Source organism: Thermobia domestica, chromosome 16, assembly GCF_964235325.1.
Source record: "Thermobia domestica chromosome 16, izTheDome1.hap1.1, whole genome shotgun sequence".
Taxonomy (NCBI): Eukaryota; Metazoa; Arthropoda; class Insecta; order Zygentoma; family Lepismatidae; genus Thermobia; species Thermobia domestica.
This window is the reverse complement of record NC_137469.1, coordinates 124629942-125723729: the sequence shown is the minus strand read 5'-3', so window position 1 is coordinate 125723729 and position 1093788 is coordinate 124629942. Positions and strand designations below refer to the sequence as shown.

The 1093788-nt window shown below is 35.5% G+C and overlaps 2 protein-coding genes across 3 annotated transcripts; one reads left to right on the top strand and one right to left on the bottom strand.

Moving 5' to 3' along the window:
• Window positions 1-14080: 14080 nt before the first annotated feature.
• On the bottom strand, window positions 14081-490389 carry LOC145673395 (uncharacterized). Of its 2 annotated transcripts, none has more exons than XM_081743054.1 (24): window positions 490260-490389; window positions 467682-467775; window positions 456385-456465; window positions 427919-427999; window positions 426219-426323; window positions 411858-411965; window positions 381519-381772; window positions 352729-352851; window positions 308506-308622; window positions 251516-251702; window positions 220375-220568; window positions 184055-184193; window positions 169061-169138; window positions 138259-138369; window positions 128241-128381; window positions 119878-120015; window positions 109918-110042; window positions 104571-104766; window positions 90208-90275; window positions 78554-78770; window positions 71674-71792; window positions 67518-67701; window positions 60249-60551; window positions 14081-15814 (listed from the first exon to the last, which is right to left on the bottom strand). In XM_081743054.1, the coding sequence occupies exons 2-24, from the start codon at window positions 467740-467742 to the stop codon at window positions 15753-15755; spliced, it is 3192 nt and encodes a 1063-aa protein (XP_081599180.1). In that variant the 5' UTR covers window positions 467743-467775; window positions 490260-490389; the 3' UTR covers window positions 14081-15752. The 2 variants fall into 2 exon arrangements, with proteins under 2 accessions (XP_081599180.1, XP_081599181.1); XM_081743055.1 differs by lacking the exon at window positions 14081-15814 and adding an exon at window positions 52465-52793.
• Window positions 490390-507257: 16868 nt separating this feature from the next.
• Window positions 507258-983161, top strand: LOC145673393 (uncharacterized). The gene is made up of 28 exons (XM_081743051.1): window positions 507258-507414; window positions 522168-522261; window positions 528440-528520; window positions 530220-530321; window positions 534873-534983; window positions 564829-565085; window positions 580100-580222; window positions 620932-621048; window positions 673974-674160; window positions 700566-700759; window positions 707190-707328; window positions 815927-816007; window positions 820868-820978; window positions 824476-824616; window positions 899805-899942; window positions 901523-901647; window positions 905949-906144; window positions 914560-914627; window positions 938762-938978; window positions 941911-942029; window positions 948445-948628; window positions 956645-956947; window positions 961184-961422; window positions 962229-962301; window positions 963707-963918; window positions 965945-966138; window positions 972373-972508; window positions 982833-983161. The coding sequence occupies exons 2-28, from the start codon at window positions 522201-522203 to the stop codon at window positions 983001-983003; spliced, it is 4080 nt and encodes a 1359-aa protein (XP_081599177.1). The 5' UTR covers window positions 507258-507414; window positions 522168-522200; the 3' UTR covers window positions 983004-983161.
• The last annotated feature ends 110627 nt before the right edge of the window (window positions 983162-1093788 follow it).

The following is a 1093788-nucleotide window of genomic DNA, read 5'->3' as shown; positions in this document are numbered from 1 at the left end:
AGAATATCCATCCTTCTGCGACGAATAAAATATCGGGTAGAATGCACCTCTTAGTATCTACGGAGCGATTGATATCATGAGAAAGTCACAAGGGGATCATATTTAACCTTAGACATATCAAGGAAAAATCAATGGTGGTCAAATATTCATTTTATTTTACAGGTTACAATATTTTGTTAAATCTCAGAATCACGCAGAACTTTGTAAGCGGAAGCAAACAAACTTAACGTGAACACACTAAAGACGAATCGTTTACCAGCTATCAGTGGTCAAGGCGCTCAGCCAGTAATCTGAAGGTCCTTGAATCGGATTCGCAAAGAGCAAGTATTTTTTTTTACTTTAGAATTATAGTGGCGATTTCGAGAAACGGAAAATTTTTTCGAGAATCGGAAAACGAAAATTGCCGAGAAACGGAAACCGGATAATTTTCGTAAAACAAACTGAATTCATTTCATTTGTTAGTACTTCGAAACTATAGTATACTATGCATACGTATAGGAAGTCTTATGCATACGTATAGGAAGAACGGCTATGTTTATCTGTCTATCTATCCATACATTCGTCTGTCATCTGGCATCAGATAAGAGCGGTTAGAAATAGCGAGAAGCATAGTTTTGCAACACGAATAGATTTATCTAATCCATTTGACTTTTATTTGATCCAGAAGTTATAGAAGTCTATCGCTTTCTGCTACATTGTTTATCACCATAGAATACAAACGGTAATATATAGAAGGACTGTAGGGATGCGCACGAGACAAGATTTGTGTCTGTCTCGTCTCGAAAATGTGCTGTAAAAGTGATGTCTAGACTCGAAAAATGTATATTTTTCTATTAGAAGAGCCGTGTCTCGACTCGAATTTTGTCAGGAAAATCCTGTCTCGACTCGTTTCGTGCGCATCCCTAAAAGACGCAGTTTTTCAGAACCAATTCATTGTCCCAAGCATATATTCAATCTTCGCCCTTATTACACTTGCAGCTTAAGCTACGCATAAGTGTCGGAAGTCTTTAGAATGGCTTTCTCCGTCTGTCTGTCGACAAGTGTCACAGCAGAAAACAGTAACAGATATTGAGAAGTCTTTTTTTGCAGTGATTTAGAGCCCCTAAAATAGGTTCGATCTCACCCATTAACCTTGCATTCAAATCGTAAGTGGTTCAAATATCCTTTTTTGGTTTCAACTTTTATCGCTATAGAACGAGAAAATAATAGATACAGTGAGAGAAAAAATTATAGATGGCGTACTTAAAAAGATAAATTATCACTGTTCAACAAATTTTGATCGAAAGTATGTAAATTCTTTGAAATTGCGATTTTTACATTCATTTAAGCATAATATGAAAGGAAATGATAATAGAAGAATTTTCTTAGCTCAGGTGGTAAAAAAATGCCCTTGTACAACAGTATCCTGTATATATAGAAATGAATTAATATTTATAGAACATTAAAGCAAAATTCTTGTAAAAACCTACATTTCACTTTTTTTTATCTATTTCAATGTGATGTGATTTGCTGGGAGTTAAGAAGTATCCTAACCTATAGCTTTCTATACCCTTGTACTTCCTTTTTCAAAATTGCGCAAATACCAGTTTCACAGCGATACAGAAAATAAAGTAACCGTGGTCAAGTTAAACATTAACAATTCCGCAATAAAAATTAGTATTAGCATCAAAACATGAAAAATATGTACAAATACTTTTTTGTGCAAGAACTACACTGCAATGTAGACGAAAGTTTCAAGTGATCCCTTGTACAGGATTATGTTTATTTTATTTTGAGCGTCTTCGCTTGGCTTGCCTTTTGTAGGTTACATCTGGAGCATCACTTGCAATAGTCCAACAGTAGTCGGCAATATGTTAGAACTCCACTTTCCCTCACATCTCTTCTCCAACCCCGCCGTGGCCGGTCCTAAGCCCGTGCTGAGAAAGGAGGAGGGACCCCCGTGATTTGATCGCTCTCGAACTATTTGTCGGGAGCTGTTCCTACGCGGGGGAGATAGGGTGATACTGGTACCTAGGTCGCTGCCGGTAACTTAACTGCCATATGGCAGCGGGTGGCACGCGGTGTCAACAACCTACCGGGAGAGGTGAACTTTCGAGGAGCATCCTCTGAAATGGGCGAGTAACTCGTGCCATTGGATCTGGGAGAGTACGTGTGACAACATCACGTCCTCAGTGGGGTAGGTAGCTTCGGTTGCCGTACCTACTGGCGGGGGTGAGCCCTTGGGTATCCCCCGAAATGGGCAACTAAGCCGTGCCCTTGGGTCCGGGAGATAAGGCTGCGTGGTACCCCAACACGCTAAAAAAAGTGGGTAGTTGGTGTACCCTGGGTGGGCGGATCCAACGCCCAACCGGGAGGATGATGTAGGTACTGCCCTCAAAGAGAGTGTAATGCGTTCTCTTGGGTCCGGGATGGGATACCTAGTATCCTAACGCATACTCGTACCTCAGGAGCGCTGAGAAAGTGGGTCCCTCCTTCGTCCCAGTAGTGTGAGCTGGGTGCAGGAGCCACGACCCTACCAGGGGAGCCGCCGCTCCCAAATGGCCATTGTCTTTAAAGGTAGACAGTCTACATCAGCCATTGGGTCTGGTAATGTACGGTTCACCTCTCCCGTAAGAAGAGGGGTAGTTCCGTATTGTTTGGACGACCCTACCGAAGGAAGGGTGTGGGTGTCCCTTCTAATGGTGGCTTACACGTACCATTGGGATTCGGACAGGTAGCCTGGCTACAACGTGTACGTGGTACCTAAACATGTTAAAGATAGGTAGCCACGTATTGTTTGGGCGGGCCTACCAGGGGAGACACGGCTCCCAAATGACAATGTCTGCCTTGAGCAAACGGTCTACATCAGTCATTGGCTCTGGTAATGTGCGGTGTACCTCTACCGTAATTAGAGGAAGTCCCGTATTGTTCGGACGACCCTACCGGGGGGGAAGTTTTGGACTTCTGCCTGCAGGGGGACCAAACGGAGGTGGGGGAGGGGCCAATCCCAGGAATCTGGGTAATGGTTCTGATCTGCCAAAGGGAGGAAACTGTGCGATATTGGCCGGCACCAAAATCAAATGGTGACTCAACACGTACCATTGGGTCCGGGATGAGATACGGGAGTATCTCGATGTGTGCGTGGTACCTCTACACGACAAGGCGTCTGCCAGTTGAACGATAGAGGTAGGAAGAGCCGGGATTGAACAAGCCCCCTCGGGCATCGCCTGGGGCCCCAGAATTGGGTTGGACTCTGCCGGGCTGTGGTCATACTGTGGGATTCGGTAGCTCGTGGGAGCCAATCCCAGGAATCTGGGCAACGGTGAACACGGGCGGGAGGTGAGCTTGCCTTATAAAGCTCGGGCACCATGCCTGCAGAGCATGGCAGGACTGACTCGCTAGCAGTCTGCCTCAACCAGTAGGTTACTGGTAGGCACTCAGGACTTCGGTCTGGCCGCGCAGTGGGCGTATCCCACTCCCTCAGAGAATGGGGGTTACATCGCTTCGGCGAGTCAGAATTAGGGGACAAATTCTGACGGTGCACTGTGTGCACGAGGTTCAATAGCGTATATTGAGGAACTACGGGTGGGGTGCGATACATTTTAGCGGTACCCGTCCATTAAATAGACCGAACGGTCGCGGGCATGCTCCCCATGCATGCAATTAAGCGTGGCATAGTAGACCACTAGCTCCTAATATCTCTTCTCCATGGCTGCAATATCTTGATGGAAACGCTCACCATGTTCGTCACTTACTGCTCCACAATCTTCGGGAAAGAAGTCTAGATGTGAATGAAGAAAGTGGAGTTTCAGAAACATATTGCAACCAAGATTTTCGTAGCACAATAACAACTTTGCTACCAGTTGTTTGTAATTTGTTGCTCGGTGTCTTCCCAAGAACTGTGAACAAACACTCTTCAAGCTTTCCCACGCAGCTTTCTCCTCACCTTGGAGAATTTCGTCGAACTTGTTGTCTTTGAATAGTTGCCTAATCTCTGGCCCTATGAAAACACCCTTTTTCAACTTTGGCATCACTTAATCGAGGGAATGTCCTCTTAGGTACTTATAGGCCTCATCCTCTTGGTTCATGCTCTTAACAAAACTTTTCATAAGACCTAATTTAATATGTAGAGGGGGAAGCAAAATTCGGTTACGATCTATCAGTGGTTCATGCTGCACATTTTTCACTCAGGGCTGAAGAGTTTCTCTGGTACTCCAATCACTTTTGCGGTAATGAGATCCACGATCTCTACTGTCCCATTCACATATAAAGCAACAATACTTTGTATACCCTAACTGCATACCTAGCAACAGTGCTATTACTTTAAGGTCATCACAAATGAGCCACTGAAAATCGTAATATTTAATGGCTTGAAGTAAACGTTTCAAGTTTTCATAAGATTCCTTCATATGAACTGCGTAACCTACAGGAATTGAAGGAGGTTCATTTCCAATATGTAAAAGCACTGCCTTTAAACTCACCTTGGGCGAATCTATAAAGAGCCTCCACTCCGTAGGTTTGTAATTAATTTTAAGTGCCCTCATAAGACCATTTACATCTGTACATGCCACAAGTGTGTCTTCCATTGTAAAAAATGAAGTGAACATCTCCCTATTCCGATACACTGAAATATTTACTTTTTCCTGCAATAAATTCCATTGCTTTAAGCGTGACGCTAAAATTTAGGCTTTGCTTTTCGAGAGGTCCAAGTCTCTGATTAGATCACTTAGTTCCTCTTGAGTAAGTCTATGTGGTTCACATGGAGGTTCTTCCACAACAAAGGTAGGGTCCTTCGAAGTACTTGTTTCAGGAGCTTTAACTTCTTGATCATCATCAGAAAAAAGATCGTATTCTTTAGGTGGGTCAAGAACAGTTAGTCTTTCTCCATGTGGAACAGGGCGCATTGCAGAAGGAATGTTAGGATAGATCAAGGCCCGCTTCTTCTTCGTGGAAATTCCCTTCTTGACGGAAGGAACCATACAAAAATAACAGTCTCTGATGTGGTCGCTTGGCTCATTCCAAATAATGGGCACTGCCAAAGGCATTGAGCGCCCCTTCCCATTAATCCAATTTCTTAGTTTGCTGGCACAAGTGCTACACACAATGTGGGGTGCCCAAGATTTATCTTGGTCTCCAATTTTACAACCAAAGTAATATATTGATAGGCTTTTCTTATTAGTGGTGTTATAGTCTGCTTTTGTGAGGAAAATGTCACTTGCCCAGACACGTAGCAGAAGCTATCCGAACTGTTTACACAATTTCGCGGCATTTTTGTTTATTGAAATCCTCAAAATGTCACTTGAAATAGTTCCGACAACTATTTAAAAATATACATTCGAAATACCAGTATTTTTGCGTACTTGTAGTTGTATTTTTATGTCCTGCACTACATAAACGTCACACCGAAAACGCTGATAACTGCACTAAACCTGTCTTTTCTAACAATAGCAGAACACTACTGAGATAAGGAACACAATGAAACCAAGCGTTCATATAGTTTCTCCAGTGTTGCCGGATCAGTGTAACATTTTACCCCAAACGAAGCGAATATATTTATTTTTAAAGCGTTATTATTAGACATGCCTGTAAAACAAAAAGTAGAGCTAATATTCGAAAATAACTTTCAAATTCGTGATCAGCACCACAAAATCAATAAAAATTAGCTGATTTTGTTCAATTTACATTTTCGTTGTTGAACAGTGTTAGATGCGTAATTCCTGTAATTTTTGGACTTAAGGTACAGCAGACGTATAACTGAAGATGCATGTTTTATAATACTTACTGTATAAGTATTCCATCTATACGTACTTTCCGTATGAAACAATGTAAGCGGTCAGGATCTCACATACAAATGGACGTATATACCATGTAGCTAACGAAGGTAACAAGTATATGCATGTGATATACGAAGATGTCAGAATCCTGCAACGGCATGATGTAACATCTAAGGGCAGTACCTATGTAGCATACGGATAACGTATGCTCCGTCCAGATTTCTATGGTAAGCAAGAGGATACCGTATATTTGAACAATACACCGCTGTCCGGAGAACGAATTTTTCTCTGTCTAGCGAGAAGCGATTTATTGCAAACAATTTAGCGTTTTAAGACAACATATGACTATCCACAACATTCAATCAAAACCAGAAATTGTTTATATTGAATATTATTTCCGGTTTCAATACTGAATTACGATGTATTGAGATGTAGATTTTTGTAATCGATTCAGCTACCAAGAAATAGGTCTACCTTTTCCATTAATCCTCTATTCAGATCGGAAGTTGTTTAAAATAATTATTTTCGGTTTCAACATTGATATAGAAGAAAAATAGTAATAGATAGCCACAAGTGTTTTATTTTTCAATCGAATCGATGCAGCGTCTCAAGAGTATATAAGCTATATATCATCTCAACCCACAATATTATGGAAACTGAAAGTGGCTGAATTTACTAGTATATAAAGCAAAAACTTGAAGAAAGCGTGATGCGGTTTTTCACGATCGACTAAGCGTTCTAAGAGTAGGTTCTACCTTCTCCTTTGATCTCAATTCACACCAGAAGTGGTTAAAATTAACGATTACAAGTTTCAACATTTATCACCACAGAACAAAATTGGAAATAGATAGCGACAAGTGGTTCACCTACAATCGATTCAGGGTCTCAGAGGGAAATACCATTACGATCTGCAGCACTCCACAAGGGCAGAAATGGTTGAAGTTTATTACTATATTTGATTTTATAGGTAATACTAATCTCCATAGAGAAAATCGGTGAGAGATATCGAGATGCATTTTTTTAAATATCAATCCAGCATCCCATGAATAGATTCCGCCTTCTTCGTTAACACTTTATTTGAACCGAAAGTGTTCGCATTAACCACTTCCTGTTTTAACACTTGTCGCGATAAAAAAAAATGTAATAGATAGCGTCAAGCAATTTTCCGGAATCAATTCAGGGTTTTAAGAGAACATATCGTCATAACCAGCTTCTCTCTTTTATAACTGGAAATGCTTGAAATTTACTACTACTTTCTGTTCCAATACTTATATTCATAGAGCAAAAACTATAATATAGATCAAGAAGAAGTTTTCTCAAATCGAGTTAGCGTCCTAAGAATAGATTCCATCTCCTCCCTTAACCCTTTATCAAGTCGGAAGTGGTACAAAATAGCCATTCCTGCTTTCAATCTTTATCGCCACAGAACAAAAACGATAAGTGATAGCTAATAATGGGTTTTTGATACGGACTCAGCATCCGAGAAACAGATTCTATCTTTGATCGTATTAATCTATTCCAACCAGGAATTTTGAGTTGTGCTAGTTGTTGTACTGAAGTTTGAGTATTCAATTCGCATAGATTGCAAGTCTGCCGTAGTTTTACACTGTGAAACGAAACTCACTTGTTTCTCTACAAACACAGGAAGTAGAAAAAATATCACAACCAGGGGCGGATCGAGGGGGGCGATCGGGGAGATCGCCCCCCAGAAGAGGACACTTTCTTATTTTATATGTAAATAAAACCCATCCCAGAGTTTGGAGCTGTAAGTAGCAGTATTACAACACCCCCCAGAAGTCCGTCCTGGATCCGCCCCTGATCACAACTCCCGGTTTCAGTATTGATCACAATAGAGCAAGCGTGGTAGTAGTTAGCGAGAAGCATGAATTCAGTACCTTCGCAATAGACTATCTACAAGTTTTATCCTGTGGTGGAAATTTACTATCACTTCGAATTGCAAGCCATAGGGCAAAAATAATAAGAGACAACGAGATATGTTTATATAGCCTACATGAATCCAGGATTCGAAGATTGTCATCTCGATCGTAATCCCTCTATGTAAATCGGAAATAGTGAGAAACTACTATTTCCGGTTTCATAGTAAAGAAAAAAACGATAGCCAGAAGCAGTTTCTGATATCGATTCTTGCCACAATTATAGTTTCTATCTCTAAGTTTAATGCAACCGAAAGCGATAAATACTTACGGTACTATATCTCTGGTTACAATATCTTTTTTTCATAGAACGAGAGAGGTACTAGGAAGCGACAAACGTTTCTTTTAAATATACAATTTCATAATTCCAACAAAAAATTTCAAGCCCTGCCCACTGGTCTAGTGGCTAGCGCGTATTCCTTTGATTCACAAGGTCCCGAGTGGGAAAGCCCTGAACGTGTTATGGCGGTTCGGATTCCACTTTAAAATGTAGGTCCACGTCTTGTATAGTCCTGCTCGATACTCTAATTTATATCCCAAGGAACCGAGAACAAAGGTTTGTGCATCACAATGTTTCGTGCTGAGCTCGCACGCGTACGAGACTCTGTAAATTGTATGACCATATCAACTTTGGCCAATATCGGATGAGTTTAACGCGTTTTAATGAAATTTCTTGATTTTACAAAGTTCAAGTCCAAATATTCTGCGTAATATTTTTAGAAAAAAATACTGCTACCAGCTAGTCAGAGCATCAATGGGACTGTGTACTGTCAGCAGTTGAGCCATGTTCAAGAAAAAAACTTAAGACTCTGAAGCCAACACCTAGTAGAAGTAAATCTATATTTTCTTGATTCATAAAATCGATTGCATAAAAACCGCTTGTTGCTACCTGTTACAGTTTTCGTTCTTTGATAATACAAGTTGAAACCAGAGATGGTTAATTTGCACCATTTCCGATTTGAATAAAGGGTTGCGTAAGATACGGAGCCTACCGTTGGGACGTTTAATCGATTGCCAAAAAAACATATATTGATGTCATTTTATGATAATTGCTTAATGGAAATCAATGCTGAAACCTGAAGTACTAGAAAATTTGAACCACTCCCAGATTTGGTAAAATATAACGGATAGTCATAATATTTTGTCTTATGACACTACAATTGAAAAAAAAAATTCATTGCCTATCACCTGTTATCTGGCTAAAAATCTTGAAACTAAAAGTGTGTAAGAGTTATTAGAAGTTTTGGGATCTCTATTGGAATGCTGAGTTAATTGAAGTAAACGGCGTCTGGGTATAACTAGAACATAGCTGTCCGTAAGACTTTCAACGCTTATGCATAGCGCAGTTTGGAAGTCTAATAATGAAGATGTGAAATAAATAAATAAATACATTTTATTAATTTACAACACGCTGCGACTAGCTGTGATGTACGTGGCTTCTTTTTTTGATGAGATTCTTCTTGCAGTGACCTCTTAAACTAAATTTAACTACCGAGACTAAACATCTTTTATCTTCACAACGTTTGACTGTAATCACTATCTGAGTCTTTCTGATCTTTCAACCTCTGGCGTACCATGACTTCAAGGTCAGCTATGAAAGAGTGCACTCCATAGATAATTTCACTGCGCAGAAATCGGTACTTTCCCGTTAACTGACAAGGACAATAAATAGAACACACTACTATTGATAAACCAACAAGACGTATGATGTCATCATTTATCTTAACACGTGATACAGTCTCCAAAGACAAAGAAAGGAGCTATTCTTTCTCCTTTACCATTTTAAATAGAATGCACAATGATTTAATAAAAATATGTAGGCCTATACTGTTACACAGTGTTTGAGGTGAAAGAAAAGCAGAATCGGTATGTTTTATTATGATTTTGACTCGTCATACCGGCTATCTAAATGTTGAAATATAGTGAGGGTATGTTGCCTAAAAGATTTAATTTCTATTTACATAAAGAATGAAAAGCATTGGAGAGCTTCTCTTTAGTTACGGGGCATGGGCATGGAGAGACTTTCATTCCCCGGCAACAACTTTCTGAAAAAAAAAATGAAAAATATCCCGTTATGTTGTATTATAGAGAATTATACACGAAAATGCTTAAAAGTAGAGTTTTAATATTAACAATTTCCTGTGGGAAAACTTCCAGACTCCTACTCGACTGAGGGGCGTTCCAAACCCCCGCAACATCCGTCCCTCACAACCCCCTAAATCCGCTCAAAACTTGACATTTATATGCATTAAGGCAAGATGACATGCATACACATAAGGAAGAATCAATTCCATATGGCATATCAGAGTATAAACTAGATATACTTCTTTGAAGACACCTCATTTTAAAAACAAAAGGTAGGAAAACTATTACAAAAATGTTGGTGTTGTGAACTTAAAAATTATTTCTACATAAGAAATAAAATCTTTTTACATGTAAAGCTATTCGCAATTACAGTGTATAAAAATTGATTTATTAAAAGTATTTAGCATCCACTTTTCAGTGATGCTATGTCTTGATCACTTAAGAAACCAGAGGCGGTATGCCTTCATCACTGAAAAACCATTGGCTGTACAAGTATGACATACCAAAGCATACCGTATCACTTCGACGACTGCTGTTACAACTAGTAAAATGTATCAATTTGTTCATATGAGAGCTCTTCATTTAATTTCTTGGCTTATGCTGCAAAAAATTATAAAGGCTACTATTCCCCTATTCATGTTTGTCCCCTCCAAAAATAGCTTCTAGCTGCATCTATATACAGATTCCAGCGTTGTCGCAGTCACTGGAAGCAATGCTGAAACACCTGTTGTTGAAAGTCCCGGAGTTTCTTCATCGTGTTCTTCTGCATGACTTGGATGGAGTAAAATTGCTTTCTTTTTATCCCTAGAATTATCAAGCATGTATATGCTACATCTACTGCCAAAGTTGTCCGAGTTGTTTTTTTAAAATTGATTCTAATGAATTTAGTTGACCTAGTGAATATAAGTAAAAATTTTAAACTAAACTAATAACAGAAATCTTTGAAGTAGTACTTTTCATTTATTATGAATGATTACATACAGTATATATAACATTGTTTATGTTATTAAGGTTTATGGACTCTGCCGTCTGAATTTAGGTTTTGCCTTGGTGGTCTAGGTACGAATTTACATCTACTTTTAGAATATCATTTATCGGTTTAACATTAGAAGGGCTCAAACAAAAGGGCGAGGACAGAAAGGTCTGAGCCAAAATGGATCCATGACAAAAGAGTCCCAGTCATAAAGCCCTAGTCAAGAAAGTCCAGGGTCGAAAAGATCCTGGCTAAAAGGGCTATACGAAAAATGCGCCAGGGTCGAAACGACCTAGTGTCGAAAGAACCCGGTCAAAAAGGGCCCGGTTACAAAAGGGTCCAAGTCAAAAGTGGACAGTACTTGATTTGTGTAGAAAGAAGATACATGTTGTTCTGTATACAGGGTTAAGAAAAACTATTGCGACAGTCCAGTAGTAACGATATATGTGAAGGAGGAACACCAAATGTTGCAATTGGGTATTCATGTGAAAACTGCATTGAATGAGTCAATAGGAAATATCTAGGATTCTGCTATAAAGAATATTACATAATATTTCTTTTAAATGTAAAGGGGTGCGTTCCCTACATCAATTTAGGTTAGAACATTCCCACAATCGAGAATGTGAACACATTTTTGATCTATCGTCATTCGTTTACGAGATAGTGTATTGAACTTAAACTGCATTGAATGAGACGTGGACATCATCGCTGCCATCTTAGATTCCACCATATTGGATATGACAATGTTTTCTAATAAAAACTAGGTATGATTTGAACGTTAATTAAGGTTTGAATCTACCTACAAACGATAATTTAACTTTTTACCTATTGTCACTTTTTACCTATTGTCATTCTTTTACTAAGTAGTTCGACTATGTTTGACAGTTGTATGTAGTAGATAAAAGCATCGAGGGAGACCAGCAATAACGAGTTGGCTAGATGAAGAACAGCAAATGTTGCAAAAGTGCATGTACCAACTATCTAAAACACTTTCCTCCTAATTGTGACTACATTTGAGCAAGCTCATCAGAGCGCGCTGCTTTCTCGTGAAACTTATCATGAGCTAACTCATTTTGGAAAATGTGAGCATGAGTTTAGTTTATCTCAAAACATAGGTGAGTTTGAGCGTAAAGTACGATCAGTTTCATGCTCAACACTCAATATTGTTATATTCAAAAACTAATGCAATCATCCATTTGTATGTTTGCTGTTGTCCGATCTCTGAGAAGACACTTCAATTACTAATTTGTCATTAAACAAATTATGCAAGTTAGGGAGGTTAGAGCTAGAAGTAGCTCAAGGCGACTAGAAATCTAGAATTGTATCTATTTCAAGTTATATTTGTTTAGTTTTCGGAATTTATCATATTTTTAAAATATAAAAATCATCTCGGTATTTTAAAATATCAATTACCTTTTGAATTTCTCCAAGTAATATCACAATGTACGCACTAGAACAAGTTGTTTGATATTGTTTCTTTTGGTTTGTTCCCATTGCAAACTTGAAGCTTTTAGCGCCTTCTCTATTAAATTAGATTTTTATTTAGAAGAAATAAATTATGCATTTGTCGGATTTTAATTTTTTATTTTCGAGTGACGATAGAAGAGAAAAATGCATGCTGATTGAGATTTTAACTTATATAACGTAGCATCGCACCTAAATACCGAAAAATTGTTTTCCAGAAAACCCGTCTGTCCATTCGTGCATTTCGATGTATGTACATTTGCAATGTTTTATGACGTAACCGCACCAAATTTTAAACGTAAGCTTTTAATAAGATTTTCCGCAAGGGTTTTTTGAATTTTCATCCCACTGCTCAAAATAATGATAGTTTACTGAATGATGTAAATCAATCAATCAATCAATCTATCTATATCTATATCTATCTATCTATCTATCTATCTATATATATATATATATATATATATATATATATATATATATATATATATTAGGGTGGTCCTTAACCGACCCCCAAGCGACCTAAACATTTGAATGCATTTACAATGTATAGTATATGGCAAAAGTTTGTAATAAACTCTTGTAGCTTAAAAATGGCTGAGGGAAAGGAATCACATCTTGGATAGAGGTTGTAGAAGTAGATCCATACCTGATACTGAGTAGTGACCGAGATGAGTCATATGTTTACGTCCACCATCTTGGATTCGGGCACAAAATTTTAAATAGAAATGACCTCGTATGATATATCATTTTGAGGTAGCTTTTGACGACAAACAGACGTCTGCCTTTATTTTCCTCTTATCTCTGAACATGTAATAATTATCAACTATGGAAAATAAAAGCTCCGAAGTAATAAAACTTAATGTTCTGTTAGTTTATCTCTCTGTACGGGCTGCAGATTTATAAGACTGTTGAATAGTTTCCCTTATTTGAATTAAACCATAAAGTAAAGCAAGAAATGCACTTGCTCATCTACTTGAAAAGAAGATTTGAACTTTCAACGTGGGTTTAATATATTGAAAAAACATTGTGGTGGTGAATGATGTTGCAGAGAGAGGTGTGAAACTGATACAAGAATACGGGAACATTTTAACAAAGGACAAAAAAGAGAAACAATACATATTGCAGATAGTCAGTGAACACAGAAAAATGTATCCAGATGCTACAAAAATTGGCTTGATGATGCAGTAGAATTTGGCTAGTTATCCACAGCCTTCAGCTTTCTTTTATTATCATTTTAAACATTCATTATATTATTTATGTAATTTCATTTCATATAAATAATTTCAATATAGAGCGCTGGTGTGTATTTCGACGGGATGTAATTATATAACAACATATATAATTATTTCCTTGTTAAATGTATGTAATAGTTTATTAATATTCCAGTAACCTATAAAGGAAAAAAAACAATATTGAAAGATAATAAACTATTATTTCAAAGCTAAAAAGAATTCAATGACCAGAGATAAGTTGAAAATATAAGAAGATATGTTTTTATAATGAAATGTTACCCAAAAACGATGTCTGTAACGCCCCCTTCCACCTAGCCTCGTCTAATCGAATTCACATGGAGAGTTTACAACAAAAAAAATAATTAAACAAACTGTCAATATGAACTCAGATCACAAAGCCTGGCAGAGAGGGCTTGGGAGAGGAGAATCGAGCAGTTTCGCGTAATCAACTATGCTAGTATTAGCTGGAATTGCAGATCCAATATTTCTAGTTGGAAAAGGAACACACTAAACATAAACTTAAAGAACATGTACAACAGTGTTTCAAGTTTTAAGATAACAACTTTATTTCCAATATAAGGAGGTGTATATGAACTAAAACGTTTGAATAGCTTATATACACTCGTTTGAAATGTGCAATATACAACTATTCTATTAATAATTATCTGATGATTAAGTTGATTAAATCTCAAAAAAAATTCAATTAAAACTTTACTAGTTGATTCTTATCTTCTTTAAATTTAATTTCAATTATATTTCAAACAGTATCTCCAATCAATAATTACTAATTCTCTTCAAAACTTGACTTTAACAGTTAATAATCTCTCGACGACTTTTACGACCATTAACTACTCATTGATAAATTTCTTCAAACATGAATAATATTTCTGAACTAAAATCTTACAATATTTTTAGATCTTAATTAGTTAATTTATCAAATTAATAGCAGTCAAATTAATATCTGAATCAATATCTTAACTTTCAAGCTTATGACAACTTTCGAGAAAAAATTTATATATTTCTTTCGAGAAAATAATATCTAAATACGCTCTCCTTCTGACATATGGCTAACAGCTGAAAAAGAAATACTTAATTTAAACGAAATATCGGATCCGCAGGTGGTTTATATCTTGTTTCAACGATTAAGGTCAAAGTAGAAAGAATAATCGCCACAATTTCTGGGAGGAAAAATAACTACTGTTGGAAGGCAAAGGTTCGCGAAGTTTAAACCCTTTGGAAACAAACTATCAACGACCTCACAATCAACAGTTTTGACAAACACAATTACTATAAGTAAATATAATATTAACTCACCAGGTGTCGGAAAACTTAATGGTTTACCTATTTCCTTTTTTCCTCTCGTTTGGTATTTGGCCTCTTTGACTAACTGTTGACTATGCACGTACGCAATTCTTGCTCTGTGCCAGAAATTATACTATCACGTTGTTACAGGGAAGAAATTTCAGGACAAATCTTTAGGATTGCCAGAATAAAAAGGTAACCAAAATAGCAATCACTACGGACTCTACAAAGAAATGTCCTTCACTACAAAAATTCTCTCTCATTAATAAATTTCCTTCTTTTTTCAAAAAAAGAAATATTTCAGAGAGATTAATAAGTAATGAAACAGGACCAAAATGCACAATGAATTCACTCACCAAATAGAACTGAATAGAGCGAATTGAGGGTTCACTTTGCATGCACACTTTCCCTCTCTGACTCTGTAACAAGCACAAAAATAGGCTATTTCCTTGCCAACTTCTTTCACTAACACTGTGAACTTGTTCAACACATCGTGATATTTAACTTCGCTTAACTCGCAAAGAACAAATAGTAGCAAAAGATTTTCTGGCACGGAACTTAGACTTGCCCACGTATATTCACTCACAAACATGTCCTACTTAACACAAAGCAAAGCAAGAAAACGTAACCACCAAACAACTCCATCCTCTCTGAGCTAACGTAAGGAACAAGATAACGGGTCCCTGAGTCACCGAGCCAGGTAGAGTTGACGGGACAAGCCACGCCCACCGAACAAACACGCGCAAAACCTTTTTTTCCCTCAAGTTGTCATAGCATATAGTTTCTCAGTCAATTCCTCCTTACATTATTCCTATCAAACTTTTTATACATACTTTTTTTTTCCTATTTTTCTAAAATGAATACTTTTTACAAAAGAGAAAAAATCGTTTTTAAATACTGAAATTGAATTAATAATAGGAGTCTTAATAGACAATATATCGCTCAATGTACAATTTTCCTTCATGTAACCATCCATTCTTCTTCTTCCTAGATCCAGAAGGATGGTGCGTTACATCCGCCACGCCTTAGAATAAAAAAAATATACAAAACTATATTTTTTTTTCAGGAAATCTACAAAATAGAAAAACAAACTATTAGTCCAACAACATATTTACAAATATAATAAATTAAATACCTATACACAATTCTTTGAATGCAAATCATTAATTTAATAATTAAATCAACAAATTACTATTTACAATCTATTTACAAAGTTTAGAGATCTCTAGGTGCATTTAGTATTATCAAATTTTTCCTTATTCCATGGCCATGGTAAATAAATGCAAATAAATTAATAGATTAGCAATAGCAAAACTATATACAAATATACAAAATCAAATAACAATAATAAAAATATATGACTAATAGTTGTAAATATTCAATAATCCTTATCACAAATGAATTAATTTCATTTCTCTTCCATTTCTATTATTAATTCAAAACTCTAGGTTCTCTATATACTTTTATTTCCGAGACATGACTTCTACGGAAGGAATTTAAACTATTGTCTTCATCCGATACTAATACTGTACTTGGTGTCAGGAAACGACGGACTACAAATGGACCGAGCCATTTGTCACTAAGAGACTTTGCTATTTTATCTTTTAGAGACGACTTTACATGGGATCGAATAAGAACCTTATCTCCTAATCCAAAGGATACTTCCCTTCTCCTCTGAGCCATTAATTTCTTTCTTTTATTCCACGATTTCTCCATATTCTGCATGGCATTTAGCCAGAGCTCTTGGGTTGATTTACCCCCAATATCAGACTCTGAGATGTTCCATCGGTTCTCCAAAGGTGTGTTGGTCGGACGTCCATAAAATATCTCGATCGGAGACATCTTCAAGCCAGAATGCTCACTAATATTCAATGTGTATTGCAAATCGGGAATAAGATTAGACCACTGGTTTTGCTTATCTGCAAAATAAGCTCGAATTGACCCCTTCAATGTCTTAATAAAACGCTCAGAAATGTTTCCTTCAGGATGATATGGACTAAGCTTAATATGATTTATGCCAAGTCCAAACATAAACTTTCTGAAATGCTCAGATACAAAAACTGAAGCATTGTCAGTAGATATTGCTTCAGGAAATCCCAACCTACTAAACATATACATTAGCTTTTCAGTAATTGATGCTGAAGTTAAAGTTCTTAGCTTCTCCAACACCACAAACCTACTAGCGTTATCAACTCCAATAAGTATATACTTAAAGCCTTTAGAGGTTGGCAAAATTCCAATGATGTCAATCATCCAATGTGATCCTATTCTCTTATTGTATTCAGAGATTAGGTGTCCCATTTTCTTTTTATTTTCCTCCTTTGTCAACTGACATCGATGGCAACATCGAACAAACTCCGTTACTTCTTGCTTCATATTTTCCCAAGTGAATCTCTTATATAGCTTCTTCAAGGTCCGATAAATGCCAGAATGGCCGCCAACCAGTTTATCATTGTGATAATATTCGATTAGCACCTTTCTTAGATTCTTGGGAATAACAATCTTGTAAGGGTTATTTACCGAGTTCGTCTTTTTCATTAATATGCTCTTATTCAGGATATAGCCTGAAACTAACTCACCCTTTTCGATCTTCCGAATAATATCTCTTAATTCAGAGTCTTCTCTCTGCAGCTCATCGATCGGTTCTTTTATCAAAGGAAGTCTCCACATATGCGCTAACCTTAGATTCTCATTAAAGGCAGCTAATCCCATAGGCCCATCAATAATGCGGAATTCAAAGGGATCGTAAACCCTTGTCAATGTGTCTGCTACTAAATTCTCGGAAGACCTAACGTGCTTTATCTGAAAATCAAATTGACAAAGGGTTTCTACTAATGGTCCGTATTTCATAAGTCTCTTTGAATTGCTGAGAATCCAAGTCAAAGCCTTATTGTCCGTTAGTACGTCGAATTCCTTTACCAAGTAATGCCGGAACCGAGCAATCGTTTTTACCAAGCTAATGAACTCGATTTCATAAATGCTGCGGTGTTTGTCAGCTTCCGACAGTTTCTTACTGAAGAACGCAACGGGTTGGTACTCCCCCTTGCTGTTCTCCTGCTGCAAACACCCAGCGATACTCTTCCCTGAGCCATCCACGTTTACTATAAAACGTTTATTGAGGTCAAGAGTTTTTAACACAACATTCTCCACCAATAATTTCTTCAAGCTGTCAAGAATCTTTTGATGTTCCAGATTCCATTCAAATTTTCTATTGACAGACTTGAGTTCACTTAAAGGTCCCATGAGTTCTTGCATTTCGGGCGCGAACTTAGAATAATAACTAAACAACCCGAGAATTTTCATCAGACCTCTACGATTCCTTGGTGGAGGAATATTTTGGATTGCTGATACCCGTTTCGGATCAATCTCCATTTGGTCCCCTGATACTACATAACCTAGGTAATTAATCTTATTATAGAAAAACAAACACTTATCAGGTGAGACCGTTACATTATATTTTCTAAATATATCGAAAACCTTTCTAATTGTTTCCTTATGTTCCTTTATAGTATCTGAAAATATCAATACATCGTCGAAATACGTTTTTACACCCTCTTTTTCCAAGTCTCCTAACAATTTTTTCATTACACGAGTTAATAGGTTACTCCCAGTTTTAATTCCAACTGGCACTCGTGTATAACGATATAATCCCTTTGGAGTAACTATTGTAGTAATGTCTCTTGAGTTATCGTCTAGTTTAATCTGATTGTACGCACGCCGTAAGTCAATGCGTGAATACAGCATCTTCCCCGACAACCCTGTCAGACATTCCTCCAAGTTTGGAGCAGGAAAAGGATCATTAACTATTAATGAATTAGCCTTAACGTAATTTCCGACAATTCTAAATGTATTATTTTTGTTCTTAACAAGGAAGCAACTGCTAGCGTAGTTGGAATGGTCTACTTCCTCTAATATACCCTGTTCAACCAACTCTCGAATCTGTTTGTCAAAAATCTTTTCCTTTCCCTTTGGGATTGGAAATGGATTTTGTTTAAATGGTTTGTCTTCTAATAAATAAATATGACCGGTGAAATCTTTGATGCATCCAACTCGTTCAGTGATAACATCTGCATATTCTTTATTAATCGAATCTATGAATGAATTAACATCCTGATTGCGATACTTCCAGTTTTCATCATCTGATTTTTCCCCCTGTGTGTTCGATGGGTTTTTCACCTGTGGAGATCGTTTACATTTGGTTTCTCCCTGGTGAGAATCTTTATTGATATATTTTTTATTTCTATTGACAAGCTTATGGAAGTTTTCTGCCTGTTCAATATCCACATCTGATGCTTCAGATGAACTGCGATGATGTCCAGTCCGTACCTTCGAAGCAGAAGGAACTTCAATACAGGATTCATTAATCTTGGATTCCTGACTCTCGTCCCTATTCACCAGATATGCACTCCTCTTCTTCTTAATCCTCCTCTTTCTTGACTTCTTAGAAGAAATCTTCTTTTTCAAACAACCCGAAGATTGATCCATTTCTTCACTTCTACCATCAACTTCATTGCTCTCCTTCTCCATGGCTATCTGCTCTTCTTTTTCATCTTGCTGAGTTTGAACTAAATCTCTACCATTAACATCAGTCGAGATCATAGCCATGTCGACACATGTTGTTCTACCAGGTGTTTCCTCTGTATGAGTGGTTGGAAATCTTTCTAGTTCCAATTCTTCACCATTCACACTAGGAGATCTTGATGTATCACTAACTGTATTCGCTGGAGTTCCCTTGGCGTTGGAAGTCCTCAAAAGATCACACTCAATCCAATTCCTCATCTCAAGTAATTGTGATGAATTAGGAACTTCAATCGTAAGTAATCGATCTTCTAAGTTATTCAGTTCAAGTTCGCATTGAATTCCCCTATCACAATATCCCGAAGAATTGTAATCCGATCTAATAAAAATCGAAGAAACATTCGGTGAAGTCTGATTTATTACTTTCTTTCTCGCTGGTCTTCTTATAAATTGTCGCTGTTCTTGAGGATCTACAGATCTGAATCCACCTTTAAACACGTTCTTCTGAAATGTTAAACGGACTCTCTTTCTTCCTCCGTTCAAAACTAAACTATGATTCTCGTAGTCCAAAACAGCAGATGTAGATTTAAGGAAAGGCATTCCCAACAAACACTCACAAGGCAACTGTTCCACAACTCGAAAATTCACCACTTGAAAATATCCGGATAAGTTAACATTCAACGTAATCTCTTCTCCCGTGGAGAAATGTAAACCCGAAGGGGCATTCACCGTTTTTTCTTCCACAGTACGTATATGTTGTTCGGCACCACTGCGACGAACTAACGATCTAGTAACAAGATTAAAACTAGAACCTCCGTCTACACAGACACTTGTTAATATATTATTAATCTTGCCAATAACGAAAGTCGCTACTAATCCGTCAATCTCCGAAGGAATTTTCTGGTTTACTGTCTTTTCCATAACTTTTGAACGATCTCTATTGTTATCAACTTTCGAGAATTCTGAAGGTATCAAAACCTCGGAATTTTCATTCATTCGATTCGATTTTACATAATTATCTGAAAACTTCTTATATTTCTGATTATTATCACTGACTTTCAACTTATTATTAGAAAGAACCATTTGGTTTTTACATTTGAATCCCATTGCTCTATTATACTCAATTTGTTCTCGAGTACTCATTATAAATCTTTCGGCTATGTCTAATAGTTCTAAACGGCTATTAGGAAAATAATTTCCTAGCATCCTATTCCTTTGGTTTGGGTTCATTCCCATTAATATTATTCTAACTAATTCACATTCTTCCATGTTTAATCCTAATACATTCATTGATATAGTTACTGATTTCACAAATTCATTCATGAGTTCCGATAACTTCTGCTTTCTATAAACTCTGTCACTCACTAATGAATGAACAGTTGTAGGAGTAATAAATCTAGATAATAAGTTATTCTTAAACACATTCCAATCTAAATGATCATTCAATGCCGAAGTAACTATTCTTAAAACAATCCCATTACATTTCGGAATTAAAACTGATAGTATCATGTTAAATGAATAGCTGCTCTCCATTAGTATTTCTTCAATTTTGAACAATAGTTCGAAAATTTGCAAGCTATCACTACCATTCACGTTTTTAATATTCATAAATCTATTCTCCAAATAAGTTAAAGATCTAGAATGGGTATACTTCAACATTAATTTATATTCATAATTAGCTTCTGAATAATGATCATCTAAATTTACATGAGATTGTACTCCCCTATCAATATTTCTACCGTCTAGATTTCTCATACTTGGACCAAAGTTAGAATTGCCAGCATGCATATTATTTATTCTCACTCTAGGAGTAGAACTGAGAATATTCGAAACTCTATTATAATAATTACCTAAATCTAAGTATCTATTACGATATCTATTTTCATTGGAAGAATTTAAATCAGGATGAGAAGTCCCCATCTCTCTTCTTATAGGCGGTTCATTAAATGTAACTCTATGTTCTGGTCTAGAAATATTCAAGCTAGGAGGATTAGCTATCCTACTAAAACCATAAGTCTCCGCTGAACTATTAACTGAAAAATTCAAATTATTCCTATCTGGAGTAGGAAAAAACCTAACACCTGAATTAGTATGCATCGGCGGCGTTAAACTCATACTCAAAGAACCGAAATTAGAATTTAAACTCGGATGCCCAGTTGCATCAATAGTAACAAATTCTGAGTCTGGCATGTCAATGCTGATATAATCACGTTCGCTTTGAATGTTATCCATAGTACAAAAATAAACAAAGCAAAACAGCACAATATATAAACAATACTTATAAATAGTCATATACAGATACTAAACTACTACTACTACTAGGAACACAAACTAGAAATTGATACGAAAAACCTTGGAAGAGATCTGAAATTATTCATAAACAACAATAGTATTCGACCAAATAATGATCCTCAATTTCAAAGAACACAAAACGGAGTGGCGATATATTTTTATCAATATTTGGAAAAATACTACTCAAAATATCAGAATTTATATTCATAAACAATTTAGAATCCAATTTCATTCAAATTATATAGGTTAGATACAATTATCAACTCTAAATAGAATGATAATGTTGGAGGAAAATGAGAAATTTGAAATTTTAACTACACAAATTTGAAAGTCTTACTCAATAATCATCAAATGATTTATAAATATTCATAAATTTTACCAAAAATGCAAAAAAATTATTTTAGTGTAACTAAAATGTAGGAGGAAAAGACTATCTCTCTAATAGAACAAAATTCTAGCAAAATTCAATTCCAAATAAATATACTTAACTATCATTCCATTTATCAAAGTCCTAACAATATTACAAACTTTTTTTTGTAGAATGAGAATGTTCGAGGAAAGTCAACTAACAGCTTAAAAATGTAAAAATCTACTAACAAATTTAATTTAAAGCAATCAATACTCCAACACATTTACAATCTTATTCTTTAAATTCAATATTAAATTCAAGTGGAATGAGAACGTTGGAGGAATCTGAAAATTCAACTAAGTTTTTACAAGACTACTAATGGCAAAGATAAATTACCAAAATATATTTTAGGATATTCTGCTTCAATAATATTTCCTATTCTTTTCACTTTGTAACTCTTAGTGGAATGAAAATGTATAAGATATCCTAAAAATAACACAAACATAAACTTACTCTCTTAAAGATCTAGATATGAGATCTTAAAATGAATATCTTGTTCCTTACGGAAATTGTAACGCCCCCTTCCACCTAGCCTCGTCTAATCGAATTCACATGGAGAGTTTACAACAAAAAAAAAATAATTAAACAAACTGTCAATATGAACTCAGATCACAAAGCCTGGCAGAGAGGGCTTGGGAGAGGAGAATCGAGCAGTTTCGCGTAATCAACTATGCTAGTATTAGCTGGAATTGCAGATCCAATATTTCTAGTTGGAAAAGGAACACACTAAACATAAACTTAAAGAACATGTACAACAGTGTTTCAAGTTTTAAGATAACAACTTTATTTCCAATATAAGGAGGTGTATATGAACTAAAACGTTTGAATAGCTTATATACACTCGTTTGAAATGTGCAATATACAACTATTCTATTAATAATTATCTGATGATTAAGTTGATTAAATCTCAAAAAAAATTCAATTAAAACTTTACTAGTTGATTCTTATCTTCTTTAAATTTAATTTCAATTATATTTCAAACAGTATCTCCAATCAATAATTACTAATTCTCTTCAAAACTTGACTTTAACAGTTAATAATCTCTCGACGACTTTTACGACCATTAACTACTCATTGATAAATTTCTTCAAACATGAATAATATTTCTGAACTAAAATCTTACAATATTTTTAGATCTTAATTAGTTAATTTATCAAATTAATAGCAGTCAAATTAATATCTGAATCAATATCTTAACTTTCAAGCTTATGACAACTTTCGAGAAAAAATTTATATATTTCTTTCGAGAAAATAATATCTAAATACGCTCTCCTTCTGACATATGGCTAACAGCTGAAAAAGAAATACTTAATTTAAACGAAATATCGGATCCGCAGGTGGTTTATATCTTGTTTCAACGATTAAGGTCAAAGTAGAAAGAATAATCGCCACAATTTCTGGGAGGAAAAATAACTACTGTTGGAAGGCAAAGGTTCGCGAAGTTTAAACCCTTTGGAAACAAACTATCAACGACCTCACAATCAACAGTTTTGACAAACACAATTACTATAAGTAAATATAATATTAACTCACCAGGTGTCGGAAAACTTAATGGTTTACCTATTTCCTTTTTTCCTCTCGTTTGGTATTTGGCCTCTTTGACTAACTGTTGACTATGCACGTACGCAATTCTTGCTCTGTGCCAGAAATTATACTATCACGTTGTTACAGGGAAGAAATTTCAGGACAAATCTTAAGGATTGCCAGAATAAAAAGGTAACCAAAATAGCAATCACTACGGACTCTACAAAGAAATGTCCTTCACTACAAAAATTCTCTCTCATTAATAAATTTCCTTCTTTTTTCAAAAAAAGAAATATTTCAGAGAGATTAATAAGTAATGAAACAGGACCAAAATGCACAATGAATTCACTCACCAAATAGAACTGAATAGAGCGAATTGAGGGTTCACTTTGCATGCACACTTTCCCTCTCTGACTCTGTAACAAGCACAAAAATAGGCTATTTCCTTGCCAACTTCTTTCACTAACACTGTGAACTTGTTCAACACATCGTGATATTTAACTTCGCTTAACTCGCAAAGAACAAATAGTAGCAAAAGATTTTCTGGCACGGAACTTAGACTTGCCCACGTATATTCACTCACAAACATGTCCTACTTAACACAAAGCAAAGCAAGAAAACGTAACCACCAAACAACTCCATCCTCTCTGAGCTAACGTAAGGAACAAGATAACGGGTCCCTGAGTCACCGAGCCAGGTAGAGTTGACGGGACAAGCCACGCCCACCGAACAAACACGCGCAAAACCTTTTTTTCCCTCAAGTTGTCATAGCATATAGTTTCTCAGTCAATTCCTCCTTACATTATTCCTATCAAACTTTTTATACATACTTTTTTTTCCTATTTTTCTAAAATGAATACTTTTTACAAAAGAGAAAAAATCGTTTTTAAATACTGAAATTGAATTAATAATAGGAGTCTTAATAGACAATATATCGCTCAATGTACAATTTTCCTTCATGTAACCATCCATTCTTCTTCTTCCTAGATCCAGAAGGATGGTGCGTTACATGTCACAAAACATCATTTCCATTGGGTCCGAATACAAAATCGCGGACTTCAAAATGGCCGCCATCATGCTATTTCTCAAGGTCAGATGTGGATTACTTCCAATCCCTGTATCCAAAATTTGGTCCCTTTCCCTTCAGCCGCTTTAAAGTAAGAAGGGTTTATTCCAGACTTTTCCTATATATTAACATATTGGATATGCATTCAAACTTTAGGTCGCTTGGGGATTGGTTAAATATTCTTCGATTGAGCCCATTTTTTTTCATGGATAAATTGGGTCCAACATGGAACCAATTTAGGGGTTGGGAGCAAAGAAATTCGGAAAAAAATTCTCCATGTAATTAAGGACCACCCTAATTATATATATATATAAACGATTTTCTGAAAACGACTCTCACGATATTTTGTGTGTCATACATGAATATTTTACTATGAATCTATATTGTGGTATATAAACTTTTCTCGGAGAAATCAAAGGTAATGGTTCATTTTAGGGGTGAATTATTTCTTCACGACTTTCTCAAATAACAACTAAGATGATTTTGTTCATATTTCATAAATAATATTTAATGTAAATTATAATTAATAATCTGACAAGATGACAACTCATTTGTCGCAGAAAAGGATATAAGGGAAAGTATAATCTTGGAGCTAGTTTTTGCTCACGATTTTCTCAAAAATTGACTCAGGGAATTTTTTCATATTTCATAAATAAATATTTTAGTAAGAACATGCCATTATGATATAACTAGTTTCTCCTTCTAAACTCCACTAAGCATGGTTTATTTTGGGGGAAGGGTGAGTTTTTGCAAGATCATTTTCTCAAAAATGACAGATGATTTTTGTTCATATTTCATAAAGACTACAATATTAATAGAATTTAGCTAAACTGAAATTTCAAAAAAAAAAAAAGGACATATGTCAACTGATATATTTTTGAAGTGAACAAACTAATATGCATGAATGGAAAACTCATACGTAGTTTCCGCAAAATATAAGAAACGTAAAAACGTATACTCTACTAGAACCATTCAACTTAATGAAGAGAAACTGATACTAAATTACATTCTGATTAAGTTTTTATTATGATACTAGGACGGCAACAGCACAGTATGGTTAATGAGATATATAAAGGCAACCAAGAAAGTTCTGTCTCTTTTTGTGGAAGTCTGTGTTCAATCGACCCTTACATCGTGAGTTGAATGCGAATAGAGATAAGGCTTAGGTCAGTTGTTGTTGAGTATATCCAACATGCTACCTGGTTGTGGCAGATCAGTTACACCGTCAACTTGCATAACTGCAGAGTCAACATGAAACCTCCACAGAAAGTCATAAAGGCATGTATGCTCTACGAGCTCAAACTTGGGTAAAACGCCGCTGCAGCGGGCGGATGATATACCAGGCCTTTGATGAGGGTGTCGTGACTACGCGGACAGTGCAACGGTGGATTAACAAGTTTAAGGATGGTGACGAAACATTCGAATGCGCACCGCGTGCCGGAAGACCAACACATGTACAAAATGAAGATCTTCAGGCAGTAATTGAGGCGAACAGTGGCCAGGCATGTGAGGAACTAGAACTACAATTCAGTGTGAGTGGAGAAACCATTCTGCAGCATTTCTATGAACTCGGGAAGCACTACAAGTTGTATCAATGGGTCCCACATGATTAGTCTCCTGGCCAAAAGGCAACGCGAAAAGACATATGTGTTTCTTTGCTTTCTCGTCTGAGGAAGGACTCATTTCTGGACAGGATGTTGAATTTGGGTTGGAAGTGGGTCCTGCACGAAACTCCATCATCATTGGTTAGCATCTCATGAACCGGCCCAAACCTGCCGAAATCAGCACTCAACCAGAAGAAGGTTCACCTTTGTGTTTGGTGGACTGCTTGCGGCATCAATATAACTGTGTACCGTCAGCAGTTGAGCCATGTTCAGGAAAAACTAAGAACTCTGGAGCCAGCACTTCTGAATCGCAAAGGGATCCTCCTATTAGAGGACAAGCTAAGCCCCACGTGGCTAGGATGACCCGTGGCATCATTCTACGCCTTGGATGGGAAACACTATTGCATCCGCCATACTCCAAGGACATTGCACCGTCCGATTATCACCTGTTCTATTTCTTGTACAATCACCTTAAAGGACGTCAGTTCAAATCCGTAGTAGAGATGTAAAACGCACTTGATGCTTTCTTCGCTTCACGGCCCACCAAGTTCTACCGCAATTGAATCCATGACCTTCCAGAACGTTGGAAGAAGGTCACCAATGCTATCTTTGATCTTCCAGGTATGTCTTAGGTGACATATCGATGTTCGGAGATGGTGGGTGAAAAAGCGACAGAAGTTTGTTGGTTACTTTGATAGCTTAAAATTATCATAAAATATGAAATTTTAATTTATGTTGCTGTAAAATATTGTCCAGATGTAAGGAATACAGTCGATAGATGAGTGAACAAGATATGGTTAAGGGAAAATTTTAATGTGAAGTACCAAGAAAAGAGAAAAAACAATGTTTGTAGCACTAACAACTGTCATTCGTTTTCAATAAAAATTAAGAACTATTATTTTCCTTAAAGGAATTATTATGTAGGGCTATTTGTGTATTGTATATGTAACAAAATGCAGTGTTAACTAGGAGGGTGTTGTCATTTCCTGACGATGACACACATATTCTTTACCCACAAATTACTTGTAAATATTTCACTAAAAACCTGACAACATGGAATAAGTTCTTTTTCTTTTTGAAAAACCCATAAGGAATAATTTACTACTGAGAGTGAGTTTTTCCGGATGATTTCTGGAAACAAGTCAGGCGATTTTTTCATTTATGTTAAGTAAATATTTTATTAATACTCCTATAAAGATGCATAAATAGCTTCTCATGAAAATATTCACAAAGCTTAGTTAACTCTTAGTGATTTTTTAAAGACAATTTCAAATATGACTCGTGCAATTTTCTTGACAGATCACAAAAAAGTATTTTATTAGTAGTCCTAATAAAAAAGTATAAATAATATCTCGAAGAATTTAAGAAAGGGTGAATTATCTTTGGACAAAGCTTTCCGAAAACATCTTATAATTTTGATAGTGTTTCATAAATAAATGTTTCAGTAACAAGTGCAGCATAAGTTAATTAAGTTCAAGAACTTGGAGGAAGAAAGTTTAGTGTGGTAGCCCTTATTTCTTACTTTGTAAGATTTTTTAATGCATATTCTTACAGGTTGTTTTACAAGCCGATGATGGTAACTTATTAAAATGTTTTATTAACTCAACCCACTGGATAAGGTTCCTCATATTCTAACAATCAATTTGTGTAAATTAACACTCATTGTTTAATCATATAAGTACATTATGACTTTGTTTAAGCTGATAGGTTATATGTTTGCAGGTTTTAAGATCGATATGAATAACAATTTATTCTTGCGCGACACGAAAATAGCTAATACTGTGAAGTATTTGTGTAGTTACAGTGACATGACTGCGAAATAACTATGTGAACTTTTAACTTACTTCGCCAAATTCAATTATTTCATTAAATTGCGGCTATGTTCTACAGAATCATGAACTCTCTCTAAAATCCAAATGAATAAAAACTTTTATGAAGATTGTACATTCCCAGACAGTTTTTGTAATCACATATTTGTAATCGTTACTTTTGAAATTGTGAATAAACTCGATTAGTTTCCCTCTTGCCTTACCGCGTTCCTTTTTGGATACCTTGACATATCCAAGTTCATCGAATGTTAGAGTCATCACTTTGTAGCCAGACAAAACCACGGAGGACACATCAACTAGTGGTATTCGCCACGAAGTTTAGGAAGGTGCAGGATGATCGGAGGCAAGCATATCCCATACCATGTCCCGAGAATACCATTCTGCCAGTTCATCACCGCAGACACATTTTGAGTTTGAAATCTGAGTAGTGGCACGAAGGTGTAGGAGAAGAACATCGTGGAAATGTATTGCAGAGAGAATTCGACACCCCTAGCAGTCCAGCAGGAAGGAGTTCCAGTTGTTGGCTGATTCCAGTACATCCAGGTTCCTCCAGGGAACACCTTTCATCATTCAGATGACCAGGACGACACCAGGCATAACGGAATGTCACGCTAGTGCTCTTCCTTTATTTCTTAGTTATATCCTTTCTCTCTTTCACCTATTCCCACAACTAGTCATTCTCAAAATTAAAACATTTGAGTTTTATTTGAGCTCAAACATAATTTCACAGTAAAGTACCGTGTTGTGCATCAGTTTCATCCCAAATTTGTTTCGTTTACTTTAATGAATATTCTGAGCTACAACTGATGGCAAAGCACCGGCACATGGTGGTAGATGCTGTAAGATCCCAAATTTTCAAATATTTTTAATGTGCCTACCGGCACATGGTGGTAGATACTGTGAGGCTTATGCCGTAGTAACCATCCCAAATTTCTAAATATTTTTCAAAGATAACAGTTTCGATAAACGAGTCAGGTACATTAGAGATTTTTAAAAGATAAATCTCTTTGAGTTGAACATAATAACTATGCATTTTGAGTAACGAGTACAGTGTAATTTATACTCTTTTGCTGAAAGAAATTGAGTAGAATTACTTTTAGCCCACCCACCCACCCTCGCTACATTTGTGCATTTGCTCAGTTAGAGTAATTTTTGTTTTATTGTTTCTGAGTTGAATGATTAAGTGGGTGAGAAGAGAAAATTTTGCCAAGTTGTTATATTTTTTCTGTGAGTATATAAGAAGTGTCATTTATATTTTGGTATTGGATATATATATATATATAGTAGTGTAAGATATTTATTTATTTATTTATTAGTATGATTAGGAAGTGTAATTTTGAAAATAGCTATAATGGAGAATATTATAGCTATTTTATCCGCGTTAGATCGTTTAGTAGAACCCCCCAGATTTTCTGTCAAATTGAACTAGTCAGTTCAGTCATTTTTTAGTAATTTTGAGGATTTGTTTATCCTTCATAACCTACGTGATGTACAGAAACGTCATTTGTTGCCATATTGTTTAGGAAATGGGGCTCGTGCCTTTTTGTTAGCTTTACAATCGACCGCCGAATACGATGATCTTATGTATGTTCAGATTAAGAAGAAATTAATAGAGGCTTATCAGGATAATACAGTTTCGCAAGTTTTAGAACAAGAAATGAGAAATAGGGAACAGTTAGATTCTGAATCTGTATTAGATTACATTTTTCATAAGTGGAAATTAATACTCGAGTACGATCCGATGATGCAGCTGACCAAACAAATTAACTTGATAATCGATGGGTTATTGCCTTCGTTCTATTTTGTAGTCGTAAGAGAATGATATAAGACTGTTATTGAGTTAGCAAAGTCCTTAGGTTTAGAGGAAAGAGTTGATTTTCTTGTCAGCATGCGTAGTCAGCGATCGAAGTCCTTGGCAATAACAGACGAGTATAATATACATCCTGTTGGTAATAATGCTATACAGCAAAAAGAAAATACTTTAGATGTTAATACTCAGAAAGTAAATGAAACTGTAAGTCAGCCTGCAGAAAAAATACCTTGATCTCTCAGTTAAACAATATCAAAGTTCAACTTCAAGATCTCGTTCAACGGACTGCGCTAGCAAAAGTTTCTCACGCACACAAAGGAAAATCTGTGTGTATACAATCTTATGAGGGTTCGCATTTGAAGCGAAGAAATCCATCCGTTGCATCCTTCTCTTCTTCTCATATACAGCCTCTTGCTTCTGTTAATGCAGTCAATGTAAATGAAGAAAGTAGGAGGAAACGGAAAAATGCCGAGAAAATCTAAGAACCCAGTGTTTGTCCACCAAAAAAGCTCACATGGCGCAAGATGACACCAGTATGGCTTGAAAACGAGCAATATCTACAAAAAACGCGAACAACCAATTCAGAAAACGACATACTGTAGCTATATGCTACAGGAGCAGATCGACTCACACTGATTGCATAAACTACTGGGAACACATCCACTCCAGCAGCATTTTTACTGAAGCCAAGAAATTCATCTCCTTGTTTTTTACATTCTATAAAAAAATTCAAGTAGTGCCGGTACTTGTGCAAGACTCTTGCGCAAGAGTCTTGGTATTGCATCGGGATTCCTGGTCTTGGTCTTGCATGCAAGACTCTTGCAAAAACTGCAAGCCCAAGGCTCTTGCGCTCATCACTAGCCCAGGGTCATAACTAACGGCAAACCTTGCCGTGTGGAAGGGCCCACAGGCACCGGGGTCCATAAAGAGTAAAAGAAAGATGGGAAGAGGGGATCAAGAATTAGAAGAATAACTTTTTCTAGGGGGTCCAAATACACGTATTAATGCTTGCCTCCCAGAAAAGAAATCTAAGTTACGGCACTGCTATCTCTTCTCCTGGTGAGATACAGGTTAGATTTCTGGCGGAAGCTAATGTCGTTTGTATTCCTTGTTAGGCTGCAGATACGCATTTCATATAGCCTTGTTGCTGAAAGGCTGCTAAACAATAACCAACTACCTCTTCCGATATCTCGATTACTTCTTGGTAGGGAAGAATTTCCATGGTGTCCCGTGGCCTGTGCAACATGTGGTTAACGATTTTTTTCATCTCATGCTCCAGACTTCTTTCGTCAGGGAGTCTAATGGTTGTGTTGAACGATGTCTAAAGTGTGTTGCTTTAGCTTGAGTCTACTGACTAATCTGGTACTCTAGTTTTCATTTTATTCATATTTGAAGTGAAATGAAATTGAATTAAATACTTTAGTTTAACGTCATATGACTATGCCCTTTAGGCTAAGAGAGATTATGATTAAGGCAAGTGAATTATGATTATGGAAGAATTAGTAGAATGAGGTTGTGGGAGGAAACGGAGTCTCTAGAAAACCCATGGACACAATGTTGTCCATCATAAATTTACTTGGTTCGGGATCGAACCAGGGGCCACACACATCAAAGGTAAGCGCACTACCATTGAGCCACTGTGTACCCCTTTTTCCACCTTTGAAAGTGACACATTTCATTCGTACCAACTTAATAACTTATCTTCGATACCCTGGTAACATTGCACTTTTAATTTGACTGATTAGTTTGATTGAGTTCATTTACCACTTTTTTCTGCGACGCAATTCCTACACCTTGATATTGGATCAAAATGCATTAGCTCCCATCGGTAGTCCAAGGTTTCGGTAGTCCAACATCCAGAAGTTGAAGTTTGTTTCTGCAATGAGGCGGAAATGTGGACATTGTGATACCATTCTCCTTACACAGATCTAATACGTGAACTGATAAATGACTTTTGTCTTCATCCGTCAAGAGAAGAGCAGGATTTTCCTTCGAACACATTGCATGTTTAATGAAATGCTTAATAACTTCAACAAAACATTCGGAGTTCTTCCAGCCACGTTTCGCAGCAAGTTCTTTAGTGCCTGGTAGAGCACCAATAATTATAGATGGTTTAAACTCGACTCTCTAGAAAATCATAACAGGTAGTATGCTGTTCCCTGTGGCACATACAGTGCAACAAGTGTTCCCCACTCTCCACTAGTTGCCTTAGAAACTTGCTCCTCACCTTTCTTAGCCAACACTTTCAAACTCTTTTGTACAGTCGAAGTACTAGTTTCATCGAGATTAAACACACGCGAACCATTTTCGAAGCTTGCGTCACGGATCATGATCTCGTGAAGATTATTAAAAAAATAACTACTCTGCAGCAGCTTATTAAAACTTGCAGCTCTGCCTAATCTATATCCTTCCGGTGTCCTTAAGGATTGCTCAGAAAACTAACTACGAAACATTTTCATTGTGCTCTCTGATGCTAATTCTTCCTTTCTCCATGATTGTGGGACTTTCAAATGGTTTTCCAACGCCAGTTGAAATACTAAGAGTCTAAATTCTTTCAATGAAAATCCATAGAATAGTTTGATCACTTCATAGTGTACCAACATAGTTGTTTTTCTAGGTCCGGTAGGAAAATTTGATTACCTGGATTGGCTCTTTCTTGTATCCTGATTTCTCATGAAAGCTTCAACGTATCTGCTCAATCTTTCGAATTTTATAATTTTAATACTAGAGGCTTCTCCAAGAGATTTGCCGTCATTGATAAGAAGTAGCACCGCCTCTTTCATTGTTCCTGCTGTTGTTCTTCCTATTATCTTCGTAGTTTTCTTTCGTCGAGGTACTATTATCTGCAGCGACAAGAAACATAGATACGGTTATAATACTTTTTAAAAGAATAATAGTTCCTTCATAATCTATGACATAACATAGTATTGTAAGTTTTATTGTGGCTTGCGGGCAGGGCCACACATACACTACAAGGGGCACTATATCACATAATGCATTGAGGTCTGGGGAGAATGTTCCATATTTAAGCCTTTGATACGTAACTAGGTGTGGGCCAGCAATTCTTCTCCCAAAATTTTTCGTAATCCATAGGTTTGGTTACTTAAGCTAAAACAGAGCTAAATATTTTTGCCCTACATCTGCGAAACTAAACCCATAATATTCAGATCGTGAGCTCAAGATTCTGCCATTCTCTTTCCGCGATGTTTGTAGCTATTATTAAACTGGAATATGTGGTTTGTTCAATTATGTTATTCTTTCGTCCATGTAAATATTTTTTATTATTATTTTGGAATTTCTCCTCCATTTTGCCGACTCTAAAAAATTCCAATGGAGCTGCTTGCGCTAGATATCCTCATCTGATTACTGACAACATATATGCAGGGAATTCTAACGTAATTCAATCTTGTTCCAAAAACCATAAATATAATAGGAACATTGAGACGTCTCACTGTTCCTAAAATGCTTCAACCTCACTGTTCTTTTCTTGAACTCTGTATTGCAATATACGCACAAGATTTAGTGTGCATGGGTGTATATCATTGAAAAAAATTCTTATCTTTCAGTGGTGTATAAAGATTCTCCAATGAGCATAGTACGAGCCAATCACTTGAGGGAGCCCCTGAAAATGTCCTCCTCTCCATACTCGCGCCACGTTATGTCTGTGGATCAATTATCGCCGCCACTGCCCTACCTTCTATTAGATTTATGTGTATGGTAAGAAAACTGCATTATTTTAGTGTGTAGTTTTCCAGGCTACTTCTGTAATAAGCTTTCTCGGATTGAGCGCCCCCTTTCTACAGCTAACCCAACTAACGCTTAAGTTGTTTGAAAATTTCTTATAAAAATATCCCCTCATAACCAGAGATAGAGTGGATCAGTGGATCGTAGGTCAAGATTTGTAAGTGGGTCATGGGTCAACAGAACGTGACCCACTGCGATCCACCGTGACTCACTGACCAACTCTAACCTACTACAGCACACCGAACCACTCTGGTCAGTGCATTGTAGACAGCATCTTCTGAAATTTTTCAATTTGTTTACGTTTTACTTTCAAGGCCTTCATTTTTCTCCCCTTTTCATTTGTTTTTTACTTACCTGAGAAGATATACAAGTGATGAGACACTTTTGGATATTGATATTTATAATTGTAAGAATAGTAATAGGAATTACTATTTTGCTTTCCAGAAGCAGCCTGTGCGTTTTTAGAGGAGCTGACTACTGGAGAAAATATATTTTTGAATCACATGTAATATATGAATTATTATATAGAAAAATGAATGTTACTATGTGTGCATGATCATCATGGCCAAATGCCAAAGCCAAATGGAATGACTTTTGGTATGTAGGTACACCATAATCCCAACTGGGATGTTATCATATCGCTTTCATTATAATACATATCCTAAGAGAGTGGGAGTCCGATTTTTTCCGAAACATTGAGCATCTCAGGAGCCGTTCAACTTATGGAGCTGCAGTTCAGTATATTTCGCAGCCTTGTTTTATTGCAAGTGTGAACTCCTTAATCAGTGGACAGAAGGGTGTGGATCATGGGCCAAAGTTGATGATAATGAGTTTTGGTGGGTGGTGAGAGAGAGTGGGTCATGTTGCGTCGTGGGTTACGGTGGGTGGTAGGTCAGTAGGACAAGTTTTATTTAACCCACACCATCTCTGATCACAATATACGCGAATGATAAGGCAGTTAAAAATTGTTGCATGAATATTACAAGGTTTTACTTTTTTAATTAATAATATAAAGCTTATTAATATCTTAGTTTACCAAGTAACTATACTTTGTCCTAGAATTAGGAGTGGTTTAAGCAGTTGCTAAATGTCTAAAAATTCCTAGACTGAAGAATACTTAAGTTCCTTCATTTCATATGCAGACTCTTGTTGGTTGTCATCAATACTTTTGTGACTTATATTGTTTTTATACTGACTTGAGCGTTTGGCTTCTTGCTATGAGACTCCGTCTGTGGCAGGAATAGGAACTAATATGCTCAAATGAACGGCCAGTTACATGATCTTGTAATCCGGAGCGATTTCTTAGAGGAAATATAGTGCAATGGGGAATGGTCGTTATACAAAGCGTTGATCTTAGATGATGGACCGGATCCAATCCCAAGTCGTTGTTGTGAATTCATGGTAATATTGGGTTCTGTCCTTCATAATCCCGGTGTTGCATAACAATGCATACACAGAAATTCGAATGGAGTTAAATTAGCATTCCAGTTTCGTATCACACGTTTATGCCCTTTAGGCTAAAGCAGATGGGTGCTTAAGGGAAATGAATGAAGGTATGTATAACTGATGGAATTCCAATGTTGGGTAAACAGGACAGCTGGGAGATCTCGTCTCACCAAGGATCGAACCAGGGACTCCTTGCACTAGATATTAGCCCTCTACCACTGTACCAACATGGTTCCCTCTCCTCTGGACACATATTTTTTTATTTATAAAAAGGTAAAATACTCATTTCCCAGTTTCCATATACGTGGAATCCCTGATCCTAATTTCTAAGCTATCCCTTGACTTCGAAGTCACTAACTTCTACTTTCTCGTAGAATCAAATTACTGAAGAGCAAACTGACAACGTTAGCCATTCTGTATTTCTCTAATACTCCGCCTGACCCCACTCGGCAATAGTTATAAAATATTTCCTCTAGCAGAAGACTCATACACGAATGTTGTATTGATCTGGCTTCAATATGTAAATATTTTTAGTTTATTCTTTATGTTATGTCTAATATAGGATATTGTAAAGCATTGTTGATTGAGTTTCAATTCTTGTGGTCACTGTTATCGTTACTAAGAGCCTGAAAATTCAGTGCAGCGATATTGATCTTTGTAGCAGACGTACGTTGACAATTGTCTCTAAAAAGAAAGCGATGACTGATTGGAAGAAAACTTCTTTTCTTGCAAAATTCGAGCAATCATTTCCTTATATTGACGACGCACCCTTAACAATCAGCTGCGAGCGAAGATGTAGAGAATACCAAAGTTACGACAGCAACGGCATCTTAATATATACCTATCGCTTTGATGAAGAAGTTGTAAGACCGTAGTTCATATATACTGTAACTGGTTTCGCTGTTTTCTGGTTCTCGCTTGAAGAGATGAAGTTTAAGGGAATCCTTGCATACGTTAGTGTGAGAACGGATTTTCGTACATTTCATGAGCTACATAAAGATCCCTCAATGCCGAGAATAGATTCCGATCTGTCTTCCTCCTCATTGAGCGACACACAGAGTGACTCCTCTTGGTATTTAAAGATAAAAAAAATAATGAAGGAGAAGAACAGAAATTTGACATTTTTCAGTTTTCGAAGCTTGTGTTTGCAGGGATTCATACACACAATTCCCTTACTACCAATGGATCAGATGATCACATTAACGAACTATCGGAATATGATTTGAGCGATATCCCGGAATCTGAATTTGACGGAATAATCTTCAACTCCAGTACAGAGAGCTTAAGTTCACACCAGAATAGACAATGGTGGAAAAGACTGTTGTGTTGCTGTAGTGGTGGTTGTTGTTAAGGAAACGCTTGTTATACGATGAGAGCCGTCCAGAAGAACTAGAGACGCCTCCAATAGGGAAGAATCTTTGGCAATTGTTAACCACGCCGACAGCAGTAATAATAGAACCCCCTACATCAAAGATCAGATTGCACTGTTAATCATTTTGGAAAATGAAAAAAAGAAGAAAATTATGAATATAGCTGCCGTGCCTTGGCTCACATAATGGACTTTAGGAGAATGGAAAATGTATACAAAACTTTTCGTCTACTTGTACAACAATAATGCAGCTCAGTATGTTTAAGAATTTGACTGGGAAGTTAACTTGATGAGAATGGACTCAACAGTTCTCTTAGAAAATATTGAACCAACCGAATATCCGGTGCTTAGTATGAAATACTACTTTCTTTACTAATGAGGCTACCACAAGTGGACCATAATATGTGTTAAGTTTTAATTGTATAGCAGCTTTCTTGTATAATATTGTTGGGTAAAGAAGTGTTACAACTTCTATCATTGTTTGATGTATTTAAGGAAGACTTTGTAAATAAATATCCAGATGGTTCAGTTGAATTGTAAACACATGTGGATGCCCAGGTAATGAAGAAAGTTCTTTAGTTTTGGAAAAGAAAACGGCATTTCGAAGAAGAATCTGAAAGAGGGCCAAGTATAGAATGAGAACTGGTTGAAAATACGAGAATCGTAAAAGCGTTGAAAAGAATGAAGCTGGAAAAGCATGCTGAGAAACAGTTTAAAAGATTTATTGAAATACCATATATTTTCTTTCGTGTGTTTAGATAAATACTCAAACGAAAAACGAACACAACAAATTAATAACCGTTTCCCATAACTCCAACCATATAAGATGGAATAATCTGCGATAAATTTGTCATTTTTATTTTGGATTTTAAAAAGTATTAAAAAAAACATACGTCGCATTAACCTGACTTATTATTCATAATGCTTTTGAAATTATGAAATATTTTAACAATTAATTGTATAACAATGGTACCCAACCAAGGGTTCTCAATCTTTGTTTAGGGGCCGCGGTGGCTCAGTGGTATAGTTCACCTCTGGTGCATGGGATCCTTGGTTCGATCCCAGTTCACGCCAAGTGGAACTTGAGGTTCACAAACACCGTGTGCGTGGGTTTACTCGGGACTCTCCCGTTTCCTCCCACTTTTTCATTCCACCATTTCATTAATTTCTCATCATCACCGTCTGCTTTAGCCCAGACGGCATACCCGTGGAACGTAATATTCAAAGATTTCATTTCAATCTGTATTTACAATGTTAAAAATATGTCAATAAAATTTGATAATACTGTTTTGGGGGCCAAGGGCCCCCTCCGAAAAAAGTAAACTTTACCGTAGTAGCGCAGGAAGGGGTGGACCGAAGCAAATGAAATTGTGTGTAGGTATTACATATGTTAAATAAGGTCACACGTGTTTCCCAAGTGTCCGCATCCGATTTGCTTCAAATTTGGAACATCAACAATAAATAGGAAATAAATCGACACGTCTTTCTGTTTATGCGGAAAAACATTGTAAGGGTTAAAGGCGCCTCTCGAAATACTATAAAATACGCTATACTGTTTGTGCTTACTGTTGATGCACCAAATTTGAAGAAATCGGATGAGGACACATGTTGAACACGAAAGTCCTTATTTTACATATATAATATCTATACACAACTTCATTCGCTTCGGTCCACTCTTTCCACTACCCAACTGTTCGATTCTCCCAAATGTTTTATTATTATTATTTTCAGGTAAATTAGAATCACGTATTCCCTCATCTTACGTTTATAGTATCTGTACACAATTTCATTCACTTTGGTCCACTCTTACCTTTCGGGCGTCAATTATCAAACTTTTGAGTGGGTACTTTTGCGCATAAAACCGTTTCTCCGCAGAAAATTAAAAGAAAAAAAACACGTATTCGTTTATGTGTAGTATCTAATTGCTAAATTTTATCAAAATCGGAGTGTTACACTTGGGGAGTATACATGTTAGACATGTAGAGTTTAAACCAGGCTGCAGTGGCTCAGTGGTAGAGCGTTCACTTCTTGTGCATTCGATCAAAGTCAACTTGTGGTTGACAAACACCGTGTGCGTGGGATTTCTCTGGGTTCTCCCAGTTGTTTCATTTCACCCTTTCATTTATTTCACATCATCACCGTCTCTTTTAGCCTAGCTGACATATCCATTGGACGTAAAACTCATCGATTTCATATCATTGTAGAATTTAATGTCCCTTTCAGCAGCGAGGCTATATGAGACAGAACCTACTCATTAACGTAGAATCCGAACCACATGAGCTCCCGCCGGGAATGGAAGACCAACTGAATACGTAACAAGTATTGACTATTTTTTCATGAATACGTATTAAAATCTCTTCAATCTGATACTAAATTATTATTATTATTATTATTATTATTATTATTATTATTATTATTATTATTATTATTATTATTATTATTATTATTATTATTATTATTTTACCTATTACTTGAGATGCAAACTATGGTTGCAGTATTGTAGACGGAATATTGCCTAACTGATAATTCTTACGAGAATTGTTAGAATTGTTAGATGAACGTTACTAAAAAGCAATGGAACGAATTAATTTCTTAGTACGACAAATAGCTATCGCTTCTAAAGAGAGCAGAAACATAGCTAGTAAACATAAATTGCAACCAATGCTGAGCTAATACTCACAGAACAGTGTGTTAACATTTTAATTTTTTCTTATGCCTAAAGGCATTTACAAGGTCAGTGCAATATTGTCTGTTAACGTGTAAAAATTGCCTGAAGGAAAGTGGAGCAGAATAGTAAACAGTTGGGCAGTGCTCACTTTAAGTCAAACAACATATATCGAAATAAGCAGTGGATTCTGGCTATATTATATTTTGCAACCTAAGGGGAAATACGCTTAGAACGGATAAATTCTCCAACCCTTTTGAGAGTTGTCGAATTTTGCATTTTCAATATTTACAAATAAATTATTGTGTACCAATGTTTAGCATTTTCAAAAGTCATTTAACGAATAATGAAATCGGATAAGTTTCTTCTTTTGAAGTAGTATTACGTATCAATCAGTGGAGCCGGGACCAAGGAGCTCACAAGTAAGGGACCATATGGTTGTCGCGCAAATCAGATGCCATCTGATTGAGTATGAAAAGATATGAAGAACACAGAAATTTAAAGTGCTAAGGGCCATACGGAGCGGAGCGAGGAAACAGGAAACATTGAATGTCGGCAAAATTGAAGAAAATCAGGAATAACGGGAAAAGTTAATTTCTTGCAAACAGGGAAAGAAAGTCAACCAAAAGAAAGAAAATAAACATAACAAGGGCATTAAGGACAAAGAAAGATCATAATCAGGGTTGCCATCCGGACCGCAGTATTGCCAGCGCTGCATAACATTGATAAGGAAAGTATAGCACAGTATAGCAATTCATGCACAAGGAAAAATATTAGTAACACAAAAGACAATTGAAAAGACTCTGTACACGTGCGTAAAAAGGTTTAACGATAGTCATTTCCTATATGATTATGCCGGTGATTCAGATGGACGGTACATTGCTTCCACACATGTATGTTCTTGTTTCGAAACCCAATAGTAACTTTCCAGCGCGCATGGTCGCTGAATTCCCCAATGTGAAAGCATATGCAAGCAGATCAGCGAACATGACCAAATGGGATTTGCAAATCTTCCTGGAAGAAGTTTTGTGGCCCGATCTTCAGGGTAAGGATCGTGTTTTGCTTTTGGTTGACTCCTGGACTCCAAACAAGGATAACACTCTTTACAACATGACAGTTCCTGACGGTGTGCAGTTCTACAAAAAGCTCATTCCTCCGAAATGTACAGGCCTTATACAACCTGCTGATGTGTTCTTCTTTCGTCCATTCAAAAACATGGTGAAGTTCATCACAGATACGTTAGTGTTCTCCAGTATTAATGTGTGGCAACGTGAGAACTTTCTCCGCCTTCAGTCATTTGTTCATTACCAGTTTTCCTCTATGCGATTCCAAAAGATGATATGCTTTGCGATTTTCAAATGTGGCTTCTCCAATGAATATCCTGGACAGTTTCAAACACCTTCCGCATATTGCTTTGAAAAAGTACTCACGGAGAAATGCTGCAGAGTCGCGTGTGACCAGCTTGCTTTCATCCGCTGTGCTTACTGCGAGAAATGTTTGTGTGTTGACCACGCATTCATTCGTGATCTTCACGTCAACTGCAATTAAACTACAAATTGTGCGTACTGTTCTCTACTTTCCTCCATTTGTATTCACGCGAGTGTAATATTCACTCACGACTACGTTAAACCTTTTTACACACGTGTACAGAGTCTTTTCAATTGACTTTTGTGTTAATAATATTTTTCCTTGTGCATGAATTGCTATACTGTGCTATATCTTCCATATCAATGTTATGCAGCGCTGGCAATACTGCGGTCCGGATGGCAACCCTGATTATGACTTTCTTCGTCTTTGACGTTTTTGTTATGTTTATTTTCTTTCTTTTGGTTGACTTTCTTTCCCTGTTTGCAAGAAATTAACTTTTCCCGTTATTCCTGACTTTCTCCAATTTTGCCGACATTCAATGTTTCCTGTTTCCTCGTTCCGCTCCCTATGGCCCTTAGCACCTTAAATTTCTGTGTTCTCCATATCTTTTTAAGCTCAATCAGATGGCGTATGTCTGCATCTGATTTGCGCGACAACCATATGGTCACTTACTTGTCAGGCCCTGATAGACCTCCATAATTTTCATTGGAGGCTGGGCTCATCCCTGAATAATCGATCCATATTTAAATTGATTTGCAGGTAGGACTATGGTTAATAGTTTCAAAATTCAGCGCAAGGCTTTGTGTTTACTTAAAAAATATCGTACTACATATACCGCATAATCTATCCGTATATTATTTGATACGCATATATGTATATTCATTTCTAGTAAGTTAACTTGTTCATAATACCTCATTTGAGTTAATTATAAGATTATTTAAGTCCCCTGAGTGTTATCTACTCATCGGCGCCTCTGGTGTCCGTACATTTTTTCTGGTATTGTGCTGTTTACTGTGAGTACAAGTATCCAAAGACTCCCTTTTGCCATTTCGTCAGCCAGCGTTTCTCCTCACTCCTGCACAAAAACACACTTTTCGATTTATTCTTTTAACGGTTGGGGGCAACTTCATGCTGCTGTTGTTCATACTCTATCAGGCGTAATTAATATTGGAGCAGGGTTGCCTATCTCGCGGAGGTTATACATCAAGAATTTATGTGGCCCACTATACATTCCTAGACAGTTTCTGTAATCACATATTTGTAATTGTTACTTTCGAAATTGTCAATAAACTCATATTTTTCCTCTTGCCTCACCGCGTTCCTTTTCGGCTACCTTGACATATCCAAGTCCATCGAACGCTAGAGTCATAACTTTGTAGCCAGACAAAACCACGGAGGACATATCAACTAGGGGTATTCGCCACGAAGTTTAGGAAGGTGCAGGAAGGCAAGCAGATCCCACCATCGGAGGACGATCGACTTCATGTCCCGAGAATAACATTCTGGCAGTTCATCACCGCAGACACATGTTGAGTTTGACATCTGAGTAGAGGTATGAAGGGGTGAAGAAGAACATCGTAGAAATGTATCACAGAGAGAATTCGACACCCCTAGCAGTCCAGCAGGATTGAGTTCCAGTTGTTGGCTGATTCCAGTACATCCAGGTTCCTCCAGGGAAAACCTTTCATCATTCTGATGACCAGGACGACACCAGTCATAACGGAATGTCAGGCTAGTGCTCTTCATTTATTTCTTAGTTATATCCTTTCTGTCTTTCACCTATTCCCACAACTAGTCATTCTCAAAATTAAAACATTTGAGTTTTATTTGAGCTCAAACATAATTTTACAGTCAAGTACCATGTCGTGCATCAGTTTCATCCCCAATTTGTTGCGTTTATTTTAATGAATGTTCTGAGCTCCAACTGATGGCATACCATCGGCACAATACATTTAATATTTTATTTGCAGAAACCGAACATTTTCTCTACACTGAGGATTTTACCTCACGTTTTTCTTTACAAGCTTTCTTTACTTCATGATTTTTTTGTGCCTCGTACTCCAACGCAGACATTGAGTTTTCTATTTTAAGTTATATTGACTACAACTTCCATGAGCGCGTATAGACATGGTCCTACGTATAGAACTTAATCTTACATATAATAATTGATTTCATATTCTCCCATACTTTATTAATTTCTTACTTCTTTTGATATTTTTTTATTTTTAATCGTTGTGGGTAATAATTTTTTTTTTAATTTTCAAAATAATATTTTCAATATGAATGCTGTAAGCTTATTCTAAGATGTAAGTCATAAAACATGAAACTAGGAATAATAAATTAAAATAATGTGCTCTATAATTAAAGTTTGTTAAATATTTAGCTCAGAAACAAATGGTTGAGGGTACCATAAATGTTTTCGTGCAATTTTTGAAAATTCGCAACATCGTTCTCAGCCAAATATGCAATTAAAATTTTTACTATAGTTTTTCATATATATATATATATATATATATATATATATATATATATATATATATATATATATATATATATATGTCTTTTCCCGTATTCCATGGCCTACAAGAGGTATCATACATCAAACATGGCAAAAATTACAGAACTTGAATTTGTTTTTTTTTAAAAAAAAAAACAAAAAAGTATCAGTGTACTTTGGCTATAGCAACCATAGCACTATATGAAAATATCGTAAAAATCAACTTTCGTATTTCACCTTTTTGATTACAAACCTCAGGTCTAAATTTTGTTTAAAAAAATTTCGATATTAAACTTTGCGAGTGATTTTCACTTAATAGGGTTCAATTAGGGCTTTTCATGGTAAAAGACAAAATTAGAGAAGCAAAAGTACTGAAGAAAACTGTTTGTTGCAATGTGCTTTTCAGAACCCAGTCCTAAAATATACAAGTTTACGCTAACGTCTGCAAAGTAACTATTTGACATACAGTGCCTAATAAAAGTCAAAGCCACTCACAAACTGGCTGGGAATAAATTCTAAGAAATATGTTTTTATGTTGGCAATGTATAGTAGTACTATATAAAACATCTTAGAAACGATGAAACAAGCCTCGTTGATAGCAAGCAACTTCATATAGATGACCGCTTTTTAAAGTATTTATTATGGCATTTGAAACATTGTACAATGTAGACAGATTTAATGTTTTCGTACAGGTTAAGAAATATCCAGCATACAAAATATGGCTGCAAAATACTGTTTAGTTTAGGACAAACAAATCTCTTGATGCTTTAAATACATTTATTCTGTTAGCAGACTGGTATTTCGCTAAACGTGTTAGGCAAGGATATTTGTTTAACACACATGGAGGCTGAGTGAGCAAAGGCAAGCAAGTGCATAATATAAGGCGTCGAAATTACAAAGTTTTACAATACTTCAGACAAGTGTTTATTACAAATTTACTGCTTGTATATTGTACTGTATATTGAATTCCTTGGACATTATTCTTTCTTTGTAAAGCAATACATTTTACCCCAATAGTTCCAATGGTAATCTGGATCGTTCTCCAACTGTAAATATTTTTAGTTATTAAATCGTTAGAGCCTATTTTCCTTATGTTGTACATAGAGTTGAAAGTTAGCACAAAAATAATTGAGCATGAGTTGAGCGCGATCGTTTCAAAAAGTTTGATTTTGAGCATGAATTAACTCACTTCATATATATAGTTAGAAAATTTGAGCAGTGGGTGCTTGACCAGATCGTGACCGATTTACCCACCAAAAAATGTTATAATATTCCAGTTAATTTGCTTTATTTTTGGTTCCTCTATCATATCTTCATATAAAGGTATCCTCTATCATATAAAGGGTAAAGACTCATAAAATGCTTCGTGTGGAGTGTTGTACTGTATGGGGCGGAAAGGTGGACCTTACGTAAAGGTGACGAAAATCGACTGGAAGCCTTCGAAATGTGGGCGTGGAGAAGAATGGAAAGAATTAGTTGGATCGAGCGGAAAACGAATGAGAGAGTGTTAGAAATGGTGGGTGAGAAAAGAACACTTTTAGATATTATTAGGAAGAGGAAGAGAAACTGGTTGGGACATTGCCTAAGAAGAGATTGTATCATGAGGGACGTCCTAGAGGGTATGGTGGCGGGAAAGAGAGGGAGGGGGCGAAAGAGACTACAATTAATGGATGATATTAAAACAGAAAGATCATACGCGAAGACGAAAGGTTAGCGGAGGACCGTGGAGCATGGAAGCTTCTCAGCTGCGGCAAGTGACCTGCCAATAAAGGCAGAATACCTATGATGATGATGATGATGATGACTATCATATCTGCGATTTTATAGCACTGTATAGGACTGATGAAGGGTGCCTATACTATCCCACTTAAAACTTCAGAAGAATTCTTCCTTATATGGGTAATTCATTATATGACTCCTCTTTTCCTTGTTTCTTCCTCCCAGCCGACGGACTATATGCTTACCCTCATTCAACCTCAAACCTGAGGCTCTCTTCGGTCGCTGGTCGGAAATGAACTAAATACATGGTACTTTACTAGAGGAGGAGAAGCATAGGAGTAGGTAGCTCAGATAAATGGTAACCTTGAACTCCCAGTATTGAAGACTTTTGTTTGTATCCTCTATAATTTAATGAGCCCAATGAATGAAGCAGAATTTCAAAGAAAGGAATTTGATATAAAATGAATGTGCAGTCTAATTACATAAAAGTTAACTAAATCACCAATAAAAATCGTCAATGTTCAAATGAGACTGCATCAGTTTAGTGTTATATGAATCTATTCTATTGACTGCTCCTGTATGTGCGAAGATGCGAGCGAAATACCTGTATTTTTAAAAATGACTTTCAAAGAAGTAAATAAAATTGAAAAGTAGAAAAAAAGTAACCTGGACTCAACTATCAAGTGAGTTCTTATGGCTTGGTTTCAACCCAAAGTGCATCTAAGTATGGTACCGCTTGCTCAACACTTCACGTTAAAACATAGTGGCTTTGAGACCTAACAAATATTTTAGGTCAGCAGTATCCGAGAATTATAATGGTTGTGCTGCACTTAACCTAAGAAGTAGCTGTTGCTGCTTCTACAGCTGGATTTTGACTGAGAACTGGTCCATCGACAAGGTCAGAAGTGCTTCTTTTATACTGTCGGTAGCCCTCCATTTAACCTTTAAAATAAGAGTGGGAAAATTACGCCTATCTGTCGGACGCGGTTCGAACCCATATGCTAAACTATTAACTATGCCACCAAATCCACTTTTTCACTAAATTTCCATGTTTTTAATTTTTCTTTTTCTTTTATTTTTCATACTTTTCTTGCTCTGCCATCATGGATAGCACAAAACGATATTGGTTTCTAGTTACTATGTTTTCAGTTTGTTTCTCTGTAGTTTCAGAGAAAGCAACGGGCTGCAAGCAAGTTTAGCCAAGCAGTGTTTTAACAAATAGAAGGAATATTTTCTTCCATACTTCTCTTCTCGATCTCATTATCTCTCTCTTTCTCTGTTTGTGCCGAGAGTAGGATTTCCGATCACATAATCGACGTCCGGCTTTAAGAGGTATTGCGCGCCTTATAAGTAACAATATAGCCCTATATATATATATATAGCCCTATATATATAAATATATATATATATTTGGGAGACACACTGGGGTGTTTAATACCAAGAAATATTTTTGTTTACTTAGGTATTTTTTACTTGTTTATTTTAGCCAAGTAGAAATATTGGTTCTTTTGTAAATTGAGTTGGTATCGTTGCCTGCAACCACTGACCTTCGCCATTGTTCGTCGTACTTTGACGGAGTGAAGAGTTCCTGCAGGGAATATAAGTAGCACTCTTATCTGGATGGAATTTAGTTATAGATGACATGATTTTCGAAGAAAATGTACTAAGAACAAGTGAAGAGATACAAAAGCAGACTGAGAAAAATCAATTTAAGACAAAGTGACCACAACAATACAGAAGTACTTTTGGCATTTTTATTGTTTCTTACTTGAGTGGGGCACAGAGAGTCGCCCGCACAAATGTGGAAGAATCTTGGTGTCCTACTTTTGGATCCTTGATTTAACTAACAACCATGCCACTTAACAGATTGAAATTCATATTAACCTGCTTGAGATTTGATGTCAAAGATTCCAGGCAACAAAGACGAGCAACTGATAAATTTACTCGAATTCGCGATATTTCGGAACAATTTATAGAAAACTACCAATCTTTGTATACCGCCTCTGAGTGCGTTAAAATAAATGAGCAGCTGCTAAGATTCAGAGGACGATGTTCCTTCAGAGTCAATATGAGAAATAAACCCGATAAGTGTAGGCTAAAAGTAGTGATGATAAATGAGGCGGAAACATTTTATATGCTAAATGCAAAACCATATGTAGTTAAAGTTACACCTTCTAATGCAGAACCATTACCTTCTTACTATGTAAGAACTTTTAGCGAAACGATTAATGGAACCAACTGAAACATAATAGTAGTCAATAGGTTTAGCTCTGTGCTATTATTTCACCAAACGCTTCAAAAGCACCAAATAACGATGGTTTGAACCTTGGAGTCAAATAAACCATCAGAAACACCTCCATCATTTACTGCAATGTAACCACAATGTACTTCATACTTTGCATTTGATAATGACAAGATCCTCGTGTCATATTTTCAAAAATACAACAAAAACGTATTACTGCTGTCTTCTATGCATCTATACAAGGACGTTGAAGAAGCCACTAATAAACTACAAGTTACATTGTTTTACAACTCAAAGAAAGGAGGCACAGTTTCATTTGACCAATTATGTCATTCATACACCGTGTCGAGGAGTACTAACCGTTGGCCGCTACGATTGTGATATGGAATGAAGGACCAAAGTACCATAAACGCCATGATCCATTACAATTTGGGGATGCAAAATACAAAGATGCAAAGAAGGAAGTTATTAAAAGAGCTATCTTTGTCAATGATTAAGCCATTTTTCCAAACACTCAGGCGCAGTATGCGCTAAACGATTTGTGAAATACTGAAAGTGCAAACCATTCAACCAGTATCACCACCCGAAGCAGGACCGGCTCTCTAGAGGAGTTGTAGCTTCTTTTTCCGTTCACGAGATAGAAAAACAGAAAATAGACACATTGTCAGTGAAAGATATACATGTGATAAACATAGAGTAAAACTTTCCTATGAATTCCAAGACTAAAATTGCCGTGAATGAAAACGTAAGAAAATAGTTTGCCTAGATATCATCAAGTGCTGTATCAATTAACAACTTTCGTAATTTTTTTATGAATATAATATATGTTATACATGTTCAGTTCCTTATCACCAACCTAACTCATTTGAAAATAGTTTTATTTTGATATTCGAAATTACTTTGCAAAATTCGCACAAAAATGCCATAAGGACATTCCATGTGAAATAACCAATGAAATGGCAAAATTTGGCCTGACGATCTTAGATTTTTAAAATTGGTGTACAGCTTTATAACAGTGGGAGATGAACAAATCCCAAATATGCTCCTACTCCTAAAAGTGTCCCCATACAGGGTGTTCAAAAATGTAAAAAACGGCATTTTTCCAGTTAGAGTGATTATTAAAAATTGTCATAAAATGGATAATATGTGAACTAAAGACGTGGAAAAGCACCATTGGAAAGCTTAAAGATCGCTCTACAAGTTGTATTATATTGAAGAAACCTGTAAAATAAAAAATAACACTTCAAAAATTCAAATTCAAATTTGAATTTTGAATTTCATATAGAAATGTCCCTCTGAAGTTGTTCACGATTGTCCAGATTGTAGACTCATATATGTACTAAAACACCACAAAGTTGCATTTTGAGCACTCAATGGGATCGGATTCAAAATTCAACATAAACCAAGCATTGCACGATATTGACCATGTGAATATCTGGGTTCAGGTTGATAACTATTTGCCTGAGCTATTTACCTGCAGCATTATATTCAATTTCATTTGTTTCTTGATGTATTCATATGAATTTACACAATTATCCACCTTTCGAGTTATTTAAAGAGGTATTACATTTCCAAACAGTACTTGATACAGATTATTATTCATGTTAGTCAGTATGGATGTTTGTAAATTTATATTAGCTACATTGATATATGTTATTTTCATTCCTTTTTGTTCAGAATTGCTATTACAGATCTTACTATGAATGGGAGGGATATATTTCCCTCCCTTTCACAATATATGTATCAAATGTGTTATGAAACACAGTGTCACTGTTCACAATCACTTCACACACTTTCAGCACAAACAATTAGTCAATAAATTCTTTTTCCTATTTCAATTATCCACTTCCACATATCTGTGACAGCAATCCTGAAACAAAGGAATAAACATAACATATATCAATGTAGCTAATATAAATTTACAAACATCCATACTGACTAACATGAATAATAATCTGTATCAAGTACTGTTTGGAAATGTAATACCTCTTTAAATAACTCGAAAGGTGGATAATTGTGTAAATTCATATGAATACATCAAGAAACAAATGAAATTGAATATAATGCTGCAGGTAAATAGCTCAGGCAAATAGTTATCAACCTGAACCCAGATATTCACATGGTCAATATCGTGCAATGCTTGGTTTATATTGAATTTTGAATCGGATCCCACTGAGTGCCCGAAATGCAACTTTGTGGTGTTTTAGTACACATATGAGGCTATAATCTGGACAATTTTGAACAAATTCATAGGGATTTTTCTATGCGAAATTCAAAATTCAGATCTTAATTTGAATTTTTGAAGTGTTATTTTTATTTTACAAGTCTTTTAATATAGTACAACTTGTAGAGCAATCTTTAAGTTTTCCAATGGTTTTGTTCCATGTCTCTAGTGCACATATTAACCATTTTATGACAATTTATATCAATCACTGTAACTGAAAAATGCATATTTTTGACAGTTTTGAACACCCTGTATGGAGACACTTTCAGGAGGAGAGAGATAATATTTGGAATTTTTTCATCCTCCACTGTAATAAAGCTGTACACCAATTTCTACAAAAATCTGATATGGTCAAGACTGATTACTTGTTGATTTGACATGGAATGTCCCCATATCTTCTTACTTATAATGTATAATTATATAAATATTGCTTCAATGAAATAAAAATGTACACACTCAAGAGCAATCATCTAAAGATAAATAGTAACAACTCTATTAATAACGAAAGTAATTACAAATTATTCTACAGTCAATTAAGTGAAAGGGTTTGTAACACTCCAGAGTGACTACTATGTTGGCATTTATCAAGTGTGCCTCCTAATATATATATATATATATATATATATATATATATATATATATATATATATATATATATATATATATATATATATATATAATTTCTAAGAACTGAAGTACGTATTTTCAATACTTATAAAAATAGTAATTCAATAAACCATAAGATGAAAATAATATATTTTAAATTAAATATAGAGAAAACTAAATACGTAGAAGTTCGTCGGGATCATAATATTGCAAATTATGATGGTTGCATTAAAATATCAAATACTTTCGACAGAGTGGATACTGTCAAATATCTACTACTAATATTAACAGGCCAAAATCATACCCACGAAGAAATTGAATGTAGACTAAAGGCAAGGAATTGATGTTATTATCCAGTTCAAAATCTTTTGTCGTCGCTAATTCTGGCGAAGAATTTGAAGCTTAAAATGTATAAAACAATAATCATCTTTGTGGTCCTGTAATGATAAACGAACGAGGTCAAATGCTTATCGATTTCTGTAGGCAACATGATCTGGTGATGATGAACACGTAGTTTAAAAAAAGAGAAACCAAGCTGTACACTTGGAAAAGTCCAGGAGATAAAAGCTACAAAATCGATAACATTCTTGTGTAGCAACGTTTTAGGAATAGTGTACGAGACGTAAAGGCACTGTCAGGAGCGAACATTGATTCGGATCACAATCTACTGGTGGCGGAAGTGCAAACCTGGTTCAAGTCGATCAAGAGAAATGGGAGGAGAAATCGAAAATGGAACTTAGGGTGACTAAGAAATATCGACGATGATGTGAAAGAAGAAATTGAAGAAAAATTCTGTGCAATGGGCGATGTTGTTGTCAATATGGAAAATAGTTGGGGAAGAGTTAAACAGATTCTACTTGACACACTCCACAATAACATTGGGAGGATGGAAAGAGCACCGACAAAACCATGGATAACTGAAGCGATGCTTAAGAAGACATAGAAATGCAAAAGGGTGAAAAATTGGACATCAAATAATACAGTAGGTTGAATAATGACTTGAGAAGAGAGACGGACAAAGCCAAAGAAAAGTACATGGAACAGATATGTGAAGAAATAATGGAACTTCAACGGTGCGGTAGATATTATCTGATGCACCAGAGAACACTAGAATTAGGAGGGAAAGCTAACGAAAGTATACGAACGTTCGGCATCGAAGATCAACAAGGTAATGTAACCACTGACCATCAAAAAATCCTTAAAATTTGGAAGAAATACATAAGATTTGTATGATCAGAAGAACCGCCCCATAGATATTGCGACTGAAGCAGAGGAAGAAGTGGATGATGATGAAAGAGGACCCAGTATATGGAAAAGTGAAGTAGTACAAGCAATCAAAGACATGTGAAGGAGAAAGGCCATTGGAGAATACGACATACCAGTATATTTGCTCAAGAGATTATAAGACAACGCAATGAAAGTATTGACTTCACTTATTAACAAGATCTACCTGAGTGGAGAATGGCCAAAGGATTTTCTTGATGTTACAATGATTGCATTGCCCAAGAGAAAGCAAGCAAAGAAGTGCAGCTATCAGAGAACCATTAGCCTGATTTCCCACACTGGAAAGATCATTTCACTCATACTGAATAGGCTGCTGGAAAGTAAGATAAATGAGAGGTTAGAAGAAGATCAATCTGGATTCCGGAAACGAAAAGGCACCAGAGATGCTATTGGATTGTTGAGAATTATATCAGAAAGAATGCTTGATGTAAAGGAAGAGTTGTGTTTGTGCTTCGTCGACAGGGGAAAAGCTTTCGACCAAGTCAGTTGCACGAAACTTCTAAAAATATTTCAAGAATTCGGGGTCAAAAGGAGAAATCGATGACTCATTCAAAACCTGTACACTGGACAACGAGTGAAGCTGCGCTTGAATGAAGGAGAAACCAATAGCGTGGAGATTGGAAGAGAAGTCAGACAAGGATGTAGTTTGTCGCCCCAATTATTCAACATTTACAGTGAATGTTTAATGAAAGAAGCATTAATGGGAATTGGCGATTTCAAGATTGGAGGGCAGATCATTAACAAGATCAGGTATGCAGATGATAAGCTTATAATAGCTAAATCCAAAGGAGGACTACAGGAGATGATTGACAAAATAGTTGACACTGGAAAACTTTATGAAATTGAAATTAAAATCGAAATTAAAATCTTCATTTATGAAATCTGTGTGGTATAAATAAATTTTTATCCTGGTAGAACGCACAGCAAGAATACATATTAATAGTATTAAATAAATTCAAACACTTGTAAATATTAAACTCACATTTAGAAATATATTCTTTTAATTCCTATTGCACAATTTGCATTCATGCCTGCTCAAAAACATAAGGTTATTAGTAATATTTTGGTCAAGATTGAGATAAGTTCAAAAATGACAACTACACAGAATGAGAGAGAGAGAGAGAGAAATCTAATGAGAATAATGATATCTGCCACAGATACAGTTCTTTATGAACGGACTTTTGTCAAGAAACTTGTAAGTTCCACCACCTTCATGCTCGTTTTTCTCGAAAACAGAATTTACCCACTTATATAATTATGGTCTTAAATCATTCAAATATAGAAAACTTTTATTGTTGAAACCATTAAAAGCTGTACAGTAATACAATAACAATATCAATTTCTCATTTCTTTTTTGGTATTGGAAACGAAAATGCTAGTAATGCAACTAAGCATTGAATTTTTAGTCGTTGGAAGAAAATGACGCATTCCTATAAGCTGTAATGTTATCACAAACATACCTACAGTAATGCCTACTTTGGTTCATAATTTAACAATAAATGATATTCTTCTTGCTTCTTATTCTTTATTCAAACTAACTTTCAATTACAAAGACAAATAGTAAAACCCTCTTTCGGATCATTATTAGTTTAAATATATCACTTATATTTACTTGTTAAAAATATAAATCAATAAGCAACAGACTCTGCAAATGACGTGGGCAAGATTTCACTCCCAGCATAACCAACCGAAAAGTAACCATCATATTCCAAAATATCAGCCACTTCTACGGGACTCTACTAGAAGAAAAGAGAGTGTCATAGACTTCTCCAAAGTCACTTCAACTCTTCTCTCCGCTTCGAACAACACCCATCATGGGTTGTTCACATTCTGTCTGTAAGTTGAAATAAATTGACTTTTTATCTTACAATCCAGGAATCTAATCTAATGATAGCACAGCATAGATTCTAATTACTTGTATGGTAATATATATAACATGTTAGACCGACGGCTAGGTGGTGTCTAGGTTGCTCTTCTTTGTTAATTGGATTTTATGACTGATTATTATAGACAAAATACGGTTAAGTAGAATTAGCATGTTACCATCCTGTAAAAGTATTCATTCACTCCTAAAATCACGTAACCAATGTGGCGGTATCGCGAACAAGCCCATTTATGCCTAACTGGTTATATCGCATCACAAAATGAAGTTAAAAGCTGCATTCTGATATCAAATTAAAGATAATGAATGTCAAAAGTTATTTGAGTTAGTACAACTCTTATATAATGCCACCATCTTTATATATGGCGACATTTATCTGCAAAGTTTGGGTTTCTTCGTTGCGTAGCTGGTTATATCGCATCACAAAATGAAGTTAAAAGCTTCATTCTGAAGTCAAATTAAAGATAATGAATGCCAAAAGTTATTTGAGTTAGTACAACTGTTACATAATGCCGCCATCTTTATATATGGCGACATTTATCTGCAAAGTTTGGGTTTCTTCGTTGCCTAACTGGTTATACGGCATCACAAAATGAAGTTAAAAGCTTCATTCTGATGTCAAATTAAAGATAATGAATGCCAAAAGTTATTTGAGTTAGTACAACTCTTATATAATGCCGCCATCTTTATATATGGCGACATTTATCTGCAAAGTTTGTGTTTCTTCGTTTCTTTATGTTTGCTTCATGGCGGCTAACTTTGAAGCTACAAGAGATATGGTAACTCGCCTCGAAGTAAACTTTGTAGAGTGTAATCTCACCTTTATTATTTTTAGAAATATTATTTCTCTATCTTTGAAACTAAAGAAAGTAGCTCATTTTAAGCAGGAGAAAGTGCTGAATTTTGTGACCATTAATTATGATGAAATCTGCTTTGCATTTTTTAAAAACACGTTTTTATTACTTATTATAATTATAACAATTCGGAACCCATAGAATGTACGTTACCATGCTATGAAAATGTCCGTTTGAGAGCAGTCTTGAAGAGCAAGTAGGCCGCCGATACATTATGACTATCTATTACATAATAGCGATTTACAAATTTGTAATACGAACGGATCACTCAACGGATGAATCAGTGTCACAGTCTAGTCGTGGTAAAAAGGAACGTTCTTGGTTTACAAGTTAAACGCAAGTACATGCATTAGTACACTGAACTCCTTGTATGGCACAAACACATACATTCCTGTCTTCTATAGCTTTTAGTCTTTGTGTAAGAACAGCTAACAATTTCCAATATTTCTTTTGGAGCGATGTCTGCAGTTGTCCATTTTATGATAAGATCGTCATAGCTTCTTTCTCAACCGTGTCCAACTATGTCCCAAAATTTTCCTGAGTTTCTAAGGAGTGCTTACAGATATGTGCTTAGTAATTTGATAGCAGCAGATGGTGCCATAGTTGTTCATTTGTTGGTGGAAGCAAATGTGGCACAAGTTGACTCATGCAAATGAGGCTGTACCTTGTTGTACCCATGTCATTACTATTAGTTATACTGTACATTCTACTGGTATACTTAATGAAACATGGAAAGAGTTTCTGTAGTGAATTCAGCCCCAGGGTATTTCCAAGGCCTAGAAAAAGTTCAAGATATTGTTCGTGCTTCTGCAATAAAGGAAAGGTTTTATTTTTTATTTTTCCGACAAACGCAAATGCTTCTACTAAATCGCAACCAGTAAAAGCGTGATAAACCCAGAAGAGCGTGTTTAAATTCATGGTCTCATCAAGATGATGAAAATTAATAACTGCCTGCCTGTTCTTAATTCCTGTTTTCAAATATATTTTTACATCAAACGTTGGCGAAAATGCAAGCAATACTATTTCAGCACCATAGTAGCACTATTTCAACAATAGTATTTCAATATACAACAACACTTCTACACTCATTATATAAGGCTGATTTGTGTGAAAAATTAGTCGAGCGTGAGCTTCCTCTTGATAGCACTAGAGACTGGGAACCAGGTAAACAGACATTTCAGTAATCAGTATGCATTTTTACCATATGTAACAATTAGTTGCTTTCCAGGTATTTGTGACTGGTATTTCGTTGTTTTCCACTCTTGAGGAAGAAAGTGAATAAGTTCCATTTTATTTTGTAAATTGCTTTAAAAAGCGCATCCAATTTGATTGAGGTGTTGGTGTTTTCTGATCGTCTACCGCAAAGCTACAATTCAAGTGTGTTTTATGCACTTTAGTGGTGTTTAGTGCACTTCGAAAATGCTCTCAGTTTTATATGGATGTTTGTAAACATCGGCTACAAAGTCCACCCGTTTTACACCTTTCTGGAAGTAAAGTAAGGTCGCTGTTTCAGATACTAATTCTGCTAATGGGCTCCATGATTTTGGGATGGAAAGTAGATCATTAAGTATTGACATCCCATCAATTGTTACGGAGTCAGTTGTGCCAAGACTTTCACAATTAAATATGGAACATTTCTCTTCAATATGAATGACCAGAGCAGATTTCTTACACCTGATCATTTCACCATCACTTGTGGTGAAACATGGAGGAATAGAAGTTGGTTGAAATTTCATCACATATTTCATGTCGAGTTTCCTTTTTGACTAATAATAGCGAATCGAGCAAATAATTCACTATCACTCTTCACTTGCACAGACCATTCTTTCAGTTTTACGATCTTACGTACTGGGATAGCAGCTGATGGTATTCTTGTTGGAGAATAGAAGTTGATTTCATTTTGCTGCAGTTGCTTCTCGGTGAACTATAACCCAGGTTCTCTCCTACTATATCGGCTTCAAGAATCATATTTCAAGCGGCGCTATGAAGTTCTCTTCCAGAACTGAGGACAGTAACACATGATCAAGGTGTAAATGCGTTTACACCCCACTCATGACATGTTTGAACTAACTGATGTAGACCAGTTTAGTACCGCTTCATCCGGCTGTGACTGAAATCAGATCGAGTATTGTCTTCACTTCCATTTACTCAGATTCCTGCAAATTCTTGACAACGTTGGGCTACTCCAGTACGTACATGTTGAGAGAGAATTCATAATCTAGGGCATCTTAAGTTTTACTGAATTTTATGATGCACCCTTTAACTTTCATGCTTCTCTTCATTCTCTCCACGACACAATCAATTACGACACCACTGAAGGGTAAAGCACTGATGTAGGCAGAAAACCCACAGGGTCGAAGGTAGGTATTAGCTTGTGGATATACGAGCGGTAGAGACATCATTGTGATCCAGTAATAAGTCAAATGTCTGGCATAGTTATGGTGTTCATACGCAAATATAAAGGTATTATCTTTCTTATGCAAAACAATAAAATAAAATAGAAGTAAAAATCCCAGTCAGCCTCTCTGACTGCTATTATTAAACCAAAAGCAACTCACACATGTGAAGAAATTATTCTCACAGTTGAAACATTGATCCATGGGTACGGTTGGAACATGTTTCCCAAACAGTTTTCAGGTTCATAAAAGATTCATATGATAAAACTTCTTTCGCAGATTTTGACAAAGCAGACTTCCGAATTGTCTGAATTTCCTCACCTGTACATGATAAGGCATCTTGTGACATAGAGGTCTGTCAGTTTCTATTATCCAATTGAGAAACACTTGTAGTTTCGGGACCATCATACTTTCGTAGATGAGTTTCAAGGATCTCACGAGATTGATGTGCATTCACAGCTCTGTATGACACATACAAGCATCTATATTTTCTGGTTCCGGTTGAGTCCTCCGCTTCTTTTTTCGAGTATCTGATGAGTTATTTTATCCCAGAGGCCTGTAACATCCACAAAGGTCCATTTACAGAGTGGAAAATTCACCAAACTGTTTTAGCGGAAAAGTTAAATATATTCCCGGGACCAGTGCTCTTATTATAAAATTTTATTGTCAACCTTACGGCATTCTCCCACCTTTCCTCACAGAAATGTATAACGAATCCCGACTCATACCCCTAGTGGAACTCTTTGTTTACCGCTGGTATTATAGTCCTCGTATTTCAACATGTAGGTTCACACGATTTCGATAATTTTCGACCACCTAACTATCTTAATATTGACCAGAAAATTTAGTCGCTTTGCCTTGCCTCCTCTTTAAAGCCGTTTGTACATCCGTGATTAGTATAGTTTAAAACATACAAAACCTTAGTACTTAGCTCTAGATAGTATTTGGGAAGGTATTCGTTGGTGTTACAAAACAAGTTCTCCGTATTTTGGTAAATTAGCTTCTGTAAGATATTTAACAGCTTCTGTAAGGTGTTGTCGCATAATTACATGTTGGAGTGCTTGTAAACTATGGTTTCTGAGAAAATTTTTTTCTAATTTACTCAAATTTCTTTATACCAACGACATGTGAAATTAGAAGTTAATGGTGTCTGTAAGAAGAATATCAAGAATATCAATGTTCGTCAAGGTATTGCGCAAGATTTCCCTTATAGGAGTGTTCCATTATGTATAGCCGGGTAATATTTTACCTTTTATATATTTATATTATAATACTTTTTGTTTCTTACATAATTCTTTTCTATGTAAAAAATGCATTAACATCATACGAAAACAAACAGGGCAACTGTTGTTGAAAAATCACTGTCTACGATGGATCACGCGACTGTTTATTTATCAGAAAGTGGTTGCGGATTTGGTCCTAAAATATTCAACTTCAAATCTAGTTGCTGTTGTCTATAGAATGTGCCAAGATCTCTGTTTATCCTCCGAGACACTTCCCAGATCGACTTTATGTGTACCACTATGCTACATTAAGGTACAAGCTCTCTTCCATATACAACTTAGGGTTTGCATTGTTTTATACTTCAGGAATGGATTTATTGATATTATCTATTTGCTTATCTTACGAAGCCACCTTGAAAATTTTCCCGTCAAACAACTATATAAGAGACTATCCTCTAACACAGTTTCCGCTCTTTGTACCTCACTCAATCAGAAACTTTAACAAAATATGTATGAACATTCATGTTCCAATTCTGTCCCCTGCCATGCAATCTCTCAAGTACAGCAAATTCTACTTCGGAAACCTCTATAAATTGGGTATCCGAAGTACTTCTTTTTGTAGTACCTTTCATGCTCAAGACACTTTACAAAACCGACTAGATAGGTTGATCATGGAACTCAACAATCTGGTTTCACTATCAAAATTGATATCTCTCTCTCCGTAACAACTTATTCTACTATTCATTGTACATCACTAATGTTTTCTTATTATCAATTTTGATCCTGTACTAAAAAGAATCTACTTTTAAATACAATAAGGGTACAATAAAGTATTTCTAGAAGGTGGTAAAGTAGGGACACCTAATCGTAAGGTGTTCAGTTTGATTTCTGTTTCGGACATATTTGGTGTGTAACGATATTCCACAATGAGAGAATCATGATGTAAAATAATTACATTAAAATAAAGTTATACAATAACTTCCAGATATAAGTAATTTTTATTTTTAAAATGTAACATCTGTGATATAGTGGGTGTTGGCAGAACGCCGGTATATTATATGTGAATGTTAATACAAATGAATTAAAACGTGTAATTGCTATACAGAAGTGTGTGTTGTGTATTTATCTGCAGCTATATGTCAGAGAAACCAACGGCAGATTTCCAAATTATATGTTTTGGTAATAAAACCGGAAGTGGTACATCTATAACTTCCGGTTGCAATAGAGGGATAAGATCCGAAGTGAAACCTGTTCTTCAGACGCTGAGTCTACATGATCTCTTTCTGCATACTGCAATTTTTGATCCACCCCGAGGTTAATCGACTACAAATCAGGATGGCAGACAGACGTGTGCTGATTACGTGGTCGCCCATGGAAGTGCCTGTTGTTATCCGGTATGAACGGGCACGTAGTAGTAGTGTGTCCGTCATCCATGAGCACGTACAGACCGTGTAGGGTGAAGGGTGTAGGGTATGTCTTATAAAATAATTGGTTGCTCGTGTTGCACGTTCAGTGAAGGAGGTTGAAATAGACGTCCCTCCACGTCCATGAATTAAAACAACATTCCTGACTCAGAAGAAACCAGACTCAGGATCACAAAAAGAGGGCGAGAATGGGAATCAGTCTCGATGACTTGATGCGGTACGCGCGAGAGGGAAATGAGTGCCTGTTCAAAATCATCACAGGCGGTGAGAGAGTTTGCACCACTTTATCCCAGAAATCAAGGCCTTCAATGACGTGGAAGCATCTCAGTTCACCAATGAGGAAAAAATCAGTGTCGCCCTCTGCAAGAAAGGTTACGGCTACAGTGTTTTGGTATGCGAAATATGGGATTCTCCTTGATTTATTCCATGAAAGGACCATCAATGCGACATGCTACTATGACACCCTCACCAAACTTAGATCCGCCATCCGACGAAAGAGACCAGGGCTCTTGAGTGAAGGTGTTGTGCTCTTCGACGATAACGCAAAACAACAAACAGCAAGGCTCACACAAATCAGATTCGTCGCTTCAGATAGGAGAGATTGGAGCACGCTGCCTACAGCCCTAATTTTGCCCCATCGGACTTTTACCTGTCCGCTGTGTTGAAAGCTTCTCTCTCGAGACGTCAGTTCCAAAGCAATGCTGAGGTGAAGTAGGCTGTGCGACAATTCCTTGAATCGCAGCGGCGCCGACTTTTACGAGAGTGGTTACTTTAACTGATTGCATGCTGTAACAAATGTCTCAATGTAGAAAAATAGTGCAAGGTGAAAAAATGACGAAGCTTACTTTCGGAATTTCCCTAAAAGGAATGGAAGTGGTATACGATAGTAAATGATTGGTATTTATAGAGTGTTCAATAAAGTGAATATAATCTATCTTTGGAAGTAATCTGCGTGAGGAAAGAAACCATCTGTGTGTTTCAATTAGTTAACAAAGTACATATTGTACAATAAACTTAATAATTTCAGTTTATTGTTGCTCTTGAAATTCAAAGTAATTCTTAATGCAATTTTTGTTTTCTAATTAATATCGAAAGTAGTAATATTTAATCTAATTAATATTCTAGAATTGTTTGTGTTTAATAACTACTGCTATCGTACATATCAAACTACAGTCATGCACTTCAATACATTTATAAATAGTTCTAGTTCATTATCTATAGTTTTGCTTACACACAAGTACACAACTTTAAGGAGAATCTCAGAGTCTTATTTCTTGACGAAAACTCACTCTTCGTTAGTATACAAGATACCTTTGGAATCAAAATTAAGAAAGGAACAAACAGATGAACACCTTTGAACAATAATGTGAATATCAAAGATGACTGTTAAATTAATATTTAATACGATCAATGAAGGAGACGCTTTAAAATGCTCAATTTATTGACTAAACGAAGCATGTATTTAGTATTTCTATAATTTACTAAGCATACTAAGAAAGAATATACGCACTTGTTGCTTTAGTAACGGCACTAATTATAAAAGGAAAGTTAGCATTCCATCCTCCAGACGTCAGTACATACACTTTTACTTCATACTCAGTATGTGGAGTGAGATTTCTGAAAGTTACTGAAGTACTCTCAGTTTCACCCCTTTGTAATGGAATGTCGCTGCCGAGTTGAAATAATTCATATTTGTAACCATAAAGAAAACCATTGATATCTCTGCAATTTTCGGGAGGACTCCAGTAAACCGTTATATTGTTGTTTGTTCTCAAAATTGGATTATCGCTTGGAGAAGGCTGAACAAGCGGAACTGAAAAAGAAAAATAAGTACAATTACAATAACTGTTTTATTCTTGCCGAAACATATACTCAATTCTAATTCAGACTTAGATCACTGAGAAACAGATATAGAATAATGTAGAAGATCTATTTTATTAACTGTAATGTCCTTAATATATTAGAGCTACACATTCAGAGCCGTAGCTATGGCGGGCAAGCGGGGCATTAAAAAAAGAAGGCGCCGAACGAGCAAGAAGAGAGAGAACGTTGGAAATGAGTAAAAGACGGGTCGCCCTGAAACAAAAATATTTGTTTTTTATTATATAAATTGTCGGTTTGCAAAGAAATAGATTTGTTAAAAATTTTCTTGGTATCTATCCTCGCAGTCCAAACGTGTCAATAAAAGTAACAACAAATTTTTACTTATTACTTAAAGAAAATTATTATATATGATTTGTTAATGACGACATAATATATATGCTGCTAAGTAATGACTTATAGTGTACCCAGGAGTGTTTTCAGTCAGAAAGCTTCAAAGTCTGAAATACGTGTTCGGTCTTTTCGGTGATCATGAGTTTTGTTAGTTAATGATTCTTGTTCATACAATAGGATTAATCAAAATGTTATGAATGAAGGTATGTAAAATGAGAGGAGGGAAGAGACTCACACAAGCATCTGTTTGCAGGAATATTGAAAATGAAGGTAAACAAAGGGAATAATAACATTTTCGAACTTTAAGCAGTTGTAAATTAGGGGTTTAACGAGTTAGAAGTTAGTCCAATGAATTTGGTCTTTTTCGAGACCTGATCACTGCCAGACTTTTTTGTTATTCAATTACAAATGAAATGCCGCCAACTTGAAGGAATTTATTAGGATCATTTCTCCATCAATTACTTGCAGCGCCGGGATTTTGTTGTGCGTACGTATCTAATTGTGTGATATTTCTATCTATCTACATACATACAAAAGATATATACACATTATATATGTACGTCTGTTATTCCATATTTAATATGTTAATAATAAGTAAGCTTAAATTCAAAATTTTCATTTATTGTGCAATCAGATAATTACCATAATTTCAAATACATGTAGTAGCCAAATTATATTTTGGATTTTAAGTACAAACATTAAATATATACTTCACCTCCATCGATCAATATTGAGAAATCCGGAAAGAAGGCTCCTTCTCTACTAACGTTACATTTCACAAAATACTTTTACCATAAAACAATCAAAGTTAAAACCTATTTATCTGGTCACATACAGAATAAAATTACAAAAGTTTACAATTATTACTGGAAATTGATGCTGTCACCTATTTCGAACTCAAAAGCTTACAGTTTCTAACGTATTGAAATTTCATTTCTTACCAATAGTAAGAAACTTTGTAATTGAATCACTGATTGGAAAAAGGGAATAAGTGCATGAGACCTAAGTTTTCAAAAACGCTAAAAAACCTTCCCGAAGCGTTGTTTCTATTTGTTGCAAAAAATGTATAATTGATTGCTTGTAGCAAAAGAACTAACCAACACTAAGACAAGAAGAAGAATCTTGTATTGCAGCACTGCAATTGGTTAGATAAGCTTAAAAACGGAAAAAATATTCCCTTTTTCCAATGAATTAGAGTTGGACGCAATTGTAATTGTGTGTAGGGTATGTAATGTGCAGTTTATGATAGAAAGCTATGAAAATGTACATGCTGAATACAATGTTGTATGTTAATCTTGGATATATGTATCCGAACTATCACGAATGTTAGGCTTCTAACACTTTTATTGTCACCGTTCGCTTTTTTTTTTTTTGTACAACACATGTTATTCGTACAGCAAGAAAAGTAATACAATAGACAGCTGAACAAAATACGTAGCAAAATACGTTGTCACAATAGAGTGGCTTTACATAGGGTCCTATCCGTGTGCATCTTCGTCTTCTACAGTTTCTTGGTCAGTGGTTTTCCATGAACAAATCATCCTATAAAACTGTTTGTATTGGTAAGGTATGCATTTGATGATTTGTGAAGAATCGTTGATCTTTTTCTGATTGATAGAGACTTGCCAATCGTATGCCTTTGACGTTGGGAGTGGAACGTTTGTGACATTACTTTTGAGTGATCGAAAAATATCAGTTCTTAGTCCATTGATAAACTCGTGATCTTGCACATAACCTGGAGATTCTGCTTTGTAAACAGTGTCTTTATTTACTTGGAATTTCACTGTTTTGTCCACAATGCTACCTGAAGATTTCTTGTAAAACGATTGCCATCCATGTTTAAAATCTAAGATTTCTTCATTGACAACTTCGTAAACCTGAAATGGAGAATTAGTATTTCTTGCATTCGCAATCATGTGATTATACTGTGCTGGTAAATAAATACGATTGTGTCGTTTGAGTTCTAGTTTGATTACAGCAAAATTTCGGTCACATGGTAAAAACTGTGACCTCTGACAGGCAAATATTGCTGTATAGTGCTGAACCGTTATGACACGATCAGGCTGAAAAGCATTCATGCCATTGAACGATTGCAGTTTTGACCACCACTTGTATCACTGAAAACATGTAAATCTGTAACTGATTGGGGCAAAAAGTTCTCTATAGATTGTGCAATGCGAAAAGAAGGCGAAGTATCGTAACGACAGCACAGGGCTCTGGTGGTTGTCTACTTACACACAGTCTCACAGTTGTGGTGGTGTCCTGTAGTGACTGGAAAAAGGGAATAAGAAACGTAGTTATTCCCTTTTTCTAATCAGCGAGAGATTTTGTCTTCTACATTGGTCATATAGAATTGCCCAAACATTCCTATTTTCTAGTCAACGATGTAACTATCTTAAAGGAACACATTTGCTATCTCAGGTTAAAATCGGAAAAAATTGTACTTATTCCCTTTTTGCAATCAAAGGTTCAATTACAAGTAGTTTAAATTTCCATAACTGTTCTCCAAGTGGATTTGTCTACAAATATAGATAGTTTTGTAAAGTTTACCAAAAGTCCAAAATAAGCTCTCGAAAAAAGTCCTTACACATAATGACCGGTTTTGCTTCTTTCAATGGTGTTTCTACGCAGCTTGATAAAAATTTAGAGTAGCGTAACAACAAAAGCTCCTTCTCTTATTTGTATATACAGAAAAAGAAAAGCTTGGTAAGGTGAGTGTAGGAGTCGTCGAATTCTACTTCGCCCCGGGCGCCGAAATCTTTAGCTACGGCTCTGTACATATTTGTGCAAATTGTCCTTCTGTTACAAAGAAAAACAAGCATTATTATGTAAGCAGCCTGCAGTTTTATATTTCAGTGGTATACCAAAACTTATTTTTGAATAAATTTGTATTTGTTGTATAATTAGTTGAGTACCAACATAATAAGGTCAGATGAATATTAAAATAATGAAGAAAACATGTAATTTGAAAAGCAAAATCTTATGTGAAGTGGTGGCAGAAGATACGTTTGTAGCGTCTTGTAAGTGATATGTGACACGATAGTGTTTAATATGTCTGATGATATAAAAGCGAGACGTGTGTTGAAACAGGCAGGCGGTTGTGATGGAAACTAGGGGCCTCGGGGATTGAAACAGGCTAAATTGTGAGTCTCAAGGATACCCTAAATGGCTGCTCTCAAGGATACCCTTACCTATCACTTCCCTCTAGGCATAATATGTGTTACCGAAACTTTTATCCACTTAATATCATTAATACGCGGGTTAGAAGCGGGGTCAAGTGACTTACGCACAGAGCAAGTATAAACAATTAATATGCCTGTAACTTTTGCTCAAATGGATGTATCTTAAAACTAACTTCACCTTTGTCTTTCTGATTAAATTCTAGCCTGAAATTATATATCATATTACCTTATTCTTATTTCAAAAAACTTGACCTTAATTCAAAATGGCGGATTTCAAGATGGCTGCCGTCAAGGTCATTGTTTTTTCATTAACACTCCGTTTACAAAGGGTAGTAAGGGATTTGTGCAGTAATCTCTAATAACCACATCACAACTCTTAAGAATTATAGATAAATAGGAAACATACACCATGGCAAAAATTTCTGTCATAACAAATAATACATACATGTCCTCTATCAACGAAAAAAAGAAATCATTCAAATCGGAGCCGGACAATTGATGATGTTCCTTGTGAGTCTGTTTGTGGTTGCAGTGTAGAAGATTTGATGTCACTATGAAAGATTTGCCTTAAAATTGTCTGTATTTCCACAAATAGGGATTTCTCAGCAAAACTACAAAATAAACTTTTCAATTGTTGTGCACGAAGATGGTCGATTTGCTCCCAGAGCTCTCTCTCTCTCTCTCTCTCTCTCTCTCTCTCTCTCTCTCTCTCTCTATATATATATATATATATATATATATATATATATATATATATATATATATATATATATATATATATATATATATATATATATATACAGGGTGGGCCATTTTAATTAATCCACGGAAATATCTGAAAAATGATAAAACATAGAAGAAATGTTTGAAGTAAACTTTATATATTGCTAAGGGGGAAAACCATTTCCGCCAAAAGTACCCCTCCCCACCCCCCGGAAATGGGGGTAACGGGAGGTAACTTTGAAATATCAAATGGGAACATGGGTCGAGTAATACCTCATTCGAAAGGTCTTGGAAAACTAAGTAACGCTGTACCAAAATTTGTTTCATATGGAGCACCAGTTTCAAAATGGCCATGATATAGTTCGGAAACTCCAGTAGCCGTAGTATGAAAACCATGGGTGGTAAATGAATTTAACAAAATTGAAATACGTAAATATCATAGGGCTATCGAATGATGTGACCCCTGCGATCCCAGCAGCTTCTCTGAAGGGATCTTGTGAGCTAACTTCAAAATTTCAATGTCCGACCGGACAACGGTTCGGGCGTACGCTTGACCTACCCAATGCTGTTTGGAAGGCAGACTTCAGGGATATAGAATTAGTGCACTCAGTTAATGTGGATTGACACAGTCAAGGGCGCCCATAAGAGGGCAAGGGGAGCTCTCGCCACCCTAGAGGAAATTGTGCTTCGGAATATCGAAAACTCAATAGAATTTTTAGAATAGCTACAGCAAAATTTGAAACTATATTTTAAATGTCGCTTTTTCTTGCCTCCCTTGGAAATCACAACATGGGCGCCCTTGGCCACAGTTACGTTTTGATTAACTATTAGCACTCATGTCATATTGTGAGCTTGAGGGACGAAACGGTGTGTACGTATATCCCCGAAATGCTTTCCGAATAACCAGCACGCATTGCATAAAAGTTTCTGTGGCGACGGAGATTAGCAAATTCACACGTTTGTAAGTTCCAGCAACTGCATTATTCGACAACTTCTTTCGTATAACGTTCCTTCTGTTTTCGCATCAAATCATACTTAGCCATACAGATATGCGTTACCATTCAAATAAAATTTCACCATTTTTAGTCACTACAGCGTCATCCTTACAAACAAATGTTTCAACCATACCATACCTATTTGTAAGGTAGCCTTAATTTGCGAATTAAAGTAGAGTTCTCATTTGAACTTTCACTGTTACTTTCCACCCCACTCGCATACAGAGCACAGGAAAAGATTAATTTGCAGGACTTGGATATGTCTCTATACATTATGGCAATTTTACTCTAACATTTTTATCTCTGTTGTATCATTCTCGAGCCTTGGAACGCCTCCCTGGTTTTCCTATTTAATTTTCGTTATTTTCATTTATCTCTACCCGTATTCATACTATGGGCACTAGACGTTTTCTTAGACACATTCACCATGTCTTGGCGATCATTTTGAAAACGGTGTCCCATGTCGAAAATATTCTTACAGAAGCTGTTTGATATTCATTTGTCTATGTAACATGATGTTACTCGCTTCAAGTTGCTATTTGAAATTTTCAAGTTGGCCCCGGATACCTTTCAGTGGAGTCACCCCGACAACACCTCTCGATGTGCCTTACGTCAGTTACCTACTCCAGTTTTTCTTCTGTTGATTTATCTCCAATCGCTTTCATACTACGGATACTAAACCTTTTCTCTGACACTGCTACTATGTTTCGGCGGCCTTTTGAGAACACTGCCATTTAACCTCAATCGTTTTCTCCTACAAGATGTTTGATTTTGGAAGATTTATCGAACGAGGTACCACTCGACTCATGTTACTATTTGAAATCTTGAAGTTAGCCCCCAAAACCTCTTCAGGGAGGCCACTGGGATCACAGGGACCACACCATTCGATATGCCCTATGATATTTACGTATTTCAATATTGTTCCATACATTTACCACCCATGGTTTTCATACTACGGCTACTGGAGTTTCCGAACTATATCAAGGCGGCCATTTTGAAACTGGTGCTCCATATGAAACAAATTTTGGTACAGCGTTACTTAGTTTTCCAAGACCTTTCGAACGAGGTATTACTCGACCCATGTTCCCATTTGACATTTCAAAGTTACCCCCAATTACCCCCATTTCCGGGGGGTGGGGAGGGGTACTTTTGGCGGAAATGGTTTTCCCCCTTAGCAATATATAACGTTTACTTCAAACATTTCTTCTATGTTTTATCATTTTTCAGATATTTCCATGGATTAATTAAAATGGCCCACTTGTTTTTTCATTTTGCAAGCCTTGTTTTTAACAGACCTAAACCTGATTTATAGACTCACATCTTCTCGCTTATCAAAATAATACGTTTATTGTAAAAAAAAAAAAAATAGTGTGTAACAGTTTCACCAACTTTGGCTTCATCAGACACTATGAATACACTTCAATGTATATTGTATAAACAGGCGAAAAAGGGAATTAAGGATTTTTGTTTCTATTTTATATTTTGGTTTCTGATGAAAAGGGATTGGCTGTAGCAGCCTATGGTCGGCAATCAGGAATCAAGGAAGTTTTTTTGCTAGTTGGTAATAACTATTACCAGTATGCGATAATGGATTTTCTTTTTTTTTTTACTTTACGATACGAGAATAAAGAAAGTACGAGGCTACAACTACGTATTATCACTTACCTTCAGGTTCGACTAGTGCAAATATTTTTGAATATTTTCCCACGACACCCGTAAAGGCTGCCACTTTTATCTCATATTGTGCAAAAGGATGTAAACCAAACAAACTCACATAGTTTGTCGTGACAGTCACATTCTCTGCAGAAGAATCACAAGATTGGGTCTCACAACCCAGACGTCGAAGGCACTATTTTCGAAAAGAAAGAAAATGCCTGTAAGTGCAATTCAAACTGTTATATTGGAGTACAAAGCAAATGTTCAGAACTCCTTATATCAACTAAAAAGGAATTCCTAATTGCGCCTAATATTCTTTACGTACGCGTAAGAAATTAATGGTTCTAATTTATCAAAGTATTTGATATTTGAAAGATCAAATACAGTACTCAAAGCTGACTAACGTTGCAAAATCTGTAGTTTTATGATTCTCTACTGAGTACGAAAATCTTCGAGAGAATTATGATTAATACATTGTTTGTTAAAAGAAGTATGAACAAGAATATTTTCATTATGTATATTAAAATAATAGATGGACGCGGATGTTTGGTGAAAGTAATCTTAAGAAGAGGAGAAAATAGCTGCAATTTATTATTAAATAAAGAAGAAAAATAAGTAAAAATTATTCTTTAGGGATTGGAACAACTGCAATTTCTTTCTCATAATATTGATATAGACATAATTGTGAAAATAAAATGGTTTCTTTGTTGTAGATATTCATTTCAAATGCGGTTAAGTAAGAAGAATGTCTAATTAAAAAAGAAATATTATGCAGGGAACATTTAAAGACAATACCCCATGCCGTGCACGTCACGAAGACCAAGTGGCCTACTTGTCGGTAAATGTCGATATAACGACGCATCGAAGGATTGCCGCTACTGTGCCACTGCCGGCAGTGTTTCATGGAGTCGAAACATATAAATAGAGTCGAGGTGTTAAAGTTACCACCGCGGAACAGCGATGACTTCATTTTGGGTCGTGTTCCTTCGATTCGTCGCGGAAAATCGCGAAGATTCCAGCACAAATTATCGCCAGTCAGCTGTTATTATTATATACTATTTTATCTTGACGAATTATTTCTAAAGTAAGCTCCGGGGCTCAAAAGTAACCCCTCTTTAACATGAATTGAAAAATCTTTAGATGAGTGTGTGTAATTGTATAAATTTAGATGGCAACTCTCGACGATCATTAGAAAGTGTATATGGAAAACTATGAATTAAACTAAATAGCCGCGAGTTATTTCGTTATAAAATTCCATGGCAAACGCACTTTATCTGATTCCAAACGGTTATCGTCGAATATACACCTTTAAAGGAGCATTCTTCTTAACCAAATTTCAAAGACCTCAACGATTTATCCCTCTACAAGCGCAATTTCCTTCATCGCATCCATGGCGAAGATGGAAGAACACGCACCTAGTAATCATAACGTAAGCGGTTCTCGCCAAACCCGGGTAATAATTTTTACTTTTTCGTAGCGTTTTTAGACTCACTTTAATGTAAACAAATCACGCATATAGTCGATTTAACTCTTTTTCGGGGAGTAATTTTGTAGTTTATTGGCGTTTCGTCACGTCTATGCCGCTGGTGGTATAATTTTCAAAACGGAAGAGGCGACACCGCGGATCGTCGCTGGCGAAATGACGGCATGGGGTATGAGAGAAAATAAGAAAATGAACTACACGAATTAAAATTGTTAAATAAGAGATGTTCATGGTTCGATTCCAGCTGTCGCTATGTGAGATTTGGGGCGAACAAACCGTGAGCTTGTGTTTATTCGACGTTTTCCTTCAATTTTTATCATCCTATGTGAACATGTGTTTAAGCAGCGTATTAAATTTGGTGAAAATAAAATTGAACTGATGAACGATGGATGAATGCTACACCGTTGCAGTGAATCACTTGAATTTGAACACGCTATTTTCAAATGTCACTAGATTAAATCTTAAATATTATGGTACGTATGACTGGTTTGAAATCACAAACTATTTAGGCTGTAAAATAACTGATTTGAAGGCAAGGAGCGGCACACTACTTACATAATCCAGAGAAGAAGAGAAATCAAGAAAACTTTATATATATATATATATATATATATATATATATATATATATATATATATATATATATATATTGTGTGTTTTATTGTACTAACGTTGGGAGAATTTTAAATCGATGCATATATTGGTGAAAAAAAAGTACAGTGAGATTAATATTCTAAGAGAGTTTTTTAAAGAAAACTTGTAACTTTAATTGAATTTAGAAAATATCGATGCAACAATTGATAAATTCGAAAAACTAAAACGGAAACGTTCATTTTTTAAAATAAATATTTATTTGTTTTACTGTAAATGTCGTTTCTTTGTACAAAAGCGTCGGCAATTACTATTCTAAACGTATAATAAAGGATGCTTATTTGTATTCTCTATAATTAGTGAATTATGCATTTCGTATCACATGAAGTACCTATCAGTATTAAATAGCAACAATTTTCATGTTAATTATTGGTATCACAAATAGAACATTTTGTTATCTTATTCACCTTTATAATAAGCCTTTAGAGATGCCAGTGCATTTGTTTTTTCCTGAAAATAAATATTTGTGGCACTTTAATTTGTGCAACACTATTCATAATTTAAAAGCGTGTATTAATCTTCCAAAGATAAGATATTAAAGATGCTGTTGATTTAAAGATCCAAAGTTGTCATTGTACTCGTAATTCTAGCTATAAACGAAAATAATCTCTAAATTTTCTCTTAGCATATGTCTTCTGAAGAAAACAATATGACTTTAAAACTTTTTGAAATGCTTTAGATATCCAATATTCTTCTCTTGGACTTTATTAGAGTTTGTTATTCTTGCAAACATATACATGTGTAAACATATATCAATGGCTAATTAATTCAAATTTTGGTCTATATTCCTCTGTCTGACAGAAATTTTTCCTCATTGTATAAAATCCTGAGGCATTAGTAGCAATACGTTTTAGCCAGTTTTCTAAGTCAGGATCATGTGCCACAATAAACAATAACAGAACTTCGACAAAACGAAGGTGATTTAAGGATACATAAATCACAAAGAAGTCTGAACTCTACGTATTATTTTGGAACAAACTAACTGATAATACTGCATGATATCTTATTTCTGAATTCAATTATATAATGATAGAAAATGTATTTTAGTGTTAGTTAAGAAATATTTAATCGAAACTTGATTCTTCATATTTCTTCTCTGCACATTTTTTAAAATTTTCTTTTAGGTTCATGTCATTAGATGCAACTTGTCGTTGGTCAACAAATATAAGGTGTCAATTTTCGAAGCCGCCGATCGACAGCCTTTTTCTTAACTCAGATAGAGAATGTTATAAGGAGACACGGGAAGAGATGAGCAAATAGTTACTTCGTGTTGTCAGAAAGAAACGGGTAAATTGAAGATCTACTAAAGATCTATATAAGATTGATTTCAAATATAAAATCTTCTTGTCAATAACTCATTTCGTCCTGAGAAACAGGAATCTAGCAGAGCAACGTACAAGAATATATGATATTGTAACATTAAAAATATGCATGCACATGAAGATGAAAATTTCAGATTTGGAGATGGTTTGTCGATAGTTGGTTCGTTCTCAAGATGAAGTGTGTTACATGCATTCAGATTTACAGGTAGAGATATGTATGGAGAGATCTTAAAGTTGATAACAGAAAGGAAAATCGGAGATTCCGGCTTTGAATCTGACATCTGACTGCCCATAACAACAATCACATTACTTTTTGTATTATACTAAGTGATGATCGTATGGATATACCAAATGTAAAACTGATTACTTTTATTTTCTTTTGGAGAAAGTACTGCTAAAAGTAAGGGGTATTTATTGACATTTGATGGATATGTAATATATCTTATGTAGTTACTTTGATATCTCGTTACTGCGTACTATGAAGGACATTACATTATTAATATTGATCGTAGTTGTATACGCACACTTTAGTGTTACTCGTTGAATCAGTCACAGCGTCACACAGCAATTAAACGTACAGTAAGTATAGGAGTGCAAAGAATACTTTACCAAGTAGTATTTATAATGTATGAAAATAATTCAAATAGGCAACAACAATTTATATAATAACGAAAATTGCAAGCATACAAGTGATAATGTTAAAACATACCTGATACGTAACATGATAGTGAGTTATATCACCACCAATATGATATGGAGGATCCCAAATAACTTTAAGAGACTTTGAGGAGTGATTACTGACTCTTAAATTCGTCACCCCAGTAGTAACTGTAATAAATAGCCACATCTTGATAACACACGAACTTCTCTTTGTAATATTACGAAGTAAACAATATATAAATGTATAAATTCTTAAATACTTTAAATAGCTACACATTCGTGAATAGTGTTATTGCGATAAATTTGTTAAATCTATGTTTCACAAGAAGGAAATTCTTTAACTGTTGTTTAATCGTCAATCTACAATACCACCAATGCAATAATGTGTTTACTTTTTAAATAACTATTACCTTATGAATTACACAATTTTGTTTTTGAATGTAAATCTAAGATGGATTGCAATTGTATGTATAATTCCCTTTTAGATAAGGAGAGAACGGAAGTCACAAATCCTTATTCTGTACATGTTGAATAATATCCAATCAACTTGAAAATAAGCAATAACTAACTTTCTTCTGTTAGTTGTCGGAATGTTAGCTTCCGAACTCACAAACCCATTCAAGAAAAAAGGAATTGTTGTTCAACGTTTCTTCATGAATTTTCAACATTTAAATATGTGCGTACACATTCACTTAGTGTCTAAGAAATTATTTGAGAGAACAAAATGCAATCTAAGAAATCATGACTTTCATTTTATACTCCACAAAATTTACATAAGGAGAAAAATGAGGCCAGTGCAAGGTTTAGGGAACAATTTACTGAATTGTAAGCAATGTCTTGAAGTAGTTTGCAGGATTACAGGAATGTTGATGAAAGAGGCTACAGTACAGTAATAAAGCAGCAAACATTACTTTTAGAAGCACTATAAAATTTAGAATTTAAAGTGCACTTCAACGAAATTTATGCAACAGGGAAAATATAAGAGGTGTTCCTCTTATTCAGGATGTACTTGAACCTGAACCCCCAAAGTGAAGATGGTGTATATATTTTCTGAAAGCTTGGGTCAAGGTAAGATCAAAACCGGTTACCAAAATTGGGGAGGTCTCATGCATCCCGCTTGGAACAGCACTTTATTTTTATTAAAATCTTTAATCGTGTTCATAAAGTCCGTTGCAACCTCGAAAAGTCTGAAACAGTCAGACATATATGGAAACATAAAAACATGTCTTTCATCATTTCAAAAATACAACGTATCAAAGTAAAACAAATTGTCCCAAAGTCCCAGACGGGGTCCAACTCAAAGTATGTAAATGGAAAGTAGGGTCACAACTTGTATACGGTATGAAAGTTGGTGTTAAGTAAAAGAAGATAAATCAAGTCTCGACTCTACGATAAGCCTGTCTAAAATAGCGGTGGGTCAAAATATGAACACAATCTTCGTTGCAAAGTCTATGACCACACGTATGAATCTTAAACGGTGTGTTTTGTGTAAAAACAAAAACACAGATATGTCGTTATTTCAAAAGTATAATAATTCAAAGTTAAAAAAAAATGTTCCAGGTCCCTCGCAGGGTTCCAGACGGGGTCCAACTCAAAATGTTAAAATGGGAAAGAGGTTCAATTTGAGTATCGTATGAAAGCTGATGTTAAGTGAAAGAAGATGAAATAAGTCTCGACTCTTGATGATAAGCGTGTGCAAAATGGCAGTGAGTCAAAATGTCAACACAAGCGTCATTGGAAAGTCTGTGGCTAATCCTATTAATCTGAAACGGAGAGACAGGTGTTAAAACAAACAAACAAACAAAAAACTTGAATCCACCAAAGAAAAAAAGAAATGTCCCACGGTCACGCGCAGGAACCTAGAACATCTTCCGACACCTCGACACTAATGGCCGAAATCCAGTGGGATCACGAAAATCCACATAAGTCGTGTCAATAGCAGCTTGTACCAGAGCTCAGGAGCGTTCCAAAGAATTTGAAACCTTTGTCTGTAACATCAGACGAGAAACCAATGACGGGAATTACAACCACGACTACATTGTGGCTTCAACTACGAACTTGTGAATCGTCGATCGTTAATGGAACTTAGCGTGAAAGACATTCTAGTACAAGTGAGATCTGAATCCAAAACGATTCACTCATACACAATCTAGGAAGCTGTATCAGCTCCAGGGAAACTTGTCGGGCCGACAGTCATCGTATTCAGTAAACCGTCTGGCGGTTTCGCCCAAAATTCCAGTCGAAACTTCTTGCGATTTCTGGTGTCATTTTAAAAGCCAACAAATCTGGCATGATGCCCAAAGAATTATTTAAAGAATACTTGCCTCATAATGACGCTGATATTTCAACACCATTTCTGTTACTGAAATGTGCTGCTGCTATCATGCTGGACATTGACATATATGAGCATTTTCAGGACTTACACTAGCGAACCATCACTCCTGGATGCACTTCTTTTGGACAGGCATTCCACGGGGGATACATCCTTTACAGAAAGATGACGGTTAAGAAAGCACATAAGCACATCACAACTGAAGGACTTGGTGACACCCTTGACATGACAAAGAGTCCTGGAATGTTGAAATGGGAAAGAGAACATCTTCTTTCACTTAACGTCAGCTTTCATACGATATTAAACTTGAACCCCATTCCAATTTCAACATTTTGAGTTGGACCTCGTCTGGGACCCTACGAAGGACCTGTAACATTCTTTTTACTTTTAATAATTATAATTTTTGAAATTACGACATATCCGTGTTATTGTTTTTACACTTATCCCACCGTTTCAGGTTCATATGAGTGGCCATAGACTTTGCACCGAAGATTGTGTTCATATTTTGACTCACCGCTATTTTGGACAGCCTTATCGTAGAGTGTCGAGACTTGATTTATCTTCTTTTATTTAACACCAACTCTCATACGGTATGCAAGTTGACCCTCCTTTCCATTTAAAAAAAATGAGTTGGAACCGTCTGGGACCCTGCGGAGGGCCCCTGAACAATGTATTTTACTTTGATACTTGTACTTTTGAAATGATGAAAGATATGTTTTTCTGTTTTTATATCTGTCTCCCCGTTTCAGATTTTTCGGGGTTGCAACGGGCTTTATGGACACGATTAAAGATTTTAATAAAAATAAATTGCTGCCCCAAGCCATAAATTGCTGCATGGGACCTCCCCAATGTTGGTAACCGGTTCCGATCTTACCTTGACCCAAGCTTTCAGGAAATATATATATCACCCTCACTTTGTGGGTTCAGGTTCAAGTACATCTCTAGTTAGGGCTAAAGTACTAAATTTGAGTTATTTTCGTGGTAATTTAATATTTATGAGTCATATAGTGTCTCTTGAAGTACTTTTTGAGAGAATTTTCAGAATTTAAAAATTCAGCGTTAAGATTGTTCCAGGTCTGCATGAAACAATAAATATTAGAGAAGGTAAATAAACATGTAATGTACAATATTATTTTAAACATTGTTATTAATTTACGTGATGTGCGACTTTGTTTTTTTACGCAAAAGAAGAAATCAGTTAAATCTAAAGTCTCTATGTGGCAAACATTATTGAGTAAGCAAAAGAACAATACACATAAAGAAAAATAAATGCATAATATGCGTGAAAATTGACAACTTCATGCGCAAAGGACATAATGATATGTTTTTTATTGTATCAATACTTTTACGCAGGAATAAACGTATAAAGGTCTTTAATTTAGAACGATGAGCCAAGAATCATCTCTCAAATCCCGATGCAGATATCAAAGGTGTTACAAAGCCAGCTTTCGATTTAGGGACATTAGTGTTGCTTCTTCCTTGACTACCAAATCCTCATTCAGCTGCACTACTTGACGGCCGTAAGCACCATTGGCCAAGCGAAGAGTCCACAAGGCTGGCTCGATGCTGGGCTCTCTACCACAGAATTAGAGTGGTCTTCATCTTGAACTATAAGCACAATGACAGACTACGGTCACCTACAGAGTCAGACTATCGAAAGATCCGAAGAACAAATAGCCATTAGACGAAATACATCTCAATGGAGCTCTTGAGCTTATTGAGCTATATCATCTACGATTCTCTGGTATCATCTTACAGGGTATAATGAAAAAGTATCAGACCATGTTGATAGTGAAAAAAATCTGGAAATGGATAAAGAAACTGATTATTTTTGTTGTTGTTCTTTCTGGCAAAACGTGACTACGAAAGGAAAGTTTCTGCAAACATTATTGTATTTCATTCAAGTTACATAAGCAGGTAGAATGTAAATTCTACAAGTAAATGACATGGAGTATGCAACTGATGAGATGTTGAAACATCCTCCTTCACTGCGTGGGACGATCTACCGTCGTGTCGCTGATTCGATAGCAGATGCTAATCAGTTGTTTACACCAGTATATTTTACAAGATCTTTAGACTGTTGCTAAGTAATTTTAAATATAGATTTTCAAGTAGAATCTGAAATACTTCCTAATAAGTTCCTTTACCAGTTGTTGTTAGTCTTGTAGATTTGAGAGGGTTTTGTCAATTATATTTTGTCGTTTCCAGCTCTATAAGTATATGCATAGAGTATGGTGTTGCATGTATGTGAGGCATGGGTTCTGGGAGAAAAACGAAAATAAAGAACAGAAGCATTCAAAACGTAAACTGTAGAAGAACCTTGAAAACTTATACGGCTAGCTATGTTATCAAATGAAAGAGCACAGTAAATAGAATAATGAATATGGAAACTACTGACGGTTGAATAAGATGTTCAGTGAATATTGGACTGAATTGCACACATCATAAGATTGTAAAGATTCATGAACAATGCTTTTTGCCTCTCCCCTACTTTCGAATGATGGTCTACAAAAATAATTTCCATTAGAAAAGACTACGTTGGAGAAGTTGTGGCCTTCTTGCCTGGGGTAGGTTGGAGAAGATGAAACCTTTAATTTCGACATTTGCTTCAAGAGCTTTTGAAAATGTATTGATTGATACGATTGGTCCTCTCCCTACCCCCAATGGATATAGATTTACCCTAATTGCAGTTGATAATGCGTCACGTTTTGTCCTTCTTGAGAAATCAAGGCAAGTAAATCCACAATCGATTTATAATCAATTTTTGAAGTGTTGAGTGAACTTGGTTTGGTCGAATCAATTTCCACTGACAATCTTTGTATCTAATCACTTTAAGACATTTCATTTTGGCTTGGATATTTAGCGTATAAGAATAATCCCTTACCATGCTGAGATAAACATCTCTGAAGGATTCATCAAAATTTTAAAATATTCTCTTCGTGCTTATTGTCCAGATAAGCAAATCAGATGGTGCCAGTTTATTCCCAAATTGCTGTTTGCTTTCAATTCTTTGGGAATATTTTGTGTTAAAGTTAATCCCATAGCAGTTATTTTACGGTTGTCCTATCTACCACCGTCTAGAATCTTGATGGAAGATTCATATCCCCGAGATTATGAATTTTAACAATTCAGAAATTTGACTGCAACTCTCGTCAATACGGGAAAGTCTTAAATAAATACAAGTAAACTATTTGCCGAAATGACAGATCCAGTAGTGGTAAGTGTTGACGATCAGACTTTGATGAAATCCCATATTAAATCTAACTAAGATGCAGTTGATGCAGTTGACAGTTATCAACAAATATTTAGGGGTTCACCCTCTGTTCTTTAATTGGGAAATTCTCCAGTAACTTCTTTCTGCATAGCTCTAGTTTGTGCTCTGGGTAAAGCTATCCTATCCCTGATTGTGAAACCAAACGCTAGGTCACGGAGTTTTTATATATTTTAATCACTTTATTCAATAAAGTTAAGCTATTGTCCAAGCTCATACTTTTACACTGTTTCTTGATCATTGAAACACTATAGTTGAACCGTAACATGCTACAACAAAACTATTTAAAAATTACTTAGATTTGGCCGTATCTTTGACCCAGCGATAAAATAATTATACAATGTATTCTTCCTGAAAGCGGCTCAGTTGGTTGCGTAATTTTATGCCAATAAATTAAATACACACACTTTCTAACAACTCAGTACACTGACAGATGCGCCTTACTATTATCAAGCGACTTTTGTCTCCCTGTGTGGTTGATTGAAATCGCGTGTGGTCAAAAATACGCGGAACAACCTATGTATTTCAAGGAGATAGGATGTTTAGATATAATACGTTACATGGAGGAAATTATCCAGAGGATGTCTGTGGTTTTAATAGGCGATACAAATAACACAAAGTCTAAGAAAAATATAGGGAAATGACTGTATTAGTAAAAGAATAGTGGCAACCTACGAGTGGTTTCCAATAAGTTATATACCTAGGCAGAAAAGAATGTAGATAGGCTTACCTGGGCATTGTTTTTCGATGTAGTCTCCATAGAGGTTAATGTACCGTCAGCACTCTGTGGGCAGTGAAGAAATCTCAGAGAAAAAATAGTCTCTAAGGCCTGCATCTGGCACTGCTTCTGTGCAGGCGTGAGCATTCTGGGAACCCAACGATCACAGACCTCTGACATGCCCGAGCGGTCGTGCAGAAACGTCAGATAATCGTGCAGAAACGTCAGGATGCTGTAATCTCGGTGACCTTCATACGACGATCCTGGTGAACCATAACCTCAACTTTGCAGCACATTTCTTGTGGCACAAACACTCTGCTGGCGGAAATTGCGTTGATCCAGCTTACCTCAAATTGCGCAGCGGGATTACCTACAGCCGCCTTGGTGTGCGTGTCAGGTGTCATTATGCTCCGTTCTTTCTTTCCTGTCTAGGAAGGTAACTTATTGGACGCCCCTCGTGCATCAAATCTACTGAAAGATCTCTGACTTGAGAACAAGAAGCATCATCATGCATATGAAAATGTAATAAGAACTCATATTCTCTTGGAGATTCCACACGATATAGTAAAGATTATGACGTATGTGTAGAATAGCAAACAATAACATACCTCCTGATCCTGTAATGACTGACACTGCTTTCGAAAAATTTGAATTTCCTCCGGTTGTTTTTGCTTTGATTTTTATCTGGTATTGTGTATTTGGAATCAGCTTAGAAATTCTTGCAGTTGTTACAAGTTGTTCGCTGTGAAATATCCACTGCCAGTCTTTTAATATGTAAACTTCATAATTCATAACAGTACACGTTAGAGAATTAAGACCACGAAGCTATAAAAAATCAATAAGATATATATGTATTCGTATAACATTAACCATCCAGCTTGGTATTACCATGTAACATCATACTATAATTTGGATAATATTCTGTTATATTACATAATTTAAAAGTGTATTATGTTTTTTAATATTTTGATTTGGTATTATGGATGGTTCCAGACAAAATTTTGAAGATTATTTTAAGGTTTGTAATTTGTACTTACGTTTTTCGTACATTGCATTCTAGCTGTCAGAAAGGCAAGAGCAATACTACGGTTCACTTTTTAACCCTGGATCCCTGGTGTCATATTCTTGACGCAGGGGTTATAGTCCAAGGGTGCATAGGAACACCAATCTACATTTCAAATGGGTACGTTTTTGCATCCCAGGAGGTGAATATAGGACCGGAATATCTCTAGAAGTTTAGAGGATCATCACATTACCTTTTATGGGCTAAAAATGACGAACAACACAGAATTTGTAAGTTTTGGACCTAGCTTGGCTATGATTGTGTATATCCAGCCCTAAAATTAGAAAATTGACGCGGAAAGGTAGTATAGGAACATATAGGAACATATAAGTTTGTTCGGTTGATCTTATTCCATTTTATGAGTAAAATATTTTCAAAATTAGTTTTGGAATGTTTCATTTGTCCGAAGTTATGATCTTGAACAAAGTCAAGGTCATTTAGCAGTTTAACAGATTTGTATGGGACACTAGATTGCTGCTAAATTATAATGCTTAATTATATGATTAGTGTGAATATTATCGCAATGGAAGGTCCCTAGCGATTAACACAATGGCAGGTTCGATTTTTCGCGGTAACTTTTCAAAAATCTTGGTTCGATTTCCAATGACAGCATATGTAGATCCGATTTCTCTATAGGTTAATGTCATATATAACGGTTGTGTTAGAAGGGAACACAAATCTAAAAATTAATCATTCCTTTAAATCATCCAATTTTAGACAGGTTAAGTTGAATTGTTCATGATACGTCACACAGTTCCGCTCGATGCTACTCATATGTTTTTGCTTCGTGGATGTATTTTCTAAAGCTCAGCATTAAAATGGTATCTTTGTATGAATTTATTAGTCAGTAAAATGTGTAATGAAAGACATTTTCATAGTATATGTCAATAAGTAGTATACTTTTGAATAACATTATAATAACATTGTTTCAATTAAATTTGTCTATATACATCTGGATAAATATTTTTTTGCATTACTTTAGATGAATCACTTTCAATGGATAGACTTTGAATGTGGTAATAACTAATGAAGTATACTTTCTGGGAAATAAATCAATTTAATGAATTAATGTCATTCCAAAATTTGATGTATGAGTGGTATGAGATCTTTATTTATCATACCAAGATGAACCCAAATTATGAATATGTTTTAATGTTTTGTAACATCACGACAGCTATCAACCAATCAAATTCCCTGTCATATGTTTAGATTCGTGATTAATGAGGAAAATGATGTCATTATATTATTTTGCATTAATCATGTTTCAATATTGTAGAATATTTATAAGCTATGTTCTGATTGGTTCTGAAGTGAGAGCAGCTTAAATTCCATAGAAGTTAAAGCAGCTGATCTGACTGACTGTGTGTTTCTCCGTACTTTGTTCATTATTTTAATATACAACGTTGTGCATTTAAAAATTCAACTAAGAGATTCATTTTTGAAATTCAACGGAACGAATTTGAAGTCAAATTTCATTCTAAAATATTTTTATTGAAACGTAATATATGTGTCATTCTTCAGGAGAATATTAAATGGCATAGCTCAAATTTTGAAAACTTCGAAAGAGATATAATCCTTAGTCAAGTTTACAAAAAATTCATTTTTTATTGAAGAATAGCATAAGGATTACCCCTTTTTACTCGTTAAATTTAATTATCAGTTTAATCTTCATCAGTTGTGTGATTATTGTACAAAATTCATTTTGTGTTTACAATTTTTTTCTTCTTCGAAAAGTACACGTGAAAATTTCCCTCTGGTGCTGTATTATATATGTTTCATCTTAAGTACTGGTGTATTTCTTGCATACAGTTAACACTGAATTTATAACACGTCTGTTTTTCTTGAAAGTTAGGCATGAAGATTTCCATTTTTATTTAAGTATTGATTCAGTATCAGCTTTTTCTTCATCAAAGATGTTATTCGCACACTGAATTAATTTTCAGTTTATAAAACTTTCTTTTATGCGGAGATAAAAAATTGTTTATCTCTGAGGATTTATAGGATCTGAGGTTTATGAAAGAACACAGTGCAAAATGAAGCTGTTACAATCTATGAAATACAATTTGCACGAAATGTGGGAGCGTGAATTCTGTCAACTAACAAAATATAATTCAGTATTTGCGTTTAAATTCAAACACAGATCCTTACAGCAATAAAGCAATAGTTGATTCACTAGATAGTTGCTATGGAGGACGCGTCAACGCCACTAAATTATATAATGTAGCGGATGAAAGTGAAGAAGAAGTAATTCGATACCTGAACATTATTCCATTTTGTGTTTCTGTTAACAAGTGCAGACGATGTCCTTTAGGGAACCCATGAATCTATTTACAACGAGGTTCAGAAATGCATTCATTGATGATGTCAATGGTTTAAGCAAAGTTACCATATTGTTGCCAACAAATACCTTCCATCATGTGATTCCATTCCGTACCAATAACAAGCTCGAATTTCTCCTTTCTGCTACATGACCTAACAAACTAAATGAAGATTCTCCATGCAATTATTCCCAAAGCGAACCATGCCTGGAAAGAATGTGGGTGCAGTACGAAACTCAAGTAATACAAGTTGGATTTTAAGTCATTGAAATGTACGAAATTTGGGACTATGACATTACAATGTTTGATCTTGAAACGAAGACGGTCGATCACTTAATGAATATGAAGACACCTTTTCGACGTCAAGGTTTGAAGGTTGTTTATGGCCACGAGACTATGTCATGGAAAGAGAAAAGCAATGTTATATTAATAAGATACTACAAGATGAAGATATAAATTTAGATTCATCGAATATGGTGACCAATTCATCATTGCTTGGTCTTGTAAAGCTCTGCTAGAACTCAAAGTGCAGATGATTTGCCATGGGGGACAATTTAGCAAGCCCACACTCATTAATGATACTAAGGAACCGTATAAAAACCAACTGGTACAGATGCATAGATGAATCAAATTTCCATTGAATGATATATTAATAAACTTTTATTGGCGATATGAAAAGGATAGTTTACTTCGAAATTGGAATTTTAATGCCATCTTCGGAGCTTTTACTGTCTACGAGGCTCGATAAGAATTATTAAATATTTAGAAAAGCTTCAAGAAAGACTTTTATATTTTGACACTTTTTCTTGGCTCTGCGTCGCAGGAGGTTAATTAGTTTGCAAAAAAGGATTATATCAGAAAATTCGTATATGGAGAACTTAAACATAAACACTGCATATCCATGACGCTGACAACGCATACAACATTTATACGTAAAATACGAGGACTTTTACTAAATTAGAATGCAAGCCAAATAATCGATTTTAATAGGCTAGAACGAATGATTGTAAATTTATCCTATGAAATTGAGATACCACATAAAATTTTCAGGACTGGATACTATAATAATGTTACTATCCAGAGAAGAAGAAATACAGTTTAGTTATAGAAAATGCTGATTAATTGCAAACGCATGTGGAACTGTTCCTTATGAATATTAAAAAACGAAAACATAAAATAATGTGCAATAATCATATTTTATTTACTATTTCCCCCTACTTTACAACACGTTATTTCCCATAATCACATAGACGCAAAGTGAAGAAGAAGCAACCAGCAAACCATCTCAACTATGATCAGCGTGTAAGCTATGATTTCATCTCTTTCACATTGTGCACGAGATCGAGGTGGATTCAAAAACACCGATAGGAAGCGTAGAGCAACCATGAAAGGAATTTAGATACGAAAAAAATATCTTTAATAATTTTGTGTGTACCTTAACAGAAAACACTAAATTTTTATTGAATATCTACAATACATAATATTTACTTATTTTAGGATCCGAGTATAATTCATCTGAGCTTCATGTTTCTCACATTGGTGGGACATAATAATGAGTTTCAAGTTTCTGACGATGACGAAAATCAAAAGTATTCTGCTTCATTCCTGTACAGAAACAACGTTAGATCTCGACTACATGGAGAAAAAGGAAAATGCCGACAATAATTAAGATGTGTTTATTAAATATATCTAGAAAAAGTCAAATAAAGTTGTGTAAACATTAACTATTATCACATTGCTTTTCAAGAAAAGAAATACTTTCTTTCTCGACTCCCCTCTCACTCTCTGTATCCTTCTTCATACAATGATCATGATAATTATTCTATGATAATTTGTTATGTAGAAGTTATGTACCTACTGGTAACTATTGCTTTTCATTAATCATGTAATCTCTGATAATTTGTGTGTAAGTTTGCTCATGTACTTACTAGATATTCATTAATTTCTAATAAGCATATTTCACTTTTCAGGAAAGCAAACAAAAAATTACCACCTATATTTCCATTTTAATATTCTTCCGTAAATAATTAGTTTACTGTACTCCCGAAAGAGAAATCCCAGCCAACACACATCTACCACCCCACAAGTACGAAAAATAAGAATAATCTCAAGTGCTAGACATCAAAATTCAAGCACATCAGCATCAAGAAAACATTTTTTTAAAATATATATATGCATGAAAAACTATTGTACTTTTTTAATCCTTGAGATTCAAATTCAATTTATTTTATCTGAAAATATTTTAGAGGTACAAACGTTACACGTACTGAAATTTGAATTGAATTTATTTTTCTGGGCCGCAGTTTATCGGTAATAAAGAATATTCTGAAATATAAAATTTAATCTCGACTTAAGAATTTGAAGAAAGTAATTTTACGGTGTGAGACACATCAGATTAAGATTTTGTTCAAAAAAAGGTGTTTCATAAATTTAAAAGTTTTAGAGAAAATATTTTAATAGATAACTTTCAAGTGAACATTTTTTGCGTAAGAAGAAAGTTTAAAAGAAAATTATGTTTTTTTACTTTTAAAAGCCACTTTTCCGCCACGAAAAATTTAAATTTTCCTGGTCAGCTGAATAGATTCGTTCTTATAAAAATATCACATATCTTAATCCTGTGCTACCTTTCCATTACAATTCCCCAATTTTACTGGAGGGGATACGCATTCTTATCGAAGTTATATTTATCGTATGAAAAATTATTTCTATAGTCATCCCTATAACCATATAACGTGATAAATCTTCAATAAAGAGGATCCTTGAGGTCAAAACCCTTTAAAATGTATATTTTTTGGCAATTTTGTACCCGTGAAAGGGAGCCAAATAGGTTATCAAATTTGTGAAGGTACTTACCATGGTCCTATGTTATCCTACATAATTTTAGACTTTTTAAATATAAGGGTGGTCCTCTAAATCCAACCGAAACGTAAGAGACGTGCATTAACTTACTTCTGTTCTAAGAAAGTCAATGAACCCTTACACTCACTCGTAACGTAAAAAAATCTAATCAAAGAGGATATATTAATTGAAAAAAAATGAAATGAAATATTTGAGTTTTACATCCCACGTTATGCCGGTGAGGGTAAAAGAGACAGTGATGATGAGAAATGAGTGATATGGTGGAACGAAGAAAGTGGGAGGAAATGGGAGAACCCCGAGAAACCCACGAGCACGGTGTTTGTTCACCATAAAGTCTCACTGTGTGAGCTGGGATCGAACCAGCGACCCCAAGTACCGGAGGTAAACGCTCTACCAGTGAGCCACCGCGCCGTCAGGTATATTAATTCTAAAGCTTCCAAGTTTTAAGTTTTTTTGAATTTTATGCCCATTAAAAAGAACAAGATTAACAGCTTGACTGCGAAGGCATTATCTTGAACATTGCCCCTCGAGGCCACATTACTTTTCTTGCATTAACAGTTTCATTTGACCCAACAATTGCAAAAAAAAAAAGAAAGAAAGAAAGAAAGAAAGAAAAAGGAAAAGAAAAAAGTGCAGACTTTGGTGAGATATGCAAGTTGATGACGTAATTATGAGCGAGTACCACCTTTGCAGTGACGACGCTAGAGGGGGGGCAAGGGGGGCGAGCCCCCCCCTAGAAGCTACTTCTGTCCCCCTGACTGCCACCCAGACTGCCCCTCCAGACTCCTACAATCTTTAAACATTCTACATGTAGTATTTTATATTATTATCATAACCAATCTCATTGTCAAATTGTAGTCTACTTTCCATGCATTTACTATGTGACAGATTAGTCCTAAAGCTTTCTTCTTTGAGCGTCTGGGTATGCACGCATATTTCTGTTTTCTAATTTAGCGCCTTTTGAGGTAAATTTTAGTTATACTTCTTTCTTATGATTTTTAATTATTGTGCCTAGCGAACAATAGTAGATTTGATCGACTTGTTTTCTTCTCATTGGATCAACTTCGATTGGAAACAAAAGAAAGGTAAAACCAGTTACGTAACTTGTTTGTATTTATCCAGGTTTGAAGTTTTCAGTTTCATATTTTGCTTTATTTAAAGATTCTATACTTCTTTTTTCTGAAACATTATTCTCGGCTTTCAATATTCAGAGGATGTGCTTATAACAGCTTAGTTTGCAACTACCAGGGCTTAATTTTTTGAAGAGGATAAAAAGAGTTGTGTTTTCCCTTCCTGCAAATGATGATAATAAATTTATGGAATTAAATTGATTCCCAATAAAACGTACTGTCAGAGTGCTGATCTTTAGTTAGTAGTTGGTTTATACTAGTGCTCGCTTACTTATTTTGTTTCAAAGTACTGACGTGACGTCTACCATATTGACTAGGAACTGCTGAAAAATTCGTAGCCCAACCCAGAAGGAGTGCATGTGGAATGGTGAGGTTTTACTTCTACACTTCCCCCGAGAGTCAATATACGACCTTGTACAGTGTTCCAGTTTTTGCAGAAAAGTTAAAATATCTGAAGATTTCCTCGCACCACTGTTCGTAGCACTACCCCTATCAGATCTAAAATGGCGTCCTTTCAAGTGTTATTTAAGTTTGGGAAATAAGTCACGTAATAGTTAGACGAAGCTAAATCTGCGAAATACGAATAATGATCTAGACATTGAAATCCTAGATTATGCAATATCAGTTATGTTCGCAGGGGCATGATGGACAGGTGTATTCTCCTGAAGGAACAGAATTCCTTTCTTTTCATTTTCCGCGGTGTTGAACTTTGAATTTTTCTTTCAGTTTTGTAAGTAATGTAGAGATTCTGAATTAAATATCTAACCGTTGCGGAGGTAGTCTATGAGTACCACTCCATACTTATAGCAGAAGAATGTTGCAAACAGTTTCTCAACCTACTTCTGTGTCTTGAACGTCTTGGAGCGATGGAGAAATGAGTGCTACTATTTCATTGATTGATGTTTCGTTTCAGGATCATAGTGGTACAACCATATTTCGTCTATGGTTACTATTCGTGAGCGAAATTGATCAGCATTACGGTCAAATTGGAAAAAGACTTCTCTTGATGCCGTCATTTTATTCTCCTGACATATATTTTGGGAACCCATTATGCCAAGAACTTGCGCAAACAGAATCCATTCTGAATTATGCTACCGACGAGTTCCAAAGAAATGCCCAGAATCTGTGACACAAGTTTTGCTGAGAAGGTAAAAACTGAGAAAGTGGGGTGCAGCCAGACCTCAGACTATAATAAGTATATCGTGAGTTTACTATACACTTTAAAAACTATATAAATAATAGCTTATCTTTGTCACTCAAAAACTGGGATGGCCTACGCCTTCCGGCCCCGGGCTATATCCACCACTGGCTGAAATGCTGCAAGAATAATGTCACAAATTGCATCCATGATTTCGGGAAGAGTCATTGCTTTTAATCATCCTGGAAATCGCCACGTTTATACTAAGCCACTTACTCCTTTACCACTGTATATAATGCAGAAGAGTCTCGTGGTGTTTCACTGATTTCCTAATTAATTTACTTCGGTGACTTTCCTTGGTGGAACAAAAATGTTATAACAGTTAGGATCTGGATGTTCGTGAAATTATCTGTTTGGGCACACATAATCACTTCAGAGGTCTGAGAAACAAGAAGAATTTCATTGTTAATATGAAAATTTGTATTTGTACATACAGAGATATGTTTTTCTAAACTACGGTTTCATTTTTCTACTTAGTACCTACACTCCTGGATTCGACTACGATATTTTCAGCAGCTCCTCGTAAATTTCTCTCTCTCTCTCTCTCTCTCTCTCTCTCTATATATATATATATATATATATATATATATATATATATATATATATATATATATATATAACAGAGAGAGAGAGTTACGTAGCATATAGTACTAGACGAATGTGTTACTTATTGCATACGCGAAAGTAATTCAATTATGTTTAAGCTTCAAAAGTTTCATTGAAAAATGTTCCATGTGCAGAGTTACTTATTTGTTAGTTACAAATTTTACTTGAAATAAGTTTAATTTATAATCATATACGTACGTCTAATATGAAAACAGCAACGAAATACACAATGTAATGTAAAATAAGTCAAACGTAATAAATATGTCATTTCTGGTATGGCAAATAGCCGCCCCCCCGAAAATGTATCTGCCCCTCCTTTGCCCCCCTAAGAACTTAAAGCTGGCGTCGTCACTGCACCTTTGGCACTCATGGCAACGAAGACAAAAATTTGCTCTTTTCTCATGAGTACCAAATTTGGTACGCAAGCGTAATTGCGTCATCAACTTGCATATTCAGCCAAAGAATGAATACTCAGAGAAGAACAAGGGGTAATTTGTCCCTCTCATCTGCAAATAAAAATAATTTGGCTGGATATGCAACTTGATGTTGCAATTATGCCCGAGTATCAAATTTGGTACTCATGGGAAAAGAGCAAATTTTTATCTCGGTTGCCATGAATACCAAAGACGACACTTGGGCATAATTGCGTCATCAACTTGCATACCTTAACATATTCAGCAATTTTTGAAATTGTTTGGTCAAGCGAAACTGATCATGCAGAAATACACGTTATAAACCTCAATTCGAGTAGTAATATACGGACAGAAAACTCTCAGCTAAAGCTACCGTTTTAAAGAGTAATTTCTACTCTGTTGAAATGCATGATAAAACACATGTAATTGAGTGCCGATATAGGCCCACATGAGAAAAAAGGAAAACAAGTGGCGAGTACCAAATTTGGTACTCACGACAACTGTGGCAAGTAATGTGAGTACCATTATTGGTACTTATGGTAGTCAACCTGTTAACCTCTAAACCTCTAGAGGTACATTATTTTTCCATACATATCTCCTGGGTGGTCGGCATACACAATGCCAAATTTTAGATTGAAGTTGTCCTATGCACCCCTGGACCATGGCCCCTGGCCCAGAACCTGGGTCCTAAGCCAGGATTTCAGGGACGAAAAGTTAGCCCAAGTGATACTTCATATTTCATTCACCTTCATATTGTTAATATGGAAGTATTGTCGACACAATCTAAATAGTAAAGTATATTAATAATGGTATATTAATAACTATGTAACTATTAATAATCTTGTATATTAATAAGTAAACTATAAATATAAACGGTATATTAATGACTATTGTAACTAAAATCTTACAATATATTTGGATCCTTAAAGATTAGTTTCATTCGTTATTCTTCAGTACATTGTTTCATTTACAATACATCCGAGGCATATATCAGAGAAGGACGAAATGTTTATAAATTGTAAAACTACACTGCCGAGATCTTGCGTGACCAGTAGGATGCATTAACCTTCATTACATGAAGCACATATAGAACTGTCACTGTACAGTTATATACGTGTATCAAGGTGAATTACAGTTGATGCCGTAAAATGAAATCCAGTGAAATGCGAGGTTTAGTTACTGGTGCACTTTCTCTGAAGGAAAGAAAGAACAGAGAATTTATTGAAATAGTATATTATCAATGTGGCAGCAATATTGAGTGAGCATGGTGATGGTACGAGAAGTCGTTCTAGTGGATATGGCAAGAGAAGATGTATAGATCTTGTGTTCGGATGAAAGATCGTTAGTAATGTGTGTAGGACTGAATCATCATTTCATCGCTATTGTGTTAGTCATAGTGTTTACAGAAGTGTTCTCGTCAACAGCACGCTACAATGTGACAAACGTCCTAGTCAACAGAAATTCAGTTCTAGGTGATTCCTAAGAATGTTACAGGTTAATCATTGTCAAATGGTTAGTGCACGCGCGTTCGGCGCATTTTCTCTAGGCACGTGGGTTTTAGGCTTCTTATACATTTCATTTTGGCCGGTAGTACAACGATGAGTGATACTTGTTATTGCACATACTAACTGGTAACCAAAGCTAGATTTCCTATGTTTTTGGTGAGTCAAAGAAACAAACTGAGATTCTGGAAACCACAAGAAAAAAATAGGTATCCAAAACCAGTCAAAAAATGTGTTTAGAGGTTAATACTCATTTGGGAGGAAATAAACAAGCTAAGTCGTGTATGGAGACACAATAAACCAATTGAGAATCCTGCAAGAGCACTGCCAGAATGAATTTTAAAAAAATGGGGAGATGGAGTGGGAAGGATGACTGTGATTGTTTTATATGTAAAAGTAAATCTTTTATCCTCACCTTCTCTTTCTCGCAAAAATTCGCAAAATATCATCTATCTATGGGTTATGGTTCCCTAGATATCGCTCCTTAAATCTCCCGAATTTCGAACTTTTGGAGCCAATATCTGGGGAACTGTGGTCAGCTAGCCAGTGACCACCAGTTACTATTTGGTACCAAAATGTTCACCATTCTCTTAGGTATTGCACAACACTAATATGATCTCTCTTTGACTTACGGTTCCCGAGATATGGCTTCTTAAATCTTCGGAAATCGGCCATTTCTTACCAATATCTCGGGAACACTAAGAGTGACGCGAATGATTCCTCACTTTTTCAGATAATATTTAATATTCTATCGAATAGAGGGCTCAAAACTAAAAAAAAATGCAAATAAGAGACAGACAGACACTAACAGAAACGTAGAGAATTCAGTATCGAACGTTTTAAGATCGTAGGAAAGTGGGGCTATTACTTTGTTACAATTAATAAGAAATTTCTCCTCCTTTCTTACATGCGCTCCGTATATGTACTAGTACATAAAGAAAGTTAACATTTTTTAGTTTTTTCTTTTGAACCCACCAATTGTATAAAATGTGATTTAGTATTAAACGAATGTTTATAATGAGATAATTATACTATATGTTCTTTAATCTGAAGGAAGCTGTTCATTAATATCGTGTATGTATCCACACATCCAAAAACACTTTTCTCTTATATACTAAATGCTTTTGTAATAATACGTTAAAACCAGAAACACATTAAGAAACTCAATTTTACCTTCCACGATACTTGGAAGCTTCTTGCTGTAATGTTTGTGAAAGTGAAGTGAAAGTCAGGTTGTGGTGCTGAAAAATAAAATTAAGTAAAAATTTTATTATCAGGGTCACAGAAGTAAAGCTGAATCTGCTGTCAATAAAATATTAAAAATTAACTACTAAGTAGATACAGTAGATGCCACGTAATTGAGAGCTTCGGAGAGTCAAATACACCTACTATGTATTTTGATTTGTTACTTACCAATGAAAATATTGATAAGATATTTTACAAGGATGATCCTTAAAGCATTTTCCTCGAGTGAATGATATACTACAGTAAACGTAATAAAAACTAAAGTGTAAATATGTCGCTCTCTTGTACGTTTTCGCAGTGCGGTTCATCCAGATCAGATATACGTAATATACAATGTATATTGCATATACAAAAATGATATAATTATTAACTCTTCTTGTGTTGTCATGTTTTCAAAGTAAAAATAAGACTAATAACGTTATATACCTACTTATATATTTTTAAAATTTTAGTTTTATAGAAACATCAGTTAATTGTAAAAAATTGTAAGGAAATAAACGCATATATAATACAGTCTTTTCATTATATTTCTTATAACTATTTAAAAATCGAAACACAGGATTTTTCACTTGTAGTAACATAAGAATTTTATAAATAAGGTAAACTCTCAATATAAATAGTCGTCCTTAGATTGTCTTATTACTAGAATATGTAAGCAGGAATTCTCTCTTTCGCTTTTCAGAGATGTATCACAAATAGTTACTACGGTAGATGAACATTTTTGATTAACTGAAAATGTTTCCATTTCGTTAAGTTTTAATCTCATCTTTGTCTCGGGTAGGGTCCTCCGTTAAAAGCTAGTACCAACAGAAACATCCAGCTTGATCATAATCAAGAGCATCTAAGAAGTCTGAATACCAGCCTCTTCTTTTTCATGCGATACATAGGCATTAATCTATTACACATGAGTCGTCCATTTCCAAGAGGCATCTTGTCCAAAATAAAATTCGATTTTACGATAAGGGCAACATTGGATCAATTGTATTCATAGCATCCACATGATATACGCTTTATAGTTCCAAAAAAATCCGATAAGCGGTGCAAACAAACCAAAATGGCAAAGGAAAAATATTAAAACATTTACAGAAACAAACGGCTTCTTGTCCTTTAGACATGTGTAGTATGTAAATAAAAACAATTTCAAAGCGACTCTCGTGCACAAGTCACAGCTAGATTCAGATAGGTTAATTCAGATAAGTTAACACTTTCCATCTTGGGCTAATCTGATCTTTTTAATCCAGTATCCTGCGTCTTTTAGGCCATTTAAAAAATTATAACATATTGTTGAATAATAATAGATGCACAAAAACATTGTAAACAAGTTTTTGGATTTTAGATTTTATTCTGAATAAACATTTTGGTGATGTAAGAAGGGGTAGTTCACTACACTGCTCTTTGAAATATGTACGGTTTGAACAAAGAAAAATTAAAATAGAAACATAATACTCCCACTTCGTGTCAAGTGCGAGCAGTGACGATGGTGTGTAATAAGGAGCGGGAAATCTGCGGGAACTGAACACTGAGTTCCGTTATTGCGAAGTGACGATTCTGCATGATGCTTTCGAGAACAAGGTCCACAAGGTTGTTTGTTACGACGGTTGACCTCCCATTGCGCTCTTCATCACTCACATTTTAGTGTCCTGCAGCAAATTCTCTAAAACAGGAACGTACCAACTGTTTACTTGTGACGTTAGGGCCATAGACCTAGCACAACAGACGGTGCTAAGCCCTGTGCATCCAAAAACTTTATAACTGCTCGCACTTCACACGCCGCGAGAGCTGGAATAGGAAACCACTTCCATCTTCAAGCTCTGCCACGACGCTTCTGAGAGCATGTCGAAAGTTCCACTTGTTCATGCGCCAAGCTGCATTGGCGTAAGGGGGCTGAAAATTTGGGAGGTAAAAAGAAAACATATATATAAAATGGAAGAAAAAGTAATGAAACGTGTTCAAAATCAAGGAGAAACATTGTTTATTTTTGAAAATTTTCTTGCTCTTCGCGCCAACTACGGTGGCGCTTCGCGGCTGGTCTGTCGATTTCACTCATATTTATGGGGAGAGGACGCCGTCCTATACTCTCGCCCTGGGTGCTGATTTTCCACGGCACAGCGTTGTTTACCCTGTTTTAAAAATTTCGATATCAGGATCTATATCTGAAACATCAATTTCACCTTCTGAAGGAGATCTAAACTCTTCTAAAATATATGATATTTTTTTTTATATTCATGTTACTTGCTACAAACAAGACGACTTCTGTAAAACTAGTTTTCGAAACAAATTATTCCACTATATTATCGAACGTGCTGCAGTCAAACGCAGAAAGTTGATCAGAACAACCAACCTGCAAAAGTTCTTTACTCTTCGCTGGATGTCAGGTGAATAGTATTTCTTCAAGAACTGAGTCTCAGTAAGTATTTAATATGGTCGGCAAACGACCGGAACCCTTAATAAGTTACATAGAGGCTATTACTTGAAAAATGAGTTGGACTTGAGCTCCGGCATTTTGGAATAAACATACAAAACGAGTCTGACTCGGGCTTAGGATCGAAAGTGTTAAAACATATAGTTTTCTCATAGCACGGTAGGTTCTAAAGACAGTATGTTTATTCGTAACGGTTGTTAACCCTTCTATTTTTGTTCATGTATAAATAGAACATGTTTTCAACGATCAGTTTCATTGTCCCATCCACCCAAATAGGGGGTTGGGTCGTGTTTTGCACTGTAACATCCAACGAATTTTGTTCTTTTAACGTGGTGCCTGCTGAGATTGAAACTGCATCCAATTTGGTGTGTGTATGATCTAATTTTGTGCTGGATGAAGAATCACAGACCTCGCACGTACAAGGTTCCACTGAAAAATCGTTAATGAGTAAGAGGTCTGTTCTAGGAGCAGATCCAGGTAAGATTAGATGATATCAGACGATTGCTTCAACTACACTACGGAACTGATTGGCAGGATATTTCTATTACATTCTACATGGATATTAAATGTAATTATATCTTACAGTGTTAGAGAAGAATAAGAAATAAAAATGATGATAGCGGAGGAAAAATGGAAGATTTGGGATACACAGCATAAGTAGAACGAGATGATGGTTCACACACACAATCATCTATAGAAACTATTGTTTGCTACGCAAACATGGTTTGATCACGATCTGTTTTTAAAGTTTAGTTTCATAAAATTTTAAGAGGAGTTGTTGTTTGCTTTCAATAATATTATGACTGCTTTGAAACATTCTTCAAAGCAGGAAATAATATTATAACTGATTTGAAAAATGTTTCAAACAAGTCATTATTTATTCACAAATCGTTTTATTTCAGATATTACAACAATTTATTTATTTGATAGTTATCACATTTATCCTGTTTCGGTTATAATAAACAAATAATTACGTTATATTGTATATCAGTTTTGTCTCCGAAACGCCTTATTTCCATGACAAAATGGCTTCGTATAATTACAAGAGGGATTTTGTCTAAACAATTTGAAAAGACTTTTGTCCAAATTATTTATTAATATTTCCTTCAAACTATTGCATAGTTTTTGTTCAAATTTTTAGTAAACAGTTATTTGCTCCTGATCAATAATTCTGCAAAAATAGCACATATTAGTGAACATTTGAAGCTCCAGAATGTTCTTCTCGATTTCTGGAAAATCTTGTTATGTGGACAAGATGCCACTGGAAATGGACGACTCGTATGTAAGAAGAGCACAACAGTTCACATCTGAATAGAACTCAAACATTGATGCAATTAAATCTTAATATAGCAGATACAATATTCACTTTAAACTTGTTGACGAAGCAGAATTATTTTTAGAAAGACAGAAACAGAAGTTGGCGTGTAAGGTTATGTCATACTTGCAGTTGCATTAGGAGATTTTCACAGTTCAATAGCTTCTCGAACAATGACATATTTGACTTTAGGAGAATATTTATTCTATTTCAGTAAGGTTCTGAAGGCCTGAACTCTATACGTAATTACGTAATGTAGAAAATTACGAAAAGAACAAGCTCGGGTATATAGTGCTCCATTCACCTTCTTCGAATTAATTATTTATTTTTACGTTGTAAATATGGATAGGCCGGAAAAGTATGTATGGCATGATTTTAAACTTTCATGTTTACACCATAATCATATCAGTCTAGCAAGATGTTGGTTAATTGTTTCTTCAGTATTTACTTATAGAAGTGCATAATGTTGTGTGTGATTTTGGTAGTGAATTTTTTCATGGTAATCTTGTTTGATATGTTTAAGTACGAACGTACTTAAAAACCAATATACATACTTTGTAGTTCGGATATTTAGACATTATTTTTCTCATGATCATAAGAATTCTGGCATTACTGATAGATTTGCTAAACCGTATGTATGAAGCAAACAACTATAACTCATTTGCTGACAGTGTAGAGAAAGTATTAATTTTCACTGCTTTCTATAGACAAATTAAAATGTTACGATGACTGGAGTGTTACAGCATTTCTGCCTGACAAGAATTTATAATAAAATTTAAAATTCGATCTCATTATACTAGGTATGACCAATGCCATCCCTGTAAAATTTGAAGTTTGTGATCCTATCAGTGACGGACGGTGAACTTCACTTCAATCATCTCAGTAAATCTACTGTCATTGTTCAACGTATCTTTAGAACCAAAGTGGAAACAATCTCAAGATGAAAGATAAGGAAACATTTAAATCTGCTTACTTACAACAATGTGGTCTTAAACAAGATGGAAATTTTTTCTTGCGCATTGTTCTCGAGAAATATTTATCAATCAACCACCGTTCTTCATACGAAAAATTGCTATACACGTCGTTTCCAAAGAAACATTTCAGCTGATCCATTTCCTTCAGCCTAGATGGACTGTGTGACAGCACCAGGACTTTCTTGGGCAACTTTTAAATGCGAAAGAACATTTCTGAACTGTTATTCGTGGAACGACACAAAATATACAAATATCATTTCTACCACACATAAACAAGGACACATTCTAAGAATGGTCCATATTTCTACATGTAGCCTATTTGAAGTTACAAATCATTTTAAAATGCCGAACATCCTGAATTGATAGCTTCGTATATGTTGGATACATCTTAAGAAAGTATGCCTCCTATTGTCTGATTAGATATACAATTTTTAGTATGTAGTTGAAGCGAAACAACCTTCTTGACGATCATAAGTCTACACCACTACCAGACATACAGACACAGAACATTAGGGAATACGTCATACAAATATTGAGAATTTTCAACGATTACGAAATATCACAAACAAAAGTTTATCTTAAATTTATTCCTTGAACATTACCCAGTTTAGTATGACTGTAAATTTACATCAGTTTGTGGTGTATATATTTTCAGAATTTGACTGTTAGAATGCTAAGTGGACTATCTAGATAATTGAAATTTTCTAGGAGTGAAATTGTATGTTCAACATCTCATGGAGAATTCATATTTATGATATGTTGGCAAGCAAAACCATAATCAAGCAGTTTATGGTTTTACAATTTCCTTTTAACAATAGCTGTGGGTAATGTATGGAGACATATGTCTGCTAAGATTATTTGTTTCCAAATTGCGTCACTCATTAATCGACATTTTAGCACCACATTAATTAAGAGTTTGCGTACCATCCGGGTAGAAACTGGCGCCTATGCTGGAGAGAAAGCATTTGAAAAAATTGGTTTTCGCAATGAATTTTAATGAAATCAACCATGATTCTATGCTCCTTTCTGTCAAACATAATTTTGCAACCTTCTATCCATACTTTTATCAATGTCGCTCTCAACCTAATAATCTATTTATGAGACACAATATCTTGTTGAAAGCGCTTACAACAGGGTGATTCGCTAGGCCCAGCTTTGTTTGCCTTGACTCTCCAACCCATTGTAAGTGATATTAATACGGAGTTGAACATTTGGTATTTGGACAATGGAACCATAGCAGGAAATATGGATTTCGTGTTACGTACATTAAACAATGTTCGAATTAATGCATCAACCATTGGTTTATTTTTAAATTACTCCAAATGCAAAGTGAGTTTTCTGGGTGGAACAAATGATCAAATCAGCACCACCAGGAATTCAACTTCTAACATCACCTAATGTTGAATTGCTAGGAGCAAACATCTCGCCCGATGCACGGAGCAATATATTATCAAAAATGATCTCAAAATTAGATTTATTCTTTTCCAGACTTCTCAAAATTTCAGCCCACTGTGCATATTATATTATAGATTACGAGCATCATTTTCAATACCAATGTTATTGTACTTCCTCCGATGTTCTCCTTCTTGGCAAAAAGATGTATTGCTATAGAAGGTCGATGAAACCCTAAAAACCTGATTAGGATCAATTCTCAAGTGTTCCTTAGATGACAAATCATGGCCAGGCCCCTTGCTGGCCCACCGGGACATGTCCGGTGCGCCCTCGGAAACATCATATTATTAAAAAATGATACAAGTTTATTTTTTATAAATAATAAAGCTATTGGTAAGGAACCCGTGATAAGTACAGTGCGCTCTTTACATAAGGCGCCCTTGCGAAACCACATCAAAGATAAACGGTTTTATTTATTCTTCTGTATGACACAGTTCTGTAAAATGAATACCTACTACAGCGTATTATTGTTGGTAAAGAACCTGTGAAAGGTACAGTGCGCCCTTTACGTAAGGCGCCCTTGCAAAACCACATCAAATATTAACGGTTTTATTTATTCTTCTATATAGCACAGTTCTGTACAATGAATACGTACTACAGTGTATTACTGTTGGTAAAGAACCCGTGAAGGGTTCATTGCGCCCTTTTACGTAAGGCGCCCTTGCAAACCCACATCAAAGTAAAACGATTTTATTTATCCTTCTGTATAGCACAGTTCTGTACAATAAATACATACTGTTACTGTTGATAAAATACAAAAACGTGAAACGTACCGTGTGCTCTGCTCGTAGAGCGCCCTGCGAAACATCACATTATGGATAACTAGTTTTAGTTGTTCCGTATACCAGGTTTGTATAGTAAATTCATATAGTGGCTGTTGGTAAAGAACCTATGAAAGATAAAGTGTGCCCTTATAAAAGACGGACTGCGAAATATCACATTATAAATATTTAAAAAAAAAACTCTTCTGTATATCAGTTTTGTATTATATATGCATACAGTTGCTATTGGCAGAGAAAAAAAAGGTAATGAGTATGATCACTTTTCAAAAAATATGTATAAAGCTAGTAAAGCAATTAAAACATGTAGGTCTATTTGGTAAGATAATACAGGAGTTTTTCATGCTGCTACTCATTTATTGCCGAAAAACTTTCAGAAGCTAGGCGCAATCGATATAGCGCAGTTTAAACAAATCAAGTTTTTTTAAGCTCTTTATTTAAAAATTTCATTCTTCCTGTGTGTTTTAGATTAGTGTTCGAATATTCAGTGCCTATTGTATTTCTAAAATATAGCTATATTGATTTATTGGTATATATTTAGCTTCATTTTCTTTGGCAAAAATATTACATGAACTAGAAAATGTTTCTATAGTAAAGACATTTTCACAGTTTAGTTTTTTAGTACATAAAATGGGGCCCGTATATATACAGGGTGTAAATTAATATAACAAACGTCGGGAGGTGATTCCTGACTGCGAGATAAAACGAAAAGTATACACCAACCTGGGAGTAAAAATGCATCCTTTCGGCACATTGATCACCCAAAAATTTGTCGAAAAAGTATAAAAACAGCCATAACTCGAGAACAAAACATCGGATCGAAATCGAGTAAAAGAGAATATCCATAATTTTTAGTCATAGATTCCATTAGTGCACAATCGGATATAGTGCAGTGGCGGCGCAAGGATGACTCCCAAAGAAAATGTTATATTCCTTCGAATATTTTATGAAACGTTGAATGAGGGAAATGAACAACAATCAAGTATAAGATTTCAACAATCAGAAATAATAGTACAGTGAAACCTGTCAACTTGGCCAGCTCTTTAAGTTGGCCACCTGCTTATCTTGGCCTAGTTCGCCTTGAACCTGCATTTTCTCATAAGACCTTCATTACTTACTACTCTATAAGTTGGCCACTTGTCTATCTTGGAAATTGGCCACACTGAAGCAATGTTTATCCTATGATGATAATGATAAATTTACCTGCGTATCTCAGCCACGCAAAATACCATTTTGTTATTTTTCTTAACTCTTTCGTATTCCCATATGAGAAGAAGATGTTCTGTATTTGTGACTGAAGAAAAGAAGCAAAGATTTGTGCGATTTGCCCTTGGAGGTCAATGGCCAGAAGCCTACCCTGATAAACGGGTGGTGAAGGGAGATGTGACAGGAATTCAAGAAATGGTTGTACGTATTTGTTTACCCTGTCTGTTTTGGTAAAACCATTAACTCCTCTCATCAATGGGGAGCTTTAGTAATGCCGGAAAATTCTCAAGGTTAAACTAACCATCTCAATTGTCAACTATTGGCACTTGACGTCTTGTCAAAAGATAGCGAAGTTTTTGAGATATGAATTCCCTCAAGATTTTCTCAAAACATCATTTGCTCCGAGGGAAACACTTCTAGCTCATTAACAAGAGGTAGTTAACTACAATATTAGAATGTGCATATCTGCCAAAAAGAATAAAACAAATACGTCTAGAATGAACCACCATTCAGTAACAACTTAAAAGAAGTCATATAAATTGCATATGAATTTCTAAATTTATACCTTAGCTTTTCTCTGAATAACTCAGTGTGCTATAATATCAATTTCAATAAACTGCGTACATACGCTTCTATTTCATGGTTCTTTGTGTTATTGTGTTTTCAATCAGAATAATCCAATGTAACAGACTAGTTTTCAGGAAGAGAAAGGTATTCACATATATTAAACATACTATAGTAATATTTTCTAGTACTGTATATTTTTATGATTAATCTATATACATTATTTATAAGTAGCTGTCGTGCCACTGCTTATTAAAATTTTACAATCAAGTAATACTAGAAATCTTATTCTAAAAAATACACCAATCACAGTTGTTTTCTGTAAGTTGGCCACTTTTCGATGGAACCAACATAGACAGTTTTGACTGATCTTTCAAGTTACAAGAACACTTAGAGAGATACATATGTGTGAGTGATCTATTTTGTCTCAGTGCAGAATAAACTCTCGGAGGAAGAATTTAAATGAAACGAAGTTTTTAACGTATCACAATTAAATCTTCTAGGTTAATAATGACGGATGATAAATGAACGGCTTTCTGTCCAAGTTACGAGTGTGAAAATGGAAAAATAACTCTGATTCAGTTTAGGTTTAAAACGACTGTGCATAGGACAGTCAGGCGGCATGTAAAGAAACATATCATGCAGTATCCAAAAATGCAAAAATCATATGTGATGAACGAATGCACAAGGGATTCTCCATACGATACAGGGATTCCCAAACATTGCGTGAATATATATTGGGCAAAAGTAAGCTGCGATCAAGGGTTTCCTCCCCGTAATATGTAATTCCGTTGAATAGGGTACTTCTCTGCACAGAAGCAACAAAATGGACAAAATACGACATGTTGACACATTGCATAATGATACAAATAAATGCGCTGGGACAGTATACTTGATTTATCCGTGAGACGAATCTTCTTCCAGGGATACTTTCGAGGAGCTTTTCCTCCCTTGAAGTCGGCAAACCACCCCTTACCACTGAACTATGAAAAATTACATTGCTATTGTGAATATATCAAACTTGTGTCCTAGTGTAGCTCACTTACATTTTGATTTTGTCACTGCTTGGAGAAATTTCTTAGAAGAAAGCTCGTAGGAATTACGTTCAAAAAATGGGGGAAAATCTTTCTTCGATGTTCTGATGTACGTTGGAGCTGGATGGAATACCTACACGGAAGAAAGAGAATATGACACTTTTGCGTACATGTAGCAGCACGTACGTAGCGCATAGTACTTTCACTAAGACATCAGATGTGATCCCAGCATGATAGAGCACCTGCACATTTTGACAAGAATATGCAGACCTATCTAAATGAAATATTCCCAGATCGTTGGATTGGGAGAGAAGGACCTGGGTTATGATCACTCACGCCCCTTGATTTCTTTTTTTAGGGGAGGCATGAAAAACTTTTTAAGCCACAAAAGCCGAAGAACTTGTTAGTCTAGTTAATATAGTTGCGGCAGTCATCCCCGAAATTACAGGTGTGCTTGACCGCACACGGAAAAAAATCCTTCGCCGATGTCATCTTTGCAATGCGGTCAACGTCCACAGTATCAGACTGTGAACTGTTATTCCTCATAACTGTCTCGTGTACACATACTGCAATGCACAGATATTGCAAGGTACCTCTGTGTATTTCACAATTATCCTACTTTGGACGAAACAAAATAAATCAGTAGTTTGGAACTGCATTTCTTTGTATCATTGTGCAACTCGCGCAACAGATTGTGTTTTGTCGTCAAATTTTCATTGCTTCTCTGCGTATTACGAGGAAGAAATCTTTAAATGCAGCTTACTTTCGCCCATATTGTATTCACATAATTTTTTTGAGTCACTGTTGTCACGTGAAGAATCCTTTGTATTCCCGTTCATCATGCATGATATTTGCCAGCTGTCTGTCTTCTGCACAGTCGTTATAAACCTAATCTGGATCAAAGTTACTTTTTCCACTTTCACACACTCAACTTGGACAGAAAACTGTTCATTTTTCATCCGTTACTATTAGCCTAGAAAATATAACTGATATGTTAAATACTTCTTTCCATTTAAGTTCTTCTTCCCAGAGTTTATTCTTTGTTGAGACAAAATAGATTAATCAGACATGTATATCTCTCTTTCTTTCGAATTCTAAGTGTTCTAATTTCAACGATGTACTATTATTTTTGATTGTTGAAATATTGTACTTGATTATTATTCATTTTCCTTATTCAACGTTTGATAAAATACTCGAAGGAATACTCCACTATGTATGGGAGTCATCCTTGCACCGCCACCGTACTACATCCGATTGTACACGAATTCAATCTACGGCTAAAAATAATGGACATTCCCTTTTGCCCGACTTCGATCCGACATTTTATTCTTCAGAAGGTTGTTTTTGCACTTTTTCGAACCTTTTCGGGTGGTCATATCTCTGAGGTATTTCCGGACGCAGGTTAGTGTATACTTTTCGTTTTCGTTTTATGTTGATAACAGAAATCACCTCCCGGTGTTTACCACATTGAAAAATGAAATGAAATTAAATCTTTGAGTTTTACGTCCCACGATTATGCCGGTTAGGCTAAAGGAGGCGGTGATTATGATAAATGAATGAAATAGTAGGATGAAGAAAGTGGGAGGAAACGGGAGAATCCCGAGAAAACCCACGCACACGGTGTTTGTGCACCAGAGAGTTCACTTGGCGGGAACAGGGTTTGAACCCGGGATCCCATGCTCCAGAGGTGAACGCTCTAGCACTGAGCCACCGCGGCCCCTTTACATATATATAATACGTAAGCATCTTTGTATGGGCGCCCTTTTGGTAGACTTGTCTACTGCCTTCGTTAGCATCCCAGTACGGGCCTGATCAGGGCTACAAGCTTTCGGAAATGGAAATGGAGGTCTTCGGATTCGTCGCGCCACAGATATTGCTATTCCGTTTCTCGTCGTTTCAATTTATTTTCCCAGTTTCATTGAGATAAACGAGTTCCAGCCGCATTGAGAATAGTGAGCCTTAACCTGTGTGATACGAATGAACTCAATTATGATATGACCAACAAACTTCTGTTCACTAGGAAACTGGGCAGTTTTTATGGACCAAATAATCATAAAAAGGACAGTAGTGTGAGACAGACATTTTCTTTGCACAGTATACCTCTGCGTGAAGTGTCAGGATTTTGGCCTTGCCTTTCTTTTGAATTTAACACCCTCGTTAAGTGTTCAAATGTATTCAATGTCTTGATGTGGCTTGTGTCGCCCATCCCTTTGTTAACTCTTTGCGGCACGGTGTTTCTAAAGCGTTATCTAAAAGGTGGTATAATAAAGTACTACCGTGCTTCAAAGAGTCAAATGCTTTTGGGTATTATCATGCACTCTGGATGGCTTGATATCCTATATATTAGCCGTATATTGTTATTAGTTTCGATGCTGAAGATATAAGCATGTAGAGACTAATTGATTCTCCTCCGAAAGTTAACTGAGCATTGTGACTAATGTTCTCTAGAAGTAAGATGTTCGTGAATTTGCTTTCATCTGATGATGATTCCGGCTGCTTACAGTAAATAATTATACATGTATCAGTAAATCTTAATGTTTGAATTAGTTCTTTTTTCAATCGCATTGTTCAGAAAACAATACAAATTACAATTATTTTGTATTAAGCCATCGTTACTATGGGCTAGAAAAGATGACGATGATGCGTTCAAAGTATTGAAAAGACCACTCTCATTGTACGGCAACTTTTGCGACTGTTCTGTTAAGAGACATGGTCAATCATAAAATCTTGATTTCTAGACCTTCTTCCATTTTCTTCACGAAGCTAACTCTACAAAGATCTCAGAGTAATCTATAAAACATTTCAGGCTAATGCAATCAAAAACAAGCAGTTACTGACAAAACAGAGACAATTTCTCGTCCATCATTTCTCAAGATTATAATATAACTATTGTATCTTGGTTACTATTGTTAACATGCAGAGATTCTTAATATTGACATTTTCTCTTCATATTTGTTAAAATTATGAAACATTTACGTTCAATTTCCAAATGACTTGGTAATTATCACCTTACTAAAAACATTACATATTGTAATATGACTAAAGCATTTTGGCAAAGGGCAAATAATATTTTATTAATTTTGACATTAATATTTTGTAAACTTTCATATTTTAAATGCAAATAAAACTCCATTCCCAGTCTGGTGCTGTTAGGTCGTTCACACGTGTAAAGAAATTAAGGAAGCCTCGTAACAATTCAAAACTATGTCTAGATAAAACATTCTTTTAATAGGAAATATAACTTATGTTATGTAGCAATGTGTCAAGGCAATAACAAACACTTCCTACTTTAATATGTTTAGTTATTTACCTTAGTATCTTTTTTTCTATTATTTTTATTATGGATGTTATATTATATAAAACCTTTTTATCAGGAAACACACAATCTGTCCACTTACAATTTCCAGTACCCAAAGTTGCATTAAGTTATAAACGGACATAAATAATATAAAAATGTACATTAAATGACAAACCAAAGAACATAAAATAAATTAGACATGCAAAACATTAAAAGAAATATCCTCAACCTGTCATAGATAAAAAGTTTACCGAAATATACAAAATGATGTACAAAGAACCAATGCATTACATAATATACGAAATTCCAGGCAACACTGTGCTGTGCAAGGTGATATAATTGAACCTTCATATAACAGTACTTGATGGTAGATGTGGCTTCAAGTTAATCCTACTTCAAGTTATGAGGTAATTCTAAAAATGTAATTGTAAGCGGAAGAAATGACGCTACCAAAAACTAGGAAGAAAAGGTAGATGGACAAAAAGAGCAGTGAACTCGAGAGAGTTTTGAAGTGACCATCAGACAAGAAGGATCAACCTCTCAAAACCTTCACTCATCAAAATCTGGGTGAGTACATGCTGGTTACAATTTGATAACACACTTTTATTATTCGATTTTGTCACCAAATTCGTTTAATTCATAATATAACTTCAAAATTCAATATGACAGTTGTTATGGATTTTGACGTAAGGCCACAGCACAAGGTTTGGGTAATTATCTGATCTGATATCTCTACTTTTATTTCTACAATCAAAACTATCCATCTTAACAAGTTAATTGCTCTACCTAAAATTAAATGGTTAAGTTTGTTATGAGAAAGCTCTTTAAATTACCCCCATGCTAATATGGTTATTAATACATTGACTTATGTGTGGATAAAATTGTGTATGTCAACGCCCGGATTTCGGTCCAATAAGTGGGCATATGTTAATATTATAATAGCTGCCGTCGTACAAAATATGGTAAAAGTGACGAACTTTTCTTACTAAAATGCTATCAAATACGTGTAGAAGTGGATCTAAAGACACTCGGCTCGTTTACATCAATATGCTATTTTTTGTTATTTATAAAGAAGAAAATTTATTTCACACTTGTAAAGAATAAACTATTCATTTTTGTATTTTAAAGCAATAATGCTTGAGGCAATGAAGAGTTTGTTTTCATACATGTGAGTACAATTTAGTTATTTAATATAAAACTTTCTTTTCATTTGAACAAATTTAAATTTGAAATTATAAATCACTTACTTTCACATTCCGTAGATGCTTCTAACATTGGTACATTTTCACCTTGATACGAATTGCCATCGTAATCGATTAGAACAATTCTGATGTTATACCTCTTTCCTAAAAGAAGCCCTGTCACCTCTTTTATGCCAACACCATCTTCAAGATGTCGGGTTTCGTATGGTCTTGTCTTTAACCAGTCAACCTCACCTTGCACCTTAATGAGAAATACTCAAATAATCAACGTGTTTTCATAGTTTCCCTCAATAAATAGATATTAATACAAGTGAATATCTTAGAACAACAATATTGGTCTAGATGTATACCAGTACAGCGTTGAGAACTGTGATTTTTGTATACCAAGAATGACAACGATAATTTTCACTTAAAACGGATAAAGAATCACCATATTATAAAATATCCTAATTTATTTTTTCTAGTAAAATTTTTAACTGCACAGGTACATAAATAACACGAGCCCTCGTATAATGGTAATGAAGTGAACAGTGAAAGTATATGACATCCATGCTTGATCGTTTTCAAAACTGCTGTATTTGATTGTTTTACACTAATGTTCCTTACATCAATACTACATTTAAACTCTTCATATTTGCTTTTCTTGTATCTACATGGAAAGAAACAATGCACATTTGCAAATTGTATCGGAAGCTAACGCATAACTGTATCGAATGTAAAGTATTGTATATACTATAATAACTTTATTGCAAGTATCTCTTTCGGTGAAAAACTTCATTAAAATCCTCAAACGTAATAAGAAATGGGTTTCTTTAAAAACTCTTAGTTATGTATTCAATTTTTATTAATTATTTATATGCGTTTATATTGTGGAGCATGAATATTCCTGATTAACTATCTTTATTTATATTTACTTTTCGTGGACCAGCACAGTCTAATGACGAAATATAATGATAAAATATAAATTTTTGATTATGTATGCTGTCCATACAAATTTTTTAGAAGTGGTATATCTGAATGTCTCACTTGTGATAATACTATCCGTAGTAGGTAATGTATGCGGTACATCAGAAATGGCTATTTTACATTGCGTTCTCTTGAGCTCGTAGAAGGTAATTTAAATTGGAAGTGAGCTCAATCACTCTCGGATTTACTAACATTATTGAGTCTCATGCTTACGAAAGGTGAAAGAGGTCCTGAGAGTTCTGGGCTCATGAGAAAAATTGCCTATTATTGACGTAAAGTCATAGAAGTTGTTGATATCCGTAATTTAAAAACGAAATGTGGTTGCTATTGCTACTGTTGAGACTTTTATTGAATCGGAAAGTGCTCTTTTTTATTTATTAGAGATTGTACTGTTTGTGTCTAGACCTCAATCCTTTTTGACTTGATTAGTAATCTGGTGCTGGTCAGTGGCGATTTCTCTATGTTATAGATTTTACCACCAGTAGGCAAATAATTTAAGCATTATTTATTAGGGAAAGTCTTCAAAATACAATTTAGAAATCATTTGCGTGCTTTTGCTTTACCTTCAGTGCTTCAGTTCAAGACAAAAACCACAAGCATATTCTAGGAGAGAAGAATCTATTCAAGTTTATCGCTACAATATGGTGAGCAACCATCGTATACATTTCAAAGGAAGAGCGCGGAAGAGCATTGAGGAATCGCATCAGGTCACAAACAGCACGTAAATTGAACGCTAAGTTCTGACAAAACTTCCACGCACTTCATACTCAATACTGCAGATGAAGAAATCGTTTTGATGGTTGCCTTAAAAATATATGTTAAACTTTAAGCAGATAATGTAAAATCTATTGCTTCCGTTAACATAAATTATTTGTTTTTAGTACATTTTGTGATATTTATTAATTAAATTTGAGCAGTATATGTTTTCAAAAAGTATATAAAGCAAAAATATATACCGAATGCATATAAATTGCAATCTATTACGTATTTTGATACCTTTCCGAACAACTCCCACCAAAATTTGAATAGATGTGGTAGCACAAAACAAAGCAAATTATTAATTGATTTATTTACGTTCTGATAAGAAGGGAAGGTATATAAGAGGAGACCTACTCGAAAGCAGAGAAGTAAGATCTGACTGCTGTAGTTCGTTCGAACCGGGACCCAACGAATCAACAATAGACTCTGTCTACTATATTAATATGAAAACTAAATAGCTAAACAAACAGTAGAATATTTGATTGCAATATTCTTTGAATATGATTGTGAGGGTAGAGCCCTCTTACAATAGTATGTGCAAATTTCAATGCTGAATCCAAACTTTTGTAAATCAGGGTATATCTTCAAAATGTAACGTTAATTCTGATGATATTCAGGAGATGGCAGATTAAAGGGGTTAGAGTACACAAGGCCTAATTAGAAAGGAGGTTGCGAGTGAAACTCAATCAAAGAAATCATAAATTTACACTGTATAAAACTGCATTCTGTTTCAAGTTCTTTCTTGAATAAGATAACTCTTTCCGAAATGTATTTATAAAGGCAATTAAAAATTTCTGTCGCTTTTTCACCCGACACATTCGAACATAGTATGTCACTTAATGCGTACCAGCAAGATAGTCCACATCAGCCACCTTCTGACAACGTTCTGGAAGGCCATGTATTCCATCGCGTTAGAACTTAGTGGGCCGTGAAGTGAAGAAAGTATCAAGTGCATTTTGCACTTTACTAGGGATTTGAACTGGCGACCTCTAAGATGATGGTCCGACGAATGAAACAGGTGGCAATCGGATGGTGCAATGTCCGAAGTGTATGGCGGACGTAACATTGTTACCCATACAAGACGTAGAATGGTGACCCTAGTCATCCTAGCACTTACGGCTTAGCGTTGTTCTGTAACAGAAGGACCTCTTTGCGATTCAGAAGAGCCGGGTCCACCGTTTTGAGTTTTGCTTGAATATGGCTCAGCTGCTGAGAGTACACAGTGCATTGATACTCTAACCATCTGGTGGCAGATACGGATGAACGATGCTTCGAGCAGTCCAGCAAACACACAACAGGACCTTGTTCTGGTGCAGTGCTGGTTTCGGCTGTTTTGGAACCGGTTCATGGGATTCTAAACAATGATGACGGCATCGTGGAACTTCGTACAGGACTTACTTCTCATTACATGTTAACACCCTGTCCACAAAAGGCTCCTTCCTCGGAGAAGACAGCGAAGAAACACAGGTGTCTGCTCGCGTTGCCTTCTGGCTCGGAGTCAAATCATGTGGGACCCTTCGACCCATCTTGTAGTGCTTCCCAAGTTTATGAAGATGCTGCCGAATGTTTTCTTCACTCACACTGAATTTTAGGCGCAGTTCCTCACATATCTGGTCATTATTCGCCTCCATTGCACCCCGAAGATTTTCATTTTGTACCCAAAATGATTGTCGCATATCTATAACGGTCTTCTTGTAAGAATTTAATTTGATAATGATTTTGCAGGGCACTTTTAATACTGATACCATGTGTATAATCGGGAGATTTATATTTGTGGTAAATTTCATAGGAAAAGAATTATAAATACAAAATTTACAATGAGTTAAACAAAATGTTTCTAAATGGACAAAAAGTTTTATTTTCGTTTTATTGTTCTTATTTACTGCTCCTTTGACATGAAATTTGCCACAAACATATCTTTGCCTATTATACACATACTAACATTATAAAAAATACCAAGCGAATTCGTTATCAAATTATATTCGTACAACAAGATATTTATTGATATGCGACAATAATTTTGGACATGAGTATGCATGTGTTGGACTTCCGGCACGTGGTGCGTCTTCGAGTGTTTCGTCACCGTCTTTAAACTTGTTAAACCACCGCTGCACTGTCGACGTAGTCTCGACTCCCTCACCAAAGTCCTGGTGTATCTTCCACCCCCGCTATAACGGCGTTTGACCCCAGTTCAATTCGTACAGCATACAGGCTCTTATGACGCTCTGTTGAGGTCCCATGTTCACTCTGTCCGTAAGCAAGTCCACGGTGTAACAAACTGCCACAACCAGTTAGTATGTTGAATATACTCCCACCAACAACTGAGCTTCGCCTTATCTCCATTCGCAGTCAACTTACTGTGTGAGTGCCAATTGAACGCAGACCTTCACAAAATGCGACGAAACTTTCTTGGTTACATTTATACTTTAATCTTTATATTTTAATTCGGCAATGATAAGTTAGATAAGATGCTTAATTTATAGCTTATAGTACATACATAATTACAGTATTTTTACATCCATGATAAATCATCAATAAACATAAAACATCATATATATTGCTACAATAGCAATAAATTATGACCACAATATCTCAATGGTTGAACGTTCACCTTTGTTCCCAGCTCACGTAATGTAGACTTTGTACTGGATAATCACCTCGCTCGTGGGCCTCCTCGGAATTCTTCCATTTCTACTTCCTTTATTTCACCACTTCATTCATTCTCGTCATCACTGTTTCCTTTAGCTTACTCGAAATAATCGTAGAACGTGAAAATGAATGGTTCAATTCCATTGTAAAACTAAATTACTTGTCAATACTTCCGTTTTACTGTTCATTTTAAACTACATATATAACGTTACTACGTTCACTGCGGTAGTGTAACACTGAGTTTGGATCTCACTGCTATACGAGTCACCATGGGCCTCGTTGAAGGTATGTCTAACGGTGTGTTACGAGCCAGCATGGCAAAGACCTTACTTTGTGCTTATCTCAACAGATGAAGACACGGTATTTCAAATTCACCTTCAGCCATCTGTTAACATAATCTGAAGTTATATTACGCAAAAGCAGTCAGCTTCACCGGTGACTCATATAGCACGTGGATGCTACTAATGTTAAAAATCTGTACAAGGGGAAATAAACATAAATGCACAGATGTAATACAATGCATAAAAAACTGCACCGCACAGAAATGAATTATCGCATGAGTCACCTATGACTCGTAACGCGGCGAACGTGTACTTGTCTTTGGTTTCGATAAATGTAGAAATCAAATTGAAACGACATATTTTACAAGTTGAGTATTACGTGGAATGAAGAAACAATTGATTGGGTATCAAGGACAACTACCACAAATATATTGCAGGACAAGAATAAACAACCAAAAGCGCCATTACTTTCAATGCCGTTTTGAATCTGTTATTCTTGTGCCGCACTTTAATTGTTCTTGCAACGTTAAATAAAAATTCTGGCAATTACTAAAACGCTAATGAAAATATTTGAAAAGAGAACTTTCATTAAAGGAAAATCACAAGAGCCACTTACTTGAGTTAAAACCATGAATACAAATAGGTAAATGATATATTTCGAAATATAGGTTTATAAGGTAACTTGTTTACTAAATTCCTGAGAAACTAGAAATACATCTTATGAAAATTTAACTTACCTTAAATTGAATCTGATAAAATAGTGGATAACCTTCTCCTTTATAATTCCAAATTTCGAATCTAATAGTCAGTGATGTATGATTTTTTCGTATCAAAGTTGGAGGAGATGAAACAACAGGGTAAGCTGCAAAATATAAATAGAAAACTTTTCATACTTTTGTTCTAAAGTAATCAACTACTCTATAGCCAATGGATTCCGAGTGCTTAGTACCGTATTCACTGACTTTATTCTTCAGCCAACTGGATTTAGTTCCTATTTTGTGTCCTTATCTGTGCGAAATCTGTCTTAATACTCTCCTTCCGTCTACACCTAGTTCTTTCTTATGATACTTTCCTAATTGAATTTTAAGTTTTGGGATTCTGAAAGTGTTCCCATATTTTGTTCATTTTGTAAACATGACCTGTCCACATTATCCTCTTTGACTTAGTGTCCCTAACAATTTTACGAAAGTGGTAGTTTCTAGTTAGAATGTTTGCTCCTTCCCTGCCCATCCCTCATGATATCAACTATTCGTTAGAGGATGTCTTTTGAAGTACTTTCAGTCTACGTCCTTTCCGGAAATAAGCGACCAAGTTTTGCAACTATACAACACAACAGGCATATCATTCATTCTACATATTTCAAACTTAAAGGTTTTCAACAGAATTCGCTAAGATAAAACAATTTGGAATAACTAATAACACGAATTATCTCCTTTCAGTCGAAATTTAATTTATTCGTGGGTATGATTTTCATCTCTTAGTGATAATTCTAGGTATTCGAAGTTTTCATTTAGTCGAAAGTATTATTTGTTATTTAACATTATCCAAATTTACAGTGAAGCTCCATGTATTTCGCTTTCTATGCATTTACTTGATTCCCATAGTCCTGCAGGCATGCAATGAAACCCTTTCATATTTTTATTGTTCCCATATCATCTACTATCAGATTGACATAATCGGCATATAGCATGACCTAGTGTGAGTGTCATTCTGTTCTTCGCCCTGAATACTACATTGGTGTGAAAAACTTAAGGACCAGACAGAGGAAGTAACATAAAACATTGGGTAGTTAGTGAAAATCAATGAAAGTCCCGCAGCATATTAGCTACATTTTCTACACATACACACGAATCAAGGCATTACATGGCGTCATGACAAGGGTATAACAGGCCGAATACATTTACTCCGTAACATGAAGGAATTGGATGAAAGATACGAGACGTTGCGTGTCAGTCAGAGAACTTATGGGTTATTGTGTTGGTGTTACACACAACAACATGGAGCTGGGACAGCATGTGGATAGCCTCAAACAAAGAAGAATGATCTGCAAACTGGAAGAAGGACGAAGTGTGACCTAGGAGTTTGATATTGCTCACAGCTTCGTTTCACCTACGTGGGAAGCGTTCCAAGCCACAGGGAATATCGTAGAAGGGAGAGGTTTTGGTGGACCACAATCCACTACAACAGGAAATTATCTCTACATTGTGCAAGTGACAAGATAGAATCGACGTCAAAAAGCAAACGTAATTGAAAACATAATTAACAGGACCGTAAGGTACCTCATATCGCGCTGTGTGAAAATATTACATTAAGAGTATTGTTCGAAACCTCTTGGAACGTTTTAAAATGACTTTTCTCTTTGAAATATCTTGTACTCACAGATATTGATATATTTAAAACTTTTGTTTTGATTTCTGAATTCGATTTTTGAAAAAAAAAATGCATTTACTGTTCTTTTATTGATTTTAAAATTATTAATTGAAAACGTATACTCATTAATTTCTTTTCGTTTGAAAATATGAAAAAAAGGTATTGCTTTATAGAAACTTTTGGTCTGAAACCCACTTGTTTGCAAGGTTTGCATTTATTGCAAATTCATTTTGTTTGAAAAGTTTTGCATTCACTGATTGTTAGTTAAAACATCTATTATAAATTTTGTTTTGAAAATTTGTATACATCCACTGAGATTTTAGTTTGAAAATTAAAGACTCAAAATGCTTTACACTTACTGAAATATTTGTTGTTTGAATATCTTTGCATTTCATATTACTAGTTTGAAAATTTTTGTTCTAAGTTTCTTTTGAAATTTTTAATTTAAAAATTATCTTAGAAATTTTGAACATTGAAATACGATAATTGAAACTTTCTTTCAGTCATTGAAAACATTGTTTCAAAATTTAACTTTTAAATTTTTGTTTCATTTTTATTTGATTTTTTTTTTTTTTGGTTTCGAAACTTTTGCACTTACTGAAAGGAAATATATTAATGTATCCAAGGGAACCATTTCTAAGAAATCAGATCGCTTTAGTTTTTAAAAATCTAACAACGCGTGCATAAAACAGATATGTTTTCCCTCAAATAAATACTTATTGAACTAAAGTAAGTGCTTAATTAACACAACTTAACGTTCAGCTTCAAAATATGCTGAATATGTTCACAATCCTTTTAATTTTTTCTATAACACTTTGTTCTGTAGCCGAAAACAACTTATTGTCTTTCTCAGCGAATAAGGTCAAAATATTGCTGGGTATAAGCTCATGGTTGTCTCGTTTCATGAATGTAGTTAACCAATAGTATTTTATTTATTCTTATAATTAACAAATCAGATATGATCATGAGTATCATATTCATAATCGAATAAAAATAATAAAAACTATGACCTCATATGAAATAGTCCATGTAACGTCAGAACGCCTCTCGTCACTAATATCACTTTAATAATTGTTACAGTTAAACAATTAGATTTTAACAATAATAACGTTTTGACCAATCAAAATTTAGCAATAACAAATAAGGGAAAATGTGACATCATAGAAGAGGTTTATAACTCGACACACTGTCCAGAATTTTATGAATGATTTCAAATTAATGTACCCTATCAAGTTTATTCATATAATCATAACATCATACCTTACTGAGTGCATGTACGCTTCGAAATTTGAATGAGTGCAGAATAAGTGCATTTTCAAACAATAAATGTTTCAAACATTTTTAAGCTAAAAACCCCAATGAGTTCAAAATTGTCAAAAGGTACATTTTTAATCCTACATTTCGAAATTTTCAAACAAAAAGTGAAAATCTATTAGTCTGCAGCAAAAAAGTTTAAAAACTAAACTGTACTTTTGAGCAGAACGAATATTGTGAAACAAAATATTGAGATAAGAAAAGCATATCACGATTAATCGTTAAACTTTATACGGTTTTCATCTATTCGACAACACCTATGAACTTAGACTACAAATCGTGACTACAAATTCTAAAGTTTATTTTTGTATACCAATTAATTTTGTTGACTATCTATTAGATGTCAAGACTTAATTCATACGTTGAGAGTATCATGGGATCAATATACCTCTAAAATGAAAACGTCCTCTGTTAGGCATTGTTTAATTCAATATTTTATCCTTTTCGAGGTTAGATTAGATGGCTAACGTTTGTAACAAAATTTCGACAAATAGGAGAGTATTTGCCTTAGAAATACTGAAAAAAAATATATATAGAAAGACGTAGAGAAATTGTGTTTTAAAATCCCTATATATATTTGAAGACTTCTGTGTGCAGAATTCTAATTATTTTAGATAATTTTTAGTCCAACTTTACTTTTGATATTAGTGACACGAGCACATGCTACCCTCTGCTCACACAAAATAATTATTCCATCAGAAGTAACATTTGATTTCTTATCTTTTAATCTGGACCAAACTATAATATCTTGTGCTACCCTTAAATAAGCCAGTGGTAAGGATAAATTCGATCAATAACTGACCAGGTGGTGTGCGCAGTAAAACAGCGTTTCTAAAATCTCCGAACATGGACTTCAAAAATTCATTGTTTAGCAGTTATGTAATGTTCTTGGAAACTGTTTGTTGTTTTTGGAACATGCAAATTAACACTAGATGCCAACAAAGAATGATAAATGTACAGTTACCAGGAAGGATGGAAGCCAGATGTCTAATTGAAAACGCACACAAATTTAATTTTATCATTAGTTTTATACGGGAGCAGAGGAATGCTGTTTCGTAAACTTATTTTAAAGTGAAATCATACAAACGCAATATGAAATCTTTCGTAAGAAATATCCCAACGCTCCTTCACCTAATAAAGCAAGAAATTTCGATTTAGTAAAATGTTTTTCTCAAGAGGAAAGATTCCAGACAAGCCAAGGAGAGGACCACCATGAATTTTCACACAATACTTTCTTCTGGATGTTACTCTTGCAGAGCTTCCCTTAGAAAATCTCGGCTCATTTTTAACAAAATAAAGAAAATGTTTATCATCTTGTCATAGGGCTGTAAATGTCTAAAATACCAGGGATAAAAAGATGAGTATTTCGACAGCTGTATCCTTTTGATTTTAGAAACGAATTAATTATTGCTAATGGTCCAACGGATTAACGCACAACACTGAGATCAACAAACTGAACATTATTTTAGTGATGATGCCTAGGTTCATTGATATTGGTACGTAAATAGTCAGTATATCTGAATGTGGGCTACCGAAAATTTCCATGCGGTGCATAAAATCGTACTTCATTCTGAGAGAAAGTTGGAGAATGATGCGCAATTTCAAGGGAAAAAGTGTGGGTCTATTTTCTTTTTAACGTGATTGTTGATTCAGAAGTGTATGGTGGTATCTCACTCAATTTGTAACCTTGCTTTAGGACGAAGAACGTCAATTTTGGTTCCAGTAGAATGTAGCAGAGAGCAACATATCAAATTAGTCAATGTAGGTGCTGAGACATTTCTTCGGGTATCGATTTATTGAAAAGCTTGGGACCGTCGCGCTTGCCAAAATTAAGTCCTCCAGACTTCTGTTTGTGGGGTTATTTAAGTACAGAGTATACAAAAACAATCCAAGGACAATCCAGGACTTGGAGAATATAACCAGAGCAGTGAGCGAATCTCGGTCATAACACTGCACAAAGTTACCTCCGATATGTGTCGTCTTGTTAACTTGTCCCTAGCAGTCCATGGTAAACATTTCCAACATCTTTCAATGTTAAACTTCAATTATTATTGTTTGTCCTTTGTCCAACATCTCTAAATATTAAACTCTAATTATTATTGTTTGTCCTATGTACGAAGAAATTGTAGTCATATGTAAATATTTTCATGTTATAATAATTAAAGTGTGAAGAATTTATAATTTTTATAGTGTTTGTAAATTGAATTCAAGGAGTTTAGAAACTCACAGTACCTATTTTTTTACATTTAGTTTACCCATAAAATAGAAAAAGCAGAACCATATAAATTTACTGGAGCACTGGAGTTTCGAGTACTATAAAACATTTTCAAGTTTTTTTTCTTAATGATTATTAAATTTAAGTGGTAATTTTATGGAGCCCAAAATTTGCGACGGATCATACATTTACCTATATCATATGAAAGAGAATGAATTCTTGTACAAGTATCTAATCACATAAAATGATAAATCCTCATCACGTAGGATCATCATCATCATCATTGGTATTTTGCTCTTATTGTCAGGTCACTTACTACAACTGAGAATTTTCTATGCTCCAAAGTCTTCTGATAACCTTTTCGCTTTCTCGTACTATTTTTCTGTTTAGATATCGTCCATTAATTGTAGTCTTCTTTGCTCTCTCCTTGTCTTTTCTGCCACCGTACTCTCTAATAGCACGTATGGACCAAATACCTTCAACATTCATATACTTGACATTTTATTAAATTTAAACGGAAACGAGATAGGCCACCCAAACTTGCAGAGATACATACCTTGTTCTATTACCACCATATCATTTATTTTCTTACTTTTGGCAATTTCCAGAATTTCAGTTAATTATTCTGTATATCCTTCCCAAAATTTGGGGTCTGGCTAAGATAATCCTTCCAAAATCTAGAGGGAGATATTATATGGCCCAATATCACTGATTCCGGTCCAGGGACATTGGAAGAGAGCAACGGCCGCTCTTAATACTATCACACTTTAAATGTGAGCTAGAACAATCTAGTATGTTAACAAGATCATGAATACTAATCATCAAATTCTCATGCTTTAAAACTTCCAGCTGTCTCTAATAGTGTCACGAAAGAAGGAATTCTAAGGATGAATTTCACATCGTCCTGTCTGTGATGAGAAGCGCGTTTATAGAATGCTGATCGACATTCTTCGCAAATTAAGAGACGAATGAATACATCAAATTACTATAAGACAAAGCCTAGAATATCTATTTACCTTTTCTGTTGATTAATGGATTGTTAACTAGTGCAACGTAATTCCGATCATACAAATCATACGAGTTAAACCATAAGAGAAATATGCTAATTCAATTCAACAAGGCTTTCCTATATATACCACTGTGCTAGTACAAACACCCAAAGTGTTTTCAAAACATGCGTCGTATGTTCTCAAACTCCCGGTTACTCTAGCACTTTCTATTGAGCAAATTTAATACAAGATTTTATTTATTAAAGTTTTATCTGTAACGCAGGTAACACTTTTTGAATATCTGAATTACTACTTAAAAGAACTGACAACAATTTCCACATATCGTCCTTTTATTACAAGTCCGTTTCAATACAATAGTGAAGGAAGGTACGGTTTCTAATTTTAGTAGGTTGTAGGAAGTACTGAAATGGTCGTTACATACATCATATGCATTTTGTTCATATGCGTATTGGCCTTTGTGTATGATATTGTACATTTTCATTCAAATTGAAATTCAAACGTGAAATGCAACGCAAAGAGTGCTCGTATAACATTTGATCCAAATTAACCATACTTTCTACATATTAAACTTACATTTTAAGATATTGCATTTTGAGAAAGACATAAGTAAGATACATATTAAGTCCGAAGAAATTCCCCAAATTAAAATATTGATAACAGAACATCGGCCTGTAGGAACAAATTTTAAAAAGACATATGTGTAAGTGTGAAAGCTATAAGTATGAATTAGGTAAGTGAGGGCAAATTAGAATCCATAGATATCACTTGAGATATTGGCAACAGCTGAGATGTAAACTGAATAACTGTCCCGCTAAAAGAGGAGACTTTTGGTCAGGATTCCTGCTTCTTTCCCGTTCGTCTATCTGAGACATTTAAGATAATCGAACTAATAGCATTTAGTGATGATGAAATGGTCACTTTCAAGGAATTTTGTGCACTACCATACCTCAGAAGTTTGTCCAAATTTTATATCTTCAACATTGCAAACTGCCATACGTCTTTCTATAAATAAAGGATAATGTATCCTCTCTTCACTGTGATTAATCTATTGTTTCTGGCTCATAAAAACAAATGTAGCACTCATTTGCAATAACGAATCAAACCATAATAGTTTCCAAATCAGCTTGGAGCATTTGCAAATTCTTTCAAGACACGGTTATTGAAGGCTTAAATTTCAAAAGTCATAATACGTGAAGAAAAAAAAAATGAAATGAAATTTTTGAGTTTTACGTCCCACGGTTATGCCGGTTAGGCTAAAGGAGACGGTGATGATGAGTAATGAATGAAATGGTGGAATGAAGAAAGTGGGAGGAAACGGGAGAACCCCGAGAAAACCCACGCACACGGTGTTCGTCCACCACAAAGTTCACTTGGCGGGAGCAGGGTTTGAACCCGAGACCCCTAGCACCAGAGGTGAACGCTCTACCACTGAGCCTCCGCGGCCCCATAATACGTGAAGAAAACTGAGCAATGCCATTGAAAATCTAAGATCGTTTGTAATAATATGGTATGCTCGTACATGTTTCCTAACAACATCAAGTCGAGCCAAGTGATTTTCATTACTTTTCTTCCTGACAAATCATTATCTTCAACTTAAAGTAAGGATTTTAAGTCTACATTCAAAGCACTTTAAATGATACTGATTAATTGAACGAAGCAGTAACTTGAGCAAATAATATTTGAAATCTTGCGTTTACGTAGCTTCAGCTTTGAATGGATTCAATATATTTGTTATTTTACGTCAGTGTTCTATTTTATAAAGGTAACCAAGAAATTCTATCGCTTTTTCAACCACAACCTACGAATATCGATATGCCACCTAAGACCTACTTTGAAGAACAAAAATAGTCCTCATCAATATCGACAACGTTCTGCCAAAGTTCTGGAAGCCCATCGATACACAGCGGTAGAAATTAGTGGGTCGTGAAGTGAAGAAGGAATCAATTGCATTTTTCACCTCTACTTGGGATTTAAACTGGCATCCTCTAAGGTGATTCTCCAAGGAATGAAACAGGTGATAATCGGACGTTGCAATGTCTTGGGAGTATGGAGGATGCAATAGTGTTTCCCATCCAAGGCATAGAATGGTTTCCCGGGTCATCGTAGAAACGTGGGGCTTAGTGTTGTCTTGTAACAGGGGAACCCTTTGCGATTCATAAGTGCTGGCTCCAGAGTTTTGAGTTTTTCTTGAATATGGCTCAACTGCTGACAGTACACACTTGCATTGATGCTCTGATCATCTGGCACAAGTCCCCAATACACAATGATGCTCCGAGCAGTCTACCAAACACACAGAAGGCCTTCTTCTGGTGTAGTGCTGGTTTCGGCTGTTTTGCAACTGGTTCATTGAATGTAAACCAATGATGACGGCACCGAGGAACTTCATACAGGACTCACTTCTCATCACATATCAACACCCTGTACAGAAATGGCTCCTTCCTCACGCGAGAGAGCCAAGAAACACAGGTTGCCTTCTGGACCGGAGTCAAATCATGTGGGGCCCATCGATCTAACTTGTAGTGCTTCTCAAGTTGATGGAGGCGCTGTCGAATGGTTTCTCCACTCACATTAAATAGTAGTCCCATTTCCTTACATGTTTGGCCACTGGTCGCCTCAATTGCTGCTTGAAAATCTTCATTTTGTACATGTGTTTGTCTTCCGGCAAGTTGTGCGTCTTCGAATGTTTTGTGATTGTCCTTAAACATGTTAGCCCACCGCTGCACGTTCACGTAGTCAGACACCCTCACCAAAGGCTGGTATCTTGTGCACCGCTGTAGCGGCGTTTGACCCCAGTTTGAACTCGTACAACATACACGCCCTTATGACGCTCTATGGAGGTCCCACATACACTCTGTCCTTATGCAAGGTCACTGTGTAACTGAACTGCTATAACAGGTAGTATGTTGGATACATCCGCACCAACAACTGACCTTTGCCTTATCTCCATTTGCGTTCAACTCACGGTGTGAGAGCCAATGGAAGAGATACCTTCATAAAAAACGACATTACTTCCTTGGTTAGCTTTATGCAAGGTTAGTACAATAAATCACAATTGAGTAACACTTTGCTATTATTTTAATGGTGCGTGTTCGGCTTGAGCACCAATTGTATCTAAATCAATGACTTATAGCTTAGTACAGGATTAGAATTATAATAAAAGCTTACTTTAAATTGAAGTTGGACATTCTCACGTATCTGAAGCAATACTACTAATTATTTAACTACTGAACTATCACACTTATTTTGTTCTAAAACATTAGCATGACCGATCAAAACTCTATATAATGGGATAATCTGTTTTTGGTCGAATACGGCGAACTGTGGGAAATTTATAAGAATGTTAAATGCATTTTCCACTATGAAACATACCTGGTGAAGCATCATACTACATATGAAAGTATGTGTAATATTTCTCAGCACTGATTTCTATAAATTATAATTGAAGGTATCTTGAAGTAATTAAGTAGCGTATTACATAAGCACATGAGACCAAATTTTACTTGCACATCTGGTATTAAGCAGTAAAACTCTAAATCAAAACAGTAGCTGTTTTAGATCAAAACTGTGACCAAGTAACTTTTAAAATGTTAGGAAGTGATCTGCATTCAAGGCATAGTATTAATAACATTGTTTATAGTACACTTTAACTGATACGTATATAACGAAGAGTATGCATAATAAACAATGTGTAATATGTGTTTACCTAAACACTTCAATGATGTATTTATAAATGTTCACAGGTACATTAACATTAGAGAATTATTGAATGAGAAAAGTGGTCTACTTACTTTCATAACAAAATGGCGGATGATATCCATCTGTACAGCCATCAAAGCAAAATCCACTAAATCTATCACAAGTCGAATTGTTAGCGCAATTATGACATTTTTGCGAACAATCAGCTCCATATCTTCCTTCAGGGCATTCTAAAATAAAGGAAATAATAGGTAATAATAAACATTTGATTGAAACAAGGTGCGGAAATATATTACGAAAAGCAATAGTAAGATACAAAATACATAATGAAGCATTTATAACTTTTTACCAGTCTCATAGAAGGCATAATGGTGCAGTACTAAAATATCTATAGACTTAAATCATTACATTCTATTTACATGAAGTTAATTGATATGACTCAAGAATTTGGACAAACATGTTAATGTTAGAATAAACCATTCATATGTAAATCATTTTACGCATTTTTCCGTTTAAGAACAACCAATATATCAGACAGGAAATTAGATACTTTTAGGTTCATAAATAACTCGTGAAAATCCTTACAAAGATAGAAAGTTATACACAAATTTTGTGATGAAAAAGTACTTTAAAAGCGTATATACACCGGTGTTAAAAGCCAAACAATATATTATGTAGACGTAATAAAAGACTGAAAGAGCAGCAACGTATATATACGATTTTAATTATATTGAAATGTGTACAAAATTAGTTAAATTCTAAATATTAACCTGTACTATTTTATTCATAAATACTGGAGGTATTAATGTGATTCTTACATACCAAAGTATGCATTCAATAATCAAACAGACCACTTTATTGTCAGGCTAACTGGAATAACAAGTTTCAACCTGCAACATCTAAAGTACAATGGAGTTATTATCGGACGATTTGGTTCCAATGAATAGGAAATATGAAATTTAATTGGATAAAGATGACGTACAATAGAGTATCGATGAGTAAGCATACCTCTATTTTACGTCGTAGTCTTCACCCAATAACTTTAGAGGTTTCGCACACAGATGTATCAATCTAATACCAAACGTTGAAAATGTCGATAAAAGTTTATATTGTAACGTATTAAAAGATACGTACTCGAAATTGATCTCGAGAAATGTATCATGATTAGTGATATATGGCGTAAAATGACACACTGTGTACATTAAAATTCTGTAAACATTTATCTCAATATCTCAATGTAAAGTAAATGATTTAACCGGCTAACTCAGAAATTTCTTAGTGTAAAGTATACTTACACGCGTATTTGACATTGTAACTAATGTGTATTTTTAACCCTTAACAGGAAATATGTGTCTGTCAGACACGTATGGTTTTTCTTTGTATTAAATTGGCAACACTGATTCACTCAATATATCGGTTTTCTCAGTACCTTCCTATTATTTAACATTACAAATATGTTTTTTTTTAAAAAAGATATCGCTTTATACATGTCCGTGTCCCACAGACACATTTCCTGTAAGCGAAGAAAATAGCGTTTCCTGTTAAGGGTTAAAATAATAAACCATTCAATCTTGATTATATTTTAACTACTAAGAGAAATATTTCTGAATGTAAGAGAATTAAAATAGAAATATTCAAATCCTATTAGTAGTACATTCTAGTTAATGCTCATCTAAGGTATACTTCTGGTCACAAAAGCCAAGACTGCCTTCCGGAGACAAAGTTTTAAAAAATAGCACTGGATACCTACGAATTAACTCAGGACTCATACAATTTATCTACATTATGTTACAAATCGTGTTTGAAATTGTACAATAGTAAATCTCATATTTATACTTTTTATATTGCAGCCTATACGAGAGATCAGAAAATTAGCTACAATACAGAAAATTACTATAATTGTGAATCCCCAAATTTGATATTTGATTTATATTTTGAAACAAGGCGAAGAAGACAAAAACAAACGCTTTCTCTATCATGATTTATATCTCTATTTCAACAAAAATAACAGTTGTAATTATCTTCTAAACGTTGTCGTCTAACACGTTTCATGAAAGAAAATTGTAATAGAATGTACTTCCATCAAAATTAATGTTAACAATATCAAAATGTATAGTAGGTGCGTTGCTTTTAACATATAGTCATTGTTGTATTATTATAAAAATAACTGACAAGAATTTTAGGATTGATCAAAAAAATGGACAAAAACTGCGATCTTGGCCGAGAATGAGATTTTGGATCAGGGGCCACAAGATGTTTGAAGGGCCCCTAAATCGAATTTTCTTATTTTCTACGGACTAAGAACATCATACTGACAAGTAAACCTTACGTTTGGGTGAATCGAGTTGCTTACTGAGACACATATGAGAAAGTAGTACTAAATGTGGTCACTATTTCAGTGAAGTTGTAGGTGCGAAGCTCCAGGGGTTTATGAGATACAGCTACCAGAACATCACATGGAAGTATAGAATAGTCTTCATACAGTTGAAGGTAAAAGCTCTGTAAGACCTCTTGTAACGACGAAAGGTGAATAACAAATATATGGGTACATATTAGGACTAGAGGGAAGTCATATAGTAACGGTATACCTGACGGCGGCCATCTTGAAATCCGCCATTTTGAATTAAGGTTAAGTTTTTAAAATAGGAATAGGGTCATGTGATACATGATTTAAGGCGCAAATTTAATCAGAAGAACAATGGTGACGTTAATTTTTTATTTACGCACAATTGGCAAAAAGTTACAGGGAAATTTAATATTGTTGCAGCATATGTATTAGTCCTTTATCCCACCTTGTAAATTTTGTCTTAATGATAATAATTAAATAAAAAGCAGGTGAATAAATATTAGATCTATGGTAAGAGTTGCCTTGATGGCGGCCATGTTCAAATCCGCCATTTTGAATCGGACAAAAGTTTTAAACAAAACGCATAACAGTGACAACTTATTAATAGCAAAATTTTACCATAAATCCAAAGGTATAACCATTTTTTCTTTACCATTAACCAGCATTTGTTACGCCACCGTTGTATTTCTGAATAACTTCTAGCCCAAGTCATCTATTGAATTACTCTATTCCCATTTAATTTTGTGCTGGTTAATGATAAAGCAAAAATGGTTATACCGTTGTATTTATGGTAAACTTTGCTATTAATAAGTTGTCACTGTCATGCGTTTTGTTTAAAACTTTTGTCCGATTCAAAATGGCGGATTTGAACATGGCCGCCATCAAGGCAACTCTTATCATAGACCTAATATTTATCCACCTGCTTTTTATTTAATTATTATCATAAACACAAAATTTACAAGGTGGGGTAAAGGACTAATACATATGCTGCAACAATATTTAATTTCTCTGTAACTCTTTACCAATTGCGCGTAAATAAAAATTAACGTCACCATTGTTCTTCTGATTAAATTTGCGCCTTAAATCATGTATCACATGACCCTATTCCTATTTTAAAAACTTAACCTTAATTCAAAATGGCGGATTTCAAGATGGTCGCCGTCAGGTATACCATTACTATATGACTTCCCCCTAGTCCTAATATGTACCCATATATTTGTTATTCACCTTTCGTCGTTACAAGAGGTCTTACAGAGCTTTTACCTCCAACTGTATGAAGACTATTCTGTACTTCCATGTGATGTTCTGGTAGCTGTATCTCCTAAACCCCTGGAGCTTCGCACCTACAACTTCACTGAAATAGTGACCACATTTAGTACTACTTTCTCGTATGTGTCTCAGTCAGCAACTCGATTCACCCAAACGTAAGGTTTACTTGTGAGTTAAGTGATAGTTTGGGATTGGCTACACTATATGTAATTCTCCAGAGGCGTATAAGAAAGTTTTTGATTAAAATATATTGGATATTTTAATGCAAAAACTACAGAAGAACTTCAATGATTATATCCATCTGTGTTACGTGTAATTTTAATGGTTTCGCTGTCAAAACGAGTGTCTGCACGATACGATAAATAATATTGTTAGAATTGAAGTTTAGTATACCAAGATGTAGATTAAAATTTTAATTCCTGATATACGTTATATATATGCTGCCTCGGATACAACGGTTTTCTTAAGACGAAATATTATTTTATCAGCAAAACATATAACATTTATTTTATTTTTGTGACATTGTACTGTATTACTGTAAGGAATGTTTGCCATTTCAAACTCGAAGTAAATATATATTCGAATTAATCACTGTTGTGAAGATATCTTTAAAATAGTAAAATATATTTAATATTATTTTTTTATTTATTTGTTTCCTTGATTTTGAAATATGGAGCCAAGACTGATTTAAATTGCTATTTAAATACAGTAGTGTACTGCTCCCAAGTTCATATCGTTTCAGAAGAACTCTTTTTAAAAGTCAATCTTTATCCTAAGTTTTCATCTTACGCAAATAAACCTTACACATATTAAAACAATAGTATCTCGACTGAAAGGAAGAGTTAAATATGCAATACAATAGCCTAGAATTATGTGACTCAATTTTCTTGAAATTGATTGTTATTTATTAAATTTTTGCGAAAATTTATGGGGTAAATTTATAGTAATATTTTATCTGCTACAAAGATACGTTTGGGGCTGAGGTAATAAAAGATAAGATTATAAGATGTGAAGAACACTTACGCCAGCCTTAGGAAGCTAGGAGGTCCGGGTCTACCGATATTTACTGGGGTCTCCGTATTAGTATTAAAATCCTACTTGATCCATTGTTAGACGATATAATAGAAAGGAACCCTTTCTTTAAAGGTCTCCGAAAGTTATACGGAAATCAACGTCGCTGGTGAGGCATTTTCGTTAGTAAGCACAATCTGTACAGTATAAGCGTTTAGGCACAACGGATCGATCCTCACAGGTTCAACTGCACTGCAATATCTTTGCATTTAGAATTTAAGTTAGTTTGGGTGATAAATTAAGAACAAAACAATTACAGTCATTCAATATTTTCTCTATATTCAAAGAGATAACGAAACATGCAAAAAAAGACAAACCTAGGGCAATTCATAAATGGTGTAATCACTAAACTAATATCTCCGTAATTATAGATGCTTTCGAGTTTGGACTAGAATCCCTTTGTGACTTTAAAAAAAAAACAGTATATATAAAAAGATAACGCGTATCGGAATACGTAATATACAGTTCGAATGCAAAAGTATTTAAAACTGTGTCGCAAGCTTCCTTCTTCTCACATACTTCTATTCCACACCATAAAAAATGAAACATTGTTTAGAAACTTTAACAGATTTTGTGGAGAAATAAGAGAAAAAGTGATTTTACAAAATATTCTTCGCGTACACGAAAAGCGTTAATTGTTACCTCATCGCTCCAGTACGTCTTATTTGAAAACCAAAGTTAAGATATTTTGCAACACATCTGAGACATTGGGAAACACAGTATGATGACTATATTTTGGTCTGTGTAGTATGTTTAGAAATTCAGTGTCAAGATTCTAGAAATGTGGTTTATATCGAATGAAAGAAAATACTTTTTTTAAACACAGGTCTAGAACAGGTACATAATTTGAGGATCACAAGGGTGATTCGCTTCCCCTCTTGAATATGTAATACATATGGTTTTTTTTATTAAAATACAATAATTACTAATGTTCTAATAAAAAGAACCAGAAGTCTTATTTGGTAGCGTATTCTGCCTCCCTCTGGCAAAACCTGAAATGACGTTACTGGAGGAGAAAACGTCTTGTTTTAGAGTTATAAACTGCCGAAAATATGAAATATTAAGATTTAATAAAACATACTGCGGGACTTGATAGCTATGAGGCCGATTCCAAGATGTTTAAGGTATTAAAAGTTTGGGTTAGTTTAATTTAGTTTAGCTACAGCTTCATTTACAATGATATAAGTAATCGTAGCGGGGCTAATGGAATTACGCCCATAACTTTATTTTGGTCTAACGATAAGATCGTATAAGTATACAGATGGTGATATGCGTTATGCAGAGGTGTTCAAACTCTCGTGCTCGGTTGGGGGCCGCGGTGGCTCAGTGGTAGAGCGTTCACCTCTAGTGCTTGGGGTCTCGGGTTCGATCCCAGCCCCCACCACGTGAACTTTGTGGTGGACAAACATCGTGTGCGTGGGTTTTCTCGGGGTTCTCCCGTTTCCTCCCACTTTCTTCATTCCACCATTTCATTCATTACTCATCATCACCGTCTCCTTTAGCCTAACCGGCATAACCGTGGGACGTGAAACTCAAAGATTTCATTTTTTTTTTCTCGTGCTCGGTTGACTCGAACTCAAGCATTGAGTGCGCAATCACATTTGAATATAAAAACACCACTTCGACTCCACTTGTCTCAACAAAACTAGGCGGTTTAGCGGTAAAGTGAGCAACTGTTGTGCATGGGGCTCCTAATTCGATACCAGGTCATGCGGTTCTTAGTTCTCTTTTCAACATTTACATTTATATGTCATTGAAATTTATAAATTTTACATTTTTTAAAAATCTAGTCCTCTTTATAATAGCCGTGACTTCCATAACCATAAAAGTCCATCTGAAAAGATATTGAAAAAAATAATAAAAACTGAATATGTCTTGGAAATTTGCACTTGGAAATCAGATTGTTTCAGAACTTATTTACACTTTACTGAATAAGAAGTGTCATTAAGTATTAAAATAATGAGTATTGCAAGTCATTTGTCTATAATAAAATAATAAAAATACTGGACTTGTATTATTATGAAACTCACTGTTACATTGGTCTTAGATAGTGTAACTCTGATTTTGAAAAGGAATATACTAATGTTTAAACAATAATGTCTGGAAAATAAACAATAGTCACTGTGCATAAACCAGTCTCTATTTTCATAATAGTGTAATATAACAAACGAACACATGTAGTTTACTCATATCTTTCCTTCACTTAATCAGAATCCCATACTTCACTTCCTGATTCCTCAGCAGTGGGAGTCTGATCTTTATCATACTGGTCTAGAAGTTTCTGAAAGTAAGGTTGCTCTGCAGGTTAGATCAAGGACAAGTAGTTTTCAATATGACTGGCTTTAACAGTTTACAATGGAATTTCACTCTATATGCTCTCTTCAAGCTTAACACATCAACTGTTCCTTATCCGGTCATTACGAATGTTTGTTTAACAAAGCCTCTTGATGTCTTACTTGCAGGTATGGTTTTTGATCTGTATACAGTTATACAATTACTCCATGCAGCGACAGTGGAACGTTGTGTTGTTATGATTAACAATCTCGCTAAATTCTTGTCGGCTGTTTTCTTTTCAGAAGAACACAGGTTCATGGACATATGTGCTAAAGACACTCAACATGTCAGTAAAATGCAGAAGATAAGATAACCTGTGTTGTTTTGAATTGCCAATCTATAGGGTTAAGTTAGAAGATTACAACGATATTTATAACTCATATAGTGTCACAAAATGAACTTGTGCTGTAATGGAACGCCTGGCTTTAATTTCTATGATATTTTAATTTCCCATTTTGTATTCATAAAATGGGCAACCTGGGGAAACGGTTGAACTGTTTTTAATGATCTTTTATTCATAGTTAACACTTAGATAAAGCTGAGATTTTATCATTTCACTTCTATTGAAATTCATATGGTAAAGAAATCTTTAAGTTTTACGTCACACGTTTTGCCAGAAATGAAGGAATGGTAGAATGAAGAAAGTGGAAGAAAACGGAAGAATCCCGAGAAAACCCACGCACACGTTATTTGTCCATCACAAAGTTCACTTTGCGCGAGCTCGGAGTGTTGAAGTCTGTCTAAACTGAAAATCAATTATATCAATTCAAAGTTCTTTCTCTTTGGATCAAAATTACTGAATGTTTGAAGAGTATGCAATATAGTCAATGCATAAAAGCAAATTACATTTCTTATAGAGATTGGTGATAAATTCCTTCCTTTCTAGGGGTTACTTCATTTTCTTTCATAATAAAAGATAGAAGAGAAAGGAGGGAAGAAAAATATAATATATGAGCGGAAGAGTTTGTTACCTCTTCCTCTCCGAATTAAGTAGTTTAATAATTACATAAATAAATGAATAGACTTTGAATACTGGTAGATTTTCCTACACTATTTTATAGTATGTTCCTAAAACTCGAACCTTGGGAGCGCTTTAAGCATCCAGCACACTTGATGAGAACTAAGACAAACATTATATTATAGTAGTTGTGTAATAGTCAGAAACGACACTGAATTGATAATCTCTATCCATTTTATTGAATACTTAAATGTTTTAGTGTCTCTCAACCAGACATATCTTTTCTTAAAGGACATAAGCAATTTACTGTTATTGTTCATATGAATATATCCTTGCCAATACAAAGCATACAGGCTTTCATAATTATTGTTTCTAGTTCAGAGTTGCTCCAAAAAATGTAAGTAATATTTATAAAAATAGAAGTGATCTGTAAGTTTTTTATATATACTTTGTTAGTTGTACCCCAAGAATCTTACCTTGATTACACAATTTTCCTTGTATACCAGGACCACATTTACATCCTAACTCGGGCTTGCACAAAAGCATTCCTTTGCAGCCATATTCCATAACAGAACATAATCCTGCACAGTCTTCTCCGTATCGGTTCTCACCACAAGCTGAGAAAGAAAAGTGTTATTTATTAAAATAACTTACGATAAGATATACTAAAAAAGAGGATGTAGGATACTCAGGTACTAATTGAGATGACTGTATTGTAGCGACATGTGTTATTTGAATACAAATTTGTCATACTTACTATTCCAAAACTCAATGCAATATATGTTCTCTTCTTTTGAAGTATTAAATCACTCTCAGGGGAAGGTGATAGTATTCCTGGACTAATATTTGTATTCGTAAATACTACAGGGTGAATCAAAAGTCCTTGGACACCTGCATAAGTTTGAAAATCGACGGGAAAAGTAAAAAGTGATGATAGGAACAGAGGTTTGATGAGAGGCCGCAACTTTTGGAATGTATGTTATTCGTGGCCGCCATCTTGAAATCCGCCATTTTGGATTCAAGTCATTTTTTTAAATGGGAAGGGGGTGTATGATACATCAAATAACACTAGCTTGAGCTCAGGAATATAGTGGTGTAATTGTTTTTTCTATCTTGTACAGTTTAGAAGTTATAAATGTTTAAAGGTGGGAAATTACTTTGATACTGACCCAGATCTCTCTTTGTTCCAGGTGATCTAAAATGGGTCTGACACGTGAACAGAAGATCGAAATCATCCTTATATCAGGGGAATGCAGCTACCTAACAATAGCAGCTGACTACAACAGACGGCTATCAGACAGAGAACCGGTATCGCACAGCACGGTGGCTCACGTGACCATCAAATTCCGGGAGATGGGCTCTGTTCAAGATAAGGCACGTAGTGGGCGACCAAAGACTGTCACCAATGAGGAAACTGCAACGGCGGTTGTTGCGTCGTTTGTGAAAAGTCCTAAACGAAGTACCCGTCGTGTGTCCCTAGCATGTGCAATAAGCCAATCCTCCGTTGTCCGGATATTGCATGCCAATCAGTGGCATACTTACAAGCTGCCATGCAACATAAACTGAACGAGGAATACCCTGATCGCCGGTTGGAGTTCTGCATGTTGGCTACTGAACAACACAAACTGGATCCTGCGTTTGCCTAGGGCATACTGTTCAGCGACGAGGCGTATTTCACTTTGAACGGGGAGGATAATCGGCATAATCGTCAATACTGGTGTGACGCAAATCCGAACTGGGTTGACCCGAGTCGAGAACATAGTCCAGCGAAGGTGATGTTCTGGTGTGGCATATGGAACACCCGCATCATTGGGCCATTTTTCATTTACAACACCTTGACTGCACCACATTATCTGATGCTGGCCCAGGACCTTGTGTTCCCTGCTACACTGAACGCTGACGGCATATTCCCATCTTATTTTCAGCACGATGGAGCCCCTCCACACTATGGATGTTCGTGAATGGTTGGATGAACAACTGCCAGGGAAGTAGATTGGTCGCCGTGGTCCTGTAGAGTAACCGCCCAGATTCCCTGACTTAACGCCTGTTGATTTTTATCTATGGGGACATCTTAAGCAGATAGTGTATGCTGAGACAATCCGTGAGTTGGGAAACCTGGAGGAATGCATCCAATAAGCCTGTGACCAAATTTCAGGAGACATTCTCCTCCGTGTGCAGTCAGAGTGGTTGCGGCGACTACAGTTGTGCATTGCACGGGATGGACAACACGTAGAGCATGTGTTGTAGCATTCAGTATCAAGGTAATTTCCCACCTTTGAACATTAATAACTTCTAAACTGTACAAGATAGAAAAAAGTTACACCACTAAATTCCAGAGCTTAAGCTAGTGTTATTTGATGTGTCATAGACCCTCTTCCCATTTTAAAAAAATTGACTTGAATCCAAAATGGCGGATTTCAAGATTGCGGTCATGAATGACATACACTCCAAAAGTTACGGCCCCTCATCAAATCTCTGTTCCCATAATCACTTTTAACTTTTCCCGTCGATTTTCAAACTTATGCAGGTGTCCAAGGACTTTTAACTCAACCTACTATATTTTTCACTTCATAATGCTCGATAAATATAACATAATTAGCAATAGTGACAAAAGAAAACAGTCTTAGTTGTTTACTCATAATCGCAATGAGTTTAACATGCAATAAAACACCAATTAAATAGATAAACTAACAAATTCCAGAGTTCTGAGGAGTTACGCGAAAGTTTTGGTAGTATGTATGGAACGAGTGAAAGTGATTTAAAGTCTGTTTCAGGCAACCTGGTAGGAAACTCCTCTTCCTCCCACTACTTACACCACAGAAGGGGAAAGACAGTCATTGACCTTCACAGGGACGGAAGTTTTTCTAATAAACAGAATCGTGTAAACTCTAAATTCGCGTATTGGTAACAAATGAGTCAATGCAGGTAGATTAATGACGGGAAATGATATAACTACTTATACACTACTGCAAAACATTTTATTGTCTTAACAAATATCAAAAACATTAGAATGAATAAGAGCTCAATTCGTCCATTATTTTGTATGAACGTGGAAGTTGATCCCTAACACGAATACAAGAACAAAACTGCGAGATTTCGAAAATAAAATGTTGATAAAAATATTAAAGCGAAATAGGCAATCAGTCAGGTGAATTAAAACGCTATACAAGTCAGCGAGTATTATAGAAATAGTAAGGTTAATACGTATAAGATAAGTATGACATGGGAAATACGCACTAAGTCACAAAGTCCTATTCAAAAAGTCTAAGGAGGGCAGCGGTGTCTCAGTGGTAGAGCGTTCACATCTGGTACATGGGATTCCTGGTTCGGTCCCACCTACCGCCATGTCAACTTTGTGGTGGACAAACACGTTGTGCGTGGGTTTTCCGGGGTTCTTCCGTTTCCTCCCGCTTTCTTCATTTCACCATTTCATTCATTTCTCATCATCACTATCTTGTTTAGCCTAGCCAGCATAATTATGGGACGTAAAACTCAAAGATTTCATTTTTCAAGAAGCCTAGGAAAAAGAGACTATTAGGTGGGCAAAGAGAAGGCTTCCGGACAATGTAAAGCAGGATCTTTAAAGGATGATTGATAACAAACATGGTACATTGACTTTTTACAGGTTAAAATCTAATGGAAAAGTTTGCTTCTGCTGCAATGAGCTTTTGAGCTTTTTCAGCCAAAGAGTTCATTATTTTGTATAATTGAACGAACTCGTATTTCTCGTTAGTCTTTCTTTCTTATACACTAATGAACTCTTGTGTTATAACTTGTTATAACATTAGACTACACTGCAGGCCATAACCATCTCTTTCAAGTTAATTACTGCAAATGATTATTTCTATTAAAGGAGACCGACAATCTTTCTAATACAATAAAAAACTAATTTTTCCCATTTTCTGCAAGAGAGGCTCAGCAAACAAACATCATTATTGGAACACTATTATCAGTATATATATATATATATATAGTTATTTTCCTTCTTGCTCTTTTTAAACATCTGTTTACAAGAGAGAAAACGAGACGTGTTTTGTTTTTTACCAATCGGGTTATCCTGTTATCATCTGAACGCTTTTATACTTTACCCTAGATATACTCCATAGCTCTGTTTGCGGAGGCTGATATTGCAAGACGGAACACCAACACTCACGTTTTTCACACTTGTACTTAAGCATGGTGTGGGGGAAAACTTCTTCTTTTTCCTATCAGGCTATGTGGAACAGATTATAGAATATTCATGGCATAATGAATGAGGCCCATGCTATGATACAGATAAACGTTTCTAAGTACAATATTCTACATCCCCTGTGAACTATACGCTAAGCGGTTTTGTTGACTTGATTTTATTTTATTCTCCTTTTCAGTAGCGAGGCTATATGAGACGTGGTCGTAAAGCTTAATGTGTGATTCGAAAAACATGAGCTCCCACCAGGAATTGAACCCAGATCTCACATGGCATAGGCGTGAATGATACCTGCTTATCCATGAGAAACATTATTAAAGGGCTTTATGTTAAATGGAGGAATTCGTCTTATGAGAGCACTCTTACAAAATGAACTTTAAAAAAATATGCGCGAAGCTTTTGGAAAGATTATCTACGTTTCTTTACAATATTTACATACGAGGCGTGTTTTTAAAGTAAGGTCCGTTTGAACATAAGTACACAACGAAAGGTTATTTCAAAAAAGTAAATGTATTTTCAGAAAGTACATACTTTACTCTATTTTTCGACATAGTTGCCAAGTTTGTTCAAACACTTATCATACCTCTCAACCGATTTCAAAATACCCTCTTCATAAAAACTTGCCGCCTGCTCCGATAACCAAAAGTTCACTGCCGTTTTCACATCGTCGTCATCATTGTAACGGTTGCCACTGAGGTGTTGTTTGAGGTGGAGGAACAGATGGTAATCGCTCGGTGGAAGATCAGGACCTGTTATTGTGAAGCACCTGTTCTCAAGAACCCTCGCTTCAATTGAAGCCACCGAATCGTTTGCAATCGAAGAAGGGCGACCAGAGCGGTCCTCATCATGGGCGTTGTCACGGCCAGTTTGGAATTCTCGTACCCACTCACGCACTTTGCTTGCACTCATAACAGTATCACCGTACACTTCGCAAATCTGTCGATGAATTTTTGTAGCAGACAGGTTTCTTGCTACCACTGAGCGAACCTCACATGCGGCGGGCGACTTGATAGTCTTAAACATTGTGAAAGCTCAGAACACAACCGTACATCTTAGCTACGGAGCTGAAACTGAGCACAGTTGTTCCCGAGGCATGCCGGTACACGACGCATACGCTCGTTGCGGTATGCGCGCGAACTACTAATGTCTACAATAAAACGGACCTTACTTAAAAAACACGCCTCGTAGAATATATATTTAGAAATTTACTGCAGGTTTGTTTTCTACAGCTCAAATTAAAATTCACATTACAACTTTAAGTAACGAAGTCTTTAATTATATGTTATCTAACTGGATTATATACCTATCTCATTTTTCTAGTCGTAAGTTACTTTCTGCACTGTAATAGTACAGGGTGTCTCAAAAGTCACAAAACACGATGTTTAAGACAGTATAACTAAATGCCTAAATGGAATGAGAAGGAATGCTCTTTGTAACAGAAAGTCCTATATATTGAGAACATTTTCAGGCACAAACATGTTTCTTGCCATGCATGATTTAATAACAAACATTAAAAATGTTGCCAGAGACGGAAAAAAACATTTTTGCAAATCGATTATACTGAATCACAGATGCCATACCCGTAAATTTTTTCAATATTTCTCAGTACTACCGAACAATCTGGATGCCCGTATATTGAATTTGACAGAAAAAGTACGTTGATGAAGTCTTACAAATATTGCACACGTGTATTATTGAGCTAATCACAAAATCCGTGTTTTTACAATAATACGAACCACGCTTGCAACAGTGCTGCTGTCAAGTGTTACTCACAGATGGGTTTGACCTCTAGCTAGGACACTAATGCACTTTAATAAAAAAAGAAGAAAGTTGACTTTTAAAGGATAAATCTGATAACGTACATAGACCTTGCAACCCTGAAATTGACAAATGACTACAAATCACATGAAATGTTCAAAGTAAGTGTTCAATATGTGCACCATTTTCTTGGATACATAAGTTTATACGTTTTGTGATATTTTCTGATACCTTTCTGTTGGTTACTGCACAGATATTCCCAATTTTCTGTATAATGTTTATTTTCAGATCCTCCAAGGTCCTGGGTTTATTTTGGTTACTTCCCCTTTTAAGTAGCCCCACAGGAAATAGTCAGCAGACGTCACATCTGGAGAGCAACTGGATCATAAATCTTTGGAAATCAGACGATCGTCAAAACATTCGCGCAGCATACGAAGTGAATCGTTGGATGTGTGGCAAATTGCTCTCCATCTTGTTGCAGCCAAGCATCACGTTCATCTTCTTCCAGGAGATCAACGAATTACATTTGAGATCCCCGTACACAATAGTACTGTTGTCTCAAAGAATAACGGTCCGACAATACGACGCCTCGATATGGCGCACCTCACCCCGATTTTTGGGGAGTCCAAGAGTTGTTCATACAACTGGTGTGGGTTTTCTGTGGCCCACAATCTCGAATTATGGCTCTTTTCATAGCCGTCTAATTGCAACCACGTTTCGTTGGTTAAAAAAAAAAAAAAAAAAAAAAAAGATATTATGAACATCGACACCACTTCTTCTGATTAATGATTGGAACCAATGACAGTAACGCAACCGCGATGCAAAATCCACCTCTTTCAATTCATGCACAACATGAACTCTATATGTATAAAATTTCAATTTCCGTACAGCCCTGTGAGCAGTTGACTTGTGTAAATCACATTCTGAGGCGAGCTTTGTAACTGACTTCTTTTGTGGTGCTAACTCTTTGTTCAACACGTTGAATAACGTCAGCCACCAAAACAGAGGGGCGTCCTGAACGTAACCTGTCTGCTACTGATCCAGTTTCGCCAAACCTTTTGAACTAGGGAAAAAAATGGTTGACTTCTGTGGCAAAGGAGACTTTGGGAACTTTAATTAAATGCTTCTCTTACCCAGAATATTACACTGTTCGGAAGTATTGTCCCTCAATATACACTCCTTCCTGCGTAGAGAATTTTACTTTAAAAAACAAAGCACTTGAGCACAAGTGGACATCATCATCTATCGAACAACGAACAGCTAACTGGATAACAACTATTCTAGACACATAAATAAATGAAAATTTAATTATTACATTTCAGGGTTGCAAGGCGTATGTACTTTATCAGATTTTTCCTTAAAAAATCTACTTTCTCCTTTTTCATTAAAAGTGCCTTAGTGTCCTAGCTCGAGGTCAAACCCATCTGTCAGTGAAACTTGAGAGAAGCACTGTTGCCAGCGTGGTTCATATTGTTGTAAAAAACACGGATTTTGTGAATAGCTCATTAATAAACTTGTGCAGTGTTTGTAAGACTTTATCAACGTACTTTTTCTGTCAAATTCAATATATGGGCAACCAGATTGTTCGGTAGTATTGAGAAATGTTGAAAACATTTACGGGTATGGCATCTGTGATTCAGTATAGTCGATTTGCAAAAATGTTTTTTTTCCGTCTCTGGCAACATTTTTAATGTCTATTATTAAATCATGCATGACAAGAAACATGTTTGTGTCTGAAAATTTTCTTAATATACAGAGCTTTCTGTTGCAAAGAGCGTTCCTTCTCATTCCATTTAGTTTTTTTTTAGTTATACGGTCTTAAACATCGTGTTCGGTGACCTTTGGGACACCCTGTATAATAGCATGCAATAGATAAAAAAATGAAGAAACGTTTACTTTTTTTAAAAAAAAATAACTACTAATTACTTTTCTTCAAAAAAAAAAGAAAAGAAAGGCCTGTAGTTTATTTGTACGTAATACATTGAAACATTTTGATTTAAATTCTGGTGTTAACCTTTACTAATACTCAAAATTCGTCGTTTGCGTCATTTTGTATTTATACGACAAGAATCCTTTAGAGATAGTAGTAACAGGCAGTTTAATTCCTTAACAATCTTGTACGTGAAGAATTTATGACGAACCAAAATTAAACTTGTATTCATTTTTTCCGATGGATACTTATTGTTGGTTGTTTCCAAACAATGCCTCAATCTTCATTAAAGGCAAGAATTTTTAAGGCATTCAATGTAGACAGATTAAAAAAAGATAGAAGATATCACACAAACAATATAGAGTTAGTCAAAGGTTCATATACACAAGCCTTCCAACACGGAATAAAACTGCGTTCGATAATAATGCAAGAAGCTGCAGGCCCGTAGCCAGCTCAAAAATTTAGGGGGAGATCGGTAGAAGTTAGGGGGGGCCCGACCCAATCATATTATACTTAATCACCATATTATAGTTCATTTGCAAGCCTACCGCGAAATTTTAAGGGGGCCAGCCAAAGTTTAGGGGGCCCGGGCCCCCTTGCCCCCAGTGGATACGGGCCTGAGAAGCTGGCGAAATTATTGTTAGTATTTCGGTTATCAAAAACTTCGTTTCAAAATGTGTCGAATTGCGACAATGTTGGTATTCTTTTAAGTTTATTTCCTCGCTCTGATTTCATAATACGAGGCGTATCCGGAAAGTAAGTATCGTTTTGGAAAAAAATATAGTAAACATTTTTTTAAAAAAAAATATTTTATTGTCACAAGAAAGAGCATATCCTACACTACTTTTCCACATAGTTTCCACCGTTGTTGAGGCACTTGTCGTAGCGGTGGATCAACTTGTCTAGTCCTTCCTCATAGAACGATGCCGCCAGTGAGTTTGGCACTATATGCCACCAGTGATGAGAACCATTGCTGCACAGCGAGTTTTACTTCGTCGGGAAATCGCTTGAAAGCGTTGTCATAGTGAAACGTCTGTTCTCACCGATTTTTTTTTATCGATTTTCCTCACCAAGTCATCGTTGACAACAGAAGACCGACCACTCCTGGGCTCATCGTGAACATTAGTTCGACCCTCATTAAACATCCTTATAGATTTTCTAACCATTCCAGCAGTCATTGCGTTTTCACCATAAACATCTTTAATTTGACTATGAATTTTCCCCCGGTTCCACATTTATTGCGTTTAAAAATCGAATTACCGAACGAATCTCACAGTCTACGGGATCGTCAATTGTCTTAGATATCTTAAACTTGCACTGTAAACAGACAATACTACGCAGAGCAACCAAAATGGCGTCAGTTCAGAGCAGACGAACAAGAACGACTAGCGCGCATGCGCTGAACGCCGATCGCAGCGCAGCAGCGGTGGAAATGCGAAACGGTGCTTACTTTCCGGATACACCTCGCACTACACGTCACCATTACAGGAAAAAGGCTTATGTTTATATATTTTAAGAATTTTCACAAGATACAGGGTGTTTCCCAACAAGAGCGGCAACGTTTAGCAAATGGTTCCTGACAGCAAGACAAGAGAAAACATATAGGCCAACCTGCGTGCAGAAATGCTTCCTTTCGGAGCTATAGGTTGCCGAAAACATGGAAAAATAAACTTTAAAGGTCCATATCTTCTCAAATTTTGGGACCTACCGTTGTCAGTTCCAGACTTCACTTAAGAACTTGTATGTGGTCTATTAAAATATCCATGTTTCAGAATCCTGCGGTACTTCCGCAATAATTTTTATAGAGGTAGTTTGTAAGTACTTCAAATTATATGCCCGCAGCAAACTTCCTCTATAAAGATTGTTGTTTGAGTAGCTTAGGATTCCGAAACATGTATTTTTGGATAGTGCACATATTAGTTCGTAAGGTAAGTCTTGACTTGACTACGGTAGGTCCCATAGATTTAGAGCTACGGACCTATAAAATTCATTTTTTCTTGTTTTCGGCAGCCTATAACTCCGAAAGAAAGCATTTATGCATTCTGGTTGGTCTATAGTTTTTTTTTAAATGTTGGTATCATGAATCATCTCCCAAGCGTTCTCAGTGTTGTTCTGAAACACCCTATATACATCATGCCGTATTTTTTGTTGTCGTTTTAACTTGTTTCCATTTTTTGTTATACACAGCTCTGCTCCAACTATGATTCGCATATCGTTTGAAATACAAGAGCTTATTATAGATAATGACATTGACGAACACACTTGCTTCTCTTTTATCTTATTTATAAAAAAGGGTAACATTATGATGCAATTGATCGAATGCTAGAAGTTCAAGTAATATAATTTGAAGAAAAAAGCAAGCCATCTTCCATTTGTAGGTCTTTAAATAAAAGAAATTCTGAAAGAATCAGTTTCCTAAAGAAACTATTACTATCATGAAGACTTTGAAAGATTTTGAGAAAGACAGATTACATTTATTTGTTCATTGATAATCAATTGTTAATAAGAGAAGCATAAATAACTAGTGAATACATTATTACAAGATCCGTTTGAGTTTAAAGCTATATTAATCATATCAACAAGTTAACATTTTTTATATATTAATGATGAAATACATTACCTTTTTCACAACGTATGCCACTGAATCCTGCTGGACATACACAACCTCTTCTTTTAACACTATAAATTCCACCATTTAGACAATTAAGATTTACATAACTTGGTCCAAGACCTAAAATGAAATATGTAATGTAAAGGTTACATTATCGTAAGGATTATTCAACTATACTTAGCGATATATTTCATCTTGTTAAAATGATGTATGGAATTATATCACAGTAGTATTTTTATAAGTAAGAAAGGAACAGTTATCATATCCATAAGCCCATGGATGTTCTTGTTCAACACTCCTCTCTGAATACTAACCTGGTATTACCTGACCAGGATATTAGTGCGGTTTTTCGTGGAGGGCGCTAGTGTTGTGTTTACATCAGTTTCTTGGTAAGCGCGTAGGGACAGGGGAACGGAGAGCGTCACTCTGCAGTGTATCCAACGATTTTCAAAAGTTGCAGTTTACATGTTATAAGTAGCCTAATCTGTTTCGCTTAATAAAGAACTTCATAAATTATATAGTTGTTATTGAATGCAGTAATGGTTATTCCTGCAGTAATGCAGATATATTGTAGATAATGGCATATGCATGGAAATTAACAATTTAAGAACAAGATAGCACACAAGTGAATTTCTACCGTGTATTAAGCAGATTATATATATATAAAAAATGATGACTTTTATTTGATTTCATTATAAAACAGTAGAAACCTGTAAAACTCAGTAATAAGATGTTAATGACTAAAAGATTAGTTATGGGTTGGTAGCTTAGATTCTTGCGCAATATCTTGTAACTGTAAGTTTAAATCAAGTTAAAGGCTCGCGATGCTTGTATTTGTTTTAATGTAGGTCTACCGATTGACAACTAAATTATTTTCTTGAGTTGTAGCCAAGAAAGAATTCCGATACGTTTCCACTCGAGAACTGGTCTATTGGCTAGCGCATGTGTCTTTTCTGTACGTGGTTCTGTGAGAGCCCAACAATTAATTTTACAATCTTTCACTTTCATTAATCATCTGTCTCCTCTAGCATGAAGATAATAATCATGGGACGTTAAACTAAAGAAATTTCATTTTATTTTTTCGATGAATGTGAACCCTTTGGGGGAAAAGGAAGTGAAAAATAAATTTTTCTTAATTTTTTAAAGGGCTACGGGGTTGGATAGCTTGTCTTTCGGGATTGCCTTGTAAAACCTAATTACAATGCATCTTTCTTTTAGGATTATTATCGTAATCCAGCCTTTTCGTAAATGTGAAATAAAAGTATCGACAAAACATCAGCGTATGGGTAATGTAAGCATAAATATCATTGGTTCAATACACAATAAATTCACAACTTTTATTTATGAGTATAGAAATTCCCTTTGAACTCCCTCTGAATTGCTTTCAGACCCTAGGTCTCTTGTGACAAAGAATTAGTTCTACTATCTGTTTTCATACACAATATAATTTTGAAACTTGGGAGCCTAGTGTTGTCTTTGTGTCTGTAATACATAATGATTTGTCGATTGACTTCAGAAGACTGAGTTTAGCCGGTGAGCATAAGTTGCATATAGTTCAAACATATCAGATGTACGGTCTTGTATAACAAATCCTGTGTGCACATATGAAATTCAAAGACAAAGGCAATCAATCGTCTTTAAACAGCTGTGTTTTTATTTCAAGTGTATACTAAAATGTGATACGTATAGTTCCAAGAGGGGATCCTTAAAAAAGAAAAAAAAAGAAAAGAACTGAACTTATGTACCTAACATTGACACTCATCTTCTTCTTCATGATATGATGTAAGAAGCGGCCGCATGATTTCCGGCCAATTGTTTCATCGCCAGTATCTTTGAACAATGAGATGGCAGTGAAAGACAAACTTCGTTCTTCTAACTTAATATTTTGAAAAACTTACGCAAGTGGTTTTGTTACTTAAATACATATCTATTCAATCTAACCAATTTCAAAAGTACGATTAACTTTATAATAACATAATGAATGTAAGAGTTACCATGAAAATGTATTTTGTATTTCTTTTTTAATATGAAATTCATTTTTTTTCTGAATTTCACTGGAGCTATAAGAAATCAATTGTCAGGCTCCCCACTTTAAATTTTAATCGCTCCCCTACCGCCCCCAATGTAACATTGGGTTTATTTCTTTTAAAGTTTGAAAATATGGTAGAAATACTGGATTTTTAAATTACCAAACCATGCTAAATAATGACAGGTTAGATATCAGAGAAAGTTATCTTTATCTACCATCTTAATTAGGGGCGGATCCAAATCTCCTTCGAAGGCGGTTAGATTATCAGTTTCTCTGTCACCAGTCTTTTGCAGCACATCCGAAAATGATCTCAATGCAAATTTGTTACTGAAGGTACTGTCAATCGATCGATCACATGGTCCAAATTGGTAGCAATTTGGAAGACGCCTTATCTCAAAACTACACAATAAAACTTGCTTTAAATAATGAAAGCGCAGTTGCCAAAGTATAACTTTGATTCACAAAGATGAACTTCGAGGTTTTGTTAACAGATGAAGTAGGAAATCCTTACACTCTAATGCTACGAAGTTCTCAGTGTTCCTTTGTACAACACTGAGGTTAATTTATTCGCAAGTTATTGCCAAATTAATATGGAGGGTGTATGTACTTTTTTTGCAGTCCCTTAAAATGTTCTGAAAATAACTTACATAACTTTTGAAATTGTGTTTGTCTTAACGTGAACATATGCGTGAAGTGGTTTATTATGAACAGGGCAAAAACAACTGTGATAGATTAATTACAAGTAATCCGGTTAGAAACACTGTTGTTTGTATTTTAGTTCCAAAACCGGCCGCCCGCACTCGTTCGCTGGTCACGATATACCAACCCGATAAAATCATACAATGCTCGAGGTTTTACTGTCAAATAAATCGAAACTCGTACACAGAATATAAAATAAATTGTCCAATTCACGCCACCAGTAAAGTTTGTGTAAATTAGTGTACTCGCTCACCATAATTTAACTTATACTAGCATATTTTCTTTCAGTACAGAAATGTTTTGTATTTTATGTAAGGTTACTGGAGGCATGAACGTTGAGGCTAATGGTAAAGATTAATGCCCGAAGCATTAATCTCATTAAATATCTGTTAAAATAAAAATGAAGATAAACATAGCACGTATCAACATTTAAAAATAACGTTAACTAAATGAGATAATGGTACAAAGGAAAACAATCTGGAACATTATACAAAAGGGGCTTTGAGATTACTAGCTTCAGATGATACCTTGGCACCTGCAAATGAGGAAACCTATAAACTCCTGCAAGGAAAACATCCGTCACCATCTAGAGTTCAAATAATGCCGGATCCTCCAAGTGAATTAGACCCGTGTTTAAAAGTTAATGAGGATGATGTATTAAAGGCCATCCATAGTTTTCCCTGCGGTTCGGCTTCAGGGATAGACGGACTGTCGCCTCAACATTTAAAAGACCTAATGTCCAAATCAGCAGGTGATTCAGCGCTCATGTTACTAAATTCAATAACTAGAATGTCAAATCTAATTTTAAATGGAAAGGCAAATCCGGATATATGTAAATATTTCTACGGAGCAAATTTATGTGCCTTACGAAAGAAAGATGGTGGAATCAGGCCAATAGCAGTAGGTTGTGTTTTTAGAAGATTGGCTTCAAAGATTGCTGTTTCATTGGTCTACAATCATTGTACTAAATATTTACAACCTCGTCAATTGGGATTTGCCACAAAAAAGGGAAATGAGGCCATTATCCACGCTACCAGAACATTCATAAAAGCAAATAAAGATTCGAACAAGGTAGTCCTCAAAATAGATTACAAAAATGCTTTCAACTCAGTCGAAAGAGACTCCATGTTAAAGGAAGTGAAGCTAATTCTACCTCAACTATATCCATATTTATGGCAGAGCTATTCTAGCCCATCATTGTTATTTTATGGAAATAGAACTATTTCATCACAACTAGGATGCCAACAAGGTGACCCTGCTGGACCGATGATTTTTAGCTTAGCAATCCACCCGATAGTGCGCTTACTTTCTTCTGAAATAAATCTATTTTATTTAGACGATGGCACATTAGGGGGCTCACCAGATACGGTTATACAAGATCTAAAGTTCTTATTGACAGAATCTAAGAAGATAGGTCTGCAAGTTAATCCTTCTAAGTGCGAACTGTTCTTCACGTCGGGTAAATCAGATCCAATTATAGAAGCCCAGTTTCAGAATTTGTTGCCTGGAATTCGGACAACACAAGCTCACGAGCTATCCTTATTAGGAACACCACTACTTGAAGATAGCTATGAAAGTTATTTTGAAGACCATTTGAACAGTTTAAAAATGATGACACATAGATTAAAAGGACTGCCATCACATATAGCCTTCTTTCTCCTAAAAAATTGTCTAGGTGTTCCCAAATTAACTTACTTTTTGCGAACCACTCCGACATGGCTTCTCCCATCAAAAATTCTTCAGTTGGATAACTCCCTGAAAACATCTTTACAAACAATAATAAATCAAGTTTTAAATGAAAGTCAATGGGCTCAGGCAAGTTTACCAATACGTTTCGGTGGTTTAAATATTCGAAGAGCATCCGATTTGAGCCTTCCTGCGTTTCTGTCTTCTTGCTGTGGGGTGTTGTCACTAGTCTCCAACATTTTGAAAATTTCAGTTGACGAAGTGAAAATCCCTCATCTGTCAGAAGCATTGGAATTATGGAAAGGCATCTATAACAATACCATTCCGGAGGCCAAGGAATCACAAAGAAAATGGGATGAAATCCTACTAAACGAGATAGCTGGGAAGGAGGTAATTTTACAAAATAGTTTTGACGTTGCTCGCCTAAAAGCACTTCAGAAAAAAGAGTCTGGCGCCTGGTTACAAGCTACACCTTCCAAAAACATCGGAACTTTTTTAGACGATAATATTTTCAAAATATGTGTAGCATTACGCTTGGGACTAAATGTTTGCCACCCATTCACATGTGCGTGTCAAGATCGAGTGGACGAGAAAGGTTTACATGCTTTGAGCTGCATTAGAAGTGGTGGTAGAATTACACGACACACGGAATTAAACCAAATAATCAAACGAGCACTCGCCAGCATCGATGTTCCTAGCATCATTGAGCCACAAGGATTGTATCGAAATGATGGTAAAAGACCGGACGGAGTAACTTTAATCCCTTGGAAAATGGGCCAGAGTCTTGTATGGGATGTAACATGTGTTGATACTTTCGCTCCTTCATACATAACACTAACATGTGAGGAAGCAGGAAATGCAGCAGAAGCAGCGGTTAAACGTAAACATACAAAGTACTCCAGATTGAAAGAAGACCATCTTTTTGTTGCCTTTGCTACAGAAACGATGGGAGTTTTTAGCAAAGAAGCCAGTGAATTTTTGAATGAGTTAGGATCAACTTTAATTAAGAAGTCAGGCGACCCAAGAAGCAAACACTATTTAATACAACGAATAAGCCTAGCAATACAGAGAGGAAATGCAGTCAGCATTTTAAAATCTTTCCCATCAGAACAAGAGCTGGATGAAATTTTTTACTTAAAATAAGTAGTATAAACATGGTGATGGACAGCGATTTGCTTTCTAAGTTTATTTAGTAAATCCGTTCTATTTCCCTTTATATTTCTTCGCTGGGATGATATTCTTATTTCAATTTTTTTATCACTAATTCCGAAAAGATTTGCCTAAGATATTGAACTTAGACGGACTTCTTTCTTTTTTAAAAAATTATAGTGCTAAACTGTGGTCTCCAGTTCCTGTTCTGTGTTCTGGTAACATTGAATGTGTTTGTCGTTGTCGAAAATGGAGTGCTAGGTGTAGAAGTGTGTGATGAGATAGATTTTTTTTACGTTTAAAAATTAAAAAAAAAAAAAATTGAAATGATAGGCACAGATACAAATACAGGTATAAAATTATTTGCATACTGATATACAGAATCTCAATTCATAATCCAATACTATAAAATATGATTCTTTTATGCTTTGTAGTAAATAATCCAATAAAAATAATTAACATGCTAGAATAACAATATAAGGAAAAATTGATTAAATATAAAAAAGTTTATATGTACATTTTACTTAACCTAACAATAAAAAACTACATTCAAATTGATCTGGAACATTAAAAGAAATATTGTTGTAAAGCTGAGAGTATTAAGAAACAAAAGAAATGATATAAGAAGAAAAGTGCTTATTAGTGTATTAGCATGTAAAAAGCAAGAATATGGTCACTCAAAACAGTATTATTTTGCAAAATCTGACTAAAAAGACGAAGTATCGTAAACGTTCTGTGACGTTTAAGTATTTCCTACATTCTATGAGACATCTATATATTAATAGCGGTGTCTGTGAACGAAAAACTTCAGATCCAAATTGGAAGTGACTATGTTTGTGATTCTTAATCTCTTGAACTACCAGACGGATCTCGATGTAATTTTTGACGTAGATTCCTGGGAGTGCTTTTAGCTATTCACTTTGACAGTAGAACTTAGGGGAGGGAGAGGGGGAATTATAAAAAAATAAACTTAATAACTCTTGAAGCAAATGACCAATCTTGTTCAAATTTTCAACATAGATGACATTCGTACCTGGGATGGATTTTACCATTTCACTTTGACGGAACAACGTAGAGAATGGGGAGAAGGAGGAGAATACAAAAATCAATAAATATAAAAATAAAAGTGACCACGTTTCTGAGTTAATAACTCTTGAACCACCCGATCGATCCCAATCAAATTTTCAACATAGATGAAGTTCGAACCTGGAAAGTTTTTCATAATTATTTCATTTTGATTGTAGAATTTAGGACGGGATGGAGAGGAGGGTAAATATATGAAAATGAATAAAACTTAATAACTCTTCAACTACCCTACCGATCTCGATCAAACTTTCAACATATATAAGGTTCGGACCTGGGGTGTTTTAATCATTTTAGTTTGTTGGCACAATGTAGGGGAGGGGAATTGGGCATATATGTAAAGAAATAAAAATAAAAGTGACTGTCTTTGTGACTTCATCACGCTTATACCACCGAACCGATCTTAATCAATATCAATATAGATGAGGTTCGGACCTGGGGTGGTTTCTATCATATCCCTTTGACGGTAGAACTTACGGTTATTAGGGGGAAGGGGAGAGATATATAAAAGTAAATAAAACTTAATAACTCTTAAACCACCTGACCGATCTCGATCAAATTTTCAACATATATGACGTTCGAGTCTGGAAAGTTTTTTTTTTTTTTTTTAAAAAATAATTTCACTTTGACGGTAGAACCTAGAGTAGGCGGAGGGGAAGGGGAGATTAATATACAAAAATAAATAGAACCTAAGTCTTGAAGCTACTAATCGATCTCGATCAAATTTTCAACACACATGACATTAGGGCTTGGGATAATATTTATCATACCGTGCCTCGCTACATGGGGAGACAGGGGTATATAAAAATCACCGAAAATGACCAATATCAAAGAGCGTTTTAGTAATAGTAAAAACGGAACACGTTACTATTTTTCCTCAATTTAACCTAGCGAAATAGGGGTGCATCCTAGACTCAAGGACGTTTTAAATTCCAGTAATTAACATGAAATTCTGAATTAAATATATTAACGTGTTATTAAAACTACTTTGCTAGCCATAAATATTTTAATTATGTGTGTTCTGCGCTTACGCAGCACGTGTGGGATTACTTGTTCCAATTAAACTGTAATCAACCAATCAATTCATTTCTTGTTTGACCATAAAATAAAACATTATGGATTTGCATTATGTTTGCTAAATTAAAGAATTAGGAGATTAACAATACCTGCAAAATATTTCTTATACGCATATTGGAGAAATTAGGAAAGCATATTTAGAAGAAAATTGTGTGTTTACGAATGCTGAAAAACACTTATCACTAAAATGTCCGGTGGAGTCATTATGACTCCTTCTCAGTAATTTTTTTATTTCAATTTTCTTTCTATGCGAGTGACGATACAAAACTTTCAGAACTTTTAATAATTTTCATTTCCATATATGATTAAAAAATTCAAACACATAACTAAATATTTAGTTGCGATTTTGCTACATTTACCTTAAATACCCAATGGAGTCAGTTTGACTCCTTTCATAATTATCATAAGAGTATGTGTTGAAATAGACACTGTTGAATGAAAGTTGTCATAGGAGTGTCCCGGGCCGCAGTGCCTTAATAGCAGACCACTCATCTATGATTCATGATGTATCCGGTTCGATCCCAGAACATTAATGAAATAGGCTTTGTGACAGATAGACATCGTGAGCATTTGTTTTCTCAAGATTCATCCGTTTTCTCCTACTTATCACCATCTCCTTATCATCGTGCATAATCGTCGGACGTTTATCTAAAAAAAAATAAGCTTACGTGGCATTGCAAAACACATATCATATCTGTCAGTCCTGCTGTGAGTGTGCTATACTTGTTCATCAACTGTAGAACTTGATGAACATATACTGGAACATATTTGAAATTCCACAATGACTGAAGCCAACAGGCGAATGCATAACAGCATTTTCAGCTTTACTTTAAAAGAGATCGAAATATTCATTTGAATTATACATGCACGTAATGTATTCGGTAAATATGATACTCCATTACATAACTTGTGGACTGGTCGTTGGGATGTACCTTTGGGTAAAATAGCAATACCCTGAAATTAGTTATGTAAAATTCGTAGGTAGGCCTCTAGACTACCTGCTTGTGAATCGGTTTCCGTATGTGGGAAAAGATAAACCGTGAGACAGTGAAAGATCATTACACTCTATATTGATGAAGCTGATGAACCTGTAATTTCAAAGGGCCATGTGACTACTGACAATTTTGTTCCACTAATCCTGTAAAGGCACTTAGAAAAAAAATGTGCTAACCTTGTGAGAACAGTAAATAAGAAATAAGAGGTCAGAGATCAGACTTTTCTGGAAGTAATCAAACTCCACTGCAGTTTGTATTCCACTGCAGTTTAGAAACATGCTCAAATGTGTTTGTCTTACGCACAATACCTGCACATGTTGACATTTCATACAACGTACAGGGAACTCCAGACACATTGAAACATAACAGCGACACATTCGGCCTGGATATTATCAACCAGATGACAAGGAAATATTCAGTGCCAACAGGTCCTATAGTGTGTCGTGTTCATTCATTTCAGCACGAGGATCTAGCAGCCAAAGAGTTCGGTTGTCTATAATGAAATAACTGGAAAAATACTAGACGCCTGGAATTCATCAAGTTACTAACAACATAACTGATACAATTGAATATAGTGTCTCGAGTAGTTGTGCAACACAATGCAGATGAAAAGAAAAAAAAACAGGAGCTAGGGTGGCAAGGTGGGTTACCGCAAAATTTGAGACTACATTTGAAATGTCGCTTATACTTGCCCCTTGGAAACCACAACATGGGCGCCCTTGATCGCAGTGTAGGATTTTGCAATGTGTAAGAAGTCAGTGCGCTTGAAGCGTGCACTCAAACATTTAACCTGAGTGTGGGATGTGTAGTTTTGCACACGACAGGAGATTTTGAGCTATCATGTCTCGGAAAGGAGTGGTGAAGTTGAGTCCTTTTGTCACAAAACTTCCAACTCCTCTCGTCTCGTAAGCAACACTACTAATTTCTGATCAGAAAAAGATACAGAAATATTTTATAGATAATATTTTCAATGTATTTATACAGTTATGAATCTTGATTATACAATCTATTGTTCTTTGCCAAGTTTAATTAAATATTGTTTGGTCCAGTGAGTTACATTTTGTACCCGCATGTTAGGAAATTATTTAGTACGTGAGATCAGAGAGGCACTATTATTATTATTATTATTATTATTATTATTATTATTATTATTATTATTATTATTATTATTATTATTATTATTATTATTATAATTATTATTGTTGTTATTATTATTATTAGTAGTAGTATATGAAATGCTCTGCGTAATTTCATTAATTCATAACTCAATTGCATTTCAACGCTTAATAATAACAAGTAGAGTTGTTTCTGGGTTCACATTTGCTTATATTATTGTAAAAACAGTAATAATTTTGTAGACCGTATTTTTTTTATAAAGAATAAAATCAAAATTTAAAATTATAAAAGGCCCCGAACTTTATTGGTTTAGTGGTGGAGTGTTCACCTCTGGAGCATGGGGTTATTGGTTTGATCCCTTTGTGGTGGGCAAACACCGTGTGTGTGAGTTCTTCCTTCTTATCTTCTTTATTCATTTCATTCATTTCTCGGAGTCTAAACGACCCCTTTGGACATTTTATGTAAGTCATTTTCTCGGTCATCGAAGTGTTAATTATAGTTGTGAAAAGGTGACGAAACAAAATATTTAGCTAAGCATAGACCATAGCTAAACATAGATCATAAACACGTATTATCAATTATCATTCCCCATAACCTATATGCTTGCTTCAAAGTGACTTTTTGTTTCACATTCGAAGGGTATAACGTTATAACAAAATGCCAAAGGTGGTTCGAAGACATAACAGAGTTCCTTAATTTGGCATTTGGAGATTAGGCATGTCCCAGGACCCAGTCACAGCCAAGTAGCCGGTTCAGGAGAACCTCAGGGCCCAGTTGCAGCCAACAAGTGAATATATTGTAACAATTAAAGCTCAGACGCAACTAAGAGAGAAGTAGGAAATCACATCGCTAGACGCTGCCAAGAGATTGTGGTAAAGATCTCTCAGGGCCCAGACGCAGCCAACGGACAGGTTCAGAATAACTTCAGGACCCAGTTGCAGCCAAGAAGCGGATATATTGTATCTCCCAAGACCCAAACGCAGCTAAGAGAGTGCCTAAATTCTAAGGTCTAACGCAGCCAATAGAAAAGTATATGTTTCTCTCAGGATCCAGATTCAGACAAGAAAAAGGATAGGTAACTCTTAGGGTTCAGACACAACCAGCATAGTAGTAGGAAGTGATAAAGCTAGACGCTGCCAAGAGATTGTGGTAAGGAAGGATCTCTCAGGGCCCAGACCCAACCAAGAGAAGGTGAGTTAATTCTCAGGCCCAGTGCAGTCAAGAGAAGGTAAGGTGACTGGTCCCAAAACATAGTGATGGTCTCGAACTTCGAATTTTGAACTTCTTGGTATTTGTGGTGTTTAAGATTGCGATCGCTGCGGCATTTTAAACACTAGTTTTTTATGTGTCCTCGTAGATCATCGGGCTGCTGATTGCGTTCATCCTTTTTCGGATCACATGTTCTTTGAGGACATCCGTTGTCTTCTGGGTATTATTATTGTTGTTGAACACTTGGATACTCGTCATATGGATAGGATATTATAATATTGAGTTTCGATCACCTTTCTTCCTTTATATTGAGAATTTTATTAACACAGTTATAGTTTTCCGCGAAAAGAGATATTGAGTGATGTTTTTCACCGCTTATGCGCGGTTCCTCATACTTTTAATAGCAATTTACAGTTCTTTCAGTAATTTGAGGATGTTGAGTGGTATAATAGAAAGATAAGGTTGCCCTTATTTTATACTTACTTATTGTCTTTTTATATATGAAACTTGTTAATGTCAATCAGGATTGAAAAATTATTCCCGTATAAATTTCAAGATGATACAGTAGACCTATAGTAAAGGCCACTCCATAAGCAGTTAGAAAAGTATTTTTACATGAAAATATCCGTACCTTACACGAAACTTCCTTATCGTCATACATTATGTATATACATAACCACATGGTGCTACCTAAAAGACTAATTTAGTCTGAAGAGAAGGACGTATGAAGCATGATATTTGGATGAACAACATTAAAACAGTAAGTACGTAACTGAAAATCAATATCTTCTTTTTAAAAGTTCATGAATCTAAAAGTATTATTATTCTTTTAAAAGAGTGATTAATAATATTTATAGTGTAATTGTGAGAAACGGTGACAACTTTTGGTTTCTGATCCCTAATATTCACCACCTGTAAGTACAAATTTAGGGAACCTGCACATACTGACTAAGGTAAGAAGTTATATTTTTTGTAAATGTTTTAACACAGAAATGCATAGGCGTTTATTACTAATACCAATTACAAAACTCTTGGTGAAACTCAAATATCGTGACACAACTGGGAATTGCCATTTTACGTATCTCTGGAATTATTGCTCAATTAGTTGTATCAACTGATCCAAACCCTGCTATTGTACAGAAAACACCTCATTTTTACCCTTTATGGAGAAGACGCACGTTGCGAAATGTTTATTTAAGAAATGCTACATAATAACGCCAAAGTGAGGCTGTTCTCCAGCATGTTACTCTAGGAACTGAAAGTTTTCGTAAATACGGTAGTATTTCAACATCTGAACGTATGAGTAATTGGAAATGAATAGTTTTATGACACGACAATTCCAAATATCACACGTAAAACAGATACTAGGAACGTTAACTTCCCTGTCAGAAATTCATGTGGGTTGGTATCACTCTAATTAATAAAATTGTGCCTGTTTAGGCGACCGTTTATCTTGAAGAAGGCTTCATCTATCCATGAAGTTTGTTTCCAGAAGTCTCTATCAGCTTCGTTACGAACGAGAAACCATTAACTTAACCCAACACACTGGTTCAGATTTCATTCGTACAACGATTGCAGAAGTTTTCAGTTGTAGGGTTTTATCTTAAAATTCTTTAACATATTCCCTAAATAGGTACATGTCATTTTCAGATCAAATAAACGTCTTGCGGTTAACTTCTTCTGGCTAGATACACAAATCTCTGCAATAACTTTAATGTTCCATTCTAGTGATGGGCAATTTGGTTCCTTTCCCGGAATCAATTCCTTTGAGTTCGTTCCGAAGAATTATTCGTTCCTCCGGACCGAATCCTTTCGTTCCGCAAAGTTAAATGATTCCGTGTTTATTTCGATTTCATTCCCCCAAACAAGGATTCGTTCCTCTCTGGATCGAATCCTTTGGTTCCGATGAGTCAGAATAATTCTGAGTTCTCATATGGCTCTCAAATTCGATTCCTTCTTTCACTCAAAGTTGTCAAACCACTCTTATCGCCTGAGAAGTTGCTGCAGTGTGGTGGTGTGGGAACTTGGAATGAGTAGAAGCAAAAGGAGGGACTGCAGTGTTTTGAAACATGTTCAGAAGGTTCCATTTTTTCTTGATAAAACAGAGATAATATTGCACATAGGACAGGAAAGAGTTTTGCTAAGAGTGCACGTTGAAACTGTTAGAGTAACAGGTGATCTTATCTTTCTTCTCATTTTTTTTACATGACTGTTGAACGCAAAAAAGTAAATGTTCTGTAACTTTCATTCTTATTATTTATTTAAATACGTAATACCAGCAACAACAAACGAAGTCTCGGGCTTCCTTGTGTAGGAGTCAGTCGTTCTTTCAGAAAAAAATGTTCCAGCGGGGGCACTCCTGTTACTATTCTATTTATTATAGACGTATTATTTGGTCTCCTTCGGAGGGCCACTCTCAGTGTTCGTTGTGGCAGTGCCCCCAGGCCCGTATCCAGGGGGTCTAGGGGGCCGCCCCCTAAATGTTTGCTGCTCCCCTAAAATTTTCACGGTAGGCTTACAAATGAACTATAATATGGTTGGATCGGGACCACCTAACTTCAGGCGGGCCCCCCTACATTTTTAAGCTGCCTATCGGCCTGAGTGCCCCCCAAAAAACATGTCTGGAAGAAACACTAGTAGGAGTGTCATTTGGAGAGGGCAGGGGGCAATTGTCTATCCTGATTTTGAAAATTACATATTTTTTAATGAATTGTATAATAATAATAATAATAATAATAATAATAATAATAATAATAATAATAATAATAATAATAATAATAATAATAATAATAATAATAATAATAATAATATACTTCACGCGGAATTCTGGTTCTCGCGGGAGACGAGTTGTATTTCCAGTGGCAACTCGTGTGGTTCGGGGGGTGGTGTGGTGGCTTAGTGGTAAAGCGTTCACGTACGGTGCTTGGGGTCCCTGGTTCGAACCCAGCTCGCACCGTGTGGACTTTGTGGTGGACAAACCCTGTGCCTGTTTTTTCGGGGTTCTCCCGTTTCCTCCCACTTTCTTCATTCCACCATTTCATTCATTACTCATCATCACCATCTCCTTTAGCCTAACCGGCATAACAGTGGGATGTAAAACTCAAAGATTTCATTTATTTTTTTTATATATTATCTTGGTGTTGAAGCAAAACGTAATCAAACAACCAATTGCGAATTTTATATTAGTATAGGGTTATCTGCACATTACATCAGAGTATATTGAATAAGAGCTTGTGTGTTACAGCAAATAGTTTCATTATCCGTCTTGCAACAAAAATCTATAGACCTGGTACGCTGAACACCTGTGTAAAAGTAAAAACAAAAAGAAAGAAAGAAAAAATAGTGATAAGACTAGCAGCCGCTCTCCCCTCTCCTCTAGTTAAGGGAGCAGTTGCGGTGGTCATAATATTGTGGAAAAGTGACACGAGAGCGCGTAGGAAAGATTGGTTGTTTCCAGACATGCGCAGTACGTGCATTATTTGCTTCTCTGTTGTGCAGTGTCTATTCTTTACTACTGTTTTTGTCCCATCCATTTCAATCCATTCGTCTGTTGTTTGGTTCTACCATCTGGTTCCACCAACCGAATTCACTGATTCAATACGTTCAGAGATTCGTTCCTTTAATTCCTCTGAAGGATTCGTTCTTTCGGAACGAATCATTCCGGAACTACCCATCACGATTCCATTCCTATCGTATACTTCGTGGTCGTTTAAAACTGGAAAAAGGGGGGCCGTTGCCACAGCAACCACTGTTGCCATAACAACGAATCCTGTCACCGCTCGTCAATCTAAAACTGATTGAGGAAAAAGGAAGCTGCAACAAATGTGATGCACAGAATAAGTCGTGAGTGGGAACCCTTCACCCCTGGTGGGGATGTTCATGAAGCTATCAGCTTATGCCTAATTATATTGGAATATAATTTCCATTTCTTAATTTCTTAATTTCGAACATACTAGGTTCGATCGAAAAGAGAAAACCTTTTATCGGACTTCTAAAGAAAATAAAATCAAATAAATACATGACCGTGTTTATTACATCTAGGATTCCCAGTCACGACCCCCTTTTCAGTTTTATTAAAAAAGAAATTAGAAGAAGGAGAAGAAGATGAAGAAAAGAAAAAGAAGATAGAAGAGGAAAGATGTAAAGTAAGAAGGTGATAAAGGGGAAGCTGTTACTGAATATTTTGAAAAATATGGTAAAGAAAAGTGAATAATTATCGAATTCCAATAGCTATTGGGTTAATGTCTGGTATTAGGGTGATCAAAGGTAGACACATGTTAACCCATACATCCCCGATCTAGATCCATTTGACCCCAACTACCGAATTATCCCAATCTAGCTCGGAGATAGATGAGAAAGTTTAATTTTACCGTTTATTCAATATTTCCAGAAGTTTTAGACTAATATTCAATATTTGAAAAATGAACGACGCAGTTGATGGCATGTTAGAAACGACCACAGAAAGAAAAAAAAAAATCAGAGTATCACATATGTGTCGAAGATTTTGACTTTCACAGTTCTCTCATGATGATCATTCGTTCAGGCTACTTCAGTCCTTTTTACTTCCTTCATAGAGCCAACTTAAGTTAGTATTAACATTCAATGAGTTTAATTGATAACTACCATTAATTATAATAAATCACACATATATGTCAAAATAATGGATGCACTTAATACTAAACCTACATTTCACTCACACACCCATTCATACAGGACAATGTATACTTCGGGTTGTATTTGGTTGAATTAAACTAACCTAACTACAATGCTATAGACATTTATTACATTTCAATAGAAGAAGATTTAGTTTGACATAACAGAAAAAAAAAATTAATACATGAAAAGAATGTTTCATAAACATGCACAGAAATTCGCTACTTGCAACAAGATCAAATAACACATTTCCCTTTTATATATATATTAAAAGTTGAATTACATGAAAAGGAATTAAACCAAAGACGAAACAAGAAAAAAGAAGAAAAAAAAACTTCAAGGGTCAAGATATATTTAAAATTCAGTGCAACGAATACATATCGTTGCAGGCAGAAGAGAAAAAATAATTGGTTAATCATTCAAAAAAAAAAAAACACTTTAGTAATATTTTATTGAATCTTTGTCTCAATAGGAGACATATCGACAGTTTTATGAGTCTTTGTTTTTACGTCGATAATAGCTCCTTTTTTTTTTTAACTCTCTTTACGCACTGTGGTTTGTGTCCATGAGAGTATTCAATTGGTTTTGTTTTAACTATAGACAACTAATTGCTTCATATCACATATATGTTTATATTTTTCATTTTGTCACTCGACACACTTGATCTAAAATTTCAAAGTTTGTTAATATTAGAGAAAAAATTATCAAATCCAGTCACAGATATTGGGAACATATTTCCATATTCCGGTATTCATATTAACTTATTAAACAGATTTCAGTTCGTTGAATTTAAGATCACTAATTTTTTTCCTAATATAGATCTTATAGTCAAAAGATTCTAAATATTGAATAGTTTGGTTTCCGATCGTAGGGGAAGGATTTGTTTCATGGTTCACTAATGGAAAGATTCGTTGGAGGGGCGCACTGTTTCGTAGGTTGCTAATTTCACTCGCAAAGTAAATTTGGGTAAGGATTAGGGTTATTCTTATTTATCTTACGACCCGCTACTTGTTTTATTCACATGCAGTAGTTAACATTATATTCCACTTTAATAGTTACAAAAATTAATAACAACTCAACAAAAAGTAATTTATGACCATTTACGCGGGAATACTATATATCACAAATAGTTAGTTAATACCGGGTGTCTAAAATCTATGGCAACCTAACAAGACCAGGGTAAATATCGAGCCCATTACATACATACTCGTATATATATATATATGTATTCATATTAATCAATACAATAAATTTCACTTTAATATCTATCTTAATATTTCATCGACGTTTAAATTCTACATCACCGTTCATATTCGACAAGTATTCATATTTTATAAATATTTATATTTATTTGGCTCAAAGACAAAGCAAAAACCCTGACTATCAAAATTCACTTTTTTCCTTCATAAGGTTGCAACATTGTATTTCATATGAATAAACCCGATAATCAATAATCATTTTCAACTTACTAAAGATCCGCGTATAAAAAAAAAATAGCTGGTGTTATTTAATGAGTTGACATAATAGGTGGAAAATGCAACAAATAGAGCAGGCACGTAACTTTTAACACTATGTAAGTACATATATAGATGTATATACAGGAAAAAAATCAATGTTATTCGAAACTAGTGGGCCCAAACTATTAATACATACACACTATATGACCAATCAATAGAAATAAAAACCAGAAATCAGTAATCAATTGATATAAGTTGTATGATCGATGAATAACAAAGGTTTCTAGGAATCTAAAAGCATAGTGTACCTTCTCGTCAATTTCTCCCGTGGTGGATTGAATATCGCGAAAATGGTCCTGAGTTGTGCTGCAATACCTCCACGAATTGCATCCCTCGATGTCTCAGTTAGTACATACGATCGAAATAGGTGATATGGAATATTGTACATTTTCATGAGTTTCAGAAACCAGGGGGGGGGGAGGTTGAAATTTTTAAAAAAAAATCTCGAAGTAATGAAGACAGAGAGAGATAGAGAAGAAGGAAGACGAAGAAATAGTGGCGCCAAAGACTTAAGTGGGAAATAACTAACGCTACAAAGACAGAAATCGAATTTCGCTCTCAACAAAATCCATAGCCAAAATATTCTTAACATGCCAAAAGGGTGGTCTACTCAAATACGTAGACTCAAGGAACGCCCTGCTGCCAAGGATGCAAGTTCTGTGTCCATCAGATCCCAATCCCACAAGTATTTGGTTGTAAGATTGAAATCCGATCCCCGTATCCGGCCCAAACCAGCAGGTTCCCGGAAATCGTCCGGAAGGTTAGAGAAGGCGCTAATTTAGAATTTCAAGAAAAAAAAAATCATCCGACCTCTTGGAAACTAGAAGATTCCAGAATAGGGATGAAATTAGAGTAATAGCTAAGATATCCCTAACGAGAATTTGCCAAAATAAAAAAAAATTAAATAAACTGAATTTTGGATCGGTGATTTCTATTGCCAAATTTCACCGATAGCTACCCTACGCAGACACGCCACGGTCTGGGATGTCGTTAATTTCCCTCATCTAATTAAACTAAGAAAAGAAATGAAAATACTTAAAGGGACTAGGGGTCGACATCCGGGTACGCTATCCATGAATATTAATTTAGTAGCAGTTAATTTAATCGGATAGTCCGAACTGAGTTATATGAACACTGCACAATAAATAAATAAGGTAAGCAACAAAAAAAAAAAAAATCTCTGAGAGGCAATGAATGTTAAAGGTATAAATGACCGAAACCTGTACTTTTCGATGATCACAGGATATAGCAGTTGGTTTTCTTAATTATCATTTCTGTCAACCTTTAGAAGTAATTCCCACATGATGCTACTCTATCTATTGAAAGGCTTAAGATCTGGGGCTGTTGTTAGGAGGTACATAAATGCAAAGTAACACACAATTCCCAACTATAATTTACTATCCAAGTAGCAAACTCGGTTGGATGAATGCACTGGTGTGGAAGTCAAAACGCGAGAGATTTTTTTTTCTCTTTCTTTCTTCGTAAACATATTCATATTTTCACTATATAAAATTCACTAGGCCTATCCATTTAAATATAGGGGTCATCATTTCATTCATATTATATATCATATTATTAACATATCATTACATTCATTCATTATCTACTAATTTTCGCACGAAGTAATATTTTATAAACACCCTATTTCGTACATTTTACACGCAGGCCATACACATATTTACATTACGCAGTAATAAATATATATATATATAACTATCACAATCTATCACGCTCAAACCACCACACGATCACATTCATCGAACCACGTACTCTTTATTTCGAAGCACCCAAATTGTATTTACCTTGCAGGTTTAAAAAAAAAATCATACATGTATTTACGGAAAGTTAAATTGTCAACGATTAATCTATTTCTGATTTGTTGATAAAACTGAAGCAACAATGGAATTTTTTACAGCCACGGGAAAAGAGAACTTAATACTACATTTTCAAACAAACAGTAACAGCATATGGGCTTTACTTCTATTAAGAAAATAGGTGTTCTTTATTTCAGCGGATTATTCATTAACTACTGGACCTAGCAAGCTGAAATTTTCAGTACAGTAAGATCTCATGCTATTTTATACGAAGGTATACTCATCCGAACCGAAAACCATGTCCACGGGAAGTAATTTGAGAATAACTGTCCAAAATCAAACAATCTAAATCACTAAGTCATGCGATGTCGTACTGTCAACAAACAATTGACTACCGAAAACTGACGCTATAGCGCTGTAGTGGAGGCATAATTTACCGTGTACTGAAATGTATACTTGTACTCATTAATCAGAAATTTAATATTTACTCTGGTTTATTTATGTTAGCAAAATGGTACTAAATTAAAGCATATTTATACACTGTCCAAATCGAAAATTCACACACTCACACAAAACTACTAACTACATACACCACTGTTAGTACTATACATAAAGACAACTAACTAAACTAAACATGCACCATTTAGTTACATGCATGTTGACGAAAATAACCTAACACATTAAATTTAAAATACATTACTCCCTCGTCGATATATACAGTCGGCTCTATTTAATTTAAAGGGGGTCAAAAATGAGAAAAGTAACACTAGGTCTAATTGACCTGACCAATTGTTTACATAATGATTGCCAAAAATTGATGCCCTGGGGGCACCTTAACGAGGTTTATGGAGGGACCCTTCCCCTGAAAGGGGAAAAGGCCCTAAAACGAACAATAACTAACCCATTCCCCCGCTAGAACTGGTTCAATTTGGAAAAGGGGATAGGAGCCCTTTTAAGCTAACTTAAGCTGCCATTATGATTATTTACAGTACTATCAAACCTACTACATACATGCAATTACGAAATAAATAATGATAAATCACATTTACTGTATACACGACCAACATGCACTAATCAGGTCGTAATTTCCCTAATCCGTAACTGAGTTTTTTTTAAAAAGGTCAGACAATCACTCTCATAAACTGTCTATGCTTTGGCTTGGATGATGAGCAATATGGCGTCAGAAAAGCTGGTTCCTATTTCTGCTTTATTTTACAGTTCACTTCACGAAAAACGTAAGTTTGTCAGCTCCTAAATCATTATACGGCGTTTATCAATGAAATTAACTGGATATTACCTTGAGATAGTTAAAATTTCCATCCTTTTACCGCAGATATGTAGAAGAAGAAATCACGGGCTGCTCCTCGTAGTGTGTCTTCCATTATTCTGATAATATTGCGCCGAAAAAGCCAGAGGTAGGAGAATTCCTCCAATCAGAACGAAAAACTTTAGCCGCGGAAATTACAAAGCAAATAGAAATTTGGCAAATCCAGATATAACCGGATCTGAAAGCGACTATGGACTAGTGAGAGGGGGTGAGGGAAAGATTAGGTACCTGGCCAAAATCTACATTGGTCTGAAATTAAGGAAATTTATATCCAATAACGGAACTATGTTTCGGTATGACGTCAGAATGGTAAACCTTGTAACTATTCAAGTTATATATCCGGAAATGGGATTTACACTTAATCAAAATATAAATAAATATATTATACAGTGGGAATATGGTTACTAACGAAACCTTTGGGTTCATTATATTTAATTCGAAGTAGAGAGAGTAAATAAATTGTGTAACTAAACCGAAATTGAATTAAAAAAAAAATTACTAGGTACAGGGTGCGTAAAAAAAATGCCATTACTTTCAACTGTAATGGTATATTACAGTTTTCCCCGGCCCATTAACAAAATTTTGTTAGAATAACAAAATTTTGCTAATTGGGAATACTAACTAATGATGCTTGTTAAATTAACACACTCATTCATCCCATTCAAACGTTACCAGTCACTCTAGGACAGTGTATTATATCTACTTGGGGTATTGCGCGAATAATTCACTACGTTTATCTTCTGTACAATTGAAAATCTTTAAATTTCGAAAATTGTGAGTTCCGATACTTTTTTTTTTTCTTCAGTAGTGTTCATATAGCAATAGAACGGACAGAAGTTATAACTGAGAAATCGACAGAGACAATTCGTAAGGCTTCAGCCGTCGACTAGTATATCTGATGACATTAGGCCGCAGTTTCCCGTCTATCACTTCCATTTAATATTGTTCTAGGCTCACCGTTACCACGCACTTGCGAAGGGACTGAATTCTGGGGTCGATTTACATTATTGTTACTATTATTCTGACTATTACCGTTCTCCCTTCTTCCGTACGCCCTGTTAAAATTCCTCCTGGTGTTATCGCCCCTACCCGGGTTCGATTCCATGTTTGTACGGTCATAGGGACGATAACTCCGGCGATTGTTGAACATGGGCCGATTCCTAAATAGTCGCCGGCCATTATTGTTCTTTTCTGAGCCATACCCACTAGGATAACGAGATCCAGCTTGGGTATAACTCAGGAAATCTGTCTGGCAACTTGCCGTTACCTTCGTCTTCGTCGGTTTTAGAATCTTTGCCTGTCGGGCGAAGTATCGTTTTGGTGGACCACCAACTTCCTTACCGCACAAGGCAGCTAACCGTGAGGTGACTTCTCGCACCGTTTGGCACAAGTGGGACGCTATGGCCCGGGACTCATCAGGTGGAAGAGCGTTAACTATAATATCTACCAGTTCGGCCTGAGAGGGATGTTCAGCTATCTGATAATATAGTTCGATAATTTTCCAAGCATAGTCCAAGAGGGATCCATACTTGGAGCGATCATACCGGAGTGATTGTAAGTTTCTTTTTTGGAGTCGTTCGATGTGCTCATTACAATATTCTTCTTTGAAAAGAATCAAAAAATCACCGAACGTCCGGATTTGGTATTTAACCGAGGCAAACCATGCGCCCGAAGCGGCGATCAAACATTTTTCAACTATTTGTAGGCGTTCCCCATCAGTAAGTTTGTACATGTCTAGATATTGCTGCAATCTTCGCAGGAAAACTCGAGGTAACCCGTTAGTAATGTTCCCATCGAAAGTGGGAAAACGTTCAATATCCCGGAGGGAAACTTTAGAGCTCATACTATACGGGGCAGGAAAAGAATCCAGTGGAATCAACGCGTTATCCTGAGCAGTTGGGGTTGTCACCGGATTTGCCACCGACGGAGTGGTCACTGAACTGAACGCTCCCATATGACCAAGAGAGGTTTTGTAATTTGTGTTGACCATGTAAGGTTCAAACTTAGGACCCACCACGGTAGTAACCGACGGTCCGGCACATCTCCTTTCCCCTCCTGGCAGCACGCTGTACGATTGTACCATTCCAAAGGTAGAGTGAGCATTTACGCTAGTGACTGTTGTAGTCACAACACTCGACTGCATCGGTACATCGAAATTACTCAACCATGATTTCGAGGTTGGCTGATGCGGGGAGCAATACATTGCTGTGTCCCGTGCATCAGGCAACACTTGACTCTTACCCGGGAGGACATTACTTGTTTCTGGGAAAATTTTCCCTGGAGAATCGCCATCAGGAAAAGGATAGGAGATATCAGACTTGGCGATTTGCAATTTAGTAATATTCCCCTTAATACTGTCTACTTCGGTTTGAATTCGACTAATTCTTTGATCAACCGACTCTAGTTTAGTTTCTATTGATAGGTCGGATATTACAACATTCAATCTACTTATTTCAGTCTGCTGCTGTTCAACTTTTTGTTCGATGTCACCAAATCTTTTGTTCGTACTCTCAAACCTTACATCTATTTCGTTTAATTTTTTATTTGTTTCGTCTCTGAGCTGCTCGGTAGACTGTTGGGCCCGGTATCTAACCTGCTCTAGTTCAGTAGACGTTTGCTCTTTCAATTTGCTCATCGAAGAAGCAAAGTCTAAACAAACCTGGTCAAATTTATTGTTTAATACCTCGAATCGAGCGTCGGTCTCTCGTTTCGAGGTATCAAACTTCTCATTTATTTCACGTCTCATTTCTGCATTCTCACGCCTCATTTCTGTATTCTCACGTCTCAGATCTGCACCATTCTGTTCTATTTTAACTTCCATGTTAGAAAATTTTTCATTCATCATTTCCATCATCTGGCGAATTAATGCAGACGTGTCAGACCCTCCAGATGACATTCCTTCCTTCGGGTTTGCCGTCTGATCCCGAGAATCATTGTGATTTCTATTCTTTTCCTCATCATCGAGGTCAGATATCTCCGCTGGAGATATTTGGCCTCGGTCCCTTTCACACTCCTCACAATATTTCATTATTTCGCCGGTTTGAACTTTTTCTGCATTTTCAGCAGTATCGTCCAAATTGGAGCAAGCAAAGTGGATCCATTTTAGTCCACAACCGGTACATCTTATAAGTCTCCGCGGGGCGCGAGATCTTTTCTCTTTTTCGTCTAACGTGCATTGAGTGCACGTGACTTCACACTCGTCCTGTGACACAACAACCTTTTTTGTTGCCATAGCTTTGAGACACTTTACACTTTACAAAAGACAAGATATATATCAAAAATACACATATACTATAAAATACTTATTCGCTATCCAGACAAGTATTATTCATAAATTAAAGGACTCCCATTCTCTTTCCTTCCTTGAAACCCTTCTAGCGTTTAGTTCTATTTTAGAAAAATTTTGACACTCCTTCTCTTTTTCCCCCTTAGAAAAGGAAACAAAAATGACAAAGTAGCCAACGATTCTACTTGTTTCACTTGACTATAAAATTTCTCGTATTAATTTCAATGTTGTAATCAATTCAACATGCCTTCAACCTCACTCTTTGACATTCTTAAAAAAAATTCAGATCTATCGGTCGCCATTTAAACTGAGATCCGTTGCCATGGGAACAAACGTTGCCATGACAAACATTCTTGTCGCGGTTCACCAATTCAAACTAATTGGCATGATAACTGGTATTATTCAATAAGCATTTTCAGATCCGTTACCACAGTAAACATGGTTACCATGGCAACAGTCTTGTCACGTGTCGCCATTCTAAAACTGGAAAAAGGGGGGCCGTTGCCACAGCAACCACTGTTGCCATAACAACGAATCCTGTCACCGCTCGTCAATCTAAAACTGATTGAGGAAAAAGGAAGCTGCAACAAATGTGATGCACAGAATAAGTCGTGAGTGGGAACCCTTCACCCCTGGTGGGGATGTTCATGAAGCTATCAGCTTATGCCTAATTATATTGGAATATAATTTCCATTTCTTAATTTCTTAATTTCGAACATACTAGGTTCGATCGAAAAGAGAAAACCTTTTATCGGACTTCTAAAGAAAATAAAATCAAATAAATACATGACCGTGTTTATTACATCTAGGATTCCCAGTCACGACCCCCTTTTCAGTTTTATTAAAAAAGAAATTAGAAGAAGGAGAAGAAGATGAAGAAAAGAAAAAGAAGATAGAAGAGGAAAGATGTAAAGTAAGAAGGTGATAAAGGGGAAGCTGTTACTGAATATTTTGAAAAATATGGTAAAGAAAAGTGAATAATTATCGAATTCCAATAGCTATTGGGTTAATGTCTGGTATTAGGGTGATCAAAGGTAGACACATGTTAACCCATACATCCCCGATCTAGATCCATTTGACCCCAACTACCGAATTATCCCAATCTAGCTCGGAGATAGATGAGAAAGTTTAATTTTACCGTTTATTCAATATTTCCAGAAGTTTTAGACTAATATTCAATATTTGAAAAATGAACGACGCAGTTGATGGCATGTTAGAAACGACCACAGAAAGAAAAAAAAAATCAGAGTATCACATATGTGTCGAAGATTTTGACTTTCACAGTTCTCTCATGATGATCATTCGTTCAGGCTACTTCAGTCCTTTTTACTTCCTTCATAGAGCCAACTTAAGTTAGTATTAACATTCAATGAGTTTAATTGATAACTACCATTAATTATAATAAATCACACATATATGTCAAAATAATGGATGCACTTAATACTAAACCTACATTTCACTCACACACCCATTCATACAGGACAATGTATACTTCGGGTTGTATTTGGTTGAATTAAACTAACCTAACTACAATGCTATAGACATTTATTACATTTCAATAGAAGAAGATTTAGTTTGACATAACAGAAAAAAAAATTAATACATGAAAAGAATGTTTCATAAACATGCACAGAAATTCGCTACTTGCAACAAGATCAAATAACACATTTCCCTTTTATATATATATATTAAAAGTTGAATTACATGAAAAGGAATTAAACCAAAGACGAAACAAGAAAAAAGAAGAAAAAAAAAACTTCAAGGGTCAAGATATATTTAAAATTCAGTGCAACGAATACATATCGTTGCAGGCAGAAGAGAAAAAATAATTGGTTAATCATTCAAAAAAAAAAAACACTTTAGTAATATTTTATTGAATCTTTGTCTCAATAGGAGACATATCGACAGTTTTATGAGTCTTTGTTTTTACGTCGATAATAGCTCCTTTTTTTTTTTAACTCTCTTTACGCACTGTGGTTTGTGTCCATGAGAGTATTCAATTGGTTTTGTTTTAACTATAGACAACTAATTGCTTCATATCACATATATGTTTATATTTTTCATTTTGTCACTCGACACACTTGATCTAAAATTTCAAAGTTTGTTAATATTAGAGAAAAAATTATCAAATCCAGTCACAGATATTGGGAACATATTTCCATATTCCGGTATTCATATTAACTTATTAAACAGATTTCAGTTCGTTGAATTTAAGATCACTAATTTTTTTCCTAATATAGATCTTATAGTCAAAAGATTCTAAATATTGAATAGTTTGGTTTCCGATCGTAGGGGAAGGATTTGTTTCATGGTTCACTAATGGAAAGATTCGTTGGAGGGGCGCACTGTTTCGTAGGTTGCTAATTTCACTCGCAAAGTAAATTTGGGTAAGGATTAGGGTTATTCTTATTTATCTTACGACCCGCTACTTGTTTTATTCACATGCAGTAGTTAACATTATATTCCACTTTAATAGTTACAAAAATTAATAACAACTCAACAAAAAGTAATTTATGACCATTTACGCGGGAATACTATATATCACAAATAGTTAGTTAATACCGGGTGTCTAAAATCTATGGCAACCTAACAAGACCAGGGTAAATATCGAGCCCATTACATACATACTCGTATATATATATATATGTATTCATATTAATCAATACAATAAATTTCACTTTAATATCTATCTTAATATTTCATCGACGTTTAAATTCTACATCACCGTTCATATTCGACAAGTATTCATATTTTATAAATATTTATATTTATTTGGCTCAAAGACAAAGCAAAAACCCTGACTATCAAAATTCACTTTTTTCCTTCATAAGGTTGCAACATTGTATTTCATATGAATAAACCCGATAATCAATAATCATTTTCAACTTACTAAAGATCCGCGTATAAAAAAAAATAGCTGGTGTTATTTAATGAGTTGACATAATAGGTGGAAAATGCAACAAATAGAGCAGGCACGTAACTTTTAACACTATGTAAGTACATATATAGATGTATATACAGGAAAAAATCAATGTTATTCGAAACTAGTGGGCCCAAACTATTAATACATACACACTATATGACCAATCAATAGAAATAAAAACCAGAAATCAGTAATCAATTGATATAAGTTGTATGATCGATGAATAACAAAGGTTTCTAGGAATCTAAAAGCATAGTGTACCTTCTCGTCAATTTCTCCCGTGGTGGATTGAATATCGCGAAAATGGTCCTGAGTTGTGCTGCAATACCTCCACGAATTGCATCCCTCGATGTCTCAGTTAGTACATACGATCGAAATAGGTGATATGGAATATTGTACATTTTCATGAGTTTCAGAAACCAGGGGGGGGGAGGTTGAAATTTTAAAAAAAAAATCTCGAAGTAATGAAGACAGAGAGAGATAGAGAAGAAGGAAGACGAAGAAATAGTGGCGCCAAAGACTTAAGTGGGAAATAACTAACGCTACAAAGACAGAAATCGAATTTCGCTCTCAACAAAATCCATAGCCAAAATATTCTTAACATGCCAAAAGGGTGGTCTACTCAAATACGTAGACTCAAGGAACGCCCTGCTGCCAAGGATGCAAGTTCTGTGTCCATCAGATCCCAATCCCACAAGTATTTGGTTGTAAGATTGAAATCCGATCCCCGTATCCGGCCCAAACCAGCAGGTTCCCGGAAATCGTCCGGAAGGTTAGAGAAGGCGCTAATTTAGAATTTCAAGAAAAAAAAAAATCATCCGACCTCTTGGAAACTAGAAGATTCCAGAATAGGGATGAAATTAGAGTAATAGCTAAGATATCCCTAACGAGAATTTGCCAAAATAAAAAAAAATTAAATAAACTGAATTTTGGATCGGTGATTTCTATTGCCAAATTTCACCGATAGCTACCCTACGCAGACACGCCACGGTCTGGGATGTCGTTAATTTCCCTCATCTAATTAAACTAAGAAAAGAAATGAAAATACTTAAAGGGACTAGGGGTCGACATCCGGGTACGCTATCCATGAATATTAATTTAGTAGCAGTTAATTTAATCGGATAGTCCGAACTGAGTTATATGAACACTGCACAATAAATAAATAAGGTAAGCAACAAAAAAAAAAAATCTCTGAGAGGCAATGAATGTTAAAGGTATAAATGACCGAAACCTGTACTTTTCGATGATCACAGGATATAGCAGTTGGTTTTCTTAATTATCATTTCTGTCAACCTTTAGAAGTAATTCCCACATGATGCTACTCTATCTATTGAAAGGCTTAAGATCTGGGGCTGTTGTTAGGAGGTACATAAATGCAAAGTAACACACAATTCCCAACTATAATTTACTATCCAAGTAGCAAACTCGGTTGGATGAATGCACTGGTGTGGAAGTCAAAACGCGAGAGATTTTTTTTTTCTCTTTCTTTCTTCGTAAACATATTCATATTTTCACTATATAAAATTCACTAGGCCTATCCATTTAAATATAGGGGTCATCATTTCATTCATATTATATATCATATTATTAACATATCATTACATTCATTCATTATCTACTAATTTTCGCACGAAGTAATATTTTATAAACACCCTATTTCGTACATTTTACACGCAGGCCATACACATATTTACATTACGCAGTAATAAATATATATATATATATATAACTATCACAATCTATCACGCTCAAACCACCACACGATCACATTCATCGAACCACGTACTCTTTATTTCGAAGCACCCAAATTGTATTTACCTTGCAGGTTTAAAAAAAAAATCATACATGTATTTACGGAAAGTTAAATTGTCAACGATTAATCTATTTCTGATTTGTTGATAAAACTGAAGCAACAATGGAATTTTTTACAGCCACGGGAAAAGAGAACTTAATACTACATTTTCAAACAAACAGTAACAGCATATGGGCTTTACTTCTATTAAGAAAATAGGTGTTCTTTATTTCAGCGGATTATTCATTAACTACTGGACCTAGCAAGCTGAAATTTTCAGTACAGTAAGATCTCATGCTATTTTATACGAAGGTATACTCATCCGAACCGAAAACCATGTCCACGGGAAGTAATTTGAGAATAACTGTCCAAAATCAAACAATCTAAATCACTAAGTCATGCGATGTCGTACTGTCAACAAACAATTGACTACCGAAAACTGACGCTATAGCGCTGTAGTGGAGGCATAATTTACCGTGTACTGAAATGTATACTTGTACTCATTAATCAGAAATTTAATATTTACTCTGGTTTATTTATGTTAGCAAAATGGTACTAAATTAAAGCATATTTATACACTGTCCAAATCGAAAATTCACACACTCACACAAAACTACTAACTACATACACCACTGTTAGTACTATACATAAAGACAACTAACTAAACTAAACATGCACCATTTAGTTACATGCATGTTGACGAAAATAACCTAACACATTAAATTTAAAATACATTACTCCCTCGTCGATATATACAGTCGGCTCTATTTAATTTAAAGGGGGTCAAAAATGAGAAAAGTAACACTAGGTCTAATTGACCTGACCAATTGTTTACATAATGATTGCCAAAAATTGATGCCCTGGGGGCACCTTAACGAGGTTTATGGAGGGACCCTTCCCCTGAAAGGGGAAAAGGCCCTAAAACGAACAATAACTAACCCATTCCCCCGCTAGAACTGGTTCAATTTGGAAAAGGGGATAGGAGCCCTTTTAAGCTAACTTAAGCTGCCATTATGATTATTTACAGTACTATCAAACCTACTACATACATGCAATTACGAAATAAATAATGATAAATCACATTTACTGTATACACAACCAACATGCACTAATCAGGTCGTAATTTCCCTAATCCGTAACTGAGTTTTTTTTAAAAAGGTCAGACAATCACTCTCATAAACTGTCTATGCTTTGGCTTGGATGATGAGCAATATGGCGTCAGAAAAGCTGGTTCCTATTTCTGCTTTATTTTACAGTTCACTTCACGAAAAACGTAAGTTTGTCAGCTCCTAAATCATTATACGGCGTTTATCAATGAAATTAACTGGATATTACCTTGAGATAGTTAAAATTTCCATCCTTTTACCGCAGATATGTAGAAGAAGAAATCACGGGCTGCTCCTCGTAGTGTGTCTTCCATTATTCTGATAATATTGCGCCGAAAAAGCCAGAGGTAGGAGAATTCCTCCAATCAGAACGAAAAACTTTAGCCGCGGAAATTACAAAGCAAATAGAAATTTGGCAAATCCAGATATAACCGGATCTGAAAGCGACTATGGACTAGTGAGAGGGGGTGAGGGAAAGATTAGGTACCTGGCCAAAATCTACATTGGTCTGAAATTAAGGAAATTTATATCCAATAACGGAACTATGTTTCGGTATGACGTCAGAATGGTAAACCTTGTAACTATTCAAGTTATATATCCGGAAATGGGATTTACACTTAATCAAAATATAAATAAATATATTATACAGTGGGAATATGGTTACTAACGAAACCTTTGGGTTCATTATATTTAATTCGAAGTAGAGAGAGTAAATAAATTGTGTAACTAAACCGAAATTGAATTAAAAAAAAAATTACTAGGTACAGGGTGCGTAAAAAAAAATGCCATTACTTTCAACTGTAATGGTATATTACACGTTCGCTTCGCGGTAGATCATGCACAGGAACTGTACCCATGGTTTCATGTGGTAGTTAAACAACGGGAAACGTTTGCTAAAGGATGCTATCACCACATTTGTATTTTTGTTGCGTTACCACCAAGTTGATACTAAGAAAATGTGTTGTTCATTTGTTAATTTGCGATTCATCTCAACATTTATACTACTCGGCACAACTTCACGCAGTAAACAACTGTTAAACAAACCACGTACGAAAATTTAGACTACAAACACAATAGTGTGAGTTCTAGTAAAGAAAAGACACTACTTGATACCTCGCTTATTTTCCTCCTTTCCTTACTTGTTTCTAGGAAAACAACTTTGCATATATTATGCGTAATATTTATACGTTTACTAATTGGAACATATCTACTTATACCATACATATTAAGAATATTGCGCTTCTTGAATCCGTCAACTTTTAAGGTATCTGTCACCACCTTTGGTTTTATTATAATATTTTGTAATTAAGTACAAAACTAGAAATGAAAAATTTATTAGCAAAAAGTTACCAGATTTGCGAGAAGTATCGCATATGGTTGACGACAAAACCCTCTCTTGCGGCAAAACTGCAATGTCTTCATCTGGTTCTGAAAGAAAAATAATTTAATTTGCATTTATATTTACAAACTTATCTTCTTTTTTCAAGGTGCAACAATGATTTAGATAAACTTTGTAGTTATTGCATTAATCCATATGTTTTCCAGCATACACCAAAATAAATTCGCCTATGTTACAAATTTAAGATTGATGTAAGAACTAAGTCTTATTTGGTAGGAAGTCTCATAAGGAGGATATATATGGCACAAATAAGAAATAAGCGAAGTAGATATAATCGAAATAGAAACTAATTTAATATACCTTTCAAAATGATATTTACTGGGTTTCACCCACTTTAAGATCTCGCACTTTATATTTATTATCAGAGTGGTTAAATATTTTAAGTTGTGTATGTTATATTGTTATAATGTATGTTATATTGTATGTGTATGTTATATTGTATGTTATATTGTTATAAATCCATTGTTTCACTTTATTTCATCTTATGTTCACGTAGACATAGGAAATGACCCAATTAACACTTCTAACATTCTTTGCTTAACATCTTTATTTAAATAACGACGCATAATGAAAATACAGTTTGTTTTACAGAATCTGAAGCAAAAGTTGTTGATTTAACATATACCAACCCAAATCGTTTTAGCACATGTGTCTGTGAAATTAAATGTTCCGTTGTTGTTCTAAAACTAGTTCATGTCACGCGTACCATTTCTCATCTTCTTGCAAATAATTCCTTTAAGTAATTTACGGATAGTGATAACCTTCTTGATTGCTGCTGTTTATCAGTTACAGTTATGCATACCTTTAAGCATTAAATTGGAATAGAAATGATAGTTTGGTAAGTCTGGACAGAAAAATAATATCCATCCAAATAAAATAAATAAGATAATCGTTACAAATATTTTCCGCTTATAGATTATAATTATATTTTGCTTTTTCTTCTCCCTTCGTAACCCCGATTGAAAAACGTTCTAAATTATAAGTCGGAACATTACAAGCGTGTGTTATAGAACACAAGAGCGAAGATTATTCTTACACTATTCGTTAAAAACACATAGTGCTGACATTGTCCTCTTCACTTTACTGTCCTTTCATTTATTCAGCATGATTCATTAATTAAAGCACTGCAGAATATTATTCGCACTGTATTGATTGCTACAACATCTGATTTAATTGTAGTAATAAGTACTATAAGACTTCGTTTTGTTTAAAAAATCATGCGTTTTCTTTGCCTCTCTTAACATTTAACTGTTATAGTGGAGTCTCACGGACCCAGCCGTCATATGTTCCCCCTCTGAATTTAAAATTGCTCAATAGATGACACTGATCATAAAAGTACTGAATCTTATTCAATATGATTTCCTTGGGATCTGAGTCTGAGGCACCTCACCAGATTATAGAAGTTAATATTTTTATTGAATGCTGTAAACGGTAAACTAATTTTATGTATATGCTTTTACCTTTAGCTTTTGAAACTAGTACTGAAAACAATATAATAGATGCCACTGACCCCTAGAGGAGGCGTTAACATGTTCTGCTATCCTATTTTCAAATTGAATTGAAGTTGCATTTGTACTGTACAAGTTGGACTGTTTTTGCGAGTTTAAGATTTCTTATTAAGGTACTAATATAAAACAAAAAGGTAGTAATATAAAACAAAAATTCTCAGTCTTGAAAAAGAAAAGAAACAAGTAAATATAAAATAATGCAACTGAAGATCAATTGAAAGAGAGTGACCATTCAATCACTGCAGGTAGTAACGAATCTTGCCTTGAAAAATACATCACAATGACCATGTGGAAGAAGAAAGTAGCAGTTATATTCAATTCAGTTTTATATTTCATATCTCGAGATGAAAACAGCAAAAAAGGTAGAAGAAAATACATTTGTTGTCTTAATGAAAAAATCTTATCCAGCCCCATAGTGACACTAGTAACTTTTCAGATGAATTTAATTTAATTTTCAGCAAGTTTATACTAGGTTATTTAAAAAGAAGGAACAGATTTAATATATACATTTCTAATGAATGACAATAGAAACAGGTAAATACTATATACCGCTAGATAGAGAAAAATTCAGAAATTTCAAATTCCCATCTATTAGTTCCATTCAATGCACAAAATGAAGCTGTGGTTTTTGCACGAGACGCCCGAAGACAAATCGTTCTGTGTGCTACAGTATGCAAATAAATTCATTGTTGAGTCTCACGTGCTCATTATACTCACGTAATAATTCTTATAGAGGGAGTTTAGCTACGGGCAAATAATTTGAAGTACTCACCAACTACCCGGCTACGGTAGGTCCCATAGTTTTGGAGCTTGGTAGGTTCCATAGGCCTTTAAAGTTCATTTTTTCATGTTTTCCTATAACTCCGAAAGGAAGCATTTGTGCACTTAGATTGATCTAAACTTTTTGTCTTATCTAGGTGTTAAAAGTCACTTCCCAAACGTTGTCGGTGTCGTTTTGTAACACTCTCTCTCTCTATATATAGTGATTCAATAAGAACGTATCAGGCCTATATCGCTGCTAATACTGCACGTAGAGCCTTCAACCAAGAATTGCATTACCAAATCGTATGTATAGAATGCAATAAAAATAGTAGCGAGACCAGTGGCGTCTCGTGAATACCTCCAACGGGGAACAACTTCAAAATTTGAAATGGAAAGTGGTATAACTGTGGGAATAATTCGGAAGGACATTAAATGTAAGGCAACTTTTAGAGGACAAACTTTGTCATATCCTTTGCAACTTAGCCGCTAGAGGCGTTGTTGCAGACTTGTATCTGACTACGTGTAGCAGGCCTTTATCTCAGCTAATAATGCACATAGAGCCGTGAAACAAAAAATTGAACTACCAAATCGGATGTGTAGAATGCAATAAAAATATTATCGACACCAGTGGCGTATCGTGAATATTTCCAATGGGGGCATCTGCAAAATTTTACATGGAAACAGAGGTTGGTTGTGCCTCCATTGTAACAAGCATACAATGGGAGAAACTTCGAGAGGAAACACGTTGGAATATTTCCTCCTCGTTGGTAGCGACACGGTCGCATTACTAGGTGAAACTCAGATTGTGCGAGGGTGTCCTCAGTCACACCAGGCGAATGTCGGGAGGGTACGTGCAAAATATGCCCTGCAAACAACCGCCGACACCTTTGCGGGATTAACTCGGGGCCTAAGCCAAGGGTAGCCCAGACCCACAATGACGTGGACGCGCGATGTATCTTGTGTGCGTACGTACAATATGAAATATCCACCAAATCCGGGAGCATGTGTTGTGGGCTTGTTTGTCGTTGTTTCGAACAGCAACTCACTTATCGTTGCCAGTTATTGTGTGGTGGTACTCTTGTAGATCCAGTAGCTAACACGTGCATGACCTTGCTCAAGACGTAGTCTATGCGGCCTCGAACAGGCGATTGCTGCTATGTCAGACAGAGGGCAGAAGGAGCGATGCTGTAGCCAAAACAGGTAACACAAGCATGTAGAGTCCGAGAGTGATTTACATCTGCAATGAGTTAAAGTGGTCCGTGTACTGGACAAGGTGTCGTGCATTGAGCTGTACTATCCCTGTGACGGGACGAATACGAAACTTCCACAAGCAGTGAAACCTCTTTGATTGTGTTGATGTTAGAGTGATTGTAGTAGGAAGTGTCGGTAGTAAATAACATTCATGCGGTATACGAATTTGGAGTCGTTCCAAATGGTCATGATTTTAGGGGAATGCCGGGAAAATTATAGGGCTGTAGCTCCATTATACGCTGAACGCTATCCACAGCGACAAGCTATTTCCTCACAATCTGTTGCGGAAATTAGCAGCAGGATTGCGGCAGACAGGCAACATGCGTGGACGTTTTGGTGTCCGGAGAAGAGTTGTACAAAATAAAGACGTTGCCATTGATATATTTGTCGCTATTGCAGTAAATCCTCATGTATCTTCGCAGCAGATCGTACGAGACCGTGGTATCAGTCAAGGTAGTGTCCTGCGTATTCTGTGGATATCACATTTTCACCCGTGCCACCTCTCTCTACATCAAGAACTAAGTGATGCGGACTGTAATTTACGGCTTCTGTTCTGCAACTGGGTGGTCAATCGCGTAAGAGAACATCCGAAATTCAATCACTTCATTTTATGGATTGATGAAGCGACATTCTGCAGTGATGGCAATTTGAATCTCCACAATGCACATTACTGGGCAGCGGAGAACCCTCACTGGATGAGAGAAGTCAATCGGCAACGCCGATAGCGCATTAATGTGTGGGGTGGCATTGTAGGGACTCACCGCTCCATATACGTCAGACGCTGTGGTTTCAATTAGATGGCTGTCCAGCCCATAATGCTGCCATGTGTAGTTAAGAGCTAAATGTTCTATTTTCACAACGCTCGATCGGAAGAGGTTCTAATCTACAGTTTCCTCCGCGGTCGACCGACCTTAATGTATGGACTATTTTTTCTGGGATCGAATTAAGGATCTTGTGTATGTCAACCGACCAACTACAATTCGCAACATGCGAGACCGCATTACAACCGCATTCCGGATCATCAACGTGGCTGAGATGGAAGCTCTTGCTCACAATTACATACAGCGAATAAATCGCTGTATTGCTGTTCGGAGACATCACTTTGAACATTTGTGAAAGCCAGGGGGCGTCGACTACACTCCGCAGAAGGTAAGCTGATTCTTTAGCTCTTTACTCATCTTTCTCCAATGGCTTGATTGCCACGCCTCAGCTTTCTGTCCCCATGTTTTGTTCCATACTTTGGCAACAGCACATTTGGTTCGTCTTTCTTCGTTGCAACCAATAGTTTCTTCTTCCGTTTTATTATAGCCTCGTACTTTGTCCCTCATCATAGTTCTCCCCATCCACTGCGCTTCTGTCGCAGCCATACGGAAACCACTCTCTTCAAATATTGGATATGTCATTGGTTCCCTATTTAGAACTTCATTCAACAGCAGCAAATGTACCTCTGCTTACTGTTACAATATGCACCCTCCCCCGTCCTGGTCTATTGCTGACACCATTGTTGTTGCCACTTACACGGTGTGATTCTGTGTATGTACAATTGTACTTCCCGTTCGTTTCAGACCAGTATTTACTCTTCCCTTTCGTTCCGCATGCAGAAAGCCTCGCATCATCTGACTTTGACCTCGTTATGCGATCCTCGTGTTGCTGCCACAGAGGAAGACATATGCCAACGTGTTTCCTCTCGACGTTTCTCCCACTGTGCGCTTGTTTCAATGGAAGCACAACCAACCTCTGTTTTCATGTCAAATTTTGCACATGACCCCCGTCGGACATATTCACTATACGCCACTGGGGTCGCTACTATTTTTATTTCATTCTACACATCCGATTTGGTAGTTCAATTGTTTGTTTGACAGCTCTATGTGCATTATTAGCTTAGATAAAGGTCTGCTATGGCTAGTCAGATACAAGTCTGCAACAACGCCTCTAGCGGCTAAATGGGAAAGGATATGACAAAGTTTGTCCTCTAAAAGTTGCCTTACATTTAATGTTCTTTCGAACGATTCCAACAGTTATACCACTTTCCATTTCAAATTTCGAAGTTGCTCCCAGTTGGAGGTATTGACGAAACGCCACTGGTCTCGCTACTATTTTTATTGCATTCTATACATACGATTTGGCACTGCAATTTTTTGGTTGAAGGCTCTACGTGCAGTATTAGCAGTGATATAGGCCTTGTACGTTCTTATTGAATTACCCTGTAAATATATATATGAAGCTATCCTAGGATAGAAATTTTACTTTTTCTGTGTTCCTGTCAGCCTTCAGGTGGGTTTAAGCCTAGAAGTTTGGCTTTGCTGTAATTGGCCAATGACGTGCGGAGAAATTGGCAGGTCGATATATCGACCAGTGGGTCTTTATTCATATTTCCTTTATTTATGAAATAGGATAAATGGTAAGAAATAGGTATTAATATATCGTAATTGTTGGACAATTTTCATTTAACCCAATTACTTTTGTTTAAGAAAGAAAACTAGTTTATGTTTTACACACGTATTTTGATTTGCTGTTACAATCTTTACATTTTAACCTTTAGTTGTAACTTGCACAATAAAATGCAGTTGTCAATTTTCATGGAATTTTTGAAAGTAGTTATTTTTGTTTCCACAGAGGAAAACATTGCATGTTTTACACATGTTTTTTGATCTGCTGTTACAACCACTTCTCCTGCATCGTTTGTTAGAGCTTGCCATTTCAATATACTTTACCAAATGCATATCATGCTCTCCCTGGTCTCTGATAGTAGTGGTTCAGGTTTTTGTCGCTTTGAAGGAGGTGGAGTTTCGACTTCTTCCTCATCCTGTGTATCTGATGCGTCTGACCGTTTCTGCCTATGTAATAACAGACTTTCAGCAACACTTAATCTGAAGTCCACAAGCTTAAGAGTGGTTCTCTTGTCAAATCCTAATTCGATCATGTCCCGTCTGTATTCAAACCAGGAATTCACCAAGATCAAGTCCAGAAAGTGAAAGATGGTTCTTACTCTCCATGTTTTGCTCTATACGACATTGGGTACAACGAAATCATTCTATCATTCAAATTTACGCCACCCATGTAAGTGTTGTATTGGTGCACATAATCAGAACGGTCAATTTCTATGTAATCTTTTTCCTTCCGAGAATAACGCTTACATCTTCCCATAGGCTGAATTCCGCTGTTCGAACTTGCCATTAATACAGTTTTGATGTCATACCATTTCACAACACATACATTTTCGTCACTTCTCACACTTTGGTCGGACCTACCACGCCTTTTTTCATCAAATCACGGTCAGAAATGCTTTACACTATTAGGCAACCTAGATTTCATAATTGTTCCAGTTGCTACAAATCCTTTACGTTTCAGTTCGCCCAACAGTGGAATTGAGGCCAAATACCGATCAAAGTACAATTTGTGTCCGGAATCTAGAACATCGGTCAATTTCATCACAACAGCATCCCCTATCCCCAGTGTTGATGATGTATTGCCCACAGGTAAAAAGTTTTTGCCCTGGTGCACATCAAAATTGTGTATAATTCCATCTGCTCCTGCTAGGACGAAGTTTTTCAGTGCAGTAGGTTGGGGCTTCCCAGGAACAACCTGTTTCAACCCACAGCGACCAGTGAATGGTATCAGTTGTTCGGCAATGCAGAGGTCTTCCTTCTTCGGAATCTTTAAGCAGGCTTGTCGTACCCGTTCTAGGGGGGGGGGGCACTTTCCACAATCTGTCACCTTCCCTATCTTCATCTGATATGTCCATGTCATTAACAACTTTCAACCGAGATTGTATTGCAAAATATTGGTCCCTGGTCATATGTTTCGAAATCAATGCAATCGCGAGACCCTTCTTACAGTACATCCTGAGATGGAGAAACTGAAAACCAAAAAGAAAAATATATTAGCAACACAATTGATACCAAACTTGCAGAAAAAGAAAAAAATAAATTGACGAAACACCTGCAGATGACATGTGAGAATTAATAGAAAGTTTGAAGAACTTCAACTCTAAATAAACGGTAAATGTATGATTTATGTCTAAAACTAGAGACTGCAATACCATCTATTATCAATCAAGGAGATTAAATAAGCTCTAACATCACAAATATATCTTAATTGAACATGTGAAGGGAAACAAACTAGTGATAAACAATAAAGAAGATATTTACTGTAATTCTCATTTTAAGAAACAATACATAAAAATCTCTTCCAGACTTCTAAAACGTGGTAAGTGAAGGACATTCTAACTGAAAACACTAGAAATTGTATACGAGAGAAATTGGAAGGTGTCTCTTTAAATGAAAGAATATAAAATGACCAGTAACTTTTAAAAAATATGTTGCGAAGAGAAAATAAAAAAACTTGTTTGGGACAAAGATTTTATAGCTAAAGTGTTCAGGAGATGAATTGAAAGCATGACCAAAGGCATAGAAAAAGAATGTTGAGCGCCGATATTAAACTCTAAAAAGACAATAAAACCACAACGTCCTCTAGAAAAACTGTTTTGGGAGGAGCCCCACTTCATTAAAAATGCCCGAAAGTTTGGTAAAAAGACTTGAAATTTATACGCATAGGAATGACTAGCTTTTACATCACTTTCCTTTAATAAAATGGGGACTGTTTGGAGAAGCTTTAATCCGAAAGCCATTCCGTTGTAAATTCGCCACTGAACACAACTATTATTAAAAGAAACTTAACTTTACTCCCCTTCAAAGTTCCAGTGATGATTGAAATTCCAACAAATTTCCGAATTTCGTCTGTTGTGGTTCCCAGAGAATTTCCTGTTTCTTGAATGTGTGCGATTCGCTTGTAAGGACATTTCTTCAAAAAAAGCCATCATCCAAAAATTGATTAAAATATTGCTTAGGATTCCATGTTGATCTTTCAGGATTTGTGACTAAAGTTTTAGGAGCTGCGGGAACTGATGGGGAGAAGTCAACTTTTCGTTTCCATTGTACGTGAGGCGTCGAAGAAACTTTCTTTGAAAATATATTAGTACGAATATTGATAAACGACACACTATCAGAATCATTTTAATCGGATTTACTTATTTCTTCGGGAGTCCACAGTTCTTCATCACCACTGGCCACATCAATGTCTGATTCATCTAAACATTGAAATATTTCACCGTTGGTAAGGATCTTTCCTCGTGTGCAAGCAGGTCGAACAATCATTGAGGATGGAGTTGACGGGAGACCGTCTCCTGAAAGTAAATTTAAAAACGTGGCTAAACAAAAGCTTATGCATGAAGAAAGAAATTTGAACAACAACGAGGATACATTATACAAATAAACGTTTTTGGAGAAAATATATTTAATAGAAAATAGCCTAAAAATACGTCTCAAACTTTACAACAATAGAAGAACAATGCTATAGTAATGCAACTAGTGCCACATGAGGTGCAATACGTATTTTATCAACTAATGCCCACTGATCGATAAATCGACCTCTCATTTTAAAGGTTAATATCACCTCTACTGATTACCCAGATAGTTTGAAGAAGATATATGTTGTTGGATATTTATATTCTTAATTAATAGAAACATATTTTCCCTAGCTTAAAATATGCATATGTTATTGTAAAATGTTTTTACAAAAATGTGACTTACTTGCAAAACCTGACGTTCCCGCCATTCTACAGAGCAGGAAAACAATAAATGAAGATCAAGGTGCAAAATCTGGGCTGCACAGCAAAGCCACATTCATGTAGATGTCCAAAACCGCCACTTGTGTCGCTATGATTAAAGACGGCTGTTACACAAGTAAAACATTTTGGTCGCTATATCGGCCAGTTAGGACCCTCAGGTCTCAGGTGGATATATATATATATATATATATATATATATATATATATATATATATATATCATAGGAATTAAAAATATGTGTTAAAGAAAATCATAACAATATTTATAAATTCTACTAGATGGAAAATATTAAATCATGCAAAATGAACGAAGATAAATATAATATTTGAACAAGATATAAGAAAATATATTACTGTATAACCCGTGAAATCGCGTTCGAGATCAAAACACGTATACAATCTGTCCGATGAAATTTGCTTGAACTTCCATGTCCTTTTATACCTGCAGTCTAGTTCGATTCTCATCTATCTTGGACGAAGAGAATTGCTGTAGTTACTGTTAGCAATTCAGTGTCATCTTTATCTTTATAGTTGGGACCGGTCACTGCAGTTTCTAGAATTTTGTAGTGGTAAGTGTGCTTGTCTAGTTATTAATGACTTCAAACATTAAGATAAGAAACAGTACAAGATTGAAGGAAAGTTAACAATAATTGAACTGAAATGAAATGAAAGTAATCATGGAGCCGAATGAAAACTGAAGAGAGGTTCCGTGCGTTTGTGTCTTTGGTCGATGATAGGTTAAAAACTCTAGACGGGGAGGACAGTCAAGTGGGTTACTGCATGTATCAGTAATTCCTTCAAAAAAACAGTTCATTAAATTTTGAAATTTTATCTTGCCTGGATATAAAATTAAGTTTCAGTAAGTCGTGGAAAGATTATGATGCGAATGTAAAGAATATCCCTAACATCTGCTATATAAAATGTTTCTGTGGTAATACATTTTGTTTGTTTCATCTTACAAGGCAGGGTACCTCGGTGTAACACGCCGATTTTGATAAGATTGCACAGACATACAGATCACCAAAAAAGAAGCGACACGTATTTTTTTATATCGGCCAACAAGCGTATTGAAAGGGTCAAATAGGGACATAAAAATGGGGTCAAAATGAGATTTTATGCAATATAGCGAGAACGAGAAGAGATATCGGAAAAGGTTAAATGTACGAAATACTACCCATAGTTGACGCAAGCCATTGAGGTAGAACTTACCCATGTGAAGAAAGCAGAACATCCGGAAATGGACCAATCACGTTTACAACATTGTCATAATGTGCTACAGAAATGAGTGAAGAGGGTGGCAAGGAGCAGGAAGAAAGAAAACACGAAAATGGAAAATACGTGTTTTTGCTTTGAGTTCATACGTCACCCGTTTGCGAAAGGGACGCAGATTCATCTCAGTGCACGAAGATTCATCTCTACACGCAAGAAGGATGCAAACGCCGTTCGTATAGGCAGCCAGCAAGACAGTACTGCACAGCGGGTTGCATATAAGATCAAAACCTCAAGTTGAGTGGTAGAAACGACTAATAGATGAAGGAATACGAGGTCAGATGACGTAGCACATTATGACAGGTGCAGGTACTGTAAGGAAAGAAAGAGCAAGTTGACGTTGTACACAAAATCAGTTTTAACAGTGAGAGTATTGGACGCGGCGTATGCAATACGAGCTGGTTTGAGTATACAAAGTTGCCAAACGCGAGGTGTAGAGCCAGCAAAGTGTATGTGCATTTGTGTCTTTCACAGGTACTATTCTCAACAAGACAAGCAAGGCGACGTTTAACTGCTTGTGAGACCTAGTGGTGAACATTGGACAGTGTGGTACCTGGAGTGGTATTTGATTGTTGTGTAACTGGTGGTGTGTGCTTGTGCGTATTTGTGCGTGTGTAACAAAATTCAGGTGAGGTGTAAGTGGGCTTGTGACGTTTGTGGTCGCAAGATGGTCTATGTGAATCCCCTGAATGTGGTGGATATGCTAGTGGAGGCATATCAGGCAACACAACATGTCCGGACACCACGAACGGTAACGGAAATGGAGCTCAAGGACCATATTTTTAACATCCTAGAAAGTTTCAAGACGAATGGGCACATGTATGTTGAGATTGAAGAAGACCTATTATGCAGCAATAGATCAGACATCCCAAGTATGGCAAGTGAAGATGAGATGGATGAGTGGGATGGCCCAACGACCTCCAACGTACATACAACTGGAGTCAAGAGCAGAGATATTGTGGACATGGGATACAAGCGGAAGGCAGTATCGTTTTGGAAACGAGGGAAGAAGAGAAAGATGTCCTGGAAATCTGTACAGAAACACTTCAAGCGTGTCAAATGCAGAACAGATCTATATAGATGGGAGAAACATATCACAGAAGGTGGAACCAAACGTGAAAAGCTAAACGTGATAGACCGAACTGTGTATGAAAAATTTGCGACAGCAAAACAGCGGCATTTAATTGTCCATGACACAGACTTGCAACGTTGGGCGTTAGAAGCAAACCAAACTACAGCCGTTGCTAATTTCAAAGCTTCGAAGAAATGGTTATGGCGCTTTAAAACACGTCACGGTATCGTCTCACGCAAAGTTACAAAATTTGTAACACATAGCATTACAGCAAAGGCCACACAAGTGCACGAAAGCGCTAAAACCTTCGTCCAAAATGTACAATCACTCATTACTGCTCATGGCGAGGATAACGTATATAACACAGATCAGAGTGGCTTTGCTTTAGAATTTCACTCTGGACGCTCTCTGGCTTTGCGAGGCGAGAAGCATATTACAGCAACAATGCAATCTCTACCTGCCATCACACATAGCTACACAATACAGCCTGTTATATCTGCCAGTGGAAGATTGCTGTCGCCCATGCTCATAGTCTTGAAAGAACTTCATGGTACGTTTGGGCCACGGATTCAGCAAACAATGTTCCGCCCACAAAACTTATATATTTGTGCATCATCATCTGGGAAAGTGACAAAACAGATCGTTAAGACGTGGTTCCAATCAGTGTTCCTTCCACAAGTCAATGAGCAAACGGTACTGTTAGTCGACTCGTGGACGGGTTAGGATCGATCCGACTTGGCAACAATAATGCCACAGGACAAGCAGTGCAACATTATGACGATACCTACACACACAACTCGGTTAATACAACCTCTGGATGTGTATGGTTTCAGAATTTGGAAGAACTTCGTACGCAAAGTATCTGATTCGGTACGCCTTCAGCAACTCAACATCAATCTATACAGCAGAGACAATATACTGAAACTTCAATCCCTTGTGCATAATCAACTTTCATCTCCACGGTACATACATCTATTCCAATACGCATGGTTTTGTTCTGGATATCTTTCATCACGACCAGATTATTTTCCAAATCCAGTGGAGTTTTGTTTTCATCAGTTGACGTCATTGGTCTGCGAAGAAGCAGAGTGCCAGAACCCATCCATCATCAAGTGTTCGTGGTGCAAATACTGTTTTTGTTTGGACGATTTCTTCCTGAAATATCATTTTTGTGCTACTTATCAGGAGTGAGCGTCTTGTTTTCAGCATACACCTCTGCTGACTTTTATGTTGTACGTACATATGTACGCGTATTTTCATGATATAATGTAGATACTCATGCGTAGAACTGATATTGCTGTTGCTCTTTATCTTACATGTGGACCACCTGCTATTACATTCTACTGTGCAATGCATTTTGTGTGTGTGTGTGTGTGTGTGTATGTGTGTGTTACTAGCTACAAACATTCCCGTTTCCAAAATGTATCTCACCGTTGCTCCCATTGCACAATATATGCAACCCACTGTGCAGTATTGTCTCACTGGCTGCCTATACGAACGGCGTTTGCATCCTTCATGCTTGTAGAGATAAATCTTCGTGCAGTGAGATAAATTTGCGTCTCTTTCGCATATGGATAACGTATGCACCCAAAGCAAAAACACGTATTTTACATTTTCGTGTTTTCTTTCTTCCTGCTCCTTGCCACCCTCTTCACTCATTTCTGTAGCACATTATGAATATGTTGTACATGTTATTGGTCCATTTCCGGATGTTCTGCTTTCTTCACATGGGTAAGTTCTACCTCAATGGCTTGCGTCAACTATGGGTAGTATTTCGTACATTTAACCTTTCCCGATATCTCTTCTCGTTCTCGCTATATTGCATAAAATCTCATTTTGACCCCATTTTTATGTCCCCATTTGACCCTTTCAATACGCTTGTTGGCCGATATAAAAAAAATACGTGTCGCTTCTTTTTTGATGATCTGTATGTCTGTGCAATCTTATCAAAATCGGCGTGTTACACCGAGGTACCCTGCCTTGTTAGTTGTATTAACAGCAACTCCTATCTCCAGTCTCAACATTGATAATAGTAGATTTTGCAAAAATCCTAAGTTTGTTATTAATTCAAATATTGTATTTTAAAGAATGGAGAAGATTATGCTTTTAGTATTAACAACAAAATACAGGAGTCTGTCTTATTGATGCTTCTAATTGTATCAAAATGTTTTCCGTAATTGTAGAAAAATCAATTTTAAGTACTTTAAAAAGGATAGTTACGTCAAAGAAATTTTCTAGCTATCTTTAGTTATGTTTGTGCTGTCAAAACTTCTAAAGGCGCGAGAATGACAAACTGAATCCATGTGATTAACAAGGAAAATAGGTGAAATGATACGCGAGGATCTGCATATATTATATCGTTGGAAGGGCTACATCGAGTATATCTGACATCTGAAATATTTTTTCTTTAATGGGGCCTGTATGTGGCTTGGTGACCACTTGAATATTCGAACAAGGCACGTTCCGAAACACCAGAAAACAGGGACAAAATAGAAAGCTGTGGAGTAATTGTTTTGATACGTGTAATTTGTGTCCGCCATGTGGATATGCCAATTTGATTTGCAAATATTTGATGTCAGATTCGCATTACCTGCCTTTTACACCTATATATGCCACGCCTCAAAACAATTCCATCATAGCTTTCTATTTTGTCCACCTTTTCTGGTGTTTCGGAGCGTTCCTTTTTCGGATCTTCAAGTGGTCGCCACGCCACATACAGGCTCCATTCAAACAAAGTATTTCACATGTGATGTGTATTCAATGTGACTCTTCCAACGATGTATCACATGCATATCACTGAGTATCACTTCATCTACTTCCTTTAGTATGGGAGTTTTAGCTTTAGGTTTTTGGACTGTTCGTGGATTTAGGAAATTTGTCCATTTGTGCGGGGGTTATGACGTTTTATGTGGGAGTTTTGACATTTTTTTGAGTGTAGGGGTTTTGGCTGTGGGAGTTTTGACCAGCTTCCTTAAGTGATCCGTATTTTCTGCTCTTAATAAATAGCATACCAATAGAAACTTCTAAAATTTGAAATCGTTGTCTGGTAACATTGTCTGGATTGATGAGATTAAACTTTAACAGATTTGTGCAGTTGTCAGTGGCAATTTACCTCACAACTCAGCAAGTAATGGAAATTACTCGAATTTGTCGTATTACTCTGGAGGTATTGCACGATAAGTTCCTCAGACTTATTCTATCGAGAAATTTTAATACAAACTAGGTATTGAGTTCATGTGATCTCTATTCATGGATTATTTTCTGTGGACTGATCTCAAGTATCAGGTATATGAAAGCAAATAGAGAACAATTCTTGAACGTATTAACTGTCAGATCACATTTGGAAACAGAATTCTAAAGAACGAAAACACAAATTTCGACGTAACCTTTCACAAATTGATTTACCAAGTATTTTTTTTTGCATTTAATTATTTAAAACTGATATTTTTACTTACTATTTCCATTGTAACCTCGAATATTTTTTATAATGACCTCTGAGTTATTTTCTTTCGTAGCTTTAATCCCCAGCGTGAATTTCTGCTCTCGATATGATGAAACATCAGCTGCTATTCGGTGATACTGCCACTTGTGAACCTATAGTGTGATAAAATTAGAAAAACGTAATAGATTCATATTAATCTTTATTATATATTGCATCAAGTTGCACTTTCCATTTGTATTTAGAAACGTGTAAGTGCAATTATAAGTTAATGTAATTAATGACTGAAAACTAAAAACGAACACTTAATCTAAAACAAAAGTATTCTTAATTTGAGAATTAGAAGCATGAACATTATCCAAATAACTCTATTTTATAAAATGTGAGATCATGCAAATGTAAATATATATAACGGATTAGAGTAGATTAGAGTTTTGTGTCACTAACAGTACCCAGTCGACTTGCAATGTGGACCAACAGATTAACGTGGGATCTGAAATACAGAACCTCCCACTGGGAATAAAACGGGAGTCAAAGATGCGTACTTTAGTCTTATAGCTACGAAAAAAGCCTTAATAGTACAAGTAGGAAAAGAAGACATTGAGAAGAAAGGGAGTGTTTTGAACATCCACACAAGGAGTGTTGAAAATTAATTATTAAGAGGTTTGGGTATCCTACTATATAGAGTACAAGTTGACATTATTGAGGATACATGGAGAATACAATGGAGAATTAAAATACTAATTGAAAAGAAGACTGGTGATCAAGACTGAAACTCTAATTTAAATACAATGGTTTAAAAAGGCATAAAAAGGAATAACAACAGACAATATCATTCAATCGGTCATTGCAGAAAGGGCACATGTTACAAAACCATGTTTTCGAGAAAAATGCAAAATAAAAAAACGTTTAGTTTGTACGTGTGTCCTGTTATTGAAATGATAGGTCACATGTTTCGATAGTGAAGGTACGCTATTATTTTGTGTGAAACAATAGTTCTCGATCATTGTTCATTTTTCTAGTAGACGAGCTTGATGTTTTGAACACGTGCCCTTTCTGCACTGACTGAACTGAGAATAAAGCAACGAAATATTATTAATTAGTAACCTACGAATATTACATGATCTACGAAGATTGATTGTTTGATTGATTTTGAGTTTTATGTCCCATTCAGCAGCGAGGCTATATGATACGTGGACCTACTGATTAACGTGGAATACGAACCACATGAGCTCCCGCCGGGAATCGAACCCGGGTCTCCGGCGCCAATGATCTACGAAGAGTACGAACAATATATTGTTTTACGAGTTGCTTTGAAAAATAAATAAAGATTAACTTAACGTAACATAAGGCAATTTAGTTGAAGTTTAAAAGAAGGTACCCTAATAAATTTTTAACGTAGAAACGCCTTTAAAGATCACTCTAATTCAATGACCAACCTAAGTTATTGTAAGACCAACAACACTGTAGTTTATCATTAATTATAAAAGCGGAGGTTTTTGTTTTACATGGGTTCATTAATCATCATGTACTCAAACGCAGAAGAAATTTAGTCATTGGTCGTTTATGCCGCGCACTAGCATCCTCTGTCATACACCGTCAACGTCGTCGCTGAATGGAAGAAGGATTGATACCGAGTGATTGTGGCTGATCCAAAATTAATGTTTTAGGAGCGTAAATCAACGCTTAACAAGGTAAGATTTGTCTAAAAGTGTTCCGAGACTGGAGCCAGAGGGTTATAGAAAATTTAAATGATTCTGGAAACGGCACATTTGAAGAATTATCCATGATTAGCAGTTCGTATCAGTTTGATTGATGGTGCTTGGCCTTATTGTGTGTTGTCTCGAGATAAACATTGATTTATCTTCACCTCAGCTCTGCTGTGACGCAAGTTGGACAAGTTTGAGTAATAATAATAATAATCTCGACGAACCTTTTGTTCATATATAAATATTATCATTCATGTTCGGTGAAGTAGTATTTTCAGCAACTGAGTTATGGGAAGTGAAGTCATTGTTCATAGTATCTGTCATTGATACACAATTCACTGTAAAGCTTAATCGTCATCTATTACGTGGATAGTCAGTCTATTACGTCCAGAAGTCTATGAGGCAGGTGGGAAGTAGCCGTTGACGTAAAACAAGAAATGAAAACAAGGAGTGTTCTTTGAATCGGTATTTGGGAAAATGGTGTAGCCAGCCGCTGATTATCTCTCTGTTTCTCCTCCACGGGACATATTATAAAGTAAGTTACGTAAGCTAAGAAACGTTTGGATTAATTTGCAGACTGAGTGTTTCTCTATATTTTTCTTCCGTACTGGGTATGGTATTGCTTATTATGTTTAGGTCTGGACTGCTGAAAGTTAACATGTGCGATTAAAAAAGTCAAGATCTCTCCGACAACTGTTTCTCTTCACTTGTGCAGACCTCCGGGGTTCATTCTCACTTTAAGTTTCATTTCATATCACTTTATATTGTTAGGTTAAGGCATGGGCGGAGCTATGGGGGGCATAGGGGGTATTGCTCCCCAACGTTTGGAAAGAAAGAAAAATGCTACTTATAAGATCCTTCAATTCTGATTTGTATTAACCGTGTCCCTCAGGAGACAAAAGGTCTGATACCCAGCTACTAATTCCTAACTCCGCCTACGGGTTAAGGTAGTCTAAATATAAACATATATAGGTCGATGTGCATTTACATTGAAAAATATTCAACGGTAAATGTCAGTTTAAATTCCAACCACTAAAGTTCATAATATACTTATTGTACGTCATTAGTTAATTCATATATTTTGTGTTCACGACATAGAGAATATATATAAGAAGAAATAATAAATAATACATGCTAAATTTAGTACATAACGCTTTAGTTTTGTCTAATTTCCATATTTGTTGGATTGTTGAATGCGTTGTGAAGAATTTCTAGTAAATCAACGAACGAGAGACCCATTTCTTAGAAATTATACGACTGCGTCGAGATTGTTTCCCGAGTCTCTGTTCTCTTGCTGCAATGTGTCCGATAGTCATTCTTTCTATATATTCGAGTCATACAAATGCATGTATCTATCTATATTGTTAACTATAGGCTAGAGCAATATTACCTGACTTATCTTAAATCAAATTAGCATGAATGAAGTGTTTGTATATTCAGAACGAAAGTTTTGTTTTCAATAATACATCAAAAGTTTAACGATGTTGTGAGTGAATTTAAAGCAAAATTCATAATTCTGTTTAACTGGAGTAACTGAATAAGGTTCAAATAATAAATTTTATATAATTACCTCCAAATAAAAGTTTAATAATCAATTATAGATCTTTTTTAAGGCAATAATGGAATAGAAGTCATCATATATTCTATGAGATATAAAACATTTTATGTTCTTTGGCAGAAGATTGCAATAGAAAGAAAAAACAATTTGTATATTGAAGGTCAATAAAAGTGAATGTGGAATAGCAGTAAATGATTTTTTTTCAATTGTTTTCTTAAATAATTAAAAGTGCTTGTAAAAAAAAGGCTAAACATTAATTGATATTGAAAAAAAAATAGTGTAAGATTTTATTATATTGTACATACCGCGAACACGAATGTTGGTTCTGTGTTACTTCTCTTTCAGAAGAAGTTGTTCCTGCCCATTTACCTGATCCAGTTAAAGATAAGTAGTAAAAAAAGAGAAATTTCGTTAGGCAGATACGGTCATTCCCCAGGTAGGAATTACAGTTATCTTCAAAGATTACGTTTTTTTTTCGTTCGTAAATAACGAGAATGACCATGAATTTGAAGAAAAAGCCAGTTACAGAAATTGGTCCTCTGTTGCGCGGATTCTGATGAATGCGAGTTTGGATATACGTTTTCCAGATCGACAGAAAGAAATAACGTAGGGTGAGAATAGAGAGTTCTGAGGGTGGTATAGGTGGAGAATACGGTTGGAAAGGAGAGATCATATTTGAATATTTTTATTGACAGTACATTACTTGTGTGCATTTGATGTGTGATTGTTTTTAGTGTTATTCAAACATTATATCTCAGATTAGCGCAAGTTCCAGTGAGAGTTCTGTTAGAGATTTTGGGTGTTGTCACCGTGATAATGAAATAAAATTGAAGAAAGCCAGGCTACTAATGATAAAAGGCTTTGCGGTTCAGTGTGAATTTTTTAGACAATGGTTTCATTGTTTTTTGTTTAGGAATTCCTAGTAGTGAGGAAGAAAATGAACGGATGAGTGATCCGTCTGTAAAATTTTCTTGTGGTACTTGTAAAAATAATACCAACACTAGTAACTTAGAAAATAGTGAAACTACGATGTCTGTTGATGAAAATGTGTTACACGCAAATGTTTTAATGCTAGTGAAAATACAAATGAGATTGTAATAGGTAGTGATAGATCAGGAGATAGCCAAGTCAGTAATATTCAACTACTTGAATCGTTTTTCGCGCAGTTGAATCAGCAACTAATTCAAAAGTTTCATTCCGTCTCCTTTAGCCTAACCGGCATAACCGTGGGACGTAAAACTTAAAGATTTCATTTATTTCAAAAGTTTGATTACTTTGGGAAAAGGTTTGATGTTCGGGAAGAACATTTTGATGAAAATATTCGAAGGGTAACGCAGCAAACTCAAGATGTTAATGTCAATGTTGACAGGTCAAATACTGAAATAGAATCTTTACGAACAGATATGGAATATTTACAGTTAGAGTTAAGAGAATTGGCGGAAGAAAATAGAGAATTTCGTGGGGATAGTGAGTAAAATATTCAGGATAAAATTGAAAGCAAAGTTAACACTACTTTGGTAGAAACTGAAGGTCTCGTTAAATATTGAGAGACAACAGTTGAAGTAGTTAAATAAGAAATAAGGGGGTTAGAGTCGTCTGTTAAAGGCTTAGAATGTCAATTACAGATTGCAGGTACGCATAGTAAGCGTAATTACGATAAATGTAAGGAACCTGAATTAAGTTTGAATGAACTTAGTGTACAGGTGGAGACAGATCTTAGAGTCTGTGTGCGAAGTAAAACTTTCACAATGAGGAAAAATCGTAAATCAAAAACTTGGGGAATCTGCCTCAGTGAGTGAGTTGGAAGGAGAATCGGAAGGTAGGTCTCTGAATTTTTCGGTGAAATAAGTAGAAGTTAAGTCATTGGGTTCTAAGGAAATTCCTACATCCTCTAATTCTAAAGTTAGAAGGAGTCTACACAAGACCTTTCATAGGCAGTCCCAGTGTGACCATAGAAATGCGAGTAGTAGTAATATTGAGTCGAACTTCCGCGAGTTAGGTCCACAAATTGTTAGGCTGCAGACGTCTGTCCAGTCGGACAGCAACACAACATTTAAAAATTTTGGCGGAAATAGGAGTGTTCAACGTTCCGAAGAGGTTGACGCAACCAGTGGTATTATGTTAGATAAATCAAAATGTGTAATATCTGTAAAACGTGCTCCATCGCCTCTCGAAATAAGTACAGCGAGTGGTCCTCAATATAATATATGTTGAAAGGCCTTTTGGGATAAATTCTCGAAATATCAATACTGGTTTACGTCCTAGTGATTTAAAGGATTTTCCAAAATATAGTGGTTCAAGAAATCCGGGTTTAGCACGGATATTTATTAGGAAGCTTATGCATATTTTGAGCTTTTCAATTTCTCAGACAGTGAGAAGCTTGCTATAGCAGAAAGTAGTTTGCAACGATCTGCCGGTGCTTGGTATTTAAATATAAAATCAGATTTGTGTACTTTTACAGATTTTGTAAATGCGTTTATGCGTTAGTTTTCTTTGCCTGATCTAGAGCCTATACAGAAACAGCATGTGCAAACTATGAGGTATGATAAGTCGAAATTCTCGTCGTTACAGGATTTTTCCTGGTTTTTACCTGAAAAATATTATGACATTACGGAACATCCTAATTCGGAAGAATTGCAAAATATTATCGTAAATTATTTGCCAGCAAATGATGCTAAATTTCTAAAGGTTCCATCTATTAGAGATTTAGATGATTTATTTCAGCGTATTACCGCCTTATCTAGTTGTGAAAGCGGGTGTTTTGATCTCAATGAAAATCCACAGAAATGGCAGAAACGTGCTTTTGTAAGGCAGGTTAATGTGGAAAAAATTAAGAAGGTTAAGAAAGAAGAGGAAGTTGTTGATAGTTCTTGCCAAACGGATTAGCCGAATTATTTTCGAAATAATCAAAGGTTTAGAAATCATAATTTTAGTAATAATAATCAAAATAGAGGCCAAAATTTTAGTATTAGTAGAGGAAGAGGATGCAGAAATAGACCTTATGGCAATAGAGAACATTATGCTGGGAGAGTCTCTAATCATACTGATTATGATTCTAGAATTCCTTCTCCAACTCGTAGTAACCAGTAAATGCCTCACTTTTCTAGAGAGGTAAGGTGGAAAACTTAGACAGCAGTCGGAGACAATGGAAGGGGCTCCTGACTGCGACACCTCTGTTAAAATACACTTCACAAGGAACAGTGTTCGAGAGTTTTCTGAAGTTTTTTCTAATACTAGTAAAAGTTTCACTCTGATCGATCCGTCTGTTAGATTTAATGTAGCTTTTGTTGTCAAGGAAAATGAAGAAGAAGTAGAGAAGAATAAAATAAAATTTTCGTCTCCTCCCATCATTGGAGAGAAAATAGGAGAGGCTGAGCTTCATTGCGTCTTATATAGTGGAAGTGGAGCTAATGTGCTTAGCCTGAACGTTTGGAATTGTTAAAACAGGATTTTCCTTCTGCTAAGTTACGCCCTGCAGCTGGAATAGTGTAAGGTGCGTTTTGCCGGAAAGGAGAAGTTTAGCTAAAAGGATGTCAAGTTATAAACTTGAATCTCCAGAATCATATATCCGATGTTCTAGTATTTGTTGTAAAGGATCTTCAGTCTGAATTTTACTTGGTTGTCCATTTTTAGATCAATATCGAGCTACTATTATTCGTGGTCAGCAATGTAATGTAATATTACGATATAGTCAAGGGTGTAAATTTATCATTGAAACCAATAAATCCTCGGTAGTATGTACTTCAATTGTTGTTGCTTGTTCGGGCTATAATAAAAGTGTCTTGGTGAACTCCGGAAACCAAGCTATAGAGTGTCATAATGCGAGTTCTACTTTAGGCAGTCCAATAGAACCAGAATGTAATCTCAGAGAAGACATCAAAGGGTTGGTTCAGTCCAGAATTGTTTTAGACTCCGAAGCTAAAGAAAACTTACAACGTCTTCTTTTGTCTTATCGACATTTGTTTTGCCAATATCCTAGGTTGGGCCCTTTGTATAATGTTCGTCAGGGTCTCGAATCTGAATTTGAACAAGGGTTAGAAAAGTGGTTGAAGTTAGGTATCGTGGAAGAAAATTCCTCTCCTTGTCGTAATCCTGTACAGTGAGTGGGCTACAGAAATTCTTGAGGTACAATGTCCGTGAGTTAGGGAACCCAACAAACGTTTACTCCAAGATTAATTATGCCTGGTAGGGTAGCTAGAGCAGCAGCATGAAGTTGCCACACCTGTTAAAAACAAATCGTAAAGTGTGTTTTTGTGTAGGGGTGAGGAGAAACGCTGGTTGACGAAATGACAGAAGGGAGTCTTTGAACACTTGTACTCACAGTAAACAGCACAATACCAGAAAAATATACGGACACCAGATAATCCGATGAGTAGATAACAGTCAGGGGACTGAAATAATCTTATAATTAACTCAAATGAGGGATTATGAACAAGTTAACTTACTAGAAATGAATATACATATATGCGTATCAAATAATATACGGATAGATTATGCGGTATATGTAGTACGAGATTTTTTAAGTAAACACAAAGCCTTGCGCTGAGTTTTGAAACTCTTAACAATAGTCCTACCTCTAAATCAATTAAAATATGGATCGATCATTCGGGGAAGAGCTCAGCCTCCAATGAAAATTTTGGGGGTGCAACAGGGCCTGAGCTCCTTGGTTCTGGCGCCACTGATTGATACGTAATACTATTTCGAAAGAAGAATGTGTCCGATTTCATTATTCGTTAAATGACTTTTGAAAATGCTAAATTATGGTACGCAGTAATTTATTTGTAAATATGAAAGATTCAAAATTCGATAACTCTCAAACGAGTTGGAGAACTTATCCGTACGAAGCGTATTGCCCCTTAGGTTGCAAATATAACTTATGGTTCCTGATTTGTATAATATTTGTGAAAATTTACACATTAGGACACAAGGAGAAAAGGGGAGAATATAGTGTCAATCACCAACAATTAAAAAATGTATGAAATTAACGGATAATATCAAATATAGAACCATTAACTGAATTGACTCTGTAATTCGTTTTCTCCATTAATTCTTCTTCCTTTATTTTTAGGATTACTTTATCACTGAATTTCTCCCCTGGAGAGTATCTTCGTTTAGCAGCATCCAACTGGAGCTCAACCTTGTAAATGAAAACTTTTAAAAGTGTAAACGGAGCGGGTGGGAATCGAACCCGGGCCAGGAAATTGGCAAATCACAACGATAACCATTCACCTAAAGCGTCACTTACTCTAGCTGGCCTAAATAAATAGTCTTTTCTGTTAGCTCAAAACAGTAGCTTGTTTATAGCCAAGTTGATTGGCAAAACACACGAATATATAATTGAGGACACGCAGGGAATTATATCATTGAATTCACTAAATTATCGACATTACAAATTTTTAAAAACAAAATATAAAACTCCTTTATTTGGAATCAAATACGGCGCGTGTATTATCCCTTTAATTGGCAAAACGTGAACAAGTTGTGTTAAAATTTCAAATTTGGGTGATTTGCATATTTTAGTTACAAAATCCAAAATTTAGAGTGAAAATGAATTTATTGTTTACAATAAATGAAATATGATACATTGCCCACAAGCAATCATTTGAATTTGAGATTTCTTTTATTCTGTGTTATATCTCTCACACTTTCTGTATAATTTGTTTGATTGCTATGATCTTACGTTCTTCTACAAAGATATATTTGGAGGGTCTGATGCTGCTTCGTTTCCTAGGTATAGGGTGTTCACATGTCGAGTCCCTACATTGGCTCACTATGGCAAAGTTAATGGAAATGTTCAATATCACATGAATAATAGATACAATCAAGTGGAAATATACATGTGGAAATACATTTATACTAACATAGAGAATGAAACTAATCAACATTTTAGCCTATTGGGTTGACAATGTTGCCAACCTGGTACAAAGTGTTTTGTTTTCAAATAGCAGTAGACGTTAACATTTTAGCCTATGATTGCTGACATCAAAACGTTCCTAAATATGGGGCACTGTCTTCGAAGTTTATGTGTGGCATAAATGAAAGCTGCTTCAAAATCATCATCACCACCCAGCGCGGGTTCACGTGGTTCGGTTTTTTCGTTAATCAATACGTCCACGTCTCATATAGTCCAGCTTGCACGAAGTGAGATTTGTGGTGGAGAAACACAGTCTATGCGTGGGTTTTATCGGGGTTCCCCTGTTTCCTCCCACTTTCTTCGTTCCACAATTTGCTTTCATTCCTCATGATCACCGTGTCCTTTACCTAGCTGACATAATGATGGGACGTCTACTAAGAGATTTAATGTCATTTCATTGAAAAAATTAATATAATTCATAATCTGCATATTTATAAAGCAACTTGAACAATCATATAGATGCGTATTGCTTCAAATTGAATTAAATCGCAATTTGAGTAATCTGCAATATATTAGGTTTCTCATTTATTTACATTAATTGTTTGGTTATTTTATACTTTATAGCAAGAAAAATTAAATCAAACCTTTAGTTTTACGTCCTACGATTATGCTCGTTAATCTAAAGGAGACGGTGATGATGAGAAGTGAATGAAATGGCGGAATGAAGAAAGTGTGGGGAAACGGAAGAATCCCGAGAAACCCACGAGGACAGTGTTTGTTCACCACAAAGTCGATATTAGCTATTAGACACAATTATCTATACCTTTGGTGTGGGAGACCCTGGTTCGATTCCGGGGTCCGATGTACTGATTAACATGTGGTTCGGATTACATGTTAATCAGTACATCCCGTCTCATATAGCCTCGCTGCTAAAAAGACACAAAACTCAAAATCAACTCAAGAAAACAATTATCTATACATTGAATTTTATTAGGAAATCATTATTGTTATCGTAAGAGCAAGTTTATGAAAATTAAATGTATAATAATTGTTGTATATAAAATAGAGTTTGCGTAATGTTGAAACGCCCAATTAGGGTTGCAATAGTGAACAGTTCAAAGGGTCAATCCAATCATTCTATTTCACTTCAATTTTCATGTTCAAATGTTGTGCCCGAAATGCATTGATATACCAGACAAAAGCAAGCAAATAGTCGCTGCTCAGACGTTGAAGTCGTGGACTACTAACGAAGTCATGGACTCCGTGTACGAATCTCGCTCGGTCATAATTTTTCATAGGCGGATTCAATTGCTACCAAGCATATTTTTACTTTGCGGAACATTTAAATCTCTTCTATTTCTAGCAGTATCTTCTATTTCTCTCAGTATCTGTAGTTGGTTTCTCCAACAGCTCATAAAAAAGTATTTTATTTGCTAATAGCCAGAATCCACTCGTTATTTCGATATATGTTGTTTGACTTAAAGTTAGCACTGCACAACTATGTAGTATTCTGTTCTACTTCATGCAATTTTAACACGTTAACAGACAATATTGTACTGACCTTGTAAGTGCCTCTAGGCATAAAACAAAATCAAAATGTTAATATAGTGTTCTGTGAGTATTAGCTCAGCAGAGGTTTCGATTTATGTTTACTTGTTGTGTTTCTGCTCTCTTTACAAAGGACAGCTATTAGTCTGGAGGAAAAATCCTACTTTTGGACCAAACCAAAAATTTCAGTATGTCTAATGTTTTTCAGCGGTTTTGATCTAATTTGAGGGTGCTGAATCTGAATCTGCCGGGTGTACAAATGTACACCTTGAGCATTTTGAGTAATTCAAGATGGCGGCCAATATGGCGGCTGTAAAAGTGATAGGAATATTTTTGTATATTTTATCAAGATGGGTATCAAATTATATGTTTTTTGGGTTGCAGATTCCAATAATAATGTCAAAAATGTTATGAAATTGATAGAAATTGAGATATTCAATATGGCGCCCAATATGGCGGCTGCAAAAGAAGTTTATGTTGTCATTTCTGAAACCTATTTTTGAAAAAAATATTTACTGATATGAGTAATAATAGATCGTAAAATCTTAATTGTGTGCTCACAGATGGCAGGAGTTTCATAGAATTTAGGAAAAATATCTCAGAAACAAAATAAGAGATACTTTCAAGTGAAATACTAGAACGATTTATGAAAGGCGAACATGTTGTGCGTCACAAATCAGGTATCTGAAATGCTATATGGTCAGACATGTTCATTGAGAATACATTTATGCGTTATGGCCATGGACAAGGAGGAATAATCGGACTTCCACTAAATCCATCAGCAGTGAAGCGATGGGCTTTCAGCCTTCACACCTGCAGTCGTTTAGTAAATGACATTTATGTCATGAGAGATGCTGGACGAGATATGGAAACAACTAAGCATAAGGAAGAAGTACCATCTCGAGTAAAAGGAGATGCTGCAGACCGAATTAAGTTAAGGGAAAAGCTGTCTCAATGTATAGATCCTCTGAAGACCGATGGTCACCCAAAAACTATTCTGAATATTGTGACAGGGAAACTTTTGTTCCCAGAAAAGTGAATGTTGATAATGCTGTTGAGATATGTGAGAAAGCGTTGTGTTCTTACCAAAAAAAAAAAAAAGAAAAAAAAACTACCAACTGGTTTTCACGATCCAATCTCAACAACGGTTCGTAATGTTTCCTGCGATGACGTCAAAAGAACAGCTAGTAATAGTGTCATTGACACAGAACTCTTGTACACGCGTGCAACGTGTCTCACATCTACAAGAGATATTAATGCTAAAGGAGTGATTTCATATGCGCTTGCCGCTGTCCTCACATCTTTGTTTGATGAATACGGGACTTCCAGGTTCTGCGAAAGTAAGTCAAAACTGAAACAAATATTACAGGTAGAGAAGTCAATGAGATCGTACAAGCACGAAGATGCTATCATACTTGGTTGTGCTGTTTTGTGGGTGATCAACTGGTCATCTAACGGAACTGTTCTTGACTTCATAAAATTGAATCGGTCATATGTGCTTGAAAAATTAAACAAATGCAACGTGTATCTGATATTTGACTAATATAAGGAGTACAGCACCAAAGGAGGAATAAGAAGCATCAGAACAGGATCAACGTGTAGCAGATATCATAAATTGTCTTTCAACACGTCCTTGCCCTCCCAACAAATTATGCTGAATGTTGCAAAGAATAAGGTACAACTTACAGCTGATCTGCAAGTATCTAATGACTGAAGGGTTGCCATCAGATTCCACCAAAAGCCTATTCATCACTGGACCTGACGATGTTACAACAGAAATAACTGCTGATTGTATCAAGGAACGTCCAGATATCAAAAACACTCACAAAGAGGCTGATGTCATAATTATCACACAAGTAGTGATGGTAGCCAATCAGCTGGACAGAAATTGTACAATAAATGTAATTAGTGATGACACGGATGTTCTTCTCCTCCTGATCCACCACTACCACACACAAAAACTTACTTGTAACATTTTTATGGAGGCAACTCAAAGTCATAGAGGAGTTATTGACATTGGATTGTCTGTGTCGAAAGACCGTGGTATTGTTTCAAACTTACCAGCACTTCATTCTCTTTCTGGCTGTTATACAGTTCCTACTCTTTATGGCATTGGAAAGAAGAAGACAATGGAATTACTACAAAGTGGGAAGGAGCTTCAAGAGCTTGGAAATAAGACATCACTACTTGAAGATGTGATTCAGGAGGCAACTGAGTTTATAGCTTCTTGCTATGGTAGTAGGATAACTGGCCCTACAATGTCTGATGTCAGAAGAGATGTCTGGCTGAAGAAATTGTCAAAGAAGTCTGCCGTACATATCCTGAAATTGAAGAGCTTGCCACCTACTACGGAGGCATTCTCTGAAAATGTAAAAAGTTGGAAACAAGCAGATAAACCAGACCCACCAGAAATGGATCCGACACATTTTGGGTGGTATCGTGATGAGTTGAACAAAATATTGGAACCAGTTACTGTACCACCGGGAACTGTGATGGCACCGAAAGACATCTTGAAGATGGTGAGTTGCGTCTGTTCTTCTGAAAACATGTGTAAAGGACGTTGTGGCTGTGTGGCAAATTATAATAGCTGCACTGACTTCTGCAATTGTGAAGCCTCTAAACGATGCCAGAATATCTTCACACGTCAAAATACTAGGAATCTAGAAGACGAAAGCATGGATACTTCTTCTGACGAAGACTGACAAGTGACTGATCTGTGATATTTATTATTTTGTTGCGGAGTAACATAGAAACATCGGCATTTTGTATTGTAAATGTCGCATCATATTTCGCATTAATGTGGCCAGCAACATAATTCTTGATTACGAAAACGTCCAGGAAAAAAATATAGGAAAATCTTCAAACCTAAGCTTGTGTTTTTTGTTTTCCTCTGCACACAGGAAGGAATGGTTTTGCAAATAAATAAGAGAAGCCCAAAATGTAGAAAAAATGTTCTGGAGCGCAAACAAGGTGAGTTGTGGTGACGAAGAAAGCATCAACACCCAATCCAAAGTTTCAGAGTATCAGATATTGTTCTAAGTATGTACCTAGCTCGAGGATCGCGAATCTGAATATTCCATATTGAATATATTGATTTCCATCAATTTCATAAGGCTTTTGAAGTAACTGCAACCGAAAAACATGTCGATACCCATGTCGATACAATACTCCAAAAATATTCTTGTCAATTTTACGGCCACCATATTGGGCGCCATATTAAATACCTCGATTTGTATCAATTTCATAACATTTTCGACATTATTATTGGAATCTGGAACCCAAAAAACATATAATTTGATACCCATCTTGATAAAATATACAAAAATATTCCTATCACTTTTACAGCCGCCATCTTGGCCGCCATCTTGAATTACTCGAAACGCTCAAGGTGTACATTTGTACACCCGGCAGATTCAGATTCAGCACCCTCAAATTAGGTAAATGCCACCGAGAAACATTAGACATACTGAAATTTTTAGTTTTGATGGATTTCCTCCAGACTATATTTGTTTTGGCTCGTTTTGGCGCAGAGTAGATCCACGCCTGTAGAAACCTAACAATTCTCATAAGCATTATCAGTTAGGCAATATTCCTTCTACATTACTGCAACTATAATTTGCATCTCAAGTAATATGTAACATTGTAATAATAATAATAATAATAATAATAATAATAATAATAATAATAATAATAATAATAATTTAGTATCGGAGATTTTTATATGATACATGTATTCATGAAAATAGTCATTACTTGTTACGCATTTAGTTGATCTTCCATTCCCTTCTGGAGCTCATGTGGTTCGGATTCCATGTTAGGCAGTAGGTTCTGTCTCATATAGCCTCGCTGCTGAAAGGGACGTTTAAATCAACAACGAAATGAAATATTTGAGTTTTCCCTTCCACTTTTATGTCAGCTAGGCTAAAAGAGACAGTGATGATGAGAAATAAATGAAAGGGCGGAATGTAAAACTGGGAGAACGCCAAGAAAACTCTCGCACACGATGTTTGTGAACCACAAAATTCACTTTGCGGGGTCTATGATCTAACCCGGGACCCCAAGCACCAGAGGTAGACCTCTACCTCTGAGCCATCGCGGCCCCCTGCGAAAAAGGAGAGTAACGAGCTATGATTACATAAAAATAGTGTGGTAGAAGTTACGAGGTATGCTATTTTAGGAGCTAGAAGTGTTGCTAATTCAAAATAAAGTAACTGGATATGCGAAGTTTGACAATTCTCTTATTTCGAGATTTAGAAAACATGACATCATGATATTCAAGGCTTCAAAATACAGTTTTTTTTCTGACCCGATAGTACAAAAATCTCAAAATCGCCAAAAAGTGGAGTTACGAAGTTTGCGAATTAGAGTGACGAATCGTTCACATTTGTACACATAGCGATTTTGAACGTGCATTGACTGGAACTTTCTGTACACTAGAGCTTCACCGTGTTCTTGAAAACAGTTATGAAATCGTCGAAGCATATGAAGTTTGGGAATTCGAACTTATGAGTTTTGAAGATAGAAATTCACCTAGTATATTCAGGGACTATGTGAATACGTTCCTTCAAATGAAGCAGGAAGGCAAAGGTTATCCTGCATGGTGCAAAACTGAAGAAGACCATCAAAAATAAATTGACGATTATTATGCCATGAAGGCAAAAAATTAAATAAAGAAAATATATGGATGAACCCTGGACTTAGATAATGCGCGAAGTTGGACCTGAGTTCCCTATAAGGTAAATGGGGACAATGTACAAATATAACTCAGTGTGTGATTGTTGATAGCGTGACAGAACTTCATCTGTATCTAACAACGCCGGGATATGAGGTTCAGAGTGTTATTCCAGTGGGTGACGAACATTGTATATTAACATATAAAGACCTGTAAGCTGAGAATTTCTCTGGAATTTTCCAACGGTATCCTTACAGGGTGTAATACCTCATGCGCTAGGCTACATTTATATGACTTACTAGTAACTGTACGATTTGACGACGTTATTTACTGTGACACTGACGGTATCATGTTTACGTGAATAAAACGATAAGGAACCTCCGTTATAGCTTGGAAACTATTTGGGTGATCTGACTGATGAAATAGAAAAATGGGAGTTTGTAACATTGATTGTAGTGGAGTCGAAAAATTATAATATGGGGCTTAAAAATTCCTCTGGGGAATTTCGATATATAGAGAAATTAGGGGGAATACGCTAAACGATAGAACTTCTCAAAAATAAAATTGGAAGCCTCTATGAGTCGGTGAGTTGAGAAATTAATTCAACAAATATAGAAAATCCATATAGTATCGTGCGAAAACAGGGGATCAAGATCTGTAAAGAGACTAAAACCCACCAAGAGGTATATAAAAAACGAAAATAAATTGACGACATACATTACGACGGATCTATACCAAAGACACGAAATTTACCTCACGGATACGTTCAGTAATTTTAGCCTGACCTATAAGTGGTACTGTGTGGGTGTATTTTTTATTTCTTCGTTACTGTGCATTTTTTGTTTGATAGCTTCATGCAGAAGCTTGGTATTTAATGTGTAATTGTGAAATATTAAAATTCCTATGGTAGCTCTATAAAAGTACTCTGTGGGTACGAACCATTAAAATTAATTTGTTCTTAAGTTATTTTTATTTGTTTTTCGGTTTCAAAGAAAACTCTGTAGAACACTCCGTGAGTGTGAATCAATAATAATTAATATATTCTCTTAATTAATTAATTAATTAAATTTATTATTTATCTATTGACTCGTTTCTTGCAGAAACTCTGTGTTAATTAATTGTTGGATCGTATGCAAAGCATACTCGTTGTTAAATGTGTGAATGTGTGAATATATATGAAGTAAAGTATTTGTTGTATGCATTCATTTTAAAACAAAATGTTAAAATTTCAATATATCCCTATCATTTTAATTGCTGGTCTGTCACATGCAAGTAAAACATCTTTTGCAAATCATTTATTAAATGAACGTGATAAAATGTTTACTATGAAATATAATGAAATTATATGGTGTTATGGTGCAGTAATATCAAACTTGGAATTCCGGATATGACTAATTTTGAAATAGAAGAAAATTCATTTTAATGCTAGATGATTTAACGTTTTAAACAAATGGTGATGTTGCATGCACCATAAAAATTAACTGCAATATTTGCTGTAGAAAATTTATTTCCGAAAGGAAAACGTGCACGAGATATAAGTTTAAATGCCCATTATATTATATTATTTAAAAATTAACATGAAAAATTAGAAATACAATGTTTTGCTAGCCCCGTTGTGCCATGTTATAGTAAACAGGTTGTGAATGTGTTCAAAATGTAACATGTGAACCCCGCACTTTTTTTATTATTTGATTTAACGCAGGAAACAAATGATGCGTTACGTTTACATACTAATAAGTTTCCTCGTGGAAACACTGCGTGTATATGTAAATGTGAAAGACAGTAATTTAGCAGTGTACGTTTAGTTTAGTTCATGATCTTGAAGGTGAAACAACACATTGATACTCTCTGTGGTTTGCGCAAATGTAAAATTGCAAATGGAAACAAGTTATACAGCATCCATACGGTGATTTAACAGGTACTATCTCATAAATTGCTAAAAACAAAATAAAAGGAAATATTCCGCTTAATTTGCGTCAGAAGTAACGATTATGTAGACATAACACCATCTTGCGTGCTCTATTTACACAAGGCAGAGCATTTCAAAGGAGAAAGAAAACTTTATTACAAAACTCTGCTGCGTTTTTATCATTATTTGGTGCTGTAACAAGTAGTTTATTTGGAAGATAAATATTTCAGAATTTCGTAAAATGATTTTAGTTCCTAAAAATGCAATGCAGCAAATGAATGGAAATATAAAATATAAATACACATCAATCGTGTTTAGATGAAGAAATGAAGAGTGTCTTACAACGTAATGACGTTAGTATTGATGAAATTTGAAAATTGTTTCAGCAAGCGTTACATCACAAAAATTCGAGTATATTACCCATTATTTAAGATGTTCAGGAAAGAATATCTCTAAAAAAATAAAAATAATTCTATTTTACCCTTTGTATCGTAATTTTAAAATCAGTACCTAAAGCACATCGAAGGAATACATATCTATTATTAAAATAGTTGACAAGTTCCAATAACATTTATTGGGATCAAACAATACCAAGTTCTAATATTATAGATTTAATAAATGATGTACGTACACAGGAATTTTCAAGAAATCAAATAGGTATTCATGAAATTAAAGTTTTTTAGGTGATCTTAATGTAACGAGTAAAATTATTTCTACACCTATAGTAAATCAAATACTAACTTTTAAAAATCAAGAAGCCCTTAGATAGTACCAAATATATTTAAAAATTGGAAAGAATATAAAATGTGAAAATGGTAAAATTGTCAAAATTATATTATGATTATATGAATCCTGCTTCTTCATCATGTATCAAAATAAAACACAAAACAAAATTATCAAAAAAGAAAATTTAAATTTGGTTAGCACCTCAAGATGCATGTAGATTGCATGCAGTACTTGCACCAACACGTAAAGTGGTTGAACGTAAGAAATATTATGTTAGGGTAGCGAATGGACCACTACAAATGGATTTAGCACATATTCAAAATATTGCGAATTTTAATAAAAATTATAAATATATTTCATGTTGTATAGATGCTTGTTGTTTTTTATTGTACGCATGTTGTATTCCCTTAAAAACAAAAACAGATCCTGAAACCACGAACATTTTTCTAAAAATTAATCTACTGGTGTTTAATGTACAAACTGATTTAGATACACAATTATGTAATCGACAAATAAAACGTTTATTTCAATTATATGAAATTAATCATTATACTGTACATACTGAAATAAGATGTGCATTATCAGAACGATTTATGAGAACATTAAAAGAAAAATGTATCGTTATTTTACTGCAAAAAATACATATCGTTATATAGATGTCTTAGATCAAATTATAACAAGTTATAATAACACGTATCATATTAGTATTGAAACGTCACCAGCACATGCAAATGATTCTAATGTGGATCAACTTTGCAATCCGTTGTACGGTTATAGTAATATAAATAAAAGGAAGCTAACATGTAAGTTTCATCTGAGTAATTATGTACTTGTTAGTAAATATAAACATAAGTTAGAAAAAGGATATTTACCATAATGGTCACAAGAAATTTTAACGATTAATAAATATATTCCAACAAATCCGGTTACCTATAAATCAAAAGATTGGAATGGGAAAGAAATTAAAGAATCATTTTTTACAGAGGAATTACAAAAGTAAATCTTAATTCGTACAGAACTTTATTAATTGAAAATGTATTAAAACGAAAGAAAGGTACGGTGTATGTAAAATAGTTATGTTATCCGTCAAGTATGAATTCCTTTATTAAAATAAGTTCTATTGTCTTCAAAATGAGTTTAACAATAAAGCATGATTTCTGTGTCACACTACCTTCAAACGCTAGTAGTGAAATTTTTACTAATAATACAACTTCATCATTTACAGTAAAGCTTGCAAAACTTTTTCACTTAAGAGAAGGAGAACGGTATGTTTCATTAAAACAACTTAAGATACAATTTAGTTTTTATAATGTTCGTGAAAGCAAAAAATTGTAATTCAAACCATTATTTATGATGAGCTTGAAATTAATAATATTGATATAACAAGAGTATAATATTCTTCCGTTCGTCTTATTTTAGAAATATTACTGACCATGTACGTGTGTTAAAATACCATAAAAATAAAAATAAAATTATTATTAAACATTCTTTAAAATTAAAAGATCTGTGTATAATTGGTATGACAGTGGATTACAAAATTTATTTGGTTTTATAAATGAAAATACAACCGAGTTTGAAGATACTATTTTTGCAGAACCTTCTATCCAGGAACTTCCTGTAATAAGACATGTAAAATTTTCATGTAATTTAGAATATAATATACCAACCATTATTAATGTTTGTGTTGATATTGTGAAAAAAATGATATTGAACAGATATTTCGTAAAGTTGGAGCGTGTATTATTGAACATCGACATGCTAAATATTTTGTGTTTCACACGTCACACTATGCTAAAGTTGAAAAGGCACATCTTAACACAAGCAAAGTAAACTTAAAAGATGAACACGGTTTAAAATTGCCATCCGAATTTGAAACTTCAAACTTGACACTTCACTTTAATCGAAAATGATTTTTAAAAATATAGATAATAGTGTTTACATCACATTTGTTTCTAATGCTGGTACTAACGCATATCCTAAAAAGACCTCAACATATTTTATAAATCAACTAAAAAATCATATTCAATTATCAAAAACCGATTGGTTTGCAGGATAAAGTTAATTGTATGTTCCTTGGTTAATTGTATGTTCCTTGGAAAATGTTGTTTGGTTCAAACTTAAAAATGATGAACCGTAAAAAGTAAAAGTGTAAGTGGATGTTATCCCTCCATACATCATATCATTGTGGAATTAAATAAAGTATTAAAAGATATAAGATTTTCTGTATCAAATATTGTACAAGTAGAATGTAATAAATTCGTTGAGTCGATTACAAGGATTGTTTCCTGACAATGAACATTTGGTACTACATTCTCGTGGATTTAAACAACTATACGTTGAAATTGGATATCCATATCAAATTCTTATTTATACAGATATCATGTAATTTCAGTTTTGGGTGACACAAAAGAACCATTATTATCTATTACAAAAGTATCGAATATTAGATATGGTAATGTACGAATAATATCTTTTCAAGATATTCACTATTAACCACTTGAGAAATTTTCCTTCAATACTATTGAAATATTACTAAAGGAAAACGCAAGGCGCAATTTACCATTGTGTTGTGGGAAACGGAGTGTAACACTTCATTTTAAGCACTTTAATTAATAAAAAATAATCAACTTCAATAAAAAATTAAATTAAACGGAATTATGGATATGGTATATAATATTTTTCAGGACTTGTATATCAACGGGGACATGGTATAGGTATTTTCTTTCAAGGATTATTTCGCTTTGTATTACCGTTTCTTAAACAAGGTGCAAAATCATTAGGTCGTCAATCAGTAAAAACGGGAATATAAACTGCGAGCTATGCATTTGAAAATAAACCATTTCAAATCAGTTCGTGCACGTGTGAAACAAGCTGGTGAAATATTAAAGACAAAAGCTGTTAACTAAGTTGGACAGTTGTTAACTGGTAGTGGTAAGAGTCGGGCGCGCAAATGTAGATGCTTAAACAAATATTCGATTTGGTCCTCATACGAAACGTAACCGAAACAACAACAATAAAAGCAAATGGAAATTAAAAAGGAAAATATGTCGTGTTAAAGATATATTCTTATAATGGCATTACTGAAATCAAACAGTGTGGAATATTGCACTAATGATTTTGATTTATTTAGTACCCCAATGACAAACTGCCATTGAATCTTCAATCACTACTGAATATCGTCCAATTTCAACACTAACTTCTGATGGTTCTATTGATTTTTTTATTCCGGGTAACACTAGAGAATTTTTTCATATTGCATATCTTTATCTTTATGTGCGTAACTACGTTAGGTGCGTGTATTCACTGATGAAAATCAAAGAGATGATTACTTTGATAGCCTTGCATTACTAATTGCAAAAGTAATAAAAAGTTTTTAAAATAAAATCTGCAAAATATATCTTACAAATAGTTTCGCATATCAAGATGAAAATTTAATCTTGTGTGGATATTTTGTTTATACTTTCTTCATTGTAATGTACGCAAAAAAAGTTTTGAAGCATGTTTAAATATATTCAATAAATATGATCTTAAACAAAATGATAGTTGCATTTAACCATGTATCAAATATAATAAAAAGAAAAACAACAGGTAGATTAGATTAATAAAATTTTTATTTCCAATTTTAAATCTTGTTTTTTATTTACAAGAATATACAAAGAAAGCCAAAAGCAAAATAGTGTTACAGCTTTGGAAATGCATTAGTAAATGCTGGTGATCGTTCACGTTTTCACCAAAAGCATAATTGTTGTGCATTGCGAAATGTACATCCTATTTTTTCTAAGCGTTATGATTATTACTTGTAATAGGATGAAACAAACACAAAACATTAAATAGGTTCGCATGGAATGTATTTATTGATGGAGAATGTTTACTTTCCAAATCAATAACATTATCTAATGCAAAAATCTTTTTGGTCCACACTGATTTTTCTTCACCTTTACAACAAGAAGTTGCACCTTGTTTACAAAGTTGATATACAAGGTAACGTATTTGCGATAAAGTATCGCTGCATTCATTATTCCAAGTTAGTCCATGCAAGTTTAATGTTAGCCAATCAATTTGTTTTTGACAATCTAACGGAAGTAAATTGCATTCTACTGGTGATTTTATTAAACAATGCAAATTTACTGTATCATGACACTTAGTTAAACAAAATTCACGAGTGATAAATCTTTTATCTGAAAACTTGAAACCCTGTATCTCAATATATACCGGTTTACGCATGGTGAAATTTCACGTTTACGTTGAAAGGAAAAGGGAATGATTTGTCTAACAAATTCCTTGTTCGTTAACAATACATTCGTTTCTCGTATAAGGTTTATACTTGAGATTTCACTATGTTCTTTTTCAAACAATTCAAATAATTCAAGGAGAGTTTTCTCATTGGTTAAATACTGCACTGCATAAACACCAATGTTCTCAGGATTCAATAATATTGTATTAAAGAGTAAGTGTACATTTATTGTTTTTAGTACATAATTTGCACTAATATGATTTTCACTGAACGATACACAAAAAGTATTATCGCAAAACATTTTGCACATTAAGTTTTGTTAACATAGTTCAGGCATTTCAGTGTACGAATTAAATCTGTCTTTTTAACTAATATCAGTACAAGATCTTTCCTTGCATTTATATCAATTATTAGTTCACCATATGTAATATTAAAATAGTCTCATGTTAATGGACGAATAGCACAAATCCAAATTCAAACCCGCAACTTAGGAGAGGGGAGGAAGAGATATTTAAAAACAATAGAAAATGACCGATATTAGTGCTGAATCCACATCTTGTAGGGTCACTGAGATGAACGGTGACACTTCCGATGCAACGGCCTGCAACATGGGGGATATATATATATATATAGATATGTACATATAAGTGATCAAAAATGACCGATATTAGTGTTGAATCTATAGATCTTGCTGTCGTCGAGATGACTAGTGACACCTCTGATGCTGTTTAAGGCCATTTTTAACCCCGACATTTGAGGGATGAGGAGGGGTGACATGCATGAAAATGATCAATGAGCAATATCAGTGTGCACTTAAATTATTTATTTCAACCCAGCAAAACGGGTAATATATGCTAGTATGTAAATAGTGAACAGTGTTACTATATACAAAGATCTGATTGTGAATACGAAAATGTTCTGGGTGTCAGAAATTTTGAGTTGGTGTTTGAAAGACTAATAATTCTAGGATCTATAATAAAAGATTCTACTAACGACTATTACTGAAAAGCGATGCGGCCTTTCCAATGCAATTAAGTTATCTGATTCTGTAGTTTAAAAAATATGAAAAAAATCAACACGAATACGTATTCGAGATGGTATGAATAATTACAATTTACTCGTATATGGAGTAATTCAAATGAAAACAATGCATATACATCGTATACTTACGAACACATCAAACACGGAAGATACTTAGTTTGTTTATTAGAATTACAATGAGACACATAAAAACATTACAGATATATCACTAAACATCAATGGCGAGTAATAGAGTGTATTCTTCTTTCATATAATGCAGAATTACATCCTGCGTTATCTAATACAGAGTTATTTTATGTCGTTATTGAGTCACATTAAATACACTTAAAATAGCACACGGTAGCCATCACCTAGAGTACCAATTCAAGAGTGAATTCTCTGCTACAGAAGAAACAACTAATCTTCTACTTATATAAGAAGATATAATGTTCCGTATATATTAACATAGCCTTAAGTCAATTTTACATATATTTTCATCAATGAGACAGACATTTGAGTCACACCTCACCAAGAGTAAAACTGTACCCTCTCCTCTTTAATTGTCCCTTGCTTTGTTATTTTCTTATTTTAAAAAAAATCATAATATTGCATTACATCTACACTTCTCCTAAATTTTCCAGCTCGACTTCTTCTTGTGTACTTTTAAAATTTCATGTACTGTATCTCCATTTTACATTTAACCGTTTTGTGGAAATTTGACCGGAATTCTTTTCTACGCTTTTTCTTTATAAAAAAATCCATCTCAATGTACTACAACTTTCTTTTGAAGTTTATGATGTTCTCACATAACAGTTTTTCTTCTTTAAACCAAATGTTTGGCTTCCTATTGTACCGCATGCAACTAACTTTGTTATTTCTTTTCAGTGTTTTCGTACACTCACATATTGCTCTACTACTTCCTTATCTTTTTAAAGTTCCCAAATCCATTTTTTTAAATTCAGGAATAATCATCTGTATAGCTTCCTACACACCAATGTTACTGCTCTTGCAGTCCTTGCAACAGAGGATATTTACTCTAGTTTTTCTGCTATTTAGGGGGATGCGACTCAGTGGTAGAGCGTTTACTTTTGGTACTTGGAGGCCCTGGTTCGATTGTAAGTAAGATTGTGGTGGGCAAAATTATACCTATTCTCGGGCCACTCCCGTTTCATCCCACTCTTTCATTTCACTAATTCTTCCATCATTATTCACTTTCTTTAATTATCTTCTCTCTTACCCTAAGGGGCATAATCATCGGGCGTTAAATTCAAAGATTTTCATTTCATCTTTTTCTTGATAGTTTTCTTATTTCCATTGTCACAGAGCCGATAGAATGAAAGCTTTTTCTTTTTCTTTCTAGTATACTAGTGAAATTTTGAGATATTGCAAACACAAGTTAAGATTTATTTTTTCTGTCTTCTATTATACGACAATTTTCTATTAAAACAAAACTAAACTGATAAACTTTTTATGCCTGAGTAGCAGAAAACACCCTATTCCCTCTCTTTTCTTGTCCAGCTGATTGTTCATAGGAAAACTTTCTTTTGTTGACTGAGAAGAAGAGAACAAATCCATTATTCTCGTAGGGTACGAATTTTTTCTTGTGTATCTCCTAAGTTCACAGAAATATCATGGGTTGTCTAAATTGCCTTCAACTCTTTTCTCATCGGGTGGGAATCTTTCCTTACTCGGGCACACATTTCGGATTGCTACGACATTGGTTAAGGCAATATATACATATTGTATTTCAGGCATCGCAGTTGCACAACAGCTGAAAGGCTGACCAAAACAATGAGTCATTTCCTTCCTTTTATATACTTCTTTGGTTTGTGTCATTCTACGAAATCATTAATCACATAAACTGAAGTCACATGCACCGTGAACCCTTGCTCTTCGTTCTGTGGTGCATTCGTGTTAAATGTTCGAGGTACTATTCTGTATTTAAACTGTAATGCTTTGCATCCTGTACAATGATTGATATAAATTCAAAGATTGATAATCTAATATTCCTTGCCTACCCTTATCGTTAGACTTTATATACTTTCTTGCAACATATTTTTGATTGATCTAGGCTCTTGTTTTAATTCTTCAACCTGTACGACTATCCTAACATTTTATATTTTTCAGATTCCTGAGTTTTGTGTGGAATTTGTTAAGCTTGTCATTACTAATAACAAAATATTACTTCAACGCCTAAGATGGGGCCATGTTGATATCATTACTATTTATAGTGTTAAGGCCAGAAAACTGGTAAAAAAATAAATTATTGATATGATACAGGCAATGAACATTTATTAGAAAGGCAAAACATTTTCCACAATATAACACATATATCAATTAGCACAAAACTCAAGTGGAAAATATTACAAAAAAGAATAATAACATTTTATAAGAATAAGGATAGAAATGCATTGTAACTATCTTCAGTTTTGCTGCTCTCCTGTCTGGCAAACCAGACACAAAAATTCCTCTGGTATGACCTCTACATTAAACTTTTTTGCATTTGCTGCCCTTATGAGAATACTTGGTGTTATTTGTTGATCTAGGGCGTAAACCACACCTATCACGTTTCGATGGGAGTCTTTCGTCCTTATAGTAGATTTAATACTTTGCTATTCTTATGCCCCTTCCTGTAAGTTTTACAGCCTGAATTGTGAAATTGTCGTAGCTTCTTGGTTTATTTTAGTATGTGAAGAACGGTGTTCTAACAGAGGTTCAATCAATTATCTGCCAAGTTTCTCCAGAAAATACTTCAGTTTATTTTTCAGCAACTTCAAGTCTATATATCTGTTAATGTCTTTCCAAATGACAAAATCTTCATAAGCAGCAATATCACAAACTTGAGAAATAAAGACTATGGCCACCGTCTTGTCCCCTTACGGCAAGTACATTCCTCAATAAGCTTATCTAGAATGTCAACGGTGCTCATTACTCTATGGTAATCCAATATTATGGCTTGCTTGAAGTCGTAACCTTCGTCAACAATGCAGTGTTCATGTGCAAGCTTGAGGGGAGGATGACATTTTTTTTTGTACGTATGAGACCAAATGTCAAGTTTTTGGTGAACAAAATATCGGATAAATAAATCGCTCTCTGTTTCACATTGACTAGACACTTAGGACGATATTTGCGATTGTTTTGCATGGACCCCACCTGAGTCACATTCCATTCTACAAGTTTCTCTGCCAAAGTTATCATGAAGAAGTTATGTATAGTTACATGGCGACCAGAATAGTTCGAAAAAGTTGCAGTTGTTTCTGAACACGGTTTCCTTGATTCACTTTAGGTAGATTGCCAGTTCAGCTTAAATATATTGCAGGTTACAGCAGTAGAATATTATAGCATCACAAAGCATACAAACTTCTATGCAATATTTCACTAGATTGTTAGACATGTATACTTTTGATGGGCATTTGCTTCAGAATTTTACCAGTTCTTCATGAACTCTACCGAATAATGGCGCTTCATACATATTTTTAAACTTCATTGTGTGTTGATCCTTTGTCTGTACTCCATAGATCATGAATAGTTTCACGTAATTCACGGTATCGTCCAATCAGCATCAGTAACGCACGAACTTCCACTGTGTCGGTATCTGCCCATATGTGACGTGTATCATCTGGATGAGTTTAATTCCAAACTTCTCCTTTATGTCGACTTCTTTGGTTAGAGAATGTCACAATGATATTGATAATTTCATTATTGATGAATAGAGAAAACGCAACAATATTTGCTGTTGAACCGTTAGCATGCTGAAAATATTATGAGTACAAGACTGTGTAACACGTTGAATGTATTGTCACGACCTTCCTTGTACATGTTGATTCCGATTGCCTACTTCATTTGCTACTTCTATAATTTCAGCCTCAGCATCAGATTATGAAATATCAGATTCACCACCTAAATCCCTTGACTCAACATGATCTTCAATAATTATCAAAGCAAGTGCCTCCTCGATAGTCAAACCGTCAGGATTCATTTCGTAGAACGATCAAATGTAAACAACCGAATACATAGCATTAACTAACGAAACGAGGGACACACTTACACTCGGTTGCATGGAAATTCCGTAGTCTCAGCACTATCTTCTGAACTACATTTAGCAGGCTGCAAAAAGTTTCTTCTTTTCTCTCGGAACGCAAAGATGATTGAAAACTTTCATTTATTCTCGAATTACCTAAGACGGGAATCATATTCTTTATTTTTAAGGTACGTCGATTAGGTTTGTGCAGTTGCCTTAATCAGCCTTTCGGTTATTTCATCATAGTTTGTTTTATATAAAAATTATCTAACTACGTAAATTAGAGGTTTACGGCCTCTCTTTGGCAAAGGTTACAGTACACTTTGTGATATTACTACAGATACAACAGATTGTCTAAGTGGAATACTAATAGAAGAAGAAATTGAGGAAAACAATGAAAAATATGTAAAAAGTAATCTTGAGAAACAAAACAATAAATAATACAGTGCAACATACCATACCAATGGTGGAAATAAATAAATACTTATAATTAAAGAAAAATAATTAGGGATATCATTCAAAATCAGGTTTCATAATGATATGAAGTGCAATGACGTCATAACCACATTGGGAAAATTGCGTAGTAACGAGAAATCGTGATTACATCTTCTGTTTGGTGCGACTCGAGACTGATGAAAGAAATCATGATAGTCCAATGTAATTGATGAGTGAAGAACATGTGGTAAAATAGGAAAATATGAGAAAATGAAATGAAATCTTTGAGCTTTACGTCCCACGTTTGTGCCAGTTAGGCTAAAGGGGACGGTGATGATGAGTAATGAATAAAATGTTGGAATGAAGAAAGTCGGAGGAAACGGAAGAACTCCGAGGAAACCCGCGCATATGGTGTTCGTCTACCACGAAGTTCACTTGGCGGGGGCTGGAATCGAAGCCGGGACCCCAAGCACCAGCGGTAAACGCTCTACCACTGAGCCACCGCGGACCCGGGAAAATATGAGGTAGATTATATTTGATGAAATTAATGTCAAATATGACGGCGTCCAGACTTGTTGTGTGAGCATAGAGAGTAGTATGTTGAACGTGAAGTGCTGATAGCAAGACAAAGAATCGGGTCAGCTCGGGTCAGGTTATCGGGTCGGGTCACTCGAGTCTGGTTATCGGGTCGGGTCATCCGGGTCAGCTCGGGTCGGGTCAGTCGGGTCAGTTCACTTTGGTCAACTGAGTTTAGGTTGAGCTTAAACTCGGCTGGAGTCGAAAGCTGCTGTTTTTCACTAGCTGCCTAATTAAAAATAGCAATTTTCAATTGATTTTATAGAAACCATAAATCTATTTTGAACACTTGTAGCTAGTGTTTTTATGGTAAATGCTTATTTTTGTACTTGTGTGCACTTAAATTTTTAAATATGGAAGATTGATTTTACCAATCGACTGTAATATTAATATCTACGCCAATATGGAGTCTGGATTTAGAACAAAACTAGAAGTGGTTCAAGCAAGGCCAAAAGAAAAATTGGATATGGACGACCAAGCCCAAGCAGGGCTGCGGTGGCTCAGTGGTAGAGAATTCATCTCTGGTGCATGGTGTCCATGGTTCGATCCCAGCTTGTGCTAACTGGGCTTTGTGGTGGAGAAACGCCGTGTAGGGGGTTTTCTCGGGGTTCTGTTTCCTCCCACTTTCTTCATTCCACCGTTTCATTCATTTCTCATGGTCACCATATCCCATAGCCTCGGTGCAGAATCGAGGGACCTTATCTGAATATTTCATTTTATTTCACCAAGCCCAAGGACATCCATCGATACAAGAACAAAGACGAATTGCATAGAAATCTTGCTCTTAGCCTTGTTTTGGTGATCACCAAGTAGCGATGCGCGTATTTTCTTGCTTTCCGTATAGTATGAAAGACCATAATCAAAATCACATTTGGTGTTCATTTGTACCGATGAGGCGAGCATTCTTGGCTCTTGTATAGCATGAAAGTCCACCAAGACTACGAAATGCAGGACCAAGACTTGACTGCAAGACAAAGAATAAGACGCAGTAGTGATGACCAAGACCCAGGGAGCGAATTGTTTGAATTTAATTTGTTGGGCTGAAAGTGATGAAATAAAATTAGTACTTTATAATTAAATATTATACTGTATTTTTTAAATTTTAAATTACAAAATTCATATTATGTATCTTCTTACGTGTAACTATATATACTGTAAAATACGTTTTAATTATCGAGAAAGAAAAATCAAAGTGGCACGGGTCCCGGAATCATAAGAACCTATTTTGGAATGAAAGTTGAAGGGTTGGAAAAAATCACAGGTGTTCTTTTGTTTCCTCAACCCTTATCATTGTAGTTAAACGATTTCCTTTTGTCTCTGCCAACAGACTCTTGCTACTGCCTTCCGAGAAGACCCCCTGCCGTCCGAGCAGGTGAGAACACTGACCTTGAAGAAAAATTTCGTCACATAGAACTAAAGCAAGAAAATTCTCCCACGTCGAACATTGGTATCAGTTATAAAAAGAAATAACCAAACTTCAAAAGTGCCAAATATTCATTGAGATGCATATACAAATCCCCCGCTTTATCTAGCTAGTGGTTAACGTGTACAGTAGCGTCGGAAGTATTTTTCAGCTCGGGGGGGGGGCAAACTGCTGTCTAGAAAATAGACATTGGAATGTAACATAGGTAAGATAATACGAATATATGTTTGTAACGTAACAATAATTTGATTTGATTGGTTAATAATAATAATAATAATAATAATAATAATAATAATAATAATAATAATAATAATAATAATAATAATAATAATAATAATATAGTGAAGCTGTAATCAGTTTCGTGAGAGTGAAATTTCCATCTATTAGAGGCATCTCAGTTTACATCTTTAGATTAATTAATCCCGTGTCAGTTTTGTGCTGGATTTTGGTCTGGTGAAGAAATTTTCAACCACTGAAATCAGAATTAAAAACATATAAAATTGTAAAATTTGTACTGCTCACAATGACTGTTTGTAAGTACAAATTTTACTATTTTATATACTGGTACATATTTTTAACTGTATTGGACATGGTCACACGGACATTATTAAAGAATCTTAAAGCTACTTAAATCACTTGGAAATGAGGAAATTAAAATTATATTTTTACAAATCCAGTTCTGGTGTTGCAGTACACTGTAATATTAGAAATTGCTATTTAGAACTACAAACTTTGTAACACCTTGTAGTAGAAAGTAACTTGTACGTTATAAAACAGGCTACATGATTAAGTAAAAAAAATAAGGAAAACTATTTTTTTCTACCTACTTGACTTCGTACCAGAAATGGAAACACGGAATTTTCACTAAGGATTTCATAAAATTTATATAGAAAATTCAATTACACTAATTATCCAGAGTTATTTGTATTTTTTACTACACTTACTTCAGTATATCCAGTTTGTTATTACATTCACCTCTCTTCCTAATCTCATTATATTCACTTCACTTGACACTAATAAAGTACGACACAATTAATAAGAAATAATTCAAGTTTATAGTGAATTTTAAGTGCTATTTTGTAATTTAAATAATTGGTTATAATACGCATAATATTTTCACTTACGTAATTCTACATTTATTTATTTTCAAAATTGACCAATAGTATCTTTTCTTTCGCTTGTCTTTGATATGAATTCTCCTGCAATGGTGTTTAAATCTGGTCGCTAGACATATGCAACAACAGCAGATGAGCCAATCTTTCCTGCGTCATGGACGTCCTCAAATATGTCTTTAGACTACGCAAACAGTAACATCATTTCAGATTTGGCTTGGGGAGGGGGGGCAAGACCCCTTTATATATGTAAAATTTCGCGTTTTTCACTGACTTACTACTATTCTATTGATAAAATTTATATAAATCTCACTCAGGGGGGGCAAATGCCCCTCCCTGCCTCCCCTAAATGACGCCCCTGTTCGCAAATAGCTGAATGATCTTTCGCAAATACTCAAGAAGCTGGCATAGTGAGAACGAAAGTCCCTAGACGAATAACTTGGTCGAGAAGACTGCGACCAGTTGGGATTTCAGCACTAATAGTTTTTAATATTCTGATGGTCATCAGCGACTCAGTCGTCATCAAAGTGGGTGGAAGCAGCTTGAGCTGAGCTCATAATCTATCCAGGTTAAAATCCAACAAGTGAACTTCCAATTCCTGCTTCAAATATTCTCTTGAGAGAGGCCCATCAGCACATATAGCTCCTCCAGAAAGTATCTTCTAGAGTTTTATGAGTTGTTTGAGGCCTGGCTGATTGAAACGACACTGCACTTCATTCAACAAAGAGTCAATGATTTCGAAGTACATTTTTCGAAGATCTGATACAGGTTCTAGGGTAGCTGCTATAGAAGGATTATCAATCTCTTCCAACCTAATTGGTGTTCTCTTTGATCTTGATGAAGTGGGCAATTTTAAGTGTAGTATGTCTGCATTTTCCTTTGCTTCCTTATAGATGTTTTCAAATTCACTGTCCGTTCGTAGGTTTCTCAGAGTGTTACTGCTCTTTTAGCTCCAGAAGCAGAAGCTTCAGAATTTTGAAGCACTTTCGCCAGTTGTCCGTAAGGTACAAAAGCACGTATACTGACTATCAGAAAAATATCATTCCGAAATTGTTCATTCTTTTCAAATGTCCTTTTAGAATTACTTTTTGATCATCGTTTGGACCACTTGTATTACTCATTCTTTTCGAACGTGATTTGAATTCGTTTTTAGTAGATTGAAATCTGATTAGAGATTTTCGCCTAACACACTAGCGAGTAGGACAAGCAGGCAATAAATATTTAGGATTGCTTTTGTTAATAGTTTTTCAGGGTTCAAGAACAATGTCGGCGTGCGTATATTGTCTATCGTTTTGCAGAATCCAGGTTGATGTTTCAAACGTCTTTCACTATGGCCCGCACGTCACACAAAGGTTCGCATTTTCGTGCTACTTCTTGCGATGGAAGATCTAATGGATGATTACTGTAATGAATGTATACAGCTTTCAGATGTTGAGTCGAAGTTATCTTCTGCACACCACTCACTCGTCCTGACATGATAGCTGCACCATCATGACACTGTTTGCGTATATTTTCTGCATTCAGGTTAGGTTTCGCTAGAATATCTTGGATAGTGAATTCTGTTTCCGATTTTGTGCCATGTGGGCTGATCATTTCCATAAATATTTTGTTGGGTTTCATGAATCAGAGTCAATACAGCGCACACAGATACAACTGTTCTTTCTTTGAAATATCAGTCGTGGAGTCGGCTATGGTTGCATAAAATGGAGACTCTTTAACTTCCGCTACCAAGTCTCTCTATATTGCATGTCCCATAATCTTTAAAATTCTTTCAATCAGCACTAAGCCAGTTATCCTGTCGATTAATCCATTGGTTGAGAACAGGCACATCCATTTTTCTTTCATCCAGGAGTGACATCAAATTACCCGTACTATGCAAATGTCCACTGATTGCTTGACCACTGCGAGCTAAATATCTAACAGTACTAGTTATTATAAGCAGTGATTGTCTTTCTTATTCTTGTTTACAAACTTGGTCTGAAAGGAGAGCTGAAATAGAGGTTCTGTTTCTGCACTCATATCAGAACCCTTTCACTACCACTGGGATATATGTGTCCCACGATACATTCTCAGAGAAACCCTGTAATTTACCACATTTTATTGCTATGAATCGATTCCTCTGGTAAAGAGAAGCCCGCTAATGGTTCACAGAATTCTTATTAATATTATCTAATAGACAGTAATGGAAGTGAACGTGAACAATGAAAGTGATAATGGAACAGATGAAAGTGAGGAACAATGTACTAGTGATAAAGCAGTGGTTGCATGTACTGTAATTTGGAAAAGGATTCCGAAATGTAAAATATTTGTAATCATAAATACGACCCAATTGTTTTTCTGACAATATACATTTCATAATTGAAAATACAAGATGATTATTCATGTCAATACCACTGGGACATAAAGGTCCCACGTAAAAATATCAGAGGGATACATAATGTCCCACCCTTCCCACATCGAAAAACGAAACGGTGGAAACTGTTTTTTATATATATTTATACGTTTGAAAACAACTTAAAATAGCCATATATTAATGTTTTTCACTCCGAAAAAAAAATGGTAGTGAAAGGATTAAACGAACAGAACGACAATAGAGTTAGCATTTTTCATATGCTCTGAATTATTAATCCTACCTTATACATTTTTCCTCCTCACTATAAATCTTACTGCACTCTGCATGTTGTTTGTAAGAACATTAATTTAACTTTATGGAAAATGTATTTAGTTCCTAAATGTCCTGTTACTCATTTAAACTGTTATATTTTTCTAACTTGAAAATCTCGCTCGACGACTCGTTCCATATTGCAGACTTACGATTACTTAAACAAAAAATTTAAAAGAATTTACAGTGTTTCGAGAATGTACACCAATGGAAATAAAGAGAATTTTCAATTCTTTTTCCTAACTCTTTCTGTCTAACATGGGGGCAGAAAAAGCATCCGGTCTCTTGTTTCAAAGAGAAAGATGAATCTGGAATAGATAATTTTTTTCACATTACTATAAAAAGCAAAATTTAGTTCATATAATCAGTGTTGTGTGATGTTTTTACAGTCTGAAAGTGAGGGGGCAAAAAGGGTATCTTGCCCCCTCTGAATATTTCAGGAGGGGCAACTGCCCCTTTTCCCCTCGGCTCCGGCGCTCCTGAATGTGTAAGACTTTGGTATACGTGGTCCGGATTTAATTCCCAATGGGAGTGCATTTTGGCGTTCACCAAGTGTCGTGAAAATAGTGCTCTCAAACGGATCGGGTTGACCCGACCCGACCCGTGACCCGACCCGACCCGACTCGGATCGGGTCGGGTCAGCTCGGGTCGGGTTGTCGGGTCGGGTTGTCGGGTCAGATCAATCAGGTTGGATCACGGTTCGGGTCAGTCGGGTCGGGTCGGGCCAGTCAATTCGGGTCACGGGTCGGGTCGGGTCGGTCTTCAACCCGACCCGACCCAACCCGTTGAGAGCACTACACTAGACGATATGTTCTGTCTGCTTGGGAAAGAATTTGATATAGGCCTATTTAGCTTGGAGTTTAGAAAAAGACTACCTTGTTATAAAATATTTAATAGAAAATTCATGAATTATCAATATTTTCTCGGGATCATATGTTCAATTCATCACACATCTTAAGACAATATTGCTAAATTTATGTCTTCTGTCGCATGATGCACAAAGAATCAATATAATGCAAGAAAATAACCTAATTAAAGTCCTTCGATACCTGAAATCACACACACACACACACACACACACACACACACACACACATATATATATATATATATATATATATATATATATATATATATATATACCGGGTGATTCAATAAGAGGCCTATATCGCAGCTAATACTGCATGTAGAGCCTTCAAACAAAAAAATTGGATTACAAAATCGTATGTGTAGAATGCAATGAAAATAGTAGCGAGACCAGTGGCGTATCGTGAATATCTCCAACGGGGTTATCTGCAAAATTTCACATGGAAACAAAGGTTGGTTGTGCCTTCATTGAAACAAGCGCACATTGGAAGAAACGTCTAGAGGAAGAACATTGGCATATTTCATCCTCGTTGGCAGCAACACGGTCGCATCAGTAGGTGAAAGACAGATGGTGCGAGGGTGTTTCCTCTCGATGTTTCTCCCATTGTGCGCTTGTTTCAATGGAGGCACAACCACCCCTCATTCCATGCCAAATTTTTGCAGATGACCCCCGTTGGAGATATTCGCGACACGCCACTTGTGTCGCTACTACTTTTATTGCATTCTACACATACGATTTGGTACTTTAATTGTTTGTTTGACGGTTAAATGTGCATTATTAGCTGAGATAAAGGTCTGCTACGGGTAGTCAGATACAAGTCTGCAACAATGCCTCTAGTGACTAAATGAGAAAGGATATGACAAAGTTTGTCCTCTAAAAGTTACCTTACATTTAATATCCTTTCGAACGATTCCAACATTTATACCACTTACCATTGCAACTTTTCAAGTTGCCCCCCATTGGAGGTTTTCACGAGACGCCACTGGTCTTGCTACTATTTTTATTGCATTCTACACATACGATTTGGTAATGCAATTTTTTGTTTGAAGGCTGTACGTGCAGTATTAGCTGCGATATACGCCTGGTACGTTCTTATTGAATTACCCGGTATATATATATGAATTGAGGTATTGAAGTGCTTTAATATACACAGTTATCTGTCGTGTTATAGACGTCTTCAGTAACATATTATTTAGGAAAATATTTTGGAAAACTAAATAATAACATAAGTCAATATCTAATATGAACGAACAAATGTTCATATTAGATATTGACTTATGTTTCTAAAATGTTCTTATTGTCACTATTTAAATAAATGGCAAATGTTCTGGTTCGTTTCATCTTATCAGTTGTTAGAATATTTATTAACTCTTAATACGTGTTTTATGGATGATATAAATATTATTTAAATTTTCCAAGTTGTTTACTTGTGTAATTCTTCCTAAAATCGACTATTCTAGTTGAGCAGAAGATATTACTTCAATATGTTTTCATACGTTTGTTTTGCAGGATACATAATGCCTTGTATTACTTTTTTTTTAAACTTTTTTTTACGGAAAGATAAACAGCAAACTCTGAACAGTTAGTTATAAAAGCAAAACTTCTTCTAATTATTTCCCAGGAGATAATGTACCTAAAATGGGAGCCACATTCCCTCGCTGAACTGCTATGTTGTTACGTTGTATCAGAAAAGTAGTAGCCCGCTTGTCAGCAGTAAGGTGTGCATTACGTTGGCCTACTTCTTTGATGAAATTGGGCACTTCAAGGCCCCAAATGCCGCTCGATTCAATGGCTACGAGCACGAACGTGTATCTATCGAGCAGATCTTTATATTTTCTTCTTTTCTTGCATTCTCTGCGGGCTGCAATAGCTCCTTCTCGAGATGAAGAAAGAGTGGGATTAGATGACGCGAAAGTGTCGGAGGAGGTGAAATCCCAGAGAAGATATTCATTATATGTAGAGCGAAAACAACTGTATGTTTGTTAATACTAATTAATTACAATACTCACGCTAGAATTAGAAGCAGTTCCTTTGAAAATTTGAATTTGGGTTTGATTATTTAGTTCCAGGTAAACAGTTAACGAGTTGGAAGTGTTGGGTGTTATGTAGTAAGTAAATGTAACACAGAATTTGCTGCTGGTAATAGTCATGGGTACACTTCTTAATGTAGCTTCATTGTCATCTACACGAGCAAAATATTGATCTGAAAGTAAGAGAGGTGAAATGTAGATAATTATTAATATTTTACAGAAATAATTAATAACTGTAACAATTCATGTAGCAATTTAACTTGTCCATAATAATAATAATAATAATAATAATAATAATAATAATAATAATAATAATAATAATAATAATAATAATAATAATAATAATACATCGTTGCATCTGAGAAAGAGCTCTAAATCCAAGTTTATATCTTACACAACTTTTACAAAGAAAATCGGTTGAATTTTCTTATTGTTGGTAAGAATTTGTTTAGGGTTAGTGTCTGTAAATTCGTTGCTACACGGTGAAGATATGATACAATCTTAGAGGTTTAGTACAAAATTTAGGGTTGCTCTTTCTAAACTTTAAGCCGTAAGAACTGCGTTATTTGTATATATACAAGACGAAATCGTCACAGTATGATTTATCAATACACAGGTCAAGCACTTGAGCCACAAACTTAAAATTTTGACAGTGCATTGGATTTGTGAGCAGGCATCAGTGATGAATGGCTTTTAAAAATAAATATAGCGAAAGAGGAAAATGTGGTGGCAATTATTATAGTGAAGTGTTTGTATCTCCGAATCTTTCAAGCGTAGATTTTCAGCGTGTTTAGATATTTTACCTACAAATAAAGGAAAAGACTCGTAGGAGAAAGAACAAAGGTTCATTTGTTAAAATAAGATGACTTTGTCTCGAAATTTCTTAAGAAATAAAATTTGGCATGTAGCTTTTCATTTAGAATAAATAAAGACGTGTTTCGGCATCCTTTTTAAATATTTACCTCATAAGATCAAAAAGGGATGGATGATATGTGAAAGCGTAGTCGGAATAAATGCGGGATCTGGAAGCCAGTTCTCCAGTAAGCCGAAGACATGTCTATATATAAAGGAAATTATGCCAGACTGACTATATGACTGACGAACGCCCAGACCATACCATTTAAGCTAGGAGCTTGAAATTTTAACAATGTATAAGATTTGTATCCTAAGAGTTAACTAAGGAAGGATATTGTTCTGGAAATTTGAGCAGACAGAAAGGGAGAAAAGATTAATAATTATTATAATAAAATATTAATATTTTTGAATATCTGAATGGTGGAATACATGAAATTTGGTATATTAACTTCTCATTTAAAATGATTAGACAGGTTCATAGTTTTTTATGTATTCTCTGGGGGGAATAATATAGGAAGTAATAAAAAAATGTACTGTTACAATTGCTGTTGTAGAATTACCATATCTCAAAATCCTTTAATGTTAGGGTAATGACATTCGATATTTAGACTTTTTGATTTAAAATAATTCAAGATATGTGTCAGCGTTTTTTTTATATTTCCCCAAAAAGGAAAGAATAGAGACGGGTAGAAGAAAGAGTGGTTTTCGCAATTGCTAAATAAGATGACCTTATCTCTAAAACTCTTGTTCTTTTGTAGTTCTTGAAGTGTACGGACATGTCTGTTTATAGCATTGGACTACACGGCTAGTGATCGTGGAACATGAAATGTATATATAGAAAAAATAGATTTATGTCTATCAGGCTATGTTAATGGTTATATCATTATTTGGTGATGATGCATTACTTAAATCATACATAGTATATTTCATACAAAAATTCTTGTGCTTAAGTGGCATGTAAATAGGGTTGTCATTCATTCCGGAAAATCCGGGACCATCACGCAATCGAGATCTGGGTCCCGGCGTCCCGAAAATATTTCTCGGGATGCTTAAATATTCCGGATTTTGGCGAATAAGAAAGGAAGGAAATATTATACTTTGCTATTTTCACAGGATTAGGTATCTAATTATTCTTTTCAACTTCTAAGTATGGCAATTCAAAAGTTGAAAAACAAACGTGAATACATAAAGCATGCATTTAACTAAGTTCTCGATTTAACTACTTTGACATTGAACAATACATTCGTGGGATTTATTGAGTTGCTAGTTTGTTAACAATAACAAAAATAAAGTAAAAATTCAACGAAAGAAATTCTATGAAAATAGCATAGTCGCCAGAACATATTGGCAATGAATTAACCGTTCTGAGGAAAAAGATACAACACGAACAGACAAAAGTGAGAAACAAGACATCATACCTTAAATGAGCTAAAACAAACTCTGAAAGCCACGAAACATAACAGATTCTGAGAAATGAAAACAAAGAATCAGTTTTGCTTAAAAAGGAGTATATCATCTTCTTACGTTCGCTTAACTGGGATGGAAAAGTTCTACTAAAATGACTAAAAATGCTTACATAATACTTGAACAATTCTATCTAATGGAAGAAAGTAAATTAGTATATAACACTTCTTTTCACTTCAAGTATTTCTAAGATTATCGTAATTTAGTAGTGTCCTGAATTTTCATTTTTGAAATATGGCAACCCTATGTGTGAATGAACATTGAAACCAAAGTTAATTTGTAGATAAAGTGAATATCAGTGCTATGCGTTGACAACAAACATTAAAATAAAATATTTTTGTAAATATATCATCATTGTATATGCATGAGCACAGCCATTGCCCTTGGTTAATGGAAATAAGGTTAAAGATAAGAATTTTTCGGTTTAAATGGTAACTCAGCATATTTAAAAACTGTGACATTTTAGCCGGATAAACATGGATATTAAATGGTTTAGTTAAAAGTGAGTGATGTGAATGAAACAGAATGATTGTTCAGAAATACAAAGAAAATGAAATGGAAAAGTGTAATAAATCGTTGTTGAAATGGAAAGATTACATCTTCTTTTAAGAGACTGGAATAATTATACTGTAGAATAAAATTGATAATTAAAAAAATAAGGATAAATGTAAGAACTGTGTTGCAACGCTGACAAAGGTGATCGTATCTTTAGATGAACACGTTGTAAGGAATAATTATGTAGGTGAAAGTGTTCCTAATAATAGCTTAATTTTAATACACAACAAGAACAGGTTGTGAATGATGTGTTACGTGGAGATCAAAATGAAGGACAAGTTTATATTTATGATGAGGTAAACAGTGAGGTAATACGAGGGTCACGCTATATATTTTCAGATACAAGAAAACTACAATTTGTGTGATGGAAATGAGTTTATTTCTGTTCAAAGTAATCCCTACCTACAACAATGTACTTTTGTAACTGAAGCTTCCACAACTGAAATATTTGAAGCCAATCACCTTTGCGTATGCTCTCAAACAATGATGAATTCTCTCATCAATCTCCTCCACCATCCTGAAACTTCGACCACGTAAATGCTGTTTTACATTAAAGAACAACCAAAATCACACGTGGCCAAATCAGGCGAGTAGGGCGGATGTGGAATGGCTTTCACCTTTTTTCGCATAAAAGAAGCAACTGTTTGCTGTGGCGTGTGTGACTATGTGTGGCTTTGTGTGGCTTTTAAATTCACTATACCACCGAACCACAGTTGCCAGCGATGGACGTTCATCACCAAATGCGTGTTGCGCACCGTTCAAGACCTTGTTGTTCACTTAAACTGACTTTGAAATCATTGTAGATCAACGCGCGCACATGTTCTCTGGACAACTCCACGTTTCGCTGAGAACTCATCTGTACCACGTGCACTCTGTGACACGACTCGACTGACGTCAGGTATTTACTCATGAATGATGGTACTTTTTAAAAATGTAATGCTGACAGCTCTCACTCCTCTAGTATCGTGGAATCTCATAATATATAGTCTGACCAACGTAATGATGAATGATACAAATTTACTTCCTATTGGGGAATTATTACTCACTGCATATCAATGTCTGTAGTAAGAAAATTCTAGAGATAGATACAACTGAAGCGCTCAGAGGATGAAGGCCTTATGTTACATTTTTCAAAACGTTGAATTCTGGAGATTCATACACATTTTATATGTTAATCATGCTACGTGGTACATCATTCACTGAGTCCGGATCCCAGTGAAGAGCTTTGGGGACAATGAAGGGCGTATTTTAACATAGTTGTGAAAGTAAAGTTTCCCGAAATGTACAATACAGGATGTGTTTACAAAGTTTCAAGACTGGTCTGAGAATACAAAATGTATTAAACATTTTTGTACAGCGAACTAAAATTCTTCGAAATATGAGCCTTGGGCATCAACACACCGCTGCCAACGTTTTTTACATTGTTCATAGGCTCCCTGGAAATCTTCGCGCGCAAGGCTGTTAAGGGACCTCGTCGAAGCTCCCACTGGAATCGTGTCCAATCGCTTCCTTTTGAGGACTTTCTTAATTCTGGGGAACAAAGAAAGTCGCAGGGAGCGAGGTCTGGGCTGTACGGGACTTGCGGCAGTGTTGCCACGTTAAACTTAGCCAAAACTTCAGCGGTGGCGAGCGACGTGTGAGAGGGCGCTTTGTCGTGGTGAACAACCCAATCGTCTTTGATCTCGGGGCGGACCTGGTGGACTCGATCCTTCAAACGACGGAGCACTCCAGCGTAAAACTGACCTGTGATACTTTGTCAGGCAGGAACAAACTCCTTGTCGATCAGTCCTTTAGCAATCAGTTTTCGACGGAGGTCAATGACACACACTCACTCCACTAGCGATCTTTTCACTCCAACGTCCCGGAGGCAACTGACGGCGTGCGCTCCATTAGCTGACACCACCACTACCTCACCCTGTCGGTTGAATGGGAATGCGCACACACCCTTACTAAGGAAAACATCAGTCTTGAAATTTTCTAAACAAACCCTGTATTTTATATACTACCTTTAACCTCTAATCGGTTCAATTGTAGGTAGTATCAGTGATTAAACATGATCTGATGTTGTGGAGGAAATTAAAGAGATTTTAAAAGTTATATGTGTGAAAAAAGCAATGATCTGAAACGAGGAAAATAAAAATCATAAACAAATACAGATAAAACATTAAAAAATGCTCCTCAGCATAAGTATTCCAATTTACAGAACAAGTAAAGCATGGAACCTGGTAAAGTGGCAAAATTTGTGTTTGACAATATAAATATATTTGAACAGGAATATATTACATTAGAGGCAGAAATTCGCAAAGTGTAGCGCGATGTTTTGAGATTAAGAAGGAAGGAACAGGCTAATTATATTGAAGAAGAGTGAACCGATGAGAATAAAGAGAAAGAAAAGCAATCTATTACCATCCAAGAAATTGCGAAATAAATAAGGATTGTCTCATCTTGATTATAACCTAGACTATATAAAGTAGAAAAAAATATCGACAAGGAGGAGGTTATATATGTAGAAGTGTGAGCAAAATAAAGGGCGCATCTCTCTAATTTGATTTTTTTAAAATATCTCCGTTTTCTTTATATATTCGAAATTTTGGAACTTTTCCACAGAAGGAATGGTAAATGACAAACATGTTTTCAATATACGTGTTAAATATTATTTTAAAATAAAGAAATTAGAAGCAGAAAACATTAATTGGGTCAAAATTACAAAAATTACCAACTCTGTAGAAAAGGGTAATTTTCTAGTCTAAAAGGTGAATTCTGTAGTTCAACGTAGAACTGAGACCTCTACGTCACTGACAAGGAGAACAATGTGGATTCATATCTATAAAAAACTATTTAATCAAATGTTTCTAACATTTCTTGTATCCATGCAGATATAACATGCAGACTCCACATAAATAAAGAAAACACTGGAAATTATATATCAAAAGGGACGAAGTGAAAACAAAGATTTGTAAGAAATCAGTACCACAGTTGGTTAGTGCGCGAATGTAACGTTAAGTAACGAATATGAGTGAAGGCGGTTCGAGCCCCGTTCGGAGAACTACCTTTAGTATTGTAATTGTTTATTTATTTATTTTTTGTATGTGAGAAGAGGTTGAACTATTACGTAACTTTAAAACTCATCCTGTTATTAAAGTAAGAAAAAATGTCGTTCTTGCACCTGTACTATTCTTCATTTTTGTTTGCAAACGTTTCGTAATTACATTCTGTATGTTCATTGCTGTTTAAAAAAACGCTTTGCAGTAAATTCTATTTCTGATAACGGCGCATAAAGAATGGTTTCCAGTAATTTGCAGCATTTTAAATTCAATTTGCACATTACTTATCGTCTTGAAAATTATGATTGTCTCATCTCACGGCATCACTACCTATTTACATTAATTATAGAATCTTCTTCTCTATCGATTTGTAAACCGTCGTGATTAATCCGATTAGGTAGAAAAGCGTAATTAACTAAGAAAATTCATCATAATCAAAACGCCAAACACGTATTTCAGAGTTGGATCCTTTCTGATTTTGAAAATGGTCCTGCGTACATTATAAGTCATTGGTCAACATCTTGTATATCACATCGTCATTAACAGATCGTATATAAGAATTTTTCCTCAGTAATAAGTAAAAGCTTGTAGTGACTCTTATTGGAAAGTTTCTATTTTGAGGGGAAGTGACAAGATTTTTTTAACAAATCTTTTTCCTTGCAAACCAACAACAATATTGATTGGTGTGCCAATACTTTTTTCGGGGCGACGCGTCATTTGTTCATTTCCAAAGTTTTCCTTTCTTCTTGGTCGTTCTGTGCCCTCTTGCTATCAGCACCCAGGGCAACGGCCCCTCTGGCCCTTCCCAGCTATCTCTCTGAATTTGCTTCTAGGAAAACTTTAAATATCAGTAACCATTGAAAATATTTAGTTAATTGAACAAGTAGTGAATTCCTGACACATATGGCATGTCGAACACTTTGAATGTAGTTATTCAGTAGCAATTATAGACATGTTGCCACTAAGGTCAAAATAGAAGTATTTTTGTCTTCTACACTTCGAAAACTTTGAACTACATTCAAATTGTTCGAAATGCGATGTCAGGAATTCACTACGTGTTGACTTAATTAAATGTTATCGACGGTTAGTGATATTTAAGTTTTTCCTAAGACAACCCACCTAATTTAATAGTGTTGTCACGAGACGAGACGAGACATTTTTATAGTCTGTCTCGTCTTGTCTGTTGTAAACGCCGTCTCGTCTGGAAAATGATACGACTGTATCACCTTGAAGTATCACAACTAATTAAATGCTTTATACACCTTCATAAATATTTACAGAGGAAAATTAAATATTTAATACGGAAGGCTGTTTTGAAACAAGTAGATAAAGGGGTAAGTGGTATAATGCATTTAATTAAGTAGCGATTCCACGAGAGGAGACAATATCAGAATTTGAAGACGATAAATAATGTGAAAGGTGATTGTAAAATTCCCTATATTACTTCTTTTAAGAAATAGAAATTACTGGAAAGCATTCTTTATGCCCAAAGAATATACATAAAATAATTAGGGAACATTTCCAAATGAAAATGATGAATAGTAACACAGGTGGAAGAACCGCAATGTTTATTACCTTGACATCGTGCTGAGTTTTAAACAAATGCAGTAGTTCAATTTTTTCTAAGATACAGAAAACAAACAACTATGATAGAAAAAACTTTATGCCTACGGGGCTCGAGCCGCCTTCAACAACATTTATTGATTGGTCTTATGCCCTCTCGCTTACCTGATACGTCTATTCTATACTACAAGAATGATTTTCATTATGATCGTGGTTCAATTCATCCCTGTTGATAGATAACTTCTGTTATTTCCTTTATTTATACGGAATCTTCAGATATATGACATGTTAGAAATATTTTATAAAATATTTGGCATAATATATAATTTGATTTATTCATTTCCACAAACGTAACATTTAATCAGATATTTCTAATATTTGTCATATTCATGCAGATATAGGGAATACAGATATAACATGCAGATTTCACATAAATAAAGAAAACATTGGAAATTGTCTATTGAAAGGTCGAAGTGTCACACGGTTATGATAAAATTTATGTCTTGTAGTAGCAAAGGCGTGTAATGTGTAAGAAATCCGTAGCACAGTTGGTTAGCGTGCGACTGTAAAATTGAAAAGGGCAAAGAAAGAAGAAAAGAAAGAGGAAAGAAGAAAGCTCGTAATAAAAGAAGGGGGAAAGCCCTGTATCGTGCAAATGAGATGCATGGAGTAAGTCGTGAGTGGGAACCCTTCACCCCTGGTAAGGGGATATTCATGAAACTATCAGTTTATGTCTAATTATATAGGATTATATATAATCCATTTCTTACTTTCGAACATACAAGGTTCAATCAAAATGAGAAGACTTTTATATCGGACTTCCGAAGAAAAATAAAATAGAATAAAATAAATACATGACCGTGTTTATTATATATATAATTCCCAGTCACGACCCCCTTTTCAGTTTTATTATTAAAAAAATAGAAGAGGAAGTAAAGACAAGAAGAGGGAGATGGGATAGAAGAAGAAAAAAAGAGGAAGAATAAGAAGATGAAGGAAATTTAATTTAACTGTTTATTTAATATTTCCGAGAGCTCTTGACTAGTATCTAGTACTTGAAGTATAAATGATGAAGTGGACGGCATGCTAGAATTGACCACAGAGAAGAACAAAAAAAATCAAAGTAATACATATTTGTCGAAGATTTTTGACTTTCAAAGTTCTCCCATGATGATCATTCGTTCAGGCTACTTCTGTCCTTTTTGCTTTCTTTATAGAGGCAACTTAAATTGAGTTAGTATTGACTTTCAACGACTTTAATTGCCAACTACCATTAATTATAGTAAGTCACACATATATGTCAAAATAATTGGTGCACTTAATACTAAACCTACATTTCAATCACACTCACATTCATACAGGACAATGTATACTTCGGGTTACATTTAGTTGAATTAAACTAACCTAACTACATTTCTATAGACATTTATTACATTCCAAGAAAACTTAATCTAACATAACAGGGAAAAATTTGATACATGACTTTAAAAAAAATGTTTCATAGGCATGCACAGAAATCTGTTACTTTGAACAATATCGAATAACACATTTCTCTTTGTAGATACACTAAGAGTTGGATTACGTTAAAAAATCGACAAAACGAAAGAAGGAGAGAGAGAAAAAAAACAAAGGTTAACATTGAACATATTTAACATTCAGTACAAAACGAGAACATATCAATGCCAAAGAAGAAAAAATTGGTTACTCATTAAAAAAAAAACTTTGGTAGCATTTTTATTGAGTCTCTATCCCAAGATGGGAAATTTCGACAATTTTATGAGTCCTTTTCTCACGTCGATAATAACTCCTTTATCAACTCTCTTTATACACTATGATTGGCGTCCATGAGAGTATTTAGTCGTTTGTTTTAACTACCGACAAAAAATAGTTTCTTCATATTATATATACTTTTCATTTCGTCACTTCACGCACTTGGTATGAAAATTCAACATTTCTTAAGATTTAAAAATATCAAATGCAGTCCCAACATTGGGAACATATTTCCATTCTACTATACGATATTTCAATGGAGCTAGGTCTCTGGATCTATTCTAGGTCCTGTATTTACATTACGAGATTATGAACCACAATCAGTTCATCGAATTTTTCCTTGGTCTAGATCGTGTAGTCAAAAGATTCTAGTCACTGAACTGACGAACGACAAATAGTTAGGTTTCCGATCGTAGGGGAAGGATTTGGGGCGCACTGTTTCGTAGTTTACTGCTTTCACTATGGTTTCACAAAAAACTTTAGATACGGATTAGGGATTTTTATTTACGACCTGCTACTTGTTCTATTTACATGCAGCATTTAACATAGTATTAAACTGTAATAGTTACGAACATTAATAACAAATCCGTAAGGTGATATTTATTACAAATTACGCGGTAATACTCTACCAACACAAATAGTTGGTCAGTATCGGGTGTCAAAAATCTATGGCAACCTAAAACAAAAACGGTAAATACCGAGCCCTTTACACATATATGCGCTCATATATATATCCATATTACTCAATATAATAAAAGATTTATTCTAATATCAATCTTAGTATTTCGTCGACACTTAATTTTTTTACATAACCTTTTTCATATTCAACAAGTATTCACATTTTCTTGGCTCAAAACAAAACAAGAAACCCTGACTAATAAAAATTCTTTTCTTTTAATAAGGTTGCAACATTGAAATGTATATTTAAAACCGATAATCGAAAAAGATTCAATTTACTAAGATCCGCGTATAAAGAAATGGTTGATATTATTTAATAAGTCGACACAAAAAGTGGAAATACAGCAAATAGAACAGGCACGTAACTTTTCAAACTATGTAAGCATACATATATAAATGTATATACAGAGAAAGAAAAAAAATCAAGATTATTTGAAATTAGTGCGCCCAAACTACTAATACATACACACCATATAACCAGTCAATAGAAAGAAACCAGAAGTCAGTAATCAATGGGTATAGTTTGTACGATCGGTGAACAATAATCAAGTTTCTGGGAATATGAAATTGTAGTGTACCCTCTCGTCAGTCCCTCCCATGGTGGATTGAGTATCGTGAAAAATGGTCTTGAGTTGTGCTGAAATACCAGGAAATACCTCCACGAACTGTATCCCTCGATGTGTCAGTACATACGATCGAAATAAGTGATATAAACATTGTATGTTTTCATGAGTTTCAGAACCGAGGGAGGGAGGTTTTAAAAAAATCTTGAAGTAAGAAGGAAGAAAGAGACAAGATAGAGAAAGCGGCGCCAACGAAAGGAGAAAGATTAAGGTACTACTCACTACGCAGACGAGTGATAGAATTTAAGTATATTACAACTCACAGCCAAAAGAAGTTCGCATATGCCGAAAGAGGGTGGTTTACTTAAATACGTAAACTCAAAAGTTATCTCCAAAAACACAACGAGTCCGTGCCCGCAAGGGAATTTTCAGAAAGGCGATAGCTTTAAGGAAATTCCCCTCCTCGCTGTATCCGGTTGAGTCCTTGGAGACCCCGGCTATATCGGAAGAATTGGTGCAGAATCTTAATTTGGAATTTCAAAAAATCATCCGACCTCTCAGAAACTAAGAAAGTCCAGAACAGTAATGAAAGTAGAGTAATAGCTAAGATATCCCTAACTAGCAATTTGCCAAAATAAAAAAAATAATTAAACTGAATTTTGAATCGGTGATTTCAATGACCAAACATCACCGATGGCTACCCTGCGCAAACATGCCAAAGTCTGGGACGTCGTTAATTTCCATCATCTAATTAAACTAAGAAAAGAAACGAAAATAGTTAAGAGGACTAGGGGTCGACGTCCGGGTACGCAATGGGCCTAGAAATTAATTTAGTAGCGGTTGATTCAATTGGATAGCCCCATCCGATCCATCAGCTATATGATCACTGCACGGTGAATAATGTAAGCAACGTAGGAAAAAAATCTCGGAGAGTCAATGAATGTTAAAGGTACAACTGACCAAACCTATACTTTCCAAGAATCACAGGATTTAGCAGTTATTTTCTTTAATTATCATTTCTGTCAAGCTTCAAAAGTAATTCGTACATGATGCTACCCTATCTGATGAAAGGCTTAAGAACCGGAGCTGTTAATATGAGATACTTAAATGTGAAGTAACATATAATTGCCAACTACACATTACTATCCAATAGCAAACTCGGTTGGATAAATGCTTCGGTGTAGAAATCCAAACGCGAGAGATTTTCAGTAAAACATATTAATATTCTCAATATATAATATACACTAGGCCTATCCATTTAAATACAGGTGTCCTATCATCTCATTCATATTTTATATCATTACTTTTATTCATTATTTACTCATTTCCACGCGAAGTAATATTTTACAGACACCCTATTACATACATTTACACGCAGGCCATACACATATTACATTATGCACTAATAAATCTATAATTATCAAAATCCGTCACGCTTAAACTACTACACGATAACATTCATCGAACCACGGACTCTTTGTTCCGAAACACCAAATTATATTTACTTCGCAGTTAAAAAAGAATCATACGTGCATTCACTGAAAGTTAAATTGTCAACGATTATTTTATTTCTGATTTGCTGATAGAATTAATTAGCAACAATGAAATCTTTCTACAGCAACGGGAAAAGAGAATTTAATATTACATTTTGAAACAAACAGTATCATGTAGGCTTACTTCTATTAAGAAAATAGGCATTCTTGATTTCAGTGGATATTTCGGTTTCTAATTGACATAGCAAGCTGTAATTTTCAGAACAGTGAGATCTCATGCTATTTCATATGAATGTCTACTCATATGAACCTAAAACCATGTCCACGGGATGTAATTTAGAAATAAGGGGCCAAAATCAAACAACCTAAATCGCTAACCCATGCACTGACGGAATGTCAACAAACGACTGATTACCGAAAACGAACACGATGTCGCTGCAGTAGAGAAATAATTTATTGTGTACTAAAATATACCCTTACACTTATTAATCAGAAATCTAATATTTATTCTGGTTTAGTTTACTTCGAGTTAGGCTAATGGTTCTAAATTAACGCATGTTTAATACACTGTCCTCGCAGTAAAATCTCGCACTCACACATAACTACTAACTACATACAACACTATAAATACTACACATAGAAACTACTAACAAGCACCATTTATTATAGGCATATTAAAGGCAAGCACCTTCAAACACATTACTCCTTGTCGGTATATAAAGTTGGCTCTATTGAACTTTAGGTGGACAAAATAAGAAGGGTAACCCTAGGTCCAATTGACCTGGCCAATTATTTAAAACATATTTACTAGAATTTGATGCCCTGGGGGCACTTTAACAAAGTTTATTGAGGGACCTTTCCCCTGAGAGGGGAAAACGCCCTAATACAAACAATAACTAACCCATCTCCCACTAGAAATTGTTCAATTTGGAGAGAGAATAGGAGCCCCTTTAGTTAAATTAAGTTGTCATTCTGAGAGTTAATATAAAAAATGTGAGAAATACTATATACATGCAATTACTGAATAATAAAAAAAGTCACATCTACCAAATACCAACAAAATACACAGAACAGGTCGTATTGTCCCTAACCCCTAACTAAACTCGTTGATTTGAAAGAAAAAGAAAGTAAAATCACTATTTCACTCTGTCTATTCTAGCTTGCAGCAACTTGGCGTCATATCAACCGGAATCTGCTCTTTCGTTGAACTATTAACTGTTTATCTAATAAAAATGTAGAATTTTGGGCTCCTAAGCCGTCTTCGGTGTTTAACTATTAAATTAAGTAGATTTCACCTGGATTTTTCTTGGAATTTAGGTTCCTTTCGGCAAATATGTGATAGTAACTATTACGAGCTGTTCTTGTTAACTCGTCTGTGATGAGAATGAGAACATTGCGCCGAAAACGACAGGGATAGGAGGATTCCACCAATCAAGGTGGAGTCTTTAGCCGCGGAAATTACAAAGCAAATAGAAATTTGTGAAATCCAGATATAACAGGATCTGAAAGTGACTATTAAGTAGTGAAATTAAGTAGTGAAACATCGAGACGAGCCAATCATAATTTTTGAGGCGTGAGAGTAATTTCGTGAGACGAGATGAGTCGAGATTTTGAACTGTCTCGTCTAGTCTCGTGGCAAACACCAGTGATGCTACATGACGATATATTTCCCGTTTATCGTCTCGATAACAAGCGGAGACTTCGAGGCGAGACGGAGTTTGCAAGTGATAAATAGAGACAGCCTACAATCTGCTCTCGTTTCGTCTCGTGGCTACACTATTAAATTAGGGAAATTTTCCTTGAGAAGTCTTTATAAATCAGTAACCATTGAAAACATTTGATTAAATGAACAAATAGTGAAGTCATATTATGTTACATTTTGAACACTTTGAATTTAGTTATTCACTAACAATTACATAAATATCGTTTTAAGGTGGAAACGGGAGTATATTCAACGAACTTGAAAAGTTCGTTACTAAACTCTCTATGTCTCTCTGTGTGTCTCTGCTATTTGCAGAGTTTTCAAATTTGAGACGCCCGTTCAATAGAGCACCAAACATTAACAAAGAAGTGATGAAATTTTTCACGTCACTCTTACTATTCCCGAGATATTGCCGAAAAAACTCCAATTTCGGTAGATCTAAGGAGCCACATTTCCGGAACCGTAAGTTATGGAGAGATTCCATAGGTTTTGATCAATACCTAAGACGTTGCTGAATCTTCTGGTACAGTTCACGGCATAGAAATTGTTACACACATTCTAAGTCAAAATTAATAACAAACTCTTGTCTCGTTTTCTTATGCATCCAGAAATACATGTCTCAATCAATTAGTTGCTTCTAGTATGATCCAACTCCAACTCCTCACCTTCTCCACCGCTCCTTGTCTAAAGCAGTGTGTATGACGTAGTGCGCTCTTTCCATTGAAGCGGCAAAAAAGGAATCAAGTTTGCAATGTCTTTTTCATTTGTTTGTTTTGAAATATCTTTTAATACCCTATTTATTTTAAAAAGTCACACAATCTTCCATGCCTTCATTAATTTCTTTAGTTTCATTCTTTCCCTTCTTTAAAGTGGAGCGCGGTGGCTCAGTGGTAGAGCGTTCACCTCCAGTGCTTGGGCCTGGTTCGATCCCAGCTCACGCCGTGTGGACTTTCTGGTGGACAAACACCGTGCTCATGGGTTTTCTCGGGGTTCTCCCGTTTCCTCCCACTTTCTTCATTCCACCATTTCACTCATTTCTGATCATCATCGTGTTCTTTAGCCTAAAAGTCATAAACGTGGGACGTAAATCTTAAAGATTTCATTTCATTCTCTTTCCCTTCTTTAAAGACTGCATGCTAGTGAGATGCTCCCTAAGAAATCTATGGACATTACCAATAACGGCAGTAAGTTTTGTTCTTCCTAAAGTCTGTAATGCACGTACTGAGCTCGAGAATATCTACTGATAGAAGTGAGTGTTATTCAATGATTCATTTCATTTCTTTTCACAATTGCAAGCAAATGTTCCCAGAAAGTCATTTGGGCAGGACAGGAGGGTGTAATTTCCCATCCCTTGAGCTTCATAAATACGTATTATTTGATCAAATGTATAGTAATACACAAATAAAAAAAGTGAAAATCTTATGTCGGTGGAGAATCTCCCCCCCTCCCCGAATAAAATCTAAAATGACACTGCTTTCAGGAACAAACCTATAGAGTTACGATAGCAGATTGCTAGAGAGCTTACATTTGGTTTCAAGAGTCGAAGGTCTGATCCTAAGCCATATGAGTTCCTGGGCGACATTGAGAGAGAGAGAGAGAGAGAGAGAGAGATTGAAATATGGAGACAAGGAGCATTGATTTATATACACAGATTTAGAACTGGGTGAAAATGATCGGACAGCATTCGTATTATGACGAAAATTGTGATTTTGTGAAACAGAAGAAGGGAAGGCTTCAAACTACCAGGATCACATTAGGCAGTTGTCGAATTAAGGTGGAGAACACCTTTTAGAGCATCAGATGAACACGAATGGAGACAAAGATCTTGAGAACTGAGGAATTAAGAATTTAAAAAATCTGCAGCTTCCGAGGCGAGTTTCGAACCAAGGCACTTGTAGTTATCGAACCATGACTTTATCAATTCTCCTACGGAGAACACTATGTATTCACTCACATACGTTTCCTTTAGCTACGTTGAAAGCTAACTCAATGGGATATTCCAAAATTTGACTTGGTGGATGCTCCGTTCTAGTAGGATATAAACCTATTGTACCTTAGTTACAATGTGCGTAATGAAGATCTCCTTGTTCAGAACTCTTTTTAGGGTAGTAAAATTTCTTACTATTGTGTTAATTAGGTTGCATTTGATAGAATCATGTGACAAAGTAGTGCCAAACCCTGTGCGTCATTGTCTGTTAGGTGAATGGTTAATGTAAGTTACTCCTACGTGTACGGTTCGAGCTTCGAATCAAGACCATTCTTATTGATTATTTTCTTTGAGCTACGCTCATAAGGTCCATTCCACAAGTTCAATTGTGAAAAAAGTAGTCACAGCCAGTTTAATTGGAAATTATTTTCAAAAATGATATTTGTTATTACATGCGTTTCTTTAAAATGCGATGTTTCAAACTTGATATTAAATCTTACAACCTTAATATAACTCATTTCCCTTAGGCATATCATCATGAATGTTTGAATAAAGACAACAGTTAGGCGTTAATACAAAATTCAGTTCTTACTGTAATGTATGTATATATATTTAGAGAGTTTGACTCAGAAAAACACGTATACTCCCCAATGACTCTTGGAGGAATTTCAAACGAATTTACTATGCGTATAAATAAACATCGCAACAATTTATTGTGGGGGCTAAGACACTGAAACCATTCCAGGGAGGGAAAGGGAATAAAAGTAAAAAAGTAATAGAATACAAAAAATCTTGGTTTCAAATTCATAATTTTTCATTTTCGAAGAAAAAGTGGTTAGCAGATGGCACTCCTCACTTATTTGTAGCCTTGCATCAATGGAAAATTGTTTTAAAGTATATTTTACATTCAAATACGATTGTTTAAAAAAAGCTTGTCCTTCAACATTATGTTTTATAATTATTTTCTACTGTATTTCTTATTTATAATAACATATTTTCTATTTATATTGTATTCTATGTTATACGTTTATTATTTACATGTTACGTCCTACATTTGAAGAGGAGCTTATGACAATTCAAAGCAGCAGGGACATAAACAGAATGCAGGCCTTGGCAATCCAGAGCTCCTGCCCCACGAAATCAGTACTTCTCTGTAATTTATATCTAATTTTAGAGATGATGATAGACATTTTAGTAAAACATGCACTCAAAAAGCCTTGTCTACGCCCCAGCAAAGCAGTGGAAATTTTAGAGAGTGATCAGTTAGTAATGTTTCCCCAGAAGTTATATATCCGATAATTCCGAGTGTGTTATCAGTATTTGTGCATTATCACTTTTCACCCGCAGTGTATTGAAACGCACTAAAGAGGAACTGTTCTGAAGTCTTCACTGGTTCCCCCCATGACCTCAAGCCAACAGGGCCAACCTTGAACATATGCACATCTAAAATATCACCTTTTATGTCAGTGATCCCGAAAAACTATCCATTCGACACAAATATAGGATTTTCCATTCTTTTTGCCTGTCACTCTCCCATTGTCAATTCCATGCCAACCAAGGCTTAATTTGGACTTACGCAGCATCCACAGTGTCACTATTCATCTTTGCACATGAATTCGACACTAATGTCGTTCGTATTTCACTTCGTTTACATGTCATCTTCACCTCTTGGGATGAGTGTCTCGCCCCCGGAACTATGGAGAAATTTCAATCAGCGTAAGTATAATTATAAATTACCATTTAAAAAATAACTGTACAGGTGATCTTTTTCGGAGAGGAATTTGTTAAATACTTTTCCGATATCAATGTATTGCCTTTTTTCGCTTTCCATGCTGAAAATTGCCAAAGGGCTCAACTTCATCTGCAGAATTGTGCTGTGAATATAGTTTTAGTGGTTTAATTCACTGAATGCTCGCTTAGATGTTCTTGTCACAGGAAAAGTGAAATACACATATAAAAGAAAAATGAAATGAAAAATTTAAGTTTTACGTCCCACGAGTATACCGATTGCGCTAATGAAGACCAAGATTCTGAGAAATGGATGAAATGGTGGAACGAAGAAGTAGGAAGAAACGCAAGAATCCCGAGAAAACTCATGCAAATGATGTTTGTCCACAATAAAGTTCATTCGATGCAAGCGGGGATTGATCCAAGGAATCATGCACCATAGGTAAAGTTATAGTGGAATAGGCGTCTAAACAAATACGGAACACTACTATCAATAAGAGTTATATAAGATTAAATTTTTAGTTGTTTCATTCTAAGTTAAACTTTGAACCAATCTTGTTCTTCATTGCTGTTCGAAAACGTAAAGTTGTTGGTGCAAGAGTGCGATAAATCTTTTCTGTATAATTCACAGTCTATAGCTACTTCACAACTTCTGTTTGATCTAAGGCTAAAGTAATTGCATTTTAGACATTGAGGTAAAAGTGTGAAATTATACAAAAACCTCCAAAGTGGAATTACGAAACTTCAGTGGGCCCCATTTTGCTTTAGGCCTTCCTCTTCACACTCCCTTTAGTTACGTCGGGTGCATTATACAGTTTTGCCTTTAGGAATATTTTCTAAGGCAGTACGAGTTTTTTTTAATGCTGTGTGAAATGAGTTGTATTGGATAGAACTGTTTTTTTATGGACATGAAAGATCCTATACTCAAACTCAAATCATGTCTTTCAAAGCTCTAATTCAAAACGAAACGAATCGTCGTATACATGTTACGTTTTGAAGAGAAAAAGAGCAAAACATTGATTGCACAAACGTATAATGGTATCATTTGCATGCAAATTTATAACTTATAAAAGTTGTTGGCTTGATAGATGAGGGTTAGTAAACGGGATTCTTCTTCTGGTGGTCCTACCTTCGAATCTCGTCCACTCTTGTTGCTTTGTCTTTTAGCTACACTGAGTGTGTGTATTTCAGATCTTCAACCTTGAACCAAATCTAATACCAGTTAGTGAATTAAAATTATCTGATATTATCAATACGAGATGTTATTACACAGTTTTCATTAGCTTACAGTACTCATCTTTGATATCAACTCTTCCATCCTTCATTTAACTCATTCCTTGATAATGTTTTGTTACAAAATTTATGAATCATGACGGAAAAATCGCTTTAACAGTTAATGGTGACCGCCTTGAAAGCAAGTGAAAAATATGGGAATTAAATTTGTCATATCTATAGTTTTCTGTGGAGAAGAAACAAACTTGTAAACCAAAGTTTTAAGAATAACTTAAGTTATTAATGTAAACCTTGCCGAAGATTATTCTCTTATATTATCATGAAAGAACTATGAAAGACGTTCTGAAACGAAGAAATATAACACAACTTTGCAAGCGTAGGATAAGAAACCTAACGTAACAAGACTAAAGACGACTCATTTACGGCGTAGTGATCGTGGTTGAGTGGTCAAGGCGCTCAACTACCAATCTGGAGGTTCGTGGTTTGAATCCGCGTCGGGCATTTGTTTTTACTTTAGGATTTTTGATGACGATTGATCGACGATGACACACGTTTTATTATATTCAGATACTAGCAGCGTTCACCCCGCTTCGCTGCGGTCATCCCGGAACGCAATAAACTTTGTTACTTAGATAATTTTTACTTTTTCGCTTTCAAGTGATATGATAAAAACCATAGTAGATTGCAGTAAATGTTAACATTATATCGCCTGTCATTTATGTTAACCCGCCGAGTGACACGGTCATGCGGGTTGCATATAAATACGTTTATTTTTACCTATGATGAACTAACAAAGGATTTGTACGTTATGGACACTTGAATGGTCAATTATCTCAAGACACTGGTAATTAAAAATTAAAGTGATATGATAAAAACCATCTAGGGTCCAAATCCTAATAACCCCCCAAAAATGAAAGAAATTGGTTCAGCCGTATTAGCGTGATGAGGGAACAAAGGATTTGTGCGTTCTCTTTTATATATATAGATTGAATACTCAGATGTTTCAATACTTGAGCTATCAAATCTTCAGGAATAATAATAGTAATAATACTTATTATTATCATCTCGTAGAATATTAAAAGCTAGGAGCTAATTATCGCTCCGGTTATACCGTTACAAGCAGAAACGTGACATTTTGCAAGAATATTTCGATTTTGTTTAATGTTGCAAACGAGAAGAGAAATTTCTCATCTTGTTTCTTAAACAAACCAAATAACATGAAAATTAACATTTTATATTTGAGACGGGACAAGGGTAACTCAAATTATCATGTCGTTTTTGAGATGAGACGAAAAGTATCTATTTCTCGTCTTGTTACGATTCTCGAAATAGTGTATGTCCATACTTTAAGTAACAATTGCTTTGTAGACTAAATCTTATAGAGGTTTTGTTATTTTATATTTTACAGCTAATTGAATTATAGTCTGTGTAGGTATTTTTTAGCAAAAAGCTTTTATACTTACGTGTGCATATCCTATTTAGTTTATTATATGCCCTACTGTTGAGTGCTATTCAATTATTTGTATTACAGTTATTTTTCTTAAAACCTATAGTACAACACTTTCTACATTTAACGTTTGTGGAAAGCTTTTGTTTAAAACGTGGGTAGTTGCAGAGGTGTATCTTGAAAGTACGGAAACCCTTCCCCGAAATCCCCACGTTTAAGTAAGTTTTAGGGCTATTTTAAAACTTTTAATACCATTATTATTATTATTATTATTATTATTATTATTATTATTATTAACGTTATTATTATTATTATTATTATTATTATTATTATTATTATTATTATTATTATTATTATTATTATTATTATTATTATTATTATTATTATTATTGAATATTTGAGACCTAAATATTACGTCCTATTCCAATACAAATAAGCATACTGAAGTTAAGAAAAATCAAAAGAAATTTTGTGGACCCTCTATAAGGATGAATTGGCTTAGAAGAGATACTTTGGAAGAAAAAGAGGGGAGAAAGGAAGGTGTCAGCTTCCGGACAATATGAAATCGAAACTTCAAATGCCTTAACAGAAACTAAGTAGTATTTGTCTTCATCATGATACATAGTAACTCCCTTTCTTTGGGTAAAGACATTCGATCATGTTTGCGTTATATTGATATTTTAACAAAATATATATACAAAAAAAGAATAATTCGTATTTTCCAATTCTGGTTGAACGAATATAGGGAACGTGTTGAAAGTGACGAACTGAAATATTATTATTACTTTTAGTAAGAGTGGATGTACTTAGAAAAATCCACAATGTCAATTCAGACAAATTTATGAGTTATACTAGACCTTAAGGATGACCGTTTTGTATTCATTAATTCTTTGAGAAACACGCGAAATTTTCAGACAGTAGGAATCGAGAGTGTAGACTCTGACGCCATGTTGTTAATTTTCCCCTGTAAAGGAAGTAGTTTCAAATCTAACTTGTAACAACGAGAGAAATTGACCAGGTTTTATGTTATTATGCATCAGAAATATCAACTTTGTAAATTACAAAATTGTTCTGAATTTCGTCGGAGGGACTCGGACCGCGGACCCCTGACTCACGAAACGACTGCTCAAGCGAGTACCCTAAGACTGCTCTTTTAATTAAGTAAAGAAACACTCGTGTATATAACAAATTCCAAACGTTTACGATTCCAATATTTTATTAACATTGAAACACTGATTTCGGTCATGATAAAATATTACAGTCCAGAGAATTCAGGTTTAATTTTTTTGAAAAAGACCGGAAGTATCTCCGTCCCTTGTCTCTATTATATTCGATTATTCTCGTTTTACATTTATTTCCATTAACCTTCAACGAGAGGGAAACGAACATAGATTTATCGAGGACATATAATAATTTAAAGGCTCTCCCACAGGGAATCGAAAATGAGACCCCGCCTACTGAACTATCTGATGGGTGGGGATCCTGGTTCGTTACCAAGGCAAGTAAGCTTGAGACGGACAGCCTCGTTCTCGTGGGTTCTCTCGGGACACTCCCACTTTTCATTCCACCAATTCGACCATCATAATTCCCTTGCTTTAATCATAGTCTTCCTCACCCTAACAGGCATAATCGTGGGACATTAAACGTAAAGATTCCATTTTCAAGCTGTTAACCCAAATCAATCCCAATCGAAAAACAGTTGCATAATATTGCTCATGAACGTGTTCTCACTGAAATATGTACAAAATAAACGAGGAATCGCAATTACATTCAAAAGTGAAACAGCAGATTTATAATACCTTAACCTAAAAGAAAACACGATTACGATTCCCCGTTATTTTTTCTACATATTATTTTACAATAATACATCTACAATAGTCAATTTCTTTCGTTCTTACAAGTTAAAGTTGAAGGACTTCCATCACAGGGGGAAATAAATGACGTAACAGTCTACACTCACGATTCCTACTGCTGAAAACTTCGCGTGCTTCGCAAACAATTCATGAATACATACGGCTATCTTCAATGCCTAGTATGAGTCATACATTTGTGTGAAACGACATTGTGGAATTGCTTCTAAGTTCTTCCACTCCTACTAAAAATAATAATAATGTTTCTGTCCGTCATTTCAAACACCTTCCATATATTCGTTCAACCAAAATTGGTAAATAGGTACTATTCCTTTTTGTATATATATTTTGTTAAAATATCAATATAAAGCCAACATAATTCAATGTCTTTTACCCAAAGAAAAGGCGTTACTATATATCGTGATTAAGGCAAATCCTACTTAGTTTCTGTTAAGAAATCCGAAGGTTCGATTTTCTTATTGTCCAGTAGCTGACACCTTCTTTCCCCCCTTTTTCCTTCCAAAGTATCTCTTCTCAGCCAATTCATCCGTATAGAGGGTCCAACCAATTTCTTTTGATTTTTCTTATTGTCAGTATGTTTATTTGCAATGGTATAGGATGTAACATTGACTTATCAAATATAGAGTAAGAATAATAATAATAATAATAATAATAATAATAATAATAATAATAATAATAATAATAATAATGGCATTAAAAGTTTTAAGTAGTTCTAAAATTTGGAAAAAAACTTACTTAAACGTGGGGATTTCGGGGAAGGGTTTCCGTACCTTCAAGATACACCTCTGCAACCAACCACATTTTAAACAAAAGCTTTATACTAACGTTTCATGTACAAAGTGTTCTACTGCATGTTTGAAGAAAAATAACCGTAATAGAGATAATTGAATGGCTCTCGGCAGTAAGGCATATAATATACAATTTTTAGGATGTACAGAGATAAGTATAAAAGCTTTGCTAAAAAGTACCTACACAGACCATAATTCAATGAGCTATAAAATACAAAGTAACTAAAACCTTATAAAATTCACAATACAGAGCAATTGTTACTTAAAGAATGGACATACACTATTTCGACAATCGTAACAAGACGAGAAAAGATTATGATATTTTCGTCTCGTCTCGATTCTCATCTCCAAAACGACATGATAATTTGAGTTACCCTTGTCCCGTCTCGAATGTAAAATGTCAATTCTCATGTTATTTTGTTAGTTTTAGAAACAGGATGAGAAATTTCTCTTCTTGTAGCAACATTAAACAAAACCGAAATATTCTTGCAAAATGTCACGTTTCTGCTTGTAACGGTATGACCGGAGCGATAATTAGCTCCTAGCTTTTAATATTCTACGAAATAATAGTAATTATTATTGTTAATATTATTATCCTTGAAGATTTGATAGTTGAAATGTTGAAGCATCTGAGTATTCAATATCTGAATATAATAAAACGTCAGCTACTTTTAATTCACTAACTGGTATTAGATTTGGTTCAAGGTTGAAGATCTGAAATACACACACTCAGTGTAGCTAAAAGAAAAAAGCAACAAGAATGGACGAGATTCGAAGGTAGGACCACCAGAACAAAAATCCCGTTTACTATCCTTTCATCTATCAAGCCAACAACATTTATAAGTTATAAATTTGCCTGCAAATGATATCATTATACGTCTGTGGAATCAATGTTTTGCTCTTTTTCTCTTCAAAAACGTAACATATATACGACGATTCGTTTCGTTTTGAATTAGAGCTTTGAAAGACATGATTTGTGTTTGAGTATAGGATCTTTTGTTTCCTTTAAAATACAGTTCTAGCAAATACAACTCAATTCACACAGCAGTAAAAAAACTCGTACTGCCTTAGAAAATATAGCTAAAAGGGCGAAACTGTATCAGGCACCTGGCGTAGCTATCGACTGTGAAGTATACTGTAAGGATTTATCACGTCATTGCAGCAACAACTTTAAGTTTTCGAACAGTAATGAAGAACAACATTGATTGAAAGTTTAACTTACAATGAAATAAATAAAGATCTAATCTTATATAACTCTCATTGATAGTAGTATTCCGTATTTGTTTAAACGCATATTTTTTTATAACTTTACCTATGGTGCATTAGGGCCTAGATTCAATCACCGCTTGCGCCGAATGAACTATATTATTTGAACAATCACCGTGTGCATGTGTTTTTTCGGCATTCTCCCGTTTTCTCCTACTTCTTCGTTCCACCATTTCATTCATTTCTCAGAATCTAGGTCTTCATTAGCGTAATCGGTATAACGTGGGACGTAAAACTTAAATTTTTCATTTCATTTTTCTTTTATATGTGAGCTCCTCCGTGGCTAAGCGGTTAGCGTACGCGCCTTTGGCGTGGGAGACCCGGGTTCGATTTCCGGCGGGAGCTCATGTGGTTCGGATTCCACGTTAATCAGTAGGTCCACGTCTCATATAGCCTCGTTGCTGAACGGGACGTTAAACTCAAAATCAACTCAACTCATCAACTCTTTTATATGTGTATCTCACATTTGCTGTGACAAGAGCAACATCTAAGCGAGAATTAAGTGAATTAAACCACTAAAACTATATTCACAGCACAATTCTGCAGATGAAGTTGAGTCCTTTGGCAATTTTTAGCATGGAAAGCGAAAAAAGGCAATACATTGATATCGGAAAAGTATTTAACAAATTCCTCTCCGAAAAAGATCACCTGTACAGTTATTTTTTAAATGGTAATTTATAATTATACTTACGCTGATTGAAATTTCTCCATAGTTCCGGGGGCGAGACACTCATCCCAAGAGGTGAAGATGACATGTAAACGAAGTGAAATACGAACGACATTAGTGTCGAATTCATGTGCAAAGATGAATAGTGACACTGTGGATGCTGCGTAAGTCCAAATTAAGCCTTGGTTGGCATGGAATTGACAATGGGAGAGTGACAGGCAAAAAGAATGGAAAATCCTATATTTGTGTCGAATGGATAGTTTTTCGGGATCACTGACATAAAAGGTGATATTTTAGATGTGCATATGTTCAAGGTTGGCCCTGTTGGCTTGAGGTCATGGGGGGAACCAGTGAAGACTTCAGAACAGTTCCTCTTTAGTGTGTTTCAATACACTGCGGGTGGAAAGTGATAATGCACAAATACTGATAACACACTCGGAATTATCGGATATATAACTTCTGGGGAAACATTACTAACTGATCACTCTCTAAAATTTTCACTGCTTTGCTGGGGCGTAGACAATGCTTTTTAAGTGCATATTTTACTAAAATGTCTATCATCATCTCTAAAATTAGATATAAATTACAGAGAAGTACTGATTTCGTGGGGCAGGAGCTCTGGATTGCCAAGGCCTGCATTCTGTTTATGCCCCTGCTGCTCTGAATTGTCATAAGCTCCTCTTCAAATGTAGGACGTAACGTGTAAATAATAAACGTATAACATAGAATACAATATAAATAGAAAATATGTTATTATAAATAAGAAATACAGTAGAAAATAATTATAAAACATAATTCTGAAAGACAAGCTTTTTTAAAAAAACAATCATACTTGATTGTAAAATATACTTTAAAACAATTTTCCATTGATGCAACGCTACAAACAATTGAGGAGTGCCATCTGCCAGCCACTATTCATTACTTCGAACCAAAAAACTATGAATTTGACACTAATATTTTTCGTATTCTGTTACTTTTTTACTTTTATTTCCTTTCCCTCTTGGAATAGTTTCAGTGTCTTAGCCCCCACAATAAATTGTTTCGATGTTAATTTATACGCATAGTAAATTCGTTTGAAATTCCTCCAAGAGTCATTGGGGACTGTACGTGTTTTTCTGAGTCAAACTCTCTAAATAACTTATATAACATGCATTACAGTAAGAACTGAATTTTGTATTAACTCCTGCCAGTCGTCGTTGTGCAAACATTCATGTTGATATGCCGTAGAGAAATGGGTTTCATTAAGGTTGTAAGATTTAATATCAAATTTGAAACATCGCAAGTTAAAAAAACGCATGTAATAACAAATATCATATTTGAAAATAATTTTGAATTAAACTAGGTGTGACTACATTACTTCAAAATTGAACTTGTGGAATGCATAGTATAAGCGTAGCTCAAAGAAAATAATCAATAAGAATGGTCTTGATTCGAAGCTCGAACCGTACACATAGGAGTAACTTTCATTAACCATTCACCTAACAGACAATGACGCACAGGGTTTGGCACTACTTTATCAGATGATTCTATCAAATGCAACCTAATTAACACAATAGTAAGAAATTTTACTGCCCTAAAAAGTGTTCTGAACATGGAGAAGTTCATTATGCACATTGTAACTAAGACAAGAGGTTTTCCTATCAGAAAGGCGAATCCACCAAGTCAACTTTTGGAATATCCCGTTGAGTTAGGGTTCAACGTAGCTAAAGGAAACGTATGTGAATGAGTACATAGTGTTCTCCGTAGGAGAATGGATACAATCATGGTTCGATAACTACAAGTGTCGTGGTTCGAAACCCGTTTCGGAAGCTGCAGATTTTTTAAGTTCTCAATTCCTCAGATCTCAAGATTTTTCTCTCCATTCGTATTCATCTGATGCTCTAAAAAGTGTTCTCCACCTTAATTCGACAACTGCCTAATGTGATCCTCGCAGTTCGAAACTTTCCCTTCTTCTGTTTCTCAAAATCTCAATTTTCGTCATAATACAAATGCTGTCCGATCATTTTTCTCCAGTTCTAAATCTGTGTATATAAATCATTCCTCTCTGCCTCCATATTTCAATATCTTTCTCTCTCTGTCTCAATGTCGCCCAGGAACTCATATGGCTTGAGATCAAACCTTCGGCTTTTGAAACCAAATGTAAGCTCTCTAGCAATGTGCTATCGTAACTCTATAGGTTTGTTGCTAAAAGCAGTGTCATTTTTGATTTTATTCGGGGGAGACAGTTTACGCCGACAAAAATTCTTCACTTTTTTATTAGTATATTACGATATATTTGATCAAACAATGTGTATTTATAAAGCTCAAGGGAGGGGAAATTACACCCTCCTGTCCTGCCCAAATGACGCTCTGTTAACATTTTGCTTGCAATTAGTGAAAAGAAATGGAATGAGTAATTGAGTAACACTCATTTCTATCAGTAGATATTCTCGAGCTCTGTACATGCATTACAGACTTTAGGAAGCACAAAACTTGCTGCCGTTATTGGCAATGTCTATAGATTTCTTAGGGAGCATCTTACTAGCTTGCAATCTTAAAGGAAGGGAAAGAATGAAACTAAAGGTATTAATGAAGCTATGGAACATTGTGTGACTTTTAAAAAAAAATAGGCTCTTAAATGATATTTTCGAACAAACGAATGAAAAAGGCTGTTTTAGAGCTATAACATTGTAAACTTGATACCCTCAATGGAAAGAGTACACTACGTCATACACACTGCTTTAGACAAGAAGTGGTGGAGGAGGGTAGGAGTTGGAGTTGGATCATACTAGAAGCAACTAATCGATTGAGACATGTATTCCTGGATGCATAAAACACAGGGCAAGAGTTTGTTATTAATTTGGACTTAGAACAATTTCTATGCCGCAAACTTTACCAAATAGTAACCAGTGGCCCCTGTTGGCTAGAGATTGGCCAAAATCATTCCGATTTCCGAAAATATAAGAAGCTATATCTCGGGAACAGCAAATCATAGCATGGACCTAACCGTTAAACCTAGGCAGACAAAAACTGTTTCTGAGATTCTTGTATAGTTTATCCTAGCATTGTGATTGTATATTCTGCATGCATGATGGGAGTGGGGTTATCAGCTGGTGATTACTAGCTTTTATATGCCAGTATTCCATAGACTAATATCTCTTATATTTTTCTGATCATGACGTGACTCCAAAATTGAACGTCAGCAATGGTTGATCTCATTAATCAAAAATTGAACTACTGACTACTTGCAGTGAAAGTTCAATGTTTTGCAAAATTACACTAGTCAACAAGATTGTGGCACAGAAATGAAAATATCTGATTCTAATGGACCCTTTCACGTAGAATTCGAGTCTGCAATCAGTTTTCTCCATCACCCTCAGTTTCCCTGTAACAGAGGGATTTTCGGAAAATTTCCCCTCAATTTTTTTTTTTTTTTTACAATTTTGTACCTGTAGCTCAGGTACTCTTAGGTATATAAAAACACAAATTGTATTGTGTGTTAGCTTCATTTATACTTAGTAAGTCCTCAAAGTTTCATAAGAATTGCATTATTCTTTTTAGAGAAATAAACATATTTATATAAACATATGCTATGTGCACTGTTCATTTTACCATATTCATTAGTGCAAATAAAATCGCATACAACTTCCACGAAAATTACAAGATAAGCACGGTTTATACCTCATTGGACTTCCAATAAAACACATTTTATGAGTGAATTTCTAGAGGGATTTTGTGGAACTTCCCTCCAAAAAGTAGTTTATAAGATTTTTTGTCTCAACTTGCTATTTGCATATAGTGATACAGAAACAGGAACTGCACTAAAACATAGTTTCATGTCTACTTAATAAATAATGTTAATTTCATATGAATCGCATTATTCTGTCTAGAGATATAAACTATTGTGTCTATTTATAGGTAATAAAGAAAATACTACGCAAGACTATTACAAAACACAAAAACCTAACGTTGACGTATTATTGTCGGCACATAGATGGATACCGAAATACAAGCACAAATACACGCATGCTTTCTGTGGAAAATAAGTCACTTTTTAATATTTTGATGTGGCAACAATGCATAAAAATATTGATGATTTATATACCCTGATGACTGTTAGTAGTGCTGAGTGATGGTCCAAGCTGGACTTTTTTTTAGATGTGGCCGCGTTGTAAGTTGAAGTAACTGTAAGTGTAAGTTTGTGCATTGTGGAGTTCGAATAGAATATGTTGTGTGTTGATGCTCTGAGTTAGATTACGTTTGTGCTGCTTCATGATTGATGGAGTGTACATTCATGTGTGTATGTGTGTGTGATACCTTACAGGATACAAGATGACGAGAAAGTGTGTAAATCACCCGGACAATTTCTTTTATGTATGTGGGGAGCTGACATTTAAATCGAAACGTCGATGTTTTACTCCACTTGTGAGGAAGTGTTATCAGTTATATTTTGGTTGCTGTGTAGGAGACTAAGATAAAAGTTGGGCTCCTCACTACATTTTTTGTACTTGCGTGAAACGTCTGACTGGATGGGCAAATGGTGAACGAAACATGAACTTCGCACTAACCAAAAAATAATTCTTCAGGCTCCTACTTTTGTATGACACAGATAAAAGGAATAACCAGTAAATCTCAGCACACAGTATAGTACCCTAATTTGCCATCAGTAATTAAGCCAGTTCCACACAGTGCAGAATTACCTGTACTAGTACCTCCTGCTCACCTTACGGTAAATGAGGATTACGTACGTGGGGCAACTACTGAAGTTTCAAGTGAAGAAGATGATCCTACTTATGTGGGAACCACATCTACATTGGATCCCCATCTGATAACTCAGGGTGAACTAAATGACCTCGTACGGGATTTAAAACTCTCCAAGATACAGGCAGAACTTCTTGCTTCTAGAGTTAAAGGCTGGAACCTGCTCCATCGTGACATTAAAGTGTGTATTTTTCGAAACCGTCATACAAAGTTTCAAAACTACTATTCTCAAGAAAATGATTTAGTGTATTGTAATAATGTCTGTGCTGTGATGGATACACTCGGACATGCCATATAAGCACAGACTGGAGATTGTTTATTGACTCTTCCAAAACTAGTTTGAAGGCTGTCCTTTTGCACAATGGGAAAAATTTCCTTCAATGCCTTTGTCTTATGCAACTAATTCGAAGGAAACCTATGAAAACATCAAAATAGTGTTAGAAAGAATTCAGTATGAGAAATAGAAATGGACCGTTTACTGTGATTTAAAAGTTATTTCTTTGTTAATGGGTTTGCAGCTTGGTTATACGAAATATTGTTGTTTCCTCTGCGAATGGGACAGCAGGAACAGAGGAAACATTACATCTAGAAGGAATGGGCAAAGCGTGTATTAACTCCTGTACAGAAGAATGTTGTTTATTCCTCACTGGTGAGTCCTGATAATATAATTCTACCTCCTCTTCAGATAAAGTTGGGGCTCTTCAAAAACTTTGTCCACAAATAAGATGTTTGATTCGTGACCAAAAATTTGAGGATCTCTTAACACTGGTTAAGAAATCAGCTTGGTGTTCATTTAAATGTTTAACAGAGATTTTTTTAGAAAACCAGAAAGCCCCATATTACAATGAAATTGTGAGTAATTTCCTGCAATCATTCAAAGGAATGGGTTGCAAAATGTCCTTTAAAGTTCACTTTCTAGATTCCCACCTGGATTAATTTCCTGAAAACCTTGGTGCTGTTAGTGATGAGCATGTGGAACGTTTCTATCAGGACATTTCCTCCAGAGATTCCAGTGACAGTGGAGTTAACAGATGCTAGCTGTTTAGTGTTGGACACTGAAACGAGATGTTCCAGAAGCCAAACACAGAAGAAAGTCAACAACTATAACATTTTAGTTAAGGTAAGTAAGTGTTCATTTATTAAGAAGATTTCACTCACTTCTTTTGTATTATTTATTAAGTAGACATAAAATTATGTTTTAGTGCTGTTCCTATTTCTGTATCACTATATACAAATAGCAAGTTAAAACAAAAAAATCTTATAAACTACTTTTTGGAGGGAGTTTTGAGTGAAAAAAGATTTATTCTTTTCCACTTTATTAAACCAGTGTTGCCTAATCGATGCCTCTCTGAAACATTGTTCCATAATTCCTTGCTATTACAAATTTTTCCAAAGACGTTGATATGTCCTTGCCACGAATCCAAAAAGAATAATACATTAATCTCATTTGTTGTCGGACGACAATTTAAGCGACAAAATAACGAAGAAAAGCAATTGTGTGTCACTTAGTTGGTCATACACATTCTACTCAATTGGTCCATTCTGTGAGTTACAACTTGTAGACTATAATAATAATAAATTTCTAGTGATGACTGTAGCAAATGACACTTTAAAATAATTTTAGTGGTTACTGAGTTCATTTAGTCAAAGATACAAGGCATGCACTTACTATAGTTTACAGATTTATTGTAAATTATAGTATACGTACACAAAATAATTGTTCATATTCTAAGGCAAGATATAAGAAAAAACTCGTTATTCCTTACCATTCTCCGCTAGCACTAGGCCATCAGTGTTAATGAATGTATAGTATCTAAAATTTTCGTGAAGGTAATTCAAGGCACCTTCTCTACTAGTTAATTTTGTATATCCTTTGGACGAATTAATTATAACGCTGTTCCTTGACAGTTGTATCCTCAGGTTGTTAAATTCATCACTTCTCCACACCAGTTCCTGTGAAAAATGAATGTTAAATCTGTCACTCTCCATATATATATATATACAGTCAGAAATCCAGAAATTAACTGCGGTTAATAACAACCACCGCTTGTGAATGATTAATATTCAAAATTGAATTTCTATTCCTAGAATTCACCAGTTAGTACCGGTAATCTTAAAATTTCTGGTAGTGATTATCAATAAAAGATAGGTCATATATGTGTTTGTTGAAGGAACATATTAGGCCTATGTTAACGCCTAGTAAAAAACTCATTTCAGCAACAAAATAAAGGAAAGCACTAAGGTCACGCGTCTTAAGTCACAAAATGTGTATACATCCAGTAAGTAGGAGCCACGGCATGATTGGCTAGTGAACCATACTACGTTGGTTTGTTCCGGTAACAGCTTTGCAATACTAGCTCTGCGGGCACCGACCAGTGTCATGCTCGGACCATCTTCTCAGTAGCACCGTGGAAGCTAATCTTCGGTAAAACAATAGTGTCATTCCAGTTGAGTTAGGCATATACCATAAGATTGTCATTCTGGGTTGATCTGGAATCATTAAGGCGAAACATTCAGACTCATGTTGCTATATAAGCTGATATTGGTGAACAAGAATCGTCATCTGAAGATATGCAGTTCACTGAATGCAGGGACTAACCGGAAAAAATCTACATCGGGTTGCCACTTCAGATGAAATATTGAAAAATGAAATGAAATCTTTAAGTTTTATGTCCCACGTTTATGACGGTTAGATTAAAGGAGACGGTGATTATGAGAAATAAATGAAATGGTGGAATGAAGAAAGTGGGAGGAAACGGGAGAACACCTAGAAAACCCACGAGCGCGGTGTTTGTCCACCACAAAGTACACACGGCGCGAGCTGGGATCGATCAGAATCGTAAAGTTTCAGAACAATTTTTAGGATTGTGTTCAATGACTAGGACAGTTTCCTTAAGCATCTTCTTACTTACGTAAGATGTTGTTACTGAGATAGTAATTTGTGATGGAATCATCTATTATGTCTTTGTGAAGCGAGGCAAAAACATCAACACAGATCGTTGCAGTTTGAAACTAATTAAATGCTCCGCAAATATCCAGCGCTGATCAACAGAGATCGTATCCTTATGTTGGAGGAAAATGGTCGTCCGGATATTGCGGTTGATTCACTGATTTAGTGTGGGTACATGGAAACGTCGGCAACTTTAGCTTTGTCACTGTTAAAACACATCACTGCAGGTTCTCCATGAGTCGTAACCCTTCATTAATCATTATATTACCCCAACATATGCATCTGTCACTGATTACTACCACCTCTGGCATCTCGATAACATCTTTGGAAAGGAAATTTTAATTGGTGATCGAACGATACAATGTTGGGGAGTTCTTTACATTGCATAATCAAAACTTTGCAGCGGAATCCAGTCGATGTCTGAGCGACATATATGTGTATAGTAGCATACGTCGACTATTTTGATTGGGCATGTACATTTGGTTTAATTTTTTCGCCTTTGGAAATAATGCACATGAGATGGACATTTCATTCCCACTAGACTAATCAAACATTAGAATGTCATCTTCAGACTCTATCGTTATGACTGATTTTAGAAAATAAATTACTTTGATGTTGTACCTAAATTGAGATATAAACAAAGAAACAATCGTTTACTTGCATTGATAAATGACGTCAAGAATGTGTTATGAGGGTGATTCAAGTGAAAACATTATAAGTGCGATAAAATTCTATAAAAATCCCTTGATTTTTGAATTGACAAATATTGTAATTGTGGTTGCAAGAATAGCCACCATTTGGCAGTAACATAGAGAAATACTGGAAAGAAAAAGCGTCAGTGTAAATAAGTTTACGTAGCTTATGTTATGGACCATGTTAGAGCAGCGATATGTGACTTGTTTCTAACAGTGAAGACTTGAAACCAACCTGAGTTTGTGTGAGTTACAAGTGCAGTGTGTGGTGAAAGGATTCGTGTATGTCCTTGTATCAATTCTATAAGGGACATAGAATATTTGAAAGGGCGTAACTTACGTGAAGGGTGTACTACATGACAGGGTTCCCCAAAGATTAACAACCGAAAACATCGCCGCAGTGGAAGAGCTTCTGAAGAAAAATAGGCGTATAAGCTTTATGGGAATTGCCAAGATTTTAGCTAATAGTATTCATTCAACACATATTATTGTTTATGATGTTCTGTGATTCAATAAGTTAATAACATGTCCATGAACTGATGTACTAATACACCGTCATGTTGATGCCTTCAATGAAGTTTTGTGTACTTTTCAGGATGAAGATAATAGATTTATGGTTTAGAATTCTTACAACAGATGAAACTTGGATCAAAACGAGGAACAACTCAAGAAAGAAGACTGCGAACCATGGCACATAGCTTGTTATCCCCTACCGAAAGCAGAATTTAAAAAAAAAACATACTCACTATCTTCTGGGCTAAAAATGTGTAATTTTGGAATATTGCATGGAAAAGAAAACAAGAATTACCAGAATTTCATATGCATATCTGCCCCAATACCAACTTTACCTTGTACACAGGAGTTAATGACATTAGCTTTTGAATTCATCTATTTTGTTGTATTATGACAATGCCCGACATCACACTGCCCACCTGATGGTCTACAGAATCCTGGATATCAAATTTGGGTGTTTCGCACATCCCTTTGAGATTCTTTAGAATTCATACACAGTGACTTTTCATGTTTGAAATGAATCAAACAGGCGATGCGAAACTACTGTAGTACACGAGTGCCTATAATGTCAACAAATCACATTTTCTCACATCGTATTCATGCAGTTCATAAGAGCTGGGAATCTATATTTCGTGCGATTCGGCCTAAGTGAAAATATGAAGTATATTGAATTTTTCTGTACATCTAAATTTTCCATACAAACGCACTCACAAGTTTTTCTTTACATAACCCTTGCAATATATTCTCGAGTTCATTTACTATAGTAGCACAAATTTTACTTTTCCTCTAGCTTTGTATAAATGAGATTCGTTCATTTTTACATTTCTATCGTGAAAATGGATTCATGAAAGGATACGTGGTTGATTTACATTAATGACATTTCTAACTTATAGACTAATATATATATACACCTATATCTATCTATCTATCTATCTATCTATCTATCTATCTATCTATCTATCTATATGTGTGTGTATGTGTGGATGTGTGTCTATGAACGTAAACACAAGACTAATGGCAACTATCAGTATTTTTATGAAAATAGAAACGAAGCAAGCAATTCTCAAATATACAAATGGAATGTTAGTGTTACATTATTATAATTTATCCCTTGTATAAAGAGGTTTGCCTAATTACAATAGGCGTGCAGAGTATCATTTATGGAATGTAAGTTCTGATTAAAGGGGAGAATAAAACTTGAAAGCAAATATATTAATACTCATATCCATATTAACGAAAATTTTCAGAAAAAATAATATGTACAAGCATATACACTTTTATATTTATTGCAACATGAAAAGTAATACATAATTGCCAGTCTCTCCACACCATATGAACTATTAAACTTTTCTACCTATATAACACATATTTCTTTTATGGCTACTCAAAATAGTATTTTGGAGCTTTATGCAATAAGATATATCAAATAGGGTAATAAATATATCAAATAGGTTGTGATATTTACAATAACATCAAATATTTGGTTGGATTAAAATTAACTTGGTTTGAGATTTAAAAAATGTATTTTAAACTGCATGGAAAAGTTTATGTTCAACTTGTTACGTATCAATTCGTTACTTTTGTGGTAAACATCATGAGAGTAGAGATTTTATGCAAATTAATGCAAAATTAACCATGATTAAAGGTAACCTACCGCGCAAAGACCCTTTGCTAACATTAAGTGAATTGAAAAAGTCAGAATTATTTATAATGCCATTTAGATTTTTACACAGAAATTCATGTTGTGCTATTTCACTCATAATATATAATGGAGTAACTCCAAAAATAAGTAAAGATTTATAGAAATATACCTGTTAAGAGGATATATTTCATAAAGACAACAAAAAATATAATTATACCTGTTTGATCTTATCAATATTACTTTTACTATCTGGGAGCAATATTAACTTAGTTTATTCTAACTTCCAAGTAATAATAACGCTGAATAGACTAACTAGAGAATATTTATTTTCATTTCCATTGTATTTCTGAATAAAACTCCATGTAACTCACTGTTCAAAATCACTCCGACATCCTTTATGACTTCAAATATCTTAAACTATTTCTTCCAATCTGGTAAGTATAGCAGAATATATTAGTATCCGAACAAGATTGTAACAATCTCTTTATGTTTTCTAGGTACCCAGTGTGTGAAGGAATGTGTCAGTGACGTGGATTGCTATTAGATACTACAAGTTCTGATTGAAATACTCGCCGTTTCCAAGATCACATTTTTTTCAAGATGTTACCCAGTCAACAACAGAAGCCATTTTGTGCAAAAGCAACATCTGTTATCTTACTTCAACGGAACTTTCAGGATCGATCGACCTGACAAGAAGTCCATTGAAGGTTACCTTGTACAACTCACGGAGACAGGTTGCCTATATAAACATATAATCTCCGGCATTTTTTCACATTTAGTGGATACAGTGGACATAATTCGGCAATCCTTCAAACGCAACCCCACGAAGTCAATTCGGAAAGCGGGCCGTGAGTTAGCATTGCCCGTCCAATAGTATGGGATGTTCTTAAGAAAATGACCTAGACATTGGGATTCCTGGAAAATGATGATTTTACAGACAGGGTAGTTATCAGTGATGAGGTGACCTTCTATAGGAAGGGCAAAGCTAAGAGGCATAATGTTGGATCTGGGGTTCAGAACATCTCGCTGAATCATTGATCATGCCAGGGATTCTCCAAAGTTCAACATCTTTGCTGCCATATGCAGAACGAAGCATTATGGGCCATTTTTTTTCTTTGCAGGATTAACTGTAACTGGACATTTGTATCTTTACATGTTCTAGATGTATTTGACACCACATCTTGAACTGTACTCCTGAAATTTCATTTTCCGTAAGAGTGTAGCCCCACTTCACTGCCATAATGCCGTGAGAGTGTATCTGAATGAACATTTCTCAAAGTGTTGGATAGTGCACACTGATCCTAATAATGATGCCATTGTTGAGATGGCCCTCCACGTCTCCAGACTTAACACATGCTACTTCTTTTCATGTGGCTTGCTCTAAGACTCACGTCCTTGTCCCACTATTGCCTTGAGATCTGACGGAAATGCGATAGTATATCACAGTAGATTTTGCTGAAGATACAATAGACGTGTTGATTCGAGCATGGAAGGAAATAGACTATGGACCTAGATATTTCCTTGCCACGAAGGACGGAATATTGAATCATTCTAGGTGGGTAAACTTTGATATATTACATTGCGTTTGCCATATAAAGAATTTTAATACTACATGGGGCCCGAGATTAATTTCTTTAAAACAGGTCATTCTTTTTCGAACTATAGGATACAAAACCTGGTATTTTAGAGAAAGACATAGCACAACATTTATTTACTTGAAAGAAAAATAATTTTCCAAAGTCTATACGCTTGATATGAATTTAAGCCGTTATAGTCAGTAATTATTTTTATCGCTTTATGTAATATAATAATATAATGCTATCTGCAAACAATAAATACCTGCAATATTTGTTAAGATATGAAAAATTGTTAACGAATAATAAAAGAAATAAAGGCCCAGGATTTGAATCTTATGATATCTCTGATTTTATTTTCTGTGTGTGAGTATTTAAGATTGTTTGTTACAGAGTGTTGTCAATTACTCCAACACTAAGGGCCAATCCTACCATCCTCTGATATCTGTCTGATATAAATATCCTCCTGACATCTTTCCGATAAGTGTTCTACAATGTCCTGATAACAATCAGGTGGCTGATAAACCCTATCAGCTGGTTGGTACTTTGACAGAAAGTTCAATTGCCTGTTAACAGCTATCAGCTACTTGTTAGTTGTCGTGTAGTGAATCATGGACGAAATCGAAGAATTGTTGATGCTGTCAGAGGACGATGAGGAGATTGTTCAATATATAGCGAGGCCTAGAAGACCTTTTTAGTTCGAATATATGCCAATTTATAACGAAAAGTAGTACCCGTTGGCTACAAGTGCCCGCACATAAGCGCCATGTAATTTGTGTAGTTTTAGAAGATGAAGAAATATATTCTATATAAAAATATAGAGTTTAATTATTGAAATTGAATGATATGTAAAAACATATCTAAATTATTAATCTAATTTACATATTTTTAGAGGTGGAATATCAAATAAATGAATTAATTAAAAGCTCAGATTGTGTTATCACGTGTAGTATTATAAAATGGAGTGTAATATATAACGAAATTATATATTACAACCAATATATACCAACCAATCAAATGGTCCGTTAAAACCTTGCTTCGGGTTAACTATCTGACAGAGTATATATCAGGCACAGTATATTGTAGAACGAACCACGGGTTAAAGTAACTGACAACTTCCTGATATCTAATTCTGACTGATAGTAATCAGAAAGAATATCAGAATATTGTAGGACTGGCCCTAAGTATGTTATGCCCCACTACTGGTATTATTTGTTATTTGTGACAGTTTATTTAATCACAGAATTAGTTTGTAAGTTATTGTGTTTATGTAATGCATTTCATAATAGTTTATTAATTTACCAAAGTTAGAATTTTTTAGAATTTCCTAAGTTATTTAATTTGTTATGTTATTCTTTATCTGCACCAAACTTACACCTTGTTTAGAATATTAATTAATAAAAGATTTAATTGTCCGAAAAAGAAGAAGAAAGTTTTAAGATTTAAATCGATATAAAAGAAAGAAAGATTTGTACATGTTTTGAATATCGAATTGAACCAATGTGAATTATTTATAAAAGTGATAAATAGAACAAATTTTGAAGCAAATTTGATATAGAAGACCATCCAGAACTTAGTTTAAAGATCGTAATTTATAGATTGTCTGTATATCATATTTATCGTTATAAATTGATTATTAATTGTGATGATAGGCCTAACTGCGATCGATATATCGTATTAGAAAGTTCCTTTTAGGGGCTTATGCCCTTTTCTTTACCGTAGGCCACCCAAAATTTAAAATGTGGAAATAGTAATCAATATATACATGTAAAACTTCAATTCAAAATTTTAGTGTTCTTCGACTTCTATTTATGTACGCATACCACCTTTTATAATGAATAGAGCATCTGTATATTTTCTCCATGTAATGGTTGATTCTAAAATATGCACATGTCGGCCTGGTATTTATAATAAATATTGAATATGTTAAAATAGCTGCCTTCATCATGAAACATCTTATCCGCGTTACTATCAGCAGATTCTTTTATTTACTGGTGCTAAACATTTTGTTTTATTAGAATTAACATGTGAAGTTTGGGCAAGGTTATATTACTTAAAACATGATTAATATGAAGTATAAATGATATATATATATTGAATAAATATGAATAGTAATTGTTATATTAAATGAGCGAATAATTTTTATAAAATGAAGTTTTAACCTTGTCATAATATGTATAAATACGATAATGATGAAAGTACTAAGCACCTATTCATTCTGCTAAATGACAAGATACCTCTGAAACGCTATGTTAACCGATATTATAAAATTTACATGGAGACAAATAAGACTTCTTGCCGATATGTGTTGAATGAATAACTACTGTACGTGTAAATATAGTTTCTAGTAACTCGTACATGGAACACGTCAAATTTGGCTGGCATCCTTATCAATAAAGCTATTGTAACTGCATTTGGTTTTCTTTGAATATATATTTTAATGTAAGAAATTAACGATGGCATCATCCACAGAAATTAGTTAAGTCACGGTGTTCATTATCCCGCGCGATGTGATTGTTTCCTGGGTGTTGTTACACTTAGTATCTCCACACTTACCTAAATCTTCTGTGAAGACTTTTCCACGTCAGAACGCGTGGTTGCGACCCAGGCAATATTAAATACATATGTGTTTAACCATAGTGCAAAGCGAATTTCAAAAGTGGTTTCTTCCATACAGGATTGGAAGTTATGGTGAATTAAGCGCATGTCAAGTAATTACTTTATAAACAAAGTTATTGCAAGGAAGAGATATAGAAGATTTATAGAACAAAATATGAAGAGCTTTGAAAAAGTATAGGTAGACAGCAGGAACTAAGTTTGATATTTTTTTAAATAAATAAATTCTGAACAAGTTCAATTAAATTAGTAATAATGGATTTTCGTGGACTAAAATTGTAATGTTAAATGGATATGGCTTAACGTGACTATTCATTCTTCTATACAGTATAAGCTCAAATATACTTTACCAGGTTTGATAACAGAGAAAAGTTGATATCTTTTTATCCGTCAGGCTGATATATTTATGAATAGGACAAATTTTGGAAATCTTGCAACACTTGAAATATATGTATGATTTTAAAATTGTATTTTAAGTATGGCATAATAAACTTATCAACACGGAACAACGACATATAAAAAACGCTGATAACAAATCTGGTCTGCTACATTTAGAAGGTTTGAATTTTTTACTGCATTGTATTCTAACTAATTGATTGGAGTTAATGAAGCAGATAGAGAAGCTTTGCATCTAGATAATTAATTATAGTATTGTAGAAGGGAAAGGAACCTCTACAAAGGCATTAGATACGAGTTTAATCAACCTCAATACTTCATTCTTAATTGTCACACAAAAATTTAATCTATTTCATTTTCATTTCAATAAACGACCGAAGTGGCCTTTCTATCTTTATCTATCTTAGATTTTATGTGAGAGGTCTAAAAAAATGAAATGAAACCTTTTAGTTTAACGTTCGACGATTCTGAACTCAGTCAAGGGAGTCGATGATTAATGCAACTATGGATTAATTGGTGAAACATGAAAGTGGGAGAAAACAAGAGTACCCTGAGAAACCCCACGGAAATGATGTTGTCAACCACAAACTCACTGGCCGGAAATCAAACCAAGAACCCCACGCAGCAGGTGTAAGCGCTCTACCACTGAGCCACCGTGCCCCATGGAGAGATATAGAGTTAGTATGATGAATCAATCATAATTTTTAAGTTTCTTCGAAATTCAGCAAAGACTTTCTTTCAGACGGTCGACCAATAAAATAGAACAGAATTGTGTATCATAGGATGTTGTGGAATCGTTCTTTATTATAGTATTAAGGAATGTTTCCTTGTTTCTGTACATAATTATTTTTATATTATACATCTGATGGGAAAGTAAGAGAACAAGAGAAGGGTAAGATAACTTTTATTCACCACTTTCTTTGGTATGTTCTTATTAATGCTGTTAATGACAGTTTCATAAAATACGTTTCAAACACTTGCAGAATCATCACTTAACTTCAATTAATGCCTATTTTTATTTCTTAAACTGCTATAAACATTAGCAAAATAAATTTTACTATAATTAAGAAATGTTACTTGATTCAGTTTTACATCCGTCGATTTTGCGGTTAAGATAACTTGTAATAGTAAGGATGAATGATAGTCATCCCCTTCTAGCAAGTAGTACATGCTTTTAGTGATATTAATATTTAAACCTTCACTAACTAAAATTTAGTCTGACTTCCCTATATTTGAACTCTTAATATTGTTTACAGATTTCAAATCAGAAAAAAGTCAGCAAAAGCAATTGCAAGGGTATTGCCGTTTTGCAATAGGTTAGTATTAATGTTATTGAGTTAAGAAAGACCACCCACAATCAGTATCTAATAATGGCTGGTAAATACAATATCTTCCATTACTCGATAATATTCAAGATACTATTCCAATTTGGTCTCTAATGGGAAGTATACCATTGAATCAATAAGAACCTGTGTCTCCAATTGAATTTTATTACACAATCTTTAAATATTTTCAACACTAAGTACATACCTTCTCTTTTAGTTACTCTAGCAGTACGAAAAACATATTATCCGTCATCGATAAATTCTTTGCTAAAGAGAGTATAATATAAGTAAGTCCTTTTAATATAATAAAATCACAAGCATCTATACATATACTAAATAACAGATTGTACAATTAAGTGTTTATGATTCTGATTTTGAAAAGTAACATGAATATCAGTAATTTGTATTATGGAAACAATGTTATATTACAAAGCATATATATTGTTATGATTTAGTTTGTTTTGTGGGATTTTTACAGCCATGGGGCAATTCTATCAAAAATATTTAATTTTTATTTTGTTTATTTACCTTTTAGTATTGTGATCAATATTATATGACGGTACATGTAGAGAGTGAGACCTGTACGTGTGATTTTACCATAAAGTGTGAGCTTCTTATTTTAGTTTTCTCATGCTATCTCACTTAAGATGGGTTTTTGGGGGAATAATTCGACCTTATATGTGCTTTTCCCTTCTCTACTAGAAATTATAACATTTTACTTCTTTCTCGTCTCTTCCTCCCAGGTGACAGGTTGAGGTTCTTTAGCTGTAAAAACTTGCATTTAGCTTCAAGCAGAAATGCCTCTATTAGCTTGCTGGTTTGAAATCGACTAAGATATCTAGTACCTTGATGAAAGAGAAATCTCCTAGAGGGATTGGGGAGCACCAGACTGGGTTTTATACCAAAAATTCGTACTAGAACCTGCTCAGATATGAAACCTAGTTATATCTCAAGAGTCTAATCAAGAAAGAAGCATTCCGAAATAAAGTAAATCTATTATAATAAAATCAGAAAAAGTATTCAGAGCATATAACAAAAAGTGTTGGTTATTAATACAATCGTCCCTAACATAAAACAACTACCCTTCGATAGGTTTTAAGTATGATGCAGCTTCGCCAAATTTTACAAGTCCGAATCCATTATAGCGATGAGACTTAAAATAAATTTAAGTACCATCCGTACCTGACCTTTGACTGTGAGTGTTCCCTGCTCGGAGACAGAACGTGCTGCAGCTGACTCGTCTGGTAGATGTCTCATATTCAAGGCCAAGTTAGCTCCTTTTATAGCTTTTCACGTTCCACGACCTGGCCTTGAAATGAGCCCACGGAAGTGGAGGAAACTACAAGGCTCGTCCCTTGTTTTCTTTCGTTTCTTTCCTTGCTTGCCACTAAGCCTATTGCGTAAGTTACGATATTTTCCCCTTGATTATATGATTTTCATTCTTAGATCTGTGATTCGTAGAAGCCGTTGAAAAGCAGGAAATAGAATGTGACCATTCTTCTTTTTTAGTAAAAGCCTTTACCTAGGGGATATTACTTTTTGACTTTTTTCACATTTGTTTTTAGTACCCTCCTTCTCCTTTACTTTAGCAAGCGCAGGATCCCTACATTCAGAGTTAGAAGTATAACCTTCAAGGTTACAAGTTGTGTATCATAACAATGTCATCTAACGTTTTAAGGATTGAAACATTTTGATCACACCGGCCTTTTTAAATCTAATATTTACCGTTAGATCAACCCATTAATATGCGTAATGGTTTTTCAGTTTATTTTCTTCCTTATTCAGTAATACACATTCTATAGGAAGTTAAGAGCTCCTTCATGGCTAAGCGGTTAGCCTACGAGCCTTTGGCGTGTGAGACCCGGGTTCGATTCCCTGCTGGAATTCATGTGGTTTGGATTCCACGTTAATCAGTAGGTCCCGTCTCATATAACCTCTTTTCTAAAAGGGAAGTTAAACTCAAAATCAACTCAACTCGAAAGAAAGTTATAGACTGATCTATGTATATAGTTTCACTTACAGTGTAATCCAAATAGTGTTTATTCCTTTTCACTTCTTTCCTTTTTGAAACTTCTTCTCGTCTGAATTACTCATAAATGTTACTATAATGCCACTTGATTTCTAGTGCTGTAGTTTTTCTTTCCATGACACACGCCTATAATATCTTTGCTAATATTAATATATAATGCACGACATGTGCTTTAGATAAGTTAAAGGATGCTTTCTTTGAACTTTTGGAAACCAAAAATTTCTAGTGTATTACGCATTGAACAAGTACATTTACACCTATTTTTACATTAGAGACCTTTCTTTTAAGCACTTGTTTTTCTGCTTTAAACGTTCAATTTGCGTTAGACATTCCCTGATTTATGCGTTCTTTTTCATATATTTTATACCTCCATCTAATTTTGTGTGAATTAAGTCAAGAGATTTCCCCAATTCACGTTAAATTTCAGTCTGAAATTTGTGAAACTCTTTAGCTAAATTTAATAGGTCTATACTTGTTGGCAATTTTGGTTGAACATCTGAATGCAATTGCATTCTACTTTTACGAAAGTTAGCACATTTTTACAATGCTAAGATTCTCTATTTCATCTTAAATGTTCGAGATTAGATTCCAAAAGATAAGACAGTTTTAGTGACAGCATTTTGAGCAATCATAAGATAAAACAACACACAAGATGGAGGGCTGTATTCATAGCAGATATGGCACGTCTTCCACATACGGCACCGAAGGTTTATTGGGGTTTCTTAGATGGTGTTTTGTGGCCAAAGAAACGACACACAACTTCGATCAAGTGCAGTCTAATCTTTCCTGAGAACATATAAACATAACTGGAAATGTGGCTGGAGGATTGTTAAGCACCAGTAGAACAGAAATAGCTCGCTATCGTCGGTCTATCGCCTATAATGAACGCACATCTTTAACAGAGAATATCAGATCACTTTTTAATTTTTTTTCATGGGGATATTGATGATCAAGTTGCTAACAAAAAATTGAAAGACAAAGCTTCAAAATGAATTTTTATATCATGAAACTTTTTGATTAGTTTCAGAAATACCATGTTTTCATGAGAAACAGACTTATGCTTTAGTGTCGCTGGTGACAGGTGATGTGCCATAAGAAGATATATATAAGGATATTGCGAATGCATGCAACACAGAAAAGCAAATGTTTACTGATTGTTTAGAAAATCGATAGGTTATAGGAAAGACTTCTACGACAGTTTACCAAAGAAAAGATTAAAAACTTTCTCTAGTCTTTACTTTGATTATGCAAAGCTGACAGGTATATTTCACGGCGTATTGGAAGCGACATGAACATTGGTGAACTTCTGAAGGAGTTGTGTGCAGTTTCACTGTCACTGACAACAGATTATACACAAAGAACTGTGTTCGTTGAGTGAAGACGCACGTGCAAGCAGCTCCAGTGTGCACCGAAGCGTGAAATGGGTGTCTCGCTAAGTTTCTGGCGGGCCTCAATCGGTCTGTTCAATAATAGATACTGCGGAAAAGATCCTTCTTATGCAGAACGTACAGATCAATTCAAAACGACCAAAACTTACTATGTCTATGGTGTGGTGATTCTTCTAGTGCTTGTGATTGGTGGTGTCGAAAGAAATCCAGGTCCTGACTCCAGGTCTCAGAAAAACGATATTGCGGAGATTAAAGAAATTTTGCGTGGCTTGCATGATTCTCATAAATCGCTTGAGAAAGAAATACGTGAAGTGAAAGAATCTGTTTCTAAAGTGATTGAAAGGCTTGAAAGGTTCGAGAACAACATTGACAAATTATCGAGTGAAATAAATCAATTGCAGGCCTACTCAAGTCATTTGGAAGAAAGAATCGAAGATTTGGAAAATAGATCTCGAAGAGTGAACTTAGTGTTCTATGGCGTCGAGGAAACTGCAAGTGAATCGTGGGACGAAACAGAAAACAAAGTGCGGAATGTGATTAAAGATAGATTAAAAATCGATTTGGCGGATGATGATATTCAAAGAAGTCACCGTGTAGGAAGAAAAGTCAGTGGTCAAAGTCGTCCTATAGTGTGCAAGTTCTTGCGAGATAAAACGAAGGAAGCAATTCTTAAATCTAGGAATAAATTAAGGGGCACCAAAATTTATATTAGTGAGGATTTCTCTTTTAAAGTTAGACAAGAACGCAAAGCCCTTCAAACGTATGTTAACGAAGCTAGACAACGAGGGTGTTATGCTTATTTGCAATTCCGGTATGCGTGCATCGATGGGAAGAAGTTTTCACTACAGGAAATGACAAATAGCGATAAAAATCTTTCCAACGTGCCAAACAACCCTTCTGCCGCCGAAGAGCCTGGGGCAGGTCTGGACGAAGATGTCAGTGTACAGAGAAGTACTCCCCCCTTCACTACCCCAGGGAGTAGCCGTACCAAGCAGATCCCATTGAAGCGGAACTCGAATTTCAATCGCTGAGAAACAGGTTTCCAGGAACTGCAACTAGTAAGTACAACACAGTTTTCTGCTAATGAAAATAAAAATAGATTTCTCGTGTCAAACAATGTGAACTTGACAAGCGCCGTGAAAAGTTCAAGGTCAGACTCAACTATGAAAACTGATGTATTAAATTGTGATATGACAGTACCATATAACCAGCATCGCACTATTAAACTTTCAGTGTATTACCAGAATGTTTGTGGTCTCAGAGGTTTAAAAAGTCAAGAGTTCTTTACAAGTGTTGTATCGAATACATACGATATAGTAGTCATTAGTGAAAGTTCCCTAACTGCTAGTTACTCAGACTCTGAAATATTTGATGATCGATATTGTGCTTTCCGTCAGGACAGAAATTTTGAGCTGGTTAACAAGAGTAAAGGGGGTGGGGTAATAATAGCTGTTCTTAAAAAATATAATGTGTACTATGTAAGTTCCTGCGATACAAATCTAGAGTGTGTTCTTGTTAAATTAGTATTACATTCTTTAGATGTATTTGTCTGTGCCATTTATATTCCACCGGATTCAAATTTAAAAATTTACGAAGAGTTTTATCAATTTATCGAGAGTAATTGTCCACCAGGAAGCACAATTCTCTGCATCGGAGATTTTAATATTGCAGAAATTACAAATTCTTGTTTTGATCTTATGTCCTCAACAACCAAGTGTAAAGATGTGTATAACTTTATGTCCTTATACAATTTATCATCATTCAACGACATACAAAACACAAATGGCCGCACATTAGACCTAGTACTTTCTAATATCAAAGATGTAGTTGTTACTAAAGAGTATCCACTTGTTCGAGAGGATAGACATCACCCAGCAATCCTAGTGTCTTTAACTCTTAATCATATTACTAAATTAAAGCAAGTTCCTAAAGTAACTGGTTTCAACTTTAAAAGGGCTGATTTCACAAAATTATATATAGAATTGTCAAACTTATCTTGGGATTGCCTTTCTCAAAATGATGATGTTAATTGTACTGTTTCAAAATTCTACGAAATGATTTATAACGTATTCAGCCGATGCGTCCCTGCTAAAAAGCACGTCAATGCCAGTTATCCGTGCTGGTTTACCTATGATATAATCAAAAAAATCAAACGGAAATCTTACCATCGTAAAAAGTGGAAAGAGGGGCTAAATAATATTTCATACCATCGTGAACAGTTCCTGAAACTACGAAAAGAAATTAAATCAGAAATTTCGAGAGCGTACAAGGCATTTATTTCACATTCTGAATTTACTGTAGAAAAAGACCCACGGCAGTTCTGGTATTTTATTAAAAGTAAAACCAAGCATCTTTCGTCAGATTCTCTAACATATAATAGTAACGAATTAAAACATAACAAAGAGATTTCTGAGGCATTCGCGCATTATTTTCAGTCGGTATATAGTAGTGTACCAGCTAAATACGACACAGATTATCTAATAACAAATAATTCGGAACTTAGTATATTAGACACCTTTCATATAAAGGAAATAGAATTAGAAGAAATTGAGCAGGCTATTAAAGCGCTGAAACCCAAAACATCTTGTAGTATAGATGACATTCCACCGTATGTGGTGAAGGGCTGTTTAGATATATTCAAGCATCCACTCCACATTATCTTTAATATGTCCATTAAAACCAATATATTTCCGAATAAATGGAAAGAAGGTCTCATTTGCCCTATTCCTAAATCTGGAAACAGGAATGAGATAGAGAACTTCAGACCCGTAGCCATCCTATCTCCCTTTGCAAAAGTTCTTGAAACCATATTATACAACAGAATTTTAAACCATGTTAAGCCTGTCATATCTAAACATCAACACGGATTTTTAAGGAATAAATCCACAACAACCAATCTAGCAATAATAACGGATTACATAGCAAGAGAGTTAGACAAAGGCGGTCAAGTGGACGTCATTTATATGGATTTCAGTAAGGCTTTCGACAGAGTTGACCATGACGTGCTACTACAGAAATTGGTATCTTTCAATTTTTCTAAACGAGCAATAGAGTACTTCGCTTCCTACTTGTGCGATCGAGAGCAAGCTGTCTCTTACAAGGGATACATTACCATGAAATTTACCACATTATCAGGTGTTCCTCAAGGATCCCATTTAGGTCCGCTATTATTTCTTCTTGTAATTAATGATATCTCAACCTATGTTAAAAACTCTCACTTTCTGTTGTTTGCCGATGATCTCAAATTATATTCTAAAATAAGCACAATAGATGACTGCACACAACTCGAGCAGGATTTACAGGGTGTTGAGCAATGGTGTGCCAAAAACAAACTTTCATTGAATATCTCTAAATGCAAGTCTTTATCGTTCTCAAGGAAAGAAAATCCCATCAATCATCTGTATATAATTAATGGCATATCTCTGTGTAAACCAAATTCAGTTAAAGATTTAGGAGTAACTTTTTATTCAAAATTGACCTTCTCTCATCACATTGATGCAATCTCTAACGCTGCATTCAGAAACCTCGGTTTTATCTATAGAATGGGTAAAGAGTTTAGAAACGAGTCAACATTCATTAAACTTTATAATTTGTACGTAAGGTCCCGATTAGAATATGCGTGCGTTATTTGGACACCGAATGTAAATAAATACTTACAAGCGATAGAAAACATACAATTTAAATTTCTAAAAATGCTTACGTACAAGAAAACAGCTTTCTATCCCAAACAGATTCCCTACGTGGACTTAGTAAGGGGTTTGAATTTCCTAACGTTGACGAATCGACGAAAGATGTTTGATTTACTATTTTTATATAAAGTATTAAATAATAAAATTGACTGTCCAGACCTACTCACGAAAATATATCTGAGCGTTCCAACAGGCAGAACAAGACCAGGGAATACTGGTATATTTTTCTGTGAAAGGGCACGAACAAATATTCTCAATAAATCTCCGCTGTGGAGAATGTGTGACTCCTACAATGAATTAAGTCATAAAACTGATGTATTAGATATATTCAGTATGTCAGAATATGTATTTAGAAACAGGATTATTACCGAGTACCTGACACTCGAAGTGCATTGATTAATTGTACGGGTAAAAGTATATATGTATATGTATGTATTATACGACACTATAATTAGGCATTAAGCCTGTTGTGTTGCTTTCTAAAATAAATAAAAATAAATAATAAATCTGACCTGGCTACAATACTTTAGTATGGTATGAAGGCGATGTAATTGAGTGTATCTAACTAGAAGACATGGACAATAATTGATGGGATGGCCCTTGTAACTGCAATCGGAAAACCACCAAATGCAAGCCCCTTTGGCGATTACCTAGGTACGTTGCGGTATTTATTAATAAAGTAATAAACAATCTGTATGGCAACGTTAAGAGAGTTGATGCAGTATTTGACAAATATCGAAAGGACTGTATCAAATCTTGTACATGAGCAAAACGTCACATCGCATTTAATGTTTGATTTGTTATAAACAACAGGGAAGTACAGTTACCAGGCAATTGTGTAACAGCTTCATTGAAATGGATGAAAACAGTTAATCTTACACAGCTTCTTTCAGATGAACTTCAGAAGCAGGTCCACCTTCACAGTCAGGAAATTGTTATTGATGGAGGATTTGAGGATCCAGAAAAGGTTGTGTCGCTTGCTGGAAATGATGTACCTCACCTGCAGGCTGATCATGAAAACGCTGATACACGTATTCTGCTACACGCAGCCGATGTAACAATCAAAGGCTATTAGAGGCTTATTATATAATATAGGGATACATATATCTTACTGCTTCTGCTTGTGTTTACAAAATTGATGAAGTCATAACATTTGTTTGAAATCAGGGCACAAAGAGGAAATCGTGCAATATCAAGATTCAATCAGTCAAACGACTGGATAAGATTCCGAAACGTTTATTGGCGTTTCATTCTGTCACTGGATGTGATACTACCAGTCACTTTACCGGCATTGGGAAGAAGTTCGCATGGGAAGTATTCCAGCAAATTTCACACCTTCTCCAAAATTTCAGAGAACAAGCGTTGTTAAGTGCTTTTCCTCTTGTGTCACTAGAACAATTTGTGTGTAGTCTTTATGAACCGAACCTCACAAGCACATTTATTCATAAACTTCTTTGAGCTGTTTTCCAAACTGACAAGCAATATTGACCCATTACCTCCAACGAAGGATCCCTTGACTCTAAATGAAATGGCAGCTCACTATCAAACTAACGTACGGACTCATAATCTTGGTATAGGAATCGTCAAGATTATTAGTCTCACTAATACCAAGAGAAAACTGGGTATAAGGAAGAAAGCTTTGCTGATCGTTAGCTATTTAGTTTCTCAGAAAATTAAGATTTCCAATATACCTTCTTTCGTATTTAAAAAGAAACAATTAAAATCGAACACACAAAAATGTTTAGATGCAATATCACTTCACGATGTAGTATTATTGCAACAGTAGAGCTAATTTTCATTGTAATAGAAGTGAGCATTTATATTGAGACAGTCATTTTGAACTCATCCTGCAGAATGACAATACCATTTCACAAGCAATAAATTTTACAGAAATAAAGTTAGCTCGATAAAAACGTTCGACTTTTGTTGTGGTGAAACGCTACCCTGAAACGATATATCACACGACACCTTTCTCTTTTAAAATTTTAAAGCTGAGTACAAGATGGCGGACTTCAAAATTGTTGACATAGTAGTTTTATACTCCATCAACTTTGGCTGTACAACAGGTGCCTATACGCATGATATAGCCTCGTATCCTCAAGCCGTTTTAGAATTAAATAGTCGTATCCAAAACTTTGCATCGAAAACATGTGGTTTTCTGTGTTTAACATAGCATGTTAGCAAATGTGATTTTGAAATCCTTTTCTAGAATTGGCCTCCAGACTACACTTATTGTAAAGTAGAACGAAAAAATCTTAAACATTGTGATCATATGACTGGAGAGTTTGTAGTTGCATTATGTAATAAATTTAATTTAGAATATAAAGTACCTAATTTTGTACCGGATAATATAAATAACTTAACTGGATGTGGTTCCAACTTGTTTTTAAAAGAGTTATAATGTAATAAAGAAAAATGGATTTAATACCTAATAACGAACAACGATATCATTCAGTAAAAAAATGTAACAACTATCAAATTGAAATGTATACATTCATCTAGATTTATAGCACGTAGTTTAGACAAATTATCATCAAAACTAAGAAGAGAATAAATGATTCATACATTACACTTCTATCCTGATGAAGAACAATTCAAACTTTTAATAAGAAAATAAGTTTATATATATGATAATGTTAGTGATTCTGATAAATTTAGAAACAGAAAATCACCAACAAAATAAACATTCTTCAACAATCTTACTAACACACATATTAGTGATAAAGACTATAAGCATGTAAAGAAAGCATTTTAAATATTCAAGATTAAAAACCTAGGACAATGTCATGATTTATATCTAAAAACTGATGTACTGTTATTAGCAGATGCGTTTGAGAATTTTAGGAAAACATGTCTTAAGGCTTATGGTCTTGATCCAGCTTGGTACATGACAGCACCAGGTTCAACTTAGCATGCGATGTTAAAGATGAAAAATTAGAGTTATTAACAGATTATGATATGGTCTTGAGGATAGAGAAAGGTATAAGAGGTGCAAGGAAAGCCCAAAAATACGTAAAACATAACAATAAATATATTTAAGATTATAATGTGAATTAAGAATATTCTTATAAAGTACATAGACGAAAACAATCTCTATGGATGGACTATCAATCAAGGGATTGAAATGGTAAAGTGTTGAGGAAATAAAAGAAACAGATTTTACAGATATACTCGATAATTCCAATATTGGTTATATATTAGGAGCAGATTTTGAATATCCAAAAAATGCATGATTAACATAAAGACAATCTATTAGTTCCTCAAAATATTTTATGTTCACCTAGCTCAAAACAATCAACGAAACAAACAACTCTATATGATAAAAATATGCGATTCACTATCGAAACTTAAAACAATGTTAGGCATTTGGTGTAATATTAAAAGAAATACATCGAGTAATAGAGTTTAAACAATCAGATTGGTTAAAAAATTGCATAGATTTATCACACACATAAGAACAAAAGCAATAAATGATTTTGAGAAAGACTACTATAAGGTGATGAATTACTCAACCTTTGCAAAAATACTGGAACTATTAAAAAGAGATGTAAGGCTATAAAAGTAGAATGTGATATAGTGAGAGTAGAAAAACTAATTGCTCAGCCAAATTCTTAAAGTAGATTTATTTATACAGAGAATGTACAGTATGTGCAATAATAATGAAAAGAACATAATTAACTTTTAATAAATCGATATATGTTGGAACTAGTATATTAGACATCAAAATATTTTATGTATGATTTTCATTATAATGTGATGAAACCGAAATATACAAAATAGAAATATGTTCACAGATGCAGACAGCTAAATTTATCGTATTCAAACGATTGATGTATAGAAAGATATGAAACATTATACTGATTACTTCCATAAAAGTGAATATCCAGGAAACAAAAGATACCAAATCCACAAATTAATAAGAAAGTACTTGGTAAGATGTAAGATAAAATTTAGGGTACAATTACAGAAGAGACAATTGGTTTAAGATCGAAAATGTACTCAATTAAAGCACGTCAAATCAGTTGAAGAGACACACACTTTAAAGGTACATTCGATAAAGAAAAAATGTTGTAAAAAGCAAACGGTCTTAAGAAAAGTTTTGTGTGTAAAGAGTTTGTATTTAATGAAAATAAAGTCTGCTTGTTGAATAAAAGGAATATTATAAGAAGATGAACATAATCAAAAGTTATAAGCATGATATATATAGTACAAAAGTAAATACCTTAGGTTTAAGTTCTGTAGATATTAAAATATGTATTTTAAAAGATGGAATAAATACCCTGCCATGGGGTCATCAAAAGACAAGTAGAAATTTAAAATTGAAATACAGTATATTCGATTCATTCATATTGCAAAATGCCTAAAGAAAATATAATAGAGATAAATCATTTGCTACACAAAGTAAAAGAGAATGCAGCAGCTTTTCTGTCTTGAAACGTGTAGTAGATGTGAAAGTTACGAATCTATTTATAAGTGTAAAGGTAAAGAATAATTTAGAATAGTTGGAAATATAAAGTTTAGTTTTAGTTTGATATACAAGTATACTTTATCGTATAAGCTATAAGTTTTCATGAACTAAATCACCTTTTTTAAATATTTTTGTGCTATGGTAATCTGTATGATAATGTCTGTAGTATATATATATATATATATATATATATATATATATATATATATATATATATATATATATACAGTGTTTTATTTCTGCCGGTACGCAGCGGTACGGCGCACCGATACCACTTCATAAGGGAATATTTCCTCTTCAGTCTTAAAAAGGGTTTGATAAGAAACCTTGATAATAACATATAGTAAATATATAGTTTTATTGAAAATCAGAGTTGTTATTGTTTTGCTTTTCCTTCTTTTCTCTCTAGAGAAGGAGTTGCGAGTCTTTGTTCCTTTTTGAAGTCAATTAATTGTATTCAGAGACTATAAATATTTGGACCCTTCTGTCTCTCGCTCGCTGTCAAGTCCTTCCGTATTTCGTTTCGTCATTCCTTTTTCGCACGGTAATATAAACCATAAAGGCTATGGAACAAGCATTTTTTCCCCTGAAATGACTGACCTCCCACAACGAAATAATCCCAACAATGTTTTCTGTCGCTGAAGTTCGACTAAACTGAAAGTCAGAATAAGAATTATGTTGGGACTCCACCTCTGTACTTTCTCCGTGTGCTCAGTTCATATTTTAGTGTATCCAATTAATTGTTTTTCTTCACTATTAGGAAGAGGATTAAGTGAAAACATTCCCTAGATCTTTTCGTAAAGTTTATCCGTTAATTTAGTAGAGGTTTGTAGAACATTTGGGCGGCATGATTAGTGTTCTGAAGACCATTATGTGAACAATGTACTTTATGTATTGTTCTTGAAATTCAGTAACTGTAGATCTCTTGATGTCTTTTGAAAACAAACTTTCGCCCATTACGAAAAGAAAAAAAGCAAGAAACAAATCACAAAGAAATATTGAATATCATTACGTTTATTGTATATTAAAATTAAGATGTAAGAATCATTCATTTTTAAAGCATCTTTATATACAGGGTATTTGAAAAAGAACTCCCTAGATTTAAATATAAATTTCATTGGGAAATGAATGAAAACTTACATCAATAACTACATATCATGAAAGAGAATTCCTTCAAGTTTTGTTTAATGTTGGTAGACTTCAACGTGCGATCCATTTGTGGCCCTGCACACGTTGAGACGATATTTCACTTCTCGCCACGTATTCACCAACATTTCAGGTGTAACTGTCCCAACCGCCGAAACGATTCTTTCCCGTAAACGATTAGTCTCTCCTAATTGTAGACTACGTCTGGCCAATAACCTCCGAACACAAGAAACACGAATGTGTTCAACAACATCTTCAGAATTTCTCGGTCTACCTGGTGATTTTGCTTTTAAAACACTACCGGTTTCCTTGAAAGACTCTAGCTAATGACGGATAATTTTTGCTGTAGGTGGTTCACAACCATACTGACGTCTAAAATTACGTTGTTTTCACAATCCACATAACACACTGCGCTTTCTGTTGCCGACTACACATTGTTGCTGAGTTGCTTTGCACTGCACGCCTGCCTGGACTAAACTGAGGAAACAGAGGGAAAAAAACAGCACTTGTGCCGTCTCAAGGTCAAGAAGATCTGGGAACTACAGGGGAGCCAAACTTGGAGAGTTGATGAATCAAACACCACAAACTAGAATAGTGTATGACACTTTGTACAGATTCTAGGACACATTAAAACTAGGGAGTTCTTGTTTCAAACACACTGTATAATAGTGTACGTAAGAGTTTTTAGTTCCAAGACTGCAGTGATATGCTACGGGACATTATTATTCTTATCCTGAAAGGTATACAGCTTTAAAAATTTTAATCTGAGGTCCAACGTACAGGTACCTTTATTTTGAGAAATAAAACACTGTATATATATATATATATATATATAAAGCTTAAAGGGTGAAAAGAACGCTACAATTTAATATATCTACTATTGTCTCTTATTCATTGTAGACGGATGACCTGACTAATCGCTTCAATCCATCTTCCAGCAGAATACTGTTATTTGCAGAGGAATGCAAAATTTTCGGCGAAGTGAACAGTAAAGAAAGCTCTGAACTATTTCAAAACGACTTAGATGTTTCTTTTTCTCTTAAAGAAACACATGACTCCTAAAAGCAAATCCTGATAAGAGCAGGTCCATAACATTTTCCATACGGAAAAATATTGTGCAAATCTCATTCAAGAACGTTTCACCCCACAACAGCCAATAACTATAGGGATCTCGGAATTACTTTTCATATAGAACTAACTTTGAAAGAGCATTTAAATCTTCGAGTACCAAGACTGGGTCAATTTGACCCAGATGATCTTTCATAAAGAAATGCTATCATTTCAAAGAGCCGTAGTGAGCTAATATTTTAGGTATTCCTCCACTAACAACCATTTCTACTGTTGGAAACCATTTCAGTACAATTCATGCATAAAAACAAAATGCCCAAAATTATAGCAGAAAGTGTAGTTGGAGTAATTTGACCCAGCCTTGGTAGTCCGCGGCACGGAACACAAAAATAACATATTTATTATTATTATTATTATTATTATTATTTTCTGGCTGATTGAAACGGTAATTTTTTATTTCACCTGCAACAATCACTTCCCCGTTCTACCGAGCTTTTTGTGGGTGAAAGTAGTAGAAAGTTTTATTTTAGCAAACTTTTTTTTGCCATCCTTTCCTCCCTCTACATTTACCGTTGTACATTTCTTTCTCAGCAGTTGCTATATTGTTGTTGAGTTCCCTACAATATCTGGTTTTATTTATAGCAAGCCAGAAGCCACGTGTTTCTTCACCCCTCAAAGTTGTGCAATCTGCTACAAGTTTGCATGCAAAACACTGCACCAGCGAACCGCTCTGCAAGGACTGTCAGATGTAATCAAAACACCATGCGAGATACGAATTAATCCTAACAAAGACAGAGTATTTCTATGTATAAATTTCTAATGTAACAGAACTATAATTCAGGTATTGTTTGAAGGTGTCACGTGCCGTTACTGACAGTGTATACAGCGTATAAAATTTACTGTAATATAAAGAACGAACTGGTACATTGTCCTTTTCATTGTACGTTGGAAATTTTAACTCCCTAAATCCGGCTTGATATATTTTTTAACAAAAAACACGTCTGGGTCAACATGACCCAGGCTAACTACTTTACGTAACATTTTAAGCTTGGATCTCTAAGGGTTAAAGACTATCACTAAGCAATCGATGCGCATTCTAGAATCTCTGTACAGATTACCAGATATACTGAACATCTCTTTCATAGTAAAGTTACTCTAGGCAATAATTTCTCCTAAACAGAATATTGTTCTTCTATTTGGACAATGGTAGCTCCTACGATCCTATCCAGGCTCAACTCAGTTTCTAATTTCCTCCTTGCTATAGTACGTTTTATTGGACCTTGTACATTTGAGATGGAAAAACAAACTTTTACAAATACTAAACAATTCAACCACTTTACGCTAGCACTAAAGTCATTGACCTTAAACATCTGTATAAACTCACACATTGTTAACTCAAATCCGAAACTCTACTCTGAATTTTATTTCCGAATTCCATTCAGGCTAACACGTAACACACATCTTTTTCATATACTACAACCCAGACTTTCAACGGTTCAATGTTCTCTGCTCTACAGGCTTCCTGAATTATACAACGAAATGTCACATACACCCCTAGATTTACTTAATTCTGAAGCTGTACATAACTCTGTACTAGAGTAACGGCATGTTTTTTTAAGAAAACTGAAACTTCACGGTTTAGTGGGTCCTCATTACTATAAAGACTACAATGAAACATTTGAGCAATATTCAGATTGATCCCTGGTTTCAGGATGCTACATCTAAAATGTGCAAGAAAACAATTTTCTAACGAATGTTAATAAAAAATACATTTAAACTTTCCGGCTAACTTTCATATTTACATGAATGAATGTTGTTACGTTAGTCATAATCACCGATTTATGTCTGCTAAGCTCATATTAGTTTTAATATATTATTTTACCACATTCTGCTTTCATGTTTCTGCTATCAGTTCCAAATAGCAGTAATGTTATCATATTAGATTAGGTTTCTGAAGGTAAATATGGCCAATTTCCAAAAAAGTTCAGATAAATATTCCAGATTTTCCGAAGATAAGTAAAGTAAAATTGTATCCAAAATTTAGTGTTTCTATGGATTTTTAGGTAAACGTATTAGAAATGTAATATCTTTATAGATATTATGTAAGGTAGATATTCTAGTAGGTTGTTAGGTCAATAAGTTATGGTTTATATATATATATATATATATATATATATATATATATATATATATATATATATATATATATCCATTAGTGTTTAAAATAGAAATCATGTTATATATTTAAGCAATTGCTATTGCATTCAGTACATTGCGTAGCTAACGTTGTTTTAATTTCTTACTAGAGCTATTTTCTCTAATAATTTCTTTGCTGCATTTCTTTAAGTTGTTAGAAATATTATCTGTATGTTCTTCAGGTTATACAAGGCAAGACACGTAGTAGAAATCTACATGTTGACAGACTGAGACTGACAGTTTGTAATAATTCTCGTTCCATGCTTCGAAAACATAAATTACATAAGTTCCATTTATATCGATTCTCATTACAATTTATTTTGATTCTCATTATCGTAAGTTCTTTCTTTTCTGTATTTTAATTCTTTATTGACACACACATCTTTATATTTATATTATTTTACTGTTATATTAATTTTTAATTACTTTCTTTCTAAAGAGATTCATATTATCGACTAAATAGAAGAATTATCCTATTAGAGTGATGACGAAGACATCTAGGTGATTATTTTGCAGTATAGCTCTAATAAAATTGGCATTTGTTACATTTGAATATATCAAAACCGACGAAAGCTATGTAGGTATATGAATACTTAAACCAATACGACAGACACAAGTCTATCACGTAATAGATATGTTACCAATAGCTTATGAAATCTCAAGTTAAATTCATATTCAATAATAACCAAATATTGTGAACTCTTTTCCGAAAAGGTGTATATAATGATTTTAATCACATCATTAGATGGAAAAGCAACCTTCGACAAGATTAGCTCCCCAAGAAAAGTTTAGTTAGCTGATAGTCATGATTTTCTATTTTCCGCCTTCTGAATAATCAATAACTTGTTTCATACAAGAATTATCACCTTATCTGTTATAGCTGTTCTTGAGAAACATTTTATTCTATTATTTAGCTGACGTAAAACGTAATAGCTGAAGTTACTTCTAATTACTTTAACTACGTTTCCTTCTTGTTGATTTCCATGTTCCAAACTTTTAATTATATCTAACCCCAAATATCATTTACTAGAATAAAATTTATCTTTATTCTTTTCATTTCTGTTTGCTTCTTCGAATAATGCTCATCATGACGCTCGATACCTACATTTTCTGAACATAACAAAGTCATGAACCAAACAAAATTTATTTTGCAAATTGTACTTCATGAAATAAATTAAAGAAACCAGAAGTGCACAACAACATGAATAATATTTATAATGCATATTATTAATTGAGAATTCTGGTACATTAAAGTATTACTGGTAGCTAAGTTCCATAATAAGATTTATACTTTTACATAAGAGTCACTCAACATCTGCTACTTCTCAAATGTTTTTGCCTAATTTTGTTTCCTACTGGTGAAAGTCCACTTCTAAATTATTTCTATCAAATCTTACTTGAATCTTGAAATTTTAAGTATTTTGTAATTTTATCTTTAGTTATCTGCATTACATATAAGATTAACTGCGGTGAGAACTACAATGGTGCCTTCCATTTCAACTCAGGCAAAAAAATATAAAATTGTACCATCACCATCTCAGATATTGTTGAAACTTTTTTTATACAAACTAGACATGTTTTTAAGAGACCCATATTTTTATGTTTTGTCGAAAAAAAATTTCCCGCCAAGTAATGGGCCATCAAAGACGGGGAGTACAATTTATGAATTGTAGAAGACATGGAAAATGGTCAACTTCGGAGCCTCACCATTCGGCTATGGAGACAGGTAGAGATATAATTCTTGTTGTGGTATGTATACACGACTCCAAAAGTGCATTACCACCTGCAATTCTCCTTTTCCTGCAATAGCACGCAACCCAAAAAGCTCGGCGGTTGGGTTGGTTGCGAATACGAAAGGCGTTGGACAAAACCTCAATTTTGTCACAAATATATCAGTGTGGCAAACTGCAAATAAGGGAATAAAACAAATTGTTAAGAATGACAATTTTATTCTTGTGATGGAGTTGGATGACATCAAAAGTTACAAAATGACTTACTTAAGCAGTTCAAACAAGATGAATGGTAAGAAACAGATATCAGAACAAAGCATTTCTCTCTTTCCCCCCGCCCCACCCAAAAAAAAGAAACTCATAAAAAGAAAAAGTTACATAATATAAAAGTTTCATATAAATGCCTAACAGCACAAAAACAAATATCTACACGAAACGAAAAAGAGACAAACACAGAATAGGGGACACCAGTGGCGTAGCAGACTTGCGGCCTTCCCATGCAAGATAAAGAGACAAGACCCTAGTTGTAAACCCCATTGTTATAATAATAATAATAATAATAATAATAATAATAATAATAATAATAATAATAATAATAATAATAATAATAATGATTATTATTATTATTTGGTCTAGGAATTAATTCGTGCGGGTGGCCAAGAGATGGCGCAACGAACGGAGCGTCCCACAGTTCCGTGTATCCACACATGTGTTGCAAACCCCTGTCATCGCGTATCGTTCGTAGTATAGGGCAGTGGATTAAAGCGTCAACAACACCAGTTTGTAGTTAAGTGAACATGGCGCAATTTGTGCCTGATAAAGTGTTTTTGCGGGGTGTCCTGCTGCATTACTTTAACATGCAGAAAAGTGCGACTGAAAGTCATCGTATTTTGGTGAAAGTGTATGGTGACCATGCTTTAGCTGAACGAACGTGTCGGAAGTGGTTTGCACGGTTTAGAAGTGGTGATTTCGGCTTGGCAGACCAAGAGCGAGCTGGACAGCCAAAAAAATTTCAAGACGAAGAATTGACAGCATTGCTCGAGCAGGATTCGTGTCAAACGCAGGAACAACTTGCAGCAGCATTAGGCGTTGATCAAACAACAGTCTCCAAACGCTTGAAAGCCATGGGAATGATTCAAAAGATGTCACATTGGGTTCCACATGAATTGAAAGACAGAGACGTTGAAAGACGAAAAACCATTTGCGAATTGCTGCTTCAACGACAGAGCAGAAAGGGGTTTCTGCATCGAATTATTACGGGTGATGAGAAGTGGATCCATTACGAGAACCCTAAACGAAAAAAGGCCTGGGTGAAACCAGGTGAACCAGGTCCATCACAACAAAAACGAGATATTCACTGTGCAAAGGTTATGCTGTGCATATGGTGGGATATGAAAGGTGTGGTGTACTATGAGCTGCTGCAACCGGGTGAAACTATGAATGGAGAACGTTATCGACGACAATTAATGGGTTTGAAGCAAGCTCTGGCCAGAACACGACCAGAATGGGAGAACAGACATGATAAACTTATTGTTCAACATGATAACGCTCGCCCACATGTCGCAAAACCGGTCAAAACCTATTTAGAAAATGTCGGATGGGAAGTTTTACTCCACCCGCCGTATTCACCAGACGTTGCTCCTTCGGACTACTACTTGTTCGATTGCATGAACAACGATTTGATTGGACAGCGGTTTACTTCTTCAGAAGATATCGAAACATGGGTCTCTGACTGGATCGCTTCCAAGGATGAGGACTTCTTTCGCCACGGAATCCGTACATTGCCTGACAGATGGGCGAAAGTGGTGGCTAGCAATGGACAATATTTTTCTTAAGGTATTTATGTATTTTGTGTTTGTACTACAGCTTCAATGTGTGCGTACCAACCGCACGAATTAATTCCTAGACCAAATATTATTATTATTTCTATTATTATTATTATTATTATTATTATTATTATTATTATTATTATTATTATTATTATTATTAAAAAGTCGTTTCCTTTTCTAAGTCTCTGACTCTGCCTCAGAGCATAAATGCATATAGCGATCATGTGTGCACCTTTTGTCAATTAGCGGTCCCAAAGGCCAAAAGGGATGGAAATCTCCAAGGAAGAGAAACAAAAAACTTTCTTACGGTAAATTCTAGTTCAAAGTTCGAAGTACTTGCTTTTCCACGTGAGTTTTTGTTTCTTTCTTCGGGGAACAAAAAAGTTCTAGCGCCTAAGAAATTACATCATATAATATTGCAAATTTGCAAGTGGATGTATTTACATTGCAATGTTTGGTAATAAAGATATTATGATTAGAAAACAATCTTGCAAAAAGTAAGTTTAATTTCTTCATCCATCGCAAGTCTTAGGGGACCTTTATACCTCGCATCCCCACTCCCCGAATATCGATATCGAAAATTTAGAATGATTATATTCATGTCCATATATTTGCGATATCGAATGTTGATATATGATAATATAGATATCGATGATAGCGATATATCGACATATCACAGGCCCAGATTCCGAGAAGTGATGCTTGAAATATACTGGAATCAACAATCAAATTCTAAATAAGTTTTTCATTTCCGTATCCAATGTTGAGGGGGAAGGGTGGGAGTCTACTTAGCTACAGAGGCCATATCAATTGTGTTCTCAAACCAGCCATTACACCAGCTATTATCAAAGTGTTAAGTCAGCCATTGTCTGCGAGTTACCCCAGTTCCATTTGAAGTTTGAATTGAAAACCTGAATTACAAAACATCCCAAGTCCACTCTTTTTCTTCGTATTTTTCGTTTTCTGTTTTTTATGTTAGCATCTATGTTTCAGGGTTATTCACTTGCATAATACGTAAGTCCAAGTCAAAACTTTAAAAAAAAAAAATCAAAATAATTTCTGCTAAACAGAATAGCATTCCAAGTATAATATTCTTGTCTCTCTTCTAAAAACAAAAAAGTACTCCGGTGGACTTCGGATGTTCTGCAATTCAGATTTTCAATTTTATTTATGGTCTTTAACCATCTTTAACTCGCAGGCTCCTTGCTTTCATAAAAAGCATTTGTTGTGTAGATTAAAATCAAAAATGAATTAATCTATATTCTTGGGAACTTATTGTTGCACCAACACACATATATATAAGGTGTAACTAAAAGGTACGGCAAAATTTCAGAGGTGGATTCCTTATGGGTAGACAAGCAAAATCGTTCATATGACCATATGTCAGGAAATGTATCATTACAGAGTTACGGCCACTAAGCCGCCTAATGGTGGAAATAGTCATATTCTGGTCGCTCCTTAATGTGACTCAATTTAAACCTCAATAACTCAGACCCTAATTAACCTAGGAAGATATTTTTGACATCTGTGTATTTCTAAAGGACGATGCTTTCCGCCTATATATATAGGGTGAGTCAAAAGTCTTGGACACCTGCATAAGTATTAAAATCGACGGGAAAAGTAAAAAATGATGATGGGAAAAGAGGTTTGATGAGGGGCTGCAACTTTTGGAATCTGTCATTCATGGCCGCCATCTCGAAATCCGCCATTTTGGATTCAAGTCTTTTTTTAAATGGGAAAGTATGTCACATCAAATAACACTAGCTTGAGCTCAGAAATTTAGTGGTGTAATTTGTTTTTTACTATCTTGTACAGTTTAGGAGTTATTAATGTTCAAATGTGGGAAATTACCTTGATACTGACCCAGTTCTCTCTGTTCCAGGTGATCTAAAATAGATCTGACACGTGAACAGAAGATCGAAATCATCCTTATATCAGTGGAACGCAGCTACCGAACAATAGCAGCTGACTACAACTGACGGCACTCAGACAGAGAACCGGTATCGCACAGCATGATGGCTCACGTAATCACCAAATTCCGAGAGACGGGCTCTGTTCAAGATAGGGCACGTAATGGGCGACCAAAGACTGCCATCAATGACGAAACTGCAACGGCGGTTGTTGCGTCGTTTGTGAAAAGTCCTACACGAAGTACCCGTCGTGTGTCCCTAGCATGTCCAATAAGCCAATCCTCCGTTATCCGGATATTGCACACCAATCAATGGCATCCTTACAAGCTGCACATGCAACATAAACTGAACGAGGATGACCCTGATCGCCGGTTGGAGTTCTGCATGTGGGCTACTGAACAACACGAACTGGATCCTGCGTTTGTCAAGGGCATACTTCAGTGACGAGGCGTATGTCACTTTGAGCGGGGAGGTTAATCGACATAATTGTCGACACTGGTGTGACGCAAATCCGATCTGGGTTGATCCGAGTCGAGAACATAGTCCAGCGAAGGTGATGGTTTGGTGTGGCATATGGGACACCCGCATCATTGGGCCATTTTTCAGTTACAACACCTTAACTGCACCACAGTATCTGATGCTGTTGCAGGACTTTGTGTTCCCTGCCACACTGAACGCTGACGGCATTTTCCCATCTTATTTTCAGCACGATGGACCCCTCCACACTATTGACTTGGTGTCCGTCAATGGTTGGATGAACAACTGCCACGGAAGTGAATTGGTCGCCGTGGTCCCGTGGAGTGGCTGCCCAGATCCCCTGACTTAACGCCCCTTGATTTTTATCTATGGGGACATCTTAAGCAGATAGTGTATGCTGAGACAATCCGTGATTTGAGACACCTGGAGGAACGCATCCAACAAGCCTGTGACCAAACTTCAGGAGACATCTCCTCCGTGTGAGACTCCAGTCAGAGTGGTTGAAGGGACTACAGTTGTGCATTGCACGAAATGGACAACACGTAGAACATGTGTTGTAGCATTCAGTATCAAGGTAATTTCCCACCTTTGAACATTAATAACTTCTAAACTGTACTAGATAGGAAAAACAAATTACACCACTAAATTCCTGAGCTCAAGCTAGTGTTATTTGATGGGTCATAACCCCCTTCCCATTTAAAAAAATGACGTGAATCCAAAATGGCGGATTTCAAGATGACATACACTTCAAAAGTTGCGGCCCCTCATCAAACCTCTGTTCCCATCATTACTTTTTACTTTTCCCGTCGATTTTCACTTATACAGGTGTCCAAGGACTTTTGACTCACGCTGTATATTTTATGTATGTGTGGGAGTACCACGGTGGACATGGGAGGGTAATTACTTGTTTTTTGTTTGATTTTTGCATCAGCATTTTGGAGATGGCATTCCTTGGGGATACACTCATAAAATGCATATCAGCGGAAAGCTTAATTTTTGCAGAACACGTTGCTACTAAAATTACCTTCCTATCTTAATCAGAGTTTGATATATTGAGGTTTAAATTGAGACACATTAAGGAGCGACCAGAATGTGACTATTTCACACCAGTAGTCAGCTCAAAGGCCGTAATTCTGGAACGATGCATTTCCCGACATATGGTCATCGGAACGTTTTTACTTGTCTACCAATAAGGAATCCACCCATGAAGTTTTGTCGTACCTTTTAGTTACACCCTCTATATACAAGATCCGTTTTGTTGATTTACGAAATCACTCCTTTTTCCTCAAACAATTTACAAAAAGGGTCTTGAATGAGGTGGTCGCACTAGTAATGACATCCCGTAGCGTCGTTACGTAACACACACAGTATAAATAAAGCTTCAAAACCACAAATTGCAAGTTCTGCCGCAGATAATTCGGTAAGGTGTCTGCTTGTTGAGTGGGCAACCCAGATTCATATCACGGCTGGTACGGTTTGCGTTTTTTCCCTTTCAAAATACGTTTCTATATGTTTATATTTCTTCTTAATAATTACTTTCTTGCAATCTTAAATTAGTCAGGGTTAAGTAGTCAGAAGATTAAAATACATGTATGACTACTTTATCCGTGTGTGTGTACTCATATATGTATCTTTACATATTCGTTTCTTTCTTGGGGCCGCGGCGGCTCAGTGGTAGAGCGTTCAACTTTGGTGCTTGGGGTCCGGGTTCGATCCCAGTCCCCGACAAGTGAACTTTGTGGTGGACAAACACCGTGTGCGTGGGTTTTCTCGTGGTTCTCGCGCTTTGTTCATTTCCCCATTTCATTCATTACTCATCATCACCGTCTCCTTTAGCCTAACCGGCATAATCGTTCTCGTTTCCGAGACGAGACGAGACGTCTCTTGAAATGCCTCGTATCGTCTCATATCTCAAAAATGAAAAGACAGTTTTTGAAATTGTTTAAAAATTTATTAACTCGGAATAAATTATTGCCTTCGAAAGTATACCAGCGTTTATTATTTCAAATGAGGACTATCCTAAAAGAACAAGGAAGACCTAAAGTTATTTTTTAAATGCTTTCATTTCTATTTTCCAACCGATTCAAGTTTAAATATTTAGTGATACTGTTCCAGATTCAAGTAAAATGTTATACCATTCTTTGAGATCAGTGTTTCAGAATATTTCATTCCGAGGGCTGGTGGTTATATCTATGTATAAAAATCCTTTATAGAAATACAAGTTCTCTTAATGCCAGTTTCATCAGCAACTAACCATTGTTCATGAGTTTTCTCGTTCCGAACAAAGACAGAAACGTGTAGGCCTTTTCCTGTACTGAGTTTTAAAGGATGCTGGTTTGACAATAAAAATTAGTTTCGTTTTATTGTTTTATGATGTTATTCGAACCAAAGTCATTTTTGAAATCAGAAAGTCACATGGGCCTTCTTATATTTTGAAGTGGCGCCAGAGGTTTTGAAAAAAGGATTTCAGAATAAGTGGGGAAGGCTTGCCTTTCGACTGTACCGACGACATTGACAAATATTCCTGTCGTAATAATTCATTACTGGAAACCATTGGCGCCCGAAGAATTTTTAAGGTGGTCATCTCCTTGATTGCTATATTACGCCTGATATTTAATATACGTAGTTTGCTATATTACACATATATTTTCGTGAGCAAGGGCGGCTGGGCGCCTTCCCCCTCCCTTCGGGCGCCCGTGGTCGAAAGTAAGTAGTCGTTGTTTTAAGCAGTGTTTCTTCCAGACATGTTTTTGGGGTGCTGCCCCCTGGAACTCTAAGAGTACCCCCCACGGGGAGACCAAAATAATACATCTATAATAGAATAATACCAGCAGTACCCCCAGAATCCTAAATATACCATTTTTTCTGAAAGAAACACTGATTGGAAGATTGTAGTCGTGTTGTGTGTTGTGCTGATAACCAAACAAAAGTGGTTAAAAGCTGTAATGTTAACCACTTTGTATAACAGCTCCTTTTTGTGGGCCTCATCCGCTCTAGTGTTGCCACGAGACGAGACATTTCTCGTGTCTCGTCTCACGAGACTAGACAGCTTGAAGTCTTCTCTCGTCTCATCTCGTGGAAACACTACTTTCGACCATGTGGGTTACTGCCTCGATCTTGGAAATGTCCTCGAAGGGATTGTGCTATGAATAACAGATTTTATTCGAACTAATTGACTGACTCCGATGCAACATTGTTCCAATTTCGCCTATTCGCAATGTAATGGAATAGACAAACATACGTTTATATGGTTACATGAAGGCGGTCCCGTGTTCGATTCCTGGTGGGGGCACTCGGTCGAAAAATTTAAAAGTTTTACAGGCCAGTCACCTTGAATGAGATTTTCCTTGGTTTTCCACATTCACACCAGGAAGATGCCAGGGTGATACCTTAGGTTTCAGATCACTTCCTTTCTTCCCCAATCCTTTCTTCCTTCCCTTTCCCCGGAAAGTGTGTTCGCCTAGAGATGTCATCCCTCGAACGTGACGGGTTAAATGGTCTCAGATGCCGAAAGCCCAGAAATCTAAATCCTAAATCCTAAATTTACAAAGTTACTTCTGGGAAACATTGTTCTTTCAAAATATATTTCTATATATTGATATTTATTATTATTAAATGCTTTCTTGTATCTTTCCTACATTATTCTAGATTAGTTACCATCGGTTAGTTTAGTCACATTGTGTATAATTAAATACGGTTACGTATGTTTACCGTTTCTTTTCTTTTTTTCAAAATACAGATCACATGTATTGTTAATAATTTATTTGTTGCATTTTTTAGTAATTTATTTCATACACACAACAGATAAAACAACTCATACATTTTAATTACACAGCACATAGTTCTTTGACATGGAGGGAAATCTCCTTTGGCTATAGGAGCATATAGTATTACCAATGGGGATTTCCCTCATCCCCCTTGTAATTCGCACATCGTCACCAGATATAGAACATTGTTGAACATTTCTTGAACCACTTCATCACACTCCTAGCCTTGTGACATGGTGCATTATTTTGTCGAAAAATGCCACTACCGTTGGGAAACATGGTCGTCATCAAGGGGTGTACGTAGTCTGCAAGCAGTGTGCGATACGCGTCGGCCGTCATTGTGCCTTGCTCGAGCTATACTAGATACATGCTCACGTGTCAGTCCCCCAGAGCATTATTATTATTATTATTATTATTATTATTATTATTATTATTATTATTATTATTATTATTATTATTATATTTGAAGTACAATCATATATCACGACATTAATTATTAGTTTTAATTAACGGAATTGAGCTGAAAATTAAATCTGGATTTCGAAAGAATAACCATTAAGTTTATGCGTTCGGTACCTTTCTAAAGTAATAAATACTGGAATTGGTTTCAAGGCTGTTTCTGACTAAATACTTTCTTCAAAATAATATTAAAAATTATAGAAAGATTTTCGACACATTCGAGTCGAGTCGAGATTTTTACGAAAAGTCTCGACTCGACTCGTGTCTCGGCTCGAAAATTAGAGTCGAGAAATAAATTTGTCTTGACTCGTCTCGAATTTTACAAAGTGTGTCAACTCGAATTTCAGTCCAGATTCGAGACATGCCTCGACTCGTGCGCATCCCTAAATATTCATATTTTAAATGTGCAATACTACCTCGCGAAAAATTACCCCGAAGTTAATTTACCAAAGTCTACTTTCTTCTTGTTAGATTAGTGATCGTGGTTTAGGATAGATTATGTAAAGTCAGACATGGTTATGTATGTTTACAATTTCATTTCTTTCTTTCAAAATGCATTCCTATCTGTTCCCATTTATTATTAATAATTTATTTCTTGCATTTATTAATAACTATCAGAAAAACCCATTATTCGCATGGTGGCTGTATTTGGAAGTCAACGCCTCTATAGTATCACCGTTGATTTCAGCGAGTGCGAAAACTTTGGATTTGACATTAATATCGGCCATTTTGGATTATTTTTACATGTCAGTTATCATCTCCGGTACCCCGACCCTCAACTAAGTGGGGTTAATTTGGAAGTTAATGCAATCGGAGTTTCACCATTGATCTCAGCGACCGCCAAAACTTTGAATTCGACACTAATATCAGTTATCTTCTACTACTTTTACATGTCCCTGTAAACGTCTCCTGAGACTTCCTGGTTCGATTTAAAAAAACGCTTCGTCTTGATCCGGAACCTGGGCCAAGGTACCCCAGATCAAAATTTGGTAACTCTCGGTCCTCTTGTGTGGTCTCCAGGCAGCACACAGATACATACATATAGACAGACAGACACACAAACAAACTTTTTATTTTATTTATATTAGATTAGGTGTATTTCAAACAGTGCTTCTTCCAGAAGTGTTTTTAGGGGTACTGCCCGCCCGGAGCTCTGAGAGTGCCCCCCGGAAGAGACCAAAATAATACATCTATAATATAATAAAAACTAGAAAGTTATCGATAGTGCCCCCGGAATACGAAGTGTGCCCCGCCCCCGGAACATAGTTTCTGAAAGAAACACTGATTTCAAACACAACAGATAGAACCAACGGCGCCGACTTTCCAAAATGTATGTGGGTGCATATAAATGGCGGGACGAGTTATATGTTTTCAGTTGAGTCTCGATTTTTTTGATTGATTTCTTTTTAGTTAAAATCTTTTATGAACACTGTCATAAAGGGCTGTGCTGTGATAAAGTAAAATATACCGGTAATATAAGGATAAGTTGGGACTGCCCTAGCTCAGTCGGTAACACGGCTGACTTAAACGTAAAGAAACAGGTTGAAACCCGGGTTCAAGTTTAATTCCTGTAATGCATATTCCCAACATATATAATCGTGGTATTTAGTGTATATTTTCAACAACTTACATGATGCACAATGAGTGCAAGAGGCAGTGATATTATCAAACGTTACTAAAAGAAAATACTACATTCATACAAATTAAAATGAAAATATCAACATAAAAGAAAATAATTTTAACGGTATTGCAAAAAGAACTTGCAAGGATTTTGAAAATGAAATCTTTGAGTCTTGCGTCCCACGGTTATGCCGGTTAGGCTAAAGGAGACGGTGATGATGAGAGATGAATGAAATGGTGGAATGAAGAAAGTGGTAGGAAACGGGAGTGCCCCGAGAAAACCCACGAGCACGGTGTTTGTCCACCACAAGGTTCACTTGGCGGGGACTGTGATCGAACCCGGGACCCCAAGCACCAGAGGTGAATATTCTACCACTGAGCCACCGCGCCCCCTGCAAGGATTTTGTTGTGGACATAAAGTATAAAGTGACTAACTTAGTGTGTTCCTTGGTTGCCTTTGCAAAAACACATTTGAAACAATCAATTATGTTTTAGAGGTTAGAAATTTTAACTCCCATCTCTATGTTTTAATTGTTTATTTTTTAATAGTGTCAAGAGAGAAATATTTATTTTATTATGTTTATTATGTTTCGAAACTAAAAATCTTGCCTGCAGCGCCCTGACAAGATTATTTGTGTGAGTGCTTTAACCAGGGAACACCAAGGAGGCGGCGCACATAGACAGAACAACCCCTAGCATTTCTTACACAGTACAACGTTGTTTGGCATATAACGTTGCTCCTGTACTAGCGAGTTCCAGCTAGTTAAGCCTTTTATTAACAGCCGGAGGCAGCATTCTGTTATATTGTTGTAGTGAGCGGCGTGTTAAAATACTCCTAGTATCAGTTTTTTCATTGTTCGATTGACCTTGAAGGACCAACAAATGCCTTTCGAGGAATACAAGTTCCCTATAATTCATGAAGTTAATATAGAAATGACCTTCAAACCTATGCTGTGCATAAATGCTGGAAGTCTTATAAAACGGATTTATCCGTGTGTCCTTAGACCAGAGCCCTGCAAAGCCAGGTCCGAAGACGGCCCGGATGGATCTGTATTCTGTGTCCGTCTCGACCCGACCCGGCCCGAATCTCGAGCCGGGCAGAGAATGGGCCGGACTCTAAACTGGCCGGGCACAAAGGAGCCGGGCTCTAAACGGGCCGGGCGTAACCGGCCTGAGAACAACCAAGTTGATAAATCAAGTCAATCCTTCAATATGTAATGGAAAATGAGAAATATGTCGTCATAATATTGGACTGTCTATTTGTCCTTCTCAAATAGGAAAATCGTGTGAAAAGTTACCCAAGGTTTGTTTTCTATATCCCTATACTGTCTGTCTATTTGTTATTTGTGCTTGCTCTGTCCAGCCATGTTTATTATACAATAATACAGCTCATGGACGTAAAAGTCTTATACTACACTCATTAATGCATTACAAGTAACAGAGAAGATATGTAAAACTTCTACACCGTATGTGATACTAATACTACAACTACTACTGCTAATACTATTATTACTATTGCGATTACGAATGCTAGTGCTAATTCCACTATTGCCGCCACTGCTACTACTGTTACTATTACAACTACTGCTACTACTTATTACTATACTAATACGACAGCGATAACCACTACTGCTATTACTAGTAATAAGAAAACAAAACAATGCAAATGAAATCTTTGAGTTTTACGTCCCACAGTTATGCCGGCTAGGCTAAAGGAGACGGTGATGATGGTGGAATAAATGAAATGAAATGGTGGAATTGATAAAGTGGGAGGAAACGGGAGAACGTCGAGAACCCCCACACACGGTGTTTGTCCACCACAAATTTCATTTGGCGAGACCTGGGATCGAACCAGGGACCCCATCCACCAGTGGTGAACGCTCAATCACTGAGCCACCGTTCCAGGAACACCTAATCCGCCCTGGCGTCTTGGTGATTTATTTTATCATAAATTTTGTTATATTTGTAGTATCATACTATGATATAAAGAATACAGGAACATGTAACATCATTTGGTATTTGGCTTGCTAATTGAACATAACTACAAATTGCACTGATTTTATGAGCACGCCAGTTCACGGTTTTGGCCTCCGTGGTCTAAAGATAGCGTACCAAATTCTACTTAGTAGGTCAAGTACTTGACTTTGTCATACGTTCTTTAGGTAACTACGGCTCAGGCTGTATGGATGATGATGGGATGAATTGGTGGAACGAAAACAGTGGGAGGAAGCGGGACCACCCCGGAAACTCCCACGCACACGGTATTTGTCCACCACAAAGCTCACATAGTATCTGGGTGGTAGTTCTGTACGGATCCAATGAACTACGGAATAACGTAGCAGAAACTCCCTACTCTGTAAATATATACTACTAATATTCGTAAGTTTCAAGCTTGTAAAAGAACGTAGCTGTTTTGTCTTTCTATTAAGGTTTACCATATTTCTATCGTATCTTGTCTGAGCTGCAAAAAGAGAGGTAATACGTTTATCGATTTATGGTTAGGGATTGGTCCTTTAAAACATTTAATTAAATCGAGAGGTGATAGAAACATACTATCCCGCGAAAAACGTACATTTTCTTTTGTGACAGATGATAACACTACTTCAAGTTTCACTATTGAATTCATATTGTTTGGAAATCTTCGTTTCATACTGTGAAACGATACTCACTTCTTTTAGTTTGGTATTGGTACTGGTAACTCCTCTAATATATGCAACAAGTTGAAACTCTTAGTCATAGATTAAAAATGTAGCAATACACGTTGAAACCGAGCTTGGCTAACTTCAGCTACTTCTTTTTTGAATAGAAATTGGTGGAAAGTATTCTTGGGATGCTGAATTCTTGGAGGAACATTTCCTTACGACTCTGATATATTTAAAAAAGCCGTATCTTGATATGTCCTATTGTTTTGATTCCTGCAAACAACAATTGAAATAGGAAATGATAGTTAATTGGAACCACTTCCTGTTGATCGTAAAAAAAAAGACGTATCCTGATATCTCCTATTGTTTTGATCTATGGAAAAAAGAATTGAGATAGGAAGTAATAGTTAATTTGAACCACTTCCTGTTCCGGTAGGGTGTTGACAATAATTATGGTATGTTGCCTAGAGACGGTAAATCGTTTGGACAAAAATGTTCTACCTGTTACTGTTTTTGTTCTATGGCGAGGAACGTTCAAACATAATATGGCTAATTTTAATAAGTTCTGGTTTGATCAAAGCTGCCACGGAGATGGAGGAGGCTATGCTTGAGACGATGAATCGATTGCAAAAAGCCACTTTTTAATATCTTTTACCATTTTTGCTCTACGGAAATCAGTATTGGAACAGGAAGTACTAGTAAATTTGAATAATTTCCAGTTTTAGTAGAGTTATATGGATAGTAACGATATGTTTGTTGAGAGGCTGAATCGTTTGCTTAAAACTGTTTCTAGCTATCTGCTGCCGTTTTCATTCTATAGCGATAAACGTTGAAACCGTTATTGAAACCAGAAGTTATAATAAATTCTAACTACAGCCGAATTTAGTATTGTAGATGTTTGTCTTTAGACCCTACATCGTTTGCAGAAACCACTTCTCACTATCCGTTATCATTTTCTTTATATATCGACAAACGTTGAAATCGGAAATGGCTAATTTGAAGCAATTCCGGTTTGAGTAGAAGGTTAACGGAGGAAATAAAATATATTCTTTGAATACTGAATTAATTGCAAAAGACCACATCTTGAAGCATTTACTATTTCTATTAGGCGGAAATTGGAAATTGAAACCGGAAGTAATAGTAAATTTCAACCATTTATAATTTCGGTAGAATATTTTGTGTACCCATGATGTTGACTCTAGATGATAACTCGTTTTCAAAAATCAGTTCTCGCTATGTTACCGTTTTATGCTATGACGATGAAAGTTGAAACTGTTTTTGAAACCGGAAGTAATAATAAATTTAAACCATTTTCCATTTTAGTAGAGATTGTGAATGACCATGATATGTTGCCTATACACGCGCAATCGTTTACAAAAAAAAAAAAAAAAAAAACGTTTTCATGTATGTTACCGTTTTCATCTATGGGTTAAATGTTAGAACCGGAAATTGCTAATTTGAACCACTTCTGGGTTCAATATAAAGTTAACGGATGAGATGGAACCTATTCTATTCATTGGATGAAGAATCAATAGCAGAAAACCATTTCTCTGTACAGGAGCGGATCCAGGACCGACTTCTGGGGGGGGAGGCGGTGGGTTGTCATAATGCTACTTTTAAGGGTTCCAAACTCTGGGATGGATTTTATTTATATATAAAAATAAGAAAGTTTCCTCTTCTGGGGGGGGCGATCGCCCCCCTAGGATCCGCCCCTGTCTCTATATCACTTTCTGTCTTTGCTTTGGTATCTATCAACAGACACACGGATGAAACCACTCTATAAGATTTCCGACTTTATGCACAGCACAGTTTGGTAGTTTAAAACCTGTCTTTGGTTCCATAAATATTATTAACACTAACATATCAATGATACTCTTGTGTATGATTCAAAAAGTTAGCCGTGAAATTTAATCTAGATTGGAAGTAGTTGTGGAAAGGCCTCTTGCTATAACAGATTTGTGGGTGTTCAGATAAAACCAACATAATATTTCTATTTCACACCGGGTGAGTAATGCATAGGTCATTTCTACTGTATATCAACTTCACGGACCAAAGCGACTTGTGACTTGATGAGAAACCATTTGTTAGTTCTTCAAGGTCAATAACAACAAAGTAGCTAATACTAGCACTACACGTGACCCATTACTTCGATAGAAGAGGCAGATTCAATAGACGTGTTTACGTATAAAAGAGGCCCTCCGGCACTTAGGCTGGGTGGAAGCAACAACATTCTATGCGAAAGAACGCTGTTTGTTCTATTTGTTCGAGTTTGCTTGTGTCTGTCTGTGTGCGGCCTGGGGATCAGACGAGTTGACAAAAAGTTACTAAATTTTAATAACGGATACTTTTTGTCCAGGCCCCAGACCAGGACCAAGTGGTTTTTATTTTTAAAAAATCGAACCAGGGGTCTCATGGGAGGGGGACGTTTACCGAGACATGTAATAATATTAGAAAATTGCCGATATTTGTGTCGAATTCATAGTTTTCACGGTCGCTGAGATGAATGGTGATTCTTCAAGAGGCGTTGAATTCTAAATACATCTCCCATCGCTTGGGAGCCAGAGGCGTTCTTTTTAAATTTTGAACCAGGGGGTCTCAAGGGGCGTTTCCCGCGATATGTAAAAGTAGTAGAAAATTACCGATATATTTTCGTTTCGTTGTTCAGTTTGTTTACATAGATATTTTATCTGACCCATGCAAAAAGTGGTTATTTTCAGCTAGTTAATATTAAATGCAAGAAATAAATTATTAATAATATACAGGGTGGCCCAAAAGTACGTATACAGTACCGTACTGATCAGCTCATTGCATTTTATATAATTTCCTATTTTTATCCATCAGGTAGACTTAGTTTCTTTATTATTTGTTCTTAATATGTTTTTACTTACATCTTAAGCTCAGAAGAGCCGAAGCAAATAAACTCATACACTAGAATGTTATAGTTGATCAATACAGAGGTGTATGCCTACGTTTGGACTACGTGAACAGATAGGAGTGCATTTTGAAAGAAAGAAACGAAAATGTAAATATACATAACCGTATTTGACTTTACATAATCTATCCTAAACCGCGGTCACTAATCTAAGATAATGTAGGAAAAAATACAAGAAAATAATTAATAATAATAATAAATATGAACATATAAAAATACATTTTGAAAGAAAAAAGTTCCCCTGGCAGAACTTGTTTACTCCAGACGCCGAAACGTTAACCAGAGTTGGAGTGGGTGAGTGGGTCAGTGGGTCGGTGGGTCGAGTTTTCTGAGTGGAACGTGGGTCAACAGCATGTGACCCACCACCCACCGTGACCCACTGCGACCCATCACCCACCATGACCCACTCTGCTCACTGCATTGTAAACAGCATTTTCTGAACAGCATGTCTTTTTTCACCCTCGCCTCTAGCCATAGAAAGTAAAAACTAAAAAGAAGAAGAACATTGAAGAAGCAGTTGCAGTTAAATTTATATCATGGCAGTCACGGTGGTTCATATCAAGGACTGCCTAATATCAATATTAGGCAGTCAACTAATATCGATCGTTTTCGATTATTTTTTAGAAATCAATCCTATATATAGAAAATGCCCCCCCCCCCAACAAAAGGGAGTTTTAAAAAATGATATTGAGATTAGGGCCTAACTATGTATATGCCAAATGTAATTTCAGTTGACTTTGATGTTGATGATCACACATACATAGTTATATTAAATTTTTATATAATAATTCATACATTATAGATGATCCAAAATAAAACAAGTAGTTAGCTCCTCTAAAAACTATTAGGCTGTGTCTGAAAAGTCAAGAAGTAAGTCCTATTGCTATTATTACAATTGCAAATATGATCAATTTCCTAAAGTTCTGCAAGAGTGCTGAAGTTCTTTCTTCAATAGAAACAAGTGAAAAAGAAGAAAAAAGAAGGCCTTGAAAGTAAAACGTAGACAAATTCACCAGTGCTCAGAAGAAGCTGTCTACAATGCACTGAGCAGAATGGGTTGGTGAGTCACAGTAGTTCGGTGGGTCAGCGTGGGTCAGAACGGATTGTTTGGTCAAAGTGGGTCACGGTGGGTTGTGTGTCGCAGTGAGTCATATCCTGTTGACCCACAACCCACTTAAAAATCTTAATCCAATAAACCCACTGACACTCCATTATTTCAGTCATTTTTACCGAAATCCAGAACATCAACATTTTCGATTACTTTCCAAAATTGGCCCTGTAGTGGCGAAACGGTCAGTGAATAGTGGTTGTGGCTATTAAATCCTTTTCTCAGAATCACAATATCTACAACATATCACAGTTTCAGTCATTTTTACCGCAATCCAGAATATCACCATCTTTGGTTACTTTCAAGAGGCCTTGTTGTGGCCAAACGGTCAGTAATTATTGGTTGTACCCATTAGGACATTTTCTCAGAATCACAATATCTACAACATATCACAGTTTCAGTCATTTTTACCTAAATGCAGAACATCACCATTTTAGCTTACTTTCAAAAAGTCATCTCGTAGTGTCCAAACGGCCAGTGATTATTGGCTGTGCCCACTAAGACTTTCTCTCAGAATCACAATATCTACAACATATCACAGTTTCAGTCATTTTTACCGAAATCCAGGACATCAACATTTTTGGTTGCTTTCAAGATAGTGGCCTGTAATGGCCAAACGGAAACTGAGTAGTATGTGTGACCATTGAGACCTTTTCTCGGAATCACAAGATCTACAACATATCACAGTTTCAGTCATTTCTATCGAAATCCAGAACATCACTATGTTGCGTTATTTCAAGAAAAGGGCCCGGTAGTGGCCAAATGGTCAGTAATTATTGGTTGTGCCCATTAGGACATTTTCTCAGAATCACAATATCTACAACATATCACAGTTTCAGTCATTTTTAATGAAATCCAGAAAATCAATATTTTGGATTACTTTCCAAAAAGTGGCCCTGTAGTGGCCAAACGGTCAGTGATTAGTGGTTGTGTCCTTTTCTCAGAATCACAAGATCTACAACATATCACAGTTTCAGTCATTTTTACCGAAATCCAGAACATCACCATCTTCGGTTACTTTCAAGAAAGTGGCCTGGTTGTGGCCAAAGGTCAGTGATTAGTTTGTGTGCCCATGGAGACCTTTTCGTGGAATCACAAGATCTATAACATATCAAAGTTTCAGTCATTTTTACCTAAATCGAGAACATCACCATGTTCCTTTACTTTAAAAAAAGTGGCCCTGTAATGGCCAAACGCTCAGTATTTATTGGTTGTGCCCATTAGGACATTTTCTCAGAATCACAATATCTACAATATATCACAGTTTCAGTCATTTCTATCGAAATCTAGAACAACACCATGTTCCGTTACTTTCAAGAAAGTGGCCCGGTAATGGCCAAACGCTCAGTATTTATTGGTTGTTCCCATTAGGATATTTTCTCATAATCACAATATCTATACATTGTTCGGCGTAAGGTCTAAACTGCGATAAACAAAGCCACGTGAATGTAAATCTCGCTGATTTGCTGTTGTCCTACTGACGCTTGTACTCCTCCGCAAAATAGTTCATGTGATTGCATTATTACTTTTACTATGAAGCTTCATATAAAACTGCTATATTATTATAAATGACAAAAATATAATACGGATTATCTAATAATACTGCAATCGAGTGTGGCTAATGAAACAATAGAAATAAACACTAAGCATGCGCAGTAATTATGGCGCCAACTCAGCTGTGGACGGGTGTTCTGCTTTTAAAGACTGAAAGATGACTGGCATGAATCCCGGTTCCGCGAGTGTTGTGGTGAAACACAAACAAGGCAAACCTTTACTCACTAAGCAACAATTGTTTACGAGCGAAATTCAAATACTTTTTTTTTAATCTTTCGAGTTTCTTTTCTTTCTTTTCTGCCGCTGCTGTAAATATCTGGACAACACGAGACAGTATTGTCAAAATACACGTGCATAATTTGCTCCTCCCCGTGAGGAGTGGGAGTGATACATCACTAGCCAATCGTATTTGTGACAAGCGGAAGGATACAAATATTTTGTTTATCGGAGTTTAGAGCTTACGCTGAACAATGTATACAACATCTCACAGTTTTAGTCATTTTACCTAATTCCAGAACATCACCATTTTAGCTTACTTTCAAAAATGTGGTCTCGTAGTGTCCAAACGGCCAGTGATTATTGGCTGTACCCATTAAGACTTTTTCTCAGAATCACAATATCTACAACGTATCACAGTTTCAGTCATTTTTACCGAAATCCAGGCCATCAATATTTTCGGTTCTTTCAAGAAAGCGGCCTGCTTCTGGCCAATGGTCAGCGATTAGTGGTTGTGCCTATTAGGACCTTCCCTCAGAATCAGCAATCTACAACATACCACAGTTTCAGTCATTTTTACCGAAATCCAGGACATCAACATTTTTGGTTGCTTTCAAGATAGTGGCCTGTAATGGCCAAACGGAAACTGAGTAGTATGTGTGACCATTGAGACCTTTTCTCGGAATCATAAGATCTACAACATATCACAGTTTCAGTCATTTCTATCGAAATCCAGAACATCACTATGTTCCGTTATTTCAAGAAAGTGGCCCAGTAGTGGCCAAATGGTCAGTAATTATTGGTTGTGCCCATTAGGACATTTTCTCAGAATCACAATATCTACAACATATCACAGTTTCAGTCATTTTTAATGAAATCCAGAAAATCAATATTTTGGATTACTTTCCAAAAATTGGCCCTGTAATGGCCAAACGCTCAGTATTTATTGGTTGTGCCCATTAGGACATTTTCTCAGAATCACAATATCTACAATATATCACAGTTTCAGTCATTTCTATCGAAATCTAGAACATCACCATCTTCGGTTACTTTCAAGAAAGTGGCCTGGTTGTGGCCAAAGGTCAGTGATTAGTTTGTGTACCCATGGAGACCTTTTCGTGGAATCACAAGATCTATAACATATCAAAGTTTCAGTCATTTTTACCTAAATGCAGAACATCACCATGTTCCGTTACTTTAAAAAAAGTGGCCCTGTAATGGCCAAACGCTCAGTATTTTTTGGTTGTTCCCATTAGGACATTTTCTCATAATCACAATATCTACAACATCTCACAGTTTTAGTCATTTTACCTAATTCCAGAACATCACCATTTTAGCTTACTTTCAAAAATGTGGTCTCGTAGTGTCCAAACGGCCAGTGATTATTGGCTGTACCCATTAAGACTTTTTCTCAGAATCACAATATCTACAACGTATCACAGTTTCAGTCATTTTTACCAAAATCCAGGCCATCAATATTTTCGGTTCTTTCAAGAAATCGGTCAGGTCTGGCTAATGGTCAGCGATTAGTGGTTGTGCCTATTAGGACCTTCCCTCAGAATCAGCAATCTACAACATATCACAGTTTCAGTCATTTTTACCGAAATCCAGGACATCAACATTTTTGGTTGCTTTCAAGATAGTGGCCTGTAATGGCCAAACGGAAACTGAGTAGTATGTGTGACCATTGAGACCTTTTCTCGGAATCACAAGATCTACAACATATCACAGTTTCAGTCATTTCTATCGAAATCCAGAACATCACTATGTTCCGTTATTTCAAGAAAGTGGCCCGGTAGTGGCCAAATGGTCAGTAATTATTGGTTGTGCCCATTAGGACATTTTCTCAGAATCACAATATCTACAACATATCACAGTTTCAGTCATTTTTAATGAAATCCAGAAAATCAATATTTTGGATTACTTTCCAAAAAGTGGCCCTGTAGTGGCCAAACGGTCAGTGATTAATGGTTGTGTCCTTTTCTCAGAATCACAAGATCTACAACATATCACAGTTTCAGTCATTTTTACCGAAATCCAGAACATCACCATCTTCGGTTACTTTCAAGAAAGTGGCCTGGTTGTGGCCAAAGGTCAGTGATTAGTTTGTGTGCCCATGGAGACCTTTTCGTGGAATCACAAGATCTATAACATATCAAAGTTTCAGTCATTTTTACCTAAATCCAGAACATCACCATGTTCCGTTACTTTAAAAAAAAGTGGCCCTGTAATGGCCAAACGCTCAGTATTTATTGGTTGTGCCCATTAGGACATTTTCTCAGAATCACAATATCTACAATATATCACAGTTTCAGTCATTTCTATCGAAATCTAGAACAACACCATGTTCCGTTACTTTCAAGAAAGTGGCCCGGTAATGGCCAAACGCTCAGTATTTATTGGCTGTGCCCATTAGGACATTTTCTCAGAATCACAAGATCTACAACATATCACAGTTTCAGTAATTTTTACCGAAATCCAGAACATCACCATCTTCGGTTACTTTCAAGAAAGTGGCCTGGTTGTTGCCAAACGGTCAGTGATTACTGGGTGTGCCCATTGAGACCTTTTCTCGGAATCAGAAGATCTACAACATATCACAGTTTCAGTCATTTTTACCAAAATCCAGAACATCACCGTGGCCCTGTAGTGGCCAAACGGTTTGTAATTATTGGTTGTGCCCATTAGGACATTTTCTCAGAATCACCACATCTACAACATATCACAGTTTCGGTTATTTTTTACCGAAATCCAGAATATCACCATGTTCCGTTACTTTCAAAAATGTGCCCTCGTAGTGTCCAAACGGCCAGTGATTATTGGCTGTGCCCATTAAGACTTTTTCTCACAATCACAATGGTTACAACATATCGCAATTTCAGTCAATTTTACCGAAATACAGGCCATCAATATTTTCGGTTACTTTCAAGAAAGTGGCCTGGTTGTGGCCAAATGTCAGTGACTAATGGTTGTGCCTATTAAGACCTTTTCTTAGAATCACCACATCTACAACATATCACAGTTTCAGTCATTTTTACCGAAATCCAGAACATCACCATGTTCCGTTACTTTAAAAAAGTGGCCTAACGGTCAGTAATTATTGGTTTTGCCCATTAGGACATTTTCTCAGAATCACAATATCTACAACATATAACAAATTTTTAGTAATTTTTACCGAAATCAAGAACATCGCCATCTTCGGTTACTTTCAAAATAGTGGCCTCGTGGTGGCCAAACGATCAGTGATTAGTGGTTGTCCTCATTAAGACCTTTTCTCAGAATCACAATATCTACAAAATATCACAGTTTCAGTGATTTTACCGAAATCCAGAACATGGCCATCTTCGGTTACTTTCAAGAAAGTGGCCTCGTTGTGGCCAAACGATCATTGATTAGTGTTTGTGCCCATTAAGACCTTTTCCCAGAATTACCACATCTACAACATATCACAGTTTCAGTCATTTTACCGAAATCCAGAAATTTTCTACCTTCGGTTACTTTCAAAATAGTGGCCTCGTGGTGGCCAAACGATCAGTGATTAGTGGTTGTGCTCATTAAGAGCTTTTCTCAGAATCACAATATCTACAAAATATCACAGTTTCAGTGATTTTACCGAAATCCAGAACATAGCCATCTTCGGTTACTTTCAAGAAAGTGGCCTCGTTGTGGCCAAACGGTCATTGATTAGTGTTTGTGCCCATTAAGACCTTTTCTCAGAATCTCAATATCTACAACATATCACAGTTTTAGTCATTTTTACCGAAATCAAGAACATCGCCATCTTCGGTTACTTTCAAAACAGTGGCCTCGTAGTGGCCAAACGATCAGTGATTAGTGGTTGTGCTCATTAATACTTTTTCCCAGAATCACAATATCTACAACATGTCACCGTTTCAAGCAATTGCTATGAAATCCAAAATAACGTTAAGTTCTGCTGTTGCCAAAAATGTGGCTCTGTAGTTGCCATACGGTCAGTGATTGGTGGTTGTGCTTATTGAGACTTTTTCTCAGGATCACAACACCTACAACCCATCAAGTTTTACTGATTTTCATTGAAATCCAGAATATTACTATTTTTGGCTGTTTTCAAAAAAGTAGCCCTGTAGTGGCCAAATATCAGTGTTTGGTGGTTATGGCCATTAGAACCTTTTCGGAATCACAATATCTACAACATCACGGTTTTAGTATTTTTGTCCAAAATCTCGAATGTCGTTTTCTTCGGTTTTTTTTAAGAAAGTGGCCTCATGGTGGCCAAACGGCCAACGATTTTTGGTTGTGTCCATTGAGACTTCTACTCAGGAACATAATATCTACAACATAACACGGTTCCAAGCAATTCCACCGAAATCCAATGTCCATAAAGATTGTTCGGAGACCTTTCTCATTTAGAAGGATCATTGCCTCTGCAAAACTTCTCTGTGAAAAACTTCAAAACCCGTATTTTGTACTTTGAAGTCATCTTTGCATCGGCAGAGTATCGTTCTTTTAATTTGGTCCTTTTAAATCAAAGGTACCCTTTTTTTAAAAGGGACCCTTTGCCTCCTTTAACCTGTTCTCCGAAAGAAACAAAAAAAAAAACATGTTTGCATTTATTTTCGGTCTAGTATATATTTGCCAAGTTTGAAGAAAATCAGATGAATAGAAATCCTTGTGAAGCTATCTCCTTTATAGTTTCACTTTTTGGACTTGACAAGTCGTTTGTCCCGAAGTCCTCAATTTCTTTATTACCTCAAATTGCATTGTAAATAAATGCACTTGCAAATTTGCAATATTATATACTGTAATTTCTTAGCCGATACAATTTTCTGTCCCCGAGAAACAAGAAAGCACCCGTCAAAAGCAATTCCTCGAACTTTCCCCTAGAATTTATCAGAAGAAAGTTTTTTGTTCCTCTCTCTCAGAGATTTGCATCCCTTTTACCTTTAGGGCCACTCATTGACAAAAGGTACTCACATGACCGCTATATACAGACATGCTCTTAGGTAGGTCAGAGATTGGGAAAGTAGACGATTTTTAATAATAATAATAATAATAATAATAATAATAATAATAATAATAATTATTATTATTATTATTATTATTATTATAACAATTAGGTTTACAACTAGGGTTTCATCTCTTTATCTTGTATGAGAGGCCCGCTAGTCAGCTAAGCCATTGGTGTTCCTTATTCTGTGTTTCTCTCTCTTTCTGTGTCGTGTGGATGTTTGTTTTGGGGTGTTAGGCTTTTATATTAAACATTTACATTATATAATCTTTTTCTTTTTTACGAGATTTTCTTTTGGAAAAGGAAAGAAACTGCTTTCCTCTTATGTGTGTTTCTTACCATTCACCTTGTTTGAACTGCTTAGGTAAGATGATTTTGTAACTTTTATGTCATCCATTGCCATCACGATAATAAAATAGTAAGTCTTAACAATTTATTTTATTCTCTTATTTGCAGTTTGCCAAACTGATATATTTGTAACAAAATTGAGGTTTGGTCCAACGCCTTTCGAATGTGCAACCAACCCAAGCGCTGAGCTTTTTGGGTTGCCTGCTATTGCAGGAAAGGGAGAATTGCAGGTGGTAATGCACTTTTGGAGTCGTGTATACATAGGGATATAGATAAACTATATTTTATTATAGTTTGGTTTGCGCATGCGTATCTTTTTGTACATAAATTAACAAATGAACGTCAATTTATCTGAAAAGTCGAAGTTTGCGAATTTTTTCGACCACTTCCGGTTTGAATTTTAAAATTTTGTTTTCACGGTTGGTTAGACCTGGTTACCCGATTTCCGAAAAAAATTTTGTATCGCTTCTGTGTGCAACCGTTTTGTCACAAAAAATTCGAGAAATTGTAAAATTTTCAAAAATCGCCATTTTTGGGCGCCATTTTCTCGAAAACACCATCTTTTGAAATTCTGAAATTTTGTCAGATGGTTCAACTTTACATGAATAATAAACACACCAAATACCATTCTCGACCAATGCTTCATGAATTAACTGCAGCCTTTTAAAGTTGGCGAAGTTTCGTTAACTTTGATGTCACAGTTAGCAACACTGGGAACAATAAAAGTGCAATGATTTGATGATGTTTGTGGTTCACATTCATTCATTAAAGGTTTTCTTGACTGTTTTTTCATTATTTTGATCAAGAAGGCTCTCTGAAATAGTAAAATGAGCCTCCCCCTACTCCTCCGTTTCCTTAAACCGTAATAATTTCAGGTGGAAATTACGATTACGAAACGCACAAATTTCAAATTGACTTACCTAAAATGGTCTTCGGAAACAAAATTTCACTGACTTTTTTTATTTTTTTTTACTTTTTACATGCACCAATCATTTGCTTGATTGGTGTCTAATAGCATGTAACCGTGCAGGTGCTCCATAGGTGTTGGCTCACTCACAACTTGTCCAGGAGTGGATCTAGGGGGAAGAAACTTTTTTATTTTATATAAAAATAAAACCGATCTCAGAGTTTGGAGCTCGTAGCTCTAAGTAGCAGTATACCCCCCTCCCCTTCCAGTAGTCCGTCCTGGATTCGCCCGTGCGTAGCACATTGCCTATAGTCACAAATGCTGAACGTCCATGTGGAAGCATAAACAGCACTTCAACTTCACGTAATTCATGATTTATTCATAATATTTCTGCTACGCACCACTGGTTATCATACATATATGTATGTAACAAAAGTTCCTTTTTGCAGGTTTCTTAAATCTACACTTTGAATTGCAGAAGTTCGATTTTGGGGGAAGCATGAAGTTAGTTCATGGTGACCCGTTACTGCAATAAAAACTTTGCCATTTTCCGAAAGCCAAAGATGACTTCGTTGAATACCAGTTACCGATCGCATACTTTCCCTTTTTTTCTTCCGGAATCGTCGAATTCAATTCCAGGCAACAAAACGAGAGTAATACCCGGAGTTTGTACTTGAACTATACTCACGAATTCTTCTGCGGTTTTAGTGGGGGCGCAGTGGCTCAGTGGTAAAGCGTTCATCTCCGATGCTTGGGGTCCCTGGATCGATCCCAGATCGCGCCGTGTGGGCTTTGTGTGGACAAACATCGTGCTCGTGGGTTTTCTCGGATTTAGCCCGTTTCCTCCCACTTACTGCATTTCATTCATTTCTCGTAATCACAGTCTCCTTTAGATTAACCGGCATAATCGTGAGACGTAAAACTTAAAGATTTCATTTCATTTTTTTCTTCTGTGGTTTTAATACTGTGTATCTGTATTTGCCTAAGGTTATGCCGCGTTGCCACATTCTTTACACCTCTCCTCCCCCTCAATACCGTCGCAGAGACCATGCATGGCCGGTTTCACTGCAAAACCGCTGCTTTATTGGACCTGTCTGCATCTCGAACATCTTAAATCGATTTTTAAAGTGGGATGCAGCGCCATCAGAAATCACTGACACGGTTTGGGAAATTGTAGACACTTATTTTCTCGTATTCAAACCTTTCTCTATAAAGTATATTTTCGCTTTTCTTCGAATATTTTTAGAATCTTGTCTATGGCTATGAGTACATGAGCTGAATCGTGTGTTTTATCGTCGTTTATTACAACAAAACTGTCAGGTGTTTCATATTCCGGTGATAACTCTGAATTTCACTTTGCAGAATAACAGTCCAGTTTTCAGCGAAGTCCACATGAAGTAAAATAGAATTTGTATCTTGAAATTTTATACGGTGCTTTTCGGTAGCAATTAATTCTTGCTGTAGTCATGAATTATAATTCTTACAGTTAACCAAGCAATGTACGATACGAAAACAGAAAGTGTCAGTTTTTTTTTTAACGAGATTATTATTTTCCCCTATGGCATACGTAACACTTTCATTTTCATCAGGATCAATAATTAAAGACTCCACACTTATTCCTTCCACTCCAGGACATTCACCACATTCTTGAAGAAGGCAGTTGTCATTTTCTACGGATCATACTACTAAAGGAAATAGGTCCCTCATGACAGCTTCAATACAGGCAGCACCTTTGATTTGTAGCAACGCAGTAGCAGCTAACTTAAAATTTGCACAATACACACACACACACATACACACTTCCCTCGCAGGTTGCGGACTGACCCACTTTAGTCGAATACTGTAAAATTCCGAGTGACCCATTCTTATGTTGGGATTGTTCTGTTTAAAAAGTCAGTAAATTTCTTTGGAACGCGTAAGAAAACGTTTCGAATTTTTTAAACTTTTTGTCCTTTTTCGATCACTGTAATGACATCGCACTTAATTGAGACTTTATGTGGAGCATTCCAAATCATCATTGAGGTAATAGTTCAGGCTTTTTGTAGATCATCAGAATTTATTGGATGGCCATTTCAAGTAAACTTAAAATTTGTGTGTTTCGTAATCGTAATTTCCACCTCAGATTACTTCGGTTTAAGAAAACGAAGGAGTAGGGGGAGGCTCATTTTACTATTTCAGAGAGCCTTCTTGATCAAAATAATGAAAAAAAAAACAGTCAAGAAAACCTTTTATTCTTCATTTAATGAATGTGAACCACAAACATCATCAAATCATTGCACTTTTATTGTTCCCAGTGTTGCTAACTGTGACATCAAAGTTAACGAAACTTTGCTAACTTTAAAAGGCTGCAGTTAATTTATGAAGCATTGGTCGAGAGTGGTATTTGGTGTGTTTATTATTCATGTAAAGTTGAACCATCTGACAAAATTTCAGAATTTTAAAAGATGGTGTTTTCGAGAAAATGGTGCCCAAAAATGGCGATTTTTGAAAATTTTACAATTTCTCGATTTTTTGTGACAAAACGGTTGCACACAGAAGCGATACAAATTTTTTTCGGAAAGCAGGTAACCAGGTCTTACCAACCGTGAAAACAGAATTTTAAAATTCGAACCGGAAGTGGTCAAAAAAATTCGCAAACTTCGACTTTTCAGATAAATTGACGTTCATTTGTTAATTTATGTACAAAAAGATACGCATGCGCAAACCAAACTATAATAAAATATAGTTTATTTATATCCCTATGTACATACCACAACAAGAATTATATCTCTACCTGTCTCCATAGCCGAATGGTGAGGCTCCGAAGTTGACCATTTTCCATGTCTTCTACAATTCATAAATTGTACTCCCGTCTTTGATGGCCCATTACTTGGCGTGAAAATTTTTTTCGACAAAACAAAAAAATATGGGTCTCTTAAAAACATGTCTAGTTTGTATAAAAAAAGTTTCAACAATATCTGAGATGGTGATGGTACATGCTCTGCCTGAATTGAAATGGAAGGCACCCAATATGGAATGTGTCTTAATGTGTTTTAATGTGTTTCTTATGCTTAGAGAGTGGGAGCGAGTTTAAATCTCATATGAAGCCCATTTCCCATAATCCCACACACACATACACACACACACACACACACACACACACACACACACACACACACATATATATATATATATATATAGGGCTGCAAGAAAACAAATTTTAAATGTATTTCCTTATATAGGAAAATTCTCCTGCCGATTATCTCAAATAGAAGATTTACTAATCTGAGAAACTTCAGTTTCCCCTGTTCTGTAGTAACACAGCAAAAGACCGCTTAATAAGATCTCAGTAGTATAAGAACAGAAAGGATAGTCAAGAATAACAGCAAATGTATTGAAGTATTTTCTCTTTGTTTTTATTTTATTACAAACATTTAAGAAAAGAAAAGAAAGAAAAACGCGTGATTTTCGTTTTCTTTTACAGAAAAGTATCAGTCTAGCTTATACTCTTGTTAATTATTCAGACAAAATTAATTAGAAATATATTCAATATTTTCTAGTTTAGATATAGACTATCAACTAAAACGTTTAAGGTAATATTTGGCTTATATTTTTATTAAAATGTATGTAAAATATTGACTCACTAGACATGTTGAACTTTTGTACATATTATTGCACTAACTCATGATAGTGTTATCTGACAAGCATTAATATTTATTACATTTAGTTAGCTATATCGTGCAATGAACTTCAAGTAAATATGTAATGATTTTGGTAGAGTCAATGATGGAGCGAGATTTGATCCCCTTCACCAATTTATTATAAAATTTGTAAAAATACAAATGTCTTCGATTACAAAGACTACAATAGTGTCTGTCTTGTTAATATCCGGATGAGAGGAAAATGGGTGTTTGCACGGTGCCCCTTCTCTCAAGGCAGTCTCCAAGGCACCTGCCGGTTCTGGTGACTCTTGAAGGATAGCCCCCTCAGCTCAAGGCAGTTTCGTGAGGCTTGGTTGTAGTAAGGACCCCTAGTCCTGTGCGACCTCGGGTAAGGATAGGTGTACCCCTAGTCCCGTGCGACTTCAGGGCGGTGTAGGTGATTTGATCAGTTAGACAACTGATGCTGGGTCCCTCCGTGGTTCGCCTTTTATCTGTACTCTTCGGGTCCTTCCGTGAGGTCCGTATTCTTTCGGCGTTCCTCGGTGTCTTTCGTGTCGGCTTCTTGTCTGGTAGGTTGTTTACAATCAATAGTACGTGTTGTGTTGATATGTGGTTTTGTCGTGATGTGGGGATCCTTACAATATTAACAGAAACTGAATATCTTTTAATTGGCAGTAATCATACTGCTCTTGTAAATTTGTTAAAATAATTGCTGGTTATTTGTGACAAACTTTCATAGAATTTACATGCAAGGGATGAAGTTATTGGCGAAAAAATTCGTTAGACTTATAATTTGAATACAAATATTTTAATGAATATGGCACTGATATAATGGAACTATGGACAATACATTAACTACATATTACTACTAGAACTTGTTATACTTTAAATTTTTCTACATTTCTTTTCATTCTTAATCACTCGGGGATTTACATACCTTATTAAAGCAAACATCTTCATCCGATCTATCTCCACAGTCATCACTTGTGTCACAAACCCAAGAAGCTTGTATACATTTAACGCCATTTCTACAACGGAAACGTCTCGAAGAGCACTGTAATACAAACAACTAAAGTCAATAAACATACTTTGAAGTACAAAACAGTTTATGAAGCTGCCCATTCCTCAAACATATTAATGACTACTTTCTCCAAACATCTACAAGTACATAACACCTGTGAAACAATACCTTTATGTATTAATATTAATGCGAAAATATCTACACGCAAATGACTTTAGGAAGTCTGAAAGGTAAGTAACATAATATTCTGCGCAAGATTATGTTCTGCCTCTCCCCTGCAGATGTTGATCGTATTATTGTAGTAGAAACTAACAAGTTGATTGTAATTCTTGGAAAAGGAGTAACCTTGATTTATACGGCATATGACGTTATTATTCATTATCAATTCGATATAAGATAAAAAATGGAGATACAATAGGAACCACAGTTATACATATACGTGTATATAACGTATTGAGCCGTAATATGATTCGACCTATTGAGTTAGGCTTTGAAAAGTAGAAGTGGTTGTTCTCAGTTATTAAAAAGATAGTTAACATCTTGAAAGAATTGCATGTGCGGATAGTTAGATACATAAAATTATCATTAAGGGTCATGGAATTCTTTCTTTTATTCGTTTAATCTGAACAATATTGTGTTGACGTAGCACTTGCACAAGCGTCATATTAAAAGTATTCGAAATTCTGTTACCTGATAAATAAGAACTTTTGTTGTAAAGATTTACAACTTTCTACAACTTCCAATTTGAACCAAATTTTTAGAGGATCCTAAAATCTATCTATACGAGTCAAGAAAGGTTAAAATCTAGATGTAAATGTAATTGTAAACCAATGGAAAAACATTCGATCAAACAGGTGTATCTATGCAAAGAAATGATTATTCATTCACTGTAGATCACTATTTTCAACATTTATTATATTTCACCTCCTATTCTTTAACGTTGAGTGCTCTGTAAGACGACGTAATACAAACTATTCCTTGTTTAAAAATGCCTCCTAAAATATAAATAAATAAATAAGGTAATGATGAAGAACAACATTAAAGACGATGGAGTACATCCCGAGAATTGTTCCTTCGAGGGATTTCTGTAATATAAAGGCACATTTGTGAAGCAAAGATTACAACTTTCAATAAAGAATCTAAATAAAGAATGGAAATGGAGTAACATGTTTAATTTATCGCTTTAAATATAGTTTCTATATTGTATGTAATCATTTTTTCGCTTCTTTAATTAAATTCTCATTTCTTTGAATATATTCCTTTTAAATTTAAATCTATCCATTATTTCCCAACGAAAACAAATTATAAAATCCTATATGTCTCTATGCATACAAGTGGTGTCAATATATGTTTCCAGGTATGATTTGCGATTTGAGCTAATGTATTTTGATCCACGAATAAAGTGTATTTATCAAGTAGGTACAAATAAGAGGTGTTAAATGATCGAAACAAAGGTTTGTATTGAGCTTTTTAGGTTCATGCTTACTAATGTCAATTTTGCTCCAGCTACTTTCTTTGAATTGGATTCGCGGTCAGTGGCACTCATTAATGCTCTGACTCGATTCTTTTATAAGAGTTCAATTTCTGAACATATTACGTAAAATAGAAAAATGTTTTTATTTCCTACTACTTTATGTATACTTCTGTAAATGTTTACAGATGGAAATGAAAAGAAATAAAGAAATGTTAGAGAGAAGACGAAGAGAAGACCCAAGTTGCGTCTACCATGAATACGGCCATAAGTAATTCTCAGACTAAGAAAGTGAAGGTTATAATTAAAAGAAATCATTTCTCTCGATCGCTCTCGAGTTAACTTTAGTTTCACTTCACTTCTCACTTCTCTTGCTTTGGTGATTACATGGATTTGGGTTCATTTACCTCAATTAGACTCGTGCTCGTTCGTGCTTAGGCTTTCTGCTCTCAATTGCACTTGAGCGAACGTGAGCACAATTAGAGAATTAGGCCCAAGGGAGAGTGAGCGAGAGCTTAATTGATGTCAGTAAGCGAGAACCTAATTGAGAAAGCCAGCCGGGGGAAGAACGAAGTGAAACCGAGTGAGAGAAGTGAAGCCGAGAGCGAGTAAGCCAGCCCAATTAAGATATGTAAGCTAGAGCGTGAGCAAATTTATCCTAATGAAAAGGAATTAGATGGAGCGGAGTTTATCGCGAGTCCAATAGAGACTAGTGAGAACGAGCCCAATAAGATGAACTGTGCTTGAGCAGTAGCCCTTTCCGAAGGGGGTAATAGACTAAACGCATCAATGTTGATAACCTTAGTGTCAGCATCTTTAGAGGTGCAACTGACATTAGTTTCTTCTAGCTTCATCTACTGGTAGTGCGAGCCTCCAAAGCCTTGCGATTATACGCTTACATCATAAGCAAGGATACTACTCGAACGTTTTAAGGCAAATTCATCTCCCATTTGAGTACTGGGCCTTTAAGTTGCATATTTACGCTTGGGCACAGCATGGCAAAATCAAATCAATATCACGAACCTTAGACCAGAGTCGTATCCACGGTGTCCCCACCGGGTCCGTAACCCTATAATACTTAATAAATTTACATGCATTTGTACACTTCCCAATAGAACTATAGTTGCTTAACAGAGAAATGATTGATATTGCATGAAAATATGATCTTACACTTCATCTGTACGCTTTCTGTTATACAAAAATCTAGTTCTGTTTTTTCTGGAAGTGTAGGTGCAAATAGTTTACAATTGCTTACTGTCTTCTCGGGTGTAGAATGATACCCGTACAAAAACCATAGACGTAGTGGCTTGTAGTGTCGGTCCCCTTACCAAAAGCATAGATCACTTGATGCGTCCACCTATCTAGTCATTGTTGAATATCGCCAAGAAGTACTGCATATTTGCTCAACATTCACTTCCTGGACCAAGCAATATGTATTTTTAGGCCACTTACGGTGCATTCTGACACATTCTTCGGGAAGGATGAGCGATAATATGTTTGTCCCTGCATACCTCATTTTACGGAAGTGGTACACTATATATTACCGGTACCAAATGGATGTAGTCCATTTGCTGCAAGCAAATATTTCCATTTGGGAGATATCGATCGGAACTCCTGTTGGAGTGTAATAGTAGCCTGCCTCACAACCATGAAAGGTATCATGGTGAGGTAGCATGTAAACTTCCGTGCCAAGTGGGACTTATTAATGACCCATTTGAGATTATAGTTACCACATATGTTGGTACCCTAACTCTCCTGGTAAGGGCTGTCGTTATTACCGTCACCTATGTCTGTTGCCCTGTTATTTCGAGCGGTTCTCTTATTTCGGTCTAAGGGTCGGTCATGTCGGGGATTCACCATATGACAGAGCAAAGTGAGTGACTACCCGCAGTTTTAATAGTCACCAAGTAATGGTAAACTTTCTATACTGACCTTATAAGTACGACAAGTCCCTTATTGTCTACCTGACTCTGCCATATTTATAATGGAGCATAACTATTAAGCAATCCTTCTCACTTACGGTGCAAGCCAACTTCCGAGTCCTTAGTGGCAACCATCATAAGCAGAGGCTGCACATGAGCGTTATAAGGCCAGTTCACCTCAAACTGGAGAGCATAGCCCCAAATTACCAAATGGACTATGGCAAGATTACCCTATATCAACATTTGTTCTGGTGACCATCTAGGTATGACCGTCGTTCTAGACCTGCCTTATGGCTGATTCGGTGGTTTTCAAAAGGGATTATAGTTATTTGAGAGCTATGGATTATAGTTATTAGAGAGAAGGAATTTCTTGCTATGCCCTTTCGGTCTATAACAGCTCCTCTAGCGAATAGAAGCTTACCTTAATCTGCAGGGATGGCATCCAGGGGATGCAAGGGAAACTCAAGTTCCCCTTAAACAATCAATACTTAAGTTACTGAAAGCAGCGATAAAACTCCAAAGACTATCATATTATATAAGAGACGTTCGGGATATCTGTGCAACAGATAAAACGAAAAAAGTTTGTAATGCCCCTCTCTTGCGTACGCTCAATCACCTGTTGCCATTCTCGTATTACACAAACACGTGACGCTGCGCAGAGGGATGATAATTGGACTACAGATTACTGATAAGGTGCATGACGTAGGGAAGCCATCGAAGGAATGAAAAGTGAAGTTAGTCATATGAGATAGGAATGATGGAAAACAATATGTTATAAACAGAATTAAATATAACCATTTAATTCACACTTTCGTTTATTATTCATGGCTATTTTAGATATGTATTCAAAATGTTGACATTGGTCAGCCAACATCTGCAACTGCACAAACAATTAGGCAACGTAATTAATATATTAACATACATATTATCATGATATACATTCTGAGGCCAATTCATCATCTAGAGCTCTGCTTCCACAAGAGACCGATTCCCAAGCATATAATATTACTCAGAATTAACCCAAAACAAATTCTAGAATTTCATAAGTCAATAAATTATTTCCATATAATAGTATTTCATATATGATTTGTCGTATACTATTTCACTGAGATATCATTAGTCAGCAGTACAGAATCATATTACAAATATGGTTAAAAGCCTATTAAAGTACGCACCATTTGTCTGGACGTATAAATGCAGGATAGTTATAACGAGTTTTTTTTAACATATTAAGCCATCGTATCCTGACATGTTTATTATATATATAGTGGAAAAAAGAATATAGATCCAGTCGCAGAACTACCATGGATTTTGGATTATAGTGATTAGTACATCATGTCTACAATTACATTTCACATCCAGAAAACCAATCTTTATAATTCTAATATTTCACCAAATTATGATACTAAAGTTACATGTTGACTACTTAATTTACACTTGTAGATGTTACATATTGAAACTTTTTTATCTTAATCTAAAATCATTATATATATCATGTCGAAGAAAACGAAGAAAACCGGTTGTAAATTCCGAGCCGTTAGCGCCAGTACATTGTAGGGCGCGGATTCAGAACGTCCCGATTCTAACTAAAGAGTAAGCTACTGGTGGAGGATGTAGGAGTTAAGTAACAGCAACATATAATAATACAATTGCTACTTGTAAAACACACAAAATAACGACTCACAAAATATAACATTAAAAGAAACTGTAATGGAGACAAACGGGTAAATTACAAGTTGAGCAAGAAGAAACATCGTCTTAAAGTGCGGAATTCTCTGAGTGTAAGATATAAACGGAAAGATTTTCCTCATCCTACTGTTACTTCTTATGAGAAATTCATCTGCAACAAAAATTGTAAACAGTTAGGACAGATTTTAAAACGCGATCAATTTCAAGAGTGGTTTCCAAAACATCCAAGAAGGGAGGTTTTGTTGCTACTACTGCCAATATGTTACCATCTTGCCTTTCTCATTAGAGGTGAACTACCATTACTGATCGTTCCAATGTTGAATTCTGAGAAATCATTTCTGCGAGTTGGCCTCCCCTTCCTTGATATTCTTTCTCGCAATAAAACTGACGGAGCATTAGGATGGAGAGTATATAGGAAGCCGACATTCATATCAATGCAAGTAGCTTTCATCCCAAGTCTCGAAGTCTTGACTCAGACCGTGACCAGGACATTTTATAAGAGGAACTCAAACTGAAACCTAGGTTATGGCTACTTTTGTCGACATTACAAAAAATGTAATTAGTGAATAAAATTAAAGAAACATTAGAATCACGAAAGAGTAATCAGGAAATCTCAACAGTTACAGGAAAAGATCCCTAAGGTATGACTAAGAGGACACCCTGAACAAAATTTGACAGATGTCTCAATTATAAGTTACTACTTGTACTACCGATCGGCAGACTTTTGAGAGGCTTTGAAAGATCCACAACAAAGTAATAATATCATAATGATTGCCTCGGGCTTTTGTTTATGTTAATATCGCATTTTCCTGCTCCTTTCGTTTGGTCTGCATGTGTCGTCCACTTTCCTTTGCACCCTTAATTTCAGTCCATCATCTTGAAAAAATAAAGTTTAATCTTTTTAATCTTCAGGTGTAAAATGTTCTCTACTCCAGCACAGGCAAGAAAGAAACAAAGAGAAGGAAATATAATAATTAATATGGGCTTACTTGTGTGAAGTAACGATGAAGTAACAGTGATATGACTATGAAATGACTGTGAACTATTGATTTAATTTGTTATATTCTATTTTATTACTTTTACTATTATCTTCTATAGAATCATGATCTCTTTAATTCAAACGGAACAAAAAAAATATTCATGTTGTACATTGATAGCTTGAATAAGCTTGTATTTGTTAATTGTCGTTTCTGAATTTTTCAATAAACAATATTAGTTTCCTTCTTGATTTTCCGTAATTTCCTTCCGAATAGCCTGATACTTTCCCGTTCACTGAAAGCTAGACTCATCATTTTACAGTTAAAGAAAACCACGGAGGACACATCGACAGGGGGTATTTGACACAAGGTTTGCACAGATGCAGGATCGACGAGAGAAGCGGATCGCACCATTGTAGAACAACCAGCTCCATGTCTTGGGAATACCATTCTGTTGGGTCATCACCGCAGATACATTTGAGTTTATCAGACTAGTGGAATGAAGGTGTTGAAAAATATCGTAGAAGAGATGTCGACGTCCCTAGCAGATCAACAGGATAGAGATCCAGTTGTTGACTGATTTCAGCGTTTCCAGGTTCCTCCACAGGAAGTCGTTTATCATCCCAGATGACCAGGGCAGCGCCAGTCTCATTGGAATATCAGGTTAGTGCTTTTCCTTCATTTTATAACTTAATCCATTCTCTTTCTTCCACCTTTCCCACGACTAGTCATTTTCAAAACAGAAACATTTGAATTTTATTTAAATTAAACCATAATTTAACGTTTAGTACCGTGTTGTGCATCAGTTTCATCTCCAATCGTTTCATTCTTTTAATGAATATTTTAGAGACTATTCTGAGCTACTAACTGATCGCACATCCCGGCACATGATGGAGATCCTGTGACGCTTAAGCCCTTGTAACCATTCCCTAGAAACATAGCTCACAGTCGTTAGAATTATTGATTGTTGACTTGTTCTTTGTAGGAAAGTACAGCTCATAGTAGCGATAAATACGTCCGGCATGTTAGAGATTTGTAATGAAAATCCTATTGAGCTAAACACAAAAATGCATTTTGAGTAATTCTTGCTGACAACCAGTTTGAATTACTTTTATCCCAACGGATATCATTCGCTGCGTTTGTGCATTAGCTCAGTTACAGTAACTTTTGTTTCATTGTTTCTTAGTTGAATTATTAAGTCTGTGAGAAGAATTACGAGTGGCTTTGCCAAGTAGTTATATTTTGTTTCTCTTTCTAGTACCATATATAAATTGCCATTTATACCTTTCTGTTAGATATATATATATGTATAGTGGTGTAAGATATTTATTTATTAGTGTGATTAGAAATTATGATTTAGAATATTCGCTATAATGGGAAATTCTAGTGTCACCTCACCTACGTTAGATCGTTTAGTATAACACACAGATTTTCAAGGAAATTGAACGAATCAGTTCAGTTATTTTAATCCATTTGAGGATTTTTGTATCCTTCATAACCTTCGTGATGTACAGAAACGTCATTTGCTGCCATATTGTTTGGAAAATGAGGCTCGTGCCTTTTTGTTTGTCTTACAATCATCCGTAGAATATGACAATCTCACGTATATTCAAATTAAGAAGAAATTAATAGAGCAAGAAATGAGAAACACAGAGAAGTTAGATTATGAACCTGTTTCAGAATACATTTTTAATAAGTGGAAATTAATTCTAGCGTACTATCCGAAGATATCGCTATCAGAGCAAATGAATTTGATAATCGACGGGTTATTTTCTTAATTCTATTCTGTAGTGTGAAGAAAATCCTTTACGTCTGTCATTGAGTTACCAAAGATCTTAGGTTTAGAAGAAATAATTAATTTTCTTGTCAGCATGCATAGTCAGCGATCGAAGTCCTCGGAAATGACAAACGAACATGGTTTAAATCCTGTAAGAGACAATACTACTCAGCAAAAAGAAAATATTTTAGAGTGTAATAAACAGAACGTAAATGAAGTTGTAAGTCAGCAGTAGAAGGTAACGCCCCGTTTCACCTGTCTCCGCAAAATAAACCTCCTGAAGAAAAAAATTCAGAAAGTGGGAATTTTTACATAGATAATCTGAAAATAAACAAATATATATTAATATTAAAACTCCAGTATGACTAATTATGTAAATGATTGTTAAAAATTATAGATATTTTAACAAGAATGTAAGAAAATTAATATTATAAAATTCTAACAATCTCAAAATTTAACTTTGTAATTAATAAGTGGCTATCAATAATTAATATTAGCAGAAGAAACATCTGGACTAAAATGAGCTTTACCATTGAAAAACAATCACCTTATAACACAAAACTCTTGTTGGTAACATTAATTTTTAAATGATTTGGCTAAATATACATTCTGACAACCATTTATTTTAAAAACTATGCACTCTTGAAAATACAAAACTTTTTGTTGATGGATTAACACAACAGTACTAATTCTTTTACAATAAAATTATTTTTAGTCAACTCTAAAAAATATAATCCCCTGACGAAAAGTTTGAAATTTTGTACTGTGAAATAGCGTATTTTTACGGGTGGCGGTCTGATGAAATTTCATTAGTGATTGGTTTGGTAATTGAAATTTGTCGTACTTTTTTTGCGAGGCTATATGAGACGTGGTCCTACAGTTTAGGGTGGAATAGGAGCAATCGTGTCGTTCAATGTTTTTCTACCAGGAATCTAACCGGAAATCTCATGCACCGAAGGCTTGCGTGCTACCCACTAGACCAACTGGGAAAGCAAAAATGTGCTTAAGATAAAAATTGTTGTATATGTCGTATACATTAAAATATACTCTCATTGAAAAAACATCCAAACGACAATTTTTCTTCTTTACACAAGGAATACGCTGTGTAAAGAGGGGTTCTCCTCATCCACCAATTTGCTCCTACCGCGTACGAGACTTTTTGTGTGTTATGATAGTAAGCATTAGTTTTCCATATTCCTCTTCACTTATTTCAGGTAGTAGCCCAATAATGTCTAACAATAAACGAGTTCAGATTTGTGTCGCCTAGATTTGCTACTATATGTTCTAGCATTTTAGTAATTTTTGGTTCGATTGTGTTGTTATTTGCTGAGTAGTGTTTCGTTAGGAGTGCTCGGATTTGCCGCGTTGTATGTTTTTACGGTAGTGTGTTAAGCATTGGGTTTCAAGAAAATGTTGAATAAATGTACACAATAAATGTAAATTAGTTGAAAAAAATGTAAATTAGTTGAAAAAATATAAATTAGTTGAAAATGCTTATGAACTGTACTTTAGCTGTAGGGTTGGAGACTAGGTTAAGTCTTGGGCCCCGCACATGTGTTGCACTACGTGTTCCACGAAATTGAGAAATTGACTGCAAGGAAAACTTAGTTCCATTAAATTTGCTGTTAATATGATTTGGCGCGAACAAATAGATAATGTAAATGTCTTACTTCTGCTTAACAGATGTAAAAGAACTTTTCCTCTAAACATCAGATTCAGTAATCTAACTTAAAGTCAGCTATTCGACCAGTTCCCCACAGTGAAGATCTTCCAGTAGCTAAAGCACTAGAACATTACACAATTGATTCAGAAGATGTTTCCTCAGACGTTACAAGCAACGGGGAAAGTGTAGACTTTCACCCATCTGCATCCCAGTCAACGTCATCTTAATTGATCACACAAGAACAGCTTAATCATCTTATATGAGACTTAAATTTTCCTAAAGGAAAAGTGGAACAGTTGGGTTCCAGGCTTCAAGGTTCGAATCTCTTGGCTCGAGATATTAAATCTGTTTGTTTATAAAACGACAAAGTCATTTTGAGGACTAGTTTGTTGAAAACCGAAGCATTGTTTACTGCAAAGATGTAGATGGCTTATTTCAGTCTTTGGGACATGAACATAATCCCATCGAGTGTCACTTCTTGAAAGCTTGAAACTAAGTTTGAAGGCAGTGCTTCGCCATATTGGAAATGTTAATCCATTTGTTTTTGTAGCATACGCGGTTCATAGAAAGGACATATGAAGTTATGAATGAAATATTGAATTTCATTGAATATAAAAAATTCAAATGGCATGTGTGGGGGACCTGAAGGCTATTGGTATTCTCACAGGAATGCAACAAGAATACCCAAGTATTGTTTTTAATGTGAGTGGGACATCGTGACAAAGTAAACCACAATGTCCTTAAATATTGATCTCAAAGGCAAGATTTCATTCCTTTCACTAGGAATATATCTCATAAACGAATTGTGAACCCTTAAGATGTATTTTTGCCACCACCATATATCAAACTTGGGATGATGACGATTTTTGTTAAAGCGCTAAATAGAGAAGGTATTGCTTTCAAGCACCATAAGGAGAAATTTCCAAACTTAAGTGAGGCAAAAAATAAAGTTGTATTTGTTGGTCCACAGATTAAAACATTCACGTAGGATGAAGACTTTGAAACTTAACTCTGAAATTGAAAAACTAGATTTTGCAGAAAATGTCTACAAGCGTAAGCAACCAAAGGGAGTATTTTCAAGGGTAAGTCAACAAAATATAATGTTGGTATAATACGTCTTCCAGCTTACATAGTATGTATACGTAAATATGTATTATCTGTCAGGAAAGTAAATGTACACCTGTTTTTTGAGTCTGGCATTCCTTCCCTCCATCCATGGAGAGTATGAGAATTAAATCAATCAAATGTTTACTAAAGGACAAGAAGAAAAGTCTAATCTGAATAAGACATTGCAGAGGGGCACAAGCTGTGAATACGAATAGTGCATAGTGTGAATAAAGGACGACACAGAAAGAGAAAGCCAGAAACAGCTGCTAAACGGAGAAAATAGAGTATATATTGTCGAAGTGGGAACATAAAATACAAATACAACAAATATGCCAACCACTAAGCGTTTAACAAGCAACGATCTTGGTGTAGTGGTAAAGACGCTAGATTACAAATCCAAAGAACGGGGGTTTGAATCTGCTCCAGGTAGTATATGTTTTTTTAAATAATGCATACAGCACATGAAAGGTGGTAAAAGAGAGCGTAGTACCCGTTTAATATGTTAAGTGAAAACGAGTTAAACATTTCGGTGAAATTTATTAGAGAAGTGGGACAATGAAAATGAGGAAGCAAGTATATTTAATCAGGGGTTATATCAGAGGGTGGTGACCTGAAAAACTGGAGATTTTCCCGAATTTCGCCCATGTGAGTCTCTACGATAGGCAAATTTCTTCAGAAATGTGCCTATTGCAGAAAGAGAGAGCGAGAGAGAGAGAGAGAGAGAGAGAAAGAGTGTGTGTGTGAGAGAGAGACTGCGTGAGGGAGAGACATGCTTCCGGACCTGAGAGTGTGCTGCTTCCATTCAAATCAACGAGATGACAAATAGACGCTTACATAATAAGATTGCCGAATAGAAACAGCCATAAAACAGCAAAGTAATAATTGCAAACGTTATCACCTAAGGTTCCAAGATCCGAACAACATATCACTAATATCCCGAATGCCAAAATATTGTGATTTACAAAACTCCCCCTCTCCCCAAATGTGTCCTGTGAAAACAATCACAAGTTTTGGGATGAGGGACCATATTGAGACTACAATATTAAACTATATAAATAGACTTTTAGCAGATTCGTATACAGTTATTTTTTTCTACAACCAGTTTTATTGATATTCAAGAGCACTACATGTGTCAACGACAAAGCGAAGTTATTGCAACACTGCATTACACAGTGAGTCATGCATATCACACTTGTGAATTTTGGTATGCAGAAGCTAGCCACCGAGGCACGCTGAATAACGCCTGAAGGAAGCAGCCAGGATAGATAGCGATACAGTAAACGAAACAAGCAATGCATTACAGACATTTCAAGAGAAAAAAAAGAAAGATCCCTCTTTCCACACCTCATTCTGTAGTTTTAACTTCCATTTCCCCATCAAAGTTACATGCTTAGACTATTATACAGTTCCATTACACTTAATCCAGGGCCTTCAAACATCTTTGTTCTATGAAGGAAAACGTAGAACACTACACTTATAGATATACTATACATAGACAGTTAAGTAGTAATAGATGAATGCAATTAACCCCACATCATATCGATTGTCTAAATATACACTAGTTTCAAACTATTAGACACATAAACATTCACAACACCAATATAACCTATCATATGTTAATTCCACTTCAAAAGTGGTAGAATGAAAACCGTAGACTGACCGTGGAATGAAAATCATAGAAAATAGAATAGCTTTTTTTAAAAACTTACAATTATGAACACACGTTAGTGAAGGAAGCAATGACAGTCAATGAAAGGAAGATGATTCGAGGTCGGATTTCGAGAAATAACTTGGTAATGAGATGAAAACAAAATTTTATAAAAGGAATGCTTATGATGCGCTAGACACAACATGGTTGCCTGTTTCATCTCGTCATGTGAAAATGTCTCGTTTTAGAGAGGCGAGAATACGTCTGTGTTTCGTCTTGTGCAGTGGCGGAGGGCCTAGGCCCCCCACTTTCGGATTGACGAAAATAATTAAAGCTATTACTTATATAGTTTTGAAAATTTATAGAAAACTTATATAATTATCATAGTCTAAATCCAGGCAGTCCCCCAGTTTCTACCTTCTAGATCTGCCACTGGTTTCGTGGCTATCCCGGTGTCATCTCGTGTTTCCGAAACGAGACAAATTGTTATCTCGTCTCCTTTTTTTCTAATTTTATTTCGTAAACCTCATAATAATAGAAGTAAAATTGGAAGCCATGCGGCTTCTATATGTAACGAAGTTTACAAGTTAGAATTGATAATCGGACAAGAGAGGGCTATGGAATGCTTTCAAGACATTTAAAACGCAACAAGTGCAGACAAGGACCTGTCACGTCTCGTGTCGGAAAATGAGACGAGACAGACGTTTTGTCTCGTCTCGTCACCTCTCGGATTTCACAAAGCCTATATTGTCTCGCCCATAATGGATGAAAGCTCTCACTAGAGATGAAGAAGATCGTGGGCCGTGGGTCAACAGGACATGACCTACTGTAACCCACCATCCGCCGTGACCCACTATAACCTACATACCCACTACGACCCACCGACACACTCTGCTTAGTGCATTGTATATAGCATCCTCTGAAGAGTGGTCAATTTGTCTAAATTTTAGTTTTAGGATCTCCATTTTCTTCTTCTTCTTCTTTTGCATTTGTTTCTATTTACTTACATGAGATATCTAACAAGGATAAGGTAGACTTTGTTAAATGAACTTAGGGGCCATCTTTCGCGAGGTAGTTGTGCACATTTAAACTGGGAGAGCTCAATAGCCAGAAATACCTTCGAAAATGCGTCCTAAAATTTCCACTCGCCGTATATATGGTACGACGCCTAAAATTATAAAGTGTAGGTGTGGCAGTGTGGAGCGTTCACGACTCTTGTGTAAAGGGTCCAGCGGTCGATTCGCGCTCGAGTTAAGTTGTTTTTGCTTTTTACCAATAAAGTAAACATTTAAAACTACAAGTAAAATATTAATTCACTATATGTTCATATATTCTAAACAATAGGAATTTTAAAATCAGTTGTAAAACTTTTCAATATTTTATGTGAACTAGATACAAAATATAACCTATTTCATAAATATATTGATATCACTAGCTTTATTACGGTTACCACAGTCGTAGTGTCCGACGTTTCGTGTCTATATCTGTGAACAGTGTGCGAATTTGCAAGGGAGATGAGGGGGAAATCCGTTAGGGAATACTAGATGTATGCTATAGCCAAAGGGGATTTCCAAATAATACCCCTTGCAATTCGCACTCTGTCGACAGATATAGACACGAATCGTCAAGAATTTTTTTCATTTGACGACATTACGAAATAGGTTATATTTGTTAAAAATTCCTATTGTTTCATGCATTATTATATATTGCAGATATGTCCCGATGGTCCTGACAATTGTCTCCAATCCCGACTATTTTGTATGTTTTTGCCTAACACTAGGGGCGATTTTACAGATTTTAATATAATCTGTCCTCATACGGAATTTTTCTTCTATATTATTATTATTATTATTATTATTATTATTATTATTATTACTTAATATTGAGACCTAAATATTACGTTCTATTCTAATGCAAATAACCATACTGAAGATAAGAAAAATCAAAACTAAACAAATTCATTTTTTATAAGTATGAATTGCCTTATAAGAGATACTTTGGAAGGAAAAGAGGGGAAGAAAGAAGGTGTCAGCTACTGGACAATATGAAAATCGAACCTTCAAGTGCCTTATAAGAAACTAAGTAGGATTCGTCTTCATCACGGTACATAATAACGCCCTTTCTTTGGTAAAAGACATTGGATTATGTTTGCGTTATATTGATTTTTTAACAAAATATATATACAAAATAGTTCCTACTTACCAATTTTGGTTGAACGAATATATTGAACGTGCTGAAAATGACGAACGGATATATTATTATTACTTTTAGTAAGGGTTTAAGACTTAGAAACAATTTTACAATGTCCTTTCAGACAAATTTATGACTCATACTAGACCTTAACAATGACCGTTTTGTATTCATGAATTTTTTGCGAAACACGCGAAATTTTCGGATAGTATGAATTGAGAGTGTAGACTGTGACGTCATATTGTAAGTTTTCCCCCTCTGAAGGAAGTCGTTTTCGTCGGCGGGACTCAAACCACGGACCTCTCACTCACGAGACGACTGCTTAAACCACTACTCTAAGACTGCTCTTTTAAGTAAGTGCCAAAAAACACTCGTATAAATAACAAATTGGAAAGTTTTACGATTTCAATATTTTATTATCGATGAAACACTGATTTCGGTCATGATAAAATATTATAGTCCAGAGAATTCAAGTTTAAATTTAAAAAAAAGACCGAAAGTATCTCTGTAACTTATCTCTATTATATTCGGTTATTCTCGTTTTACATTTCTTTCCAGTAACATTGAACGACAGGGACACGAACACAGATGCATCTAGGACATTTAATATTTCAAATGGTCTCCCAACGGGAATCGAAACTGAGACCCCGCCTAGTGAACTATCTGATAGGTGGGGTGCCTGATTCGTTCCCAAGGCACGTAAGCTTGAGACGGACAAAATCGTGCTCATGCATTTTCTCGAGACACTCCCATTTTTTTTATTCCACCAATTTGTCCATCATAATTCCACGTTAAACACAATTACGATTCCCCGTTTTTTAATATTTTTTGTGGGAACATTTTCATGGGGAATAATATGCAACTGTTTTTTGATTTGGATTGGTTTCGGTTTACAGTTTGAAAATGTAATCTTTACGTTTTATGTCCGACGATTATGCCTGTTAGGTGGAGGAAAACTATGATCAAAACAAGTGAACTATGATGGACAAATTGGTTGAATGAGAAAGTGTGAGTGTCCCGAGAAATCCCGAGAAAGATGTTGTCGGTCTCAAGCTTACTTGCCTTGGGAACGAACCAGGCACCACACCCATCAGGTAGTTCAGTTGCGGGGTCTCAGTTTCGATCCCCGATGGGAGAGCCTTTGAAATATTAAATGTCCTCGATGTATTTCTCTTCGTGTCCCTGTCGTTCAAGGTTACTGAAAATAAATGTAAAAATAGAATAACCGAATATAATACAGGTAAGTTACGGAGATATTTTCGGTTGTTTTTTACATTTAAACTTGAATTCTCTGAACTATAATAATTTCTTATAGCAGATCAGTGTTTCATCGTTAATAAAATATTGGAATTGTAAACGTTTGTAATTTGTTATATACACGAGTGCTTCTTGACTCTTACTTAAGAGAGTAGTCTTAGAGTAGTGGCTTGAGCAGTCGTTTCGTGATTCAGGAGTTCGCGGTTCGAGTCCCTTCAACGAAATTCAGAAATATTTTATAATTTACATGGTTGATATTTCTAATGTATTATAACATGAAAAAGTCGATTTCTCTCGTTCCTACAAGTTATAGTTGAAGCGACTTCCTTCATAGGCGGAAAACTAACAACATGACGTCACAGTCTACACTCTCGATTCTTACTGTCTGAGAATTTCGCGTGTTCCGCAAATAATTCATGAATGCAAAACGGTCATCCTTAAGGTCTAGTATGAGTCATATATTTGTCTGGAAGTACATTGTGGAATTATTTCTAAATTCTTCCACTCTTACTAAAAATAATAATAATATTTCCGTTCGTTATTTTCAACGCGTTCCATAATTCGTTCAACCACAATTGGTAAATAGGAACTATTTTTTGAATATATATTTTGTTAAAATATCAATATAACGCAAACATAATCCAATGTCTTTTACACAAAGAAAGGGCTTTACTATGTATCGTGATGACGACAAATCCTACTTAGTTTCTGATAAGACATCCGAAGGTTCGATCTTCATATTTTCCAGTAGCTGACATCTTCTTTTCCAACTCTTTTCCTTCCAAAGTATCTGTTATATGGCAATTCATCCTTATAGAGAGTCCAACAAATTTCTTTTGATTTTTCTTAACTTCAGTATGCTTATTTGCATTGGAATAGCACGTAATACTTAGGTCTCAAATATACAATAATAATAATAATAATAATAACGGTATTAAGAGCTTGAAAGTTGCCCTAAAATTTGGAAAAACTTACTTAAACCTAGGGATTTCGGAGAAGGGTTGCCGTACTTTCAAGATACACCTCTGCAACTACCCACGTTTTTAACAAAAGCTTTCCACTAACGTTTCATCTAGAAAGTGTTCTACTGCATGTTTTAAACAAAATAACTGTAATATAAATAATTGAATATCAATCAACAGTAAAGAATATAATATACTAATTTTTACAATATGCAGAGGTAAGTATAAAAGCTTTGCTAAAAATATCTACACAGACTATAATTCAATGAGCTGTAAAATAAAAAGTAACAAAAAGTGTATAAGATTCAGTCTACAGAGCAATTGTTACTTAAAGAATGGACATGCACTATTTCGAGAATCGTAAAAAGACGAGATAAGTTTACGACACTTTTCGTCTCGTCTCGACTTTCATATCCAAAACGACATGATAATTTGAGTTAGACTTGTCCCGTCTCGAAAGTAAAATGCTAATTCTCATGTTATTTTATTTGTTTTAGCAGCAAGATGAGAAATTTTTCTTCTCGTGGGCAACATTAAACAAAACCGAAATATTCTTGGCAAATATCACGTTTCCGCTTGTAACGGTATGACCGGAGCGATAATTATTAGCTCCTAGCTTTTAATCTTTTACGAGATATTATTATTATTGTTCCTGAAGAGTTCATAGTTCTTCAGAAGATTTCATAGTAATAATAATTCTTATTACTATTGTTATCCTTGAAGATTTGATAGTTCAAGCATTGAAAATCCGAGTATTCAAATATCTGAATATGATAAGACGTGTGTCATCGTCGATCAATCGGAATCAAAACTCCTAAAGTAAAAAAAGTGGGCTATGCGGATTCGAACCTCTACGTTACTGACCCAGTGCCTTGGCCACTCAACCACGATCACTACTCCGTAAATAAATCGTCTTTAATCTTGTTACGTTAGGTTTCTTTGCCTCCGCTTGCAAAGTTGTATGTTATATTTCTTCGTTTCAGAAGGTATTTCTTATTTCTTTTATGGTGATATAAGTGCATAATCTCCGGCAAAGTTTGTAGTAATAACTTGAGTTGTTCTTAAGCCTTTGGTTCACAAGTTTGTTTCTTCTACACACGAAACTACAAATATGACAAATTTCATTCTCATACTCTCATGTATTACATAGAATGTAGTTTAACTCTTCTAGCAAAGAAGGAATATGTGCACTTTGCACTTGCTTGAGAGCAGTCACCAGTAACTGATAAAGCAATTTTTTCCGTCACGATTAATGAATTTTGTAACAAAACACGTCAAGAAATGAGTTGAATGAAGGATGAAGAGTTCATATCAAAGTTGAGTACTGTAAGCTAATGAAAAGCATGTAATAATGTCTCGTATTTGAAAATAATGTCAACTACTTTTAATTCACAAACTGGTATTATTTTCGGTTCAAGCTTGAAGATCTGGAATGCACAAACTCGGTGTAGCTAAAAGAAAAACGCAACAAAATGGACGAGATTCGAACGTAGGACCACCAGCAGAAAACCCGTTAACTAACGCCTCATCTATCAAGCCAACACGTTTTATAAGTTATAAATTTGCATGCAAGTGGTACCATTATACGTTTGTGCAATCAATGTTTTGCTCTTTTTCTCTTCAAAAGCATAACATGTATACGACGATTCGTTTCGTTTTCCATTAGAGCTTTGAAAGACATGATTTGTGTTTGAGTATAGGATCTTACTTAAAAAAAAAAAACGCAATACATTGATATCGAAAATGCAGTTAACTAATTCCTCTCCGAAAAAGATCACCTGTACACTTATTTCTCAAATGGTAATTTATATTTATCCATATGTTGGTTGAAATTTCTCCATAGTTATGGGGGCGAGACACTGAAACCACCCCTACCAAGAGATGAAGATGACATGTAAATACGTCAAATACGAAGGATATTAGTGTCGAATTCATGCGCAAAGATGAATAGTGGCACTGTGGTTGCTGCGTAAGTCCAAATTAAGCCTTGGTTGGCATGGAGTTGACAATGGGAGAGTGACAGGCATAAAGAATCGAAAATATCCTATATTTGTGTCGAATGGATAGTTTTCGGGATCTCTGACGTAAAATATGATATTTTAGATGTGAATATATCCAAGGTTGACCCTATTGGCAGACGCCATAGGGGGAACCAGTGAAGAATTCAGAACAGTTTCTTTTTAGTGCGTTTCAATACACTGCGGGTGAAAAGTGATAATGCACAGATACTGATATCACACTCGGAAAAATCGGAGATATAACTTCTGGGGAAACATTACTAACTTGTCACGTTCTAAAATTTTCACTGCTTTGCAGGGACGTAGACAAGGCTTTTTGAGTGCATGTTTTACTAAAATGTCTATCATCATCTCTAAAATTAGATATAATTTACAGAAAAGTAGTGATTTCTGGGGAAGAACTGGTTTGCCAAGACCTGCATTCTGTGCGTGTACCTGCTGCTCTGAATTGTCATAAGCTCCTCTTCAAATGTAAGACGTAAAATGTAATTAACAAACGTATAACATAGAATACAACATACATAGAAAATATGTTATTATAGATAAGAAATGCAGTAGAAAATAATTATTACACATAATGTTGAAGGAAAAGCTTTTTGTTTTAGAATCATACTTGAATGTAAAATATACTTTTAAAACAATTTTCCATATATGCAAGGCTACAAACAAGTGAGAAGTGCCATCTTGTAGCCAATATTGATCTCTTCGAACCAGGAAAATATGAATTTGACACCTATCTTTTTCGTATTCTATTACTTTTTTACTTGTAACCAATTTCCCTCCCTGGAATGGTTTCAGTGTCTTAGCCCCTACAGAGATTGTTAAGATGATAATTGGTCCCTCACATTCAATGTTCCGGGAAATCCCTTGAACAAGCCATGGTGGTGCATATGCTTGCTACAACAAGGTTAGGTTAGTGGCATGGCGTAGATGTAGTTTACTGGGACCACAGGACGCAAATTAGAGGTCAAGGTGGTTGATGAGGAAAAGCTGTAGGAGGTGATAGATAACAGTAGTATTTTTAAGCAATAGTATGGTGCTAGTAAGAAAAAATCCCTAACCAAGTAGTGCGTACAAGGAGCTAAGAAAGACAGGACGATACCGTGCCGTACAAGGACAAGAATAAGTGAGATGTTTTAAGGTGCCAAGTTCCTGTAGGCAATAACAGAGGGGAGTATCCCGGAGGCCCTGGCGGTACTTCTGTAAGGGAGTTTGGGCGGTATGTAGCCGTAGGCGACTATATAAAATATGGTGTGCATGTGTCGAGGATGAGAAATATGGCCATTTACGGGTAGTAGGAGATGGTTCAATCTGCCAGTAATATTTTCCTGGTCCTCCTCGTGTCTGGCGTTGAAAATTATACCACTCTCGGTGTCTTTGCTCTTCTAGTTGTGGTAGAAAGGTATTGGCCGGGAGTTTGAAGTTCAGAGGCTGTAGGAAAGCCCCGCGTTTACTGAGTTCATCAGCTGTTACATTGCCGGGTATGTTACAATGTGAATAAGAGTATAAAAAGGTTACCTGATATCCCCGTTCTTGTAGTTGATGTACTTGTTGAAAGATGTTATGAAAGATGCAATTGTCCTGTAGCTGGCGACCGCTGGTTTGGAGGCATCGAAGAACACTCTGACTATCACTACATATGCAGGTATTAATTAAGCGTAGACGAAGCACATGGAGGAGTGCAGTTCGAAGCGCCATTGCTTGTCCAAGGAAGATAGACGTGTAGCCAGGTAATGCTTGGGTTATGCGCATATTAATGTGAGGAATGTAGACTCCAATACCTACATATGGTCGTCCTGCTCGGTACTGCTTAGAGGTGTTTGTATATATGAAAACAGACTTTGGGTGGTGCTGAGTAATGTAGTCCTCCCATAAAGACGCTATCAGGAATGTAGGAACGGTGCGTTGCTCATGAGGCGTACAAAAAGGATATTCCACCTTGCAGGTAGTTAAGCAGAGCTGGTAGGGAGATTGATAATAAGGAAGTTTAGGTCCTCAATGAATGCAGTTACACCATTGTTGAAGTTTGACGTAGGCAAAGTCGGTCCAAGGAAGTTGGTGGCGATAAGGTAAGCGTTCCTGGCGATTACGGGAGTATAATAATTGCGTTTTGGGAATGATCGGCGAGGTTGTCATAGCCATACGATTCACGAGGAATACCTTAGCTATGTGGAAGGCATAGATTTGATATGGAATTATGCCTGCTTCTTCGAGAAGAGCCATGGTCGGTGCGGTCCGAGGCTGTCGGAATATAGTACGGAGTCCCCTGGCTTGCAGCTGGAGGCACGTAACGCTAAGTCTTCGGGGTAAGGGCGATAGGGCTGGACTACCGTAAAGAAGTTTTCCCTCCAGGCATTGACGATAGATGCATAGTTGGGCCCGTATATCCATGCCCCACTGTTTGGTACTCAACCCTGTAAGTAAATTGAGGACGGGTTGCACTTTGGTAGCCAGCGAAGCAAGCTGTAGATTCCAATGAAGTCGATGATCCAGAGTCATTCCAAGGTATGTGATGTGAGTCTCCGGAGAAAGCGTTACCTCTGGAAGATGCAAATGTTCGTAGACGTTACGACGTTTGCGAGAGAACACAATATACTTGCTTTTCGTTCAGTTAACTGTGAGTCCATGGTCTTTACACCAGGTGTTGAGGGTGAGAAGAGCGCGTTGAAGGGTACGAGTTCCATGTGTCACAGTCGGCGTGCGGACATACAACAAAAAATCATCCGCATACTGATTAATACGTAATTTGGCTCGTAACTCTCTGTGCAGGGTGACGGTGAAGAGGCTGAATAGTAAGGGACAAAGAGCCGAGCCCTGTGGAAGTCCTTGCGATACTGTCCGGGGTTGAGTATAACGGTGTCCAAGCTTCACCGACACCTGGCGGTGAATAAGCCAGTTGTGAAAAAACCGAAGATATCCAGGTGGAACGTCGAGTGCAGAGAGTTCTTGAATGAGGACATCCAATGGGACACTATCGTATGCACGCGTCAAATCAATATGTACTGCCAAAAGATATTCTCGTCGTTGGAAAGTGGACCAGATATCCGTGACAAGGCTGGTGAGAGCATCATGTGTACTACGTGCTTGACGGAAGCCATCTAGCGTCGGAGGAAAAATGTCGTAGTATTCAGCCCGCCACAGTAAGCGCTGAAGCAGGATTTTCTCGAATAATTTAGAAATACAGGGAAGTAAAGTGATGGGTCGATAACTAGCTGGGTCCCCAGAGGGCATATGAAGCTTCGGAACGATTATGACCAAGTGTTGTTTCCAAGTAAACGGAACGTGGGAGGTGCGAAGAACGTTGTTATATAATTGTAAAAGTTGATCCAATCCTGTAGCAGGAAGAGTTTGAAGGCGTTGATAGGTAATATTATCATATCCAGGAGTGGTCGATGGCGTAGTAGACTCGATGTAGTTCTGGAGATGTGATGGGACGCAAGATGGAATGGTCCTCAACAGGAGGAAAGAGACGTAACTTGTGGATGGCACGATCTGGTAGGGGAGTAACCGGCGTAACCATCGCATGAAAGGCGTCCAGCCAGTCCGGCGTTAGAGTCGAATGGAAGAGATTTGTCGAGTTCCCATGCATTTTAGTCTTGATATAGTACCATAACTGTCGAGGAGTAGTAGATAATGTAAGGCGTTGACAAAACTGCACCCAATGGTTCTTTTTCTTGGTTTGTTGGAGCCGACGAAAGAGGGCGTGTGCTTCCTTGTATTGGATATAAGAGTCTCTGGTTCGAAGACGAAGGTACTCTTGTTGCCAGCGTCGCCGATAATTGCATTGGCGTTGACATTCGACATCCCACCAGTGTGGATCACGATGAGGCGTACGGCGTGTACGAGCCGGAGACGACGAAGACGTCGGGATCGCAGACGCAGCTTGCGCTGCAGAGGTAATTGCAACCTGCAAACTCCTAGTGGTCTGTGGAAAAGGAGCTAGATTCTCGTCCCGTATGTGTTCTTGGATCTTTTGAGCGTACGTAGTTGTCTGAAATTGACGAGGTACATGAGGCATGGCATTCGGTAGCAGGTGTTCTATATCGAACGGTTGGTAAAGATCTTGTGCCAGGTGAACAGACAAGAGGATAGGAAAGTGATCACTGCCGTAGGTATAGCCATGGACCTGCCATGTATGAACCAGGTACAATTGCGGGCTGAGGAGTGTGACATCAGGAGCCCTGGGCCGTTCATGTAGTGAGGGCAAACGGGTATATGTACCGTCATTTGCTATTAAGTAAGAACTAAGGTTTAAGGCAGTAACCAGCTCCGTACCCGCGTCGTTAGTGATCTCATTCCACAGAAGGCTTCTGGTGTTGGGATCGCCACCAATGATAGTATTCCCTGGGTATTTCTGGAATAGTTGGATCCAGTATTGCGCCGGAAGAGGGTGGTCAGGTGGTGCACACATATTCAGGGAATTGATCGCACCAATGCGAACTCCCTGGATTTGGTTGAACAAAGAAGGTGGTCGGGGAAACCCCGTAAGGGACTTATATGACAATCCTCGTAGGATTCCCAAGGCTATACCGCCGTAATAATCCTGGCGATTCTCCTGTATATCGTTGTAACCAGGTAACGTAAGGTGGAATTTCTGGAAGGACCAAACTTCATGAAGCATAATGACTGAGGGCTGATACATAGAACAGAGACGCCGTAAAGCCGCAATTTTTCCTCGTGCCTGCCGAATGTTCCATTGTAATATTTTAATCAGTTGTTGTCGGGCCATCCAAGAATACGAGATATGGTGGTCAACGCTGGTTGTAAATTGGCATCAGTAAGAAGATTCGTAGTAACTAGTTGTTGGAAGAGGACATTGCGAATGGCTTTATAATGATTCGTAGTAATAAGTGTAGTAGGTGTAGAATCCAAAAGAGGAGAGCGCTCCGTACGTCTAAGTCCTTTACGTGGCACTGGTTGCTCTTGAGATGCTGCGCTTTGTCGCGGAGGAGAAGGCTGCGGAGAAGGAAAGACCCTTGCGTCTTTTAGAAGACGGTGCATCGGGAAGGATGCCCATTGAAGTGGCGCGTCCTGCAGCTATTGTAGAAGAGGTCGCTGAAGGAAATGATCGTCTGGGAGAAGTCGGTGGTTGTCTAGCAGCAGCAAATGAGTGAAAAGTTGGAGAGCGAGGTGGTGCACTAGAAGCAACATCCGAGGTAGAAGCCCCTTGTGCCATTTGGGCATAAGAGGCGTGCCTTGGGAGCATGCGGCGAGCTTCATTATAGGATATTTTTGATTTGACCATGAGTTCCTGTAGGCGTTGTTGGTGCTTCCGTTCTGGGCAAGTTGGGTCATCAGCAGAGTGTGCAGCACCGCAATATAGACACACCACCGCGTAGGTGCACTTGTCAGAGGTGTGGGATTGGCCACATTGGGCTGATTTACATGACCTGGCTAAATGTAAATCGAAGGCAATTACGACACAGCTTAGTCAGAGGAACATACGGGGTGACCTTGAATCGGTAGTAGTATAGAGTACATTCCAACGGCAAAATTTGGCTGTCAAACGTCAAAACGACCGTAGTGGTGGGAGTTCTGGTGGAAGATTGACCCAAGGGGACTGTAGTTGTTGGACCAGACGCCAATGTGAAGACTGCTGTAGCAGAAGAAGTAGGTGCAGGTTGTTGAGATCCCAGTTGACGTTCGATGCGTCTGGCATGAGTAATCTTTGCTCCACCACACTGGATGTCTGCCATGAGATCCGCCATAGTGATGTCCGTGGGGACACCCTTAATCACACCCATGGAGGTAACGGCATAACGGGGAACTTACGCTTTCCATCCTTGTGTCAGTAACTCAAAGTGCAATAAAGCATTGGCATTGGTGACGGTGTCACAAGTAGCTTTAATTAAATTTCGCCCAATGGTGTCGAAATGCTGTATTCCAGCCACATTTGCCTTAAATAATGCCCGTCCCAGAGCTATGGGATGAGTTTTGCCCACAGGCTTGGCGAGATCTTGGGATGTAATGTGTATAACGTAAGGAGCCATATGGTGTGGTTTGTAGGTGAGTTCAACTGGCTGGGGGTTAGGTGAATCGGTAATAACCGTAACTTCCATAGCGGGGCTAGGAGGTTGGTGCAGATCTGCTAAAGGTGTAAGCGGTATAGTCGTCGAAAGTGAAGTAGTGGAATAAAGAGTTACATCATTCCCGCCCGAAGCGGCGGCCATTGTTTACAGTTGCCTCTAAACGAGGCGTGTATATCACTACAGCACAAGGCACACACACTAAAACACAACACTTCACACATAAATTTGTCCAGAAACCACTTTATCACACGCACACCATGCACGGCAGGTCCTATAGACTTCCCAAATAAACTCAAGATGGTAATTTTACGTATAGTAAATTCTTTTGAAATACCTCCAAGAGTCAATGTGGCACTGTACGTTTTTTTTCTGAGTCAAACTTTCTAAATATATTTACATACATTATTGTAAGAACTGAACTTTGTATTAACGACCGACTGCCGTCGTTGTGCTAACATTCTTGATGATATGTGGTAGGGAAATGAGTTACATTCAGGTTGTAAGATTTAATATCAAAATTCAAACATCGCAAGTAAAAGAAAAGCACGTAATAACAAATATCATATTTGAAAAAAAAATCGAATTAAACTAGCTGTGACTACATTACTTCAAAATTGAACTTGTGGAATGCACAGTATGAGCGTAGCTCAAAGAAAATGGTCAATACGGATGATTCGAAGCTCGGACCATACACGTAGGTGTAACTTACATTAACCATTCTTTTAACAGACAATGATGCACAGGGTTTGGCACTACTTTATTAGATGGTTCTATCAAATGCAACCTATTTAACACAATAGTAACAAATTTTACTGCCCTAAAAAGTGTTCTGAACAAGGAGAAGTTCATTATACACATTATAACTAAGTTACAAGAGGTTTATATCCTATCAAAACGGCGCATTCACCAAGTCAACTTTTGGAATATACAATTAAGTTAGGTTTCAACAAAGCTAAAGGAAACGTATGTGAATGAGTACAGAGTTCCCCGTAGTAGAATGGATAAGATCATGTTTCGCGGTTCGAAACCCGTCTCGGAAGCTGAATTTTTTTTAATTCTTAATTCCTCAGTTCTCGAGATCTTTTTCTCCATTCGTAATCATCTGATGCTCTAAAAAGTGTCCTCCACCTTAACTCGACAACTGCCTAGTGTGATCCTCGCAGTTCCTTCTTCTGTTCCTTCCCTTCTTCTGTTTCACAAAATCACAATTTTCGTCATAATACGAATGCTGTCCGATCATTTTTCCCCAGTTCTAAATCTGTGTATAAATCATTTCTCTCTGTCTCCATATTTCATTCTCTCTCTCTCTCTCTCTATCTCTCTCTCTCTCTATCTCTCTCTCTCTCTCTCTCTCTCTCTCTGTGTGTGTGTGTGTGTCTCAATGTCGCCCAGGAACTCATATGGCTTCAGAACAAACCTTCGACTCTTTAAACCAAATGTAAGCTCTCTAGCAATGTGATATCATAACTCTATAGGTTTGTTGCTGAAAGCAGTGTCATTGTAGATTTTATTCGGGGGGGGGGGTGGAGTCTAAGCCGAAAAGTTTTTACTTTTTATTAGTGTATTAGTATACATTTGATCAAACAATATGTATTTATGGAGCTCAAGGGAGGGGAAATTACACGATCCTGTCCTGCCCAAATGACGCTCTTGAAACATTTGCTTGGAATTATTGAAAAGAAATTAAATGAATCATTGAATAACACTTATTTCTGTCAGTAGATATTCTGGAACTCTGTGAGTGCATTACAGACTTTAGGAAGCACAAACCCTACTGCTGTTATTGGGAATTTCGATAGATTTCTTAGGGAGCATCTTACTAGATTGAAGTCTTTAAAGAAGGGAAGGAATGAAACTAAAGATGTTAATGAAGCTATGGAAAGATTGTGTGACTTTTTTAAAATTTAGGCTCTTAAAAAATATTCCAAAACAAACGAATGAAAAAGACTGTTTTAGAGCTGTAACATTGTAAACTTGATTCTTTTTTTCCGTCTGAATGGAAAGAGTCTACTCCGTCACACACACTGCTTTACACATGGAGAGGTGGAGGAGTTGGAGTTGGATCGTACTAGAAGCAACTAATCGATTGGGACATGTGTTTTGGATGTATAAGAAAACGGGGCAAGAGTTTCTTGTTAATTTGGACTTGGAATTTGTGTAACAATTTCGAACTTTACCAGTTCGTTGGCTGGGTTACCATCCTTCCTGTAACCCTAGGATTACCAAGGTTGGGCAAATATTGCCCAACATTTTTATTTTATATTTTTTTATCTTGAATCTGATCTTTTCCATCTTTCTGCTATTTGTTCATTACATAATATTGTGGGCATTTAGACGGATGCACATTTTTATTTCATCACATATGACGTATTTATAAAATCAATTTGTGATGTTGGACATATTTTACCTAACTTGTAATCCATGTCACCTAAATTTCAAGCTAGTCTCAGAAATTTGTTTCCTATTCTATGTCCATTGTTGAAACTTTCCCGCCTTAGCGTAATTGTTGATAGTTCAAACGAACCGATTTATTGTCATTTGCGTTAGATGTGTTCCGTAAAGCTCGTGTTTGTATGTGTTTCAGAGGCTGCTCATTGGATGTCAAGAATTTTGGCTTAGCTTAAAACATTCAATAAAACAATAAACAATAATAATAAGTGTTTTATTTTTTTCGTAGTGTTACGTTGAAGCACACCTTACGTAAGTTGAGTACAGTAAGAGTTATAAGAACTATTTTGTGCAAATATTGATGTTATTTCTGAAAAAGAGATCACCAGATTGTTAAAAGCAGATTTGTTTTCAGATTTAGAAGATGTAAGTGAGAATGACCATGATACTCCAGAAGTAATCGATGATGATGACTAAGTTCGAGTGACGACGAAGCAGTTCAAACTGAATGTAACAACAGTGAATTAGTCGACACAGATGATAAATATACAACAAATTCTGGTAGAGTATATCTCTCTGCAAGTGAACAAGAGATATATGCGCTTATTTGGATTTTCATTCTGATGGTGATTAATCGTGATCAAAAGATTTCAATCCACGATTTATTGTCCAAATTATTTGGAAGACCAATATATTTTGGAGTAATGAGCAAGACAATGTTCCTTCAACTTTTATCAATTCTACGTTTTGACGATAAGCATACTAGACAAGAAAGGCGTGAAAAAGACAAATTTGCGCCACTTAGAGAAATGTTTAAAAAAATCAGAGAAATGTTTCGTAAATACTTCCATTGCAGTCTCCACACCACAATTGATGAGATCTTGTCTCTTTTTAGGGGCCGTTGTCCCTTTAAAGTTTTCATGAAAGAGAAACCTAGTAAATATCCTTATAAGAATGTTGACTGTCGCAATTGACAGGTATGTCATAAAAATGGAAGTATATGCCGGAAAAGATAGAAACCTGTTGAAGAAAGAAAACCACTACAAGTTGTCAAAAGATTAGTAGATCCCATAAAAAACACCGACTATAATGTGACAACTATATTTATTACACATGAGTGGAACTTGCTGATGTGCTATATACATATTTCAATCTCACCTTGGTAGGCACTATCAAAGCCAACGCGAGAGATGTCCCAAAGGAACTGAAAGCAACAGATTCGAGAGAATTATATTCACCGAAGTTCGCTTTTACCAACCCGGCTACCACAAAGCCACCAGTTACTGTTGTTTCTTATATAACCAAGGAAAAACGGAAGAAGAACCTCTTGATGGTGGCCACTGAACATTGAGATGCTTGATCTCCTAAAAAGAAGACCCACATCAACCTATATTACAACTCGACGAAAGAAGGAGTGGACTCCATATACCAAATGGCTCGTCACTACATGCTGATTGATATATGCACAATTAATTCATTCACTCTATACATTGAGAATGTTCCCACTTAGCAACAAGTGAAAATAACATACGTAAGATGTTTATACAAGAATTGGGAAAACAACTGGTGCAGCATTTTGTAGAAGAGCGTTCTCAGGATCTCCGAGGATTACAATTACCGATAGTGAATGCCATGGAACACATACTTGGTAGAGAACTTCAACGCCAGAATATCAACATTCAGGAGGAACCTGCTCTGAAGAGAAGATGTCACATATGTTAGAGTCGCGTATTAGACATAAAAACTTAACAAAATGTCATCAAAAGTAATATCAGATGTGCAAATTGTGGACTCAATTTGTGTAGAAAACATACTGATACAAAAAGTTGTGTGCACTGGAGTATCTTGTAAATGATGACGAATAAAGAATGTTTGTTCTCTAAATGAGTAAAACTGTAACTCATACTCCATAACACTTTTGAACAAACCAAATATGTTCGTTCTCTAAATGAGTAAACTTTTAACTCATCCTTGTTAACTCCTCGACTTAAAATAATGGCTAAATAATGTAAACAACCTCTAGAAGCTAATTGTAACTTCTAAGTTCAATAAATCATTTTCTGTTCACCTACAGGTAACTTATGTCAATTTTTATTTGTTGGGCAATTTTTGCCCAACTTGATAATCCACGGTACATAAAATATCTTGGTAATGCTATGGTTAATTCATGGATTCCTGTGTCACATTTAAAGAACATTTAGCCGCAATACAATATTACAAATTAATGTTATATTTCTGTATATAGCAATAAAAGTGAATGACAAGTACTTTAAATACTATACTCATCAAGCAGGAAGTGGGCATAACGTGTATAGGGGGGCACCATACCAAGAAGGATATGGTGTTGGTAGTTTTTAGGTGGTTTATTTCGTAGTGTATTGCCATTATTAAAACAATGTGCTAAAACAGTAGGTAAAGAATTATTACGTACATGAATTTTAATGTAGCTGGAAATATATTAGATTATAATAGATCAATTGACGAGGCTTCAAAGTCACGTTGGTATGAAGCAAAAATAATTTTAAAATAAAGCTCAAAATAAAATAAAACGGTTATTGGTAGTATCAGGCAAGAAGAAAAGTTCATTTTGCATAGACTGGTTGTAATAAGAAGAAAAAGAAGAGGGAGAGTAATATTTTTGATTAATTGATAAATATGGAGCAAAGTACTAGCTTTCATCTCACGTTACCCACTAACAGTTCTACGGAATATTTTCCACAAAATACTCTGTCATGTTACACTACCAAACTATATCAGAGCTACTCTCCTTTCTCTACCACTTGTGCTAGAGAAAGGTATGTGGGAGACAGCTGTTGTTGAAGTACATTACGCAAGTTCATTTCAGAATGTTTCGAAATATACTAATAATATTTATTAACGTATCATGAATACAGAAAGCTGGAACATATCTAAAATCTTACCAGGGCACTATTATGTTGACGATATTCTATCTCAAATTAATCATAAAAGTGATATATTAAATTTACAATTAAACGTTAAAGCATCGGTAAAAGGAACTGAGGTTAGTAGAGTAAGAAAAATCAAGAAAAGCACATAGAAGTACGTCTAACTCCCGAACTAGCCAGAATACAAGGTTTTGATTATATACAAGAAGATATTGCAGTTATGCATCATGATCGTTATCCACCTGATTTACAAAAATCGCTACCGATACTCATGTATATTTATAATGATATTGTAAAACTACAACTGGTAGGTGATACCATAACTCCGTTGTTACGTATTATACATACAAATATTAAAGAGTATGGTGCTAGTAATGTACATATTTTCGAAAGTCCAAATTATGTCACTGTTCAACGTAAACAATTTGATCAAATTACTATTGATTTCAGAGATAGTACAGGTAAAACACTTCCTTTCCAATATGGTGGCGTATGTGTAAAATTACTTTTTTGCAGACGTAATACGGTATTATAAAACTCATTAGTGAGAATATTAATAGTAAAAAAAATGCAGTGTGAGAGTATGAAATCAGAATTATTTTTATTTGTGGATTTACCCACTCAAACAAGTATTATAGGTAATAAAATAGTACCATATAAGCCTGTGGCTTTAATATATGACAATGCACCAATACAGTTTGTAGTCCCCGATCATGGTTATAACGATTTACGACATACAATTATATATTAAAGGTAAAATTACTAAAACAGCTGGTTCTAATTTAACTTCTGCCAATAAGAAAATTGGTTTTGTAAACGATTTTCTCAATGCAATGTTCAGTGAAGTGCAAATTTTTAGAATAATGAACTTATTTCCTACTCCTCACATACATGTCCATATTGATCATATATTGAAAAGCTAAATTATAATGCTAATGCTAAATCAACGCATATTCAAACATCAATGTGGCATAAAGATACTGCAGGTCATATGGACAGTGTGGCCGATAGTAATTTAGGATTTAAACAACGTTTTCTTCTCACTACATTCAGCCAGTCATTTGAATTGTTGGGTTATATTCATACTGATATTTTCAATCACGAGAAATTTCTACTGAATGCTGTACAACTACGTATTAAACTAATTGCAGCTAAACCTGCATTTTGTCTAATGGGTGAAACAGATGCTGAGGGAAAGGTTGTACTTACAGATGCATCATTGCTTATGAAAAAAATTGATGTATCACCCGCGGTTAAAATAGCTCCAAATAGAGTATTACAAAATCCTAAATTTAGAATGAAATATCCTATAACAAAAGTGCAGGTGAAGACAGAAACTTTGCCACAAGGAATTATGGATAGTACACTTCCCGATCTCTTTTCTGGCATACAGCCTGAACATATTATTATGGGATTTGTTACTAATACTGCTTTCAATGGTACTTATCAGACAAATCCGTTTAACTTTATGCATTTTAGTGTGTCATTTTTACACCTTATGTTGATGGAACGCCTGTACCATCCAAACCATTACAACCATCTTTTGATAATAAGCTATATATAGAAGCATATTCTACGTTATTTACAGGTTCGGGTATTTATTATTCTAATCAAGGTAATGATATTTCTCTGGACGAATATCCTAATGGTTATACTCTACTGATAATGATCTAACTCCCGATTCTAGTGCTAGTGCCGCATTTCGTACTAGTCCACAACGTCAGGGAAGTGTACGATTAGGGGTTCATTTTAAGGAAGTACTGCTATCTCCTGTAACAGCAATTATTTACGGCAAATTCTCCTCAGAACTAGAAATTTATTTCCAGAGAAAAATATATATTTATTAATTAAAAATGTTAAATACCCTTGAACTTTATGAGGCACTAAAACACAATTTACTTAAAAATCATTTTATAGGTATATATGCTGCAGATTCGCGACCTCTGTTTATCCACACATTTCTGGCAGCGATAACCATAAATATTCATTCCAGTAAAAGCCTGGTGAACATTGGGTTGCAATTTACATATCTAATATGTGTGTGGGAGAGTATTTTGATAGCTATGGTATACCACCCTACATACAACATCATATAAGATATTTAAAACGAAACTGTTAATATTATACATGGAATAATAGACATATTCAAGGTGACATCTCAATTTTGTGGACATTACTGTTTTCTATATCTAGCATGTCGTACATCTGGTTACTTACTACGCGATTTCGCAAACAAATTCTCACTCACCACTACTGATGCTAATGATATTACGCTTTATTCGTTTATGAGAATATGATGGTCACTTGAGCGAGATTAAATTCTCCGGAAACCGTGTGTGTGATGGTCACTGGAGTGAGATCAAGTTCTCCGTAAACCTGTGTGTGTCGGTCACTGGAGCGAGATTAAGCTGTCTGTAAACCGTGTGAATGTTTGTGAGTGTGTGTTAAGTAGTATTGTTATTCTTTAATCTCTGGTCTACTATAGGATAATCTATTTTTTTTTACTCCGCCATTGCCGGTCCCAAGCCCCGGATGCAAAAGGAGGAGAGTTGGGGGTAGCTACCTCCGTAAAAGAAAAAAATAGCTCTGCTATGTTCATAGTCTTATGTATTCTCTGCTATGTTCAGTAGGGATTGAAAAAAGTGCCATAAAAGAGAACGAATATCCCCCCATTATTCTCTGTTTGTTAAATAGGGGTGGAAAATATGCCATGTTCTTTTATCAGTTCTGTTACGTGTTTGTAGTTTTATGTAATTTCTGCTATGTTAAATAGGGTTGGAAAATTGGCTCATAGTCTTATGTAATTCTTGCTATGTTAAAATAGGGGTTGAAAAAAGTTCTCATAAAAGAGAACTAGTACACCCCTAAAAGGGTCGTAAAAGGGAACGAGTACACCCCTAAAAGGGTCATAAAAATAACGAGTTTTCGGGATGTTTGATTTTCCATCGTCGAATGGTAGGTAGGTCATGGCGTATCGTGCAACACTGCAAAATTGAGTCCTTGCTCTCAGGAGGCCCTGAAAAAGAAAACGATTTTTCAGCAACAGTGTGTCAGGTGCCGCTCACCTACTCATATTAGATGAGACACCAGTGCTAAAGGCTCAAAACACATCTCACTATGAGGAATCGTCATCTACATTTTTAAGTGCAGTTTTCTTTTCCGTTGTGAAAGAAATTCAACCGAACCGTTCTGAAAGGAATTCTACTATAAAAGAAATCGGACACAGCCTGTCAGATATTCGAAATCGCACAAATGCAAAAAGTGATTCACAGAGCTACCAATAGAGACGTAAAACAGTTTCTCATAGAGTTCTTAGGAGACGGAGTGACGCTCTCAACTCCCAAAGAAGCCAACAAGTCGACGCTGTTTCTCCTTTCACAAATTTCTGAAGAAGATATAGCTGACTGTGTTCGTTCCATATATGTTATCAGATACTGTGTCAAAGAACTGAGAGGCGTGCTCTTCAAGATTGACGTCAAGTAGTAAGATATGGTTTGTGATGTTGGTGACCTTCAAGGAGCGAGCATTGAGTAAGATACAAACGCCAATAACTGTTCATGTGTTTCTGTACACGTCGTGAATTGTAATACTACAGACATTTATACAAATGACATTGAGACAGCATAAGTATTTAGCTTACTTCTTCATCGGCAGCAGTACCGATAAAGTTCCTCTGCATAGTCAGTTCGATCCGCAGAAGTATACTGTTGCTTCCGTCGATAACTATGATCATGATGAAGTGACTCTGTCTGGGATGGGACGGAATCATGACTCAGTATCCATCATATTATATCAAGATAAACCAGAACACCACAATGGAAACCAAATTTGTCTGAAACAAATGTAAAGCATGGAAGTAAAAACCTGAAAACAGATTTGCCATGCCAGAAAGTGCAAGATTTTGTGAACCCTGCAAAAAGAAATTACCCAAAGGTTATACAGCATCAAACGAATTGAACAAAGTGAACGTTTTAGAGTTTGAGGAGATAAAGAAAGATGTGGAATTTTTAACCAGTAACTTGGATTTATCTAAATTACAAACACTGCGAGCTATCTGTTTACCAACTAGGAAAATGATGCCATCCTTGCCTTCGTTCAAATTTGTGATAGCAGAAGATTGTCTTAGCAAGAACACCGGTGGATACACCCATTTAATTGCACATCCTATAAGGGAGTATTTCACGACATAAACAGCAGTGAGGAATTTTGTGAACATTCTTAGCCAGTTAGAATAGAAACAACTTGTTGTTGAATGTGACGAAGAAGTATAACGTATTGCAAGATAAATTTAACTAATCAAAGCAGATGAGTTTATTATTTTAATCATTGGGTCTTTCAATATGACAAGGATAATTCTTGGCTGTCTTGGTAAATAGTTGAGAGGAAGTAGAACAAAACATTTTCATACAGAATTCGGAATTTGAAGTTTCTGTAACAGAGTCGGTATTGAATAGATCGAACTATGTGAGATCATTGAAAGATATGCTTATGTTAGCTGAAGCACGGACTACGATGCAGTTCACTAAGTTTCTCAAGAATATGGATGGGGAAAGTACACTGATGCAATAAAAGCACTGCAACAACTGAAGGAAGCTATATCGTCCAATGAGATTGTGAACAACAAATCCAGAATGACTCATTTCTATGCAATTGGCACCGCCTTGGATCATAACTTACAAAAATTTATTGCAGAAGACAGTGCTAAATCAGAAACATTTGCATATTGTGCCAATTTCTTACAACTCTTTACATTATTGATATAGGTAGGGGGTAGACCGGGCAGGTAATAATAGTCTCCACCTTGCTATAGTGCAGAAATTACTGCCTCTCTTCGCAGAGTTCGATTCCAGTATCTACTTCCTATGGAGCTCGTTGTATATAGAGGAGATTATCGGAAGCTGCTCCTGAAGTTTACAAGAAATTTATGGAAGAACAATTTGTCGTAAACAGGTCCACATGATCCTTCACAGCAGTTGGTGCACACATGTGCTTGAATGAAACCGTTCCGTGACCTCTGTAATGAGCTGCCACCTATTCATGCTCTCGCAGGCACAGACTGCACCAGTAAGGTTGGAAGTAAGGCTGCTGCTATTAAGTGTAGTCCCACGTTTTTCTTGTTAACATGCGGGTGCAATACATACAATCATGAAAAGCAATTTTCAATTGCAGAATCGTATTTAGTCCAGGTGTTGAAGAAAGGCAGTTCGTCCAAGATCATGGATGGATTACGACGTTGGATTTACCATCATGGAAAAGAGAAGGTATTGATGAACTGACACCAACTAGTAGGGCATTATGGGGACATTTGCTGAGATCTTTTTATTACATTGTGCTTCAAATTACTTACCTTGATCACCCAAAACCAATCCCGCAGAGTTCGATTCGAATACGACACTCTTCGCGACTGCATTGTACCTATACCAAGTAAATCATCCATACCTGGTGATTTGGTGGTGCTATGCAACTGTTGGAAGTGTGCTACAAGTTACTGTATCTGTAAGAAAGCTAGAATAACATGTTATGTATATTCACTGACGCAAATCCCGAGGGGACGAGAGGAAAATCCTGAGGGTGTCCAATCTTGGAACTGGGTGGACTGCCTCCTCCAATTATCCGTTCGAAATGTGTTTTCTTGGGAAAAAATGTGATTTTTTGTGTGTGATAACCACAAAGAAAAGTTAGATGAAATTGGTGTTTCCTGAGAATATGACTCAAATCTGGCCCCTCTCCTAACGTTGAAGACAACGATACTCCCCTGATAACCCACAGCATTGTTTTTCAATTTTATAAATATTTTGAACATTGTTTAAAAAAAGAAAACATTATGGGAGCAGTTTTATCGTCCTCGCCCGCTCCGAATGTTGAAGACAGATTTGCACCTCTGCTTGCAGCTGTGTTCAACCACAGCAGTGCAAGAACCTTTTTAAAAATCTCTTCTTTGTTAAACATATTTTTAATGATACTTCTCTACCATAAAAACCTTGTTTTTTTTTAAAAAAAAAAATCCTATGCTTAGAACTTTGGAAATTGAGGTGCTTCCTTTTCCGAAATATTTACCTTCATTTATTGTGTATATATTTACTGATGTTAATAATGATACTGTTGTTATTTTGAAAATACAATACATTTTATTTTTAGATGTTATCTTTTATTTTGTTTTATTTAGTCTTTTTATTTTTAAAAAAAACACATATATCGATGTCATAGTGACTACATTATGCTTAAATATGTCAAAACAATTACTTGAACGCTATATTCGCCGTCATTTTGAAATGAATTCCATTACAAAAGAACTGCCACAGTGCCAAGTGAACACCTTTGATTTTTACAAACAGGGGACCTACTGGAATCGTTTCACAATGAATGTTGCCGAACAGATCGAAATGTATATAGCTAGCTAACCAACTATATGCTTTTCTGTATAAAGAACTGAAAATTTTAATACCATAAAATATACGTATCCACTATTAAAGCACAATTGTCGAAAACGTCAAAACAGACAACGTGTAGGTTTTCAATACCGAATTCCGCACATGAAAATTTTGTGAATCATCACATTTGTTAGTTTCGTACGAAATTTGTAGTTTATAAAAATTTCGCCATTTTCCACACTTAAGAGGGGAATTTTCAGAGAAAATCAATCTTTCCGAATGGAATAATCAGTGGAGTGACACTGCTAAGAGTACATTATGGAAGGCACAAATAATTGCATTACAAAGAAACTCGCTTCACACACATACAAACACAAACACACACACAAACATACGCTACATATATATGTCGGAAAAGCACTGGAACTTTTTCTTTAAAGATAATCACTAGCTCCATCTATTGAAGCAACATATAGTCGGAAAGCTGCATATCTGCTCAACAAAACGAGAACACAACCTTGAGAAACGATTAATGGAGTGTCAAGTTATAACAAGAAAGGTAAATGTATCTGGTCTCACAACGTCACAAGAACACATGGAGCAAAGAGCAAATATTAAATTTTGTTTCAAGCTAAGCAAAACATTTACACAAACGATGAAATGATGAAACATGTCTATAGTGATAAGTACTTATCTCGTACACCTGAGTTGGAGTGGTATACGCTATGCCGGGACGGTTGTGAGTCCATGGAAGACGACCCAAAAGCAAACAGATCGAGAAAAAACTCGTGATAAGTTGGTGGAACAAGTACATGTAATGATCGCCCACGAGGCGAATACGACTGTCATATGGATCGAAGGAATTAAATACATCGGAAGACATGATTTAATTTTGACAAAGGATTTAAAGAAATGGAACGTCTATGCTCGATTTTTCCGGATACCTTAAATGACTACCAAAAATTGCTCGCTTTGAACATTGCAAGAACTTGATTTACACAGCCAGACGGAAAATAACATTCCTGAAATGGATTGTAACTGGTGATGAAACTTGGAACTTTAAGCATGACCCGCAAAAACGCCAAAGTGCTACGTAGAAATCCCCATTTCCGCGCAAGAGAAATAAAAATCCGTTTTCAAAAGTCTCCTGAGAAGACAATGCTGTTGTGCTTTCACGATTCCAAAGGTATTAGGGAATTCGTCCCATGACAACAAACTGTTAATGGTGAATATTATCTGGGTGTTAAGGAGCGTTTGCAGAAGCGAATCGGTCGCGTTACTTCCGAGTATCGATATCCAGGCAGTTGGTCTTTATTGCATATTGCATGACAATGCACTATGTCACACAATTCGTGACTTTCTGCCTACAAAAATAAATCTGTGTGGTTCCACATCCTCTGCGTTCGTCTGATTTATCGCCGCGTGACTATTTCCTATTCTCAAAATTAAAATTGGCCATGGAAAGAACATTTTATGAGAATGTTACACACGTCCAATCTGCTGTGGCGAGGGTCACTGAGGCGATGCCGGACATTAAAAACTCTATGGTTGCATTGGTTGAACGTGCCCAGCGGTGTATTGATGCGGAAGGATGATATGAATTCTGATTTGTATAGAAGAATGATTCGCCACAGTACTTCTTGGATTCTTCCAACACAATATTTAGTATTTTCTTTCAGTGTAAAGTGAGGTGAGGTTAATTGTAGGTGAGGCATGTAAGAAAGAAATAACTTTTAGTTTTCTTTGTTGCAGTGTTTGAAATACTTACGACTTTTGCAAAGAAGTAAGAAATTAAATTTCCTGGCACTACAATCCATGAAAGTCTATGCCCAGCCATATTGCTCATGTTAAAATGGGTGAGGAGTGGACAGGACATCGGTTTCTAGACTCCATTAATTCACCTTTGGGGATTGGAGTTTGGTACCTATTAATTAAGACAGCTCCGAATTTCCTCATGATGTTGGTTGAATTCAAAAAGTATTCAAACTGAGAATTTAATCAGGGATCTTTCACATCGAGGTAGAGCACACTAACAATTAGGCTAAACAGGAACTAAATATTATTAATAATAAAATTTGAATATTCACTTTCTTTCAAATGCTCTCTATGTGCACTCGCAAATGACAAATATTGATGCTCTGGAATTTGAGTGAACTGGGAGTCAGTCGAAAATTTAATATTCCAGAATGTGTCATGTAACATATCATTGGAAAAGATATTGAAACACTGTGTTTTGTTCAGAGCCCCGTTTACAAATTAGGAACCATTCTGTCAATTAGTGTATTTATTTATCTATTACAAATCTATATGTACGTCATATTCACTATTAATAACCTATCTAACCAATTGGTTTTCCACTTACTACTACCACCTTGGTTGCCGGGAGAGCACAGTCTGAAGTATCGTGGGTATGGTCGTTACGGCATTTGTTTCTAGTTTTGAATGTGGGTTATGCACTTTCTAGTTCGTTTGTCAACGTAGTTGCTTGACGATTACTAGCTGGTATTATTGAATCATAACTAACTATTATTGCTAGTGCCGTGCAGGTATGAGTAGTCTATCACTCCTCACGTTTGTTATGATAGTTTCAACTTGATATCTATTTTATTTTATGGAAGCTTAATACTACGACGACGACGATGTAGATGCGCAGGTCACAAATTCAAGTGTAGAGGTCCGAATCTTGCTTTAGTCCGTAATGTTATCTATTCTTTACGTTGCTTACCGTTAGACAAGAACATTAAATCTGTTGGAAAACATTCGTATTTCGTTAAAGTTCATCTCCACCGAAACACCTGTATTCTTGCATGTACCGCGCCGAAATTCAGTTCTTACCTTTTCATCACCTGTCGACGACAGAAAAAGAGATGTACCAATGGAAGGGCGGCAATCAATCATAGATTCATTACAGGGGAATCATCAGAAAATTAGGCAAGGGCAGCTAGATTTTACCTATCCTAAATTTCCATCGTTACTTTCACCCTTTTCATCCCCGTGAACAGTTTCACTGCCATGAGCATCATACGCGTATGTAGTGAACATCTTTCTTCTCTCTGGGGCCTTGAGCACCATAGATGATGCTATTCTTATATTCTTTATCGCCATGTGGCACAAGAGTGGTGCTCGTTTATAATTTTGGGATATGTTAGTAAAATTTAAAATAAAAATTCCTTTAATATAGTAGTTTTAGCGTTCAAATATATATATAAAAATACGGAAGTTATTGGCTTTTGAATATTGTCTCACTTTCTTGCTATTTATTTTATCCTCTGTATCATGGGCTTGTTTCAGGTCTCACAGAGCGGGCCTCGTCTCCAACGTCCTCGTGGACCTCTTTGAACCTCTTGTGCCACATGAATATCATTATAGGTGACATGGAATCTTCTTTATAGGCCTCTTGAATCATATGAAAAACCTATAAGAGTTTTCTTCAGTTTCGCACAGAACTTCAAGGCATAACGCTGCTCCAAATGCCGCTGCCGCTCAGGTTACGACTGGGGTAACACGCTCATGTGGACGATTAGCTGACATCCCCAACTGCAGCACCCTGTCAGTGGAATGGGTCTGTGCGCGCGCCTCTACTCAGGCAACACTCAGTCTTGAAACTTTGTGAACGCTCCTTGTATAAAAATACGAACTTCAGAATGTTCATTATTACAGAATTAATAAAGAAAGAGTATGTTGCTGTTTCCGTAACACAGCCTCAAAAAAGTCGATACAAGCCATTTAAAAAAAAAAAAAAAAAAAAAAACAGAAACGAAATAGGTGCTCGCACTGCTACAAGAAAATAGTAGCATCTTCAGGAAAATACTGCTCAGAGGAAGAGCAAGAATGTGTTTCCGAAGTGTTTTGCATGCAATGTGTTTTTGCATCCATCAAGTTTCTTTCACACTCATAGTAGCAAAGTGTGGCTTACCTTGGAAGAATATGTACTTTCATGGAAAACAATATTTTCTGTGAGTCCAGGGGAACATAAAAAAATACATGCTAGTACTTTTTTCTTTGTTTCCAGTGTCAAGAGATATAGTACAAGGGGAAGAACACCATTTGCAAATTTATAAGTGCCAACGTTTTTCAAAATAAATTTTTTGATATAATTTTTCTAACACTTCCTTACCAACTATATAAAAGCACTAACCATACCTTACCTAACTTAATCAGATTCTTGAGCATGATATATGGTATGTATCACAAATTACTAACCGAACCAGATACTTGAGCATCATATATGATACTCATTTTCACAAATTACTGGCAGAAGCCACGAGCATCATATATGATGCTAGATTCCAATTGGTACATTTTCGGCCAAAACAAAATATCGCAACAACAATGTGGCATAACTATCCATAATCGAATCAAAGGTAAGCAGAAATTGTATTGGCCTCGTGAGACCAGTATCCTCAAATCACCTTGGCAGTCAACCTACATCACAATCTGCTTCAAATATATATATGCGTTCTGTTTCATTTCTGAAGAAATTCAGGTCCGATTGCATTAACTTCTGCTCTATCAACTTTAGCTTACGAAATTCTGGGACGGCTCGTCAGTTCAGAATTCTACAACCTTTATGTTTGTTTTCGTTTTTCTGTGATTCTAGATCTGGCAAAAATGTAGCTGCACAGAAGTATCGGTTTCCAAGTATTATGACGGTTTCGTCTTGCCTCTCACATCGTCATGATCCTAGCTCGATACTACTGCAATATCTTAGTCCCTTCGGTTATTTTGTTAGCCAAATTATTTTCAGGAAGTTGGGACGTTTCGAAATATTTGTCACTTACACTATCTTCACACTTGAAACAACATCAAGTTGGATCATAAGGTTGTGTCTCCTCCTATTGACAACTCTGAGTATGTTGTCTCCGTCATGAACGAATTGCTCCCTTCCGGTTCTATTGTCCAGAGTATCGTTTGGAAAGAATATGTTCAACGAGTTCGGCAATTTGATCACTAGACAGACTTGCAGAAATATTCTATCACATAGCATACATTGCTACTTAAAATTCACGAGTGATCTCTCACGACTTCATGCTAGAGGGACCTCAAGGACGCACAAAGTGCTTCATTTGATTCATTCTCGGACACTTTCCTATCTCCGTTTTTCTTTCGTGTGATTATTTCTTCCTGAAACATCATTTGTTATATTGTGCCAATTTTGTAAACATATTCCAATTGAAAAACATTTTCCTAATATCAGTTTTTGTTTAATTATTTTATCTCAAGTTCTTTCTGATTTATAAGCAGTGAACAATTTACCTGAAACTTCATTTGTTAAATTTTGGCATTTTTGACAATGGTGATCCACGTTAAATAATACTCACAAAACTATTTTCTGTCACCAATGCAATGATAAATCAGAGAATAAAATTTGATAGTTGAAATTTTCACATAGCACCTTGGGAACCATCTTAGAGGTCCCTGAGGGTAAAGTTAAATTCTCCACTCAATGCAACCCCTGGCACTTTCCTATATGACTTTTTGATCGTTATTTAATATCCAGACATTTCTGATTCATAGGCGCTGGACAGTTACATCCACGCCCTGTATAAATGTCTTAACATATGGAATCACAAATGGCATATACTACATGAAAGCAGAATCAATTTTTGTATCACTGTACTGAATTAGGGAGAGTTTGAACTACGTTAGCTCCTGGCTTAAGCCACGGACTTACTTATCAACAACTTTATACGCTAATTATCTTATTTGGTGAACAAAGTTGCAATTCTATAGTATAATAGAGTCGATGCAACACTTGCAGCATGCAGGATTCACTCACCTTGGAGCCCTCTTTCTAGTGATTTTGTGGACACAGTTTCGCCACGGTCATCTGGTTTGTGTAATAGACTACAGTAGTTTTCGCGGTAGTCATCTCGAATGAATTCATTCTCCCAGCATTTTTCCACTATGCGTTTGTACGGAAAACCGTCATGAAAAATATTATGGCTTGGAATTAGATTTCCGGGCCTTAGGCAATTATTCCTGTTTTAGCCGATGAGGGATGACGTCAATCGGCGATCACACTACTCAGGGATTTTAGATGAAAGTGAGGGAAGGAAAGAAAAGGACGCTGTATGGGACTGTTATGTTAAATATCATCCTGGCACTTGCTTGCTGTGAATGAGGAAAACTTCACTTGGGATGTCTAGCGTGTAAAATCTGTTACATCTTTTCGACTGTGTCCCTACCTGGAATCGAACTCAGAACTGCTCGCACTAAATTTAAAGACCGTCATCGACTACGCTGGGCTGGGTCACTAGCATTAACGAGAACCATGATACACCCTTACTAGCACTGATTTAATGTCGGTGCCATAAACTTACACACCTCTAACAAAATACTATATACGGTGGCAAACGCGTTATTCTGTATATGGCGTTATTAATTTGGTCCCAGTAATTGAAGAATCTTCTCTATTCAAATTATTACAATCCTTAACTTTATATCTATCTTGATTTTAGAATCTAACCAATAAATTAATTTATAAAATTTCTGAAGTTTTGAACTAAAACCATGTATATGGTTAGCAGTTTATTTATCCTAGTGATCTGTTTTTTTTATAAGGCGTTCACTGCACGAGGAAAACAAGTACAGTTACCAAAATTGTGAGAAAAAGACACACATTTCTTTCGATACGTTTAAGTACACTAAAAAGTTAGCATTTTTTAATTATAACACTAAATTACAATATCTGTACAACAATATCTTAACTCTTTTTGCATGAATTATTTTTGGTCGTGTTGAAATTATCTTCGTCTTTCATGCTTTATAACTTACGTAGATAAATGTAAATAATATCCAATTATATGATATTTTGTGATTTTTCTTTTGGGGTATCAAGTAACAAGATAGATGTCATGGTTGTATTACACTAACGAAAACAGAGTTTACTGTCAATATCAGCAGAAACCATGTGATATGGAAGATTGTGAAATAGTTATTTTTTAATGTTAAGAGAACAAAGAAAGGTTTTGTGAAAAAAAATTACAAGTAACAAATGTGCACGTTTTGTGCTTTCTATATGCTTTTTGACGGTCTCTGACACTCTCTGTCCGACCTATGCCACTAGACGAAAACTGTGTGGTAGAAAGTTTAACTCCATTGGTGCCACATGGCCTCGGCGTGCGCTATTCGCTAATGTACACTTCTAAACATATCATTGTTATTGTTATTGTTTCACTATGATGCCAATTGGCATCAAAATGCATTTGAGGGTTAAGCCCTGAAAAAAGCTTCAGATAAAGATCTTACATGCGATATATGACCAACATGACAAAAAGTGACCATAGTCCAATGAATTGGGCAAATCTCGTACACGGTTTTCAACATGTACAGTAATGTCCAATATTATTGTCGCATGTCTATAAATATGCTGTTGTAGGAAAATAATTTGATAACGATTTCGCCCGGTATTTCTTATAATGTTAGTATGTGTATAATTGGTAAAGACATGTATGTGGCAAATTTCATGTCAAAAGAGCATCAAATAAGAACAATAAAACGAAAATAAAACTTCCTTGCCTATTTAGCAACATTTTTCTTTACTGATTTTAATTTTTGGAATTTATAATTCTTTTTCTATGAAATTTACAACAAATATACATTTCCCGATTATACACATAGTTCAGTATTAAAAGTACCCTGTAAACTCATTATTGCATTATATTATTACAAGAAGACAGTTATAGATATACAACAATCATTTTGGACATGAGCGTACCTTAGAATACTCCATCCAAAATTTAATATATTGTAACAACGTACCTCATTTTGGCACAGATTCTCATCGCTATTGTCCTCACAATCAGAAACTCCATTACAGAGATTGCCTTTAGGTACACACTTACCAGATGGACACTGGTAGTGATACGGGGGACAAGGTTGAAGCTGAAAAATACACAATATCAATGTAAGTAACATTTTTAGTGAATTTTTTCCTAAATAGTATATAATTTAATAGTAACATTTTTCTTAGTGAATGTTTACCTAAATAGTATATAAGGTAATAGTAACCTTTAAAATTAAAAAAAATGTGTTAAGGAGTTTGTGGAAAATTTTGAGTTAATATTGGAGTTGCTTTTACAAGAGAGAGATTATTTGCTACCCTTGATGTTTGGACAGTTATTGCTTATGGAGAGAGGTAATTCCAGTTTTAGAGAGAAATGCTCCTCTGTGGCATAGTTCCTTTTACGAATACTTCTAAATTCTGAACTACGAGTTGCACATCTCAGGAAACAGCAGATTTGAATGTTTGTTGATAATAATGTTTATAATATTGTCTAATAATACATCGAACACATATTAGTTGTGGTTTCAGAAATCAAACAACAAATTGTTGCTGATGCAAAAACGAAGATGCCAAGGTAGTAAAATACCCTTGCTCTTAATAATATGTGTTTCCAAGAGTTTAATATATTTCTTTTTCAAAAAAAGAAAAGTGATGTTCCCTTTTTTACACATCTTTCACAATACTTGTCTTCTCATAAATCTTACATTTATGTTCTGTGTAAAAAAAAGTCTTTCCATTTTAATTTCTTAAGTTACATTAGGCAATACCCGGAATACCTATTACTTCTCTATTCTTTGATGGACTAAAAAAATTACATATTTATAACATTCGAAACATTTTTGTAATATGTCACCATCAAATAAAACTTTCCTTCTTTACTAAATTTGAAAAGTGCAATTTAGAATTTTCTTTACATCCCTAACACAATAATTTGTTTCAGAATTTCATACATCTCAAAAAAGTAGATAAAAATATACAATTATTTTAATTTTGTGCTCAAAATACATCTCTAAACCACTGAAAATTCAATAATACTTAAGACTGGATACGTATGAGCGATAGTAACATTTTGAAAAAAAATGGGAATCAAAAAGCTTAGTAACCAGGTGATCTTCACACTTTATAATATATAGCATTAAATAAACTTTATTTCGATTCGTGGAAGCTAAGCTACAACATTAGCTATACAATTGTTCCTGTGCAAATCTATGGTCTTGAAATATTATAAAGCGCCATTTTTCAAATGCCAATTATATTCAGTCTCTCGCAAAATATGATACTAATTATAAAATTCAGCTTTTGTAAGAACATAAACGGAAGTAAGGTTCAGGAATACCTAAGGTAAATGCTCAAATGTAAACATCTAATGGGATAGCCAGTAAAATGTTTAATACCAAATTAAGTCGAAACAACGTAAAATTATTTGAAAATTTAACACATATACTGGTTATGGTATAGTATACTAGGTTGCATAAAATGAATCATTTTGCTTTCACTACCCCTCTTAAACGACAAATTTAATCGCTGCCCTGTGTCGATACATTGCTGATCGCACGGAATTTTGCACTAGGAATAGTATCACTTTACACGAAATGATGAATAACGAAAGAAAAACGGCAATTTTCTGGAAGAGATTGCTCCTACCTATTACCTAAGTATAGACACTCAGAAACAATGAAACGGTGCAAAAGACAGGCTTCAATCATCAGCAAAGGTGGTGTGAATCTCATCATTCGACCTTGTGTTTAATATATCCTTGCAGTACATATTCGGCCGCAAGTTGTGAATACACGGCTCCAGTTTATTTAAAATATCCAATACACTTCTCACCATTAGGCGAGTGTGACGTAAGAGAATTTCTCTACAGAAAGAAATTTGACCATACAACATATTATATATAAAAAGCACAGACTCCATCAATAACCACTAGAAGCTCGCGTTAGAAGTTCGTCATAAAGATATCGAACATCGCCTCACAGAGCGCCATATTTACGACAGGTTCGCAAGCACAAAACATACCTTGCACGGTACAGTCACCCACAACAATACTTCCCTTCTGATTGTTGTAATTCCATTACTTGGCAGCTTTTGAACGCCCGGACAGATGCAATCCAACAAACATCAAGCATTGCTATCGTTGTTTGCAATTGGTATATATGATCCAGCATTTTAATTCAAGTTATATTGTGAGGGAAATGATGCAAGAAATATTTAATCATTCTAATATGAATCGCTATGGTTTGGAGAGCGTTGCACAATAAACACCACATATTAATCACAATATTGTTCTGTGTGTAATGTATTATTTCATTATATACCATACTGTTTGAAGAAACATAAACACTACAAGAGGTTGAAAATGCTTGAAATTAAATGATAGTATCACTTCGAGAACAACTGGTGGAAAAAAGTTTTTAAATCATTGCCGCCATTTGCACCCTTCACCAATTCCACTCATTCCAACATATTTTTCCTCCCAACAAGAGAAGATCCTGCTTGTCAGTGTGAGTATGCACTGAAATTGAAGGGAAACACTTGAAGAAGTTTGAACCTGGCAGGTATTTGAAACCGTGTCTCCCGAAGAGAAGTTCAATTCACTAACCACTTAGCTACTAAATTTTATTATTCATGTGCATGACTTCATACAAATATACGATAGGCGGATTTACTCCGTATCTCGTACAATTCCGGGGCACCGACGGGCCAGAGTATCCTCTTGAGTGCACCGAATATACAGCGCGTTATTAGAACGATTAAGCACAAATATTCGTGTGCGTGTAGGGATGAGCTGATGAACAACTTCAAGTCATACCATATGTATCTACAACAGCAAATGAGAGGATTCGATATTACGCCATACATGAGTCCCGTGAACCTGAGGTTACCGCTGAACTATCCGTAGAAGATTCCCATCATAAATTAAAGATAAAATAAGCGATACAGATTTCGTGAAGTGTGGCTTGCAGGAGAGATAGCCAGTCCGGCGTATGTCTAAAATGTATTTAGGTACTAACGTAAGCCGTACAACAATCAGAAAATCAAATGGACTACCGATTGAAGAGACACTCGTAACTCGGAAAGAATCAACGGAGCCATTGAAGCCTAAAAGACTCTGAGTTATCATTTGCGGTGTAAAAATCGAGCACGTACAGGTCTGACATATCAGTCATGGTTATATGACTCGTAACCAGGGTGGAAAAAAATCATGATTTTTTTTCAAAAAAATCATTTTTGTTGATTTTTTTGATTTAAGTCGATTTTTTTTATTTAAATCAAATCTTTTTCTTCGTATAATACAAGTCGCGAACTGAAGAAAAAACACTAGGAATTAGTATTAAATGTTAATTATGTCATTTAAGTGAAAGTATTGGGTTTTAATTTTGAATTAATTCCTAATCGTTAACCTATTTAAATCCCAAACAATGTTTCTTAAGCATTAAGAAAAAAGTACAACAATATATATCAACATGACACTTTTCTTTTCACGAAAGTTACTGATATTTGGCAGGGGCATATTTTTAAACAATTGGAACTAGCTAGCGGTACGAAATACATATAAAGTACGTAAATTTCGCCTAAAATTAACTAACTCACTCTATGACCTATGGAACCCGGAGATTCAATGCCATGTTCACAATAGCTCTCCACTAACTTCTATCCTTAGTCAATTGGATCCAGTTTTTATTTTGTATTCCTATTTCTGCGAGATGCAACTTAATATTGTCCTCACATCTGCGCCTAGGCCTTCCTAATGGTCGTTTTCCGATTGGACTTCCAGTTAAAACTTTGAAAGCGTTCCTACTTTCTTCCATTCTCACTACATGTCCTGCCCACCTGAGCCTCCAAGATTTGATGACCCTAACAATATTTGGTGAATGGCATAAATTATGCAGTTCCTCATCATGAAGTTTTCGCCATTCCTCATTTCCGTTCCTTTTGGTTCCGAATATTCGTTTCAGGATTTTATTCTCAATTACTTTCAGTATGCGTTCTTCCCTCAGCGTAAGCGACCATGTTTCACAACCATACAGCACAACAGGCATAATTATCGTTTTATATATTTTAAAGCTTCAAATTCCTCGACACAATTCGCGACGATAAGAGATTTTGAACTGAATAATAACACGAATTCCCTGCAGGAATTCCAAAACAAAAAAATCGGATGATCCAGAAGAAGAAACACTTGTGATTGTTAGAAAATATGCTTTATGTGACGTGAAAAACAGTTCAAATGCGAGTTGTCCGTGCATTTAAGACATCTATACATAGCAGGCACGTTTTTATACTTTTCTGTTGGCTATTTTATTTCCTCTGACAATTTTTCCTGCACAGGCGCGGCAAATTTTCTGCGATCACATCGCAGATCGCGGCATGTTCTGCAATGGGGTCAAGTATCCACTTTATCAAAAGTATTATTCGATATTTTAACGCATCCAAAATATGTCGTATTACGATCCCGAGGAACTTCTATGTATTTAGTACATAAATTTCGCCCAAAATTTTAAAATCTATTTTTTTTTGTTTTGTTTCGGAGAGGGGATTGGACCCCTCTAAATACACCCCTAGTATCTGGAAACAAATAAATAGACGTGGACACAAAAGAATTTTCATCTTAAATGTGCATGTGATTTCACCGTTGGAATACAGGGTTTTCATAAAGTCTGGACGGATTTAATTTGCTTATAATTTTCATAAAAATGCTCATAATGAAATCAAATAAAGTGCAAACGGTAGCGGAAGGATTAAATTTTTAGTTGGCAACACTGTTAGATAAGCGGCAACTCTGAACACGTTGAGAGAGGGAGAGGGAGGGCAAGGGTCAGTGGACCGTTCTTTTTTTGAAGAGGAGACCGTGAATGGAGATTCGTACCTGGATATGTTGCAGAAATACCTCATTCCGGAACTGGAGGCACGTGGAATCCAGGACGACATCGTGTTCCAACAGGACGGGGCACCCCCTCACTATGCAATCAAGGTGAGACAGTTCCTTGACGAGAAATTCCCTAACCGATGGATTGGGCGTGGTGGCCCGACCGCTTGGCCGCCAAGATCACCCGACCTTACCCCCTGCGACTTCTGGCTTTGGGGTCATGTGAAAACGGAAGTTTATGCAAAGAAGCCAAGTGGTTTGGAGAAAATCACTTAAAGGACAAAATCAGGGCGTCTGTGGCTGGCATTTCGGATCAAACACGGCGGAACGCTGTGAGTGGATTCCAGCGCCGCCTACGCGAATGTGTGGACGTAAATGGCGCCCAGTTGAAGGTGTGGCGGTGAATGAACTGAGCTGGTGCAGATTACAGGTAAAAATTTAATCCTTCCGCTACCGTTTGCACTTTACTTGATTTCAATATGAGCATTTTTATGTAAATTATAAGCGAATTAAATCCGTCCATACTTTATGAAAACCCTGTAGATATTTTAAAACCCTATGTTACAAAGAGAAGAAAGCAGGGTTCACCCGTAACCCGTTCAAACGGGATTTTCCCTGGTCGTTCCCTACATGATACTCGTTTTCATACTGTGCTTACATACATTTGAGTCTAATTGTATTATAATTATTATCTTCCATAATCGAAATAACAGAAGAGAAACGGGATTTTATTTACTTTCACTTTAAATTAATTCATTTCGGAATTTTATTTAAATCAACGATTTTTATTAAAAAAATCAAGTGATTTAAATCTTGATTAAAATCGTGATTTAAATCAGACTGATTTAAATCAATCCACCCTGCTCGTAACCATCCTATGGAACGATGAAGATAAAGAGCTTCACCCGGGATGCAAAACGAATCCAAAGTAAATATTTCACACGAATAAGGATTCGAACCGTTTTGCTTATAATTCGGTTGGAGGGTAATCTCGAGTCCGGATACAAATTTTGATACTATTATACATAAATATTGATCAATTCAATATGGTGAAGCAAATGGCATGGGGTACTTTTGGAGCCCAGAATTGAGATCGGGCAAACGGAAACCATTAGGCTCTAATAGTTGAGTTTTCTACATTATAATGGAACAAAGAGCATAACGTTGCAGCACGGCGATCCACGTCCATGATCCACTAGAGTGATCGTGACATCATCGGTATATGCAAATAAATTCAGCAAATATATATATGCAGAGGATTGCATGGTAGACAACATTCGTACTAAGGAGTCGATTGCCAAATCAAAAGGAGTGGCCGACAAACTGCAGCAATGCCGTAATCAATGCTTTAGTGGAATAATGGGGGACATGTGACTGATAATCTGGATTCTGAAATTTGGTGCGGAATACAAACTAGTAATGACTTCCAGAAAAGCTAAAGGAAACCGCCAAGCTTCTAGAATCTGTAACAGGACACCATGATCAAAATTTTCAAACGCAACCTCCAAATCTACAGCTACGGTCCCTCCAGCACATGTCAGAATTGAAAATAAGCAAAAAATCTCGCCAAGAGCAAAGTGTGTACGTAATGTTATGTATCTCATAGAGTGCAGCATGAAATGGACTAATGTATTGACGGATAATGGTCTTATTTGTGCGGTAAGGACTTTCATTAACAACTTAAGGTCAACAAGCATGAGCCTATAGTCTGAACGATGCATACGGAATTGGATTTCAGAAGGAGAACAAATTTTACGTATTATGACAAAAAGCTTCGATAGATAAAAAGGCATTGCATAAGGAGTTAAAGTAGGGACAGTTGATACCAATACTGTTTTTTGAATTGTAGGTTTTAACCATCTTCTCCAGGAGCGCTACGACCCTGCGCCCACATAAGAACCAAAAAAATTTCAGGAGCTCCAATAGGTTTTAATAAGGTCTGAGGATTTTGGTCGGTGAGTTGGTGTAATAAAATGGAGAGAAACTCTTGTTTCAAAATCAAATCAACATGATAAATAGAGGTGGTCTCTTCCGGAAAGCGATGATAAAAGTTGTCCAACAAGTAAACTTGTGGAGATATAGGAGAGTAAATCACTTTTAGTCTGTGTTTGATACTGTTAACATGAGTGAGATTAGTAAGTCAAGAAGAATCAACCCGAAACTCAGAGTGCTCGCTACATAAATTCGTGTAAATGGTGATCATCCTCAACGTGATAGGACCACACCATGGAAAGATGCTTTGAATTTTAGGTTGACAATGTCAAATTTCACCAGGAATCCACAGTGAAATAATAATAATGCACAAAACATCAGTAGTAGAAACGAATATAGAACCATGCCAGTATCTTATCGCGGGAAATGGTTTCGTTATTAATCTTCCGGTAGGAACTGCGCACGAGGGTGGTTGCATAGAAGGCAATTTGAAAGTTACTTCAACTGTCATACGAAAACTTCAACTCCAGAGTGATGACATATATCACCATAGGGCAAAGAGGTTTGTGCAGTCGACTCTTAGTTGTTACAGTACAGTGAGTGATAACATGCAGTGAAATAGACACAAATAAAGTGTCTTTTAATTTCATTACACGCACAAGCTCCGACAACGTGAGGCATGGCGAGGAAGGCATAAGTACATTCCGAGGATCTACAATAGCATTAAAATCGCCTGCAATTATCCTATGAGTAACACTCAGATGAAGTAAGTAAGGAATTGTTGCACACAACTCCTCCCTCTCCCATTCACTGAGAAACTCTGAATGGATATAGAATGTTATGGAGCAAATGTCCTGAATGTAGGTCAAGCTAATCCTACATTATCTATGTTGCTAATGTTTACAGAACGGATCTCTGATGTGCAGTGTAGTACTTCATGGATCTCTACCATTATTTTCAGACTGCAAAACAGAACCATATGTGTAAATGAGTAATACAACTTAAAATAATGATGAACATGTATTTTGTATCATTCTTAATATGTATGAGTATATATTCGTAAAGCAAATTTCTGTTCTGTTATTCTAAAGTGTTTGCCAATTCTCAGGCTGAAACCGGATAGGGAACCCGGATCATACCTTACATGATAATGATCTTGACAAAATCAGGATATTCAGTACATGAGTACAGCTAACCTTGTTGTACCCACAGTCTATCAGAGTACGTTGTAAAATGCTTGATTTATGTATCTGATCACAAACTGCTAGTAAGAACCGCTATGCACTGCTTGTTCTTAATTACTCATTGTTATTGACAATCGATGTCTCTCCAAAACTATAGCTTCAACCACGGGTGACTGCGACGAAATAGACTGGAGTATTTATACAAAACAAAGATGCTTTCACTGCGACTCCCAAAATTCGGCCAAATCATTACACGTGTGTATGAGATTTCTCTGAAGAATGTTAGTTAACCAGCACCTGTTAAAGATAACCATTATGTCAAGAGTCTGAAGTCAGTATAACTTACATAACGCTGGCTGTTTTGTTAACACCAAAACATAAATTTACAAAATGCTTACATTAACAGAAAACCTATCAAACAATTAATATTATTAGTAATATTCACAGAATGTACTTTAAGAAAACTGAAATGCCAGCACCAAAACAAAAATAATCTTTGATAATTTTCCAGAACAGAAATATGACATACACAATATTTCTAATAATGAGATTAAACCGTCAAGACACGTTGACATTATCGACATTACTGTATTGTTTCATAAGCGCGTAAGCCTGATGGATGGCTTTCGATTCCTGGATTGGGAACTCCGCGCTCCTTGTGGGCAACGTGGAGGCATTGATGGAAAGGAGGAGGCTGGGGATAACTATATCGTGAAACGAATTATTTACTCCTGTTAGCCTGGTTAGAATAGCCCACCAGCCAGCTGAAGCCGACATAAGAGACTTCAGGGCTAAGGAAATTATGCATAAATAATAAAAATAAACCATACCTTGTGTAAAACAATGGTTACAAAAAAGGATGTGAAAAAAGAAAGAAATATATAAAGCGTGTAATATAAAAAATGTTCTTGGCGAAGGATTTCTGTAGCAAATAAAGCCGACTGGATTAGCCATATACCGACCAGGTGGAAACACGGCGCTAGTGTAGCTTGCCCGAAGCGTCCCCCAACTCCCTCATCCCAGTCTTCCTTGTGGTTTCCCCTCCTTTCCTCCCCCTCATCTGTTCTGCGTCAGACCTTCTCCTTCCACTTCCCACCACTGCTTCCTTGACCTTGAACAGGTCTATATAAGGAGTCGGAAACGGCCTTGATGAATTCCGCTCATCACTTCTTCATCGATTTCCAAAACGAACAGACGTGCTCGAAGTAGCCTCCGATACAAGTTGGGTATGTGTGGACTTAGCCTCTGCGCTGAGTTTTTCTGTAACATGTAGGTTTCGAACTTAGAATCGGCGGACGGCCTCGCCCTTCACATAGCCTGGGTCAGACAGACTACTATGTCCCTTTGGTCTAGTTTGAATCGCTTTGGCCTCTTTCTACTTGTTTTCTGTTTCTTCTCTCTTTTATGATTTTCACTCTTTTTCAAGATTTTGAACAACAAATTAGAGGAATAGTTGACGCGTGGACATATTATGAAACTTAGTCGTTTGGAACAGTCGAACAGTAACTGATAGACTTTAACGCTGTTAGACTAAGTAATCATGACACTTGTAAGACTAGTGTTTATCCTCTTACGTTTTATCTCTTGTACTCGTTCTGTAATCTTTCCTATTTTGTTGAGTTGAGTTGATTTTAGTTTAGCGTTTCTTTCAGCAGCGAGGCTATATGAGACGTGGACCTACTGATTAACGTGGAATCCGAACCACATGAGCTCCCGCCGGGAGTCGAACCCGGGTCTTCCACACCAAAGCTTTCCTATTTTGTAATAAACTCTACTATTCCGAAATTTCTCTCTTCGTTGACTTTTTCTACAGTAGAATAGATACTGGGTAAAATCCAGGTACAGAGAACAAATATCTGAGCTACGACTTCGATATTTTTTCTCTTTCAGCCTCACTATATACCAGCGAATCTATGAGGATAGGATTATCCGAGATCAAATACGGGATGTTAACTAATTACAGTTTCGTCTGGCTGGGCGAAAAGAGAAAGACGATCCTTAACTCCGTACAAGGCATGGTTCTTGATGAAAATTGTCTTAAGCGGAATAGTGTCTGCTCACGCTGTGCCGCGAACACCCACTGTGTGGTTTATATCACACATCTTAGTTACGGTGGAGGCTCCGAAATGCCTCGGTGGACCGCTAGACCACACTACCGCTAACCACAAGTACCCGTAACGGTCGATGGAATTTCGCCGGGCATGAGCTGTGACGTCTACCACTAACCACCCCATATACATGTAACAGTGGTGGAGTTTCGCCGGGCATGAACGGTGAGCTCTACCGTTAACCCCCTGAAACCGTAACAGTATTTTATACTAATGTTTTATCCTCTAACTACTATATTATTATAGTCTTTGAAAGTTAGTTGTGTGGGGGTTACTACAATTCTGAATATTTTGATGATATATAGACGTTAATTCGTTAAGACAGGAACTTAATGCGGGTTGGAACATGTAAGGGAGGGGTGTAATAATGGCAATACATTCAGATCAAAATGTTCAGTCTATTAATTCGTATGATGCAGGGTTTGATTATATTCTAATCAAACTTATAAAGAAATCTTTAGCTGTATATATTTCTGATTTGAATATATATGTATATATATTGCCACAATAACTTGTATCACTTCATTAAATAATTGACCAGTGGGAAGCTCTATACTCTGTATTGAGGATTTCAATCTCCTCGAAATTAAAAAAAACTATGTTTGATTTCACTCACTCCTCAACTAAGTAGAAAAGCCTCCTCAATTTAATGTCACTGTTTAAATTGATTATGCATTATAATATACAAATTACAAATTACCGTACATTAGGCCTAGTACCTTAACTAGGCGAAATTGAAGTAAACTGGGAATATTCACCACGGTCCCTATCGACGATCACTTGTCCTCCTTAGTCATCTCGCTTTTAGTTAAACGTTTTCCGAAACGAAAAGTAAACAATAGATAATCTCGTTTTAATTTCAGCAAAGCAGATTATTACAAACTGTATCTAGAACTTTCAAAAGTAAAATGTAATTGCCTTTCATACTTCAACGGCATAAATAATGCTGTAAAAACGTTTTATAATTTCATTGGTGACACATTTAAGCAATGCATTTCAACTAAAAAGAATCACAACCATAAAACCTTTTCCGTCCGCTTTAACTCAGAAATAATTCGAAAAATTACAGAGAAATCGTACAATCACATAAAGTGAAAGAATGCAATAAATAATAATTTATATTACCGCGAAAAATTCTGTGATTTGAGGGGGGAGGTGAAGTCCAAAATTGCAGCAGCATATAAAGTGTTTGTTCTTAACTCTGATAATTGCATAGCAGATAATCTAAGAAAAAACTTTTTGAATTTTATTAAAAATAAAACAAGTTATTTGACGAATAGTCCCCTTATGTATAATGGAGAAAGTCTACACTCAAACAGGGATATTGCGAAGATTTTGCAAGGTAATTTTAAGTCTGTTTACAATTATGTGCTGAACTTGTGAGTTATAACGCTGAAGCTTTTATGTCGTACGAATCTACAGATATGCCACTCGACACTGTCCAAATTACCGAAACAACAATGCCTGGAATAAAAAAAAATGTCAATAAAAAGTTGAAATCTCGGACAGCAGGTGGCCCAAATGGTGTCTCACCCAATATAAAGAAAGGGTGACTTCATAAAATATCCTATACATACTATTTTAGACGTATCTCTACAATACAATGTTTTTCCAGGTCGGTGGAAAGATAGTTTCATATGTCCTATCCCAAAATCTAGCAATACTAGAAATTTAGAAAGTTTCAGACTAACTTTCAGGCTATTCTATCTTCAATCGGAAAACTCTATAATATACAAGCGCTTGCTTGGTCGCGTTGGTACTAAAATATCTGTATGCCAACACGGATTTCTCAAGGTTAGATCCTCCACAACTAATTTGGCAATTACAAAAAAAAAAAAAAAAAAAAAAAGGCTTCGGAACTTGACAAAGGAGGGCAGTTAGATGTAAACTATAAGATTTTCAGAAGGCGTTTGATTTAGTTAACCATGACATCTTACCTGAAAAAACTAGCTCTTATGAATTCACATAGATTACTCTTTCCAGATGAGTTAAAATTACATACTCAAATTGAATCACTTCAAGACTGTAAAAATCCTTCAAGCAGATTTGGAGAATGTAAAACCTTGGTGCTACGTGAATAAATTCAGACTTAACATAACTAAATGCAAAAATATCACATTTACTATAAAAGAAGAATATACAAATTATGATTATATTTTTGATGGGATAAATCTTTGTAGCCCGCTAACTATTCAAGATCTTGGTGTCATCTTTGATCCAAAATTGATTTAGATTGCCAAGCATAGCCAACGCATATAAGGATCTTGACTTTGTTTATAGTGTAAGTAAAGGCTTTTGTAGCCACATGACAATTTTGAAATTATATTATTCGCCTATATAAGACTCCAACTAAAATACGCTTCCGTTATTTGGACTCTCCATAATTCAAAATATACCCAAATAATTGAAAGAGCAAGTGCAGTACAGTGCACGTTTTTGAAACTATTGATGTTATAGACAACAGGATGATACCTTACATACATACCATACTTAGAATTAGCAAGTAACTTCCATATACAGACATTGAAGCAACGTAGGTTTGTTCATGACTTAGTTGTTCTCTATAAAATAATGAATAATAAAATTGATTACATAAAACTAACTTAATATATTTCTGCAATTTCCAACGTCAAAAACGTGGTTGAACAATAGTAGTATCCTGTACTGTAAGAAATCACGTCCTGACATTCTATATATATTCCTTTTATGGAAAGTGATCTCCTACTACAGTAATATTGAAGAAAAGTGCGAAGTTATAAATGCATTCACTATGTCTGAAACAGTGTTTAAGAATAAAATTTGTAATCTGATAAGCTAAATTAGTTAGTGAAATAGTGAAAGTTTCTCTATTTTCCTCTCTGAAAAATAATGTCGTTTACCATATATGTAAACAAACACTGCAAATGGGCAGAATGTCTGTTGTGTTATTACAATAAATAAATAAATAAATAAATAAATAAACAATAACAACCAAAGAATATCCGCGACTGCCACAACTTTAATAGGAGTCAATCAATAATAAAACAAGAAAAAACTTAATTTTTCCGTGTCACAGATTGCTGTAAAATTATTGTTGAAATACACAAATTTACACTCGATCACTCTATACATGTGAGTCACAGATTCACGTATATTTACATTCCCTATAACGACGAAAAATATAGATAATAAGTTCAATTGTGAAGCTTTTTCACGCACTTTCGATCCATTTATAGCCGTAAGCATATGCATGTGTTACATGTAATATATTTCATTGTAATTTCTTCAATTATAGTTATAATTGTTTTATATAGTTTTATATAAGTTCTACAAGTTTAAGTTTCATAAGAAATAGAGAAAATGAAAAACAAAAGAATATATGATCACTACACCACATTGTTTTATGTTTTCTAGATCTACCAATGACATTTGCTTGCGCATGTATTAGTAGATGGAAAAATCGTATGTTTTCCTACTTCTATTTGAATATTTATTATCTTTTACAACATCTCCATGGCTCAATGGTTGAGACAGGATGAAAGTGCCAGCCTTCTGTATTGAGAATTTCCATCAAACTCCGATACCAGCTTCTGTAGTAGTGATGAAGACGACTATCCGCCCAACAGTGAGAGTTATCCCACTTCTGGGGAAGATTTTCTTTATTAACATGAAGATGACAGCAATCCTAATCTCTGAAGTGAGTGATTCCCAGATCGATCAAGGACACGAAGAAGTGCATACCCTATCGTCTTACGCAGCTGCCATGCCAGAAGGTGAGGTACAAAGATAAGGCCGCAGGGAAAAGTCTGTTATTCAAATACCTAGATCATTCGTTATTGCTGAGTACATCCGATTAAGGGGGGCGTAATTCTAATGTACAGAATAATTACGCATTATTCGTATGGATTCTGAGACAAAAAGTTATACCTGAGAGTTTGTTTCAGCTCCTCAACATGTGCATCATTAATGCCTGGATATTTTATAGTGAAGTATTAATGTTCCGTTACTTCAATTCAAAGTAGCTATTATTTCGCCACTCATATACTTTGGAACGAACAATGATAAGAAACGAGGGCGCCTATGAATTGAGGACGAAGCTCAACTAATGAAGGACAAGATCTTCAAAGCACCAAATCAACTCTAATACGATGGTATAAATCATTGTCCACCAAAAGTGAGGGTCAAGCAGGCTCAAAGATGCCATGACCAATTGTGCCGCAAGAAAGCCAGGTACATTTGCAAGAAATGTAGTGAACCTGTGTGTCCAGATTGCATGAAGAGCATTCACACGGAACAGTGAAGAAAAGCTATGCAAGACTATCGGTTATGTAGTAGTCTTGTTTTCCTTTTCAGCAAAGTCACTTTTCTTTACAAAAATATTGCGTTCTGTATCAACGTTAAGAAGCAAAGTTTTTCTTAAATGTAATACTCCTAGTAAATGTATTCTTTGCCAATGAAAATAACTTTACTGTATTATCATTTATTATTTATGAGGTCACATCATAAGTATGTCATCCTCTTCACCCCATGAAGGAAATATCAAACCATAATGGACTCATTTTGTTCGGGGACCATCGGATCTAAGACTTTCCGTCGAACAGAACACCACATCATCTCTTAAGAGGAACATTGAACATTATTTCAGTTTGTTCCAGTGATTAAAATACTCCTTAATTGCACGTTGGCAACAAGTGAGTCGAGATCCCTGGGCTCCACTAGGACTCTCAGAGAACAAAACTAATATTTTTCTGACTTATACGTTTTACTATTAGCCTGAGTACAAAATTCCGAATGTTTCTTTACACCTAGAACATAGTAGCTTGCAAGAAGAAGTTAAACCACTGACTAACTAGTTTGGCTTGTCTTGGGAACAAGGTAGTTAAAACAATATTTAAAATATCAGAGGGCACTCCTGGTTCGTAAAGTTAATTCAATAAGGTTATTTACGAGTAATCTGCTACTTTCTCCCGCTAAATTTTAGAAACAATCATTCTTAAAAAATATTCAATCACGTTTCAACAAATTTACCGAATTTTAAATATGGTATTATACCCAACGGATTAATTATTTTAAATTTTCTAACTATGAACTAAAAATATTAGTGATTCTTTAAATAAAAAATAAGAAGTAGACGTTCTATATACTAATATAATACTAGCTTCTCAGCTAGTTGATAATGGTGTACTAGTTAGAAATGAGAATTTTTGGTATGTCGCAAGTGTTAATCAAATAGCTTAATTCATATTTAAACCTTATTTAGTCGCGCACGGAATTTTGTTATGCATTTTCATATTTTTTAAATGTATTTTTTTTTTAATTTCAATCATAACCTTTGAATTTTTGTCTAGCTGGCTTTTAAATTTCCACTATCATAATCAATACAGATTTCAATTCTTTCTGAAACGAATAGTAAGTATTTTTTATTTTCTTTTGAGTGGCGTATTTTGCTGAGAAAAAATTCACGCGCGAGAGAATAAGTTACCTCTTTTGTCCTAAAATAAACTTCTTTGGTTTATTTGAGTTTCTTCTTATGCCGAAAACAATTAAGCAATTCGGTGATTGCAAGACGTTTCACAGAGAAGCACGGTCACCACCTTTACAAGAATATATTCTAGTCGAATTTCTCTTGTCAGAAATTGAACTCGTAACTGGTTTATGTGTTCATTGTAAGCTTTTAATATATGTATGCAAGGCGAAAACCTCTATCTTCTGAAAATGCAAGATCATGAAGTGCTGTGGAAGAGATTAGAAATATGCTGTTGGAATTTTCGAGTGTAAGCGACCAATTTTAAGTCCTCAATTTAGAATATAACAGTGAATAAGAGAATATTAAAGACAGGAACCATATTTCCGCCAGCGAAGACACATTAGGTGAAGGTGACATATTGGTAACAAGTAGATCATATACAACCACCCTCAAATACTACGGTACGGGCACCATACCTACCAGGGAAGGGCAATGTCTTAAAATGGTTCCACATGCTTCACTCCAAGTTATGAAAATTAGTGAGAATCTTTCTTCCCGATTGTCCAGAGTCAAAAAACATGCAAAAAAGTAATAATAATAATAATAATAATAATAATAATAATAATAATAATAATAATAATAATAATAATAATAATAAACCGGTACAATGTTAAAGTTTATTCTTTAGTACTATTATTCTGGAGATAATCATTGAATTTATAAATCACTAAATTGGAACATATAGGGACGTTTATAGTAGAGAAAGAGATTTAAAATACTAATATAGGAGACGCAAAGGCTTGGTGTGCCTCTTATAAATTGAAGAAGTACTGAAACCAATCCATCAAAATCTGAATGATCTCTACGCCATGGATGGTCTGGAATTGAACTGTTCGTAGCAGCAATATATTTTAGAAGGCTGAGATTGCAATTATAAGCTGTTCGTTCCTATGACAAAGTTTCAAGGACGAGAAAAGAAAGATTGACCACTTTGTGCTCCTTCGACATATGTTTCAGGAGTTTACCTCGCACTGCAGAAATTACTATTCCGTCGGGAAATATACGAGAAATTATGAAAAGCTCGAACTCTTCCGTATATGATGCAGTTTCCGAGATTACCTGCATTCTAAAGTAGCTAAATATGTCATATGCTCTCAACATAAAACGTGGGGCACCAACCCGATGGACCAATTTAAACGGACAATAGTCTTCACCATTAGGCTGGCAGAACCTATAATTCAAATTGACAGAAACGTCACTACTAACAACTGGTTCAGTTCCATACCACTGGCTGTCGAACCACAAAAACATCATGGATTGTTACTAGCAGCCAATCTGTTGAAGAATAAAGGAGAAACACCTTAATACTTATGGAGGCTATATATTCGATACCTAGGAGAACTAGTAGATGGCCGTTATCTGTCTTCTTTGCTTTCATGAATATTAGCAGTATAAACATCTACATAGTTTTACATTTCAACATTCAGAGTAACATGGAGAGGGAATATTTTCAGAAAACTTTACACAAAAAGTATTTTCTTGGACCACACAGTGGAAAGAGTGTATCTGCAATAGTTGCCGAGAGATTAACTTCAAGTACACGAAAGTATTTAAGAATACCAGACGAGACCATAATTTTGTCCGATGCAGGTTGAAATTCAGGACATTGTGCCTTCTGTATGAGGGAGAAAAGATGAGAAGACTAACAAAATTTCGTGTGCGCATAAATAAAGGAAGTGTCACGTCTGGAACAGAATGCTATCATCAAAGTGGCAAATTGTTCTAGTTATATGGCAGAAAATGTTTTCATTAGTTGACTAATTACGTGCGACGTATTATTATATTATTTTACATAATCAATGTTACAAAATCAATTTAGACATGAATTAAAACAAATATTTTAACCAAAAATTAAATATGATTGGAAAGCCAATAATTGTTACATCAGTTTTACTATTTAATCATTTTCCGGAACAAAGATCATCATGAAACCGATTATGTATTTTTTCATGTCGCTAATTATGTAAGGTTTCCATTATAATACTGCGTTTTTTGAAAGAATTGATATTATTAAATATAGAAAGGAAGAATCTAATCTGAAGTACAACAACGATAGAATTTAGGACCTTTGCTCTTTCTTATAATTACCTGAAATTATATTTACCTGAAATGTTGAAATATACTTCATGTTTAAATATATGTGGATAACATCAAAATTATGGAGAATTCCACACAATATATGATTGAAATAAATTATTTTAGGATATCACTGGATATTAATGTTCTCAATGGATGTTGTAGGAGAAATAAATCCCATGTTAATGTTATTTAGTGTTATGAAATGACTTATTTTTTTTAAAAAAAATACTGTGTTTAAATATACCGTAGAAAATCAGATCATACAAGACAGGAAATCGTAAGGGATGGAGGAGTATTGTTTGGTATAAATTAGAAATTTATACACCATATGACTACGAAATTTTAAAACTTTTTTAATAATAGTTCGAGCGACCATTTTAAAAACGAAGAAACTATATTATCGTTAATTAATGTCTGTCTACAATTTAAATTGAAAGTATGTATTTATAGTATGGGATCCTTCTTATCAGCATCGAAAACAAGAGACACAGGAAGTATAAAAGCTAGTTAAAATATATTACTTATGGTTAGTTAAAATATATTAAGTACTATATATGTAATATATTACTTATATTACATGATATTCAAACGTGTTAAGTTTCTTATGATATACTTCTCAAATGATTTAATTTATTATCACATTAAAAAAGAGGCTCATTGAGCGACTGTTAAAATAAAATAATACCGTGTCTCATACTGTGTGTCTAAAAAATTATTCATTACAATAAATGAGACATGTTCTTATTAAACACATTACTTTTTATTGTTTTGGATAAAGTTAAGATTTACACATGTATCTTATATATCCGATAATAGAATAAATGTAAACAAACATTCTCTACTGAATAAATTATATGATTCAGGTCCTGGAATAGGTTGTGTGGGATTTATATGTTTGAGTTTTAATTTGAGATCTTAGGCGAAAGAGTTTTCAGTTGCTAATTGATAAGTTGCAGAATGCTTTTGAAAGCAATAAGCAATATAATGACAATCTCATATTACGAATAATAATTATGCGTTTAGTGCTGCACATCCTTTAATAATTATGCATACTACTTTGAAATTCCCTAGGGTGTTACGTGTAATATTAATATGCGTATATGAATGTCTGTATTCCTGATTAGCATTTATACGAATTTCACTCGAACAGGATATGAACCTTATAAAAGAAAAGCACGATTATTTACTCATATTCCAGATATTGTGTTGTAGATCCATAAGTAGCATAACACGAAATCCCATAGTTTTAAAGACTACTCCAAATTAGAGACGAATCTACCCCCTGTCTACGTACTAATAACATAAGAGTACTGTAATTATGGAAACGTGAAAAAAACTGAAAGTGCTCCTGTGCAAGATCGTTAGGAAAAGCTCCAGGTCCTAAGATAGGACAAAAATGTAATCGAACTATAGAGACATCGAAATATTAATTCTACATCCATGTTGGGGGTCATTACCAAAACGTAAAAGTTCTAAGCTACGGTGTGGTATTTAGTTGAAGCGTATCACGTACAAACTATATGGTCTATTCGCACAACTGTCACGTATTTCGTTGTGATCTACATACATATTAAATATGGTACGTCCAGCGTGCAAGAGAATCAAGTCTAGACTTGGTCATTTTGCAGTTATTTTATCATTAACGTCTCTATCTAAAGTCACTTTTAGAGCGTAGTAGATTAATAGATTCATTAATCGTTGTAATGTAAAGAAAGTGTAACTTTGTGATGTACTCAAATATACTGTACAAACATGATGTATGTCTTTTTGACAAGTTTGATAATATAACTTGGCTCCATTGTGCCTTGAACTCTGCATGCAAAATTTTGTTTCTAACCATAATAATTTCAAAATGTACCAAATTTAAGTCAGTACACACCCATTCTACAAATATGATCATGAGGTTGAGAATGAGTTGCGAAGCATCATAGAAATATTCCCAAAAATATAAGAATCCCGGCAGGTTACATAGGAAGGTATAGCATAAAATCCCAAATCCATTGCCAATGTCTCCTGTAGATTAGATTGAGAATTTATCAAAGTAAAATATTCTTGATTAATTTTCCATAGCACTATGATCTCCAAGATACATATTCCCAATAGCGAACAGGCTATCTTACGCAGGGAGCCAAGATAGAATATCCCTAGTTTTGGGTCAGTACCGAATTTTAATTCGTGCTTGTCTTACACGTCTATGTACGCGTTCTACACGCCAATGTTACTTTTGTTCAAGGTCGTTTTATGTTCAAAGTTCGCAGTATTATTGGCATCTACCTTGAGTTTGTTGATTACCTATATGATATGTGGACCTATAGTTTAAGATTGAATCTGAACTACCATAACAATTTCAAATTTGCAGGAGTTCGCACATGGGATCGAATCCGAGAATATTGCAACAAAACCCCGCTCAAATAATCTATGTGTCTCCCAAAGAACATCTAGGTGTCGTGGCTATTGCTACGGTGTTGTAATTCTACACATAACATCAGGATTCATCAGAGACGGGAATATGGTTCAGCTCGTCTAGCCATCTGCTTGTTTGTACTGGCTTTCGAGCCATAACAGTCAATGATTTCAATGAGGATCTCAGCAACGAGAATCACAAAAATATAACCCAACGTGTCAGACAACCTCCAAATATTTGTGGGTACACTGGACTACACAATTATCCCAAAGTTTCGCAGCATAATGTCTTGAAGCTAAAATACATGGAACATAAAATGAAGAATTTTTAGTTAGAATTGGCTTTACAACTTGTATCAATTACGTCCCATTCGTTCATTTTTTTCTCTTTATGAATTAAAACGATTCGTTTAACATTTAATGATGTGTTTCCTTATAACTTGTAGTGAGAGCTTTTAGTTATTACTTCTCATACATTCTGCAACATAGTTGGTCCATATAATTAAGCTATTATATAATTTGATTAGTTTTTGTCGCTTGACCCTACAAGTGCTGTAGAATAAGTCGTCTAAAGTTGAATTGAATTGAAATGGTAGGGGTGGGTGCTCCGACGACAGAAGTCTTTTGGCAACCATCACTAGGTAAGAGGACACACAGTAGACGCGAAGAGACACAAACAAACACAGCTGAAAACCATACTATCCGTAGAAGAGAATATAAGGGACACACTAAAGCAGTCACTCAGGGCACCAGGCTAAGTGCAGAAAAAGAGAAGCACAAGTTAAAATAATAAATAAAGCAAGAAATGTTAAAAGCGGAGCACCCACAGAGTAAAACACTGCACTGTCACAGAAGCACATAGAAAAGTAAAATGGCTAATAAAACTTGCTGATGTCGCAGAAATCGAAACACCTTCAAGAGATATCAGGATCACCGTTGAGCAGAGTTGGGAGGTCAGCGAGATGGCCAAACTGAACACACACAGGCGAACGAGGCACGCAGTTCACAAGAAGATGACGAATAATCATGCGATGACCACAAAGGCGACAGTAAGGAGGAAGGGGTTCTCTGCAGAAGGTGTCCGTGTGTCAAATGACTATGACCAATCCGAAGACGAGCCAAAGTCCTCTCTTCCAATCATGAAGGGCAGAAGCTCGACGAGCAGACTCCAAGACGGAGATTCACAGCAAGGAGTTTGTTGTTGATCTCCTCATCCCATGATGACTGCCAGCGCTAAAGCAGCCATTTCCAGGGATGCAAACATGGCCTGGCACCCAATAAAACTGAAGATCATAGCCCTCAGCAAGGAGACCATGGCACTGAAGTAGTACTTTGCTCGACAAGTGGATGCGGAGACGTGACATCGTCAAGGCTTTGGATGACACTGCTGGAATCGGAGCAGATCACAATAGCGCGAAGCTAGCGGCGACGAACTTGCTGAAGAGCTTCCAAAATGACTTCCAATTCTGTGTTGTAAACGGTGCAGTAGGGATGAAGCTGAACTCGGGAACAGTGGATGTCTAGAACAAAAGCACAGCGAACATAGTCAGCCTGCTTGGAGCCATCGGTGAAGATGAGACGGTAGCCCGGATAGGAGGCCATGAGAGAGAGAAATTCCTGGCGATATTCCTGGTCACTGATAGTTGCGTTCTTGAACTGTGCCAAAGAGAAGTTGATCACCGGTTGAGGCAGTTGCCAGGGTGGAAGTGGCAGGAAACCCAAAACAACAGGTGGAGGTAGCTTGACAGCAAGATCTGCCAGATGTTCCAAGGCACGGATTCCAAAGACCTGGTGACTGTAGACTGTGCCTGATAACGTTAAAGACGAGGACCAGCTTCCAACGTAAAGCCAGAAGGATGATCAGGAATAGCCTTCAAATGAAGTAGATATCTTAGCTGCAGGACTTGGCGACGGTTCAACAGAGACGGCTCGTGAGCCTCGACATACAGGCTAAGGATTGGGCTCTTACGAAATTGCCCCAGTGGCAATTAGCAGACCTAGATGGTGGACTGTGTCCAGATGGCGTAGTACGTTGCGACGAGCGTTCCCCAAGCCACATAGCCGTAGTCAAGCTTCGATCGAATGGGACTTCTGCAAAGGCGACGCAGCACACCACGGTCAGCACAGACGCAACAACTTCATGCAAAGGAGACAGCTATACTTTAACGCACGAACAAGATGATTCCAAGTAAGACGACGATCAAACTGGAGGCCCAGGAAACGAATACACTTAACATTCTGGAGGCGATCGTGTCCCAAGGAAGGTTCTGGATCAAAAGCACAGTTGCGGAGGCAATAGAAGTGCACACAGTTTGTCTTGGTAGAGGAGTACTTGAAGCCAGAGCGAAGGGACCACTGATGCAAGTGGTTAGTTATAACTGGCGTGGAATTTTGCGAAGATCATGGGACAGACAATAGATCAGGAAGTCATTCACGTAGAGTAAACTACGAACGAAAAGTGTAAGTTCGTACAGCACACTGTTCACATATCCTTGCGGAAATCCATTCTCTTGTCGAAATGGCGCAGAAGAGGTTGATTCAATATTTACACGGAAGGAATGCTCGCCAAGAAAGTTCTGGAGAAAAGCAGCCAAATGGCCACAGAGGCCCCAAGTATGGAGTTGGCGCAGGATTCCATAGTGCCAAGTAGTGTCATAAGCCTTCTCCAAATCAAACAGGATGGCCAAAAGATGTTGACGGTGGTGGAAGGGGTCCTGGGTCGCAGTCTCCAAGTGAACAAGGTGATCTATCGTGGAGCTATAGAGCCGGAAGCCACACTAGATGCTGAAAAGAAAACCATTATGCTCAAGAAACTAAACGAGACTACTCTTGGTCATCGTCTCCAGAACTTTGCAAAGACAGTTGGTAAGGGCAATGGGCCGGTAGTGTGCAGAAGACGTAGCAAGGTTTCCCGGTTTTAGTATCGGAATAATGCAAGCCTTACTCCAAGCAGCAGGAAAAGTGTCCTCCAGCCAGAGCCGGTTGAAGAGATCTAGATGGCGGTGACCTTCAGACGGGGGATGCCGAAGCATGAAATAAGGTGTATGATCAGGACCTGGCTCAGGGTCCTTCGTGGAGTGTAGAACAGCAGATAACTCCGGAGCAGTAAACGGGGTATTGTAGCTCTCGTTGTTAGCGAAAGACAAAAGGCGTACGCTCATCACGATGCTTGATGGGCAGGAAGCCTGCTGGATGATGCGCAGAACTGGGAACGTCAATAAAATGTTGACCCAATTCAGACACTATAAGATCTTGGTCGGTAACCAGGATTCCATTAAGAACCAATGCAGGAATTCACTAGAAGGAGAATGGCGTTGTAGACGACGAACCTTAGACCATACTTCAGAGACTGAACTCTGGGCAGATATTGAAGACACATACGCGCGCCAGCTTCCTGTTTGGTAACATACTTAGCTCGGGCACGAAGACGGCGAAACTGCGCCAACATAGCATCACTAGGAGCACAACCAAAAACATTCAAGGCTCGTCGACGGGCACAGATAGCCTGGCCAATCTCTGCAGACCACCAAAAAACGATGCGCTTCCGAACGGGAATAGCTGCATCGGCTGTCAACAAGATACTCCGCTGAAAAGCCGCACACTGGTCCTCGACAGACTGTTGTAGGTCTTGGGTGAAGTCAAAGTTGGCACAGAACCGTGCCCAGTCAGCTAGGCGCAGATTGAGTCTAGACGAGTGTGCAGCTGGAGGGAGCTGAAACCCATTACGTACCAGTGGAATATGATCGTTGCCAGAGAGATCTGGATGTACACGCCACTGAAGTTGAGCTCCCAGGGATGGGCTGCAAAAGGACAAATCCATATATGAAAATGTCCCTGTAGCAATAGTAAAGTGCATTGGACTACCATTGTTCAATAAAATCAGGTTCGTCTGGGCAAGAAAAGCTGCAACCTTACGATCACGTTCCTCAGTCCGACTAGATCCGCATACGGTATGGTAAGAGTTGAAATCACCAACAAAGACAATAGAGGCTGGAAGCTGGTGAAAGACGTGTTCCAGATCGGCTCCAATGAAGGCGTCAGTGTGGGGGATGTACGTACAGCGGATGGTGATAGGCTGGTGCAGAAAGATACGTAAAACAACAATCTGAAGAGGACTCGTAATATGCAGCATAAAGGAATGGTAGCAGTCGGACACTCCAATAGCTACTCCGCCTGCCGCACGACCATCCGTGATCTTGTCTTGACGATATAGTGTGTATCCAGAGACTAAACAGGTGGCGGTAGGCGTGAAGTAAGTCTCTTGGAAACAGAAGAGCATAGATCCAACATTGACAAGAGCCGATAAAGTTCCTCATGGTGAGAGGAATATCCGTTGAGATTCCCTGGAGTAAAGCCATAATTTAAGCGGAATCTACAACAAACAGTTTTGATCCATGCTTCGCCTTACGACCAGTCACAAGTTGAAATGCATCTATGTCGTCATTCTTCACCTCTTCCATAGACGAGACACCGCTCGCAGAGGGACTGTGTGGTTTCTGCTTAATCTTCTTTGTGTCGGGAGGGCTCGAAGAGGGCTTGCGGGATGTCTTAGACTTGAGAGTGTGATCAGAGGATGCTGACTGAGAAGATGGGGTCAGCATCTTTTTTTCGCTCTTTCTTCAAAGGCTTGCTAGGTATGCCAGAAGTAAAGGACTTAAGAAACTGGTCGCGGAGAGAGCGAGCAGAAGTAGTTTTACTAGAGGACTGCGAGGCTGTAGTCTGGCAGGCGACCGAGGCGCAGAAACAGTAGAGGCAGCAGCAGTCGATGGAGTCGCATGAGTCGTTTAGATGACAGTTGCACTAACAGATGGACTAGCATTGCAGCAGCAGCTGCGACTGTTTGTCACTGATGATATGAACAAGTAAAGTGCCAATACGTAATTTCTTAATATGGTCATCCGGAAATGAACCCGTAGCAATGTGACAGAGTTGGCGATACGAACAAACGGCGAGAGCTTTACTAAAGAACCAGCTGTCGCTTCACTTTTACCTTGAATTATCAGATAACGAGCGATGATTTTATTCTCATCTACTTTGCTTTATTCAGGAGCTGCGGTCAAAGCAGGATGATACAAATTCATAATCAAATTAATCCCAAAATCTTCTCCACTTCCCCGTCTGAGTTCCATAGCTGTCAACGAGGCTGACAGGTCCTACGTGCATGACTCTTGTCAGCAAGCTAAGCTGTCACAACAATTCAAGCTTGACAAGGGGCCAGGGCAACTTGCACCGCCGACTAATGGGTACTCTTAAGAAGAACCACGTCCCACCGTGTTAGGGTAGAGATCCGCGTTCCATTGTAAAACCCTGTGTCGCAGACTCCCAGGGTTCCCTTTCAAGGCATCCCTGCATCCGGTCCCGCTGGGTCCGCACACGTTTTACTCCACCGTCTCATGATCCCAGGTCCGAGCATCATCCAAACAATTCAGAGCCATATCCGGGACATAGCAGTGGTACGAAATCCAAAAATCCAGCCTTCTTCATCCGAGGTTCACGTTGCTACTATCGATCGGTGAGTTTTACAGGCAGGGTGATCAGCCCTACCCAACCCCCAACCTGGAGGATCAGTGGCTGACTGCAGTTCCGAAGAACTGGTCGATGAGAGCGCCGCTTCCCGACGCCAAAGTCGTCTAGATGTGAAAAAAGTAATATCTACTGGTATTTCATTAGTATTCTCTAAAATTTCTATATCATTTTGTAGGTAAATATTTTTAAGTGAATTTCTTCACGTTTGTTGATAGTGTCATCAAATGTATTATTAGCTGGAAGTGAATATCATTAAGATCATTAAGTAGAGAATATTAAACAATTAGTTGATTACTACCAGGAACATAATTTAAAAAAAAACACATGTTTAATATGATTAGGGGGAACATATTTTCGAGTTTGTTATATTGACCATTATCACTTGTGTATTTTACACGATTTAAAACTAAATACACTATTCAGGTAATATTTTCAGAAAAAGCGTCATGGTGTTAATGCTGGAAAATATGTAATTGTTTTATTTCAAATAAATATTTGAAAACAGTGTATTGATGAAAAAATAATGTTTCAAAAAATTAAGGTTTTTTTATGGATATACATTTACATAATAAAGGAAATTAGCTAATTATGTTAATAAAAGGTAGCCAAGAAAATTCTGTCGCTTTTGTGGAGGACTGTGTTTAATTGGCCCTCACACCGTGAGTTTAATGCGAATGGACATAAGGCGATGGTCAGTGGTTACTTTGGGTATATCCAACATACTTCTTGGTTGTGGCAGTTGAGTTACATCGTGAATTTGCGTAAGGACAGAGTGAACATGGGACCTCCACAGATCGTCATAAAGACATGTATGCTCTAGGAACTGGGGTGAAACGCCGCTGCAGCGGGATGAAAAAAATGCCAAGACTTTGGTTAGGGAGTCGTGACTACACGGACGGAGCAGCTGAGGTTTAACGAGTTCAAGAACGGTGACGAAACACTCGAAGACGTACCATGAGCCGGAAGACCATGACATGTAGAAAATGAAGATCTTCAGGCAGCAAATGAGACGAACAATAGCCAGACATGTGAGGAACTGGGACTAGAATTCAATGTCATTGGATAAACCATTCGGCAGCACCTCCATCTAATTGGGAAGCACTACAAGTTAGGTCTTTGGGTCTCACATGATTTGACTCCGGCCCACAAGGCAACACGAGCAGACACCTGTGTTTTTTTTACTGTCTTGTGTGAGGAAGAAGCTATTTCTGCACAGGGTTCTTACATGTGATGAAAATTGGATTCTGTACGAAGCTCCACGGCGCCATCATCATTGGTTAGCATCCCATGAACCCATTCCAAAACAGCCGTAAATAACACTGAACCAGAAGAAGGTAATTCTTTGTGTTAGAGCGTCAATGCAACTGTGTACTGTCACCAGTTGGGCCGTGTTCAAGAAAAACTCAAAACTGGAGCCAGCAATTCTGAATCGGAAAGGGGTCCTCCTGTTACAGTACAACATTAAGCCCCATGAGGCTACGATGACCTGGAACATCATTCTACGCCGTGGATGGGAAACAATATTGCATCCACTTTATTCCCCGGATATTGTGTCGTTTGATAATGACCTTTTCAATTCCTTGGATAATCACCTTCGAGGACACCAGTTGAAATCAGTACTAAAGGCCAAAATGCACTTGATACCTTCTTCGCTTCACGGCCACGACGTTCTACCGTGATGAAATCCATGGGCTTCCAAAACGTTGGTACGAGGTCGTCAATGCTGATGAAGACGATTTTCGATCTTCGAGGTACGTCGTAGGTGACATATTAATTTTCGAATCTGGTGGGTGAGAAAGCGACAGAATTTTCCTGTCCGGGCGTTTGAAAGATACTTATCGTATTGACGAGATTGAATCGTTACTGAGGTTTATGTTAAATTATAAAGACTATTAAATTTACATTTTCCTGGAGAATGGTTCGGATTACCTCGTAAATGTTTAAAAAATGTGCTAGTAATTTTGTAAAATTAATTTTAGCTCTATTCGTTTTCTGAATATTTTATGATAAAAAATATATACAGCAGTGATTTCAGGTTCTATTAACATAATAAATGAAGGTTGATAAGTTATCTTATTCTCCTTATCTGATTCCATGGGTCTTAATCTGGTAATTATGACTATCTCCGTAAGTGATATTTTAAAAGTTACTAAAAAGTAGTCTATAGTGGCAGAGAATAAGTTATTGCAAAATATATACTAGTAATACCAAGATAGATTTTATAAATTAAAAATCAGGTTCAGTTTGATTTCTATTTATGGGTATCAAAGAAGTTGAGCTCTATCGTTGTTCTTATTGCTGTTTCAATTACTCTGATTTACTCACGTGACAATTCATGTAACCAAATCGCTTGTACTCGGAGCAATGAATTGCAACATTTAACCCGTTCACTATGAACTGAAATTTTCTTCTAAATACATGCAGGTTTAAACTAAAACCTATGCTCTTATGAAGTGGCAATGTCTTTTGAAGTACTCCATTCTCTGCTTATTGTCTTCAATAATAATACTAATAAACTTTGAAGTGTTAATGACTCTTTTCTAGATAGACTAATATTACTTGTTTCGTCCCATCTTAGTTGTTGATCTTCCTGTCACACATAAGTCATTTATAAGGGTACCAAAGCAATAATGTAGGCAAGAAAATGTTTGAAATATCAATGATTCAGCTGCTTATATCTGTTTATCTCTAAACTGTCGTGGATTGGTGTTAGCCGCCTCATGATAACTCTTTAATACAGTATACTAAAACTTGTAGTAGTTTGTTCGTGATAACGCTTTACTTATAAAGTATTTCAGTTATGTGTGTATACTGGTTCTTACGAAATCATGAAGGTGGAAGAGAAAGTAATAGTTAGGAGGAAGAAATACATATTCTATTCACTAATTTCTGTTCTTGCTACCAATGTCTACATATGATTACGCTGTCCTATTGTTGGTTGATAATAGTTTCAAATTGGAAAGTCTGCCACATAAATTAGTGAGTTACCACTATTTACCGTTTCTGTTATTAACAAACTCTAACTCCAGTAATGAGCGATCTCAATTAAAACAAAGAAATATAATTGATAAAAAATATCATTACATTCACGCATGTATCAAATTTAAAAGGCGAAATAAAACGAACCTGGAAATAATATTTTATTTAGCAAACTTACCTCGAAACGTTTTAAATAATCACAAGTCGTAGTATATACATCATTTATCCCAACCATCCTGCATAGATAAGAATAAGAATACTTTTGATGTAATTCGTTTAATTCAATACAGTGTGATTCAACATCATTTTGTGTTACAGCCAAACAAATCGTTACACTTTCCATATGAGATGTTGATTTCAACTTGGCAGAAATTTCTCCAGAAAATTTTCTCCAGATAGACGATGGATATCCAATTTCTTCTATTAGAGTGTCTGTGGTTATAAACAAACAAAAGTATAGTTTTAGTTTAAAACATATGAAAATGTTCTTCAATTTATGCTCATTATATTCTTAAAAGATAAGCATTTCAAAGTTTTAATAAAGCATAAATAACCACAAATTCAAATATTACTTAACATAGAATGTGGATTGCCAATCAGATTGAGTATTATGTATTTCAAGAAAAATTCTGTTGATTATGTGTAGAAACATACTCAAGTAGAGGAACGTTATACATTTATTTCAAATGTATACCACTGCTTTTCGGTTGCGCTTGAATGTGTTTTCGAATCTAACACTCGCAAGAAGTGTATCAGCAGGTCAAAAGGATGCTCAACTCTGATAAAATATTAGCTACTTACCTATGGATTAAAACAAAAATGAATGCTAATCTTTTAAAACTTGTATATAGGAGTTCATTTTCACGAAAGGAATTATTTGTGCATTTCATGTACAAATATGTCTACTAAGTTTTCACTTACCGATATGTCTTAATATATTACTTATAAACGAAGAAACTGTATAAATGCTATCAATTCAAAAACAATATTTAATAATAAAGTTTCCCTTCAGTCACGTAGCCAGGATTTCGTAATGGGGGGGGGGTCCGAGACATTAAATACTGTGGCTATCATACAAGACTTCGATTATTGTAAACTATTTTACTGGTAACATATATTGGTTCGTTTAGTCAGGATTTCGTAATGGGGGAGGGAGTGTGACATGAAATATTGTGGTTATCACACCAGGAGCTTGATCAATTTAAATTATTTTACTAGCAACATATATTGGTCTGTTAATGCAATAAAATTAGGACATGTTTCTAAGTGTTTTAGTAACAAAATATGAAGAAATCTCGAATAAAAGAATATTAAAAAAGTTTTAAAAAGATTTTGCAATATCTAAGTTCCTTCTTCTGTTCATCCAAATATAACAATTTTCCTTTCATTATGACCTCAACTATTAAAAAGTACGTATCCAATAATGTAAAATATTTTATAATATCTGCGTTCCTTTCTCTGTTGAATCAAATGTTAACAGGACTTGCTTTCCACATAACTTTTTGTTTCTATTTTTCCGTCGTCTACTTTCTGTTCCAAATGACAAGTTAAAGGAGCAGTAGAAAACCGTTTCTGAAATAACAAGTTTGATACTGCAGAGAAGCGATGATGAAAAATTATTTTCATTTTTTGCTTTAACGCTTCGTGTAACGTGGGTTCCTGTCACCACGGCATGGCGCGTCCTCAGGTTGCGGATCGAGGAGAAGGCCTCTAGATATAGAGGTTAGCTGCGAATATACTGAATAAGCAGTCGCGGACAGCCGACTAGGAGTGGTTCTCCAGCTTGGGGGTTTGGGTACGGCTAACAACCTCATCCTGTAAAAAAAAGCACTTCTTCAGAAATATTCACAAAAGCCTCGGACAAGGACTGATAACTTGGCACGACCTCAGCAAAAGAAAATGGACATGAGATTTGGAACATGGAATATTAGGAGTCTGTATAGGGCAGGCGCGTTAAAATCCGTAACGAGTGAGTTAGAGAAATACAGGATGGACGTAGTAGGAGTTCAGGAAGTTAGGTGGGAAGGAAATGGATCTGAGAATTCCGGAAATTTTACGTTCTTTTACGGGGAAGGAAGTAAAAATCACCAGTTAGGAACAGGGTTTTTCGTTCATAAACGTATATTACCAGCAATTAAACGGGTTGAATTTGTCACTGATAGAATTTATTTTATTACTCTTAAGGGACGGTGGTGTGATATTATGGTTTTAAATGTACATGCCCCAACTGAAGATAAGGATGACGATATAAAAGACAGTTTTTACGAAGAAGTGGAACGGATATTTGACCAGCTCCCGCGATACCATATGAAAATTCTATTAGGGGATTTCAATGCGAAGGTAGGACGAGAGGATATTTTCAAACCGATTATAGGGAACGAAAGTCTGCATAAGGAAAGTAATGACAACGGTGTTAGACTCGTGAACTTTGCAACTTCCAAAAACCTAATCGTGAAGAGTACAAAATTCCCACATCGCGACGTTCATAAATACACTTGGACATCACCAGACGGAAAAACACAATCAAATTGATCACGTTTTAGTAGATAGAAGAAGGCAATCTAGCATAATTGATGTCCGGTCGTTTAAAGGGGCTGATAGTACCTGGTGGCAGCGATAGTACGAGAGAGGTTATCGTTGAATAAAGGTAATATTCATTGTCCGAAAACAGAGAGATTCAATTTAAAGAAATTAGAAGAGAGCCAGATAAGAGAGGAATACCAGATTGAAGTTTCGAATAGATTCTCGGCTTTAGAAGATTCGAAGTGCACTAGTGTTGAGGATACCTGGATTGAAACTAGAGATAGCATTAAAATTTCAGCAAAAGATAAATTGGGACACGCGGAAATACGTAGGAACAAACCATGGTTCAACCAGGAATGCATAAAACTAGCACAGAAGAGAAAACAGGCAAAATTACGTTGGCTACAAAATCCGAATGAAATAACTACACAAAATTTCGCAGATATCAGGCGGGAAACTTCGAAAACTTTTAGAACAAAGAAACGCAATTTTCTGAAAGTTAAAATTAAGGAACTTGAAGATAATAGTAAAAATAAAAACATGCGGGACATGTATAAGGGAATCAACGAATTTAAGAAAGGCTATCTACCTCGTGCTTATATATTAAAGAAATCTGACGGTACAGTTCTCACTGACACGGATAGCATCTAAAAATAGATGGAAATATTTCTTTGACGATTTGCTTAACACGCAACCAAAAACTAGTGTGCGTGGAGAAAAGGAGATACACGCCGCAGAACCGTATATTCCAGAACCCAACCGAATAGAAGTAGAAACCGCTATAAAGAAATTAAAGAAACACAAATCTCCCGATGTAGATGAAATTCCGGCTGAGTTAATTTTAGGTGGTGGCGAAAAATTGTGGAACAAGATACACAAACTCATTCTCCTTATCTGGAACAAGGAAGAATTGCCACAAGAGTAGAAAGAGTCAATCATATTTCCAATTCACAAGAAAGGCGACAAAACTGACTGTAATAATTATCGAGGCATTTCTCTTCTGTCAACATCCTATAAAATCCTTTCAAATATTATTTTTGCAAGACTGACCCCATACGCAGATGAAATTATTGGAGATTATCAGTGCGGATTTAGACGAAATCGATCAACTATCGACCAAATATTTACCATTCGCCAAATACTCAAAAAGTAGGAATACAATACCCCAGTGCATCAACTATTTATTGATTTTAGAAAGGCGTATGACTCGGTTAGGAGAGAAACATTATACAACGTTCTTACAGAACTTGGAATACCGAGAAAGCTAATTAGATTAATTAAGATATGTTTAAATGAATCCCAAAGTAAAGTCCGGGTAGGAAAATTTTTGTCCACGAGTTTTCACGTCGAAAATGGTCTGAAACAAGGAGATGCGTTGTCGCCATTATTATTTAACTTCGTTCTGGAATACCTATAAGGAAAATCAAAGATAGCAACCAGGGCCTACAGTTGAACGGTATTACCAGGTTATGGCATATGCTGATGATGTAAATTTAATAGGGGATGGTAGGAGAACAATAGAAATAAATGCAGAGATCTTATTAAACGCTTGCAGGGACATGAGTTTAGAAGTTAACGCAGAGAAAACTAAATACATGGAAGTGCGTCGGGACCGTAATACGGCAAATTATGGATGCGTTAAAATATTAAATAATACTTTTGATAAAGTGGATAGTTTCAAATATCTAGGATCAATAGTAACAGAGGAAAATCATATTCACGAAGAAATTAAATGTCGACTAAAAGCAGGGAATTCGTGTTACTATTCGGTTCAAAATCTCTCGTCGTCGCGAATTCTGTCGAGGAATTTGAAGCTTAAAATATACAGAACGATAATTATGCCTGTTGTTCTGTATGGCTGCGAAGCATGGTCACTTACTCTGAGGGAAGAACATAGACGGAAAGTATTTGAGAACAAGATCCTGAGACGAATATTCGGACCCAAGAGGAACGAGAATGGGGAATGGCGGAAACTTCATAACGAGGAACTACATAATTTATATGGTTTACCCAACATTGTTAGGGTCGTCAAGTCTAGGAGGCTTAGGTGGGCGGGACATGTAGCTAGAATGGAAGAAAGTAGAAACGCTTTCAAAGTCTTGACTGGAAAACCAATCGGAAAACGACAATTAGGAAGACTTAGGCGCAGATGGGAGGACAATATTAAGATGGATCTCGCAGAAATTGGAATACTATGTAGAAACTGGATGCAGTTAGCTAATGTTAGAAGTCAGTGGAGAGCTTTTGTGAACGCGGCATTGAACCTCCGGGTTCCATAGGCCATAGAGTTAGTTGGTTAGAGTTATTTTTAACGCTGATTCTTCCTATTTCTTGCGTCTTTTTGTTTCATCCTTCCTTATTTTTTTAATCTCTTGTCTCGAAGGGGAAGGGGGTCGGGACCCCTTGGACCCACCCCTTGGCTACGTGCCTGTGTCCCTTGTTCAATTCCTGGTCGCTGATATCATATGATTTTTTTGTATTAAGATAGTTTCGTCACTCAATTCCGTAGTAACTTGAAGTAGAAAGCATAATACTTCAACAGTTACAACGTTATTCTTTTTAAAAAGAGTACTTACCACTGGCTTGATGGATGACTATATTTGTTATTTGTCAAAAACACTCTTCCTTAGTTTCATATGTCTTGTTCCGTTTTCAACATATGCTTGGTTTTCTGTATTAACTACCTCACTTAACTCAAACTTGACACTTCTTTTGATGATTGAGTCAATTTGGCATCACCTAATATAGCTTATGTCACTTGTACAACCATGTGTTCTATAAATTAAATAAGATCATAATATTATAACTAACCAAGTATGGCATATGAAACACAGATGTTGAATGCCGCGTTCGGGTAAGCCCTCCATTTACTTCTGCTCTTAGTCAACTAGATGCAGTTCCTACTTTGTAATCCTATATGTGCGAGATCAATCTTGATGGTGTCCTCTCATCTGCGTCTAGGTCTTCCTAGTGATTGCTTTCCGATCCGATTTCCAGTTAAAACCTGGAAAGCGTTTCTGCTTTCTTTCTTTCTGGCTACAAGACCTACCCTCCTGAGCGACTTAGATTTAATAACGCTAACAATGTACGTTAAAGGATATAAGTTAGGCTGTTGTTTGTTTCGAAGTTTTAGGTACGTTTCGCCAGCCCCCACCTTTGAATTTCGAACCAAAATTAATGTCAACCGTTTGTACTACGTTTGTTCCGGAATGTACCGCAAAAATTTTCCTTTGTACCACTTCCAGTGCACAGTTATAGAACTTTTAAAGTAGGGGCCGAGGAAACGGCAGTCCCCCAACTTGGAATTTCCAACAAAAAACCAATGCCAATCGTTTGTAGTACGTTTGTCCCGAAATGTACCGGAAAAATTTTCGTTTGTACCACTTCTGGTACACAGTTATATAACTTTAAACGTGGGGCTGGGGAAACGGCAACCCCCACCTTGGAATTTCAAACCAAAACGCATGTTAATGAATGTACTATGTTTGTACCGGAAAATACAGCAACAATCTTCGTTTGTACCACTTCCGATACCCAGTTATATAAATTTTAAAGTGAGTGGCTGGGGAAACGGCAGTTTCCCTTGGAATTTCTAAACAATACCTTTTCCAATCGTTTGTACCTACGCTTGTACCGGAATGTACCGCAAAAAGTTTCGTTTGTACTACTTCCAGTACAAAGATATAATAGGTTGAAACAGGGGGCTGCCGTTTTTCCAGCCCCCCCCTTGGAATTTCTAAACAAAGCCTACTCCAGTCGTGTCTACTATGTTTGTACCGGAATGTGCCCCAAAAATTTTCGTTTGTACCACTTCCGGTACAAGGATATCGGTTTTAAACTACGGGGCTAGGGAAACGGCGGGCGCTCACCTTGGAATTTCGAAACAAAACCTATGGCAATCGTTTGTACTACGTTTGAATGTACCGCAAAAAGTTTCTTTTCTACCAAGTCCGGTACAAAGTTATAATAGTTTTAAAGTGGTGGGTTGTGCAAAGGGCAACCTTTCCATATAGAAAGTGCCACCAAATATCATCGATCCTCTGTCGCGTGTGCCAGATGAAAATGTGGAAGCAATAAGAGAGTGTTTCTTCCGTAGTCTGAGGAAGTCAATTCGCGCAGCGAGCATGCAATTGCGTTGTCCACAAACGATTACGTTTGTGCGCGTATAAGGTGCAATTGTTGTAAGAAATTAAGTCCAACGATAAGCCACAGAGGGCAGCATTTGCAATTGAAATTCTGGATAGGATTGATTATGACCATAATTTCGTATTGAACGTTGTTTTCTCTGATGAGGCAAATTTTCACTTGTCTGGCTGTGTTAACAGACACAATGTTAGGATGTGGGGATGTAAGGATCCGCATGCGTACTTAGAACATTGTAGAGACAGTCCCAAATTGAATGTTTCATGAGCTTTAAAACATAATGCAGTTATAGGACCCTTCTTTTTCGTAGAGCAAACCATAACAAGAAATGTGTCCTTAGACATGCTTCAACATCGCTGTTCCCCAGTTACAACATTTGCAACCTCAAGTGACATTCCAATTGGATGGTACCCCGTCATATTGGAGCCTACAAGTGAACGAATACGTTGATACTGAATTTCCTGGCCGTTTGATAGACCGTGATGGGCCAATTTGGTGACCGCCACGCTCTACTGTTACCCCCTGGACATCTTCCTGTGGAGGTATGTGACAGACCTTGTATATTCTGGTGAAAAGGTGCGTAACAATGATGAACTGAAGAACCGTATTAGGAATGACATTGCTTCAGTAACACCTCAGATGTTACAGAATACATAGAGAGAGATTGAGTTCCGGCTAGATTGTGTAAGAGTTACAAATGGAGCTCGGGTGGAGTTAAACTGAATTAGAATGACATGTAAGTAAGACCAAAAAAACTTTTTGAGTTCCACTTTAAAATGCATTTTTCTTCTGTATCTCTGACCATAGTAAAACTATACACTTTTAAAAACCGTCAGTCCCATTCCGGACACTCTGTACAGTATAAATGAAACTAGTGGAAGTTAATTTAGCAAATGTACTTATTACGTAAAATCCGAACATTTTATAAGGTTAGTACAAAGATATAGTTCGGGATGGTTTCATTTATTTTAGTATAACATGAACTTAGCCGAAGAACCATTACAAAATTATGTTACGCAATTTCACTGGAAAGTAATTCTCTGTATCTTGATCTTTCCTTTTCAGGTATTATATTTGATTTTATTTACAAGCATTTATAATCTTATACAGGATTTTGATAATCGAATTTCCTTCTTTTTATCAAGGAAGTAGAGTTCGTGCAGCATTATCTTAAATAGTGCACTGTTTTATAGAATGATATTTTGTATTTCTGATCTACATTAAATTTTAATAGTGAACCATAGGTCAACTGTTATTTTTTAAAACTTAAACTGTGTAGACAAGCATCTGTCAGGAGAAACTCCTATCGTTGATAGATTCTGTTTTTTATCATCCAGATCATTGTACAATTCCCAGTGGCCATTTTGATGCAAATATAATGCTATGTAGTGGCCAATTGCATTTATTTTCTTTCGTGATCTTTCAGAGACAACCACTATTGCACGAAGCTTGAAGGTCCTTTCAAAATAACCCCCCTCGAGGTATTGCGGACGATGGAATATTCAGATCACTCTCAGCATCTGATGTATATGTATCTATTACCTCTATTAACAAGTGTTTGTTTGAGACGGAGAAGGTAGTCTTTTTTGTATTTCGACACATTCGTCCTGATTCAGTTGTTTTCAAACATACAGTGTTTGTTGTGGAGAAATAGTCTTCCAAAATGCTTTGCAGATTACCAGTTCGTAATTTGCCATTCCAACAGTTATTACTACCGGGTGAACAGCTCTGTTTGAAGGACAATGATTTTGTACCACAGGTGTAACTCTGGGTAACTGACGGATGGAGAGCAAGCATGCACGCTGCCATTTCTTTCACCGTTGACTTAGCAGACACTTGGCATACATTGTGAGGCAAGTGTGTTTAAGGGAATGCTTCCATCAGCAAATGCATTCTTTGACGATATGTGCTCAGAGTCACCCCATCTCGTACCATTCCAAGAATAAAGGAGGCAGTGGGACAGTCAGAAAACGATCGTAGTTCCGCGTAATATTGCTGACTCTCATATGCCGACGTTGCCAATATCTGCATCAGAGAATCAAAAGCACAAGTATTATTTCATATCATTTGTCTGCATTTCATCTTCAAAAATTTCAAATCTACTTTATTTATTTATTATTTATTTGCCATCAACACAACAGGCGTAAGCCCAATTATAGTGTTGGAGTATTACATAATACATTTACAATAGTTTTCGTAAACATAGAGTTCATATTACAGATGTCAATTTCTTTGTGTTTGATACATATTTTGTTATAAGTAGAACACATTCTCCAAATTGGTGATTTCAATAATACGTTGGTCCTCGCTTTTTTGCAATAAAACAGATCAGAGTTATTAGCACGAGTTTTAAGTGTCGGGACATGAAAATTTAATGTTGGTATGAGATCCGTACAATTAAATTCGTTTTGTACTATTTTATGGAGAAAAATCAAATCTGTCACATTTCGCCTTTGTTCAAGTGTAGGGATACAGAAGTTGTCTATTAATGTTAGATAATTTTCATAATATGGATAAATTCCAGTTGTCTTGTACGTCATGTACTTGATAAATTTAGATTGGACCTTTTCCAGTTGGTGTCTGTATTGCTGTTGTGATGGGTTCCAAATCACAGCAGCATATTCCAGTTTTGATCGGACATAGGCATAATACATTTTTGTTAGTGTAGTACTATTGTTAAATTCCTTTCCAGTTCTAATTATGAACCCTAACATCTTGAGAGATTCGTTAACTATATTCTCTATATGGTTAGTAAATGTCAGTTTCGTATCAAATATGACTCCAAGATCTTTGACTGAATTTAATCTATTTAGTAAGATCTGATTCATTGAGTAATCAAACTCTATTTGGCTTTTGTTTCTGGTAAACGGTAAAATGTTACATTTGTTTATGTTTACATTAAGTTTGTTAAGAAAACACCAATTAGCAATATTTTCCATGTCACGTTGTAAATCGAGACAGTCATGGATGGTCTTTATCCTACCGTATATTTTGAGATCATCAGCAAAAAGCAAATTGTTACTTAACAATATATGATCAGGGAGATCGTTAATGAATAAAAGGAACAATAACGGGCCTAGATTAGAGCCCTGGGGAATTCCAGAATATGCAATATATCCAGATGATTTATATTCCTTGTAGATAACAGTTTGTTTTCGATTATTTAAATATGATGAAAAGAACTTGATCAAGGGAGAAGAGAAATTATATTCGCCTAGCTTATGTAATAGTACCTTGTGATTGACTCTGTCAAATGCCTTTTCAAAATCTACATATATTACTTCAACCTGACATCCTACATCTAACGAATTTGCTATAAAGTCTGTGATAAGTGCAAGGTTTGTTGTTGTTGATTTGTATGGGAAAAACCCATGTTGATATGGTGAGATTACGGGTTGGATGTGGTCAATTATCGATCGGTATAAGATTTGTTCAAATATCTTTGCAAAAGTAGGTAAAATTGATATAGGCCGGTAGTTATTTATTTCGTGTTTATCATTGGTTTTTGGTATTGGGCTAACTATAGATGATTTCCATTTATCCGGAAAAACGCATGTTTTTAAAGCAAGATTGAATGAAATCCTTAGCGGATATGTAAACGCATCTATACAACCCTCTATGATATATGGAGGTATTCCATCAGGGCCAACAGCAGTTCTGGGCTTTAATTTTCTGATTGCCATTTCTACTTCACATTGAGTGATTTCCTCAATGGTAAGTGACTCTAGTTTGTTACTTACATAAGTTAATAAATTGTTCGTAGGAATGTCAGTGAAACCTGTATCTGGCACATATACTGACGAGAAATACTGTGCAAAAGCATTGGCTATTTCATCATTATGATAAAGTTCGCGTCCCTCATAATTTAATTTCCCCCCAAGAAGAGGCTTAGTCTTATTTTTTATAAAGTTCTATAATTCATTAGCATTGTTATTAATGTTATTTTCAAAATCTTGTATGAACGCTCTGTATGCCAGCTTAATTCCTTTCTTTATTTCCCTACGCAATTCATTGAATTTATTTAGATAATTTACTTCTTTATTACATTTGTATTTTTTTATGATACCTTGTTTTAGTTTTAATTTTTTTTTGATAATTTCATTTGTAAACCAGCACGGATAAGCTGTTCTTGAGTCGTTTTTAAGTGGCACGCACTTGTCAAATACACTATAAATAATATAATAGAGATTATCATCTAGGTCATTGGCGTTTTCATATTTCTTTAGGCAGTTCCAGTCAATAGATGAGAATTCAAGATACAACTCTAAGAAATTAGCTTTCCTAAAATTATATCCTGATATATTAGTTTTCCTTTTAATCTTCGCGGTCCCCTGCTGCATCACGTTTATTACTAAGGATGAATGGTGTACATCTTCTGGAATTAGTGGACAATATTCCCTACTGACTTCTATATTCGTTGTATTAGACAGAACCAGATCTAATGTACGATTATTTTCGTTCGTCACATTATTTAATGATTGCAAATAATAATAAGACATAAATTCATATAAATTCTTACATCTAGAAGAGCTTGTTTCAAAATTAAATTCCGTACGTTTATTTCACCAATCAGGAGAACAGGACAGCCTTGAGGAAAATTAATTTCAAGTCGAGTGAATAAATCATTATACAATTCAATATTAGATCCCGGTGAGAAATACACAACACAAATATATATAGTTTTCCCCTCACTGTTTATTTTGGCAATCAAGCAGTCATAATTATCATCACACCTGTCCAATAGAAACATGCAATGTTTACTTAGGGTTCCAATAAGAACACCCCCACCCCTTGTTTTACAGGTTTTGAGAGAGTTTCTGTCTTGTCTCAACACAGTATATCTGTTATCAAATAACTCAGCATCATAATGGGCTTCGTTAATCCATGTCTCAGTGATTGCAATTAGATCGTAATTGTTAGTTAATACACCACAAAAGAAATCACATGTTCGACCACATAAGCTACGAGCATTTTGATAAAATATTTTTAGAGAGTCTTTATTATTTGTAAGACCAATTGCTATTTTTGAACTACACAAACACATTTCTTTGAGATCAGATGTAGATAACTTACCACATGTTTCATTGCATTCCTTTGTTAGTTACACTCTGCTTCTGTGGGGGGTGGCAAGGTCGCCCGGGTGATCTTCCTTCCTCTTTTGTTATCGGACGATGGCATTTCTGCACAGGTGGATGCACTCACTGAAATCGGGGTTTGGTTGACCACTGGTAGTATTGCAAATTCTGTATTTACGTTCTTCGGAATTTCCTCCTGCTTTGATGGCGTCGCACTATTTTGTTGCAGTTCTTCAAGAGTAAATGCCTTATTATTTATAATTAACCTGTTATATTGAAGCTTTGCATGGTCACCTTTGGAAGCACCCACAAAGAAGCTTAGCATCCCACATGAAGACAGTTAGTTCTTTGCGAATTTGACGAACTGCGGCAGAGAAATCTTCGGTAATTGAGACAGGGGTTCCCTTAGCATGATATGCATTTTTTAATATTAGATTCTTCTTCTTGTAGAAAGAGAACTTTACAATGATGGGTCTGTTATGTCCGCGGCCTAGACGATGGGCTCTTTCTATTTCACTTGCGTTTAGATCCACTTTCAATTGCTCTGTGATGAACTTTATAACACGTTTCTCAGATTCTTCCCAAGTTTTCGCACCTTCGCACTCGCCAATGTTTCGAAATATTAGATTATTTCTTCTTGAATGATTTTCTAATTTGTCCAAGAGTTCACTGTTAGCAGCCAACTGAATTTTCAGTTCCTCGTTTTCCTTTTTGACAGCACTGAGTTCATTCACCACTACTTGTAGCTGATTATTTAGGACATTAGTCACACTGTATATTCCATTTATCTTTGAGTCCATTTCTTCTAGCTTTTTGTATAAGTCATCTAATGACTTAGGGCCTGGATTTAGTTCCACTCCACCAATTACAAGTAGCACTGCAATTATTAAACCAAGAAACGAGAGTTTAAGCACACATATCAGAATTTGCACGAGGTTTGAAACACTGGAACTTAGTTCTCACAACAAATAACCCTATCCGAGTTCTCCAAGTTGAGGTATCTACTCCCATCTTGTCACAGATGACTGACTCCTGGGACGATATTAACACACGTCCGAACGCTACGACTGCAAAGACTACATCTCTGCTACGACCGCAAATCTCTGCTACGGTTACCATTTTTGAAAAGGCCAATTGGTTGAGTTATGTTACGTTTCCTGAAATCTGTCTTCAAAATTTCTTTATGGAACTCCAAATAGAAAATGTCTTAGACGCTCCTTTCGTGGTAAGGCTAATCCTATCCAGTTTTCTACCTATGCATTATCATAATTATGCATATTTCGGTTTACAGCATATGTTTTGCAAATTCTCTTTTCTCCATAACCTTCTTCGGAAGAGTCAATCGGAAAGGAACATCCCGTAAGAATATGAACATTCAGGATATAACTTATACACCTGTGAGCTACACTATTGGTACATCACCTCGCTGACAAGCTATACACCATCTTTCCATCTGACCAATAGCTAATGTAGACCTGTCTTCATTAACACTGCGTTGGTCGCGCCCTCCACCTTTACATGAGTGGTCGCGCGTTCTACTATTGTAGAACATCAGTATTTTTCTATAGCGATACGATTTTTAGCGATATTCGGTCTTGGATATGTTAGTTATAGTTTTATACACGTTTTAAAATATTTTAAAATTATTTTATTTGATTAATAAAGAACATTGACAGAAATAAATATTCGGTATATCGTATTTAATATATAACAATGTTGAACTGAAAATCGAGGAAGTGTTTCGGTATAAGTGTTCATATAACAGCATAAATTGTACATTGTACAGATAGAATGATTTGTTGTACTCTTTTTGAATGACTGCCTACTCCAAGCAATCGTCACACACGCTTTTCTGCTGATCTGGGCACATCCATCTTTGTCATTTTCCAAAAGCTTTTACTTATTGACTTGTTTCGAGAATGGCCACAAAGGAAACATTTTCCAAACACAGAATCTCCGTCTTGTGGTAATGGAGCACCTACACTGAAGCCAAACAGAAGTCTTCCTCTGCGTCGAAGCTCGTTTGGCTTATTGCTGGTTTTATCAACCTAGATCAAAACTTAGATCATGGAGGAAATTCTTTCGTACGACATTCTCATTATTCTTATTTGCTCTAAATATATTAAGAGCATTAACACCAGCTACGTTTTTTCATCAATTCATCATCAATTAGGCATAAAAAAGATGCCTTGTGGGCCAAGCAGATGAGAAGCTGGTATTATATTCAAATTGCGAGTTCGTGAGTTTCTTGGCATTATGGGATCTACATACAAGCGAGAAGGTTCTACTTTCTTCTCTCAACCGATATAAAACGCACATGTATTGAGAGAAGGTGGTGCAACAAAATCCGTGATTTCAACACTGGCTTCTACTGGTATGTTTTCTTCTTGTTCTTCTTCCGGTATATTGCCTCCTACATCTTCGGTATCATTGCACTCAACTTTTTCTTCATCAAAATCTTCCTCGAGCTCCTACATGTCTTCAATCCCAAATGCACTTTCACAGTCACTTTCTGCCTCTTCTAACTAAAGAAGCACTTGTTCTCTGTCATGTACTGATATTTCATATATTACAAACACGTATTCCATAAAAATAACGTCAAAATGTAAAACGATATAAATAACTAATACGAAACAAACTTGTACGCCAATAGTCGCGCGATCTACAATAGTAGAACACTTATGAAATCATGGAATAAATTTCAGCAGGCGCAAGAACGCGCGCTGAAAATTGACTCGAATGTACAGAAGGTTTTCGGAGAAAGGTACATAACCTCTTAAGGTCCAACGTGTTGCCAATTGCTCAAGATTCTAAAAATAAAACACCTGTTCTACAATAGTAGAACGCGCGACCACTGCAGTGTTAATGCTCATCGGAATCTCTCTTTCTCCTTTCTTTCAGACAGAGTTTCTGCTGCATTTGACATAACTGAATCTTCATTTAACCCCTTTTCAGTTCGACCCTCTCCTGCGACAAGTTTCATAGTTCCTTCAATATGCAAATCCAGAAAAACATCATGGTACAACGGCAGCTTTTTATGAGCCAGAACTCGATTTTTCAAACCATTGAAACTGCTTTCAACGGATGCAGAACTACACGTTGATGATCCATATCCAAAGAGTGGTACCATTAACGCCAATGGTATACGTTTCACAAAATCTAAGATTCAGGGGACGATCTCAGATAAATACTATAGGTTATCATGATCTTCAAGCTTTCCTGGGCAAGATCCCTTGTCCGTAGGCCAATATCAGAATTGTCATCTTCACCAGTGATGCTGATATCAGAAGGTAACTCATTTGTCGAACTTTCGGTGTTGATATAAGATAAATCTGGTTTAGGAATACTTCCAGCAATTTTGCTTTTCAGTTTGTCTTTCGAAATTTCACAAGATGTTATTTGTCCTGTGTTCTTATTTGTACCTTCTGTTTCATATTTTGAAACGATGAACAAATCTTTAAAAATCTCCTTCACATTGTTAATTCCTTCTGACTGAGTAATTAATGCTAAACTTCTGATAATAAATTGGCGTGTTTATCGACCTTTATCTTTCAAAGCTTTCCAAGTTCTTACAATTTTAACAGTATGGGCTACATTAAATCGAACGAAGGAATAAGGCATGTCGACTTGTCTTTGTTTAAATATAATGCAGTAGCAAGCTCTGATTTAATCTTTCAGATCGTTGAATTGCAAAAATGCTTGGATAATAGCTCCAGCGAGAGCTAGCGAATGATCGCACACTATTTCTTTTGCAATAATGCCGGCTTCTTTTCTCCAAACTGAAATCCAATGAATGACCAATGTGTCGTGTCTTTCGAAGAGCATGTTGCTTACCGGAAATTGATGTGATGCCATATGTACCGTAGCTTCATACAAGAAAATATGAGCCGATTTATTTCCATAAGGTCTCTGAATGCGCCTAAGTACACCACCTGTAGCGTCGATTGTTGTTTTCGAAATTTCGTCAGATTTACAGTACGCGCGACATACATATACTTGAGAAGGAAGCCAATACAGGACGTAAAATGCGTTGTAACTAAGTCATTTGATTGATCCCTGTAACTGATTTTCATACATCACATGACTAATTTATTCATCTATGACTAATTTGTCACCGGATCGTCGGTAATAAAATTCTTTCTCAGCTCTTTAGACTTTAAAACTCGTAAGGCATTACCGGAAGGTAACTGACTTGGTGTTCAGTTCCGAAACGCATGAGTTTCCTTGCTTCCCGTTTTTAGTAAGGTGTGGTGGAGAGTCCTTGTTCGAGCAGAGGCTTCACAGCTTTAAGCTTCGGTGGTCCTACAAGTCTCTTTTGAGGAAGTTACAGAGTTAGTATAATTCCCTGCATATCGGCAACGCAGGAGAACTCTTGTGCGTTCTGTAGGCTCTTTCTCAATATAGCCTTCAAGTTCTGATTTTCATGATGAGCATTTTGCACACATTATAGAATACTTAGCGCCCTAGGATAAATTTTTGCCCGTTTAAAAGCTAAGCAACTAGGCAACGACGTATGTGTCCAGAAATGTTCATTCATTACAGATTCCAAAACACTAACTGGGAATATTTGGTATTCTCTCGATAACCGAGTTCGTTTATTTTTTCGAAACACATAATGTACACTTTGCGCTTTGATCTTTTCCCATTCCTCGGCGGAAAGAGTTACTACACACGTCTTGCATTGAACATCTTCAGTCTCTGAATACACTGATGTCGATGACTGTTGATCAATTAGCTCTTTGATTTCTTCACCATCACTTTTTCCATTCTTTGTTAAAATCCCCAACAGTTCGTGAACATTGTAGGGGTTCAACTTCACATTGGCATATAAATGCTTAGGAGAACACCGAAAGTTCAACTTTTCGCTAATATTTGTTCATATGTCTGAATATGGAGGCTGAATACCACCGTCATTTTTGAAACATATAATTTCATGAAGCAGAAATGTCCTTTCAATTAAGGCTTTCTAGGGATTTTTGTAGGCTAAAGGTTACTTACAAAGATATTTAAAGTAGCAATGAATCACACGTAATTAAGAAACGAAATTTTCAGCACACACATGCACACACAAACACAACACAACAGTTTAGAGCACACAGAACTCTCCGTTGACAAACCTTAACTAAAGTTTGAATTTTACAACCAATGGTGCTGACAACCATACAACGAATACACTTCAATTACTGAAAAGAGCTCCAAACCAATAGTAGTCTCCAATTTATGTATTGTACTTACTTTCTGCCTAAAAGTATCAATTTTTATGCAGGATTAAGTACCAAATTACATAGAAATACCTAACGTTATCTCTTATGGGCAGTTTTAGTATCGGACGTTAGTAACTTAAATAGTTTACAAAATAAGTATATGAACTTCAATACCCTCACTTTTAAGACCGTGGAAATAATACAAGAAAATGCAGCACTCTACAGTTTGCGACATCTTTCGAAGAAACGAACAACCCAGAAATTATTTATTTACAATCTCGGTTGCTAATTACCTTTGTGTTGAATAGGTGGCAACAAAAAGCGAATGGAGTTTAACAAGACTCGTTTTGTATTACCATGTTCAGGAGAACTAAAAAAATATATTCTAATAATACTGTGGGGTCCCACTAACCTGAAAACACGGATAAATAATTCGTATACAAAGCATAAGAAAATGAACTGAAAATATAGAACCATATAATATAATTTTAGTTACAATACAAGTAGTACAAACGAAAACTTCTGCCGTACATTTCGGTGCAAACTTAGTACAAACGATTGACATACGTTTTATTTCAAAATACCAAAATGGGGGCTGCCGTTTCCACACGCCCGTATCCAGCGGAGGTCTAGGGTGCTGGCCCCCATAAATTTTGGCTGCCCTCCTAAAATTTGCACGGTAGACTGGCAACTGAACTATAATTTGATGGTGAACTATAATATCGTTGAATCGGGCCCCCCTAACTTCAGCCGGGCCACCCTACATTTTTGGGCTCGATATATACCTGCGTTTCCACATCCCGAAACTTTAAAACTTTTATATTTGTGTGCCTCAAATGGTGCAAACGAAAATGTTTGCAGTATATTCCGGTTCAAACGTAATAAAACCATTTCATATGCATTTTATTTCAAAATTCAAAGCTGAGGGCTGTCGTTTCTACAACCCCCACTTTATAACCTTTATATGTTTCTATCGGAAGTGCTATAAACGAAACTTTTGTACACTCCGGTACAAATGTACATTCCGGTACAAACGTAGTACAAATGTTTGACATAGGTTTTGTTTCAAAATTCAAGGATGGGAGCTTTCCCCAATTTAGATCTCTTATATCTTTGAACTGCAAGTGATACAAACGAATAGTTTTGTGGTACATTCACGTATAAATGTAGTACAAACGATTGATAAACTTTTTTTCGATACTCCAGGTGGGGGCTCCCGTTTCTACAGCCGGCCACATTCAAACTTCCATATCTATGTACCGGAAGTGGTACAAACAAAACTTTTTTGTGGTACATTTCTGTACGAACGTAGAACAAACGAATAGCATACGTTTTATCTAGAATTTCCAAGGTCGGGGCTGTGGAAATGGCAGCCTCCAGTCTAAAAACGCATATATTTGTACCGAAAGTGGTACAAACGTAGACTTTTGCGGTACATTCCGGTTCGAACGTAGTACAAACTACTGGCATAGGTTTTGATTCGAAATTTCCACAGCCCAAGCCACTGTAAAACACTTAAATCTCTGCACCGGAAGTGGTATAAACGAAAGTTTTTGCGGTACATTCCGGCACAAATATAGTACAAACGATTGGGATAGGTTTTGTTTGGAAATTGCAAGGGGGGCTGGGGAAAAGGCAGCCTCCTGTTTATAGCTCTTATATCATTGTAGCGGAAGTAGCACAAACGAAACTTTTAGCGGTACATTCCGGTACAAACCTAGTACAAACGATTGGCATGGGTTTTGTTTCGAAATTCCAAGGTGGGGGTCTGCCGTTTCCCCAGTTCCCCACTTTAAAACTTATATAACTGTGTTCCTTAAGTGGTACAAACGAAAATTTTTGCGATACATTCCTGTACAAACGTAGTACAAACTATTGACATTGGGTTTGTTTGGAAATTCCAAATTGAGGGGGGGGGGAGGCTGGCTGGCGAAACGTACTTCGAAGTTTCTCATATTCCTCATTCCCGTCCTCTCGGCTCCGAATATTTGTGTCAAATTGTTATTCTCAAATACCTTCAGTCTGCTGTTTTTCCTCAGAGTAAGGGATCATCTTTCGCAAGCATGCAGATTAACAGGCGTTTAACATTATAGGGACATTCCATGTCAAATCAACAAGTCATCAGACTTGACCATCTCAGATTCTTGTTAAAATTGGTGTACAGCTTTATTACAGTGGGGGATAAAACCCAAATATTACCTTTCCCCTCCTGAAAGTGTCTCCATACAGGGTGTTCAAAAATGTCAAAACATTGAATTTTTTTCAGTTACAGTGATTATTAAAAATTGTCATAAAATGGTTAGTATGTACACTAGAGACGTAAAACAAATACCATTGGAAAGCTGAAAGATTTCTCTACAAGTAGTATCATATTAAAAATCTGTAAAATTAAAAAGTAAAAGTTCAAAAATTCAAATTAAGATTTGAATTTCGCATAGAAATGTACCTCTGAATTTGTTCAAAATTGTTTAGATTGTAGTATCGTATGTGTACTAAAACAACACAAAGTTGTATTTTGGGCAATCAATTAGTTCCGATTCAAAATTCAACATAAACTAAGCATTGCACGATATTGATCATGAGAATATCTGGGTTCAGATCGATAACCATTTGCCTCGAGTTATTTATCTGCATCATCAAAGGAATTTATAATTAATTTCATTTGTTTCTCGATGTATGAATTTGAATTTGCACAATTATCTACCTTTCGAGTTATTTAGAGAGGTATTACGTTTCCGAACACTACTCAATACAAGTCATTATTCTTGTCAGTCGGTAGGGATATTTCTAAATTTATATTGGCTACATTGATACATGTTGTTTTCATTCTTTTCTTTCAGGATTGCTGTCACAGATATGTGGAAGTGGATAATTGAAATAGGAAAAAGAATTTATTGACCAATTGTTTGTGCTGAAAGTAGGTGAAGTGATTGTGAGCAGTATCTCTATATTTCAAATTTGATACAAATATTGTGAAAGGGAGGAAAATATATCCCTCCCTTTCATAATATGTTCTGTAATAGCAATCCTGAAACAAAGAAATGTAAATAACATGTATCAATGTAGCCAACATAAGTTTACAAACATCCATAGTGACTAACAAGAATAATGACCTGTATTAAGTATTGTTTGGAAACGTAATACCTCTCTAAATAACTCAAAAGTAGATAATTGTGTAAATTCAAATGAATACATCAAGAAACAAATGAAATTGAATATAAATTCCTTTGATGCTGCATTTAAATAACTCCACGAAAATTGTTATCGATCTTAACCCATATATTCACATGGTCAATATCGTGCAATGATTGGTTATGTTTAATTTAGAATATGATCCCATTGAGTAACCAAAATGCAACTTTGTGGTGTTTTAATACGCATATAGGACTACAATCTGGACAATTTTGAATAAATTCGGAGTGACATTTCTATGCAAAATTATAATTTAAATTTGTGAACTGTTAATTTTTATTTTACAGGTTTCTGCAACATAGTACAACTTGTAGAGCAATCTTTAAGCTTTCTAATGGTGTTTGTTCCACGTCTCTAGTGCACATATTAACCATTTTATGACAATTTTAATAATCATTGTAATTGAACAATTGCCTTTTTCATTTGTAAACACCCTGTATGGAGACTCTGTCAGGTGGAGAGAGGTAATATTTGGGATATTTTTATCTTCCACTGCAATAAAGCTGTACACCAATTTTTACAAAAATCTAAGATCGTGAGGTCAGATTTTGCCATTTTATTGGTCGATTTCACATGAAATGTGCCATATATCTCGACGATAGAATTCAATACGACTTTTAACAGAATTCTTTACTTTTACTCACATTTAATTTCTTCGTGATATTTTATGGTCTGTTACTGTTCATTTTAGATATTTGAAAGTATCCAGTTCGTCGAAAATATTATTTGATATTTTGACGTATCCATGATTTGCAGTATTACGACCTCGCCGTATTTTAATGTACTTAGTTTTCTATACATTTACCTCTAAACCCATATCCCTAAGCGTTTAAATAGTATCTCTTTGTTTGTTTCTGTTGTTCTTCTATCATGTTCTATCACATTTACATCATCACTGACTTGTAAGTGCCATAACCTGGTGAATGCCATTCAGGTTTCAGTCTGGTTGATATATTTGATTTCTTCTTATACCGTTCTCCAGAACAAATTTTAATAATAACGGTGACAACATATCCCCGTATAGCAGGCCACTGTAGACGTGAAAACTCCTAGACAAGACATTTTCTATTCCGATTTTACATTGTGATGCATTTAAGCATCTTAGTTACTTGCTTTACTAAACATGTTACTTGCTTTTTGGATATTTCGAATTCTGCAAGAACGTTGTAAATGTTTCCCTTCTATCCGAATCATGGGCCTTTTACAACCAATAAATAATCGATGTTCCGGGTATTGAATGTACATTTCTTTTCGAGCCTTTGTCGTATATTAAATATGTGGTCGATACCTGATTAATTTGGCCAGAATTGAAATGATAATCTCCAATAATTTTATCTCCGTATGAGATGAATTTTGCTAAGAGAATGTTTGAGATTTCTTAGAATATTGACAGTTGAGAGATTCCTCGATAATTATTACAATCAGGTTACTCGTCTTTCTTATAAATTAGAAAAAATGATTTATTATTATCATTGCTCTGGCAATTCCCCCTTGTTACAAATTAATTGTGTTTGTTCCACAATTCTTCTTCTGAAGATAAAGCTCAACCGGAATTTCGTTTACGCTCAGATCTTAGCCTTTACTTTAATTTCGTTATTGCAATTTCTATTTCTGATCTGTTAGGACTGGAATATATGGTTTCGCTGTATGCATTTCACTTTCTCCACGAACATTAGTCTCTGGCTGCGTGATAAGAAATCGTCAAATGAATCATTCCATCTATTCAAGATGCTATCTGTATCAGCGCATGTTGTTCCATCGGCTTTCTTTAATAGAAACGAGAAGCTGAGTGCCTCTTTTAAATTCGTTGATGCCGTTATACCTGGCTTTGAAGATTTTTGTTTTTATTATTATTTTCAAGTTCATTAATTTTTGTTTTCAAAAGTTGATTTTCTTTGTTTTAAAAGTTTTGGAAGTTTCAGGCGTGAACAATATTTGTGTAATTATATTGTTCGGAGTTTATAGCCAATGCAGTTTTGCCTATTTTTCCTTTTATGCTAGTTCTGTCTTTTCTTTGTCGAAAAATGATTTGTTCCTTGGTATTTCCGTGTGCGTCAATTTTCTTTTCCTGTAATCTAACTTTCAATCTGATATTTCGGCTTTCCTTGGCACTTCTGTAATTTATTTAAATTAACCCTTATCCGGGCAAGACATTTTTGTAACGTAAACGGGCAACCGGGGCCGGTGAGGCCCAGTATATATTTTAAGTGCAGAATACACAAAATCAATGCCTATTGTCACTTACTGTTCAGACTAGTCTAGAATGCACCGGTATATATTTTTGTCAAGTAGCGAAACTTCGTGTCACGCTTTTGTAAGCCAAGCAGAATAGCAAATCCTGTCCAGACATTTTTGTAACGTAAACGGGCAACCGGGGCCTGTCAGGCTCAGTATATATTTTAAGTGCAGAACACTCAAAATTCAATGTCTGTTGCCGCATACTGTTCCGACTAAAGGTTACAATAGTCACGTGTTCAATATATAACTATGTGACAATTTGATCTAATATTTGACAGGAATTTCACTAAAGTTATACGGAGCCTCCTAGGCCCGGTTGCCCGGTTACGTCAGGAAAAGACTTTCAAATTAAAAAAAAAAACATTAGCTTTACCAACTCGATATGTTCATGATTTTAACTTCGACGAAAGATAGAAGAATTCAGTATTTTATGTCTTCGAAATATGTATGGTTATTGAGAACTTTTAGAAAAATGAAGCTACTGGGCCTAGGAGGCCCCGGTTGCCCGGATAAGGGTTAAACATCTTCGTTTTCAGGTCTCCAATATTTCGTTTATTCAACGTTAATCACTCTCATATTATCATTGTTACCAGGTAGAGATCAATGTAAGTCAGCTCCTGTGAACGGCCATACATCAATTATGCTAGACCATCAATTTTGCCTATTACACGTAATCAATTTTATTATGTGTTTTTCCATCTGATGAGGTCTAGTATATGTATGAATTTCGTAACGTGACAATTTTATACGCTTCATGATTAACGTTTGATTGTTGGAAACTTCATGACTAATGTCGTTGCCTTTAGTTTCATTATGCAGACATTTTCCCTATAACCAATTTGCAAATACCCTCCAGTCCTTTCTTCGTATTAAAATAACTAATAACATTTTTATATATTATTGCGAGAGTTGACAATACCCGCTCATGCTTTAGATAAGGTCTAGCTTCTTTTCTCTTCATCCCAACCACAATAAAAGAAAGTATATCATTAACAAATTCAACCTTTTAATGATTGCTGAACACAACTCCTATCATACTCGCACAACATAACCGAACGCAAATATTTGCCCTTTTTTGAAAATCAGAGAGGTCAAACTTTGTCACTACCACCGTCTTTGTGCACACTGGACAAATTCTTTCTACTGCTTTTCACGTAGTACAAAGTTTCTCCAATATACCATCACCAATAGCCTGGCTCTGCATTCAGCACCAAACCATTGTCAACCCAGATATGTCACGCGTTTCAAATCCAAATGTTCCCATTAAATTGACCAGGATCTATAATTTTTACTAACTGGTACTAATTTCGTTGGCCTTGATCCGGTTCACTTCTGAGTGGGGGCGGAATTATTTCAAGAAATACCTTTTGAGTTCGTGATATGAAAGATAATGCTTTAGTACAATTCTTGCTAATCCGGCGTTTTTATGCTATGTCCAAATCAAGTCATTTATTCCTAGCTTAACAGGAGTCTCTCACTTCGTAGTTGGATGATATGTGTCTTCAATGCGAATATAAAAATTTGAAGCAAATAATTTATATTTTCAATATTCAATGGTAGACAATTTATTATTTTAAAAATGATATTCAGTACAGTATGTAGTATTAGTAGTATCGAGAATGTGACTATAATTTGTTTTGAGTCTATTTTATGTTTTTTAAAATATTTTTATTTTTTATGAAATTATCAGATATGTTTGAATGCTTAAAAGGTAAATAATAATTCAATTTGAATATTTGTACTTTTATATTACTCAATAAGTGCAACTTTATATCTCTCTGCATTATTTCAGACGAAAAATTATGTTAATGTATACTTCCCTTTCTGTTTTCTGTTACACTGAGCAGTTTGTATATAATATTGATGATCTGAAAACGAAACCCCCGAAGTTGAAGATTTATTAAAAAAAGATTACGGAAAAGTTGCTATCGAGCTTAGAAGTTCAAAGATATAGAAACAGATAGCAACGACTTCCAAATTTAGCCAACGCAAAAACTTCTTAAAATAGGCAAGACAGTCTGTTTCTTCTTTGAAATGAAGGAAATCTGAAGTGGTAAATAACACCTAGAAGTAAAATCATTGGTGATGACATATTAGGAGAAGGTTTGTACTATGAAAAGCAGTGCAAAGAATTTGTCCAGAGTGCAGAAAGACAGTGGTAGTGAGAAAGTTTGACTTCTCTGAGTTTCAGAAGAGGGCATATTATTATCATTCGATTTTGTGGTGCAAGCATGATAAAAGTTGTAAGTCTGTTGACTGTGTCACGGACAACAGTGTTCCATAACATGGGTATATGGAGTCGGACAGCACAGCAAAGTGATTATATGGGACTATTACAATTTTACACGACGCTAGTAGTGAACGTGCAATATGGACTTAAATCATATATGACTTTATCGGGTGAATCATCGTCAATCTCGTTTCACACCGTCAATCCTGGTCAGTGTTTAAGTGTAATGGACGTCGAAAGAAGCTTATAATCTTTAGGATTCCTACTCAAATGTGAAGTATTGAGGCAGATCTGTGATTTCGTGATGAAATGTCCTACTCTTCAATCCGGTTCATATATTGTGCGCCCCTGTGCTCTAAATAATTTACCGCCCCTTCCTGAAAATGATCAATATTAGAGTTGAATTCATACTTTTTGAGTTCGCTCAGATGAATAGTAGCAGTTTTAAACTCAATTCAACTGCGTCATACTCAGCTCCCCATGAAAGGAGCGAGATTTTGAAAGAAATTGAAAATGATAGATATTACTGTTGAATTCATAGTTTTCGAGGTCACTTAGTTTATGGATATTAGTTTTCGTGATGTTCAAATTCATCCTCACTCCCTTGGAGCGGGGGTTGGGAGAGGATGAATTTTTAAATGTAACCAGAAAAGCTAGTTAATTAGTAACTACTGTAATTAGAGCGAATTAATACTTTAACATATTTTCTCGCGCATGTGCAGGAACTATGCGGGTTCTAGTTTTAAATATTACTTTGTTGTGAATCTTTAAAAATATCCGAAATTTTGCCTCCCCTTAAATTCTTCCACCCTCTGCTCGAGCACAGAATAGCACTTACCTAAATACAGGCCTGCCTTCAATGAGCCCTGTGATGGTGCGTACCGGTTTTATCATTACCTGTCGTCAATTTAGAGATCTATGTGCATACTATGTTCCAGTTGTTCCTTTTAGGTATTGACACAAATGTTCCAGAATAATAATGTACCCATTCACAACAGCTAAAGCTATTAGCGTGTAGCCTGTGAAGCATGGGGAATATATTCAACACTTCTTTTGGCTCGGCGAATAAAACTGGTCGGCAAAATGAAACTATTTTTCGCTCCCACGAACGAAAATAGGTGATTCCTATAGGTTTCGAGCTCGTGAGTTCGACTCTTTAACCCGTTTTTCTCCAGGACGTACCAGTTTTCAGGGAGAAGGGGGTGTTTCAATATCCACCCAAAGATGCTATTCTCCACCCATAATAATTTGCACGTTATAATTTAAATATCAATAGAAATTATGCAGATAAAATTGCATAAGAAGTTAAAGTTTAACACTTACGAGTCTCTTGATTTTCCTACTCCTCTTGTAATTACTACAGAGTGTCTCGCGTGTCACATTCCAACAGAAGGCTGCCAGCATATTCACACTCCATTTGCCACTGTAGCGCCTCTCCCTGGTAGCTATTTGCTGGTGAAACATTTCCCCGTGTTCGTCAGAGACCTCCCCCAAGCTGTACATTTCAGGGAAGAAGTCCAGGTGGCAATACAGGAAGAGTAACTTTAGGGGCATATTACATCCCATGTTTCGAAATGAAGTAATTAGCCTACCCACAATGTCTTTGTAATCAGGTGACTTATGATTCCCTAGAAAGTTACTGCACACTTCTCGAAAGGCCTCCCAAGGCTCACTTTCCACTTAATTAAGCTTAGAAGAAAATGTAGTATCCTTTAAAAAGCCTCTGATTTGAGGTCCCGCAAAAACACCTTCTTGCACCTTGGCCTTGCTGAGTCTTGGGAATAGTTTTCTGCGATGATTAAATGCTTTACCATCCCGGTTCAGGGCCTTGACGAAGACCTTCATGAGCCCTAATTTGATATGATGAGATGGTAAGAATATTTTCTCCGGGTCCACAAGGCGGTAATTAGCCACGTTCATCTCCCCTGGGATCAGTTGCTTCCTTGCAGCCATTTTGGGATGGTGTACTGATCTTTGGCTCGACTATCCCAATGACAGAAGAAGCAGCAGTGCTTTGTGTAACCTCCTTGTAAACCGGTGAGGATGGCAATAACCTTAAGGTCAGTGCATACAGACCACTGGAACTGTTCGTACTTTATTTTCTGCAATAGGTTTTGCATGTTCTCCTATGTTTCTTTCATATGTACAGCATGAGCAATAGGGATGGCTGGCTTTTCATTGCCAATGTGTATTAACACTGCCTTGAGACTTATCCCAAAGGAATCTACGAATAGCCTCCAATCTTCAGTGTTGTAGTTCAACTTCAGTTGTCCCATAAGCGATGAAATGTCACTGCAATACACCAAATCACCATACTTTGTAAAATTAGGAACTAGGGTAACCTCTCTTTTCCTATACATCGATATATTCACATCTTGGTTTAGAAGATTACATTGTTGAAGTCATGATGCAAGGAACAGAGCCTTAGACGGGAAGGTATGAGTCTCTGATCAGATCATTGAGCTCTTCCTGACTTATCACATGTAGTTCATTAGTGCCATGCACTGGAGCGTAATTGGGATCTGACTGTGTACTCGAAGATTGTGCAACATCCTCACAAGCAGCAGGTTCTTCATCAGATAAAACACTGCACAGGGTGTATGATTCCGGTGGTACGGGTACAGGCAGACAAACATCATGTTGTAATCGCCTGGAGGTCAAGTCGCTGTTCGGGAGGCCATTTATTTGTAACCACTCCGTGTAATCTGGTCGCTGTGCGTGGCTCGTGGTACTACCAATAGGTATCTTCCTGATACTTTAACTTACCTGGACAGGACGATGAAGGACCTCTCCAAGAAAAGGTTACAAACTGTTTCCAAATCGCTCGTCGGTCTCAATAATAAGAGCATTAGGCGCCGAGACGTTCGAGTGTCTCGTCTCGAAAACCTCACGGACGATCAGACGGTCATCCAGACCATAACGCACACAAACATCACTCATGCAAACAACGAAAACACACTGGATTAAATGACACTATACTTATTTATTAGAACACTATTTTAAAAAAAATAGCGAAGAGGAATGGACACAACACTGAACACTAGATAAATATAATAATTTTCGTCGCTGAAATCACACTTTGCCCTTTTCAGGCAATATAGCCCTTTATATATATATATATATGATTATGATTCAGATATCACTGTAAATGCTTCCCTCACACCATTGACACACTTGGGGAATTAGCACTAGGGAAAAGTTGTCTGGATCGTCCCACGATGAATCCAGTGGTTACGCTGAACCGTCCTAAAACGTAGAGGTGATTCTTCAGCAAATTAAACAAGAAATTCTCCAAAGTAGAATACTGCTGTTGGCGGGCGCGTATATAACATTTTAAACGCACAAGGTCTGCGGACCTGGGACTTCACTAGTTGGGGCTAGCCGTAAGAAATTGTCTTTCACCGGCTAAATAGCTTGTGCCCCTTCACAATAAGTCGTATCTGAAGCTCGACGCGATGCGCGTAGTTACGGCTTCCAGACCTGGAGTCAAACTTCCCGAGCATCCAAGCTCAAGCTACGGGTTGCAATAGTCAACAGAACAGTGTTGGCAGTTCATTTCAAAAATCACTCAGTTAACTCACCTGTATGCACATACAAACAGAATATAGAAAACAATTTATGTTAGTCAACTGCTCATAATGCACTAGACACGGCGATAACTTTGGCGTGAGAAAGTACAGATAACAAGTACGAAACAACGCAGTTGGTGCCACTTTGGTTGCTGAAACATCTGGTCAGCCCGTATTTCTCTAATCTATTATAATGTTTCCATAAGCGATTAAAGAAAGCACTTAATTCAGTTCCCAATAACTATAGAATATATACTGTGTATATAATGAGTCAGGGAGAAGCACTGAAATGGTTCGTCACTAACTGAAATGTTCTCAGCAAAAGCAATGTTCTAAATATATGGATGAGAAAACGATGAAAGACTTCTTTGTCCAATTGTGTGGGAAAGAAGCAATTCCCACCAAAGAAAGAACTTATGTGCGTTGCAGAATAAAGTACAAATTGAAAATAATAATCACTGTCTTTACGAAATATACAGAGTGTCCACAAAAAATACTTCTATAACCTGGTGGCGGTTATAATGTTTCACAGATCTCCTCGCGGAATCCAAGTTAGGATACTGTATTTTATGCTTCATGTTTTTTAGAAACCATTTATATTAGTCAGGCATAAGTAACAGTCTGAAACATGATCACGGGGCACGCGTCAAATCATAGGTACGGCGAACGGCATCGATTTATGTGTACCTTTCAACCATCCTGTGAGAGTAAGCGCACACGAGTTACAACTTTGTTTTGGAGCCCAGCGCGATCCTGGTCGCCGATTTTACACCCGAAGTACAGATGGTAGGCTGTCATCAGGGACGGTGGCAATGGCCTACTTTGTTCCTTCAAAATCACATCCCCACATATGTGGTAGAATGAATCTGTTGAATTGTTGCAAGTTCTCGGCATGTTCGTTTAACACAAACGTCAATATTTCACGCAGAAATATTTTTCACCTACGGTATACACAGACACAGCGTAAAACCACCTTCTAACACGAAGATCAACTCGAAACTGAAATAATTGTTTCACGCGACAACGTGGTGTATGTCTTGGCGCCTTTTTTCAACAATATGTCTGTCGTCTAGACAAAAGGCAGCCGACGAATGATCGCGGGTTGATTACGAAACCTTTCTCCGTCAATAACGCCTAGGTTTTAGTGTATGCAGTGTGGAACGACAATAAATCTTTGCAACCCGAGCTGGGGGACGTTTCCGGGTGGTCATGAGCTAGAGAAAAGAATGTTGCCGGGATATAGCCTACTAACAGTTCTTGGATTAAGATTTAGAAAAATCAGAATTATGCACTTCAAACACGGAAAACACATATTAAATACGAAAAATACGATTTTTCTGTAAATGATGGGAACAGCACGCATCCAAAAAGAAAAAAATACATTACGTGCTGGAACTTTCTCGATGCAATATTCGTAATCAGATTCTCAAAATCTATCCGGTACACCCTTTCAACCTCGTAAAAATTCATAATTATGCACTCCAAACACGGAAAACACACATTAAATACGAAAACTACGATTTTTGTTCAATTATATAAACAGCACCCCGCCAAAAAAACCTTACGTGCTGGAACTTTCTCAATGAGATATTCGTCATCAGCGTCTCGAAATCTATCCGGTACACCCTTCCACCCTCGTGGGATAATTTTCATGCCGACCAGTGTAATTAAACATCTGTAGTCCATTTTCGAAACAATTACCACGCAATTATAGATATTTTAATTAAAATGAAATTATCTGTATTTTAGACAATTGGTAGATGTCGTTCCGTATTTGTCGACAAGTAGTAAAGACACACTTCGTTATGGCGTACTCTCATTTGACATCGTTATTTAATCCTGAGCTTTAAAACTCATATTGTGAAAATTGTATCGTGTCATTTTACACAACGTTTGAGTAGGAAGAATACTTTTGTTTTAGCGAATAATGTTATCTTCTGTGTTAGTATTTTAACTTTTATTCATGGAAGTAAGATAGCAAAAGATTCAGTAAAGTCTTTCTTTTAAAATTTCCCTGCCATGTACTACTATTATTGCTATTTTTGAGTTATGTCCTTGTTATATATGTATTTTATACTTTGCTTCCCAAATTTAGCTTTCAGCCATTTTTCTTATTTATATTTTAATTTGTATAGTTATATTTTTTAAATTTCTTATTTTGCGGAACTTATGTTTGAAATAAACCTTCTCAGAAGTTGTATTTAGTAACTTTAATGTATTGAGTGTGATGACAATTGATCGTGACGGGGACATGCTGCTGACACCCTCATTAGAGCAGAATCAATAAACCACTTTATAATACTTAATGGTTAATATAATTTGTTCCCTGACAATACTACAAACCTGGTAAATGATCCATATTAAAACTATCAACTATTGACCACCCATCATCGTGTGTCCAGTTCTCGAACTGCTTGTAATTCTCGAAGTAATCAATTCCAATATTTGGCTCTGAAATATAAAAGTGTATGCAGAAAATTGAATTGAAACTTCAGTAGCTACTTGTTCCGTGCAGATTGTTTCTCTCTAATATCAACACATCTTCGATTCATAAAAATGTATATTTATCTCTTTTAATGCAGTTGTGAAAAATAGGAGATTTACTTGAATTAAAATATACTAAACTTTAGTCTAGAAGCTACGAATAAATGATGCTACAATTACAGACATATAACAACTGGAAATGAGACTTCAAAACGTGATGCCTTTCTGTGCATGTGCACGTTGAACTTGTTTAGAATAGGGCTATAATATTACCAAGAGTTAAAAAAAGCGGGCATTTTTAAGAAATGATTTTAATAGCATAATTCCAGATTTTTCTTGAGCTGTAGACTCTTTCAGTAAATCAGTATTGCGTTTGATTTCAGCATTAAAAAGTAATATTTACGAGGCCAATTTTTTCAACCTTCATTAAGCCGCCAAACGAGAACCAGGGAGATGCCTAAAACTGGGTAAGTTAAAACTGTTATTTGAGCACCACTCATTCACCGCATTGATAGAAAGACTAGCATTGAATCACAGTGGAACAGCGAGCATGAAAATATGCCTAGTGTGAATCGAAGTGACAGATAAAGGTGAACTAAAAGATGTGGTTCCATTTCTCTAAACGGGCCTTAAGTTCCTTGATATTGCAAAACCAGATACATCACAAATCTATGCTTTTCGCAAATTACGTGATTCATGCGTTCATCAAGGATGTCTTCTGCTATAGATTTCAACCCTTCGCTAGTTTCATCGTGTACGTCGGTAAGACCTTCTTTATATTCAATTAAGTACTAGTGTACGCAGTAGACATAAAGCTCTCCCCGTGATCCATAGCCACTCAATGATGAAGCATGGTTTCATTATCCTCTTCCGTCAGGAGAAAGCGAATTAAAACACATGCTGACTCTTGGATGGCATTTCGCTTGCATTCGATACATTTTCAAGATTGTTTCTCGACAATAATTTAATGGCAGAGTCATATTAGAGGTTAGGGGATGGGAGACGTATAATAAACAGCTATTTCTTATTCTCCTTTCGCTATCTCAAGTAGGTGTCCTCTACACTCTTTAGAGAGGCTAATAAAATGGCCCAGGTATATTTTATGTATTTGAAAAATTACTTATATTGATATAATTCTACTACTTTAAAATCAAAATTACTTGTCCTGCATGTAGATGAAATTGTAATATATGTAATGTCTACATGAGCATTTTATAGAACTGAACACAGTAGTATATTCATAAAAAAATTGCACTAGATGTAAATGGGATTTTGAGTAATGCATTGATCTTATATTACATGTGAAAATATTTGGAAACAAAAAGCAGAAATAGAAACTAACAGGATTAAAATGAATGTGCACAAGAAGCAATGCAGCTGAAGAAAAATTATCTTTTTGCTTCAGTTAGACAAGTAATTATTTATAACTACTTCTCTAACTGCAGCAGAAAGCTTATTTTTCTTCAGCTGCATTGCTTCTTGTGCACATTCATTTTAATCATTTTAGTTTCTATTTCTGCTGTTTTTTCCAAATATTTTTTTAACGAAAATTCAACGGGGCAGGAAAGAGGGGTCTCATAAAACGAGTGTTCTTCCGTAAAAACGAGTAAATTGGCAACTGCATTGATAAATCGCGTTTCATACCATGTTTCACGAATTTAGCTTTGAAGATACAGGATGAGTATATTTAAAATTTACATGTTCAATATCTGTGATCTGCTATTCCGCCTATAAGGTGTCATTTTGAGACCGGGTGACTTGTATTGGTAAAGCAGGTTTTATATATGTTGAATTGTATTCGAATATACTCTCTTAATACAAATATTTGAAATCGAAATTTGTTTCATGATTAGTGTTGTGCTATGTTTTAAATCTAAAAATTTTAATGTTATATCCGACAAAGAAATCACTGAATCTTGTTATTATGTTTTTCATACTATCACCTCTTTTCAAACAATTTATACGTATCTATTTACACCAGGAGTTAAATGATACCTCAATAGACGTGAAAACTTGTTTAATTACTACCAGTCAACTTTAGGTTTTGCATTTTTAGCAAAGCTGAGCAGTACATTTTCTTGTATCTTGTGAATCTTGTATAATCCCAAGAACTTTGTCTGCAGAAATTTCCTTTCGATGATACATTATATTGGAAACAAGCATATTCAATAAAACTCGCTCTGGTAATGTCAAGAGATTTTTGTCTTGCTGACACAACAGCGAGACTAAACCGGAGCACGTAATGGAAAAAGGAAATAAGTGATATGATAAGTAACACAAGCAAATCTTCAACAGTTGTTGTAGTACAAGCTACCTAACAACATAAAACTTGATAGAGGAAAATACAACAGAAGCTCAGTTTTTTCAATTAAAGCCCAGGTTTTAATTCGATACTTTCGAGCGTTTTGTATTACACATATCATAGTCTTACATGAATACACTAATTGAGCGATTGGTCTTTTACATCTTCATAATATTACTTTAGAAAACCTCGAAACCTCTAGCTTAAGAACTTAATTTTTTATAATTTGTTTTAAGACGCGAATTGTCAGAATGACACCTTATGGGCGTTCTAATGTTAAGTAGATACATGTTTAGAATTTCATTATTCCCGTAAAAGAAATAGTTAAAGATATTCTGTTTTTCCAAAATTAAAGGGATGAATCGTTATGAAAACAATGATTCTCTTATTATCTATAGCACGTAATGTGTGACTCAATAGTTCAATGATTAACCTGAAACTACGAAATCATTGTTCGGATTCAAGTTTATTACACGAAATTTCTGAATCACTTCCTTTGAGACTTCGCGGAAAATGATCAGAGTAAAAACTGGTAAGCGTTGACGATTAGATTTGCAATATCTAATGAATATGTTTTCTCGTCAGTTACATTTCAAGATGATGTTCTAGCATTTTCAAAATATCCCGCTTCTAAGTAGGAAGTGTCTATATTTTTACCTGATAAATGATATATAAATCAGTCTTGTCTAAGATATCATTACGGAATAACGGTTAGACCATTAGAACTGAATACTTGAACATAGCTAACACTTAACTGGAGACGTATCTTGTCATGTAGCTTTGATTAGAAACCGTATCCTAAGGAGGAAAATAGGATAAAATATATGTCAAAAATAGCGTAACTCAAAAGCACCTTATCTTAGGGAGATGTAACTTGTTATATAAAGTTATTATTCAGAATCAATGCCAGTACCAATGTTTTCAGAACTTCAGCTACTAAGGGCAGAAGGATAGTAATTTGTTATATAATTTTCTCAGTATTTGAAAATGAATTTGACGCACTCTATCGCATTCCCACAGGGAAAGCAAAATAATTATTTAAAATGAATTTATAAATATGCTTAGCATTTCGGTCGAGGTGAAATTTTGTTTGATTATTTATTGAAATTTCCATAATAAGGAAAAACGAAGATTCAAGGACGAGAGATTCAAGTTTAATATCTGAATTTATGCTGTACAGGATCATAGGGACAAATTACCATATATTTATCCCTTTCTGAGTACAACCATACTGTATTTACACATCGTGCTTGTAGCCATCGCTGGAAGCAGTCATCAAAATCCTGATATCATGTCTGCAAAAGTTCACTGGCAGTTCTATCCAATTGCTTTTCTTTTATAGTAAATTTTGAGTATAGTTAGCCTAGCTTACTTATTATGCTTACCGTGCACGGGGATTGTATGTAGCTTTTCAGTAATAACCAGACTAAGCAAGAGAAATATCTCCGATTTCTCTCTGAAATACACTCCTAGAATTTGAGCTAATTTCAATAACATGTAAGCTAAATTTAATTTGAGTGATATTTGTGGGTGTCAGTATTGGAGATAGTAAAGATATTGTGTTCATGTTAATCTCATTTATTAATAATATTTTTTTCTTACACCAAAATGTCTTAATGAGAAAGTTAGATTGACTATGTTGAGTTATCTGACCTATGTGATGCTGGCTCCTCGTAGTCCAGAAGGTCCAAATCCACACCTCTGCTTTCGGTCAATATAAAAATGTCCTTCAGGGTGTAGAATGTTTAACCACTAATGCACATAACGATAAAAATCCTTCTTAGATCCTGTAAGCATTATTTGTGTTCTTTAGTGTTAACTGCAAGTTATAAAATGCAATATGTATAGCTCCTAAGATCAGACTGTATCGACAGTCTATCTCTACGATGAAAGTTTTTCGACGTTTTACTTAGCGACTCCCTTAACGTCTCATTTCGCTTCTCTCTTTCTTCTTCTTCTTGATTTTGAAGGAACCATTTTATATGACCGAAAAACGTGAGATTGCAGATTCCAAAGAAGTTTCTGGACAATAAGGGTGTCAGCAGGCACATGGGTTCTCAATTGAGGAAAACATTCTACTGATCAAAAACCATTAAAATTCCAGGACACAAAATTTCAGATATTTTAAATGCTGCCAATCTAAGAAATTACTGGAAAGAATGAGTACAATGATTTTACAATAGTTCAAACATTTGCTGCGATACACTTTTGGAATTAAAACGCTGATTAAGTGAAAGTTATTTAACAGAGTCTTATTATGTAAGTTCTGTTCATGTAATGTGTTAGCTTGCAGTAGTTTGTTTTATAACAGTAACAGGTTTCATAATTAATGTGAATAAATTTTATGACATAATTTCTTTCTAAACCTTTTGCAAGATAATACAATTTAACAAACACAAAAGATGATATAAGTAAAATTAAATTGAATTAATTTTATAATATAATATATTGTAGCATTTCTACGTTTCAAACCCAAGTACCTTAACAGTATAGAAAACACTAAATGTCGCACGAAATTAGACGTTGCACGGTACACGTATTGGGTTTTTTTTTTTTTTTTACAAGAAGTTGGACACTATTGTTGACGTGTGACACGAACCATCATTATGTTGTTAACGTCAATATCTAGGTACCCACTTGTTAGGCTGTTCACGATGAATGGAATCGCGAAAACGGAGACCTTCTTATAGACAGTTTGGCGGTATCAAAAAAGGTAGTCAGTAACAGTTTTACTTAGTACCGTATTTACCTCAACTACTTGACTCTTAGGCCTCAAATTTGCTTCTATTAGGATAAACTTACCTAACTTTCGGTATTGTACACAAAAGCACATGCTTCGTCCTTAGTAATAATACTGCAAACGACTGTTGGATCCTTATTTTCACATTTTTTCTCTTTGTAATATAAAAGTTGTTCTGAATCACTGCATTAATTGACGAAATGAAATTCGCCAATACACGTGATTAGTATCTGTGTAAAATTTGGGGAAATGAGCCGATTGAATCGTTTAAATACTTCACAATTCAAGGGCAGCAGTCGGCGATCGGGTCTCGCACTTGCAATTACCAAGGCAATTTTCCAAACATTTCTGCTCAGGTAGGGTCGACCTGGGTACGAATCATCTTCGAATAAAAGCAGTTTAGAAACTAATTAATGGATTACTGATAAGTATTTGCAATACTTTGTGCATATCTCTTTGCCGCTTTTCCAAGTTCAAAACAACATTTAACACGGATTTATTGTTTCTTTTGATCAAATGTTGTTATTACAACTCGATAATGATTGAACAAAACGCAACTCGCAATCACATTCAACTTTTTTCTGCCTTTGGGTAGTGGGATAAGGATCTGATTTCATTCATTTGTACACGCAGCAGCTAAAGTAAATGGAGGCTGGAATTAGAAGAAGTAATAGCTCTTTCCATCACGAGAACTCTTTCACTTTACGGCTAATCGATAGATAAGCAAACTAATATTACGGACATGTACCAAAATATGAGATGCCGGAATATTCTTCTATTTGGAGCGAGAAGTAGTGTGTACAATAGAATTACTTAGAGAATCACGAGAGAAATAAGCACAAATTCATTCACGTTACGTTCCCAGAGACAAGCGTTCATGCAAAGAAAATCAAAATAACATTCTGGACAACATGCAGAAATCGTCAAAATGCAGTACAGCAAAACTTGTGTTGTTCAAACACACATACAGTGACAGAGAGGGAGAGAGAGATAGAAAACGTGAAACAAGACGGAGAAAGAGCTCCAAAAGAATAGAAAAGAGGAAGGAGTGAAAGAAAAGTAGTGGTAAACATGGGAATAAATGAAATTTTAGAACATAAGGTTACAGACTCAGCGTGTTTTCTCCTGCTCACTCTTAGCTTCATATACGGTATTTTTCTTCCTTCATCAATGTGTCTATAATTAATAGCAATTTGCGAACATCATTTACAGCACTTTAATTTATTTAAGAAAGGAAGTGGAATTCCAGTCGTTCAATCGAACCAAGAACCTTGAGAATGAGAGTCTAACACTATCTCCACTTAACTACACAAACCATAACAAATGTGCTTTTAAATCAGCCATTAAACTCAGTACTGTCCGCGAGTTACTCCCACTTCCATTTGAAATTTGAACTTTATTAATGAACCGTATCATGTATGGCTCAGGCCCTCTTGGTTCCATAAAACATTTGATCTGAATGAAGATCAAGCGTTAGTTCATTCACAATCTTGAGAACTTACTCTTGCATCAACATATATATAAAATTAATCGACGATTAAAAGTGATGTATTATAATTATAAGAGTTCTAACATGCTATAGTGAAACAAGCCACTTTTTAATTTGAACATACCACTGACAGACCCTCACTTTAGTGAGATAACGATTTACACCATGTTCACAGTTGAATCAATATTCTGGAATGAATTAGTAATATTTTATGTGGCGAGGAAATGGTTACATGGAAACTATTTCTTTCTACCCATCCAATTTTGTGGGAAATGTTATCTGTTCATATTACTCTATCTTCCGCAATGTGTATCTTGAATCATGTGAAAGACAAAACAATGAGATAAAAAGAGCTCGTTAACTACAGGTGTATGTTGAAATTACCACCTCATACTTCAAAGAGCTCACGAAGTTTGTTACATCTTTCGAGTGTGGCATGGACTAAGATATTGGAGAGGTTCCCTCAGTCCACTCCTCCTTTCTTCCATTTCTTACAAATAAAAGTTATTTTCTAACATTCGGACATGGCATATATGTTGTGAAAGTACACAAGCAGAATAGTGGAATTGTGCTATGCTAGCATTACATGCGAAATGGTGTAGAAGTTACGAGTGTTGAAAGGAAACGGTAGCACAGTAACCCATTCAGATATCTAGTAGCGCTGCTACGTAACACACTCGCAATGTAATTACAACTTCTAAATCACATGTTATAAGTTCGAACCATGGATAAGTGGTTAAGGCAGCAGCTTGATGAATGAAAGAATTGACCATGGTTATGAGTAAATTAGTTAAGGACTGGTATTTTTAGATTTCGTTTTTTTTTTCTTTCAAAGTGCATTCCTATTTGTTTGTGCGAACCCGACCTTACCGTACCTCCGCTTACTCATAGTCAATAAAATGCAAGAATAGATTTACTACTAATAAATACGAACAGGTATAAATGTACAGGGTGGTGCGTAAGTCTTAGTACAGTGTATTATTTAGAAAACAAACATGATTAAAGCATATCTGACTAGCGGAGGGCGGATTTGTCGCTCGAACAATACGACTTATTTTTGTTTACAATAATAAAAAAAAAGAATCCTGGACCGTTAGATATTACATATTGCTTACCTAAGGTTTTGAATGACCTTCGTATATATAAAACTACATTTCATATAATTATGTATCATATTTCTTTATATTAATATCATGTCCTTATTTATTCGAATTCTCACGGCGCAAATGGAAGGTACATGCAAGATACGGTATGAAAGTTATTTAGTTTTTAAGTCTTTTCCAGGCCATTAATACTAATCGTAAGTTAGAAGTTAACAAAATCTATATTATTTTTTCGGGCATAATTAAGATTTTGAAAAAGATATTATTATGGCATTCATACAATTGTTCTTTTGAAAAGAGACAGGATCAAATACATTATATATTGAGGCAACATTTAAATTACAAACGAAATGTCGACAATGTTTAGAACAAAACAAGATAATCAACATCATAATGAAAACTAACATAAATAAAGAAATCATTATATTAAGAATGAATTTAAAGATTAAATATAATTCATATTAACTTTGGATAAAACTTCAGAAGGAACCAATGTCCTAACTAATTTTATCTATTTACTTTTAGTATATTTTGAAGCACGCCATAACTTAATTTCATCAATATTACGTTAACCCAAAAGTTTACCGGTTTTCACATCCATTAGTTCGAAACCTTTAGGATTAATTTGTTTGATACATAAATATAGTTTTATACGCTGGGCTTTTACCATATGAAGAATTAGTATAGTTATCAGAACTTTGATAAGCATTATTCATATTCTAGACCTTTTGTTATATATTATGACATTCTTAATAGTAATATTTATTCATATTATCCTCATAGAATTCAAATGAAGTACAAATAACAAACGAATTCATAACGTTATTTACAGTGAGATAAAGCAAAAATCAATTGAATATATTCTTTGGGACGCCACAACATTAGCTTAAGTTACATGACCAACGAACTCATTCAAAATGCATTGAAAGTCATAAACTGGAATAGAGTATTGTGCATTATTTAATTCTACAGTTCTTTGTTTCCTATATTGAGAATTTTTGCCAATGAAATTTCTACTAAATCCAATTCCAAGGAAATTAGATCTAATGACTACATGCTTCTTAAGTGTTGTACGATTACTACTACTATTGCTGCTAGAATTAGGTTCGGTTACCTTACCGGTAAAATTAGGTGCTGTTCTCATTCGTTTCACTGGTGTTGGAATGTCGTGTAATCTAACAGGGCTATACTTGTTCTTTCCACAATAATCACGGTAGTTTGTCCTACCACGGTTTCTATTCCATCCAGTCTTCCTCTGCTCATCGGATGTGTCTCCGTTCCGCTTCTTAGAAGTAACTACATCGCTGTCAAGCAGATAAATTCTATCTGACTTCTTTCTCTTTCGGTCAATACAATCTTCTCATCGCCGATCGTTTTGACTTCCATTTCTGTACCTTGACCTCTTTCCTTGGAACTTAACTCTTTGCTTGCAATCATGTTCATCATCGCTGACTTCTAGAGTTAGACTCGCAACAATATCAGAAGAAAGTTCTTTGCTTTCATTTTCTTCAAGGATGTGCAAAACAGGATCAGAATCAAAGCACTGAAAGTCACTGTTTGTCTGTGAACTATCATATGAGTCATTGTTTGTTTGTGTACTACCACTTGATGGAATATTAAGACAAATTCTGGAGTCATGCTGATTCTCTTGGGAACAAACACCGTTCTCCGCATTTTCGTTGTTTTGATCCATTGCACTCTTTTCTGTATGTTCATCAATTACAGTTTCCACAACTTCAACAGAATTTTGTACTTCGGTGAACCTATGCAAAATCTGTTCCATTTTGTGATCAGTCAGTTCAATCCGTTGTGACAGATCTTGTGATAACTGTTGATTTGTTTGTTCAATGCGTTGTATTAACTGCTGATTTGTCTGCAAAATCCTGGTATCATATTTAACATCCGATTGCTCTATGCCTTGTATTAACTGCTGATTTGTATGCAAAATCCTGGTATCCCATTTTATATCCGATTGCTCTATCTGTTGCTTCATTTGTCCCATCTGCTAATTCAGCTGATTCATTTGCCCACTAAGGTGTCTGATAAGGTCAGTTAAGTCTGAGGATGTATTCGTTTCCATATTGCCGCTTACTTCAAGTGTATTTTCACTCCCATTAACACTCATTTTAATATTTTTGTAAATTTTTCTTCCACTCCTTAACAAGGTATATTCCGTGTTGATGGATTTAATAAGACTGCTAGGGCGTCTTAAAATCAAACTAAAGTTACTTAAGATATTGTTTACTTATCTTTTCACAAATCTCCAGAACTCATGAGGCGGAAAACACCAATTTGTAACGCAAGGTCCATGAAAAATAATGCAATCCTGGAGCGAAAAACTCCAATTTGTAACGTGCTTATTTTTGTATATTTTTATAGCGTTACAGCCGCAGTCCGAATATTTATAATATAGTCTACATTCTGTTACTAAAATTCACTTAAACGCACCATTTTGATATTACCTTTTATTATAATACGTAAAGAAGGAAACTTTTACACCCTTTAAATAACATGCAGTAGTTTCTACAAGATAGATCCTCTGTTATATTTCTCATTGCTATGACAACCAAATAACATGTATCATAAAATTACCTTGTCAACATAACAACAATCATAATACCAGAAAAGAAAATTAATTTTAGTTCTTTTTATATTTTTCTTCTTTTAGATAGCTTGTGCATATTTTAATAGCACATACTGCCAGTAAATACAAGTAAAGATGATAAAATACAAGTAATGACACACAATATCGTTATAGACTTGGGTAAAGGAGCTACCAATTGATGCATATGTGGTGAATGGCGGCCATTTTGGTGGCCGCTATCTTGAATCCAGGTCATTTTTTTTTCAAATAGGAAGGTAGACATGTGACACATCAATAAACACTGTTTTTGCACGGAAACACAGTCCCGCAAGCAGATATGCAATATCGCCCTAAAGTCCCACCCACAGGATGTGCTCCATATGTTACCCGTCCATTGCAACACACAACCGGAGTCTCTTAATCCAGTCCTCCTGAACCTGTAACAGCACAGCGGGGGTGGTACTATCACAGGCATCCTAAATGCGTCCCTATAGGTGCGCAACATCCAGAATCTTCTTCTCATACATCAGATGATTTAAGTGACCCCATAAAACAATCCAAGGAAGTGAGGCCTGGCGACCGGGCTGGCCACCCCACAGGGAATCGGCGATCGATCCAACGTTCAGGAAAATACATATCCATGGATTTTCTCACAGATATTGGGGCACCGTCTTGCTGAAAATATCGCGGCAAAGTAGCATCAGGGCGGAGAAGGAACGGGAACGCCAATTTCTGTAACATATCCAGATATCGGACACAATTTAGGGTACCAGGAATGAATAAGGGTCAAATGTTTGACGTGTTCCAGATGCCACAGCACAGCATGATATGAACAGGGGTAACCCTCTTGCAGAGATTGATTGCATGTGGGTTTGCATCCGACCAATATCGCATATTCTGGCGATTCACTTCCCCATCCAAATAAAAGTTTGCCTCGTCTGTGAAGAGAATGCTGGCTGGGAAACGCGGATTGCGGTCATATTGTGATAAAGCCCAGTGGCGAATTCCATGCGCCAGTCTGAACCATCCTCTGAAAGGCTGAGGACAAGCTGCAGCTTGAAGGGATGCCATTTGTTCGAATGGAGAATCTTCATCACGCCTGTTATCGCTGATAGTTGTCTTGTGCTGCGCTTCGGACTTTTTACACTCGCAGCAAACACCATTGTGGATGTCTCCTCATTTGTCACGGTTCGTGGGGGACCTAACCGTGGTCTGTCGGCAATTATACCAGTTGCACAAAATTTCCTAATGAGGTACCTAACAATGTTGTGGCTTTTTGCAGGTCTTTCGGGGAGGCGCGCGTTGAAGTCATGGGCAATCACACAATTGCTTTTTCCCCAGACATTAGGATGATCTCAATTCTTTCCTTCTTCGTTAGTGCCATCTCGATCAACCTGCAACGAAGTGAAAACCTGTCAAATTTGAAGCGTCACGTCTTACTTGAGGCGTTTGCCATGTCGCTCTCCCTACAAGGAAACGGAAAATCGTAAAATTTGGGACGCCATAACTTTGAAACGGGAGATAATATCGCATTTTTGCTTGTAGAACTGCATTCCCCTGCAAAAGACAGTGTTAATTGATGTGTCGCATCACTACTTTCTCATTTAAACAAAATGACCTGGATTCAAAATGACCACGCATGCATCAGTGGGTAGCTTCTTTACCCAAGTCTGCCCTCCGCTAGTCGGATTTGCTCTAATCATGTTTGCTTTCAAAATAATCTATTGCACTAAGACTTATGGACCCCTCTGTATTTTGAAGGAAAGAAACGAAAGTGTACAGATACATCACCCACCCCGACTTACAAAATTTATCCTAATCTATAGTGACTATTACGTGACTATAGATAATACACGAAGAATCCAAGAGAGCAATGAATAATAATAAACATGATCATATGAAAATATATCTTAAAAGGAAAAAATGATACTCGAAACCAGGATCTTTTATTCCAGACAGCGATCACTTAACCAGCAGGCCACGATGCAACGTTCCAAAAGCTAGTTTGTTTTGTTGGATTTACATTGCGAACAGGCGAAATTAGAACAACATGGCATCTGAGTCGGTCACTAAAGAAATCTTCATGTTATTCACAGTACAATCTCTTTAAGAACACCTCCTGCTTGGGGCAATAATCAACATTGGCGAAACGAAATTGTAAAGATACATGATCGCACCTAACCTCACCTAATCTCCACTAATCCATGGTCATTAATTTAATTTGCAGAAAAGCAATAATTAATAACATATATGAACACATACAAATGTATTTTGTAAAATAAAGTTACGGAAATCCTAAAATTCGATTTGTATTGCAGGTGTTTTGCGTAGCAATACTACGAGATGTCATTTGCATGTGATTACTGATGCGACTGGCACCTTCAAGGATTTATTTTGTAGATTTACAAAATCATTCTTTTCATCTTCGATTGATCCCATACAAATATCTTGCTGTAACAGTTAGTTCTCAGGTGGATTAATTCTTACTAATCTACTAATCATATTTTTTTATGGAACCATGAAAGACTGAACCATAGATGCCTAAAAACGTAAATAAAATTCAACCTTTAAAGTGAACTGGGAGTAACTGGCTGTCGGAAGCGACTTTAATGGTGATTTAGCAATACATGTGTTAGGATTTGTGTAGCAAGCGGAAACTGTTTGAGACTCTCATTCTGAAGATTCTTGTTTCGATTTCACGTCTCAATTTCCATTTATCTTTTAATGAATTAACCGCTGTAAATTATGTTTGAGATTACTACTTAAAGTCACTTATTCCGTAAAGGAAGGAAACCTGAAACAGAAAGAGGTGGCAGCGCTGAAAGACACTGACCATTTATTATTATCCGTTAAAATTCCACTTACTCCTGTCTACCACTCCTTTTCTCTTTCCTTCTTTTCTGTTCTTTTTTCATTGTTCTTTCTCTGTCTTCTTTCAAGCTTTCTCTTTCTCTCTCTCTCTCTCTCTCTCTCACACATACACACACACACACACACATTGTGCGTGTGTATTTGAACATCACAAGTTTTGCTTCACTACATTATCACGATACCTGCGTTCTGTCGATATTGATATATTCCTTTCTTTGCATCAACTCTAGTCTCTTAAAACGTACAGTGAATGGATTTCTGCCTTTCTATCTCGTGATTCTCTAAGTAATCCTCAAACTACTAATTCTTTATTGTTTCAAATGTTTCCGACATGTCTTGTTTTGGTCCGTGTTTGTATTGCCATGTTGGTTTTCTAACGATTAGCGTACAGTGGAATAATTCTCCTGGAGTCAAGTGCCATATTTCTTATAACTTCAACCTCTATGAATGTATTCGTTTTGTGTACCTGTTGTGAAGATTCTTTGCTATAATTGATATTTATGTATAGTGAAAAATACCGGTCCGGGAATTAATTGAGCAATGCTTGCATAATTTGAAATTTTGAAATATAATTTATAAATTTATTATTCCCGTGAGTAGAAGTTGCCATACAACTAGTAGTAAATAAATTAAATAAATAAATGTGGTATAAGTTCAGTCAGGATTTCTTTACATTCTTTCGAACAAAGACTTACTATTGCAATAATGTACTTTAATATACCTAACTACGTTCCTAATCCTTTACATCGGTTGTCATTTCATTTTTATGATTATATAATGGAAGTGTTGAGACTCTTTAAGTTACCCTATTTTAATGATGCTATGAGGGTAGCAAATATTTAGAAATTAATTTTAATTGTGTTACATGTCTTTGTGAAATTTTTAACTGGTTGATAAATCAGGAATGAGCCTTCTTTTAAGCATTGAGGTAATGATGATTACGATTATATAAGCTAAAGCAAAGATATTCATTTCATAACGAATAAAGCAAAACAAACAACCTTGCTTTTAAATCGAAATTGATAAAGATTCTAATTGAATCGCCAACTATTTTCATTAAGAATAATTTTCTATTTATTCAACGTAGTACATATACGCTAGAAACTTTGAGTAGAGTAAAAATGAACTCACCTATTAACTGGCCAGAGTTAATGATGAAATTTGAATCTAATGCATTAGTTCTTGCATGACATTCAACAGTTGACTCTGGATTTTCTTCTTCTACGTCAATCCTTCCTGCAAAACAAATGAAAACGAAAGTACATTCCCAGTGTCAATTCGAAAGATTCAGACATCATCCATGCTTGTAATAGAAAGCGAACAGCTCGACTTGGTATTCGTAGTTTAATGATATTGATATCAACAATTATTCAACCAGAGAACGGATTAGCTATTTTCTGAAAATATTGACTACCCTCTTTGTGATAGTTTATAGTGATAGAATCTTGTTTCTAACCTCATGTATGCAATTCCACACACAAGAAATATCCTTTTTCTGAGCTTTATATGCAAAAATTCATACCCAATTCGCGCAAAACTATATCACCGTTAAATACCTGTGGCGTACACCAAAAAACGTACAAACATTGAGTAGTTTTAATGTTTTGATAAACTGTTCACATACATCATTGACAATGGCTCAGATGCGGTGCCAAAGAAGACTTAAATGGTCAGTTATAGTGGGAAGGACAATATGATGTTACTGTCACCAAAATTTTGGAATGTTAATATATATATATATATATATATATATATATATATATATATATATATATATATAAACCAATAATGAGTTGTGGGAAATATGAATCTAAAACATTCTTTACTTAAGAAATATTTCACTTCAGATATAAGTCATATCACCTTTTAAATCGCCCAATTATCTTCAGAAATGATTAAAAAGTATCTATTTTCTAAACGTGTTGTTAGAAGACACTAACCCGTATTCATCCCTCATAAATTTTACACAACCTATGTATCCAGAAAAAAAATCATTGGCATACTTATTCTTTTATATCTTTAAGACAAGCAGCAACGACATGTGCGTGTGACTAAATGGTAGTAGCCTTCTAAATTATAAATATATCAATATATTATGTATATTATTACTTATTACAATTTCCCAAAATACGATTATGCAACATGTAATTCTTGCATAACAGAAATAATATACTGTATATTTCTTTTATATGCAAAAGCTACGGCATCTTATTCTGTAAGACATCTATTTAGCAAAAGAAGATTCAGATGGGATTCTTCATAGAAGACAGACATTTTTGTTCACCAATCGCATCAATGAGATTCCAAGGAGATTAATCTGATCTCACTAAAATGAGTGACAAGGATCACCTTCAGGATAAAGGCTACTGTAGTATAGACATAACTGTCCATGCCTAAACCACAGAAGTATAAAGTCCTACCTCTATCACAGATTTGTATTATTTGTGATCTGTCCCTGATGACAAGTTTGTTTCAATATTTTATCTACCTTATTATTTGAACTGATAACATATCTATTAATTCAGGTAAAACGTAATCCAATGTTACAGTAATAATTATTTCTAACGAAGGCGCATTCGTTTTTAGTAGTTATGGTACATACCTAGGATACAAACCAGAATAGTACTTTATACCGCATGTTAAACAGTTCGTAACTTCTAATATCACACAACTACGGCTCTTGACACCAAGCAATTAATTAAGCACTTAGATCAACACAACAAATTTCCTTATATTGCATATAAATTCGTTTGTTCAATATATAGCCACGAGGGAGCTCTAGTCTAAGGTATATATTGTGGAAATTATACAGTAAATAAGATTGAACTTACCATCAGTCGGGTCATAAGCTTCATCAGATAAAATCGAATCTATGTTTTTAAAGCGTTTTATAGTAGTAACATCATAGAAAGCTGAAAGAGAACAACACAAGAAAATGTCAGTCATATTGCGATAATTGATAAATGTTACCAAATTCATTTTCGAATTCTCGTGGAGAGTAAAGTTAAATTTCATTCACAATGCAAATAAAGAAAATTTGAGATAATAATTAAATTCAAAATTCAAACGGATCTATGAGGCATGGGAACAAAGTAACATCTCATCATTGGATGCCCTAATGTAGGGCGTTCTTTTAACCTACTCCTGTGCAAACACAAAAACTGACTAAAGCTCGTCTGTTTTACAAGTGATTACTATACTGTGGATGTGGTTATTTATATTAGTAAAAGTACACTGAAATTTGCATTCGACAGATCGATGCGTCATGCCAAACAAAACACAAGAGACAATCATATTTGGTTGTCTGAGAACTTCAGGGTCGTTATGAACCAAAGAGCCGCTTTCCACCTGCGCAATGACGACTTTGTTGTGTATGGAAAATTTTGAAAATGGTATTGCATTTAATGAAGGTTTCACTCGGTTACCTCAAATTGTTCCCTATGTTACTTTAAATGGGATTCTTAATACTTCGTACTGTCCGTATATCTAGTGGTAAACTAAATTTAGAAAAGGTTAAATTTTTTTATTTACCTCTTAAAATAACTATATTCTTCTTCATGATGTGTTGATTGAATATGGTGAAATCAAGTAAATTATTACAAAACGTACAGCGGTACTAATAAATATGCCATTTTGAAATGGGTTGTCCTTTTTATGAGATTCTGAGCAAAATTTCTTCCAAACTTAAAATGGTGTCTTATTCTCCATACATTGTTAAGTGCAATCAACGTAAAAATGTTTCCAATGTCTGGGAATATATATGTGTTCGCTGAATGTGCAGTACCATCCCGCGCTTCAATTCGACCACTTATTAGGCCGAGTGAGTTGAAAATGACATAATTTTCTCCTGGAGAATTATCAATATAAACGAAAATAGCAACACACGCTCTAGGGCATATTTCTAACAATGATCCTTATCCCACATCCATCAGCGATGACTGTAATCGAACCCTGCCCAAATTGCTGATCCTAATATTTTTCTTGCTCTCAAACCGTCAACACTTGAAGAACCCAGATTGATACTCTCTCAAATATCCTTGGTGTCTACTTCGATCCCAGACCAATAGTGATTACACCAGATATTGAAACAATGGCTTCCCAATCACACAATGAGAATATATACGCCATGTCATTATAAAATACAGAGACTCGACTTTCAACCATAGCTTACTTTGACATGAATGAAACCTCCCCTAAATATATTAATAACTAGCAGCGTTCACCCCGCTTCGCTGCGGTCACCCCGGAACGCAATAAACCTTGTTAATTAGATAATTTTTACTTTTTCGCTTTCAAGTGATATGATAAAAACCATAGTAGATTGCAGTAAATGTTAACATTATATCGCCTGTCATTTATGTTAACCCGCCGAGTGACACGGTCATGCGGGTTGCATATAAATACGTTTATTTTTACCTATGATGAACTAACAAAGGATTTGTACGTTATGGACACTTGAATGGTCAATTATCTCAAGACACTGGTAATTAAAAATTAAAGTGATATGATAAAAACCATCTAGGGTCCAAATCCTAATAACCCCCCAAAAATGAAAGAAATTGGTTCAGCCGTATTAGCGTGATGAGGGAACAAAGGATTTGTGTGTTCTCTTTTATATATATAGATCAGCCAAAGTTAACTTCTTTTTTCACATTGACGTTCTTTAAGGAAGAAGATGAAGGCGTTATCTAAGGGCAGTCGTACATCTACAGAAAGTAGAAATGAACTCAATACATTGGCTCTTACTTCTGTTTACAAACATGGAATGCACTTCTGTGAGGCTGTGTTTTCTTTCTATCTTGTATGTACGGTTATTGGTTTCTCAGTCATGTCGTTTTGAAGGGATTACATTCCAATAATGTCAATTATGATACTTTTCACCTCTGCTCAAATCCAATGTGAGCGTCCGCATTCAATCTTGCTCTGGTGACAGTTTCTCTCGTTTTATTTCGAACAAAAACACAAAAAAAAATTGTCCTTCTAATATTAATGGAACAAAATGTGGCCACTGTAAACCATCTTAAACTCCTTACTCAACAACATAATTTTGATTACATGATTGATTATTACCTCTGTTTAATGCAATATGAGATTTCACAGTTCAATCCTGCTAATGCCAATTCCTTCCGTATCGTTTGTTAAAAAAACTCAAGAAAATTTTGTTCTTTTATATTAATGCTACAAAATCTGCTAATTTTAAACAGAGTTTTAAACCATTTATTCAACAGGCATAATTTTGATTACATTTTATTACAATAAGTCAGTATTTTGAACTTTAGTTTTTTTCCATACATACACTGCGATAGTAAATCTGGGCAACAATGCGCGTGATACTGTGATTCAAATGTAAAGTGTCAAAAAATTATTCTCGAGCGAAAGGTACATCATCGGAGCGTGGTATAAGTCATTATATTGATGCTATCTGTATTCGTCGCGAATTCTGTCGAGGAATTTGAAGCTTAAAATATACAAAACAATAAGCATGCCTGTTGTTCTGTATGACTGCGAAACATGGTCACTTACTCTGAGGAAAGAACATAGACTGAAAGTATTTGAGAACAAGATCCTGAGACGAATATTCGGGCCCAAGAGGAACGGGAATGGGGAACGGTGGAAACTTCATAACGAGAAACTACATAATTTATATGGTTTACCCAACATTGTTAGGGTCGTCAAGTCTAGGAGGCTTAGGTGGGCGGGTCATGTAGCTAGAATGGAAGAAAGTAGAAACGCTTTACAAATCTTGACTGGAAGACCAATTGGAAAACGACCATTAGACCTAGGCGCAGATGGGAGGACTATATTAAGATGGATCTCGCAGAGATTGGAATGCAAAGTAGAAACTGGATGCAGTTAGCTAAGGATAGAAGTCAGTGGAGAGCTTTTGTGAACGCGGCATTGAACTTCCGGGTTCCATAGGCCATAGAGTTAGTTAGTTATGGTCCATTAGACAGAAACAAACGAGCTGAAAGAGAAATATTTATAATGAATAAATATTTTCCATATTACTGGTAGATTCCAGTTTCAATTTTGTTGGTGGTGACCAAACACGTAAGAGCATTAACGAGACACGTTCTCTGATTTCCGTCCTATTAAGGAATCTAACAAAATTGTGAAACATTTATCTCTTCGTGAAGTGTTATGGCTCCATTGGTAGTTCTCTACAGTTACATACAAAAATTCTGAAATGCAATCCAGCTCATTAGATTTTATTCTACAGAAAGGCAAATGCACAAGGTCACACAAATCAATTTGCTTGCTTCAGCGTTCACTCATCAGTTGCCCATTGTTGTACTTTAAAATTTCAGACTTTTATTAAAGCAGCACATTGTTCAAAGTATTGGAAATTACGCACTACACTTCATCAATGAGTGGACAGTCATTCTAGGCGTCGGACATATTTGACAAGTCAAAGGAAATATTTTTCCAACATAATTCAATAATGAAAATTTTTGTCACCCCGAAAACAGGCTGTTCAAGAGGCCCTGAAGTAAAACAGGATTCATATAATACACTAAAATACTAATTATCTACTATGTTTTAACTGATCTCTGGGAGCACCCTAGTAGCTGTACATTTAACATATCGTAAAAACCAGCATCCTCAGTGTACAGACACAATTACATAAGCATATTATGCCATAATATACAAGCGTAATGTAATTCATGACGATCAGCCGTGTCTTTAATATTATGATCATCAACAAGCAGCTATATTCTCAATATGTGAGCTCTCTTCATACCGAGGTTGGTAGTCTTCTTACTTATCCACATTCCAACTGATTACCAGTTATTTTAGTGACATATATAAAAGGATTAAAAAGGACCAGCGTACTATTAGTGATTATTTATTAACATATGATCCTTGAGTAGTTGAACATTTATTAGTAAACTTAGACAGAAAAAAGTTTTTTCCCGTGCTGAAGACAATCCAAGCTAGTAATGGCCCAGGCCCTGATGGAATCACTTATGAAATTTGCATGTAATATTGGCAGATTTTGAAGGGTATTTTATGTTAAACATAGGATGACCTGCTCCAGAAATGTACTGTACACGATAATCGAGGAATAATAATATTAATCCCAAAGAAAGAAAGAGGAGTTTTCCTCGTGACTATCAGGTTACTTGGTACAGATTTAAACATTTTCAGAACGTTCTTGATAATCCGCTTAAAGAGCTGAAAGAACTCTTATTAATATCAAGTTTCATTAAATCCAAAGCGTACCACTTTTGCAGTTCTTTGGCAAATTTCCTGATCTCTCAAAATTCTAGAAATTTTAAAACATAAAAAGTCCTTTTCTATTATAAGATGGTTTGAAATTCATTTCTTACTGTCATGCCTAATTCGTGGATATGGATTTGTACTCTCATTTATCCAGCTTGTACAGTAAATTGTATGCACATGCTAGAGCAACACTTGAAATATTTGGACATCTGACCTCCGCTATGAATATTAATTCTAGCACACAAAAAGAATCTTAAATCATCTAGGGTATTATATTTCTTTGCTGTTGACGTTTACAGCGAAAGTTGATACCACACCATGAACTTTAGTTACAGGACTTTCAATTACACAATATGCAAACTTTCGCTGGTGATGTGAATTTAATAGGTAAGATACCGACGCAATTTTATAGTAATCTTGAAGACTATTTACGGGATTACTAAGAAGTAACTCGAAATAGGATTAGTTACATGGAACAAAAGTTCTGGTTTATTATGTAATGCTTACCAACATTTTTTCCTCTAAAGAATACAGACATTAATGTCGACACCATTGAATTCTAGGGGATGTTTTTCCTCTTTGATTTACATCCCGTGACATCCCATGGAATCAAATCGTACTACACATGTGACTATTAACTGAACATAAATTTCGTAGATTGAACTTACTGCAGAATATTTAGTTTCTGAATGCATACATTTACTCCATACTACCGTATATAGCACATATATACACGTTACCAGAAATATATTCGACAAAAACGCATTTTAAGCAGGGTTTTATATAGTCAAAACTGTTTTTTTAGGATTAATAAAAATCTTCATATTTTCGATGTTCTGCGGCTATATTAATTTTAGCGAGTATTATAAAAGCTGACAGGCACTGTATATGAAACCAACTAACAACAGATAAACAACCCTCTGTATGTGAGTTTTCATTTTTGTTACAAAATGTATTTCCAAACAATCGGTCTTTGATTCGCTTTTAAAGTAGTTACAAGAATATATTCAAACTTTTATTCATTACTGGGTTTACAGTGGTGTTGAAGATAATCCGTATGGTTTGTCTTCCGGACAACTCTATTCTTTGCTAATGGAATTCGTTCATGTGGGTACTAGATCAAAAGTGTGCCAAAAATTCCCGCAGTGCAATTAGCAACGGTTATGGAAAACTGTAATTCGGAATATCACACAGCAGATGTAAAAGTGGATGATACTGCCTCATTTATGATTTTTGTCTTCAAATTAAGAACTATTTTCTATCCGTCGTGTTGTGCAAACAGAGTATTTTTTTATGTGAAAACATGATACTTTATTATATACATAGCACTATCGCACGTATGTTCTTAAGTTTAATTTGGAATTTATTTCGGATGCCAAACTTACTTGTCGATAATTAGCATCAACTTTTCCTCCGTATTATGATATGCTGACACACGCATATTATGATTGGTCACGCAGACCAAACTAAATGTGATTTATTGGTTGAACGTTCATTTTATATTCTATACCTTACAATCTTCTACAACATTGTTGCAATTGGATTTTATTGTGCAATGAGATACGTCCAGTTTCCAGTTTACGAGAGATTACGGTGAGCCTCCAGTCTGTGTGCGCTGCTATGAGAACCACAGTTTGCAAAGCTATTTCACCTCAAGTCCAGATAACAGAGATATCTCAAAGAAAGAAATAACAAACATTCCTCTGGAGTAGAAAATATAATCAATAATTTCACCTAAGATTTTTTCAGTCAGACACAAATTGAAAGTCTTTCTCTCCAAATTTTATTTTGTCTTATATAAGGTAGATGGTGTGAGAAAATAACTTTTAGTCATTATAAAAAACTCAAACTACGTCAATCTTCAATTAATATTATACTAAACATTCACCCTATATGTAAGAATCTGTGGTTCTTACTTCTTCTAGCATACCAGACTAAAAACTTAAATGAAAACTCATCAGAAATCCTCTGTAAAATATTTTTATTGCAAAAGAAAGATAATACTTAGAGGGGAGTATTTCTACAGGTATAAGACCTCTAATAAAATATTATTTTTCCTCTACTTGCCTTCCTGGAAACGAAAAGGAACTTCAAAATTTCTCTAGTCTAATCCCCCATATAATAGGTTATTAGTTACCTACTATTGGTGATTTGAATCTGCCTGTCTCATCATTAAGACAAAATAGATATAATTATCTCTATACTCCTCAAGGTTCATTCGATAAGCTTTCATTTCGAACTCAATGAAGTGAACCCATTTATAAATTGAAATTTGTCTTCATCACTCATCCAACACCTGTCCTATACCTACGAGATTTCAATCTACCTGCCTCTATCATTAAGAAAAATACATATAATTAACTCTAAATCTCGCAAGGTACACAATATAAGCGTTCATTTCGAACTCAATGAAGTGAACCCATTTACAAATTGAAATTTGTCTTCATTACTCGCCCAACCTGTCCTATACATATGTGAGAAATAGTCTGGAAACACACTTTATTCTAGTAGAGATTCTATTTAACAAAATGAATTAGGAAATAGGTTTATGAGGATAGAGGAATAGACTCCAATAAGAGGTCTATAAGTACAGATGTCTGAACTAAAAGGTATTAAGTCAGTTCTCTCGTTCCAACCCCTACCATTCTTGAACGGATCCAAAACTCACAGAAACTACTAGTCAGGCCTTATATAGTCAGACGTCAGAAGGACTCGATCCCAGAGCCCACTAATTCAAAAGCAGAAAGCTTAGCCAATGGACTAGAAAAAAGAGATAAGAAATTTCCTAAATGCAACTTACTATCACTAAACTTCCTAGTTAAAATCTTAAAGAGAATTTCGAACTGATTTTAGGTTTTATTGAAACAAAAATTTATATCAAATTAGATTGAGAAATAATTACACTTCCTTCTAAGATACCCAAGTGGACTCACTTGCACCTTCACTATACTACACTCGGATTTTTCAACCTACTACTAAAACATCCGAAAACAAAGTTATAATTTAGACTGTTCAGCGCAGCGAGCTTCCATTTCTAGAATGGCACCAGAGAAGGATGAAGCTGCCCCTTGCACTATTCGGAAAAAAATCGTCACTTGTAACCAAACACACAAGAGGTTCCCCGCCTACAAAAGCTCGACTTCTATATATATTATAGATTTAAAAAAGATTTCGAACCTCTTTTCTCGTAAACAACATCACTGATCCATATAGAAGGCATTGACAGAATTAAAAGGGAAAGAAAGCAACTCTTGTCCCGTTCTCCTACTTCATTACCCTAAACATGCTGGGAAGGGAACAATATGGATATTCTTTCTGCAGCATCTAAGCTGCAGAAAGAATATGTAAAATTAGTATACAAACTACGTAGGGTAAATACAAGGTACATTACATGACTAATAATAATAGTAGTAATATTAGTACTATATATTTATATTTATAAATAAGTGGTTTGAGTCTATCTATCTATCTATCTATCTACCTACCTATCTATCTATCTATATAGGTAGACAGATAGATATAGATAAATATAGATAGATAGATAGATAAATAAATAAATAAATAAATATAGATAGATAGATAGATAGATAGATAGATAGATAGATAGATAGATAGATAGATAGATAGATAGATAGATAGATAGATAGATAGATAGATAGATAGATAGATAGATATGAAAGCAGGAAGTGGTCTTCAGGGTTCCTTCCATATAATAACCTACAAACACCGAGATTATATTTGTTTAATGTGTATTTTCGAACAAAGAAGTTTACAAGCTTCTTATGCGTTTTGCTTGTGCAACACGAACGCAGTGCTTTCTTTTTCGTAATGGAATAATTTTATCGATTTTTATGCAGTAATTTGTTCTTGTCAGAATCACGAGAAAAAATGTTAAAAAGTAAGAGCATACATGTGGTCTTTTGGGTTCGATCACATGAACTGTTCATATCATGGAGTGATTTGTAGGTGCTGTTCATTTGTTATCAGAGAAGAGACTAGGTGCTAATTTAAGAAGTGTACAAGTGAATAAAGGAAAAGTTCACGATATTTTGCCAATATTTCTGAGCTTGCTTTTATGTCGATATTTTTAGTATTTAAATGAAGTTTAAAGTTTTTCATTCTTATGAACAGTTCGCTGCAACAGCTCCTACATACGTCGAACTTTCACCATGTGCACGTAGATACCAGCAGGGTCAGATTTGTCGCCGCCGCTAGTTTCGTCTAATTGGTGTGTGTTTACGACTTATCTTTCAAGATCCCGTTATCCTTACCCTAGATTTATTTCCAATAATTGGTGATGAGTTAAGTAGATCTCCGCTTATTGTGCGTACCATTTCTGGCAGCAATAGCCAGTAGAGTTCGAATTATTTACATTTAAATCCACAAATATATTCTGTGTCGTATCACTGGGTATTCCTGTGCAGGGTTGGAAACTGAGTATGACGTATAAAGTTAGTTTACCACTTGCTTCCACTAACAATCACCTTTCATCACAATTTAAATATGTCTCCTGAAGAAAACGACAAATTCTACATCCATCACCGAGAGGAACCGCATTCACATAAACAAACATCGTAAAATTTCAAATCATAATGAGACTATTAAGAAAATTATACTTTGACACCACTCCGAGGTGATCTATATTCAAAAATTAGTGCTTATTTCATTTGATTTCCTCGATTTCAGGCAGGTATTAATTATGGTCGCTCGAATGGGGTTACATCTTAGGTTAGGAAGAATCGAGACATTATGGTATCTCAAGGAAAGGCCATATGTTGTTACGTTAAGGATATATGATTCAGGTTCCTTGCACGGATATTCAGGTTTCTTGCACAGAAAAGAGAGTTCTATGCAACAAAAATTCCGTCCTTGCTTCCTCTCAGGATTATTCATAGCATAATTGCTGGAGATTTTATGCTATTCTAGGTTCTCAGGATCGTTTACTACCGTGCAGCCTTGTTACACGTTGTCGGAGATTGAGCTTGAAATAAAATTTATTATGCTATATCATTGTGGCTAATTCTTTGCATGTTTTCGCCAAATGTGGTTCTATTACAAAGGTCAGACTTGATGTACCTTTTGTCACAAATGGTCTTTGCTATGAGGTTGTACATGTTACCACTTTACCGTTGATATTTTCCTATCTCATGCCGGAACCAAAGTTGCTCTCAATTTCTTTTATTTATTGCCATCTACCAGGGCTTATTAATTTAATATTAATAACGAAATAATGTCCCGTGATGAGACACTTGCAGAGTTTTCGAGGCGTTTTCCGTATTGGTGTAGTATGCAGCTTCACTATCCCATTGTGGCCTCCTGCTGGAATCTTCATTGTAATCCTAAGCTTTGCAGCTTCTTCCAATGCCGTGGAGGTGTAGTGGTTAAGGATGATCACCAGTTACATTATTTTTGTATTGCAAATTCAGCGCAAAGTAGGCCGCTGGTGTTTAGCGTGCTAATCTTGCCACTATTAGTAGTATGAGATTCAGAATAAAACAGATCTACTCCCATGCTTCCGTTTGTGGATATTTAACGAACGATTTATATCATTGCTTTCCTGAATGGAAGACCTCTATTTATCACGTCGAGCTGCTTTTATGACAGTGACGCTGTACTATCATTCGCCACTTGAGCACTACGGACAATCTAGAGGCCACATATAATATAGGGAGTTTGCGAAAGAGCATCCTATTAACAATACACATGTCCCGCAATTTCTGTTGACTTTATCTGACTATCGCAAGGAACACAACTGTTTTGCATTGAAGCAGCAACATATATCGATGTAGAGATTTTAGCGGTACGTCGTAGAGCGAATGGCATAGCGTCCTTGGTAAAGATGTTTTAACCCTTCAGTTCCTTAAAAGGTGTCTCAACTCATTGTTTTCCTTACATCATTAGTTAATGCATTTTAGCTGGAAAAGCTTTTTGTCGTAATCCTCAGTCCGAAGTCCGAAGTGTACACATGTTTCAGGACAATCTACTCATTTCTATTGTGGGTTGAATTTATTTGGTTTACGAAAGTTCTTACGGTACGAGTACGATATATTGCCCATCACCATATTAGTTCTTTAATGCGAAGCATAACGTTAAGAAGACGCTCTAGTCTTTGTGCGATTCTTTTTATTTTCATTTCGGCACGTCCAGGAGGGCAAATTAGCAATAGATTTTAAGTGTGAAAGTTTACACCACGATTTCGGTTTCTTTGCTCAGACCTTGTAGACATGTCGGTTTCTTTCGGTCTTTCGAAGTATCATTACTAACTTATATTCCACGGGGAATTTCAAAGTAAGAATTAACGGTCACCAACTCCCAATATTTCTCTGAAGCGTTGTCTACACCAAGGATGCAGTTTCTCGAATATTATTTTTGTTCTAGCATTTGATCACTTATAACGAAATTTGGCTACATTGCATCCACCTTTCCCTTCTCATTTTCTGAGTCAAAACCTTTTTATAGATGCTGATATGTGAGGATGACAAGCCTTGATCGCGACAATATGCCTAGTGTTTTTCAGTGCTGCAGCTATATGATCTTTCGGTAACCACTATAATGTACGGAAAACTCTGCTCATAAAGTTTAATAGTTCCTTTTACGAGTTATTGTTCCTTGAGAGACGAGAGTTCCGCATGTAGCAGCTTTGAAAATTTTCGATATCATTTTCACGTCAATCCCTACTCGTTTTAAAGAGAACGGATCCAGGCAATGACACAATTTCGTCAATTGCATTCACAGCGTTCTCATCGACTTAGTTTACTTTACCGTATTCAATTTAATAATGTTTATCTAGTTACAAACCTGTAGATTCCTGCCCGTATTTATCCTTACCAGAATTGTAGGCTAAAAATATCGAATCCTTGTTTCTGTGAAAAATTTGGCGTGGTTTCTTTTTTTCAGTATCCAGCGCACTGCTCTTATTCTTCCTCGTTCGCGGTGACGGTTAGTGCCCATACACGTACTTCTAATATGTAAAATCTTTTTCATGTTCGAGTTTTTCACACCTGTTGAAAACTCTTTCTATTTGTATATAGTTTGTGGTCGAGTTATGAGCGCCCCTTGAACCCGACATGATTTAATAGTATGAATGTTGCGGAGTTTATACGTGTACTTTCATTATTTTCGACATAGTCAGAGGTGTTTCCCTCTTCAATAGGCTACACTTCACGAAACTTGTACCGCTTATTATTATTTTTGAGTTACAATTAAATTCTTCTACAGATCCCACGGCATTATCCTCCAATTACATGGTTGTAGGTATCTGATATTTTGTTCCACACTTGGCTACTTATATTAAGTTATGCATCAATTACTCATTACTCCCACACGTTTGTTTGACGGTAACCTTTCACTGATGCACTGTATACTTGGTGCATCAAATACGAGGGCTATCCAGAAAGTAGATTACGTTTTCGTCTGTGTCCGCTAGGGGCGGGGCTAGCGCGGCCATCTTGGGGTCAGAGCGTTGCGCAGCTCAGTCGGCATCTAGCCGTGCTAGTGAGAGGTTCGTGTTGTGCTCCGTTAAGATACTGTGACGGTTTGAAATGTCTGCGTTAATTGAAAATCCCGCGAGCTGCGAGGTGCGTGCAGTAATAAGGTTTCTGACAGCAAAAAACTGTAAACCGATAGAAATCTATCGGCAGCTGTGTGAAGTGTATGGGGACAACATTATCACTGAAGGTGGAGTGCGACAGTGGGTCATAAGATTTAAAAATGGCCGAACCAATGTTCACGACGAAGATCGAAGTGGGAGACCCAGCAAAGTGACTGCCGAACTTGTCGAAAAAGTCGATGTTAAAGTCCGTGAAAATCGAAAGTTCACAATAACGGAACTTTCTTTGAGTTTTCCACAAATTTCGCGAAGTTTGTTGCTATGCAGCGTTTTGATGACGACGAACAGCTGCAAGAAGAGGTAACGAAGTGGTTGAAGTCGCAGGCGGCCGAATTTTTCGACGAAGGAATTTCCAAGCTCGTACATCGCTACGATAAATGCCTTAATTTGAATGGTGACTATGTCGAAAAGTAGTATTTGTGTGTGGCTTTCATCTGTATATAATAACATTTGTTTCCTATACTTTGTTGATTTTTTATTCCAAAACGTAATCTACTTTCTGGATAGCCCTCGTAGGACATTTTAGCCCAACATTATACTATGTTTATCGGTATCACAGATGTTTGAAATTATCTTACGTCATCAAATTTGTAATTTCTAGTTTTATGTTCAAATCAACACTGTATCACAATATCTAATTTTTATTTTTACATTTCAGTTGATTATTATTGTTAATTATTTTGTTTACTTGTTTTTATACACAGAACCTATCATTTGTTTCAAGTCAATTTATTATTTATTTTTATTATTTTGTATATTACTTTTTTCTTTATTTATTGTTTATTTACTTTGTTTCAGTGTAAAATGGACATATATCTGTATCTGAACATTTATAAATAAATAAATATATAAATAAATTTTATTGCAACATTACATAGAAAATGTTGATACTCAGGGCAAAACATAAGTTTCGTCAATAAGATTCTTATATTTTGATTTAGTTTCATCTGAGAAAGGAGTAGTTGATAGTGCATACAATATATATACATAATTTCTATACTACTAAACTCCACATATTAAGATTTCTCAAAAGGTAACCGTAGGATAGTATCGTCCACCCAATGGACAAGAGAATTTAATATCAACTCAATCTGTTCAGTAATATGGCAATGATCTGGAGTGAAATTGTTTATGTAAGAAGATTTATTTGAGAACACCATAGACACGAATGCTGACCTTCGACGGCACTCTGTTACAAGCAACTACATACAAAATAACACTAAGAACATTGCCTGAAGGGACGCCTTCTAGAAGGAATCACTGCGGCCCCACGTAGCTTTAATATTCTCTCCTTTGTTGCGAGCACTTCCGTGTTCAATACCCGGTAGAGGAACTCAGTTGGAATCGTGTTAAAGCTTTTCCATCTCAGCCAATCCGACTGAGGTTATCCCCAGGTTTTTCTCATTCGCACCAGGAAGATATCGGGACTATATTTAATATGAACATCTAAAGTCGCTTCTTTCATTCTCCATTCCTTTCTGATTGTCGACAAACGTTATTCCTCATGTGACGGCCGTAGATGCCAAAAGTCCAGAAATATGATTCCAAATTCTTATCATGAACGAATCACTCTGAAATAATACGATTTGCACACATACTGATAAACATTCCACAATAAACCTTGCAATCAACTGAAATATGCAACAATGAAGACCACAAGGTAAAAAGATTTTATGATGAACACTCATGTCCAAAATGATTGTTGCATATCTATAACTGTCTTCTTGTAAGAATATATTTTGATAAAGATTTTGCAGGGTACTTTTAATATTGACACTATGTATATAATCGAGAAATGTATATTTGTAGTAAATTTCATAGAAAAGAATTATAAATACGAAAATTAGAATGAGTAAAACAAAATGTTGCTAAATGGACACGAAAGTCTTATTGTTCTTATTTACTGCTCTTTGACATGAAATTTGCCAAATACATGTTTTAGTCAATTATACATATATTAACATTATAAGAAATACCGGACGAATTCGTTATCAAATTATATTCCTACAAAAACATGTTTATAAACATACGACAGTAATTTTGGACATGAGTGTACATTGCCCAAAAATTTTGCCATGGTCCTTTTCCTTATCAAATAATGTAACATGGTCTTCAAGAAGGCATCTTGAATGTAGCTTCCGAGCAGAAATATATTAAGGGTAGTGTTCCTGAAAGAGCAAGAGAGAAATTCACAATGAACCTTGAACAACAGAGAACGTGACTCCAAGTACGAAACCAGGTCCTTCCTTGACACAACCTGAAACAGTTTAAAAATGCAACTGGTGAAAGCAATGCATAAGTTACGAGGCTCGTTGTTACAGTTGCGAATTTTTCCAGTTTGAAGATAGAAACGATTACATGTGATCGGACGCGGAATATTTCCTATGGCCAGATAAAGTTGAACATCTGGATTGTAGAAAATTGTAAATCGTGCGACACCTATATTAAATACAGTTAAATATACTATAATTTATTCATGTAAGCCAGAGTCGAACTCGAAAGGTATAATCGTACTCGAACTAATTATCAATATTCGTGATAGGAAATAGGTTTAAAAAATCTTAAATGAAAGTGAGAGATCACGTGTTTCAGCAGTTTTGTAAATTTCGTCAATAAGAAAACCAGGATATTTCAAAAATATTGAAATCTCTCTTCTGTGTTCAGAAATACTGTAAGTGGGGATTATTTTAAGTTACAGACATGAAGTTCGGTAAATAAACTCTTTTGAAAATAAGGGAAACAAGTATTTCTCCATTATCAAAATCTCTGCTCCTAGAATGAGAAGGGCACTATATGGAACAGTGCAACGGATTCACTGAGAGGTCAGGATACGTTAATATTTCTAGAAACTTGTCATTTGAACAGAAATCTACTTGTGCTGTGATAGCCAATAATAAGAGAAGAATTTTAAATACGTATATTAACGGATGTGAGGGTAGTACAAAGATTTTGCCCAGAATAGAGTATCATATAATCACTACGCTAGGAAAACGAAATTCGACATAGAAATTTCCAATAAAAGAACGTATGGCCCAGGGTTTTTAAATATCCCAGTTTTAAGAAGGATTTGGCATTTTCTATTATTTGCTTCCTCCGCATTCAGATTGAAATTGTCTGTTGCTTCTGTGATTGTGAAATTATTGAAATATTTAAATAGTATCGTGATCGTATCTTGGAAGAATGGCAGACATCTTTGAAATGAATTTTTCAAGACACTTGGCATGTACCAACATCACGGTTTCAACCGCCACTTTGAATAAAGACTGTATCATAAAGGAAAAATTAAATATAATCTTTTTAAGTTTTACGTCCCATGGTTGTGTCGCTTAGGGAAAAGGAGACGGTGATAATAAGACATGAATTAAATTGTGGAATGAAGAAAGTGGGACGAAACAGGAGAACCCCTGGAAAACCTACGCATGCGTTTTTTATCCAACACAATGTTCACTTGGTGCGAACTGAGATCGAAGCAAGGTTCCTATGCACTAGAGGTGAACGCTCTACCACTGAGTCACCGCGGACCCAATATCCTACAGGAATCTAGGGTTCAAATTTAATGAAAAAATGTAATATCGCGTGAGGCATTCAAGTTAAGAAGACGAATTATCTGTATATAAACTCCTAATAAAAATACATGATTACGTGATCCAGTATTTTCAAAAATTTCAGTTTTAAGGGTGACAGCCCATATTTTTCTTGACATTGGAATGAACGTTTCCCTTTGTTTTTGATGGCATCACGGAAAAGTCTTATCTGTTTGAATGAATCTTGGAGCATGGTTAGTTCCTGACTTAAGATTTTCATTTTGTTTCATTGTTTAACGGGAATATTCTAATAGCGCAGGGGAGTTGGAAATATAGGTGAAAAACAAACACTGCGTTTGTTTCCATAATTAGACTTTTATTGAAATGCGTATGTGAAGACAGTAGAAATATCTTCTATAAACGTGTTCTCTACATTGCATTGAACTGGCATTTCCGGTAGTATATTGTAAGGTTCCGCATATATACACGGAACCACGCATGCAATAACCACGTGTGAACTACATGTGTTAGTAATAAATAAAAACAAACAGACTACGGTTCCGAAGATGAGTCGATCACCATCGCCAACAGTCGGAAGGACGAGAATCAACGAAGGAAGCCGACAATACAGGACAAAAAGGACCTGCACGCCTCGACCAACATCAATCTTCCCGGATTGATCGAAGCACCTAAAACCGCTCTCACGTCCGCGACGCTTGGTCACCGAGTTCCTTTCCTCTTTCTCACGACGCACGGTCACCGAGAGAGATATACCTAATCTACACCCCTCTCACGACGCTCGGTCATCGAGTATACCTCACCTCAAAGCCCACGACGCTTGGTCACCGGGCTCCTTTCTAATCTTACCTAAATATTAGAAGAATACATATTATAATTTGTGTACATAGAAATTATTTTTTATAATAAAAAGGTGAAGGGAAAGTCCTTATCCCGAGTACTTTTTTATTGCTCTACCCAAGAAATTTTACTATGGTAATAAAAAAATGAAATCTTTTCGTTTGTCATCAAATGGCGGCCAAACGTTTGTATCAAGTTAGAAGAAGTTTTCAATATTGTTTTGACCTCGAACTGAGTTTCTGTTGTGTCATTTTGCATAAAATGTGTATAGTCAGGGCAGGGGCTAACGAGAGTTCAAAATTTCACACTGCTACAACGAATAATTCATTTTTATTACATTTAAAAATAATCTGTTTACCATTGTTACACGTTATAAAATGTTTTCCATTGATTCTACTGTAAACTGTCACAGTGAGCCTGAGCCACATAACACCGTGAGAACGCAAAGTTAGAAATAAAAACATGATATATATATATAAAGACCAACGGACGGTTCAGAACAAAAGAGAAGGAGGGAATCACACGGAATAGATTAGACGAGGGAAACGAGTGAGTATATTTCGCACTTTAATTAAGCATGCTTTTATCATTCTATTTCGATTTAAATACGTATTCAATGGGAAAAGGCATTTAATATACTTCCTCCAAATATACTGCCTTTCAAATATTTTCTAAAAATATTTCTTCCGTCTGAAGAATGAGAATTCAACAATGTTTACATACTTCAACTTTCATTTTTAATTTCGTTTCTTATTACAGACAAATATTGTAGTTTAAAATTAAGGGGGCAGACTACTAAATATTTTTGAAAAACTAATAATTTTTCTTTTGCCTGTTTTTCGTAAGTGGAAAGAGGTAATAAGATGTAACTTACCACAATAATAGATAATGTTATTCTACATCCGAAAATACGAATCGGAAGAATTTTCAGTGTTACCATCCATAGAAATCACAGTGTGGCCAGAATTTGAATTACTCAAAAATCTAGGTAAAGGCACTAGAAAAATGAACTCAACGGTAATTGATGACTTATCATGCTGTCTATGTTTCTTGTTTACAACTTTTTAAATAATGTTTTTATTTATTTTGTAATAACTTATTTATTTGTAATAATTTATGTAAGTTTTATAAAATAAACATAAATATTATTTAAAAAGTAGTAAACAAGAAGCCTAGACAGTATGATAAGTGATCAATTACTGTTGAGTTCATTTTTCCAGTCGCTGTCTTTACCGAGATTTTTGAGTAATTCAAATTCTGGTCACACTGTAATTTCTATGTATGGCAACATTGAAAAATCTTCCGATTCATATTTTCGGGTGTAGAATAACATTATCTATTATTGTGGTAAGTTACATCTTATTACCTCTTTCCACTTACGAAAAACGGGCAAAAGAAAAATTATTAGTTTTTCAAAAATATTTAGTAGTCTGCCGCCTTAAGACATTTCCATACGAATTATAACAAAATAAATAAAATGATTAAGTTCAACGTCAAACCATTATGTTCTTTTGGTTAAAGGAGAAAGATGATTAAAGCAAGTAAATGATGTAGAAAGGATTGATGGAATGAAAATATGCGAGGAAGCCTGACTATCCCGAATAAAATCTACGGACACGAGGTTGTTAACCACAAACTTGCATTGCCATGTATCCAACCAGGGACTCCACAAATTCTAGTTAAGTGCTCTACTGATGAGCTACCGGTGACGAGTCGTAAAAAGTGTGTCGTCTTCTGTTGATCTGCATGCATGCCAGTGTACAAAGAATAGATGCATACGATATGGGTGTTATGATCCCACACGGTATTGGTCAGATAATTCCCCGACACTGAGGGTTCGATGTCTGTCACAACCTGTTTGAGGCGATTCTCACCCTACTGTTTTTCCGTTTCTTGGAGACCATTACCCCATTTTCTTCCTATTCCTTGTGCACTTTCACTACACCGGAACTAGCACATCAAACAAGTATTACTGTCTGTGTTTCTGATGCTTCAATTGCTCAGGTACCCACAATCATGCCCTATTAGAATGCAGATACCTCCTGCCTAACTTCCATTATAACAGTATTCTGTCTGCCAACATTTAGCTTCAAGTGTGCACCTCTGGAATAATATCAGTAAAGGTGGTCATGTAATCAGCTCGGCTGGAGGTCACACTTTCTCCTGTTAATGGGTAGTCGCAATTCAGTGACCACTAAGTGTAGAAACAAAATTGACATAACATTGGAGATGTTTGAACTATGTTATTACTGTAAAGAGGGACAGAAAACCATAGCGGTTAAGCAGAAAGGGCTTGTTCCAAAGATCCATCTCTCTTACGTGAACATAAATACATTCCTTTTTCCGGAATACATATTTGTTGACATAATCCTGGCAGAGAGTATTAAAATGAGTGGGAGAATTCGCGACATACAAAATGTTACAAAACTATTAAGTGCAAATTATTAACAAAATCTTGCACTGTGTGCTAATGCGCTAAGAAACATACTACCTGCTTCTGGTATCCAACTTGGCCACTTCCTCCTCCTCTTCTTATCTTAAGATGTCTATGTGATGTAATATGCTCTTCCCATTCAGACAAAAGAAAAACAGGAATCATGCTTATAAGCGTTATACACTGTAACCAATAACCGTGAAAATAAGTGCCTCCTACCATGAAAAATATACGGTTTACCGTTTTTCTAAAATAATGGTAGGAGACCGTTTTCCTATCAAATACTTGTGTCGGGCATGCGCATTGGAAAGAAAAAACACATGTTTGAAGCGAGGATTGATGACGCTTAGGTTCGGATGTGTTGTGCTTTGTTTTGTTTTGTTTCTTTCTCTTGTTTGTTTGTTTAGTGTGTGGTTTTCCGGTGTGATATTCACAGTACTAGTATTGAAGATATCCTGGAAATTAAACATTAAGCAAGGTATTGTATGGGAAAGCACCATGTTAATATTTGAACTTTGTTCGGTTACAAACAAAAATTCAGTTGCGTACTGTGGCAAGCAGATCGCTCTAAAGTGCAACGATGTGAAACCAAGAAGCTGCTGGATGTGTAAACTAAAGTTCTTATACTAATGTAACCAACTACGAGTGGTGGTGAAGCTAGAATTAGAATCACAATATTGAAATACTTACAAAAAAAAAAAAAAAACTTTTAGGAAAAGTGCTTCGTAGTTTACCGTACTTAGTATAGCATTACATAAATTGTGCTGCATCAACTGGAATTTTTCATGTTACAGAAATAAAAGTTTACTGTCACTCATATGTGCCCGAAGGAGGGGCAGGGGGTCGCTCCCCTAGCTAATGAAAACGTATTAAATTTCTTAATACAAATAAAAAATATCAAATATAATAGGGTATATAATAACCAGGGAGATGAGTCCCCTAGAAACTTTTCATCGGGCACTCATGCTGTCACCATTTTTTCTGGATAAGTGAATTGTTAGATTTGAAAATATTTCTGTAAATGTAGTTTTTATCTTCAATTTTGTTCTGACAAGTAAACCTTACGTTTGGGTGAATCGAGTTGCTGACTGAGACACACATGAAAAAGTAGTACTAAATGTGATTAGTATTTCAGTGAAGTTTTAGGTGCGAAGCACCAGGGGTTTAGGAGATACAGCTACCAGAACATCACATGGAAGTACAGAATAGTCTTCATACAGTTGGAGGTAAAAGCTCTGTAAGACCTCTTGTAACGACAAAAGGTGCATAACAAATATATGGGTACATATTAGGACTAGGGGGAAGTCATATAGTAAGGGTATATCTGACGGCGGCCATCTTGAAATCCGCCATTTTGAATTAAGGTTAAGTTTTTAAAATAGGAATAGGGTCATGTGATACATGATTTAAGACTCAAATTTAATCAGAAGAACAATGGTGACGTTAATTTTGATTTACGCGCAATTGGTAAAAAGTTACAGGGAAATTAAATATTGTTGCAGCATATGTATTAGTTCTTTACCCCACCTTGTAAATTTTGTTTTAATGATAATAATTAAATAAAAAGCAGGTGGATAAATATTAGGTCTATGGTAAGAGTTTCCTTGATGGCGGCCATGTTCAAATCCGCCATTTTGAATCAGACAAAAGTTTTAAACAAAACGCATAACAGTGAGACCTTATTAATAGCAAATTTTACCATAACCATTTTTAACAATTTTTGCTTTATCATTAACCAGCACAAAGTTAAATGGATCGCTTCTTACGACTACTGCTTTGACGGAATTGTTAACGACAAATGTGTCAAGTGTAACTCGATTGCCTGTGTCAGGTGTGCTCACTGTGAGCAGAGCATTTGTGCAAGTCATGCACTCTTTTCTGAACTACATATTGAATGTACTAATTGAGGACTTTTCTGGAAAACACCAAAGACCCAAGTTCAATTATGACTCAGTTCCACTTTGGTCATTTTTATTTAAATTAGCAACTTGTTTATGTGATAACAAATGCTGGTTAATGATAAAGCAAAAATGGTTATACCGTTGGATTTATGGTAAAATTTGCTATTAATAAGGTGTCACTGTTATGCGTTTTGTTTAAAACTTTTGTCTGATTCAAAATGGCGGATTTGAACATGGCCGCCATCAAGGAAACTCTTACCATAGACCTAATATTTATCCATCTGCTTTTTATTTAATTATTATCATTAAAACAAAATTTACAAGGTGGGGTAAAGCACTAATACATATGCAGCAACAATATTTAATTTCCCTGTAACTTTTTAAGAAATTGCGCGTAAATCAAAATTAACGTCACCATTGTTTTTCTGATTAAATTTGCGCCTTAAATCATGTATCACATGACCCTATTCCTATTTTAAAAACTTAACCTGAATTCAAAATGGTGGATTTCAAGATGGCCGCCGTCAGGTATACCCTTAATATATGACTTCCCCCTAGTCCTAATATGTACCCATATATTTGTTATTTATCTTTTGTCGTTACAAGAGGTCTTACAGAGCTTTTACCTCCAACTGTATGAAGACTATTCTGTACTTCCATGTGATGTTCTGGTAGCTGTATCTCCTAAACCCCTGGAGCTTCGCACCTAAAACTTCACTGAAATACTGACCACATTTAGTACTACTTTCTCATATGTGTCTCAGTCAGCAACTCGATTCACCCAAACGTAAGGTTTACTTGTGAGTACCTGTAATCTGTTCTGGTGTCTTGTTAATACATTTGAGCGTTTAATAAATATGCAAAAGTTCGATACTCTGGAAGTTTGGTGAGTTTTTTTTTTTTGGCATTGATGCCACTGTTACATAATTATGCAAACACGTATTTATTAATTTGGGATGGCGGATACTGGATACTGTAGGCAATGTTGTGAGGAGTCATATGGTTTTACACTTGTTTTGTTGTACTTCTGGTCATTCTCAGCTATGTTGTCGGGTGTCTGCTTGGTTATCTAAAACCGTAATAATGCGACTAATCTAATGAATTACTGATTACAATATTTGAGGTCTATTAGTCTATTGGTACTCATAGCGAAAATACATGCAATAAAGCTAGTCTTAACACTGCAACAGAATATCAATTTATGAATATCTTAAAAGGGCATGGATGTTTGTTCCTACTATATCTTCAAAGCGTGCGAAAACTTAGCTATAAAATTAAAGAAATACAGTTTTTTTTGTATGTAATATCGAACCCCTCTTCTGGTGTTCTGTTCAATACATGACAAAATTGGTAATTTTGAAAAGAAAAAGCAATATATCTTCAAGATCATATCAGAACAAGGGTTCGATATTACAAACTAAGAACTAATTTCAACTTTTATTCCTATGGATATGCACGTCGTAGGTGCAACGCTTCTTTCGTTCACGATTGTGTTTTCTTTAGTTGAGTAGTCTTTAACACCAGTGGACCAGTGTGCACTCTAGTTGCATCCATTCAGCAAAAATTATTGCTGGCCAGTGTGTGTACTGATACAGTTTTCAGCAATTCGATGAAAATTGGGTCAATATATATTGCCCAGCAAGAATTCCTACTGGATCTAGCAAGAGAGTATGCTGGACCGGCAAGGACCTCTAGATAGGGGATCGGTATGATAATTACCGTCAATCTTCTACGGCAATAACATACCTGGGCTTTTTTTTAAAAAAAAAAGACCCCTAAATATTACGGTAAATTACCGTAAAATATACGTTACCAAATTTATTTCTAAACACGGTCAATATTATTTTGCTTGTAAATATATGGTCTGCCGTTTTTATGAAAAAAAAACAGTGGTCCGTAAAATTTAGGGTAATCGGATGGCAGCGAGAGTTGACGGTAATCGGTCAGTAAATTTAAGGCGAAATGTTTTACAGTGTATCTCTAAAACCGACTTTTCATCCGTATGTTCTGAAATTCCATTTTAGATCCTGAATAAAAATATTTTCACGAAACCTTATTTCCACTCTCACATTAAGCTAGGAAGATGCGTATGTTTTGTGTTTACCGAGGTCTGTAGTGCAAGCGCAAAGCTCTAAAAACTACGAACAGAAATGAGTGCTATTCAATTATTAATTTCATTTTGTTTCCCACTAATTCCAAGCAATATTCCAAGGAACTGCATTTGGGGAGTACATGAGGGTGTAATTCCCCTTCCCTTGAGTGTGATAAACACATATTACTTGATCGAATGTATAGTAAAACACTGAAAATAAAAGACACTGCTTTTAGCAACAAACCTATGGATTTATACCACATGTTAAAGCGCTTAACTTTGGTTTCAAGAATCGAAGGTTTGATCCCAAGCCATGTGCGTTCATAGTGGACGACAATGAAAGAGAAATTCAAATATGCAGACAGAACACGACTATTTTAATATGCAAGTTTAGAATTGGAGAAAAATGACCTTACAGTATCCATATTATGTCGAAATTTGTGATTTTGTAAAACAAGACGGAAAGTTTCCGAACTGCGAGGATCACATCAGGCAGTTGTCGAATTAAGGTGGAGAATTCTTTTTAGAGCAACAGATGATTTTGGAGGGAGAGAAAAATCTTAGGATCTGGAGAATTAAGAATTTAAAAAATATTCAGCTTCCGAGAGGGGTTTCGAACCATGAAGATCAAACCTATCGAACAATGACTTTATCGATGCAACCTGGGAGAACTGCACTCAGTCCTTCATAGATGTTTTCTTTAGGTATGTTGAGAATCTAATAAAAAGTAATATTCAGCAATTTGGTACTCAATGTAGAGCTCTCCTAGCTCAGTTACAGGATGCATAATGAACTTCGTCTAGTTCAGGAACATTTTTAAGGCATTGAAAATATCTTACTACTGTGTTAGTAGTTATATCTGATAGAACCGTTTGATAAAATTGTATCAAATAGTCAGACATAAATTAATTTTTGCGAAGGTGTAAGAGAAAGTGAAACAAATGGCCGAAAACATGTTAGACCGTTGAAAAGAACAAGTCAAGAGGAGCAATGGAAATGCGCAAAGAATTAACTTTGATGCGGAACCTATAACTTTAAAAAGAGTACGATTCCTTCATTACATGTTAGATGAATGGTTATTGTCAGGGACTCCTTCATGGAAGGTTTTAGGTTCGAATTCCGACCTTTTGTTTTGTTGTTTTCTTTTAGCTACGCTCATATTGTGGATTTCAAAATTTCAATTTTGCATTAAATGTAGTCCCAGCTAGTTTCAGCCAAAATTCTTTTCAAATAAGAGATTTGTTATTACGTGCTTTTTTTTAACTTGCTATATTTAAACTTTGACATTAAATCTTACAATTTTGACTCATATCCGTACGTCATATGATGATAAAGTTTTGCGCAACGACGACAGTCAGGTGATAACAAAATATTCCAATGCCACTAAAATTTTTATTATCTTTAGAAACTTTTGTCTAAAGAAACGTACAGTCGACCGTACGATGTGAATGGACTTCTGGAGGAATTTCAAACGCATTTTCTAAACGTATAAATTATCACCTGAAAAAAAATTCTGGAGGGCATGACACTGAAACCATTCCTAGGAGGGGAAGGGGTGACATGCAAAAGTAATAGAATACAAAAGATATTAGTGTCGAATTCATAGTTTTTGGGGTCACAAAGATAAATAGCGACATTGCCGATGTGGTTTAATTCCAAGTTAAGCCTAGGTTTGAATGCAGGTTACAATGGAAAGGGAACAGGCAAAACGAATCATTATATTTGAGTCTAATATATAGTTTTTGTGATCATAGATATAAATACTAATATTCCAGATGTGGTACATTTTCAAGGTTGGCTCCTTTGACATGGAGGCAGAAGTGAAAACCAGTGAACGTTTCAGAATAGTTCCTTTGGAGTGAGTTTTAATACACTGAGAGAGGAAATGGTAATGCACAAATATTGGTATCACATTCGGAACTACCAGAGAAATTTCTTCTGCAAAATTGTCTTTCCTCCAAGGAGGCACTACCCCCAGATCACTCCCTAAAGTCGTTACTGCTTTGCATGATCGTACGCAGGAATTTATTTCAAGGATCGAAATGTTTTGGATGGGTTAAAAGTCAATATGAGGACATATTGTACTAAAATGTCTGACATCATCTTAAAAATTAGGGAACATTTACAGAAAGGTAGAGATTTCGGGAGGAGGGTTGTGGACGGACAGGTCCCATATCCTCTGTATGTCCCTACTGCTGTAAATTGTCATAAGCTTCATTTTTCAAGAGCTTATGAAAATTCAGCCATAATATGGAAATAGTAAGTGTATAACCCAGAATAAATATCAATAGAAAATATATGAAATATAACTACGGAATAGAAAATAATTAAAAAATAAATTTGAAGAACAAGATTTCTAACAAACCATACTTGAAAGGAAAGATAAAATATTATGTTTGATTAAGCGCTCATCTGGTGTAACACTATGCATCTCTTCGAACCCGAGAACTGTTAATTCGACGCCAACATCTTTCATATTCTAGTAATTTTACATGACACTGCTACCCCTCCTATTAATGGTTCAACGTCTTACTCCCGCACAGTATTTTTTTGCAGATGGTAATTTATACGTATACTAAATTCGTTTGTATTTACTTCAAGAGTCTATTAGCATTGTATACAGGTAGTTCACTCTACCGCCTATTTACACTAACCATTCATCTAACAAATAATGTAACGCACTGTCTTTTAAAGTTATAGATCAGCACCCAAAGCAAATTCTTATGCGCATTTAAATGTTCTTTTTTACCTTTTCTTTTCAAGAGTCTAACATGTTTTCGATTATTTGTTTCATTTTCTTTTACAGTTTCGGAAACAAATAATTTATATTTGAGTACTTGAGACTACTTGATCAATTTAGTTTAGTTGAGTTTAACGTCCCTCGAGTATGCCTCGGCGGCTAATGGAGATGGGACCCATTGGTTATAGTGGAATCCCAAACACTTCTTTCGTTGAACTGTATCCCCTTTGGGAAGTGAAACCGGGACCACGTACACCAAAGGCAAGCATGCTAGGCACTAGGCAAGCGGGCGTCCTGATCGTTCTATCAAACGTAACTCTATTAACATAGATGTACAAATTTTACAGCCTTAAAAGGTGTTACTGAAAAAAGCAAAGTCGATTTCTATCCTGCAACTAAGCTGAAAGATGTCTATGTTCAATGTCAACTTTTGAAATATTCAAGTCTATTAGTATCTCAAAGTCGCTAAAACAAGTGGGAATGAAGGCCTGGTACAGTACTCCGTGGTTGAATTGATAAAGTCATTGTTAGATAGCTAAGAGGATCGCGGCTTGAAAGCAGTCTTGGAAGTAGATTTTTTTTTTTAAAAAATCTTAATTCCCTAGATGTTAAGGTTTTACTCTCCGTTCGCAATCATCTGATCGTCCAAAAACATTTCTCCACTTTAATTCAACAACTGCCTGACGTGATCCTCGCAGTTTGGAAACTTTCCATATTTTGTTTCACAAAATCACAAAGTTCATCATAATATGAATGCTATCCGATCATTTGTTCCCCAATTCTAAGCTTGCATAAGTCAATCATCCCTTTCTGTCTCCATATTTGAATATTTCTCTCTCAATGCCGTCCACTATGAACGCACATGGATTGGGATATAACCTTCGACTCTTGAAACCACATGTAAGCGCTCTAACAATGTGGTAATGTAATCTATACTTTTGTTGCTAAAAGAACTGTCATTTTTTATTTTGGGGGGGATCTCCGATGACATAAGAGTTTTAGTCTTCATATAAGTATTTACTGTCCATTTGATCAAACAATATGTGATTATCACAATCAAAGAAGAGGGAATTACACCATCCTGTTCTGCCCAAATGACGATCCTAGAACATTTGCTTGCAATTACTGGGAAACAAAATGAAATTAATCATTGCATAACACTCAATTCTGTTACTAGTATTTTTGTAGAGGTTTGCGCCTGCGTTAGAGACCTTGAGAATTACATAATCTACAGAAGTGATTGAAAATTTACATTGGTTTTACGAAGATGCATCTTGCTAGCTTGATGTGATGCGTAGTCTTTGAAGAAGAGACAGAATGCAATTCAAGGCATTTCTGAAGCAATAGTAACATTTCGTTACATTTTAAAATGCTTTACAAAGACTTATCAGGACAAACGAATGAAAGAGGGAATTTTAGAGCTATAAAGCTAATAAACATGATTCCATTTTTGTCCATCTGAATGGAAATCTGTATTACGTCAAATAGACTTCTTTAGACAAGGAGAGGTGGGTGAGTTGGATTGAATACCAGAAGTATAGTAGATCGAGACGTGCGTTTCTGAATGCATACTCACACTGCGCAAGCGTTTCACTTTGATTAAAGATAATGAAAGAAAAATATTTTGAAACCCATCGAATATTGAACTTTTAGGTTGAAATACGGTATATTATTTGTTATATTAATTTTTGGAAAGTTGTATTATTGCTTACGCAACAATATTTATGTTGATAATACCTTGCACACTATTCGTTTTTCATTAAAACCTTTTAGATCATTATATCGCGTTCGGGAAATCACTATAATCAATGTCTGGGAAAATGTTGAGGATAAAGACTCTTGGAGTAGGGTCATTGACTGGACGAGATGAAGTCCTACCCACATCACAGACTTTTGTCATTTGTGATCTGTCTTGGGCGGTATGTGAATTTTTTCTACGTTTTATCAATCTTTTTATATGAACTGATACCAATTGTATTAATTCAGATAGAACATTGTCATCGTTATAGAAATTATCATTTATAACGAAGGCGCATTCAGTTTTCGTAGTTAAGGTACGTATATAGGATACAAACCAGAATAGTACTTTGCACCGCATGTTAGTTGGCTGCCTCCCATACAACCGCGGTTCTTGACTCCAAGCCTTTAGATTAACAAATTTCTTTATATTGTTTATAAATTCATTTGTTCAATATACAGGGTGTTTCAAAACAACACCGGCAACGTTTGGGTTAGGTGGCAGAGCAGCCTCTAGCTGAACCTCGCCCGCTGAAATAAAGAGAAATTCAATTCAATTCAATTCCTGACGCCAAAATAAGACAAAATGTATAGAACAACCTGGCTGCACAAACGCTTCCTTTCGGAGTTACAGGCTGCCGAAAACATGAAAAAATGAACTATAGAAGTCCATAGCTGCAATACAATGGGATCTACTGTAGTAGGGTCAAAACTTCACTTAGGAGCTCATAGGTGCCGTACCCAAAAATTCATGTCTGATAATCCTAAGGTACTCATGCAACACTATTTATAGAGGGAGTTTGGATACGGGCATATAATTTGGAGTACTCACCAACCACCTGTATAAAAACTGTTGTGTGAGCACTTTAGGATTCTGAAACATGGATATTTAAATAAGGCACATACTAGTTGCTAAATAAAGTCTTGACCTGATTACGGTAAATCCCATAATTTTGGAGCAATAAAACTTTAAAGTTCAATTTTTCATTTTTTTCTGAAGCCCATAACTCCTAAAGGAAGCATATGTGCCCCCAGTTGGTCTATGCTTTTCGTCTTATTTTGGTGTAGGAATCACCTCCCAAACGTTGTCGGTGCTGTTTTGAAACACGCCGTCTAACTACGAGGAAGCTCTAGTCTGTATATTGTGCAAATTATACAGTACATGAAATTGGACTTACCACTATTCGTTTCATAACCATCATTAGAAGAACTCTCATCTATGTTTTCAAAGAGTTTTAAAGTAGTACCATCATAAACACCTGGAACAGAACAACACATGAAAATATCAGTCATATTGAAATAATTGACGAATTTTACCACACATTGTACGCAATTCTCGTGGAAAGTGAAGTTAAATGATAATTCAAACAAGGAAATTATTGAGATAATATTAAAAGTAATTTTAAAATTTAAACGAAAGTAGAAGGCATGGAGACTCAGTAACAGCTCGTCATTGGTTGTCGAAAGGTACGGGCGTACTTCCAACCTGCTCCTGTGCTAGGATAAAAAGCGACTAATACTCGTATATTTCAAAAGTGATTTCTCTAATGTGGAGTGTGGTTATTTCCATTCGCAAATGCACGCTGAGATTTACATTTGACACAACGACCCTTTGTGGAGAACCAAGCACAAATGACATTCATATTTGGTTTTCTGAGAACTTCAGTGACGTTTCGAAACAAATAGTAGCTTTTAAAGCTGTTCAATGAGGACTTTCTTGTGTGTGTACATCTCGAAAATATCACTGTATTTAATGAACCCTAGACTTGATTACACGCAATTGTTTCCTATATTCATTTAAATGGGCACCTTAGTACTTAGTACTTTCCGTATATCTAGGGGCGAACTCAATTACGCTAAAGTTTGTGTATTTGATTTTCCGCTGGAAGTTATTATATTCTTCCTCATGATGTGTAATGTGAATATGGTGAAACCAAGCAAGTTATTACGAAACGTGGAGCACTACTAATAAATATTCCATTTTGAAAGAGTTCGTTCTCTTTATGTGATTCGGAGCAAAACAATTTCCTCCAAACTTAAAGTGGCGTCCTTTTACCTATGTTGTTTAGTGCAATCAATCTAAAAAGTGTTTCCAATGTCTGGAAACTTACGTGTGCTCTATTAATGTATAGTACCATTACGCGCTTAAACTCGACAAGATATTAGACCAAATGAAATAAAAACGATAAACCTTTCTATAGGATGAGTACCAATATAATTAGAAATAGCGACACACGCTTTAGGGCATATTTCTAACGAAGACCCTTCCTCTACATCCATCAGCTGTGGTTCTAATCATACCATAACTGACTTACCAATCTTAATAATTTTTCTGCTCTCAGACCGTAAGTACATGAAGAAACCTGATCTATGCTCTCTCAAAAACTCTTGCTGTCTGCTTCGATCCCAAAATCTCCAGTCCGTACATCAGATATTGAAACGATGGCTTCCCTAAAACACAATAAAAATAACTGTGCCATGTCACTTCAAAATACGAACATTCAACAACCAACTGTAGCTTCCCTTGGTATGACTGATAACTCCCCTAAATATAAGAATCAACCAAAGTTAACTGCTTTTTCAACATAGGCATTCTTTAAGAAAGAAGATGAAAGCGTTATTTAAGGTCAGCTACACAGCTACAGATAATGGAAGTGAGCCCTATTCATTGACACTTACATCTGTTTACACACATGAAATGAATTTCTGTGAGGCTGTGTATAACAACTATCTTGCAGTACTTTATGGGTTTCTCAGTCATGTGGTTTTGAAGGGATTAAGTTCCAATAATGAAAGGTTTGATACTTTTGACCTTTGTTTCCATCCAATATGCTGCTCCACAGTCCAAACTTGCTGTGGTGCCAGGTTACTTATTTTATTTCGAACAACTGCAAATGAAATTGTTCATTTAATATTTTTAACATATTCTGGCCACTATAAAATTCTTTAACTGTTTACTCAACAACAGAATTTTGATTGCGTTATTCATGATTACCTCTGCTCCCATGCAATATGAGATTTCAGAGTTGATACAGCGAAGTTAATACCACTCCATGAATTTTAGTTACATGACTTTTAAATACATAATATGCAAACTTTCGCTGATGATGTAACTTTAACAGGTAGATACCCATGCAATTTTATAATCTTCAAGATTATTTATGGGACTGCTAACACGTAACTTGAGATACGATTAATTATATAGATCCAAAGTTCTGGTTTATTATGTAATGCTTAACAACATTATGTTCCTCTAAAGAATACATACACTGATGTCGATATTATTGAATTCTAGGGGATATTTTTCTCCTTTGATTTACATTTTATGACATCCCAAGGGATCCAATTGTACTACACATTAACTGAACATAAATTTCGTAGATGGAACTTACTGCAGAAAATTTAGTTTCTAAATGGATACATTTACTCCGAACTACTGTATATAGCACATACTGTATATACTCGTTAAATTTTGTATGTGGAATTTTATATAGTCAAACCTGTATCTTTTTAGAATTAATAGAAATACTTCATATTTTCCATGTTCTGCGCCTATATTAATTTTAGCGAGTATTAGAAAAGCTGACAAGCAATCTATATGAGAATAAGTTACAAACATTATATGGATTAAACGATCCATATGTATAGATGTTTGTATTTTTGGTTAGAAAATGTGTTTTGGAGTAATCCGCCTTTAAGTCGTTTTTATAAATTAATACCGTAACATATTCATACTCTTATTTAATCCTGGGCTTGTAGTGATATTAAAGACGGTCCGAATGATTTGTCTTCCGAACAACTATTTTCTGCTAATGGAATCCATTCATGTGGATACTAGATCAGTAGTGTGTCAAAAATTACCGCACTACAATTAGCAACGGATATGAAATATCTGTAATTTAGAGAATTTAATAACATATATTAGAAATGCGTAATACTTTCATTTATATTGCCTACAGATAAAGAACTGTTTTCTATCAGCTGTGTTGTGCAAACGAAGTGTTTTTTTTATGTGGAAATGTGATACTTTGGTACATAGCATCATGACTTGTGTGTCCACGAGATTAATTTTCAATTTCTTTTGAGGTGAGTTGATAGTGAGTTTAACGCCCCTTTAGCACCAAGGATATATGAGAAGGGAATTACTGATTAACGTTGAATCCGAACCATATCAGCTCCCGCCGGAAGTTGAACCCGGGTCTCCTACGCCAAAGGCGTGTATGGTAACTGCGTATACACGAACGCGCTCTGGTATTTCTTTTGTTGGATGCAAAACTTACTTGTCGACAATCACCATCAACTTTCTCTCCTTCCATATCACGATTTCCTGATCATCACTGGTACAAGACCAAACCAAATGTGCTTAATTGGTTGAATAAGACATTTTATCTTCTATACCTTTCAAACTCATACCGAATTGTTGCAATTGGATTTTATTTGATACTTTCCAACACACAGATTACATCTTTTTAATGTAAATTTTCGAACAGAGACAATAATAAAAAAATACAAACCTCTTGCCCGTTTTGCTTGTATAACACTAATCTAGTTTTTGTCTTCTCCGTAAGGAAATAATTCTATTGATTTGTATGAAATACACTGTTCTTGTCAGAATCACGAGAAATAAAATGTTAGAAAAGTAAGAGCATGAATGTCGTCAGTTGAGCTCGAGCATCTGAGCTCCACACATTGGAGTGGTTTGTTGGTAGCTTTCGTTTGAGTGCTATCATAGTTATGCCTGACGATCCCTCAGCAGTGATTAGTATCTTATTTAAAAAGTATAATATTTTCGTTCGTGTTTCAGGTGCGCCACAACTTGGGTTTACAGTGTTTATGCATATTAATATATAATCATTGTAGCCATCAAATTCAAGAAAGATGTACAATTTCAATTTATATTTCACTGTCATTATCAAAGCTCCTGTCCAAACGCAAGTCAAGTCTCTAACTGAATAAAAGACGAGTTCACCCATTCTGTCAATATTCGTGCGCTTCAGTTATATGCAGAATTTTATAGAATTTAAATGACGTTTAAAGTTTCACACTCTTTGCAACAGTTCACCGCAACAGCTTCTACATCAGTCGAATTCCACCATGTGAAGGAAATACCAGCAAGGTCAGAATCCTAGCTGCAGCTAACCCCGACAAATTGGTATGTGTTTATGACTTCCCTTTAAAGGTCCAGTTATACTTACTCTAGAACGATTTTCAGAATAGGGTGTCAAGAGGAACTGCAGTTTAGGAGCGTGTCATATCCGAACACAATTACCATGTGTTGATGTGACCTATGAGCGTTGTTGAAATATTAGCGGTACTTCGTCGAGCGAATGGTCGTAGCGTCATAGTTGAAGATAGTTTGTTCCTTCAGCTCTATAAATTGTATTTGTCTTAAACCATCATTTCCCTGATATCCTCATTTAATGCTTTCCGGCTGCACAAACTGTTCTCATCGTACGGCAATAGTAGTCCTCATTCCGAAGTCCAGCACTTCACGCATCGTTCAGAATTATTTACTCATTTCTTTATTATCGGTTGACTTAATTTTGTTTACGAAGGTGCTTAGGGCACGAGAACGACATATTATCTGTCGCTATATTAGTTCTTTGAAAGCGGCGCTTAATTCAAAGCATAACGTTAAGTACACGCTCCGCTCTTTGAGCAATAGTTTTCTTATTTTCATTTTCGGCATGTCCAGGAGGGCGATAAAGCAATGAAATTGGAGTGTGACAGTTTACGCCGCGGTTTCCTTTCTCAGACCTTGTAACCATGGTGGTTTCCTTTGGTCTTTCGAAGTATCATTAGTAATTTATATTCCACGGTGAATTTCAAAAATGCTGATTAACGGTTACAGTCCTGCATTATTTCTTTGAAGCGCGGCCTACGTGAAGGATTCAGTTTGTCGACTATTATTTTTGCTTTAGCATTATGTCCCTTATCACGAAATCATCTTTTCCTTTCTCGTTTTCTGAGTCAGAACCTTTTTGAATATGCTGATAGTCTGATGATCACGAGCGTTGATCACGCGCATATGGTGAGGGTTTTCCAATGCTGCAGCATTATGCTCTTTTCTGGTCACCACAATAATGCACGATAAACTCAGCTCGTACAGATTAATGGTTTTCCTTTCCGTGCTAGTGCTTCTTGTGATACGACAGTTCCCCACGTAGCCCTTTGACTATTTTCGGTATAACTTTCACATCGATACCTACTCTTTACTAAGAGCAGATCTGTTCCTGGTATGGTACAGATTCGTCAATTGTATTCACAATGTATTCGTCTACTTAACTTATTTCACCCTATGCAGTTTAGAAATGTTTATGTTGTTACAAGGCTGTAGCTCCGTGTCCATATTTATTCCTTTCCAGAATGGTAGGCTATAAAGATCGAATCTTTGCTTCTGGGAAATATTTACCGTGTTTTCTTTTATATCCTGCACATTGCATCTACTTTTTCGTTCACAGGAAAGGTTAGTACTCGTACACATACGTCTGAAATGTCAATTCTTCATGCTTGAGTTTTATACAGCTGTCCAAAACTCTGTATTTCAAAGACCAATATGTCCGTACTTTTGTGGCAAACTTATAAGCGCCCCTTTAACCCGACGTTCATTTAATTTTGTGAATGTTGCCCAGCTTATATTTGAGCTTTGGGTCCCACAGTGCCTTGGGACCCTATTTCGATTCTCGGCTATATAAGTTTGTTTTCAGACTCCCGTTTTTTCACACATTCTTGAGTCACCATTCCCTTTCCTTAATAACAGTCTGCCTTAGCCTAAAGAATATAAGTGTGGGCATTAAACTGAAAGAATTTGTTTTATTTCAACGTAACCTATCATTTGTCTCAAGCCAATTTTATTGCAGCACGGCATGCAGAATATTAATTCCCAAGGCAGAAACTAAGTTCTCTATTCGTCAAAGAAATTCCTTACGTTTTTCATTTAATGATTATGTCGTCCACCCAATTTGCAAGAGGTTTCAATATCAATTCAAGCTGTTCACTAATGTGGCTAAGATACAGAGAGCGATTGCTTTTGTAAGATTGAAAAAGATTTACTTTGAGAAGACCATGGACATTATTCCTGATATGCGACCGCACAGTGTTGGAAGCAACTACATACAATATAACACTAAGAACATTGGCTGACGAACACCGCCTCCTCGAAGAAGTAACTGAGGCCCCCGTAGCGTAGTCTTTAATGTTTTTATTGCGAGACTCCCGGGTTCGATATCCGGTGGGAGACACAGTTAGTAACATGTTAACGGTTTCTGATTAGAGTCATCTAGACTGAGATTTTCTATATTTGTTTCTTTCTCGCCAGGAAGATATCGGATTGATAATTAATATGATGATCTAGCCGCTTCTTTCATTATCCAATCTTTGTTATCGTTGAGAAACGTCAGTCCTCATGTGACGCCCGTAAATGCTAAAAGTTAAAGATATAATTCCAAATCTTATCCTGAACGAATCACTCTGAAATAATACATTTTGCATACACCCTGATAAACATTCCACGATAAACGTCGCATTAAACTTAAATATGTAACAATGAAGACTTCAAGGTAAAGATATTTTGTTCTGTACATTGACGAAAAATTTTGCCATAGTCATTCAAATCAAATAATGTAATATGATCCGCAAGAAGGCATCTTGAATCTGGCTTCCGAGCAGAAATATGTTAAGGGTAGTAACCCTGAAAGTGCAAGAGAGAAATTCACAATAAACCTTGCACAACAGAGAATGTGACTCCAAGTACGAGACCAGGACCTTACTTTACACCACCTGAAACAGTTTAAAAATGCAGCTGATGGGAGCAATACGTAAGTTATGAAGCTTGTGGCTAGTGTTGATGCATTTCTTCCAGTTTGTTGAAAGTTATGTTATTATGTATACATGAATATTTTTGTTGATAATACGTTTCACCAGTGGCGTATTTAGGGGGGGAGGGGCTTCCGGGCTTAACCCCCCCCGAAATCTTACTTACTATAGTAAAGTATATGAAATATCTTGCAGAATTTTCACATTTTCAGGCAAAGCCCTCCCCGAAAGTTAGCGAAGCCCCCCCCGAAAGAAAATCGTAAATACGCCACTGCGTTTCACATTATTCTGTTTTGATTAAAAACTTCTTTATCGTATATCGCATTCATGGACGAGGCATTCCGTCCTTCTTAATTGGTCGATCTTGGTCCACTTGTAATTGAAAAGCAACTACGTGATTGGGTGTGACATTTCTCTAACCATTTTTCACGTTTAATTTCTTCTAACAATGTTTCAATTTATTGGAAATAAATCAAATCATGAACATAGTATTTAAGATACTTTGAATGTTCGTTACCTCGCCTTTTCGTTCGTTCTATTGCTATTGTAGAAACCATAAAAGTTTGAATGTTTCTGAAACAATAGTTTCTTTCGCTATAACATGAAATAATAAATGTAGAATCGTAAGTTTTCATTTAAATCGTAGATCTCAAATACATAATGAGCTCCTTAGTGGCTAAATGTTTAGCATACGCGCTTTAGCAGTGGGAGACTCGGGTTTGATCCCTGGCGGGAGTTCATGTGGTTGAGAATTCACACTAATCAATAGGTCTCGTTTCATATAGCCGCACTGCTGAAAGGGTCGTTAAACACAGAATTCACTCAACTGAAATGCATAGAAACTTAACGTAAGCGCATTAAAAATTATAACTTTAAGTTTAATTTCAACATGATAGATCTGATAGTAATTCACAGTATGACAAGTACTTGTAACGTACAATAAAGCCAAATGGACTAAATTACAACTTTAAGCAAAATATGTTTTAGTTTGTTAAAAAAATTATACTCCACAGGAACACAAACTAGGAATATCCAGTTAACGTGATTATTCTAGAACGAATACTTGTGAGAAACAGGGAATACGTGTCATTTATATTTTAAGAAATAGTAAACGTTCCATGAAGAAACACTTCCGTAAAAACAAGATACGTAGACCTATAAAGATCAAAATACGTGTAAGTGAAAACGAAATACGTTAAAGACGGAAATTAAGAGTGCTATGATAACTGAGGATTGGAAGAGAACCTCGTCGTTTGTCTTTTGTTCTATAGTCTGTGTCTCTTTCCGTCACGTACGTTTATTTGCGGCTTTCTTTGTCTGATGTAGATAGTCTTTGGATAGATGCGGACTGAACTATGACTCTTCAGTCTGCAACGCTAATAGCCTACGCAACGATCTTCAGATGTTTGGGAAGCAGCTTCTAAGTTTGTCGATGGAGCTCCATACATATTGCGTAGAGGAGTGAAGGTCGTAGTCCGGTGACGACCAGGTTCAAAATAAGGACACCTGCAGCTGAAGTATCCGTGCATCGCGATCGTCTTTGACGGAGGCGTCAAAGGTTGAGGTGAAGAGAGACGAGGGTCTTAGTGTGTGTCACATGTGATAATTATCGTGCAACCTGCAAGGCAATCATCATTTATGTTTATTTTAAATTTAAGATTGAGGATAAGGATATTCAGATTTTCTAACCCGCACACATTACCCGTAGATTGGCATGTTTATTTTGGTTTATTAGGCTAGTAATACAAATTTATTTTTTGGGAGTCTAGCCTGGCTCATAATCAAAGTACATATTACTAGGTTATCATTATTTTGTACTACTTAAAGTCGGTCTACCAGTTCAATACTTGATGTTTCATAATCACCACTTCATGTTTTTGTAATACGAGGTTAAAAATTCAATTTCTCTATCATTTATTTAAAAACAAATTATAGATATACTAAGTTAAGCGTATTCCGATGCATGATTTATAAATATTAGATTAAGTACACTATTTGGTGATTAATCGTGACAGAACAGATCTTCATAACTTTAAGTAAATCTTTCCATCTAATACTGTAATCATTACTATATATAAATCATCAGCCCCACTAATAAGTTCTACAATACAACATCTCCCAATTGATATTTTCATGCTACGAAATTTCAGATTCTTTTATTTATTAGCAATAGAGTTTTAAGGCCATAACAAAATAAATGGTTTTCACTGCATATATCATCATCAATTCCACGAACTGGCGAATATAATTGTTCCACGATATCACGAACTGGCGAATGCACAAAATATGGTTTTGAGAAAATTGATGCTAAGAAATGGATAATTTCATTCACTAGCGATTCTATCTAAAAATTTACATAAATGAAAAATATTAATATAGATTAATGAACGATATATATTAAATTACAGTTCATGACACGTTTGCCTTATAATTAACATTATAAGCTGTCATTTGTTGCTTTTAATGTATTCACCGGTTCGTGAAAATCTCTTCTACAAATTCGCCAGTTTGTCTGAATAACAGTTTTCATAATCGATAACAGCGAATTCATATTCTCCGCAATTCGAAGGACACTAGTGACGTAAATTTCGAACAGCTCAACAACTATTACTTCAATTCAAGTGCCTACGCTGCTACTGTACAGAGTGATCACAAAGTTTGGTTACCCCTATCGCTTGTTCACATATTCATAGATGGTCGCTTTGTATTAATGTGGGACAGGACAACTTTGAGGTAGTGTGAATACTATTTACTACTTATTCCAGAGTTCTGGGATGTACACCATCGTTTACCATCTACGATCTGAGATTCTCCTCAACATTGTTGGCGTGATAGCACTAAATCCACGTCACAGAGTATCAACTGTCGACAAAATGTAAAAGCTTTTTAGAGTCTGTCTTCCTGAGTGATATTTTCCTCATTCATCCCAGGCAAATGCCGGAATGGTGCTTCACATATAGGTCCCAGGCCTTTTCGTTCCTTTCCCAATTCTTTCATCCTTCTCCTTCCTCGAATAGTGTACTCCCCGAGGGTTATAATCCCTCATTCATGACGGGCTAACGTGGATATTGATGCTGAAAGCCCAGAAATCTAATTCCTAACCTAACCGAAAACACGTATGTTACTGGCGATTTTATTAGGATTTCCTTGTGTTAATCCTTCGTGCCAAACATACCCTTGTCCGTCCTTACTAGCTACTTCATAGATCTTGAAATTGTATGTTGATTGATTTTGTTTATATTACCATTCCCAATGCTTGGTACGGGGTAAATGTATTTCCTGTTCCATACCAAAGTAAGTAGAGAAGATCTTTGGATCAATTGAGATGCGTTGATTTTCAAAACTTTTAAGTTCTCTTACTCTAGCCTTTTGTTGAATGTTTTTGTGAAACTTATCTGTCAGTAGCTGTATTTTGTTTATGTCTCATTTGCGAATTGTTTAACATACAATGCATAAGTCCTTCCTTGTTGCACTAAATTTCAGTTTCATAGCCGCAAACACTGATCTGTACAAAGAGTACGATATAAGATTACTACGAAACTCTGGTTTCAAAGATCGTACATCTTAGCAATTGTTAATGTATTTGACAAGTATTTGATTTATTTCCTTGAAGTGAAGCATTTATCATTACAATACATTGTATCTTCCCATTGTATTACTGAAGATAAACAAAATGATTTACTACTACTACTATAGTTATGCCAACATGTCTTGAGCCGTAGACGGAAGACTAGGTGTCAAGTCAATGTGGTATATCTTTAGAAACATTTTTATTTTGTAACAACTGTTGATCTACAGAGTGCAACATAAACATTTAATTACAAGTAAGAAAATAAAGTAAAAAGGAGAAAACGTCACTTTTGTTACAGTTCGCTTAATTTATTTTAGTAAATGGAACAATGATATCTATTACCCATTAAAGTAAAGAATCTTTCGAAAGTGAAAATACTCTCTTTATACGTTTTGCGAAGAGGAGAATTTACATTCGTCAGTTCGTGAAATTGTGTTTCTAATTTTCTCAGTGTTCGCAAATATAATATTGCAAATATCTCGCAAAATAAGCAGATTTCGGGTCTAAGTTTTCGTTCACTCATAGTACACGTGTATCTAAAACTTTCTATAACAAAAAAAAAAATCTGCCTTTCCATTAAATTTGCCGGTACGTGAAAACAACAACGGTACATATATATATATATATATATATATATATATATATATATATATATATATATATATATATATAGGTGTATGATTTTCATTTATACACTACAAGACATTATTATTTAGTTAATGTATTGTAAGGCTTGAGAATCACGCTCTTGCTTTTATGATTCGATCACTTCCTTCACGAATATTTCCTTGCTTGATTCAACATTAGAACACCTAATGGACAATATGTGAAGAAGATACAACAATAACAAGAAATAGAATCAACTGATGCACATGAATTATGATGGATAATAATAATAATAATAATAATAATAATAATAATAATAATAATAATAATAATAATAATAATAATAATAATAATAATAATAATAGTAATAATAGTAATAATAATAATAATAATAATAATAATAATAATAATAATAATAATAATAGAAACTATGAAATATAATCAAAAATATTCCCAAACTTCAGCTTTACTTGATAAACTTACCGTTAGTGGCAGCTAAGATGGCGATACAGAGAAGAATTGATATAATATTAGGGTTCCACATCGTGGCTTCCCAAACATGAATTTCTTTAAGTATCTGCAAATAAAAATTACAATATTCATTCAAATTTTAATTGCAAACTTATTTCTCTTCATAAATTTTACTTACACCCATCCCATGGTATCTTTGTTATACAGCAGAACTATGTAAGTCTTTGAAGAACTTTACTACAAAGTTCAAAACAATTAAGAATTACAGATTGCCTAAATATTTAGGGTAATATTTATATGAAGAACTGAGTTTCGTTTCACAGTGTGAAACTATGCTAGACTTATAAACTAGGCGAATTCAATACTCAAGCTTGAAGTAGTACATCTATAACTAATGGTTGGAATATATTAATAAGAGCAAAGATAGAATCTGTTTCTCCGGCCTGAATCAATATCAAAAATCCATTACTCTTTATCGCATTACAGCTTTTGCTGAACGGTGATAAAGGTTAAAAAACCGGTTGTTAATTTGAACCACCTCTGGAATGAATATATGGTTAAGGGAGGAGGAGGAAATAGAAAACTTTTGAAAATTGAATGGGTTGCAACGTTTATACATACATAAATACATACATACATACATACACACAAACACACACACACACACACACACATATATATATATATATATATATATATATATATATATATATATATATATATATATATATGTATATATATATTCAGCATGGCCCATTTCAATCTTTCCACGAATATATCTCGAAAGCAGTTGAAGGTAAATGAACCAAACAAAACCCAAATAGGAAATGTCATGGGGCATAACGGATAATGTTATCGTGCTGCCCCCCAGGTCCCAACTTTAAAATTTTGATTGATACCTCTTTCGATAAATCTTTAAAAACTAAACAGCGTTGTTGTAAAAGATTTTTCATATGGACCAACGTATTCAAAATGGCCACCAAGACATTGTGCCTCAATCAGAAAAGCGTTCAGTACCATTAATAAGAAAACAATTGAACATAAATGAATCAAACAAAAACACAAATAGGAAATGTCATTGGGCACATCGAACGGTGGTTCACCCAGCGCCGCCTTACATCAGGCACCAGGGCCAAACTGTAAAATTTTAAATAGAGACATAGGGCGATTGATACCTCGTTTATGATAGATCTTTAAAAACTAAACAGTGTTGTGGCAAAAGATTTTTCATATGGATCACCATATATAAAATGGCTACCAAGACATAGTGCCTGTACCAGATAAAACGTCCAGTAACCACGAATATGAAAACGGTTGAACATAAATGAGCTGAACAAAATCTGACATAACAAATGCCATGAGTTGCATTGAGTGGTATTGTCACGATGCCCCCAGGGCCGTCCTTCATGGGGCCTCAGAGCCTAACTTCAAAATTTTAAAAGGAAATATAGGGCGAGTGATACCTGCATCATTCTCGAGTCGTAGAATAATAAATATCCAATATGATTTCCTATACGAATTTTATCTCCAACCGTTTTTATATTAGTGGTACTGGACGTTTTATCTGATACAGGCACCATGTCTTAAGGTCCATTTTGAATATGGTGACCGATATGAAAAATATTTTGCCACAACACTGTTTAGGTTTCAAAGATCTATCGAATGACGTACCACTAATCCCATGTTTCCATTTAAAATTCTAAAGTTGGGCCTTCAGGTCCGATGAATAGCGGCTTTGTGGGGCACCACGAGAACATCATTCAACGTGCCCTATGGTTTTGCCTATTTCAGTATTTTTCTGGGGGGTTCATTTATGTTCAACTGTTTACATATTAGTGGTACAGAACGTTTTATCTGATACAGGCTCAATGTCTTGGCGTCCATTTTGAATATGTTGACCCATATGAAAAATGTTTTACCACAACGCTGTTTAGTTTTTAAAGATCTATCGAATGAGTTACCACACGCTTCATGTTTCGATTTAAAATTTAAAAGTCGGTCCCTGGGTCTTCATGAAGGGCGTCCCTGGGGCCACCGCGGCAACACCATTCGATGTCTCTGATGCCATTTCCTATTTGAGATTTTGTTTGGTTTATTTATGTTCAACCGTTTCTGAGATATTTCCGTGGAAACATTAAAATGGACCACCCTGTATATATATATATATTTGGTCTAGGAATTAATTCGTGCGGGTGGACAAGAGATGGCGCAACGAACGGAGCGTCCCACAGTTCCGTGTATCCACACATGTGTTGCAAACCCCTGTCATCGCGTATCGTTCTTTCTTAAGGTATTTATGTATTTTGTGTTTGTACTACAGCTTCAATGTGTGCGTACCAACCGCACGAATTAATTCCTAGACCAAATATATATATATATATATATATATATATATATATATATATTCAGCGTGTTTCAAAGCAACACCGACAACGATTGGGAAGCGATTCCTAACACCAAGATAAGACGAAAAGTGTAGACCAACCTGGGTGCACAAATGCTTCCTTTCGGAGTTATAGGCTGCCGAAAAGAGGAAAATATGAAATCTAAAAGTCCATAGCTTCAAAACTATGGGACCTATTGTAGTCGAGTCCAGACGTCACTTAGGAACTATATCTGCCCTATCCAAAAATTCATGTTTGAGAATCCTAAGGTAACAATTTTTATAGACTCAGTTTGACTACGCGCATGTAATTTGAAGTACTCACCAACTGCCTCTGTAAAAATCGTTGCGGAAGTAACTCAAAATTATGAGAAAAAGGATATTTCGATAAGTCACATATTAGTTCCTAAATAAAGTCTTGACGCGACTACGATAGGTCCCATAATATTGGAGCTATGGACCTTTAAAGTTCTTTTTTTTTCATGTTTTCGGCAGCCTATAACTCAGGAAGGAAGTATTTGTGCACACATTTTGGTCTATACTTTTCGTCTTATCTTGGTGTCAGAAATCATCTCCCAAACGTTGTTCAATATATCTTACCCTTTGTCCTCTATTAAAATAAGTATTAAAACTGGAAGTATTAAATTTCAAGCGATGCCAGATTTGGTACAGTGTTGGGTTGTGATTATATGCTCCCTTGAATCGCTGAATCGATTGTAGAAAACCGCTTTTCGCTATATATTTCCGTTTTTGTTCTATAGCTATGAATGTTGAAACTGGAAATTGTTAATTCGAATCTTTTATGGTTCGAACTGAGTGTTATGGAAGGAGATGGAGAATATTCTTGGGACGCTTCTCGATATTTCTTACCGCTTTTGGTCTAATGCCTCTCTATAGACAGACGGACATAGCTGTTTAATAAAACTTCCGATAGAAATGCATAGCATACTTTGGAAGTCTAATAGGTAAGTGTTGTTGCACAGTGTGAATCTATGGTAGATTTCACAAACATGCAAATTTAATATTCTAACTTGAAGTAATACACCTATACTTCCTGGTTGTAAGATATGAAATAGATTCTATTCCTCGGACGCTGAATCCATATCAGAATGCTAGTATTCGCTATCTCTTGCTGTTTTTTGCTCTTTGGAAATAAGTACTTAAAGCAGAATTACTTGTAAATTTCAACCATTTCAGGTTTTGGTAGAAAGTGTGGATGTTGGCGGTGTGTTCTCTTAGGACGCTGAATAAATTGCTAAACACTACTTGCCTCTATCTATAATGATTTTGTTCTGTGGCAATGAACGTTAAAACACCAAACAGTTGATTTCTTGCACTTCCGGTTTGAATTAAAGCTTATCGGGAGAGTTGAAATCTATTCTCGTGCATCTGAATCGATTGCAGAAAATCCCTTCTCAACCTTTCTTACAATTTTTGCTCTGATACCTATCGATAGACGAGCGGACAGACATGGCCGTTCTATAAGACTTCTATCACTTACGAAGAGCAGAGTTTGATAGTCTAATGTGAAAACGGATCTTGTTTTTATTCGCATTACGAGAAAATGACAGAATGATTTAAAATTAATTACTGCATATACTCGTAGTTATGACAGACATCAAAATGGGGTTTTACGATTAAATTTCATATCATAATGGGACGCCGGACATCAAAAGTATTGCAAAAACTGCACTATCGTCAACCAAGGAAGACGAAGTTTGATATTTAACTCTTGATTCAAAATAAGCGCAATATATCGCACACCCGGTGGAAGACTGGTACAAGTCAAAAATACACATTTGTGGGAACATGACTTTTAAAGTTTGTGATTCTATCAAAATCTCTCCCTAGAGTACTGTTATTTCTGCCATCTAGGGTTTGATTTGTTTACTAACGTGTCTGCAAAACTACCACCAGATAGGTCTCGCATTTTTCTCTCTATTCTTTTTTGAGTGATGATAACTCAAAATTCCCATTTTTTCAATTGTAACATTCTACCACCGCATGTGCGATATCTAAGGGTTTCTCACGAGTACTCGTTTTTACAAAGTGAGTGGGTATTTTCTACAGTACCTTTAATGATATTGAAAGTGATGTTGTCTGGTATTTGTGATTGGATCATAGGGAAACGATTCAACAGCTTAAAATTACGTAAACAGAATGCTACTACCCACGTTGAGTTGAATTTTTATTGTGTTCCATTAATTGACGAACTGATCCCATGGAGGATAGAAGGTATACACAAAATTTATGTAAAATGCAGAATTGGATACAAAATCATGCGGCCTCGCTTGGCCAAAACTTTACGTTGCCAAAACCGTGATGAAAAAACCTTGTTCGGCAAATTCTCACATAACTTAAAATCTCGGTGTCCAAAATCTTGGCTCATCAGAATCTCACGGTATTATTTCCTAAAAAGGAATCCTGTCAGTACGAGACTACACCACAACGACGTCTTCAGTGTAGAGTGTCTCATATATATCACTAGGTCAATAAACGTACAATATAGCACATAGATAATTATATTAAAAGTGAAATACGCATTTATTTTTATTTTTCTGCCCAAGACTAACCTTTCATTGTTCTTTAAACGTCATTTATTATGATTTTGTTCATTCAGTGATTTACGTATTCGCTTGTGCTGTCAGTAGATAACTCAAAGCCTGTACTACGAAATATTTTGCACGGTAAGAAACACATCAAGATCTATCTTCATTTCAAGTTAGATCACGATCGAATGAGTTCGGTATAGGTTTTCTTTTTTTAAATTTTGGAATACATAACGCAATATTTGACTGTCAACAACTCGGAAAGCGTACAACACATAATATGCACAACATAATATGTAATACTGTTAATAAGCAGATCAAGGTCTATCACTATATTAAGTTTGATTCTAATTGGTAGTGCTCGATTAAACTTATACGTTCAATATATATTGTGCAATTAATGTTTCCAAAGGAAAACAAATGAAGAATGAAACTAGATTTGATGGTCAAGATTTCTCTGTCTTTGGATTTATTTTTGGGCTATATAAACATTCGTTTTAACTCAATTCAATTGTTTACTGTTCTATTCTCTACGTAATCACTTTTTAGCCCCATGTTCTTCTTTTTCTCTTCATTATTCTATTTTGACACCAGAAATTCATTGAGTAATTTGTTATTAAGATTATAGCCAGGTGAGATTGTGTACAGCGAGGGTTTGGCTAAGCAAAACTTTATGTGGCAAAATTTTGAATAGCGAGGTTTTGGCCAAGATATATTTTAGCTAGAAGAAATTTTGGCCCGTGAGGTTTCGTGTACTGACATTTTGGCCATACTAGATTTCAGGAGTCGAAGTTCGGTCCGACGAGAAAATGGATGACAAGATTTTGGTTCGGTGAGTTTATCGACGGCGAGGATTCGGCCGGAAGATTTTGTCCATATATCAAAATATAGTATCTTGTAAGTCACTTAAGATAGGAAGATAAAACTCAGTACATGACATTGACAATAAAAATAACGTGAGACCTGTCCCTATGTTTCTGAAAAATTTCTTTTTAATAGAACAAGTGCATTTTCTGAAATTCTATTCTTTACATTGAAAGCGATGTCACTGGTTGTTCATGACCACTTCACAGGAAAAGATTTGAACAGTTTGAAATTAAGTTTAGAGCATTGTTTGTACCCATCTTGATCTGGGATTTTTATCGTGTTATTTTGATGAAAGGACACCCCTTCATGCGGCAGGAGTGTGTTACCAATTTTTGGAACAATATAATATCTCATGAGCCTGTCAACTTCGGAAAATAAAAATCGGTTTATATATTCCTCATAAATAAAAAGAAGCCGTGTCCAAACGTTTTTGAAAAGTTCCGTTTTAGAATTGAGGTGGATTTTCTAAAATTCCTTTGTTTACATTGAAAGCAATGTTGTCGATTGTTTATGGACGCATCAAGGGGAAACAGTTGAAGAGTTTAATATAAAATTCTGAACTTAGTTAACATCTACCTTGAGCTGGACTTTGCTTGTTTTCTTGATGAAAGTAGCATTCTACGAAGATTTCGAAGTGTCGAAAATTTGTGTAGAAAATACATTACCTTGTGACCTCGTCAAATTAGGTAGATGGGACTCCGTGTAAAACATCCTTAAGAAAAATAAGCGAAAATGTGTCTCAGCGATCTTAAAAATTTCTGTTTTACGTGGGGGTGGGACATTTTATGTAATTCATTTCTTCGCATTGAAAAAGATGTTGCTAGTTGCTAATGATAACATCACGGGAAAACTGTTCAACAGTTTTAAAGTAGTTTCTTTATGTATTTAAAAGTTAAGCTAACTAATTGAATGTTCTATGGAACCCAGAGGTTCAATGCCACATTCGAAAGAGCTCGACTTATTACCTCTGACTTCTTTTCTTAGCAAACTGGATTCAGTTTCTACTTTGTATTCCTATTTCTGCTAGATCCATCTTAATATTGTCATCCCGTTTGCGACTAGATCTTCCTAATAGTCTTTCTCAGAATGGGTATCCAGTTAAAAATTTGAAAGCGTTGATTCTTTCTTCCATTCTGGCCACAAACCAAAATTATTACAAAGAATTTAAGTAATTCGATGCTGCTGGTATGATACAAACGTATATCTATTAGCATTTCACATAATTGTTTAAGTATGATGTAACAATAATAGGAGGGAAACTGTAATCTAAGCCAAGAGAGAAAGAATAGAAAATTACAGAAGAGTTCAAAATTTAATTATTTTTTTTGAAAACGAAAAGTCGCTTATTCCACATTTCCTTGGAGCTAAGTGTCATCGGAAAGGTTTATGTAGAAACCTTCGGCCCCCTTAGTAGCCGAAAAAATAATTAGATCTGAACTAACCTTGGAGGTGCAAAGTTGAATCCTCAGTCTGGGTATAACCTATATATTTCCTGAAAGGGTATGTCAAGCAAGTTCCTAAATAAGTTTCAATTTCTTCCCTGAAAGAGACCCCACCCCTTCAGGGTTGAACATATGTAGAACAATATGCCCTATATACCCCGGATATATCAAAGTATTCCGCATGATTAATATATTAAGAATATAATATGCACTATCCAATTATACCCTATATCAAGGTAATAAACCCCGGAAATTATTAGTTCACTATAAATATTCTATATTAATGAATCTTTATTACACCGTACATACAGCGTTCACCACCGTACTTAAAGCTTTCACTTCCTCGTCCAAGTGATATTGTCGCTTTGAAAGTTCTTCTTTCATGGGAGCAAAGACGTGTGAATCACAACATGCAAGATGTGGGCATTTGTCGAAGTTGAAGGTTTTAGCTCGAGGTAAGTATCATAAATATATGTAAGTCCGCTCTCAAACACCTTTGCACCACACTGCAATCGTTTGACGCGATATAGAATTTTCATCATACTTTTCGTGGCTCATACTAAATTATCGTGCAGTTACTATTATTTTTTGTCCACAATAAACCAACCACCGCACGCACTTCCAATGAAGACGATACCTGGAGCTGTAGAGACATGTTCAAAACTGGTTAAGGAAACAAACTACATCTTCCACTTCGAACCTGTTACGTCATGCTTTGCAGATAGATGTATGCAGTGTAGTCATCAAATTTCAAGAAAATATATTTTTACCAATAGTTGTTTTACAAATGTGTGCTACTTTTCCTACTGATCCTCGTACTACGTTGAGCTCCTCCGTGGCTAAGCGGTTAGCGTACGCGCCTTTGGCGTGGGAGACCCGGGTTCGATTCCCGGCGGGAGCTCATGTGGTTCGGATTCCACGTTAATCAGTAGGTCCACGTCTCATATAGCCTCGCTGCTGAAAGGGACGCTAAATTAAAATCAACTCAACCCTCGTACTACGTTGAAAAACGAGATGAAAATAAATGAACACTAGAATAGGAATTTATTTAGTTAGCAAATTGATATTTTTTGCGGGCAGAGAATTTCTATGTTTATTTGAATGTTAGATATTACAGAGCTAGGATTTGACTTCAAGAGAACGAGCACATTGCATTAAGTTTATAGTAGTTAGTAGTTCCTCTCAAGCCTTCTGCTTGCTGTACTCAATAGGTTAAAGTAGGGGCCGCGGTGGCTCAGTGGTAGAGCGTTCACCTCCGGTGTTTAGGGTTCCGGGTTCGATCCCAGCTCCCGCCAAGTGAACTTTGTGGTGGACAAACACCGTGTGCGTGGGTTTTCTCGGGGTTCTCCCGTTTCCTCCCACTTTCTTCATTCCACCACTTCATTCATTATTCATCATCACCGTCTCCTTTAGCCTAACCGGCATAATCGTGGGACGTAAAACTCAAAGATTTCATTTCATTTCATTTCATTTCAATAGGTTAAAGTCATGGTTAATAAAATGCTTGTATACTAGTATTTGCAAATATGTATTATTTATTTATTTTTCAGTATGTCTACCAGTGGCGGATCTAGGCAAGGGCCGGGGGGCCTATGTCCCCCCAGTTTTTTCAGTGACAAAACAATTTAAGCTATTATTTATATATTTTTGAAAGTTTATATATACCTATCATAGTCTGGGTACTGGCTGGCCTTCCAGGTTTTACGTTCTAGATCTGCCACTGTCGTCTAACAACTATACCAAATTGTATGCACAATAGACAAGAACGTCATTACGGACAACGCTGAGCTGATTTTAAACCATTTAGCAACAAGCAAAATAAGAGCATGTGGTACGATAAAAAATGAGATGAATCATTTTATTTGAAACAAAGTAATAAGCTTACATGGAATTTAATTTAATCTCCTTCAGAGTACTGTCCTTGGCTAGCAATGTTCTTACCTCAACGTTGAATCTATGAGTAGAAGCATTTCTGGAAGGCTTCTTTTAAAAGGGCGTTCGGCTACTCTGTTGTGGCTCTCTCCATGTCAGGAATGTTGTCAAATAGTCTTCCTTTCAACATAGTTTACAGTTGTGGAAGAATCAGAAGTTGCATGATGCTATGTCAGGAGACTACGGTCGATGTGGATAGGCAAGAATATTTTCTTCGGCCGAAAACACGCGGATCGAAAGCGAGGATTGTGGGTGAGTTTGACACTATTTTTTGTCACTTCCAAAATACCAGTTAAAATACTTTGTACGAACCCATACGAAATGCCAAGTTCTTTGGTAATCTCTCGAATAGTTATTCGACTGTTTGGACGAACAATTTATGCTGATTTTTGCACGTTTTCTTCGGTTTTTTGGGTTAATGGATGTTCAGAACGTTGATGGTCTTCTACTAACTCATTTCCGCTTTTAAATCGTTCATACCACTTATAAAGAGTATTCAGAGTTACAGCATTATTAACATTCACTAATTTCAACATTTCTTGAGTTTCTTCGGCACTTTTTGCAACTTGAAACAAAACTTAATGTTCAAGCGTTGTTCGAAATCTATGATGCGCGAGACACTCAGTAAACACAATCTCACTCTAGCGGCTCTGGACACTGAGTGACAAGTAAGAAATGTTCCAACTTGACGCTGCCTGTCTCAATGGATCAAGCTATCGGATAAATTTCACCAAATTATTGTAGCTTCAGTAGTTACTGCCAACAAAATCAATCACCGTATTTTTTGATCAAAGCTTGTGTCACCCATTTGCATCAGACAAATGTCACAGTTAGCAGTAGTATTTAATCAACCCGTAATCATTAGAAAACACCGTTACTAACAGACAGACACGTTTAAGTTTTATAAAAGAGATATGATATTGAAAATGATAACACAAATATATCATGAGATATGCCTATAAGAAAATATAAGGTTTTGTCAATGAAGAGGTCCAATTTCAAGTATCCGGACAACGTGTTGAAGGAGATGTTAGTCCTGTTTGCTGTTTATACCCACATATGTGTAGGGGGTGCGTTAGCTTAGTGGCAGAGCGTTCTCCTCCGGTGCTTGGAGTCCCTGGTTCGATCCCAGCTCGCGCCGTGTGGACTTTGTGGTTTCATGTTTTTCTCGGAGTTGTCCCGTTTCATCCCACTTTCTTCATTCCACCATTTCATTCATTTCTCATCTTCACCGTCTCCTTTTGACTAACCGGCATATACGTGGGACGTAAAACTTAAAGATTTCGTTTCATTTTCATTTCCACATATGTGTAGGCCTTAACAAATGTTACATTTGTTGCGTATGGGCATAGTGCGGGACGTTAGCAGGATTTGGTTACTTATCAATGTTTCTTTCTCTCCCCCAGGTAAGAGGTGGCGTCGTGTGACACTTCAATGGAGATGCCAGTGACCAATGTTACCAAGGAAGAACAGCGGGGTGTGGTACACTCTCTTTTTGCGGAAGATGTCCATGCAGCGGACATACACAGGAGAATGCAGGGTGTGTATGGTGTGAATGTGTTCCAGACAAAAGAGTGCGAAAGTGATGTCAGCTTTAAGTGGTGGTACGGAGACACTAACTGATGATGCGCTACCCAGGCAGGTGACGAATCGTATTCCTGATGAGACAGTTTTCCCTATTGACAATTGCATTGAAACTGATAAATGGGTCTCCCTGCATGCTATTAGTGCTCAAGTACAGGTGTCCAGTGGCAGTGTGTATGACATTGTGCGCAATAGACTTGGTTATCGCAAGGTTTGTTCTCAATGGGTCCCTAAGTGTTTGTCCAAGGAACAGCGACATAACAGAATGGGAATATCATTGAACCATTTGACGCGATAACAGAACGAGGGCGGCAATTTCCTTGGAAAGATCGTTACCAGAGATGAATCCATATCCTCACTTTTTCAACCGAAATCCAAACGTGAGAGTATGCAATGGAAGCATGCAGAGTTTCCTAAACCAAGGAAAATCCGTTCCACAACATCAGCTGCTAAGGTCACGGTTTTCTTCGACGAACAGGTGCTTCTGCTACTGGGGTTTCTATCCAAAGGAGAAACAATAAACGCCAACAAATACTTCGTCACTCTCCGTCAGCTGTGACTAGCAATCAAAAATAGAAGCCGGGATAACGTCGGAAAAGGCATAATTTTATTGTACGACAATGCCCGGCCTCATGTTGCACCATCAAACACAGAATCTTTTGGCGTCGTGGAAGTGAAAAGTGCTAGACTATCCCGCCTATAGTCCTGACTTGAGTTCCTGTGATTTCCACGTTTTGGGGTCACTTAAGAAATACCTCCGGGGGCACTACTATGGATCGGATGAAGAAGTGCAGCAAGCTGTAACAGAGTTGTTCCATACTCAATGCAAGGAGTTCTTCTTCCAGGACATTCATAATCTCGTGTTAAGGTGGAACAAATGTCTCAGCATCAATGGTATTATATATAGCTTAATCCAGCAATAAAGTCTATACATGGAAATTGACTTTTCACTTGACTGCACTTTATAATATTTCCGTTAAACCGAACAATCTGAAAAATGTTGAGTTACGTCATGTATTGTATCACAGTGAACACACTTCTTTGGTTCGAATGTAAATGATGGAGGATCGTTATATGGCTTGGATTCGGCATTGTGAGACAGTTGGAGGAAGATGAGAATTAACAACTGTGTTGAATATTGTATATTCAATGATGTCATTCAATGTGCTGACCACACATGACTCAACTAAAACCTGTTGTACCGGTCATAGTTCATGGGCTATGATTTCAGATCCAGAAAGTAATGTCGCTTACTTTCGTAAAAAGAGCTTGCTTTTTACTCCACACAGACATTGCTCAGTCAGACGGTTGAAAGCGAGTGTTTTCGTCCTCCATTACTTTCTCTTAATGTTACTTCAAACTTTCTACAATTCATTTCAATGTATCTTCAATGAAAGTGGTTCAGGTTTAAATGTAGCTCCTACCCAACTTGACTGAATTTTCACAGGTTTTATTTTACTTTTTTATTTAAGGGGTCGTTATGTAGTTAAAATACGGGAATACGCAGATGATATCTTCAAATGTAAGTTTAGAATACTTTTTTATCTCCACATCCTTTTAAATGTTAAAGTTGTTGATTCTGCTCATGATTTCCGTTTAAAATGGGTAACTAACTGATTCTATGTCCTATGGAACCCGGAGATTCCATGCAGCTTTCACTAAAGTTCTTTATTGACTTCTGCCCTTATCCAACTGGTTATGGTTTTTATATATTTTGTATTCATATTTCTAAAAAGTCCATTGTCCTTGTGTTTGTCCAATAGAAAGAAGAATATCAGTGGGTATTAGTAACAAATATGAACAGTGCCGTAGCTACGGGGGTTGTCGCCCCGGGCGCTGATATTAAGAGGGCGCCGAACGAGCAAGAAGAAAGGAAAAGTGTTGGAAATGAATAAACAACGCTTCGACCTTAAAATGTATTAGCGTCATATTAAATCAATAATCTTTCGGTTTGCAAAGAAATATATTTAGTAAAAATTTTCTTGATCGCTTCGCTCGCACCGCAAAAGTTTCAATAACCGTCACAACAAGTTTTTACTTATTACTTAAAAAAGTTATTATATATGATTTGTTAATGACAATGTGATATACTATGTGTCGAGTAATGACCAATAAAATACGCAGAAGCGTTTTGAATATCAGAAACGGTGAAAGTCTGAAATACGTGTTCAGCGGTTTGACAGTGATAACTTTACTTACAAGGAAATTCTTGAGTGCGACGGCTCAAGTGCAAGCTCGAATAAGGCTCATTTGAAAGTGCAGTGTGAACAATGATGACAAGAAAAATATTAGCTCCTAATGACTCATCAAGTGCATCAGGAGGGCGACAGAAAATGCGTGTCAGGGAGATCTTCTATGGAACATTTCACAACATGGACATCGTCGACATTCACGAAATGTTCAATACAAACCATTGAACACCAAATGAAAATGACGCGTCACAGTGATCACAAACGTTCTCACCATCAAGATCGAAGGCGAACTCGTTGGGAGCAATACAAACCGTTGAGAACGTTCAGCTAGGTACCCACACTTAAAAAATGCATATACAATCATATTGATATAACGGGTACCATCACATTCCATCTGTTCTCATCTCTCCGTTATACCAATATAATTCTATATGGATTCTTTAAAAGTGGATACCTAGCTGAGCGTCCTGAACAGTTTATGACTCCCAAGAAGTTCACCTTTGATCTTGATTGTGAGAACGTTTGTCATCCTAATGTCCGGATTTGTATGTAATTACATATCTTTTTCCTTCATATGTAGGTTCGTCAAATTCTTAAATGTTTGTGATTCACACCTGTAGGGTGCTTCAACTCAAGTCTCATATTACATATTTTTACATATTTTGTCCAATATCACATATTTCAATGGTTTCTACATTTTTTTTACATAAAACTGTCATAAAATTTTGCGTGTACTGAAATTTTATTTTAAAATAAAAAAAGACACTCTCCAACTGTGCAAGGCTTGCATCTAGATTCAATTTTGCCATGCCTATTTTTTCGTTTCTTTACCGAAAGAGAAATATCTCTCTTTTTTTATTTGTCAAACCATGTTTCGCAGAATTTTCGCCGATAAAAGAAATATAAGAAGAAACCAGTAAAAATCCTCCCTCCGGGGTACATTAGCAGCGCCCTTTATTCTCAACTGTGGAGGAAGACAGTTCGGACAGGCGACTGGCCAGGAAATTCCTAAAATGAAGTATATTTGATTGTTATCGGAGGTCGGAAGGGAAAGAAGATGAAAGCAAATCCTGCAATTCAAGTTAAAACTGTATGCTAGTGTGCTTCCAGGAATTTACTGCAAGAGTTCGTTTCAAGAAGCTGGCGACAATGGCAAGATCACAGCAGGTAACCAAAGCTTTCAAAGAACTTCGCTTGTTCAACTGAATGACAGGAGGACAGTACTCTCGTATTGCAGTTGCAAACCGCACGTGTTCTGTATTGACCGTCGAAGTTAGAAATGGCTCCGGTTGCGTCAACTTTATCCGCGAAATTGCGGTCATAGTAACTATCAATGATGCGTTTACTACAGACGGTAAAGTGGTGTTGTGCTAAGAGTGTGATAAAAAAAATTGGATGTTCAATGAAATCCCTGTTAGAACAACATGTACGAAGTGAACTCCATGCAAGAAATGAAAATTTGCGAACTGCAAAAAAAGAAGTATTCTTGACACAAATGCATCAAGATACTTTAGTGAGTGAGTTTTTCAAAGACTTGTGCCAAGCAATTATAGCAGCTAACATTCCTTGGAACAAAGTTGAAGTGCCAAAATACCATGTTTTTCTGGAGAAATACTGCGGGCGTCGAATTCCTGACAAATCCACTCTTCAAAAGTGTTATCTCAAAGTTTGTTATAGGGAAGCTATAGATACCATTAGGGAAGAAATAGGTAGTTCATATATTTGGATTTCTGTTGACGAAACAACAGACGTTTTAGGATGTTATTGTAGCAAATTTAGTGATTGGAAAGTTAAGTGAAGATGCTCTATCTAAATACTCTCTCATTGCAAGTAAATCGCTGGAATGCACGAATCGTTCCACGATCGCTCGCTTTGTAAACAATGGTCTTATGGTGTTGTGGCCAGGATGAGTTCAGGAAGAAAAAGTTCTTGTTCACTATACAGACAGTGCAGCGTACATGTTAAAAGCGGCTTGAGCACTTACAGCTTTTTACCCACACTTAATTCATTTCACCTGTATGGCCCACGGTCTTCAGCGTGTGCTGAAGAGGTGAGAGACAACTTTTGCGAAGTAAATCAACTAGTTTCTTCCACGAAAAAAAATGTTTGTTAAGACGTCACAACGTGTTCAAGTTTACAGAGATCAACTGCCTGACGTGCCACTTCCTCCGGAGCCTGTGCTAACGAGATGGGGCACTTGGATACAGGCAGTACATTTCTACAACGAACATTTTCAAAAAATTAAGCCTGTTGTTCATTCATTTCCATCGGAGTTTGCTGTGTCAGTTGGCATTGGTCAGAAATTGTTTAACTACTAAAAAGTAGCGTGTGGTATCACATAAACAGACAGCAATTTTAGTTGGCTACCTAGAAGCATTAAAAAAGCTAGAAACTGTTGGCCGGCCTCTTCCGGAATCCATGGAAATCATAGAGGATGCAAAGAGACTGCTGCAAGGTGTGTGTGGAGATGTAGGAGAAAAAGTTCGAAAGAAACTAAATGCAGTGCTGGAAAGAACCCGGGCTACGACAACCTATTGGCAGTGAGTGAGATTCTCAGTGGTGAAACAAGAACCCCTCCTGCAGATATTTCCGCCAACCAGATCCACTTGTTGAAATACGCTCCTGTTACCTCATGTGATGTGGAGAGATCATTCTCTGCATACAAGAATATTTCATCCGATCGCCGACAAAATTTTACTTCTGATCATTTGAAAATGTACCTTGTAACCCATTGTGCAACAACATACAGTTGAACTACAGGCACATCTTTCGTAAGTACTTTATTTCAAATTAAAAATATTCATTAGTGGAAATATTCTTCAATCTAAGTTCAGCTGGTATTGTTTAAAAGATATATGACTGCTTCGCCCTGCATGAAATAAATATATATATATAAAACAATACATTTCGTCTTAAGTTGCATTTAGTATTTAAATTTGTATATTGAATATAATTCGTTTCAAGATTGGGCCGTGGTGACGGATGCGCATTTAGTGTAAAATGTTCTAGATTTGAAACGGGACCACACCACACCACATGAGATTTCTGACGTACAAATGGCGTATACATTGCTTTTTTTGGGGGGGCTTTCCTGTTTCCCTCTAGCCGATTAACATCTTCATTCATTCGCGTCTGATTTTTATTATCCTGCAATCAGTCGCGTTAGCGACGTATGGCTGTCTCAGGTGTTCAAGCATTTCACTTCATTGGAGGACTTGTATTAAGCAGGATAAAGTGTAGTAGATTTTCCTTTTTATTTTCATAATGCGTTTAAATATTGCATACTCATACGCGTGTTAATATTACGTTTTCATAAATATGTAACATATGTAGTATTGCTTAGTCTTATATATTACATATTTCTTATATTTTAAGTGATTTTTGTTACATATTTATGTACATGTTTAGGGGGTTGATATTACATAAAAATGATCACTGTGGCGCGTCATTTTTCATTCATTGTTCATAGTCCAAATTAATGGTTTGTTTTGAACATTTCGTCAATGTCGACTAAGTACATTTTGTGAAGTGTAATACATACATCCCATTGAAGGCTGATCTCTGCACCTCCCGGACAATGTATTTTCTGTCGCCCTCCTGATTCACATGGTGAGTCATTAGCGGCTCATATTTTTCTATTATTACTGTTCACACTACACTTTCAAATGAGCCTTACTAGAAATTGCACTTACGACCTCGCACTCAAGGGGTTCGTTGTTAGTTAGTCACGTTTTGCTACCCAATCTGATTAATCACGACGCGACGGTAAAAATGAAGATATGAAAATGAGAGGAGTAAAGGAACACACACAAGCTGCAGTTTGTATGCGAATATTAGAACATGGAGTTAGTGTGTGTTGACGAAATTATGACACATCTTCACCAAAGTACTAAAAACTTGAAACTGAGGAACACTTCTAACTCTATTAAGATATTGATTACAAAAAAAAGTGTTTGTTGTAAGGAAATGATTCTTTCAAAAAGGATCAAAAGTGAACGAAACCGCATCCCAAAGTACCGACATTAACCCGATTGAGAATCTGTGGAACGAATTGCAACATAAGGTCAATATGTACGTGTTACGGTGGAAGAAGGTTTGAGAAAAGCATTATGCACCACGTGGAACAATATTTCCCCACACTATACCAGGAAATTTGGAACAACCATGCGAAAACGCTTACAGGAAATTATAAATCATTGTGTGTTTTCTATTAAATACTGACTGTATTAACTTGGAGGGAGAAAATAACTTTTGAGGACATTTTATAATATTTTTTTTATTCTTCCGAATATTTATCTGATGAACGATGTGCACATTCCCAATCAATGGAGTTCTTGCACCAGCACCTACTTGTAACATTTGCTTTTCCTCAGTCACATTACTACGGGATTGTTCAGATACTTTTGCCTACTATATACAAATGTCAAACATAGCACCTACCTCGTAAACGAATGAAGATAAATAAAAACTAAATTCAGATTCTCGTTTGCGGGAGATTCAAGCGTAAATTGATGTGCCAAACATAATCTTTTCCATCTAAAAATATTGTGTGATATTCAATATGGCGGAATCCAATAGGTCTGCCATTTTGTCCATATCCTAACTGAATGCAGTTTTTGCACCAACACACACGTTATTAGTGGTCTATCTTCATATTTTTTAATAATTCTATATTTTTTCATGTTCCGTTATGTTGATATCCGTGCAACTAGGTTTCGAGCATAAGTTCCTCTTACTTTTTGGTTTCTGACGATGGCCGACTTGAATTACAAGTAACAATGGTCAAAAGTATGATAGGAGAAACTAAAGGAAGTAACAACTAAGAAATAGAGAGAAAAGAGTAAAATGGACGAAAAAAAGAAGGAACACAGTTCTTACATGGAATGAAATTTGACAAATACAGTATTATTTCTGAACAAAGAGTATATGAAAATGGAAAGTCAATGAAATTCGTAGAAATGGTAAGAATGATTATTGTTGTACTTGGAATGCGAAAAACTAACAGATTTATTTCGGGGGTGGCTTGAGCCTGATAGCCCCCCTAAATATGCCATTGATGACAGTGATGGAATTACATTGGGGTAACCAATATCAGTCCTCTTGTCTACATATTGTTTTTGTGCTTAATCAGTTCCTTATTCATAGATTCGGCGATTAAAGAAAGAAAAACATGCATTAGAACACTGATATTAGGATGACTCATAAGGAACTACAAAAACGTTGATAGAGGACACCCGCTTGGCCTAGTGGGTAGCACGCTTGCCTTTGGTGCGTGTGGTCCCGGGTTAGATTCCCGATGAGGCTACTTTGAACAAAAAAAGTGGTTCGGATTCCATTATAATCATTAGGTCCCGCCTCCCTTAGCCACCCAGCCATATTCGTGGGACGTTAAACTCAAACAAACCAAAGTCGTTGATAATAGTAGAAATCTATAATAATCGAAATTGCGGTGCGTGTATTCTCGCGCCTGGAAAAGCATCGCATGGGTTAGTTACATGAACCGTTCAAGTCAATACAGTTTTAGAAATACATATTTAAAATGCATGGAATTTCAAAATTGAAATTCTGTTTTATATGTAAATGCAATAAATGAATGAAATACAGATAAAAGTAAAATCTTTCAGTTGAATATGCAACAATATGTCATTTAGGCTAAAAGAGACAGACAATTAAGGGAAATGAATGATGGTGGAAGGATCGGTGGAATGAGAATATGAGAGGAAACAGAAGTACACTGGAAAAACACATGGACACGATGTTGCCATGATAAACTTACTTGGCCCGGGATCGAATCAAGAACCACGAGCAGTGGTAAGCGCTCTACAACTTAACCACCGTGCGCCCCATGAATATATAAGTGCAATAATCGTTATGCAGTAATAATAATAATAATAATAATAGGATAAACATGCAATTTGGATTGCTGCAATATGCAATGACAAATTAAAATTAATTTATAGTTCATGCAAGTTATTAGTATATATTTAGAGACCTCGATATTTAGTTTCGCAGGCAGTACTGCATAGTTCTTATTATGTCACTCCTTAAACCAGTAGTCCCGAAGATGTTTCTCTCTCACCTCCCTTCGTGAATCCTGCTTACTTCATGTTCTCCTCCTACTTGCCACTCATTGGTTTGACCCCCTTTGCGATTTCAGATTCAGTAGGTGATTTCTCGAATCTTCAATAATATTACCTTACTTTAAATGCAAATAAGAGATTTCCAAAGATGAAGTAAAACAAGTAGATTCTTTTCTTACATTTTGTTAAAATAAATATATAACGGAGAATAAACCTGGCCTTTAACGAAAAAAAAGCAGGAAATATGTTACAAGCTAATATAAGAAGTTACTATATTTCTTTAAAAAAAAGAAAAAAAGAAAAAGAAAATTAACATTAAAGGAATGCAGTAAAGATATGCGGTAATTGTAACTAGCTGGGAAATTCCTCATCAATTAATGCGGACAGTATTCTCCATTCCCACCTCTGCTTTGCACTTCTGCTTTATTTAAACTGATTGTGTGCAAACGAATAAAAGAACAAACATGTAAAAAGGAATGAGAGACACTAGCTACTCTACAGGCCACAAAATTCAAATTCTATGTGCAGCATAAACAAGTGGATATGGCTTAGTATATTGACATGTATATACATTTACATCAGTTGAGTTGAGTTGATTTTAGTTTAGCGTCCCTTTCAGCAGCGAGGCTATATGAGACGTGGACCTACTGATTAACGTGGAATCCGAACCACATGAGCTCCCGCCGGGAATCGAACCCGGGTCTCCTACACCAAAAGCGAGTACGCTAACCGCTTAGCCACGAGGAAGCTCTACATTTACATGAATTCCATTTCATTTGATATGCTCGATGCTATATATATATATATATATATATATATATATATATATATATATATATATATATATATATATATATATATATATAAAGAAATATATTTTGCACCTGTTTTAAAAATAAACTTAATTAAGGAAAGTTACATAGAACAGAGGCACTAAAGAAAAATGTTACGTTCCGGATTTTAATTGCACATATTACCGAGCTAATTATTAGTTGAATTGTAAGTGCGCGTATTGTCTCAATCTCTCTCTCTCTCGCTCTGTGTGTGTCTGTGTGTGTGTGTTTACTGGTTCTATTCCCCTTGTGAACACTAAAATTTGCAGCTCTTCATATAACATCATAAATCCATTGGAATATACATGAATTAAACTATCACGAACTTTTTTCGAGAAATCCCGAAATAATGACACAAAGGACCCCATACCACTGACCAATTGAACCTGTTGCATCTAGTGATGGGCAGCGGGAATATTCCCGGGAGGAAGGAATTTAAAAAAATGGGAATATTCCCGGGTTTTTCCTGGCCTATAAATTCCTGGGAAGGAATTTATTTCCATTTCTTTACTTTATCTTCCAAATTATAAGAACCACATGACTAATTACTTTATTTTAATATATTATGATTTACTTCTAGGTTTTAAAGAATTTGGAGGTTAAAAATTTAAAATTCTATAGCGCGCCATAGACGCACGCACTTGCATTACCAACATGTATGAAAGGTTTCTTTTTATCATGCATCTTGACAGAATTTTTTGCCCACACACGTACCAACGTGCTGTCCAACATACTGAAAGTAGTTTGAGAAATGTGGAGGACGAGGTAACGCGTGCTTTTTCTTTCTGCAACTGCACGACCTTGGCATGCGACGGAGGAGAGACTCACGTGATTTCTTCCGCTGTCGTGATTGGCGGACGCCCTCGGACCTAAATATAAAACAGCCACCTTGCATGAACGAGCCCATACACGGTAAACATGCACGCAGAGCGGCAAAAACATCAAATATGTTTTCAGAAGATTTTGAAAACTTTTAACATGAATGAACGAGGCCATACACGATCAACTTGCCTGTGGTTTTATCATTTTTCATACAAGTCGGGCTGTTTCTTCAGGCATGTGTTTACGTGTATGGGCTGCTTTTAACTGTACTTTATATAAGTTTAACTAATAATATGATTTTTATCCATTTTAATTTGCACTAAAAAGTAGGGTAATTGTTTAGTATTGGGGGTCCAAAATTAGCAAAAAGTAGGATGATTTACAGAAGAAATGAGTTGATAGTGATGTTCAAGTAGTCAAGAAAGTATTGAACACAATTTTTTTTTTATGGCAGTATGGAATTTGTACAAACCGTAAAGGTAAGTGGAAGTGACTTATGTGACAAAAGAAAGAGAATTGTTGGTAACGAAGATAGAAAACAATGTGCCATGCGGAGCTCTAACCCGCCTACACTCGCTTACGCTCGCTCGGCAATTCTGTCTGAATTTAATGATGGTAACGTAATGTAACGTAAGAAACCATAAAACAACCGCATTGGAATAGAATATCGCAAAAATGTAGGTGCAAAATCTGCCCCCCCCCAAAGATAAACAATAGCGAAAAAGGCAAAGCACTAATTTGCAAATGACGAAAAGGATCCATTTTGTAAAGCAATTTAGAATTATCTAGAAATAGAGATGAACTACTATTAATAAACCTTGTACCACCGTTAGTAATAGACGTCAGTCTGTCTCCTCCCTCTGACTCGAATTTCTGAAGAGGTACTCGGGCTTCTTTTACATGTGAATTAACGCATGAAATTTCGATAAATGGGCGGGAAGAAAGGTCGTGTGTGGCAACGTTACATGCAAAATTATAAAGATAGGAAAGTATCTTACAAATATTGTGAACATACATATTTATGCGCAAATGTTAACAAAATGGTGGGATATGTGCCTTCTGGCAGTTACCCAACCTAATTTATTTATAAAATTTAAAAATTTAATATGTTTATAATATAATACCAGTAGTGGAGTCAAGTTTGGAAAATCCACTTACATGTAAATTTAAACTGTTTAGCGGTTTAAAAGTATGTGGACTTACTATACCATTTTCGAAACATATTTACTTTCATAGAACATATTGTAAATAAATATTCATTTATGCTTACTCTCTAAATATAATAAAATATTATTAAAATAACATAATATCGTTCAGAATATTCATTTTAAAAACTCCTCTGGGGACAAAGTAATAATATACTGTGATATAAAAATTAATATAACTTTAAAATTATAATATAGTAATAGAATGCAATTTTCTTTGTGATTGTATATAAATTCCCGGAAAATTCCCATTTTTAGGTATCTTCCCGGGAATATTCCCGAAAAATATATTCCCAGGAATTTAACCATCACTAGTTGCATCTGGCTGGCAATATTCCTTCCAATGTTACATGTTAAACACGTATTGACTATGGTAGAATTACATTTTACACACCATAGACCTTCCGCTCATTCCTAGCACTCTGTATTGCTCCAGTAGTCATTGGAATCCATTGTCGCTATATTGTGTTACAGACGTCTGAATATTCTTCTGAAATTACATTAATGGCACTTAAAATTTAATTGAGACGGTTTCATGTTAGCCGTATGAAGTATGTATTTCTCCCTCACTTGTCACCCCAGTCTCTAATAGGAATTCATGCATAAACTAATATCTTGAAATTCACTTTTACTCCCAAATGCGAAAATTAAAAATAAATAATTAAAAAGATAAACAATGAAGTACAGAAATAAGTACATACCTTTGATTAGTTTTCTTTATACTACAATTAATTATAACGTATTTAATTTCTGCCTTGACTGTAGCGGAAAACTTTCTGCAGTAACCTCATAAACAAAGTTTTATTAATGATACATATTCTATCTCCACAACGTTTGACTTTAACAATCGCTATCTCAGTCCTCCTGATCTTTCGACCTTAATGTGTGATGGGTTGAAGGTCAGCTGTGATGAAGTGCACTATATGCACAACTTCATTGAATAATAGATTCCAATAACTCGGTAGTTTCCCTTTAACTAATAAGCGCAAGAACAAGAGATAAACCAACAAGGAAGTTGGTAGTTGATCTTTACATGCGATTCGCTCTCCAAAGACAAAATGTAATTATTTTTCCTTGTTTATTAGTTTACTTAAAATATTTAATTAAAATACACATTTTATCTCAATCAGCACCGATATGACCATATGCTTACTAATTACAGTAGTTAGGACTCAATGTATAATTATATTTTGCTTTTAAAAGAAACTCGGTTTGCTAACCCGTCAGCCAATTGATCAACACACACACACACACAATAGATAAATAGACAAAGAAGGAACGAAGATAAATACATGTAGATTATATTAAATCATTCTCAATCCATTGCTGGATTTAAAATTCTCTTCAATTTTCGTCCAGAACAACTTATCACCGGAGCGTGTCGTAAGAACATCTTTCCGAGATATCCTTTTGTCTCTTCGTATTGATGAGTATCGCTGTTGTTCATAGATCATCTTTTCATCTTGAAATATGTTCTGCTCATTTTCACTGCAAACCTAACGATTCCTGTCATAAATGTTGTTCATGTTTCGTTACATTGAATCAAGACAGAGAATACGTTGGTTAGTGGGGCTTCAGTTACGCTTTAGACAGAATCCGATTTTACTTTCATATATATTCATATTCATATCGTCTTTATTGCAGAAACTTCAGAGGATATCCAAAGCATTACAATCGTTAGATCTTAAAGTTACGGATTAAACTGCATAGAGAATATTAAAAAAAACGTAAAAAATGGATACAGAATATTTACAGATATAGATACAGAACAAACGAAAGAAGGAAAGAAGAAGAAAAATATACATATATAAAGATATAACTGTAATCCATAATCTAATATATATAAATTCTCCATTATAATTCCAATACAATACAAAGAATAACGAATACAACACAATACAGTAGATAACTACTATACATGTCTATTCATTTTCCTCATAATTCCTCAATGCTGTTATGTTTCACTTTAGCTGCTTTGTAATTTCGTAAAACTCTTCTATATCATATATTGGATTATCTAATAAAAGTGATTTGAGTTTACTTTTAAAAGTACCCTACTTCGGCTTCTCTCAGTGCTTTCGGGAGAGAGTTCAATAACTTTGCGGACGTGCCAATAAAACTCTTTTGTGTTTTTGGTATAATTGTAATGTACTGTCTTTATATCATTTTTGTATCTTGTGTCATATGAATAATACCTGGAATGTTCAGGGAAGTTATCTCTGTTCTCTTTGACATATATTAAACATAGAAAATAAAAGCAGGAAGAGTCATTATTTTGAGTAGCTTAAAGCTAGGTTTGCAGTGACTGCGAGAAGGAAGACTACACAACATTTTGACAGCTTTTTTTTGCAGCTTTAAAAGCTTATAAGTGTTACTAGACCCACCACCAAAAAATAGTACCATACGATAGAAAGCTATGGATTTGGACAAAGTAAACAATTCTTAAGATTTTCAAACTAACGCAACTTGTTAATTTTCTCAACATGTATATACCCTTTGTTACACTAGTTACACTATGGTTTCAATGTGATTACACCAGTTTAATTTTGAATCAAGTTCAAATCCCAAAAATTTAACTTTAGAATATTTTTGTGTGTAATCTAGATTGCTATATGTAACATTAAGATCTTGTATTTTACTCAGGCTTAAACACAATAGGTTTGCAGTACACCAATCGTCAACTACAGTTGTTATATATTGGGTTAATTGTTCTTTTTCGATAACTGATTTAGAACTTATACAGACTCCAAAGTCATCAGCGAAAATATAGCCTTTAGCGGGAATAGTCGCTACTTTGGGAAGGTCATTGATATAAATAAGAAAAAATGGGACCCACAACAGATTGTTGTGGTACCCTAGGACCCACTTGCAAGTATTTGGAATTCGAATTATGGAATTCTATTGTTTGATATCTGTGTGATAAGTATAATTTAATAAGGTTTAAAGCATCATGTTAAAAACCATAGTATTATAATAAAATATAATACTTAGTACTTTAAAATAATTTTATGAGATACCGTATCGAACGCTTTTGACAAGTCATAAAATCTAACTTTAGTAAAATATTTTCTTTCTAAGCTGTGTAAAAGATCTTTAACTAAAGAAGTTGTTGCTTTAGTTGTATCTAAACCTTCTCTATATCCAAATTGGGAGCTACTGGACAATGAGTTACTCTCAAAATATTTAACTATTTGATCATTGAGCAAACGTTCGACAAGTTTGGCTACTACAGGTATTATAGATATAGGTCTATATTTGTCACATTCTAAATTATTGCCTTTTCGTGTACTGGAATTACTTTAGCATATTTGAACATATCAGGAAATATCGACCCTAATATGCAACTGTTGACAATGTGTGTTAAAGGTTCAGCAACAAAATGTATGTCACTTTTAAGTATAATAGAATTAAGAGGTATAAATCACAGATACTGCTGTTTTTCATCTTCAAAATTGTTTTCTCAACGTCCTTAACAGTTACTAATTTGAAGCTAAAAGTACAAGATGGTTGAAGAAGAGAATTCAGATAATTATAAAATTTTCTACTAGGAGTTTTTGACTTAATCTCCTTTACTATTTCATTAATTTTATTAATGAAAAAATAATTTAAAACTGAAGACGTAATGGAAGTAGGTTCATTATCATTTTTCCTAGTTAAATTGCATTCCCTTCTTACAATATTCCACATGGCCTTACTCTTGTTTCCAGCATTATTTATTAATGAGTCATTATTTTTTATCCTAGTCTCTTTCAATAACTTCCTAATGTAAGCGTATGTCCTCCCTCACTCCCATTCCATTTTAAATTCCTCAATCAGCCTCATCTGAAGTGGAATAAGGCTCTATATACGTTGACGCAAACCTTACAAAATGGTCCTGTTTGTTTCAATGTGCTGGCAACACTTTGCTTGGATGACTTGCATTACATACTTATGACACCATGGAAAGTAAAGTGTTTGTACTCTTTCGAGAAATAATCAAGTGAATTCTATTGTAATCGGTGTTTAATTCTGCCACTTTCAGCACTTTGGTTTAGTTCTTTTGATGGCAAAAAGGTGTAAAACTCGTCAATGTGCATATTACCTGTAAAAGAATATTTCGCATTAATATTCTCTTCGTCGCCAACAAGCGTAGGAATACAGTCGCTTGGTACTGAAGGCGCGAGTGGATACTACTACGACATCATGGTATGATACAGAAGAAAAGATGTGAATGAAGCATCAAAGAAATCAACGATTAACTTATTAATCGTTCATGTTATTGTGCTTCCAAGTGAATCAATTTTTCATGAAACGAACGTAGTTTTATTACATACGTATGTTGAGGTAAAACTCAGTGATAATATACCAAAATGATTTGACTTGCCAAAAATCAAGGAAGAACACGTGGTGATAATCCATTGTGAACATGTCTGATCGAAAAGAAAAAATAATTTTCGTAGTGAATTATGTCCATATTTATGGCAAAATGGTAAAAGTAAGGTAGTAGACAGATCTGCTTCTTGGATCATTAACTTGTTGTACAGTAAGTGAATTCACTGCCAACTACTTAATCGGAAGATGTAAAATGGAAGTGATTCAGTAAGAGCCTTGAAATCTACACCGAAATGAGAAGAGAAATCTAAAAGGATTGCCCTCCTAAAATTTAATTAACCCCCTTTAAATCCTCTGAAATTAAAGTGTTGTGCAAATAAGTGTTTAGTGATTAACGTGTGCAAAGTAATCGTATATCACCAACCTCATAATAAGCCAGCTCCGACGATGTATCATATTATTTTGAATTAATCCTTCGTAATTCCTTTTTTTAAAATTTTTTTACTTTGCTATAAAATTGAATTGGCTAAGATATAATAAGATAAAATAACAAAGAGGAAGGTACTAAAAATATCAAAATATATCAATAAAATTTATATTGATAAAATGTGCAAGTATATGCAAAATGTAGAATAATTCTGTTTAAGTAAAATTAATCTCATGTACTTGTTTTGTTTTCAGTTGTTTTATCCAAGTTTCTTACACGAATCACTACAGGAACGGTTAGAATTAAGTACAAGGATTTACACACATTCTGCAGATACGAAGTGGGCGTATCAATGATGATGGGTACTCGCGTGTGCTACCTTGGTTCGAATCCATTTTGATTTGTGATCTGGTCGGTCCCTCCCACGCTTTCTAACCACTATTATACGGAGAGTCGAGATACTTGATTGTTCTAACCACTGAGTCCATTATTTATATCCAATGTTAATAAGCCTTAATATGAGAATCGAACCCAGGCGGGTTACAAAAATGGCGCCCGAGCAGGGACAGGTAAGGATCGAACCCCTGCCGGTTACACTAAATTGCGTTTTAGATTTGACATGAAGATCTTTAAATGACTTATTGCCAATGCTTATGTAGAAATCATAATACATGTTATATAGATCTTTAATTCGATCTAGTTCTATGCTATTAACTTTGTTTGCTTTAGGCATCGTCGATTTTCCTTTTAATGGTTTTAAGGGAAATGCAGTTTCGGCTGCGTAAATCAATGAATTCAATAAAAACGTACTTTTAAAATCAATTGAAGGTTCTAAATACTTACTGGTCCAATCAACGTTATTTAAAAGATGTCTAAAATTAACCTTACTATCACCCGTGATGTTGCGTACCAGTTGCTTAGGATGCACCTGAGAATTGGAATTAGATTTCTCGTACCTGTCACTTTTCGTAACAATTAGATCTAAGCTACCTATTCCTTGTCAATGGTCTGAAATCCAAGTTTTTACAACATAACAACTTATACTACTACTACTACTGTTAGTAACAATATTGTCTATGCAACTCCGTCCATTAGGTGGGTTAGGTCTAGTCACTTGTGTTGTTGATATGCTTAGGCCGAAAGAAGATATGACATTATGTAAGTCTTGGCACTCTAAACTTTCTCTTTTTCTAAAATGAACGTTAAATTCAGCACACAGAAAAATTCTACAATTGTATTTACAAACATACTCTAAGATGCAGCTTAACCTATTTAAAAGTAAATCAAAATTCTTATTCTCCGTATTTCGTCTCTACAAGGAAATGATAATTATTTTTAAATTTACAAGGTATATGGCTGTTACTTCAAATTCCATCTCAACTGAAAATCCCTTCCTTTTTTTTTACATAAATTAAACAGCCGCCATGTTGTCTGGCGGGTCTACAGTAATAGTTTGCAATGTTGTAGGCGTTAATATTGTGAAGTTTAATCTCGTCACAATCAAGCCAGTGTTCTACCATACATACCACCAGGGATGAATTCAGGGGGTAGCCCGGGGGGAATGTCCTCCCCGAAGAAAATTCATCCCCCCGGAGAAACTTCCAAAATTTCAAAATGTAGAAATTACTTCACCCAATTATTTGCTTTTCTTTCCGTGCACGTGCAGACGAAATCCGATCTCTCAATATACATATAAATGACGCAGACCCATTCTATATAAATATTAAACAATTAACATCTAAGATATAATAGCAAAATAGTCAATAAAACCTGTATTTCTTAACGCTATGACCGAGTTTGGCAAAACATGAAATTGTCAACTGTTGAAGAAAGGTTTGTATTTTAGTAGGTACTATACTCTCGCCCTATATTATATATTAGTACTGTAGGCAGCACTAGCACAGATTGAGATAGGAAAGGAAAGATAGGGTTTTGATCATTCCATATGATCTCTGATGTCAGCAGACTTCATTCAGCTCTTGAAAATGTACAGTTCTTGTATTATTTGAAATAGAGCGCCTAAATTCCATTTCTCGCATCGGAAGTAACAGACGTAAATGTGTTTTACGATTGTTAAAGTAAACACACCTTTCTTTAACTAAAAATAAGTGAGTTAAAGGGTGAGATTCAGAGGGATCAGGGAGGAACAGTGGGCCAGTAATCCCTCCTGGGTTAGAGATTTATATAGAATTTATCAATATAATAGTAGTATATAAGTGAAAGATTGCTATTGAAGGTGACCAAGATCCTGCTCAGTGCCGTGCAATGGGGAAGTGGCAACGGCCCCGGGCGCCGAAGTAAGGGGCGCAAAATTCGGGAGGGAAAAAGAAAAGAAAAGAAGGAAAGAAAAAGAGAGGAATGAAACACATATGCACATGTGGGCATGTGCACATATATAAAATGAAAGGAAAAAAGTAATAAAAAGTGCTCAAAATGAAGGAAAAGGGTTTACTTTTTAAAATTTTCTCACCTTTCGCGGCTGGTCTGTCGACCTCACTCACACGCACGGGGCTACAGAGACCTGCACGGGCCGGGCTTGGGCGGGCCAACTCTGTTATTTCTTTGGGCCGGGCCGGGCCGGGCTTGGGCGGGCCGACACTGTTATTTCTTTGGGACGGGCCGGGCTTGGGCTGGCCGACACTGATTTCTCTCCAAGTCGGGCCGGGCTGGGGCCGATCAATTGCAATTCTTTAATAATTATTGAATTTCGTTAAACGATAATTGGAATAAAGCCAAACGTTGAAGAAGTGTGTCCGTGAAAAATGTTACAAAGAATGCAATAGCTATTTACAGTTTGTGTTGCTTAGCGACTCCACTTTCACTATAGAGGATTGCAGGCATTATGCGGTAAATTGAGATCTGAGCTTGACCTTCACTGAACTCAAAATATAAAAAGAAGAGGTGGGAATGTTTTGCCTGTCGCTAAACAATATTGCCGTCTTCACTTTATGCTAAAAATCAATTAAGTTAGATTTTTGTTACAGGGAATGGAGTTTTTGTTCTCTCCTTTGACAGGCAAAGTTCTAGGAGGCAATGGTACCATTCGGGAGGCAAGCGTCAGGTTGTGAACCAGAGTTTAGAAAATGTTTCTGAGGGTTAGGTCAAATTTAGTACTAAATTTTGAGAAAGATTCGGGCTAGAGCTAATTTTTTAAAAAATTTATTTCGGCCGGGCCGGGCTCGGGCCGAAAATCTCGAAAACTTTTCGGGCCCGGGCTCGGCCGGGCCTAGGTACGTTCGGGCTGGATTGGGCTCGGGCCGAAAAATTCGGCCCGTGCAGGTCTCTACGGGACTACCGTCGTATACTCTCGCCCCAAGCGCTGATTTTCCACGACACGGCACAAAGTCGTGGAAAATCCTACTGAAGACAGTCCTACTGAAGATTTCGTAAACTAAACTATTGATGTGTATGCAATGAAGAAACCAAGGCTAATATGTTTGATTTAGAATCAGAAGTGTGAGAAAGAATAATAACTTTTTGTTAAGATATTCCTATGTATGTTTGTTTTAGGACAAAAAATATTTGCGTTAATTTAAATCTTTTTGAAAACTTCTACATTAGTAACAAACAGTAACTACTGAACATAGGAAATAATAACAAAAATAGCTACTGTAAATAGCAGTTAAAGTTTAGTCTAAAATATTTTTGCCAGTCTTTATTTAATGTTTTAGATAAAATTAAACGATTGTTTTTTTTTTTTTAAAAAATTATAATCTCATTGAATATTTATCAGCAATTAGTCTCAATATTAGGTAAGATGTGCATGTGAATGGAATTGTTAAATATGCTGCTTTCTTGCAAAAATACAGAAAAACAACCCTTCCCCCCCGAGGAGTTCACATTCCCCCCCGGGTGAAAATGTCTGAATTCAACACTGCATACCACATTTAAACTTATATCTAATCTTGTATAAAACTGGCTGCTATGTGAAATTTATTGGAGAGACCTTGTACATTCCAATTAAGATGCTGAACTTATTATTAAGTCCTACTTCATGCTTATTTAATTTTTATTGTCAAGATCTAATTGTTTGAGGTTCTTACTCTTTGTCTTTACTGACCGATGAGAGTTGAAACATGCTGACCCTATTTGATCGGTCATACAAGTTAGCTTTTTTGTACGTTTACTGAAGCTAGCTCATCTAAAGATTCTTTAGGTCAACCAATTGGAATAATGTTAAAAACAGTGGACATATTTGAAGTTATTTATTTGTTTACAATGTGAATGATCTTGTCAGTTACATACATTTTACCTAATCTGTTAAGATGGAGGCCATGTGAAGTATGATACCTCTCTCCTAATCTACTCATATCTACAAATGTAACATAATTGAAATATTTACAAAGTTTGCGCATTTCTTCATTCGTTTTCTACACTTCCAAGTTAACACATGACTAAGGGCCAAATCATGTTGATGAGGAACAGACACAACAATGACATTTAAGCCTCGTAGCGCATTAAGCTTTCTCCGTAGTGCTGTCATTAGATTCCTCTGTTCATTTCTTCCAATATCGTTGGTACCAGCTATGAATACAGAGAAGTAATTCTTAACTGAAAATGGCTTATAGTATGTTGTTACATCTTGAAATTTGGCTGAGGTTTAATTACTCTTCGTACGGAGTAAACTCTTTTCTCTTGAATATACCGCCTTAAGTTTCTATCATGACTATCACAGAACAAGTTAATCTGTGTTTTTTTTAATTGATTTTATGTTCACGAATGCGAAATATTAATGTGTTACGAATGCACTTTATCTTATTCGTTTCCTTGTCGTTACCGATATGTACAGAATTTGGGCTCTTTGATTCTTCAACAGATGAGATCTTGCCTTCTTCAGTTAATACATTGAACATATTAGTAGTACACACTGAATATAAATCACTGAATATAATATATATACTTGGTCATTCTTTTGCCTTGCACTGCAGCTTTTACAGGTTGTACTGTTGGAGATCTAGAGCTTGTACGAGATATTGGAAGTACTTGTTTGTCATTATTTTTTGTATATAGTATTTTTTCTGTCGTTTCACATTCACCTGGGAACTGAGAATTCCACATGTTCCCCGTTGTAAACAAGGAGGAACTTTATCATTTACAACTTCACTCCACAAAGGTTGGTTTGGCCTTGCACTACTAACATTTGGAGGTGGGCTTCCGTTAGATATTGACATATGAAAGTTTCGCACTTCTGTACTTAATATTTCAATTATTTTGCGTAGTGTGGCTATTTCTTCGTAAAGCTTAGACACTAGTTCAAGATTTACATCGGTACTTGGCACCATACATCGATCTTCATTTGTTTGCTGTGTTTTGGACATGCAAAATGAGCATACCCAGTTTAAGATATTTTCACTTTTCAGAACGCCACTGCATTTTTCAAGATGAAACGCATTCTTGCATGTGCTACAGTAGATTTTATTTCTCATAACTTTTTTGCACTAATGGCATTTAATGTGTTCTTCCAACATATTGTTAGTTACACTCGCAGTAGTTTCAACACTAGCTGCCATCTTGAGTGATACGGCGATCTTTCTAGGCAGAGCAAACCGAATGGGACTCGAATCCCCTGTGCACCGAAAGCCTCAAATATGTTACTCGGTAATTGAATGTCATTTATCAAATACTAAAGGACTTTTACTCCGACTACACACAGAATCGAAAGAAATATCTCCCCACTTACTATAAGCATTTTAGATGGCGCTCAATTTATATTCAGGGCCTATAGTTTGGAAATAATATTTACATGACAGTAGATAGAGCAAATCGTGAATCTATTCCCTGTGAGGTGTTAGGTTTGAAATGCAGTTCTAACCTGTCAGAGAAATATGGCATAGGGTTCTGTAATAATACGGTAGATATAACACAATATCTTCACCTTTATCAGTGTTAGGACAATATTTTCTAATTCACTACTTCTTGCCTTACAGTGAAAGTAAATCTATGTAGTATTCGATGTAAGTGTGTAGTGTTTAAAAATGTGTCTGAAGAATACAGCAAAAAAAAAAAAAAAAAGGTTTGCGTCATACACACTTTTATGCATATAGTTTCTTTGTTTTGATCTCTTTAAGGATAACTTTCATGCTCATAAATACTACATTCGAGGTTTCGGCTTTCAATTTGAGGCAGAAAGTCAAGTAAGTAACTTTTGCATGGTGTCTACCGAGCAGTTTATTTATATTACTTTTTTCATCCTTCTACCGAATTAGTCCTATGTCTTCGCTAGCAGCAGGTGAATGAATCCACCTGCCAATATTGTACAACACAATTCAAGAATTCTTTCAACTCCTCATTAGCAATAGCTACACCGTTGGTAAATAACTAGTCTTCATCGTGTCTATTCATTGTAGAAATACATGCCTTTCATTTTTGGTGCTTTTCGAAGTCACCATGGATAGTACACACCTGTGTAAATTGCTTACAGCAACTCTGAAATGCATTTCAAACAGATTTACAACGTGTTCCATTTACTGTCATATAAATAGTAGTTTACAACGTATGGGTTCCGAATATAGATGGCACGCCACCTAACCTGTTCATAGTAAATGGTGAAGTATTTCTTTCGATTATGTGTGTGATCAGCGCATGAATTCTTGAATATTTGATAAATAATGATTTATTATTGGGTAGCAGATTCGAGGATTTCGGTGCACAGAGGATTCAACTCTAATTTTGATCATTTTGGATATATTTCATATTTAAGATTTCTACCTAAAACCCCTTTCAGTGTTATTATATTATATTGTATTATTAGATAATTTGTATTAGTTGTTACTTTCTACTATGACTAGAGATTAACTTGGTATATTTACCGTTTTACCATATATTTCCTGTAATTCTTCACAAAACAGCTTCGTGAGCATACAAACTTTCTGACAACATACGAGTATATAAGAAGAAAACTTGTATGCCGTGTGTTGCCTTATGTTCTCTAGGAACGTAGCGACTAATATTTGAATTAAGTTTCATTCCGTTTAGAAAGAATATCGGGAAAAGTGTCCTCCCTCAACACTGTAGAAGTAGAAACATGCCTTAAACTAGATGATAACCGGTAGGAGCCCTAAAATCTAGGGTTTGCCGCTCACTGCCCAGTCGGCGGTTCGTTATCGACGGCACTAAATTTAGATTAGAAGTTGAAAATACGGAAATAGAAGAAGTGAGTACTTACATCTGGAGCAGAGGATAATAATAGACGATGACATTAAAGAAGAAAATATCAGACATGCGGTCGGCCAGACTTGAATACAGGTCAAGGGGCATATATATATATACAGTGGCGTATTAAGGGGAGTGGCTTCCGGGCTTAAGCCCCCCCCCCGAAATCTTACTTAGTATAGTAAACTAAATGAAATATCTTGCGGAGTTTTCACATTTCCAGGCAAAGCCCCCCCGAAAGTTAGCAAAGCCCCTCCCGAAACAAAATCGCAAATACGCCACTGTATATATATATATATATATATATATATATATATATATATATATATATATATATCAGGGTGTCTATCGGTCACGAAAGTCATCAAAATGTCACGAAATTAGAAAACGGTCACAAAGGTCATGAAAAAGTCACGAAATTTAACTTTTAGGTCACGATTTTTTTTTGTCTGTACAAATGTAAATGCAGGCCAGATTTTTTTTTTCTATAAAACGTCAAAATTCACCACCAAAAATGTCTATGATCCACTTTAGACTCTACGAAATCGCAACCAAAGTATGCTTCTATTGCATGTATGAAAATTCGCCCTAATTCGCACCGAAATTCGCACTTGAGAATGTCACGAAATTTTATGGTTTGGTAAATAAAAGATCACGAAAAAATCACGAAATTTCATTTTGAAATTTTAGTAGACATCCTATATATATATATATAAATTAGGGCGGGGCAAAAAATTAATTGATGCAAATTTAATGAAGATCGCTGCTCTTGTATGTGCTGACAAGCAATGTACAGAACAAGGCACGATCAGATCCGACTCAAACTTCGCCCAGAGAACATATAATAGAAAAAAAAGCCAAATTGGAGCTGCGCCCATCCAGAAACACCGGAGTTATACTCCGCAACATAACGCACCACGCGACAATATGATATAAGGTAAACATCGCAAGATACCAGTTTATGTTGGAAACGGAAAGAATGGGCAGCACCAGGATATCAAGATATTTGATATGCTATAACACTGACTTGCGGCCATCTTGAAAGCCGCCATCTTGAATATAGCGTAAGGTATTGAAATGAGAAGCGGGGTGTATGATATATCAATGTAAAGTAAAATGCAAAAGGAAAATCAATGATGTAACCGCGAAAAACACATGTATGATGGTATGGACGGGACGAAGTGTAGAAGACTCGGGCAAAACAAACGTGTATTCGAAGCGCAGAATAATAGGGCAAGACCTCACGATAAATGGTACGTGACAAGTAACTGCAACAGTGTCTGTGCATGGAAGTGCATCCGCCTTGACAGATTATGCCTTCCGAGGATATTGGTGCCTTTCTCTGATATTGTGACTGTTTGGGACCGTCGTGAAACAGTAGCAAACCGTGCAATGGAAAAGATACATTCGTAAAGAAATGTAAGCTAGAACAGGGCTGGCCTTTCCCATCCGTACGCACTTTGTTTCAGATAGTGTTGTTTAAACAAACGTGGGCCAAAATGTCTCTTGTTCACACGAAAGAACAAGAAAATTGAACAAGAAACGTACAAAACGGTGTCCAGGAGTGGGCTTCAATCACAGGTAGGTCGCGCTTTTGATCCCCAATCCAAGATATGTCCTACAGTCCGAAGTGAGGTGCCGAATTGCTGTTCCATAAGAGGTAGTCCTTTGTAGATTATGTAGTCTCCAAACGAGTGATCGTATCGCGGGTTGCAATTGTGGTTTTCATTGTTCCAAACGGAATCCCAATATCCTCGGAAGGCATAATCTGTCAAGGCGGATGCACTTCCATGCACAGAAACTGTTGCAGTTACTTGTCGCGTACCATTTTTCGTGGAATCTTGCCCTATTATTCTGCGTTTCGAATGCACGTTTGTTTTGCCCGAGTCTTCTACACTTCGTCCCGTCCATACCATCATATATATGTTTTTCGCGGTTACATCATTGGTTTTCCTTTTGCATTTTACCTTACATTGATTTATCATACACCCCGCTTTTCATTTCAATACCTTACGCTATATCTAAGATGGCGGCTTTCAAGATGGCCGCCAAGTCAGTGTTATAGCATATCAAATATCTTGATATCCTGGTGCTGCCCATCCTTTCCGTTTCCGACATAAACGGGTATCTTGCGACGTTTACCTTATATCATATTGTCGCGTGGTGCATTATGATGCGGATCATATCTCCGGTGTTCCTGGATGGGGGCAGCTCTAATTTGGCATTTTTCTTCCTTTTCTATTATATGTTCTCTGGGCGAAGTTTGAGTCGGATCTGATCGTGCCTTGTTCTGTACGTTGCTTGAAAGTGGACTTTCAGTATGATTTCTAAAAAAAATCACACTTCTACTGGTCGCAACTGGAATTTGATTCAGTAATTATATTATTTTGTAATTTTCCAATTTCTCGCTAGATGGCACAACAAATGTCAGTGTATTTTTTGAAACAAAAGGTTTTGCGTGTAGTTGCAGAATTTCTTTACCACATAGTTTAATTATAGTTTATACATATTTTCATTTTTCTCTTGCTTTGCTTAAAATAAATGTTTGTTCGATGCAATTAACGCATTTTATCCTAAAACTTGCAAGTAGTTAAATGCTACCTGTTCTACAGAAAAATGCTACCTGAAGAGGAAAAAAAAAAACACTTTCTACGAGATATATTTTAAAATATGTGGCGAATGATCTTGTCAGTATCTGAAACAAAGCTAGCATTCCAGTCATTGGATATTTCAGCGGTTTGGGCAAACTGTCAAAGCTCATACGAAAAAAATATCCACCAGCAAAGCGCACATCACTTACATTCAAAGCGGACTTCAGTAATTTCAAACAAGTATTTGATATCTGTACTTGCAAGTGTGTTAGAAACAAAATAATGGACAGACAGTTGTGTAAATGCGCCATAAAAGTACCACAAATTGAGTGGAATTTCTGGGTAGATCAGACTTCGGGTCGGAAAATGGTAATCGGTTCGATTGACAAGATTGTTTCGAGTTCATTTCAGAAAAAAGCAGAGAGGAAGGACCAGGAACAGCGGTTTAGGAAAAAGCATTTGCAAAGCCTAACTATGACTAAAACTATTGCCTGTCAGTTGAACTTTATGGAAGAAAATGAAGCAAGTGGTGTGTTCTTGGAAGATGAATCACCTTATGAAGCAAACACATCCGACTCTGAAGACACAAATTCCGAAAAACGGCCAGCACAAAATAGGCATCAGTTCCCAAACTTAAGCCAAATGATGGAAACAACTGGCGTTAGTAACCGAGATGCTTGCAAATTATTTAATGCATGCCTGAAAGACCTGAAACTGGATAAACCGGAAAATATACTAGAACCAACAAAGTTGCGGAGACAGCGAATTTATTGGAGAGACAAGGGAGCAGAATCTTGTTCGTTTGATTTGCGCAGGCTAATTTGTGTTGGTTTTGATGGGCGCATAGATGAAACCAGACTATTTGGACCAGATGGAGGACAACTAACAAAGAAGGAGGATCACTACGTTATTATTGCATATCCTAGTAAGCAATACGTGGATCATATTGCTCCACAAAGTGGCGAAGCAGACGATATTTCAAATGAAATACTCTCTGTTATACGTTACACTGATTCGACAGCTACTTTGCGTGCTGTGGTATGTGATGGAACAAATACAAACACCGGCGAACATTCTGAAATTATACGTCGACTGGAAACAGCTTTAAATCGACCTTTACAGTGGCTCATTTGTATATTGCATCTTAATGAGCTTCCAATAAGAGAAATTTTTAAAAATATTGATGGCAAACCAACTGGTCCAAAGGGATTTTCGGGGCATATCGGAAAGATACTAAGTTTTGATCCACGGGATGTTCCAATAGTTGATTTCCAGTCCGTCACTGGAAATGTCAAGGAATTTTGTGTGAATATCACAAAAGATTTTAGCGCTGATCAAAAGTATTTGCTGAAGGCTTGCATCGCAGTACAAAAGGGAAAGGACAAAGCTGATGCTGCTGTTATAAAATTTTTACAAACTGCTTCTCCAGGTGCCCTTAATCATGCCAGGTGGTTGACGCTCGCCAATCGAACCCTTCGTTTGTTCATGAGCACAATAAATCCATCCAAAAACCTATTGCAGCTTGTAACCTACATTGTTAGAGTGTATGCTCCAAGTTGGTTCGAGATAAAAACCCATTCCAACTGCACTGATGGATCACGTAACTTCTATTTTATTTTGGAGAAAGTTAGAAATTTACCCGATTATGAGATGAAAGAAGCTGCAATAAGATCTCTAAAGTTAAATTGTTATTTTGCCCACAGTGAAAATATTCTTCTTGCAGCTCTTGCAGATCCAGACGTTGAAGTAAGAAAAGATGCAGTAAACAAGATTGTTGTTGCAAGAACGACCAATCAAGCTGGAGTGAGAAAATTTTGTAAATCAAATATTATGATTCATCTCGAAGTAGAAAACTACTACAAGATCATTGATTGGGTTGCTTCCGTCACAACGCCACCTCCACTTGTAAACTCAATGTCAGATGAAGAATTGCTGGCAAAGATTGAAATAGGACCACTCGAATTTACAGGAATTCAATGTCATTCACAAGCAGTTGAACGAGTCGTAAAAGAAGTTTCCAGGGTTTCCACAAAAGGTTTTGGTCGTAAAGCCAGACATGGAATGATTGCTTCATCCGAGGAATCAACAAGGAAATTTTGAAAATTTGGATACTAAGCATGCGTATCTGAAAGCAGATAATTAATTAAGTAATACTTCTTTAAAAAAATAATGCATGTTTTAGAACAATAGACCTACTGAACAGAAAAAAGCTACTTTTTATCATATACCAATAATATCTTCATTGTTAACTCAAAGTTGGGACCGTTAAATCAAAAGATAAAAATCTGAAATTTTACATACGAAATTATCTTTACCTGTATCAACTTTTAGAACTAGAGACAAAAGCTTCTGTTTACATTTCTTGAAGTTCGCCCCGCCCTAATATATATATATATAAGGTGTCTATATTCCCATTAAGACAGATTCCCATTATATAAATATAATGGGAATCTGTCTAAAAGCGTAAGGGAACCCTCGCTATACCACATATTCTGTGTCTGTACTCTACCTATGTACGTAATTAAACATGGGCAGCATTTATGATAGGAATCACTAGTTTGGAGTGGCAATAAAGAGAACATATTTCAAGAAGAAATAATGATCTATGTATGACCAACTGCAATACTCAGCAATTCGAAGAGAAAAAGGGTATCTAGGTAAGATGTTCTTACGAGACGTTCCCACGATAAGTGGTTGGGGAGGAAAATGGAAGGAAATTTTTAATCCAGCAATGCATTTAGAATTATTGAATATGGTCTATATCTATATATCCTCGTTCCATTTTGTTGCATGAGTGTATGTTTGTGTCTTTCATTTGTATATATATATTAATCAATTGATTAGCTGGTTGGAAAATAAGGTTTCTTTTAAATGCTAAATATATTATACATTGGGTCCTAACAGCTGTAATTAGTAAGCATATGATCACATCGACGTTATTTTTCGGATTGAGATAAAAATTCGTACTTGAATTAAATATTTTAAGTAAATTAATAAACAAGGAAAAATAGTTTCTTTTATGTCTTTCGAGAGCCCATCACATGTTAAGATCAACTATGACTGTCCTTGTTAATTTATCTCTTGTTCTTGCTCTTATCAGTTAAAGGGAAAATACCGATTTCTGCGAATCTATAATTCAATGAAGCTATGCATATAGTGCACCTCATAATAACTGACCTTCAACCCATCAGATGTTAAGGTCGAAAGGTCAGGAGGACTGAGATAGCGATTGTTAAAGTCAAACGTTGTGGAGAAAGAATATATCTCAGTAATAAAACTTTGTTTATGCGGTTACTGCAGAAAGCTTTCCGTTAGAGCCAAGACAGGAATTAAATACGTTATAGCTAATTGCAGTATAAAGGAAACTAATCAAAGGTATGCATTTATTTCTGTACTTCATTGTTTATTTTTTATGTATTCATTCCTAATTTTTTATTTGCAAATAAAAGTTAATTTAAAGATATTAGTTTATGCATGGATTCTTATTAGAGACAGGGACGACTCGCGAGGGGAAATATGTACTTCCTGCTGCAAGCATGAAACTGTCTCACTTAGAATTTTGTGTCATGGATGTAACTCTAGCAGAATAGACGTCAATACACATATAGCGACGATGGACACCAATGACTACTTGAACATAGCACGGAAAGTAATAAAGAGTGCTAGAAATGAGCAGACGATCTATGGTGTATAAACTGCTATTCTATCATGATCAATACATGTTTAAAATGTAACATCGGAATGGATATGACTCGCCAATGTAACAGGTTCAATTGCTCAGCGCTATGCGGTCCCTGGTGCCATCATTTCTGGATTTCTGAACCAAAATTCGGTATATTTTAGTTCAAGTACCTCCCCAATTGATTTGTGATGCTGGATAAAGAGCCGAAAGTTTTAGTGTTCCCGCGGGGAATAGAACCAGTAACCATATATACACAGACATCATTCGCACTTACAATTCGACTAACAAATAGCTCGCTAACATGTACATTAAAATCTTGAATGAATGAATCACTTTATTTCTTAATGCTCTATGTTCCAGTGCCGTATACTGGTTTGATGGCTTGGGCTACCACTAACCTTTATAACGCCTGTACATTATTATTATTATTATTATTATTATTATTATTATTATTATTATTATTATTATTATTATTATTATTATTATTATTATTATTATTATTATTATTATTATTATTATTATTATTTGAGTTTAGTTTGCATGTTATTATGCAGTCTTCAACACAAGGAAAAAACACCTTACAACACACTTTCCTTTTATCAAGTTCATAAATGTTATTTTGTCTTCACTGCCAATATAAATTATCTTATTGATGTTACGGAAAAACGATCGTACATTTCTAAAATACCATTATTTGTTTCATAATGTATCCCTATATTTTGCTTTAGAATTTGGTAATCCTACTCACAAGAGTAAATAGAAACTGTCCAAGTAATAAAGAATGCTGAAATACGCGGTTAGCCAACCCAGGAGCCTCAGATTGTAAGAGCCTTGGCAACGAAACACAAATAATGAAACAAATATTTGTAATAGCTGTGCCAACTATCGGAAAATACTATAAAACATAACATGTTTGTTGCGTAGACGAAAGCCGCTACGGGACGAGGCTCAATGTGTCCGAGGCAATTTCCAGAATCCTCCAAAATGCACTGTCATTACTCGTATAATTTCCCTTTACTCTTCGCTCACGCTCAGGAAACCGAATTCTTTAGATGAAACTGTTGTTATCTGGCAGCCCGTTCGTACACTATGGGCGAAGGTAGAGCAAGGAGAATGTATTGATACGATTCTTGCTGTAGTAGCTAGAGAGTGGTTTCTACTGCGTTCTCATAGCGAAGACCTCTTAAGTTAGCGAGGTAGGCAGTGTGCGAAGAAGTTAGTATATCTCTCTAAATGCATAAAGTTCTGAGAAATTTGTATCAATGAAAGAAGATACTGGAGTATAAAATTATCAATTTAATGCAATTTATATTATAGTAACTATTCTAGGACTACCGCCGGTAGGCCTGATATCCCTCAAAATGCGCCACTGCTCTGTTCGTATTCGTAGATGGTAGGATAAAGTAGCATGCACAAAAACGTGAAAAAGATAAAGACATTAAATATACTAAAAAACGTTAAAGATGAAACTTCTGGAAATTATTTTCAAAATGGTTGCAAAATATTTTTTCTTTGTAATGGTTATCCCCACTTGTCTACGCTACTGTGTGCATATAACACGTTAATTTTGTGGCTTGTAGAATTAGGTGGTCTTCTCTCATTTTTTCTTTACATGCTTCTCCTTCTATTCGTTTGCAAACAATCCGTTTAAATAAAGCAGATGTGCAACAGAGAGGGGGCGGAATGGAAAATACTATTCGCATTGATTTATGAAGAATTTGTCAGCTACATACAATTATTTTTTACTGTAGGTTTCTTTCTAAAAGTATATACTAAGTTCTTACATTAACTTCTAACATTTTAGCTTTTATATTTAGTTAGAATCAAGGTTTATGATCCGTTATTTATTTATTTTAGGAAAATGTAATGAAACAGGCTAAGAGTTCCACTTCATCTTTGGAAATCTCTCATTTACGTTTAAAGTAACGCGTTATTTTTATTATACTATTGAAGATTCGAGAAATCACTTACTGCATCTCAAATCACAAAAAACGTGTCAAAACAACGGGGGGTAAGTAGGTCTAGGAAAACGTGAAGTATGCAAGATTCAGGAAAGGAGGTGAGAGAGAAACAATCTTGTGGACCACTGGTCTAGACAGTGATATAATTATAAGTACGAAATACTGCCTGCAAAACTAAATACTCGGGTCCCTAAATATATAATAATAACTAACAGCAACTATAAATTAATTTTATTTAGTAATTGCGTATTGCAGCAAACTCAATTGCAAGTTTATGCTCTATTATTATTATTATTATTATTATTATTATTATTATTATTATTATTATTATTATTATTATTATTATATTAATAATGTATAACGTATATTGCACTTACTTATTCATGGGAGGCACAATGGCTTAGTGGTAGAGTGCTTCCTGTGGGGTTCCTGACTCGATCGCCGGCTAAATAAGTTTGTCATGGGCAACATTGTAACCATGGGTTTCTCAAGGGTACTTCCGTTTCCTCCCACATTCTCATTCGACCGATACTTCCATCATCATCCAGTTGCCTTAATTTTCCGTCTCCCTTAGCCAAAATGGCATAATGTGGCTAATTAAACTGAAATATTTCATTTTTATCTTTTCATACATTTATTTATTAGTTACATTCATTATTCATCCATTATTACATTTACTTTGTTTATAAGACAATTTCAATTTTCAGTGTCCACGCATTTTAAATATGTGTTTGTAAAACTTTATTGTTATTAACTGTTAATGAATTTAAAAGATGTGGTGTTCTTCTATAGGTGCGAATATACATGCACCACAATTTCATGTATTATACATTTCTACTATAACCAAAATTTTTCTGATGTCTTTTGAGGCTTCCTGATTTCAGTGTTGTAATGCATGATTTTCTTTTAAATCGCGGAATTCGATAAATAAGGAACTGATCAAGCACAAGAACAATGTGTAGACATTAATACTGATGTCGATAATCCAGTCTAATTCTATGACTGTCATCAGTGGCGTATTTAGAGGGCTATCGGGCTCAAGTCCTTCCCACCCACCCAAAATAAATTTGTTAGTTTCTCACATTCCACCTACAACAATAATCTTTCTTAACCTTTATAGCAATGTCTCTGAATTTCTATTTTTTTATGCTCTTTGTTCAGAAATGATACTGTATTTGTCAAATTTCATTCCATGTAAGAACTACGTTCATTTTCTCTTTCTTTCGTCCATTCCATTCTTCTGTTTGTTTTTCTTATTTGTTACTTCCTTTCGTTTCTCCTATCATGCCTTCGACAGTTGTTAGTTATGATTCAAGTCGGTCATCGTCAGTAATACAAAAAGCAAGAAGAGCTGATAAGCAAAACTGGTGTTCCATACCAACTTGCACGGATAGCAACGTAACGGAACTTTAGTTATTATAGCAAAGGAATATTTACATCGTTTAGTTATAAAGAAAGTTAAATATTTGAATTAAAGAAAATCAAGAGAGTGGAGTAAGTAGCCCAGGAAATTTGGTAGACCAAGAGGATGTTTCCTTTTTCTATGAATGGAATAAAAGGTTAGATTCACTGCTAAATTTGTATATGTATCATATCACATAAGATTCACCAGTGTGTAATTCTTGCCATTAAAACTGCAATCAGTATTTTTCAGCATCAACTTGCCTCAGCATTTTCTTTCAGGTAAAACCGTACACAAATAAAATGAACATTTCCATTTATTTCTAAAATGGAATCAGTTAATTTGAAATGAGATTATAACTATACAGGTATGTTTGCAGAAGCATAATTCCTGATTTGCCTGGGGGGATTAGATTCTCCACCGAGATAGGAGTTTCATGTTTTCTCGTAGTATATTAGTAGACAATCGATTAAAATATATTTAAATCTTAAACTTAGGAGGGCAATTGACCCTCCCTGATTCCGCAAAACGCCCTGGTGTGTTTGCGTTTTAAATGGTGAAACGGGAAAATATAAGTTCTTCCACCACGAACCAAAATCCTAAATACACCACTGGTACATAAATTACTTTGTTAAAGTAAATAAACTTTACTGATACGGCAGTGAGAAATCTTGATGAATTATTCATTCTAAATTTCCTAATTGCATGTATGAGTGTGTTGAAGAATTATGAATGTTAAGACTATTAGTTTTGTGCATTTTTAATTGTATTTATACTTTAGTTTCCAGTGAATTCTGCTTTTAGGAGTAGAATTAGGATTTTAGCTTTCTGGGCTATATTTAGCCCGTTACGTTTGATGGTCGTCGTTCCTCGGCCAGCACACTACAGTATCCGAGGAAAGGGAATGAAGAAACAATTGGGGAAGGAAGGAAGCAGCCTGGGACCTGAAAGTTAGGTACCATTCCGGCCTGGTGTTAATGAGGAAAACAAAGGAAAACCTCATTCAGGATGCCTGGCCTGAAAAAAAGCCTTTAACACTTTTTCGACCGAGTGTCCCCACCGGGAATCTATCCCGGAACCGCTCGCACCGAAGCCGAGAGCGTGAGCGACTACACTACGCCTGGCCACAGAAATCTCCTTTTATATGCTGGAATATCTTGATCTCCCTAATCTTCTCTTGAGACAAGAGAATGTAGTATTCACGTGAGAGAGCTGATATACTACATTGGCCAGTTACTTGAGACGGTAATCGTTGTTAGCTATTCCAACTATCTCAGCTTAAAATTAAAATATAGAATTATTTGACATTTTGATAGTTACTCACTTCTATTTATAATGAATATTTAGGATTATTCTATACAAAATCCCAGTAATACATAACCTGAGATTTTTCATTCAGAAAAGAGAAGAGTTTGTGGGCTCCCAAGGCATCTGCACTGTTGACCATACAATCCTTAACGTAACGCCATTGTGACTATACCATACGGTTTTCTCAAATGAAGTTAAGCGTTATATAGTGGCCGCATGCTCGCTGAACGCCTGGAAATGTGTCTATCACCAGACGGAATCGAATATGATTCAATATGGACATCATATACTCCGTATATATTGTATTTTCTTTGATCATTATTTTCTATTTAATTTCCACATAAAGTCTGCGAATGTATCCGAAAATGACCATTAGGAAAACCTAGGCGCAGATGGGAGAAGAATATTAAGATGGATGTTGCAGAAATTGGAATACAAAATAGAAACTGGATCTAGTTGGCTGTGGAAAGAATTCAGTGAAAAACTTGAATGAACGCAGCATTGCATCTCCAGGCTCCGTAGGACATAGAGTCAGTTATTCAGTGAACTTAAACGGAAATCATTAGCAGAGTCAACAACCTCAACATGTAAAAGGATGTAGAGAGAAAAAGTCTTCTAAACTTCAATTTGAAGCTTTCGCCGTCTCATTAAAGAGGAATTGAAATGAACTGTAGGCAGTTAGAAATAACATTAAGAGAAAACAATATACCGACCAAAGAACTTAATTTTAACCCTCTGATTGAGCATCGTCTTTGTAAAGTAAAAAGCGAGAGTTTTTTCACGAAAGTAAGCGCGACATTACTCTCTGGAATCATAGACCATGAACTATTGAACCGATAAAACAGGCTTTAGTTGAGTCATGTGTGGTCAGCACATTCGGTAACATCATTGAAAATGAAATGGAATTTGGGGGCGCGGTGGCTCAGTGGTAAAGCGGCTATCTCCGGTGCTTGGGGTCCCTGGTTCGATCCCAGCTCGCGCCGTGTGGACTTTGTGGTGGACAAACACCGTGGACAAACCACTTCCTCCATTCCACCATTTCATTCATTTCTCATAATCACCGTCTCCTTTAGCCTAACCGGCATAACTGTGGGACGTAAAACAAAGTCCACACGGCGTGAGTTGGAATCGAACCAGGGACCCCAAGCACCGGAGATGGCCGCTTTACCACTGAGCTACTATATTTGTACTATCATTTTGAATACCATATCCCTATTATAAGAGCTACACGTATCAGTCTGTTGGTAACGATAATTCCTAATGGTTACGGGTAGATTAAGCACTATCGCCAACTGAGCTATGTGTTTGATGCAAATAGACGATACAAGTTGTGATCAAAAATACGGTGAATGAATTTCTAACATCATCTCCTGATGCTACAACCATTTGTAGTAATTTGTCCGATAGCCTGAAGAATTGAGACAGGCAGCGTCAAGTTGGAACATGTTCTAACTTGTCAGTCAGCGTCCAGAGCCGCTAGAGTGAGGTTGTGTTTATCGTATATGTCGCTTTTCATGGATTTCGAGCAACGTGTGAAAATTAAGTTCTGTTTCAAGTTGCAAACAAGTGCTGAAGGAACTCGGGAAATTTTGAAATTGGTGTATGTGATTACGCTATAAGTCTGAAGACGGTTTACGTGTGGTATGAGTGATTTAAAAGAGGAAATAAAGTGGTAAAAGACAAGCAACGTTCGGGACGTCCATTAACCTCAAAAACAGAAGAAAACGTGTAAAAACGTTACAAGAATTGTTCGTTCAAATAGGCGAATAACTATTCAAGAGCTTAGCAAAGAACTTGGCATCTCGTCCATATCCGTTAAAAGCATTTTAACCGATACCTTGGAAGTGAGAAGAATGAGTGTCAAATTCGTTTACTACACCTCGCATTTGATCCGCGAGTTTTTGGTCCAAAAAAATCTTCATGTCCATATCCACCGTAGTCTACTTGCATAGCATCATGCAACTTCTGACTCTTCCCAAAAATTTAAACTGTGCTGAAAGCAAGACCTTTTGACAGCATTCATGACGTCGAGAGGGCCACAACAGAGTAGAGGAATGCCTTTTCAAAAGAAACCTTCCAGAAATGATTTTAGTTATGGATTCAACGTTGGGATAAGTACATTGCTAGTAAAGGACAGTACATTGAAGAAGATTAAACCAAATTACAAGTAAGCTTATTAGTTTGTTTCTAATAAAATTATTCGGCGTATTTTTTGATCATACCTCGTACTATCTGCTATTGTTTGCTGCTAAATGGTTTTAAATCAGTCATAATGACGTTCTTGTGTATAGTGCATACAATTTGGTATATTATTTGGATAGTTCGTAGGCAAACTAAAAATACATATTTGGTCTAGGAATTAATTCGTGCGGTTGGTACGACACATTGAAGCTGTAGTACAAACACAAAATACATAAATACCTTAACAAAAATATTGTCCATCGCTAGCCACCACTTTCGCCCATCTGTCAGGCAATGTACGGATTCCGTGGCGAAAGAAGTCCTCATCCTTGGAAGCGATCCAGTCAGAGACCCATGTTTCGATATCTTCTGAAGAAGTAAACCGCTGTCCAATCAAATCGTTGTTCATGCAATCGAACAAGTAGTAGTCCGAAGGAGCAACGTCTGGTGAATACGGCGGGTGGGGTAAAACTTCCCATCCGACATTTTCTAAATAGGTTTTGACCGGTTTTGCGACATGTGGGCGAGCGTTATCATGTTGAACAATAAGTTTATCATGTCTGTTCTCCCATTCTGGTCGTGTTCTGGCCAGAGCTTGCTTCAAACGCATTAATTGTCGTCGATAACGTTCTCCATTCATAGTTTCACCCGGTTGCAGCAGCTCATAGTACACTACACCTTTCATATCCCACCATATACACAGCATAACCTTTGCACAGTGAATATCTCGTTTTGGTTGTGATGGACCTGGTTCACCTGGTTTCACCCAGGCCTTTTTTCGTTTAGGGTTCTCGTAATGGATCTACTTCTCATCACCCGTAATAATTCGATGCAGAAACCCCTTTCTGCTCTGTCGTTGAAGCAGCAATTCGCAAATGGTTTTTCGTCTTTCAACGTCTGTGTCTTTCAATTCATGTGGAACCCAATGTGACATCTTTTGAATCATTCCCATGGCTTTCAAGCGTTTGGAGACTGTTGTTTGATCAACGCCTAATGCTGCTGCAAGTTGTTCCTGCGTTTGACACGAATCCTGCTCGAGCAATGCTGTCAATTCTTCGTCTTGAAATTTTTTTGGCTGTCCAGCTCGCTCTTGGTCTGCCAAGCCGAAATCACCACTTCTAAACCGTGCAAACCCCTTCTGACACGTTCGCTCAGCTAGAGCATGGTCACCATACACTTCCACCAAAATACGATGACTTTCAGTCGCACTTTTCTGCATGTTAAAGTAATGCAGCAGGACACCCCGCAAAAACACTTTATCAGGCACAAATTGCGCCATGTTCACTTAACTACAAACTGGTGTTGTTGACGCTTTAATCCACTGCCGTATACTACGAACGATACGCGATGACAGGGGTTTGCAACACATGTGTGGATACACGGAACTGTGGAACGCTCCGTTCGTTGCGCCATCTCTTGTCCACCCGCACGAATTAATTCCTAGACCAAATACATACATTCATATTTTTCCAATATTGGTATACAAGTATTTAATTAACCATGATTTGAACCTATTGAGTACAGCAAGTAGAAGGCTTGAAAAGACATACTAGCTACTATAAAATTGATTCAATATGCTCGTACTCCTGAAGTCAAATCCTAGCTGTGTAATATCTATCATTCTATTAAATGTAGAAGTTCTCTCCCCTTACAAAATGTATAAATTTACTAATTTAATAAATATCTCTTTAAGTGTTCTTTTATTTTCATTTCATTTTTCAACAAAATACGAGGATCATAAGAAAAGTTGCTCACCTTTGTAAATCAACTGCTGCTAAAATATACTTTATTGAAATTTGGTGATGATAGTGCAGATATTTAACTAACGTCTTTGAAGTGGAAGTTGTAGTTTGTTTGCTTAACCAGTTCTGACCATGTTTCTACAGCTACAAGTGTCGTAGTAATTGGAAGCACTTGTGGTGATTTGTTTATTGTAGGTAAAACGGAGAGTAACTGCCCAGTAATTTATCAGGAGAGGCACGAAATTGGTGATGAAATGTAATATCGTATCAACCTACCGTGGTGCAAAGATGTTTGAGAGCGGACTTACAGATATTTTTGACACTTACCCCGAGCAAACACCTTAGACTTAGACAAATGATTGTATCTCGCGTCTTGTGATTCGCATGTGTTTTGTCCCATGAAAGAAGAACTTTCAAAGAACTTTCCTTTGTCCCATGATATCACTTGGATCAGGTAGTGGAAGCTGTAAACAGAAAATGGTTATCGGACATTGGGCTAAGGCTCATTCCAGAGGATATAGAAACACTTATGCCACACCTCGATAAATGTTCAGATAAGGAAGTTGATTTTGTCGACAGTTCGTTTTAGTTTGTTTTCTCAATCAGTGCAACTAAGTTTCGGTCTGAGTAATAAAATAATGTATTTCACTGACTTATTCACTGACGCATTAACCTTCATATACCAGTTTTTAAGCAGCAGTTGTATTTCCCATGCAAATGAAATGTTACATGAGAAACGTTTAAAACTGTTTCAGTTTTTTTTAAATTCAATTTGTGTCTGCTCATTTGTTCTGACTAGGGATGATACCATACCGGGACCAAGTACCTGGGAAAAACCTATATATCGTCTGAAAGCTCTTGCCATGAGAAGTACTAAACCGTTTTAAAATTACGGCAAAACCCGCAAACTGACAATATATATGGCCAGTTTGTTGGTGTTTGTGACCCTATGTATGGTATATTCGATAGAAATAAAAATGAATATTACGATGCATCGCACGTAAGCCCCTGAGTCCATCATGTTCCTGTTTGGCTCACTGCTAGAACGTGACTCGGGTAAGGGTTTGGTAATATCACTTTGCACTCAAACGTACCCATTTCGTCAGTGTTGCCAAGGAATTGTAAATACAACGTGGCAGGTGGTTTCTCTACCACTCGATGTATATCCATGAAAACATGGCATAAACATCATTCCTCAATAGAGAAAATATACTTTGGACATATTCCTCTTCTAAGGACCCCAGTTTAACAGTGTTGCCAACCAAATATAAAAATAAGAAATTGTAAAATACTTTCCGTACGATGAGACGTTTATACACCAAGCTTTCTAGAAACATCGCACGAACTATAGAAAAAAGATGTTGAGTGTGGCCGTCCCCCAACCATTCTAGGTTATCAGTATTGTCAACAAGTGTAAACATCATAATGTTGAAAATGGCGTGACTGCCATTGAAAGAATATATGACAAATGTGACAGAAGCAGCATTGGACAATGGAAAACAGTGTATGTCCCCGTCTGCCAAGCACCCCAATGTGGCAGGTTGCCAACCAATGCGAACATTCAAGATTTTCGCATGAAGTCTACTGCATTGGCAAACATGACAACATGGGTGCTTGTGGGTTCACCAACATATTGTAAACCTGGTATGGGCCACAGTCTAATTATATCTGCCACAGTGAGGTGGCAAGAGATTTCAGAATATGTATAGGTTTTCCCCAGGCACTTGGTCCCGGTATGGAATCATCCCTAGTGAGATAAAAGTTTGATTCTATAGTATATATTTGCATTAAGAGGGCAAAATAACAGTTTTATTTAACTATTTACGTAAATGCTAACACTAATCTCAACAATATAGTTTTTCCTTTTTTTCTTGCTATACTATTTTAACTTTTAAACTTAATTTTGTAATAATGAAAGGAAAAGCACATAGCATATTCTTTAAGATATAAAGTGACATACATAACGAAAACATATAAACGTGACTTCAAAATAAACAACAAATTGATTTAGGCACTGGATTTTTTAAGAAACTGATTAACGAGAGGTATCATGTCCAAACAACCAAGCATGTAGTAGTTTAATGTATCTGGAGTACCCTTAATCTGCTTAGTCTCCTCTGTCCCACTGCAGATCTAAAATATGTCCTCAGCGAAGAGCACTAAATTATTTCTCGATTGTGGCTGTCGTCAGTGTTACAGGACAGAGAAGCATGATGAATTTGGCAACGTCTGATAGAAGCTAGGGACAATGCTGTAATTCAAAAGAAACTTTTTTTTACGTAAAACCTGGCAGTTAGAACCATTTCTTTCTCTTTGACGATATCAGCAAACATGTTCCGATTTAAGAAAAGCCTGTCGGAAACCAAAGCTTGTCGAGAAAATACGAGGGTTTGCTCAAAGTTTGCTGTGTGATTGTTCATCCATAAGATACTTTCTTACTCTACAGGGTTGTCCGGAATAGGCGTACCTCCCTTTAGTTTCAACAGTATATTGTTGGTTATGGTATAATGTTTCTACACAGTTACTTTGAAGTCTTAGTAGACTTAAGAGTCATTAACATAAGTATGATCACCACTCATATTGTAACACAGCTGAATTCTGAATTCTGCGCAATTCACGTGCGCAAATACCTGAATCAGACGTTTCCTGGCCACTGGATTGGAAGAGGTTGTGTATCTTCACCAGCTCTCTTTGCCTGGCCTCCAAAAATTCCCGATCTGACGACACCAGACAATGCTCTCTGCGGCTTTCATAAAGGAACAAGTAACAAACACTCGATATCACACAACACATGAATTATGAACTCTGTGGAACACGCCTTCACCCTCGTGATTCCGGAGTATCTCCGCAAAACTTTTGCGAGAACTTGGGCCAGAATTCAGCTATGCTACGACATGGATGGCGATCATACCCATGTTTATGTTTCATTGTAGTGGAAAACACTGCACTAATGATACATTTTATTTATTTTACAAATTCGCAGCAACACCTAGGATTATAAAGAAAATATCAGGTGCTAACAAAAATAAAAGAGCTTTTTGACTACATGGTTAGCGGTTATGCCTTCATATTATATTTTGAACTTAACGTTATGTCTCTTATTGCCACGGTGCTGAATGCGACGTTAACTCTAGATGAATGATTGAACAACACCACAAAGGAAAATTCAAGGGAATAGAATTCAACTTGTTCACGTACGCATATAAATGTTCCATATCTGATTTCACCTACTGGAATTTAAAGAAAACATTTCGAAAATAATTAGAACATTTGGTTTCCAAATTCGAATACGGAGCTCCGGACTATGTTGCAAAGACACTAATCTAAGCTTACTCGCGATGAAAATATAAGTAATAGTTTCAGGATATTACATTTTATTATATTGAGTGTTTTGTTACTAATAGCGTCGTCAGTCACATTGATTCCTGCTTGAAGATTATTTTGAGTTGATCGGCACGGATTATCTCCTCTGTACCGCAGTGAATAATAGGAGTATGGTTTTATTTTCTTCGGACTTGTTTCTCTTTTCATTATTATGGCCTGATAAGACGATCTGTATGAGTGTCCACTGCGCTCAACGTTTTAATCTAAGTACAATAGAAGCTCTTTAATCTGGATTTTCGGAACCATGAATTTTCCCGAATTATTCAATATAGGCGAGAGCATCAAAGACAAATTACTCGAGATAAAACTACAAACCACTAAAACATGTATTGTACATGTTAATGCACATTGCGAGTTTTATTAAAACTTGAAAAATTCGTGCAAGGCTTCGAGAACATTTTATAGTACCTAGACTAAATGTACACTGTTCTAATACTGTGCACACGTGATTGTAACGATTGAGAACCCAAGAAACACTATACTGAAATGAAAACTGAGAGTCAGCACATGTATATATATATATATATATATATATATATATATATATATATATATATATATATATATATATATGTGTGTGTGTGTGTGTGTGTGTGTGTGCGTATACGCGAGCGACTTGATTGATGCAGGATTAAAAGCACCTAATGAAGATAGTTCTTCCAACAGTGGCGAACTAACCCGGAGTCACAGGAAACTAGAACCCCAGTTTTTGAGTGACAATAATAAAGGTATTATTCATATATTTTTGAAAGTTTATAGTAAACTCATGATATGCCTATCATAGTCTGGGATCTGGCTGCCCCCTTCCAGTTTTTACCTTTTAGATCCGCCACTGTCTGCCAAGCATTTGCCTTGTCTGCAAATTTCCTGCACGCTGGTGGCATCTCTTAGCATGAGATAGAAGCCAAGAGGTTTCAGAACAGGAATATAGCACTGGTTTCATCTTTAATCTTATTCCTCTATTGCAGTCAGTAGTTTTGGATGTAATACTTCAAGTTTGAGTATTGAGTTTGCGTAGTTTGTAAGTCTAGCCCTTAATTAGTCGCATGCGGAATTTTGTTCCGCACTTTTACATTTCTCTTTTTGTTTTCCTTACTTTCGATCGTATGCTTTTGAACTTTTGTCTAGCTGTCTTTTAAAGTTTCATGATTAAACAACAATACATATTTGAATTGTTGCCCAAGACACTAGTGAATATTTTGTTATTTATTTTGGAGTGATGCAGTTTGCGGAGCAAAGTTCCGCGCGCGACTAAATAAGTTACCCTTTTTTCTCCTACAAATTCTACGCTTTCTTTCAGTTTATTGTTTTTAGCCGACAACAATTAAGCGATTCGGTGACTACGAAACATATCACAAGCAAGCGCCACCACCACTATTTTTTAAAATTTATTTTACAAAAATATATTTTCAGGTACAGTTCATTTGTAAGCAACTGAAGTTATAAGCGGTTTATATGTGCATTGTGCGCTCTGAAAATAAATACATAGAGAAGAGAGTTAGTCTTTTCTTTCAAAATGGATAATCATGAACGTGATGTGGACAGAATTAGAAACATGTTACTGGAAGTTCTGGCTGAAGACGACAATTTAGATGTTCCGAAATTGGAAGATGGCGATGAAGAAGATATCATTGAAGAAAGCGACCATATCTCTGCCAGTGAAGAATCAGCAGATGAAGGTGGAGTGTTGCCACAAGCAGATCATGTGAAATCACTCTCAAATACTACTGCACGGGGAACATATCTTCTAGGAAAGGACAATGTCACTAAATGGTACGCACATGCTCCACGGCAAATTATACGAAGAAGAAGTCAGAATATTTTGACCCATTTACCAGGAGTCAAAGGACATGCTAAAGAAGTGAAAACGCCGAGCGAATTTTGGAGTTTGTTCTTTAGTACGCCTATGCTGGAGAGAATCGTTGAATTTACAAACCAGTGCATTGAAACACGCTTATAGCAGAGAAAGAGATGCTCAAAATACTAATATTAAAGAAATAAAGGCCTTGCTGGGCCTCCTGTATCTTGCAGGAGGACTGAACTTGCAGGAGGACTGAACTTGCAGGAGGAGGATAATTAGTCAATAGCATAAAATAACTTAAGACGACCATTAAAACAAATATTTTAACCTAAAATTAAATAAAAATTTTTAAAAAAACAAATATTACACGAGTTTTACTATGTAGTTATTATGCGGAACAAAATTCCGCACGCGACTAATTAAGTAACTTTTTTCACGCGACTAGTTAAGGGCTAGCGTAGTTTCACACTGTGAAACGAAACTTATTTCTTCATATACTAAAGTAAGAATATATAAATATTTCCCCTAAATTTAAGGCAACCCAGTAGTTTTTAAATGTTTTGAACTTTGTATCAAAGACTTACTTAATGAAGATACCATGAGATGGGTGTAAGTAAAATTGATTTACATTTAAAATCTGAATGAATATTGTTATTTTCATTTACAGATCTTTGAAGAGATTTATGTTAGGCAGGCCACGATGTGGTCCCCAGCTATTGTATCAATTTTTCTCTGCAACCTCATGTTAGCTACAACCAACGGTAAGTCTATTAAGTAAAGCTAAAGTTAGCGAATGCATATTTTCTATATTATTATTATTATTATTATTATTATTATTATTATTATTATTATTATTATTATTATTATTATTATTATTACATCATAATTCATGAGCATCGGTTGATTCTATTTCTTGTTATTGTTGAATCTTCTTTGCATATTGTCCAGTAAGTGTATTATTGTTGAATCAAACAAGGAAATATTCGTGAAGAAAGTGATCAAATCATAAAAGCAACAGCATGATTTCTAAGTCTTACAACGCATTAGCTAAGTATTGATGCCCTGTGCTGTATAAATGAAAAACATATACGTATAAATAGAGTAAGGACCATTTTCTTTCTGTTATGACCTTAATACTTTAATACTAATAAAATAAAAGTACTGAAATTTTGTAACATGAAAATACCAATCGGCAAATATTGTTTGTTATCTATGTAATATTAATGTTGACAATCCAAGTTACATTTTTTTCAAGTGCTGAAATGGAAATGAAATGAAATCTTTGAGGTTTACGTCCCACGGTTATGCCGGTTAGACTAAAGGAGACGGTGATTAAGAGAAATGAATGAAATGGTGGAATGAAGAAAGTGCTTCAACGGGAGAAACGGGAGAACAACGAGAAAACCCACGCACATGGTGTTTGTCCACCACAAAGTTCACTTGGCGGCAACAGGGTTTGAACCCGGGACCCCATGCACCAGAGGCGAACGCCCTACCACTGAGCCACCGCGGCCCCTTACTCAAGTGCTGCTGCTTTCGTTTATTCCGCATTTGAGTTATACATAATAAACTGAAACTTACAATTCAACATTTATTATTCCACCTTATTACTAAGGAAGCTATAGTATCAGAAACATTGAAACTTTTGAAGTTTCTGCAACAGTAATAGAACAAACGAAAAGATCAGGCGATTCACATTCAAAGTATCTTAAATACTACGATCATTATGTAACTGATTTCCAACAAAGACGACACAACCAAAACACAAAAATAAAAGTTCTGTGCACCGGCCCCAGGATATGGATCGATGTATTTTGTTAAGCAAAACCAAAATTTCGAAACTCCAAGACAATCGACCGTGCCATTTTTTTTAAAGGGCGAAATACTAGCGATTTTGCGTAGGGAAAATACACGCAAAACAGCCATACACAAAACAAGTTATGTGCACCGGCCCCAGGGCATGGATTCAATGTATTTTGGTACATAGAATTTAAATTTCGAAACCCGAAGACGATCGAGCGTCTCAGTTTTTCAATGGGCGAAAAACTTCAGCGAATTTTGGTACGTAGAACAGCACATAGGTTTTTCGCCTATAAAACAAAATTGACACGGTCATTCTCCGGGGATTTGAAATTTGGATTCTGTGTGCCAAAATACATCGAATCGATACAATGGGGTATACTGTACAGAACATTTTTTTTTTGTATGGTTGTGTTACGTGTGCCCTTGCTAAAGCTATCTAAAATCGCTAAACATTTTTGCTAATAAAAAACTGACTCGGTCATTTGTCCCGGGATTTGAAATCTGGATTCTGTATAACAAAATACATCGAATCGATACCCTGGGGTCCGATGCACACAACTGTTTTGTGTGTGTGTGTGGCTGTATAATTTTACAAGAAATTGAAAACGTGATGTTTTGCAACGGCCTTATTTCGGAAAAATGATTAGAGATGTGTCACAGCCAATAAGATGTAATTTCTTATTACTTGCCGATGAAGGACGGTTGATTAAGAGGAGCGGATCATCTCCTGGATGATGCAATATAGAAGTTTTTAATTAAAACAGGATAAAGGGCAATATATTATCAACAAAAATAGGCAATAGTATAGCTTTTTAAATAATAACATAACAAGTATGATGTTTTGTATATCAAGTTAAAAGTTGAAGATTTGGTACCAAATTGTTCACCATCCTCTTAGGTACACAGTAAAAATGGATGTGTTAATTCAACTCAAATTTAACACAGGGCAACGGTTACAGCGTTACTACCACTATGCGGTGTTAATGCAACACAGATCCCGCGGTGTTAGCCTTTAACACAGGTGGTGTGCTACTTTTTAAACACACAACCGGTGTGGAGCGGTGTTAAATTCGGATCTGTGATAGTATTTTCGGTGTTGATTCGACACAATGTCAGGGTCGGTAGCGTGGGGAAAAATGTTGAGTGTTACTTGTGGCGGTATTGCACCAACACGAAGAAAGTAACACAGTGTGTAGTGTGTTAATTATTTTGTGTTAATATTACACCATGTCAAGTATTAATATAACACACTCCCTCTGTTATTTCAACGTTATTTTCTTATTATTTCAACACACAATCTGTGTCAACTCTTAAGGTCAAAGCTGTATAAGTAACACCGTTTTGGTGTTAATTCAACACTCCCTGTGTTAAAAGTCAAGGTGAGACCACCGGATTAACACCACTTTTGGTGTTATTTCGACTCCAGTTCTGTGTTACTACAGTGCTGAAATAACTCCGTGTGCGGTGTTCGTGGAACCATTTTTCTGTGTTTGGAAAAGCTCGTGGCGTGCATGCTTACGATTATTCTACTTTTAAAAGATTCTACTTTTAAAATAAGAATAGTAAGGTACAGAACACTTCATTTAGAAAATCTTTATAAACTTTTTTCTCGTCCTCCCCAACACTTATTTTGAAGTATTTCTTGATCTTTCGAAACACAACCTTCATCAACAACTTGTTCAAGAATGATAGGAAACTCTTATTTATATCCTTATAGTATGTTTGCCTCTTATTCATGTTTTTACTGGTTCTCGCAATTTTTGAAACACAGTCCCCGGAGTTGACTAGTGACCTCTAGTGCAATGTAGAAGTGACATACTAATACGGTGTTGTTTCTCTTCTTCAGATACATTATATAAAACAATTTTGAACACATCGCGCGGTTTACACGTTGAAATTTTGATAATACCTGGATTAGTTTAAGTATTTCTTTCTACTATCTTTGACTGTAGCTTCAGCACATACGAATTTATAATTAGATGGCCAGCATATTTGGCAATCACGCAGAAAACAACACTGAATATTCTACACTTGTGTTAATTTAACACACAGGCTGTGAGTCATTTCAACTACCGGCATTTGACACACAACTCCAAATGGAGAGTGAGTTGTTCTAACCACGTGTTTGTGTTATATTTTAACACAATTGTGTTAACACATAGGCGTGCCGTTGAAATAACACAACGATTTTTTTTAAAGTGTACTAACCAACACTAATGTAATCTCTCTATAATTTACGATTTCCAAGATATAGTGCCTTAAATCTCCCGAAATCAGAAGTTTATAGCCAATATTTTGGGAACGATAAGAGATACGCGAAAAATGCCTTGACTTCTTTGAGATATTGTTTTGATGTTCTTTCGAAATGGGGGCTCAAAATTGAAAACTTCGCAGCTGACAGAAACACACACACATACACACGCACACACACACAAAGGCAGAGAATGCAGTAACAAACATTTTAAAGTCCCTTAAAAATTTTCCCGTTTCCATCTTAAAGCAAATCTATGTAATAACTACATTGAAAGTGATCGAAATGTGATATGCGTCAGAAATTCAGTACTTGTTCATTTAAATAAATGTTTTCGATGGTTACTGATACTTAAACTATTCCTAAGACAACGTAACCTAATTTAATAGTGTTGCTACGACACAAGACGAGATGAGATTTTAGCCTATCTCGTTTGGTGTCGTGCAAACAGTGTATCGCATTCAAAATATTTGCCTCTTATCTCGAAGTCTCCGCTTCTCGAGACCAAGAGGTATTCTGTCTCGTGGCATCGCTAGTGTTGCTACGACGAGAGACGAGACACTATGAAATCTCGACTTGTCTCGTGAAAGTGCTGTCTCGTCTCGAAAATTATGACTCTCTCGTCTCGAATATTATATGACTGTTTCGTCTCGAAGTGTCACTACTTAATTAAATGTATTATAGAATCTTAACCTCAATAAATGTTAATATAGAAATTTAAACATTTAATAGGGCAATTGTTATGAAACAAGCAGATAGAAGGGAAAGTTCTATGATGCATTTAATTAAATAGTTGTGCCACAAGGCGAGACAATAAAATAATTTACGAGATGATAAGTAATGTGAAAATTAATTATAAAATTCCCAAGTTTCTGCTTTTAAGAAATATAATTTGCAGAAAAGCTTTCTTTATGAACCAATGAGCATACAAAAAAAAAAAAACCTTTGCAAACAAGAATATTGAAGAATATTGATGCAGGTAAATAATGGCATTTTTCTTACTGCTATATCGTTATAAGTTTTAAATACATGTAGTAGTTTATTATTTCGCATACAAGAAACGAATATAATATTTAAAAAAAATCTGTGGAGGGGCACGAATCGCATTCACTCACATTTGTTATTTGATTTCATGTTCTCGCGCTAACCAACTGTGCTACAGACTTCTTACAACTTATAGGTCTGTTCCACTACAAGACATAATTTTCATTATGCTCGCGTTCCAATTCATCTCTTTTGATAGTTAATTTCTACTGCTTTCTTTATGTATGTGACGTCCTCATGTTATATCTGAATTTCTTATCTATGCATGGATATAAGAAATGTTAGAAATATTTGATTAAATGTTTTGTTTGTGGAATATTAATTTACATTGGTCTCACTGTCAGTGATGTAGAGCTCTCAGTTGTACGTTGAACTACAAAATTCTCACCTGGTCTAGAAAAATTCCATTTTCAACAGAGTTGGTAATTTTCGTGTTTTCGGCCAAATTAATTTTTTTGCTTGTAATTTCTTTATTTTAAAATAATATTGAACACAAACATTGAAAACATGTTTGCCGTTAACCTTTCCTGGTGTTGAAACCTTTCAAATTTTCGAACATATAAAGAAAATGGAGATATTTTCAAAAAACGTCGGATTTTTTTAAAAGAAACATAATTTATTTTGTTTGACCTTGTACATAACTTACGCATTGTCCTCACGAGTTGCATTTTTAAACTATTCCAGAACATGTAAAACAAGCGCCTGGTCTTGTTTATGGGGGGGGTCACATCCTCCGCTGTGCAATGTTCATTGTGAGTTTCGATTTTCAGGTAGACTGGAATTAATATTATTCTTCTCCAAATCAAACTTCAAAATGGCTTCTTAAGTCATGAGCACCACGACTGGTGTGATTGGAACTACGACTGGTGGTTGTAGGTGAAGAATCATCATTAGAAATATGCCCTGTGTCGGTAACCCACTAATGGATAAATCTGTCATTTTTAAGTCACTCAAGCTATTATCTGAACAAGTTGAAGCGCTGGGTGATACTGCACACTGAGAGAAGATATGATCATTCTCCATACATAGGAAACACATTTTAGGCTGATTGGAATAAACAACGTATGCTGAATAGGACACCACTTTAAAGATTGGAGGGAATATTTTTCTCAGAACCATATAAATAGAACGAATCCCATTCAAAATGGCATATTTATAAGAATAATTCGATTGATTTCACAATATTCAGCCAGCACATCATAAGGAAGAATATTATCTACTTCGAGAGGTAAATCAAATTATCGAACTTTAATGGAACTGAGTTCAGCATTCGATATACGGACAATACTACGGACCCCATTTAAATGAACACAGGAATAAGTTTGGGATAACTGAGTCAAAATTTCATTTCAAATTTTACATTACAAAGCGAAGCCCTCATTGTGCAGCTGTAAAGCGACTGTTTTCTTTATAACTTAACCGAAATTCTAAAATAACCAAATATTAATGTCACTTGAGATCCGTTTTGAATAACGCATTCATTTGTAAAATTGAGATTTCATTGTAGTTTGACGAATGGAAAACATGTATTTTCCAGCAACCACAGTCCACATTATAGAAATTGCTTGTAAATCACACTAGCGTTAGTCACTTTTTGTAGTAGAACAGGAGCACGTCGAAAGCATGCCCGCACCTTTCAACGTCCAATGATGTATTGTCACTGAGCTACCATGCCCCATGTTCATCCGTTGAAATTTTGAAATTACTTTAATAGTCATCTTAAAAAGAAATTATTTCTATTATCAATCAAGGGTTTAAATGAGTTTCTACGGGAATTCTGAAAACAATTGATAACTATTGCAAGGTAACTCATATTTTTATGTATTATTGTTCTGTTTCAGATATTTATGATGTTACTACTATAAAACGTTTTAAAAACATAGAAGCCATTTTATCTAACGAAGCTTATGACACGAGTGATGGTAAGTTCAGTTTTATTTACTGTATAATTTGCACAATACACAGTTTAAACTAGAGCTCCCTAGTGGTTATATATTGAAAAAGTAAATTTATATACAGTATAAGACAATTTTGTTGTGCTATCAAAAAGCTTTGATTGGTTATTTGGAGTCAGAGCTGCAGTTGTACGATATGAGACGCATATAACACTGGTACCACGTACTATTCTGAGTATCTTAGGTGTGTGCCTTAACTAGAAAACATGGATGCGCCTTTGCCAGTTGGCATTAAACGAATGTTAGAAATGATATTCTTTATAACGTTGGACAATGTTCTATCTGAATTAATGGATATGTTATCAATTCGAATAATAAGGCAGATAAAATATAGAAACGTTTCAGATACCATCAGCAACACAAAAGATCGAGGTCTGTGGTTGTGGTTTAAGCACGGTGAGTATTGTATTCATCATCATGCTCTGGGCATCTTTATCTCAAAATATGTTCCAGACACTCATTTAATGAGGCCAGGCTAACTCGGAATCGCATTAAAGCGAAGGTTGAATGGAAAGCCACCATCTGGAATCAAGCCTCAGCCGCCTATTTGGTAATAATATTTCTTATGGAATAAGGCGCCGTAGCTTTTGCATGAGAAAGATATATGCAGTATATTTCTTTTCCAAGGCAAAAGCTATGACGTAACATATTTGTATTTGGTAATTGTAATAAGTATAAATAATAACAATATGCAAAATATGTTGACATATATTAATGATTAGGCTGCGCGTTACTACTTTGGCGCAAGAAATTGTCAGTGCGGCTTGTATTCAAGGAATAAAATAGTAAGGTATACCAAAGTAATTTTTTGTGTGGATATAAAGGTTGTGTAATATTTCTCGGAAATGAATACAGGTTACTTTCGGGTAACATTACATTTAGGAAAATAGATATTGCATAGAGAAATGAACATATGACAAGTGGTGAAAAATATAAAACTTGCAAGCACCGCAATGGATACTTCATATGGTATAATTCATATTATTATCTAAACAGACATTAAATTAATTGACTTATAGTTATTTGTGAAAATAATTTGCGACTTAAAATGTGACATATTTCAACTATATTTCAAGTCAGAGTTTACTTAAGTAAAGATTATTATTGACAGATATTCTCCACAATTCACTACTGGCAACATACATGCGTTAATGTTGCAACATTTTGGTGAGTATAACAACACGTTGACTGCTACCGTATAACTGAAGATTTATTTCTTCTACGTCACTGTTCTTGAGCCACTGTGAATGAAATATATGTGCATAGTATATCAAAACAATAAAAAATACGTAAATATCTTGATGTTTTAACTGAACGAAAAGGCTTTTTAACAGCCATGAAGTTTTGCTTTAACAGGGTACACACGGCGCAGAGTAAGAATATTACTTTCGGGAATAGCTTACTCGCAGCTCAGAAAGCAAAATGCCTTGTATATGAAATGTCATACAGATAGCAGTAAGCAATTAATGTTAAGAAAATAACAAGTTTGTTCTCTAGTGTAATAATTGTTGATATCAATGTCATTAAATTAATAATACTAAGTCAAGCTGTTGGCCCCCTATTACATGCATAGGTGGTATATGAGTTGTGGATGAATCTCTCCTAGAGAAACAATTAATTAACGTTCGTTTGTACTTCTTTTTCTTTTTTCTTTTCCTTTTTTTAGAAAGGATTGATGTAGAAAAAAATCCAGAGTTAACTATTGAGTGCCACGCAAGAACAAATGCACTAGATTCAAATTTCCTCATTAACTCTGGCCATTTAATAGGTGGGTATATTTTTACTCTACTCAAAGTTTCTGCAGCATATGTATTTTATTAAATAAGTAAAAAAAACTTTTCTTATTCAAACTACTTGGCTGTATCATAATATAATAGAAAAAAATATTTAGTAGTTCAATTGGAGTCAATAGCGATTTCAATCCATAAACAAGCTCCATTGTTTTTGCTTTATTTGTTTTGAAATGAGTATCTTTATTTGCTGAAGCTTATGCAATCGTCATCAACATTAATTACACCAGTGCTTAAAAGAAGATCTAATTCCAATTTATCAACGAGTTAAATATTTTATAAACAATAGTAATACGATAAAAATTAATTTCTAAATATTTGTTACCCGTATAGCATCAGTACAATGGTTTCTATTAAAAAGAGTTCTGCGACTTCCATATGTTATTGTCCAAAGCATGACACGACAATTGATGTAAAGCATCAGGAACGTAATACGTACTTCAAAGTACACTACTGCAAGAGTAGATCTTTCTTCAAAACAATATCAAGAGCTCAGAAATTTATAGCTTATTCATTTATTTATTTGTTATTTTCCACTAGCTAAAAGCCGCCTGTACGCATTCGAATAATATGTTTATAAATTATGTTTCAATATTTCAAAGATATACAAGTGTTGTTCATTTAATTCTCGGACTGTTATTTTTCTTTAAAGATAAACATTATTAATGGCTAAAAATGCTCACCGCACGTACCTGAAACGACTGAAGTAAATGGAGCTTGGAGTTATAAGAAATAGGAGCTCTTTGTACCAGGAGCACTCTTTCACTGTACCCCTAATCTTTAGACAACTAACATGACAATTCAACGTGGGCCAAAACATGACATGTGGGGAACATTTGAAACAAGAAAGAATGAATAGTAGAGGATCATTTAGAGAATCAGGTGATAGCTAGGCAGAAATTCATTAACGGTACGGTCTAAGCTATAAGAGTTGATGCAAAGAAAAATCATACTGGAATCGTTATAATACAGTGCAGCAAGACTTGTGTTGTTCAAACACACACACAGTGAGATAGAAAAAAAGAGAGAGAGAAAGAGAGAAAGCGTGAAAGAAGAGAAATAGCAAAAACAGAACAAAAAAGAAGGAAGGAGGGAAAAATAGCAGCGGTAGACATAGTAATATATTAATTTTTAACCCACAAAAATACATGGTCAGTGTTTTCCCTCCTCCCCTCTTTCCTTTATAGGATAAATTTCTTTGAGTGGAAATCTCGAACATAATTTATAGCGCTTAATTCATTAAAAAAAAATAATGGAAATCAAGACGTGTAAGCGAACCAAGAATCTTCAGAATGAGGGTCTCAAACACTTTCCGCTTGCTACATATATCATAATATATGTGTTGTTAAATCACCCATTAAAGCCGCTTCTATTAGACAATTACTCCCAGTTTCATTTGACGTTTAAATTTTGTTTTGGTTCTTTATGCATCTATGATTCAGTCTCACTTGGTTCCATAATAATAATAGATTATTATATCAATATTAAGTATGAATTAATCCACTTGAGAAACTGCTGTTACACCAACATATAAATTGGATTAATCGAAGTTTAAAAGAGTGATTTCGTAAATGTATAAAACTAATACAAATTCTTGAGGAAGCCAGTTGCAATAGTAATCAAGTGCAAATGACATCTCGTAGTATTGTTACGCTGCACACCTGCAATATAAATAGAATTTTGGGATCCCCGTTTAAAATCTCCGACCGTGAGTAAGTGGCTAATGCACGGTTCGTTCAGTAACCAACTTGGGTTCAAATTCCTTTGTGTAGAAGTAACTTTTTCGTACAAAATACATACGTATATGTTCATGTTTGTTATAATAATTGCTTTCTTCCGTTTTCCTTAGATTATCTTAAATTAATGGCCATGGATTAGTGGAGGTTGGGAAAAGTTAGGTGCTTCGTTTCTGTCGGCTCATTTCACCAAATTTTACTCAAAGAACAATGATGTGTATTCGAGAAATTCGTTCCGTAAAATCTTACGCAGATTCAGTATGAGTCGTATATTACAATGAGAATAAAAATCATTGAAATAACCGTCAACGATGCAACAGTCATTGACATTATCATTACTGAGAATGAGTCATGAGGTTTTGCCTACAATACCGAATTTCGTTCATATGGAAGCGAATTGGAGGCCTGAGATCCAAATAGCGAAGGTAAATCCAATTATCAGTAGAAGTGTTATCGACTGCATTTCTTGTTATCGCTAAACTGTCTATAAGTAGTTACAAGTTATTCGCAATTACATTCGTCGTAAACGGCCGAACAACTTGGTTCCTGGACATTGGCATTAACAATATGAAGATGCTTTGTGTCACACTTCAACACCAGTGTCCAACTTCTTGGACGAAAGCAATATTTGTAGGGTCCAACATATGGGTTCGTGTAATTTCTTTGTTCCCTATACTGAAATCTACCTTAAAAGGAAAACAATTGGATAGTATTCATGGCATCCAGGGTAAGACGTGAGTGAACTCCTGCAGACATATTATCAGCGTTTTGATGGCTGTTTCCAGCAATGACTACAGGAATGATGTGTAGATACACCAAGGGAGGACTTAGAAAGGGACAGACCAGAATACATAGTAAGTTGTGCTTATGATTCTTTTAGAGCATCAATTCAACAATTAAACTTAAAGCCCCCGTATATGAAGGCAAGGCTTTTCTCGTTATAATGGATATTTCGATTGGAAAAATAACAAAGTTTCAGCTAGATCGAAATGCTAACGACATTGATAAATCCATTGTAAATCGTATGTGGTTCTCCCTGTGGGGATTCGATAGATTGCGTCAAATTCATTTTTTATGTACTAAGAAAATAGTATAAAAATTTCTATCTCTCTGCCCTTAGAAGCTGAAGTTTTGAAAATTAAATTACACTTTTCATAACGATTTATCACTTTAACTTTGGAAAAAACAGAACATATTTAAATGAGTTTACCATAATAATGAAATTATAAAGGTATATATATATAACCCTGAACAGAATGTCAAACTTAATTTGTCAATAAAGTAACCAGATTGTTCATTTTCACGGAATAGCTTTCGTTTCTGTGACCATTCTTTGTAGGCAAGTTTGATTTCCGTTAAATGATAAAAATGTCAAGTTTTCAAATTGTACTTTCTTGTTGTAGACATTCATTTTGACGAGTTTATGTTTCTATTTCCACTTAGTCTTTTCATATATTTTCACGTGTAATGATAAGACGAAAGTATTATTCAAAATACGATTTACAACCAGTGCAAGTTCCTTATTAATATAGTGATTTGTTCAGTTCTGTAAGATGCACAAGCTGACATTACATGTATTACATTACATACACTGAGAGGAGACATAATTTGAATGTTCAAGTTGTAAATTGATATCAATGTGAGTAGCTTCAAAGATATAAAAAGTACGGAGGCAATTTTACTAATCTCCGTAAAGTCAGTAGAGGAGAGTTACGGAAGATGTTAAAACGGACATAAGACAAAGCTGTTCATTGGACGTTTCTTATCCCGCAAACCGAAGGACAGTCTCTGCAATTAAACCATTGTGGAGAAGCTATCGTGAAACATATCGAGGGCACTCGAAGAGCCAGCCGAGAGTAAACATGGGTTGTAATTAGTTTTCTCCTGGCGGAAGGGGATGATGAAACCATGTTTCATCGTTGAATGACTACGAATTATGACGAGACCTCTATGGCTGTTGCATACATAAGTGCTTCATAGAATATAAAGTAGGAGTTACGGACGTACACGACGACTGTAGCGACGGGTGGAAATCTATGGCAGCAGACATCCTTGATGAACGCATGAATTACGTAGTTCGTGAAAAGCATAGATTTATGATATGTCTGGTTTTGCAATATCAGGGAACTTAAGAGCCGCTTAGAGAAATCAAATACATCTTTTAGTTAACGCTTCGCTGTCTCTTCGTTTCATACTAGGCATGTTTTCACGCTCGCTACTCCACTATGATTGAATGACAGTCTTTCCGGTGCGGGATTCGGGAAACGTTCATATAACAGCTTTGCCTTATCCGATTTTCTCGTTTGGTGACTTTATGCAGGTTGAAAAAATGTCCTCGTAAATATTACTTTTCTGTGACGAAATCAAACCTAAGACTGATTTGCTGAAAGAAGTTACAGGTTGAGAAAACTCTGAAAGTCTGTCATTAAAATCATTTCTTAAAAATCCGTGTGTTTTCTAAACTTCGTAAAATTGTAACCCTATCTCTAAACAAATCAAATGTTGCACACACTATCAAAGGAAATAGCAGTGGACAATTTTGTGTCGCACGTTCAACTGTTACTTATGTGTAATTGTAGCATCATTTATTCTTAGGTTTCTAGACTAACTCCTTCTAGCGATGACATTCGAAGACCTAAATATAGACTTTCATCAATCGAAGATCTGGGGATAATAGAGAGAAACAATCTACTTGGAACATGGAGTAACTAATGTTCCAATAAATTTACTAAGTACGATATTTCTACTAGATTTACTAAATCATTGAAATAAATATACTTTTTTATATTTCAGAGCCAAATGTTGGAATTGATTACTTTAAGGATTCGAAGAGGTTTGAGGATTGGATGCCTAGTGATGGGTGGTCAATAGTTGATAGCTTCTTTGAAATAGAACATTTACCAGGTTCGTAGTATTGTAACGAAATAAATTATTTAAGTTTTTTTTATTCTTGATTGATTGATCGACTCTGCTATAATTGGGATGTCAGTAGTTAGGATATTTGTCCCCGTCACGATCTGATCAATGAATAACAAATACAATACATTAATGTTTCAAAATAGAACTTCTAATAAAGTGTAGTTCAAGAATAATTTTGACGAAATAAGAAATTAAACGGTAACTATATGAATTAAAATATCGATCACCAGAAAGCTGAACGCTAACGCTGAGAAGCAAAATATAAAATACATATTATAGATATAACAAGAACATACCCCAAAAAGCAATATCAGTAGCATATAGCAAGGGGCATCTAAACAGAAAACCTTAAGAGGCGTAAATTATATCAATTTTATAAATAAAAGTGAAAATATGATCACAGATGACCGCATTACCCTCTAAACCCAAAGAATTCTACTTACTCAAAGGTTTTGTAAGGTAAGGTAATACAATTTTCATAATATGAGTGGTTAGAGTCATGCAATACGTGCAAATAGGTATGTGTAAAATGAGAGTACGCCGTATGCAAGTTGTACAAAACTACAAAGCGACAAGCACGCAACGATGTCTGTTAATTCTTGAATATACAGGTACGTACCAATTTAATGGCTACATCTAAAGGTGCTCAGTAGTTGTTTCGAAACTGAATCATAGTGGTTAAATTATGTTTAGATCAGGAAATTTACTGCGCAAACAGGTGTCCAACTTAAATACAGTCTGTTGAGCGGAACAGCAATAGATCTAGGTGTTGTAAATGAACGGATTATCATCTTGTAACATAAGAGTCCTTATTCAGAAGCAACATCTGGACCACAGTGTGCAGATTCTAAAATGGAAACAAGTAGTGACGAAATCGATAAGCCCTATCACAAGGCCAACTGAAAATTAGGATATTACATCAAAACATCAAAATTCCACCGCCATATATGACAATTGGGTAGAGACTCAGCGTATCAAAAGCATTCCGCAACATCCGCTGCACAAATCCATCACACATAAATACGTCCCATGGATTGAAACAACTTTAACGAAGATTCATCCGATTAAATCACGTTTCAAGACCTTAGCAGTCCATGCTGCATATTTACTGCACTATTGGTGTCGTGTGAAATCGTTATGGTCCATTATAATCGGTTTTTGCTAATACAGTCCGACCTCATACATTCATGTTATAAAAGTGACAGAGTGTGATTGTTGACACGGGCTTTCCAGACCACTGCTTGCGTTCCTTCGTCAGTTTTACCGACGTCGCATAACGATTCTGAGTTAGAACGCTCGGTGGAACCTGTTACTGAATGTTTTCTTCCATAATCTGTTCTTCTTAGCCGATATGGTTTCGCTGTGGGTTTGTAGGTCATTATCTCTTGAACATAGTTTTCCAGACGCACTCAACACACTTGCAACCTATGTCACACTCGCACTATATAACTGAATGTCAATAATTTGCCATCTTTTAAAATCAGAGTTCAATATTATCACAGTCTGTTCTGTTCACTGCACAAAGGCGATCTACCGCCTTTCGGGCACTAGTACAGAGTATCTCCTAATATACCATGACCAATAGTCTGGCTGTGCATTCGATGGCAGAACGTTGTCGACCGAGAAATATAACGTGTTTTATACTCCAAGCGTTTCCATGAATTAATAAGGTCCTGTAGGTTTTTTTGAGTGAAACTTATTTTCATTGACGTGGAGCGATTCGCTTCCTAGGATAAAGTGAATCCCCTGGAGGAAGTTGTACTGAGTTCGGGATGGGAAATAGTCGTCCGGTACAATACTTGCTAATCTGGCATTGTTATGCTGTATTTGAAAGCCCATTGTCCCAAATGTTGTCATGTCCCGATGCCAAGTCATTTATTACTAGCTGCGCAAGAAAGTCTCACTCAATAGGTTATTTGAGCGATCTGTAGTTTCAGCGGGAACATAAAAACTTTAAGCGAATATGTATATTCTCAACGACCAGACGTAAACAAAATGTTTTTCCAAAATATCTTCAGTACATGACGCATTGTTAGTTCCATCGAGAATTTGAATGAAATTTCTTGCAAGCCTTTTTGTGTTTCAATTATCTTCATTACCAGATACATGTAAGTTTCAATAATCACGAGGCAAATGACAATTCAATTTGATTATCAATACTGATGTATTATGCATTAAGTACACTTTTCATATTTATCTATGTTATTTCACACTTAGAATTATATCAATGTATACTTTCCTATTTTGTATCTTGTTACACTAAATACAAATAATATTGTACATAATATTCATCTTGGAAATCTATCTCCAAAATTGAGATCTTAAATGAAGATTATGGAAATGCTACTACCAAACTTGGGAAGTGCAAAGTAATGGAAACAGGTAGCAATGACTTCCACAATTGACAATCAGAGAAACTTGTGAAAATGGCCAAGACAGTCTCTTTCTTCCCTCAAACGTATAAAAGCTTAGGTGTTACTAACATTCAGAAATAAAATCCAGATTGAAATAAGCAAAATTTTAGTAGTAGTGTGATGTGTGTTATTGTTCATTATTAAAGAGACCAAAGGGCATATAAGTCCGCGAAGGGGAAAATGTGCCCTAAATTAGCGAGCTACAACAGGGACTTCTGATCCTCCTATTTTTGTTTAGAAAAGCATTTTACGACCAGAAATTATGCTAATGCAACAAATCTTTTGTGTGTTTTTTTTTAAATGTTGTAAAAGAGTGTGAAAAAGCAGATATGTAAAGCTACTTGAAAGATAACGGGTAAAACTTAACCTGGGATAGAGTGTAATGGTCTAAGTTTTACGGAGAATAGTCCACTCTCTAATGGAGGAAAGTAAACAGATATATTAGGTTGATATTTTAATAAATATTACAAAATAAAAACGCAGCAGTTTATTCAAAGAGCTTATTTATGATAATATTTTCTTTTTATCTTATATCACAAATAAAAACAACAAATATAAAGTACTTATCTTAGGTAGTGTTCAGTGGTATTAATATCATTTTCGTAGAAAAGCAAGACTAGAATACGAGACTTCCAAAATACAAGGGAGTGAAGTTCTATTACCAATGTTGTACAAAATGAGGCATAATATTTGTATGTATAATTGAGAACATGAAAAAGGTAATTTACAATATATAAGAGTTACTTATACTATAAGATACAATACGTTATTATTAGCAAAATCTGTACATGAGTTTTTTTAACCTCTAAAAGGAATTTCAGTTAGAGATCAAACACACAAAACATAACCAAAATGATCAAAAGTTTGAACTGAACGTTATGTATGTAAAAGGTTCAAATAAGAAATCATCGTATAAAATGTTAAATTATCCTATTATAGTGAATAACTTAAGTGCTATTTTTGTCCATGAACCAAATAAAATTAATTTTATGTGCCATCAAATTTGTTGTCCTGTTAAGAAATAAATAGTTGAAATCTGACTGTGACATATTTATGCAATTTGACGCACCTCGTCCATCTCAAAACCTATGAGTAAGGAAGTTGTTTTGCAAGATATTTTTGTGTTTAACAACAGAACAATCGCTCAAACATAAACACAAAATGCCTTGGAACACGAATCCTATCGAGTCGTGGCACAACGTGACATACAAATCTAAATTGGCTAGAACATAATCCTAATTGATGGATCACGTTACTACCATTTAGAGAGAGGGCATCGAATTTTCGAAGGTATATCAAGAATTGATTGATTGTTTTCGAAAAAGGTATGGATCCTTAAATGTAGACAATATTGGGTTATACCAAGTACTTACATATATTATCAATAAGTAGTTCTGTACGTTTTAGATTTAGAGAAATAAAAGGTTGCTTGTAGAAATAAGTTTCAATTACCAATTTTGCTAATAATTTGAACACGTCTGTGCGTGGCATCTAAAAAAAACAGTCTTAAGTCAACTGAATGAATCCTTTCTCACTTTTCTACATACTTTACTTAATTCTCAACGATACAAGTTGATTTTTAAGTAACATATGTTCCATTTAGCTAAATCACAAACAAAATACAATTTTTCGATGAATTCGTTACATTAAAATTCTAAGAGGTCTATGCTGATTATGTAATTCTAAGATATTTTTAGCAATTTTGAACATTGAGCAACTCTAAATTCAATGTAGCTTCGAATTGCAGTCGCTTGAAATATATTTCAAAGTGCACATGTACTGGATTTGTGTACTACTTAGCAAATACACTTGTACTACTCAGCAAATAAATAGAAATCATCTGTATTAAATTCAAAATCCCAAAGACAATTGATAACGTAATGCATTGGTGAGGCTCCTTCTAAATTCATTTCCCGAAAGCCATTTGGTAAATCATCACTTATTAAATTAAGCATAAGCTGTCAACGAAAATAGGCATTCAGGAAGTGAGGACGGATCACTTCAAATTTGATTCTTCCAGTAGTACAATTATCAGGACCTTCATTTAAATGTAATTAAGCAAGTTACCATTATTTTCAAGGGAAAATATCTTATTTCACTGGATTCAAATTCTAATTATAACAATGACAACAAACAATTTTGTGCAACGTTTCTGGTTAGAAAGCTAATAGATCTGTTATCAAAGCATAAGAAAACTTTCTAAATTCAATATTACGTTAGAGGAAAATAGTATTTCAATACGCCTTATGGTTAAGGTAATCTCCACTGGTGGAATTTGAGATTGAATTGTTTTCAATTCAACTATTTTATTAAAACAACTACATAATAATGTTTTCTCGAATCCAAGATAGATTTCTGTTCTTTGTTTCTAGAATTGATCTTGATTGTGTTAGTTTAGAATTGAAATAGAGTTTTACACGTAGTGTCTACGCAACTCTTTGGATTTAGTGAGTCTCTACTAGGAGGATGCATGTCACTGTTAGGATGTGTACATCATTTTTAGAACTGCCACTGTCAGGAGACGAAAACAAATTACAATAGATCCAATTTGCTATTTTGCTACTTTTCATATTTAGCATACTAACAAAGAGACATTCTATTCTAGAATAATAAAATATTTCAATTGAATCAAATTGGCATAGAATGCCATACTCTCAAATGGATCGCTCATTTGCTGCAACAGTGGCATTACTCGAAAATCGCAACTTTTCAGAAAACTAGTTTAAATGTTTCAATATTTTATAATTTTGACTATTATTGGATAAAATATGTTTATTCTTTGCCGTTGAGATATTCTAATCCATAAATGCCGGTAAAACGTATGCATTCGGACTTAGCCAATTTTTGTAGTAAAATGTCATTTTAATGACGAACCATGTGCTAATACTGCTTTCTTGTTTTAAAACTGAATAGTTTATTATTGCGACTTATTTTGGATTGTGTCAGGTTTGAAGTATACCCTAATCAGAGGTAATGAAGGTCAATATTTCAGAAGAAAGATTCTGAAAATAATAGGACACCTTTCCATTAAAATTACCGTACATTTAGTATAAGTGAACCCTCGCAACTGAGATATGACAGTATTGCAACGAAAGTAGCTGACAACAGGTTCAAACACAATAACAATACAATTGCTCTCTGTCGGCCAATTGTGCAATTTCAGACGTATTGCTCTAGCAATAGCAAGAAGATGCATGAAGGCCCTTTCCTTCCTATTACCTCAATAAGGATAATTTTTAAGCTGTGTCACTTTTGACCCAAATGAAAGATTTCTCAAAATCTACGCAAAACATGTACGCTCGAGCATTTTATTTCATTTCCCTTGATATGACTCACCGATTAAGAGGCCTAACATTCGGACAGTATTATACGTTAAACATAAATCAAAATTTAAATTTTAAGAAGAATTTACAAGAACATCACATTGAACGTGCTGTGGACTGTCTTCTTGCTAGTGTCGCAATGGAAAGCCTGATAAGACTATACTTTACGATCAACTTCATCTTGATAGGTGCTATGGTTATTATATATCATCAATTTCTAGGTTTAGAACAACAACAAGTTTTTTCGTTAATTGCTAATAATGTTGTATAGTATACAAAAAATTGTTTATATCTTTGGTATTGATGATAATTTTGAAATAATAAAGCAAGAACCGGGGACCAGAGTTTTTATTATTGAAAGGTGATTCTCTTAAAACATTTTAATATTACTACTAATTTAACTAATTGTTTTGTTGTTCAGGTGTTATATTTATTAGGATTGACATCTCTGTTTATAACATTGTGCTGGTTCGTGGTTTCATGTAGCGTTTGGTTTGTGTTTTCAATTTTAATGTGTTGCAAGAAAGAGGAGGGATATTAAAACTCCATAACAGAAGAAATATAATGTAATTGCAGGGTTGGCACCAGCAATTATTAATGTTTATAAATGTACTTAAAAGCTAGGCACTTTTTAAATTCCTTTCAGTGTTCTAAAATGTATCATCAAAGCTTATATAATTGGAAATGTATTCCAAAATCACTGACAACCGATACCCTAGTAATTTTGAAAATTACGTGTGTATAAAATTATCAGCATCTAATTGGAAATACGCAATAACCTCGTGTTATAATTATATCTGTTTATAGAAACTACAGATAATACATCAAGAAAAAGCAAATAAAAATAAATTGGTTTTATAACACATACTTGTGAATTGAGTAAACTGAAGTTTGCAATTTCAGAAATGTCATATAATACTTCCAAATTTAACAAGTCTGTATGACGTGACGATTTCACGGCATCTGTACATCGTGGCTCGAAAGAAACAGGCGTTGAATGATTTCCAATGGAATCGATTGTCATGCTGCTTGTATGTGAGTCTATTGCTATAAACAAGGGGATAGTAGCAAACAATTAGGTGACCAACCTTGTCGCACATATTTTGATAGGTGCATGTCAAGTAAACAAAGGTTAGGAAGCAGCCGCAAACAACGTTTCCCCAATAAAGCTTTTACATTCGCGGCTACACGTTGTCTTGCTGAACTATGGCATTCGAAATTATTCCAACGTAGACTGAGTTTGGCTTCTAGAATTTTATAGTGGTGATGTTATCTTTCATATTATATAACCTAAATTGCATGGTTTGCTAGTCGATAATACAAGGAGACATTCCACTTTCACTAATGTAGCAAAACACATATTTTTACAGCACTTGGGCTATAGGAAGGATTATAGCGAAATTCACGGCGAAATCTTGACCGCCTATTACTCAGACACCCTACTGAGGGTTTCATGCTGAATTTGTAACCAAGATGTTTGCGCCTCAGGGTGAAAGTAAGTAAATGAAGAGGCTCCAGTACAAACCTAACAGACTGGGTCGAATTAACATTAAAGGTAGTTTAATCCTTTTACTGCAGCACCTTTGAAATACTGTGGATGTCGCTATACGACCTGCCATAACCATACGGCAAGATGAATTCCATGATATCATAACATTGTAAGGACCACTGTATGATCATTCCCGCATACGGTTCTCTTTTGTTCATTGGTTACCCATCAATGACACAACAAACATTATCATTTTGACGTGCCTAATAACTATATACGTTTCGTGGTACGAAAATCCGCCTTTTATTAGGTCGAATTGAGTCCTCTTTCTTATGCAATAACCTCTTTACATTTCATCTTTTGGTGTTGACAAAGTATTGTGAGGTTCATGTGCGCCTTGTATAATAGTTAGCGTGACTGCGTTTAACCACTTTACTGTTACAACTTTCTAAAATAAACGGCTAAGGGTTACACTGATGTTATAGCCAAGAAATAGTAATATATGTCTACAAATTTTAAATGATACGATGGAGAAAAAACGACTCAGATGGGAAAGAAAAATCAGATCGATTGACACCCATCATAAAATTGAACTACAACAGTTCCAAGCTAGGCAGTCATTAACATCTAACAACCACTATAACTATCAAAAGCAATGAAATGTTTAATGGAGCTAGTCAATAACTATGATTTAACTCGAAATCGTACTAGTAGGATTAACGTAAATATGTAGTTAACGGGAAATATGTAAGAATAAAGAATAAATTTAAATTCAAATGTGTAGTAAGTAGAACAAGGAGTTAAATAATATAGTACGGCGAAACGTTCTTGACAGCACTCCTAACTTGTTTTATTTTTGTCGCTAATAACGTAAAAGTAGTTATAAAGATAAAAGGATAACTTCGCTTTACCATATGAGGATTAGAAAATAAATCACTAAATCTAAGAGATGAAAAGACAGAGTTTCGAAAATAAAGCCCTGAGAGTAAAATTCTACTTGGAACGAAACAATCAAACGAAAGGTAGAGGTTTTGAAAGGAAAGGTTTCCAAGATTTAATTGTCGACAAAGATGAAATAAATAGTTAAATCAAAATGTGTAAGAGTTCTATGCGTTGATCAATTCCCCAGCGTGCAACTTTTGTGCACGTGATTCAAGGTTCGATTTCCGTTGAGTGAGCAAGGAAGTTAGACGCTTTGCCATGGTTATGACTTCAACTTAAACCGTACGTCTACGTCTCATAGAGTATCGGTACTGGAAAGGAACGGTAAACTTCAATAAAACAATAAAAAAAAAATCAAAACACGTGAGATGAGTAAGATCGAGATTCAAACATTCGGTAATCGCAGATCACTACTCCTGCGTTGAAAAAGGCTTTATTGCAGTGGGTACTTTGTCATTATTGCATTATCGCCACCCCTCGGAGGTTACACATGATGCGCGAAAAAAACTTATGTTTTCCTATCAGTAACTCTAACTGCACTAATTGTTAACGTACATTAGTATCGTCATCAAAATCTTTCTTTATTTCTAGCTGCAAGATCACATTAAAAGACGTCAATATAATAAGAAATGTTGATGACACGGAAGGAGATAAGGAAAGTGAAGTAAAATTGGACGTTAAAAATCTGATTGATAACGACTTTATGTAGCCTACAATGTTTGGGGTATTGATATTTTTAGTGGTAAGATTTCGTTTCTCAGACGATGGAATTCAAGTTCTTTGAGGAGACCTAATTTGTCACCTTTATCTTTACTTTTTCCTCCTAGGTTTAGTTCTGTCAAAACTTTCTTTTGAACAGACTCCACGTCTAGATTTCGGTATTCTTATTTCAATTATTTTTGTATTAATACTTTGATGTTTCAATCCTCGTAATAGTCGTATATTATCTTCACATATTAATAATACCAGGTAACTTTTGTATCAGTTACAGACAATTATTTAACGAGTGGGATCCCTAATAAATAAACAGAAAATAAACTTGGAAAGTCAGATTCATTTTATTATTTTTAAAAACACTATAAATTACTAGAATTTAACCATTGGAAATAACGAAAGTAGTATTAATACTTTAAAACACTTGTTATAAACATATTTATATATTTTAGTCGGAAATAGTTTTACGTATTGAAATCACATCAAATTGTGCGCCTGTCATCACATCAGGAACATTTAATTATATTTGTTCAATTTTCGGATAAAAGCCTAATTTGCTCGTTGTGTTGTATGGATGTAGGAACTAGTTCTTAACACATAAAGGCTAAGAGAAGCCAAGTATTTGCCAAGAAGATATTTTAATGAAAACATTTCTTATACAGACAAATAGCCAAAAATACGAAAAGAGAATATTGGACATATGCGTAACACAAATTTTCATTCAAATTGTTTGAAACATAGTAGAATGTAATCAAGGCATTTTGATTCTGAAGAGGACAACTTTCAGACTGCTTTACTATTATACCGTTTCTTAAAATTTAATCTGAATATATAATATTTCGTCAAATTATACATAAATATGTTGTTGGAACAGGAAGGGTCAGTTGTATCTTCCTGATGGAAATTCGAAACCACATTTTGCCAATTTACTGCAATATAGGTATGCTATCAATGATGTTCTGAAAGCAATAAATTTAATATTGTGTAGCGTGGGTTCATATCACCATGGAATGGCGCATCCTAAGGTTGTGGATCATGGAGACAATTTCTAGATACATAGGTTAGATGTGACTATATTTAATAAGAAGTCACAAAGGATGTTCCTTCAGCTTGGAGTTTTGGCTTGATGCTAACAACCTCATTATGTAAAAAACGGCACTTGTTCAGAAACATTCACAGAAGGCTCGGACTAGATCCGACAACTTGGCATCACCTCAACAAAGCAAAATGAACATGATATGTACAACATAAAATAAAGGAAGTCTTAATTGGGCAGAGGCCTTAAAATCCCTAAGGATTAAATTAAAGAAATATAGGATCTACCTAGTAGGAGTTTGGGAAGTTAGACGAAAACGAGTAGTGAAATCGGAAAATTTTATTCTTTTACTGGGAAGGAAACGAAAATAGCCAACAAGGAACAGGGTTTTTCGTTTACAAACGAATAATATAAGGAATTAAACAGGTTGAATTTGTTAATGATGTACTTTCTTTTATTACGCTTGAGAGTCGGTAGTGTGATATTGTTCTAAATGTGTATACTACCCCAACAGAAGATAAGGATAAAAATACAAAAGACAATTCCTACGTAGAAGTTTAACGGGTATTTGACAACTCTCGCGATACCGTTTGAAAATTCTATTGGGGGATTTTAATGAGAAGGTAAGACGAGATGATATTTGGAAACCGATTATAGGGAATGAAAGTCTGCATAAGGAAATTAATGATAACGAAATTCATAAATATACGTGGACCTCACCAGATAGAAAAACACACCAGATGGTCCTCACCAGATGGAAAAACAGACTATTAAACTGATTACGTTTTAATAGTCTGAAGTAGGGTCTAGGATAATTGAAGCTTAGTCGTTCAGAGAATTTGACTGACATTGATCCCTAACTGGTCACAGCGATAATATGAGAAAAATTACCGTTGAATAAAAAAATGTATTCGAATCTCAAAACGGAGATGTTTAATTTTTTTTTTAATATGGAAAAGTCAGATACATCAGATTGAAGTGTTGAATAAATGTTCGTTATTAGGAAGTTCGAAGTACACTATTGTTGAGGATGCTTGGGACAAAAATAAGAATAGATTAAAATTTCAGAAAAAGGAAAATTGAGGCACGTGAAAATAAATACGACCAAACCATAGTTCGAAAAAGAAAGAAGAGAATACTACTACGACTACTACTATTACTCCTACTACTACAAAAGGGTAGTAGTAGTAGTAGTAGTAGATTTTAAGTTTAATGTCCCTTTCAGCAGCGAGGCTATATGAGAAGGGACCTACCGATTAAAGTGGAATTGGACCCACATAAATTCCCGTCCGGAATCTAACCCGGGACTCCCACGCCAAAGGCCAGCATAAAAGGGAAAGCAGGCAAAACTGCGTTGCCCATAAAATCCGAACTTTATAATTACACAAAATATCGCTGATGTCAGGCGGAAGACTTCGAAAACTTTTAGAACAAAGAAACGAATTTTTCTGAAATCAAAAATTAATGAATTTGAAAATAGTAGTAAAATAAAAAAATCTTCAGGACATGTATAAGGGCATCAATGAATTTAAGAAAGGGAATCAACCTTTCACTTATAAATTAAGGAAAGTCAATGCAACAATTTGTAATGATACAGATACCATCTTGAATAAATCTAAATATTTCTTTAACGACTTGCTTAACGCAAAGCCGAAAACAATTGTTTGTGGAGAATGTGAACCGCACATAATCATATATTCCGACTCTAACTTATGAGAAATAGACATTTATATAAGGCAAGAAAATACAAATCTCAGTTTGTAAACGAAATTCCGAGTAAACTTTATCTTGAGGTGAAAATTGTGGAACAAATAACATCAACTAATTCTCCTTATCTCTAACAAGCAGAAATGCCACAATATTGGAAAGAATCAATCATTGTTATAATTCACAAGGAACGACTAACCTGATTGTAATAAGTATCGAGGAACCTTCCTTCTATCAACGTTCTAAAAATTCTTTTGAACATTCTGTTGGCATGATTCATCCCATACGGAGATAAAATTGTTAGAGACTATCAGTGCAAATTTAGGGAAAATCAATCAACTGTTGACCAGATATTTACTATTCTACAAATACACGAAAATAAATTTGAATTAAATAACCCGGTACATCAATTATCTTTATTGGGTGCAGAAAGGCCTACAACTTGGTTAATTGAGAAGCATTGTACAACGTTCCTACAGAATTTGGAATACCGGAGAAAATAGTAATATTAAAATGCGCTTAAATGAATCCTAAAGAAAATCGGACTAGAAGAATTCTTGTCTACGAGTATTCACGTTGAGAATGGCCTGAAATATAGAGGTTTGTTGTCACCATTATTATTAAACTTTGTTCTAAGGGATGCTATAAAACGCAATAAGATGGCAACCAAGACCTAAAGCTGAACGGTACTCACTAGTTCAGCGTTCCCAACCGGTGTGCCGCGAATGGGCCGCTGGTGTGCCGCGAGGAAATCGAAACAATTTATTAATTTTATAGGAACCAAATTGCAAGACATAGGAGAAAATGTATATTTGTATTTCACATTATTAAGAACCTCTACTATAAATATACAATTTTAAGTTTCATACTGTGTTACTTATCTGTACATTTTTAATGTTGAAAAACGTATTTATCATTGTCATGACCATTATTGCTGCAGACTATTTCGTAACTTGAAATTTTAACATATCATTCAATAAATTCAACAAAGTAAACATGCATACAAATTACCTACATTTGTGTTTTAAAAGTATAGAAGATTTATTTATTTGTTCGTTATTTAGTGATCTTCCCTTGTAGTTAAAGGTTAAATATAGTTTTCGAAAGAGAAAGTGGATTCTTAAAAACCCGAGTCCTTTTTTTTATTTCATTGCAATTGTTTTCTATTTTAAAATTAGAATGAAAAATAAGCATAATGATTTACCACGGGGAAAAATCAGTGATCGAGCTTTCTTCTTTGTAAGAAGGATAGTAGTAATCACACAAAAATAGTACGGTATTTTATAATTACAAATAATATATATATATATATATATATATATATATATATATATATATATATATATATATATAGGTGTGCCGCGAGAATTCAAGTTACACCTGTAGTGTGCCGCAACCTGAAAAAGGTTGGGAAGCGCTGCACTAGTTTATGGCACATGATGATGATGCAAATCTGGTAGGGAATGATAGAAGAAAAACATATACAAATGAAGAGATGTTGTTAAACACTTAGGGACATGGGTTTAGAAGTAAGTGTATAATGGGAGTGCCGGTTCTGGGTTCGAGTTCCGGATGTCCGTATTCGAAGCGCCATATATAAGAGGAGTTGGGTTCGACTACCGTTTGTTCCTGTTTTATAAGAGGAGTTGGTTCCCGTAACGAAAGCCAGATATAATAAGATTGGGATTCGAACCTTGGATCTCTTTTGGAGTCTTCCTTAACATCATTCATTTGGAAAAGACTAATAGATCCAATAAGGAACTGGCAAGTAAACGAATAGTCTCACTCCCACGGTCCTAGGATTCGGGCGTTAAACGTATCAGAGGCATGAGCCGTTTACCCACCGTCGCTGTTACGTCAGCTCCAAGATACGTTTGGCAGTACCTGTAAAAGAAGTGCAAGGTAGGATAGCCATGCATGATAAACACCAGACGAGTAGTGGGAGACGAAAGTAAATGTTTGTTCTCCACTATTTAGAAGTACCTTACCTGTTTGGTTTTACTCTAAATCATGTACACTATTAAAAGGTAATATTTTCCATTTGCTGAGAAAGAGACAATATGGATCACACACTTTGATATTATTAATACTAATCTCGCTGCATATTAAAAAAAGAAATATTTACGAAATATTTATATTTGACTCGAAACTTCACTGAATATAAAACATTACAAGCGTATGACAACACAAGACACAATATTTCACTTAGACGAAAAGATGGCCCAATCACTGTGGTGAACGTACCGAGACGATACCGAAATAATACGCGAAATTATGACCGAACGAAGATGATAAATCGATTAGTGACTATGCAGTTCACTACAGACACTTCACTTCATCACTATATGAAGATAAGCTTATTTGATGTCTTCATTATACGGTTCATAGTGACACTCCTCTCTGCGTTTGTTCATTCAAAAGTCGACCATGAATATGAGACGAAAATGCATCCCTTACACAACAAGTTACAAATTACTAATTTCGGTAGTTATGCCATTGTAAATATTGCGTGAAACTTATAAGGGAACTTAAGAATATACTGAATGGTTCACTTTATACATTTGCTAATATGATTTCCATGTTAGAGAGCTGGTATTTTTGCGCTTGTCTCGCTTTGTAGGTGTTGACGCTCTCTCTTTGCTTTTTCGCGCGCACTGTTGCCAGTTCACAGCGCAAGAATACACTGACTAAACTAAAATATAGTTCGTAGAAAACATTAAGCTTTGACTTTATTCTATTGCTAATAATATATAATGAATGGTTCATAAGTTAATAGAAATCACATTAAAAACACTGATTGTTCGAATAAGTTGTACAATCGACGATTATTGATAGTTTTCACATTGTCACGTAAAGATCTGTCATCGTCATGAGGGTTCACTGAATGGGCGTTTCTCTCGAGAGTAGCGAAATTCCTCCTCCAAATATGGGCTGACGGGAGGAAGCAAAACTGTCTGGAGAAGTGAGGTACCTTTTGGGTGAGAAATTCCTGAGCATTGTTCTTTTTTAACTGTTGATTAGTCGCATTTCATTTTCAAGAATTGATGCTGGGGAAATACGAGGGTTGGTTTAAATATTCATGCCAATCCATCTTGTTATAGATGGTGGTCGACGGACTGTCCACTGGAGGTATCACCGAAGTGGGCAAGAACCCTGGAATCCAAAACTTCATAACCATACTGCACCACTACAGCAATCACAGCACTCCATTAGTCCATAGAGGATTAATGTCATTTGGAGTTCGTTCACATTGAAGAATAACAGTTTGTAGGCTTCACTCGAACGCACATAATTGCGAAATTCGAAGAATAACGAACGCGAGGGCCATTTACGATAACGCGAGGGCCATTTCGTAAATGTCTTTTAAGTCCTTTCATTTTTATTATTTGTTTATATTTTCCATTTATTTCAATTATTCCTTGAAATATAAACACAAAATAATTTCACTATTGAATATAAATCAATAGCTATTTGTGATTCAAAATACTATTCAACATTATACTTCATAATGTTTTTCAAAATTCAAACTAAATTACACAAACATATTAATATATTCAATGCAATACTATATTCAATAAAGCATATTGGTAAGGTATTGTATTCAATGCCATACTTAACAATGCACAATAATACAAACTAAATGTATACCAATAAGTTTAAAATAGTAAAATTGATTTAAGATTCTGCAATAATACTTCTTAATTCTAAGATAAAACACAATATTATTCAAGAATAGCATATACCACTAAGTAATTCAGCTTATCATGATTTTATTTTTCATAAAGATAAAATATTCCTTACTACTATATGTGTAGAAAATTTATTACAATGAAAACATCAACATTATTCATAAAATTCAAGAGTGTATATTCATTAACATATTAACACAAAGTATTTATCAAGAATATTCGAAATAATTCAACACACCTAAAATATATGATATAGTGTACACGACATGTTCACACTTTATTAAAATTACATGGTAAAAGCACATAAGTAAATATAACACTAAAAATATTTCATTTACTATGAAATGAAATAAACTAGGCATATGCGAGCTCGTTACGCTCGAAGTATATAAAAATATACTGCTTGCATTAAATTCACAAGACCCTACCCCAATTATTTATTAATATGTTTCCATCCCCGAAGCAAAGTGAAAAGATAGAACGTTTGGTTAAAATTTAAAAATAATATAGAGGGGACTAATAAGAAAATTGCCTACTCCGGGCATTACATAACATGAATAACCCAAAATATTGGAGGAACCTTTGCTTCAATGTCTTCAAGTACTGCTTAAAATATTTTCGTATTCAATGAAAAGATTAATACTAAGAGAATGCAACAATAGTTGCTAATGATTAGCATGTACACAACTTACTTGGTACTCATTTATAATAGGATGTCTCATTATATTTTCTTTTCAACTAAACAACGCGCCATGAAGGTGGGTACATGTAACTACCATAACTTACCACATCAAACTTCAAGTATCCTCAGCTGATTAGTAATCCCAGAGGCATACTGATTGGTTAAAACTAATAACTTGACATAACACATCATAAATATAGGTTACTATTAATTGACGCATGGTTGTTAATTAGAAATTGAGAAATTTAATTCATTAATTTAAAATGTACTTATTCAGGTTTATTACCGAATGGTTTCTCACCAGAATATTTAAATTTGTGATTCGAAACATTTTTAATTTTATAAAATTGCAACACTGTGATGGAATACTCACTAGAGATTTTCCACATCTTCACTACGCAAATTTATTTCTTTTCACTATATTTGAAAATTCTCACTGCGCAAATTCACTCTTGCACTTCGAAAAGAAACACTATATTTTCTATGATTCCAAAAATTAAATTTCGTTGTGAATGCATTAATGAAAAAATATGCGATTAGAAGTAATTTCATATTACGTATGTATGAAATATCAAAATTTTAAAAATGGTATCTCTCATTCAACATTTTCAAGATATTATGAGATGCAATAATGTATGAAACGAAAAAATTAATATTGAAAATTTTCCTGAATCTATCGGCTACAGCCATTAACGTGATACACACAATAAAATATTATTGTTTTTATTTAAACATGCAAAATTTTGTAAAACACTAACAGTGTTGAAAAACATTTATAGTATGAAAAATAATTACTAACAACTGAGAATTTTGTATAAAAGAACTTTTGCAATGGATATACATTCATTTTTCATTGCAAGGTCAACAATATGGAAAATGGGCAATCCGGCTATGTAATAATGTCGTTTACCTAATTCCTTTTCGTATTGGATTTAGTACAACATCGTAGAGTAAAATTCTCATGCATTCAAAAATTTTGAGTTTAACTTCCATAGTAGGCATCCACTTATTTTTGTTAATATGAAAACGCAACATTCTACAAGCGCTAACTTTATGTACTACCTTACTGTATGAATCAACTGTTACCTTGTGATTGGTTTGTACACTCAGAACATTTACTATTTGAGTGTCACTGCGAATATTGGCAGCGAAGAATTTACACTTTCTACGTAGGCGTAATACCTTACTTACTTTACGCACCTTTTTGCGAATCTTCAGGTTATTTTTTATTTTCGCACGGTGAAAAAATCTTTGCCTACTTTTCTTGGTTGCCAAATTGAAATTACTGTTCCTAAATTTCTTAGTAACCTTTCGAGTTGAGTACAAAGTGTTGGTTGGTGGATAATCAATCTGAACGTTTTGACTTAGTTCAATACACTTTTCCTTACCTTTTCTGAATCTAAATTTCATAGATTTACCAGTTGCACGATGTATGCCAAGCGAACATGGAATGGTTTCATTTCTATTAAAACATACAATTACGAGTATACATACTGTACCTTTCAGCAACACTAAAGATATATTACCGCTGGAAAAATGATGCAACTCGCCAATCTGAATTGGTTGCCTGATGCAGCTTACTGTGGGAAAACTCGTAACATGCCGTGTATACACCACAAAAATTACAGGACTTACAGACAAACATTTTTTACGAACAAGTAGCATTGAGCCGGAGGGGGGAAACAGCTGATCCACCCACTTCCTATCACATAAGGGACAAGTGCAGACTTTATTCTTGTCTAAAAATACTACAACAGTATCACTTTTTATTTCCCTAGTGGTGGTTACGCTAACCACACTCGTACTACTGTTGGAGGTAGCCTCCATAAAGTCAACCTGCACGGTGTTTACATTTACACTGGCTAATTTAATACTTACTTCGTTCCCTTGAAAAAATACATCATTACTCTGTAGAACAGAAATATTTTCCAGCTTGGTTGTAATACTTTGTAATTGTACAGTGTTATTATCCAACAACTGAAACAATTCATTCCACCTATTTTCACTTTCATTAATTTGAACAAAATTTGATTCTTGGACCTCAGATAACCTACCTTTCATAACAGGATTTGGATATGAATCACGATCATCGTCAACATTTTCCAATTTCCTCTTACAACTTTTAGTTCTAACCTCAGAAGGACTACTATGACGAACATGTGCTAACGGGTACACGTTAAATTCATCTGCGAATTTAACCTTTTTCGGAATTCTGTTTTCCTTTTCGGTTTGACTAGTGATGGGCAGTGGGAATATTCCGGGTGGGAAGGAATTTTAAAATGGGAATATTCCCGGGTTTTTTCCCTGGCCTATAAATTCCCGGGAAGGAATTTATTTCGATTTCTTTAATTTATCTTCTAAATTATAAGAAGAATATGACTAATTACTTTATTTTAATATATTATGATTTAATTCTAGGTTTTAAAGAATTTGGAGGTTAAAAAAATTAAAATTCTTTGACTGTACTTTATATAACTAATAATATATTTTTGTTCCATTTTCATTTGCACTAAAAAGTAAGGTAATTGTTTACAATTGGGCGGCCAAAACTAGCAAAAATTAGAATGTTTTACGGAAGAAATGAGTTGATAGTGATGTTCAAGTAGTCAAGAAAGTATCGAACACATTTTTTTAGGGAGTAGGGGATTTATACAGAATGGAAAGGTAAGTGGAAATGATTATTTGAGAAAAGGAAGTGAATTGTTGGTAACGAGGATAGAAAACAACGTGCCATGCGGGGCTCTAACCCACCTTCATTCGCTAACGCTCGCTCTGCAATGCTGTTTGAATTTAATGTTCGTAACGTTATTTAACGTATGAAACCTTAAAACAAACGCATCGGAATAGAGTATCGCAAAAAAGTAGGTGCAAATCGGGCCCCCAATGCTAAAGAACAGCCAAAATTAGCAAAGTACTAATTTACAAATGATGAAAAGGAACCACTTTGTAAGGTAATTTAGAATTATGTAGAAATAGAGATGAAGTACTATTAATAAACCCTGAACCACCATTAGTAATAGACGTCGGTCTGTCTCCTCTCTCTGACTCCAATTTCTGAAGAAGTACTCGGAATTCTTTTACACGTGAATTAACGTATGGAATTTCGAGAAATAGGTAGAATGAAAGGTCGTATATGTCAATGTTGCGTGCTAAAATATAGAGATAAGTAAGCATTTTGCAAATTTTGTGAACATAAATATGTACGCGCAAATGTTGTAAAATTGGTGAGACATGTATCTTCTAGCATTTACCAAAACTAATTAGTTTATAACATTTATAAATTTAATGTGTTTATTATATCAGCAATAGAGTCAAGTTGAGCAAATTCACTTACATATAAATTTAAACTGTTACTACATCATTTACTATATATTTTTTTTCACACATATTTAATTGATAGAACATATTGTAAATAAATATACATTTATGCGTACTTTCTAAATATAATAAGGCGTTAATAAAGTAACAGGGTACCGTTTAGAATATACATTTTAAAGAATCCTCTGTGGACAACAGTAATAATATGCTGTGATATAAAAATTAATTTAACTTTGAAATCATAATATAGTAACAGAATGCAATTTTCTTTCTGATTGAACATAAATTCCCGGACAAATTCCCATTTTGGGAATCTTCCCGGGAATATTCCCAGGGAATATTCCCGAAAAATATCTTCCCGGGAATTTACCCATCACTAGGTTTGACCCACATTACATGACATAGTATGCAAATTGACATCCTTGTTACATTTTTTGAGGATAGATTTGATACCACCAGGAGCATTTTGAGGAGGACTTTCAACATTACTTGAAAATAATTCTTTCTCCTTTTCATTGAACGTACTATCATGATCGCTAAAAGAACTAACATCATTAGGATACTTTTTCTGTAGCCGTTCGACTATTATTTCAATGACTTTATTCTTGACATTAACGTCATCACATTGAAGTTTCAACTTTTTTGCTACATACTGAAAATATACATTTTTGCCGCGAGCACACTTCTCTTTCAATTTTTCGTATTCCTTACTTCTACGTATACCACGTACACGGAGATTGACCTCCTTTTCTACGTTTTTCCTATATTCGCAATTAAAATTAAATACAAATTCACAAATAGCGACTTTCGTTGCTCTACTGAATCTATGAGTTTCTACATCGAGGCCTAAAACATTTTGAAACTCTTCTAAACAAAATGGAACAGTACTATACTTATATTCATTTATTACATTAGCGTACTGTAACTCTATCTGTGCTCTTACATTCATTAAATTCAGCGCTAGCATTTTGTACGTGGATCTATGAATTATATACTCTAAAATGAACAAATCATATAAAAATGTAAGTAACACTACATGTGAAAGAATGCAAGGAACTGTTTCTTTCGAAAAACATTAATTGCTAAATTCATAATTTGCCTTTTCAGTAATTGTTTCGCATTCTTGTATGCATAAACTAGGGCCTACCTGCGTTTGTACAACAGTGTTTGGCTGATTTAACAGCTCTCGATAATTACTTTCAACCTTTTCGCGTAATTCAACCACTTGTAGTTTTAGATTATCAAATTGTTTAGTCAACTCATTTTGATTTGATTTTAGCATTTGGTTAGTTGCAGCCAAGTCTGCGGAAACCCTTTTCACCGCTTCAAGCAGTGTTTCCGTTTCACTAAGCGTTGACATTGTAAAATATTATACTTAAAAATACAACATGCAAATTAGTGGCATTGAATACAAAATAGTGGAGTTCAAAAATTCGCTTTCTTCCCACTAAAACATCTGTCTTTGTTCGGTGCGTCAGATATAAGATCTGTTCCTGTGAGGGAAGCCAGATATAATGGGAGTGCCGGTTCTGGGTTCGAGTTCCGGATGTCCGTATTCGAAGCGCCATATATAAGAGGAGTTGGGTTCGACTACCGTTTGTTCCTGTTTTATAAGAGGAGTTGGTTCCCGTAACGAAAGCCAGATATAATAAGATTGGGATTCGAACCTTGGATCTCTTTTGGAGTCTTCCTTAACATCATTCATTTGGAAAAGACTAATAGATCCAATAAGGAACTGGCAAGTAAACGAATAGTCTCACTCCCACGGTCCTAGGATTCGGGCGTTAAACGTATCAGAGGCATGAGCCGTTTACCCACCGTCGCTGTTACGTCAGCTCCAAGATACGTTTGGCAGTACCTGTAAAAGATGTGCAAGGTAGGATAGCCATGCATGATAAACACCAGACGAGTAGTGGGAGACGAAAGTAAATGTTTGTTCTCCACTATTTAGAAGTACCTTACCTGTTTGGTTTTACTCTAAATCATGTACACTATTAAAAGGTAATATTTTCCATTTGCTGAGAAAGAAACAATATGGATCACACACTTTGATATTATTAATACTAATCTCGCTGCATATTAAAAAAAGAAATATTTACGAAATATTTATATTTGACTCGAAACTTCACTGAATATAAAACATTACAAGCGTATGACAACACAAGACACAATATTTCACTTAGACGAAAAGATGGCCCAATCACTGTGGTGAACGTACCGAGACGATACCGAAATAATACGCGAAATTATGACCGAACGAAGATGATAAATCGATTAGTGACTATGCAGTTCACTACAGACACTTCACTTCATCACTATATGAAGATAAGCTTATTTGATGTCTTCATTATACGGTTCATAGTGACACTCCTCTCTGCGTTTGTTCATTCAAAAGTCGACCATGAATATGAGACGAAAATGCATCCCTTACACAACAAGTTACAAATTACTAATTTCGGTAGTTATGCCATTGTAAATATTGCGTGAAACTTATAAGGGAACTTAAGAATATACTGAATGGTTCACTTTATACATTTGCTAATATGATTTCCATGTTAGAGAGCTGGTATTTTTGCGCTTGTCTCGCTTTGTAGGTGTTGACGCTCTCTCTCTGCTTTTTCGCGCGCACTGTTGCCAGTTCACAGCGCAAGAATACACTGACTAAACTAAAATATAGTTCGTAGAAAACATTAAGCTTTGACTTTATTCTATTGCTAATAATATATAATGAATGGTTCATAAGTTAATAGAAATCACATTAAAAACACTGATTGTTCGAATAAGTTGTACAATCGACGATTATTGATAGTTTTCACATTGTCACGTAAAGATCTGTCATCGTCATGAGGGTTCACTGAATGGGCGTTTCTCTCGAGAGTAGCGAAATTCCTCCTCCAAATATGGGCTGACGGGAGGAAGCAAAACTGTCTGGAGAAGTGAGGTACCTTTTGGGTGAGAAATTCCTGAGCATTGTTCTTTTTTAACTGTTGATTAGTCGCATTTCATTTTCAAGAATTGATGCTGGGGAAATACAAGGGTTGGTTTAAATATTCATGCCAATCCATCTTGTTATAAGTGAAGAAAACTAAGTACATGAAAATGCGGCTTGGTCGTAATATTGCAAATTATGAACACGTCAAAATCTCAAATAATACTTTTAAATATCTAGGATGAATATTAACAGACCAAAGCAATATCACGAAGAAATTACATGTTGACTAAAGGCAGGGAATTCAGTTTTAAAATCAGCCTCAGTTCTAACGTCGAGCTATATATATATATATATATATATATATATATATATATATATATATATATAACGATCATCATGTGTGTTGTGCGGCAAGCTTGTGAAACATGGTCGCTTACTCAGAGGAAAAACATCAGACTGAAAATATTTGACAATAATTTCCTCCGAGAGAACGGAAATGGGGAATGGCGGAAACTTCGAACCAATGAAGTGCCTGCTTTATATAGTTTACCAAAAATTGCTATTAAATCTAAGCTAACTAAATGTAATGAGTTATTAAATGTAAGAGGCTGAGATGGGCAGGTCTTGTAGCCAGAACGAAAGAAAACTGAAACGCTGTCCAAGTTTTGACTGGAAATCTAATCTGAAAACAACTGTTAGAAGACCTAGATACAGATGGGGAATACTATCAAAATGGATCTCGCAGAAATAGGAATACAAAGTAGAAACTACGTCTACTCTCTGTCCCACCCTAGAAAGATTATAAAACGGAAATAACGTTCAATGAGACGTCTTGCAGTGCGACGTTGCCACTTAGTATGAGTAGGCGGCCGGCAATTTGAGAAAATAAAAAAAAGAACATAAACCAAACAGCGCAGCGGTAAGTGACCCAATAATAATAATAATAATAATAATAATAATAATAATAATAATAATAATAATAATAATAATAATAATAATAATAATAATAGAAGAGTAAGTATAATTACTTACCATACATAATCCACTCCTGAAGGCAAGAAACACCCAAATCTTTACTCCACACAAGTTCAGTGGAAGAAAGTTCGCAGAGATAAGGGGAGAAGAACTTTATGTCCGGCTTCCCTTACAATGCCGTCTATTCTGTAGGAGACTTGTATGTTAGAAGCAACTTTATTTAACATTTCTATTACTTAAAATTTGTTCCAGCTTGAATCACATTCAACACCTTTATTTTTTAACCACTCTACAATTTCTTTTTTAGTACATGATTTCGTACGGATTTTTTCGTCTTTTACTGAGGTGTGGATTCATTATCAATAACAATCACGGAATTTGGTGATACCTTCGGAAGGAATTTTTCTTGGAAATGTTGTTCATATTTTCCTGCTTCTAATTCTCCGTGATAATCACCTGATTTTGTGCCGCGAAAAGCGAGGTCATCTCCAGGAATTAACCTACTGTGTCATGGCATGAATCACGATTACTCTCCCCTTTTCCAGAGGTGCCTTGACGCCTAAGGGCAAACCCTCTCTCCAGTTTCAATGCCTGGCTTCGAAAATATGAATAAACGTTTAATAACATGACTTTTTAACCAGTAGAAAGAGAGTTCCCATTCTTTCTTTGCGTCTTATAACAATGTGGGAATTTTCAGTCACTGTCTCAAAAGAAGTACTATATCAGTTAAACGCAAAATTAACAAACACCACTAATAATAACATTAAATAACGCACGGAATAACTGTAACAAGAAAACAACATAATAAAACAAAACAGAAAATTCACTGAACTATCACAGATCACAATGAACAAAACTGTCATCCCGCTTCCGCCGACGTAGAAACAACTGAGCTGATGTTGCCAAACTTACCTTATCGTAAGACGTTTAGCTGATAAGGAATGAGTTTGCATACCTCTATTGTTATTCTAACAGTCAATCTTACCTTCTTCGCAGTGTTGGGTAAGTTACTTGTAAAAATGTAACGCGTTACAAGTTACTTTACTTTCTCTTAAAATGTAACGCGTTACTAACGAGTTACTTGTCCCAAAAAAGTAACTGTTACTTTACTTCGAAAGTAACGCGTTACTAACGCATTACTTTTAGGTCCGAAACTTTGAATATGTCAAAAAATCTTATTGCTTCAATTTTCCGTATTACTATTACTACAGATATTATTATTATTATTATTATTATTATTATTGCAAGGACAAATTTTTACTTGACAGCTATATGAACATTTTCATATAATGTAACATTGACTAAAATGCCATACTGCATTACTCGTAGGGATGGGCACGAGCAAGTTCAAGCGAGATTTCGTTGGAACTCGATTCGACTACATACAGACATCTTTGAGCTCCACCCGAGAACTCGGCTCGAAAAATTTCCTCCAAGTCGACTCGAATTTTGGTCGAGTTTCGAGTCGAGTCGAGCCAAATAAGGTGTATAGTTTCGAGTACTCTCTTTAAGTATTTTACATAGGCAATATAATTATTATTAATGATATTACTACTACTTTTATTATTATTATTTCTTCTTCTTCTTCTTATTATTATTATTATTATTAATTATAACAACACTGTGTATAAACATGAAAGATAGGCGGTTTGCATTTAAATATTAAAAAAAAAAGTAGTTGATTGCCAATCACGGTAGTCGTGAAGTCTAGGAATCAAGGACATTGTTCACGAGCTTCTGAATTTGGGTTGAGGGTCTAGATTGAGTATTCGGGTCGAGCCAAACATTGTTAAAAGTTATAGAGCACTGGCCAAATATCTTCAAAACTGCTCAGCCCGGGTTTAAAATTGTCAACGACTCGAGCAGATCGGCTCACAGCTCATTCACTATCGACCCGAACCGAGAAGTGAGCCGAATCACGGAGCCAACAGCTCACCCAACCGAGTCGGCTAGAGCCCTCGGCTCAGTTGAGCCGAACCGAGCAGATGGCTCATCCCAACCAAGCCAGCTCGAGCCGATGATTCACTTCAAGCGAGCCGGCTCGAGCCATCGGCTCAGTTCAGCCGAGCCGAGCTGAACTTGTTATAAAAAATCTCTTGGAATCTCACTATCGAGACGAGACGAGATGCGAGCAGTGTGCCCTCTCGTGAGCAGCACTAAAAGTATTCCATATTACTGCTTAGCTTACATTTCTCATGGCTTTCGCTTTCCAGTTTAATCAGGCCATGATTTCAAAACGAGTTAAAACTAGCGATCCATTTATCAAACTCGACTGGACACGAAACTCGACGCCAAAAACAGTGAATCGGCTCGGAACTCGACTCGAGAATATTACCTTTGACAACTGAAAACCCGACTTAAATTCGAGTCGAGTTTTAGCTTGACTCGTGCCCATAACTACCGTATACGTTAGAAAAAATGGCTGCTTATTATTATTCTGCTAAACTAATTATATAATAATAATGTTATGAAAAATTAAAAATACAGAATATAGAGAAACATTATACTACAACTAATAAAATGAGAACACATGAACTGGGGGTCAATCAAACCTTGCCATGCTTTTCAAAGCTAGTTGTTCCAAACTCTATAATCAACGGGACTCTAAGATACGTAAACTGATCTGAAAGAACTCCAATATTACATACCATCAACAAACTATTTTCTAGTAATGAAGTAGCCTGCTCATCAGAACACAGTTTATTCGTATTAACCCGTTTACTGTATGTCGTTAATTATGACACCCTAGTTGTTTCTGCCGGGGCACCAGTTCACTTTGAAAACCTGTCCACTATCTTCTTCAGCTTTTAAGAAAATTATTCTTTCAAATGTTCAAATGATAAAATATTTTCGTTCTCCATCTTTATAAAAACAACACCAAAGTAAAATAGACTACCGGTACCGTTGTACTCGTACTTCACTCACTGAATGTATTGATTTGGAGCTGTCAAAATCTACGACAAAATCTTCCACGTGCTTGCAATCAGTACACGTGATTTGACTGAGGCTGTCCACATCTTCCAAAAAGAACAAATTGCACTATGATCCTATCTGTTTCTTTGTGTGCCGGTGACTGACTGTCGGTCACCTACATCGTTCATGCTCCATTGCTCCATTCTGAGAAATTTGCTTACAGGAAAGAAACATTTGTTTCCGACCGAAATGTAACGCGAAAAAAGTAACGCAAACTAGATACGTTACTGAAAAATTTGTAACGCGTTACCGTTACAGTTACTTTGGAAAAATGTAACGCGTTACTAGGAAACGTTACTTAAAAAGTAACGCGTTACTTGCGTTACGTTACTTCCCAAGACTGCTTCTTCGTGTATCTACTGCAAAAAGAGCTACGTTTTAAAAACGTTTTTCGATAGTATCTCACTGATATTTGAGTGAGAGTAAATCTGACAATCTTACTTGTTTCATGCTTCCCCTTTTGTCATCGGCTACAGTTAGGGTTGCAAGTACATATATTAATATGCTAGTGGAATATACCAGCTACGGTAGGCACACGAACAATTATAAACTGCCGCACAAGTCAACTCTACAGTTTAGTTTGTTTTTACCACAATCTTCAAAAATATTTAAAATTCTGTCACTAACCGAATTCACCAAAACCGTTTTTGATTTTGAACAGGCTCGTGTTTCTAAAAAAAAAAAAAAAAAAAAAAAAATCGGTTTTGTATTAAAAATCGGCCACACTTACAAATGTAACAGTTCTTAGATTCAAAACAATTTTCATGAAAACCGGAATTATTTTATAATCCTCCTGGTTTTTGAAAAATCAGTCGGTTCTTTTGAAAACCGAAAAACCGTTATCTCTTTCCCCGTAAACGTCGTTTTAGGCTTCATTTTTTAAATGCAAATTTTAGCCTTTATATTCCCTCACCGCTTCAATGACTTGTTCAAGCAAATTTTTTGCTTAAAGACTTTCAATAGAGAAGGGGCAAGCGCATTTAAAGAGGTTTTTACATCATAAATAACAATAAAATACATAAAAAATACACTGTACTGAAAACAAGAATAGCATAGGCTATTGACTGACAGTTTTAAAATTGGCTAGGTGACAAAAATAATAAGAAGAAAGGGCCTAACGAAATAAGCATGTGAAAACTGCTCCCAAGCATATTTGCACCACATTTACAGTACAGTACAAGCTCGATTATCCGACACAGATTCCGGGACATTTCTCAGTCCCTATTCAACCGATGTACAGCAAATTTGGAGGGTATGCTTCTAGGACTATCTAGCTGTGTGGCACAAAACGTGAAACAGATCGGTTGTATAGGAACTGAGAAATAGCTCGGAAACTGTGTCGGATAATTGAGATCCTATTGTATCGATTAACGTTTATGAGAAACTCAGTTTCCAAACGTTTCAGCCCCCAAGCGCTTTTGGAGGGGTAATAGGAGGGGGGAAAAGGAAAATTGATTTTTTTCCTCCTGAACGGCTGAACCGATTTGTATGAAAGAAAGATGTTAGGTGTTCTTAACAAGAGAAAAGTCGGAAAATATTTTTTTGTAATTTTTTTTGGTTGAAAATTGAAGTAAAAGATATTGAAGTTTTCAAAAAAAATCAGTGAAAACTAACTGGGACACACAATTTTTTGCCAGTTTTGCTTTGAGAAGGGCCCTAACAACATATATTTTTTTCATTTTGTTTGCAAGTGTATCTCAGTGAAAAAAGGCAAATGTACACAGGTCAGCATCTATGTGGTATACATATGATACACACTGTACACCACTAGGATAACCAATGCCTTTGAATGTGGGGATGAAGTTGTTATAACATTGAAATCTTATGAAAACAAATATTTTTAGTCTTAATGGTAATTGGTCTCTGAGGATGAAGGGGTTCTCGACCCTGTTCGCACCTCCCTTGGCTACGCCAAAGCTGTACATCAACTGAAATTATACATTCCAGCATTTTTGTGTTAATTTTGCACGTAACCAATGTTCTGTGATATATATAGATCTTTGTTTAGTAATTGTTTTTGTTTTGTAACAATTGATTAATAATATGCCTGTTGTTAATAGGTATTTATGTGTTTAGTTTGTTTCGATGGTTTTACTGTATATGTATGTTTAATATGATCAAATAAAGAATGAATTAAAGAAATTAATCCTCATCACTGTTTCCGTCCACTACTGGAACCATTTTGGTTTTCGTGAACATTTTACTGAGTATTTCAGCTGGCCAAATGATTTTCGATAAGTAACTCGCATATGATAAATAATACACAATAGCAGCAACGTGAGAACAGCAATCAACACTTCTGTTCACACACTATTAAGTTATTTAAGTAAATATATTGTTATAAAAAACTACATGAAGTGACTTGCGTCATTCCCTTCCCACTTGTTCTGCGAATAGATTCAACTGTACGGTCCGTAACCTTGTTGTACGAGACTATACGAGTATGCACATGTATAAAGGAACAATAAAGTCTTTAATCATTTCTGACAGAAAAATGCACTTTTTGCTACTGGCTATCCTGGTTTGACGCGTTCGACGTATTTCCGTTTTATAATCTTCCTAGGGTGGGACAGAGAGTAGTTGGTTAATGACAGAAGTAAATGGAGAACTTTTGTGAACGCGGCATTGAACTTCTGAGTTTCATACGCCATAAAGTAAGTTAAAATATTATGATCTTAATTTATAGAATACAAGGTTGGCTAGATGGCGTAAGCTAATTACATTAGGTGATGCATAATAGACTCATTCATTAAGGTAATAAGTCAGGACTTTTTGAGTTTAAGTGGGTAACATCTAGAATATAAATAAAAATAAATAAAGACATGTATTTTTGAATGAGTTAAGGGAAATTTTTAAAACAGAAAGCAACGCATATTGTTGAAAACGAAACAATAGATATTAAACTAAGGGAGAGCATTTTATACAAAAAGCATCGATTAAGGCAGTGATAAGTATTATTTTAAGGAAAAGGTGAACTTTGTAACCATTGAAGTATTATGATTCCTACTTCAAGTTGCTAAAGAATTATGTCACGAATCTATCTTAAAACAAAATATATCATCTCATTGCATCGATCAGGAATAGAGCAGGTGACACTTTAGTATTAAATGTTCTACATACAATTGATAACAATTAAACAGTTTCTTTGTTTATAAGTAATATATTAAGAAATATCTGTAAGTGGAAATTTAGTAGAAATATTCGTAATTATAATTCATTCATACATATTCATACATTCCCATATCCAGAAATAATTTCTTTTCATGAAAATTAATTCGTACGAGTATATTCATGTTTAAAAATATAGCATTCATTTCTGTTTTAATTCAGAGTCTTCTATAATAGCTGAAATTTTATCAGAGTTGAGCAGAATTTTGATCTGCTGATACATTTGAAATACTATTTTTCAACATTTTTCTACTTCAATATGATTCTACATATAATCAACAATTTTTTTCTTGAAATACATGGTACTCAATCTACACTCTATGTTAAGTAATATTTCAGTTTGTTGTTATTTATGTTTCATTAAAACTTCTAAATAGTTATCTTTTAAGAATATAATGAGCATAAATTGAAGAAAATTTTCGTATGTTTATAAACTATTAATAAACTTATGTTTACAATTAACTACAGACTCTCTAATTGAAGAATTTGGACATCCCTCAACTATTTGGAGAAACTTTTCTGGAGAGATTTCTGTCAAGGTCAAATCAACATCCTCTTCTCAAGACGTAACGATTTGTTTGGCTGCAACGCAAGACGCTCTTGAATCACATTGTATTCAATTAAAAATGTTAAATGAATCGGATTCTTATTCTTATCTGTGTAAGATGGATAGGGTAGTAGATGACATATATCCTACGACTTGTGATAACTTAATATTATCCCAGGTGAGTTTTCTAAATAAAATTTTATTTCCAGGTTCGTTTCCTTACGCTTTTCAAATTTGATACATATAGGAATGTAATAATATTTTTGTCAATTACAATTCTTTATTCATGTTAGAGATTGTTAATGACAGAAATTTTAAATACTGGTATCTCACTAATTTACATGGTAGACTTCACAATTTCAAACCATTATCAAGTAACACTAGGACAGCCTAATTATATGTCGACATTGGTAGCAAAAATATACATTAATGTATAGAGTATGTATTTCTCCCTCTTAAGCATTATTTTCTATTCTACCTCATGATTATGTAATAACTAATATATAAGAAGCATAGAAATACATCACTATAAACAAGTAAAGTGTTATTACTAACAAACTTAAATCTTCCTGTAAGTAAAGTGTTACACGACGAGATTAATCAGAAACTATTTAGAGATAAACAGATACAGGCAATACGCTCATTGGTATCTCAGACATTTCTATCTTCGGTGCATTTATACCCTTATTCTGTTGTTAAGCAGACGTTCAAAAATTAAGATGAGACAGAACAAGCAATACAGGATATGTAGAAAATAATGGTTATCACTTCTATGTCTATTAATGTTATTGTTGGTAAAAATAAGCAGAGAATGGAATACTTTATAAGACATTGTCATGTCTTAAAATAATTAATTTTTAGTTACAACTCACATCAATTTAGAAAGAAATTTCAGTTGGTAGTGAACTGGTTCAATGTTCCGATTCACTGCTTCAAGTATAAGCGATTTGATTACATGAGTTGTCACCTGAGCAAATCACAGTAATTCGAACACTTGATAAGAACAACGTAGACCTGTGAAGGATCGATTTACGTAAATGATATCCATATATCCGTAAGTAGAATTCATACTGAACCTGTTTTAGTCTAATAAACCTATCCTGTCATTACTGTTATATATATTTTTTTAACAGTTATATATATATACTGTTATATTGTACTATACACTACTTATGTAAGTTCATGAGTATCACATATGGAGATAGTTCTAGTTTTATTAAATAAATAAACAGAGTAAAATCCATGGAAGAAACAACAAGCTGAAGAGAATATAAGACGTTATCAACTTTTATTTGTTATTTAAATAGAAGCCAACATTACTATTGTAAGTGTAAGTTTGAACAAAAAGAAATATTTAGAAAACGCATACAGCTACACTCACCTTCTTAAAATAACCAGCACATTTTTAAAACATTCATTTAAGAGAATAAAACCTATAAGGTACCCTGAGCTATTTCTAAGCAAGACGTAAATTCAATGATCTTTAATATTTCACATAAAACTAATAATAATTCAATCTTTTCAATACAAAAACTATTTTTTAATAATCATGTATGAAATAATGATTAATAGACTCATTTATTTTTCTGTGAAAGTTTGTCAATAACGTTTCGAAACTGTTTCATCAATGCATTCTTTTCAAATATTTATTTGAATTAAAGTATTACTTACTTGCAAACATTATCATCATGACTCTTTTTTATGAAAATATTACTCGAATGTATTTAGTTTCAAATCGTATCGAATAAACAAGAGGTCATGGTTTATCATAAGGAACTCGAAAAACATGTTTCTCTGATCTATATTAAATATTCGCACTACATTGTTAATAATTTTTTGATAATATTCGGCTAATTAGTTAATTCTTCCTACTAAATAATTGTGATGCATTTCGCTTCCAGCTAACAATACACATGATCGCATTATCAACGAGCGTGCGGAAATTCACCCTACAAATTGATACAGAAACAATAGAAAACATTAATGAAATACTAGTAGATATTACTTTGTTCTCATCTAGACTAATTGGCTCGTTGCAATGAATAACCGGTTAAATCGTGAAAAGTAAATTTTACAGGAGTTACCTGGCTAATTTTGACTTTAACAAATGCTGTAACTTCCTGAATGTTAAGAATTCGGTTTCTACACAATGTAGAACTCACCAAGAGAGGCTTATACCTGTAAAATTTCAATTTTTATAAAAAGTCGACTTAGCCGATTATTTATTGGAGCCAGCCAATTTTTCCACAGCACTTGTAGGGTCTTGAGACGAAACTGATAAAATGATTTAATAGCTTAATAACATGGACCAATTATGTTGCAGAATTAGTAACAAACAAGCTGGTACAACAAGTTATAAGGAAGCACATATTAATTATAACAGGAACTGGTTTAATTCATAAGCAGAATAAAGTGAACGAATGGAACGTAATTACTATAAGTTGTAAGGGCAGCGTTAAGTAAAATCCTTCGTTTAACTTTACACACATTTTAGCTTTAACAGGTTCTACTGAAACATTTGGGGTCATTGTGTAGAGTACAATGTACCTGCATACGTTTGGAGGTTATCTGGTACATTCTGTCAGGAAAGGAAATGCACAGTCTGGCATTCCTGCGCTCCATCCATGGAGAGTATGAGAATTAAATCAATCAAATGTTTACTGAGGAGCAAGAAGAAAAGTCTAATCTGTATAAAACATTGCAGAGGGGCACAAGCTGTGAATACGAATAGCACATAGTGTAAATAAAGGGCGACACCAAAAGGGAAAGCCAGAAACAGCTGCTAAACGGAGAAAAAAGAGTAAAAATTGTCGAAGTGGGAACATAAAATACGTACAAATACAAACAAATATGCCAACAACTAAGCGTTTAACAAGCAATGATCTTCGTATAGTGGTTAAGGCGCTCGATTACAAATCCAAAAAACGTCGGTTCGAATCTGATCCATATAGTATATTTTTTATTTTAATTTTTAAATAATGCATACATTACATGAAAGGTGGTAAAAGCGAGCGTATTACCCGTTTAATATGTTAAGTGAAAACGAGTTAAAAATTTCGGTGAAATTTATTAGAGAAGTGAAACAATGAAAACGAGGAAGCAGGTATATATAATCAGGGTTGTATCAGAGGGTTGTGATCGGAAAAACGGGAAATTTTCCCGAATTCCGCCCATGTGAATCTCCACGATAGGCAAATTTCTTCAGAAATGTGCCTATTGCAGAGACCATTATGTCAGAAATGCCGTAAAATTTCTATGCAATTTTGCCCTTTCGCCGATCATCACCTCTGAGACGAAAAGAGAAAGAGAGAAAGAAAGAGCAAGAGAGAGATGCTCCCGAAACTGAGAGTGTGGTGCTTCCATTCAAATCAACGAAATGACATATAGACGCTTACATAATAAGAATGCCGAATACAAACAGCAATAAAACAGCAAAGTAAAAATTGCAAGCGTTATAACCTAAGGTTCCAAGATCCGAACAACATACCACTAATATCCCGAATGCCAAAACATTGTGACTACAATATTAAACTATATAAGTAGACTTTTAGCAGATTCGTATTCAGTTATTTTTTTTCTACAACCAGTTTTATTCATATTCAAGACAACGAAAGCACTATATTTGTTGACGACAAAGCGAAGTTATTGCAACACTGCGTTACACGTAAATCATGCATATTACACTCGTGAGTTTTGCTATGCAGATGCTAGCCACCGAGGCACGCTGAATAACGGCTGAAGGAAGCAGCGAGTACAGATAGCGATACAGTGAACGGAACAAGCAATGCATTACATACATTTCAAGAGAGAGAAAGAAACAAAGATTCCTCTTTCCACACTTCATGCTGTAGTTCTAACTTCCATTTCCCCATCAAAGTCACATGCCTAGACTATTATACAATCCCATTACACTTAATCCAGAGCCTTCAAAAAACTTTGTTCTACAAAAGGAAACGTAGAACACTACACTTACTTATATACCATACATAGACAGCTAAGTAGTAATAGATGAATGCTATTAACCCCACATAATGTCGATTGTGTAAATATATACTGGTTTCAAACAGTTAGACACATAGCAAACATTCACAACACCATTCTAACCTATCAGATGTTAATTCCACTTCACAAGTGGTATAATGAAAACCGTAGACTGACCGTGAAATGAAAACCGTAGAAAATTGAATGATTTTTTTAAATGACAGTTGTGAACACAAGTTGGTGAATGAAACAATGACGGTCAATGAAAAGATGATGATCCGAGGTCGGATTTCGAGAAATAATTTGACAATGAGATGGCAACAGAACTTTATAAAAGAAATGTTTATGATGAGCTAGACACAACATGGTTGCCTGTTTCGTCTCGTTATGTGAAAATGTCTCGTTCTAGAGAGGCGAGAAAAAACCTGTGTCTCGTCTTGTGCAGTGGCAGATCTAGCTCGGGGCCGGGGGCATAGGCCCTCCAATTTCAGATTGACGAAAATAATGTATGCTATTATTTATGTAGCTTTGAAAGTTTATAGTAAGGTCATGATATATTTTCAGGCAGCCCCCCAGTTTTTACCTTCTAGATCCGCCGCTGGTCTCATGACTATCCCGGTGTCATCTTGTGTTTCCGAAACGAGACAAATTGTTATCTAGTCTCCTTTCGCGTAATTTTCTTTCGTAAACCTCATAATAATAGAAGTAAAATTTGAAGTTATGCGGCTTCGAAATGTAACGAAGTTTACATGTTAGAATTGATAACCGGACAAGAGAGAGCTATGGAATGCTTTCAAGATATTTAAAACGAGACGAGTACAAACAAGGACCTGTCACGTCTCGTCTCAGAAAACGAGACGAGACAGACGCTTTGTCTCGTCTCGTCTCGGATTTAACAAAGTCTGTATTGTCTCGCCCATGCTGAATTGGAATCCTCTCACCAGAGATGAAGTAGATCGTGGGCCGTGGGTCAACAGGACGTGACCCACTGCAACCCATAATCCACCTTGACTCACCATAAACCAGCGATCCACCATAACCTACATTCCCACTCGACCCACAGACACACTCTGCTTAGTGCATTGTATATAGCACAATCTGAACAGTGGTGAAGTTGTCAACATTTTACTTTTAGTGTCTCTATTTTCTTTCTTTTTTGGCATTTGTTTCTATTTACTAACCTGAAATGACTATATCTAACAAGGAAAAAGGAGACTTTCTTAATTGAACATCGGGGCCATCTTTCGCGAGGTAGTTGTGCACATTTAAAGTGTTAATATTACAAACTGGGAGAGCGCAATAGCCAGAAATAGCCTAGAAAAAACGTCTTAAAGTTTCGACTCGCCGTATATATGATACGACACCTAAAATTATCGAGTGTGGAGCATTCAATACTCACGTGTAAAGGGTCCAGCGTTCGATTCCCGCTCGAGTCAACTTGTTTTTGCTTTTTACCAATAAAGTTGTCATTTACAACTACAAGGAAAATATTAATTCACCATAAATTCATATATTCTAAACGGTAGGAATTTTCAAATAAGTTGTAAAACTTCTCAATGTTTTATGTGAACTAGATACAAAATATACCCTATTTCATAAATATATTGATATCACTAGCTGTATTACGGTTACCACAGTCATTGTGTTGGAGGTTTCCAGTCTACATCTGTAGACAGTGTGCGAATTGCAAGGGTGATGAAGGGGAAATCCGGCTGGGAATACTGGATGTATGCTATAACCAAAGGGGATTTCCGAATTATCCCCCTTGTAATTCGCTCTCTCTCCACACATATAGGCGCAAATCTTCAAGAACATTTTTCGTTTAACGACTTTACGAAATAGGTTATAATTTATATGTAGTTCACATGAAACATTGAAAAGTTTCACAACTGATTTAAAAATTCCTATTGTTTCATGCATTATAAACATATGGTGAATTATTTTACTTGTAGTTGTAAATGACTACTTTATTGTTAAAAGCAAAAACAAGTTGACTTGAGCGGGAATCCAATTCAGGATCCTTTATGCGTGAATCGTGAATGCTCCACACTCTGCCACATCGTCACTTGATAATTTTAGGCGTCGTATCATATATACGCCGAGTTGAAACTATAAGACGCATTTTCTAGGCTATTTCTGGCTATTGCGCTCTCCAAGTTTGTAATATTAACACTTTAATGTGCACTACTACCTCGCGAAAGATGGCCCCGATGTTCATTTAACAAAGTCTCCTTTTTCCTTGTTAGATATAGCCATCTAAGGTAAGAAAAGAAACAAATGCAAAAAAAAGAAAGAAAATAGAGACCTTAAAAGTAAAATGTAGACAAATTCACCAATGTTTAGAGGGTGTTATATACAATGCACTAAGCAGAATGTGTCGGTGGGTCGTAGTGAATCTGTAGGTTATGTTGGACCTCTGGTTTATGGTGCGCCATGGAGGGTAGTGGGTTGCAGTGGGTCACATCCTGTTGACCTACGACCCACTAACCGACTTACACATCATGACCCACAAATCTCACATGGCACATGACCCACTTCAACTCTGGTCAGAGGTATTCAATTCAGCATGGGCGAGACAATATAGACTTTGTTAAATCCGAGACGACACGAGACAAAGCGTCAGTATCGTCTCGTTTTCCGAGACGAGACGTGACATGTCCTTGTCTGGACTCGTCGCGTTTTAAATGTGTCGAAAGCATTCCATAGCCTCTATTGTCCGATGATCAATTCTAACTTGTAAACTTAGTTACATTTCAAAGTCGCATGGCTTACAATTTTACTTCTATTAATATGAGGTTTACAAAAGAAAATTAGACAAAAGGAGACTAGATAACAATTTGTGTCGTTTCGGAAACACGAGATGACACTGGTATAGCCACGAGACGAGACACAGGCTTCATCTCGCATCGATAAAATGAGACAATTTAACATGAGAAAAAAAGGCAATCATGTTGTGTCTAGTGCATCATAATAATTTTTTTCTATAGTTCTGTTTTCATTTCATTATCAAATTATTTCTCAACGTCCGAAATCGGATCATGTTTCATTGACCGTCACGGTTCCGGGACCTTAGGTGATAATGCTTGCAATTATCACTTTGATGTTTCATAGTTGTTTGTATTCCGCATTCTCATTATGTAAGCTTCTATTTTTCATCTCGTTGATTTGAATGGATGCACCACACTCTCAGTTCCGGGAACATCTCTCTCTCTGTGTCTGCCTGTCTCTCTCTCTCTCTCCCTCTTTCCGTCTCAGAGGTGATGATAGGTTAAAGGGAAAAATTGCATAGAAATTTTACGGCATTTCTGCCAAGATGGTCTCTGCAATAGGCACATTTCTGAAGAAATTTGCCTATCGTAGAGACTTACGTGGGTAAAATTCGGCAAAATTTGCATTTTTTGCGAACACCACCCTCTGAAGTATACCCCTGATTAAATAAACCTGCTTCCTCGTTTTCATTGTTTCACTTCTCTAATAAATTTCACCGAAATTTTTAACTCTTTTTCACTTAACATGTTAAACGGATAATACGCTCTCTTCCACCACGACCGGATTAGATTTGCTCTATGCATTATTTTTTTTTTAAAAAAAGTAAAAAGTATATACTCCTTGGAGCAATTCGAACCGGCGTCCTTTTTGATTTGTATTCTAGGGCTTTAACCAGTACACGAAGATCGTTGCTTGGTAAACGTTTAGTTGTTGAAATTAATGTTCGCATTTGTATTTTATTTTACCACTTCGACAATTTCTACCCTTTTTTCCGCTTTGATTTAATTCTCATACTCTAGATGGTTACAGCGCAGGAATGTAGTGGCTAAGACGCTAGATTGAAAATACATTGGATGTAAGTTCCAATCCACTACAAGTAGAATGATTTTTTAATAATGCATACAGGACATGAGAGGTGGTAAAAGAGAGCGTTTGAGATGTTAAGTGCAAACGAGGTAAAAATTCCACTGACATTTATTAGAGAAGCAGGTATATCTAATCAGGGGTATGAATCCGAGGACGGTGATCGATAAAACGAAATTTTTCCGAATTTCACACATGTGAGTCTCTACAATAGGCAAACTTCTTCAGAAATGTGCCTATTGCAGAGACCATCATACAACACCGATTGCGCTAGCCAAAGTCAGTTTAACAAATGGTGTAGTGTGTTTTCTTTGGAACGATAAATAAAAACGTGCATACTGCAGACGAACCAAGTGTTTCGAATGTCCTAGTAATTCGTTTGCCCTTTCCCAATTAACATGCGTAAATCGTCTCAATCATGATACAAGTTTTTGCGTCCCCTTTCTTAAGGATTGTTCATTTAGTATGAGAAGTCACTCTTTGATTCTTCACGATTGCTTTGGAAAAAAACTTGAAAACAATTTGAAGCTATATTGATTAGCTGTATTACTCAGCAATCCAGCATTTCACCCCTACATTATCTTCTCATGCGACAACATAAGCTAAATATTGCTAAGTTCAGACTTGATGTTTGGAACGAACCGGCAATGTTTTTCCTGCAATGATATTTCCACCAAAGTGCATGCCGAAGTTAATTTATTCGATGATCTGGAGACAATTTAGTGCTCATTAATAAACTAATTAACATGCAATGGAGGAAAATTACAGAAATTATATTGTATTATACAGTAATTTCGCAGTGCAAGTTCAATAGTATAATAATAATAATAATAATAATAATAATAATAATAATAATAATAATAATAATAATAATAATAATAATAATAATAATAATAATAATAATAATACTTTTCCATCGGTCCTGCGCGGAAAGGGAGAATGAAATCAATCACATATGAAGTGAAGGTAAGGAGAAAAGCCTAAACTGAATAAGACATTGAAGTGGGGCACAAGCTGGTAATAATAAGATTGCATGGTGTAAATAAAGGAGGGCACCGAAAGAGAAACCAAGAAACAGCAGGGAAACGGAGAAAAAAGAGTAGAAATTGTTGAAATGGAAACATAAAATAGAAATAAGAATAGGGATGAACACGAGTCGAACAAAATTCGACGACTCAAATTCAATTCGAGTTGAGTCAAAGGTAATTTTCTCGAGTTGAGTTCCGAGCCAAGTTGCTGTTTTCGAGGTCGAGTTTTGAGTTGAGTCGAGTTTGATAATGGCTCGCTCGCTCATTCCGCTCGTTTTAACTCGTTTTGAAATAATGGCTGATTAAACTGCAAAACGAAAGCCATTAGAAATGTAACCACTAATGTTGAATACTTTTAGTGTTACTCACGATAGGGGTGCATCTCGTCTCGTAATTTTAGTGCATCTCGTCGGGCAATTTTAGTGTATCCCGTCTCGTCTAGATTACGAGAGGTCAAGAGTTTTTTTTTAAATTACGAGACAGCCTCAAATGTCGTAATCACCAACATAACTATATACTGTAGTTCTTAAAATCAAGGCTGAGACCTGCACGGACGAATTCTTGAGCTCAAGCAGAAGACCAATCCGGGTAGTGATATCAACCGGCTCGACTCATTTCAACTGAGTGAACAGTTCGAATCGGCTCGGTTGGGATGAGCCGTCGGCTCGGCCCAATGGAGCCGATGACCTGAGCCGGCTCAGTTGGAACGAGCCATCGACTCGGCTCAATTGAGCCGATGGCTCGAGCTTTCTCGGTTGGGATGAGTCACCTACTTGGCTCATGTGAATCATCGGTTGGAGCCACCTAAGTTGAAACTAGTCCATCGGCACGGTTCGACTCAGCTCAACTTCGCCGATGGCTCGAACCGGCTCGGTTGAATGAGCTGTTGGTTCGGCTCACTTCTCGGTGCGGTTCGGTAGGGAATGAGCTGTAAGCTGAACCGCTCGAGCCGTTGAGAACCTCAAACCCGGTCCCAGCTGTTTTGAACATGTTTGGCTGACGCCTATAACTTTTAACAATTTTTTTCTCGAGCCCGAATACTTGCCTTTTCGGAACTCAAACCCAGAACGTGACTGATGTCCTTGCCTCCTGAAGACTTCTCGACGATCGAGATCGACTTTAGCTTTTACTATTAGCTTTCACTATTCAGATACAAACCGCATATCTTTTAACGGTTATACACGGTGTTGATATAATAATAATAATGATAATAATAATAATAATAATAATAATAATAATAATAATAATAATAATAATAATAATAATAATAATAATAATAATGGTATTAAAAGTTTTTAACTTGCCCAAAAATTTTTGGCAAAAATTACTTAAAAGTAGTGATTTCGGGGAAAAGGATCCGTACCTTCAAGACACACTTCTGCAACTACCAAAATTTTAAACTAGAGCGTTCCACTAAAGTTTCATGTAGTAAGTATTCTACTGTACGTTTCAACGATAATAACTGCAATAAAAATAACTGAATATCACGCAACAGTAGACATATAATGAACTAATTTTTAGGATATGCCGAGGTAAATATAAAAGCTTTGCTGCAAAAATACCTACACAGACCATAATTCAATGAGCTCTGAAATACAATGTAACGAAATAGCCTATAATATTCAGTCTACAGAGCATTGTTACTTAAAGAATGGACATACACTATTTCGAGAATCGAGACAAGACGGGAAATGTTTACGATACTTTTCGTCTCGTCTCGATTTTCATCACTAAATCGACACGATAATTTGAGTTAGCCTTGTCCCGTCTCGAACGTAAATGTTAATTCTCATGTTATTTTGTTTGTTTTAGAGACGAGATGAGAAATTCCTCTTCTCGTGGGCAACATTAAACAAAAACGAAATATTCTTTCCAAATGTCACGTTTCTGTTTGTAATCGTATGATCTGACCGATAATCAGCTCCTAGCTTTTAATCTTCTGTGAGATAATAATAATAATTATTATTAGGTTATTATTATTACTATTGTTATTCCTGAATATTTGATAGTTCAAATATTGAAACATCCGAGTATTCAAATATCTGAATACAATAAAACGTATGTTATCGCCGATCAATCGCCATCAAAAATCCTAAAGTACAAAAAAATGTGCGACGTACCTTGACTACTGAACCGCGTAGCGTTCGCGATAAAAGATTCGTCTTTAGTCTAGTTACGTTAGGTTTCTTTGCCTCCGCTTGCAAAGTTGTATGTTACATTTCTTCGATTCGAAACGTCTTTCGTATTTCTTTTGTGAATAATCTTCGCCATACTTTATATTAATAACTTGAATTGTTCTTAAACCTTTCTTTCACAAGTTTGTTTTTCCCCACACGAAACTACAGATAGACAATGTAATTCTCATACTTTGCAGCAACCATTACCTGGTCAAATACTTATGTCCACCACGTTACAAATTAACCAACAGATATTCATTTTCCGGAAGCGGAAGCTTCACTCTACGGATTATTATTATTATTATTATTATTATTATTATTATATTTACCACTAATGTTGCATACCATTATTTGCAATGCAATGTGTTACTAAAAAGAAAATCAAATAACACTCCTCGCCATTCACGCTCCCGAACTCAAATACATGATTTACAGTTCTCTGTGTTAGGGGAAAGCATATTTATTATATTATTCTTTCAAATAACACATTTCACAAGTTACTTCACTTTCAATGTGTAACTTCATATCATCACTAACAATCGTCTTGTTCCGATAGGAAAATATCATCCTTGCAAAAAATGAAAGCCTGACCGTAGCGAAAGGGTGTGAACCTTCTTTAGGTGATTAATCGAGTCCAATATTTTAATAAAAGTGGATAAGTCCCTGCACACAAACATTTCAATAAAAGAGGAAAAGTCACTCAAATATTGTGAATACCCATTTATGGGCTAAATTTATTTCTCTTGGAACTTTTTAAGAGTTTGAAGAGCCGCCATTTTGAACATTTTCATCTGATTATTTTGGTAAAAGAACTCATTCAAGATATTTCAACAATTAATGTTTGTGCCAAGTTTGGTCTCAATCCGCTGAAAATTACGGTGGTTATGGCATTCACAAATAGCGTTATATATATACAGATAGAGAAAGAGACACACAGAGGGAGAGAGAAAAAGTGCCTTGCACCCTTCTTCCTTCTCGCTCCTGTGCTGTGTCAGAGCTAAACCGGGCCTCTTTGCAAAACGTATTGACCAGCCTAAGCTAAACGCAAGCCTCTTACTATTCAAAGTAGAAACGTGGTCGAGAGGTTTAAGGCATGTTGTGATTGTATTTTCAATAAATTATTAACTGCAATATGTATTCTCACATTAGAAAAATGCTTTCAAATATACTCTATAACATGAAACACGAATAATGCGATTAATGTTGCGTTCCGCAATCATAGGAAAACACACGAATAGTATGAAATACGAATATCAAATAAAACACATAACATTAAGACATATATCGACATAAATTGAATAATAACTATTTTAGATATACACTCAAAGATTAAATAACATAAAGTAAAATACCTTAAACCAAGTTAATCTAGTTTTAATTACGTTGACTCATAGCTTCAATTAAATTACATTGTATCCCACAATCTTGAGTAATTTCTTGGCGGTTATGCACTGTTACAGCATTCGGATTTCTATTAATGTAATTACTGCCATCTGTAAATCGATTTTGTGTGAACAGGCGAGGATTATTGTTTTTATTGAAATACCGATTACTATTTCTAAAATTCCTGTTTCCATTTCTACGATTAGGCTGCGTCTGATTACCGGTTAAATTGTGATTATTCTACTATTAAAACGATATGAGTTAGAAGTATTTTCTGGTTGTACATTTAAGTTGCGAACAGGAGCATACTGTATATTATTACGACCAGAATTACCTTCACCTCTATCCTGCCCTCTATTGCCATTTTGTACTGCAGATTGACTCTCATAATTTTGAATAAGCATAATCAAATGATTGAAATTGATACATTGTGTAGATATTAATAACTGTTGTAACCTAAAAGGTAATAGAATTCGAATAGAAGTAATTAGTCGGGATTCCGGATGACTTGGATTTAATGACGTTAATTCATTATAGGTAGAAACCACAAATTCAGTAATGCTTCTATGGACCTTAGGATTAAATGGTTTCGTTCTCAATAAAGCATCCCTATTTGCAATCATAAAATCATTCTCATAGTTGGACAAAAAGCATTCTTAAAATCAGAATAGGTATGTAGACTACTCCTCATGGCCTTGAACCATGTCAAACAAGGTGGAAATAGTATATGTGGTATCAACTTTAAAAATTGAGGCTCGTCTACGCCCATTAGTTCACATTCATCCTCAAACTTTTCAAAAAACCCTCGCGCAGGTATGTCTTCCGGTACACCACTAAATTTAGTAAGTGCTTTTACTTCACTAAACCGTAATTATTTATCTGTATTGGCCTTCAAATACCTGTATTAATTACGTTTCTGCCTGGATGATTGCCTCGTTCTCCTTTCTCCTTTGGTACTATCTTCATTACAGCTTGAAGATTCATTACTTTAAACGTTGCTCTGGGATGACGTGTAGATTCCCAACCGATGGATGTAGGGTGTACAGTATTCGTGTGCCCACCATTTTGCACTGCACTCTCGTGAATACACTTTTCTGTAATGAAGTCACTTCATCCTGTAACTGCTTAATTTGATTGGCATGTTCATTTACCACTGTTTCTATAATATCTAGAGAGTCCTGAACCTCAGTGCATCTCTGTACTATCTTTTCCATATCTTCATCATAGCGTCCAAATTTGGCTGCAATTTGCTGGTTCACCTTATTTAATTGTTCTTGTATTTGGTCCCATTTGCGTCGTTACGTTGCTGTAATTGCTTCAGCTTTTCGTCAAAATGTTGTGCTTGTAGATTCATTTTTTGGTCTAACTGTTCAAACTGTTGAGCTTGATCCCGAGCTTGATCCTTAATTTGATGTGATATCTCATCACTTCTTCGAGCTTGGTCCTTAATTTGTTGTGATATTATCCTTAAAATATCAATTATGTTCTCTGGAGAATTTATTACAGTAGGAATAGTTTGATTATCAGTTGCTCCACTATCTGTAGCACTCATAATATTCCTGCTTATTATTTTGCCACTTCTCAAAATAGTGAAATCGATGTTGGGCTCAATGTTGATCGTTTTTACTATACTGCTAAACAATACAACTTTTCTCTCACTCTCGGCGTTCCGGCACCAATTTATAACGGTCCCTTAATTATTGAGCCATTAAACACACCAATTACCTTTTATACACTTGATTTAATAATTATATAAGAGATGCGTACAGATTACTTACAACACACTTTTTCTACGAAAGTATGTCTTCCTCACTGAATAATTCTATTTATTATACGTTGTCATGACGACGACCTCGAGATTATATTACATAACAACATTTGAATATCTTTATATATTAACATTATAACCATATTATTTATTTTTCTTTCTCTTCTTCTAATAAAAGAATCAGCCTAGTACATATTTAAAATACACCATGGCCCAAACTTATAAGCAAATAATAATTTACAAGTGAAATAACAAGTAAAAATATACAACATACTGTTGTAATTTAATGGTATTACGGAAGATGTTGCGAATGGTATAAATTTGCCATTTGTTTTTGAATCAGTGTTTAGAGAGTTTCCTAATAGAGGAATCCACACATTTGCATTGAATTTTACATGGAATATAATTGTATACTTTAAGTAAAGACCTGTATTTTGAAAGATTTGTTCATAGGAAACACAGCTTTTGGAGATTTCTCAGTGATGTATGTAGCAGCAAAAGCACTTTTCCTTTCTTTACAACAAGAAATATACCAAACTCTAGAAAACGTATAGTATTAAGAGCAAGTGTACTTTACCACCGTGGTATATTAACATGTTCTTTTTGTCATCAGTAAAAATTTGTCGTATAATTTTTTGGAAACCACTTCTTTATCAGTGGTCAATATATTATTAGATAATACTATAAACATTACTCTCGGCAGGACAAGTGTTGAAATGTGCTGTTCAGTGGTATGCGCAGCTAATAGTTCAGAATATAGAAGTAATCCTAAAATAGACTTTTCCAAAGAAGAGAACGTGGAACTCAAATTACATCTACTCATTAACTGCTTATCTGAATTGTAGCAAATAATTTCTCTTGAAATGTCAACACCATTATTAACTGAATATTTCTACAAATTCCGAAGCAGACTTTTTTTTACAAAAAAAAATCAAAAGTCATTATTACCTATTACACATAAAATAATAAATATTTACTTATATGAATATTGTGTATTTTTCAGCTTGAACTTTGCCCCCCGTATCACTACCAGTGTCCATCTGGTAAGTGTGTACCTAAAGGCAATCTCTGTAATGGAGTTTCTGATTGTGAGGACGATAGCGATGAGAAGCTGTGTAAAAATGGGGTATGTTGTTACAATATATTATATTTTGGGGGGAAATATTGTAAGGTACATGTTCAAAGAAATCTACGAGATTTGCCTCATTCACTGGACTAAGGTCATTTTGGTCATTTTGGTCATATTTCGCATTTAAGATCTCTATCTGAAGCTCGTGTTAGAGCTTGAGGTATTCTTGTCTAGTTTTTTAAATATATAATGTTAAAAATGTCAACTTTTCCGTTTATTTAAAGGTATCGAAAGAACTTTATGTCTCTTTCCCTCACAATTTGGAATTGGACTTGTTTCCCTTGTGCCCTGAAAGGTCCATGTTTAAATAATTTCTTAGGGTAAAAGAACTGCAAACAGTGTACATGATTTTAGTACAAAACTTCAGAAATTTTTTAAATTAATGTATTGGTTGGACTCCAAAATCAAGATAGATAAAAAGTGTAAAATTGAAATAGTTTTAATACAGAAGTTTCTTAAAAGTTATCTGCCCAAATTAGTAAAGCCATCTGTGGATCAACACGCCTGCTACCTTGACTAGTATTTCGTTAGAGGTGTGTATGTGTTGGCAAATTGAACAGACATTAAATCAATACTCGCAAGGGTGTATCATGGCTCTTGTTCACGCTAGTTGCCCAGCACAGCGTAGTCGTTAACGCTCTCATCTTTAGTGCGAGCAGTCCCGGGGTCGGTTCATGCTGAGGACACTTAGTCAAAAATGTGTAACCTACCCCAAATGATGTTTTCCTCATTCACACCAGGCAAGTACCAGTTTAATATCTAACATAGCAGTCCAAGGCCGCTTCTTTCCGTTTTCATACCTCTGTTTCTCCTCAAATTATCCGTTAGTGTGATCGGCGACGGACGTCATCCCTCACATGTGATGGGCTAATTGCCGAAGGCCCAGATATATAATTACTATCCCTAATCTATTTCATGTTCGTTTTCCCTACAAACGCAGAATGGAACAATCGTGGGAAATGAATTCACTCCCGATGACTACTGCGAAAACAATTACAATTACACAGACCAGCAGAAACAATGTTCACAAAATCACTAGGAAGAGGGCTCCAAGGACAGTTCCTCTTGCTTGTTGCAAGTGTCGCATCGTTTAGCTCGCCTTGAAAATCCACTGACTAAATGCGCGACGCACTATCAATTCAGGGATGTATCCAGAAAGCTTCTTTTGGGTAGTTCACTTCTTTTTTCAGAGAATCGGATTTTTACGTACTAAATATGTACTTAAAATCTTGTTTCAGGATATGAGAGGAATAATGAAACGTCGTGCATAGATTAAATTATTATTATTATTATTATTATTATTATTATTATTATTATTATTATTATTATTATTATTATTATTATTATTATTATTATTATTGCGCGCAGTATCATACTTGCGGGCGAAACATGGAATTTGTGACTTTATAAACTTACAATCACAGTGTGTTAGAAATGTGCCAATAACCTATTCATCATTATTTGTTTGACTTATTTATTGTAGAAGTGAAAGAATGTAAAAGAGGGGGAAAGAAAATGATCAGATTAACTCAGACACTATTATGCGATATGATGTAATAAAATTGCAACTAGGTGCATCAATTAGAATAATGAGATAAGTTCTCCTCAATATAGTATAGTGATACCAACATGGATTCTGCTTTCATGTACTATATATCATGTATGATTCTCGATATTAGGACATTCATACGGACCGCGGATGATATTATGTCCATTGCCTACAAATCAGAAATGGCTTGAGATAAAAGGATGAAACAAAAGTACCATGGGGTCTTCGAGTGGAACATTTAACTTTACCCTCGAAACTCTCTAGGAATGTGCCCTAGGGTTCAGTTGAAAATTTCAAATATCAAAGTATGTCGTGATTAGTCAATACGTAGGTAATAAAAACAAACAGCTTTTGCAGGAATTTTTAACGTAAGCCACCGTATACAAAAATGCCACTATTTAAGTGATGACGTTTCAGGTAAACTGTCCAGTGCTTACAGATCAGAAACAGCTAGAGATAAAAAGATTAAACAAAAACTGAGATAGCAAAATATTAAAAGCCGCTTCGAGTGAAACATATTGTTTTAATCTGAGAACCCTCTGCCATGAGGACTTTAGGGTCACTGGAAAGTTCCAAATGGTGATATATGTCTTCTGATATATTGTCCGAAAGGTAACGGCAATATTTTTTAGAATCTCTTTCCTAGGAGCCACCGTTTATGAAATGACCATCACTCACAAATGACGTTGCATGTAAAATGTTACAGATTACAAACGGCTGGAAATGAACAGAGGAAACAAAACCTAAGATAAGACAGTGACTGTTAATGCATCAAATGGAGAATTTTGTTCGTTCTTCAGGGCCTTGTAGCACAGAGCGCTGAGAAAATCTCGTGAATTTTAAGCTGCAATCTATGGTTTATGTTGGAGTATTTCTGTAAGTTGGTGCAGTGACCATATCGCTGACCTTTTGAAGATATTATTCCCAAAGAATACTCTTTTCAAATTCACTGGGGAGGGGGGGGCAATTCGTTGATGACATAGTCAGAGTTGTTAGTGTGGGGGAGCACAACCTTATATTCTAACTTGATGTCTCAAACGTGAAGATAGTTTATGTGTGAAATATTTCAAAGAGTCCCAACTTACTGAAAATCATTCGGCTAACAATATAGCCTATGGTAGGGTAACCGGGACTAAAGTAATTGCAGCAGTACCGACTTAGGACCGTGACGTCATAAGAGGCAAGACGAAACCATCATAATACTTGGGAACTGATAGTGCTGTGCAACTTCGTTTTGCCAACTCTAGAAACCCAGAAAAACGAAAGCAAATTTAAGCGTTGTGAAATTCTGAATTGACAAGCCGTTCGATGATTTTGTAAAATAAAATTGATAGAGCAATTCAAATGGGATCGGATTTGAATTGCTTCAGAAATAAAACAGAATTGCTCAATTTCATGCTTCCATGTCATGATTCCATAAAATATAATGGATATCAAGTTGAAACTATCATAAGATGCTTGAGAACTGATAGAGTACATGATACCTGCTACCTATTTCAATTATATACTAGTAATGGCGTTGCCAGGAGAAATAGAAAGTTCATTACTCACACCGTAAACTAGAAATGAATGTATTAACGACAATATCCATAACCCATCAGTCTGTACTGTCACGATAACCAATATTCATTTTTTATTATTGTTAATACTTAGTACTTGTTTAGCCAAATTGTTATTACGTAATACCTCGATGTGAAGGATCCCTGGTTCAATTCTCAGTTTGAATACTGTCTGGTATTTACTCAATACAATGCTGGAATTATGATTTGCCTTAAGAAATAGTTAGGAAAGTCCAATCCAGAAAGGCAGAAATAATGGAATATTATGTACTGCCCACCGGTCATCCATTTTAACTTGAGCCACATGGCTGGGTATGGTCTTTCCTTAGTGCCAGGAACTTTAATTTAATGCTTTTACTTTAGTTTAATTTCCTTCTTAACTCTCTCACATGCAATTCACCTCACCTCTCTTTACACTGAAAATGATAAACGACCATACTTCGTGTTGCAAGAACATAAGAAATACTGCGGCCAACAATAAGGACCACAAATCGGCCGATGGAGTAAGACAATTCTTAATGTATGCACATATATAAGAATCTACACATGAAAGGACCAAAACGTTTAAGTGATACTCTGTTAAATTCGGTGGTATTTCCGCGTTACAAACTGTGGAATGGTGCTAAAACGCCGTGTGACACTTCATTGTGGAACAGGAAAGCTGCAATAGCAAGCGGCCCAAAGAGTTTAGAGAAAGTAATGCCTGAAGAACACATTGGTGTCAGAGGGGGGGCGGTAGGAACGCGGCACAAGGAATTTCTCAATACGATACATAACCGGAAACACCGAAAGCGATCAATGGTGTTAAGGCAGGGGCCAAGAGGCATTACCCCCAACAGGACACTTGTTCTCTGAGAGACAAAAACGGTATACTTGAGTACATTGGTAATGCGAGCAAGGTATTACGAAACCATACTGCAGTCTACCCCACCCTGGACAATCTGTGTCATTGCCAATGAACGCTCGTGAGTTTTTCCAAAATCGCTTCCGAGCGAGAGCTGTGAGATTGTGTGTTCGTACTCAGAGAAACTAGCAGTAGGACAGCAATAAGGAATGAAGATATCATAGGTGGGTCAAAGGAAAACAGAGAAAGTCATACCTGAAGGAAACATTGCTCTAAAAGCTTGTACGCAGATAACTCACGAAACGGCGGAAACCTCGGATAAGTGATGGAGGAAAACATTGAAAAAACGCAAACAGTGACAGGTAAACAGTAATAGGCACAGTAGTAAGATGTAATAGTGAACGTATTACTCAGTGAAGAGCACTACAACTTTATCTTCGTGACAAAAGTATCAATTCCGAATCACGGACAATCGAGGCTGGTCATTAAGCCGTTACCGAGCACGAAAGACCCACACTGACAATTACAGTACCACACATAGGGTGCAAGGAACAACAGTATTACAGTGGAGGATAATCGTGAACAAACACAAACCAGTTAAATCCAGAAATACGTAAACACTACTACCATGTCTTGAGCACGTATATACACCTCACAGACATTGTTGAAAATATCCGCGATTGACGTCCATACATAGATGACATCGACGAAGTAAGGAGTTTCTGGTACGAGCAACCACGTCTGGCTAGTCCCTGATTGCTCCTTGAACTGCAATTCATGTTGGAACCGCATGTTGCGTTGAATTTCCAGTGCTACCTTCTCTGAGAGTTCCAGCAACACACCAAGTAGAAACAAACGATACATCGGACCACACAAACGATGGGGCATCATGTAAGATACCAGGAAATGGTCACATACTCTGTCACACCACATATTCGCTGTGAACCAATGTTGCTGATCTTGAAAACCGACGGCGTGCGGATTTTCTACATCCAAGAAGTAGTAGAAAAACGATCGATATGGCTCATATTAGGCAAGTCCAGGTCCCGCCTGATAGCAAGGACACAAGTGTCCAGTGTTGCACAATCTGCTGCATTTTGCATATAGCCAAGTTAGAGAAAACTGAACACCCCGAAAACTCGCTCTCTTTTATGACCACTTTTTAGCAGTGTACTCATTCGCTTTTATTTCCACTTTTTAGGGGTGTATTCGTTCCCTTTTATGGCCACATTTTCAAACCCTATTTTAACTAGCAAAAATTACTTAAACTATGCACATATATTACAATCCCTAATTAACATAGCAGAGATTACACAAGAAAGTCTACAAGCAAAGCAGAGACTAATGTGGGTGTCCTTGTTCTTTCTTACGGTGCCCTTTTTCAACCCCCATGTAATATAGCAGATATTATAAACACAACTAAGGCATATCGCAACCGCTATGTAACATATCAAAGGCTACTAACATAATAAGGGTCTCCCGTTCTCGTTTATGTTATCTTTTCTCAACTCCTATTTAAAAATAACAAAATTACTTAGGACTATGAACACATACTCCAATCAGAAATTATACAGAGACTACGAACATAATTATGGCATAATTTCGCAACACCAATGTAACATAGAAGAGCTGGTAAAAGAGTATGACTTATTTTTCCACCTCTATATAACAGCAGAGAATGAACCAATACCAGGGGTATACCTTTTATCCAACCTTATCTAACATAGCACAGAACACTTAAGATTATGAACACATTTTCCAACCCCTAATTAACATAGCAGAGCTAATAAAAGAGTATGACTTAATTTTCAATCTCTTTTTAACACAGCAGAGAATATATAAGACTGAACCAATAGCAGTGGTGTACTCGTTAGCTTTTATGGTTCCTTTTGTGGTACCTAACCTCTATGTAACATAGCAGAAATTACACAAATATTCATCTAGTACTGCATGTCACGAAAGTACTAACCATCGAGGTCAAAGGTCAAAAAATTAATCCCGAATAACTCGTAAACGGAGCCACATATTGAGGTGGTCTTTCCACATTTACTAACAAGTCATCTAGTATTACATGTCCCAAAAGTTCTAATCATCGGGTCAAAGGTCAAATATTTAAACCCAAATAACTTGTAAAGGGAGCAACGTAATGAGGTGGTGTTTCCACAGTTAATAATAGATCATCTAGTACTATATGTCCCAAAAGTGCTGATTATCTGGTCAAAGCTCAAATATTTTAACCCGAATAACTCGTAAACGGAGCGACATATTAAGGTGGTGTACCACATTTAGTAAAATCTCATCAATTACTACATATCCTAAAAGAACCGAAAATCGGGGTCAAAGGTAAAATATTTAAACTCGAATAACTTGTATAGGGAGCAACGTATTCAGGCGGTATTTCCGCATTTAGTGATAATTAATCTAGTACTACATGTCCCAAAAGTGCTGATCATCGGGTCAAAGCTCAAATATTTTAACCCGAATAACTCGTAAACGGAGCGACATATTGAGGTGGTGTTTCCACATTTAGTAATAGCTCATCAACTACTACATGTGCCATAGGTGCTGGTCATCGGGTCAAAGGTCAAACATTTAAACCCGAAAGCTTGTAAGGCGAGTAACGTATTGACGTGGTGTTTCCATATTTAGTAATAGGTCACCTAGTACTACACATTCCGAAAGTACTGACCATCGGGGCTAAGTCAAATATTTAAGCCTTAATAACTTCTTACTTGAACTATGTTTGGGTATTTGTGGGTTGAATAAGCAAAGGAATAAATTTGTTTCAACCACTAAAAGCGAAAAAGGACCATTTTAATTAGCTCAGAACTTCTGTATCATTTGTACTACTCAAATAAACGAAATAATAAATTTGGGTGTCTTACTTTTTATACCAACGAGAAAAAGGAAACAAGGACAATTTTAACCCATTCAGTGTTTCATATCTTTTTGGGCTATTCAAATAAATGAGGGAATAACTGAGTGGCCTATTCAATTTTATACCAAGCAGAAAAATGTGAATATGGTTCATTTTAACTAACTCAGCATTTTATACTTTTTTCACTATTCAATCAAACGAATAAATTTCAATGGTTTATTCAGTTTCGTACCAACGAAAAAAAGGAGTTCGACCATTTTAACTATCTCAGAATTTTATACCTTTTCTACTATTTAAAAGAAACGAAGGGATAAATTTGTGTGACTTATTTAATTTTTTACCTACGAGAAAAAGCAAAAAATTCCATCTTAACTAACTCGGAATTTCTATACTTTCTTTTACTATTCAAATAAACGAAGAAGAAAATTTGAATGGAGGATTTAGTTTTGTACCAACCAGAAATAGCAAAGATATGCCATTTTATGTAGCTCAGAATTTCGGTTGTATTTTGTTATTCAAATAAACGAAGGAATACATTTGACTGGTCTATTTAGTTTTGTACTAATCTTAGAAAACCGGAGAAGGACCATTTTAACTAACTCAGAATTTTATATCATTTTATACTACTCAAATAAACGAAGGATTAAATTTGAGTGGGCTATTTAATTTTGAAACAACTAGAAAATAACCGAAGAAGGCCCAGTTTAATTAACTCAGAATTTTGTACCATTTTAACGAAGGGATAAATCTACTCAAATTAACGAAGGGATAAATCTGAGTGGTCTATTTAGTTTCGTACCAACCAAAAAAGGCGAAGAATATCCATTTTAACTAGCTCAGAATTCTGTACCATTCTGTACCTTTATACAAAATTGAATAGGCCACTCAAATTTATTCCTTCGTTTAATTGAATAGCAAAAATGTACAGAAGTTCCGAGTTAGTGAATTTCCTTTCTGTGTTATTTTCTCTCGTTGGAAAATAATTGAGTAGGTCATTGAAAGTTATTTCTTCGTTTTTTTAAGTAGGACATATGGTACAAAATTATTAGTCACTTAAAATGGATCTTCGTGGGTTATTTTCTTGTTGTTGGAAAATTAAATAGAACACTCAAATATATTCCTTCCTTTATTTGAGTAGTACAAAAATGTATAACAGTCTGATATAGTTAAAATAACATATCTTTGCTTTTTTCGGTTGGTACAAAACTAAATACTCCTTCTAAAATTATATCTACGTTTATTCGAATAGTACAAAATGTTACAGAAATTCTGAGTTAGTTACAATGGCATTTCTTAGCAATTTTTTCTCGTAGGTACAAAATCGAATAGTGTAGCTAAATTTATTCCTTCGTTTGTTTGAATACTGCAAAAGATGTAAAATTCTGAGCCAGTTAAAAATGCCATTTCTTCGCCTACTATTTCTGGTTGGTAGAAAAATAAATAGAACACAAAAATGTATGCTATCGTTTACTTAAATAGTACAAAATGATACAAAATTCTCAGTTAATTAAAATCGGCCTTCCTAACTTATTTATATATTTTTTCTCTTAATACAATAATAAATAGGACACTTTAATTTATTCCTTAATTTATTTGAATAACACAAATGGTACAAATTTCTCAGCTAGTTGAAATGGCGTTTCTTCCCTTTTTTCGTTAATACAAAATTAAAAAGCCTATCAAATTTATTCATTCTTTACCATTTTCTGTTGGTACATAGGGAAATAGAACACCCAAATTTATTATTTCGTTTTGTTGAGTAGTACGAAAGGTACAGAAATTCTGAGTTAGTTAAAATGGTACTTTGTCGCTTTTCCTGGTTGATATTTTTTCCTTCGTTTATTTGAGTAGCACAAAAGTTATAAAATTGTCAGTTAGTCAAAATGGTATTTCTTTTCTTTTTCCATTTGGAACAAAATGAAGTAGGACATCCACATTTTATTAATTCTTTACTTTTTCTACTTGGTACAAAATTGAATAGGCCACTCAAATTTATTCCTTTGTTTATCTGAATACCCCAACAGTGTAAAACATTGAACTTGTTAAAATGGTCATTCTTTGCTTTTTCTCATTGGTATAAAAAGTAGAAAACACAAGATTATTCTTTCGTTCTGAGCTAGTTAAATGGTCAATTTCCGCTTTTTCTGGTTACTACAAATTTATTCCTTTGTTCATTTAAATAGTACAAAATGTTATAATTCTCAGTTAGTTAAAATGGTATACATTTGCTTTTTTCTGTTTGTTACAAAATGAAGTAGGACACCGAAATTTTATTCATTCTTTACTTTTTTCTGCTTAGTAAAAATTTAAATAATTAATACAAACTTAAGAATTCGTTTGTTTAAATAATACAAAAGGTATAAAATACTGAGATAGCTAAAATGGACATTCTTTTTTTTCTCTTTGGTATGAAAGTAAATAAACCACTAAGATTTACTCCTTCGTTTGTTTGAATACCCCAAAAATGTAAAATACACTGAACGAGTTAAAGTGGCTCTTCTTTGCTTTTTCTCGTTGGTAGAAAAAGTAGGACACCCAAATTTATTCTTTCGTTTATTTAAGTAGTACAACTGGTACATAAATTCTGAGCTAGTTAAAATTGTCCTTTTTTTGCTTTTTCTGGTTAGTACAAATTTGTTCGTTTATTTAAAAAGTACAAAATAGCATAGAATAGTCAGCTAGTTAAAATGGGCCTTCTTCACTTAAACCACTGAGATTTATTCCTTCGTTTGTTTGTATACTTCAAAAGTTAAAATATTCTCAGTTAGTTAAAATGACATTTGTTTGCTTTTCCTGTTTGGTACAGAAGTAAATAGGACAACCAAATTTATTCGTTTTTCACTTTTTCTGCTTGGTACAAAACTGAATAGGTTACACAAATGTATCCTTCGCTTCGTTTGTTAGTTTTTCTGGCTTAAATATTTGTGCTTTGACCTCGATGGTGAGCACTTTAGGATGGTGTATTACTTGATGACCTATTACCAAAAGTGGAAACACCACCTGAATATGTCGCTCCTTTTATGAGTTCTTCGGGCTTAAATATTTGATTTTTGACCTCGATGGTCAATACGTTCGGGACATGTAGCAGTTGATCTATTATTAAATGCGGAATCAACACCTCAATACGTTGCTCCGCTTACGAATTATTCGGGCTTAAATATTTAATCTTTGATGTCCATAGTCAGTACTTTTGGGATATGTAGTACTAGATGACCTGTTACTAAATGTGAAAACAGCACATTAATACTTAGCTCCGTTTATTAGTTATTCTGGTTTAAATATTTGGTGTTTGACCTCGATTTTCGGTTCTTTTAAGACATGTAGTACTAAATGACCTATTACTAAATGTGGAAACATCACCTCAATACGTTGTTTCGTTTACGATTATTCGGGGTTAAATATTTACCATTTGACCTCGATGGTCAGTACTGTTAAGAAAATGCAGTACTTAACGACCTATTACTAAACGTGGAAACAGCCCTTCAATATGTGGCTCCGTTTACGAGTTAATTTTGCTTAAATATTTGATTTTTGACCTCGATGGTCAGTATTTTGAGACATGTAGTTGATGAGCTATTACGAAATACAGAAATAGCACCTCAATTTGTTTCTCCGTTTACAAGTTATTCGGATTTAAATATTTGGCCTTTGACCTCGATGGTCAGCACTACTGGCACATGTAGTACTAGATGGCCTGTTATTAAATGTGGAAACAGCACCTCATTACATAGTTCCGTTTAGGAATTATTTGAGGTAAAAAATTTGACCTTTGACCTCAATTGTTAGTACTTTTGGGACATGAAGTACTAGATGAATATTGTGTACTTTCTGCTATGTTACATAGGGTTGGGTACCGTAAAAGGGACCATGAAATTGAAGGGGTACACCACTGCAATTGGTTCATGGTTTGCTGTGTTAAATTGGGGTTGAAAAATAAGTCATGCTCTTTTATTAGCTCTGCTATGTTAATTAGGGTTTCGAAAAAGTGTTTAGCGTCTTACGTTTTCTGTGCTATGCTACCTAGGGGTAAATGAAACGTACATTCCTGCTATTGGTTTATTCTCTGCTGTGTTAAATAGGAGTTGAAAAATAAGTCATACTCTTTTATGAGTTCTGCTGTGTTACATTGGGTTTGCTGAAATATGCCATAATTATGTTCGTAGAGTCTGTATAATTTCCTATTGGAATATGTTTCTATAGTCCTAAGTAATTTTGTTATTTTAAAATATGAGTTCAAAAATACCATAAAACTGAACGAGTACACCCCTATTATGTTAGTAGTCTTTGCTACGTTACATGACGGTTGCGTTATGCCATAATTGTGTTTATAATATCTGCTATGTTACATAGAGGTTGAGAAAAGGTACACCCCTGGTATTTGTTATTTCTCTGCTATGTTAGTTAGGGGTTGTAATATATGTTCGTAGTATTAAGTAATTTTATCATTTTAGAATAAGGGTTGAGAACAGTGTTCATAAAGGAGAACGAATGCACCCCTAAATGTGGGTTCGTAAAAGGGAACAAGTACCTCCCTAAAAATGGTAATAAAAGAGAACGAGTTTTCGGGGTGTTAGTAGTAGAAAATGGATCGATCTGGAACAGTGTTAGAACAACTCAGGAGTCCTTGGGAAATTGAACATCTTGAACCGTCCATCCACGGTCTTTTACGACCTCCATTTTAGGGGCGTATTTGTTGCCTTTAATGAGAACTTTTTAGTGGGTGTACTCATTCCCTTTTATGAAGGGGTGTACTCGTTCCCTTTTTTCACCTTTTATTTTACCATAGCAGATAATACATAACATACCAGGGATGTATTCATTCGAACACCTTGAACCGTCCACCCACGGTCTTTTACGACCTCCATTTTAGGGGGTGTACTCATTCCCTTTTTCCACCCTTGAACATAGCATAGATTACATAACATAGCAGATGTGTGCTCGTTCTCTTTTATGAGCATATTTTCCATCCTCTATTTTAACATAACGAATATAGCATCGTTTCCAACCCCTATTGGAACTTAGCAGAGAATACATAAAACGACCTCGGTTTTAGGGGTGTATTCATTCTATTTTATGAGCACATGTTAGGGGATGTACTCGTTCTCTTTTATGAGCATTTTTTCAATCCCTGTTTTAACTATAAACATAGCAGACAATGAATACCTATGTAAGATAGCAAAGAGGGTGTGAACACACAACTATTTAAACATAGCAGAACTAGTAAAAGAGTATGGCTTATTTTCCAACCCCTATTTTAACATAGCAGGAAGTACGAACACATAGCAGAGCAGAAGACTACGAAACATGGCAGGGGTGTATTCATTCCCTTTTATGAGCATTTTTTCAACCCCTATTTTAACATAACAAACATAGCAGGGGGTGTATTCGTTCTCTTTTATGAGCACTTTTCCAACCCCTATTTTAACATAGCAGAGCGTTGCACCCCTAATTAAACAGCAGTGGTGTACTCGTTTCCTTTTCCAACCCTTATTTTAACATAGCAGGTGGCCTATTTTTCCATCCCCTATTTTAACATAGCGTCGTTTTCAACCCCTATTCGAACTTAGCTGAGAATACATAAGACTACAAAACATAGCAGGGGTTTTTCAACCCCTAAACATAGCGGACAATGAATAACTATGTAACACAGCAAAACGGGTGTGAACACACAACTATTTAACATAGCAGGCCTGTATTCGTTCCACCCTTTATTTTAAGGTCTTTTACGACCTCCATTTTAGAGGTGGACATAGCAGTAGCACAGGGGGTGTATTTATTCTCTTTGATGACCACTTTTTCCACTCCTAGGAACATAGGAAATTCGTTTCACATTATCCACCCCTTTCGCTCCTTTTCAACCCCTATTTGAACATAACAAAGATTATTTTCTTTTACGGGGGTAGCAACCCCCAACCCTCCTACTTTCTCATCCAGGGCTTGGCACCGTCAATGGTGGAGTTGAAAGTTTTTTTTTAAATAACAACAGCCAGTGACCATCATCATCATTATACTCCCATAAATGAATAAAACATATCATTAGCATCAATAGTCTTGAGTGAGAATTTGTTTAAGAAATCGCGTAGTGAATAACCAGATGCACGACATGCTTGATATAGAAAACAGTAATGTCCACAAAATTGAGATAAATCACCTTCAATACGTCTACTATTTCATGTATAATACACACAGTTTCGTTTTAAAAACCTTATATGATGTTGTATATAGGGAGGTATACCATAGCTATCGAAATACTCTCCGTCACACATATTAGATATATAAACAGCAACCCAATGTTCTCCAGGCTTATCACTAGAATCAGTGTTTATAATTATGGCAGCTGGAAATGTATGAATGAACAGCGGTAGCTCATCTGCATCATATACACTAATAAAATGATCTTTAGGCAAATTTGGTTGTAGTGCTTCATAAAGTTCAAGTGTATTTAACATTTTTTAATTATTATATATTTTCTCTGGAAATCAATTTGTAATTCTGAGGAGAATTCACCATAAATAATTGCTGTTACAGGAGATGGCAGTGCTTCTTTAAAATGAACCTCTAAACGTACACTTCCTTGCCGTTGTGGACTAGTATGAAATGCAGCACTAGCGTTAGAATCGGGAGTTAAATCAAACACCAATAGAGTATAATCATTAGGATATTCGGCAAGTGAAATATCACTACCTTGTTTAGAATAATAAATACCTGAACCTGTAAATAACGTAGAATATGCTTGTATATATAGCTTATTATCAAAATCAGGTTGTAATGGTTTGGACGGTACAGGCGATCCATCAACATACAGTGTAAAAAACGAAATACTAAAATGTTGAAAATGGAATGGATTTGTTTGATAAGTACCATTGAAAGCAGAATTAGTAACAAAACCAATAATAATACGTTTAGGCACTATGCCTGAAAATAGATCTGGAAGTGTACTATCCATAATTCCTTGTCGTAAAGTTTCTGTCTTCACCTGCACTATTGTTAGAGGATATTTTATTCTGAATTTAGGATTTTGTAATACTTTATTTTGTGCTATTTTAAGTGCTGGTGATTCATCACCCTTTTTCGCAAGCAATGTTGCATCTGTAATTACAACTTTTCCATCAGCATCTGCGTCACCCATCAGAAAAAATGTAGGTTTAGCTGGAATTAATTTAATACGCAGTCGTACACCATTCAGTAAAAATTTCTCGTAATTAAATATAAAAGCATGAATATAACCCAATAATTCAAATGACTGACTTAAAGTAGTGAGAAGAAAACGTTGTTTACATCCTGAATTATTATCGGCCACACTGTCATATGACCTGCAGTATCTTTAAACCACATTGATGTTTGAAGATGCGTTGTTTTAGCATTAGCATTATAATTTAGTAGTTTTTCAATATATGATATGTATGTGATATATATGTGATATGGATATGTATGTGAAGAGTAGGAAATAAGTTGATTATTCAAATATATTTGCATTATGTATGTGATATGTATGTGATATGGATATGTATGTGAAGAGTAGGAAATAAGTTGATTATTCAAATATATTTGCATTTCACTGAATATTGCATTGAGAAAATCATTTACAGGTCCAATTTTCTTATCGGCAGAAGTTAAATTAGAACCATCTGATTTAGTAATTTTACTTTTAATATATAACATTGTGTGCGGTAAGTCCATATAGTCATCCCCATGACCGGGGACAACAAATTCTATTGGTGCATTATCAGATATTGAAGCCACAGGTTTATATGGAACTACTTTATTGAATACTAGTTTGAGTATGTAAACCAGCAAATAAATCTAATTCTGATTTCATACACTCACACTGCACTTTTGTTTCTTACTATTAATATTCACACATGGTAAAATTTACAATACCGTATTACTTCTACGAAAATTTAATTTTACACATACACTGCCATATTGGAAAGGAAGTGGATTACCTGTACTATCTCTTAAATCAATAATAATTTGATCAAATTCTTTACGTTCCACGGGCACATAATGAGGATTGTGAAAAATATGTACATTATTAATACCATGCTCTGTAATTATTGTATTTATAATACGTAACAATGGAGCTATGGTGTCACCTACCATTTGTGGTTCTACAATATCATTGTAAATATACATAAGTGTAGGTAGCGATTTTTGTCAGGTGGATAAGGAGCAAGATGCACAACTGCAATATCTTCCTGTTGTATATGATCAAACCCTAGTATTCTGGCTAGTTCAGGAGATATGCTTCTCTTGATCTTTTGTTACTCTATTTTCCTCAATTCGTTTTACTGATGCTTTAAATTTTAATTGTAAATTTAATATATCACTTTTATGATTAATTTTAGATAGAATATCATCAACATGATAATAGTGGCCTGGTAAGATTTTAGTTATGTTCCAGCTTTTTGTATTCATGATACGGTATATTATTAGTATATTTGGAAACACTCTGAAATGAGCTTGTATAATGTACTTCAACAACAGATGTTTGCCACACTCCCTTCTCCAGTACAATATGATATAATTTAGTAGTATAACAAGCAAGAGTATTTTGAGGAAAATATTCCATAGAACTATTGCTAGGAAGTGTGAGATAAAAACTATCACTTTGCTCCATAATCAATCAATCAAAAATATCTTTGGATCTTTTTATCCGCTTCACACCACAACCTGTCATTCTTTATCTTCCAGATCCTACCAACACCTGATTTAATTTATTTTGAGCTTTGTTTTTTAAATTTGTTTTAGCTTCTTGCCACCGATCTTGTAAAGACTCTTCAATAGGTCTATTATTATCTAGTACATCTCCTGCTACATTAATTGCTGTACGTATCAACTCTTTACCAACAGTTTTTTCACCTTGTTTTAATAAAGGAAATACAGTGCGGATAAACCTCCTAGAAAACTACCAATGCCATAACCTTCTTGATATGCTGTACCTTTATATACATTGTAACCACATCCTGTTTGTTTGCTGTAGTAACGAAAATACGGGTTATTCATATTTCTTTCTATATACTCAAATATATCAATAGATTACAGTAGAATATTTGTATTATTGCTTATAAGTACGCCATTTCTTGATAGCTTTACGTTTACGTGGTGGAAGACCATCCTCTTCGTTCTCATCATCATCATCGTCCTCTTCCCCACCTTCTACTTGTGTGAGTTTTCTAATATATTCTATTCGTTGAGGATTACCGATGAACACTAAGAATATACTGGCTTTTGCTAGTAATGTAGCAAGAGGTTTCCAACCGGCAACTGAAATATTTTTCCTACGACATCTAACAAAATCGGATAACAAATCCACTATATTTGCACCTGGAATTAATTTATTATTAATATTCACATTTCCATTATCATCCCATTGAATATTAGGATTTTGTTTCAATTTACATAATAAAGGTCTTGCTTTACGTTTACAAATTTCGGGGAGAGTAGATATTATTTCATCCTCCTCCTCCTAGTCGTCTTCTTTTTCCTCCTCCTCTTTATCAATAGTAGTAGTTGCTGTTGTAACTGCTGCCGGTTTTTGAATTATATTTAAATATTTTTGTAAGACCTCTCTATATCGTACCCATTTTTCTTCTGCATTTAAAGTTTTATTATTTAATTTTTTTCATTTCGTCATCAAGATTAGATATCGTTTGATAATGATGTAATTTTTCCGGTGAGAGTAAAATAAGCTTTTTTGTGTTTTGCATAATTTCTTAATTGAACTTGTTAATATACCTCCTAAAATAGGTGCAAGCAATGCAGTAAGAAAAACACCTTTTTGTATAATTATTCGTTTTTTCTTTTCTTTTTTTTTGACGAACCTTTTTTCACCAAATATCTCAGTTACTTTTTATATATTTTTAAATTTATTTACCTCTGTTTTATTTAACGGAACATTTTCCTGTAATGGGTTATAGGAACTTTCGCAAATAGAGCGAATTAAATCAGGATCTGCATTTTGTAAAATTGCCTTACGTGCTTTCGGTTTTGACTTTGCTAAAAGTTTTAACAAATGTGCATTTTCCTTACTAATCATTTTAACGGCTATTATAGCACAAATAGTTGTTAGTATATAAACCATATTGCAATTATTTTCTTACAGGCACATAAACATAATTAAAAGAATATGTTGGAAAGATATTTGTTCGAACTCGCTGCTCATCAGGAGTAGTCTGTTTTAAATCAGAAAGTAAATAACTATGTGCAATTCGAGTTGCATCTTGATATGCTTCTTTAATAAATTTTGTATTACTTGGATACAATTGTCGTGCAAATAATTAATTTGAGTTTGGTCTCTAGGATTTTTAAAACAAACAATATAATGACAATTTAACGAAATATCCCGCATTCCCTTTTGTTGATGAAACATATTCTGTGTTATAAATATTACACTTATATTTCTATTATGGCTACCCTTAATAAAAATATCTACAATCCGATGGTCACACTCACGTATTAAATCATCAATATATACAAGATGTGGACCCTCGTGTGCTTGAAATTCATTATTTTGAGGTAAACCTTCTTTAAACGTGCAGCCTCAAAGAGTATCCTACAACGGCTGCCATTCACCTTAACACCATACAATATTTAAAAATAACTTACTATAATGGTCAAGAATGTTTTAACAAAATATGATTTTCCACAGCCTGTAGGACCTACTAACATACATGTAAAAGGAATTTTCCACTCCATATTACAGATATATCACATTTATTTTAAATAACTTTTTCAGCCATTTTGCTTTATTTTCTCCTTCACATAAAAACACAGCGTTTGTTGAAGAATAAATTTGATTTAATATACCTCGTGATGATGACAATTTAACTAAGCATCGAAAATTTAGAGTGTTGCTAGAATTTATAATAAAATTTTCACCTTTTGAAATTATAAAATCTACAAGAAATACTCGTGACGTCATGCTTCACCTATAAATTCTTGACTTTTGTTTTTTACAATAGAGTATGCTTTAAATTAATCCAAGAATTTTCACTTTTTTGCAGACCTAACCACTTAACACAGGCCTTATTATTTTTCTTTCGCAAAACTTTTTCAATTAAATATATTTTTGAAAATTTTGTTAAGTGTAATTCGTGTCCGTAAAATATTCCTTCAATAGGTTTATTATTTGAGTCTAGTAAGAGATATGTTGGAAAATTAATGAAGAAAACTTTAGGAATTCGAAAAATTTCTGTACTCCTATTGCGTGTAAAACCTGTATCAAAACCAGGAAGCTCAAGCTTACTAATTCTTACATATTCATCTACCTTAAATTTACTTTTTCTTTTTATCACAGGAAACTTTTTGCAATAAATGTTTTTCATTTTCTTTTTAATAGGGTCGATAGGTTTCATTTTAATAGTGGAATGAATAGTATTATTATATTTATTTAGTAATTCCGGCAGAATGCCAATCCATTTATAATTTCCCTGCAGTGTAAATTGTCTCCACATTAAGTTACGTAATGTTCTATTAAATCTTTAAATAATACTTGCTTTCACATCACTGTACGTGGAATAATGTTTAATGTTAGTTTGGTTCATCGCCTTCTGAAACTCTGAATTATAAAATTCTCGAGCCCTGTCAGTTTGTAAAAAATTTGGGCTTTTGTTTGCTTTTCTCAGTACTGTTATAAATGCTTGTGCAATTTCTTTCCCAGTTTTATTTTTCACAGGAATAGCCCAAGCATATTTAGAGAATGTGTCTATCACAGTTAATAAATATTTGAAATTTCGATTAATGTTTGCTAGACCTTTCAATTTTCCACTATTAATTTCAACTAAATCATCTTGCCATAGATCATGAACTCCTTTCGTTATAACGAGTATTCAGGATAGTTTCGTCTTGCACCTTTATGTAGTTCTACAACTATTTGTTCTCGAACTGATTGTGACATATTTTTGTTTACCAATACTATTACACTAATAAATACAAAAACTATCATATTTACAATATACAAATCCCACATGTTAAATCTTTATTATGATACCCCCAAGAAACAGTTTGTATGTTAAAATTTAAATTTTTTCTTTTATCATCATGCGGATCGAACGCTAATTTTGTTACCTGATTTGTTGTTAAATTGTGATATTTACTTTTAAATTCAAATTGAGTTTTATGAATCGTTTCGTTTTGAAATAGACATGATTTATAATCGTCAAACGTAATTTGTTCTTTAACTACATTTTTCTTGATCCCTTTACATTTTTCAATTCTTTATTTTCAACAGTTTTATTGCATAATTTTTTGCTCGTAAACCAACATATTCAATGATGGGAAGTCCACCTAATGCATCTTTCATTTTACCTAAAGCTTTTTTATTTTTCCATGGAATATCATGCGGATTAGGTTGAGAAAAATTTGACGTATCAAAATGCTCAATCATGTCTTTTATATCTTTATAAATGTCGTCGGTTTTAATGTAGTAAATGAAAGAGTCAGTATCCATGTAAGTAATACTAATCTTATCTCCATATCGGGATTTCATTACATTATAATGGAATTCATACATTGCTAATTTCGATAATTCTAAAACTGTAGCTCCTACATAGATCGGTTTATTTAGAGTTACAGATTTTTTAGCATATGGATTAACGCAAGATTGTCTCCTAATTTTACCCAATTCTGAAACTGATCTTGCGCTGCTAATTTTTTACACCTTTTTCATTATTAATTAATCTTATATCAATACGTTTTCGTACATTCTCCATTGTCTTTCCGTATACATAATCATTTAATAACTTATTGAAATCTTTTTCAAATTCAATTGTAGCATTTGTACGACGCTGAGTATTTTCTTCTATATAAGATGCATGCCATTTAGATTGACGAAACCATGATATTTTATGTACTTTTACCAATATTAAATCTTGCTTTAGATAAAATTGTAAAACTCTATAATGCAAGATATAATTCGATTTCGATTTAAGTGTTAATAGTAATTTTGAGTATTAACCATTCGGTGGAATTTCATTCGTCGGAGCACACGGAAAATCAGAATGGTATTCGTGTAAATAATTTGGATACTCTAAGTCCACTTCTAAAAAAAAACATGCACTATCAGTGGACCAATTAATGATTTTATTCTTGTCTTGCCAATCCTCAGCTTTATCTTCACACCGAAAACCACCATATGGTAAATAATTAATCATTGATAGTCCGTATAAATTGTTCATGTCAATATAGAGTAAATAGGATTTTTCTTTTTCTGCATCAAAATCATGTACGTAGGGATTATTAGCTTTGGCATGCCTTAATACAGCTTGTGTGATGCTTCCACGAATCGGTTTTTCTACAAACATATACATATTAATATATGATAAGAGTTCCACTTTTGCTTTATATAAGATGGCTTGCCATGCCAAACCAGGTGCAGTAAAACAATTAATTGGGTGAATACTAAAAGCATTTAAACACGTCTTTCGAAGAAGTACATCACATTTTAAGTACAGATCATGGTAGTCCCCTAAATTTTGACAATTAAACGTATGCCAAATCCTTTGTGCATATTGATAGTCGGTCTCCGAAATTGTGTTCCGTTCAATTTGCTATTAAACGCCTCTTTTACAGGAAATTCAGTTTCTTTAAATTTTCTCTAAATTTGTTATGTGTTCATAAGGATAAATTCCTTTACGGAGAATTAAACGAAAGTTATCGTGTGAAAAATTTTGCTTTGTATATACGAATTGCTAACGTCTTAATTTTGACACCAAATTTTTGAGACTGTACGGAAGAAATTTATATAAGTCCACAAAACGTAACTCATTAGGTATACCGTTAAAATTAAAATCTTTGGAGAATGTGATATACTTCGCTGTGCTTTCAGCAATTACAGATATATTGCCGGGTGTGCAACCTAGTTCTTTTAGGAATAAATGTGCATCATATGCAGATAAGTTATGAAAGAATACATAGATAAAATTACTCTGAAGTTTAATTTGCAAATTACAGTTATTACACACCGTGGCAATATATTTTTCAGTTAAATGATTATGGTGTTTCACTTTTCTATTTTCACTCATATAATTACTATCGCAAGTAGAGCATTCAGTAGATAGATTATACTTCTGTAGCTGAGAGCTAGTTAATGGTATTATTGGTTTTTGTTGATCTAATTTATTTATTATTTTTTAATTTCTTCTCCATAGCAGACATAAAATTAATCGATACATTTTCACCACGGTAAATAACTAGCTCTGATTTTATATATTGGTTACTCCAACACACAATATAACTAAAGCTGCACGGTATATGTTCCTGAATATGTTTCGTATTGGATCTAATTTGTTTATTTATCGATTTCAGTCAACGTTCGAAATCTGCAACAATTATGACATCATTTTGTAATGATAATTTTAGTTTACGAAATTTTAAAACATCTCCTTGTTTCGGCATGTTAATTTTGGTTGGAGTGTGTCCTTTACATAATTTCTCCTGTTCACCTAACTTTGATTTGCTATAAAAAGATACTATACATCGTCTACAAATAAATGTTTGATGAGTACCTAATTGATTTCTAACTAAACCATTTAAATTTGTAATTAAACAATAATGAGAGTTTAAATACAATAAATCAATATGTTTACCTACAGATGTGTTTTCGCTTATACGTAACGGAAAAATTGTTTCATTATCATAATTAATATCATATATATTAATAGAAATTTGTTCCTTAGTAAATACGGAATTTTACATATTTTCAAATTTGTTTGTTTGCTACTTCAACGGGGAATTTTATATTCGTTTTTTCAAATAACGGTAATAAAGTATTAATATATTGTATGTAATTATTTACACGATGTCCACTATTGTTTACAGGATGCAATGCAGCTAGAATACAATACATAAAACATCTATTATCGTTATTTTGAATATTTGTAACACATTTTTAGGTGAAATCCATTGAGGCAATTTTATATGACTTTTCAATAAGGCATTGAGATTTTTTATAAGACAATAATGACTATTGAAATTTTCTTCACAATACAATAGATCAATATGTTTACCTGCGGATGTGTTTTCGCTTATACGTAACGGAAAAATTGTTTCATTATCATAATTAATACCATATATATTAATAGAAATTTGTTCCTTAGTAAATACGGAATTATACATATTTTCAAATTTGTTTATGTTTGCTACTTCAACGGGGAATTTTATATTCGTTTTTTTCAAATAACGGTAATAAAGTGTTAATATATTGTATGTAATTATTTACACGATGTGGATTATTGTTTACAGGATGCAATGCAGCTAGAATACAATACATAAAGCATCTATTATCGTTATTTTGAATATTTATAACACATTTCCTTTTAGATAAAATCCATTGAGGCAACTTTATATAAGATGATGCCGCCAATAGATCATATTTACTGATTTTAATTTCTAAGAGATGGTTAGGTTGAGAACATAGAGACCACCCTGATTTCTTAATTGCTCTCTTTGCTTGTTCAACTAAAATTTTATTAAATAGTTTTTCAATTATAGCATTCATATCTGTACTCGGTAAAATTATTTCGTTACCACTATTTACAAAGAATCTACATGTTTCTAAATCTACTGATTTTACGAAAGTTGTAGCCAAAGAAAAATTTACTTTAAAAGATGTATTATCTTGTTCCTGTTTTAATATATCAAAACAGTCTTTTCTTTTATTATTTAAAAAGCAACCACTCTCCTCATTTAAAACACTATCACATTTTAAAATGCATTTTTTTAAATTATTATTAAATAGAGTATCATTTGGGAAATTGGTAGTATTCGGTTCAACCTTTTTCATACCTAATTTTGCCATGACTGTAATCCGTCCAAAAGTGTTTTTTTAAATAGCACAACGTTACTATAATACGTTCAGATGTGAGTTTTTATAATATGATATTATCGTTATAAGATGTCTTACCTATAGAGAACTGAGGGAAAGTACACTGATACACAGTAAAAAATTCAACTTCTAAATTAGAGCTTCATCGATAAGAAGTTTACTCTTTAAACACCAACAAGCAACTGATTAAAAAAGAACTTCTCGGTCAGTCTTTTATACCTTTGTAATTGCATTGCGCAATATTGCGCAATAGGGATGACGTCACCGAGTCACGGTCGGGGTTTCCCCTTTTAGTAAATCCTATCGTTGAATGACAAGACAGATCGCGAGCGATCAAGACAAACCTTTGTGATTGCATTGCGTAATATTGCGCAATAGCGATGATGTCACCGTCGGTGGTTTCCCTTTGAATGAAAATAGAAAACAACTAGCAGCCTTGCGTCTCCAATTACTAATTCATACCACGAGCGATCAACACATACTATTAAATCAGTATTGTCTGATGAAGAAAAAAAGAGAAAAACATCGTAATTTCGAGTCTAATAACTATACTGCGATTGTAAAATTATGTCAGCAGTTTTTCATCGAAAATAAAAAGAAAAAAATACACGAGGCTGTACTCACTAGCACAATGTTTTAAATGGCGTAATGAGAATTATCCACATATGGCGGAAGTTATTATGTAACTGATAACAAACCACGGAAGTCTGCATTCCTTTGCAATCTTTAAACAGTTGATAAAAAGCTAATGAATATTGTCTCCCGTAAAAGAAAATAAACTCTGTTATGTTCAAATAGGAGTTAGAACAAGTTCACCCCTAAAAGACCCTGGGTGGACAGTTCAGGGTGTTCGTAGTCTTATGTAATTTTTGGAACGAATACATCCCTGCTATGATACGTATTATCTGCTATGGTAAATGTGTTCGTAGTCTCTGCTATGGGAAAAAGGGAACAAATACACCCTAAAATGTTTCGTAGTCTTTTCAATGTTAAAATAGGGGTTGGAACTGCTATGTTTAAATAGGGGTGTGCTGATAGTCTCAGTGTAATTTCTGCCATGTTAAAATAAGGGTTGAAGTAGTTTTTGCTATGTTCGTAGTCTTATGTATTCTCAGCTAAGTTCGAATAGGGGTTGGAAACGATGCTATGTTAAAATAGGGGATGAAAAAGTAAGCCAACTGCTATGTTAAAATAAGGGTTGAAAAAGGAAACGAGTACACCACTGCTATGTTTAATTAGGGGTGGAAAGCTCTGCTATATTAAAATAAAGGTTGGAAAAGTGCTCATAAAAGAGAACGAATACACCCCTTGCTATGTTCGTTATGTTAAAATAGGGGTTGAATATACCCCTGCTATGTTTCGTAGTCTTCTGCTCTGTTATGTGTTCGTACTTTCTGCTATGTTAAAATAGGGGTTTGAAAATAAGCCATACTCTTTTACTAGTTCTGCTATGTTTAAATAGTTGTGTGTTCACACCCCCTTTGCTATGTTACATAGGTATTCATTGTCTGCTATGTTTATGCAGTTGAAATAGGGGTTGAGAAAAATGCTCATAAAAGAAAAAGAGTATACCCCCTAACATGTGCTCATAAAAGAGAATGAATACACCCCTAAAATGGAGGTTGTTTTATGTATTCCCTGCAAAGTTCTAATAGGGGTTGAAAACGATGCTATGTTAAAATAGGGGGTGGAAAATATGCACATAAAAGAGAACGAGTACACATCTGCGATGTTATGTAATCTATGCTATGTTCAAGGGTGGAAAAAGGGAATGAGTACACCCCCTAAAATGGAGGTCGTAAAAGACCGTGGGTGGACGGTTCAAGGTGTTCAATTTCCCATGGGCTCCTGAGTTGTTCTAATACTGTTCCAGATCGATCCATTTTCTACTACTGGTTTTCAGTTTTCCATAGATGGGCGATACGAGAGACATGGCAGATTGTGAGACACTGGACACTCGAGTCCTTGCTATCAGGCGGAACCTGGATTGGTCTAATATGAGCCAGATCGATCATTTCTCTACTACCCTTAGACGTGTCTGTTGTGCGAATTGAACAGGCCATCCCTGGTGAATATTGCCTCATCTGTAAACAAAACTAATGCTGGCAAACGCAGGTTTGCATGTGTTTGTTTCACATATCATTGGCAAAACGTTACATGCATGGGAAAGTCTGTAGCCATTATGTCGTTCGACTTCTTCGATTTGAATGGGTTAATATCCTTCTTTGTTTTTGGAAGAAGACGAACATGAAGTCTTTGAAAGAAGACATGTGATTTTAACCGCGTCTTTGGACATCGCGCGTGATACAAACGACATATTGCACGGCTATTTTGATGGGCCTCTTCATATATGAGATGCATGTCAGCAAGTTCCTGAGTAAATTAGTCCAACATTGTTTTGTTTCACACTTGTTAATAATACCGGAGAGCTCACTTCTTCTTACATGTTCACCATTACTACATCCGTACGTCACATACGAATTTCATAGACTTTTTACAACACGAGCAACTAAGTTGAACACTACAGCACATCACTTGTATACCTTGGCCGAATTCAACCATATACACTAGACTACAGTTCCAAGCCGGAACACGAAGCTTTGTCGAAATACCGTTTGGCAGTTCGGATCATAAACTGTTCGGAAGAACAGGCAACAGTTTAGTACAACAATTCCCAACACTGTTGTACTCCAAATACCAAGTACTTAGTACGAACAATATTGTTCGGAACTTGATGCCAGGGAGTGTGCGCTTCGGTAGTACAGTGTTTAGTGTCATGTAGATATTAGGGTCCTGTAATATTATGTCAAATTTTTAAATTGGATAATTTACAAAATTTAAGGGCGGGCCAATGTACTTCTCCCAAAGGTCATGAGCGGGAGCCAATGTACCCATGCCTTATGAAAGGGAATGAACTCCTGTACACTTCCATATAACCATATAAGAAAATAAGCTCATAGAGAGAATAAATTGGGGCAAAAACCTCCGAAATTTGAATTTTGGTATTTTTTTTCATGAAAAGGAACGAGATCGACCACCGAATCTTACAGACGTACATGCTCTGGTCCCAAGCTAATATACCATTTTCTTTAAATTTTGACCATGCACGTACCCCTGGAGAAACTTAAGGATGGACCAATGTACCGCTTAAAAGTACATAGAGGGGTATTGCTAAGTACTCCTAGGCCATTGACCTCGGATCAGGGACCTTGACCTTTGAACTTAACCTCTCAAAGATATTTGTTGATTCGGCGAGATATTCGGGCGCCCCTATTGTGTATCACTTGATCAGGATATAGAAGCTGCTTTGCTACGAACTCTCTCTTCTGTAGCATCCACAGCTGTAGTTGTGCTAGGATTGCGGGAAATCTTGGTTGGAAGCATTAGGACCACAGTATAGTTATGAATAACCTCTGACATCCTTACGCTGTCGGATAGGTCAAGAAACCGAGTTACCCACACAAGATATTCCATAAAGGTCGTTGAATTAATAATACAGTAAATCTATAAATGTGCGTGGATCACACTAGGGAACAAAATGTGTTTCACTGTCACTTAAAATTGCGTCTTGCGCTAGTTCAGACGTGTTATGCATCCACTCGAGAATCGAAATCGAATTGATTTAAAAAGTAATCCCAAGTGTTTTGAATTGTATTTAGTCGTAATCATGAACTGCACTAAACAACTACATAGATTATCCGTGGACTCTGAAATGTAGTCTAGTTTTTTTGTGACCAGAAGTGTACAATATCTCTATATCCTCTTATAATAGGAAATGTTTGAAATTTACATCTTCAACTTTTGTTTTGATCCAATCTAGAGCAAAATAGGTAATAAATATCGAAATATGGCTTTTTGTATTCAATTGACCTTGTACTACAACACAATCAACTTAAGTCTACTTAAACTTCATATTCGTTTTCATAGGGCAAACATGGTAAAAGGAACTGGGAAATGTTCTTTTAATTTAACTTCAGCGTTCAATAAAATGATCCCCGTTTAAGGTTACTCTCTATTATGAGACGAAGCTATATACTTAATTACTACTTCCGCCTCGTTGTGTAAAAATGCCCCTAAAAATATAAAGAAATAAATGTTAAATGAAAAATTAAGCTCGATGAAGTATGCTGTCAATCGTGCGAAGCGGGCCCATCGTCCAGCGAAGCGTATTTCCAGAAGAGAAATTGAAAATACCACTATGTAATCTGAATAAGTGACGAAAAGGGAGTAAAATGTTGAATATAGTTCTTTAACTAATCTTTAGATAGTTTGGTAAGCATCATTTTGGTATGAAATCCATATTTGGTATGTCAACGTAGAAAGAGACAGTAATTATATTCTCAAAATTACACTCTACGGCTGACAATATCTTTCAACGGTGTTTTCGTGGAAGAATTAGCAGAGGAGGTATCATAAATTTGTATGTTTCTGATACTGGATTAAATGACTATCCCTTTCATTTCTTTCATATTTGTAAAATAGAAGAATTCGTTTAATATTTTGTATTAACATTTGAATCGTATGCCTTATTCCCCAACTCTTAACTGTATGCCACCGATATAAGGGGTGATTCAATAAGTAAATACTAGGCCTATATCGCAGCTAATACTGCACGTAGAGCCTTCAAACGAAAAATTGCACTACCAAATTCTATGTGTAGAATGCAATAAAAAAAAGTAGCGAGACAGTGGCATCTTGTGAATATCTCCAACGGGGGGCAACTTCAAAATTTGAAATGGAAAGTGGTATTACTGTTGGAATCGTTCGAAAGGACATTAAATGTCATCCAACTTTCAGAGAACAAACTTTGTCATATCCTTTCCCATTTAGCCGCTAGACGCGTTGTTGCAGACTTGTATCTGACTTCCCGTAGCAGGCCTTTATCTCAGCTAACAATGCACATAGAGCCATCAAACAAACAATTGACCTACCAGATCTTATGTGTATAATGCAATAAAAATAGTAGCGACACCAGTGACGTATCGTGAGTACCACTAACGGGGGTCATCTGCATAATTTGACATGGAAACAGAGGTTGGTTGGGTCTGCATTGAAACAAGCACACAATGGGAGAAACGTCGAGAGGAAACACGTTGACATATTTCTTCCTCGTTAGCAGCAACACGGTCGCATTACTAGGTGAAAGTCAGACGGTGCGAGGGTGTCCCCGGTCACACCAGGCGAATGCCGGGAGGGTACGTCCAAACCATGCCCTAGCAAACAACCGCCGACACCTTTGCAGGATTAACTCGGGGCCTAAGCCTAGGGTAGCTCAGACGAACAATGACGTGAATGCGTGATGTAGCTTGTGTGCGTACGTACAATATGAAATATCTCCCAAATCCGGGAGCATGTGTTGTGGGCTTATTTGTCGTTGTTTCGAGCAGCACACTCATTTATCATTGCCATTGATTATGTGGTGGTTCTCTTGTAAATCCAGTAGCTAACACGTACATGACCTTGCTCAAGACATAGTCTATGCGGCCTTGAATAGGTGCTATCCAGAATTTTCAGAACTGGTGCTGCCATGTTGAAAGTTGTGTAGTAAGGCTTTGCACCGAGAGGTGGCAAGAATAGTATATCTGATGAGCGAGATTGCACAGCTTTATGCAGCTGGGTTGATGTGTTGTGTTTCTACAGTGTTTACATAGTACTCTGTGTGTGGTGTCTGGCAATTTTAGGATGGATCCGAGAATAGAACAGCGCGTGTGTATCAAATTCTGTGCGAATCTTGGGAAAAGTGCTACTGAGACCTTTGTAATGAGTCAATAAATGTTTTGGGAACACAGCATGAGCCTTACGCGTGTGTTTGAGTTGCATGCTCGGTTCATTGCCGGCCGTACAGACATCAAAGACGATGCCTACACTGGAAGACCGTTAACCACACAACGCCCGACATTGTTGTCAAACTTTAACAATTGGTTCGTGAAGAACGACGTCGAACCATTCACGACCTTGCTGATGAAGTTGGAATTGGTTATGTTACATGTCAACGAATTTTGACTGTTATATTGGGCATGCATCGTGTCGGTCGGCCCTGAACCGAGCATACCTCTCAAACGCACGCGTACGGCTCATGCTGTGTTCCCCAAACACTTGTTGAATCATTGCCAAGGTCTCCGTAGCGCTTTTTCCGAGATTCGCACATAATTTGATACAGAAGCGGTTTTTGTATTCTTGGATCCATCGTAAAATCGCCACACCTTACACACGGAGTATCATGAAAAGCACTGTAGAAACTCAACACATCAACCCAGCTGCATGAAACTGAGCACTCTCGCTCATCAGATATATATATATATATATATATATATATATATATATATATATATATATATATATATATATATATATATATATATATATATAACACTACAATACACATCTACACTGCAATATGTACACATCTATAATGCAACTTTTATTTAAAAAAGAAGGAAAAATACTTCTACCAATTCTTGTAATTGAAACAGGCATTAAAAATATACTAACAAGGGACATCACCCAATTGTCCGGCTCCGATTTTAATGATTTTTTTTTCTAGCTGATAGAGGACATATATGTATTATTTGTGATGACAGAAATTTTTGCCATGGTGCAGGTTTTCTAGTTTTTTTTTCTTTTTTTTTTTACAATTTTTAAAAGTTCTGATGTTATTAGAATTTACTGCAGAAGACCCTTACTAACCTTTGTAAACGGAACGTTAATGAAATAACAACCATGCAGATACATATAAGGTCTAGGAGGAAGTTGTACAGTGGGTATGACCTTGACGGAAGCCATCTTGAAAGTCGCCATTTTGAATTAAGATTAAGTTTTTTAAATGGGAATAGGGTAATATGATACATAATTTCGGGGTAGAATTTAATCAGAAAGACAATGGTGAAGCTAGTTTTGACATACACCCATTTGGGGAAAAGTTACAGGTATTTAATTGTTCAATTACTACACGCGAAAGTCCCTTACCTCCGCTTCTAACCCGCGTATTAATGATAATAAGTGGATAAAAGCTTCGGTAACACATATTATGCCTCGAGTGAAGTGATAAGGTAAAGATAACCATGACGGCAGCCATCTTGAAATCCGCCATTTTGAATTGAAGTGAAGTATGAAAAATGAAAACTATAGCATGTGACACCTCATTTTAATAGCAAATTTTCCCAAAAAGCCATTGGTATGCTTATTTCTGTTCTATAGTTAACCAGTATGAATTTCGATCCATTATTCGACCCTTCAAATTGGCAACCAGTAACGTCCATTATTCGATCCTTCAAATTGGCAACATTCCTAATTTTCACCGCATGTTTTAAGATTCCAACTGGCACTTAGCAATTGTTGCCATGGCTCATGTTTTCTAAAATTTATTACATTTTTTAAGAGTTCCGATTTGTCAGTTCGTGAATAGTGTTGGGACAAGCATGCAGCAATCTTTCTGAATTTTGAAGACTTGCAATGTAATTATTTATTTTAAACGAGAACACATGAAGAGCCTATGAACCTATATGACGTCAAGAAATACAAATGGAATTACAACAAATTGGTGATATACAAACACAAAATTATCAGGAAATGTAGCATACAGGTTGCGCAAACGACAAACAATAAAATATTTTTAATAAAAACAACTTTAAAGGAACAGTACCAATGATAGAAAATATCAAAGAGGCATAATATGACTGTTCCCAAAACATTGTTTGTACCATGGCCATAATATGAAAACAGGTAACTTGTTTATAAAGGCGTGTAACTTAATTGAGTTCCCGATCAATACTGATTATAAATCTTTTTAACATGAATTATGAACAACAATCGCTAGAAAACGAATGACTTTCTTCTCTGACTAGCTTTAAAAAAAGTATAAAAAATAAATACACAAATATACAATAAAGAAATAAATATAAAACAAAACAAACGACCATAGATTTACACAACAATCATATTTCGTTTTCCTTTTTGAAGTGAATCATCATTTGACTTTTCGTCTCATCTACTATACAAGCTACGTCCTCGGCATTACCTGAATGCAACCTTGGAGTTCTTTCGTTGTGCGATGATTCATGTCAGTAAACTAGTTTTTGAAGGGGAGGTATAGGAAAAATATAATTACATGGCAAGTCTTCAAAATTCAGAAAGATTGCTGGATGCTTGTTCCAACACTATTCAAGAACTGACAAATCACAACTCTTAAAAATGTAATAAATTTTAGAAAACATGAGCCATGACAACAATTGCAAAGTACCAGTTGGAATCTTAAAACATGCGGTGAAAATTAGGAATGTTGCCAATTTGAAGGATCGAATAATGGACGTTACTGGTTGCCAACTTGAAGGGTCGAATAATGGATGGAAATTCATAGTGGTTAACTATAGAACAGAAATAAGCATACCACTCGCTTTTTGGAAAATTTCTTATTAAAATGAGGTGTCACATGCTATGGTTTTCATTTTTCATACTTCACTTTAATTCAAAATGGCGGATTTCAAGATGGCTGCCGTCAAGGTTACCCTTACCCTATTAGTTCCCTCGAGGCATAATATGTATTACCGAAGCTTTTATCCACTTATTATCATTAATACGCGGGTTAGAAGTGGACGTAACGGTCTTTCACACTTAGTAAGTAAAAAATCAAATGCCTGTAACTTTTCCCCAAATAGGTGTATCTCAAAACTAGCTTCACCATTGTCTTTCTGATTAAATTCTACCCCGAAATTATGTATCATATTACCCTATTCCTATTTAAAAAACTTAACCTTAATTCAAAATGGCGGATTTCAAGATGGCTTCCGTCAAGGTCATACCCACTGTACAACTTCCTCCCAGACTTTATATGTATCTACATGGTTGTTCTTTCATTAACGTTCCGTTTACAAAGGTTAGTAAAGGACTTCTGCAGTAATCTCTAATAACCACATCACAACTTTTAAAAATTATAAAATAAAAATAATAGAAAACCTGCACCATGGCAAAAATTTCTGTCATCACAAATAATACATATATGTCCTCTATCAGCTAGAAAAAAAATCATTGAAATCGGAGCCGGACAATTGGGTGATGTTCCTTGTAAGTAGCACATATGATAGTATTGTCTCCAAATAAATCTCTGATATGTCACTTGCTATTTCATTCATACTTTGATATGCGTTCACATTGTTGCTGTCTTTCATATTTTGACGTAGTTTACACATACTTTTCTTGAGAATTCCAGGTGTATATGGGGTTTGGACACCGACTAGATTTGTATTGTGTTATTCTTTTTTTTTCCATGTGCATATTGTTTAACTTTTTCTCTTTGGAAGATTATCGTCAGTAAACACATCTTCGCCAAAACGATGTGGACCATCACGTTCTTCTCCTAGAAGCTTTGAAATCGTCAACCTGAGGTATCTCTGCAGCGAGGAAATGGTTAGCCTTCTTTGCAGTAGTGGTTCGATGTGTTCCATACCGAGTTCTTTCACAAATGTGTATCGGGGCACATTTGTTGGGCTACCAGCGTAGCACATGTACAGGATGAATGTGTTGACACTACTGATGTTTAACATCGCAAAAAAGACGGCTAACATCCAACGGTGTGTTTTTCTGTTAGTGCCGTAAATTGAGTTCTTCATGTCAAAGATATCAGCGCCACATTTTCTTTTATTGAAATAATGTTCCTATCTCAGATTTCTTGACTTCCAAATCGTTGGCAATAGCGTGATGCATGCTAGATACGAGTAAGACGACTCTATTTTTCTTAGGTATATTTGAAAGCAATGTCTTGTTTTCAGTGAAACCATACATTACACTTCCAACTGTTTTTGTTTTACCAGCAAGAACCACCTTTAGTACTTCTTTTTGTTCTTTTCATAGTACCTATAGGTAAGACGTTTAAACTGTGAAACATCTATCAGTTGTTTTGACGAAAACCAGTTGTGTCTTGTGATTTTCTGTGACTTTTCAATGTGTTTCGTCAGTCTGATGATACTTTGTGTAGTTTTTAACAGCCGTTTCTAATTTTTTGGGCCATATACACCTTCAATGGACATCGCCGCCGAAACAGTATCAACATTTCATCAACTGTCATACAGTTGTTAGTACAAAACAGCTGCCTGACATTGACTATCAGTGCGTTGAAAACATCAGAGCACGACATTGCAGCCCGCGACCAGTATTTCTACGTTCTGCGATAGTTGTGGCATCATCAAAAGAATGACACAATATCTTCATCATCAATTTGTACTTCAACTTGTACTTCAAGACCAGATTTGAAAACTGAAGAAAGAAGTAATAGACCAACAAAAGCTTTTATCTCTACCGAATCACAGTCTCTATCAGTATGTTTGATTGTGAATCAGGATGTTTTTGTCTTGCTATAGCAACATTTATCATTGCATCTGTGAAAAGTAAGGACCACACTCCATGTTTAGAGATTTTGTTCGAGCACTCCAATAACAAGTCAAACCAGGGAACGCACCTCTGATAAAGTTATGTTGCAACTTCTTACGGTCTCAAGGAGTCTCTTGGGAAGACCATTTGTAACCATCCTTGCCTACATAATTTGCCGGGGAAACATCAATTTGTACTGGGTCAGACGTTGGCAATCCTATCAAGACTTCACCATCTTTTTCTCCTTGTAAATTATCTTCCTCCTCATCCTCCGACCCTTGCTCCTGTATCTTCTCTACACCACTCGCATCCTTAGGATCGTAATTCTAATCTGAATCCATATTGTCAAACTCGCTAAAACTCTCACTAGATATATGATTTCCTCCTGGCAGTTACCGACGATATACCTGCATCAGAGTCACTATCGGTTGGACGAGCAATATCTCCACGACTAGTACAATGTTTCTCCTTTGCAAGAGAATGACAATAGATCAACAAAATGTTCATAGAAACATAGTTCATAAAAACACCAGACTTAAAACTTCTATACGCTTAACCGTATGCCCCGTCAAGCAGACTGGGAAAAAATTAACAGTTCCCGTATGCTCGGTCTGTCAGACGGACCAACTCTCAACAATTCAACTACTACACAAACATACTTCTCTCATTCGGTCTCGCGCTCATTCTTCCCCAAAATGGCTTTCTCAATTAGGTTTGCACTTACTAACATTAATTGAGCTCTCGCTTTGGCCTAATTCTCTAATTGTGATCGCTCGCTCTAATTCGCTCAAGTGTAATTGAGAGCAGTAAGCCTAAACACGAGTGAGCATGAATCTAATTGACAGAAATGAACCTAAAGGTCTGTAATCAACAAAGTATTTGAGATAAGTAATCTTGAGCAGAAGTTAACACCAGAACGATTGAGAGAAATAATTTCTCTTATTAAAACCTTTGTTTCCCTTGTATTAGTCGATTACTTATGGCCTTCTTCATGGTAGACGCAATTTGGCTCCTGTCTTCGTCTTCTCTCTAGTACTTCCTTATTTCTCATCATCTATCTATTCTTTTCAACTAGTTATTCCGTAGTAGGTTGAGATGACAAACTATTCTTCGAGCATTGTCTTAATACTTTAAAACATCCAGTTTTTTCTCGATTTTGTTTACACTCATTCTTTCTTCTCTTTTATATAATTTTGCAAAACAAACTATGTAAACATTTTCAGATTTATACATGAAGTAGTAGGAGATAAAACAGTTTTCTCTTTTTTGTAATATGTTCAGAAATTAAACTCTTGTCAGACAAGTAAGCCAGACCATTAGTGAGTGACAGCTCGCTTAAAAGAGAGTTTGAGCGAGAGCTTAACTGAGAAAAATGATTCCAAATGAAAGTGAGCGCGAGCCCAATTTTAAAAAATCAGCACGATTCAAATTGACATTAGTAAGCATGAACCCTAAAAAGCTCAATGCAAACAGTTTCTATGAGCAGTAGAGATAATGACTCTTAATCTGATTACTGAAAAATTGGTTCCGGGCGCCTACGTGAATTACATTCTTTTGAAAAAATTGATTCAGGTTCCTGAGTTAAATTCATTTTTCAGAGAAAAATGGTTTTGGTTCCGGAAAGAAATCATTTTTGCTGAGAAATATGGTTATGGTATTGAGATCGAAAATTAACTTTCTATGAAAATTTTTCCCAGTTCTGTTACGTAAATTATTTTATTTGCGAAAATCTTTACTCTTATGATTATTGAAATCGGATCTTCAATAGGCATCCATGCAATTGCAAACGATAAAGACATACGCCATATGACCGCAGTCTGTTGGATCTGCATTACTGGTAAAATTAAGTTTGGACCCATGGTTTCCACACGAATTGATTTTCGTCAATAAGGACAGTAACCTGTAAATGTGTTATTCTTTGGGCGTAGCGAATAACCGAAAATGTTTATCTTTTATCTCACAGAAACCATCACTACGGATTGTTAGTGTTTAACTCACCACAAAACTCTTTGCAAGTATTCACCAATTGTGTTTAACAAACGTGGAGTTCCAATGTTAATTTGAATAATCACTAATATATGTTCTTCCTTGAACGTTCTCAAAGAACAGTACATATTGTATAATGTGCAGTATGGAATAATTTGTGACTCATCGTACTTTCGTGAAATATATCCGACAAATTAGTGCATCTTCTTGCATCTCGATTACATTTTCGCAGCCAAAAATTTCCCTGATGACCTGGCCACTCGTGTTGTTCAGCACTTATTTGTACAGCTGATTTCAGACCTTTTCGTCGTGCAACTCAATCGTTAGTTGAGTTAGGCAGAAACGTTACTTTTAACTTGAGACTGCTAACTAACACGATATCGTACTTTTCATTCTTTCGACTTTAAAATTGAATCGATTCAGAAGAAAATTTCAGTAAGACAACTAAATTTACTAACGCATCACTGATATTTTCATAAAACTGTATTTTTCATATGACTGAATAGCTTTGTTTCGTTCATTTAACACTTCTTATTTGCACCGATTTGATAAGTATACTTTATTCGTGGATCAAAGTATGTTCCCAGCGCAAATCATATCTGGAAACATATAATGACACCACATAGCAACATTAAGACATATAGGATTTTATCATTTGGATTCTCGTTAGGAAATTGTGGATAGGAGTAAATTTAAAAGGGATATATTTAAAGAAAATGAGAATTTGATTGAAGAAGCGAAAATATGATTGACAGACACTATAGAATCTATATTTAAAGTGATAGTTTTTACATGTTACTCCAATTCCATTCTCGATTTAGCTTCTTTCTTTTCACTTGTGAATTTTCCTTCATAAATGTACCTTTCAACTGCAGAAATCTCCCGAAGGAACGATTATCAGGATACAATCTATCAGTTTAATATTGTTCTTTGCAATTAACTTACTTATTTCTTTATATTTTAGGAGGCACTTTTAAACAAGGAATGGGTTCTATTACATCGTATTACAGACCACTCAAAGTTAAAAGAATAGAAGCAAAAAGATCAATAGAATTTTTATTGAAAGAAATTTTTGGATTTTACAAATTCGTATATCTTAGCATTATGACAAGTGTTTTAATCTGCTCAGTTCAGAATTTTAAAATTGATAAGACTTTTACTCCATTTCCTTTAATCATGTTTGTTCGTAACAATGCTTATATTTATAAACGAAACAGGGTATATAATTTGTTGGCAATAAAATTAATTTCATAATACAGCTATGTATACAGAGGGTTATTTAATTTATATCCAACCGATATTTTAAATTTTTTTTTTTATAATACATAACCGAAGAAATGTTTATTTAAATATGAGTATTTTAATAATTTTATGAAAGAAAGATATAACTTGATTAGTGAACCGCCTTGCAGACGGCTGCCTGGTGAAAATAGTATTTGTATATTTATCCAAACTGGATTCAAAATATTCTTCATGAACATAGTCAAAGTGGTTCTCAGCCTCCTAGGATGTCTCTACTTCCGTCTTATTGTGTGTTATAGAAGAAAAATCTCGTCCAGTTCTTTACCAGGAGGTAATGTGCCTAAGATCGATGACACATTCCCGCGCTGGATGGCGATGCTGATACGTTGGAAAAGGAATGCAGTAGCTCGGGGGTCACCAGTTTTGATTGCTATTCGATGACCAACCTCATTAATGAAATTAGATCCTTCGTGACCCCAAGACCCACTAGTTTCTATTGCTACTGTTACAAACCAATATTTGTCCAATAGGTTTGAGTATTTTAGTCTTTTGTCTGATTCTCTGTGAGCGGCGACGAGACCTGCCTGAATTGAAGAATGGGATAAGTTGGAAGGAGCAAACGTATCGGAACATGTGAAATCCCAGACTAGTGCCTTTCCATTTTTCCACGGTACCAAAGTCATGCCATCAGGCCTTTTACCATCAGAGCGGCAACAACCATTTGGTTCTTTTATTGAAGGAACTCCTGCTGAAGCGAGGGCTCTACAAATAATGTCGTTTACAATATGATGTCGAGATTGTCTTCCCGCACTTTTTTTACATGAAAGACCATGTAATCCTTTATTATCAACATATGCGTTGCAAGCAGGACAAAAGTGAGGCTCACAGATATTAGCACCTAAGCGCAGAGCTGTAGCAATACGAAAGCTCTCATTAGAAAGGTGTAGGCCGAGTGTGTGAGAAGGTAGGGCTTGAAGCCATGCTCCGTTTTTGGAGGAGGAGACAGCTAACAGCCTGGCTTTGTCATCTGGGTTATTGGTTGATGATAGGAGTGAAGATAAATGAAGCTTGACTATAGGTTCATCCCAAACAGACTGAACATGTCTTTTGTCGTTAGGTGGGGGATCCATTCCAACCAGACTAGTCCATTTATCGATGCATTCTTGTACATCTCGAATCGAGTCTAAGTCAACCTCCTGTTGAAGAAGAGATCCAATTAGTTCTCGTGAGCCATAGAATGATGCGAGGAAAGAAGGTATGGCGATATCCATGGCTCGACGAATCCCAAGGCCCCCATTCTCCACTGGTAAGGAAGCTTGTAACCATGAACTGTCTTTCAAAGAACAGTTTAGGATGGATTCCAGTCCTGTTCTAAGAGTGTGGTCGAAATTGTCAAGTAATTTATCATCCTGCCAAGAAGGGGAACAACGAAGGAAATACAGTAATCTTGGAAGTGAGAGTGAAGCTCGTAGTAAATAATAGGCGGAGTGTGCAGAAAGCTTTGATAATTGAGAAAAAAAGAATTCTAATTTTGATATCTTGTCCAATAAAATTTTGCTCCTTGATTCGGTAGAGATGGCAGCCCCTAAAAGTTCCGCATTGGTAGGAGATAAGAGTTTGATACCAGGTGCTACTTCATTAAACCTTTCATAAAGGTCATTCATTTCATCAACTCTGGCGCTCAGAAAACTCACTTCACATTTGGCAGAGTTAAGAAACAATCCAATAGATGAAGCTTCTAGACGAATTTTACTAAAAGCGCATAGTACTACGTCGATATTTCCAGCTATGGTACCGTCGTCTAAGTACCAGATATTTAAATCTGTGTTAATATCCTTAACAATGTGATGGATGGTTAGGGCGAACAGTGCTGGTCCAAGTGGGTCACCTTGCTGTACTCCACGTTGTGAGTGAATTATGTTATCACTTATAAAAAGATTGCTTGGTTCGGAGTAGCATTGGTAGATGTATGGATAGTAAGTTGGAAAGTTAGTTTTAACAGATTGTAACATTGAGTCGCGGTTGAGTTCATTGAAGGCGTTGCGGAAGTCAATTTTCAAAAATGCTTTCACTTCAGTATGGGAAGATGAGTAGTACATTCTGGCAGCATGTACGGCAGATTCTGCTCCGAATGGTATACAGACCCCAAGTTGGTGTGGTGATAGAATCTTAATTAAAGAATCTCGTATCCGGAAGCAGATAATTTTTGCTGATAAGCGTCTCCAAACATTGCCAACAGCTATTGGGCGAATTCCACCGCTTTTCTTCTTCAGTGCTATAAGTGAAGCACCAAAAAAAATTGGTCGTAAAATGGTCGGCACTTTCCCAGATATAATTAAGTGCATAAATTCACAAATGGCTGTGGTTAAGCGTTCCCTTGAATCAAAGTCTTGATTTGTAAGTAGATCTTTTAAGATTGAGGGACGGAGATTATCCATTCCGCCTGCCGAACCAGAGGGGAAGGATCTTATCGCCTTTAATAATTCGATGGAAGAGACTTTAGTTATTGTAGTCGAGTCCTCGGGTGGTTCGGGATTGATGAATGAGTGAGCGTGGGCTGGATGCTTTTCTCTGAGAGCATGTAGTACTGACGTATCTGGCGTAACCACAGTGTCATCGGATATCAGTAGTCTGATAGCGCCGCGTATATCACCATCTGCTAATTTTTGTTCGATGCTCTTGGTATTGATTGAGCCGGATTTTTGTGGTTTGCGAGGTTCGTTGGTCCCTCGATGCTGCTTCATTAATACTTCACGATGATGTTCCCTCCAGTTTCTGACTCTTAGCTTCATCCAAGTGGTGAGATTACTTACTCTCTCAGAACGCGGCGGGATGCAAAGCACTGCGTAAGGGAAAACTAGAAGGTCGATCCAAGAATCAACATTATTGGTGTTGTTGATATTACGAATAATGTCACATAAAGAATCAGCTACCGATGAACGAGCACCGCGTGGGACACGACGATGAACCGGAACATTAGCCTTCAGATGAGACATAAGATCATTCATTTTGGATAAAATTTCAGAAGAATTGTCATTCAAATCTAAGGTTAATAAATCCGAAATATAGTTGGTAGGCTGTTGAAGTTTCACGTTACTGCCCTTACTCCTGCGTATCACATGATGACATTTGCCTGTGTGTATGGATAAGCCTCTTTGGCTAAGAAAATGTTTATTACAATGAACACATTGCACATCATTTGAAATGTTTGATGTATCCATATTAAGGTTATAAGTTATTAAAACTGTTTTGTTTTACTCATTGTTATTGTTGAAATTTTCAAACATACATTTTTAACGAATATTAACTGATAAAATAGCACTTTTCGTTCTTCTGTTGCACTAGATTTCATTGTTAAAGTTTACAGAATTTTAACGCTCATTAGGCCTATTTTTTTATTCCTTTATAATAAGATAACCTCAAAACCAATTTTAATACGGATTTCGCCACTTTCACCTCGGAGACATAATACACACCCATATATGACTCAAACTCATCAATCGAAAATATTTCCTCATTTTAGGACAGAAACCACACAGAGAACACTTTTGCATTGCACACCGGTGTCAACAATATACTACTTATTTTTTATATACAACATACAACATACAATATACAACAATATATATATAGAAGCAAAAATATATTAAATGCTGAAAATAGTGATATACAATTTATAAATATTTTCTTCAACACGTGGATACACCTGTTTACTCAATTTTGATGTTTCCCATTGGTCTATAATTACAGTTACGTCTAGATTTTAACTTTTTTAGGCTCATATAGATCGGTTTCAAAATCAAATTTGGTTTAAATTGAGAGTTATTGGAGATAATTGTAAAATGAAAAAGAATGCAGTCTGTCGGCGCAAAAATAACACATTTATGTATCCAACTATCGACACATTGCCGTAATTATTTCAAGATGTTAACTTATCTTTTTAATATTTGGGAAGATTCTTTTATTTTCAAAGTGTAACTCAATAGGCTGAAACATATTACTATTCGATATATATATATATAACTGTGCTTTTGTTGTGTCTCCAAGTTTTTATCTTATATAGAGTCGATATTGAATAATAACGTCATATCCCATATAAATGAAGGTCACTCCTTTTCCAATGAGCAAGAAATTAGGAACAGAGAATTACTTCTGTTATGTGTAGAATTACAATCAACTGATTAATTTCTTGTACAACTATTCTATCAACATCTGCAGATGAGAGGCTGATCATAATCTTGTAAAGCGTAGTATGTTACCTATCTTTTGAACTTCCTAAAGTTAATTGTGTGCAATTATTTACGCATTAATATCAGTACGTAAATATATTGTTTCACAGGCGTTACGCATTTGTAGATATTTCGAAAGAATAGTCATTAATAACTTTGAGGAATGGACAACTTCCTAAACTGTATTGTACTTCAAACTCTGTTTATTGACTTTTGTTATTTTTATTACAGTGCTCTTCGGGTCATTTCCGTTGTAGAAATGGCGCTAAATGTATACAAGCTTCCTGGGTTTGTGACACAGATAATGACTGTGGAGATAAATCGGATGAAGATATTTGCTTCAATAAGGTATGTATATCCCAACGAAATTAAAAATATATCTCGACAGTCATCCGATTTTTAATGCACGAGTAGAACTAGATATCTCGGAACTATGGAAGATACATTACGAGATTTACAAAATTTTAAAAAATATATCAAGTTCTAGTAGAGATATCTAGTTAATGTATCTTCTATAGTTCCAATAAATCAGTGGCATATTTATTAAGATATTCATATTCAACATATTAGTCTACTTTATCAAAACTTTTCCCAAACAACTTTATCCCTTGCATGTAGTGTCTTTGAGAGTTTATTAAAAATAACTAACAGTTACTTCAACAATTACAAATTTACAAACCAATATAACTACTGATAGTTAAAAGATATTCGGTTTCTGTTAACAATTTTTTTGCATTTGATTGCACGACACAGTTACCTAAAAGTAGTAATTATTAATGTTTGGCATATAATGATATAATGAATTAGTACAATAATTTGCTCAAAACTACAACATTTATAGTGAGTCAATATTTTAGACATATTTTAATTAAAAAATAAGACAAAAACTATCTTAACATACTTAACTGACAGCATATATCTTAGCTAGACTATATCAAATATGTTTATAATAAATTTTGTCTGGGTTGTCAACGAGAGTATATGCTAAACTGATATTTTGTTTTTTTACAGAAGGAAACCCACACTACGGGTTTTTATTTTTTTATTTTCGTAAACTTTTGCTTGTGATAAACTAAAAACGCGTAATAAATACTTTCAAAATGCATTTATTCTTCTTGATTATCATTTCTGTCCTGACGTAATTGAAATACTATTAACTGGGCCTTGCTATGTCGCTACAGAATAGGAAACAACAAAAAGCTTTAAAAATTCTTATTAGTGAATCTTCTGTTTGAGAGAATCAGCATGAATCTGAAATTTCTGAATACAATATATTTCGTATTCACTTGTTTGGGAGAACTTGTCAAAAGTGTTCTGTGCCCAAGATGGATTTTCTTCGCTCGTTTCTGAAGATGAATAATTTAGCTACGACTTCATCTTCAATCTTACCCAAAACATTTTGGTGGGTTTGACATACAACCAAGTGATTACGCCTTTTCTGAGTTATTGATTCACATAGGTGAGTTTTCAGCCATCTTAGAGCACTAAAACTTCTTTCCGCTTCACAACTGGAGCTGGGTAAGTGAAGCAGTAAATGTATTAATGTCTCCACGTTTTTCGAAACTTCTTTACTCCTAACTGGAGGCCCATCAAGACAAACGTTGCTTCACTAACACAAGATAGTGTTTCGAATTTGTGGAAAATTGTTAGTTCAAGTTCAAGCGACTTCATATCCACTTCTGGATATCTTTTAGCTCCTGGCAATCTTCAGCAGTGAGCAAGATCTTTTCCAATTTCAGGTTATCTTTGAGACCTGTTTGGCGAAAAGGTTGTCTCAGATCCTGAACAGCCATATCCAGCATTTAAAAGTATTCGTGTCTATATTTTTCCTAGGAGGTTGTATAAAAATAAGATGTGTTCGATCCTGTGAAACGTCCAGGAAGTATTTTTTTCTGGGTAGACAAAGTGTAAGGAGGCTAAGCTCAAGAATTTTCTCCTCTGTTTTTTTTTTTTTTTTTTTTTTGGAATAATGAAGAAAATTGTACTTCGTTTCTAAGATCTATAATTCCAGAACTATTAAATCTACTGATTTCATTATAACCGAAAAAGTTTGCTACTTTCCATATAAAACTTCGTTCAGTTTTTCTAGCAGCACTATCAAGTCCAGTTCCATTAGAAGGCCCAGGCAAGTTATACCATTTTCAGACACGTGAAATAAACCACATGGTCTTTCAACCCCTTCTTCGTCAAGTTCTTGAAGCGTTTCCAAAACAATCGTATATTTGTCCACAATCTCCACAATCGTATTTTCGTTCAGTGGCCAACAGGACTTTCATCTTCTGTTTCTTGTACATCACGAATTTTTGTTTGGCTTTCGTTGATTGACTAAACATAACATCGAGCTGATGGGCTCACTGCGTGGAACTTTTTACTGTTTTGCAAGCATCATAACTGTCCCTAGTAATTAAACTCGTACCATTACCTCTCCCAATTTACGAAAGATGCCAATGGCTGCTTCTCAGAAATAATTGCTTGTACATCTTTTTTCCCACTCATATTGCTTGCTCCGCCGTACGCTTGACCACGTAGGTTACTCACATGTAGTTCAAGTCGTACACGAGTGTCCAACATCAATGTGACTATTAACTCACCCGCTGTGGAAGGTGCTTGGTAGAGGCCGAGAAACGTTTCATTAAGTTCCAGAGTTTGTCGACCGAACGCACACAAATACTTTGTTGCTTGCATCCACTGGCATCTCTTGTGCCATCATAGATCACAGAAAAGAGGAACGGAATGCTAGACTTGATTTCACTGCAAATAACCTTTAACATTTCCTGAGAAAAAATTCTAGCATTGCATTTTGTATTTCTGGATGAAACATTCATTCACGATCTTGCAGTAGCCACTGTTTAAATTAAGGGATATCCTTGTTTCGCTTTTTTAAAAGTTGCATTAAGTTTCCTTCTTCATTTTTATGTCTTCTGAGAGCCAATCCCTGCAGTATTCTGAGATTCGGTCTTCGCTGAAGAAAATTGTCTCTCAATAGAATATCTCATTTGTGAGTAGCTAAGTAACGCCTGGGCATGAGACTTCGACATTTAATTGGTTTTGAACTTTTGACGTTCGTGATTCTAGTTTTAAAACCGAGCTGATGTAAAAGTATTCATCATGCTTTTGACTAGTTATTCTTTCGGGGGGGGGGTTAATTCTGAAATAACGCTGACAGTAAAAGAAAAAAAAGCACCATCACTACACCTACCAGAAATAATATGAAGCCACTTGTAGTCAATGTACCATAATGACTGAAATTTCAGACATCCTTTTTCACAGATTGCAGAGGAAGGTTTGAAAGTTTCATGTTGGTTGGTAAGGTTTATCATTATCATGTCCAGTGCTATTTACACTTTTGTCATTTTCTCTATAAACATATTCACAGGGTTCGAGTTTATAAATTTGCAGTGTGTCATCTTTTGCAGGCTGGTGTATTTTCTCTTTTCTTTCTTTCTTTCTTTTTCTTTCTTTCTTTTTTTTTTTTTTTTAATATCTACAAGTAAGCGTGGACACTTTTCTGGCACATACGAACTTGAGGCACTTATATTTTCACCAGAACATTCCGAACGACGCTGCGTATCACACATTTGTCCATAATGGATATAAAAATCATATGCCGGTGAATGTTCCAACAAGGTAATTCTATACAAATTACACAACACGAAAAAAATTACACACAAACGTGTCGTAATATCGCTGTCCAATGCACTATTGCTGTTCCACAACCCGCAACGAATTTTATTATTTTGATTAATCAGGTCTATAATTAGCATAGTTATAAAGGAAGGGACAATTCTTAATATATGAGAAAGGGTATTGATATGATGGGAGGAGGAGGGAAGCGCAGAAGGAAAAAGAATGTTTTGTGCTGCAGAAGTATAAAAGAAAAAAGTAAATGATAAAAATATAGCGTCTATGCCTTGCCTATGCATTGTTGTGGTGAATATAAATGCTCAATTGTGAATCAGTGTTAGTGTAATACGTGCGGAAATCAGAAAATATAGGCTCTGTTAAACAGAGTAGTTCTTAACTCGAGCTCCATAAAAGTATTTCTGGCGGAAGTATTTTCGTTTCTTTAAGATGTACAAGAGTGAACATTGACGTATCGTAGTGAGAACACAAAAGTAAAATAAAGGAACAGATAGGAGGACCCTATGGGTCTTCCAGTTAAGACTTTGAAAGCGATTCTACTTTCTTCCATTCTAGCTACATGACCTGCCCACCTAAGCCTCCTAGACTTGATGATCCTAACAATATTGGGTAAACCGTATAAACTATGTAGTTCCTCGTTATGGAGTTTCCGCCATTCCCCATTTTCGTTCCTCTTGGGTCGGAATATTTGTCTCAGGATCCTGTTCTCAAATATTTTCAGTCTATGTTCTTCCCTCAGAGTAAGTGACCATGTTTCGCAACCATACAGAACAACAGGCATGATTATCGTTTTATATATTTTAAGCTTCAAATTCTTCGACAGGATTCGCGACGACAAAAGATTTTGAACCGAATAATAACACGAATTCCCTGCTTTTAGTCGACATTTAATTTCTTCGTGAATATGATTTTCGTCTGTTAATATTGATCCTAAATATTTGAAAGTATCCACTTTATCAAAAGTATTATTTAATATTTTAACGCCTCCAAAATTTGCCGTATTACGGTCCCGACGCACTTCCAAGTATTTAGTTTTCTCTGCATTTACTTCCAAACCCATGTCGCTGCAAGCGTTTAATAAGATCTCTGCATTTATTTCTACTGTTCTCCTATCATCCCCTATTAAATTTGCATCATCAGCATATGCCATAACCTGGTGAATGCCGTTCAACTCTAGGCCCTGGTTGCTATCTTTGATTTTCCTTATGGCGTATTCCAGCACAAAGTTAAATAATAATGGCGACAACGCATCTCCTTGTTTCAGGCCATTTTCGACGTGAAAGCTCGTGGACAAAAATTTTCCTACCCGGACTTTACTTTGGGATTCATTTAAACATATCTTAATTAATCTAATTAGCTTTCTCGGTATTCCAAGTTCTGTAAGAATGTTGTATAATGTTTCTCTCCTAACCGAGTCGTAAGCCTTTCTAAAATCAATAAATAGTTGATATACCGGGGTATTGTATTCCCACTTCTTTTCGAGTATTTGGCGAATGGTAAATATTTGGTCGATAGTTGATCGATTTCGACTAAATCCGCACTGATAATCTCCAATAATTTCATCTGCGTATGGGGTCAATCTTGCTAATAGAATATTTGAAAGGATTTTATAGGATGTTGACAGAAGAAAAATGCCTCGATAATTGAATCACTGATTGGAAAAAGGGAATAAGTGCATCAGACCTAAGTTTTCAATAACGCTAAAAAACCTTCTAGAGGCGTTGTTTGTATTTGTTGCAAAAAGTGTATAATTGATTACTTGTAGCAAAACAACTAACAAACACTAAGACAACAAGAAGAATCTTGTATTGCAGCCCTGGAATTGGTTAGAAAAGCTTAAAAATTGAAAAAATATTCCCTTTTTCCAATCAATTAAAGTTGGGTGCAATTGTAATTGTGTGTAGGGTATGTAATGTGCAGTTTGATAGAAAGCTATGAAAATGTACATGTTGAATGCAATGTTGTATGTTAATCTTGGATATATGTATTCGAAATATCACGCATATTAGGCTTCTAACACTTTTATTGTCACCGTTCGTTTTTCTGTACAGCACATGTTATTCGTACAGCAAGAAAAGTAATACAATAGACAACTGAACAAAATACGTAGCAAAATACCTTGTCACAGTAGAATGGGTTTACATAGGGTCCTATCCGTCTGCATCTTCGTCTTCTACAGTTTCTTGATCAGTGGTTTTCCATGAACAAATCATCCTATAAAACTGTTTGTATTGGTCAGGTATGTATTTGATGATTTGTGAAGAATCGTTGATCTTTTTCTGATTGATCGAGACTTGTCAATCGTATGCCTTTGACGTTGGCAGTGCAACGTTTGTGACATTACTTTTGAGTAATCGAAAAATATCAGTTCTTAGTCCATTGATAAACTTATGAGCTTGGACATAACCTGGAGATTCTGCTTTGTAAACAGTGTCTCTATTTACTTACTTGGAATTTCACTGTTTTGTCCACAATGCTACCTGAAGATTTCTAAAGCGGTTACCACCAATGTTTAAAATCTAAGATTTCTTCATTGACAACTTCGTAAACCTGAAATGGAGGATCAGTATTTGTTGCATTCGTAATCATGTGGTTATACTGTGCTGGTAAATAAATGCGATTGTGTCGTTTGAGTTCTGGTTTGATTACAGCAAAATTTCGGTCACATGGTAAAAACTGTGACCTCTGACAGGCAAATATTGGTGTATAGTGGGAACCGTTATGATACGGTCAGGCTGAAAAGCATTCATGTCATTGAATGATTGCAGTTTTGACCACCACCTGTATCACTGAAAACATGTAAATCTGTAACTGATTGGAGCAAAAAGTTCTCCATAGATTGTGCAATGCAAAAAGAAGGCGAAGTATCGTAACGAAAGCAGAGGGCTCTGGTGGTTGTCTACTTACACACAGTCTCACAGTTGTGGTCGTGTCCTGTAGTGATTGGAAGAAGGAAATAAGAAACGTAGTTATTCCCTTTTTCTAATCAGTGAGAGATTTTGTCTTCTACATTGGTCACATAGAGTTGCCCAAACATTCCAATTTTCTACTCAACGATGCAACTATCTTAAAGGAACACATCTGCTATCTCAGGTTAAAATCGCAAAAAATTGTACTTATTCCCTTTTTCCAATCAGTGGTTCAATTATTACAGTCAGTTTTGTCGCCTTTCTTGTGAATTGGAACAATGATTGATTCTTTCCACTCTTGTGGCAATTCTTCCTTGTTCCAGATAAGAAGAATGAGTTTGTGTATCTTGTTCCACAATTTTTCGCCTCCAGCTAAAATTAACTCAGCCGGAATTTCATCTACACCCGGAGATTTGTGTTTCTTTAATTTCTTTATAGCGGCTTCCACTTCTATTCGATTGGGTTCTGGAATATACGGTTCTGCGGTGTGTATCTCCTTTTCTCCACGCACATTAGTTTTTGGCTTCGTGTTCAGCAAATCGCCAAAGAAATTTTTCCATTTATTTAAGAGGCTATCCGTATCAGTGAGAACTGTTCCGTCAGCTTTCTTTAATATATAAGCACGAGGTTGATAGCCTTTTTTAAATTCGCTGATCCCCTTATACATGTCCCGAATGTTTTTGTTTTTACTATTATCTTCAAGTTCCTTAATTTTAGCTTTCAAAAAATCGCGTTTCTTTGTTCTAAAAGTTTTGGAAGTTTCCCGCCTGATATCTGCGAAATTTTGTGTAGTTATTTCATTCGGATTTTGTAGCCAGCGTAATTTTGCCTGTTTTCTCTTCTCTGCTAGTTTAATGCATTCTTGGTCGAACCATGGTTTGTTCCTACGTATTTCCGCGTGTCCCAATTTTTCTATTGCTGAACTTTTAATGCTATCTCTAATTTCAATCCAAGTATCCTCAACACTAGTGCACTGTTGAAAATGATTTATTCAAAAATGAATACATTTTACTACTCAAAAAAAAATTGAGTAAATTAGTCTCAATTTTGAGGAGAAAATAACTCAAAAAATGAGAATGAGGAAATTTAGTTGCATATTTGAGTCAGAGACTGGTTCTCAAAAACGAGTAATAATGTAGTCTTAAAAAATATTGTTTTATGATATAGATATATCATGGAATATCGTGAGATATAAAAGACAGTTTGCAAATGCAAGATTATGGAAAACAAGTACGAACAAGCTAACATAAGAGCACAAAAGTCCTTTATAATCCTCAACTATATGTTCTCATTCTGGCTGATGGAGGAACTACTTAGCGGATAGATAAAGAGAAAGTTAAAAGGAAATATGGACGAAAAGTGTTGTTTACTAACAGCATATATCTAGGATTTCGCAGGTAAGTACTGCTAGCAACATGAATTTAGTTTTAAGTGTGAATGCAACATTGCTTGTGTGCGATCATTGTAATCGATTGACAGTTAATCACGACAATCCATTATTTTCCTTCTAAAATCATGAGTAATGCTTCTAGGTACTGGTTCCCAGATAGAATGCCCGGAAGCCTCACTCTATGCTTCTGGGCATTCTTTATCTTAGACAAAGTTCTTGTGTTAATGATATGCGACTTTCCAATATATTCAGTAAATGGTTTACTTCTTTTTTTCTTTTTCTTTTTTTTGTGAATTGGGGCGTGCAGGTTTACTTTTGGCGCTGCACTCTAAATAACTGTTGTTAAAATACAATTCTTTTAATAATTTCCTTCTTATTGTCCCCTAAAAGATTTGTGGCGGGTGACATGAAAAAACTCCCTTGCGGGAAGGTTCTAGATTACTGGTCCCCCATGTAGGTTAGTAGCTGGGTTGGTTTCTTTCTCTACTAAAGTTTATACATTTAATCTACACAGTATTGCCGAGCGAGCGTTAGCGAGTGAAGGCGGTTTAGAGCCCCGCAGGGCACGTTGTTTTCTCTCTTTATTATTGCTCAATGGGAAGGGGGACCAGTAATCTAGAACCTTGCCCTCACTTGCAGGCCTGTATCCACGCGGGGGGTCTAGGGGGTCGGGCTCCTAAATTTTTACTGCCTGCCTAAAATGTTCACGGTAGGCTTGCAAATGAATATAATATGGTTGGATTCCCCCCCCCCTACATTTTTTGGCTGGCTACCGGCCTGCTCACTTGCACAGATAAAATTTCAAGGGACCACCAGAAGTATTAGTTGAAAAATTGCAATTCCTTTACGATTGCCATATAAATACGGATTCCGTATCTGTTGCATAAAAGCTACAGCAGACTGTAGTCTTACTCGAGCAGACTGTTTTATCAAGTTTTGACACATTTCTTACATTCTCAGGTTGGGTTAAAGTGTTTTTTTTTTTTTAGCACTAAATAACAAGCTCCAGTACTACATACAGATTAACTTCAGAAGGGCTCGATGTAAATACAGTGTGGACGTATGGCATAAGCACGAACAAACTTGTGCTAGGTGGCAATAAAAGCATGAATGCTATCTAACCGAGTCAGTGCAGGACGAACCTGGTGGCACTGTGCGTAGGTTTCTTTAAGAAAATTTCCCTCGACTGACACAAACTTTTCACTTTATCAGATTTTCCGTTGTTTGTTGAGTGTCCAATACTTATGACAGAAGTTATGTAATAATTTTAATTTAGCTATATTAAGGAAACTACCACCAGTGGCGTCATTTAGGGGGCAGGGAGGGGTAATTGCACCCCCTGAGATTGAGATTTATATAGATTTTTTGAGTAGAATAGTAGTCAGTGAAAAACGCAAAATTTTCTTATATCAAGGGGTCTTGCCCTCCCACAAGCAAAATCTGAAATGACGCTTCTGCTACCAACCACATTTGTTTTATTCATTTACTTTTTCCTTCTATTTTTACGTTTACGTTTTTTGCAAAAGTATACACACAGCCAACAAAATGAAATATCAGTGATTTATTTGTGGATTTTGTAGAAGGGGGGAATGTTTATGCAAGATTGTGTTCCATATAACAGAACAACTTTAAAGTGGGGTTGGGACAACGATATTTTTAAACATACCTACTTTGAAATTATGGTACTAGTTTGATAAGGAGACCCCCAAGTTCATCATTTTTTAAACTTATTTAAAAACAATTTCATGATAAATACGGATAGGTACGTTAGATAAGATTTGCTTAGGTAGATTAGATTGCATGCGTTAGTTACCTTACTACTTTTTGTCCTACTGCTGAAGGCAAGTGTAGAGCATCCAGTAAAAGCCCTATAGTTGCATTGCAATCTGCACACCATGTCATAACAAGTGTCACACTCCTAAGTAAAACGGTTTTGCTATGACATGTAATTCTTCAGTCTGTTCTAATTTGGTCCTTAAAGACCAAATTCCCAGCCCGAACAATAAATACAACAAAAGGTAAGAGTTTACTTTTGGCAAAACAGTGATAGGTGCACATATACTGTGGTAGTCCCCTCCCACAAAACTGCAGGTGACGTCACGCAAAGGGTTAGCAACACTGCTGTTCAGTCGGCGAGCCTACGAAGCGGATATACTCGGAAAGCAGCGGGAAAGGCTCGTCCACTTCGAACTCGACGTTTGCTGGAGCAGGCAGGAGCAAGTAGTGAGCTCCTAATCAAGAAAGAAAAATAGGACGTGCTACATGGCAGAATAAATTTCATAAGTATCTCAGTTTATCTGAACAGTGGACAAATATTTAGTTAAATACTTCCACAATATAAAATATTTTAAATTGTATACTTAAATATTGAGGCCCTCAGCCTAATAAAAATTGTTGTTTATATTCGATTGTTTTCGTTCATCCACCTGCTTAAGTCGCATGCCATTAGCTGTAGCTTTTCTTACATGTGTTTTACCTACGTTTTAAGTAAGTAACGAGGAAGCGTATTCCTGCTGTTAGCTGCCTTGGCCGACAACGGTGAAATTTTCACTTGTTGCGAGGGTTTGTGGGTCCTCGGATATCTCTTCAAAATTATTTAATTTCTGGACGCCGGCTCATTTAATTAAAAGAATTTTGAAGAGATATTCAAAATTAAATAATCCAAGGACCCACAAACCCTCAAAACAAGTGAAAATTTCACCGTTGTCGGCCAAGGCAGCTAACAGCAGGAATACGCTTCCTCGTTACTTACTTAAAACGTAGGTAAAACACATGTAAGAAAAGCTACAGCTAATGGCATACGACTTAAGCAGGTGGCTGAACGAAAACAATCGAATATAAACAATAATTTTTATTAGGCTGAGGGCCTCAATATTTAAGTATACAATTTAAAATATTTTATATTGTGGAAGTATTTAACTAAATATTTGTCCACTGTTCAGATAAACTGAGATACTTATGAAATTTATTCTGTCATGTAGCACGTCCTATTCTTCCTTCTTGATTAGGAGCTCACTACTTGCTCCTGCCTGCTCCAGCAACCGTCGAGTTCGAAGTGGACGAGCCTCTCCCGCTGCTTTCCGAGTATATCCGCTTCGTAGGCTCGCCGACTGAACAACAGTGTTGCTAACCCTTTGCGTGACGTCACCTGCAGTTCTGTGGGAGGGGACTACCACAATACTTGAGCCTAATTTTATTAAATAGAAGGGGAAAGACGCTACTAAATGTCATTTCTGATTATCATAAGTAAGTTTTAATACCATTTTGCTCCTTGTACTTAATAAAATTAGATTCAGGGGGGTGTGCGCCTATCAATGTTCTGCTAAAAGTAAACTTTTGGCCAACAAAATATACTGGTATTAAAATGAATCCAGAATTGAACAAAGACAGGGTTAAGCTGAATCATGATTTCCGGCATGCTATCTAACACTGTCTTTAGAAATTAACAATACTTTCACATTGTACCTCACTTTAGCAATACGTTGAATAGTGTAGCAATACGAGGTTGTTTTATATCGGACACCGTCTTTTTCCCAGTTGATTTGTTGGTAGTAGCATGATGGCATGGGGTCCATTTTTTGTCCAGCTGATGGCATACTTTTCTGCATTGAACGAGGTAATATCCGGTCCATTACCGTTTATGAAAACAATAAATTCGAGGGTTTTTACAGATAAATGGTTTCTAGTATCAGTATGTTGGAAGTTTAAGCTGGAAAAGCCTCTCTCACACTCTGCAGAAGAAACTGGAAGAACACTGATTCCCATGTTAAGATTTTGTAGGTTTGGGCCAATATTAGGTTTCATCTTATGCTCTCCAAACTCCTGCAGAATTTTGGCTCCGTTTAACTTTCTTGCAGACAATTCATCTCGCCAATTGGACTGTAACAAAACCTCGGCCCCACTGAACGTTTCGAGCTTATGTTATCTGGTAGACCCTTGCAATCTTATTTTCTGGTACTTTTCAAGAGAATTGTCTAAGGATTTTGCCAGTGAGACTCTACAAAACTGACCAGTTTCTTCAAACTGACGTAATTGTTCCATGGACATGCCCCTTTTTCTTTCAACGCTTCCAGAACATTTACAGTTTTCCAATTTTGCTTATTACCTGTACAAGGGATTCAGACCTTTCTTGTAGAAACAGGCTAAGGATATGTAGAGGTTCCAGCGCATCTCGGATCATGGACATTTCATAAACAAAGTTCCACTTAGTGAGTTTTACGTACAGATCTGAAAATGTTGCACGCTACTGAAAGTTTCGCTGCAAATTTGTAGAAGCTTCTCGAAAGTGTTCCATTAGCGCAGGGTAGGACTTCCGCAATGCTTCCACTGAACGGTACGAAGAGCCTAACCACCGTACATCAAAAACTTTAGTAATATTATAGAAGCGAATACTTAGTTCTCGTGATATTAATTCGATTTATCTCCTGTTTTCGGGGACATTGAGTAAACACCGTGCAATCGCTCTACAAGGCTTTGAGAATGAATCATACCTGAAATCGTATTTACAACGTTGTGAACAGCCAGTTCCAGCTTATGACTCATGCATTGAAACATGAATAAAGTGGTGTCTAATTCTCGCTGGAGTAAAGAAACAGCACCATTTATTTCGCCTTGCATGTTATTTGCGCCATCAATACAAACTGCTATAAGTCTTCCCCGTAATATCATTTTGGAAAGATTCATACTTTCACATACAGACCAACTATGGAATCACAAACCTCTCTGCCTATTGTTACCTATAACTCAAACAAACCTAAAAATATATTGCTATACACCTGATTAACTACAGTACGGATATACATAATGAGAACAGACTTATGATACACATTGGAGAATTCGTCTATCATTAGCGCGAAGGGTTCATCGGAATTCGCAAGATACTGAGTCATTTTTCGTTCATTTCTGTAGTAGTTAATATTTGAACACGTAACATTAGAACACGTAACAAGGTTCATTCCATTTATTTCTTACTATTTAATAAGATGCATGGTAAACGAGAGACGATTTTGCGCAATAACATAGGCAGTTCTAAATATCACAGTTGTCTTTTTAACACGAATTTCATTCACAATTAACACGAAAGCCTCTTACTTTCTTACTTTGTGTACCGGAATTATTTGCTTTTAATCGTCAGGAGCTTTTCTTTTATTAAAATATAGTCTAATATCCATTTCCTTATGTTTTTCTCAAGTTACTAATCAGTGGTATCAGCTGCAAGATTTTTCTTCGGGAAACAATTCTATAAGCAAGACCAGATAGCTCACGACAATAAACATACTAAAAAAGTAATGAATTGTTACTAAAATATGGAGTTGAATTATTGTATTTTAAAACAGATTGTATAGCCTAAGAAAGGTGGAAAATATCTTCCCAGGCTGGGAAGATAGAATTAAACCTAGAGACAGGGAAATCAAAACTTAGAAGGGGGGAAATTCCCAGGCTTCCCTGGCTACAAATAAATCCCTGTGAAATATAGTGAAATCTTTCAGTTTAATATCCCATGATTATGCCTTTAGGTTAAGGGAGACGATGATTAAAGCAAGTGAATGATGATGGAAGAATGAGAAAGTGGGAGGAAACGGGAGTACCTCAACAAAATCCACGAACACAATGTTGTTTATCACAAGCTTGCTTGGGTGAAAATCGTACCAAGGAAACCATGCACCTGAGGTAAGCGCTCCCCACTGAGCCACCGTGCACCCCACTAGCTAACAATGGGTGCAAATTATGCTACTTGCAGCACACACAAACTATTGCAATTGTATTGGTTTATTTCTGAATAACAAAGAACAATTTAAGTAGTGATGTTCGTTAACAAGAGTCTAATTGCTACTTCACATTATTCATGTATGCGCTTTTCTAACATTGCAGTAAAACATTATGACAATGAACTACTTTGGAACTTAATGATTAGAAAAAGATAAAATATATTACTTAATAGAATATATTTGTATAACAATTAAATCTTTATATTTCAGATGGATTTAATTTAAAAATTTGTTCGGCGCGACAGAGTCTGTTTTCAATGTCATCTGTTTGGCAGTGATAAATTTCTTTAAGGTTTCGCTAGAGAAAGTTCTTGGTAAGTAAGATCAAGTTTTCGTGTATATTTATCATATTTCAGGTTGCATGTATAAATATGTACACAAGAGTCTATTTGTCATCAACACAACCCTACTTCTGGCAAAGCACCCATTTGTTTTTTTTTTGTTTCTTTCTTTCTTTACATTATCTTTTTATAGTGTCTATTCACAAACATTGTTTTATTGTTATAATTCAATCGCAGCAAATAGTAGCTTTTATATGCTTTACTTTGAAAAGTAAAAATAAGTCAGTATTTTGAAACACGTAATACCTTTTAAATAAACGTACATGAACTCAAAATTGCACATCTTTGGCTTATTATCTTTACGTCTTAAGACAGTGATGGGCAAAGCATGGCCCGCGGATTAGATGTAGCTCCTTAAACGTTTCCACCCAGCCCACGACGTGATTCATTACCTGACGAATATAACATCACTTCTGAGAATCAGTGGATTATACTTCCAGCCAAATTATGAGAAATGTTTAAAAATGCATTCACAATACCATTTATCACATTCCCCTTCATGATCTTTCGAGTATTAATAGAGCTTGGTTTTACAAGTGATACAATCACTGTTTTTTTTTTTTTGTTTTTTTTAATTATATTGGCCCACCTATATTTTTTTCCGTTTTTCTTCAGCCTGCGGCCCAAAATGTTTCCCCATCATTGTGCTAAGGAATATAACAATTGTCTAGGGCTTTAGAAAGCAGTACACTTTAAGTAAAACCTTATTTCAACTCATGGAAGTAGTTTTTGAATAATTTAGTGTGATTTACATTGTACTTCAAAAAATATTTTGGCAGACAATAGCAATATCTACTAATTCCAAACATTATTATATACTGACTTAGTCATATTTTCTCTCTATAGCAATCAATTGCGCACTACATTTGCTTCCATTTCTACTAACACAAGGTGTAATCATACGTAAGAAAGGAGCTAAAATAGTAAGGAGTCCATTATCGTTCAATTGTAGTCATAGTTTCATAATTACAGAGTTAATACATTTACTTTCCAGGTTATACGTTTTGGAAATATCTTAATAGAAGGATGGTTTTATAAATAATTTGATTTGCATACTAATGGATGGTTCTAACGTCATCTGTATATGTAGCAGGGTTGGCAAAAACCATGGTTTTTATTGAAAAAACAAAAAAAAACTGTTTTTTTGGTTTAAACCAGGTTTATTTGGTTTAAATAATTTGCTCTATATATTCATATCATATATGGACAGAAATAAGTTTGTTTCGCCTTGATGTTATTATGCAACAGCCGGGTTATGCTGGAAGGGGTCACATAAGCTTAAAGCGGAATAAAAACTGCTTCTCGAGTTACATCCGAGAAAAATTGTCCTCCATTTGAACTCGGAACCAGGACTAATTGGCCACAAATGCGATACCTCTGCCGACTCACTCACGAAGGAATCCTGATAAAAATACGTTGTACTGATCTTTACATGCTTCTTAATGTAGCTCTCAATAGTCATTTCAGAAGGACAAAAAGATAAACAGTGCACAAGTGAAACCATTATACTGAATTACATATGGACAATTTCAAAGTACTACGGAGTACAGACGAACTAATTTAATTCAAGTTAGTTAACAACGACTTTTATTGGTCCAAATTAAAGAAATACAACGACTTAATTTGTATATCACAAAGATAGGAATTATTTGAGTCCACTTTGGCTCAGACTCATTTATACATAAATAGATATCGAAGATACTTCTCATTTCACTAAATGCCTCTCGTAAGGTCTGTATGACCCTCCTTTCCCCCTCCCCCCCCCACACACAAAGTACGGCATTTCGATGTATTTTATCAATAGTAATCAAAACAATTTTTAGAATGTTTCTTTGATTGCAATTACATAACAATAATAACTACAAAAAAAAATCACAAAACAAACATTTATAAACTTACATAAAAAAAGTTGCTTTTGTAGTATAATCTTTTTGAGTAATGAATGGGGAATTTAGGTCTGAATATAATACGAATAATATACGGGAGTGAAACGTGATAACCCACAAATGTGTGTTCATCAAGATTTTACAAACACTTACACTTTTACGAACATTTTCGTTATTTGGTTTAAACCAGTTGGTTTTTTTTTTTGAAAAAACCAGCTGCTTTAAACATTGGTTTAAACCATGGTTTAAACCAGCCAACCCTGATATATAGTCATTAAGTTTCCTTTCTATGAATAAAGAATCTCTATTCTCAAGCAGTGGCGTAACTAACAGGCTCCCGGTATTTAAGTTTCGGAGTATAACTTTATAATGTTTGGATGTTAAAAGCACTTTGCAGAGTTCCTCCGTGGCTAAGCGGTTAAGTACGCGCTCTTGGCGCGGGAGACCCGGGTTCGATTCCCGGCGGGAGCTCATGTGGTTCGGATTCCACGTTAATCAGTAGGTCCACGTCTCACATAGCCTCGCTGCTGAAAGGGACGCTAAACTGAAATTCAACTCCATTGAAAAGCACTTTGCAGGTTTCATATTACTGCAAGAGTACTCTACTTAGAGGAAAAAGAAATCACGGAACCAGCTATAATAGATTTAGTGAATTCTACTCGGAAAATGTATCGCCTTTTGACAAGTTTCCGATGAGTAGTGAAGAAACAATTTAGTGAAATTTTAACTTGGAATTAATTATCCAATTATTTAGTCGTAGATAACTTCCTATGTTAGTAGTGTTCTGGATTTGTGTACTTCTTTGCAACTGTATCTCACTGTGCCTCTGACGAAGCCAATCCTGAGCGATCATTCAGTACACTAAAAGCCATCAAACTTTATATTCGTAGAACAAGGTCGAAGATGAAATTGAGCTCAGCCCCGTAACTTGGGCTTTTTCTTGGAAGACCAAACATTAATTAGACCTCCTAAAATATGTCAAGTTGAGGCCCCCTAGAATAATGATGGCATTTGAAGTGAAATCCTTACTAAACGTGTTCGATACTTCTTGGGGCGCCAGTTAATGGTTTACTAAAGTAAGATCCAGATTACATATATGCTACATCTTAAAGGAATGTATTTCGTTCAGATAGTGGGGCAGCAGAAACATCTTAAATTATTTGCAATGCTTTTGAAAATAGTACGGTGCTTCACAAGTTAACTAAATGAGACAATATGTTGAAAGTCTTACTAAATATATATTTTGTCTGGGGCTCTAATAGGACACATTTTACTGAATGAGGCTCGGAACACATTTTCGTTTCATTTTTTTTTTCCTGTTATGTGGTAAACCTATTCCAAGCTTTATTTATAAGTTCCTGTTCATATCACATCATACAAAGCAACAAAGTTTTAACTCAAATGAATCCTATCAAACAACTGGAACCTTAATTGGGGGGGGGGCAGTTTCCCCATTCCCCCGCAAAAGTTACGGCATTGGTTGAGCCCTTTGCCAATCCTGAGCACTGAAAGCGAAGAATGGCACCACGTTGATATTGAGAAAGTAGTCAGCGAATTACTCTCCGAAACAAAACAAAAAAAAAAAAAAAAAAAAATACGCCGGTTTAGAAATATGTGAGCAAGTTCCACAAGTTGTGACGAGTTTACATATGTTAGTTGTAATGTGAACGTTAGGAAAAAAATTATTTCTGCTCTTGCCTTTGAGGTGAGCGGTCCCAGGTTCGACTCCTGGTGGGGACACACGGCCGAAAGAGTGTAACAGCTTTTTCAGACCTTCCATCTTGAGTGAAGTCTTTCTTGGGTTTCGTTCATTCATACCATTCAAATGCCGGGATGGAGGTACCTAATATAATGGTCCCAGGCTGCTTCCTTCCTTTCCCAATCCTTTCTTCCTTCCCTTTCAACGTACAGTGGGCTCGCTGAGGGACGTCATCCTTTATACGGGATGGGCTAACGTGGCCTTAGATGCCGACAGCCCAGAAATCTAATTCCTAATTCCTAGAAATTATTTCTTTTAAGAAACTTTTTAGTCCCATGTAATTGCTTAATAATAATAATAATAATAATAATAATAATAATAATAATAATAATAATGTGCAATTTTTGTATATTAGCAAGTAGTGTCTGACTAGATGGAAAAATAACTCTACTACTGTATAAATTGTACGTGTGCCATGAACGTAGAAACAGGAAGAGCCCTTTTGACATTTTCGCGGATGGAGGGGGGCATGCATTCTTAGTTACGCTACTGTTCTCAAAGCATTCTAGTAATTTGTTTAACAATTGCTAAAAAAGTAGAAATCGAATAAGGGTGAAATTTTATATAACTTAGAATTTGTGGTGTGATTCATTGTTTCTTTCTTTCTTTTTTTTTTTTCGTCACACATAAGCAGAAATGACTAATTTTCAGGTTTATTGTTTCCTTGTCTTGCATAGATGAAACAGATAGAAATGTTTTTGGTTACCTTTCAATTTCCTTATTTTTATAATCTTATTTCAATTGATATTAATCCTTCCAGAACGTGACAACCATACTATTATTATAAAGATCGCCATAGACGAGTCAGGCCTTAAGTCTTTCATTTGATGTTTATTAGGATCACGCAAGTGGGATATATATAATATTGTAATGTTAGTACCATAGGTGTTCATTTTACTCCGACCTCACTCACCTTCATTCTCACAGTGAATTGGCCCTCGCCCTCACCTTCGAAGAGAGTTGACCATCGCTCTCGCCTTCGTGTTGGGAATTTGTCCTCGCTCTAGCCCTGACAGTGACAGTTGGCCCTCGCCCTCGCTGTCCAAGCTTGTCATCGCCCTCGCGTCATTATGGTTGAGAGAGAATTTGAGGGTGAGGATGCCCTCGAGAGGGCCATCCTCGCAAGGGTAAACACCTCTGGCTTAGTACGTCCGTTACACCGCTCAATAACTCTTCAACAAAAGATAATTTTAAAATTGTTTTCTGCAATCAACAGCTAGATAATTATCTCGGAGGAGTTCGTTAATGGATGTGATCCACTTACTTGTAGTGATAGAAATAAACCATTTCCGGTTAACGTTGATCACTATAGAGCATAGACAGTAATCTCACATTGTATATTTTTTTAATCGATTAAGCGTCCCTAGAATATATTCCATTTCCACTCTAATCACTCTGCTAAAACACTAAATGGTAGATCTACTACAACTTCTGGTTTCAGTATTAATTGAAGAAATATTGCGTAATTCTCTTTACTGTCTTTACCAGAGTCTATATTATCGTATTTCAATTGATACTAATTCAAATTAGAACGTAGCAACACTAATATTATTCGAGATATCGCCATACACGAATAAGGTTTATAAGTATTTCATTTTATTTTTATTTCTATTGTCACTAATTACACAATCTCTTTGTTTCCAGGGAGATGAAGGCATAGACACATTTATAGCAAATGAAAAGCTTCTGGGAGGATCTCGAACATAGCTGTTGTTTATCTTGTCCATTGGCAGTCGTCACAGACTATTTTCCAACGAATGCATACATCTGTCATAGTACTTTGTAGGCATATTCAGAGGGTTCATGTATCCTCATTGTCTTATCTAAGTTGTTATAAAAATTGTGCTCATGTATAGACTTTGTTTATTATTTGACAAATAAAAAATACAATGTACAAACATATTTTCCTTTAATCAAAATGAAACTAATATATATACATTTAAGTTTGTGTGTGTGTGTGTGTGTGTGTGTGTGTGAATGTGTGTGTGTGTGTGTGTGTGTGTGAATGTGTGTGTGTGTGTGTGTGTGTGTGTGTGTGTGTGAGTGTGTAACGTCGCATGATTATGTTTCAAGGCTAAAGGAGAAGGCAATGATAATGAAGTGATGCAATGAAGAAAGTAGGAGGAAACGAGAATACATCGAGAAAACCAGTGCACATAAAATTTGTCCACCATATCAGACTTACTTGTTTAAAACTACGCAAACCAACATCACGAACAGTTTAAGTTACAAGGAGCTTGTGTGTTGATTAAATTAAAATTCTCATCTATGCTATTTATGGAAACAACAGGTATCAGCATAAAAATGTAACCTTGCAGATTCAAAATTGAGTAAAAAAGTACTTTAACAATTAGATTATATTAGTATTCAAAAATAGGAAAGGGAGTATTTATTCTGCTGCCTTGTTGGCACAGGGAAACTTCCCCAAAATTACAAAGGTAGATGAATTTCACACTGCACTAAAAAATTTATAGTAAGTACGCCTTCTACCCATTAATATTGATGTTAGACATTTTCATCTTCAAAGCTGGGAAATAAAAGTAATTTTTGAAGTACTCGTATTTTTTCAAAAACTGATTTCTATTTTCCAACTTTTAAGAGGAAAATGTTTTAACTTCAATATTAATGTGTAGAAGGCGTACTTACTATAAATTGCCCAGTGCAGTGTAAGAGTAATCTACCTTTCTAGTTCCAGGAAACTTTCCCTGTGCCAGCAAAGCAGCAGAATAAGTACTTTTTTCTCATTTTTGAATACTAATAAAATCTCATTTTTGAGTACTTTTTTACTCATTTTTTTAAAAAAAAAAACCTTCTCATTTTTGAGTAGAGTTTTTCTTAAATTTGAGAGTAAATATTCTCAATTTTTGAGAACGTGTGTTTCTCATTTTTGTGGCTATCTGAGCATTTCGAATACTTTTCTATTCACTTTTGAGTATACATGTTCTCAATTGTGAGGAGAGCATTACTAGTTTTTGAACAAAGAGTTTCTCAATGTTGATTACATTCATCTCATTTTACGGTTAACTTTCTCATTTTTGAGAAAATATGATCTCGTTATTTTTGAGAAATAGCAGTTTCTCATTTTATTTAAGAATATTTTATCTCGCTTTTAAGAGAATTTTTACTCAAAAGTGAGTAAAATTTACTCAAATTTGAGTACATATTGTTCTTATATTTTGAACACCCACACATTCTCACTTTTGAGAACAATGTATTCGGAGCTATTCTGAGAACACAATGTTCTCAAATTTGAGTCAATTTTACTCATTTTTAAGTAAGTATTTTTAACAGTGTGCACTCCGAGTCTTCTAAAACCGAGAATCTATTCGAAACTTCAATCTGGTATTCCTCTCTTATCTGGATATCTTCTAATTTCTTTAAATTAAATCTCTCCGTTTTGGGACATTGAATATTACCTTTATTGAACGATAATCTCTCCCGTATAATCGCTACTACCAGGTAGTGATCAGTGTCACAATCAGCCCCTCTAAACGACCGGACGTCAATTACGCTAGATTGCCTTCTTCTATCTACTAAAACGTGATCAATTTGATTATGTGTTTTTCCGTCTGGTGATGTCCAAGTGTATTTATGAACGTCGCGATGTGGGAATTTTGTACTCTTCACGATTAGGTTTTTGGATGTTGCAAAGTTCACGAGTCTAACACCGTTGTCATTACTTTCCTTATGCAAACTTTCGTTCCCTATAATCGGTTTGAAAATATCCTCTCGTCCTACCTTCGCATTGAAATCCCCTAATAGAATCTTCATATGGTATCGCGGGAGTTGGTCAAATATCCGTTCCACTTCTTCGTAAAAACTATCTTTTATATCGTTACCCTTATCTTCAGTTGGAGCATGTACATTTAAAACAATAATATCACACCACCGTCCCTTAAGAGTAATAAAAGAAAGTCTGTCAGTAACAAATTCTGTTGGGTATTCCACGCTCAAACTGGCTTCTGTTGTTGTCTGGGCGCTATATTCAAAAAAATATGATCTTGAGAACGGCGGGCATTTCAAACAAAACTTCGAGTATATAGTAGCAATTCTTGTCACTGACATCTCTCTCCACACAATGGGTACCTAGAAAAAATAAGGAATAGTATAAAGTTTTCCGAACACTAATACACTATACTATAATTACCAATTAGCAAAAATAGTTTAAAAACATGCGAAGTTGTAAAAGTTCTAGGAGTGGTGTTGGAGAGTAAATTACCTTTACAATCCCATATAGAAAACAATGTGTAATGAGGCTCTAAAATTACTTGCATTTTTATTCAGAAATACAACGGATACGAAAAATAAATATCCTATGTTTAACCTATTTAACGATTTTATTACATGCAAGTTAGAAAATGCTAACTTCATATGCTTACCAAACAGTAAATATAATATTCATAATATCGAGCGGATGCAAAATAATGGTTTATGTTCTCTTTATTATAAGAAGTATCCTTTGTTAACAGAAAAAGAAAAAAAACTCTTTGCATGATAGATTACCCTTATATTATGGGAAATCTCGCACTAATTTAAATAAACACTCAACTCTGATAACATTTAGAAAAATGAAATAATGTAACAAATTGATATGTACCAATAAAAATATAGATTTCTTTATGTAGTTTAAAGTATTTTTATTTAGAATTAAACGAGTTTTACTTCAACCTAATACCTGGTGGTATTATAAGTGTCATATCACATTTGATATATTTACTACCCTATTTGATATATTTTGCGTATATAAAATTTGTAAATACAGCCTTATATATTCATAAATGAAACCTGCATTATATGATCAGACAAGTATAATAGTTTATATGATATTGCGAGACCACTATTATCATTTACATTTCATATCTAAGGGAATATGGTGAAATAGATTTAAAAGTTTATATGATTTTACATAATATGTAAAATCATATAAACTTATATTATTATCCTCTTAGTTGGAACTTATATTGTATAAGTGATATCATGTATCGTCTATCGTAATTGGGGAAATCCTGTCATGGATAAATATTATAATAAGAAAATAGTAAACTTTAATATATAAAACTTTCTTGCTTTGTCTCCATTTTCGTATAAATTAATACCTGTCCGAAATTTCTGTTTACATTCCTATACACACACACAATCACATGCACACGCACATACACACACACACACACACACACACATACATGCATACATACATATATATATATATATACTGGGTGATTAAATAAGAACGTACCATGCCTGCACGTAGAGCCTTCAAACAAAAAATTGCATTACCAAATCGTATGTGTAGAATCAAGTAAAAATAGTAGCGTGACCAGTGGCGTCTCGTGAATACCTCCAACGGGGGGCAACTTCAAAAGTTGCAATGGAAAGTGGTAGAACTGTTGGATTCGTTCGAAAGGACATTAAATGCCATGCAACTTTTAAGAACAAACTTTGTCATATCCTTTCCCATTTAGCCGCTAGAGGCGTTGTTGCAGACTTGTATCTGACTACCCGTAGCAGGCCTTTATCTCAGCTAATAATGGACATAGAACCGTCAAACAAACAATTGAACTACCAAATCGTATGTGTAGAGTGCAATAAATATAGTAGCGACACCAGTGGCGTATCGTGAATATCTCCAACTGGGGTCGTCTGCAAAATTTGACATGGAAACAGGGGTTGGTTGTACCTCCATTGAAACAAGCGCATAATGTGAGAAACGTCGAGAGGGAACACCCTTGCACTATCTGACTTTCACCTAGTAATGCGACCGTGTTGCTGCCAAAGAGCAAGAAATTGGGTAATTTCGGCAAATAACGCAACCAATTCAACTTATTGTTTTGGTGCTCAAGCGTTTTTATGTCTAGAACTTTGCGAGTTACATGGAAGATGGAGTGCACCCTCCGCTATAATGCAATGAGAAAACAATGCTTCTACACGTACAATGTCGAGTACAATCCATTGAGAATCGGAGTGAGTATAAGGTGGCGTTATTACCAGACGTGTCGGAAAATAACACCACTTCCTTTACAACAACGGAAAGGTGTTGGAATCGTAAAGAAGTACATTTTGAACAGATGTAAGCAATGTTCTTAGCAATGTGCTACCTGCTTTGGTGGTACACAAAACTCATAGTCATCGTACGCGTCGTTAACCCGTAACTATTTTGATGATTGCGAACCTCTTAACACAAAACTGGAGTCATATGGAACACTACTCGTCGGAGCCAGACAACAATGCGCAACCAGCTTCACAAAATGTTCAAAATCCAGATTTAACAACGCTGTCAGAATCACATAATTCGTGAAACCAAATCTTGCATTCATTACATGGAATCCACGTTTTAAGACCCTCTGAGATCATTGTAATATCCTCCACAGTCCCCACGGTGCATATCTCCAGCCTTCGTCTTTCTAGAGGATGCTTGTTTCTTCGTGCCGGAAGAAGTTACCAAGAGGCCGTAAGAGGAATCCCCCTGGGATGAGATTTGCTCCTAGTTATTTTAGCTGTGGGCAGAAGCTCATGGATGGAGTGTGCACTCGATGGTGTTGATGGAGAGAAGGAGGCTGGTCATGTGCTTGAAGGTGTTGGTAGAGGTTGCTGTTGCTGTGAGACATCATTTCAGGAAAAAGCGACATCGGGTATAGCATTTTTGTTAAAAGGATGCCTTGTAGCGCTGAAGCCTGAAATTGTGTTCTGAGGTGTTGCTGAACGGAACCATGTCTGTGAAAACAGTCTTGGTAACTGTAGCTTCCCAAATATTCTTCCTGGATGCGTTCGTCGATGTCAACTGCTTGAGAGCAGTACCATTTTAACGATTTGAAGAAGCTCTTGTCGAGCTTTTGAAGTTCATGGCTGCAATGTGCAGGCAAGCACAGTAGTTTAATATACATGGTTTCACCAGCATTAAAAATGGTAATATCAAGATGACCGCTATGGCAATCTACAATATGCAGTGCTCGGGCAGGGATCCGATGTCTGTTGAAATGTTCCAGAAATGTATGGAATTCGTCCTTTGTAACATAAGCTTTATGTGTCATTGCATAGGTGTTATTACCTGACCAGGATAGCAGTGCGGTTTTGGGAGGATGGCGCTGCTGTTGTGTTTACATCAGTTTCTTGGCAAGCGCGGTGGGACAGGGGAGCGGAGAGTTTCATTCTATAGTGTATCCAACGGTGTTTAAAAATTGCAGTTTGGATGTTATGCATAGCCTAATCTCTTTCCGCTTAATAAAGAACGTTGTAAGTTGTGTGGTTGTAATGAACCATTCCTGCAGTACTGCAGATGTATTGTGGATAGTGATATATGAATGGAAATTACCAATTTAAGAACAACATAGAACAATTGACAATTCAGTGAGCTTCTACCGTGTATTAAGCAGATTGTATAAAAATTGATTACGTTTTATTCGATGTCATTATAAAACAGGAGCAGCCTGCAAAACGCTACTCGCTAATTTGTTCGCAAGTTAATGTGGAGGGTGTATTTTTGTTGTAGTTTTTTCTTTTTTGTTTGTTTGTTTGTTACTTAAAATTTTCTGCAAATAACTTCAATAACTTTTGAAACTGTTTGTCTTAGCTTGAGCCAGAGGCGGATCCAGGCTGAATGTTTGGGGGGCGGTCATTCGAAGTCAAATCAAGGTAAGAGTGTATTGAAAAAAAAAAAAGGAAAACAACTTTAGTAAAGGAGAAGTAGCTATTTTCTGCAATTTCTAGAACAGATATAGCCACCTGCGATTTCGAAGGTGGACATTTTATTGCGCAAGAACGCCAATGTAAGTAATTTCTTGCAATTTATTGCTTTATTTGACTTCTGCAACGTAAAAAAAGTAAGGCCTACCTATTTTAGGTTTTATTTTACATTTATAATACAAAAGTGGAACTTCTTAGATTTTATTTTTAAAATAAAAAATATCCTATTCTGGGGGGAGGCAATCGCCCCGGCCCCTGGATCTGCCCATGACTTGAGCATATGCGTGAAGTGTTTTATTACGAACAGGACAAAAAGAACTGATAGATTGATTACAAGTAATCCGGTTAGAAACACTGCTGCTTGCATTTTAGTTCCAAAACCGGCCGCCCGCACTCGTTGGCTGGTCATGATATACCTGGAGGATGATCATCACCAAACAATTTTTTTCATACTTTCTCTTGTATAACATCATTGGAGGGATCCAATTTGAACCTGATACATTAATCCACGTAATAACACTCACAGTTGCGCCTTTTTCGCCATGTTGGCATTAAGTACGCACTTGCTCCCTTTCTATGCCAAAATGCTTAAGCTACTGTTGTACGTTAGTTATAGTCCTTCATTTAATCTTCATTGTAAATAAGTTCAGGATTGTCACAAGAGGTTCATAGCATCAAGCGTACTTTCCAATAGCGTATACAATTCGTTCACTGTAGTTCTGTTGAAATGCATGAGTTTACCTTAGCTGAAATTCTCCGCCTTTCTGCACACGATATTCGAGGTTCTTGCCACGAAAGCATAAAACCAGACGTTTCCGGCTCTACCACAACGACAAAGAAAAACAAACTTTTAACACTAGTATTAGTTTCGACTAGCGATTAGATGGAGTGGCGTTATTCCCCAACGTAATAGTGGCGTTATTTCCAAAAAATAGACTTTGTTTTGGTCATTATTTCTATACCAAGAATAGCGGTCCTGCATATTTTATCTATATCATAATATTATGCAAGTACGGCCCTATCAATCCATACCTTTAGTAATAGTAAAATCTTACTTTTACCCAAACAATTCGCCTACCTCGTTTGACGCACTAAAAATTTGCGAGCTGTTTCCTCTGCTCCGTGGCTGTCACGTTATCATTTGTTCACTGGTTTCTCTTTATTGACACCTGGCTGACCTCTAGTCTTTGTGTCTAAAAGGAAACACGCATCACTGTTTATCCCACACTCATAAGCGGTCACCTTACGAACCACCTGTTCATGCTAGCACTGTGCAAAGCATTAAATTGCGTTATTTGCCGAAGTTATCCTATGCCAAGGTGTTTCCTCTCGACGTTTCTCCCATTTTGCGCTTGTTTCAATGGAGGCACAACTAATCACTATTTCCATGGCAAATTTGGCAGATGGCCTCCGCTGGAGATATTCACGATACGCCACTTGTGTCGCCATTATTTTTTGCACTCTACGCATACGATTTGGTAGTTCGGTTGTTTGTTTGACGGCTCTATGTGCATTATTAGCTGAGATAAAGGCCTGCTACGGGTAGTCAGATACAAGTCTGCAACAACGCCTCTAGCGGCTAAATGGGAGAGGATATGACAAAGTTTGTCCTCTAAAAGTTGCATGATATTTAATGTCCTTTCGAACGATTCCAACGGTTCGAACGATACCACTTTGCAATGCAAATTTTGAAGTTGCCCCCGTTGGAGGTATTCTCGAGACGTCACTGGTCACGCTACTATTTTTCTTGCATTCCACACATACGATTTGGTAATGCAATTTTATGTTTGAAGGCTCTACGTGCAGTATTAGCTGAATAATAGGCCTGGTATGTTCTTATTGAATCGCCCGGTATATATATATATATATATATATATATATATATATATATATATGGTGTTTCCGTGGTGCTGTGCAAGACTCAGAGGGATGAAAGATAATGCCAAAAAAGCAATTTAAGGATAAAAACGAGTGTCCGGAAATGCGTCCTTTTGGAGACAGGGGCCCTCGATAATTTGTTGCAACGTTACGAAAATGGCCATAACTCGAGAAGGAAATGTCGGATTAAGGTCTGGTCAAAGGTCTGCAGATTTCAATGATGTTGGAATGGATTGAAAGCAGGGGCGGCGTAAGGGTAGCCCCAAAAGAAATATAGGATATTTCTAACATCTACAACAAACATGAGACAAGAAATTGGTAACTGTGTTCATTACAGATGTTTCGAATAGTTATGATGCCACTAGCTTAATTATGAGCTCTACACAGTAGTATGCTGTGAAAGAAAGAGGTACGTATGTGATGGTGACTGTGCACGTGGAAAAGGTTTAGAGGGATAGTGAACAATCAGAAAAGAAAAAAGTCCGAGTTGAGGAACTACTACTACCAGCACATGTTACAGTACAATAATTAAAATTGTACCGCGCAGTGATGGAGTAGGTCAACAAAAACGTGACACACTACTCGCTGACCCACCACACACCGTGACCTAAATCCACTCTGACCCAACATGCCATATAAATCGACTGATTCATACTGACCCACGAATTTAATATTGTCCGAGTGGGTCAGTTGTGGTGGGTGAATGGTCATTCTGGGTTGCGTCTTTTCCTGTTATTGTTCGTCCGTTGTGATTTGTGGGTCATAGAAGGACTTAAGTTCTCGTGAGTCATGGAAATGACTCACAACTCACCGATCTAGGTTCAAACTTGCCTTACGTGACTCACGGGCGACTGACCCGCTCCAACTCTCCGCGCAAATTAACACAAATGATTCTGGGTAGCTACTGGTTTGTCTACTTGAAATTATGTTACTGTGTCACGAAAGTTACAGACGAGGTGTATCGACTAAAGCAGTGATGTAGTTATTTTCTTACACGTAATAGCTGTGAACATATTTTCTGTTTGAAACAATACAAACACAGAAAAAGTAAATGGCCTGTAGACTGCGTGCCCGCCCTCTGTACTGCAGTTCGAAAGATTCTCGTGTCTACCGCATCAGCTGTCAATTGCCTGTAAGGTGTTTCGTCAAATGCTGTTGATAAAGCGTGTTTAGACTTTGTTAGTGTTGATAGACCGGTGTCGTATTCGCCCGGTTGTAGTTTGTGTAATTACCTTTCAGTGCAATGGAGTTTGTGTTTGACGAGCTCGCAGGTATGGCTTTTACGTATGGAATGGGGAATGGAAACAGCCTTGAAGCAGAGATGTTATATCATGCACGATTTCCACAAAGGAGTCACCCCACCTGTTGCATGTTCTTGCGCTCTTTCCAGCGTTTGAGGGAAACGGGACAGATGCAACCACAATTTCACGCCTGCGTGGAACACAAATTTATCAGAACGCAGAAGAGGTGCTTGCACGTGTGGAGCAGCAACATTCAACAAGCACTAAGGCCATAGCACATGACATGAGTGTGACGCAGAGTACTGTGTGGAAGATACTACATGAACAGGAATTGCAGAGACTGTGCGTTTAATAGTAGTAATAGTCAAGTTTCAGCCGCCGAAAACCCTTACGCAACAATTGTACGGAGCCATTAGGAAAACTTTTCAGTGAACATGTGGGAAGGCATCGTTGGTGACTACTTACTATCTTCTGCTATGATGCTTAACTGCACCAGTGAACATGCTGTTACTGCAACATACGCTTCCAGAAGTATTAGAAACTGTCCCGCTTGTTGTTCGACAGCAGATGTGGTTTCAGCATGACGGAGCGCCAGACCACTTCGCTGTTGTTGTTCATGCTTATCTCGGTGAAACATTCCCAGATAGGCGAGTGGTTATAGTTGCATGACCCGGACCTCACCCCAACTGATTTCTTCTTGTGGGGCTACATGAAAAGCCTTGTCTACGAAACTCCTGTAGAGAGCAAAGAGGACCTCCTTGCACGCATCCTCGCTGCCAGTTACATCATTCTAACACAACAGAGATATTTGTGCATGTATAACAAAGCTTGCTCTGACGTTGTTATGCATGCATCGACGCCAGGGGATGTGATGTTGAACATAATGTGTGAAACTGCACATGGTAAGTACAGTCTCTATGTTTTATGTACAGTACATTTACGATGTTTCACGGTAGAGTTTATTTAGCTTTGTGTTACGAGCAGTGTATAATTAATGGCTTTGTTCTGAGCCCTGTGCCAAACGCATTCCTTTCTATCTGCACGATACTCAAGGGATTTTGCAAGCATCTTTCTCGTCTCGTTTTACGTTCTCTGCACACATATGTCGTCCTGCAACGAACTAGCTTCCCAGAATCATTTGTGTTCTTCTTCGCGGACCGTCCAGCTTCGGTTTCCTTTCATACTCCTACCGCGTAACTAGTGTACTCTCGCATGTACTAGTAGTAGTTTCTCACCTCGGATTTTTTCGTTTGTGATTGCCCTCCTTCTCTCTAAATGTTTCCATCGTATACAGCCATTATCACGTACGTACTTCTTTGTTTCTCAGCATACTACTGTGTGCAGCTCATAAATAAGTTAGTAGCATTATGACTATCCGGAACATGTGTTATGAACACAGTTACCAATTTCTCGTCGCAGGTGTGCTGCAGATGTTCGAAATATGCTATATTTCTTCCGGACTACCCTTGTGCCGATCCTGCTTTTAATCCTTTCCAACATTAATGAAGTCTGCAGATAAAAATAATGCACACTGCCGTTTGCCGGACCTTAATCCGATATTTCTTCTCGAGGTGTCATTTTTGTACCGTTGCGACAAATTGTCGGCGGCCTCTATCTCCAAAACGACGCATTTCGAGACACTCGTTCCTATCTTTAAATTGCATCTTCTGGCATGATATTCCATCCCTTTGAGTTTTGCACAGCATCACGGAAATACCCTATATATATATATATATATATATATATATATATATATATATATATATATATAAAATCGGAAATATGATTAACGGAATAGAATTGCGTAGCGCATTCTTTCGTGAATCTAATTGCTTGATACATCTTAAGAAATGAACGAATCTTATTTGCATAAAAATAGAAGTAAAATAAATTTTGAAATTCTATATCAAATGAACTCGAGAATATACGAGAGTTATTCAAACAGGAACTTGTATGTATGTGTGTGTGTTTACATGGAAGATGCATATACACAGAAAAATCTTTAAAAAAATATTTTTACGTAGAATAAATTGCACCAAATGCAGGTATTCCAGGCCTTAGGAATGGCATAAATACCTTGAGAGAAAAGTGTTATTTTTTATCATTTCACGCACTCGTATACCTATCTCCCAACGCCTCTTTGAACCATCCAAAAACATTAAGAGCTAAAGTGTGCGAGTTATGAAGAATCTCGAACGTGTGAATGAAAGACTCAAACTTGGTAGCTAGGAATCTGTACACCATTAACAGGTCACCATTTGGTCGGGCATTGTTATAATGCAACAAAATACATTAAGTCAAAAGCTATCGTCGTTAATTCCAGTTTGTAAGTTAAAGATGGTATTGGGACAGGTGTGCGTAATCAACTCTGCTCACTCTTATTTGTTTTCATATAAAATTCTAGATATCCATATATTTATTCCAGAAAAGAATGAGTACATTAATTATGATTCTCATCTTGGCGGAGAATAACAATCTATGGCACGTGGTTCACTGTCTTTTTCCTCGAGTTGTTCCTTATTTTGACCCGAATTTCATCTGCTCTAATAATTCTAAACCACAAATCTTTTACCTTCACCTTCGAAAGGACGCAGAAGTTTATCACAGGCAACAACACGACTGTCTATTAGTACATCAGTTAGATGATGTAGCATTAACTTATAGAATCACATAATATCATGAACAATAATTGTACTGAATCAACACTAATAGCCAAAGTGGTGGCAATTCCCTTAACGCTAATAAAATATTTTTCTTCATATGCTCTTCCACTCCGATGATATTTAGTATTTTGAGCTATCAAAACTTGGTGAATCTTGCCATGTTATGGGGCGTCCTTCACAGAAATTACAAGCTTAGAAATTTTCTACGCCCCTCTTACACTTGATGAAATGTCCTCCTGGTGTGCATTATTTCCAAAGACGAAAGAAATTAAAACTACAATACATGCTTATTCAAAATAGTTGCCGTCTGTCACCACATATTTTTGTCGTCCCTCAGACATCGACTGGGTTCCGCTGCAAAATTTTAACTTTTCAATATTGTATCGTATGATCATCAAGGAAGATCTTCCTCTTCAAAGAAGTTATCGTAGTGCCAGAGGAAGCAGTAATTAGCGGCAGATACGTATATTGGATGAATACAATGATTAAGGAATGATTTAATACTATAGCTCATAGAGTCCTTTACCATCCTTCACCAGATGTATCCTAATGATGATAAGTGCGGAGAACTCCGACGTCCCCATTAACCCACACTCAATCAGTGAATTAAGCGCGACAGGTGGGCGAACATTTTCATCGAATATGGGGATAACTTGCCTGTTGACGAGCGCTAGATATTTGCGGACAACTTTGCCGTACATTTTATTAAGTTCAGATTGTAATTAATTGCATTTCTGTTTTCGCCTCACTTTACAAAGATATAATAGATGATTCTATCATAATATCAGTATCAGCATCTTATGTGAGAGAAAAGGTGCTTAAGGAAACCGTTATGACGTTGATCACCATCTAAAATTTGTCCTGAACGTTTACAAATCTGGTAGAAGTAAACGTTTCATATTAAGTGACAACCCGTTGTAGGAAATACTTTTATTTATTCCCTGCATTTAGAGAACTGCAAACCTTCAGAGGACAAGTCCTGTTCCCTGTATTTGCTTATGTGACACCTGTGAATTCAAAGATATTACCTCAACGATTTCATTCTTCATTCATGTCCCAAATGCAGTGAGAGTTTCTTATAATAGCCTATTGTGGAGAATATTCCAGTTTTAACTTGTAAAAACAAACTTGTGTTCTCTATGATGTATTTTCAAATAGCACTGCTCAAGATGGTACTACCACCTTACGGTCTGGGAAACACATGCTGTTTCCTGGATATAAAAGATTGTGTTCCGCAAGACGCGTGACTTTAGTGCTTCTATTTATTCTGTTACTGGGATAAGTTTCTCACAAAACGTTAGCAACGGCATTTGATTTTCGCATCAACTTAATATACTCCTTCGTTTCCAAGAAACACAGTCATAAACTACCTATTTCTGGTAATCACTGGCAGAGATTTTGTGATTACCGGTACTTGGTAATAGAAATTCAATTTCAATTTTCATCATTGACCAATCAAGAGTGGTGGTTAGTGGTAACTGTGGTTAATTTCTGGTAATAAAAATATTTACTACTCTGTTAGTAATATATATATAACACTGAAAGATGTGCAGTGGGCCACAGAAATTCTTGATGTACAAAATGCGTGAGATAGGCAACCCAACTAACGCCTGTTCCAAGATTAATTACGCCTGGTACAGTAGTTAGAATAGCAGAGTGAAGTTGCCCCCACTTGTTAAAAGAAGAATTCCGTAAAGAGTATTTTCGTGCGGAAGTAGAGTAAAACGCTGACTGACGAAATGACAAAAGAGAGTCTTTGGATACTTAAACTCACAGTACTTCTTGTTTGTATGATACAGACAAAAAATTATACAGGACAACTTGAAAAATATACGGATACCAGAGACGCCGAAGAGAAGATAACACTTAGTGAATCTTATAATTAGAGACCGGATGTTAGGCAAAATGCCTATCCTTTAATATTAAAGATATGGTCAAAAATAACATTTTTAAGTTTTTATAGTTTGTTATAGTTTCAATTTAAGCCAATTTTATTTTGCCTATTTTGCCTATTTGGCCCCTTCCTGCCTAAATAATTGCTTTAGTACCTAATGTTGCCTATTCTATGCATTTTCTTCGAAATAAGGCTTTATTGGTAAAAATATATAATTTAGTATCTCAAGAAAGGATTCTGCCTCTTCGAGAAATAAGTGTTGTTTGTAGTAATAAGATGCAATAAAACTTTGGACTGCTATGTGTACTAATAAAGTGCTGTGAAATTTTGGACTGCTGTGTGTACTGATTAAAATGTATAGAATTTGGTTATATGTAGCGATAAAGCGCTGTATAGAATGTATTTACAAAATACACGTGGAATACATGTCAACCTTCGTTTTTATATATATATTAAAAAATATTAACAAAGAGGTATGTTTCTATATTCTTTGAACAATATCTATGACTTGAATTTATTTTTTTAATTGTATTGAGTATTTATCTTCGTTATTTCGAGTTACACTTTAGTGCCTATTTTTTAAATTTTAAGTGCCTATTTGCCTGCCTATTTTCTAGGTTTTTAATGCCTAAACATCCGGTCTCTACTTATAATAAATTCAAATGAAGTTTATACAAACAAGTTTACTTAGGTCATATAACTATAAATATTTAAGTATCAAATAATATACGGATAGATTATGCGGTATATATGGTAGGTTGTTTTCTTTTAACTATCCCAAACCTTTGCAACGAGTTTCACACTAGTCCTACCTGAAAATTATTAAAAGTATGGGTGGATCGTTTGGGGGAAGAATCCAACCCCCAATGAAAATTTTTGGGGTCTAACAGGGCGTGAAATTCTAGGTTTTGGCGCTACTGATTCATACGTAATACTACTTCGAAAGAAGAAATTGTTCATTTAATTATTCGTTAAATAATTTTTGAAAATACTAACTACTGGAAATTTGTTTGTAAATATTAAAAAAAAATTCGATAACACTCAAACGAGTTGGAGAACTTATTCCTTATTAACGTATTTCCGTTAGGTTACAAATATAACTGAGGGTTCATGATTTATATAATATATGTGAAATTTTACACATTGAGACACAAAGAGAAAAGGGGACAATATAGTGTCACCAAAAACATTAAAAATACACGAAATTAACAGTTAATATAAAATATAGAACCATTCACAGAATTAATTTTGTAACTCGTTTTCTCCATTCATTTTCTTTCCTTTATTTTCAAGATTACATCATCACTGAATTTCTCCACTGGAGATTATCTTTCATTTAGCAGCATCGAACTGGAGCTCAGGTTTGTAAATGAAGCATTTTAAAAAGGTTAAACAGCGAAGGCGGGCATCGAATCCGGGTCACCAGATTAGAAAAACTGCAACTCTAACCACACATCTAAAGCATTACTTCTTCCTACTCATCTAAATAACGAGCGTTTTCTGTTCGCTCAAAACAGTAGCTTGTTAATAGTCAGATTGATTGGCAAAACACAGGATAGGAGGGTATTATATCATTGTATTCACTAAATTATCAACATTACAGATTTTTTAGAAGCAAAATACAAAACTCCTTTATTTTGAATCAAATACGACGCGTGTATTATACTCGTAAACAAACTAAAGACAAATCAAAGTTTGCGTAGTAATCACGGTTAAGTGGCCAAGGCGCTCGTTCAGTACTCTGAACACTGGCGTCATTAGCTTTTTAAATCTCGAGGGGTCGGATGAATCAAAATCAAAATCCTATTTCCGACGAAAGTTACATATACAAAGTAGTATAGTTTCTTTAACACGTAACTGCCACGTGGGTCCGATCGGACCAACGAGTTTTATCGGAAAAAGTGTTTTCGTAGGTACCATCGAACCCACAATGTGTACTTCGTCGAGGTGTCTTTAGAGTCGCTCTATCGTCAAGTGCTGTCTCTAGTGTTAATGAACCGTATTGTTTCCATCACACATAGAATGGGAGAAATTTGTGCTGTAGCATTTGTGGTCGGATGATGCGGATTAACACCGTTAGAGGCGCTGAATGTTCAGTAGCATTATTTTGCTGTTTTTGTAGGACCGATTGGATCTACGTGTAAGTTTTTGAATTACATATTGAAAGGTTTACAATGAATTCATTATTTATTTTAATTTATTTGGAAGAAAATAAGTAAATAAAAAACAAGATACAAATAATACTAGTAATGCACTGATAATATACATAAGGGCATTGAGGAACTGAGCTCATTCTTAGATCGATATATGGTCTAAAGAAAATATCATTATACTCACACCACTTTGTATTATCTTATGTGGGTGTTGTTCAGTACAGCAACAATCAAAACACCGACACTCAAAATACAGACAACGAAAGATTGGCACGTCAAAATGTAGGTTAGGTAACATTAGGTGAGGTATTGTTACCACAGATGTAAAGTTACTTCAGATTCGCTTCGAAACATGATCTTCACTATGTTAGTGTTTTGAGTTTTTGCGTTTCGTTGTCTGCTTTGCGACTGTCGCTGTTTTGGTTGTTGAAGTTCTTCATCACTCTCAAGTTCATTTATGGGTTGCTTTGAAACATTGTTTACACAGGTAGGGCTTGTTTGGACACTGAGTACAATATGTGGTGACTTTTGACAGGTTTCTGGCTTTCTGATTCCTGATTCTTTCGCTGTTTTGTTGTAGCATCGTGTACAGATTTTTCTTACTCTTCGTCGTTTGTTTCCCTCACCAACAAATTGATTCGATTCTGTCAGATAATGATGACCTCTTGTCTTTACCTCAGGCCTTGTGTCTTCTATAGCCAGAAAATCCTAGGTCACACGCTCTTGAAAATTGTGTGATGGACATTCGCTTTCCCGCGATCGTGTAGGCAAGCCAGGAATTTACAACACACGTCCCCAGGAGTAAATCCTCTGCAACCTTGTGGTACCACCTTATTGTTTGCTCACAGCTGTGTTCTAGGCTGATAATTGATCTACAATAGCTACGCTCACTTTTGTTTTGGTGTAATCTGTGACAGTAGCTGGCTTCAAAATTGGTTTCTTTTTTGTATCAGCCTGTGCATCTACATAGAAATCGACGGGATGTTTAGTTGATAACATGAGTACGTTACGCTTATCCACCCATTTCCTTACCACCACACCATCCTTGTTTTCAAGGGCAATCATTTCACCTCGAGGTAGTTTCTGAGGAATTTCATCAGGCAGTTCTTTTCTATTTTTACGTAACGTTCCAACCAAATGAGCCTCTCCTGAGAGTAACGTATTTGCTAGCTCCATTGAAGTGTAGTAGTTGTCCACGTAGACCGTGTGTCCTGAATCCAGGTCTTGTTCTAAAAGTTCAATTACAAAAGATGACGCAAGAGATAAACCATCTGAGATATTTGTTCCTTTCCCGGAGTAAACTTTCACTTCATACGTGTAACCCTGTGAATCACACTTCTTTTAAACTTTTATTCCATATTTGTGAGCTTTGTTTGGTAAGTATTGTCGGAAAAGGAGCTTACCCCTGAAAGGCACCCTGCTTTCATCAATAGTTTTTAGTTTCTGGAATTGTTCGTTAAGTTTTGTAGCCAGTGGAGCAATTTTGGCAAGGCGGGAATCCTGTCCAGGGTTTTCATTGCCACTGAAGTGCCACAAGTGAAGTAATAGCTGAAATCGATTTCTACTCATGACTTGGGGGGCAACGCTGTTGTTGTACTTTTTTGACCAGTAATCACTAATTTTGGGATAGGATACTAGTCCCATATACATTAGTATTCCCAAAAAGTTTTTCATTCCTTCGCGATTAGTTGGAGTCCATTTTTTTAGTCTACTACTGCGCTGTAAACGGTGACGTCGAATTGTCTGTTCTGCATTACGGTTTGTTTCTTCCACCATAAGATCAATGAGATCATCAGTTACGAATTGTCTGTAGAAATCACTTGGAATGGCAATTGAGGGCAACTGCATATTATATTGAGGTTTTTCACAAAAGCGGAATTGCTTGCGCAACCCTTGATACACGAACCGATCACTAGTTCCAGAATTGTCACCATCGGTCAGATCACTGACATCACTGACCACAGACTCATGTTCAAAACTTCTATCTGATACCTACTAAGAACAGTATCGGAATCACTGCCTGGTGTTTTAAAGTCTCCTTCAATCCTTCAATATCTGAATTGTCAGAAATCTCTACATCACTAAGGCCACTATGACTAAGAAGATCAAGTTCTGCGCATATTTTTTCCTCTTCCAATGCCGAAAAGACAATTTACCAGCACCAACAGCAACTACAATCCACTCACACAAAGCTAGTTATCACGAGCAGCAAAGAACAAATGACTATCAAAGAGAGTTGCCAGTTCAACTATAATAAACCCCCTTGCCATAAACAAAAATGACACACGTAGGTCCGATCGAACCCCCAACTTTCATGCGCGCGGATTACAAATTTTGCTTTAGATTATGTTTTGATAATAACATGACGTTAAAAAATTTGAACATAACTACAATAATGTTAGTAAGTACGTTTCGCACTCTACCGGTAAACAACAAAATTTACCCTTGGTATGTAACGTGTTAAATATACTTGACTAAAGTCTGGGGGGACGCGACCGCCCGCATCGCGTGTAGAATTTTTGGTGGTGATTCATCGGCGATGACACTCGTTTTAGTTTCTTCTGATATCTGAATACTCAGATGTTTCAACACTTGAACCATCAAATCTACACGTTTAATAATAATAATAATAATAATAATAATAATAATAATAATAATAATAATAATAATAATAATAATAATAATAATCTCATAGAAGATTAAAAGTTAGGAGCTTGTTATCCCTCAGAGTACAACATTACTACCAGAAATGTAACATTTGGCAAGAATATTTCGGTTTTGTTTAGTGTTGTTCACGAAAAGAGGAATTTCTCATCTCGTTTCTGAAACAAAACAACGCTTTGGTTTAAAATTTTGGTAGTTGCAGAGGAGTGTCCTGGAGATCCAGACACCCTCCCGATATCCCGACTTATCTGTAAATTTTGTCGAATTTTAGCGAATTTAAAAATTATAATACTATTATTATTATTATTATTATTATTATTATTATTATTATTATTATTATTATTATTATTATTATTATTATTATTATTACTGAAAATTAAGAGCACAATATTAGATCCTATTGCAATGTAAATAAGCGTACTAAAGTTGATAGGAAAAGAAAAGGAAAGGATAAGAGATAGTGATAGAGAAACAATAAGAGCTATTAGTAAAATGAAATGAAATATTTGAGTTTTACGTCCCACGGTAAGAGCTATTAGTGAATGAATGAATGAATTTCAGTTTCGCGTCCCTTTCAGCAGCGAGGCTATATGAGACGTGGACCTACTGATTAACGTGGAATCCGAACCACATGAGCTCCCGCCGGGAATCGAACCCGGGTCTCCCGTAAGAGCTATTAGTGTCCGAAACGAAACGAAAGGTGAGAAAGAGGATGTCAGCTCCTGGACAATATTAATATCGAAACTTCGGATGCGTAAACAGAAATTAAGTAGGATTTGTCTTCGCCATGATACATAGTAACATGCTTTCTTTGGCTAAAAGACTTGGGATTATGTATGCGTTTTATTGATATTTTAACTAAATAGTTTCTATTTACAAATTTTGGTTGAGCGGATATATGGGACGTGTTGGAAATGACGAACGAAAATATTATTTCTAGCAATAGGAGTAATAGCGAAAGATGTTTGGAATAATTGCTCGGAAACAATGTTTTTTCATACACATTTGTGACTCATACTAGTCCATAAGAATGACCGTTAGGGGTCATATTCATGAATTGTTTGCTAGTAGAGATGCAAAAAAGCCGGCTTTTTTGAATCGATGGTTTTTTTCACATAAAAAGCCGGCTTTTTTGGAAAAAAAACCGAGAATTTTGGAAATTTTGGCTTTTTTCATTTTCATGATTTTTCTATCCAAATAGCTTTCTTATAGTATATTCTATAGTTAGATAAGATTTCCACGACCTGAATGCCATATTTAGATCTGTAATTCACCATCAAGATGGATGAAGCACATATTTTACGAATTAAAGCTAACATGAAGAATGTAGTATTTGAGGGCAATTTTACAGGTTATTTAACTTTATTTTAACTTTTGAGTTATCGACATTTTTTTCTTCTCTAGATCATTTTAGTTTGTCATCCGTGTTTCATTTCTAAGAGCTTAGTACTCCAGCTTCTAGCACGAAAGTTAAACTTACGTTTTTCTATATATCCGTCAAAGCATACGTTTTTCAATATGTCCGTCAAACCGTATTTGCACATTTCTGTTATACTGTAGTTGTGCAATGATTTAGCAATAATTTTCCAGATACAACCTTGAATACCAATTTATACAAATAATCAATAGCTTATTTAGAAAAGTACTTTGGGAGGGGTTTCTCTGATTGTTTCGTTTTCTAAAAAGCCCTAATTTTATTTGGGAGGTGCTTGAAGTTTATGAGTACAGGCATAACTAATATTTCGTTTCGTTTATATGTTTAGCAATAATCTTCCGGATACAACCTTGAAGATCGTTTTATACTGAGAATCAGTGGCGAATTTAAAAAAGTGTTTTGGGAGGGGGTTTCTTACTACTAATGTTTAGTTTTTCTAAACATTCGTAATTTTTATTTGACGGGAGCTTAAAGTTTATGAGTAAAGGCATAACTAATAGATATTTCGTTCGTTTTAGACATTCCACAACTTTGGAGAACAGGCTTCAGTCCGAAAGACCGATCCTCTAACCTTCGCAAAACCGTCACTGCTGGTAATTAGTAATAATAACGATTTAAAAACAATAAGAAAGGAAGTCGGCCAACTCCTACACTCCTAGTCGGCCAGTACACGCACTATTTCTACATTCTCAGATGGAATGAAGGAAGGCTTTGTCAGAATGGTCGAATGCTGGGTTGAATCCCGGACTTCCCGATAGAAGCGCAAAAGCCAACCACTCAGTCACGTTTGTTGTGCAGTTGTATTTAGCTTAACTTAAATATATTCCGTAGTCTTTTTTTGTTGTTCCGTAATGATATGTTGAATCTCTCTTGTTAAAAATTCAGAAAACTTGAGGACTGGGTAAACCGTGATGGTGGTCAAGGGCGCCCATGTTGTGGTTTCCAAGGAGGGGAAGTATAAGCGACGTTTCAAAAATAATTTCAAATTTTGCTGTAACTAATGTAAAAATCCTATTGGATTTTCAATATTCTGAAGTACATTTTCCTCTAGGGGGGGCAAGCGCCCCCTTAACCCCCCTGATGGGCGCCCTTGATGGTGGTTATAAAAAACTTGACTGCAGAATTTCAAGAATATACACAACCATGTGCAGCCTTTAATTGTATCATATAAATCTAAGTATTTCTCTTATGTTTTATTTTAATTTTATTTTGTTTCAAAAAGAGGGTATGGAATATTTTGAAGTAAAAATACTACATACAATTTTGCTAGTTATTTGTGTATTTTTTGAAAGAAGTTTTTACTCTTAGGGTTGGCTCGTTTACACCAGCTGTTTTTTTTTAAAAAAATAACTGGTTTAAACTTAAAAAATTAAAAGAACAAAAATGCGAATCGTGTGAACTTCATAGTGACGTTTCACATGTCAAACCATCTGCATTAGTCTTATTTCCTTTTCACCTTTTAATCAAGGTGTCCCATGTTCAATTGTCGGTCGAACCACAACCCTTCTTTCATGTGTAAACCAAGTACTCTTTCGGATGTCACTTTAAGCGAAAGTCTTCTCCTTGATAACCTCGGTATTACGTAAGGATGTTAAGCTTAAACATACAAAACGAAACCAAATTATATATTTCTGCATGCCTGTTGTTTTATAAAGAAGCGAAGGTTGCTTAAATATATTGATTAAAATTGGTAAAATTTATCGATTGCCTACTTAGCTTCCAACATTAGCTTGGGTTGGACTTTCAATGATACCTACATACTAAATTTGTAATTTAATACCTCAGTTTTAGAAAAATAAACACACTGCTGAACAAGACTGCACTTATTTAATATAAAAACACATTTACACGTGACGTTTCGATCTTCTATCCAAGATCCTCATCAGACGTACACTCACGTCTGATGAGGATGTTGGATAGAAGATCGAAACGTCACGTGTAAATGTGTTTTTATATTAAATAAGTGCAGTCTTGTTCAGCAGTGTGTTTATTTTCCTGATTTTATTCGCAAGACGTTGACTATGATTGTGTGTCACTCAGTTTTAGCGTACTGATTATAATACGTTGACCTTTAAATTTTACATGCAAATTAAATTTTACAGGATTTTCCCGTTATTGTTTTACATTTAAAAGAATGACGGGATTTTCCCGATGGCTAGGGTGGGAGTTTCTCAATTTAAGAAATTTACTGACCGGACTTCTTTAAACTTATGGGACCTCTTCCAGCATAACCCCGTTGTTGAATAATAACACCAAGGCGAAACAAACTTATTTCTGTGAATATGTAATACAAATACATAAAGCAAAATATCTAAATCAAAAAAACCTGGTTTAAACCCCAAAAAAGCCTGGTTTAAACTCCCCCCCCCAAAAAAAACGGGTTTTTGGCATTTTCAGAAACAACCATGGTTCTTGCCAACTCTGCTTACTTTTGTATATAGGAGGTTAAAATGTGTTTATTATATGCATTGGTTAATCCTTTGGAATTCATAATGTAAAAATGTTGAAGTAAAATTGTTTAAAATATCTTTTCGAAATTCATGGTTTACTTTCGAGGTTTTATATTATTATCGGCATCAACCACTAATTAAATGACTTTCTGTGTTATAGAGAAGCGAAACAAAGTCTGCTTTATCAATTTAAAGCAGAATTTTGAAAAAAGCCCAAAATTTCCCAAGCAAAAAAGCAAAGCAGAAAAAACCGAGTTTTTTTCCAAAAAAGCCGGTTTTTTTCCGAGCCCTTGCATCTCTATTTGCTAGATACGTTACGTTTTCCACCACAGTACGAATGAAGGTTGTAGACAGATATGTGACGTCATTTTTCTAGTATTTCACCTTTGCAGAAAGCTGTCTCTAGTCTAACTTGTAAGACCGAAAGAAATTTAGCATTTTTTCATTTTATTACACATCATAAGTATGCATATTGTAGTTCATGAAAACAACTTACTGCAGCGAGAATCGAACCCGGGACCCTTGAATTGCGAAACGAATGCTCACGCCACTACGCTAAGACTTCTCTGTTTAATTGTACACGTTCACGATAACGACGATACACACTGATTTCTGTCATAATAAAATACTATACTTGAGAGACTTGAAATTTAAATTTAAAAACAACAAAAAAAAACACATATAGTGCCTCAGACCACTTTCTTTTCTGATTCACCGAAAGTATCTTCTTAACTTGCTATTATTGCAATTACAAATATCAATATCAAAAATGCCTGAAGTTCTTTTTCACTTACAAGGAGAAAACAGACTTTGGTAAACTAACAACGGGACCATTTTTTGCAAGGTGATTGTGAACATTTAAAGTGTTCATATTACAAACTGGGAGAGCGCAATTGCCTAATATAGCATAGAAAAATCGTCCTAAAGTTTTCGACTCGACGCATATGTCATGCGTTGGCAAGTTTATTAAGTGACAGCGTGGCATAGTTAGAAGCATTTGTGGCTCAGGTTCTATCGGTTACGGTTTCGATTCCCGCGGGTGTCAACTTCTTATTTTGTTTTTTCTTCAACCAATAAAGTAGCCACTTGTAGCTACAAGTAAAATGTTAATTCTCCATATGTTTGTAATGAATTAAAACAATAGAAATATTCAAATCATTTGTAAAATATTTCAATATTTCGTGGTAACCAAAAGGGCGCCGATCCTGGGCCCCCCAAAGCTCATGTAGGCTCCATGTATTTTCATGAATATGTATTTTTTATTATTATATGTATTATTGTATGTCTTTTTTATGAATTGGTCCCCCAAATTTACAGAGAAATCGGCGCCGTTGATAACGGAACAAAATATAATCTATTTGGTAAATATATTGATATGACGAGTTATATTATGGTTACCACTGTCGTTGTGTGAAAAATGTTCTTATGCTTCGTGTCTACATCTGTTGACAGTGTGTGTACTGGCACAAATGTCACAGGGGGTTGAGGGGGACATGTGTCCTCCAATCTTGAAACTGAGGGATTGTGCCCCCCAATAATTTCGATTTGAAATGTGTTTTTTGGGGAGAATGTGGTGAATTGTGTCCGATTGCCACAAAGGAAAATGAGATTAAAATGATATTCCCCCAGAATAAGCATCAAATGTGCCCGCCTCACAATGTTGAAGACAACTCTACTCCCCTGATCCTCCACAGTATTGTTTTTCAACATCATAAATATTTTCAACATCGCTTTATGGAAACAGTTTTACCCGTCTGCTTCCCTAATATTGGAGAGAGATTTTCCCCGCTTAACAGAAGCGGAATAATGGGTAATATCCTTTGATTATAGTAACATCCAGTATTACCAAAGAAGATTTCCTTCTCATCCGCCTTGTAATTTTCACATCGTCAACAGATGTAGGCACGAAGTATCAAGAATATTTTTTACACGACTGTGGTAAATATAATATAACTAGTCATATCAATATATTTACGAAATATATTACATAGGGACAATTGGGAAACATGAATTGCTTTATTTTACATATACAATATCTACACACAATTTCCATTCCTTCAATGCACTCCTTCCCGCACTCCTACGATAATATTTACTTTTTGTGGAAGAGGCCTTGGCCTCAACACTGTTTCTCGCACAAGCTAAAAACACATATTTGTTTATTTTCTGCGTAGTAGCCTTACAAAAGTTTTATAGCAATCCTGCATTTCTTTATAATTCGTAATCAAAGGTTCGGAAGAGTTTTTTTTTAAGGAAAATACGAAACACATATTGCCTTAATTTATGTATACGATAACTTATCTCTCCACAATTACGTTCACTTCAGTCCACTTCTTCTTACCTTTAGGGCGTCAACTTTCACAATTTTGGGTAGGGGATTTTGCATTCTAAAACAGTTTTTCCACAGAAAATTAAAAAATAACAAATAATCGTTTCCTTTTTGAGTATTGTCCCTACACAATGTTTCGTTGCAACTCCTAATGACCTTTAGACACTTCTGACATACTGTTATTAGCAATTTTAATATTTCATGATCTAAGGCTCTCCAGAATCTGTGTCCACCCAAACATATTCCTTCATTTTTGGTCTAAATATCTGTGCACAATTTCGTTCGCTTCGGTCCACGTTTCGATTTTCGGTCGAAAAAATTCAAAACTTTGGATGGGAACTTTGCTAATTAAAATTTCTCAAAATTCAATATAAACATATGGAGAATTAACATTTCACTTGTAGCTAGAAGTGGCTACTTTATTAGTTAAAGAAAAAACAAAATAAGAAGTTGACACCCGCGGGAATCGAAACCGCAACCCATAGAATCTGAGCCACAAACGCTTCTAACTATGCCACGCTGTCACTTAATAAACTTGCCAACGCATGACATATGCGTCGAGTCGAAAACTTTAGGACGATTTTTGTATGCTATATTAGGCAATTGCGCTCTCCCAGTTTGTAATATGAACACTTTAAATGTTCACAATCACCTTGCAAAAAATGGCCCCGATATTAGTTTACCAAAGTCTGCTTTCTCCTTGTAAGTGAGAAAAGAACTTCAGGCATTGTTGGATATTGATATTTGTAATTGCAATAATAACAAGTTAAGAAGATACTTTCGGTGAATCAGAAAAGAAAGTGGTCTGAAGCACTATATGTCTATTTTTGTTTTTTAATTTTAATTTGAAGTATCTCGAGTATAGTACTATGACATAAATCAGTGTGTTTCGTCGTTATCGTCAACATGTGCCATTTGCTTCAGAAACGAGTGTTTTTTCACTCTTACTTAACAGAGAAGTCTTAGCGTAGTGGCGTGAGCAATAGTTTCGTAGTTCAATGGTCCCCGGTTCGATTCTCGCTGCAGTATGTTGTTTTTATGAACTACAACATGAATACTTATGATGTGTAATAAAATAAAAAAAATGCTAAATTTCTTTCGGTCTTACAAGTTAGACTAGAGACAGCTTTCTGCACAGGAGAAATACTAGCAAAATGACGTCTCATGTCTGTCTACAACCTTGAGTCGTACTGTGGTGGAAAACGTAACGTGTTTAGCAAACAGTTCATGAATTTGACCCCTAACGGTCATGCTTAGGGCCTAGTATGTGTCATAAATGTGTCTGAAACAATATTGTTTCCGAGCAATTATTTCGCACGTCTTTCAATATTACTCCTACTGCTAGAAATAATAATATTTTCGTTCGTCAGTTCCAACACGTCCCATATATCCGCTCAACCAAAATTTGTAAATAGAAACTATTTAGTTAAATATCAATAAAACGCATACATAATCCCAAGTCTTTTAGCCAAAGATAGCGTGTTACTATGTATCGTGGTGTAGACAAATCCTACTTAATTTCTGTTTACGCATCCGAAGTTTCGATATTAATATTGTCCAGGAGCTGACACCTTTTTTTCTCACTATTCGTTTCCTTTCGAACACTAATAGCTCTTATCCTTTTTCTTTCACTCTCTCTTATCATTTCCTTTGCAATTCCTATCAACATCAGTACGCTTATTTTCATTGCAATAGGACCTAAGATTGAGGTCTTAAAATTTCAGTAATAATAATAATAATAATAATAATAATAATAATAATAATAATAATAATAATAATAATAATAATAATAATAATATGATTGTATTAAAATTTCTTAAATTGCCTAAAATTCGACAAAATTTACAGATATGTCGAGATTTCGGGAGGGTGTCTGAACCTCCAGGACACTCCTCTTCAACTACCAAAATTTTAAACCAAAGCGTTGTTTTGTTTCAGAAACGAGGTGAGAAATTCCTCTTCTCGTGAGCAACAGTAAAAAGAACCGAAATATTCTTGCCAAGTATTACATTTCTGGTTGTAATGTTATGCCCTGATTGATAATAAACTCCTAAGTTTTAATCTTCTATGAGATTATTATTATTTTATTATGATTATTATTATTATTATTATTATTAATAATAATAATCGTGTAGATTTGATGGTTCAAGTGTTGAAACATCTGAGTATTCAAATATCAGAAGAAACTAAAATGTGTGTCATCGCCGATGAATCACCACCAAAAATTCTAAAGTAAAAAAAATATACTGCTCGTTCATGGATCCGATTCGATTCGACTACCTTCAGATCACTGGCATCGTTAGCGGGAGGGTCGGGGGGTCGCGTCCCACCAGACTTTAGTGAAGTATATTTAAAGAAACTATACTACTTTGTATATGTAACTTTCGTCGGAAATAGGATTTTGATTTTGATACATCCGACCCCCCCCAGATTTAAAATGCTAATGACACCAGTGTTCAGGGTACTGATCGAGGGCCTTGACCACTTAACCACGATTACTACGCAGTAATTGATTTGTCTTTAGTTTGTTTACTAGTATAATACACGCGCCGTATTTGATTCAAAATAAAGGAGTTTTGTATTTTGTTTTTAAAAAATCTGCAATGTTGATAATGTAGTGAATACAGTGATATAATACCCTCCGATCCTGTGTTTTACAAATCAATCTGACTATTAACGAGCTACTGTTTTGAGCGAACAGAAAACGCGCTTTATTTAGGTGAGCGGGACGAAGTGACGCTTTAGATAAGTGGTCAGTTCGCATCAAACCGCCGTCGAGACAACACGGGTGCTCTGGTGCCTACACAGTGTACTTTAGCCTATAGTATAATGGACCATATATATGTTAGGTGTTTTCATTGCTTTCATTTCTATATCGAAGCAATTCTACTGAATTAGGAGTTATACTCCGTACTTTAAATTATTGTCGTTTCGGTGTAGTTTCGGTGTATCAGTGCAAAGTGAATATGGAATATAAAAAAAGATCTTCAATTTAAATTGAAATTTGACAAGAAGTTTCGTGCAGTTCGACCAGTCCCCTGGAAATCTACCATTGGATGAACTCCACTTTCCCAGGTATTTCTGATGACATCAGTGCCATGCAGTTAAATAGTGAAATTTTTTGTATTTTTCTAAAATTCAAAACGCAACAAGAATACGATGACTTTGCAGCTCAGGCCTCTAGTGAGGTCCCATTCACTCATTCAAATAAGGAAGTGACTTTAGTTCGAATCATTTCCGCCGCAGATCCGACTACGCTCCGTCGAATGTTTGAGTTCCCCATCGAGACACCGAATAACTTATTGCGTGAGACTCTTAGTGCATATGGTTCAGTGATTAAAATAGAATACAGGAAGTGGCCCCTCCTTATCCACCTGGTATTAAAGCTGGAACTCATCATGTACATATTAAACTGTCATCTCATGTGCCATCCGGACTTCTAGTCCATGGTTATAAAGTAGGAGTATCATACAGTGGACAACTGATTACATGTTTTCGCTGCCAGAACTCTACGCACACAGTAGCGAACTGTGTACTGAAACGGGGGCCCAACCCCGGGGGGAGCGAGTGTTATCCCGGCCACTTCCCCGTCAATTCCTCGCATGACGGAACTCGGAAAAGTGACTCATATGACATCCTACAAATTAGCTCCACCGGTCATTTCTACGAAATCTGGTGACCAAGATGATCTTGAGCATCGCCTCTCAGTACAAGATCCAAAGGAGTTCCCTGCACTTACAATGAAGTCGATTGAGAAAGCGAAGGAAGATACCAACTTCCCAGTAAACCAGTGACTTTATCGACTACCAGTGCCTCAGGCATACGAGTTGAGCAGCATATCACCTCACACCCCATGGAGGTTGAACCCAACCCATCATCAGTTGAGCATAGTAAGGTCCCGCAAGAGACACAGGAAGAGAATCTTGAACCCCCTGAAAGCGATTTTCTCCAGCATGAGACACAAGGGATTAAATTTAGCAATGTTATTTCTAAACAAAAAAGACGAAAATTATCCCGGAAGGAAGAATTGAATTCTCACTTGGAAGGCAGCCTAGTCTCTCTGTCTTGCGAAGGAGATCCACGTACTCGCCCAAAACAAGTGTTCGACACCGATACAAAAGGTATTGGTCTTCAAGGTCAATGGATACGAAACCACCCCAAGTAGTGTGGTATGTGCCTCCTTTTGTTTTGTTTTTGTTCTTTCTCTACGTCGCGTGTGTACAATACAAGTGTCCTCCGATTCTAATAGTGCAAGTGTGGACAGTGGCGCTAGCTCTCACTTTTCCTACAAACAGGAAATCCTTGAGTGTTAGTTGTGTTTAAATTTACCATCGACGTATGTGTTTTATTTTAACTGGAGCGCTTAGCCTATTCATTAACATCTATCATGGATTTTGTAAGATATTTTTTGCTTCCATTCTTAGTTTTAAGACTCATATTAAATTTTAGTAGAACAAACTTACGTAAATCTCGACATTGCACAGAAGTGTTATACTACGAAATGTTCTTCTATATGTTCTTCTATACGAAATGTTCTTCTTTATCCTTTCTCACGACAAATTTCAATCGCGCAAGTAGTGACGATATAAAGCATATTTAAAACAATTTCTCACATGCCATAAACCGGATATAGTTTGTGTGCAAGACTTATGCATGATTCATTTAACAATATGCTGGACTATGATGTGTTTGCTAATTTAGGACCCACCATTAGAGTAGGGATGTCTATCAGAAAAGGATTGGGTCATACCAATTTTACTCTATCACTTGATGGACGTATTATTGATTGTGTCATACAGGGGCACCTGGTCGTCGGACTATATTCTCCTTCTGGCTATACAGCTAAGAAGGAACAGGCTGAATTTTATGGCCAAAGTTTGCCACAGTTCTTGCCTCCTCATATTTCTCGTATGGTAATCATGGCTGATTAGAATACCACCGAAACCAGCGCAGATTCAATTCCACCTCCCCTTGTCCCGCATTTTTGGAATTTCTGCAGGCTTATTATTTAAGGGATGTAGTCATTGTTTCCAATTAACCGAGGATCTATACCCATTGTACTTCACATTCGAAAAGTAGGATTGACAAAATATATGTCACTTCTGGCTTGTTTGACACTATTATTGTCGTACAGACTATTATACCATCTTTCACAGATCATGCAGCGATCAGGCTCCACATAAAAATAGATCACTCCCTCTGCCTGCCCTTAGGAGGCGAGGATACTGGAAGTTAAATACATCCTTACTTCAACATAACGGTTATCGGGAGGAACTGGCACAACAATATTGCTATTGGGAACGGATGCAGCAATATTTTCCAGATCTCGTCTCTTGGTGGACGACATTTCTTAAGCCTAAGATTGCTCGGTTCTTCCAGGGCAAAGGACCCGAAATACAACACGATCGGCAGTTGATGTTTGAATTCCTCTATCAAGCATTGCGTCAGGCATGGTGTGCGGCCCCCTTATTACAGAATAAACGCACCGTGCAACAGCTCAATCTACGACTACAAAATCTCAAGGCTCTCACACTCATGCCTTCTTTTATTAATGAGACCACATATTATAGGCTTGCCCAGGAAACTGTTACTATTTACGAAGTTGCATATCTGTAGCACCAACGGAAACGGGCTACAATAGTGTCTTTCTGTCTCCCGAATGGTGATATCACTAGTGATTCGATTCAGATCCTAAAAGTTTTCCGAGAATATTACTATAAATTTGTTCAAACCCTACCTTCTGACACCTATGTTACAACTAAGTTTTTGTCGCTTATTCCCAAACTGATTACGCAGGAAGAGGATCGTAATCTCGTGCGCCTCATAATTTCTCAGGAAATATGGATGGCCCTCCAGGCAACAAGAGGAAAGGGCGCGCCAGGATATGAAGGTCTGCCGTACTTGTTCTATAAACAATATTGAACCTATCTTTCAGATACCCTAGTCAAGTTGTTTAACACATATTTAACGGGAGAGCCCATCCGCGGTAACGTCGGAATCACAATATTTATCCCGAAATCCGCCAATTTCCAGACTGTACAGGAGTACAGACCCATCACTTTACTGCCTACCGATTTCAAACGGTTCACCAAAATTCTGACGGCACGTTTAAAACCCATATTACAAAAGTATATTAGTCCATACCAGGCAGCCACCCACCTCAAATATAACATCTATTATGTGTTACGTTCGTTACGGGATTTTATAGCGTACGTGAAAACTCGGCGAATTAAAGCGGGGGTCCTTGGCATAGATTTTTCTTCCGCATATGACTGCGTTGATCACGAGCTTCTTCTTCACACTTTAGACGCCTGGGAATTTCCTCCTGCATATCAACAAGTCATAAGACAACTCTACCAATCGGCCCAATGTCGACTTCAGATCAATGGTTATCTTTCCGAACCATTTGCTCTGCAACGTGGATTAAGGCAAGGCGATAGCATCTCGACGAGCCTCTTTGTGATAGTTCTAGACACCTATCTCCGGGCTCTGGCTCAGATTACCTCTCCCGGTATACCGGAATCTTCGGATTTGCGGCTGACGTAAACTTAATTGGAATTATGCCCGAAGATATGCTAACCGCCATCTGCATAACTGACGAGTTCACCCAGTGCTCCGGCTTGGCATACAATAAACACAAGACCAAACTCCTGTCATTTCACGGATTCTACCTACCTTCCTTACCTGATTCACGCTCTCACATTCCAATAGTTGATGCTTTAACAGTACTCGGCATAACTTTTCATAGCGATGCACGCAAACAAATGGATGCTGTCTGGCGTCCTATCTTTAATCAGATTAAGCAGATGCTATACTTACAACGGTTCCGCGGTCTGCATATAATACATAAGATTCAATATCTCAACCAGTATGTTGCTGCTAAACTTTGGTACTACGCGCGCACCTTTCCCCTCCCTTCGGTTTACGCTCGCCAAATTAAATCTGTATTTATGTGGTTTCTTTGGCGGGGCTACTTCTTTGCCTCTGCCACAACACTATCTTGATAGCAGCGAAAGGGACCTTGGACTCCTAAACATTCGTCTTAAAAGTCAAGTATTATACATGATAGATGTGTATCAAGACGTTGAGCCTCACATGGACTATACGCGGGTGTGGATCAATATTTCTGGCCCGAATACTCTCAACCAAGGAATATGCCTTTCTGCAGATTTGGCAACTTATGTCTTACATATGCCACCAATCTTGTTCAAGGATGGACATATTGTGGCGAGCTTGCTACCCCTACTACACATAGTCCCCAAACCTTATACCGGCAATTGTGGAGAGCGTCACTTGTAGATGTGAGAGTCCGGGTACAGGAAATGTTCCCCAATAAACAGTGGCGCCAAATCTGGCAAAATCTACGAACCAATGTCCTCCCTTTGCACACACAAGCAGTATGGACGACCATAGTTCATCAACTGCCTGCCACACAAGAAAGACTTGTGAACATTGGACGTTCCACAACCCTCACCTGCAAATATTGTAGCCACTCCGAAACACTACAACATCGCTATACGTCACGTTCAGGTGCCGATATTATTTGGAACCTCCTCCTTTGTATGTTGAGCTTGATCTGCCGTACACCTGTTCCTTTATTTACCGTAGATCTCATATTCTTTCCTGCATTTCAGTATTACCCAAAAACGAAACATAATACGGTCCTCTGGTTAGTTGGTACCACATGGTTATATGTTCATCGTTCCATGCCATGGAATGATTAATGTTTATATTTTGACTTTTTACAACGGGAACGCCGCAAATATTTTTCAGTCGATCTAGAAAGATAGTCTTTTAGTGGCTTTTTGCAAGCGGCTCTGTCCCACCTGTTGGGAAGGACCGGTAGGCAATGATTTGTGCTTGTGAATATTTTCCTTGTTGTGATGCATAACCATCATCATCGTATAGACGAGTAGGTTCGCTCAGAACCACACCTTCGAAAATCTTCCCAGTGGTCGGTCCTAGATTACATCTATATTGTATTCACGTAATTTTTCTATGTAATATTAGTGACACTATAATAAAAAATAAAGTGGTTAGAGTTGTAGTATTTCTAATCTGGTGGCCCGGGTTCGATTCTCGGCTTCGCCATTTAACCTTTTTAAAAGTCTCATTTACAAGGCTGAGCTCCAGTTCGATGCTGCTAAATAAAAGATAATCTCCAGTGGAGAAATTCAGTGGTAATGTAATCTTGAAAATAAAGGAAAGAAAATGAATGGAGAAAAGGAGTTACAGAATTAATTCTTTGGATGGTTCTATATTTGATATTAACCGTTAATTTTGTGCATTTTAAAGTTGTTTATTGACGCTATATTCTCCCCTTTTCTCTTTGTGTCTAAATGTGTAAAATTTCACATATATTATATAAATCATGAACCCTCAGTCATATTTGTAACCTAGCTGAAATACGTTAATAAGGAATAAGTACTCCAACTCGTTTGAGTGTTATCGAATTTTGCTTTTTTATTATTTACAAATAAATTTCCAATAGCTGGTATATTCAAAAATTATTTAACGAATAATGAAATGGACAATTTTTTCTTTCGAAGTAGTATTACGTATGAATCAGTAGCTCCAAACCTAAGGGTTGACGCCCTGTTAGACCCCCAAGATTTTCATTGGGGGTTGGATTCTTCCCCCCAAACGATCCATCCATACTTTTAATAATTTGCAGGTAGGACTAGCGCGAAACTCGACGCAAAGTTTTGGGTTAGTTAAAAAAATAAACTACCATATATACCGCATAATCTATCCGTATATTATTTGATACTTGGATATGTATAGTTATATGACCTAAGTAAACTTGTTTGTATAATCCTCATTTGAGTTAATTATAAGATTAACGAATTTACCCGACTGTTAACTTCTCATCAGCGCCTCTGGTATCCGTATATTTTTTCAAGTGTCTGTGTATAGTTTTACATGTGCATCATAGAAACAAGCAGTACTGTGAGTTTAAGTATCCAAATACTCCCTTTTGTAATTTCGTCGGCTAGCATTTCGCTCCACTTTTGCACAAAATACTCTTTACGATTTGTGCTTTTAACAGATGAGGGAAGTTCACGCTGCTGTGCTAGCTACTACCAGGCGTAATTAATCTTGGAGCAGGCGTTACTTGGGTTGCCTATCTCACGGACTTTTTACACCAAGAATTTCTGTGGCCCACTGTAAACTTAACATTCATTTTTCAGAAACTTGTGTGGAGAAATGATGCATTTAATAACGTAAGGATACAATTAACAGAGAATGGTATTAAAATTAATTCGACCAAGGGATTTGCAAAATTAAGTGGTGGAAATATTGACTTCAATAACATTGCATCAAGTTATGTGTCCTATGCATTTATTAACACTGATGCCCTGCTGTTGGTGGAGAATGGTAAGGAATAACTATTTTGATTTATTTTATCTTGCGTTAGAATATGAACCAGTATTTTATGTGCGTATACTCTAATTTACTATAAATATGTGAAATTTAGTGAATGCATAACAAATAACTTTGTCTAAAATAACTAAGTAATTACTACAATGCTTTCAATATGTCCTTGGCTAGAAATTCATAGTTGTTATAGTTTACCTGTTGCAAAACCTAAATTCTACGGAAGAGACAAACCCGAAAAATTTGTATGAAAAACTAAGTAACACACTTTTGCTTTCGTTCAGTAGAGTTGTTTTTGAGTTTAACATCCTGTTTAGTAACGGGGCTATATGAGACATGGACCTACTGATTAACGTGGAATTCGAACCACATGTGCTCCCACCGGAAATCGAACCCAAGTCTCACACGTCAAAGGCGTGTATGCTAACCGCTTAGTTACGTAGATCTTGTTTCATTTAGTTATTTTTCTAGTCTTAAATAAATTTCTGACGTAAAATGGGATGAATTAACTACCATTTTTGGATTCGTGAAAAGGATGTGGCTACGTCTTTCAGAAAATTTGAATTCGCAAGGATTTATGCAAAAATGTTTCGAAGAGGCATCGATTTGACAACATTGGTTTCATAAAAATAGAAAAATTAATCTTTTTCCAGATAAAAGTGATATACAATCACATCCCTTAATAACTTTACAGAGCATTGAACACTCATGAGAAGTAGTTAGCAATTTATTTCTGATAATTAAGATAACCTATTACCTTGGGTACAATCTTGAAGTCGAATGTAGACGATACAAACGCAACAGTTATTAGTTTCTGAAACACTGTCACACCCAAGATAGTAACCGCCAGCTTAAAATTTCAGGTTTTGTACCATCGTAGCTAAAAAAGCGTTCCAAACGTTCATACAGAGTATGAGATCCTAATGGGAGGGGGAACTGCACAATTATTTGTTTGACTAGATTTAACGTTTAAGTCGATGTTATTATGCCTCAGATTTGTAGCATAACTAAAATAGTATTTCTGAAAATTTTAAGTTATTGGTTTTTGCCTTATTGTGTGATACATTGAATACTTTTTGTCAGAACATTCATTTCCAGTGATAATGTTAAGGAAAACTGGTCATGTAGGATATATCAGTTTCAATAAATAGTGCAATAATGCAATAATTATGTAGGGACTTTCTTTACTAGAAAAATAATATTGGGAAAAGGAACTCTAGAAATTTAAACATTTCAAATGCCAGTGCAAAAGGGATCCTGAAGCATATTGTTGTTTCCCAATACCCTCATTAGTATCGAAAACAAGTCATGTGAATCAGACACTTCCCAGTAGTTGATCTATGACGTAAGCATGCTTTTACGGTCACAAGGAGGACAAGGAGAGTAGCCTGCGCAAACTAGGTTAAGTGAGTTATTGGTAGAATAGAATAAACCAGTTTGTGGCAGTATTAGATTATTCATGACTCCTCAAGCAGTGAATTTACAAAATTATGTACGACTCCTTGGTTGTCAGTCACAACTAGTTACTACAATGTTGCTGTTTTAATCTTGCTCACACAAAGCTGATGTCGAAGATCATTTAGTTGGATGATTTACTCAAGAGCATTTACCTCTACACGTAGCCCTCGGATCTTCTTAGCCTTTACGAAGACATTTACTTCAATTACAAATAGGTCTATGTTCGTTTTAAGATTATGCCTACTCAATGGATTTAAATTCAATTGAGAATGAGAAAGTTAACGTATCTCAACGACCTCTAGTGTCTACAAAACATGTATGTTTCCTTCAGAAAACATCAGTTTAAGTAATATGTATAAATTTGTAGAGGCTTTCACATTATTCAAAATGCTTGGAGTTAATGTACACCGAAAACGAACTCTCCACCCTATAAATAAAATGTTCCGTGAAAGGTTTGTAAACACACTTAAATTTTGAAAGAAAACGTTAAAAAAAGTACTAGTAAACGAAGATAAGAGCAATGTAGAGTAGTCGCTAAAATTAATTCTCTTTAACGAGGGCGATTACGAAACGTCACCTACTAATTGAAATCTTGATTATGTTCCAATAAAGTAAATTTCAATAAACTTTCTTGTTATTGTTAATTATCCCATATCGGACTCCCGAAGAATCTAAACAACTTACTGACCGTGCCAATAGCGACTACTCTCAGTCATGACTCCGTTTTCTTTCATTCAGACATAGAAAAGAAAGAGAAGAAAGTAGAAGGGTAAAAGGAGGTAGGAAAAAGAAGAAAGAAAAGAAATAGGGTATTTTAATAAGAAACAGATTACTGGATAATTCCGGAAATATAGTAAAAGGTCGGGAAAGTCGTTGAAAGATGAATCATTCTAAATGTTATTAACGACTAATCAATTTTGGAATGCTTCGGAATAGACACATGTTCCCTCATACCACCCAGACCTAGCTCCAGGCACCACGATCGTGGGGTTGCCCAGACCTAGACCTGGAGATGAAAAAGTGAAATCATTCTTTGTACTGTTATTCCAACAGGTGATTGATAACCATCCAGCATCCGAACTCTGTTCTCTAGGATCGACCACACATATGAATTAGCCAAGAGAAAAAAAAAATCAAACTTATAAACTCAATATAAATTTATGTATCGTATCAATAAGAATTTCAACTTCCTGGAAGAAAGATGTCGTATTTAGGCTCATCCTGCTATTTCCGTTTCACTCCTAGAGCCGATTTAAACCATTAGTAGCGGTCCTTCATGACCTAGGTTATTTACCTTAACACATCTATTAAAACATGACACATATATTACAGATGTTAATATGACAAATGATATCACTAAAATTACTTAAATTAAATCTATCATGCATTCACACGCTCACTCACTCAGGACAGTGTATATATGTTTAAAGGAAAATCAACTAGCTACAAGGGTACAAATAGTTTATTACATTCATAGTGAAAAGAAAAGACAAAACAAATAATTATGAAGAAAATATTAAAAGCACAAATTCTTGGATATATATTAATAGAGTACATAGTGTTATATTTTAGTAAAATTTTATATATTCAATCATATTGACAAATGGAAAGAAAAAAAATAATTACATGTATCATATCTTAGGCATGCTAAAGCAAAATTATGATTTGCGACATACGCAAAGAAGACACTTATTTCACTTTTAAAAAAATTTGGACAAAGAGGAAAGAAAAGAAAAAAAAACTTTTTAGGTGTATTAGAACTTATATGAGTCTCTACCTCACATTGAGCAATAAAATATTAATAATTTTGAGCGTTCAAATCACAAATCACGCACTAGTCGTAGTGTCCAAAACATTTCGCTCCATTTAACTTAGTTTGTATATATATATATATATATATATATATATATATATATATATATATATATATATATATATATATATATATATATATATAACTAGTGGTTTACAAAAACCATTCATCGACTATATTTGGTTTGTAGCTCTTAACAGTTTATATCTGCAATCGCACACTGCTACGTTTAGACCCCTCTAGGGATTTCGAGAAAATCACTTACACCAGAGGATGTTTCTCCTCTTAGACGGTCTATTTCCAAACTTATTAATTGAATAATTTCAAGTTATTTATTCAACACTGGGACACGTCATGAGACCTTTCCTTTAGATCACTTTTGTATATATGTATACACGATTCGGATTTAAAAAAAACGATCTTCCACAGGTGTACGGAGTATGATGGTTCAAATTAAGGATAGAAAAAAAAAACTGGTCAAGTCATAGGATACATATGCAGGTGAGAAGGATTCAAGGTGCACTTTCCACAATGATTTTAGGTTAGTTGTTCAGGGATAATATTCGTTATGATGTGGGTTACGTTTAGACCTGCCGTTACTTTTCAATACATGCCATTACATAATTACAGAGGTTATCATTTACATTGATTCAGAAGAAAAGGATAATTACTTGAGTGCACGGCGGTATTCTTGACAAAATCTACATTCTTAAATTCGTCGGAAAACTCACTGGTAAACTATAGCAACCAATACACGTTTAGGGGGACAGACACGAGCGCTCTTACATACATTCATATAATACATTTAATATCATACTTTTACTTTAAAATCATATTCACAGACTAATTACATATACATTTCGACGTATTCATTTCTCTCTCTATATATATATATATATTTATAATAAATGCGCACACATTTAAATTAATCACCCCAACAATAAATTTTTGGAAAAGGTTGCAACATTGTCCAAGAAAACAAATGACTTCCAACATTACATTTGAAAAAATTGAATTTTTTTATCTGATACCGCGCGTCTATAAATTTTAGCTTTTATATAATCAATTCGTGCTTAAATAACGAAAAAAAAACTTTGTGAGGCAGGCACGTAACACAGAACATTCCTAAAGATATAACTAGATAAACCAAAATACAATTTCTGGGCCCAGATCAACTACAAGGTAAACGAAAACCAAAACAGAAAGGAAAGTGACCAATGGATTAAAAAAAACTTAAGGGGACGACGGTGAAAGAACGTAATTGAAGTGTCGTCAAATATGAAGTCTTTGTTCATTTCGGCGATAGGTCAAAATGTGATGGAGGACCCAATCACTATCTACTTTATCCATGAATCGTGTCTTGCAACGTCTCAGCTGGTAATTTCAGTTCAGAGTTGTACGTTAAATAAATCGTAAGCGACAAGTTCAAAATCGGGAGGGGGGAAGGTTGAAAATTTTAAAAAAAAATCTCGAAGTAAGAAGGAAGAGACAAGGGAGAGAAAGCGGCGCCAACGAAAGGAGAAAGATTAAAGTACTACTCACTACACAGAAGAGTGATCGAATTTAAATATATAACAACTCATAGCCAAAAATATTCACATATGCCGAAAGAGGGTGGTTTACTTAAATACGTAAACTAGAAGGGAGGTCCTGCTGCCAAGGATGCAAGTTCTGTGTCCATCAGATCCCAATCCCACAAGAATTTGCTTGTAAGATTGAAATCCGATCCCCGTATCCGGCCCAGACCAGCAGGATAAAAGGAGAGGGGGAAGGGACCAGGTAACTGCGTCCCCAATGTTGAAATCTCTAAGTAAGGAAAAGAAAACATTCGACCCCTCAGAAGAACTAAGAAGGTTCAAGGACAGTAAAGAAACTAGAGTAAAAGTAATAGCTAAGATATCCCTAATTAGTGATTTGCCAAAATAAAAAAAAATTAAATAAACTGAATTTTGGATCGGTGATTTCTATGGCCAAACCTCACCGATAGCTCCCCTTCGCAGAATGCGCTAAATTCTGAGGCATCGATTAATTTCCATCACTATCTAGTTTGGAAACTAAGAAAAGAAAACGAAAATATTCAAGGGGGGAGAGGTCGATGCCCGGGTACGGTATAATAAATTTCAATAATTAATTGTTTTGATTCTGTAACCCTATCAGAGCTGTCGCCTCCATGAACATTATAAGCTAGCCCGAGTAGGTGACGTGAAAAGAAAAAAAATCTCACAGAGCAGGATATTCTATTTTTAAAACCGACCAGAAAATATAATTCACTACAGCCCTGTTGTATAACTACTACTGTCTTTTCGTAATTTATTATTCAATATGTATAGTCAGCGATTATATGATGCTACCCATTCTATCAGATGGTATTACTATGGTTGATTATTACTATAACCCATTAAACTACAAAGCATTACCATAGTCCGACTATATATCGCCCTCCGGTCCGCGTGATATTATGGTGCAGGGGTCAGAACCCGAGATGTTTGTAGCTACACGTATCTATTCAATATCTATATATACATCAACACGTGACGAAGTATTCACTGGGCTACTATATATTTAACTCTATGGGTGTCCTATCTTCTATATTCATTTACTACAATATTCATATACTTCATATTCATATTCACATTAATATTCATATTATATTCATATCATCATTCTTTTCATTTATTACGACGCTATATTTTACAAACACCCTGTCTCCTCTATCTACGCTCAGCTCATATACACATTTCATCATAATACTTTAAAATCTATAATCACTACAAACATTTCCCATTCCGATCACCGCACGACAACCTCACTCGAACTCAAGACTCTTTCACCACACACACAATACCATGTAATACCTGGTAGCTTTATTAAGAAAGAAAGAAAAATCCTACATATGTTCACTGAAAATAGAATTATCTGCGATAATATTTAATGTTTACGAAATTCTGACAACAATGAAATTATTCTGCAGCCACAAAGAAAGAAATGAACATTTAATATAATTTCAAAGCGAAGAACTAGCATCATATCCCCCGACTTCTGTTAAGAAATTACGTATTGTTTATTTACTTAAATATTTCGATTTCTAGACTAAGCAGAATGTTGAAATTTTTAGGATATATTAATTTTGGGTCACTTGACCTAACTGTACATCCATATAGGTTGTGAATTATACCTTCTAGGTTTTATTTCGAAAAGAAAGGTCAATTTCACGGAAACTAAATCACTAAGAATATCGACATGCGAATGGCGGTTAGTACTGACTTTTGACACTAGGGGGTAGCGACGATATAATCAGCCCTTGAACAACTGAATGTGACCTTGTACACGGAATTATTGTACTATATTACGTTCACCTTTAAATATTGTGTATGAGTTCACTTAATGACGGAATAATAAAAAATTTATCGCATAGTAAATACTACACTGTCCATATTTAATTATCTCACACACTCTTTCATCACTTAACTACCACTACCACTGATACTACATTACAAATATACACATACTACTCAAACTACAAGACACATCATGCCAATACACACCAATCATCACTATCATTAATACTTGTTATACTAATAAATATACACAGAAAACATTCATATTTTACCATTTTAAATCGGCTCGAAAGGAAAAGGAAAGAAAGGGACAGGGCCAACTGGCCCTTGTATTCACTGAATCACATTCTTAAGAGTTTAATCAATGCCCCGAGGGGACGTATCGAAGTATTAGCTAACAATAGGACCCCTGCCCTGATGGGGCAGGAACCCGGAACAAACTACATGTTCAACTCATCCCGCTGGAAGCCGTACTCCCAATTTGGGAGTCAGATAGGAGCCCTTACCGTAAATTTACACGTGCATTGTGATTACTATACTAACTACAACAAAATTAAATAAAGCCATGTATGTTAAAAAAAATCACTCGCTACCTACATAAACAAATCTATAATGGACAGGTCTTGTAACCCTCAATTAGCAGGAAAATTGGAAGGTGAAAAATATCAGGGGAAAACACTGATCTTCAGAACCGGTTTTAGGAAAAGGAAAACGCAAATCACACTACTTCGGAATCCTGTCCGTAGTGATCGGTGGATGCAATCATGGCGTCACTATATTGCACTTACTATTTCAGCTTTTTTTAGTCCAGTTTTACTATGAAATTTAATAGTTCATGGCTCCTCAAGACTTCCAGTGATTGTACATGTTAATAAAATCCCAAATATTACCTTGTTTGCAGCTTTTCTAGCACTTTTCGACTTTTTAAGCTAGACGATCAGAATCTAGTGTCTTCAGTAACACTTCCCGGCATGGAATGGAAATAATTGCGCCCTAATATCATAGCGTGGGTTTATCATCCAATCAAAACAAAGCATTTTTGGCGGTGGGGCTTTGAAACAAATAAAATTTGGTAAAATCTGGATTAAACTAGTTTTTAGAGGGACCTAGGTATCTAAAGAGAGGTGAAGGGTGGTCCTGAAAATTCTGTCGAATTTTAGATTGGTTATTTAATCTGAAGAGTTCCGTCCAATAGTGGATCTATGTTTTCAGATAGCACTGACACCGTAAGAATTGTAATAATCCATTTACACATCCATATACAAGACTTATAACAAATTTAAAATATAAATAAAGGTATTGACTCCCAAAACTATAATTCCTAATAAATTTTTTTACAGTTTTCCATGTTAACTTGAAATAGAATAACAAACAAAATTACGAATTATATGAACAGCCAGAAATTTTTTGTTAAACGTCAAGTACAGTCGGTGCAAAAAATTTTGGGCACCCTCCTATTAAAAACATAATCTCATTAGACTGTAATGGCATATTACAATTTTTATGAAATATAATGTATATTATTTTCTTGATCAGATACTTCTTTGTATAGTTTGGGTTTGACATTTGTGAAATAAAGACAAAGGTTGGGCTGATTGCTTCTACCATGCAAGACCTACTACTACTATTACTACTACTACTTCTAATAATAATTATAATAATATTTATTATTATTATTATTTCCATGAAACAATTGAACAACATAAGAGTATTTCCTTTTGTGAAAGGTCATAAAGGTCCTTGGTCGTGCAAATTTATACGATCTAAAACCAGTAATTTCTAATTGGATGCTCTGTAATGTCAGAGTTCGGAGCTCCTATTACCAGTAGACGACTTAAAAGGAGAAGAAAGAAAATAAACACCAAACCTATTATTTGTAGTAGAAGTGGTGAGCATGAAACAAGGCAAATACGATGGTTTTATAGATACACTTCTATACTTGAAAATTTATGATTAATTACACTGCTTCTGCCTCTTTTTATTCGATAATTCATAATTAATGACACAGTGTATCTGCCTATTTTATTATATTTATGTGTATTCTCCTGTCGTTTGCTCACAACTTCAAGTTGATTTTTTTATAGACAGGCTACTAGTAGATTCATACTAACAATACACTGCGTCTACCGCTTTTACTTGACTCCATCTATTTTGTACTCTACTGTAGTTTGCTCACAAGGTCTTGTCGATGGTTTTATAGATATAGATGCAATGGGTTAAAGATTAATCATACGCGCTTCTGTGTATTTCATTCCAGTCCCCCTATTTCACACCTTCCTGCCATTCGCTCGAAAGTCGAAATCGATGATTTTATAGATACACGACTCATTGATTCAAGATTAAGCATACACGCTTCTTCCTATTATATTCCACTCAAGCTATATCATACGATCTTGTCGTTTGCACAAAGGGTGGAGTAGATGGTTCTAAAGATATACTAATCGTAGATTCATGATTAATCATACACTGCTCCTGTCTGCTTTATTCCACTTCAGCTATTTCATATCCTCCTGTCTTTGCTCATTTGGCAAAATCGATAATTTTATAGATATACTACTAGTGGTTCTTGTTAATTATGCACTGTCTCTGCCTTAATCCACTGCTCTTATTTCCTTGCCTCCTCTCATTTGTTCACTAAGCGAAATCAATGGTTTCAAAGATAAACTATTTCTAGATCCATAATTAATTATCAGCTTCTTTTATTTCACCTCTCCATTTGGTACCCTCCCCTCATTTGCTTTACAGCTAAACTATTTAAGATTCAAGGTTAACTACATACTCTTCTGCCTGTTCTATTCAACTTCACCTTTGTTTTAGTGTTCCGTTCTTCGGTTTTAAGCCAAAGTTCATGGATTTAAAGATAAACTGCATTTATTTTCTGTAAGTTGATAAATTTTCAATGAAAACCGTGCTAGACAATACAAACAGGTTCTAATGTAGTAGATTTCAACCTACAATTTAATGTAAAATTTAAAGTATATAAGTAAGTTTCTTGACATTGTATTACATTATTGTGTTTTGGATTTATGTGGGTTAGTTAATATATATAATAGTAAAAATGTTACAGATATATAGCAATTATATCTCAAAGAAAATAAGAATTTGCAGATACTATACTGTCCAAAGAAAACTAACATAACAGCAATTATGTTAACATAAGAGCTTGAATAATTCTTAAACATTAATTACTATCTGCAATTTTCTTGCTCGATATAAATTAAATTTTAATCTTCAATTTACACCAAAATTTTGTTTCCATGTTGAAACATTTGTGAATTTTATTTATTATTTCATGTTCAAATTTAATGTTTCACTCATTTGCACTAAATAATAATATAGTAATAAGAAAATAGAAATTCTTCAGAAGAATTATGAGGTTCTTTTATATGAAAAAAAAATCCCTAATTCTTTACCGGTGGGTAACGTAACCAAAATAACTGAAACGTTTCTCCGTTGAACGTTGATACTGATCCGTTGAATAAGGAATGATTTATCTCCCGATGTAAGTATTATACAATTACTTATTTCATTGATAAAATTAGCTCCTTCTTGACCCCATGTATCACTTGACTGGATGGGAATTGGAACAATCCAACATTTATCAGGGAAATTAATATACTTATCCTTTCTGTCAGTCTCCTTACAAGCAGCTAAGAGACCTGCACCTGATGATGGATGTGGAAGATTGAAGGTAGAATACGTGTCTGTGTAAGTGAAGTCACAACTAGAGCTTTCCCTTTTTTCCAAAATACTAAAGTTATTCCGTTTGGTTTTTACCCGTCTGAACAACTACATCTGTTCTCCTCTCGTATTGATGGGACACCTGCATATGTGAGAGATGACAAATGATATCTTCACACGTACGTGCCGTGATTGTCAACCTGTGCAGCTCTTGCATTATAAGTCACGCAAACCTCTTCTATCGACGGGAGCATTACAAGCACGACAATTGTGACGTTGGCAAATACCTGCTCCTAACCGCAGAGCTGCACGAAAGATTTCTGTGCTTAGATGTAGACCAACAGATGATGACGGTAGAGCTTGAAGCCATGTACCATTTTCCGGGGACGAAACAGGGAGGAATCTGGCCATGTCTTCGATCTTATGAGTTGAAAGTAATAATGAGAAAAGGTGTTTTACTATGGGTTCATTCCAGGCTGATTGAAGATTTCTTTTCTCGTTAGCTGGAAAAGCAGGCCCCAAAAAATTAGACAAATTGACGATGCAATCTTGCACATCCAAATCAGTGTCCAATTCGAATTCTTCCTGTAGGAGGGTCCCAGTTGATTGACTTGAGCCACAGATAGAAGCAAGAAATGACGGCCCGATCGATTCCTAGATCTCCATTTCTGACTGGTAATGATGCTTGTAACCATGATTGACTGCTTAGGATGTAGTTAAGGATAGACTCCAATCATGTTTTTATAGTATCGTCAAATTTGTCCAGCAAACACACTTCAGAAAAGGATGGAGAACATTGTATAAAATACTGTCATCTTGGTATTGAAAATGATGCTCGCAATACATGAAATGCTTAATGGGCGGAATTGTTTGATAAGCGTGACAAGAAGAACTCTAATTGGGAAATCTTCTCTAACAATATATTTTTCTCTGCCTTCTGATGATAGAGCTGCTTCGAGAAGTTCAGCATTGGTTGATTTCAGTAGTTGTATACTGGATGAGAATTCATTAAATTTATTAAAAAAATCCTGAATTTTCTCTGCTTTAGTGCTTAGAAAACTAACTTCGTACTTTGAGTGGTTGAGTTGTAAACGATGAATGTTGCCTGTGTGCAAATATTGTGTAAATATGTAGCCTTAGTACTTCTGGCTATGATCTAATCGCCGATATACCACACATTCAACTCTGTGCTAATATTATTAACGATTGGTTGGAGGATCAGACCAAACAGTGCTGGACCTAGGGGGTCACCCGGCTCAAACCCTCGTTGAGATAAGATGTTATTGTGTCCTACAGAAAGTTTGTTAGGTTCAGAATGGCACTGAAAATCATAGGTGATAGAAAATCGGAAAATTATTTTTAACTTTTACTGAAACAAGTACGGCAACAACGACAACTATACTACTGTGGTACAATCATGCACTACCTCAGTTTAATTTATTCCACTCTAGCTATTTCGTACCTCATGTAATTTATTTACAAGGCGAAGTCAATGGTTTTATAAATATAGATGCAATAGATTCAAGAATAATCATATACACCTCTCTCCATTTTATTCCACTCCACCTATTTCATACCCTCCATTCACGCCTTCAAAATACATGCATGCTAGTGTGTAACAGTAAAAGTATGTTTTGCTCCTTCACTATGTGCCACATGATAAACAATCTTATCTCTCTATCACGGTGTTCACTGTGAAGTTAAAGTATTTGTAGTTCAGAGATCACACAGAACACGTCTCTATTAATCAGTTTCTTTTAATTGACAAATATTAAAACATACAAACATAAAATTAATTATTTAGTTCTTTGTAGGCGAACACTTTAACAGTTATCGAGTAATGGTAATTAAGTATTCATAAACGTAACAAATTCGGGCAAAATTCCACAATAACTTCTGAATTAAAAAACAAAGCAACTTTCTTAAAATTGAGTATGTAGATATTATTTAGATGTATTGTTGAAGGAAATAGCATTTCACTTAGTTTTTAATGTTAACTCTGAATATCAAAATACGCTTGTTTGCTTGTAAATAAAACAAAAATGTAAAATTAAGGGAATTATAAATGAGAAATGCATATGGAACCACCTACGACATTTTTCAACTTACGTGGATAGTATCCATCAATACTTATCGAATTACTGAACAATGGCGAAATATTATATGTAACTAACATTTGAACTAACTAGTTCTATGGAGTATGAAACCCTAAGGCTGAATGCTGTGCTCACAAAAGCTCTCAATTGACATCTGTTTATAGCCAACTAGATCCAGTTTCTTCTTTATATTCCTGTTTTTGCTAGATCCATGTTAATATTGTCCTTATCTGCGCTTAGGTTTCCCTAATGGACATTTTTCGATATGATTTCATGTCAAAACTTTGAAAGCTCTCCTACTTTCTTTCATTCTGACTATATGACCTGCTCACCTGAGCCTTCTAGATTTGACGTTACAATGTTTGATAAACAGTATAAATTATACAGTTCTTTCTTATGAAGTTTCCGTCATTCCCCATTCCTGTACCACTTGGGTACGAATCTTCACCTCAGGATTTTATTCTCAATACTTTCAGTCTACATTATTTGGTCAGAGTAAGCAACCATATTTTGCAACCATAGAGCAAATCAGGCATGATTATCTTTTTATATATTTAGAGCATCAAATTTTTCGACCGAATTCGCGAGGACAAAAGACTTTGAAATTAATAGAAACATTAATTTACTAGTTTCAGTCGACATTTAATTTATTCGTGGATATTTTATTAATCTCTTTATATTGATTCTATAGATATCTGAAACTGTGCACTTTGTTGATGTACTATTTAATATTTTGACTCATCCATAATTTGCAGTATTACGATCTTGGCGAAATGCAATATACGTACATAGGCTGAGCATGTTATTAATTTTCTCTGCATTTACTTCTAAACCTACGTCCCTGCAAACGTTAGTAAGGCCTCTTTATTACTTTCCATTGTTGTCCTATTATCCCCTATCAAATTTACATCACATTCACTTCGTAAGATTTTCTAAATCAATAAATAATTAATGTACCGTTTCTTTCCCATTTAACTTCCTGAACTCATAGTAGGTCCATTATGTAGTTCTTTAAACCATTCGTTATATATTTTAAAGCGCACACCCTATTAATAATCTGTTTCAAACATTATGTCCATTTCACTTTGCTGAAGTCATATCAAATAAACAGTCTTTGTCCGAGACTTCTGTGAATGTTTCTGAACAAGCACCGTTTTTACACGACGAATTCTTAGCCTCAGTCCAAAGCCCCAACTTAGAGTATCATTATTTCTCGTCTATGTGCGACTACTTATTCATTATATTCGCAGTTGATCTCTATATCTAGCTTCCATCTCGCAATCTGAGGAGACACTATGTTGTGGTGACAACATACTATATTACAAGGTTATTGACAGTTTGAGGAAACGATTGGGATTTCTTAGTAATATCCCCTAAAATTGGAAACTTTTGATCAATAATTCCTGAATTCTGAATGTGCTTATATATTATACAATTAACTACCAAATAAGCTATTTTTATAGCACAAACGGTAACGCTGCAATAGAACTCTATAACATTTACGCGAAAGCATTGGAGAAAAAGGACAAGAGTACACATGACATACATTTTCTTGAAAAGCAGGCGGAAATCATATCGAAGACAGCAGTAGCTCATCAACCTAGAATTGTGACCTTAATTAGTCAGAAACTCTGCAGTTGTCCTACGTACCGCTGATACAAACAATGAATGCTTCCCAAATTTTTGAAGAGAATTATTTTATATCCACTTGCTCGTTACCCATTTTATTATTTACATCCATAAGCCAAAGCTACCGATAGTAAAAATGAATCGCATTTATTACATGAAGACCGGAGAGGAGCATTTTATTCAGAATATTGTATACTTCGACCACATTTTATTTTGTTTTATGTAGTAAATTACAAGGACAACGAAATTATCGTTATTAGTGTGTGTGTCACTGCTATCAGTTTTGCATCATCCTTAAGAGAACACAAGCAGTTGTGATAGTACCTTTACTAAAGAGCAGTTTTACATGTGAATCACGTAAATTATAGACAGTACATTTCAGAATAATAAAAATATTACATTATTACTGAAAATATACAACAATTTTTTGCGCACTTTAAACATTTATTTCCTTCATACAGTTAGGCCATGGTCCTCGTCTTCATATCCAGGTCCAAATAACTAAATATATTAGAAATATTCTTTTTTCAATCTTAACTGTATTTTAATGAAGATTGTATATCTTAACAGTCCCAATTTTCATACGTTCAAACATAGTTGGAGAATATTTTAAAATTCAGAAGCAGTTCTGCTTCTGTTAATTCACAGTAGCATTTATTCCTCACATCAGTATTGAACCATCGAAACTGAGATATAATCGAGATGATATTGATGTTGAAGGCTATTATACTAAATCAAATAATTCATAATCATACTATTTTGATACCGACTAGATAGGAGGTAAAAGCAGAATGTGTGGTATTTTATCTCTGAATACCAAGTTAGATCGCTGGATTCTGCTGGTAAAAGTGTATCATGATTCAGTTTCTCTATTTTAAAAATCGTACTAACAAACTCGAAAAAAATATTTTTAAAGTGCCTAAAAGTATGAATTACTTCACGGGGGTCCTTTAACTCGAAGTGGCAACATAGTTGTGAAATGGAATGTAGTGAATTACTTACCTCAAGAAGCTTACAGTCCTTTGCTGTAGTCTTCGCCAGCCAGTTGAACCATTCAGCAGATGTCTGGTAACCGTTGAATATCTTTTAAAGCCCTACATTGTGACATGGTGTTGATAGTGCGCCTTAAGGCACGAATAATGCTGGAAATGTCTCTGAAACGTTTGCCTCTGAGAGGCTCTCTCATTTTTGGGAAAAGATAAAAAACGCAGGGGTTCATATCTGGGAGTGTAGCGGGTGCTCCAGTACCTCCCAACTCCATCGTAGTAACAGAGTCTACCGGATGGGCTGTATGGCATCTGGCACTGTCGTGCAGGAGAATTGGTAACGAACTCAGGAGGTATGAACGTTTGCGCCGTAATGCTTGTCACAAATGGTCACGGAGGTATGAACCATATTATGCAGTATTGACGGTAATGTGCTAGAGAACGTGATGTGACAGGATAATGCCATCGTGGTCGTATGACAATATCATCATCATCTTCACATTTGCTGGCTCTTGCCTAAGCTTTTTCGGTCGTCGAGAATCTGAGTGGCGCCATCCACTCGACTGAGGTTTCAATTCAGGCTTTTAGAATCTTCCCCACGTTTCATCACTTGCAATATGCGGTGCAAGAAGTCATGACCTTCCTCATTGTAACGTTGAAGGTGTAGGCTCGCACATTCTCACCGATGTCACTTTCGAACCTCGGTCAGGGCATGTGGTACCCATTTCGCTGCAAATTTCAACATGCAATGATCTTGTGTTAGCATGCAGAACACTGATCCGGAAGAAATGTTCAGCTCATGCGCCAATTCACTACACGTCCCTCGCCGATCACCGTCAAGCAGTGTCCGTAGTCTTGCAGGATAAATTTCGTCCATAGCCGTTCGCATATGTCGTCCATGGTGCATATTGTCTGTTGACTCTCGTCACGCCTGAAATGCTGCAATGCATCTCGCCACTTTCCGATACGGTAGAGCAACATCACCACAGGCCTCTACTAATCCTCTGTGAATCGTCCTCGCATTTCGCCCTCGTACTAGCTGGAATTTGATAAACACACGCTGTTCTGCACGAGTGAACATTGTGTTAGGGAGGCATTTCACACAACAATCACTTTAACAATGTCTACTCGCCACACACACATTGCGATATGGGACAGCAGAAGCGTTGTTCTGACTCGTACACATCCACGGAACACACTACGCTCGTCATTTATCTACAGCCCGCACGATTTCCAATCGTAGCTGTGTTACCAGTTCGAGTGAAATAACCTTCATATTTAATTATATAAGCGAACGAAATCGTTTCCACGAATACGTAATACAAACCTTTTACGTAAAACGTGTCAGAAAAACCTAAGATCTGACCGCCCTACAGGGATGGTAATTGTACATTAATTTTTAGTTTTGTGAAAAAGAAAAAGTTCATTTTCTGTTGATTATTATAAATGAGGATTTACACACACTCATATCAATTTGTTAAGGTTAATGGGTTCTATCAGTTGATGTGTGTTTTATTTGTAAACATTTTTAGGTTAACGCTAATAACGTTTTAAAATGAAATTAAATATTTTCTTTTTATGTTCCCCACTACGCAGTATATACTGAAGGCAGTAATGACGATGAAAATCAATGAAATGAGATAATGAAAATGTGAAAGGAAACGGGAGAACACCAGAGTAAATTTATACTTACGTTACTTTTCTGAGACATAGTTCACTTGGCACGAGCCAAGCCTTATGGTTGCTGGTAACATCGCCCCCAGAACCTTGCATTTGCTTGGTCTACAGGCCCACACCTCTGATTCCAGCCCTTGCTTCTGTTCTTCGCACAACAAGAATACGATTATTATTATTCTTTACGAAGACTTAAACCTCTTTCTCTCTTGGAATACAGATTTCAATCAAAGGAAACCTATAAAAATGCATATACTGTAATCTCAAGCACTGTGTTAAAAAGTTTATTCTAAATAGTTCACCCGTTTATTCCTAATAATAAGACCGAGAACTTCAAGGTCACTTTTATATTGACTAAAGATTAGAAGTTGTCCCTTTCTCTCTTTAAAAGTGGAATTTCTGGAAGAACTATGGCGGAAATTTCGAGAAAATTGTTTTATATTCCCACTTATTTGAAATAAGGAGTTTATATCCTAATAGTTTCTAATCTTAAGAGATTACGAGATATGACAGCTAATTATAACAATTGCAACCACACACTATTTCTAATTCCTGTCTTTTCCTTCCCTTCCAAGTGAAACATTAAAAACGATCAAACACGTCTTTAATTATTTTAAATTAAAGCCTAAACAATAATTTTCTTGTATGTAACTTTAAGGCATTTTCAGATATGACCATCTTATTTTAAGAACTGCCATCCTCACCAATTTCTCTTTCCTTGTAAGAAGAATATCTCAAGACGCTGAAACACGTCTATTTTAAATGTAAATTTTAAATACCATGCTTAATGTATTTAATACACTACAGCCCAAAGAGATATTCTAAGAGATAATAAAAGTCTAAGGATAATATAAACCACCTGAAATAACTTTTATCTTTATTAAGTTTCAAACCCAATTCATACGTTTATACTGATACGTATTACGTATTCACAAAATAACAAGGTCATGGCGTAATTATATTTTATAAGACAGGAATGTGTTGAGGGATAGGTTTTGGTAAACCTCATTTATTTTTCCTTTTTCCTCTTCCTACCTTCTTTCTAACTCAACTCTATCTATTGTACACATTTTAATATTCCTAATTTCATAACCACAAATAAAACACAATGGTTTAATAATACACACAATACAACACAATTGATATTAAACTTTACAAATCAGACCACAGGTCAAGTTAGGAAAGGTAAAACAATAAAACATAAATAATAATAATAATTATTATTACTACTTTAAGAAGCGAAATACATTTTTCCAACAACCACACTTCTAAAGCAACGAGTAACACATTAGTATCTAATAATAATAGATCTCTTAAACGCCATTTTAAGTGCAAAATATAATTCTTTAATTAATTAATGTAATCAAGAGAGATCCAATTACTAAAATGACTCAACTCACTAAAATTATTTAATAACGTTATATGAAACGAAGAACATCTGAATACCAGAATAAAAACTTTTCTAATTTTTCTTTTTTTCTAAAGAGTTATTGTTATCTTTAAGCTCATAAAACTAATTGGTATAATCTAAATGTGTTTAAAGGATTTGAATATTTGCCTTTACATGTAATACAGAATACGTTTGACAATGAAATTAGTCATATTCAAACCTTTCACTTTCTTGTCACTTTTTTAAAATTGTTTTCCTGGAATGAATAGTAATAGGTATTGCTTCGATTTTCTTATTATCAATAAATTTCTTCTTTGAATTATCACATTTAATAGGTTTTATTTAAATAAAAGTTCTTTTACGTTACTATCTTCCTCAAATCGAATAGTAACACTGATGATATATGAGCTAGATCTTCATCTACAAGATCCACTTTCAGTTTACACTTACTGGTGTTCAGTTTTCCTTTACTGGTATCGAATTCTACCTTATTTCCAATTCTCAATCCTATAAATTTATGATGGTTCTCATTTATGTTAACCGCTTGATTATGACAAAAGAGTACGGTGATTAGCATTTCTAATATATTTACCAAAATATTGGTTATGGTCTAAATCGGATGGTTATGAAATCCCGCACTAAATATTTTGCTTTGTTCAGAGCCATATGTGTTAATACGAATCTTTAAAGTGTGTGTAAACCTATTTGCTGAGAGAATTTCACCGTCCAAAATTAAATAATTAGAAATATGGTCATTCTAAGAGTACTGAATACCTGCTGTTTGACTTCGGTTTTCTTCCTTATTTTAAAATATTTATTTGTCTTTTAAGTTCATCTAGTTCAACACTACTAAGTTATGTGGTTCTTCAGTATTAGTAGGTTATAATCTTCTGTTAATTTGATTTAAATTTGATACTTTTATAATTTGTATCAAAAAGTTATGTTCCAATGACCTAAATGTATAAATAAACTTATCTTCGACAACCAATATAATATTGTGAATGTTGGGAGTCTAGTATATCATTCCTTTTCTTTGAACACGATAAACTTACTTACAGTTGAGTTTACCAATAACAATTTTTTTTCTTTTAAGTTCAATACTATGCATGGAAGGCTCAGAAAAACTCGCAATTCAAATGTAAAAAATAAGTTGGGACAAAATACGTTTGCGTCAAATTAATTTTATGGCTGGGATGTCAAAGAAGATATCCATTACATTCTATATTCTACTCAATTTATCTACCCTAACATAACGTGTGTTTGCAGCGACGATACTCGGAATCTTCGTCTACTTCTTCTTCTTTCTTATACACCTATTCTCCAAAGTGAGGTTACAACAATTTCAGTGCGATAAATAGAGGTATTCTATGTTGTTCAGTACCAAATGACAAACATTTATTCACAGCAATCTTCATTTCACTTTTATCTTACAGCTCATACACCAGTTCAATTTAAGTTCAATTTGTGAATTAGCAACTAATATAATGTTGTTGTCCTATGCGAGTAGAAGGATACGAATCTTTTGAAAATTAAATCCCACCTGATTTATACTCAACTGCCTTTTCTTTTACGGTACTGCCTAATATAAAATTGAATAACAAGGGATTAACTGATTGCCCGTAATAAATACTAGATTTAACCTGAATGTTAACGTTAAAATGGTTAAATCCAGTTTGATTATTCTTACTTAAATTAGCAGCAATGTTAACATAAATTTCAGATGTAGGTTTGCTTCCCAAGATAGAACAGTATCGAAAGCCTTGAATACATAATCAAAAACAGGTTTAACATTTATTTTTATCATTTTCAGCAATTATCCAACGTGAATCGGTTAACAAGAACCTAGTTACTGGGTAGAAATCCTTTTTCAGCAGTATGCATATTTTAATATAGCATCAATAATTGTGTCAGAATTCTATATAGAATTAAGGAGATGGTCAATGGGCTCCAATTAATCACGTTAGTTAAATTTTTACGAGTATTAGTAATTAATACTGTTCTGTTCTGTCTCCAACTCATTGGAAGATATCCTGGGTTACAGATAAATTATACAGTTTTACAGATACATTCATAATCTTCTCCTTGTTGATATCTTTTTTCCTTATTTATATAATCCAGGCAGTGATCAAAATTAGGCAATTTTTGTTAACTTCCTAACTTCTTGGAAAATAATAGGTTGCATTAGTTTTTCTTTATCTTCATCGGTTCACTTTTGTTCAATCGTACTTCTGTCTGCTATGCCTCATACATCATTCTATAGTTTCCAAATTTCTGACTCTAATGTTATTATTTTCCTGCTCTAATATATTTCTATCTTCAAGCACGAATTTCGCAAATTCACCAGGATTCATTCTCTACATGTTCTAAAGACTAGTATACTTATGCTAAAAATTTTACCCTTATGTTTTAGCTGTATTTCTTTTCGATTTTTCCTTACTTCAGATCATTGCTTTTTGCATAAATACCTTAACAGTTTTAAAACCTTTTTAATTTTCTGTACAAAATTAAGTTCTGCTCTATCCCGGATACTAGCTATAATTCTATCAATTTCCTGAATTTCCTTACTACAGATATTAATATAGATTGAGTCACTATACTCCCAAATAGCAAGTAAATATTTGTCATCCAACATTATACCTATTTTTGACTTCATCACGAAGAGCAACTTGTCGTTTCTTCTTGTCTCCATGCAACACATCATTCATCTAGTTGTTGTTCTTAAATTAGGGTATTATTAGAAACACTTTCACTTAAATGATTATTCCCTTCAATTTCTATAGGATTATTCCCTTTAATCTCCCCTAAATTATTATTACATCTCTGCACTGGAACATAATTGTAACTATTATTCTTATTTTTTCTATTGTTATTTTTATTCTATAAATCTTCAAACCTTTTCTTAAAACATTACTTTATCGTGAAATTCCAACAACGGTTTAACACACTTTCTATTTCATTTTCTTTCTATTTCTAAATAATTCTTCTATTTTATTCACCTTTAAATAAATCATTTAATATGCATATTTAGAAGGCTATTATGTCACAGTTAATTCTTCTGTTGAGTTACCATTTAAATAGACGAATTCTTATTTTTAAACTTTTTCTATAAACGAAGGGCCAATGGTTGTTCTCCGTGTGCATACAATAATACCATATTAAGAAAATGTGTACTTTGATGATTATAGCCAATATATTAACAACAGCACTAACGTAGATATTATATTATTAATATATCACACTTTATTATCACTGTGATAACGGCTTCTATATGCACACGAATGATATTCACTTTACTGTACAAATAAACTTTGTTTCTCCATGTTCACTCACAAGACACTATAGAACAAGACGTGTTTTTATGTATGGAATGTACTAAATTAATTATATATGTATTATTTAAAAACACACGTCAGCATCAATATTATAACCATTAACATAGCCTTGTAGATACGAATACAGTATCTTCTATATTAACTCAAATGCTTACAATCACTAGCCCGATAAGTAGTGAAGTCCAAAGCTCTGAACAGAATAATCCGTGCACTTCAAGAACTACACAAAAACAAGAGATATATATTCATATTGTTTTAAAAATTGTAACTCCCAGTGAGAGTCTTTATTCTTCTCTTGTTGTAATAATATCACAAAAACGCTGATACGTGTTGAATATAGAAACAGTTTAAATATGAAATTCCATACCTCTAACCCTAAAGGATTTCGAGTTGTAGTCATTCAATTACAGCTACTGTAACACTACTTATTTTAATAACCACCTTTGTTGTTCCCTTCCAGAGGAAACATCAGACAACGATGAAACTCAGCTGCAATTACTTTAAATGAGAGGTCCATTATCAAACTTTCTCTTTATACTCTTCAGATATTCAAATATATTAATACTTTACAATAATAACTACTTTCTTCCAATTCTTCCTCTGCCTGGTCACATTAAAAAATCCTTTCTCAATGGAATTTTAAGCCACAAACTTTATGCATTGTCAAAATTCAAATTTCTAGCTTAAGTTGTTTGGTCCGGTCATTGATCACTCATTTAGTCAGCCAGTGAAAATTTCTTTTATATATAGAGACTAGCTTTCATCCAGACTAGCTTCCAGATCCCCGCATGTGATCGGACTACGGCCTTAAACATCTCCCACCGTTTTCCTCCTTTGTGGGTTAAATATTTATAAAACATGCCGAAACGTGTCTTCAATTACTTTAAATGAAAGCTTATGTGCCACATTTTATATTTGTACCTTAAAAGATTTCGAGATATAACCATTTTATTTTCGCTTTCAGAGTCGGAGGTAAAGATATTTTACTAAAATAATTGCCACCAAATGTCCGTCTTTCCTAACTATTTTGTAAATCATTGCTTACTTTGTTCTTACATCGCAAATCCTATGCACTGTCAAAATTTCAAGTTTCTGGCTTAAGAGGTTTGGTGGCGAGTTGATCTATCAGTCAGTGAGAAATTCGTCTTTAACGACATACTTCCTACGAATTAAATTTTAGAAACAGCAACCCTAAATTTGCTTCCATACCTTTCTTTTCATTTTTTCGGTAATCACAGTTGCTGTTTTAACGGCAAAATCTACCCACTGTTTATTGTTATAATGTAGATTAATTACAGAAAATAATTAAATTCTTTGCTCTAAATAACGTTAGGAACGATTTTTTTTTGTGATCGAAATGTCGCGGGAATTGCCCGAATTCGACTGTACTAAACTATATTGTTATATAATAAGTCCATTATAGTTAGTAAAGCTAGCGATGCCAGGCACAAACATACACTGAAAGATTTTATCCACAATATAATGAATAAAAAACAGCACTAGTATTAATTAATTAAGCATTGTGCTAAATTGGAATTTAAGACAGGGTGACCGGTAGTGGTCTGTAAATTTGAAGTGCAGAAGCGTATTAGCCAATAAGCTTTACTTTTTCATTTTTACTGTAATGCCTATTACAAGTTCTGTATACGACATCCGTATTGGGTAGATTTTTCTTTTGGAGTACAAGTCTAGAAAACGATGTTTATGTGCATGAAGAAAATTTTTCCGATATCCAAATTTCGAAAGATATACAAACTGTCCAAATTATTCCACTATATCCGGTTTATTTTAAGAGTATTGTGAATCTTTTTAGTATGTAGGAATTCAATAATGATCAGTTATTTGAGAAATCTATTTGTTTTTACGCCTACATTGCTGTAGACCTGAGTTGTAGGGATGACCATTACTAAAACATTAAAATGCAATTTGTTTTAGTAGCTGTCACACTAGGTGACCATAATTGAAAGCACAATTTCAGTAGTGGGCATAGAAATAACCACAATAAGAATATTTACTTAGTTTGTCACACAATATTTCTGAAATTATTTTCTTTTCCTTTTTCTATTATAGGCCTAATCTTTTTTCATTTTTTAAATTTTAATTTTGTTTATTTTCTTCCTTCTACCGTAATCCTAATCAGTATATTCTTTCTAAATTTCTTCTCAGAGCTAAACAAATGCCTCTGATGAATAAATTATTTATGTACAACGATGAAGACATGAAAGCCACCATCATAGCTGTTAGGGAAGGGAATGTGTCGCAAAAGGCAGCTGTTGAGAAATATAAAGTACCTAGGCAAGCCTTATATTAAATTAGGTCATCAATTATATTAAATTCCATAATTTTCTGAAGAGAGTGATATGAACGACCTATTCGCTCTATTACCCGTACTACACAACGTATTTTTAAGGAAGTCAAAACCAGAGGTGAGTCAAAAGGGTTATGGAGCAAGTGGCTTTTTTCGCGATGCACTGGATTTCAGCAAGACAAGATTTCAGAAAACCGGCCGCACTGGAGGCAGAAGTAAATGTGTCTCCTACATGCTGCAGATATTCTGGAAAGTCCACCGTGACTGAATCTGTTGGTACGGTTTGGTCTTCAAATTATTTGGGTTACCTGTAATCGAAAATTGATGAACAAACCTGAATAAGTTTGAAATAAGCAGGTGATTCCTAGCACGGAGATAAAAATATCTGATATTTTTTTTTATTTGTTGAAGAAATTCCGTTCTGAGCAGATAACAGAGGATATACAAACAATGCTCCGGGATCCTGCTCAAGATACACAACCTACCTACAACGATTCATCTCATAGATCTGATGAAGAATTCCAATCAAAAATCAATGCGTCTCCTTCAACAGCCACAGTCTCTCAGCCCGTTTGTACGAGTTCGACATGTCATAGCCAATTCATGTCAACAATAAATTCTAAGTAGGAAAACTGTGTTTCTAGGCCACTGAAAAGAAATTTGTTTGTGATGGAAAACTCCAGAGAAAATACAAATTTCCAAAAGGAAGAAGGTTCGATTCCGTGCTGTAGTGAGAACAAACCAGTACACGGACTTCTTAAGTAAAAAGAAAGGGGAAACAAAGTCGAAGTCTAAGAATGGAAACAGCTCACGCAAAGAAAAATCAATTTGTAAAATTAATACCAAAATACATGTCGGCGGATCTGAGTGTTAAAAGCGTAATGCAAGATCTTCTCAAGCAAGTCCACACATAAAATATGTCGAGATAGATGTAGTGTACTAAATGTAAAAAGTGGTTTCATAATAGTTGTGTATCCAGGAAACATTGTGAAGATTTTGGACTTTTGTATCTTCATGATGTGGCTGAATCCGATTCTGTCGACGAAAGAAACTTTTTGTGTGAGTTTTGTGCTCAAACTGAATCCGACTTAGATGAAAACTGGAGTGATTTCAGGTCGGACTATGAGAGGTTGTTTCTTATTGTTTGTTTGACATTAATGATCTTCCATACAGTGAAAATAAACTAGGTTCTACTACGAACTTTACAGTTTCTCTGTAATAACTTTAAAATACTTGAAAAGCAAAAACGGTGTGCACTGGACATTATTATTATTTTCCATGTGACACTGCTATCATTGCTTGCCAAACTGCTATCGCCCTGGAGATATTTATGCACACGGGAATAAATCCCTAATCTGTAAAGAGCTCGAAAACAATAACTGATAGGTGAGACACGATGACGGTATCACATGTAAAACAATATTCTATACCTCACTGTGTTTCCATTTTTCGAATTCTCCTGTTTTGAAGATATTACTGAAAACTAAATTAATCGTGGTTCAATTTCGTTGTATGGAAACCCCTTAAAATATGATGTTCTTTGAAAGGAAAAAAATGAAAATGAAATGAAAGTTTTGAGTTTTACGTCTCACGTTTTTGCCGGCTACGCTAAAGGAGACGGTGATGATGAGATACGAATAAGTAGGAGGAAACGGAAGAACCCCGAGGAAACCCATGCACACGGTGTTTGTTAAACACAAAGTTCACTTGGCGGGGGCTGGGATCGAACCCAGGACCTCGAGCACCAGAGGTAAACGCTCTACAACCGAGAGACCGCTGCCTCGATGTTCTGACAAATTGGACCTTTATGTATGAATGTAAAGCTACATAAGCATATCTTCACTGTAGGATTACATATGTTTTTTTTCTTTAAAAGTTGTAACACCTTACTTAGAATGTAATCATATTATATTTTTTGTATGTTTATGCATTTTTTAGTATCACTAAATATTGTAGCTAATTAAATAACGTGATTATATTAGTTTGATAACATTAGAGTAGTGATCATTTCAATGTAAATTTAATTTACCATGAAAATGTAACATGAATAAACACAGTAACGTATCATAAGTGTTACATAAAATATGTGGCAACTACTGAATACAAAATTGACAATAACTAGAAAAAGGTGCCCACTAGTAGCAAAATTGCTGCAACCAATTTAAAATTGGCATATTTTCTTGCTGCTTCCCCTAATCGCTCAAAGCTGTGCTTGCATTGAAAGAGAATAAAATTTTACTTTAGCCGAATAAAAAAAACACCTCTGTCGCATTGAAACACAAGCGACCACAATATATTAAAATTAAATTTTCTTTAAGGGTCTTCACTACTGGCGCAATCATCCCAGTTTTCACACTCTGTTGCCATGTTACCTTGAACTCCATATCGTACCTCTGAGTTACTGTCAAATAAGACACCTTCATAGTGTGGCAACGAATACAGTAACACTAACCCTTAACAGATAGCAATTTAATTTTTAAAACAATACGAAAATTCAAGTAATTTCCTTTGTAAGCGCTAGAGTGAGATAAAAAATGCACTTAGAGTTCTTTCTCACATGCAACGATGTATTGTTATTATTATTTTTAACAAAGTTTAGTATTTAGTTTCAACCTAAATGTTTTACGTGAATTGTTACAGATATTAATTATTTCTGAGAACCATAAATAATTGTATAACTTTGACTTTGTTTACTTTCAGACCAATATTTTGCTCGAGTAGATGACAATGAAGCTACATTAAGAAGTGTACCCATGACTGTTACCAGCAACAAATTCTGTGTTACATTTACTTATTACATAACACCCAACACATCAAACTCGTTAACGGTTTATCTCGAACTAAATAATATAACCCAAATTCAACTTTTTAGAGGAACTGCTTCTAATTCTAGCGTAAGTATTGTAATTAATCGAGTAGTAGTAAAGAGTGGGTAGAAAATATACAGTTATTTTCGATGTCCATATAATGTATGAAAACATATTGAACTAATATCTTCTGTTCAACTAGAGTAGTCATATTTAGGGAGACATTATACAATTAAACAACTCGGAGTACTTAACTAATACTGAAATCATCTATTGAACACTAACTGAGAGTAAATAAATATTCCAACAACTGATAAGATGAAACGAACAAGGACATTTTCTATTCATTTAACTAGTGATAATAAGATAATTTTCTAAAAGTTACATTTTACGTTTTCGGTTTCATGTACTAACGTAAGATAAATAATGTTCGTTTATATTACCTGTTGTCTTAAATTACATATTAGTAAGTTTGTACGATTTTATCTTAAATAATTTGTCATTAAGGGCGTCTGTAGCACGACAGGTAAATATAGATGATGACCTTAAGTATCGAAATGCTTAATTTAGATAATTTTACATTACATTGGTTCTCTGTGTATCATACGTAAAACACTTAAATGTACTACATTTTAGCAATACCCTTTTAAAATTTACCATTAATTAAACACATGATCCGGTGAAAATTTTAATAGTTGATGGATTTTTTGTTATATGTTTTATAATAAAGCAGTCAATCTCTGATCAGCAAGCTAAACACATCTAATCCAGATTCCGAGTAGACAGAACATATTATCTAAAGGTATGCATTCTCAAGCTGATATTAAGCATATATTCTTACTTTCGTTCTTCGACAATAGGTAGTTAGCACCCAATGGGAGTTTCAAGATTGATTTAGCTAGATCAATTACTAAAAATGAAACAGCGGAACATGTTGAAATAAAATAATGCAGACACAGTACTACAAATTATATATCCTGACTTGAAGGCTTGCACAATATTCTTAAGAAATAAACTTGTGTGGCTGAATTCAAACACGTGAGAACAATTGTCTTTCCACATTAATAACAACATATAAGACATTAACATATCAACTTGGAAATTAGTCACAGGTCTCAAAACAATGAATTTTTCCAACGCTGTTCTTATTCCCATAATGGCTTCGTGTCAGGATATTAACCTGAACTGTGAAAACTTGCTTGTACATACGCGAAGAATTGGATTTAATAAATGAGATAAAATAGCAAGCACTACCCATGTGAAACGTTGTTATAATATTGCAAATACTTCTAAAATCATGAGGAGGTACAATGGTAAACAATTAGTAAGATAGGAGAACAATTGCTTTGATTGAAGATTATCATACTTGTCCTATAACAGTTATTTTGAAACACCCTGTATATCAAAGTTTACTGCACTGTAACAGACGTAGAAAAGAAACTAATTGCTGCATTATCTTTTACTTCGCAACAAGCAAAAGGCGTTTCAAATAATATTATGGAATAGAAAGTTTCCGTATTAAACTCAGATTCTTGTAAGTTAGAAAAGAGTGTGTGTGTTTGTGCGATTTTCCTACTGTAGAGGATATGGCTCTTGGATTCAACTTCCTCTGGAACATGCATCTGAAGAAAACTTTATTGTTTTATGAATTACATCAATGTAGCGTCAAGACTCATAGAGATCGGTCCGCGGTGGCTCAGTGGTAGAGCGTTCACCTCTGCTACTTAGTCCCGGGTTCGATCCCAGCCCCCGTCAAGTGACCTTTGTGGTGGACAAACACCGTGTGCGTGGGTTTTCTCGGGGTTCTCCCGTTTCCTCCCACATTCTTCATTCCACCATTTCATTTATTACACATCATCGCCGTCTCCTTTAGCCTAACCGACATAACCGTGGGACTAAAAACTCAAAAATTTCATTTCATTTCATCTTCAAGGCATTATTCTTTTTCTGTTATTAAACTCGGCACACAATGCAATCATCCTATAAGCCCCTTACCTTTTCTTTTTACCTCCGCTTATGCTTTATGATGCTGTTTATTTACAAATTATTAGGAAATGCTGAATTCTGTCTGCTGGCAGTTGCTTTCCGTGATCAGCAACGAGGAAGACAATATTTTACTGAGGTTTGTATTTTCTGTGATTTTCTTCAAGAGTCAGTGGTTTTCTGCTTCCTGCTAGAATATCGAGTTTCAACCGGGTTCGATTTTGTTTAGTAAGGATTTTGATGACATCGCCTGGTAAGTGGGCAATCTGCAGTGTAGACATTGTTTGTGACGTCACGTAGAGGCGTAGGATGTGGGAGGTGTCTTGTTGGACGCCGATGATCATATTTGTAGCATGATGGCGATGAGAAGATGGAACCCGGAAAAAGATGATTGGAACAAAACTGGGAAGCTGGCTCTACTTGGGATGGAGGGAGACAATTTCATCGTGGAGATAACAAGTTCGATGTTCCCTTTGGAAACTGCGTATAGCAGAACAAGAAATACTATCAACAGCTAAAGGTAATGTTGGTTTTCGGCAAGTCAGTACTTAAACACCAAACAGCATAAGCTTACCCCCGATAATCTCTCACATCTTGCTCTACCTAAATCTTTAATAAGTCTACTGTGCTATTATTAATAGAAATATGAGTTTTATTTCTAAATTGAAATCCAATTTATTAAGTTTGATAGATTTAACAGATAATGATATAAATATACTAAATAGTTTGAAATCAGACTCTAATGAGTAATAATCATAACTACTTAATTCAGTTTAACATTCAAGACTATCAGTAACTTTGCGTATCCTTTGGACAATCATCCTGTGGCGAATATTTGGTTATTAGCTAGAAAACCTTGCTGGAAATGTCAGAATTCTAGTCGCGTTTCATGCTGGAAATGTGTCGTGTTATCGTTGCCTGCATTGCCTCTTATTTATTCTGAACAGTAGATTTGACCAGTCATCAGAAATTTTAATTTCCCCCACACATCCACCCTTGATTTGGTTCATATTGTATTTGATGTAAAAGACTGAATTGTTTTTTACTTTAAGTGTGTTTATTTTATGATATGTGTGTGTATTTTGAGGATTTTATGCTCCGACACTTCGCTCAAGATTGTGAATTATTTAATGATGTTTGGAATGATTTAAATTTTACTGAATACTTTGAACCAATCCTAAGATCTTCGCCGGGAAAAATTGATTGCACTAGGCAGTATTTGGATCGGTTAAGGCAAAATTTACTTTTTTTTCAATCTATTTCGGATACTGAGTCAGCGTCTAGTAGTATACCTTCTATTTCGTTAGTACAGTCAGATATGGCAGTCGGTGGCCAGCAAGACAATCTGTCTTCTTAGTCATATTTTACGACCTAAGCCGTTTTATGAGCGAATGGGAGATGATGCGGCACATTATATTGACCAGTTTGAAGCCTTAGCGGAAGTAAACAATTGGTCTGACTTAAAGAAAAAATGGATCTCGTCAAGGCAAAACAATGCTGGTTTAGACAGTGGTCACGGCACGATAGTAAGAATAATGATCGTAGTAGTAACGATCAAAATAATAATAAAAGATCTATTTGTTTTAAATGTGATAAAGAGAATCATCGTGCAGTCCACTGCCTTAGTCCTCTAAACTAGTTCAGAGGGTTGATGAAAACGGGCCATCAACTCTAAAGCACAAAAAAGTCCCTGTTCTGACAGAAAGAGCTCTTCCATACATAATAGTTCTAATTAATGGTAGAGATAGCTTTATTCTTCTCAATAGTGGCTCACAAATATCTTGTATTACATCTCAGATGGTTCCTCGTAAGACTAAGGTTGTCTCTATATCCAGCGTTTTGAGGGGAGTTACGGATAGTACACTACCTGTTAGTAAAATAGCTTAGGTTTTATTCCGAGTGGGGTCAGAAAATCTTTGTCATCCTTTTAGTTATTCCGATGAATCAAAAAGAGTATACATTAGCAAACTCAAGATATGGGAAAATACCATCTTCTATCTTGCCACAATCTAATCTTATGAGTAATGTATCAGCAGTTTCCAACCGTTAATAAACCTGTGTTAAAAGTTTTGTCATCTGCGTGGTTACCTCCTCGCTCGAACGTTCGAGCTCTTGTACGCAAATCTTATGAATTGTTGAGGTCCAACGATATTTGATTAAACTCGTGTGAACGTAAATCCAGAAATCTTAGTGATAACTGAAAACAACTGCTTTATGACCTAATTACGGAGTTGAAAGGTGTAATTAATTGGTCACCCTACGACTTTTCACAAGCTCGTGGGTACGAGCATGATATTCAACTTATGGGCCCAGAGCCTGTGTCAGTTAAGCCGTATCCCATACCATTTCATCTTCGGGATGCTGTGAGCGAAACAAATTGATTTGTTATCAAAGCAAGATGCCATGCGTCCGTTTCATTCGCCCTGTAACTCTCCAATCACGTTAGTATGAAAGAAGAATGGTTCTTATCGACTAATAGTGGATTTCCGAGCGGTGAACAGTCACGTGATCGCTTCCAGCTTCCCTGTATCGTCCATGCAGGATATTTTGGAACGCTCTAGTGGCCATAAATTAAAAATAGTTCAGATTTGACGTCTGATTTTTATCAAATTAAATTGAAGGAGATTAGTCAGCTTATTACTGCTTTTCCTGTGCCAGGAGAGAGACAATATTGTTTAAATATCCTCCCATGGGTCTGGTGACGAGCCCTAGCGCTCTTGATGACGTTATGTAATTGTCACTCCAAGGTCTTCAGAAGGATTCGGTTTACTATTATTTGGATGATGTATGGGGCTCGGATTCATTTGAAGCAGTCGTAGCAACTACACGGAAACTGTTCCAAAGGCCGAGTGATCGTGGGTTAAAGCTGTCGCCGGAAGAAGCTAAATTAGGTCATTATTCGTTGGAACTTTTGGGTCATGTAGTTTCCCAACAAGTAATTTCTATCTCAGATCGCGTTACTGATTCTATACTGAATTATAAAAGACGCGAGACGCAGAAACAGCTCAAGAGTTTTTTGGGTTTGTGTTCCTTTGTACGGTGATAAGTTAAGGACTTCTCTACCATCGCTGAGCCTTCGCTAAAATTGCTCAAGAAGGATGTTGTCTGTCGCCCAACAACAGGCGCTTCAGAAGATGAAGGATGGGATTATCTTGGCTCCCACTTTGATGAGGTACGACCTTAAGAAGGATGTGTACGTCTACTGTGATGCCAGCTTGTATGGGTTGAGTGGAGCGATTTTACAGCCGGAGACGGATAAAGAAGACGCACCTATGGTACCAATTGCTTTTTGCACTATATATATATATATATATATATATATATATATATATATATATATATATATATATATATATATATATATATATATATATATTCTATAGGTTTTTATTTCTATAGCGTTACAATAATTATTCACTTATTGAAATATAGGTTTCTTTATTACCAGTCAGCAATACTCGTTGATACGATAGAAAAAGAACTATTAGAGAGAATTAATATATTTTTGTTATAGAATGAACTTTCAGAGTTTTTCCTTATTTAGTAATTAACATTGCAAGGCTTGCCTCCTAGTTTAAATACTTGTCCTGGTCATTAAAGACCGGTAGCCCATGATGGAGCTATATCAAGGCACGTTTCAACATATATTTTTTGTCTCAGCGTCATCTGTTAGAAGCATCAAAATGTTTTTCTTTCATCGGGAATTCTGCCTATTTTACAAGTTTTATACTTCAAATAGATTGTCTTTTGCAATTCCTTTTTATGGTTGTGTTAACCATTGTATTTAAGTTTCAGTTTCAGTCTTGTCCGAAATCTCCTTTTCCATTGACGTTTGAATATTCCTATGTACTTTTCACTTCCCTATAAAGCTCTCAACTTGTACTCTACATAGTGCAATACTTACACTTTTTATAATTAGTTTTCAATATACCTTGTTTAGATGTTCAAAAAACACTCTTTCTTCGCAATGTCTTCTTTTCCCACTTCTTCTATTAGATATTTTTGCATGGCTATATGACTAGAGTACACATTTTAGGTTGGAAGACCCGTGTTTTATTTCCAGTGTTAAATTTTGTGATTCACATCACACGTTAACCAGTTGGTCCAGGTTGCAAGTGGACTTGATGCTATGTGTAATAAATGTAATGTAATTGCTAGTCCTACTTATGCTATTCATTTTGTTTCTCTCCATCATTCCAGAATCTTCATTTATGTTACTTTTGCTACAGCTATCCTCTGAAAATTACTTTCCGGTATATGTTTCCAGTATATATTTTATTTATATTTGCATGATCTCTTTAAAACGTACAGCTTTCCATAAAATAGAGATTTAAAAGATGATGTTTATACTTCTAAATCTCAAACTAAGATTTTAAATATTTAAGTTAACTGCTGATTTTTGAGTCATTAATTATATTAACTTACAATTCCACTTACATGTTTCTGAATATAAGTGAAAAACACAATTTAAGGAAATATATCATAGAGATTAATGTGAATCTCTTAAACTGTTTCTAATTACGTCACACTATAGGTACCTGAGTGGCAGTATCACCGAATAGCAGCTGATGTTTCATCATATCAAGATGAGAAATTCACACTGGTGATCAAAGCTTCAAAAGAAAGTAACTCAGAGGTTATTGTGAAAAGTATTCGAGGCTACAATGCAAACAGTAAGTGAAAATACTTATGTAAGTACTATGAGAAAGAATTGTGTATTTACTGAATAGTGACAAATAAAATTTTGAAGAATTAAATTTAAAATACTTCCTGATAAATCAACTTCTGTTAGGTTCCGTCAAGATAAAATTTTCGTTCTTTATAATTGCGTTTTCAACTCTATTCTGAAAGTAATACATTTTGAGCTCATTCCTATTAGTCACTATCTACATAATGGAAACAAAATCGCTTTTAAATGTTGAGTATTCTTCTCTCAAATTGAATTAACTTAACTTCACACAATATTTGAATTGCTGTAGTTAAAGGTTTATGAATAAGAACGCCAGAATTAAAAATAAGAGGAAAATTAGAAATCATAAACGTTCTTTATTGTGAAAAGAATAAATACGATTTTGCTTTAAGATAATGTTTAATTGTTATGCTTTCCCTCAGTAGGAGAAGTGGATTTGCAGCGCTTATGTGCGGTAAATTCCTAATAGTACATTCAATTTTTCATTTTATTTCACGATTTGTTCTTTACTTGTTTTCGTATACCAAAGATTTGAGATAACCCCATTGAAAATAATTCAGTAAGATATATCAGTACTTAATGAAACTTAATGTTAAATCCAACTAAAGTAAAATTTCACAATTTTATTAGCTTAATTTCTGAAGGAACTACTGAAAAAATAGTCATTAACTCAATAGCCTCTCGACTCGAGTTTCTGACCTAGCGTTGACCGAAAACACAGAAGCATAAACCTATCTTCAATTCTCATTCAGCTCCGTATTGTACAATCCGCGGCAAAAAACCTGCAACATGAGCATATAAGTTTATTGTGAAATGATGAAGTCTTTTGCTCCAAAATAAGTGTGCACGAGAGGAGGGCGAGGTTTGTCCTGGCGTGATTCGTTCCACTCAGACGTTATGTTCATTCCCTGTGCTGTTAGGCGTAGTTTCACAATAAACTTACATCCTCATGTTGCAGGTTTTTTGCCGCGGATTGTACATTCTCCTATTCTGTATTCGCAAAATATATTCGCATTTAATATACAACTTTTCACTTGACAATAATATATTTAACTTCCCATCTATTTGGTGTTCGTTTTACTGTTAATGTTTGAAGCCATCATTACCTCAAGTGATAACTACACAGGTACACTCACTACTAGAAAATTGTAGAAGCTTCAAGGTGACCGGTTCTAACTAGTAAGGGTGACGATCACAATAAATTCATAACACCCAATTCTCAGTGATCAAGATATATGAAATTCGAACTAGCCTACAGGCATAGAAGAAAGTAAAAATGGAAGCAAATTTCAGGAGACAGATTGGTACACGCTATTATAAAAATTAGCTTTAAATTTGGGCTCGATTGAGCATCTGTGTATAGTAATATAGTTTCCTTACGCATTCTACTATGTACACCCATCTTCCATAAATATTTTGCGATTACTACAAACGACAACAATATTCAAATAACTTACTTAGCTTCGTTTATTTTTGATGATTTAAGATTTTAAAGCTAATGGAGTTTAATCTATATTGTTACAATCTTTATGACTTTCTGTAACACATCTTCATTTCTTTATATATACCGGATAGCCCACACTGACAACAGAGCATTATTTTATAGATCAAAATAAAGCGAACATTCTATATAATGATATAAGCGCCGGTGAGTCTTTCAGCTGTTATGGGGATCCAAGAATTACTCTGTGTTGCAACGTCATAGGTAAACTTGGATCCATTAACATTGGTCTATGAGTACGCTGAGTATTTACACTGATTGATACGCTCATAAGTGATGCTATCTAACACCCTCAATTGCCGTCTGGGAAGAGTTTATGTTACTATTTGATGAACTTTGTGATTCTTTATTTGCGACATTGCCACATAATGCACTTAGCATCTCCAAATTTAATACATCGATATGACGTTACACCTCAGAACACATCTGGTGTGAGATCATAGAAGTCTTGAATGATGGAATTTACACTATTCTGCGTGCACTTTATCACTCAGTCCATTGAAAACTGCGCCGAGACCGTGTCTCCAAAAGGGACACCAGATATTAACTTTTTTCGGATGTGGACATTGCGGACCCGTCGAAGTTATAACATTCATCCTCATGTTCCTCAAATCATGTTGGAATGAGTGCGTTATCATCTTGGAATATCCGTATTATCATATTTCGGGGAAAACCTTTGGAACGTAGAGGGTGTAAATGGTCCCCTAAAGCAGCACCGTAACCACGAGCAGTGACGCAACTGGTAGACCTCACCACAAGATCCACTTAAAACCAGAGTTCTGACGGCCTATATCAGCCTAAAGCCGCCACATATTTCACAGTTAACAAAACTACCGCGTATCCATGCGCTTCTTTGGTCATCCGATGACATAAGACGAGCCGTGGTTTGAAATAAGGTGACTTCGACTCATCCAACAATTCACATTTTTACAGTTATCAGCGATCCATGTTACATGTTCGCGGGACCATTAATGCAGTGCTGAAGCGTTATGGTCGCTTATCACTGATAGCGCTTATCACTTTCCCGTGCAATCCGACTTGTATGAGCATGTAGTGTTACTCGTGACGAACTATAATCTTCAATACGAACTGTGCCACTGAGAGTTGCAGCTTGAGTTCCTCTATTAGTTGCACCGTAGTCGCACGACAGTACGTTTTAATGATCTGCTATAATATCCAGTGGAACCCGTTACTCAGTATTTACCTGTATTATTGTTAGTCTTTACCGATATGGTTCCGCTGTCAGTATTGTAGATCATCATCATGTTATAACACACTTGCAAATTTCGTATATCACTCATCACATAGCTGAGTGCCAAAAATTTGTCCTCTTTTGAAATCAGAGACGCCCGTCATTTATACAGTATGACAGTCTGTTCAGTTCGTTGCATACTACATATCAAATGATAGTAGCGTAGTACGGAGTTTGTATTAATACACATACAATACTAATAATCAAACATGTCAATCCCCGATTAACCATTGAAAATTCTCCATCTAGCATCTTTCCACATTTATGTGTTTTCACTAAATTGATAATTAGCTATATTCAAACATATACAGTATCTCATAACTCACAGCCTATTTTATATCAATGGAACTTCCTTAATTACGGAAGAAATTTTATATAACTTATATTTTGAAAGAGCATCATTTTCGTATTTCAGTAGTCTTAGGAGATGTTCTACTAAAATAATGTAAGTATCAGTTCTGGCTCTTCGAAGATCTTATCAGGTATCTTGCCGGCGCACGAACATCACAAGACTGGCAGTACTGGGATGCTAAATAGAAATCGCAAGACCACGCCGGTTCTCTAGTATTTGCTACTCTCATATCTGTAGACCACGATGAAACTCGGCGTCATGGACGTTTCTGAATAGGGAGACAGGGGCATATTTTTCCATGATAGCTCATGTAGTTCAGACATGTTAAACTGTAGGTCTATGTTACGTATAACGTCGTTACTGTACGGACTCTAAATCTTAAGTAGAATATGGAATCCTTGAAGTTGGACTTCATATCCTCACTCTGGAATGAAACCGTAGACAGCGTCGACAGCAATCTACACTAATATTTTCGAAGTTTCACATACCGGTAAGTCCTCAGGGCATAAAATTCACTTAGCTCTCGAAATTTAGACTAAATCAACACTCTTCAATTTAAAATGTGAAAAAAGGTATATATTAGTATTAGGCATACACTTACTAGGGATGACTTCAGAGTTCAACCTTGCATCTGATAATAAGCTATAGATTTCTTGAAAGGGTTTGTCAAGCAAGTTCCAAACCAGGTTTCAATTTCTTACCCGGAAGTTACAAACCACTCACATACAGCAAAAAATAACGCGAAGTTCCCGCGAACTACATCCAGCCAGAGCCTTCTTCCCTCTCGTTACGCGGTCCTTGTCGTGGTTAGAGGTATTAAAACCTGAAGGGTGACCAATGGGGTTTATAAATCTACAAAGTGCTGAGCTCAAATTACCACCACGACTAGTTTTTCCTAATTAGTAACTCAAAATCTATTGGACGTTTTCGTACCGTGTGACTAGTCAATCAACTCTTCTATATGAAAATTGACTAATATATATTTAACGTACTGCTCTGACAATGTATATAGATGAAATCGTGGAAAATATGGAAATTGAAATATGTAAACCGAATTTGTCATATAGCCATAACAATAAATCACATTAGTTGTGATACCAAATGACTTACTGTAACTGGATATTATGAATATACTTTTTTCAACTTCATAGGTCCATTAATATAAGATATTTATAATGAAATAATTATATTTTTTGATTTCATCCATTAATATGGGATATAATTAAGTAGTGTATATTATATTCTTAATATACTAATCATGCAGATCATTTTGATATATAGGACATATAGGTCAAGTTTTTCTATATATATTTCCAACACTGGGGGTGGGGTCACTTCGGAGCAAGGAATTGAAACTTGTTTTTGAGCTTACTTTACAAACCCTTTCAGGAAATATATGAGTTATCACCAGATTCAAGGTTCAACTTTGAAGTCATCCCAGCTTACTGGTAAAATGATCACTATGACAGAGATCTGGGCGTACTCTTCGTGAGTAGGAATACTACACCAGGAGAGGTACATTAAAATATAATTATTTACGATTATAATCTGCACGAGTAGTACCAGATCTATTCAGGCCGGAGTCAGTATCGAAGCTGATTATAATTATCTGCGAAGCTTTAAGGCAGTAAATGTCAATCATACTTTTCGTTGCTCTTTCTGATAAATTTTATCACATTAAGCATATAGTATAATAAAAAGCTATAATAACATATGCCAGTGTTATTAAGTTTCAAAATCATAAAGTTTGTTATTTTTCCCGTCATAATAATTTGTATATGATCATCGCAAAGAATGCTTCCAAACTACTCTGCAGAGTCCTCTCATCCGTGAAAAAATGATGACTAAGTATTTACCCGTGAAAAGAAGTCGTTCGTCTATCCTAATATCCTAATTATTGTTGTACGCATAACTAGCAAAAATCTCAGAAATTCTATATTGTCACTAACCTGCTGTTCTAACCTCCCTGCAGCAAGGAGATAGGTAGGAAGATATTTTACTCATGTTAGAAACGTAATAACTTTGTACGTAACAGCAGGGGTTTATTGGACTCCTTTCTGAGGCAGGCTAGCACGAGCTAATGCAGAATGTGAACGGAGAGTAAAATTACGTATAATCACTTACATTGTTCCAAATCCCTCATGTATGTCAATAAGAGTACATTTATATTAAGTACATTTTCCGTATTAATTGGGAAGGCATCTCACTTTGTGGCTATATTTATAGACCCGCACTTGGTTGCAACTCATGAACTATTACTTGTCATTGAGAGGTAATATTAAACATCAGGAAATTGATTATTGAATGAGAAATAAGATGTGTATATATAATGTGAAATGTGCTCAGGAATGACCAACAATAACTCTACAAGAGATAACACGAAAGAGTGATTGGTGATATATACTAGAATGATATTAATTCCTAATTACTCAGGTTATATTTTTAACTTTGATGGAGTCTGACAGACTCCAGTTGCTTGTTTCGCTAATATTTACTTTGTTGTGTGTGCTCTTTTAATTCCACGGCTAGGTCAGTTTTCTTCTATTTATTTCTGGTATTGAAAATTATCAGTACAAATGGTTAATCAAAAAGAAGGAACATTAAGAAGATTTAAAATATGTATTTATAATGAACGACAGTAAATATAAACACATACAATACACCAATGGGTAGAGAGAAGGACAAAATTTTCATTTTATGCATTCCACACGAATACCACATTTCAAAGTTGTGTATTGTGCATTACCACGAGCGCCATTTCTTATGCGACAAACGTCCAATCGGCAATCAATTTCATGAAAAGCACAAAGTAACTGGTACGGGTTATTAAACTCACTGCTGTAACAATTCAATTTTACATATCTTGAAGAGTAGAAAGCAAAAAGAATGCACGCTGTATTTTATTTACCCCACATATAAACATCGCCAGAGTAAGATCTGGTGATCGTGGATGCCACTTAAGATGGACATAATCATGTTATTTATCTCTTGCAATTCATCGTCCTATAATTGTGTCATCCAGATATTACTTTACTTCGTAATGCAAGTTCGATAGGACGCCGTTCTCGATAATGATAAAATCATCTCAATCTTGTTGAATTTGTGAAAATAAGCAGTAGTTGTCGATAAGCAGTTAAAGCATATCGAGATGTGTAATTCCAGTTATAATTTCCTCCATAAAAGAGAAAGAGCCATAAGCTTTATTGACTGAAATCGAGAAAACACTCTAGGATTAGTTAATATCTCTCAAGTTTGACGACTACGCCTGGAATTTCAGTTCCCCAAAGTCTTGAAACTTTAGAGATATTGATTCGTCGGGAAAGATAACCTTTTAACGAAAGGTTTTTTCCCAATCTTGCAAAATTAAAGTACAAAATTGTAAGCCTTTTTACATGATTGCCAGAAAGCAATGACTAAAATAATTGTAACTTGTACTACTTAAGATTCAAACGTTTTGCAAATCACACAAGATATCTTAGGTTACAGAGTTCCAAGTTCTCTGTTTTCTCTGCTTGTGCATTTCCTAGAGCTAGTTTTGAAAGCAGTTTGAATACACTCAACTTTTTCATCTGATGTTCGAGGGCGAACAGAGATCTTCCCTTTGCATACCCCTTTGCCTTTTACGAATTTCGTTTACCAGTTGTAAATCTGTACACAACACAGCTCTTCGTTGTTGAATTTATAACAAAATACACGCTGCACTGCAACAATGAATTTATTATTAGCATACTGTAGCACACTGAACGACTTGTCTTGGGGCGTCTCGTGCAGAAACCACAATGCCATTGTATGCATTGAATGGAACTAACAGATCGGGATTAGAAATTTTTGAATTTTTCTCTATTCTACGATGCGCTATAGTATTTACCTGCATATATTGTCATATATTAGAAATGTATATTTTAAATCAGTTCTTTTTTTTCGAATTATCTGTTAAAACTTGCTGAAGATTAAATGCAATTCCTCTGAGAAGCTACTAGTGTCAGGTTAAAAATTATGGGGCTGGACAACGTTTTTTCATTAAGACAACTAATGTGTTTTCTTGTTGCTTTTTTCTTATATACATCTTCAGATATGTAATGTAAAACTCCACTCAACAAAGCTGCCACCCTTCTCTTTAACATCGTCGTTGTGATGCATTTTTCAAGGCAAGACTCGACACTAGTGATTAAGTGGCCACTGTATATCAATTGATCTTCACTTACATCCTATTTATTCGTTTCTTTCCTCCTTCAACTTCTTCAAGACTCTGGGCATTGTTTTTTATATTAGTACTTTTTTGGCGTTCTGAAATTAATCTTACACTCACAAGCACACTCCGACAGATATTTGTACAGTGCCATTTTTTATACAAGGACGAAACTTCATTTCCATTTGAAAATGGATTAGCCGCAGAAGGTAACGCTTCCTCTAGGGACTAGTGGCATCCATTGAGTTGCTTTCAGTTCTATATATATATATATATATATATAAAATAAAAGTTCCATATGGTAAAGGTAAACACACACACACACACACACACATATATATATATATATATATATATATATATATATATATATATATATATATATATATATATATATATATATATATATATATACATCTCGCTATCCATGTGGCGTCTTTTCATATTGCAGTCATTGGGCATCCCCTTGAAATACTGGAGTATATTACATTTTGATTACAGTATATATATAGTTTATAGATATGGAGAATCATGTCCCGTTCTCAGATTTTCGATAAAATAATAAATTCAGCTGTTTACATAATACATTCCATGTGGCGTCTTTTCATTTTGAAGTCAACTTGCGTCCGAGAATATTCCATTTATAAGTTTATTACCATTTGGCGTCTTTTTGAGTATATTTATGTAGAATTTAAAGTCATATGGAATCCAGCGCTGTTGCCAGATTTTCATTTCTAGCGGATGCCGCATGTTCTTATATTGTAAAACGATATACTGTACATGTTTCTTTTATGAAGTCAGAAGCGCAGCTGAGGGTAGAATTGACTGAGGATTTGAAGTGATGTTGTTTATAAAACATCCAAATAACCATTATGAATAACATAGCTTAACTTTTCTCCCGTTCAGCACCTGTAAGAGGGGTTAGACAGTTTATACTGGAATCCCAATTAGCTCTTGATGAATACTTAATGGAAATAGAAAACTGGACTTTGTACTAGACTTCTCGTTCAAAATCAACACATTAGCTGTACAGTTAGGCGGAAATAGTTTTATTGTATTATTCAACGGGTTTGATATAACACTACGCCATCCACCATCCTTGTATTTTAATACGCATTGATACGGAGAGGAAGTAGTTCTTAGGGAACGCAGTGCACAAATACGGTCAAGGTTCACGCTTACCCTATTGGTTAGTAAATTCGCTTGCTTTTCGTGAGCGTGGTCTCGGGTTCAAGTTTAAGGAATTCTGAATGTTCGTTAATTTTAAACTGTAGGTTCACTTCTGAGCAGTTTCAAATTAGCCTAAAGATAGAATACCAAATGAAACACTAATGCGGTTGCTGAGTAACAGAAAGAATGTGTTTACTGCAAAATGATATATCACAAAGCTATCCAGAAATAGATATTGTAAGTAACAGGCAACATTTTATTTTAAATAAATGAGTTGTATAACATGATATTACATATCTATCTATTTTAAAGTATAGTTATTACTGGGGGCTCCAAGTGTTGAATCAAGGGCGAAAGTTCAAAATCTTACAATCTGCGAATCTTCCCAAAACGGTGCTAATTTTTCAGAATATAGAAGTTTATACTATCCTATTTCCTGTTCACTTTCACCTCTAAAAGGACGAAAACAAAAGTACGTAAGCTATAACATTTCCATTGCTTCTTAGCCTACCTACTCCAATGGGCTTCTGTAAAGTAATTCCTTGCTACAAATATTAATTTCAGTAATTAGCGAATAACACTCTAAAGGAAAAATCTCCAATGATGATAGCTACATATCTCCAGTACTAATATGGTGGCTAATAATAGTTTAATTGGATAATTGTTGTGTTATGTTTACGCATGCACAGCTCGGGTGTAACGTGTATGAGCGTGGCGTAAGTTTCAAATCAAGAAAGTATGTGTTTTTGTCTAGACTGCCTGAACGTGATTATATTGGAACAAATCAGGTTTATTTGTAGGGAAAGGCTGCAAATGTTTTTGCTTACGTCCGTTTATAAGTGAAAGTGAACTGAGAATATTTCCTCCACCTTTGTCGATAACTACCGAACCCTTGGAGCCCTTATAGGAGGGAGAATGGATATATCTTTCAGTCTCAGCTACTAATTTTGTCATTATTAAAGAATTGCCTAGTCGTAGGTGGCTGTTTATGTTACCGAACCTTAGAGCTGGACTGGCCTTTACACTAAATAGTAACGAGTGTTAGTTTGTTCATTTAACATGTATTTAATTTACATTCAGAATGTGCTTTCCAATTATACGCAGAAATCGTAAAATATTCAAAATTTGAGGAACTAAATCAAATACATATCTAAGGAGAGCAATAATTTTTATCTTGATCAAGCAGAGAAATATAATTTTAACTGTAGATCTAAGAAGAATCTTTAAGTTTTTGTTTGTTGGATTGTTCTATCTCTTAAAATTTACAAGTTATATTATTTTTATATACATTGTAGTATTTCGCAAAGACGCCAAGTTGTACAACATCGATTACGGCAACAAAGAAAGTGATGATGGTTCGGGGCGCATTGCACACTCATGAATTGTGTTCCCTGGCAGAAAATACTTGAGCCGCCAGTGGTATTATCCATGTATTAGTTCAGTAAAGTTAGATCACATGTGGTTAAATGTGGAAATTCGGAATAACAAACTGAAGTTTGCAGTATCAATTCCACTATACTTATGAACAGGGGTGTAGCCAAGGGGGGGCATCGGGCCAGGCCCCCCAAATGGTTTTCTGCCCCCCCAAATGACCAGCTTTCAAAGCATCATAGTAAAATTATCTCGCTTCATTCATTTAAAAGTAACAAAGTTTATTCACAAAATTTATGGTAAAATAGTATGGAGAATTATTGTTTTTTCCAAACCGATCGAAAAATAGTATAGTATCTTTTCCTTATACCGATCGAAAAATAGTATAATATCTCTTCCTTATACCGATTGAAAAATAGCATACTTTTTTGTGACAGCAGATTACACAATTTACTGCGATTTATATTTGACAGTTTGAAGACAAACGTTTTAACAAGGTACTACAAATACAGCCATAAAACAAAGGTACTAAACTGATTTATAAATACAGAATATTTTTATATGCTTTAACAAGTCTTTTAAAAGACATAGAGGATCGAAAATTTTGTGAGAAACAATGTTTTTATTCAATTTGGATTTCATTCGCTCTCTCTTTTATTTCTACTCAGTGTAATAAAATAATTATGTTTTTTTTTAAATCTAGAATAATATATAAATATTTTTGTCAGGAAACCGTAAAGAAATTAAGTGAAATTTCAAAGAAAATCAATCTTGTGTAGATAGATTCTGTATACAAGGCCTTAAATTTAAATATAAAGGTAACCAAGAAAAGTTTTGTTGCTTTTACACCCACCACCTTCGCACATCGATATGTCACCTAATCTGGAAGATCAAAAATTGTCCCCATCAGCATCGACGACCTTCTGAAAACGTTCTGGAACGCCATGGAATCCATCACGGTAGACCTTGGTGGGCCGTGAAAAGAAGAAAGTATCAGGTGCATTTAGGACTTTTACTGGGGATTTGAACTGGTGTCCTCTAAGGTGATTGTCCAAAGAATGGAACAGGTGAAAATCGGACGGTTCAATACCCGGGGAATATAGTGGTTGCAATATTGTTTCCCATCCAACGCGAAAAATGGTGTCCTGAGTCATCCTAGTCATGTGGGACTTAGCGTTGTCTCGTAAACGAGGACTCACTTGCAATTCAGAAGTGATGGCTCCAGAGTTTTGAGTTTTTGTTGAGTACAGCTCAACTGCTGACACTACACAGTTGCATTGATATTCTGACCAGCTGGTAGCAGTTCCCGATGCACGATGCACCAAACACACAGAAGGACCTTCTTCTGGTACAGTGCTGGTTTCGGCTGTTTTGAAATGGGTTCATGGGATGCTAATCAACGATGACGGCGCCGTGGAGCTTCGAATAGGACACACTTTTTTATGACATGTCAACGCCCTGTCCAGAAATGGCTCCGAAACAGTAAATAAACACAGGCGACTGCCGCGTTGCCTTCTAGCCCGGAGTCAAAATATGAGAGACCCATCAACCCAACTTGTAGTGCTTAACAAGTTGATGGATGTGCTGCCGAATGCTTTCTCCACACACTGAATTGTAGTCCCAGTTCCTCTTTGTACATGTGTTGGTCTTTTGGCACGTGGTGCTTTCGGGTGTTTCGTCATCGTCCTTAAACTTGTTAAACCATCGCTGCAATGTTCGCGTCGTCACGACACCCTCACCAAAGGCCTGGCATATCTTCTGTCCCGCTACAGCGGCGTTTGACCTCCATTTGAACTCGTTCAGCATACATGCTCTTATGACGCTCTGTGGATGTCCCATGTTCCCTCTGTCTTTACGCAAGTTCACGGTGTGTCTGAATGGCCACAACCAGGTAGTATATTGGATATACCCACACCAACAACTGACGTTCGCCTTATCTCCACTCGCATCAACTCACGGTGTGAGGTTCAATTGAACACAAACCTCCAAGAAAAGGGACTGAACTTTCTTGCTTACTTTTATAGTTATGTACAAAACTATTGCGTTTGGTCCCGGACAGTAGTTCTTGATTAAACATAATAAAAACTATCTTGAATATAATTTATGGATAATAATAATAATAATAATAATAATAATAATAATAATAAGAATAAGAAGAAGAAGAAGAAGAAGAAGAAGCTAAAATAGTGCTTTTAGTTTTCCAGAAGGAAACCAAAATTTTCCTTTCTTTCAGGCCTCAAAAACACTAGAAGCAACACTTTTTTGGCTTTGTACATTGTAATGAATATTCACTTCAAAAACGACGGGCCCTCCTACACAAACCTGCTGGCTACACCCCTGCTTATGAATAATCATAATAAAAGGCACAACGAATCCCACTTAGCGAAACAGGTATGCCGTTATCAATATGGCTGCCAGCGGAAGTCGTCTCTTGAATTTGAAATTGTTATAACTATTATATATTTTAAGATGGCGACTATATTCTTGTATGGCTTTTAAGAGAACATATTAGAAATTACTTTCTAGGATAAACTGGTTCCAAATGTTGCCATCAATTTTAAATATTGTGCAAGGAAGTGAGAGAACGGGTGATTTCCAAGTGTTTTTCATGCTTAAGGTCAAATATCTTCGTAAGCGCTATGAATACCAACAATTCCAAATAATCATCGTTGGGTACTTCAAAAACTTTCTAATGAAGAATGTATTAGACATTTATCTTTAAAACTTATTTAGATAATGTACATGTTATGTAATGGTAGATATGATGCATATTTTTTGATGTCGATAATGATAGAGTAATCGCTTTAGTAATTTAGAAATTACAGGGAATTTTACACGAATGTACTGGATAGTCTGTTCTACTATACACGAGATATCTGTAGTCTGTTACAGTAACAATACATTAATTAAAACGTCCATCTTCCGGTAGGCGTTTTCTTTAAACATTTTGACATCAGTAAGAAATTATATTGACAGTTCTATTTATTCTTAAAATAAGCAATGAATATTCACTTCAATAATAGAAAAGGATACTTGAAAATTAAAGAAACTATCAAATCTTTAATTCCCTACAAAGTACTTAATATCTAAATTGAAACTGGGATTTGAAGGTAAAAGTTCAGTGATTTACTTAATTTTGTGACGGTGATATAATGGTTCAGCATTTTCTTTTTCACCTGCTTCTTCTCCGCCATCAGAAGCAGGAACACTAAGACTTTCTCTTGTATTACACAAGAATTGCTGCATCTATAGCCAATGGAATGATCACAAAAGTTGCAGAAAGTTATTTTCTTGTTACTGGTATATTGATGTTAAAATCAAATCGTCTTTAAACTATATAAAATCAAGTTCAAAAGGTCTCATATGGGCTGTAAATTTTGCCGAACGGGCCCAAAGAAAAATGTAGTTAAGTAGAGAAAAAGAATAAATAAGGATTGATAGAAAATACAAGGAAGATTTGAAATTAATAATCGCAGTGAGAGTTACATACATATCTGCCATTAGATCTGTCAGCGAAGCTAATATAGCGGACCTGCTCATGAAAATCTTCGTTTAACTCTGAAATTGTTTTGTGGGACAATATTATCATAACGAAATATGTACGCAGTTTGAGGCACGAGATACGACTTTAATAATGAATAATAGCTGCATCTATAATAAGCAATATAGTATGATTAAGTCTATTGGGAGAAAATATCCTGCATTTCAAATCTCAGAAGTAACGCAATTATACGCACACGCACTGGCGTATTTACGATTTTGTTTCGGGGTGGCTTTGCAAACTTTTGAAAGGGCTTTGCCTGGAAATTCGAAAATTCTGCAAGATATTTAATTTACTTTACTATATTAAGTAAGATTTCGGGGGTGGCTCATGTCCGGAAGCCCCCCTTAAATACGCCACTGCGTATATGAAACCATGGGAGCCTTAAATGACTATGAAACTGAAATATATCATACTTCAATTAATAAGGCAGCTAAGTACAGGTGAACTATAACGCCTATTCAAAAGAGAGGATAACAGGGGAAATATAGTGTTTAGAGAAAAATGGTGTTTTGTTATGTAGGCTTTGATATCCTAGACAATAAGTTTCAATCGGGAATCATGTTCGGAACAACTAATGTAAAAGCGAGCATATTAGTTATTATCGTTATACTTTACTCAACCCTCTTCTATCTAGAGCGAATATATGATTTTTGGATTGAGTGAAAATATAAATACATAGCACTCCTAACTAGAGATTGAAAGCACATTTTTGTCCTCAAGAAGGCCATATTCATCTTCACTCACTATAATTTTGGTAGAGAGAGTGAGTGCGAGGAAGTTGATTGGCGGTGAGAGAGGGTGAGAGCATCGACAATAATTTGAGTGTGAGGGCGGTTGCATGTGAGCGTGAGAGAGTTGATTGTGTGCGAGAGCGAGTGAGTGTGAAGGAGTCCATTGAGGATCATGGCGAGTCAGTGTGAGTTTGAGGGAGTCGAATAAGGGTTAAGTTAAATACCTATCATCAAAATGAATTTCCAAAAGATGTCTGTTTGAGAAGTTATTATGTTTGGATAATGATTGAAATACAACCTCTGACAATAAAGTTCGGTGAATGATCCCGTAAATAAAAGGTAGTTACAATATGAATGAAACTTACCTTACTGTTCTTCGAAGTAGTCTATTCTCACAGCTATGCAACGCTGAGCACGGATGTACATGTCCTGAAAACTTTTTGAGAAATCTTCTTTCGAGATGGTACTCAGGAACCTCGTCACGTTTCGTTGGATGTCTGGAATATTGTCAAATATCTACCCTTTCAACGCAAATTTGAGACATGGGAACAGGAAAAATTCGGAAAGATTCAGATTTGGCAAGAATGGTGGATGGTCAGTTTGCACCACCCCTTATGGAACATGAATTGTCTGACGAGACTAGCTCTGTGAAAGTGAGCATTGTCGTGAACCAGAAATCATGAACCTTGTTCTTAGTACTGGGGTCGTACCCTTTGTACACGTTACATGAAACGTCTCAAACTTTCAACGTACGTATCAGCATTCAATGTTGTTCCCTCAGGTAGAAATTCATTGATGATTATGCCATTGCTGTCAAAAAGGCGACTAGTGTCATTTTGACCCATTCCGTGCTTTGGCGTTTTGTTCCGGATCGTACCTCACACACCAGAATTCATGCTCAGCATCATTACAGTTGGAGAAATTTGGATTTTCATCCGCCATAGCGATAAAATCTTGTGAGGCAAGAACACGTGCGTGCTTCTGGTCATCAGCCAAGTAATGTGACACTAGTCCACAACACGTTTTCCTTTCCCGTAAGTCGTTGATGAGGTTAAGTCTCGCAGATTCACGGCTAATGTTCGATTCCTCAGCTATTATTCACACAGTTAATCGGCGATCGTTCGTGATTAATGTCCTAACCTTTTCAATATTTTCGCCTGTGCAAACTTGACGACCTTCCGCTACGGGGCTATGAGAAACATTATCTCGTCCTTTTCGAAAACAGCCGAACCACTCGTAAGCACACTTCAAGGACACTGCTTGATCTTCGTAAACCTGTACCAGCATATCATGGGTTTCTTTCAGTGTCTTGCTAATTTTGAAACAAAACTTCAAATTGATCCTTTGTTCGTTCATTTTACCGTTATCAGTTTGGAACCGGACACACTAACACCCACTTGGATTAACGCGCCTCACAGAGACCACAGTTGACTCACAACTGAACAACGGTGGGTCCACAGTGGCGGCACGTGTCGTTACTCGTGCACAGTGTTTCGTTGCGACAGTAGTGCCAAATCGAGCGCTGAACTCTATTGTTAGAGGTTATAATACAGAGCCTGGTTGACACAGAGAGCCTAATTTGATCGTAAACCATCAGCTGCCTCAGTGTACGAAATGGTGGAGAAGGTAAAAGTGATATACCCTGTGACAAAAATTTGTTCCTCCTGGAGAACATTCTCAATCCTGACAGGAAAAATTCCACCCCTCTAGAATTCTTTTTCAAATGGTCCTGAAATACCATTTGTCTCTATCATTAACACTTTATTAAAACCGGAAGTGTAGAAAATCACCACAACTTCCAGCTTCAGTATTGATCTATAGAGTAAACATAAGTAAAGATGTCTAGATAAGTAAAGATGTATAGATAAGTATTGATCTATAGAGTCTGTTTTAGGAACAGACTTTACTTTCAAAAATGATTCATGTGCACTCATAGCTATTCAAACCGAAAGTAACAGAAATCAAACCCTTCCGGTTTTAACGTTGATAGCTATAGAGTAGAAGTGATAGTTGATAGATTCAAACAGTTTTTCTGCAAGCATTTAATCCTATGAAGAATAAATTCCAAGTGCATTCTTATCTCTCTAGTAAACCCGAAAGTGATATAAATCTACTACCACTTCGGGTTTAAATAATAATCAAGATTTATCACACCATTCAGTCTACACTTCTTCATGTGGTGTACACATGACATTAGTTGTTATTTACTTAGTATTAAAATAGAAGTATCATTTCTTCACACTATAGGACTTAAACGCAAAATTTGGAACAGACGGAAAACTATACCTAACAGAACATGAATATGACATATTCAAATGTACTCACTTTGGACTAAACTCAAACACGCTTATTATGTCATTTCGACCTCACACTTACTAATTCATTTCGACATCACACTTACTAAACCTCACGCTCATATCGTCAACCAAACATTCTCCTCACTTGACTTCATGCTCACAATATCTTTTATATATCACGCCCACGCATCACTAGTCCGATATCACACTTACTCAACCTCATGCTTATATTATTAGTTCACCATCACACTCATTCGCATTCAATTCAACTCACTCAACCTCACGGTGATCTCATTTCGACTTAACCTTCACTTAACCTTTCGCACACATAATCGCAAAAACTTCCATCTTCTCGAAATCATTTTCACGCCTTCAAACTTCAATGGAAAGGATAGCTAATTTTTACTAATGATTATTTATTTTAAAATTTGAATTTTGGGAAGATTATGTCGACTAGATTAGATTTTTTTTGCATGCTCACATTATTTTTAGTTACATATATTTTATTTACTTTATCGAATGGAGTGCAAAAGGGTTGTGTTTAATTTATTTCTAAGTTTGCATTACGTATTAAATAATTTTGATTTCAAGCGTAAACTACACTATGTAGAATTTACGTTATTATTATTATTATTATTATTATTATTATTATTATTATTATTATTATTATTATTATTATTATTATTATTATTATTATTATTATTATTATTTGAAATGATCTCGGAGGCCGCGGTGGCTCAGTGGTAGAGCGTTCACCTCTAGTGCATGGGGTCCCAGGTTCAAACCCTGCTCCCGCCAAGTGAACTTTGTGGTGGACAAACACCGTGTGCGTGGGTTCTCTCGGGGTTATCCCGTTTCCTCCCACTTTCTTCATTCCACCAATTCACTCATTGCTCATAATCACCGTCTCTTTTAGCCTAATCGGCATAACCGTGGGACGTAAAACTCAAAGATTTTCATTTTTGAAATGATCTCACGAACGAATTTATTTCCGAAGTTTTCCTTTCTTGTTCATTTATGTGTCCATGTGTGGTCAATCTCCCTTTGGATACTGAGCTCAACAGGGAAAGGGAGGGAACAGAGAAATGACAAAGCGAAAGCCAAACTACACAGCTTATGCTTCTGTAATTCTACTCTAGTTTATTTCACAGAATTACACAGTTTTTGAGTGGGTAAAACTGAAGAAAGAAAGAAAAGGACAACTATTCGGAGGTAGGGATGGTGACTGAAAGTCACGTTCTTGTCAATAATTCATTTCACGGGAAACTGAAAATAGTTATTCATTAAATGATTCCTATTACTATTCTGAATGCATCGTGAATTTTTAAATTGATACCTTCCTAAATATTGACCGGGCAATAACCTACCAGCCCGGACGGTTCCGCAGCCTCTGGCATGTCAGTATATGCTATTAACTTACATCATTGTATATACATATACTGTATACTATTAGTAAAAACTGAACAGGGATGAATCCCAAGGATTATCCGTAAGAAAATCTTTGGAGATTCAGAATTTTCATTAGAGATGCGCACAAGACGAATCGAAACAGGATTTTTTTTGACAAAATTCGTGTCGAGACACGGCTCTTTCAATAGTAAAATATACATTTTTCGAGTCGAGACATCACTTTTACCACACATTTTTGAGACGAGACAGCCACAAATCTTGTCAGGTGCGCATCCCTAATTTTCATTCGGAAGTTCATGAAACAGTTTTATTTTATAGTATTAGGTTTCAATTTTATGTATTATGCGCCAAATGAAGTAAAATGTTCCTATTACTTTATTTACAGTATAATATATTCTTAACATGTAGAGAGCCAATTTGTAGCTATTATTATATTTCTAAGATTTGCTTTATGTCTGTTATTTTTAGAAGAAAAAACAAAATAGCATATTATTTTTAAGACTGCTACACAGAGAGCTTACTTGTTGAAATTGTATTCCTGTCCTTTATTAATTTCCATGCTAACATTCATGGTAACAAGAATTCGAGACACTTTTGGTTGGATTCAGATAGCAATCAGAAAAATAAAGGACAGGAATAATTCATTTTCATTTTCTGTAAAAAAAAAATCATTACTAATACATTAATTAAATTAACAATGCTTGTGGTTTGAAACAATGTGTTGTTAAACGAAATTTTTATAACTATATTCGGTGGTATTCTATAACTTTTGCTTAATGATACAGGTATTTTGACGCTTTCCTTTTAATCTTTAACAAGAATAAAGAGTAGCATAATAATAAACTCTCTATCGCCCAAATCCGTGTTTTTTTTATTTTTTTTGATAATTGGTGAATACATAACGGTTAAGAATCGTAAACATAATTGAAATATTTTGATTTACCGAAAACTTATTGAAATTTATATAAAATAATGATAATCATGCATCTATAAGCTTCTAGGGATTTCTTTAACATTCTTACAGTACTACATAGAGTCTAGGAGTACGTGTAGTATCACATACGTGTTACTATGTATTTTTTTCTGTCAAATTTTATTATAAAGATTATTCGCACCTGACTCGATTTTGCTTTTTGAACAGATAACGCTTCATAATTCATAGTGCTATCCAGTGACGGGAAACATGTTTGGGAGAAGCTGACATGGGAACCTTCTTTATGTTTACCAAAATGTAGTTAAATAGGTTACGAACTCTGAAACAGTATAGTTAGGCTCGGATAGATTCGATCCCCCTCAGCTACATCTTGATTATAACGTAACAAGATCAGGCTCATACCACAACAGATCCACACAGTCTTCTAATGTGTTACAAATAATCAGCTATTGGTGGGGATGTCTGTATTGGAGCAACGTGTCAAGGGAATTGACTGCCTAGAGCTGAGCCTGTTAATAACAGCACTGACTGTATGAAGCTTGTGTTTATTTTTAGGCCCAAAACGAGTTTATTCAATTACAAGATTACAAGAACTGCCCCCTGTCCTTGCATCCACACTCTGCCTCTTATAATATACTTTTATACTACAAATTGAGACATTAGAGAAAAAAATCATACGTAGATGCAATTTTTCCCCCAACCGATAATGGCTATTTTTCAACGAACTTGAAAAATTCGTCACTGAATTCTCCACGTCTGTGTGTGTGTGTGTGTGTGTGTGTGTGTGTGTGTGTGCGTTATTTGCGATTTTTTTCAATTTTGAACAATCTATTCGTTAGAGCATCAAAAGCTATCAGAGAAAGTGGTGGAATTTTTAGCGTCACTCTTACCGTTTCCGAGATATGGGAGAAAAAATCCAATTTCTGGAGATTTAAGGAGCCATATCTCGTGAACCGTAAGCCATAGATTATATTTTGCCTATTTTTAAATTTTGAGCCTACTATTTTGATCACATGTCTGCGTCAATCTTATCGTAGAACTTCTTAACAGTTACCATCCTTGGTATAAACTAAACACTTTCTTATCACTCCCGATCAGGGATTAATTCAGGAGGTAGCCCGGAGGAAATCTCTCCCCCGAAGTAAATCCATTGCCCCCCGGAGACACTCCCAAAATTTCAATCACAAAATGTAGAAATTACTTCATCCAAACTCCTCTCCTCCCAGGAGTTCTTCCCCCTCCCCCCCGTTCCGGGGTGAATATGTCTGAATTCAACACTGCTCCCGATTACAAACTTCCTGTTGCTTGTTGATGTGCGTCCTTGCGAACTCTAAGTCAGCATGTATATGTGCATCTGTTAGTTTGACCTGCAAAGCAGAACAAATAATATGAGTATAGTTACAGGTCTCTGCACTGCATTCCAGATCTAAAGTTGTTTTCAGGTTTGTTGCAGCAGCGAACGGGCTTGAAGCGTTAGCTTCAATAATAGTCGAAACATTTTCGTATCCCGCTGCCGCTTGCGGTCTACTCAGCTTCTGTTTAGTATGTAATCCCTATTCCCATTCTACTTCGAATCGTTCAATTGAATATCTTACTGTTTTAATATCCAGGTTCATGGTTCAAGCAACATGCTTTTTAGATATTCCAGCTTTCCATATGCAATTACTCTCCCTAATAGCCTACCATTTTTTTAATAAAAGCAATTAGCCATGGACAGCAAATGTTTCTTTTTAAAGTTCATTCTGGCAATGCTCTTAGAGCATTCTCAACTGCTTTTTTTCTTTCTTCTATGTACTACGAGGTACAAGTGTAAACTTTCAAGAATTTCCTTTCCCTCTCGATATCTCTTTCTACTCTGGTCCCACGAAAGCACCTACCACGTCGTCTCCAGTGGTATTTCCCGGTCTCCCCCTCGTACGCAACTATGCCATGAATTTATTTTAAAAGCATTACATTCTAAGCATAAATAATTCTTAATTTTGAAAATAGGTTCTAACCAACAGCCACAAATACCATTGCCACGCCCCAGTGAAAGGATTGAGCATGTAAGCTTAATGGTATAAGCTAATTACGACAATGATTGCTGATAACTAATAATACTAGATAATAATTAGGGACAGCTGTATAGCGGGTTCCTAAAAATCCTTTGTGAAGGAAAATCTCCCGTAGGAGCTAAATTAATCACAGTGTGGACTTGTAAGGTGTTTTGAGTTTTACGCCTCGTTCAGTAGCGACGTTATATGAGACGTTGACCTTCTGATTAACGTGGAATCCGAACAACATGAGCTCGCACCGGGAGTTGAATGCGGGTCTCCCAAGCCAAATGCGCGTACGCTAACCGCTTAGCCACGAAGGAGCTCTGCTGTGGACTTGTGTAGGCAACCTTATAAAACTTGAACATGTGAGAAACATTCTACCACAACAGAATGTCAGTAAATACATTTTTTTCACATGGCAGAGAGTACACAGTTCACAATGCACTACTTGCATTCAACATAGCCTTTTAAAATGTTCAGGCTGAACCAGGACTTTATCAGCAGCAATTGTGGCTAGAGTGCGGCTTTCAGTCTTCCAATCCCCCAAGTGTTCTACACGCAAGCACGCTTCTGAACTTGAATTATCTACCCGGAGTGTTAGAAGAATCCTTCATAGAGCTGTAAAATGCATCCTTATAAGATGTAGCTGGTGCAAGAGTTAAGTAAAAGAGAGAGACTGAAATATGAGGAAATTTATGTAGCAATATTCTGCAGAATATCCCTTCGACTTCTATTTTAATCTGATGTGATGGTGCTCATTTTCACTTGTCCGAACTCTGGCTTCAGAATGGAAGGAAAGTGCAAAAAGGTCCCCAGGTTTGATTCTTATTATGCCCTGACCTATGGTGCGTTAGAAACTGGCCATCATTATTCAATATAAATGAAAATGTGGATGAATGTGTCTCGCTTTGTGGGTTTATGCTCCAACATAGCTCTGAAGCACCTGAAGCAATTTCAACCAATTTGGTGTACATATGACTTAAATCTGAAAAACAATATTGTAGAGGTGAAACTGAAATGTTTTCCCCAAATCTATTTAGCTCGTGTCAAAAACGGACATTTCATGTGGTAATATAACAAATGCTTATTTTTCATAATGTGTCACTCAAGGGAGTATGTAAACCCCCATACATCCCTGGCGTACTCCTTTGGATAGACAAACAGTTTCTATATTATAATCCGCACCTTTTTCGTCTTTGTTTGTGAAGATAAACCCAAGGAAAACAGGTAAGGATAAACTAGTGCGGGAGTCGATCGGCACTACTTTAAATTGTGAAACAAGAATGCTGACTGATCATCTATGTTAAAGAGTCCTAAGTATTTTAATTTCCTGTATGAAATAACTATCACATTTGGTTAAAATTTTAATCAGCGTATAATAATCGTTGGTGGAAAGCAAATTGAAGTTCCTAAATTAGGTTGTAGTAAATGTAACACTCATTCTTAGTTAGTATAGCTCCACTAATTCACCTTGTAGAATTAATGCTTCTGAAACATATAATAATAATAGTGATAATAATAATAATAATTGTTATTATTTAAAACTTCCTACATAAGTATATAAATAGTTTGTAGAAAACCTTCTAAAGAGTGACAATATATGTTTAGCTTACCATAGATAACTTTCTTAGCCTTTACATTGATATGACTTGCCCTTCACTAGGAAACAAATCGTTGTTCTCTAAGTTACTTAGAAAGAACACTATTATCTAACAGTCTTTTACCGTACATATAGTTAGTTTCTTCTTATCACTAAATAGAGGAATCAACTAGTGCAAAATGTTGAACCTTTTTGAACACGAGATGACCGTAGTGTCCCAAAACTGCCAGAGTATATGGGTCGCAGCGGGTTAAGCTTAACGTCATTTGACAGGTGACATTTGATGCTAGTAGAGTGCAAAAAAAAGTGTTTTGCAATCAGATTTATGGTATTGCGCCATGAAAGTCATGAACTTCCAACAAAACTGAGCCTCAATTTACAATTTTGTTTCAATAAAGGCGCGAATGATGCGCAGGCCTGTAAAGAAATTTTGTATGTTCATGGGTAAGATAAGTTATCAAAACCAACCGAAAGGTTGCTCATGACAAGTCAAGAAACTAAAGACGTTTCAGATGGTTTCATTCTAGGAATATTGATGTCCAAATTTCCACTCACAGAAGGCGAAATTAAAGAAAACATGTATGCTAGTCTGCTTTTGGTGAAAGTCAAGTAAGACTGGTGTGTAAAAAGTTATGACATTATCCCTGACCTAATCATTCATCACCAAACGTGATAAACCATTTGGAGAAAGCTGGCTACAGGAAAGAAGCTCAACATATGAGTGCCACATTATCTAACTTAAAACATTTACTCAATCGAATTTAGGGGGCCACGGTGGCTCAGTGGTAGAGCGTTCACCTCTGGTGCTTGGGGTCCCGGGTTCGATCCCAGCCCCCGCCAAGTGAACTTTGTGGTGGACAAACACCGTGTGCGTGAGTTTTCTCGGGGTTCTCCCGTTTCCTCCCACTTTCTTCATTCCACTATTTCATTCGTTAATCATCATCACCGTCTCCTTTAGCCTAACCGGCATAACCGTGGGACGTAAAACTCAAAGATTTCATTTCATTTCATTTCAATCGAATTTCTATCTATGCATCTCTACTGAAATATAAGGAACTGGAGCTATTTTGGAAACAATCTTATCCTCCCTTTCTGGTTTCTTTACAAAGCTCTTTAAAGTTGATTAGCTATTTCCTTAACTCACTGCTATTTTCAAAATTTGGATTGCTTTATAGAATTTGACGGATTTTAGAAGAAAACTGAATATGTCTAGATTGAGAAGAAGCGACGCTTCTGCAGATGCTTTCGAAAATTGCAGGTAAGAGATGAGAAAGTATTTTTTTTGTGATATTTATAAAAGGTTGTGCTTTTGGCGTGTAGAGCCAGTTGATTCTTCTATAAATTTAAGTGAGAAGACAACAAATCTCCTGAAGTTGACATTAGACTTGAATGAAACTATACGTGTGAGAAGCACAGTGTTGTTGGACAAGAGCAATCGAAAGAAAACTTTATGATTATATAAAACAATATTGCCTACCAATTCAATCTACCAGATAAAGAATAAGAATATCCTGCGGGGAGAAATCTGTGGCATGGAGCAGTGTAGATCGAGTTCAAGGATTTCCGAAATGAAAAGAAAATTGTTCATATAAATATCAATAATAAAATTTTATGTGTACCGTTCCAACCTCCACTACAGACCATTACATAATCACCTGTGAGTGGATGGTGATTTTGGAAACTGCTACTGGAAGTGGTCATGATGCAAGTACTGTCCTGGCCGTTTACGATTGTCATCTGGAGTCCTTATCGTTTACAATTGCAGATCTATTTTTCATAATTGCGACAATCAAATGCAAGAAACTTTCCCGGTTATTCCATATACTTAGAGAATCGCATACCTTTTATTGGCGACACTCATTAGCCGATATCAACTCGCATAGCATGAGTCAAACTTTTCCTGCTTGCCGATTACGTGGAGCCGTGAACGATATCCATGACATGTATCAAATTTGTCTGCAATTTCAGGAACACGTTTTCAAGGAACGCTTTCACACTGTTCCTAAGGAGTTCATCAGAACTGCTGTTGGTCAGCGTATGCGGGGTTCATTTTCCAATGTTGTCACTGGCATGAAATTTTACAAACTGATAACATATAGTGTGTTTAGTCACCACTCTTGGACCAAATGCACTGTTTGTATTTCGCAGCAAGAAGTGAATAATGGTCCAACTTGGACTCTTAAAAAGAAAACACCAGTCGCATTTATGAGCTTTCCATGGCGTGCTTTCATGCATTCCTGTTCAACGACAAGGGTCCTTTTTTTTTCAATCATTCAATTAAAATCAATCGAAAGCGAGAAACTGAAGTTATTCTTACTACAAGTTTAAAAACATCTTACATAAAAACGTGTTAAAATCAATTTGATTTTGATACAATATGAGGCTTTCCCAAATTCGCAACGTTGGAAGTCAGTCAAAAGTGAGGTCTAATTTTATCACCTTACTCGTACGATTAAAAAATACACATTCCACCAGTGGTGCTTGCTAGGGAGAGTGCCAGGTTTTAACCTTCAATACTTGAGATGATACGGAGTAATAATTATTTGTTATATTAAGATATGGACGCAAAAGTCATGCGTGCTTGCAACTATTAAATTGAATGCCCCCTGTTGAAATATTCCATAATCATTCTATTTTGGTGGAATATATTTTTTTTCTGAGGAATTCCAACCATTTCTTCTGCTTAGAGTTGAACTAGATCAGTTATGTGATAAAGCAAGCCATTTTAAATAAAACACGTCTCTGAAATTTTGTTTGAAAGCAAAATGCTTCGAGTTTTATAAAACATAGTATACATCGGGACAGCTTTAAAGGGCTCTTTCCCCAACCACTGCATCTTTTCACCCCCACAACCCTCGGTTAGTCCTCGCGAGCGTTTAAGGGGATGTCTACCCATCATCAGGGGCTTCAGAATCTCCATAAGATAACATGTAAAATTTAATTCATAAATATCTTACAAAATACTGCACTTAGAAACTAACTTGCAATTTTCTATACGAATGTCAAAGACCAATACAAAGGAGGTGGTTATCTCAATTCTAAACTTAATGACTTAGATTAATTGTAATAATTACTTCCGTAATGACGGAATCACTATTTCAGGTAAAGGATCAAAAGACCACTTTCATACTTCATAAATTACTACGGGTGACATTCTTTGAAGAACTCATGCTGGGGAGGAATGCATTGTGGCAATTTAAGGAGCGAAACTCGTGTCCACCACCTCCATTTTCATAGTCATTTACGCCGTGAGCAGCTTCGTTCCCACCCCTACCCCCACTTCCCTACTGAGTTCCTACAACTTTACAACGGCAACTATAGAACAAAGATAATGATCTTTGAAACCTCAGTATCGAACATGTTTCCGATTGCTTTTCTACATCTTTTGTTGCTTCAAGCGGACAGATTCTCGAAACGGCTTTCACCTCTGCCACTGACAACTATAGTACTATACCTAGGTTCTAGGTACAACCAAAGAAAGTCTAAATGTTTCTTATTTGCCATTTGTTTTGTTGTCTGGATGGATAGGTTTCGTTTCGTTTTATATTATTCATCACAGAGAACCACAATATAATGTTCCTGCGGTTAGAACGAATTAATTGTATGCAGGGGTGGCAAAAACCAAATTGTCCTTTTGTTTTTAAATAACTAGTTTGGTTTACCAAAACTCCTTTATATATTTACCATACCCGTGCATGCATGTCTGTCCGTGTGTGTGAAAAAAAAAACAAAAAAACTAAAGAACCACTTCCTGGATCATCACCAAATTTGATCAAAATATAGTCAAGAGTCAGGAATTGAGTGTGTTATTGAAACCATATACTCAAACCGGAAGGGTTTAAATAAACCATTTCCGGTTTGATCATTGATCACCATAAATCGAAAACGGTAATATGTAGTGAGATCCGGTTTTGTGTTTCGTAAGAACACATTTAATCTCTATTATTAACTTTCTACTAAAACTGAAAATGATTCAAATCAACTATAATTTCTGGTTTCAATTGAAACCTGAAGTCGTAAAAATTAACCACTTCCGGTTTCAATAGTGATTTCCATAGAACAGGAATGGTAAAAGCGAGAAGCGGTTTTTTTTTACTTTCTATTCAGCGTTCTAAAAATAACTACTATCTTCAGTCTTAAGCCTCTATTCAAACCATAAGAGATGGAAATCAACCACTTCCGGTTTTAACGGTGATAGCTATAGAATAAAAACTGTAATAGACAACAAAAGCGGTTTTCTGCAATCAATTAGGCATCACATTAGAATCTATTTCGTCTCTAGTCTAGTCTCTCTACTAAAACCGGAAGTGGTAGAAATCTACTACAATTTCCAGTTTCAATATTAATTGTGAAAATATCTTACCAAAGAAACCAAACTCCTTTGCGTGGTGTACATGTGGCACTGCTACTTGTTTTGAACCATTTTTTTTTACCTTATGGATAATCGTGTCCTCTATTTTTTTAAACCATAAAATAAGTCAAACTCGATGCCATACGTAAACTAGTTGCCAGTAGAGCAGAAATTATTTACTAGCCTGCCCATTCAGCACTGTTCAAGATTGACTAAGTCGAACCGATTAGCGCGTTTGAAGAAGGGATTGTGAGTTATGGAAACTAATATATAAAATTATTTGCATGAAGTTAAATCTACTTTAGATTTGTAATAAGGCATAAGAAATTGTAAACATCTGAGAGATTATTTGTTCATACAGTTACAGTTAAGAAATAGATAAGAGCCTAAGATACATTAGGTTAGAGCTAAGTTAGGATGTTTAAAACCTTCCGGTATAGGGTCTAACATTCTACGACAAAGAATTGGGTTACATAATCTTCAATAAAATTCGTAAGCGCTTGCTCATTTTTGTAAGGAAAGTCTTGATTCTGAGCGAAAAGAGCTAGTTGACCTTTGATCTCGAGTTGGACCGGTTTGCAGTTATTAATAAAATATTTATTTAACAAAGTTGTCTGGGTCATGATTTTTAGAAAATCGAAACTTATTTCCAAGAGTAAACTACCCCGTGGGTTCTTTTTTGTAGGACAAATGAACACTGTCAGGTTACAAACAGAATGGCTTTTTTTTTTATCATCAGAAAACAATAGCCCAAGACTAATACATCTTTTTTTTTCCTAAATAACTTATAACACAGTATAGGCTTGTAAATACAATATTGATGTATGAAACAAACAAAATCCGTTGGAGACGTTTCCGAGAAGATCTTTTTTCTCCCTAAATTTCACCCTTCAGGAAACTACTTTTATTTTTAGAGGTACAAGAAATGCAACCCCTTTCCTGGAGAAAACTGGAAAATTCACACTTAATATACCCACTAGAATCTAGGCTGAAAATAATCACTTGTCCAACATTTCGCTCCCTAGTTTTTTTTTTTTTTTTTAATTACAACAAACTTTCTGCGGACTATATCTCTGAAATAACGCATTTGTGCAACAAGATTGGTCTATAGGCTTGTTCACGTTTACGTGTGAGGATTCACTTCCCAAAGTTATTTCCTAACACCATGTGTATATATTACACTTACTTTCCAGTAACAAGAACTAGAAATGTTCGAAACCCTAGTTCCACTTATATTTATGATCATAGTCTGAAACATTATAAAATCACCCACGTAGTCTAAATTATGGTGACATTACTGAGTCCGTTCTTTATTAGCTTGGTTGGTTTTGTGGGTTTAGAGTTTAGCTTCTCTTTCTGCACCAATGTTGTAAGATACTGGTGATTACGGAGACTTCAGTGGGATCCGTATTCTTAGTAACGCATTGAAATTTCAATTCTCTTCCACCGGGTATCAAACCCGAGATCCATGATCCAAAATGAGCGAGTTAGGCACTATACCAACGGGAAGAGCTGATGTATTTTTTAAATGTTACTTACGTATGTTTATTCACAGGCAGTTTGGTTCATGGGTTTCAGTCCATCGTTTCTGTTGAATGGATCTTGAAGTAAAGTTGAATTTTTCATTACTTCCTGAAAATTTGAATAATGTTGCCAGGAAGTGGAAGTAACTACCCGCTACGAATTTCAAATTCCAGTCACTAGAGAGAATTATGTATTTTGTATTCATGTAAATGTCTCATACAAACTTAGTGCTGCAAAAGAACGCTAAATTTCAGCCATGATCTGTATCGAACTGTTGATCCTACCACACAAAGTATAATTTTTTACAGTTGAGGCAGTGCTATTATAAAGTTGGAACTAACTAATGCAGCAGCAGGAAATCGTAAGAAGCAAAGAGTTCAAATTGTCGTGTTCCTTCTTTCTGACGTTTACAAGAAAATCTACCTGCTCTGCAGAAACGAATGAAACAAATAGGATGAGGGTGGCACCCCGGGGCGTTCTACCACACCCATTCGAAAAGGACTTGAGAGGGGGAGGGAAATCCCTGTCTGTCAGCAGCACATCTGTTGGTGAGGACCAAATTGGAGCAGATGCTTTCAACCACTATGTAATATATAGTCCACTACAATGTTACCAAAAAAAAGTTCATTACTCGCGATCTACGTCATTAAGCGTGAAATTGAAACAACTAATTAATTTCTATTGATTTTCTCTATTCATATGGAAGATTTTAAGTTGTTACGTTCCATATTTCGTTAGACATTCATTTAGTAAAATTTACATGTTATCTTATGGGGACTGAGAAACCACTAGTAAAAGGTATAAGAGCTGTCACTGCTGTCACTGCTGTCAATGTTGCCTTACCTGCGATCCACTTGTGTAGTTCAAGTCCGGCAAAATAAGGAAAAAGCTTTCCTTCCTATTCTCAGTTAAAAACAAAAATTAAAAAAAAAATCAACTAGGAAAAAGGAATTGAGGCAACATTGGTTTTTAGCCAGAAGGGATCATAAATCTCTACCACGTGTCGCGGAGACTAGTTAGCCGAAGGTTGAGAGGGGTGGACAGGGTTTTCAGAATTCCTGGAAAAAAGAACCATCTCTTTCTGTCCCAATGTATATTTGTCTTGTCCCAGCTTAAAGATTTACTCCTATAGTTTTGCGTTCTAATTAGTGTGATGCAGTAAAAGTATCGCTTGCTACTTCAAGCATAGCATTACTGGTTGTAATAATAATAATAATAATAATAATAATAATAATAATAATAATAATAATAATAATAATAATAATAATAATAATAATAATTATTATTATTATTATTATTATTATTATTATTATTATTATTATTATTATTATTATTATTATTATTATTATTATCCTAATTAAGCACTTCTAGAGCAACAATAACATTTTCTTTATTATGCAAACTTGTCAAAAATATGCTTTCTGTCTTCATCGGATGTTGGCTATCTTTCTAAAACAATTTATTTTTGCTAGTTCTGCTAGAATTCCAGTGGTTAGAAGGATGGCTGACCTTGTAACCTGCCAATCAACTCCACAACCGGTTTCAACCCTTCTTATGAATGGACTGCAGAGTTCCCTGCAAATATTTTTACTTCTGATGCTGATGTCTGGCGGTATCGCACTAAAGAATTCTTCCATCTCAAAAACTTACTTCAGTTTAGCTTGACAGAGACAATCCTTTCTTATTCACGAAGTTCTTCATTTTGAACTCTCGGGTTCCCTTCAATAAATCCTGCCTACTTTATGCACCCTCTTCCCGCTCGTTGTTCATACGTGTTTATGTTCGACCCATTTTACGATTTCAGATGGAACATGATTTCTCGAATCTTAAATAATAATAATAATAATAATAATAATAATAATAATAATAATAATAATAATAATAATAATAATAATAATGATGATGATGATGATGATGACATTTTGGACAATTTATTTTTATTTCCATAAAGACTTCTGCATACCACTATAGTGCAGTATTATTATTATTATTAGTAGTAGTATTAGTAATATTATTATTATTATGATACACCAGCTTTGTTGAAACTACAGTTTTTACTCAGTAGTTACTTTGTGTTTGGTATTTAAAACCTCTTTGTCACAACATTCGTAATATTTGTCAGTTGAATAATCATAGGAAACAGCTTAATTTTAATTTACATTCTTGGCTCTTTGTAAATCAGTTATAAATTGTTTAAATTTTGCTTATGTATTTTTTCAGTATATATATTTTTAAATACAGTATTTTAACAGATCATTTCTGTCAATTGCTTGCTTGCATCCCCTTGATCGATTTTCACACTCCTGTCGTCCAGGTTAGACAAGTGACCAGAATTTTCACTTGCGAAAACGGGACGCATATGAATCGGCTACGGGGGGAGGGGTATCTGACTTCTAGATTGCATTTTGGGACTCAGCAGTGTTCTCAATTTACAAACTACACAAGTAAGAGTGAGACACACCGTTTTTAACTTTACGTGTACCACACAACAAATAGTGGTTCTCGATTGCAAGTTCTACCCAACAATTCTTTTAACTAGTTGAACACTCAAAATTCCCACTCAATTCCCACTTGAACCACGAACACTCAATTCTCATTTGAAAATTCAGAAGTTCTAGACACGGCTGAACCTTGGCAACGAATGTTGGTACGGAAGAGAATAGAATTTCCATTTACGATTTATATTTTGAATAATTATTACGGGACACCTAGGTCAATTTTACTTAAAAACGGGACATTTAGGCCTCCCGTTCGAGAATCAGAAAAAACGGGACAACGGTTGAAAAAAAGGGACTGTACCGGCAAAACCGGGACATCTGGCCACCTAGAGGTTAGAAATCACTCATCTAGAATGTTTGTAATTATTTGGTTTTTTACATGAACAGTTTACCTAACTATGCGAATCATGAGGAAGGCTATCTTGTGACTAAATAGCTAGTTCAAACTATGATACGCGAGTTAGGTTTCCGTAATTTTGATATCACATTAAGCTGTAGATCATATTTGATATATCGACAGTATTGTAAAGATAAATAAAATTGCTACCAAGCAAATGAACAAGCAAATGAAAAGCCCTTGCCGCTTGTCTAGTGGCTAGTGCGTGTGCGTTTGGCGTATGTGGTTCCGGATTCGATTCCTAGTGTTAAGTCAACTCAAGCCTTATCGGCACTATCATCAGAAGGAAATAAAAGTCCTATCAACAAGTTTGAATTAAAAATTTCACTGTTAACCTGTTTGAAAATCTCTTCTATTCTCAAAGGAATAGGACATGTGCCTTGGTCCTAGTGTACTTATTCAACCTTCAGTATGAAAAAAGCAAACTCAAAAACTTAGAGTTTACCATCATAATGGAGATTCTTATGTTTGAACATTATTCAAGCGTAACACCAAGAGCATCAGAATTTGGAGAAAAAGAAATGCCTTTATAAAAGGTAGTCGAAAAAGAAAAGAAAGTAATAGAAATGGTATGCATCACAACGAAAATATGTCTGCTTACACAAAAATGGTCTGGAAAATCCAATACGTTTCGTAGCGTTAAACCAAAGAACAAAACAACTTGGGTTCGAGAGAGAGATGGTACCTTAATAATCTGAAACAGGCAAGACACAGGTAGCCTTCCAAATAACGTTATTAAGACACAGGTAGATTTAAACATAACGTTATTACCTTGGTGACTAACTACAGACACATCTCATATTGTCTCGCTGCTGAAAGGGACGTTAAACTCAAAATCAACTCAGCTACAGTACCAAAGTAAAGGATATTCCGGCGAATAACGTGTTGTGGTTTCCTCCTCCTAATCTGTTACGGCTCTCTAAGGGTATCAATTCTCAATGTAAACCACAGTCAAATTACTAACTTCCATCAAATTTATGGGTAATTATATTCTCAATGAAAACTGCTAGTCATATCAGGGTAGATAAATATTTATTTAGATAATAAGTAAGTCAAAAAGTGATTCGATGAAAATTCTTTTAAGGCAAATAAAAAAAATTACGGGACTCCTTCACTTCAGAGCCCTATCCCTTAAGTCGGAAGATCATCACTTAGACCTACAGACTCCTACAAATTTCCTAGTCAGACTCCACCGATCCGTCATTCCCTCACAGTTTCATCTGACGCCTACCTCTATCAGGAAAGCCTGACTACAACTTTCCTTCCAAAATATAAGAGATTTTGTTGTCAATGGACATCACTTAGCCCAATGACTGATTCTCTAAAGAGAAGACCATCACTTAGGTTTTTCTCTGGTCTAGTTAAAAAAAAATCTAATAATAAAAAAAAAACCTTAAAGAGTTTTCTGCCTCTGAGGTTAAAAAAATATATATATAACCTACTTCTCACTAGAAGATAACGGGAATCACTTATCCCAATAAGCTATCATTTAAGCTTATAACCCTGACTAGCTAATTGTCCTCAACTTGGTCATCACTCAGACCGAAGGAAATCGCTTATTCCTTGCTCTGACCATCACTTAGGCCAGTCCCTATTATTTCATTTAATATCAGAAAATTCTAATGCCATCACTTAGGCTCCAGAGAAATCATTTATTCTCTGTCATCGGTCATCATTCAGACCGTTCCCTACAAGATAGGAAAGAAAAAAAAATGAGGCAGGACCTTAATAACGAAGAGTGGCTCTAACAGCCATAGTCACCCAGCAGTATATCCTATGCGGCGAGAGGCTTCCTTTTATATGGTCGATGACCCTTCCCCTTTTAGTTTGCTTAACTTTATTTTCGCTTAAAAATCCGCAAAAAAGTCTTTTAAAAAAAACGAGCAACCGTCGCTACCCTCTGGAAAATTCCATCAATCACTATAAGAAATCTATATAAAAAAAACTTGAACGTAGAGTTCGTTAAATATAGCTGAAAAGAAAAATCCAAGCAGGAATACATAGCTTGAGCAGATATACACATACAAATAAGCAATATCCAATATGAAATTATAAATATATATAACACATAATACGATATATGTAATTAAATATATGTCTGGCCAGACTTACCTTAATCAATAACAACATTATTTACACTTGTACACTAATTATTTATTCACAAAATAAACACAGTAAGGGCGAACCCTTGTCCTTACAAACGTTATTCAGAGATACCATTTTAGAAGTTACGCTGACTAATAACGTTATTTACCATGTGCAGAAATGGGTTAGGAAACGGAAACGGACAATGAATTGCAAATATTGTGGATAGAATTAAGTTATCCACCCCTTTATTACATTCCATTTTTGAGACGATCCCCTTATCAGGGGAAAGTGGTAAAAGGTTTACCCATATCAAAGAATCCCTGCTTCAATCGCATATCAACCTGGTGAACTTGTTATTTCTGGTCTTTTTTCTACTTGTTCTCATTCTCGTCTTAATTGACAAATAGTTGTATTGGTCTTTGTCACATCCCGAGTCGAAAATCGCCGTTTCGGTCTCCGTCTCGTCCCGATAGTCTCAAAACAATTTTTGTGTGAAATAAAGAAAAATGTATAGAATAAGCAGTATAATTTTTATAATATGTCGTTTTCACTTATTTTTTACATTATTCTTTATTGCAGAATTGTTGTAGTTTATATATCCCTTCATCAAATGAGTGCTGTTTTTGTTTCTGTGCGTGTGATTACAGGTTCGATCCCATGTGTAGTGACGGACACAGGAATTCGTCAAGAAAAGTTCAATCTCCCAAGTTTTAATTCAAGGTGTTTGTGAACATATCTTAACATGGTAAATTTTTAGTTTTGCATATTATCTCAGTCAAAAATGAGTTAAAAGCTTCAAGCACTCTTATGTACACCGATATCTGTGAAAATACGAAACCTTCAATAAAAATATAAATTTAGGATCTGATCTCCTTCTAAGCAGTAGATCTACACTGTTGAGACCAAAATGAATCAATGCTCTTCAATTCCAGATAAACAACTTATAGATGGAAGCACTCCTTGAATTGTAGCACCATGCAAACTTTACGCTTGAAATTTTAATTTATCATTCATTCTTCTCCTTCTTCTTTTTCTTTTTTGATTGATGTATTCACCATAGAACATTATATTGACAAATATCGGTAAATTACTCCTACAGTAAGTATTATTTCATAGGTTACTCGTAGCTGTATAGTAACATACGTAAGCGCCTTCCCTACTGGAGATCGGCTTCGGTTCCTGGTAGGAATCCATGTGTTCGAATTTCATGACAAGCTATCGATCTTTGTAGGTCTAACATATCCCTTGTGCTAAATTGGGCCTTAACCTTTAAACTACTTCTAAGTTTTATTTGAACTGTTTGAAACGCCTTATTAGCGTTTCATTCTTTCGAATTTAAGCTGGAAGTTTTTTTTTTTTTTTTTTTTAAGTCGTAGGCGGAAAAATAATAAGGAAGTAACTTTGTTTAGACACCGCATGCTTTCTGGAATTAAATGAATTATAATGCTAATATTTGTAGTGAGTACTTTCGACTCCTGACCGTTTATAAGAATATAGCGCCTACCTACTTACAAAGATAAATAAAGAAAAATTAGAGCAATCTTCATTTATTTAGTATTTTATAATTCTTCCTTTCTTAATGGTTACGTTTTGTCGTACTTTTGTCATTCTGGTGCAAAAAGTAATTAGTTCGATCACAGGCAATGTAAAATTGTGGTAGATAACGTCGTTTCCATGTTTTTCTGCGTGTTCTCCCTTTCCCTTTCAGATTATTATTCTACAGATGTTTCCAAAATACGATTCACACTTTTATTAATCATCCATCTCCTTTGGCCTATAGAGCATAATTGTGAAACGCAAAATTAAGTAATATTTAAACAAATGTATTAATGACAATACAAGCATTAAACTGGTCAACCAAGCAATTTCTAGGTTCGTAATGAATGTAGATTCAATCATAAACAGAAAATACATACGTAAATGAGTAAGTAAGTACTGCCGATATTTTTAACTTTGCATAATATTAAATGATTGTTCCCTTTTGGTTAAACGAGACTATACACAGTAAAATGGTTGTGTTAATTCAACTGAATTTTAACACAGGGCAGTGGTTTCACTATGCGATGTTACTTCAACACACAGCCCGCGATGTTGGCTTTTAACACAGGAGGTGTGTTACGTTTTTAACACACAACCGGTGTTGAGCGGTGTTAAACTCTGATGTGTTAGTATTTTCGGTATTGATTCGACATCATGTCAGGGTAGGTAGTGTGGGGAAACGTTTTGAGTGTTACTTGTGGAGGTGTTGCACCAACACGCAGAAAATAACACAGTGTGTAGTGTGTTAACTATTTTGTTTTAATATTACACCATGTCATGTATCAATATAACACGGTCTCTGTGTTATTTCAACATCAATTTCTTATTTCAATACACAATCTGTGTTATAATTCAAGGTCAAAGCCATATAAGTTACACCGTTCTGGTGCTAATTCAACATTCCTTGTGTTAAAATTCGAAGTCAGACCACCAGATTAACACCGTTTTTAGTGTTAGTTCGGCTCCACTTCTGTGTTACTATGACACCTATTTCGGCGTTTAAATAACTCCGTGTGCGGTGTTGATGTAACCATGTGTTGGACCAAAGCCTTGTGGTATGCATGCTTACGCTTACCGAGGATTTTAATATTAAAATAAGAATAGTAAACTACAGAACGTTTCATTCAGAAAAGCATCAAAAATTTTTTGTTGTCCTCCCCAACATTTATTGTAAAGTATTTCTTGATGAATGGGGCGCGGTGGCTCAGTGGTAGAGCGTTCACCTCTGGTGCTTGGGGTCACGGGTTCGATGCCAGCCCCTGCCAAGTGAACTTTGTGGTAGACAAACACCGTGCTCGTGGGTTTTCTCGGGGTTCTCCCGTTTCCTCCCACTTTCTTAATTCCACCATTTCACTCATCTCTCATCATCACCGTCTCCTTTAGCCTAACCGGCATAACCATGGGACGTACAACTCAAACATTTCATTTCATTTTTTTTAATTTCTTGATGGTGCGAAACACAACCTTCAACATCATGTTAAAGAATGATAGGAAACTCTTATCTATATCCTTATAATGTGTTTGCTTCTTAATTGTTTTCCTCCATTTTTGAAGCACAGTCTACGTTGTTGACTTGTGAGCTCTAGTGCAGTGAAGAAGTAACACAGTAATATGGTGTTGTTTCTCGCTGTTGACATATTTCTTCAGAAACATTATGTAAGACAATTGAAAACACATCGCGAGGTTTGCATGTTGAAATTTTGCGAATACCTGGATTTGTTTAAGTATTTCGTTCTACTGTGTTTGTCTGTATCTTCTGCGTAAGCCTTTATAATTAGATGCTCAACATATTGGAAAATCACGCAGAAAACAATACCGATTTTCTACATTTGTGTTAATTTAACACACAAGCTTTGTGACATTTCAACTATCGGCATTTGATACACAACTCCGAATGGAGAGTGAATTGTTCTAACCATCTGTTTCTGTTATATTTTAACACAATCATGTTAACACATAGGCACGTCCTTAAAATAACAAAACGATTTTTTACAGTAAAGGGACTATACGGGTGTCGGACATAAGCTCACCGGGCATAAGCTCACCGGCAAAAAGCTCATTGGCAGTCTTATATTACAGGAGCAGACAAAAGCTCACTTGTAATAAAATTCCCCGAATGTTGAAATTTAGGCTTTGGCTATTTCCTAAGCAGAAAATGGAGCTACTATCTTACATTACTTATCATATATAAAAAATAATAAAGACGTTGCTGCCTATATTAAACGTAGGCAGACCTTGAGGAACTTGCAATAAAATGTCCTGGATATTAAAATCTAACCATTGACTAAAATTACAAGTAGGCCTAATAATAGTAGAAAGTAGAGCTACTAATGTCGTATAGCAGTTATCAGATATCAGAATAAAATAGAGATGTTGCAAGTTTAATGTGCTAAGCATAGGTGGCAGTAGGCCTAATTTTGGCCCTGGAAATTTTGGAACCAAATTTTTCTTATAGGCCGGACAATAATTTCATGATTAGGCATGAATACTTACATAATAGAATTTTCTTGCTAACTCGACCTCGACTGGTAATTCTGCTTTTTTTTTTTTTTTTTTTTTTACAATTTCATCATACTCAGATGTATTAAGACTTAAACTCTGCATCATTCTTAATATTTTATTCTGATAACTCCTATATGACATTAGTCATATAGCCTATTTTCTATTGAGGAACTAGGCTTACTAGTAGACAAAGCCCAGATTTAAATATCCGGAGCATTTTATTACAAGTTACTCAAAGCCTGCCCTCGTTTAACACATTAAATCCTGCTACATCCTTCTTATTGTTTTCTGATGTCTACCAACTGATATATAGCATTAGTAGCTCTATTTTCTACTGAATTAGGCCTACTACTAGTCAAAATCAAAATTTTAATACCTCTTCATACCCATCACACGTTTTTCTAAAGCAAAATCAAATGTATATCTCAGATACTTTCAGCCATGGTGAGAAAAAAAATAACAAAGAGATACCCTCCCCTCAAAATTTCGTTTACCCACATTTCTTTGCTGCAAAATATCCTGCACCGAAAGTTTCAGCACAGGGGAGGGGGTTGGATTGCTCTCTTCATTAAAAGAATGTAGTATTCTTTTGTTTGACCAAATCTGTTTTCAATTTATATTTTAACATTCAAAATCTACTTCATTTTAATATTCAAAATCTAGTTTTCATTTTTGACATATTTCCCGCTTGCCATTTTCCCGTTGCGTATTAATTTTATTCAGGTTTATTTTCCTTTGCAATTAAAGTAGTTAACCTATAAATGTAATTAGTTAACATAGGTGATTTTATGTCCGGTGAGCTTTTTGCCGGTTAGCTTATGTCCGCGAAACGGACTATACATGAATAAGGAAAGGATGATAATACATAGCTAACATGCTTTGAGCGGGATTCAATACCATGACAGACAGGACTTCCAATTGGGGCATAAGGAATTAGACCACAGAACCACAATTTGTAGGACTTTTCTTATAGGCATCAGTAAGGATAACCAGTCATGACATAATTGTCGAGTTTTCCAACATTATAAGGCATTCCTGGAAATAAATATTAGTGCATTTTGTAAGTACAGGTTGGCAAAAAAAAAAAAAAAAAAACCTCCTATCTTTGGAGTGCCAGATTTGCAAACATACCGGATTTTCAATGGTTATAGGCCAATAGACCTACGCCAAGGGCGCACCCACATGGTGTCCACCGGGTCCAGATCCCAAAACTCAGATTTCATTTCATTTTCTCACCTAAACTTCGTAACTCGACTATCATTTGTACACATTTGTCACAGAGAAATGACTTGATTATACTCCTCATCTGTACTCTTCCTTTCCTCGTAAAAATAAATCTAGTCCTATCAGATTTTCTGTGAATATAGGTGGCAATAATTAACGATTACTTATCGTTTTTCCGGGTGCCGAAAACCACAGGTATAATACTATATAAACGTCAAAAAAAAAAAAAAAAAAAAAAAAAAACTGGACCTCTCCGAACAAAAAATCCGTGTGCGCACCTGCTATATGCTATATATAGTTAACAGAATATGACTACCAGTATAGGTCTTTAAGGAAAAAAAGATAAATAAACATTACATGAAAAGCAAATATAATTTAAGGTTTATCAACTAAATAAAACAAGCCCATAAAATTGTAAATCAACTGAATAAAATAAATAAAATAGTTCCTCGGAAGTACACAGCCATTAAAATATTAACATCATCTGCAGGAGGCAATAGCACGTCAATCCGGTAAATTTGAAAATGCACTCCGAAATCCTTATCGCATTGATTAAATATATATGGTTTCTTCAAACTCAGAAGGATGCAAATGCCCCTTTCCTCCCCAAATGACGCCCCTGTCCAGAAGTGTTTAAATCTATATTCTTTTCGGCTCTGGAGTCTAAACGCGATTCGTTCTTTTAAACCATTTATATAATGCATTTTTAAACATTACATATAACTTTGCTCCTATAGCACTTATTTTCATTAGTTACGTTGTACAATCAAAAACAATATTAGGCATAGATTGGAGCTATCATTTCTTATAGCTCCAACTTATACTTAATATTGTTTCTGATTGTATATACATATCTCACACACCGAAAGTGTTAAACATCAATGAACACATCTGGTTTAAATGTTGATTTTCATAGAGAAAAATAGTAAGAGATATCGGGTAATGGCCTTCTCCATATATATTCAGAGTTCGAGGAACAGATTCTACCTTTGATCTTATTTCTCTATTACAATCAGTAGCACATTGCCCTGCGTAGGATAGCAGTCAACTTAATATTGGTATTTTGGGGCGAGCGGTCCCGAGTTCAATTCATAGTAGAGGGCCTCGGTCCAAAAGGTTTCTCAGACTAGCCATCCTGACTGTAAGTGAGGATTTCCTTGGGCTTTCCTCATTCCTACTAAGCAAATAGCGGGATAGTACCTAATATACAGGCCCCAGGACATTTCCTTGCTTTCCCCGATAATGTGCTCGCCGATGGACGTCGTCCCTAGTACCCAGAAATATGTATAAATAAAGTATAAATAAACAACCAGTAGTTATAGTATAGATGTGCTACTTCAAGTTCATATTAAATTGCATAAATTTTCAAATCTACCATTATCTGAAATGAAACATCTACCATTATCTTGTTGTTATTATTATTATTATTATTATTATTATTATTATTATTATTATCATTATTATTATTATTATTATTATTATTATTATTATTACATTTGAAAAATACATGAAATTTTCTAAGATAGAATGAATAGAATACTAAAACCAATACTAAGAAATACTAACTGATAAGTATTCTTGTCTTTCGTGGGAGCTAATAAGATTATGATTTCACATCTATATTTAGAATCAAATCTCATATAGTTTCGTGTGAAATGTTAGGCTAAGATTGGCATTTTTTTTTTATTTATTTATTTATTTTTTTTTTTTGAGTTGAGCGTTCCTTTCAGCACCGGAGCTATATAAGATTTAAGCCTACAGCTTAACATGTGATCCGAACTACATGAGCACTCACCGAAAACCGAACCCAGGTCTCCATGATAACCATATAGTCATGAGGGAGCTTTGTAATGAACTCATCTATTAGCAACAGTTGGTGGTAGGAATGACTGGGTATTGGGGATATGGTGGCTCAGAGATATGGTGTTCATACGAGAATCCCTCCTAGTTGGATCTCAGTTTATATGAATTTATGGAGGACAAAATCTTGTCTGTGGATTTTATCTCGGTTCTTGCTTTTTCTCCAATATTGCCATTCCACTAATTCTTACGCAATCATTCGTTCCATTAACCATCCGTCTCCTTTAACCTACAGAACATAAACCGAAATTGGGACGTAAAACTGAAAGAGTATTTTGACATAGTTTTGCGATCTTCTCTTATAACACAGATACAGGTTGATGATATGTTAATACATTTAATTTAAGCAATGTTACTCGACATAAGTTTAAAAAATGCACTATAAGAACATAAGAACTATAAGAACACGGTTTGTAACATACAGGTCTGAACACACAGTGAACTTGTTTGTGAAATGCAATACTGTATTACAAGAATATTTAAAATAAACATGGAAAATTCTCTTGCGCATGATTAATCATCTTGAAGCAATGATAATGGTAGGTAAACCTCAGACTATGTTACATCAAAATTAAAACTTTTTACCAAAGCGATTAGAAAAGTCACCTGTTCCCACATTATATGCGGAAACTCCAAAGTTAGGGTTGAATTCACCTCATTTCTTTGGCTCAGTGATGATTTCAGAGGTACTGCTATTTTGGGAAGAAAATTTCTCTAGTTTTCAAAGAATTCATGTGTTTGATCGGAAACAGCATTTCATTTATAGTGTTAGCTTGAATGTCCTGCTATTTTTTATTTCCTTTCATGAGGGTTCCAGACTCTTTTGTCTTTCAAATGCAGCCAAATTCTTTACATTCACTGTTAGAATTACAAATTCATGCCGTAATCAATTTACAATTTTCAGAAGCTGTTACAAATTGAAAAAAATCTGAGGTAATTGTTCCAAGCAATAATACAAATCGCTGTTTTTATTTATTTTCAATAAACATCTAAAGATGGTCAAGAGCAAATGCGTTTTCCTCGTTTCTGAGAATAGTTTTGATAATAAGTTAACGACTTAATTCTGACTTTTCAAAGTTACCCTCACTGTGCAACTTCATTGAGGTGCTAGAAAGTTCCCCATTCAGGAAATGTATCTCCCTGAAGAAGAAAATTTTCATCTCTGGCAGTTATAACTTTCCCTCCTCTACATTTTTTGCGAATGGTTACGAAGATAGATGAAATGACTTATTTTGGCTAGCCAAACTAAGAAAACACTTTTAATTGAATTTAAACATTTTATTAAACATTTCACTTCTCAGCCTTTTTGTAGCAGTTAGAATCACACACTTTTGTTTCTTGAAATATTTATCTATTCATGCGGAAAGTACAATGTTTTGGCAAGGAGCAATTTGAAGAAGGTTGAAGGGTTGGAAAAGTCAACAAATGTTTAGGTCTGAATTCCTGGAAAAGCACCCGTGTCAATGCCACATCATTCACTCAAACAGGTCATATTATAAACTTGCCTGCGGTGCTATCTATTACCAGCGAGAACTTAGTGTTTCTTCTAGAAAGGGGAACGAGAATTGTTATTGTTAATACAATTATCATTGAACATCGTTCTACAAATACTTTGCAACTCTGGTCAACAGAGCAGCATAAATAGGATGAAGTGAGCCGATGTGTTGAACACACACACTCCTCAACAAAAAGCTGTGCCAGCGATGGCCCTTTCGTTATCTAAAGCCAGGGAGTTACGTTAGTTGGTCCTTCAATGAGTAAAGCCATTCCACCTCCATTGTTTTGAAAATATAATCTCAAAAAGACATGCTTTGTTTTTCTTTCAATGCTCCTTGAATGACATGTAAAGTTTGATTTCTGCCAATTTATAGTAACCTCACAAATATTGTATTTGGTAACCTGTGTGTTAATTTGATGATAAGGTGTCCCCACAAGTTGCTACTGTTCTAACTATTCAACATTCTATCTGCGACTCTTGTCATTCTTTCAATCAAACGTACATCTGATGTTATCAGAAATGATTTTATTTTTATAACAATAAAATATCATGTAATTCTAATCAGTGGTAGATGTCCAAGTATAAAACATACACTATTTAAAGAGTGCTAGTATAATCTGAAGCTGTGCGAAACGTGGGAGCCTGTATCAACAGATGGAATCAGAATTCTCCCTATCTATCCCATGTATTTTTTGCACCCCGCAAAAAATGTTCAGTGAACGCATACATATTTTTAACACTTATTTCAACAAAGAGATTGTTTTATTTATATTTTGAAAGGTACAAAATCAGAACTTAGCACGTATTGCACTCTTCAAAGCGTTATGAAGCCTTTGGAAATGAAAAATGAAATTTGTAAGTTTTACGTCCCAGGTTAAGACGGCTAGGCTAAAGGAGACGGTGATGGTGAGAAATGAATGAAATGGTGGAATGAAGAAAGTGGGGGAAACGGGAGAAACACGAGAAAATCCACGGTTTTTGTCCACCACAAAGTTCATTTGGCGCGAGTGTAATCGAACCAGGGACCCGAAGCACCAGAGGTGAGCTGATGAACCACCGCGGTCCCTATGAATGAAGCCTTTGAGCCCGAAAGTTTGTCTTCCTTAGTTGAAATTTTTAAGAGTAATTTTTTGTGTATAAAAAGAGAAAACTGAAAATTCTGCTATCTATTACTTAAGGGGATGTCTACCCACTTGCAAGTGTTTCAGGATCCCTATAAGATAACACGTAGATATTTCTATGTGAATATTTAACAAGATATTGCACTTACCGTCTCAAAATTTTCCATGATATTTTCCAACAGCAATACCTATATGTTCATGGTTTCTGTTTTTGATTTAATGCCCCAGATCAATTTAGATTAATTATAATGTATACTTCCGTTTACACTTGGCAACGTAGAGGATAGAATTTCTCCAGGAATTGAGAGCTCTCTGCTGAACCTCTAGCCCTAATAGTCTTCGCGTCACGTGGTAGTGATTTATGAGCGCTTCTGGCTAAAAACAAATGTAGTCTCTGTTTCTTCCTTTTTTTTTTTTTGGGTCAAAAACTTGTTTTGGGCAGCTTTGTCCTCAGTTTTGTCCACTGCCTCTATCGAGATAGCAGTTATACAATGGAGATCGTTTGCAGATCTCATAGCAGATAATGTAACATTCTTTGAAGAAACTCGAAGACTGACATACGAACCGCGTGACAATTTGGGTAGGGAATCTGGAGCGTTGCAATTTTGTGTTCTGAAGTCCGCCTTATCACACAAGACGAAATGACCATAAACAAGAGACTTGTGAAGGAAGAAGGAAAATGTTCTTAGTAATTGTATCCAATTGTTTCCACATTTTTCACCTTTCCCCCCGAAAGATCCCTTCGAAAAGGGAAAGAGGGGAGGGCGATTTTGTGACCCTTGAGTTTTAGAATAGTCTTGAAATGAACTGCAAAGTGCACTTACTGGAAATTCTACTGTCGTTGTGCTATAATATCTGTGTTGCAAGAAGTGTGACAAAATGAAGGAATCAAAGAGAAAAAGAATTTGGTACTCTCTCCTTCCAAAAAAGAAGTCTCGCCAAGCTAATTCATATGTGTGGTCGATCTCAGAGTATGGAGTTCAGAGACTGGATAGTTAATATTTACCATTCAGGATTACCTTACAACCAATTAAATTCCATTTTCACCTAGCTTGGGCTGGGTTTGGGCAACTCCCTCTTGTGCAGTCGCCTGGACCCAGATCAGGCTCGTATTTATGGACATGTGTCTATTTCCGGATCACTTCGGAATTGATCCTTCGTTAATAACCATTCAAGTTCATTACTCTATTTCCTGAATTATCCAGTAATCCTTTCTCCTCCAATCCTTTATCTTTCTTCATTCTTTCTCTTTTTCCTTTCTTCTCTGCCTCCCTCTGCTACTCTTCTTTCTCACTCTTCTTTTTCCTAACACTAACAAAACTGAAAAACGGTGTCGTGACGGGGAGTAGTCGCTATCAGCACGGTCAATAAGTTGTTTCGATAGTTTTTTTTTCTTTCTTCGGGAGTCCGATATGGAATGATTAACTCGAAAATGAACATATACAGAAAGAATAATAATAATAATATTTATTCATGATTTCAATTATCAGATAGGAGAGTATTGTATTTCTTCCTTACTTCGGGCGACTCCTCCTTCCACCCACGAATAAAATTACCCGTATACATGACAATAGGAAGGTATTTCGTTGAAAAATATGCTTTTTGTAGGATCATTTTAATTTCAGGCATATAGTCATTCTACTCCTTTTCATAATGTAATTAATATAGATGTATGCACAGTATAAATGTAATGTGTTAGAGATGTAATAAACTATTTCGTTGATAATTGTTTTTGGTAGAATCATTTGAATTTCAAGCATAACGTCATACTAAGGGGTTCCATAGTCTTGTGGTTAGAACTTTTGACTCCTGTTCGCGTGATTCTAGGTTCGATTCCCTACTAGAATACTCAAATCATTGGCGTTTGCTCATCGTTGTGAGGCAAGCTGAGGAGCCACGTGATTAAAAGACGTGACAGTCTATAGAATTAATATAAATGTATACACAGTACAAATGTTGTTTGACAGTAGTAAGGTATTTCGTTGATATGTATATACTATTTCTAGGATGTATACATTTCTTTGTATACGACTTTTATAATGTATAATGTATTCTTATAATCAAGAACGAAATTTTAAAATTCTTCTTATTATTATTATTATTATTAAGTATTCTGCCTTTTGGCCGGTCCTGGGACTGATGAGATTTTTTTCGTTTCTTCTTAATTTTCAGTTTGGACCTTGAAATATTTCTTCCATGTTTCTCGATTTTCAGCTTCTTCTTAATAATAATTAATTATTAATGCTTAATAATAATTAGGCATAACAATGTTAGAAAACTGAAATATTTTAACAGAGCAGTCGATTTCCACGAATGTCTAATAACAAATTTTACCACCCAAGTGAGATTTATACCACTTGACACGATGGTTCGGAACTCATGACTATCATATTTGTGTTACAAGGTTATTTTCTAAAGACAGCTGTTTATTAGTCTAAAATCTAAACACAGCAATACAGCCCATAGGGGCCTGGACATGCCAGCTGGTAAACATTCACAACCTAGAAGATCGTGATCAGTGCAATGACATCAAACAATCCTTTCGTCTTTCTTGGCCAGAGATCGCTACCACTTTATTCGGATAGTTCTCCATTTCTTTCACGATGTTGACTCAACTTCGGAAGTTGTGAGCTTACACTGGCAATCGAATCCTATTCTACGTACAATGGAGACACAATATAATGAGATTCAGCTAAGGAAAAACTCCTAAATAGTCATTAGTAGGAAACGAAGCTGAGTACTATTCAGGAATGAATTGTTGATCATCTCTTAGGGGGAGGATATTTTCGAGAAAATGTACGCATGGAAAATAATAATAATAATAATAATAATAATAATAATAATAATAATAATAATAATAATAATAATAATAATAATAATAATAATAATAATAATAACACAGCTACACAAAAAGAATAAAAGTTCTGTGCACCAGACCCCAGGGTATGGATTCAAAATATTTTGGTACCCAGAATCCAAATTTCGAAACCCCAGGACGATTGACCGTGATATTTTTTTAAATGGGCGATAAACATAAGCAAACGTAAAACAGCACTTACGTTCTTCGCCCATAAAACAAAGTTGACACGGTCAAATCGTCCTGGAGTTTCGAAATTTGGGTTCTGGGTACCAAAATACATCGAATCAATACCCTGGGGTCCAGTGCACAGAACTTTTATTTATTTTGTGTGGTTGTGTAATAATAATAATACTGTATAAGGAAAAGGAATGAAGACGTACTAAAGGAAGCTAATGAAGGACGACAGATCATGAAGATAATAGGAAAAAAAAGAAACACATGCTTGGACATCTTATTCGGCACTCCGATTGGATCACCATGTTGACAGGGGAAAAGGCAGAAGAAAAACCAGGAAGTGGAAGATCAAGGATAGAAAAATCTATAAGTTTTACGTCCCACAGTTATGCCTGGTAGGTTAAAGGAGCTAGTGATGTTGAGAAATGAAGGAAATGGTGAAATGCAGAAAGTGGAAGGAAATGGGAGAACCCCGAGAAAACCCCCACACATGGTGTTTGTCCTCCACAAAGTTCACTTGGTGCGAGCTGAGATCGAACTAAGGACGCCATGCATTAGAGGTGAACGCTCTACCACTGACCCACCGCGGCCCGATCAGGGATAGATGCAGTTACGAAGAAGAGACCTTATCAAATTATAAAACAGCTCTCCCAGGGGAGAGAAAAGTTTTAAAATTTCCTTCTTGCGCATCAACCTATGATTGAAGTGAGAAAGATTATTATTATTATTATTATTATTATTATTATTATTATTATTATTATTATTATTATTATTATTATTATTATTATTATTATTATTATTATTATATCGAGAATGTACTTCTGGGTTCCCTCCTTAAAAAATACACACACTATTTCCAATTATGGTTATCCTACTTTTTACAAATTTGTCTTTTTTTTCCTCTGTCTTTCATTCCCATCATGCGATGGGTGGGCCATAGAAGGTGACGCCTTTTCTGTGGCCAGAGTGATCAAATTTGTCTAATTCAATATTGGTTTAAATAGTATTAGTTTTCAAGCTACATATATGAGTTCTTTGACTAACTGAATTGTATCGTTTGTATCGTTTTACACTATATTTACAAAGTTAGGCCCGAAAAAGTCCGAGAAATATGGTTGTATATTTAAAAATTCACAGCCCGAACCCAGGGGCGTCATTTAGGAGGACAGGGAAAGGCATTTGCCCCCCTCCCGAGTTTGAGATTTATATAATTTTATCAATAGCATAGTAGTAAATCAGTAAAAAACGCGAAATTTTACATATATCAAGGGGTCTTGACCCCCCAAGCCAAATCTGAAATGACGCTACTGCCCGAACCCCTCCCAGGCCCGAAGTGATACATTCTTTGTAGGCCCGAGCACGTGCAGACCTCTAGTGCAGAGGCGTTTCAAGTGGTGGGCGACTGCCCACGGCCTTGCATCTTGAGGGACCTCGCAAAGATCAACGAGCCTAAATCGATTTAGCACTCACTTTTGTCGATGCAACAATAGAAACAAATATGAATTCGGACTTAATTACAGAAAAACAATACGCTTCAAACTAACTTTTCATCTATTCGTATATATTAGATCGCTAGCATACGCGACAGGCGGCGAGTTTATTTTAAAATTGCAATAATGAATGTGTATAAGTCTTTATCGTTGAGATGAATTGTTTTCGATAAATTTTATTATAATTAGCAATTTTTAAAAAAGGGGGCAGGAAGGACTCGTAAACCTTATTCGCCTTCTGTGCAGATGGTATGGTAAAAATCAATACTGGATAATGAAAGTGTAAGTGTAAAGGCTAATATGGAACAGAGAAACAAAAGAGAACTTCTTCAGAAGGGAATTGGGAGGGGAGGGGATGAGAGTACAATGCTGTGACACTTAAAATGCGTCTTGATTTGTATACTTCAACAAACTTTTCTTATTAGATTACGCAATTTCTAGTTTCTTACTCCGATTATTCAAAGTATTCAAATGTTCTCGGAGGGAGTGACCGCCCCTCCCTTTAATCCGTCCGTGGTGTCATTCAGTTTGGCTTTTCGCTACTAATTCAAAGTGCTTTCCGAAACAAGTTGTCTTCTTGTGACAGCAGGGGGTGGAAGAAACAAACAAACCGTGAAAGGAAGAAAGAAGAGGTTTTGGGCTCTTCCAGTCCAGACCATTCTAACCACTGAGAAGTGAGAATCACAACGTGATTTTTCTGGTAAGAGCGTCCTTTTAAAAGCAGCTAACAAGCAAACAGATGGTCAGCCCTCTCCCCTCTGCAGCATACTTTTTATTCTCTGTTGCCAAACTTACTGAAGAATATATTGCAATTAATCTAACGCATGTAACGTAAATTGGAGACCGTGGTTGGATTTATATGGGTCTTGTGTATTTGTATTAAAAATTTCAAGTTATTACCTGCAATACTTTGTTAGAAATTACCATATTAAATTTTACATGTTATCAAATGGAGAGTTAGAAACCTAAGCGGAAATGGTAGGAGATCCCCTTAAGGCTGTGTTCGACACTCGGAATGCGATGGGATTTCCCTATATAATAACATAGTATATTTCTTTCCAAAATATTATGAAAACTATTTATTCTAAACATTTCGAAATTCGTCCAAATGTTTGTTAGTATTAATAAGCATGTTCACTTTTACTTTTTTTGCTAGGGTAATATTAAAGCGCGCTAATTAAAAATTAATTTTCTTCCATTTAAAAGCTGTTTAATTTATGGTCTTTATGTTGCAAGAACGCAGAACAGCAGATAGGAGGCTAAGCAGGTAGTTTCTTTCATTCTCTGCCCCCGGCTAGGTCACGTGCGTGAACTTTGGGTTGTCCCCGCAGACGAAGATACCAATGGAATGCAGATTGACAGCAGATAAGAGCAAAGTTAGTTTTTTCTCTCCTCATAGATCACAAAGATTTCATTGATTCTGCGTAAACATCTCGGCGAATCGTTACCTGTAGAAGCATATTGGAACTAACGACGTACGAAAGTTTCAGAAAAGCTCTCTGTGTTACTTTCAAGTGAGGAAACTGTTCATCTTATAAAAATAGTTTTGAACTGTATAGTGAACTGAATAGCAAACTCGCCGGAAATTCAACTCGGATCTCCCGCAACAAGACGCATACACTATCCACATAGCCCCGAGGGGCTCTATGGAGCTTGAAACAGGAAGAGTGAAATTGTTTTGCCATTTCCTGTTTCAGGAGAGAGATACAGGGGAAGATGGTATTTTTCTTCAGATGCTCAATCGACTTTCGACAACTGTCGTTATCTACTACCAATTTAGTTTTATGGCGATCAATGTTATGCGAAAACGGTTGATTTCTTCTGGTTTGAATGCAAGGTTAACGGAAGAAAGATAACCTATTCTTGACACGCTGTATGAATTCCCGAAAATTACTCGATATCTCTGACAGCTCACCTCTGGTGTGTGGGGTGGCCGGTTCGATCCCAGATCGCACCAAGTGGGCTTTGTGGTGGACAAACACATGTGTATGGATTTTCTCGGGGATTTTCTGTTAGCTCAAACTTTCTTCATTCTACCATTTCATTCACTCTGATCATTACCGTGTCTTTTAGCCTAGCCGACATAACTGTGGGACGTAAAACTCAAAGATTTCATTTCATTTCTAAATAATAACCGAATGCATTCTACAGTGCTCTATTCCCCAATAATGGCGTAAAGATTGATTATATGCTTGCAGATTGATATGCCATAACATTGATTATTCATGCAAAGAAATGTACGAACATCTGCCAGGTAGTCGCTACAAAAACGAGTGATATATATTTCGTTCAACATATTTCAAGCTCCACTATCATTGTATGTGTTTACCTTTCCATCTTAATTTTGTTAAAGGGAAAAGGCTTGCATTGTCTTCTTTTCAACTATAATAAAAAGAAACATTGCGATTTTTACGAAGACAATAGTGCTGTACATAACTTCTACAAAATTCTTGAAAGAAAATCACTCTGTTCAGCCCGGTCATTCCATCTTCAGAAAATAAGTAAAGTGTTCAGAACTGGAACGGCATAAAATAATGTTACGAAGTCGTACTCTTTAGTGGATTATTATTATTATTATTATTATTATTATTATTATTATTATTATTATTATTATTATTATTATTATTACTAGTAGTAGTATTAAGGGAGGAACAAATTAATGTTTCATATAAATGGCACAGATTTTCGTTTGTTGAAGATGATTTTTCGACGATGCTTTCACAATATAAATAGCATATTTTATTTTTAAAAAATACAATTTTAAATGTACCAATATTTTCTCATGTTTCTTTGTTTATGTATTTCAGGACATTTCGATCTTACAATGAACACTTTATTGAACCTTAACATACACAACAATTTATTACACTACTCAGTACAAAGTGTATTTTACCTAACAAAAGTATAACGAAATCCGCTGTTCGAACAAAAGAAAAACAAAAAATATTTAGAGCATAGTGTATTTGTTTTCTTTAGAAACAGGTATTAATTGTTATTTGCTTATCGTGCTCCTTGTGTATGTATTTTAAGCTCACGACACATTACCATGCTTTCAGCACCCAAAATGTTTTGATCCTTATAACTCTGCTAGGGTTGAGCACCTGTGCTCTTCCTCTCTCTCTTTAATGACTAAAGAACAAATGTTTCAGTTGAGATATTCTGATATGCTTGATTACACAATAGTCATAACATTTCTCCAATACCTCGGGAAGTTAAAAAAAAACAAGTTCCTTTCTTCCACCCCCATTGACCATCCTCAGCTCTGACTAACACGTTTAATTTCCATATTCATGTGTGAATTATTTATAATTTATCACGAGTTGAGAGCATCAAAGACGGGTTATATAACACATTAAATTATTTTTTCTTAATCTCTGGCTTCATGTAATGCTTACACTTTTTTCATATTAATTACCACGTATGAGATTTGTATCTATGAGCAAATTTATAGAAATTGAAATATTTGAGGTTTCCCCAAGGCTTTGCCTGTTAGGCTAAGGAAGACGATGATTAAACAAGTGAATGATGATGGAAGAATTGGTAGAATGACAAATTGGGAAGAAACGGGAGTACCCCGAGAAAACGCAAGAGCACGATCTTGTCCTCCACAAATTTACTTGGCCAGAAGTCGAACCAGGGATTCTATGCACCAGAGATGAGCGTTCTACCGTGTTTTAGTCCACATTTTTAGAAATCTAGTTGTAGAATGAGCCACTAATATATTCAATAAGTAATTTATTAAACTAAGTTTTGTGTGAAACTAATTTCTTGAATCCAGAAAGTAATGATTTCCTCAATGTAGCTCAGCAGTGATCTGTGGCTATGCACTTATTTATTTTTTACTTAAATTATTGTGATTAATGTCAAATTTTTGTTATGATGGATGATGTAAAATAGTTGTTGTGCGCCATTTGAGGAAAATGGCAAATATCGAACCCGAGAAAATAGTAACGGAACATGGATCAATGGTATTCATTCATACAGCAAATGATGGGCTGACTCAGCACCTAAAACTACAATATTCCGATTGTTATAAAAAGTAGTTTGATTTTGTTGCTTGCTGGCATGTGAGGGCTTCATACCTATCTATATTCTGTTTAGATCACCAAGACAAAAGGCAACAAATATTTACGGGACGAGACGAGATAACCTTATTTCTCGTCTCGTCTCCTGAGCAACACTATTTCCTTTCAAATCTCAAGCTTTTACTTGGATATAGACCTGTGCACGTAGGTTAAACTATCACTAAAATGATAAAGAAAAACAGTTAATTAAAGTTTTGAAAGTATCAGCAGAAACCAAGCCCAGTAAAGCATTTAATATTGATAATTTTCTGTTCTGATGCCTGTCTTCCAGTTACTCTAAAGATAAATACTTTTTTTTAATTCCCTGTTAGCACAACAGGAATTTGTATTCGAAGTATATGCAAGCAATAACTTACTATATCTTCGGAAAGCCATTGAATAAGTAGCCTAACTTCGTAAAAGTTTAATGAAAATACTTTTTAGTAGGTGGAGAAAATAGGATTTTATTTTTTTTAAAATTTCGAATGGTCACTTCTTAACAGTATTAGAAAAAATTGCGATGTCTTTCCATTAGATGAATAAAAATACTGAAGCTGCTTACCCAACGAGCTCTCGAATTATCGGAAGAAAACTGTTGTTGCACAAATAGTAGACGAAAACGTCCCGTAATATATAAACAAAGAAACTTGAGAGCACATTGGTTTCGTTTGAGATTGTAGTTTTGTCATAATCTCAGTTTTCTCCCGCCAGTTTAACAGTATATTTTATGTCCAATATATTTATTCTTTTACTATTTGAATGCCTTCGCTTAAGTTAATTTGTTTTTCATCACCCTTTCTAACAATGGGTTTTACTCAGTTCCATCAAACCGATTTTGTTTAAAATTTGCACACAAGTTCATTGTCGATGAGTTAAGTTGATTTGAGTTTAACGTCCTTTCAACAGCTAGGCTATATAAGACGTGAATCTAAGGATTAACGTGTAATCTGAACCACATGAGCTTTCGTTGGGGATCGAACCCGAGTCTCCCACGCCAAAGACGTCATTGTCCCTGACAGTACAATAATAAAATATATTCGGGTTCGCACTTCACGAGGGACAAACTTCACGAAGTATAACCTCTTTTCCTTGAAACCGATTCCAACCTTCCATCAAAGAGATTTTGTTCAAAGTGTACATACAAATACATTGTTCAGTGTCACTGCACTGGAAATTAGGTGACAAGGACTACAAGAAAACTAAGTTTCAGAAAATTAGATGATGAAAAATTGGTGAAATGGTAATTACATTCACATTTCATCAGTCTTGAGAAGTAACACAGTAATTTTTATTGGCAAAGCATTAGTATTTATAAAATAACTAGTTACTTTTATCATAAGTAAGGCTTTGCTTCCACGTTTTACTCATAAATACTACTATACAACTTTGATTTTTATCAACGTGAACTTCAGGAAAATAATGAGATGAAAATAGACAGCCAAGCGCAAAGGGATATTCTGAACACAAAGCAGAGAGTAACCGCAATGCGTGGATTAACCCCATAGCTTCTCAGAATACAAGATGTGAAAAGAATTGATCTAGTTCAGCCCCTCTGGGGAATTCTTGTAGATGTTGTAAGCGAATTTACTCTGAAGTTTCGAAGTAGGAGTTGTACATTAAACTGTGTTTGCCTGTGAAATTTGTCCATCAGTGACCTTGTAATTTAGAAATGATGGAAGAAACCCTTCTTTGGCTTGGATAACTCAAGAATTATTTCCACGGAAAAGAAATAAATGAGAAACTATTCAAAGCGAGATTTTTATTATGCGTTAGAAATAAATTACCAACTGTTAAGAATTCTGCAAATTTAAGAAAACACTTGAAGTTATATTTATGTTGTTAATAATGTAAACGAAATAGAATAATAATTTTGTACTTGCCTATAACCCTAATGATTAAGCTTACTGCAAACACGGACGTAGTTAGTGCTATTCATTAACTCTTATTAACAAGGAAAAAAAGATATAACAAATGGAGATTTCGGCTTGTCATTCGTATTGGGTTTAAGAATTTTGGTTTCCACAAGGTTTTGTTGTTCAAATCAAAGCAAAAAGTTACGAAATTTAGAATAAAAACAGAAGGGCAATGCTCCCTTAAACTTGGGTGTGACTTTAAAGACTTGCATAATTTCGAAAGCAATTTTTAGAAGTTCGGTGTTTAATAATCATCTTCTAACTTTCACATTTGAGATCAATTGAAACTATGATAATTTATTGAATGTATATTATTCATGTGGCTATGTTGAATATTAATTGGTTTATTTATTTACGCGTGTTGATCAAATGCAGCCGAAAGGTCTTTCAGATATGATATAGCAATAGAAGTGGAAACTATTAAGAAAGTTGGGGCATGCGTTAAGGGCAAAATTTCTATATATACATATGTGTGTGTGTAAACTTACAAGTTTACTTTGGTCTATTTTGAAGAATCATAATGAAGACAATGTCACAGAATATCGAACCCTTAACATTCCGAACGTAATTCCAGCATTTGTTCAGTCCGAATCCTACTCATAACTATGGTGTAATGACTGTTACAAATATTTACTTATAAACAGGACAGAGGGTATAACTAATGCGTGCGTTCTTTTCAGTTATTATTATTATTATTATTATTATTATTATTATTATTATTATTATTATTATTATTATTATTATTATTATTATTATTATTATTATTATTATTATTATTATTAAGTATTCTGCATTTCAGCGGGTTTCCTATTTAGGCCTGAAATGTTTCTTCCACGTTTCTCGATCTTCAGCTTCCTATTTTAACTCCCAATATTTTTTCCTATTTTTGAAATCATCAATCAGCTGTGTTCTTCTCATTATTATTCGCTTTCCTTCTATCTTTCGTTTTATGGCAATTGCAAAGAAGACAATTTCTTCTCAAGATGTGTGCAATTCAATTGGCCTTCCTACGAATGATGCTTAATAGAAGTGTCCTCTTCTCTCCTATACGTTTCAAAACTTCTTCGTTTGTTACTCTGTATGTCCATTTAATCTTCACCATTTTCCTCCAACACCACATTTCGAAGTTCTCCAAATATTTCTTCTCTCACTTCCTTTATGTCCAAGTCTCTGAGCCATACAGTCCAATGCTCCATATATATATATACGAGGGCTATCCAGAAAGTAGATTACGTTTTCGTCTGTGTCCGCTAGGGGCGGGGCTAGCGCGGCCATCTTGGGGTCAGAGCGTTGCGCAGCTCAGTCGGCATCTAGCCGTGCTAGTGAGAGGTTCGTGCTGTGCTCCGTTAAGATACTGTGACGGTTTGAAATGTCTGCGTTAATTGAAAATTCCGCGAGCTGCGAGGTGCGTGCAGTAATAAGGTTTCTGACAGCAAAAAACTGTAAACCGATAGAAATCTATCGGCAGCTGTGTGAAGTGTATGGGGACAACATTATCACTGAAGGTGGAGTGCGACAGTGGGTCATAAGATTTAAAAATGGCCGAACCAATGTTCACGACGAAGATCGAAGTGGGAGACCCAGCAAAGTGACTGCCGAACTTGTCGAAAAAGTCGATGTTAAAGTCCGTGAAAATCGAAAGTTCACAATAACGGAACTTTCTTTGAGTTTTCCACAAATTTCGCGAAGTTTGTTGCACGAAATCATCAGCGAAAAGCTTGGTTACCACAAGTTTTGTGCAAGATGGATTCCAAAAATCTTGACAGAGGACCACAAAAATCAGCGAATGGCTGCAGCGTTGCACTTTTTGGACGCCTACAATAAGGATGGTGACTCTTTACTCGATCGCATCGTTACTGGTGACGAAACATGGGTGAAACACGTGAACTGTGAAACGAAATTGCAATCAATGCAGTGGGGGCACACAGGTTCTCCCCAAAAACCCAAGAAATGCATGCAAACAATGTCGGCAAGGAAGATGATGGCGACTGTTTTTTGGGACAGAAAAGGTGTGATTTTGGTGGACTTCCTGGAAAGAGGCACTACAATAAACGCTCAAAGGTATTGCCAAACTCTGCAAAACCTCAGAAGAGCAATTCAAAACAAGCGCAGAGGAATGTTGAGCTCTAAGATCTTGTTGATTCACGACAACGCCCGGCCCCACACGGCAAATGTCACGCGTGAAGTTCTTGAATCTTTTCAGTGGGAGTTGTTTCCTCATCCGCCGTACAGTCCCGACCTGGCACCGAGCGACTTCCACCTATTCCCAGCAATGAAGAAGTGGCTGGCTATGCAGCGTTTTGATGACGACGAACAGCTGCAAGAAGAGGTAACGAAGTGGTTGAAGTCGCAGGCGGCCGAATTTTTCGACGAAGGAATTTCCAAGCTCGTACATCGCTACGATAAATGCCTTAATTTGAATGGTGACTATGTCGAAAAGTAGTATTTGTGTGTGGCTTTCATCTGTATATAATAAAATTTGTTTCCTATACTTTGTTGATTTTTTATTCCAAAACGTAATCTACTTTCTGGATAGCCCTCGTATATATATAGCACTTGACCAATTTTTTTTTTGAATCCAATATTGAGCCTATTAGTTAAGAGTGATATTTTTTGTTAAATGCTTCTTTAGCTATGGCAGTTCTTGACCGGATCTCTTTGGTGAAGTACGCGCCTCTTGTCAAAATACTTCCCAGATACTTGAAATTATCGACCTCTTGAAGTTTTCTTTCTTCTACTCTGATCCGTAAGGGAGTGTTTCCACGGGATATTCTTATGACTTTCGACTTCCCAATGTTGATTTCCATTCCAAATAGTTTTGCAGTGTCAACCATCTCCTGTAGTCCGCCTTCGGTTTTTAGCTATTATAACCTATTTTCTTAATATCTGATCTTGTTAATGATCTGCCCTCGAATCTTGAAATCTCCAATTCCCATCAATGTTTCCCTCATTAATCATTCACTGTAAATGTTGAATAATTGGGGTGATATACTACCTCCTTGTCCGACTCCTCTTGCAATGTACACACTATTGGTTTCTACTCTATTCAGGCGCAACTTCACTCGTTGTCCTATGTAAGGTTTTGAATGAGTCGTCTATCTCTCAAATTGACTCCGATTTGTTTACGTATTTTCAAAAGTTTCGTCCAATTGACCAGGTCGAAATCTTTTCGCCAGTCGGTGAAGCACAATCACAGCTCTTCCTTTACATCAAGAACTCTTTCTGATATAATTCTCATCGATCCAGTAGCATCTCTTGTGCCTTTTCCTTTCCGGAATCCAAATTGATCTTCTAATTTCTCATCTATCTTACTTTCCAGCTGCCTGTTCAGTATGCGTGCAATAATTTTTCCAGTGTGGGAAATCAAAGTAATGGTTCTATGATCACTGCACTTTTTTGCTCCCTTCTTCTTGGGCAATGCGATCACTGTAACATCAAGAAAATCCTTTGTTGATGTTACACTCAGGTAAATTTTGTTAATAAAAAAAGTCAACATTTTCATTGCGTTGTCTCCTAATCCCTTGAGCAAATCTACTAGTATGTTGTCGTCTCCAGTAGCCTTTCTCCTTCATATATCTGATTGCTCGTACTGCTTCATATATTTTAAAAAACAGCCCTAACATTTGTTTTAGAAAAAAATAAAACAACAGTACCAATTTGATAAAATCTTCATTAAAGAAACGTACGAACGTATACATACTTCGTGAATTCTTTTAACACTTGTCTATTATCTATTATAGAAGTAGTGTCTCCTATTTTCTTTAATGGAGCGGACACTAATATTACTAATGTTCTTACCTGTGTAATTATACATTTTACAATATTAAATTCAACTATTAATGTCAGAGTTACAGGTATAAAACATTGAATATTTGCCCAATTATAATGCCGTAATTTTCGTTCTGGAGTACCTTAATAATGATGATTATACTTATAAATAGGGATGCACACGAATTAAGTCGAGACGAGATTTAAGCCTTTCTCGACTGGTCTCGAGAAAATGTTATCTCGACTCGAAAATATGATTCGGTCTAGACTCGACTCTAATTCGAGACGCCTCGAAATTCGAATCCAGACAGAATGTAAGAGTCGAAATATACCCATACATCAGCCAGAATAATATGACTACCTATTTAATTGTCAGTAGGTCCACCTTTGGTACGGATAACAACTGCACGCTTCTTGGCATGGACGCAATGATCCTTAGTAGGTCGCTGGTGAGAGCTGGCACCACATGTCCACACACAGGTCACCGAATTCTCGTAAATTCCGGGGAGGGGCGATACGGTCTGACGTCACGTTGTATCACATCCTAAATATCTTCGATTGGGTTCAGATGCTGCGAGTTGGGACGAGTACCTCACTTAGAAGTCATCCCTGTGTTCCGCGAACCACTCCATCACACTTCTGGCCTTGTGTCATGGTGCATTATCTTGTCGAAAAATACCACTACCGTTGGAAAACACGGTCGTCATGAAGAGGTATACGTAGTCTTCAAGCAGTGTGTGATACGCCTCGGCCGTCATGCTGCCTTGCTCGAGCTCGATTATACTAGATATGCGCACAAGTGGAGATATGTCTCGAATTTCGACTCGATCCACTCGAATTCGAGTCTAAATTCGAGTCGAGACACACTTTTGAAATTCGAGACGAGTGGAGACAAATGTATTTCTCGAGTTGAATTTTGAGGTCGTGATACGAGTCGAGTTGAGACTGGTCGTAAAAATCTGGACTCGACTCGAATGTCCCGAAAATCTTTCTATAATTCAGAATTAATGCTGGGCAAAGTACAAGTGTGTCTGAACACACAGTGCACCAAACGCTCCTAAAGATGGGCTTACGCAGCCGACGACCCATCCACGTCACGACAGATAACAATCACGACATCCGCAACTACGACTGAAATGAATACCTGATCATCGCCATTGGACCTTGACGCAGTGTCGGAGTGTTGCATTGTTTGATGAATCCCGATACTTTGTTCATCATGAAGATGGGAGGGTGCGAATCCATCGTGTTACAAGGGAACAGCACTTCGACTCCTGTAATGTGAAGAACTGATACAAGCTGTTGGCGGCTTAATTATGCACTGGGGAACCTTCACGTGAGCATGACGGCAATGTTTCCCAACAGTAGTGGCAATCTCCGACAAGATAATGCACGATGTCACAAGACCAGGAGTGTGATGGAGTGGTTCGAGGAATGCAGGGGCGAGTTCCAAGTGATGTGCTGGCCCCCCAACTCGCTGGATTTGAACTCAATCTAACACATCTGGGATGTGATTGAACATGACGTCAGAGCGCATCGACCCCCACCCCGGAATTTACGGGATTTAGGTTATCTGTGTGCACATGTGGTGAAAAATCTCTCCAGCGACCTACCAAAGATCACTGCATTCCTGTCAAGACGCATCTCGTTTCTTATCCGTGTCAAAGGTTGACATACTGAGAATTAGGTAGGTAGACATAACATTCTGGCTGATGTGTACTTATATTTTAACTCGTATACTTTGTCTCGACTCGAATTTTGACACGTCTTGTCTCGAATTCGAGTCGGGTCGAAACAAAAACTATCGAGTCAAGAGAGAAACATTTTTTCGAGTTGAAACATTTTCTCGAGACAAGTCGAGACAGGCTTAAATATCGACTCGACTCGACTCGTACGCATCCCTACACTGGACACGTGGATGCTTACATGAATGTTCCCCAGAGCATAAATAAACGCTGCCAGCTTGCCTACGTCCCGCAGTACAGGTGTCAAGGAGCTGTTCCCTTGAAACACGACGGATTCGCACCCTTCCATTATCATGATGAAGATGGTATCGGGATTCATCAGACAATGCATCGCTCTGCCACTGCGCCAAGGTCCTTTGGCGATTGCAACGTGTTCATTTCATTCGTAGTTGCCAATCTGTGGTGTTGACATTTGCAGATCATGTGTCATCGGCTGCGGATGCCCATCATTAGGAGTGTTCGGGGCATTGTGTGTTCAGACACACTTGTACTTTGCCCAGCATTAAAGTCTGATGTTAGTTCCGTCACAGTTCCCTGCCTGTCCTGTTTTACCAGTCTGCCCAAATTACAACGTCCGACATCTGTATTGAAGTGGGGCGCCTAACTCCTCGACGTTTGGACGTTGTTTCCCCTTGGTATCGCCACTTGTTGACGGCACTCACCACAGCACTCCTCGAACACCCGACAAATCCTGCAGTTCCAAAATAATCGTGCCGAGTCTTCGGGTCATTACAACATGCTCTCATTCAAACTAAGATAGAATGTACGCGTTTCCCATTCTACACACGGCCAGCACTCTCACTGATACTGCATGCACTGTACGTGTGTCTGACTAGCAGGCATTCCTAAATAGGTGACGCTGCTATCGCCTGAATGGGTTTATATCGATAGTAGGTAGATGATCATAATATTCCGGCTGGAGTATAAGAAATAAATTTAAAATGTAGAAAATTTTCAACATTCTGACTAATTTGCAGGAAATTTCACAAGTTATGGCAAGAAGCAACTGACTTGGACAAGACAAGAATAGTTGATGAGGCAATCATTTTTCAGGTTTTTGAGATGTGCGGCTTTGACGTCAACAAATATTTCATGCCTTGTTTGGTGCTAATCAGTCAAGCTTTCATTTTCTTTACTAACTTTTTCTAATTCACGATAATTAACAATACATGGCGCAGTTCGAATACATGTCCACTTTTTCATTCAATCCGACTCAAGCCGTTTCAGATACTATATAGTTGTATTTACTTACAAAGAATTAATTGCATACATATACTTTCTTCAAAATAATATTAAAAATAATATTAAAGATTTTCGGGACATTCGAGTCGTGTCGAGATTTTTACGATCAGTATCTACTCGAAATTTGAGTGAAGAAATAAATTTGTCTCGACTCGTCTCGAATTTTACAAAATGTGCCTAGACTCGAATCTCGACTCGAATTCGAGTCGACTTGAGTTGAGGTTCGAGACATGTCTCGACTCGTGCGCATCAATACTTATAAAATTTAAAATGAAATGGTGCACATGTTCTAAAAATTTGATTTCAATTGGATCCTAATCACTAATCAATTATGACAGAAAATACTGTTTACCATTTTTAATCAAAATAACGAACAACACTGACATTGCTATAGGTTATTTCATCTATCTGTATACATTCTGCAATTTGATTTTCATATAACAATTATTATCCGAGTTACGGGATATACAATAGTGAATATTTATGATATTATGATGTCCACCATTTTGGTTTAAGAACCCATAGAGAATGATAATTGTCACAATGGCATAACTAGGCCCAGCAGGGAACCGAGCAGAAGTTGAACTGAGCCTCTAAACACATTAAACTGTAGATTATATAATTATGATTTGCACTTATTCGGGATTCAACTAGTGAGCCCAGGGACACTACCCCGGTTGCCCCAGCTTAGTCATATCTCTGTTATGTACCTGTGCATATTACGTTATTTTCCAAAGTTCTGGACATATTCTAAAAATTTCATTCAATTCGCACAGTAGACCTGAAAAATGATAGAAAATGCTTTTCACGGTTTTGAATCAAAATAGTGAACAACACGACTAACATTTAAATGTCAAACAAACTTTTACTATTTATGACAAGTATAGATTTACATATAATCTGAAAGATTTGTTTTCCTATGAAATTAGTCCGGTAGGATAATTAGTTTCTGCAGGACAATTATTAACATTTAATTTTCTAACAATTATCGTTCTGTTTCAAAGTCATGTTAATGGGACGATATTCATACAAAAGGATTTTAATTTATGTAGCTATCGTGCAAGTTTCGATAACATTGATTGACATGCAAAGAAGTTACTCGAAGAGAAGGGAACCTATGCGTTAGTAAATTTGGAATTTTTAAGATCGTCACTTTGTTTTCAGAAACTGAAAATTTAAAAAAATACAAAACGACAAGCCTATATCGATCCATCTATCTGATCTGACATATCAAAATCGCTTCAAAAGTATAAAAGAAAATCGTGGGGGACCAAATAACAAATACGAGTTATGGGCAGTGAAATCATAAACTTGTTTCCTATTTTCTAACAGAAATTATCAAAGCATTATCTATTTACGAAAAACAAATTTTAAGGTTTTGTTTATTGCAATTCAAAGAAAGATTATAAAACGCCACTCAAGACCGTTGTTGAAACGGCTATCCAACTTTTAAACCGTCACTTCCACTCCCAAGTGCCGGAGCGTTACAAAGGAATGCATGTAAACGCAGGAGATACAAGCGTTCAGGCACTTTGCGCTGTTGCCACACTTCGGACGCCATATAGTCAGCAATTTCAAAGGAAGTATACAAAAAAAATATACAAACTTTGCGACTCGAGCGCCAAGGTGGTAAACGGCGGAACTAAAAGCAGAATATAGGTATACAATATGCTATCCATTCGACGTCCGACGAACTTTAAATATCAAAGTTATTACTCGTCGAAGAATATTTTCGGTAAATAAAATATATTATTTTTTACAACCAACAATCAGAAAAAGCATCATTTTCTATGAAACACACACAGGAAGAAAAATATTGAGGATTGTCATCTGGCGTCCGGTATACGGACGTCATATGTACCTGGACGCCACATGTAATGCAATCTTCGTAATGTACGGACGCACCATAGTAGCAAAACTATATATATATGTTCGAAGTGCTGTTCCCTTGTAACACGATGGATTCGCACCCTCCCATCTTCATGATGAACAAAGTATCGGGATTCATCAAACAATGCAACACTCCGACACTGCGTCAAGGTCCAATGGCGATGATCAGGTATTCATTTCAGTCGTAGTTGCGGATGTCGTGATTGTTATCTGTCGTGACGTGGATGGGTCGTCGGCTGCGTAAGCCCATCTTTAGGAGCGTTTGGTGCACTGTGTGTTCAGACACACTTGTACTTTGCCCAGCATTAATTCTGAATTATAGAAAGATTTTCGGGACATTCGAGTCGAGTCCAGATTTTGACGACCAGTCTCAACTCGACTCGTATCACGACCTCAAAATTCAACTCGAGAAATACATTTGTCTCCACTCGTCTCGAATTTCAAAAGTGTGTCTCGACTCGAATTTAGACTCGAATTCGAGTGGATCGAGTCGAAATTCGAGACATATCTCCACTTGTGCGCATATCTAGTATAATCGAGCTCGAGCAAGGCAGCATGACGGCCGAGGCGTATCACACACTGCTTGAAGACTACGTATACCTCTTCATGACGACCGTGTTTTCCAACGGTAGTGGTATTTTTCGACAAGATAATGCACCATGACACAAGGCCAGAAGTGTGATGGAGTGGTTCGCGGAACACAGGGATGACTTCTAAGTGAGGTACTCGTCCCAACTCGCAGCATCTGAACCCAATCGAAGATATTTAGGATGTGATACAACGTGACGTCAGACCGCATCGCCCCTCCCCGGAATTTACGAGAATTCGGTGACCTGTGTGTGGACATGTGGTGCCAGCTCTCACCAGCGACCTACTAAGGATCATTGCGTCCATGCCAAGAAGCGTGCAGTTGTTATCCGTACCAAAGGTGGACATACTGACAATTAAATAGGTAGTCATATTATTCTGGCTGATGTATGGGTATATTTCGACTCTTACATTCTGTCTGGATTCGAATTTCGAGGCGTCTCGAATTAGAGTCGAGTCTAGACCGAATCATATTTTCGAGTCGAGATAACATTTTCTCGAGACCAGTCGAGAAAGGCTTAAATCTCGTCTCGACTTAATTCGTGTGCATCCCTATTTATAAGTATAATCATCATTATTAAGGTACTCCAGAACGAAAATTACGGCATTATAATTGGGCAAATATTCAATGTTTTATACCTGTAACTCTGACATTAATAGTTGAATTTAATATTGTAAAATGTATAATTACACAGGTAAGAACATTAGTAATATTAGTGTCCGCTCCATTAAAGAAAATAGGAGACACTACTTCTATAATAGATAATAGACAAGTGTTAAAAGAATTCACGAAGTATGTATACGTTCGTACGTTTCTTTAATGAAGATTTTATCAAATTGGTACTGTTGTTTTATTTTTTTCTAAAACAAATGTTAGGGCTGTTTTTTAAAATATATGAAGCAGTACGAGCAATCAGATATATGAAGGAGAAAGGCTACTGGAGACGACAACATACTAGTAGATTTGCTCAAGGGATTAGGAGACAACGCAATGAAAATGTTGACTTTTTTTATTAACAAAATTTACCTGAGTGTAACATCAACAAAGGATTTTCTTGATGTTACAGTGATCGCATTGCCCAAGAAGAAGGGAGCAAAAAAGTGCAGTGATCATAGAACCATTACTTTGATTTCCCACACTGGAAAAATTATTGCACGCATACTGAACAGGCAGCTGGAAAGTAAGATAGATGAGAAATTAGAAGATCAATTTGGATTCCGGAAAGGAAAAGGCACAAGAGATGCTACTGGATCGATGAGAATTATATCAGAAAGAGTTCTTGATGTAAAGGAAGAGCTGTGATTGTGCTTCACCGACTGGCGAAAAGATTTCGACCTGGTCAATTGGACGAAACTTTTGAAAATACGTAAACAAATCGGAGTCAATTTGAGAGATAGACGACTCATTCAAAACCTTACATAGGACAACGAGTGAAGTTGCGCCTGAATAGAGTAGAAACCAATAGTGTGTACATTGCAAGAGGAGTCGGACAAGGAGGTAGTATATCACCCCAATTATTCAACATTTACAGTGAATGATTAATGAGGGAAACATTGATGGGAATTGGAGATTTCAAGATTCGAGGGCAGATCATTAACAAGATCAGATATTAAGAAAATAGGTTATAATAGCTAAAAACCGAAGGCGGACTACAGGAGATGGTTGACACTGCAAAACTATTTGGAATGGAAATCAACATTGGGAAGTCGAAAGTCATAAGAATATCCCGTGGAAACACTCCCTTACGGATCAGAGTAGAAGAAAGAAAACTTCAAGAGGTCGATAATTTCAAGTATCTGGGAAGTATTTTGACAAGAGGCGCGTACTTCACCAAAGAGATCCGGTCAAGAACTGCCATAGCTAAAGAAGCATTTAACAAAAAATATCACTCTTAACTAATAGGCTCAATATTGGATTCAAAAAAAAAATTGGTCAAGTGCTATATATATACGAGGGCTATCCAGAAAGTAGATTACGTTTTGGAATAAAAAATCAACAAAGTATAGGAAACAAATTTTATTATATACAGATGAAAGCCACACACAAATACTACTTTTCGACATAGTCACCATTCAAATTAAGGCATTTATCGTAGCGATGTACGAGCTTGGAAATTCCTTCGTCGAAAAATTCGGCCGCCTGCGACTTCAACCACTTCGTTACCTCTTCTTGCAGCTGTTCGTCGTCATCAAAACGCTGCATAGCCAGCCACTTCTTCATTGCTGGGAATAGGTGGAAGTCGCTCGGTGCCAGGTCGGGACTGTACGGCGGATGAGGAAACAACTCCCACTGAAAAGATTCAAGAACTTCACGCGTGACATTTGCCGTGTGGGGCCGGGCGTTGTCGTGAATCAACAAGATCTTAGAGCTCAACATTCCTCTGCGCTTGTTTTGAATTGCTCTTCTGAGGTTTTGCAGAGTTTGGCAATACCTTTGAGCGTTTATTGTAGTGCCTCTTTCCAGGAAGTCCACCAAAATCACACCTTTTCTGTCCCAAAAAACAGTCGCCATCATCTTCCTTGCCGACATTGTTTGCATGCATTTCTTGGGTTTTTGGGGAGAACCTGTGTGCCCCCACTGCATTGATTGCAATTTCGTTTCACAGTTCACGTGTTTCACCCATGTTTCGTCACCAGTAACGATGCGATCGAGTAAAGAGTCACCATCCTTATTGTAGGCGTCCAAAAAGTGCAACGCTGCAGCCATTCGCTGATTTTTGTGGTCCTCTGTCAAGATTTTTGGAATCCATCTTGCACAAAACTTGTGGTAACCAAGCTTTTCGCTGATGATTTCGTGCAACAAACTTCGCGAAATTTGTGGAAAACTCAAAGAAAGTTCCGTTATTGTGAACTTTCGATTTTCACGGACTTTAACATCGACTTTTTCGACAAGTTCGGCAGTCACTTTGCTGGGTCTCCCACTTCGATCTTCGTCGTGAACATTGGTTCGGCCATTTTTAAATCTTATGACCCACTGTCGCACTCCACCTTCAGTGATAATGTTGTCCCCATACACTTCACACAGCTGCCGATAGATTTCTATCGGTTTACAGTTTTTTGCTGTCAGAAACCTTATTACTGCACGCACCTCGCAGCTCGCGGAATTTTCAATTAACGCAGACATTTCAAACCGTCACAGTATCTTAACGGAGCACAGCACGAACCTCTCACTAGCACGGCTAGATGCCGACTGAGCTGCGCAACGCTCTGACCCCAAGATGGCCGCGCTAGCCCCGCCCCTAGCGGACACAGACGAAAACGTAATCTACTTTCTGGATAGCCCTCGTATATATATATATGGAGCATTGGACTGTATGGCTCAGAGACTTGGACATAAAGGAAGTGAGAGAAGAAATATTTGGAGAACTTCGAAATGTGGTGTTGGAGGAAAATGGTGAAGATTAAATGGACATACAGAGTAACAAACGAAGAAGTTTTGAAACGTATAGGAGAGAAGAGGACACTTCTATTAAGCATCATTCGTAGGAAGGCCAATTGAATTGCACACATCTTGAGAAGAAATTGTCTTCTTTGCAATTGCCATAAAACGAAAGATAGAAGGAAAGCGAATAATAATGAGAAGAACACAGCTGATTGATGATTTCAAAAATAGGAAAAAATATTGGGAGTTAAAATAGGAAGCTGAAGATCGAGAAACGTGGAAGAAACATTTCAGGCCTAAATAGGAAACCCGCTGAAATGCAGAATACTTAATAATAATAATAATAATAATAATAATAATAATAATAATAATAATAATAATAATAATAATAATAATAATAATAATAATAATAATAATAATAACTGAAAAGAACGCACGCATTAGTTATACCCTCTGTCCTGTTTATAAGTAAATATTTGTAACAGTCATTACACCATAGTTATGAGTAGGATTCGGACTGAACAAATGCTGGAATTACGTTCGGAATGTTAAGGGTTCGATATTCTGTGACATTGTCTTCATTATGATTCTTCAAAATAGACCAAAGTAAACTTGTAAGTTTACACACACACATATGTATATATAGAAATTTTGCCCTTAACGCATGCCCCAACTTTCTTAATAGTTTCCACTTCTATTGCTATATCATATCTGAAAGACCTTTCGGCTGCATTTGATCAACACGCGTAAATAAATAAACCAATTAATATTCAACATAGCCACATGAATAATATACATTCAATAAATTATCATAGTTTCAATTGATCTCAAATGTGAAAGTTAGAAGATGATTATTAAACACCGAACTTCTAAAAATTGCTTTCGAAATTATGCAAGTCTTTAAAGTCACACCCAAGTTTAAGGGAGCATTGCCCTTCTGTTTTTATTCTAAATTTCGTAACTTTTTGCTTTGATTTGAACAACAAAACCTTGTGGAAACCAAAATTCTTAAACCCAATACGAATGACAAGCCGAAATCTCCATTTGTTATATCTTTTTTTCCTTGTTAATAAGAGTTAATGAATAGCACTAACTACGTCCGTGTTTGCAGTAAGCTTAATCATTAGGGTTATAGGCAAGTACAAAATTATTATTCTATTTCGTTTACATTATTAACAACATAAATATAACTTCAAGTGTTTTCTTAAATTTGCAGAATTCTTAACAGTTGGTAATTTATTTCTAACGCATAATAAAAATCTCGCTTTGAATAGTTTCTCATTTATTTCTTTTCCGTGGAAATAATTCTTGAGTTATCCAAGCCAAAGAAGGGTTTCTTCCATCATTTCTAAATTACAAGGTCACTGATGGACAAATTTCACAGGCAAACACAGTTTAATGTACAACTCCTACTTCGAAACTTCAGAGTAAATTCGCTTACAACATCTACAAGAATTCCCCAGAGGGGCTGAACTAGATCAATTCTTTTCACATCTTGTATTCTGAGAAGCTATGGGGTTAATCCACGCATTGCGGTTACTCTCTGCTTTGTGTTCAGAATATCCCTTTGCGCTTGGCTGTCTATTTTCATCTCATTATTTTCCTGAAGTTCACGTTGATAAAAATCAAAGTTGTATAGTAGTATTTATGAGTAAAACGTGGAAGCAAAGCCTTACTTATGATAAAAGTAACTAGTTATTTTATAAATACTAATGCTTTGCCAATAAAAATTACTGTGTTACTTCTCAAGACTGATGAAATGTGAATGTAATTACCATTTCACCAATTTTTCATCATCTAATTTTCTGAAACTTAGTTTTCTTGTAGTCCTTGTCACCTAATTTCCAGTGCAGTGACACTGAACAATGTATTTGTATGTACACTTTGAACAAAATCTCTTTGATGGAAGGTTGGAATCGGTTTCAAGGAAAAGAGGTTATACTTCGTGAAGTTTGTCCCTCGTGAAGTGCGAACCCGAATATATTTTATTATTGTACTGTCAGGGACAATGACGTCTTTGGCGTGGGAGACTCGGGTTCGATCCCCAACGAAAGCTCATGTGGTTCAGATTACACGTTAATCCTTAGATTCACGTCTTATATAGCCTAGCTGTTGAAAGGACGTTAAACTCAAATCAACTTAACTCATCGACAATGAACTTGTGTGCAAATTTTAAACAAAATCGGTTTGATGGAACTGAGTAAAACCCATTGTTAGAAAGGGTGATGAAAAACAAATTAACTTAAGCGAAAGCATTCAAATAGTAAAAGAATAAATATATTGGACATAAAATATACTGTTAAACTGGCGGGAGAAAACTGAGATTATGACAAAACTACAATCTCAAACGAAACCAATGTGCTCTCAAGTTTCTTTGTTTATATATTACGGGACGTTTTCGTCTACTATTTGTGCAACAACAGTTTTCTTCCGATAATTCGAGAGCTCGTTGGGTAAGCAGCTTCAGTATTTTTATTCATCTAATGGAAAGACATCGCAATTTTTTCTAATACTGTTAAGAAGTGACCATTCGAAATTTAAAAAAAAATAAAATCCTATTTTCTCCACCTACTAAAAAGTATTTTCATTAAACTTTTACGAAGTTAGGCTACTTATTCAATGGCTTTCCGAAGATATAGTAAGTTATTGCTTGCATATACTTCGAATACAAATTCCTGTTGTGCTAACAGGGAATTAAAAAAAAGTATTTATCTTTAGAGTAACTGGAAGACAGGCATCAGAACAGAAAATTATCAATATTAAATGCTTTACTGGGCTTGGTTTCTGCTGATACTTTCAAAACTTTAATTAACTGTTTTTCTTTATCATTTTAGTGATAGTTTAACCTACGTGCACAGGTCTATATCCAAGTAAAAGCTTGAGATTTGAAAGGAAATAGTGTTGCTCAGGAGACGAGACGAGAAATAAGGTTATCTCGTCTCGTCCCGTAAATATTTGTTGCCTTTTGTCTTGGTGATCTAAACAGAATATAGATAGGTATGAAGCCCTCACATGCCAGCAAGCAACAAAATCAAACTACTTTTTATAACAATCGGAATATTGTAGTTTTAGGTGCTGAGTCAGCCCATCATTTGCTGTATGAATGAATACCATTGATCCATGTTCCGTTACTATTTTCTCGGGTTCGATATTTGCCATTTTCCTCAAATGGCGCACAACAACTATTTTACATCATCCATCATAACAAAAATTTGACATTAATCACAATAATTTAAGTAAAAAATAAATAAGTGCATAGCCACAGATCACTGCTGAGCTACATTGAGGAAATCATTACTTTCTGGATTCAAGAAATTAGTTTCACACAAAACTTAGTTTAATAAATTACTTATTGAATATATTAGTGGCTCATTCTACAACTAGATTTCTAAAAATGTGGACTAAAACACGGTAGAACGCTCATCTCTGGTGCATAGAATCCCTGGTTCGACTTCTGGCCAAGTAAATTTGTGGAGGACAAGATCGTGCTCTTGCGTTTTCTCGGGGTACTCCCGTTTCTTCCCAATTTGTCATTCTACCAATTCTTCCATCATCATTCACTTGTTTAATCATCGTCTTCCTTAGCCTAACAGGCAAAGCCTTGGGGAAACCTCAAATATTTCAATTTCTATAAATTTGCTCATAGATACAAATCTCATACGTGGTAATTAATATGAAAAAAGTGTAAGCATTACATGAAGCCAGAGATTAAGAAAAAATAATTTAATGTGTTATATAACCCGTCTTTGATGCTCTCAACTCGTGATAAATTATAAATAATTCACACATGAATATGGAAATTAAACGTGTTAGTCAGAGCTGAGGATGGTCAATGGGGGTGGAAGAAAGGAACTTGTTTTTTTTTTAACTTCCCGAGGTATTGGAGAAATGTTATGACTATTGTGTAATCAAGCATATCAGAATATCTCAACTGAAACATTTGTTCTTTAGTCATTAAAGAGAGAGAGGAAGAGCACAGGTGCTCAACCCTAGCAGAGTTATAAGGATCAAAACATTTTGGGTGCTGAAAGCATGGTAATGTGTCGTGAGCTTAAAATACATACACAAGGAGCACGATAAGCAAATAACAATTAATACCTGTTTCTAAAGAAAACAAATACACTATGCTCTAAATATTTTTTGTTTTTCTTTTGTTCGAACAGCGGATTTCGTTATACTTTTGTTAGGTAAAATACACTTTGTACTGAGTAGTGTAATAAATTGTTGTGTATGTTAAGGTTCAATAAAGTGTTCATTGTAAGATCGAAATGTCCTGAAATACATAAACAAAGAAACATGAGAAAATATTGGTACATTTAAAATTGTATTTTTTAAAAATAAAATATGCTATTTATATTGTGAAAGCATCGTCGAAAAATCATCTTCAACAAACGAAAATCTGTGCCATTTATATGAAACATTAATTTGTTCCTCCCTTAATACTACTACTAGTAATAATAATAATAATAATAATAATAATAATAATAATAATAATAATAATAATAATCCACTAAAGAGTACGACTTCGTAACATTATTTTATGCCGTTCCAGTTCTGAACACTTTACTTATTTTCTGAAGATGGAATGACCGGGCTGAACAGAGTGATTTTCTTTCAAGAATTTTGTAGAAGTTATGTACAGCACTATTGTCTTCGTAAAAATCGCAATGTTTCTTTTTATTATAGTTGAAAAGAAGACAATGCAAGCCTTTTCCCTTTAACAAAATTAAGATGGAAAGGTAAACACATACAATGATAGTGGAGCTTGAAATATGTTGAACGAAATATATATCACTCGTTTTTATAGCGACTACCTGGCAGATGTTCGTACATTTCTTTGCATGAATAATCAATGTTATGGCATATCAATCTGCAAGCATATAATCAATCTTTACGCCATTATTGGGGAATAGAGCACTGTAGAATGCATTCGGTTATTATTTAGAAATGAAATGAAATCTTTGAGTTTTACGTCCCACAGTTATGTCGGCTAGGCTAAAAGACACGGTAATGATCAGAGTGAATGAAATGGTAGAATGAAGAAAGTTTGAGCTAACAGAAAATCCCCGAGAAAATCCATACACATGTGTTTGTCCACCACAAAGCCCACTTGGTGCGATCTGGGATCGAACCGGCCACCCCACACACCAGAGGTGAGCTGTCAGAGATATCGAGTAATTTTCGGGAATTCATACAGCGTGTCAAGAATAGGTTATCTTTCTTCCGTTAACCTTGCATTCAAACCAGAAGAAATCAACCGTTTTCGCATAACATTGATCGCCATAAAACTAAATTGGTAGTAGATAACGACAGTTGTCGAAAGTCGATTGAGCATCTGAAGAAAAATACCATCTTCCCCTGTATCTCTCTCCTGAAACAGGAAATGGCAAAACAATTTCACTCTTCCTGTTTCAAGCTCCATAGAGCCCCTCGGGGCTATGTGGATAGTGTATGCGTCTTGTTGCGGGAGATCCGAGTTGAATTTCCGGCGAGTTTGCTATTCAGTTCACTATACAGTTCAAAACTATTTTTATAAGATGAACAGTTTCCTCACTTGAAAGTAACACAGAGAGCTTTTCTGAAACTTTCGTACGTCGTTAGTTCCAATATGCTTCTACAGGTAACGATTCGCCGAGATGTTTACGCAGAATCAATGAAATCTTTGTGATCTATGAGGAGAGAAAAAACTAACTTTGCTCTTATCTGCTGTCAATCTGCATTCCATTGGTATCTTCGTCTGCGGGGACAACCCAAAGTTCACGCACGTGACCTAGCCGGGGGCAGAGAATGAAAGAAACTACCTGCTTAGCCTCCTATCTGCTGTTCTGCGTTCTTGCAACATAAAGACCATAAATTAAACAGCTTTTAAATGGAAGAAAATTAATTTTTAATTAGCGCGCTTTAATATTACCCTAGCAAAAAAAGTAAAAGTGAACATGCTTATTAATACTAACAAACATTTGGACGAATTTCGAAATGTTTAGAATAAATAGTTTTCATAATATTTTGGAAAGAAATATACTATGTTATTATATAGGGAAATCCCATCGCATTCCGAGTGTCGAACACAGCCTTAAGTAATAGATAGCAGAATTTTCAGTTTTCTCTTTTTATACACAAAAAATTACTCTTAAAAATTTCAACTAAGGAAGACAAACTTTCGGGCTCAAAGGCTTCATTCATAGGGACCGCGGTGGTTCATCAGCTCACCTCTGGTGCTTCGGGTCCCTGGTTCGATTACACTCGCGCCAAATGAACTTTGTGGTGGACAAAAACCGTGGATTTTCTCGTGTTTCTCCCGTTTCCCCCACTTTCTTCATTCCACCATTTCATTCATTTCTCACCATCACCGTCTCCTTTAGCCTAGCCGTCTTAACCTGGGACGTAAAACTTACAAATTTCATTTTTCATTTCCAAAGGCTTCATAACGCTTTGAAGAGTGCAATACGTGCTAAGTTCTGATTTTGTACCTTTCAAAATATAAATAAAACAATCTCTTTGTTGAAATAAGTGTTAAAAATATGTATGCGTTCACTGAACATTTTTTGCGGGGTGCAAAAAATACATGGGATAGATAGGGAGAATTCTGATTCCATCTGTTGATACAGGCTCCCACGTTTCGCACAGCTTCAGATTATACTAGCACTCTTTAAATAGTGTATGTTTTATACTTGGACATCTACCACTGATTAGAATTACATGATATTTTATTGTTATAAAAATAAAATCATTTCTGATAACATCAGATGTACGTTTGATTGAAAGAATGACAAGAGTCGCAGATAGAATGTTGAATAGTAAGAACAGTAGCAACTTGTGGGGACACCTTATCATCAAATTAACACACAGGTTACCAAATACAATATTTGTGAGGTTACTATAAATTGGCAGAAATCAAACTTTACATGTCATTCAAGGAGCATTGAAAGAAAAACAAAGCATGTCTTTTTGAGATTATATTTTCAAAACAATGGAGGTGGAATGGCTTTACTCATTGAAGGACCAACTAACGTAACTCCCTGGCTTTAGATAACGAAAGGGCCATCGCTGGCACAGCTTTTTGTTGAGGAGTGTGTGTGTTCAACACATCGGCTCACTTCATCCTATTTATGCTGCTCTGTTGACCAGAGTTGCAAAGTATTTGTAGAACGATGTTCAATGATAATTGTATTAACAATAACAATTCTCGTTCCCCTTTCTAGAAGAAACACTAAGTTCTCGCTGGTAATAGATAGCACCGCAGGCAAGTTTATAATATGACCTGTTTGAGTGAATGATGTGGCATTGACACGGCTGCTTTTCCAGGAATTCAGACCTAAACATTTGTTGACTTTTCCAACCCTTCAACCTTCTTCAAATTGCTCCTTGCCAAAACATTGTACTTTCCGCATGAATAGATAAATATTTCAAGAAACAAAAGTGTGTGATTCTAACCGCTACAAAAAGGCTGAGAAGTGAAATGTTTAATAAAATGTTTAAATTCAATTAAAAGTGTTTTCTTAGTTTGGCTAGCCAAAATAAGTCATTTCATCTATCTTCGTAACCATTCGCAAAAAATGTAGAGGAGGGAAAGTTATAACTGCCAGAGATGAAAATTTTCTTCTTCAGGGAGATACATTTCCTGAATGGGGAACTTTCTAGCACCTCAATGAAGTTGCACAGTGAGGGTAACTTTGAAAAGTCAGAATTAAGTCGTTAACTTATTATCAAAACTATTCTCAGAAACGAGGAAAACGCATTTGCTCTTGACCATCTTTAGATGTTTATTGAAAATAAATAAAAACAGCGATTTGTATTATTGCTTGGAACAATTACCTCAGATTTTTTTCAATTTGTAACAGCTTCTGAAAATTGTAAATTGATTACGGCATGAATTTGTAATTCTAACAGTGAATGTAAAGAATTTGGCTGCATTTGAAAGACAAAAGAGTCTGGAACCCTCATGAAAGGAAATAAAAAATAGCAGGACATTCAAGCTAACACTATAAATGAAATGCTGTTTCCGATCAAACACATGAATTCTTTGAAAACTAGAGAAATTTTCTTCCCAAAATAGCAGTACCTCTGAAATCATCACTGAGCCAAAGAAATGAGGTGAATTCAACCCTAACTTTGGAGTTTCCGCATATAATGTGGGAACAGGTGACTTTTCTAATCGCTTTGGTAAAAAGTTTTAATTTTGATGTAACATAGTCTGAGGTTTACCTACCATTATCATTGCTTCAAGATGATTAATCATGCGCAAGAGAATTTTCCATGTTTATTTTAAATATTCTTGTAATACAGTATTGCATTTCACAAACAAGTTCACTGTGTGTTCAGACCTGTATGTTACAAACCGTGTTCTTATAGTTCTTATGTTCTTATAGTGCATTTTTTAAACTTATGTCGAGTAACATTGCTTAAATTAAATGTATTAACATATCATCAACCTGTATCTGTGTTATAAGAGAAGATCGCAAAACTATGTCAAAATACTCTTTCAGTTTTACGTCCCAATTTCGGTGCTGAAAGGAACGCTCCGGTGCTCTTATCTATATAGCTCCGGTGCTGAAAGGAACGCTCAACTCAAAAAAAAATAAATAAATAAATAAAAAAAAATAAATGCCAATCTTAGCCTAACATTTCACACGAAACTATATGAGATTTGATTCTAAATATAGATGTGAAATCATAATCTTATTAGCTCCCACGAAAGACAAGAATACTTATCAGTTAGTATTTCTTAGTATTGGTTTTAGTATTCTATTCATTCTATCTTAGAAAATTTCATGTATTTTTCAAATGTAATAATAATAATAATAATAACAATAATAATAATAATAATAATAATAATAATAATAATAATAATAATAATAATAATAATAATAATAATAACAACAACAAGATAATGGTAGATGTTTCATTTCAGATAATGGTAGATTTGAAAATTTATGCAATTTAATATGAACTTGAAGTAGCACATCTATACTATAACTACTGGTTGTTTATTTATACTTTATTTATACATATTTCTGGGTACTAGGGACGACGTCCATCGGCGAGCACATTATCGGGGAAAGCAAGGAAATGTCCTGGGGCCTGTATATTAGGTACTATCCCGCTATTTGCTTAGTAGGAATGAGGAAAGCCCAAGGAAATCCTCACTTACAGTCAGGATGGCTAGTCTGAGAAACCTTTTGGACCGAGGCCCTCTACTATGAATTGAACTCGGGACCGCTCGCCCCAAAATACCAATATTAAGTTGACTGCTATCCTACGCAGGGCAATGTGCTACTGATTGTAATAGAGAAATAAGATCAAAGGTAGAATCTGTTCCTCGAACTCTGAATATATATGGAGAAGGCCATTACCCGATATCTCTTACTATTTTTCTCTATGAAAATCAACATTTAAACCAGATGTGTTCATTGATGTTTAACACTTTCGGTGTGTGAGATATGTTTATACAATCAGAAACAATATTAAGTATAAGTTGGAGCTATAAGAAATGATAGCTCCAATCTATGCCTAATATTGTTTTTGATTGTACAACGTAACTAATGAAAATAAGTGCTATAGGAGCAAAGTTATATGTAATGTTTAAAAATGCATTATATAAATGGTTTAAAAGAACGAATCGCGTTTAGACTCCAGAGCCGAAAAGAATATAGATTTAAACACTTCTGGACAGGGGCGTCATTTGGGGAGGAAAGGGGCATTTGCATCCTTCTGAGTTTGAAGAAACCATATATATTTAATCAATGCGATAAGGATTTCGGAGTGCATTTTCAAATTTACCGGATTGACGTGCTATTGCCTCCTGCAGATGATGTTAATATTTTAATGGCTGTGTACTTCCGAGGAACTATTTTATTTATTTTATTCAGTTGATTTACAATTTTATGGGCTTGTTTTATTTAGTTGATAAACCTTAAATTATATTTGCTTTTCATGTAATGTTTATTTATCTTTTTTTCCTTAAAGACCTATACTGGTAGTCATATTCTGTTAACTATATATAGCATATAGCAGGTGCGCACACGGATTTTTTGTTCGGAGAGGTCCAGTTTTTTTTTTTTTTTTTTTTTTGACGTTTATATAGTATTATACCTGTGGTTTTCGGCACCCGGAAAAACGATAAGTAATCGTTAATTATTGCCACCTATATTCACAGAAAATCTGATAGGACTAGATTTATTTTTACGAGGAAAGGAAGAGTACAGATGAGGAGTATAATCAAGTCATTTCTCTGTGACAAATGTGTACAAATGATAGTCGAGTTACGAAGTTTAGGTGAGAAAATGAAATGAAATCTGAGTTTTGGGATCTGGACCCGGTGGACACCATGTGGGTGCGCCCTTGGCGTAGGTCTATTGGCCTATAACCATTGAAAATCCGGTATGTTTGCAAATCTGGCACTCCAAAGATAGGAGTTTTTTTTTTTTTTTTTTTTTTTTGCCAACCTGTACTTACAAAATGCACTAATATTTATTTCCAGGAATGCCTTATAATGTTGGAAAACTCGACAATTATGTCATGACTGGTTATCCTTACTGATGCCTATAAGAAAAGTCCTACAAATTGTGGTTCTGTGGTCTAATTCCTTATGCCCCAATTGGAAGTCCTGTCTGTCATGGTATTGAATCCCGCTCAAAGCATGTTAGCTATGTATTATCATCCTTTCCTTATTCATGTATAGTCCGTTTCGCGGACATAAGCTAACCGGCAAAAAGCTCACCGGACATAAAATCACCTATGTTAACTAATTACATTTATAGGTTAACTACTTTAATTGCAAAGGAAAATAAACCTGAATAAAATTAATACGCAACGGGAAAATGGCAAGCGGGAAATATGTCAAAAATGAAAACTAGATTTTGAATATTAAAATGAAGTAGATTTTGAATGTTAAAATATAAATTGAAAACAGATTTGGTCAAACAAAAGAATACTACATTCTTTTAATGAAGAGAGCAATCCAACCCCCTCCCCTGTGCTGAAACTTTCGGTGCAGGATATTTTGCAGCAAAGAAATGTGGGTAAACGAAATTTTGAGGGGAGGGTATCTCTTTGTTATTTTTTTTCTCACCATGGCTGAAAGTATCTGAGATATACATTTGATTTTGCTTTAGAAAAACGTGTGATGGGTATGAAGAGGTATTAAAATTTTGATTTTGACTAGTAGTAGGCCTAATTCAGTAGAAAATAGAGCTACTAATGCTATATATCAGTTGGTAGACATCAGAAAACAATAAGAAGGATGTAGCAGGATTTAATGTGTTAAACGAGGGCAGGCTTTGAGTAACTTGTAATAAAATGCTCCGGATATTTAAATCTGGGCTTTGTCTACTAGTAAGCCTAGTTCCTCAATAGAAAATAGGCTATATGACTAATGTCATATAGGAGTTATCAGAATAAAATATTAAGAATGATGCAGAGTTTAAGTCTTAATACATCTGAGTATGATGAAATTGTAAAAAAAAAAAAAAAAAAAAAAAAAGCAGAATTACCAGTCGAGGTCGAGTTAGCAAGAAAATTCTATTATGTAAGTATTCATGCCTAATCATGAAATTATTGTCCGGCCTATAAGAAAAATTTGGTTCCAAAATTTCCAGGGCCAAAATTAGGCCTACTGCCACCTATGCTTAGCACATTAAACTTGCAACATCTCTATTTTATTCTGATATCTGATAACTGCTATACGACATTAGTAGCTCTACTTTCTACTATTATTAGGCCTACTTGTAATTTTAGTCAATGGTTAGATTTTAATATCCAGGACATTTTATTGCAAGTTCCTCAAGGTCTGCCTACGTTTAATATAGGCAGCAACGTCTTTATTATTTTTTATATATGATAAGTAATGTAAGATAGTAGCTCCATTTTCTGCTTAGGAAATAGCCAAAGCCTAAATTTCAACATTCGGGGAATTTTATTACAAGTGAGCTTTTGTCTGCTCCTGTAATATAAGACTGCCAATGAGCTTTTTGCCGGTGAGCTTATGCCCGGTGAGCTTATGTCCGACACCCGTATAGTCCCTTTACTGTAAAAAATCGTTTTGTTATTTTAAGGACGTGCCTATGTGTTAACATGATTGTGTTAAAATATAACAGAAACAGATGGTTAGAACAATTCACTCTCCATTCGGAGTTGTGTATCAAATGCCGATAGTTGAAATGTCACAAAGCTTGTGTGTTAAATTAACACAAATGTAGAAAATCGGTATTGTTTTCTGCGTGATTTTCCAATATGTTGAGCATCTAATTATAAAGGCTTACGCAGAAGATACAGACAAACACAGTAGAACGAAATACTTAAACAAATCCAGGTATTCGCAAAATTTCAACATGCAAACCTCGCGATGTGTTTTCAATTGTCTTACATAATGTTTCTGAAGAAATATGTCAACAGCGAGAAACAACACCATATTACTGTGTTACTTCTTCACTGCACTAGAGCTCACAAGTCAACAACGTAGACTGTGCTTCAAAAATGGAGGAAAACAATTAAGAGGCAAACACATTATAAGGATATAGATAAGAGTTTCCTATCATTCTTTAACATGATGTTGAAGGTTGTGTTTCGCACCATCAAGAAATTAAAAAAAATGAAATGAAATGTTTGAGTTGTACGTCCCATGGTTATGCCGGTTAGGCTAAAGGAGACGGTGATGATGAGAGATGAGTGAAATGGTGGAATGAAGAAAGTGGGAGGAAACGGGAGAACCCCGAGAAAACCCACGAGCACGGTGTTTGTCTACCACAAAGTTCACTTGGCAGGGGCTGGCATCGAACCCGTGACCCCAAGCACCAGAGGTGAACGCTCTACCACTGAGCCACCGCGCCCCATTCATCAAGAAATACTTTACAATAAATGTTGGGGAGGACAACAAAAAATTTTTGATGCTTTTCTGAATGAAACGTTCTGTAGTTTACTATTCTTATTTTAATATTAAAATCCTCGGTAAGCGTAAGCATGCATACCACAAGGCTTTGGTCCAACACATGGTTACATCAACACCGCACACGGAGTTATTTAAACGCCGAAATAGGTGTCATAGTAACACAGAAGTGGAGCCGAACTAACACTAAAAACGGTGTTAATCTGGTGGTCTGACTTCGAATTTTAACACAAGGAATGTTGAATTAGCACCAGAACGGTGTAACTTATATGGCTTTGACCTTGAATTATAACACAGATTGTGTATTGAAATAAGAAATTGATGTTGAAATAACACAGAGACCGTGTTATATTGATACATGACATGGTGTAATATTAAAACAAAATAGTTAACACACTACACACTGTGTTATTTTCTGCGTGTTGGTGCAACACCTCCACAAGTAACACTCAAAACGTTTCCCCACACTACCTACCCTGACATGATGTCGAATCAATACCGAAAATACTAACACATCAGAGTTTAACACCGCTCAACACCGGTTGTGTGTTAAAAACGTAACACACCTCCTGTGTTAAAAGCCAACATCGCGGGCTGTGTGTTGAAGTAACATCGCATAGTGAAACCACTGCCCTGTGTTAAAATTCAGTTGAATTAACACAACCATTTTACTGTGTATAGTCTCGTTTAACCAAAAGGGAACAATCATTTAATATTATGCAAAGTTAAAAATATCGGCAGTACTTACTTACTCATTTACGTATGTATTTTCTGTTTATGATTGAATCTACATTCATTACGAACCTAGAAATTGCTTGGTTGACCAGTTTAATGCTTGTATTGTCATTAATACATTTGTTTAAATATTACTTAATTTTGCGTTTCACAATTATGCTCTATAGGCCAAAGGAGATGGATGATTAATAAAAGTGTGAATCGTATTTTGGAAACATCTGTAGAATAATAATCTGAAAGGGAAAGGGAGAACACGCAGAAAAACATGGAAACGACGTTATCTACCACAATTTTACATTGCCTGTGATCGAACTAATTACTTTTTGCACCAGAATGACAAAAGTACGACAAAACGTAACCATTAAGAAAGGAAGAATTATAAAATACTAAATAAATGAAGATTGCTCTAATTTTTCTTTATTTATCTTTGTAAGTAGGTAGGCGCTATATTCTTATAAACGGTCAGGAGTCGAAAGTACTCACTACAAATATTAGCATTATAATTCATTTAATTCCAGAAAGCATGCGGTGTCTAAACAAAGTTACTTCCTTATTATTTTTCCGCCTACGACTTAAAAAAAAAAAAAAAAAAAAAAAAAAAAACTTCCAGCTTAAATTCGAAAGAATGAAACGCTAATAAGGCGTTTCAAACAGTTCAAATAAAACTTAGAAGTAGTTTAAAGGTTAAGGCCCAATTTAGCACAAGGGATATGTTAGACCTACAAAGATCGATAGCTTGTCATGAAATTCGAACACATGGATTCCTACCAGGAACCGAAGCCGATCTCCAGTAGGGAAGGCGCTTACGTATGTTACTATACAGCTACGAGTAACCTATGAAATAATACTTACTGTAGGAGTAATTTACCGATATTTGTCAATATAATGTTCTATGGTGAATACATCAATCAAAAAAGAAAAAGAAGAAGGAGAAGAATGAATGATAAATTAAAATTTCAAGCGTAAAGTTTGCATGGTGCTACAATTCAAGGAGTGCTTCCATCTATAAGTTGTTTATCTGGAATTGAAGAGCATTGATTCATTTTGGTCTCAACAGTGTAGATCTACTGCTTAAAAGGAGATCAGATCCTAAATTTATATTTTTATTGAAGGTTTCGTATTTTCACAGATATCGGTGTACATAAGAGTGCTTGAAGCTTTTAACTCATTTTTGACTGAGATAATATGCAAAACTAAAAATTTACCATGTTAAGATATGTTCACAAACACCTTGAATTAAAACTTGGGAGATTGAACTTTTCTTGACGAATTCCTGTGTCCGTCACTACACATGGGATCGAACCTGTAATCACACGCACAGAAACAAAAACAGCACTCATTTGATGAAGGGATATATAAACTACAACAATTCTGCAATAAAGAATAATGTAAAAAATAAGTGAAAACGACATATTATAAAAATTATACTGCTTATTCTATACATTTTTCTTTATTTCACACAAAAATTGTTTTGAGACTATCGGGACGAGACGGAGACCGAAACGGCGATTTTCGACTCGGGATGTGACAAAGACCAATACAACTATTTGTCAATTAAGACGAGAATGAGAACAAGTAGAAAAAAGACCAGAAATAACAAGTTCACCAGGTTGATATGCGATTGAAGCAGGGATTCTTTGATATGGGTAAACCTTTTACCACTTTCCCCTGATAAGGGGATCGTCTCAAAAATGGAATGTAATAAAGGGGTGGATAACTTAATTCTATCCACAATATTTGCAATTCATTGTCCGTTTCCGTTTCCTAACCCATTTCTGCACATGGTAAATAACGTTATTAGTCAGCGTAACTTCTAAAATGGTATCTCTGAATAACGTTTGTAAGGACAAGGGTTCGCCCTTACTGTGTTTATTTTGTGAATAAATAATTAGTGTACAAGTGTAAATAATGTTGTTATTGATTAAGGTAAGTCTGGCCAGACATATATTTAATTACATATATCGTATTATGTGTTATATATATTTATAATTTCATATTGGATATTGCTTATTTGTATGTGTATATCTGCTCAAGCTATGTATTCCTGCTTGGATTTTTCTTTTCAGCTATATTTAACGAACTCTACGTTCAAGTTTTTTTTTATATAGATTTCTTATAGTGATTGATGGAATTTTCCAGAGGCTAGCGACGGTTGCTCGTTTTTTTTAAAAGACTTTTTTGCGGATTTTTAAGCGAAAATAAAGTTAAGCAAACTAAAAGGGGAAGGGTCATCGACCATATAAAAGGAAGCCTCTCGCCGCATAGGATATACTGCTGGGTGACTATGGCTGTTAGAGCCACTCTTCGTTATTAAGGTCCTGCCTCATTTTTTTTTCTTTCCTATCTTGTAGGGAACGGTCTGAATGATGACCGATGACAGAGAATAAATGATTTCTCTGGAGCCTAAGTGATGGCATTAGAATTTTCTGATATTAAATGAAATAATAGGGACTGGCCTAAGTGATGGTCAGAGCAAGGAATAAGCGATTTCCTTCGGTCTGAGTGATGACCAAGTTGAGGACAATTAGCTAGTCAGGGTTATAAGCTTAAATGATAGCTTATTGGGATAAGTGATTCCCGTTATCTTCTAGTGAGAAGTAGGTTATATATATATTTTTTTAACCTCAGAGGCAGAAAACTCTTTAAGGTTTTTTTTTATTATTAGATTTTTTTTTAACTAGGCCAGAGAAAAACCTAAGTGATGGTCTTCTCTTTAGAGAATCAGTCATTGGGCTAAGTGATGTCCATTGACAACAAAATCTCTTATATTTTGGAAGGAAAGTTGTAGTCAGGCTTTCCTGATAGAGGTAGGCGTCAGATGAAACTGTGAGGGAATGACGGATCGGTGGAGTCTGACTAGGAAATTTGTAGGAGTCTGTAGGTCTAAGTGATGATCTTCCGACTTAAGGGATAGGGCTCTGAAGTGAAGGAGTCCCGTAATTTTTTTTATTTGCCTTAAAAGAATTTTCATCGAATCACTTTTTGACTTACTTATTATCTAAATAAATATTTATCTACCCTGATATGACTAGCAGTTTTCATTGAGAATATAATTACCCATAAATTTGATGGAAGTTAGTAATTTGACTGTGGTTTACATTGAGAATTGATACCCTTAGAGAGCCGTAACAGATTAGGAGGAGGAAACCACAACACGTTATTCGCCGGAATATCCTTTACTTTGGTACTGTAGCTGAGTTGATTTTGAGTTTAACGTCCCTTTCAGCAGCGAGACAATATGAGATGTGTCTGTAGTTAGTCACCAAGGTAATAACGTTATGTTTAAATCTACCTGTGTCTTAATAACGTTATTTGGAAGGCTACCTGTGTCTTGCCTGTTTCAGATTATTAAGGTACCATCTCTCTCTCGAACCCAAGTTGTTTTGTTCTTTGGTTTAACGCTACGAAACGTATTGGATTTTCCAGACCATTTTTGTGTAAGCAGACATATTTTCGTTGTGATGCATACCATTTCTATTACTTTCTTTTCTTTTTCGACTACCTTTTATAAAGGCATTTCTTTTTCTCCAAATTCTGATGCTCTTGGTGTTACGCTTGAATAATGTTCAAACATAAGAATCTCCATTATGATGGTAAACTCTAAGTTTTTGAGTTTGCTTTTTTCATACTGAAGGTTGAATAAGTACACTAGGACCAAGGCACATGTCCTATTCCTTTGAGAATAGAAGAGATTTTCAAACAGGTTAACAGTGAAATTTTTAATTCAAACTTGTTGATAGGACTTTTATTTCCTTCTGATGATAGTGCCGATAAGGCTTGAGTTGACTTAACACTAGGAATCGAATCCGGAACCACATACGCCAAACGCACACGCACTAGCCACTAGACAAGCGGCAAGGGCTTTTCATTTGCTTGTTCATTTGCTTGGTAGCAATTTTATTTATCTTTACAATACTGTCGATATATCAAATATGATCTACAGCTTAATGTGATATCAAAATTACGGAAACCTAACTCGCGTATCATAGTTTGAACTAGCTATTTAGTCACAAGATAGCCTTCCTCATGATTCGCATAGTTAGGTAAACTGTTCATGTAAAAAACCAAATAATTACAAACATTCTAGATGAGTGATTTCTAACCTCTAGGTGGCCAGATGTCCCGGTTTTGCCGGTACAGTCCCTTTTTTTCAACCGTTGTCCCGTTTTTTCTGATTCTCGAACGGGAGGCCTAAATGTCCCGTTTTTAAGTAAAATTGACCTAGGTGTCCCGTAATAATTATTCAAAATATAAATCGTAAATGGAAATTCTATTCTCTTCCGTACCAACATTCGTTGCCAAGGTTCAGCCGTGTCTAGAACTTCTGAATTTTCAAATGAGAATTGAGTGTTCGTGGTTCAAGTGGGAATTGAGTGGGAATTTTGAGTGTTCAACTAGTTAAAAGAATTGTTGGGTAGAACTTGCAATCGAGAACCACTATTTGTTGTGTGGTACACGTAAAGTTAAAAACGGTGTGTCTCACTCTTACTTGTGTAGTTTGTAAATTGAGAACACTGCTGAGTCCCAAAATGCAATCTAGAAGTCAGATACCCCTCCCCCCGTAGCCGATTCATATGCGTCCCGTTTTCGCAAGTGAAAATTCTGGTCACTTGTCTAACCTGGACGGCAGGAGTGTGAAAATCGATCAAGGGGATGCAAGCAAGCAATTGACAGAAATGATCTGTTAAAATACTGTATTTAAAAATATATATACTGAAAAAATACATAAGCAAAATTTAAACAATTTATAACTGATTTACAAAGAGCCAAGAATGTAAATTAAAATTAAGCTGTTTCCTATGATTATTCAACTGACAAATATTACGAATGTTGTGACAAAGAGGTTTTAAATACCAAACACAAAGTAACTACTGAGTAAAAACTGTAGTTTCAACAAAGCTGGTGTATCATAATAATAATAATATTACTAATACTAATAATAATAATAATAATAATACTGCACTATAGTGGTATGCAGAAGTCTTTATGGAAATAAAAATAAATTGTCCAAAATGTCATCATCATCATCATTATTATTATTATTATTATTATTATTATTATTATTATTATTATTATTATTATTATTATTATTATTATTATTATTATTATTATTATTATTATTTAAGATTCGAGAAATCATGTTCCATCTGAAATCGTAAAATGGGTCGAACATAAACACGTATGAACAACGAGCGGGAAGAGGGTGCATAAAGTAGGCAGGATTTATTGAAGGGAACGCGAGAGTTCAAAATGAAGAACTTCGTGAATAAGAAAGGATTGTCTCTGTCAAGCTAAACTGAAGTAAGTTTTTGAGATGGAAGAATTCTTTAGTGCGATACCGCCAGACATCAGCATCAGAAGTAAAAATATTTGCAGGGAACTCTGCAGTCCATTCATAAGAAGGGTTGAAACCGGTTGTGGAGTTGATTGGCAGGTTACAAGGTCAGCCATCCTTCTAACCACTGGAATTCTAGCAGAACTAGCAAAAATAAATTGTTTTAGAAAGATAGCCAACATCCGATGAAGACAGAAAGCATATTTTTGACAAGTTTGCATAATAAAGAAAATGTTATTGTTGCTCTAGAAGTGCTTAATTAGGATAATAATAATAATAATAATAATAATAATAATAATAATAATAATAATAATAATAATTATTATTATTATTAATATTATTATTATTATTATTATTATTATTATTATTATTATTATTATTACAACCAGTAATGCTATGCTTGAAGTAGCAAGCGATACTTTTACTGCATCACACTAATTAGAACGCAAAACTATAGGAGTAAATCTTTAAGCTGGGACAAGACAAATATACATTGGGACAGAAAGAGATGGTTCTTTTTTCCAGGAATTCTGAAAACCCTGTCCACCCCTCTCAACCTTCGGTTAACTAGTCTCCGCGACACGTGGTAGAGATTTATGATCCCTTCTGGCTAAAAACCATGTTGCCTCAATTCCTTTTTCCTAGTTGATTTTTTTTTTTTAATTTTTGTTTTTAACTGAGAATAGGAAGGAAAGCTTTTTCCTTATTTTGCCGGACTTGAACTACACAAGTGGATCGCAGGTAAGGCAACATTGACAGCAGTGACAGCAGTGACAGCTCTTATACCTTTTACTAGTGGTTTCTCAGTCCCCATAAGATAACATGTAAATTTTACTAAATGAATGTCTAACGAAATATGGAACGTAACAACTTAAAATCTTCCATATGAATAGAGAAAATCAATAGAAATTAATTAGTTGTTTCAATTTCACGCTTAATGACGTAGATCGCGAGTAATGAACTTTTTTTTTGGTAACATTGTAGTGGACTATATATTACATAGTGGTTGAAAGCATCTGCTCCAATTTGGTCCTCACCAACAGATGTGCTGCTGACAGACAGGGATTTCCCTCCCCCTCTCAAGTCCTTTTCGAATGGGTGTGGTAGAACGCCCCGGGGTGCCACCCTCATCCTATTTGTTTCATTCGTTTCTGCAGAGCAGGTAGATTTTCTTGTAAACGTCAGAAAGAAGGAACACGACAATTTGAACTCTTTGCTTCTTACGATTTCCTGCTGCTGCATTAGTTAGTTCCAACTTTATAATAGCACTGCCTCAACTGTAAAAAATTATACTTTGTGTGGTAGGATCAACAGTTCGATACAGATCATGGCTGAAATTTAGCGTTCTTTTGCAGCACTAAGTTTGTATGAGACATTTACATGAATACAAAATACATAATTCTCTCTAGTGACTGGAATTTGAAATTCGTAGCGGGTAGTTACTTCCACTTCCTGGCAACATTATTCAAATTTTCAGGAAGTAATGAAAAATTCAACTTTACTTCAAGATCCATTCAACAGAAACGATGGACTGAAACCCATGAACCAAACTGCCTGTGAATAAACATACGTAAGTAACATTTAAAAAATACATCAGCTCTTCCCGTTGGTATAGTGCCTAACTCGCTCATTTTGGATCATGGATCTCGGGTTTGATACCCGGTGGAAGAGAATTGAAATTTCAATGCGTTACTAAGAATACGGATCCCACTGAAGTCTCCGTAATCACCAGTATCTTACAACATTGGTGCAGAAAGAGAAGCTAAACTCTAAACCCACAAAACCAACCAAGCTAATAAAGAACGGACTCAGTAATGTCACCATAATTTAGACTACGTGGGTGATTTTATAATGTTTCAGACTATGATCATAAATATAAGTGGAACTAGGGTTTCGAACATTTCTAGTTCTTGTTACTGGAAAGTAAGTGTAATATATACACATGGTGTTAGGAAATAACTTTGGGAAGTGAATCCTCACACGTAAACGTGAACAAGCCTATAGACCAATCTTGTTGCACAAATGCGTTATTTCAGAGATATAGTCCGCAGAAAGTTTGTTGTAATTAAAAAAAAAAAAAAAAACTAGGGAGCGAAATGTTGGACAAGTGATTATTTTCAGCCTAGATTCTAGTGGATATATTAAGTGTGAATTTTCCAGTTTTCTCCAGGAAAGGGGTTGCATTTCTTGTACCTCTAAAAATAAAAGTAGTTTCCTGAAGGGTGAAATTTAGGGAGAAAAAAGATCTTCTCGGAAACGTCTCCAACGGATTTTGTTTGTTTCATACATCAATATTGTATTTACAAGCCTATACTGTGTTATAAGTTATTTAGGAAAAAAAAAGATGTATTAGTCTTGGGCTATTGTTTTCTGATGATAAAAAAAAAAGCCATTCTGTTTGTAACCTGACAGTGTTCATTTGTCCTACAAAAAAGAACCCACGGGGTAGTTTACTCTTGGAAATAAGTTTCGATTTTCTAAAAATCATGACCCAGACAACTTTGTTAAATAAATATTTTATTAATAACTGCAAACCGGTCCAACTCGAGATCAAAGGTCAACTAGCTCTTTTCGCTCAGAATCAAGACTTTCCTTACAAAAATGAGCAAGCGCTTACGAATTTTATTGAAGATTATGTAACCCAATTCTTTGTCGTAGAATGTTAGACCCTATACCGGAAGGTTTTAAACATCCTAACTTAGCTCTAACCTAATGTATCTTAGGCTCTTATCTATTTCTTAACTGTAACTGTATGAACAAATAATCTCTCAGATGTTTACAATTTCTTATGCCTTATTACAAATCTAAAGTAGATTTAACTTCATGCAAATAATTTTATATATTAGTTTCCATAACTCACAATCCCTTCTTCAAACGCGCTAATCGGTTCGACTTAGTCAATCTTGAACAGTGCTGAATGGGCAGGCTAGTAAATAATTTCTGCTCTACTGGCAACTAGTTTACGTATGGCATCGAGTTTGACTTATTTTATGGTTTAAAAAAATAGAGGACACGATTATCCATAAGGTAAAAAAAAATGGTTCAAAACAAGTAGCAGTGCCACATGTACACCACGCAAAGGAGTTTGGTTTCTTTGGTAAGATATTTTCACAATTAATATTGAAACTGGAAATTGTAGTAGATTTCTACCACTTCCGGTTTTAGTAGAGAGACTAGACTAGAGACGAAATAGATTCTTGTGATGCCTAATTGATTGCAGAAAACCGCTTTTGTTGTCTATTACAGTTTTTATTCTATAGCTATCACCGTTAAAACCGGAAGTGGTTGATTTCCATCTCTTATGGTTTGAATAGAGGCTTAAGACTGAAGATAGTAGTTATTTTTAGAACGCTGAATAGAAAGTAAAAAAAACCGCTTCTCGCTTTTACCATTCCTGTTCTATGGAAATCACTATTGAAACCGGAAGTGGTTAATTTTTACGACTTCAGGTTTCAATTGAAACCAGAAATTATAGTTGATTTGAATCATTTTCAGTTTTAGTAGAAAGTTAATAATAGAGATTAAATGTGTTCTTACGAAACACAAAACCGGATCTCACTACATATTACCGTTTTCGATTTATGGTGATCAATGATCAAACCGGAAATGGTTTATTTAAACCCTTCCGGTTTGAGTATATGGTTTCAATAACACACTCAATTCCTGACTCTTGACTATATTTTGATCAAATTTGGTGATGATCCAGGAAGTGGTTCTTTAGTTTTTTTGTTTTTTTTCACACACACGGACAGACATGCATGCACGGGTATGGTAAATATATAAAGGAGTTTTGGTAAACCAAACTAGTTATTTAAAAACAAAAGGACAATTTGGTTTTTGCCACCCCTGCATACAATTAATTCGTTCTAACCGCAGGAACATTATATTGTGGTTCTCTGTGATGAATAATATAAAACGAAACGAAACCTATCCATCCAGACAACAAAACAAATGGCAAATAAGAAACATTTAGACTTTCTTTGGTTGTACCTAGAACCTAGGTATAGTACTATAGTTGTCAGTGGCAGAGGTGAAAGCCGTTTCGAGAATCTGTCCGCTTGAAGCAACAAAAGATGTAGAAAAGCAATCGGAAACATGTTCGATACTGAGGTTTCAAAGATCATTATCTTTGTTCTATAGTTGCCGTTGTAAAGTTGTAGGAACTCAGTAGGGAAGTGGGGGTAGGGGTGGGAACGAAGCTGCTCACGGCGTAAATGACTATGAAAATGGAGGTGGTGGACACGAGTTTCGCTCCTTAAATTGCCACAATGCATTCCTCCCCAGCATGAGTTCTTCAAAGAATGTCACCCGTAGTAATTTATGAAGTATGAAAGTGGTCTTTTGATCCTTTACCTGAAATAGTGATTCCGTCATTACGGAAGTAATTATTACAATTAATCTAAGTCATTAAGTTTAGAATTGAGATAACCACCTCCTTTGTATTGGTCTTTGACATTCGTATAGAAAATTGCAAGTTAGTTTCTAAGTGCAGTATTTTGTAAGATATTTATGAATTAAATTTTACATGTTATCTTATGGAGATTCTGAAGCCCCTGATGATGGGTAGACATCCCCTTAAACGCTCGCGAGGACTAACCGAGGGTTGTGGGGGTGAAAAGATGCAGTGGTTGGGGAAAGAGCCCTTTAAAGCTGTCCCGATGTATACTATGTTTTATAAAACTCGAAGCATTTTGCTTTCAAACAAAATTTCAGAGACGTGTTTTATTTAAAATGGCTTGCTTTATCACATAACTGATCTAGTTCAACTCTAAGCAGAAGAAATGGTTGGAATTCCTCAGAAAAAAAATATATTCCACCAAAATAGAATGATTATGGAATATTTCAACAGGGGGCATTCAATTTAATAGTTGCAAGCACGCATGACTTTTGCGTCCATATCTTAATATAACAAATAATTATTACTCCGTATCATCTCAAGTATTGAAGGTTAAAACCTGGCACTCTCCCTAGCAAGCACCACTGGTGGAATGTGTATTTTTTAATCGTACGAGTAAGGTGATAAAATTAGACCTCACTTTTGACTGACTTCCAACGTTGCGAATTTGGGAAAGCCTCATATTGTATCAAAATCAAATTGATTTTAACACGTTTTTATGTAAGATGTTTTTAAACTTGTAGTAAGAATAACTTCAGTTTCTCGCTTTCGATTGATTTTAATTGAATGATTGAAAAAAAAAGGACCCTTGTCGTTGAACAGGAATGCATGAAAGCACGCCATGGAAAGCTCATAAATGCGACTGGTGTTTTCTTTTTAAGAGTCCAAGTTGGACCATTATTCACTTCTTGCTGCGAAATACAAACAGTGCATTTGGTCCAAGAGTGGTGACTAAACACACTATATGTTATCAGTTTGTAAAATTTCATGCCAGTGACAACATTGGAAAATGAACCCCGCATACGCTGACCAACAGCAGTTCTGATGAACTCCTTAGGAACAGTGTGAAAGCGTTCCTTGAAAACGTGTTCCTGAAATTGCAGACAAATTTGATACATGTCATGGATATCGTTCACGGCTCCACGTAATCGGCAAGCAGGAAAAGTTTGACTCATGCTATGCGAGTTGATATCGGCTAATGAGTGTCGCCAATAAAAGGTATGCGATTCTCTAAGTATATGGAATAACCGGGAAAGTTTCTTGCATTTGATTGTCGCAATTATGAAAAATAGATCTGCAATTGTAAACGATAAGGACTCCAGATGACAATCGTAAACGGCCAGGACAGTACTTGCATCATGACCACTTCCAGTAGCAGTTTCCAAAATCACCATCCACTCACAGGTGATTATGTAATGGTCTGTAGTGGAGGTTGGAACGGTACACATAAAATTTTATTATTGATATTTATATGAACAATTTTCTTTTCATTTCGGAAATCCTTGAACTCGATCTACACTGCTCCATGCCACAGATTTCTCCCCGCAGGATATTCTTATTCTTTATCTGGTAGATTGAATTGGTAGGCAATATTGTTTTATATAATCATAAAGTTTTCTTTCGATTGCTCTTGTCCAACAACACTGTGCTTCTCACACGTATAGTTTCATTCAAGTCTAATGTCAACTTCAGGAGATTTGTTGTCTTCTCACTTAAATTTATAGAAGAATCAACTGGCTCTACACGCCAAAAGCACAACCTTTTATAAATATCACAAAAAAAATACTTTCTCATCTCTTACCTGCAATTTTCGAAAGCATCTGCAGAAGCGTCGCTTCTTCTCAATCTAGACATATTCAGTTTTCTTCTAAAATCCGTCAAATTCTATAAAGCAATCCAAATTTTGAAAATAGCAGTGAGTTAAGGAAATAGCTAATCAACTTTAAAGAGCTTTGTAAAGAAACCAGAAAGGGAGGATAAGATTGTTTCCAAAATAGCTCCAGTTCCTTATATTTCAGTAGAGATGCATAGATAGAAATTCGATTGAAATGAAATGAAATGAAATCTTTGAGTTTTACGTCCCACGGTTATGCCGGTTAGGCTAAAGGAGACGGTGATGATGATTAACGAATGAAATAGTGGAATGAAGAAAGTGGGAGGAAACGGGAGAACCCCGAGAAAACTCACGCACACGGTGTTTGTCCACCACAAAGTTCACTTGGCGGGGGCTGGGATCGAACCCGGGACCCCAAGCACCAGAGGTGAACGCTCTACCACTGAGCCACCGTGGCCCCCTAAATTCGATTGAGTAAATGTTTTAAGTTAGATAATGTGGCACTCATATGTTGAGCTTCTTTCCTGTAGCCAGCTTTCTCCAAATGGTTTATCACGTTTGGTGATGAATGATTAGGTCAGGGATAATGTCATAACTTTTTACACACCAGTCTTACTTGACTTTCACCAAAAGCAGACTAGCATACATGTTTTCTTTAATTTCGCCTTCTGTGAGTGGAAATTTGGACATCAATATTCCTAGAATGAAACCATCTGAAACGTCTTTAGTTTCTTGACTTGTCATGAGCAACCTTTCGGTTGGTTTTGATAACTTATCTTACCCATGAACATACAAAATTTCTTTACAGGCCTGCGCATCATTCGCGCCTTTATTGAAACAAAATTGTAAATTGAGGCTCAGTTTTGTTGGAAGTTCATGACTTTCATGGCGCAATACCATAAATCTGATTGCAAAACACTTTTTTTTGCACTCTACTAGCATCAAATGTCACCTGTCAAATGACGTTAAGCTTAACCCGCTGCGACCCATATACTCTGGCAGTTTTGGGACACTACGGTCATCTCGTGTTCAAAAAGGTTCAACATTTTGCACTAGTTGATTCCTCTATTTAGTGATAAGAAGAAACTAACTATATGTACGGTAAAAGACTGTTAGATAATAGTGTTCTTTCTAAGTAACTTAGAGAACAACGATTTGTTTCCTAGTGAAGGGCAAGTCATATCAATGTAAAGGCTAAGAAAGTTATCTATGGTAAGCTAAACATATATTGTCACTCTTTAGAAGGTTTTCTACAAACTATTTATATACTTATGTAGGAAGTTTTAAATAATAACAATTATTATTATTATTATCATTATTATTATTATATGTTTCAGAAGCATTAATTCTACAAGGTGAATTAGTGGAGCTATATTAACTAAGAATGAGTGTTACATTTACTACAACCTAATTTAGGAACTTCAATTTGCTTTCCACCAACGATTATTATACGCTGATTAAAATTTTAACCAAATGTGATAGTCATTTCATACAGGAAATTAAAATACTTAGGACTCTTTAACATAGATGATCAGTTAGCATTCTTGTTTCACAATTTAAAGTAGTGCCGATCGACTCCCGCACTAGTTTATCCTTACCTGTTTTCCTTGGGTTTATCTTCACAAACAAAGACGAAAACGGTGCGGATTATAATATAGAAACTGTTCGTCTATCCAAAGGAGTACGCCAGGGATGTATGGGGGTTTACATACTCCCTTGAGTGACACATTATGAAAAATAAGCATTTGTTATATTACCACATGAAATGTCCGTTTTTGACACGAGCTAAATAGATTTGGGGAAAACATTTCAGTTTCACCTCTACAATATTGTTTTTCAGATTTAAGTCATATGTACACCAAATTGGTTGAAATTGCTTCAGGTGCTTCAGAGCTATGTTGGAGCATAAACCCACAAAGCGAGACACATTCATCCACATTTTCATTTATATTGAATAATGATGGCCAGTTTCTAACGCACCATAGGTCAGGGCATAATAAGAATCAAACCTGGGGACCTTTTTGCACTTTCCTTCCATTCTGAAGCCAGAGTTCGGACAAGTGAAAATGAGCACCATCACATCAGATTAAAATAGAAGTCGAAGGGATATTCTGCAGAATATTGCTACATAAATTTCCTCATATTTCAGTCTCTCTCTTTTACTTAACTCTTGCACCAGCTACATCTTATAAGGATGCATTTTACAGCTCTATGAAGGATTCTTCTAACACTCCGGGTAGATAATTCAAGTTCAGAAGCGTGCTTGCGTGTAGAACACTTGGGGGATTGGAAGACTGAAAGCCGCACTCTAGCCACAATTGCTGCTGATAAAGTCCTGGTTCAGCCTGAACATTTTAAAAGGCTATGTTGAATGCAAGTAGTGCATTGTGAACTGTGTACTCTCTGCCATGTGAAAAAAATGTATTTACTGACATTCTGTTGTGGTAGAATGTTTCTCACATGTTCAAGTTTTATAAGGTTGCCTACACAAGTCCACAGCAGAGCTCCTTCGTGGCTAAGCGGTTAGCGTACGCGCATTTGGCTTGGGAGACCCGCATTCAACTCCCGGTGCGAGCTCATGTTGTTCGGATTCCACGTTAATCAGAAGGTCAACGTCTCATATAACGTCGCTACTGAACGAGGCGTAAAACTCAAAACACCTTACAAGTCCACACTGTGATTAATTTAGCTCCTACGGGAGATTTTCCTTCACAAAGGATTTTTAGGAACCCGCTATACAGCTGTCCCTAATTATTATCTAGTATTATTAGTTATCAGCAATCATTGTCGTAATTAGCTTATACCATTAAGCTTACATGCTCAATCCTTTCACTGGGGCGTGGCAATGGTATTTGTGGCTGTTGGTTAGAACCTATTTTCAAAATTAAGAATTATTTATGCTTAGAATGTAATGCTTTTAAAATAAATTCATGGCATAGTTGCGTACGAGGGGGAGACCGGGAAATACCACTGGAGACGACGTGGTAGGTGCTTTCGTGGGACCAGAGTAGAAAGAGATATCGAGAGGGAAAGGAAATTCTTGAAAGTTTACACTTGTACCTCGTAGTACATAGAAGAAAGAAAAAAAGCAGTTGAGAATGCTCTAAGAGCATTGCCAGAATGAACTTTAAAAAGAAACATTTGCTGTCCATGGCTAATTGCTTTTATTAAAAAAATGGTAGGCTATTAGGGAGAGTAATTGCATATGGAAAGCTGGAATATCTAAAAAGCATGTTGCTTGAACCATGAACCTGGATATTAAAACAGTAAGATATTCAATTGAACGATTCGAAGTAGAATGGGAATAGGGATTACATACTAAACAGAAGCTGAGTAGACCGCAAGCGGCAGCGGGATACGAAAATGTTTCGACTATTATTGAAGCTAACGCTTCAAGCCCGTTCGCTGCTGCAACAAACCTGAAAACAACTTTAGATCTGGAATGCAGTGCAGAGACCTGTAACTATACTCATATTATTTGTTCTGCTTTGCAGGTCAAACTAACAGATGCACATATACATGCTGACTTAGAGTTCGCAAGGACGCACATCAACAAGCAACAGGAAGTTTGTAATCGGGAGCAGTGTTGAATTCAGACATATTCACCCCGGAACGGGGGGGAGGGGGAAGAACTCCTGGGAGGAGAGGAGTTTGGATGAAGTAATTTCTACATTTTGTGATTGAAATTTTGGGAGTGTCTCCGGGGGGCAATGGATTTACTTCGGGGGAGAGATTTCCTCCGGGCTACCTCCTGAATTAATCCCTGATCGGGAGTGATAAGAAAGTGTTTAGTTTATACCAAGGATGGTAACTGTTAAGAAGTTCTACGATAAGATTGACGCAGACATGTGATCAAAATAGTAGGCTCAAAATTTAAAAATAGGCAAAATATAATCTATGGCTTACGGTTCACGAGATATGGCTCCTTAAATCTCCAGAAATTGGATTTTTTCTCCCATATCTCGGAAACGGTAAGAGTGACGCTAAAAATTCCACCACTTTCTCTGATAGCTTTTGATGCTCTAACGAATAGATTGTTCAAAATTGAAAAAAATCGCAAATAACGCACACACACACACACACACACACACACACACACACACACACACACACACACACACACACACACACACAGACGTGGAGAATTCAGTGACGAATTTTTCAAGTTCGTTGAAAAATAGCCATTATCGGTTGGGGGAAAAATTGCATCTACGTATGATTTTTTTCTCTAATGTCTCAATTTGTAGTATAAAAGTATATTATAAGAGGCAGAGTGTGGATGCAAGGACAGGGGGCAGTTCTTGTAATCTTGTAATTGAATAAACTCGTTTTGGGCCTAAAAATAAACACAAGCTTCATACAGTCAGTGCTGTTATTAACAGGCTCAGCTCTAGGCAGTCAATTCCCTTGACACGTTGCTCCAATACAGACATCCCCACCAATAGCTGATTATTTGTAACACATTAGAAGACTGTGTGGATCTGTTGTGGTATGAGCCTGATCTTGTTACGTTATAATCAAGATGTAGCTGAGGGGGATCGAATCTATCCGAGCCTAACTATACTGTTTCAGAGTTCGTAACCTATTTAACTACATTTTGGTAAACATAAAGAAGGTTCCCATGTCAGCTTCTCCCAAACATGTTTCCCGTCACTGGATAGCACTATGAATTATGAAGCGTTATCTGTTCAAAAAGCAAAATCGAGTCAGGTGCGAATAATCTTTATAATAAAATTTGACAGAAAAAAATACATAGTAACACGTATGTGATACTACACGTACTCCTAGACTCTATGTAGTACTGTAAGAATGTTAAAGAAATCCCTAGAAGCTTATAGATGCATGATTATCATTATTTTATATAAATTTCAATAAGTTTTCGGTAAATCAAAATATTTCAATTATGTTTACGATTCTTAACCGTTATGTATTCACCAATTATCAAAAAAAATAAAAAAAACACGGATTTGGGCGATAGAGAGTTTATTATTATGCTACTCTTTATTCTTGTTAAAGATTAAAAGGAAAGCGTCAAAATACCTGTATCATTAAGCAAAAGTTATAGAATACCACCGAATATAGTTATAAAAATTTCGTTTAACAACACATTGTTTCAAACCACAAGCATTGTTAATTTAATTAATGTATTAGTAATGATTTTTTTTTACAGAAAATGAAAATGAATTATTCCTGTCCTTTATTTTTCTGATTGCTATCTGAATCCAACCAAAAGTGTCTCGAATTCTTGTTACCATGAATGTTAGCATGGAAATTAATAAAGGACAGGAATACAATTTCAACAAGTAAGCTCTCTGTGTAGCAGTCTTAAAAATAATATGCTATTTTGTTTTTTCTTCTAAAAATAACAGACATAAAGCAAATCTTAGAAATATAATAATAGCTACAAATTGGCTCTCTACATGTTAAGAATATATTATACTGTAAATAAAGTAATAGGAACATTTTACTTCATTTGGCGCATAATACATAAAATTGAAACCTAATACTATAAAATAAAACTGTTTCATGAACTTCCGAATGAAAATTAGGGATGCGCACCTGACAAGATTTGTGGCTGTCTCGTCTCAAAAATGTGTGGTAAAAGTGATGTCTCGACTCGAAAAATGTATATTTTACTATTGAAAGAGCCGTGTCTCGACACGAATTTTGTCAAAAAAAATCCTGTTTCGATTCGTCTTGTGCGCATCTCTAATGAAAATTCTGAATCTCCAAAGATTTTCTTACGGATAATCCTTGGGATTCATCCCTGTTCAGTTTTTACTAATAGTATACAGTATATGTATATACAATGATGTAAGTTAATAGCATATACTGACATGCCAGAGGCTGCGGAACCGTCCGGGCTGGTAGGTTATTGCCCGGTCAATATTTAGGAAGGTATCAATTTAAAAATTCACGATGCATTCAGAATAGTAATAGGAATCATTTAATGAATAACTATTTTCAGTTTCCCGTGAAATGAATTATTGACAAGAACGTGACTTTCAGTCACCATCCCTACCTCCGAATAGTTGTCCTTTTCTTTCTTTCTTCAGTTTTACCCACTCAAAAACTGTGTAATTCTGTGAAATAAACTAGAGTAGAATTACAGAAGCATAAGCTGTGTAGTTTGGCTTTCGCTTTGTCATTTCTCTGTTCCCTCCCTTTCCCTGTTGAGCTCAGTATCCAAAGGGAGATTGACCACACATGGACACATAAATGAACAAGAAAGGAAAACTTCGGAAATAAATTCGTTCGTGAGATCATTTCAAAAATGAAAATCTTTGAGTTTTACGTCCCACGGTTATGCCGATTAGGCTAAAGGAGACGGTGATTATGAGCAATGAGTGAATTGGTGGAATGAAGAAAGTGGGAGGAAACGGGATAACCCCGAGAGAACCCACGCACACGGTGTTTGTCCACCACAAAGTTCACTTGGCGGGAGCAGGGTTTGAACCTGGGACCCCATGCACTAGAGGTGAACGCTCTACCACTGAGCCACCGCGGCCTCCGAGATCATTTCAAATAATAATAATAATAATAATAATAATAATAATAATAATAATAATAATAATAATAATAATAATAATAATAATAATAATAATAATAATAACGTAAATTCTACATAGTGTAGTTTACGCTTGAAATCAAAATTATTTAATACGTAATGCAAACTTAGAAATAAATTAAACACAACCCTTTTGCACTCCATTCGATAAAGTAAATAAAATATATGTAACTAAAAATAATGTGAGCATGCAAAAAAAATCTAATCTAGTCGACATAATCTTCCCAAAATTCAAATTTTAAAATAAATAATCATTAGTAAAAATTAGCTATCCTTTCCATTGAAGTTTGAAGGCGTGAAAATGATTTCGAGAAGATGGAAGTTTTTGCGATTATGTGTGCGAAAGGTTAAGTGAAGGTTAAGTCGAAATGAGATCACCGTGAGGTTGAGTGAGTTGAATTGAATGCGAATGAGTGTGATGGTGAACTAATAATATAAGCATGAGGTTGAGTAAGTGTGATATCGGACTAGTGATGCGTGGGCGTGATATATAAAAGATATTGTGAGCATGAAGTCAAGTGAGGAGAATGTTTGGTTGACGATATGAGCGTGAGGTTTAGTAAGTGTGATGTCGAAATGAATTAGTAAGTGTGAGGTCGAAATGACATAATAAGCGTGTTTGAGTTTAGTCCAAAGTGAGTATATTTGAATATGTCATATTCATGTTCTGTTAGGTATAGTTTTCCGTCTGTTCCAAATTTTGCGTTTAAGTCCTATAGTGTGAAGAAATGATACTTCTATTTTAATACTAAGTAAATAACAACAAATGTCATGTGTACACCACATGAAGAAGTGTAGACTGAATGGTGTGATAAATCTTGATTATTATTTAAACCCGAAGTGGTAGTAGATTTATATCACTTTCGGGTTTACTAGAGAGATAAGAATGCACTTGGAATTTATTCTTCATAGGATTAAATGCTTGCAGAAAAACTGTTTGAATCTATCAACTATCACTTCTACTCTATAGCTATCAACGTTAAAACCGGAAGGGTTTGATTTCTGTTACTTTCGGTTTGAATAGCTATGAGTGCACATGAATCATTTTTGAAAGTAAAGTCTGTTCCTAAAACAGACTCTATAGATCAATACTTATCTATACATCTTTACTTATCTAGACATCTTTACTTATGTTTACTCTATAGATCAATACTGAAGCTGGAAGTTGTGGTGATTTTCTACACTTCCGGTTTTAATAGAGTGTTAATGATAGAGACAAATGGTATTTCAGGACCATTTGAAAAAGAATTCTAGAGGGGTGGAATTTTTCCTGTCAGGATTGAGAATGTTCTCCAGGAGGAACAAATTTTTGTCACAGGGTATATCACTTTTACCTTCTCCACCATTTCGTACACTGAGGCAGCTGATGGTTTACGATCAAATTAGGCTCTCTGTGTCAACCAGGCTCTGTATTATAACCTCTAACAATAGAGTTCAGCGCTCGATTTGGCACTACTGTCGCAACGAAACACTGTGCACGAGTAACGACACGTGCCGCCACTGTGGACCCACCGTTGTTCAGTTGTGAGTCAACTGTGGTCTCTGTGAGGCGCGTTAATCCAAGTGGGTGTTAGTGTGTCCGGTTCCAAACTGATAACGGTAAAATGAACGAACAAAGGATCAATTTGAAGTTTTGTTTCAAAATTAGCAAGACACTGAAAGAAACCCATGATATGCTGGTACAGGTTTACGAAGATCAAGCAGTGTCCTTGAAGTGTGCTTACGAGTGGTTCGGCTGTTTTCGAAAAGGACGAGATAATGTTTCTCATAGCCCCGTAGCGGAAGGTCGTCAAGTTTGCACAGGCGAAAATATTGAAAAGGTTAGGACATTAATCACGAACGATCGCCGATTAACTGTGTGAATAATAGCTGAGGAATCGAACATTAGCCGTGAATCTGCGAGACTTAACCTCATCAACGACTTACGGGAAAGGAAAACGTGTTGTGGACTAGTGTCACATTACTTGGCTGATGACCAGAAGCACGCACGTGTTCTTGCCTCACAAGATTTTATCGCTATGGCGGATGAAAATCCAAATTTCTCCAACTGTAATGATGCTGAGCATGAATTCTGGTGTGTGAGGTACGATCCGGAACAAAACGCCAAAGCACGGAATGGGTCAAAATGACACTAGTCGCCTTTTTGACAGCAATGGCATAATCATCAATGAATTTCTACCTGAGGGAACAACATTGAATGCTGATACGTACGTTGAAAGTTTGAGACGTTTCATGTAACGTGTACAAAGGGTACGACCCCAGTACTAAGAACAAGGTTCATGATTTCTGGTTCACGACAATGCTCACTTTCACAGAGCTAGTCTCGTCAGACAATTCATGTTCCATAAGGGGTGGTGCAAACTGACCATCCACCATTCTTGCCAAATCTGAATCCTTCCGAATTTTTCCTGTTCCCATGTCTCAAATTTGCGTTGAAAGGGTAGATATTTGACAATATTCCAGACATCCAACGAAACGTGACGAGGTTCCTGAGTACCATCTCGAAAGAAGATTTCTCAAAAAGTTTTCAGGACATGTACATCCGTGCTCAGCGTTGCATAGCTGTGAGAATAGACTACTTCGAAGAACAGTAAGGTAAGTTTCATTCATATTGTAACTACCTTTTATTTACGGGATCATTCACCGAACTTTATTGTCAGAGGTTGTATTTCAATCATTATCCAAACATAATAACTTCTCAAACAGACATCTTTTGGAAATTCATTTTGATGATAGGTATTTAACTTAACCCTTATTCGACTCCCTCAAACTCACACTGACTCGCCATGATCCTCAATGGACTCCTTCACACTCACTCGCTCTCGCACACAATCAACTCTCTCACGCTCACATGCAACCGCCCTCACACTCAAATTATTGTCGATGCTCTCACCCTCTCTCACCGCCAATCAACTTCCTCGCACTCACTCTCTCTACCAAAATTATAGTGAGTGAAGATGAATATGGCCTTCTTGAGGACAAAAATGTGCTTTCAATCTCTAGTTAGGAGTGCTATGTATTTATATTTTCACTCAATCCAAAAATCATATATTCGCTCTAGATAGAAGAGGGTTGAGTAAAGTATAACGATAATAACTAATATGCTCGCTTTTACATTAGTTGTTCCGAACATGATTCCCGATTGAAACTTATTGTCTAGGATATCAAAACCTACATAACAAAACACCATTTTTCTCTAAACACTATATTTCCCCTGTTATCCTCTCTTTTGAATAGGCGTTATAGTTCACCTGTACTTAGCTGCCTTATTAATTGAAGTATGATATATTTCAGTTTCATAGTCATTTAAGGCTCCCATGGTTTCATATACGCAGTGGCGTATTTAAGGGGGGCTTCCGGACATGAGCCACCCCCGAAATCTTACTTAATATAGTAAAGTAAATTAAATATCTTGCAGAATTTTCGAATTTCCAGGCAAAGCCCTTTCAAAAGTTTGCAAAGCCACCCCGAAACAAAATCGTAAATACGCCAGTGCGTGTGCGTATAATTGCGTTACTTCTGAGATTTGAAATGCAGGATATTTTCTCCCAATAGACTTAATCATACTATATTGCTTATTATAGATGCAGCTATTATTCATTATTAAAGTCGTATCTCGTGCCTCAAACTGCGTACATATTTCGTTATGATAATATTGTCCCACAAAACAATTTCAGAGTTAAACGAAGATTTTCATGAGCAGGTCCGCTATATTAGCTTCGCTGACAGATCTAATGGCAGATATGTATGTAACTCTCACTGCGATTATTAATTTCAAATCTTCCTTGTATTTTCTATCAATCCTTATTTATTCTTTTTCTCTACTTAACTACATTTTTCTTTGGGCCCGTTCGGCAAAATTTACAGCCCATATGAGACCTTTTGAACTTGATTTTATATAGTTTAAAGACGATTTGATTTTAACATCAATATACCAGTAACAAGAAAATAACTTTCTGCAACTTTTGTGATCATTCCATTGGCTATAGATGCAGCAATTCTTGTGTAATACAAGAGAAAGTCTTAGTGTTCCTGCTTCTGATGGCGGAGAAGAAGCAGGTGAAAAAGAAAATGCTGAACCATTATATCACCGTCACAAAATTAAGTAAATCACTGAACTTTTACCTTCAAATCCCAGTTTCAATTTAGATATTAAGTACTTTGTAGGGAATTAAAGATTTGATAGTTTCTTTAATTTTCAAGTATCCTTTTCTATTATTGAAGTGAATATTCATTGCTTATTTTAAGAATAAATAGAATTGTCAATATAATTTCTTACTGATGTCAAAATGTTTAAAGAAAACGCCTACCGGAAGATGGACGTTTTAATTAATGTATTGTTACTGTAACAGACTACAGATATCTCGTGTATAGTAGAACAGACTATCCAGTACATTCGTGTAAAATTCCCTGTAATTTCTAAATTACTAAAGCGATTACTCTATCATTATCGACATCAAAAAATATGCATCATATCTACCATTACATAACATGTACATTATCTAAATAAGTTTTAAAGATAAATGTCTAATACATTCTTCATTAGAAAGTTTTTGAAGTACCCAACGATGATTATTTGGAATTGTTGGTATTCATAGCGCTTACGAAGATATTTGACCTTAAGCATGAAAAACACTTGGAAATCACCCGTTCTCTCACTTCCTTGCACAATATTTAAAATTGATGGCAACATTTGGAACCAGTTTATCCTAGAAAGTAATTTCTAATATGTTCTCTTAAAAGCCATACAAGAATATAGTCGCCATCTTAAAATATATAATAGTTATAACAATTTCAAATTCAAGAGACGACTTCCGCTGGCAGCCATATTGATAACGGCATACCTGTTTCGCTAAGTGGGATTCGTTGTGCCTTTTATTATGATTATTCATAAGCAGGGGTGTAGCCAGCAGGTTTGTGTAGGAGGGCCCGTCGTTTTTGAAGTGAATATTCATTACAATGTACAAAGCCAAAAAAGTGTTGCTTCTAGTGTTTTTGAGGCCTGAAAGAAAGGAAAATTTTGGTTTCCTTCTGGAAAACTAAAAGCACTATTTTAGCTTCTTCTTCTTCTTCTTCTTCTTCTTATTCTTCTTCTTCTTATTATTATTATTATTATTATTATTATCCATAAATTATATTCAAGATAGTTTTTATTATGTTTAATCAAGAACTACTGTCCGGGACCAAACGCAATAGTTTTGTACATAACTATAAAAGTAAGCAAGAAAGTTCAGTCCCTTTTCTTGGAGGTTTGTGTTCAATTGAACCTCACACCGTGAGTTGATGCGAGTGGAGATAAGGCGAACGTCAGTTGTTGGTGTGGGTATATCCAATATACTACCTGGTTGTGGCCATTCAGACACACCGTGAACTTGCGTAAAGACAGAGGGAACATGGGACATCCACAGAGCGTCATAAGAGCATGTATGCTGAACGAGTTCAAATGGAGGTCAAACGCCGCTGTAGCGGGACAGAAGATATGCCAGGCCTTTGGTGAGGGTGTCGTGACGACGCGAACATTGCAGCGATGGTTTAACAAGTTTAAGGACGATGACGAAACACCCGAAAGCACCACGTGCCAAAAGAACAACACATGTACAAAGAGGAACTGGGACTACAATTCAGTGTGTGGAGAAAGCATTCGGCAGCACATCCATCAACTTGTTAAGCACTACAAGTTGGGTTGATGGGTCTCTCATATTTTGACTCCGGGCTAGAAGGCAACGCGGCAGTCGCCTGTGTTTATTTACTGTTTCGGAGCCATTTCTGGACAGGGCGTTGACATGTCATAAAAAAGTGTGTCCTATTCGAAGCTCCACGGCGCCGTCATCGTTGATTAGCATCCCATGAACCCATTTCAAAACAGCCGAAACCAGCACTGTACCAGAAGAAGGTCCTTCTGTGTGTTTGGTGCATCGTGCATCGGGAACTGCTACCAGCTGGTCAGAATATCAATGCAACTGTGTAGTGTCAGCAGTTGAGCTGTACTCAACAAAAACTCAAAACTCTGGAGCCATCACTTCTGAATTGCAAGTGAGTCCTCGTTTACGAGACAACGCTAAGTCCCACATGACTAGGATGACTCAGGACACCATTTTTCGCGTTGGATGGGAAACAATATTGCAACCACTATATTCCCCGGGTATTGAACCGTCCGATTTTCACCTGTTCCATTCTTTGGACAATCACCTTAGAGGACACCAGTTCAAATCCCCAGTAAAAGTCCTAAATGCACCTGATACTTTCTTCTTTTCACGGCCCACCAAGGTCTACCGTGATGGATTCCATGGCGTTCCAGAACGTTTTCAGAAGGTCGTCGATGCTGATGGGGACAATTTTTGATCTTCCAGATTAGGTGACATATCGATGTGCGAAGGTGGTGGGTGAAAAAGCAACAAAACTTTTCTTGGTTACCTTTATATTTAAATTTAAGGCCTTGTATACAGAATCTATCTACACAAGATTGATTTTCTTTGAAATTTCACTTAATTTCTTTACGGTTTCCTGACAAAAATATTTATATATTATTCTAGATTTAAAAAAAAAACATAATTATTTTATTACACTGAGTAGAAATAAAAGAGAGAGCGAATGAAATCCAAATTGAATAAAAACATTGTTTCTCACAAAATTTTCGATCCTCTATGTCTTTTAAAAGACTTGTTAAAGCATATAAAAATATTCTGTATTTATAAATCAGTTTAGTACCTTTGTTTTATGGCTGTATTTGTAGTACCTTGTTAAAATGTTTGTCTTCAAACTGTCAAATATAAATCGCAGTAAATTGTGTAATCTGCTGTCACAAAAAAGTATGCTATTTTTCAATCGGTATAAGGAAGAGATATTATACTATTTTTCGATCGGTATAAGGAAAAGATACTATACTATTTTTCGATCGGTTTGGAAAAAACAATAATTCTCCATACTATTTTACCATAAATTTTGTGAATAAACTTTGTTACTTTTAAATGAATGAAGCGAGATAATTTTACTATGATGCTTTGAAAGCTGGTCATTTGGGGGGGCAGAAAACCATTTGGGGGGCCTGGCCCGATGCCCCCCCTTGGCTACACCCCTGTTCATAAGTATAGTGGAATTGATACTGCAAACTTCAGTTTGTTATTCCGAATTTCCACATTTAACCACATGTGATCTAACTTTACTGAACTAATACATGGATAATACCACTGGCGGCTCAAGTATTTTCTGCCAGGGAACACAATTCATGAGTGTGCAATGCGCCCCGAACCATCATCACTTTCTTTGTTGCCGTAATCGATGTTGTACAACTTGGCGTCTTTGCGAAATACTACAATGTATATAAAAATAATATAACTTGTAAATTTTAAGAGATAGAACAATCCAACAAACAAAAACTTAAAGATTCTTCTTAGATCTACAGTTAAAATTATATTTCTCTGCTTGATCAAGATAAAAATTATTGCTCTCCTTAGATATGTATTTGATTTAGTTCCTCAAATTTTGAATATTTTACGATTTCTGCGTATAATTGGAAAGCACATTCTGAATGTAAATAAAATACATGTTAAATGAACAAACTAACACTCGTTACTATTTAGTGTAAAGGCCAGTCCAGCTCTAAGGTTCGGTAACATAAACAGCCACCTACGACTAGGCAATTCTTTAATAATGACAAAATTAGTAGCTGAGACTGAAAGATATATCCATTCTCCCTCCTATAAGGGCTCCAAGGGTTCGGTAGTTATCGACAAAGGTGGAGGAAATATTCTCAGTTCACTTTCACTTATAAACGGACGTAAGCAAAAACATTTGCAGCCTTTCCCTACAAATAAACCTGATTTGTTCCAATATAATCACGTTCAGGCAGTCTAGACAAAAACACATACTTTCTTGATTTGAAACTTACGCCACGCTCATACACGTTACACCCGAGCTGTGCATGCGTAAACATAACACAACAATTATCCAATTAAACTATTATTAGCCACCATATTAGTATTGGAGATATGTAGCTATCATCATTGGAGATTTTTCCTTTAGAGTGTTATTCGCTAATTACTGAAATTAATATTTGTAGCAAGGAATTACTTTACAGAAGCCCATTGGAGTAGGTAGGCTAAGAAGCAATGGAAATGTTATAGCTTACGTACTTTTGTTTTCGTCCTTTTAGAGGTGAAAGTGAACAGGAAATAGGATAGTATAAACTTCTATATTCTGAAAAATTAGCACCGTTTTGGGAAGATTCGCAGATTGTAAGATTTTGAACTTTCGCCCTTGATTCAACACTTGGAGCCCCCAGTAATAACTATACTTTAAAATAGATAGATATGTAATATGTTATACAACTCATTTATTTAAAATAAAATGTTGCCTGTTACTTACAATATCTATTTCTGGATAGCTTTGTGATATATCATTTTGCAGTAAACACATTCTTTCTGTTACTCAGCAACCGCATTAGTGTTTCATTTGGTATTCTATCTTTAGGCTAATTTGAAACTGCTCAGAAGTGAACCTACAGTTTAAAATTAACGAACATTCAGAATTCCTTAAACTTGAACCCGAGACCACGCTCACGAAAAGCAAGCGAATTTACTAACCAATAGGGTAAGCGTGAACCTTGACCGTATTTGTGCACTGCGTTCCCTAAGAACTACTTCCTCTCCGTATCAATGCGTATTAAAATACAAGGATGGTGGATGGCGTAGTGTTATATCAAACCCGTTGAATAATACAATAAAACTATTTCCGCCTAACTGTACAGCTAATGTGTTGATTTTGAACGAGAAGTCTAGTACAAAGTCCAGTTTTCTATTTCCATTAAGTATTCATCAAGAGCTAATTGGGATTCCAGTATAAACTGTCTAACCCCTCTTACAGGTGCTGAACGGGAGAAAAGTTAAGCTATGTTATTCATAATGGTTATTTGGATGTTTTATAAACAACATCACTTCAAATCCTCAGTCAATTCTACCCTCAGCTGCGCTTCTGACTTCATAAAAGAAACATGTACAGTATATCGTTTTAGAATATAAGAACATGCGGCATCCGCTAGAAATGAAAATCTGGCAACAGCGCTGGATTCCATATGACTTTAAATTCTACATAAATATACTCAAAAAGACGCCAAATGGTAATAAACTTATAAATGGAATATTCTCGGACGCAAGTTGACTTCAAAATGAAAAGACGCCACATGGAATGTATTATGTAAACAGCTGAATTTATTATTTTATCGAAAATCTGAGAATGGGACATGATTCTCCATATCTATAAACTATATATATACTGTAATCAAAATGTAATATACTCCAGTATTTCAAGGGGATGCCCAATGACTGCAATATGAAAAGACGCCACATGGATAGCGAGATGTGTATATATATATATATATATATATATATATATATATATATATATATATATATATATATATATATATATATATATTATATATATATATATATATATATATATATATATATATATATATATATATATATATATATATATATATAAATGAGTTTATCACTCTTGACGTTCAACAAAATTATTAATTCTTATACTCTGGTGGAGTACCTCAGGTCTCAAGAAAGCTATATTGAGAAAAACCACCGTACCTTTTTGTCCACTGTCATCTATTGAAAAACGTTAAGTTCAGAAGGGGAATATATGATGGCTGAGGTCTGTGAGACTCCACCAGAGTTGTTAAATGTTAACAGAGGTAAAGAAAGTACATGTTCTTTTTTTAAATAAAGGTGGGTCTTTTATAATGCGGATTACTAGGCTACATCTAAATCGCATATTGTTGCTATCAATAGAGTGTTTTAATTAATGAATCAAACAGAGTAAATGAACATCACACTAAGTGAATAGTACAATATCAGCATTTTGTGTTTTGAACGAATCGTGTAAAAATAATCTTGTCTCTTGTATTCTACAACACATGCTCAAAAGTTCCTGCTTATAGTTTACAACGCTTTTTAATCGGGGGTTACCAAGAGGGGTGAAAAAGTAAAAGATAACTAAGATCTATAAACTTAAAATATTTGTAACGATTATCTTGATTTTTTATTTGGGTGGACATACTTTTGTCTCCAGATTTATCAAACTATTATTTCTATCCCGATATAATGTTTAAATGTATGCATATATGTAAGTGATAAACAGCAGTAATCAAAAAGTTTATCGTAATTCATAATTTCTTATAGGATTTATTGGCAAGAAAATGGAAAACGGTTGGCGTGCTATGAACTATCTTTAGAACAACAACATAACATTTCATTTGGATGGTATATCTTAAATCGACATTTTTTGCTTCCGTTTTGGTAAACCAAACTATATTTTCATTATATATCGTTATTTAAATGATGATGTTAGGATACTAGAAGTGTTAATTACGTCATTTTATGCCTACGTAAACAACATGTGAAACAGTGAAAGAATGGGTTTACAAATATATAACATACGAAAATCAGGTTAAAATATTTAACATCTCCTAATAATAAATATGAAGTGAAGTATCTTACAGAGGGAGTGATTTCACTAAATATAATTGTGAAATCACTAAATGATTTTGGATACATCAATCGTAAATTCGAAGGATAGCCAAATTTGTTGATGGGTACTTCAAAAAATAAGGATTCATACAATAGCGTGAAAGTATATCTAAATCAATTGTTGCACGTTGATAAATGAAATATAAGTTTGTAAATATAAATGTAAAGTATTTTTTTCTTTCAGAACCGGACGAAGACATTGCAGTTTTGCCGCAAAAGAGCGTTTTGTCGTCAACCATATGTGATGTTACTCCTCGCAGATCTGGTAAACTTTTTCTAATACATTTTCGCTTTCCAATTTTGTAGTCAACGACAAAATGTTATAATAAAACCAATTGCGGTGACAGATACCTTAAAAGTTGAAGGATTCAAGAAGTAGAATGTTCAAAATATGTACTGTATAAATCGGTATGTCCTGATTATTAAAATATAAATATTACGTGTAATATACGCAAAGTTGCTTTCCTCGAAACAAGTAAGAAAAGAACAAATATAAGCTATGAATCACAGAGGGTCTTCTTGCACTACAACTGGCACTATTATGCCTCTAAGTGTGACCGGAATTAGGTCATTATATTTTCAGAGATGTTTTGGTTAATAATTGCTTGCTGAATGAAGTTGTATCGAGTAGTACAGGTGTTAAGATAAACAGCAAATTAACCAAACAGCAACGTATTTTCTTGGTACAAATACGGTGATAACGCAACAACTGGTGATAATCTTCTTTATGAAAATTTTACAGTTCCAGAATCAATACGACGCGACCTGAAGCCATTGTAACCCTGAACGAATGATTCGAAGGTACAGTTTCTGTGTATGATCTAATAGGAAACCGACGGCCACAAAGTGAACGAAATGAAGGAAACATTAATGTTGTTGCTGAGAGTTGTGTATTTGGCCCGAAAACGTTTACCAGAATGAGTATATGCGATCTGCAAATTACATGGGCGACCTATTTAATGAACTGCTAAAGAATTTGAAGATAAGACTATACCAGTCAAATCTTCTGCAATCGTCGTAGGAATGAAATCTGAACTGGCATGTTGCGTTATGTGAATGATTTCTCACTCGTAACGAATCTGACAGAGACTTCCGGAAAGAAACTTTGTGAAAAAAGGCCTCATCCAAGACAATATATAATACTTTTATTAGAGAGATTCCAATCCACACGAATTTGTGAAAGAGAAGTTAATATCGCTGATGTCTCTTAGAGGTCACCATGCCTTAAACGTCGCCAACACCTAGTGGCCGACTTCCCGGTATGTCGATCGTGGATGTAGCGACGCGTTGAAGGATTCCCTCTGGTGTGACACTGGCGTCAGGGTTTAGTCGAGTAGAAACAAATATCTAGAGTCAGGGTGTTGAATTTCCCACCACGTAGCAGCGAGAACTTCACTTTGTTTATAACAGTCACCAGGTTATATAAGTAACTTTTGTGGATCCTCGGTATATTTTGGAAAGACAGGAATATTTCTTTAATTTATACTTTATTTTTGCGACTCAAATAACCTCCTTTCTTTGGCAGGAGCTACACGCATTTCAATTTCTTTCCCACGAACCAAAAACAAAAGAGTCTTTCTTCACTTATACATATATGTAAAACGTTGTTTTGCCGTGAGAAGACTTTAGGAGTAACATATACAAAACCCATTATCTGAACTACATATGTGATAATTGTGTTTCGCTTACTTCAATCCCCAGTTTATTCCTTTGTCATTAATATGAAAAGACTAAGTTCTATAGTTATAGTGCTTTCTTCAATTGTTTATGGAAATACTGCGGCAGGCGAGACCAGACCATCTGCAACTTAGTCAGACCATCGACAAGCAATGTCTTTCAGCCAGTTTTATCAAGAAGATCTCATACTAAAACGACTCACCAGCATCAACCATATTGTTCAGCCAGTTTTATCTAGAAGTTCTCACGATTTGAACTGCTCACCTACCCCTCATACATTGTAGCCAGTGAAATGTGAATTAAAGCAAATTCTTTCGACATTTAATTTGCATATCCATACACGTGGATTAACCTAATTACATTTTAAAATGAAAGGCCAACATTGACCAGTTGGTCAATCCAGCTTACACCCAGAACACCTGCACTCTGGAAGTTTTCTCCACGTGTCGATTTAGCGAATACGTTCGGGAAAGTCGCCATACAAATAAGTAAAGGTTTAAACGTCTCATAGCCGATTAAGGACTGGCATCACGGCTAGCCTCCACTTAGTGAAGACCTGGTCCGCTGACCCTGTGCGTATAAGTAGAAACGGGACGTCCAATGTAATAATTCTACGTCGTGACTACTTGTATATCTTCTGCTGGATATTGATTTTTTCGCAGCAGCCAGGAACTTACGTCGTTGGATTACTTCAGTATTACCCCACGGTGTTAGCCTCCACGTGCACTAGTGAGTGGTGTGAGGAAATTGTTTGTGGTGAACCACCAAATATATTTCACCCACATACATATGTGATACAAAAGTAAAGGGCTATTATATCGCGAAATGTAGAGTGTGATTTAGTTTGTGGAAGTAGTCAAGTGTCTATACCCATATCAGTGTTTAGTGTTGTGATTGTTTTTTCTTGTATATATTTTTTTTCGCAGTGCACTTAATAAATAAGCATAGTATAATTTTATTTAATGTGTTTTGCATGTGTGAATGATATTTTTGTGTGTCGGGGTCTGAGCAATCATCGGGATGTCCGTGAGACATGATATCCCAACTTCACGATGCTTGATGGTCATCTCACTGTTGAGACCGAAGGTCGAACCAGAAAAGTTCTGTAATCCCTTTTTGGAAATGTCCTTTGATGTCTTAACCAGGTAAGTTCAGGTCCCCTGAAAGTACCTGTTGGTGTGACAGCAGGGGCAGATCCGGAAAGCGGTACATGGTCAGCGCTCCTTCTCGGAGAATTGCGAAGGGACACACACAAACTATTGCCAGTCATGTGACTGAGGTTATTATTATATATTACATTTTCCTGACGAATTGTTACTGAAGTGAACTCTGGAGCTCAAGGACAACGCCTGCCTCAACATCATGAAGTGAAAAATCTTGAAATGATTGCTTGTAATTGTACGAATTTAGACGGCAATTTTTGCAGATCACTAAAAAGTGAATGTGGGAGAACTATGAAATAAAATTCCATGGCTTTGTCATTTTGTTACAAAATTGCATGACTTACGTATTTTATCTGATCCCAAACGGTTATCGTCGAATATACACGGTTTAAAAGACACTAAGCTAGCCCAATTTAAAAACACAAAATTATTTATCCATCTGCAACGAAGTAATCATAATTTTGGTCGTTCGTACTAACCCCAGGCACTTTTTTAGTGTTTTTGGACTCTTCTTAATGTAAACAAATTACGAATGTCGGCGATTTAGCATATTTTGAGACAGTAATTTTGTGGTTCATTGGCAATTCTTCACTCTCTGCAGCTGGTGGACTAGTGGTGGTATAATTTTCAAAACAGAAGTGGGTATACCGCTGATAGTCGCTGAGAGGACGCCGCTTGTTATCCGTCGGCGGTCCACCAACGCTTACGGCATGATATTTGAAATGGTCATGTCATAAGACTATTCTTTACTGAAAGCACTGTTTTTGGTGGTACACATGTTCCGTTGTGGCACGATATATCCGTGTTACGTAAATATTCAGTACATAGAGCAACACGTTGGACAATGGCCTCACTTTGGTGTTATTACGACACATTTCCTAAATCAATATTTCGCAACATGCGACTTGTCTATTAAGGGTATTGTCAGAAAAAAAGAATTTTTTGGACAATAGCAGGATTTGGATCACTTAAAACAGCTAATTGAGGAATCATTTGAGAGAGAGGATGTCAAATTTCGATTGTGTCATGATATTTGCAAAATGGTGCTGAAGATATGTATTTTGTGCATTGGGCATGGTGTAGACACTTTGAGCAGTGTTTGTGAATATAATAAAGATTACCAAGTCACCTAACACATTCCTGACGCATTTTATTTTATTTCTTCACATATTGGGGAAAGCAACTTTGTGTCCACCTTTTATACTAATAAGTAAATTGAACCTTTGTTCGTTTTCCAAACAGCGTTCCGTTGATAGTAAAATTTTAGGTACAGTGCGATTCCTTAATTTTCATATTTCATTGATTGATTGGCTTTAACAATATATGAGATATTAATCTACAGGAGCTTCACCGGGAATATATGTTTGGAGTAGACCACTTTGATCTGGATACCCTTTTCCTGTTCCCAGTGGAACCTCATGTGGTTCGTATTCCACGCTAAGTTGCAGTACAACGTCTCTTATAGACTCTATTTTGAAAGGAACTCTAACATTTCAGATCAACCAATCAACGAACAATAGCTTATGTATAGTCTGAATAATTCATAAGTCAAGACTACTAGTACATTCTAATAATGCCTTAGTTTACGCAAAAATTTAGAGTGTGCTACTTTACGAGTGATGCGATTGAATACATTTGATATATTTGACAATATTAGTGTAATTTTAAGACTTGTCCTACTTTCCTACGATAACAAATGATAATATCATTTTTTTTATTTCGAGTATAAAGCAAAATGTTAAATCTTCAGCCTGACTTACTCAGATATTTTATTTTGATCTAAAATAATTAAATAACGCATTCAATTTATATTTCTCGAAAGAGTTTTGGAATTCGTATTAGTAAAAGTGCCTCTGCATTTCTATGACAAAGCTCTTACAGACAAACATAACTCTTACCTTAGTCAATATGTGCAGGTGGACTCAAGTTTTACTTAAAGCCGGTGACTTTTCGGAAGCAGAAACCAAACAAATCGTCTTCGTTTTTCAAAAATTACATTATAAATATTATTAATAACTCTTCTTATAAAAGAATATGCTTTCAGATTCATGGACACTTTAGAGAAAAATATTGATTTTTAAGTAGCTACTGTTTCAATGCTGTACTTCCAATTTCATGCTTCATATGTCATTCTTTTCAGACTAAATTAAGCTTTTAGGTGGCACCATACGATTATGCACATGATGCACAAAGATAGGAAAGTTTTGGTTATGGTAGGGAAATTTTTATCCATGTTGACTTATCCTTCGGATAATGTAGCCGTTACATTATTTATTCCACTTTAGGTCTTGCACCAAGTGATGAAGATGTTAACTGTCTAAATGGTGGAATTTATAGCACTAAAAGAGGAGGTTGTGTATGTCCAGCAGGATTCAGTGGCGTACGTTGTGAAAAAGGTATGTATTTCATCATTAATATATCCAAAAATGAACTTAGTGATATGATTTCTATAGGGGTGTATCCAAATGGACCTTGTTATTCATAGTTATTCATGCTTCTCTTACCAACAATTAATTATCAATTGATAAATAAATGTAATCTGTCTTACTCAAAATCTTTCAAAGGCTTCATGATATTAGCAGTTCCTTCAGGAAAGGGATTATTCCATTATTTCTTTTGTTTAAGGACCTACAAATGGCATATTACCTGCAGTTTTTAATCAAATCATTTTACCTTAGCTTTTAGGTTACGATCAATTCTAATAAGAGTTACTTCTTTTTTATAAATAACATAAAAGAAAAACAAGTCTGTTTGTAAATTTCTTTACTTATAATAACCTCTTGTATTTAAGATGTTATGACGATTATTGTTGAGGGCAAAACTGTGTATCGCAAAAATTGATAGAACTAAAGCGGCCACAGAAGTATATGGCATGATAGATATTTCATGGAAATATATATAAATATAATTGCTCTAAAAGCGACTTGTAGTATTATGAAATTAGAGCGAGGAAGTAAATTTAAACGAATAGCAACATTGTTGCCATTGGACACATTTCAAAACAAACAGTTCTTGGTAACCGAAATAGTAACAATAATTCTGGTAGCTTCTTACATTATTGAAGGAGCTTTCTTTCCGGGTTGGAAGGTTTGTATATATGAAACTTTGATTAACTCGTTATTGTTTGTGTCACATCTTCTATTTCCGCTATCTTCCGCAAAAATTCTAGCCTTTAATGAAGATTTAGACATTGCTTGGAAACAAACAACAGTAATACAATAGTTTCGATAGGAAAAAAATGAATTCAAGTTGAACTTTTGTTCGTCATAAATTGTTGAGGCTTAAGATTGTTAGGAAAATTAAATTGCCTTGTACTGTCATTTTAAACCTTTTCGTCGTATAAATACAGACGATTCGAATGACGAATTTTCAGTGAATGTTAACATCAGTATTACCGTGAAAATGTGTCAACGTATTACATACAAATGTCGCAAATAGGCTACGACTTATTCATGTATTGTTAAGAAAGTAATTAGTATTTATTTAACAAATAAACATTTCTTTATTTTTACTTATCACACTCATTAATGTACTATTATAGTGCAGAACGTAACTTATGCCTAGATAGATAAATTGGTTATATGATTCAGTTAGATAAGAAATAATTAAGGACTTCGTTGCTTATAGTTGTATTGTAAATTTTAATTTGAGCAGTAAATTTAAAAAAAAATAGGTTGTGAATTGCTAAATATATAATCTATATAAATTTAAAACATATAAGGAAAGGAAGTTAATCTTTCTAGTTCTTATTTTTTTACTTCTAGAACTTTTTGAAATTCACATTGTAAGAGTCCTCCGACATGGTGAATTTCTCTATGTAACACGAAGCATTTTAATGATGTCCATCGTGGCTAACCAGTTAACGTACGCGTCTATGGCTTGGGAAATCTGGGTTTAATTTCCGGCGGAAGGCCATATGGTTCAAATCACACATTAACCTCTACGTCTACGTCTCATATAGCCTTGCTGCTAAAAGGAAGGATAAAATCAAATCAAGTCTTCAAACCTGCTTAGCTTATGCTTCACAAGGGATGCTTATAGTGATGTGAGGTGGAAAATTTTCCGCGGAAAATTTTCAATTTTGGAAAATTTTCCGGAAAATTTTCCGCTATATTTTTCCGGAAAATTTTCCGCTCTATAAAATATCAGCAATCAAGTAACAATTCCTCAGCAATCATGAAATTGATTGAATTCATGTATAGAAATGTTAAAAAGTGAAAGATCGTTTAAAGAACCTCAAAATTTTCATGGCTCAGACAATTTTCAGTACCATGTATGAACAAGTTAAACATTTTTTTATGAATCGAAATATTTTCTGCCTTATATGGAAATATTGAAGAACTTTTTATGAGTCGGAAAGTTTTCATCATTTTGAAGCAAAAGTAAAACAATTTTTTGTGAATCGGAAAGTTTTATTGCTCTGTAGAAACAAGTGAAAGGAATTTTCATAGATCAGAAAATTTTCATCAGGTGTAGAAACAAGTGGAAAACACTTTTCATAGGTCGGGCAATTTTGGATATTATGTATAGTGGTGTTAGGTAGAAAATTTTCCACTATATTTAACTTCACATAGAGCTCGAAAATTGAATTTCACTAGAGGAAAGTTAGTCAACAACAAATTATAATTTTCCAATTAGCTTTCGGGAACCGGCAAATTTTCTATTTCAAGTTGGGAAATAAAATTTTACAGTGTTTCTCTCTCTTTCTCTCTTGCTCTGCGAGCTCCTTCGTTGCTAAGCGGTTAGCATACGCGCCTTTGGCATGGAAAACCTGGCTTTGATTCCCAGCGGGAGCTCATGTAGTTCGGATTCCACGTTAATCAGTTGGTACCGTTTTATATAGTCTCGCTGCTGAAAGGGACGTTAAACTCAATTTTATGAATCCTGACGAATTGTTACTTAATCACTGATATTTGTTAAGAACGGAAAATTTTCCGTAAAAATACAAGAAAATTTCCACCTCATATCTCAACTAAACAACGATGTAGGAAGAAGTGATGAATCGGAAAATTTTCATCACTATACAGGACAGACAATTTTTCGATTCATGAAAAATTGTTCCACTAGTTCCTACATCGTATTGAAAATTGTCTGAGCCATGAAAATTTTCAGATTCTTTAAACGATCTTTCACTTTTTAACGTTTCTATATATGAATTCAATCAATTTTATGAATACTGACGAATTGTTACTTCATCACTGATATTTGTTAAGAACGGAAAATTTTCCGGAAAAATATAGAAGAAAATTTTCCACCTCACATGGAGTATGTTTTTATGAATCGGAAAATTTTCCGGAAAATTTTCTGGAAAATTTTCAGGAAAATTTTCCGTTTCAAAATTTTCCGGAAAATTTTCATCACTGGATGCATATTATTGTACTTAGAAGCGTTTAGCTGTATTATAGAATAATTCATTATGTTATTAATAAACTATTATAATTTCAGGTGTACCATACGTACTCCCAAAACTTTCGTAAAATTCCTCGTAACTATGAAATTAGTTGGTTTATGTGTATATTTATTTCATACATGTTGTCTTTCATGTTAAACTTGTTACGGTGATGATTAAACAATTGTGACAGTTCTCTAAAAGAAGTATTATTAAAGACAATTGAAGACCATTGCTAAATGTGTTGTCTTTATCGAGTCTTATAAAGTATAAACATATAGATACTATTTACTAATACAAATATGAGTCCAGCAGAACTATCGCCTTACCCAAAGAAGGTAACATATATTGTGCATAGCTCTCGGATAGTAAACTTAACGAATTTACATTCTAATAACACACGTTGCAACAAACAGTCATCTCCATTATTACATGAGTACTCTACATGATCTTCTTTAGTTTTTTTATCGTACATTATTTCAAGAGATAACTTTTCTTTCTCAGCTTGTGGTGAGAACCGATACGGAGAAGACTGTGCTGGATTTTGTTCTGTTATGGAATATGGCTGCAAAGGAATGCTTTTATGCAAGCCCGATTTAGGATGTAAATGTGGTCCTGGTATCAAAGGAAAATTGTGTAATCAAGGTAAGAGACACGTTATAACAACAACAACAAAGTATACGAAAATTGACAGATTACTTTACTTATATTTTCATAAATTTTTGCTTACATTATTGGAGAAACTGTGAACAAGGGATGATAACTATGAAAGCAAGGATACACACATATGCACATTAATAGTAAATTGCTTATGTCGCCTTTTGGGGATATATCTGGTCCAGAGACACAAAATCATTGAAGCGTTCAATGGAAAGAATAGATATTATCAATTCAGTGTCATTTTTGATTGTTATACAATTTCTATAATATAACATTTATCTTAATTTTGTTCAATTGTGCTGCATGCTTAAAGCACTATCTAGGTTCATGATTTAGGAAGATACCATAAAATACAGTAGGAAAATCAACCAATATTCAAAGTATATTCATTAATTTGTATAATTATTAAACAACGTACTTTGGAGAGCAAGAGGAAACATTTCTGACATACTCTTCCACTCATATATTATTTTTCTCTTCATTTACTTTCTCTTGTAAGATCTATCATGAAAGAAAATATAGTATCACGCAAGGGATTTTTCACCAATCTATACAACAAAAGTAACTTTCACGTAAGCATTGTCTATATCCGTTGCATACTCTTCACACATCGAGTAATTTTGATCCAAGGAGGAAGCACTCTGTACTGACATAATTATTTTTGACTTTAGAAAGACTTCAAGAAGCTCATGAATTTTATGTCACTCCAAAGGTTACTCTGAGGAAGTCTGTAAGAACATGAGAACTCTTACCATATATCAATTAATTGTCCCGTCGTGATTAGACAAAGAATATAATTTTTTGATCGTGGACTCTGAATATACAAGGCGTATTAAGACTCGAGTACAAAAAACCTTAAAAATTTCGGGAATTATTTTCTAAGTGATTTTACTGATGTGTGAAAGATAACAAAATATGCAATTATTCACCATCTTCTTTGAGTTTCATCTATTATGACTACTAAGGAATTAGTTCAAAGAATCAAATGTTGGACTGCAAATTCTCCTTCCCTAAGTTCAAGGTCAGGATCTTAAGATCCGAACTGAACGAGGAAATCACGACCAGCAATAAATATCTAAACGCATTCGAAGTCATACCTGAAATACTTGTGCTACTACATAGAACTAAAATTCAGGAATAATTTTCGCAAACTCCTTATTGAAAATTTACACATCCAAGAATACAGTGAATTCAATTGTTCTTAATTAAGTGTTTTTGTGTATTATCTGGAGACAAGCACAAGACATCGGATATGAAATAGATCCTTTACCGACAACTGTCCTAATCTACGCGCAGTATGTTGTTGAAATTAGAGAGATAATTGTTGTCATTGTTATGGCAACCTATTTTAATTAATGTGTGGTTGCTGACTCTTGCCGTCTTAGAGTTTATTTAGTATGCTTTTCGTGATCAGAAATAGTAGTTTCTATTAATGCTTTAACTCAGCGCTTTCGGCTTTATACAGAACATTTGCAAATAAATAGGGATAGCTTCTTGTTGTTTATAAAACTTTATGTGAAAATGTACAGTAAGGGACACTTCTAGATGGTAGAGCCATATGGAGATTTACGGCAAGAGTGCTCCACCAGTTGAGTCCAAAGTATTTGCCGGGAAGTATTGCAACCGAATTAACTTTAAAAGAAGGTGGTTGGTATAATCGCCAGGCAATGAAAATTCCAGTACACTTGGTTGAAATTCCCACTACCGTCTACAGCATCATTTCTCCAAAATGAGATGAATCTTAGACGTTTAGTTCTTATGCCATACTACTTGATATTTGTCCTATTCGTGAAGATAAAGTGCAACAAAAAATGAAAGTCCAATCCTGTTGCTGTTGGAATGAACTCTCTTTAAGTCGTTTGATCTGAAATGACTTTGCAGAACCTGAATAAATATTCTCTCCCTTCAGGGAGGGTGTAAGAAGAGCGAATACTCCCCTCCTACAGTATGAAAACATATACTTTTAATCAAATGCTTAGCGAGAGTGAGCCCATTGGTATAGCGTTTTTATGATTTGAAATCTTGCTCCCAAGCCATCTTATGTGATAACTGACAACATAGGAGAACGGGAGATGCAAATATGATGAAGAAGAAATACACTCACATGTGCAAATTCAGAACTGGAGACAAAATGATCCGATAGCATCCATATTTTGTCGAAAATTTTGATTTTGTAAGTAGACAAATAAAAGCTCACCCGAACCTGAGAGCATCCCATTACCAATTGTTCAATTCAAGTGGAGAACTCAGTTGAGAGCGTCAGATGATTAGCGAGGGAAAGAAACATCTTAAGGTATGGGAAACAAACAATAAAAAACCACCAAATTCCCTCGACCGGACTCGAGCTCTAACCCCCATAATTACCAAGCCACGCCTTTGCTCACTTAATATTTATTGTACTCTGTCACTGATATTACATAGCAAAATTACATGGAGACAATATAGGTGTAATCTAGGACAGACCACTGGGAAGAGTGTCCAAGATGTGATTCTGAGCGAACCTACTCCGCTGTACGATGATAATGGTTATGCATCACAACAAGGAAAATGTTCACAAGCACAACTTATTGCCTCCCGGTCTTTCCCGACAGGTGGGACAGAGCTGCTTCCAAAAAGCCACTGAAAGACTGTATTTCTAGATCGACTGAAAAATATTTGCGGCGTTCCCGTTGTAAAAAGTCAAAATATAAGCATTCATCATTCCACGGCATGGAACGATGAACATATAACAATATGGTACCAACTAACCAGAGGACCGTATTATGTTTGGTTTTTGGGTAATACTGAAATGCAGGAAAGGAAAGGAGATCTACGGTAAATAAAGGAACAGGTGTACGGGAGATCAAGCTCAACATACGAAGGAGGAGGTTTCAAATAATATCGGCACCTGAACATGACATGTAGCGATGTTGTAGTGTGTCAGATGGTCACAATATTTGCAGGTGAGGGTTGTGGTACGTCCAATGCGCTGAAGTCTTTCTTGTGCGGCAGGCAGTTGATGAACTATGGTCGTCCATACTGCTTGTGTGTGCAAAGGGAGGACATTGGTTCGTAGATTTTGCCAAATATGGCGCCATTGTTTATTGGGGAACATATCCTGTACCCGGACTCTCACGTCTACAAGTGGCGATCTAGAAAAATTGCCGGTATAAGGTTTGGGGAGTATATGTAGTAGGGGAAGCAAGCTCACCAGAATATGTCCATGCTTGAACAGGATTGCTGACAAACATAGGACTTAAGTTGCCAAATCTGCAGAAAGGCGGATTCCGTGGTTGAGAGTATTCGGGCCAGAAACATTAGATCCACACCTGTGTATAGTCCATGTGGGGCTCAACTTCTTGATACGCATCTAGCATGTATAACACTTGACTATTAAGACGAAAGTTTACGAGTCCAAGGCCCCCTTCCCTGCGAGGAAGATAAATAGTGTTGTGGCGGAGGCGGAAGAAGTAGCCCCGCCAAAGAAACCACATAAATACAGATTCTATTTGGCGAGCGTAAACCGAAGGGAGGGGAAAGGTGCGCGCGTAGTATCAAAGTTTAGCAGCAACATACTGGTTTGCTCACTCATCCACCGAGCCACACAGAATGACAGCCAGTCATACGTCAAAAAAACCGTTCGTTACAACCAGTGATTTATTTGTAGGGAGAAGCTAGGCAAATTCTCCGTCTCTATTTTTTTCTTTCCTTGGCACTAACTAAATTACTGTTGTTTAAGCCTAGGAAGAATACTTTCCACCTCTCTAGAAAATTTCCTTTCAATTTGCATACATTTTTAGCAACACAAAACATTTATTCAGCGCTGTTCTGCATTATTATACTTACAGAAACGAATTACTTCCAATTCTATGAATTCCCGTACCAACTAAACAGAAGCACTGAGTATGAGATTCTATATCTCGCGAATAGTTTTGCAGAAAATATCTAAACTAAATTTTCTATTTGGAACAGGGGTAAACACACACGCGGGGCTTAGGAAGCAGATTGCGTCCATAAGATTTGTTTTGGTCAGTAAGGGACATACATTTACATTCAAATGGCAAAATAACACGTTTAATTATACCATAATTATACTTTTAAGAGCGCCAAATGCGTAGAACGAATGCATTCTTTTTGGCTTGGAAGAATAAAATTATGGCTGAAAGTGGAAGTGAAAAGACTATGATTATGATCAGGAACAATGGATGCTACCAAGCAGTGGCGTAGCCAGGAGGTCTGGAATCCCCGACATTTGTAAAAGCTGTTAATATAAGGCCTAAGATTGCGGTTTTATTCAAACTTTTTCCCGAGTTGAACCCCCGGACGCACCCCAGATGAATATTTAGCCAGCGGCCCTCCTGAAATCAAATCCTGGTTACGCCCCTGCTACCAAGTGATATATTCTATGTCACATAAGAAAATGCATGTTTTCCGTGGGATACTATCTTTTGCCCCTTACTATGAGAATGAAATCGCTACACATTCCTTGCTACCACATCGCGATTTAATTAAATGTTTTAAAACTTTCTAAAGCTCAATCCCTAACCAAATCGATAACTGTATGATCTATCTCTTTGCAGTTCACCCAAGACACTATAGAAATATCGTAAAACTTAATAAAAGAAGAAAAAAGGTCTTTCACATTGTGAAGCTTACGATTATTGCCATATATTTATAGCGTAGATGTGTTGTGTAACTTATTCCGTAGCTCAATGGATCCGTGTAGAATACCCATTCCACGACCCGTGTTCGAATCTTCATGCCGCTATTTTTTATTTTTATTTTATTTTTTTTTTTATTGATCAGGTACGACTCCAGTAGAAAGAAACATATGGTTACAATTCACGGTGTGATTCGATATTCTGCAAGTATTTAATTATTTATTTCTTGTCAAGCAAAAAATGAAGTAGAATTTTATAAGCGTAAAACTTCTAGATATGAATGTTAATAGAAACTATGAATAAGATTACAGCTGAAAATAAATTGAATTCTCTTCAATTGTAGTCCATAATTAGCTATGGTCAAGGAAATGGATTTCAGCTGTTTTGTGTGTGATCAGCACATAGACTTCCATCATCCATATTTCTGGAATTAATATCACTAATTTTGTGTTTCTTTTTCTTTATATATAAAATTCTCATCTTTTAGTACTTAACAAAACAGCGATTATTGCTCAAACTGCTACTATGGCATTACATTTCATTATATAAAATGAAACTAACTATATATATATATATATATACAGATGGTGATCACAAAAATGGAAACATCTGTAGTTGGTAACACGCCAGATGTATGGGTTGGCAGTGGTGTCGTGGCGGCCGCAGCGCCGGACTACTGGTGGTGGTGTGTTAGGACTGTCTCCATACTACGTCAGGCGCAGTGGAACAGCAGTGTCCAGTGGCTGCAGCAGGCGGAGGTAGTGTAAAATGGGAGACCTCTCAGATTTTCAAAGAGAACAAATTGTTGGTGCGCGGTTATATGGAGTGAGTTTGACGGCAGTGGCTACTGTGTTAGGTGTGTCGCGTTGGACAGTGTCGAAGGTGATGACGGCTTACACAACACACGGGAAAACCACATCGGGGAAGCGGAACAGGGGGCGGAAGAAAATCATGAGTGACAGGTGACGCCGGGTATTAAAGTGTATTGTCACGCAGAACCGACGTGCTACTGCGGAGCAAGTGACGGAGGAACTCAATCAGCACCTCCCCCACCCTGTTTCGACAATCACAGTCCGCTGCCAATTACATGACATGAACTTACGGGGTCGTGTTGCACGGGCCAAACCAATCATCAGGGACCACAACGCTTTCGCACGCCGCAAATGGTGCCGCGACCATGCAACTTGGACCGTTGAGGACTGGAAACTTGTGATATGGTCGGATGAGTCTTCCTTCACCTTATTCCCAACCACGGGCCGTGTTTATGTGTGGACAACGCCCAAAGAAGCTTATGACCTGCAGTGTCTCCGCCCAACTTTGAAACATGGCGGTGGCTCCGTGATGCTGTGGGCCGCAATATCATGGTTTTCATTGGGTCACTGTTAGCGGACGAATCACTGCCAACGATTATGTCGCAATTTTAGGAGACCACCTGCATCCAATGGTCCGGATGTTGTTCCCGGACAATGACGCCATCTTCCAGGATGATAATGCACCCATTCACACAGCTGGCGTTGTTGCAGCGTCGTTTGAGGAACATCGGGGTGAAGTTCAACACCTTCCCTGGCTCGCCCAGTCCACCCCCATTCTCTCTCACAGACCTGGCCGATGCCCTATACGAGGAATGGTGTAAAATTCCACTTGCTACCATTCACGACCCCTACGCCTCCATCCCACGTCGCATCAAGGCTGTTCTGAAGGCGAAATGTGGCCCGACACCATATTAATCTGGTAAGTTGCAATTTCGTTCAGGTTTTTCCATTTTTCTGATCACCATTTGTATGTATTTTAATTATTTGTTTACTAAAATATTTACGATACAGCCAAGAGATCATTATTTTTGTAAAATGTTTATTATTTTCATGAATCAGAGTGAATATTCTATTTGGGTTTAAAACTATCACTTGCTACACTTTTAATTGACAACTAATAGTTTATGTTCAGTCATTCTGACCATCTTCTACAAATTTCTTGCAGAGACTATTCGGAGTAAGTGTTTTACTTAGTTTAGTCATATTTTATTTTAATATATTTTAAATATATTTTATTTTATTCCTTTTGTTTTTCTATGGGAATTAACAATTTTCATTTTTTCTTTTTATTATGGAAACTAGGAAAAATATTCTGAACAATTTTAAAGCACTTAACGCCAAGGCGTAGATAAATATGTTATTTTATTTCGTTATCTGTGTGATATATGAGATATATTTTTCTTTCTCATATATAGGAGAATTAACGTTTCCTTTTAGTCTCCTAAGGAAATTAGAAAAATGGATATTCATAACAGCATTGGTTTCAAACACTTAATGTAAGGGAGCAGATAGACTATTTTATTTTGTTCTCTCCATGAAATAAGCATACCTTTTCTTTCTTTCTTTCTTTCTTCATGGTGGCCCTTAAGACTTACTAAGTCGATAGCCAGCAGTTTGCCTGAAGGCATAACGTCGCGTAGCAAACAACTCGGTTCGACACGTGCCACTATGCGTACACCTAGTATCAAAAAGGTTGAGCGCATTCTTTATTGCTGTTTCGAGTCAAAAATTTTCTAAGTTCAACTTCGGGTATCTTTGGAAAAAAGGAAACCAGGTTCGAACGTCGAAGCCAACCTTTGCAATCGGGAAAAAATTTGAAGATGTGTTTTCTTCTTTTAAATGTAATAAGACTTGTTACCAAATGTATAAAAAAGCAACATTGATTGAAATACTTTATGATATAATATTTCGAAACTTTGTATTAATGTCAGCACATGCTTGTTTGTCATTTTGCTCTCCATACTACTATACATCGGTAGAAGTATCTTCCGAAAAGCGCTTGTGTTAGCTCAGTGGTAATCCGTTGGATTTCAAATCGTAAGGTTGAGAGTTCGATTCCCATCTGGGTCAATACTTCTTCTTTTATAAAATTCTATTTTCCACAATGCATGAAAAAATATATAAAATAATTAAATTAAAATACGTCAGTTGTGTATATATGTAAGATATAATCATTGCCGAACATAGTGATTATTATGTTTAAAATATAACAGGTGTTCACATTACGTTGGTATTCTATGATATATGTGAAAGTTAAATACAAATTAAGAAAATAATATCATCGCAATAAATAAATTATGTAGTGTATTTATTTGAAGCTATTTGTCATCTGAAGTTACTTCTCAATTTTCTCATTACAGCAAGTGATTTACGCTTTCTGAAAGTTAAAGTGACTATTTGGGTATAAATAGAAATTATTATACAAACTCCAATCTTCGCTACAGACACAAAACTCGCCATCCCCAAAACCATGTAAACAGGAAATTTACGAACACGAAGTCATGTGTAAGAGACTTATTTATACTTTAGAAAGAAGGCAGAATAGGATTTCTTTCCATAGGGTTTCAGTTCAATAATCTGCAATGCTTTTGTAAATGGATGTGGTCCCGTTCTCTCCGCCTTATATATTGTGTGTGTATGTTCCATCATGTAAACAAACTTCCTACATATAGTGCTTACAGTCTAAAAAAGTAGTCTCGGGGTAAGCTATTGGGAGTTGGAGGGGTATATATATAAAGTAAAAGCGATCGATATTAATGTTGAATCCATAGTTCTCGTTGTTGCAGATATTAATAATTACAACTCCGAAAGCGTTAAAGTCCAAATTTAACTGTCATCGTAAAGCTTCTTTGTGGTTAAGCGTATAGGGTACACGCTTTCGGCGTGGGAGACCCAGATTCGGCCCCCAGCGAGAGCTCATGTAGTTCAGATTCTACGTTAATTAATAGGTCTACGTCTCAAATAACCTCAGTGCTGACGGGACGTTAAACTCAAAATCAAATCAATCGATTCAAAATCCATCATCATGGCGGGCGATAAAGGATGAAAAATAAAATGTCTCAAGTGACTGATTGTCAAATCCATAGCTTGAGTTCGTGACGCTGTTACAAACACAATGTCATTTAATGCCACGTTTTGGCATGAGCGACTATGGTACCTGGATTTTGAATTTACAGAAGCAACATCGAAAGCGTTGCTCACACAGCTCTAAATGTTTTGATGTATGTATACGTGTATATTCCAGCGAAACTCCGGAATGTCTGGAGCAACTTTTACCTAACATAAGAGACATATTACCTTCAATCTATGAAAAAAATATTGTGGAATTCAGATACCTCAAGGGATGGAAGTTGGGAGGAGTGACATGTAAAAATAGTGTAAAATGACTGATTATAGAGTGTTATCCATTGTTTTCTGGGTCGTTGGGATGAGTAGTGAGGCACTTAATGGCGTTATAACCAAATTCATCCCCATCTTCACAGGATGAGGGGTTTGGAGATATGATTAATAAAATGTAAAAATTTACTTAAATATTTGTCGAAGTAATAATTATCTGGGGTCGAGAAAGCGTTTCTAATAACTTTGGAATGTAGTTTGTACCAACTTCAAGATGGGCTTTTTAATCGTATCAATTTCTCACCTTAAGAAGAAATTACCAAAAGACAATTGGTCCAAAGAACATTTCGCCCAAAAGACATTTCGTCCAAAGGACATTCCGTCCAAAGACATTTGGTCCAAAGGACATTTCGTCCAAAACACAATTGATCCAAAGGACATTTCATCCAAAAGACATTTGGTCCAAAGGATATTTCGTCCAAAAGACAATTAGTCCAAAGGACATTTCGTCCAAAAGAGAATTGGTCCAAAGGACATCTCGCCCAGAAAATATTTGGTCCAAAGGACATTTCGTCCAAAAGACAATTGGTCCAAGAGACATTTCGTCCAGGGATGTTTAGTTCAAAGCACATTTCGTCCAAAGAACATTTGGTCCGGTAACGCTTGAGAGTCAAGGGTTTGTTTCTATTAGGATAGTGAAAGTGAGGCATATAACATTATGACTCATAAGTAGTACTTCCCAAGAGCAATACTCCAATTTTGAAAAAAAATTGGCAGGTAGATACTACACATAAAATAAAGGAATACGTGTATTTTTCTGCGGAAAAGTGGTTTTAGGGGGCAAGAGCCCCTACTTAAAATTTTAAAAGTCCCAGACATTCCAGAAATACGCTGGAATATTCATTTATACAGAAACATTAAGATACATAGAGCTGTGCGAGCAATGCCTTTGATGCTGCCCTTGTAATTTCAAAATCTAGCTGACATGTTCGTTCAGAAATGTTGCTATTTATCTGGGTGATAATGAAACCATAGACTCTACACTAATATCGGTCGTTTTGAATCTTTGTATATGTTACTCCCTTCGACTCTCCTTATTAGATGTGCTGGGGGATCTTACTCCTACTGGAAGTTAAAGTTAAACTTAAAGGTCATCAGAAATGCTCCCAATGAATTTGGGGACCACGAAAGATATGGATTGTATACTAACATTGGTCATTTTCAATTATTTCTACATGTCACAAATTTCACACACTCGTTCGGGGTGTTAATGGGGGCTTAACTTACATGGCATCTGGAGTCGCACTCTTTATCTAAGAGACCCCAAAATTATAGATTCGACACTAATGTCGGTCTTTTTTATAATTTTGATGTCAGCCTCTTTCATTCCTCCTAGGACAGCAAACGGATACTGGAACCACTAGGACTAAATTTGGTCTTAAATGGCATTAAAATTTCTAGACTAGCAATTAATTTAGCGAACAGTGCTGCACTTAGAATCACGGCGTCCCTACGCACTTTTGCTCTCGGCGCCTCCAATAACTACATATTTCTCCGCCCCTAGATCCCTAACTTACAATTAAAACTTAATTCGAATATGCTTAATTAGTGAATTTGTTGCAGTTAAATACCACTCACTAGATGCTACAGCTACAACTACGTAATAAAAATAAATGGGAAACATGTTCTGAATTATTTTTAGATTTCTTACGCTATCATTAAATATATTAGAATAGAAAAAGAGGATTGCTCATAAAATAGTATATATGAACAAAAACACCAAAGGTGCAAAAAGTGCAGCCAAGTTCGTCAGCCTCAAAAAGTGTTGAGATGAGGATAGATGAGCCACGTTCCTTGCCTACAGCATCTGAAAGGAACACTGGAACTTGGCGCGAGGTGTTTAACATATTCGAATACATTAAGATGTCTGTTCCTAGTTTCACGGCCGGGACATTTCAGTCCTAAAGCTAGTGGTGACCCCCAAATCCACCACGCTCACAAACACCAACCCTAAGGCTCGTTAACATCATTTACTTTGACATGTCGTGGAGGAATATAAGTTTTCCTTGTCTGGGTTTCGAACCCCAATCTTACTGCAGTATACTGTATATGTGCCTTAGTGCATTAGCAAAGTTGATATTCCTAAGGTTGATGGTGGTCCCAAACCCACCACGCCCACCACCACTATCCTTAACATCATTTTCTTTGACACCTCGCTCCAAGTTCCAGTGTTCCTTTCTGATGCAGTGGCCAACGAACTTGGCTCATCCATCCTCATCTCAATACTTTTTGAGGCTGACGAACTTGGCTGTACTTTTTGAACCTCTGGTGTTTTTGTTCATATTTCACTTCTTTTTGTAGTTCACCATGTCAATATCGTATATTGGAATTCTCAATTGTGGCATATTGCTGGATTTAAATTTAAAATTGTACATTTTAAAGGAGTCATAAAGTGTTACATACAACATTAGTTCCCAAGAGCTCGCCCACCGGGAATGGAACCCAAGACCTGTACAAGAAAGGTGCACATGCTAGCCACTACAACAGCGGGGAGGATTTATTCTATCAAATATCTTTCAGAGCGTTATGTCCAAACAAGATTCCAATTTATTTACCCGAACTACAAAATCACGATCGCTAACATATCATATTTCATTACCTAAATACGAAGAGTACCAACAGGGCCCAAAACCCTTGATGCTGAATCCTCGCTGCTACATCACTAGACATAACTGGTGTTTCAATATACCTAGTTGTTCTCTACCTTTTCACATTGCGAAATTACGGAGTTCATTACATGACGCGCATGTTGCGCAGTTTTATACTGCCTTGGGTTTTCCTTCCAATGATATACACCTTTCAAATAGCTTGTAAACTTAATAATATTTGCCACCAACATATCCTAACTGTATATAAACCTACATGAACTAGCATAAATTAAAGGGGTTCTACCGGTTGACGTGGAAAGTTGAAATAATGAAGGGGGATGAAGAATTTCCCCATGTTATTTAAATGGATCTTTTTTACATATAATCTCATGTTTTAGGAACTTTGAAAAAGAAATAAAAAATTGAAATTTGGTATGCTTGTACGTTTTCATTAGTATTACCTAAGTAAATCAGTAAAAATAAACAATTCCGACATTAGAGTGGTTTTATGGAGAACTGAAAAATCTTTCCCACGGTACGTATTTATATGGGACACCTTTTACACCCCCAAAATTATACGGCACTTCCTGTAGGGCTACAATGATTAAATTTGACGTGATTGTAGTTTTTCGGAACTAACCGACAGAAAAATTGCCAAAAGTGAATATTTTTAATTTTTAGGGAGTCTAAAAGAGATGAAGAAATTCCCCATGCTATTTAAATAGGCCTTTTTGGACAAATAATCTCATATTTTAGGTACTTGAAATTGGAATACAAACGTGAAATTCGGTATGCTTCAACGTTTTCGTTAGTATTACCTAAGTAAGTCAGTAAAAATGAAAATATCCAAATTTAGAGTGGCTCTATGGGGAACAGTAAAACCTTTTCCATGTTATTTATATTGGACGTCTTCTACACCTCAAAATGCTTAGACACTTCCGGCAGGGTTAGAATGATGAAATTTGGCACGATTGTAGCCTCCCGGGACTAAGCAACAGGAGAATGGCTAAAATTGAATATTTTAAATTTTTAAGGAGTCTAAAGGGAGATGAAGAAATCACCACGTTATTTAAATAGGCGTTTTCCTGGAATACAAAATCTTATCTTTTAGATAGTTGAAATAGGAAAAGAAACTTGAAATTCGGGAATTGTAAGCTTAAGAGGTGTGAGGAAGTAGGACGAGCAAAGCGGAGGGTGCGTGGGCGAACCCCCGAAGGGCAAATTCAGAAAATATGAAGAGCAAAGGCACGAAATTCACTGTTGATGAAAAGGCTGATACGTAAGAGATTCTCACACTGTTCACAGATAGAGACACGAAGTATCAAGAACATAACGACTGTGGTAACTATAACATAACTCTAGTACCAATATATTTACGAAATCGGTTACATTTTGTTGCTAGTCTCACATAAATTCGAACAATTGGATTTCTCATTTCTTCTAAAACTTCATTAATTTTAAACATTCTCACCTCTACATTATCTTACTTATCAAATTAATTTCAATATCTATTTAATACCAATGACTGCAATAAAGGAAAAATATTCGCCGAAAAAAAAACAAAATATTGCCTTTCCTTGTCTGGGTTTCCAACCACGAAATTTACGGCAGTATGTACGTGTCTTAGCCTACGGTTTTAAAAGTTAACTGATTCACAGAACGTACCTCATTAACTTGCTTAACTACTTATTACTAGCTTTCACTTATTTTACTTGCACACTGAGAAAAACTGTATGTGGCGTACGTAAAAACGTTTGTTACATGTGTAAATCCTGTAGTTGTTGGACTTAACGTACACTAAACGTAGAACTGAAAAAGTATATTTGAACGTACTTTCCATATAAGTGTTCCGAATAAACGTACTTTCCACACGAACAAAAAGACTGTATGTAGGCGGTCAGGATCTCACATACAGGTGGCCGTATGTAACTTATATCTGACGTACGTAATGTACGGAAGACTGTTAGATGTCAGACATCCTGCAACGACATTGTGTAACATCTAAGCGGGAGTAATGTTAAATATTGATTTCTGCAGTAAACATAAGGATCCCGTATATTTGTACACTATACCGCTATCCGGATAACGGATTTTTCTCAGTGACCTTAGCTCATTTTTCTATTAACCTAGAACGACAGGAACACGAACACAGAAACATCGAGGAGAGTTAAGATTCCAAAGGCTCTTACACCGGGAATCGAACCCAGGACAACACACACCAAAGGCGCACGTGGTAGCCAATTCACCAGCGAGGAGGGCACCAACTCGACCACTCAGACGATTGACGACATTATCACTATGCACATGATGTGTTCAATAACGGAATCGTTCCCGATTTCTGATTGTAAGGACAGTTTTTTTTGCTAATGAAAAAATTTCCGTAGCAAATTCCTCAAATTTCATTTTCAAGCCATTATAGTGTACCTTTATGGAGAGTTTCGCCTCTTTATCTTATTAAAAAGTAGCTAATGTATATGACAGTTTTTCGCCCATAAAAATTCCCATAGTACATTCCTTAAATTTGGAACCTTTTACTTACACAGGTCATTACATAAGGTAGGTATCATTATGCAGTTTCAATTCTCTATCTCATTTGGAAGCATCTAATCAATGATGAGTGAGTAAATGAACCGATCTCTGTTTGAGAAGGACAATTTTTCGCCCATAGAAAATTCCATAGCACATTCCTTAAATTTCGGATATTTTTCATATTCAAGCCATTATAAGCTACCTTAGTGTAGACATTTTCATCTTCATCTCATTGGGAAGTACCTAATGGCTACGGACAATTTTTCGTCTAAAAAATTTCCCATAGCACATTCGTTCACATTTCGGACTTTTTCCATACTCAGGTCATTATAAGATACCTTCATGCAGTTTCACGACTTATCTCATTGGAAATACAAAATCAATGTGATGAGCGAGTGAGTGAACCGATTTCTGCTTGACTAAGGACAGTTTTCACCCATAAAAGTTTTCCATAGCACTTCCTTAAATTTCGGAAATTTTCCATACTCAAATCATTATAAGGTACCTTTATGCAGAGATTCATCCTTCTATCTCATTGGGAAGTACCTAATTAATGCTATGAATGAGTCAATCAGTGAGTGAACCGATTTCTGCTTGGCTACGGACAGTTTTCACCCATTAAAAATTTCATTTAGTACATTACTTAAATTTCAAACCTTTTCCATACTCAAATCATTATAAGGTACTAATATACAGACTTTTACGTCAATATTTCATAAACAAGTACTTAATCAATGTGACGAGTGAATGAATGAACCGATATCTGCTTGGCTAAAAATAGTTTTTCACCCATAAAAAAATCCCATTGCACATTCCTCACATTGCACATAAGACTTTTTTCACACTCAAGTATTTATAAGGTACCTTTATGCACAGCTTCACGTCATTATATCTAATTGGAAACTAACAAATCAATGTGATGAGTGACTGAATGAACCGTGTTTTGCTAAGGACAGTTTTTCACCCATGAAAAATTTCCAATAGCACATTCCTCACATTTCGGAATTTTTTTCACACTTAAGCCATTATAAGGTACCTATATGAAGAATTTCACGTTTATATCTCATTGGAAAGTACCTAATCAGTTTGATAAGTGAGAGGACGAACATATTTATGTTTGCCTAAGGACAGTTTCTCGACCATAAAAAAATCCCATAGCACATGAATCACATTTCGGACTTTTTCTGTACTCTAGTCATTATAGGGTGCTTGCTTCACGTTTCACTATGCAGTTTCACGTCTATACCTCATTGGGAAGTACCTAATCAATTTGACGATTGATAGAATGAAACAATTTCTACTTGGCTAAGAAGAGTTTTTCACCAATAAACATTTATTATAACACATACCACACATTTCGGAATTTTTCTATGCTCAAGTCATTATAGGATAACCTTATGCAAAGTTTCACGTTTCTATCTCATTGGGAAGTATCTAATCAATTTGATGAGGGAGAGACTGAACCGATTTGTGTTTGACTAAGGACAGTTTTTCGCCCATGAATAACTCCCATAGCATATTCCTCACATTTCGGACTTTTTCCATACTCAAGTCATTATAGGCTACCTTTATGCAAAGCTTCACGTCTCTATCCCATTGAGAAGTAGCTAATTAACTTGATAAGTGAGTGAGTGAAACGATTTCTTGCTTCGCTAAGGAAAGTTTTTTGCGTATAAAAACTTTCCCATTGTACATTCCTTAAATTTCGGACTTTTTCTATACTCAGGTCATTATAATGTACTATTGTGCAGTTTCACGTCTCTGTCTCATTAGGAAGTACCTAATCAATTTGATGAGTGAGTGAGTGAAACGATTTTTTTCATGGCTAAGGACAGTTTCTTGCCCATAAAAAAATTATCATAGGACAATCCTCAGATTTCGGACTTTGTCCGTACTCAGGTCGTTATAGGCTACCTTTATGCAAAGTTTCAAGTTTCTATCTCATTGGGAAGTACCAAATCAATTTGATGAGTGAGTGAGTGAAACGATTTTTTTCCTGGCTAACGACAGTTTTTTGCCTATAAAAATTTCCCATAGCACATTCCTCAGATTTCGGACTTTTCCCGTACTCAGGTCGTTATAGGTTACCTTTATGCAAAGACTCAAGTTTCTATCTCATTGGGAAGTACCTAATCAATTTGATGAGTGAGTGTGTGAAACGATTTTTTCCTGGCTAACGACAGTTTTTTGCCTATAAAAATTTCCCATAGCACATTCCTCAGATTTCGGACCTTTTCCGTATTCAGGTTGTTATAGGGTACCTTTATGCAAAGTTTCAAGTTTCTATCTCATTGGGAAGTACCAAATCAATTTGATGAGTGAGTAAGTGAAACGATTTTTTCCCTGGGTAATGACAGTTTTTTGGCCATGAAAATTTGCCATAGCACATTCCTCAGATTTCGGACCTTTTTCCATACTCAAGTTATTGTAGGGTACCTTTATGCAAAGTTTCACGTTTCTATCTCATTGGAAAGTACCTAATCAATTTGATGAGTGAGTCAGTGAATCAGTGAGCCTGAAACCTGCATATTTTGGGAGTGTAGTACTCGAATACGATTGAAGGCAGGAGATTCGGCATGTGAGTACATCGGTGTGATATCTCCCTACATTCGAAATTTCATGTTTCTACCCTTAACAGAATCGTTTTTACAAAGCCTCGAAATCGACGATTTTACCCAAAACTCTTGTTCGTGTATAATATGCTTACGGCAGTGCAGGCCACTTTTTATTTGCTTCGCGGAACTTGGCTGCTATGCACTGCCGTGCATGTTGATTTGCTCACGATTTTTAAAATTTTTCATCAGGAAAAAAAATAAAATTTTAAACTATGCGCTCTTGAAATATGTTGCCATCTAGGCACGGGCCTAGTTGGACTAATGGGAAATGCGGCACTGAAAACTTACGTTTCGACGCTACTTAACCACCCTGGGTGCTAATGGGAGCTTAATTGGACTTGAGTTGAAAGTGGAACAGTTTACATAAGCGACCACGAAACTATGAATTCGATACTAATATCGATCCTTTTCTAGCATTTTATATGTATCCCGACAGTCCTCTTTTCCAGATTGTAAGAAATATGGTTAAAATTGCTCTAGACATATCAGAATTATGTTGAAACACACATATACATCCATTTTCATATATATAAATACAGAGTGAGCGAGCGAGAAAGTTAGAGAGAGCGCCCAAACGCATCACCACTTCCACATTGCAAAAGCATATATCAGGTATTGAATTCAAAATCTATGTAAAGACCTTCTGCTGTGGCATGCTTCAAAAGGACAATTCCAGTCTGCTCACGTGACCTTTGGGGTTGGTGAATTTCTTGCGAGATTTCCGACTTTGGATTCTCTGTTTAAACCCTCTTTTTATGCCTCGGATAATTTTCCAAGAACATGAATGACATCCTGTAATACGAATGTTGAGAAGTAACCTCTATATGACAAAGAGATGCAAATAAATACACTACATAATTTATTTATTGCGATATTATTATTTTCTTAATTTGTATTTAACATTCACGTATATCATAGAATACCAATGTACTGTCAACACCTGTTATATTTTAAACATAATAATCACTATGTTCGGCAATGATTATATGTTTTATATATATATATAACTGACGTATTTTAATGTAATTATTTTATATAATTTTTCATGCATTGCGGAAAATAGAATTTTATAAAAAAGAAGCATTGACCCAGATGGGAATCGAACTCTCAACCTTACGATTTGAAATCCAACGGCTTACCACTGAGCTAACACAAGCGCTTTTCGGAAGATACTTCTAGCGATGTATAGGAGCATTTAAGATAATAATGACATTCATATCCACTGGAAACGCTGTTTTTGTTCTACTTCGACTTTTATTTTAGTACTCAGGCGAGAATTATGTTCTATATCTTAACTTTCAGCATTCTTTTACATATGCAAAGGTTCGTTTACGTATCTAAATATTCCATTGAGTATGGAGAGCAAAATGACAAACAAGCATGTGCTGACATTAATACAAAGTTTCGAAATATTATATCATTAAGTATTACAATGAATATTGCTTTTTTATACACTTGGTAACAAGTCTTATTACATATAAAAGAAGAAAAACACATCTGCAAACATTTTCCCCATTACAAAATTTGGCTTCGAGGTTCGAATCTGGTTTCCATTTTCCGAAGATACCCGAAGTTGGACTTAGAAAAATTTTGCCTTGAAACAGCAATAAAGAATGCGCTCAACCTTTTTGAGACAAGGTGTACCTTCTGAATAGAGTTGGAAGTCTTTTTTTTATATTTTCATGATTTCATGGAAAGATATATATATATATATATATATATATATATATATATATATATATATATATATATATATATATCTTCGCTTCTGTACTATTACTACCACTTATCTGCACAAAAATTAAGCAAATCCCCTTTTTGAGTACTTTTTTCATCATATTTTATTGAAAAAAAAGTGTTATGAACGATTTAAAAAAAATAGAAAACTTCCCTTAGGCCGGGTCTGAACCCACGCCAAAAGCAATTCTCGTTACCAGCCTAGAGCGCTATTACGAACAGCCACGAGAACAGACAGTAACAAGCGTATTATTTCTGTTATATACATAGGTATAGGCTACGTAGCAAGATACGGATAACGCCAACCAATCAGAATCGTGTGTTTAGTTAATACTTCCCGGAGTACTCTCATGAGCTAGATCTCAACAACCTAGTCCAAGCTAGAGATTAACTATGTCAATAAAATACATTTCAAACGGTTCAGCCATTTTTCGTTATGATAGATAACTATTTTTCATTTATATATTGTGTAGATACCCGTTAATAGTATTGTTACTGTCTGTTTGTTCCACGATAAAGTCCTTTAGGCTAAAGGAGACGGATCATCAACAAAACTAAGGTTACTTAAAGCAAAGTTTTAATGATCTCCTAACGAAAATCGAATCCGAGACTACACGAACCACAGGCGCACACGCTACCCATTAGACCAACAGCAACGGTTACGACTCCTTTAACTGTGTCGTAGACATTTTCATTTCCATCGTTTCCAGGTTTGTTCATTGATTCCAGGTAATGAAATTCTATTCCAGTTTCATTACTGTTTTCCAATAACAAATGTATCACAAGGTTTGTTGCAACCGAAACGGGTAAGAACTGACTGTAGTAAGACACTTTGTTCTAAAAGCGAAGTTCAAATACCGGCAAGAGCTCGTGTGGTTTGGATCCCACGTTAAGCTGTATATCCATGTCTCATATAGCCTCGCTGCTGAATGGGACGCTAAAATCAAATCAACTACTACAACTAATAACAGACATTCTAGAAAGAGCTCTGCAGACCATTTTCTTCATAATAAATACTTTTTTCATTTCAAGCAGAGCAACCATAAATGTATAAGTACAAGCATTCTGTTAAAATCTTCCGAAGTATTCAGAACGCTAAGAAAACTAACCCAAAAAAAAAAAAAGAAACAAACAAAACGAAAAACGATTTGATGTATGAACTTCTACCAAACATAAGTTCTAGCAAGCAAAATATGCTATTTTTAGCATTATTCAATTTGATCAGTTGCTACATTTGCTAATAAAATGTTGACGTTACAAATTCTCCCTGAAATATACACAAAGGAGAAAATACCTTTTGATCAAAGATTCGGCTTTAGATTGGTTGATTTATATAAAAAGATCGGGAAGCAGGAATTCTTTCAATGAGTCACTATCGCTAGTGAGTTTGTAACGACACTATTATAACCATGGGATTCAAACTTGTGTTGCGTTATTCAAGGTTTAAAGTTCTTAACATATTTCAGACTCTATCGAGAATCAAATTCAAGGTGTATATTTCAAGGTGTCCCTATCTGTTCAAGAAACTTGTATTTCAGAATCTACTGGCAATATTATCGCTAGCTTCAAATACTCTGCATTTCATTGCAGTTTATGTTATTATAAACCATTGCTTACTTCTATTATAAAATTGTTCATAATATTTGTCATATTATTTTCAGTACTTTTAGGTGTATATATGTATATATATATAGTTAGTTAGTTTTATTTCTTTATATAATGAAATGTAATGCCATAGTGACAGTTTGAGCAATAATCTCTGTTTTGTTAAGGACTAAAAGATGAGAATTTTATATATAAACGAAAAAAAAAACAAAATTGGTGATATTAATATGGATTATGGAAGTCAATGTGCTGATCACACACAAAACAGCTGAAATCCATTTTCTTGACCATAGCTAATTATGGACTACAATTGAAGAGAAATCAATTTATTTTCAGCTGTAATCTTATTCATAGTCTCTATTAACATTCAAATCTAGAAGTTTTACGCTTGTAAAATTCTACTTCATTTTTTGCTTGACAAGAAATAAATAATTAAATACTTGCAGAATATCGAATCACACCGTGAATTGTAACCATATGTTTCTTTCTACTGGAGTCGTACCTGATCAATAAAAAAAAATAAAAATAAAAAATAGCGGCATTAAAATTCGAACACGGGTCGCGGGAATGGGAATTCTGCATGGATCCAATGAGCTACGGAATAAGACACACGACACATCTACGCTATAAATATATGGCAATAATCGTAAGCTTCACGCTGTGAAAGAACTTTTTTCTTCTTTTATTAAGTTTTACGATATTTCTATAGTGTCTCGGGTGAACTGCAAAGAGATAGATCATACAGTTATCGATTTGGTTACGAATTGGGCTTTAAAATGTTTTAAAACAGTTAATTAAATCGCGATGTGGCAGCAAGGAATGTGTAACGATTTTATTCTCATAGTAAGGGGCAAAAGATAGTATCCCACGGAAAACATGCATTTTCTTATGTGACATAGAATATATCACATGGTAGCAGGGGCATAGCCAGGATTTGATTTCAGCAGGGCCGCTGGCTAAATATTCATTTGGGGTGCGACCGGGGATTCACCCCGGAGAAAACTTTGATTAAAAATGCAATCTTAGGCCTCATATTAACAACTTTTACAAATGTCGGGGGTTCCAGACCTCCTGGCTACGCCACTGCTTGGTAGCATCCATTGTTCCTGATCATAATCAGTCTTTTTACTTCCACCTTCAGCCATAATTTTCTTCTTCCAAACCGAAAAGAATGCATTCGTTCTACGCATTTGGCGCTCTTAAAAGTATAATTATGGTATAATTAAACGTGTTGTTTTGCCATTTGAATGTAAATGTATGTCCCTTACTGACCAAAACAAATCTTATGGGCGCAATCTGCTTCCTAAGCCCCGCGTGTGTGTTTACCCCTGTTCCAAATAGAAAATTTAGTTTAGATATTTTCTGCAAAACTATTCGCAAGATATAGAATCTCATACTCAGTACTTCTGTTTAGTTGGTACGGGAATTCATAGAATTGGAAATAATTCGTTTCTGTAAGTATAATAATGCAGAATAGCGCTGAATAAATGTTTTGTGTTGCTAAAAATGTATGAAAATTGAAACGAAATTTTCTAGAGAGGTGGAAAATATTCTTCCCAGGCTGGGACAACAGTAATTAAGTTAGTGCCAAGGAAAGAAAAACTAGAGACGGGGAATGTGCCTAGCTACAAATAAATCACTGGTCGTAACAAACGGTTTTTCCTGACGTATGACTGGCTGTCATTCTGTGTGGCTCGGTGGATGAGTGAGCAAAGGCGTGGCTTGGTAATTATGGGGGTTAGAGCTCGAGTCCGGTCGAGGGAATTTGGTGGTTTTTTATTGTTTGTTTCCCATACCTTAAGATGTTTCTTTCCCTCGCTAATCATCTGACGCTCTCAACTGAGTTCTCCACTTGAATTGAACAATTGGTAATGGGATGCTCTCAGGTTCGGGTGAGCTTTTACTTGTCTACTTACAAAATCAAAATTTTCGACAAAATATGGATGCTATCGGATCATTTTGTCTCCAGTTCTGAATTTGCACATGTGAGTGTATTTCTCCTTCATCATATTTGCATCTCCCGTTCTCCTATGTTGTCAGTTATCACATAAGATGGCTTGGGAGCAAGATTTCAAATCATAAAAACGCTATACCAATGGGCTCACTCTCGCTAAGCATTTGATTAAAAGTATATGTTTTCATACTGTAGGAGGGGAGTATTCGCTTTTCCTACACCCCCCTGAATAGAGAGAATATTTATTCAGGTTCTGCAAAGTCATTTCAGATCAAACGACTTGAACAGAGTTCATTCCAACAACAACAGGATTGGACTTTCATTTTTTATCTTCACGAATAGGACAAATATCAAGTATTGTATTTGCCCTAAGAACTAAACGTCTAAGATTCATCTGGTTTTGGAGAAATGATGCTGTAGACGGTAGTGGGAACTTCGCTCAAGTGTACGGGAATTTTCATTGCCTGGCGATTATGCCACCCGCCTTCTTTTATAGTTAATTCGGTTGCAATACTTCCCGGCAAATACTTTGGACTCAACTGGTGGAGCACTCTTGCCGTAAATCTCCATATGGCTGTACCATTTAGAAGTGTCCCTCACTGTACAATTCTATATCTATCAACAACCCTCTTTAATTTTACAACCCAAGCCCTATTCACAACCCTTTGAATTTGTAATAGTAATCTGGGTTGTCTTTCTGTAATTGCAATCTTCCAGGAATAGCCCGATTACGTGATTTAGTTCCACCATATCTTTCTTTCTTTTATCAATGAAACTCGATGCTGAACCATTTTGCTGACCTCCTCTCCCCACTTATGTACGTAGTGTTAAGCGTCTTGAGTTTTCTCATTTTTATGTGGAGTTTTATATCACCACAAACACTTTGCATAAATATTGAAACACCCCATGCATAGCCAATGCTTCTTTTTAATACCCACCTTCTTTATTGTGTCAACTTACCATAATCATGCTCCGCATCCTTTCGACCTTAAAGCTACCCAGATCCCTCTCTTGTTTCTTGAGTCGCGCAACGTATGATACTTACGGTTATCTTCAACTGCAAAGTATCAATATGTTAAGCTTATAGTGAAGTAATGAAATAATGAATTATTTTGTTCTGCACGTTGTAGAATCACTCATTCCTTCAACACACAATGTTGTTTGTTAAACTAACTTAGGAATATATTTAGCAAAATATTTTTTATTATTTTCGCTCAAATTTACACCACACTCTGATACGCAGTTTTTGGGTATTACTACACTGAAACCAAGGTTTTAGCTATTGGTAAAAATATATAATTTCTTTGCAGGCTTTGCTGAAGGCATATTATACGGTTCCTCCATTTTGCTGCTTTTATACAGTATTTGTTGAGGACATGTTTTTATTTTATACAATAAAAGCACGTCCTCAACAAAACAGCCACATAAACAAATGTGTGAGCCAAACAATCATGTGCTTTTGGTATTATGGATAACGTAACGGATTTGAGTACCAATTTTCATTTAACATAGGTTCGAATTGCGTATCTAAAAACTATTTTTAAAATAAAAAATAATACTTTACTGACAAAAGGAATTCATGTCCATATCACAGCTATGTAATATTGTATACACAACTCCAAAAGTGCATTACCACCTGCAATGCTCCTTTTCCTGCAATAGCAGGCAACCCAAAAAGCTCGCCGCTTCGTTTGGTTGCGAATTCGAAAAGCGTTGGACCAAACCTCAATTTTGTAACAAATATATCAGTGTGGAAAACTGCAAATAACAGAATAAAACGAATTATTGAAAATGAAAATTTTATTATCGTGGCGGAGTTGGATGACATCAAAAGTTACAAAATGATCTTACTTAAGCAGTTCAAACAAGATCAATGGCAAGAAACACATATCACAGGAAAGCATTTCTCTCCTCCTCCGCAACAAAAAATAATCTCATAAAAGAAAAAAGTTACATAATGTGAAGGTTTAATATAAAAGCCTCACTAAATATTTTGAAAGTTGACAACGGAAAATTCAAGAACAACTGAACCGAAGTGCATGCGAATGAATTGTAGACGTAAAATGAGGATACGGGTTTTGTATTTTCCAAAAAAAAAAGGTTGGGTGGGGCACGAGCCCCAAACCTTTGATCACGAAATATGAAACGTGCTAGTAATACTATGTTAAATGTGCGTAAAGGACATGAAGAATTGCAACGAAACTTTGTGTATGGACAATACGTCAAAAATAAACGAATACGGGTTTTTATGTTCTGTGGAAAAACGATTTTAGGGGCCAAAAGTCCCCACGCAAAATGTTTAAAGCTGACGCCCGAAAGGCAAGGAGAACTGAACTAAAGTGAATGAAATTGTGAACAGAGTTTGCAGACGTAAAATGAGGATACGGGTATCGAATTTTCTTGAAAAAAAATGTTGGGTGGGGCACGGACCCCTTCAAACCTTTGATCACGGAATATGAAAAGTGCTAGTAATACTATGTCAAATGTGTGTAAAGGACATGAAGAATTGCCAGGAAACTTTACGTACAGACAACACGCAAACAACAAAGGAATACGGTTTTTGATTTTCTGCGGAAAAACGGTTTCAGGGAGCAAAAGAACACACCCAAAAATTATGAAAATTAACGCCCGAAAGATTAAAGAAGTGAACCGAAGGGAATGAAATTTTGCACACATATTATAGACATAAAATGTGAGTATACGGGTTTCGTATTTACCTGGAAAAGACGGTTAGGTGAAACACGGGCCCCTCTAAACCTCTGATCACGAAATATCGAAAGCGATAGTAACAGTATATCAAATGTGTGTGAAGGGCATGAAGAATTGCAACGAAACTTTGTGTATCGACAAGACGCCAAAAATAAACGAAAACGGGCACAGACCCCTCCAATCCTTGATCAATTCTGTTTTTATATTCTGTGGAAATACGATTTTCGGGAGCAATAGCTCCCACCAAAAATGTTGAAATTTTATGCCTCAAAGGCAAGTTGAAGTGGACCGAAGTGAATGAAATTGCGCAAAGATATTGCAGACATCTAATTAACGAATACGGGTTTCGTATTTTTCTGGAACAAACGGTTGGGTGGGACACGGAGCCCTCCAAACATTTGATCACGAAAACATTGTAAGCGTTAAAGGTGCCTCCGGAAATATTATAAAATACTATATATATTGTTTGTGCTTACTGTTGATCTTCCAAATTTGAAAAATCGGATGGATACACTTGTGAAACACGAAAGGTCTTATTTTAAATATCCAATATCTACACACAATTTCTTTCGCTTCTGTCCACTCCTTCCGCCACCAGACGCCTCGGTCCACCCAAAAGTTTTTTCTTTCCAGGAAAATACGAAACACGTATTTCTTCATCTTACCTCTACAATATTTGAGCACAGTTTCATTCACTTCGGTCCACTTGTTTTTGCCTTTTGGGCATCAATTTTCCTAATTTTGTGTGGAGGCCTTTTCCCCTTTACCGTTGTTTCACAGAAAGTAAAAAAAACGCATTAGTTTTTTTCGCATATTTTCACTACACAAAATTTCGTTGCAATTCTTCATGTTCTGTAGGCACTTTGGCAAACTGCTATTAGCACTTTTGATATTTCGTGATCAAAGATTTGGAGGGGTCTGTGCCCCACCTAACCGTTTTTTTTAGGAAAATACGAAACCCGTATTCCCTCATTTTATGTCTACAATATCTGTGCACAATTTCATTCACTTGGGTCCACTTGTTATTACCTTTCGGGCGTCAATTCTCAAAATTTTGGGTCTGGTTTATCACCCCCTGAAACAACTTTACCGCAGAAAATAAAAATACACGTATTAGTTTATTTTATGTGTAGTATCTACCTACCAAAATTTTTATCAAGATCGGATTGTTACACTTGGGAAGTGTTACTTGTCATTCATTGTAGAACTATTTTCCTTCTTTTTCCATCAATAAGAAATTGCATGACAAGTGAAGGGTCCAAATGGATGAATCGAGTTGCGAGATGAGACTTAGTGCGACTGATAGAGGATATGGAAATATGTATATGTGCAAAGTTATAATGGCTGAACGCCATAAGAAACGGAGGGGGGTCAAAATTTATGGGAGGAGGGCTATGGTAAGTTATTGAAATACATCAAATAAACTATTGAATCATGAAAATAGTGAAAGATAGAGAATGCAAACGGTGATAGTTTCTCATATTGACAGAAGAAGAATGGGCAGAGTAGATCGTGAACCTCTAGCGGCACCTTCAAATCCGCCATTTTGAAATATGTGATAATTTTGGAAATGGAAAGGTAGTGATGTGATATATCAGTTAGGGCCAGCATGTTCTCAACAGTCAATTATGAACTTTAGTGATCGGTATCTGTACTTAGTTGTTAGATTTAGGATAATCTTCATACTTATTTACGAAAACCTAGGAGACTAATACTCGTATGTTGAAATTTTTTACTATTCACATTTAAGTTGAACATGTCCAAAGCCAAGAAAACGAACCTCGAAATTGATATCCAAGTTGTATATTATTATATTTCACTGTCGAATATCAAATTTCACTGTTAGTTTTCTTGGTTTGTAGATATGAGTTAGTTTTTGTCCATAATACGACTAATAATGCGAAAAGACTCACAAATCAAATTTAGTTCGTACCTTTAGCATTTCTTACAATCAACGTTCAATCGTAGTTCTTAGCCTTTCAAAATTATGAGCCTCACAGACTCCTTCTTTATTACAAATATTAGTATCAATAATATAACCTATTGAAAAATTATATTAACGGTAACCCACCGACAAACTGTAAGCAACCCCTGTAAACTGAAATGAAGTATTTCATTTTAACGAACAACGATTATGCTCTTTAGGCTAAGGGAGACAATGATTAAGGCAAGTGAATGTTGATGGAAGATATGATGGAATGAGAATGTGGAAGAAAATTGAAGTATCCCGAGAAAACCCACACACGATACGATGGTGTCCACCACAAAGTTTCTTGGCTGAGGATCGAACCAGAGGCCCCACGTACCAGAAACAAGTGTTTACCACTGAGTCACCGTGTCCTCCCCCAATCCCTAAAAGACGCGGACATCCAGTTAAGAATAACTGACAAAAAAAAAACGTACTTACCATTTTCTCACAAAGTAAACTCCACGAATCCCACATTCTGACCGTTTGTACTTCTTGTATGTTGGTTTATCACAAACATTAATTAGTATATCGATACATCTGTCAGAAAAATAGTGTTTGCTCCAAAGTAGGGGCAGGTGACTTAGTGATAGAGCGCTTACTTCTGGTGCGGGATGGACCTCGTTTGATCCCAGACTTAAAGTTTGTAGTGGATACCATCGTATCCGTGAGATTTCTCGGAATTATCCTGTTTTCTCCTACATTCTCATTTCACGAATTATATCCCAAAAAATAGCTTCCATCTATTACCCCTCTTTATTATTGGATCGGATTTCAGTTTAGCATCCCTTGGGTAGCAAAATTACATGAGATATGGAGCTACGGATTAACATGAGATCCGAAATGCTTGCGCTCCCGCCGCGAATCGGAGCCGGGTCTCCTATGCGAAAGTCGCAGACGCTACCCAATATCCATGCGTGATCTCTCCGTCTTCATTAGCCAAGAAGGCATAACATTTAAACTTTATGGACTTCATATAATTTCAGTTCTTCCTCGATAGCCAATTCTATACTGAGACAAAGTAGATCAATCAAATGTGTCCATCTTCCCTTTTTTTAATTTTAATGATGTTCTTGTAACTTTGACCGTGTTCTAAGATTCCTGTTAGTTGAAATATCGTAGTTAACTTACCTCGGACAACTTTTCATAAAATATCCCCATAATTCTTCAATTTCTTTGAGGTGATCTTTGTGCTGCTCCTGTACCATATCGAGTTGTGCACTAATGGAAGCCATGGCTAAAAATAATATACATTTCCTTTCCCCCGACTTCGATCCGACATTTTGTTCTCGAGTTATTGCTGTTATGGGCATTTTTCCGACTGGTTTTTGGCTGGTCATAGCGCCAAAAGGAAGCATTTGTGCACCCAGGCTGTCTTATCATGGTGTCAGGAATCAGCTCCCAACGCTGTCAGTGTTGTTTTGAAACACGCTCTATATTTCTATCCTGTTTCTGATTAGCTTTTCTTTGCCAATCAATTTCCAGTATTCCCAAAACAAACCAAAAGTGAACTAAATTCACTAAATCGCCTACCCGCTATGCTTTCTTCTTGTATAATACTTGTTATATATTTAAATTGTAGTTGACAGAGATTGCCAATATTGATTGAAATATCTGGTTAAAATGCTAGTATAGGAATTCCCTCTTCAGTACAGAAATTTCCTCCTTGCATCCTACCGCAATTTTAGGCGAGATGGGATTAAGTAAGATGAGAATTCCCATCTCGCCTAAAATGATAGGCATTCTTATCTTGGAGATGTAAGTGGCTGATAAATCGTTAGGCTAAGTGGGATTAGGCTAGATGGGATGGAATCATCTGAAAAGGTAAGGGGACGGTAGGTAGCGGCATGACATCACGCCGTACCCCATGCCTATCTTTGCCCATTGTGAATGCTTAGGAAGGGGGGGGGTCGCCGTACCCAGTTTTTTGGAGGTGGGGATAGGGTCCCCGGCGTTCCCACGCACTTTTACCCCTGCTGCTAAGTATTAATTGCTGTGAGGACTAACGAAAAATATTACGTAATAATAATAATAATAATAATAATAATAATAACGGATCTGAATGATAAATTTATTTTTTCAACTTTTATTACAATTGCTGTCTGTTCCCGTTAATCTGGTTATATTGTTTTTGTAAGGAATAAAGAGGCTTCAAACAACAATATGATTTGTATAAAAGAAAAAAAGCCTTATCAGTTTTATTACGAACTGACAAACTGATCTTGCGACTGTTTTTTTTTAAAACACAATGTTACGAGGCACAGAAGCCACCACGCCTGCTGTGTGCTTGCTTTTTTGCCTCAGGCAGCTTCAGTACTAAAGTTAAGACTTTGATTCTGTCAATTTATGTGTAGCTATCAGTCAGTCACACAAGTTCTTTGCAACGCTGAATTTTACAAGAAAGATTTTGTTCATCGGATAGGAAGCAAAGTCCAAACCTACGTTGTAATCCCTTCCCCTCTTTTGCACAGTGTGTGAAATTTAACTTGTATACTGTAGTAAGTTACAGAAAAGAAAATGTTATTTTTTTTAAATGACATTATCGAATAAGATTGACCAGTATTACAATATATTCAAGATGAAAAATATTCATTTAACAGTCGTCGTACTTAGTTGTCTGCACTGAAATTCCCATAATGTGCTTTCTTCTTTTCTAATATGAGCTCCGAGCTTCTTCGTGGCTAAGAGGTTAGTGAACGCGCCTTTGGCGTGAGAGACCCGGGTTCGATTCCGGTGATTTCACGATTAATCAGTAGGTCCCGCCTCATATAGCCTCGCTGCTGAAAGGGACGACAAAATTAACTCAACTCATATTCAGCACCATAGGAGACAGAGTTGGCGTGGGTCAATGAAAACTCGACCCACGACCCACTGACACACCACCCGCCATGACTTACTCTGACCCAAGACCCACCATGACCCACTACACACCGTGACCCACGACCCACCATGACCCTCCACCCGCTGTAACCCACTGTGAGTCACCATGACCCACCATCCACGATGACCCACTCTGACTTACCACCCACGGTGACCCACTCTGACCCACCGTGACCCACCACCCACAATGAACCACTCTCATCCACTTTGACCTACTCTGACTCACCAAAATCAATCGTCATCAAGTCTGAACACGATCCACGGCCTCTTCTGAACTGACTAAAGAGTTTACACTTGTAATAAAACAAGACTGTGAAATTGTCACTAATCGGAGTTTGAATTTCTAGTCAGTCGCTCAAGCACCACTCTGTTACAATAACGGTGGAACTGACCTTTACGATATAAAATGGTAAAGTGTTTATCAGTGAGGAAATTGAAACAGTTCGAGGTGGGGGGAAATTAGTGTGTGCCTAAAATATACTTGTACTGAGAGAGTATTCTTGCAAGTGTTAATTTCTGAACGCATTCCACAAGAAACTTTTATTCGCAGGAAAATACCCCTGTACAATATGGAAAAGGTTATGGTTTCTCAGTTCACAGTATTTTTCTCACAAAAGACTTGAAAAATCAGTTGTTCATAGGGTATAAAGGTGCTCGGGTACCCTATGTGAGAGCATTTCCATAAAGTATGGTCATAATTGTAATTTGTGTAATCACTAAAACCCCACGTTAAATTTAAGTTACAAATATGCCTAATAGCAATTATTATGAATATTTATTCACAGCAGTTTACCTAAAGCAAAGAAGAGACTTACTAAAAATTAGGTACTAAGTTGAATAACACAAATAAGCCATTAGTAATACAAGTATACATTTTCCGTAACTCGTAATATTCCACCTTAAAACAAATCTGAAATCGGATTTATTTCCTGTTGGTAACTTTTTGGCGGTAAATCATCCGCAGTGGAATGATGTCCATCCTTCAGCCAAGAAGTAACTAGCTCGTCTACTTTGAGCATGTCTAGCGGTAGGCCATTAACATTGATGAGCAACAAGTTAGACAATGTTTGACCACTTAGTCTATTTCTAACATCAGTCATCTGTAAATTCATAACGGAAAATCCCCATTCCCACTCTGTCGTGGAAATTGATAATACTTCTACCCGATTTCTGCAACTTCTCATCGACAATCTACTTGTTAGACTTAAGTCTGATAATGATTTTTCTTGATCAGGTTTGAAATACTCAGCAAGAAGTATCATCTCTCTATCACCATACAACATCTTTTCCATATCGACCATGTCAGTTTGCAATGTCGACCCATGTAGAATCTACCACGCCTTTGATAGGGAATCTTGTGAATAAATTATCAATTAAAGCCTGATAAACTGATTATTTCTTATTTGTTTATAAATTTAATTTTTGCAATTACACATGAAGGTTTGATGCCATTACCAAGTTCCCTCCCCCGTCTAGAAAGCGAAAGGGAACGAGGTTCCTGGAAAGTGTTCAGAGGTGAATGGGAATTTCCCTCCTTCTTCCTCTTCAATTACCACACTGCTGTTTGCCATATGCCAAATTACGAGGAAGTTCAATTAAATTATCATAGTATAATTATTTCCTTGTTGAATTATCAATACTTTTCAGTGGAAAAAAAGGATGAAATTTCAAAGTTCCAAATCAAAGTAAGTAGACGAACGTAAAGAGAAAAAAGTATAAAATTTTCATACAATTATGCGTACAATCCAAACTTAAAATTTTCGTGTAATTAAGCTTACAGTACAAATTTTATGACTATTTTTCTAACAACTTAATGGGTTGATTGTCCTGTACTGTACGCGCTCTATATAATAAACATAAACCTCAGCAATTATTACAGCAGAAAGCAATGGATATATGAAGCCAAGCACTGTGTTTTTTGTTTCTGATTTTTTTTCTTAAATAACATCGATCATTTTCGATCATTTTTACAAACCAACTCACTACCAATTTTCCATATATAGAAAGTGCCCTCCACCCACACAAAGGAGAATTTAAAAAATGCTAGGATACATTCTGTTTATTTTCAATAAAGAGTTAATAAACTGAATTTCAGCTCCGTAAGTTTAACGGCTTGCGAGATACTAATTTTTTTCGCAAAAATTCGCATACTCCTTAGGATATTATTATCGCATTATAATAAAAGCAATATAACATCCCAGTTCGGATTAAGGCCTAACTATATACCAAAAGTAATTTCATTTGACTTTGCAATTTGACCGTGATGATCAGGCACACATAGTTACATTCAATTTTTTATATAATAATTTATATATTACAGTGATTCAAAAATGTATTTTTTCCAGTAGTTAGCTCTAAAAACTCAAAGGTCTCGAACAGGGACGTACGCAGAGGATGGGTCCTGGGGGTACGGACCCCCCGAAATTTCTACTTTTATGTAAATTTAGCCTAATTTTAGGGGCAATTTTAGGAATTTTGATATAAAATGCCCTCATATTGAGTTTGGACACCCCCGAAATAAATTCCTACGTACGCTACTGGTCTCGAAAGCCAAGTTGTAGTGTAAGTCCTATTGCTATTATTACTATTAAAAATATCAATATCCAAAAGTGCCTGAAGTTCTTTTTTCACTTGGTTAGATATATTTACCTCAGGTAAGTAGACAGAAACAAGTGGAAAAGGAAGGGAAATGAAGGTCTTGAAAGTAAAACGGAGACAAATTTACCAGTCTTCAGAAGATACTGTCTACAATGCAGTGAGCAGAGAGGATCGGTAGATCATACTGAGTCGGTAGGTCACAGTGGGTCATGGTGGGTGGTGTGTCGCAGTGGGTCACGGTGGGTGGTGAATCGCAGTGGGTCATGGTGGGTGGTGGGTCACAGTGGGTCACGGTGGGTGGTGGGTTACAGTGGGTCATGGTGGGTGATGGGTCACAGTGGGTCACATGCTGTTGACCCACGACCCACTGACCCACTCAGAAAACTTGACCCACTTGACTCACCGACCCACTGACCCATTCCATCTCTGATAGGAGATATAACTCCGAGGGGAATTTTGTTCCTGGAAAACCTCCCAAAATCATCAACGGTACGAAATATGTCTGCAATGCAAGATGTCAATCATTTCCAACTCTATGCTCTGTGACCTAGTTTGCTTTTCATGTTTTCAGTAAACTAGACAGACAAAAGGAAGAATAGAGGCTTTCTTCCAGAAAATTGTGTTCGAGGGTGGGGGTTCACACAGGCCCGTATCCATGGGGTGTCTAGGGGTAAGGGCTCACCCTAAAGTTTTACATGAGAATGATTTATGAGCATTAAAGCAGTCAGCCATTAGGATTTTTTTTTTGTTTTTGATGATACTAGATTCGACTCCTGGTGTAAGCTCAACTTTCAGTCATGTGTCATTTGCAGGTCTCGTTTCATACAGATTCGTTGAAAAACCTCAAAACATGTGCTATGACTAGTATGCGAACTAAAGTTTTTTTTTAGGAGTATGACTAGTATGCGAACATGTGCTATGACTAGTATGCGAACTAAAGTTTAAATTTCTTGCTTTAGACACTGCCCTGTAATCCAGTTTTCCTGGAGGCGAGATAGTATGGTTGGGAACGGCCAATCAGACTCAAGTTCCGAACCAACATTAAAAAGACCTTCCTTTATAACGTTACTCTTGTATAAGGACGAAAAACAAAAATATACTGATAGCTCCAGTAATAGATATTATGGGAAAGAGATTTAAAAAATAGGTGGTTTTGAAATAGAGAAAGGCCAATACCTGAGCTTTATTAGTATTACTAGCATATATTACCCGCTTTGCTAAGTTGAAATGAAAATTTAAAAGCACAACTCCGTATTTCATGTGTTTAGTACCCGTGAAATATGCTGTTTTCGTTTTTAATGGCATCGATTTAAACAGCATCGGAAAGACCATTGATCATCTCGGCGACCCCAAAAATCATGGATTCGACACCAATAATGGTCTTTTTCGGTCCTTTATATGTATATTTCCTCCTCCCCAATGTTGCGGGCCATGGCACACGTTGCCCCCATAGGAAAATATCTAGATTCGACACTAGTAATATATATATAATTGAGAAACAATATGTTTGTGACTCTAAATCTCCCGAACCGCCCCACCGATCTTGATCAAATTTGTAACATGGATGAGTTTTACGGCTGGGCTGGTTGAAGGCTATTCACTTTGATGGTAGAACTTAGGGGGAGGGGTGTAAAAATAAATAAAACTTAATAACTCCTGAACCACTCGACCGATCTTGATCAAATTTTCAACATACATGAGGCTCAGGCCTGGGATCGTTTTAGTAATTTTAATTTAACGGAGTAACGTGGGGGCGGAGAAGGAGGGGAGACATATAAAAATCAATTTATATAAGACTGAAAGTGACTATTTTTGTAACTTAATAACTCTTGAACTATATCTTGAATATCCGACCGATCGCAATCAAATTTTCAAGATATATGAGGTTTGGATCTGGAAACATTTTTGTAATTTCACTTTAACGGTACATCATAGGGTGTGGGGAGGGAGACATATAAATAGAAATTAATAAAACCTAATAACTTTTGAACCACCCAACCAATCTCCATCTAATTTTCAACAAATATGAGGGTCGGGCCTTGGGTGTTTTTTTTTATCGTTTCACTTTGACGAGCCAATGTAGGGAAGAGGAGGGGGAGATATATGTAAAAAAAAATAAAATAAATATGACTGCCTCTGTGACTTCATCACTCTTGAACCACCCGACCGATCTAAATCAAATTTTCAACATACATGAGTTTAGGGGCAGGGATTACTTTAGGCTATTCACTTTGATAAAGCAACGTAGGGGAGGGCGAGAGGAGAGAAATTTAAAAATGATCAAAAATGACCGATATTAGTGTTGAATCCATAGTTTTCGGGCTCGATGAGACAAACAGTGACACTTCTGATGCTGTTTCATTCCAAGTTCAGCCCTAATAGTTTGGAAGGGGGGTACAATGGAGGAGAGGTGTATAAACATTTAAAAATGATCGAAACTGAGTAATATTAGTGTCGAGTCAATAGTTTTAGGAGTAGCTGAGATTAACAGTGACAATTCTGATTCCGTGTGCCGCAGCACGCGGGAGGGGGAGCTGTATATAATAATAATAATAATAATCATAATAATAATAATAATAATAATAATAATAATAATAATAATAATAATGACCAATATTAGTGCCTAATCCATAGTTTTCGGGATCATTCTGATGAACTGTGACATTTTCGATCCGGTTTAAATGCAAAATCAGCTCCGCCACTTGCGGGAAGGGAGAAAGTGATATATAAAATGATCGATAATGGCCACTATCAGTGTCAAATTTATAGCTTTCTGGGTCGCTTAGACAAATTCAACCCCCACAACTTGGGGGAGAGGGAGGAAGAGATATTTAAAAATAATGGAAAATGACCGATAATTAGTGCTGAATCCACATTTGTGGGGGTCGCTGGCATGAACAGTGACATTTTCAATGCCATGGCCCGCAACATGGGGGAGGAGGAAATATACATATGACCGAAAATGACCATTATTGGTATCGAATCCATGATTTTTGGGGTCGCCGAGATGATCAATGACCTTTCCGATGCTGTTAAAATCGATGCGATTAAAAACGAAAAGAGCATATTTCACGGGTACTAAACACATGAAATACGGAGTTGTGCTTTTAAATTTTCATTTCAACTTAGCAAAGCGGGTAATATTTGCTAGTAATACTAATAAAGCTCAGGTATTGGCCTTTCTCTATTTCAAAACCACCTATTTTTTAAATCTCTTTCCCATAATATCTATTACTGGAGCTATCAGTATATTTTTGTTTTTCGTCCTTATACAAGAGTAACGTTATAAAGGAAGGTCTTTTTAATGTTGGTTCGGAACTTGAGTCTGATTGGCCGTTCCCAACCATACTATCTCGCCTCCAGGAAAACTGGATTACAGGGCAGAGTCTAAAGCAAGAAATTTCTCTTTTTTCCTAAAAAAAAACTTTAGTTCGCATACTAGTAATAGCATATGTTTTGAGGTTTTTCAGCGAATCTGTATGAAACGGAACCTGCAAATGACACATGACTGAAAGTTGAGCTTACACCAGGAGTCGAATCTAGTATCATCCTAAAACAAAAAAAAATTGTAATGGCTGACTACTTTAATGCTCATAAATCATTCTCATGTAAAACTTTAGGGTGAGCCCATCCCCCTAGACTTCCCATGGATACGGGCCTGTGTGACCCCCCACCCTCGAACACAATATTCTGGAAGAAAGCCTCTATTCTTCCTTTTGTCTGTCTAGTTTACTGAAAACATGAAAAGCAAACTAGGTCACAGAGCATAGAGTTGGAAATGATTGACATCTTGCATTGCAGACATATTTCGTACCGTTGATGATTTTGGGAGGTTTTCCAGGAACAAAATTACCCTCGGAATTATATCTCCTATGGTGCTGAATATGAGTTCAGTTAATTTTGTCGTCCCTTTCAGCAGCGAGGCTATATGAGGCGGGACCTACTGATTAATCGTGAAATCACCGGAATCGAACCCGGGTATCTCACGCCAAAGGCGCGTACACTAACCACTTAGCCACGAAGAAGCTCGGAGCTCATATTAGAAAAGAAGAAAGCACATTATGGGAATTTCAGTGCAGACAATTAAGTACGACGACTGTTAAATGAATATTTTTCATCTTGAATATATTGTAGTACTGGTCAATCTTATTCGATAATGTCATTTAAAAAAATAACATTCTCTTTTCTGTAACTTACTACAGTATACAAGTTAAATTTCACACACTGTGCAAAAGAGGGGAAGGGATTACAACGTAGGTTTGGACTTTGCTTCCTATCCGATGAACAAAATCTTTCTTGTAAAATTCAGCGTTGCAAAGAACCTGTGTGACTGACTGATAGCTACACATAAATTGACAGAATCAAAGTCTTAACTTTAGTACTGAAGCTGCCTGAGGTAAAAAAGCAAGCACACCGCAGGCGTGGTGGCTTCTGTGCCTCGTAACATTGTGTTTTAAAAAAAACAGTCGCCAGATCAGTTTGTCAGTTCGTAATACAACTGATAAGCCTTTTTTTCTTTTATACAAATCATATTGTTGTTTGAAGCCTCTTTATTCCTTACAAAAACAATATAACCAGATTCACGGGAACAGACAGCAACTGTAATAAAAGTTGAAAAAATATATTTATCATTCAGATCCGTTATTATTATTATTATTATTATCATTATTATTATTATTATTACGTAATATTTTTCGTTAGTCCTCACAGCAATTAATACTTAGCAGCAGGGTTAAAAGTGCGTGGGAACGCGGGGGACCCTATCCCCACCTCCAAAAAACTGGGTACGGCGACCCCCCCCCTTCCTAAGCATTCACAATGGGCAAAGATAGGCATGGGGTACGGCGTGATGTCATGCCGCTACCTACCGTCCCCTTACCTTTTCAGATGATTCCATCCCATCTAGCCTAATCCCACTTAGCCTAACGATTTATCAGCCACTTACATCTCCAAGATAAGAATGCCTATCATTTTAGGCGAGATGGGAATTCTCATCTTACTTAATCCCATCTCGCCTAAAATTGCGGTAGGATGCAAGGAGGAAATTTCTGCACTGAAGAGGGAATTCCTATACTAGCATTTTAACCAGATATTTCAATCAATATTGGCAATCTCTGTCAACTACAATTTAAATATATAACCAGTACTATACAAGAAGAAAGCGTAGGGGGTAGGCGATTTAGTGAATTTAGTTCACTTTTGGTTTGTTTTGGGAATACTGGAAATTGATTGGCAAAGAAAAGCTAATCAGAAACAGGATAGAAATATAGAGCGTGTTTCAAAACAACACTGACAGCGTTGGGAGCTGATTCCTGACACCATGATAAGACAGCCTGGGTGCACAAATGCTTCCTTTTGGCGCTATGACCAGCCAAAAGCCAGTCGGAAAAATGCCCATAACAGCAATAACTCGAGAACAAAATGTCGGATCGAAGTCGGGGGAAAGGAAATGTATATTATTTTTAGCCATGGCTTCCATTAATGCACAACTCGATATGGTACAGAAGCAGCACAAAGATCACCTCAAAGAAATTGAAGAATTATGGGGATATTTTATGAAACGTTGTCCGAGGCAAGTTAACTACGACATTTCAACTAACAGGAATCTTAGAACACGGTCAAAGTTACAAGAACATCATTAAAATTATAAAAAAAGGGAAGATGGACACATTTGATTGATCTACTTTGTCTCAGTATAGAATTGGCTATCGAGGAAGAACTGAAATTATATGAAGTCCATAAAGTTTAAATGTTATGCCTTCTTGGCTAATGAAGACGGAGAGATCACGCATGGATATTGGGTAGCGTCTGCGACTTTCGCATAGGAGACCCGGCTCCAATTCGCGGCGGGAGCGCAAGCATTTCGGATCTCATGTTAATCCGTAGCTCCATATCTCATGTAATTTTGCTACCCAAGGGATGCTAAACTGAAATCCGATCCAATAATAAAGAGGGGTAATAGATGGAAGCTATTTTTTGGGAAATAATTCGTGAAATGAGAATGTATTAGAAAACAGGATAATTCCGAGAAATCTCACGGATACGATGGTATCCACTACAAACTTTAAGTCTGGGATCAAACGAGGTCCATCCCGCACCAGAACTAAGCGCTCTATCACTAAGTCACCTGCCCCTACTTTGGAGCAAACACTATTATTCTGACAGATGTATCGATATACTAAGTAATGTTTGTGATAAACCAACATACAAGAAGTACAAACGGTCAGAATGTGGGATTCGTGGAGTTTACTTTGTGAGAAAATGGTAAGTACGTTTTTTTTGTCAGTTATTCTTAACTGGATGTCCGCGTCTTTTAGGGATTGGGGGAGGACACGGTGACTCAGTGGTAAACACTTGTTTCTGGTACGTGGGGCCTCTGGTTCGATCCTCAGTCAAGAAACTTTGTGGTGGACACCATCGAATCGTGTGTGCGAATACTTCATTTCATTTTACAGGGCTTGCTTACAGTTTGTCGGTGGGTTACCGTTAATATAATTTTTCAATAGGATATATTATTGATACTATTATTTGTAAGAAAGAAAGAGTCTGTGAAGCTCATAATTTTGAAAGGCTAAGAACTGCAATTGAACGTTGATTGTAAGAAATGCTAAAGGTACGAACTAAATTTGATTTGTGAGTCTTTTAGTATATTAGTCGTATTATGGACAAAAAATAACTCACATCTACAAACCAAGAAAACTAACGGTGACATTTGATATTCGACAGTGAACTATAATAATATACAACTTGGATATCAATTTCGAGGTTCGTTTTCTTGGCTTTGGACATGTTCAACTTAAATGTGAATAGTAAAAAATTTCAACATACGAGTATTAGTCTCCTAGGTTTTCGTAAATAAGTATGAAGATTATCCTAAATCTAACAACTAAGTACAGATACCGATCACTAAAGTCCATAAATGACTGTTGAGAACATGCTGGCCCTAACTGATATATCACATCACTACCTTTCCATTTCCAAAATTATCACATATTTCAAAATGGCGGATTTGAAGGTGCTGCCAGAGGTTCGCGATCTACTTGTCCATTCTTCTTCTGTCAATATGAGAAATTATCACCGTTTGCATTGTCTATCTTTCACTATTTTTATGATTCAATAGTTTATTTGATGTATTTCAATAACATAGCATAGCCCTCCTCCCATAAATTTTGACCCCCCTCCGTTTCTTATGGCGTTCAGCCATTATAACTTTGCACATATACATATTTCCATATCCTCTATCAGTCGCACTAAGTCTCATCCCGCAACTCGATTCATCCATTTGGACCCTTGTCAGGCAATTTCTTATTGATGGAAAAACAAGGAAAATAATTCTACAATGACTGACAAGTAACACTTCCCAAGTGTAACACTCCGATTTTGATAAAATTTTAGTAGGTATTTTTATTTTTATTTTTTGCGGTAAAGTTGTTTCAGGGGGTGATAAACCAGACCCAAAATTTTGAGAATTGACGCCCGAAAGGTAATGACAAGTGGACCCAAGTGAATGAAATTGTGCACAGATATTGTAGACATAAAATGAGGGAATACGGGTTTCGTATTTTCCTAAAAAACGGTTAGGTGGGGCACAGACCCCTCCAAATCTTTGATCACGAAATATCAAAAGTGCTAATAGCAGTTTGCCAAAGTGCCTACAAAACATGAAGAATTGTAACGAAATTTTGTGTAGTGACAATATGCGAAAAAAACTAATGCGTTTTTTTACTTTCTGTGAAACAACGGTAAAAGGGAAAAGCCCCCACACAAAATTAGGAAAATTGATGCCCAAAAGGCAAAAACAAGTGGACCGAAGTGAATGAAACTGTGCTCAAATATTGTAGAGGTAAGATGAAGGGATACGTGTCTCGTATTTTATTGCAAAGAAAAAACTTTTGGGTGGACCGAGGCGTCTGGTGGCGGAAGGAGTGGACAGAAGCGAAAGAAATTGTGTGTAGATATTGGATATGTAAAATAAGACTTCATCCGATTTTTCACAAGTGCATTCATCCGATTTTTCAAATTTGGAAGATCAACAGTAAGCACAAACAATATATATAGTATTTTATAATATTTCGGGAGGCACCTTTAACGCTTACAATGTTTTCGTGATCAAATGTTTGGAGGGCTCCGTGCCCCACCCAACCAGCTTTTTCACAGGAAAATACAAAATTCGTATTCACTTATTTTGTGTGTAAAATATCTGTGCATAATTTCATTCACTTCGGTTCACATGTTCTTGCCTTTCGGGCATAAAGTTTCAAAATTTTGGGTGATAGTTTTACCCTCTAAAACCGTTTTTCCGCAGAAAATAAAAACCGGTATTCATTTATTTCTTGCGTATTGTCAACACGTAAAGTTTCCCTGCAATTCTTCATGTCCTTTACACATTTGACCTAGTGTTACTAACATTTTTCATATTTCGTGATCAAATGTTTGGAAGGGTCCGTGCACCACCCAACCGATTTTTTTTATAAAAATACGAAACCCGTACCCTCATTTTACGTCTGCAATGTCTGTTCACAATTCCATTCAGTTCGGTTAACTTCTATTTGCCTTACGGACGTCAACTTTTAAAATTTTCGGTGCGAGCTTTTGCCCCCTAAAATAGTATTTCCGCAGTAAATAAAACAACTCATATTCGTCTATTTTTCGCGTATTGTCCATACACAAACTTTCGTTGCAATTCGTCACGTCCTTTACGCACATCTGACATACTGATACAAGCACTTTTGATATTTCTTGATCAAATGTTTGGATGGTTCCGAGTCCCACCCAACCGTTTGTTCCAGGAAAATACGAAACCCGTATTCCTTAATTAGATGTCTGCAATATCTTTTCGCAATTTCATTCACTTCGGTCCACTTCAACTTGCCTTTGAGGCATAAAATTTCAACATTTTGGGTGGGAGCTTTTGCTCCCGAAAATCGTTTTTCCACAGAATATAAAAACAGAATTGATCAAGATTTGGAGGTGTCTGTGCACCACCTAACAGTTTTTTCCAGGAAAATACGAACCCGTATACGCACATTTTATGTCTACAATATGTGTGCAAAATTTCATTCACTTTGGTTCACTTCTTACCTTTCGGGCGTAAATTTTCAAAATTTTGGGGTTGGTTTTTTGCCCCCTGAAACCGTTTTTCCGCAGAAAATAAAAAAGCCGTAATCCTTTCGCGTATTGTCTATACGTTGCGTATTCGCGTATTGTCTATACGTTGCGTTTCGTTGCGATTTTTCATGTTCTTTACACACATTTGACATAGTGTTACTAGCACTTCTCAAATTTCGTGATCAAAGGTTTGGAAGGATCCGTGCTTCACCCATCATTTTTTTTTCAAGAAAATTCGATACCCGTATCCTCATTTTACGTCTGCAATCTCTGTTCACAATTTCATTCACTTTAGTTCACTTCTCCTTGCCTTTCGGGCGTCAGCTTTAAACATTTTGCGTGGGGACTTTTGCCCCCTAAAATCGTTTTTCCACAGAACATAAAAACCCGTATTCGTTTATTTTTGACGTATTGTCCATACACAAAGTTTCATTGCAATTCTTCATGTCCTTTAAACGCATTTAACATAGTGTTACTAGCACGTTTCATATTTCGTGATTAAAGGTTTGGAGGGGCTCGTGCCCCACCCAACCTTTTTTTAGGAAAATACGAAACCCGTATCCTCATTTTACGTCTACAATTCATTCGCATGCACTTCGGTTCAGTTGTTCTTGAATTTTCCGTTGTCAACTTTCAAAATATTTAGTGAGGCTTTTATATTAAACCTTCACATTATGTAACTTTTTTCTTTTTATGAGATTATTTTTTGTTGCGGAGGAGGAGAGAAATGCTTTCCTGTGATATGTGTTTCTTGCCATTGATCTTGTTTGAACTGCTTAAGTAAGATCATGTTGTAACTTTTGATGTCATCCAACTCCACCACGATATTAAAATTTTCATTTTCAATAATTCGTTTTATTCTGTTATTTGCAGTTTGCCACACTGATATATTTGTTACAAAATTGAGGTTTGGTCCAACGCCTTTCGAATTCGCAACCAACCGAAGCGCCGAGCTTTTTGGGTTGCCTGATATTGCAGGAAAAGGAGAATTGCAGGTGGTAATGCACTTTTGGAGTCGTGTATACATTAGAACAGATATATTAGACAAAATTGCAGTTTCTTCTTTCGTCTCTTGTGTTTACTCCGACGAGGGAGGAACATGTTCAATTATAGGCGGAAGCAAATGTAGTTCGGATACCATGTTAAGTAATAATGTCTCATATGATCTCGGTGTGGAGAGAGACACTAAAATTATAGGAAGAAGCTCATGTAGTTCGGATACCATGTTAATCAATGTCTCATACAATCTTGGTGTCGAGAGGGACACTAAAATACAATGCAGCAGAATTTAATGTGTACGTTTAAGCAGAAGGCAATATGAAAATATGTTTATCCTAGAAAATGGGGAATAAAATCTACAGTCACGGGAGTAGTAGGTGGGGGATACCTGACACCCGGTAGCTGAAAAATCGCCTTTTTTTCCATGGTCTCCTGAGAGCAAGGACTCAATTTTCCACTGTCTCACGATACGCTATGACCCACGCCCCGTCCACCCATGGTCTTTTACGACCTCCATGTTAGGGGTGAATTTGTTCCCTTTTATGAGCACTTTTAAGGGGGTGTACTCGTTCCCTTTTATGAGCACATTTTAGGGGGTGAACTCGTTCCCTTTTATGATCATATTTTTCAACCCCTACGAACACAGCGAAGAGAAGATAACACATAACACTACGTAACACACAGCAGAACAGATAACACATAAGAGTACATAACATAACAAGGGTGAACTCGTTTTCAACCCCTATTTTAACATAGGAGATAACACATAAGATTACGAACACATACAAGAGAAGATAACACATAACACTACGTAACACACAGCAGAACAGATAATACATAGCACAGCTAATAAAAGAACATGGCATATTTTCCAACCCTTATTTTAAGATAACAGAAATTACACTGAGACTATGAACACACAGCAGAGCATAAGAGTACGTAACATAACAAGGGTGAACTCGTTCAAACCCCTATTTTAACATAGCAGAAATTACATACCACAGCTAATAAAAGAACATGGCATATTTTCCAACCCTTATTTTAAGATAACAGAAATTACACTGATACATGAACACACAACAGAGCATAAGAGTACGTAACACACAAGGGTGTATTCATTCTCTTTTATGAGCATATTTTCCAACCCCTATTTCAACATGACAGAGACTACGAAACATGGCGGACATAGCACAGCTAATAAAAGAACATGGTTTATTTCAGAAATTACACGGAGAGTACGTAACACACAAAAACCTCCATTTTAGGGGTGTATTCATTCTCTTTTATGAGCATATTTTCCAACCCTTATTTCAACATGACAGAAACTACGAAACATGGCGGACATAGCAGAGGGGGTGTATTCATTTTCTCCACCCCTAATTGAACATAGCAGAAATTACACTGAGAGTACGTAACACACAAAAACCTCCATTTTAGGGGTGTACTCGTTCTCTTTTATAATTACTTTTTCAACCCCTAACATAGCGATTCGATACGCTCTTTGAACCGATTTGGATGAAACTTAGCATATGTGGGTTTTCGACCATGCTGAGTACGAATATCATACTTATTTTTACCTGGGTCCTTTAGTTTATGTGGCATACGCCCTTTCTATGACAATTTGAACCGATTTGGATGAAACTCAGAATATAGGGGTTTTCGGACATGCTGATTACGATTATTATATTTATTTCTACCGGGGTCTTATAGTTTATATGGGATACGCCCTTCCTATGACAATTTTATCCAATTTGGATGAAACTCGGCATATGGGGGTTTCCAACCATGCTGATTACGAATATCATATTTATTTTTACCTAGGTCTTATAGTTTATGTGGGATACGCCCTTTCTATGACAATTTTAACCGATTTGGGTGAAACTCAGAATATAGGGGTTTTCGGACATGCTGATTACGATTATTATATTTATTTCTACCGGGGTCTTATAGTTTATATGGGATACGCCCTTCCTATGACAATTTTATCCAATTTGGATGAAACTCGGCATATGGGGGTTTTCGGACATGCTGATTACGAATATCATATCTATTTCTACCTGGGTGTTATAGTTTGTGGGATACGCCCTTGGTATGACACTTAAAACCCAATCACTCATAAACGAAGCAACATATTGAGGTGGTGTTTTCACATTTAGCAAGAGATCATCAACTACTACATGTCCCAAAATTAGTGGCCATCGAGGTCAAAGGTCAAAGTACTTAAAACCTAATAACTCGGAAACGAAGCAACGTATTGAGGTGGTGTTTCCACATTTAGTAATTGGTCATCAAATACTACAAGTTTCAAAAATAATGGTCATCGAGGTCAAAGGTCAACATACTTAAAACCTAATAATTCGAAAACTGAGACACATATTGAGATGCTGTTTCCACATTTAGTAATCGGCCACCAACTACTACAAGTTCCAAAATAATTACCATCGAGGTCAAAGTTCAACATACTTAAAACCTAATAACTCGAAACCAGAGCCACATATTGAGGTGCTGTTTCCACATTTAGTAATCGGCCACCAACTACTACAAGTTCCAAAATAATTACCATCGAGGTCAAAGGTCAAAACTCTAAAATGGATCCACATATTGAGGTGGTGTTTCCACATTTAGTAATAGTTCATCAACCACTGCAAGTTCCAAAAATAATGACCATCGAGATCAAAGGTCAAACTCTCAACGGAGCCACATATTGAGGTGCTGTTGCCACATTTAGTAATTGGTCATCAACTACTACAAGTTCCAAAATAGTGACCATCGAGGTCAAAGGTTAACATACTTAAAACCAAATAACTCTTAAATGGATCCACATATCGAGGTGCTGTTTCCACATTTAGTAATTGGTCATCAAATACTACAAGTTTCAAAAATAATGGTCATCGAGGTCAAAGGTCAACATACTTAAAACCTAATAATTCGAAAACTGAGACACATATTGAGATGCTGTTTCCACATCTAGTAATTGATTATCAGGTAGCACAAGTTCCAAAATTAGTGGCCATCGAGGTCAAAGATCAAAGTACTTAAAACCTAATAACTCGGAAACGAAGCAACGTATTGAGGTGGTGTTTCCACATTTAGTAATTGGTCATCAAATACTACAAGTTTCAAAAATAATGGTCATCGAGGTCAAAGGTCAACATACTTAAAACCTAATAATTCGAAAACTGAGACACATATTGAGATGCTGTTTCCACATTTAGTAATCGGCCACCAACTACTACAAGTTCCAAAATAATTACCATCGAGGTCAAAGGTCAAAACTCTAAAATGGATCCACATATTGAGGTGGTGTTTCCACATTTAGTAATAGTTCATCAACCACTGCAAGTTCCAAAAATAATGACCATCGAGATCAAAGGTCAAACTCTCAACGGAGCCACATATTGAGGTGCTGTTACCACATTTAGTAATTGGTCATCAACTACTACAAGTTCCAAAATAGTGACCATCGAGGTCAAAGGTTAACATACTTAAAACCAAATAACTCTTAAATGGATCCACATATCGAGGTGCTGTTTCCACATTTAGTAATTGGTCATCAAATACTACAAGTTTCAAAAATAATGGTCATCGAGGTTAAAGGTCAACATACTTAAAACCTAATAACATGAAAATTGAGCCAAATATTGAGGTGGTGTTTCCACATCTAGTAATTGATTATCAGGTAGCACAAGTTCCAAAATAGTGGCCATCGAGGTCAAAGGTCAACATACTTAAAACTAAATAACTCTTAAATGGATCCACGTATTGAGGTGCTGTTTTCAAATCTAGTAACTGGTCATCAAACACTATAAGTTCCAAAATCATGACCATCGAGGTCAAAGGTCAACATACTTAAAACCTAATAACATGAAAACTGAGCCAAATATTGAGGTGGTGTTTCCACATCTAGTAATTGATCATCAGGTACCACAAGTTCCAAAATAGTGGCCATCGAGGTCAAAGGTCAACATACTTAAAACCAAATAACTCTTAAATGGATCCACATATTGAGGTGCTGTTTCCAAATCTAGTAACTGGTCATCAACTACTACAAGTTCCAAAATCATGACCATCGAGGTCAAAGGTCAACATACTTAAAACCTAATAACATGAAAACTGAGCCACATATTGAGATGCTGTTTCCACATTGAGTAATAGGTCACCAGCAACCACAAGTTCCAAAATAATGACCATCGTGGTCAAAGGTCAACATACTTAGAACCTAATAACTCAAAACTAGAGCCTCATATTGAGGTGTTGTTTCCACATTTAGTAATTGGCCACCAACTACTACAAGCTCCAAAATCATGGCCATCGAGGTCAAAGGTCAACATACTTAAAACCTAATAACACGAAAACTAAGCCACATATTGAGATGCTGTTTCCAAATCTAGTAACTGGTCATCAACTACTACAAGTTCCAAAATCATGACCATCGAGGTCAGAGGTCAACATACTTAAAACCTAATAACATGAAAACTGAGCCAAATATCGAAGTGGTGTTTCCTGATCATCAGGTACTACGTGTTCCAAAATAATGATCATCGAGGTCAAAGGTCAAAACTCTTAAATGGATCCACATATTGAGGTGCTGTTTCCAAATCTAGTAACTGGTCATCAACTTGTACAAGTTCCAAAATCATGATCATCGAGGTCAAAGGTCAACATACTTAAAACCTAATAACACGAAAACATCCACATGTTGAGGTGCTGTTTCCACATTTAGTAATTGGTCATCAGGTACTACATGTTACAAAATAATGATCATCGAGGTCAAAGGTCAAAACTCGAAAATGGATCCACATGTTGAGGTGCTGTTTCCACATCTAGTAATTGGTCATCAGGTACTATATGTTCCAAAATAATGATCATCGAGGTCAAGGGTCAAGAAACCACATATTGAGATAACGTTTCCTCATTTAGTAAATTTGTGTGATCTATTCAATTTTGTACAAAGCAGAAAAAAAAGTGAAGAAGGAATAAATTTGAGAACATAATTTTAACTAGCGCAGAATTTCTGTACCTTTTTGGGCTATTCAGAGAAAGCAAAGATATGCCATATTAACTAGCTGAGAATTATTTTAGCAAAACGAAGAAAGCGAACATGGACCATTTTACTCAAATTTGGATGGAGTATTTATATTTGTATAAACCAGAAAAAATGAAGAAGGTCCGTTTTGACTAGTTCAATATGATTACTTTTCAACCCCTATTTGAACATTTTAACATAGCAGAAATGACATAAGCATGTCCTCAAACTACTGACCATCGTGAACAAAGGTCAAACTCGAAAACGGATCCAAGTATTGAGGTGCTGTTTCCCAGATTTAGCAATTGGTCATCAAAAAAGTACTGACCATCAAGGTCAAAAATTAAAACTCGAAAACAGAGCCACATTTAGTAATTGGTCATCAGGTACTATATGTCCCAAAATTAGTGGCCATCGAGGTCAAAGGTCAAAACTCGAAAACGGAGCCACATACCCAGGTGCTGTTTCCACATTGAGTGGCATACGCTCTTTCTATGACACTTAAAACCTAATAACTCGAAAACGAAGCAACGTATTGAGGTGCTGTTTCCACATTTAGTAATTGGTCATCAGGTACCACAAGTTCCAAAATAGTGGCCATCGAGGTCAAAGGTCAACGTATTATTTAAACAAAACGAAGGGCTAAATTTGAGAAAGCGAACATGAACCATTTTACTCAAATTTGAATGGAGTATTTAGCTTTGTATGAACCAGAAGAAAAAAGTGAAGAAGGACCATTTTAACTAGTTCAATATTTCTGTATAATTTTGTACTACCCAAATAAACGAAATTTTATTTTTGACCAATCACAAGAAAATCAAAGAAGGGTCATTTTAACTAGCCAAGCAGAAAAAAGAAAGAATTAACACTTTGTACTAACCAGAAAATGAGAAGAAGGATCAGCATTCTATACTTTTTGTGCCATTTATTTGGGGTGTCCTTTTTCCTTTTATACCAACGAGAACCATTTTTAACTGGCTCAGAATTTTATGCCTTTTTGTAAAATTTGTATCAAACCAGAAAAAAGCAAGGAAATACCATTTTAAATAGCTCAGCATGTTATAGCTTTTTGTGTTTTTGGTCTACCGAATTTCTTGACCATGTTGTACTATTTAAACAAACAAAGGAATAAATTTGTGTGACCTATTCACTTTTATAGCAAGCAGAAAAAGGAAAGAATACATTTGAGTGGCTTAAGCAAAGAAGGTCAATTTATACCTTTTTGTGTTTGACCTATTGAAGAATGAATAAATTTTGTTTGCAATTAAAAAAGCGGAGAAGGTCTACTTTCTGTACAAACCAGAGAAAAACAAATTTGTCTAACCTATTCACTTTTATAGCAAAGCCCCTTTTAGTTTTATACCAACCATGAAGGTCCATTATACCATTTTGTATTACTCTATTTCATTTTTGTAACAATTAGAAGAAAACAGCTCAGAATTTTATACCTTTGTGGTGTTACATTTTGTATATTTTTGTGTCATTAACTATATATTTGAACGTAATATTTAACCAACCAGAATTGCGTCATAATTGTGTAGAACAGACTACAAAGCAATTAGCGTTCTAAAGAAAACTGATGAATGACGACGTTAAATATTACGTTCAAATATATAGTTAATGACACAAAAATATACAAAATGTAACACCACAAAGGTATAAAATTCTGAGCTGTTTTCTTCTAATTGTTACAAAAATGAAATAGAGTAATACAAAATGGTATAATGGACCTTCATGGTTGGTATAAAACTAAAAGGGGCTTTGCTATAAAAGTGAATAGGTTAGACAAATTTGTTTTTCTCTGGTTTGTACAGAAAGTAGACCTTCTCCGCTTTTTTAATTGCAAACAAAATTTATTCATTCTTCAATAGGTCAAACACAAAAAGGTATAAATTGACCTTCTTTGCTTAAGCCACTCAAATGTATTCTTTCCTTTTTCTGCTTGCTATAAAAGTGAATAGGTCACACAAATTTATTCCTTTGTTTGTTTAAATAGTACAACATGGTCAAGAAATTCGGTAGACCAAAAACACAAAAAGCTATAACATGCTGAGCTATTTAAAATGGTATTTCCTTGCTTTTTTCTGGTTTGATACAAATTTTACAAAAAGGCATAAAATTCTGAGCCAGTTAAAAATGGTTCTCGTTGGTATAAAAGGAAAAAGGACACCCCAAATAAATGGCACAAAAAGTATAGAATGCTGATCCTTCTTCTCATTTTCTGGTTAGTACAAAGTGTTAATTCTTTCTTTTTTCTGCTTGGCTAGTTAAAATGACCCTTCTTTGATTTTCTTGTGATTGGTCAAAAATAAAATTTCGTTTATTTGGGTAGTACAAAATTATACAGAAATATTGAACTAGTTAAAATGGTCCTTCTTCACTTTTTTCTTCTGGTTCATACAAAGCTAAATACTCCATTCAAATTTGAGTAAAATGGTTCATGTTCGCTTTCTCAAATTTAGCCCTTCGTTTTGTTTAAATAATACGTTGACCTTTGACCTCGATGGCCACTATTTTGGAACTTGTGGTACCTGATGACCAATTACTAAATGTGGAAACAGCACCTCAATACGTTGCTTCGTTTTCGAGTTATTAGGTTTTAAGTGTCATAGAAAGAGCGTATGCCACTCAATGTGGAAACAGCACCTGGGTATGTGGCTCCGTTTTCGAGTTTTGACCTTTGACCTCGATGGCCACTAATTTTGGGACATATAGTACCTGATGACCAATTACTAAATGTGGCTCTGTTTTCGAGTTTTAATTTTTGACCTTGATGGTCAGTACTTTTTTGATGACCAATTGCTAAATCTGGGAAACAGCACCTCAATACTTGGATCCGTTTTCGAGTTTGACCTTTGTTCACGATGGTCAGTAGTTTGAGGACATGCTTATGTCATTTCTGCTATGTTAAAATGTTCAAATAGGGGTTGAAAAGTAATCATATTGAACTAGTCAAAACGGACCTTCTTCATTTTTTCTTGTTTATACAAATATAAATACTCCATCCAAATTTGAGTAAAATGGTCCATGTTCGCTTTCTTCGTTTTGCTAAAATAATTCTCAGCTAGTTAATATGGCATATCTTTGCTTTCTCTGAATAGCCCAAAAAGGTACAGAAATTCTGCGCTAGTTAAAATTATGTTCTCAAATTTATTCCTTCTTCACTTTTTTTTCTGCTTTGTACAAAATTGAATAGATCACACAAATTTACTAAATGAGGAAACGTTATCTCAATATGTGGTTTCTTGACCCTTGACCTCGATGATCATTATTTTGGAACATGTAGTACCTGATGACCAATTACTAGATGTGGAAACAGCACCTCAACATGTGGATCCATTTTCGAGTTTTGACCTTTGACCTCGATGATCATTATTTTGGAACATGTAGTACCTGATGACCAATTACTAAATGTGGAAACAGCACCTCAACATGTGGATGTTTTCGTGTTATTAGGTTTTAAGTATGTTGACCTTTGACCTCGATGATCATGATTTTGGAACTTGTACAAGTTGATGACCAGTTACTAGATTTGGAAACAGCACCTCAATATGTGGATCCATTTAAGAGTTTTGACCTTTGACCTCGATGATCATTATTTTGGAACACGTAGTACCTGATGATCAGGAAACACCACTTCGATATTTGGCTCAGTTTTCATGTTATTAGGTTTTAAGTATGTTGACCTCTGACCTCGATGGTCATGATTTTGGAACTTGTAGTAGTTGATGACCAGTTACTAGATTTGGAAACAGCATCTCAATATGTGGCTTAGTTTTCGTGTTATTAGGTTTTAAGTATGTTGACCTTTGACCTCGATGGCCATGATTTTGGAGCTTGTAGTAGTTGGTGGCCAATTACTAAATGTGGAAACAACACCTCAATATGAGGCTCTAGTTTTGAGTTATTAGGTTCTAAGTATGTTGACCTTTGACCACGATGGTCATTATTTTGGAACTTGTGGTTGCTGGTGACCTATTACTCAATGTGGAAACAGCATCTCAATATGTGGCTCAGTTTTCATGTTATTAGGTTTTAAGTATGTTGACCTTTGACCTCGATGGTCATGATTTTGGAACTTGTAGTAGTTGATGACCAGTTACTAGATTTGGAAACAGCACCTCAATATGTGGATCCATTTAAAAGTTATTTGGTTTTAAGTATGTTGACCTTTGACCTCGATGGCCACTATTTTGGAACTTGTGGTACCTGATGATCAATTACTAGATGTGGAAACACCACCTCAATATTTGGCTCAGTTTTCATGTTATTAGGTTTTAAGTATGTTGACCTTTGACCTCGATGGTCATGATTTTGGAACTTATAGTGTTTGATGACCAGTTACTAGATTTGAAAACAGCACCTCAATACGTGGATCCATTTAAGAGTTATTTAGTTTTAAGTATGTTGACCTTTGACCTCGATGGCCACTATTTTGGAACTTGTGCTACCTGATAATCAATTACTAGATGTGGAAACACCACCTCAATATTTGGCTCAATTTTCATGTTATTAGGTTTTAAGTATGTTGACCTTTGACCTCGATGGTCATGATTTTGGAACTTGTAGTAGTTGATGACCAATTACTAAATGTGGAAACAGCACCTCGATATGTGGATCCATTTAAGAGTTATTTGGTTTTAAGTATGTTAACCTTTGACCTCGATGGTCACTATTTTGGAACTTGTAGTAGTTGATGACCAATTACTAAATGTGGCAACAGCACCTCAATATGTGGCTCCGTTGAGAGTTTGACCTTTGATCTCGATGGTCATTATTTTTGGAACTTGCAGTGGTTGATGAACTATTACTAAATGTGGAAACACCACCTCAATATGTGGATCCATTTTAGAGTTTTGACCTTTGACCTCGATGGTAATTATTTTGGAACTTGTAGTAGTTGGTGGCCGATTACTAAATGTGGAAACAGCACCTCAATATGTGGCTCTGGTTTCGAGTTATTAGGTTTTAAGTATGTTGAACTTTGACCTCGATTGTAATTATTTTGGAACTTGTAGTAGTTGGTGGCCGATTACTAAATGTGGAAACAGCATCTCAATATGTGTCTCAGTTTTCGAATTATTAGGTTTTAAGTATGTTGACCTTTGACCTCGATGACCATTATTTTTGAAACTTGTAGTATTTGATGACCAATTACTAAATGTGGAAACACCACCTCAATACGTTGCTTCGTTTCCGAGTTATTAGGTTTTAAGTACTTTGACCTTTGACCTCGATGGCCACTAATTTTGGAACTTGTGCTACCTGATAATCAATTACTAGATGTGGAAACAGCATCTCAATATGTGTCTCAGTTTTCGAATTATTAGGTTTTAAGTATGTTGACCTTTGACCTCGATGACCATTATTTTTGAAACTTGTAGTATTTGATGACCAATTACTAAATGTGGAAACAGCACCTCGATATGTGGATCCATTTAAGAGTTATTTGGTTTTAAGTATGTTAACCTTTGACCTCGATGGTCACTATTTTGGAACTTGTAGTAGTTGATGACCAATTACTAAATGTGGCAACAGCACCTCAATATGTGGCTCCGTTGAGAGTTTGACCTTTGATCTCGATGGTCATTATTTTTGGAACTTGCAGTGGTTGATGAACTATTACTAAATGTGGAAACACCACCTCAATATGTGGATCCATTTTAGAGTTTTGACCTTTGACCTCGATGGTAATTATTTTGGAACTTGTAGTAGTTGGTGGCCGATTACTAAATGTGGAAACAGCACCTCAATATGTGGCTCTGGTTTCGAGTTATTAGGTTTTAAGTATGTTGAACTTTGACCTCGATGGTAATTATTTTGGAACTTGTAGTAGTTGGTGGCCGATTACTAAATGTGGAAACAGCATCTCAATATGTGTCTCAGTTTTCGAATTATTAGGTTTTAAGTATGTTGACCTTTGACCTCGATGACCATTATTTTTGAAACTTGTAGTATTTGATGACCAATTACTAAATGTGGAAACACCACCTCAATACGTTGCTTCGTTTCCGAGTTATTAGGTTTTAAGTACTTTGACCTTTGACCTCGATGGCCACTAATTTTGGGACATGTAGTAGTTGATGATCTCTTGCTAAATGTGAAAACACCACCTCAATATGTTGCTTCGTTTATGAGTGATTGGGTTTTAAGTGTCATACCAAGGGCGTATCCCACAAACTATAACACCCAGGTAGAAATAGGTATGATATTCGTAATCAGCATGTCCGAAAACCCCCATATGCCGAGTTTCATCCAAATTGGATAAAATTGTCATAGGAAGGGCGTATCCCATATAAACTATAAGACCCCGGTAGAAATAAATATAATAATCGTAATCAGCATGTCCGAAAACCCCTATATTCTGAGTTTCACCCAAATCGGTTAAAATTGTCATAGAAAGGGCGTATCCCACATAAACTATAAGACCTAGGTAAAAATAAATATGATATTCGTAATCAGCATGGTTGGAAACCCCCATATGCCGAGTTTCATCCAAATTGGATAAAATTGTCATAGGAAGGGCGTATCCCATATAAACTATAAGACCCCGGTAGAAATAAATATAATAATCGTAATCAGCATGTCCGAAAACCCCTATATTCTGAGTTTTATCCAAATCGGTTCAAATTGTCATAGAAAGGGCGTATGCCACATAAACTAAAGGACCCTGGTAAAAATAAGTATGATATTCGTACTCAGCATGGTCGAAAACCCACATATGCTAAGTTTCATCCAAATCGGTTCAAAGAGCGTATCGAATCGCTATGTTAGGGGTTGAAAAAGTAATTATAAAAGAGAACGAGTACACCCCTAAAATGGAGGTTTTTGTGTGTTACGTACTCTGAGTGTAATTTCTGCTATGTTCAATTAGGGGTGGAGAAAATGAATACACCCCCTCTGCTATGTCCGCCATGTTTCGTAGTTTCTGTCATGTTGAAATAAGGGTTGGAAAATATGCTCATAAAAGAGAATGAATACACCCCTAAAATGGAGGTTTTTGTGTGTTACGTACTCTCCGTGTAATTTCTGAAATAAACCATGTTCTTTTATTAGCTGTGCTATGTCCGCCATGTTTCGTAGTCTCTGTCATGTTGAAATAGGGGTTGGAAAATATGCTCATAAAAGAGAATGAATACACCCTTGTGTGTTACGTACTCTTATGCTCTGTTGTGTGTTCATGTATCAGTGTAATTTCTGTTATCTTAAAATAAGGGTTGGAAAATATGCCATGTTCTTTTATTAGCTGTGCTATGTAATTTCTGCTATGTTAAAATAGGGGTTTGAACGAGTTCACCCTTGTTATGTTACGTACTCTTATGCTCTGCTGTGTGTTCATAGTCTCAGTGTAATTTCTGTTATCTTAAAATAAGGGTTGGAAAATATGCCATGTTCTTTTATTAGCTGTGCTATGTATAATCTGTTCTGCTGTGTGTTACGTAGTGTTATGTGTTATCTTCTCTTGTATGTGTTCGTAATCTTATGTGTTATCTCCTATGTTAAAATAGGGGTTGAAAACGAGTTCACCCTTGTTATGTTATGTACTCTTATGTGTTATCTGTTCTGCTGTGTGTTACGTAGTGTTATGTGTTATCTTCTCTTCGCTGTGTTCGTAGGGGTTGAAAAATATGATCATAAAAGGGAACGAGTTCACCCCCTAAAATGTGCTCATAAAAGGGAACGAGTACACCCCCTTAAAAGTGCTCATAAAAGGGAACAAATTCACCCCTAACATGGAGGTCGTAAAAGATCATGGGTGGACGGGGCGTGGGTCATAGCGTATCGTGAGACAGTGGAAAATTGAGTCCTTGCTCTCAGGAGACCATGGAAAAAAAGGCGATTTTTCAGCTACCGGGTGTCAGGTATCCCCCACCTACTCACGGGCCTCTCATCATAAAAAAATCGCGCTTTTTAACCATTTGCAACAATGGCCTGCAACGTTCTCTTAGGTAATTAAAATTTCAAGATAGAAGTTGTTACTCTACTTGAATATTAAGGGGACTGAACTTTAAACTTTTATGTAGAATGGATCAAACCATAATAGGGGTTACGTGTATGGTTATAGATTGGCTACGAGCAGGAAGATTAGGACTACCCTGAAGAGCGTGTTAAACTCTGCATATCCTAAACATCGAATTGGGATTTTTATCAAATCACTTTGATTACAGGAAAGGAAGAAAGGAGGGGTTTATAATGTATGCCAAAATCAAGTATCTCATCAGATCTCTTACCAGACATTTGAAACTTGAAATTTCAACTCCTTATTAGATATAAGTGAATGTGCCCAGTGTTTTCGCAAATTTTCCTTCTAAGGAGGATGAGAGAAGGGGCAAGTTGTACAGGGTGTCCAATATACAATGCAACCCGGAGTTTGGGAGAGTAGAACTTTTGAACCTGATATGATACACAAATAATGGTTATACCAAAATGAAGCCTTGTTCATGCACATATTCTTAAACTAGGAAGCAACGATTGAAGTGCACTAGGTACTACACAGTGTTGCCAGATGTAACCAAAGGTTTAAATATTTTTTTTTGCAAAACATGTAAATTGACACATAACTCATATCTATGGACGTTCTTTCATTAATTTTCAGTTTGTTTAGTTGTAGGGGGTTGAAAAATATGGAGCAGAAAAAAGAATTTTTCATTTCCACCGATAACGAATCGGTTGAGGCCTCTGTAAAGGGGAACTAGGAAAATCATAGTTTTCATGAATTGACATTCTGAATTGGCAATTGTGCTGATGTTTCAGTTCAAAAGATGTGTTCAGGATCTGTCTACATTATGCAATTTCTGAAAACAATGAAAAGAAACTTTGAAATTACCATGCAAAAACTTTTCCTTACATCCACCCGGCAACGCTGCTATTCGTTTTCCGTGGGGCTACTAAAAGCAACAGGTATACAAGAACAATCCTCGAAGTATGCAAGACCCGGAAACGAACTTCGCAGTACCATTGAGAACATTAACATTTCTACTCTTCGTATAGTTGCTGCCAACATGGTGTAACGTGTGAACCAGTGTTTGAATCAAAACTGGGAATACTTCCAGCATCTGTTGTAGAACTGATAACTCATTGCGAGGTAATAGCAGTGTTGCGAGGTGCATGTAAGTGACAGTTTTATCATGATACAGTAGGACGTCGATAATCGGAACGTCAAAAACCCGGAGCGTCAAAACTCCGAACGCGGTCCCTAGAACCTTTTTACATTTTGTCTTAATGCTAGCGATAAAGAAACAATAGTGTGTCCGTCGATGTTGTGTGAAGTCAGTGTTTATACCAAAGTTCATTCATATGTAATTGTTTGTCATATATATTTTTATTTTTATTTTCTCTTAGGTCTATAAGTTTTACGTGTGACTTACAAGATTAGAGTAATTTAGTGTACGATCAGGTTCTTCACAAACATTAAATGTAAGTAGCCTTACGTACGGTATTGTAATTACTGTAGGTACTGAATAACCACTGTATCGATAGAACAGAATACCGTACAGCATATGTAAGTCTCAATGGCATTTTCTTGGTCATTTTCGAAAATCAGAACAATTTGAAAATCTGAACTACGTGTGTTCCAAATCAGTTCGGATTTTCGACTTCCTACTGTAATTTCATAGTTTCTTTTTCGTTGTTTTCAGGAATTGCATAATGTAGGCAGACCCTTAATGCACCTTTCGATACACTGAAACATCAGCACAGTTGCCAATTCAAAGTGTAATTGATGAAAACTACGATTTTCCAAGTTCCACCTTACAGAGGCCTCATCCGATTAGTTATCGGTGGAAATGAAAAATTATTTTTCCTTGCCCTATAGATTCCAAGCTACTCCAACTAAACAAACTGAAAATTAATGACAGAACATCCATATGTATGAGTTACGAGTCAATTTACATGTTTTGCAAAAAAAAATATATATTTACACCTTCAGTTACATCTGGCAACATTGTGTAGTACAAACTGTACTTCAATCGTTTCTTCCTAGTTTAAAAATGCATGCATGAACAAGGCTTCACTTTGGTATAACCATTATTTGTCTACAGCTTCAGGTTCGAAAGTTCTACTATCCCAAACTACGGGTTGTATTATATATTGGACACCCTGTAAAAATTTATTCTCAATGTATAAAAGACATTGTTCATTTTACATTTTGTATTTGTCTCTCTCACTGTCATGTTGAAAGCAGTTGAACTGTTTCATATGAATTTTGGAAAGTAGTTAGCATTTAGAAAGAGATTTTTTGTTATAATTTCATTTCTATTCAAATATATATCTTAGGAATAAGAATGGGTGTTCCATTATACCTTTAAAATATTTTACATAGATCTATTCTTGTGCAAAGGAAAGTTATTTTAACAACATTTTCTTTATTGCTTCTGGTCAAAGGTACGCATGAGAGAGAAAAAGAGAGTCGCAATACTGTTTAGAAAGTATTATGCTGAAAAGTACTACATTTCATAGTGGTGATATATCTTATAATTTATAGTAACTTTCATATTGGGTTGTAAGAATTTCCAACATAAAATATTTTTTGAGGAAACTGATAAAGATATCAGAGAAGACATTATTTATATCTAATTGACTTTTTTGCTCTAGTGATAGTGAATTTAATTTTTTCCTCACAATATTGACTTTATTAGCTTCATAATTTTGTGAATTATCTATGTACTTCCTTTTCATTTTGAGTAGTTTACCAGTTTGTTTCTTATTATTCCTTTTCCTCTATATTTTGTTGATTCTATGGATTTCAATCTCGTTTCTAAACAAACACTGTTAGGTGGTTACTCTCCTCTCCCACTCGAATGTCATCAGAGCAAGTATACTACATACAAAATTACAAACAAATGACTGATTTAAAACATGTTACTCATTGGTGAATGAGTAAAAATATATTTACCAAGTAATGCTCTAGCCGTCGACCAGGAATGCATAAAACTAGCATCCATGGTTCGACCAGGAATGCATAAAACTAGCAGAGAAGAGAAAACAGGCAAAATTACTCTGGCTACAAAATCCGAATGAAAGGACTACACAAAATTTCGCAGATATCAGGAGGGAAACTTCCAAACTTTTAGAACAAAGAAACGCGATTTTCTGAAAGCTAAAGTTAAGGAACTTGAAGATAATACTAAAAATAAAAACATACGGGATATGTATAAGGGAATCTACGATTTTAAGAAAGGCTATCAACCTCGTGCTTATATATTAAAGAAATCTGACGGTCAGTTCTCACTGACACGGATAGCATCTTAAATAGATGGAAAGATTTCTTTAACGATTTGCTTAACACGCAACCAAAAACTAGTCTGCGAGGAGAAAATGAGATACACATCGCAGAACCGTATATTCCAGAACCCAACCGAATAGAAGTAGAAACCGCTATAGAGAAATTAAAGAAACATTAATCTCCGGGTGTAGATGAAATTCCGGCTGAGTTAATTTTAGCTGGAGGCGTAAAGTTGTTGAACACAATACACAAACTCATTCTCATTATCTGGAACAAGGAAGAATTGCCACAAGAGTGGAAAGAATCAATCCTTGTTCCAATTCACAAGAAAGGCGACCAATCCTTTCAAATATTCTATTAGCAAGACTGACCCCATACGCAGATGAAATTATTTGAGATTATCAGTGCGGATTTAGACGAAATCCATCAACTATCGACCAAATATTTACCATTCGCCAAATACTCGAAAAAAAGTGGGAATACAATACCCCGGTACATCAACTACGACTCGGTTAGGAGAGAAACATTATACAACGTTCTTACACAAAAACTAAATGAATCCCAAAGTAAAGTCCGGGTAGGAAAATTTTTGTCCACGAGCTTCCACGTCGAAAATGGCCTGAAACAAGGAGATGTGTTGTCGCCATTATTATTTAACTTCGTTCTGCAATACGCTATAAGGAAAATCAAAGATAGCAACCAGGGTCTAGAGTTGAACGGTATTCACCAGGTTATGACGTATGCTGATGATGTAAATTTAATAGCGGATGATAGGAGAATAATAGAAAGAAATGCAGAGATCTTATTAAATGCTTGCAGGGACATGGGTTTAGAAGTAAATGCAGAGAAAACTAAATACATGGAAGTGCGTCGGGACCGTAATACGGCAAATTGTGGATGCGTTAAAATATTAAATAATACTTTTGATAAAGTGGATAGTTTTAAATATCTACGATCAATATTAACAGAGGAAAATCATATTTACGAAGAAATTAAATGTCGACTACAAGCAGGGAATTCGTGTTACTATTCGGTTCAAAATCTCTTGTCGTCGCGAATTCTGTCGAGGAATTTGAAGCTTAAAATATATAAAACGATAATCATGCCTGTTGTTCTGTATGGCTGCGAAACATGGTCACTTACTCTGAGGGAAGAACATAGACTGAAAGTATTTGAGAACAAGATCCTGAGACGAATATTCGGACCTAAGAGGAACGGGAATGGCGGAAACTTCATGACGAGGAACTACATAATTTATATGGTTTACCCAACATTGTTAGGGTAGTCAAATCTAGGAGGCTTAGGTGGGCGGATCATGTAGCTAGAATTCAAGAAAGTAGAAACACTTTCAAAGTCTTAACTGGAAGACCAATCGGAAAACGACCATTAGGAAGACCTAAGCGCAGATGGGAGGACAGTATTAAGATGGATCTTGCAGATATTGGAATACAAAGTAGCAACTGGATGCAGTTAGCTAAGGATAGAAGTCAGTGGAGAGCTTTTGTGAACGCGGCATTGAACCTCCGGGTTCCATAGGCCATAGAGTTAGTTAGTTAGTTTAGTTAGTTAATGCTCTAGCATCGGGATCACCAAGTACTTTCTCGTTTATGAAAGTATGGCTTGTTGGCTGTGCAAATAGGCATTCATGGCGATTTGCTTGCTAGCAGTTTCCTCTTGGGGCATACATGTTTCTTGGAAGTACACCATTGTTTACGAAAACAAAAGCAGGTAGCAGTTATCCTTTATATATGACAAACTGAAAACGAGAAATGAGAAAAAAATACAACAAAATAAACTTCGTGTGGATGGGAGGTGGTGTCCCGAGCGGAAGAAGAAAAAAATAATCATAAAAAGGTTCATGACTAGGTTAAACAATGACTAAATCGCATTATTACTATTCTTTCCGTATATTGCTCATTTTCTGGTTAAATGTCATATCGGACTTCCGAAGAAAAAAAAAACTATTCAAAAAAATTATTGACCGTGTTAATACCGACCACTCCCAGCCACGGCCTCATTTTAAGTTTTGTTAGAAATAGGAGACGAAAATGGAAAAGAAAGAAAGAAAAAATAAGTAATGAGAGTAGGACAAAGATGTAGGAAAGAAGAGGAAAGGAATAAGATAAAGAGGTAACAAAGGAAGAGAAGGAAAGGAAAACAACTATTACTGGATGTCATTGCAAAATGTAGCAAAGGGAAGTGGATGGTTATTGAACTTAGTTTGTCTTCAAGTGCTATTGGGTAAGGATTTAGTACAAAGGTAATCAGATATAGACACATGTTCATACATACAGCTCAGACCTAGACCCAGATAACCACGACTGCTGGGTTATCCCAATCTAGCCCCGATCGGTGAAAAAGTTTAATTTAATAATTCATCCACTGTTTCCGATGTACTCAACTAATATCCATTCTTGGAAGTTCAGACTTTGAAATCGACCACACATATAAATTAACCACAAAAAATAATCAAAGTTATCAATGTAATATTCATATTTTATGCGTCGATATTAATTTCGATGTATCTGAAAGAAAACGTCGTATTCAGGCTCATCCTGCTATGTTAGCTTCTCTCCCAGAGCAGATTTAAACCAGTCGGTATTGGTCCTTCATGACCTTGGTCGTGAACTACCACATATCTTAAACTATTAAGCGTACATTACCAATATTAGCCCAGTAAAAAAAACATTCGTATCAATACTAAAACTTAAAGTTAGATTTATCACCCAATCACACACTCATTCACACAGGACAGTGTATAGATATTGAGGTTTATAGTCAAAGTAAACCATCTAACTACAATTTTCACATTTATTATTAAACTACTACTATAAAACTACAATTTAAACATTTATTACATTAATTTAAAAGAAAGAAAAGAAATTCAAAGCACAAATTGTAGTTATATGTCAGTAGCATATACATTAAAATGCATATATATATATTCGTCGTTTGGATTATACAATGGCATCGTTTTAGATGCAGATGAATATATATATATATATCTATTTTGTTTACATAGACGAAAATAAAAGAAAAAAATAATATGATCACATATATGACGTTTTAGATATCGTAAAACAAATTTGTAATTCACAATATGAATCACTAAAATATTTTCCTTACATTATTTATTTAACAGCGATAAACGAGGGAGAAAGAAAAAAAACTTTTGTGTGTAACTAAAACATGAGACCTTACCTCATAAGTTAGATCTTTAATAATATCTATACGTTCTGACGCATATATCAAACGAAGCGTTAGAATCACAACCATCAGGTACTATTCATAGCGTTCAACTATTTCGCTCTACTTTGTTTCATCTTTATATATATATAGTCATAAGAATAGCTCATCGAGCAGATGCTACACAACTTTTATAAGCACACTCACATTTTATAGTTTTCCCACCTTGGGATTCTAAAAGACGAAATTTTGTTTATATCACACTTAACACTAGAACGGCGGCTGGGTCATTTTTGACCCATTTCGAACTTTACACTTTAACAACTTTTCTATTTTCTTAGAAATCAGATCGAATCTTTGTGACTTTTACTCGTTCTCTTGAAGAAATATTTGTACTAAGTATCACTCTTATCCACACTTTTCCTTTTGAAATAACAAACAATTATACTAGAACGGCGGCGTGGGTCAATTTTGACCCAACTCTTATGTTAGTGATATTTTGTTGTATTGTATCAACACTGCTGGCTAGCGTCTTTATCTTGCGACCGTTGTTCTTTCTCATAATTTTCTCCCATTCCACTTCGTCTTCAAGACCAGCTTCTTAGCAATTTTGTCAGTTTAGTTGGAGTTAGCAATACTTTAGAAAGTCTGTAGGAGAATCTCATTATTTTCGGACTGATGTGCTATTTCAAACACTCATTATGAGCAAGAAACTGATGACACTGGATGAAATACTTACAAATTTCAATGATATAAGTGAGGCCGAGTCTGACGCTGAATGCGTTGATATTTCTTCAGATGAAGAGTACCTGCCGAATAACAACGAATATGATTCGGATGAAATATTGAAAGAGGAAGAGATAAGCACAGAAAACCATACTTCTGCAAATAAGCGTCGTAAAATAGGTATTATTATTATTATTATTATTATTATTATTATTATTATTATTATTATTATTATTATTATTATTATTATTATTATTATTATTATTATTATTAAATCGTAACAGTATACTCATAATAATTTCAATCATTTTAACAAAAAAATTGCAAACAATTTGCTTGCTATTGTGAAAATATATAGCTAGTGTTTTTTTTTTTGGGGGGGGGGTATCACTATGTTAAAATGTTTCACGAGAAGACGTTTATAGCACAAAGAAATAATAATAAATAAACCACAGCCATATTCGATCCACTATTGGATGAGGCCTCTCCCGGAGGGAGGACTTGGTCAACTGCTCCCACGATGACCAGACGGGTTGGGACAAGGTTCCTATATACCAGACGGGTTGGGAGAAGAAAGCCGAAGCTCTCACTGTGATCGCCACTATATGACCGCCCCGCTGGACTAGTGAGGAACGTGGCTGAGTACGGATTGAGGGATTCCGAGTTCGATTTCCGGCGCTGCCTAGAATTCTTAGACTACTAGCCTGTGGCGTAACCAGAAATTTCAAAGCTACCGAAACCAAAATGTTTAGAGGTGTAAATGGGAGACAACTTACTTTCTCGTATGCTTGGATAAATTATATTTCAACCAAAAAAGTAGAATCTCTAAAGGAGTTGTTCGAAAGAACAGGTAGTTTACCATCCTTTTTATGTCAGAGCTTTCATGATTAGAACCTAGCGTATCTTATTTAGAAAACAATCACTCTATACTGACTTTTTTTTGGTTTGAACTACTGCAAGTTTACGACTATTTTAGGTTATGTCGGGTTATGTGTTTCCACAAATTCTACATAGGGAGAGAAAAGTTATAGAAATGCATAGATTCGTATTACAACCACATTAGTAAAATATTTTTTGTGTAATACGTCACGTTTTTATTTGTGAACAATGTTTTTCTATGACCCTTCTCCTTGTAGAGGAGTGACTGAACTTTGTTATGTATAAGACGGCAAGTTTAGATGTGTGTAGATTAGTTTAGTTTAGTTCAGTTAGGCCACGCGCTTGAACAAACTATCTAATAATAATAATTATCTAGGAATTAGAATGATATATAACATTACTATATAATAAACTGACATTGTATATAATGCATTGAATAATATCATTCTAACAATATTATATTCATAAAAAATAGCACATTTCTTAAATTTGTATTATTGGCAAAAACACATTGATCAATATATATTAAGCTAGAGTTCAAAGAAGTTTTCGTTTTATTGAATAAGTCACGTTTTATTTAGTGGTTTAGAATTATTAGTGTGGTTTAGAATACACACGCAATAAATATTAGTGGTTTAGAATACAAATATTTAATAAAAATGGAATGGGTCATTTTTGACCCACTCCCGCCGTTCTAGAGAGTATCAAAAACACCGCCGTTCTAGTGTTAAGATATCTTTGCTCGGGTCAGTCCGATTACTAATTGGTTAATTTACCAAATCTAAGTCACTTTTTCTATGTCGGGACACATCCTTTCATTTTATTTAATTGATTATGTAGAAAATTGATATAGAGTATTCCAGTTCGGAGCGACATTTTCACAAGTATTAGGATGAAGATGGCTGGGATCCAGAAAAACACCACTAATTAGGATTCAGGATATGTAGGTGAAGGGGGGTGTAAGGGTACACTTTCCAAGTAACCTGTTATCGTCGAACAGATATTAAACAGGTTGATGAGTTTAGGTTACGTTTAAGACCGGCCGTTATTCCGCCATACATGTTAGTAACACTATTACATTTGGAATTACTAGTTAAATACGCGGCGGTATTCTTAACCTCTACCTCTCTACATTCACAGAAAAATTACTTTAAAAAAACACGGCAACCAATTAGCGTTCGGGGTAAAGGCGGCGCCCTTACATATATCCTTTCAATCAATTTAACATTTGGTATTTCAGTTTAATATTCTATTCATATTTAACATATATTTACATTTCGACACATACATATATATATATTCAATAAACGCGCACACATATAACTCAATAACCCCAACAAAATATTCAAAGTAGCAACATTGCACAGAGAAAGAAAATTCCCCCTTTTTTATACCGCGTGATTATAAACTTTAGATTTTACACATGTATTTCAAGAGTAGGTCATAAAATAAATAAAAAAAGAAATATTGTGGCAGGCACGTAACACAGAATATTCATAAATACATGAACATATATAAACAAAAAAAATTACTTTGGGTCTAGGATTACAACAATATTTACGGAAATCAAATAAATGGAAAGTGACCACTGGATCAGAAGAGAATCCCAGACGGACAATGGTGAAGGAATGAAAGTGGAAATTACGGTGTATTGAATCGTTACTCACTTCGGCAATGGGTCAAATATAATGTAAACCCAGTCCCTAAATATTTCATCAAACAAATCGTGTCCCGAGACGTCTCAGCTGGTCATTTAACAACGAGACGAGTCTGTGCCCTCAATGGGATTTTCGGAAAGACAAAGGCTTTAGGGAAATCCCACCACTCACCGTATCCGGTCAACGCCATTGAAGACCCCGGAATCACCGGAAGGTTAGTGTAGCCTCTAATTTAGAATTTCAGAAAAAAAATCATCCGACCTCTCAGAAAACTAAGAAAGTCCAGAATAGTAATTTGCCAAAATAAAAAAAAATAAATAAACTGAATTTTGGATCGGTGATTTCAGTGACCAAACATCACGATGGCTACCCTGCGCAGACATGCCAAGGTCTGGTACGTCGTTAATTTCCATCATCTAATTAAACTAAGAAAAGAAACGAAAATACTTAAGAGAACTAGGGGTCGACGTCCAGGTACGCAATAAACCTAAATTTTTCTTAGTAGCGGTTAATTTAATTTGGTTTGCCCCGTCTGTCCTATTCACTCTACAAACACTGTATGGTAGTGTAATGTGAGAAAGAAAAAAGTCTCAGAGTCATAGGATCTTCTCTTTCAAGACCGACCGAAAACATGATTCAGAACAGCCCGAAACACCAACTATTTGGTATCATGATCGATTACCTATTACATTTAGTTAGCCATTATATAATGCTATCCCTACCCTGCTGTCAGACGAGATTGATATAAGTAAATACTACTGTTGTAGCATACTCAACTACGAAGTAATAATATATTCTGACATATAACTCGCCTACCTTGTCGAGTGATGTCTTGGCGTGGGGGTCAGAACTCGAAACGAATCTTACCACGCTTTTACGTTTCATCTATATATCAACATATGGCTAAAATACACTGGGCCCATACACTATACGGGTGTCCTATCATCTATTCTCTTTTACTACACTACATTTATATTTCACTTATATTATCATTTTGTTCATATATTTATTCATTTCTGACAGCGCAGTATTTTTAGACACCCTGTTTCTTCTATCTATGCCCGGACTATACATTCATTTCATCATATACTTTGAAAATCTATCAATCGCGTCCCGACCAACACGCAAGAAACATTACTCGAACCCAAGACATCTTTGCCACACAAACCATCCTATATCTTACTTCGCAGCTGTTTTAAAACAAATCTCTATATAGATATATTCACAAAAAATAAAATATCCGCAATAATATTGCTGAATGTGGTGAAATTCTGACAGCAACAATGAAAATTATTCTGCAACCACAAGCAAAAAATTAGAATTCAATAACGTAATTTCAGAACGGAAATAGCATCACATTGGCTGACTTCTGTTAAGAATCTATGCATAGTTTATTTACTTAAATATTTTCATTGCTGGACTACGCAGAATGTCGCAGTTTTCAGAATATTAGAATGTCAAATCACATTATCCAACTATCTGTTCATATGGGCCGGAAATTATGTTTACTCGGTTTTAATTCGAAAATAAGGGTCAATTTTATAGAACCTAAATCACTAACTGGGTTCAATGGTAAAATATGCACGACTGATAGTACTGAATTCCGACACAAGGGCGCTAGTAACTATTTGATCGAACTGTAAACCACGGAATGCGACCTTGTACACTGAATTATTGTACTATATTACTCTCACTTTCAGATATGGATTATAATGAGTTCATTAACTGACGGAATACGAAAATCAAATAGTAAATACCACACTGTCCATATTTAATTATCTCACGCTCCCAATCACTCACTACTACAACTACTACTACAAGAAAATATTTACTAAATTACAAATACACACATACTACTTAAGCTACAATACATATTATGCTAATACATACTAATCATCATTACAATTTTTTTAAAATCGGCTCTTGTTAATTTAGAGGAAGGAAATGGACAGGGAAAAATGAACCAATTGGTCCTGACTAACTCATGATGTTCTGAAAGATAATCGTCAAAACGTGTCCCAAAGGGACATACCAAAGCTCTTAATTTAGAGGCTTCCCTCCCTAAAAGGGAAAGGAAACCTAGAAAATTAAATATTTAGCCCATCCCGACTGGAAGCTATACCCCAATTCGGGATTAAAACAGGAGCCCTTAAAGTTGACTTAAGCGATCATTCTAAATGTTAAAGAGACTATGCTAAACTTAAAATACCGCCATGTCCCTTTTTACAATGAAGATTTAGTAAATGTTTGCTCCTGTACTTCCGGGTTAGTGTAGTTTTGACTTTGAAATATAAATTACCTGGTTTACCCGGCTTTTCTGCTGAAAATCCTCTCAATCTTCTGGGCTGATTAGATACGGCTCTATATTCTTCCTGTGCTTGAAGTAGAATGAAGATGATGGCGCCTTAATATGTAGCGTGGGTAACTGCACCAATTAAAGTAAAGCTTTTTTGGCGGTGGAGTATTTAAAACGAATAAAAATTGGTAAAATCTGGATTGAACCGGATCTTTAGAGGAACATTGGTACCAAAAAGAGGGGTGACGAGAGTCTGAAATATTGTGCCAAATTTAGATTGGTTAATTATTCTAAAACTTCCATCCAATGGTGGGCCTATATTTCCGAATAGCACTGACACCGTGAGATTAGTAATCGTCCATTTAAAATATGCATATATGAGATTTATAATTAGTTAATATATAAATAAAGATATGAATCCCCCCAAAATATGATTCCTGATGAATTTTTTACCGTCTCCATGTTAATTTGGAATAAAATAACGAACAATTAAATAACTTATATGGACCGGAAGGAATTTTTGCTAAACAGAAAGTACAGTTGGTGCAAAAAAATTTTGACACCCTCCCATCAAAAATATCATTACATTAAATTGTAATGTTACATTACAAAACTTCAAGTAGTGTAATTACTCATTTCTGCACTTAAATTAACCTTTCACAAAATTACTCAGCTTTTGTCAATGACGCAGTCGTAACCAGTTTATTTTCCTTGAACTGATTCTATTGTTTTTGTGAGTTTTATTCAGGAAAAAAGATTTGAAAGTATTTCTTCAGAAAAAAATAATTAAAGTACTTTGTTTTTTGTGTAAAGAAACTGTGGATGCCTTAACTTATATATAATGTATTAGCTGAAATATCCTTTTTCTCACGAAATAAAATTGTTTGCGGAACATATTTGAAAGAGTATTTTCGACCCCTCGCTCCTTATTATGTGCTTTTAATCGATGTGAAATGATAAAACCTCACGTTTATCTAAGTGTTATCTATGATTAAACATATTTTATAAACAGTTCAATTGTTTCTCCAGGTTGCCCGATGCATAACACTTGCTCAATTTACCGCTGGGACATCTAAATTTGTTGAGACTAGTGGAGTCGCAGTATACTACATAGGGTTTATATATTCATATGTGCTTCCGCGCCCAATTCTTGACTTGGAGGTCACCCGAGCTTGCAAGTTCGGTTGATCTCTGCAGAGTGCATCTTATCATCTGTATACTATTGATATGATCTTATCGTTAGACCGAAATGAAGTTATGGGCTAAATTCCATTTGCCTCGCTATGATTACTTTTATGTCTGTGAACGAAACAGTACCTAATCTAAATTAATTTAACCCAACCTTGTAATTCCTTGAAAATCTTGGGACAGAGCGCATAGCATTCAAACCCCGCAGGATGTTTTATTAAATGTTAGGTTTTGGTTTTTCAGCGTTTTATAACTCTAACATAGGGCACTTCTCCTCTACCAGAGTCATTTCAGGTTGAACCAGAGGGAAGCATTATAACTACCGAAACAAGACGGTCGCGTCTTTTGTAAGAACATTAGATTTTTTTTAAATAATAACAAAAGAAATGATGTGCATCACAATCTCAAGAAGGGAGTAAATGTCTCTTTGCCTTTCCCAAACAACGCCGCAGTTTTTGACTCATGTTTATTAGAAGTATTGCCTTTCATTCGATGTAAGAAATTGTGCCATGGAGCCCAATATCTAAACTGTAATGTGCCATTACAGTTAAGGTAATGAAATTTTTGTGTTGAGGAACCCAATACTTTCCGAGCACAGTGCGTACTGTAAATTTCTAATACGTAATTTTCGATCCATGTAGTAAATTCAGTTGTTCCTTATTCAATTCAAAATTAATGTGGGAGCTTCGGAATAATCTAATAGAAATTATAATTCTGGGAATAATGTCCTTACTTATACATTATTTTATTGTAAACCGTGTATATGGGCATATCAAATGGAAGAGTATTGAAATTATACACTTTAGTGCTATACGAAAACATAGGCCCGCAATTGGACAGAAATTCTTGAAAATATCCACCAATCTAATATTTGGCAGAATAATTTAGACCTCCTTCGTCCCTCTGAGATTCCCATCTCCTCCCAAAATCCGGTTTCATCCAGTTTTTACTATTTTCCATTTGCTTTATACTTTCCGGTGCCAAATCTCTTTGTTCTGATTGGAACTATTTTCGACGCTCTAGTATTAAGACGCGTCTATTGTCATTCTCTATCTGGAAAAGCATTAAGCAACACCACGTTAGTTTACTGAAAGAATATTTTGGTTTTCTTCAGTAGTAAGCACCAGAAAACAGGTAACAATATATAAATTAGTTAAATATACTCGTTGGAAGCAGAAAGGCGTGTTGAACAGTAAAAGTCTGCTGTGAAAACAGTAAACAAACAGTGAGATATGGACCTCAACCCAAGCGACACTATGTTCGTAAACGTTAATAGTGAAGGACAGGATTTATCGTAGTTTATGATCTTTTCAAAAACAGTTTGAAGATTAGTGTTTCCCTTGATAATTCCAGTTTTCTTCAAAATGTTCCAGTTAGGTTACGATAGGCCTGTACTAATATAACTTTGTCTGTATATGTAGTAAATGGGATTTTTTAAATACTTTTTTGTGGCGGTAGGTGTAAATTTTTTCGTGGTTGAATTTATTACTATAACGTCAATGTAAGTTAAAACAAGGACTCTATCTTGTTCCTGAGTTGATCACAGCTTCCAACACATTATGGGCTAAATAAAGAATAAAAAAGGGGTTATTTTCCCTTCAGGAAAAGGACCCTTACCATTAGTAGTTTCAATATGCCCTCTCTGGGCCATTGAAAGTAATACTGTAATTCGAAAACTATGATTTAATTAATAGGAGGGCCATTGAGCTCTGATTATTCCATTTCCTTTTCATAGTGCATAGAGCCGGTTTAGGGTGGTGAGGTTCAATAATTTGTTTGATTTTCGTATAGTTGAACTGTGATATGATATGTATTAATATTTACTTTCTTAGTTTATGTGGGATGTAGCATGTATGTGTGTGTAATTTAGTACTTTGACCGTAGAAGTGATGTGTGAGTGAAAGTATGATTTATTTCTTTACGGACTTCAAAAAGCAAATTCATAGTAATCCTGTACCGTAATTACTTAGTAGATTGCTTATATTTAACAGACAAAGTACAAAGTTTATTTAATAGTGCAAAGTTATTTTTCTTACTATATGCCATCTCGTGTCGGGTTGAGAACTATTCGCCGCTAGGTTTTTGTTACTCCGAGACTTAACGAGTTGGTCAACATGAAAATTGAACTTCTTTTGCAATTATTGATGCGTAAATATTAGTTCTGGGCCATATAAATAGGTATTTAGACGAAGTACATTATAAATGGACATTCCTGAAAAGCATAATCATTTATATAGTCTAGTAATCGAATTATTAATAATACTAAACTTTGCTTTTTCCCTTAACCCGAAATTTGTCTATATGGCTTTATCTTGCTTTCAGGCTGCAGTTTCAAATTATCTCTCTTCGTTCTTTTCTGTGAACGATCGAATTGTTGACACTTTCCGAAAATATGATTGCATGTAGTTAAGAGGATACTTAATGATAATGAATTATCTTTGCATACAAATAATTCGAAGACGCAAAGGGAAATATACTTTTGAAAGAATCTAATATCAGTTCATACGAGTTCACGCGTACGGATTAGTGTACTACAGTAATTTGTTGATTTTAATATATAAGGACTGTTTTGTACAGTCTTGGGCGTAATTGTATTATATAGGGTGTCTGAAAATATATCGACGTTATAGAAATATATATATATATATATATATATATATATATATATATATATATATATATATATATATTGTAGTGAGTATGAGTAAATAATAGGATACCTATGCATATATGTGCCCAGTTTTAAATTTTACTACGAGATATTGATTGTATTTATATAATGATAAATATTTATTCTGATAAATTAATTAACAGAAGAAATCCATCTACGCAACTGTTTATATCTTTCCCGTTTTGAAGTAGTTCGGATAGCTTTTATTTTTCTCTCATTGGGTTGAATTTGACCGTTCTTAATTTTAAAACCTAGATACTTCATTTCTTGCGCACGAAAAACTGATTTTTCGAGATTGAAGAGAGCCGAATACTGCTGTGACGGGTGCAATACATTTTCTAAATTCTGCATTAAATGGTTAGAAAAAGGTGAGAGTAAAGGTCATGGGAGTAGGTTGCTAGTGGTTTAATTCATACATCCTTAAACATTTAACGCAGCACACTTTGTAAATTAATTCTTAAGAATCATTTGTACTGCTGTGAACTGATATTGAGAATGGTCTAGATTCAATGATGGAACCGAAAAGGCTGTAAATTTGGGATCAATTTCGTTTAACTTTAACTCAAAGAAACTTTGGTATAAGTCTAAACAGACCAACAGCTTAACATTAGGTAACTTCTCTATTGTATCCGAAAGTGACAAAAGTGCATCACATATAAGATCAAATTAAAGGTTTAACCGGCGTAAATCAAGGAGTAATCTCGTATCCTGTGAGTTCGGGAGTATCAACACATTGTTGCGAACATGTGAGTTCGTTTTCTCAAATACGCAGTGCTGCAAAAGCTTGAGAACCTATTCCCGACCTTTGATCGTAGACGGTGCGGAATTGAAAATTCCGGTGTTTGAAATGGTTCACGAAATTTGACATTTAGACTTGCATCAAATGCAATAATAGCTGTAAAATCATCAGGATAACATTTAAAGACATTTGCATATCGATTTAGCAAAGCACGCAACAGTTCTTGTTTGTGCAGTGGTAGCATAATATCAATGTTGACATTTGATGGGTCAACTAAATGTGCGATTTTGTCCCACCGTTCGCGTGCTGTTTTCCGGTATGCGTGTGTTCAATATCCTGATTGTATTCAACTGAACACGTTGCCATTTCGTGCATCAAACACTTGTGCCAAACAATGGGCGTGTATTTAAGAAAATGATTTGTCCTTGGTAACGCATTCACCACAATTAGAAGAAAACTAAGTGGTTTTTGGAACAGTACACAGTACAACATATTTGTGGAAGTTCTTTCAACGGGAGATTGCATTGCCAATTCTCCTGCATTAACATTCAGCGGAAAAGTCAAAGAAATCAACATGGAGGTTCGAGGATGGATTACAACTGTATGTTCCATGCTCAACAATAAATCATTGCTGCATGTGATGTGAAATGAAAGTAAGTTACTCATTTTGGTTTCGATGGCAACCAAACTGTGTTGGAATGGGGACCGAATATGTTGTAATTGTATTACGCGCATAGTCTATGCTTGCAAACGGTTGTCTTAGAAAAGTATTTGATAGAATAACTGGAAAATCCCTTACTCGTATTAAACGAAACAAAACCGGAAAAATTTGTTGTTAAGCTTGATTGGGAGTAAACAAGACAGAGAAATCTGGAGGAGAGTATTGGAAATTCCGAAGAGACTAGCACGTAACGCAAATGGATTCGTGACTGTCAGTAAATCGCAACAGCTGAGAATGCTGGATTCAGGTCCAGTATCTAGCAAGAACGTTGTTTGCTTTCCTGCTAAATCACCCTGAATGAACATTAATTTGCCTTTATAAAGGAGTGGTAAAACAAAAGCCTATCCGTGTTCAAAAGCGCGTACCACAGGAGAGTAAGTGGTGTTTTGGTTTTCACTCGATACACAGCCATGCGAAAGGAGAGGAATATTCGCTGGAAGCTGAACGAGAGGATGCGGTAGAACGTTGGGGAGGGGGAATGAGCGCTGTGTGGACGAAAAGTTGGCTACGCACTTGCCTTAGGAACAGTTTCGATGATCGGAGTGGTTTGTAAACTTTGGTTGGATCCATGTTACCCCTTCACGAGTGTATAGGTTCTGTGAAGGTGAAGAAACCTGTAAAAGTAAAGCCGGTACTGACAGTATATTAAAAGTGGCTACATCGGGAAAGTGGAAAAAATATGGAAATGATGTGCAGAAAGGCGCCTGTGCTGCCGCTGATTGGGTAGAAAATTGGTCATTTCTCTCACATTTTCATCTCTTCTTCTGTGCATCCTTCTCTCTTTGGATGCGTTTGGAAATGTCGCCTCTTGCTTTAGCGGAAATTGCATTGTTTTTCCAACGGCAAGTATTAAAATGAACATTAGCTCGCTAAGGGGAAGGCAGGTGTTCACATGAAGTTCGTGAGGCATACGGTGAAACAGGATGACTCCTGCGCTGGGTGGAGGAATGTTCCTTAACCCCCCCAAAAAGCTGCCCCCATTGGCGACGTAATTTATACGCTTATGTGACTGAAGATGCTTGTGAAATTGCAACTGTAAATATTGAATCTGAGCAACTCTGTCTTCTAATGCTTCATTAGTGTCCTGAGTAGAGAGAGAAGTGAGAGAGGAGTTATTAAACTCCCCGCTTTTCTGTCACGCGGGAGACCGGGATTCGATTCCTGAGCTGGGGAGCTATATAACATACGTTGTGTCCCTTCACTTGCTCAATTGGTCTGTTGTAAATGTATTTCAATGTCGTACAACGTATAATATATCTACCAGCTACTAAAGAGAGCCTTAATTACTAATTTAGTAAATTTTACTAATAAACTCGTAAACTCATAAAGTACGCATCAGAAGATGCAGGTTTTCTGAATAAAATGTGAAGTATGAAATCTTGTAGTTGTATTAGAAAAATGAATGATGATGGGTTGACGAGATGACATTACGGAGATCCGGGTATTTAGTTGTCAGAATAAATGACTGAAATTAATTACCGTTCAACTTATTAACCTGATGGGTCTCGGTATAGATCTGAAGCATTATTAGCTGAAGGCTAATGGCTGAGACTTAAACATGCCAAGAAATAAACATGCCAACGCAGGACTATGTGTGGTTAATAGAGGTTTAGTTTACTTTCTCCTCAAAAGAGAAAATTTAGAGAATGTTAAGAAGTGTTTTTGCTTACTCACGTGGATTTACTTTGCTGAAGTCCACAGGCACAGTATCTGGATAGGCACTTTCAGCAGTTACTGTATTAACGATGCATTTTTGCTCTTGAAGAAGCTTGGTGTCGACTACCGAAGTCGTTGGATCGAACCCGCCGGAAATTATCCCTCTTTTTCGATGGGGCGCTGTCGGGCAAACTCGACGTTCCGGTCGCTGCTCGGCTCTAGAGACTTAAGTCTTGGGTTCGTTCCCGCTGGTGGCCGTGTCTTTAGTCTCTCCTCTTAGGATCTGGTTTCGGAACCAGTAGTTTTCCCTGGATGTCGTCTTGAACCGGACGTCATCTGAAAATTGGAGCCTGGCCAACTTAGCTTCATGGAGTTTTGGGTTGTGATTCCTTGGGGCTACGCTGCGCGGTGTGACGCGAGCGGCTTGGAAAAGAGTAAGCGACATACACTCAGCATGAATTGACAAGAATGGACAACTTTACGTTCTAACTGCTAGTTTCCGTGTTTGCTAGGCTGAGTTTCAATTATAACCAAAAGAAAGCATGATTTGGTAGGACTTCCGTGTATCTGTTCTTGAATTTAGACTTGTTGTCTTCCTTGAATAACACGTCTATTCCGAAATAACAATAGTACTTTTTCTTCCTTGAAGGAATACCACTCAATAATAAAATTGTTTTTCATAAAGCGTATAATTCAGCCACTCTGACTATGTGTTTGCTATATTAGTAAGGATTTTCGAATTATTTATTAATCTTATAATATCTAAATTCCTCTCTGAGATGTTTGTTGCTCTTAAACGTAAAAGGTTTGCTTTCAAATGGTTTATTCTAAGATAAATGTATAATTTCAAGTTCTTAAGTAACATCAATTGACATCACGGGAATAGAATGTAATGGAGAAAGTCCATATATTTTTGACTACTCCATCGTTATGTTTTCTTTAACGCTGGTACAAAGTTCCAAATGCTTCATTATGTATTTCGTATCTTACTATTGCTTTCCATAATATATTTCCACTTATCATTTCATACAGAAGTTTATTATTACCTATTATTTCCTTTATTGTAGATTGCCCTGAAGGTAGATATGGAGCTGATTGTTCGCAAGAATGTCATAATTGTGCCGCCAATTCATCTTGTGATAGATTTAATGGATTTTGCGTTGAAGGCTGTTCAGATGGATATTATCCACCACTTTGTCGTGAAAGTAGGTAAACCCCTTTCCTTATTAAAAGTTCTATAATGTCAATGTATGTGTGAATATTTATAAATACATCTGCAGTGTATAGGAAAACACAACGTTTCAACTTAAGTGCACTATGAAGACTGTTATGAACGATATGCCTTGAATGCAGACCACTTCCTAACAATTTTGATGTTAAAATTGATTGCTCACTGTTTCAATCTTATAAACTACTGTTTCGCGTAAGAATTTCAATCTCCAAGTAAAATGTAATTTTATGCTTCCTATTGAAATACTGGAAGACACTTTCAAATATAGTTTATAGGTACTAGTGCAGAAAAATATTACATGTACATTCATATGGAGTATGATGTTTTACCAGGTATTTTTCGTAGTATCAATTGTATCTAACAGTCTTTTCAATTTGCTACACTTCGCTTTTTTTAAACAAATTGTTACTAAATTCTTTAGTAATAATTTGCATTATTGTTTCAATTAGGTGCAAAAGAGCCAACTTTAGTTTAAAGTAAGAGTTGATAATGTTTGGGATCTTGCATTAAGCTGTAGGTCAAGATGTTGAAGATGGACACTAATGACTAAAATAATAAGAAATTATTCATTAATGTTACGATTTCTTCTATTAACTTCGTAAAATAAGACATTAACGTAAAATAATAAATATATAGAACATATACCAAATTCAAGTTACGTAAACAAAACTTTTCTTATATTAATTTCTTAAGAGATTGCTTCATTCAATAAAATAAGTATCAATTTAAAGTACTATCTAAGAACATTTATTACTCTATGAATAAATTTGAAGGGGCATAGTAATTTGAAATTACAGATAACATCAATCATTTAACGCCAAATAAGCTCTTTGCAATGATGTTACAGTTTCTCGTATTTGATTTTGAGAAATTTTGATTAGTAAAAATATTTTTGTTTTTCAAATATGATTGTTCAATTATAGTAATGAACAAAATGAAATTAGTGACCAAATTCTTAGTATGACCCTGATTATTTCTTAAAATTTCGAACATTATGATGTTACATGAATTGTTTCGTTAAATTATGTCAAAACATTCGAAGCTTGAAATATGTAAAATGATTCATATGCTTGTTCTACTGTATTTTTGCGAAACATGGTAGATAATTTAAGGGAATGATGTAGACTGAAGGTATTTAAAAATGTTTTTCTCAAGCGAATATTCAGTGAGGGATGGGGATGGGAAGCTTCCTAAAAAGAAACTGCATAATTTATGCATTTTCTCTAATAATGATGGGGTCACTAAGTCAAAGAGGCTAATGAGAGCAGGTTATGTTTACAGAATGAAAAGAATTTGGAAACACTTTCAGAATCTAACTTGAAATACAATCGCAAAAATATCATAAGGAAAGACTAGGTGCAGATAGGACGAGAATATTATAATGAATCTCGCACATATAGCAATACAAAATAGGAACTGGGTCAGGTTGACTAACAACAAAAGTAAATGAGGAGCTATTATGAATGCAGTATTCAGCCCAATGGGTTTCATCGTCTACAAAATAGCAAATCAGTTTAGAGTAAATTATTTATACTGTTCTGTTTATATTTTCAGCGTATCCTGTTGTATCATCTCCTCCAACATTAACAGAAAAAAAATACACATCACTGACTTTTAGATTCAACATTCTCAATTACAATGGAAAAGGTTCTCCACTATTTTATGAAATTCAATATAAGGTAAGCTAAATTTTCATAGTACACGAGTTTAGTAACAAGTTCCCTTGTGGAACTATCTTTCGAAATATATAATTTACTTATTTTTACTCAAGATTCTAAATCAAGTGAGTGACTCTTATGACTTCTCTTTAATGAAGTCCTCTTTTCAAATACTTTCAATATTGTTCTAGTAATGGCCAGAAATTTTATTTACCGTTTCAAGAACAATTACTTTTGATATTTGTGTTTGAATCACAGTCAATTGTTTCTAAATTGTACGTAATACTCGTAATATATATATATATATATATATATATATTGTTTTAATTTTATTTTTACGTTTATCTAAACCAAAGATAAATTGTATTCTATAGTTTAAAATGAATAGTAAAACGGAAATGTAGCCAAGTAATTTAGCTTTCGTAAGGAAATTGAATCTTTCATTTCTACGTCCCACGGCTATGTCGTTTAAACTAAAGAAGAAGTCGAAAATAAGAATGAATGAAATTGTACAATGAAGGAAGTTGAAATGGAAGAATTGTAAGAAAAACCCATTAACGCTAGGACGATTCACTACAAAAGGCAATTGACGCGAGATGGTATCGAATCAGAGCCAGAAATAAACGGTCTACCACAGAGCCATTGGAGCCCCAATTTCACTGTTGTAGTAAAATTTATTTTGTATAAGTGCTAAAGTTTCTAAGTAAAAATAACGAACAATGCAGGTAAGTAGTACAAGTGGAGAAAAACTTATAGAACATGTGATATCGATGGCCGCCATCTGGAAATCAGCCATTTTAATTCACTTTCATTTTCTTAAGAGAAACCTATGCAATGTGATATCTTATTCTGATCTGATATTTTCTTTGAAGTCAAATGATGTGTTTGGGTTGCCTTACCATTTACCATAACGAAAGTATGGCTATTTTTTTTACAACGTCTGTCACATACCACATATTTCTATAGCTTAAAGGATGTATTCGGTGGGTTGTCCATTCGGTGGAATTGCAAGTCATTCTTTCTCCGTATTCATCTAAAACCTTGGTTAAAGTGCTTTCAGGTATGCTGCACACGCGTTTAATAAGTGTTCCATTAGGTGGTCAATAAACCGAATATTCAACGAATATACAATGAATTTAAAATGTTCCCAAAGTTAAAATCAAGTGAGTGGGTCAGGGGAACGTGATGACCACTTGATACTACTACGTCTACCGATCCATGAGTTGGAAAACTTACATCTGAATATTCAGGAACACAAATTGCCACAATGTGAACTGGAACCATCGTGTTGGTAGTGTCTTCCACCTCTACCTCCAGACAGTGAGTATCCAACCTTCAGATAGTAAAGATTGCAAAATATCTTCCTCAACGTTAGACTATTATCGATTCCTGTAAAAGTACCATTGATAAATAGAAGACCCACGCCACAGCACGAATCATCTTTCAGGGAACGAATGCAGATACTTCTCACCAATGGGGATTGGTGTCGATTAACATTCTCTTTCTTACTTCACCAAAAATGTAAGCGTTGCCTCATGTGTGAATAAAACGTCATATGCAAAACAGGATTTTGACGTATTGTCTGTGTTGTCTAATCTCTGAATTCCAAACGCCAATTGCAATCAACCTCTAAAAGATGCTGAAACACGTGAGACTTATAGGGATGACACTTATGTAAAGACAGAATATGCAAGGTGGATGTGGAGCTAACACCACTTTCCTTTGACAAATGATGAGTGCTCCCATTCGGACCATTGGTAAATGCTCCAGCACTTTTATTGACGTTGTTTTGTCAATCGCCGTGCATGGAACATCTGATTTTTATTTGTTGGCCACATACACTGTTTCCCTGAATTTCTTTATCCACTTGCTTAGTGCTGTATGAGTAATGTATGCCCTATCTGCGTGACGGTTGTTAAAATCATATTTTTAATGCGATCATCTAAACGACTTTCCCCTCTGCAGTATTGAGCATGAAAGGCTTAAAAGTTTTCCCAGAACTTAGCAGTCAACTAGCTTGCTATTCGAGACCTGCTGAAATTCCTCAACGCTCTTCCACGATCTTCCCTTGACATGTATACGATGGTTTTTACAATGTTGTAGTGATGTATTTGAATCATTATTTTCTCCGCTAAAGGATGCTGGTGTTTTTGTATTGAACTGAAGCAGAGATGGAATAGGAAAAGCAATCTAGCATTTAAGTTGAATTTTGGGGATTTTCCCTAATAACTAATGATTTCATTATTTGTTAACTTTCGATATACGCGACAGCATAAAGAAATCGCCAGTGACCAATATTAGAGTACCAATCAAGTTCAGGTGGATCAAGGTATGCACACAAATTATATAAGATGTAACAAATATAAAAGAATATTTCTGACTGAATAAAGTCCTCTCAGTAACAGTATCAATCACATTCGTTTTTAAACATTACTGATATCGAAAACACATACTTTCATGTCAACAAGAGGCAAGATTTCTCATAAACTCCGAACTCACATAAAGGAACTGTCAGGACCTACGTGAACCTTCGAAAACACGAGAACAACGACCTTAGTAAATGCGAGCGTGGTTGAGTGCATACAAAACATGGAGTGAGAAAGCAATGCAAAAAAGCCTTTTTATGTACAACGTACATTACCTACTACGATTAGTATTATTACAACTGAGACATTTAGGTACACCACTTCAAAGAAAGTTTAGTGGACAGCGTGGAAGATGTAACATTCGTGTTCTACCATTATCTCGCGTAATTAAACTGTGTTGTACCACGAAAGGTAAATATATATAAGTAGTTAAAGTCATACCCATACTTCACAATATAAAACACAAAAGTAATTAGTAATAATAAGACACACAAATAACAGTTTCTTTGAAACCCTTTTTGTTAACTTTGTAAAATTTAGAAAAGTTTGTCATCAGAACAGACAGTTGCAATGAAGTAATTGAAGTATATACAACTATGTTTGGTGCAACTATGCGTTACCTTCCGATACCATTTACAAATGTGCATGGTGCCTTTACATGTACAGACAAGAAAACTCTTATCCACAGTTTAAACGTAGTGTTCATGTAAACAACACATACTGTAAAAGAATTAACTTCAGCAATTTGGAAACCGATCTAGTATGGATGCCATATCCTTTCAGCGTTCTCTTCATTATCATTATGCGATAGTTCGTATACTATAACTTTAGCATAACTGGCTGAATCACACGATTTTTTTAAAACAAAGAAACTGGAACAGATAAGAAAATATGTGGCAATGTTACTTTACATCACATGAAAGAGTTTGGTTTATGTGGCGTAATATTTTGTTTTCAATATTGAAACCGAAAGTAATAGTAGGATTCTACTTTCTCCAGTTTGAGAATAGATATAAGCGTGAATATGTAATACATGGAATAAAATTAATTGTAGAAAATCTTTTTCCAGCTATCTATTAGTTTCGCTCTACATCGTTCAACGTCAAAGCCGAAAGTGGTTGATTTCTTCTACTTTCGGTTTGAACAGATGGTTAAGTGAAGAGAGAGAGAGGTTATTCATAGTATGGTAAATAAGTTACCAAATCCGTTTCTCTGTATCGCTCATCATCTTTGCTCTATCTGTAATGATATAAAACTGCAAATTGTATTCAATTTTTACCACTACCGATTTTAGTACAGAGTTAAGAATGCATATTGTAGGTTGTAGAAAACTGCTTTTCACTATCTATTATCATTTTTGTTTTATAGTGATCACCATGAAAGCCATAAATCTTAGCAGAATTCTAGCGTTTAACCCTCTACTTCGTGGCTAACATTGATGGTGATTTATCAAATACGTGCCATTTGTGTCTCTCCGATGAACAGCAAACATATTGAGTAAACAAGTAATTATACTTAAAGACGTTTTGAGGAAATATTTCATTAGTGTTTTCTGTGAATGATTCACCGAGTTAAGGCATAAATGTATAAAACAATTGAGGGATGTTGTGTAAGGAACTATTACAATGTGAATGGTAACAAGAACACAATTTTTTATTGAATCTATAAACTTCATCTCAGAGAACAGAGTAAGAGAATAGACAAGAGGTAATCCAAGGTTGTTTATTGCACATATACAGTTATGTATTTCTGTGAGGATATTACTAGAAAAATTAAGTTAGGATATTTTATAATCTTGTGCTACTTTATCAGTTTGAAGTGAAAATCATCATAGTCAATTTCGGTATGCAAAGGCCAGTATTGGTATGAATTAACACCAACATAATTGATCTAAAATATATACTTATAGTAACCTACAAAGGAAACACATTGATTATTTAAGTATTTCTTACCAAGATCCAAGGTGAAATTGATTGGCTAAAGAAGGAACCATATGAAATTCGAGAGCTTGAAGATGGTGTTGGCACAAAGGAGGTGACGGGACTTCTTCCAGGAAAGAAGTATAACATTAGAATTGTTCTAATTAATGAAGATGGTAATTCCTATCAAAATGAGAATATACCAATATTAGAGGCATCCACAGAATGTCAAAGTAAGTGATTTATAATTTCAAATTGTATTCCAAAATAAGTTTTTTTCCTTTATATGTTATAAATATAGCATATAGAGTTAAGCGAGCTGAATGTCTTATGATTAATTTATGCACTTATTTGATATCATGTTTTGTAAGAACAGTTCCTCACTTACGCCAAAGTTTGTACGACGATAGCTATTATAATATGTATTGTCTCAAGTAAGATGATTATTAGTAACAAAGTCATTTGGAAAATGAAAACATTTGCAACTTAAAATATTTCCATTAAGAGGAAATTGTGAATATTAAGAATATTTCCATACTGACAGTGTTAATCAAAATTGATAAAATAATAATCTTCAGAAATAATGGGCAGGAAATTGTCTCCTATGTTGTCATTACCTACGCTTTGTTTCTGCCCACATTAGTAGAAAATATTTTGAAAATTACTCCTTGATCTTTATAGAATAATCTTTGTACTTTCATAGTGGCTGTGGGAAGATGTTTTTGAGAGTAAAATTTTAATTGGCCATGCCTCTGAACAGTAGTAGTTGCAAAAGTGACCTAAAATAGCAATGATTTCTTCAATATTATTGAACGTATACGACGGATGGGGTATCCTGTGCTGGATAACACCAACCAAAGAGTACGGGTTTCAAGCAAAAGAGAACACAAATGATGTAGACCGGGATTCAAACCAAGTATTAAAGATACTAACTCCACATCGTGTTTGTGGCACATCCCAGTTTTCTCAATTGTTAATTATGCTGATAGCTCCCTACATGGATGCTCACCATCATTAACGGGAGATCGCACTGTATCTGGTATTGGGAGCCTAAGCTCTCCTTGCTACGCGCTCTCATTTAACCTCGGATTAGTTATTTAAATGGTCTCGTACAGCCCTGGGGAGGAAGGTATCAAGGCTCACAGGATTTTAGAATAAACACTTAATGTTCTCGTTCGATAGTCAATGCCTAGTTTGCATTGCATTGTGCCTAATGATAGAACGAAATAAGAGATCACAGCATGTACATATTAATATTGTACCTTATTAATATATATTAATATAATTACCTTACTTTTTAAATATTCATGATCCTATTTGACACTAATATGAGTATAATTATTATAACATTGAAATAATTACAAATGCAACGGAAATAAATTGTACTGACAACACTTTTATTGAATCACTTGATTTTTTCACATTTTCTTCATAACACACCTTGGATTTACTTGAAGAAATATTATATATATATATATCTATATATATATATATATATATAATTCACAAATGGCCCATACATATAATACACGGACGGTTAGAACGCTCGTATTATTCAGAAAACGCGAATCGTTACGATTACGAAAGATTGTTCGCCATAATGTGTAAATACAATCACTTTTGGAGAAAGTACATATCTCTCATCACAATTAAAGATATTCTAAAGAATACTTTTTATTGTTGGATCTTAGAATGCTGCTACTCCGTTGGATCCTGGGTATGTATTGACGCAGAACAACCTAAGAATATCTATCAATCCGTGATTTGATTGTTACTACTATATTTTGATGTTCGAAATTTTTAGAAAGGAAACTGCACATACATCTTATAATATTCTCATTTTAGCACAGTTTCTCACAAGTTAAAGAATAGCTTTTACTAACTAACTTTAGAGATAAATACACTATTAAGTGGGATTAATATTACATTCGATTATGTTGTGCTAAGTCTTAATTCCCACTGCCCGCCAGACGCGAGCACTTCTCTCTTGGAGACAAAGATATACGGAGAGATACACTATTGAGCAAAATATTTTTCCGCTGGAATGTTTAGATCTTTCTGAAGAAACGACTTCTTATATATAATAATAGTGTATTAACTCTTGATGGTGTGATTAACACAATTATATATATATATATATATATATATATATATATATATATATATATATATATATATATATATATATATATATATATATATATATAGGTAGATAGATAGATGGATAGATAGATTGATAGATGTAGATATAGATATATGACGTAATGAATAGTGATAATTAATAATTAGTAATACCCATTTAAAAATGTAGTTGCACACTTTACGCTTCGAATTGTACGGCGGTGGGTGAGGTAACAATACACACAAATTCCAAGCCTAAAATGGTGAGATAAAAGGAGTCAAAGTTGTTGGGAGAGAAGAGGCACCTTTTGCGGAGTAAATACCATAGTTCTGCTCTTGTGAGAATTGCGACTGGTGGACTCTTGATACCATGACTTCTTTTATTTATACGAGGGTTACAGCAAATATAATATAAGGTTATCGTTATACGTATCATCATCATCACTTCCAACTCATATTAACGACTTCGATATATTTAAATAGTTGTAATTTATAATTTTTATAAACAGTACTGCTGATAAAGACTAATTTAAACATTAGCATTTACTTAAAGATATATATATATATATCTTGGGTGATCCTTATTTATATGGGGAAAAATAAATTTAGGAATTTTCTTGGACTCACCCCCTAAAATGGTTCCATATGGGACAAAATTAAGCCAGGAGAAAAATTAGATCCATTGAATAATTTTAAATGGTGCCCCAAACGAACTAAAATTTTGAATGCGTTTACAATACATAGTATATGGGGAAAAGCTAAAATAAACTCTTGTAATTTACAAACGGCTTAAGGGAATGGAAAGATATCTCGGATAATGGAAATAGAGGAAATGAACAACCTAATTTTGTATAGCATTATTATGGCGGCCATCTTGAAGTCCGCCATCTTGAATTCAGGTCAAAATTTTCAAATCGGAAGAGGGTCATGTTACATACAATTTTGAGGTGGCGTTTTCCCAGAAGCACAAATCTCGTATTATTTTCAAGCTACCAGTAATCTTGTAAGAGTTATTACGTGTGAAAAACGAAATGCTTCAATGTAATGTTATTTTATTGTAGTTATGGACCACAGATTTGTAAGAATTTTGGAAGTATTTTACATAAACTGGAAACAAACTGCTAGAGAAAGTTAAATCTTTGTTTCCCCGTGAACTACCAATAAGTTTTTCCATCAAGATGATTCATAGACCATTATGAGGAAAAAGAAAAAAATATAACATGGAAGAAATTGAAATATCCCTTATTTATGTAGTACTGTAGCTTTGGGGTAAGTTTTCAATAGGTTTTCAATCTTATATACTACACAGTTCACTTTTGTCACGTCTAGGAAAAGGTTATCTATGAGAATTCACAATGTGCAAAAGAAAGTGTTTCTGATACTCATTTTTCGTAAAAACGATCTTGTAATCTGTTAGTTTCACTCCCCTCTCTGCTGCATCGTTTATTACGGATATGAATTTAACTATTGTCTTTCCTTGAAGATAGTTCTTGTTATCTGACCATCAAATCGGATCACACTCAAGAAACCCTTTGGGTATTTTAAATCTCACGACAAAAAGTTGTTTGTTGTATCAAAATCACTGATTTCTCTTTTCGCAAGAATTTTTATGGTATTATCCTTGCGTCAAGCCTCTTTGCTGTTTCACGGTTTCTCCTTACAGTTTTAATTCTTTCAACCAATTTTTGTTTTTCCACTATGTTAGCTTCATCATCAAAAAACTCCAATGCTACGTATTCCTCCTTCAAGTACCAGAGATGCCGAGAAAATTTAGAAAGAGCCACTTCAGATAATTCATTATCTATTTGCATATAACTGTAGAAAGCTTTCAAAAATTGCAGGTCTTGTAATGATGAATGGGATACTTGATGACATTTAAATCAAGCTTGGACATATAGTCGTATCAGAAAAATTCATGCTCTCCGAAGACCCGTTTCTATTTGCTTAAACGAAAATGTTGGCGAAAGAGAAATATTTTTAAACAGTATATTGCTTTTCCCATCTACCTTGCATGGTGAATTGCTCCAGGCAAACGAAAGAAAACTTTTCGAGGAGGTATGCCATCCAAGAATGTCAGTTATAAAAATTTACTGTAATCTTCTCTGCGGTGTCCTGCTTCTACAAGTTTGATAGCAAAATTCAATACTTCATTTCTTACATCTGAAATGTTGTTTCTTACGTCATTATCATCATCAATTCTGGAATAAAGTTCGTACAATCTATTTTAGACCAATCCTTCTGAAAATGCTTAAATATGGGAACGTCCGGTCCAGATGCAAACGAAACACAACACTTGTCAAATACACATTTTAAAACCAATTCATAAATGTAGTGTCTACAAGGAAGGTATAGAAGATCATTTTGGAGCATCTGCTCTAGCAGAATGAAAGCACCGTTCACATGACACATATTGCAAGGAATAGTGTGACAACAACCTGCCTGCACGAACTTTACCAAGTTCCATTCTTCAAACTAATGAACTGTAGTAGAAATAATATGTTCGTTCTCCTCTTCATGATGACAAACTGAGAACCCAAATTAGGCTCTCATGAGCATCTCCTGTAATAAATATTGATAACCCGTCGATAGTCTCTCTACCAGTCAAATTCGGCAGTAGTTTTCCGTCTCATTGCACAACTAACGCACTTGATGCACTCCGAAATTGTTTTTGTGGTCTTATGCAACTTCGCTACGGATTTTCTCTCAGCATCGATGCATATTTATTACTAGTTCCTTTACATTATGGCCTAATGTTTCTGCCGTCGCTGTCAGAATATGTATTCTCGTTCTATCAGTGGACTTGTATCGATCAAGAGCAGCAACCTGCCTTGAAGTTTTAAAATTAGTTTTTCCCCTTTTACATCTCTTGCAGGGTCCGGGCGCACACAGGAACATATTTACATTTTATCTTACATACTCAACTGGGTTTTACTATTCATTTCTTGAAATGCTTACCTCCGTGTATTTTGGTGTAAAATTCATACAAATCATTTTCAGAAGTGCATTTTCCTTTTGCGTTCCTCTTTCTAATGAAGCCGCGCATATCCCTCTTGTTTTTTTCGAGCCAAACTCATGTCTTTGCATTTAGTTGTGTAAGGGTTATTACTTGTGAAAAAGAGAAATATTTTCACAGGTAGTAATTCTTAGACGACTAAGGCTATCTTTAAAATAGTGCCAGATTTGTGTTTCGGGTGAAATGCCACCTCGAAAAGATATGTCAAATGACCCTCTTCCTATTTGAAAATTTTGATCTGAATCCAAGATGGCGGACTTCAAGATGGCCGCTGTGACAATACTATAAAACATTAGATGAGTTTCTTCCTCTAGTTCCATTATTCAGGGTATTTTTGCATTCCCTTAAGCAGTTTCTAAATTACAAGATTTTATTCCAGATTCTTCCCATATATTATGTACTGTAATCGGATTCAAAATTTTAGGTCGCTTGGGGCACCATTTAATATTATTCAATGAAGTTGATTTTTCTCCTGGCTTAATTTTGTCCCATATGGAACCATTTTAGGGGGTGAGTCCAAAGAAAGTAGGAAATCAAAAATTAAGGACCACTCTAATATATATATATATATATATATATATATATATATATAATGATCTAATGTGAATAGCCGGAATCATTATTATATAATCGTAATTCATAAAGATCTGCATGCCTTTTTCCTAGCGAACATCAGGTCAAATGTTCAGTTAACTATTGGAGGATGATGAAAAACTCTCCAAACAACTATGTCTCAGCGTCGGAATCAACAGCATAAGGAGACTAATATATAGATGATGTAGTCAACGAGACTGTTGTAAATCCAATAAGCATTGATATTTAACAAAGGGATAGGCGACAGTTGTAAGACATAAGCACTGAATACATATGCACACATAATGAAAATTTAAAACTCAAATGGAAGACAAGGGTCAAGACCTGACATTCCATGCAAAGCAAAACGTCTAGCTAAAGATATTCCTTTCCCATGATTACTTGATCCATAAAAGCTATACATTTTTCTGGTGAACGGAAGAATTGCTCGACATTTTATAATTGAGCTTATTCTTCCCACACAGACTTAGTCTCACTATCCTCAATAGAGCTCCGCTTGCTAATCTCAATGAAACTTCCAGTAACTCACACTATAATTTACTCGTGCTCGGGTTTTTCTCAATGAGATACCATTTACGAAGTACTCGGTCTTGCTATCCTCAGTGAGGCTCGCACTCAGACGAGCTAGCCACACATGGTCAAGCTCTTTCGGACTCGGACTATGATTTGTTAGAAACTTATAGGATTAGTGGTTACACAGGTTCACGGTCATTTATTGAGCTTAAAGTTCATTCAGCGCATAAACCGAATTAGCTAATCTGGACATTCGTGCTCGGAACTAACATCGGGTATAGTTGAGCGACCTAATTAGATATTTTAAGGACATTACACAATTGATATGACATTAAATAACAACAGGAAAATGCTTGGAACATAGTGAATGAAATACTGAAAAGGTCATTGTATTCCCAACCAATAGAACTGTAATAAATAAAAAAGGTAGTTAGAAAAACGAGAATTCAGACTAGATTGCAGTTTGACAGCAGGAATATTATTTGAAGGATGGGTGGTTAATACATAATATTAATCTTTTATGGTAAATTCTTCTGAAGCACAAATAGTCAAATACCCTCGTCATGGAAGCATTTTCATTGCCTATAAAAGGTAGTTTAAATTAGTACTTTTGTCGACATTGTCAGTAAAGGAATTACAGTTGATTTACTTCATATGGTTTAGCAAATGTATCAATAGTGTCAAAAGTCTTACGTTAACGAGAAAAATAAGCTTAAGCTCTAAATGCCAAAACTTTAAACTACGTTCAGGTATATTAGTTCATAAATAGTACATACTAAACATATCAAACAAGATTACCCTGAAACGAATACACTATCGAAATCACCCTTACAACATGATGCACTTATATAAAAACATTTTAGAAATAATTAGCCAAGAACTAGCAAGCCCGAAACTATTATGTTATAACCATAAAAGTATAAAAATATGTCGGACAGATTTCTTCGGGCTATGGTATCAACAACATAAAATATATATATAATTAACCTAACAAGGCGGATTGAGGCACAGTATACCTCAGCTAGTTCTTTCCGTAATCTTCTGAAATACATTATTAACTATACCGTTCTGAGACTTCGTACAGTTTTCAAACAGAATAAATATCCCCATAAGGTCAAATAATTTTTCTTTCATGAAGCTGAGACTGTGTAAATGTCCTAATAAAGCTACAAGTACGGTATCCCCGTACACGTCTACTTCAGTCTGTGTTTCAAATAGCATTTGCTTTATTTTTAACTTGAAAGAAAGATTTTATCTGTGATATTAAGATTTTATAGCATCAATGTTTGAGGTCTATTTAATTTTGAATTGTTGTTCCGTTTCTTAAGTATGTGAGCTTTTATAGAGTAATACCTAGGTAACGTATGAGAAAGAACAAGGTATCATTCAAAGACTTGCTAATGACGCTGTTGATTATGAGAAACCTGGACGTTTTTGTTGGTACTAGCTTTTGACCAAGGAGGCTGACAAAAAAAAAAAAAAACAAATATGAGACTACAACACGACGAAAGAGGAAACATTTCGCAGTAAAAAAATGTTAGTCTAACGTAAAAACTGTTTGTAATATATCACTGGAAAAGCAGAGAAAAGAGAATTCCTTCTTATATAATTGTTCGTATTAATTTATTATCTTACTTGAAACATCTCGTATATTACATTGTAGTTCTTTCATAAAAGGCCTATGTTTTCTTTTTTACATAGTTATGTAAGAAGTATAGTAAAAAGACCATATCATATATGTGTTTCATTTCTTACAATTGTTATTATCAATATCACTGTTAGTACTGTTACTGATATAACAACTACCTTTATTAATACAGTAATAGTAACAATTTATATTTTGGAAAATAGAGTTTAGGTTTCTAAAAAGTAGTATAAAATTAACAGTAAATTTGAAAATAGTTTCGACACGTTTACATTCCAAAAATTAACCTTTAAAAATCATATTCAGGTACGATCTAGCCTACTTTCAAAACTCATCAGCACATGAAGAATAAATAATTATCTCATTTTTGTATTTTTGACGTGTTAACATTTTGTTTCGTATTTATATATGATCTATATAAGCGATGACCCAAACGGTGAAAACATGAAAAAGCAACATACTGTATTTAAATCTTGGCTTTTGTAAGAGAAGGCATTAATATGTTGACGTTTGTATAGGATTAACTCAACGGAAAATGATTTAATCAGTATTCTTGAAGAATATCTGACCAATATTTTCATTAGTAAGTCAGAAATACAAAATACTTAATGAGGATATTTGATACCACCCCGCTCCCAATTACATAACTATATATGTAATTAATGCTATTCAAAAATTAGTTTTGAATATCTTATTGTCAGCTGATTCAGATCTACTTTTGTGATCCTGATTATATAAATTTTACTTATGATTATTTTTCAGTACCACAACCTGACTTTCACTTCACTTTCAAAAACATTACAGGAAGAAGTTTTCAAGTATCATGGGAGGTAAGATTGAATTCTTTAATGTATATCTGATTTGCACTTACTATTAAAAAATTCATTTTGTATATACAAGAAAAGTGCTTTTTGAATGTGTGGTTACCTATACGATATTAATGAAGATTTTCAAATTAAATAAAAAATATAATAATTTTTTACTAACATTCTTATAAATATGAATGCATATTATAAAATTAAATTTATAGTGTGTGTAATCAGAAGAAAATCTAATAAAGTGATTTTTCATATACTAGTATATATATGAAGTAATTGTCGAAAAGGTAATATATCTTATTAAGACTAACAGAACAATATTTAAATAGGACTAACATTTTATTGGGGACTCCATACAAGACATAGCTTGTTTATTTCCTCCCATAATGACCATTAAAGTGTAAATACTTTTAGTGTCTTAACAACACTTTCAAAAACTTTGTTGACATAATGACTTCTTTCGTGAGCTCAGCCGGGTCTTCGGGAAATCTGGGCAACGGTATTGAATTTTTTGTCACTTTGGCTCACTAGCAACGTAGGAAATGCCTCTTTCATTACCTGTTACTATGTTCAATAACGCTTCAGGAAACATCATAACTAATGCTGGAACGATAAAATGACCATTGAATCCTATTAACTCATACACACATTATTCAAGATCTTTAAGCCGAACACGAGGACTATCGCTCCTTTGGTTGCCTTGTGCATTTTAATGATATTTTGTACAATGAATGTTCTTTCCCTTAACTCAATATTGCTCACTCATTGATAACGTATAATTTCAACAAATTTCTCCACCATTATTTACTCTCGTGTGGAGAAAGTGCATGAGGAACTAATACTTGATTTCAGTGGACTTTATATTACTGTAGCAATTGCCATTCACTGTGTCAATCATACGTGCATAACTATACACTGACAACTTCATGTGTGCTACATATAATGGATGTTAATGTATGCTGCTGGGTGCGCAAGAAATCGTTAGTGTACTTTTACACTTTACTTTCTAAGAAATCCCCTCTTCTCTGACATATGCCTCATACATATTGTAACACTGGTCAACAAAAATTTTGTCTCAGAGCTGAAATTAACTAACTTTGATGTAGTTTCGCATGATAAAGCTGAATCCGTACTCAAACTATGTCCATCTTCCACGTTTTGTCAGACTCAATATACAGGGTGACTGGTAATTTGGTGAATTCCTTGTAATGGGATATTCTACAAATATTGTGAAACATTTTCACCTATATGAATCGAGAGTTGCAAATGAATAGTTTCTAAGTAATTTCCACATGTATGATTTCTTTGAAATTTGCCTGCTAACGAGACTTACACGAGTAAATTTCACCATGAAGCACTTCTACATATCGTACAGCGATGCAATTTTACATGTGTGATTCCGCATACCTATGAAGGTCATGTGTTAATATACAGCTCGTACCTCTGCACCGTTGCTGTGTTATACGTCCGATAGTCGTCCAAAATCCATTGGTGCACCTCAGAAAGCAGCGTGGCAACATGGCAGAAGTAATTTCTCCTAAGAACTGACTACATGGTTGGGAAAATGTATATTGAAGATGGTATGCAGTCAAGAGAAAACGAGCACTATGACGGATTTCATACCCAGTGCCATGCATCTGTCTCTCGAACATTCGAGCAGTGAACGGTGCGTTGCTCTCCAAGAGGCAGACACCTTTCGTCAGCATACCACTGTCTGGGATTTAACAGAATCTCGCAGCGCACCCAGCAGTGAGAAATAGTATATTTAGATAATAGCTCGTTACTCGATACGGGCTTCTCAACTGTGAATACCCGTCACATTTGAGAAACAATATATATATATATATATATATATATATATATATATATATATATATATATATATATATATATATATATATATATATATATATATATATATAATGTATGCGTGTTGCGAGTAATCCTAAAGACAACCATATGTTCAGCTTAAATATGGATACCATACAACTTTCCTAGAAATTAGGCCAATAGCAAAAACCATAAATAAGTAAAGGTTTTAGTATTAGCTTCGTTAAATAATAAGTTAATTATTTAGTAATCTCATCTTTATAACAAAAATCAATCGAATTTACAACTTCCTTACAAGTCATTAAACTCGCTGCTACTAATTTGACACATTAAATCAAATGCAACTGAATTTAATATTAGTCTCAATAAATCTCAAGTTAATCACGTACCACAACGACCTGAAATATATTGTATAATTTCACCGAATTCTCAACATACTGTATATATCGAATATAGGAAGTTATAAGTATGGTTAATACAAATTGTCTATATCCCATTTAATCACAGAGTTAAGTCTCCATTTGAACATATATGAAGCCGATTTAAATTTAAGAAAATTACCAAACAATTCACCAGAATATTAAATAATTAACAATCCACACTTTAGAATATCGAATCGAATTCACTTGTTATGTACACACAATTCTATCATAGAATAAATTAGCAATTTGCGATAGATAGGTTTTACCGAGTATATTTCCAGCATACATCTAATCAGGATAACTCAATTGCTGGGTGAAGTAACAGCCTCGCCACTAAAGGCAAATTTGGACAAACGAAACTATTTTATCGAAGACTCAAAATAGAAAAAAATATATAAAATAATGTTACACTCTTTTATTTATTTATTTATTTATTTGCGTAAGTAAGTTACAGAGTGACATGTTACACACTCGTCCTAGCCAGGAAAAATAAAAATAATGATGATTGTTTTTATTTTTGAATTATAAATTATTTTGAAATCTTGTCCAGCCGGAAGTTAATTTAACCCTCTACTAATAACATTCCACTCAAGATTGATGCCAACTAAACAAATTTAAACTAAAATAAAAAAAATCCCCCAAATAAAACATTCACTATCACTCATCCTTCTCACTCACCCGATCTAATATCATGATTAGTAGGTCTAAAGTCTGTAGTCCATATCCAAAATAAATTATAAATTTGCAATCTCTTATATTGCAAGCGTGGATACAAGGATAACTTAAATTTCAATTTAGCTACCTCGCTGCTGAACGGGACGCTAAACTCAAATCACCTCACCTCACCTCAATTTAGCTATACTTTACTAATAGGATATATTTTTCCTCTTAAATAAATAATATATAACAGTTGTAACACTTACAGTTTGACAATTCTTTTAGTGATACCTATGCGGGAATGAACTCCGTCCAGCAGATCTATTCTTCTATAGAGCAAGGTTTACATAAAGAAGTGAAGTCCAACCGATCACAATATTAAACATACATATACGGACGAGCTACAATACCAGGTCTGGAAAGAACAAACAATACATTAATATTCACGTTTGATAAATACAAACATAAAATTTAAGCGTGTCCATTTTACATATATGTATATTAATAAATTGGAATTTCTGATTGACTAGAGTGACGATAGTTCGGTTGGAAAAATATGATTTATAGCAAAAATATAAATTTAACCTTAAATACACTTTAAACCATGGATTGAAATCAAGATCTTTTTACTTCTTAATTACTTACTGAATAATTATTTACATGTTGGTCTCGTCTCTCCTTGTAAGGTTTCGTCAGCGCAACATGTGTCTTACGAATGTCACTCTCATTGCTTAGAGATTTTACTTGAATACTATTTCAGTTCAAAAACCGCAAGATCTGAATGGTGCCTCCCAGCGATACATTAATGATTTGTTAAGCTTTCCAGCTACAGAGGATTTCTACTGGGATTTAATAAGAATTTTATCTCGAACTTCATAGGTGACAGGATTTCTACGCTGGTCAAATATTTGCTTACTCCATCTCCAAGCCTTTGCCATGTTACTAATGAGCTGGCCAAAATATTGGGATCACGCTTACGCAAGTTTAGTTCATCTATTTTCCATTTAATGTCCATTGGATCACAAACATTATAAGCTAATGTTAATTCCATTGGTGAACATTTTAATTCCTCATGTTCTTCACAATTTATAGAAAATTCTAATTCAGATATTCTTTCTTCCCAACGGCTTTGCTTATCATGGAAATATATTTTCAGGGCATCCTGTGCCAAACGCCAGCACCTTTCAGAATTATTTGAGGCACTGTGATAAGGACTAATTCTTATGTCCATAATACCCTGGCTATATAAGAAATCCTTAAAAACTTTAGACAAAAATACACTGTGGTTGTCCCTTGATAAGCAATGTGGGAATGTAAATATTATTCATGATATTTTAATGTCACATCCTTTTTAGTGTACCAACTCATATGGTGTTTAATAATAACGGACCCAGTGATGAGGTCTTGCTGTTTTGAATTCTTGTGTTTAGTGATTGGTAGTTGCAAATCTCTTTCATTACATTCTTGTATGAATATTTACTTGCATATTTGACATGTCACCATGATATATGATGCCATATCTTTACTATTGTAGCAACTCATATTGGGTTTCTAATAATATGCCCACATAGCATACGGATGTCCACGGGACATACAAGACTCATCCGCAATGAGCAACGGGACATCCCGAGATCATCTGTTTGTTTCCGGCACATCCATAGGACCTACCCGGGATATCGAGGTGTCCGCTAATATACCGGAAAACTGGATATGAAACATTACTCCAAACGGATGTCCACTCCTAAATCGTCGGATAGTGTGGTTCTAGGTGTGTTCGGCGTGGGATTTCCTTGGGATATCCTGTCCCATCCGGGACGTCCCATGGATATCCGACGTGGAAATCCTTTAGGAAGTCCGATTCAGGATGTCCATGGGATGTCTACTCATTGTCCCAATAATTCCGGGAACTATATGGGATAATTAGAATCAAAATGGGACGTCCTATGGACGTCGTGTGCTATGTGGGTGCGGACCCAGTGATGAGGACTAGCAGTCAGTAAGCGTTTTAAAATCTTGTGATTGGTACAGTTCTTTGTTTTTATATAAAAATATTTAGTTGCATATTATTGAAGTCACCCTGTTTGATGTCATATCCTTTTTACTGTATCAACTCCTTAACTGCATTTCAAGAAAAATTAGTAAATAGTATTTATTTTGTTTTAATTTCTGTATTAATAAATGGGAAAAATCATGATCACAAAGAGTTAAGTCATATTTGCCAGAAATAATAACAAGATAATTTAAATTTACGAATGAGCAAAATAGTATATGTCGAATTTAACATTAAATATAACGTTATGCTTAAAAGTAAATATAATTACTAAATTCAGCTCCGTTTTACCAGTAATACATCTTAAAAGTGGAAAAAGGGCTCTCTTGTAAAATCCCTTTGACTTTGACTTACCCTTCTTTTCCCGCGGATGAGTCAATTTTGAAAATAAGCATATAAAGGTAGTATGGGACTATAATATGTAATGTTTTTATAAGAATGATCCTATCGCCTTGTCAGAGGACTTCGATTCTTTTCGTGATGCAAAAATAGTTTGTAATCTTTTTAAAGGCAAAAACAGAATTTCGTTTCAATCTATTTACTTTCACAAAAAATATTTTGTTGAAAGTTTTCGATTGAAATTTTTCCTTTAAATTTTTAAAATTTCTGGAACATAATGTTTTCAAAAATAATTTATTGTTTGGAAAATTATATTTCTGAAATTTTGGTACTGATACGTTTGTAACGAAAAATTTATTTTTTAAATTTTCTGGTTAAGGATTTTAACCATTTTTTTTTTCAATTTCAGAAGTTCCCAGAATCAGAAATTTGAAATTTCCAAACGAAGTCTGAGATTTCAGAAAATTCTACTTCTGAAATTTTAATGCAGATGGAAATTTTCTACAGATAAACTGGGCTTCAAAAACATAAATTCTATTTGAATTTCAGTACATGTAAAATTATTACCGGTAAAATGAATGTTAGTACATGTAAAATTATTACTGGTAAAATGTAAATAATGAGCTGAATTTGAAGATGAATGTGAAATGTGAAATGAAGTATCTATTTCTTCCATACACATATAATTTACTCAAATATTTTTCTTTGATGCTATTGTACACTCATGTCCAAAACGATTGTCGCATATCTATAACTGTCTTCTTGTAAAAATATAATTTGATAATGATTTTGCTGGTTACTTTTAATATTGATACTATGTGTATAATCGGGAAATTTATATTTGTGGTAAATTTCATAGGAAAAGAATTATAAATACGAAAATTGGAATGAGTAAACCAAAAATGTTGCTAAATGGACAAAAAACATTTATTTTCGTTTATTGTTCTTATTTACTGCTCTTTTGACATGAAATTTGCCACATACACGTCTTTGCCAAATAAACACATACTAACATTACAAGAAGTACCGGGCGAATTCGTTATCAAATTATATTCTTACAAAAACATATTTATAGATATGCAACAATAATTTTGGACGTGAGAGTACATTAAGTTTGAAATGTTGGAATTGAGTTGATTCTTATTCTTCGTAGGTGTGGAGTGGTAGATGTGTGCCTGTGATTCCTCGTTTGACTATACAGGAAACAAATTATTTAAAAAAAAGCGAATTAAAATATTGGCATACGTTGTAATTCTCTTCTTTGTTTTTCTGAAAAAATAAAAAAATAAAAAAATAATGAATATTTAGGAAGTACGTGAATAAACTTACACACACACACGCACACACACACATACACATTGTCAGAGATTACACATCCACCACATTATCAGCAGCCACATGACAAAACTTACACGCAAAATTAATTACCACAGATCAGCACCACTAATTATGGTTATTTTAAGAAGAACGAGGGAAAAAGAACTCGTCAGCCAACCATCTCAACTATGACTATAGTGCTGATAACATTACACCTCTTTCAAATGTTACATAAGACAGATGCAAATGCAGAAGCACACACATGTATCTTCTACTTCTTATAACAAGTGAAGAGTAATCGTAAAAGGAATTAACATAAGAAAAAAATATAATAAATCGTTTCATGTGTGACTCAACGTAATACACTAAATTTTATTCAATATAGTACAATATGTATTTAGGTATCTTAGGATTCAAGTATAAACCTTCCGAACATCATGTTTGTCACATCGGCGAAAATAAATAATGAGTTTCAAATTTCAAGTATCGACGAAATCCCAATAGAATGGAGCATTCTTGTACAGCAGCAACTGTATATGTCGACTACATGAAGAAATAGGAAAACATCGGCAATAATTAGGAAGTATATATTAAATATTACAAGATAAGTTCAAATGTATGAAAGAAAGCAAATTGTTTTCCGGAAATAACTTACCAACTAACTAACTCTATGGCCTATGGAACCCGGAGGTTCAGTGCCGCGTTCACAAAAGCTCTCCACTGACTTCTATTCTTAGCTAATTTCATCCAGTTTCTACTTTGTATTCCTATCTCTGCGAGATCCATCTTAATATTATTCTCCCATCTGCGCCTAGGTCTTCCTAATGGTCGTTTTCCTATGGGTCTACCAGTCAAGACTTTGAAAGCGTTTCTACTTTCTTCCATTCTAGCTACATGACCTGCCCACCTAAGCCTCCTAGACTTGACGACCCTAACAATGTTGGGTAAACCGTATAAACTATGTAGTTCCTCGTTATGAAGTTTCCGCCATTCCCCATTATCGTTCCTCTTGGGTCCGAATATTCTTCTCAGGATCCCGTTCTCAAATACTTTCAGTCTATGTTCTTCCCTCAGAGTAAGCGACCATGTTTCGCAACCATACAGAACAACAGGCATGATTATCGTTTTATATACTTTAAGCTTCAAATTCCTCGACAGAATTCGCGACGACAAAAGATGTTGAACCGAATAGTAACACGAATTCCCTGCTTTTAGTCGGCATTTAATTTCATCGTGAATATGATTTTCGTCTGTTAATATTGATCCTAAATATTTGAAAGTATCGACTTTATCAAAAGTATTATTTAATATTTTAAAGCCTCCACAATTTGCCGTATTACGGTCCCGACGCACTTCCATGTATTTAGTTTTCTCTGCATTTACTTCTAAACCCATGTCCCTGCAAGTGTTTAATAAGATCTCTGCATTTATTTCTACTGTTCTGCTATCATCCCCTATTAAATTTACATCATCAGCATATGCCATAACCTGGTGAATGCCGTTCAACTGTAGGCCCTGGTTGCTATCTTTGATTTTCCTTATGGCGTATTCCAGCACAAAGTTAAATAATAATGGCGACAACGCATCTCCTTGTTTCAGGATATTTTCGACGTGGAAGCTCGTGGACAAAAATTTTCCTACCCGGACTTTACTTTGGGATTCACTTAAACATATCTTAATTAATCTAGTTAGCTTTCTCGGTATTCCAAGTTCTGTAAGAACGTTGTATAATGTTTCTCTCCTAACCGAGTCGTAAGCCTTTCTAAAATCAATAAATAGTAAATAGTAAATAGTATTGTATTCCCACTTCTTTTCGAGTATTTGGCGAATGGTAAATATTTGGTCGATAGTTGATCGATTTCGTCTAAATCCGCACTGATAATCTCCAATAATTTCATCTGCGTATGGGGTCAATCTTGCTAAAAGAATATTTGAAAGGATTTTATAGGATGTTGACAGAAGAGAAATGCCTCGATAATTATTACAGTCAGTTTTGTCGCCTTTCTTGCGAATTGGAATAATGATTGACTCTTTCCACTCTTGTGGCAGTTCTTCCTTGTTCCAGATAAGGAGAATGAGTTTGTGTATCTTGTTCCACAATTTTTCGCCTCCAGCTAAAATTAACTCAGCCGGAATTTCATCTACACCCGGAGATTTGTGTTTCTTTAATTTCTTTATAGCGGCTTCTACTTCTATTCGATTTGGTTCTATAATATACGGTTCTGCGTTGTGTATCTCCTTTTCTCCACGCACATTAGTTTTTGGCTGCGTGTTCAGGAAATCGTCAAAGAAATCTTTCCATCTATTTAAGAGGCTATCCGTATCAGTGAGAACTGTTCCGTCAGATTTCTTTAATATATAAGCACGAGGTTGATAGCCTTTCTTAAATTCGCTGATCCCCTTATACATGTCCCGAATATTTTTATTTTTACTATTATCTTCAAGTTCCTTAATTTTAGCTTTCAAAAAATCCCGTTTCTTTGTTCTAAAAGTTATGGAAGTTTCCCGCCTGATATCTGCGAAATTTTGTGTAGTTATTTCATTCGGATTTTGTAGCCACCGTAATTTTTGCCTGTTTTCTCTTCTCTGCTAGTTTAATGCATTCTTGGTCGAACCATGGTTTGTTCCTACGTATTTCCGCGTGTCCCAATTTTTCTATTGCTGAACTTTTAATGCTATCTCTAATTTCAATCCAAGTATCCTCAACAGTAGTGCACTCCGAGTCTTGTAAAACCGAGAATCTATTCAAAACTTCAATCTGGTATTCCTCTCTTACCTGGCTCTCTTCTAATTTCTGTAAATTAAATCTCTCCATTTTCGGACATTGAGTATTACCTTTATTCAACGATAATCTCTCCCGTATTATCTCTGCTACCAGGTAGTGATCAGTGTCACAATCAGCCCCTCTAAACGACCGGACGTCAATTATGCTAGATTGTCTTCTTCTATCTACTAAAACGTGATCAATTTGATTATGTGTTTTTCCGTCTGGTGATGTCCAAGTGTATTTATGAACGTCGCGGTGTGGGAATTTTGTACTCTTCACAATTAGGTTTTTGGATGTTGGAAAGTTCACAAGTCTAACACCGTTGTTATTACTTTCCTTCAATATCAATTCAATGTTCTCATAAGCACTACTAACTCTATATATTTTGAAAAACTTGAATACAATTTTTCCACTCAAAACACTAATCGTATAAAATACACTTATCTTTTCCAATACTCCTCGGTATTCGATCTTTTGGTGTAAGTAGGATTTATAAAGACGTAACTTCAAACCAAGCAACCCCATTACAAAAATGAAGTACTAGTTCTTATATCATTTGACTGCTTCCCCTTACAATTATCTTGGTAGACATTGAGAACGATTATGACGGTATCCTTCCGTATTACGCTACGTGTACACATTAGTACTAGCGGGCACCATCAATGACGCCACTAGTAACTAGTACACAAGAACTGATTGAATCTCCTTTTTTTGAAATTTTAAATAATGTATCTCATTACACCTTATTAACAACAAATTCTACTGTTTCAAGAAACGACCAGATATGAGCAACATCGAACTCTCTGAGCGACGTATCGGGAATGATTCAACTTAATCCTCCTAAAATTTGACGACTTTTTGTAATAATTACTGTATAGATTTGTGTTCCTTTCTAACACAGAAGTTATATATGATGTTTAGGTATAGAAAAACTAATACAGATAAAGTATCACAGAAATTGTACTAGGACTTCTGAAAAGCTACCACCATAAATCGAATCCAGGAAACCGCCATTGTGTTATTATCGAGCGCCCTTCCCTTACACTAACAAGTATAGTAATAATATAAAGAAGCATTACATTTTGGAAGCAATCTAAGGTCCTATACGTATCTATCTAATTGCTAGATGATCTTGACCATATTAAGGATAAAGAATTGAGACAAATAAAAAACCTTCCAAAACTAATTTTTTGACAATAATTTTACTCATGAAACGCAAAAAAAAAAAAAAAAGCCGACCAAACTTGCTTGTACCTTTCAATTGCAAGTTTCAAATTTTAGGGGTGGATATACACACTCATCCTAAAATTTGAGCGGGTATGTGTTAATTTACCCATCTCGTACGAAGGACAATGAAAGATTCTATACTCAACTTTATAACAATATTACGTAATAACCTATTATTAAATAGGACCCATGAGATCACAACATTCCAAATAAATATATGCGCAACTTTTCCCGCGAAAGGGAATGAGATGAAAAGCTCAAATTTAACTACGTACTATATACTATAGTCCTATAATACCAGAAGATATTAAAAAAATTTCAAATTTCAAAAAAATCAGTGTGAGGCTGTACACTCCCGAAATTCTAGAATATGCTTTAATGTAACTGTGTCCTATGAAATAAAAAGAACTCCTGTTCCATTCATCCATATAACCATGTAACGAAATATACCTTCATTAAAGATTATCCATATTGACAAACAGATTCAGAATTTAAATTTCTGGGATTTTTTCCATGAAAAGGAATAAGATGAATCAGTCAAACATGCTAAGGTGCATAATGGTTTTAAGCTATTATATCAAATTTTAGAATTTGACAATTTTCAAAGTTCAAGGGTGGCCGTATATATACCATCAAGAAATTTTAGGTGTGTACATTAATGTTTCTCTGTCCTATGAAGACTATGGGCATCTATATCATTCATAACGTGATAAAATATCACATAATCCAAAATCTCCAATGTTGGGTGGTTTTATACCCATAAAAGGTAACAAGAGAAACCTCCAAACTTCTAGAGGTACACCTTGTCTCAAAAAGGTTGAGCGCATTCTTTATTGCTGTTTCGAGGCAAAAATTTTCTAAGCCCAACTTCGGGTATCTTCGGGAAAAAGTAAACCAGGTTCGAACCTCGAAGCCAACCTTTGCAATCTGGAAAAATATTGCAGATGTGTTTTTCTTCTTTTAAATATAATAAGACTTGTTACCAATTATATATAAAAAAGCAACATTGATTGAAATACTTAATGATACAATATTTCGAAACTGTATTAATGCCAGCACATGCTTGTTTGTCATTTTGCTCTCCATACTTAATGGAATATTTAGATACGTAAACGAACCTTTCCATATGTAAAAGAATGGTGAAAGTTAAGACAAAGAACATTATTCTCTCCTGAGTACTAAAATAAAAGTCAAAGTAGAACAAAAACAGCGTTTGCAGTGGATATGAATGTAATTATTATCTTAAATACCGCTATATATCGCTAGAAGTACTACTCGTGGAGCGCTTGTGTTAGCTCAGTGGTACGCAGTTGGATTTTAAATCATAAGGCCGAGGGTTCGATTCCCATCTGAGTCAGTTTTTTTATGAAATTCTATTTTCCGCAATGCATGAAAAATTATATAAAATAATTACATTAAAATACGTCAGTTGTATATATATAACATATAATCATTGCAGAACATAGTGATTATTATGTTTAAAATATAACAGGTGTTCACAGTACGTTGATATTCTATGATATATGTGAATGTTAAATACAAATTAAGAAAATAATATCATCGCAATAAATAAATTATGTAGTGTATTTATTTGCAGCTATTTGTCATATAGGGGTTACTTCTGAACATTCGTATTACAGCATGTCATTGATATTCTTGAAAAATTATCCGAAGCGTAAAAAGAGGGTATAAACAGAGAATCCAAAGTCGGAACGCTCGCAAGAAATTCATGAACCCCAAAAGTCACGTGAGCAGACTGGAATTGTCCTTATGAAGCTGCCACAGCAGAAGGTCTTTACATAGATTTTCAATTCAATACCTGATATATACTTTTGCAATGTGGAAGTGGTGATGCCTTTGGTCGCTCTCTCTCACTTTCTCGCTCGCTCACTCTGTATTTATATATATGAAAGTGGATGTATGTGTGTGTTTCGACATAATTCTGATATGTCTAGAGCAATTTTAACCATATTTCTTACAATCTGGAAAAGAGTACTGTCGGGATATATATCAAAAATGCTAGAAAAGTATCGATATTAGTATCGAATCCATAGTTTCGTGGTCGCTTAGGTAAACAGTTCTACTTTCAATTCAAGTCCAATTAAGCTCCCATTAGCACCCAGGGTGGTTACGTAGCGACAAAGAAATATCGAAATCAATCAATATTAGAGTCGAAGCGTAAGTTTTCAGTGCCGCATTTCCCATTAGTCCAACCAGGCCCGTGTCTAGAGGGCAACATATTTGAAGAGCGCAAAGTTTAAAATTTTAATTTTTTTCGTATGAAAAAGTTAAAAAAATCGAGAGCAAATATACTATTTCATGAGCAGTCCTCTTTTACTATTCTAATATATTTAATGATAGCATAAGAAATCTGAAAATAATTCAGAACATGTTTCCCATTTATTTTTTGTTCCGTAATTGTAGCTGTAGCATCTAGTGAGTGGTATTTAACTGCAATAAATTCACTAATTAAGCATATTCGAATTAAGTTTTATTTGTAAGTTAGGGATCAAGAGACGGAGAAATGTGTAGTTATTGGGGGCGCCGAAAGCAAAAGTGCGTAAAGACGCCGAGCTTCTAAATGCAGCACTGTTCGCTAAATTAATTGGTAGAAATTTTAATGCCATTTAAGACCAAATTTAGTGCTAGCAGTGGCAGTATCCGTTTGCTGTCCTAGGAGGAATGAAAGGGACTGACATCAAAATTATAAAAAAAGACCTACATTAGTGTCGACTCTATAATTTTGGGGGTCTCTTAGGTAAAGATTGGAACTTCAGATGCCATGTAAGTTAAACCCTCATTAACACAATGAAGGAGTTTGTAAAATTTGTGACATGTAGAAATAATTGAAAATAACCAATGTTAGTATACAACCCATATCTTTCGTGGTCGCCAAGTTCATTGGGAGCAGTTCTGATGACCTTTAAGTTTAAGTTCAACTTCCAGTAAGAGTAAGATCCCCCAGCACATCTAATAAGGAGAGCGTAGTTCTGGAATGTCTGGGGCAACCTTTACCAAACTTGGGGGACATATTACTTTCAATCTAAGAAGAAAATATTGTAGTAGTATGAAGTTATGGAAGTTGGGAGGTGTGACATGTAAAAATAATGTAAAACGACTGATCTTAGTGTTTTATCCATAATTTTCTCGGTCGTTGAGATGGATAGTGATGTTTCCAATGGAGGTTACATCCAAATTCATCCCCATCTTCACAGGATGATGGCCTGGGAGAGCTAAAAATAAAATCTCAAAAATTACTTAAATATTTGTCGAATTCATAGTTTTCGGGGTGAGAAAGCGTTTCTAATAACTTTGGAAGGTAATTTGTACCCACGTCAAGATGGGCTTTTTAATCATATCAATTTCTCACCTTAAGAAGAAATTACCATTACAATTATGATATTAAGCCAACCTTCGCAATCGATGAAAAAATGTATGTTTCGGATGTATGTTTCGTCTTTTAAATGAAACAAGACATGTTAAAATCAAAGATGGAGTGGGTCAGTGGGTCGGTTGGTAAGTGGGTGAAATGGGTCAATATTTGTGAGTGGATCAGTGGATCGTGGGTCAAAAGGACGTGACCTACTGCGAAACACCACTCACCGTGACTCACACTGGCCCACCCGGTGGCCACCCTTTTAGATCAAAGATATTTCGTCCAAAGAACATTTCGTCCAGAGACATTTAATCCAAAGACATTTGGTCCAAAGGACAATTCGTCCAAATGATATTTCGTCCAAAATACAATTGGTCCAAAGGACATTTCGTCCAGGGATGTTTAGTTCAAAGCATATTTTGTCCAAAGAACATTTGGTCCGGTAACGCTTGGGGGTCAAGGGTTTGTTTCTATTAGAAGAGTAAAAGTGATTCATATAACATTATGACTCAGTAGCTTGTTATTTCTAAAGGAAATTTGAAATAGAGATTTATTCCGCAATTTTTATTTTGATAGAACAAATAATATATTCAGAAAAACGTAAACGCCTGAAAACAGCATGGCCGAACAACAGGAGTGAAGGAAAGGATGTTGTGTGAAGTATGTTGCTGTAATAACTGCTAACATGACATCTAAAATTTTCATGTTGTGAATGAAATAGTTCTAAAATAAGTACCGGTAACTAAAATTAATGGAGTTTAAATTTGAGTAAGTTAAATATTAGGTATTCAAACTCTTGTGTTAGAAAAGTGAAAAATTATGTGTCAAGTATCTTTGAAGAAATACTGAGAATAGAAAAATACACATGTGTGAAATATATTCTTAGTGTCCAAAGATAATACTCTTAAACAGTCACATTCTTGGCTGGAACATTGTGAAAAGTGATTGACAAATATAAGATGAAAGTTGGAACATTTTGTGTAGAATATACGTATCTTTTCAGGTTAACCACAAGTCTGGTTTCTATTTGTAGACTATTGATAGTGTGTAACTTCGGCAGACGTTTCTACATAATTAGTGAGTTGTATGACAAACCAGAATTGTTAACTTGTCTTGTATTTTTATTTCAGTGTTACTCCTTATGCAAATATAGTATATACTTTTGCTTTCATATTAATTTTCTCGGTACAGCACAGTACATTTAAGATATCCATTGCAAAGTGTCAAACCAAATACAAGATTCACATGACCATGCGGAGGCAATGTTGTCCGCAAATGAAGAGGGAGTATGCTCTTCAAAGGGTTGTTTATCATTTTGGGAGGTGAATTCCTTAACCAACGAAGCTACAACTGTATTTCTGCGAAGCTAAAACTGTATTTTTGTAAAATTATTAATGAAAGCAAAGAAAGGTGGCCGAAAGGCAAGAAGAAGTGGACCGAAATGAATGAAATCGTGCACAAATATTGTAGACGAAAAATGAGGGAATACGGGTTTCGTGTTTTTCTAGTAAGAATATTTGGGTGGGGTGCGGACCCCTCCAAACCTTTGCTCATGAAATATCAAAAGTGCTAGTAACAGTATGTCAGAAGTGCCTAAATTTACATGAAGAATTGCAACGAAACTTTGTGTATGGACAATATGCAAAAAATAAATGAACACGGGTTTTTTTTATTTTCTGCGAAAAAAGGGTTATAGGGTGCAAAAACTCCGACCCAAAGTTTTGAAAGTTGAAGCCCGAAAACCAAGAAGAAGTGGACCGAAGTGAATGAAATTGTATGTAGATATTGGATACGTAAAATAAGGCCTTTCGTGTTTCACAAGTGTCTCCATCTGATTTCTTCAAATTTGGCAGATCAACAACAAGCACAAACAGTATAGTGTATTTTATAGCATTTAGGAGGCACCTTTAACCCTTACAATGTTTTTCTGCATAAACAAAAACACGTGTCGATTAATTTCCTGTTTGCTGTTGATGTGGCAAATTTGAAGCAAAACGGATAGGGATACTTCAGAAACACGAAAGACCTTATTTTACATAGGGTCTCTAAAATGTCTACCCACAATTTCATTTGCTTTGGTCCACTACTTCCTGCGCTATTACGGTAATATTTACTTTTTTTCGGAGAAGGCCTAGGCCCCAACACTGTTTTCCGCACAAATTAAAACACGTTTCGTTTATTGCTTTGCGAATTGTCCCTATACGAGGTTTCGTTGCAATTCTCCATACACTTTAAGAACCTCTGACGTATAATTATTTGCACTTTTGACATTTCGTAATCAACAGTTTAAAAGGTCCGTGATATACGCAACCGTTTTTTTAAAAGGAAAATACGAAATCCAATTACCTCAATTTACGTCTAAAATATCTGTGCACAGTTTCATTCAATTCGGTACACTTCTTCTTGCCTTTGAGGCCTCAAATTTCAAAATTTTTAGTGGGGGATTTTGTCCCTTAAAACCGTTTTTCCTCAGAAAATAAACTCGCATTCGTTTATTTTTTGCGTATTGTCCCTACACAATATGTCGTTCCAATTCTTCATGTCCTTTAAGCACTTCTGACATACTGTTATTCGCACTTTTGATGTTTCACGATCGAAGTTTTGTAGGGGTCTGTGTCCCATTCAAACCTTTTTCTGTTTTTCAGGAAAATACGAAACCAGTATTCCCTCATTTTATGTCTACAATATCTCTGCACAATTTCATTCACTTTGGTTCATTTCTTGTGACCTTTCGGGCCTCAAGTTTCAAACTTTTGGATGGGGGATTTTGCCCCTTAAAACCGTTCTTTCGCAGAAAATAAAAAAACGTATTTATTTATTTATTGCATATTGTCCCTACTCAAAGTTTCGTTGCAATTCTTCATGTTCTTTACACACATCTGACATACTGTTATTAGTACTTTTGATATTTCGTGATCAAAGGTTTGGAGGGGTCTGTGCCCCACGTAACCATTTTTTCCAGGAAAATACGAAACACGTATTCCCTCATTTTACGTCTGCAATATCTGTGCACAATTTCGTTCACTTCGGTCCACCTCTTCTTGCCTTTCGGGCGTCAACTTTCAAAATTTTGAGTAGGGGCTTTTGCCCCTCTAAAACCACTTTCCCGCAGAAAAACACGTATTCGTTTATTTTGTGTGTAGTATCTACCTGCCTATTTTTTCAAAATCAGAGTGTTACACTTGGGAGGTATTACTTGTGAGTCATAATGTTATATGCATCACTTTTACTCTTCTAATAGAAGCAAACCCTTGACCCCCAAGCGTTACCGGACCAAATGTTCTTTGGACGAAATGTGCTTTGAACTAAACATCCCTGGACGAAATGTCCCTTGGACCAATTGTCTTTTGGACGAAATGCCCTTTGGACCAAATATCTTTTGGACCAATTGTGTTTTGGACGAAATGTCCTTTAGACCAATTGTCTTTTGCACCAATTGTGTTTTGGACGAAATGTCCTTTGGACCAAATGTCCCTGGACGAAATGTGTTTGGGCTAAATGTCTCTGGACGAAAATCCTTTGGACGAAATATCTTTGGACGAAACGACCCCCAACTACCCACCGTCCCATTCTGTTCTGCGCATTGTAGACAGCATCTTCTGAACACTGATGAGCTTGTCTACGTTTTACTTTCAATATTTCCATTTTTCTTCTTCTGAATCTCTTTCTAATGAAAAAAGCTCAGGCATTTTTGGATTTTGATATTTGCAATTGTAAGAGTGGCAATAGCAATAGGAGTTCAATTTTGAGATACAGCTTGTGAGCTTTTAGAGGAGCTAACTGCTGGAAAAAAAATTTGAATCACCTGTAATATATGAATTATTATACCTAGTATAGAAAACTGAAAGTAACTATGTCTGCGTGATTATCACGGTCAAATTGCAAAGTCAAATGAAATGACATTTGGTATATAATCAGGCCGCAATCCCAACTGGGAAGTTATCATACGCATATCACTTTCATTATAACACATATCCTTAGTGGGGAGTAGGTGTCCGAATTTTTGCGAAAAACTGAGTATCTTACAAGCCGTTCAGCTTAGAGAGCTTAAATTCAGTATATAACTCTTTACTAAAAATAAACAGAACGTGTCCTGGCATTTTTAAAAATGTGTTTTATGAGGGGGGGGGATTTTCTATATATTGGAAATTGGTAGTGGGTTGATTTGTAAAAATTATCGAAAACGATTGATATTAGTTGAGAAACTAAAAGAGGAATGAAAACTACAGTCCTTTGCATTTTATACCCACTGCTTTCTAATATAATAATTGCTGAAGCTGGTGTTTAATATATGGATCGTTCAGAGCATAAGGCAATCAAACCATAAAGTTGTGGGAAAAATAGACATAACATTTGTATTCCAAGCTTAATTTCATGAGCATTTTAAATTAGTACGGCATGCTTAATTATATGGAAAACTAGTTTTTCTTTCTTTTCTTCTTACGTTGGTCTACTTTATCTTGATTTGATACTTTCAAATTTCATCCTGTTTTCTACTGAAATGTATATGTAAGCCAAGAAAGAAATAATTATATATGATAAATTTAAATTCATCTTAATTTGGAAGATGAGAAACACATTACCATTGTATATCGTAAAGGTCAGATCCACCGGTATTGTAACAGAGCGGTGCTTGAGCGATTGACGGTAGAAATTTTAAACTCCGATAAGTGAAAATTTCACAGTCTTGTTTTATTTCAAGTATAACCTCTTTAGTCAATGGAGAGAAGGACGTGGATCATGGGTCAGAGTTGATTACGTTGGTGGGTCGGAGTTGGTCACAATGGTTCAGAGTGGTTCATAGTTGGTTGTGGGTCAATTCTGTATTCTACCATTAATTTCATAATTCGCAATCACCCTGTCCTTTAGCTTAAAGACACAATCGTGGAACGTAGAATTTAATATCAGTGATGTAATAAACCCATAATGGGTCGCTTCTTGTTTTACCTTGGTGCATTATACTTTTGCAATGGTAAGACAAGTGTTTACCTCTTCTGGGTAGTTTCACAGTTTCACATTTGTAGAGGTGGTCAAGGAGTTTTCAATGAAGAACTTATTACCATCTTGAACGCTCGCTATTTTGCACAAGTTAGCATAAAGACTCGGGACTCTTACCATTTTTTTTTTAATTTTAGTAATACTTTTAAATGACATACTACTTGATTCCCCTTACCATTTTCAAATTTTGAGTTGCACCCCTCCTGAGACCCACCGGGGAACCTTGGGGCAAATCTTTTTCCTCGACACGGGGTACCTTTGAAATTATAAAATACATGTTTTCCGGTGTTGACATCTGTTTCATCGTTTCAGACTTTTATTAGTGTCAACGGGCTTCGCGGACACCATGCTTCTTTATTCTCTTAGTTTTCAGATACAAGCCCCCATGTCGTAAGCATCAGTGGACCACCGATGCGCAACTGGCGACATTTCGCCAAAAGTTGGTGATCCCGCAGCTACGATCCGTGGTGGTCCCACTTCGGTTTTGAAAATTATACCACCAGCGGCAGAGACTCAACGAAACGCCAACGAACCACAAAATTTCTCCCCCAAAATATGCTAAATCGCCCATATGGTTGATTTGTTTATATTGAGGTGAGTGTAAAAAAAGACTAGGGGAAAAAAGCAAGTATCCCAAGGTGGGCGCGAACCTTCAACCTTAAGTGTACTTGCCGCATATTTTTCTGACTTCGCCACGGAAACGATGCAGAAAATCTCGCTTGTAGAAGGATAAATTATTGAGGTCTTAATTTAGCCAATCAAACAAATCCCTCTATCTCGAGTTCTATGAGATGGTACTGTTAACCGTTTCGAGATTTATTGCTTTCTGGTGGGGTACTATCTATGTGCAAATTTGAGAAAATCGCCGACGCGCACCTTCGGAAACTCTCCTCTTTAGTGCAATGTTGACAAGAGATGGTGTGGGTCAATGAAACCTTGATCCACAAAATACTGACCCACTACACATCGTGACCCACAATAACTCAACACCCAACGTGACCCATTCACCCACCATGACCCACTCTGACCCACCACCAACTATAAACAACTCTGAACCATTGTGACCAACTCCGACCCACTAAAATACATCGTCATTAAGTTTGATCCATTATCCACGTCATCCTCTCTACTGACTTAAGAGGTTATATTTGTAATAAACCAATTTTTTCCAACAGTTAGCTCCTCTAAAAACTCATAGCCTGCATCTCAAAAGCCAAGCAGTAAGTCCTATTGCCATTGTTACAACTGGAAATATCAAAATCCAAAAGAGCCTAAACTTCTTTCTTCATTACAACCAAATGAAAAAAAAGAAGAAAAATGAAGGTCTTGAAAGTAAAACGTAGACAAAGTTGCCAGTGTTCAGAAAATGCTATCTAGAAGGCACTGAGCAGAATGGGTTGGTGGGTCAATGGGTCAGTGTGAGTCACAGTGATGGTGTTTCGCAGTGGGTCACGCCTTGCTGACCTACGATCCACTGACCCACTCATAAATCTTGACCCATTTGACCCACCGACCAACTCAATCTCTGATTTTACATTTAGTATATCATTTAAAAGACGAAACATACATCTACACAATTTCTTCTCGATTGCGAAGGCTAGCTTGATACATATACTAGTTGAGATGGTAATTTCTTCTTAAGGTGAGAAATTGATATGATTAAAGAGCCCATCTTGAAGTGGTTACAAACTACATTCCAAAGTTATTAGAAACGCTTTCGCGACCCCAGAAAACTATTACTTCGACAAATATTTAAGTAAGTTTTTACATTTTATTAATCATATCTCCAAGCCCCTCATTCTGTAAAGATGGGGATGAATTTGGATATAACGCCATTGAGTGCCTCACTACTCATCTCAACGACCGAGAAAACAATGGATAACACTCTACAAAAAGTCATTTTACACTATTTTTACATGCCACTCTTCCCAACTTCACTCCCTTGAGGTATCTGAATTCCACAATATTTTTTTTCCTTAGATTGAAAGTAATGTCTCCCATGTTAGGTAAAAGTTGCTCCAGACATTTCGGAGTTTCGCTGGAATATACACGTATACATACATCAAAACATTTAGAGCTGTGTGATCAATGCTTTTAATGTTGCTCCTGTAAATTCAAAATCCAGGAGGCATAGTTGCTCATACCAAAACGTGGTATTAAATGACATTGTGTTTGTAACAGTGTCACGAACTCAAACTATGGATTTCACCTCTGGTGCTAGGGGTCTCGGGTTCAAACCCTGCTCCCGCCAAGTGAACTTTGTGGTGGACAAACACCGTGCGCGTGGGTTTTCTCGGGGTTCTCCCGTTTCCTCCCACTTTCTTCATTCCACCATTTCATTCATTACTCATTATCACCGTCTCCTTTAGCCTCACCGGCATAACCGTGGGACGTAAAACTCAAAATTTCATTTCATTTCCTTTCAAACTATGGATTTGACACTAATCTCAGTCACTTGAGACATTTTATTTTTCATCCTTTATCGCCCGCCATAATAATGGGTTTTGAATCAATTGAATTGATTTTGAGTTTAACGTCCCGTCAGCAGTGAGGCTATATGAGACGTAGACCTACTAATTAACGCGAACTACATGAGCTCTCGCTGGGGGCCGAATCTGGGTCTCCCACACCGAAAGCGTGTACGCTATACGCTTAACCACAAAGGAGCTTTACGATGAGAGTTAAATTTGGACTTTAACGCTTTCGGAGTTGTAATTATTAATTTCTGCAACAACGAGAACTATGGATTCGACACTAATATCGATCGCTTTTACTTTATATATATTGGCGGAGAGAAAGGGGCCACATCCATATACAAAAGCCTTGCAGATTATTGAACTGAAATCCTTTGGAAAGAAATCCTATTCTGCCTTCTTTCTCGAGTATAAATAAGTCTCTTAGACATGACTTCGTGTTCGTAATTTTCCTGCTTACAAAGTTTTGGGGATCGGGAGTTTTGTGTCTGTAACGAAGATTAGAGTTTGTATAATAATTTCTGTTTATACCCGAATAGTCTCTTTACCTTTCAGAAAGCGTAAATCACTTGCTGTAATGAAAAAATTCAGAATTAACTCCCGATGACAAATAGCTGCAAATAAATACACTACATAATTTATTCATTGCGATGATATTATTTTCTTAATTTGTATTTAACATTCACATGTATCATAGAATACCAACGTACTGTGAACACCTGTTATATTTTAAACATAATAATCACTTTGTTCTGCAATGATTGTGTGTTATATATATACAACTGACGTATTTTAATGTAATTATTTTATATAATTTTTCATGCATTGCGGAAAATAGAATTTCATAAAAAACCTGACTCAGAGGGGAATCGAACCCTCGACCTTCTGATTTGAAATCCAACGGCGTACCACTGAGCTAATACAAGCGCTCCACGAATAATACTTCTAGCGATATATAGCGGTATTTAAGATAATAATTACATTCATATCCACTGCAAACGCTGTTTTTGTTCTACTTTGACTTTTATTTTAGTACTCAGGAGGGAATAATGTTCTATGTCTTAACTTTCACCATTCGTTTACAAATGGAAAGATTCGTTTACGTATCTAAATATTCCATTAACTATGGAGAGCAAAATGACAAACAAGCATGTGCTGGCATTAATACAGTTTCGAAATATTGTATCATTAAGTATTTCAATCAATGTTGCTTTTTTTTATATAATTGGTAACAAGTCTTATTATATTTAAAAGAAGAAAAACACATCTGCAAGATTTTTCCCGATTGCAAAGGTTGGCTTCGAGGTTCGAACCTGGTTTACTTTTTCCCGAAGATACCCGAAGTTGGACTTAGAAAATTTTTGCCTCGAAACAGCAATAAAGAATGCGCTCAACCTTTTTGAGACAAGGTGTACATATCCTGGTAATATACACAGCTCCTTGGGTGCACCAACGTACCCGTTTCAAATTTTAGATGGGAAGTCTTGTGCACGCCTAGACCATTGTCCATGCACCAAGGACATGGCTCCTGAATCGGGATCCAGGGGCACAAAAGTGATCCGAATCAATGCCGTTACTACTGACACCCACACATTAGAACCGTTCTGTATATTTAATTTTTGATAGCTAGAATTCAATATATGGATGAATTCCAAAATTCTCTCTTATAGTTGCTTAACACTAGCTGGTTCCTCATTTCAACTAATATTTAATCCTTTTTCTCTAATTTGGTGATTAGTACGGTTACTTTAGGTATACTGGGATTACAATTTTCAATTTAAGTCAGCGAGCATTAAAAAGTGTATTACAGTTAGTTTAATTTTTCATCAACCTATAGCCTTACTCTCATATTCCATCGCTTCTACATAGGGTCGCTAAACTTCAACAAGCAACAATTACTAATACTTAACCTACTTCTCAAGGCTAGAAACCTTTCTATAAAGCATATTTTACTCCTTTGGTACAAATACGAATGTGAGAAACTGCAAATAATTTTTCAAAGTGAAGTAACGAATACTATCAGTTAAGTGAGACATACTATCAGTTAAACAACCCATGCAGATATCCACTGCTAGATGTTACTTAATATTTGTCAATACAAAATACTCTGTCACGTTGTTACAGAATATCAGGAGCATAGAAGCAAAACTTGTTAAATCCATTCTTAAATTTTGTCAGGAAACGAAACAAAAGTGACTCCCTTATAGTTCAGAATTGTTTAACACTTGTTTTTCTTTCGTGGTAGATTAAACTCGTCTGCACTAAGTAGTTAACACCAAACAAAAAAAAATGTTCAACAATTCTCAAACATAAGGGAGTCACTTTTGTTTCGTTTCCTGGCAAAACTAAAAAACGGAATTTGATGATTTTGCAACTATACCCGTGATATATGTTATTTATAACAGTATGCTTAGAACTGTGATAATGTAAGAACAAAATACAATACTTAAATTAATCATCAAAATTTTGTCTGGAAACATTGATATTATTAAATCAAAATATTGAAAATATAATACACTTTTATTGCTTCTAATATAACACAATATATTCTATATTATAGTTCGATGTTATATAGTGAAACCAAACCTGGATGGTAATATTATACCCATATATATATATATATATATATATATATATATATATATATATATATATATATATATATATATATATATATAATTTCTTATAGCTTCGTGGTGTCAATTTTATAACGTGTACAATTATGAATTATGAAGTTTACGTATTTAAAGACTGGCGGTGGACATTTCACGGTGAACAACTGGAAACAACTGCAAGATTTTCTAAGCTAATTCCAAATACACAATACAATATTAAAATCAAAGCAAAAACTAACGGAGGAGATTCAGATTTTTCCAAAGCAGCATCTGTCATTACAGGATCAGGAGGTATGTCATATTTTGCTATCCTCTACATATGTTATAATCTTTACTATATCGTCTGAAGTCTTTAAAAGAATATGAGTTCATTTTACATTTTACACATGTATGATGCTTCCTCTTACTAGTTAGTCTCAACTTAGCCGTCTTTCAGTACGTTTGATGCAGATTGCCACTCTCTTTTTACTAATCCAGTACTTTTCCTGTGTTTTTAGATCTTGTTTTATCTGGGCATCTATTTAAAACCCAACTTTTTTTTCTGGACATATTCCTCCAAGTATCGTATTAACTGCTTTATCTCCTCTAGATGCAGAGGGTTGTTCCGCGTATGTTTGATTAAACACGATTACAATCAACCTCGCTCGTAGAAAAAAGTGATTTGATCTTAATCAGGGGAGTCTGTCAATGTAGCGGGTGAGTTGTTATCAAATGTATGTATTTACTCTGTGGGGATGAAATTACGAAAAGAACTTAGCCCCTTCCAACTGTATAACTATTTCAAGCATTTGTTTCCTCGCTGGGTGAAAAATGTAGATAAATCTGGTTTGCTGTGATAGTTATGTTGAAAAATGTTAGGTTGCAAATTGTAGTATTTTGATGTTCAGGAAGCAGTGTAATAGCAAGGATCGAAACATTAGTTTAAGCAAGTAAAACTTACTGAACTTTATAAGACTAGCAACGACTGTTAAAGGAGCTTATCAGGAACTACTGTAGATTCTACCTAAGAAACAATATTTTGAAATAATGAAGAAAAGTTCCAAATTTCTTGTTAAATATACTTGTGTGGAGGAACCGATTGACATTGGTTATTGAATCAGCGTCTCTGTAGGAGTCATCCTAGACAGCAAAAAAGGAAACTTCAAAGTCCAATCAGTTACATAAGCAAACCTATTTAGTCGGAGACCTTACGTTCCATAAGCTTACGTAACTCACTTGAAATGTAATAAACTCTGTAGAAGCTTTCCATTCCTAGTCACGTTCTGTCAAATAACAAGTACCAAAATCATTGCTTTTTCTCAATCCCTTTCCAAAAGTCCCTATACTCAGCATGACTTATTATTTTGTAACTACCAGAAAGAATACCCTCAGAGCATCGTTACTTAAATACACAGCTCACAAAGGTCAAAGGTCTTTCGGGCTGTTTATCATCAAGTGGTTATTTGATTTGTGGTTCTAGGGTATTTATAACCGTGCTATCATTGGGCTTGTGGTTCTGCATCACAATCACTCTACTTATATGGTATCCAGCCTATCGAGGGTCAGAGAGAGTCCCGGGAACTCTGCCGTCGGTCAATGGTGTGTACAACCGCTGAAAAGAGTAGCCGAGCAAGGATCCAGTAGTCTAGGAGGAACCAGCTCTGATGTCCTATGACCGACAGCAAACCTTACAACACCTGCATTTGAACATTGTGTCGTGATTTGAAAGACTATTCGTCGTTTCATCGTTAAGGTTGGCAATCTTACACATAATGCACCCATAATTTAAAAGTATCTTCAATGTTGCTTAGTGGTTTGCAATAGTTGAAATATAATTGTATTTTTCTTCGTGATACATTGCAGACGTTCATCAGTATATTCGTGTCTAAGTGGATGAATTTAACAAAATATCCTTTTTATTGTTTGCGCATAAGGTTGTGAATTTTCATTTTCTTTTGAAAGTTATTGCATTAGTAGTTATAAATATGTATATGAGTTTTGAAATTTTAGAAATGACATTTTGATGATAAATTTATTGTCTTATATTGCCTATTAAAATGTATTGTGTTTCTTATATACGTGAGAAGACCTACCATCCTTAGGATAAGATTTTTTGGTTCTTGTATGGGTTGCACATTATGCATTTGGTTTCCTTATATTTGTTGTCTTTATGGTTACCCAATATATTGTTTGCCATGCAGGACTGTTCAGGTTTAATTGATCTCTTCTTGCGCGTAAGGTAACGATGTTCTAGATTATTAGTAATAACAATAGTTAAACAATACTATAAAGTACTCTAAATTTTTCATTTATTCTTTCTAAAGTTCGTTAGTTCATGCAGACCTGCATGAATCTAGTGGGAGCATTTTCCTCCTCTGTAATCAAACGGTAGTTGTAAACACGCTGTTTGACTGATAAATGTTTCATCGCCACAAGTATAAAATAAAACTTCTTACTATAGCTTTAAGAGGTACACTTTATATAATTTCTCTAGTGAATATATTTTGTTGAAGTGTAATTCACATCATAAATTTTATAGTGCATCCAAAAGTAACGTTTGCTACTTTCTTACGGTCCTGAAACAAATCTTATTAATAATTTGTGATCCTACAAATATTTCCAAAGATTGCATACATTTCAGTACGTCTTTCCATGAACTTGCTCTAACTTTTCTTTCCATATAAATTTTGTGGGTTATATAGCATAAGGTATGTCTTCTTAAATTAAATGTTATTCCCCTCGATAGTTTCTTCTACGTGAAGTTCATGTATAGACAAGTTTTTGTATGTTGAAAATCTGCGAAGGAAACGTTGAACAACAATTGTTTATTTTTGAAAGGGTTTATGAAAAAATGATAATTATTACTTATTTTGACATAGATTGGATATTATACAAAATGTATAAGAACTTAAAATTTTTCTCAGCTATTAATATAAAGTAGGAATTTTATATAGAGTAATAATCTCTTAGATTTAAATACATCAATAACAAAATGGTGGAATTGAAAAAGTAATATTTAAAATCAAGGTACTATTGGGTTGGTGATATTATAGAGTTAAGACTAAACAGCTGTTGAAGTATTTCCTACATGTGAAATGAACGCTTAATGAATTTAACACAGTGACACCATGCACGAAAGTATATCTCTTTAAGGTATTTAACAACCATAAGCATTTATATATAGTTTAGTTTTAGTTTTACAAAGGTAAGTTCGTGTGTTATGAAGATGTTCTATTTATTACAGTTTCTACTGGAGTGACGAATTTAAGAGTCAGTAATCACTCTTCAAGGTCTTTTACAGTTATTTGGGATCCTCCATCTCACATTGGTGGTGATATAACTCACTATCATGTCACATATCAGGTAAGGTTTTAATATGCTCACTTATTTGCTTGTACAGTTCATTACTGCATAAACTGTTATTGTTGGTCTGAATTATCTGCATGCATTTTGCCTTATTAATAATTTTAAATAACCTGTTTTATGGATAGGTTAAGATCGTGCGAACTGCCGTTATGCATATATCTATATTGTTTTAGGTAATGACAGAAATCTTTTATTCCCAGAAAAGAGATATTAAATTAGTCTCCGATACTACTATGTATTTTTCTGTGTTCCTCCGATAGCCTCATGTTTCTCAGGATAGAAAGTGTTATCAACAAAAATATTTCAAATTAGAAGTCAATATATTCAATTTACCCGTTCGTTTTTAACATCCTTCGTCCGTCTCTTCCACGTTACTCTTTGTAACATTCTTTATCTGTGATAAGGAAAAGTTATCGGTTGACGGCCGAAAAATCTACACTATACATTTGTAGACCATCGGCAGATTGTATCTAATGTCATGAATATAAAAACAATCGAAAATATCAAGAGAAGAGATATCCGGAATCAGATTAAACATTTCTTAACTAAGACTAAAAACAACTTTTGTACAATTATATTGTAGAGTTCGTAAGTAAACTATGTCGTACTAGTAGATACTGTAGTAACTTTGTTCCGAAATGTGTACAATTTAGACTACTTTCTGATTTATTTATCTTTGAATTACCAGGCCTTATATCAAAGTTCCGTTATTGCTTATTAGAATTACATGATCATGACATAAATAAATCTGGCTAACTCGTATCCTTATTCATTCATCAATGCTTTCTACAGTGAGAAAAATTTCCTGACGGACAGAAAAACATTGTACAGTACATAAAATTTAATCTAATTAGACATTGATATACGTTTACAAATATTTAGTTTTGCAAGAATAAAAAAATCTAATAAAGTCCATACGCAGGAGAAAAACATTGAAAGGATAGACATTTTAAAAAGTTTTAAACCATATTGCTTTCTTCAGAAGACATATTGTGAAAATTTAGAAGTTATTTTCGTTTATACATAGAAATTAGGAAATGTAATCCCTGGACTGCTGCACTGCGAATCCCGGCATCCCTCCCGTTTAGTATCAAAATCTCTGGATTACATATTTCATATTTCCGAGATTTCTGAACTAGAAAATCATATGAAACGTTATTGCATTTACCCGCTTCAAATATATGTCTACTGTAGTAACTGCTAACTTTAAATACCAATTATTATGTTGATTACTTTCCCTTGATAGTGTTTGCATATTATTCAAGCTGGTCAACTGAGTGCTGATAAGGAAATTTAAATAATTCTGCTTCATAAATAGATGTTTAAATCTCGGGATTTCGCTTTTCTTCCCTTCTGAAAGGATAGAAGCTCAAAATTCCTTGTCCTGGATAAATTGTTAATTATTTCCGTTATCCGTTACGGATTTCAAAAATAGTTCATGTCAATATGCAAATGTAAAATTTTTAGTGTTCGTTGCAACCTTATTGCCCGTGTTACTTTTTTCAATGATCTTTTTCGTTAAAGAAACTCTTATTCCTATTTCTTTCCGAAACTAGACTAAACTACACTGCTAAGGTGGTATTATTACTTATGTGTACCAAAGGTACAAAACATATGTTATCTTTGCTGGCTGAGTGCGCTCTTGCCATGTCACAACAATAGTCTAGACCGTCTTTCTGATATCGTGATTGTCAAACAGCCCGTTTGTCACGGCACGATATGACAAGCGAAGATCATTTTAGTTGAAAGGTTCATTATATTTGCTCCCAAAAGAAAATCTCTTTCGTCTTGAATGACTAAACATTTATAACAATGGCGTTTGGTCAAATATACCCTGAGTACGTAGAATGCAGGAAATATTATGGAGAGTTATAGACGTGGCAGTATTTTCTGCTGGAGAAACAATGCCAGTAAACAAAATGTAAGAAGTGTAGTTCCATCATTAAAACAACTAGTGAATCAACGAAATGCGTACATAGTCACTTGAGGTCCAAACACATTTCTTTGCTCACAACAAAAGAAACGGAAGAAAAAAGCAGCAGTACGATTAGAACAGAGGGAATATACAGTCCAAATACCAGTCAGCAACTAACAAAGAAAAATAAATTAGAACATTACTTCATTAACACGAACGAAAGAAACCTATGAGCTACTTTGAGAAGAATGACTGCACGTGACTGTTTGTCTTTTCGTGTATTCTGTACATCACTCGATCTTCAACTCTCGTTAATATGAATTTTCGCTAAGAATTACCTACAACTGAACACTATCTAAAAGTTAGTCATAACCTACGCCGAAAAAGTTCCTGCAAGTGCGATTTGTCAGAATAAAGAGAAAGCTACCCGTCGAGATAAATTTTCTTTGACCTTTGATGAATGAACTTCGAAACGTAATAAACGTTAAATATATATTAACTTGCATTCTGAATGAAGCAGATGTGGAACTTAGGGACTAACTTGTTCCTGGGATGGGTTCACAGTTTTCAGAAAAGTGTGTAGCTTTCCTAAGTATAAAACTTTAACAATATAATCGATCTCTTAACAGAGATATTGTATGCATCACAACTGACGGGGCAAGTGTGATGGTTAAAGTTGGCAAAATAATTAGCACGGAAGAGCAAATATGTTTTCTCTATGGAATACATCTTCATGATGAATGTGTTGTATTTCTCCAAAATACCAACGTTTGAGTCAACAGAAGCAGATGAAGGTGCTTCCAATTTCCTACCTGGAATTTCAGAAGCAGATATTGAGCTTCAAAGAGGTGATAAATTGAAAGTGATGAAACAGAAACTGCAAATGAAAACGGCTTAATTCTATCCGAGGAGCCCCGTCAAGCTCTCCAGCAAGTGAACTCTGATTTATTTACCTTATCTGGAAACCTAAATCCATTAATTTCAAAAGTAAGAAGATAGTAAATCTATTCAGGAAGTCGCCAGCCAAAAAGTTTCTGCTTCAAAAATATGTAACTCAACAGTTACTCCTTCTAGACACTAGAACAAGGTGGAACAGCTTCGTTGTGTGATAATCTGAATTTGTCGATTCAACAGAACACCCATTCGATTCCAACAGCAGACGTGCAACGTGTGAAGAACATCATGAGTGTTCTGAGACGGGAAATGTCTCTTCTTGATCATTTCACGAGGTAAACCTCCCGGAGATTGCGAATCACAGCTTACTGACTGTCCGTCCTTCAAGCGTGGAATCAGAAACAGCGTTCCCTGCTAACTAACTAACTCTATGGCCTATGGAACCCGGAGGTTCAATGCCGCATCCACAAAAGATCTCCACTGACTTCTACCCTTAGCCAATTGGATCCAGTTTGTACTTTGTATTCCTATTTCTGCGAGATCCATCTTCATATTGTCCTCCCATCTGCGCCTAGGTCTTCCTAATGGTAGTTTTCCGATTGGTCTTCCAGTCAGGACTTTGAAAGCGCTTTTACTTTCTTCCATTCTAGCTACATGACCTGCCCACCTAAGCCTCCTAGACTTGACGACCCTAACAATGTTGGGTAAACCGTATAAGTTATGTAGTTCCTCGTTATGAAGTTTCAGCCATTCCCCATTCCCGTTCCCCTTGGGTCAGAATATTCGTCTAAGGATCTTGTTCTCAAATACTTTCAGTCTATGTTCTTCCCTCAGTGTAAGCGACCATGTTTCGCAACCATACAGAACAACAGGCATGATTATCGTTTTGAATATTTTAAGTATCAAATTTCTGGACAGAATTCGCAAAGACAAGAGACTTTGCGTTTCCTGCATTACATGTAGGTTTATTTTGTACAAAACTCCGTTCTCGTTTAAATGTTTGTACATTGGGTTGTCTCTGTGTCCTGAAAGAATATTTGAAAAACTACAAGTGTTTAACAAAATGTTGTAGCGATGGTGTCCCAGCGATATTTAACTGTAAGAACTGCTCATTTATTGCTTTTTCAAACTCAGAGCATTTCCTTTCTATTACTTTAAGATTGTTGACTTTGCCACACTTGGCCATATAAGAATAAAATGTCAAAATTATTTATGCTGGTGCGTATGTTTGACACGAGAAAATACCATCATTTTCATTGCAGGCATGTGTTTGTTAATTCCAACAAATATGTAAGAAAATTTGTATTTTTAAATCTTAATAAGATTGCTCGTACATTTAAGTGTATTCTCCTTACTGAAAAGCTTCTCCTCTCTCCGTTCTAATTATTTTTTATTGAACGTGCATAACCATTTTTCTTCTCTCGATGCGTTAAATAAATATAAACTCTGTTTTGTAAGTACGCTGTAAGTTCGGGACAGACTTACAGGTTTAGGAAATCTTGGGATTGTAAAATCCATTCGGGATTACATTTACTAATAGAAATACCAGTATAATGGCATCTTTTAATCGATAGAATCATTAAGATCTTATCTTTAGAAAATTAACATACACATTTAAATTATGAATAATATTGTACTAATTATAGTGTCACACATGTTTATTGATTTTAGAGAAAAAATGCAATGGTATTTACCTCTAAAGCCTCGCTATGGAAGTTAAAATGGTGGAAAGATGTTCTATTTGTATTATAAATTACTAACATGAAAATCTTTGCTATTTATTAATGACTGGATATTCCATGTTAAACAAAATGAAAAACTCACTAATTATAATATTAGCAATAATTATACAGATTACGAATAAGCACCTTTTTTCGAACTTTTTGGACATTTATCACCCATGCTTCTGTAGGAAACTACGTAATATAGGGCAAAAGAATTATTTGATTTTAAATGAACGATTCAGATTATTTTCTGAAATTTATTAATTATTACATTGATATTTTGTTTAAAAATTCAATTGAAAGTTTTCTTCTAAAACCCATCAACATCTACATGGATTTAAACTTTGTCATATAAGATATATATATATATATATATATATATATATATATATATATATATATATATATATATATATATAGAGAGAGAGAGAGAGAGAGAGAGAGAGAGAAAGAGAGAGAGAGTTACACTAAAGTTTTCTTTTTTCGCCTATGTTAGTAATGTGCTGCTCTTTATATTCAAAAAAGTTACTAAACAATCTGTGACTTCGAACCATGCATACGCAGATTAATGTTTAGAATTTCTTTTAGTGACGGTTGAAAGTAACATGTTCAAATTCGCCTGATTAACTGTAACAGTGTTGCATTCAACCATATTTGCATCATTTCAATTTTATTTTCACCGAAGTTAACATTGTGTCCAAATATATCATGCTGGCAAGAAATTTTGGTTTTAAATGCAGATTTTGTTTCTGAAATTAGCACGTAGCGTAGCATATATAAAGAAACACAAAAAGAAATAGAGAATAAAAGTGTTTGCATACGAAACATCAAAATAACTAAATTCGAAAACTAGTGATCGATAGTTTCAGAAAGCCTTTCTTCTTATTTATTCTAGTTACAATTATGGTAGCAAATACTTTATCATTGATTTTTTATTTTGCTCTCATTAGTTTTGACAGTTATACTCCATCATCCTCTGCATTATATTTAATTTCTTTTAATTTTCTCAGCTATGTTTTATGCAGACAATGCTAATAGTTGCTTCGTAAATTGATACACTCCTTGACCCAACAAATCAAATGAGGTCATTCAACCAAAGATTCTATTTTTAAAATCAATATTTCTTCTCTAATGAGATGTCCTTATTTCTTTATAGTTTTACAATATTAAAATGAAATGGGATGAAATATTTCATTTTTTATGTACCATGCTTAAAGGAAACAGTGCTGACGAGTTAGATTAAAATAGGATGATAAAAGTGAAAGGAAAGGCACATCTTCGAATAAATCCAAACTCACGGTTTGTCTACCATAAAGCCTATGTAGTCACAGCTTGAATGGAAGAAAGATCATCCCATATTTTAGGGTTTTAATCCGTGTTTCTGAATTGTATTGTTTCCTCTCATGTTCTCTTTAAATCATCCTTCCATAGTCATTCTTTTTAATTAGTCATTGTTATCATTTAGTTACAAATGGAATAAATTAATATTTCTTTCACCAAACATCCACTTCCATCTAAACAGAATATTGTTTTAATATACAGTGAAAATATTACTGTTCACAGTGCTTGTAAGAAACGCAGAATTGATAATAATTCCCCCCATGATTTACGAACTCAGTAGAGAAACATGTTGGTAGAAGTTTCAGAAGATTAGTTACCTTTTATTAGCGTGCTTGATATTTCCATAAATGTTTCAATAAAAATATCAGTTACGTTAATTAATTACGTAATATATAATTTCTTTAGTGGCGAATTTAGGTAGAATTAGGTATTTCATTTTAGTTGATATAAGAAGTTCATAACAGATATTTGTACTCTAATATAGTGGCTAGGATTTTATTTAGCATTTCTTTTCTTTTCTTTTCTTTTTTGAAAATAGTGTCTTCGTCGTCTTGCTTGTCAGAGCCAAGTATGTGATTCTTCCGCAGGGAACATGACTGTTAGCACAAACTATGTGAGTTTGTTTGGTTTGTATCCGTTGGCACAGTACCAGATAGAAGTAGCAGCCTTCACTGGCGTCATAGGAAAATATTCAAAAGTATTTGCATTAGTTCAACCTGACAGTAAGTACTAGTAAACTCTGAATGAAACCGAAGCAAAATTTGTGTATTTATCTCTGCAATTTGCAAAATAATCTTTTCTCATGTTTTGATATGAGGAACATGGGTGCGAAGTTTATCAGACTGAAATTTAAAAAAAAAAATATTGAAGTATCTAGGAGCTACGCGTAGGAAGTGGCAAGTAGATAAACCATCACCTTCTCGGCTTAGGACTTAAACAATTATATTATCAGACAATTACTGGAAAGTATTTTCAAGGCTCATACCTGGTAAAAATGACCGTTGATTAGGAATGTTTCATCTCTAGCTCTCTTTTTGCTAACAGGTAACAGCACAGCACATGTAACCCAGTTATTTATCCAAGCACCGCAAATGCAGTAAGTGACAGTACGTACATAAGAATCATGCAATTTACAGAGTTTCTGTTATCTGGGATGTTTCCAAAGCATCTCACGTAGTTACCGAAAAATGGTTCGTACTATAATGATAAATAGTATTAGGAGATGGCTTTTGTTTTCGAGTTTTGTAATGAAGTGCTCATGCGCGTGTTGGAGATTACACGAGGCAATTTTCATTATTGTTAAACAACTACCGAACGTGAGAACAGGAAATCTGTGGAAGATCAAGGAGAAATATTTGCCTTGGTTAAGTTCTATTATAAGTATGAAACCAATCCCAATATGTCTCTAGACATTAAATGGGTACCCGTGTCTGGCATATACAAAATTTGAACACTTTGAATCTATTTTCGCATCAATCGATGCGCCACTTACATGTTGCTAATTACGCTTCCCCCTTTAATTCTCTATTAGGCAGTATAAAATGCATTATATCTGTTTTACATTTTGTTCAGTGATAAGTCGACGTTCACTACCGGTGTAAGTAATATCCATAATACGACTTTGGGTCGTAAAAACATTAACGAATCCCTTGTCAGATAGAACCAAGTGATAGTTTCAATAAACATAGTGTAGCATGGTTGATTATATTCTTGTTAGCTCACTTATCATATATGAACGCGTGCATCATTAGCGTTATCTTTATCTGTTACAAAATGATTTGACGGACCAGTTACATGATGCTTGTATGCACAAATGGTGAAACCTAATTTTTCACGATGAAAGAGCACCAGCTTATGCCAATCAGTTGATCATTCTGCATGTGAATACCACGTACACTAATCGATGGATTTCTCATGGTAGTCTGGTTACTACGACAATAAAACAGTTTATTCCAACGAATCGGTAATTGGCGTCTTGCAATTATATAAGGCGTTTAGTGCACTCAACAGTATATTAATAATTGTTTCTACACTACTCTGCAAATATTTGAGCTACTTTTTGTGTTATAAGTTGAGACCACTCAAACAATTTAATGTGAACACGACTCAGCATGTTTATTTAGACATTCTCACCGATCGTGTGTTGGCATTTCTCCAATATCTGGAGGCGAGAATGCAGTGATCAGTAAAATATTCTAAGATGACGACTGTCTTGTTCACGGATTCAATAACATTCATACATTGCTTGAGTAAAATCTAGAGACACCTTGACTGCAGATTTAAATCCATTTTAGTATTTATCGAACTGTTTCAAGGAGCGGGTAAAACGCAGAAGTAGGTTAAAATGATGCTAGGTAATTTTTACAATGACTAATTAATTGCCTGACGCGTCTTTTACACTTTATTTTTATACATTTTTGATATGAATGTTTAACGTCCTAACGTTATCAAGAGAAAGTACGTTATATATATATATATATATATATATATATATATATATATATATATCGTTTAAAATTTAATTACAATAACTTATTGGTCTACGAAGACTCTTGCAAGACGCACTACATTTTAGAAAGTATTTTTAGCTGGAGTAAAAAAGAATTTTTGTAAATAATAACAATGGTTAATTAATTGACAGTAGCAAAGATCACAATTCCACGTTTGTGGGAAAGAATATCAATGCCTATTTTTTACCATTATGTTTATCCTAAGACACGAAACAAATCATTCGTCTTTTACGATAATCCAGAGTACTTTTCCTACCTAAAACTCAGATTCATGCTGGTTAAAAAGTTTGTTTTAAGATTCTCTTCAAATAATGACATTATTGACACTTCATTCACATGATACAGTTCCATTGTCATTACAAAAAACAAACTAACTCAGTCTTTGGGCTATGGAACCCGGAGGTTCCATGCAGTGTAATCGCCTGGTTCAATCGCTTTTCGTGCGTCAAATTATTTAGATAACTGCTTCCCAGAGTTTGTCCTACGTTGTCCTGCTAATGAGTATTTTCCGGAGGTCTAGACGTATGTGGGTAAGACGGTGAAGGACATCTCCAAAAAGGAAATACAGAATCGTTTCCTAATTGCTCGCCGGTCTCAACAAGATGAGCATTAGGCACCGAGAGGTTCGGATGTTGCCTCTCGAAAAACTCACGGACGATCAGATGGTCACTCAGATCACAACGCACATAAACTTCATTCATACATACAACAAATACACACTGGATTAAATGACGCTATCCTTATTTATTAAAATACGAATAGTACATCTGGTTTAGGTAGCTCAGTTAGTTGTTTCGAAATGGTAGCGAAGTGCTTAACGAATTTCCGAAAGTAGGAGCAGCAGCCTAAAAATGAACGTACATCTTTTACAGTTTTCGGTTCTGGAAGATCGGCAATTGCCTTAACCTTTCCTTGCAGAGATCTTATTCCATCTTTCCCTACTAGAAACCCGAGAATTTCTAGTTGAGGGTAGCCAAAATAACATTTCTTAGGGTGCAGTTTCAATTTCGATTCTCTGAGCCTATCAAAACCTAAATGTAACCAATCAAGCATTTCCTGAAAATTTTCCGAATAAATTATCAAATCATCTAAATACAAAACCATAATTTTGAATTTTAAGGATGCAAAGACCTTGTCCATAACGCGGGAAAAATATGAAGGGGGCAGGTCAGCCGCATTGGTAAAAAGTTAAATACGAATAATCCTGTGCTACATATGAAGGCAGTTTTCTCTATCATCCTTTCTAACCTGAAGCTGACAGAATCTGCTGCGGAGGTCAGAAGAGGGTAGCATTTGTGCGTTCCCTAAATATGAAAGTAAGTTGTCTATCAAGGGAAGTCTGTATCTATCAGGTTTGATATATTGATTTACCTGGCGATAAAAGGTGAAGCATATGAACTACGTATCGGGGAAATGATTCCCTGTGCGAGGAGTTTGCCAACTTCTTCCTGTATTAATTTTCTTTGCGGTGCGGAGGTGAGGAGATTGGTACATTGGTGGTCATTTCTATAGGGGGTACTCATTCATCCGTGACCGTAAGGTCAGAAAATTTAAATGCCAATATATTCCTATATTCTGCCAACAACTGTAATAATTTTGATCTCTGCCCATCTGTCAAAGCTAAGGAAATATTGAATTCCTTCTCTAAGTATTTTTCGTCCACCGATTCCACGATCTTTTCAATTTTATTAATCTGAATCTTCAATTCGGAGGAGGCACAAGACTTTTACATACATTATATTGTTATAGTTTTCCCACTAATGTACCTCCTGGCAATTGAACCTCTCTTTTACTAAAATTTATAATAGGAATATGAGATGCTTCGTTTGTTTCCAAGTATAATGTTCTAGGAGCTAGACAACAAATATGATAGTGAACACCATCGCTTGGTTCAACGTAATAATTTGAAGATACCTTATCTCGCGCCTTCACTAACACTACACTGAGAAAAAAAGGACTAGGATTTCTGTGTGGATACATCGTATTTACGCGGGTGCGCTCCTTAAGTAATGTAATTTCATGTATAAAAGTACAGCAGGTGGGAACACCATGCCAACTCTGGAGATCGGCGTCGAACTAGACTCGCTGTGATTGGATAATTTTATTCACATGATGGATTTCGTGTTAAAAACTATTACTATCGTAAGGTAGGGACTCACAGATTTAGAAAGAGCCAAGAGGGGACAGCCGTAGAAAGGTGGTAACAACATTATATACGTAAGTTACCACCGTCGGAATGGGTATGGCGTTAATTCCAGATTTAAAATGGTGGTCCCACAATACAAAATTTTCGCTGGACGGTGGTGTAGATCGTACTACGGATGAAACAACATTACTTAATGTGGTGACGCGCGTAACCTGGTAAAAACAGCATTTACATGCCGACTGGATTATGCATTTTTCTCAGTGTAACGTCATTCCACGAGCGGGTATTTTAACATCAACAATGGTACAGACAGGAATTTTAATCCTGGATGGTGTGATTTTCTCTATTCTGTTAAGCCAATCGTCAGTTTCGATTTCAATCATTTGAACCGATGTAACTTCGTTTTTCCTATCTTTTGCACTATCAGTTTCCCCTATTTCGGCTACCTCCATCTGTTTAACTGATTGTGTCTGGTTTTGAATTATGGAAGATTGCATGTGCCCAGCCTTACACAGTGACTCTTTTCTGTGTCTCATCTGCTTACCTACTATAGTATTTTTAACCTGTTCGTGCTGTTTTGGATGCCAATTACGACCCTTTCTAGGCCTTATTCCATCCGACTGAACAAGGGGAGGGGCTGTCTTCCTAATTCCTCTTTTATTGTAATATTCTACTTGAGACAAGTTCAATGCAGGATGAGAGGGGATATTCTTCTTTATTTGAGTAGTACTTAAATAAAATTTCATGGATGGTCTCCTGGAATTTCCTTTTATAATGATGTAGTTCAGACCTACCCCGTAAGTAAATTTTGATATGAAATCCATGCCCAAAATTATCTTATGTGAATGATCTGGTCCTTTAACTAAGGATATATTAAGCCATAATCTACGGGAATGTCTGCTTGAGGTCCAACATAAAAACAGAGCCTCATGACCGGCAAGATTTCTGTGAGTGCTCCTCGTAGTCTCTTTGCAATGGAAAAAACCGTGGGGATTATATCCTCATGAATAATGCTAATTTGGTATATCTCGGTAGGCATTACAACGCTGGTTATGTGTTCGTAATTGGAGTCTGTATTTCGATTCCCTTGTTCTTAATCCGGTTTCCTCCTTATTATTAGGATGTGATGTGCTGTAATTCTCAGCCTGGCGTAATAAGCGTAATTTATGAATTCCATCCTCTATGGTTTGAACCTCGTTCATTATCAGTGTGTCTACATATTTGGATGGCAGGGATTGATATAGCTTCGTCATTAACTCCCTCTCTGATATTTCGATATGCACTAGTTTCCAATCCCGAACTAGCGAATAAATAAAAGAGTCAACTGGAGTGCTCGTTTCTAATTTCCTATTGTTTAGTTCGTTTTCCAATTTGGCCTTATACAATTTGTCAGGATAGTTTCTATACAATATTTGTTTAAATTCAGAAAAAATTGTTATTCCCAATAAAATATCCCGTTTACACGAATACCAATGAGCTGCAACACCACTAAAACAGGCGACAATGCGATCCAATTTTTCTTGTTCTGTCCAAAAATAGCTGAGAGCCAAAACTTCATATTCGTTAGTGAACTTAGTCACTGATTCTCCCGCAGAGCCCGAAAGGGGTGGGAATTTTAATTTTGGCACGAAACATTTTGGGGTCTCAGTGTCACTAGAGTTTTCATGTACAGCTGAATTACTATGTTGACTCATTTGTTCTTTCACTACGCTATCCGTCGTTTGAGTACCTGTATTCGAAATTTCATTCTCTGCCCTATCTTGAACTACACTTCCGAATTCAGTAACCTATTCTCGGCTGCTAGTATGAGGAGGTTCGTTAATTATAGTTTCCTTATCTCCTTGCTCATTACTGTCTTTTTCAATTGGACCTTCTAATTCTATATCAACTTGAGTTGAGATTTCGCAACGTTCTAACACAAAAGGTGTGGGACAAACCCACGTATAATCATCCGGAGGTGATCAACTTTTGTATTTTACTCTTGAAACATTAAGTGGATCTGCTTGCGATACAGTGGGTAGCACTTGTGATTTTAATGGAGTAGATGTTGCAGTAGGTTTATCCCACTCAGGAGTATTAGATGACTCTAGTTCATATTTACCTAAATACTGCGTTCGTGGGGCTAAGTGTGGCCTCTCGCGAGAAGGAGTGGGTAATTCCTTGTATTCTGTAGTATTTAGGTTACTAGAGTTAGGAGTTTTTAACTTTGTCTTCAATGAGGACAAAACTTTCTTAACGAAAGACATTGTTGGTTTCTTTTAGCGCATCGCTACACAATCTAATACAAAGTCTCTAATAACCTAATATAAAAAAAATAATCAATTTCACGTAACACAGAGCACATAAAACATCAACATAAAAGTAAAATATGGAACAGAACAATCTTAATCTAACATGAATATTAACTAAATAATAAATGAATGAATACAGTATATATCGCTGCCATGAGTTTTGCTTACCATTGTGCCACACGTAAGGTGAAGGGTAATGGAATTCTAACAGTCTAATTATTTTTTTTATGTTTATCATCCCGGACTAAGAGCCCCCACTTGAAACGAATTCTTCCGCTGAGGGGTGAAATTACGGAGTCACCCGAACACAGAAGCGTCACGAACCCAGGCCCTCTCTCATAAGGACTTGAGACGGAGTAGTTTCATCTAAGCTTCAGTTACCTCGGGGGAAAATACGCTCTGACTGTTAGAAAATACGCTCTGACTCTGACTGTCATACTATGAGACATGTTAGATATGATAAAGTTTATTACATGAATGTAGTGAACAAGATCAATAATTACAGTATGAATAATAACAATAATATGAGAATTAAGTGCAACAAGAAAAGGAAATACTATACACAGAAAAAAATATATTCTAATATATGGAAGTAGAATATTCATTCATAAAAACTTGTATACGATTGCGTCAAGATTTGAAAGTAATATTTGAATTTGAAATAACACTTGAAATTTGATTTGAAAATCAATTATCTATGCAACATGTGCAACGCATCTATACAACTTTAAGTGTGCAACGCATTTCCCAAGCTAGCTTGTTCTAGTTTGTATTGAGAAATTTTGTAGTACATTTTTCAAAAACAGTATTCTTTACTCAAGGTTTTAAAGTTTGATGTCTAGGGGAATTGCATTTTATGTCTCATAGCAACGATAATGATTTAAATGAAAATCATAGTTACCTCCTGCAGTAGAGCACTTCGGAGTCGAAAAAGATGCCTGGCTACTCTTCTGAAATGTTTCATGTCCAGTAATAAGGAGTTGGCCGGAACTCGTAGTCACACAATGTGAATTTACGTAAACGGGAATAAAAAAGGGGGGTCGAATAATACAATTAGGCGGAGTTTATTGTGATTCTTTTGACATGTTTAATCGTGATTGGTTATGAACTTGAGCATCAGAGCATAGGTGGGATGGCATGGAAACGTAGAGGTTGGAAGAATATCCGTTTTCCGGATTTCTTTATTTTCTTACTATCTGTGATGTCAAAACTCCTGTGGTCACTACAACCACATTTTCCGTACAATATGTTTCCCGTAGGAAACCACAATCATCACAATTTAGGATGGCAAAACCCTTGTGGTTTGTGTTAGTGGAAACCTGTTTCTCGTACAAGACCACAACCATCCTGTTATTCTTGGAGCGTGAACCACAATTAAGTCCAAAACCAATCAAGAGTAATACAAGTCAATGACTTAAAAATACTTATAATTTCTTACATTTATATTTATAATTATATAACTAATAATTTTGTTTTGAGCTTATTAAATCGCGTTAATTAGTTAGGTCCAATTTGGAAATTGAGCGGCATAGAGAGGCAACCCTTTCAATATATATATATATATTCAGTTTACATGTTTCTTTCATTATTACACTTGTTTTTCTTAATAACAGCAGGGCGTGCTTTGCACAAATATGTAGCTCTAAAGCATTAGGAACATAGTAATTGATGAAAAAGCTCTACATAATTCTGTTTCCCCTTTGCGAGTGATCTAGGGCTGAACGAAGATTAGTTATGGTTCTCGGCAAGAATAAAACATTTACTGTAATTGCACTTATTTTTCTTTTTCAGTTCCACTTGTTCAGCCTTCTCCAAGCGATAATCCAATATTGAGAACAAACAGCAGTATAACGGTTTACTGGAGTCCTCCTGAAAACTGCAGAGATATCAATGGTTTTCTTTATGGTTACAAATATGAATTATTTCTACTCGGCAGCGACATTCCATTAGAAAGTGGTAAAACTGAAAGTACTTCAGTAACTTTCAGAAATCTTACTCCACGTACTGAGTATGAAGTAAAAGTGTATGTACTGACGTCTGGAGGATGGAACGCCAACTTTTCTTTGATAATTAGTGCTGTTACTAAAGCAACAAGTGCGTACATTCTTTACTAATATGTTTAATTAAGTGCAGAAGTCTTAATTACATATTTTGTTTAGTCAATAAATAAAACAATTTAAATCCTCTCTTTATCCTTGAATTGATCTCGTTAAATATTGATATAACAGTTTACTTTCATGTTTATGAAATTGTATATAATGTCCATCTAATTGCTACTTTTCTAAATTTTAGTTACAAAAGCTATGTACTAACGAATAGTCCGTTCTCGTCAAGAAATACGTCACTAAGGTTCCTAAAGTTGTGTACTTATGTTGTAAACAAAACTATGAACAATATACTAGAACTGCCTAAAACTGTATTAATGTGTAGTGAAGTGAGCTATATACTGCAACAATTGTTATTAAAATGAAATATAATTCTAGAATGAAATATAATTCTAGAAGTTAATCTAAGTACCAATTTAAATTTGAAGAAAAGCAATAATCTGAAATTATTACGTTTATAGTGAAATATTTTCTTTGTTAACTACTGGGAACAAAGAGTTTTCTTTCCCCACGCAAATTATTTCCAAAGCTAGATTTCAATCACTTGATTTAACACTCTCTAAGCCGAACTCATTTATTGCCTTACATTAGTTCTATTCCTTTTAAGTATTGCAAAAGACCAGTCTCGGACCAGGAGGTATAGAGCCCCGGCAGAAGCCTTACTTGATGAACTCCATCTTTCCATATCTTGTAGCATGTAGGAGTCTCACAAAGAATACTGTTATATCATTTTATTACTTTTATTGTGCTTATTGTTATGACACTCTATCTCCAATGGGGTTTGATAAAATTCTAACTGAAACATTATCAATTGACTGATAACACAAAAATGAAGTGGTCGCTTTACGAATGCTGTTTCAGTGGACGCACGAGTCCTCAATTGTATGTTGAAATATTTTAATCTTTATATATTCAAGGGGGTACAAAAGTACGCCATGCATTTGTTTTACTTTATTTTTTATGTCACAGACACCCAAGGGTCACTAGCATTCTTTACACTTTGAACTGGACTGTAAGGAAACTTATTTCCTCAATAACAATTATATTGTAATTTGATCTGCTTACGTATGTGGCTAAAACTACACTGGGGTACATTTGGGTATCTCTGTTACCATATTTGTTTCAAGTATTTTATTATTTGATTTTTGTTCAACGAAATCTAGAATAAAACAACAAGTGATATTACAACCTATTACAACATATTGTTGCAATATTGCATTCATGTTCCAATATTGCAACCTTTCCTGCCACAAAAATATTACGAAATTAATACAGTTCTATAGCGTATTCTAAACGAAATTAATACATTTCCCTTTCGGTAACCTAACGTACATGAACTACACTAACTAAACCAACATAACCTAACAAACACAATCCAACGTAAACTAACATAACAATATTACTGATGCCACAAATAAGGATGTTTCTAATTGCAAAAATTGTGTTGGAGTACACTTGTACACCTGTTGGGAATCCAGAGTTAAAAAATGTCATGGGTATCCGAGGGTTAAGATTTAACCTTATGTTTCCTAATTTAAAGTCTACCAAATTTTAGTTATAATCTATATGTCTCTAGAGAATCAAAAGCTGTTATAACAGAATATAGTTTATTATATGTATTAAAGTATGTAAAACATATTACTGAATCACATTATGGCACTGCTGGTAGACTCAAAATTAAAGGAAACACAAGAAGCTAACCACTCACTAAAAGTTAACAGTGCAACAACCTCTGTAGTTCTACGGAATATTCACAGAAGGCTTCTGACACCTTTTCAATATCGAAAATACTAGAGATTTCATATTCCATGCTGATGAACATAGACATTTCCAATATGACTTGAGACAGAAGAGAGCGCAAATTTGTTTAATTTCTGTTTTGAGACTACTCGTGCTTAGTACACTTGTGCACATGGTGATGTTAAGGCATATTTATAGGCTTTATAGAGTGCATTTAATGAATCCGTCTGATGAGCTCGTCTCTAAGTCAAAAAGAATAACTGCTGTACGGGACAAGCACCTGTCACAAGCTCTATCAGTTACCACACCTTCTTGCTCTTCCTTTTCTTCGGAGTTTTCATCATTGAAAACTCTTTCGATGCATCCCTGTTTGGTAGTTTGTCCACTTTTTATTTAAATTATTACATTCACACAAAAAGCTCCGGACATGTTAGCGAATTTTATAAGTTCTTTCGATAATTGAGCGAGGTATAACTTTGTTGCAAGTGCTGCAAATGCATTCTCTGAAGCCCGTTCTTTTGTTTCGTTTAGACTTTTATGATCTAGCAACCTCAAATCCTTAAGTAATTCAGAAGAAGGTTCAAACCGTTCTCCCAAACTGATAACTACAATATTCAAAATCTCATACTAATGTTCCACTTTAAAGACGGCTGACTGGCTTAAGTCTCTGCCTCTCTCATCAAATGACTTTACATTAACCATTCTTTTCATCTTCGATAGCCGACGAACAGGAAAATCTTCAATCTCAATGTCAGTATAATACTCCTTTAACTGCAGATTCGTTGCTTTGTAAAAGTCTTCCGCTTTGTCATATACTTGTGCAAATTCTTCATCCTGGTGTTGGTTTCTCGCGCGCAAGTAATTTTACTACTAAATTACAAGCAGTAATGTAATTCAGAGCTTGCGATTCTGAATATTTTGAGACTTAGGCTGTTGACGCGAATAAGTCATCGTACACAGCACACATCACATTGGTTTGGAATTCACACCATTTATGCAACAATGTCTGGGTTTGAAACTTCGTTTTTACATAGAACTATCTGCTGGTTGTTTTATTCAGCTGAAGCCCACGTTTGAACTTCACTGGAACTTGCAAAATGAAAGCCCACCAAAGTCAGGCTCATAGTACTTGTAAAAGTCATTTTTTGCTGCTTCCTATTTGATGCACGATCACACAAATTCTCCACTTCAGCTGCTTTTCTTTCATTGTGTCCACTGTCATATTTTTTCCTTGCGGAACTCATATTTCGTTTGGAACAGAAAACACACCACTGACACTAGGACAAAATCACAGACGCACATTCAACTACAGCAGCAAATGGATAATGTTCCCTTCCTATTATTTTGTGTCAAGCAGTTAACCTGTGACCTGACTCACACCTTACATGTAGACGAAGATGATCTTTACTATGGCTTGCTCGACCTTTCTGCTACGCACCTTCAAATGGGTAACGGCATATTATTATTATTATTATTATTATTATTATTATTAGTAGTAGTAGTAGTAGTAGTAGCAGTAGTAGTACAAGTTTAACAGAATCTTTTATAACTTTTGCGATGGGAGGTGGCCTTTCTTCACAAATCTGTCAGCTTCATTTACAGTTGGTAATGGGGCTCCAGAGTGGGGACCTTTTCTGTTTCTTTATGATGTTGTAATAACTTCTCAAAGGACTAACAGAGGGCCCTAGCAGTACTTCATAAATGTCAGTCTTATTTCGGCATACATATTTAGACAATGTGATACTGCGGCACGGTTTTTCATATTGTTGAAATATATTCTTACTATACCACAAACAAAGGGGCCTCAAACAATACTTTATAATACTATTAGTTTCATTCCAATAATGAGTCTTCAGTGTTGAGGGCCATCGAGCTTTGGGAATGGAACAAACTAGAACGAATAACTATGCTCCAACACAACATACAGCATATTACTTTCCATTTTATTCAATATATATATATATATATATATATATATATATATTAATATACTTAGAGAAGGTCCGACAAGCATCCCTGTCCTCCTGACCTGGCCAGTCCGAGCCTGCAAAAGATCTAAAACTATGTTTTACTGTCAAGAAATGCAGCCAACTAAGTACAAAATGCTTCCATAACAATTCTTTAATAAAGTATGTTTTACGTTCTTAGTCTTGTGTACTTCTTCGTTGATATCACCTCATTATCTGAGGTTTCATAAAGCGGACCTAACGATGTGGAATGGAGAAACGATAAATAAGCTGAAAGTATTGAATTATTTTTATTAATGTTCAATTTGTTTATTAACCTCAGATTTCTTGATTATGACAAAATTGCATGAACGAAAGCATTTCGGAAGAAACATAGAAATAAATTATATGTGTGAAAAAGATCAAACCTTATTCTAGCTTCCTAACTGATATATTTATTTTTTAAAATATGTGATGAATATCCATTGATGAATTACTGATGTTGCTAGTGTTGCTGTAGTTTCTGCTTTTATTAACAGGTCCAGGCCCAGTTCAAAATCTTGTAGTGTACAAAAGAAATCGTCGAATGTTGGGTTTGCGTTGGGATAAACCGAAACAGTCATATGGAGAACTAGAATCTTTTACGTTAATATTTCGAAGGGAAAGGGATGGTGAAGAATTGTCGGAAACGATATCAGCATCCTCTTGCCCAGTGTGGAATACCTCTTTCTGTCATACGATAACAACTCTAACTCCAAATGAGGAATACACAGTTACGGTATGTATCATTACACATCACTTCTTTTAAAAAATATTGTAAAATATTAACAAATATTAATTATTTACTATTTTATAATATTACTGTATTTGACTGTTGAAGAACAGTAAGTCATAAGACTATTTACAACTTCCACACACAGTACACATCTATCTATAATTTAAACAATTGAAATTTTTTGATAATAACTCTGATATGACTAGGCGAACCCTTTTCTAGGTCCTGCGTTACTTCACAGAAACTCTCTTTCGTAGCTGTTCATCATATGGGCTTTGCATCTGACCGAATCCGCCACTTCAGATGTTGAAAGGAATTCTCACTCGTTCAATAATAATAATAATAATAATAATAATAATAATAATAATAATAATAATAATAATAATAATAATAATATCACGATTTTTTATTATATCTAGCTAATTTTCTGCATATCGTTGCAGTACTGAACTTAATTATATCAGCTTTGTTCTTGACGAAACCTTAATTCTTAACCAATAGTAACTTTGTGGTTTTAAATTCATAATGTTTCAAATTTGTTTCTGCCAGTACGTAACTTGCTCGCTTCTCACCCTTAGGGTGGTTGACATCCTATGTTGCATGCCACTGCGTTAGTTTGCATATATATATATATATATATATATATATATATATATATCAAAGCTTCTGAAATTCAAAAATATGGGTGTTCAAAAGAATTTTATAGCTCAATTCTTCACTTCGTCTTGAAATTGTAAATTTACTGTTGTTTACCAAAATTATTGTCTTTTATTACTATTTGTTATTAATATTGCTATGTAAACTTTCAGGTAAGAGCCAGAAATAAGGAAGTCCCAGAAGACGGAGAGATAGCAACAGTCAGAGCAATTACACAAGAAGGAAGTAAGTATTTACTATAATTTTAAGATTATAAACAACACCGCAAAAATGTTTATAAACAAACAAAATATAGTTATCTAGTTTCAAATCTCAACTTAGACCCCGACAGTTTTAAAAGGGAAGTTCATTTCTCTTCTTCGCAAAACAACTCCGAACATTTATTTGTATTGTCTCAGTAACTGTGAATAATGACGCGTGCTAGAACGTAAATGAAATCTTAAATCAGATAATAGAAGCATTAATTTCATATTAAATCATGTGCTACTGAAACCCTTGAGCAGGAGAAAAGCTAGGGTGTTTGTTAAGTAGACTAAAGAAACTGAAAAACAGTATTTGACGAATATTACGAGGGAAGGCTTGGAAAGAAGTGAACTGTAAGTGTAAAATTTTGATCGTTCATTCCGATTTACATTTGTTTATTTGTAGAGGTGTAAGATTTAATACATATATATGCATTTTAAGTAATGCGTATACCAAAATCTCACTGCAGATGTGTCAACTAAAAATTGACAAAGGAGAAGAAAAGTAATATCTCATCTTAATATGGTACAAACCCCATTTACGAGAAAATTCGCAACCGACGGAGGAATTTGCACGATATTTGCGTACTGATTCTTGATCACTTGCTTCTGAAGATCGAAAAACGAGCCAAGGCACACAAATATAAGAAAAAACAGTGTTTAATTCCTGAATTATATAACATTATTCAACCCGAAATAAACCAAGCAACATCAATGCTACTACATATCAGCAATAATAAATAAATATTAAATCACATGAAACCACATAAACTTTTAATTAGTACTATCCTTGTTCTTCGCAGGCAATTACCGGCAAACGTTACAGTGCTTTGAACTAACGAATGCAGCTGTTATATTCGTTGTTGTCATTCCACAATACTTGCTACACTAAATACTGAAACTGACACCTATGCGGTTCGCAAATCACAAATCCTGCCTATAACGTATCCTGATTTCTTATTTTATGGGAATCTACAAAGCAGGTTGTTGACCGCACTGTGCGTCGTGGTAAAGGTTTCATGATGTGCTTAATCTTCATGTTGCATCACTTTTCTTGTGTTTATCGTTGTCTAGGAGTTGTTATCTTAGGTATTGTTGTGTAGGCTCAGCGAAATTGTGTAAGAAATACATTGAAGTTCTGTGGTATGCAAGAGAATAATGTATATCTAGATTGGAAACATCATTATAGTCCGATGAAAAGCAGTGTTATAAGGTTCGAACTCTCTGCTATTATTTTGTTATTTTCCCAACGATTATGTGATCTGACAATATTGCTATCTACTTAACCACCGTAAACTTCCAATCATTTGACACATTTATTGATTTTAAGATTGATTTCTCTTTCGTCAAAATGTCTCGACTGTTGATATCTAAACTTTGCATTGCAGAACCTACGAAGCCACGGAATGTTCGCCTAGTTAAGAAAAGTGCTACATCTTTAACAGTGCAGTGGGATTATCCAGACTTTGCAAACGGAAAAATTAGGTCATTTTTAATCAATGTTGACCAAACTGACACCTACGATGCCAGTCTCTGTTGTAAATATTATCCTATTTTGGAATATGTGGTTCGTGGTGAGCAGGCTACATATAACTATGAGGTGAGAAATAATTTACTATAATGTTTAAGTTAAACTTATTACTTTCATAATTTTTCAGGGGCGGGTAGAGGCATTTCTGACGACAAAACGTCATTTGAAGCAATGTCTCAAAGTGAACTAAAAGTTAGCATCGAAGATAGTTTTCTTGAAGAGATGTACACTTATTTCTTCAAAGAGACATACACATATTTCTTCAAATGAAGATAGAACATTTTATTACACGTAACAACAATCTGTTCTTCAAGCAAATTGAAGATAGCGTATTAATTGTAATTTATTAACAAAAAATTACTTGCTAGCTTTTTCTAGTGCATTAAATACTCTTCTCGTTTCATATGAGCAATTTTATCTTAGTTTCTTTCTATGTGTGTGACAAAATTTCAACGTAGCACACATTTAATAACAAAACAATACGCTACAATTCGAAATCTTCGTATTGACTATAATATCGTGATTGGATTAAAGCTGTAGTCATTCATATAAAAAGCAATTGCTAAGAGCTCTTAGTTCTTTGTTACATTGTACCAAAAACGAGAAAATATACAGGATGTAACGGGAGGTAATGCAAATACTCTGGTAGGTGATTGTGCATGACTACTACTTGAAAAATGTTCATATGTTCATATGGTAGCACCTTTGCAACTATTTAAGATGTATAGTACACACACACGCATATATATATGTCTATATATAGTTTTGTTTAGTATTTTGTTTTTAGGTTATATTTTTTCTACTTTATTTTATACATGGTGCTAATGAACTATACCGACACTGTAAGAGGTGATTCCTCACATCAAAATAAGAGAAAAAGTTCATATGGACCTATGGCGAAAAGTGCATAGTTTCAGAGCTAGGGCTGCCCAAAGTCACAGAAAAGCTAAATTTCAACAGGCACTGTTTCGAAACTATGGATGATGGCCCTTATCAGCGTAAAGGAAGCTACGTATACACAATTCAAAAGTGCATATTTCATTAATTTTCAATAAGTTTACAGGGTATTCCCCACAGAGTGCAATTCTCAGATATGCTCTCAATAGAATTTTCAGATATATCCCGATTTTAAGGAGGGTCGAAAGTAGGCACGAGGCAAGCCTTGACAATAATGGACATCCAATGCTTCGGAGGGGAGTTGGAAGTGTTAAGAACCGGCAGCTTCATGTTCGTGTGTGTGTGTGTGTGTGTGTGTTTGTGTGTTTGTGTGTGTTCGAAATAACGTGTGATACGATGTATTTTGTCATGGTATAATTCACGTTTTCTCCACTTAAAAGCGTGAAGGCATACAACCCAGCATGCGTTTTCCCGAGTACGAGAGACCGTGCAGCTTACGATCCTTAACACTTTCGAAATTGTTCCAAATGATTTCTTGTTCACTGCTATCAAGGCTTATCATTTGCCTACTTTGGACCAATCATAAATTCATAGCATATCTCAGAATTCGGTTGATGGCATGTCTGGGAATTTCACCCTACAGGAAATACTCTGTACACCAACTGAACATTAATGAAATATGCATTTTTGGATTGCATATGCGTGACGTCTTTTACACTGTAAAGGACCACCATCCACATCCCCTCGAATTAGAAATAGATAATCTTGAAATTTGACTTTTTCGCGATTTTGGACAGCCCTAGCTCTGAAACTATGCACATTTCCCCACAGGTCCATATGAACTTTTCTGTTATTTTGATGTAAGGGATCACTTCTTGCAGTTTGTCGGTATAGTGCATTAACACCCTATATATATATATATATATATATATATATATATATATATATATATATATATATATATATATAGAGAGAGAGAGAGAGAGAGAGAGAGAGAGATGATACATCTTAAATAGTTGCGAACATGTTACCATCTTGTTAATTCTTTCTTGCAGGTAAATTTCCTTCACATCATAAATACCTTCACGTATGTATTTATATATATTTATCATTAACAAATATAATAAATATCATTTATTAATTTATAAATATATTTATATATATTTATAAATATGAAATGTGTTTATATATATTTCAGATAATGGGCCTAGAACCAGCTTCTAAATATTTAGTTGGCGTTACAGCGAAAACAACTTTAATGGGACCTGGTAGTCAAATTAACGCAACCACAGAACTTCCAACGCCAGTGATGGAGAAACCTCACGTTGAAATGGAAGGCAATCTATGTAAAGTTACATTTAGTCCACTGCAATCTTTTACTGAGATTCTGAGGTAGGTCCTACAATTGATATTGACTACAATATTTGCAAATTTACATTTAGTTACCTGAAGGTCTGAGTGAGATTATGTGGTTGGTCCAACACATAGAGATAAATTTTGTCTGAAGAATTTATTGTAATTTATAATGGCAGTTATCATATTTGTTGCCTGGTTTATTTTATCAGTGTATTAGTATGGACTTGCCAGTTTGAGTTGCTTTGCATGTGATTATTGATGAAGTTTTAAGGGTAATAAATAGGGCTCATAAATATCGAAATGTTTCTGCTACAGTACCGGATTTATTAATATCTCTGAGTCAAAATTATTCCAAACTGCAAATATTCAGGAATTCCTGTGGCACATAAATTGATATTATCCTTGTAATATTTAAAAAAATACTTTTCTTTCTGGTCATCGATATTCAACTAAATGAAATCATTTATGTTTTGTCACTTACTCTTTGCTAGTAATGACTTCTAATAATTAACTTTTTTATCAGAAAGTATGTGCAGTACTATCATAATGTAAATTTACATGATGTGTCTCGGTCTATAGTTTGAAAATCTTGCTGCCCGTAGTACGAAGAACATACTGACTTGGAAGTTGCAAATAAAAGAAGAATATCAATTTACCTTGTTGGTCGTCCATTTGACCACTGTGTGCAATTGAAAAGAGAATTAATGTAGAACGTGCTAATGTAGAAAATGGAAAATCGTTGAAAATGTTAAAATTTACGATAGGTTTAGTACTATTGCTTTATAGATAGATAAACGAAATACTTTTCTCTTATTTTTTACACTTGAACTTAAGTTTTGGAAAGTTTTATGATACTGTCTAACGTCTTTTTAAATCGACAGTCAGTATAATTTTTGAATGTACTGATCATTTGAGATCTATTTTCCTATAAAATATCTTGTGTGTATTCTTGCAGACTATTACTACATATATATGCAACTAAATATTATATTACTGTAATGTAATACTAGTCATGTTACATCATGTATAATGAATGTGCTGTTCAATAACTTAACAAAATAGTCAATAATTGAACTTGAGAACAAGAAACTAAAATACGAAATCAATTAGTCCTTCATTCGCCCTGAAGTTCCTAAGATGAGAGAACTAAAGTACAGAGTTAAATTCAGAAACATGATTTTAATCTAAGGGTATATGTCATATTTGAAGTGTGTTGATAAGTGATGAGTTGAACAATTTTTCTGTTTCGTAATTGTTACGTTCTACTTTCTTTGATTTAAGTAGTGGCAAGATGAGCAAAACTTCCAGAGATCATATTTAGTAATTAATATTGAAATCAATTAGAAAATAAACACTAAGCTCTTCGTTATTAAGACAGGAGAATATACACATATAACGTTCCCAAGTTCCCAACATTCCATTGTAAATTTAGGATTGTATACTTATTTTTCTTTTTTCGCTGAGGCCATTTGCTACTTGCAAATCTTCCAATTGGAATCGCTTGATATTAATGATCCATTGTGCTCTAAGACAGACAGGAAAGCTCCAAGACATTACGTTGAAACATTGAAATAGTATTATTTTATAGATATTAAAAATTTTAGATTCCTCTTTAGAATGAATAAACTGAGGAAGTTGTAATAAAAATTAGTAAAAATCAATTACTACAATATTAGAAACAGTTCCAACTTGTTCCGTGAATTTTTGACGACAGTACAACAAACGATTGTAACTTTCATAATTCTATGCGTTTCTTATTCTCCAGATACACATGACTGTAGTTTCTGCTTATTATAATCACTGACATTCGAAGGATAATTGGATCATTTTCGGATATCTCCCTCCGTACATATTTGTAAGAAATGACCGGAAGAGATAAATCACAAAATATCCAACATACATGCATTTTATTACAACTTCTTTTATCAGTCAATTAACGAAAGTGAATTTAACATAACGATTAGATAAATAAAACTTCTTGAACTCCGTGAAATTCAAATGTAGACAGGCCAATGGGCAATTAATTTATATTGCATATCTTATGATAATTGTACGATCTACAAAGAACAGAGTTAATTAAATATATGCTAATGTTTTAAAAATTGCGAATTCAAAGAAAATAGTTTACAGTATAATCTTATTCAGATACTTATTATTAGTCTATAGTGAACCATGTTTAACACTGTGAAATATTGTTGAATGTAATTTATTTCTAGAAGTGATATTTTTATTTTTATTTCTTTCTTTCTTTTTCTTTTTCTCTCCTTTTTTTTTGTTTCTTACGCTTTGAACTTCACACTACTCCAACTGTTAGTTGCAAAATATTATACGAAATACGCTTACTTTTCTTCTTGATTTTCGTAAAACTACACAATGTCAAACTCTTGTATACTTGTTCACTGTCAAAATAGAACATTAAATTTTTTCTGCCTTTTTACACGGTCAAATTTAATTTCCTCAGTGCTTTTGATGTTTTACAGCGCTTTCAAAAATCATTACTTTTGAAAATAAACCGTGTATGTACGTGCGCGTTCATATATCATTAAATTTTATCTTCAAATAAACCTTTGAAAACTGTACAACATAAAGGTCGACTATTTTTCAAAATTCTATTTGATAATAACACAAAATTGTCATTAGCATCTATCAGTAATTCAAATAAACTAGCTTTTTTTCTTTTTGGACTTCTAAATTTAAGTAGGAAGGATAAAGTTTCAAATTTATTCTATGAGCAAACCCTAGAAAACAGCGTACATGCGCATTTGGCGACAAACGTAGATAATTTTCCATTGATTCTTTCTATTTTTGAATATTTGAAATCAATATCTAAGTCTGCTTTATAACAGGTATAACTGAAGTGAAACATATTTTACTTTGAACTTTATTATTATAGTGAAGAAAAGGAAGAAATGCCCTACAAGCAACACAAACAAATATTGTATTTCAATTATGTAAAACGATAAATTCTGATATGTTAATTTAATGTGGTATTAGAAGTGGACCACAATTTTAAAAGCGAGGAATAAACAATCTTAGTAAGTGACAACTGTAGTTGGAAGTTATTACATAGCAATTATTTAAAAAGCCTTAAGATTGGTAATTTCTTTAATAACATTTGACCTTAAAGTAAAACCTATCACGATCAATATATAATATGTTTAAACCTGCGAATGTGTCGTACAAAGCGTTCAAATGAGTGAAGTTTAACAGAAAACATTATAATCTGTTATTTCTAAGACACTTGATAAACTTAAGGTAAACACCTATCACAAAAATCTATCGCTTTTGAAGAGTGATGTTCGATCAACACGTCCTTTCGTTTCGCATACCCAAAATCGGGAAATGAAATTCAAATTGTTTGTTATGTATTTCAAGTATTATAACTGCATAGTTCAAAATCAAATATTACCGCTTGTAGTGCAACCATGTTTGATATCTGTGGATACAGGTTATATTGAACTTTTTTTCTGGAGAAATCACATGTACTATCAAAAATCAAATTCGTACTATGTATACTTCTTTTTACGGTTACTCACTAAAGCGAATGTATTCTAATCCTAAGATAGATAATATAAAATAGCGTCATCATAAATTGTAATAAATGAAAGATTTAACCACATATTTTCTATTGCTCGTACCTAGATAATTATAATTGATTTGATTAAAATGTAAACGTCCACTAGCGAAAACTTTGACGATTTGCTTAATTGAAAAGAATATAAAATACTAAGTGTAATCATTTGTGCTCTCTGTCAAATTCAAAACTATTTAAATCAATGTAGAATGCGCAGCTTCAGTATACAGAGAAATCCTTACATAAGAGCGAAAATAGTACTTACCGAAAATGATAAATATTAATATAAACCAATATCACATAGTATAACTGTTTTCTTTCTTTCTCTTTTCTTTCTTTTATTTTTCTAAAGAAGGTAATATAATCAAGGTTCAGTTGAAATATAAATCTAGCGATCAAATTGAGCTAATTTTTCAACATAAACGTACAGTTCGTTTGGATATTATAGCCAGAGAAGTAATAAAATTCAAGTTCAGTAATTATAATGTTAGCTAGTTAGTGCTAGAATTAGAAGAAAAAATTTCAAAGGTGGTATTGAGACAAATTTTACCCCCAAAATTGTAATAATTATATCAATACGTCAACACAGTAAGCTACTTTAGTTTAACCCAAACTTCTAACGTTATGTTGTAGACACCTAATAGTAACCATGAGTAAAATCGACTCATAGTAAATATATGTAACTATCGTGTCATAGATAGTACCCATAACTATCATATAAGATCTATTCATTCATAAGGTATTTGTTCTGGATACAAAACCAATTATCCAAATAATTTTTACACTCGAGGAGGCGAAATATCAAAACTCAAGTACAAAAGTGAATAAACGCACACATCTTGATTCGTATGTGGAGTGTGGTCACACGATACTACACGTAAAACGTTTTTTATGTACATCATATAACTTAAGTAACTACAGTAATATAGTATTTAATGTAAATATAGATATGCTAAATGTTATCGTGTACGAGTAAACAAATCTACTATGTGTTGACATGTATTTCGAAGAACTGAACTCTATGAAATCCCAGGACAGGGAAATTGCTGACCATGTCCCACTATACGACCGGCCATTCTAGAGAAATCTGCTGTTTGTCCCATTGAATATATCGTAATACATTCGACAAGAAGGTTAATAAAGTACCAAATGTTCATTCCCTAGGCATTCCGCTCCATGTTACATGCTATTCATCCTAGGTGTTAATCTTACTCTGATGCATTTAGCGTTTAGTTTGCTATCATCTTAGCAATCCAGACTTAACAAAAAATCCGTTAGCTTCGCCAGCCAAATGAAAACATTTCTCATAAAGTCGTTCCCTTGTAAAATAAATGCATGTACTGTAATAGGGCAAAAGTTAATCTAATTATATATATATATATATATATATATATATATATATATATATATATATATATATATATATATATATATATATGGAGAGAGAGAGACAGAAAGAGACACCCAAAAGTAGGTATACAGTCCGTTACTGATCGGTCATGACATTTTATATCATTTACTTATTGTTATCCTTACAGGTATCGACTTATTTCTTCCTTATGTATTCTTCGATTAGTTTCACTTGTACCTTAAGATCGGAACAAACCAATGAAAATAAATGCATTATCTTAATAAATTAAAATGTTATAATTGATCAAAGCTGGTCTGCATCCTACTTTTGGGAAACTCTGTGTACATATATTTCGCATTAAATTTTCATATTCAGACTACTGAGAATACTTGAAAACATATTGTAAAATGGTCCATACAAGATATGTTTTTAGTGAATGCTTGAGTAGATTATCAGTACTTTAACTTAATTTTAAATGGCTTCAATTACCTTCACGTCTTTTATTTCATTATCTTCCGGTAGCGACAAAGAGAAGTATTATTTCCTCTTTCGAGACTTTGTACGGTTCATCATATGACTATTGACTCCGTAAAATGTTCCGTATATTTTTTTACGTTTTCTAACCTTAGGAATAGATAGCTTCTCCTGCTACCAAGTCCAGAAAAAAAACTAGACAACTTCTAGTTCATTTATTCAATATTTTATGCACATTATTGGTACGTGTGTACAAATTTTCTACCATATTGTCAATCGAATTTCTATAATGCATTGTTCGGAAGTTATTTCTGGAATTTACAATTTACATTTTATTATCGTTACTAAGTAGTTTCCATCAGGTTTATTCTTTGCTCGAAATCTGCTGGTACGTACTCGGAAAGTTTTAATGTCCTATACCACTGATATAAAAATCATACTATAAGTCAACACCATGATATTACTTCCAAACATCGTTCCTTAAAGCTACCAGTAAACATACGATTAAGTTAGATAACGTTGTGAGAATACTCTTCCTAAATTAAACAGGGATACTGATAATACTCAATAAACAGCCTCATTAACAACTATCACCATCTTTATAGTTAAAATAGGAAATATTACATTTTCCTACTTCTTCTTATTCTATCAGACATAATCTTATCTACCAAGCATTCACCGATCATATCTCTTTTACATTGTCAATAACTAAATCATATACTTGCATAGTCGAACATGAATCACTTTATTGTATAATTCATCTTAAAATATTTTTCTTGCCTGTTTCTGGTAATCAAGCGTTATTTGACTAAACAAAGCACATATTAGAAAAGTAAATACTAACAATATAATTATTTCTTGTGTGTTTCAGCCGCTATTTAGTTCTAGTAATGATTAAAGATTACTCGTCTCCAGCACCCATTACACAAATGATGCCACAAGCTGTTAATGAAGAAATATTCAAACTAGTCAATGGATCATTTTATGTAGCTAAAGAAGTGAAACAGGTAAGAAATTCCACGAGCATTTTAAAGGAAAACAATAAATATATTATTGCATTTAATTCGATTACTTGAACTATTAACTGAATATTCGGAGGTCATTCATAGTAATTTATTTATTTTTTTTAAATAAGTTACTTTTATTTTGTACTGTTTTAGGATACAGTATGAAATATGAAACACTTAATGCAAAAACGACAAGTGAAATACTCACAGTCGTTCATTAGTGCTTAGATTGTTAGTTTAAGACTGACCTTTGATTGATATTTATACGGAATGTGCTATGTTTTTATTGTTCTCAGTCAAATTTGATTGGGTACAACTCTGAACTCAAGGATAAGACAACGCAATATATCACACGCAAATTAACAGATCATGGTCTATCATAATGCCTAATTCGATGAAAATAGTCTGAATTCGAAAAATGAATATTTGATTTTGAATACATGGCTCAAATTTTGACGGCTCATAACTCGGGAACCAAAAGAATGCACAACATAATATTCCATACATTTATACAACACATATAAGTTTTAACACAACAAAAAAAATGAACCCGATTGCTTCATTTACATATACATATATAATTTTTTTCACTTTGAAAGTATAATGTAAAATTTGACTGGGCGTAACTTGGTAACCATATACCTCGGTAACAGCATTTTGCTCACTCCTTTATATTATGTAAAGTTCTAACATATACCTCAATTTTCCGATCGCATGAATTTGTATAGGTTTTCGCTATCGAGTACCATACGCTTCCAGACAATATATGATGTGCTTATATAACTGGCTAAGCTCTATCATCATCTAAGGTTTGACCTTTATTGGATTCTTCACACACATGTTTTTTAGGCTTTTTTTTATTTTCAATATATGATACAACGTTTGACCATATCTCTGAAACCGTAAGGCAGTACATCACATTTCACAATTTTTTTGCAACAGTTGAAGTTCTACCACGATGCTGAGTCTGATCTCGAGCTAATAACATTTCTGTGTCAGTGTTTTGTGTAGAAAATATAATGCAAAATTAGTACGCCCATAGCTCGGAGACAGTAAGCCTCAAAACATAATTTTCGCTAATTTAGCTGGTTAAGGTCTACCATCAAGACAAATTTGATCTCGACCAGAACATTTACAAATATATTTAGTTTCGTTTATAAATGTTTGATGCAAAACGTGACCGCTCATAACTCGAGAATCATAATGGGACACATTTGATTTGACATGATAGTAGTTGAAGTTCTACCATTATTCCAAGTTTGATCAAGATAGAATGAGTTTGGTGTATGGGATTTCTTTCCGAAAATGTGACAAAAATTCGTTCGCCGGGAACATGGAAACCGTAAATCTGCACAACATAATCTTATACACTTATGTAACAAGTTAACTTTGATTCTGATTGCATAAGTTTAGTTGACCTCGTACGATATGTAGTGTATTTTGATTCATTAGTCAAAAAACGAAAGAAAACCAAAGAGTTATTAATAAATTTGGTTATATAGAACGGGTGACTGTTTATGGTCTGGAATGCTGGTGATGGGAACATTTTTATATGGATTCCAATTTTATATGGAAAGAAACAATGCAGATTAGGTCATAATGATGGCTAATGTTCACCATATTGACTTGTACATAACGTCACTTATTCCATGGTAACTGTACTGTTACCAAAATTCCAGCTGTACTTTATTTATTGAAGTCGGTTGAAGCGTTTGAGCTCCACAATGGAACTAAAGAGCATTAATGATACGTACACTCGTACGATATGTTGTGATCAGTTAACTTCTTTTATATGGATTCCAATTTTGTATGGAAAGAAACAAAGTAGATTAGATGTTAATGATGGCTAATGTTCACCATATTGACTTGTATATAACGTCACTTATTCCATGGTAACTGGACTGTTACCAAAATTACAACGACTTTATTTATTGAAGTCAGTTGAAGCGTTTGAGCTCCACAATCGAACTAAGGATTAAGAACACCATACCCACATACAGGCATGCTAAACAAATATTAACCTCTTTGTTTCGCCGTAGTCTGATAATGAATAAACTGTTCCAGCACAATAAAAGATACAAATTAGTATTAGCAACGAACAATATACAATTAGCCATCGTTTTTCTCTATTTTGTATATAAAGAAAACTACTAATATTTAGCTCAGGCAGATCATTTTGTTTAGCATGACGCGAGCTATTGATTAATGTATGGTTCATCTTTGAACAGTAATATGACTTAACAAAACTTAAAGATATAAACACTCTTCTGAGGCTGTATCTGATTATCCTACTGTATACTATTGTCTTCATGATAGTATAATGACAAGATTCATGAACGTTTACTTCAATATGACTTTCACATTAATATAACAAACGTTTTTTGTACAGTCCAATATCAAATTTTAGGAATAGAAAGCATTTCTTATTTTCAATTTTTCTCTCGTATTATTTTATGATAACTTACGCTCATCTATATAACTTGATTAACTCTATGAGATATATTGTTTGGTATATCTCACCTTTGGATATTTTTACATTTCAACATTAATAATATTGCATATTTTTTATAAATTAATTTCCTCCTTTCAAAACCAAAAAATTACATCCATGACAAACTTTTGTTCAAACTTCTTACAACAGCAATACATAATACTGATTAATGGTAAATCATCTGCGTTTTATTTTATTCAATGCGTTCGCCACAACTACAGTCACGTTAATCTGCTTTTCGTTGGATTAATATTTAGCTTATATTTTAGCACAGAGACTATAAGAGACGAGAATATATAGTTTGAATAAGGATTTGAACCACTGGAAATTAAACCTGGATCTTCAGCGCCAAGGATGTGAACATTAACGATATAACTACTAGTGAGTTCACATATTAATGGGTGTATTTGTTCATTTTAGTATTTTTTGGTTCAAAAAGTGTCTTAGATTAGTTTAAGTGGTCACCAACGGTTTCAAATTGAGATTTGGAATTTGTAATATTTGCTATCGAATAACGTGATAAGTATCCATTTTAGTTACTATTTACATCGAAACGTGATATGTTATCGAGTGTTCTAGTTTATTATATCAGTACAATTTTCATCAAAATGTGCTTTCTTCTGAATTAAGCAGCATTGTTTGAAGTGACATCATAAATATGATGTGTTAGTTTACTTAGACGTATTAAATTTCCAAATTTCTCGTTTAGTTGAAACAGCTAGAACACATGTTGGGCATGAAAGGTACAGCAAGAAAATAAGAAATCTACAGTTCATATATCAAAGTCTAAAACTAAAACGCAATAATATTACTTGTAATTGTAATGTTGAAAGTTTCAACCTGGTATAAGGAAGTTTTCACTTACAAGAGTACATTTGAATTGAAAATTCTAAATTGGAATCCGTCATTCTCGTTTATTATTATTATTATTACAGAATATCTTCTTGCACAGTAATACAAACAATTTATTGTACTTCAGTATTTGTATTAGTGCAAAGAGCGGTAAATGGTAAAACATTCCTTTATGTAGATATTAACCAATTTTTACCTTCCTTTGGTAGTAATTATAAAGAGAATCTCTTTCAGTGCACCGTAATTTACTTCTAGTAGAGGCAACATATTAAATATACAAATACTTGTAGATTCCCAAACAACTCGTGTAGACATTTTTAATATTTTATAAAAGTTATAATATTACCGATTTCATGTTGAAACAGGCTTGATAATATTAAACATTTATTAAGATTTCACATTGTTTTAGATTAAATGTTAACCTCTCAATGTAAATATAAAGGAACGTGGTTGAGCGCTTCCTTTTGTAAGCGAGCTTAGGTCGCTTCGCGTTATGAAAATCGATTCTTAATACAAAGATGGTGGCGAATAGTGTTTGGGGAAATGCAACAATTCATCCAAAGGTAATTAATAATTATCTTTCGAACTTAATGCTACGGCCCCTGTAGACAGAAGAAAATGGCAACCCAACCAATTACAGTCCAGGAAATTTATGGAGAAACTCAAAGAACGCTTACCAATAATCTGAAACCATCAAATGAAATAAAAGTGGATTATCAAGGCATGAAATACGAGTGGCTTCCCATAAAGAATCCAGTTTTTTTTTCAAGGAAATCCCATTATATACAATAACTGAAATCAGAGGGCAGTTACCGAAACAAGCAATTTGGAGAATTAATGCTACCTTGGCACAGATTGGGAAATATAGGTGCTGCTATTCGCTATACAGAGCTGGGAATACAGATCAATCTGGTGAACTTCACCGTTAGAAACAATTTTCATGGAAATAAGGTGTTCTGTATCTCTTCGCCTTTCACAAATAACTATGCAAAGAGGAAAATTCACGTTGGACTATCGTTGTCTTGCCTCTCGTAAAAGAAAAGCGTTACTTTTTTTCCGATGCAAAGTAAGTAGAAGTGCTTAATTTTCATAATACGAGGTAGTAAATACGCCCCTTGGGCGAGTTCGTTGTAGTAGGCATATAATTATTTGTAGTAATAGTTATAAGGTTGATTAGGGTGAGAGGACTTGTCTTTTCTGTGCTGCTTTGAAATGGATCGAAAAGGCAGTATAATATCAGATAATCACTAAGAAAATAAACTTTGGTTTTATATTTAAAGTGCAATAAATCGCTCTACTATTGGTAATGTGGAACTGAAAACCCTCGTCATTAGAATACTGTTATTGAATGACCAAAAAAGGATGAATTTATGTATTTCTGGTTGGTGAAATCAACGGTGCTAACTACGGCACAATGATCAGAAAAACACATAGGAAAACACCTATAGAGCGCAAAAAATTAATTAATGTGAAGAAGGCAGACATGTGGCATTGGATGTTAGCCTTATAACCACTCCAAAGGTCAAGTAGGTTAGTCCTGACACAATTGGCACAATGCAGAAGTGTTGTAACGAAAACTTGAATCTATAGTCTAACTCTGCATTGCAATCTCCTACACAAACCAAATTTCAGGCACAAGAATGTAACTCCATGGATGATAGATGCAATAGGAGTTGGAATCAGAACATATATTATTTCTAGATGGCAAATATAAAATCCAAATATTAACATTTTTGTCATTGTCTGTGATAATGCTACTTGAAGGGCATTTAGGAAAAATTGGTTAAGACGATAATTGTTCCAGAACCAGTTTTGGAAGGATTGGCTTCCCGCAAGCAACTCCTGAGAAAAGATAAGTCTTCACTATAGGATTCTCGCAACGAAAATTATATTCAGAAATGATTTGATGATGTAATCGACTAGTGATTTTTGCTTGTTAAGATTTAAAAAGCTATACGCGTTAATAATGGCTGTACGCGTTGCATGCATAGTTAATGGTAACCTAAAGAAAAATAAACTAAACAATGGTACGCAAGGAAATACCACAATGCACTTGAGAAAGCAAAGACGGATGGCAACTCTCCCACACATCGCCATACTATACAGGGAGGTGATGTGTTCACTTGTCCTAGGTGTAAGATATGTACTTTGCCTGAGCACTAGTTTCAACTGGATGGGGATCTGCTCGTGACTTTGTGAAACAGACACAAACTATTCTTCACTGGAACACTTTTACTTTTCTAAAGTTTATGTGCTCAACTGGATTTATCAAGAGGCGAAGAATGATATCAGCCTTTCGACGTGTCTTATCAAGTAGATATAAACTGAGCTAATATGTCTGTAGAGTGATAATCCATATCGATAGAAGCACTCACTTCCTTGTGGGAATCACCGATGATTGCTAACGCTCTAGTACTTAGGGCGATTACAGGTAACATTTCATCTTCCGAGTTTGAAATGCTGGAACAGAAAGACTCTGCTGTGGGAGACCCGAAGCAATCGTCGCAATAATAGGAGAAGCGGATGAATTACTTGGAGATCCTGTAGTGAAGGTGAGGGTTCTCTGGGAGACCGGTAGCGGGAAAACTGGAGATAGGAGCAGCTGCGGAACTATTTTAGGGAACAGCATGTTGACAATCAGATTCATTTACACTTATTGCCTTGGGAAAGTAGTACCAGAAGGTACAGCTTGAAATGGAATGTTCTCCCGTAAAGTTGCATCATGTTTCTCTTTAATACGGGAAACATGGTAAACGAATGAACGTCAGGTAAAGTTTCAACTTTCTTCAAAGTACCAAAGTATGAAAGTGGATATAGGTTCACTGAACAATGAAGCTGATATGGCGTAGAATACTACACTTCTTACATTACATCAGTAAATGATTTGGTAAGTCAGAAAGAACTCAACTTTTACTTGCCTCCTTTCAACTCTGTCGGTACTAAATGTGACGAACGCTCATAACACTGGAACTTCCAGAGTCCTTTAAAATGTTGTATGTGCCAAGACCATCGGAATAAGTGATCTTTGTATTCACACCAAACGGAACTTGTTTTGAAAGCGTATGGAATATGAATTTAAGATATCAGTACGACTATAATCAAACTCAATACTAAGTTGATCAGGTAGAAGATTGCAAATCAATTCGTACAAGACTAATGTACTAGGCTTATTAACTACGTCATGAAATGAAAAACCTAAAGTATTTACTGTAATAACTGATATGTAAAACTTAGAACGTAAAGTTGTACTTCACACATAATTAGATAATGATGAGAATATATAGGAAAGACTAGTTATTTGATACTAGAAAACACTCTACTTGACGAAGCAGGGCGAGTGGAAGAAAGAAAATACACTTAGTCCTGCCAGGCACACACCAAGTGAGAAAATGGTGTGAAGAGCACGGGATCGGACAAGCATCAGATCACTGAGATATCAACACCCCTGCTGAACTCGTTCTAAAGAAATATAACTGAAAACCAAGATAATGATATTCACATTCATTCCAAATGCTGTTTTTTTCTCTTTTACGTATTTTTCATTCAACTATGGATGAACTATGTTTGTTTATTTCCCTTCCATTGGGAATCTCCTTTTACACATCAAGACGTAGGTGAAAACAGTGTGTGGTCACATTTATACATAGTTTTAAAATGCTAAATTATTACTTATTTCAATGAACATGGATTACAAGACATTTCTAGCAATTTTTAGTACAATCTCCATATCATTCAATTTTGGATTACTTAACAATAAAATTTAGTTACAATTTTTAGTTATTAATACATTATTGACAAACAACGGTTTAAAATGTCTGATAAAGAATTCATAATTTGTAATTTTTATTCTTATTGTCTGTTCAAACTTTCCATGCATTACACTAAATAATAATATAATAATTAAAACATAGAATTTTTTCTGAATAATTATGAGGTTCTTTATATGAGATAGATCTCTAATTATTTACCAGTGGGTAACGTACCCAAAATTACTGAAACGTTCCCCTGCTGTACGGCGATACTGATACGTTGAATCAGGAATGATGTAGATCGTTTATCTTCCAATATAAGTGTTACACGATGGCCGATTACATTGATAAAATTACTCCCTCTTGACCCCAAGTACCACTTGACTATGGAAATTGGAACAAACCAATATTTACGAACGATATTAATATACAGTATTTATTCGTTTTGTCGAGAGCTACGAGATCTGAGCGTGATGACGAATGTGGAAGATTGGAGGGAGTGTAAGTATCGGTGCAGGTGAAGTCCCAAACTAGAGCTTTCTCTTTCGTCCAAGGCACTAATGTCATTCCGTCTGGTCTCTTTCCACCTGAACGACTTCATCCGTTTGGTTCTCACACAGATGAGACACCTGTAGATGTTTGAGCTCTCAAAATGATATCGTTCACACTTGAATGCCGTGGTTTTCTACCTGCTCTGCTCTTGCATGATAAGCCATGTAAGCCTCTTTTATCGACAAGAGCATTCCAAGCACGACAACGGTTTGGTTCGCAAATATCTGCTAACCGCAGAGCTGTAGCTATACGAAAACGTTCATTGCTTAGATGGCGATAAAGCATGAAGCCATGCGCCGTTACGGGGGAAAGAAACAGCGAGGAATTTGGCCTTGTCTTCGATCTTATAAGTTGAAAGTAATGGTGAGGAAACATGATGATTTCCTATGGGTTCGCCCAGGTTGATTGAAGATTTCTTTTCTCGTTGGCCGGAGAAGCAGACCCCCAAAAATTAGACCAATTGACGATACAATCTTGTACATCCGAATCAGTGTCCAATTCGACTTCTCACTGTAGCAGAGTCCCAGTTGATTGACTTGAGGCATGGAAAGACGCAAGAAAATAGGTTTCAGAGGGATGGGTATATTTCCAGATATTTTTAGGTGTAATAAATCACATGTACAGTTGACTACACGATCCTTTGATTCACATTTCTGACTAAGAATGAGATCTTTTAATATCGATGGCCTGAGATTATCCATTCCTCCTGCTGATCCGGAGGGGAAAGATTTTAATGCCTTAATAAATTCATCAGTCGAGACGTTGGTTACTGGAGTACTGGTCTCTGGGAGCTTCAGTGATTAGGATACCTAAAGAATGAGAGTGATTAGGATGATTCTCTCTAACAATGATGAATCTCGGATCGTCATAACATGTTCCAAAGTTAATAGCCTCACTGGTCCACGAATATCTTCATACGACAATTTGTGCTTAATACCCTTGAAGTTGAAATATTTATTTCTTGGTAACTGGCTAGGTTTGTACGTTTTGGTTTGAAGGTCTAATAGAGCTTCTCTGCGATATTCCCACCAACTTTTAACTCTTAGCTTAACCCATGTTGCAAGATTGGTAACTTTTTCAGAAAGTGGAGGGATACACAGAACTCCATAGGGAAAGAGCAAAAGTTCTATCCAGGAATCAAAGTCATTAGTAATTGTTCTTTTTCGAATCAATTTATATAAGGAATCTGCCAATAACAATCTTGTTCCTCTCGGAGCTTGACGGAGGATTGGAATTTTTCTTTTTAATATACCAGCAGGTCACATAGTTTAGTCTGTGATTCCTTGGAATTCATGTCATTAAAATTATAAGTTAATAAGTAGTTGACAGCATTTTGTTTCAGTTTAACGGCTGATTGTTTGCTCCTGGAAACGTCATGGTGACTCTTTGTACTATGAATGGCTAAACCTCTTTGGCTGAAGAAATACTTATTACAGAGAAAGCATTGTATTTCCTTGTAATTATTTGCAGCAGCAAATCTGTGGTCTTGACTTTTATTATATTTTGAGATATCCGCTTTGCTAGAAGTAATATTACCGTCATCGTTCCCATTTGTCTCAATCATATGACTTGTAGCTTCAAGTGGCAATACTTCGCTAGGCTGTGGATATTCATAGTAAATTCGTTTGAAAATGTTGAATTTTATCCCATTTTAAAATAGATTTAAAATGTTGTTTCAATGAATGTTACTTTTTCTTCACATAATAACAGTTCAACATATCTTCAACATATCTTAAAAGAAGGAAATATGTCTACACAATTTTTCCCGACTGCAAAGTTTGGCTTGGGTTTGTTGAACTTGGTATCTTCGGTTTACTGTTTCCAAAGATAGTTCAAGTTGGACTTCTCAAAACAAACATATCAATGCTGTCATTCTTTTTAGAATAGACAGTACATGTTTCTCTAACAAATAAAAATCATTATTATAGAAAGTAGAAAAGAGTTTTTATTATTTAGTTATTTTTCACCAATCACATTGGGTTTTAGCGCTAGCTATTACAAGTTGTATTGCTTACATCTTAGGCCCTCTTTACATTATAGGCTAAAATCATGGCTAATTAGAAAATAAAATTCTTTACTTGTCCTAATAATAAACAATATACTCAATATCATCTTTGTCCAATTTCAACTATATAAATTGAAACAAAAGAGTTGAAGCATTAATTAATTCGTAAAGGTAGTTTGAAATAGGCAAATTGCCTACATCTATTGGCATGAGACAAGTAGTGCAGGTAGCGACTCCTAGTAGGTTGATTGCGTACTATTAGAAATAAGAGTTTCCCATATTTCTGCATATTTCTGTATTATAAACAAGATGTGTATATTACCTGTTCACTTCAAACATTGTTGAAGATAGACACATTAATGTTTGTACTGTATTTAAGATATTATGATTACATTACTCATCATTTTATTATACTTACTAAAAACTATATATATATATATATATATATATATATATATATATATATATATATATATATATATATATATATATATATATATATATATATATATATATATATATTATTGTGTATGAGTGGAAATTTAAATTTTTGTCTGATTAACTGGTAACAATATACACCAACATTTTTTATTATATGTTACCATACAGGTAATTAGAAATCAAGCTATGCTATCTAGATTGTAGATTAAAAAGTGAATTTATTTGAATTTGCAGACCGAATATGAACAACCCATGACGGTTGTTGTTGGAAGTGGAGACAAGAGTAGCAGTGACTTCGGAGAATTCTATGACGCTCCATTGGCTACCAGCACAGCGTGTGATGTAGGAGTGGCTGCTATTTTAGAATATGATGGATCTTATTCGGTTGGCTATGCTGCGAGTTAAAGCTTGTACACGTCATTTACAAAGCCTGCTGCTAATTGATTTATATTTGTAAATAGTAAACATAAGCGATATCTTCAAACTAATGCTAATCCAAAAAAATGGGGTTTTACTATTCGACTTTGTAGTTAAAAGTGAGTTTGAATAAAGAATAAAAAGCAGACAGAGTATCATTTATTTTTAAATGTTCAACCAATTGGTATTACTGGAAATACGCTTGTAATAACTTTACAGCGTATACGAATCTCTCATTTTCTTCTAATAACTAAACATTCAATACAAATTCACATTGAACCACCGAGAAAATATAAATAGTGATATTATATTTCTATTACTACAAGGATTTCTTTTTTTCAGTATTTACATTATGTTATTATTTAATGATTAAAGATCAAAATTTCAAAAGCGTATAAATTTTGTTTACAAAAAACGAAGTTTGGAGCTGATAGAACCTACAAGTTTCTTAAGAAACATACGATTATAAATAACTATTCTCCTTAGTTTTCTCTCTCTTCTATGTAGTTGTCCTTTGTAAACTTATCGCAATCTTGAGCAAACTGTTACTTATAACGTTATGGTTTTGAAATGGCACGTATGTAAATTGCGCATTAGGTATTAATAGAATACATTTCTAAATGTTAATTCAATACTTACAAGTGCGAAATTTACTTTATAGTATTAATAAGTATCCTTGTTGTTTTGTTATACGAGGATCAAAATTCAATTATGCCACACAGTTTTCATAAGTAAAGATGTTCACCTTTTAAACCTACATACCGTCGTTGTTTAAATTAAAAGTCGAAAAATTTCAATATTTTCCCATTAAGTTTTCCTTTTTTTTTAAAGAAAAAAAAGAAAAGATAATTGTTGGTTCATTGGTTGATGATATATGAAATCCATATTACGTTTTTATAATTCATTCAGAACTTTTCATCGTGGATTAAATCATTTGTACTAAGAAGTTATAAAAATTAGGTAAGAAAAAATAGAAGTAATATAAATTTGAATGAAACTATATTACACCATTTCCCCTTGTGACTTAATTTCTAGGTGAATGAGATATATCATTCATCAAACTATTTCACATTTCTTCCTCTACGTAGCTTGTGTTTATCCTATAAATCTCCAAAATGGAGTGATATTTGAGGTGTATAAATCGTTGGTAAACGTGAAAGATGCATTGATATGTTGTATCATAACCGACGATAAGGAAAGGTGAGATGATAGAAACGATTACGAAGATCAACAGTTAATTACTTCTAATTCGGAAATTACATTACGCCTCTCTGGAGGAAGAGGTATCTGGTCCAACACTAGGCACAACATTACTAAAGGAATTGTTGAAAATAATCACTGTCTGAATGGTGACCTTGATGCATACTCTCATTCTGCAAGCTACTCTAGAACATCCTGTACGTCTCCTGAATAATGGGTCAATTATACATTTATATCAACCTTATTTTTGTTATTCGTAGCAGAAATATCTGCTATAATTTGTACATACTTTAGAGATCCATTCTGTACATTTACTTTGTGACAAACAGAATACTGTAATACCACATATATTAGTAACAAATGCGATGAAAACATGTACCTAATAATACATGTTGTTCTTTAGAATTAGGATTAAGAATTACATTTCTGAGCATTCGGCAGGTATGTCCTTTCAAGGTCGTCATGTAAGAGGCATAATGTTTAACTACAATCATACTACCGGAGAAAGTGGAAGAAAGAAGCGCTCTTTAACCACTTTATGTTAGGTACCATCCCGGAGCTTGCGGGGGTGAATGAGGAAAACTCAGGTAAAACCTCACTCAACATGACTGCCCTAAAGAAGCTTTTATTCCGTTCCGACCGAGTGCCCTTATTGGGAATTGGACCCGGGACTGCTAGTACCAAAGGCGAGAGCGTTAGTGACTACGGTACGCAAGATCATATATATGTTGTTAACAACTATTTACTGATACTATTCCATTAGAGTAATCAGCATTTTCAACGTAATTTTAATCTATTTTGCAGGCTTAGAATGAGATTATTTTGCACAGACATCTTGGCACACAATTTTCTCGTGTCAGAGGCCTGTGCTAATATTAGATAGATTATGAACAAGTTCAAATGTAAGTCACTATAGTCTCGTCGACAACCGACGATCTGATATCAGAAGAGAGTTCATTCTTAACACATTGTTATCCATTGTTTTTGACTTTGAAGGTCTTTCCGTAGAGATATATTCCACATGTTATGAGGTCTCTAAAAATGGATTGTGCTCTGAATATTTAATGTTCATAACCCATTTGTAACTTATCATAAATCACAATAGCTGCTTAGATAAGCTTTATACATAATTTGTGGCACAACATTGGTCAAACTTTTTCTTCCATTTTCGCAACGCCCTTCACAAATACAACTTCACTTCAAATGCTTTTAAAACCATGTAGGAACTGAACAAAGTGTAAGTTTGGACTGAAGGTGAGTCATTATGGATTGAGATAACTGCTATGTAAAGCTGAAGGCAGCAATTTTGCCAATTCATGGACAAGGTTGCTGATCTCATTAAGTTTCTAACACACCTCATAAATGGCAGACGAAAATGATGCCATATCAATGAATCGTACATGTTATTACCAGGTAACGCCTTAGTTTCTAATAGTTATAAGATTTTTTTGTATAAAACATAAACCGTAGTTCTTATATTTTTAAAGATGTAAAACCAATTATTTACATAAACCGTGTCTGTACTTATTAAATCAGGTAAAATTAATTGAATAGGAAACAACTATCATTGAAATTCCTTTTACTACAATTACACTTCAGGCAAATTTATCGATATAACTTGCAACCAATTACAGCCTGTTACTTTTTAGTAGTATAAATAGTAGTGACGTGGTGAATACAGGTAGTTTCCAGTTGAAAATTCTAACGAAAGTACAACAGTAATTTTACAGAAAGAAACTGAAAATGAAATCATTCAGTTTAACGTCCCGCTTTATGCTAAGGGAGACGATGATTAAAGCAAATGCTGATGGAAAGATTGGTGGATTGAGAAAGTGGGAGGAAACCAGAGTACTCAGAGAAAACCGACGCGCATCGTATTGTCCACCAAAAACTTACTTAACCAAAGACGGAACCAGGAACGCTGCTGATGTAAGCGCTCTATCACTGAGCCGCCGTGGCCACCAATTTTAGTGAAGAAAGTTAACATAAAAATATAAAACTGAGTGTATAATAGTTTCAATTAAATAATTATGATGACTATTGCTTTTGGAAAAAAAAAGTCTCATACTTTACTAATATGGAGCACATCAATTGAAAAATTGAGTACCTTGATCTAATGTCCAAATAGTGCTTTAAGTTCTAAGCAAGACTAGTAATAAAGACAACATAATTTTGACCAAAGTCCAATGCGTTATGGATTTTAAGTTGTTTTATTGGTTCAATAATAATTGATTAATTCGTTCCCCTTATTAAATTTCTTCTTTCATTCAAAATAAATTGATATATTCAAACCTCACTATTAATTTCTTTTTCACACTTTCTGAAACCAATTATCATGTTATGAAAACACTTAATATTCTTCCACTTAATGTATTAATGTAGTTTAAATTAAATTAGTACATATCCCATTTTCAATCACAAAGAATATATTACAAATTAGAAGAATATAAAAGTATGTGTAACCATACGTCCTTTTCCTTTTTACTGAATAGCAGAGAAGGACACGTCTCCAGGAAAGTGCCTAGAGAACAGCACCTTGCTGCATCGTCAATAAAATTGCAGATATAATGTGCGACCCCTTTACACAAAGAGGAATATTTGTTGCGAATGGAAGTTCACTAGTTAAATACCTGGTTTTTGCTCTTCCTCTGTTGAAAGAAATTAGTAAATCACTAAACAAGCCTCCATTTCATATCCTGCTCTCACGTAGAAATTAGTTACCATGCATCTCTTACCATTTGCTTATCATCTCTCTTTCTCTTAGTATTACTTTGTATATATCAACAATAAAGGTTTATGATCCCAGCTAAAAATTATGTTACAAATGTCTCAAACTTGCAATACATATTCCTTACCCGCTTTTTCTCAACGTAACTTTTGGGATAAAATAACATTAACCAAAACTTGTGCATTTTCAATTAACTCAACAATGTTTTACTACAACATATTTCACAACAAAATGAAATTAATCCTAAAATATTTCCAACTATTAAGATATAAAAGGCAGTCTGAAGATGACTCAAAGTTAGAACGACATGCTGATCTTCATGGAATTGGAATACAGGAGTCGAGTCCCAAATGAAGTCATTGAACCATTTGTGTATAAGACCAGCTTCTGTTATATGCCTAATAATAAAATTAAATCTGGGTAGATAAGGAGATTCTTTGGGCACAACAAAACAATTCAGTAAATGGCTAATTGTTTCTTTGGCTACATAAAAAAGTGGATGTCCATGTTCATCAACAAATTTAGTCTTTCTGCTATATTCCATGTAACTCTTTTCAATTAAAAACCCTATATTTGTGTGAAACGCGGAATTGAATAATCCTTCAGAAAAAATCTCTGTTCTTCTTGATAAAGTTTTCAGTGCTGGGTTCAAAGATTCTTCAATAGCAGCAAAGAAGAGAGGAACAGTTTTTATTTTAATTTCGGATTCAGCAATTTCTTTGAATGTGTTGAGTTTTGCCATTCTACTCGGTCGAGTCATGAAACTAATCAACGACCCACGATACAAGGAGTCAATTATCAAAGTAAAACATAACCATGAAAACACAACAATTCTCATTTTGTGAGAATCTGGAAATTTCGGAAGTGATATAGAGAGAAAAATTGATAACAACATCAGAAAATTTAAACTGTCAGATTTATGCATCATCTTTCTACATGATAAGCAATTTAGGATTTTGTAGAATATCCAAGTGATAGCAAATGTGCTTGCAATCATCATCCATAAAATTGAGGTGAAAGGTTGCTTTAAATTCTGCCATAATGGTACAAGATCGGTTTGTGGAAGAGCAAAAGCTAGCTGATCAATCATTATCGGTATTGTGAAATCTACGAACATGCTACGTTGTAAAGTTTGTGTGAAGCAAGTAGGAGCTACATTCGCGTGTCCATACAAAATATCTCCCATTCCTCCATTCCAGGTGTTGTTAAATGAATTATACACTCCCCAGACATCAGAAGTTCGAAATATCTCAGAATCAATGGTGAAATTCATGTATTTTGCGAGAGATTCAATCGTTTCTCCGAATGTACCTGCAAAGATTTTGGTTCTTGAATTGCTTCTTGTTAAATAAGGAGGTGCATCACCCCATGTTACTTTTATTATAGATTGGCACATATTTTTAGTTTTATCTTTGTACAATATTAGGTTTCTCAAAGAATGTGTGCTAATGTTGAACTGGAGGAAAATGCTACAAAAAGGATCATAATCTATCAAATTAATGTGTTGTAACATTAATGAAGAAGATAGATACGTGTGATTCACTAAAATTATATGCATATTTGTTATCATTGCTTGCTTCCATGCTATATGTAATAAATTTTCAACTCTTGTTGTGCCACATAAATCGCAGTCAACAATTACCAAAAATCTTGCTTTTGAATTCCAGAAAGAGTATTTCTGAAGTTCAATTAGAAAACACTCGAAACTTCCGTAGGAATCCATTATGATAACAAATGCATTAGCCTTACCGAAAAGTTCTTTATAATAAGCTCCGTACATTTCCGAATTGTTCACATGAAGTTTCTGCAACACAACAGGCGTTCTTATTGTATTTTCAATGTTAAGAATGATTTGCTCTTGAATTGGTGTTAGGGATAGATCCAAAACAGCTATTACAAGATAGTGGTATTTGTAGAAATATCTGGTACAAATATCTGTTATACGTTTTATTAAGAGATTGTCTTTGTAATACATTACTTCATACTTCAAATTTACTCCGAACGATTCCATTCTTGGATACCCCATAAGGAGAAGAAATGTAAATTTTACTAGATCCATACCTACGAATAATATGAAAAAACGATTAATCCCCAAGTTTAATAAAGAAATAATTTCTTAATAAATGTCATTATTAGATTCTGTAAAGTTGAAATATTCATGAAATATAGTTCAATGAACAATTAGTGTTAGTATTTCTCTATTACTGAAAAATGAAAGTGTGAAGACTGTGTGGTTATGGAGTGTATTCTACTCTTCCTATACGAGAAGGACAGAATGCCGATATGGACGTACGAGAATATTTTTTCTATATGAGGAAGAGGTTTGCAAACATGAAAAAGTCAAATATTCTTGTATTCTGAAAAGTATTAAAAATAATAAAATGTTACACATGTAATCTCCAACTCAACACATATGTTGCTTTAGCTAAGAATGAATAAAAAGTATGATAATTAGGTTCTGAAAATAACTGATTTATTCATATCTTTAATGTGATAACGCAATGAATTTTGTATTGGTTGAATTGTACCGATAATAGTAATAATAATAATAATAATAATAATAATAATAATAATAATAATAATAATAATAATAATAATAATAATAATAATAATAATAGCAAATAATTATAATAGAGGTAGCAGTACCAATGATTTACAATGCACAACAGCATTTAATAAGGAATATTAGCAAATCGGAAATATTTCTGAAACGGTTGAAGGTAAATGAACCGATGGAGCGAGCAAAAATTAAAATTACAAATGTGATAGGGCACATCGAATGGTAATAGAGCTCCCTTCCTGGGGGTCCAGGGCCCAACCTGAACATTTTAAATATAAACATGGGTCGAGTTATAGCTCGTTCGATAGATCTTTAAAAACTAAAGAGCACTGTGGCGAAAGATTCTTATATCGGTCACTGTTTCCAAAATGGCCACCAAGAATGTTGCCTGTATCAGAAAAAAGTTGTAGTACCACTAATATGAAAACGGCTAGTGATAAATAAACAGTACAAAACATAAAACAGGAAAATGGAATGTGGCACGTCGAATGGTGTTATTTCGGTGCCCCCAAGGCCGCCGTTCATGGGGGATCAGAGCTCAGCTGCGAAATTTTAAATTGAAACATGGGTCAAATGATACCTCGTTCGATAGGTCTTCAAACACTAAACAGCGTTGTGGCAAAAGATTTTTCAGATGAGTCAATTTTTTCAAGTTGGTCGCAAACGCATGGTATTTGTATCAGATACTTGGAGATAAATGAACAGAATAAAACTCGTAAAGGAAATCACAGAGGATATTTATCATTCCACGGCTCAACAATAATGGAACGTAGAAAAAGATGATTTAAGTAAAAGTGACATAATGCAAAGGAGAAAGTCTAATTCTTAGAAAATTATCTTTCCAACCTCCCTCCGTAAGTGGGTGAAGCAGGAATGAATAGTAAAATCTCAAATCAGAATCCCACTTTTATTTAAAATAGGTATTGGTTTGTGTGAAATATTGTTGTGCACAAGTGACTGGTACTGTAATTAATAAAAATAAGATGAAATTCGATTTGAAGGACACCCATTTGTATTGTAAAATGTGATTTGATGTGAAAAAAGAAGCAACTTAAATGCGAAGCAAAGATTTTAATAATATATTATGTTAATTATTATGTAGTTTATGTTAATTATTTACATATTACTCTTACTGGAAGTTTTTTCTGATACAGGCACCATGTCTTGGCGGCCATTTTGAAAACGGTGACAGATATGAAAAATCTTTTGCCACAATCCTCTTTAGTTTTCAAACATCTATCGAACGAGATATCACCCGACCCATATTTCCATTTAAAATTTCTCAATTGGGCTCTAATCTCCCATGAAGGGCGGCCCTAGGGGGGAACAAGACATCATTCGACGTTCCTTATACCATTTTCCTGTTTCACTTTTTGTTCTGTCCATTTATCTCGAACCGTTCTCATATTAGTTGTACTAGACTTTTCATCTGGTACAGGCACCATGTCCTGGGGGCCATTTTGAAAATGATGACTTATATGAAAATCTTTTGCCGCAGTGATCTTTAGCTTTTAAAGATCTATCGAACGAGATATCACTCGACCCATGTCTCCATTTAAACTTTCATAGTTGGACCCTGGGCCCCATGAAGAGTGACCGTGGAAGGCATCGCGATAATATCATTCGGTAGGCCACATGGCATTTCTTATTTGTGTTTTTGTTCAGTTCATTTATTTTCAACCGTCTTTGAGCTATTTCCGTGGAAAGATTAATGTTTCAAAACAACACCGACAACGTTTCGAGGGTGATTCTTGACACCAAGATAAGAAAAAAGTATAGACCAACCTGGGTTCACAAATGCTTCCTTTCGGAGTTACAGGCTGCAGAAAACATGAAAAAATGAAATTTAAAGCTCCATAGTTCCAAAACTATCGGACATACCGTATTCGGGTCACTTCACTTAGGAACTAGTATGTGCCCTATCCAAATATCCAAGCTTCAGAATCCTGTAGTACGTCCGCAAAAATTTTTATACAGGTAGTTGGTGAGTACTTCAAGTTATGTGCCCGTACCAAAATCCCTCTATAAAAATGTTGTGTGACTACGTTTGGATTCTGAAACATGTACTATTGGATAAGGCACATAAATAGTATCTAAGTGAAGTGTTGACCCAACTACAGTATGAACCCATAGTTTTGGAGCATTAAACGGATGTCCATTTTAATGGATGTCCAATAAAATGAGTGTATACATAGGGTGAAGTTTGTTATTTCATACTGCAAAATGTCTTGAGAAACAAAGTTCAGACGAAAAAAAAGTACGAAATAAAAAGTTAATATTTTGCATTGAAAAATTTACATATGCTGAAAGTAGCCTCCCACTTCTCCACTTATCATAGACGGAGAAACTGAAACATTATATAGGTGCCTCGTCATTTTAATTACCGAATCGAATTCTAGGGGAAAAAAACATAAATTTATTCGAAACACTTTTTCGAACTCTGATACGGGTAGTGAAATTAGTTAAGTGTAGGTTCACTAAGGTATCTTCAATTAGATTTGTTAAATAGGAGTTTATTGTCTTTTTCATCACCGAAGCTATATAAAATGCTAATTAACTAACTCTATGGCCTATGGAACTCAGAGGTTCAATACCGAGTTCACAAAAGCTCTCCATTGACTTCTATCCTTAGCTAACTGCATCCAGTTTCTACTTTGTATTTCAATCTCTGCGAGATCCATCTTAATATTGTCCTCCCATCTGCGCGTAGGTCTTCCTAATGGTCGTTTTCCGATTGGTCTTCAAGTCAAGACTTTTAAAGCGTTTCTACTTTCTTTCATTCTAGCTACATGACCCGCCCACCTAAGCCTCCTAGACTTGACGACCCTAACAACGTTGGGTAAACCGTATAAATTATGTAGTTCCTCGTTATGAAATTTCCGCCATTCCCCATTCCCGTTCCTCTTTAGTCCGAATATTCGCCTCAGAATCTTGTTCTCAAATACTTTCAGCCTATGTTCTTCCCTCAGACTAAGCGACCATGTTTCGCAACCATACAGAACAACAGGCATGATTATCCTTTTGTATATTTAAGCTTCAAATTCCTCGACAGAATTCGCGACGACAAGAGATTTTGAACCGAATAGTAACACGAATTCTCTGCTTTTAGTCGACATTTAATTTCTCCGTGAATATGATTTTCGTCTGTTAATATTGATCCTAGATATTTGAAACTATCCATTTTATCAAAAGTATTATTTAATATTTTAACGCATCCATAATTTGCTCTATTCCGGTCCCGACGAACTTCTATGTATTTAGTTTTCTCTGCATTTACTTCTAAACCCATGTTCCTACAAGCGTTTAATAAGATCTCTGCAATTCTTTCTATTGTTCTCCTATCATACCCTATTAAATTTACATCATCAGCATGTGCCCTAACGTGGTAAATACCGTTCAACTCTAGGCGCTGGTTGTTATCTTTGATTTTCCTTATATCGTATTCTAGAACGAAGTTAAATAATAATGGCGACAACACATCTCCTTGTTTCAGGCCATTTTCGACGTGAAAGCTCGTGAACAAAAATTTTCCTACCCTGACTTCACCTTGGGATTCATTTAAACATGTCTTAATTAATCGAATTAGCTTTCTCGGTATTCCAAATTCTGTAAGAACGTTGTATAATGTTTCTCTCCTAAGTGAGTCGTATGCCTTTCTAAAATCAATAAATAGTTGATGTAGTGTATTCCCACTATTTTTCGAGTGTTTGACGAATGGTAAATATTTGGTCGATAGTTGATTGATTTCGTCTAAATCCGCACTGATAATCTCCAATAATTTCATCTGCGTAGGGAGTCAATCTTTCTAATAGTATATTTGAAATGATTTTATAGGATGTTGGCAGAAGAGAAATGCCTCGATAATTATTACAGCCCGTTTTGTCGCCTTTCTTGTGAATTGGAACAATGATTGATTCTTTCCACTCTTGTGGCAATTCTTCCAAGATCATTTAACCTGTAGTGGTAGCGAATTCTTCGAAACACTGTAGTGGATTAAAAATTCAATATGGTAACCTCTACATATCAAATATCGAACCCGGGAATCAAATATTTGATATGTAGAGGTTACCTTATTTGTTACTTGCAAATTTTACTTGAAATAAGTTTAATTCATAATTATGTAATATGAAAATAACTAGTAATACAAGCTATACTATAATGTAAGTCAAATTTCATAAAACATTATTTTTAGTATGAAAAAATAGTCGCCCCCGAAATATGTCCCTGTCCCTCCTTTGCCGACCTAAGAAATTAAAACTAGCGTCGTCACTGAAACGACCTTTCTTAAATATAGGTCATATCGTAAGAGCTGAATTATTTTGTCAATTGTTTCTAATTCTTATATGTTCAAAATTTAAATTCATGCTTCCACTTCAAAATGTCCATACAGGAAGAGTTTCAGTCCCCTTTGTCGCTCTTTCAGCAAACTCATTAAGGGAAATATGCACTTTCATCCCTAGACCAATCATGTAGTAATTCGAACCACACGTTTATTTTATTTTTTGAAAAAGAATAACCAACTTCGATTTCAACATAATGTCTTTCATCTGACTCGGTGATAATTAATGCTGCAGGTTGAAAATGTCCTTAAATTCCGAAAATATTGCTGATTGCTGCAATGCTTTCCCAGTTAGCAACCTTATTCATATTTGATCCTCAAGGTGTGTGAAGGAAAAATTCATGCATTAAAATATCCATATTTACGTTAAGTGAACCTACATGGAAACAATCAGGTCAAAATATTATTTTCTGTTTTATGTGGGCGTCGAAGTAAAATTATGAAAATAAAAACTATATCGGGATAATATTTGATGCATAGATTACTGAGTTTTTATCAACTGCTCTGTAGCATATGGGTTCACTTTCACTTCGTTACGATAATAATTCTACGTAAATGATCTCGGGTGGCTTGCGGCATTAACTTACGGAATTAAGTGTATAAGTTATTTAAGTAACTTGAGTCTGAATTCATTTCCAACTGAATGCTCTGTGAGGTCACATTTTGCTAAAGATCTTAGTAACCCTCACTGTAGGAGGAGAGGATGGCAGGTAATTTGAAGCTGATAAGAAAAGAAAGAATAGTGACAAGGAAACAAGAACCTCAATAGTGTAATCAATGGGATTAGAAACATACTATTCTTGGATGTACGACTTGATGTTCACTGGCAACACTAGCTTTTTTCATTCTACTACAATACCGCTTAGGATACTACATTCTACTATATTACTGCCACTGTGTACCAATAAAGGGACGTGTTTCTTCTTGTTTCAGACTGTAAAGGCGTATTTGTACGTCATAAATCAACAGTTTTAAATACATCCTCTGAGGCAGTAGTCGCCAAACCATCGATCGCGTGCTACTAGTAGCTCGCGGGGACATTTTCAGTTGATCGCGTTAACGCTCCGGTTGGTTAACCTTGTCTTGCACTGAGAGAGGACGCTAACGACAGCGGTCGCTGTCTACAACTGCTTGTTTCTTCCGAGCAACTGCCATTGTCAGCAGCATCTCACAGTTGATTGTATACGCGTGAGGTTTTTCGTGTGTATATTGCATATTTGCTTACTTGGATAGTACGATTACATATTTACTAGAATTGCAAGTTTATAGCCAATAAATAAATGTAAGCTTTTTTTTTAAAAAAAAAAAACAAGTTGGTAGTTCTATTATTTGGTTGCACATAGTAGGATTTAAAAGCTGTACGGTAGCTTAGAAGCTTCATAAGTTTGTCAGCCACTGCTCTAAAGCATAAATGTTTCCCATCATTTGGGAATTATTTCTGACTTCATTTCTAATATTTCTTCATTTTAATTCTTTTCAACACAATTATGATACTCAAATATTAAATTATACTAAATGTGGTAAAAAGATAACTGAATAACTTTATGAGTGTAGACATACATTCTAAAAGGGACCAAATGAAATGTTTAAACTAATAGTATCAATTTGAGTTTGATTTTCTTAACAACTTACTAGTGTTCTGCTTTCAGTACGTTATAAACTATATGAAAGACTTGTTTGAATTGCTCAGAATAAACTAGTTTACTCAGCCTAACAAGAAGCATTTATTTCTTGCACAAAACAATTAGATCGATTCCGAGCTGTACTGGAAATCCATTTACATACTGAAAATAAAGAAATGCCATTTACCACAGAATAACAAAACATTAGTAGTGCTTTTATGAACTGATATAGAATTCATAGTTCGATTAATGTAACAGATAAAAAATTTCCAACGCGTTCTTTGGGAGAAATAATGGAATGTTACTTTGCTCGGCGCCGTACTGTTACATGAATAGTGTGTCCAAATGTAACATATATAATAGCTTCTTCTAAACAAAACAGCTGACGCTATTATTTTAAATGACTACCTAGATATTTTGTCAATGCATAACATTCCAAGTTAAAAATACTCTTAAAGAGCCTTTATTTACCGTTTCGTTGTCAAATAATATACGAGGCGTGTTTTTTAAGTAAGGTCCGTTTGAACATAAGTACACAACGAAAGGTTATTTCAAAAAAGTAAATGTATTTTCAGAAAGTACATACTTTACTCTATTTTTCGACATAGTTGCCAAGTTTGTTCAATCATTTATCATACCTCTCAACCAATTTCAAAATACACTCTGCATAAAAACTTGCCGCCTGCTCTGATAACCAAGAGTTCACTGCTGTTTTCACATCGTCGTTATCATTGTAACGGTTGCCACTGAGGTGTTGTTTGAGGTTGACGAACAGATGGTAATCGCTCGGCGGAAGATCAGGACTGTAGGGTGGGTGGTCTAAAAATTCCCAGCCAAAAGTGTCCAACAAATCGCGGGTCTGACCTGCAGTGTGAGGTCGTGCATTGTCATGGAGAAGGACAATGCCCTTTGTCAGCATACCGCGTCTTTTGTTTTGAATCGCTCTGCGTAGCTTTCTCAGGGTTTGGCAGTATGTTTCTGCATTGATAGTGGTTCCTCGTTGCATGAAGTCGACCAACAAAACACCATGCCTGTCGCAAAACACCGACGCTATGATTTTGCGCTGGGACAGAGTATCTTTGGTTTTCACCTTTACAGGCGAGTGTGTGTGTGTGTGTCCATTCCATGCTCTGTTGCTTCGATTCGGGCGTGATATGCGAAACCCATGTTTCGTCTCCAGTTACGATCTGACCCAAGACGCCGTTGCCTTCTTCGTGATAACGAGTCAAGTACTTCATCGCACACTCAAATCTTTGGGTTTTATGGACCTCTGTTAGGAGTTTCGGGACTCAACGGGAGCACAGTTTCCTAATATTTAGGTGTTCAGAAACAATTTTGCAAAGCACTGATCTCGACACGTCAGGAAATTCGTTTGAGAGACCTGTTATTGTGAAGCGCCTGTTCGCACGAACCCTCGCTTCAACTGAAGCCACCAAATCGTCTGTAATCGAAGAAGAGCGACCGGAGCGGTCCTCATCATGGACGTTGTCACGGCCATTTTTGAATTCTCGTACCCACTTACGCCCTTTGCTTGCACTCATAACAGTATCACCGTACACTTCGCAAATCTATCGATGAATTTCTGCAGCAGACAGGTTTCTTGCTGACAAAAACCGTATCACTGAGCAAACCTCACACGCGGCGGGCGACTTGATAGTATTAAACATTGTGAAAGCACATAACACAACCGTACATGTCAGCTACAGAGCTGAAACTGAGAAGAGTTGTTTCCGAGGCATCCCGAGGCATTTAATAACAAATGTTCTCTAAACCATCTACATATACACAATCATACTGAAAATTTGCTATCGAATTTCTTGGCTTAGCTTCACTACGAAGAAACTAAAATCTCATTTTAGTAAATTGAAAAACATAAGGGAGTTGCCGGGCACAACGGTAGACTGTTCTTCTGGTGCAAGGGGTCCCTGGTTCGATCCCAGCTCTCCCCAAATTAACTTTGTAGTGAACAAATACCGTGTGCGTTGGTTGTTCGTTTCCTCCCACTTTGTTCATTCCACCATTTCATTCATTTCTCATCATCAACCTCTCCTTTATTCTAGCCGGCATAACGTTGGACGTGAAACTCAAAGATTTCAATTTGGTTTAATTTTGAAGAATGTAACGCAGTATACAGACTATTGCCTATCCCATGCAATGATGGGTTATAATATACTGAAAATTTATATATATATTAGCTATTGTTATGAACACATGTTTTTAAATTAATTAAAATTACGTTTGAGAAATTTTTAATCTGTTTTTGTTGAATCCGAGTTTTCGATAGTTTGAAATAGATTCACTTTAATCTTACTAAAATTTTCACACATCAATCATTTCCGAGAAACTAAAACGGAAAACTGTGAGATCATGGAACAGCAAATTGCAAATGACTGCTCTAGATACTCTACTGTACATAAATTGAAACAAGAAATCTATACAGTTGTCAACTCTTGTTAAATAATTAAAAGACATAATGAATGTTAAATTGCGATTTAAGACATTTTGTGTATGCTATTCCTGGATTTGATGCTTCGAGTATATTTCTTTTACTGACTTATTCCAGACTTCTTGTGATCCTAAGGTCAAACTACAACTCATTACTCATTCGCAGTGTACTGTTGTAACCAGAAGTGGCATAATATGGTATTTAGCACTGTAAAGATATGTTTTCTAATAAATTATGGAGTCGATGCATTGACGATGGACTAGATAAAACTGAAGAAAATCTGAATAATATTGAGTAGATTACTTATTAGGATAATTTACTTAGCAAAATTGCTATATTATTTTTAGACTACTTCATGACATCGAAAAATTGGAAAAGTGGAAACAGGACCCATGAATTGTTCTAATTGATCTCTACCTGGTGTCTTGAAATATATAGCTTTGCCTTCTTTCAACAAAACCCATGGTTAATATTTAACCCTAGATTACAAAGCCTCATTTTTTGTCACGTCGTCACAAAGCCTTCGTAATTTTTACGACGCAATGGTTTCTTATATATATCTACTTGATTTTTGTATATTTTTAAAATTTAAAAATTATCTAGGATTCAGTTGTATGTCTATATCACAAATATATATAATTTGTTTGTCTACGTCCAGTGCGGGGAAAATAAAAAAAAAATATTTTCGCCACATGTGTATTTGGAAGTTTTTTAAAAGAAATATGATGCCTGGGGATGGGGGAGGAAAAATTGAATATGAACTTTCTTTACTTTCTAACTATATTTTGTAAACTAAAATATATAAGGTAAAATAAAAATAATATTAAACTTGAGTATGGAGCAAGAAAACATGTTTAGGTGGAACCGTAAATATTGTGAGGTTTTAACACTGAAAAACGGAAAATTTTAAATATTTCACAGTAAAAGTTAAGAAAGTTTTTTTTTTTTTCAGTTTGCTTACAATGTTCATATAAAACTTTTCACATAATATTGTTCAAATAACACTGTTCCGACCATGAGCATCTGCATATCTTTAGTCTGTATCGCAGTTTACACAGCACATTGCTCTTCGGTGAAAGGGCGAAGTGGCGTAACTTGAAAACGTGATTTGGAGTTACGACCACCATCTATCCTTATTTAACCTTCTCTGTCAACTATAAATTTCATACCGGAATTCCTTATATTAACAGAGGTATGAACGTTCTAGAAATGGCGTATTTTGAAATGTAAAGCAAGATTTAACGTTGAACGAGACATTTTAAATCGCTCTCCTGTAAAATTATAAAAATCCAAATACGCCACTTCGCCCTTTCACCGACGTCCCCACAAATTACATTGTGACAATGGTTTGCAGTAATTAGTAGTCATTCTTCTCTTGGCAGAAGGACAAAAGGAACAGATTTTCCTTGCACCTGCAGGGCAGCGACCATTTGCATTTACAGGTATTCCCAGATTCTCGGAGATAATAGTACGTATGTTTCTCTGCAGTGACGGTGTTTGCAAGCGAGTTTTCATGTGTGGAGTTGTTAGTTCCATGCACAGTTCTTTCATGAAGATCTTGCGTTGTTTGTGTGTTGTGGAAGAACAATAATGTACGGGTCATTAGCAGGGGGTACGCCAGCGGCGGATGATACAGAGTCAAGAGTGGCGGACGTGGATGTTGAGAAAGAGGGCGTAACATTAGATAATGGGACAGAAAAGGGGCAATACACAGTTTCTCTCCGTTTTCTTTTCGTTTCTTAAAAATGATCCTTCGGCAGATGACTCTTTAGAATCCAATGCACTTTCACTACCATCTAATGTATAATCAGGGTCGGCGACTGTGTCATCCATGTCTTCTACTTCGTCATCTTCTACTTCATCTTGCTCTACTTCATCTTCCTCCCCTTCATCACTTTCAACAAATAATGCTTGATGTCGTTGTCATCTTCGTTGTCATCATAATCTGACAAATCCTCTTTCAATAACTGTCTTATGCGGTCTATTTCCCGCTCTTCTGCATCTGCCATGATACTGACAATATATATCAACCCAAAGAGCCACCACTATGTACATACTACAAATAGAACAACTTGTAGAGTAAAATTCTAACGTAAAATAAAAAAGTAACGTAATCACAAAGCCTTCGTAAATTTTACGACGCACTGTCTAAATGAGACACATACATCCGATCTACGCGACTGCCAAATTAGTAATGACATCTATCGTCTATGATAGGAAGGTACTGGGGAAATGACAATGCTCAGAAATGTGGTTTTCAAGTTCTATCGTTTTTGCAAATGGCGCGTCGTAAAATTTACGAAGGCTTTGTAATCTAGGGTTAAAGATTTTACATTGTTGCAATATTTTATAGCCATCTTGTACAACAAATTTTTAATAATATGTACTATAATGTCTTAAGTTAAACGTAGGCCAATTAGTAAAGTTGATTTTAAATTGAATGTGAAAGTACACTCTAAAAATGTTTCATACCAGTAGCAAAAATAGTGACTACGAAATTGTCACATCTTAAAATGTGTTAAGAAACATTCAAGGCATCATGTTGTAGCACAATCAATACTCGGATGGAAGTTTTATCTTTCCTCTTTTATCATGTATACGATAATTCAAATCAACGAGAAGAAAATTTAAATCCACGGCATGAACTAATATTTTTTATGTATTTATGTTCTTTTTATAACATAACTATTGACAGGAAAATCTGCATTTTGTTAAAAACGAATTATAGTCATAATATCATTACTTACTTTATTCACTCAAACTCTTTAATACAATATACAGTATTGTCACTTAAACTACTCTTAATGTGAATAGCACGTTAGAACTCACAGGATGTCCGTCTTTGATTTAGTCTATGCAAAGCCCTACTCGTTTCCTATAACAACGGACTAAACAAATGTAAATTAAAAAATGAATTATCTTGGAAATATTAGAATCCGGAAAATATCTTAATGGATCTAAAACTGTGGACAATATTTTGTTCTTTGATTGGCTACTATCAGCACACAATTCTAAGTAGTTAAGATTGATCAAAACACTATCGTATAGCCTATTTTCCACTTCAGTTAATGGTAAGACGTAGTATTTGCTATTATCAGATAAATCGGTAAGTGATATACTAATGTGTTTTAAAAAGTGCTAATACAATATAAATGGAGTATTGTGAAATGTTGTCCTTGTGTTTCTTGATCAATAAGATAAAGTAATGCATGCCATATACACACAATTCTTCGAGTGCTGCATTAGAGTTCTTTCCAATAACTTTAATGCAGACAGCGATTTAAACAAATAAACAGATACAAAGTATCATAATATATAAGGTTGTTTTATATATAGTTTATCATATTTACAATGTGAAATTAAACTGGACTAGGGCATTAACCTTTAAGCACACGCGCTGGAGTAAAATCCACCCCCAAGCCATTTGATTTTTATGCTAGCAAAAGGAAAATGATTTTAGCGCTCTCTGTTTAGGCCTACCGCTCACTGGCGACAAAACAGTTGCGCAATTATCTTGTCGCTGTCGCCTACAGGCAGCAACTTCACGGCTACAGAAAAGTTGCCGGGCATTTGATATCACAATTTGGCGGAATTGGACACAGTACGATGGACTTCGAAGAATATGCTTTTTTTGCTCTAATGCTGAATTTAAGAAGGAAGAAAAGAAGAAAAAAGAAATACTGGGTACATCCTATATACAGTGAGAGATTGCTCAAGGGAAAATTTTACATGCTATATAATGATTTACGCAATTATCCCTCAAAGTTCTTTAGCTACTGTAGAATGAATGTGATTACCTTTGCTGAACTGTTGTCTCTAGTAGCACCAGAAATAACAAAGATAAACACAAACTTTAGACTAGGTGTACCACCTGAAGAAAGGCTAATAATGACATTAAGATAAACATGTATTATGTGTGTATTAGATTGATTTACCTGTAAAATAATCGTTAATAATAATTGAACCACTTAACGACACGGTCCATTTAGTTCTACTGCGATATCAGATTCAAAATCTAATAGGGTTCTGTGGTAAAGCGTTCACCTCTGATGCTTAGGGTCCCTGGTTCGATCGCAGCTCGTGCCAAGTTTGGTTTGTGGTGGACAAACATCGTGTGCATGGGTTTTCCCATTTCCTCTCCCACTTTATTCATCCTACCATTTTATTCATTCTCATCATCACCGTCTCCTTTAGCCTACCCAGCATAACCGTGGAATATAATACTCCAAGGTTTCATTTCATTTTCATTTCAAAATATAATAGACTCCTGTGTAGATGCCTGTGTTATGTTTTCTTGGCTGGAAAGCTCATTCTAGTTTCACCAATAGCCAAACACACTTCCTCCCACAATTTCTTTAAATTTATATCTGAATATTCTTGCAAACTTTCTTTATATAATGCTGGGTGTTACACTCTTTCCTCAATTTTTCATTGTCTTCATCATTAATTAAAGACACACATGTATTAGCTTCCATTGCAAACACTTCTTTTCATAGGCTATACACGAAACGAACTGTTATGTGGGAAAACTTGTAGAAAACATTTACTTTTTACCTCTCTACTTGGAAGTATCTCGGCAACTTTTCTGTCGCCGTCGCCGAGTGAGCTGACTCCCATAAGACTCAATGCATTTTTAGATGTTGCCCAACTGTTCCGTAGCCGAGCTATCGCCCTCCTTGGCGACACCTCGGCGACTTTTCTGTCGCCGTCGCCTCAGTGAACGGGTTCCCGTAAGACTCAATGCATTTAACCAGAGTAACAAGATAGTTGCCCGACAAAATGTTGCCAGTGAGCGGTAGGCCTTATAGGCACCTTTCTGGCTGCAACTTCTGATTGTATTCACCCAACGCTCAGACAGTAATCGTTACGCGGTCGTGGTGTGTGGATCAGAAAACTTTGGTTGAGGTGAAACCCACCCTGCGCGTGTGTTTCTGTAATATATATATTTGCCAAGTTTGCTACCTAAGTTTTCTAAAACCGTGTGTGAACTTAACAATATACCTCTTTGATTTCGTTGAGAGTGAGGAAGAACTGATTTCTAACGATTCTAGTGACGCAGATGACGATGTACATGAAAGTGGCTCTTCACATTTTTAAAACAACATTGGAATGCAAAACCAAGTAGCCCGAAGGAACTTGGTTTGCAGATTTGTAGAGCGGCCTATATTGTATATAGGCTATTTCTACATTCCCCGGCCTTTCATCTGAGAGCAGCAGTCAAGCTCATCACTAGTGTTAAAGATAAACCCAAAAAGGAGAAAGAAAAGGGGACTTCTGGACAGTGTGAAATATACCCGTGTCAAAATAACAGGAAAACTCAACCTTCATTCTGTAATTACAAGTTGACCTGCACGGGTGCAGTGTAATACGGTTAGAAAAAAATCTAATTTCTACTTTCATGCCATATGATATTACTCTATTTTCGTTCTAGATGATAATAATTTTTTATATTCAATTAGTGGAGAAAGTTCAAGTACATATTGTTTTGAATATTTGTAAGTAATAAATGTTTAATGCCATTTTTCTTATAAACGTTTGAAATGAATGTAGGATAAAACAGACGGGATTGTTAAATATGTTTATCGTCTTAACAGGTACAAACAGCAGAAATACACACTTAAGCTTTAAACACATATATTAAAATACTTTATAGCAACATGTACCGGAATAAAGTATAACATAAAAGCAGGGTAAAAGTATTTTCCTGTAAAAATGGCAATGAAATAAAAAAAATCTACCAGAAAAAAATATCACATCTCATACAAAAGGTGAATTTTACATAATTTTAGTTTTACATCACAATACATACTATAAATTTTATGTTAAAAAAATATAACAGATGGGATGTAAAACATCGCGCTCGTGTGTTTAAATCCTAAAATTTAGCGTGTGTGTATGAAGGTTAAACTGGGCTACTATATGCAAATTATATATAGAAAATATTCTTGGCCGCAGCGCTGAAGAGATCTACGTGGGGCGTTCAAGTCGACCCGGGACTTTTTTTTACAGGTTTAAAATCGAATCCCAGGACGGAGGTAATGTATTAAGTAGGAAATCGTAACTATGTCATTAATCTTCAAGAACGATGAAAATAGTGTGAACATACGGTATATACGAAACAACATATGAGGATGAAGTTTATAGTAAATGTGGACATACAATCAGCTGAAATTTACATAAGGAACCTACAATATCATAATGAAAGAGTTGGCTGCAGTGACTTATTCGAGTACTACAAACACTGGAAATGTGGCCATACTCTGCCACTGACAATACCGTTTGTGGTGGATGAGAGCCCACTGCAATCGTTCATGGGAATTTAGCGTGTTCAAAAGTTCATCATGGCCAATCGTCACATATCCTGAAATCAGAATGGTGAATAACATTTCCTGAGAAACAGCAACCGTAATAATTCATAATAATTTCCTTTCCCTAAACTAAATGCGCTCTGAGGTAGGAAACAGATTTCGAATGTTAATCACTATTTAATAGATTTTTTAAAAAGTCTGCACTTAGTTGAACCCGGTCTGGATTAAGTGTCAAGTAATTTCGACCTGTTTCGATCCATAAAAGAATGACACGTATCCCAACATTCCCATAGAAGTGATGAGATGATGCAGGTTGTCTTGGAATGAAATGCCTCAGACATACTGAAGCCTTCTTTCATGTCTTTCTATAATGAAGCATTCCAGACATTACTTAAAAGCTGCAATAATTTACACAACTATCACAGTTAATGTGGAAAAATAAATGTAGTTCTCATTATTTGAAATATGGTTGTTCTTTTATTTATTTTCAAATTAAGTCCCGAGATTGATTTAAACGACCGTCGAAGAGCCATTGAAACACAGAATAGACTGTATTGTAATTATTGTTGAAATGTGCAATATTTATCACGGATATTATCATAGAACTAACATATATTACCCGCTTCCCTGGGTTGAAATGAACATTTAAATGCACAAATACGTATCTCATGTGTTTAAAGTCCGTGAAATATGATGCTTTCCTTTTTAATGCATCAATTTAAGCAGCATCAGAGAGATCACTGATTATTTTGGTGACCCCGAAAACCATGGATTGGACACTAATATTGATCATTTTCGATCATTTATATATATATATATATATATATATATATATATATATATACAGGGTGGTAGGTAACTCCACCGACAAACTTTGGATGGTGATTCCTTATATGAAATGAAAGAAAAAAGTTGTAATAAACATGGGACGAAAAACGTCTCCTTTCAGAGTCATGAGCCGCCGAAAATTCGAAAATTCACGTTTCGAAACGCTCTGCCTTAGAAACTACAGGACCGATCCCAAGCGGTTTAAGAAATTACAAAGGAAGTAGTATGCGTTCTATCTAAAAACCCATCTTCTACCGTGGTCCGTTATCGGCGAAACGAACTATAAAAGGAAGTTGAAGAATAGGAATACTCCTTTAAGTACTAATGGTGCTTTCGTTTCGCCGATAACGGAGGAAGTTAAAACATGGATATTTAGATAGATCGCATACTAGTTCTTGTGTAATTCCTTAAACCGCTTGGGATAGATCCTATAGTTTCTAAGGCAGGGCGTTTCGAAACATGATTTTTCGAATTTTCGGCGGTTCGTAACTCTATATGAAAGGAGACGTTTTTCGATCTATGTTTATCAGAACTTTTTTCTTTCATTTCATATAAGGAATCACCTCCCAAAGTTTGTCGGTGGAGTTACCTACGACTCTGTATATATATATTCCCCCTTCCCCATGTTGCTGGTCGTGGCATCGGAAGTGTTACCGTTATCTCACCACCCCCAAAAATGTGGATTCAGCAATAATATCGGTCATTTTCGATCATTCTTAAATATGTTGAGGGGTTGAACTTGAATTTAAACGGGATCGAAAGTATCACTGTTCATCTAAGTGACCCAGAAAACTATAAATTCGACACTGGCCATTTTCGTTTATATATATATATATATATATATATATATATATATATATATATATATATATATATATATATATATATTTCTCCCCCTCCCCAAGTGTCGGGGCTGATTTTGGATTTAAAAAGGATAGGAAATGTCACTGTTCATCTGAATGATCCTGAAAACAATGGGTTAGACATAATGTTGGTCATTTTCGATTATTATTATTATATATAGCTCCTCTCATATCCTCCATGCTGCGCCACACCTCATCAAAATTATACTGTTAATATCAGCTACTCCTAAAACTATGGATTCGACACTAATATTATTCATTTTCGATCATTTTTAAATATTTATCCCCCTTCCCAACTATCAGGGCTGAACATGAATTGAAACAGCATCAGAAGTGTCACTGTTTCTCTCATCGACCCCGAAAACTATGGGTTCATAACTAATATTGGTCATTTTTGATCATTTTTAAATTTCTCTCCCCTTCCCTCGCCTCTTAGGTATACACAGCTCCCCTTCCCTCTCCTCCGTGCGGCGGCACACGACAGCAGAATTGTCACTGTTAATATTAGCTACTTTTAAAACTATGGATTTCCACACTAATATTAGTCATTTTCGATCATTTTTAAATGTTTATCCCCCACCCCTATGTTGTACCCTTCCCCTTCCCAACTATCAGGTCTGAACTTCGATTGAAACAGCATCAGAAGTGTTTCTCTCATCGACCACGAAAACTATGGATTCAACACTAATATCGCTCATTTTTGATCATTTTTAAATTTCTCTCCCCCTCCCCAACCCTACGCTGCATCGTGAAAGTGAATAGTCTAATGCAATCCCTGCCCCTAAACTCATGTATGTTGAAAATATGATTGAGATCGGTGTGGTGGTTTCAGAGTGATGAAGCCACAAAGGCAGTCATTGTAATTTTAACTTTTTTTTTTACATATACCTCATCCCTCCCCCTTTCCTAGGTTGGCCCCTTAAAGTGAAACGACAGAAAATACCCAAGGTCCGACCCTCATATATGTTGAAAATTTGATCGAGATGATTGGGTGGTTCAAAAGTTATTAGGTTTTATTAGTTTTTATTTATACGTCCCCTCTCCTCCCCCTCCCTGGGATCTACCGTTAAAGTGATGATACAAAAATGATTGAGATCGGTGGGATAGTTCAAGAGTTATTAAGTTACAAAAATAGTGACTTTCAGCCTTATATAAATTGATTTTTATATATCTCCCCCTCGTACTCCTCCCCTACGTTGCTCCGTCAAATTTAAATCAAAAAAACGATCCCAGGTCTGAACCTCATCTATGTTGATAATTTGATCAAGATCGGTCGAGTGGTTCAGGAGTTATTAATTGTTATTTACTTTTTATATCCCCTCCCCCACCCTTTCTCCTCAGTTCTACCATCAAAGTGAATAGCCTAAAATAAGCCCAGCCTCGGACCTCATTCGTATTAGAAATTTGATCGAGATTGGTCGGGCGGTTCAGGAGATTTGGAGCCACAAACATAGCGATTTTCAATTTTATATATATATATATAGATAATGTAATTATTCTGAATTATCCACAATAAATTATTAGGTAACGAGTATATCTTTAAGTGAATCGTAAGTAAACCTCACATACCGCGATTACTGTAGTCAACAAGGTTTTTGCCAAATTGCTGAAAATAGGAGAAAAGTAAGTCAACCATAGGTGTTGTGATGAGTATGAACAATAAGATGTTTTATGACTTCGTTTTATATTATTTTTTTAAAATCCTCTTGATATTGAGATATTTTTATTAAATGCAAGTACTTTGAATGTAATGCTTGTCTCTGTTTCCATAATTATCATATTTTGATGATTTGTTCCTTTTTTATTAGCTGAAACATTAAGTCCAGCACTTACTAAACAAGATAGATAGATAGATAGATATAGATATAGATATAGATATAGATATAGATATAGATATAGATATAGATATAGATATAGATATAGATATAGATATAGATATAGATATAGATAGGTAGATAGATAGATACAAGGCGGCCATTTTAATCTTTCCACGGAAATATTTCGAAAACGGTTGAAGGTTAATGAACGAAACAATAACACAAATAGGAAATGCCATGGGGCACCTCAAATGGTATTGTCGCGGTGCCCCCCAGGACCATCCTTCATGGGAGCCCAGGCCCCAAATTCGAAAGTTTAATTAGAAATATGGGTCGAGTGATATCTCGTTCGATAGATATTTAAAAACAAAAAAGCACCATGGAAAAAGATTTTCCATAACGGTCACCAATTTCAAAATGGCCGCCAAGACGTAGTGCCTGTATCGGATAAAACGTATAGTACTACTAATATAAAAACTATTACATATAAATGACCAGAACATAATGTGAAAAGGGAAATGACACAGGGCCCGTCGAATGATCTTATATCGGTGCCCCCAGGGCTGTCTTTCATAGGGGTTCGGGCCCACCTTCAAAAGCTTAAATGGAAACATGAGTCGAGTAATACCTCATTCAATATGTCTTTAAGAACTAAAGAGCAATCTTACAAAAGATTTTTCATGTAGGTCATCGGTTTCAAAACGGCTGTCAAGACTGGTGCCTGTATCAGATAAAACGTCCAGTACCACTAATATGAGAACGATTGTAGATAGGTGAACAGAATAAAACTCGTATCAGTCGTATGGGAAATCACAGAGGGTATTTATCATTCCACGGCTCGTGAATGATGCACAAAAGAAAAAGGTGACTAATGTAAAAGTGACATAATGGAAGATAAATTAATTCTTAGAAAATTATCTGTACAACCTCCCTACGCAGGTGGGTGTAGCGGGAATGAATGCCAAATTTTTCTCATATTGGAATCCCACTTTTACTTGCAATGAGTAAGTTTTGTGTGAAACATTGTTGTGTACAAGTGACTGTACTGTAATAAAGAAAAATAAGGTGAAATTCGGTTGAAGGATAACACCCATTTGTATCGCAAAGTGTGATTTGATAGGAGAAATGAAGTAACTGAAATGCGAAGTAAATGTTTAATTATACATTATAATAATTATTATGAAAGTTATGTTAATTATTTGTTTTCATATTAGTGGTTCTGAACGTTTATCTGATACAGGCACTATGTCTTGACAGCCATTTTGAAAACGGTGATCGGTATGAAAAATCTTTTGTCACAGTGCTCTTTACTTTTTAAAGATCTATCAAACGAGATATCACTCGACTCATGTTTCTATTTAAACTTTCGAAGTTGGGCCCTGGGACACCAGGAAAGGCGGCTCTGGGAATATCGAGACAATATCATTCGATGTGTCCCAAACCATTTTCCTTTTACCTTTTTTTTAGTTTTTTCATTTATTTCCAACCGTTTTCAAACTAGTAGTACTAGACGTTTTATCTGATACAAGCACCATGTCTTGGTGGCCATTTTGTGGTAATTTATATCCACACAGGTACTATTTTTTTATTCTTATGAGAGTTGATCCTCTTTTACAACGAAATGACAAATGAGCGTGTATAGCTGGCATTTTGCACCATATCCTAGACTTTCCGACATTTACAGTAAATAAATAAAATATAAAAAATAAGAATAATACGTTCTTGACAAACACTTTGTTTTATTGATATGTTCAGTTTAGAATGGTATCACTGTACACAGTGTACTGTTTAAGCAAGAGAAATGTTTACTATGTATTTAAGTTTAGAACAATAACGATTTGAACTTGATTCCCTCTGGGACATCATGTGGTACGCATCCAATGTTAAACTGTAGGTCCACGTCTCATATTTTCTCATTTCTGAATAGAATGCTGAGCTTCAAAATCGAGATCCAAACACAATAACAAGCCCTATATTTTTATCATACATAGATAATACGCTCTGCGGAAAGTACAAGAATGACACTAAAGATGAAGAACTATACAGAGGCATAATGCGTTCATTGATTTGTAATTTAACGTCTATTTTCAGTACAGTGGCTATATGAGATGTAGTTTTCATCTCAGTGTGGAAGCGGACAGACGGAAATCGGAACAGGATCTCTCATTTAGGAGGCCGTTTGCTAATATGCACGACGGAGTCTCAGAACTAAAGCAATGATTTACACTTATCTTTACAAAACAAAGAATATTCACACTTCAACCGATCTAATTCCTAGGAATTTATGTTATTAAAACCTTTGACTGGGTAGTGCAAATCCACAGATCAAGGATTGAGTGCTGTCCCATTCATCTTTTGTTGGCGAGTATTTAGTGTTCACATGCGTTCATAATTCATCATAAATTTTGTTTGTCTTAGACTCAAATGCTAGTAGTATAGCTTTGTATCTTCTTGCTATGACCCTGGTAGCGGAAAGCATCTACCAAAGCTATCCTTCAACACAACAGGCAAGGAGCCGCGATGGCTCAGTAGTAGAACATTCACTTCTGATGTGTGGGATCCATGATTCGATCCCAGCTAGTGCTAAGTGAACTTTGTGGTATACAAACACCCTGTGTATGGGTTTTCTCGGCGTTCTCCTGCTTCCTCCCACTTTCTTCGTTCCACCATTCCATTTATTTCCCACCATCAATCTCCTTTAACCTAGCGGAAATGAACGTGGGACGTAAAACTGAGAAATTTCATTACATTTTTCCAAAGGCTAGATATATATGGATATACACGCATGTGTTTATACACGTATGCATATATTAAGTCTTTTACTTTTTTAAAAATACCTTTTCTATCCTTCAAACAGAAATGCTTTACGTCTCCATAGAAGCATTGATTCGTCACTCTTCCGACCTGACAAATATGTAGTTATTAGTATTATTGATGAACTAACAGATGTAGGCAATTATACCTAGTTATTTTTAATGCAAATTTCTCTCGAATTCACCATTTGAAAATTACATTCATTATTCTTTGATATATAAGTTCTTAGAGCAACTGCACTATCACACTAGTGAAGTTTATTTTACAGCTTATAATTTACAAGACAATACCAGTAATAGAGGCAAGTTAATTTACATATAGTTATATTTTTATTGCTTTCTATATTAACTAAAAAGCATAATTTATTTAAATGTTTCTATATATTAAGAAAATATAGAATTAAGGCTTTCATTATTTTTAGAAAATACAGCCATGACAGAAAGAGTTGCAATCTATTTAAGTAGCTGGTGCGCTTCCCCGTGCTCCATTGTGGCTCCACCAGTGTTTTAACTTTGGTGTAAAATGCTTTTCTCCACTCCAAGGTAGGTTTTATTTACAGTCAGATACGACTTAGTTTGCGCTCACTCGGAATTACAGCTCTTTCAAAATATAAAGGTAGTTTTTGCACAAGTCACATTTTATTTTACGTTACAAATGTTTACATGAAACTCTTTGTATTATTATTATTATTATTATTATTATTATTATTATTATTATTATTATTATTATTATTATTATTATTATTATTATTATTATTATTATTATTATCAAAAGAAGAATACAGCAAAAATACGAAAGAAAGGTGTTTTTAAGAAAGGTCCGTTTGAACATAAGTGCACAACGAAAGTTTATTTCAGAAAAGTAAATGTATTTTCAGAAAGTACATACTTTACTCTATTTTTCGACATAGTTGCCATGTTTGTTCAAACACTTATCATACCTCTCAATCAATTTCAAAATACTCTCTTCATAAAAACTTGCCGCCTGGTCCGATAACCAAGAGTTCACTGTCGTTTTTCGAAACCCAACGGGAGCGCAATTTCCTAAACTTTAGGTGTTCAGAAACAATTTTGTAAAGCACTGATCTCGACACGTCAGGAAATTCGTTTGAGAGCGCCTGTTCTCACGAACCCTCGCTTCAACTGAAGCCATCAAATCGTCTGTAATCGAAGAAAGGCGACCGGAGCGGTCCTCATTATGGACGTTGTCACGGCTATTTTTGAATTCTCGTACGCACTTACGCACTTTGCTTGCACTCATAACAGTATCACCGTACACTTCGCAAATCTGTTGATGAATTTCTTCAGCAGACAGGTTTCTTGCTGACGAAAACCGTATCACTGAGCGAACCTCACACGCGGCGGGAGATTTGATAGTCTTAAACATTGTGAAAGCACAGAAGACAACAGTACAGGTCAGCTACAGAGCTGAACTGAGCACAGTTGTTCCCGAGGAATGCAGTATACACGACGCACACGCTTGTTGCGGTATGCGCGCGAACTACTAGTGTCTACAACAAGACGGACCTCACTTAATAAACACGCCTCGTATAATTACAACAACAAAAACCTTAAAATTAATATTTGATGATGGAATGTAATTGACAGGATGGGATTCATATCCATGACTGCCACTTGACAGTTTCGTACGATATGATTGTGCTACACTTACTTCATGTGAAGTTCACAAATTAAAATATTAAAATTGTTACATAAGACATACTACGTTTGGTAAGTATGCTAAGTATATTGTACTTTAAATGTAATTAAGGAATATTCCTACACGTCTTCATACAATTGAAGGAATTACAAAATAACGCCTCTGACCCATTCTTCTTTCTTGGCTGCAAGAAAAACAATAAACCTGAGCCTCAATTTGGGGTACGTTTTGAGGCACTTCTGTCATTGATGGAAGTATATTTAAACTTACTTTGAGTTCAATAAGGAAACGATGAGTAACAAAAGTAAGGGCTGTCTCCTTATCCAAGTACTAGTATCTGGACTAGTCTTAAATGAAAGGTTTCGAATTGTGCGTAAAGTTGGTTCAGCCACATTTTTTAAATCAAAATATTTTTACGCTAGAAATTAGTGCTGAATCAGTGTTAATTAAGGCCTGATCTCCGGAATTAGAGCTGATCTCGTTGAGAAGATAAGGCCCATCAAGACTGGGCTGAGCGAACTTCAATCAAGCCGAACCTACTATTTTCTCAGAGTCGAAAAATTTTCGAGCTAGAAATAAGTGCTAATTACTGTCTGATTTAATGATGAGCGCAAGAGTCTTCGTCTTGCAGTATTTGCAAGAGCCTTGAATGCAAGACCAAGACCAAGCCCACAAATCCCAATTCAAGACCAAGACCAAGACCAAGACTCTTGCTCAAGAATCTTGCACAAGTACCGGTATTACTTGATTTTTTTTATAAAATGTAAAAAAGGGGGGGAAATCCTGACATCTTTAACTTAAATTTCTTGGCTTCAGTAAAAATTTCGCTGTAGTGAATGTGTTAAGTCTTATATTATGTATTAATATTTTTTAAGAACTGGAAACACTGTTTCTACGAAATTTAGATTTCATTTGTTATTCAAGATGGAAAGTGTTGAAGAGAGACGGTGCATAAGGCACGAGGCACGAACATTTCTTCCATAATTTTAAAGTTAAGTTTGTTATTTAAGTGCAATGAACACAGTGAAGTTATTATATGTACTTTGTGGTTTATTTTAAGTGTTAGTTGAAAACCAGCGATTAGTAAGGTATAATAAAAACTAAAAGCAAGTATTGGAAGTTTCCATTGTTAAAAGACAGTCCATTACCAGTTAAGTAAATGGCGAACATTTTAGAACATAAGAATAAACAGAATGTGTTCAAAGTAGTTATGCAATCCGTGTGAGTCTATCTATACATGTAGCATATAGCTACAATATGTCGTTTTCTGAATCGGTTTGCGTTTTCTTTCGTTATTACTAGTTTTCAAGCCACACATGTGTCATTCTAATCAAAGCTTGTTGCACACAAATAATAATGCGTCATTGGTGCTGGATTACGATGTATTCCTGCCTTTTTTAAACAATGAGGATTAGTAATCGGGAAATGTATTCTACAGATGTGTGTTATCTGGAGTAAACTTAAACCGTTGAATTTCGAGCTGGTAAAGTTTGTCGGCTCGTTCTGGGATAAATACAGCAAAAGAGGGATTTGCTTTTCACGCTTCAGTTGTTTTTGCTTAGGCAGTCGGCTGACGAAGCTCCACAATTTCCACTAAGAAGAAATTTACCAAATAAGAAACTCAAGTGGCGAGTATAAAAAGTAAATTTCATGTGTACTTCGAAGCTGTTACGGGAAGTGGAAAGCATCCCTATGGATTATGCAAACTATGCAGAAAGCAATCGAAGAAAAAGTGGCAATAAAAATGAAAAACAGAAACACTTCAGGACTTTAAAAGAATATCAGTGAATAAGAACGAAGCGCAGGAACTATTTCCATTAAAGCAGCAACAAACTTGAAATATTGCAGGTTTCTTTAACCCTGATTTCACTATAATCATCATTATTTTAATTTTGACTCTGTTTGTTTAGTTAATATTGCTAAACATACCATGAAATAGTTTTCTTCGCTTATTTCACACGCTATTGAAAGTAGCGACGTCTCCCTTTCTCAACACTTCGCGCTACACTAACTATGGCTTGTGCTATAGTATCAGTTCTCTGTCATCAGAGGAACACCGTTATACACCGGTATGGTCATTATGGCCCCACTTCCCATAAGGTATGTGTGCAGCACATGGGGAGATGTAGTAATAAGTTAGAAATAGCACATAATGTAAGAGCGACTATCAGATAAGCCATTATAAAAGAATACTGCACACACTATGTCTCTGCCATGCGGAGATTAAGAATCCTTCTGTCGTTTGGTACAATAACTGAGAATCCACATTTCTTGTTAGTCTGCAAGTGTTCTTAAAACTTTTTATTTAATTGAAGCCTCCCACCAAGTACGTACAGATATACAATGTGTTTGCAAAAGTGCAACGAGAATAACTGAAACATACGTGTTTATTCCATATTATTTGATCCAAAGTGTGAAAGCTGGAGTGAGCAGAGGAAGAAGACAAACAGGTGAACGGAGCCGAACACACAGGGGCTACCGTTATTCGCTAACATTGTATAGATAAAAATAATATACATCATACAACCAGTACAAGTACTATTGAAGTCTGAACACGTTTGCATTTCTCCTGCATTTTCTGATTTCGCCTTTATGCTGACTTCACTTGTCAGTGTTTCCGCTTTCTATGATCAATGTTTCCCCTTTTCATACTGTATTCACAGCATTGATGTTTGCTACTAGTGTTGGAAGAATACATTTGAGTTTAACATCCTTTTCATAACCGATGCTATATGAGACGTGGATCTACAGGTTAACGTTTGATCAAACCACAATGAGCTTCAATCGAGAATGGAACTCGTGTCTCCCACGCAAAAACACAAAGTGATAGTGTAAAATTGTAATAATAGAGAGCTCCATCTTACTAGTGCCAGGGAAATTGTCACATATCATTGTTACATGCTTCTCCTACATACAGTTGCATAGTAATGAGGCAATTTTTTATTGTTTATAAAGTAGGGGAGGTGGGGGCATAATGGCCACCCGGTGCAAGATAGTCAGCCCGGTATGTGACGGTGTTCCTCTGGTGACACAAAACTGGTACTAGTGCACAAGCCGTATTTAGTGGGGCGCGAAGTGTTGATAAAGAGAGACGTCGTTATATGCAATAGCGTGTAAACTAAGCGGAGAAAACCATTTTTATGGTACTTCGATATAAGATATGTAGTGAATATTCTACTTGTTGCTGAAAAAAGTAATTACTTCTATAAAACATGTTGCACAGATAGATAGTGAGAAAGGTTTGGCCATCAATCAACCATGCATGATTTCCTTGTGGAAGATGGTGGATAGCAGATAAAGGGTTTTTGAAAGTTATATCTGGGATTGGAACAAAATGTCCACTTAAGATTGTACACACAGTAGGATATCTTTTGAATATTCTTTTTCATTTAGTTTCATTTTAATATTATTTTGCTTTTTACATATTTACGTTCATTGCTTTATAGTTGTACAACTAATTGTCTCATTAACATTTCAATGAATAACGAAACTAGTATTTCCTTATCGAAACAGAATATAATTTTGATTAAGATGTACATCCTCCAAGAATGGGGCCATTGATAATATTAACGACCTGATGTAGGGTGAATACTTCCATTTCAATTTATAAAATAACTTAAATGATAACTATCGTAAACAATAATGTAATATGGTGCAACTCGTATGAGGCTTCAGAATCATCTTCCTGTTTGGAATTAAAATCATGAAGAATGTGAGATTGAACATTTCCTATGTAATAGTTAATAGGTTTTGTTAGAATATTATGTATCTGTTTCACATAGGCCTAATCATTAATATTTGCAGTTGAAATAGTCAAAACGAATTGTCTAATATGATCAAGTCTACTGCAAAATATGAATAAGCGAAGTTAACATGATGATGTGCAAGTATTCTTCTTTAATTAATTTACATATGTTTCAATATAGTTTTTATAACGTTTTGGAAACAAATTTAAGAGTAAAAAATTTGCATTTTTATATGAGTCGTCCAGTTGTTCATTTATATAAAATTCCAGAAAACCGTGAAATACTGTAAGACATATGTGCTTTTAGAACTGGAAGGTTTTAAGGATTGTCAACTAACTGAAGTATTCCCAGTTCTAAAAGACATGCAGATGCTACATTTTTGTAGGTATTCTGTGATTTAGTATAAATGTACAAGAGTTGTTTTGGAACTAGGCGACTCCAATGAAAAGTTAATGTTTACATAACAAGTTAGCCAGTTAGAAAGTGATCGCGTTTCTAGATATTAGAGTATGGTAACCCTACCATAAAGATTATATTTGTTAGAGTGCTATAATTAAAAGCTAAAATTTATTCTTTTTTAAATTTTAAGGCTTTTAGACTCAAAACTGCTTTGTTTAATTTGGTGTTATTTTCATTATTTTATATACAGCAAAAAAATGAGGTGTTGAAACAACACAAATCGACTACCACTGAGCGTGTTACTTGTGGCAACACCAATCTTTCTTTTTTCATGCAAAACCGGTAGAAGGGAATACCTTCTCTTGGGAGTGAAGTTAAATGTATAGGGGATTTAAAGATAAAGTGGAAGGACAAAGAGGTTTTATTTCATTTATTTGGCATCTTTATTCATCCATTATATGGAGATCTTTATTCATTAATTGATTAATAATCGTCATTCATCGTCTGTTCATTGTTTGTCATGATGTATGTATGAAGGGATGAAAGATGCAGTGCAAATCAGACGCCACAACACAGTGATATTGGTTAGTTAGATAGATGAATTGTTATCTTCTTGTGCCGGGACGACTGGACACATAACGAGAAACAATAAGATGCCCTTGTTAGTGCGAATTAAGGTGCAAAAGAAGGATAGATGTTGGGGGATAAATCTGGTGGTTGATATGCTAAGAGAAAGTCGTCTATGTATTCGTCAGGATGTGCAAGAACATACATTGTAATTAAGTGCTGAAGGGGTGTAGGTTGTAGACGGGGTGGAACGTCTTGTTCAGCATCTATGAATATAATGCTGCGAAGGATTGGATGGCCTTGCCTCCAACGAGTAGTGATGTATCTGACACGCAGTGTTTTAAATGAAGGAGGAGATGTGGAACTGGAATACGATCATAGACTAGCCGGGTACGTCTAGGCAGTTTGATGCGGTATGCCAGACATAATGCATGTCTTTCAATTATCTGCAGGCGGGTGTAGAATTTGTTACTGGCATCAAGCCATGCGATGTGGTAATGGAGTATAGATGGTCGCAAGGAAACTTTTTAAGTGTTTAACAGTCTCTTGATGAAGGCCCTATGAAGTGCTGGCTAATTTCTTCAGAAGCTTTCGTTTATTTTGCGCCAGAGTTATGAGATGCTGAAGGTGTCCACACCATGAAAGATGGTCATCAATGATAACATCCAAATATCTCGCTGCACTTGTGACGGAAATGCTTGTGCCTGCTATAGTAAGATGCAAAAGAGATCTACTGCGTCGGACCCGACTGGTACGTCCTGATGGTATGATTACAAGTGCCTTTTTAGTGGTGTTGATTCGCAGTCGCCATGTATTACACCAGTCACAGAACTTATTTATTGCCTCTGGAAGTATAGTATTGATAAGCTGAATCTATTTCCCACATGCGAGGTAAGCAGTATCATCTGCAAAGGTAAAGGTGTGGATACGGTCAGGAGGAACAGGCAAATCTCGAACATATAGTTATAGGGGTGGCCATAACGCTGACCCATAGGGTGCACCAGTAAGTTGGAAAATAGGAAAAGATAAAGATGAATTAATGCGATTGGTAAATTTATGATAAATCAATCCAATATGCGAATGGTAGTCGTAGAAGATGAATTTTGTAAATTAATCCATTGTGAGAAACTGAATCAAAAGCCTTTTCCAAGTCAAATAATAATAAAGAGGAAGGTTGGATGATATTGAAGTGGTTGGTAAGTATAGTGGTAAGTTTGAGTAGATTGTCATTGAGACTGTAGTTAGGGCGTAAAACAGTTTGGTATGGAGGAATATGATTGTGGAAGAAGTGAGTATGTAGGCAACGAACTAAGATGCGTTGAAGTATCTTTCCCAGTGTAGATGTTAATTGTATTGGGCGGTAAAACTCTGCCTTGGTGTTATTCTTATGCGGTTTCAAGAACATTAAAACTTTCCAAGAAGTGGGATAATCACCAGTTCGAGGTATAAAATTATAAATAGCGGAGAATAGAAGCAAAACCTCCGTAATGTCGGTAAGTTATACCATCAAAACCAGGACCTGTATTCATCTTATAAGCAAAGTCTGCGGTGATCTCCAAAGATTCAACACCAAGCACATCGTCTTCAGAGCATATCAGAAATCCCTCGCTAGTGGTTGTGAGTATTTTTTTTAGTTTTTTTATTGGTTGGCATGAGCAAAGCTTTGCCTTATATATGTCGCAATTATGGCAAGTAACTATTAACATTCTGTGGTTTCTGTAATCGGTCACAAAAATGTTGTTGTAAGCCTGTGAATCATCTGACAACAGTTACACAGATAGCTATGCTTCGATATATTTTCTTTATCTGTTATTCTTGTGTCTTAGCACGTATGAAGAGAAGATGGCAGAGCTTTTGCCTATGTAACTGTTGTCAAACAATTCACAAGTTTACAACAATATTATTGTGACCGATTACAGAAAACAGGATATTTTTCGTTATTTGGCATAAGTGCCAAATATATTTCGCAAAGCTTCGCTAATATTAAATAAATACCAATACAAATTATTTCCGGTAGTAACGAGTAATTTCTGATACGCTCGGAAGGAGATGTGCTTCGTACTGAATTAACACACAAGTAACACGCTAAAGCGGTAGTCATTTTGTGTTGTTTCAACACTTACTTTTTTACAGTGTATTCTTCATCAAAGAAAACATTTCAAAATATTTTTTAAAAATACCATGTCTGTGTCGAGAGCGGATTAATTATATTTATATAGATTGCAATAGGAAAAATGAAGTCAGTTTATAGCACGTTTGGCTACCGAACAACTCTACGTAGCCAATTAAGTTTGTAGGTCGTGGGTCCACTGTTACGTATGTCCACTGCCATTATTATATTGTTAGTATATATGGTTATGATCCAGTGGTTACTAATCGGTGTATCGCGTGGTCCTAAAGGATGTGTAATGAGACTTTACAATTCATGCATATATACATGCATATTTCTGGTCATTACCGGCATCTATGACCTTAATAGTCGGGAGGCAGAACACGTGGTTATTAGGTTTCGTTGAACCCGAGAGAGTAAAAGCAACCGGTGATCCTAAATCATCAGGTCCACTATCCTGATCACTTCTAGACCGCCGGTCTATTCATACGAGCGGAAATTCCCCCCGTAAATCCCCTCCCCCACTACTGATGCTAAAAAAAAGACCATATATCCAAAACTAATAAAGATATTAATGAATTTCTTTTTCCGTATTTTATCTGTAAGATGTGACTTACAATTTTGTCTATTCATGCTTTGGATAGACCCAACGGGTTTTCAAAAAAAATTAACATAAACAATAAAAACTGACATACTTTGCCCTTAATATTTTCTTTTTTGCTTTATATCCCCTAATGAGTTGAGTTATGGGAAAAACAACCCTAATTAAATTTGTAGACCATTAAATTATTTTTCCAATGGTACCAATATTGTTAGGTTTACTTCCAAATGTAGTCGTACAGCGAGGTAAGTTTGAAGGCAAGTGAGCTTTGATTCGAATGCTGGTGCTGGAATGCCACCACTGACTTTCAGCTTACTTCAGTCAATAAAGATTTTGTTTCCGAGATGAAAGCTGTTTTTTTCTATATTTGAAGAACAGTTCTCACCCTTCTCCCTTGAGCTCTCCTGCGCTGTCATGACCATTTCTAGATCTCCAGTAACTTGGTACGACCTTGGGTTAAGAATCACAAATTTCGAGAGAAGTACAGATGTATTTTATAACGTTAAAATCGAGTTAGAGTTGTTATTGTATGTTTGACGGTGTGTTCTCTTGATGTGGAGCATTAGAACATCCTTCACTGCTGGAAGATGGTCTGTTTTTTGTGACCAACCAAATCAGCACAGAGAGCACTGATCGAAGGATTTTGTAAATAGGTTTAGAGATTCACCACAAATTCTTTTGCACGTGCTATAGTATCACCATTCACATTAATAGATAATAAGTTACTTAGTAATTTTAAAGCATTAAGAACGGTTGTAGCAATATTGTGTGATAAACAACTACTAATGTGTAGGCCTACAGAAAATGGTAGATGCAATGTAAAGAATGTAGTATTATACGATTTTTAGGGCATTAAAATAGAATGTACAGAATGGTGCAGAATGTGCTATATTTGTAGACATATGTAATAACACGGATATTCACTACATTTATAATACTTATATCAGCATGTCTATCGGTCATGAAAGTCACGAAATCAGGAAACGGTCAGGAAAGTCAAGAAAAAGTCACTAAATTTAGCTTTTGGGTCACGATCATTTTTTATCAGTACAAATATAAGTACAGGCTGGAAAATATTGTCCTATAAAACGTCAAAATTCACCACAAAAAATGTCTGTGGTCGGCCTTAGACGCTACCAAATCGCAATCAAAACACACTTCTATCGCATCCATGAAACTTTGGCCAAATTCGCACCCAAATTCGCTCTTGAGAATGTTAAAAAATGGGTCAACTTCTGTATCGTTGGACCGATTTTAGAAAATTTACCAGATGACTTGGAGAATTTATTTAGGATTATGAGGAAGAGTGAATGAAAGTAAAGTAAGGAAATACGTAGTAGAAGTTAACCCCTTACCACATGCCGTGCTATATATGGCGCATACCCTTTTTCACTTTACCTTTGTTGTGATTTATCAAAGGCATCAAATGACTGTTTTGTCTGCTGTGTGAAATATTGACGTGTATGAATAAGAGATTTTGGGGTCTCTGGCATGTTCTTTGTGAGTTGTAGGTGTGTCATATATGGCACCTACTTATTTCTCGTCGGAATTAAGTGAAAAATCTAAAATTCAAGTTTTAATTCATTTTTCAAGTTCCCATATTAGGACTTAAAATACAGATTTTTTTTTTTTGCTAAAAGAAAAAAATCCTGCAGAAAGGGGTTAAGAAAACACTTGTTGCTGTAGTTGTTTTTGATGTTGTATTCGACACTGTATATGGAGGCGAAAGGGACTATTTGGCGGAGAAGTACACTTGCTATGATTTACGACAAAAGCCATTGTTGAAATGGTGCTTAAATGACAAGATTGTGTCATATCGTATTGGAGTTTTATCGAGTTATACAAAAATAAGGAGTGTCAGTTGTTCAAATTGTATGAACGGCATATTCTATTAAGCAAAGTGGCGGACTTATCTATGGCACGATTTGGCCGGCCGCCCCTTTGTGTTTCGTGAATATAGGAAAGGTCTCAACGTAATAGATGACTTTTAGTTCTTCGTCATTAGCAAACTTTTATTTCTGCCGTTGTCCAAGAAATGCATAGAGAAATAAATTATGAATTTTTATTAATACATTTTGAGATGAAAAAATATTTTGCCATTTAGGCAAGAATGAATCAGAATAAATAAATCTCTGGACTCAATACCATTCTTGACAAAATCCGATTAAAATTTGCTTAGTATATATTATGTACTATACTTCAACGTAATATATAATAAAAATATTCATATCTTCACTTTCTCATTATTTGGTGAAGAAGACTCAAAATAAGACAGCTCACAAGATCTGTAGGTTTTATTTATTGTACTTAAGAAGTAATACTTTATTGACACAAACAGGAGAAATTCACTTAAACTCATATTTTTCTTATAATAGTTTATAATGATAACAATAATGTAAAAAATATCATTAACATTCTTTGTATGTGGAACATACAAGTATTGTTTAATAGTTTCACTACCAAATGCAAAACTGCTAACGTATTATGAAGAAACATCCTTACATTAAACATTTACGCGTTGCTTTCATAACAAAATTCTGAAATTAACTGTTCAAAACTTATCTCTTCGCCATTAAGGGTCTCGGTTTTTATGTTAAGAATGCAAGAATTGTTAAGAATTGTAACAATATAGCCCTTGTACCTACGTTATTGCTAAAATTGATACAAAACAATAAGAAAAAGACCATCTCCGACATCATAAGAATGTTTGATTTCGCTTTACTACAGAGAAACTAACATTATCTCAATGTTTTCGTGTCTTAAAACTTTTGTCCTACTCTACTATACAAAGGTCATACTTTGACTCTACCCCTACAATTAAGAAATTTGTTTTATTTATTTTAATTTTCCTACACTTCACGCTCCAAGGAAATAAAATCATAAAATAATCACAAAGCATCATAACCTGTGAAGCAAGACTGATAAATATTACTTAATTGTGCTTTCTACAGACACACAGCAGATTGCAACTACTAGGCAGTAAGACCATATTACTACCTAGGTCAGAAAATATGACGTTGCCTTATTCACTTCGCGGTTAGGAACTATATAGAAGGCTATGCCATAGAATATTACATTAAAGGCTAATGCCGAATATTTCGTTAATGAATTTTAAAAACCCTCGCAATAAAATCAAATTGAGGGTCACATTGACGAACTGTAAGTAACAATATCCCTATAATTTACCGGTAAAAAATAAACGTCTTCCGGCCACCACTTGCCTAGTGTGCTTCATGGTAAGTCGTCACTGAGTAAACAGGTGAAGAGTTTATCTTAAGTGTGGAAACTAATTGAAACTACAGGAAAGAAGAGGCATATCTAAACAAACCTAATTGTAACCTAATTTAGTACATTTTGGAATTTTGGATGCCATTTAGTATCTCTCCCAAAACTGCAACACAAGCCATGCAGTTCATGCGTATACCTAATGCCGCTAACCCACCTGTTCTCCACGCAGGCACTCGGCGGTCTCGCTCGGTCCCCCGCTTCGGCCTGGAATGACTCGTTTACATAGCATGTGTGTGTTCGAGTGGTTACCTAGCACAAATTGGTTCGTCTGTCATGAATTAGTTTCCATGCCATATACCTACGCTGTATTTCGAATAATAGTCAGTTCCAAGTGAGTCATTGTCACTACCTAGTACACCCTATTTTGGGGGAGAAGCAAAATAATATTCCTTTTTTAAATATAATTTCATGTGGTCCGGCGATACAGCAGTAATGCCTTACTAAATTTTATTGTTTGGTAAAGAAAAGGTTACGAAAAAGTCACGGAATTTAATTTTGAAATTTTAGTGAACGCCCTGTATATATGGCGCCAAATTTTCGATGTGTACAATTAAGTTTCACAAAGGTATAGTCTCCAATAGAACGCCAAGTTTTAAAGCACTGGCAGCAAAATTTTCAAAATAAAAATGCTATATTTATAGCTACAAAATGTGGCTTATTCTCAAGCTGCGCATGTTTTATTTTTAATTTGTAGGATTCTAATGTTTCTGGTCTAATAATATACTAAAATAATCCTACTGGTATGTAACAGAAATGTTTATAATGACAAAACATTATATATCATTTTTAGTTTATATTAAAATAGGAATATACGTCACATTAACATGTTATTTTCGCATACAGTAAGTATTTTGCTTATTTTGTCAATTCCCTTCCTTTCCTTTTACTATCCCACTAAATTTATTTGTAGTTTACAACAAGAAACTGCAATAGGATTGAGTATAGCCCGCTCCCCCCTGTGATTTTTAACGAATCATTGTGATTCTAATGATCCATATTAGTTCATAATGAATCGGAATCGCATGTTATAAAAATTTAAGATGTAAATTTTGTGGTAAGGAAGCTTTAGTATAAGTAGTACTAGTAGTAGTAGTAGTAGTGGTGGTGGTGGTGGTGGGGGTAGTTAGTAGCAATGGTAGAGTAGTAGTACTAGTAATAGCAACGGGTTAGAAGCCCCGCAGGGGTTGGTTGGGTTATGTTCTCGATATAAGTAGTAATAGTAGTAGTTGTAGTAGTAGTGGTAATAGTAGTAGTAGTGACTCTTCCAGTTCCGGTGACAAAGAACTGGGGGAAGCGGGCTATACACAAGCCCTGCAATATGAAAGGGTTCTCTGAAGCTTTTAATACGGTATTACGTCCCGTCAAAACTCTTGTTTTGTTGCTGTCACATAAGCAACCCATTTGTGTATTGTTTAATGACTTGTATCTCCGTAACTAGGAAATGTTTCTTTCTGAATCTTATGGTATGTGTTATATTGAAGATTAATGTTAAACTACAGCAATGTTAAAAATTAATTATATAATATCGACTAAACACAGCATTATACTTTTACTATATATTTAACTATTAATCAGTGTCACAAGAAACACTATCAGTATAAAACTAATTTCAAGACCACATCTTCTATTACAAAGTATGTTTCGCAAACTTCTAGAATGTTTCAACACTCTACTTCTTTTTCTTCTCTAAAAGAAAGCATGTGCACCAAAACTATAGCAGATTCTACCCTAACATCCTCCTCCCATCTAAGAAAGTTTAATCATATCCCCAAAATAAGTATATAATTTCGCATTAATAGATTTCTTCCAAAACGTATACCAATATAGAATAGATTACTAAGTATAAATATGATTTTATATGCATAGATAATAACTTGTTAATAAACGATTTCAGCATATAAACATATCAAAAGTATCTTCATAGAAACACACGTTTATATTAATAAAAAAATCCAAACCCACATTATATAAAACATACACTTAAAACAAGATTCTGTCTTAAAAGCATTTTCTATCAACAGCTTACCCCTTTTATTAAAAAGTTACCACCCCTTTTATTAATTTTAAGTAAATTTTCAAAATTAAATTTTCAGTCGCAAACCTAACCGAACCTAACCGGTAATAATATATTCATGCGTAATCTAACCTAACAACAAATCAGAAAAAGGCCGCCTAAATCCTCCTGAACAATGTCAAGAAACCTCATTGTCATCCCCAGTCATATAGGATAGTTTCTACTAAAAGGGTGCATAAATTCTCCACCATGCCTCAAGCGATACAGAACACTATCCACCACGCCAGGCAATTTAGAACTCTCCACCATGAATCAAGCGATACAGGACTCTATCTACCACCCCAGGCAATACGGGACTCTCCAGCATCCCTCAAGCGATACAGGACTCTATCCACCACGCCAGGCAATACAGGACTCTCCGCCATGCTAAGACAAACTTGATTATTATGCTGATTCATTTAGGCTACAAACATTGTGATCTATTCATGTAGCTCAGCCGGCTTTTCTTCTTCCTAATTGAAATAAGAGACACATGTGCTTTTGATTTCCTTTCCCTACCATCTGTCAGGGACATAAATTCTTGTATGCGACTGCGCCAAATTTTAAACTACAGCAATGCTAAAAATTAATTATTATAATATCGACTAAACTTAGCGTTATAGTTTTTACTATGTATTTGACTATTAATCAGTGTCAGAAAAAAGCACTATCAGTGTAAAACTAATTTCAAGACCACATCTATTACAAACTATGTTCCACAAACTTCTAGAATGTTTCAACATTCTAATTTTTTCTTCTTTTCTAAAAGAAGGCATGTTCTTTCTAAAAGAAGAACAAAACTATAGCAGATTCTGTCCTAACAATTACTTCAGCATGATAGTATCACTAAATTACAACTTTGATCAGAAGTCCATTGCGAATTGCTTAATCATCAATTGGAGACAACGTAAAATGCAGGGGTGAAAGAAAGGGTGAACGATGATGATGCCATCCCCCCACCTCGAAAAAATATGTATGGCATCCCCAAGTTCCTAAAAAATTACAATGTGCAAAGATAGGCAGGGGGAACGGCATGACGTCATGCCCCTCCATACCGTCCCCTTGCCTTTTCAGAACCACTTTTACCCTTGGTAATATGTTAATGTTCTCTTTTAGGAAAAACAATAGGAATGAAAGAATGAAGTTCACAAACTCCTTACGTTGTCTTTGTAATAATACAAGTGTGTCATTTCTTACTTAACATTCAATGTATATTCAATGTATTCGTGTATATTGCTTAGCATAGCTTTTGCCTGTGATGTAGTAACCCAAAGTGACTTCCGCCCTTTTGTATTTTTCTACTCTTGATAATTCTCCTAAACTCGTGGATCTGAGTCTAAAGGTGTAGAAATCTTCAATCTATCTGAATCGCGCAAAAAGATCCAATATGAGAATTTATTCGATTTTCTTTAAATTTCCAATTTAAGCTATACTCTATGATCGAGAAAATAGTGTAAATATCGGAGAAAGTAGTTGAGCCAATGTGAAATTAGATCACCCATTTTTACTGGCCCTAATATTCCAATGAAACCAGCATCACTTCTGGGAAAGATACACTAATTTCTTACTAATTCAGCACAAATTCACATGAAACCAGAATTTTTCGATTCGGAGAAAGAGATTAGACAGTGTGAAGCTGGCCCAGTCACTTTTGCCGGTCTCTAATGTCTCAATGATAGCTGGACTGACACAAAATTGAGCCCTAATTAGCACTAATTTCTGATTTGAATCGCAGAAAGTGGTTGTCAACTTCATGCACGTGGTCTTCAATTAGCTAGGTAAGTGCCTATCCAGGCTACTCGGATTCAAATCAACCCAGAGCTAACTGTTTTAACATGCTCCAATTTCAATTTCATTCGATATTCGAAGAAATGGTGGCTCAGTTGTGGATCGCTTACCTCTTGTGCGTCGGGTTCCAGGCCAAGTAAGTTTGTAGTGACCAACTTCGTATTCGGAGTTTTTTTCAGGGTGCTCCTGTTTCTTCCCACATTATCATTCTTCCATCATCATTCGCTTGTTTGCATTATTTGTCTCCCTTACCACAACGGGTATAATTTTGGAATGGCAAAATGAAATATACCATTTCATTTCTTCAATACATAGTCAAAGTGTTATGAAATATCTTATTCTGTGTAAAAGGAAGATATTTCCAAATGACGGGGAATTCAAATAGGTTTATGAGTAGAGACATAGTTTTATTTCCTTCAATTGTTCCAGATTTAGTATTTTAATTTAATTTCAACAACATTATAGATAATTTATGAACAGCGTTGTTTTTGCTCCACATATACAATATGCAATGAATGCTGTTTCAGTGCTCCACATTCTTATGGAATGCCGCCTTCTGGTTGAAATATTACATGCAATATGGATTATATTTGTCCAGACGTTTCAAATACCACCAAGAGTAGTGGGATCAACCTAATGCAGTTGTAGCGACATGGGGAATTTCTTTTGCTTTACGAATTTCCCATAACGAGGCAAAAGTAAGTTCGTTCATTTCTGTAGCTTCTTTACGCACCACGAATTTATCTTTACACGTAATATAACTTCACAACAAACCACTATTGTACTCAGTAGCGAACCAGTAATTAGTATATAAAATGCAGTTTGGATATGTTGTAAATTAATTATTATGAAATTTTCTTGAAGTATCTCAGATACATATCCAGGCTTGCTTATAAAATCATTAAACCACTTTTCGATCAAACCAGCTTCAGTGATATGTCTGATAATAATATCCCATCTTTCAAGATACGGAGAATTCTTAGGTACCACAAAACAGTTCAAGATATGTGAAACCCGTTCGCGAGCTATGTGAAACAATTTCTCCCTTCTATTACCTACTATAATGTTTCTGTAATATTCTAATAATAATCCCTCATACAGAACTGCAGCACTACGGTTGTACGAGACACGATACAAGTATTCATCATAAGCCTCCGAATGTTCAATTGCAGATGCAAGAGATTTCAATGCAGGATTACTTGATTGTGTAATAGCTGGAATGAAAGCTGGGACAGTCAGAATTTTTAAATTAGAGTTTGTAATTTCTTGGAAGTTATTAAGGAATGGTAAATGACGTGGTCGAGTCATGTAGCTTATGAGTGATCCTCTGTACAGAGCGTTTATGACGAGAGTGAAAAGTACGAATAGCATCATAAAAGATCTCATGTGATGACTTTTCGGAAGCCTTGGTAGTGATATGGACAGAAGAATAGATAACAGACCCATTATATTTAAATTATCAGCTTGTGTTTCTTTCATAGTCTCAAGTACACAATTATGACTTGCAACAAAGATAGAAGCTAAAATAAAACAAACAAAAATGATACTCCACAATTGTAAACTAAACGGTTCTTTCAAATTTTTCCAGTGAGGAACAATTCCTGCTGTAGGAACTGCAAAAGCCAAGTAGTCAATGGCAATTGGAATAGTGAAATCAACGAATAAATTACGTTGATACGTTTGCGTTATTGAAGACGGTCCAACATCTGCATAGCCATATAACACATCCCCTACAACACCATTCCATGTGTTGTTTTTACCTATGTAAACACCTCCAGCATAAGAATTTCTGAATATCTCAGATTTTATAGTAAAATTCATTAATTTGCTTAGAATTCCTAGTACCTCACCAAAGTTTCCCTTAAATTCTTGTGTAGTATTGTTGATCTTCGTGAAATAAGGTGGGATGTCAAACCACGAAATTTTTACAGGATAATTACAAATATTTTTCGTTTTATCTTCATTTACATATAATGCGGCTTGGAATGGTTCAAGAGGTATAATCTTGTCTCCGCAAAATGGATTATAATCGAATAACTTTGCACAATTCTCAGTTCTGTAAAATGTGTTATATCGTTCACATTTACTGCTGATAGCTAAGACATGCATTCGAAAAATTCTAAATTCTTTCCAAGCCATGCGAAACATATTCTTAACATATTGGTCATCAAATCCATTTTGATAAATAACAATTACAAATTTTGCTCTTGAACTCCAAAAGGCACATTTTTCCAGGTATTTGAAGGCTTCGTCAAATGAGTCAGAAAGCGTAATAATTATTAAGAATATATTGCTTTTACCGACCACAGATACCGAGGAAATATCTTTTTCTTGTTTGTTAGTTTTCATATTGCTCACCGATGAAAAATATATAATAGGTATTGATGATTCCTTTAGTAGTTTTACCAGTATGTTTTCTGGCGGTCGAGCACTGAATAGTACAATGAAGGAACTATCATTGTCAATATATTTGTTAGATATGAAATGTACTTCGTTCTCAAAGACTTTACGTACATCGTATTGAACAAGGTCGTATAAAATATCTGAGGGTAGAGTTACACACCATTGAAATAACGATTGAATAATGATGACGGTAACTAATTTGAAGCATTTTTCTTTCATTGTTTTCACACCTGAAATGAAACATTTTAATGTTAAGTTAGATAATAAATTTAAAATGACCAAATGTAAATCTAATTTCTGTATAATTTTCTTATATTTATAACTCGTGCAAGATTGTATCACATTTACCTAGATATAAAGATTATAAAATATTTTATTGTATGATTTCGAATAGAAATTGAAATGACAAATTCATTAAGAGAAAATCTAGCATATAAGACCTAACTTTTATCTTAAATAGTATACTTATTTTTACAAATTTACAAAAGTTTAGATTTTTCTGTCTTGCCAATTTTTTTAAATTTCAGAAAGATATTTTCCTAAGGATCTTAAATTTCTCAGGAGTAATACTTACATGCAGACACAACTTTTACTCACTACCGCATTCGAGTCCTCACACTTTCGATTTTTTCGACCCCCCTTTGATATATATATATATATATATATATATATATATATATATATATATATATATATATGTCTGTGTGTGTGTGTGTGTGTGTGTGTGTGTGGCGTTTCAAAACAACACCGACAACGTTTGGGAGGTGATTTCTGACACCAAGATAAGGCAAAAAGTATAGACAAAACTGAGTGCACAAATGCTTCCTTTATAGGCTGCCGTAAGCATGAAAAAATGAACATTGAAAGTCCACAGCTGAAAGATTTGGAATCTACAGTAGTCGGGTCAAGACTTCCCAGAGGAACTAATACATGCACTATCCAAAAATGCATGTTTCACAATCCTGCAGTATTTTCGTAGCAATTTTTATAGTGGTAGCAAGTGAGTATTTCAAAATATATGCCAGTAAGCAAACTCCCTCCATAAAAATAGTTGCATGAGTGTCTTAGGATTCTGAAACGGATTTTTTTGAAAGGGCGTGTATTTATTCGTCCGTGAGGTCTTGACCCGACTACGGTAGGTCCCATAATTTTTGGAGCTATTGCAATTTAAAGTTCATTTTTTTCAAATTTTCGACAGCTTATAACTCAGAAAGGAAGCATTTGTGCACTTCAAATAATGGATTTAGAAATGTAATAGTATTATACTTTACATTTTGCATGTCAATGACACAAAAAAGCAAATACCTAGAACTCATGACTATAATGGTAAATTTTAATGATTAGTTTTACATGTTATTGATATTCATATTGATGAATAAAATCTTTGTCTATAATAAACTTCTTACCTAAAATGGCACTGTAACATTATCAAGAATTGCGTAAGAGAAAACTCACAGAATTTAAAATCACTATATTATTGTTAGCTGATTATGAACCCAAAGAGTGAAAAGAATTAGAAAGCAACAAAAAGATATATATGCCTTACTACCTCTAAATAAGAAATATACGCACTACCATCCAGGAACTCTATCCTCTTATATAGTTGTAGAGTGTGTTTCAAGGCTTTATTCCCGGTGGGAAAACGTTCAAAGTTAAACGCATTCTCATGTAATACTATCAACGTTACTGCATTCACACTTTACCGCGCAAGGCGAGCAGCTTTGCCGTGGCCTGAACTGAATATATATATATATATATATATATATATATATATATATATATATATATATATTGGGGGTGTAACTTTTAATCTCTCTGTGTGTAACTCGAGATTTTGAGTTTGAAGTAGACTCACTCTGATCTAACTAAAATTTTCTTGTATTTATCATTTCCGAGAAACCAAGCAGAAAGCTATGAGATCAAATTGCAAAAGGCTGCCTCCGAGATACTCCACTGTATAAATTGAAAGGAAAAATCAATACAATTTTGAAGTCGTATATAAAATTAAAAGACATAATAAAAGTAAAATTGAGATTTAAGAAGTTTTTTGTATGCTATTGCTAGATTTCAAGGTTTGATTATATGTCTTTTACTGATTTATTTCAGATCCATTTTTACAAATTAAGTGCAAACTTCAATTCATTAGAGGGAACGCTGTGGCTCAGTGGTAGAGCGTTCATCTCCGGTGCTTGGAGTACCTTGTTCGATCTCATTGGCGCCGTTTTAACTTTGTAGTGGACAAACACCGTACTCGTGGGTTTTCTTTTCGTTCTCCCGTTACCTCCCACTTTCTTCATTCCACCATTTCATTCAATTGTCATCATCACCGTCTCCTTTAGTCTAACCGGCATAGCGTGGGACGTAAAACTTAAAGATTGCATTTCAATCCAATTCGATTCATTACTCGTTTGACGTGTAGTACTGTAAGCAATAGTGACACAATATAACATTTCACTTTGTAAAGACGTGTTTTGCAATAAATTATGGAGTTGATGCATGGACGACGGAATGGATAAAACTGAAGTTAATTTGAGTAGCTTTATACTAACAGCAAAAATAATGACAACGAAATTGTGACACCGTAAAATGTGTTAAGGAACATTCAAAGCATCATGATTTACTACATTCAATACTCGGATTAAGATTTTATCTTTTCCTTTTACTATGCACAAGATAACACAAAGGTACAAGTTGAAAGGACACCGCATAAAAAGAATTGCATTTCCTCGTTTGTCCAATTTCGGTGATTTTTGGATATGTTATAGCTGAGGACCCCTGGTAACTTGTTTAGATGAGACGAACTCCCTATGACCAACCTTTTGACCTACAGGCGTCACCAAAGGTCACACTGTACAAACAGTGTTACATTTCCTAGTCTTTCCCATTTGAGAGATTTTTGGGACACAAGAATAACAGATAAAAAGAAGATGGAAGCACTGCTCTCTGTGTAACTGTTGTGAGATGATTCACAGGTTTACAACAATATTATTGTGACCGATTACAGAAACCATAGAATGTTTTTAGTTACTTGCCACAAATGCTAAATATAATTCGCAAAGCTTTGCTCGTACCAGACAATAAAAACAAGGCAAATACTCACAGCCAGTAACGAGGTATTTCTGATATACTCTCAGGCGACATGATTGGTGTTGACCATACAACATATAAACTCAGTTCTACAGATTGCGATCAATCGCTTCACTTCATGGTGTACTCGTTGGAAACTCACCATAAATGCGGCTAAAACTCAAGCTATTGTCTTTCTACCACCCCGCCGAAGATCAAGAGTCCGTCGAAATCCTCGCAATATGTCACTCCATGTAGATGACGAACTTATACGACTCAGTAACACAGTCACCTATCTTGGGATTACTTATGACCGTCACCTAACATGGAACAAACACTTAGCAACTATCACTGCAAAAGCCTACAATAGACTCAATTTGTTGAAACGCTTAACTGGTACGACATGGGGACTTAAGGCACAAGTAATTCTAAATACATACAAAGTTTTCTTACGGCCAATCTTAACATACGGATTCACGGCGTGGATAGCCGCTTCACCTAAATTCTATCAAAAGCTTCTGATCCTAGAACGACATGCTTTCCGCATAGCCTTCCGTGTCCGATTACCTAGCCCCACCCAGGAACTATACCAACGCATCACTTTCCCTACATTACAGTATTACATCGAAAAACTACGTCTCACCTATATCAACAAACGTTTCCAAAATCAACACTCTTTACTTTATGACACTATGCGATACCTGGAGTTGCAACCCACACCACATCGTTATTATCATCCACCTTTATCTCTCTTGTTTACGCTGTATCAATACATTTTACCCCCGAGAGATCCTTCGTTTTTTATCATCTCTGACTACATTATTCACGACCATCTTCCACTCATTCATCCATCATATCCTGCACAGTAATTACCTTTGTCTACTCACTTGGGCTTCCCCTATTCTTCATCATCGCCTAGAGCTGCCCCTAGGCAGAAGATAATTTCATTTGTCTGATTAACAAAACCCATGTGTTGTCCTGTGCTTCGCACCTCGCCTCATTCTTCATCCTCATAAGCTTATCAAATTTCCATTACTTTTAATTTTCTTTTCTTGTATATTGTTATTGAATCTCACCTTTTACATTAATTATTTGTTATAGTTAACACTTACTATATATGAATATATATTTCATTCCTTTCATAATGGTAAGGATCAAAGTTCTTTACATCCCATTTAGTTATTTTCATTTTGTTGTTTTGTTATTTATGGTAACATTTGATATTAATAAGTTCAATAAAGCACATAGACCACCCATTGTCCTCTGCACCTAAAGTCCTTTCTCTCACTCACCTCACAGAGGGCGTAACCCTCTTAAAGGTTGCTAGCCACTTTGGCTAGCCGGTATAAAAAAAAAAGATTGGTGTTGAATTGACACACAAGTAACACGCTAATGTGGTTGTCATTTTGTGTTGTGTCAACACTTCATTTTTTGCTGTGTGCACGGTGTGACTTTTGGTAACCTCTGAAAGTCACAGGGTTTGTCATAGGGAGTTGACCTCATATAAACAATTGACGGGGTCCTCAGCTACAACATCCAAAAATCACCCAAGTCGGACAGATGAGAAAATTCAATGCTTTCTGTACGGTGTCCTTTAGATTTAAAGCATGATCTAATATTTTTCATGTATTTTTGTTGTCGATTTTATGACATAAATAATGCAAGAAAAATCTGTTAAAGAAAATTATAGGGGAAAACGTTGTACCTTTGAAACAATGTACCTTTGAACACCTGTGCTTTTCTCGAATTTAGAGCTATCTAGGTGCAGTGGTTAAAATTCATTTGGAAGATTAAATGAAGAAAAGCGCTACAAATGCGTTTGGCTGTTGTTTACTGAGTGTTGAATCGAGTAATGTTCCTTTTAATTTTTTCACCCCCAAAACGAAGATTTTTTGTAGTTACCTTTTGAGTTTTGTGCTCTTCGGTTTTCGCAACTTGTGATATTTATTTGTCCAAACTTGGGGTAGAATCATTGGTGAATGCAGTAATATTTTTAGTTTTAACTTCTGTTCAATATTTAAGCTAGTGAAGAACTTTGTTTCGTAATGGTGATCCTCTTTTACCTATAAATATTAATGCATCGTGTACCTTTGAACGATAAATAATACTGTCTATAAAGTTAGGGTATAAAGTTATTAATTATAATTTTAAGTAGTTTCCATATATTCGCTTATTATATAATATAATGTTAAGAGTTGTATATGCTCAACTTTATTGTTCACAAGTTTTTGTTAGAACTTCTCTTCAATTTTTAATTTAATTAATAAAATTTTAATTCTGGGTAGCTTTTTATAGCTAAACCTTTTATTGAAATGTATAACTGTTAATATTTGTGGCTTCTTTTTATATTGCCACAGAAACATTGTAATTATCACTGTTCAAAGGTACAAGAGGGTCTCTTCAATCTTACACGACCATAATGCACCTTTGAACAAAACGGATTTGTTCTTATTTTATCTTATAAAAGCTATTGTAATTATGTAACACGTTTAAAACTCATCCTATCTGATAGAAAAGAGATGACACTTCAAATGCACGACAAAAATTGGGGAAAAAGTGATGAATATTAGCACCAAAATTTCGAAGACTCTAAAAGTGTTCACAGGTACAACGCCTTCCCCTAGTAATAAAATATTGTTTTACCTTCTTTACTCAAGCTGTCTAATACAATATACTGTATTATCACTAAAAGTAGCAAATGACGACTCTTTGTGCATATAGCGTGTTAGAACTCACAGAATGCCCGTCCTTGATTTAGTATATGTCTAACCCTAGTTGTTTCCTATAACAACGAGCCAAACAAATGTGAATAAAAAGCGTATTATCCTGGTAATTGTACTGGTGGTATTTAGTAAAATAACGTAATGGATGTAGAACTGTAGACGATATTGTGTTCTTTATTTGACTACCATCAGCACACAATTCAAAGTAGTTAGCATCGATCGAAATGCTTTCGCATATTCCCATTTAACTTAATGCTAACACGTAGTATGTGCTATTACTATGTAAATCGGGAAGTGAAATACTAATGCGTTTTTAAAGATGCTCACACGACATGAATGGAGTATTGTGAAATATTGTCCTTGTGTTTCTGGGTCAATAAGATAAAGTAATGGATGCCATATACACACAATTCTTCGCGTGCTGCATTAGAGTTCTTTCCAATAACTTTATTGCAAACAGAATTTAAACACATAAAGGGATACAAAGTATCATCATGTATAAGATTCTTTTATATATAGTTTATCATATTTGCGATGCAAAATTAAATTGGACTTGTGCATTAAACTGGACGAATGTATGCAAATTACATATGAGCAATATTGTTTGCCGCAGCGCTGAAGATATCTACGAGGGACGTTTAAGTCAACCCGGGACTTTTTTTTACAGGTTTAAAATCGAATTCCAGGACAGAGGTAATATGTTGAGTGGGAACTGGCAAGAGCATTGTACGAAACAACATATGATGATGAAGCTCTTAGCAAATGGGGACATAAAGTCAGCTGAAATTTACATTAGGAATTTACAATACGGCAATGAAAAAGATAGCTGCAGTGACACATTTGAGTGCTAAAAACCGCTTGAAATGTTGTCATATTACTGCAACTGAAGATACCGTTTGTGGTAAATTCCAACCCAAAGCAATCATTCATGGGAATTTAACGTGTTGGAAAGTTTGGCATTGTCATATCCTCTCTTGAAATCTAAATGGGGAATATTATTATTTCGTTAGGGACACCAAACACAATAATTCATAATAATTTTGTTTTCCTAAACTAAATGCGCTCAGAGGTAGAAAACAGATTTCGACTTTTGACCGCCATTGAATAGTTTTTGTTTTAAGTCTGCACTGAGTTGAACGTGGTGTGGACTTAGTGTCAAGTCATTTCCACCTGTTTTGACTCCTAAAAGTTAAGTAGTTTGTACTTATATAAACATTCTCACAGTTGTGATAAGATCATGCAGGTTATCTTGGAATGGAGAGGCTTAGACATACTGACCGATCTCTCAGGCATTAGTTAAAAGCTACAATAATTTAAATAACTACCATGGCAATAGGTGGAAAACATAAATGTAGTTCAGAGAATTTTAAATATGGTTTCCCTTTATATATTTTTACATTAAGTCCTTAGATTGACGCAAACGCCCATCGTAGGGCCATTGATACTAATAGAAAAGAGTCAATTGTAATTAGTGTTGAAATTCGTAATTTTTATCACTGAGATTATCATAATAATTATGTAATTATTATGAATTATTGACGATAAACTAGCAAGTAACTAGTATAGCTTCAGATACGACGATTATTCTAGTCAACAAGGTTTTTGCCAAATTTCTGGAAATAGAAAAGGTAAATCAACTTTGTGTGCTCTGATGGAACCTGAAACAGCACTAGGAACTTGTCACATACTAAATCCAATGAAAAAAATATGTATGTCCTTAGTTGTTCAAAGACTAGCTTCTTAAAACATCCTGCAAAGTTCTGTTAGCGTACTGCAGTTCGATAGCTGCACAATTATTAAGGGTAAATATCCTAATAATGTGGTTTTGTCATAACTCTGGGTGAAAACGAAGCATTGAAAGACGAAGAGAAAGGATTTGGCCAGAAGTAATCTTTATAAGATGCTGCATTAACGATAAGATGAAAGAAAGTTGGTTGCAGGTAAATAAGTACACTATGAAACAAGAAGGTAGTGCCTCTCATTTACAAGAAATAAATTCTTTTTAAATTATTAAAAGCTTACTTACTTTGAAATTGATTTTTAAACTGACACACAATCATAGTCATACGTCTTGCTAATAAAATCAGAAACATAAGCACACTGCTGAACAAGACTGCACTTATTTAATATAAAAACACATTTACACGTGACGTAGGTACGTCTGATGAGGATCTTGTCACGTGTAAATGTGTTTTTATATTAAATAAGTGCAGTCTTGTTCAGCAGTGTGTTTATTTTTCTGATTTTTAAAGTAACAGCAGATGTTTCTAGTGACGTTACGTATTGGAAACGGAGACGACCTCCTTGTGGTCGGCATAAATTACGTATATTTGTACATATATATATCGGTTCCCGATGATGCTTTCTATCTTCCATAATTCGGAATCCAGGCTCAATGATGAATAATGTAACAAGTTTAGCCTGAATCGATTGATTATTTCTCACCTTACTATGTTCATAAATACTTGCTTAATCTAAGTCTCAATATATGTTATCGGTGGTTGAAATTGTTTCCATTTCTTTGCAGCTTGTACGGGCATAATGTAGGGTATTTATTTAAGATTTGTTTCATAAGCATTAGTATCAAACTTGTTTGTCTTGATCACTTCAATTCTGTTTATCCGTCCACAAACTGAGATACGTTTTATATAATTTCTACCGTGGAATATGATACATTGCTTAACGATACCTCATATCTGAACAAGAAACCTTAACCACATCTTATATTATACTGAATTTACGCGTTTTTCGCTATCCTACTTGGCCAATTAAATATCTTTCCGTGGACGTAAGGAAACTCCCATTATACTTACCAGCTTTGGGCGAATCTGTTATAACACCCTTTTTCCATGGAAGTAAAAAAAGTAGGGTAAAAAGATGGCAGGAACATAATTACCATGTAAAAGAAATTCTAATTATTGTAAGAAAATCATAATTTTTAACAAATAAACCTTAAGGTTTTTAATACCTTTCCTTACCATTCCCCATACAAATATAAAAAAGAACGTATCCGTTTTAGAACTATCTATTTGAAATACTGGTATCCTATGTCCACACGCGTTAGAAGTGTAAAAATTTATGAGTGTGATTTAGTATGAGACGAGACCTTCGCCTTTAATATAGCAATATACTAGAGAAAATAGCATATTATCTAAATGTAAATCAAGGCAAAAACATTAGCTGGTGACTATTTATTCGGAAAGATTTTTTTCGGCTTCTATTGTGTTACCGTTAGAGTGGTGGGTGGATCAATTGTTGGTAACTTCCATTTGTAATTTAACTTAACAGCATACTTTATGGTGTGTTATTTGGTACACACGTAAATACAATATATTGAACCAATGAAGTGCTTACGCAAACCCTCATGTAATTTTATTGAACAGTTATATACCAGGTAGACCGTTATTTCTATAATAGGCTTTGATGTATGAAACAAACAAAACATAATATGCTAGAAAATAAACAAGTAAAGTATGTGTACACAACTTTCGAAAGTGTCATCCTTTTAGATTTATGAGCGCCATAAATGTTGAAAACTAATCTTTTAGAATCTAACGCAGAAAGTATCTATAGTAATAATATGGACGATGGATTTGAACTTTACAGAGGAAGTCAAGCATGTTGTTTCTAAATGTACCATTTTCAAGTCTAGAACATTTGCGCATAGACTTTCAGAAAACAAGTAATGAACTTCCGGAAATTCTGTAGAGGAATATCATACCAAACTGAGCATACGTTGAAGGATTGATCACCAAGTAAATGTGCTCTGTGTAAGGCAGGGTTGGTCATTTTTTTTAGGCTCGAGGCCCTTTTTTTCATTTCAGAAAACACTATAAAAATGAAATGAAATCTTTCAGTTTAACGCTGGTTAGGCTAAAGGAGACAGTGAGGATAAGAAATGAATGAAAATGGTGGAATGAAGAAAGTGGTAGGAAACGGGAGAACCCCGAGAAGACCCACGAGCACGGTGCTTGTCCTCCACAAAGCCCACACGGCGCGAGCTGGGATCGAACCTGGAATCCCACGCATCAGAATTGAACGCTCTACCACTGAGCCACCGCGAATCCAGAAAACACTATAATCTAGTTATCTGTTTATTATTCCGCTGGAGGGAATAACAAAACAGTGATGATTGGCACTCACAGTGTGAGACAGACTATTGTGTGCTACCACTCACGACTTGGTGGTCAACGAGTAGGTTGTGGTTGACACGTTGGCCACCACTAGTTTAAAGCACATTGATATTTCGCGCAGAGAAAAAAAATGGTAGTGGGTTATTTTGTGAACTAGTCATATTTTATGCCTCCAACACCATCCATTACCTTCCATGTAGGGAACTTTACTACATGATTGTTACAAATCGGAAATAATACCAAAGCTACTATAATAATGATTAATCCTAATGCAAACACTTGCATTACATATGTAGCTACAGGAGATTCCCCCTCTTCAGCCTACTTATTAAAACTAAATATTTATAAGTGCAAAGAACGTTTTCGGGACCGTGGCCGTTCATAGTGCAAGGCTGTTCAACGAGTGCATTGCTCGGTAACGAGTTGTACATCCACGTCATCTACCTGCAATAAATATGCATGAAACTGAAGGATGAAATCTCGGAATGCAAACAGAAATGAAAAGCTTCGTTTAAGTTCCGAGAATACAGAGTCTTTCAAAAGTCTTGCAAAAAAGTAAAAAGATGTAACTTTGAAACTACTACTTACAATTTTGTATTTTGTTTGTAATGTTTAGTGAAAGTGTTAAATTTTTTGTTGGCAAGAATGAGCGGATGTAAACGTTGACGTCATAACCGCAAATCACGTGACAAAGATGGCGTCTACTAAAGAGCAAGCGCACTGTGTTGCGTGGTTATGTGAGTTAAAATCTAGTTTTTGGGTGAGAAGAAGAGTATTTTGGTGTCTTTAGGGACACGTGAAGACAGAAGTTTACAAGCAAAAACCGAAAGATGTTCAGGACCTCCGGAAGAAAATACGTGATGTGAATGGGAGTATTACGGATGAAGCACATCGAAATGCCATTCTTGGATTTTCGAAAAGACTTCAGCAATTTCTGGACGTAAATGGTGCTCAGCTCGAGGTTTGGCGTTGAAAAAATACATGGAAACAAAATGTCAGACTTTCTTACAAGTCCACTAAAAGTTTTGTACAATTACGATAAATGGTTACTAAGTTACAGCTTTTTACTTTTTTGCACGACTTTTGGAAGACCCTGTATATTGGCAAATAATAACAAAACAATATGCAAAAGTTGAATAAAAAGTGATATTCCGTAGTAGAAAAAATAATATTCAGCTACTTTGCTTTGAAGATTTTGCAGAACTGTCAGTCCTTTTTCACTTCGTAGGTCAATAAAGTGTCTTCATCTAGGAGTACAACACTGTCAGTACGTAATTTGAAACAATTCACTCAATGGACTTGAATCCACAAAATTAGAATCCCCGTAAACTTGAAAAATGAAATGAAATATTTGAGTTTAATGTCCCGAGTTTATACCTGTTAGGATAAGGAAGACAAAAATTAAAGCAAGTGAATGATGATAGAAGAATTGAAGAAATTATAAAGTGGAAGGTAACGGCGGTACCCCAAGAAAGCCCACGAGCACGATGCCATACACCACCAACTTACTTGGCCGGGGATAGAACGTTAGACACCACGCACCAGAAGTCTCATAAAACTTGAATTTTCCACCGGGTGCCAATCCAATTCTATGGGCCTCCTCCTTCACTGCTACTTCTACTACCAGATTGACTTGCAACCACGAAGGAGTAAGGAGACTCAGGCTTGTGCTTTACTTATATAGCCGGTAGGCAGCACGTGGATACTGATGTTGCCAGATCCCTTCTATTGAACGTGTGGTAAAAGATCCTACTACAATATGTCCTATTCCAAACACATGTATATCCTGCGCAGGCCCATGCTAGAACAAATTGTTTGATGTGCATTTGTAACAAAACTCTTATGAACTGTTTTCAAGAATGATATGTAACAACAGAAAAGCACGTATAAAATGTTGGAATTCTCATGTCTCATCCGTTAAACTTTAGGTTCACTTCTCCAATAGTGCATCGTGTATCACTTGTAAAACAATAATAGTCTCGGTTATGCATGATATGTCGTCAATAAAGAATCGAAGAGACAACTCAATATTGGACCACTATACTAAAATATTCAAAAACTCTATTTAAATGAAATAAGGTAGATAACTAATGGTTCTGGACTTTCCTCCTCCTTGGTTACTTTATAAGTCATATTAGATTTCTTGAAACAAATAAAGAACTCTTCTTTAAACAACGAACTCAAGTCTTTCTCGAGTAGTGATCTTGTGTTCCAGTTTGAGTAACGAAAAGAAGTGAATCAATCGTAACCATGCGGTAATTGGTTAATGCACAGCACAGTTTAGCTATATAGCACAAGGTGCAAAAAAAATTGTCAACAAGGCCATGACAGACCATATAGCGTCGTTTTCGCTGCCATAGCGTTACCTCGTCTCTACCTGACAATAACGATCTATAATTTGTTTGACCCTAGGCGGAGTGTTGTAATTTGCATAAACGTGGCTAAAAGTCGAGACATTTTCTAAATCTCAGATCACAGGGGTATCCTAGCTAGCCGATATTTAATTTATATTGTGTTTTAAGATAACAAGATGTTTTAAATAATAATTCTATTAACTATTTGTTTTAAATTTAAAGGATTAACTGAACATTCCTTAGTAGCTTTATTTCCTTATTTAGCGGTCTTGTTTATGTAATTTTCTTTGTCTCCACTTCATGTTTGTACTGAATATGATAGGGACACGAACACAAATATCAATGGCAGTTAAAATTTCACAAATGCTGTTACACCAGGATTGATCCAGGGACCACACGCACCAACCGTACACGAGCTAGCCAGTACACTAGGGATAAGACTATCATTGACCTATGCTCATTAGCTCCCTAAACTTTTACACAGACTTAAGATAGTTATTATCCTTTCATGTAAGACTAGACAAGATAGTAATGTCCTACAAAGAATTAATTATTATTTGAGTTAATGGTTTTTTTATAAAATGATATTATTCTTTGAGTAATTGTTCTTACAATTGTGTTATTAGATTTTATTATTAACAATTATAGCAACCTTTAGCATATCACAGAAAAAAAAACATGTTTTACATAAGTTCTTGTGATGTAAAAAATGTGGTATGTACGAAAATTACGTTGATGCATTGATATAAACCCAATTAATCGTCGCAATCTGAATCGCATCTCATTTTGAAACTGAACACTTAGTGTGAGAAAGGAAACGACTTTACACAAAAATATCTGATATAGTATAGAAAATAGTAGAGGGTTTATGGAAACGTATTCTTAGTCATGTGTTCATGTGTTCAAATCTTACAACAGATCATTTTTTTCCTCCTAACCTACCCGTGCTCTGAGAATATTTCTTTCAATATCCATTTATCAACATTTTTCCTTTTCAAATTCGATTAGGAAACAATATCATAAGAATTGTAAATGTTAATATATCGATTATTCCAACACCCCATTCACTAGTTATAATCATCCATCTCCCTTAGTAGAAATGACATAGTCGTGGAACGTGACACTGAAAGATTTCATTTCATTTCTCAATTAATTTATTAATCAATCAACCTGACAGAGTAACTAGTATGGAAGAGTGAGTCGTCGAAATATAAGAGTAATAGCGAGGATATGTAAGTTATGATTTGATAATATCAGGTTGTCTAAAAGCTATTGAGCATTTTGAGGTCCATATGGCTTAAAATTTTATTGTTACTTAAAAATAATATTATGATACCACCATACTATGTGATTATCTTCCACCTCTATTCCAGAAATACCCTAAACTCGTAATTGCAAAAATGCTGTTGATTCTTGTTAAAGAAAACGTAACACGTGGTTCTTTCCTACTACACTTAATTCTAACTTAACACCATTCAGCTTATTCCTCATAGATCAAAGCCAATGATGATATGACGGTGGATACTCAGAACTTTCCGCAAAGCTTCTCATCACTTCTTACGAGTCTTTCAAAATGCATGTGATCTGGCAATATCAGCGTCGTATTTGGCATTCTACTTATTAACCAATTCCAGCCGTTTATTTTGAAATTTTAGGTGCACACCAGCTAGTTCTCGAATCGTGAATCAGCAGCTAGCGGCTCGTGAATCACTATGATCTTTGATTCTCACTAAACACAAGGTATAACATTCCTGGATGCCGCTAACAGTATTACACACTGTGGAGCTTCTTCTCATTTTGACCACGATTTTTTTCATGAGTTCACTATGTTTCAGTAGAGATTCGTAAATAGAAAATCGACCTAGTATATGCTTTTGAGTCAAATTATGTTATACTCAAATGACGAGCTTTATCTTGTAGTCTGCTTTTTTATATAGTTCTGACACTATAGCCAATATTGTGAAATGTAGCAGAATTTTACGGAAATTATACACACCTTTACAGTGCATAAAAACTCCAACACATTTTGCATAGCTAATTAACTTCAAGGTTCAGCTTTCAAATGACATTGAACCTGAACATAGGAGACGACTTGATGAAAATATCTTGGGGGGGCATACAATGAAGAAAATATCATCATCATATTCCGCCGCTTTCTGTCGTGAATCAGCGGCTAGCGGCTAGTGAATCACTATGATCTTTGTTTCTCACTACACATAAGGTATAACATTGATGAAGGCCTCCTTCCCGCATGCGCTCTTAACTTTTCTATCCCCTTCCTCCAATTAGAAAACCTCGTTTGAATAAATGTCATTTCCATTTTGGAAAAGAACTGAAAATCGCGTCCCTCAAAAATTTATTTGCAAAGTTTGCGTAATATTACATCTCTTACTGTACTGTATTCTATCCATGGAAACTGCTGGTTCCAAGACCGTTGATAACTACGTTTATGCGTCTTTCCTCCTTTGACAATTTTCTTTTCTGTTCCTCTTGGAGCATCACTTTCATTTTCACACACTACAGTACTAACACTAGGTTCAGATTCAATTTCACGATCACTTGAAGGGTTTGCAACTTTTCTTTCTAACAACAAATTTATCCATTTCAACAGTAAGTCAATAAGAGTCACATGTAAATTAAATAGATTTTTTGTACATTGATCTTCACTTGTCATAACAGTGCTGCCAGAGTATTGGTTGAAGCTTTAGTGCTCTATTAAACATCGTTTTGAAAACGCCTTTTTCTGTCGACTAAGAAGGATGTTGCTAATATTGAGTTAAAGGCACGACAGAAATTATTGCTCCTCTTTGTAAATTCTTCAACTGGATTATATTGATGGGGCAAGGACCACATCTTTAAATATTGGGGGGGGGCTAAAAGTGTCAGCGCCAGCGGACCTGAACCGTGCCAACGTGTAACCTGGGATATAATTTACTAACGACATGTCGCGTCAAAATGCTCAATAAGTTTAGACAACCTAATACTTTAATTGTTCAATGTTGTAGATATTTGAATTCTAAAAAAAAAAAATCACCAACCTAATTTCGCACATAAATTATAATTGAATCTACAACAATCGATCAGTTCCACTAGAATTTCCGAAAGATTGTCAAATGCAAATTAAAATTGAATTGATATAATGGTGCTGTCAAAAGAGTCGAACATTATATTTTAAGGGTCTTCACTACAGCGAAATAAACTATCTGAATACCACTCGTTCTAGCTTTGGAACTTCTTGTATAAAATAACAGACAAATTCTGACCAAAGCATATATTAACTAATAAATAATAGCGTTACAGTTTCGGCAAATTAACTTTGCCTTCATCAGACACATTATGTCAGATAATGTGTCTGATGAAGGTAAAGTTAATTTGCCGAAACTGTAACGCTATTATTTATTAGTTAATATATGCTTTGGTCAGAATTTGTCTGTTATTTTATGAAATAAACTACCGCTAATTTTAGAGCTTTTCTGCAGTATCTTCAAAACAAATAAAAATATTCGAAAAGCAAAAACGTAGTGAACTAGACAATACGATTTTGCATGTGATACCGTTATCACAACTCACCTATCTGTTTTTGATTTGGAATTGAAGATAGATTTAGCATTTTTTGCGGATTCTGTAAATAGCGGTATACCAAAAACAGATAGGTGAATTATGATAACGGTATCACATGGAAAATGGTATTGTCTAGTTCACTACGGTTCTGCTTTTCCAATATTTTTATTTGTTTTGAAGATATTGCAGAAAAATTCTAAAATTAGCGGTAGTTTAATTTCGCTGTAGTGAAGATCCTTAAGGGGTTCTGATATCAGTTACTTCCCTGTAAAACTGACATACTGCTTTTCCAGTACGTTCAAATACTTTATACTGAGCTTTTAGTGCTGAAGCTCTGTTTAAATGTACCAAAATTCAAAGCAAATCATTGCGAGGATGGCAAGAAAGTTTCAGGTGAAGATCCACAATAGAAGGCCTTAAACATTGAAACGACCAATGATCAATCTGAGAAACTTTTCAAAAGCTTTCAAAAATCCATAATTTTAATTTTCAACTTCATGCACAGAGTCCAACCCTCTGTCCCAGATTTGTTTTGGTAGAATATAATAGAATGTCAATATATTTTATATTTACGAAGTCCATTATTTATTTAAAAAGCAGTAATTTATCATTGAAAATTGATTTATTGGTTTTCGAAATATTCTCCTTTTTGATCAATACACTTTTGCATTCGTTCGAGTCATTTGTCAAAGCATTTGTTCCAATTTTCTTTACCTCCATAATATGGTTTTTGAACTCATCAACGGTTTATTCCGCTGACGAAAATCGTTGTCAACGCAATTTATTCTTGATATTCGGGAACAAGAAGTCGTCATTGGGTGCCAAATCAGGAATGTACGGCGGATGACCCATCAATTCTATGTTTTGAGTGTTCAAATAGTCGGTTATTAGACGAGATGGGTGAGAGCTCGTATTGTCTGGATGAAGAATGATCCGACGGCACTTGTTTGTTTTCCGTATTTGACCGAAGACCTCCGACAAACAAATTGTTGTGTACCATTCAGAGTTGACCGTTCTACGTTTCTCTAAAGGCACAGATGCCACATGACCACATGACCAGGCGACCATTTGTTTCGATGTGCTTCGAGCGCGAACAACTTCCGTTGGATTTGGTTCCTCTTGAAACACCCACACAGCCGACTGCTGTAATGATCCGGCTCATATGCATATATCAATGATTCGTCAATTGTTACAGACTTATATACGTCTTTTGAAGCACCGCCATTGTATTTACTGAGCATTTGTGTGCACTTGTGTCGGATTTTGTCAAATTATGTGGAATCCAACGAGAACAAACCTTTCTGACAGCCTAATGATCATGTAATATTTTTATATGCTTGTGGAACTAATGCCTAGAGTTGCCTCAATTTCACAGTATGTCACTTGGTGATCTTGCAGTATTAGGTTCTGCAGAGCATCAATGTTTTCTTGAATATCAACTAAGTTTAGAAGACCTCCGCGAATTTCGTCAGTGAGCGAATGGTGGCCACAAGTAAAATCATTAAAGCAACGTGTCACAGTGGCAAAGGTTGGGGTTGTTTTATGGTCAAATGTGGTAGTAAGTTGATCGATGCACTCTTGTCTTGATAATCCATGTAGAAAATCGTAATAAATCATCGCACGAAAATTTTCACGTCCTAATTCCATTTTTCTGTTCTCACGCAATCTTCAACTCTACGGAAACAACACGAACAAAGCTAGTGACGAAACATTTGAAGTACGTTATGGTCAATAATGTCAGCCGTTTCTATGAGAGGGGCCGCGGTGGCTCAGTGGTAGAGCGTTCAACTCTGGTGCTTGGGGTACCGGATTCGATCCCAGCCCCCGCCAAATGAACTTTGTGGTGGACAAACACCGTGTGCGTGGGTTTTCTCGGGTTCTCCCGTTTCCTCCCACTTGCTTCATTCCACCATTTCATTCATCACTCATCATCACCGTCTCCTTTAGCCTAACCGGCATAATCGTGGGACGTAAAACTCAAAGATTTCATTTCATTTCATTTTCGTTTCTATGAGAAAAAAATAGCGCCTAACTACAATCAGTGTTGTCAAGCCTCAAAATATAAATAGTAGCACTCGTGAGTAACCAAACTCTGAGGTATATTCAAATCCACCTATCTCGTTTCCATTGTTTCTTTGTGCAACTTGCTTGCTCTATCCTGGTTATTTAATACTGCTGCTTCATAAATTCCAGAAATGTATATAGCTATACATACATGCAACTGAGTGAGCCTCAAGACCTAATTTGGAAAAAGAAAATTAACAAACATTGCCCCTTATGACAGAATTCAAAGTTGAGTAGCTCAGTTGGTAGATAAACGACTTACTGACTACGCTGTTGCACCTCTTATTAGAAAACAAAATATTTTAACTTGAATAGTGAAAAATAGTTAACAGAAATACAACTTTTCGTTGGAATGGCAACTGGTATACTGTGGGGTGATATATTTGTCAAAGTGCATTGAAGTAATATTTTAATAAGCTGTCAATGAAATCACATATTTAAAGCGGCGATTCATTATCCATTTGCACTTCAGAGTCCATACCAGCTTACATGGCAAATTTATTTTCCCTCTAAAGGCGAAATAGCATTTTATTTATTTTTCAATTTACCATCTCTTTCAACAGCGACGCTATGTGAAACGTGGATCTACAGCTTAATGTGGAATCCAAATATGAGCTCTCTTCGCAAACCGAAACATGATCTCTCCCGCGAAAGGCACGTGCACTAACCGCTTAGCCACAAGAGAGCTCATATAGTATTGGTCATTGCTCACCAGTCCAAGAGTACAATATCTTAAATAATCAAACTTTTCACTTTTATGAAGATAATTCAATATCGATAACTTCTTTATTACATTGTTTCAGTTCTTCTTAATTTGAAAACGTTACACATAAAAAAATTGAAAACGTACGAAAAAGGAATGGAACACGGTCCTTTATAAAAACGTTGTTTGGAGTTGGCTATTAATGGTATATCGCTGAAGTAACTTCTTACATTCTATCATATATTCACGTTTTCCATCCATAGCATGGAACATTAAGAAAAGGTTTTCTTCTATCTGTTACTATATTTTGTGTGGATTCTTTATTACGGAAGCTGATTTGGCAGATAAGCTTAAATCAAGAAACGCTATAGCAGTTCCCAAGAAGACAGTATTCCATTTCTTTATACACAGATACATATATCGGATGGCCTAAAACTTCGGAGTCTTGTCTTGGCAGAAGTGTCTGGTGAAGATATGACTATGTAACAACAGTATATTTAATACAAGAAAAGGTTTAACAGTGGAAAGTTGCCATTGTACACAATTATAGCCAAGTTGTCACGTACACGGCTAGGAACTTAGCGGTACATGTTCAAATCTTACCACATACTTCAATTTATTTATAAATTCACGTTACTGAAGATTGTTCCAAACTAAATGGGAATTTAAACATTGTAACAAAATATGTATAATGTAAAAAATTGAAATAAGTACCCTAACGTACCATATGCATAACTGAACTTGTGAACAACTCTCAAAACAAGGTCACTAAATTGGTTGATTTTCCATTTGGTGTAACATTCAACACAGAGAACATGAGTTATGTGCTTAAAGTTTAATGAGGAATCAAAATTACACGTGTTCTAAGCGGAAATCGAACCAAGTCCTCTAGTGCAAAGGTGTATACGGTACCATTTGGCCAAAAGAATGCTCATTCACATTAAAGGTGTAACCTAAAACTTCATTGAGTTGATTTTGAGTTTGACATCGTTTGGAAAAGCAAAGCTACATGACACGGGACCTACTGATTAACATGGAATCCGAATCACATGAGCTTCCGCCGGGAATCTAACCCTCGTCTCTCACGCTAACCGCTTAGCTACGGAACCTAGAACTTGGTATGTGAGGAATGGATATATTATGTATATGCATGTACCTTGTTTATGTATTTGTCAGACTACTTAGAACTGTATGACCAGTTTGTAGCACACATTACACATGTTTACATATTTACATTGTATGTCAATGTACACTCATATCCAAAATTATTATCGCATATCTATAACTGTCTTCTTGTAAGAATATAATTTGATAATGATTTTGCAAGGTACTTTTAATACTAATGCTATGTGTATAATCGGGAAATGTATATTTGTGGTAAATTTCATAGGAAAAGAATTATAAATGCGAAAATTATAATGAGTAAAATAAAATGTTGGTTAATGGAAAGAAAGTTTTATTTTCGTTTTATTGCTCCTATTTAGTTCTGTTTTGACATGAAATTTGCCACATACATGTCTTTGCCGATTATGCACATATTAACATTATAAAAAATACCGGGCGAATTCGTTATCAAATTATATTCCTAGAACAACATATTTTATAGACATGCGACAATAATTTTGGACATAAGTGTATATATTCCATTTCTTCACACTACTCCCACTTTGTTTTTCTGTTGCCATTAAAATATAACTTGTAATAATATTTTGCTTTATAAAAAATAGAATTTTTGATGCAATTTAAACCATAACATGATAATGTAACTTGTAATAATATTTTGCATTATAAAAAAGTAGAACTCTTGATGGAATATGAATCACGGATTTTCTGATTACTAGTAGTCACACAGGCTAGCACTTCTTCAAGCCAGACACTGATGTATTTTTTCTGTTAGACACTTATCTTATAACATGCTATTAGATTTTGCCACATCGTTACATTCTTACCAGACCCTACGGTCCTAACAACGTATCGTAGATTAAAGGTCGTATTATGTTTTCGTATTCTTTTTATACGTAACATAAGTAACACTGAGCATGGGCGCGAGTATTAGACCACGGATATATGAAAATATGTATGTATGGAGACTATATGGCAGTTTTCTCGGAGCGAAGCCCTCAAGACTTTGAGTAACAGCATTTGCTTTTAGATTTATATCTCAAAGGGTTGTTCAGTGTAAAGTTAACTATAATCGTACAAACATGCCATAGTTTTGTTCCATTTCCTGTTGAAGAATACGTTTATTCGTCATTTAAAAGTATATCAGTAAGTGAAGTAGAAACGATATTAAATCATTTCTCCTCGTATGCGTGTTTGATTGAACTGGCTTATGCTTCTCTCTCTCTCTCTCTCTCTCTCTCTCCCTCACTCACTCACTCACTCACATACACACACAAACACACACACACACACACACATTCATACTTTCTTTCTTTTAAATTTTATTTCACATTATCGTTCTGAAAAGAGATGCCTTATGAGTAAAAGTAGTGATGTATTAAAAGTAGTAATGTGGAGTAAAAGCCTCTGCATGGAGAAATAGATTATGGAAAATATTAAACTCCCTTTTGTCCTCTGGATGCGAATTTCATTGAAATATTAATGATTAAAACCGATAACATATTATATTTTTGGGATACATTTTGAACCCTTCTAATTCCTTATAATGCATCCATTAACGAAAATAACGTGAAACAACTCAGCGTTAGGAAAGATAGTAACTATGTTCCAAAATGAATTTCAAACGGTTTAGTCATTTTCTTGTCATGCGATTGTAAACAATAGAGCAGGTCATTTTTAATATGGTGAAAATAAGAGAAGCATACTGAAAGTCGTGAGCAACAGTTTTTCACAACCGTAATCTTTATTTGTAAGTATTCTACAGACCTTTCCTTCACTTTTGCACATAGTCTCCGTTTCTTGCACACATTTTCCCCATCATTCTGCAAGTTTGGAAATACCCTTCTGATAGAATTCCGTTCCAGCTGCCCGTAGACACTGACGCACTGCTTGGCGAATATCCTCAAGTCTCTTAGCCTTAGGATGGCCTCGCATCTGTTCCTTCATCAAATCGAAAAGATGGTAGTCGGAGTGTTTTATGTCGGGGCTGTAGGGAGGATGTAGAGGTATTTCCCATCGAAATCTCCTGATCAGCTCCTAAGTGGCACATGCAGTATGCGAACGCACGTTATCTTGTTCAAGGATTATCTTCTTTCCAGGACGTTTATCACGCAAGGCACGACAGAGCTTCGGAAGTGTCTGGATGTAGCGGGCAGAATTTATGATTTGTCCAGGCTCAAGAAAGTCAACCACAATGCAACCTTGTGCATTCCAGAAGACGCTCGCTATAATTTGCCCTACAGATTGCTTGTCTTCGCTTTCTTCTTTGGTAGTGAATTCAAGTGGTGCCATTCCTTACTCTGTCGTTTTGTTTCTGGTTCATAATGATGAACCAGCTTTCATCTCCTGCACAGTACTTGTCAAAAAGTCTTCACCTTCAAGTCGAAATCTCTGAAGAAGGCAATGGTTAGTCTCTGACGTTTGGGTCCCACAATGGTTAATATACGTGGGACAAAATGAGCATAGACCTTCTGATAAAATAATCTGTGAATCATTTCTTGCACCATACCATGTGTAGCACTAAGTTTTGTAGCGATTTCATTCATAGTGATACGACTATCTCCCCTAATCAGCTCATCAATCCGTACCTTGTTGCGTTCCGTGAAGGCAGTTCGAGTGCGCCCGTTGCGAGACTCATTTTCGATACTTGTGCTTCTATTCTTAAAATGTATCACTCACTTCCAAACACTGCTGGCATCCATGCACACATTTCCATGGACAGTCTGCGGTGAAGTTCAGAAGCAGATTGGTCCTCTTTAACAAGGAATTCAATCACAGCACGCTGTTGAAAAACATCGCTGCCCGCCTGTTTCACGTGCTAACAACAAACAGCGTCAACGTCTGGAAGGAAAGAGAGAAAGGTCGGTAGATTGAGATGATATACTTGGTTTCATTTACATCTAGAGATTACGGTTGTGAAAACATGTTGCTCACGACTTTCAGTATGTCCCTCGTAATTACAGAAACTTCTTCCTTTCCAATTTTGAAGCAGAATTTTTGTAAACTCCAGAACATATACTCTCTCTTTTTCTTCTACTTTAATAATCTAGAGTTTACGTGATACTTGGACTATCACCAATCACCTCAGAGACTACAAAAAACATCAATCAATCAATAATTTTACTAGTTTTGAACACATTATTTTTCACAGATTCCTCCCTCCCCCAGTTCCAATGGAAATTTAGTGTGGACTTAAACATTAATATGACTCCCGCTATTCATCTCAGCGACACTGAAACTATTAATTGGACAATAATATATGTAGTTTTTGATTACTTTTCATCTCAATTCCTTTCTCCCTCAGTCCTAGGAGTCCTACGCCCTGTGCTGATAGAACTGAATTTGTACTTCAATGACATTCAGAGTGTCATGACTCATCTCAGTGACCTCGAACGCTATGATTGAACACAAATATCGGTCATTTTCTATTATTTTTACGTATCAATCCTACTCCTACTTCATACTTACGCTAGACTAAATTACTCCAGAGGTACTTTTTTTATTATAAGTCATATGAGGACGAAGTTCAGTTCATATTTTTCCAGGCACTTTCGAGTTATGCAGGAACACAGACACACACACACACAAATTTATATCCACTTTTACATACATAAAATACATGAGATTAAAAAATAAATGCATTATGTGTTCAGAAATTATTTGGCAGGGTATTCAGGAAATTTCTCCAGGCACTTTCGAGTTATGCCGGAACACAGACACGCACACACAAACTTATGTCTACTTTTATATACATAAAATAGATGCGATTAAAAAATAAATGCATACCATATGTGTTCAGGAATTATTTGGCAGGCTATCAAAAACTTTTCTCATTAGAAATGTTCGTGTGAGAAGACTTTACAATTATATACTATTTTCTTCTAAATTAATTTCGTAGTTTGTGTCGGTGTGGATTTTTATTGCTTTTCTTTCTTTTCTAACGTTGACTTGTTAATAAAACGTATAGCTTTTCCTTGTTTCATATCGTATAAATTCACAAAACTACAAACGAAGACGTATTTATATTGTTTTTGGTTAGTAACTATGTTTGAAGTCATAATTGTTGTGGAAAAATAAGCAGTATGAATGTATTATGTCACAATATATGTAGATATTTACAGAGATGTCACAGAATCAGATCCGGATGCAATAAAGAATGTGGAAAATTATTTGTTTTTAAATTCTTACGGGATTCGATCACCTTTTACAACGAAATGACACATGTGCATGTATAGCCGTCACTTGACACCATATCCTAGATATTAAAAAAAAAAAAATAAAATAGAAAAATAACATGTTCTGACACACAATTGTTTTACTGGTATAATTGGTTTAGCATGCTATCACTATACAGAACATTTTGCTATTATAATTAAGTTTACGACAATAATAATAGTATGGATAACGTAACAAGAGAGCTGAACTTGATTCCCGGTAGGGCTTCATCTAGTTTGGTTCCAACATTAAACTGTAGGACCACGTCTCATATTTCCTCATTCCTGGAAGGAAAGTTAAACTCCAAAATCCAGATCCAAATACAATAACTTGTTCTGTATGTTTACTATATTTTAATATGGAGATAATACACTATGTGAAAACTATAAGAATGAAACTAGAAATAAGGAACTATGCCGAGCCTAGTGAATTAATTGATCTGTAGTTTAAGCTCTATTTTCAGTACAGTAGCTATATGAGATGTACTTTACACCTTTGCGTGGAACCAGAAAAGACGAGAAATGAGCCTTTCACTCTGAAGGCTACCAATGCGCACGATAGAGTCTCAGAGCTGAAGCGGTGAATCGCAATTAACTTTGCAAAACAAAGAATACCCATACTTCAACAGAATTAATTTCCTTGAGATTTATGATAGTAGAGCCTTCGTCTGGCTTTCGCAAATCCACAGAGCGTGGATTGAGTCTTGTTCCAACCATTTTTATGGGTAAGTAGATAAAGTGTTCATTTTCTATACACGTAATCATAATTCAACAAAAATGTTGTTTGCCATAGATGCAAATTCCAGTACTACTCGGACTCAACTTTAAAAAAAATAGCACCGCTTTTAGTTCCCTCAGTCTCAAAACGAACATGGAATTTAAATCTATCAATTAATTATGCCTGGCTCATCACAACTGTATTTGACATCGTCATATTTGTTATTCTCAACTCCATAGTCTATGCAACAATCTTTGAGAGTGAAGCTCAATAAAGGAATCATACAGATGTTGGACATGAACATGATTTTATTTTCTGGCAACCCTGTAATAAATATATAAGAAGGGTTGTGTGGTCTTTCCTTGCCTCTTCTTGATAAGGGAGTAGGTAAACAATGATAGCGAAAAGCATCTCCCAGAGCCATCGGCGCAAATCTGTCTTCAACACTGGGGGGACGGTTAAGACAGTTCATAGGGCGGATCCAGGGGAGCTATAAGGGCTATAGCCCCCCCCCCTGACACTCAGGTATACACTGGATAAAGCGGCAAACTATGGTTTAGCCCCTCGCTTGATCATATCCTGGATCCGCCACTGTATATATATGCGCGATGTTTAAAATATTTATGAAGTTGAGAAACAATGCTGTGAAGGATCAGGGGAGCAGAATTGTCTTCAGTGACGTATTTAGGAGACTATCGGGCTCAAGGTCCCCCCGAAATAAATTTGTTACTTTTTCGCATTCCACGTACAACAATAATCCTTCTTACCATTTCTAAGAATGTCATTGGCTTTCCATTTTCTTATGCTCTTTGTTCAGAAATAATACTGTATTTGTCAAATTTCATCCCATGTAAGAACTGTGTCCTTTCGTTCTTTCTTTCGTCCTTTCTACATTTCTGTTTCTTTTTCTTGACGTTACTTTCTTTCATTTCAACTATTATACTTCATCGACTGTTGTCAGTTGTGATTCAAGTCGCCCGTCACTAGTAACACCAAAACTAAGAGGAATTGATAAGCGAAACTGGTGTTCCACACCAACTTGCGCGGATATCAACATGACAGGACTTTAGTTATTATAACAAAGGAAAAATTATATCGTTTAGATATTTTTAAAAGAAGGAGATGTTTGAATTAAAGAAAATCAAAACGGGGGAATGATTAGCCCGGGAAATTAGGAAGGCCAAGAGGATGCTTTCTTTTTCTTGTATGAATAGAATAAAGGGTTAGATTCACTCCTAAATTTTTGTATCATATCATATAGAATTTACCGGTGTGCAATTCTTGCCATTATAACTTCAATTTATGCTTCAATTAAAATATATTTAATTCTCAAACTCAGGTGAGCAATTGCTCACTTGCTTCGTTGTGTTGGGCATAGCTCCTCCAATCAAAATCCTAAATACGCCATTGGTTGTCTTAAACATTGGGAGCGCTGAATCAGATCAATTGTTGAAGAGTATCTTTATATTAGGCAATGTAGTGAAGTTAAGTAGTACATATCAGTATTACAAATCACTGCCGTGAACATATTCTAAAATTTGAATACATGCATATTTATAATTGGTATGTTTCTAATTAGGCATCCACAAAGATCCACGTTAAAATTGTTTTATAATAATATAAATAATAACTTCCCCAAAAGTATGAAGAAAGAATATCAATTATGTACTCGTATGACGCACTCAAAAATACTCTTAGAACAAAATGATGATAATCTCAATAACATTACAGGAATCGTTATAGAAATCTGACGCATGTCATATACTCTTTAGTTAACAGATGTAACCTTAAGATTATAGAGAAAAATATTCTAGCAATTGAATTCTTTTCCTTGCTTACGAGGCATCTTCTCTCAAAAGAAAAATTGGGACAAGCGGAAATACGTATGAACAAACCATGGTGCGTACTAGCGGACAAGAGAAATCAGGCAAAATTACGTTGACTACAAAATCCGAATGAAATAACTACACAAAATTTCGTAGACATCAGGCGAGAAACTTCCAAAACTTTTAGAGCAAAGAAACGCGATTTTTTGAAAGCTAAAATTTAGGAACTTGAAGATAAAATTAAAAATAAAAAAAACATTCGGGACGTATAAAGATCAACGAATTTAAGAAAGGGTATCAACCCCGTGCTTATATTAAAGAAAGCTGACGGAACAGTTCTCACTGATACAGATAGCATTCTAAATAGATGGAAAGATTTCTTTGACGATTTGCTTAACATGCATCCAAAAATTAATGCGCGTGGAGAAAAGGAAATACACACCGCAGAATCGTATACTCAAGAACCCAACCGAATAGAAGTAGAAATCGCTATAAAGAAATTAAAGAAACACACATTTCCGGGTGTAAACGAAATTCCGGATGAGTTAATTTTAGCTGGAGGCCAAACAATTATGGAACAAGATACACAAACTCATTCTCCTTATCTACAACAACGAAGAATTGCCATAAGAGTCGAAAGAATCAGTCATTGTTCCAATCCACAAGAAAGACGACAAAACTGACTGTAATATCGAGGCATCTCTCTTCAGTCAACATCCTTTCAAATAGTCTATTAAGAAGACTGACCCCATACGCAGATAAAATTATTGGAGATTTTCAGTGTGGGTTTAGACGAAATCGATCAACTATCGACCAAATATTTACCATTCGCCAAATCCTCGAAAAGAAGTGGGAATACAGTGGGAATACACCAACTATTTATTGATTTTGGAAAGGCTTACGACTCGGTTAGGAGAGAAACATTGTACAACATTCTTACATAATTCCAAATACCGATAAAGCTAATAATATCAATTAAGGCACGTTTAAAAGAATCCCAAAGTAAAGTCCGGGTAGGAAAATTTTTGCCGCGAGCTTTCACGTCGAGAATGGCCTGAAACAAGGAGATGCGTAGTCGCCATTATTATTCAACTTTGTCCTGGAATACGCTATAAGGAAAATCAAAGGTAGCAACCAGGGCCTAGAGTTGAACAGTGTTCACCAAATTATGCGTACGCTGATGATGTAAATTTAATAGGGGATGATAGGAGTACAATAGAAAGAAATGCAGAGATCTTATTAAAAGCTTGCAGTGACTTGGGTTTAGAAGTAAATACAACGAAAACTAAATACACGGAAGTGCATCGCGACCGTAATACGGCAAATATGAATACGTTAAAATATTAAATAATACTTTTGATAAAGTGGATACTTTCAAATATCTAGGATCAATATTAACTGACTAAAATCATATTCACGAAGAAATTAAATGTCGACTAAAAACAGGGAATTCGTGTTATTAATAAGCTCAAAATCTCTTGTCGTCGCGAATTCTGTCGAGGAATTTGAAGCTTAAAATAAATAAAACGATAATCCTACCTGTTGTTCTGTATGGTTTCGAAACATGGTTGCTTACTCTGAGGGATGAACATATACTGAAAGTATTTGAGAACAAGATGCTCAGATGAATATTCGAACCCAAGAGGAACGGGAATGGCGGAAACTTCACAACAAGGAACTACATAAATTATACAGTTTACCAAACATTGTTAGGGTCATCAAGTCTACGAGGCTTAAGTAGGCAGGACATATAGCTGGATTGAAGAAAGTAGGAACGCTTTCAAAGTGTTACCGGTAAGACCAATCGGAAACCGACCATTAGGAAGACCAGAGGGGAGGACAATATTAAGATGGATCTCGCAAAAATAGGAATACAAAGTAAAAACTGGATGCAGTTGGCTAAGGATAGAAGTCAGTGGAGAGCTTTTGTGAACGAGGCATTGAACCTCCGGGTTCCATGGGTTATAGAATTAGCTTACGAAGCATTAGTAGATGCCTAGGCTAATACTACAAATAGATTAAACGCACATTTACTGAAAAGATGGGTTCTACTGACATTGGATAGTCTATGTACTCTTCGTGTGCTAGGGCCTAGGTGAGACGAAGAGATAAGATTTCATATCAGGTTACGTCAGGCACAGTCGCAGGCCTTCATTTTCATTAAAAATGGAAAAGCCAAGATAAGCAAATTTCATCTCACACTCCTTGTGGCAGTCGGACACAAATCATCACACTTTTCTGCAAAAACAGTTTTCAAATCGAATTATTGGGAAAGCCTCCAGTTCCAGTGTTGCGGGGGGGGGGGGAACATGTATCACCATTTCCCAGGAATTTGTGCGAGACAACTTTCCAGAATGAGGAGAGGGGCATATCTTCCTCTGGCATTTATTGCAATTTGTATTCAACTAGCGGAAGTGGAATTAATACATATTGATGAGACTACTAAACGCACTACAGCACGAAATTCGGTTTTAAATACTACAGAATACGATTCTTTTTTTTTTAAATGGAAAAGCCAAGAGAAATCAATTTCATCTTACATTCCTTTGTAACAGTAATAATCACAATTAATCACATTTATCCCAAAAAGCACTTTTTAAGTCAGATTATGGGGGGACAGTCCCTCCAGGTCCAAGATTGGGGGACATATCCTCATATCCCCCTCTTCCCCCCGGGATTTGCGCCAGTGCCCAGAGCTATAATTTAAGAGGTAATATGTGTAAGTATGACGTATATGTGTTTATACATGTAATGTGTATACGTATGTATACATGTATACATATTTCAATTCATTTTTTACTGGCACTATTTGTACCTTTACTACCCTGGACACAAAAATGGTTTCACTTTCGTAGAAGTATTGATTCATCACTTCTTTGACCTCACAAGTATGTTGTTTCCTACTTGAATTTGGATTAACAAAATATGGACAGCTACATCTATATGTTTTTTAATGAAAATTTTTCTCAATTTCAGTATTCACCATTTCAAAATTACTTTCATTATTCTTAGTAATGTAACTTCTTTGGGCAATCGCACAAGCACACTAACCAAGTTTATATTACAGCTTGTAACTTACATGGCAATACCCTTAAGAGAAGGCACCTTAGCATAGGCCTATATATATCTAGTTACTATAATATATTATTACTTGCTATATTAACAAAAAATTATTATTTTAAATGCTTCTATATATTAAGAAAATATATAATTAAGAGCTGTATTTATTTTGAGAAAAAACAGGCTTAATAAAAGAGTTCTATTTTATTTGAGTAAGGGGTGCACTTTCCCACGCTTCCTTGTAGCTCCACCAAAGGCTTGACCTTTATGCAAAATGCTTCTCTTCTTCACGATAAGTTTTGTTTACAGTCAGTCACGACTGAATTTGTGCCCAATAATTGGAAGTTACAGCTCTTGCAACATGTAAACGTAGGTTTTTTTTTTTTTTTTTTTTTTTTGCACAATTCATATCTTATTTTACGTGAATAACTCACGTAAAACAGTTTAAATCTCTGAGATGTCCCGGTTGGAATGATCAATAATAATAATAATGAGAAGAAGAAGATGATGATGAAGAAGAAGGAGATGATGATGATAAAGAAAGCAAAACTATAATGACAATAATAAATACCTTAAAACTAATTTCGATCAAAAAATAATTGGCACGACGGAATTTGCAACTAGGACTGCCACTTGACAGTTTCGTACGGTACCACTGCGCTACAAGCACTTCATGTAAAGTTGACGAATTAAACTACTAGTTACGTAAGACACGTTTGCTAACTATGCTGAGTATATTTTAGTTTATAATATCTCTAAACCTAAGTAATTTTTCTGCACGTCTTGATATAATTCAAGCAATTACAAAATAGCGTCTGCCATTTTTTTTCTGCCTAGGCTGCAAAACTAACAATAAACCTCGGCCTCAAATTGAGGTATTTCCGTAATTGAGAAAAATCTGTTTATCCTTATTCTGAATTAAATAAGGAAATAATGAGTAACTCAATTAATGATATTCTCCTTATACAAGTTTTAGTAGCTGGACTAGTCTTAAATAAATGCTTTGAAATGTGTGCAAAATCTACCAACTATTTTGTCCATATCGAAAACTTTTCACATCAAAAATTTGTGCAATGTGCAAGACCCGATTTTCAGAATTAGTGCTAATCTTGTTGAGAAGTTAGGACCCAGCAAATGTGGCTTTGTAAATTCACATTAACCGATCTATTTTCTCTAAATCGAATTTTGCAACATGAATTGATATTGAATTAGTACTCGATTCCCAAATTCTGTGCTGGTCTCATTGAGAAGTTGATGCCTAGCGAAAGTTGATGGGCCAACTTTACACAATTCCAACCTACCAGCTTCTCAGAGTCCAAATATATTCGCTCCAGAAATTCGTAGTAATTAGATGTGCAATTCCCAGAGTTACTGCTGGTCTAGTGGATTGAAAATTGTCAGAATAAGAGAAAGTAGCTGGGTTAATTTAATGGACATAGCAATTCTAGCCGCCTGATATGGGGTGAATATCTCCACTTCAATTTTTATAAAAATAACTTCCCTGTAACTATCTTCGAAAAAGTAATTTTAATGTAATATGACGCTACTTGTTTGAGGCTTAACAATCATCTTATTATTTGATTTAAAATCAATAAACAACGTGAGGTTAAACGTTGTTGGTATGCAGAAAATACGTTCTGCAATTTTCTAGACAGTAGTTAATCCATTTTGATACAATACTATGTATATTATTTTACATATTCCAATCCTTTTTATTTCCAGTTTAAGTCAGTCGAATGGAATTGTTACAAATGGTCCGGGAAATATGAATCAACGCAGTTATCATGATGCTATACAAGTACTCTTCTTTAGTTACTTTCCGTTCATTTCAGTATAGTTTTGGTAATGTTTTGGAAAGAGATTTGAAAGTAAAACAGAAAATTTATCATTCTTCTGTCGAAAGTTAATGTTTATATAACGAGTTATCCAGATCAAAGATGACCGCATAATGGTATGATCGAAAGCTATATTTTATTCTTTTATCTTTCTTTTGTAATTTTCGAGGCTTTTTGGCTTCATACTGTTTTGTTTAGTTTGGTGTTACTCATTTGTTATTCCCAAGATAGTGTTTTTTTCTCATTTCGTTAATGATCAAAGTTACGGAGTGGATTAAGTTCGTAAGTCTTCAGTCCACTGTTATGTATAAAATAAGACCTATAGGCTTATAAACCAGTGCCTTCTAACTGATGAATCGCATGATCCTAAAAGGAGTGTTACCAAATTTTACAATTTATACATACATATACACATGCATATTTCTGGATATTACGGGCATGTAAGCCCGCCTCGTATGAGGGATGACGAGTACACTATTTGAGGAAAATGGAAGGAAGGAAACACTCTCGGACAAGTGTGTAGAATCCATCCTACATGCCTGGTGGGAGTAAGGAAAACTCAGGAGAAACATCATTCTTGTAGGCTAAGGGAGACGGATGATTGATTAAACTGATTGAATACAAAATAATTGGTGGAATAATCATGTAAAGGAATGACACAATCACGAGAAAACCCACGGACACATTGTTCTTCACCAAAGACTTATATGAATTAGGATCGAACCAGTGAACTCTTGCACTAAAGATGAGAGCTCCACCACTCATCCACCGTGTCCCACGATAAAGAACGTTCGTGATGTGTCATGATAATAAACACAGAATTCTGTTCCAGTGAGTGAAGCAATATAAGGGGATTCAATCTACGCTGACTAAACTTAACAAAAGGCTGAAGTCTTCAACGATTTGCATTTTATAATCTTTTCCCCCTTTACAGACCTCACGAAACGGATAAAATGCGTTACTTTAAGGATCTAATCCTTCGCAAGTGTACCATTATATATATCAAGCATTACTCACACTCTGTGCTGACGAGACAATAATTATAACTATGTTCATATTCTCAAAATACTACTTCGTATGAAGTTGAAAAGAAAAAGAATAAGGTTTCATATTAATAAAACACAATATACATAATGAATTCGTATAATACATAATGAGTTATCTACTAATAGTTCTGTAGATACGACGACTGGAAATCGAGTATAATGCCTAGATAATTTAAATTCAAAAATATAGGGCCATGTATCAAGTTGTATTTGTATTATTATACTGCCTAGTTTTGGGAACTGACATCTAGGTGAGAAAGAACATTTTCGATCACTACTTTTATTCATGATACTCTTTCATCAATTTGTCTGCCTCTGTTCACTATAGTTTTCTTCAACTCCAAACCATCGTGGTGACCATGAGAACATTTGCTTGTGTGGAAACATAGTAAAACAGTACAGATGCTATATAATATAGTTTCCAAAGAATTAAGAATAGTTATAACAATTGTGTGTGATAACCAACTCCTGATATGTACAGTAAACGGTGAAAACCATGTAAAGAATGTAGTGGAATACGGATATTTTTAAGGAAAGTGCAAGGCAACGCTTTTTTGGTGCAGAAAATTCTATATGTCTAGACAAGGTGTAATAATATTGAGATTCATTACATTTATAAAATGTGTGCCGGCAAATTTTTAATGCACACAATTCAGAGTTTGCAGATGTATAGGCGCCAATGGAACATTAACTTATAAGCACTACAGCAAAATTTTCAAAATAAAAAAGCTATATTTGCAGCTATAATATGTGGCTTATTCTCAATTTGCGCGTGCTTTATTTTTAATTTGAATTAATGTAGTACTTAGACTTCTAATGTTTCTGATCTAGTAACATATTAACTCCTTTCTGCATGATTTTTTCTTTTAGCGAAAAAAATAATCAGTATTGGAAATCCTCATATGGGAACTTGAAAAACGAATTAAAACTTGAATTTTAGATTTTTCACTTAATTCCGACGAGAAATAAGTAAGTGCCACATATGGCACACTTACAACTCACAAAGAACATGCCAGATGACACCAAAATATCTTATTCATACACGTCAATATCTCACACAGCAGACAAAAGAGTCATTTGATGCCTTTGATAAATCACAAGAAAGCTAAAGTGAAAAAAGGGTATGTGCTATATGTGGCACGGCATGCGGTAAGGGGTTAAAATAATCTTGTTGGAAAGTTGGAAAGATATTTGTTATGACAGAACATTACATCTGATTTTTAGTGTATTTAAACTAGGAATATAGGACTTATTATCATGTTATTTTTGCATGCAATAAGTATTTTGTTAGTTTTTTCTTTCCTTTCACTAGCAGCCCACCAAATTTGTTTGTGCTTTACAATAAGAAACTGCAATATGAAACGATTCTCTAGAGTTTATAATAAACCTATGTACTGCTCAGAGAAGGAACCGATATACTACGACCCGCCAGAAAATAAAATCGTGTTTTGTTGTCCTAACGTAAGCAGAGCATTTTCGGATTGTTTGATGATTTGTATTTCTGTAACCAGGAAATACTATTCTGAGATTTTTTATTTGTTATATTAAAGATAATTTCTACACGATAGTATCACTAAATTAAAACCTTTGATCGGAATTCTACCGCATATTGCTTAAATATGAAATTGCTAGGATTGGAGACAAGGTAATGTGTTATTGTTCTCTTTAAATACTCGTAATAATGATAATCATAATAATTAAGGAATGTAGTTCACAAACCTATTACATTGTCTTTATAGTATTAGGAGTGCGTTATTTCTTAGTTAATATTCTATTTAGGAAAATATTAATGTATCAAACATAGCGTAGCTTTTGCCTGTCATGTAGTATCCCGCTAGTGGCTTCCGTCCTTAATAATTTTCCATTTGTGATTATTCACCTAAAATCATGAATCACATTCTAAACGTGAAGAAATCTTCACTCTATCTGAATGCCTGGATAGAAGCAGCAAAAAGCTTCAAAATGAGAATTTATTTGACTTTCTTCAGATCTTCAACTGAAACAAACCTATACTCTATAACTGAGAAAATAGTACATAGTTGAGCCAATCTGAAATTGGACCACCCATTTTTGCTGACCCTAACTTTTCAATGAGATAAGCACTACTTCTGGAAATCACTCACTAATTTCGTACTAATTCAGTACTAACTTATACAGCAAGACTTCTTCGATTTGAAGAAAGAGATTAGACAGTGTGAAGCTGTCCAGTCACGCTCTAACATATCAACGAAAGCTGGACTGATTCTAGAAATCGAGTCATGATTAGCACTAATTTCTGATCTAAACGTTTTTCAAATCGAAGAAAGTGATTGAGTCAATTTCATGCACGGGGGCTTCAATTAGCTAATAGTTCTTGTGAAATACATAGTAAGTGCTTGGCTAGGTAAGTGGCTATACAAACGACTCAGATTAGAATCAACGCAAAGCCGAAATTTTTAACATGATTTAGCTCTAATTTCATTATATATTTGGGGAAATGGTGGCTAGTGGTGGAGCACTAACCTCTGCTGCGTGGGGTCCGAGACCAAGTAAGTTTGTATAGCCCAACATCGTGTTCGGAGGTTTCCTCGGGGTACTCCTGTATCCCCCAACATTCTACCATCATCATTAACTTGTCTGATTTATCCGCCTCTCTTATCCTTAGGGTCATAATTTTGGTACGTTAAACTGAAATATTCCATTTCATTTCATCAATCCATACTCAGTTATGAAAGATTTTCTGTGGGAAAGAAAGAGATTTCCGAATGACGGGGAATTGAGGTAGGCTTATGAGTGCAAATATAGTTTTCCTTCTTTCAATTGTTCCAGGTTTGGTATTTTCTAACTCTTGTGTGAACAGTATTTTCTTCTTCTCCTCGCATGCAGTGTGTAGTGAATGTTGTTTCAGTGCTCCACATTCGTATCGACTGTAGCCTTCTGATTGAACTGTTACGTGTATATGGGATTGCATTTGTCCAAACATTTCAAACACCACCAAAAGTAGTGGAATCAGCCTAATAGAGTTCTAGCAGTCATGAGGAAGAACATTTGCTGTACGAATTTCCCAAAATGAGACAAAAAAAATAAATTCGTTCATTTTTGTACTTTCTTTACGCACCCCGAATTTGTCTTTACACGTAATACAACTTCACAACAAACCACTATTGCACTCACTAGTAAACCACTAATTAGTATATAGAATGCAGTTTGGATATGTTTTAAATTAATTATTATGAAATCATCTTGAAGTATCTTAGATACATATCCAGGCTTGCTTATAAAATCATTAAACCATTTTTCGACCAAACCAGCTTCAGTCATATGTCTGATAATAGTATTCCATCTTTTAAGATAGGGAGAATTCTTAGGTACCACAAAACAGTTCAAGATATGTGAAACCCGTTCACGAGCTATATGAAACAATTTCTCCCTATTAGCTCCAACTATAATATTTCTGTAATATTCTAATAATAATCCCTCGTACAAAATTGCAACATCGCGCTGGTACGAGACACGATGAAAGTATTCATCATAAGCATCCGAATATTCAATTGCAGACGCCAGAGATTTCAATGCAGTATTACTTGATTGTAGAATGGCTGGAATAAAAGCCGTGACACTCAAAATTTTTAAATTAGACTCTGCAATTTCTTGGATGCTATTGAGGAATGGTAAACGACGTGGTCGAGTCATGTAACTTATAAGTGACCCTCTGTACAGAGCGTCTATGACCAAAGTGAAAAGTACGAATAATATCATAAATGATCTCATTTGATAACTTTTCGGAAACCTTGGTAGTGATATGGACAGAAGTATAGATAAAAGACCCATTATATTTAAATTATCACCATGGCTTTCTTTCATGGACTGATGTACACAATTATGACTTGCTACAAAGATGGAAGCTAATGAAAAACAAACCAAAATGATACTCCACAATTCGACGCTAAACGGCTCTTTTAAATTCTTCCAGAGAGGAACAATTCCTGCTGTAGGAACTGCAAAAGCCAAGTAGTCAATGGTAATTGGAATAGTGAAATCAACAAATAAATTACGTTGATATGTTTGCGTTATACAAGATGGTCCAACATCTGCATGCTCATAAAACACATCTCCTACAACACCATTCCATGTGTTGTTTCCATCTATGTAAACACCTCCAGCATAATAATTTCTGAATATCTCAGATTTTATAGTAAAATTCATTAATTTCCTCAGGGTGTTTAGTACCTCACCAAAATTTCCCTTAAACTCTGGTGAACTACTATTAATCGTTGTGAAATAAGGTGGAACGTCAAACCAAGAAATTTTTACAGGATAATTACAAATATTTTTCGTTTTATCTTCATTTACATATAAACCGGCTTGTAATACTTCATGAGTTCTAATCTTGTCTCCGCAAAACGGATTATAATCAAACAACTTTGCACATTTCTCAGCCTTATACAACTTATTATATCGTTCACATTTACTGCTGATAGCTAGTACATGCACTCGGAAAACTCTAAATTCTTTCCAAGCCATGCGAAATATATTTTGAACATATTTCTCATCAAATCTTTTTTGATAAAGAACGATTACATATTTTGCTCTTGAATTCCAGAAGGTGTGTTTTTGCAGGTATTTCAAGACTTCGTGAGGTGAGTCGGAATGTGTGATAATTATTAAAAATATATTGCTTTTACCGATCACAGGGAGCGAAGAAATATCTTTTTCTTGTTTCTTAAAGTTGATATTACCTCCTGTTGAAACATGTAGAACAGGTATTGGTGATTCCTTTAGTAGTGTTGCCAATCTATTTTCTGGTCGTCTAGTAGTGAAGAGTACAATAAAGGAACTATCATTATCAATATGTTTGTTACACATGGAATATACTTGGTTCTCAAAGACTTTACGTACATCATATTTAATAAGTCCATTTAAAATGTCTGAGGAAACAATTATACGCCATTGAAATAACGATTGAATAACGACGACGGTAACTAATTTGAAGGATTTCTCTTTCATTGTTTTCATACCTGAAAGGAAACATTTTAATGTTAAGTTAGATAATAAATTTAAAATGTCAAAATGTAAATATAATTTTATTTTCTTAAATAAAAAATTCTTGCAAGTCTTTGTGTCCCATATATAAAGATTACAAAATAATTAATTTTACGATTTTGAATAGAAAATAAATGATAAATTCATTAAGACAACATTGAGTATAAAAGACTTAAACATAATATTAAATAGTAAACTTACTCATTAAACATGAGTTAAGAATTATATTATTTAATGATACTGAATTCTAGATTTTCTCCAATTTAAAATTCTAAAACAACTTAACTAGTATCAAAGGTAAGAGTAAGTTTGGGTATCGTTCTGTAGGTAAAATGTTATATTTTCTCCTTTGACAATGTTATGATTTAAAAACTCAAGATAATTCAAACCAAGATTTAAAGGCATCTCTATGAAACAAACTATAAAACCTCTTCGTATATAAAAAGCATTTCACATATAAGACAAATTAATAAATGTACATTTAATACTATTATTCTTAGAACGTAAATTGCAGAACAGATGCTTGTTTGCAGAGTAATTGACAGTAAAGAATTATCATAGAAATTTTACTTTAATATTAAGAAAAATATTTTTTTTTAATTTGGCAAACATTCAAGTTAATAATAATAAATACATTTTACATAACTTTGATCACTGGTGATAATAACAACAAATCATATTCTAACTAGGGACACTAAATTATTGATTTCTTAATGCTATATAGCATATTTTAATTACAATTAAACAAAATATTCAAAGATAAATAATGAAGACAGAATAGAAGTTTATAGATTTTATATCTTTGTTGTCTATTTATCTATTACCGTATACATATGCTTGTAGCTTGTTCTGATTGGCTGAATTACATGTTTCGTCCGTTTCTTATCACCTTATAGTCTCGCATTAAGTTTTGGTATATGTTTCTTAGTATATTGGTTTTAAATCTTAATTCCTATTTCACACAAAGCAAAGTAGTTTGACTTCATAGTAACACTATAAACTATTTATCATGGTATCACTCCCTATAACAAAAGGCAAAGAAATGACATGTTATATAAACACAAATCAAAGCACAAACAATAACTCTTATGACAATGCATTCAGCAACATCAGGTAATGGATTTAGAAATGTAATGATGTTGTGCCTTTCATTTTTCCTTTCATTGGCACAACAAAAGTAGTTAGAATTCAAAGGAATAGTGTTAGATATTTGCCATTCATCTTAATGATTGATTTTGTATGTGTTATTCATTTGTATATTGATGTATGAAATCTTAATCTACAAAACACTTGTTACTTAAAATGACAATGTAACATTATGGAAAATTATGTAACAGAAGATTGGAAGATCTCAATGACACAGTATTATTCTCGTCTTATTATGAACCTAAGCATTGAAAATAATTAGGAATAAATAAAAATAAAGGTGTGCTTTACTATCTAAATAAAAAATATGCAGCACCACCCTGGGGCTCTGCCAGTTTGTATAATTGTAGCGCGTGTTTCCGGGTTTTATCCCCACTAGGAGAACGTTGAAAGCTAAACGCATTCTTATGCAATGCTCTCAATGTACTGTAACTGCATTCACACGTCTCCACGCGGATTCATGCGATTTACCGTTTCCTGAACCGGAATTAATAAATTATGGCTTGTAGTGATCACCAACACATGTCGTGATGTAAAATGCTGTACTTGCACTTATAACGGATGTATCCTTCTAATGCTACTCTGCGCCCAATAATGAAACGTCACTTATAGAATACGATGTTTGGTATTATTAAAACACAAGTATGTCAAGAGGGAGAATATATATAATAAATTTAAAGCAGTACTAGAATTGTAATTTTGTTCCATATTACATTTGTCAATAATAAATATTTGTGCATGTTCACCTAATTTCCCTCTAGTTATAATGAAAATGGAAGTAATTTATACGGTATGCGCCAATATATACAGTACAAAAACTCACGCATCTCGAACATGTGGTTGCGTTTGTCGACGGGGCATAGCCCCATCAACACGTGTTTGCAGTAGTGCAAAGGAAGTTGCGTTGTGCAGTTGCTGTTGGAAATTTGTCTCTTGACGGAGGAAGTAGTATTCATAGTTGAGAATTATTTCAGCTCATACGGATGCGGCCGTGAGGGTAGACGGAGTTTGGGAAAGGTAGCAGAACAATTAAGAGAAAAATTTAATAAGACGGCACCAAGTAACACAGTTATGCTGACTATTGTTCCGAAATTCACCAAGAACTCTGCCTGTATTACGTGATCTGCTTTTGCAGTAGTCTGCAGCAACCTTTGTTTCAGGATGTTTGAGAATGTACGTGAACGATATGAACACTGTCTACAGCGAGGTTGTGCACTTTGAACACTAACATTACGCATACCGTGATAAATCAACACGCTATGCATGTATGTTTGTAGTGTGTATGTTAATTTGTTTTGAGCAGAAATAAACTCACAGATGACAATAATGAAATTTTGTTCATCTATTCATTTCAGTACTGTAGATTTTGGCGCATTTTGTATTATTTAATCACTACAGATATATATTTGCAACATGGGGGAACAAATTCCCTTACTATTGAATTTTAACCACAAACCACAGGGTTATTTCTACAAGGGAAAGGAAGGTAAATAACATGTATCACTAGTAATATCCAGATTTGTGTCTAATTACATATTTTTTCCTTCATATGTAGGTTCGTCAAATCCTTAAATGTTTGTGATTCACACCAGTATGGTGCTTCAACTCAAGTTTCATATTACATATTTTTACATATTATGATCAATATTATATATTTCTATGGTTTCTACATACTTTTATATAAAACTGTCTTAAAAATTTGCGTTTATTGAAATTTTAATTTAAAATAAAAAATAAACTCTCCAACTGTGCAAGGCTTGCATCTAGATTCAATTTTGTCATGTCCATCTTTTCGTTTCTTTACCGAAAGAGAAATATATATCTCTTTTTTTATTTGTCAAACCATGTTTCGTAGATTTTTTTGCCGATAACAAAAGAAATATAGAAGAAACAAGTAAAAATTCCTCCCTTCGGGGTACATTAATAGTGACCTTTATTCTGAACTCTGGAGGAAGAGAGATCACGTGCTTGACAAGCGACTGGCCAGGAAGTTCCTAAAATGAAGCCTATTTGATTGTTATCACAGGGTCGGACGGGAAGAAAAGATGAAAGCAAATCCTGCAATTCAAGTTAAAACTGTATGCTAGTGTGCTTCCAGGAATTTACTGCAAGAGTTCGTTCCAAGAAGCTGGCGACAATTGCAATATCATAGCAGGTAACCTAAGCTTTCAAAGAACTTCGCTTGCTCAACTGAATGACAGGGGAACGGTACTCTAGTATTGCAGTTGCAAAATGCACGTGTTCTGTATTGACCGTCGAAGTTAGAAATGGCTCCGGTTGCCTCAACTTTATCCGAGAAATTGCGCTCGTGGGTAACTATCGATGATGCGTTTACTACGGACGGTAAAATGGTGTTGTGCCAAGTGTGTGATAAAAAAAATTGGATGTTCAATGAAATCTCAGTTAGAACATGTACGAAGTGCACTCCATGCAAGAAATAAAAATTTGCGAACTGCAAGAAAAAGTACTCTTGACACAAATGCATCAAGATATTTCAGTAAGTTTTTCAAAAACTTGTGCCAAGCAATGATAGCAGCAAACATTCCTTGGAACAAAGTTCAAGTGCCAAAATATCGTGCTTTTCTGGAGGAGTACTTCGGTCGTCGAATTCCTGATGAATCCACTCTTCGAAAGTGTTATCTCGAAGTTTGTTATAGGGAAACTATAGATTCCATTAAGGCAGAAATAGATAGTTCATATATTTGGATTTCTGTGGACGGACCAACAGGCGTTTTGGGACGTTATGTAGCAAATTTAGTGATTGGAAAGTTAAGTGAAGATGCTCCATTTAAATCCTATCTTATTGCGAATAAATTGCTGGAATTCACGAATCATTCCACGATTGCTCGCTTTGTAAACGATGATCTTAAAGTGTTGTAGCCGGGAGGAGTTCAGGAACGAAATCCTTGTTCTCTATACAGACAGTGCAGCGTAGATATTAAAAGTGGCTAGAGCACTTACAGTTTTTTACCCTCACTTAATTCATTTCACCTGTATGGCCCATGCTCTTCAACGTGTTGCTGAAAAGGTGAGAGACAACTTTTGCGATTTAAATCAACTTTTTCTTCCACGAAAAAAAAGGTTTGTTAAGACGCCACAACGTGTTCAAGTTTACATAGATCAACTGCCAAACGTGCCACTTCCTCCGGAGCCTGTGCTAACGCGATGAGGCACTTTGATACAGGCAGTGCATGTCTACAATGAACATTTTCAAAAAAAATATGCCTGTTGTTCACTCATTTCCATCGGAGTCTGCTGTGTCAGTTGCCATTGCTCAGAAACTGTTTAATGACTCAAAAGGAGCATGTGATATCACATACATAGACAGTAATTTTGGCTGGCTACCTACGAGCATTAAAAAGCTAGAGACTGTTGGGTGGCCTCTTCTGGAATCCATGGAAATCATTCCCCTCTGAAGATATTCCCCCCAACTACATCCCCCTGTTGAAATACGCTCCTGTTACCTCATGTGATATGGAGAGATCATTCTCTGCCTACAAGAATATTTTATCCGATCGTCGACAAAATTTTACTTCTGATCATTTAGAAATGTACCTTGTAATCCATTGTGCAACAACACATAGTTGAGTTGCAGGCACATATTTAGTAAGTACTTTATTTCAAATTAAAATTGTTCATTAGTGGAAATATTCTTCAATCCTAGTTTAGCTGGTATTGTTTAAAATATATAGGACTGCTTTTTCCTGCATGAAATAAATATATATAAAACAATACAATTTTTCTTAAGTTGCTTTTAGTATTAAAATTTGTAAATTGCGTATAATTCATTTCAAGATTGGGCAGTGGTGACGGATGCGCATTTAGTGTAAAAGGTTTGAAACGGAACCATATCACACCAGATGAGATTTCTGAGTACAAATACCGTATGCATTGCTTTTCTCGTGGCTTGCCTGCTTCTCTCTAGCCGATTCACATCTTCCTTCATTCGCGTCTGTTTTTTATTATTCTGTAATCAGTCACGTCAGTGACGTATGGGTGTCTCAGCTGTTCAAGCATTTCACTTCATTGGGGGACTTGCATTAAGCAAGATAAAGTGTAGTAGATTTTCCTTTTTATTCTCACAACTAACTAACTAACTAACTAACTCTATGGCCTATGGAACCCGGAGGTTCAATGCCGCGTTCACAAAAGCTCTCCACTGACTTCTATCCTTAGCTAACTGCATCCAGTTTCTACTCTGTATTCCAATCTCTGCGAGATCCATCTTAATATTGTCCTCCCATCTGCGCCTAGGTCTTCCTAATGGTCGTTATCCGATTGGTTTTCCAGTCAAGACTTTGAAAGCGTCTCTACTTTCTTCCATTCTAGCTACATGACCCGCCCATCTAAGCCTTCTAGACTTGACGACCCTAACAATGTTGGGTAAACCATATAAATTATGTAGTTCCTCGTTATGAAGTTTCCGCTATTCCCCATTCCCGTTCCTCTTGGGTCCGAATATTCGTCTCAGGATCTTGTTCTCAAATACTTTCAGTCTATGTTCTTCCCTCACAGTAAGTGACCATGTTTCGCAGCCATACAGAACTACAGGCATGATTATCGTTTTGTATATTTTAAGTTTCAAATTCCTCGACAGGATTCGCGACGACAAGAGTATTTGAACCGAATAGTAACACGAATTCCCTGCTTTTAGTCGACATTTAATTTCTCCGTGAATATGATTTTCCTCCGTTAATATTGATCCTAGATTTTTGAAAGTATCCACTTTATCAAAAGTATTATTTAGTATTTTAACGCATCCATAATTTGCTGTATTCCGGTCCCGACGCACTTCCATGTATTTAGTTTTATCTGCATTTACTTCTAAACCCATGTCCCTGCAAGCGTTTAATAAGATCTCTGCATTTCTTTCTATTGTTCTCCAATCATCTTCTATTAAATTTACATCATCAGCATATGCCAGAACCTGGTGAATACCGTTCAACTGTAAGCCCTGGTTGCTATCTTTGATTTTCCTTATAGCGTATTCCAAAACGAAGTTAAATAATAATGGCGACAACGCATCTCCTTGTTTCAGGCCATTTTCGACGTGAAAGCTCGTGGACAAAAATTTTCCTACCCGGACTGTACTTTTTGATTCATTTAAACATATCTTAATTAATCTAATTAGCTTTCTCGGTATTCCAAGTTCTGCAAGAACGTTGTATAATGTTTCTCTCCTAACCGAGTCGTACGCCTTTCTAAAATCAATAAATAGTTGATGTACCGGGGTATTGTATTCCCACTTTTTTTCGAGTATTTGGCGAATGGTAAATATTTGGTAGATAGTTGATCGCTTTCGTCTAAATCCGCACTGATAATCTCCAATAATTTCATCTGCGTATGGGGTCAGTCTTGCTAACAGAATATTTGAAAGGATTTTATAGGATGTTGACAGAAGGGAAATGCCCCGATAATTATTACAGTCAGTTTTGTCGCCTTTCTTGTGGATTGGAACAATGATTGATTCTTTCCACTCTTGTGGCAATTCTTCCTTGTTCCAGATAAGGAGAATGAGTTTGTGTATCTTGTTCCACAATTTTTCGCCTCCAGTTAAAATTAACTTAGCCGGAATTTCATCTACACCCGGAGATTTGTGTTTCTTTAATTTCTTTATAGCGGTTTCTACTTCTATTCAGTTGGGTTCTGGAATATACGGTTCTGCGGTGTGTATCTCCTTTTCTCCACGAACACTAGTTTTTGGTTGCGTGTTAAGCAGATCGTCAAAGAAATATTTCCATCTATTTAAGACGCTATCCGTGTCAGAGAGAACCGTACCGTCAGTTTTCTTTAATATATAAGCACGAGGTTGATAGCCTTTCTTAAATTCCTTGATTCCCTTATACATGTCCCGGATGTTTTTATTTTTACTATTATATTCAAGTTCCTTAATTTTAGCTTTCAGAAAATCGCGTTTCTTTGTTCTAAAATTTTTGGAAGTTTCCCGCCTGATATCTGCGAAATTTTGTGTAGTTATTTCATTCGGATTTTGTAGCCACCGTAATTTTGCCTGTATTCTCTTCTCTGCTAGTTTTATGCATTCCTGGTCGAACCATGGTTTGTTCCTACGTATTTCCGCGTGTCCCAATTTTTCCTTTGCTGAAATTTTAATGCTATCTCTAATTTCATTCCAGGTATTTTCAACACTAGTGCACTCCGAATCTTCTAAAGCCGCGAATCTATTCGAAACTTCAATCTGGTATTCCTCTCTTACCTGGCTCTCTTCTAATTTCTTTAAATTTAATCTCTCCGTTTTCGGACAATGAATATTACCTTTATTCAACGATAACCTCTCTCGTATTATCGCTGCTACCAGGTAGTGATCAGTGTAACAATCAGCCCCTCTAAACGGCCGGACATCAATTATGCTAGATTGCCTTCTTCTATCTACTAAAACGTGATCAATTTGATTGTGTTTTCCCGTCTGGTGATGTCCAAGTGTATTTATGAACGTTGCGATGTGCGGATTTTGTACTCTTCACGATTAGGTTTTTGGATGTTGCAAAGTTCACGAGTCTAACACCGTTGTCATTACTTTCCTTATGCAGACTTTCGTTCCCTATAATCGGTTTGAAAATATCCTCTCGTCCTACCTTCGCATTCAAATCCCCTAATAGAATTTTCATATGGTATCGCGGGATTTGGTCAAATATCCGTTCCACTTCTTCGTAAAAACTGTCTTTTATATCGTCATCCTTATCTTCCGTTGGGGCATGTACAATTTAAAACAATAATATCACACCACCGTCCCTTAAGAGGAATAAAAGAAAGTCTGTCAGTAACAAATTCAACCCGTTTAATTGCTGGTAATATACGTTTATGAACGAAAAACCCCGTTCCTAACTGGTGATTTTTATTTCCTTCCCCGTAAAAGAACGTAAAATTTCTGGAATTCTCAGATCCATTTCCTTCCCACCTAACTTCCTGAACTCCTACTTCGTCCATCCTGTATTTCTCTAACTCCCTCGTTACGGATTTTAACGCGCCTGCCCTATAAAGACTACTAATATTCATGTCCATTTTCTTTTGCTGAGGTCGTGCCAAGTTATCAGTCCTTGTCCGAGGCTTTTGTGAATATTTCTGAACAAGTGCTTTTTTTTACAGGATGAGGTTGTTAGCCCTACCCAAACCCCCAAGCTGGACGACCACTCCTAGTCGGCTGTCCGCGACTGCTTATTCAGTATATTTGCAGCTAACCTCTATATCTAGAGGCCTTCTCCTCGATCCGCAACCTGAGGACGCGCCATGCCGTGGTGACAGGAACCCACGTTACACGGCCTTTTTAAATATTGCATACTCATACGCGTATTAATATTACGTTTTCATAAATATGTAACATATGTAGTATTACATATTCTTATATAATATTACATATTTCTTACATTTTAAACGATTTTTGTTACATATTTATGTACATATTTAGGGGGTTGATATTACATAAAAATCCGGGCTCTAATCGTTAGAATCCAGCGACGCTGACTTTAATAACAAATGTAATGAACAAATTTTAAAAATGCATAATACTCACATTCATACTGAAAATTTGCTTTCGAATTTCTTGTTTTCGCTTCACCACGAAAAAATCTAAATCTTCTCAATTTAGTAATCACAAGAATGTAGGGTTGTATCTAAACCAGTATTTCTCATGCAAAGATGGGCTTTAATGAGCTGAAAATAATATATACTTTTACAATTATTGTGAACACATGTATTTCAAATTAACTAAAGTTACGTTATGAGAAACATTTATTCCCTTTCTATGTAATCCGATTTTTCGATAGTTTAAAGTAGATTCCCATCTAGCTACAATTCTCTATATCAATGATTTCCTAGGAACAAAACACTAAACAGTGAGATCATGGAATATCAAATTTTAAATGACGGCACTAAATATAAACTGAAACGAGAAATAAATAAACAAAACTTTGTATAAATTGAAACGAAACGTTATACTGTTTGTATGCCCTATAAATAATTAAAAGACAAAGTACAAAGTAAAATTTCGATTTAAGAAGTTTTTGTGCATACCATTGCTGGATTTGATGATTCGAGTATATTTATTTTACTGTTTTGTTCCAGACATTTTTAAATCTTAAAATCAAACTTCAATTCACTACACATTTGTTGTGTACTATTGTAAGCAGTAGTGACATAATATTATCTTTTGTATTGTAAAAAAAATATATATATATTTTATAGTAAACCATGGAGTCGATGTATGGACGATGGACTGGACAAAATTGCATATAATGTAAATAATATTGAGAGGATTACTTATTAGAATGATTTACTAGGAAAAAGTTTCTATACTAATTTTAGACACTGAATGACTTCGAAGAAAATGGCAAAGTGAAATCAAGACTGATGAATTGACTTAGTTAATTTTTACCAGGTGCCTTCAACCCCATAGTTTTGTCTTTTTTCTACGTAACTAATGTTTAATCATTAAGGACTTTACCTTATTTCAATACCTTGTATTCATCTTGGACAAACAATTTTTAATGTGTACTATAGTGTCTTAAGTTGAACGTAGAAGAAATAGTAAAGTTGATCTTAAAATTAATGTAGAAATAGACAGCAGGAAATTTAATACCAACAGAGGAAGTAGTGAAACGAAATTGTCACAACGTAGAATATGTTAAATAACATTCAATTCATCATGATTTAGTCCATTCAGTACTCGGATAGAAATTTTATCTTTTCTTTTCACCATGTACACGATAATACAAAGGTAAAAGTAGAAATTTAGGTCCAAAGTATAAAATAATATTTTTCATATATATTGTCAATTTTATGACGTAACTATTTCAAGAGAAAAAACAATCTACATTTTGTTAAAAAGTAGCAATTTATAGTCATAAAATCATTCCTGCGTTCTTAACTTAAACTGTCTAATACAATATATTACAAATAGAAATGACAAATATCGACTCTTTATGCGTATAGCACGTTATAATTAACAGCATATTTGTCTTTGATTCAGGTATTTCTAGCCCTAGTCGCTTTCCATAACAACGGGCTAAACAAATGCAAATAAAGACATGCATTATGCTGATAATTGTGCATTCAGTAATATAACGTAATGGATGCAGAGCTGTGCACAGTATTGTGTCCTTTATGTAAATAGCATCAGCACACAATTTTAAGTAGTTTGGATTTGTCAAAACACTGTCGTGTATTTCCTTTTTAACTTAATGGTTTTTAACTTAATATACTATTAGTATGTGAATTGGTAAGTGAAATAGTACACTAGTGGGTTTATTAATTACTAACACAATATGAATAGAATACTGAGAAATATTGCTCTAGTGATTGGACACCCAATAAAATAGAGTAATATCGGATATTCAAATGCTGCATTAGAGTTCTTTGCAAGAATTTATTAAAGACAGAGATGTAAATACGTATACGGTGACAAAGTACTATAACATGTAAGACTTTTTATATATAGAATATTACATTTACAAGATAGAAATGTAAACAGAAACATTTATGTTCTGCAAAAATTAAACATAACTAGTTTAGATATGCAAGTTAAGCATAATCAAAATTCTTTATCGTAGTGTTGGAGAAATCTACGAGATGTGTTCAAGTCATTTGGGAACTTTTACAGATTGAGAATAGAATTCAAGAGTGAAGATAGTGCATTTAGTTGGAACTGGCAACTATATCATATTGTTCATCAAGATAGATGCAAATAATGTGAACATGTATACGAAACAGTGTGTGATAATGAAGCTTTTAGTAAATGGAGACATAAAACCATCTGCAATTTACATTACACATCTACAATACGTAATGAAGCATTTAGCTACCGCAAGACATTCGAGTGTTACAAGCCTTTGAGATGTGGCCACGCAACTACCACTAATGATCCAGTTTGTAGTGGATCCCAGCCCACGGCAATCGCTCATAGAAACTTAGCGTGCCTAACAGTTTATTATTGCCAATTGTCACATATCCTGTCTTGCAATCCCAATGGGGAATAATATTTGGTTAGGAATAGCAAACACAATAATTCACAACCATTGCTGTTTCAAAACTGAGTGAACGATGGGTTAGAAAACAGATATCGACTTTTGGCCGACACAGAATAATTTAAGTTTGCATTGAATTGAATCTGGTCTGGACTTACTGTCAAATGATTTCCACCTGTTCCGATCACTAAAACAAAGTCAACGTTCCCACGATGGGGATGAGATGATGCAAATTGTCCTAGAATTAATGGCTCAGACGTACTGACCGATCTTTCTATAATGAGGCCTTCCAGGTATTAGCAAACGGTGCGATAATTTTATATAACTGTTTCATGACGTTAAGTAGAAAACCAAATGCAGTTTCCAGTATTTAAAATGTGATGTTTCTTAATTTATTTTTATAATAAGATCCCAGATTGACTTAAACGTCCCTCGTAAAGTAATTAATACACATGGATTATGGAAATATTATTGCATTAATACAATTATGCAGATATTTGCATTAATTCGATTATGCAAATATTTTAAATCGTACACAATAAATTACTAAGTTACTAGTATAACTTTAAGCGAATCGTAATTAGACCACATGTATCGCAATTATAGAAGTTTTTTAATGTATGAAAATAGAAGGAAGTAAATCAACGCTATGTGCTGTCATGAATGTGGACATTACACTGTTCCATGACTTGTTTTCATATTGAATTATTAAAATCCTCTTAATATTGGGATAGTTTTATATAATCCACATATTTTGAATTTAAAGTTTGTTTCTGCTTGCACAATCATTTTATTATATTATATCTTTTTATTGGCTCAAAAATTATATCCATCAACTTCTGAATCATCAACCACTGTGAAAAGTTTTGTAAATGTCGAATGAATTAGTCAGAAGAAATATACTGTATAATCAAGAGGAAAGGAGAAACCTTTTCAATTTGAAATATTATGCCCCAGGTGAAACTCTTGCCCTGTGATTCATAAGAGAATATAACATACGTGAAAATGTAAACATTTTAAAGACATAAAGGTTGTAGAGAATGGTAACGAATACATTTCTTGCCTCCTTTAGGTAAAAATACTCGTATTGCTCACTGAATTGATCTCCCCTCCACACAAGAAAGTATGACTAGCATCAAAACTGATTACATGATCACCCCGACTGATAGTATTGCAGAGAAAGAAACACTCGGGGACTCTTATAAACGGAGGTGGGTAGGATTTATCCGTATTCCAATTTGGCATGATTGTGATAAGAAGCCAAATTTTTCTTCTAGACATTTGTTTAAGGAAGTCAATATACTTCCTCTGGATAGTTTATATTTGTATCGTCTCTTTTTGTATTTGAAAGAACACTCATCAGCATTTGTAACAAACAAGGATGTACATAATCATAATACGCGAAATAAGAATGATTTTCATTTGTGTAATCACCGGTCAGCAATGTATCAAAAAAGTGTAAGTTATGGCGGTGTTAAGTTGTACAGCGGTGGACACTTCTAAATGGTACAGCCATATGGAGATTTACGGCTAAGGTGTACCATTTAGAAGTGTCCACCGCTGTACAACATGTTGCCTATTGATATAAAGTATGAAGAAAATATGAAAAGGTTCAGACACAAGTTAAAATTATTTCTATTAGAAAATTCTTGTTATACGATTGAGGAGTACGTAAATATCATGACAAGGTAATATTACTTTATTTTACTCATGTAAATTTTTTTGTATATATGATGCATGTTACACTTACTTGAGGACATTCCTCGTACTTGTAAGTTCATACAAAAGAAATAAATGCAATAAATACAATTGGTGCGTCTATAACCCAGACAGCAATACTAGTCGGATGTGCCTGTTCCTGTGTATTAAAAGTGTACAAGGAGTGGGAAGAAAATGGGATAACGGACTCCAAGAGACGGAACCGATAGTGCGTACGGAAGTTTAAAGCATGGAGTGAGCGTCGAGTCAAACAGCACTGACAGCCAAATGAACCATCAGTGTCTGGGAATTACGTGACCAATACAATGGTAGATGCACACCATCCGATTGACTCTTTATCGCAGGCGTTTAAGGACTTTTATGTAGTATGCCATGTTAACAGTCTTTCCTTGAGGCAAAAATGTTTCGAGTACCACCCCTTTCTTGTCAAAGAAGACAAAGAGCATTGCTTTGTTTGAACAAACACATCCTTACCTTTTCAGCGCGCTGTGACTCTTTGATGTGCCATTCAGAACTTCGGCGCTTGCTTTAATTGTCGTATTGGAACACCCATGTTTTTCGCCTGTTATTATTTTGTTTAAAACTTACTGTTTACCCACATTTGCTCCAAACTTTGACACGGAATGTCAAGTCATTTTTTCTTTTGTACGTCATTCAGAATTGTTGTCACCAACTTTGCACAAATCTTGCTCCCGTTCAAATTTTTGCTAACAAGTTCGTACATCACTGTTTTGGGAAGATTTCGTTCTTTGGCTATCATTGCCATACTCAAACGATGGTCTTGGTCCTAGAATTCCTTCACTTTGAAGAACTTTACTTCTACACGAATCGGCGAACTGAGTGCCAAACGTTCGTCGTGCTCCATTGTCTCGCATGCGTTGTTGAAATATCAATACAAACGGGAAACCTGGGCACAGGGCTTGGTCCTTGCAGATGTTCTTAATCCTGGTGAAAACCTCTGAAGCATATTTTCAAGCTTGAAGCAAAATTTAATGGTGTATTATCGTTCAAATGGACGCTGTATTCTGACATTCCAAAAATATCTATATCGTTTCTAAACACGGTTCTCACGATAAGCAACCTTTACCGTACCAGAGCTCGAAAGCAACTGATCCGAGTAGTGTTAGTTAGCTAAAACCCGCCAGCATCAATCCTGCTCATGGTTAACAAGGTCTTGACGACTAGAGTGCCATGAAGTGGCCAGTCTCATTATTTATTAATCAAACAGTGTATAACAAGAGGGAATATTTACTCAACATTGAAGAAACTAAAGTTATTACTCATTATTCAAAGATTTTAATTTCAAGTACTGAATATTGTGAGAAAGAGTCAAAATTTAATAATTACTATAGTAGCGAAACTTTTAAATAAATCAGGATGGAAGATTTATCCGCACCTTTATTGTCCACTGCCTCAGAGGGGATGATTGGAAAGCTTCAAAAAAGCATGCGTTATATTGCATCGAAATCAGATTTTTTTAAAAAAAATAAGCTTTGGCATGGATTACCTCGTTTTAAGCTGGAATGAAAAATGAAATGAAATCTTCCAGTTGAATGTCCCACTATTATGTCCTTAGGGCTAAAGGAAATGACTGATTAAGGCAAGTGAATGATGATGCAGTAATTGGTGGAATTATAATGTGGGAGGAAATGGGAGCATCCCGGAAAAAACAAGGACACGATGTTGTCCACAACACACTTACTTCACCAGAGATCGAAACAGGGTCCCAACGCACCAGAAGTAAGCACTTAAGCACTGAGCCACCATGCCTCCTATTTTAAGTTGGAGTATGTGTGTCATTGTTGAACGTATATACTGTATATTGCCGTTATCACTATATGTATCATTGGTAGTAGTATGTGTATCACCACCACGAGAAAGCCATAAAAACTATTTCCTCTCTTATTCCAAAGCTATGCAAGAAGTTTTTTGTCAAGCATTTCCTTTTGTTAAACAAAATATAATCTACAAATTGGTATAAATATTATGTTAGCAGTATTATTATTGAAGATAACACAAATTTTGTTTAGAAGAAAAAGTTTTGTTTCTGTGTGCTCGAAAATTGTATATAAGGCTTTATTTTTCCATGTATCATTTTGTTCACATCAATGGGATGTATCGATTATTATATGCCTCATATTAGAATATATTCCCAATTATAAGATGATAATATTGTTCAACTACTAGTAGTATGAAAGTAACTGTAAGGAGTCTATATGTCATTGATAAGTGTATGACTGTCACCGTTACAAGATGAATACAAACAACAATTCACACAATATGTTAGTAAACAGTTTGTGTATTTACATATACAGTCATAAATAAATTAATAAAATTTTTCCAGTAGATAAAACTGTCAATTAATTTTGGCAACCAACTACATAATGTACATTTTGATACCATAAAAAATATTTTCCCAATTATCTGCATGAATTTAATCATGCTAATCTTGATCTCATTTGTGGACTGACAAAATAAACAACTTTGAACATCATTTTAATTAAAAATAAATTAAAGTTTAAAATAGAATGATTAATTTTGGGCTATATATTATTAACCATAAAATGTACTGTCATCTTACTACAGCCACGGTGAAGGGTTTTATGATGATATACTTCAGTATCTAAAATCATTAACCGTAATGTGTGCTGTCAGTAGAGTGGGGTCACTTGGGCGTGTTTTTTTCCTACTGCGCATGCGCAAACCCTGGACGCTGATTGGCTGGCGCAGGTCACGTGACCCCGCCACGCCCCTTACGCTGATTGGCCGGCCACGCCCCTTGACGCTGATTGGTCGGTGTAGGCCACGCCCCCGGCCACGCCCCTTGACGCTGATTGGCTGGCGTCGGCCACGCCCCTTGACGCCGATTGGTCACGCTCTTTTACGACCTCCGATTGGCTGGCAGCGGACCCCGCCCCGTGCACACCGATTGGCTGGCGCAGGACCCTCCCCCTTGACGCCGATTGGCTGGCCACGCGCACGGTCTGCGCAGATAGGTCGACGCCGGATCACCCTCCACGCACATGCCACATAAGACTCGTTCCCTTTTATGAGCACTTTACGAACACATAGCAGAGCAGATATCACATTCTCCATCCGCCTATTTAACATAGCACGTATAGCATAGCAGGGGTGTATTCGTTCCCTTTTATGAGCACTCTTTTTAAACATAGCAGAGATTACACAGAGACTACGAACACATAACATAGCACATATTACACAGAGACTCGTTCCCTTTTATGAGCACTCTTTTTAAACATAGCAGAGAATAATGGGGGTGTATTCGCCCTCCATTTTGAGACCAATTTTTGACCTACTGCGCATATGCGCAAAACTGTTTCGATTTCGTCGTTAAAAAAAAACAACACACACACACACACACTTGATTGCTTATGCGCAGTAAATTTAAATTTCCAATTAATTACACATTGCACGCATGCGCAGAAACATAAAATAAGACATAACATCCCCGTTCTCTTTTACGAGCACTTTATAGCAACATAATAGAGCAGAGAATAAAAAAATAACAACACACACACACACACACACACACTTGATTGCTTATGCGCAGTAAATTTAAATTTCCAATTAATTACACATTGCACGCATGCGCAGAAACATAAAATAAGACATTACACTAGACTACAGCCTGTTCCAGTTGCAGTGCTGGTTCCAGTTATTCATTCCCTAAATAACATAGTATACACCCACACATGGTTGCGTATGCCAAATCCAATTTAGTAGAAATAACACGCATGCGCAGAAACATTTATATTTCCGATTCGACCATGCTGGTAAGAATACCACACTTATTTCTACCTGGGTCTTATAGTTTATGTGGGATACGCCCTTTCTATGACAATTTTAACCGATTTGGATGAAACTCGGTATATGAGGGTTTTCGAACATGTTGATTACGAATATCATACTTATTTTTACCTGGGTCTTATGGTTCATGTGGGATACGCCCTTTCTATGATAATTTTAACCGATTTGGATGAAACTCGGCATATGGGGGTTTTCGACCATGCTGATTACCAATACCACACCTACTTTTACCTGGACGTCGTTTGTATGAAACTTAAAACCTAATAACTCAAAAACGGGTCCACATATTGAGGTCGTGTTTCCACATTTAGTAACGGGTCACCAGCAATCACAAGTTCCAAAATAATGACCATCGAGGTCAAAGGTCAACCTACTTAAAACCTAATAACACGAAAACTGAGCCACATATTGAGGTACTGTTTCCAAATATAGTAACTGGTCACCAACTACTACAAGTTCCAAAACATTGACCATCGAGGTCAAAGGTCAACCTACTTAAAACCTAATAACACGAAAACTGAGCCACATATTGAGGTCGTGTTTCCACATTTAGTAACGGGTCACCAGCAATCACAAGTTCCAAAATAATGACCATCGAGGTCAAAGGTCAACATACTTAAAACCTAATAACACGAAAACTGAGCCACATATTGAGGTACTGTTTCCAAATATAGTAACTGGTCACCAACTACTACAAGTTCCAAAACATTGACCATCGAGGTCAAAGGTCAACATACTTAAAACCTAATAACACGAAAACTGAGCCACATATTGAGGTCGTGTTCCCACATTTAGTAATTGGTCATCAGGTACTACATGCTCCAAAATAACGACCATCGAGGTCAAAGGTCAGCATACTTAAAACCTAATCACTCGAAAACGGCACCACATATTGAGGTGGTGTTTCCAAGTCTGGTAATTGGTCATCAGGTACTACAAGATCCAAAACATTGACCATCGAGGTCAAAGGTCAACCTACTTAAAACCTAATAACACGAAAACGGGGCCACATATTGAGATGGTGTTTCCAAGTCTGGTAATTGGTCATCAGGTACTACAAGATCCAAAACATTGACCATCGAGGTCAAAGGTCAACCTACTTAAAACCTAATAACACGAAAACGGGGCCCCATATTGAGATGGTGTTTCCAAGTCTGGTAATTGGTCATCAGGTACTACAAGATCCAAAACATTGGCCATCGAGGTCAAAGGTCAACCTACTTAAAACCTAATAACACGAAAACGGGGCCACATATTGAGATGGTGTTTCCAAGTCTGGTAATTGGTCATCAGGTACTACAAGATCCAAAACATTGACCATCGAGGTCAAAGGTCAACCTACTTAAAACCTAATAACACGAAAACGGGGCCACATATTGAGGTGCTGTTTCCAAGTCTGGTAATAGGTCATCAGGTACCACAAGTTCCAAAATAGTGGCCATCGAGGTCAAAGGTCAACATACTTAAAACCTAATAACTCGAAAACGAACCCACATATTGAGAGATTGTTTCCAAATCTAGTAATTGGTCATCAGGTACTACATCCCCCAAAATAATGACCATCGAGGTCAAAGGTCAAACTCGAAAATGGATCCACATACTCAGGTGCTGTTTCCACATTTAGTAATCGGCCACCAACTACTACATGTCCTAAAGGTACTTACCACGGAGGTCAAAAATCAGACTAGTAAACGAAGCAACATATTGAGGTGGTGTTTCCACATTTAGTAATTGGTTACCAGCAACTACATGCCCCAAAAAGGTCAAATATTTAAACCAGAATAACTCGTAGATTGAGCGTCGGAAAATTTTTGTACCAAGGAGAAAATGTGAAGGAGGAATAAATTTGAGTGCCCTATTGAATTTTGTACCAACGAGAAATCTCATTTGCAACTAGCTTAGAATTTCTGTACCTGTTTGGGTTATTCAAAATTTGGATAGACTAAGAAAGCAAGATATGCCATTTTAACCAGCTGAGAATTTAAAGAAACAAAGGGAACCTACTCAATTTTCTATCGACGAGAAATGCCATTTCAACTACCTCAGAATTTATGTGCCTTTTTGTGCTAAGGTCTATTTAAACTCTTCTTGACTAATTAGATAAACGAAGGAATATTGTACCAGTGATAAATGCCATTTTTTTCTAGACCATGTTCTAATATTTAAACAAACGAAGGGGTGAATTTGATTGAGCTATTCAATTTTGCACCAATGAGAAATAACGGCGAATTTTAAATAAACAAACAATCGGATAAATTTAACCGGCTCAGAAGTGTACTATTTAAACAAACGAAGGTCTCTTGAGTGAGATTTCTAACTAACTCAGAATTTCATTTCATTTTGAAATACTCAAATTTGGATGGAGTGTTTAGTTTTGTTCGAACCAGAAAAATTTGATTGGATTATTTCCTTATGTACCAACTGGAAAAAGGGAAGGGCCATTAATCAAATAAATGAAGGAATAAATTTGGGTAGAATATTTAGTTTTGTACCTAGCAAAATTAGAAAAAGAAGTGAAGAACGAATAAAATCTGGATGGACTATTTTCTTATGTACCAACAAACAAAATGGAGCACCAGCGACAAAAAAGAAACCGAAGAAGGAATAAATTTGGGTGACCTATTCAGTTTGCAGAATCAGCATTCTATACTTTTTTTCTGCCATTCATTGGGGGTGTCCTATTTCTTTTCGTGCCAACGAGACCATTTTTAACCGACTTAGAATTTGTACCAAACAGAAAAGAGGAGCTACACGATTAAACAAAGCAATCAATTTTTAACTAGCTCAGAATTTCTAGACCATGTTGTACTATTTAAACAAACGAAGAGATAAATGTGTGTGACCTATTCACTTTTGTACCAAGCAAAATAAGAAAAAGAAGTGAAGAACGAATAAAATTTGGATGGCCTATTTTTTCATGTACCAACAAAAAATGGAGCACCAACGACAAAAAGGAAACGGAAGGAGGAATAAATTTGGGTGACCTAATCAGTTTTGTACTAAGCAGAAAAAAAGCGAAGAAGGTAAAATTTAAATAGCTCAGTATTTATGTACATTTGTGTACTACTAAAATAAACGAAGGAATAAATTTGGGTGTTCTACAGAAGAAAACGGGGAAGGGCCATTTTATTTAATTTTGTAGTACTCAAAATATACAAAGATATAAATTTGTGTGACCCATTCGGTTTTGTTGGCTTTTTTAGAAAGACTATTTTATCTTTTTGTGCTCTACAAATAAACGGAGGAAAAGCAAAGAGAGACCATTTTATGTGCCTTTTGTAACGAAGAAACAAATTTGAAGGAGGTTCATTTTAACTAATCCTGCTGCGAGTAGATCAATTAGTACATAGTAAAAAAATAAAACAATATGGCATTATTGCGACTTTCATTTTCGAATACATACGGATTAAGCCACTATGGCAAAAAATACTACTCTCTCCTTATGCTTATTTGGAGCAGACTTAAGAGGACCAAGCATTAGAAACCCGCTAGTAGGGCGTCGATTCAGTAAACTCTACATCTAGTAAAAGAAAATGAACCGATAATTTTGAGACAGTTCCATATGGGTAAATACAGTATTAGTAGAAACGATAGTTTTTAATTAAGTAGAGATAAGGAGAGAGTGAAAAAAATGGAAAATTAAATTTTAAATCATTTTAGAGGTCAAAAGGAAGAATAAATGAATTTGAGTGGCATATGTACGGAATTTAGTTTTGTAAAGGGCAAAAAAAAATTGAATGGAATATTTTATTTTGTACCAGCTGGGAATTTAGTGCTGTACCATTGTATCAATTTAAGTATTTTGTACTATTTATTACCACCGAGAAGGTGTAGAATATTTAGTTTTGTTGGCTTCTTTATTTTGTATTAACGACTAAAACCTTTAACACATACTTGGTTGTGTGCATCACAATGGCCGAAGTTTTTCATTTCCCTGTGGTACAACGTAATGGTCGCCCCGCTTATTCTAGGTCTACAGTTAGATATTTTCGATTGGATAATGGTATAAAGCCACGTTTTGTTGAGCACAATGCCCACTATAACGATGTGGTAGACAATTATTTGATGGATAGATATTTGTTTAATAGTCGCTATAACAAATGGTATATGGTAGAATTTGTTAAGCATTTATCGCAGGTAGATATTAAGATAGACTTTTTGTCGTTGGTTACTCGTTTAACCGCGCACAGTTCTCTTTTCCAATCAGCTACCTTTTTTGCCATGAAAACTAAGGGTAATAGTTATACTGTGATAGCTTTCTTTCGCTATGGGGGAACGCAGGACACTTTGGATGAGTTATTAAAGTTTTGGAATCATGTGTGCGAGTTCATGCCAAGTATCCAGATTGCGGATTTACTTGGTTGCTTTACACGATGTGGTAAAACTGGCCTTTTTGCGGTATCTCCTGATACCTATCTGCTGGACCTCGCGGTATTTGGAAGCATGGTGAAAAAGAATAACAAATGGTTTTTCTCACAATAAAGCTATACATACAGAATAATCCATTATGGCAAAAAAAATACTACTTTCTCCTTATGCTTAGTTGGAGTAGACTTCGATAACAAGAACAATACATTGTGTAAGAATTTCCAATTAATAGCGGTATTGCACTGTCTGTAATAGTGCAGTTTATTGTAGTCTACCAGCAATAATGATCTCTAAGAGAGTTATTAGGTAAAGATAACCATTACACAGCCATTCTGCGAACACATTTATAAGACCATATTCTGCTACTCAAACAAACGAAGGAATAAGCTCAGAATTTCTATACCTTTTTGTGTTATTCAAGTAAACGAAGGAATAAATTTGTGTGACTTATACCATTATAACACGCTCACTATTTTTATACCATTCTGTATTACTCTATTTCATTTTTGTAACAACCAGAAGAAAACAGCTCAGCATTTTATACCTTTGTGGTGTTACATTTTGTATATTTTTGTGTCATCCAGAGAACAATTTAAATTGACTCTCCCGTCACTATATGGGTATTGACGTGTGTTTAGCGAATTAGGTTTACAAAATACTAACGGCGACGCTAAATTCCAAAGTTTCCCGGTCACTAACTAAATATTTGAGCATGAAATTTAACAAACCGGAGTTGCGTAATAATTGTGTAGAACAGACTACATAGCAATTAGCGTAATATCATGCATGGCCATTTTTGATCACCGCAGAAGAAGAGATTATATCAAAGTAAGAAAAGTTTTCAAAGTTCCATGTTGCTGCAGATATTTAAACAACGTTATGAATGGGTTACCTAACAGGTGTATTGCCTATTGCTCAACGATTCAATTATTTTTAAACTTTCTTTCCTCGTCTAAGTCCAAAAAGACAAATATATATTTTTGCATTTATGTATTTTATTATAATGGAATATAAGATTATGGAGTATATTTTGAAATAATAGAACATACATCATGACGTTATATTAACGAATTATTTTGCATTGCCTTGAAACATATTATTAAACACGGCGAATGCATAGAATGCTTTTATTGTAGGTATATAAGTAGATGTGTCACACTTGATTTGTTTTTGCGGAGAGTAGAAAAATGACTAGCATGGAAATTGCTTATGTTTCACCTAGAGAAAAAGAAATTCAGCGTGAAAACGAGAAACCAATACTGTTAATACAGCCGTCTGACCCTGATTTGCCAGATGAATTACGTGATAAAGTGAGAATCATATATCCAACACAAGAAATAGAAGATGTGTATTATTTTAGACGCTATAATAGGTATAATGATGAAATACTCCCGGAAAGTGATGATGACAGTGTTTCAAATATTACCTGTTTTGAACTGGAAGCTAATGAGTGCGGATGTACTAGTGAAAGTATTAGTCATACATGTGTTATACAATTATTTAATGAGTATACACCAAATTCAGTATTATTATGTGAAGCATGTTCTAAACATAATGAGAATGAAAAAGATCACAACTGTTTGCTGCAGTACGATTACGAATTATTGCAAAAGGTGTGGACGATCTTAATTAAATGTGAAATGAGAGAGAAAATCTATAAACTTTATTTAAAGAAGCATTTTAAAGGTTTTAATATTAAGAACACTTATACTGTGGAGAAAAAATTTAATCTGGTATATGAATACATTACAGAGTGTGATTATTATATCAACAAAATAGTAGAAATGTTTTTAGAGAAAGATAAACAATTATTTAATTCTGTAAATGAACACTGAGCCCACTGTAGCATATGCATTTGATTGTGTAAGAATAGAAGAACTTGAACTGTTAACTGGATCAATTTGTATTACAGTAATATTAACAATTTAATAGATAACTAACATTGGACTCTGGCAACTGAATTGTCAGGGAGAGTCAATTTAATTTGTTCTCTGGATGACACAAAAATATATAAAATGTAACTCCACAAAGGTATAAAATTCTGAGCTGTTTTCTTCTGATTGTTACAAAAATGAAATAGAGTAATACAAAATGCTATAAAAATAGTGAGCTTGTTATAATGGTATAAGTCACACAAATTTATTCCTTCGTTTACTTGAATAACACAAAAAGGTATAGAAATTCTGAGCTTATTCCTTCGTTTGTTTGAGTAGCAGAATATGGTCTTATAAATGTGTTCGCAGAATGGCTGTGTAATGGTTATCTTTACCTAATAACTCTCTTAGAGATCATTATTACTGGTAGACTACAATAAACCGCACTATTACAGACAGTGCAATACCGCTATTAATTGGAAATTCTTACACAATGTATTGTTCTTGTTATCGAAGTCTACTCCAACTAAGCATAAGGAGAAAGTAGTATATTTTTTTTGCCATAATGGATTATTCTGTATGTATAGCTTTATTGTGAGAAAAACCATTTGTTATTCTTTTTCACCATGCTTCCAAATACCGCGAGGTCCAACAGATAGGTATCAGGAGATACCGCAAAAAGTCCAGTTTTACCACATCGTGTAAAGCAACCAAGTAGATCCGCAATCTGGATACTTGGCCTGAACTCGCACACATGATTCCAAAACTTTAATAACTCATCCAAAGTGTCCTGCGTTCCCCCATAGCGAAAGAAAGCTATCACAGTATAACTATTACCCTTAGTTTTCATGGCAAAAAAGGTAGCTGATTGGAAAAGAGAACTGTGCGCGGTTAAACGAGTAACCAACGACAAAAAGTCTATCTTAATATCTACCTGCGACAAATGCTTAACAAATTCTACCATATACCATTTGTTATAGCGACTATTAAACAAATATCTATCCATCAAATAATTGTCTACCACATCGTTATAGTGGGCATTGTGCTCAACAAAACAGGGCTTTATTCCATTATCCAACCGAAAATATCTAACTGTAGACCTAGAATAAGCGGGGCGACCATTACGTTGTACCACAGGGAAATGAAAAACTTCTCTCCTTATCTCTACTTAATTATGAAAGTCGCAATAATGCCATATTGTTTTATTTTTTTACTATGTACTAATTGATCTACTCGCAGCAGGATTAGTTAAAATGAACCTCCTTCAAATTTGTTTCTTCGTTACAAAAGGCACATAAAATGGTCTCTCTTTGCTTTTCCTCCGTTTATTTGTAGAGCACAAAAAGATAAAATAGTCTTTCTAAAAAAGCCAACAAAACCGAATGGGTCACACAAATTTATATCTTTGTATATTTTGAGTACTACAAAATTAAATAAAATGGCCCTTCCCCGTTTTCTTCTGTAGAACACCCAAATTTATTCCTTCGTTTATTTTAGTAGTACAAAAAATGTACATAAATACTGAGCTTTTTAAATTTTACCTTCTTCGCTTTTTTTCTGCTTAGTACAAAACTGATTAGGTCACCCAAATTTATTCCTCCTTCGGTTTCCTTTTTGTCGTTGGTGCTCCATTTTTTGTTGGTACATGAAAAAATAGGCCATCCAAATTTTATTCGTTCTTCACTTCTTTTTCTTATTTTGCTTGGTACAAAAGTGAATAGGTCACACACATTTATCTCTTCGTTTGTTTAAATAGTACAACATGGTCTAGAAATTCTGAGCTAGTTAAAAATTGATTGCTTTGTTTAATCGTGTAGCTCCTCTTTTCTGTTTGGTACAAATTCTAAGTCGGTTAAAAATGGTCTCGTTGGCACGAAAAGAAATAGGACACCCCCAATGAATGGCAGAAAAAAGTATAGAATGCTGATTCTGCAAACTGAATAGGTCACCCAAATTTATTCCTTCTTCGGTTTCTTTTTTGTCGCTGGTGCTCCATTTTGTTTGTTGGTACATAAGAAAATAGTCCATCCAGATTTTATTCGTTCTTCACTTCTTTTTCTAATTTTGCTAGGTACAAAACTAAATATTCTACCCAAATTTATTCCTTCATTTATTTGATTAATGGCCCTTCCCTTTTTCCAGTTGGTACATAAGGAAATAATCCAATCAAATTTTTCTGGTTCGAGCAAAACTAAACACTCCATCCAAATTTGAGTATTTCAAAATGAAATGAAATTCTGAGTTAGTTAGAAATCTCACTCAAGAGACCTTCGTTTGTTTAAATAGTACACTTCTGAGCCGGTTAAATTTATCCGATTGTTTGTTTATTTAAAATACGCTGTTATTTCTCATTGGTGCAAAATTGAATAGCTCAATCAAATTCACCCCTTCGTTTGTTTAAATATTAGAACATGGTCTAGAAAAAAATGGCATTTATCATTGGTACAATATTCCTTCATTTATCTAATTAGTCAAGAAGAGTTAAAATAGACCTTAGCACAAAAAGGCACATAAATTCTGAGGTAGTTGAAATGGCATTTCTCGTCGATAGAAAATTGAGTAGGTTCCCTTTGTTTCTTTAAATTCTCAGCTAGCTAAAATGGCATATCTTTGCTTTCTTAGTCTATCCAAATTATTTTGAATAACCCAAACAGGTACAGAAATTCTAAGCTAGTTGCAGATGAGATTTCTCGTTGGTACAAAATTCAATAGGGCACTCAAATTTATTCCTCCTTCACATTTTCTCCTTGGTACAAAAATTTTCCGACGCTCAATCTACGAGTTATTCTGGTTTAAATATTTGACCTTTTTGGGGCATGTAGTTGCTGGTAACCAATTACTAAATGTGGAAACACCACCTCAATATGTTGCTTCGTTTACTAGTCTGATTTTTGACCTCCGTGGTAAGTACCTTTAGGACATGTAGTAGTTGGTGGCCGATTACTAAATGTGGAAACAGCACCTGAGTATGTGGATCCATTTTCGAGTTTGACCTTTGACCTCGATGGTCATTATTTTGGGGCATGTAGTACCTGATGACCAATTACTAGATTTGGAAGCACCATCTCAATATGTGGGTTCGTTTTCGAGTTATTAGGTTTTAAGTATGTTGACCTTTGACCTCGATGGCCACTATTTTGGAACTTGTGGTACCTGATGACCTATTACCAGACTTGGAAACAGCACCTCAATATGTGGCCCCGTTTTCGTGTTATTAGGTTTTAAGTATGTTGACCTTTGACCTCGATGGCCACTATTTTGGAACTTGTAGTACCTGATGACCAATTACCAGACTTGGAAACAGCACCTCAATATGTGGCTCCGTTTTCGTGTTATTAGGTTTTAAGTAGGTTGACCTTTGACCTCGATGGTCAATGTTTTGGATCTTGTAGTACCTGATGACCAATTACCAGACTTGGAAACACCATCTCAATATGTGGCCCCGTTTTCGTGTTATTAGGTTTTAAGTAGGTTGACCTTTGACCTCGATGGTCAATGTTTTGGATCTTGTAGTACCTGATGACCAATTACCAGACTTGGAAACACCATCTCAATATGTGGCCCCGTTTTCGTGTTATTAGGTTTTAAGTAGGTTGACCTTTGACCTCGATGGTCAATGTTTTGGATCTTGTAGTACCTGATGACCAATTACCAGACTTGGGAACACCATCTCAATATGTGGCCCCGTTTTCGTGTTATTAGGTTTTAAGTAGGTTGACCTTTGACCTCGATGGTCGTTATTTTGGAGCATGTAGTACCTGATGATCAATTACTAAATGTGGGAACACCACCTCAATATGTGGCTCAGTTTTCGTGTTATTAGGTTTTAAGTATGTTGACCTTTGACCTCGATGGTCGTTATTTTGGAGCATGTAGTACCTGATGATCAATTACTAAATGTGGGAACACCACCTCAATATGTGGCTCAGTTTTCGTGTTATTAGGTTTTAAGTATGTTGACCTTTGACCTCGGTGGTCATTATTTTGGAACTTGTAGTAGTTGGTGACCAGTTACTAGATTTGGAAACAGCACCTCAATATGTGGCTCAGTTTTCGTGTTATTAGGTTTTAAGTAGGTTGACCTTTGACCTCGATGGTCATTATTTTGGAACTTGTGGTTGCTGGTGACCCGTTACTAAATGTGGAAACACGACCTCAATATGTGGACCCGTTTTTGAGTTATTAGGTTTTAAGTGTCATACAAACGAAGTCCTGGTAAAAGTAGGTGTGGTATTGGTAATCAGCATGGTCGAAAACCCCCATATGCCGAGTTTC

Coding starts and splice junctions, on each gene's coding strand:
- LOC145673393 (XM_081743051.1), top strand. CDS start 522,201: ATGTGGTCCCCAGCTATTGTATCAATTTTTCTCTGCAACCTCATGTTA. Junction 901,648..905,948: donor TTTATGAAATTCAATATAAG/GTAAGCTAAATT, acceptor TTTCTTACCAAG/ATCCAAGGTGAAATTGATTG. Junction 972,509..982,832: donor TAGCTAAAGAAGTGAAACAG/GTAAGAAATTCC, acceptor TTGAATTTGCAG/ACCGAATATGAACAACCCAT.
- LOC145673395 (XM_081743054.1), bottom strand. CDS start 467,742: ATGTGGAACCCTAATATTATATCAATTCTTCTCTGTATCGCCATCTTA. Junction 411,966..426,218: donor TAACTCTGGCCAGTTAATAG/GTGAGTTCATTT, acceptor TTTATATTTCAG/AGCCAAATATTGGAATTGAT. Junction 184,194..220,374: donor GAACTGCTTCTAATTCTAGC/GTGAGTATTGTA, acceptor ATCACACTATAG/GTTCACAAGTGGCAGTATCA.